The following is a 1153433-nucleotide window of genomic DNA, read 5'->3' on the forward strand; positions in this document are numbered from 1 at the left end:
TGCAAAAGCTTCAAGGAGTTTTGCTTGATGTGCTGTTTTCATTATCCATTGCTGCCCTGAAGCACATATTGGGTTTTCAAAATCCTGACATTTTCAGGTGGTTCTTCTGTTGACCAAGCAAATGCCAGGGATGCCCTGTGGCCAGGACCCAGATATGCAGTGGGGTCAGTGGGTCCAGATGTCCCTTCTCTTTCTAGATGAGACCCTCTGCAGCCTTGAGCTGAAGAAGACAAAATATGGGTCTGTTGGGAGGGGTTCTTAAGATCACATTTACCCTCCTTTATGAGCTTCAGCAAAGGAGAATGGAGATGTCAGTGAGGTTTTAAGCCTCTGAAATATGGATTTTTTAATGAGCAAACTTCAACCAGCCAACAAACAATAACCTAGACCCTATGCAAACTTGTATTAGTTTCCTAGGGCTGCTGTCACAAACTGGGTGGTTTAAACAATAGATATTTATTCACTAACAGTTCTGGAGGCTAGAAGCCTGACATTAAGGTATTGGGAAGGTGATGTTCCCTCTGAGATTCTGGGTGAAACATTTCTTGCCTCTTCCCAGCTGCTGGTGGTGGTTGTTGATCTTTGGCATTCTTTTGTTTGTGGCTACATTTCTACAATCTCTGCCTCTGTCATTACACGGTATTCTTCCCATGTGTCTATCTGTCCAAATGTTACTTTCCTTAAAAGGATACCAGTCATTAAATTTAGGGTCTACTCTAATTCATTGGGACTGCATCTTAACTTGATGACATCTGCAAAGACCCTATTTCCAAGTAAGGTCACATGTTCAGGTGTTCAGGGGTTGGGACTTCAACACATCCTTTTGGAGGACACAAGACAACCCAGGACACTCTATCATCCTCGCAGGTACTCACTTGTCTTCTTGGCTTTTAGAAGGTTTATTTCCAGAAGGTAAAGTCCTCTAAGAAAAACTGAAAATTTTCTGAGCTTGGGATTTTGAGGTTGGGTTTGCAGTGGTCATGTGTCTTTGTTGATAAGAATAAAAAAAATAAAATTTAGAATGGGTTTTGGTTTGTAGGGATCAGGTTAGAGGCCTAAAAGACAGCTACCAAGCTGGTTGATCTCCAGAGAGTTGCCATCAGAAGTGGAAAGACCGGTTTCCTCCACTCCAGACCTGCTCAGACCCATAGCTGTGTTACATGGCAGGCTTGTAAAAGATTTCCCTGTGTTTCTGTGTGTGGTGAGGGAGTATGGGCAGCATCAACACTGAAATTAAACTGTAAAGCAGAAAAGCACTGATGTTTTGTTAACAATGTTCTTTAGCTCACACTGGGAGTTGGCAAGTTTCATAAAGAAAAAACTGAAAAGCTTGGGCAGTTGATTCACTTTTACAAAGTGACTGCCTATTGTCCAGAGACACAGCTCAAGAAGAGGAGGCCCTGTCTATGTGGCTTCTCCATGCACTTGATCTTGGAGGAATAAAGGTGATGAGCCGTCATGCTCCCCACCATGTTAGGAAGCCATCTGTGTGGGCTTTGGCAAGAAGACCAAGAGAATGTTCATTCCACCTTTGGATTCACTTGCTTCATGACCTTGAGCAAAGTAATTCGACTCCTTTTACTTTGCTTCTCTCACTGTGAAGCGGAGATTATGAGAAGGAAGCTCACACAAGAAAGGGTCCCCTTTGCTGTTGGCCAAAACGAAATAGCAGGATGCTTGGAGCAATTTATTGGGGTCTAATATGAATGGCACTCACAGGAGGCTTTGAACATGCTCATTAATGTTTTTAGGGTGCCAGGGCATTATTGAATAAATTGCAACTTTAGGCATAAAAAATAAAATATAAGTGAAAAATAATTCTAAAGATCCTAACAATTTTATGTGAACTTTTAAAAAATAGGTAATTGAGACTTTCTGAATACTTGGGCTATAATGATGCCCCCATTTAAGTAATTATCCCAGAATCAAATTAACTGAAATGATAGGTCCTGAAACCTGCTTTGTAGCAAGTAGTTGAGTTTAAAGAATAGTTCTTTATGTAAATATGGCTTTTGCCTATACATTTCAGGTGTCTTTGTTAAGTAAAAGTAGTGTTTGCCAAAACAACCATTGTGGGAGACTTTTCACTCAACTGAAATGGAGGTTGCAGTGAAGGAGAGAGAATGGTTTTCGCTGTCACCTTAGAACTTCTTAGGGCCACAGCAAGGGAAAAAAGAAAATAGCTTCATGAATAATATGCCTTGTGCCTCTACTCTCAAGCTAATAATTTGCTACATATTCATTCTTATTCCTTGATAAGAAACACCTGTAAAGGGATTGACTAAGCTCGAAACACAGGTTGATGTACAAGTTGAAAATTCTAACTTTTGGGAGTTTGAACATATAAATCTACTCAGAGATGCTGGTGGACTTGGCTTCTTGTGAAGTGTCAGCTCATTAGGACGATGAACAGGAACCTGAAGTTTGATTTTTTTCCAATCTCTGCCCTTCCCAACTCTGCTAGGAGATCTCCCTTCCTCCAGGGAGCAGCCCCCTGAGTCAGCTCCTGGCCAGAATCTGTTCTTTCTCAGTCCCTTTGATTCTTCAAACAGTCTCCCTCTGGTCCCCAAGATTCCATGTTGTTCCTTTGCAATTATCCCTGTCAACCTTGGTTCAAGTTTCTTCTCCCCACAGAGCAGGTCACACCTCCCCCTCCCACAGGGAACTGCTGGATTCTTGCCACGTCCAACGGCAGGGGTTTAAGTGGCCCCAGGTGCCCTGTCTTGAAGACCCCCTCATGGTCTTCAGGGAGGAGGAGTGCTGCCCGATGTGGGCTGGAGAGAGTGAGAGGAGGTGGTACGGAAGCTGTGTTCATGGAAGAGCCCATGGACTCCTCTCCTGACCCTGAAGAAAGCCAGCGGGGACTTGAGGGCAGAGTTGGTGTGGTGAAGCCCAGAGTCTCCTCAGGAGACAGAGGGAGGCTTTCAGGTGAACCTCCTGACTGGTTGCAGAGAGTCACCCTCATGTGAACCCCATATTTTTTACCTTCATCATCACTCTTAAATGGAAACACGCTCTATATAAATTTCCTTCCCACAGAAATTGCGTAGGACTGATAAGGATGATGCCTTCATTTTAAAGATGAGAAAACACATAGAGAGATTATTTCCCCATGTAATATTACTTACCCAAATAATAAAAGTTTAGAGAATTTGATAAAGTTAACAGGTAGATGATTTTAAAAGGGGAAAAAGAAATGCGTGTGTGTTTATGAGTCTAGTTAATATGTGGAGTTTGCCGCTAATGAAAGTTATAAAATCAGTGAGCTTGCTAAGGTTCAGTTAGATACTTGCTAGAATTAACATTAAAAAGACTGCTACATACAGAGTGAAGTAAGTCAGAAAGAAAAAGACAAATACCGTATGCTAACACATATATATGGAATTTAAGAAAAAAAATGTCATGAAGAACCTAGGGGTAAAGCAGGAATAAAGACGCAGACCTCCTAGAGAACGGACTTGAGGTTATGGGGAGGGGGAAGGGTGAGCTGTGACAGGGCGAGAGAGAGTCATGGGCATATACACACTAACAAACGTAGTAAGGTAGATAGCTAGTGGGAAGCAGCCGCATGGCACAGGGATATTGGCTCGGTGCTTTGTGACAGCCTGGAGGGGTGGGATAGGGAGGGTGGGAGGGAGGGAGACGCAAGAGGGAAGACATATGGGAACATATGTTTATGTATGACTGATTCACTTTGTTATAAAGCAGAAACTAACACACCAATGTAAAGCAATTATACCCCAATAAAGATGTTAAAAAAAAAAAAAAGACTGCTAATTTTAAGCCTTCACAACATCAATTGATAATTAGATGACCTTAGACACAAATGTAGTTTTCCTGGAGTATTTTTCTGGGAAAGCAGCTCACTTTAGCCTAAGAGCTTAAACCATAGCCTCTTACACATCAGTTTTCACTAAGGGTCCACTGTGTGTAAGACATTATTGCCAAATTTAGGGGAAATATGAACCATACAGGAGATGAAATCCTGGAACAAAAGTTCTTCTGCTAATAGTTGCGTGTCTCAGATACTGAAACTAATTTGAAAATATTAAATCATGTTCATTTCGTTTCAGTAATGTTGTTTGATGAATATTCCTTTTGAATAATTTGTTGTACCATTGTTTTGATTTTCGTTGCTTCCGCCACCCGTATTAAACTAATAAAATATGAACATGTCTGTTAAAAAAAAATAATGCTGAGAAAACATTACACATACCCCATTCCTCTCTCGTCTAATTCTTTCCCTTCATACACCCTCTCTTTGCACTCTCCATCTTTTCTCCCTCTAAGACAGAGATAACCACCTCCTTAAGCCTCCCATGATTAGGCTGACTTTATTGTCCTTCTTTCTGGATACTCAGTTTGGCACTAAGTTTAATCTGTTTTGTCCTATGTGGTCTGTCAACAGTATTGGTTTTGTTTCTTGAACCAGATGGTAAAATATTTGAAGGTGAGAATCACATCAGCTAAGACTTATATTCTCCTTTTAATTGACTAGAAAATACTAGAACTTTAATAGGTATTTAAAAATATTTCTTGATTGATTGAAAGGAGCAGCAGCCCAAACTAGTTTTAGAAGCTTAGATTATTCAGGCATTTCCTTGAATCCTTTTTTATCGGGCAAACTTTGATGTATTTGAAGGGATCCATGATTGATGGATACCTCCATTTCTTTCATTTCATTTTATGGACAAATGTATGACCTTTGGCAGATCCAACCAAGGGTAGGCTCCCTTCAGACACGCCAGTAGGGGAGAGTTCCCTGACCTACATATTCTGGGGCCCAGAATCTGCACATGGTAGCCAGGGTGTCCTGTTCTGCAACTCCCTTAGTCTTCTTGGAAACGATCTTTCAACAGTGTCTCATGGAGACCTCCAAGGAAATGGCTGAGAAAGACCAAAACTACACTATGGAAAATGTGTACAGAGTTTAATAAGCAGGAAACATTAGCTGTAACGTGCGCATAAAACTCAGAACCCCTATGTGATCATAACAGTCTGGTTCTGGTACTGAGCATGAATCAGCTCTCCTCTAAATGTTGGGAAAACCTGAGTGACTCCGTCTCTGTCCCATCCTTGCACGACTCTCTCCTTTCCCCTCATCTGGTTCTGTGGCGTCTCTGCTGCTCTTTCTGGCCCTTCACTGAACTACATCGGATGGACAACTACTTGTGTCCGGGCTGATTAAAAAAAAAAGGCAGCAAAGCCCTCATCCGTTCAGGAGTTATTGCTCAAGGTACTGACTTTAAAATACAGTGTTCATGAATTAGACTTCCACTCCCATCTGGGCTAAGGCAGAGGTCCCCAAAGTGACTAAGTGTGCGGTTTTCTCTCCCCCATCGCCACCAGTGCAAATTCCACATAACCGGCTGCAGTTCTTGTCTGCTTCTTCCCAGGAATTGCTCTTGTTTTCTCCTCATCATTTCAGTTGATGGATTCTATAATCCACTCTGGCTTTGGAGCAGACAAAAGCAAAAACTAGAGTCAGCCAGACATGGGTTCCAATCTCTGCTGGGTAGCTAGCTTATTCGTGGGTATGACTTTGGTCAACTCATCTGATCTCACAATGTCTTCACAAGGCCACCCATCATTTGGTACCCATAGAGAGGGATGTGGGTGCTAAATCATCGAAGGTCCCCGGCCTGCAGCACCCAGAGTGGGGGAAGGGACAAGGTCGGCTGTTACTGTTTCATGGTTTAGTGCCCACTTACTTAAATCACTTATGGTCACTTACATTTGTACAACAAACCCTAAAATTTTCTTGCTGCATCTCAAGATATGCACTTTTCAAAATATTGATGCTGATGATAAGAAAACCTGACATTGGTACATGCAATATTTTCACATGTACCATTAATTGGATTCTTTTTTATTATTACTAATTTATTCTGAGAGTATTTCATAAGGTTTCCATGAAGGCATCCTTGTTGACATCTGTGAACTTATACATACTCCTGACTTGAGTCTGCAGGAAGGAACAGGGAGGATGTAGCATCCCAGTGACCTCTCATGGTACCCAAGATAACATGAGCTCCACCTCTGTGATGGATCTGGTGTGGGAAGTGATGGTGGTACCTCGAATGTGGAGGACAAAGAGTTCTGAGTAGTTGGAAGAAGAAACAGAGGGCTTGCCAACCTTTGAGAGAGCTTAATCAATCCAAGACCCAAGGTAAAAAGGAAAAAAAAAGTAAACACATTAAAAAATCCCTATTACACAGGAGGTATTTGGACAAAACAAGTCTAAGTCTTCCACAAATTGCTCATGTGGGCCTCAACCCCAAAGCATCCTTCAGCTGAAAATATCAACTTGAATAGTTACTTGAACGTCATGAAACATTAGCAGTGAAACTTTCATTAAAAATAGCCATCGCTTACTACCGTGAGAGAACTTTCCTTTTCATGGGAGAGTCTTGAAATTGTTTACAGCGTCAAATTTGTTTTCCTTCTAATAATAAACCTTTAAATCTTTCAGGAAAATAGCAACAACAAAAAAGACTTTATTGACTCCCAAGGATGTGTCTGTGAACCACCTCTCCTGCAGTGGGGAGCTGGTACCCCAGGCAGCCATGCAGCCTCCAAAGCGAGGAGGGGGCAGTGTTTCCAGAGCACATCAGCCCTGCTTCTGGGAAACCTTTGATCATCTATTCCTTCCTCAATAAAATTGGCCTGGATATCCTTTCTATCAACCCCAGGCTCTGTTAAATACACACTGCCTTTTCTTGTTCATTAAGCTGTTGATGTTCTTCAAGGCTGAAAAGACCCCCATAAGTTCATCACTAAACCCAAACCTAGCTGGCTAACGTCTATAATTCATATCCCGAAAAATCTACCTCATTAGATGACACCCTGCTGTCTTCAAAGAGCCCATAGGGCAGCTTATTTTAGGTCCTTTAACCCTTGCTTTTCCCTGAGAGCACAGTTGCCCATCTGCCAAAGGTCTCGGGTGGCTGATCAGACCTTGCACTGAGGGAAACACTGTGGTGGCCAGGACTCCAGGCCGTGGAAACACAACCCTTACTTCAGCCACTTAGAGTGTTGGAGAAGTTACTAGAGCTCTCTGTGCCTCCATTTCAGCGTCTGTAAAAGAAAGATTGCTGTTCTCGTAGGATTGTCAGGAGGATCATGAGATCGTGCCTAGGAAAGGCTTTCTGGGTGCCTGACACAATAAGGACTCAATCTGCCACAGCTGTTTTATTGTTATTTTTATCCCACAAACCTTTGCTGAGACCCTACTCTGCACCAGGCACTGAACGAGGCTGGCTGGGCTCCCAAGGTGAAAGGATGAGCCCCTCGGTCCTAGAAGCTCACAGCCTGGTGGGAGGAGCAGACAAATGGACAGATCACGAGAGGTCAGGGTGATCGTGGCCTTGAGGGAGGTTTCCCAGGGTATCTGGGAGCATCTTCCCAGCTGTAGGCTCAGCGGGTGACACCTGAAGGGAATTCTGAAGGCTGGGTAAGAGAAGAATGTAGCAAAGCGTTCCCGATGAAGGGATGAGCCTGAGCAAAAGCCCTGGGGCATGGAGGAGTGTGGAAAGCTCTGGAGTCACTGACACAAGGTGGGGTGGGGAGCTGAGCCCGGGCAGGGGGCCTCGAACGCCACATCCAGGGGCACTGGGAAGACACCAAGGATGTAAGCGGAGGAGTTATTCGATCATATTACAGTTTCAGGAGGATGGGTTTTTCGGGAATGTGAAGGAAAGAGTGGAGGGAGATTGCTGTCCAAGGGGTCGGTTGGGAGCATCACCCCGTTGGGAGAACGGTCACCTCTTATTCATGCAGACGATGGCCTCCTGCAGGGATGGCTGGTGAGCAGGAAGGGACAGAAATGAGAGGAGGCTGAGGCTAGAGAAGACAGCGTTGGCAGCCGTGGAAGGTGTGAGCCAAGGTGCCCGGAGGAGAGAAGGCTGACGAGAAGCAAGTTGGAGCTTGGTGGGTGGTGTGGAGTGAAGCCCCCTCCCACCTGGGATGGGAATCAGGAACCAGAGCAGTCCCGGGAGGGAGATAGGGAGTTCCGGCTGCCTGAAGTCTCACCTTCCGGGCTTAGCATCTCTGCCCTTGGGCAAGCGACTGTCTGCAAGCCTCAGTTTCCTTCCATGTAAAATGGGGGTACTAACACCGTCCTCGGGGGCCGGTGAGTGCCTCCAACGAGGGGATGTGTGCACAGGACAGGGCGCCAGGAGCCTGAGGCTTGCTGGGGGGCCCAGACCCAACACAAGGGAAGCCTCATCAGGATAGTTTGAGGCCACATAAGTAGGGAGCGTCCACCAATAATGACTGCACCGTGTTGTGAGGATTTGCCAATTGCAATTCTGGTCCCTATACAAATGGGTGCTTTGCTTCGCACACAGGAAAAGGATTTGCATGGACCCAAAGGGCATTCTTATCCTGTGCAAGCTACAGAGCTAGTTGCCACGGGAGTCACACAGATAAAGCACAGTCCTGCCCCTCAGGTGGCTGAGAGTTGGGTTAGGAGCCTGGGGGCAGAATCAGAGCCGCCTGGATTTGATTCTCAGCACAGCGGCCACCTTCTCTTACCCCACCTAAGGCGAGTTTCTCACCTCTCCTGAGTCGTGCTTCTTCACCTGAAAAATGGGGATGCCCATGCTTGCTTTCAGGGCCACTGGGAGGATTAGAGGTGACATAGGGCAAGACCTGGCAACAGTGGCTTAACTATCATTATTAGGGGAGCTGAAAGGTAATGACAATAGTCATCCAGCACAAGAGGAACAGCACTGCTGGAGAAGGGTAGGGTGTTTGGGGAGTTCCGTGGAGAAAGGGAGCATTTTCAGCTGAGATGATCAGGAAAGCATTTCCCCTGGAGGGAATGAAACTTGCCCTGGGCCTGAAAGGAAGGGGGGACCCTGCAGTGGCTTCACCAGTGGACCTGGCCAAGCTGAAACTACATTTCCAGAGTTCCCCCCTTCCCCCGCCCTGCCCCGCATAGGGTCTGGGTAGGATGGGCCACAGGGCATTTGCAGGAGGTTTTGCAGGTGATGGAGAAGCAGCAGCCCCATCCTTCAGCCCTTGGGAGGTCAATGCACAGGGTCCAGGCTCCGTCGCTGCTGAGTTCATTGTTCTCATCTATGGTGGCTGGTCTGAGGGGCTCAGCTGGGTGGCTCCCCACATGCAGACTCTGCCTCGCTGACTCCTGGGTGGGGCAGGCTTAGCTCCATTACAAAGAATGCCAGCTTCTCCTGCAAGACATCCCCGTGCCGGTCATTGAAGTAGGAGGCCCAGAGGTGCAAGAGATTGGTGTAAGGCCTAAATGATGTGTGCCCTCGCACCTGGGAAACACAGGCGGGCCTCTGACGGGCCAATTGCAAGTTCCCCTCCCCATGCTGTTCCTGCTGACAAAGTCCCCTGGCGAAACCACTGTCCCGTCATGGGGACAGTCCCAGGGCCTGCTTAGGGCTGGTGGCAGGCTTCAGTTCTCTGCCAGCCTGCAGATTTATTCAAAGAGGCTGACCATATTCTCCTGTGGGAACTCCCCCCCACCACGATACTCCAAAGCCCCCTCCCGCAGTCCTGGATGTTCACTTTGTCCCCAAGTGTAACCCCATGTGGCCCTGCATGGCGTGTGTGCCCCCCTCCCCCGGGGGCCGTGAGTGGATGTGACAAATAGGCTGCTGTCGTCCCACTGGACCAGTGTCGGGTGCTGGGAGCTGGGCCGTCCCCATAACGCTGAGGTAGGGATGCTTACCTCCACGACGAGGTGAGGCATCCACGTTCTAACAGTCCCGTGGACTCCTGCCCCGACTTGTGGACCCACCATCCTGGCTCTCCCCAGTCTGGTACACACACTTCCTTCCCCGCTGCCTCCTTGTGGACCTTAGGAGTCAGCCCCAGACACAAAGGCCATGCCCTGCAGGGACTGTTTAACCAGCTTCCGGAACTTCATGGGTCAATGTATGGGCCTTGGAACTTATTTCCTCCCTGGAGGCCCCTTTCTGCAAGGAGCAGAGATGTTGTCCTTCTAATTCAACATAAACACGATGAATACTCAGCTTCCTTTCCTTTTCCCTTTCTCTTCAGAGGGGAGCACATGCCCTCTAGAGACTAGCATGGTGGTGATTTGACAGAAAGCGGGTATCGGGCATCTGCAGGCGGTGGCTTCCCCTGCAGGGTGCGTGTGCCGGTGGGGCCCGTGACTCTCCCTCAGGATGGCGACCCCTCTTCCCTCACTGCCTGCACTACGTCTGATCCCTCTGTGTTCCATCCATATCAGGGGTTGGGCTCTCTGTGAGCCTACCTTGTGCCTTTGGTCTCAGCATCCCATGCAGATGCCTGTTCCCACCCATCTTGGTGCCCTGGTGCCTGGGTCTCCTCGACTCTTGGGTCCTCAAATGTATCAGAGATTTCCTTGCTTCCTCTTCTTGGGGCTTGTGCTGTGTTGGATTCTTGTCTTGTTCTCAGAGACCTTGCATGCAGTTAATTCTTTTTCTTTTCCTCTTTCTCTTCTGGTCTAAAGAGAGTATTTTTCCCTCTTAAGAGAAGCAATATTTTAAAAAACCTTATTATCTTTTCCTTGGGCTATAGCTTTAAAAAGGAGAAAGAAAACCCTTGGATATTAAGAGCTTGACGTCTTTCTTATTTCTTTCCAACTGACCTGATGACTTTGGAGAAATGGCAACCTCTGGTTCCAACTGGAGATGGCCGTGGGGCTGGCGGGGGACAGAGGGTACACACATCACAAAACCCTTCAAAATCCCAGATGGTGGATGAGAGGGGAGCAGAGCCTAGTGTTATGGCCTGAAGGTCCCTGTCCCCCCAAATTCATATGTTGGAGCCCTTACTCCCAGTATGATGGTATTGAGAAATGGGGACTTTGGGCAGTGATTCAGTTTAGATAGGTCATGGGGGAGGAGCCCCCATGATGGGTTAGCACCACTGTTAGAGGGGAAGAAGGAGAAGAAAAAGGAGGAGGCGAGGAGGAACAGGGAAAGGGGAAGGGGGAGAAGGAGAGAAGCCAGACTCCAGGCTGTGTGCACTCACCAGGAAAGCCCATGTGATGACACAGCAAGAAGGCTGCCATCCACAAGCCAGGAAGAGAGGCCTCACCAAGAACTGCATCTATGGGCACCTTGATCTGGGACTCCCCAGCCCCCAGAACTGTGAGAACTATGGTTCAAGCCTCCCAGTGTGTGATATTTTGCTATGGAAGCCTGCACAGACCAAGACACCGGGGGAGCCAAGATGGGGAGTGGATTCAAAGGGAGAGTAGATGGATAACCGACCCCCCTCTACAGAGCGGTCAGGAAGGCTGGGCCTTAGGAAGGCCATCCCATTTGACCATCAAGGACTGTTTGCTGACCTTCAAAAGATCATTTTTGGGAGGATGCCAGAAAGAATACAAGGTTGTATCGGGTTATGATGTAAGCAAGTATTGGAACTATGGAGTGTTGAGTGTCAGCCTCTTACTTCTGTGAGATCCTAGTAAATACAAGAGAAGACAGGTGATGGAAGCTTTAGGGCCTGCAGGGGACAATAAGTTCCCAGCAGGGTGGTGGGGAAAATATTTTTAGGACAAGGAAGACTTGGGTATTTTCGTTGACCGAGGAGAAACAGCCAAAGTAAAGAAAGAGATGGGATGTGTGGTGAGAAATCTCCACACTTGGAAGTGGAAAAATTATTTTGGAATCTTGGCCACACTCCTTGCTAACTTGGTGATCTTGGACAAGATAGCAAACCTCTCTGAGCTTCCCTTTCTTCATTTTGTATAACTTCTGGGGATGGCAACTCTACGTCACAGGATTGCTTTGAAATGTTTTACTATTAATTTAAAAAGGTTTTGCATAGTATGCCAGTACTTCTACAAACAGGGGTACAAATATGGTATTTATTATATGTCAGGCCCTGCTCACCACCTTTAATGTATATTAACTCACTGAATTGTGTTTACTAAGTGTTTTTCAACTTTATTTTCAAAGCAACATTGTGAGGTATTTTTATAATCTCCATTTACAAATGAGGCACAGAGAGGTTAATAACTTGGTCAAGAACACAGAGCTAATGAGGCAGAACGGCCAATAATCTGTGCTCCTAACCATTGTGCAACACTGCTTCGTCTAAATGAGCTTTCGGGATAAAAATTGGTTACATGGTTGATTGATTGGCTGAACAGAGAAAGAGGAAGGATGGTTGTTGGGAAACAACAGCAAAGAAGACACAAAAGAGTGGGATCAATAGCCCAAGTGGAAAGGTTGACTTTGGAAGGATGAAGGACAAGAGAGGAAGCTGCAGGGTGACAGTAACACTGAACACCTGGATCCAGCTGCTCCTGAGGCTGATCAGATCCATCCCCCGAATTTCGCTTGAGCCAACGAAATCTCTTGCTTAAATCAGGACTGGTTTGGCGTTCACCCACTTGCATCTGAAGGATAATAACTGATACACTCATGGATTTTGGAAGAGAGGTGGAGTGGGCTGTCGTTTCATGGTGGTAACCAGTCCCTGTCTAGCTGTCTGCATTAGTGTCCTAGGGCTGCCAGGACAAGTTATACTAACTGGGTGGCTTTAAACAACAGAACCTTATTCTCTCATAGTTCTGGAGGTCAGAAGTTTGAAAATAAGTTGTTAGCAGGGCCATGCTCCCTCTGAAGGCTCTAGGAGAGAATCTGCTCTTTGTCTTTGCCTAGTTTCTGATGATGCTGGTAATCCTTGGTGTTCCTTGTCCTGTAGACGCATCACCCCAATCTCTGTCTCCCACACCACATGGCTGTTTGTCCTGTGTGTATGTTGTCTTTTCTCTTGCAAGGATGCCAGTCAAATTGGAGCAGGGCCCACCCTAATCGAATATGACTTCATCTTAATTTGACTGCAGCTGCAAAAAGTCTATTGTGAAATAAGGTCACATTCCTAGGTACCAGGATTGGACTTCAACATATTTTTGGAGGGAACATAATCTGCTCACTACATCCTCATAGTGCATTACTGGCCATTGTGACAAATGATCGTCTTTACATTTTCCCTTGGTTTCCTCCTATCTTCTCAGGCAGCTTTCAGTCTCCCAGATCTCAAGGGAAGGAATGATAATGTCCAGAACAGAGGCCATATTCTTGGCTTTGAGTTCCTAAACTGGCTTTCAAAAGCCACTATAAAGATAAGTCTAAGAACCAAGGGGTTTTTGATTTACAAGAGCTGGGCTCTGGTGAGGGACAGAAGGATTTGTGAGTTTTGGTGAGAAAACTTAGTGGGCTGAGTACAAAGTATATAAAATAAGCCAGAGTTCTGGAGAAGACACAGAATATAATGCAAGGGTAGCTTTTCAACTGCTTCCAAAGGGAAAGAAGGACTCAACAGGCAAGGTGCTCAGGAGGCAATGAGGTTAGAACAGACCTGTTGGTAGGTGTCTGGATTCTCCACCCCACATTCTGTTTCCTTTCAGAGCTAAAACTCTAAGGAGGCAAGAATCATGCAGAAGTTTGAGGAACCCCATAAGCATGGTCTGAGAACATTGCATGCCTCTTAAGATGGAGTCAGAGTACATGGCCCTGGTATAGCCGATAACCTAAAGGTGATGGAGGTGTTTAGCCAGACAGGCCCCAAGGCAGGCTCCAGGTCCCACACAGGTGGACCAGAGTTCCCAGAAGGTCAGAACAGTGGGACATAGCCACAGTGGCAGGAACCACAGACCTTAGCCGTGACTGTCAGCATAGACTACTCGAAGACCACGAGGGCCGTTTCATGCAGGTGGAGACAGCAGCAAGAGCTGGAGGCCAGCCCTCACCCCAGGCAGCTGGTCCTGAACCAAGTGTGTGCTTCTTAGAACACCACACCCTTTCCAAGAACTTCGATTGTCACCAAGACAGGGAGAAGAGAAGGGACAGGAGGGAATCCTCCATTTGGATAACTCCTCACCGCCAATAGGCTGAGTTCTAAACTGGAAGCGATCTATTTCCTTGAATTGAGTTCTAAACTGGAAGCGATCCATTTCCTTGAACTGAGTTCTAAACTGGAAGCGATCCATTTCCTTGAATTGAGTTTTTATTTTTGGTTATCAGTTGAAATGGAGGCTGAGTTCAGTTATGGAAGAGAGAATGGCCACATCTTTACACATCTGAGGCTTCTTAATATGTGTATGAGTAACCTATCATCGCATAACAAGTGACCCACACTTAGCTGCTGAGAATAGTATGTGTTTATGACCTCACAGTTTCAGTGAGTCAGGGTTTTGGGTTTGATGTAGCTGGGGTTTCTGCTTTGTGTTCTCACCAGGCTGCAGGGAAGGTATCGACTGGGGCTGAGCTCTCATCTGAATACTCCATGGGAGAACAATCCACTTCCAAGTTTGTGCAGGTTGCCGGCAGGACTCACTTCTCCTAGTTGTAAGGCGGAGGGCTAACTGTTGCCTGGAGAGGCTCACAGCTCGTCGGGGCTCCCACAGGTCCCTGCCACGTGGCCTTCTCCAGGCACAGTTCACAACACGGCGCGTCACTTCTCCAAGACCAGCAGCGAGTGAGTGAGGCTGCTAGCCAGCTGAAGTCTCACGTAACGTCATCATGGGAGTGACAAACCACCACATTTGTCACATTCCATTTGTGAAGAAAGTCACAGGTGCTGTCCACCCTCCAAGGAAAGGGGTTCCATAAAGGCGTGAATATCGGGGGGGTATGGATCATTGGGGTTCCCTTAAGGGTCTGTCTGCTACAATATGTAAATTTTCAAACTTGCTGGACATGAGCAATTGGCTGCATGTTTTCATCCAAGGGAATGGGTTCAATTCCAGTGAAGTCTCTTGTCAATTTCATAAAGTTCTGTTAAAGATTATATTAGTGAAACTCTCTGTAGAATTTAGAAGCTGGGTAAATCCTGTCTAGCTGTTGAAGGATGGGAAAACTTGGATCAGCAGGACTCGGTAGAGACCATAGAAAGGAGGTCTTCCAAGACGGCATCCTTTATGTTATAGCTCCCTACACCTCCAGGTCCAAACGGACTGTCTCCTTTATTTACTCAGGTGGTAATATAATTTGGCTATTAAAAAAAAGATATGACATTTGTGAAACAAGAACTTGCTGTTATTACTTTTATTCAATCTAATAAATAAGAAATAAATGAGACAATGTAGCTACATGATATTAGTGACTATTTAAAATTTTTAAACATTCTTCTTTTAGACTGATAATGGAACTGTTTCAAAGTTTAAGCTATAAATGCTGACTTCTATACATTTTTTTCTATTTTTTTGACTTTGAAAATTAAAACAATTTTATGGAAGTATAGTTGATTTACAAAGTTGTGTTAGTTTCAGGTGTACAGCAAAGTGATTCAGTTATATATATATATATATATATATATACACACACACACACACATATATATGTATATATATATATATTCTTTTTCAGATTCTTTTCCCTTATAGGTTATTATAATATATTGAGTATAGTTCTCTGTGCTACAGAGTAGGTGTTTGTTGGTTAAACAGTTACACATTTTTGGTAGAAATTATTTAAGAAGTGGTTTTAATTAGTACCTCTGCTCTCTCCCCTTCCTCTCCCCCACCCCTCCTTCCACCTTCTTCTTTAATATATGTTAATATAATTAAGTTTATAAAGCAAACTGGTTCAATGAAGCAGAAAACATGATATGAAATTGAAAAGGAACTGCATGTTTAAACATTTAAACATGATTAAACACACTCACATACATGCTGTTGGGTTAGGAATTGATTCCAGTACCATGGACATGCATCCAATCAAAAGTTCCCTGGGAGTGTTGCCTTAGACCCATACAAAATATAACTGAATGACCCTTTTCAGCCCAACTGTTAAAACAGTGCTTGGGATGACTGAGTGGGATGTTTGTTGGAACATTCTCCATTGACACGTGTTGCTCAGCCCACATGGTCTTAAATAAGTGGGTTAAAAGGAAAAGCTAATCACAGCTGCTACAGTTGATTGAGAACCTATCAAGTAGCAGGCACTGTTCTAAACCTTTCAGAGGCATTAAATCATTGCACACTCACAACCTCCCTGGAAGGAGTTACTGTCATTTCCCATGCTTTACAGATAAGCAAGTCCAGACATGGGAAGTAACTTGTGCAAGGTCACAAGCTTATCCTTGGAGCAGCCTAGATGTGAACCCAGTAATCTGGCCTCCAGGTTTCACACTCTTAACCGCTTTGTTTTAAGTTTCCTGAAGGATGAGTGCGCCTGGGTAAGTCACTGCAAAAAATTTTTGGAATGATTGAAAAAAGTAAGTCAGTCCTTTCGGAGCTGTTCCATTACGTCCCAAGATTACCTGCTTGATGAAAAGACCTGGGTGTCGTGTCTGTTCATGGCGGCAGAGTGGTCTCCATCTGTATAAGGAGGCAGGTTTTAATGAAGCACAGTCTCCAATAGTTATTATTTTTGGTCCAAAGACTAGCTTTGTGTGAAATGCCATCTTTTCCTGACCCTCTTTTGAAATACTGTGCTCAGCACAAGTCAACAATCCCTGGCCCCGGGTGTTAGAAACAGTGGGCTCTTCTTAGCAGGGAGCTGGGAGGATGAATCAGCCCCAAAGTGGGGGGTCACAAAGGAGCCTTAAAAGGAAGCCAGGCTCGAATTTCGGGAAATGGTGTCAACGGTTCCATGTGTCTTGTACGACCTATAAATATCTTGTCTTCTATCTTTGAAAGCCCTTGCTGCTGGTCCACATGTTAATCCTCATTAGGTTAGAAACCTGGAAAGGATTTTTGCCATCAAAGATAGTGCTAAATACGGATGCTTCCTAGCTGAGCCCAACCCTGCTGAAGAAACTGAATGACTCTCCTCTTCTTGGCTTCAAAGCGTGGACCGATTTACCTCTTTCCCCAGCCTGTCAATCCAGATGAAAATATCCTTCGCCGGGTGTCTGTTCCGGCAGCATCCTGCCAGTTCCTCATCTGGGAGAGGGCCTGAAAGGGAGGGCTCAACCTGGAACAAGGCTACACTAACTGTGTGCTGGGTGCAATGTCGGTGGGCTCTCATGCGGGTTCCCATTTGCCTCCCCTTTGGCTAATAAGCAGCTGCAAAGCTGACTCACGTCGGCTGACTCATGTCCCCTTGAGAATGCAGAAGAGCATTTTGCATTTCAAGAGGACTTAATCTTACAGTTTCTCATTTACTTTTGGCCAATATTTACTTGCACCATCCATGGAGAAATTCAGATCGCTTTCAATAAGCATCTCTCCAGAGACATCTTAATACAATTTATAAGGAGAATAATAATATTCCTTAATAAGGAGAATAAGAAAGAAGGAATTAACATTTGCAATATCTACTCTTACTGTCAAGTATGTATTGAACATCTAATACATACCAGGTGCTAGAATATGGATAGGGGTAGAATGAAGAATAAGACCTTCTATTAGATGAGATGTGAATTTATATGCAGATGACTTATTAAAATGCTCTCAGAAGAAAGCAGAAAGGGAGTGGGAGAGGAAATGTTGCAGGAGGGAAGAAGCAAGGATGTGATGTCTGGCAAAGTCCCAGCTCAAGACCAATCCCACGTGGAGTCTTGGAGCATAAATGGCAGCTCAGATCTTACTTCATATGAAGGTGACAGAGCTCCTGCCCTTGTCAGCCATTGGCTCAGCTCCCTTCAGGGAGATGCTAACTCCCAGGCATTTGGGCTCTCTGTGCTTGTAGGAAATGCAATCCCAGTAGCTCAAGAGCAGCCCATTGAAGAAAGTTATAGGTGCTGCCCTTAGAAGAAAGGTGCACAGAGGCTGGAGGATGGGCATGTGAAAGAGTCAAATTTGCAGGGCTGGGTGGACCATCACCAGGGCCCACTATGGTCCAGCCCTCTCCCTGCTTTTATCTACTCACATTGAGGTCACTCCAACCTGTCCTGGCTTTTTCAAGATTGTGGTTGATTTCAATTTCTGTGGAAAACCCTCTAAAAGGAGAGTGAGAGGGACAAACTATAGCTCGTTCTGCACCAGCTGGTCCCCAGGCCGTGTCCGATGTTCAGCATCTCTTTTCTCCGCCACCCCGTTTCTAGATTCCCTTCACTGAAGAGATGGAGCCCTTGTTTACTATCCCGTTTAAGGCTCATGCACTGTTAGGAATGGGCACGGGGCACCAAGAGATGCCCCAGGGGATCATCTGGGCGCCTAACATGCTCCCTTCTGCACCTGTTATGTTGAAACTCGGGATGATGAAGATCAGTGACTCCTGCCAGCATGGTGATGCCTTCAAGCTGCTGATCTTCTGTCAGAAAGAATCTAGAATGGCTGGGCAGCAGCGCTTGCTTGATGTTTAATGTGACTTTTACTGTGTCTCCTGGAGGAAATATCTCCTGTCTGGTCCCCTGGGGTCTCTAGATCCACACAACCTAAAGTTGTAAGAATGAAATCACATGTTTCCTTGTGAGTCAGTGGGGGTGGAGGGTCAGTGAGGTCACTCCTGCTTCCACACTTGGATTTCCGGATCCACGTATTTTACCGTTGGGGACTTAGCACCGTATAATGGCTGTTGGTTTGAGATACATGCTGTGTCCTGAAGCACAGGACCCCAGCCTCACAGGGGGTCACCTCCAACCCAGCATTTTAGCTGCATCTTTAAGATGCAATTGTCATGCTCTCCGGTAACTTCTGGATGTAGCAAGAGTAGTAGATCCCATCAACATGTGCCCAATGTCACACTTCCTTTGCCATAAGTGGGTCCCTTGGTTCTAGACAGTATTTTGTTATGTGGGACCCCACGTTGGTACATGTGTCACTCCATGAGCTCTAAGATGTTGCCTGAGCCATGGCACTGGGGCAGAAAAGGCAGAATGATGTATGTTAATCCTGATCACAAGTGCTACCCTTTTCCAGGCAAAGTTCATGGCTTAGACTTGCCTCTCACGGAGACTGGACAATAAGGTCCAGCCCAGCAGAGTGGTTCCCCTGCTCTTTGGCAAGGGGGCTTGGATTCCATTCTCCTGCACCAGTCAGGGGCTGGCTAAGGTCTCTTCGCCCACAGGACATAAACTCCCAGGCACTTCCTGCTCCCTTCACTTGTGGACAAAGTAGTTCTGGCAGCCAAAAGGAATTCTTCCCCCAAAGAGTTACACGTCTGGACACTTGAAGCCAGGAGATGGGGGCAGGGGACTGAGCAAAAGGGATCGAGGCGATCTGGGTGAAGTGTAAATAGTGTTTGTATTACAGACCTGGTCCCTGTGTTCACGCAGCTCACAGCCTCGGGGGAGAGGCAGATCCTAAGCAAATCTTTATAATTCAGAGTGGTAGGTGCCATGACAGAAGCAAAGGTGGGCAATTCCAGGGTCATGGAGCCTAAGTCTCTTTCCCAGGCTTAAGGGTGTGAGAAAGGAGAAGGGACAATTACCCCATTGGAGGTGACCTCTGAGCTGTGCTTAGAAAGATGGGCAAGGATTATTCAGATAAGGGAGTTGGGCGTTTAATGGTCCAGGTAGAGGAACAGGCATGTGCAAGGTCACGAGGGCAAAATAGTCAATGCAAGTATTGAAGGCTGGCAGAAACACTAAGAGAGAGAGAGAGAGTATGTGTGTGTCACAGAGAAGGAGAGAGAGGAGAGAGAGAGAAAGAGAGAGAGAGAGAGAGAGAGAGAGAGGTGATTAAGTGGTGTTGATAAAGATGACAGAGTAGTCTAGTCTATCTAGACAGGAACCAGATCATGTATGATCTTACATGGCTAATTGAAGAGTGTACATTTTGTAAATGGAAAATCATCGAAAGATATTAAGCAATAAGTAATTCAATGAAAAATTTATGGTAGGAAAACTCATATGGCCCTGGTGTACAGAGTAAGATTGGAGAGTGTGCACTACTGGAGATCCCAAGACCTAGTTCGGGGAGTCACTGCAGCAACTCATGTGAAGGAGGCCCTGAACCAGAGCAAGGACAGACTGGGAAGCACAGGGCAAAGTGTGAGCCAATAAGAGACAGGATTAGTGAACATGGGGAGAGGAGTGTAGTGGGTTGGCTAGTGGAGCCAAGCATCGGGGTAGGGGTTCAAGAGGAAGGGGAGCCAGGAACAGTGGGGCCACATGAGGTCATCAGTATCCTGTAGGTGGATCTTGAGGTTCTCATGGGACATCTGAACGGAGATGTCCAGGAGGCTGTTGGACGTGGACTGGATGCTCAGGGCAGAAGTTCAGCTGGAGACACATACTTAGGAATCAGCAGACCACAGATGGGAACTCATGCTGAGATGGCAGGTGAGATACTAAAACTGCCCAGGATGACAAACAAATGCACAAGAGAGGGTGGGAACTCTGGGAACAGACACATTTGAAAGGAGCTTTGGAGAATGCGGACCTTGACAATGACATTGAGAAGAATTAGCCCAAAGAGCCAAAGACCCAGAAACCAGGAAGACAATTTTTCCAAAGGCTTCAGAAGAGGTTGACTGGATGAAAGCTGCCAAGGGACCACGGGATCCGGCCACAAGGAAGTCATCTGTGGCGTCCAGGAGAGCAGCTTTAGGGGAAAGAGCAGATGGGAGAAAAAGGTGGTGAAGCAGTGTGAGCACAGGGCACACGTCTTCAAGATGCTGCACTGGGAGGGGAGGGGGGCAGGGGGCAGTGTCTACAGTGAGTGGAAGCAGAAGAAGAGGTTTCTTTTTTCTCCGTGGGAAAGATTTGAGTATATTTCCATGTGAATATGAGTGGGTGGAGGGGGGTGGTGAGGGTCTTGTAAAGGTGGAGAGGCTGGGATCCAGAGTACAGATGGGGGAGTGAGCTGTGGGTGGGAGGTGGGCAAGAGTAAGGAAAGGTGTGGGTTTGGAAGAGTTTGGGGTGCATGCAGGAAAAGGAAGACACGCCTCCTCGATGGGCTCCGTTTCTTTGCTTGTCTGCCTGCTGAGAGCAGGAGAGGAGTGGGTTGGGGTTGGAGGGGGTCCTGAAGTGTTAGCCTGCTCCATGCAGAGCTGGGTTAGCATCAGAGGTGCTGGCCTCGTAGGAGCCTCAGCTGCTCCACCCCAGCTCACATCTGCATGAGTGCCGGGTCGATGTACCTGTCGGCCCAGGTGTTATGGAGGACCAGTGGCCCAGGGGACGGAGTGCCATGCCCACCAAGGACAGGTCACCAGCCTTTTCCCCCACACAGCAAGAACAACAAAAATCGCTTTTCTGCTGACTCTCACAAGGGTTACTAACACAAACCTAGAAATCTGCTGAATGTGATGTTTCGGAAGAGCCTACCTCAAGAGAAGTTTTTATTTAGAAGGGCCTGAGGGAAGGTCGGTCTTTTCAACGCCAGTATTTGAGATTTTAAGCAGCATGCAGTGACGTCTCCATGACCTGAAACCTTCAAATAACTGAGTTGTTTCTTTACCTTCCCCCCCACCCAAGATAAAGAGCAAACACACAATTAGCCGAATTGAAGAGTTTATTAAAAAGGTTAAATCAGTCTTGTACCCCGGGATCATGGACACTTAGAGCATCTTTTTTTGTGTTCGATGACACATCTGCACACCTACATTCACTTCATAAGCATCATTTAAAAACATTGACCATTTTTCACTGATGCCTAAAAAAGGGTACAAAAAAGTGCATGAGATGCAGCCCTCACCCCTCACACACACTTCCGAGGAGCTCAGATATTTACCCAATAAGGTTGACACCGAGAAGGATCATCTCCTTGTTGAAACTTAAGGGTTTTAGGGATCTTCTGGTCCAATCAGGTCTACCAGATGGCCAAGCACGTGATCTCCTGGTGAGTTCCCAGAAGGGTCAGTGTCAGAGCCAGGCCTGTCAGTACAGTGTTCTTGCTGTTACACCACATGCCTTGCTGACGCCAAATCCTCCTAAGATTCGACATAATTAAACAAACACAATTTTCCATAGTGGGCAGAACAGGCAAAAGAGGCAGGCCAGCAGACAAGCACATCTTGAGAACAGTCTTTGAAATGGATGGACTCTGGAGGGTTTTCCAGTTGGATCAGAGCCATAAGAATGTCCCCTTCTGGGGGCTCTGGGAGCCCTTGTTGGAAGCATCTTCATTACGCTTGGCTTGATGCAAAAGACTCCTACTCCTCCTAAAGGAAAGAAAGGCACCTTGATGGTGAGGGTTAACTCCCTCATAAGTGGGCTGAATGTCATTCGCTAAGATCCACTAAACTGAAGATCATGAAAGAGTTGAAAAGGGAAGGTAAGTAGTTTCAGTGGGACGGGAATGTTCTCTTGTCAGGTGGCTAAGCCATCAGAGGAATAGGTACGGCGTTGGGCTAACAGTTCCTTGAAATTCAATCGGTTCAAATGTTTGCACCTTTACTTGGCTTGTCCTTGGCTTTGTCCCAGCAGAGTGCATCTCTTGAGACTGTCATCAGGTCACCTTCCTGGGCAATGGCAGAGCAACCTCTCACGTTGGATGGGGAGACAGATGCTGGAGGTTGTTGGCATGGCATATGGGTGTGTCTGATGTGTGTGGTGCCAAGTGTGGGCACAGGGGTTGCACAGAGAATTGTACTCTTGTTCAGGGCAAGGATCCTCATTTTCCACCTACCTGGGGGCTGGATGCAGGGTCAGCACCCAGCACCATCACTTTCCCAGCTCAGAAGTCACCACCTTATAAGACACTTATAATTTCATATCTAGAAACAGGAAGCGTCTTTTAAAGAGACTGCTAATGTATTTCTCCATAACGTGGCAAGAGGAGGTCCCCTCTATTTAGGGAGGCACTGAGCCCTTAGGGAAACCTCAGACGGTGAGAGATTGAGGCAAAAGCTGAATTAACTCTTTGAGAGCAGAACACAGCACAGTTGGAAATGCCATCTTCCCTCTGATCATGATGCCGGGGTAGACCCGGTACTCACCCAGGTGCTGGTCCGACCCCAGGCCCTGCTATCCTCGAGGACCCTTCTCAGTATCTTCCCCAGACATAAACATGAATGTATATCCCAGTTGTTTTTTTCTCCGAGGAAGGGCTATCTCTTTGAGGCAGAGCACAGCCTCTCTGGGGAGGCATGATGCCAGAAAGGATAAACATTGCCTTTTCTCCCTATAGCTGGTTTGAAGTTTCTGGGACACAAAGAGCTTTCTGGCTTTGCCAAGCTTGTCTTGGGAGATGAAACATGTACCCCTTGCCAGGTGCTCAAAGTGACTTTTCCCAAGTTTTTTCTCGTTCTTTCTGAAAAGTGAGAGATTGAGAAGAGGAAAGAAAAAAAATTCCTATCAAACTGTAAAAATGTGTAAGTGGATCACACCCAGAAGTCTAAGCTGTAACTAGTCCTGCCGGAGAGTGGAGGAGGGGCTGGGGCTGCCAGGTCTAATTACTGTCAAGAGCAGTAGAGGGGCTCAGATTTCTACCATACGCGAAGGGTAATGGGTTGGCCTCCAGTGTTCCATGGATGCTGGCAGAGACTCAGCATGATGTTACTCATGGCCCAGCAGTCGGCATGAGTGCCACGTTCCCATCGGCCCCCCTGCGCCCCCAGGCCCATGGGTGATGCAGAGCAGCTAGGCGGCCCTTGCACACTTAGGGGGTTTGTGTCACAGCTGAGGAACCCTGAGCTTAGGAAACCCCACCCATTTGTTTCCAACTGAACAAATATTTATAAGATGCCTACTATGGGCCAGCTTCTTCTGTTCTAAGAACTGGGGATGCAAGGGACAGGACAAAGAGTTCTGCCCTCATGGAGCCGACATTCCAGTGAGAGAAGACAGATAATGAACAGTAGCCATGATAAATAAGCAAATTATGTAGGCAGTTAGAAGATGTTAAGGATATGGATAGAGAGCACAGAAGGTATAGGGGCGCAGGAACGCCAGGAGAGGGACAGAATGTGGTGTTACATAGGGTATTCAGGGAGGGTTTCAATGAGAAGATGAGCCGTCTGCCTCTGTTTGACAGGTCATTTTGGGCCAATGGGTGGAAAAGAAACGTGGAGCTCAAGACCCTTGGATATTAAATTGTTGACACAATCTTCCCAGGTGACCTTCCAAGAGCTGATGATATTCTCTGAGTCACATCCTTTGGACAAAGATGCCATTTGAATGTGGACATACTGTGAGCTCTCTTTAAACCTCTGCAGAAGAGGTGACTATAATGAACCAGTCCTCGGATTCCTGGTCCCAGTCCAGTGCCTGGAGGCTGCACACACTGTCTGCCGTTGCTGGAAATAGATGTACAGAGTTCACCGCTTCTCTGGAAGGCCTCAGCCATTTCCTTAAAAGTCACATGAAGATTTTGGCATATGAGGAATCAACGTCCCAGGTCAGAGGGATCTTTCCTGGTGGTGATCTACCACTTATTTTAAAAGCAGATTAAGCAACAGTGTGTTTTCCTTGTCTTAAGATATTATCGAGATTTTCTGAGCGATCAGATTTAAGACCATCTCGCTCTTCCATCTCTCCCCACCTCCCTTCTCCAGCCTCTTCTCTTTGTGGGTAGCACAGCAGAGGTGGGTACCAGGCAGTGACCCAGGTGGAAGCACTGGGGTTCCTGTGGGTGTGCACGTGCTCAGTGCTGTACCCTGGCTGTGCAGCAACAGAAGACCTTGCTCACGTTAGGAAGGAGAACGTCTTTCAGGCTGCCAGCCAGGTGGATGCCTCAGAGGAAACCCAGTCCGTTGACCCAGTAATGATTGTCCATTGACCCTAGAGTTTTTTGGCTGGAGGATAAAGAATTTATCTGAGCTTCGCCACACCAAGCTACATCAATCTGGCTGCAGACTTAGGCTAGTAAGGTGACCTCTGGAAGGCATTATAAATCAGATTAGAAATGGGCAGAAGTCCAGAGGAAAATGATCACTCCTCTCAATAATGGACTTTTTAATCCACAGAGACCCCTTTCATCTGGGTCTCTTTGTAGATATTAACACCAGGCCCCTACCTGAGGGGTAGGGTGAACTTTTTGATACAGTGCTTATGTGTTGAACTCATTTTAATGAGCATTTCCAAGGCAGTATTATTGAAAGCAATCCATTCCAGAGGCAGACATGATGTGGAATTTTTTATTTTTGCACATCTTGAGATAAAAAATTTTTAAAAATGTAAACTTCTAAGTTTAGGGGATATAGTAAGTTTTAGGTTGATGAACAATAGACCTTTAATTTTATTTTTTCCCAGAAAGTAGCATTTCATTTCTTTGAATTAAAAAAAAAAAGCAGTCTGTGAGAGTCTGTGAAGATGCCAACAACGAACTGGCAACACGGGTTAAAGGTTGAAACCACGGCAAGAAACAAGCATTTCGCATCCAGGAAGTCACCTAATGTCAGGGCCAGCAGGCGGTCCTGATGTGGTCCTGGATCTGCTCTGCAGACGCTCGGTATCACTGAATCTAAGTAGGCAAATGGGCTTGCCTGGAAAGTAAATGGAAGGAAGGAATGATGGAAAAGATGGAGGGAAGAAGGGAAGGAGAGAAGGAAGGAAAGAGGGAGGGACAGAAGGACAGAAGGAGGCAGAATAGGAAAGAAATTTCTGAACATGTTCTCAGATGGCAATGGCTGACACCAGCCTAGGCTGGTGGCTTAAAGGGGAGCCTGTAGAGAGTATTAAGGGAGTGGAAGTATTTGTACAGTCTGCTACCTTGGCAACTGAGCAGCTCCGGTCATTCGACCAAGTTTTCTGGTCAATGCTAAACCTCTGACATGAGACCTAAGAGAGGCTGGAATGGGGAGTTGGGGGGGGCTTTCTAAGGTGTACTATGTAAGGGTCATGGGAAGGAGAACACAATTCATACTATTTAAGAATAAGTGCTCTGCTAGGATAAGCCACATGGAAAATAATATAAACTGAGAGGAAGAAAAAGAAAGATTTCAGAGGAAAATCACTTACTCTTGACTCATTTTCTCTGGGTGCAGAGGAGTGAGTCAGAGGAACAGACACTAAGATGGTCTACTGCACATTTAGATACTGGTTATGGTGGTGGCAGGACAGGTCCCTGAGGACAGGATGCACAGACTTCTCCTGGTCCAACCTTCCTGCCTCCAGTGAGCTGGGGCTGACGGTGGGACTCTAGAGTAGGGGTCTGCAAACTTTTTCTGGAAAAAGCCAGATGGTGAATCGTTCCAGCTTTGCTGGCCCTACCATCTCTGTTGTCACTACTCAACTCTGCCATCATGGCATGAAACAGCCATGGACTAAACGCACATGGTGTGCATGGCTGTGTTCCAATAAAACTTTATAGATAAATACAGCAGTGGGCTGGATTTGTCCCGTGGGTCATAGTTTTCTGACCCCTAGTCCAGCTAGAGGACCAGGTGTCGTTGGGAGGCAAAGAGCAGAGCATATGAAAGGGCTTAGAATACCTGGCCAGCCCCTCATTAAAACTCAGACCTGCTGCATCTTCTGTGTCTCTCCCCTCTATCCTGGGGAAGTCAGACTCTCAGAATCCTGGCTGGTTTATTAACTTGGGGCCTTGATTCAGCCCTGGTGTTTGCAAACACAAGCACCCCTAGGAAGGAGGACCCAGCAATCAATAGGAGACAAGAGAAGTAGACATCGAAATAAAGGCAGACCACCTTTTCTTTTTTATTTCACTTAGACAAAATGCAAAGAGTGTCTCATTAACTTAAAAAATAAACAAAAAAGAAAACCAAATTGATTCCCCCCACCCCTTCACTGACGGCACTCATCCTAAGTAACAACAGAAGGAGGTCAAATCAAGGACCCAATTTCTAATGGGAAAGAAAGGTGTGCAAACATGACTAACGTTTCCCCCGGTCCCCAAATCAAGGTTCCTTTTAAATTCACAAAGAAGGTAATTTTTTTTTCCTGTTTTCTTTCTTGAATCTTGTGTGATAGAACTTCCAGTCAGAAGGTTGAATGTGTCCCCCATGCACATTGTAGAAAATCAGTAAAAATGCAATAGCCCGTGAAGATCATAAAACTGGACTTCTTTCCCAAAAAGTCAGATGCCCAGGCAGATGGAGCTCACACTCAGACAGAAAAAAAGCAGGAGAGTCTTTGCACTGTCTGTGGTTTTTTTCAGTATTTTCTCTCTCTCTCTCTTTTTTTTTTTAATATATTTTGGCAATTTTCTTTCATTATAAATATTGGAATTCTGTAAAAAAAAGGTAGCTTTGATTGAATTTTTTAAACCGTATTTACAACCGCTGTCCAGTCATGCCGTTGGTTATACCAGGGTGTAGGACTTGGTGTAGGGATTGCTGCCTTTCAAATGGCCCCGAGAGTCCAGCAGGGATTCCTGGGAGCTGCTCATCTTGGCTGCCTGTCCCAGCTCCACCCCCTCCCGCTGAGGTAATGTGGCCACGGCCCCCTGCTGCCACTGCTGTCCGTCCCTCGTGGAGGCCGTGGAGGAGGCAGCCTCCATGGGGATGGGCTCGAGGACCGGGGGGCGTTTCAGGGTCCGACTTTTCTGGGGCTCCAAGCATGCCTGCCCTAAACTCGGGTCCCTGCTGGCGCCTGGACCACTTCGATTCAACAAGAAGTCCATTCGAAGGTATGGAGGCAAGTGGATGAGGTCACCTGCAAGGAAACACAGAGGGTTAGGTGGGCTCTTCACTTGGTCAGCAGGTGCTGGCTGGCCCTGTGCCCATGCGATGGGCCACTCGGGGTATTATAGGTGGGAATGTCTCCACACCTGGGCACGCTTCCCGAGACCCCTGGTCAGAGCCCCTGCAAAGGCATCATCCTCAGGCCTCCTCCACCAGGAACAGGGAGAGCTGGCTTTCCTATGACTTGTTCACTTAAGCTCTTAAATGTTATACTTTCACCAGAGAAGTAGAGGTAACAAGATTCTTGGAAACCCCACCACGGGAAACACCAGAGGCAACCGCACATGCGGGGTATAAACGGTGATGGGCTGAACCCTGGATGCAGTGGATAGTGGTCGGGAGAGTGCAGAGTTTGAGGAGGGAGACAGGGATGCAGAGCAAAGAATGATGGAGTCTCAGCACTTCCACAGAACTGTGTGACCTTGGCCGTCACTTCTGTGATTGCTTTTGGTGGAATCCTTACCAGGCTTTGCCTGCCTGCTAAACTGCTTGTGTCTCTTTCGGTCAGTGCCGTGTAGACAAAGAGGAACAGCTTAGACCGAGTATCAGGGTTTCTACTTCCTTCTCAGGATCACTCATTTGGCTTCTATGATGCCAGGGAAATGCACCCTCTTCAAGAGAACCCACTGTGGGGAGAGAGGTTAGTGGACAGAATCCATTTCCCCCCCCCCCCGCCCCGCCCCAACGCAGAGGCCACCTGTCCTCTGGGCTGCTCCCAGCACTGCCTGACACGACAGGTTTCCGTGATGACAAACCCCACCTGATGTGGGATTTCTCAATGAGGGGTTTGCTCAGGGCTTCCCCATCACCCGGCTGCAGAGTCCTCAGCAGTGCACCACAGCAGAGGGTCTTCCTGCCCACCCCTTCCTTCCCTTCCTCCTGTCACAGGATTCACACCTGTGTCTTGGTCTGTGGGCCCTCCTTGCCTGCTTCTGCTGTAATGGAGCAGGACCCTGTTTCTGGAACAGACACCAGCCATGTCCTCCACCTGCTTCTTGTTTGCAGAAAAACTTTAGCCTCCTAGGCCCTCCCCAAGTTCTAAAGAATAAATTTAATCAGAGAAATAAGAAGATGCAGAAACAAAGGACAATAGTCAAGGAAGACAAAATAACAATAGTTTAGTCATTAAACAAAGTCAAGGATCTTTAGTTCCTCCTCAAGGTCTATAGAGAACATTCTGAGCCACATCCTTTGAGCTGTTCTGTAGATACTGAAACTCCACCAGCTGGAAGGAGTTAACTGCATGCTGCCCACCAGCAGGAAATCCCAGACCGGTTGAAACCAGAAGGTTGATGATGTTGACTCCCAATTACCTCACCACCAACCAATCAGAAGAATGTCTGTGAATTGATCATGACCCCCACCACCCTCTCCTCAGCATGTAGCCCCTTTTTCTTTTCCCTATAAAATTTCTGAGCAAAGCCTGAGAATGGGGAGTTAGTTCTTTGGGACATGAGTCCACCTTTTCCACAGGACTGCCAGCTTCCTCAATAAAGCTGTCTCTCCTTTTACCCAACATCTGTTTCTCAGTGTTGGATTATTGAGCAATGAGTGGCTGAACCTGAATTCAGTAATACTGCTCCCTCTTTTTATCTTTATTCTTTACAAGAATCCCCCCACCCCCCATCCCCACCACCAAATCCCTTGCATGTCTAATCTGTTTTGGCATCTGATTCTTGGAAAACCTGAACTGGCACAGCTGCCATCACCATCAACTACAGCAATTGTTCTTTTGAAGTTCAACTGTGACCTCTATTTGCCACATTCCATGGTTTCTTCTTGGTCCTCACCCTACTTGTACCACCTACAACATTTTGTGCTGTTGATCTTTTTGTTTTTGAAACTCTCAGCTTCCACAGCACTTTGCTCTCCCAGAGCTCCTCCTACATCTCTGACTGCGACTTGTTACTCTCCTTTCCTGGACCCTGTCCTCCATCCACCCTCTAAGACAGGGTTTTCCCAGTGCCCTGTGCTCAGCCCTCTCTTGGAGGCTCAGCACTCACCTCATCTCGTTATAGCTCACATCCATCTTTTCCATTTTGCTCTCTTTCCTGAGTTCTAGACTTGAATTTCACATGCTTTGCTAGATATTTCCACATGAATGTCCATCACGAATTTTATTTTATATTTTGTATTTATTTATTTTTTAAACATCTTTATTGGAGTATAATTGCTTTACCATGTTGTATTAGTTTATGCTGTATAACAAAGTGAATCAGCTATGTGTATACATATATCCCAAAATCCCCTCCCTCTTGCGTCTCCCTCCCACCCTCCCTACCCCACCCCTCTAGGTGGTCACAAAGCGCCGAGCTGATTTCCCTGTGCTATGCAGCTGCTTCCCACTAGCTATCTATTTTACATTTGGTAGTGTATATATGTCAATGCCACTCTCTCACTTGATCCCAGCTTACCCTTCCCCCTCCCTGTGTCCTCAAGTTCATTCTCTATGTCTGCATCTTTATTCCTGTCTTTGTTAGAACCTTTTAAAAATGTTTTTATTTTTTAGATTCCATATATATGTGTTAGCATACAGTATTTGTTTTTCACTTTCTGACTTACTTCACTCTGTGAAGTACAGACTCTAGATCTATTCACCTCACTACAAATAACTCAATTTCATTTCTTTTTATGGCTGAGTAATATTCCATTGTATATATGTGCCACATCTTCTTTATCCATTCATCTGTCGATGGACACTTAGGTTGTTCCATGTTCTGGCTATTGTAAATAGTGTTTCAGGGAACACTGTGGTACATGACTATTTTTGAATTATGGTTTTCTCAGGGTATATGCCCAGCAGTGGGATTGCTGGGTCATATGGTAGTTCTATTTTTAGTTTTTTAAGGAACCTCCATATTGTTCTCCATAGTGGCTGTATCAATTTAAATTCCCACAAAGAGTGCAAGAGGGTTCCCTTTTCTCCACACCCTCTCCAGTATTTATTGTTTGTAGATTTTTTGATGATGGCCATTCTGACTGGTGTGAGGTGATACCTCATTCAGACTACAAAGCTACAGTAATCAAGACAGTATGGTACTGGCACAAAAAAAGAAATACAGATCAATGGAACAGGATAGAAAGCCCAGAGATAAACCGACACATATATGGTTACCTTATCTTTGATAAAGGAGGCAAGAATATACAATGGAGAAAAGACATCCTCTTCAATAAGTGGTGCTGGGAAAACTGGACAGCTACATGTAAAAGAATGAAATTAGAACACTCCCCGACACCATATACAAAAATAAACTCAAAATGGATTAAAGACCTAAATGTAAAGCCAGACACTATAAAACTCTTAGAGGAAAACATAGGAAGAACACTCTAAGACATAAATCACAGCAAGATCCTTTTTGACCCACCTCCTAGAGAAGTGGAAATAAAAACAAAAATAAACAAATGGGACCTAATGAAACTTAAAAGCCTTTGCACAGCAAAGGAAACCATAAACAAGATGAAAAGACAACAAGATGAAAATGGGAGAAAATATTTGCAAATGATGTAACTGACAAAGGACTAATCTCCAAAATATACAAGCAGCTCATGCAGCTCAATATCAAACAACAAACAACCCAATCCAAAAATGGGCAGAAGACCTAAATAGACATTTCTCCAGTGAAGATATACAGACTGCCAACAAACACATGAAAGGATGCTCAGCATCACTAATCATTAGAGAAATGCACATCACGAATTTTAAAAGTCACAGTCTACAAACCCAGTTCATGAAGGCCAGCCCCTAGTCCCAAACTCATCCCCAAATGCCACTTTCTCTTTCGTGCCCACACTTTTTGTATGTCATCCTCATCTTCCCAGAAATTGATACTTGAAATCTCAGAGCCCTCATTGACACCTCCTTCTCCAGGTTAATTTTACTTGCAAAATATCTCTTGACTCCCTTTTGCTCCCATCATTATGACCCTGGTTCAAGTCTTCAATACATCTTGTGGGACCCCTAAATGCATGAACACAATTAGAGCCCAGTCACTAGACACACTTTGCAAACTACATCACCCAGGTTTGAGCTGGACTGAAGCCCAGACCTGACCTTCCAGCAGTTTTGGAATAGACATTGTTCACTGTGTAGCCTAGTGCTTCCAACTCTTCTCACTTCGAGACGCATGCAGACAAGGGGTATTTGTGCAACACACTGGGATGAATGCAGTGGGCTCTTCCTGGCCACATTGGGGACTGAGAGGCTGGTCATCTTGGCTCACATGTAAGTCCCTCATGGCAGACCTGGTGAGCAGCTCTGATTAGAAAACGGGCTGGGGGTGTGCAGTCCTGGAGCCGAGAGACTAGGTAAGAGGATGTGCAGGTGAGAGAGCCATGATGACGGCCTGAGCATCAATGGGAAGTGAAAGGGAATGAAACTGTGAGTTGTGGAACAAGCCCAAGGAGATGGCTCCAGAACTGATGGCAGGTGGGACAGTGGGAAGGAGGGGTCAGTGATGACTCCCTTCCGGGTTTCAAGCTCAGGAAACTGGGTGGACAGCAGGACTATTCATTCATTGCACAGAACTGCCTAGGAGAAAAACCATAATTTGGTGGGAAAAGATCATGGGTTTGGTTTCAGACATGCTGAGTTTGATGTGGTCGGGGACACCCCAGAGGAGATCGTTAGTGAGCATTTTATTCTTAATAACGTTATCTAAGGCATAACTCATTCCTTAACTTTCTGAATCTAAAATAACTGGCAATTCTTGTTTCTTTTGCTTCAAAATATTCCCTGCTTTCCTTATTGTTGATCATGTCTTCCTCAGCCAGCCCCTTGGTGGGATCTTGGAACCTCCTGTGCCAGGCAGGGCTGCCATTAGCTGGTGGTTGCGCTAACAAAGCAGTGAAGCTGTGTGCGGTTAGACAGTGACTTAGACCCCAGAACCTTCGAAATTCAAGTTTACTCACTGAAAGAGAATAACCATTTAAAGAGAAGGGAGAGACTACTCAATGGTATAGGAGAACTAGAAACAAAAGCAAGACAGGCTGAAAAATTACTGGAAAATGCATTTTGCACAGTTTAAATGAGCATAAGAATTTTCAAAATGCTTTGAGTTTTCTTAAGAGTCCCCCCAACCCCCCAATAAGAGAAATGATGACCTTATTTTTGGGAGATTTACCATGTTGATTTCTGAGACCTTGCATTACATTGTCATGTTACTTGGTATTTATGATGCAAGAATCCACTTAGCATTTTCCCACTGGCTTTCTCAGGATGTCTTTATCCCAAGAAGTGATGGTGACTAATTATACGTTTTCATTAATATTTTTCAGCCTGTGTTCCACTAAAACAATACCTTGGTTTTGGCTCACTGAAATCAAAGGCACTTTGATTCAACATTGGCTTCATACAGTGAACTGGATCAAAGGAAAGCCCAATAATAAATTCCTTGATGATAAATTGGCCACGACACTCTTACAGAAAGAAATGATGTAATTTCGCATTCTTGTGAAATGAGTTTTGTAACTTGATGTATCTGGACTTTAGCTTAGAAAAAATGGTGGCATGAAGTTTACCATTATAGATGCTAATGTTGAAGGTAGATATTGCTATGTGTATTAGCTTTAGTCCCGAAAACTAAAAGTATTTAATTTTAAAAAATGAAACCCTATGTCCCTAATGCCTTTTATGATGGTATTGAAAATTCTTCGTCTTCCTTTCTGGTAGTGGATGTATTCTTTAACCTTCTCTATTGGGGGTTAAATTATTTGCAAACAAATATCATGAAAGCATTAACAGAGCTGTCATTAAAAACAAAAACTGGAACAATTCTTTTGTAGCACGAAGAATAATTTTTTGCATGTGAATCAACGCACCCTAATGGATCAGTTTTGAAATCTGTGGATTTTTATATATCCAATTTCCTAAAAGTGATTATCTGTCTTCATTCCAAGAGTCCAGATTAATTGGCTCTTTTATTTATTTACATAACTAATATTATCTTAAAAATCATTTTGTTCAAGTACTTGAGAAAATGTGGAAGGCATTTACCTCCAGGGTTCTTTTAAAATGTAGGTCAAGAGTGCCTTATGCTGTTTCTGACACCCAACTAAATCTTGAGCACTTGGCATATTTGTAATGCTTTGTCACAGATTCACAAATGACTCTCCATCCCAGCAACTCCCCTTTGAACAAACAGGGCTTATTAAACCCCTAAAAAGCAACAGCATCTTGGTCCCAGCTGGACTGAGGGATGCTCAGGTGCCAGATTGGATGGAACGAATGTGTCTGCAATCAAAAGACAAACCCATGATACCTTCAGGGTTGCCACTTTAGATGTAGTGATCAAGGTAGCTGGAAAAGATTGGTGAGAACTGGAAATCCTTAATAATGAAAACAGCTCAGCACCACATCCCTATATACAAGGACTTCTGTGTTTGCTTATCGCAGGCCTGCTAAGCATCTCTGAATAGTCAGTATCTCCGAGAGATCCAGTTTTTCAGGCAAAGCTTGATTAAGTTGTGTGATGCTCTAATTAGCTCCTTTTGACAGTGTGTGTTTTCTGATTAGCACCCCAAGTAGCCCTTTCAACTGTGTGAATGACGTAAGTGAGCTCTCTTAATAGTTCATGCGCTGACGCAGAAGAAAGCACCAGAGTGATCGGTGGGGAGCGCTGTTTATTAAAGGCACTTTATGGCCATTAAAACCCACCTCTTTTGCTAGTCCCAGTACCAGTTAGGAAACTGATTCTCTAAGCGTCCGTCCACTTTTATGTTCTGCAGACGTCTCTACATGCCGAGACAACCATGCGCTTATGACTCCAGACAGAGAGAAATAAAATGGGAAACTATCATGACAATCTAGACACCCACGCACCTGCTTTTCTTAACCTCCCGGCCCTCCATCTGGCCGGCCGTTTCACATGGGATAAACTAAACAACGCTTCTAACGGTGGTGATTAAGAGTGGAAGTCTGGACGACATTGCCTGCGTTTTAATCTGACAGGTATAAGTCTGGGCTCAGTTTCCTCACTCATAAAATGGGAACAGAGCAGAATCGACCACAGAGGGTTATAATGAGGGTTTAATTAGATAATGCAGGTGAAAGATTTCCTGTCAGACATCTCCCTTTCCAGAGGGTCTGAAGTTATGGGGCTGGAGATCTGACAGGGGAACGGTTCGGGCACTCTTCTTTTACCTTAGTGTCTGTCTTTTGTGGGTTGAGTAGTGTCCCCCCAAAAGATAGGTCCATATCTCAACCCTTGGGGTCTGTGAATGTGACCTGATTTGGAGAAGGGTTTTTGTTGATGTCATTAAGTAAAGGATCTTGAGATGAGATCACCTGAATTTAAGGTGAGCCCTAAATCCTATGACATGTGTCCTCATTAAAAAAAAAAAAAAAAAGCAGAGGGAGATTTGAGACATAAAGAAGGGAGACGGCCATGTGAAGATGAGGCAGAGGTTGGAGTGATGGGGTCATGAGCCAAGGAACACCTGGAGCCTCCAGAAGCTGGAAGAGAGAAGGAAGGGACTCTTCTCTAGAATTCCTGGAGGGAGCACAACCTCACGGACACGTTGATCTCGGACTTCTGTCCGCCCAGAAGAGAGAATATGTTTCTGTTGTTTTAAGGCACGTAGTTTGCGGTAATTTGGTACAGAGGCCACAGGACCCTAATACAGAGGTCCTTTCTTCCTGTCTGGGATGAGCTGGGGGTGTCACAGGAAACCTCTTTGAACATTACTCCTGTGTGGAACAGTCTCTGCTCCCATCCACCAAAGAGAGGAGGGGTTTCCTCTTTAATGATCAGTAACAGCGGCCGGCACGCTTGTGGTTTACGCTGTCCCCGCGCTGTGCCCTGAGCTCACAGCAGCCCCTCTGTGGGCTCTCCTATGAGCCATCCTTCCTTCTCTGCCAAGGCCAAGCCAGAGTCACTTCTCCCAGGTCGCCTGCTCCCTGGGGAAGTGGACAGCTGTCCAGCTGGCACCCAAAGACCCCCTCAGGGCTGGATTGGAGGTGGCTTTTCCAGATTCCCCCCAGGAGGGAGCCGAAGCCTCCTGAGTGCATCTGTCTCCACGGGCCTTCTCGGTTCCCCGCTGCCCAGCCCTCCCCAGCCCACCCTCCCAGAACACTTGACCCCCACCAGGCTCCGTGGAGCAACCCCCCCCCCACCCCGAAGTGAATCCACCCCAGCCCTCTGGAGTTTCCATTTGAAAGCGGCAGTGACCCAGGAGAAGTCGAGGGGTCTCCTTTGCTTTGAACTCCAGAGTCACCTGTGTCAGGTGCGCACGCCCTTGGCATCCTGGTGTGTAAACCTGCCACTGCCCCCAACCCGGGTGGAGCCTGGCCCGGCCTGGGTGCAGATTCCAGGAAACCAGGTCCTCCAGACGGACATTGGAACTGACATCCTCAGTGATAACTTCCCCTCTTGCTTTCCTCCGGCTACCTCTCCACTTTGTCTCTCCCTCTTTCTAGTTTGGTTTCCTTTGTGCTGAACCTTTCACCCATGAAGTAGAAGGCACGGGGAGGGGGTAAAGCACAGACAGTGCAGGTGCGAGAGGGTCGGGAGATGGCTGAGTGCAGTGCAGGGGCCAGGGCACCCGTGTCGAGTGTGTGTGCATGTGTGCGTGTCTCTGTGTGTGTGCATGTGCACGTGTGATGGAAAGACAGAGATGGGAAGGAAAATCGGAGGGGAAGGCCACACACAGAAAAGGCTAGCGGAGGCACATAGGAGGAAAGGACAGAGTCAGGCAGGCGGCCCCGGGGCTCACCCTCTGAAAGCTGGGAGGGAAAGGACCTGGGGACCCCAGCACTCCCTTCCTCACCTTCCATCTGCCCTGCTCACCTGCCTGCCTGTACTTGCAGCCCTTCTAGCACCTTCCCTGACACCTAAACCCTGTGAGCTACCTCCCCAAACCCAGAGGAACCCACGGGGGCTGAGTCCCGCCTGCGCCTTGCAGGCTGTCTCCACCCACTGGCTTTTGTGGGTTTTAATTGCGTGTTTGTGCATCGTCAACAGTCACCCCACTGTGCTCTGCTCCTGAGGCCAAAGCCTATGATGGCCCTTGTGTCAGAGACGTGGAGGGACAGCGAGGGGTGAAGGAGGCTGGTGGGGCAAGAAAGCTCCGAGCAACTGGGCTGAGGGACTGAGCTGCTGGGCCAGCCTGGGGTCAGGTGGTGCTGAGATGGAGGGGGTGGGGCAGGGGTGAGGTGAGAGGGAGGAGGGCTGGTGGGGAGACAGAGAGACAGAGACAGAGAGAGACAAACAGAGAGATGGGGGGAGAGACAGAGACAGAGAGGGAGACAGAGAGATAGAGACAGAGAGATGGGGGAGAGAGAAAACAGAGAGGACAGAGAGAGACAGAGGGGTTCAGAGAAGCACACACCCAGAGGGAAGCAGAGGGAAATCATGAAGACACAGGACCAAGAGAGATGAAAGTGAGAGACACAGCGCCACACAGAGAGAAAAGCCAAGGTCACCGAGTCACAGGATGACGGCTAAGAGGACCGGGAAGCGAGCCCTGTGGGAAGGGATGTAGGTTGTAGACCATGAGCTGGCCCTCTCTCCTCGCCTGGCCTCGACAGCCCACCCGCCCCGGGCCTTGCACTCCCCGGGCATCCCCCGGCCCGTGTCTCATCAGCCCACCGCCCACAAACTGCACCCTTCACACCTGGCTGCCAGAGGAGCTCAGGCGCTGCCCGGACTCACTCCTTGAAGGACGAGAGGTGATTTAGCCTTTATTTCCATGTTATGTCTTATTATTTGACATCATGGGCCATTTCTCATCCTCCTGTCACTGCCCTCTGGGGACCTTTGGTGCCACTAATATCCCTGAAAGTTCACAGCAAATAAGTCAGCATCCATTTCTCTGTCGGTCCCTAACCACTTCGCTTCCTGGCGCCATGACAACTCCAGCCCTCCGGCCTTGAACTAGCATGGATTCCCCTGGCGATCCCACATCCATCAGAAAATACGAGCTCAAAGCTTGCTCTCCTGCACCCAGGGGGCCTCCAAGCCCTGCTCTGCCCGACTGAGGGAAAACTGCTGTGTTAAACCTGCCTCTTTTTCGCTGAAAGCCAGAAGACACCCCCCTGCCTTCCTATCAGGAAAGCAAAACTTCCTGAACCTTCTCCATCTATTCAGACTCACATGCAACATTTGAATGCATTTTAGCTTTGGAAGGAGAATGGCAAAATCAATCCCGACTCCGAACAAGAACGGATCAATTCAGAAACCCTGTAATGGACCTGCAGTCTGTGAATCTGGCTCAGACAACAGTTCCCGCCTCTGGCCACGTGCACCCTGGGGAAAGAAAGCCTATAGTCGAGAACAGCGGTTCTCAGCTGAGGGTGATTTTGCCCTCCAGGGGGCACGTGGCAACGTCCTATGATGCCCAGGGCAGCCTCCACCACAGAGCATCACCCAACCCCAGATATTATGCGCTGCTGTTGCAAAATCCTAGCTTACATGGTCCAAGTTCCTAATTCCACGCGGATCCTGATTTCACTTTACTTTTACTTGAAAACCATCAGATTCAGTCAGCATAGGGAATGGTACTCCTCTGCCTCTCCTAATCCACAAGGAATGACCTCCTCAGTTCTTTGTGGAGGAAGGTAAGGGGTGCATCCGATGGAACAGCAGTTAGATGGCCTGTGTCCGACCTGACCTGACTAGGGTGGTGGGCTCAGAGCAACGGGCAGGGTGTGAGTGAGAGAGAGCTGAGTCTTGCCTTGAAATCCTGCCTCTGCCTCAAGTAGTTCTGTGAGCCCTTTGAGCTTTAGCTCTTTCCTTTAGTCAAGGGAAACGGGCCTGATAATTTCTAATGAAAACCTGTAATCCTGAAAGAGTCTTTCTTATGCTCTGAACCATCTCACCTGGGAAAACTGGTCCAGCACCTGCGAACTTGGAGGTGCCTGGAATTTGAGGATGAATAAGGGACACATGAATGCATTTTTGGGAGCCTGAAATTCCAAGGCGCATTGCAATATCCTTCTTCTTCTGGCTGGGCGATTCTTTATAGTCAGCAAATGTGAGAACACTTGCATGCTTTCACAAAAAATTTGTGCAGAATGAAAGTGAAGCAGGGTCCCTGTGGGCTTCAGTCTCCTCTGGGGACACAAGAAAAGGAACTTTCATCAACTTCTAACAAGGTTTTACATCTGTGCTTGGATGGAGCTGGATACTGATGTAAAGGTAAGAAGCCAAGGATGCTTACCTCGACTTCCAGCAATTTCAATGAAAACGACACAGACTTGAAACGACACTATGGCATCAAAGAGCTAGTTACAAAGGGGAGCGTGTAGTCCGCGCACACCCGAGGCTGACCAGATCTAACACTTTTCCAGTTTAATATTAATGTCAGAGCAGTAATGAAAACTTGTAAATGAACCCTTCTTGGTAAATGAATCTTCACTCCCAAACGGCAACCAGGAAAAACTCTAAATAAGTAATGTGAGATGGTTATCGGAAGTCCGCGTCAGTGGATTCTATTACCATTCTTGGCTCGTACTTGGGAGGCTTCATGCATTGTTAAGGGCTCGTTGTTATTGTGATCCTACTTGCTGGTGGACTTTAAAAACTACACTGAGGTATAAAGTGGGGCTTTGAGTTTGTTGTGCTCATGATTCTTCTGAAAGAGAGTAATTCTGGATAAAAAGCAGGATTGGAAAATCTGCTCAGAAGGTAGGCGAGCTGGGAACATGTTGGGGCATTTGGAGCCCCCAGTGGGGAAGGGTCCGTGAGGGTCACGTGACACCGTCAGGGACTCACACACCGAGGACCCCCAAGGAGAAGCCCTGGCTGGGGTCTTCAGCCTGTTCAACTGCGAGGCTAGCAGCCCCGTGTCAATAACCCCGCTCATCTTGACTCATCCCAAGAAGGACTAGTTCACCTGGAACGAGATGATGTCAGGCAAAGGACATCTATGTTGGTGGAATTTAGGAGGCCAGAGAGTTGGGGCCTGGAGATCAGGGGGGTCATGACTGGTGGGGAAGGGGAGGCTGGCCTCTCAGAGCCTTGGGGGTCTTTACCCTGAAAGCAGTGGGAAGGCAAAGAAGGGATTTTTAACATGAGGGTGTTGACTGAATGACTTGAATTCTGGCTTGTTGCTTCCTAGTCTGGGAATAGGATGCTTGAGACCTTGGTCTCAAGGGTCCACACGGGACCACACTGAGAGATGCTGGTCCTTGCTGTATATTTTTTACCCTTTGTATATTTCCAGGACCTTCAGGTCACTTCTGGCTTGTGGTGACACCTCACTGGGCTGTGTGTGTGTGTGTGTGTGTGTGTGTGTTTGTGTGTGTGGGAGGGGGTGTCTGTCTTCCATAAGCTGGGTTTTGCCTTGTTTCTTGGACCTCCTCAATGACCCGTCTTTGGGACACTTTGTCTGCTGTCTGTGACACTATGTGCTATTCTGATAAACAAGGAGACTGTGGGAAGTGTTGGTTTAACATACTAACACTTTGATGTCTTCAGGTAATACCTGGCACGGTATTTTTACAGGGAAGATGCTCAGTAGAGATGGGTTGAACAAACAAGTGTATGACATTTGTGTTTTGACAGGGCCCTTCTGGAGATGCAGTGGACTTTCCTTCATGGTGGTGAGCCTCTCTGCGTGTCATCCACGCACTGGAATCCAGAGCCGTCTTCTGGTCACTCAGCAGGACACAGGTGGCCGTCCTGCCCCTCTGTCACAGGCCCAGGTCTCCCCCTCACTTCCACCCCCTGTAGGCTCCCCAACAATGAGAGCAGAACGGCAATATGTCCACCTAGGAAAGCAGCGAGCCGCCAATGGACTCAGAAGTCAGAGAGAATGTAGTGAGAACGAAAGAGAAAATCTCCACATAGCTGCGGCCACAGTGAAACAGCCAGAGCACGTGGCAAGGTCGGAGGAAAGCTCGGCACCTGTACCCCGTGCAGCGGGGAGGAGATGGCTAGGAAAGGCAAACACGCTCAGGGTTCCAAGCTCGGGACCCTCAGAACAAGTCCCGCCATCGCTTTCTGTGTCTGAGGGACAGCGACAAAGAACAGACTGAATTTACAGGCCGGTCCTTAAGAAGACAGAATTGCAAATGCACATCAGAAAGGTTTGGTTTTCTAGGAGGGAGTCAGAATGAGCCCATTCGAATGTTAAGGTCTACCTAGAGCTGCGTGAATACGCGGAGATGTTGCTTCATGGCCCCGGGGGGTCTTTCTGAGTTTAAATTCTGGGGGAGTGTTTGAAAGTCTGCACCTTTCAAACACAGCTTGGATGGAAGGAAACTCTTTCTGTGCTGTGGATGCCAAGCTCATTGCTGTCTGCCGGCCTTTATCTCTGCTCTTCCCTCCGCGTGGACCCGTTTCTCAGGGTCTCTGCCCGGGTCTCCCTGCCCGTCCACCACTGAGGTCTCAGCTCACGTCTCACTGCTTCTGAGAGGACTCCCCTGACCATCTTCTCCTAAGTACCTCCTGCCAGACTTTATCCCCTTCCTGGTTTACTTCCCTTCCCAGCGCTGACCATGATCTGAAACAATACTATTTGTTTACTTGATAAGTGTCTGTCTCCCCCCAGGAACATAAGCTCCTTCCAAGCGGGGTCTTCGTGGGTCCTGTCAGCCGTTGTATCCCCAGCTCCGAAAACAGGGCTAGGTGTGGAGTGGAAGCCAGAAAATACACACTGGAGGAAAGGCGGGGAGGCAGGGGGGGTGGGCGGGAAGGAGCAGGGCCATCTCTAGAAGGGTAAAGGCCAGGGGAACTCAAGCCTTGTGCGTGTGTGTCCGTGTGTGTGCACGTGTGCGTGCGTACATGACATGTGCACACGACAGTTGAGAACAAGGTCAGCCTTTGCAGGGGACGTGACCTGAGCAGAGGCTGGCTGGTCCTTCAGGTGGGAGCCCTGTCTCTCACTCCACTCTCTTCTCTCCCTTTAAACACACCCCCCCAGGGGAGCGTGAGGTATGTGATGAGTTGATCTTAAAATTAAAATCCTCAAACTGCTTCGTATAACTGGTTGTTCAGAGAACCAATAGTTGGTGGCAAGCAACGGCCATTTCCAACCGGAAAACCTCCCCTGCATTCATCACGGCGGAGGAGCAGGGGGTCAGTGAGGTGCAGACGTTTAAGGCTGGGGTCCCAGCATCTCAGGGAGGAGATCAGAAGGGGTGGACACTTCCCGTGCTGCTGGCGGGGCCAGGCTGCATGAGGTTGCAGATTTGAAGCCTTAAATTGATTTAAGTAGCTTCCTGCCGTGGCATCTCTTGATCGCACAGGATAAGCATCATGAATAGAGAAGCAGTAGTAATCCAAGAACATCAGAAACTGGCTCCAGATGCTACCTGAAACCAAAAGTAGCTCTCGTAACCGAAGTACGAGAAGCCACCTTGGCCGAGAGGAAAAGAAGCTGTTAAATTTTCCAGCTATTTCTCAGAGGAATAGAGAGTTAGTTTGTTTGCTTTGTCTTTTGTTTTTAAAGATGGAAATAGTTTCTATTTAATAATTTCTAACCATTGTCATACTTGAACCAATCGGCCAATCTTGTCATCTTCATAATCATGATATATTCATTCATTCAATAACATTTATTAAACACCTGCTCTACATCAGACACAGTGTTAGGTATACACATTCAATATCATTAAGCTGGTTAAAAATATTTCTTGAACATTCGCTATGCTGCCAGATATCTGCTAGACACCAGGAGAGAAATATACAGATAACTAAGACATATTTCCTATTTTCCTGCAGCCACCATCTGGCCAAATTCATTTCGCTTAGTCCTGATTTGTAGAGAATTTAAAAGCTTGGGGTTGTAAACAGAAAAAAAAAAAAAAAAAAAACCTCATCAGAAAAGAACTGATGGTAAGGAGAAAGATATCCAGAGATTTGGATGACTGATAGCATCTAGAAACACAAGGGAACACAGGTAAAGACTTTGGTTTGGAAGCCCTGTTCAAGGAACTGCTAATTGTGACACAGTCTCCAGTCAGCAGGATAATAAACTGTAACTTTAGGTTTTGTGCCCTGTGTTGAATTTGGTTCCATTATAAAGGAGCAACAGAAAGGCTTCCAGAAGGATGAAATATTTTTCTAAAAGCATATGAAATGTCCAGTAATAATAATACATCATTTAGAGTGGACGAAACAATGTTTGTGGGCATTAGAATTCATAAGGATTTAAAAAGTTATTCATATCTACAGTTATAAAATCCTGTTAGTCTAAATAGCATATTATGACAATAGTACCTTACTTGTGATCTCTCAGTTGTTCTGGTGGGTCTAGGCAACAATATCATGAAAACAGTTCAAACATTTTTTTTCAACAGGAAAATCCAACATGATGAACAACAAGCCACCAAAACGATACGCACCTTTAATGATTTCAAGACCGGCACACAGAGGACATTTAACCTAGGAGCTGGTTCTACACAAGGGGAAGCATGGCACGTATCTCAGATGGAAGCGTGATGCCTATACTTAACTGGGTGATATTGATACACAAATGAGGCGGATGCTCTCAGGGAATCAATGGCCGTGGAAGGAAAATAAACCAAAGAAGGAAGAGGGGGGAGAGTAGTACATCTGCAGACCATCATTGGAGTCACCGTGGGACCCCTGACAACAAGTCAACAAGGCGACAACAGAAGCTACAACTAATGCTGCTGACGCCTGCATCAGGCGACATACAGCTTACACAAACCCCAGATGGGGGGTGTCGATGCCATGCCCATTTTACACTTGAGCCCATTTTACAGATGAGCCAACTGCAGCCCAGCGAGACTAAACAACCTGTCCACTGGCTCATTTTCTCCTCTCTCGTCTTCCTTACTCTCGAGGTTTACAGCCACAAAATGCTATGGCATTTCTCCTACATTTGCTGCATCTGCCTTGCCAATAAATGCCAACCACAAAAAGCCCTTGAATAAAAACACCGACAAATAAAGTCTTCTCCCTGAGGAGGTAGAGAGCACGGAAATAAATGAAGCTACCGTTCTTGACACGAGGTTGGTGCGGATCTTGACTCAGTTTGGAAGATGAGTTGCTGGATAGACAATTCTTATTTTATATATCTTTATGTATTTATAAAGCTTATTTCAGCTTGGCCTTATGCCATAAAGCCCAAAGGAATCGTGGGGATTTAAAATGAAGATATATTTTTGAAATAGAACCTGTAGCAGTGTTCAGAAAATGGGAAGACGAGAAATAAAACTGGATTCCACAAGAATGGATAGGCCAGTGCACAAAGTCAAGTCTACAGACAGGTACTTCAGGGTGAAAAAGAAAAAGTGATTCTTCAGAAGAGAACTACAACCGGCCGCCGTGGTTCGGATCCAAACTAAAGACGTGTTTCATTTGCCCCGTACGATGGTTTGTGCGTATCTGAGCAAACACTTGAAAAGTGTGAGTCACCGTATAACACCAAAATTTCTGAAACTCGCTCACGTGGGCCCCAGTTTCCACTCGAGATCACTTGGCAGGAGGCTGCTAGAGTCCTTTTCCCCTAGACAGTCACTCAGCTCTTGAATTCTCCATGTCGCCATCCATCCCTTTACCCTGCCCCCCACCTTCTTCACTTACATGATCTGCCAGGCCCTGCAGGTCTTAGGGTTTGCAGCTCCCATCCACACACCCAGAATACTGCTCAAGGCAGACACCAAACTACTGGCCGACCTGACACTAGCCATTTACTGTCACTTTGGGTAACTCAGGGAAGCCAAGTGCCAAAGGCTGGCTCCCTGGTAAGACCGCTCTCCTTCTGAAACCCACAGCACGGCAGTGTTAAAACATCACCCCCATATCTTCGATACTCCTCATGTGGTGGTGATCTCCTTTTCTAGAATCTGGGCTCCCAGAGCTCTGGGGTTGCTTGAACAACAGACTATGGCAGAAGTGATGGGTCAGTTTTCAGGCCCAACCTTAAGGAACTGGCTATTTCCACTGTCTCTCTTGGGACAGTGGCTCTTAGAACGGAGTCACCATGACATAAGGATGCACAAGCCACCTCGTGGAGAAACCTGTGTAGGGAGGCTGCGGCCAGCATCAACCCTCCAGGTGAGTGAGCCGTTTGGAACGTGGCTCCTCTATCCATGACTGAGCTCCCCCATCGACACGGCCGGAACCGAGAGGCGTGTCCCCACGAAGCCCTGACTCAACTTCGGACTCAAGAACGAAACAAATGATCATTGTTTCGAAACAAATGATCAAGCTTTGGGGTGGTGCGTTATGCAGCAGTCACTAAACAGAAGACCCAGTGTGAATACCAACAAGGGCTTTCACAACAGACCAGTGTGACTTGGGAAGACGAGCTTCCCCGACCGCTGGTCCACACGTGTCTCGCCTCACCTGGCCGATGCGCCTTCGGAACCGCCATGTTCATCACGCGTCCTCCATCCTGAGGTTTGGGGGGAGATGCGGTGAACCTGCAGATCCCCGATTCTGAAGGGGTGCTGGAGGTCAGACTGTCTGTGTACTCATTTGTCCCTGCCGTCAACTGCTCGGACGATGTGTCTGAGATGAAGCACTCCGTGATGGTGAACTTGGCGTGCCTCAGCTGCTCTTCCATCTTGGCGTGTTCGTAGGCCCTGGCCAGTTCTTCGTAAGTGGAAGAGGCACTTTCTGTGGAGACCATGCTGCTTCGCGCTCGATCTGTGCCGTGAAAAGAGAAAACAAGACGGGTGATGTGTCACCGTGAGTCTGCACTGACTGGGTGGCGCTCTGGGTTTGTGTCTATTTCTTCCAGTCACTGGGTAGCCCGGCAGGGGTGCCTGGTCTCTGTCTGAGGACTGCCTTTGTCACTGTAAGGCCACCTTCATGATCCTCAGCCATGTGGCTCGGGGTGTCAACAGAATCTCTGGAGTCAGATGTCCCCAGCCTGAGACACTGCCATAGATCAGTAATACATCCCCCTGAAAAAATTCTGCTTTTAGTTAAGACAGCTGGGAATGCGGTGCAAATGAACTGCAGTGGCCCCTTCCCTGCCCCTGGACCACAGAGAGTCTTTCACTGGCAGGAATGATCTGAACTCTGTACTCAGCTCCTCTGGCCTCTGTGTGGCAGGAAGACAGGATGATGGTTAGAGATGAAGATGTGACCGCACGGAATTGCTCACTAGGTCAAATGACTTCTGACCCTGGGACTCATTCTTTGTGTGTGGCACCCTTTACGGGGACCAGGAAACCTCTAGAACCATAAAAGGAGCATCTTGGGTAGAGGACTCTCTGCATTTTAAACCCACTCAAAAGTTCTGAAGTCACCTCTGTGGAACTCTGAGGTTCTTGTAAGAGGAGTAACTGCCATGAAAATAAACGTACATGGTGACACGCCGCCTTTGAGACTATTTTTGGAGCATATCATCCAGCACAAAAGAAAATGAGGATTAAAATTTCCTACAGCTCTTAAGTTTAGGTATCATTTCTTTTCAAACTTTTAGATTGGTGGGGTGGGCAACCCAGTGCTATTCTTAGGCTCTGTCTTCTCTGCAGAGTGAGATCTTGGTGGTGGATGGTACGGTAGGAATGGCTTACCTTATAATCAACCCCTGTTTAATTGTCAAACGGGTCTGCCGTGTTCCCTATAGGGGGTGCTATGATCTTGTCATGTAACTTCAAGTGCAATGTCTTAATCCTGGAGATAGTAGTGGGTGAGATGCCCTCAGAGTATAATCAGAATGATTGTAATCTTGAGGGAGAACAATTTAGAAATTTCTATGTCTCTCTCGACAGGGCAGGAAGGAAAAGGAGAGGGAACCGTGTGAGTCTGAGTTCCGGGACGCCTGCAAACTAGACTCCTTTGGCTCTGCTTTGCGGAATTCACTGGACCCTGGACACGGTCAATGCGGTACAGCTGTATCGGTACCTGTTAGGTAAATGGTCTAGCAATTTGAAATTGACCTTGAAAGGGAACAGGTAGGGCCCTGAAACCCAGGGTGTGGGCCCTACTTGTCCCGGGATAGAGAAGGAGGCACGCAGGCCTTACCTGTGTCTTGGGAGGGGCTGACGCTGTAACTGTCACTCTCCTTGTCCATGGACCCCGCAGCCCTGGGTGTTGGCAGCCTCCAGTCAGTGGTGAGGGTGTGTGTTGAAACGGTGGGGTGGGGTCTGTTGAGGGTCCACTGGCTGGCGTACCGGTTTCTCGCTGTGGGCCCAGCCTTCGCGTTTCTCCTGGTGGTGGGATCTGAGAAGAACCAGAACGAGGTTTGTGTCTAGGAGGGTGGTCAGTCGTGATCATGGTGTTGAGTGGGGTTCTCCCGACCCAGCGCTATGATCCACTCAGCAGGGCTCACGCCTCCGGGAAGCTCTCCCTGACTACCCCTGTCCAGAGTACTGGCTTCCTCTCCTCTATGGTCTGAAACATTCAGGTGATACTTCAGCACTTAAACAAGCCCCGTTGGGGAAGAATATCAGATTTGGACTCAGGACTCCAAATGGATTTGGGTCTTGCTTTTGGATCTTAATAGTTTCATGACCCCGCCTTGTATCACGTAAACTTCCTGAGAATCACCACCTTCTGTAAGAGGAGAGAGTGCAGCCAAATACGCTCTAATGTGGCTTCCTTCCTAAGTGTTACCTCGAGCTGTTGTTACAGGTTGAATTGTGTCCCCTGCAGAAAAGATACGTCCACATCCTAACCGCAGAACCTCAGATCGATCTTATTCGGAAATAGGGTCACTGCAGGTGTAATTAGTCCAGATGAGGTCAGACTGGAGTAGGGTGGGCCCTGGATCCAACATGATTGGGATCGTAGCAAGATGAGGAGACAGACAAGGAGGGGAGAGCCCCGTGGGGCTATGGAAGCAGAGACTGGAGGGCTGCAGCTGGGCCAAGGAGCCCTGAGGCCACCACCAGAAACTAGGAAGAGGCGAGGAAGGGTCCTCCCCTACAGGCTTCACGGGGGGCATGGCCCTGAGGACAGCTTGAGTTTGGACTTCTAACTAGCGGAACTGTGAGAAAATAAATTTCAGTTCTTTTAAGCCACCCAGTTTGTGGCACATTGTTATAGCAGCCCCAGGAAAGCAAGCAGCTGTCTCCTGTATAGATTGTTGTCTTGTATTCACTCACTGCCTCGAGTATGACTTTTGTTCATCAACTAACTTGCAAGTTCTCAGAGCAGAGGGAAGAGGGAAGATCCCCTTATGTCTGAACACTTTCTTATCCCTTTGCACATGGTAGCATCTCTTCAATGGAACTGTCTGAACTGTGACCAAGACCTGGGTTATTCAATGTGGAGAACAAAGGGTCATCGCATATCTGGATGTCACAGGTCTCCCATCTTCAGAAACATAGAGGTTTATGGACACACTGGATGGAGCCAGATGGGTTTCATTGTCTCTAAATTTGGAAACAGAGGCAAGAGGTCTAGGGGGTGGACTGAGTTCTTAGCTCAACTCTTAGCTAACAAAAAAACATGTTCCAACAGTACAGAACATTGGACACTGGAGTTGGCAATGTTCCCTTTTCTAGAATTCTGTGGAAAAGGGGAGAGGCTCAGTTACCTGGAATGATTTTTCTGGGGCTCCAGCCTGAAGGCCACATAAGGTCCTTTTCCATTTTTGAATTCTCTGCTTTTCAAAGAGGAACTTTATGTAGTAATATTTCGAAAATGATCTGGCCACTTCTAAACACAGCAGTCTGTGCTGACTGCTTATCACTAATGGAGCAGTTTCGCAGGAACAGAACTGAGAGAGACAACTGTGGCCTGATGACACCGACTCACTTATGTGCTCTCCTGAACCTGCAAGTCTCTGCAGGACAGGGGCAAGGGCGTTCATCCTCCAATCATCCCACAGAGCCCGCTGCGCTCCCCGGCACACAGACCTCCCTGGACGAACACACATAGCTCAGGGCGGCTTTATGGCTGACACAATGGGAGCTCAGGGAGGAGAAGCGACACAGCTATTAAATGGCAGGAACGGAGCCCAAGACCCCACCTGTCAGTCCAAGATTGCCCATTACTCGGCCATGCGTGTCCTCACCCTCGACACCTAGGAGTCCTGGTGCTGCATCTGCATGACACTAGCTCATTTATGATTCTAGGCAGGGTCATGGGACCCTGGTGAAATGACTTTCTTTTTAAATTGGAGGATTTTCCTTTTTGCCAGTTTCTAGTTATCGGACTTTGAACCTAATCCATCACTCCACAATGCTGGAGAGAAAAGCCTAATGATGGCAGCTCAGTCGATACCTATTAAGATTTCCTGGGTCATCAAAATGCTCTGTCTTGGTGCATAATTCTCGGGGGCATTGATTTCCAGCCTCATTTCATCCGTTACTTGCAAAATTCCACAGAAGACTTTACTGGAAGGTTTTTCACGGCCTTGATTAGAATGTAAATGAGTTATGCTGGAGAGTCAAGCTCTCTGGACAGCAAGGTATAAATGATAATTGGGTTTCTCTGCTGAAATGCTAGGAAAGAGATCCTCAAAGAGATAGAAAAGCATTCTCCTGGGTAGGAGGCTAAATGTCTTCCAGGCACTGTGGATGTGATAAGTGGAGCTTAAAGAGTGGAGCTTGTTATTTAAATACTAATGAATCTTTTCCAGAAAATTACCCAGTCCCTTACATAAGTTTTGAGGGTTCTTATTTTTATTCTCCCTTAAGTTTCCTGTAAGTCCAGCTGTGGATCAGTTTTACTACAGGCCTGGATGCTTGTGGAAGAGGGGGTCAGTTTGATAGTATCACTTCCGGGACACAACTTCCTCAACTCCCCAAACCCTCACCTGTGTTTCCTCCTGTCCAGCTCACCCACCAACGGTGGGGCAGAGACCTTGCCCCCCTCCATAGCCCCTTTTCCCACTGAGATGACCCTATCTGGAGAGTTCCATGGTCAAGTGGCACTATTCAAGCCAGAAGTCTTTTCAAGTTAACTTTGTTCATTATTCCCCGCCCCCTCTTTTTTTTTCTCCTAGATGAGGACAGCTTTACCAGTGGCCTGATAATATTGGGAATATAGGTCATGATATTACTTTCCTTGAAATGCACTTCGTTCTGTTCTAAGCAAGCATTCTACAGGCAAAATTGTCCTTGTAGGTAGAATACTCAGGAGTTGACACATTTTTGAATAATCAGGTTTTTGGAGCTGTTTGGTACCTGAGTTGAACTTTTCTGTAGCATAGTTTCTGAGATAGCAGCTAAAATAAAAATTTTACTTGGATTCCACTCAGTGGCCTCCTTCGTAGACCTTCCTAGTTAATCTACTAACCAAATTAATGTTGGGGTTTACGGTCCCTGCACAGAAAGTATTTTATTTGGGTCCCCAGCACCCTAATATAAATAAAATCTAGTGATGAGGCGTTATGCTTGCTAAACAACAAAGGAATTAGGGGTAAGTGATATAAATAATTCTTGGCCTTTCAGCATTGGGTCTGAACCTGAATTAAGCTTCTGCTCATTGAATCAAATTATTTTAATTATCCTGAACTTGGGATGAGAGGATTTGGTGGATAATAAGGTCATAAAACATGCCATGTATATAATCGCCTTTCATTCCCTGCTACTGGTTTTCATATCTTACAGATACTGAGGCCTTGGCTTTGCACGATGAATTTACCAGTTGTCTCATAGACGGGGTGAAACGGGGAGCCTGAACATTCCTATCATTCAATGAACAAATATTTATCAAGGGCTTATCACACACCGGACTCTCTTCACTGCCATCAGGTATTTTCCAGCCGTGTGTTGAGTACCATCCCGGGTAATAGAGTGTGCGTGTTTTTCAAAGTCTCAACAAGAAAGATTCAATCCGTCTTGTAAGCTCTTCTTATTTAATATATATGTGAAGTCTATTTTGTCCCCAGCAGTCCTTACAGAAGCATCATCTCTTCTTAGAGGAGTGTGGAGGGGTTGAGAGTGGGGTTTCGGGGTGTCTCTTCCTTTGTCCAGCTTTACTACTCGTGGGCTGTGACCTCACTGGTGTGCCCGTTGCTTTCCTCTCTGGGACTGATGGGTGACGACCTTGCCCACCATCAGTGCTGTTGTGAGACGTGTGTGACATTAACGAGCTACAGAACCACAGGCACGTGGGAGGCATCAATCAACCTGGGGCTTAGCCCATGACTCCTGAGTGACTAACACTTGACATGGGATGCAGTGTGTCCTGTTTAATGAAGATGGTGACGGGAGATTTGATGGGTTGACCAGGAAGGCTAGAAACTCACTTTCTAGAGTTTGACAAGAAAAAAGCCATGAAAAATCATAAAACTAGATGCTGGAGAATGCCAGTGATGCAGAAAGGTGCCCACTGGTAGTAACCGGTAAGGATGGGAACCGTGTCCTATTTGTTTTCCAGTCCAGCCCTGCGTGGTGAATACTTTTTGCAGGAATGAATAAATGATGATGGATGGATGACATCCAGGTAAACATGACAAAACAAACCCGGGTCAAATCTAACACTGATCACTTCACATGTCTTTGTACCCTTGCACATTTTGTAAGTAAAAAGGTTGGTTTAAGTTCTCCAAGGTGATGACCTCATTGGTAAGTTTCTGCAACGTGTCCCGGGGCTGACTGTGTACGTGTGGAAAGAAACACTTCTAACTGGGTGAGGCGATACAGACACACAGCTGATCAGATGTCTCAGGAAAGCGAGAACAAAGAGAGGAAAGAAACTGGTTGCCCGACTCCTGCTGAAAACACTAAACATCGTTTCTTTTCCACCCCCATTACTCTGATTTCAAAACTTCTGACGTAAGTATACATACGGTCGCTCAGTATCTAAATGTATTTACTGAAGGTCTACTGTGTGTTGGACCCTCTGGCAGCAGCTAGGGAGACCCGCGTGAACAGAGACCCAGCTTCCAAGTGTGTCCTAACCCACGGGAGAGACGGGGACATGAACAGAGACGTGGACACAGCCACGGTATGTGTTTTCACATCTTGAAAGAGAGATACAGCAAATCATTGCAATTTCTCCCGTCCTTGTAATAAGAATTTGTTGCAACTCTTTGGCAAACTAATGTAATGCTTAGAAACATAACTTCTGCAGAACAGTCGTGCTCATGTGCGAGCAACGTATTTTAGATGTTCTTCTTAAAAATAAAAGTTTCCTACAGTAACAACAAAATTAGAATAGAACAAGAATGTCTTTGGTAGTTGAGGAAATAGGCTATAAACCAATCTCTACAAATACGCCAGACTGCAGTGAGAGGAACCTGCCCCAGGGGACTGAGGGGATGCAGGTGTAACACCTGGGCCCAGGTGACAAGCTCTGGGTACAAGAAGCAAGCAGAGGACTGGGCTGCAGAAAGCTCAAGGCTTTGGACTCCTGTGCTGATCTGCTGGGGGGTGAGACACCCACCGTTTCTACTTCCAAATAAAAAAATACAATGCCTTTAATCCCTCGTAATGTGGTTTTGGAGTAATATTTAATACAACAAAATGATCACAATGGAATATTACTCAGCCATAAAAAGGAACAAAATTCTGTCATTTGTACAGATGCGGATGGACCTAGAGTCTGTCATACAGAGTGAAGTGAGTCAGAAAGAGAAAGACAAATATTGTATATGAAGGCATATATGTGGAATCTAGAAAAATGGTACAGGTGAACCTATTTGCAGGGCAGTAATCGGGATGTAGACGTAGAGAACAGACATGCGGACACAGTAGGGGAAGGGAAGGGTGGCATGAACTGGGAGATTAGGTTTGACATATATACACTACCATGTATAAAACAGCTAGCTAGTGGGAACCTGCTGTATAGCACAGGGAGCTCAGCTCGGTGCTCTGTGATGCCCTAGGTGGGTGGGATGGGGGTACGGAGGGAGGTCCTAGAGGGAGGGGATGTATGTATACCTATAGCTGATTCACTTCATTGTACAGCAGAAACCAACACAACATTGTAAAGCAACTATACTCCAATTAAAAAAGAAAATGATCCCGAAATCGTTACTAATGGAGAACGTTCTGCAGATGCTAAATGAATAGTTCTATTTTTTTTGGAACTAGAGACCGAGGAATGAATTTGTGTAGATTTTCCAAGTGTTTGTAAACACTATTTAATGAAGTTCAGCACCAATGAAAGAAGCGTCTTTCCAGAAGCTGTAGCGCTTTGGTTTCTGTGGGATCTGACCACCAGGCAACCCCTGGGCGAGCATCCCAACACCCTCAGAACGGGCTGCAGACGTGTGACACTAGCCTGTGAGGCCTGCAAAACCAGTCTGGCTGTGTCTCTGGCTCGTCCTATCCGCCTTCCCTGTCCCCATTCAGGTCCCACTTCTGTCCCCAATATGATTTAGAGGCTCTCCCGTACCATTCCTTCTGTCTGGCAGGCCGACTGACTCCTGCCTGGGACTCAGTGGAGGTCTTCCCCAAGCCTCACACGGAAGCAGCCCCTACCCTGGTCCCCACGCCCCTGGCCGACTCACCATCTCATCATTCTGTTCTATTTGTCCCTCGTACTCACTGATAAACAACGCTTTCCCTCCTTGTTTCACGTTTGACTTCCTCCACTCAGGTGAAGTGAATGTCTTTTTGCACCTTTCGAGGTACCCCAACCCTGGGCACTGGCCATACGTGAAGCAACACCTTCATGAATACTTCTGAGTCTGAATGAAGGAATTCTTAAAGCTCCCCAACAGTGCCTACACCGTCAGAGCCATGAGGCCGACACATCCCTTCCGCCAGCCTCCTGCCTGAGGTGAGTGAGAGACACTCACCTCTCACTCGTTAGAGCTTCTGCTTGTGACGCAGATGCATGTCTCTGTGGATATTCTGAAAGCCATCAGATCAGCCTTCCCTTGTTCTGGGGCTGACCCGGCAGCTAGAAGCTTCCCCGTGCTTTCGTTTCACTGCCTCCTGTCCAGCCTTGACTGTTTACGACTAGCCTGTGTGCATCTCTCTGCCAGCTGAGCGTTGGCAGGGAGCTGGACATGCAGATTCTTTTCACCTGCTGTGCGGGGAGCCTGGCAGGTTTGAGGGCTCCTGCAAGGCTGCACTACTGTGGACACCTCCTCCCAGGCTCTTCGTGACACACGCCTAACACTTGGGGGAGTGTTTCTCAATGAGGGGTCCAGGCAACCAGCAACAGAATCACCCTAGATGGCTGTTATAATGCAGATTCCCAGGTCCCACAATACACCAAGTGGATCTGAATCCCTGGGGGTGGAAGCCTGGAATGAGTATTTTAAACAGGCACCCTGGGTAATTCTGATGCACACAGAAGACGGGGAGCCACTCCCTGGGGCGTCTGTCCTGTTTCCTCTGCCTCTTTCCTATCCTGCCGCTAAGGTCTCCATTAACTTCCACTCTGATGGGGACAAAGTCCTGCTGAGGTCAAGGATCCACTGACAGAAGTCTCCTGGGTCTGTAATCTTTCCCGGTTTAATAGCCATAAGTAGCTCAGAAAGCCATCAGTGCGGTGTCCTGAAGTAGCCAGGAGCAGGCCCAGGCAGATCATGATGGAGAAGCCCACAGCTGGAGAGAATGTCAAGGACCTGGGAGCACCTTCTAAGAGCAAAGGTCTTAGTCCTCTGCACTCCTTCGCAAAGCTAATCCTCACTCGTGTCCCGTTCGTGTCTTCAGAATGTGCTAATGTCATCAGAGAAGGAAGGACGTGAGGTTGCACAGAGGGGAGGAATAAAAGATTCCTTCAGAATGTTCTTGCAAACGACTTTTCAGATGAATTTCAGTAACCGCTAGCACCGTTTTCCTGCATAGTACGATGCTACTTAGGAATCATCCAGTTTGCTTCAGGAAGCCTCAGTGCATTTCACAAATGCCTTCCAAGGCAGACATTCTAAAGAACACTTATAAGCATAATATTTATTTTTCTAATTATAGCACTCTACTCAAGAATGTAAAAATTTTTTCAAAGAGAGTGCCTAATGATTTAAAAACTAGCATCAAAACTTCCAAAAAGATAATAATCGGGACATCAATTTCTCAGTCTTTAAAGAGATTTAGGAACAATTTAAATTATGAAGGAATAAGAATATCTAATTAATAAGCTCTAGATACATATTAGGTATTTAATTTCATCACAGTAATTAATTTCCATATAATACGGATCCAAATCTTAATAACTAAACCAAACAGAATCCCCAGATTAAGCAGAACTATATTCTTCTCAAATAGTGAGGTTCAGGAGAAAAGCATAAGCTCGGAGGACGGATGGACCCACAGCTGAATCTTGGTTTCACTACATAGTATGCGTACAACTTTGGGCTGTTTCTCTAACTTCTCTGAGATTGTTTCCTCATCAGTAAAATGGGAGCTCTAATATCTACTGTATTAGTAGGTACATGGCAGGGCTTTTGCAAAGATAACAGACTGATATCACCTTTCTATCCCAATCCTGGCACAGAGGAGATACTCACTAAGGTTAACTAACTTCTTTTCCTGTGTTGTCTAAATAAAAAAAATAAATACCTGGACCTGAAATTTCTAACACTTTCTTAGTAAACCAATACCAAGAGTTATGGGCTTCCACCGATACGATTTTAATAACAGCTCAGATCAAACAATACAAAGTCAACGTCCCAATCAAAGATGTCATCATCCCTACTTGCTTCTTAGGCACAGAGCTGAGAAGCCCCACATTTTATTGCACAGCCACGGAGCACGAATGCATTCTCAGCACTGGTAACACCCACAGAGTTTAAGTGATGTGTGACCACTCACTCGTTCCCGGCCGAGCATCGGAAACATCCACCAGGGGCCCGGTGGCCTGCGACACTGACTGGTAATGGACCGTGTGTGTCACCGTCAGGGACTTTTGTTTCGCTGCCTCTCCGAAGTCAGCATCCGTCAACAGGACCGTGGAGCGATCGTCTGCAGAATAGCAGGATACAGGAAGCCAGGGACAGTTATACCCCCTGCTCAGTGACTCCCTGGCCGCCTCTCTCCTCGGTACTTGCATTATTGCTAATGGCAACAGTAACAACCTCATCTCATCCAGCAAAAAAAAAAAAAAAAAAAAAAAAAAAAAAACCCAAAATATTCAACCACTGTATTAGAATTACTCCAGAATGAAAAAACTAGATTATCCTTAGGGGTTGACTCAGGAGCATGACTTAAAGAGAACGACCGCGGAGAAGGGTCTCCCCTCTCTCCTGGGGCTTGGTTTCTTCTCATTAAGCACACTTTGATCTGGGGAGGACGGCTGGGTGGCTGTCCATTTAAAAGAGTTTGGGGTTTATGTGTTTGTTAAAAGCTCACCCGAGACACCACCAGCCATGTCAGCATCACCCAGGATCGAGGCTGCCATTTCAAATAAGCTCTGTTCGAGGAACAAGAAAAACTGCCCTGCGGTCATCTATCCCAGGGTCGCCTCTCATATGCAAGATGGCAAATGTTCAAGATGGGGCATGGGGGGAGGAGAAGAGAAGGGCCAGTCTTCAGAGTAGACTTGATGGATTCCTTGATTTTAACTGTTCTGAGGTATATGCCTTTTCTTCCCAACTCTCCTGAGCTTCAGTGACTCTAGGGCATTCTGTAAATTGACTTCTCAAAATGACTCACTTGTCAGACTTCCCAGGACCTACTGGCATAGGGCACTTGAAGGTTAGGGAAGCCTGGGTGCAGATGAATGCAGAGCATTTTAAGCCTTTGAGGAAGGAGCAGTCGGTCGGGCTGTGTGTCATTATTTGGCTGTCTCAGATTTTCATTACTTTCTTGTGATACTTTTCACACTTTCCTAAGAGCTTTTTGACTCCAAGGGAAACTTTCGTTAGGGTATATGGAGTTTTTCATACATTTTCAAGCACTGCAGGCTGGGGTGATGTTCGTATGAGTTTATTAGTCGGCTGGGACCACACTGCAGCGGGCTTGACACTGAACGGTAATGCGAAAGTCATAAACAACACAGCTAGACTGCTGTGCCCAAAAAAGGCTCTGAACAGAACGAACCTTACAAAATCCAATTACTCAGGCTCTGGCAGGAAAGGAAAACCTCTTGAAGTCAGAATAAAATTTCTGGGCAGAGAAAAAGAAGAAGGACTGCCAGGAGGTCTGCTGACACCCGTACAGCCCAGATCGGTGCCACGGTGGGAGCCTGGGCTCGGCTTGGGGGTCCCGCCCTACATCTGTCCCTCCATCCTCGAATAAGCCGGCCTTTCCACGGAGGTGGGTTCTTATAATTGGACCTGGTATCAGAGGCCTGACATACATTCGCTTTCATCCATTGTGGTTTCTATCATGTAGCCCCGCTGAGAACACGCCAGAGTATCTGTGGGGCTGGGTTTCCAGTTTTAACGGGACATTTCGGGTGCCTGTCAGTTTGTGAGGTTGACATCCATTCTGGCTAGAAATTAATGGCTCTCCCGTATTGGGTTATTGTAGGCAGAGCCCAGAGCGTTTTAAAGCCTCATGTCTCTACTTCCCCAACAATTAGAAGATGCCATCGACCAATTGTCAGGCTCCACCGGGAGGTAAACGACTCTTGGTGATGAATGATCCTGCAGCGAATGTGCTATATCTCTGGCTAAGGGTCGTTATTATGTACGGAAACGACGGGCAGACCTTCCTCTGGTGTTTGGTCAGCAGTGACTAGCTACTGGGAGGTAATACACCCCTCCCAGGATCCGCCTAGAGACCTGTTTTAACAGCTGTAGGCAGAGTTATTAACAAGTCTGGCGAGAACATTTAGCAAATGTGTAACTGTATTATAAAGTCATAGGAATTACAATTTGATTTTGGAACTGATGTTTCAAAGGAAATCTTAGTTTTAGTGCCCAATTCACTGGGTTCAATAAAAGAGATTCCAGATACACTACAGAAAAGGTAATGAGAAACAAAACATGGTGCCTTGCCCGGAGGTGAGGCAGCTAATTAAGTCTTGTGTATTTCAGGATGAGTAGCGAGCCCTCATACAACATGGTAGCATTTAACTGAAGCTGGTTGATCGAAGGTCACATTGGACATGACCAAGCTGTGCTAAGTGCTGTTATGCCTGAACCAAACTTGAATCCTGCAGGGGCAGCCCAGGTCTTAGAATTCTGGAGCCATTAGGTCAGACATCCCCACTGTTCTATTAAAAGACCATAAAAGCAGGGCAGGGACAAGGGGCAATGGAGGTGTCCTGCCGATCTGGCCACTCATCACTGCCTAATTGGCAGGAGGTATGGAGGGTACATGCCAGGAGTTGGGTGGTTTTAGCCAAACCACCGGGAAGGGTTGTCCTGGGACCAAATGCCAGCAAACATCTTCTGGAACAGACACAGAGTGAAGTTCAAAGAGTGGCAGCCTAGGAAACCTGCCTCAGAGTCTGTTTCCATGAGTACTGGGGGGTCCAGCCATACTTCTAAGGTGAGTTCTGGGAAGTAGCCTGTTGATACGGAAGAAGGTGACGCCCAGTCACCAAAGGTGAAATCGGTGGCCAGGTGGGGGACCTGCCCTGGTTTTGCTCCTGTCTGTGCGACCTGCAAGCTACAGAACTTCTCGACGTCCCAGTTCCCAAGTAGAATCTTTTTCCTATGTTGTTTGGGAGGCGTAAGTTAAATGATCCACATACAATGCTTATAAGTATGTGACCTTTAGAGCACTCTTAATAAATGTTAGCTATTCTTCTGATCATTACCGCAGTGGAAATACAAAGTCTTTGATCCTGGAATAAATAGAACCATCTAGACAGGCAGTGTGGACAGCCGACTTCGAGTAGAAAGAGGCTGGAAGGAGTCAGGACACCTGGGTTCTGGGTGGACAGGCCACTGAAGCTCTCCGGGTGTCTTTTGCGATCGTGAGACAGGGGAGCTGGGACTTTTCCAGAGCCCTGTGAAGGATTTTTATGGGGTGCCAGGGGGTGGAGAAAGATGTCCTTTGCAAAGACATTTGTAGAATTTAAAATTTTTCTTTAATAAAGGCCTTCTTGGAGTTGAGGAGGAGCTCATAAAGTGGATTTCCAAGACGGGGTCTTAGTGTACAGCCCTTCTCGGTTTGCTTGATTATAAATGTTGGTTCTTTGGGGTGGTACCAAGAGACTCTCCAGGAGAGACCCAACTCGGGACAGAGTTGGGGTTCTCTCAGGTGAACTCTGTGGTTTACATAAGTTCATTTCCCCCATATTTGCTGGTACTTATTATTCTCCTCAATAACAGTTGTCTACCTTCTAACTTCTTTGCTCATGTAGCATTCAAGATGTCCCCATGTCTAATATTTCCCATGGCTCAGGGTTTGGGCTGAGAGGGCATGGCTGTAGCAGCCACATTGTGTAAGGCGGCAAACAGGACACCTTACCAATGGTCTCCATTGTGTCTCTCTCTTCAATCAAAAGCTGAGCCCTGGGTATGTCAATGTGCATCCTCAGGGTTTGCTGTTGCTTGCTCAACGTGTCTGAAGTCCGGGTATTCTTACTGGGAATAAAAAAGAGGGATGCATTAACAGATTCAGTTCAGTGTTACCCTAGGCCAACATGTGCTTGTACACCAACTTATTATCTAATTATGTGGGGAGGGGAGGGGAAGACACACCAGATAGATTTTTTTTCCTTCATTCAAATGATATTTATTAATATTAAATTTCAGCAGTCAGTTGTGAGGTTCAGAAAATACCAACTGTCAATAAAGATTGGTTCTGCATCTATCAATAGAAACTTTGGACATTCCTATTTCTTGTATAAAAGCCGAATGAAACACACACACAAAAAAACATTCTTAAATCAACAACATTTTCACTTGTCAGCCATGAGATATTCCAACGATGGTAAGGGAGAAAACATGTGTACTGGTCATTCACTGGATGGGGTTTTACTAACAGATTTGTATTATACCTGGAGTCATTTTATTTTTGTTCTAGTAACAAATCATAAACCTTGTTAGCTTCCCTGACATTAGTTTAGTTTTCCGAACCCAATTACATTTTAGAATAGAAAAAAAGCAATTACTATAAGAATTTATCTCAAAATTTGTGTACCAGAAAATTACTCTTAGCGTGAGCTGTCTCCTAACTAAATGCAAATAGGTAGTAAAACTGCATGGTATAATCAAATTCAGTTTCAGCTCACAGCAAAAAAAAAAAAAAAAAAAAAAATCTGCATGTTGGACAAAAATACAAAAAAGTCGATAAAAGCTTTAATTAGCAATGCGCGTTAGAAAAATGGTTGTTCAATCTTTACAGAATTATAAGAATTGAGTAGATTTAAGAATATTTAAGAATATTATCTGAAACACCTTCCAGGAAGCAGCAGGCATTCAGATAAGTTAATCAATGTGATAATCTACGGCATCCTTAAATCTAGCTCATTAACTGCCAAAGTCTGTTTTGAGAAAGATTTGCGGAGCCTGGCGCGCTCGGTGTTAATTATATGTAACGGACAACAATAAAGGTGTCTCCACACTAAAACCTCAAATGCCTTTTGCTCCAAGCAAGCCTCCACCGGGAAGCTCAGAGCTTCCTCATCGGCGAGGATGCATCCACTCTTGAACCATGTGGTTGAGGATGTTAATAATCTGAAGGTCAAGTTCACTCAAGAAGCTGTTTAAACGTTTGCGTTCAGAGGTCCATGTTAATATTCTGAGTATTTTCCAATGGCTCTTTCCTGAGTGTAAACAAAACAGCTCACGGAAATGGCAGCTTTTGAAAGGTGCAGCAGCTCTACCTAGGCCTTGATCTTGAACCAGATTTCTTGCTCTGCAGGTGAGTAACTGGGTTATGCAGCTAGACGATGCTAATTACGCAGAGCCCAAATTCAAATGTTTTGGCCTGAATTTTTTACGTGGTCTATAAATGTTTTTAAATTATTTACTTAACCAGGTTCTTACTTTATTTGTGTGTGTGTGTTTGTGTGTGTGTGTGTGTGTGTGTGTGTGTTTAAAGCAAAAATTCAGATCCTTGCATAAAATGAAGAGCGTTGGTGGCTTGGGGAGCTGCAGTTACGTCAGACAGGCTCTATTTCCACAAAAACATATGGGGAACTACTCCTCTGTGAATATCTGAAAGATCTGTTTCGAAACTTCACTAGGGACCCGAGTTTGTCCTTGCATCAAAAATAGAAGCGTGAGCTAGTTCCCTCTGCTCATCATGAATAGTTATGAGGCAGAGCCCACAGCTGCTCAATGAACAGCGAGGAACCCTGCGCAGCTATACTTAACAGCAAGGGGTCTGCTGTCAGTTTGACACAGGAAGCAAGTGACATCACTGCTGTGCTCCATGGTGATTGACACAAAGACTTAGAATATGATTAAACTTTGTGAACGGGGACAATCAAAGCTGGAGGTAAACGCCCCTCCTCGCGGGACTAAGCTGCAAGCCCTGCAGCTGGAAGGCAAGAAAGTTGCCCCACAAACCTTGAGATTCAGGGGCTTATTTTTCTTCCCTCTCTTTGCACTTGCAGTTTCCTTTGCTTAGGACACACTCCCCCAACGTAGGGCTCCTGTGTCTGCCCCCTCCCCTCTATCATTTCAGAGGAGCCAGTGGAGTCCTGCTGTGGGAACTCCCCATTCTCCATTTAATCTTGTCTCCTCAAAACTTAAAACTCCCTGGCATATGTTTAAGTGAGTTATTTATTAGCCGTCTCTGCCAATGGACTATAAGCGCCTCAAAGGATATTTTCATCTCTTCTGTCCCCTGTATACCCTGAAACTTGGAACGGTATATATCCAAAGTAGGTGCTCAATTAATATTTGTTGCAGGTTGTTGAATGACTAATGTTTGAGCACAATGGGAGCTGAGTCACACCTCCTAGAGCCTTTGCTTTGGGGGCAGTAACACTTTTCTCAATCTAAAAGGGTTATCAGGGCCCAAGGAAATTGTTTCTTTATCTGAATATGTGCTGCCGTATTTTATCATCTCTTGTTACACGGAAGTTGATTCCCCCAAACTATAATAATTGGCCATTAGAACAGCAGCAAACCTTCAAAAAAAAAAAAGAAAAAAGCTATTTAAAGAAACCTCATTTGTAACCTGGAAAAAGATTCTGAATGTTTTCACTGTGGAAGCAAAATTGCATCTTTTATATGATATGGGATCATGCTTAATATATTAGTTATTATTGAAATATAATCATCCGCCATCCATTTGCCATCTGGTTGTCTGATTAAAATGACAGAGAGCTGACCCTGGTTCACAGTGGATGGTGTTTCTGGGCTCAGCCAATAAATTATGTGCAGTTGCTACAACACTTTAAAATCAATATTTCCTTAAGATTTGGGGGATAAAACCCCAAACCAATGACGATTTCTGCATACCATCCCCCTTCCTCCCCAAAATGTAATACGAAGCATCCTGTAAGTACAAAGTAACTGTAAGGACATCAGGATATGTCTCGTTGTAACAGTTGGATGGGCATTTTTCTTTTTTACTATGTGCATAAAAATATAAACATCAAAAAGCTAAATTAACTTGATCTCTCAGGCTGAACCCTTCACTGCTCACAACTAGCTTCCTTACTAATAGTGGTCCTTGGACATTAACCATGTGTGGCTTAGTACGTTACAGCAAGACGGTCTCACCTCTGAGAAGTCTGGTATATTTAAAAAAAAATGTTTTCTTGCCTAATCGCATAAAAGGAAAACCCTTTCTATCTGAGCATGGTGGATGAAGTCTATCAGGAAAACCCTTTCTACCTGAGCATGGTGGATGAAGTCTATCTTCTCTCTCCTCTACGAGGTGACTTGCTTGGGTGAGGTGGATGAGTGTCCCGAAGCATGAGGCCCATCGATGGGAGTGGCAGCCTGTGGGGGACCCCCGGGGAGGGGGCTCCAGGTTGTCTGTGTTTGTCCTGCAGTTGCACCTGCCCGTCTGGCCCCGGGACAGCTAATCTCACCGAAATACACAGATCTTTCCTTGAGGAGCTTGGGTGGACAATAAATGTTCTATTCACCTAGATCATGGGGTGATAAAGCTAGGAGCAATTTCCAATTGCTGTCTTTAGATAAGGAAAACAGGGCACAGGGAGAGAAAAGGATGTACAGTAAGTCTCCTACCTATGAACCTTCAAGTTGCGAACTTTCAAAGATGTGAACGTGCGTGCCGTCAACGTCAGGCGCGAGTGACATTGCAGCCTGCCCTCCGTCTCCTGTTGCTGACGACCCTTCAGCTCTACCATCTCCCACCTCCTCTCCCTCCTCCCGCCAGTAACTCTTCTTGCCTGTTCACTCAGTGCCAGCCCCTGGATGCCAGCTGTTGAACTGTACTACTGCATTTTTCAAGGTATTGTAAGATTAAAAACGTTTTCTTTATTTTTTTTGTGTTTGTGTATTATTTGTGTGAAAAGTATCATAACCTTTTACAGTACAGTACTATATAGCCAATGGTGTTAGTTGGGTCCCTAGGCTAACTTTGCTGGACTTACAAACGAACTGGAGTTACAAACGCACTCTCGGAACAGAACTCGATCGTATGTCGGGGACTTTACTGTACCCCCAAATCACAAAGCCGGCCGGTGGCAGTATTAGGCCTAGAATATAAGTTCATGCTTCTATGTCCCAGCCTGCTCAGTCCTCACCTTCCCAGAGAAACCAGTGACCAAGATCAGGAACAGCAGTTCCGTAGGGCTTCTCTGTACCGAAGGGTCTGACTTGCCTAGACTTCCTGGGCTACATTTGGAATGTGCTTGGCCCTAACCTGACCAGCTAGGGGACAAGGTTTTTTGCTGCTTGGCCTGTTAACCTGCCAAACTTAGATCGAATTGACCCTTCATGAACAAAAACATGGCTTTCTCTTCTAAATTAACCCCATAAAAATTCACCTATTTGAGGAGCTTGGAAATTCTCTTCCTTTTCAATCACTTCCATCCTTTGCAGAAAAGCACCTTAAACACCTTCAGTGGGAGTAATTACCAGTTTTAATGTTCCTAATTTCATGTTGGCAACTGCAAATATCATTCTGATTCCCGCTCTTATCAATAGGTGGTCTTTCCACCACGGTAACTGCCCTATTAACAAAGAAGGAAGAAGACACTTTCTGATGTCTTGCCTGGGGGTCATGACAAGAGGGAGGGAAGGCAGCAGAGTAGCTAATACCACATCACCCTAACGAAACAAATGTTGAACATGTCAGGAAACACGGACCCCGGTGTCACAGGCTTTGGGTAGAGGCATGACTGATGATCCGGGAGTGCACGAAGGAAGTGGCCAGAAGCTATCTGGGAGGACACGCAGCTGCAGGAACCAGGCTGGGGTACAAATCAGGGAGGTGGACCTGGGTGGACACAGGAACGGGGGCCCCTGGGCTGAGCAGGTTACACCCAGTTTAGAGGGGGCGTCGAGCGCAGGTCCAGATACTCGTGATTGTCGAGGCTGTGCCCCGCGTGGCAGAACACGTGCAGGAGAAGTCAGAAAGCCACAGTTTTATGTGAAATGTCTTAATTTTTAAAGGACATCAACAATTTCATATTTTTAAGACTACATTAGAAAAGTTACTTTATTAGATAGATAATTATTATAATTCGAATGACTCTGGCTTATTTGCGTTCCAGATATTTTTGTCAGATTTGTTCAATACAAGTGCACATGTGTCTGGCTGCCTTCTATGTGACCACTAGCAAACAAGTACAGACTTGCACAGGAGCATGGACTCAAGGCATTTCATATAGCTTTTCATAATCTTCTCATGCACGTTTAATCTAGTGTGATGGGATTAGATAGGTGGAGACATTTTACAGACCATTTGCATCTCTGAGCTCTACTCTGGGCTCCAGATTCCTGCTACCAGCTATCTGACACCTTCATTGGAGGCTTAAAAAGCATCCCCAACATGACCCTTGTAAGTCTTTTTTTGTTTTTTTTTTGCAGTACGCGGGCCTCTCACTGCTGTGGCCTCTCCCGTTGCGGAGCACAGGCTCCGGACGCGCACGCTCAGCGGCCATGGCTCACGGGCCCAGCCGCTCCGCGGCATGTGGGATCTTCCCGGACCGGGGCACGAACCCGTGTCCCCTGCATCGGCAGGCGGACTCTCAACCACTGCGCCACCAGGGAAGCCCCCTTACAAGCCTTTTCTTTCTGATCCACATCCCCTTCCTCTGCCCTACAAAAAGAAAAAGTCCATACCCTGCATCTATCTTCCTAATCTTGGCAAATGGCACCAATGCTTATCTAATTGCTCACACCAAATATTTCAGAGTCATTCTTGATTCCTTCACATCTGTTACCAACAATTCACACTGTCTTAAAACACAGTATGGACAAACAAAGACATCTGTGGGAAATGTAACCCATGAGCCAACGGTATTCAACCTCTGTCTTAGGTCTTCACACATACTGGTGATATGGGAGAGGACTCTTTGTGAATAACAATAAAGTACTACTCTGATACGCAAAGGTGAGGGAGGAAGTTAAAGCCAACTGTGGTGCTGTAGGGGTTGGGAAGAGACCCTATACTCCATCTCTTTTATCTCCTATGTTAGTCATCCTAAAATGACAACGTCAAGGTCACCATCAGGGTCCCTGACATTTTTCTTTTTGGCCACGCCTTGCAGCTTGTGGGATCTTAGCTCGCCAACCAGGGATCCAACCCCAGGCCTTGGCAGTGAAAGCGCTGAGTCCTAACCACTGGACCGCCAGGAAATTCCCTGACATTTTTCTTATCTGGTTCCTAGACTCTGATTATCCTCTTTTTACTTTTGGTTTAATCATTACTTTTGGTTAATCATATAAAGTGCAAAGGTTGGGGTGTCTTGTACAGTTGTGAACATGCACTTACTTATTCTACTCCCCCTAGTCATCCACCTACTCAACAGTTATGAGTGGGGCAACGATAGTGCTGGTTTCTCCTAACATGGTGATGAAATAGGCTGTGACTTCCAAGACCAGACTGAATAGATATTTGCAGCAGAAGGTGGTGGGTGCTCTGGTGGAGGGGTGCTAAAGGGGCAGTGGGAGCTGAAGGCAAGGAGAATCTTCCTTGATCAGGCCATCAATTTTGAACCCATTCCCTTTCATGGATTCCCTTTCACCTGGCTAACTGTTAGGAAGGATCTTGACCTCAAAGTGGCATATTTGGTGAAAGCAAAACCAAAGCTACTTACTTAAAATGCACCTCATTATTCTCGGGTTAATGGGAAATGTTCTACTGGTTGAGTCCAGCCAACAAGAAAACTACCTGTGGTGTGCATAACTGCATATTATTTGGTATCTATGTCTCTAACCAAGAATTACATGGATATTTAGGTTCCTAGAATGAAAATTATATGTCAAGTGAAAAATGGGTTATCAATTTCAGACTGTTATTAAAAAAAGAAGTCATCAAAGCAAGTTCTTTTCAACATGATATTTGGGCTGCTAGGTCTTGTTCTTACCTCATGAGCATTTCAGCTAAACTCTTTGCATCTGGGGAAAGAAAGCTGATATTAGTATAAGATAAACAACTCATTAACATTCGCTTAAGCATTTGTGACAAATATTCTACAGAATCAGATGACAATAAGGATTTTTAAATGTAATTGTATATCGAAATCATTGCTAATAACCTAAACTTTTATGGATCCCTTGTCTGTTCTAAATGAGACATACACACACACACATACACACACACGCACACACATATATACATATATATGTATACACATATATGCATAAAGGTAGCATAAAAAGATAGGTACAAAAATACTCAGATACCTGCTAAAGGTTATATTACAACCTATTCATTTGCCACTTTCCAAAAACCCAATTTTACTTTCAGAAGTCACAACATTAACACCTTGAAAGTAATTCATTATGTAGTACAAATTCTACTCTTTTTGTTATCAAAATGAAAAAGCTTATAAAAGTCATTATTACAGAGCTATGCATCCCTTTGGTTGATCAAAGAATTGTATAAACAGCATATCACTGTGTCTGGAAACTTAGATGTTTATTTCAAACACAGAAAGAAAGCCTTTCTCTGAAGGCATTATTTACCAAGATCTGGTTACCACCCCTGACAAAAGAAATCCTGCCTAAAAATGCTGTAATTTTTTTTAACCTTTTTGATAGCACTGGTTTGAAATTCTAATTTCCCTTAAAATATAATTTGTTCTTTTTACACATCTTACCTGACAAAAATGAATGTTTCCTTTCTTAGAACACAAAGCCCTTCTTTATGATTTTCTTTCATTGCTCTCTAAAAAGCCTTGATGTTAAGTGCTCAATGAACAGAATTTTCTGGAAATGGATTCAGCTGTCTGTGTGCGTGCCAGGGAAGCGATGCATTTGTTGGAGCATTTTCATCTTTGGGGGCTAACAATTGAACGCAGTCGCTTTTATTTCAGGGAGCAGAGTGCTGTAATTGGGAGGTGTGGACTGTCACGGGAAGAGCCACACGTGGGCAGGCACCCCATGAGTCAAAGCTCAGCTTTTCAAGTCAGCCATGCCAGTTCCCACCTCGCAGCGAGGCCCCGGCTTTGCGCACAGATGGGTTCTGTCTGGGAAATGAAATAGCTCCCTTTATCCCACCCACATGGCAAAGCAAAGAAAGCAAAACAGCATCTAATTTCTCAGCTCATGGCTTTATATTTATCTGCAAAGACAAAGTAAATATGATGAGCTTCTTCTCTTCCTGAATGATTTAACACTTACAAAGTAAATATACATATACACATATATAAAATGCCAGAAGCTTGGGATTAATTAGTTCTATGTAACAACCAAGCAGTGGCTAGTTCAATACTCTAAAAAAGAGGAAAGATTTCCAAAGAGTAAAACACTGTACTTCAGCTCACAATCTGAAGGAAACTCCTACTCAAACATCTTCAGAATGGACCTGCATTCCTGCCATAATCATCGTTCTTTTTCTATTTCTGAAGTTAATCATCACAGTTTTCTCTTCTATGATTTTTTTTTCTATCAATGCACCAAGGGATGGCAGCATCCAATGAGTGAGGACAGAGGTCCCTCCAGTACTGATGTGCTCTAACTGCAAATTTTGCACGTCTACAATTAGCAGGCATCTTCATCCACACATTTAGGTGCCCAAAGCCATTTTGGTCTACCCTTCCCTATGCTTATCATCTTACAGTGGATCCCTTTCTCTTTCTGTCTTAGCTACTATTTCCTCCTTCTGACTCATCTTAAATTGTGAGAAACATTATATTCATGGAAACTCACTTCTTCTGTGAGTTCCCCTTTGAGGAAGCTGAGAGTTGGTGGAGTTTTAAGCACAGTGATGGGGTCTGGATAGCACAGTTGGCATCAAGGACCAGGCGTGAATGTCCTCTGGGGAGTGGGACTGAGTGGACTGCGGTCACAATTAAGCACATGCTAGGAATCTGCATTGCACCGGTTACTTTAGGACTGCTTGCCCATGTCCCCTTACTATCAGTCTGTGTCTGGGAATTACTGTGCCCTCCTTCGGAAACCAGGAAACTGGGATCCGGATACATTCAGTCATTTGCTGCAGCTGAGCAGGAAATCATAACCAATGTCTGTTGGTTCAAACTCTTTTTAACCACTGTCCTCAAAGTCCTTTATACATAGAGGGGGATACATGTCGTATCCTTAGGAACACACAGAGGCACAGACGTCTCATGCCAGCTGACTGAGGACACACCCTGGAGGGTGCTGTGTCAGGCCGGGTGAGTCAGAAAGGATGGAAGACTGCCCACCTTAAAGAAAGTGTGGACTTTAATGGGAAGAGTGCTCCAGGGCACAGAATTAACTTGTGTTGGAATTCTGAGCTCGTTCAGGAAGCAAGGAGTCGGTCAGTTTGACTACAGAGAGAAGTTTCTAGGGGTGGTGGGGAATGCGGATGGTCAAGATGGTCAGGAGCTAAGAAAATGCAACTTTGCATCACTGACCATAATCTGGAAGCTTTTACCTGGGCCAAGCAAGGGGGGAAGTGGGGGAAGGAGGGCAGAGGTGGTGGCCAGTGGGTACAGGTGCCATAAACAGCATTAATCAGACAATGCAGAGTGCCCAGGATGGGGGGATGGGGGCAGGGGTCTGGTGGCGGGGAGTGGATGACATGATAGTAGACAGAGGGCATCTACAAGAATCAGGGACCTACTGCGTGTGGAGGAGACAGGCAGAGGGACCGTGGGGAGTCCAGAGAAATGGCAAGATTTGGGATATGCAGGGCTGAGTATATGGTAGCACCAGGGACAGAAACAGTTGTCTAGAAGGACTTGGAAGCAGCAATTTGGGTGCAGGCTGAGATGTTTGGCTTCAAACATATTGAGTCCTTTGACATATTAACGTTAAGTTGGGGGACAGATTTGGAATCCAGTGTCCAGCTGGGAGATATGTCAGGGCTGAGATGGGCTCAGAGTCTTCTGTTTATACACGGAGAGGGGAAAGAGAGATGGAATTTTGGACACACTTCTGTTCAGGGGTGAGAAGGGAATCTGGGACAAGTTAAGATAATATATTTAAAGTCATGGAATCATGGTATCCTAAGAGCATTACAGACTTTTCAAATCAGCCTCATAATAAATGTCTGAATCCCTTCCACAGCGCCTTGGACAGAGGTTAAAATGAGCCAAGCCGCTGGATGCTCCACGGATGGAGCGATGCCCTTGCTGCACGTACGGTGCCGACCTCTCTTCCCACTGCTGACCTGCCTTCCACGTCTGTTGATGGCTCCCCACTCAACACATCTCCCCGGGACTCTGGCTCTTTTCTCTCTCCTCAGTTCAATTCTCATTTCCTCACCAGCAGCTCCTTCTCTGGTCTCCCCAACTCCAGACTCAGCCCTCTAAGTGACATCCCCACTGCAGGAAGGACCTGAAACATCCCCACTGCAGGAAGGATGGATCTGAAACACAGCCCTCACTGGGTTGCATCTGTGCTCTGAAACTCTCAAAGGAACCTCCCTACCAACAGGAATCCTCAGCTCAGGGTACGAGCCACCCATGCTGGCCCCAGCGGTCTTTCCAGCTCGGTTGCCTCTTACTTCGGTCCACCAACCCTGTCTCTGAGTTTCCTGCTCTTGCATTTTCTGCCGAGACCCCCGTGACTTTGTTCCTCTGAGGCCCTTGGAGATGGTGCTTTGTCCCCACCCCTCCAGACAGACGTGACTTGCTCTGTACACCCTCCCAAGCCCGGCAGGTGAAGCTGGTGTTCTGGTTCCCTGGGCTTCCAAGGACATCTGCACCCGTCTAACCTCTCTGTATCTGTTCAGCACAGCCTTTGCACCTTTCATTGTAACTTCCTGTTTTCATATTGTCTCTCTATTGGCCCTTTTGCCCTTATCTCCAGGCTCAGCCCAGTCACTGGAACAGTAAAGCCACATACAGTTTTTCCTGAGGATACAATTAATCACAAGAGACACCTTCCTTTTCTTGTGTTGAAATCCCTTGGTGTAATTTCTATCTGGATATAACAACGGCACCTTCTGGAAACGTTGAAAAAACCATTCGAATATTTCCAGGTAGCTGCCATGCCCCAAGCAGCTCGGCTTCAGTGTCGTCTTTTCTAGGTTGAATTCTCTAATTTTCTTGACCACTCCTCAGGTGGCATAATTTCTAGGTAATTCCTTACTTGGGTCTCTCTTTTATGAAAGACATTTCCCCCTTCCTTCCTTCCCTCCCTCCTTCCTTCCTTCCTTCCTCCCTCCCTCCCTCCCTTCCTTCTTTCCCTCCTTCCTTCCTCCCCCACTTCCATCCTTCCTTTCTTCCCTTCCTCTCTCCTTCCCTCTTTTTTCCCTCCCTTACACCCCCCTTCCTTTCTCTTAATCCCCCTCCCCCTTCCTCTCTCCCTTTCTTCCTTTTTTATAATTCTTGTTCCACATTTTCTGGTCTGAATAGTTCTCCTCTTGGTTCACATCAAAGTAAGACAGATGTTGAGTCGTCCTTCTGCTACCTGCCATCTGTTAAGATGAGAACATCATCTCAAGTCATCTTCTTCTTGCCCAACACAGCTCAACAGCCTTTTGTGTTGTCTGTCACTTTTTTCCACCAATTTCAGCTCAGTCTGAGATTTAGACTTTGTGACACCTTTCCTGAAGCCCCGGCTACTTCTCTGTGCCCATCCTGGGCTTTGTGCTCAGCTCTTCATCTTTCGGGTGGGGAGATGGTGGAGAAATACTACCAGGGTAGCCTAGTGATATTGAAAGATGGAAAAAAGCAGTTTCAAAAAAATAACATGCGCTAGCACTGTGAATGTGCAAAGAGGGCTAGAAGATGATAATGAAAGGAGAATTTGGGGATCAGAAGGTAATTGGTCACCTGCCTTTAGGAGAGCACTTTCATTTGAGTGGTGGGGAGAGCAGTGAGACTGAGGATTTGGGAGCTGGTGAGTAAATAGTTGAGTATCAAAGTAAATAGCTGAGTATCAAAGACTCTTTCAAGAATTCAGTGGGGAAAAGAAATGGAAAGAAGGGCAGCAGAAGATAGGCAAACAAGAAGGAATCCTTTTTTTTTAAACATAGGGGAGGCTGAGTGGTAGCGAATATAGAGATAAAAAATAAATAAACCAAATATTTTTGATGGGCAAATATAAAATTATAAAGTCACTATTGATTCTGTGTTAATATAGCTTTTAATTCTATGTTTCTTCGATACATCTTTTTAAACTAGCTTAATATGGATGTGACAGGCTTTCTTTCTTGAATGTTCCAAAGCTGAAGAAGTTTCACAGGAAGAGAACTGGGTAGACAACAGTGATTTCGGCTCTCCTGCTAATTCTTCCCCAACTGATGTGTGATTTCCAAGTTCCCTTCAGTTTTCATGTCAGCAAAATAGAGCATAACAGTGTCAAGTTTATTTGCACCTATCTGCACAGCTATTAAGACACTAAAGCAAGATAGGGCATAGTAAAGCCTTATGGAAAAGGAAGAAGAGAGAAAGCATGGAAAGTGCTAGCACTCTGTCAATTAATACACGGTTCAGTCAGTTCTTGGGAAGAGGCACCTCAGCTGGATGAAGAGCCTCGCAGCGTGGTCTCCCGGGTTCCGTGTTCTTTGTGGACCATCGCTCCTGTGGGGTCTGTACGTGGCATGAGGGGTTCTTATTAACACGGCAGCACGGGCCTCCAACATTGCAGCTGTGGCAGTCCTGAGTGCATACGCTAATGTTTCTTTAAAAAGGAGGACTCTCCTTCATCCACATCGTTACATTTTCATCTCCGAAGAAGTTCTAGTTAAGTGAAGGGCATCTGCTTTGGTTCATACCTCTGCTGAGCAGTCACTAGCACACACCCACAAAAACGTAAAAACCAACTTGCCGGCAGCAGATTTCCCCCTGCTTTACCATCTCTCAAAAGCCCTTATTGGCAAGCTCCCTCACAACAATGCCTGCTTTCTGTGGGATTTAAAGGGGTCTCATAAAGTAGCTGTATTCCTAAGGGCTATAAAACCTGCAGTTACATTTTTACAAGGTCGCAAAGAGGACTCCCAGTCATCAGCTCAAATGAAAGCTGATTCCAAAACCATGACAAAATATATAGCCCAGAAAGAAAACCGTACAGACGCGCCATCTCAGAAAGTTGCAAATACAAACACGGACGAGACAGAGCGCGTGGGCAGAGGGCAAAGCCCAGGGTGACCCCAACTCTCCCCATCCTTCTCCTGCCCCCCCCACCCCGTCCCTCGCTCCACGGCTGCACTTGGCCTGGCCCTGCTGCCATCCCACTGTTCCTTTGTTTCCCCGCTCTCAGATACAGAAACCCCTTTTTAAAAATTTAGTTCTGCCATAACACATTTGAAGTTTTGAAAGGACAAGTTTTTTAAAATGAAGGTCAAAAGGAAAAATGAGAGGAAGGAAGGAAGAAAACACAAAGCCGAGGACTAAAGTTTCAGAGTAGAGGCTTCTGATCCCATCTAAGCCCCAAACTGGGCATTTATTAGCTAGGTAATGAAGTCTCTGGGGGTGCCCACCTCCCACCCCTTCACTATGGAGCACCGGGGACCCTTTGCCTACGTAGGACTCAATGCATCAGTGCCACGACCATCTTTACGCAAGTCTCCTTGAGTCCGAGGTCTTTGCGCTCCTAAATGCACACCTTTCCTCCTTTACATTATTAAAGTTCAAGCTAAGCTTTGGTCTTACAGATGAGGAGAGATTTAGCTCATTTGCAGGGCAGATTAATGGAATATTGAACAGTCGTGGCCCACCCCTTCAGCTGTGCCTGTGGAGGGCTCCAAGGCCACGTTCTCTCCGAGAACGGCCTCCTGGAACTAATGGGCCTTAGAGTGTTGATGCACTTTAAAGCAAGCTTAAAGTAATAAGTAGGCTTCTGTTCAAGGAAAGAAGGCCATTCTGCCACAGAAACATGGTCAAGTTTATGTCATACACTGATTTTTATCTTTAGCTTCTTTGAAGTCTTGGAAGTAGCTTTTTGGCTTGACGCTGCCGGTTGACCCATACAGGTTGGTGCTTTGCACCCTCTTGGGTAAACTCATACTAGAGGGGGAAGCTTTTAGTGATCCTGGACCTGTTTGCTTGACATGGGAATCAAAGTTTTATAAGGTTGTGTCTGCTGGGATCATGGTGATTTATTTTATAACCTTGCACTTCAAAGGATCTAGCGGTGGGGGAAAATCAGGGCATGACTTAAAGCAAAATGTGGCTTCTGAACTCCTGGATAAGGTTACAGATTTTAAAAAAAATGTAGCACTTGAAGACAATTTAGACTTTAGGAGGTCACTAGGCTCTAAAATTAGTCAAGCGCTCAGGAAGGAAGAATATAGGTTGGCTAAATTGCTTGAGTCCCATTTTCTTTCCTTTTTTTTTTTTTGGATTTTTACATAAAAGCACATTTACCTATGGTGCATTCACTAGGTTGCTTGTCTATACGGTGAAACATACCTGCTTAAAAACATTGAGTAGCATCTAGCAATCAAACAAGGTCTATGACAGGGAGTTGATCTTACAGTGTTCGTTAGGGACCCTACAGTATTTTCCTATAATCCAGATTTATTTCCAGTTTTGATCCTGATCAGTGGTTGCTCAGGTAACTTTGACATATTATTAGAAATGTCCTTATTTTACACTATAAAATATTGTACGAAGCCATTCAATCTGTAAATACATTTGAACTGATTCTAACCCAGGGATAGGATCTGTGCCTTATGTGGGTCAGGTAGTAACTGGATGATTCTACTTATGAACTCTGTGTAATAGATAGGCACCTACTACCGTAAACTCTGTGGCTGTGCTTTTTTTTCATGAGAGAATTGTAAACATTTTGTGTTATTAATTAACATAACATTTCAAGGGCCCTTCAGGCCTAAAAGACAAAGATCTTTTGGGGGCAAAGTCTGGCCTTTCACTGATTCCCCCTTAACAGCCCTAGTCACTTGCTCTGCCCTTTTATGACACAGTTTTCAATGTTAAAGAAAGATGAGTCTGTCCCTTGAAAGCCTTTGCTGACCATTCTGGGACAGAATCTTAGTAACCTTCTTTTCTCTCTAGGACCTAGCCAAAATCTTGTGATCAAATAGAAATGGTTTAATAAGAAAATTTTACTGTTGGTTTTAAAAAATGTTACACCTGGCATGTGGTAGATAATCAATGAAGGTGTGTTGAATTAAATATTTCAGTGCATCCAAAGTAAAACTTGCCATTTGGAAGGCGATGGAATTAGGTGTCCGATCATTTTGCCTTCTTGCTTCCCTCTTGTCAGACTCTTGATTTGGAAGCTTTTATTAAGCACGTAAAATGCAAGACTGCAGATACCTTTGTGCCCTGCAAGCTACTTCTCTGGAATACTTTGCTTCTCAGCATCTCCCGTGAATACATCTTCTTTTCCACAGCATTTATTTTCGTCCCACTGAAACCTTTGTGCTGGCTCTATCTCTTTTCTGGCACAAAGAAAACAAAACCATTTCTGGGGAATGAAAGGCTGGACTCGCTAATGTGATGTATTGCTTTCCTTACGAAGACCAGCTACAAAATAGTGGTGTCAAATGGCAGACATGCGGACAATAAAAATGCCAGCCCAGGATATTTTCTGGACAGAATCCTTGCAAAGCAATAACTAAATTACAAGGGACTATTAAGAACAAAAAGGAAGGATGTCGCACCTGCCATCAGTCTAACTCAAATGCACCAGGAAGAGTCAGCAACATCTTTAGCATCTTTTCCTTACTCTTGGCAAAGCAGAACGAAGTTGAGGTGCTTAAGTCATAAGTAGAAGAGGAAAATCAAACAATAGTTTGGGAGGTAAAAGTAAGCAACAGGGACCAGGGGCAAAAAGAAAAGGTGAATTTGGGAGAGGGTGGAAGATGCTGGGAAGGATTTCCTCAACGTTTAACCCATTTGCTGCCAAACCCTTGTCATCAAATAGAAATGATGGATGAGAAAATGTTACCATTGATTTTTAAGAATGTTATATGGACAATTCATAGCCCTCTAAGTGCAGCCAGGTAGACATGGCTGTCTAAATGCAACAAAAACACGCCACCCTGGTACCTCTATAATGATGTCCCCAAAGTCCACACAATGGGTTTCTGTTTTCGGTGAAAGAGGGGTTATAAAAATAAAGTCCTTTTGGTATTTTATTTATTTATTTATTTTGCGGTACTCGGGCCTCGCTCCGAGGCATGTGGGATCTTCCCAGACCGGGGCACGAGCCCGCGTCCCCTTCATCGGCAGGCGGACTCCCAACCACCGCACCACCAGGGAAGCCCCCTTTTGTTATTTTAATGACAAACACTTGTGAATGGAATCCAGCACAGCTCACCTGATATTGAATTTCTCAATAGATTAGAACATTATGTTTTTGTAGTGCTGTTTTCTGTAGCTCTTGAATGCTGCCCCCCTTTCCTCCCTAGTTGTGATGAATCGCCTCCTCTTTTGTGCTTAGGTAGGATTTGTTTGTTTTAGCATTCGTGACATTTTGGCTCTTTTCCTGGTACATGCCTGTGCGTCTGCCTCATACACTAAACCAAAAGTTCAGAAGGCTCTTTCTTTTCATCTTGTACATTGAGCACCTAGCACGGCCCTTAGGATATAGGATTCACTCAAGAGAATCCGCAAAATTAAAAGGTAAGTGGAGAATGTGATTTAGAAAGAATATTTCAATGAGATTGACGGTTCATCTGAATTATTGGGCTACAGAAGGTGTAAACGGAAGAACTATTAAAGTGTGCAGATGGAGTGCCATGTATTTCAAATATTTTAATTTGTTGGCCAACTAGAAGCACATTGATAGTAAAATGGGTTAGAGTCCCATCAAAAGGAGTGCTCTGGCTACCTGAAGACAGGTGAAAATATCCCCATGTTCTGCTGTTCTAACTGGACTACAGTCAAATCAAGCATTTACACAAGTGGTCAATGCTTTCCAAGTCTACCAGCCAGGCTTGGGGATATCCCAGATATAGTATAAGGACAGTGCTTCCAGGCCTGTTCCTCAAATGCAACTTTGAAGAATACATGGGATGTTGCATACTCCTCACTGCACTGATACTAAAATGCAGGCAGCTTATATATACATTTTACCAAGAAGAGACTTGGTTAAATACCCTGACAGGTAAAGAGGAGGGACTCAGAGCACTGTCCTGCACAGGGCTTTGCATAGGAAAGAACTCATTGGCCTCACACTGCACAGCCAGGGCAGGTAGGGCTGTTGGCCAGAAGCTGGAAGAGCCCTGTCGCACAGAATCTATAGAGCCAGACATGGGAACAACGGTGCTGCTGACAAAGGCTCCCATCAGGTCCAAGATCTCATCTTCCATTCTTTCCTTTTTTTTCTTAGTTAAAACGAAACTCTTACACCAAGCTTCAGCTCCGATTTCTAATTCAGCAAAGTGTGTGTTTTCTGCCTCACAACGCTTTCCCAGGACTATAAGCCTTCAATTTCCATTTCCCGGCAATAAAATAGTTCTCATTTCCAGAACAAATCTGGAAGGTCTTTTTAAAGGATACTCTGAGAAAACCATAATTCGAAAAGAGTCATGTATCACAATGTTCATTGCAGCTCTATTTACAATAGGCAGGACATGGAAGCAACCTAAGTGCCCATCGACAGATGAATGGATAAAGAAGATGTGGCACATATATACAATGGAATATTACTCAGCCATAAAAAGAAATGAAATTGAGTTATTTGTAGTGAGGTGGATGGACCTAGAGTCTGTCATACAGAGTGAAGTAAGTCTGAAAGAGAAAAACAAATACCGTATGCTAACACATATATATGAATCTAAAAAAAGAAAAAAAAAGGTTCTGAAGAATCTAGGGCCAGGACGGGAATAAAGACACAGACGTAGAGAATAGACTTGAGGACACAGGGAGGGGGAAGGGTAAGCTGGGATGAAGTGAGAGAGTGGCACTGACATATATACACTACCAAATGTAAGATAGATAGCTAGTGGAAAGCAGCCGCATAGCACAGGGAGATCAGCTCGGTGCTTTGTGACCACCTAGAGGGGTGGGATAGGGAGGGTGGGAGGGAGATGCAAGAGGGAGGAGATATGGGGATATATGTATATGTACAGCTGATTCACTTTGCGATACAGCAGAAACTAACACACCATTGTAGCAATTATACTCCAATAAAGATGTTAAAATAAAATAAAAATAAAGGAGGCCGTAACTCGTGGCCTTGCTGCGGCGGCTCAACATTAAAGAGTGGGGTTGGCAAACCCTCGTGAAAGTCATTCTCTTTGCCTGCCTTGCTGGAGATGTGAAAGAGGTTGGCTCTCACTCAATTTCTGAGTCGTAACATTTGCATGACTTGCGTGTGAGGCCCCTCCGTCCTGCTGACGGCACATCACAGGTCACAGAACCAGGCGGCGCGGGGAACCTGGCGCAGAGAGGGTAAGGCACTCCGCGGGGCCGATTCCCTCCCAGCCAGCTGTCTGTCCTGCTTTGCGGGGGGGACGGCCGAGCCTCCACTCACCTCTCAGCCTCTTCAGCCTCTGCTCCCGTCTCCTCCTCCGAACCACCAGCAGGAGTACGAACAGCAGGAGCAAGCCCACCAGGATACAGGAGATGGTCACCAGCATCTTGAGCCCTTCATTGGTCGCCAGCCCTTCATCGCTTTGGACAACTGACTTAATGAGTGGAGGGACTGTACCTGAAAGCAGGGCCATGATGTTAGGCGGCAGTTAATGGCGACAGCATGGCCGAGTTTTTAGGGATGACGGGTTACCAGAACCGCGCGAGTGAGCGAGGGCGTCCGCGGTGATGGGGATGAGAGGAAGGCTCCCTCTAAGTCCTCGTTCATTCCTTTCCTGGCTCGTTCCCCTCCTACGCTTACTCTACGGAACGTCGAACCAGAGTGTGCGCGAGGGGCAGAGCACCTCGTTTTTTGGAAAGGGACTCCATTTGGCAACGTACTGCTGGGTGCAGACACTTGAAAGCATAAGGTCCAGCCTGGGCGCTTAAAAGAGCCACACGCACTTCCGTGGAGTTGAGTGTCACCCAGAGCCCAATTGAGAGGGGCTGTTTGAAAAGCTGCACGTCAGAGAAGGAACAATGGGTTTGGCAAGTGGACAGAAGGGAGTCTGTGGGGAGACGGTACCAGACGAGCCTGCTTAAAGGAGCTTAAAATCTCTTTCTGTTTGGTTATTCACTTGCTCTCTATCACGGGTGTAAGGCCAAATTTACTTTTAAAACTATTTCCGGGTATAAGAGTAAAACCAACTCTTCAAAGGGGAGCCATCCAAGTCTCTAAAGCAAAAGCTACTTATTGGCCCACGTAAAGCTCTGAAGTTCAGATTATTTAGAATTACAAGGAAACACCTGCGTAGACTGAACTCTGAGCTGCCTTAAGCTGCCTCTGCTCAGAGGCTTAATACAATGGGTGCGGAGATTCAAACACAGGCGTCCACATTTTATGGGGCCTGCGTTTGGGCACCGACCATTATGTAAGATGCTCCAGTCCACTGTATCTTCCATGTAAGACAAGGACCAGGAAGTCAGTGATTCAGGAAAAATAATGCAAAAATAATACAATTTCCCTCTGAGCAAAAAGAGTCTTGTCCTGCATTTAGTGAGTAGAGCAGGGACAATAGAATGACGGGCCCCTTTGCTATCTGCTAAGGCCAAGAAGATCATTCTTCCAACTTGACATAGAGTGTTTTGGCTGCAAACCCAAGTCTGCAAATGCTCAGAACCCACATGAGAGGCACGTAGGGGATGCAGGTGAGGATGGGCCTGCAAAACCAAGATGACACAGGACCAGTGGAAACATTTGGCTCAGGAAATGGCAGAAGAAAGAGTCAAATAAAGCCACGGGCGAATCTGAAATCTGACTGGTATTGATAGATATAAAGCTAATGGTCAACGTTTGTTGTTCCTAAAATGAAAAAAGTTCTTCAGGCAGAAGTGACAAAAAGGATATTAAAGCTTTATATCCACAAGCTTAGTTCAAAAAAAAAGAAACCTTTTTTCAAGGAAAATATACATATGTATTCTTATTTCTAGTGTAATAGGATTATTTCAGATTTCAGAAAATTTTAAATGTAGCTCCCAGGACTTTTTCGTGATTTAATCTAAGATCTTGGATAAAGTGAGAATATTTCTTTTAGAAGACAAATATTTAAGATCTGCAGAGCACTTTGAAGGTAAGAATGACAGTTTCAAATGTCGCACGCGAGTGGTTTCTAATTAAATGATTAGCTGTGAACCTATCACGGACGTGCACCTTGAAGCCGCGTGCTCTGGACCACACAGATTACAAAGAAGCTGGGCACCAGAGCGTGATGGCCGTAAGGCAATTAATGGACGTCAATCATCTAAAGTAAGAAATATACTTCCTGCCCAAGTGTGTACCCTGCTAGCAAAGGGCTTTGGGGAGCCCTTACATGCTAGGGAAAATGGTCAGTGTTGAAGTCCTTTCTTTTGTCAGATCAAAGAATGAACCGTGTGGGAGGAGAAAGCAAGTTGTCCACACTGCTCTGCAGTGGCTCGTGCTCTGTGATGGGACCTCTTGGAGTGAAGTCGCTTGTGATTGAGGCTAGAAGGTTAGAGAGACGTGGCCCACGAGGATCAGAGCTTTTGAGGAGAAGCCTCACTGTCCGGGAGCTGGTCCAGGTGCCTCAGGAGCTGCGGGGCCCAGGCTGGTGTAACCAGCACCAGGACTCCCACCTTGGCACCTTCCTGCCTTCACCCCACCCAGGCTCTAAATGCTGTGGGCGAGCCTGGGCTCTGGCTGAGGAGGGATCTGTGGGGAGACGACCTTGGTGGGAGACTCAGGGGTGGGTTTACAGTGTGCCAGGGTGGGAGGAACAAGCCCTCGGCTGGCCAGGACAGTCCAGGAGAAAATGGCGAAGGGAGGAGCCACGCCTACAACACCTCTGGAGCATCCTTTGGTCGTGTCCGAGGGTCCTTGGGTTTACGTACACTCTTTTCTTAGAACAGGATAACCTGCACTTCAGGGAAGTTCCTGCCAGAGTATTGATGAAGTGAGATCCCAAGTGCACGTAAGCAGAGGAGTGAACACCCCTCAGCCTGACTAGCGAAGAATAGAGTATTAGGGTATTAGCTCTGGCGCAGACTTTCTGGGTAAGTCAGCAGCACTGTGGTCCGGCCCGACAGGTGCACACTGGACAGGGTCTCTGAGGGAGCTAAGCCCGGAGCTCCAAACTGTCTGATGAATGGCGGCCAGTTTTACCCTGTGATCACAGCACCTAATTCAACCCTGCCTTTCCCCGAGTGAAAATCACTGCAAGGCTGCAGAAATCAGCAACAACTTGCTGCCAGTTAGGACTTTCTGAAGTTTCCTGACTGCAGAGCGGTCAATGTCACACCACCCTTTAGCTTCACTGGGCTTGGCATTTGTTCAACATCAAGAAATGGCCCTTATACTAGTTGGAGCAAAAAAGGATGAAAATTTCTATCACTTATTTTCAGTCAACTAAACGTCACAAGATACCTCACCTGGTTTTCAGAAAGCGCATGCCAATTGCATGCATGTGTGCATATATGTGTGTGTGTGTGTGTGTCTACTAACATCCCATGACATTATTGTATTTCCATCAGTGCCTCTATTTCTGCTCAGAGACTAACATAAGCTCCTTTACTGATGGAAGACTGTTTTTGCACATGCAGTTGAAGGGCTAAATGAGAGCAAAAAAGAAAGCTGTTATGTGGATTGGGATGGGGTGGGAGGAGGGGAGGGAGACAACAAAAGCAATGTTAGCTCACAGTCATGACCAAGCACACAACCACGTGGCACAGAAGCCTTCAGCCCCAGGAGAGGTCACTCCTGCCCCGAGACTCCCTAACGAGCTGCCTGCGGGCCCTCCATCCCTCCTTCCTGGAACACAGCCAAGGTCACGTGGGTACCTGGTCTAGGGAGCCCTGGGGGCAGCAGACTGAAAGGCCCCAAAGCCTAAGGGGATCGGCGGGCTCGAGCCCCACTGTGCCGAGGATGGATGTCAGATGGGGGAGGGACGGCGAGCACGGGCACACATCCCGAGACGCAGAAGGGAGGCCAGCCGGCCAGCTTACTGCCGTCGTAGTTGAGCGTGGCGAAGTTGGCCTGCTTCTCGGCACAGCCAGCGCTGTTGCACACCCTCATCTGCAGCTCATACCACGTGGCTTCCTGCAGGTCGTACAGGATGTACGACTTGGAGAGAGAGGTCCGCTGAGCCGTGGTCCAGACCGTGGTCCCGAAGGGTCTGTACTCGAGTGTGAAGGAGGTGATGGGGCAGCCGCCGTCATTCCAGCCGATGAGGTTCAGCCTCACGCGTGTGGTGTTGATGCTGGCGAAGAGTTCCTGCTCCTTCGAGAACTGGGGCTCTGCGGGAGAGGGCACAGGGGCGTCAGCCACGGGGCACAGGAGTGAAGGCCACCAGGGTCGTCCCACGTTTCCCTTGGGCTGCTTTCGCCACAGGCGAGGGGCTCAGTCCAAGTCTGGGTCATGGGCTGCTGCTTGTCCACTATTTATAGGGATCTTACGGACCCATGTTCCCCAGGTGTGAAGGGGAACTCTGGGTGGGTAGAGGTTGTTTTTGTGAATCTTAGCGTTAGTACCCTGAAGAACAAAGCTTTTCTTATGTATGCGCTTCCTTGAATGTTGTTTTTTTTTTTAAGTTGAGAATTATGTTTTATTTGGTAGACAAAACTGAGAACTTAAGCCCAGGATGCAGCCTCCCGGGTAGCTCTGAGGGACTGACCCTCCTTGAGTGGTTTTGAAGGAACCACTGTGATGTGCTGGGCTGACCCGTGTCCATTCAGGGACCTGACTCAAGAGAAGTCAGACTTGGATTTGGGAAGTACTCACGGGCATCCTTGCTATCCAAGCGGCTCACACTGGAGCCCAGGGACCCAGTGGGTATATTTCTGCATAAATCAACCCCTCATCATCTGAACCCTGGTACACGTTATCCAAAACTCAGGTGTCGCACCCAAATAACGCCTTTACTTTCGAATCTCTCGCTCTCCTGCCATCCCGTCCACACCACTGAATGAGAGTCAGCAGTGAGGAAACCTACGAAGACCCTCTCTCCGCCCCCTCACGTGCACTCACGTGCAGCCATGTCCCTCCCTCCTGCTGGTGTTTCTGAGCTGCAAATTTCACCCCTGAACATCACTGCCCTGGGGTTCGCCTCCCTGAAGGTCCATTTTCAGAGGAAAAACCAACACACACTCAAGGCTCACAGTCTACCCTGGTGACTTCTCACCTGGAAGGTGGGGGCTGTGAGACAATGTGACAGTTATAGGTGGAAGGGGGTGAGGTGACTAAGGGAGAAGGCCACCCCAGAAGAAGGTGAGAGGGCAAAGAGCACATTTCATGGCTACTCAGCCTGGGAACTTTCTGTCGGCACCAAAGCCCTTGATTTCAAATGACACTCTTTTTTTAATATATTTATTTATTTTTATTGAAGTATAGTTGATGTACAATGTTGTGCTAGTTTCAGGTGTACAGCAAAGTGATTCAGTTATACATATATAATCTATCTATTATTTTTCAGATTCTTTTCCCTTATAGGGTATTACAGAATATTGAGTAGAGTTCCCGGTGCTCTACAGTAGGGCCTTGTTGATTATCTATTCTGTGTACAGTTGTGTGTGTATCTGTTCATCCCAAACACCTAATTTATCTCTCCTGCTCACTTTTCCCCTTTGGGAACCATAAGTCTGTTTTCTATATCTGCGGACACTCTTCCTTTAAACTGCAAATGAAATAATGAAAAGAGAGACCAGAATATTCTATATGGACTGGCCATCTCTTTCAATACCCTGTAACACTGCCAAACCCATCTGGGGAATAACAAAGTTCAAACTCACAAATGTGTAAATGTATGATGCATCTTTTCTGATCCCAGTCTCCCCTTTGATTTGGAAAACAGGAAATCTAGAAACTAAGAAGGCTTACATACCTTTTCCTAATGTTTTCGCTTCTATGATTTCACTTATGCGCCCGGGTCCCACTCCATTTTGTGCAGTAAGAGTGAACTTGTACCAAGTCCCACATTTCAGATTTTCCAGGCGGTAAGAACGTTCGCTTGGGCTGATGGGAAAACTTCCCCACTGCTCACTGTTATCCTCAGAGTACTGCAATATGTAACCTTCAGAAAACAAGAAATATTCCGAAGAGCGTTATTTGCTTTCTATCAGAAGTTTGCACCCTGCATGGGATGCGTTCTCAGAATTTGCACATCTCTGGAAGGGAACACCTGAGCTCTTGCTGACTCCAGGAAACTGAACCCAGGCTGGGAGAAGTACTGTGATGATATATTGATTATGAGGTATTTAGGCCACGCCAGACGTTACTACGGTGGGATTGCTGGATAGCGTGATGAAGATAAAACCACTTTCTGCCCATTCCCTTTAAAAGGTGTAACTGGGCAGCAGGGAATGGATACTGAATCTCTAAATATCTGACCTTACGAGCACACATGCCGAATGCCTGGGGATGGGCATGGTCTGAAGCTGGGTTCTTTTTAAGAGAACCAAAGCTCTGGAAAAGGGGTAAGTTATCAGCGGAGGTAGGAATCTCCTCAGCCATGCCCTCCCAGTCCACAATGACTGTGCCAGGCATTGTCCACAGCCCGTTACTCACATCACCTCGCGTAACCCTGTGGATTAGTAATTATGATCTCCGCAGTGCTGACGAAGAGACTGAGGTCCGGAGAGGTTAGGTGACCGCTCTAGGGTCTTATAAGCAAGATTCAAATCCTACTGCCAGAATCTGAAGCCTGCACTCCTGTGATCACGGAGACATCCCTCCCTGTTATGCCTTCATCCCTGTCACCCCAGCCGCCTTCCTGGGGAAAACGTATCCTGTCTGCTCTGTCCTTGTCTCCTAAATGTTCACATCCAGGCAGCCCAGGACTGGCCTGCCTGATGCATGGTGTCCTTACACCAGCACACTGGCATCCTCCCTCCTGCCCATGGAATTCCATTTCTGACACCAGCGACGAAAGCACATCTCACCCCCAAGCTACAGAGCCTCTGAACCCCCAGCTGGTAGCAGTCAGTGTTTTCCATGTGCCTCTCATGAGATCACCCATCTCTGATGCCCTCCTTCTGCAGCCACGGTCAGTACCATCCCACTGGCTTCCTCCTTCCCTCCCCGCTGGCCCCCTGCAGCCTTGGGGTCCCTCCTCCCTCCTCAGCCTTGTTTTCCCTTCTGTGTTCCCGACCTGCAGTCCTGACAGCCCTCTCACCGCCTGACATGTGAGTGATGCATCTGGGTCAGCTCCCCCGTCCTATCCCGACGTCGCCACCTCCCTGCTGCCCTACGCATCAGGGGGGTTGTACTTTCCTTCCATTTCCTTCATCTAAACCACTTCTAGGAAGCTTTTCTAACTCTTGGAGATGGGAACCCCCGTGTCAATGGCTTTGGCCACCCCTGTGCTTCAAGGACCCCTGGTCGCCTTTGCCTGGAAACCCTTCATTACTAAAGTTGGTTTCAACTCTAAAACCTTCTGCTCCGACACACTTCCTGTACTGCCTCTCCCATGATCTCACACTTACAGAACCAAGACTTCCTTTCCTCTGAGCCTGGAGTCCTAGGGTCCCTTGGACTCCTACCTCGGTGCCCCATTGTTTTTTTCATAAAATGCTTCTCCACCTAGCCTAGAACCTCTGGTAGACCATTTCAATCAGGAGCCCGGTTTCACTCACTCTTGTGACTCCTCACCGCACTTACCCTGCCGGTCACCAGCTTTGCTGACCTGTGATCCACTTTTCTGCCCCACTGTCCAAGATCACTGGAGCGACTCAGTAAACCGCGATAACCGTGACCCCTACACTTCGTGCCATTCCTCTGCAGCTGGGGCCTTGCTCACGCTTAGCAATGGCATCGTTTCTTGATTAATGACTCCCTGTGCATTTCCCACGGCAGCTGTTACAAATCTTTCCCTCTCCTCAAGCCCACAAACACATCCTCACCCCTAATCGTCCAATTATTCAAAAAAAATAATCTCACCTTTCTCTTTGCCAAAAAAAGAAAGATCTTCCCCTTTGCCCAGTGGAGTGCTAATCAATGTTTAACAACTGGCTCTTGGGGAAAAAAAAAAAAAAGCCCTGATGGGTAGCATTTCTGATTTCTGCAGTGTGTAAATATCCCCAGCCGGGCCGTGGTCACCGAGGGCAAAGTTGGGAAGAGGGGTGGCAACGTGCTCTCATGGGCTGGAGGGAGATGGCTCCAGACACCACTGGCCTCACCCTAAGACGCCCCTGTATTTCCTGTTGTCTTCTCGCCTTCCTCCTCTCTCAGAAGAAGGATGTCCTCTGCCGGCAGAACTCTATCCGTTATCCTTTCCCACCTGCTCTACGACCCCTTTTGTCCCGCGGCTCCTTAACCCCGTGCAACCTCAGTCTCCTCTGGGTTCTCTCCCTCCCCTTAGTCTACAACTTGCTCAGAATGTTCTCCCAATGCCACTTAGGCTGGGATCATCACGCTAACTCATTCCTTCAGTAGAAAGTCCCTTCATTCTTTGCTACTCTGTGCTAATTGCAAAAGCTTTGTGCAAATAGACCGCTCCCCATCTTTCAGTACTTTCTAAGTCAGAACAGTCACTGTGGTTATTTAACTGACGCACTGAGTACCTGAATGGATGGTACAGCGTTGACAACACGGGGAAGAAGCACAATGCAGCATCTTGGGGGAAGAGATGACCACATTTTTTTCTTTCTTTTTTTGCATGTGTTAATATTTCACTCATATTGCATGCATGATACTCACCTTATGAATGGGATTCCTTGGATGAATGGGTGAGTTTCAACAAATACCATAAAAATAGATGTGTGGTTTTTTGCATAGGTAATGGAAGAATTAATTATATGATGAGTTTGGGGGAGAAAGAAACTAACACGTAACGGTTACTTGATAAATATGTGTCCCTTATCTGCCCGTGGATGATGACAATGAATCAACTGTTGTGGGCCACCTGTCTCTCATTACCTCTGATAGAACTGCCTCCGTTGTCCCCAGGAAGCCATGAAAGGGTGATGGAGGAAGAGGTGGTTTTGGAAACTGTTAGCCGAGGCTGATCTGGTGGAACTAGGGAGGAAACAGTTTTTAGAAAACAAGAATTAGTTGTTCCCATCTTCAGTCTTCTGTAACAGTCATTTACCAAATGATTTTTTAACAGCCATTTATTAAATAAGTGTTTCAGGTTGACAAAATACGCAATTCACTTCTGTCAAAATGTCTATTTAGTTGAAATCCTGGGCTAAAGAGATAGAAGAGAATGATCCCATTATTTAAAGAAAATTCAACCACATTTCTACTTGGATTCATTTCCTCATTCCCTCGCCGATTCCTTACATTTCTGAGCTGCTCACCACTAATCGAAATCTTCCGTGAACTTACTAAGGATCCATGCATTATTTTACTCTGAAGTTCAGCCATGGTTCAAGTGAGAAAGATAAATGTCACTCACTTAGCTTTTCAGTTCTCAGCGATATGAAAGGGGGAGAGGAAGCCTGGCTAGTGGGAAAAAAACTGCAAAAATGTCCACTATTTCACGTACTCCCCTGCCCAAGAGGCAACACACACACACACACACACACACACACACACACACACACACACTCAGCTCTGAACTCAAAGGTGTGCCATTGAGTGGCAGCACAAAAACTTGAATAGTCACACAAGGTTTGAAGAATACATACTTCTAATCAATGGGCCTCAGTAATATTTTGGATTAGCTCTGCAGACAGCAATACTGAAAAGTTTAGAAAGGTTATCCAAATTATATAGAAACCTTCTCATAAAATGTCCTTCTCTTTTCCTCCAAGAGAAGCCTGATATATTAACCCAAAGCCATGAAAAATGGATTCATCTCTTTAGAGTCATCATATAGTGTCTATCTCCAAAAATGCCCTGAAATCTCCTGACTTCAAGTGACTTGAAATTCCAGATCAATTTTGCATTATTTAAAAAAAATATATAGTTCTTCCCCTTCCCTCCCCTCCCATGGAGGACAACATTGGTTTTACTTTTTACTTGCTGTGATTTACTAATGTGATAGCACTTAAATCCGGAGACGTTACACTTTGATGTTTTCTAATAATTAAATATCACTGTGCATCTAAATTTGAACCCAATCAGTGGCCATCTGGGATTTTACCCATGATTTTAATTTGACAATCTTAAATTTGTCATGTGCTTTTGGTGTATGATATCAAGAAAAATTACATACACTGTATTAAATACACAATTAAACATTAATGCCCTACAGAGTTTTAAGTTTGTGTCCTTTTCATATACATTGCATATGACAATTCAGTTAATTAGCATTCATAAAACACCTCAGTTCAGACTTTCTTCTTGCTGGTGTATTCTGGGTTACACTTGTACACGTGTGAAGTAAATCCTGCAATTAGTGGACATCATTAAGAAGGGCTTTTTCAGGGCTTCCCTGGTGGTGCAGTGGTTGAGAGTCTGCCTGCCGATGCAGGGGACATGGGTTTGTGCCCCAGTCCGGGAGGATCCCACATGCCACGGAGCGGCTGGGCCCGTGAGCCATGGCTGCTGAGCCTGTGCATCCGGAGCCTGTGCTCCGCAACGGGAGAGGCCACAAGAGTGAAAGGGTCATGTACCACAAAAAAAAAAGAAAAAAAAGAAGAGCTTTTTCAGCAATGCACACCTGAAGACAAATGAGACTAGGCTCCCTACGTGAAAAAATGTAAACAGTGTTATCTCTCAGGTTATGAATGCTTTTTATTTACTTTGATTTGTTTAATTATATTCTCCAAAATGAACATCCAAGTTTTCGTAATATGAAAGTAGCAATTAGCTCTTTATAAAGGCTGATTTTTAAATTTGTTCACTCTTTGCACACAGGCATACATACAAAAAGAAGCATCAGAAAGAGTCCCAAAACGTGGTACCTTGTACTTGTAAATTTAGAATAATTTCATCTGATCCCCAGTTGTTATTGGCAATGCAACTGTAATATCCAGAATCTTCCGCCTTCACCGTCCGGATGACGAAGCTGCCGTTGCTGAAGACGCTTCTCCGCCCATCAACCGTTACGAGGCTGGGTGTCCCGTTACTACCTCACGGGAAGAAAAAGGCGCAGATTAAAGAAATTACAATCCAAGTTAGCTGAGGTTGGGGAAAAGCATAAACACTCTTTCTGAAGCAAACAACCCATCTGGAAGGTTATATTGAGGAAGAACTAAACGATGATTATATGACAGAAACAGTCACATAGCTGAGTTGTGTCCTTTGTAAAAAGTGCTGTGTGGAAGCGAGGTCCGTGTGAAGTCCTGGCTACTGGCTGCAAAGGTCAATGCTTGTCGTATCCCAATGGGAATTGCTTCTGTGGGCAGACGTGTCATTTTGACCAGATCAGACAGGGACAACTAAATTTTGGGGTCGCTTGTAGATTCGCTTAAAGTTACAGTTGTTAATGATTTTGACATAAGAAATGAACTGTGGTATGCCAAGAGGGTGATGAGCTGACTTTCGTATAAAGAGAGTTCCCTTGGCGACATCTGTGGTCATCCCCACATCCAGTGGAATGCCACCGGACCTCGGGAGCTTACTTATTTCCTTCGTATTAACTGACTTAAAAGAGATGAGAAAGTGGTCACTGGGCCAAGACCATCATTTCAATAGTTTGTGTCTTTTAAGCATCTTTGTTTGAAAATAGGAACTCTTCCGAAACAATTTTATACCAAATCTCTAGGCTCATCAGTGAATTCCCAGCGCTTTATTTACATCTTAATTTCTGTCTCTGAATAAAGTTACTTAAAAAAGTTACACGAACAGAATCCATCTCGCCCATTTCCTCCCTTCCATCTCATCTGCTGTTGTTGTAATAATTCCTACTGAGCACGGAAAACCAGATTTTATATTAGCTAAGTCTTAATGCATTCCATTTCTTAAAGTTATTTCTCAGAGCATTTGAGTTAGTGTTAATTGGTCCGTTATCTTGGAAGGAGAAGAGATAAGTGCTAATTCTCCAGTCACTTTGGATACGTTCATCTCAGATATACAGGAGATTTTCATGATAAGGTACAGGAAGCTTCCACGGAGATTACTGGGCTGGCTAGACTATTCTCCTCGGAAGCATTGTCTTATGAATGTAAAGCTCAGAATTTTTAGAGAATTGACAAGATAGATCCGATCCTTTTAGTGTTAAAGCTGAGATTCTTCCGCCACCGCCCTCAACCAGCTTCCTCTCTATCGCAGAAGAGTGGGTAGTTTTCCTGGAGCTTTCAAGAGTGTAAATACACAAAATTAGACCACCAGACTCAGCATGGTGTGCCTGATGTACTGAGGGCATACATTGGGTTACTGGTTACCTGTCTTTCATCCACTTTACCGCAGGAGAAGGGTCCCCAACAGCTTTACAAGGCAAGGCGATGTCTTTCATCCATGGAGTAGTCACCGTGCCACTGAAGGTCAGGATTCGTGCGGGAGCTGAACCACCAAACAGAGCAGAAGCCCAGTAACTACACAGAGTCATCTACACAGAGGCCAAGGTGATCCTCCCCAAGCCAGCAACACCCCAGAAAGGAGAGTGTATCTCTGCCAATCAATGTCACACCTGTCGACACTATTCTTGGTATCAGAGCGCATCTAAGGGATGTTCATTGTATGAACATACAAACTGCTGGAAACCCCTATTGTAGCATTTTATCCCCTTGTATTGACTAAACCACAAGGACCTCAAATGAAACACTTGGGGCTTCATAAGCCCAGCAGCTCCAAGATGTGCTTCCTATGAGCCCAGTTATTTTTCAAAGCACTTATTAAGCAATTTTTCTCAACACCCAAAACTGCACATTAAAACATACTCGTAATATCTGAGAGAATAGACAAAACAAAACATAAAGTCCCAAGACGGGAAGAAGTAAAACTGTAACGACTTCTATTTATCGATTTTGTGGTACTTTCCCGACTTTATTATATCAGCTCGATCTTCAGCACAAACGTTAAGGAAAACACATTTCCGGACTGGCCTCTCTTGAAGAACCACCGTTTGCTTGGGGCCGTGATTCAGATGCTGCAACAGGGGCATCTCCTGGGGACATGGGCCCTGGTACAATCCCAAAGTGGCTGCAGGGCCCAGGAAGTGGAGAGGAAAAAGCCCAGGGCAGCCCCATGTCAGCAGGGGCCTCCTTGGAGACCAGAGGGGCCCTGTACTGACAGGCTCCTAGTGCCACTTTCTTGGGTGAGACACAGAAGCTGACAGAGATGCCAAGATACGAGTCCTCCAGAGGTTGAATGATGTGCCCGGCCTTTGCCTTTCACTGGGACACTGCTTTCTGGGCCACTCTCTAGAAGCTCAGCCCATCTGGATGCACAGACAAGGAGCCCACCGGTGGAAGGCAGCTCCAATCTGATGATGGACCCATAAAGATGGGACCAGTGTTGGCACCCCTGCACCATTTTGGGCTTGAGGGTTGAGACTGGCCGGCAGATGTGGGGAGAGGACTTCTCAGGAGAGTGCTGGAATGCCAGGAAAGGTGGAGTTCCCAGAGCCTGGTCTAGAGCACAAAGCTTTCATCACTGAGGTCTGCCAGACCGCTCTGACTTTTGTTGTTAGAGCAAAAGCCACCCATGTGTCTGAAGCAACGTTCCCTGCCTGCAGGGGAAGCTGCAGCTCTTCCTCCTTAGAGAAGGGTCTTCGGAGGTGGCTCACGGATAACACCCTTCACCTGGAAATGGAGTATTCCGGGGCAGAGCCCGCTTTATCACTTACTGACCTTTCTGATTTTCTATCACGGTAACAAAAATATCCCGGGCAGGTAGCATCGGATTTCTGACATTGGAAATTTGGCATTTTCCCTTTCAAACCCTTCAGACCATCCTTTTATGATGAGGAATATCCTTGCAGCAAAATGGGGGTGATTAGGGAAACCCAGCTAGAGTTGGGGGGCTTTCAAGCTTTCTAACAGCCCCTCCCCCTGTAAGAAATATATTTGACATTGAATCCCAGAAGCTGCACACCTAATGTGTGTGTAAATGAAAACACAGGTACGTAGAAAAGTTCCACACATTCATGCTTACTGTGTATGATGCATTCTGATATTATCTACTTTCTTTTCAAGCCTAGCTAGTCTAGCCCATTTGACTCTATTTCATTTTAGTTCTTTAATATGCCGGCTGTAACGCCTAAAATTAATTCCAGGACTTATGAGTGGTTTTCCACTAGGCTTTTGAAAAACACTGGCTAAAACCACTTCATCTTCAAGCCCAGCACAGCCGCTTTCTAGAATTAATGTCCGTTTGTGGAAGCTGGAATTCACAGGATCCTACTCTGAAATTCTAAGACTAAGCAGACTGGAGCGGGCGAGAGAATTACCTAGCATCTTTGCCTGTGATGCTCTGTGATGCGGCAGATCTTGGGTGGGCTCCGGGGGTCTGTCTTTGAACAAGCACCTCAGGTGATTCTGATGAGAAACCGTAGCCCACTAGCAACCTGGACACCCCTCCCAGCTCCTGTGCTGCTCCAGCCACGGGCCATGTGCTCTGGGTCTGCCCCCCACGCCCCAGCCCCGGCCCTGGGCTCCTTCCCAGGATGCCGTTCCCCCAGGACTGGGTGTGTGGTTTCATTCTGCTGCTCCCTGCATCAAAGCAGCAGCCCCTCTTCCTGAACTTCACCCTGGATTTTTGGACCCCCCAGATCTGCCACTGCTGCCGGCCTGCCTTTATCTTCCGACAACTGCAAAACAAGCGGCACCAGCTTCCTCAGCCTGCGGGTGGCCCCGTCTGTCCAGCTTGGACCTTTCGGCCGTTATGGTTTATGGTTTGCCAGGGTCTGGGGCTCCTGGGTGGTGCCTGCCAGCCGGACGTCTGCTCCACCCCGGAGGTGTTCCCTAGCTCAGCCCCTTTCTGGAAAACCCATGGAGATCAACCCTAACTCTGGGTGAACCCCATTTAAGCATGAGAAGCTGAACATTTCTGGAGAAATCCACGTACCCGGGAACCTGGGAACCCCCATCGATTTACAGTCACCAACCTCACCTGGCCTCTCCACTCTCCCAGCCAGTGCCAGTTTCGTTAGTAAGTTTCCTCCTGCCTCTCTGCAATGATGACTTCCTGTTGTCCCTTCTTTTCTCAAACTTCTGGTCCTTCCTTCACAGCCCCAAACTGCCTGATACTTGATACAGAAACTGGAAGACCCCAGCCGGGAGCTTCGCATTTCCTGCCCCTGGATCTCGAAACCCCCTTGTGTTTCCTTCTCCAAAGCTCATCCCGCGGCCGTCGGCTCCTTATCTTGTATTACCCACCCCTCCCTGTCCATGGAGTCTTCCCACGGCCACACGGCGTGCTCTGCAGCTGACACGGTAAACCTCAGAAACCAGAGTCTTGCCTGGGGTGAGACCCTGCCCTCGCTCCCACTTCTCCTTCCTGTCACTTCTTCCTGGTGATATACGTTTAGAGAATGTTCTGCTCAGTCCCTCTGCTGCCCCACCTACCATCCACTTTCTCCTGTCACCCGGTCCTTGAACCCCACCACAAATGCTCTCTGGAAGGTCCCTGAGGTCTCCTGCGTGGCCAGACCCAAGGGCACTGCCAGTCTTGCTTCCCTTGGTCTCCCGGCAGCAGCATCTCTGCCGAATTCCCGACGTCGCCCTCCTGGTCCTGCCCCTGCCTGTCTGGCCTGACACCCTCTTCTTTGCCAGCTCCCGGGCCTCTCCCTCCCCAGTGCAAGCCGACATGTGCTTCCAGCTACCCCTGGACCTGACTCTGCGCCTCCCTCTGCGGTCCAGGTGGGCTCTCCCCAGCCCAGGTGTGAGGGGTGCCTGGGTGCCAACCCCACTCCTTCTCTGCCTCCTGCCAGATGTCTCTGAAGAGTCAGGACTCGCCCAATGGCACAGGATCTCCAGTGGATGGCTCTCAGTCACATCAGACTGGATGTGTCCAAAATGTCCCCATATCCTTTCACCTGCCTCACAAACCCCTTCCTCCACGGTCATCCTCTCCAGTACATGACACCACCACCTACAACAACGCGCGCTAGATTTGCTTGTTCGTTCCGGCTCTCCCCCTGTCCCCCGCATATCGTCCACTGAGTCCCATCACTTCTACACCCAGGACACACCTTTCAGGCCCCTCTGCTACCACGCTAGCCCAGGCCACACTGCCTGGCTGCTCGGGCTCCTGTCTGGCCTCCTGTGTTTCCCACCTTTACCTCCCTGTGATCCACTCAGGATATAGACATCAGCATGGTCTTCAAACACACCTGCCATTAGTTGTCACGAGTACACCTACTGATGGAAGATGTCAGCGATGGAGAAACCTGACGTGAAGTGCACAACTCTATTTACTAGCATCACAATTTCTCCGTAAACCTAAAGCTGTTCTAAGAAGACATCTTAATCCACGTGCACACACAAAGATAGGATCACGTCCCTCCTCTGGCTCAGACTCCACAGTGTCTTTCCATTTTGCTTAGAGTCGAGTCTGAAATCCTTAACACAGCCTTGAAGGCCCAGCCCTGCCAGGCCTTTGCCTTCCCCCTGGCTCTCCTGAGACCACTGCCCCCTCCCCAGACCCACGGGTCCAGCATCCAGACCTCCGACACACGTAACTCTTCCTAGACTGGAGGCCTTTGAACACTGGGACGCATCTTCTTCCCTTGCCACGTAACTGCATTTACTTGTCCTTGGGTGGCCAAGGCTCTAAGTGGGGTCTGTTCCAAAGTGGGTTCTCTAAAGCATTTATTGACGTTTGCAATTACACATGTATCTTTGTGATGCTCTGTTTACTGTGTCCCCACCCGATTTTGAGCTCCAAGAGGGCAGAGAGTAAACACGTGTGTTGTATATACTCCTTAGAAGAGACTCCTGTGTGCTCACCGCACCCTGTTTCCTTTTCATTCTGGACATTCAGCCTGGCTTCATCTCCAAGCTCTGCTCTGAAATTAGGTGCGACCCATGTTTCATTCTATACAATGGAATATGGGTAAAAATGAAGTAAACACGTCCACATCTGGCTGGTGAAAACCCTCTTTATGAGACTCCATGCTCTCTTTCTCCATCTACATGGCTGGAAATAAAGGACCCAGGATCTCAAATCACAAGGTGGAAGAGGCCAGGATCCCTGAGTCACCATGTGGAATGAGCCACCCAGGAAAGCCACCCAGTCCAGAAACATCTGTTTTGGTCTGGGTTATCAGGTTAAGTCACTGACACTTACAGGATTTTTTGCTACAGCAGTCAGGCTCCCTTGACAAAATCACCCCTGTACTGCTAGCATAATGCCTGACATACACTAAGCGCTCAAAATGATTTATTAAATGACCAAGTGGCACCCGATATCCCCAGACAAGTCCTATTCCCGTGGAAGTAGCCACTTTCCAGTTGTTTGCCCTCTACCTTAGCCAAGCCATTCCTGGCTGGGTCTGGAGACGTAACATTGAATGAACAAGAGTACAGAAGAGCTGAGGCTATCTCTAACCCTACATCATATGTTGCATTTCTTTGTTTTAAATCCCACAGTCCTGATGCCCTTTGATAATCACTGTTTTCTAAGCGTTAGAAAGTGTATGTTGGGGGTAGCTGGATATTATGATCAAACAGTACAAGAGACAAAAAAAATCCACCATTTATATTCCTCACCAACAATACACTTATTTCCTATTTGAACGTATGTTCAAAATGTGACACCACTCTCTTTTTCCTTCACCACTTTATTCTGCCTCTTTCTTAGCTGTCACATTACCAGCATGTTATCAAGCACTCTTAGAGGGCAAGTTGGAATCTTGGAATGTTTATTTTCTCTTTCAGGCACGTAGAAACCTTATGAGTAATAAACTGCCAATGTGGCGTATTCCCAAACCCGGGACAACTCCTATCGGCCTGGAATTGTGAGGTAAATGCATTTATTCATGACAAGGGCGAATTTAGGGGGACTCTAACCGCCACATGGTAGCAATGACCAGAAGTAGAATAAGTGGAATAATTCTGTGTCTATACGTGCTTTTTAGGGCCAGATTTAACATTTCAACGTGAAGATATTATATTCACTTTTAGGAACTTTTTCTTCCTAAAGCAAACTTCCTTTTGTTCCTTAAGGTCTTTGTATACAACATTCCATCAATAGAAGAAGAACTAATGATTGTCTTACATTCATAGGTCTCTAAATTCCATAGACCAAAAAATAGACATTTCTCTTTAAGAAGCACCAGACCTGATTTTGAAGATACTAGAACTTGCTTGGGAAGCTGTTATGCAGTGATTTTCACCTACCCAAAGGGGTGAATGGGGGCTCTTTCTCCTAATTTCCCTCAAGGCACTGGAAGTTGTAAAGCCACTCATCCTTAGGAGGATGCTTTCCTGATTTGCACAAAAGCCCAGTGCCAGCTAGCAGCAAATCTATTTCTTGGGCTGAAATGTGATAACACATGGTATTCTGGTTTACTTGATCTTTAGGGCATTTTAAGCTTTATTTCAGAGAGAATAGTGACTTAAAACCAGTCGAACAGTCGCAGGCAATGAGGCCCTTACCATAATGGGTGGCATACCTTTAGCTACTGGCTCCACTGTGATGATTTCACTGCTGTTGCCTCTCCCGGCTGAGGTCACGGCCACCACCCAGACGCTGTACTGCCGATTCCGACTCAGGTTAGGAATTCTGTAGGAAAATGAGTCAGGAGAGGCTTCAAACTCGCTGATCACCTGTGAGAGGAGACATAAATGTTCCCACATTCAAGGAGGCCAATGGCACAAATGGATCTCCTAAAGGAATGCTTATTAACACATTATCTGTTATAAGAAACAAAAGCCACCTCTCATCCCTCTCTAAAAGGCTGGATCTGCAATATCTACATAGTCTGAATTTGTCTATGCGGCAGCTATGACAGCCACCAATGAGTAATTTAACCCTTTACATTATGGGTCACGGCACGGCTGTTTTGTGCTGGGGTGGAATAACAAGAACCAGATGGACCATTCTACCTGAGACAACCAAAGAACACACAAAATATAGGAAACAACTTAAAGGCATTGCACATCAGGTAATGAAGGAGAGTGATCATCTCCCTGAAATATGGGAAATAAATGAGGTGAGGCCAACAGTTGCAGGGTTGCTACATTTTTGTGAGAGTTGCCAGGCCATGGCACAGAGAAGGGAACCCAGGAAGAGTCCAGCAGCCTCCCTGAGTCAAGGAGACAGAGCTGAGAGCCTGGAAGGGGGCTGGAGTCCCCAAGACAGAGCACCGGGAAGACAGCTACATGGAGAATCTGAAGAGAGTCCCACTGGGTCTTCAGCTGAGCAGATGTGTGCATGAGGAGAAACTATCTGAGGCCAGGGAAAGAACCACCTGAAAGGATTGGACGTCCCGGTGCTCAGCTTTCACGCAGGGCTGGGAATAGTGCCTGCTCCCACCAGCCAGACTGGAAGCGCTCGAGATCCATGGAACCATTGGACATAGTGCTAAGGGTCTTACCTTGGTGGTGGGGAATAATTAGCCCTAGACTGAACACCATACTGGTATCGCCTAACAAATATTAAACGCAAGATTCATAAAGATCAAACTGTCATCAAGGAACTGAACTGCATCTAAGAATAAAAGTCAAAATTTTTACAGGAATAAAAATATCCAGTACCCTGTAAGGTAAAAGTCACAATGTTTGGCATTCAATAAAAATTTTCTAGATATGAATAACCCAACTATCTAGCAACTTGTGAACAGATAAAATGTTTTGCATCCAAACAATGGAGGATTATTCAGCAATAGAAAAAATGAAGTACCAATACATGCTTAACTTGGATGGGTCTTGAAAACATTATACTAAGTGAAGGAAGCCAATCACAAGAAACTATACACTTATGGTTACCTTGTATGAAATGTCCAGAATAGGCAAATCCCCAGAGACAGAAAGTAGATTAGTGGTTGCCAGGGGCAGGGTGGGAGAGAGGAGGACCGGGGATAGATTGCTATTGGGTATGGGTTTTTCTGGGGGGGATTATGAATGTTCTAAAATTAGATAATGATGGGGATCGTGCAACTCTCTGAATATTCTAAAAGCCACTGAATTGTATACTCTCAAAGCATGAATTTCATGGTATGTGAATTATAACTCATAAAAGCTATTATAATGGATGGAGCTAGAGATTATCATACTAAGTGAAGTAAGTCAGAAAGAGAAAGACAAATACCATATGATTGATATCATATGTGGAATCTAAAAATAGGACACATGTGAACTTATCTATGAAACAGACTCACAGACATAGAGAACAGATTTGGTGGTTGCCAAGGGAGAGGGGCGTGAGGGAGGGATGGATTGGGAGTTGGGGATTAGCAGATGCAAACTAGTATATATAGAACGGATAAACAAAAAGGGAACTATATTCAATATCCTGTGATAAACCATAATGGAAAAGAATATGAAAAATAATATATATATGTATAACTGAATCACTTTGCTGTACAGCAGAAATTAACATCTTTTTTAACATCTTTATTGGAGTATAATTGCTTTACACTGTTGTGTTAGTTCCTGTTGTATAACAAAATGAATCAGCTATACGTATACATATATCCCCATATCCCCTCCCTCTTGCTTCTCCCTCCCACCCTTCCTGTCCCACCCCTCTAGGTGGACACAAAGCACCGAGCTGATCTCCCTGTGCTATGTGGCTGCTTCCCACTAGCTATCTCTTTTACATTTGGTAGTGTATGTATGTCCATGCCACTCTCTCACTTTGTCCCAGCTTACCCTTCCCCCCCTTCCCCCCATCCCCGTGTCCTCAAGTCCATTGTCTATGTCTGTGTCTTTATTCCTCCCTGCCCCTAGGTTCTTCAGAACCTTTTTTGTTTTTAGATTCCATATATATGTTAGCATATGGTATTTGTTTTTCTCTTTCTGACTTACTTCACTCTGTACTACCATATGACCCAGCAAACACAACACTTTAAATCAACTATACTTCAATAAAATAAATTTTTAAAAAGCTGCTATAAAAAATTCCACAAGGATGATTATAATTTTTGTGAATTTCTGTTTGAATAATAATAATAATAATAATAATAAATCCCACAATGACTCAGAGGCAAAAAAAAAAAAAATCCAGAAATGCAAAGAAACAAATAAGAAAAAAGGACTCGTGAAAAAAATAAAATTTAATCAATCAAAATTGACCCATAGGGCTTCCCTGGTGGCCCAGTGGTTGAGAGTCCGCCTGCCGATGCAGGGGACGTGGGTTCGTGCCCTGGTCCAGGAAGATCCCACATGCTGCGGAGTGGTTGGGCCCGTGAGCCATGGCTGCTGAGCCTGCACGTCTGGAGCCTGTGCTCCACAATGGGAGAGGCCACAACAGTGAGAGGCCCACGTACCACAAAAAAAAAAAAAAAAAAATTGACCCATAATTGACACAGATATTAGATTTAGCAGACAAGGGCATTAAAACTGTTATTATAATTGTATTATAACCAGATATTAAAAAATCTAAATAGATACATGAATGATATAAAAAGACCCAAGTCAAACTTGAGATGAAATTACAATATGTGAGATGAAAAATACACTGGATTAGATTATTAGCAGATGAGATCTTGCAGGAAAAAAAAAAGGTTAGTGAACTTGAAGATATATTAATAGGTGGAACACAGAGATAAAAGAGAATACAAAATTTAACACAGCATTCGTGAGCTATGGAACAACATCAAGCAGCTTAACATACGTGTAATTGGAATCACTAAAAGAGGCAGGATAGAAAAAACATTTGAAGAAATAGTGGCTGAAAATTTTCCACATTTGATGAAAACTATAAACCCAGAAAACCAAAAATCTCAATAAAACCCAGCCACAAAAATATGAAGAAAACCACACCAAAGCACGTCATAATCAAATTGCTCAAAACCAGTGATAGGGAGAAAATCTTAAAAGTAGCCAGAGAAAAGACATATTATATATGCAGGCACAAAAATAAAGATGTCACAGACTTCTTGTCAAAAACAATCCAAGTGCTATAGTCTGAATGTCCCCCCTAAATTCATATACTGAAACCACACTCCCAAGGTGTGGCTTTTGGGAGGTGAAGGGCACCCATGGGATCAGCGCCCTTATAAAAGAGGCCCAAGAGACCTCCCTTGCCCCCTTCTGCCATGTAAGGATACAATGAGGAATCTGCAACCGGGAAGAGGGCTCTTACCTACCATGATGGTACCATAATCTCAGATTTCTAGCCTTCAGAACTGTGAGAAATAAGCCTCTGTTGCTTAAAAGCACCCAATCTATGGCATTTTTGTCATAACAGCCCACGCTGACTAAGACACCAAGTAGGAAGACAGTGGAACAACAGTGTCAAAGTTTTGAAAGAAAAAAGTCAACCTAGAATTCTATATTCAACAAACATATTTTAAAATGAAAGAGATTAAAAGACTTTTTCAAATATAGAAAAAGCTGAAAGAATTAATCATCGGCAGAGCCACACTACAAGAAATGTTAAAGAAAGTTCTTCAGGCAGAAGAAAAATGATACCAGGTAGAACTATAAGCTTACACAAAGGAATGTAACATACCAGAAATGGTAACAATGTAAATAAATACATATGATCTTTTATTATTTACATCTCATTAAAAGATAATTCATAATTAAAAGATAATAAAAATGTAGTGTGGGGTCCATAAAATATATAAAAGTAAAATGTATGAAAACAATTGCACAAATGTTAGGAAGGGAAAAAAAAATGGAAGCATGGTATTGTAAGGCTCTCAAACTGTACGTGAAGTACATAATATCACTTGAATGTAGAATGAAAAGGGATATGCATTAATCCCAAAGAAACCACTAAAGTTACAAAATAAGAGTAAAATAAAACTAATGAGACAACAGAAAATAAAATAGAATTATAAAAAATATTCAGTTGATCCAAAGAAGTCTAAAAAGGAGTAAGGAGGAAACAAATAGGACAATAAAAAAGTAGCAAGATTATAGATTTAAACCTACGTCGATATACCTATAATTATTTTAAGTGTAAATGATCTAAAATCCTAATTAAAAGCAGAGATTTTGAGACTGGATATAAAAGTAATACCTAACTATATGCTGCCAACAAAAAATGCTTTTCAAATATAAAAATACAAGTAGGTCAAAAATAAAAGGACAGAAAATCTATCCCAGGCTAACACCAATCAAAAGAAAGTTGCAATGGCTATATTAGTATCAGACAAAGTAGATTTATGGGTAGAGAATATTACCACTGATAAAGAAAGTAATTTTATAATGATAAAGGAACCAATTCATCAAGAGGACACAACAATCCTAAACATCTATGAACTTAATAACAAAATAGCAGTCCAGGCAGACAAACATAGAAATTAGTACTGAGAAACGGGGTGCTGCTGTAATAAATACCTAAAACTGTGGAAGTGGCTTTGAAATGGGTAGAGGCTGGAGGAGTTTTGAGGCTGGTGATAGAACAAGCTGAGATTGCCATGAGGTGTTCACCAAAGGTGATTCTGGTGAGAGCTCAGAAAGAAAAGAGGAGAGCTGAGGGAAAAGTCTCAGTCTTCTTAGAGAATACGCAAATAATAATGAGCAGAATGCTGGTAGAAATGCGGATGGTAAAGGCCATTTTAGTGAGGTCTCAGGTGGAAATCAGGAACATGTTATTGGACAACGGAGAAGAGGCAATCCTTGTTACAAAGTGGCAAAGAACCTGGCTGAATTGTGGTCATGTTCTAGTATTTTGTGGAAGGTAGAACCTGCAAGTGATGAAATTGGATGTTTAGCAGAGGAGATTTCTTAACAAAGTGTTGGTTCCTACTGACAGTGGTAGTAAAGTTGAGAAGAGAGACATAAATTGAAGAAGGAATTGGTAGCCCAAAAGGAACTAGAACTTAAAGATCTGGAAAATTCTCAGCCTATCCATATTGTAGGGAAACTGAAGTCCAGAGTAAGTGACTCACTGAGGTCACTGTGCCAGACAAGGGTGAGCAGAGACTCAAGCTCAGGGCTTCTGATTCAAGTCCAATGCTGCTTCCTCACACCCCATGCTGCCAATTGCAAGCAATCAAACACGTGAAGAGCTTACTTTTACCCTTGTGAGCTGTAAAGTAAACCTTATGTAGGTCACGAGGCTGCATAAGCTGCAGCCCCAGCTCTGCAATTAAACAGGGGACACAAGTGTTAATATACCTCCTAATTGTCATAAAACCTATGCTCTCTCAACAAAAAAATAATGTCAGAGAATTTCCCATTGTCAACTATTTAACATACAGATACCTAGTGCAGATGATTAAAGGGAGACTATGGGACTCTTGCACAGAGTGCTCAGATGTGCATACGTGCTAGGGTGCATCTGTGCATCTGTACTCCACTTGCCCCACTTTAGCCACCCAACCCCCATCCCCTTAGGCATACCAGCCTGACTCCGTGATAGAAAATCACGGGGAACATTAATTTCTCTAGAAGTTCAGAGGGAATTTGACTTGTTTCCTGGAAAACCAAGAAGACAATCCCAAGACTATGTGTACTTGTGTTCTGTAATGTTCGAAGGCAATGTTGTTGCCAAATTAATTTTACAAAGCTTATGATGTGCAAATTATAACAATTGCGCTTACTGAACATTCAGCTTCAACAGAGCTTTAAAATATATTTACAAAATTTTCCATGAAGAGTGCAGAGTCCTTAGTTAAAGCTCAATCACTATCCTGTCTATAAGCTACAATTGGCCCTTATTTAGTTAGGTTTTACCTGAAACATACCTGAAAATTACCTGAAGCATAGCTAAAATCAATGATAAAACTATGATTTCTTATGCAACGATATCTGTTTCACCATTTACAGAGAAGACTAACCAAAAGTTGAAGTAAAAGAGGTTTATTTATAAAAACTTCCCCCAGTTGGAATGACCTTTCTCTAAGGATTAGGATAGAAAATTAGAGTCAAGCTATTCAGGGGTTCCTACTGGTTATTTGGGAAAATTGGTTGCACTGGTGCTGCCACTATGCTCCCCTGATGACTGCCATAAAATTGGGCACCAGTTTTTTGGTCTCAGTAGCAGGGCAAGCAGAAAATTGACTGAACAATTTAAATAATTGAAGAGTTGATTCGTTTTCTTTGTTATATATGTAACTGGATATTAAATGTGACTTTTCCTGTTATCATGAAGTTTTAGCAGTGTCCTTAAGAGGTGAGAATAGTCCCAAAGATGCCAGTACTTTCTTTCCTTACAAAAATGTGAGACCACCTATGCAGGGATTTCTGATTCTAATGTTCTGACCGTCACTTATCTCTGGGTCCCGTAAGAAGCTGAGTCAAGAATAGGAGATTTTTGTTGAGAGATGTCTGTGTACATTCCCACCTATGGGCGGTAGGGGCCTTTGAACTCACCGTGGAGATAGGTGAGTCACATGTGAGAAGGTTAAAGGCTAGCCCTGCTCACAAAAGCAGAGAAGGCTGTGCTAGGACTAGCTGTCACTTGCAGGTGCTTGGTTAAGGATGCTCACACGTGGACACTGTGAGGGAGAGCAAGGCTAGCTGTCTCCAGAGGGATGCCCGCAGGTATGAGATGTCTCTAATAGAGGGGGGTACTGAAAATTATATAATATTTGTTTTAAACAGCATTACTTATCCATAGATGGTGCAAAATTCAACCATTGCTAACAAGTTCAAGAGGTGGCAACAGGTAAGAGAAAAAGAGTTAATGGGGAAAATGTTAATCAGAAACCCATTCAGGGTAGTGAAGCAAATCTATTTGTTTAAACCCTTCTCAATGCTCAGCCAAACATGTTTGTTCTGGGAAAGAGGGAGGATGAGTATTACTTCCTTATGGGACATTTTCCTTAAAATTTTATATGATGTATAATAGCATTGATTATATTTACATTTCCTTAATTTTCTTCTTATTGGATACCAGATTTTCCAACACAAGGATTGAATCATGTTTAAACTGACTTGCCAATTTCTACCTGCATTCCATTGTATGATATTACCTCCCAAATACTGGGAATGCTCAGTGAGAGGGATTGATTTTACTTCTGGATTTTTCCTGATACTTCAGCTAGGCTGATCCTTCAAAGACTTTGAAGCATTAAATGAGCATGGAGGGATAGAATGGAAAATAGAATAGAAAATAACAAAGCAGAGCTACACTCTAAGGGCAACAAGATAGGAAATGGTAGCATAAAGAAACACAAACTCCCAGTGTAGTTTCTCAGGGATGAATGAATCAAATTTGTCAAAAGGAGAAATTTATGGGGAGGGGGAGAAAGACACTTTTCTCTATATTTAAATATCTAAATATTTAATTTTTTTCTAGTAGATCTTTAACTCTCTAGTCTCATCATTTTCAGAGTCAGGATAGAGATATTAGCCATTCCAGAAGATTTTATTATTCCTACAATATGAATTAACCTTGAATGGATTACTATAGTTGGGCTAAACCTTTGTTTTAAGGGAAGGCTTGTGTTACTTCATGACCTGTGGGAATACAAAACCAAGCAACATGAAGAAAGCTCTGATGCCAGGTATATGACTTGTGTATGCTTGGTTCTTGATGGGAAATTCTGCCCCATAGCTCATTTCTAATTCTGGTCAGTGCCAGCATGATGGAGCAGACAGGGCATTTGTGGATTGGGGTGGCCAATGTTCTGCGCCCATCATAAATTCCTGTTAGCCATTTGAGAAAAGTTTGTTCTTTCTCATCTAAAAAGTATTTAAACATGCTGATTCTATCAGAATCCAGAGTTAACTGACATTGATTATTAATTAATCACTCTCAGTTGCAATTCTCCAAGTGGCAGCCGAGTTATGTATTTCTTGGTCCATCAGAGATTGTTGAATAAGAAGAACAGGGTTGTTCTCTTTAGCTGGTGTCACGGAACAGGGACAGTCCATAGTTTTCTTGAGGGAAGACTTCGGTATTCTTTCAAGACACACACTTAAATTATAAAATGTGTAAGTAGTTTATCTATTGAGCTAAATATCGTACTTCAAATAAAATGTTCATGGGTTTTTGCTCTGGGAGGTAGTTGGGGTATTATGCCAACACCATTGCACTGGAAGTGTGGAGGCTGATGTGATTAGAAATATGTGTACGATGAGGCTTGACAACAGGTACAGGACATCTGGGGCCAGTCATACAAGCTCGCTGGACTACAGATCTTTCCTTTGGGCTGTGCAGATGCTCTTAATACAATGCCTAGTAATAATAAAAGCTCATAAATTGTTGCTGAGTTTGAATTCATAGACATTTATTGAATTCAATTCCATTGTATAGATTATAAGGTAAGTTTGCTCGTCAAGGAAGGAGCTAAAACCATGGTTTGGCAAATGGAGGAAAAATTAAAATAAGGCAACTGACAGATTCCTACTAAAATCTAGAAATAAAATCATTTGAATTCCCTTCCTAAAACTATCCCTGTCATAGCCAAGGACATGAATTCACATTTGTAAAATGCCTAGGAAAATAAATGGGAACTTCATGCATTTGTTTTAAAAAAAATTTATAGCAAGTTTTTACAAGGCTTCTGACATGCTTGCCTCCCTAAAATTGTACCCAGAGTGGAAAATACAGCTAACGATATTCACCTTTCGACACTCAAGCCAGAGAGCTCACATTTCCAGTGTTCTGCCTTCCTGTGTTATGGCTTTAGGTCTGGGGGGTGGAGTCATGCATTTCTGAGGAACTCAGTAGTATCCTCCTCAAAATGATGTGAAGGTTGCTTAGGTTAGTCTTATCCTAGTGCTTTAATATCACCCCATGAAAAGGCGAGGAACAGCATCTTCCAGTCCTACTTTCACTCCAGAATTATTCTTGTCTTGGGATGCTGGTGTATTGTTTTTCCTTTCATGTCTAAGATACTTTTTAACCAGTAAATAAGATAAAATTAGCCACAATGAGCTACTTTAAATGCTCTTTAGTAATTTCTATAAAACTGGATGTTTACCCAATAGTGGCTGAATCCATTTTCAAATCTCTTACACTATTTAGCTGAACAGATGAACTTGTAAAGCCTTCTTTAATCCCCTCAATCAGGTGTTATATTTTCCCTTTGTTTATATGTCCCTTAGGGTCCTTATCATTATTGCCCTTTGGATTAGTCTCCATGTAATAGTTTTTTTCTCATTTCTTTTCTGTGGTTGATTTCTATTTACATGCCGGTGTGGTCAGAAAAGATGTTTGAAATAATTCCCATACTCTTAAATATGTTGAGGCTTGCTTTGTGTCCTAGTATGGGGTCAATCCTAGAGTGCCCTTTGGATTATAATCTTGTATGTTCTTACCATCACTCCCCCATGGATGCTTCAAGCTCTCTGAGTGGGCCTTGCCTCACCCTCCGCCCTCCACTTATCCCCCAGGGATCTAGGCTAGAACGTTGCATGGTTAGGACCCACTAACCACTCTTTGGAATGGACTGAGAAATGTCTGTTGTCTTAGTGACTTTAATAATGACCTATAATTTATTTGACCACAACAGAAAAATACGTGTAGAGGATGACTATGGAGTCACAGGCTGCTCAGATCAAATTATTCAGCATTTCTGATGGATATAAACAGAATTCCACTTTAAAAAATTTCAAGTAAGTTTTTAATGAAACACTAATTCTATCAAAGAAATATGGTACTTGAAAAAGTTTTAACATCTAATTATTAACATCCTATTTAAAAAAAATTGAATGCTATGATTTCAGAGATAGAATGTTCACAGCAGTGATTAAAAAAACCTCCAAAGCGGAATAAACAAAATGATAGCTCTTTTAATTATAGGGCAATGACTCTTTCAGAGCATATAAAATCTTTCTGTTTAGTGGCAGAGAAATAGCCTCAGTTACATGAAGAATAAACAGTTAGCTGGATCAATTTAAGATTTATCTCTTTTAAGATTTCTATGTATAATACATTTTGATCTGATTTACATTTTATTTCATTATTTTCATCTCTAGAAGAAGATAATACAGCACAAAGATCTTCCTAATGAAATAGACTAAGATGGCCAGCTCTCATAGAAATAATAGCATATTAAAGCTACTTGTTTTATCTTAGTCAATTTTGGTGGTTTCCTCTGTACTTTACCAAGATCACTCTATTGGCTATTATATAAATGGCTACGGGCTACTTTTAAGAAAGACTTCCAAATATAAAATATTTTAATTTGGGTCTCCCAAATATAAAAATTATTGTTATAATGTTCTGCAAGTGAATTAAAGTTGATATGCAGAAAAGGCATGAAAGAAACTAGTTTCTCCATGCTATTGTTTAGAATCAGGGCATTGTCCCAATAGACAGACTGACATTACAGGATGCTTATATTTCCCACTCTCTTTCAAACAAAATCACCTCCATTTAGTACAGTTTTGTTTTATCCTTTCCCTGTTGTCATACCATCTGCCATACAAATGATCTCTCTGTAAAAAGGCTTTATTAATTTAACTTGATTTCTATCAGCTATTCAACAAATTTTGCACAAAAGAACTGGTTTAGCATTACATAACTTCTCACAATATAAGAAAGAAATTGTGAGAAAGGCTGTTCTAGGTAATAAATGTAATAGAGGTATAATATATAGTTTTGGGGAAAAAATAGCCATTCTTAATTCTTAATTGAAAACGATCTGAAGCCATTTATTTCCTTAAATAGTACCCCATGTCTGTATCAGACCAAGTCAAAAAGATGATATGTTTTCAAAGCTGGACTCTTCCAAAAACTCCAAAAGCTAGTTGATCAAAAGGGCATTTTTGGGCTTCCCTGGTGGCACAGTGGTTGAGAGTCTGCCTGCCGATGCAGGGGACACGGGTTCGTGCCCCGGTCCGGGAGGATCCCACATGCCGCGGAGCGGCTAGGCCCGTGAGCCATGGCTGCTGAGCCTGCGCGTCCAGAGCCTGTGCTCTGCAACGGGAGAGGCCACAACAGTGAGAGACCCGCGTATTGCAAAAAAAAAAAAAAAAAAAAAAGGCATTTTCATCTGTGGCTACTTTGGAAGCAGTGGAGAAGTTTACACCGCTGTCTAGTCGGAATGAATGGCAGTTCAAAGCCAGAATGTGTATTGGCAATTTATCTGCAAAATTGGGCAGGCAATCTTGTGAGACTGGGCTTGAAGAGTGATTTTGAGGGCTTGTTTCTGTACAGAAATTCCATTTGAATAAATGATTCTGCTTCCCTTTGTTCAACAAAGTCCAAAATCGGGCTCAGGATTTTAAAGGCCAAGCTTTCTCCCAACCTTAGCATAGGGGTCACCTGCATTTTGACCTATTATAGCAACTGGACAGCTTCACTTTATGCCCAATGATACTGAAGCACCACAGATGATGATTTAAAAAAAATTAAAATATAGACTTAACAGAAATATTGAGCAGTTATTGGCTGGTTCATTGAGGATAGATAAAGAACTAGATTATTGTTCTTCATCTTTTTAAAGAACTAGATTATAAAAGATAGCATGTACTTCCCCTCACTCCCCCAAAGAGTTGGAGTCTACTAAATATATGTAAATTGCAGCACAAAAAATTTAAAGCAGATTTAGAACATATTTCATCAGAACTGGCCATGAAATACTGAGATATTTCTAAGGAAGCTCAAGAATATATTGATACTTCCCCAGAAATTTTATAAAACCAGAGTTGGTTTTCATATGCTTAGCTGTAGGTCTGTCTCAAGGAAACTTTTCTAGTTTTCTCCCAGTCATATGATAAGATGCTGAGTGCTAGAGTAGAGCTCAGTTAATCTCAAGAGCATAGAGAGCCTAATGCATGCCTGTCACACAGAGGTGCCCAAAAAAGATCTGCTGACATGTGATTAATTGCGTATATGTATGTGAAACATGACTGTGTATTCTTTGGATGACTTTTGGCAACTCCATAATTTACAGCTTTGCCATTACAGAATAAAGAGGTCCAGCAATAAGTCATTTAGCTGGAACTGTGGCAGAATGATTTCCATGTCAGTGATTCAAAAGCACAGGCATTTTATCTAAATCCTTAGGGGATGGAAAGCATCCCAACGTATATAACACACTTTTCCTGCCTTATTAAGTAGAAACTTCATTATACAGTTTAACCTCTATTGGTTGACTCACAGCCATCATCCATAAAATTTAATTCAACATAGCATTTGCTGAACATCTACTATGTCACCATAATACCGGGGTTTCCAAAGGTATAATAGTAACTAACTGTGGTTCCTGTACTTAAGAAACTGACGTGCCACTGCGGGGGCTCAGCTATGCCCCCCTCCAACAGTGATGCAAGAGATTATGGTTACGTCAAAGAGAGGTTAAAAATCAGTGCTGGGGATGCTGAGGCGAGATGGGGCCAGCTTCCCCGGGGAAGGCAGTAGGCTGTTAGGGTGAAGAGCCTGGTTCCTGAGCTCAGACCCCTGTGGGCTACAGACCCTGTCTTTACCTTGCTAAGCTGCATGGTCCTCGGCAGGCTGCACAGTCTCCATGTCAGCACCAGTACAGAGAAGAGAATAAAAACAACCCCTCTTGCATAAGGTAATCATCAGAATTAACTGTTGAAAGCAGTATTTTTAAAAATGTGGTCCATAGAAGCAATTTAGTGGGCCTGGAAATCATTTAAAAAATAAAAGAAGAGAAAAAAATCCAATATAACAGAAAATATCAGAGTGCATCATGTGTAGTAAATGAAGTTTTGTTTACAAGGCTTTTGCTGTGTGTGTGTACTGGAGTGTGATCATAAAATATATTTCCGATTGTGAGTCATGAAAAAACAAGTTTGGAAACTATAAGCATAAAGCACTTAACACAGAGCAGCTAGAATATGGCAAGTGCTCAACAATGTTAGAATAAATAAGTTGAGCCTTAAGAATAAACATTATTACATGGGAGGATGAGAGGGAAAAGACAAGGAGGAGGAGGACCTAATACACACACACAATACACACACACATGCACACACACACAGGAGACACAGTGTGGCTTAGATTTTGGATGGAGGAAGGTTAGTAGAATAGGAGACTGAACAGCCATTGGAGCTGGGTTATGGAAAGCTGCACAGGTCATCTTGAGAATTCTGAACATTTTTTAGGTAAAAAGGGAGAAGTTATCCAAGAAATTTGCACAAGGGCATGACATGATTGGACAAAGAATTTGGAAGAATAATTATGACAGTGATGCAGACAGTGGAAGGGAATGGATATGGGTAGTGGAAAGGCTTCTGCCCTAGTTTGGTTTCCCAAGCAAGGACTTGAACCAAGGCAACGGTGGTGGGAGTGAAAGGAAGGGAGAGGATTAGAAAGATGTTGTGGAGAAAGACTCTTCATGACACAATGTCACTCTGCAGGTGCTATTTCCCTTGGTCATAAAACCCTCTCATCAGGTACAATTCTTCCCCTCCTGCAAGCCAGGGCTGTATATATGTCCTAAGTAACAGTCTCTGACCTGATTATTTGAGTAACACCCTCCTACCTGACTCCTGTGTCATCCAGTGCTGTCCATGCCACTGTTGTGTCATTTGCCACGCCACACAGAGCAGTGACCATCTCTAGTATTTTCTGCCCTCCCTAGAACTAGGAACTTCTCAAAGAAAGACACTCTATCCTTTGTCATTGCAGTCCCATGGTTATATTAGAGTTGTTCTCCAAACATTCTGGTTTGCCTGTTTTCTCGGTATGTGTTCAGATTGTATTCCTGGTTCCCTTGTGGTTGAGTGAGGCTATGTGATGGAGTCTAGCCATTGATTTGTGCTGGAGCATTTAATGCCTATGTCAGACTCTCCAGAGATTTCTTTCCCTCTGCCATAAAACCCATATGGGTCCTTCCTGGAGTGAAGATAACATGGATCAGAGCTACCACCAACTTACAATGAACATGAATGTGAAAGAAAAATAAAGCTGTTATTGGTGGAAATTACTGATATTTTTAGGCATGCTTGTTACACAGCATAACTCAGCTTCTCCTGACTAATACACCTCCAACTCTGGCTCAGCCCTTGGCACAGGGTAGCCCTCTACAGAGATTTGCTGGGTAAATGAAGAAATGATTTGGAAACAAATCAGATAATGAGTGGAAAGGGAGAACAAGAGTCAAAGTTAATCTAACGCTTAGCTTTGTCTAAGGTAATCATTAGCTTAGTCAAAGGTAATAATTAGCTTAGTTGAGAAACAGGAACAGAAGAGGGGGGCAAGAATGAATTTGGTTCTGGACATGTTGGATGTGGTGGGGTCTCCAAGAAGACATGGATAGTAGGAAGTTGACAATATAGGACTGATTGGTTCTCTAAGATTGTCAGGGTTAGAGATAAACATTTTGAACCCCTTAACTTCAGATGATGGTTAAATTATGAGAATAGATTCAATTATTCAGGGAGATAGTAAAGAATATGAAAAGAAGGTAGAATATTGAAAAATGCCTACCTTTAAGGGTGGGGTGTTGAGGGAGAGGGAGAACAAAGGAGAAAGAATAAAAGGATAATGGAAGCTAAGAAAAACAAATTTAAAAACAAATAACTATATAATAGCTTGTGATGCTACAACTTAAAATAGGAAGAGCATTACTTCTTCCTAAGAGGCAATGGAATTTTATAACCAGGAGGCCCATGGTTACTTCTGAGAGAGGAAAAATCAATATAATGATGAGCATCATTATAAATTCAGGTGGTCACATTAGATACTACTTCCCTGATTCTGTTATTGCACCATTTTTTTGACTTGAGATTCCTGAATATTTGTGGTTCTCTAAAGCCACTCTGTCTTGTCCTCAGCCCCACTATAGCTTTAGGGAATGCAGTCTAGGGAGGGTTGGGAGGCAAACACACACCTGCTACCTTGGCTTGAATGTTGTCTGGACCTGGTAGAGGCTACTTTCTTTGCTTCCTAGAAGACTTGCTTAATTCTGAGTTGTGGGCTCCACTGTGGAGAGTTAGTTGCTATGAGTCTCATTTGCTCATTCAGCAGCATCTACTGAGCTCTACTTTGTGCAGGAACTGGCTAACATTATCTTCTGAAACTGGAATAACTGAGGTGGACCATAGCTCACTGATATAATTTTTTAGACCTTCTGATTTTTATTCTTCATTAATGAGAAGTTTGTGCTATCTAATTTCACATTTCTATGTCCACCAGCTTAGCCTTGCAGAACAGACAATTTCTACCTCCTAGTGCTTATGTAATATATAACATTTTTCACAGTCTGCTTTTAAGTAGGGAGGGTCGTTAGAGAGGAAATCCAGGTTAACTACTTTCTACCTGGGACCTTACAAGGCTAGCTCATTACTTTGGATTTCCATTGCTTCTCATAGTGTATGAATTGATCATCCAAACCATTATATACTAAAAGTAATAGCCATGGTTCCAAAAATTATATGATGAATTCCTTAATCAAACAGACTTGAGGTTTTGCTCTGACTGGGAAGGTTGATGTCTCTGCATTAGCTGGTCCCTCACAGTGAGATTAATGTTTACCAAGCACCACTTTTAGACAAGCAGCCTTGAGACAAATTTCCAGTTTCTTGTCTGGCAACATACAAAGTTTCATATGCTGACAACTTTTACTAAGCTGACCTGAGGGAACACCATGAAACAAATGCCTATAATCAGACAATGCATCGTACATATTAGAGAAAAGAGCCTGTGTCTTTTAACAAGGCACTTTCACAAGGAAGGGGCATGAATTAAGGATCTTGAGAGAAAATTTACATCAGCAAGGAGGTTAGCCGAGGGACTCTCATAAAGAAGATTAAATTACAGAGTATGCTGTGTCCTAATTTATCTTCCCATGTTCTACATTCGACTATGAAGTCATTTCAAAGGAAAAAAATTCAGATACACGAGCAGGAAAAATACACAGAACTAGGACTGCCCTCTGGTGTTTCTTTCGATACATTGGCAGAAAAGTAAAAGACTCAGAAAATTTGATAGCATCGTTTTCTGACTTAAAATTAAATCGCAGACACTAGAGATGGGAAAAATTCCCCCTTTCCAGTAACTTATAGTTCCTTATTCATTCCACGGGAAAAAAACAGAATAGTAGATGGAATTTTTTAAGTCTTCACCTCTGAAGACACGTGTATTAGTTCTCTCTCATCTTTACTTGCAATGGTATTATTTTACTTTAAAAATAGGTATCATATGAGAAGTCTCTGTACCTCACACTCAATTTTGCTGTCAACCTAAAACTGCTCTAAAAAATAAAGTCTATTAAAAATAGGCCTCGTGGTCTTAAGTGATATTTGAAATAGATGAATAGCAATGTGGTTCTAGAGATGGAAGAAAACTGATTCTGGTTCACTTCATGTTATTGAGGACAGCTCTGGAGTTCTGGGTCCTCTCTGCAAAGCTTAATAAGTGGTGCTTCCCGGGAGACCACAGGCACCTTGTGATAATCATATTTCTAGATTCACAATGTTTTTTTAATATGGTTAAAGACCGCACAGAAACACCTGCTAGTGGTTGTAAGGCATCAAGGAGGTGAGAAATTCAGTTATTTCCCACCTTTTCTGGTTAGTTTGATCTCGCTAAGGTATTTTTTGAAAGGCTCTGGTTGAGAAGGTCCTGGATAGTTCAATCCCATTATTCTATGCAGGGAGAGACTGGAAATCCCTTGGGAAATTATTTATATTCCATCCTACAGAGTGTTCGATGGATACTGTGTTTGGGATAGTAACTCTTCCTTTTTTATAGGACTTAATTCGTAGGCTGGGAGGATGGAGAGTAATATAGCACCCACGATCCACAAACGCGGGCTCGCTCCTCTAAGCCTCAGTCACTCAGGACTAATTACAAGTAAGCCAGGTTGGGGCTTTTAGTTTAGAGATAAACAGCCGATTGGGAAGACAGAATGAGGGTGAGCTGCCGGTGTTCCCTGCTGGCTCTCTCTAGCTCGTTGGAGTCAAAAGAGCAATTGGGAGTCCTACAGCAAATCAAGAAATGAATGAATGAATACAAATAAAGAAGCCCTTCATATTCGAGTGAAATATGGGCACACTTTCAGCAATAATTTTGTCTCTCTTTGCTGAATGTGGTGGTATGTCAGGGCTGATGCCCAAAGGATCAGAACCTGCACAGGGTCCTCAGTGAATGGCCTCTGAGTAGAGGGCCACCCACCGTGTCCTCTACACTGCTCTGCATCTCTGGACTTTGATGGTGGGATCTGATGGTAGGATTCAGCAGGTGAGAGTTAACAGCATGTTTGAAACCAGATAAGGAACTCACACAAGTTCTGAAACCCGTATCTAAGCATATTACCTCTAAGTCTTTCCTTCAACTCCAGAGGTGCTGCTGTTGACATATAAACAGAACACACAACTTGATATTTTTCAGAGATGGAGGCCCAGCTGTGAGCCACACTCCTGCTCTCCCCCTGTCTCCCCACCGTTAATCATCCTCAGTGTCTATAGTGCCACTGGGCCTCTGGGTCCCCTACAGACTCTAGACTTGGGAAAGCATGTCATTTTAATTAAAAAGTAATTACTAAATTAGTTCAGGAATGTTATTCAACCTTAAAAAGGAAGGAAATTCAGACACATGCTACAACATACATGCACCCTGAACATATTATGCTCAGTGAAAAAAGCCAAGCACAGAAAGATAACACTGTCTTATTCCGGTGATATCGATGAGATTCCTAGAATAGTCAAATTCACTGAGACAGAAAGGAGAAGGGTGGTTGCCAGGGGCTGGGGGAGGGAGAATGGGAGGTAGTGTTTCATGGGCACAGAGTTTCAGTTTTCCAAGAAAAGAGCTCTGGAGATGGATGGTGGTGATGGTCTCACAACAATGTGAATGGAGTTAATGCCACTGAATCGAACACTTAAAAATGCTACCTTTTATGTTTTGATATTTTACCACAATAAAACCAAAATTAATTTGTGTATTCACTCCACAAACAGTGAATGGCTATGCATGTCATGCACTGTGCCAGGAGCTGGGAGATGGAAAGATGGATTGGACACAGTGCCTACCTCAGAAAATGTCATAAACATTTCTATGAAGACGTCATAAATTTCATGAACCATTTTTTGTTTTCTTTGAAATTTCCCCTTTGGATACACACATTCTTCTGTTTAAGAAACACTCTAACTCTGTAAGTATCATTCAGTGGTGTTAATACTAATGACAGCAAATCCCATATTTTGAAATATTAAGTACCCTACCTTTTAATTCCTTCACAATGAATTAAGCTGACTGTTGTACTTGTGAGGGTCATAGAGTCTTGTTAAAGTCCTTCATTTCTAGCATAACAAGGGTTTTCCGGCTGCTGGGTCTCAGTGGGCGATGGGCAGGGAAGGAGGACGGGGTCAGGGTGTGCGAGGGAGGCAGATGAAGCATGAAGTGAATTGAAGGATGAGCCCAACAGCAAAATCAATAGGTGGTGTCCACTGACAATCAATTAAGGCCTCCGGGTTTTGATTTTGATAAGCCGGCTGGCAGTGTTTGTGGGAACTCACCCAATAAACAATCATTCCAGACAACTGTGTCCCTTAGAAGGATTCAGGAGTGTATTTTCCAGTGAGGTGGTAATGAGGACCTTGCTTTGTATGTGCAGACAGCAGGGAGAAGAATAAAACCACTGGGGAAACCCAAGGAGGTGGGAAACAAAGGAAGGAGAATGTCTCAAGCGAGCGCCCGTGGCTCGTTTCTGGAAGATGCTTGAAAGGCACTGGGTGATTTACCAACTTACTGTGGGGTAGGGGTGGGAGCAGAACACCGTGTACTTTCGGATGATGCCATTCAGTTTGAGAGGGGGGAGCCAGGACACAAAGACCATGGAGGCTGAGGCCGCAGCCGCCTTGACTCCTGCGGGGGGACCTGGAACTGGAAAAGCAGAAAGTTTAGTGACAGAATGATGGAGCTTCCCTCCCCGCCACTCCAGACCCACCACCCCACAGGACACTGCTGGGCCCTGCCACTCTCTCTTCCCAGCTCTTCAGGAGTCAGGGATGCGGGCTGAACTGTGTCCCTCGAAACCCAGGCCAACTACAAATTGGCACTTGCCATCTGCCTCTGCAAGGATTAAATCATGAACTGCTGCAGCCGCTGACCTTCAACATCTACTGAAAGGAGTTCAGGGTGGACATCAGGAATGAGGCCCTCTGTGCTCTGGGAAAAACTGGCAGAACAGGCCTTCAGACAGATAGATATTTTTAGGAGAAGATTTTATGAGCCCGGTTCTTGCATCTCCTCGTATCTAGAAAAGCACTAAAATCATTAATGGTGACACCTGTTCCTCATGACTGGCAGGAAGCTTCTGCCAAACGTGTGCTTGACTGCATGTACCCCCTTCACTGAAATCATATGTAACACTGACCTTCCCCACTACCTCTATGGAGAAGTTTCTCAGAGCTATCTTAAATTCTGTCTCCCAGGCTATAGTCCTTATTTTGCCCTAAATAAAACTTAACTCACAACTCTCACGTTGTGCATTCTTTTTTCAGTCAACACCCACTTGTTGAAGCCCTAACCCTACCATGCCAGAATGTGACCTTATCTGGAGATGGAATCTTTAAAGAGAAAATCAAGTTAAAATGGGGTCATTTGGGTGAGCCCTGACCAGCATGGCTGGTGTCCTTGTAAAAAAAAGGGAGATGTGGACACAGAGATATACATGGAGGCAAGACAATGTGAAGACACAGGGAGAAGATGCCCATCTGCAAGCCAGGGATCGATTCTCCCTCACAGTCCTTGGAAAGAACGGACCCTGCCCACCCCTTGATCTTGGACTTCTTGCCTCCAGAAACGTGAGACAGCACATTCCTGTTGTTAGTCCCCCAGGCTGTGGGACTTTGTTACAGCCACCCTGGGGGCTGACACAGTGTCTCTCTGACCAGTGACCTAGGAGCTCCACTGAGCCATGTTCTTGGGCATATCCCCTAAGAGCCCACTTTAGCAAGTATCCTGCTCAGTCAGTTTAGCCAGAATCTCCACAATATCTTGTCACCTTTGATATCGATCAAAGTCCTCACTCTCTGTCATCACCAGGTAATCTCTGATCCTCCTCACCTGCCTTTTGCAAAACTCCTGTGAAGCCAATTTAGCCAGAATGCCCCTCACCCCTGATGTTTCCTCTTAGTAATTTTTTCACCCAATGACCCCTCTTCCTCCCCTTCACTCCTTGGTTATAAATTCCCACTTTTCCTTGTTGTATTCAAAGCTGAATCCAATCTCCCTCCCCTACTGCAAAGCACTATTGTGGTCATGCCTTCACCTATCAAATCGTTCCCCTGAATGAAGCCTGCCTTGCTGTTCCTTAACCAGTGTCATGAATGGTTGTTTCTGTGACAGAACTAACACAATCAGCTCAAGTCCCTATTTTCCCGGGAGCCTTCTCTGTGCTTTTCAGTCCCTGATGACTTCCTGCCTCTGACTAGTAGAGAATTTAGCTTCTGGGTCATTCTTTTTTCTGCTACAGTGTTTGGCTTTGAACAGGCTTGGGGCGTACCTCTTGCCTCCTGAGTTAGGAATGAGGGCGAATTACCTCAGTCATCAGAGATCACCCTTCTGTGCCCAAAACACTGTGTAATGACACCTCTATTTGGCTCAGGAGAGGCTCAGAAGCAGTTTTTATGAGTATGAATTTTTGTGTCAAAGATTCACAGTTTATACAGACAACAAACTCCCCTCTGTAAATCATCTAAGAATGCAGAAAAGGGTGTTGATGACATGAAGCTTAATCTGAGAAGTGAGATTGAACATAAGTGCCCTTCCCTCCACCCTTTTGTTTTCCAGGTTGAAGAGGGAGAATGAGGTGAGGTGGGTAGAACATGGGATAAAGAGGAAAGAGTGTTAAATCTGCTGTGAGAGAAACCACGAGGTTATTGCTTTCCTCCTCATTGTTTTAACTTTTCATGTAGAGAGAGGTTCCCCCCTTGATGGAGACCTTGAAATTCAAACCAGTAAGGTCCCCTGTGAGCCCCTGGAGGAAGCTTTGAGTTCCTTCCTTCTCCAAAAACAACCTAACTTCAGAGTAAATATTTTTGGAGTTGAATGTGTATCTCATAATTGTCACCTTCTAGGTGACAATTCTAGGTCAAATTATGCTCAAATTTTGACCTTGACTCTTCTAGGTCAAAACAACAAAACCAACAACTCTGGCAAGAGTTAATGGGGGTTGGACACAGTCATCATTTGAAAATATAAAATCTTGGGATCAGATTTTTGTTTAGTTTTTTTTGCGGTACGCGGGCTTCTCACTGCTGTGGCCTCTCCCATTGCGGAGCACAGGCTCCGGACGCGCAGGCTCAGCGGCCATGGCTCACGGGCCCAGCCGCTCCGCAGCATGTGGGATCCTCCAGGACTGAGGCACGAACCCGCGTCCCCTGTATTGGCAGGTGGACTCTCAACCACTGCACCACCAGGGAAGCCCTGGGATCAGTTTTTGACAAGTTCCACCAAGAGCAAAAGATCTAGAGAAAGGCACACATAGGAGTGATGAAGCTTGGATTAATAGGTCCTTGGGAACAAGGTACCTTTGTCCTGAATATGCTTCGTTTTCTACTGGTGAGGGCAATCACCAAGACATCTACAACCTGGTTCAGAGCCACAGGGGCTCCTCCTGAACGCCAAGCGTAGAGCGTACACATGCTTAATATTCCCACGCTAATGGATGCCCCCAGATTGGCCAGAACCCTCGATATCTTCCGTAAAGCAAACCACGCAGCTGGCGTCCACCAGGCACTCCCTCTGGCCAGTGTCCTTCTAGGACCCCAAGTACATTGGCAACAACCCCTTGGCTGGCTGCTCATCAGGAGTGTCAGGCTTGTTTCCACCCTGCTGGTGACAGTTGTACTTGTCAAGGTAATGCAGTTTAATTTATGGAAACTGATGAAATATGAGTGCACAAAGAAAGCTGTTTTTAGGACAATTGATGGCACTTTGGAAAAGCTTTCTGAAGGTAAGTTTTAAAAAAAAAGAAGCTTCAATTAGGTTTGGGCAAGACTAGTGAGAAGAACAGGTCACATGGCAAAAAAAATCAAGGCAAACAGATAAAAAGAAATTAAAAATCAGATTATTGGCCAATGACAATACATGTTTACTCCATGATCAAGAAATTAAAGTGGAAATTACAGATGATCCATGATGAATACAGTTCAAAGAATGAAAAATGACATAGAACTCTAATCTCTTCATCTCAAACTAAAGAAATGAGTCTGGATCATTTAATTAGACAATGATTATATAATAAATGTGTATTTATATGTTTTAAGTTAAACTACAATGTTTGAGTTCTGTCTCTTGGTCACTGTAAAATGTAGTGATTCCTTCTTTAGTAGATTATTTCCATTAACTTGCCTGGATCACGTCAGATCAAAGGGTTTTTCACTGCACTTACTACCTAAACCCCCATGTGATTCCTCATACACTGATTCATGATCCATCTTGTACAATCTTTCCTTGTAGCATTATTAGAATTTTGCACAAGAAAATAATAAATATACAGAAACTGAGGCACAAGACATTGGAGAAAGATTTTCAGGATTTCTGAGCCAATATTTTACAAATGAGAATTTAAAATTTTAGTTCTGGTTTGGATTACACCACAATGGTTAAAGGTGTGGGCTTTGCAGCCTCCACTGCTGGCTTTTCTCCAACTTTATCACTTGGTTCTGTGTCCTGGGCAAGTTCAGAAGTTCTCTAGTAAGTCTTAGTTCCCTCATCTATGAAGCCAGAACAATAACTATACCAAGTTATTATTTTACTGTTAAGATTATGAAAGAGAATTCATGTGAAGAATTAATATGAGTCCTGTATATACGAGTCCTGTAATATAATACACACTGAATAAACTCTAGCTATCATTTGTATCATCGCCATTTCTTTATTGTACATATTGCTAAAGGATTCTGGCCTTTACTTTGTAACTCAGTGTTGAATTATAAACACCAAATGTTGAGAGGGGCAGGAGACAGAGATGGCTTAGGAGGGTGTGTCTGGGACATAGTTGGTTAAGACGCACTCCTAGTCATCAGGTTACATTTTGGTAATCTGCTTTTTTCTTATGAAGATACAGGCAAGCTTAGGTAGCCTTCATGAATTTCTGGCCATCGTTGAGTGAACTTATGGCTCCAGGTTTGACTGGTTGAAGTTAAGAATGCAGCGGCTGAGGACCATCTCTTCTGCATTCTCCCACGTGCTCCCCTGTGCACGCAGATGCTCTCAGAGCTCTTGTGTCCGATGGCCCCGGCATCTCGGCTCTGACTCACGCACCTTAGACCTATCCTGTTCAAAGCAGGGCTCATCACCTTCTCTCCCAAGCCTCCCTCCTCCCGTCCCCTATTGCAGCAAATGGCACAGCCACATCCTTGGTCGCAAGAGCCAGAACCTAGAATCCTCTTCCCTTCTCGTTGCCTCTCGGTGGATGTGTAAGGTTGGTGTGTGCTTTAGACCTCCACGTGGACGTGTCAGGTCAGTGGCTGGATTCTCTTCCTGGCTCTGTGTCACTGCACAGCACTGGAGCCCTTTTTAGGTCCCTGGATGTGGCGTGCGTCTCCCACATCAGGTCATTGACACATGATGACTGACAGCCTTGGGTTCCTCCTGCCTGGAATTGTTCCCCACCCTCCACCTTGTCCTCGGCAACTCTAACTCATCTCAGCTTCTGCTAGTGCTTGCTTTCTTGAGAAAACCTCCTCTGGCACTAGCCTAGGTGAGGTTTGTGACAACTTCAGGACGGGTTGTCTCTGAAGACGCTTCTTCATGGCACTCGTCATAACCCACTCAGGAGTGATTGGTAAATATCTGTCTCCCCCACCAGCCTGCGAGCCCCACCTGTCCTGTTCTCTGCTGTGTCTCCAGTGCCTGGGCCAGTATCTGCGGCACACTAGGTCCTCCAAGCAGACTTTCTAAATGAGCTCAGTGTGGCAGGCAGGATTCTAAGATGGTGCCCAAGATTCTCGCCCTCTGATATCCACACCTGTATAATTACTTCCCCTTGAATGTGGGTGGCACTTGTCACTATGATGGAGCACTCTCAAAATCAGGTTACATTGTGTGCAAAGGTGAAGGGATTTTGCAGCTATAATTAAGGACCCAATCAGCTGACTTTAAGTTACTCGAAAGGAGAGTAACTTGGGCGGGCCCAACCTAATCAGATGAGCCTCTTAAAAGAGGGTCTAGAAGTCAGAGAGGGATTTGGAGTAGCAGAGACAGGCTCCTGTTGGTGATGAAGAGGTCAAATGTCCTGCTATGACCACACGACCATGTGACCCTGCTGGGGCCATGCGACAGGGATTGGGGAGTGGCCTCTGGGGGCTAAGGAGACGGTCTCAGCCCTAAGGGAACTGGGTCCTGCTGACTGCCAGTGAGCTCAGGTGAGGGTCCCACCTCAGATGAGACCCCAGGCCTAGCCAACACTGTGATTTCAGCCTGTGAGACCCTGAGTGGGGGCTTGGCTAACCTGTCCCTGGACTCCTGACCCCGGGAAATGGTCAGATAATGAATTTGTATTGTTTTAAGGTGCTAAGTTTGTGACGATTTGCTACACAGCATAGAGAATGGGTCCACACAGTCAAGCCACCTAAGAGTGTATCTTAATGTGAAACATCAACCTTATTGTTCTGTAAAAATATTGCCTCGATCTGAAATGAGACAAAAGTCTAATAAGTACCTCACAGACACTCTGGTCAGCTTCGTTTTTGTCATCATCATTTTTCTGGTCTTGGAGATCAGCCACAGGCAGGGGTATGTGTGTGTGCGGTTTGTGGCTTGTGTGGTGTGTGTAGTGTATGTGGTGTGTGTTTTGTGTGATGTGTGTGTGACGTGTGTGTAGAGTATGTCTGCATGTGTAGCGTGCGTGGTGTGTGTGTGGTATGTGTGAGTGTGTGTATAGTGTGTGCGTGTGCATGTGTGGTTTGTGGTGTGTATGTGATGTCTGTGCTGTGTGTGGTGTGGTACACACATCAGTGTGTGTGTATGTGTGACCCTCCGTGACAGCCAGGTCCACCTGAGCCCCAGGCTCCGCAGTGGCTTTTCTGAGCCGTGAGCAGATGACATGATGCTGCAGGGACACCTTCACAATAGCAGTTGTTGTCATGGCCAAGCAATGCATGAGGCCCCTTTTCTCTTCTGGTTTCCATCAGGCTCCAGTATGTCTGGCCTTTGCACCCACTACAGCAGTGGTTTCCAAACACTCTTCAAAGTGGACAAATCCTTTTAAGTGTCATGTGGGAGACCCATGCATAACACAGTGGAAGTGGAGTGGCTCCTTCTGAAGCAGAGCTGGGAGGGAGCCCTTCAGGGGCCCTCCCCATTACCACTGGGCATCTCTGAAGCCCCCCTAGGAGTCCTTGGACTTCCTAGGAACCTGTGTGAGAATCACTGCAGCAGAGGAAGCTTTGACTTCCACGTGGTGGAAGGCCTCCCAGGACATCCTGGTCTGTGGTGTTGCCGGTATATCCGCTACTGCACAGAGCACATCACAACCCTGCCAAATGCTGCAGGACTCTGGAATCCTAAGCAGTATTGATACCGATTAATTGACAGGCTTTCTCATGGCACACAAAGCCTTCAGTGTCTCCTGAAGGGCAGCACTGCTGGTGGTCAGGCAAATACACACACGCACACACACACACACACACACACACACACACAAAGAGTCCATCACCTTTAAGGTGAACCAGGGTGCAGTTACACTATCACCTGAGAACACACCATCCATGCCTTCAAGAGGATGTATGGCTCAAGATATGGCTGGCCAGAGGAATCAAATATCCTGATGTCTGTTTATTTTTCTCTTGCTCTGAGCTCCACTTTCAGATGTCCTGCTAAACAGATCATTAACCATGGCAGAGAGGGACCAAAGATCACATATTACAGCTCCTGCTGGACTTCTTCCCACAGAGCTATGTGGATTTGTGATGTATTCAGTAAATATTTGCACTTAAACACAACCGTCGCTATTTAGATATATGTAATGTTTTCTTTTGTGGAAAAGGATCAGGGCTGAAACTACCTTCTGCCAGCAGGACGAAAATAACAATTGGAAAAATAATAAATTATGTTTGTGTGTGTTCTCTTCCCCATGGCTTGGCTCAGATTATATTCTCAGCAAATAAAATGGTAGCAGGATTTCACAAACATTTTAGAATTCAGAATTAGCTGTGCTGTGTTCAAAAACAAAAAGCTTGATTGGCAAATAATCTTTTGTGGTCTTGCAGCAATAAAAAATGTGCAAGTTCTCAATGATTGAGCCGTCCTGGGAAGAGGACCTGAGACGTCAGTTGTTCTTACGGACCCTGAGAATATCTCTGTGGACCCACAACTGTACTGATGGAACTGAGACTATGGACCCAATAGTATGTCCAAGGATCTATATCAGAGATCTATATCAAGATCTCCATATTCTTGGAGAATATGTCCAAGAATCTTTATAGAAACTGAGAAACTACTTATGGAACAGAAGACTTGTTTTCTAAACAAATATTTCAGTTGTGAATTATCCCCTGTAAAAGTAAACGTTGTATGTGTTTTATTTTTCAATTTTATTTATTTAATCTATTTTTATTTATTTATTATTGATTCTGTTTTTATCTCTTTCACTAGCAAGTGATAAATTTTTCCTTTTTAAGATGATCAGTGACCTAACAACTTGATTTAAAATTCCAGGCCCCATGACACTGAGGGGTGAGGACGTTAGTTTAAGAACTGTTTTGGGCAGAGAAGTCCTAATTGAATGTTTGCTGTGAATGTGTTAATATTTCTTTACTTGCAAGAGCATCAATAAACAATGAAACTTCACCCTGTGCCTAGAATAGTGCTTTTCTGAGGAAAAACAATAAATGTTGACAATTATTATTTTATATTTTTACATCATTTAATTGAAGTCGGCAGTGTTATCCAAACTTCAAATCATAAGACTTCACAGAAGCATCAACAGGATTTATACTCTGACTTTGATTACGCATTCCTTACAAGCAGACACAAAATTGTAATCAGTTCTGTAAACTGCTCAAATGTCTATTTATATTAGACATTGAGTCTATAAGGATGGCTGGCACAATTCTTCACCATTTCTAGATTAGTGAAGCTTTCATGTGAATCTGGGAAATAAGCTCACTATTATACTAGTTTTTCTCTCCTTCTGCCTAATCTCTGCTCTGCTTCTTTTTGAAAATGCTGATGATTTATCCCAAGTAAATACTGACACTCAGCTCTGCATCACTCTCGTCCACGTTTGCACAAGTGGAATTCTTGATCTCCTCCCTGGTATGCCCAAGGCAGGGCCTTCCACAATTAATCACATCTCCCTATACTATTAGCACTGGATATGAAAGCAGAGAATAATTGATTGACAAATTACACTTTGGGTCTCAGGGTCAAGTTTTGAGACAGAGCTCTATGATTTCTAAAACTGGAAGAGTAATTAAAAATTGATCCCAAATTACCAGTCAGTATGGAGCTGTAAAGAGCTTTCCGCTTTTATTGGATTTCTGTACGTTTTTCTGAAAAATACAGGTGTCAAAATCCATGTTGCTGATCAATTTGCTCTTTAAATAATAATTCCAGTGACATCTGTGTTATTGCTTAGCAATGCAAAAGAAGGTTCCACCCTCATTCTGAAGGAGTGGAGATCAAATAATCAAATGTCTAGTGTCAGGAACCATCCCACGATATGTCAAGCTAGGTGATGTTTGCACACATCACTTCACTTTTTATGTCTTAATTCTGTGCAGTCTGATTGTCATGGAAATTTTGTACATGAAAAAGTCCAGTTCAGAGAAAGTGAGGTAAGGTGTCAAAGTCCCACGGCAGCAGGTGGCAGAGCCAGCATCTAGACACAGCTCTCGGTTGATTACATTTTAAAAATTAAATATGGCTGTCTTCGTCCAGGACATAGATTTGTAGATATCTCTATGAATGTGTGACTTCCTAATGGCATTGCATTTTGACCTTAGATTTCCCTAAAGAATGCAATTCCTTTGGGCAGCATTGGCTGACACCTGCATATAACTGGGAATAATCACTTGTGTGTTCTAGAAAAACTGAGGGTAATGAGGTTAAATTTGTGTGCGGGAACTAGAATGCACGAAGGGCTAGAGAGACAATAAACATAATATGTGCGGGTAGACGGACAGGACTGCTTGGCGAGCGGGGCTGGGTTTGATGAGGGGAGAGCAGAGAGTGATGCTGTGAACGTCAGGGGAGTGTCCTTAGGAGACAGAAAAGTTGGACAGGAAGGGTCTGCCCAAGCCTCTGAGAGTGTGTCCCTAGCTTTGCTCCCACAGGACATAGAGGGGGAAGCAACAGCATGTTGACTGTGTATGTAGCAAAGGACATCAAAACTGCCAATACGTAGGCACTCATGGGCAATGGAAAACGGCTCTCCCACCCATACCCTGCCCAGCTTCCTGGGGAACAGAGGCCCTGCAAGAAGACAAAAAAACAAAACTGCAGAGCCAAATCAGCACAGAATTCAGGTGTAGTGGTTCCCACCTCAACTCTGGCTTGGGTATAATTCTGAGCTCTGATTTGGAGGATTCCACAAGGGGATCAATTGGATATCAATTGCTCTTTCTTTTATTAAGGTGGAAACTGCTTTTCTCACTGTTGCCATAATATGTATTATAAGTTAAATTATTCTTCAAAAAGTCTTCAGTAAGGTCCCTCAGGCTTTCTCTTAAAATAATATAAGAAACTATTTTGCCACACAGTTTTTGTAGGATTGGGAAATAGTCACATAACCAAGTCCAAACTGTGATCTGAAAAATGTGCTACGATTTAAAATTTTACTAAATCATCATAAATTCTTGTAAGAAATTTTTAAAAATTAACATGAAGCTCTCACATTGAGGGCTTATTCTAATGTTATTCTAAAGCTGGTACAGCATATGACGATGTAGACCATTACATAATTTTTAAGTGGAAAGATGGAAATGATCAGAGCTTACACTAATAGCTAAAGAGTCACTGAAATTATTCTAATGGGATACAAAACAGGGATGGCCCTGGGATACAGGCCTGGGATAAAAGGCACTTTTGTTTAAAATAATATGTGCCTCCCCCTACAAAAAAAGGAAAAATTATAGGGGAAGAGAGAAACAATGGATAAATCAAACAAAGGTGACACAGGAAGTGCTGGTCTGAGTCGTGCTGGAATATTTTGTGAGGGCAGCAAAAAGTTTGCATGGAGCAAAGTCAAGAATAGGTGGGTGCCTCCTAGAGAAATGGAAATAAAAACAAAAATAAACAAATGGGACCTAATGAAACTTCAAAGCTTTTGCACAGCAAAGGAAACCATAAACAAGACCAAAAGACAACCCTCAGAATGGGAGAAAATATTTGCAAATGAAGCAACTGACAAAGGATTAATTTCCAAAATTTACAAGCAGCTCGTGTAGCTCAATAACAAAAAAACAAACAACCCAATCCAAAAATGGGCAGAAGACCTACACAGACATTTCTCCAAAGAAGATATACAGACTGCCAACAAACACATGAAAGAATGCTCAACATCATTAATCATTAGAGAAATGCAAATCAAAACTACAATGAGATATCATCTCACACCAGTCAGAATGGCCATCATCAAAAAATCTAGAAACAATAAATGCTGGAGAGGGTGTGGAGAAAAGGGAACCCTCTTGCACTGTTGGTGGGAATGTGAATTGGTTCAGCCACTATGGAGAACAGTATGGAGGTTCCTTAAAAAACTACAAATAGAACTACCATATGACCCAGCAATCCCACTACTCGGCATATACCCTGAGAAAACCATAATTCAAAAAGAGTCATGTACCACAATGTCCATTGCAGCTCTATTTACAATAGCCAGGAGATGGAAACAACCTAAGTGCCCATCATCGGATGAATGGATAAAGAAGACGTGGCACATATATACAATGGAATATTACTCAGCCATAAAAAGAAACGAAATTCAGCCATTTGTAATGAGGTGGATAAACCTAGAGTCTGTCATACAGAGTGAAGTAAGACAGAAAGAGAAAGACAAATACCGTATGCTAACACATATATATGGAATTTAAGAAAAAAAAATGTCATGAAGAACCTAGGGGTAAGACAGGAATAAAGACACAGACCTACTGGAGAACGGACTTGAGGATACGGGGGGGGGGGGGAAGGGTGAGCTGTGACAGGGCGAGAGAGAGGCATGGACATATACACACTAACAAACGTAAGGTAGATAGCTAGTGGGAAGCAGCCGCATGGCACAGGGATATCGGCTCGGTGCTTTGTGACCGCCTGGAGGGGTGGGATAGGGAGGGTGGGAGGGAGGGAGACGCAAGAGGGAAGAGATATGGGAACATATGTATATGTATAACTGATTCACTTTGTTATAAAGCAGAAACTAACACACCATTGTAAAGCAATTATACCCCAATAAAGATGTTAAGAAGTCTGAAAAAAAAAAAAGAATAGGTGGGTGAATTAATTCTCTGACCCAGCCTTTCCAACAATAGCTCCTGCCCGGGAATGCTGCCAGCTGGTGGGAGCCTCCTGTGTGGCCCCTGGAGGTTCAGATGGGACCTGAGCTCTCCCCCAACAAGCCGCCCCATTTCTCACCATCCTCTTTGGTCCGAGTGAAGATCTGCTCGCTTCGCACACCGTCCCCAGCCCGGGTGAAGGCCAGCACCTGGATGCTGTAGTTGGTGTATTTCTCCAGCCCGTCCAGCTCCAGGGAGGGCTGCGTGGTGGTGACGTTTTTAATCTCACCCAGCTCTGGAGGACAAGAAAACACGAACCTGTTACCGCGGCTGTGGGCACCGTCCTTGCTGCCCAGCACTGGGCCACAAGCCTCCATCGCTCACGTCCTGAAATCACTCAAGGGGACCACGCACAGTCTTCATGTGACACCAACGCTCTGCGACATTTGGAAAAGGTCATTTGCACCAAACTGCCACAGAGCACAGGGTGGAAAATCGGTCTGGAAAACAGCAATTCACTCCAAGTTAAGTGTTATAAACCCAACGCTGGCACCGTGGCTGCCCTCCTGAACTGTCCCCAAGCAGGTTTCCCTCACCCCAGGCCCCAGGGAGCCAGGACCACTATGCTCACTCCGCAGAGACCCTTCTAACTGCTCATCAAGCAGCTTCTACAAGTCGAGTTTCATTTTTCCATTTACAAAAGCAAATTCCTTTAAGGTAGACGTGTTTCTCAGCACCTAACTTAAGTATACGAGCGACGGCAGCACAGCAAACCCCTCCTGTCACCTGGAGTGAACCCTCCGGCTGACGCGTCAGGAATGTGGCGTCAGCTAAAACTGCTTCACGCTCTGGTGTGGGATCAGCTAATGACGTGCAAACGTGGACCTTTACGCTGGCGCATCTGAGGTACAGGATACACGGCAGTTTGAGAAAACTCACGGCGGTGTGGTAAGTACCGCCACGGGTGCTCTGACGGACAAGGAGAGAGGGGCCTGAGGACTGCTGACCTTTAGGGCAAGTGGCCGTGTGTGGGATGTTTGGTGCAGGCTCGTCCCCGTGCCCGCTGTGCCCGGTTACTCAGAACTGGGCTGGGAGACGGGGTCCAGGAGGGAGTCCTCCTTGGTGTCTGGCCACCTCTGCACACAGTGCACACAGTGAGGCTGCCCGGAAGGGTCTCTCGCGCTCTCTGGCCTCAGTAAAGGCAGCTGACACGCCGTGCGCGCTTCCTTGGGTTCTGGGTTCCCAGGTTAACTCATTTACCCAGCATGACCATGCTCTTGTTTCCACAACCCATTCATTTTACAGGAGAGGAAACTGAGGCAGGCAGAGACTCAACAGCTTCCCCAGGTCCCGGAGCCGAGCACGGGGGGCCGAGAGCATGGGCCGCGGCACCACAGGGCGTGGCCGCACGGCCCGGGTCCCCACTCTCAGCCACTCCCTGTGGCCGCTCGGTGGGCCTGCATGGCGGCCGGATGCGATGCGGTTCTGCCAGCTGGTTTCCTCTTCCTGCTCTTTGATTTTCCTTCCTCTTGTCCTTCTGGCATATTGCACGGAAGTTCGGAGATTAGTGGCCAGCTGTTTGGTGATTATGGTGACTATTTTTACTTTTCGTCATCAAAAGGATCAGGGCTGAACTGGACATAGCAGGATAGTTGAATTTAAAATAAAGCAGGGGGTAACCAAGGTTTGTCACTCACATGCCAGGGAGCCCTGTGTGTGATGAGGGCTGTGAGGGGATGGGAAAAATGGGCACAGACACAGCCCCGGACCCCAACAGGAGCCCGGCGCCTGTTCCCACCTTGGGCACCTTGTGGATGAGTTCTGGGGGCAGGATGCTTTGCTGGGGGGGGAGAGAAGAGCAAAGGGCACAGCCCCCCAAAGATGCCTGTGGTCTTCTGGGGGAGACCATCTGGTGGCAGACTTTTAGGGGCCACAATCTAGAAACCGGAGCAGATGGCTTATGAAAATGAAAGAAAATGTTTGCTCCTGTGTGGTCACTGTGCATTTGGAAATGGGTTAGAAATTCTCTCCTGTGAAGGAAAAGTCTGCCCTGGGTGACCACCAGACCGCTTTCCATTATATTATTCATTTATGATGTTCATTTTCCTGAACATAGATAATACAGGTCAATTGGAGTAGGTTAAAAAATTCAAATGCTAATGGAAAAAGTTTAAGTATAGATCTCATCAAGATCTTTTCAGATTTAGGAACTTCTACATTATGCCAAAGATTACACACACACACACACACACACACAGTCAGGGAAAATGCAACTCAGGGGAGGGGCTTCCACGGGGCTGTATGCAGGGCTAGTAATGAGGAGTTGACTATATCATGTGACCTCTTGGGGCCTCTGGTTTTATGCTTTTGTTTTTATCTTTAAGAAGGACCCAGGGTCTCTACGTCACGGGGGAAGTATGAGCTCCAATTACAGTGCAGGGGAAAGGTGTGCTGTGCCGATGGGACAGGGCTGTTCCCCAGTGAGACACAGTGATGGAGAAGAGGACAGTTAAGAGGGAGAAGGGCAAAGTGGGACACCCTGATCTTTTTAAAGAAAGCAACACTTGACACAAAAGAATTACACCCGCTCATGAATTACCATACTAATTAGAATTGGTACCTGGTTATTGACTCATATTGGGGTTCATATTATTTGGATGAACTAATTTATCACGAACCATGAATATGAAAGCAGTCCAAACCCCTGTTCAAAATTACCCCCCCAAGGATTTTTAAAAACTACCTGTGCCCCAGAATCTACCACAAAAGCACCTCATTCTCTCTGCTGGGAGGGTATGTCCCTGACTCATCAATGTAGAGGAAGTAAAAAGGAAAATTATGAAAAAAGCCAAATTCAAAATAGCGTGCTTCATTTGTCGTTCTTTCAAGCTCCTTTTCTTTTTTTATGGCTTAAACACAGATTTCTATCACCTACTTTTCCCGGCCCCAATGGAGTCATTAAAAAAAAAAAATATATATATATATATATATGGGACAGTACAGTAGAAATTAGCATAACATTGTAAATCAACTATACTTCAATAAAATATTTTTTTTAAAATATATGGGGAGTAAAGAATAGTGTTCAGTTGAAATCATGAGTAAAATAATATGAAATTAATATAGAAAATAAATTCAGAAATCATTTATAGTACAAAAAGTTTTTTAAAGAAAAACTTCATATTTTAAAACAAAATAGTTTTATGTATTTATTTACACCCTTCTTCATTCTTAAAGAGTCTAAGGAAGAAATCAAAATAGGGGTGGAAATCACTTTTCCCAAGCACCTCCTCAACCTGCCAGCATCGTAGCAAAAGTCTTGGTTGGCACTTAAACGTTGCTTTGATTCAGAATCTGTCGTTTTTGCCTTGAAGAAAGACAGAGGGCTGAAAAGCAGCTCCAATTCCGATGGAAATAGTGGATTTTCAAAGTGTGCCACTTCCCTAGCAATCTTAGACTAACTGCTTCTGTCAGGTCTTAAAAATTCTTTGACTTTCAGATTATAAAATACTCAGAAATTTCACCGACCTATTGTACATTTAACCTGTCCTATCAAATATATTAACCAGTTTTATCTGGTCATATTAACAATAACAAAATGCTTTTTAATGCATATTTTTCAAAGTATTTGGGGCAATTGCTAATCACAGCAGTAGTAACGATCTCTTTCTCTCTTGGCCTGCACGAGTGAGTGTGTGTGTATGTATGTGTGGTGTATCCTCAAGCTTAGCAGGTATAGTTCTTTACATGATCACTATGTGTTGTGTGTCTGTGGGAACCTCAGGGCCGCAATCTAAGAGCTGGTGCAGAAGAACCCAGTAATTCCATGAAATTCCCTGCGAATGCATACATGTCACTTCTCAGAGGTAGCAGGTCTTCATAGGTTTCTGAGGGTTTCTTTCTCATCTTTTGGAGATTAAGTGTAGTACTTCTACATTAGGCATTAAGCACATCACCTTGGTCTTCATACAGTGAGTAAAAGTATCTTTAGAAACTGTATGCATTTCCAAGCATTCTTTTTTTTTTTTTTTTTTTTTTTTTTTTTTGCGGTACGCGGGCCTCTCACCGCTGTGGCCTCTCCCGTTGCGGAGCACAGGCTCCGGACGCGCAGGCTCAGTGGCCATGGCTCACGGGCCCAGCCGCTCTGCGGCATGTGGGATCTTCCCAGACCGGGCATGAACCCGTGTCCCCTGCATCGGCAGGCAGACACTCAACCACTGCGCCACCAGGGAAGCCCAAAGCATTCTTTATTTAAGGACTTTTATGTTTTTAAATGTTCAAGTTTTTAAAGCTTTAAAGTGTGAAGTTGACTGAACGATATCAACCAGATCATCCATCGTAGAACTGAGGTGCTTACAGGTGTTATTAGCACATATGAGTAAAATGTGAAAATGTGATGAAGAGGCACCACCGGACTATGGAAATGTTTCCAACAAGAACAAAAAAGGACGATTTTAGTGTAACACTGCCTTTAGGTGAGTACGTTAGGGTGTTTAATTTCATCTTATTCAAGAAGAGGATTAGAAACCAGAACAAGTATATGCAATGATCTATTACTGTATTGTGTCAGTAAAGTAGATAATTTGAAATTTTTCATTGCTCCGTATTTTACTTCTATGGGAGTTTTGAAGCTCTGTTTGCAGGGAGGAGGTGAAGGGAATCATCTGTTTAACTCTGTGCCTCCGTGGGGCTGGCTGTGCCTTACTGGGCTGGAGGTTCTGTATGCATCACTTATCCCCACTCTCACTAGGCTAGAGCATCCATCGGGGCAGATGCTGCATCCTCAGCGCCAAGCAGGAGCTCAGCACAGAGTAGCTGCTCAGGTAACACTTCTGCTTTGGGGGCGCCCAGAAGGCGAATCAGAATGTCTCCCACTGCTGGCACTATGAAAAGCGCTACCTCGACATCAAGGGAATCAGATCTGGTCCTCAGCTCTGAGACACAAGTCTGGCTGCAGATGTAAACAGCTAAGCCTGGAACTCTGCTATTTACTTAGCAAATTAAGCTGCCTTCCTTCCTTTATTCTGGCACCAATAGTGGAACCCCTGCAGCCTCTGAGGCCCAGTGTGTTCTGATTACCTGGGTGGGGAAAGCGACCGGGTTGGCAGAGCAGACCCAGGTGGTCCTGAGCAGAGGTGGGAAATGCCCTGGGGGCCTCTGTGTTTGCCCAGACTCAGAGGACCCACAGTCAGAAGAGCTGCAGGAAGCCCCAAACCAGAGGGGAGGCATCCCCGGGGGCTGGATATAGGGAGCGGGGGAGGGTGCAGATGTGGGCCACCCAAGTCCTGGGCCACAAGCAGAGAGCAGAGCCTTTCCTGTTAGGGGCTGTAGCTCAGGGTGGGCCTGTCATGCTCCTGGAGCGGGGCTCAGCCTGGCTCGGTGACGTCAGGCCTCTGTTCTGCTCAAGACACTTGGAGCCCCAATCTTGCCACTCCCTGAGCTGACCCTCTCTCGTGCCAAGTCTTGCCTCCAAACAGGAGAATTTTGTCCTACAACTTGAAAGAAAAAAAAAAATCACAAAGAAACAAGAAGGAAGAGAGGGAATACAAGGAGGAAGAAAGAAAAAGGAGGGGACAAAAGTGGAGGGTTTGGGATGAAAGCGCTCCTCGTGGGAACAACACTCCTCCGCCCAAAGTGTTCTGGCTCCGGCGTTCTTCCTGAACCCCTTCTAGTTCAACTACAGGAGCTTAAGGATTTTCCCTGCTGAGTCCTATCGGGGAATAGGAGGAAGTCAGCCTTTTAGGATACACATCACGCAGAACTTTCTAGATACAGATCCAGGTTTTGGTGCTGCCTGCAGAGGCTTGACATAGATACTCATAATTAGGAAAACACATCTATTCCTAGATTCCCCAAGTGCCACCCCCTCCTATCCTTCAAATTGCTTTTTGAAGGTATATGATTTAAACAGCTGTGCACACCTGTTAAAAATGTCAGATATGAGATAACAGAAAGACGAGAGGAAAGGAGAAAAGTACCCATCGATAAAGAACTGCCCACCCTGTGCTGAATCCCACGGTAGGAGGAGGGGGTCTGCAAATTCCATGGCGCATCCTTTGGGGCAAACTCCAAGTTCTAGTTTAACCCCCTTACCTCCGTCCATGAGGTTGGCCCAGTAAATGACTCTGAACCCCTGGAGGATTCCATTCAGGGCTTCCTTGGAAAGTGTGGACCAGGACAGTGATATTCTTTCTGGTGATGTTGCTATGGCTTGGACATTTTCGGGGGGGTAGCTGGGCACTGAAATTAGATAGTTAGAATCTGTAATAACCGTGGGTGGTTTAATTAGCAAAGCAATATTGAATAAGCAACATTAGTTTAATAGTTCAAAGTACAGGAAAATAAAACATTGCTCTCAATCCCCCAAATTAAGGAAAAAAATGAGTACCATTCCTCTATGCAAATATTATGATAACTCAGTAAAATGCAATGACTTCATATGACTTCCACTGTCTCTCTTTCCAGAATAACTGCTTCACTGTTAAGCCCCAGGCTTATGGAGTTGAGAACACTTCTGATCCTACTGCATGAGTAAAAGACCATTGCTGGTCTGGCTTATTTTCCCATTACCCTTGAAAGTTACTGTTGTAAGTTACATGTACTTTATACAGTACATCTCCTCATACTGAGTAATACCTGGCATGTAAATTGAAAGCCTCACTGTTGAAAGTGCCACAAAGCAGACACGTCATCGTATTCACTGTCCCATCCCCAGCAGGGCCCCTTTCAATACTATACCATTCGTCAGAGGAAAGAGAGAAAATGGACTAGGATACAGGCTAGAAGGATATCTGAAGTATTTTTCATGTGGGTTTATGCAAACCTTAAACGTCGTGGCTGGGAGAGGGGGCAAAATAGTGACTGAATTGCAAACATCAGTGAAAGATGAACATCAACGTGCAAACCCAAAGGCCTATCTAACCATGCCTGCGAAGACTATGAAGATGGAAAGAAAAGCCTGGACTTCTGGGTTCTAGCTGTCTAAGACTTCTCTCCCTGTGAAAACTCTCAGAAATTATAGATGCAGGTCACCATGTGTGCTCTCAAACCTATGACCCAGCGGCTAGTTGCACAAGAGGCAACTGCCGTGCGAGCTTGCTGCTGGAAGCATCTATCCCCTACTCCTACAGCTGACCCTATATCTGACCTCTGCACCTAAAAGATGGCGCTTCCGGACACTAGGGTTCTCTCTCCTTTCAAGCATTGCTGGAGAATGTGAGCTCTTAGGTGGTCAAGGTGGGAGGGTACATTAATGCCTTATGGCCACTAGGGGGCGCACAGTCACCGTGAGATTTGCTCCAAGGAAGCTTGCTCATTCCTGTTCTCTGGTCTCAGGATGCTTGAAAATAAAAAGCAATCATAAAAAAAGGAGGGAAGGAAGGAAGGAAGGAAGGAAGGAAGGAAGGAAGGAAGGATGGATGGATGGAAGGAAGGAAGGAAGGGAAGGAAGGAAAGAAGGAAGGAAGAAAGAAAGAAAGAAAGAAAGAAAAAAGGAAAGAAAGAAAGGAAGGAAGGAAGAAAGAAAGAAAGAAAGAAAGAGAGAGAAAGAAAAAGAAAGAAAGAAAAGAAAGAAAGAAAGAAGAAAGAAAGAAGAAAGAAAGAAAGAGAAAGAAAGAAAGAAAGAAAGAAAGAAAGAAGAAAGAAAGAAAAAAGAAAAAGAAAAAAATCCTCCTTTACAGTGATTTGTGAGAAATTCTTAGAAAATCGGATTTCTACATTCAGGCCAGACTGCCGCAGTCATAGGGAGAGCTTTGGTTTCACGTGGGAAAAGCCCACCTCTTGGGCTTGATGGAGAAGGATGCTGAAGAAGGGATGGATTTGGCTTTGCAATCAAGGTCTGTCAAGGGCACCGAACCAAGGCAGCCCACGAGTTAATCAGGGCAGCTTCCCCACCGGAACCCCCAGTCCCTGCCGGCCTGGATGCCATTGTCACTGCAAAGCCCGAAGGCGGCCAGGCTCTGAGGACCCAGAGCAGCAGCTGGAACCTACCATCCTCGAGGGTGGTGGTGATGACTTCCTGAGAAGAAGGCCCCGTCCCGGCCCGGTTGCAGGCCTGCACCACCAGGCCATACTGGGTGAACTTGTTTAGGTTGCTGAGGGTGTAAATCTCACTGTCCCCCGTGGTGTCGATACTGATGATATTGAACTGGAAGTTGCCCCCAGTGCTGTACTCGCGGTAACCTATTTGATAGCCACGGATAATCCCATTTTGCAGATGTTTCTTGGGAGCCTAAACAGGAAAGAGAAGAATCACTAAAGAACACTGTTTGTGATTTGGTAAAAAACAATGTTATTTTCGGATGCTTTAAACCTGTTCGAAAGCTGGTTAATCCTACTGTATACCTATGGCCAAGCTACGAATTATACTCCGTGAATAATTTGGACGTTGAAAAGTTACCAAGTACAATGTGAGTAGCTAAACAATCAAACCAAAAAGAACACTCGAGGTGTGACAAGAGGAAAACCGGCACCTGCCCTCCTCTTAGGCAAATAAAAATGAAATTGAATAAGCGTGGAAATAATCATAACAGGTGTGGCAGTAGTAATAGTAATAGTAGCAGCAAACTCATACCTAGAGGCTGCTTGTGGCCAGGTGCTCTGCCTTTACCTGCGCGAATGAGCCCAACCCTCACTGCAGCCCCGGGACACAGCACCACCAAGACCTTCATTGACACAGGAGGTCCCACAGACATGAGGGACAGGAGGGGAATCCACCACAGAGCCTGTGCTCCCAGCCCCTCCCACTCATGCTGCCAGGACAGCCGACTTCTCTAAGTGGTGGGGAAGTTTGGAAAGATGGATTGCGTCTGTGGTACCTCTGCCTACACCAACCATCACCTGGGGAGACTGATGTTCGCGTTTTCACCCAGCAAAATCTACGGAACTCTGCCACATTGTTCCAGGCACTGGGGAACAGAAGTGATTTTTTTAAAAAGGTCCCTGCCCTCATGGAGCTTATACTCTAATGGAATATTCCAGAACAAAGGTGTTTGCATGTCGAAAGCTGGATGTGAAGGGGAGTCCACCCCTGGCAGGAAGGCAAACCTCTTTCATTAAGGCCTGAGTCATTTGGGGATCATTTTATGGTGATTTAAGATGGGCAAGGTGAGGCTAGAGTTACGAGTCAAAAACAGAACAGTTTTTGCTGACACGTTGGACTTTTTAAGAATCCAGACTTTTTTCAAGTATGTTTTAAGAACAGCATCAAAGTGATGCTCTAAAGTAATAAAGGTGTGGTAGGCTTTCAGGCAATCAACGGCTGTGTGTGTGTGTGTGTGTTGAGTGTGTGTATTTGTATTATGTCTGTGTGTGCATATGTGTGAGCAGGTATGTGTATGTATGTGCATGTGTATGTGTACATGTGTATTTCAGTACAAACCGTGGATTAAGGTCTCTTGGGGCTCTGAAAAGCTTTCTGAAAATGCTTACAATCCCATTGGAGAGAGGACATACGCACTCAGGAAACTGCAGAGAAATCTGAAGTGTTCAGGTGTGTGGTACTGGACCGTGAAGGCCAGCAGGCTTCTCAAAGTGGCAAAATGAGTGTGGCCTGAAGCAGTCAGAAGATGCTGACCGCAGGCGGGGCTGGAGGGATGGCCAGGGTTCCAGAAGGGGAGGGAGGGTGTGGGGTGGGAGAGACAGAGCAGCTGGAATGGATTGGGGGGGGCTGCTGAATGCCCAGGGGTGAGGAATGGCAGACAGAGAGGATGTGCCCAGGATGGGGGTGGGGTGAGGCTGGACCACCAGCAGGAAGAAGGCAGAAGAAGGTCGGGACAGACAGCGCCATGAACGAATTCAGCAGACGCCTGTGGATTGCCTACCACGCCAGCCCCCCGCGTCATGAATGTCGCCAGCTGTCTTTGGGTGTTTGTCTGAGTTATACGAGAGCAGTAAAATCACATTTCTTTTTTCAGGCGAGTTTCCTCATTTGTGGTTTTCTTGGATGCCACTGCCTTTCTCAACAACTCGTCTGATTTCAGGCATTTACATGGTGCTAATAGGTATCAAAGAAACAGCCTGGAAACCATTACTTCTTCAGTCAAGTTGGCAGTCAGACGTTGACACAAAAGCACACCCCTTTCTTATTATAAGCAAGTGTCTATGCGCTCCTGCTTTTGCATTGGCGAACTACAACTTTTCACTCTGATTTAAAATTGGATCCAAAGATTTCAGATGTCGAGAATTCCATTACCTGGAATTTGTTTTACCTAAACCACTGAATTGCATTTGTATCATTGGACTAATTAGCAAAATCAATTTCCCTCCAAAAGCCATGGATAAGTCAAATATAAAACAAAGACATTTCTCCTATTTCACAAAGTTTTTTTAATGTTTAATATGGTCACCCAAATATAAAGGACTGTTTAAGTTTAAAAAACATTCTAATTTTTCAACGGGCTCCCTGTGACAATTTAAGTCTCCCTAAGGTGCCAAGTCAGGATCCCAGGAGAGGAGCTATGGAGGCTGATCAGGTAGGGGGTGTAGGGAGTGGAGGCAAATGCCCACGAGAAAATGTTCACTCACAGCACCCAATGCAGCTGAATCTTCTACAAGCAGAGGGACCTGCTGCCTGACATTTCCCTTCCTGGGTTTGGGGGGATTAATCATGCCCGTGATTTGGTTGCACAGATAGGTGGGTAGAGAAATCTTCCTTTTTTCACTTTCTGAGGGTGAAAACACATTCTAACTGCTTAAATAGGATAGGCAACACAGTGGTTTTTGTCCTGTTCAGTTTAAATATTTTGTACAAAAGAAATAGGACATTCTTTACAGTTTTCTTAGAACTAAATTTTAGTCCTGCTAATTCTGGAGTGACACAAAGGTTATTTTTGTTTATTAGACTCGTCTGCAAAATATTTTGTAGAAAATTATTTTAGTGTTTTTTTGTAATAATAAAAGTATACAGCCACCATTCCCATGTAATCACTATTCAAATTCTGATATTTTTTTTCTCTAAGTGAAATTGAAGTTTGTTTTTGGTTTTCACATGGTTGTCTTCATACTCTACAATTTAGTGACTGATTATTTTTATTTAATATGCTATTATGATCATACTTTCATGTTTACTTCTAGTTTTTAAAAATCATATTCCATGTTTTATTGACTCATTTTTCCAACACTTTTGTTTGGGATATTGTTTTGTAACTTATTTCCTACCACAGATGAACCTCTGTGATACAGTGCATCTGTTTTTAAGTTTGTTTATTGGACTGAAGTCCCAGAAGTGGGACTTATTGGGTATCTTATTTCAAAAAGGTTGTGTTTCAGTTGACTGTTAATGAGATAGGATTTTTTAGTTATTATTCTTTTAGATGTGAAATCCAATATGGTAATGCAAGGGACTGTGTTTATCACAAGAAACAAAGAAGAGAGCTCTCCTCCAGTTTTCTTAATATTCTGATTTTGAAGAGATATGTATGAATAGAGTGGTGAGTTATTTGAAGGTAGCAGTGGTTTCACACATTTCTTTCCAGGGCTCTAATACAATCGCTAGTTATCATGCAGAAGGAATTGTTGCACCTGAGAAAGAAGCGATGGATTTTTCTTACAAATGAAATATGCACTTTTGATTTCACAGCATGCGGGCCCTAAGAGGTTTTGAAAACCATCTAAAAAGGATTGTGTTGGGGGAGAAATGGGGAGTGACTACTAATGGGTATGGGCTTTGTTGTGAGTGATGAAAATAATCTAAAATTAGATTCTGGTGATGGCTGCACATCTCTGTAAACATACAAAACAACATGGAATCGTACACTTAAAACAGCAAATGTGATGGTATGTTAATTTCATCCCAATAAAGCTGTTTTCATAAAAGTTAGTGTGCTGAAATCATCTCTCGGTTATTTCTCTTTCTAATTCAGTTACAACAGTAGCTTCCTTCACCACAACCACGGTGAACACCACCAATCAATACTCACCACCTCTACCACCACATCTTCACCATCACCATCACCGCTACCCACATGCACACCGTCCCCCCTTACCACCTCCACTACCTCATGCCCCCAAGACAACCATCCCCGTACATCACTGCCACCAACTCCATCACCTGCATCATCACCATCATCACCTCCATCACCTGCATCATCACCATCATCACCACCACCTCTGTCACCATCATCACCACCTTCATCACTGCCACCACCTCCATCACCAGCATCATCACCATCATCACCACCACGTCCATCACCTGCATCATCACCATCATCACCATCACCTCTATCACCAGCATCATCACCATCAGCCACACCACCTCCACCATCACCAGCATCATCACCGTCATCACCACCAGCTCCATCACCATCATCACCACCACCTCCATCACCATCATCATCACCACCTTCATCACTGCCACCACCTCCATCACCAGCATCATCACCATCATCACGACCACCTCTATCACCAGCATCATCACCATCATCACCACCACCACCATCACCTGCATCATCACCATCATCACCACCAGCTCCATCACCATCATCATCACCACCTTCATCACCACCACCTCCATCACCTGCATCATTACCATCATCACCACCACCTCCGTCACCTGCATCATCACCATCATCACCACCACCTCCATCACCAGCGTCATCACCATCATCACCACCAGCTCCATCACCATCATCATCACCACCTTCATCACTGCCACCACCTCCATCACCTGCATCATCACCATCATCACCACCAGCTCCATCACCATCATCACCACTACCTCCATCACCATCATCACCACCACCTCCATCACCAGCATCATCACCATCATCACTACCACCTGCATCACCTACATCATCACCAACATCACCACCACCTCCATCACCAGCATCATCACCATCATCACCACCACCACCATTACCCTATGCCACGGCCACCTCTCCCACCTTTACCACCATCCTTATCACCTCCTCCATCAATAAATCACTGCAATGCCTCCAATACATCCACCACCATCACCACCGACATAAACATCACCCTAAGTATCACTATTACCACCATCACCTCCAACACTAACTCAGGGCCAAAATCACTACCACCAGTTACTACTATCCCTCTACCACCTCCACCACCTCCATCACCTTCACCTGTTGAGCACTTGCTTTTCCCAATCAGTGTAATAGGTGAGATGTATATCTCCCCATTTATCTTCACAACAACCCCAAGAAGTCTCATTATCCTTCTTTACAGATGAAGAAGGTAAGTGTAGAGTTGCAATTCTAACCCAGGTTTTTCCAAGAGATGTATTTAGTTTCCACCACTCACAGAGCCTCAGATAACTTTTCTCCTTTTTGAAGCACTTGCTAATTAGGTTTGTAAAGTTACACTAAGAAAAATATTTTTAATCAAAGAAAAATCTAGCAAATCACATGAAGAGAAAGTATTGTTTTCATGCACAAAAGTAAGCAAAAATTCTAACTGTAACAGGCAAAGTTTAAGTTCTACTATTCATTTGTAGGTTGAATAGTCAGATGTAAATTTAGGAATGTGTTAACATTAAAGAAATTCTTGAGGACATATTAGAAAACAGATCTCTTTTTAAAATCCATAAGTGCAGGGATTTCGTACACCAAGTGCAGGGAATTTAAGGGCTGTGGTGCAAGTTCCAACTTTTTTTGAAGTGACTCTGGGGACCTCTCTGAGTTACATGAACAACAAGCCAGCAGGGGACGTGGGTATGGACCAGTGGAAACACTTCAATCCATTTGTCTGGTAGTGGGCTTCACATCACCCGAAGACAAGTTAGTACGTAATACCCCTTACTTTAAAAGTTGTTTTGGATGATACATTTCTGCTTGGAGCATGTGTCTACTTGGAATAAAGGGAAACGGTTGGCTGATGCACAAAGAAAGCACATCCAGGTGGGAAGGCAGTTGAGGCTATATCAATAGCCTCAAAGAACAACGGATTAAGTGGGTCAAAAATAATTGTTTGCTTTCATGAAACTAAGAGATTGGAGTTAATGGTGGGGTAGGACGAAACGTAGAAGAAGTAATCAGGTAGGGGTCTTTAAACACATTTTGAATCTGGGTTGCAAGATATTGGAGAAGACAAGTATCCTAAGAAGCCACTTTGATCATGCCCTCCCTCTCCCCAAATCTCAACAATGCCTGTTGTAAGATTTGAGCCCTACAGGAGTCTTTCCAGACTAATGTCTCCTGGATGTCCCTCCACCTAGAATTCTCTTTGACTGCTTGATTAAGCATGGGGATTCCAACTCTCTTACACTTTCTCATCTCATGAAAGCCCCAGTCAGAGAATGCACTTCTTCCTTTTTTCCACTATCGATACATGACTCCCTCCATGGCCAGCTCCACTTCCAACTCATTGGGGAGCCTCCTTTGACTATCTCCATCCAAGGAGTCCTCTCCTTCCTCTGGTCTCCACTGGCACTCACCCAACCACCATCAGCTCAGCAAGAATTGGCCACTTCCATCTCCTCTATGGTCACCATTAACATATCAAATGTCTGGTCTTCAAGAACTTGACTGCAAGCGCCAAGAGCACAAGAGTTCCTAAAAAAATGTTTGAAATCTGACCCACTGCCCTGTCCAAATCAAGACCTCAGCACAGTGGACATTCTCAAAAAATTTATTGTAGATAAAGAAGACAATGGTTCTGAGCATTTATGAGGTGTAAAAAAGTGATGGGTAAGAATGACCTAAGATTTATATCTTACTGAATAAAGATCTAATGGGCAGGGTATAAAGATAGAAGAGATGCCTGGACTCCAGACCCAGGATGCAGCTGTTGATCAGAGGCCTGGGTCAGTCAGTTCAGAGGGAGCTCTCAGGCAGTGTGCCCCAGCCTGGACGTGAGGGTTCAAGTTGAGAGCTGGCTTCCGTGCTGTCATGTAGCATGGCGGCCAACCTATCAAGATGGGAGATTTAGGCAGCATTGGGAGGGGTCCATTTCATTTCCCAGACCCCATCAGGGAGGAAAATAGCTTCTGAAGAGCTATTTTATCTGGACAATGTTGTCCATTTTTGTTTCCTGCTTAAAACAAGGATTCCAGAGTTTATTCACTTGTCATCCAGCCAGTGGGTCACACATGCTTACAATAAGGATCATTGAAGACCGACCAACAGATTTATAGCAAACCTCTCCTGGCAACCAGCCCTCTTAATACATATTAGAGGAAGATGTTGGAAAGTAAGTGATTGGGGGAAAGCAAAAAGGCTAAAGTGAAGAAGGGCTCCCTTCACTCCATAGTCAAGAATTCAACAATCTGGATGTTGAATGCAGGATGATGCTGTCATTTACAGATGACTTTGATGTGTGAGTGCTCTGGTTTTACCTTTTCTCAAAGCCCTTTGAATGCACTACTATTCTAAGAGAAGGCCTTAGCTATCCACTGTTGTGTTTTTCTTGTGAGGATTCGTTGTTTTCCCATGTTGAAGTTTCCTCTTCCTTTCCTTTGCCTTTGCATCCAGGAATGATCCAGATTTCTTTTCATTTGTCTCATTTATCTGCTCTCTGTGGCCCTCTCTTTCTCCCCTTCCAGCCCTTTGTTTTTTCTCCTGTGGTTTCCCTAAACAGCTTTCTTTCACATCTGCTGAGGAGCCCTTTCTCCAGCCTCCAAATCCCCCCCAACCCTCACTTTCTTTAAGAAACCGTCTCTTTTGATCTCCATGACAACAGGAGCCCCGTGTCAATTTCCTTGTGTGGTTTGCAAGTGCCTGCATTTGACGTGTCCGCCCGAATCAGCCTGTGAGCCACCTGTGGCAGGTTCTCCGCTCTTTATAGGGAGGGTAGAAACAGGGATGAGCAAATGCTCAGGGCACCAGTGTGGCTGCGAGTGATTAGAACAGGCACCTCATCTTCAGAAAACCACCAGCCAGGTCCTGTTTCTGGCATGCTCCCCTCCCCCTCCCCACTGCTGGCGGGTGGACTTTCCTCAATGGCAGGGTCCATCCGCTGACCTGGAGAGCCCAAGGCGTCCACTGCAGAATCCTGCATTCTGGGAACACTGCGTCACTCCGACGTGTGGAGTAATTCAGTTGAAAAATGATTTGAAACGTTTCCTTTTAGATTCCTCCAAATTCACTTAAAATGCAGTCTGTCCTCATTTCCCTTTTATTACAGGGGTGGGGGACTGTCTTTTTCATCTCTGTGTGCTTCCTCCAGCCCCTTTCCCTGCTCCCCAATATAAACAGCATGAGCTCCATAACTTGTTCAGTGAACGGATGCATTAACTGTAACAGCCAGCAGCTGGTGCCTCTTCTGTACAAGGCATCGCGTGCAGGGAAGATGTGCAGTGAATCCGTGAGTAAAGTGGAAAGTGATGATGGCAGTGGTGAAGATTTGCACAAGGGGCTGTGGAAGGGAAAAGGAAGAGATGTCTTTTCCAAATGGGTGCAGGAGGACTCCCAGAGAAGGGGGCCAATGTTATAGGAAAGTAATCAGTGGACCTGGCTGCAGGTGGTGAGGGAATAAGAGATGGCTCAGGAATGGAGAGCAGCTCCAGTGACCCTTCAGGGAGGTATATGGGGTGACTGGGTAGTGGTGGCGTGAGTGCAGGAAACCTAGGGAAATGCTGGGGCCCCACCCAGACCTGCTGACTCAGAAACACACGCTGGCTACAGGGAGGGCGTGCTGGTCTGTGTTTTAACAAGCCCTCCCTGGGATGCTGAGCAAGCTCCAGTCTGAGAACCACTGCGGTTGTCACTCAAAGTCATTAAAAGGTTTAGGACTGGCCTCACTCGGGATGGACTTTCGTTAAAAAGCAACGGCTGCACATTCCTCAATTTTTCAGGTCACCAATAACCCATTTTCCTGGTCTCTGCAGAACAGAAGGGATTGAACGCAAATAGGACCGTAAGCCCTCTGTGGTCCGGGAGTCACACAGCAACAAAGGGACCTCTTCACAGGGGGGCCGGGGTGGAGGGGAAACAGCTGCCTTGCTGGACAGAGCCCTGCTTGGGCTCCCCAGTCCCCGTGGATGGACAGCACAGCCTTTCTGGATGAATGGACCGTGGGTTCTCAGGGAGAGATGGCAGACAGAGGAGGAGTCTTACATCGTTGCCTCAAAGCACATTTTCCTTCCTGTCTCTCTCCTTGGGTTGGCCCTCCATGGCCACTCTGCCATCCACAGGGGCTCTAAGCTCATTCTCGGCATTGTAGGTCTCCTACAAGGGATACGTGCGGCCATGTGGCTCCCCCCTCAATGCTATTGTTCGTCAAGGGACAGGTAAAGAGCCAAGGGGCCACGTGGTGTGAAATAAAAAGTGGACATGTGATCTGATGATGAGACATGCTTAAGTTACGATGAATGACAAAGTGCTTGAAGTGTGTACTATCTGGAGAGGCCAAGAACTTGGAATTGGAGCTGGATGGTCACCATAGTCTAGTCAGACTTGGCGGAGGAGATGGTGACCAAGGGTGTGCGTTGGCTTGGAACACAAATGCAGAATTTTAGAAACATTTTGGAGAATATTGTGGGATGAACTTAAGGCTAACTTCTGTACAATAGGGTGCCATTTTTTCAATTTCTAAACTGTAGGGTAGCTCCCATTTCATTCACTCATTCACTCATTCATTCATTCATCCCACCAACAAACATTTGTTGAGTAGCTACTCTTGTTAAAACCCTCCTTTTCTGAATTTTTCTGTCCTTTGCAAATCCCATTCTCTGGTAGCCACATAGAGCATTTCTCACCAGCCGTAAAGGCTTATCCAGTGGTTTCTGCTGACGCCCTAACAAAGGAATTCACAGAACATATGCAGACTAGGATTGGGTTTACCTATCAGCTCTGAGGTCTCTAGGGACATCCCCCACCTAACATCAGGGCCTCTAGATGCTGTGCATCCTTCTTAAGGTCCTACGTCCAACTCAGGTAGCTGGTAAGGAGGGCACAGTGGCTTCTGAAGCTCAGAGAAGCTAGAGAAGACTTCTGAGAAGGAGACTTTGCCAGAAGGGTGATGGCTCAGTGTGCCAGAGCTTGGGAGTGGAATCAGTCAGAAGTGGCAAGGAGGGGAGGTGCCCTGGGCTCAGAGCAGGGGAAGAGCAGGGAGGGGGTGAGGAGGGGGGCTGTGGAAGTTTCCATGGGCCAACAAGGGGTGTAGCCAAGGCCCAGCCAGGAAAGAATCCACCTAGAGACTCTGAGGTTCTGGGAGGCTGGTACGGTACCTCTGAGCCTGCAGGTAACGGGAATTTAGGGAAAACAGGGTTTTGGTTTTGATGCCAAGAGGCAGTGTGTACTAGTCTGTGCGTATGAAGGCTGGGGTCCCAGCTATTTAGTGGCAGCTGAGTCCCAAAGGACTTGGCTTCCCCCATGCAGAAAGGGGTATCCAGCCGAGAGGAACTCCCCTGCAGGGAAGGGATGCCCCCGTGGATGACAGAGTGGCTGTGGAGGGCCAGATGGACCCATCAATAGGCCACAGAGATTTAGGGGGCCACATCTGACCCAGATCTGCTAAGCTAGTGCAAGAGGCAGGGAAGAGTCCCATAGTGCTTTAAATCTCTGCCCAGAGGGCCAATGAACAGGCAGCTATTGTGACGAGTTTCAATTGTATGTGGCTGCTTCTTTTGGTATCATCTTGGTTTATTAAACATGGTTGACAAACTGTGGTCCTTTAGCCACTTGTTTTTATATGGCTCTTAGCGAAGAATGTACATATTTTTAAATGACTGCAAAAAATCAAAAGGGGAAGAATAGTGTGTGACATGTGAAAATTATATGGGCTTCAAATGTCAGTGGGGCTGAGTCAGGTTTTACTGGAGCCCAGCTGCACTCACCCAGCTGCGTATCTGCCGTGTCTGCTTCTGAGCTACAGAGGCAGAGTTGAGGGGCTGTGACAGAGACCTCATGGCCCAAAGTCTAGATTATTTGCTTTCTGGCCCTTGACAGGAACAGGTTGTAGACTCCTGTAGGACACAGTGTTGTGGACAGAAACCGTCTGCAGGGTGAGATCCACTCTGTGGGCTGGAGGTTAAAGGCAGGGAGGGATGTGGGGAGATTATCAACGGTGGAAGGAGAAACACCTCCGAGAGAGGGGGTGTTGGAGAAAGGCCAGGGTTTGGACCAAAGGAGAGTCAGTGACCCTCCCTGCTGGGATGTCAAAGTTCTAGCCTGTGTTCTATCAGAAGACAAAGAATGCCTGCATCCACAGTGGACCTTTGGTCCGGGATATGGTACCTGCCACCTACACCTCAGTGATGGTCCTAAGCATAAGCATAGGATGGCATTGCTTCTGCAGAGCTAAGTAGAGTCTCTTGTCTGTTCTTGGGTCATGAAAGGCTTTGGCCTCAATTAAAGGCATCAACACTCATGAATGGGTTATGGAGGAAAAGAACATTGAAAAGCATCTAATAGGCTACTCTGCCCTGTCAGGAACATGCTAGAAGCATTTGGACAAGGGGCCCCCCCAAGGAAAGCTCTGGTCTGAAGTGGGGGGATGGGCCTGACACATTCCCAGGAGGAAGGAGAGCCAGTGATTCTGTCCAGACCCCCGGGAGTGACACCACACTTTCCCTGCGTCGTATTTTCCTTCTTTGCGAATTCTCACTTCTAGGAGTCATTGAGAATGCCTCCAGAATTCTTCTGTTATTTATATAAAGACAGGGCTTATTCCCACTTTAGACTGTGACAGGGAGGGAAAATGAGAATGAAAATATACTTTTAAAAAGTAGCATTATTCTATTTCCTGTATTTCTGTGATTCCTCAAAGCACAAAAAACATTTATGTTTGGACTCAACATTTTCAAAAGAATGTACCAATGGAAGGACTCCATCACAGGGACTGAAAGGATGTAAAATCAGTTTTCAAAAATTTTAATACGAAGAGGAGATTGACCTTTAAAAAAACTGTGGAAGGTTACCTAGAAATAGAGTTAGTTGGTTACATCTTAATGCATTAAACTAAATATATTTGTATTAGTGAAATGAATCTGAAAGCATATGTTGTATTTTTCTGTCCTACCCTCTGTAACCATGAAAATGGAATGTGGAAATTAGATGCCCAAAGTCTCCCAAGGAAGTTGACTCCTGCTTTCCTGGCTGGAGTTCTTCCCGCAACAGACCCAGAAGAACTTGGTCCAGCTTATTTTAAATGATAAAAGTAACATCGCATTTCTTCCCTTATCTTAGGAGACATGTTCATATTGGACAGATGTTTTCCTTTTATTCTTTGATTTTTCATTCTAACACCTGTGCCCCATTTACTAATTTATCTACCCTATTTGATTTCTCTGATAAGATGGGAAATGTCATCAGCAAGATGGCTTAATGATGGCTTTCTAAGAAAATTAAGCACATTAGTAAATCAATGAAGGTCGAACATAGCCTCACACCATATACAAAAATACTCAAAATGGCTTTAAGACTTAAACATAAGACATGACACCATAACACTCCTAGAACAGAACATAGGCAAAATATTCTCCAACATAAATCACAGCAATGTTTTCTTAGGTCAGTCTGCCAAGGCAATAGAAATAAAAGCAAAAATAAACAAACGGGATTTAATCAAACTTACAAGCTTTTGAACAGCAAGGGAAATGAAAAGACAACCTACAGGATGGGAGAAAATATTTGCAAACAATGTGACCAACAAGGGCTTAATTTTCAAAACATACTAGCAGCTCATGCAACTCAACAACAACAAAAAACAAACAACCTAATCGAAAAATGGGCAGAAGAACTAAATACATATTTCTCTAAAGAAGACATACAGATGGCCAACAGGCACATGAAAACATGCTCAACATTGCTAATTATTAGAGAAATGCAAATCAAAACTACAGTGAGATAGCACCTCACACTGGTCAGAATGGCCATCATTAAAATGTCTACAAACAACAGATTGTGGAGAGGGAGAAAAGGGAACCCTCCTACACTGTTGGTAGAAACGTAAGTGGGTGCAGCCACTGTGCAAAACAGCATGGAGGTTCCTCAAAAACCTAAAAATAGAGCTACCATATGATCCAGCAATCCCACTCCTGCGCATATATCTGGTCAAAACTATAATTCAAAAAGATACATGTGCTATAATTCAAAAAGATACATGTTCATAGCAGCACTATTCACAATAGCCAAGACATGAAAGCAACCTAAATGTTCATCAACAGATGAATAGATAAAGCAGATGTGGTACATTTATACAATGGAATATTACTCAGCCATAAAAAAGAACAGAATAATCCCATTTGCAGCAACATGGACGGAACTAGAGATTACCATACTAAGTGAAGTAAGTCAGACAAAGACAAATATCATATCATATCACTTATATGTGGAACCTAAAATATGACACAAATGAATTTATCTGTGAAACAGAAACAGACTCACAGACATAAAGAACGGGCTTGTGGTTGCCAAGGGGGATGGGGGGAGGGGAAGGAAGGACTGGGAGTTGGGATTAGCAGATTCAAACGATTATATATAGAAGGAATAAACAACAAGGTCCTACTGCATAGCCTAGGGAACTATATCCAATATCCTGTGATAAATCATAATGGAAAAGAATATATAAAAAAGCATATATATGTATAACTGAATCACCCTGCTGTACAGCAGAAATTAAGACAAAATGTAAATCAACTTCAATAAAAAATGAATAAAAAAAGAGAATTAAGCACATTAAATAATGAGTATTCATTTATCCACTCACTCTACGGGTGCCTTTCAATTCACTGGTAATACAGAAGGGCCATATTCACTTTAGTTTGCTCTTCTCATTTGTTCTTTGTGAAAAGTAGGGCTAGTATTTTATGAGAACCAGTAAAACTACATATGAGCCAGTCTTTTGAATACTTTTATTAAAATTACTACCTATCCATCTATCATTTAGATTATTTAAAATAAAAACTTTATTGATTAATTTTTTGGCTGGGCAGAGTTCATGATATTTACATTTACTGGGAGGTATCTGTTATCGGAAAGGACTGTGCTGTCCAGAGCCATCAGAGGGGCCAGCATCCAGGGTAGAGAGAAGAATCGGGGCTGTTACTCACTGAACCAAACTCATATCCTAAAATGCTCTCCCAGTCTCCATCCTCCGTGGCTGTCAAGGCAGTGCTGGGAGATGAGTACAGACAAGGCTATGCTGTTACGATGGCTACTGTTTGTCTGTGACTTAATGAAAAGGACACTCAGATCGGACTTAGTGGAAGGACTCGAGCTTCAGCAATGACAAACCAAGTTACTTGCTCAAGATAATTTTTACTAAATGTAAAGGGGAGAGTAATATCTAATTATGCTGAAGTCTAATCCAGCACTTTCTGTCCTGTATCAGAGTATCCTTATTATATGTATTTTTCTTGCTGTAGATGCATTTAAATTATGCTAATCCTACTTTAGGCAATGTAATGAAATACTGTCAAGTTATATTTTTCATATACTCTTTATTTTCACTGCAAGTGTTATATATTCATAAATGTATGACACTAAGTTTTCATGGCTAAAGTATGCATAGTGTAATTGTCAATAGACAATTAAATAAATTTTAATATTATCCTGACCATAAGCAATTTTTACCTTAATGTCCCAACTTTAGAAGCCAATCCACTTGATAAATGTGATGTTGATGTACTAAATAAAGACCTATGGCTGGTCACCAGTAAATGTCCAAAATGCTCTTTTAGTTCCAACCTCATGATTCCTACTCACTATTCTTGTTTGCAATTCTGATAATACGTTCCATCAGTCAAGGAAAAAATACCATCCTTACCTCCTAACTTATTGTAACCTAACATTTCATAACTTGTTTATTTATTTATTTAACATATTTATTGAAGTATAATTGCTTTACAATGTTGTGTTAGTTTCTGCTGTATAACAAAGTGAATCAGCTATCCCTATACATATATCCCCCTATGCCCTCCCTCTTGCGTCTCCCTCCCACCCTCCCTATCTCATCCCTCTAGGTGGTCACAAAGCACCTAGCTGATCTCCCTGTGCTATGCGGCTGCTTCCCAATTGCTACTTTACATTTGGTAGTGTATATATGTCAATGGCATTCTCTCACCTTGTCCCAGCTTACCCTTTCCCCTCCCCCATCCTCAAGGCTATTCTCTACGTCTGTGTCTTTATTCCTGCCCTGTCCCTAGGTTCTTCCGAACCATTTTTTCTTTTTAGATTCCATATATATGTGTTAGCATACGGTATTTGTTTTTCTCTTTCTGACTTACTTCACTCTGTATGACAGACTGTAGGTTCATCCACCTCACTACAAATAACTCAATTTCATTTCTTTTTATGGCTGAGTAATGTTCCATTGTATATATATGCCACATCTTCTTTACCCATTCATCTGTCAATGGACACTTAGGTTGCTTCCATGCCCTGGCTATTGTAAATAGTGCTTCAATGAACATTGTGGTACATGACTCTTTGAATTATGGTTTTCTCAGGGTATATGCCCAGTAGTGGGATTGCTGGGTCATATGGTAGTTTTATTTTTAGTTTTTTAAGGAAACTCCATACGGTTCTCCATAGTGGCTGTATCAATTTACATTCCCACCAGCAGTGCAAGAGGGTTGCCTTTTCTCCACATCCTCTCCAAAATTTATTGTTTGTAGATTTTTTGATGATGGCCATTCTGACCTGTGTGACTGGATACCTCATTGTAGTTTTGATTTGCATTTCTCTAATGATTAGTGATGTTGAGCATCCTTTCATGTGTTTGTTGGCGGTCTGTATATCTTCTTTGGAGAAATGTCTATGTAGATCTTCTGCCCATTTTTGGATTGGGTTGTTTGTTTTTTTGATATTGAGCTGCATGAGCTGCTTGTATATTTTGGGGATTAATCCTTTGTCAGTTGCTTTGTTTGCAAATATTTTCTTCCATTCTGAGGGTTGTCTTTCTGTCTTGTTTATGTTTTCCTTTGCTGTGCAAAAGCTTTTAAGTTTCATTAGGTCCCATTTGTTTATTTTTGGTTTTATTTCCATTTCTCTAGGAGGTGGGTCAAAAAGTATCTCGCTGTGATTTATGTCATAGAGTGTTCTGCCTATGTTTTCCTCTAAGAGTTTTATAGTGTCTGGCCTTACATTTAGGACTTTAATCCATTTTGAGTTTATTTTTGTGTATGGTGTTAGGAAGTGTTCTAATTTCATTCTTTTACATGTAGCTGTCCAGTTTTCCCAGCACCACTTACTGAAGAGGCTGTCTTTTCTCCATTGTATATTCTTGTCTCCTTTATCAAAGATAAGGTGACCATATGTGTGTGGGTTTATCTCTGGGCTTTCCATCGTGTTCCATTGATCTATATTTCTGTTTTTGTGCCAGTACCATAGTGTCTTGATTACTGTAGCTTTGTAGTGTAGTTTGAACTCAGGGAGCCTGATTCCTCCAGCTCCGTTTTTCTTTCTTAAGATTGCTTTGGCTATTCAGGGTCTTTTGTGTTTCCATACAAATTGTGAATTTTTTTGTTCTAGTTCTGTGAAAAATGCCATTAGTAGTTTGAGAGGGATTGCATTGAATCTGTAGATTGCTTTGGGTAGTCATTTTCACAATGTTGAGTTTTCCAATCCAAGAACATGGTATATCTTTCCATCTGTTTGTATTATCTTTAATTTCTTTCATCAGTGTCTTATAGTTTTCTGCATACAGGTCTTTTGTCTCCTTAGGTAGGTATATTCCTAGGTATTTTATTCTTTTTGTTGCAGTGGTAAATGGGAGTGTTTCCTTAATTTCTCTTTCAGATTTTTCATCATTAGTGTATAGGAATGCAAGAGATTTCTGTGCCTTAATTTTGTATCCTGCTATTCTACCCAATTCATTGATTAGCTCTAGTAGTTTTCTGGTAGCATCTTTAGGATTCTCTATGTATAGTATCATGTCATCTGCAAACAGTGGCAGTTTTACTTCTTCCTTTCTGATTTGGATTCCTTTTATTTCTTTTTCTTCTCTGATTGCTGTGGCTAAAACTTCCAAAACTATGTTGAATAATAGTGTTGAGAGGGGACAACCCTGTCTTGTTCCTGATCTTAGAGGAAACGGTTTAAGTTTTTCACCATTGAGAATGATGTTGGCTGTGGGTTTGTCATATATGGCCTTTATTATGTTGACGTAAGTCCCTCTATGCCTACTTTCTGGAGAGTTTTTATCACAAATGGATGTTGAATCTTGTTGAAAGCTTTTTTTATATCTATTGAGATTATCATATGTTTTTTCTCCTTCAATTTGTTAATATGGTGTATCACATTGCTTGATTTGCGTGTATTGAAGAATCCCTGCATTCCTGGGATAAATCCCACTTGATCATGGTGTATGATCCTTTTAATGTGCTGCTGGATTCTGTTTGCTAAAATTTTGTTGAGGATTTTTGCATCTATGTTCATCAGCGATATTGGCCTGTAGTTTTCTTTTTTTGTGACATCTTTGTGTGGTTTTGGTATCAGGGTGATGGTGGCCTCGTAGAATGAGCTTGGGAGTGTTCCTCCCTATGCTATATTTTGGAAGTTTGAGAAGGACAGGTGTTAGCTCTTCTCTAAATGTTTGATAGAATTCACCTGTGAATCCATCTGGTCCTGGGCTTTTGTTTGTTGGAAGATTTCTAATCACAGTTTCAATGTCAGTGCTTGTGACTGGTCTGTTTATATTTTCTATTTCTTCCTGGTTCAGTCTCAGAAGGTTGTGCTTTTCTAAGAATTTGTCTATTTCTTCCAGGTTGTCCATTTTATTGGCCTATAGCTACTTGCAGTTCATAACTTGTTTATAACCTAACTGTTCTAAAACAGAACAGGGAAAGTGTCTGTCCTCAGGTATCTTGTATTATGCCAGGTTCATCCAGGCTCCATGTGAAGCTTTCAGGAGAAACCATCTGAAAGGACTGCAGGCTGATGAATGTAGTTGGCCTTGCTCTGAGTCCTTAGTTGAAGTTCAATGTATGTCTTGTCAGGGTGAATTAGCTGAGAGGTCCAGTCTTTTCCCTGGGATGGAATGGAGACAACTCTTCTAGGCTGAGTCTCAGTTAACTTGTCTTCCCAGAATGCCCAGGTGTGAGCCTGCATCCCACACTCTTGGTGGCTCAGCAGCCTTTGGAAAGCTGGCCAGCATCTTCTTGCTGCCCTTTGAGGCTGGGAACTAAGAGGACTGCCTGCTTACGTTGGAAGGCCAGCCAGGACCTTTAGAGCAGGCAGATTGGCAGCTCTGCTCTGGGACAGAGAACTGGGGTCCTAGGAAAAGGCCAATTACATGGCTAAACCAAAAGGGCTAATCTGATGGAGAGGTGCGGAGAGAGGCAGAACATCTTCCAAAGAAGCAAATAAGAAATGAATGGTTTTATGAAAGGGATCTGTATATTTTATACATGTGCAAAAAAGTAAGATGATAATATAGTCATGTAGGGCTTTTTAAGGTGTCCAGAGGTTTCCAAAGGAAAGGTACCCCTCTTTATATGCATATTTTAACATGAAGGTGAACAATGAGTGGTCCATGTATTTATTTAACAAATATTGACTGCACTTCTACTGAGAATATAACAAACAAACAAAATATGCCCTCTACCCTCATAGAGCTTACAGTCTAGTCAACTGTAAGAAGTTAAGAGAGAATAATCCTACTCCCTGTGGATGACCAAGAAGTTTTGAAGTCAGTTTGGATTTTTCTTCTCTCACTGTAGGGGAAAGAGGTAAGACTTGTTAATATGAGAAGGGCTGACAGTTCCTTATCTATTTGTCAGGCATACTAGTCATCAGGATTCTTAATAAAACTGCAGAAAATCTAACTCTAGAACCAATTGATTAGTTCATAAAAGAAATGTAAATTTTGTAATTTTTTCATAGCCTAAGGATTAAGCAAGAGTTTAAAAATTAAGTAAAATTAATTTCAAGGCAACCCTTTTGAATTTCAACTGACTTAGGAAAGAAAGATGTCGACTTACTACTCCAGTTATGCTAAGGTTAAGTTTACAATTTGGAAAGAAAGTGGTATCAGGTAAAATGTACAGGTTACCTATTTTCTTTAACCTTCGTGGGGTTGGGTAACATTTATAACATGAGGCTGGAAGGAGTTGGAAGAGGAAATAATAGTTGTTGAACCTTTCCATGTACAAGTGCAATATCGTCATTCAACGTACTTTAGCTCATCAATTGCTTCCAAGCCCGGCAGGCGAAGTCAGATTGCCAAGGTAGGTAGGGGTCCTTTGACAGTCACGAGCCCTCAGATCTTGGGCAAACCCCTGCAACCCAAGGAGGTTGTACAGAACTGGGTATACCCAGCACACAGATCCAACAGTATAATGCATGTAGGAATTGAGCAGAGAGCCTGGCAGAGAGCAAATGCTCAGGAAGACAGGTTTCCCAGGAATCCCAGCCAGGAAATACCAGTGCTAGAAAGTGCTCCTTTCCAGTGGGGTATTCCTGTCCCTGGAGGAAGAGGGATTTGGATGTAGAAGTGGCGTCTGCTGTTTATTAAATCATTGCTATGAAGATCACTGGCAATAAGGCAGTTTTGTTTTTAAATGACTAAGCCATTTTCCCATTGTAAGAGCTCTTCTCTGAAACATATACTAGATTGTAATGATGCCTCAATTACTTGGAATTATTGGGGATTGTGGAGGTGTGGTGATCTAGTTAAAAGTATCCTTTAGATTTCTAAAATTTAATTAAATCCCCAAATACCCAGTGTTCATATTTTATGGAAATCACGTGTCTTCTGCAATGTTATTCATTCTAAATAAAATCTCAGTCAGAGAGGATGATACTGAAGGGCAGGAAAGTGGCAAAATCATTCTCAGGATTTTTATCCGGAGTCAGTTTGTTTTCAGCAATGCAATATTTAAGCAGTGGACAATTTCATATTTTCAGGATAGCCTATGGCTCTAAAAGATTTCTCATTCAAAACAAAACAAAATAAAACATTTACGTCAATCGGAAAAAAAGTCTCTGCCTTAAATTGCATTCTCTGGGTAAATGTTTTGTGATATCTATAGTAATGAAATATTCCAAACTCTGAAAGTTTTATTTAATAAGCGTATGTAAATAGCCTTCAAACTGTCCTCAATTTGCATAAAATGGGATCAGTTGATTCTGAGACTGACCAGAAGAGAAGGTGACAGGGACTGTCAAAAGAGACTGGTTCGTTCTGTCAGTGTTTTTATACTTAGGCGACAGACTAAACTCTGAATTTTCTGGAAAACCGAAGAATTCTCATTTAGTTTTACAGTTTTCAGGTACTTGTTTAAATACGTGGTTATCAGTAATCCGTAGCCTTCAATATTCTTTCTGATTTTGAATAGCCCCCGCAGAAACATGCAGTAAATTGTATTTACTTATGCAAAAGGCTTGTGCAAACTTTCTGTTTTTCAAGGGGTGTGGAAGGAGAGCTAGGAATTGAACTTTTATTATCATTTACCTAATTTTTATTTTACTTAGAACTCTTGCTTTATCTCTTGAGTTCTTGTCAAGGTACTGCTTAGCAACTTTAAGTAACTCAAAATATGTAAAATTATGGAAAAGCCCTTTCTAAGTCTTCATATTCCATAATATAGACAAGTTAATATGGTCCCGATTCTTGGGCATCTTCCTGTGGGCTTACATTTAAGTGATGTTCGGATGCCCATTTCCTCTAAAATGTATCACACTTTTACTGGATCATTACTACCATTTATTTTGCAATCAATTAGAGTAGAAACCCACGTGCAGAATGGCTGGTCTATCTGGGACACTGAATGTGGGTATAGTGGTCCACCACTGTACGCTCCGGAGTATTGTACTGTAGCATGAATTAGACTCTGGCCATCTTACAGCCTGGTTTTGGGAGATCCTAAAATCTAGGGGGTCTTCTCCACAGCAGTTTCTGAAAGACATGTGCTTCAGAGGCTAGCGTGACATAAGCACTTGTTATTCACATATGCACTCATTCATTCATTCATTCATACAAACCTGCCAGCCACGAGGATCAAGGATAAATAAGACCCTCCCTGTCTCCAAGGAGCTCACAAAACAGCAGAAGAGATGCGATAAAATGGACGGTAGAAAGCGTGTGACAGGGACCTCATGGAGCTATCTCCCAGAATCATGGGTAACGCAAAGGGCCGAACAATTAATTTGGAGATTTACACATCTTCACCGAGGGAGTCAGGCAGGACCAGAGCACTGAGTAAGCAGGACGGGACAGGTGGGTGGTGGAGAGGGGATGCTACAAACATTGAGAGCAGCAATGACAGTTGAGGAGAGAAGAGGACAGCAGGGTCCCCTAGAACTGGGGGAGGAGAGGGTGGTAAACCTGAGACAGGATGCTGCAGCCTGATGCTGGTGGCTGGGCTGTCCTCTGGGGTTTGGTCTATAGCCAGTAAGGCATGTGTCACCTCTGGCGGACTTGAAAATTTAAACACTTGAAACTTTTCTTTGGTGAAAGAAATAACCAAGTTAAGCAGGAAAAGTTGTTAATTTCGTTCAATAGAAGGTGTATGTTATAAAAGTGTTGCTTGTACAGGGATAATTAAACACATTTAACTTCTGTCTCTGATGTTATGAAATGTCCCCCAAGCTGCCCCTGACCTTTAAGAGGTTTAGTGTCTAAATGGCTATATTCCCACCCAAAGCCTGGAGCTGCTCTTCCCTCTGTCTCATGTTTCTTCATTGAGCGCATCTTTTACTTCTGATGAGTTTTCTTGTGACCCTCAATGAGTTTCTGCCTCAGTCCCCCTAATATTTCCATCCTGGCTGACAGATGTGTGGCCCCCTCCTGGGGCTAACACAATTTCTTCCTCTTTCTTTACTTCTTTCTCCTTTCCTATTAGCCTCTTTACACAAAATGTAAATCTGGGACTTTAACGCCATAAAATAAAGGCATATTTTATGTAACATATCATACTTTGGATTACCTAGACTCGCATACAGTTTGGTTGAATCAGTGACACACTTTCATGACGCAATCAGGCCAGTGTGAAATGACAGCCAATCAACGGGCAGCCCCTGCTCCACTCAGTGGTACCCACATCCTTTTCTGCAGCCTGCTACCCTGTGAGAAATCACGGTTCCGTGAATAGGACGGCAAAACCAGTTCACAGTCTCGTGGAGGTGAGGCCTCCTTTCAATAGCCCACGACTTGTTCATCCTTTTGACATTCAGAAGAAATTTAACTGCAACCTATGACTTTTCCTGCTGCTTTTCTATGGAGACAGAAAGGATGCAATGGCTTTTAACGCCTCTGAAGTTTCTATTTTTAGTTATAAGAGCTCTGGGGACAGACACCTCTCTCCTGCAGGATACAGAAAGCTCTAGGGGCCACCGTAATAGCTTTTCAGTGGCAAAAGGCAAGAGAATGTGGAGGGCTGGTGGAGGAAACTTCCCAGTCTTTAACACAAGACAGAGTGAGTCAGCATTCCATTTGCCCAGTGGCTGGGCTGCGTGTGGGGCTGTGGCTTGCTGAGTGCCTTTTATCGCGCAATGTGTGATGCTCACAGCTGGCGGATGTGCTCACAAAGACGAATGGCCCCCTCCCCACCTGGCTTGGCCTGCCCTGTCTGAGCAGCTGAACAGTTGCGGTGTGTTGCCCGCTGGAATCACAGCTCAGTGGCCGGGCTGTAAAAAGACAGCACAAAGGGGCTTGCTGCCCTACTGTGTGTTAACACCCAAGGTGATGTCCACCCCAACCTTGAAAATCCTTTTTTTTTTGTTATAGAAGCTTCTCATTTTATGAAAGAGCTGATGCTAGAAGGAAAAAACCCAACAAGTGGTACAACGAATGAGGTTTTTAATGGGACCGAGAGGTGGGCAGATTGAAGACCTCACTGTGGCTCTTACCTTCCTCTCTGAGTGAGAACACAGAAAAAATGGCAAGGAAGGAGGTAAGAAGAGAACATGTGTGATGAGAGAAACCCAGAAGTGGAAAAGTAAGTGCAACTTTGCAGACGTTCTGACCCAGGAACAGCATTCTAGATAAAATGGAATTTGGGCTAAGGCACTTGGCTCCAAGACCACATGAAGGGGTGACTAATTCTCAAGCAGGTTCACCCACCACGTCAGTGACTTCAAGATCCCTGGGGCAGCACTGCCTAGTGTGCTGGTTTGTGATGAGCTTGGGCCAGAAAATCAATCAACACTGTTTCCTTCACTGAGGAAGTTTTGCTAAGAAAAACATGTCTGCCGGAGGAAACAGCATGCTGAATGGTGTGCTTGCTTGCATTGTGGCTCACGCTTTCTCTCCCAGCGGCTGGCAAAGAGCCCTCAGCTCACCAGCAGCCAGTCTGCATCTGCTGGCCATGCTGGAGGGACCACTGCCTGGGATGGCAGCTGGCCCAACGCCGCCCCCCTTCCCTGGGTGTGTGTGAGGCCACCGCTAGCTAGGGGCACAGCAAGGACCTCTGTTCTCCCTGCCACTTGGTGGGCTGTCTACCACACCATGATTTGCCATTTAGGAAAAGCGGGGATGAATTAACAAGTGCGGTCATGCACGTCCGTTTCCCGATTTGCGAGTGGAGAGCAGCGCTTAGGACACAATCACGATTCAAAGACTAAAAATAAGGCTCCCAAACTTCACTCTCTGTAGATACAGAAGTTGCTGTAAATGTATTCAAATGTGGATACAAATACTGGATTGTAATAAAAGGACTTTTAATCTAACTCTGTCACATAAAAGTTTCATATGTATAAATTTGCTGTACACCTGAAACTAACACAACATTTTAAATCAACCATACTCCAATAGAAAATAAAAATTAAAAAAAAGGACGGGCTTCCCTGGTGGCGTAATGGTTGAGAGTCCGCCTGCCGATGCAGGGGACACGGGTTCGTATCCCGGTCTGGGAAGATACCACATGCCGCGGAGCGGCTGAGTCCGTGAGCCATGGCCGCTGAGCCTGCGTGTCCGGAGCCTATGCTCCGCAATGGGAGAGGCCACAGCAGTGAGAGGCCCGCGTACCACAAAAAAAAAAAGAAAAAAAAGGCATCACAAGGCATGATGCCTTGGCATCATAACACTTAACATGAGTGAAGTACTCTCCACCCTCCATGGAAAAAGTGCCAAGAAGACAAGTGTTTGCTGAGTTTACCTTCCAGGTGACCCTGATGCTCTGGGATGAGATGGGTTCCAGGCGAACTTCCTGAGGTGGACCGTCGGGAGCTGTAAAGACCAAAACCCACAGACCGGTTAGAGACAGGTTCCAGAGCGAACAGGAACCCACACAATAATACGCAGGCCCAGAAGACAGGTCACAGCAGCTTTAGTGGGAAAACCAATTTTGCAGAGTCACTGCATACAACGTTTACCTCGTGCTCACTCGCTCCTAGAAAAAATAGATTTCGTATTCTTCCTCACCTTGTCCTTGACAACTTGATGAATAAACTTCTCAAGTTAATAGACCCGTAAAACAGGAAGTTGTAAAACAACATTTCTTTGATAAAACTCTATAGTGGCTGCTGAAGACCCCTCTCCTTCCTTTGGAAGTTTTGTTTAGTGACGTGCATTGGGGCCCCTCAGGATGCTCAGAACTACTTAGGGAAGAGAAAAAAAGGCTTCTGAGTCTCTTTGATGGCTTTAGTTCTCCACACTTTCCAATGGGAAACTCTTATTAACCTGGGGCTGCAGCCACAGAGGACAGACACAGTGGAAGAGTAAAACAAAGCATGCAACTCACTCCAAACTATTTCCAGTGGTTGCAGGGGGGCCACTTAACCTCCCAGGGACAGTCAACCACTAGGTACTAGGGATGTACCCTGTACTATGTACACAGCGTGGAACTTAGAGAGAGGAGACATCCTTCTCCAGCAAGAGTCTGTAATCAGAACACCGGGCCGCGCACACAGAGAGAAAGACGTGGATACAACACAGCACATACTCAAGTGTCTTCGGAGAAATGGAAGCAGACAGTAACCCAGGGGTCAGCAGGGAGAGACCCCATTGGGTGATCACATATTGTCTGAAGGACAGTTTTTCAATCTGTGCTGAGCTACAAAAGGGCCAATTCTGTGGATGTGGAGATGCCAGGAGGACTGGAGATGAGAAATCAGGAATGGCGAACGGAAACCAACCTGAAGGGTTTGGAAGTGAGAGGAAGGGGAAAGAGAAGGGTTGTTTTAGGGGAGATGTGAGAGCAAGGGAAACATGTTTTCTGTTTGTCAGAGAAAGAAGTTTTGAGTGACACCACAGTGCAGTTGCTAAGCTAGTGGCTGTTTGAGTCTTTCTGCCTGAGTTCAAATTCTTGCTCCCTCGCTTAGTAGCTGGGTGTTTTTTTCCAGGTTACTTCATTTTTCTGTGCCTCAGTTTCCTTCTCTGTATAATGGGACAATACAACTTATGTCAGGATTGTTATGAAAACAGTGTGCTCAGAACACATAAGCAGTAATGATGATTATTATTCTCACTGGGTGTTTTTACGGGGGGAGTTGGAGAAACAGCCAAAAGAAAAGTTACACTCGAAGGGACAATGTCCCAGCAGAGAAGCGAGAGGACAGAAGCAGGAGGGGAGGTGGTGGGGAGAGGGGGGTGTAGGGGCCAGAGCCGCTGGGATGGGAGGAAGAGGAAGCAAGAAGGAGCTTCGGCAGACGTACTGGGGAGGGAAGCAAGGTGAGCAAAGACACAGGTATGCTCGCTGCTTGCAGGGAGCAGGTTCAAGCAAAGTCAGGGGAGAGTAGAAGGCACCAGGAACGCGGTAGAGGCTTGCATTGTTGCTGTGGCCTGTGCAAAGGAGTATGCCCTGCACGTGAGGGCACTGACCCACCGGCAGGGGGGATTTCACCGATGAGGATACTGTGCAATGCAGCCAGCGGTCCGGTCCCATTGCAGGGCTTTACGAGACCTCTGATGGCTGCAGGAGAAACGTCGCTGGGTGGATTGGGGATAAACAGTGACCACGGGAGAGAAGTAGCGGATGCTGGAATTGTTACTAAGTAGAGTAATAAAACCTGAGGGCTGCTCCCCCACACGAAGGAAGAAAGGTGGGGGGCAATTCCACTGTCAGGGCTGGTGGGACTGGGGGGGAACGGTAACATGAGGGTGCAAGAGAGGAAGCCGAATTTCCACAAAAGACGATTCATTACATTTGAGAAGTATGAATTTGAAGGGAAGTGGGGACATTGTACTGAGGCGTCTGCTCAGCTGCTGGAAATGTTTACAGGAACCAGGGAGAGAGTCAGGTCAGCAGGCTGCTACCTTCTGCCCGCATTGCATCCGCAGTCTAGCGAAGCCCTCCCTGAAATCGACTCTCAATGTCTCTGCTCTCTGCTCTCCCTGTCTCTCTCCTCACTGGGGACATAGCTTCTGCCCCTGATACCCTGCTCCAGACCAGCATCTACGCCTGGCCCAGGTGTCAATTTTGTTCCTAAACATTAATTCTGGTCTTCACTTTACCTCTTTAAAGGGGACATGGGCCCAGCTCAAGCTTCAAACTTCTCGCCCCTCACACTAACTTTGCCCCTCTCTGTGTCCTGCCTTCCTCTGCAGGTGTCTGTTCTGCGCACCCCACCTCCACGCACCCTATGTCCCAGCCAGGCCCAATATCTCAGGGGAATCTAAACATACCTGCCCCCGGGCAGATCGGAGCCTGTCTTTTGCCCCATCAGTTTCCTGCCTCAGCCTGGGGACAGTCTTTCCCTCTTTTCCCAACAGACTTGAAGCTGTGTGGCCTCAGGAACCCAGTCCAGAGAGAGTCCTTGCTGAAGCTCAGAGCACACTTCTCCCTCCCCAGCAGGGCACAGGGTAGTTAGTTTTCTAGGGGTCCTGCAGCCTCTTGGATTTATCGATTCTCCAGGTGAAAAGGCTGTGCCAGCACTGAAGCTAATTTCTGGAACAGTAACCCAGGGAGAGGCTGGCATCCAGCTAATTGTGATCATTGTTATGCGTCTGCACCACATTTCTGCTCACAGGGTCAAGCCCTTTATGCAGGAACATTTCAGTAACAGACCCAAGGAAAGCACATGGAACAGATTTCTCTCACACACCGAGAGTTCTGTGGTCAGCGAGAAGCATGTGGTTCATCCATTAAAATCCTTGAAAAATTACGTTGAGGTCTGACGGCTATACTGATGCTTGATTATTTTAATTTAATTATGCTAAATCACATTGAACAAGGAACCTGCCCGCTAGAAATCGAAGGCACTGTTGGGGCCCCATCCATTCCACATCCTTTGGCCTTTGCTGCAGCCTTTTCAGGGGCATGGCAGGCAATAGTCACAGCCTTCATTTTCTTGTTGAGACATATTCATAATTATAAACAAAGGTACTAGGAGAGTGTTTAAAAAATGTCCTGATTCTATCAGAAAACATACAGTGTGAACTGGGTTTTTCAGTCTGGTCTGGTATTTTATGAAGGTCCCTGTGTAGTGGTGGAGGGACAGTCCCTGACTCTAGGACAGACATGACTATTTGTAAGAACACAAAACCTTTTTTACTTAGCCTATAAATACTTCTGTGATTTGTTAGTAATTCATTTATTAGTCTGCTTGGTCTCTGAAGTGAATGCACTCAGACCTCCCCTCTCTTAAAAATAAAGTGATAGAAACTATATTAAAGACAGAGACTAAAAGAATGTAAGCTATATACTCACAATGGCACGGTGCCCAGTATAATTAGGAAGAGTTTCTGTTTGGGTGCTGAAATTTCTACTCTAAGTTTCTGAAACATTATAAGACAAACCCTTTAAAAATGATATTAAAAATGAGTCTGCTTCGAGAATTTTAGTGCTTTCCTTACAACTCCTGCGCAGTAATTTTTTTTCATGGATCCTCATCTCATTGCAGAAGGACGATTTCTGTAAACTTAGAATCCAAGGCAGATTGAATTCCCAATGCTGACATGTTGAAGATCAACCACTAGGCCTCCATTGATTTAACTAAATTTGAAAATTGTGTTGACATTTGACATTTAAACATTTATTTAATGCTCTTGAATTGAAGCTGTACTATAAATAGAAAGCATGGTTTTTTCTTCTTTTTTTAAAGCAGAATATTTAGCACTTTTCCTGTGGGAAGAGAAGGCTAGAGGTAAGAATTAATGATGAATGTGATTTTCCCAAATACATAATTTCTGCATGTCTACAGAAGCCAAAACTATTCAGTCTGTAAAAGAATAATAAATGAAGACTATAATTTACAGTTCCTAATTTTGTTTCTAGGCAAGGCAACTTCTGCTAATTCTGTTTGGCTGAAAATACAGGGATGACAGACCCTTCCTAACTGTCAAACCCGAGACGGTCCTCTATCCTTTCCAAGCAGGGAAGGAACGCCGAGACTCAAGCCTCAACACTCCCCTCTGCCCGCAAATTATTCTCTCCTCCGTGTATTGGTCTCCTGGCTTCGCCCAGAGGCTTGGGGCTCAGTTGCTTATGGGGCTGTGATGAGCCACCCCAGTGGGAGGCACTCCCACACTTCTATCTGATTCCTCTTGGGGAATTTACTGAGGGCCTACCGTGTGCCAGGTCCAAAATTGGGCAGAGACTGGGCAAAAATGGGCAAAAAAAGGGACTGATGGAAAACTTCATGATCTACAACCACATGCTCATCTCTGACAGAAGCAGTGTGGGGAATTCCCTGGCAGTCCAGTGGTTAGGACTCGGTGCTCTCATTTCCACGAGTTCAATACCTGGATGGGGAACTAAGATGCCACAAGCCATGCAGCGCGGCAAAAAAAAAAAAAAAAAAAAAAGAGCCTGGGTGAACAGAATGTGCAGAGTATTCTTTGCTGGACACAGGAGACCAAGAGAGAGTTCAGCAAAAATCAAAATAAAACCAAGAACAGTTGACCCCTAGATGGGGAAAGGATGAATTCATTTAATGATTATTTATCAACTAAATAGCTTATTCATTTAAACTGTTATTTATTTAACATCTGTTATGTGCCAAATGCTGTTCTGGGTGTCTGGGACACAGCAGTGAACAAAACAGACGACTATTCCTGCCTTTGTGGGAGGGACCAAAACTATAGACCCTAAACAAAATAAATCAGCAAATTATATGGTATGCTGATGGTATAGAGTCTATTTTCTAAAAAGGAGAGTGTGAAGGGAGGGAGGGGACCAAGCGTGCCTGAGCTGGTGTGGGGACTGACATTTAAATGGTGGTGGGGGTCAGGGTAAGACTCATTGAGAAGATGCAACTGAGGAAAGACCTGACAGAAGTATGCGGCGGGGGGCGGGGAAGGACATTCCAAACCATTCCAGAATAATTCCAGAATATTTCAGAACATGCCAGGATAGCTGGCAGGAATACACGGAGCAAGCATGAGGAACAGGAAAGGGGGCAGTGATCTATCTAGGCTTAATTTCCAGCGTCTCTAAATGGACGCTGGAGCAGAACGACGATTACAGAAGCAGGTGGTTGAAGGCTCGGGTATCGGGCAATCTTGGTTCTCGGCCGGCAGACCCTGTGCAGTGGACTCTCTCCTTGAAGGGCACAGATGATGCCACACGGGGCCCCAGTGGGCCGCTCTATTCACGTGTCTATTGTGCGCCGATGCCTTTTATCCCTAAGCCCTCAGCACATCCCCTTGCCGCAGCCTCCAGCTCAGCACACAGGAGACTCTCCTTCTAGATCAGAGCTGCCACTCTGAATGTGATGAAAGATGATGCAAAGCCTGTTCACTCAGTCCCGGACTCGAAGGAAGCCCACCAGCTCCCTGTGGTAAAACCCTTCGCTAATTCTGACCTTCCGTCTCCGATGCGTCTGAAAATTCAGCAGTTATTCAACACTGAATTTTGCCCCGCGTCACTGAACATTCACGTTCTAGGGGCGGAGTCCTCATGAAAATGGTGACGGGATCAGCCACCCACAACTCGGTCACAGGCACTGACACGTGACCTTCGGGGCACAGTTGCCAATGGGGAAGCCGGTCATGGGTGAGGGTCAGCTGCGGACGTCACATGAGGATCACTGTCAAAGAAACCTGGCCAGTCAGTGCTCTTCTGATCCATTAGGAGCTAATCTCCTTAATGCTTGACCTTGTCTCCACTTTCTCTCTCGACTTCTCCTCTCTGGGGGGGGGGGGGCTAAGTGTTGCTGAGGTGGGTCGGGAGGTGTGCTAGACATTGATCTGTGCTCCGGGGCTATCTCCCAAGGTCAAGTGTATCAGAGGGTCTGTTAATACGTTTGTGAGTCTCACTTGGAAATAACCACACTGTTGTGCACTTGGAACCATGCTGTTTTCCAACATTAGCTGAGGCTGCTACATGAGTGGCGGTGATTCCTTCTCTCAGCTTTGCGATGGATGACACAACAGAAATCCAAACCTGAATTCCCATCGTGGCAAGACCCAAGTTAGGGATCTGGAAACTGTTTCTGTAAAGGGACAGATCCTAAAGATTTAGGCTTGGGCTTCCCTGGTGGCGCAAGTGGTCGGGAGTCCGCCTGCCGATGCAGGGGACACGTGTTCGTGCCCCGGTCCGGGAAGATCCCACATGCCGTGGAGCGGCTGGGCCCGTGAGCCATGGCCGCTGAGCTTGCGCGTCCGGAGACTGTTGCTCCGCAACGGGAGAAGCCACAACAGTGAGAGGCCCGCGTACCGCAAAAAAAAAAAAAAAAAAAAAAAAAAAGATTTAGGCTTTGCAAGCTACATGCAGTGTCTGTGGCATATCCTTCTTCCTTTTTTTTTTCTTTTTATAACGCAAAAACTTCTTAGCATGAACGTTGTAAGTGGAATTTACATGGGTTGTAGTTCGCTGAACGCTTAACTGCAAGAAGGACGGATGCTGGTTAATTGGGACCTATGGTTAGCCTAAAGGGTAACTGCTACCTCCCCAGCTCCAGCCGCTAGCCGGGATGCCTCCCGTGGTCCTAGTTAGAGCTCCGATGGGTGCGCCTTCTCTCTCCTGCCTCCCTCTTTATCCGCCTTCCAGACCTGCCCTGTTGCCTTTCTCTACTTTTCTCTCTTCATGACGCCATTCAAAATTTCAGTGTGGTTTTAATCCTCCATATATTTTCCTCACCCCCCCCCCCATACACTGCTCATTGTGTGTATTTCTAAGACAGTCCTGTAAGGCAGGTTTAAGGACGTTTCATCCACATATACTGAGCCGTCTCCTTGTGTCAGACACACATGAGGGGTACAAACATGAGTGGCCCATGGTCCCTTGGAGAAATGATGGCTCAAAGGCTGTTGTCAGAAAGAATTCTACTTGGTGCACTAACATCATCCCGGAGACTGGAAAAGGTACCGCACTAGGGGAGATGTTTCGCCTGCTTTCAAAGGAAGAGCACAGAAAAGTAGGCGTAGACCTTGAAGGGCTTCCAGACAGGGGCAGGTGCAGCTCACACACGGAGGAGGGGGCAGGAAGGGGGCTCATCGCTGATCTGGCCACAGGGAGTCCAGTGTAGCTTCAAGGTAGTGATAGGGTGGGGAAGACCCAGGCCTATACCTCACAGGCTCATTTCCTCAGCAGGTAGGCAGTGAGAGGCATCCTCAGGTGCCCTAGACTTGGGCACTGCATTACCATAAAAACGAGTGGGTCTATGGCTTCCAGAAACTTCCATCTGGGGATTCTCACTGCTTAAATGATGACCTCATTTCTTCAGGGAAAGGGGGCAGTAAGGGCCAGAAAAAGTTCTCTTGAGATGGCTTCGGCTCCCTAAAAGATGTGCCTTTGGGGATCCTCGCCAGGAGGTGGCAGAAACAATCTAGGGCCACCGCAGGCAGTGCTACAGAGGGTATCTTTGGTCAGGAGAGCTGCCCTCTGTTTTACGTGAGTCACACATAAAAAAATGACTTTTTGATTTCAGTCATACAAACCTACACACCAGGACAAAGCCAAATTCTGCTTTGCGGCTTTCCTTTGCACAAGCCTGACCTTTCCTTGCATTCTCTCTTAGCTCATCTGAAGAGTAGATGAGGGGCTGTGGTGCTGCCAGAAGCCAGCACCCAGGTGAAACCCCAAAGGCCAGTCCAGGGTCCAAGCAGGGGGCTCTGCATCTGTCTGTCTGCAGAGATGCCTGGGAGTGGGCTGCACACTGGTGACCAGTGACCAGGAGCGGCTTTTCACCTGGCCTCCCGGCTGGAGAGAGAAGCGCTGCCATGGCAACTGCCAGCTTCAGGGAGATCACAGAGGAAATGACAGAATAAGCAACAGCAGCTGCATTGGTCATGGCGATGGGAAAAGCAGCACAAAATGCACCACCGGAAAAACATCGCTGCCTTGAGAAGGTTGTGGAGATGGGCAGAGTCGGAAAAGTGGCTAAAAGGAAGGAGAAGGCTCAGCCCTGAGCCCAAATTTTCATTTCGGGGCAGCTTATTCTCCCTAAATCCCCAGCATGATGAAATTCCAGGAAATTAGTGTGTTGTTTACATAAATATTTAAATAAGATTCTATTTTTGCAGGAGCCTATTAACACTCATTTCCTACTTATTTCTGAGCAATGCAATGTACTTTCAGAGACTGGGATTTTTTTTTCAATTATCCAACATGTTTGCGGCGAAGAGGAGAAAGGCATCATTATGTGCATTTTGCTGATGAGAAATCATGCAGTTTCCAAGGGTTAAAAGTGGCTCGCCCTCAGACTGGAGCATAACGCTACCCTATCTCCCATCCTTGAAAACAATTTTCAAGAACTGATGTGTTCTAGAGTTGAGAAATGAATACTCATCTGCAGTTCGGGAAAAAGAGTAATCGTTAACCTACTTCCTTGAGGACCATGTTGATTGTGCACAGCAAAGGGATTATATTTTTGCATTTGCTGTGATCCAGCAATCCTACTTCTTGGAATTTAACATAAAAAATAATGTTGCAAATGGGAAAAGATATATCACAAGGATGTTTATCACATTAGTATTTATGATAACGAGAAATTGAAGAGAAATGCAAATCAAAACTGCAGTGAGGTACCACCTCACCTCAGCCAGAATGGCCACCATCCAAAAGTCTACAAACAATAAATGCTGGAGAGAGTGTGGAGAAAAGGGAACCCTCCTACAGTGTTGGTGGGAATGTAAACTGGTGCAGCTACTATGGAGAACAGTATGGAGGTTCCTCAAAATAACTAAAAATAGAGCTACCATATGATCCAGCAATCCCACTCCTGGGAATATATCTGGAAAAGATGAAAACTCTAATTCGAAAAGATACACCCCGATATTCATAGCAGCACTATTCACAATAGCCAAGACATGGAACCAACCTAAATGTCCATCGACAGATGAATGGATAAAAAAGATGTGGTACATATGCACAATGGAATATTACTCAGCCATAGAAAAGAATGAAATAATGCCATTTGCAGCAACTTGGATGGACCTAGAGATTATCATACTAAGTGAAGTAAGTCAGACAGAGACAAATATGATATGATATCACTTATACGTGGAATCTAAAAAATGATACACATGAATTTATTTACAAAACAGGAACAGACACACAGACATAGAAAACAAACTTATGGCTACCAAAAAGGAAAGAGGGGGAGAGATAAATTAGGAGTTTGGGATTAACAGATACATACTACTGTACGTAAAACAGATAAGCAATAAGGACCTACTGTATAGCACAGGGCACTATTCTCAATATCTTGTCATAAATTATAATGGAAAAGAATCTGAAAGAGAATATGTATATATATATATATATATATATATATATATACACACACACACACACACACACACACACACACACGTATAACTGAATCACTTTGCTGTACACCTGAAACTAACACAACATTGTACATCAACTATACTTCAATTAAAAAATAAACAACTGACATACCTAAAAACGTGGGGTTTGCTAAAGAAATGGTGGAAGGTAGAATTACATATTGTAGGAAAGTCCTCAAGAGATACAGAAGAGTGACATCTATGCAAAGTGCCATTAATGAAGGTAACAGAGAAGCAGGTGGTGGGAAGGGAGTCAAGAACAACCCCCGTTGAAAGATGCAGCGACCTCTTGTGGAAGCTTAGACATTTGGGGGTGATCCCCCTACTCGTGGTGATTTTGGAACTAGGGGTCTGAGACCAAGCTTCCACCTTCCCTGCAGCAGTAGGAACTAGCTGGTTAGCCTGACTGGGGGCAGGAAAAGAAAAGCTAGACACTCTTTTGCCCCCAAAGGATGAGCCAGGCCATGGTTCCTTACCTTTCCTTCCCCAGAGAAGCCCTAGGGCAGCTTGCATCCTCCTGTCCTGCCAGGAGATGGGTTGGCAGGCAGCGTGCACTGCCACTCCCTAATTGCTCAGTCCTCTGCGAACAGGTTATTGCCACCCCCGGCAACCATGAGTGAACCTCCCTGTTGAAGGGTGTGGGTCCCTGTGTGTCCGTGTGTGCATGTGTGGGTGAGCATGCACGCGTGCGTGTGTGATGAATAATTTAGTGTGTGATATCCACATATTCATAGGTAGCGCCAGGTGGTAGGATTGTGTGAGCTGTTCTGTCTTCAAAAAGCCTATCTCTACCTTCCATGTCTTCAACACAATAAGAAATACTTTGTAATGGGAAAAAAGTGCGATACTCTTGATGACAGAGATAGTGATATTTCTAGTTAGTCAAATAACCTGTGCCTCCGTCTCCCCCCTCCCCACCCAGAGAATATTCTTGCCATTTCCTAGTTAAGGGACCCCCCCGTCCCCTGACTGCACAGCCACCTGAGCAAGACACAGGCTCACGGCTCTCCTGCCCATCTGGATTCCACGCAACCAGACAAAGGGATTGTAAGAACAGCGTGGTTCTTTAAATCTCACCAGCTTGTTAGCCTCATAGGGCTTTCTTTTAAGTCTTAGGTGTGAGAACCTTGACCTAGGTCCTGTTTGAAGAGCACTGCCTTCAAAGTAGGCGGCAGAGAGCCGTCTGTGTTTTTGATGGGGCGCAGAGCTATGGAGAGCAGTCATCAAAGCTGTGACCCTGCATTAACCACCTGAGTCCCGCGGGCCAGCTCCCACCTCTGGGCCCCTGCCGGTCAGACATACCTGCCTCGTCCGCGGTGATGGACAGCTCGTTGCTGGGCTCACTCTTGCCAATCCGGTTCTTGGCGTACATTCGGATGCTGTAGGTGGAGGAAGGGTGGATGTCAATGATGGTGGCCGAGTTCAGCTGAGGGGAAACATCTTTGGTTCTCTGAGCAGAATCCCAGGAGTCTTTGGGGTTTTGTTTTTCAAAAAAGAAGAGATAGAGATGTGAGTTTTTTCCCTCTGCCTTTGAAAGTTCCCAAGTAGGAATTTAAAAAAAAAAACAAAAAAGGAAGAAGAAAAGAAAAAAAAGTAACAACTCAAAGTGAATTCTTAATGCAATGCTGCCAGTGTTCCCACGGGCTGGCCGTCAGAGGGGGTGTGACACCACACACCCGTTACCCACACTGAGGGGGACGGAGGCTGTGGGCAGCTGGGTCCAGGGAGTTTTGTCCAAGGCAACACAACAGACCTCCTGGCAGAAATCGCAGAGGAAAATAGAAGTGGGGGGAGCTCATGCCAGTAAAGTGAAAAACAGCTACTTTCAAGCACTCATTGTACAAGATAATAAAAGAAAGCACAGCTGGGACAACCTTCCACCCAAAAGAAAAAAAAATCCCTGGTTCTAAAAGGTATTTGAAAGCCAGCAAAGCCTTTAGCCACGTCAGACCCCTTGTTCTCCAAAAGGAGAGTGGTAAAAATGAAACACATAAAAATACATAAAAACTCATCTCACTCACTCTCCAGCATGAATACTGGTTATCAAACGTACTCCTCAATTCTAATTTTTGAAATCATTTTGTCTCCAATCCTTTATTGTAGGAATTATTTTTCAACCACAGCTAATTTGAAAGGCAGCATATGCCTCATACAAAGAGTTATCATTAAATCCATGACAGTGGTGCACCTGCTGGCTTTAGAGCTTCAACCCGTGATGAGCACGTCAACAAGTGGTTCTTATTTCAGAAAGAGTTTGGGCAGGTGCTGCTCAGGGGTGGGGGTCAAGATATGATGTTGGGTGTGGAAGAACCAAGATGCCCCTGAGATGGTGGCAGAGAGGATGCTTGTATACTCTCACCCTCCCACCCCACCCCAGGATCCCCTTGCACTTGCTCCCCTGTGCTCATCACACTTGTAAGAATTTCACTGAGAGTCTGTGTTCCCTCTTGGATTCTAAGTCCCATGAGGGCATGGTCCACGCTGGCCATGTTCACTGCTGCATCCCCAGTGCTCACACAGAGCCTGACAAATAATAAACGCATGTTTCATAGATGAATAAATAAATGGCAAACATACAGGCCTCTGGGCCCTCGGAATGACCCCACTCCCTTTCCACATTAATGATGACCATGGAAGTTCAGAGAGCTGCTCTGCCCAAGGGTCATCATAAGGGCAAGAGGTTGTCTGGACTTGCAGAAGGAATACGTAGCTTCAGGTATGACTTTGAGTGCTCTCACGTAACAGGGAATGGAGCCTAATGGAAACTAACAACTAGTATTCCGACTAAAAGCAAAAGTACCATTTGAGTACAGAAGACTGAAGATGGAAGAACGTTGGCATAAGAAGAGAAGATGCTGCAGAATAATGAACGGTGGAAGAACAGAAGGATAGGATTCAATAGAGGACACATGACAGGAGGAAATTCCATACCAATGGAATCTCGTATAAATAGGACTCTTGTCCCACAAAGAGAAAGGCAGGCCTTCTGGAGAAGACACTTGAGACAACAGAGAGGAACCCCAGACTGCAAGATGCAGAGACAGTTGCTCACCAGCCCCAGGAGGAACCTGACACTTGCAGGCGTTGACGGTTCTGCCCAGGCCATTATGGAGGCTTCTGCAACTGACTGAGCTATGGAGACGGGCCATCCTCCCCAAGGGTGTGTCTGTGACGTGGCTGAGAGCCTGCAGAGAGGTAGTGATGGCTACCGCCCACATCGTCCTCCTGCCAAGCAAGTCGTGTGAATAGCCTGTGGGGAGTGACCAAGGCAGGGGTCTCAGGCAGGAAGTGAGTTGTCCTTGGAGAACAGGCTCTGTTTTCAGCTTCTTTTCTTGCAATGGTTAGACTTTGAAAGAAAAAGATAATGCCCATGATCACGACTCACGACTGAAGGGTAGATTGTTTGGCTAAAGATGAAAAGGTTGAGAAAGAGAAAGAATGGGTTATCCCGAAGTGTTTAAAAGTAACTGAATGAAGAAGAAGAAAGCCTAGTTAAATCTCCAAACACACTCTAGCAAGTGATATGGCATCAAAAGAAGAATACAAACAGGGCACTGGCTACCCAGGAGAAGAGCCTGGAAAGGGACAAAAAACTGCTACATCTGATCTCAGATGCTGACGTGCAAACGGGCAGGTCACGGATTAGGAACGAAGTGTGCTTGAGAATACAACACCAGACATTAGAAACAGTCCCAGAGAGATCCTGACACTTGGGAAAATGAAACTGCAGATTGAGATACGAATAAAACTAGCAAGAATACACCGTAGGTGAAGTAAAGAAACTTCTTAGGATGAGGAAGTCGCAAGCAGAAAGGCAACGCCTGGACATCCGAGAGCCGGAGGGTGCAAGCACGGACGGGGAGAGCAGGGCGAGGAATAAGATGGTTGTGAGGACTGACTACAGGTCTCCTTACCCAGTGAAGGAAGGGGAGGGTGGTTTCTAGACACAGCGAGCACATGTAGCATTGAGGAAGGTTTGTAAGTCACCATGAAGAAGATCGTTTACTGGGCGTCATTACCGTGGTGTGGGCTGGGTTAAAGGGACTCGCAGGGGATGCTGAGGTTCCCGGCACCTAGTAAGAGTGGTGAGCATCTCCCTATCGGGGCCAGGAGGGCCAAAGGAGAGGAACAGAGTTTCTGGGGTGTAGACAGGGCTGAAACCTCAGAATAGGGCCCCTGACGGAAGCTGTGCACACAGAACAGTGCTTCCGCAGGATCCTTCCGAATCGTCCTCTGTGTCTGCCACTGCGCCCCCCAACTGGGAGTCAGAGGGAAGGGGAATCTGAGCTGTGAGCCATGGAGCTCAGCCTTGGGGAGAAGAGCAGACACTGGGTTTGTGGCGGAAGTCAAGGCAGCGGTCGGAGAAAAGCCAGCAGCAGAGGGAACTCAGGCGCTGGCGTAGCATCTGCTCACTGGGCGCTGCTCTAGGCATTTTACAAAGGTGACTTCTGCAGTTCCCAAATCTGTGGGTACATCAGAGACGTCTCAGTGCTTTCAGACACACGCAATCAGAATCTCTGGGGGGTGTGCCCCCCAAGTCCGTGCTTTAAAAAACCTCTCTCTCTGGGTCATTCTGACGCACAGCTAGCATTTGGACAGACTGCTTTATTCGACTGGGTTCTTACAACATTCTGGTGAAGTAGGGGTTTTTATTTTCATTGTGAAGGTCAAGAAACTCGGACCCTGTTATCGAGCTGGTGAGAAGTGGGGCTGGGATTTGACCTCACCCGTGTTTTCCCCACGTTCTAGGCCGTCTTCCCGCAGCACACAACCTTCACATAGTCTCTGCAGGATGCCTGATGGATGAGACTGGATTTCAACTTTCCAGGTATCTGCTGGAAGTCTCATGTGCTTAGATGAAAACCTCTGACGAACTTTTAACTTGGCTTCCTGGCAAGGAGGATCAATGCAGAGAGCTGGGTCAAGTGCAAGGGAGGGGAACTTTGCCAAGAATTATTCTAAGTCCTCTGCGTTTGTAGGAGCTAAGGGTGGGAGAGCTGTGCACGGTCAGATTCGTCCCTTGGTTTAGAGAGGAGATGTCAGAAGCATCTGATGAAAAAGTAGGTAGGATTCCATGATGTGCCCTGGAGAGACCAGTGGTGAAAAGGATGAGGAAGCTCAGAGTGGCCTCCCTGCCTCTGAAATCCCAATCATCCCCCACGGGAAGGACTGGGGGAGCCCCCAGGAGCGGTGTGGTTGTACTGGGTGCTCACTGGTGAGCCCAGCTTGGGCGTCAGACACCCCGAGTCAGGAGGATGGGCAGATCATCAAGGACAAATGTAAGAGGGTGAACTTGATCTGCAGAAGGGTCGTTAGAGGCCTGAAAGAGTGAGGGTGGCCCAAAGTTTGAGAGACAAAATTATACAAAAGAAGTGCAATGAAGAGGCAGCTCAGAGAAGGATGAGACCTGCGGTGTTGGGCAAGAGCAGGGAGGCATCGGGACCCAGGGGAAGCCGCTTCTGCTTCTTGCTCTCCATGGAGAAGAAGCCTCGGTGAAATGGGGAAGGGGGCCTGAGAGAGGAGAAGGGAGGTGTGCAAAGGAGCTAGGCCCGGTCAGTGAGGCCCTGGGGAGAAGGACAGAGGCAGCCCAGAGGGGACGTGGGGACAGGCGGCCTGCCTTCCAAGAGGAGAAGGAAGTAGACGCACCGGACAGCATCAGCCAGCCGTGCACGGGGGACAAGGTGCTGGAAGGGGATGGAAAGGGGTTCTTGGTGTCCATCTGGAGGAGAAGCAGTGGCCACTAGGGTCTTAGTATGTGGCAGACAAAGCAACCCATGGGATTGGGGCTCCACGGAGAAAGCTGAACATTCCAAATGAGGGAGGCGAAGGCTCCTTTGCGTCTGCGCCCAGTCAGATGACACCAGGGCTGTTGCCACGGGGCCTGATCAGAGCAAGTGGGCCAGGAGATGGTCACTGGAGATACAAGCAAAGGAACTTGGGCTGTTTTGTCTTTCTTGGCAAATGGAAAATTAAGGAGCATCATCTGTTTTCATATCCTGGAAGGGATGTCATTTGCCAAAAGGGCTTAGGCGGTGGGAAGAGGGCCATTGGCCTCAGGTGCAAGAAATGTAAGAATATCCAATAATCCTGGCTGGCCCGAGGCAGAATCGTGCTTTCTCGGGCTGGTGACTTTCCATTGCTGGGGTTGGTCAAGCATAGCCTGAAGGATCGCTTGCAGGGACCCACTTTGCTAGGAATGTGGTCATACATTGTGTTCTTACCAAATTAACAAAAAAGTGGAAGAAAGCGTCTTTTAGGGGGATGATTTCATTGCCTAAAACTCAGGTTGAGAGTTAACCAGTAAAAAACTGTTTCTTACAAGACTAATATGTGTACTGGTCACTGTAGGTGATGCAAGGACATAGCACAGGGTTCCTCAGATGTAGTACCTACCCTGAGGGGTCACTAGATCCCTCAGGGGGACAACTACTCAGCACAGGAGACAGCTATTAAATAAACAGTCACAAGGTCACCAAATGTTCCAAGGCATACAGGGTGCTCTATGAGTAGAGAAAGGGCATGCCATAAACTGGGTAGTCAGGGAAGGCTTCCTGGAGGAGGTGACATTTAAGCTGTGACTTGCAGGATCCGTTTCTATGTACTCTGCCTATAAATTGCACTCACTTAAATTATGGCTGTACTGTTTATATACCCAAAACTTATTGAGGAAGCAACTAACACATGAAAATGCTAACACTTTTCCTACAGCAGTGACTGTGATTCCTGCCTGCTACTGATCGCTCCTTCCTCCCAGGCCTTTCAAACTGAAAGTGATGGAGGTCCTGGTGCAGACCTCAGACCATGGCTACCTGTCCATGGGCTTTTCCCCAAGTACCCCCGTGGTGCTCATTCTGACCCTCAGACTGCTGGGTTCCAGAACTGCAAGAATGCCTTAGCCATGAGCTTGGCTCTGTGTGTGTGTGTGTGTGTGTGTACTGTGTGTGTGTGTGTGTGTGTGTGTGTGTGTGTGTGTGGAGTAGAAGGATGGAAATGTATCCCTTGATTCTGACCATCCCCAGCTTCACAGATAAGGAGCTTCCTGCTTTAATTCTGTACAGTCCCATCAGTTACGCATTTGAAAATGCTGTTGGCGATAAACGTAATTCTTAGGTTTGGACTGCACGTAAATTAAATGCCACAAGTATTACTGAGCACGTCTTATGTGGCAGGCACTGTGCTAGGTGCTGGGGAAGCACTGAATCAGAGTCCCTGCCTTTGGGAAACTTACAGGAGACGTGGGAGACACTGAGGATCCTGAATGGGTAGCAAGTAGTTAAACAAACACAGATGGTCCTAGAGGCCTTTTACGTGTAAGCATTTTGGTGCACACTGGAGTAATACTAAAAGCTGCATTTATTACACGTTTGCTATGTGCCAGACGGTGAGTTGTAAATGCATTCCCTTCTCAATGAGAATTCACCAAATATCTGTGAAGTGCTGACACATGTTAGGCCTGTGCTAGGTCCAGGGGAACTGGGCAGGGCTCAGCGCATCCCACAGAGCTCCCAGTCTGGTAGGGCTGACATGTTAATATCATCAGTCACAGCTGTCTGACCCCATTCCCCAACTAGGTCACACTGTGCAGTACCAGGGCTTAGAACTTCACATATTTTTTGATGGACCAGGTAAACCCACAACATCATAAAAATGTCAGTTCTCCATTAAGCTAATAAACAAATTTAATGTGATCTCATTAACAATAACAAAAACATGCTTTTGTGGAGCTAAACGTGTTGATCCTAGAGTTATATATGGAAAACTAAGAAAACACTGGAAAGGAAAAGTTATAAGGGTGGACTGGCCTTATTAGATATTAAGACATAAAGCCTCTGTGATTAAAATGGTCTGGTACTGGTGCATTAATAGATAAACCAATGGAGTAGAATAGAAAGTCCAGAAATAGACTCAAGTACATATGGGAAGTTAGTATGTGATAGAGGTGGCATCTGAAATCACTGGGCAAAGGTGGACCTTTTAATAAATGATGTTGGGGCAACAGAAGACCCATTTTGGAAAAGATAAAACTAGATTCATCTCTCCCAGCATATGGAAGAGTAAACTCCAAATGGCTTGGAGATCTAAATCTTGAAAAGAGAGGGAAAGAAACAACATGAAGTACTAGAAGAAAAGAGGCTGAATTATTTTATGGCCAGAGGTAGAGAACAACTTTTCTAACTTAACTCAAAACCCAGATGTAATAAAAGAAAATATTGATAAATTTGAAAAACAAATACAGAGTTAAATACGTGATCACGCATGATGACACCTGCCAGGAAAGGAAGGGGAGAGACTGTAGGAGCACATGAGAGGGAGGCCTGGCCTTGAATGTGGACCAGGGATGAGTCCCTGTGGAGGTAACATGAGGAGTGGCGTCTAAGTATCAGGTGGGAGTAACCATAGTAACTGTGTGGTCCAGGAACAGGAGGGCAGCTTTTGAGGGACCCTTGTCGCAGTGATGCTGGGGGAGCCCATCTCACAGAGGAGGATGGTTTGGGGTGGGTACAGCTGGTAAGAGACAGGGCCACAGCTGAGCCAGGACAGGCTGGGCCGCAAACCCCTTTGAGGAGCCACTGGACCGTCACCATTGGACCGTCACCGGCACCTGGAAATGCCTGATGCCCTGAAGACAGGGAGGCACCGAGCTGCTCCCCTGAGAGACTGCGTGGGCACTAGCTCCCAGACGCACAGTCCTTCGGTCAGTGCCCAGCCAGAGAGGCTGGTGGGGTCTGTCCCTCCCTCTGAGGACTCTGCAGAGTGTCCGCATCATGCATGTCTGTGTTTCTGCTGAGTTCTCATTGTTGCCATCAGTTTCCAGGCTGTTCTCCAAGAGAACATGCTGGTCTCACCTAAGAAGCACTTCCTTTACTTCAAGACCTGGATCTCAGAACTTCTCAATCTTGGGTTCCATCCTGACCTTATTTGCTTAGAACGAAGGCAACGCCTCCTCTCTTCCTTTGACCCTGGGCAAGCCCGTTGGTCCTGATTCCTGAAAGATCCCTGTTGGGACCAACACTGCCCTCAGCTTGCTCAAGGGGCATCCTTCACCTCCACCTGCAGTGGACCTGCCACATTTCTAGGGGACAGTGTGACTGCAGCTGCTGTGCTCCTCTCAGGAGGCTTCCTCAGGTCCCATGTAAGCATCACCTCACTTCCAGGTCTCTGGCTGCGGCTCGGGGGAACAAGCCAAGCCATTTCACCTCCTCCGACGTCTTTTTTTACGCATTTCCAGCCTGTGACTTATCACCAGCCTCAAGCACTATTGCTGCAACCTCTAGTCTTGGTTTGATACAAGTTGTTTTCATCACCATGAGTTGCTTTCCTTAAGCCCCACCCCTTAGGCTTTTTCTGGACTTGTTTCCTACTCCCGTCTCACACATTCTCCTGCTCGTACTGCCCACTCATACTGAAACATTTCCTCCCTCCTGACCTGCCTTTCCAGCTGCCTCCAGCTTAATTTTTTACTCCAGCGTCTGCTCCAAAGATACTAAGTGGGTCACGACAGGGTGCTCTGAAGTAACGCACGGTGCCCGGAGAGTGAGAAGCAAGGTCACTTTCCTGGCCTCTGTGGCTCTGTCAACCCTTCACGTGCTGATGCTGCTAGAATTCCTCGTCTCTTTTGTGTCAAAGTCCAGACCAGGAGCCACAGCAGTGGTACCCTACCCTCGGCCTGATGGGTCCTAATGTTCCAAGTGACCTTGTCATTGTCACTTTAAGGCGATCAACAGGCAGGCCTGTCGTGGTCCTGACAGCTGTGGGTCTGTTTCATGTCCGAGCTCCCTGCGGGCCGGCCACTTGCTGGCGCAGAGGAAGCACAGGAGTGCTGGCCTACATTCGGGCCCATGGCCTGTCCCTGCACATCCAGGAGGGCCCTGCAGGGTCAGAGCCCATCTGGAGAAGACGTGGCCCTCTGCGCAAACCGCCACCACTCGGCTCAGCCCACAGACACTGAACACAGCTGGTACTCAGGGATTCGGACACGAGGGAAGCAAAGGGAAGCCAGGGAGGTAGAAAAAATAATGACAGGGGCCAGGTCGGGTCGGCAGCAGCCCATGCGGCCATCGGTGGTGACAGTGCCAAAGTGGCCACAGGGAGCAATCACATAGAGGTCCTGCTGGTTCAAAGAGAAAAGAGGCAGGGCTGACCCAACAAAGCCATCTCAACAGAAAACCATTCCCACCCCAGGAAATGTGGGTGTACTTCGTGCAAGGAAAGAGACAAACTGGTAAAAAGAGCCCCCTCTGAGTTTCCCAGAGTCCAGGTTCTTCTTACAGGTAAAATCCATTAGAAAGGCAAAAAATAAAAGGGCTTTCTGAAGTGGAAATGAAGTCGGAGGAAATCAAGGACTTACCTGATTTATTTTTGCATTCAATGTCATAGCCCGTGATGGGGCTGTTTCCATCAAATCCCATGGTCCACCTGAGGGTGATTGTACGTGCCTTCACATCTTTGATCTCAATTTCAGGAGGGTCTGGAGGCTCTGTGCAGTCAACAGGAAACCCGGGATCAGTTCAGATATTGTTCAGGCACAGACGCTAGTGGAAAAGCTGAGGGTGACTCACAAAAGCTTTGTCAGCATTTGACATGGGCAGACGATTTTTTTACCTGGAAGTATTTTTTTTCCCCAATCCCTTTTGAGGATGGAAAATTTTCACTTTTCAAATCTGCCAGTTTTCACAGCACTTGTAAAGCTGGACCAAACATGGGAGATTTCAGTGTCACTCTTCTGGTCTGGCTTGGGATCTATTAACTCAAAAACTATTTTGGCCCCAGATATTAAACTTTCATTCGGATCGTCTAGTATAAGGATCCCTAAAATTGAGCAAGAAAGGCACACTATCAGGGCTGCCCAGTCATCCAAACCCAATTCCTTTACAAACTTTGTTCCCTGTGTTTTGGGGCTGCATCTTGACATAATCATGAGACCTGCAAAATGGTGCTTTAGCGCCCACTTTGTACAGATTCAAAATTTTCCGAGGACTTGGAAGTGTGACACGTCAAGCTGAGGCCACACGGGTTCCCAAGCCTGGGCACACACTTACTGTCCTGAAACAGCCGTGTTTCTCCCCCTAGGCTATGTCCATCCTACCTTGCACTGTGAGCTGAATTATTCCACGGTCCTCCCCATAAGAATTGATAGCGTGACAGGAGAAGAAGCCAGAATCTTCTCTTACCGTTGGCAAAATCTATGCGTAAAGCAGAGAGAAATCCGTCTTACCCAGTAGAACGGAGCGAGGGAACAACTCAAGGGCTTTTGGCTGTAAAACGCTTCTCTCCACTCTCACCCTCCTCCCAGCCCCAAGCACACACATGTACACACTCACAAACACACACACACACACAGGGACACACAATCCTGAGAGCAAATTATTTCAGCACAATTGTAAATGTGCAGATGGAGAGAGGCAATGTAGACGTTCCACGTCAGCTGCCAGCTTGTGAAATTGGATGTGTAATTTAACGTAGGATGCACGGTCAGGTTGATATATATTCCCCATATACTTTTTTTTTTTTAATCTCATAGTGGATTTTTAAAGCATTCAAAGCAGCCCTGCCTGAAAAAACAGATCTATAAACACCGCAATAAAGGTTTGGTCTCCCAGGACTCCAGGATTGGACCCTGGGAGTGAATCAATATTAGCGTTTCAAACACAGGACTTTTTCTTTCCATGTGTGTCCTACGGCATCGTTTCTCCCCCATATTAAAAGAATCACCCAGCTAACTGCCAGTGGTGCTGAAAGTTCTAAGAGACTGCAGTACTTTTTTATGTTGGGTTTTCCCCCAAGAATCAAAATATTTTCCTTCTAATATTTTTTGTCCAAGAACCCATCTAATTTTTCTTTTTACAGGAAGTTAAAACATGTGCGCAACATACGCTGTCATTCCGCCAGGATTAACTGTCATTAAAAGACTCGGTTTCTCTCTTTCTTTTTATTATTACGGTTGGGTTCCCTGCCATGTTCCCAATAATTTTACTCTTAACAATTTTACGTATGATAAGGCACTATTTTGGCAGGCTACTCAGCAATCCCATTATGGGAAGGGGGAGAGACAGTGCTTCGTAGATGTTTCAAAAGCTGATTTGCTATTGGCTACCCACATGCACCGACTTATGTGAAAAGACAGGCTTATTCTGCCCATGAAGGTAGCTTCTCATCTGCCATGTTTGTCATGTTTTACCTGCAGAGTGGAAATCACCTCCTCTCCCAGCTCCTTGACGGACACGAGATAGCGGGCCATTTCGGGGTTAATGATTCTGTCCTCCTTCTCCCAGCGGACTATGATAGGCTTCTCGCCATGGGCCGTGCAGCTCATTTCCTTCTTCTGACCCTGAGTGGCCAGGGTGGTGTTTGGATAGGACGTAATCATCGCAGGAACTGAAAACCCAAAAACGACACAACTTACTCGGCAAAGCAGGGTTCTCAGCTTCCCCCACCTTAACACGCAGCTCAGTTTTTTTTTGCTTTCTGGCTGTACTGCGCGGCTTGTGGGATCTTAGTTCCCTGACCAGGGAGCATGGAACCCGGGCCCCTGGCAGTGGAAGCACAGAATCCTAACCACTGGATCTCCAGAGAATTCCCGAGGAGGTGTTTCTTTGAAATAAAATGCATTCAGGAAACTGCTGAGCAAGAATCATGATCAAGATAGTTGGAAGGTGGCAGAAAAATGAAACTGGACTAAATGAGCCTTAAGCAGAAATTGCCCTGTGGTTTCATACTCGTGCAGTGTTACTCTCTTCCAATCCCTGTGGATGGCAGACCCACATCCCCTAGAACACACAGGACAATGATGTGACTTGCTTATTGGATGGGAAAGGGGGCTTCCATTGAGAATTACACTCCTTCTGTAATCTCCTACATTTCTAACTCTCCTTGTCAGCTATGGGAACGAAACCTTGCTAGTCAACTGAGATGGAGCCCTGGCTGTTGCTAACCAATCCCTGAAGTGACCTCTCGACATCCCATCCCACGGCTGGCACAAACTTTTACAGTCCTGTGGAAACCTTGGACCTATCCTTCTCCCATCGTTTATAGCAGGGAATCTCATCCCGATGCATTGAGAGAACAGGAACCTTTATTTGTGAAACTTGTCCAGTTCCCTCTCTCCACCTCAAAATCCATCTATAGACTCCCATCCTGGGCAATATTCCAGGAGACATGAGGCGCCAGGCCCATGCCACAGACCACCTAGAAATGCTGGACAGTGTGTAACAAACACCTTTTAAATGCATACTAACTTTATAAGAAAGTGAGAGAAAACCCAGGAGCCAGAAACAAGGCTCCAGGTATTACAGTGCTGGTGCTTTGACTGCCTGTGAGGCAGGTGATAAAAGGGAAACCTCCATGCAGAGCTCCTCAGAGGGCTCTATCCTAGGAGCAAGCCAATCATCAAAAAACAGTCAATACATAAGACCGCACGATGGCAAAGGGAGAAGCAAACTGCCTTGGCTTGTGTTGCGAATGAAGAAAAACCATCTCCCTTGAGCATTTGTAGCTGGTCTGACTCTACATAAGTTTGGAGTCAAATTCCTGCTAAAGGATTGATGTGATGGCGACCCTAGTTTGGTAATGGGCCTGAGGAATCCAGCAAAAGCAAACAAAAACACACTCCAGAAGGATGGGTCCTTTATCCAGGCCCATTGAGATTCTCCCAGATGAACCTTCTCTAAACATGAACTCACAAAACAAAAATATAAAACACATGAGGAAACAATCTACTCTCGTTGAGAATCAGCACCCGCCGAAGACTTCAGATGCTAGAATTCCCAGACACAGAACCTGAAATAATCATACACTAAACGTTTAAAGATATTTTTAAAACATGAGAGAAGGAAGATGGCGGAAGAGTAAGACGCGGAGATCACCTTCCTCCCCATAGATACACCAGAAATACATCTACACGTGGAACAACTCCTACAGAACACCCACTGAACGCTGGCAGAAGACCTCAGACCTCCCAAAAGGCAAGAAACTCCCCACGTACCTGGGTAGGGCAAAAGAAAAAAAAGAAAAAACAGAGACAAAAGAATAGGGACGGCACCTGCACCAGTGGAAGGGAGCTGTGAAGGAGGAAAAGTTTCCACACACTAGGAAGCCCCTTCGCGGGCGGAGACTGCGGGGGGCGGAGGGGGGAGCTTCGAAGCCGCGGAGGAGTGCACAGCAACGGGTGCGGAGGGCAAAGCGGGGAGATTCCCGCACAGAGGATCGGTGCCGACCGGCACTCACCAGCCCGAGAGGCTTGTCTGCTCACCCGCCGGGGCAGGCGGGGCAGCGAGCTGAGGCTCTGAGGCTCGGGTTTCGGTTTCGAGCGCAGGGAGAGGACTGGGGTTGGAGGCTTGAACATAGCCTGAAGGGGTTAGTGCACCACGGCTAGCCAGGAGGGAGTCCGGGCAAAAGTCTGCACCTGCCGAAGAGGCAAGAGACTTTTTCTTCCCTCTTTGTTTCCTGGTGCGTGAGGAGAGGGGTTTAAGAACGCTGCTTGAGGGAACTCCGGAGACGGGCGCGAGCCGCGGCTAAAAGCGCGAACCCCAGAGACGGGCGGGAGACGCTAAGGCTGCTGCTGCCGCCACCAAGGGGCCTCTGTGCGAGCACAGGTCACTCTCCACACCCCTCTTCCGCGGAGCCTGTGCAGCCCGCCACTGCCAGGTTCCCGGGATCCAGGGACAACTTCCCCGGGACAACGCACAGCTCGCCTCAGGCTGGTGCAAAGTCACTCCGGCCTTTGCCACCTCAGGCCTGCCCCGCACTCCGTGCCCCTCCCTCCCCGCCGGCCTGAGTGCGCCAGAGCCCCCGAATCAGCGGCTCTTTTAACCCCTTCCTGTCTGAGCAAAAAACAGACGCCCTCCAGCGACCTACACGCAGAGGCGGGGCCAAATCCAAAGCTGAGCCCCTGGGAGCTGTGAGAACAAAGAAGAGAAAGGGAAATCTCTCCCAGCAGCCTCAGAAGCAGCGGATTAAAGCTCCACAATCAACTTGATATACCCTGCATCTGTGGAATACCTGAATAGACAACCAATCATCCCAAATTAAGGAAGTGGACTTTAGGAGCAAGATCTATGATTTTTTTCCCTTTTCCTCTTTTTGTGAATGTGTATGTGTATGCTTCTGTGTGAGATCTTGTCTGTATAGTCTTGCTTCCACCATTTGTCCTAGGGTTCTATCCGTCCATGGTTTTTTTTTAAACATTTTTTTCTTAATAATCAATTTTAATTTTAATAACGTTATTATACTTTACCTTCTTTCTTTCTTTCTTTCTTTCTTTCTTTCTTTCTTTCTTTCTTTCTTTCTTTCTTTCCTTCCTTCCCTCCTTTAGACAACAAATCATCCCAAATTGAGGAGGTGGTCTCTGACAGCAAGATTTATGATTTTCCCCCATTTACCTCTTTTAGTGAGGGTGTATGTGTATGCTTCTGTGTAAGATTTTGTCTGAATAGCTTTGCTTCCAACATTTGTCCCAAGGTTCTATCCGTCCCTTTTTTTTTCAAATAAGAATTTGTAAATTCCATAACTTTATTATACTTTATTTTATTTTTACTGTATCTTCTTTGTTTCTGTCTTTTTTCCTTCTTTCCCTCCTTCCTTCCTTCCTCCCTCCCTCCCTCCTTTCTTTCCTTCTTGCCTTCTTTCCTTCTTTGCTTCTTTCTTTCTTTCTTCCTTCCTTCCTACCCTCCTTTCCTTCTTTCTTTCCTCATACTTCTACTAATTCCCTCTACTCTTTCTCCCTTTTATTCTGAGCCGTGTGGATGAAAAGCTCTTGGTGCTCCAGCCAGGAGGCAGGGCTCTGCCTCTGAGGTAGGAGAGCCAACTTCAGGACACTGGTCAACAAGAGACCTCCCAGCTCCACATAATATCAAACGGCGAAAATCTCCCAGAGACCTCCATCTTAACACCAGCACCCAGCTTCACTCAACGACCAGCAAGCCACAGCGCTGGACAACCTATGCCAAACAACTAGCAAAACAGGAACACAACCCCACCCATTAGCAGAGAGGCTGCCTAAAATCATAAGGCCACAGACACCCCAAAACACACCACCAGACGTGAACCTGCCCACTAGAGAGACAAGATCCAGCCTCATCCACCACAACTCAGGCACTAGTCCCCTCCACCAGGAAGCCTACACAACCCACTGAACCAACCTTAGCCACTGGAGACAGACATCAAAAACAGCAGGAACTACGAACCTGCAGCCTGAAAAAAGGAGACCCCAAACACAGTAAGATAAGCAAAATGAGAAGACAGAAAAACACACAGCAGATAAAGGAGCAAGATAAAAATGTACCAGACCTAACAAATGAGGAGGAAATAGGCAGTCTACCTGAAAAAGAATTCAGAATAATGATAGTAAGGATGATCCAAAATCTTGGAGATAGGATGGACAAAATGCAAGAATCAGTTAACAAGGACCTAGAAGAACTAAAGATGAAACAAGCAATGATGAACAACACAATAAATGAAATTAAAAGTACTCTAGATGGGATCAATAGCAGAATAACTGAGGCAGAAGAACAGATAAGTGACCTGGAAGATAAAATAGTGGAAATAACTACTGCAGAGCAGAATAAAGAAAAAAGAATGAAAAGAACTGAGGACAGTCTCAGAGACCTCTGGGACAACATTAAATGCACCAACATTAGAATTATAGGGGTTCCAGAAGAAGAAGAGAAAAAGAAAGGGACTGAGAAAATATTTGAAGAGATTATAGTTGAAAACTTCCCTAATATGGGAAAGGAAATAGTTAATCAAGTCCAGGAAGCACAGAGAGTCCCATACAGGATAAATACAGGGAGAAATATGCCAAGACACATATTAATCAAACTGTCAAAAATTAAATACAAAGAAAGCATATTACAAGCAGCAAGGGAAAAACAACAAATAACACATAAGGGAATCCCCATAAGGTTAACAGCTGATCTCTCAGCAGAAACCCTACAAGCCAGAAGGGAGTGGCAGGACATACTGAAAGTGATGAAGGAGAAAAACCTGCAGCCAAGATTACTCTACCCAGCAAGGATCTCATTCAGATTTGATGGAGAAATTAAAACCTTTACAGACAAGCAAAAGCTGAGAGAGTTCAGCACCACCAAACCAGCTTTACAACAAATGCTAAAGGATCTTCTCTAGGCAAGAAACACAAGAGAAGGAAAAGACCTATAATAACGAACCCAAAACAATTTAGAAAATGGGAATAGGAACATACATATCGATAATTACCTTAAATGTAAATGGACTAAATGCTCCCACCAAAAGACACAGATTAGCTGAATGGATACAAAAACAAGACCCTTATATATGCTGTCTACAAGAGACCCACTTCAGACCTAGGGACACATACAGACTGAAAGTAAGGGGATGGAAAAAGATATTCCATGCAAATGGAAACCAAAAGAAAGCTGGAGTAGCAATTCTCATATCAGACAAAATAGACTTTAAAATAAGGACTATTAAAAGAGACAAAGAAGGACAGTACATAATGATCAAGGGATCGATCCAAGAAGAAGATATAACAATTGTAAATATTTATGCACCCAACATAGGAGCACCTCAATACATAAGGCAAATACTAACAGCCATAAAAGGGGAAATCGACAGTAACACATTCATAGTAGGGGACTTAAACACTCCACTTTCACCCATGGACAGATCATCCAAAATGAAAATAAATAAGGAAACACAAGCTTTAAATGATACATTAAACAAGATGGGCTTAATTGATATTTATAGGACATTCCATCCAAAAACAACAGAATACACATTTTTCTCAAGTGCTCATGGAACATTCTCCAGGATAGATCATATCTTGGGTCACAAATCAAGCCTTGGTAAATTTAAGAAAATTGAAATTGTATCAAGTATCTTTTCTGACCACAACGCCATGAGACTAGATATCAATTACAGGAAAAGATATGTAAAAAATACAAACACATGGAGGCTAAACAATACACTACTTAATAATGAAGTTATCACTGAAGAAATCAAAGAGGAAATCAAAAAATACCTAGAAACAAATGACAATGGAGACACAACGACCCAAAACTTGTGGGATGCAGCAAAAGCAGTTCTAAGGGGGAAGTTTATAGCAATACAAGCCCACCTTAAGAAACAGGAAACATCTAGAATAAACAACCTAACCTTGCACCTAAAGCAATTAGAGAAAGAAGAACAAAAAAACCCCAAAGCTAGCAGAAGGAAAGAAATCATAAAAATCAGATCAGAAATAAATGAAAAAGAAATGAAGGAAACAATAGCAAAGATCAATAAAACTAAAAGCTGGTTCTTTGAGAAGATAAACAAAATAGATAAACCACTAGCCAGACTCATCAAGAAAAAAAGGGAGAAGACTCAAATCAATAGAATTAGAAATGAAAAAGGAGAGGTAACAACTGACACTGCAGAAATAAAAGAGATCATGAGAGATTACTACAAGCAACTCTATGCCAATAAAATGGACAATCTGGAAGAAATAGACAAATTCTTAGAAATGCACAACTTGCCAAGACTGAATCAGGAAGAAATAGAAAATATGAACAGACCAATCACAAGCACTGAAATTGAAACTGATTAAAAATCTTCCAACAAAGAAAAGCCCAGGACCAGATGGCTTCACAGGCGAATTCTATCAAACATTTAGAGAAGAGCTAACACCTATCTTTCTTAAACTCTTCCAAAATATAGCAGAGGGAGGAACACTCCCAAACTCCTTCTTCGAGGCCACCATCACCTTGATACCAAAACCAGACAAGGATGTCACAAAGAAAGAAAACTACAGGCCAATATCACTGATGAACATAGATGCAAAAATCCTCAACAAAATACTAGCAAACAGAATCCAACAGCACATTAAAAGGATCATACACCATGATCAAGTGGGGTTTATCACAGGAATGCAAGGATTCTTCAATATACACAAATCTATCAATGTGATAAACCATATTAACAAATTGAAGGAGAAAAACCATATGATCATCTCAATAGATGCAGAGAAAGCTTTTGACAAAATTCAACACCCATTTATGATAAAAACCCTGCAGAAAGTAGGCATAGAGAGAACTTTCCTCAACACAATAAAGGCCATATACGACAAGCCCACAGCAAACATCATCCTCAATGCTGAAAAACTGAAAGCATTTCCTTTAAGATCAGGAACAAGACAAGGTTGCCCACTCTCACCACTCTTATTCAACATAGTTTTGGAAGTTTTAGGCACAGCAATCAGAGAAGAAAAGGAAATAAAAGGAATCCAAATCGGAAAAGAAGAAGTAAAGCTGTCACTGTTTGCAGATGACATGATCCTATACATAGAGAATCCTAAAGATGCTACCAGAAAACTACTAGAGCTAATCAATGAATTTGGTAAAGTGGCAGGATACAAAATAAATGCACAGAAATCTCTGGCATTCCTATATACTAATGATGAAAAATCTGAAAGTGAAATCAAGAAAACACTCCCATTTACCATTGCAACAAAAAGAATAAAATATCTAGGAATAAACCTACATAAGGAGACAAAAGACCTGTATGCAGAAAATTATAAGACACTGATGGAAGAAATTATAGATGATACAAATAGATGGAGACATATACCATGTTCTTGGATTGGAAGAATCAACATTGTGAAAATGACTCTACTACCCAAAGCAATCTATAGATTCAATGCAATCCCTATCAAACTACCACTGGCATTTTTCACAGAACTAGAACAAAAAATTTTGCAATTTGTATGGAAACACAAAAGACCCCGAATAGCCAAAGCAATCTTGAGAACGAAAAAAGGAACTGGAGGAATCAGGCTCCCTGACTTCAGACTATACTACAAAGCTACAGTTATCAAGACGGTATGGTACTGGCACAAAAACAGAAAGATAGATCAATGGAACAGGATAGAAAGCCCAGAGATAAACCCATGCACATATGGACACCTTATCTTTGATACAGGAGGCAGGAATGTACAGTGGAGAAAGGACAGCCTCTTCAATAAGTGGTGCTGGGAAAACTGGACAGGTACATGTAAAAGTATGAGATTAGATCACTCCCTAACACCATACACAAAAATAAGCTCAAAATGGATTAAAGACCTAAATATAAGGCCAGAAACTATCAAACTCTTAGAGGAAAACATAGGCAGAACACTCTATGACATAAATCACAGCAAGATCCTTTCTGACCCACCTCCTAGAGTAATGGAAATAAAAACAAAAATAAACAAATGGGACCTAATGAAACTTCAAAGCTTTTGCACAGCAAAGGAAACCATAAACAAGACCAGAAGACAACCCTCAGAATGGGAGAAAATATTTGCAAATGAAGCAACCGACAAAGGATTAATCTCCAAAATTTACAAGCAGCTCGTGTAGCTCAATAACAAAAAAACAAACAACCCAATCCAAAAATGGGCAGAAGACCTAAATAGACATTTCTCCAAAGAAGATATACAGACTGCCAACAAACACATGAAGGAATGCTCAACATCATTAATCATTAGAGAAATGCAAATCAAAACTACAATGAGATATCATCTCACACCAGTCAGAATGGCCATCATCAAAAAATCTAGAAACAATAAATGCTGGAGAGGGTGTGGAGAAAAGGGAACACTCTTGCACTGCTGGTGGGAATGTGAATTGGTTCAGCCACTATGGAGAACAGTATGGAGGTTCCTTAAAAAACTACAAATAGAACTACCATATGACCCAGCAATCCCACTACTCGGCATATACCCTGAGAAAACCGAAATTCTAAAAGAGTCATGTACCAAAATGTTCATTGCAGCTCTATTTACAATAGCCCGGAGATGGAAACAACTTAAGTGCCCATCATCGGATGAATGGATAAAGAAGATGTGGCACATATATACAATGGGATATTACTCAGCCATAAAAAGAAACGAAATTGAGCTATTTGTAATGAGGTGGATAGACCTAGAGTCTGTCATACAGAGTGAAGTAAGTCAGAAAGAAAAAGACAAATACCGTATGCTAACACATATATATGGAATTTAAGGAAAAAAAATGTCATGAAGAACCTAGGGGTAAGACAGGAATAAAGACACAGACCTACTGGAGAACGGACTTGAGGTTATGGGGAGGGGGAAGGGTGAGCTGTGACAGGGCGAGAGAGAGTCATGGACATATACACACTAACAAATGTAGTAAGGTAGATAGCTAGTGGGAAGCAGCCGCATGGCACAGGGATATTGGCTCGGTGCTTTGTGACAGCCTGGAGGGGTGGGATAGGGAGGGTGGGAGGGAGGGAGACGCAAGAGGGAAGAGATATGGGAACATTTGTATATGTATAACTGGTTCACTTTGTTATAAAGCAGAAACTAACACACCATTGTAAAGCAATTATACCTCAATAAAGATGTTAAAAAAAAATGAGAGAACAACAAGATGTTATCAAAAACAACCAGGAAGATTTTAAAAGAAGTGAAACAAATTTATAGTTTTCGCCTGTTTTTTAACCTCATTTTCCCAATCACGGAAAGAAAGACCCACCCTCTTTATATCCCACCTCGGAGCCTTCCAGTGCCCCATCCCTGGGCACTTGACCACAGAAACACTGGGCCTTCTCCTGAGACTGGCACATACTGGGGCGTGTCTTCCCCAAGGCCGGTCGGGAGGGTTTGAGACAAACAAGCCAGAGATCTACCAGCTTTGTAGCCTGAAACCCCATGAAAGACCCTGCACTGTGACGTTTCTCTACAGTCAGTGGGTGTGTGGCAGAGATAACAAGATGTGGAGTGGGCAGAATCGGAACCTAGGAAAAGACGCACTGTGAGTCCCATATTTTAAAGAAAGCCGCTTACAGCCATGGTGAGATTCCTCTTCCCGCGTATCTGAGAATTGGCAGAACTGGCTCTACCATCCCTAAACTTTGGTCTTCATCCCTCTCTTCCTCTGGCTTATTTAAGAAAAGTTTTAATTTTATTAACAACTTCACTGAGGTATAATTAACACACCACAAAATTCTCCGGCTATAAGTGTACGAATGAGTGGGTTTTAGTATTGTCTTTGTGTCCTAGGGTGGCAGTAGCAAATGACCACAGGCTGGTGGCTTACAACAGAAATGTATTTTCTCACAGTTCTGGAGGCTAGTCCACAATTAAGATGACGTCAGGACTGTGCTCCCTCCAAAGGCTCTAGAGAAGAATCTTTCCTTGCCTCTTCCAGCTTCTGGTGGTCCTCGGTGTTCCTTGGCTTGTGGCAGCTTGGTTCCAATCTCTGCCCTCATCTTCACATGGGTACTTCCTGTGAATGTTTCTCTGTGTCTTCACACGGATTTCTCGTAAGGACAGCCATCATTGGACTTAAGACCCGTTTTCATTCAGTATGACTTCATCTTAACCAATTACATCTGCAAAGATCCTACTTCCACATGAGGTCATATTCTGAGGTTCCTGGTGGACGTGAATTTTGAGGAGGCACCATTCAACCCAAAACAAGTGTATTTACATTATCCAACACACACACACACACACACACACACACACACACACACACACACACACACATTACTAGTACAACCCAATACAAGTATATAGAGTTGTATGATCATCACCACCTCAAATTTTAGAGCATTTAGATTACCCCAAAAGATTCTGCCTGTCCATTTATGGATTCTTTCCTTTCCCACCCCCAGTCCTAGGCAACCACTAATGGACATTCTGTCCCTCTAGATTTGCCTTTTTTGGACATTTCCTATAAATAGAATCCTACAGTGAATACATATTTTTTGTCTCTAGCTTTCTGGAATTTTTCCACTGTGCATGTTTTCAAGGTTCATACGTACTGGAGTCTGTACCCAGTACTTTTGTTCCTTTTCATTACTGAGTGATAGTTCACTGCGTGGATAGACTACATTTTGTTCATTCATTCACCAGTTGGTACACATTTGAATAGTTTCCACTTTTTGGATTTTACAAATAACGCACACATTTGTGTAGAGGTTGTTGTGCTGACTTATGTTTTTATTTTTCCTGGGTAGGTTGCTAGGAGTGGAACGACTGGGTCACAAGGCAATTGTATGTTTAACACTTTGGGAAACTGCCACACTATTTTCCCAAGTGGCTCCACCATTTTGCAGTCTCTATGTAAGACGATTGGGCATGGAAAGAATGTTCCCCTTCAACCACATGATGGAGACAGGCTGAGCAGCTGCAACCAGTCTCCTGCAGACACTTCAAGATAATTGGCCAGAGACAACCTGGAAAAATGCCCCCAAATAAGCAACCTAAGTAGCCCCTATTGTGTGCAACTCACTCCGAGTTCGCCTGTGTGCTCTTCCACATGTACTTTGCTTCGAATAAACTCTGTCTCTATTTCACAATCTTGGTCTCTTTGCCGAATTCTTTCTTCAAAGAAGACAAGGACCGAGGTCGTTCTTGCAGCGCTTCCACTGCCAGAATCAGTGGGGGAGCTCCAAGAGTAGAGATTGGATAAGCTGCAAGAAGGTGAGCTGGCAAATTCTGCTCCAGCATGATGCTTCCTGGCTGTGGAAACCCCAGGTCCACCACGGTCCTTCCACTACAGAGGAGTTGAGGGTGGTGAGGAAGGTTCCAGGAGAGGGAGATGTCTGCCACCTGGGAGAACTAAGCAAACACAGGGACTGGAGCTATCCCTCCTCTGAGATCTTGAAGGCAGAAGGCTTCCAGCAGTGGCCTGTGTGGGAGCATGAGAAGGGTCTATGGGTCTGTGAACCCAGGACGATGGTCCCTTCCCCATTTCTCCTCCTCACTGAGGACAAGGTCTGAAGCCCTGGGAATTCAACAGCCCCAGGTAAAGGAGCCATGGACTGGTCCAGATAGCCACCAACCACGGGATGCCAGCAGAGAGGAGGCTGGTAAGCACACCACTGGTAGGGCCCAAGGGCGGCACGGCACCCTCTTCAAGAGTGTCTCCCACAGCAGGGGAGGCTGGGCTGAAGCTCCAGGAGGAGTAGGGAGCAGAGCGGGCCTCTCCCCCCATCTCCCTGCTCCTCCCTTTGTCTTTGCATTATCTGTCATCAAACAGCTCTGGCTGCTACTGAACACTTTTGAACAGGGGTGTGGAACTTGGACATCTTATGTGTGGATGGAGAGCTGAAAGAGGAAGCTCACAGCGTGACCAAGGGGGACCTGGACAAAACCTTTGGACACCTGTGCTTGGGGCCGTGGAGCACACCTGCCCTGTTGCGCAGAGCCCCGTGTGTGACCCCGGCCTGCCCAGTGCGCTGTGATGCCTGGGATCACTTTCCTGAACCTGGTGGTGGGGAGAGGCCAGGCTCATCTGTGAGGTTCTTTGGACATGTCTCCTTATCAGTTTTCCTTTAAACATGGAGTAAGAATTTTCTTTATAGTGGCATCATTTCAGTAAACCTCAACCATAGGGAATATATTTATGAAAAAATGAAGCAATCATATATCGTGTCTAAGAACCCCAAAATGCCAATGTTTTAGCAGCAGGGGAAAGTCCCTGATGCTCTCTGTTTAATGTTTACAAGCAGGACACATGACTTCAGTTAAGTTACTTTCCTGTCCATGGCAGATGGAAACCCACCCTGGGAGAGTGGCAGGCTACCAGGGGTGGGACCACCAACAAAAGGGAAGGAATGAAAGAGCTGATATGAAAGAGGCAAGTGTGACAGCACTGAATAGGCATGAACCTCAGGACACATGGTGATGTGGGGGCCACTTGAGTCCAGCAACTCCGGTGTCCCTCCTCTCCTCACCCCACACTCATCTCAGCCACCCCTGAGTGTTTCCGGGGGCTCCAGAGGACCATCACTGTAGATTTTTAAATGATGTTCCTGAACCATTAAAAAATGTTGAACTAGTCTGGTGTGGTTGGTTTAAAACGATTTAAAATACTTAAGATTTCCTTCCAAAATGGCTAAAAAAACATTTTAAGTGTCCAAGAGGGTAGGAGAAGTCAGTTCTGTGGGCGATTTACTCTGTGCTCAGGGACTCAAAATCTCTATATAAGCATCCCTGAAGGTCTTCTTTCGAAAAATATACCAGAACGAAAGATGGTGCTGTCATTTTCCTGGGAAGGATTTGGAGGGAGGGCCACTGCCACTGCCACTGCCAGCAGACGACTGCCCTTGGTAGGATGTCCTCAGCAGTGGGTACCAGCTCCTCGAGATGTACTCAGGGATGCTCAGTAACGTGAGTCAGGGTAACTGTTCCTGGTGAAAAATCCTTTTCCACGATAATGGCAAACCCCATATTTGTATATGTTGTAAAATTACTTGTAAAGTTGAAACACAGTTGACTTTTTAATTAAAAAAATTATGTTCTAAGGAGGCAAATTATTTGAGAATCTCAAGATGCTTTCTTTTGCTTCTACAATCACTTCATCTTTTAAAGACAGGAATTGGTTTCCCATAGTAAGATTTATTAGATAAAACTGAGGGCCAGAAATGTAGAAGAAAATGGGAAAGTTAATTAAAGTATTCAAGAACAGGACAGTTTATGTTATGTCTAGCCCACACTAGACAACTCATTGCTGAGGAAGACACATAGGTGACAAAATATTTATTTTCATTTGGATGTATATCCATGTTTAGGTATATTTTGAGTTTGTTTTTTTGGGTTTTTTTCTGTTTTTTTTTAATTGAATGCAGATTCTTTAAATTCTGTGGTGCTTTACAATTTTCAGAAGTTTCACACACATGGTTTCATATAATCCCATAATAACCCTTTATAAAATCCCTATCCCTATGCATCTTTCTCTGACTTACTTCACTTAGTATGATAGTCTCTAGGTCCATCCATGTTGCTGCAAATGGCACAATTTCATTCCTTTTTATGGCTGAGTAGTATTCCATTGTATACAGGTACCACATCTTCTTTATCCATCCATCTGTTGACAGACACTTAGGTTGCTTCCATACCTTGGCAATTGTAAATAACGCTGCTATGAACACTGGGGTGCATGTATCTTTTCAAATTAGTGTTCTTGTGTTTATTTTGATCTAGACCCATGAGTGGAATTGCTGGGTCATGTGGGAGTTCTGTTTTTAGTATTTTTAGAAATTCCATACCTTTTTCCATATTTTGAATTTGAAGCAGGGAGTTGCTCTGATGCTTTGCCTCCATGGGGGCTGTGACGATGACTATGGGCCTCATCCTAACAGATGTTGAAGTGTGGGCGTGTCCAGGGGTATGAGGGACTGAGCCACGGCGTACAGGTGGGGAGATGTGTTATGCTGGCTGGTGGCTTTCACATCTTAAATGCAATGGAGGGTGGGGACCCCATCAGAAACGCTCATGGCTGCAGGGATTTGGGGTCCTGGGTGAGCTTGTCCAGGATCTCAGGCAGACAGTGGGTTTGTGTGAAACTGACATACAGGGACACTGTGGGACTTAGAAGGTAATGAGTCAGCTCACGTTCACGTCTGCAGAGGTTATACATCAGGACTTGGTTTACTGTTTTATTGGTTGCCTCAATTTAAGGAAGAGATGGAGGAAAAGCTGATAATGAAGACTAAATATCTGAAGCCATTGCAGGCTACACAGCCCTAAATATTGAGAAATGATTCTTCTAGTATGAAAGATTCAGCAAAGAAGTCTGATTCATCTGAGTCAGCAAAGAATCACTCACACCATTGACAAATGAAATTCCCATATAAGTCTTTGCTGTTTCACTTCTGTCTTGTTACTGTAAACAAAAGCACCAACCAAACTTCACGTTGCAACACTGGTTCATTAGCTATAGGGTGTCTTATGGGAGCAACAGATGCAAAAGTTCATTGAAAAGCAATAAAAGTATTTTGTGACCTTGAATTGGCTATATGGAATTGACGATACTTAATATTATATATTTTATTATTATTTATACTTTTTTGAGATCTGCATGTTAAATGTTTACTAGCACGCCACTGGGCATATGAGCAGAAGAATTTACAGACCAGAAATAAAGTAACAGGAACATCATAAATGAAGTGCGGTCCCATCAGCCAAAACAAGTAGGCGGTTGTTTGGGGACATGCCCCCCACTTCTTATGCTTCCAAAATGGAGGGACCTTCTATCAGAACAGCACTCCTGACCTCTCTCCTGCATGACGGGGCAGCGACTTACTGATGTGAGAGCTGGGAAGGAACTAACCAGTGAGGCCCAGTCCCTTTGGGTTACCTGTTGGCAGAGGGTGTGTGTCGGATCTGCAAACCTCCCATAATGATAGGGGATGTGTCTGAGTAAAAGGAGAGCTGTGCACCTCCGGCCTGGTCAGGGGCTGGGTGGGTAACTCTCCCTAATTCTAGATGTAGGATTTACAAACCCACATTCTCCAGAAGTCTCCTATCAAACTACGCTACTCCTGTGTCTCTCCATTACTTGATTCTGAACTCTGTGGTATTATTTTTGGGGCCCCTTAAACTCTAACAGTAGGTGTGAACTATTGACCTTGAGCAGATATTTTCAGTTGCCTCCCCAAGCCCATTTTTTCTTCCTTTCCCCAGTTTTTAACAGGAGACACTATAAAAAAATCTATAACTGAATGAAAGAATGTATTTAAGTGCCTTTCTTATAGCCAGGTATTGCCATATGACTGAGATCAAGGCAATGATATATCTAAAACTTCTGGGAGGCATGCTCAGCTGGTTGTAACCCCTTTAGACTTCCTCTGCCTCCTCCTGTGCCAGCCTGAAATCAGGACCTGATAGCTGGAGCACCAGCAGCCATCTTGGATCATGAGGTGACTCTGAAGATGGGAGCTTGGGTTTCTGATGACACCCTGAAGCTATTATCCCAACCTGGCCTGCCTCGCTCCAGAAAAAAAAAAAAAAAGCTACATGACAGAGAATTGAACTATTATGTTTATCCATTATTATTTTGGATTTTTTCTATAATAGGAGACTGAGAATTGTTTTAATCTGACCTTAACCATGGGTCCAGACTATTTGGGAAAATATGGCATATATTCTATATTGAAAAAACAATTTCTATTGGCTGGCTCTGCACAGGAGAATGTAGTGTATGCCTCCTACAGTTTCCAAAACAACCACCAGTTGAATACTTGTTGTTGATGGGTTAGTGTGTCATCAGCCTGTATAACGTGGTAGTTGCCTGAATCTGAATCCTTAGGTGTGCCACTGGCTCACTGTGTGGCCTTAGACAGTCCCTTAACCATTCTGTGCCTCAGTTTGGGTTTTTGTCAGATGGAGATAATGATTGTTGAGAGGTTAAAGGAAGCCAGTCCACAGCACGCAGTCAGTGTCACATGAGCATAGATCCATGGCCTCTCCGTGTATCTTCATGCCCCAGGAGAGGGGTTCTTCACCTGAGGGATGAATGTGAATATGTGCTTTGACTTGGGGGCTGTGGTCCGCTCAGGTCCTTGGGCACATCATCTTCATGAGGCTTCTTTACTAAAGACATCTTCAATTTGGCCTCATATCCACTAACCAAGACGTTTTTCTTATAAAGGCTGAGAGCTAAGTCATGGTAATTAAAGATCCCAAAGCCATCAAAAGTGACCTCAATTGCAAAACTGTAAGTAAATCTGTTGTAGGCCCAAGAAGAAGAAAATATTTACTTCTCATCCTTATCAAAGCTGGGACTTTAGCTTTGGAACGTGGCCCCCTGGTCCCTCCAGTAAGGAGTCTATTTCTACAACCCCCTGTGCTGAGCACAGAATAGAAAAACTCTGGTGGCAAAGCTGTGTTCTGGAAATTAATCCACACTAATGCCTCCCAGTGTCATGGGCAGCTAAAAGTCACACAAAGGATTTCTCAGTGGGCGGTATTTGCTGAAAAAGGAAAAAAAAGAAATTTGTAAAATGGCAGAGTGTGGAAAAATACAGATTTCCTGTGAGGACATGGTAAGTGTGATCACTTCCCAGGTCTGGGGTATTTAATCGCTCTCAGTTCTTGACATTCCAATGCGAGTGAATCAGTTCTACAATAAGGGTTTCTGTCCTACCTTATGCGCTGCTACGTAGGGGAGGGAGCAAATGCATGGTGAAGGCTGGTGTTCACCTGAATGTAATCTCAAGAAAATGCAGCATTGCTTGGAGAGCTTGCTTGTTTTCTGCCCTTTCCTTTTCTTACTAATGAAAAGCTTTATTGCATTCTACGTGGGAGAAGTGCCTCGACTAAACCCTGGCCCTCTGGTTATGGTTTGTCCCTCTAACTCTGCAAAATAATGCCTCTTTTTTTACTCATATGTCTCCTTTGGAGGAGTGCCCCACCAAAATGGGTATTTTAGTTCTGGTCAATAGTCAGAAATAGTCTGACAAGCCCATGTTCTGTCCTACCCAAGTATTTTCAGCCCTTTAAAGAAATGGTCAAAAGATTTTTTTTTTTTTTCTGTACGCGGGCCTCTCACTGCTGTGGCCTCTCCCATTGCGGAGCACAGGCTCCGGACGCGCAGGCTCAGCGGCCATGGCTCACGGGCCCAGCCGCTCCGCGGCATGTGGGATCTTCCCGGACCGGGCCACGAACCCGTGTCCCCTGCATCGGCAGGCGGACTCTCAACCACTGCGCCACCAGGGAAGCCCCAAAAGAATTTTTTAAAGCGATCATTATCACGTCTTTTTGCAATGCTAATGTCTGAAGGCAAAGGCTTTTCGAAGGTCACAGTCACGGGTGGTGAGAGATGACAGCCTGTCACTGGAGCTGGGCTTTCTGCAAGGGTCTCTGAAGCATAACGAATGGATGGGGTAAGGTAACAGGGATGGGCGCCAAGGGGAGGCCAGAGCAGCCCCGCTAGTGGGTGCAAAGGAAATCCAGACCAAAAGGGCTTTGTTCAAAGATGGCGCACCGTGTGCTTCTCCTGCAAAATTTCCCATTAAAGACAGTGCTGTTTTATTTCGTCAAATACTGCTTTATAAATTTCCTTCATAAACCAGGCTATCACCTAACAGCATCTTAATGTTCAGCAAATCTGTGTTCTTATGGTTTAAGGGAGGCCCATCTGACCTACTTTCTCATAGGGTAGAGATGCAGTGGTAGAGTGGAGCCGCTGCCACCCCCCAGGGTGAGCCGATTCTGCATATGGAGATCAGCTCTGCAGTCCAGTGATGCCATCTATTTAGCTTGAAATTGGCCACGGTGGGAGGATTTACACCACTGAAACTGACACACGCTAGAAATCAGGACTTTCTTCCCTCCCTCCACCCCCAACAGCTAGTTGTTTAACACTGAAGGATTTACCAGAACACTACACAGGACGGTATGTCGCTACGTGAATGATTTTAAAGGGTGTTCCCATCATGCCAGAAGCACTGAGGAGGTGTGAGTTTACCTAAGAGCAATAACCAACCTTACTCATAACAGTGAACCCTGCAAATATTAACAGCACATCACTGCATGTTTGGACAGGGAATTCAGCGATAAATTGAGGGACACACTGATTTTTCAACACAAGGAAAAAGAGAAAATAAAAAAAATTATATTAATAAGTCACTGATAAAGATTATTTCCAAACTTTCCTGTTTTATTGGCTCTACCAATAATACAAAACTGATCCTAACACGGTTTTATTTCTTTTCTTCTACCTTAGCTCTGCCAAAAAGACCACTGAAAAAGAAACAAAAGGAAATACCAGGTGTCCTGGATAAGCCACAACTAGACAATATGCCTGTCAAGATAGTATGGTTCAATTCCTTCATTTTACGGAGAAGAAAAGAGAAAATTAGAAAAGAGGAATGGGTGTCAAAGGCCCAAATGCAAAAGTCAACCAAGATCTGACTTCAATGAGTCCTATTTTAAAACCGTCATTATTATCAATAACAACTCCCATAGAGGGCAGCCAATCTTCCCAAGTGCCCAGGACCTCCTGTGTTTGAGCAGGAAAGACCTGCATCCTGGGGTGTCCCTCAGTCCCTCCACGTGGTCAGAACAGAGGTGGCAGAGGACGGTGTAGAGCTAAGAACAAGGCAACAAGGTTGCCCAAGCTGGAAACCACACCCAACTGGAAAGCTGGAAACCACAGTCGGGGACACACAGTCAGGGACACAGTCAGGGTTGCCAGCTGGGAGGGCCGCGGACGGAGATGTTCTGAGACATGAACACTTTTTTTAAATTTTTTTTTTTTTGTGGTACGTGGGCCTCTCACTGTTGTGGCCTCTCCCGTTGCGGAGCATAGGCTCCGGACGCGCAGGCTCAGCGTCCAGGGCTCACGGGCCCAGCCGCTCCACGGCATGTGGGGTCTTCCCGGACCGGGGCACGAACCCGTGTCCCCTGCATCGGCAGGCGGACTCTCAACCACTGCACCACCAGGGAAGCCCTGAACACGTCTTTTAAGCTACTTCTTCTTCCTCTTTTTTTAGCTACTTCTTCAAATATTTTTTACGTCTTCCCAACATTTGACTATAAACATTTTCAAACATACAGAAAGCTGAAGAGCCATATACCCACTGCCTGTGTTCCACAATGAACATTTCATGCAGAGGTTTGAATCAAAATGTATTTTCATTATTATTTCATCAGTCAATCAAAAGTTACCGAACACCTAATTTTCATCATTCTAAACACATAAAATAGGCTTAGGTGAAAATGTGAATCCGTGAGTGTCGCAAAGATCAGGTGCTAAGATGGCAGCCGTCTTCTTGAATTCTGCTGCTCAGGTTGGAGACCCTGGAAGTGCTTTACTCTGGACTCTGCAGCTGTGGTTTGGGATCTGGTGGCCTTGGGTTACAGCACTGGTCTTCTCAGAGGAGGAGAGGAGAAAGGGGCCCAGGAGCAAGAGGCTGGGCTCCAACCTCATGCTATCCATGGACATGATACCATGAGAGGGCAAGACCATTGGCTGCCCTGGGACTTGGTTTTCTCATCTGATTCATAGGTGAGCTGCATGGGACCAGGTGTTCTCAACCTGGCCTGCATCTCAGAAGTTGGAATCGGCTGAAGAGTTTTAAAAATATCACAAGTGTCTAAGCCCTACCCCAGATCAACTGAACCAGAGTCTCTGGGGGTGGGGCTTGGGAATGGATTTATTTAAAACTCTTCTAGTGATCCTCATATACGTCCTGGAGTGCAACAGCTCAACTGGAAAGCTCCAAGGCCTTTCCAGTTCTGCCTGTCCTCCTGTTTCCATTTTCCTTTCTAATCTCCCCTTCGCTCCCTCCATCCTTCTCTCCATCTACCTTCTTTCCTTCCTTTCATCTTATCCCTCCTTCTTCCTCTTTCTCCTTCTCTCTCTCTCTCTCTCTCTCACACCATCCTATAATAACAACAGCCAACTTCCATGCGTCCTGACACCGTGCTGGGACATTTTCCATATACTGTGCCCACACAACAACCTGATGGGATAGAAACGCTGGCCATAGAAGTGACCCAAGACATATTTACAAGTGCCATTTTAAGTACCTTCCAAATTATACTACAAGTAAGTGTGAAAGATGTAGAAATACCGATTCTAGCAGATGCATCGGATTTAAATTTATACGAACAGATGTCTGTGCAGATGATCAAAGAGAACCAGACACCAAACACCTATTTTGAAGGGGAAAAAATTAAGATTAAAATATAAGAGAATCTGAGGATTCATTTCATACGTCACATCTTGTTCCCTTCCTCTTTATTTGTAAGTAAGGAAACAGACCTGGAGGGTTTAAGTCTGGCTAAACAAGAACCTCTTCCCTTTCTGCCCCTCTCCTATCCCTAATCAAAGCTCCAGTGCATCCAGTAAGATTAAAAAAATCAATATCATCATAAAATTAACACAATAAAATTATCTTTACTCCCTAGATAAGGAACCTTTCTCTTCCCTCTCTTTCTTTCGCCAGGCTCTGGGGAAGCTAAGCGGGTCTAAGCTAAACCTCGCGAGGTAAATCGTGCATCTGAACCTCTGTATCCTGCCAAGTTTCAGCTCAATTTTACATCCGTGATCTCACAGTGACATGCGTGTTCTCAGCAGAGAAGGACATGCTTAATTCCGTGTACTCATATACTAAAGCAGAATCATGGCAGGTAAACAGAATTGGAGTCTAAAGCCATGCAACAAGTCAATCAAAGACCCACAAGGAGAACCCGGGCCTTATGGACCCAAGGGCAAAGCTGCTTTGCCTGACCATAGCTGAGGCCCCAAGGCTGGTCCACAGGGCGCAGAACTCTGCCTGCTGGGGCGAGGGCTGCCAGAGCATCCTTGGAAGCCCCTCCCTCTGGGGCTGGACCCATTCAGGGGAGATTTGCCCTGACGTCCTGGGTGGTTCCCTTTCCTCAGCTGCAAAATAAAGGTCTCAACATCCCTCCTGCAAACCTATTGCCTATTTGAGAGATGAGGTCGACAGGACAGGCTCCATGATCTGTCGGTTCCAGAGCAAAACGAAAATGTGGAGACTTTTGTTAACAAAGCAGGGAAGGGGTGCCGTTAAAGTTATAAAATATAAAGCCTTTTTTCTTCCTTCTTCTGTCTCTCTTTCTCTCCACGTGTCATGATGGAGATTTTTAAAAAATATTAAAACAGCTTTTTATTTGTTAATGTCACATAAGAATTTTAAGCAGGTTACACTATCTTAAAAATCACAACTAATGCTTTTTAGGAGAAACCCTTCCCTCCCCTCATCCCCCTCACGAATTAAGAATCTAAGAGAAGAAGTAACCATAGAACAAAGTTTTGTGGAATCCTTCATCCAGCGTGCTTACATGATGATTAGGTTAATATTGCCTTCTTACAAAATTTCTCTTTTCCATTTAAAAATAATTTGTCACCTTGATTGTTTATTACAAAAAATTCAGTACAAAAGTTTGATGTATCGAAAAATGCTTTTCCCCTCCCTCACAGCACCGTTTTATATATAGCAGAGAATCATCAGCAGTAGATTGCTAATCCAGATGGAGTAAGATTTTCTATTTACTGTCGTGTCAACCCTCCCAGGCACCCAGGACACACCCTGGGACTTGCAAGCACATGTGTGCACCCTACTAACTCAGGGTTCCCTTCCCCCCCAGGCCTTAGATGGGTGACCCCCAGGTACCGCACGTGGCCCTCTGAAAGCTCTCTGGTGCTGCTGTCTCTGGCAGGGAGGCTCCCTTTATACCCCACGTGGGGCTGCCGTGGGGAGCCTGACCCCAATCTTCCAGCACACACCCAGGTCCCCATGGGGTGGAGGACGGCAGTGAGGGCTGGGTGGGTACAGCGAAGGGGAGGCCTGGGGCCCAGGAAATGGGGGGAGGGAAGGCAGCTGAGCATGTGAGGCGGCAGGAGGTGGGATGACTCAGGAGCTGAGTCTTCAAGTCCCCAGTTCATGCTGCATTATGCCATCGGACTGCATTACAAAACACATTTAAAGATGAAATTATTATTAAGACCTTCAAGAGAGCAGCTGAAGAAGCTTAAACCCCAAGTGCAGGGTCCCTTGGGAGCTGGGAACCCCATGCAATGGCACTGACTGCATACCCTGGGCGCTGGCCCTCGATGCTGGTAAGTACCCAGCCTCCTAGGCAGACACAGCTGTTACCAGTAGACAAGAACAGCTTGGTTACCTGAAGGGGGTAACAAAGCTGGGAGGGACGGTGTCTCGGTCAAGGCTCGGGCACATCTACCGCAGCCTTGAACATGGACTGGGAGGCAGCAGGCTCCCCTACTCCCATCACCAAGGTAACCGTAATGAGAGAAGGGGTTGGTCCTCTTTCCAACACACTGCCAACCTCCCAATGTCATCTTTCCCTGTCACCGAGATTCCTATCCTCACATCACCTGGGGGCCACTGAGGAACCCATGGTCGCATGTCCCAGTCACAGCAAATGCACGGTATCCTCAGAATTCTTCTCCTTTTCTTTCTTTTTTTTTTTTTTAACTTTTATTGGAGACTAGTTGATTTACAATGTTGTATTAGTTTCAGGTGTACGGTAAAGTGAATCAGTTATACATATAGGTATATGCACTCTTTTTTAGATTCTTTTCCCATATAGGCCATTATTACAGAGTATTGAGTAGAGTTCCCTGTGCTCTACAGCAGGCCCTTATTAGACATCTATTTTATGTATAGTAGTGTGTATATGTCAATCCCAATCTCCCAATTTATTCCTCCCGCCCCATTTTGCTCCTTTTCAAAAAACTGTGGTAAAATATTCGTAACGTAACGTGGATCCTTTTAACCACAAGTCCAGTGGCGTTAAGTGCATTCACATTGTTGTACATCGTTTATCATCATCCCCTTCCAGAACTTTTTCATCTTCCTCAACTGGAACTCTGTCCTCATGGAGCAACAACTCCCCGTCTCCATCCCCTGGCCCTCTACCCCCTAGCGAATTTGGTAGTTTCAGGCACCTCCTATGAGCGGAATCAGACAGTACTTGTCCTTTTGTGACGGGTTTATTTCGCTCAGCACAATGTGTTCAAGGTTCACCCGTGTTGTAATATGCATCAGAACTTCCTTTCTTTTCAGGCCTGAATAATATTCTGTTGTGCGTAGATACAATATTTTGTTTATCCATTTGTCCGTCGATGGACTCTTGGGTTGCTTCCACCTTTCGGCTACTGAGGATAAGACTGCTATGATCACCGGTTTTCAGAGCACTGTTCTTGAAAATGTCTGTTGCCCTTTGCTAGAGAAAATGGTGTGCAATTCTGTGCCTGCTTCTTTTCAACGTTCAAAGGCCGAGTGGATTTTTCCCGGTTTGGGGTCTCTGCCTCTCAGCTGTATCTATGTTTCCTCATCTGTAAGAACAATGGGCCCTCCAGCCTCCCGAGGCTGTGGGGAGGATTAATGAGATTATGTGCGTGGAACCCACTGAGCGTGTCCCCAGAAAGGCCCCGCAGAAACACAAAGTGCTATTATCACTGCTGCAGAATCAGAAATTCCTCCTGTCCAAATACATATTTTTCATAAAAGTTTCAGCAAGGAAGACTGCCTACCAGGCAGCTCTAATCCCCATAAAGAAAATGATTTCTCCAGCCAGGAATTAATATGTTCTTAGCACATACTAAAATATCTCCTCGGCTGGGTTATTATGCTTACATAATGAAGTTACTTTGATTATAACCATTAATCAAATACGTGTTTCCAAGCTACAGTGGGCTGTAGTTGATGTTAAACTTTAACAAGAATGACAACATCTCCACTTCCTGGCAGCTTTGTCAGGGCCCCGTGACATGATTAAACTTGTCAGGGTAAAGACGGAGGACATTTAGGGTTTATATTACATTCACTCTGAACTTGTTTCAAGTCACATTATTGGAAGAAAGTTGATTTATTTTGCATGACAAGTATAAGTATCAACCAATTCGTGTAGAGATAGGCCAGTCATTTCTTCCTTTTTTTTTTTTTTTTGGTCCTGTCCAGTCATGTCTACAGAAGCTACATTTTGTCCAATAAGAAAACTTCCTAATAATTAGGTAGAAAAAATCTATTAAGTAGACTTTGATTTTCTGCCAACAGTGAAAGTAAAAAATAAATTAAAAATTGTGAGAAAATAAACCGTGCATCGTGAAAAATTAAGTGAAGTCCCGAATATTAATCAGAAAAATAATAATAATCAGCCACGTGCTAGCCAGCCCCCAAGGTGATCCCTGGTGATTCTTGCCTTCTGGTATGCAAACCCTGGTACAGCCCCTCCCCCCATTGTACCAGGGAGGTTGGTCTGCACAACCAATAGAATACTAAGTGGTAGCAGTCACTCTGAGATTAGATTATAAACGACTGCACTTCCACCTTGGGCACTGGAGTCCTGCCTCTCTCCTCTCTTTCTGATCACTGAGAAAAGCCTGCCATCGTGTCACCAGGACACCCAGTGGCCCACGGAGAGGACCACGAGGGATGCAAGGGTCTAACCAACCACCCATGAGGATCCAAGGTCTGCCATCAACCCCGTGCAGGAGCGTGGAGGTGGATTCTCTCCCGGCCAAACGTTCTCCCTTCTAAAGGATTCAGATATGGTTCTTGAAAGGCAAGGAGTTTCCGTGGAAACAGGACCAGCAGTTTCCCTTGGCTTACGGATGGATACACAGAGCAGTTTGGTCTAAAGCACTGTTCTAACTTGTAAGCTGGTGCTTCACATACAGCTGTTTTTCACGGAGAAGCAAAGGGAAGGAAGATAAACCGTCATCCCCTTTAACACTCTTGGTGGTGACCTGTGCCTCACTCTGCCGATACCAGCAGCCACGCCTATTGCCCTGGGGTCCCTGGAATTCAGGGCAGTGTCTTCTGGCAGCTGTGCTCATGCCACCTCCCTCTTCAGGGCACCCCAGCATCTTCCTCCACTTGAAGAATCTTGTCCAAGACAGGCCAGTGACCACGACGTTGATCCTGCCTTGGGCCCTGCAATCCCCACCGTAGTTCAAAATTTCTGACGTTTGGCCTTTTGCTTGAAGCCATTTTGACCACTTGGTCTCCATCCTGGGTCAGTATTCATTTCCCACAGTACTTCTTCATTTGGCCACTAATGAGATCTTCCCATGTGCTTGCATGCAGTGCGTATGTGTTTTCGTTAAGCTGGATTTGGTCATAATATTTGGGTTATTTAATTTGATTATCATTTTTTCCCTGCATGTCTTTGTCATTTGACTCTGCTAGTATGAGGGACACAAAAAGTCCTTTTAAAGACACCTGGTGTAATAATGATGATGATAATTGCAGCTAACATGTATTAAGCCCTATGTTAATCATTTTATTAGTTTTTAATCTTTACAGCAACCCTGAGAGGTAGGTGCTATTATTATCCTGATTTTATGAGCACAGAAATTGAGGCACAGACAGATGGAATGACTCATTCCAGGTCACACAGTAAGGGGTGGACCTGAATTTTAACACAGTCATACCCCTGGGGTATGCAACCATAAGCAACTGAGTTTAGTCTTGCCTGGTTTTGAATTGTATATATAATAGGCTCGTGCTGTATTATTTTCCGTCTTCCATCTTTCATTCTTTGTTATGATTGCATGATATCTGCTATGTGTATTATATATTGAATATATGTATACACAATATAATGTATATATACGGGGCCTGCAGGTGTCCTCATTGCTGTGTAATATCTCTTTGAATGAACTTTTACGGTTTACTTCCTGGGGAGGTTTCAGAATTTGGCCACTGCAAACAATGTGACTATCAGCATTTTTGTACATGAACCACGGTCACTTATCCATGAAATTCTTTAGAGAACATTTAGAGGAATTACATTTCCAGTCAAGGTATATGTGTATCTTTAAATTTATGAGACAATGCTAATAAACAGCTTTCAAAAACAGTTGTACAAATTTACAGTCTTGCTGCAATCTTTGTTATTAATTTGTTCGTAACAGTGGTTCTTCAAGAGTGGGCCCTGAGTTAGCAGCAGAAACATCACCTGGGAACTTGCTAGAAAGGCCAGTCCTGGGGCTGGCAATCTAGAATTGGACTGTCAGTGCTACAGGTGATGTTGGGTCATGCTTAAAGCTGAGAACCGCTGCTTTAGACTGTCCTTGGCATTGCCCCTCCCTTTCCCCCCAAATCACCCGGAGCCTTTCTCCAGCATCCTGTGGAGGTGTTGTGGAAAAGTGCAGGATCTGAAATCTGAAGAGCTGCCTCTGAGTTTTGGCTCTGCCAGTTTTTTTTAATTTTTATTTATTTATTTATTTTTTTTGCGGTACATGGGCCTCTCACTGTTGTGGCCTCTCCCGTTGCGGAGCACAGGCTCTGGACGCGCAGGCTCAGCAGCCATGGCTCACGGGCCCAGCCGCTCCGCGGCATGTGGGATCCTCCCAGACCGGGGCATGAACCCGTGTCCCCTGCATTGGCAGGCGGACTCTCAACCACTGCACCACCAGGGAAGCCCCCTGCCAGTTTCTGAGCTATACACTTAGGTGAGTGTTGACACTCTGAGCCCGCTTCCTCAGTGGGTACCATGGTGACGTCTCCCTTAGCACAGAGCAACTGCAAAGATCAGACACATGAAAAGCCCTTTGGAGACTGTGCAGGGTTTATAGTGTTAGTTATTTTTATCCAGCTAACATTCGTATCCATGAACTTGCTTTCTCAACTAGATTTACATTCCACCAAGGCTAAAGTGCTTTTCATATATATGTATATAGGCCAGGACCAGAAGGGGAAGACAAAACAGTGTTAGGATGAGGGGATCTTAGAGCTTTTAAAGATTTAAACACGTTGTATGGTTTTTATAAAGTGTAAGCAATTAAAAAACATGTTTAAAAGTAAATTTCACTTTTGTAGGTGCTAAATGAAGTATTAATAAATTTGGTAAATAATATGTATCCATCATATCGTCTAGAACACTGACTGCATAGGTTAAAAGAAAAAGAAGGGTGGCTTTTTCAAGAGCTAAATTCTGGTAACTTGATATGAAAAGAATGGGGTGACAGTCGGCTTGCTCTCCAGAAAGAGGTTTCGAGTGGTGTTTTCAAAGGGATTATTGACACGGATTGATAGAAGGGCATGTATGTGTGTGCATGGGTGCCTGTGATTGTGTGCATGTGTATGTATTTTTCTATAAGTGCCAGAGTGCATGTGTGTACAATCATGCATGCATCACACACATGTGCATGGATGTGCACAGCACGCCTGTATGCATGTGTGTGTCTTGGAGGCATATAGGACAATTCCTGGCCCCTTGGAGCATTTAAATTATCCTGAATTCCTTCTCCAAAATTTTATGTGAAAGCCAAGGTGATGTATATTTTTAATAATGCTTATTAGAAAATACACAATTTTATACATATATATATTTCTTTCTTTCTTTCTTTCTTTCTAAAGAGCTTTCTCTCTTAAAAAGGAAAAATCCAAAGGGCTCAGATGGTCTCTTGCTCTGTTTTATAGGTTTGCTAAAGCAATGACCCATAGGGAGGTAATGGAGGTGGAAAACAACACCAGTGATCCCGCAGACAGGAAAGCATCTTTTCTGAAGGAACAATCAAACAGCTAAACCCAGCCCTGCGCGAGCCTGAACTACCCACCTTTTCCTTCTTAATGCAGAGTGGAAGGGATTCTCCTCACGTACTGAACTGTAGGATTAATAATGCTAGGGAATGGAGATCGTGCCCTAGCCTGACAGCAAATGGCAGGATAAGTCAGTGCACACATACACACGTGCCAAACACGCATGTGCACACCCACCCACATGCACTAGCACGCCACCCCCCTTACACACCGGCACCTCAAATCAGTGCTTTCCCTTGCTTTGTGCTGTGGGCTTATGAGCTTCAGATCCAGGCATACAATCAGGAAACCCTCACTTGGCACATCTGCAGGGATATTTTCATTGTCACTACTGGCAGGTGGCATCTCTTGGGGTCTCCTGTTTATGGCAGTTGATAAATCTTCCACAGGAAGAAATAGAAAGGAGCAAGGGGTTCTTGGCAAACAGCGCCGTTAATCAGAAGATACTTTATGACCCGGCGGCTCTCTGGGGGATTTTAGATTTCAGAGCCTTGTGAAGTGACATGTGTAACTGTCCCTCTCAGGGGAGATGAGCAGGCACTAATTGAGGCACTGACAGCTCTAAATGAAGCAGAAACCCACTAGAAAGACTCAGCTCCAGTGGAAATGAGCGCTACCAAGCAGGGCACGCCGGGGCGTTAGCGGGTTTCATTCACTGCTTGTTCATGCGAGCAAGTGCGCGTCAAGCACCCTGACTTGGTCTCTTACACCACATGATCGGAGTGAAACAGCCGCAAATATGAGGTTAAAGATTTAACAACATCTCCTTTATGATCTTCCCAATTCACTGTCTTCATAGATGGATATTTATATTGTGTATTTTCCACTTTCTCAGATGCCAAACAGGTATAGGAAATATTTAAGCACATCTCAAAATCGCCAGGCATATCCAAGAATGCTTAATAGCATCACATTCAGCTTCCCATGAAGAAAGAGTGTAGCATTATCCTCTCCATCTCGTGTGGAGCACGTTCATGTAACAGGCGCTGGAGGTTCTTCCTCATTTGACCTTTCGTATTTAGCGTGAAAGCATCTCACCTGCAGACCTCCAGAAGCTTCTGGGCGCTGGCAGCAGCACCTGCTTCCTTCTCAGAGAGCCTTGGGGGCCAGAGGCGAGGAGACTGTGGGTTGTGACTCAACATTCAATCTGTGCTTTAACGGTGGCGCTCTTTCTAAAATCCACCCAGTTCTCAGAGTAAGTGACGGCCACGCACGCATGTAACTGGGGCTTTAAGCAGGTGTGTGTGTTTGTGTATGCGTGTTTGAGCTGGAATTAAAATGTCCTCATCTGAGTGGGTGTATCCCTAGTGACAGGGAGAGAATGTAAGGTTTAAACACCTGGAAGCTTCTCTGTGGAAATGCACGTGAGGTCGGGGGGCAGCTTTGTCTGCAGTAGTCAGAGTGGCTGCTCATCAGACTCGAGCTGCTCCAGCATCACCCGGTGGCCAGGAAGAAGCACAGATGACTGGGCTCAGCTGAGTGTCTGACGCAGCAGCTCTAGGGAAGGACCCCAGCCCCAGCACCCATTAGACAGTGGTTCTGCTGTCGGTGACCCACCGGCCAGAGGAATGCATGACTCCAGCACCCAAACATCTCCTGACCCACTCCAATGCGGCTACTTGGATGTGTTACATCAAAAAGTATAAATGCCATTTCTTTCAGTTCCAAATATTGTGTGTAGCAAACATATTTCACCCTTGCTTTTCCCCTGGTAATTACAAAATTTTCAAAGAAATTTAGGTGAATATTTTGGGAAAAAGAAAAAAAAATTGTGCATGGTATGCAAGCCAGAAACAATGAAGTAACAATTTAAGAATTCTGGGGCTTCCCTGGTGGTGCAATGGTTGGGAGTCCGCCTGCTGATGCAGGGGACACGGGTTCGTGCCCTGGTCTGGGAGGATCTCGCATGCCGCAGAGCGGCTGGGCCCGTGGGCCGTGGCCACTGGGCCTGTGCGTCCGGAGCCTGTGCTCCGTGGCAGGAGGGGCCACAGCAGTGAGAGGCCCACATGCCGCAAAAAAAAAAAAAAAAAAAAGAATTCTGTATGGCAATAAACAAGCGAACAGCTAAGCAAGACAAAATGAAAAGGACCATGGCCAATTGGAAAAGATATTTTAACGTATTATAGAGAAAGGATTATCATGTGATAACAGGAACTTTTAAATATTAAGAAAAACAAAGAGTCTTTGAAATAAAATGAAAAAGGATACAGAGAGGTTATTTTAAAAGGAGAAAAGGAAATTTCAGTAATGAAATATCAAGATATTCAACTTCTATTATGAAATTAAATGATCATTTTTGCCTACAAATGCAGAGCAGTTTAAGGACCGAACATGTCCAGTTTGGGAGGAGGTAGGGCACTGGCTCTCAAATCCTGCGTGTGGTAATGCCAGATGGTACAGCCTTTTGGGAAGCCGGTGTGGCCCCCTGTGACACGATTTGTTACCAGCACAGCTTCTCACCCTACAATTCCATTCTTGTATTTTAACCTAAAAATTCATTTGATAAATGCACACAGTTTATGTGCAAAGGTGTCCCTAGCAACCCTTTAGGCACAACATAAATGTTCATGATTATTTAAATAAGTAATCACATAGTCACAGAATGGAATATTATTTAGCCATTAGAACACTGAAATTTATATTTAAAGTCCCAGAAAGATACCTGTATTAGTTTGCTCGGGGTACCATAACAATATACCACAGACTAGGTGGCTTAAAGCACAAATTATTTTTTCTCACAGTTCTGGAGGCTGGAATTTTGAGATCAAGGTGTCTGCAAGTTTGGGTCTCCCCTTGGCTTGCAAATGGCCATCTTTTCACCACGTTCTCACGTGGTCTTTTCTGTGTGCACATGTATTCCTGGTGTCTCTTACTCTTCTCATAAGGAAGAGGGTCCTGTTGGATCCGGGCCCTACCCTTATGACCTCATTTGGCCTTAATTACCTCATCAAAGACCCTATCTCCACATACAGAAAGATGGGGGGGTGGTTAGGACTTCAACACATGAATTTGGGGGGGGACTCAATTCAGTCCATAATATTACCAATAATATATTATCAATCAAATAACAAGGCCTACAAGGCATAGTCATTTTTTGTTCTTAAAAACTGTATTTATGAAACTCTCTTTCTCTCTCCCATCACCCCTCTCTCTCTCTCTCTTTGTATATAAACACATCTAAATATCTGTATGTCAAAATACAGTAAATATGTTAACAGTGGTGAATATTCACTTTCTACTTTATTTCTTTCAGATTTGTCTGAATCTTTCATAATAAATACATTTACTTTTATAAACAAAAATTTTAAAGTTCTTTGTTTTTGACATAATAAATAATATGAGCTTAGTGGCTTGCGTTTAATGCCCCGTTAAAATAGCCCAGACTCAAATATGAACAGCACAGCGACACCCTGAAGAAAGGTGCATCAAGATGTCTCAAAACCCTGTCTGAAAACTCTCCCAGAGGCTGCATGGCTGGGCTACATCAGGCCACAGCTCCATCATCTGAGCAAATGGCAGCAAATCTCAAAGGTTTCTGGTTGGACACATAGTCTCTCCTGTTGAGCTAGTGCTTCACAGATGTTGCACATTTTTTTTCAGGGAGCTCAAACTGCTGCATACCTTCATATTGCTGAATGGTCAGGGATCCTCAAACAGCTGGGAAAAGCTGGGGAAAGAAGCAACATTTTCTCTCCAGCTTGCACGTGAAGGGACATTCGATCATAAGGAGACCACGTGGAAAGCTCTCTTGAGCAACTGCTCCCTGCAGGATGGTCCAATTTGGCACCCAACGAAATTCCCTTTGGGCATACAGCGCAGATATGGAGAGGAAGCTGTAGCCTCCTGCTTGGAAAATATCCCATCTGGCCCACTCCTCCCTTCTCTTCTCACCCTCTTATTAAAAACCAAATAGTGACATGAAACAGGCTTAGATCTCTATGGAGATTTAAGAAATGTTTGCTGGTGATAGGACACATCCCTCCACCTCCAGCTAAGGAAAAAGCCCTCAAAACCAACAGCGCCAAAGATAAGGTCTGAGCTATTGTGATTTCTTTCTGGAAGCTCTAAGTACAAGGAACCTGACAGCTAAATGAGGTGGCACGATTTTGAGAACTTGCAATCAGGATTAATTGTAGAGATGACGTTCTGTGGACTTAGAGAGGCTGCCTGTAGCCACTTGGATGATGAATGATTTTCCCCTCATCTTCCTGAACCTGGGATGCTCGGAGCAGGTTGCTATGGCTGATGGTACACCTGCTTCTGCCTTGACAACAGCCCATGGCAGGAGCTTGTTAAGGAACCAGTGGGGAAGGTGTGCAGCCAAGCCTGAACCTGTCGAGGATGACATCAGGCTTTGAACAGAACAAGAAGAAGAAGGGCTAAGTGAAGAACTGCTTCTTACTTTCTAGACTTGTATGAGGAGTTGTCTGCACAGGTAAGAGCTTCCACACTGCTCCTTCATTCTCCACTGTCTTGTCTACCTTTCCCTTGGAGAACCTTGCCATCACCACAAAAGAAGTGTCTGTTGCTACCTCTTTGTGTTTGCACCTGGCCCCGTACTGACCTCTCCCTGTCCCCCGGTAACCATTACGTTATTTCTTCATCTCTGCGGTTTTGTCATTTTGAGAATAAATGTAACTTTTCGAGATTAACTGTTTTTACTAAGCATAATCCCTTGCAGGTCCTTCCAGGTTGTTACGTGTATCAATAGTTCATTTCTTTTCATTGCTGAGTCATAGTATTCCATTGTATGGATGAACCAGACTTTTCAGCCATTCCCCTGTTGAAGGACATTTGGCTTTTCCTCAGAATTTGCCTATGATAAGTGAAGTTGCTATGAACGTTCAAGCACAGGTCTTTTGGGGAACATAACTCTTCCTGTCTCTGGGATAAACTCACAACAGTGTGACTGCTGGGTCATGTGGAAAGTGCATGCTTACTTTTATAAGGAACTGCCAAACTCTTGCCACAGCAGTTGCACCATTTTATGTCTCCTCCAGCAACGTATGAGAGACCCAGTTTCTCCACATTTTTGCCAGCATGTGGAATTATAACTGATTTAAATAAAAGTTTTTGCTGCTCTTATAAGTGTGTAGCAAGACATTACATTTTAAAAAATATTTATTTATATTATCTATTTATTTTCCTTATTTTTTTGGCTGCATCAGGTCTTAGTTGTGGCACATGGGCTTAGTTGCCCTGCAGCAGGTGGGATCTTAATTCCCCAACCAGGGATTGAACCAGCGTCCCCTGCATCGGAAGGCAGATTCTTTACCATGGACCACCAGGGAAGTCCCAAGACATTACATTTTTAACATGCACACCTATCTGCTCATAAATCTGTAGCTGGACTGCACAGAAAATGTCAAGAAGGGTTAAGACTGAGGCCTGGGGCAGGCCACAAAGGATCTTCTGGGCCAGGTCAAGGTGTCTAGGTTTAACATGAAGGAAGTGACAATCTAAGAATTTTAAGCAGAAATCAAACATCCAATTTTTTGTACATTGTAGTCAAAGAGCATAGCCCATATTATTTGAGTATTTTTGTCTGAAGTGGAGTTTTTCCTTACTCTTTGATATTCTTCTATTAACTTTACTGATTACATTATTTAAGACCTCTGTGCCTTTCTCCTTTCCTCTCCTCCCTTCCTCTCTTCCTTCCTTCCTTCTTGACTTTATTTTTTAAGAGTAGTTTAAGGTTCATAGAAAAATTGAGGGGGAAGTACAGAAATTTACCACATACCGCCTGCCCCTTCCTTATTTTTCATTCCATTTGATCTGTCAAAGGTTGAGAAGCTTGTTTCCCTCAGCATTTTGTTTCTTTTGCCTTCTGTTGTATTCTAGCAAGTTTTCTTTGGTTTGGGTACAACGGTCAGTATAGAGGCTCCCTATCACACTCTGTGAATTATCATCTGTCCATTTGGTCAGTATAGGACCATCTTATTTGTCTGGATAAATGCTTTCTTCCTGGGACTCCGTTTTGCTTGAAATGAAGATTGCATCACCTATCTTTTTGTGTGTGCATTTCCCTGGCTTGCCTTTGCCCATTGTTTCTGAGAAGCAGTTTTCTCCCCAAAGGCTTTTTGCTTCTTATGTCTCAGATTCTCTGAAGTACAAAGAAGAGACATTGTTCCTTGGAATCTTCCAGGTACTAAAGCTCTTCTGGGTTCTTTACCAGAAAGTGAAGACTGCTTCCTTCTCTCCAGTAATCAAGTATCCATCCACTCCACCTGATGGACCTGCTCTGTCAGAACTGAATGTATTTAAATGTCAGCAGTTGTTGTAGCAGGTCAAGCTGAGCTTCCTGCTACTCAGTCAATGACATCAGCAGAGTGATCAGGTATACCAGATGTCCATGAATGAGTCAACAGCTTTCCTACAGGACTGCTATGGCTCGCTGGACATTACTATGGTGGGAATATGGGAGATCACATTTCCCAGTAAAAACATGAATACATACCAAATTTGTCCTATTTTTATATTGAATGCGGTTATGTGTACTTTTAGAATTTATTAGGAAATATTTCATTCCTATAAAAAGAAATAGAGAATAATAAATGAACATCCATATGCCCTAATGGGTAAACATTGCCATCATGTGACCTGAGGTGACTCCCTGTCTTTACTGACCTTCAGTTTCTATTGGAACATCAAGGCCATGTGGTCTGGGTGCTACACAGTGAGAAGCAACAAGGAAATTTATTTATGGATGTAATACTCTCATGTGACTTCTTTTTTTGAGATGCTTTTAAGAGCAGATTTAGGTTTACAATATAATTGAGAGGAAGGTACAGAGATTTCCCATATACCTTCTTCTTCCACACTTCATAGCCTCCACTATTATCAGTATCACTCACCAGAATGGTACACTTTTTACCAAATGTACCTACATTGGTAGATGTAAGATGAACCTACATTGACACATCATTATTACCCAAAGTCCACAGTTCACCTAAGGGTTCACTCTTGGTGTTGTACATTCAATGAGTTTGGACAGAGGTATGATGACATGTGTCCACCACTATAGTATCATCTGGAGCATTTTCACTGCCCTGAAAGTCCTGTGTTCTGCCTATTCATCTTTCCCCACCACCCCCCCCGGCAACCACCGATCTTTTTATTGTCTTCATAGTTGTGCCTTTTCCAGCATGTCATATAGTTGGAATCATACAGTATGTAGCCTTCTCAGATTGGCTCCTTTCACTTAGAAATATGCAGTTAAGTTTACTCCATGTCTCTCCATGGTTTGCTAGGTCAATTTCTTTTAACCCTGAATAATATTCTATTGTATGGGTGTACCATAGTTTATTTATCTATCTACTGAAGGGCATCTTGGTTGCTTCCAAGTTTTGGCAATTATGAATAAAACTGCTGAAAAACATCCATGTGAAGGTTTTTGTGTGGACATAGTTTTCAACTCCTTTGGATAAATACCAAGGAGTGCAAATGCCAGATAGTATGGTTAAGGGTGAGTTTAGTTTTGTATAAACATCTCATACAATGTATGATAATTCCTGTTGCTCCACACCCTTGCCAGCATTTGATGTTGTCAGCGTTTTCTAATATGTGTGCAGTTACATCTCAGTGTTGTTTTAATTTGCATTTCTCTGATGACATATGATGTGGAACACCTTTTCATAGGCTTTTTGCCATGTATATATATCTTTGGTGAGGTATCTGTTATGATATTTGGGTTGTTTGTTTTCTTATTGTTGATTTTTAAAAATTCTTTATATATTTTGGATAATAGCTCTTTATTAGATGTGACTTTTGCAAATATTTTCTTCCACTCTGTGGCTTGTCTTCTAATTCTCTTGATATTGTCTATCACAGAGCAGAAGTTTTTAATTTTAATGAAGTCCAACTTACCAATTAATTACTTTCATGGATCATGTCTTTGATATTGTATCTAAGAAGGTATCACCATACCTAAGGTCATGTAGATTTCCTCTTACGTTATCTTCTAGGAGTTTCACAGTTTTACAATTTACGTTAAGGTCTATTGTTTATTTTGAGTTAATTTTTGTGAAGAGTATAAAGTCTGTGTCTAGGTTCTTTTTTTTTTTTTCTTTGCAGGTGAATGTCCAATTATTCCAGCACCATTTGTTAAGAAGACCATCTTTGTTCCATTGTATTATTGCCTTTGCTCCTTTGTCAGAGATCAGCTGACTATATTGGTTTGTGTTTAGTTCTGGGCTCTCTATTCTGTTCCATTGATCCATTTGTCTTTTCTTTAACCAATACCAGACTATCTTGATTACTCTAGCTTTGTAGTAAGTTTTGGAGTCAGGTAGCACCAGTCCTCCAACTTCATTCTTCTCCTTCAATATTGTGTTGGCTATTTTGTGTCTTTTGCCTCTTCATATAAACTTTAGAATCAGTTTGTCAATGTTCACAAAACAACTTGCTGGAATTTTTATTTGAATTACATTGAATCTATAGATCAATTTGGGAAGAACTTACATCTTGACAAAAAAAGGTCTTTCTATCCATAAACATGGAATATATCTCCATTTATTTAATTATTTGATTTTGTTCACCATAGTTTTGTGGTTTTCCTCAATTAGATCTGTATTGATTTTGTGAGATTTACCTAAGTATTTCATTTTTTTGATACTAATGTAAATGGTATTGTGTTTTTAATTTCAAATCCTACTTTTTAATTGTATGTATATAGGAAAGCAAATGACTTTCATATATTAGCCTTGTGTCCTGAAACCCTGCTCTAATCACTTACTAGTTCCAGGAGTCTTTTTGTCCATTCTTTCAGATTTTCTACAGAGACAAACATGTCATCTGCAAACAAAGGCAATTTTATGTCTTTTTTCCCCAATCTATACACCTTTTCTTTCCTTTTCTTGTCTTATTGCATGATCTAGAACATCTAGTACAGGAGTGACCAGAGGGGACACCGTTACCTTGTACCTGTTCTTAATAGGAAAGCTTTGAGTTTCTTACCAATAACTATGATATTAGCCAAAATTTTGTTTTATAGATAGTATTTATCAAGTTGAAAAACTTCCCCTCTATTGCTAGTTGACTGATTTACTGAGAGTTTTGTCATGACTGGGTGCTGGATTTTTGTCAAATGTTTTTTCTGTATCTATTGATATGATGTGATTTTTTCCTTTTTTAGCCTATTAATGTGATAGATCACATTAATTGATTTTCAAATGCTGAATCAGGAATAATATCATTTGGTCATGTTGAATAATTCTTTTATACTTTTTTTGGATTCAATTTGCTAACATTTTGTTGGTGATTTTTGCATCTATGTTCATGAGAGATATTGGTGACCAGTTTTATTTTCTTGTAATGTCTTTTCCTGGTTTTGATATTAAGGACAATGCTGGTCTCACAGAATGATTTAGGAAGTATTCCTTCTGTTTCTATTATCTGAAAGAGATTACAGAGAATTGGTATAATTTCTTCCTTAAATGTTTGATAGAATTCACTGGTGAACCACTCTGGGACTGGTGCTTTCTGTTTTGGAAGGTTATTATTGCCAGATTGTGTCTTTCAAGGAATTGGTCCATTTCATCTGCTTTGCCCAGGCAGACATAAATTAGGGTGGTTAGGAGCAGAGAGAACTGTTTTTTGTTTTTTTTTTTTTTTTCAGATTCCATATATATGTGTTAGCATATGGTATTTGTTTTTCTCTTTCTGACTTACTTCACTTAAAAGAGGACATCTCTTATCCCTTTCTTGAAAGTGGAATGAAGATTTTCATCATTTCAAGATTACTCCATATTCAACAACTCAGAAGGGAACATATACCTCATAATAGTTTATTATATTTCTTGATTAATTTTTCCTGATGCCAAACTCATAGAAACTTGAGGTAGAAAATTTGGAAAATGCTGAAAAAGGTAAAGATGTCTTAATCAGCTTGGGCTACCATTACAAAATACCATAGACTGGGTGACTTAAAAAACAGAAAATAATTTCTCACACTTCTGGATGCTGGAAGTCCAATATCAGGACACCATCATGGTCGGGTTCTGTGAGGTCTCTCTTTTTGATATGCAGACAGCATCCTTCTTGCTGTGTCCTCACAAGGCAGAGAAAGGATGAGCTCTGGTCTCTTCCTCTTCTTACAAGGACACTGACCCCATCATGGGGGCCTCACTCTTATGACCTCATCTAAACCTAATTCCCTCCTAAAGGCCCCACCCCCAAATGCCATCATAGTGGGGGTTAGGGCTTCAACATATGAATTCTGGAGGGACACAAACATTCAGTCCATAGCAAAGCACAAGAATGTATAACCCATAATTGTAATCTATAGAGAACTGACCATTTTTAACGCTGACATTTCCTCCTCATCTTTTTGTATGCTTTTCTGCACATTGGCAAGATCATACCATATGCACATTTCAAATCCTGCTTTTTGAAAAATTTAACTATAACATATGACTTCCCTCTACATTAAGAAAACTTATTTAAACACATTAAATTATTAAATAATAATGAATTAGATGGGTAAGCCATAATTCATAAAAGCATCCACTTAATTTGGTTATTTAGAGAGAAATTTTTATTATTATAAATAGCTATGTTGACTTTTTTTACATAAATCTTTGTCTACACATATTATTTCTTTGATATGGATGACTAAGGATGAAAATAGTGGATCAAAAGAGATGAAAAATTTCTGGCTTTTGTTATATGAGGTCAAATTGCCTAATAGATATTTTCCTGCCAAACAGTAAACTAGAATGCATATTTTTGTGCATCTCTGCTAGCATCCCATATTATCAATTTTTTGTTTCCCTACATGTTTACTAATAAAGCCAATGCTCAGGAGAGGGGAGGATTAATTAGGTGTTTGGGATTAGAATATACACACTACTATATATAAAACAGACAACCAACCAGGACCTACTGTATAGCACAGGGAACTATACTCAGTATCTTTTAATAACTGAGAAAAGAATCTAAAATAGAATATATATGTATATATGTGTATAACTGAATCACTTTGCTGTACACTTGAAACAAACACAACATTGTAAATTAACTATATTTCAATAAAAATTTAAAAAAAAGAAAAGCAAAAAAAATTAATGCTCAAAAAGTTGTGAAGCTAAGTGAAATTCTTTTTAGATAGTATTCAACTTCATATACAATATACCTTTTATGAATTAATACTAATGTCAATATGTTGAAATCTGCCATATGTTTGATTGATATTTTGTTATATATACCAAATCATATTTTTTGGATGTGCTTGGTGCAGATCAGACATACATTTTCTTTCTCTCCATAAAAGATACTGAATAGTTCTGGGGAAATTAGCTTTAAGCTTCTATGGAACAAAATCTCCTGGAAAATCATCATCGTGTTACTGCACCCTGATCTCCCAGTCACATTTAATAATGAGACACAGGAAACTGAAATCACTTGAATCCAAAAAGTTAATGCCTAAAATTTCTTCTAACAAAGAGCTATGAGCTCTTTACAAAGTTTGGCTGGTTTAGAATTTATCTTCTTTTAACTACAACATGGGAGACTAAGCAATATTTATTTGCCTTTCAGCATTCCCTTGTCTTTTCACCCTGGTCCCCTGGAATTCTGGAGGCAGGTGTTGGCAGATGTGAGTACCATGTGCTCAGGCAAGAAGGAGCGGGTATTTGTGTGCAGCCAGCTACTTTCTTCCTCCATAAGCTGCCCTCAGGGGCTATTTTCTAAACATAGCAAAGTCAAGAATCAGAGAAGTTTCACGTAACATAAATACACACATTGGATTTAATAAGCAAAATGTAAAATAAAAATGCTAGATTAAATGCACAATAAAATATCAACTGAATTCATACTTTCTCTCCTCCAAAAATATTGTAGATTAGTAAGTGCAGTCTTAGCCTGAGTTTGAGGTGAGGGCATTTGGTATTCTACAGGGAAATTAGCTAATTCTGCCTTTTAATTAAAATTATTTTTCTCCATGACACATAAGTTTATTATAAAGGAACTGGATGCTGTGCAGATTCTGCTATGGTAAACTCCAATGCTTTGTAATTTGATTAAAAATCTCTTTAATTTTGGTGACACACAGTGATGAGAAAGTATTGGAGTAGCTATACGAGTTATATGGGACTCTCCCCAAGAGAGTTCAACTGCTCTGTGACTGAGGAAACATGAGGGACCCAATTCTTCCCTGACACCCCAATGTGGATAGGGGTGTTTGTAAACAGAGTGAAAGCTGGAGGAAAAGGAGCAGCCTTCACTCACAGGCCTGCCTACCACCCAACCGAAAGATGACCTTTATCCTGTCCATGCTCGTCTCTGAATCCTTGGACCCTGAGACTGGACCAGCCCACTTTTACAACCCATCCTGAGGTCCCTCCATCATGAATTTGAAAAATCTCATTAATCTTCAAACAATCCTAAAGTTACCTTTATACTACGCCATTTCACAGATGCAGAAACTGATGCTCAGAGATGTTCAGACACACACTACATACAATTCACACAGCTGGTGAGAAGCAATGTCAGGATTTCAATGCATTTTCATCTGACTGAATATCTCCATTATTTATTACACAAAAGGTAGGCAGTCTCATTAATATCACAAGAATAATAAATAGGTCCCTCCCACGCTACAGCCTGCAGAGAAGACTGAAATCCAGCCTGGATTTCAGATTTGAGATTTGTATAACCTGAAAAAAATATGTATATATTTGTATTTATATGTATTGTATCTATACATATTTATGTATATATACATATATTTATATATATCCACATATATTTATATATATAAATGTATAAGTATATAAATTATGAATATATTTACATATACATACATATATATTTACATATATATATACATTTGTGCACATATAAAATAATCACAGAGTTATTCTATATCCACTGTTCTCAGATGATCTCAGGTATGGTTGGCAGGTACCTGGGATCCCTGAGAATTTCTCAGGGGATCTGTAAGATTAAAAGCTATTTCCAGAATAATACTAAGATACTATTTGCCTTTTAGAACTGACAGATCAAAGCAATAGTAGGACAAACTGCTGTGGCGTTAGTAGGACTCGAGGCAGTGGGAGCCGACGGCACACTCTCCTGGTTGTCCACCTTCACACGCTTGCCGCAAAAACAAATGCGTCAATTGCCACCTTCCCTTGAGCATGTCCTTGACAAAGCAGTAAAATACATTTCATTTCTGTTCATCGCATGCCTTGAGGCTGTGTCTTTTTAATAGTCTGTGAGACAGAACAGCGAGAACTTACAGAGTACGTGTGTGCCAGGGCTCAAAAGGAAGCATGGTAGTGAGGTTGGGTGGGAGCTTGTCTGTCAGCTGCTTTTGTCAAAGGAAACCATGCTCACTTGAAAGAAAAACTGACACACACACAACAAACAAACAAAAACTTTGTTTGGGTATTTGACAAACACTTTCTCGAAATGAATTAAGTGGGCATTATCACTTCAAGGAAAACAACTGAGAATATTTGTTGCCAATGATAAAATCTGAGCTTTCAAATCAAAATCAGATTTTGGAAAATGTGTATAGTCCATCACACAATTAATATATCTTCCCAATATTTAAAGACTTTTAGGTTGACATCAGTGGTGATATTAAAAACTATGCTTTTAAAAAATATTGTATAATGAAAACAGCTCATACAACTCAATAACAAAAACAAACAAACAACCCAATCAAAAAATGGGCCGAGGGCTTCCCTGGTGGCGCAGTGGTTGAGAATCTGCCTGCTAATGCAGGGGACATGGGTTCGAGCCCTGGTCTGGAAGGATCCCACATGCCGCGGAGCAACTGGGCCCGTGAGCCACAACTACTGAGCCTGCGCATCTGGAACCTGTGCTCCGCAACAAGAGAGACCGCGATAGTGAGAGGCCCGCACAGCATGATGAAGAGTGGCCCCCGCTTGCCACAACTAGAGAAAGCCCTCGCACAGAAATGAAGACCCAACATAGCCAAAAAATAAATAAAAATGGGCCAAAGATCTAGATAGACAAGTCTCCAAAGAAGACTTACAGATGGCCAATAGGCACATGAAAAGATGCTCAACATTGCTAATAATAACATCGCACCAGTCAGAATGGCCAGCATCAGAAAATCTACAAATAACAAATGCTGGAGGAGGGTGTAGATAAAAGGGAACCCTCCTACACTGTTGGTGGAAATGTAAGTTGGTACAGCCACTATGGAAAAGGTGTGTGAAGTTCCTCAAAAAACTAAAAATACAGTAACCATATGATCCAGCAATCCCACTACTGGGCATGTATCTGGACAAAACTCTAATTTGAAAAGATACATGCACCCCAATGTTCATAGCAACAATATTTACAGTAGCCAAGACATGAAAGCACCCAAAACATCCATCAACAGATGAATGGATAAATCAGATTTTGGAAAATGTGTATTTTCCAAAATCACCGCGCACCGCGATGAAGAGTGGCTCCCACTCACCGCAACTAGAGAAAGCCCTCTCACAGAAATGAAGACCGAACACAGCCAAAAATAGATAAATAAATAAATAAAAATTTAAAAATAATAAAAAAGAAGAAGATGTAGTATGCACACACACACACACACACACTCACACACACATACATTACTCAGCCATAAAAAAGAATGAAATAATGCCATTTGCAGCACCATGAATGCATCTAGAGATTATCATACTAAGTGAAGTAAGTCAGAAAGAGAAAGACAAATACCATATGATGTTGCTTATATGTGGAATCTAAAATATGACACAAATGAACTTATTTACAAAACAGAAACAGGTTCACACATATAGAAAACAAACTATAGTTACCAAAGGGGAAAAGGGTGGGGAGGGATAAATTAGGAGTTTGGGATTAGTGGAGACAAACTACTGTATATAGAGCAGATAAACAACAAGGTCCTACCGTATAGCACAGGGAACTATATTCAATATCCTGTAGTAAACCATAACCGAAAAGAATATGAAAAGGAATATGTATATATAACTGAATCTCTTTGCTCTATGACAAAACCTAACACAACATTGTGAATCAACTACACCTCAATTAAAAATCATTGTATAATGAAATGTCTCCACATTTGGCATATTAATATAGCTAAGTAAATCAATATTTTCCAATAAACCAATGCTGGGTGTTAAAAACCCATACATGTGCAAAAGATCCATTCAAAGTGCAAAACAAGATGACAGATTTTAATGTAACAAGGTATGAAACGGCTGTCAATAGGGTTTCTGATTCTGTGTGGCAACTAACCTTTAAAAGCTACCACTTGGGTTGCTCACTCTCACCACTATTATTCAACATAGTTTTGGACGTTTTAACCACAGCAATCAAGAGACGAAAAAGAAATAAAAGGAATCCAAATCGGAAAAAGAGAAGTAAAACTGCCACTGTTTGCAGATGACATGATACTATACATAGAGAATCCTAAAGATGCTACCAGAAAACTACTAGAGCTAATCAATGAATTTGGTAGAGTAGCAGGATAAAAAATTAATGCACAGAAATCTCTGGCATTCCTATACACGAATGATGAAAAATCTGAAAGAGAAATTAAGGAAACACTCCCATTTACCAATGCAATAAAAAGAATAAAATACCTAGGAATAAACCTACCTAGGGAGACAAAAGACCTGTATGCAGAAAACTATAAGACACTGATGAAAGAAATTAAAGATGATACAAATAGATGGAGAGATATACCATGTTCTTGGATTGGAAGAATCAACATTGTGAAAATGACTATACCACCCAAAGCAATCTACAGATTCAATGCAATCCCTATCAAACTACCAATGGCATATTTCACAGAACTAGAACAAAAAATTTCACAATTTGCATGGAAACACAAAAGACCCTAAATACCCAAAGCAATCTTGAGAAAGAAAAACGGAGCTGGAGGAATCATGCTCCCTGACTTCAGACTATACTACAAAGCTACGTAACCAAGACAGTATGGTACTGGCACAAAAGCAGACATATAGATCAATGGAACAGGATAGAAAGCCCAGAGATAAACCAACATACATATGGTCACCTTATCTTTGATAAAGGAGGCAAGAGTATACAAAGGAGAAAAGATAGCCTCTTCAGTAAGTGGTGCTGGGAAAACATTTAACTAAAAGAATGAAATTAGAACACTCCATATCACCATACACAAAAATAAACTCAAACTGGATTAAAGACCTAAATGTAAAGCCAGACACTAGAAAACTCTTAGAGGAAAACATAGGCAGAACCCTCTATGACATAAATCACGGCACGATCCTTTTTAACCCACCTCCTAGAGAAATGGAAATAAAAACAAAAATAAACAAATGGGACCTAATGAAACTTCAAAGCTTTTGCACAGCAAAGGAAACCATAAACAAGATGAAAAGACAACCCTCAGAATGGGAGAAAGTATTTTCAAATGAGGCAACTGACAAAGGATTAACCTCCAAAATATACAAGCAGCTCATGCAGCTCAATATCAAAAAAACAAACAACCCAATCCAAAAATGGGCAGAAGACCTACATAGACATTTCTCCAAAGAAGATATACAGATTGCCAACAAACACATGAAAGGATGTTCAACATCATTAATCATTAGAGAAATGCAAATCAAAACTACAACGTGGTATCACTTCACACCGGTCAGAATGGCCATCATCAAAAAATCTAGAAACAATAAATTCTGGAGAGGGTGTGGAGAAATGGGAACCCTCCTGCACTGTTGGTGGGAATGTAAATTGATATAGCCACTATGGAGAACAGTATGGAGGTTCCTTAAAAAACTAAAAATAGAACTACCATATGACCCAGCAATCCCACTGCTGGCCATATACCCTGAGAATACCATAATTCAAAAAGAGTCATGTACCAAAATGTTCATTGCAGCTCTATTTACAATAGCCAAGACATGGAAGTAACCTAGGTGTCCATCGACAGATGAATGGACAAAGATGTGGCACATATATATAATGGAATATTACTCAGCCATAAAAGAAACTAAATTGAGTTATTTGTAGTGAGGTGGAAGGACCTAGAGTCTGTCATACAGAGTGAAGTAAGTCTGAAAGAGAAAAACAAATACCATATGCTAACACACACATATATATATGGAATCTAAAAAAAAATGGTTCTGATGAATCTAGGCACAGGACAAGAACAAAGACACAGATGTAGAGAATGGACTTGAAGCCATGGGGAGGGGGAACGGTAAACTGGGACGAAGTGAGAGAGTGGCATTGACATATATACACTACCAAATGTAAAACAGATAGCTAGTGGGAAGCAGCCACATAGCACAGGGAGATGAGCTCTGTGCTTTGTGATAGCCTAGAGGCTTGGGATAGGGAGGGTGGGAGGGAGACGCAAGAAGGAGGAGATATGGGGATATATGTATATATATAGCTGATTCACTTTGTTATACAGCAGAAAGTAACACACCATTGTAAAGCAATTATATTCCAATAAAGATGTTTAAAAAATACATTTCAAGACAAAACAGAAAAAGCTACCACTTGTCAACTTTTTGTATCAAAGAGGAACAGGCACGTTTATCTCAAAAGCCTTTAGGCCTCCCTTTTCCAACTAGTTCTCAGGGTATGGCTGTATTTTCTTCACATCCTCCAACCAAAACAACATGTCACAACAGATTGAAGGCAGATGCAGCTACTCTGTCCCGCTGTAAGCCAGACATTTAAAGAGACTTTCCAAAATGTAAAACAATGCCTCCCTCCTCACTAAATTTTTTTGCTTGTTTTTTTTTTGTTTGTTTTGGAAAATATAGTCAGTTTTCATTTAAAAGTGCTCCTTATGATAACATTGTGGGTTCATTATTGTCACTTATTTTTTAAAAAATATCTCAGTTGATTTTCCAATACAATAAATACTGACAAGTCTAGGCCACATGAACAAAAGCTCTTCAGCGTTCTCAATATTTTTTTTTTAAATTTAATTTACTTTTTCAGATTCTTTTCTAGGACAGGTTTTACAAGGTATTGAATATACTTCACTGTGCTACACAGTAAATCCTTGTTGTTTATTTTATATATAGTAGTGTGTATCTGTTAATCCCAAATTCCACATTTATCCTTCCCCTCTCTTTCCCCTTTGTTAACCATAATTTTGTTTTCTATATCTGTGAGTCTATTTCTGTTTTGTAAATAAGTTCATTTGTATCATTTTTTAAGATTCCACATATAAAGTGATATCATATGATATTTGCCTTTTTCTGACTTTCTTCACTTAGTATGATAATCTCTAGGTCCACCCATGTTGCTGCAAAACCTGGATGGACAGTTTTTTAAAAGCCATACCAAGACCCAAAGTTTGAGACATGACTTTCTGTATAAATTGAGGAGAAAATTTCAAAATCTGTTTTGATGTGCTTTCAACGCTTAAAGTCAGATGGAAGTTTCTTAGAACGAGGGCCAAACCTCCAATGAAACTTTAACCCCTGGGAATGTTCTCTGATATCCTCTTGCCCCCTAGCACTCAGTCCCCCAGCACGCACCTTAGTCATCATCATGTCCCAACCTTGCCTAGTCATCGTGTTCTCCTTCTTATGTGTGTCAGCTGTGGCCTCTCTAGGAGGGTCTCCACGTCTCCTCCTCCCCTCGCCACAGTGGGAGCCCTGCTGGGCAGCCTTGCTGAGAGCCCTGGGCTGCACTTCCCTGGATGCCCGGTAACAGCTGGGTATCGTCTTCATCCTGGCACCGCCCAGAGTGCAGCCCATGCTCAGCCTGGCCTCACACGTCACCATCACCACTTTCATACCAGCTGCTCCATCCTAACAGAAATGCCATTTTCAGCTCTTAGAAACTTCAACTTTCTTGCCTCATGACATGTGGGTTTCATAAAATCAGGTGAAGTAACTAAAATAGGTAAGGACAGCTATCTCAGAATCAGAAAGGTATTTTCAAAAATTCTCAACCAGAAACGAAATTACCTTTATAGCAGTTATATCACATTGAACCTGTTGTCCAGTTGACCCCTGAACTGTGTGGGTTTGGGGTGCCCATCCCCTACACAGTCAAAAATCTGTGTATAACTTTACAGTCTGCTCTCCATATCAGAGGTTCCAAAACCTGGGACTCAACCAACTTTGGATTGTGTAATACTGTAGTATTTACTATTGAAAAGTATCTGCAGATAAGTGGACCTCTGCAATTCAAATCTGTATTGCTCAAGGGTCAACTGTAATTAGAAACACACATGCACAGACACATCCGTATAGCTATCAAAATGGATTTTTTCCTATTTTCTAAGCCATCAAGAATGATTATCAGCGTGACCTAACAAAATGCCTAAGCAACATTTCAATGTCAAATTTTTCAAAGTCACAACATGAGGAAAAGTTTACTCTCGCATATGATTAGGAGGGTTTTGGATGTGAAGATGACATGAACTATAGGAACACACTTAAAGGTCTCACTAAGACAGATGATTCTCAGAAAAGTCTTATCCACACTTCCCACCTTCTCAGACAGACCGGGCACGAAGGATGGAGAGTTTCCAGACACCCCCAACCTGCACGCTGGGGGTTCCTGGGAACCGCACTGGCATTTCCTAGATTTCAGATAAATGAAGAGTTAAGGCATCGGGAGGAAGCAAAGTGAAGTTCTCAAGATAACCCACAGCATCATAACAACATCTGTCCTAGGTAATGAGAAAACATTTGGCTAAATACAAATACGATGTGGATTTTTTTTTTTTTCGGTACGCGGACCTCTCACTGTTGTGGCCTCTCCCCTTGCAGAGCACAGGCTCCGGACGCACAGGCTCAGCGGCCATGGCTCACGGGCCCAGCTACTCCGCTGCATGTGGGATCTTCCCGGACCGGGGCACGAACACGTGTCCCCTGCATCGGCAGGCGGACTCTCAACCACTGCGCCACCAGGGAAGCCCTGATGTGGATATTTTTTAACTGAAAAAGAAAATCTCTTTCAATATCCTATAATCCAGTCTATTTTCCTCTCCATTAAATTGAGGCATATAATCTTTCATTAATCGCTGAGGCACTATTTAACACTACACTGTTTCAAACAAAATTTGGTTAAATTACATATAAGAGTACATCTGGTGACACATAGATATATATTTAAATATCTCCCACAGTTTCGGACTTAGTCAACAGTTTAAATGAATGTTAAGAAGATAGGAAACAAATAGAGTTGATCCTCTATGGAAACAATTACAGTTATTTTGCAATGTGTTTATCTTTTATGTCCACATTAAATCAGAAATGTAAGGTGTCAAGACGGAGGCTGTGACGTCTGATGGGGAAAGATGATTTGAGGTACCCAACTTTCCACTATATACACCAAGATTATCTACAACATCAATAAATACGAGCTTAATTCCATAAATAAATATTGACGCTTAAATAGGCAGAGTGCAGTAATTGGCAGTAAAAAAATCTCAGATCCTTATTGGAAATTAAAAAGTTAAAAGCTGACTTTCATAGTTTCTAAAATGAGTATCTGAGATTTTATATCACTTCAAATGACACTAACTGGGACAATTATCTCAAAGGTTAGATACACACTCACACACACACACCCACACACACCAAAGAACTTCCAAACTAATGATGCCACTCACTTCAAAAAGAGAATAAGTCAATGTTTCTTCTCTTAAACTGAATTATCAGTCACTTAAATATTCAATCCCAAGTATAGGTGCCCATGGGATCTTGATACATATAAACTGGACTGAGTTAAAGACTACCTTTTTAAAGCAGGTATGGTGTGCGCGTGACATACACGTGTCATACACACCTACACACTCAGGTTGTTTATTGGTAAATGATGAAAAAATCCCAGTCCAAGGGGGTCTGGACAGACCAAATGAAGGAAAGACATTGCTCAGACACAGACCTTCCTTCCAACCATGTCCATAAGTAAATAACTAAGTGCATATACAGACATATATTTTCCTCTCCTATTTACTGCCTTTGTTCCTGTTTGCAAAACCTGCCCTGACCACTTGACCTTTTGGATCAAGCCCAAGAAGTCTGTCTTGTGTTTGGAAGCTCATCCCCAACCCAATCTCTTCCCTCCAGTTCCCTCAGGTACAGCCTCTCAAAATCTCCCAGCCACTCTTTCTCCCACTCTCAGATATTCTACAAATTGTCATTTTCCCACCCTCCACCCCTAAGCATATCTTCAGAATGCCTAAAATCAACCAAATGTGAGAGAAGTTGTGATGCCTTCTTCCCTCCACCTCCTGTCTGAGTGTGGGCTTGACAGCTGCCCTCCTGAACCCCTCAGTTAAGTGGTTACCCCATCAACCTACAGATAAAGATCTGCACATCCCATGAGGTAAGCTGTTTTTCCTCCCTCATCTCTACTCCTGTCAGCCCTAAGGTCCACTTCATCTTCACTGGGACAACGGCGAGAAGACAGAGATGGTGGCCCCTTCCTCAACCTCCTTAGGCTCTGCTGTGCCAACGTGAGGGGAGAAGGGGATAGAGGACAGGGACTTGCCTCTTCTCCCCCAGAACCTTCTTGGAATCAGCTACAAGTCTACTGGTGCTTCTCCAGCAGTCACAAAATCCTCAGCGCCATCACTGGCTTTGGAAAGATGATGATTCCAACATGGAGACACATCTACTCTCATACGGGTTTGATAATAACCTCTTACATGTAAATAGAAGTTATTTTATGTGTAAATAGAAGTGCTTTACATAGATCATCTCTTGTATATCCACATATCAATCTAATGAGATGGGCTTTTCAATTATCTCTGTTGTATAGTTGAGGAAACAGGCAGAGACCTGGGGTATAAACCCAGGCAGTCTGGCTCCTAGAACCTGTGCTCTTGACCTTATCTCCAAATGGTGGCTACCTCAAAAATAAAGAAGGAAAGTGAGGTGCACGGGAAATCTGCAGACAAAGTATCTGCCTTTGTATGAAAGCTGCGGATATCAATGTGGAATACATCTTTTCACTTATTACATGGTAGCTAATTCTTTATAATTCAGTGGGTTGTCCATACTTTCTTGGGTAGAAACAGAAATTTCTCCCTTGAACCCTGACTTTCTAACAACTTGGTTCACTATCTTGCATTTCTTTAGAGCTCTATTTCACTTCTGAGAGACCTACCAAGTAGCAGAAAAGATCTTACATTAAAAGGATACAGATTCATTTGGTAACAATATGAAAGAAAGACAGACACATGTAAGAGCTGGATGAGGAGACCTGGAGGCAACAAAATGTCCCAGACCCATGCAGTCATCCACAAGCCCTGACTGTGTCAGGTTGTAACACATGAACCCCAATCATACTCAGATGTCTAGATGCCTCTTTGAAGTGCAGCAGTATATACATATAGACGTTAATTAGCCATTTTTGTTTTTCATATTTAAGCAGTCTCTAGGCTTTTTGGAGGGAAGCAATCACTTAAGGACCAAGCACCGATGCTCGGGTGAAGAGTGTTGTGATGAACCGTGGCCCAGGCTGAGGCTCCATTCTTGAAGATGCAGCACTTAAGTGTTTGGAGGGCTCCCAAGTCTCACCACTCGAGGACCATAGTGTAATCACACAGCCTCCCAGCTCATGCTTACTTGAAGACAGAGAAAGGTAGCTCATAAAATTTTAACCAAGCCTTTGGAAAAGGGCCACTTTTGTGGCCTATCACAAAACTGAAGTTTATGGGAAATGCTATTTGGCCAATACCAAACCACATTTAGGGTAAATTGTTTTCTAAACACCCAGTGGTTGTCTCGAGTTCAGCCCATCATATTTCCCAGAATTGGAAATGCTTCCATTCTACCTTGAGATCATATAGGTATTCTGAAGTCTGTAGTTATGAGGCATCGCCTCTTGCCCCCAAGGCCACCCTAATTCATCCACTGGGGAAGGATCCCTCCTCCTCTTTTCTGTTTTTGAAAAACATTTACATTTTAGAATGTACTTAGATTTACGGACAGGTTGTGAAGACAGCAGAGGAGTTCTCACATTCTGCACACCCAGGATCCCCTATTAGATACATCTTACATTACACAGAGACACTTTATTGACTGAAGTCCATACTTGATACAGATTTCCTCAGTTTTTACCGAATGCACCATTTCTGTTCTAAGACCTCATCTAGGACACATCAGGGCGTTCAGTCAGCATGTCTCCTGGGTTCCTCTTGACTGTGGCAGTTTCTCAGATTTCCCTTGGTTTTGATGACTGAGCATTTTAAAGCCTACTGGTCGGGTATTTTGTAGAATGCCCTCATTCCACAAATTGGGATTTGTCTGGTATTGATATTTTCCTCATTGTTAGACTGAGATCATGTGCTTTTCTGAGGAGAGGACCCCAGAGGTGAGGTGCTGTGCGCATCACATCACACCAAGGGTCCACGCGATCAACATGCCTGATCGCTGCGCAGGCTGACCTTGATCACCCGGCTGAGGTCATGCGTCAGGTTTCCCTGCTGTCAGTTACTCTCCCTGCTTTCTCTATATTCCTGTCCACTTTGGAGGCAGGACCATGCACAGCCCACACCTGAGGAGCAGAGCTGTCCTACACTACTCCGAGGGGGTGTGTCTACTTAAACTAGGTGGAATTCTTTCGCCAGGGAAGTTTGTTTCCTTTATTTATTTATTCAATTGTCTGTTTATATTCATATGAACTCACAAATATTCATCTTATACTTTGAATTATAATCCAATACTACTTTATTTTATTGTTTAAATTTGCTTCAGATTTAGCCATTGAAAGCTCTTTCAGTTGGCTCCTGTGTCCTTCTGAAATACCACCATCACTGGGTTCTTCCTTTGTTTCTTTTCCTTTTTATTCCCTTTCCTCCCTTCCTCCCTCCCTCCCTTCCTTCCTTCCCTCCTTCCTTCCTTCCAAGGTTGATAATAGTACATGGTTACAGAATGGAATTGTACTGGCATTGTATGGCGCATTGTACTGGCAGCCCTAAACACTGACCACGCGTCCAATAACGTCATGCATTATGCACAGAGATATTGAATTATATTTGTTGTTATAACCCTAAGGACAAGAGGAATATGGAAAAAATTCAAGTATAATGGAGCCAAAAACGGATTTGTTGAATCAAATCGAGTGGCTTCGCGCCCTGAGAAGGAGTGACTGATGTCTGGTACAGCCACGGAGTCAGACAATCAGTAACGTGGACCTAGGGAGAGTGGAGCATGACACACCCCATTTGAAGAGTTTCCATGGAGCAACCACAGAACAGGGTGGGACTGAGGTCCAAGAACAAGAAACCAGTCACTGTTCCTACACGGGGCTGCCCTGGTTGTTAAGAAACCTCAGTCCACTAAGAAAATATCCCTGGGGACTTCCCGGAGGTCCAGTGGTTAAGACTCCACGCTTCTACTGCAGGGGGCGTGGGTTCAGTCCCTGGCCGGAGACTCCCGCATGCCACGTGGTGAGGCCAAACAAAATTAAATAAATAAATAAATAAATCTGGGGTGCGGGGAATGTGAGGACTCCATATCTACTAAAAAAAAGAAAAAGAAAATATCCCTGAAGATGCTGAAGAAGCTGGCCTCACACTGTTTACATGTCATGTTTCCTCAGCAGATAATCACTTTCTAGCTCCAGAAAGAGTTAGAATTCAGTACAGAAATGTTTTAGAGAAGAAAACCTCAATATTACTATTTTTATGATAAGAAGTTCATGCAGTTTAAATGTTTATGAGTATATTAGAGTTTCACATCAGATTAGTAATACAAATTTTAATGTATAATTGAGTAACTGATTTGGATAAGTGATATTAGCTGAACCACTTACTGGGCTAGACACAACAGTGTAACATTTAAGAAATTATAAGAAGAACTAAATTTACCTGTAAGTTTAACTTACTTGAATTATAAAAATTATTTGGATTCCAGGAAGCTATTGTCAGTCCGATAATTGGAGTACTTAAAAAGGAAATCAAATATATTTAATTTATAAATATAGTTCAATCTGCAAAAATGAATAAAAAAGCTAAGTTTATAAATGGAACTAAACATTAATCAAAAATCCCTTAAAAGCACTTGTTCAGATTTGCTAGATATATCTGTAGGTTAATAAGATTTGTGAGTTGAACTAAAAGTTAAAGGAAGGACACATTTGAGCATGGTGCAGAGCCTAGCCTCAGGACCCAGAAAAGGCCTTGGGGGAAGGGCCTCTGCTTAGGACCCACCCAGAAGCGGAGAAGCAGCATGTCCAAGGGGCTGCCTGCAGAGTGTGGGGTTCTGGAGTTTGGAGCTGACTGGTTGCTCCAAAATTTTAAGTATTTACCTCCTCACTTCAATCCTGTTCCATAACCTCAATCACAGGGTAAAAAAAGACTACCAAGGAACCTGGGCAGGAGGAGATAAGCCAGTATATCTGCCTGTTGAGCCTACAGTTAAAAATAATTATAGAGAACATGGTGATCCTTCAGAAACTGTCAGATACATCAGAAATACATCTACACGTGGAACAACTCCTACAGAACACCCACTGAACGCTGGCAGAAGACCTCAGACCTCCCAAAAGGCAAGAAACTCCCCACGTACCTGGGTAGGGCAACAGAAAAAAGAATAAACAGAGACAAAAGAATAGGGACGGGACCTGCACCAGTTGGAGGGAGCCGTGAAGGAGGAAAGGTTTCCACACACTAGAAGCCCCTTTGCGGGCGGAGACTGCGGGTGGCTGAGGCAGAAAGTTTCAGAGCCACGGAGAAGAGCACAGCCACAGGGGTGCGGAGGGCAAAGCGCAGAGATTCCTGCACAGAGGATCGGGGCTGACCGGCACTCACCAGCCCGAGAGGCTTGTCTGCTCACCCGCCGGGGCGGGCGGGGCTGAGAGCTGAGGCTCAGGCTTCGGGTCGGAGCGCAGGGAGAGGACCGGGGGTTGGCGGCGTGAACACAGCCCGAAGGGGTTAGTGTGCCACGGCTGGCCAGGAGGGAGTCCGGGGAAAAGTCTGGAACTGCCGAAGAGGCAAGAGACTTTTTCTTCCCTCTTTGTTTCCCGGTGCGTGAGGAGAGGGGATTAAGAGCGCTGCTTAAAGGAGCTCTAGAGACGGGCATGAGCCGCGGCTAAAAGCGCGGACCCCAGAGACGGGCATGAGATGCTAAGGCTGCTGCTGCCACCACCAAGAAGCCTGTGTGCGAGCACAGATCACTATCCACACCCCCCTTCCAGGGAGGCTGTGCAGCCCGCCACTGCCAGGGTCCCGGGATCCAGGGTCAACTCCTCTGGGAGAATGCACGGCACACCTCAGGCTGGTGCAACATCATGCCGGCCTCTGCCACCGCAGGCTTGCCCCACATCCGCACCCCTCCCTCCCCCCGGCCTGAGTGAGCCAGAGCCCCCAAATCAGCGGCTCCTTTAACCCCGTCCTGTCTGAGCAAAGAACAGACGCCCTCCGGCAACCTACATGCAGAGGCGGGGCCACATCCAAAGCTGAGTCCCGGGAGCTGTGCAAACAAAGGAGAGAAAGGGAAATCTCTCCCAGCAGCCTCAGAAGCAGTGGATTAAATCTCCACAATCAACTTGATGTACACTGCATCTGTGGAATACCTGAATAGACAATCATCCCAAACTGAGGAGGTGGACTTTGAGAGCAAGATTTATTATTTTTTTCCCCTTTTCCTCTTTTTGTGAGTGTGTATGTGTATGCTTCTGTGTAAGATTTTGTCTGTATAGCTTTGCTTTCACCATTTATCCTAGGGTTCTATCCGTCTGGTTTTTTTTTTATTAATATTTATTTTAATAACTTTATTTTATCTTACTTTATTTTATTTTATTTTATCCTCTTTCCTCCTTTCTACTTTTTCTGCCTTTTATTTTGAGCCGTGTGGATGAAAGGCTCTTGCTGCTGCAGCCAGGAGTCAGTGCTGTGCCTCTGAGGTGGGAGAGCCAACTTCAGGTCACTGGTCCACAAGAGACCTCCCAGCTCCACATAATATCAAATGGCGAAAATCTCCCAGAGATCTCTATCTCAACACCAACACCCAGCTTCACTCAACGACCAGCAAGCTACAGTGCTGGACACCGTATGCCAAACAACTAGCAAGACAGGAACACAACCCCACCTATTAGCAGAGAGACTGCCTAAAATCATAATAAGTCCACAGACACCCCAAAACACACCACCAGATGTGGACCTGCCCACCAGAAAGACAGGATCCAGCCTCATCCACCAGAACACAGGCACTAGTCCCAGAAAGCCTCATCCACCAGAAAGCCTACACAACCCACTGAACCAACTTTAGCAACTGGGGACAGACACCAAAAACAACGGGAACTACGAAGCTGCAGCCTGCAAAAAGAGACCCCAAAAACAGGAAGACAAGCAAAATGAGAAGACAGAAAAACACACAGCAGTTGAAGGAGCAAGATAAAAACCCACCAGACCTAACAAATGAAGAGGAAATAGGCAGTCTACCTGAAAAAGAATTCAGAAAAATGATAGTAAAGATGATCCAAAATCTTGGAAATAGAATAGAGAAAATGCAAGAAACATTTAACAAACACCTAGAAGAACTAAAGATGAAACAAGCAATGATGAACAGCACAATAAATGAAATTAAAAATACTCTGGAAGGGATCAATAGCAGAATAACTGAGGCAGAAGAATGGATAAGTGACCTGGAAGATAAAATAGTGGAAATAACTACCACAGATCAGAATAAAGGAAACAGAATGAAAAGAATTGAGGACAGTCTGAGAGACCTCTAGGACAAAATTAAAAACACCATCATTTGAGTAACTGGGGTCCCAGAAGAAGAAGAGAAAAACAAAGGGACTGAGAAAATATTTGAAGAGATTATAGTTGAAAACTTCCCTAATATGGGAAAGGAAATAGTTAATCAAGTCCAGGAAGCACAGAGAGTCCCATACAGGATAAATCCAAGGAGAAACATGCCAAGACACATATTAATCAAACTATCAAAAATTAAATACAAAGAAAACATATTAAAAGCAGCAAGGGAAAAACAACAAATAACACACAAGAGAATCCCCATAAGGTTAACAGTTGATCTTTCAGCAGGAACTCTGCAAGCCAGAAGGGAGTGGCAGGACATATGTAAAGTGATGAAGGAAAAAAACCTACAACCAAGATTACTCTACCCAGCAAGGATCTCATTCAGATTTGATGGAGAAATTAAAACCTTTACAGACAAGCAAAAGCTGAGAGAGTTCAGCACCACCAAACCAGCTTTACAACAAATGCTAAAGGATCTTCTCTAGGAAAGAAACACAAGAGAAGGAAAAGACCTATAATAACAAATACAAAACAATTAAGAAAATGGGAATAGGAACATACATATTGATAATTACCTTAAATGTAAATGGATTAAATGCTCCCACCAAAAGACACAGACTGGCTAAATGGATACGAAAACAAGACCCATATATATGCTGTCTACAAGAGACCCACTTCAGACCTAGAGACACATACAGACTGAAAGTGGGGGGATGGAAAAAGATATTCCATGCAAATGGAAACCAAAAGAAAGCTGGACTACCAATTCTCATATCAGACAAAATAGACTTTAAAATAAAGGCTATTAGAAGAGACAAAGAAGGACACTACATAATGATCAAGGGATTGATCCAAGAAGAAGATATAACAATTGTAAATATTATGCACCCAACATAGGAGCACCTCAATACATAAGGCAAATACTAACAGCCATAAACGGGGAAATCAACAGTAACACATTCATAGTAGAGGACTTTAACACCCCACTTTCATCCAAAATGAAAATAAATAAGGAAACACAAGCTTTAAATGATACATTAAACAAGACGGACTTAATTGATATTCATAGGACATTCCATCCAAAAACAACAGAATACACATTTTTCTCAAGTGCTCATGGAATATTCTCCAGGATAGATCATATCTTGGGTCACAAATCAAGCTTGGTAAATTTAAAAAAATTGAAATTGTATCAAGTATCTTTTTCGACCACAATGCTATGAGACTAGATATCAATTACAGGAAAAGATCTGTAAAAAATACAAAAACATGGAGGCTAAACAATACACTACTTAATAATGAAGTGATCACTGAATAAATCCAAGAGGAAATCAAAAAATACATAGAAAAAAATGACAATGGAGACATGACCACCCAAAACCTATGGGATGCAGCAAAAGCAGTTCTAAGAGGGAAGTTTATAGCAATACAATACTACCTTAAGAAACAGGAAACATCTCGAATAAACAACCTAACCTTGCACCTATAGCAATTAGAGAAAGAAGAACAAAAAATCCACAAAGTTAGCAGAAGGAAAGAAATCATAAAGATCAGATCAGAAATAAATGAAGAAGAAATGAAGGAAACAACAGCAAAGATCAATAAAACTAAATGCTGGTTCTTTGAGAAGATAAACAAAATTGACAGACTATTAGCCAGACTCATCAAGAAAAAAAGGAAGAAGACTCAAATCAACAGAATTAGAAATGAAAAAGGAGAAGTAACAACTGACACTGCAGAAATACAAAAGATCATGAGAGATTACTACAAGCAACTCTATGCCAATAAAATGGACAACGTGGAGGAAATGGACAAATTCTTAGAAATGCACAACCTGCCAAGACTGAATCAGGAAGAAATAGAAAATATGAAAGACCAATCACAAGCACTGAATTTGAAACTGTGATCAGAAATCTTCCAACAAACAAAAGCCCAGGACCAGATGGCTTCACAGGCGAATTCTATCAAACATTTAGAGAAGAGCTAACACCTATCCTTCTCAAACCCTTCCAAAATATAGCAGAGGGAGGAACACTCCCAAATCATTCTATGAGGCCACCATCACCCTGATACAAAAAGCAGACAAGGATGTCACAAAGAAAGAAAACTACAGGCCAATATCACTGATGAACATAGATGCAAAAATCCTCAACAAAATACTAGCAGACAGAATCCACCAGCACATTAAGGGGATCATACACCATGATCAAGCGGAGTTTATTCCAGGAATGCAAGGATTCTTCAGTTTACGCAAATCAATCAATGTGATATACCATATTAACAAACTGAAGGAGAAAAACCATATGATCATCTCAATAGATGCAGAGAAAGCTTTCAACAAAGTTCAACACCCATTTTTGATAAGAACCCTGCAGATAGTAGGTGAAGACAGAACTTTCCTCAACATAATAAAGGCCATATATGACAAACCCACAGCCAACATCATCCTCAATGGTGAAAAACTGAAAGCATTTCCACTAAGATCAGGAAGAAGACAAGGTTGCCCACTCTCACCACTCTTATTCAACATAGTTTTGGAAGTTTTAGCCAAAGCAATCAGAGAAGAAAAGGAAATAAAAGGAATCCAAATCGGAAAAGAAGAAGTAAAACTGCCACTGTTTGCAGATGACATGATACTATACATAGAGAATCCTAAAGATGCTACCAGAAAACTACAAGAGCTAATCAATGAATTTGGTAAAGTAGCAGGATACAAAATTAATGCACAGAAATCTCTGGCATTCCTATACACTAATGATGAAAAATCTGAAAGTGAAATCAAGAAAACACTCCCATTTCCCACTGCAACAAAAAGAATAAAATATCTAGGAATAAACCTACCAAAAGAGACAAAAGACCTGTATGCAGAAATTTATAAGACACTGATGAAAGAAATTAAAGATGATAGAAATAGATGGAGAGATATACCATGTTCTTGGATTAGAAGAGTCAACATTGTGAAAATGACTCTACTACCCAAAGCAATCTACAGATTCAATGCAATCCCTATCAAACTACCACTGGCATATTTCACAGAACTAGAACAAAAAATTTCACAATTTGTATGGAAACACAAAAGACCCTGAATACCCAAAGCAATCTTGAGAAGAAAAAACGGAGCTGGAGGAATCAGGCTCCCTGACTTCAGACTATACTACAAAGCTACAGTAATCAGGACAGTATGGTACTGGCACAAAAACAGAAATATAGATAAATGGAACAGGATAGAAAGCCCAGAGATAAACCCACGCACATATGGTCACCCTATCTTTGATAAAGGAGGCAGGAATGTACAGTGGAGAAAGGACAGCCTCTTCAATAAGTGGTGCTGGGAAAACTGGACAGGTACATGTAAAAGTATAAATTAGAACACTCCCTAACACCATACACAAAAATAAGCTCAAAATGGATTAAAGACCTAAATGTAAGTCCAGAAAGCTTCAAACTCTTAGAGGAAAACATAGGAAGAAAACTCTATAACATAAATGACAGCAAGATCCTTTTGACCCACCTCCTAGAGAAATGGAAATAAAAACAAAAATAAACAAATGGGACCTAATGAAACTTAACAGGTTTTGCACAGCAAAGGAAACCATAAACAAGATCAAAATACAAGCCTCAGAATGGGAGAAAATATTTGCAAATGAAGCAACTGACAAAGGATTAATCTCCAAAATTTACAAGCAGCTCATGCAGCTCAATAACAGAAAAACAAACAACCCAATCCAAAAATGGGCAGAAGACCTAAATAGACATTTCACCAAAGAAGATATACAGAGTGCCAACAAACACATGAAAGGATGTTCAACATCATTAATCATTAGAGAAATGCAAATCAGAACTACAATGAGATATCATCTCACACCGGTCAGAATGGCCATCGTCAAAAATTCTAGAAACAATAAATGCTGGAGAGGGTGTGGAGAAAAGGGAACACTCTTGCACTGCTGGTGGGAATGTGAATTGGTACAGCCACTATGGAGAACAGTATGGAGGTTCCTTCAAAAACTACAAATAGAATTACCATATGACCCAGCAATTCCATTACTGGGCATATACCCTGAGAAAACCATAATTCAAAAAGAGTCAAGTACCAAAATATTCATTGCAGCTCTATTTACAATAGCCAGGAGATGGAAACAACTGAAGTGTCCATCATCGGATGAATGGATAAAGATGTGGCACATATATACAATGGAATATTACTCAGCCATAAAAAGAAATGAAATTGAGTTATTTGTAGTGAGGTGGATGGACATAGAGTCTGTCATACAGAGTGAAGTAAGTCAGAAAGAGAAAGACAAATACCGTATGCTAACACATATATATGTAATCAAAGAAAAAAAAATGTCATGAAGAACCTAGGGGCAAGACGCAAATTAAAACACAGACCTACTAGAGAATGGACTTGGGGACGTGGGGAGGGGGAAGGGTAAGCTGTGACAAAGTGAGAGATTGGCATGGACATATATAAACTACCAAACGTAAAATAGATAGCTAGTGGGAAGCAGCCGCATAGCACAGGGAGATCAGCTCCGTGCTTTGTGACCACCTATGGGGTGGGATAGGGAGGGTGAGAGGGAGGGAGACGCAAGAGGGAAGAGATATGGGAGCGTATGTATATGTATAACTGATTCACTTTGTTATAAAGCAGAAACTAACACACCATTGTAAAGCAATTGTACTCCAATAAAGATGAAAAAATAAAAGTTAAAGGAAGATACAGGCTTTTTGCATTTATAACTTTAATAAATGGCTGTATTATTTTTTAAAGCCAAAGTAATATTTTAATGTTTTTTCTTCACTCAAAAACTTACCAGAAACTTAGAGAAATAGACTTAAGTTTGAAAAAGAAAATAAAAGTCCACCTAAAACTCAGCCACTTGAAGCAATTACGGTCACATTTTTGCCGACCTGTTTTTCACGGCACTCTTTACACACACAAGAACATGCACATAGGCATGCAGAGGCACGAGCCCACACACACACACACACACACACACACACACACACACACACACACACTTAGGTAATTTTGCATAAAGGGAAACACATCATACACTGTGTATTTAATTACAGATATTTCTGCCCCATCCTTATATTCTCTCCCTCCCCTCCACATAAACACACTTAGGCCGACTCTGTTATAATGCTGTGTATGTCCTTTCATAGTTTTCTCTGTAATCATACAATCCTCCACACAGATGCACGCACAGCACACATATGGGCACAGCGCATGGTCTGGGGTCACGGTGTATTTGGTTACGACCGTGTTTCTCTGCGTTACTTCTCTCACGCAGAACTAGCTCACAGCATCCCCAGGTAACCTGGCACCGCTCCTGCACCCTCTCTTTCATGGCTAGGTGATAGTCCTGGAATGTTAAGACGCCCTCATGCTTTCACTAACACCTGACAGCCTCAGGTGAGGGCCGCACACCCCTCCCTCTCGGCCTCGCTTTGGCCGCTGTGTGACCCACTTGCCCCGGCCTACTCTGTTTTGCTCTTCACACCTCAAATCTCAGTTCCCAGCTAGAGACCCCTGCAGTCCTTAACCAGAAAGTGCAGTGGGGAACAGCCTTTGCACAAAATCCTCACACAGAGCGCAGGGACGTAATGTGTCTGTGTTCTCAGAATGTCACGTTTGTCTTATTTTTGTTTGATTTATTTCTCCCTTTTAGGCGTGGAGTCATTTGGGGGATGACATTGTTATGAGTCAAAGCAAACTCAGTTATCCAGCTAAGGCCAGGTGAGTTGTAAAGAGGGCCAGCTTTGAACCTGTGCAGCCCTGAAGGCAAACCTAGTCCATGGCACAGGACGGCTCTGTGGCTTTGGACAAGTTGCTCAATATCTCTGAGCCACAGTTTCATCATCTGTACAATGGGGATCAAGGTCCTGTTTACCTCAGAGGCTGATGAAAGGATAAGTGGGGATTCTATAAACAAAGCAGTTCCCACTGGGACTGGCTCTTAGTAAACAATTACTAAATGAAGCTATTACATGTTTTTCCACATTTGGTAATATTGATACAAGATGTGGCTGAACTTGAACTTTTATAAAATAAGGCAGATGGAAAGTTCTGTGACCAGCTTCACTCCTTTCCACCGTGGCCTTGTCACTTCTGTGTCCTGCTTCCCCTCTTTGTTCGTTGCTCTTCTGTGATGTTCTTCTCAATCCAGTTCCCTGCCTCCCTCTTCTCTCCTTTTTGCTTTTCTGCAATCTCATGGTTCCCGTCGTTCCTGCCTGGAGCATTTAAAAGCATTCAGTTGGCAATTCTCTGGTGTACGTGTGTTTCTATTTTTATGTGATACTACCTCACACAACCCAAACTGTATCCCTGGGTTGATTTTCCTAAGGTACAATGTGAGGGAGACATGTATCCATGAAGCCCAGGACTGGAGGGAGGCTGTGTACCCTGAGTGCTGGTCCAGCCTGAACTTCAGTCTCTTCTTGTCTCAAACAAGAGGCTTGGGTCTGCCAAACCCTTAGTCTCCTTCCAGCTCCGAACCTTTATATGCACATCAGAGCTATCATGACTTAGTTGTCTGAAGTCTCAAATCACTATCAGCTCTCTTTGTTTTTATGTGAAACTAGCCTCTTCAGAAATGGAACAGTGTTAGGGATAATTTACTTGCTATGTAGCTGAAGAATCTGCTATAGACTACACGCAAGACACAACAACCAGCAGTGTCTGTTCTCCTGTCACTCTGTGCCAGCAGTGATCTTTTTCTATCCACCACCAGCCTACTACTGAGGCAGCGGGACAGCGGCCACATGGTATGAACCCAAATCATCTGCAGTCCTGACTTAGCCTATGTTGCACAGTAACCATCTGGAAAGCAGCTACAGAGAAATACATTTTACTTACGAAGTAGGAAGACACAAGAGAGAAAAATGTCAGGCTTGCAAAAATATGGAGCCATTTATTTTCCCTTATATTTAACTTGAAGAATGTTACATAAATGTCAACAATTAAGACTAAAAGAGTTGCTACTGAGGTCTGTGTAGGACTCTTTCTGACCTCTTGAACCACCTTGGTTCCTCTTCAGCAAGAAAGATCTGTCAATTAGATGGGAATAGAGTTGAGTCCATTTAGAGGGACCATTTGGAAGGAAGAAAATGGTACCATATCATGAGGGTCAAAAACCACCTTCCATTCAAATCTCACCTTCTCATTCCCTGCTAAAGGCCCCTTCTTTTGTCACTTCTTCAGATGTATTCATTTGCAGCAAATTTAGCTGTACTCTCGACAATGCAGCCAAAAAGTTAATGATGATGCATCAGGCTTGTATTTCTTTTCAGAAAAAAAAAAAAATTCAGATCCATTTACCCCCACTAGAGGCCATCATTATTTTATAGAGAGCTCTCTCCCATCAGATACAGTAGACATATGTTTGTATCATCAAGAGTAAGGAAAAAGCTCAGTATTGCATGGGTGATTTTTTCCATTATTCAAAAGGAAGGTTGTTTTGCTAAAATAAAAATTACCAAAACCTAAGTGAGGATGTCCAATGTGGCTCTATTATCAAGCACTACATCTGGGGTGGAAACACTGTGATTGAAAATAATGTTCCTCTGTACCTTTGCTCTGATCTGCATACCTAAGTATAGAACAACTAGCTTCTTCCTACACAGCTGCATAGATTACAAAGTGATTCTAAACCTGGCCCTGGCTGCCCCTGTTTTCTGCCCACATTCTGAAAACAGCTCTTCCCGAGGGCAGGAAGCAGGCTTCCTTGTTCTGTGGGGTGTTCCAAGCACGGAGCCCAGGGTCTGGCCCAACAACTGAACATCTGATGATTGAGTCAAAACGTGCTTCCCAAAGTGCCCACGAGGAAGAGCATCTGAGCTTCCAGCATCTTTTCACCATGTTGCTAAGTCCCTTTAGCTCATGGCTTTCTGCTCCTTTCCTATTCTGATGAATCCCCCAGGTGTAGGCTAGTTTATCATTTCATGCTTTTACAGAACTTCTAGGTCTGTAGGGTTTTATTTCAGTGGGACAAAGGATGTGGGGTAAGAATCTAGGCCTCTGTTGCCTGTGGTTAAAGAAGGGAATGCTCCAACCCAGGGGGACACAGCACAGTGAAGATTTGGATGGAGACCCTGGGAATAGGCTGCTCAGACATGCATCCTGGCTCTGCTCTGTACAAGCCCCGTGGTCTTAGGTAAATTCTCTGAGTCTCAGTTTCCTCACCTTTAAAATGGGATTAACAACAGTACCCATGTCATAGTGTTGGAATAATAATTCAGCAAGTGAATATTGATAAAGAGCTTGGGAGAATGACTGGTACACAGTTAGTACTAAGTAAGTGTCTGCTGGGTCACAATCAGATAATTGAATCACAGATGTTCCATCTTAACAACGTTGGAGAGGCAGCCATGGCTGCTGACATCACTGAGCTGGGTGTATGGGGAGAAGTGGACAGGAACCCATGGGACAGCTTTATTATACCACTGCCGCTGAGCTTCTCACAACAACTGAACAACCGTCCTCCAACTCTCCTGTTACTCCTGCAGCTTAGAAGCCCCAGTGCCCATCATTCACCCCTAGAGCCAGCATGCTGTCTGTTGTGTAAAAACTGCGCAATCAGGGTTTGCTGGAAAAAATGCCGCAAAAATGCTAGGAGGTTGTGTGAGTTTTCTATTTCTGCTGTGACAAGTACCACACACTGAGTGACTTAAAACAACACAAAGGTATCCTCTTACAGTTCTAGGGGTAAGACGTCTAAAATCAGGGTGTGTGCAGGGGTGTGTCCCTTCTGGAGGATCTAGCAGTGAATGTGTTTCCTTGCCTTCCCAGGTTCTAAGGCACCTGCATTCCTTGGTTCATGGCTCCCTTCCCCCTCTACCCTGACCTCTGGTTCCACTGTCATGTCTCTTTGTTTTTGGACTCTGACCCTCCTACCTCTCTCTTACAACAAACACTCTGACTACACTGGGCCAACCCAGATAACCCAGGATACGCTCTCCATTATCAAGACCCTTAACTTAATCACGGCTGTGACGTCATGTCGCCCCGCAAGGTGACACATTCACAGGCTCCGTGGATGAGAATGTGGACATCCTGGGGAGGGGGTGGTCCTGACTCTGTCTACCACGGAGGTTTTTGGAAGTTTGAGAGAAAAATCAATTCAGATGCGGGACCGTGTGGGAGCAAAGGATGGAAAGATGATCCCGGAAGGACAGGATTAACTCCGAGCTGACCCTCCCCTGGTCAGAACCTTCTGGGATGGGTCTGAGGCCAGAGCTTCCTTGAAGCCATAGCGGGTAGTGTGGGCTCGTCCTCTGGCCCAAACGGCACCTCTTTGCAAAGGAGAACAAAACTCCCCCTTGCTCAGGACCATAGACTGCCTTCTGCCTGACATTGTAACTGCACCAGCTATCATGACCATGGTCTGAACAGCACCCCTGAGATGTACAACCTCATGCCATGGCCCTGGAGAAATGGAAATATGAACATTAAAAAAAAATAGACTTAATTGTTTTAAATACATATTTTGTTTTGTTTTAAAATAGATCCAAAAGAAAAAAGCTTCCAGAGCCTTAAAAAGATTCCAGATCCTATCATCTCTTTGTGCGAATGTCAGAAAACATGGATTTTTCAAAGCAGTTGTGCCCCAAAGTCAACTGGGGAGCCTCTAAGAATGGAAATGTGAGGCTCCAGCCCCAGAGCCTGACTCCACAGGTCGGGAGCAGAGTCTGCATTCTTACTTAGTTCCCTGGTCCTCTAATAAACTTGGACAAACACACCTGGGATGTGGCCTCCCAGAGAGAAGAACTGCAAACTGCGCCAGGCCCCGGGTCATGAGATCCTCCTGTTGAAGCAGAATCTACAGTTCTGCCTCTGTGGTTTAGAACCAGGTCAGTGGGAGAGCTGGTAGATGTTGTGGACATTGGGCCTAACAGTGAGTAGGGGAGAGGGTGGAGATATTTACCCCAAAGTCCACCCAGAGCTGGAGTCAACGTGAAACAGGTGGGGTTGGCCTAGCCCACCTCTAGGAGGGAGAGGATGAAGGTCATTCAGTGCTCCCCATGGGTGAGCTTGTGTCTTTTCGCATTCACCCTGTGTGATGCTTTGAGGCAGCAGGAAGAAAGGAAATTAACTAGTTCCTGTGTGGTCTAAACGAACAACGACATCAAGCAGCACGTCCTTTCTTTCCCGCACCTCAACTCCATTTAACTACAGTTGGCCCTCTGTATCCACGTGTTCTGCATCTGTGGATTCAACAGACCCAGGGTCAAAAACTGGGAGATTGAGATTGACATATATAGACTACCATGTGTAAAACAGATAGCTAGCGGGAACCTGCTGTATAGCAAGGAGCTGAGCTTGGTGCTCTGTGATGACCTAGATGGGTGGGATGGGGGGAGGAGGGGAGGGAGGTCCAAGAGGGAGGGGATATAGGTATACATATAGCTGATTCACTTCATTGTACAGCAGAAACTAACACAACATCATAAAGCAACTATACCCCGATTTTTTAAAAAATTGAGAAGATAATTCCAGAAAGTTCCCAAAAGCAAAATTTGAATTTGCTGTGTGCTGGTTAAATATTTACATAGCATTTACATTGTATTTTCAATTAGGAACAGAGTATTTACATTGTATTTACAACTAAGGACAGAGTATTTACATTGTATTAGGTATTATATTTCATCCAGAGGTGATTTAAAATGTATGGGAGATGTGTGTAGATTATATGCAAAAATGACATCCTTTTATATAAGGGCCTTCAGCAACCATAGATTTTGGTATCTGTCGGGGGTCCTGGAACCAATCCCCCACAGATATACAGGGATGACTGTGCTGGCTTTATGTGGCCTTAAATAAGTGCTGCTGTTCTTTTCGGTGACAGCTGCCAGAGGTGACAGTGCAGTACGTGGGAGGAATTAAAAGCCCTTCCATGATTTTCTAGAACCTTACCACTTTCAAGTGACACAATGACTGTGCCCTTCTCACCTGAATCTCTGACAGTGATATAAGACCCCATACAGGGTGACTTTCCCACTCCCTTGACATGAAAGGCAGCCGCAATTCCTCTCTGAAATAGTGGATTCTCATATGTTCATCACATGTGCCATTCACTGTTTAATTTGTAATCTCTTAAATTCTCCCCATGAATGACTTCAGAGATGGAGAACAGTTATGGGTCCTGAGTGGAAACAGGCAATTTTGGTGGGTTTTCACTGACTCCCCGCATCTCTAGAAGATTAGTTTCAAAGGCCTTTCTGCAGAGAAGAATATACAACATTTCAGAATGTCAAAACCCTAACTGCCTTAAGATACTGGAAGATAATTTTGGACCTAGTAAAGGAGAGAGAGAAATTAGTTTCTGTTTTTTTCTTTTCCCAAGTGGAGAATAAATAACAACAGTAGATATTGGAAATAGAATTTTTGACATTTCTCAGGAAGAGAAGATAGTAATAAAAAGAACATCCATAATGCTGCTTTAAATCGTAAGATGGAGAAGTGGGTCTGTTTCACACAGGCTGTTTTGGAGACATGCCCTCTTATGAGGTATGAGTTAGTCACCTTATGTGCAAGATAAAATCATCAAAAACCAACACTGAACTAAGGGCCACATTCTAAATTTTTAATAGAAATAAATGTGTAGCAAAAAAAATGTAATGCCTTTTCCATCCTAAGGTGAATTACACTGTTTAGATGGCAGCTGTTTATACTGGGAAGAACTTATTTAACTGAATAAGTGCCTAGAGTCCTATAAGACACTTGGAAAGGTGCTTGATTTAGAAGCATGGACGAGATCCACTATCACAGCTTTCCTCAGAAGGTGGCGTAGGTAAAGGGGTAATAATTTAATCCAGCCTCTGAAAGAGTCTACAAAGCACACCAAAATTGGTAATTGCAAATGGAGAAAAACTTAAGACGTTTGAGATATTTTTATAGTGATCTTAGATGCTCTTATGCTGGACACTTTGAACGTGTTTGGTATTTGCCTACGACCTGTCAATTTCAGGAGTTCATCTGAGACCCCAGTTATACCTCCACCAGGTCCTTGTAAGAACATCGGACAAGAAGGGTAACACCACTGCATCCCACCCACACCTATGCTATGGATTAAATGTTTGTGTCCCCCCGAAATTATGTTGATGCCCTAACCCTCAATGTGGTTATATTTGAAGATAAGGCTTTTAGGAGGTAATTAAGGTTAAATGAGGTCATAAATGTGGGATTCTAAACTGATGGGACTGGTGGCCTTGTAAGAAGAGGAAGAGATATCCCCCTACGCCCACCCCTCTCTCCCCTCCCCCACCATATGTGTGCACTGAGAAAAGGCCATGCGGGGACAAAGCAAGAAGACAGCCATCTGAAGGCCAGGAAGAAAGGTCTCTCCAGGGATTGAATTGTTTGGCACCTTGATCTTGGAATTCTAGCCTCCAGAACTCTGAGAAATAAATGTCTGTGGTTAAGCCACCCAGTCCGTGGTGTTTTTTTTACGACAGCTGACTAACACACCATAGCTGCTCAGACTTTACTGGGCACACACATCACCCAGGGATCCTGACAGAACACAACTTGTTGGGGGCCCCCTGGAGAATTTGCAGATGCTGTTGCTTGGGTCCCCAGACCACACCTGGAGTAGCGCTGACCTACACAACCCTAGGAGGGAGCCACCACGATTAGGACTCCACTGGAGCAGCTGAATGCTGCCCACCTGCAGGGGTGTGTCCCACAGGGCCTGCCACCTCAGCAAGGGCTTTATCTCCGTCAACCCCCGAGGGAGAGGCTAATCTCCTCTGATAGTTAATTTCGTGCGTCAACTTGCCTGTGACAAGGGGTGCCTGGATCACGCAGTATTTCTGACTGTGTCTGTGAGGGAGTTTTTGAATGAGCTGGGCATCTGAGTCAGTGGACTCGCTACAGCAGATGGGCCCTGCCCTACGTGGGTGGGACTATGTGGACGCCCTGTGTGGAACTTCTTAGCCTCCATGATCATGTCAGGCAATTTCTCATAATAAATCTGTCATTCAATCTCTCTATATCTAATAGGGTATATGCATATATCCTACCACTTCTGTCTCTCTGGAGAACCTGACTAGTATAGCTCTGTAGCTCTGTTCATGCAGGTGATCTCCTTTCTCTTAACCCTTTGGCTTGAAAGGTCAACATTACCATCACTGCCCCCTCTGTGTAAGATGCAGGGGGCGGTGCCTGCTTGGGGGCGGGCCCCAGGCTGGACATGGCATGCCCTCCTTTGGTGCCACCTGCTTCCCTCCTCCCTTGCTGTCTGGTCACTGTCAGTCCTGTTGCCTCTCCCTGCTGACAGCTCTTACCCTGCCCTTTCCTTCCTACTCCCACTTGACCCGTGGTCAGTAGGTGTTTATCACCTTGTGTCTAGACTATTGCAACAGTCTCTCTACTGGCTTTTGCCTTCATTTCTCTTCTACTCAATCCGTTTATTCCGATCCATCAAGCATGTAGATATATGTTCATTACTTTCCCATAGACACTTCTCTGATTATATTTTCTCGGCTTTCAGTGGCCTTCAACATCTCCCACAAGTCAACAGTAAATTACCTGTGTTCCTTTTCCAGTTAAAATACCTCCTGTTTTCCAGCCTCTAGGATTTCGTTCAGGCTGCTCCCCACTGAGGAATGCCTTCTCCCTTCTCTTCCTCGTCTCTGCTTATCGCAACCGCATAAATTGTTAATATGCAGCTCCAAGGTCACCTCTCCTCTATGAAACGTCACTGATTGTCTTCTGTGAAAATGCTGGTTTCCTCCTCTAAATTCCCACAGCAAATCGCTTGCATGATGTTTGTGACACATGTCCTGGATCCCCTTCTCACCAGGTATGTGAAGCTCCCCCAACAGATATGAGCTCCCTGGGGCAGAAACCCTGATGACTCCACCAAAATCTAGCTCAACATCTTGCACAGAGTAAAGGACCATTTTGTAGGTGGACTCCTGGAGGAATGAATGAACAGATGGATGGAGGAAAGGTCAAAATAATCAAGTGAAAAAGTCATATTCTAGGCTCTGTGGTGGTCAGGAATGCTGCTCATCACATGCTTCAGGTTCTTTACCTTCTGTGCACCTGGGAGACTGGCTCTTTCTGGTCCCTCGTGGTTGGATGGGGCCATGTGCCTTGCTAGAGCCAATGAGCTGGGAGCAGAAGCGGCTTCTGGGCTGGACCATCTGCTTGTTGGGATAAAACCTTCCAGAACCCACTTGTCCACTGACATTGTGACAGGCAAGTTGGAGAAGGTGCCTGCTTCATCAGTCTGAGAGGCTGAGAGCCTCTCGCTACAGTGAGCAGACCCCCACACTTCCTCCCATGGTGGGTGTACTGGGCGCTTGTTCCCGGGGTGCAGCCTCTCTATCCCAAGTGTATGGACCCCTGGGTCTCTCTTCCTCACTGCCCATGTTCATCTCGTGCTCAAAGCTTCCAGCCATGACCACGTCCCTCTCTCCCCTACCTCGTGATGGTGACCTCTTATCACCAATTGATCTTAGTTTAGTAACCTTATAGGACTCCCCTGTGTCTGAGGCTTTGCTTCCTAATTTCTGTTTACAGCTAATGACCCCTGAGGCCCACAGCCCACAGCGGGCCGTCTGCCTGAGCTCTGGGCTCGTTCCTGAGTAGGGACGGCTCACATTCTTGTGTGTTCACAGTGACTCCGGAACATGGATGCTCAGGAGGCAAAAATCTTCCTGTTAAGTCTTGTTGCATTTCACAGTTTAGAGTTAAAGCAAATGAAGAAATCATAGAGAAAGAGAAAAAATAAGTGGTTTTTTTTTTTCAGATAAAAAAATTAAATCTTTGGAGGAGGAGATTTGGTGTGGGAGGGGTGGCGCATTAGGTTGGTCCACTTGTTTTGCTTTTGTTAATGAGACCTGGGACTCAAGGGCACAGAATCTTTGGGATTAACATATACTCACTACTGTAAATAAAACAGATAAACAACAAGGACCTACAGTATAGCACAGGAACTGTATTCAATATCTTGCAATAACCTACAATGGAAAGAATCTGAAAATATATATATAACTGAATCACCTTGCTGTACACCTGAAACATTGTAAATCAACTATACAGTTTTAAAAAGGCACATAATCTATTCTTTCATGGACTTTTTTTCTTTTTTGACTAGTGAAATGTAGTGGAGAAGGAAAGAAATGAGCACTTTTACCAAGGCTACTTTCACACGCGTTACCTGTAAACAGGAGATGTAACTTGCAGGGCTCAATGCAAAGTGAACATGTGGAGGTTCTTGTTCAAAAACTATTCAGAATTTCCAGACCAGGACAGCAGCACACTGACTTGAGCACGGCCTCCGTGAGTGCGGGACCTGAGTGAGGCCAGGGCTGCTCCCTCAGGAAGCCAGCCCTGCCTGTCACATGGTACCTTTTAAGATTCTAGAACATTTTGCTCTCACGCACTGTGTTCCTGCATTCTATTCTACGCCCTTGGAGAGCGCAGGGTGATGACAGCTGAGTTAGACCAGCAGCCTGAGGAGAAAGAGATGATGCAGAGAAAGAGAGGAACTCCCTCTCTGGCAGCGACCGCAGTGTCACAGGGAGGGCTCTGACAGTGACCCACACAAGGAGCAGAGGGAGGGACCTCTCAGGGGTCTGCCTTGCTTGCACTTCCCATCTGTGACGTTCATTTAAGCCTATCAATGCCAGTAGGCACACACATTAGACAACACCTGGGAGAGGCCATTTCTCCTCGGGTGTGCTGACACGCGGAAATGGACCATTCTCTAATAAGGGCCCAATAGCCTACATCTTTTATCATACAGCCTCCAGCAGAACCGTCATTAAAATTCACGATTGTGCTGCCACCAGCGATTTCCTGTTTAGTCACTTTCTTAAGACCCTGAGCCTGTTTTGCGTTTCCTTTTTCGCCATGCATTCCTGAGGGGTCTCAAAGAGAAACTCTGAAGGAATGAGAGCCACTGAAGGTTTTCTTCCACCAAAGCTCTGTAAACAGGAGCGTCAGCGACGAAGGAGCAGCCCCCAGCAGTGGGAACCCTGCTTGGGTGCCGGGGAGTTGGTTGTTTGGGGGCGTGTTGCCCGGGGAGGGCAAGGCAGGCAGAAAGGCCATGGATGTGATAAGACGTGCATTTTATAACAGGTCTCATTTTTCTCCAGCAGCCAGGGGAGGGCTGGATAAAAGCAGCGTTTTAAGAAGCAAGAAAGCTCAGTGCTGTTGTGATCTGCATGCAGAAGTGCTTGAAATTTTGTCCTGGTAATTATTTAAAAGACAGTGCCCAGTCCACTGATGATCAAGGGCTCGACCTCTGGACGGTCTGGCAAGGTGCCTGGAATCCGCAGGAAGGAAGCCAAGAGAGGGAAAGAGGGGTGCCCCTGCTTTCCACCAGCTAGCTCCAGCCCTCTCCCTTCCGCCCCGTTGTCCTGAGGATGGCGAGCTGCTGCGGAATAGCTGGGAGGGAAAATCAACAGAGGATCGCTCCGCGACTTCCGGCGTGATTTATTAGAGCTCGTGTCTTGCGGCTGCAGCTGCCTGTCCAGGTAATGACACACGAGGCGTGATTAAAGTGCGCGTCCTTAAATCAAAGCTGTGCCGATGGTCGGAAAAGGCAGCAAACGGCCCTGGGAACTTGCTCATCCCTCTGATGGGAGGACGTTATTAGGACAAAAAGGGGCCTGTTATCCTAACAAGATCAAGCCTTGCATGGGGAGCCTTCTCATGTCTGCAGGATTTACCTGGGCTCCTCGTGGAAGCCTGAGAACCAAAGGGGGCTGGGAACGTGCCCATCACAGCTTGCTGGGCATCTGCTCCGTCTCTTGCAGGGAGGCCCGTGGGGTAAGGAACAGGCAGGGACATTTTGCCAGGTGCCCGTGGCACAGTCTGCCTCTCCCTGTTTCTCTCCCTCCAGCTTGCTGCTGGCAGGTAGGGTGGCCGGGCAGTCAGAGCTCACAAATTCCCCTTCCCTTGATCCCAGGAGTGAGGAAGACTTTGGACATGGGCCTCTCTGAGCAGGGAAAGTGCACCTCCGGTTTGCTGTGGGCTCCATGCCCCTCAGCCTTCTGAAACTGGACAGACCAATGATGCTTTCTGCTGTCAGACTGACCTAGCCACGAGGGGGATGGGAGTGGCGGAGAGAGAACAGTCTTTGATTTCGGGCGAGATCCAGGTTCCTGTCCCTTAAAGATTCAGTAAGAATCATGTCCAGGGGATCTGAGTAAACTCGGGCAGGAGTCCCACTGCCATTTTTCCCATGTCCAATAAGGAACATGGGTCTGCCGAAGCGGAGGCCCCAGCAGAACGGGACTTTGGGGTGAGTGGGGGTACCGAGCTCAGGACTTGGGGGCAATGAGAATTAACATGGAGGAAGAACACAGAATAGTGATTAAGACTCTGAAGAGCAGAACGAGAAAAACAGGCACAAGTCATAATGTGTAGGCTGGAAGAGCAAAGGATTAAACCTCAGCTCCTTAACTTCCTGCTGTGGGAGGACTCCCGTGGACGCTGAATTTTTAATGCTAAAACCGAAGGTCTCAGGCAAACCAGGACAGCTGGTCACCCCACATGTGACCTTGAGTCCATCTTAACCTGCAAGAACATCAGGTTTATCATCTGAAACATGGCAAACAGAGTCACCCAAACTGCAGCACTGTTGGAAATTAGCATATAACTATGTTGAAAGTGTCTAGTATGTTTCTTAGAAAAATGTAGGAATTCAATAATAGTATTATAAAAAATAATATTCAGGATATTTCAACTAGAACAAGATGCCTGTAAAAGTAGTGAGTTCTCCATCAGTGGATGCATTCAAGTCAAGGTTACAGGAGATTTTCGCCAGGTTGTTGGAGGGAGTTGAAGCCTAGAGCAGGACCAGGGGACTGGGTGAGGACCCTCCCCACCGGGGAGTCCAGACTTCCCAGACTGAGAGTCTGCAGAATTGCAATCATGTACGTATAAAGAGCCAACGTTTCCAGAGGTTCCTGGAGGCTGTGTGTGAAGGCTGCTGTCTCTCTGAAGCATGGGATGTACTGGGTCTCCAGGGCAGGAGTGAGTCAGGAACTCTCTTCGCAGCCTGGGATGCTGGCATTGCAGCTTCGGGGAGCCCAGACTTGAAGCGGTCATGACCTGATGGGGAAACACAGAGGTACCGTGCAGCCACTGAGTGATGGAGAGGGAAACAGGAGCCCCAGGCCAGGAAGGGGCACAGTGCCTGTCTGTGGCGACAGAACCCAGAGGTGGTGCTGGCTCCTGAGCAGGAGACCCCAATCCCACCAGAGCCTGCCTCAAGGTCGGCCCTCGGAGCCAGGCCACTGGCACTGTTCCCTGGAGGAGGGAGGCCTCTGTGCTGACACAGGTCTCAGGCCTGGCAGAGCTGTTCTGACTGATCACCGTGGTCTCCTTGTTGATTTTTAAGCCCTAGCGTGCTGACACCTCCTGTTTTTGCCTATTCTATTCACAGTGACCTTGACCTCATGACCTTTGCATTTAAATCCGAGACTGCACATGTATTGATACTTGCAGGATTCTGCAATTCCAGGGCTTAGGCAGACAGAATGACCTAGGGGAGGCTGGGAATTCATGGCCTCTGTTCTGAGCTTAATCCATGCAGCGTCTGGGAGCCTCAACATTCTTCCTGTGTCTGTGTCTCTGAAACATTCCTACAGGGATGAAAAGTTTTGGTGTTTTAAGGAAAAGTCAGGGGCGTGGGTTAGGAATGCGGGGAAAGGGAGAGGAAGACTACTGCGTTTAAGGATGGATGGGGGCAGGAAAGGAGAGTGTAAAGAGACAGGGGGAGGTCTATGGTACTGCACTGTGAGCTGGAAATGAAAAGATTTAAGTTATCTTAGTGCATCTTCTGTGGTTTGTTTGATCATTGTTTTTACATTCCACACTCACGGTGGACATATGTGATGAATGGCCTGCTAATGTAGTGTAAAACGTGGACATATTACATTTCCTCAAGAAGAATCAACCCAGAATTTCTGAATCCCCAGACAGCCTCACTGTGGCCACCTTTTTATCTCTGCTGCTAATCAGTGAAAGGGCAACTCTCACATTAAGACGCCGCTGAAGTGCTGGCGATGGCGCGGTGACGGCTGCCGTGCTACGCGGGGTCGGGCTGCCGTTCCCAACCTCACTGCTAATGAGAACATTTGAAAGATTACTGACAGGCCGTGTCCATGGAGGTTGCTGGAAGTAATTAAGCACCGCTTCAGTGAAGGGCTGCATCGGCACGTTCAAGACTTGAATGATACACGAGTGAGAGGCCGGGTTGTAAGTGTGTGTTACCTGCCCCGGGGTCTCCAAGACCCTCTCCTTCCTTCCTGGCATCCTTTCCCTGGCAGTCAGGTCAGTTTCAGGAACTGCTGAGACCACCAAGCACGAGCTCAGTCTCCATGCTGTGATACCACGGGATGTGCAAGGGAGGCCTCTCTGCAGGTTTCTGGGCTCCCACATCCTTCTTCTGGAGCATGTTGCCTGCTCTCTCTTTTGGCTCCCATGAAAGGTAATGTAGGAAGCTCTGCTGCTGATGCAGCTTTGGAGATAATAAGAAGGCAAAACTGGCCACCAAGGACAGGGCTACACGGACACAGGACCAGCCAAGTGAGGGAGAGTGCAGACCACTAAAAAGCACGTGGCAGAAAAATACTGAATGATAGAAAAATGTCAACCATATGTAGATGAGAACAAAGGGTAGGTTATTCAAGAGGAAGTTCAGATGATTCTAGTTATAGAAAAAATGTGTAAGCACATGTAAGCAGGGAGAAAAAGCAGACAACATCCTTGTAAGTTTTTGGAGAGGAAGGCTGTTTCCCACTACTCCTGCTGGGTGCCTCCTCGGGGGGTCAGATCTGTCGGTGTAACTCTCATCTCTCCGTCATTTCAACTCAAGGGAGCAGTGACTTACGCTTAGTAGTGAGTTTGGACGGAGGGACCAGGCATATTTTGCTCCATCCTTTTCTCCACGTTTTGCTGGGAGCTGGCAGAAACACGCACCATATGGTGGGCAGGTTCTCCCCCCAGTGATCCTGCCTCTGACACCCACACCCTCAGGGAGTCCCTTCCTCTTGAGTGTGGAGTGTCACTTCCATGCTCAGGTTAGATGAGATTCTAACTCCTGATGTGAGACTCTCTGCTGCCTCCTCAGCTTGCATGTTTGGGGGAAGCAGAGCAGCCGTGGTGGAGACATAATGTGCTCAAGGAATTAAGGGTGGCTTCTGGCCAAGAACCAAGTGGGAACTTGCAACTGCAGGGAACTCAGTTTTGTCATCCACCGCATGACCTCAGCATCAGAGCCTTCCCCAGTGGAGCCTTCAGACGAGACCTCGGCCACGGCTGACACCTTGATGTCAGCCTTGAGTGAGACACTGAAGGAGGCTCAAGTTAGCTGTACCTGGACTCCTGACCCAAGGACACTAGGAGATGATAAACGTGTGCTGCTCTAAGCTGCTAAGTCTGCGGTAATTTGTTACAAAGCCATTAGTTACATCTGATTTATATTAGATGACTAATACACCCCTTCATGCTGTAAAGGATGCGTGGCGGGTCTGCGCTTTGGTACGGCACAAGGGCCAACAGGGTTCCAGGGCTGCTCAGGACCGCCTGTGTGCAGTGTATGGTACAAGGGCCAACAGGGTTCCAGGGCTGCTCAGGACCGCCTGTGTGCAGCGTTGGATTCCTGGCACAAGTTAGGAAACTCCTTTGCCCAGAGATGTCAACAGCACTGTCTCACGACACTTTGGTCAGTGACAAATGAGACATTATTTTTGTTTGTTTTCTTTTGTTTTCTTGTGGTTTTTCAGGTAACGCTGATTTATAACACTATATGAGTTTCATGTGTACAACATTATGTTTCTATTCTGTATAACTTACATGCTCACCACCAAAAATTTATTTTCTATCCATTAGCAGTTGATCCCCTTTACTCATTTTACCTTCCCCCCACCCCTTTCCCTTTGGTAACCACTACTCTGTTCCCTGTTCCTACGAGTTTGTTTTCATTCCACTTGGTTTGTTCATTTATTTTTCTTTTGTTTGTTTGTTTTTTATATTAAGCGTGAGTGAAATCATATGGTATTTGTCTTTCTCCACCTGATTTATTTCACTTAGCATAACACCCTCAAGGTCCATCCGTGTTGTTGCAAATGGCAAGATTTTATCTTTTTTATGGCTGAGCAGTATTCCATTGTGTATGTATACCACGTCTTCTTTATCCATTTATCCACTGATGGGAACTTCAGTTATTTCCATGTATTGGTCATTGTAAATAATGCTACGATGAATGTGGGGGTGGAGATATCTTTTGGGGTTACTGTTTTCATATTCTTTAGATACCCAGAAGTGGGATAGCTGAATTATATGCTAGCTCTGTTCTTAACTTTCGAGGAGAGATGCTATTGTTTGACTCCTTTGTCTCATTCGCATTTTTCAGACCTTGGGCAGGCAAGAGAGAGATACTTCTCTGAGATCTACTTTGAAACACCATCTTTGAAGGTTAGGATCAGGCGAGACTTTTCTACTTTTTCACTTATTCCATTTAAAAAGATCTGGGAACCTGTACAATTATTATAATCAGAAAAAAAGTATTTTACTAAAAAGGGCCAGCTAAGTGGCCAAGACAATACAAGTGGGTGCTAAGAAGGACTTTCATTATTGCCTTTGATTTGGTTTCTATGACACAAGCTGTCCTTAAACCATCTAAAGAGTACTGGGACCACGTTCCTCCCCAGGGCTCACTAAGCTCTGCTACTTCCGTCCATCACCCCAGTCCCCATTCCTTCCCAGTGCATAAAACAAAATTGGGATAAATAGGGGAGAAAGAGGAAATAGTCTTGAGTTATGAGAGAGTGCTATGATTTGTGTCACCTGTCCCCCCCAAACCCAAGTGAGGGGGGGCTGCAACAGAATCACTCATAGAGGTCAGAGTGCCAAGAGGGTAGAAGAATGGAATTCATACTCCCCAAGGGCTACTTTCAGTGGGAGGTGACATGTTTATCTATCTTACACCTACCTGGGCAGGGAGAAGTAAATCAGAGGGAGAGAGATGTCAGATGGAGAGAAAGCCAGGACAAGGATGCATGAGGTACCACGGCACTGCAGAAACTGGGCTTGGTTGATACCTTGTCTAGGATGGCTGGTTACCAGTAAGAGTCCAACAGCAAAAGCTGCTGTATGGGCTTGGAGAACACCAGAGAGGAGGGAGCAGTGATTTATCTCTTTGCCATCCCCCTGAAAATCCCCTGCCAAATAAGTCACACATATTCTCAGAATGGAGCCAGTGTTGTCTGTGTAATATAATAAAGAATATGTCTTGTCTTTGGCCCTGGGTCTTGTCATGGAGCTTCAAAATCCTTGGAAATTTCGGAATGCAGAGAATGTCTTTTGTTATTCATAATGAACTCCTTTCTGCCTGACCTGAGTTTATCCTAATGAGGTAACTCTAGGTGGGCCCTCTGACAGTTTCAAGGGAGGGGCTGGTCCTGCCTGAAAGACAAAGCACCTGATTAGTGAGTGATTAGAGGGCTGGAACTTTCAGTCTGGGGAAGGGAGAGGGGCTGGAGATTGAGTTCCACTATGATGTAATCAGTCATGTCTCAGTGATGAAGCTTGAATAAAAACTTTGAACAACGAGCCTTGGAGAACTTCCTGATTTTGAACGTATCGCTGTACTTGGAGGGTGACATGCCCGACTCCATGGGGACAGAAACTCCTGTGCTCAGGACCATTCCAGATCTTGTGCAATGCACCTGTTCATCTGCCTGTTCATTCATATCCTTTTTACTAGAACATTGTTAAGCATAGCACTTTGCTGAGTTCTGTGAGTCATTCTATCAAATGATCAAATCTGAGGAGGTTGTGAGAAGCCCCTAATTTGTAGCTGACCATGCAGAAGTATGGGTACCCTAGGGATACCACTTAATGCTGGCATCTGAAAAGAGGACAGTTCTGTGGGACTGAGTCCTTTAACTTCGTGGAATCAGAAACTAGGTGTGGGTAGTTAGTGTCAGAATTGAATTGAATTGAAGGATACCCAAGTGGTGTCAGAGAATGGGGTTGGAGTGTAGGCTATTTGCCACACAGAGAACTTTGATGGGTAAGTATTAGAGAAACACTGCAAGAGTGAAGATAAATAAGGGCTCCTTTGTCCCTCACCAACTCCTCCTATAATCCAACTCAAGACAAGAAAGTGACCCAGAATGAAAGACCAAACCTTTCAGCCATGGGGAGGGTGCAATGTCACAGTTTATATCAGACTGGCCATTATGATATGAGGAAATAGAAAATTCTGGGACCTGTCTGAGAAGTTGTCACAGTAGATTCAATGGAACCCAGTTGAAGGTAGTCATGGGGGAAAACAAAAATTGATTCATTATGCTTCTCTCCACCCCATCAAGACCAGATCTTTCAGTAATTCTCATCATATAAAATGTATAGTTGACATTATTCAAGGTATTTGATTATTATAATCACAAGTTTTTCTAATCACTAAAAGCATACATCACACCAACCTCCAAGGTATGTGAGGCCCATTGCAACTTAACACACAGAAAGAAGGTGACTGGGTGGTGCAAAGCCCAGGCTTCCAGCCTCAGCACAAGACAGCTCTGAAGGGCCAGATCAGCTTCAGAGCTCTCCGTAGGATCAGCAGAGGCCCCGCTTGCACCTGCACCCCAACTTCTCCTTCTGTCCTTACCTCCTGCCCTCCCTCAGAGGTGCTAACCCCAAGCGCTCTGCAATCAGCTTCCTGCACACGAAAACAGCAGGTATCCAATGCATTTTCCAACTTTAAAATGGGGTAGTCCCCAATTAAAAGGCAGCAGACTCTGAGCGTCCGTCGAGAATGTTCTCAGTTCTAACTCTGTAAAAATGATGTGGGACTTCCATGGCATGTTAGAATCTACGACTTCATGGAAGCAGACATTTAGGTTGTGGGCACTACAGGGTGGATGTGAAAACACAGTCCCTCCTGAGCTGCCGACCACTAGCACCAAAGTCCACATTTGTCAGGGTCCTCCAGGGAAAGAGAACCCACAGGATGGACGTATAGATACATGTGTGTTAAGGAACAGGCTCATCAGGTTATGAGGGCTGGGGGCAGGTTGGCAGGTGGGTGGGCTGGAGACCCAGGGAAGAGTCGCCTTTGCAGCTCCAGTGAGAAGGCAGCCTGGAGGTTGAATTCCTTCTTCCTCTGGGCAACTCAGTCTACTTTCTCTAAGGACTTTCAACTGATTGGATGAGGCCCACCCACATTATAGAGGGTAATTTGCTTTTCTCAAAGTCTATTGATTTAAATGCTAATCTCATCCAAGAAATACCTTCACAGCACTATCTAGACTGGTGTTTGACCACACAACTGGGCACCATGGTCTAGCTGAGTTTACACATAACGGTGACTGTCACAGGGTCACCCCTTGTCAACCCAGCACCCGTACGCATTTCTTTACACCACATTTATTCCCTGAATAAAGACAATAGCAAGCTCATACTTCCACTTGGCCTGACACAACTATCCTGTGTAAGACCACAGACACTCTACTCTGTTCCTTAGAAGAGGATGCAAAGTACCTGGGGGCTGTTCACTCTCCTCTTTGATATCTTGTAACTTAAATACGATAATTTAAAGTCAATGCATCTTATATTATACGAGAAGGAGGTAAGAGAGAGCAGAACACAAAAATAATCATTATACACACACACTTACACAAACCCCAAACCCACGGCCTGACACCTGTCCCTCATGAGGGACAGGACTGCATGAGCAGAAGAGATTCACTTAGAATCTGTACAATAACAATAACAACCTGTGAAGAAATTATTACACTCCTACTTTTTACAGCTGCAGGAATCATTTAAAGTGGTGCTTGAGAAGGGGAGGCTTATCGGAGGTCTCAGGAAGTGATCCTGGAGACAATTATTTTATTAGTCATAGGCTTATACTGTCCTTTCTCCTGCCTTCAACACACAGCCAAGGTAACAAGGTGTGATGACAGTGGCAACAATCAGGGGATTCTGCACATGTTAATGCAATTGATGGTCTCCGAATGCCCTTTGCTCCTCATTCTTTTCACAGAGCAATGTGCCTTCCCCTTGTTGCATTATCAATAGGCTTTAAGCAAAAGTGCTTTTTTCTCTCTTTTTCACATTTAAAATGAATGGCTATAGACTCAGAATTGCAAAGCAAGTCTGACTCTATTCTGTTTCCCTTTTCTAGCAACGGTCTGGTCCATTCTGTGCCAAATCTATAGATGAGCCACAGAAGACTGGGTGTGTGACCTAAGTCTCTGGGGAGAAAATACTATTCTCCAGTAGCCCTCAGCAGTATATGAAAAGTGAAGAAATGATGAAAACCTAAAAATATATGTTCTGAAACTTCTACTCAGGGTGTTCAATGGTCTGGCCTCAGCTTTCTTGCTCATCCCCTCCTGTGTTCCTTCCTGCTGCAGATAATGGGGAGAAACAACTTATGAGGCCCAGAGTAGGTTATTCTCAAAGGACATGAACACATGAAATTGTTTCCTAGCTGAATGTCCAGGAAAAGAATGGGTATAAAAGTGATGCCAAACCACAGAGGGAAATATGATGCACCTGTTAAAAAGAGTGAGATGGAACTATGTATATTTATCTAGAAAGACAACTAGGATTTATTGTCAACCAAAAAAGCAGATGCAAACCGATAGATCTCGTGTGATTTCATTTTTTTTAAAGAAAAAGCTGACATGTACAAATACACCCATGAGGAGAAAGGACAAAAGAAGGGGCCATGCAGCTCCTCCAGAGTGCAATGCAGAGTCCTTATCAGCTGTAAGGACTTCACCACCTCTTCCTGGAGCTCTGTTCTCTACCCCAACAGGATCTCTGAAGAGACCCACCAAGCTTCCCATACTTCAGGCCTTTGCACTGGCTCCTCTCTCATTGACAGTAAAGACTCCACTCTAAGCAAGTATAGAGGCTAAAGAATAAGGAACAGGAAGCAAGGCAGGGGCTTCTCAGTACAGGCCAGATCCCAAGGCACCACCCAGAGATGAGAATCAGGCCACCCCAGCAGGAAGCGATGCTTCTGGGACCATCAGTGATGGGTGCTCTTCATTTCCTTAGAGAGAAGACTAAAATTAGAATCAGCTAAATACTGTTTATCTCCCAGTTCTTCTTAGAGAAAATAAGAGTATTGAGTCAGCCATTCTCAATGATGTTTCCTCTGCCATGCTTATAAAATCTTGTGTAGTCCTTCAGTGTATAATATAAAACACTGACAATTAAAACCATGGTTCTGGTGCCCAGAATGAGCTAAAAATCAGGTATCTGTTCTGCTCACACAGCCTCAGAGGGAAGAGGATCTTACCTGCCTGTGTGTATATGGGCTGTGGTCCTCCATAACGGCTCTTAAAATCAGCAGCTAAACGGATAGATGCACACATGTGAACACCTAACTTGAGGTGCTGGAATCAACTGGCTAAGGGTGTGGGGATTTAAATAGAAAGTGGGAAAATATATATTCAAAGGCTCACTGCCCACCCCCTCTCTGTCCTTCTGACACAGCCATGTCTGGAACTGCAAAAAGTGGATGGCTGGTCACTGCCCTGGCAGCCGCGGGCATCCCTCCATGACTCGCCACTGCATTACAAATGTTCATCAGTGACTCTTCTCTGGGGCTGTTGTCTTTGGATGCATCCTAACATGAGTAGTTCAGGTTGTCCCTGCAGAAGGCCAAACCCGGGAGTCCCCAAGACACAAGTGAGCATCACAGCCCAGATACCCACACTCTACATGGTATAAATCGTCAGAGGGAAATCTCTAAGCCTCACCTTTCTGTAAGCTTATTTCCATGCACCTGTTCACAAGGGCCATGACAGATCAGATGAATCATAAGCTTGTTTCAGCTGAGCTCACAATAAAAGTCCAGTAGCCCTTGAGGACAACATTTATCTGTAGCTGCTTTTCTTAAGTTATTCCTAAACAAAACCATCCATTGTCTTCTGCATCCTTTTCCAAAGGAATTATGTTAAAACCGATGATGTGACAGCAATGATTAAGAGCCATGAGAGAGAGAAAGGCAGCCCCTGATGTCCAGGAGCTGAGCTGGCTGGGGGTTCCCAGCTGGGTCCTTGGTGTTCTCTCATTGAATATAAACAACTTCACAGAACACCAAAGCAGACGAGGCCACTCTGTGACTGAGATGGATCAAGATGAAGCAAGCCCACCCCTTCATCATGTCTGAATACAGACAATAGCATGAACGTTATCCAAATATACAACAAAATGGCCAAACAGCCCCTCTCCTGGATAATACGAGTGACCACGGCATCTTTACTAACCACAGCTATGGGCTGACTCTATTCCTCCCCACTTATGGATGAGATTCGTTAAGACGCCCAATCATAGAATCACCCCCACTGCCAACAGCATCCAATCCAGAGCCAAGTGCTGCTTCCTTGACTCTTCCCCAGATCACCTAACATAGGCCCATGGATATAATACGTCCTTTCTGACACCTTCTTAAGACACCTCACTGGTCCCCATGGTGTGTGTTCTCCCTCAGGACAAGAATAAACCCAACTTGTTCCACTACCTGTGTATAGCTGGTGGGCCATGGCTGGAAGGCATGGACAGAAATGAGGTGGGAGCGCAGAGGTCTGAGACCCCAGCCCAGATGCTCGACTGACTGCCTGGTACGTGCAGGAACTCAGAAAATGTTTTTGAACGAGTGAAAGAACTAGTCAGCTAGGGTTGAAACTGAAATGCGTGTATCTGTGAGTCTTCCTGTCACAGACCATCTCACCATGAAGCTTCTAATGCTACAAAAGCATTCAAACATAAACTGGAGTCCAATAATAATATAAAATTATTAAGATCTGGGAACTCAACTATACAAGTAAAAGGGAAAGGCAAAATATCTATTTAAAATAGCATAGGGGCTTCCCTGGTGGCACAGTGGTTGAGAGTCCGCCTGCCAATGCAGGGGACGCGGGTTCGTGCCTCCGTCTGGGAAGATCCCACATGCCGCGGAGCAGCTGGGCCCGTGAGCCATGGCCGCTGAGCCTGCGCGTCCAGAGCCTGTGCTCCACAACAGGAGAGGCCACAACAGTGAGAGGCCCGTGTATTGCAAAAAAATAAAAAATAAAATAAAATAGCATATACAAAATTCAAAATTCTGTGGGTAAAAAAACAATAAGACATGTATGTGTTCTAAATGGAGAGAATTTTACATCCTCAGTAAAGGACACGCAAGTAGAAGAGGGAAAATGGGGAGAAGTTTCCTGTTTCTGGGTGTGAGGACCCAGTGTTATAAAGATGTATGTCCCCCACTCCAAGCTATTCTATAAATCAAATGAAATTTTAATCACCCCCCATGATCGTTTTTGAAATAGACAAAAGCTTATCTGGAAGAAGAAACACGTGAGCAGAGCAAAGAAAATGTCAAGTAACAGAGATGAAGGGAGGGTTGGCCTTGGAGCCGTCAGAAGAGAGGCAAGTGTTGCCCTATCAAATCTTCACCGTGTTGTACTGATACAGTTATTTAACCACAAGACAAGGGTGTAGAAATTAAAAAGAAAAGGAAACAAAACAAAACAAAAAGACAGCTCAATGCAAAAGTATCCATGAGCATTTAGGACCTGAGTGCAGCAGCTTCCACTAATGAAGAGCTTATCTTTCCTCTTGTTCAGACACTCTGCTGTCAGAATATTCTAACACTTAATCCTCCTAGATTTAGACCAGGGGTCCCCACCCCTGGGCCACGGACTGGTAGTGGTACAGGCTGCACAGCAGGAGGTGAGCAGCGAGCGAGCAAAGCTTCATCTGCCGATCCCCATCGCTCCCCATCGCTTGCATTACTGCCTGAACCATCCCCTACCCCTCCCCGGTCCATGGAAAAATTGTCCTCCATGAAACAGTCCCTGGTGCCAAAAAGGTTGGGAACCGCTGCTTTAGACAGTAGGCACAATTATCTCCATTTTACAGAAGAGGAACACGGGGCTTGGAAAGGTTAGAGAACTTGCCCAAGTTTACATAACTAAGAAGCCATGAACCTGGGGTTTGAAACCAGATTATCTAACTTCAAAACCTGAACTCTTAACAACCATTGCACAGGTTCACCTGAAGTTGCTAGATAGTCTGGAATTTTTAAACATAGTAGCTTTATTGAATATAATTCACATACTATGAAACTCGAGTTTCAAGTGTACCGTTGAGTGTTCTGCAACCTTCACCACTCTCTAATTCCAGAACATTTTTATCCCCCCAAACAACACCTTGTTCTCATTTGCAGTCACTCTCCACTGGCCTATCCTCCCAGCCCTCAGCAGCCACGAATCTTTTTTGTGTTTCTATGGATCTGCCTATTTTGGGCACTTCACGTAAATGGCATCCTATGATATATGGTCATTTGTGCCAGGTTTCTTTCACTTAGAATGCTTTCAAGGTTTATCCAGGTTGTAGAATATATTGCTACTTCATGTGTCCGTAGGACTGAATCATATTCTGTTATATGATATACTACATTTTGTTTATCCATATACCAGTTGATGGACCTTTGAGTTGTTTTCACTTTTTGGCTGTTGTGGATAGTGCTGCTTTAAATATTCATGTACGAGTTTCTGTGTTGCCATATGTTTTTATTTATCTTAGGTATATACATAGGAGTGGAATTGTTGGGTCATACGGTGACTGTATGTTTAACTTTTTGAGGAACTGCTAAACTGCTATCTAAAGCACCTGACCATTTTACATTCCCACCAGTAACGTACAGTGTTCCAATCTCTCCACATCCTTGCTAACATGTCTGTTTTTTGTTTTGTTTTTTGCCATCCTTGTGGCTATGAAGTGGTATCTTATTGTGGTTTTGATTTGCATTTCTCTATGACTAATGATGTTGAGCATCTTTTCATGTGCTTAGTGGTCATCTGTGTCTTCTTTAGATAAAAGTCTTATCGAATCCTTTGTCCATTTTTTTAATTGGGTTATTTGTGTTTTTATTGTTGTGTTGTAAGAGTTCTAGATGCAAGTATCCTATTAGATATACGATTCACAAATATTTTTACACATTCTCCAAGCTGTCTTTTCATTTTCTTGATGCACGAGTGTTTTTATTTTTATAAAGTCCAAATTATGTAATTTTTCTCATGTCACTGACATAAAAATTTACTCCAATATTTTACTCTGAAAGTTTTATAGTTTTAGCTGTTGCATTAAGTCTACTATCGGTTTTGAGTTAGTTTTTGTATATGGTGTGAGGTAGGGATCCAACTTTATTCCTATGTTTTGGGTGATTTATATGTTTATACTAATTCATTTCATGCCCATAACAACAGTCTGAGATGACTGGAGAACTAAATAACTAAAACACATAAAGCTTATGTAACTTGTCCAAGGTACACAGCTAGCAATTAGCAGAGCTAACCAGGAAGTTTGACTTGAGATCTCATTTTCTTAAATATCTTTCCCTCAAATGAAATTGTTATTTCAGAAAGTAAGGACAGGATGAAATGCTCAATGAATGATGTTAGGACAACTGACTAACCACGTGTGGAAAACATATAAGCGCTGACTTATAATTTACATCACAATAAATTCTCCCTGAAGGGAGAGACAGTAATGACTAAAGTAGATTAAACAATATGCAATCTGCTGAGAGAGAAAAATGATGGAAGAAAAATGATCCAAGTACCAGAAATCTTGATATTGGGACAGTATCAAGTGGGTTAACATATGTGTCCTAGAATAAGAGGTAAGAAAGAATAGGACAAAAAAAAAAAAAAAAAGAGAATTACTGGAAAAAACGATGGTTGTAAACACCTCAGGTTTGAAGAAAGATATAGCTTAAAGGTCCAAGGAACTCCTCAATCCAAATATACACAAATACAAAGGAAACAACGCTCAGGTACATCATAGTCACACTCTGAAATCCCAAGAGAAAGAAAATCTTAAAAGCGGCCAAAGAAAAATGACTCATTAAGTATAGGGGTGGTGACCCTGAACTGACACTAATTTTTAAAGAACCAAAAGACTACCCTGGCCCAACGATCAGGGTAGGGGCCTTTTTTAGGTCAGGGAATCAGTGTGTTTTGGTTTAGGGCCAGCTTGCAGTGGACATAACAAATCTTCAAATTCATCTTGTGGTTATTTCCTCAGTTCCAGGATGTTTACTTGGAATAGATAAACCCAGTAACCAGCAAAATAAATAGCCACATGGTTCTCAAACTGTTGAGTGAGGTCTATCATGATAGGAAAGGGTGGTGGAAACCACTAGCACTGCTTCTTGCTATCAGCTTAGTAAACTAGAAGCAAGAGTGCAAATCTGGACAGACTGCAGAAATGTGTACCAGGTGAACTGGGGAAGTAGGTGGGGTTAGGGGTGGGGACGGAGACTCAGGAGAGAAGGAGAGCTGGTCATGGGTGGGGGTCTCCTAAAGGAACGCTGAGCCCTAACAGCTCAGAATGGGGCCTGGAGGGACCTGTATGGGTTTCTGAGCAACACCCCTCTAACCACAGGGTATGAGAAGTAGAGTCGGAGTGAACACCTGGGACACTGTGGGAGATGCAACCTTCCCAGTCTCCCCCTGGGACAGCGGCAACTGTTCCCGCCTGCTCTGCCGGAGGCTCCCCGGCCTCTCTCTGTGCCTCCTGTAAGTCAGACATAACCTACAATTCTGAGTGTTATTGTCCGAATTAGATAAGGGTTTAGAATAAGTTGTAGCTATAGTTGTTATAATGCTTTCCCTCTGCTCAAAATCCTCCAGTGGCCTTTTATCACATTTAAAATCAAGTCCAAAGTTTGACCATGGATCTAGCCCCTGCCTAGCTCTATGGCCTCATTTTGTTCATTGCACTCCGAGCGCAATGGTTTCCCCACTAGTTCTCAGATGTAACCCACTTCTACCTCGAAACTTTGCACTTGCCATTCCATCTGCCTGGGCTGCTCTCTCTGAGCATGTGCACACCTCACTTCCTTACTTCATTCTGTTCTCTGCAGGGCATTATGTTACATCCCCATCTGCATGTCCTTCTCCCCATGGGGATGTATGCTTCATGCCAGTAAACTTGTTCAAGGAATAAGCAGTGTCTAGTACAGTCCCTGACCTCAGGTGATACTCAGTGAATACTGCTGATTGGATAAGTGAACAGATCTGACAAGGGGCCGCTGGGGGACCGAGAAGGGCTCCTGTGGGTCAGCAGTGATCCCATGGCCAGAGACCAGATGGGACTGTAGGCATCTCAGCGGATGCCAGCACGGAGGGTGACAGATAACTGAGGACCCACAGCACTGATGCCACCGCCCCCAGGAGGCCACGGGAGAGGAAAGATCTTAAATCAACTGAGAGACCTTGAAATAGCAGAGATTACCTCAAACTGGCAGAAATAACTTTTCAGTTGCTGGGTAGAAGGGGGCCTCCAAACAGAAGAAGGAAAAAGACGTAAGTAAGTAAGGGGAGAAAATACATGTTCTTTCCCTCGGAGGGATACTGGCCCCAGTAACATTGAAGAAATGCTGCTGGTATTCACCACTCTCCCTCCACCAGGTACCGACCTCCCTGCTCTGGGATGTGCCCGAGGCCTTCTGGTTGCCACTGACCCTCAGCTGTCATTCCTCCACAGACCTCTCTTACCCCAACCCAGAGAATCATGCTATGAATGCCAATTTGGATGGGGTTCCTCAACCCAAATAAGACTCCTCAACCTCTCAGGGGCATTGAGCTCAGCCTGACTTGCTGGGGGGAGCAGTATGATTGAGCTGAGCCCCATTACCTGCTGATGATCTGTCCACTTCCTATTTAGTTTGGATGCCTCCAGCCGCAAATAAGAAAACCCTGACCCACACCGGCTTAGACAGAAAAGCAATCAAGTAATTGGTCCTCTCACAGTGATGAATTCAGAGGCGGGGGGACTGCAAATGCAGTAGCTTAGGGATAAATCTCAACTTTCCTGGTTTTCTTGACTCTACCTTCCTTTATGTTTTGGTTTATCCTCAAGATGGTGCTAAAATGTTTGCCATGAGAGTATCTGGAGGTATCACCTCCAGATAGGGCCAAGAATTAAGAGATGAACATCTCCTGCTGAGTCTACAATTAAGAATAAGGAAATCTTTTCAAAAATATCACAGAAGATTTCTTACATTTCATTGACCAAAACTGGTCACATGCCCATCCTTAAACCAATTATGCTCAAAGGGAGAAGGCTGCCCTTGGTTGGTTCAGACTAGAGTTCACATCCACTAGTGTAGACAGTTTAGGATTTACCTGCTGGAGCAGGTGACCTAGCTGTGGTGTGCTTCCCTCAAACACAAGAGTCTGCAAAAGATCTCTGTTATCACTGAGTGCATTTGTGTAACAAAGTACCACAGACCGGTGATTTAAAGAACAGAAATTTATTCTACCACAGTTTTGGAGGCCAGAAACCTGAAATCAAGGTTTTGGTAGGGTCATGGTCCCTCTGAAGACTCTAGGGGAGAATCTTTCCTAGCCTCTTCCAGCTTCCCTTGGCTGTGGAAGCATAACTCCAATCTCTGTCTTCACAAGACTGATTCACTCCATGTCTGCGTCCAAATTTCTCCTTTTTGTATGACATCACTACTATTGGATTGAGGGCTGCACGACTCCAGTAATACCTCCTTCTAACTCATTCCCTCTGCAAAAACCCTGTTTCCAAATGAGATCATAATTGGAGATACTAGGGGTTAGGACTTCAATATATGAATTTTAAGGGGACACGAGTAACACAGAGAGGAGGGAAACTGAAATGGGACTGGCAACAAATAGTAGCTGCTCTAGTAGCCTTCCCATCTTACAGATTCCTTCTTAACCCCAAAGACTCTTTAGCTGGGAGACTCTCAGGCTCACCGAAGAAGAGAAATGCAAACATTTAGCTGCCCTACCTGGAAGGAGCCACCACCCAGCATCGGCATTACAGCCACTTGGGGTCTCCCACCAGCTCACAGGTCCCCCTATGTTTTTCCATACTTCCTTTCCCATGGGTGTCCCCATCCTCTACTTCTGAACACGGACAATGCTATGAAAGCTGCAGATACTTTTGACAATTGGACTTCAGACTATGAGTGCGTGCATACATGTAAGATATGGTCAGGGGGTTGCTGGTGGGCTCCACAGTTATGAAAGTGTGTAAACTGGGTGATTTGGACTCAGGGACACCTCGTAGTCTCTGACCGGCACGGATGTGTCTCGGGCGGGGGTGTAATTCGGGAATGATGATGATGATAATAACACCAGCATTCACAGCCTCCACCTAAAGAATACCTGCTACTCGCCTGCACCCGCCTAATACCTAAGCTCTCCTGTGTGATGGCTCATGTCAGGCTCACAGCAACCCTGAGAGGAGAGAGAGGTCTGTGGTTGTCTCTGTTTCAGTAGGCTTGCACAGAGGGTGAGTCACCTGCCCCAGGGCACAGGGTTGGAAGGGGTGGAACCTCGGCAGTGTGAGTCTGGAGCCAGAATGCTGACCACAGGGATACATGCCTTTGATTCATTTATGTTTCTTCTGCTCCAAGGCTGCAATAAGAGTGTGGACATGAAACAAAGGTGATGAAGTATTAAAACCCAGTTTTCAGTAAAACCTAGTTTTCCACTGATTCATGCTCGTTTATTCCTCCTCAGCCCTCGTGACCCTATTGTCGTATGCTGGTCACTTCCATCTGGATGCTCTGAGATACCCTGCATGAAAAGCACGACACACAGTCTTCATTTCAGGCCATCGCGGCTGTGATTTTCTAGAACAGTCGTGCTGACCTTGTTTTGCATCAGGAATTCCTTTTTTCTTGTTTTTTTTCGGTACACGGGCCTCTCACTGTTGTGGCCTCTCCCGTTGCGGAGCACAGACTCTGGACGCGCAGGCTCAGCAGCCATAGCTCACGGGCCCAGCCGCTCCGCGGCATGTGGGATCCTCCCGGACCGGGGCACGAACCCACGTCCCCTGCATCGGCAGGTGGACTCCCAACCACTGAGCCACCAGGGAAGCCCAGGAATCCCTTTAAAGATATAAAGGCTACAGTGTTTCTTCCCAGAAAACACACACATTTTTGCATATGATTTCAAGGGATCGCACAATCCCACAGGATCAGCTACAACCTTCCGGGACCCAGGAGCCAAGGTTCTGAAGGCTTCATTTAGAAGCTCTCAAATTAAGATAATAGAGGGAAAGCAGCATTAGACTGAGATACACACAAGCAATCTTGACAGTTTAAGGAACAAAAAAACTGTAATTTAGTGTTTTTATGTAGGCAAACTTTACTCCCGCTACTTCTGTGAGCACAAAACAAAGGAAAAAAACAAGCATGTATCTCTTGTTCTTAAAGAGTGGCCTTTACAGAGTGACCAGGAGCAACCTGGGAGCACCCTGTGGAAGGGACTGAGGCCACCGCAGCCTCACTGAGGGGCAGCCCAGGCTGGCACCCCTTCCTTCCCTTCAGAGACCACAGAGCAGCACTTCAGGTGTTCCCGCAGACACCTGTACATCCTAGAGGCAGCACATGAGGGCGGGAAGTAACAGAGGGTGGATGGACTATGGAAGGCTGTTTATGGAGTCTTTTACTTTAGCGGGGGGGATGGGTTATTGTATTCCAAGCCCAACACCCACTCCGGCAATAGCAGGACATGAGGTGGCCTGAGGTCAAAGCACATTACTGAGGTCTGTCCAGAATTGGCCAAGGCCTGGGGACTGTTTGACCAAAGATGACTCGAGCTGGCGCGTGCACATGCAGTGCACACGCATGTGTCCCCACACGGGACCCAGGGACCTGCCCAGAGGGAGGCCTGAGGACCAAGGCTGGACTGGGGCCCTTGTGGGTTGGCTCCGGAAGCCAGAGATGGGGAGATGGGTTCCACAAATAACCGACTCTCCAGGGAGGCGCCTGCTCCTGGTTGATAAGGGATGCTCTCCTACACGGCACGCGGGGATCAGAAGGGACCTGTGCGGAGCAGCAGACAAAAGAAGAGCTGCCTGGGCGTCGTGGGCCACAGATCCAAACAGAAAGATAGCAGGATTCCTGTAGACACACAGGCTCAGACCAGCCAGGGGCAGAAAGCTGGGACGGTGAGGATGCAATCTGGGCACCTGGGAGAAGACGGCTCAACCGCCTGAAAGATTCTGTAGTTTGGGGAACTATTTTCTTAGCACAAAAGACCACGTTCCCGAAGTGGGGAGGCTTCTTTTATTTTCCCCAAGTGGTGAGGCTTCTGCAGTCCCTGGTGGGCCTGGGGTGAGGGGCGCAGTGCTGTCACCAAAGGCCACATTTGATTGAAAGTAGAGCTCAGTTCCCCTGTCTTTCCTGCCAAAGGTCCTTAACATTTTCTGATGTTTTGGGTCCCTATTCCTGGGATGATTTTCCGTAAAGGATAAATTAGAATTGAGATAATGTAGAACCAGAAGCAAGAATACCAACAAAACCGGGAGGATTTGCACTGATTATTTTTCTGTCTCATTGATGGCTTTCCATGACCACTCCTTCCAAACTTGGTTGCCTTCTGTCTTCCCTGCCCACAGTCTCATCATACCTGATTCCAAAAAAGGGTCGGGGGGAGGCATTCATTCTTAAGTTGCTTTATCATTAGATTAGCGAGTTTTGAAAGCATTGGAGTCGTGGTAAGAAAACTTCCCAGAGAGGAGACCCAGCCAGTGCTGAGGGGGCTATGTTCTACTTTGGTGGGAATAGGACTGAGTTGACGCCCTGCATTCAATTTGTGCCTTTCCTGGAGTTTCTTTTCTGTTCCTCCCGGAGGAGAAGGGCCGAAAAAGGGCCATTCCAGGGCGCGGCGCTGGCCTTGTCACATTTGGGAGCGCCGCCTGAAGTTGGGCGCACAGCCTCCCGCCGCCCTGCCGTTGGGCTGGTGGAGGCCGCAGCACTGCTAGGGTTGCATCAGTCTTCCTGTTTGCACTATTTCTTTTTGTGAACATGGCCCCGTCTTAAGTATTTCCAATTGAGAAACGAAACCTCAGGAAACCGAAACTTAACTAGCCGCTCTCGCTTCTGTAATTACGCTTGCTGGCCCCCCCCCCCCCGCCCCGCAACCGTCCAACCAATCAGACGGCGACTAGTGTCTTTGTTCAAAAGTCAACCTGCAACTGTCCAACCAATCAGACGGCGACTGGTGTCTTTGTTCAAAAATCAACCAATCAGTACTCTACACCCCTGGAAAGCCCCGCAGAACGTCCCGAACTTGTTTGTACTTGTCTATAAAAGAGCTGAACTAAACTCCATCGGGACCTCTTAGCGTCACCGGCAACGAGTGCGCGGAGGTCCAGGTTCGAACCTGCAATAAATGACCCTTGCCGTTTGGCTTTGACTCTCGACTCTGGTGGTCTTGTGGAGGGGCCTCGCGACCTTGGGCATTTCAGTGCCAGTGCATTGTACCCAGTGTCCCCAGTGAGAACCCAACACCAGGCTCTATCAGTAGAGTTCGGATCTTTAAAATACGTGTAAAACCCAGCACCAGCCATCCTGGGCGTCTGGAGTTCTCATCTGAGAAGCTGTCTTAATTTCCTGACATGCCTTATCAGGCAGAAAGTTCTCTCCCACTGCATTTAAAAATATTTGCAGACCAGTTTTTTTTTTTTTTTAATGACTTATAGAAAAGGGAGAGTCCTTACTATTCTTATGGAAAGCAGTGCAATTTCTTTTGAAACATTAAAGAAATTGTGCCTGATGTAAGCCTGGGTAGCCTCAGATGAGAAGAGCCTTGCTGCAGTGCCGGGTATAATCCCGTTACCAGTGCAGCGACATACAATCTGCTTGCAGCCAGGCACCTGCTCTGTCCCCGGCAGGTCAGAGCCAATGCTCTCCACTCCCACTTCCTCCCATTTTCTCAGTAAAAGAGCTGTACGCCAAGTGGCAGGTCTCCCATTGCCATGTGCAGAGCCTAAACGTGTCAGTTTTCGTACCCTTAACAGTCTTGCCAAGCAAATATACAAAGAATAAGCGAAAGCCATCCCTCTGTTAGCTATTGTTTTTGTTTAAATGGTATCATTTAAGCAACAGTTAGAGATACTGTATATCTTTTGTCTTCTGTTTCTATATCTCCTTATTAAATTATGTTTTTACTTTTCAGAATTTAAATATTATGACTTTTTAACATCTTTATTGGAGTATAATTGCTTTATAATGTTGTTTTAGTTCCTGCTGAAATTATGTATAAAGCCACCGGAGGGTTATCAAGAACTGGTAAAAATAACTGTTCCATAAATGTGCCTCTCTGCTAGCAGTTTGTATAGTTTGAGAGAGAGAAACTAAGACTGACAAACCCTAAGAACAGTTTTCTTTGACGAATACTCGCTTTAAATGTTTCTTTCCCTAATCCCCTCCACATAGCGGGTAGAGCATCCAAACACAGTTACCTCTTGCCTTGAGTCTTTTGATTTCTTGTATCTGCTCTCTCTATTCTCTCTCCCTTGAGCGCCTCTGTTTACCCCCAACAATTCTATCTTTCGAAATCCACTGAACCCTTTAGGACTGAAGTCAGAGGCCATGGGTACCATTCTGTAGGCACTAATTCTCCAGGGGGTGTAAACCACGCCCTCATCTGTGCATTCCCAGTGTCCCATGCTCCATCCTGACACCAATGCGTTCTGCTGGATGGAGCTGTCCACAGCCAGGCCTGATGGACCCACAGGAGAATAAGCTCACTAAGGGCAGGGGGACATCTTTGTGGTCCCACATCCACTACCAGCATCAAAGGTATGGAAAGAGGAGATGTGGGGAAATCAAGTTCTACATTTTCAAATTCTACCCATTTTTAAAGATTTTTTCTCCTGACGTTTTCCTTAATCCGCTCAAAATGATGGTTCTGTCCTCCTTTGAAAGGCACATCTCTGCACCTTACTCCTTCCCTTGCACTATGATTAGCAGGCTGTCTCCTTTCTCAAGACATAAGCTTTCTCATTCATGAAGGTAAGGTCTATCTATGGTTGATTGTATTTACATCCTTCATGGGGCACTGTGTCTATTAGAGCTTAGATACATATATGAGTGCGATAGAAAAAAATGCTTTATAAATTTTAAATATGTCAAAGCAATTGCAAAATACATTTCTTTTTTTGGGGAGAAATGGATCAAATGGTCAGTATTAGTCTTCAGATCTTGGGTTTCCTTAATATTTCATCAACTTAGTTATAAAAATTACGATTTCAACTTTGTATTTAAGTGATATGACAATTTGTCTTCAGATTCTTGAAAATCAGTTCCTCTGGAGTATAATATTTAGAAGTCAAATGTATGTATTGGATATGTCCACAATATATTTCAAAGCAACCTTATTTCAAAACTTTAATTTGTCTATGATATAAAAGTATACCGAATAGACAGCTTGATATTTTCACTGTCCTATTAGAAAAAATGGGTTAACTAGAATAAATTCTTAGTAAAATAGGATGGATACTAGTCTGTGTGTAGCTAGCCTTTAAATCTCTCTCTCTCTCTCTCACACACACACACACACACACCACTGGAATTCACTTTTAAATCCAATCTCTCTAATAAATGATACGATAGAGATCCTTGACAACCTACAGACAGCATAATTAAAATAAAAAAGAGGAAGTCTGATCAAAACCTTGTAGTCAGGAAGAAATCACAATCTATCCAGTAGCAAAGAATATAAACGGAGAAAGACGTAAGTCATTCACTTAAACTAGATGTACAACCATTTGCTAATGAGCAGTACTCGGTAGAAGTTGGTCTACTTTGGTTCTTTCTTTGGTGGTTTAGTTACCAAAGTATAAAAATAATTTCACTATAAACTGCCCTTTCCTAAAAAATGGGTCAGCAACACAGACCCTAAGCATAGTGCTACGTGTTCTTTGTTCTTGTAGATGTGTGTGTTGATAATGAGGTTTCTGCTTTCTGGATTTCAGAAGGATCTTAAAAAGGAAATCTATGGACAAGCCAGCTTGCAGATAATAAAAAGCATGAATAGACCTCTGAAAGGAACACATCTGAGAGCGTGCACTGGGCTTTTCCACAATGAAATCAACAGGAGAGAAATGTGGGTGCCAAAGGCAGGGACCCACTCATCTGCTAGTTTACCCAGAGCCTGTAGCCATGGCCAAGGGACCCATAGGCTCTGACAACCGCTGAACTTCTACCATCCTCTTTAACTATATTCTTAGGACAGGAAACCCCCAGCTGCAGCAAATCACATTTTGTTTTTGTTGTGTTTTGTTTTTAAACAGTATGCATGGAGACCACTGAAAATGGAAGCCCCCGAAGCCCTATTTAGGTAAAACGAAGTGCTCTTCTTCCTTACTTTTCACCGTGAGGTACATGGACTTGCTGACGTCCGCGCCCACATCGTTGCTGACCTTGCACAGGTAGTAGCCGCTGTCTTCTTCTACCACGTGCTTGATCAACAGAGACCCGTTGCTGAGGACCTGAATTCGGCCATTCAGGGCAATCGGTTGGAACTGGGGAACCCCAGCACCTGCAACAGAATAAAAAAGAGGAACGGTGATGCTAACATGAATAAATACAGGGAGACAATGAGCTCAAGGACACCAGACCAATGAAGGGAAGTGATGGACGCCAAACACACAACCTAGAGGACAGGCAACAGATACACCAAGACTTTTTTCTTTCCTCCGACGATGAAATTCTTGTTTATGGAGAAACATGTTTACTTAAAATGACAGTATTTCAAACTCTGAAATAAAGAGTAAGAGAACTTACAGATAGTTTCTACAATTCATCAAATTTGATGAGCGTTAAGCAGTTGATAAATTATTCACAGAAATCACAGTAGAATGACTACAGAAGTAGACATCTCTTGTGTAACTAAATATATTTTTTGTGTCCCTAGGGACTTAATCTGCATGTAAACAAGGAGTGCTTCAGGGACAAGGCATTTGAAGACCTCACAGGATGAGCACCTCTGAGACTACAAGGAGAAAACTAATACTGCAGACTTCCCTTCTAAGTGTGGTTTATTCCAGTCTAGAAATACCATGTACAATCAGCATCATTGAATATTATTAAACAAGTCAGATCACTGCACTAAGACAGCACAAATTAAAACACTGCTCTCCTCTGAGTGCTTGCATTCAAGGAAATAGTGGCCCAGATGTGGTATGCTATGGTCATAGATGTGATGTGATCCACATAAAAGATCCATATAAAACTAATTTAGAAAATAAATTTAGAAATAATAAAACAGAGGATTAAGGCCTCGGGAGATTTCTGGGAAGATGGTAGTTGGATGAATCGGATGAATCTGCTATGTTGTTTGCCCCTCTTCTGGGACTAGGAGTGTGTGGTCCAAGCCTTGAAAGGCTGACAGAACTTCTCCATCTTCCTGGACCACTCCATCTTCCTGGAGAAAGCTCAAAGCATGGGCCAAGTGTATGTTCTAGAGAAGAGCTGCTGGTCTGTGTGTCCCCAGAACCTACATGGGACCTGAACAGGTGGGTGGTTATCCGTTCATGCAGGAAACTTCAGACTTTGCATCTGGGGAAGTGAAATGAGAGGGGGATACACTTCTGCCTGTTGTCTCCTCCCAAACTGACCATTTACCTGTTGGTATCCCTCAGGTCACAGTGGCAGAGACTGTGGCTATGCCTTCCCTTACCTATTTCAGCTCCACCAAAGAGACAAAGGAAATTAATCATGTATCTGAGGGGACCTTTCATAATGAATTACAAGGACAAGCAGAATCCCTACAACAGATGGTTTCTATCAAAACACAACTGTTAGAGAGTATATATGGAAACTTGAATTTAAAAACCAGAGTTCTATTTCTGCTCAGGATGGAGAAAGACACAAAAGAATATCACTTCCATTCTAACAACAAAAAAGAGACTGTTAATCTACAAAATCATGCTTTACTTTGAATGAATCAGAAAGTGGAAGTCACAGGCAACTGGGTAAACTTAGTTGCAAAGAATTAAAAGCCCTACAAGGAGATAAGGTACAAGTAAACAATTTCATCTTTGAGACAGGGTGACAGGACAAGGTCCTGGGCATACAAGCAGGTAGGAAGTAAAGAACTAGAAATAAGTATAACCTACTTCAATTGCTACTCTTTCATGCATCATGACCAAAATTCAATAAAATATTATGAGATGCACAAACACGAAAGCAAGAAAAAAGAACCAGAGAAGAAATGATCAATAGTTTTGAAATCTTGGTATGGAACTATCAGACAGGGACTTTACAACAACTATGGTTAATGCCCATAAACAGGTGGGGGTTCAGAAAGAATATTAAAACTACACAAAAGAGACAGACAGATAAATAAAATGTCAGAAACAACAAACACAATATTAGATCGAAAGAATTCCTTAAGCTAATCAGCAGAGTGAACACAGCAGAGAAAATAGTGAACTTTAAGCTAGGTCAACAGAAATTATCCAAATCAAAACAAAAAGTGCAAGAGTGAAAAATACAGAATAGGTTGTCCTAGAGCTCTAGAACAATATCAAATATTCTAACATTGAGTAATTATAGTTTCAAAAGGAGAAGAAAGACAGGGGCAGAAGAAATAATATTTGAAATATAGAAGACTTTAATACCACTATCACTCAGTTTGACTTAACTGACATTTATAGAATTCTACACCCTGCAGTAGCAGAATACATACTGGTTTCAAGTGCACATGGAACAGATATCCAGAAAGACAATATTTTGGGCCATAATACAAATTTCAATAGATGTTCAAAAATAAAATAATACAAATCACTTTCTAGCTCCACAGAAAAACTAAAATTGAAATCAATAACAGAGATATATCTGGGAAAACCTCAAATATTTGAAACTTAAACAATACACTTCTAAAAAAACTCATGAGTCAAAGAAAAAATCACCAGAGTAATTAGAAAAAATATATTGAGTTGAATAAGAATGTAAAAACAACATATCAAAATATCTGAGATGCAGCTAAAAGCAACACTTAGATGGAAGTTTGTAGCTTTAAGTGTTTGTACTGGAAAAGGAAAAAGATCACAAATCAATGATCTAAGCATCCCTCTTAAGAAGCTATTACAGGAAGAGCAAATGAAACTCAAAGTAAGGAGAAGTAAGGAAACAATAAACAGGAAAACTGAAATCAGTGAAATAAAAAACAGAAAATTGTAGAGAAAATCAATAAAACCAAAAGCCAGTTCTTTGAAAAAAAAAAATACAAAAACCTCTAGCTGGACTGATCAAGAAAAGAGAAGAGACATTAGTTACAAGTAACTATAATGAAAAAGGCCATCACTGTGGTCCCTACTTGAATTAAAAGGATAATAGGAAAATATTAGGAATAACTTTGTGTCAATAAGTTTAAAAAGTTATATTAAATAGATAAATTTCTGGAAAGACACAAACTCTTAAATATCACTCAAGAAAAACTAGATAAACTTAATAGTCCTGTATCTATAAAGTTAATTTGTAGTTAACAACTTTCCACAAAGAACAATCAAAGCCCAGACAGCTTCATTAGTGAATACTACCTAACACCTAAAGAAAAAAAATTTTTTTACACAAAGTCTTTCAGAAAATACAAGAGAATAAAACACTTTACCACTGATTTTATGAGGCCAGCAACATCTTGATACCAAAATCAAAGATCTTAGAACTAGAAACCAATACCCCAACATAGACATAAAAATCCTTAACCAGCCAAGCCAGGACTGGGAGCCGGGAGCAGGGAGCCAGCCGGGCTCTTGGACAGGCCTGGCGAGTGTAGTGGCGCAGGATCTTTGTGCTCGGCCAGGTGTCAGGCCTGAGCCTCTGAGGTGGGAGAGCAGAGTTCAGGACATTGGCCCACCAGAGACCTCCCAGACCCTCATAATATCCTCATAAGAGCTCTCATGGAGATCTCTGTCTCAATGCTAAGACCCAGCTCCACTGAACAACCAGCAAGTTACAGTGCTGGACACCCTATGCCAAACAACTACCAAGACAAGAACACAACCCCGCCCATTAGCAGAGAGGATGTCTAAAATCATTAAGAGGTCAAAGACACCCCAAAACGCACCACTGGCTGCAGCCCTGCCCACCAGAAAGACAAGGTCCAGCCCCACCCATGAGAACACAGGCACCAGTCCCCTCCACCTGGAAGCCTACACAGGCCACTGAACCAACCTTACCCACTGGGGGCAGACACCAAAAAACAATGGGAACTACGAACCTGCAGTCTGTGAAAAGGAGACCCCAAACACAGTAAGTTTACAAAAATACACAGCAGATGAAGGAGCAAGGAAAAAAGCAACCAGACCAAAGAAATGAAGAGGGAATACGCAGTCTACCTGAAAAAGAATTCAGAGTGACGAGAGTAAAGATGATCCAAAATCTTGGAAATAGAATGGAGAAAATACAAGAAACGTTTAACAAGGATGTAGAAGAACTAAAGAGCAAACAAACAATGATGGACAACACATTAAATGCAATTAAAAATTCACTAGAAGGAATCAATAGCAGAATAACTGAGGCAAAAGAACGGATAAGTGACCTGGAAGATAAAATAGTGGAAATAACTACTGTAGAGCAGACTAAAGAACAAAGAATGAAAAGAATTGAGAACAGTCTCAGAGACCTCTGGGACAACATTAAACTCACCAACATTTGAATTACAGGGGTCCCAGAAGAAGAGAAAAAGAAAGGGACTGAGAAAATATTTGAAGAGATTAGAGTTGAAAACTTCCCTAATTTGGGAAAGGAAATAGTCATTAAAGTCCAGGAAGCCCAGAGAGTCCCATACAGGATAAATCCAAGGAGAAGCATGCCAAGATACATATTAATCAAACTATCAAAAATTAAATACAAAGAAAAAATATTAAAAGCAGCAAGGGAAAAGCAACAAATAACAAACAAGGGAATCCCCATAAGGTAAACAGCTGACCTTTCAGCAGAAACTTGGCAAGCCAGAAGGGAGTGGCAGGACATATGTAAAGTGATGAAAGGAAAAAACCTACAACCAAGATTACTCTACACAGCAAGGATCTCATTCAGATTTGATGGAGAAATTAAAACCTTAAAAGACAAGCAAAAGCTAAGAGAATTCAGCACCACCAACCAGCTTTACAACAAATGCTAAAGGAACTTCCCTAAGCAGGAAACACAAGAGAATTAAAAGACCTACAATGACAAACCCAGAACAATTAAGAAAATGGTAATAGGAACATACATACCAATAATTATCTTAAACATAAATGGATTAAATGCTCCAACCAAATACACAGACTGGCTGAATGGATACAAAAACAAGACCCATATATATGCTGTCTACAAGAGACCCACTTCAGACCTAGGGACACATATAGACTGGAAGTGAGGGGATGGAAAAAGATATTCCATGCAAATGGAAACCAAAAGGAAGCTGGAGTAGCAATTCTCATATCAGACAAAATAGACTTTAAAATAAACTCTTACAAGAGACAAAGAGGGACACTACATAATGATCAAGAGATCAATCCAAAAAGAAGATATAACAATTGTAAATATCTATGCACCCAACACAGGAGCACCTCAATACAGAAGGCAAATGATAACGGCCATAAAAGGGGAAATTGACAGTAACACAATCAACGTAGGGGACTTTAACAACATACTTTCACCAATGGACAGATCATCCAAAATGAAAATAAATAAGGAAACACTAGCTTTAAATGACACATTAGACAAGATGGACTTAATTGATATTTATAGGACATTCCATCCAAAAACAACAGAATACACTTTCTTCTCAAGTGCTCACGGAACATTCTACAGGATAGATCATATCTCGGGTCACATATCAAGCCTCGGTAAATTTAAGAAAATTGAAATTGTATCAAGTATCTTTTTCGACCACAATCCTATGAGACTAGGTATCAATTACAGGAAAAAAACTGTAAAAAAATACAAACACATGGAGGCTAAACAATATGCTACTAAATAACCAAGAGATCACTGAAGAAATCAAAGAGGAAATCAAAACATACCTAGAAAAAAATGACAATAAAAACATGATTACCCAAAACCTACGGGATGCAGGAAAAACAGTTCTAAGAGGGAGGTTTATAGCAATATAATCCTACCTCAAGAAACAAGAAACATCTCAAAAAAACAACCTAACCTTACATCTAAAGCAATTAGAGAAAGAAGAACAAAATACCCCCAAAGTTAGCAGAAGGAAAGAAATCATAAAGATCAGATCAGAAATAAATGAAAAGAAATGAAGGAAACAATAGCAAAGATCAATAAAACTAAAAGGTGATTCTTTGAGAAGATAAACAAAATTGACAGACCATTAGCCAGATTCATCAAGAAAAAAAGGGAGAGGACTCAAATCAATAGAATTAGAAATGAAAAAGGAGAAGCAACAACTGGCACTGCAGAAATTCAAAGGATCATGAGAGATTACTACAAGCAACTCTATGCCAATAAAATGGACAACCTGGAAGAAATGGACAAATTCTTAGAAAAGCAGAACCTTCCGAGACTGAACCAGGAAGAAATAGAAAATATAAACAGACCAATCACAAGCACTGAAATTGAAACTGTGATTAAAAACCTTCCAATAAAGAAAAGCCCAGGACCAGATGGCTTCACAGAAGAATTCTATCAAACATTTAGAGAAAAGCTAACACCTGTCCTTCTCTATCTCATCCAAAATATAGCAGAGGGAGGAACACTCCCAAACACATTCTACAAGGCCACCATCACCCTGATACAAGAACCAGGCAAAGATGTCACAAAAAACGAAAACTACAGGCCAATATCACTGATGAACATAGATGCAAAAATCCTCAACAAAATACTAGCAAACAGAATCCAACAGAACATTAAAAGGATCATACACCATGATCAAGTGGGGTTTATTCCAGGAATGCAAGGATTCTTCAATATATGCAAATGAATTAATGTGATCAACCATATTTACAAATTGAAGGAGAAAAACCATATGATCATCTCAATAGATGCAGAAAAAGCTTTTGACAGAATTCAACACAGATTTATGACAAAAACCCTCCAGAAAGTAGGCATAGAGGGAATTTACCTCAACACAATAAAGGCCATATATGACAAACCCACAGCCAACATCATTCTCAATGGTGAAAAACTGAAACCATTTCCTCTAAGAACAGGAACAAGACACATTTGCCCACTCTCACTACTATCAGTCAACACAGTTTTGGAAGTTTTAGCAATCAGAGAAGGAAAAGAAATAAAAGGAATCCAAATCAGAAAAGAAGAAGTAAAACTGCCACTGTTTGCAGATGACATGATACTATACATAGAGAATCCTAAAGATGCTACCAGAAAAGTACTTGAGCTAATCAATGAATTTGGTAAAGTACCAGGATACAAAATTAATGTGCAGAAATCTCTTGAATTCCTATATACCAATGATGAAAAATCTGAAAGAGAAATTAAGGAAACACTCCTATTTACCATTGTAATAAAAGAATAAAATACCTAGGAATAAACCTAACTAGGAGACAAAAGAATGTATGCAGAAAACTATAAGACACTGATGAAAGAAATTAAAGATGATACAGATGGAGAGATATACCATGTTCTTGGATTGGAAAATCAATATTGTGAAAATGACTATACTACCCAAAGCAATCTACAGATTGAATGCAATACCTATCAAACTACCAATGGCATTTTTCACAGAACTAGAACAAAAAGTTGCACAATTTGTATGGAAACACAAAAGACCCCGAATAGCCAAAGCAATCTTGAGAAAGAAAAACGGAGCTGGAGGAAACAGGCTCCCAGACTACAGACTACACTACAAAGCTACAGTAATCAAGACAGTATGGTACTGGCACAAAAACAGAAATATAGATCAATGGAACAGGATAGAAAGTCCAGAGATAAACCCACACACATAATGTCACCTTATCTTTGATAAAGGAGGCAAGAATATACAATGGAGAAAAGACAGCCTCTTCAATAAGTGGTGCTAGGAAACTGGACAGCTACTTGTAAAAGAATGAAATTAGAACACTCTCTAATGCCATATACAAAAATAAACTCAAAATGGGTTAATGACCTAAATGTAATGCCAGACACTATAAAACCCTTAGGGGAAAACATAGGCAGAACACTCTATGACATAAATCACAGCAAGATCCTTTTTGACCCACCTCCTAGAGAAATGAAAATAAAAACAAAAATAAACAAATGGGACCTAATGAAACTTCAAAGCTTTTGCACAGCAAAGGAAACCATAAACAAGATGAAAAGACAACCCTCAGAAAGGGAGAAAATATTTGCAAATGAAGCAACTGACAAAGGATTAATCCCAAAATATACAAGCAGCTCATGCAGCTCAATATCAAAAAAACAAACAACCTGGGCTTCCCTGGTGGTGCAGTGGTTGAGAGTCTGCCTGTCGATGCAGGGGACACGGGTTCATGCCCCGGTCCGGGAAGATCCCACATGCCGCGGAGTGGCTGGGCCCGTGAGCCATGGCCACTGAGCCTGCGCGTCCGGAGCCTGTGTTCCGCAACGGGAGAGGCCGCAACAGTGAGAGGCCCATGTACCACACACACACAAAAAAAAAAACGCAATCCAAAAATGGGCAGAAGACCTACATAGACATTTCTCCAAAGAAGATATACAGATTGCCAATGAACACATGAAAGGATGCTCAACATCACTAATCATTAGAGAAATGCAAATCAAAACTACAATGAGGTATCACCTCACAACAGTCAGAATGGCCATCATCAAAAACTCTACAAACAATAAATGCTGGAGAGGGTGTGGAGAAAAAGGAACCCTCTGGCACTGTTGGTGGGAATGTAAATTGATACAGCCACTATGGAGAACAGTATGGAGGTTCCTTGATAACCTAAAAATAGAATTACCATACGACCCAGCAATCCCGCTACTGGGCATATACCCTGAGAAAACCATAATTCAAAAAGAGTCATGTACCACAATGTTCAATGCAGCACTATTTACAGTAGCCAGGAGATGGAAGCAACCTAAGTGTCCATCAACAGATGAATGGATAAAGAAGATGTGGCACATATATACAATGGACTATTACTCAGCCATAAAAAGAAACGAAATTGAGTTATTTGTAATGAGGTGGATGGACCTAGAGTCTGTCATACACAGTGAAGTAAGTCAGAAAGAGAAAAACAAATACCGTATGCTAACACATATACATGGAATCTAAAAAAAAAAAAAATGGTTCTGAAGAATCTAGGGGCAGGACAGGGATAAAGATGCAGAAGTAGAGAATGGACTTGAGGCCACGGGGAGGGGGAATGGTAAGCTGGGACGAAGTGAGAAAGGGGTATGGACATATATACACTACCAAATGTAAATTAGACAGGTAGTGGGAAGCAGCCGCATAGCACAGGGAGATCAGCTACGTGCTTTGTGACCACATAGAGGGAGGGTGGGAGGGAGACACAAGAGGGAGGGGATATGGGGATGGTTGTATACATATAGCTGACTCACTTTGTTATACAGCAGAAACTAACACACCACTGTAAAGCAATTATACTCCAATAAAGATGTTAAAAAAATAATGCTTAACCAAACCCTACCAAATGAGGTTTATCAATATATAAAAACAATAATATATCATGACCAAGTAAGTTTTATTCTAGGAATGCAAGGTTGGTTTCAATTCAAAAATTAGTGAATGTAATTTATCATATTAACAGACCAAAAAAGAAGCACAATATGATTACTTGAATATATACAAAGAAAAAAGAAAAAGTATTTTAGAGTTAAAGATCCTGATAAAAATCTCATAGTGAGCTAGTCATAGAATGGAATTACTTGATAAAAGGTTTCAAAAGGCTTACAGTTAACATCACACTTAATTCTAAAAAACGAATTATTTTCCACCAAAGATCAAGAAAGAGACAAGAATGATTGGTCTGGTCCTTTTATTCAACATTGTTCTGAAGATTTTATCAAGAGCAATTCAAAAAGAAAATGACATAAAATACATATGTATTAGAAAAGAAGAATATAACTGTCTTCCTTCACAGATGACATAATTATTTACATAGTTAATGAAAGAGTCTACAAAAATGTTGCTAGGATTGTAAATGACTTTAGCAAAGTTATAGTATACATCAAAATACAAAATTCAAAGTTAACTTTATTTTTATATATTAGTAACAAGCAATACTGAAATTAAAAAAAAATAAATTTGCATGAAAACTTGAAATATTTACAGATAAATTTAACAAGATATTTGCAAGACTGGTCTACTGAAAACTGTAAAAGTTGTTGCTCACAAGTAAAGAAGACCTAGATGAGTAGAGATGGGGCATTATACCATGTTCATGGATAAAAATTCTTAATATTTTCAGGCAGTTATTGGAAATCTTGTTGTATAAAAGGCCAAATAATAAACATTTTATGGTTTGCAAGCCATACAGTCCGTCACAATTACTTATTTCTGTCATTGAAGCATGAATGCAGCTACAGAAAGTACATAAAACAGCACAATTATGTTCCAATAACATTTATTTACAAAGGCAGGTTTTGAGAAGAATTTGGCTTGTGGTCTATAGTTGGCTGACATCTGATTTAAAGGTATGTAAAAAAAGTATATAGGTGTAAGATAATTGTAAAGTTGGAAGAGGGTGCATATACTAATAATACTCACACACTTGGATTAGTTCTTTATCTCATATCTGGTGTGAAATATCGTAACATCTTTCTAAGTAGAAAAATGGTTTTAATTTATCTTATTCAAAAAGAATTCAAAATCAGGGGTGAAAAAATTTTAAAAACATAATAGTAGTTTTTAATAACTTCAATATGTTGATTTCCTCAGTATCAGCTACTGACTATTTTATAGAATGAGATGAAATGAACAAAATCATTCTTATCCTTACACCTGTTCACTCCTTGGGAATAGTCAAAAATTATCAAAATGTATAAAATGAAAAATTACAACAGAAGCATATATAATATAGATCATTTAAAACTTAATCCAGGGGCTTCCCTGGTGGCGCAGTGGTTGAGAGTCCACCTGCCGATACAGGGGACACGGGTTCATGCCCTGGTCCGGGAAGACCCCACATGCCGTGGAGCGGCTGGGCCTGTGAGCCATGGCCGCTGAGCCTGTGCATCCGTAGCCTGTGCTCCGCAATGGGAGAGGCCACATCAGTGTCAGGCCCGCATACCCCCCAAATAAACTTAATCCATATGACAGTTCACGGAAGAATTAAAGAAATGTTTGATGGATAATGAACATATCACTAAATGAATGGTTGATTTTGGAAAATAATTGATGAAAGCTATCTCCAAGTTTATCTACTGGAGTTTAAACCATGAGAATTTCAGATTAGGAATCTGTGAATTTTTGGTCAAAAATTTAAACAGTAAAAAAGTAACTTCCCTCTTTTTCTCCTCAAGATCCCGTTATCTTGAGGAGAAAAGAAGGGACTATAGCCTTCCTAATTTTTTATAAGCACATATAAAATTGTGCTTTGTCTATACAAAATGGTGTTTATTGTCCAATTACTAAGCACCTACTCTGTGGTGGATCCAAGGCAAGTAGCTATGGTTACAAAAGATGGTGGCCTCTTTGTCAATCTCTCTTTGAGGTCAGAACCCTCACACTGGGTAAATGTGAGTGGCCATATTGTGAGCCTTCCTATGGAGAGCCTTCCATGAGGGTCTCCCCCAGCCAACAGTCTGTGAGAAGCTGAAACCTGCCAGCAACCACCTGAGTGGGATGAACCTTGATAGGACTGAATCCCTGGCCAACAGCCTGAGTGCAGTGCTGGGAGACACCTTGAAATAGAGTACTCAGTTAAGCCATACCCAGATTCCTGCCCCACAGAGATCATAAATGTGCTTTATTATTGTTAAGCCACTAAGCTTCGGGGTAATTTGTTACACAGCCACAGATCCCCAATACACTGTGAAAAACTAGGTAATCAGGAATCCTTTTAGTTCCTCAGTTTCCTCACCTGCAAAATGGAGATAATAATAGATCCTCCTTCATAGGGCAGTGTAGGCATTTAAATTCTTAAGCTATTGTGTGACACACAGTAAGCACACACTATTGCTGTTTTTTTCTACTTTCTGCTTCTATTTATTTAATCAGTTTATGATTAGTTGACTATTTCTTTCCGACTCCACAAGACTAAGGACAATGTTGCAATGAACCTCTCTGCTTGTCAATCAATCCATCAATAGAAAGAAAGATATAGTGGTAGGAACTCCACTGGATAAATACTTGGAGTGGAATTCTGCACATCCAAGTGTTAAAATATATTGCTAAGTTGCTTAGTAAAAGAGCAATTTTATTTCCTGGGGCTGGGGTTAATTTTTTCCTCACACATGTACACTATTAATCTTTTTGATCTTCATCAATATAGTATATATCCCATTATTTTAATTTACATGGTTTTACTAACTTGTATATTTTTTGGTTGCTTTTGCTTACAGATAAGTCTGAGCATCTTTTTATAAATGTATCAGTAATTTGTACTTGTTCTTTGGTGAACACTCTATCTACATTCTTTGCTCATGGATCTATTGAACTTTGTCTTTTTCCTCTTCATTTGCCAAAGCACTTTGGTTCCTAAAAGTGATTCTATTTTCTTATTTTACAAAACTTGACTTTTGTTTGTGTTGTTTCAATCAGGACTGGATGTTGAATATTATCAGCTACCATTTCATCATCTATTGAGATGATCATACTTTTCTCCTATAAAAGTTTACTGTATCTTTTAAGGATCTGGTTTCGTAAATTATAAAATTCCTTCTTAAGGATAATAGTTTCTTTGGGGTAAGGATAAAAAATACTATTAGGAATTAAAAATCAAAGAAAAAGCCTTTGATTTTTATTTAAGTGCTTAAATTTGGTTGACAGTTTGAAAAATCTGTAAAGGCTATTGATACCTTTCTCAAAGTTAACAGCAAGCTGGGAGCCAGATCTAGACTATTACACACAACCTGGAAATTCAGCCAAACGTAGGATTTAAGAAATGTCTCCATAAGGCAGCAAACCAGGAAATCTGAAAATGCTATGGGATTTACAGATTCTGTAAAAATGTGTTACAAATCCCTGAGAACCTAATAAAATGCTGATAGAATGTGAGAAAGTTATAGGATCGTTCACATCAAAAACACAAATGTTTTCTTCTCCTCAAAGAATTTTCACCAGAAAAATACTTACAATATTTGACACATTTATAGTAAAGAATTACAAGATAAAATTTAGCTACATTGCTAAGCTTTCTCAATTAAATAGCTGAAAAGGATTATCTATTAACTCCTATCTTGACCGAGAGAAGCCTCTTCATTATTAAAATGTCCTCATGGAGACAGAGATAAAGTATAAGTGCAGTTGAAAACCATTAAATCTTTTTTTCCTTTCATCAGAAAATGAACCTAACTTGAAGGGATATACCATTTATAAATGTGACCATGCTTGCTAAACAGAGTAATTCATCCACCATAAGGACAACAATCCCAGTGATGAGTACTGCTTAATTTGAGGGAAGTGGACTTGGCCATGGTTTGGTAGAATTATAGGTCATCTACTTCAGATTCATCGTTATGGTAAAGAATAAAATTTAACACAGTGCACACAGTATTTCAAAATTCTGCAATCTTGTTAGCATAAGGTAAGTACTTTGCATAATTAACTAGAAGATACACTTATAGCAACCAGAAGCCATTAATTAAAACGATGTCAGTTTTCTGTGGATAGCTGGGGTCAAGTGGGGAAAATTTTAATGTTCCGTTACATGAAAAGCAAATGTTCACACATTATGTAAGGCACCCACAGAACGACTGAGTATGTTCATATTGTGTGACCTTTATTATTTATTGAAAAGATACACCTAGCAGGATTCTCAAGAACTGAGGGAGTAGGAATAGTGGAAAAAGAATAGCTGAGTATCACCAAGTGAGCCCACTTTGAAGGCAGCAACAAATACGGCCATTGTTTCATCTTTTCTTCCCTCTGAAGTCTTTGCTGATCTGAAGTGAGAGCACTTGACTAAGAGTCAGCAGAATTGGGCTCCTATGTTATCTCTTAAACTTAGGAGCTCTGCCCTTGAGCAAGTAGCTTATTCTGTCTGCATCCTTAATGTCATCGTATATGAAATGGGAAGGAATTCATTTACATACTATATAGATTGTTCACAAGAAAAGGAACAAGACTGCATGAATGCAAATGGGTGTCAATGTCCACATGCTGAGACCAGAAGAAGTTGGCCAATGAGCACATGCAGAGAGTCACCTGGCAGGTGGAAGAACATTGTTTTGGAGGGGAAGAGAACAGGAAGAAGTAGATCACTTTCTACTCCCTGGGCTGCACCCAAATAATAAGCTATTCCTTCTACCCACCAAGGAGTCAAAACACAGTCCCTTTCGTCCTTATGAACAGGGCGGTGTTTTCCTGAGGAATGAGTTTGTTGTCCTTGCTCAGGGAGAGGGCCCTCTGAGAACAGTTGGTGGGCTGAAGGGAGTGAGTAGCTATAAAGATGGGTGGGGATAGGACGAGGAGAGAGCAAGTACCCAGAGAAACAGCAGGTGCACCCATTTCAGGTGTGGCTGCTGGGAAGGGAACCCTTGATCAGTGACAGAGGGCTGGGTTCTGGGTCCTGTTCCAGAGAAGAATCCCAAAGAGGACAGAGGCAGAGTCCTGAGACATGGGTCCAGTTCCAGGCTGGAGGGCTCTTCCCAAGCCCAAAGAAAGAAGCTTCCACACGGTACACGAGGTGCACATCATGTTTTGTCTATATGTTTGCATCAGGTATTGTCTGTTGATCTTAGCACTACTGCTGCACTTCTAAAGTCTTCCCTAAATTTCAGGGATGGGAAGCCTGAGAAGAACATTACCCCGGCTGATTTGTCACAGTTCTGGTTTGTATTTCACCAGTGAGAGGCACTTGAATGCGATTTGGAAAGTGCAAGGAAGGAGAAATCGTCGTTCTCCTTTAGAAGCAGTAAGTCGATGCATGGGCAGATGCCAAACATCCAAGTCCGGGAGAACAAATTTCGTTCTGGGGCAGCTGGAACCACAGATGGACGTGGCCTCTCCTGGCTCCCACTTTTGTCAAGCTCCTAAAAGGCAGCTGAATTCCTCCCATCCTTCTAAAACTATGCATGCATCTAATTCCCTGTATTAAATTCCTACTTGATAAAACACTGCACCATAACTGGGACAGCATCAAGGTTACTTCTTTTGTAAATTTGCATATAATTATGTTCACTGTGCAATTCACTTTCTTCTTTTAATCTCTTTATGTCTATCCTGAAGAATTCTATCCAATAAAAACAACTGAACTTAGGTGGCCTAGACTGGTGCCCGCCGAGGGGTTGTAGAATTTGGTGGTCCACTAGTTTATCATGCTCATTCATGACTTTTACTCTGTACCTAATCTGCAAGCATCCTTTTTATCATCAAGATGGAACACTGGTCCCTTACTTATCAGAAAATGGAACCATGAACTGCCACGATTCGGCACTTGTTGATGGGACATGCGATACCAGAGGCAGTTTGAATGGCTGGACTTTGCTGATGCCACCATTGGGCTTTGCATTGGGACCATGGGCTGCGAGCTGCCCCTGCAGCTGTGTCGACCATACAAGGTTTTCAGTCACCACCTCCTTGGAGCAAGAGATGCCCAAACATTTGTCCTCAGTGTGGCTGTCGCTATTCACAAGAGGATGGTTAGAAAGTTCCTGGGGAAAGACAATGAGAGAAAGGGAAGACAGAGGAGTGGAGAAAAAGAAGGGAGGGCCAGATGGACCCCCGGGGCCATTGTCCTGGTGACTCTACCAAGGCTCGGGGTAACTGCAGTTTCCTTGGGTGGGGGTGGGGCATCTACGATGGTCCTGATGCAGCTCCCAGAGCCACGGAGACTCTGCTTATTTCAGCACAGGGAAAGGCCGCAGCTTTCCATTCCTCGTGAGTTTTATTCTACCATCAAAAGGAAATACACCAATATGATGAACATTCATCTTCTCCATTCTGCTCACCATCCTTTTCCAAGAACTCATTATTGCTCAGTGAGATCCATTGCTCCTACCTGGGAACAGACAAGCAGAGCTGCTTTTGTTGTACCTGAGGGAACCACATTTGACTTTGAAGTTGGGTTTATTTTCACCACTTACGTCACAGGGAGGTGTCACTTTCTCCTGTTTAGATTCTTTGAGCTCTTTCTCTGCATTTATTCTAGATTCATAGCTTGTCACCTATTTGCATGGGGACAAGGGACACTGGATGATAGGTGAGACTTGATAGCCTCGACGAGCCTGGTGAAGGAGTTTGGAGCAGGTGTTGCTGGAAAGACCCGAGAGGACGACTGCAGGTCCAGTAAACCAGTGGACAGAAGCGGTCGGATGCATGGGGATGGAGGCTTGGAGGCATCCTAATCCATGCAGAAAGCGGGACAGTGGTGAGTCTGGGAGCAGGCGTGGTTAGAGCTCTGGGTGGTAATCAGACAGACAGGCAGGCAGGGAGGTGAGACAGGATTAGATGACCAAGGGCCAAGCAGATAACCAAGACAGAGATCCAGTTTCTAGGACAGGGGTGTGAAAGCAACACTTGGTCTGAGCAAAGGCTGTGATCTGGCATTCAAGGTCAGAGTGTAAGTGGCCACGAGGGTAAAGAAATGAAGCTAAATGCCTTGAATGCTAAAACAAGAAGGAAGCTCAGGCCCAAGGTCAGGACAAGAGTGAAACCTGCAAGGATACAGGAAATAGGATTAAGGGACCAGAGCTTAGGAAGGAACTTTGTGGGTCCAGAGACCCAAGGACAATCCTGACTGGGCCTCCCCACGGAGTTACTTCAATAGGAAACCTCCTGTTTTCCTACAGGGGAAAAGAGGAACAATCTCATTTAAGGGACTTATTATTATTTTGTTTTTTGGTTTCTTGATTGTTTGTCCCCATCCGGACTTATCTTTTGAATGGAAAGCAGGGGACCTGCAGTGGGGGCCATCTCTTGACTGCTGAGGAAGAGGTGGCTGCGGTCAACTCAGCAGGGAGGTCTGGAATTGGTTTTGGTAGAAAAAATGTCCTACAATTAACATACTTGAGAACTTGGGCTTGTCCCATGCTGCACATTCTTCATGGCATTTGGAGACATAGGCCTTGGGGATTGTGGAAGGTACTGGGATGTCACCTTGACTGTGGGAGAGAGGGTGTGGGCAGGACCAAGCTGAAGCATTCCAGGGCAAGGCGCTGAGGTAGGAGGAGGCTCCAGAAGGGTCACCTGAGCACTCCGACCAGGTGTACTGAGCACACATTTGTTTCTCAGTCTAGAATTGAGTACATTGCATGGAAATATCCAGAGAACTGTTGTGAGTGTCAGATTTTTTCCTATGGATTTCTGAACAAAGGATTGAAGTCCCTGTTGGCCCCTATAAAGAGTCTACAGCTTCTGCTAACAACCATCTGAACCTACAAGTGGATCCTCCTCCAGTTCAGATGAGACTTGGCCCTGGCCAACGACTGCAGCCCTATGAGAGATTCCGAAACAGAGCACCCAGCTAAGATGTGCCCAGACTCCTAATCCACAGAAATCATGAGATTTTTTAAGTTGCTTTTAAAAAAAAGAAAATAAAAGGAGTCTATGGCAAGATGGGAGGGTTTTGGCAGGTGGGTTGACACCAAACAAAAGAGGACACTTCTGGGACCCAGGAGGTAAGGGACAGCCAGGACCCCTGGTAGAGTATACCTTGTGGGAACAGAAGGACAACTTCCAACAGCTTTCTGGGGACAGAGGGAGATGCCTGAGCAAAAGAAAAACTATTGTGCACCAAATAGTGATGGATTCTTGGATGTCTCCAGGAAAAACTGCAGTTGAGGAAACTTTGGTCTCATGTGAATGTGCTACAGGTAAGAGAAGGAAGGGCACAGGGAGGGGGTGAGAGAAATAGGCAGGAAATAGGGAGTCCTATCCCACTGCAGCCTCTCTATGTACTAGAGAGTGGAAGAAGATAGGAACTCCCCCCAGATTAAGGAGCACTTCTCCTTTGCTTGGAAAAGAAAGAGACACGGACAGCTGCAGAGAGTCAACAAAAACTGGCTATAGATGTAACACCTTTCCACCCAGAAAACCAAAGAGGATCAAAAAGAACTATCGGCAGAAGCTGATATAAATACTCACTACCACAGACCATAGTAAGAAAGCAAGAGAATTTATAATGGGCATATAAAAAGGTTTGAATAAATGGAAAGACTGTCCATGATATTGGCAGGGAAGGCTCAATAGTTTAATGATATTGATGTTCTCCATGCTAACCTTTACATTTATTACAGTGTTCCAAATTTTTCAGAATATTTTTTTGGAACTTGATAAAATTAGCCTAACTTGCATCTAGAAGAAATATGCAAATAAAAATCCATGTGAGAAATCTAGGACATTTTTTAAAAAGAAAAAACAATGAGGGGAGGAGTGTTGTATGACATATTAAAACATATTAGGAAGAGATAAACTTCTAGTATGCACGGTCCTGATGCCAGACAGACAGTGCAAGAGAGAGAGGGATAAAAGATGGATTTCAACAGACACATTTCTTTCATAGACTATAAAGGAATTAAAGTTAGTGGGAAAAGGTTGGGCTAGGAAATAAATGGCTTTAGTACAATTGAGTAACTGTGTGAGCTGAGGTGATGACGACAGTGATGATGATGATAACAGCGAACGTGTATTGACTAATTGCTATGCCAGGCACCATAATAAATGCTTTCTATGAACCATCTTATTAAATCATCACATTACTCCCCTTATTTCATTTGCTTCCCATATGAGGAATCTGTGGTTCATGCAGGCTAAGTAATTTTCCTGGAGTAACACAGACAGATGGTGTATGTCTGGGGTTTGCACTCAGCCCACTCTCTTAACTGATGATTTCTACTACTTCTCCTTAATTTTTCTGAAGTAAAGTTCAAATTTAATAAACCTTAATACATAAACAATAGGATTTAAGTTCAAAGGGTTTAAAGATGGTAGCATAAAACCAGCATTAGAACAGTATGGAGGTTTCTTAAAAAACTAAATATAGAATTACCATATGACCCAGCAATACCACTCCTGGGCATATACCCAGAGAAAACCATAATTCAAAAAGACACATGAATTTGTAAAGCAATTATACTCCATTAAAGATGTTAAAAAAAAAAAAGACACATGCACCCCAATGTTCATTGCAGCACTATTTACAATAGCCAGGTCATGGAAGCAACCTAAATGCCCATCAACAGACGAATGGATAAAAATGATGTGGTACATATATACAGTGGAATATTACTCAGCCATAAAAAGGAACGAAATTGGGTCATTTGTAGAGATATGGATGGACCCAGAGACTGTCATACAGAGTGAAGTAAGTCAGAAAGAGAAAAACAAATATTGTATATTAACACATATATGTGGAATCTAGAAAAATGGTACAGATGAACCAGTCTGCAAGGCAGAAATAGAGACACAGATGTAGAGAACAAACGTATGGACACCAAGTGGGGAAAGCAGGGGTGGGTGGGTGGTGGTGCTGGGATGAATTGGGAGATTGGGATTGACATAAATACACTAATATGTATAAAATAGATAACTAATAAGAACCTGTTGTATAAAAAAAGAAAACAATTTTTTTAAAGACAGCATTTCCTTTCTTCCTGGAAATCATAAAAAAGCAAATGGGAGAAAGAGAAATAGAAAATGCAAACTCTTTTATGCATGAAATTAGGAAATAGCTAAAACTTCAACCACAAAATAGGTGATGGTGCAGCCAACAGTGTACACTGAGCAAAGGTACATGCATGGTGTTAGGGAGTGTTCTAATCTCATACTTTTACAGATACCTGTCCAGTTTTCCCAGCACCACTTATTGAAGAGGATGTCTTTTCTCCACTGTATATTCTTGCCTCCTTTATCAAAGATAATGTGATCATATGTGCATGGGTTTATCTCTGGGCTTTCTATCCTGTTCCATTGATCAATATTTCTGTTTTTGTGCCAGTACCATACTGTCTTGATTACTGTAGCTTTCTAGTATAGTCTGAAGTCAGGGAGCCTGATTCCTCCAGCTCCATTTATCGTTCTCAAGATTGGTTTGGCTATTCAGAATCATTTGTGTTTCCATACAAATTGTGAAATTTTTTGTTCTAGTTCTGTGAAAAATGCCATTGGTAGTTTGATAGGGATTGCATTGAATCTGTTGATTGCTTTGGGTAGTAGAGTCATTTTCACAATGTTGATTCTTCCAATCCAAGAACATGGTATATCTCTCCATCTATTTGTATCATCTTTAATTTCTTTCATCAGTGTCTTATAATTTTCTGCATACAGTTCTTTTGTCTCCTTAGGTAGGTTTATTCCTAGATATCTTATTCTTTTTGTTGCAATGGTAAATGGGAGTGTTTCCTTAATTTCACTTTCAGATTTTTCATCATTAGCGTATAGGAATGCAAGAGATTTCTGTGCCTCAATTTTGTATCCTGCTACTTTACCAAATTCATTGATTAGCTCTAGTAGTTTTCTGGTAGCATCTTTGGGATTCTCTATGTATAGTATCATGTCATCTGCAAATACTGACAGCTTTACTTCTTCTTTTCCAATTTGGATTCCTTTTATTTCTTTTTCTTGTCTGATTGCTGTGGCTAAAACTTCCAAAACTATGTTGAATAATAGTGGTAAGAGTGGGTAACCTTGTCTTGTTCCTGATCTTAGTGGAAATGGTTTCAGTTTTTCAGAAAAATAAGCTCAAAGTGGATTAAAGGCCTAAATGTAAGGCCAGAAACTATCAAACTCTTAGAGGAAAACATAGGCAGAACACTCTATGACATAAATCACAGCAAGATCCTTTTTGACCCACCTCCTAGAGAAATGGAAATAAAAACAAAAATAAACAAATGGGACCTAATGAAACTTAAAAGCTTTTGCACAGCAAAGGAAACCATAAACAAGACCAAAAGACAACCCTCAGAATGGGAGAAAATATTTGCAAATGAAGCAACTGACAAAGGATCAATCTCCAAAATTTACCAGTAGCTCATGCAGTTCAATATCAAAAAAAACAAACAACCCAATCCAAAAATGGGCAGAAGACCTAAATAGACATTTCTCCAAAGAAGATATACAGATTGACAACAAACACGTGAAAGAATGCTCAACATCATTAATCATTAGAGAAATGCAAATCAAAACTACAATGAGATATCATCTCACACCGGTCAGAATGGCCATCATCAAAAAATCTAGAAACACTAAATGCTGGAGAGGGTGTGGAGAAAAGGGAACACTCTTGCACTGCTGGTGGGAATGTGAATTGGTACAGCTACTATGGAGAACAGTATGGAGGTTCCTTAAAAAACTACAAATAGAACTACCATACGACCCAGCAATCCCACTACTGGGCATATACCCTGAGAAAACCATAATTCAAAAAGAGTCATGTACCAAAATGTTCATTGCAGCTCTATTTACAATAGCCAGGAGATGGAAGCAACCTAAGTGTTCATCATTGGATGAATGGATAAAGAAGATGTGGCACATATATACAATGGAATATTACTCAGCCATCGAAAGAAATGAAACTGAGTTATGTGTAGTGAGGTGTATTGACCTAGAGTCTGTCATACAGAGTGAAGTAAGTCAGAAAGAGGAAAACAAATACCGTATTCTAACACATATATATGGAATCTAAGAAAAAAAAAAGTTATGAAGAACCTAGGGGTAAGATGGAAATAAAGACACAGACCTACTAGAGAATGGACTTGAGGTTATGGGGAGGGGCAAGGGTAAGCTGTGACAAAGTGAGAGAGTGGCATGGACATATATACACTACCAAATGTAAACTAGATAGCTAGTGGGAAGCAGCCGCATAGCACAGGGAGATCAGCTCGGTGCTTTGTGACCACCTAGAGGGGTGGGAGAGGAGGGGTGGGAGAGGGAGGGTGGGAGGGAGATGCAAGAGGGAAGAGATATGGGAACATATGTATATGTATAACTGATTCATTTTGTTGTAAAGCAGAAACTAACACACCATTGTAAAGCAATTATACTCCAATAAAGATCTTAAAAAAAAAAGGTACATGCAGAAAGACAAGGCGAGATGGACCACGGCTGGGACTCTGAGCAAGCATCAGCAGCGTATGCATCGTGAAAGCGGGGAGCACATCTGAGGGGCAACAGACATCAGCGACCATGGTGTGCACAGGCCGGGTGAGGCAGCAGCTTCTCTGGACCTGCTGTGTGTCTTAGATCAGTGAAAGAGGGTTCAGGGAGGAACCAGATACTTGCACAAAGCAATCTGTTCCTGGGGATATGCATTTTCTTCAAATGTGAGCACTCAAAAGGAAGCCAGGATCTAGCAAAGATACTACAAGGAAAATGGAAGAATAAAATAGAGACAGAAATCTATAATGAAATCTCCTCAGAAGAACGCCATGATTGAGATGAAAGCTGTGAATAAAATAACTACTTGTCTATGAAGCAAGAGCTCTAGAGAGAATGAAATGTGAGCTGGCGGAACTGGAGAAAGAAGGGAAAATATTAAATCACAAATATGAAGGCAAAATTGGAGAGAGCACAAAGGAGAACAGACTTTGTGGGGAAAAAGATGTAGAGAATAAACATGAGAAAATATCCAACAAAGTAAAATGGGAGTAAATCAGTTAAAAAATCAGAGAGAAAATGACACCCTCTGGAAGACAGGTGAAGGGAATCTGATGGCCCCGTAGTCAGAGACCCAGGTCACCATGCTACCTCCTGGGCAGAGGCAGAATATCCGGATCTTAAAGGAACAAAGACAGAAATCTATTGAGCACCTTAAAATGTTTTCAAAAATACCTGGGAACAAATCTGGAAATTAATTCCATAACTTTGTTGACATGTTGCAAATAGATGACTTCTGCACCCTAACCCTTGAAAAGACCCAAATTGGTGCCAGGTGTCACCCATCCCCTTCTCTCGGAACAAAGTCAGTTCATTCTGTTGTCTTAGTTTGTAGATTTTCTGTGACTTGAGATGAACTTTGAATATACACACCCACAAATGCAAAGCACGGAAGAGAACAAATATTTACAGACATGATTCGAGAAGAATTTTCTTACATAAAAGATGATTTGAATCTACATATTAAATAGGCACATGACACATCTGGGGGAAAAGTGACCCCACATGCATAACATCAAGGCATAGACTATACATTTACTGGACTTCAAAGTCAGCTCTTCGGTGCATGCAGGCAAAAAAAAAAAAAAAAAGAGTCATTTCTAAGGAGACATCAGGCAGCTTCTGTTCCCTCCCAGGAAATAATGCAAGCTACCAACTCCTACAAGCTAAACTCTCTTTATGTGCAAAAAGGCAAGAGGCAAGCCATTGTGAAGAACGAACCTGGAATATTCCTCGCTGGAAAACTGTAGCTAAAGGACTAGCATTGAGCAGGGGATCAATCTAACATAGAACTGAGGTGATACCAAAGTGGGGCATACACTGGCTGAGCAGAACGTGGAAGGGATAAGCCCTGACCATGGAGAAGGCATTTATTGATAAAAAATTAGGATACTTAGAAAATGTATCATTGCGTATACTGAGAATTCAGTTGTGTCTACAGAGAATGAGGCCCAAACTTCTGATCTTGATCCTGGGCCGATTTGCTCTCCTGACATTGCTCTGTCTCAGTAAGTGGCACTTCCACTGTCCTCAAAGACCCGGGCATCCTGTTGGACTGCTCCCTTTCTCTTCGACATCCAGTCCATCAGCCAGATGAATTCAGAAATCAACTACTCGTCCCTTCTTGACAGCTTGTCCAGGCCACATCACAGCAAAGGCCTGTTAACCGGCCTCCAGATGCAATTCCTGCCTTCCACCTAGGGCCGACAGGGTCCTTTGAAAACTCTAGGCAGAGCACATGGCATCTCTTAATTACTCCAATAGCCTGCTAAGTTCTGGTGTCCGCAGGGCAGCAGAAGAAAGGAGAACGCCGCTGTCACAACTCTGATCCACTGCCTGCATTCCCCCCGCCCACCCCCGCCAGGCAAAGCCACATCTTTAAGGTCATAGATGAGGAATCTGACCTGCTGGGACCTCCAGAACCTCCTTTCACTCCACTGCAGTGAGTGAGCAGGACCCAGCTCCATTGTCCACCTTGGTGCTTCTGGAACATTCCAGGTATAAACCCACTTCTGCCGCGGCTTTGACCCCTTGACCTTCAGTGCTCCCCCCAGATATGCACATGGCTCATCTCCCATTTCTTTTAAGTTTCTGCTCAAACATTACCTTCTTCTGGGGCCTCCTCTGATAACCCTATTTTAAATATAAACTACTCCCCACTGCTCTCCCACTCTCTACACCAGGCATGTCCTGACTCTTGTCCTTGAACATTCCTCTGACCAAAGCATTCCTGGAGGTCAGAAGTGGCCCTATTTCTGGATGGCCAGAGAGCAAAAGATGTGCAGTCAGCCCCTCTTTCCCCTTTAGCAGCTAACAAGGGGATGGTCCAGGTCCCCAGGACAGCAACTGAAACCCACTTCCTCCACTATAAATGACATACATTTGCTTAGCTATAGATTTCTGTGAGTGCAGGTAAGGCCCACCATGGTATTAAACCCTGATTTTTTTTTTCAAATCTCTTTTTGACAAGAAGTCTTGTTTGTTCGTGTAAAAAAAAAAAAATCAGGAGACAGAATTGAATGTCTTAGACTTTGTGTATCCAGACCCAAGGTCAAAACTGTAATAACATTATTTTTCAGGAAAGATTGTTTCATTTCTGCAATAGCTGCCCTTAAACCACTGCAATTTACTCTGGAATTCTGAAGCTTCAGGATTAAATTGCATCTCTTGGAGAAACAGCCTGAGTCTGGGATGTGTGTGTGTGTGTGTGTGTGTGTGTGTGTGTGTGTAACATAGAAGAACTGCACTTATGCTCTTAGTGACTATTTGATTATGGGAAACATATTCCATAAGCAAGGCTAAATTTTTCTTAGGAAACATCTTTGCTACTTGCATGATTAAAATAATAATATACCATTTCCCCTATTCTATTGAAAAATATTAAAAAACCAAGCATAATACCTGGCATTATTCTCATCGTAAGAAACAGGCACTACTATAAACTGTGGGAAGGAGTGTAGATGAAAAAAGTGATGACAAGTGGCCGATACGTATTGAAATCTATAGAAATTGCTTACTCTTTGAACCACAATTCTACTTATAGGAGTTTATCACCAGAGAGAAAATGGACACATGTACAGAGATCAATGAGATAGAAGTCACTGTGACATTTTTACGATAGTGAAAAACTGGGAAAAAACACAATATCCAACAGTAGTGTTGGACACACCTGGTTGCCAAGCACCCATCCTCCCCCTTAGTGAAATAGCCTGGGTTGTAGTCACGACGGCCGTATGCTTAGCTATAACACAACCTGTAGAACCCCTGTGGCGAGGGCTGACCTGGCCGGTGAGACATGAGCAGAATTGATTTATCACACAGTCTGGAGAGGTCCTTAGAGGGAACTGACTCAGGTGGGTGTGAGAGCCTTATCTCTGTGGTCTTCCTCGTCCATGGAAATGTGCAAGTGGCCACTGGACCTTAGTAGCCATTGACTGATGGTGGGAGATGCTTTCGAAGAGTGACAGAGAGATAGATGTAAACAGTGTGGGTCCCTGATGACTCAGGGGAGAAAAACTAATCCTGCCCTATCTACTCCCAGATTCCTCTTATGAGAAGGAGTAAACCCTTGTGGCATTAAGTCACTGAATTCAGTCCTAACAAAGGCAAGAGAAGTTAGATGTATTTATTGATGTATGAATAGAAACTCAACAGAGACATTAAAAAGTCACAGTGAGCACCCATATTTGTTGCCATGGAAAGACATTCATAGCCTATTATTAACTGAAGAAAGGAGGTTGTAGATCAGGAAGACTCACATGCTCGCAATTTTTTACAAAACATAAAATTATATGTATATCTACAGATATATATATTTGCCAGGGAGACAGGTCTGAAAAGCTAGATGAAAGTTTACAGTATCGGTGCTTCCCTGGCAGTCCAGTGGTTAAGACTTCACCTTCCAATGCAGGGGGTGTAAGTTCAATCCCTGATCAGGGAACTAAGATCCCACATGCCTCATGGCCCCCAAAAAAACAAAACCAAAAACGTAAAACAGAAGCAGTATTCTAACAAATTCAATAAAGACTTTAAAAATGGTCCACATCGAAAAAATATCTTAAAAAAAAAGTTTGCAGTGTTTATCTTTGGTTATCTTTGAGTGATGTTTTTAAAGGGGGATTTTAACTTTTAAAAATTTGTTTGTTGCAATTTTTAAATTTTTCCTTAATGATTTTAAATTGCATATCAAGTTCAAAGGTAAAAAGGCTTCTATAATTTAATTTGCACATCAGTGATAGGAAGGAATAAGATGTTTGTAACACCCATAACAGACAAAGGGTTATTTAATCTATGAAAAACACTCTTTCAAATAAATGAGACATGGAGATGAGTGTGAGAGTAACATGAATGAGAAATTCTCCAAATGGGAAAATGAAATGGTCTGTAAACAAAGGCTAAAACATTTTCAACATCATTAGTAATCTAAATTTGTAAATTAAGACAGGAATTTGTAAATTAAAACAATTCACCCATCACATAGTAAAGACTAAGGAAAAAAGGATACTATCTAGTTGGTGAGGGTGCAATACATACACAGCTTCATACTACTGGTCAGTGTGTAAATTGCCCTAATATTTTCCAATGTGTCCTGGTCCAGTGCAGACCAAGAGCCTTCAGTGTGATCACAGTATTTCCCTTCTAGGGATTATACAGACATTTCTCCAAAGAAGACATACAGATGGCCAACAGACACATGAAAAGACACTCAACATCACTAACTGTTAGAGAAATGCAAATCAAAACTACAATGATGTATCACCTCACACCGGTCAGAATGGCCATCATCAAAAAATCAACAGACAATAAATGCTGGAGAGGGTGTGGAGAAAAGGGAACCCTCCTACACTGTTGGTGGGAATGTAAATTGGTGCAGCCACTATGGAGAACAGTATGGAGGTTCCTCAAAAAAAAAAAAAAAAAAAAAAGGAAACGAAAGCAACCACACATATGCACATTGAACTAACACACGAGGATGTTCACTTCTGCAGTGTTTGTAATAGTGAGAAATGGAAAACAACCCAAGAGAAAGAAAGAACATCCACACAATGTCAAGCATTAGAAATAATTTTGAAGAAGACAAGCATCATGGGAAATGTTTGTAACATCTATATAAACTCCAAAGCACATTAAATCAAATGGATGCTATTTGTTTCCATGTAATGCAACATAGGGCTACAAGTATGGCCCCAAATAAAAAGTCACGTGGGCAGATACTCTGAATAACGGGCTTTTATTTTGGGATAAAGTGCTTTTCACATGGACAATGTAGGTGGCATGCTACAGGGGAGTAATCTCAGGGATTTAAAACAAATTTAATTGATTCTCCCCCCAACCAAATGGTATCTATCCCTCTCTTTCCTCCCTCTGCTCCTCCACCCTAAAGGAAATACACCAAAAGGAACTGTGGCAAGTATGCCGTTTGTTTTTCTCTGATTGCTGTTACTTTCACAATAAGAAAATGCAACACAGTATATACCTTAAGTCTTAAGATTGTTAGGAAAAAAAGACATGATTTCTTTATTTGTTGTTTGTTCATCCTATCAGTATATATTTGGCCCTCACCTGTTTAATAAATTACTGAAGGAAGTTATGTGAATGAGAAAGGAAAGAGTATTTCCAACACGTTCGTAAGCATAGCTAAGGAAACTTTCCTGGAGAAAGTGATAAGATAGAAATAAATTATTTTTACCACGTCTAGAATGGTTCCCTCATTAGTTTCCAACACTGCTCATTTTAATTTATGTAATGTTTACAGTGTTACCTTAACACTGGGAAACATTGCTTTGCCTTTGAAGAGAAAGCAAGATTAAGGGTGAAATTTTGCTTTTAAAAAGAGACTACCAAGGAGATGATAGGTAGTTTTTTATATCTATGGTATCTAGGTAAATAAAACAACCAGTAGTTTTATTTTAACCTTCTAAAGCCACTTACCCTTACTTATCTAAATACTGGGGAAATAATTTTCCAACAATGAGTAATTCTGACAATTTATACTTGTTTTTCCATGTGTATGGGCTTGCAGGGGTCCCCAAGGAGATCATGGTCATCCAACATAGGTAGTCAAGGTAGAGCTTTCCCAGGTAGTCAAGGTAGAGCTTTCCCTGGTGCTGAAATAACTTACATAAACTGCCTCCCCTACCCGGTCTTTCCAAGGGCATGTTATACAAGAACATTTCATGGCCCAAATGAAAACACTTAGGTGGGTTACTAGGGGTGTATGTGAAGGATGGATACACTTGGTGGAGGTGGGGACGTATATATTTGTAAGAAACATCTCTGCAAGAAATGCTCATCTCATCCTTTAGAATATAACATACATTTGGTAGATAACAAGCAAATCAAGTAACTTCATACCTTTAGAGAATTTCCACACGATGGTGGGTACAGGATAACCCTCAGCTGAGCAATTGAGGATGACAGGCTTGCCATAAATCCCGTCTTGGTCCCGTGGCTGAACCACAAACTTGGGAGGAACTGAAAAGAGAGAAATGCCACCAGTAATTCAGACAAGACTGCAGATTATTAAAGCTGTGATTTTAAGAAATCCAAGAATTTTAACAAGCATGAAAGTACAAAGAATGCTTTACATATATGTGAAAATAAAGCAGAGGATTTGTAATTAGGGGCCAATTAAGGAAGCAATTTCAGTGCAGGTGATTTTTCTTATTATATCAATGATCTGATGCAGATGGAAGTTGCTTTGCACTGGACTCTGGAGTGTGGCAGCTTGACTAAACCAAGGGAATGTGACATTCTGTTTTTGATCTGTTATGGAAGATCTTCGGGGATCCATTCTTGGGTATGAAATGTTTTTAAAGCATCCAATATCTATTCTTCCTCTAACAGGAGATGAAGGGAGAATTAATAGTCTCTTCCTAAAGGCAGTAAAGAACACAACATGGTATTGAACATTTCCTAAAAATCTGATAAAGACACATAGACCGTTATTTCTGACATCAGTACCCTTCTGAGCCAAAAAGGGACTATGGAAACCAGTTGAAGGGAGGCGCCGTGAAGGCTTTATAGAGTACCGATTTGAAAAAAAAAAAAACAAAACAGATTAAGTAACTGCTTATTTGGTGAGTTTTGTGAGATGCTGAAAGACACACCAGCCCTACCCAAAATATACACATGCACTCTGCTTAAAAAGTACCTGCCAAGAGAACATAAATGTTTTGAGTTGTTATTGTGATTTTAAGAGTATTCAAGTCTTCTCTTAAAGAGAAGAGACAGATTCTTCTAAGAAAGGTAGCATCTAAAGGTCTTAGGATCCAGAAATCTTTTCCAGCAGATCACTGACTAATTACAGGATGGATTTTCAATGAGACTGTCACGAGACTAGGTGAGAGGACATAGATTATGTCCACCATATATCAGATACTTAGCAAATGTGGGAGTTCTTCCCCTCCTTTCCACAACTCCTGATAAGGCTAATCTTTTCTGCATTGCAATTTCCAGAATTCTTCATTTTGAGGCAAAAATGTGGTCCTTTGTGTTAAAGATATATAGGAATTCCAGCCACCACATGAAATGGACTGGGGAGAAGTTTAGAGTCTACACTAGCTAGGATCTTAGGAGCATATTGAAATGGCATGAGCCATAGTGAACATCACTTTGCCCATCAAACAGCCAAGGAGGGGGGAATAAAATCAAGACAAGGAGCAGCTAGAGATGGACCTCACTGCTGTGTTTCTGGAAGAAACAACAGAGAGTGATGACTAAGAGCACAGAACCAAAGGCTAAACACCTGGATTTGATCTCCAACTTTGCTACTTCTAGGTTGGTCATCTTGTGTAAGCTGTCAAATGTTTCTTAGCTTCGAGTTCCTTATCTGTAAACTGGGAACTCTTTTTTTTTTTTTTTTGCGGTATGCAGGCCTCTCACTGTTGTGGCCTCTCCGTTGTGGAGCACAGGCTCCGGACGCGCAGGCTCAGCGGCCATGGCTCACGGGCCCAGCCGCTCCGCAGCATGTGGGATCTTCCTGGACCAGGGCACGAACCCGTGTCCCCTGCATCGGCAGGTAGACTCTCAACCACTGCACCACCAGGGAAGCCCCCTTATCACTTTTAAAAAATATATTTACATTCTATAGACTACATTTGTCTCAGAATACCACCTAAATGAAATAAAATTGCTCACTATGAAAAGACCCATTGGCTGTGCAAATTATTTAATTAAATAATGTGCACGTTGGAAACTGTGTTTATTAATGATGTTAAAGCTGGACACACCTGCATTTACTAAATTAACCAACACTCCTACAACACTTCATATCTTCCAGGCACTTCTGACAACTTTTACAATCTTAATTCATGTTATCCCCATACCAATGCTATAAAATGAGTTCCCAGGTCTTCCCTGGTGGCGCAGTGGTTGAGAGTCCGCCTGCCGATGCAGGGGACATGGGTTCGTGCCCCGGTCCAGGAGGATCTCACATGCCGTGAAGCGGCTGGGCCCGTGAGCCATGGCCACTGAGCCTGTGCGTCCAGAGCCTGTGCTATACAACAGGAGAGGCCACAGCAGTGAGAGGTCCGTGTATCACAAAAAAAAAAAAAATGTGACAAGGTGTGTCTGTCTCATGGTGAGCAAATTATTCCTAGGAAGAAAATGCTGGAGATTTTATAGAGCAAAGTTTTCTAGTAAAATTAATCTAACAACCACAAGGGTAGATTGCAAAGTTTAAGGCATCATGTCAGAATCATTCTGCCCAGGGTGGAAGGTAAATATGCAATCATGTACATTCTATTTGGCTCAAATTCTGCTAAGAGCAAGGAATCTCTTGTCAAATGGGCAGGGTAGCTAATCTCTTGCATTTCCTCTGGAAGAATGTCTAATTATAATTGATCCATGATCCCTCCCCTCGATTTGGTTCTAATCCAAAGCAATATTATTTAAAAACCGATCACAGAGGTTTACATGGAAAATAACCACTGACATATTGTAAGTGTAAGGCAATTACTGAAGGAAATGGCCCATAAAATTGAGAATTATCTTTCATATGCCCCTCTTTAATCTCCTTGTATCAGGTACTGATGATTCTTTCTTGCAAATGTGTCACATATCCTCAAATTCTCTTCATCTTCATTGCCGTGTCCTAGTCATGATGGGTAGACAGGGTGTGTGATGAAGTTCCTCCATCCATCTGGTTTCAGCACCGCAGGGTGGACAGCTCCATGCACTTTGCCAGGGCACCACACCAAGAACAGGAGTCTCTCTTTGCTCTCTCAGGGCCTTCTCTAAAGTAACAAACACTCACCTTCATGGGTGCAACCAGTGAGGGGTGGGCGTCGGGATAAACGCCCTGCCTCTCCCTCCTCCAATCCTATTGGACAACTCTAAGGTGTGCTCTATGTCTGTGCTTCTCACACATCAGAGGGTGTCAGAATCACCTGAAGAGTTGATTAAAGCCCAAGTTGCTGAACCCTGTCCCTAAAAGTTTTGACCCAGTAGGTCTGAGGCAGGATCCAAGACACTGCCTTTTCTAATAAGCTCTCAGGTGACGCTGAGGCTGCAGATCCAGAGACTACCTTTGAGAACAACTGTTCTGTGTGATGCCTTGGAAGGTTCCCAGAAGGAATGAGCCCCAGTTGCCCACAGCAGCAACTAGCTCATTAAAGCAACTTTTACTTATTTTTCCCCTCCTTTCCTAATCTCATTTCCCTTCATTCTTTCACTCTGGGATCCAGGAATTACATCTCAAATAAGTGATCTACAGCCAGTCCTATACCTCACACTCTGCTTTCAGGGGGACTTAACCTGAGACAAGGCTAAAACTGGCTCTTATCTGGATTTATGAAACAGCTTCCTAACTAGTCTACCTGCTACCTACTGGCCCACTCGAATGCATTCTGCACACAATGGCCTGAAAGATCCTTCTAAGAGAGAAATCACATGATGTGACTTCCCTGCTTAAAATCATCAGTGCCTTCGCATTGTCCCTTGACACAACTGAAACCCTTACGATATTTTGAAGGCTCTTTATGACTTGGGTCCTTGCACTCCAGCTTCATCTCTTGACATTTCCTCTTGTAAGCTTTGCTCCAGTCTATCTATTCTCCAGCTCCCCCTGGGTCTTCACATAGGCTTCTGTATTTCTTTGTTTAACAAATTATCAGTTAGTAGTATTTACATCTCAGCTCAAATTTCACTTAGTGTGGGACACCTTTTCTGATGCTGTGGACAAGACTGAGTGCCTCCACAGAATCCCGCGTTATCATGTCGTAGCCTTTACCACACGTTTGGTGTTGCTGGTTTAAATGCCCATCTCCCACAGCTGGCTGCACACCTGGGAGAACAAGAACCATGCCTTCTTGCAGACCATCGCACCCCAGCACATGACACAGTGCTGGAACATAGAAAGTATTCTGCAAATATCTGTGGAATGGACAAATCAATAAATGGATATTATTGTTCCAGTTTTAAAGACTAGGAAACAGACCCTATCCAAAGTAGCATGGCTCAGTTAATAACTCAGATCAGAGTGACCTCAATGTACAAGGTCTTTGAGGAGTATGGGTCTAGAAGCACCATCTAACAGAAGAAAGCACAGAGCACTGCAGGAGGATTTTGGCCAACGAGATACAGAACTGGAGGTGGAAGGATGCAGAGCTGTCGGCACTGTCATGATTTGGGCCAAAACTTACGATAGGACCTAAAGACTGAAGACTCTGTATTGTCTCGGTTATAATTCCTCAAAGTTGCTGGTTTCCTTTTTTTTTTTTTTAAAACTATATGTTGGTTTCCTTTTATTTGCAGAACACTTTATTTGTGGTGAACATATCCACCAATATAGTTGGCTTTCCAATAGAGAGACTTTTCCAGTGGGGATGAGGGTGATTAAAGAAATAGAAGGGATGGGTTCAACCAAATAATTATGTCGCATCCCCAAAAGGCAATGCAGGCCACTGTTGCCATACATTTCTATGAATCATAATTGCATGTACATGCAATACTCCTGTCCCCCTAAAAAGAGTCACATGAGATGTATATGTTCTAAAATACCCAAATCCTGTCATAGGACCCATGTAGCCTGACACTATCTGAAGTCTTGAGGGGATTCCTTTGAGAGAGTTGGCTGCTTCATGATGCTTAAGATGAGGGTTGTTTAAAATATGTGATCTTTGGCTTTGGTCTGTTTATTAAAGGGAAGAACTATTTTTGCTGTTTTTAAGAGAGGAATAGGACAGGTAAATAATAGGACAGGAATTTTTCAGTGTTAGGTGCAGTCCAGTGTTTTATGTTTGGAACTCATGGCCTCTAAGTAGCTATATATTTCCAAAGAATGGATGTAGGTTTCACTATCTGTCAACAGGGACAGAGATTCAGTTTTATTGAAGGTAAACCGGAAGCTACTTGGTGGTGGCAGCGGAAGATGGGGGTCCTGTGTAGATAAATATTGCCATTCTCTGCTGTATGGCATTTAGTCAAGATAGTAATTGATCAAAGTCTAGGTAAGAGTTAATTTATGACACTGGAAACTAACCTCCAGTGGCTTCCTGTCATACCCAGAATAGATAACCGCCCCCCACTTCTCTCCTACTGAACAGTGAGCACATTGGTCTCTTGCTGTACTTTGAACCCACAAAACCCACTCCTGACTCAGGGTCTTTGTACCTGTTTGTCTCTCTGCCTGTAACTCGCTTCCTACAGAGAGACCTGTGACTCACTCCCTCACTTTGGTCAAGTCTCTTTTCAAAAATCTCTTCAGAAAGGCTTACCCTGTGCATCTGAAAATTCCATTCCCTTATCACTGTCAATCCTCCTACCAAGCTTTACTTTTCATACCACAGGTAGACACCTGACATCATTTGTGTGTTCATTGCCTCTCTCCTGCTCTGAAAAATGTAAGTTTTTTTTTTTAACTTTTTACTTTATATTGGAGTATAGTTGATTAACACTGTTGTGTTAGTTTCACGTGTACAGCAAAGTGATTCAGTTATACATACACATATGTATCTACTGGTTTTCAAATTCTTTTCCCATTTAGGTTGTTACTAAGTTTTATGGGGCAGGGACTTGCTCTCTGTGTGTTGATCACCATGGTACCCCCAGCACTCACAGCATCTATTATAAAATAGGTGCTTGACAAGTATTTGTTGGAAAAATGAATGGATGAATGAAGCAAAATGATAGCATGACTATAGTATCATAAATTGGGTCCACAAACAGCAACTAGATAGTGGCCTTTTATAAGTTTTCTTTTTCCTGCCAAATAAAGGTCAAGTAAGGGCTTTTTAGATAATGTGTTTGTTTCACTGTGTGCCAGCTCACCATTAAAAGCCAGAAACAACAGACCCGTCATAAGATATAAAGAAGTGTAAGAAAACTGACCTTTGGAATCGCAGATAGGAAATCACAGTGCTGGTAGCTTTCCTCGCAGTGGTGCTGAGCCAATAACAGAACCAAAGGGCAGGCGTGTTTTGCCATTAAGTTCAGTCCTTTCCCTCAAAATGGCTTCATCTATGCCAAGGTCACCCAACTGAGTGTGACATTAGGGTGATCATCCATCCACTGCCAGTGTAAGTCATGAGGCACGTGCATAAGTGCCAAGGGTTTTTTCTTTTAACTTCTTATGATAACAGTGAATTTATTTTAAATTAAGTCTTCATAAATCTTCCCAGTGACCCAAACTACAAAAATGTGCTTCGCTTTACAATGGCCCAAAGTCCTATGACTCTGGTGTAAGGAATAACCAGGAACTGGGTTCCCAAATTCCATTTCAATCCTACCCTTTTATCCTATACCTCAGCCTTAACGTCTCAGTTATCACCTCTACCTTCCACACACAATTTATCCCCCACTGCTTCAGCTTCTGCAAAAATATATTGCACTATTACCTTTTTGACTGTATTCCCTAGGCCACCATTCTAATTAATTGCCTGACACTTGGGATTACCCCCAGCCTCTTCTATGTAATGTGTCCTCAATCATGTACCAAAGTCATGCAGATGTGAGTGGAAGGAAGGGAGAAACAGAAGAAGAGCCGGAAAGGGAGTTACCACCTGATGGCTTATTACATGCCAGGTGCTGTGATAAATGCATTCTTTTTTTAACCCTCAGAAAACCTCTAGTAACTATTCTCCCATTTTAGGAATAAGAAAATTGGGGTAAAAATAGCTTAAGGAATGTACTCAAGATCACACAGCTAATAGGTGTCCAAATTGTGATAGGGATGGAAGGAAAAAGAGAGGCGAGGGAAGCAGGGATGGGGTCTGGGGGGTCAGTTGACAGGCCAAGGGGTCTTCCCTGGGTTCCCTTATCTGTAGAGACACAGCCCACTGACTGCTACCAGACGGGTCTCCCACCCCCAAAGGCAATCAGTTCCAGGACTTCTGAGGTTCCCCATCACTTCCTACATCAATCATGTATTTGTTCAAGGCAGCAAGCAGGCGGGCTAACTGTGATAACGGCACAACAGCAGCTCTGCTTACAATAGCCAGGACACGGAGGCAACCTAAGTGTCCATCACATATGAATGGAGAAAGAAGATGTGGCACATATATACAGTGGAATATTACTCAGCCATAAAAAGAAACGAAATTGAGTTATTTGTAGTGAGGTGGGTGGACCTAGAGTCTGTCATACAGAGTGAAGTAAGTCAGAAAGAGAAAGACAAATACCGTATGCTAACACGTATATATGGAATCTGAGAAGAAAAAAAAAGGTCATCAAGAATCTAGGGGTAAGACGGGAATAAAGACACAGACCTACTAGAGAATGGACTTGAGGATATGGGGAGGGGGAAGGGTGAGCTGTGACAAAGCGAGAGAGAGTGGCACGGACTTATATACATTACCAAACGTAAGGTAGATAGCTAGTGGGAAGCAGCCGCATAGCACAGGGAGATCAGCTCGGTGCTGTGTGACCACGAAGGGTGGGATAGGGAGGGTGGGAGGGAGACGCAAGAGGGAGGGGATATGGGAACATATGTATATGTATAACTGATTCATTTTGTTGTAAAGCAGAAACTAACACACCATTGTAAAGCAATTATACTCCAATAAAGATGTTAAAAATAAATAAATAAATAAATAATGGCACAGCCTCTGTGTCTTAACTGGTGCTGTTTATCCCTCACTGACCTCAGAAAACATGTCTGAATGCCTCTGTCCTCCTTCTACTCATTCATTAAATGAAGAGAAACTGGAGAGCCCTGCTACTATCTGTGTGCTAAGGACATAGAAATTGTTACCTGATTCAATTCTCTCAGCAATTCCAAGAGCTAAGTCTCATTATTTCCATTTTACAGATGAGGAAACTGAGACTCAGAGAAACTCAATCATGTTTCCAAAGTCATATAGAAGATGAACAAGCAAAAATGTGGACCTTGGTTTACTTACTGAAAGTTCCAGTGTTGTTGCTGTACTTTTAAAATTAATTTATTTAATTTATTTACTTTTGGTTGTGTTGGGTCTTCACTGCTGCCTGCAGGCTTCTCATTGCTGTGGCTTCTCTTGCCATGGAGCACGGGCTCTAGGTGCGTGGGATCAGTAGTTGTGGCACACAGGTTTAGTTGCTCCACGGCATGTGGGATCTTCCCAGACCAGGGATTGAACCCGTGTCCCCTGCACTGGCAGACGGATTCTCAACAACTGTGCCACCAGGGAAGCCCTGTTGCTATATTTTTAATTTTCTTTCTAGACTTTACTTATACATCAAGGCTGATGGCGCTCACTCCTTCCACGAAGTCTATCAAACGGCACTGACCTCTCCCTTATCAGAGGTCGTTTTGCTCTTGTCATTAGCAGTCTGTCACTTGGAGACTTTCCAACCACCCTCACTGAGACAAGGCAACTTCAAGGTCTCTGAACTCCTTATTCTATTTCTACTTTTCCCAAGCTACATCTCAGGCCGAAAACTTTAAAGCCCCTAAGAGGGAAACATTCTCTAATTTGAGTTAAAGATTTAAATAAAAATCCATATAATTATTCTCTAACATGGCTTGCTATTTTTATGTGGGTTTTGTTTCTCCAACTATATCTTCGCATATTTTTCATGAATCAAAGGACAGATTATGTTCCAAAGTTAGTGAGTCTACAGTGTGCAGAATGGAACACTCTTCATTCCAAATGGCAATAATAAATAAGATTCTTCATTTTACCAAAAAAGATCTATTTAGCTTATCCAGAATGTGATCTAGCTGAAGTGGTGATAAAATTCCACCTCTTGACCATTCAAACTAAAATTTGAAACTCTGAGAGCAGCTGCCTGATCTCTAGCTATACAAGAAGAGAGGCTGTCACCCACGGCAGGCATTAGTCATGCAGGGAGAAAGTGCCCTGCTCCAATCATTGTGTACTAAGGGCAGAGGGGAAACAGATGAGTTGGTGAAATGTTCTACATCTGGAACGACTCCCCAACCCAACACCCAGCACAGTCCTTGGCCAGAATTCTTGCACGTCTGTCCTCAAGGCTTCTCAAATATTGCCCTCACACATTTCCCTCACACAACTGGCCATTAAATCCTGCCAAGCATCTTCTGTTTTGCCCATCCTCTGACCACCTTAGCTCCAGCCATCATCACTTCTCATGGGGACTACAAAGACCTCCCCTTCAGGCGTCCTACCTAGACGCATTTTATTCCAATGCGTGACTCGTCCTGCCATGAACCATATGATTTTTCTGCTTTAAAACTCTGCATAAATTTCCATGGCCTCCAGACCTCTTTCATAGGACAGAAAGCCCTCAAGATGTGGACCAGACTTAGCTCTCAAGTCTCACCCTTCTTCATTTTGCCATTTTGCACACCATTCCCCCAGACACAGATGTATCTGCCCTGTCAAGCCCTCCTGCCATTGCAAGTAACAGACCTTCTTCCAGGAACACGATGTCTTCCTTCCTCTCCTCTTAACTACTTGCTATATTTTCCAATCCTTCAGGATTTCTCCTTCCCTTCTGGAATCTGCCTCATTCCCACTGGAGCAGGAGTTCTCAATGGGAGGAAATGAGCTTTCATCATCCCAGTGACTCTACCCCAAGGACTGGCAGTTAGGAGTATGTGCTAAGTCCTTTGTTGCTTCATGATGCAATAAGGGAAAGATGAAGCAATGAAGGACAGAGCAAATGCAGTCACTTGGGAGTGGGTGTAAAAGTTTATGTCTATCCATTGATATTTGGAAGACATAAAGCTTAGTGATTTTTTTGTTTTCTTTTGCAGACAAGTAAGACACAAGAAAATACTGAACTCATGGGACTGTTAAGTTTTTGAAAAAAGCAAGTAAAATAATGATTGCTACAGACAAGGACTTTAAAATAGAGAAAGCTTCATTAGAGAGTTAAGGTTATCTTGTAACCCTTATCTAATTAATTCATTTTAGCCATTGCCATTCCAACTGTAATTAAAAGAAGAGTAGGCCCAGAGAAAGCTGCCTTGACTTTATTAAGGTTTATTTAAAGGTGATTATTTTCTGAAATCAGCATGATGATCTATTATGGTATCTATGCAACATGAGCTCAAGAATTGGCCCAGGTTTAAATTTTAATTCAATGAATCATAAACCCATCTCCATTGTAGCATGGGCTAAGGAAAGTTGTGTACCTTATGTGCCTTATATATTCCATTAAATAGAATTAACAAAGAGATATGTTTACTAAAAGTCATGTTGAAGTTAGAATATTTTCTGTATGTGTTATAAAATATGATACAGCCCGTGAGGAAGGAGTGCAAATAAGAGCCTTTAACTTTAAATCATTGAGCCTTAATGCCAGAAGGGAAACTACTCTTTTTTTTTTTTTTTTATTCGGTATGCGGGCCTCTGACTGTTGTGGCCTCTCCTGTTGTGGAGCACAGGCTCAGGACGCGCAGGCTCAGTGGCCACGGCTCACAGGCCCAGCCGTTCTGCGGCATGTGGGATCTTCCTGGACTGGGGCACGAACCCGTGTCCCCTGCATCAGCAGGCGGACTCTCAACCACTGTGCCACCAGGGAAGCCCGGAAACTACTCTTTATTGAGGCCAGCCACTAACCTGTGACACCTATTTCATGCAATGTCTTTCAAAATATCATTCGGCTTTTGATAAATGATGTCTCCTCCATTGTCAGGAAAGTTAATATTTTGTGAAGGAAATTATTTCATTTTTGAAGAATTTTGAATATTAGAAAATCTACATAATTTTTAACAAATTGAGGCACAATTTATATACAGTAATATTCACAGGTTTTAAATGTACAGTTTGATAGATTATGCAAAACTCTGTAAAATCGACACCCGATGATGTGCTATGGCATGGTTCTTTCTTTGTGCTTATTTTACTTGAGCTTCGTTAATCATTTTGACCAGTAGATTTATATTTTTCACCACATTTGAAGATTTTCAAGTCATTACTATGCAGATCTATGCTTTTCCTGCCCTTCTTTCTGAGGCTCTAACTATATTTATACTGGACTCCTTGACATTACTTCAAGCTCACTGAGGCATTGTTTGCCATTTTAAGTCTTTTCTCTCTCTAAATTTGGATATTTTTCTCATGCCCTCTTTTCAAGTTCAGTTATCCTTTGTTCTGCAGTATCCAAGATCCCACTTAATATATCTAATTAATTTCTCATTTCAGATATTGTGCTTTTCAGATCTAGAATTTCCTTTTGGTTCTTTTTAAAAAATGTTTTATACTTCTCTTCTTGCATTCCCTATGTATTCACTCATTGCACACATCTTTTCATTTGAATTTTTGAAAATGCTTATTATAGCTACTTTAAAACCCTGTCTGCTAATTCTAACATCTGTATGCCCATTAGGCTGTTTCTTTTCTTTTCTTTTTTTTCCTTTTATTTATGGCTCACATTTTCCTATTTCTTCTCATAGCCAGTAATTATGTGCAAGGCATTGCAGATATGCTATGATATTGAGAGTCTGGATTTTGTTGTCTTCCTTTTAAGAACACTGAATGTTATTCTTGCAAACAGTCGATTTACCAGTGAAGAAATTTAATCCTGTCAAGGCTACCTGTAGGCTTTTTATTAGGGGTGGTCTAGAGTAGCCCTTACCCCAGGGCTAGACTAGGCCTCTCTTAGTGTGTGGCCTCTTCTGAGATTTTAACTGAATTCCCTGTGTGTTCTCTACTCTGGCTAATCAGAACTCCAATGTTTCTCAGGACTATGTGACTGCTGGAAGCTTTATTCATCTCACATACTCCTGGAAGTTGTTCTCTGCTAGATTTCATAGGGTCTCGCCCTATGCATGTGAAGTGTAGTATTAAGCTAAAGACCCAAAGGGAGCCCTATACAGATTTTTAGAAATCTTTCTTTGAACAGCTCCCCACTCTCTAGTACTCTGACCTGCAATATCCAGCACCTCAATGGTTCTAATGGTTCTTTGTTTTTCTTCAACATAAAAATCACCATTATCTATTTGGGTTCTGCATCCGTCTATCATGGTTTGGAAAGTGCACCAAGAAAAAATATGGGGTGAATTTGGGGCTTAACTCATATATTTCTCTCCTCTCTAGGACCACAGCCCTGTGCTGCCTGTTTCGTATTTGGAAAATGGTTACTTTATAAAGTTTTGTCCAGTTTTATAATTGTTGATGGTAGGAGGATAAATCCACTGCATGTTACTCTCTGATGACCCCATTTGATGAATTTTATATTTATCTTTTAAGTTACTTGACTCAAAATCTGTCTCACTGAAATTTCCAACCATTTCTGTTGGTTCTACTTTCTGGAGCCCCACCGAGATTATTATTATACTAGTTTGTACACATTCCACTGGTTCAAAGAACCCAACTAACTAAGTCAAGAACTTGGATCCTGTAATTATCTCTTTATCCTGCCACATACTTTTTTCCTCTCTATTGGCTCATTCCCATCAGCATGTAAGCTTCCCTTGTCCCATGTCCACCTCGCCTCCTGTCATACCAACATTCCTGAAAATACAAAAATAGTTGTATTTTCCTGAGTTCCCACACATTCATCTCCCTTTCTTTGTTCAAGCCCCACTAATCAGGGATTCACTGCAGCCACGCCACTCTACAAGGTAACAAACAATATCCATCTTCCTAAAACCCAATGAGCAATTGTTGGTTCTCCTCTTTTTCTACTTTCAGTGGGATTTGATATACTTTATCACCTATCTTTCTTGATTATTTCCTATTTTGCTTTCAGGACCCCACAGTCCACTGGATTTCCTCCTATTTCACTGACTGCTCCTTCTTCCTGTCTCCTTTGCTGATTCCTCCTCTTATTCTGGAACCTTAAATTTTGGAATGCCTTGAGTCTAGACCTTCTTGTTTCTCCCACATCATTCTTTCCCTTGTGACAACTGCTATTCCTTGTATCTTCTCCACTTCTGTAGAAGACACTTTCATTTACCTTATTAGGCAAAATACGTACTTCATTTAACAATCCCTCTTTCTCTCTCTTTGCAACATTCACTATATATACATGCTTTGTTTGATTTGTCTCCAAAACATATTGCAAATTTGTCTGCTTCTCATTACCTTGACTGTGACCACCTTGACTCAAGGCGCTTTTTATCTTGCCTCGACTTCTGAAATAGCTTCTTACCTACTTGCTTTCTGGACCAATCCATTCTTTCCACAGCTGCTAGTGTTATGATTAAAAACATAAATTAGGCCATGCCACTAGCCTAGTTAAAGTCACCAATGGCCCCTCTTTGCATTTAGATAAAAAACTCCAGACTTCTAAAATAGCTGCATATTCAAATTACCCAGGGTGCTTGGACTTAAACTTGGCTGCCTATTAGAATCAACTCAGGGATTTTACAAATTCCTGGGGCCTGGGTCCCACGTCCAATGCTGGTTATTTAATTGGACTTCAACCTGGACATCAGGAATTTTTTAAATCTCCCCACATAATTTTAATGTGTGACACAATTCTAGAACCACTAACAGGTGATTCTGAATTGGAAAAAAAAAAAAAAAAAGGATAATGCCCCAGAGATCTGGGGGATGGATATACTCCCAGAGATAATGATTTAGTTGGGCTTAGTTAGGACCAGAAAACGGTCATCAGTGTTTTGTTAAATCTCCCAGGAGATTTTATGGTGAAGCCTGGATTGTGAACCACTGCCCACGCACATTACCTTGTCCTTGACTATTTCTCCAGCTACTGACCTGCTTGTGAAGCACATTTCCTTTCTCGGGGCTATATCACCTAACTAGTGACTTAATGTTAATTTCACAGAACCTTATTTAACATATTTAAAAAACAACCACACAGAGATACTAATCAGATTGTGATCCATTACATTATCCTGATTGGCTAGGCTCAATTCCAGGTCATCTGACCTTTGCCTTGGTCAAAAAAGTCTGGTTGCATTTCCTGTGAAGACAAGTGGTTCACAGAACACTCATGTACATTTTTATGTAACATTTCTGTTCTCTGACCTGGATCCTTCAGAGCAGATTATATCGGAGACAGGCTAATGTACTCACTGCTTTGCCCTTCACAAATGATAGTAAGAGTCAGTTCTCCTTATAAGAAAACACTTGGGAAGCAGTACTAGATTGGCTCCCATTTTTATACATCTTCAAAAATGGGGAAAAACATTTCATGTATCCCAATTTTATTAGCATAAGGCCATTTGTACCTTTGTTTTGTATCTAACTGAAGGTAGATTTTCTTACTCACTCAGGGAAAATCTTTTTCACAGATACAAAGTTGGTGCCTTCATATGAATTCTAAGTATGCCCCACTTTATTTTGTTGGCAAGTAGACAGAATGAGCATTACTCCTCAACAAGAAAGGAAGGAGAGGGGTCATGTGGACAAGTTGTAAGGACTGAGGAAGGACATGGGAACCTATTGCTCAAGAAAGAGTCTGCTTACATCTATTGACTGTCTTGCAGGTAATGGAAATCATCCCCTCCTGACAATTACAGTGAGAGCCCTGTGTTCAAGGACTTTAAAATGCAAACAATCAACATTAATGTAAATATTTAATTTCATACAGTTACTTTTGCAATGTGGATGAATATTCTACTGGTAGATGAACACCTACAACTCTAGGAGAACCATAAAATCACAGAACATCCATGCTCAACAGACACTGGAGAACACTAGCTCCTCATTTTGAAGGTGGCAAGTGTGAACCTTGATGGGAATTTGCTGACTTGCAAAGAGATTTGAAATAAGACTGTTGCTTACATTTTAGGTGCATTGAGAGCCCTGGCAAAGTTTTCTACAAGTTAAACCATCTTATTTTAGTTTTTTTTCATAAATATTGTCACACTTTGCTTAATTTAGTAAATGTTTCAATATCCTTCCAAGATAGACATTTAATGCTCAACAGAAGGGAGGAACAAAGAAAACCACATTTCTAAAACTAAAATAAAAAAATATAAAAATCTACTATTTTTTGACTTCAGAAAAACTGTGACATATGGCTTTGGCAAATATTTTTAAAAGCCATCAATCTAGATGATAATATAAAAAGTGCTACATAAAATAAATACAACACAGCATGAGCTCATGGATTTTGGGCCTCACAAGTCACTGGGTTAATGCAGGGAAGCCTTATTTCAAGAATTAAATCCCATGGTCGCCACATCTCATTCACACATTTCTTCTCTGCTAATTTTCTGAAACTTCACATTTTAGGTAAATACACCTTGGCTTGGAGTTTAGGGGAGTTCATAGTTGGCTTCTACAGCTGTGTGTGTGTGTGTGTGTTTGAACGGGATGACAGGGAATTCTTATGAATTCTGGTTATGTTGAATCTGACTGCATAGGTGCCATGCATCCTAAGTGTCTCCTCACCTCTCACAATTAGTTGGCTTTGGTGCTCCACAGCTGCTGCCTCATTGCGGGCTATGCAGGTGTAATTCCCATTGTGCATCAGGGAGAGGTTGGAAATCCTTAAGGAGCTCGTGAAGTCAATGTTGTCAATGGTCACCCCGAGGCTCGCTGGGATTGGCCGGCCGTCCTTCTGCCAGGTGATGGTGATGGGTAGGTCCCCTGAGACCACAACACACGGGATGAAGACCCGCTGTCCAATGGAGAATCTTGGAAACTCAAAAGGTTGGATAAAAGGTGGAACTGAAAGAAAAGAAAAGAAAAAGTAAGAGAGGAAAGATGATAATGAACTGTGTAAATACTCTATATTTTTTTCCTTAACCCTTTTGCATGACATTGAAAGAGTAATACAAATCACTGCTATAGCATAAAAGTATATGAACTGGTAGAAGATTTGAAATTGTGCTCTTTTGTTATTTGGATTTTCCCATTGTTCTAAATGAAAAGCATGGCTTGGTTTGTACTTCAGCAAATATGCTTCATCACATTTATTTTGATAAATTTTTTAAAAATTCAATAATCATTTTTAAAGGAAACATTTCAGATTCTGCACTTTTCAGTGTAAATACTATGAAAGAGGGACCTGGGTTTGCTTTTCTCTTGGAAGCTTTTAAAAATAATGTGTACAAGAGATTTCTTTCCTGCTTTGCTAACATTAGGAGTACAATTACTGTTCCCTCTTCAATCCATTCCACATCTTGTTAATATTTTAACCCTATTGAAGAAGCAGAGATTCCAGTTTAATTGTTAACATTTTTTAATACCTAACATCAACTAATAGCAAATGTTAATTTAAAAGATTTGTGTTAGGATAATTGCATCATTACTCTGCACCCCTCAATTTTACACATTCCTTGCGCATGACCTTAAGTTATGAACTGGTCTGTGGCCAGTTTTCTGAGTTGTGGAGTTGTGTTGCTACTGAAGATAAGGTTATATAGTCTTCATCTTGGCCAGTCTTGGACACAGCGAAGCTCAGTCTGGAATGTTCTTTTTGATTTAATTTCCCTAATAAATTCTTATTCATCCTTCTTACTAGTCATGGACTAGTTATCAATATCCTCTTCCTATCAGCCTTTTGGGGTAGTTATTCATAGATTATTACGATTATTAAGCCAATAATAACCTAATATAAACCAGTTATTATATTAGGTGATTTTACAAAATGAAGTTATTAAACAGCAGGATGTCTGCAAAGTTTATTCTTTAAATCAGTCGTAGTCTCCTTTCAATTATCAACTCAGGGGAGACAAAAGGGATCCAGATGAGAAACATCTGAACGGAAACCATTCATGCATTCATTCATTCACTCAGGAAGTGCTTACTGAGCACCTGGTACGTGCTCAATACTGCACTGTGTGTGCTGGTCAGACAGCAATGAACATGATATACCATCTGTACCCAGTGGAGCTTTCATTCGCAGTCATAGGCAGTGGATGTCAACAAAGTATAGCAGTGGTTTTTCTGTAAGTTAATATTATTATTACTACTCCTGTACGCTTTCAAAAGAAGGTGGAAGTTAGAATTGCAAGTTAGTCATTAGCAAAGTTGCAAATTAGTCAGAGTTAGTAAGCAGGTGACTCATGTTAGGTTTTATGAGAGAAACAAACAAACAAGCAAGCAAGGAAACAGATAGCTGAAAGTACAGACAAGCATATTCAATGTCAACACTGCTGTGGATCCTCAATGTAAAGTTAGAACTTTGGGTCTGCAACAAGTCGATCTGACGCTAAGAGAAAAAGATCTCAGGATGAGGTTCTACCTGGTGCTTATAACCAATGAGTTAGTGATATTTTAGAAATGTGGATAGCATGAATTTTGTTTCTGTTTTCTTTTTAAATTCTGATCACTCTGTAGCTAATTCTTGCCTCTGTTCTTGAAAAGGAGAGCCCTTTCTCTATCCTGTAACTTTTTTCTGCTATAAGAAGACATTCTTATGCTTAATAAATATTGACAGCCTACACCCTGCATAGATCAAGTTGGATTACACCGTGTTTGTTCACAGTCGTTTGTCATTAGGCAGGGAAAGTGCCAAGTTGTAGCAAAAGTGCTTGTATTTCTCTAAATCTTGCCCCAAGTGTTACGAATGTTTACTCCATATTAAGTATTAACACTTAATAAGTTGACATTTTAAAAATAAAAAGTAACTATGTTTCTTCTTCTTTGGCTGACTTACACACAGAAACCTAATTTTGAGTCTACTCAGACCAGCCTAAGCACCCATTGTTGGCTTGGTGCTTTTTATCTGAATTGCAGATCATTTTTCTAAGATAAGAACTTTGGAGCCAGACTACCTGGGTTTAAGTTCAGCTGTGCTACTAACTAAAGTCATGAGCACCCCTACGTGCCTCAGTTTCCTTATTTGTAAAACGACGGGGGCTGCTGTGGCAGTGAATGAGCACAGGGGTCACAGACTTTCGCATGCACCTGAATTGGTTTCTTAGCACTGATTCTATTTCATAAGCCTTTAATATGAGGAAAAAAACAGAACGGTTAAACGAAACATTAGTGGGCAAGGGAAAGGACTCCATTTCCCTTATTAGTTACAATACGGACAAGAAATATATAAGGACTTACTTTCTAAGCCCCAGATCAAGAATGAAAAATAAGGGCTTCCCTCATGGGTCAGCGGTTAGCAATCCGCCTGCCAATGCAGGGGACACGGGTTGGAGCCCTGGTCCGGGAAGATCCCACATGCCACGGAGCAACTAAGCCCGTGTGCCACAACTGCTGAGCCTGTGCTCTAGAGCCCATGAGCCACAACTACTGAGCCCACGAGCCACAACTACTGAAGCCTGTGCGCCTAGAGCCCGTGCTCCACAACAAGAGAAGCCACCACAATGAGAAGCCCGTGCACCGCAAGGAAGAGCAGCCCCTGCTCGCTGCAACTAGAGAAAAGCCCACGAGCAGCAACGAAGACCCATCACAGCCAAAAATAAAGATAAATAAATTTTTTAAAAAAGAAAGAAAGATAAGATGTAGCACCTCTGACCTATCTATTTAATAAGAAAACAATATGGGCTGTAGGTCGTTAATAATTATTAAATACAAGAGTGTCTTTTTATAGCAGAAGAAAGTTATAGGACAGAGAAAGGGCATATGCATATTATTTCTGAAGAACAGAGGCAAGAAGTAGCTACAGGTGAATCAATTTTTAAAAATTCATGCTTTCCATAATTCTAAAATATATGTAATTCACTGGTTTATAGAACTGTAAGAAGTATAATTATAAAGAAGTAAATTTCAAAACGTTTAGGTATAAAGTGACACCGCTGGAAATGAAGATTCCAAACCAGTAAAAACAAAGGTCAGAAAGTCCAGGCACTAACCCTCACTCACGTCACTCAAAGGATAACCCCTCTCTCTGAACATCGTATTTTAAACTTCTGCGGCACCCTTATTATCTCCTTTCTTGCTCTAAACCAGACGCTGAGAATTCAGACATACTGATGAGGGCTCAGTAAGAAGCCACAATTGGTAAGGTAAAGGTGGGGAGAAACGAAGCATAAACTATAAAGAGTAGATACAATGCAACACACACAGCACCTGGGGACATTTTTTGCTGGGGCACACTGTTCATAATAGCCAGCTTTTCGCAATTAATACAATAGCATAGTGCATAATTAAGAATCTGACTCATAAGTTGTTGTTAATATATTACAGGGGAAAACGATAATATTTAAAATATTTTAAAAGGTATTTATAAACAGAAACTATCCAAGATAGTTAAAATAAAATTTTCATGATGAAAGGAAGAATTTAGTTAGAGGGAAAAGTCATCTTCCCAGAATAATGTCAAATCATGTTTGTAACTTCTTATTTTGCCTGCCACATTACATTGGGATGCACTTTATTTTTTTAACACAAATTAAAAGACCTGTGTGTCATGTCACTTCTTACTACATGTGTTGGCTCCCTTGCTTAAGTCACAAAACACACGTCTGCTGTACAAAATGCTTAAAAATATTTTAAGGGGCCCAGAATCTTATATTTTACATGTATAAGATATAAAATTAGAGGCAAAAAGTAAACCAAGTGATTCCAAAACTCTTGTAATGATTTTGGTGAAGCCAAATCACCCGTTTGAGGCGCATTGCTTATTGTGTCTGAGTCATTATGTCACCTTTTAAGGTAAATTCTCTGAATCTTACTGACAGTAAAACCTTGTAACAATACAGGAGCAGAAATTCTGAATGTGACCTGTGGCAGGTTTCCACGTAACCGTCCTTCATAAAGTATATAAATATCTGCTAAATGTCACTTCTTACCAGGCTTGTGTATTTTATTCTACATAATGCTGGGGGTTCCTTTCTCTGAGGCAATGCAGAGCCCTTGAATACTGTCAAATGTTAGTTTAGATTCTTATTCTTTCTAAACCCTTAACAAGAACATTAAATGAGGCTAATACATTTCTGTGTCTTGTCCCTCAAAAATTAACTAACTGGATATTCTTTTTCACAGGGGACAAAACAAGTTTTACTTTCCCCCTCACCCAGAGTGGAGTATGACATACTGAAACAAACATAGTTGTGTGTTGGCCAGTCTTGAGTAGTTAGCAGTGTTATCTTGATCCAGTTATTTTTTAACTCTGTGATTCCATTTCTTCATGGGTAACATGGTGACAGTGACACAATTCATGAGTGTCAGGAGAAGGCTTTATGTAACATGCCAGCCCCAGAGCCCAGGTGGTACCTAGAAGTAGCTCAGGTTAGCATCCTTCTACCTTTCCTCCTCTTAACTCTTTTTTTTTTCTTTTGTCCCAAGGCCCATGATTCACTGGGAAGATCAAATACATTGCATGCATGTTGAGACATATAAGGCTCTAGTTCCATGGCCATATAGAATTCCATCAATTCCAACATTTCGTCATTTCACGTCCACTGGTAATTTAACTCTGTGAGTCTCCATACAAAAGTCTCAGGTTGACAGCTTTTGGTATCAGGCTGCTCAGGGAGGCTGCCTCAGGCCAAAGTATTCTGAGTCAAGGCTGTGGTTATTTTCATCTTTCTAGCTCCTCTTCTCCATTCTGTTTAACAAGCCCTTTCTTCCCATCCTTTAAGACATTTTCTTTTTATAACATCTTACATGTTTCATAAAGTCTCCAAAAATTGCACCTCCTAATCCTGTCCATTGTGGGAATGCAAATCCCATGGCTGATCTCTGAGAGTTCAGTCCCAATTACACACCCATTTTAGAATCCGTATGCCCATCAGGGATGCCTAGAACCTGCGTAGGCTCAGGGCTCTGTACTGTCCATCCAAACACAAGCTGTGGCTCAAAAACCGTGAGGCTGGTGAACACTTGTGACTTGTGGGTCAAGCACATCGCTTAATGGACTATCTACCCATAGAATTGGTTCTTTGTCCAATTCTGCCACTTTACAGTATGCTTTAGAGTACAGAATTGTAGATTACGGTCCCATGTGATATAGTCCTCCATTCTGTTCACACACCACAATTAAAATCTTTCTCCATCCACCCCAAGAGCCTGTTGTTCAAGATTTTATAATAAAATATATGACACGTGAATATAGTGATCTATGTATGAGGCTGTTTCCTAAGTAGAGTGACCCAGGAAGCAGAAGATACATCGAGTTTATCTTTTTTACTTCCCACAACTAGTGGAATAAATGGTGCCTTGTACATCTTAACTGCATAATAGTTTTTGAAAATACCTTTTAAGAGGTGATGATGAACATGTGTCTACATTTTGCACATTAGACAATCCTGAAGTTATGAATACAAAGAGAGATACATCCAGGACATAACAATGATGAGATGGTGAGATGGGAAGGACAAAAGGTGAGGCTGCTATTCAGCCTGAGTAGTCTTGGGGCCCATGAAGTTTATGACGTGACTGAATGAGCAGACTAAGCAGTTCCCAAGTGGTTGGGCACTAAATCTGGAAACTGAGAGGCATGCATACTTCTATCTTGTTCTCAATCGTATCATCTAATAAATCACTAAATCCCTCAAGATTTCCTGGTCTAAATCTCTTTTGAATCAGGACCTTTCTATGCATTCTGACTTCCACTGCCAAGAGTCCTCTCTTATCTCTCACCTGTACCAAAATAATAATTATTTTATTCTCCCTGAAATGCATTTCCCACATATCCATCACCAAAGTGTTCTGAAATGCAAAACCCGCCTGAAAACCTCCAAGTGTTCCTAGAGTATAATTTCCAAGATCCTTTATCCTCTAAGATTGTCTAATATACCTACTTCTATACCTATCACTCTTTACTCTTTTTGCATTCATGTTCTCACAACGACAAGTATTTTCCGTGCACACATATTACATGCCACATGTCCTAGGGGCCCAGGACTTCTAACTAGTGGACCCGCTGAGCCACCCCTCCCCCTGCTATTAGGGCAAGCTGGGGAGATAAAGTCAAGACCTGGCCTTGGTTATTCAGGTACGGCCACCGGTGCCAGCTCTGAACCACTGCGTCAGCTTGTTCCCCTGAGCTGAGCGACTTCTGCCAGAGCTGCTTCTGGCTCACCACGAATTGGGCTGCCGGTCCTTGGCCTGTACCTGCTGAAGTGAGAAGGGCATGACCAGAGCCCTCCAGAGCTTCAGGAGGGTACAAAGCACAAGTAAGAAGGGCATTGCTGGGAGCCGGCAGGTGCTAAATAAACAGAGGCTTAAGCATATGCACATAAATGTGGGCTTCTCTGCAAGCCCTTCTTGACCTTGCTCTCTAAGCTCCCTTGGGGTTGAATATGAACTGATATTAACTGACACCCAAACACTGACCCAGAAATAAAAGGCGGGAGTGAGCCAGCAGGGTGCTCTCTGGCGCTGCTGCTGGGTGGGAAAGGCAGAGAAGGAGTGAGTCATTGTCTCTCCCGTGTGGTAGGACGGCATTCAGGGTCCACCTCTAAAAATTCCCTTAGGGAGCTGTATCCTGGGCATATTTTCAACAACCCAAGCCATATAAAACGTAAAAAAATTAAATAGGTTTTCTTTAGCCAGAGATTGAAATGACCACACTTAAATTTCTGTGGCTGAGTTATTTAAGTAGGCGGTTTGGGTGCATTTAGGGAAATTCACTCCCGTGAATTATTTAAGCCGTGCTCAGGTAAGGAGAAGAATCCCTGTTTGGCTTAGAACTCTTTAAGACAGGTGTCATAGCAGAAACGTAAATTGGAGTTTCCGAGATTACTCAGCTCTGGCTACATTCTCAGTGATAAACATTCTCCTTCATGGACAGAAAACAATAGGGGAACCGATCACACATATTTACCCCAGTTTCAGAAAGTCCCAGGTTCAAGACACCTGCCGTGACTTGAAGGCCTGTTTACAAGTGAAACAAACAACACGCAAAATCATATACACGAATTTCCCAATTCTCGCTCAAGGTGAGCACCTGCTTCCCGTTGGTCCTGCTGTTGTTAGAACACCATCTGCTGCAGATATTACTGTGATAAAACACATCTTTTCTCAGGTTATGTTGCAGGTTTTACAGGGAGTGGAAACTATGTTACTTTCTGGTATTATTTCCTAATGCATGTTATTCTGTCCATATAGAATATTGTCCTCATTTTATTCAACAAAGGGTCCAATACAGCCAATGAGGTGCTAGGTTTTTTTCAATTATTAGAATTGAATTACACAATGTTTGTGGGATCAATGTGATCAGAAATTATCTATGTATCTCTCTATATTACTATGAACTAGGAATGTATTCTCAGGAATAATAAATGCTGTCACCATCTCTGCTTGCTTATGGGTATTTATAAATCCTAGACGGATGGTTTATAAGAGTTTATAAGAGTTCATAGATCCCATAGCAAAGGGATAATGAGCGTAGGGGCCTCTTCCATTTGAAAAGTTCACACAAAGTAAGCAGGAGATTGAAAACCTTAAATAAATAGTTCAGCGATTCAGAGGAAGACTCTGTGCCCCTCACTAATGGAGACGTTGTTCCTCAGTGCCCTGGCCTGGCTCCCCCCCGCTGTTTCCCTGACGGTCTCACCTACAGCCTCCCTGCCAGTTGTGAGCACGATGCAGTGGTTTGCCTCCTCAACATCTTCATCCAAAACTCCTTCTCAAGCTTCCTGCCTACTTGTTCAGTTGTCCACTAAGACCTCCATCTGGATGGCCCAGAAGCATCTCTAATCCCAAACCAAACGTGTCATGTTTCCCCTTAATCTAAGCCTCTCATTCAGTTCTCTAGCAAAATCTCCCAGCTGCAAGAAGCTCAGAATAATAAGTTATTACATTAATGTTATTTATAATATAACATAGTATGATATGATACGATACGATTTCGTATGATATTCCTAGCTGTACATTTCTCTTTATCTCCAACCCCTCACACTGGCTGTGATGTCTTGTCTACTCCACCTCTCAGTACCTCTTGCATCTGGCTCTTTTTTTCCCCAAGCATTCTTCCATCATCTTTATTTTATTTAATAGATCTTTATTGGAGTATAATTGCTTCACAATACTGTGTTAGTTTCTGTTGTACAACAAAGTGAATCAGCCATATGCATACCTCCCACCATCTTGTATTAAAACTTTTCAATTGTGTCCTAATTGGTCTTCCCATTTGTTTTCTTTCTGAAGTATAATCTACCTCAGAGACCTCAATCAGATTAGTTTTTCTAAAACACTTTGTATCTCCCTCTGCTTCTGTCACTTTGCTGCCTTTAGGATGGCGCAGGAGGCACCGAACGCTACAAGATCTGATACTGTCTCTGTGCCGACTCACACCATTTGCCTACAGTAAGTGTCCTTCGGTTCAGCCACATTGACTCTGAATGTCAAGGGCTGCACCCTGTCCCTCTTTCTGTCCCCCGCCCCAGCAGTGTCCATTCTCACCCCTACCAGCTTAAAGTGTGAAAACTCAACTCAGCTGTTACTTGCTTTGGAGATTTTTTCAGGCTGTAAATCCTTTGAGACTCAACTCAGTTTCCCTTGGAAACCTTTTTTTTGACTCCAGAGTTTATGCCCAGAACTAGCTAGATGTCCATCTTCCCTACTTCCAAAACGCCTCCCATATATTTCTTTGATGGCATTGTGCTGAAATTAGTGACTTTCTTATTTGCCTGCCCACTCTTCTCCCATCGCTAGTTGAAATGATTTTTTTCTCACCCTGTGCCACTTCCCTCAAGACTTGCTACCTCCTGTCATGTATTATAGTTATTTGTCTATAGGTCCTTCCACTGACCCCAACCCTGTGTTGGCGGTGACCATCCTATTATTATTTGATCTCATTAACAGTAGATGCACCGATATGGCCTGAATAAGCTAAAGAAATCATAGGAATCAAAGAGATTCTTTGAGTTAAAAATTGTTTGGGTAACAAAACATCTAGTCTAATGATGCTACTGCCCTACACTGTGACAGTTTTCATCTCCTATTTGAAATATTGGACTGGCGTTATTAGAGAAAGTGGGAGCAATTTAATGAAAACTATTTTTTTTAGGAAAAGGTATTTAAGATGCACATCGATAGCTATTTAACATCTGCATAAGTGGTAGGATTTGATGTACGTGAAGACACGTGGCCCAGGTTCCTTCAAGGACATGAGCCCCAGATTCTGCGAGTGACCTCAGGGGGCACCCTTCAGTCATCAGCTACGTCAAAGGTCGGCTCAGCTGCAGAGATCCCCTCACCCAAGTGCAGGCCCTTCCAATGAGTGAGCGAAGAGGGCAATTTTGCCCCAACTCAGGACAACCCTGAAGGAACACTCCAGAGACCCCTGTAGAGTCAGATGAGGCTGTCATGGGCCGGCACATCTTCTCCCTGTGCCCAGTCCCTCCCCCTTTCCCTTCGTCCACACGTGTTGATGGTAAGGACACTCCCTGGTAAACATCCTGCACACCAAACTCCATCTCAGAGGCTGCTCCCGGGAGAATACAACCTGCAGCAGTTTGCCTCATCAAAAATAAAAAAAATTGGGGCTTCCCTGGTGGCGCAGTGGTTGAGAGTCCGCCTGCTGATGCAGGGGACACGGGTTCGTGCCCCGGTCCGGGAAGATCCCACATGCCGCGGAGCGGCTGGGCCCGTGAGCCATGGCCACGGAGCCTGCGCATCCGGAGCCTGTGCTCCACAACGGGGGAGGCCACAACAGTGAGAGGTCCGCGTACCGCAAAATAAATAAATAAATAAAATAAAATAAGTAAATAAAATAAATAAATAAATTAAAAAATTGATCTACTATTCATAACAAAACCAGGTCTGTTTGTAATACTGCCTCTGTATACTGCATCCATCCATCCATCCATCCATCCATCCATCCATGTTGCTTTTATTCATTTTGGACTGTGACCAGGGGAGAATTATCATGTGTGCTGGGTTCTCTTTTAGTAAGACCCCTCTGTACGTGATTATCAGTATTTTCCTATTCTCCTGCAGAACAGAAAAGGGATGACAGAAGCAAGGGAAAAAAATAGTTTGAAAAGTTAATTTTAAGAATGCTGCTCAGGCTTCCCTGGTGGCGCAGTGGTTGAGAGTCCACCTGCTGATGCAGGGGACACGGGTTCTTCCCACATGCCGTGGAGCGGCTGGGCCTGTGAGCCATGGCCGCTGAGCCTGCGCGTCCGGAGCCTGTGCTCTGCAACGGGAGAGGCCACAGCAGTGAGAGGCCGCGTACCGCAAAAAATAAATAAATAAAATAAAAATTCAAAAAAGAATGCTGCTTATTACCTTCAAAAAGTCTGTATCTGTTTATTCACTTGTTTGTTTTACTCATTTACCTGCCCTAAGCTCAGCCAGTGCTCAGCACGGAACTTCCGTCTTTACCTTTAACATGGGGCTGTGCATATTCACAAGCTCAGTAAATGTATGTCCAAGAGTACAAAACTGAGGAAGAATTCAATGCCAATATCTGAATTGGAACCCAAGAAATCCCAGAAGGCTCAACTTAAAAACACAAGAAAACCTGGCAAACATTAATCACACACACACACACACACACACACACAAATACCCAAGCACGTACACATACTGCATGCACTGGATAATGAGTTCCCAGTAGATGAAGCCAAAAGCATAGGTAGCGTTCATAAGCTAAATACAACCCAACAGAACAGCACAGTTGACATAAGAAGAGTGTAACTTCGGAATAAATCAGAGATGAGTGTAGCTAACTCTCCTACTAAGACTTTTAAACAAGGTCGTTCTTACGTAGGATGCCTATTTTGGACGACCAGATTATGAGAAGAACTACAGAGCCATAAATATGACAACATAAGTATAAAGGTAAGAGAAACTTTTAAAATGTTTTAAAATACCAATTAAGTCCATGGGAGAAAATACACTTAAAACATTTTAGGAAGAAAAAAAATCCTTAAGGAATAATGTAGAATTATAATAAAGATAAACAGGAACTGTTGTTTTCATCAGCTGGAAAGATACATATTAGATATAAAGAGAAGACAAACTGCTTGAAATTTTCAGAAATAAAACACTAAAACGAGCCATGAGAAACATGACAGCATCTTCTTCCAAAGCACTCTCAGGAAAAATGGACCACCTATATAGATGCCTGTAGTGGGATATAGGGGTAGGAATTGGGTGGTTTTTTCAGGGGATTCTAGTTTTTAACCATATAAGACATTTCTTCAAGGATTTTCATGGAAGGCATTTGGTAGCCATAACCATATTATGTTGAAATAAATAGTTTCTTTAACATTTAAAACTGGTGAACACCTGCAGAATTCATGAGAATTTCTGTATTTAACAATAAGAGTCACCTTGGACTGAGGAGATAGATAGGCAGGTTACTTTTCTCCTGGTTGGGGTCAATAACATGGTTACATAGAGACTTGGTAATAAAACTGAGTAGTTTTCTGATTTAACCTAAACTAACTTGCATCTCTAATATTTAAAGAAAAGCCATTTGAATCATAATAGCATCAAGAAAATGAAACATAGCTCTCCTGTTGTACTAACCCAAGTGGAGAAAAGACTCTTCCAGATGGGTTGCACTTATTTTATTTTTATTTCTATGGACTATTAGTGCAGGCAAAGCCATGGGACTCAAACTAGAGGTGATGACGGCCAGGCTAAATGACAAGGACAGCCAAAATTCACAAAATCGCTGGCATTCGTTCTAAAGCTTACCTTCTTTTCCCAATTAGCTTCTTTACAAGAATTGCTAGTAATAGCAAGGTATTTACTTGAGAAATATTTTTCATGACCTTGGCTTAGAAAAGGTCATCCTTCTTTAAAAGCTTGGTTATTAACTGTAACTGACTTCAGGTGGCTGTATTCTTTTTTATGAAATACGTCACAGAGAAGACAAGGATATAAAAAGGTAACTATGATATTTCAACAAAGCTGTAAGTCAGTGAAATTATTTTGGCAAGTTTCAGGCATTGAATTAGTGATATAATGAAGGAGGGATACTGTTAAATGCATGAATATACACCAATGAAAGATATGTCCCTCTATATTCCATCCACCCAATATTCACATCAGCATAGATCTATGCAAAACTAATTATACAGACCCCTCTCTACACTTTCAGCCAACTGTGTGTCCCTCCATGAGTCTCCTCAATTTTCGGGGTCTCTAATTCCTCTTGATAAGACTCAGACAAGATGGCTTTCAGCGCAGACGTGTTCTGATTCTTTGAAAGAAAGGTACAGAGTGAAATCTTCCAAGTATTCTTATCACTTGTGGACAACCTGGAAGATTCAGGTCTTCAAAACCAAGGTATTTTATTGCCACACCCAGATTAATACACATCATAAGCAACTGGCTCTTTCTTGAAGAAATTAACAAATTCTTTCACTGAAGTGAATAGTTAGTACAAGGACGTTTATGTGCTTGGAGATATGATTGCAGCATATTTATGAGCACTTAGTATCAACAGATCTTTTTGTAAACCTAATTATCAATACATGAGTGATCCTGTTCAGTGCCAAGTTAAGAGAGAGAACAAGAAGTAGAGAGTAAATGGAAAATATAAAATAATCTGACTAAAACAACTTTTGATATAAAATCAATTCAAATAAACATATATGTGTTAAACACGCATCAAAAGTCACATGCACACACACACACACACACACACACACACACACACACTGGATTAAAAACTGGGTTCAAGCAACATCACAGAATAAAAAGCTACATAAAAGCAGGAGTTGAAGAAATGGGAAAAGATCTACCAAGCACAAAGAAGGCAAGAAGAGGAATTTTCAATCATATAATAGATGTTACAAGACAAAAAATTACCAGAGATTGTAGCAGAAGATAGATAAATCAATTACATTTGGTAATATTAACGCCCACTTTGATCACTGGTCAATGAAAGGAATAAAAAATTGGCAAAGCTAGAGATGAGATATAACATAATTATTAAATTTAATCTAACACATACAAACCTATGCCCAACAAATATATGAAAAAACAGACATTTATTAATATATGAAACATCCATAAAGAAAGTTTCAATACATTTCACAGAACGAAAATGACCTCTGTCCACACCACCATGATATCTTGATATATGTAGAAGAGTGGAAAGCATGGGTTATTTAATAAATTATATTAGGAATACTGACTCAATCAACAAAGAAAAAATTGGACACCCACTTCTACTATATCCCTAATCCTCAATGTGGACTGAAGACCTAAATGTGGACAGTGGAATGTAAACGTAGAGCAAATATAGAAAAAAAAATGTAGGCATGGATCTTCCATGAGCCCAGAGTCTTCTTAAACCAGATCCCAATGAAGACAATCAAAGATAAAGAGCCAAGAGACCTTGGAAAATATACTCACAGCTATGTATAAGTAACAAAAGCTTCATATTTACATTAAAGAACTATAGCAAAGCAGGAAGAAATAGCAGGAAGACTGATGGCAAAATGCGTAAAGGAAATTCATAGATGGGACACCCAAATACCTAAAAAGAATATAAAGAGATGCTCAACCTCAGTAGTGATGGAAGAAATTAAAATAAACATTACATCCATTATACTGCAAAAATTAGAAGGGCAGATAATATTAATTATTGGCAAAGATATAGGGAACTGTGACCTTCTACACATGGCTGGTGGCGGCATAAACTAGTATAGGAATTTTGGAGAGTGCTGTTTAGTCATTAGTGAAATTAAATTCTATGATGTAACAATTCTATTTCCTATCCTGTACTTAGTATTACATATAGGCACATCTACAAGGATATTCATTGTAGCATCATATATAGAGTCAAAGATCTAGGAGACAACCTAAGTGTTTACTTTTATGGTTTTATCTTTATCTTAATAAGGGCATAGAAAGCATATTTAAGATAAATATATGCACCACATCTTCTATATCCATTCCTCTGTCCATGGACATTTAGGTTGCTTCCATGTCCTGGCTATTGTAAACAGTGCTGCAATGAACATTGTGGTGCTTGTATCCTTTTGGACTATGTCTTTCTCCAGACATATGGCCAGGAGGGGGATTGCAGGGTCATATGGTAGCTCTAATTTTAGTCATACAGAGAAAGAGAAATACCATGTGATATCCCTTATATGTGGAATCCACAAAGAAATGATACAAATGAACTTATTTACAAAACAGAAACATACAGATTTAGAGAGCAAACTTATGGTTACTAGGGGGAAGGATAGGGGGAAGGGATAGTTATGGAGTTTGGAATCGACATGTGCTGCTGTATTTAAAACGGATCACCAACAAGGGCCTACTGTACAGCACAGGGAACTCTGCTTAATGTTATGTGGCAGCCTGGATGGGACGGGAGTCTGGGGGAGAATGGATACATGTGTATGTATGGCTGAGTCGCTTTGCTGTGCACCTGAAACTATCACAACATTGTTAATCAGCTATACTACAATATAAAATAAAACGTTTTAAAAAAGATAAATATATTAAGTAAACATAAATATGTGGCATGGAAATAGGGAAGAACAATACCAGAATTGGTGAATGGTTTAAAAAAAAAGATAAAGCAAAATAGGGAATTTGTATGAACTGATGATAAAGGTGTGGTATAAACCAAATATTGACAAAACAGAACAAAGTTCCCATCTGACCAATCAGCACCTGGGTTTTTGCTCTTGAGCCCAAAGGAACGTCTCAACAGTGAGGACATGGGTTGCAACAAAGAAGCCTTATCTTCAGGATCGAGGTGATATTCTCTTTTCCCTCTTTCAGACATTAGACAATTCCTAGAAGGCTTGTTTCTCTGAGAGCAGACGGACACATCCATGTGTCCTTACAAAGGAAACCAGTTTCTGAGCTTTGTTGTACACAACACAGTTGAACGAATGAGGATGTTAAAGATGGTGAGTCAGGAAGGCAGTGGCTCATCGTTGCCCACATTGGGTAGTTTCTATGGGGAGGGGGGAGAGTTCCTCTGAGCTGCCCCAGAGGAAACAATGGACCAGAAAGAAGAGGAAGAATTAGAGAAGACAGATTTGTATTCAACAGGAGGAAGAAATGTCTGATCATCATGGCCAAGCAGAATCAGAAAGGGCTTAGAGCTCATTGGGGGCACTGCAGAGATCCCGTGCAGACAGTCTGGAAAAATTTGAGTACAGTCGAAGGGCAGGTTGAGTATCACATGGGATGCTGGTCTAGATGAACCCCAAGTTTATTTATATCCCTAAGGTTCTATCCTTGTATCATCTATTTACACATATGTAGGCATATTTTATATATACTTAAGTCCATCTACATTTGAATATAACACACATAAATATTTACACATGATTTCAACACATAGGAATACTTTATGTGTGAATGTAATATCTTTATATTTATAAATAAATGTAATAAAATAAATATTTGTTATATATTGCATGTGCATAAACTACAAATTCTGTTGAACTTATATATTTTGACAATTACTTGCGTTTGTACTGGTCCATATTTAATGAGTTTAAATTTTTCTGATTAAAATATTATCAGGGCATTATCACTTAAGCACTACCAAAGGAATTTTTCCCCCTGCGTGTGTTTGTGTGCACATACAACTGTGCGTATATCTAGAGAGATTGACTGTGGGTCAGGCAGTGAAAGTGTGAGTAATCTTCTTGTCATGTTTTCTTCCTTTCTCATCTCTACTTCATTCTCTCCTTCTTGGAGTCCCTGTGTCTAACATGCGTAACAAGTATTGCAAAACCTTATTTCTCCCACAATTTTAATTTTAACTGAATAAAAATTTGCATTCTTTGACTTCATAGCAAACCAAATACATGTTCTTTTTCTTTTTGTCTACTTAGAGGAAACCAATTTGAGATGTTATTTGTAAAAAAAAAAAAAACTAATATAGTGTTTCCTTAAAGAAAGGTACCAGTAGTGGGATTGCTGGGTCATATGGTGGTTCTATTTTTAGTTTTTTAAGGAACCTCCCTACTGTTCTCCATAGTGGCCGTATCAATTTACATTCCCACCAACAGTGCGTGAGTGTTCCCTTTTCTCCACACCCTCTCTTATTTGCAAAACAGAAATAAAGACACAGACATAGAGAACAAATGTATGGATACCAAGGGGGAAGGGGGGTGGTGGGAGGAATTGGGAGTTTGGGATTGACATATATACAATACTGATACTATGTATAAAATAGATAACTAATGAGCGACTCTACTCAATGTACCATGGTGACCTAAATGGGAAGGAAATCCAAAACAGAAAGGATATATGTATATGCATAGCTGATTCGCTTTGCTGTACAGCAGAAACTAACACAACACTGTAAAGCAACTACACTCCAACAGAAATTAATTTTAAAAATAAAAAATAATTAAAATGTAACAAGAAACAGGTTAAAAAAAAAGAAAGGTACCAGCTTCATTTTCCAGATTGGAAGAAAAATAACAAAGCAACCTATCTCCAGGACAAATCTGTTTGAAGGCAAGTGCTCCAGCTGAGTTTGGAACTCAGTCTTGACATCCTAACCAAAGTAAAGAACTTCTCTTCTGTGGAAGTGTGAGAGCACCTCTCCTCAGGTCAGGTGAGATACTACAGCCATTTAAGCACATTTAAACATGAGTGCGTCTTTGGTAGTTTACAAAGGAGGGATGGTGAAAATTCTCCACACAATCAGCCTTCTTTTGCCACATTAGGATGTTACATTAACAAAGAGAACTTAAATTCCCATTTGAAGTCATAAATTACCACGAAAGTGTTACACATTTAATGTATTGCCTTTATGTTCCCCCACCAGCTTTATTTTCTCCCATATTACTCACAATATAAACTGTACACTCTCTAAGTAGTTGTTGAAAATCAATACAAGAATTTTGCAAATGACTAAAATTTATGGTCACACAAGACCCTAGCAAATAGGACCTTAAATTAAACATTGCTCAACTTTAATGAGGCACTTAAAAGAGAAAAATAACCCCGAAATGTTATGTTTTCTATGAACAGTATTATAAATGACTCCAGTAGCTGGAGAGAGGAGAGTGGAAGAAAGTGAAAGTGATAAAGAGAAGAAGACTCTTCATCCCTGACAGAGTTGGGTTTGGAACCTGGTGGAGGTTGATGGTGCTCTGGCTGGAAGAGCAAATGAGCAAACGTCAGTCACAAAGTGGGAGTGGGTGACACTGCCAAGGTTGTTTCCGTGCACAGAGCTGCAGCTCTGCCTGGGCCAAGCGACATTAGCTTGTCAGGAGCCCTTGAAGGATGATGTCATTAGAAGACTACGTTCCTGGCCGCTCACTGAGAGGTGGAGGAAAGCAGACGCATTCTCAGCACCATTTTTAACAGGGTGTTCATTTCCCCAACTGCACCAAAAGTAGCTCTGTGAGGCCGCTAGGATGACAGACGAGGTGAGATGCACCCTATGATCAAAAGCTGCAGTGAGAGCAGGATCTTTCTGCCAGATGGTGCAGAAGAGTGTGTCAGTTAGGCTGCAGAACACAAAGGGTCACGACCATGAGTCGGAAATGCTGTCAACGACACCTAACTCTTCCATCAGTTTGAAGCAGGAAACGATAAAAATCTGTCTCGAATTAGAACTGGGAAGTGCTACATTTAGAAAATGAAATGAAATATGAAAGAGTGAATTTTGTCACTGCTTTTATTTCCTTTCTAGCATCACCATCTCACCTCATTATTGACAAATATAGATTTTTTTAACTTTTTTATCGAATAAAAGATTCTTTAAATTTTATAATGCTTTATAATTTTCAAAAGTTTCACATACATGATTTCATATAATCCCATAATAATCTTTTTGAAAAATCCCCTACTCCTATATTGCCCCTCCCCGCTCCCTTCTCCCCACTGGTAAACACTAGTTTGTTCTCTATGTCTGTGAGTCTGCTTCTTTTTTTATTTTGCTCACTAGTTTATTGTAGTTTTTTCTCAAAAAACTAAAAATAGAACCACCATATGACCCAGCAATTCCACTCCTAGGTATATATCTGAAAAAACAAAAACACTAATTCAAACAGATATATGCACCCCAATGTTCACAGTGTTATTTACAATTGTCAAGACAAGGAAGCAACCTAAATGTCCATCAACAGATGAATGGATAAGGCAGATGTGATATCTATACATATATATACACAACGGAATACTACTCAGCCATAAAAAGAATGACCCCTTGCCATTTGCAGCAGCATGGATAAACTTGGATGGCATTATGCTAAGTGAAGTAAGGCAGACAGAGAAAGACAAATACTGTATGATATCACTTATACGTGGACTCTAAAAAATACAACAAACTGGCAAACGTTAATTAAAAAAACTCATAAAATACAATTCCAAAAGCTTGATGCTTCTTAGACACACTTGCCAAGTTACAATTTCAACCACTGCTCTCTACTAATTGCAGCCCACTCCCCAAATTCTTATATCAAAGTTCCCCTGGTCTGAATCCAGAATAGTGGTCCACAGACACATGATACTAAGCCTACCGTTCATAAGATATTTTAGGTTCTCCCTCTTGGACTTTCCATCATCCAGACTAGAACTTCTGGAGTCCTCTGGTTCTTACCCATGCTCACTCACCAAATCCATTCCTTCCTTTCCCTCTTTTCAATTTAACTAATTCTCCCTCTCTCTTACGTTAGGCACTCAATAGCTCATACCCTTACTTCTAAGATAATCTCTTTTCTTGATTTTTTAAACAGCTTTCTTCCCAGGTACTTTGAGTTAATTTCTCCTCACTTCAATCTTGGCTTCCCACTGCAATGTGAATTACTTTTCAAAAACACACTGTGGGGTGGTACTGGAAAGCAAAGATGTGTATTTGAGCCCTGAACATATTACTGGACAATCCTGAGCAGGCCTCCTGCTCTCTTATTCTGTTTCTCTGGTGATGCTTTACCTACATTACAGGCTCACTGTGCATATTAATTAAGATTACAATTATGAAAGTGTTTTGTAAACGACAAAGTTTTATATAAATACAAATAGAAGGTGACATTTTTATCCAGCAGCCAATTAACTTTCCTGGCTGTGTTGGTCTCTAGCAATTAGAACACTCAACTGGGCACTGTTCAACTTCAATGTGGCACCTAAAATGAGGCAGGAAGAGCTCTGCACTGTGTTAAATGTAACACTGCTTGTTAAATTGAAATGAAGTGAAAAAAGGGATTTTGACATTCATTTCTCCCTACATGTTTGAAGGAAGCAAAATTGCGCTTCTCGTTAATATAGTTTAGAACTTCTTAAGTTTCAGGCACTACTAATGATCAAAATGTTATTTATATCAATCTTTGATTTTTTAAAAATTTCCCAAGTCATATGATACAAAATAAGTGAAGGGGGAATAAAGAAGCAAAAAAGACATGACTGAAAAATAGTATTGTTTCCAAATGTCATCTACACACACACACACACACACACACATGCACACACACACGCACACATACCACACACACACACCACTCTAGTGTTAAAGAAAAACCTCCTGGAAACAAGATAAAAATGGTTTAGTTTTACAGTTTGCAGCATTATTAATGGAAACAAGTGGGCCCACTTCCAAATGAAGCCAACTTTTGAGGTATTATATTTGCTCTTCTAAAATGATCTGAATACAGTATTCACTGTGTTCTAATCGCAAAGGTAATGGAGCTGAATATATATAAATAAAATAAGGAAGCCTGTCTTCCAATCCTGCTCCACAGGGAGAGTCAAAAATTTCAGTCTTTTCCTGTAACTCAGTTGATGTCTTATCTCTCCCTTATCATAATCCTTACCATAATTGAAAATAGTAAAGGTTATTAATTTTTTTAAAAGCTTTGATGGGCTACAAACCTGACCACTGGAGTGTGATTTAAGTTACATATTTCATTTCAAAACATTTTAAAATTCAAATTTAAATGCTCAGAAGTTAATATGGTTACGACTTTCTACTGACATCTGAGGAAAGGCTAAGATTGTTAATGGTGTATAACTGTTACTGTATGTTGACAGTTAGATGTCATTTTAAGCAAGAAATGCAAGTGGTATCTTAAATCAAATTACTCTAAATATCTTTGCTAGAGTGCAATGCACGTGAATATGACTCCCTCCAAAAAGTATGCCCTAGGTTGACATATAGGAGTCCAGAATTTATTATTTTTCACCTGGGAAGCCCTACACAGGTTTAAGCAGGCTTAACCCTATCCACTCAGCCTGCAGTATCTGCAGTTTCATTTGTCTACCCCAAAAGATAAAATTCAATAAAAGTAAGGTGGAATATACTGTAGTATTAATAGCCAACTGTATTTATATTTAGTTTAGACATTGCTCCTTAAAACAAAAGAAAGCATGTTTTGAAGCAACGATTAACAAAAAGTATATACTCTCTCCTCTGCCCAGGCATGTGCACAAAAAATTAACTTACAATGAATGCACAGCAGTGGAATATAGATTTCTTTAGCAAGTTTTGTATTCCCAGCTTCTTGGTAAACCCATTGTTTAAAGTCTTTCTAATCAAATTTTTCTTAGTGCGTGATATTCTCATATGGTAGGGTCCATGGAGACATCTAATCTGTCATCTGGAAGGCTTTCATTAGAGACTGCCGGGCACATTTCTATCTCTGATCATTTGGCTGTTGTAAGTTTTATAGATCTCTTTGGTTTTAATATCATCTTGCATCTGGAGGGCATTCTGCTTTCTGCCTCTCTGATCTGATTGCCACACCTGACAGCCTCCTTCCATCTGGTGCCCACTCCCACCCTCCCTACCGATGGTCTTTGCTTGGCTTCTTTTTATCCCTGGGGTTGGTTTCTTTTAGGGAAAATTCTTTGTCATCAAGTAGAACTTATTTTCTGAGGTATTGACCTACTGGGCATAGCATAGATATTCCATCCATCATAGTTAAAGAAATAAATACAATCACAAAATGAAGTTTTATGCAGCTATGACCAATCTGGCTTACTAAGAATTTCTAATGATTTGAGAAAATTCTTAAGATATGTGGTTATTAAAAACATTCAAAGTTATATGCAGGTGTATGTAATATGTAATAGATAATACATGTTACCTAACATATACTACATAATAAAATACATTGTGTGTGTGTGCATGTGCGTGTGTGTGCGTGTGTGTGTGTGTGTGTGTGTGTGTGTGTGTATTTATAGGTGTCCCTAAACAGGTAAACTAACAGGATTTGTGAGAAAAGATGGTTGGGGAAGACCATGGAAAACCTATGCAGCTTTGTAACCAGGACATTAAAGGCAATTATTGGTACCTAGGGAGATAACCGTGTAGCTCAGGCAGGCAGCTTAGCAGGGCAGGAGGCCGTTTCCACATATTTTTGGTATTACTTCATGGTGCCTTAGAGCTATTTCCATGACCTGTTTCCTGCAATTATTTACATAACTGAAAATTTTCATTTTATGTTCACTTGAGGAAACTGGATTGGGAAATGGAAGAAATGGGTTCCCCTAAGGGTCTGCCACACTACAAAGCTGTATGTCCCTGGGGGAGCCTTGTCACTTACAGGTCTTTACTGACAAGGAGATTGGGGTTGAGCTGCATGATCTCCAAAACTCATCTTGACGGTTAGAGTCCATGACAGTCCACGTCATGATGTCATGATGTCAAGAATAATTTAAAAGGCAGGAAAGTTTTCGGTGGAGTCCTTTAAACATAGCATTCCTATGTTGTTGCTTTGACCTGCTCATCTATTTTGTTTGAAGTCCTCATCCATTATAGAAAATCTCTTCTAGTTGGCTTCTAAAAGAACTCACTTTTAGGAGGTTTTAGGAAAACAAAGCTATGTGTTTTAAAACAGTCTGTCAGCCAACTAGATAACCAAGTCAATGATATGTTTCTTTTTTTCTATGATTTTATAAAAACACAAATCCCCTGGAAAACCAAGCCAAAAGTTCATGTGAAAAGAAGACTACATCAACCATCACCCTGGTGAAGATGCAGTGGTAAAGAGGTTAGAACATCCAATGGACCTTATCATTCTTCAGTCTTTGTAACTGTCCTATTCTGAATATGCAGATTTTGAGATTACCCCACTCCTAACGGTTGGTCTGGTGAAACAGTTGAGCTTAGTCATGGTGAGCTGTGTGGGGACCGAGGGACAGCCTTACCTTTGACCGTCACGTGGACGCTCTGGCTGGTGGAGAGCTGGGGTTGAACCAGCACGTTGCAGGTGTACTCCCCCTCGTCAACTTCCTTTTGCACATCCGAGAGTTTTAGCGTGCCATTGTTCTCAAATGCCACTTGGCGGTGGTTAAAAGGAAGCAGATTAGAGTTCTTGTACCATTTGATGGAGTAATATGGGTAGCCAATCACACGACAGTGAATGTATGTGTCCCGTCCTGCTATTGCTGTGATATTTTTCATCGGTCGAATGCTTGCAGGCCCTGGAGAGACACAGAGAAACTCTTGAAAATAATTTAAGGGTACCTGTTATGTGTGGAAATGGGTACACTTTTCCTTGAGTTAAAAATGTAGATTAGTTTCATGTAAGGACATCTGTTTCAGTTAAGCACATTTTTTTCTGCATTTGGCATTTTCTACCAAGAAGGTTTATTTTTTTTTCCTTTTAATTTTGTTACTTTCAAATGAATTGAGTGTTAAATACTTTAATTATCAACTACTTCTGTTAAGATGTTTTGAATTATAGGACAAAAGGCAATTTAATCAATAAAAGGTAACTAGCTGCACTGAACAGTCACGCTCTTTTGGTGAAAACTCTGGTAGCCATTCAGTTGTTTAACTCTCTCTGTACACTAGGTTATGAAGATGGAGGTTATGCCATGTTGCACTGTGAATGTCAGTTAAATACCAGGTACGTGAAGGGTTACCATGGACACAGCAGAATGGAAGAGGAGGGAGGAAAGAGCATGCATGCACAGCATAAACCAGGAAAGGAAAGCTCCAGTGGACAAGTCTAAGAATAAAACAAGAGAACACGCTGACTAAAGAAACCAAAATGCCATCTCCAACAGTAACCCAATCACTGCCATTCCTGAGTAGGAAGCAGAGGGTAGGAAATGGGAAGCGACAGTTAATCCGTTTTTGGCATTCCAAGACTCGGCTCGGTGCATGCAGAAACCTTCTTCTCCACTACAATGAGTTATGTGTGTTTTTTGAGGAGCTGATTTGACAAGCACCTCTTACGTTTATTCGAGCCTGGTACAGGACGACTCCCGCCGAGTTGTTGGCAGTGCAGCGGTAGACTCCCCCGTCCCGGACCTGAGAGCTGGAGATGTTCAGGTAGCTGACCACGTTGCCCTCGGAGGTGATCATCTGGCTGATGCGGTGACTGCCGCCCTTGAGGATGGGGTCATCGTCCAGGGTCCACGTGATCGTGGGCAACGGTGTTCCCTTCACGTTGCACATGAGGGAGACAGGCTCTGCTGGACTCACCACTTTTTCACTAAAGGCAGAAATAATTTTGGGAGTTCCATCTGCAGGAAGACAAATCACGGAAGGAAGTGGCACATACAAATAGTTAAACAACTTCCAAGTACTTCTATTTAATGATTAGGATGGGCCTGTACTGCTTCTCAGACATGACTCAAAAGTCTGGTTTTATTGATAAAGCTAAGTTCCAATCAGGACAAAATTTCATTTTCCAAATAAGTAAACACAGCATTAGCAAGCTTTAATAATTTTCTGATATATTTCTTGATGAAGTCATAACAAGAATAATAATGCAACTCAGATGTTCATGGTAAAAAATGTCATCTCCCAAGAAGTTTATAATTCAAAACTGGTATATCCCCACCCAAAGTTATAAAGATAGAGGAAACCCACACACTTCCAATGGTCGCTTTAGCTTTCTACTTCCCCCAAGTTAATTAGGGATTGCTCAAGTGAGGAATCGTTTTTTATTTATTTTTTGAAATTTATTTATTTTTTGGCTGCTTCGGGTCTTAGTTGTGGCACGCAGGATCTTTCACTGCGGTGTGCGGGCTTCTCTCTAGTTGTGGTGCACAGGTTCAGTAGTTGTGGCACACGGGCTTAGTTGCCCCGCAGCACGTGGGATCTTAGTTCCCCGACCAGGGATCGAACCCACGTCCCCCTGCATTGGAAGGTGGATTCTTTACCATTGGACCACCAGGGAAGTCCCTCAACTGGGGAACTGTTTAGAGGAAAAAGAAACTAAGAGATTGATTATCTCATCTTTATAATTTTCTCCTAAGAAATCATGTTTTATAGTTTGAATGACAAATAACTGCACGTGAATTTTCATGAAGGCCTTGATAATGGTAGAAGCTAAATAAATTTGACCCTTTCAGTATTATTAAATATCTCCATAAGTATCTTTTCTTTCTTTCTTTTTTTAAAATTTATTTTATTGAAGTATAGTTGATTTATAATGTGTTAATTTCTGCTGTAGGCAAAGTTATTCAGTTATACACATATATAGGTTCATTTTCATATTCTTTTCCATTATGGTTTATCACAAGATACTGAATATAGTTCCCTGTGCTCTATAGTAGGACCGTAATGTTTATCCATTCTCTATATAATAGTGGGCATCTGCTAACCCCAAACTCCCAATACATCCTCCCCCCAGCCCCCTCCCCCTTGGCAACCACAAGTCTGTTCTCTAAGTCTGTGAGTCTGTTTCTGTTTCACAGATAAGTTCATTTATGTCATATTTTAGATTCCATAAGTATCTTAAGTAGGGTGGCCATTAATCTATCATCTAACCTGGAATACTTTTGAGAATAAAACAGATACCAGGAGGGCTTCCCTGGTGGCGCAGTGGTTGAGAGTCCGCCTGCCAATGCAGGGGACGCCAGTTCGTGCCCCAGTCCAAGAAGATCCCACATGCCACGAAGCGGCTGGGCCCGTGAGCCATGGCCGCTGAGCCTGCGTGCCCGGAGCCTGCGCTCCGCAACGGGAGAGGCCACAAGAGTGAGAGGCCCGCGTACCGCAAAAAACAAAAACAAAAACAAAACAGATACCAGGAGAACAGGCACAACTCAAGACTGTCCCAGGCAAACAAGGAGCTTAATCTTAAGGAAAGTTTCCATAGCAATTTCCATTATTTTTGACAAAGATCAAATTTTCACATTCCATTATTTTCTATTAAAGATATTGATTATCTGCCTCATGTTATATGGTAGTAATCACAAATACATGTTTCTTTATATATATATATATATATATATATATACACACACACACACACATATATATATATATATATATATATATATATATATATATATATATGGGCTTCCTTTAAAGAAAAGAAAGAGAGAAAAATGTATAAAAGTCAAAAGAAGGAAAAGTTACCAGTGGGTCTACCAGCCGCAGGCACTATAAATCAACATAGTGACACTTTTTCTTTCTAGGTGTAGATAGGTCATTTTGACATGATTGTGATCACATACAACAGGATTTCTGATTCTGGTAATAAACCTTGCTGGAGGAGATATTAAAAAAAATTTTTGTGGTGCTAATTTCAAGGGTTTAACCATAGTGAAAGATAATGATTAACAGATTTTTATTTAGTTTTTAATTTTGATTATAATAATTATATGTATTCATTGCTGAAAAATTTGAAAGTATATATTAACAAAAGAAAAACTGGAAATAAAACTGAAGCTATCTTGCAATTCCATCACAGAAGGGTAAGTGTTAACATTTTCAAATACCCCTGAAGAAAGAGTTATTCATCACCACAAAACCCTGAAGCCTATTTCTGTGGCCTGAGCTGGGTTGCTTCCCTAGAGCCTTCTACCATCTTTTCATTTGCAAATTCCTGAATCTTCATTCCAATTCCTGAAACTTCTTCATTCCAACTCAATGTTTTGAGGCTGGAGAAGGCCTTCAAGTACTTTCTTTTTTTCCCCAGATGCATTCATAAGTAGCATATTTCAAGGTCCTTGGATTGCAAACATCTTTCTTTTACTATCAAATATGACAAAAGTAACTTCATAATATTAAAATAAAGAACCTGCGCTTTTGCCCGTGGAACACTGCAGACATGACTTCAACATGCTCTACATTTAATTTACAGAGAAGTTACATGTGATGCTGATGGTTACTCTTTGTACATAACCAGTTGCTGGTGCTTGGGAATGTTCAGGTTATTTTATTTGACCTTACAATTCAACGTATTTGTCAGGATGTGTTTAGCTGTGAATTTCTTTTCACTGATTTTTACACTAAGCACTGAAATCTCGTCTTTTTTTTTTTATCTATTTAGGAAAGTTTTCTTCAGTTACACTTTTATTTTTTAGATAAAATTTACGTACAGTTAAATGTATAGATCTTAAGCTTACAAACAGAATGAATTTTGTTAAATATATATACCTGCGTAACCACAAAACGATCAAGATAAAAACCATTTCCATCACCCCACAAAGTTGCTAGGGGTTCTTTCAATCATTCTTCACCCACCACAGCTGATCACGTTCTGATTTCTATCACCACGCATTACTTTTGCCTGTTCTTGGCTTCAAACCCATGTTTGAGTGTGCCCTCTTTACACACTCATGGAACCTGTCATAACCGCAGGACAGTCAGCAAAATTAGGAAATGTAACTTTGGAACGCTACTGTTATCTAATGCAAAGTCTGCCGATTGACCAATAACGTCCCTTACAGCTATTTTCCCAAGTTCTATCAGTTTCACACCTTACATTTATTTGTGGTGGCTCCTTAGTCTCTCTCTCTCTCTCTCTCTCTCTCTCTTTTTAATAGATCTTCATTGGAGTATAATTGCTTCACAATACTGTGTTAGTTTGTGTTGTACAACAAAGTGAATCAGCCATATGCATACATATATCATCATATCCCCTCCCTCTTGCGTCTCCCTCCTGCCCTCCCTACCCCACCCCTCTAGGTGTTCACAAAGCACTGAGTTGATCTCCCTGTGCTATGCTGCTGCTTACCATTAGCTAACTATTTTACATTTGGTAGTGTGTATATGTTGATGCTACTCTCACTTCACCCCAGCTTCCCCCTCCCCGCCACGTCCTATGTCTATGCCTTTATTCCTGCCCTTACCCTGAGAAAAACCATAATTCAAAAAGACATGTACCATAATGTTCATTGCAGCACTATTTACAATAGCCAGGACATGGAAGCAACCTGAATGCCCATTGACAGATGAATGGATAAAGAAGATGTGGCACATATATACAATGGAATATTACTCAGCCATAAAAAGAAATGAAACTGAGTTATTTGTAGTGAGGTGGATGGACCTAGAGTCTGTCTTTAGTCGCTTTTAATATGCAACATTCCTCAGTCTCTGTTGCGTTTCTTGACTTTGACATGTTTGAAGTTACTTTGTAGCCAGTTGCTCAAATTCAGTTTGATATTTCCTGGTGATTAGATACAAGTTTTGCGTTTTTGACAAATACCATGGAAGTGATGTTGTTTTCCTGTCCTTATTGGCCATTTGTGTATTTCCTTTCTTAAAATGTCTGCTCAAATCTTTTTTTCCATTTTTGTGTTAGACTATTTGCCTTTGTTATTGATTTGTAGGAGTTCTTTATGTCTACTGAATACAAGTATATATATAATATATACATATATATTGGATATAAGGTATATACGTAAACATATACAAGTCTGTACAAGTTTACTTTTACATGTGTATATGTCAGATGTCTCATATAAATTACATATAATGTTTGTCAGACATATGTGTATATATATTATACATTATATATGTCTGTGTTAAATATTTTCTCTCATTCCATATTTGCCTTTCCATTTTCATATATATTTATACATATATTAACATTAATGTGTATATGCAAATATATACATATGTATATGTACATATAATTTTAATCACATCTATTAAAAGTTAAAATTATCGTTCTTCATGTGAAATGGAGGAACTTTGCAACAAATGATTTCAAAGAATTTAATTTATATTCTGTCCACTGTGTTATTCTATTTATGTTATAAACTCTATAACACAATATTGTAATTGCATAGTTGTTTAATTTGTCAATTGCTGTTTGAAGAAATTAAAAGAGAGAAACCAATTTTGCTAAATGTTTACTAACATATTTGTCATTTCTCATACTCTCATGTTGTAGATCTGAGTTTCCATTTTAGGTCATTTTCTTCACCCTGAATGACTTCATTTACCATTTCTTGGTGTGCAGGTAGGTCTTCTGGCATAACATTCTTCAAGCTTTTGTTTATTGAAAATATCTTTATTTTGCCTTAAATTTTGAAGACTATTTTTGATGTATATTGACATGTATATTGATAGTTTTTTTAAATGTTGAAAAGAATAAGTCAAAAAAATTCATTTCAATCTCATTAAGACTGTAGTTTTTGCATTTCTTTTTGTGTTCTAGTTTCCCCACCTTCCCATCCCACCAGCACTGGAAAATATCCTCAGGGGAAATGTGGTATTAGTGTAGAAATCACCTAATATTTTCCCCTTCTTTCAAGGGTGAAATTATTTCTGCCTGCTTCTGGGTGTTTCCCCAGTGTCTGCAAACAGTTTTGCTTTTCCCAAAGTTCAAAATTTTCACCTTCTTGCAGGTTAGTCTGATACCTGCTACTCCATCATTTCCAGAAATAGGACTTGTTCTCATTCTTCTTTATGATTCCATTTTCCAGGTGTTCTGGTCTGATCTTGAACCTATAATTATTAGATTCCAGTTTCTTTAAACTTCCAGTTCCTTTGTCCTCATAGGAAATATTCCAAGATTCTACATTATGTCATTGGCCATTCTAAGTTCACAGTATTGTGAGTTTTTATAATCCATGTTAATCCACAGCTGTTACAGGAGGTTACGTCGTAACAAGGATACTAGTTAGACAGCATTTTAAGGCAGTTACTAGCTAATGTATTTGTAATTCCATTTCCGCTCTCTTTGGCGACATTAGCATTATCATCTTTCAGACGAGAAAAAATAAAGTGAAGCTTCTTGTCCCAAATGGTACCTGGCAGGCAGCAAATAAATCCGTAAGTAGGCTCAGCGTGCTCCTCTGCCCCCTCTTTTTATTCAAGCAACAGGTTTTTTTTGAGATGAAAGCAGACGTTATTTTCCCAGTAAGACCTGAGTGTCTTTGAAATCTTTCTTGCTGCCACTCTCTGATAACCTCACCTCTTTCAACATCATTATGGATTATCAATATGCTCTTTAGGTTTTCTTCGTCACAGGAGATGGTTGCCAAGGTAACCAGCCCTAGACAGGTAATCTCTCCCTTTTCTACAAAGAATCTAAAAATAGTGACTATGTGAGGACTACAGGGCATCATCATTAGCAAACCGGCTCTGTGCAAATTGATTACTGTCTGCACTTAATTATTATGTGGAACACAGTGTCAGGCTTTTAATATGAGTACCATGCCTTCAGCTAATTTCGCCTCTGCTTTAAAATGCTCACTGTCTGCAAGGAAATGCTCGAATCAAAATAAGAATGTCATTCTAAGCCTGTTTCATATCCTCTTACCATCAAGAGATATTTAAACTTATTTTCATATATAAATGGATTTTCTTTTTTCCTCCTTTAGGCTATATGAAACTCATGTAGTTATTTTAATCAGTTGATAACAGATGAATTTTAAATTATATAAGAAGGCACAATTTCCAACAAGACATGCAAATACACAGATAAAAGCTAGTTCAATTATCTGGTGATAAACATATGTCTCTCGCTTGACTGTTACCTTAATAGCTTCTTTCCCTGGATGATTGATAAGCTTGAAGATGTAAGTAGGCAGCAGGCGGTTAAGAAAAGAAAACAACATAACATACCTAAAACCTATCATGATAACACAAGGTAATTCTTCAAAAATTCCATTCACCTAAATCTGTGACTCTATGGACCCAAATAGACAACCCCACAAACCAGAAGCCATTTTTTCACTCCACCAAGCACCACATTGAAATGTTGCTCTAAATGTTGCCTCCAAAGTTGTGCTTATCAATTTGGGGGAGCTATTTTCCCCTCCAGGGGACACCTGGCAATGTCTAGAGACATTTCTGTTTGTCACACTGGAGGAAGGCGCTGTTAGCATCTAGTGAGGGGAGGCCGCGCAACATCCCACAGCGCATAAAGCAGCCTTCCAAAGCAAGCGCTCCTGAGGAACCCTGGTCTAGAGGACAATGAATTGTCAACCAAACCATAAATCTCAAGTTTCTAAGGTCTATATCTTTTTTTTTTCTTGCGGTATGCGGGCCTCTCACTGTTGTGGCCTCTCCTGTTGTGGAGCACAGGCTCCGGACACGCAGGCTCAGCAGCCTCGGCTCACGGGCCCAGCTGCTCCGCGGCACATGGGATCTTCCTGGACCGGGGCACGAACCCGTGTCCCCTCCATCGGCAGGCGGACACTCAACCACCGCGCCACCAGGGAAGCCCTAAGGTCTACATCTTGACAAGTACCTTTAAACACGTGAGTGGGCAACGTTTATGTTACTTAACCTTAAGTTAAATCACGTTACTTATGTTGCTTCTACCATAGACAATGTTCATTTCACCAGAACTCATTCTTTTATTTGCCCAGTTGAGCTTGAAAAACTAGGGTAGAATTATAAGCTGGTCAGATAGACAGAAATCTTAACACTGTGAGTTAAGAGCAGTGTTTCACCCTTTACTCTTGCTCCTGAGTTTGGGCTCTGGGTTTGGGCTCTTTTTTCGCCGAACCCTGTAACGGGGCCCACTGACCTTCAAGGACCACCTGCACATAGTCTTGAGCGGACAGCTTGTCCTTGCGCACAAAGCACTGGTACGCGCCCCCGTCACTGCGGACCATGTGATCCATTATAAGGTTCTCGTGGTTGATGCCTGTTATCCTGACATTCTTTCCAGGGTTGACGACTTCACCGTTTCGGTACCAGGAGAGTTCCTGGCCCTCACTCCCTGTCACGCTGCAGGACAAGGACACCTGGCTGCCCACGCTGCTTTTAACTTTCCTGGGGCTGATGGCAGCTTTCAGTGGCTCTGGAGTTTTGGGGAAGAGAAAAAAAGAAGGTAAAAACAGCACACATGTAGAGATCATTTCCACAACATGCTGGACTTATGACAGGCACAGGCATCTTCGCAAGCACTCTCTGCCCATTTGTCAATATGCCAAGGTGGGTTTTTTCCTCATACAGGGCACTGAACAGTCAAAGATATTAAACTGAGCTGACAAGTTAATAGGTTTTATGTAAGTTATACAGTCTTAATTTGGGACTTGTAAGTAGCACTAGGTAGACCTTCTACCTATAATACTCCAAGAGTTAAGGCAGCAGAGGGATTTAGAAAGAACATGTTTTTTACAGTTAATTTACCATGTACAATTGCTGTAAGTGATAATGTGTACAGATTTCCTGTTGAAGTAAATTTCTTGTTAAGACTGTTATCTTTCTATTGCTTTTGTAGGGGATGACATTGCAAAAAGAAAAAGAAAAGGACCTTAAAAAAGAACACATACCATATATTCTTATTTCAGTATTATTTCATGGTGCACCATTTTGTTATGGAACACCCTCATCACTATTCTTTTTTTTTTTTTTTCTGGGCTTCTTTCACTGTATAGCAAATAGATTGACATGGGTCATATTGCTTTCTCACTGAGTAAATGTGAGTGTTAACGCATTGACAGTAAGAAATGCAATGTGCTGGTTGCCAGCAAGGACAGAAATATTTGAATATTTAAATCCTATTTGCCGCCTCCCAGCGTGGCACAGATGGGTTTGCTCTGGGCCATTCTCACACACACATACTCACTCCCCTCCCCTATGTGGCTTAACCAGGGCCAGTAACACACAGCTGTAAGAAAGCAGGTAGATATTAGGATTCGTGACCATGAAACGGGGTTTTGTTCTTTAAAATGAGGCTAACTTCTTTGGATAGGTGGTAACTCTCATCTTTGACTTCCTATGTTTTCATTCAGCAAACCCAATTGAATGCCGTAAGCATTTATTGAACATCTACTATATGCCAAGGATGGGGTTAAACTCACAGGTGAGACAAACATGAATAACATTTGTGGTGCCACTAGCATGTGCCATAAAGCTACCAAATATCTTCTGAACATTAGTTAATCAGTCTTCCCACAGTCCTGCAAGTTTTCTGTTATCATCTCCATTTTACAGAAGAAACGATTATTCCGAGAGATCAATTAATTTAACCAAATCCATTCAGCAGGTAAATGGCAAAAACCAGTTGTTTACCCCAGTTATTACTGACTTCTTGTGTCACCACATTGTGAAGTCTTTAAGAAATTCAGTCTTCCAGATGGATAAGACAAGTACAACAAGGAAGATAGTAACACAAAGCGTCCATTAGAGACGTACATTGTGTGGAAGAGGATCGATAGAATGTCCTCAGACATCAAGGATGGATAGAACTGAGGCCAGCTGGGATGAAGAGAGGGCCTCGTGAAGAGTGGGAACTGCAGGAATTAGAGCATGAGGCACTGCCAGGTCTCAGGAAGAGTTTTGGATCAGTTTGGATGCAACACAAGGTCTCTGAAGGAGAACAGTAGGAGAAAAATTACACAGGCAGTCTGGGACAAGACCACAAAAGACCTCCAGATTTTGGAATCAAATCAGAGGGAGCTAAAGAGAGCTTTCTAGAATTTTTAGCAAGCAAGTGCTATAGAAAAACACATTTTTTGGAGAATCCATCGATCATATTGTGTTGGACAGACGACAGTGGGGAAACTGGTCAGCAAAGGGGCATTGCAGATGTCTCGTTGAGGTGCAATTAAAACTCGATCTAGTAATGAGAACCTACTGTAGAGCACAGGGAACTCTACTCAATGCTCTGTGGTGACCTAAATGGGAAGGAAGTCCAAAAATGAGGGGATATATGTTTACGTATAGCTGATTCACTTTGCTGTACGGCAGAAACTAACACAGCATTGTAAAGCAACTCTACTCCAATAAAAATTAATTTAAAAAACAAAACAACTCGATCTAGAACTGGGTGGAGGTGGAGAGCACAGCTGAGAAACACAGTGAGATACAATCTCTAGGACTTGGCAGGACTTGGACATGAAAGAAAAGTCTTAAAGAGGGTCCAGGACTTAAAGTTTGCATTTGGAGGGTTTGAGGCTGAAAGATGTCTAGAATAACAAGAGGCTGGTAAATGGTAGAGAGATGATGGAGAGAAGTTTGGGATGCTGTTCTTTGGAAGTACCAGCTAAGCATCTGATATAAAACTGGGAGACACGCTGCTCACCTGACACTCAACAAGGAGGCTGAGGTTGAGCATGCAAATTCAGGGCTGTTTTCAGAGGGGAGGAACTTGAAGCCATAAAATAAAAGAGGGCACCAAAAGAAAAGAGACAAGATAGAATAGAAGAAGTTTCGGACTTTGGAACCCAGGAGCATCCTTTCTGCCTGGAGAAGAGACACCAAACAAAGGGAATAGTCAGAAGGCAGGATGGGAGCAATAGAGGCATATCTGGAACTTTTCCAGACGTGGCAGAGTACAAAGATGAAAACAAGCGCAGTCAGAATTAAGACTTTTCCACAAATAACTTTTAAAATGTAGACAGTGGTAAATGCCTTTACAGAGAAAGCAATAAAATACTCTGAGCCTTGAGCAGGAAATAGGAGGGAAACGGGATGTTTTGAGAATGAGGCACTGCATTAGACTTAGAAAGATGGGAAGTTTTAGACATTCAGGTACTTGAAGACCGTCTTACATTACATGAGGAGGGAACAGCATGACTTGCAATTAGGGAAGGAACAGGTTTGCACGAGAAGAGAAAGAAGTTGGATCTCACAGGAGTAGGGTTTTTTGAAGAAAAACTATGAGAAGTATGACCGTACAGCTTTACTTGAGATGCTTTCCATACTATCCTAAGAGACAAACTTTATTCAACAGAAACTGGGGAGCCACGAAAGGTGGTGTTGAGCCTGCATACTGGAGCGATTCTCATTGGCTGTCCAATGCTGCCTTGTTTCATCTACAAGGGTCTTCAGCCATCGAAATATAACTGTGCAGACATTATCCTCCTTATCTTTCTAATCTCAGCCTAAGCATGTTCGAATGACATTTGCAGGACTCAGTCTGGACAGCCGATTCCAGGCAGTCATTGGGATATTTATTTCAAATGTACTCACTTGGGCTGGTATTGTGCTAAAGCTGTCTACACCCAGGGTGACACTGAAGAGGCAGTTCCATAAACAGGCATAAGGCTGGAGAAAAGCCAGGGTAAGAAAATGCCTCCCTTTTCAATGTCAGACTCGTATTCAGTGTGCTCAGTTCAGTTCATCAAATTTTTATGTATACAGATATGTATGATAGCACACGGGCAACTGAGAGCCACATATTTTGACCAGAGTTCTGACACTCATTTCTGGCCATGTGATCGTGAGTAACTCACTTTGATTTGGTTTCTGCATGAGCAAAATTAAGGCTTTTCAACTAGGTTAGAGCGCTTCCCCCTGCAATCACATCCCTCCTTCTTCCGAGTCTACCTTTGGCGTCCTTCTCAACATCTTCCTCACATCAGTCACTACAAGTCAATTAGAGATGAGATATATCTACCATACTTGGCCTAAATTATCTATAATATTGAGTCCAAGTCCAATATTTGGATAATAACAACCTTATATACAGCCCTCTATAGAGCTGATAATAGCCTCATTTAGAAATTTAAAGCAGCATCTGGAAACAGGCCAAGGACAACTGCTTTGATCTGATCACCACTGCTTTTGCTGACAGCACCACCCTGCCCCTCTCCCTCCACTGACTTGCAGACAGGTTGACCATTCTGAATTCAACAGCTAGGTAACGTTATCTTGGAAATATATCCTGTGGCTCCCAACTCTCCAGCTGTGTAACCTTGAGAATTCGGAGCCTCAATTTCCTCGTCTGTAAAATGGGGCTACTGTGCGTCTCAGCAGGGTTGCTGTGAGGACTTGTGGGGGTTACAGAGAAAGCCCGGAGGTCGGCTTGTAACAAGAGCTCCACCATCACCGCTGCAAGTTACCATCCAACTTACGTTTCACGTACAGGCGGCCTATCACCTTAGCCGTTCCATATCTGTTGGACACTTCACACACATAGCTGCCTGAGTCTGAGGGGCGTGCATTCTCAATAAGCAGCCCAGTCACGGTCTTCTGGAACCTTCCAGAAAGTTCCAGGGGCATGTTGTCCTTCAGCCAGCGGTAATCTGGCTCGGGGTGGCCGAGCGCTTTGCAAGGCAACTCCACACGCTGCCCCGCCATGGCTTTGCGATGATCAAACCCATCCAGTATGGACGGGGCTGAGTTCGCTGGGTCTGCAGAAGAAAAGAAAAGCCTATTAGATATGAGTTAAAGTGGTCATTCAGAATCATAGGGCCTCGTGTATAATTCATATTCTATGTATCATTCCAACTATTGATACAGATCTTTAAGATTTTATATATATATATATATATATATATGAACAGAAAAAAGCACTATTCATATAAATTTCTTTTTCTCAGAATTTACAAAAGGTTGAAGCAGTTATATCCCTAAAGAAGATATACAAATGACTGATAAGCACATGGAAAGATGCTCAGTATCATTAGCCACTAGGGTAATACAAATTAAAACCACAGTGAGATACTACTTCATAGCCACTAGGATGGCTATAATAAAAAACACAAGCAATAGCAAGGGCTTGTGAGGACGTGGAGAAGAAACTGGAACCTTCATACATTGTTGATGGGAATGTAAAATGGTGCAGCCACTTTGGAAAACAGTTTGGTAGCTACTTAAAATGTTCAAACTTCAGTTTACTGTAAGGTCCCAAAAGCTCCACTCCCAGGTATCTACCCTAGACAAAGGAAAACCTATGTCCACTCAAAGACTTGTTCACAAATGTTCATAGCAGGATTACTCATAACAGCCAAAAAGCTGAAGTAATCCAAAGGACCATTGTTTAGTGGATGGATAAACAAAATGTGAATATACATACGTACTATTCGGCAATACAAAAGAGTGAAACACTGACACATGTTACAACATGAAAAAGCCTCGAAAGATTATGCTAAATGAAAGAAGGCAGATACAAAGCCATATACTGCAGGATTTGACTTAAATGAAATATGCAGAAAATGAAAATCAGTAGAGACAGATAGTAGATTAGTAGTTTCCCAGAGCTGGAATTGGAATTTACTGCAAATGGGCAGCAGGGATCTTTTTGGGTAGAAAATAATGTTCTAATATTAGATTATATCTCTATGTATTTACTAAAATCATTGAATTGTATACTTAAAATGAGTGAAGCTTATGGTTGGTAAATTAAATCTCGATAAAACTATTTTACAAAAAAAGGAATGGGGCATTTCTTTTACATTTAAGTGATGCTTGATACGTGCTCTCATGGAGACATTTGGTCAGACATAGACTTAGTACAACCACACAACATTGGATTTAATTTCCATCTCTGTGTCTTCAAACTTTTTATATACATCTTTAAAAACCAGTTTTTATCACAAAAATTTGCAAACTCACACAAAACAAGAGAAAATGATATAATGTGTCCTATATAGTCATCACCCAGATACAACAGGCATCACGATATTTCTATCCTCCTTCTGTTTATTTCTCTACAGCCTTTGCTTTTGGTGCCAACATGCTTGACTCAAGTCATAAAACCTATGTTATCTAGAATGCTTCTCTGATGAAAATAAGAGTTTTCATGTATAACCACAATGTCAGTATCACACAAGAGTAATAACAGCCTCTTGGTATCACCTATCATCTACTCCACATTCATTGTTTCATAATGAGATAAAAAGTCATATTATTATTACTGTTTTTATAATTGAGCTAATCAAATCAGGATTGTTTTACAGTTAACATTTTGTTGTTATGTCTCCTTTTCAAATGTTTTTCCAGCTTTATTGAGGTATAACTGGCAAAAATTGTATATACTTAAGGTGTCAAATGTGATGCTTTCAGATAAATATATTTTGTGAAATGATCACCAAAATCAAGCTAATTAGCATTCATTGCCTCACATGGTTACCCTTTTTTCCTTTTCATTCCCCTTCCTTCCTCCCCTCCACCAACTACCCATTTGTTCTCTGTGCTGATGAGTCTGTTTTGTTATGTTTATTCATTTGTTGTTTTAGATTCCACACATAAGTGAAATCATATAGTACAATATTTGTCTTTCTCTCTCTGACTTATTTCACTCAGCATAATACCCTCTATGTCCACTGATGTTTTCACAGATGGCAAGATTTCATTTTTTAGGACTAAATAATATTTCATTGTATATTTATAGCACATCTTCTTTATCCATTCATCTACTGATGTACACTTAGGTTGCTTCCATATCTTAGTTATTGTAAATAATGTTGCAATGAATATAGGGGTGCATATACCTTTTCAAATTAGTGTTTTTGTTTTCTTCAGATAAATACCCAGAAGTGGAACTGCTGGATCATATGGTAGTTCTATTTTTAATTATTTGAAAAGTTCCATACTGTTTTCCATAGTGGCTGTTCAGTGCATGAGGGTTCATTTTTTTGCAAATCCTTGCCAACACTTTTTATTTGTGGACTTTTTGATAATAGCGATTCTGAGAGATGGGTACTGATATCTCACCATAGTTTTGATTTGCACTTCCCTGAGAATGAGTGATGTTCAGCATCTTTTCATATGTCTGTTGGCCATCTGTATGTCTTCCTTGGGAAAAAAAAAAATCTATTCAGGTCTTCTACCCATTTTTTATTTTGTTTTGTTTTTTGGGTTTTTTTTTTGCGTTATGTGGGCCTCTCACTGTTGTGGCCTCTCCCGCTGTGGAGCACAGGCTCCGGATGCACAGGCTCCACGGCCATGGCTCATGGGCCCAGCCGCTCCACGGCATGTGGGATCTTCCCAGACTGGGGCACGAACCCGTGTCCCCTGCATCGGCAGGTGGACTGTCAACCACTGCGCCACCAGGGAAGCCCTACCCATTTTTTAATTAGGTTTTTTTTTGATGTTGAGTTGTATGAGTTCTTTGTATATTTTGGATATTAACCCCTTATCAGATATACCATTTGCAAATATATTCTTCCATTCAGCAACCTTCTCATTTTGTTGATAGTTTTCTTCACTGCACAAAAGCTTTTTAGTTTCATGTATTCCCATATATTTATTTTTTTGCTTTTTTTCCCCTTGCCTGAGGAGATAGATCTAAAAAAATATTGCTAAGACCAATGTCAAAGAATGTACTGCCTATGTTTTCTTCTAGGAGTTTTACAGTTTCAGGACTTAAGTTTAGGTCTTTAATCCATTTTGAATTTATTTTTGTATATGGTGTGAAAGAGTAGTCCAGTTTGATTCTTTTGCCTTTAGGTATCCAGTTTTCCCAACATCATTTATCAAAGAGGCTATCTTTTACCCGTTTTATATTCTTGCCACCTCTGTCATAGATTAATTGATCATAGAAGTGTGGGTTCATTTCTGGTCTCCCTATTCTGTTCCATTGATCTATGTGTCTGTTTTTGCATCAGTACCATACTGTTTTGATGACTGTAGTTCTGTAATATAGTTTGAAATCAGGGAGCATGATATGCCTCCAGCTTTGTTCTTCTTCCTCAGGATTGTCTAGACTATTCAGAGTTTCTTTGGCTTCCATACAAATTTTAGAATTATTTGTTCTAGGTATGTGAAATGCCATTGGTATTTTGATATGAATTGCAACGATTCTGTAGATTGCCATGGGGAACATGGCTATTTTAATCATATTTATTCTTCTGAGACATAAGCATGTTGTGTCTTTCCATTCGTTTGTGTCATCTTCAATTTCTTTCATCAACGTCTTCTGGGTTTTGGAATACAAGTCTTTTACCTCCTTGGTTAGATTTATTCCTAGGTATTTTTTTTCTCGATGCACTTGTAAATGGGATTGTTTTCTTAATTTCTCTTTCTCATAGTTTGTTATTACATGTATAGAAATGCAAGAAATTTCTGTATTTTAATTCTATATCCTGTAACTTTACCAAATTTATTGTATGAGTTCTAGTAGTTTTTTGGTGGCATCTTTAGGATTTTTCTGTATATAGTATCATGTCATCTGCAAACAGTGATAGTTTTACTTTTTCCTTTCCAATTTGCATTACTTTTATTTCTTTTCTTGTCTGATTTCTGTGGCTTGGACTTCCAGTTCTATGTTGAATGAAAGAGTGAGAGTGAATATTTTTGTATTGTTTCTAATCTTAGAGGAAATGCTTTCAGCTTTTCAGTGTTGAGTATGGTGTTAGCTGTGGGCTTGCCATATATATGTTGAGGTATGTTCTCTCTATACTCACTTTGTTGAGAGTTTTTTTTTTTTTAATTTATTTTTGGCTGCATTGGGTCTTCATTGCTACTTGCGGGCTTTCTCTAGTTGCAGTGAGTGGGGGCTACTCTTCATTGTGGTGCATTGGCTTCTTATTGTGGTGGCTTCTCTTGTTGTGGAGCACAGGCTCTAGGTGCTCAGGCTTCAGTAGTTATGGCACGAGGACGCAGTAGTTGTGGCTCATGGGCTCTAGAGCACAGGCTCAGTAGTTGTGGCACATGGGTTTAGTTGCTCCACGGCACATGGGATCTTCCTGGACCAGGGCTCAAACCCATGATCCCTGCGTTGGCAGGCGGATTCTTAACCACTGCACCACCAGGAAAGACCCAAGAGTTTTGTTTTTTTTTTATCATAAATGAATATTAAATTTTTTCAAAAGCTTTTTCTGCCTCTACTGATATAATCATATGATTTTGATTCTTTAATTTGTTAACATAGTGTGTCACATTGATTGATTTGTGTATACTGAACTATTCTTGTATCCCAGGGATAAATCCCATGGATCATGGTGTATGTCTCTTAATGTATTGTTGAATTCAGTTTGTGCTAATATTTTATTGAGGATTTTTGCAATATTCATTCTTGATGTTGGCCTATAATTGTGTGGTGTGCGTGGTGTCTTTGTCTGGTTTTGGTATCTGAGTGACTGGGTGATTCTGGCATCACAGAATGAGTTCAGAGGCATTTCTTCCTATTCAAATTTGGAATAGTTTGAGAAGGATTGGCTCTTCTTTAAATGTTTGGTAGAATTCACCTGGGAAGTTGTCTGGTCCTGGAACTTTGTTTGTTGAAAGGTATTTTTTGTTGTTTTTTTTTGTTTTTTTACTGATTGATTTCATTAATGGTAATCAGTCTGTTTAGATTTCCTATTTCTTCCTGATTCAGTCTTGGGAGATTGTACATTTCTAGGAATTTATCCATTTCTTCTAGATTGTCCATTTTATTGGTGTATAATTGTGGTAATCTCTTATGATCCTTTGTATTTCTGTGGTGTTGGTTGTAACTTTTCCCCACTTATTTATGACTTTATTTATTTGGAACCTCTCTCTTTTGTTCTTGATGAGTCTGGCTAAAATTTTATATATATTTTTTAATCTTTTCAAAGAACTAGCCCTTAATTTTATTGATTTTTTTCTATTTTTTTAGTTTCTATTGCATTTGTTTCTGCTCTGATCTTTATAATCTCTTTCCTTCTACTAACTTTGGTTTTGTTTTTCTTTTTCTTTTTCTAGTTCCTCTAGTATAAAGTTAGGTTGTTTATTTGAGATTTTGCTTATTTCTTGAGGTAGGCTTGCATCACTATAAACTTCCCTCTTAGAACTGCTTTTGCTGTATCTCATAGATTTTGGATTGTTGTATTTTTGTTTTTGTGTGTATTCAGATATTTTAAAATTTCCTCTTTGGTTTCTTTAGTGACCCATTGGTTGTTTAGTAGCATACTGTTTAGCTGCCACATGTTTGTGATTTTTGCAGTTTTTTTTCTCTTGTAGTTGATTTGTAGTCTCATATCCTTGTGGTTGGAAATGATGCTTGATATGATTTCAATCTTAAATTTACTGAGACTTGTTTTTGTGGCCTAGCATGTGATCTTTCCTGAAGCCCATCTGATCTAATGTTTCATTTAAGGTGAATCTTTCCTTATGGATTTTCTGTTTGGATGATCTGTCCATTGATGTAAGAGGGGTATTTAAGTCCCCTACTATTATTGTGTTGCTCTCAATTTCTCCCTTTAAATTTGTTAATATTTGCTTTATATATTTAGGGGATTTTATACTGGATGCATAGATTCAATTGTTATATCTTCTTTTTGGATTGATCTCTTTATCATTTTGTAATGTCCTTCTTTGTCCCTTTCAGTCTGTGTGTGTCTTTAGATCTGAAGTGCGTCTCTTGCTGGCAGCATATATATGGGTCTTGATTTTTTTGGTTTTTGTTTTTTTTTCATTCAGCTACTCTATGTCTTTTGATTAGTTATGTACTTATTCCCATTTGTTAATTGTTTTCTGGTTGTTTTGTAGTTCTTTTTTGTTCCTTTCTTCTTTTTATGCTCTCTTCCCTTGTGACTTGGTAACTATCTTTAGTGTTATGTTTGGATTCCTTTCTCTTTTTTGTGTATCTATTATAGATTTTTGGTTTGTGGTCACCAAATAGATATCTATCTATCTATCTATCTACATATATATGTGATTATTTTAAGTTGATGATCTCTTAAGTTTGAACATATTCTAACAACCCTGCATTTTTAGCAATGCTTAACATATTTGACTTTGTATTTTATGTCTTTTTGTTTTGTGTATCCCTAACTACTTATTGTAGATATAAATCATTTTATTGCTTCTATCTTTTAACCTTTTTACTTGCTTTATAAGTAGCTGATCTACTATCTTTACTGTATGTTTGCCTTTACCAATGAGATTTTTCTTTCATAATTTTCATGTTTCTAGGTGTAGTACATTCTTTCTTGCTTAGAGAAGTCCCCTTATCATTCCTTGTAAAATGGGTTTACTGGTGGGTGCTGAAATCTTTCACCTTTTGCTTGTCTAAAACTCTCTACCTCTCCTTTTGTGGAGTGTTCTTGATTTTTTTCCTTTCATCACTTTAAATATATAATGCCACTCCTCTCTGGCCTGCAAAGTTTCTTCTGAAAAGTGAGCTGACAGTCATCTGGGAGTTCCTTTGTACTTAATTAATTTCTTTTCTGTTGCTATGTTTAAGTTTCTCTCTTTATCTTTAATTTTTGCCATTTTAACTGCAATGTGTCTTGGTATGGATCTCTTTGGTTCACCTTGTTTGAGATTCTCTGTGCTTCCTGGACCTAGATATTTGTTTACTTTCCCTGGATAGGAAAGTTGTCAGCTATTATTTCTTCAAAGAAGTTGCCTTCCCCATTCTCTCTCTCTCCTCTTTATGAAGCCCATGTAATGTGAATGTTAGTATGCTTGATGTTGTCTTGGAGGCCTCAGACTGTCCTCATTTTTTAAATTCTTTTTTCTTTTTTCAGTTCAGCTTGAGCGATTTCCATTACTGTCTTCCAGTTTGCTGATCATCTAATCTACTACTGATTCCTTCTAGTGTATTGTTATTTCAGTTATTGTATTCTTCAGCTCTGCTTGGTTCTAACTCTTTGTTAGACTTCTCACTGTGTTCATCCATTCTTTTCTTGAGTTTATTGAGCATTTTTATGATCATTACCTTGAACTCTTTATTGGGTAGATTGTTATCTCCACTGCACTTAGTTCTTCTTCTGGCATTTTATCTTGTTCTTTTGTGTGCAATATATTCCTCAGTTGCCTCATGTTGTCTAATTCTCTGTTTTTATTTCTATGTATTAGGTAGGTCAGTTACATTTCCTGATCTTGGAGAAGTGGCCTTATACAGGAAACATCCTATGGGTCCCAGCAGCACACTCTTCTCTGGTCACCAGAGGTATATGCTCTAAGGGTGCCCTTATGTGGGCTGCATGCACCCTTCTGTTGTAGTTGAGCCCACTACTGTGGGAGTGCTGGTAGGCAGGGCTGGACCCCAGCCTGGTTGGCTGGCAGGCCCTGCCTCATGCAGAGGTTGCTGCCCCACTAATGGGTGGGGCTGGGTCTCCATGCAGCAGGCTGCTAGCCTGGGTCGGGGAGTGCAAGGTGTGCTGCCAACTGGTCCATGGGTGGGTAAGCCTCCAATGCTACTAGGTGAGAGAGAGGACTCTAAACAGGCACTTGCCAGAACTAGTGTCCTCATGGTACAATGAGCTCTCCAAAATTGCTGCCACCAGCATCTCCCCAGGGGGAGTCCCAGTTGCTTAGTACCTATGCAGGAGGCTCTCCAAGATCAGCAAAGTGAGTCTGACCCAGGCTCTTTTCAAATTACTGCCTCTGCACTGGGTATCAGAGTGTGTGAGATTTTGTATGAGCCCTTTGAGAGTTCTATTTCCCTCAGCCCTCTTGTTCTGCTGTATACAAGCCCCACTGGCTTTCAAAGACAGACAGTCTGGGGATTCATCTTCCTGATGCAGGACCTCCAGGCTAGGAAGCCTGATGTGGGGCTCAGACTCTTCACTCCTTGGGGAGAACCTCTGCAATTGTGATTCTCCTTCCTTGTGGGTTGCCTATCCAGAGGTGTGATCTTGACTATATCATGTCTCTGCCCTTCTTACCTGCTCACTGTGGTTCCTTCTTTATCTCTTTAATTGTGGAAAACTAGTCTTCAGGTCATTCTCATCAACAGTTTCTCTGCAAATAGTTCTAATTTTGGTGTGCCCATAGCAAGAGGTAGCTCAGGGTCTTCCTACTCTGCCATCTTGGCCACACCCCCTTACCAGTGATCTTAGTTGTTATGGCTCTTGATTCTCTTTTAATTCAGATAAGACTCTCCTTCTATTTCCTTTCATGTCTTTGACTCATTGAAGAAACCAGGTGAGTTATCTTACAAGAAATCTCACATTTTGAATTTCTTTCTTCATGGTGTCATTTAACCTGTTCCTCTATTGCCGTTTTCCTTATAACTGGAATTTAGTTGTAATGGATAGTCTAGATCAAGTTCAACCGTTTTTCTTTCCCTTTGCATCTATATAACATGTTGCTTTCCCACACTCAGTGAGACTAAATTGATCAGAAAATTCAGATGATAATGTTTGTCTGAATTAAGTTATTTTATTAAGGGTTGAAAATGGCAATTTTAAAATTTCTGTTTTCTTTCACATTCAATAGATGTAATTATTCTGTAAATAAGAACTTTTCTCCCTGAACTAGGGTTATTTGGTTATCTTGAAATGCAGTAGTTACAAGAAAAACAGGAAGAAATTTTGTTGTTATCTTTAATGACTAATTATCAAAATCAAGAGTTGGTGTCTGCCTTAGTTACCTCTAAGTAGATTAATAAGTTTCTTATTATTGCTTTTGTTATTATTAAATGTCTATGTATGTGTGCACATGTAAGTATATATGTAAATGATTATGCAAGCACACATATGTACATATGTGTGTTATATATACACACATATACACACGTGTGTGTGTGTATACACATACATATATATATGCATACATACAATTGTGACAAGACCCCATTTATGTTCCAGGCTCATCTTATATGTTTCCTGTCCCAGACCAATAATCCATTGTTCTTTCAAAGAAACATGGTCCTGTTATTGGGGAATAATATTTAAAGGAGACTATGATCTAGGTGGTAGAGGTGCTTGTTGCTCTTCGTTGCCCACTGCCCACTGAAAAGGGAAAGAACTTGGAATCACATATTTAAAAAAAATCAAGTGTGTACTGATACTTTCTATTGGATATTTCATGAATTTTATTAATTCTTTGGTTTTCTATTTTTATCTTTTCTGTTACACTGAAAATCTTGGTTCCAAATAAAAATAATATAAACATGGTTAATTTTCCCTCTGTTATAGTATCTTATAGGATGAAATTCTTCTAGGGCCTCCCATACTACTGAGCCTTCTCTCTCTGTTTAGTGTTCCACTCTGGCTCAGTTTGATTCCTAAATCCAGCAGTTTCCCTCAGGGTGAGATTCTGTTCTTCTGAAAGTAGTATTTGCTAAATATTTCTGAGATCTGCAAGGAGTTAGGCTACTACCAAGCTATGTGATATCATGGCCCTTTTGCATTCAGCTTCAACTCAGAGGTTGTGTAGGTCTATCAAATTGTTGTGAATATTCTTGGACACATTTTAGGTTTCCATTCAAGAGATGGTCCTCTTCTATTTTTTATTTTTTTTAAATTTATTTTTGGCTGTGTTGGGTCTTCGTTGCTGTGCACAGGCTTTCTCTAGCTGCAGCGAGAGGGGGCTTCTCTTCATTGTGGTACATGGGCTTCTCATTGCCGTGGCTTCTCTTATTGAGGAGCATGGGCTCTAGGCGTGTGGGCTTCAGTAGTTGTGGCACGTGGGCTCAGTAGTTGTGGCTCATGGGCTCTAGAGCGCAGGCTCAGTAGTTGTGACGCATGGACTTAGTTGCTCCGCGGCATGTGGGATCGTCCTAGACCAGGGCTCGAACCTGTGTCCCCTGCATTGGCAGGCGGATTCTTAACCACTGCACCACCAGGGAAGTTCCCGTCCTCTGCTTTTTGGAGATGAGCATTTGCTGGCAACTTTGCAGTTCTGTGACTATATAGTAATCCCAGTAACTCTTCCCTTTTCACTATCCATCACCTCTTGTTACACTGCTGCTCTTCTTACGCTGGTCCTATTGTTGTCAGTAGTTTGTCCATAGCCCCCCACAATTAAGAGTTTCTGGGGAATCCCCATCACCTAATTTTGTTGATGTCATCCACGTGCTTTTTCTTTTGTTATCCTATTGCATCTGTTTCGGCTTCAGGAGAAGTTTGGAGTCGTTAAAAACCTTGTTACTGACATGCCCCCGCCATGATCCAAACCCCATGTGTATATTTTTAAATGAATTTAAATCTAATTTAAAATAAAATTAATTTCTCTTTGCCTTCAAAGCTTAGAACTCTAGAACAATAATCCGCACTCAGTGTCTATGTTCTCATCTTCTAGCACTGACAATCTCCTCCCTCAACTACTTTATTAAAATGTCTGTGACCCAAAAGTCATAAGCGTAATTCACCACATGCAGCAGACTCTCTTATGAGCCTTTTGATTATGTGTGACTCTGTTGACTTCTCCCTTCTTGCAAATACCACCTTTAACCCCGAACGTTTGGTCTTATTCCCTCTCTTCTGCTGGCATCTGAGTGTATGGTATTCCTTCACTAGATTCTGCCCTGATGTTCCTCACTTATCTGCACAAATGCTCATGAGGCGATCTCGTGGACGCTCATCACTTCCATGGTGACCCAATGCTAATGAGTCCTGCTGCCTATTTTTGAAACATCAGCAAAATATGCTTAAAAAAAATTAAAAATAAATAACCTTGGGATTAAGAAAAGCAAATTTGCCTTTCCCACTCTGAGAGTTAAATTTGAAAATCAGTACTTACTGATTTAGAGTAGAGATAAACAAGGTTACCTTTTCAGGCTTTCTCTCTTTTTAGGTTTCTCTTTAGAGAAAAATGGGCTCCCAGATTATCATCACTTAATTCACGTTCTTTCGATGGAGAAATGTTTATTTGCTTCTTTTGCTAAGCTCAATCTCATACCCAGATCCATGCCACCCCCAGAGACTGCTCCTTTCTTAACTCAATATTGTCATAAAGAAGTTCCTCTTCAATGCAAACAAGACCTTTCCTAAGATATTCTGAACATGTGGATGATTGCGTTGTCATTAAAGCTACCATGGAATAGATGACAGATGCCATTCATTTTCTAATTCATTTTCTCTACATTTTTGAAAAAAGTGAGCATATTTTTACTGTAACGATTATTCTTGCCCTTAAAAGAGGCAACAAGACATAATTATAATACAAGGGATAAAGTACCAATTGACATGAAAAAGAAGAGGTAAAAAAAAAAGTATTTTCAAGTTCAGAGGAAAAATCAATGAATTATGACTTACGTTTGTTCTACACCTGAAAAGACAGGTGGGCTTTGGCTACTTTAAGGATGTGAATGGGGAAGAGGAATCCAGATAGAACATTATCAAGGGCAGTAAGTGGGTGTTCAGGTGACATTGTTTTAATTACCCCAATGTTTAAAAACTTCCCATCATGTCTCCCGCACAAAACATCATGACAAATAAAATAGATATTCACTGCATGGATCGATTTTACACTCTAAAGCTATAAGGGCGAAGGTCAGATATTTTGCACTTGATTTTTAATACCAAGATGGTCATTTCACGCTTTAAACTGCTGCATGAAGTGCTAATGTGTCCCCGTGTGAATGGATTGCTGATTTGTTTTACAGACGGGCCAATAGCAAGCCAACTATAAAGATTCTTCAAAAGGTCAATATTTTCTCAAAGCATAAATCCCATTAAAAAAGGCACAAAACGGACATATTTATCACAGTGGAATAAACTTGCTCTGGGGTTTTCTTCACTCAAGAATAATCCTGGAAGGAGTTAAGAGAATGTGATTATTTCTTTAACTTTAGACGTGGATAATTTCCCCACTATTGTTAGACATGATACAGGGAACAAGTTGGCACCAGGGACCGGTTTCATGGAAGACAATTTCTCCACGGATCGGCAGGGGTGGGGGGAATGGTTTAGGGATGATTCAAGTGCATTACATTTACGGTGCACTTTATTTCTATGATTATTCCATTATAATATATAATGAAATAATTATACAACTCACCATAATGCAGACAGGAGGCGGAGCTCAGGCGATAACATAAGCAATGGGGAGTGGCTGTAAATACAGATGAAGCTTCGCTCGTTCGCCCACCACTCACCTCCTGCTGTGCGGCCCGGTTCCTAACAGGGGCTGGGGATCCCTGTTCTATAGAACCCCGCCCTGCTCCCCCAGATCTATGCAGGGTAGGAGGCATCATGGTGCTGGTTGGTATTGCCAATGACATAACATACAAATAACAGGGCAAGGAGGCATTGTCAGCAAAACAGAAATCATATTGGGTCAAAGGAATTTGGAGCTTTATAAAAGGTGAAATTATTTCACTTGAAATATCCATATTTGCATTGTACTGTATTGGTATTGGTTTAAAAAACGTTAAATTGCTGGGCTTCCCTCGTGGTGCAGTGGTTGAGAATCTGCCTGCCAATGCAGGGGACACGGGTTCGAGCCCTGGTCTGGGAGGATCCCACATGCAGTGGAGCAACTGGGACCGAGAGCCACACTACTGAGCCTGCGCGTCTGGAGCCTGTGCTCCGCAACAAGAGAGGCAGTGATAGTGAGAGGCCCGCGCACCGCGATGAAGAGTGGCCCCCGCTTGCCTCAACTAGAGAAAGCCCTTGCACAGAAACGAAGACCCAACAGACCCAAAACTAATAAATAAATAAACAAATTTATATTAAAAAAAACCCTTAAATTGCTAAACTATTTTGGGGAAAAAAAATGAAGGCTTCATTTCGTTCATGAATTCCACAATTTTGGTTGAGTCATCCCAGAGCACTAACAAAGGAAGACAGAGACAGATACAAAATACAGTGTTGATGAATTTTTACCTGATACAAAAAGTCTAGCGCTGTTACTCTGCCTTGTCTCCCCGGTGTATCTGTGCCGTGTGATACAGCGGTAGTTATACAATCCATCTTCATTCTGTACATCTTTAATATACAAGGCTCCCGTGGATGTGATGAGAAATCTAGATCCTGAAATCAAAGAAAACGATTACCCCATTAAAACAGAACAGAAGCAACGAAGTCATATAAACAAAGTCATTGAATAGTTTTTCTTCACTTGAAGGAAACTCATGTGAAGGAAAATAAAAGGTGTGTGTTTGTATGTGTGTGTTACTTTAAGGGCCTGAGATATATATTAATTCTTCAACTATCCTAAATTAAGAGGTTTTAGTAAGTATGCTACCCAATAAGTATATACTTGTAAAGCCTACCCTCATGAATTAATGTTTTAGGTCATGTATTTATTTAACAGCAACAAAGTAGGCATATAACTAGTATGTAGCTAATTTAGCATATTTTCCTTGATCATCACTTTTCTCTAGAATGTGACAAATTAAAGGAGTATTAACTTTCTTTTGTAAATTTCTACCTCATGTAAATATAAACTTTTGCCTCAGTTTGAAATATTTCAATAAACACACAAAAATGCTAGACTATAGAGCAATAATACATTCCACAATCTTCCCAGGAAAGACTGTCTTATTTCCTCAATAATAACCAACACTTACCTCTATATTCTAAGACAAAGGTCAGTTCCTCCTATATTCAGTGTTTCAGAGAACACTGCTATTTCCTAATTACTACTCAAATTATTGACAATAACATCTTCACCTCAGGGAGAAAAAAGCCATACCCAGCTGTGCCTCCTTCATATCAGCACAGGACAAAATGTGTTCTCCATGACCTGTGATTTTCACCTCTACAACTCTAGTTGTACAGAAATGGCTAACATTAAGAGATCAAGCATCAGTGCTGCTTGAAGAAGAATAAAGATGATTTTTCCTTTGAAAATGTAAATATCTAAAGACAATTCTTCACTGTTCAATTATAATTTGATGATACACCAAATAAAAGCTAAGGAGTAAATCTCAAGGTGAGTTGTTGCACCTACATGGTAGTGACTCAAGATGCTTTCTACCACTGTTAGAGTCTTTCCTATGGAATATTTCTGTGTCTGATGCAATTCTACTTAAAAGATAATGTGTTTTTGTCTCCTTGGGGAAGGACTAAAATGCCAAAAATTCACCTTCTTTTAAACTGTTTTCCTTAGGTTCATTTGAAACTGCCTTGGGTTTATTTTAATCAGAATTTGCCAGGAGTCTTGACTTCATTAATTTTAGGTCTCAAATATTCAAGTTGAGCCAACACTTGGTTATTTCTTGGTTATTTCTTATATTTTATTCATAGGGGTGGGATATGGAGGGTGGGAGGGAGACGCAAGAGGGAGGGGCCATGGGGATATATGTATACATACAGTTGATTCACTTTGTTATACAGCAGAAACTAACACAACATTGTAAAGCAACTATACTCCAGTAAAGACGTTAAATTTTTTTTTTTAATTATGGGCTTCCTTGGTGGCACAGTAGTTAAGAATCCACCTGCCAATGCAGGGGACAGGGGTTCGAGCCCTGGTCCAGGAAGATCCCACATGCCGCAGAGCAACTAAGCCCATGAGCTACAACTACTGAGCCTGCATGCTGCAACTACTGAAGCCCACGCGCCTGGAGTCCGTGCTCCACGACAAGAGAAGCCACCACAGTGAGAAGCCCGTGCATCGCAAGGAAGAGTAGCCCCTGCTTGCCACAACTAGAGAAAGCCTGCACACAGCAACGAGACCCAACACATTTTATTTTTAAATAAATAAAAATAATTTTAAAAAATCTTAAAAAACATAAAAATGGTTTATTACTTCTTATGCAATATGAAAGCAATTCCATGGACATGAACAAGAAAAAAATCATAAAACAACTACTGATCTAGCATAAGCTTTCCAAAAGAACACCAACTAACTACTAAAGGAGGATAAAATATCTTTAAGTAATAAATTTACTTTTTAAACAACTGCATTAGTTACTTATTTTAAAACATGCTATAAATATGCTAAATATTAGAATAGCTGAAAAAGCAAATGGTGTATATTCTAGATATTTTTGCATTATCTTCCCCCTAAAAAAAGCAACTAAAAATACCACTTGTCATATTTCATCACATGCCAAGCATTTCTTACCAGTATATAATGTGTATAATTGAAACACTTTTTTCTTTCAGTATATTTTGCATACTTACATAATGCTTTCATAACCAGTTCCTTTAAAGTACAGAGTGATAGACAGAAAAGAGGGACGGAAAAGATACTGCATTAACATCCTGTCACCTCTCTAACACAGAGTCTTTTCATTGGAATTGACAGGCCATCGGCAGTGGCTCAATGTAAGGAAAAGCATCGTGTGCACGGCTGCTCAGAGCTCTGAGAGATGCTCAGGGTTGCAGCAGCAGCCTGCACTCATTACTCCACTGATTCCTGAGAGGGCTCTGGTCTCCAGGCACATTTAATTTGATCACTCACTTTGCTCCTGGAATATCTGACTTCTTTTTACCCACTTAGCATGCTAAATAAAACTCTCTTAAGACATGTTGTTTCAGAAAAACAGGAACCCTGTCTGAAACATTTTCTGAAATATTCACAGGAAAGAGAGAAGGAGGTGACTGAATTCCTGGGCTAATTCGAACCATCTCTGTCTAACCCTTTATTTCTCGTTAAAACACATCCCCAAACTGATCGGTATTTTAAAATTTAAAATAAGGATGAAGAATAGAAGCCTTTGATTAGGACAGGGCTGCGAAGACCCAAGGTTCAATCTGAACTCCCGAGACACGTGGAACCCTCAGGACAAGGAGGGGACAGCACAGCTGCTAGAACGCCAGGCTTCACAGGGACAAGGAAGCTTCTCATCCACCCCCTTGCTTGCCACTGCACCCCGCTTCCTGTCTTACTTCACCAGAGGGTTTTGTATCATATGGAATAAATTGGTTCACAGCCTTAAATGAAATTGAAGAATGTGCTTCTGTTAAAATAGGCAAATATTAAAATACAAAATATTAACAGCAATAAACTGCACACACACCCAAACTGTCTCTTTCTCTCTCACACACACACATATGCACACGCACACCCACAGACATATACACATACACCCTTTACTACTCAGAAGTGTCTGGTAATATACAACTGTGCAAAGTCAAAATTCTATAGGTAACTTTCTTTCCCTTGGAAAACTATCAGCACTTTAGGTGGAAACATTACTAAAATACAGTAGATACATTTTGTCATGTTAAACACATTGCAAATCAGTCAGTTAACAAGAGTGAGTGATTTCTGGATTCAGGGTCATCATTGTGGGCGTTGATTATTGAGCCATGCTGCTCAGTTATTAGAGGGATGTCTTGGAAGCTACCTTGGCTTCTCAACATGCACTAAATGGTCCAGGAATTCAAGCTCCTGCTTCTGCCTTTAATAGTTTATCTGTTCCCCCCGTTACTACCAGGCTATTAGCTGTTACTTCTCTCTGCTGTCAGTATCCCTGTGAACACACACCCAATGTAATGCCTTCGGTATGCTGAGAGGTAGAAACTAGACATACCAAAGCTGTTAGAAGTTTGCATAAACTAAGAGTAAATGGGTATCAAGTGACTGCTGGCGTCGTTCTCCAATGTTCATCGACATGAGCTGGTATGTTAATGCCACTGAAGTAAACCCACAGCTTGGTACCAGTTCAGCCAGCCTGGCTAAGCTCAACACAGGGACTCGTGGGATATTTCTATCTAGAAACATAAAACTACCAAAGAAAATGGGGCATCTGCATGATTCGGAATGTTGTAGAACACTCAGGGTAGAAGTCCTACAGCCACATTCCTCCTGTCATGGTGCTGAGCAGTGAACACACAGAGCATGGCAGGTCCTGGGGCTCAGGCACAATGCCTTTTGGGTTTCTGACCAGCGTCAGAGGCAAAGAAATAGCAACAGTTCTAGAAATCCATTTTGCCAAACTATGAGTAGTCAACTGCAGACAGCAGACATGCATGTCCTCCTGAAGGGAGCGTGTGGGAGCTGATTCTAGGAGGTACCATGTGTTCTGGGTGAACAGGACACCAGAGCTGAGAGGTGCATCAGTTCACTGTCCTGGGCTCCGAGAACCCGAAAAGGAATGAGACACAGCCTCCGTCTTCAGGGAGCTTACAATCTAAACAGCTTTGAGTCTCAGGGTTAGAGACATGGCATCAGGTAGGAAAAGAGGATGGGAGGGAAAAGGCTGGATTATAATCTGGGAAGAGGCTTATCTTCATCTGGATGAAGGGAAACACCACTACTGAGGGAGGAAAAGTTGATATTTATCACCAAACCTGTACTCATCCTTGTGTATTACTCTGATACAAATAATTAGCTGTATATGTTCCCTTTATTAACCTGCTTGCTCAATCTACTCTGCTATTTTTTTCCTGTTCTTGTAAAGTATCGAGTTAAAAGCTCTTTCCCTGGTACCAGGTGTAACAAGCTCACCCACCTGGAGAGATTCCTCATTGTGGAAGAAAAAAAAATCTGAGTTTGGGAATCCAATGGATATGAATTCCAAACCCGTCAATGCCACTACGTGTGACCCCCGATGAGACATTCAACCTCTTTAACCTTTGGATTGTTCATCTATGAAAAAGAGAGGATGAGTCACATCCTCTTTGCTCTACTGTTGGAGATGAGGTTAATGCATAGAGGCCCTCTAACAGATAGCCATGCATTAAAATGGTAGTTTTGGAAGTAAATGTCATGTGTGTTACTCAGCTGACCTGCTAAGAAAAGCCGGTCAACAGGTGTACCTAGTACTGCCCAAGGCCATCGGGCCTGCCTGAGCCCATGTTCACTTACATAGTGGGGCTCACTTCTAACTCTTCATGGATGTGCTTCCTGATGTGAAGCAACCCTCATGTGTTAGAAAAAGCACCGAAGTGGAAATGACAATGGTGAGTTTGACATTAGAATTCTGCCACTTGGAGCTGTGTCACTGCAGGCAAAATATTTCCCTACCCTCTCTGGGCCAATGTCACACAACAGAGCACTAACATGGGGTAGAAAGATATAAATTAGGCCCAGAGAGGGCCTTTACACGCCCTTTCTGTGGGGCTCTTGGGGGAGGAGGCTATGCAGACACTGTCTTCAGAAATCCTTTCTGCAGTAGAAAGGGATTAGATAGAAACTAGATAGATAGATAGATAGATAGATAGATAGATAGATAGATAGATAGTTAAAGAGTAGATAGACAGAAAAATGATAGATGATAGGTAGGTAGATAGATAGGTAGATAGATGATAGGTAGATAGATAAAGAGTAGATAGATAGATGATAGGTAGATAGATAGATAAAGAGTAGATAGATAGATAGATGATAGGTAGGTAGATAGATAGATGATAGGTAGATAGATAGATAAAGAGTAGATAGATAGAAAGATGATAGGTAGGTAGATAGATAGATGATAGGTAGATAGATAGATAGATAAAGAGTAGATAGATAGAAAGATGATAGATGATAGGTATGTAGATAGATAGATAGATCTGGAGTAGATGGAAACTCAGAGACCTCCTCTATCATCATAATGATATTATTTGAATAATAACATCCCCTGGCATGTTTGCCAGTATCTGAACATAAGATACATATTCTGAAGTTTCCCAAATTAATCATTCTTCACCCCTCATATATCATCCACCAGAATGACCTTCTGTTCCTATTTCTAAAATACATCCTGAACGATCCACTTCCCTCTCCGCGCACCACCAAGGTCTAAGGATCCCAGTCTTTCAACAAACTGTCTCCACTCCTGCTCCTTCAGCCCATTTGCCACCCAACCTCCATGCAGACCGTCCCGTGTCTTGATGCAGTCCCGCTAGACCCAGCTATTCATGGTAGCTCAACGGTTTAGGTCTAGGTCTGGCCCTATCATTCATGCACTCTCTCCCTCTTCCCCTCTGCCCCGGCCACACTGCTCTTCTCCTAATTGCTCCACCTGAAGGGCCCTGAGCCCAGACCTCTACCTGGCTGGCTCCTTCCCTTCATTCTGGCCTCAGTTTCTAAAGCCACTTTCCAGCAATGTCAACATGAACCACATCCACGGTCATGCTCAGAGCACTTGACTGTATTACGTCTATGTGGAGTCATCTCAGGTGTGTTGGAGATTGCTTTAACATTTCTATTCTCCAACCAGAACAGCAGAAACTTGAATTGTCCAGACCCACTCTGTCATCTCCATAACACAGAGCAGTGCTTGGCTGTGCTTCCTGAAAATATTTGTTCCAGAGATGGGTGGATGAAACCCATCCATCATTATTTATATACAAAATGTCTCTTCTTAAGTCTGGGTAAAAAGAAAGAAAGCTAAAATTCCTCTTTTTAGATTTCAACATGAAACTTCCTTATGTATAATACATAGAAAGAGAATTTCCCCCCCTAGGAATGACTGTAATGTATTCTTACATGAAAATGAGCATATTTGCAGATTTGGATGTTAATTATTCTTTCATAATGCTCTCTGGCTTTTTCCTGTACAGCCAGGCTGTTAGATCTTCAATAGAGACAATATTATTTTCAGGAAGATTTTAAAAGCATGTTTGATTTTTCATTTAGTCAGAAATATATCTTAGGGTTTTTTTTGCTATTGCAATCCCAACTGAGTTAATAGTAATTAAAAGAACAGATGGTTCTTCTAATAAGATGCTGAATGGTAGCACAACACAATGAAACTTCTATCAGCCGTGCCTGCCACCTGCAATTGACATCTATGCTGTGTAACGAAATAGAGCTTTCTCTGGAGCAGTCTTCATATCAGTTTCTGAGAGAAACACAAGTATAAAATCCAAGTTCTAAGTATATGGTGCTAGAAATGAGATGAGCCTCTGCATGAATAGCTTATATTTCTTTATTTTGAAAGTTAAATTAGCATTAAAACAAGTAGAAATAGAAGAAAAAAAATATATAATACATATATATGTACATATATAATCTATGATAACTTTAAAGTTAGCTATACATCTTAATTCAGACGTAGATTGGAATGGAATTCAACTCATTCCAGTGGTTCTGAGTTGCGTCTCTTCTGTGATGTGATGGGTGGGTGCCAGGCCATAACTAGATGCAGGCATGAAGGAACTACAGATATTTCTCGAGCAATTGAGTGGCCTGACAAAAAATTATGGTTTAACAAAATTACATTGAAAGCCTCATATACGAAAGAGAAAGGAGCAGGCCCTTAAGGTAAGACATCTAACCAGTTGTTATGGGTTGAATTGTGTTCCCTCCAAAATTCCCCAGTTGAGTCCTAACCCTCAGGACGTCAGAATGTGACCTTATTTGGAAACAGGGTCACTGCAGATGTCATTAGTTAAGAAGGAGTCATCCTGGAGTAGGGTGGGCCCTAACCCTGTGGAATGGTTGTCCTTAAAGAAAGGGGAAATGTGGACACAGAGACATCTGGCTATGAATCCTAACCCTAATCAGAGCCAGTAGGTCTTCTGTGTTCAGTGAGCCACCATTGCACTAAATGTTATATGTTTTGATCCATTTAGTTCTTGCAATGACCCAGGAAGGCAGGTACTGTTATTAGTCCCATTTTTACAGATGAGAAAAGTGAGGACCAAGGTGAAGTGACTGCCTGTGCTCACAGAACTAGAAGCATCCCAGCAAGCACAACACCCAGATGATGGGGCTGGGAGGTCACACCCCCACCCACTGCACTCCCTGACCTGGTCACAGCCGGAGCATAAGCAGGAAGGCCTGGGCTGAGTGCAGGAACAGCTGTAGGGGAACAGAAGTGACTTGCACAGAAATGTATTTAAACAAAGGATCAACAGAACTTGGTTGGGGAGAGGATCACAGCAAGTGCTGAGTCTGAGGACTGACGGTAGCAGGGACGGAGTAGAGAAGTTGGGTGAGGCTGTCTCTTTCTCAGGGAAGATAGGAGTTCAGTCCTGGACATGCTGGGTGACTTGGCATGGATGATACAATGGAGTTGGAGACAGAGCTCTGGGAACCAAGTTAGGCATGTCGAGGAGCCCTTTATGGGAACTGATGCCCAGGAGCCCCAGGGGAGGGAAGTAAGGGAAGAAGGTCAGCAAAAGACAGCAAGAGAGGAGGACGGAGACCCAGGAGGGCATGGAGTAGTGGGCAGGGGTAGGAGAGCACTTCCAGAAAGGATAATGCAAACATCTCAGTTCTGTGTCTTCCTATCAGGATAACTGAGAATACAAATGTAGCCTAACAGAGCCTCAGTTTCCTTATCTGTACAATGGGGCAATATTACCCTCTTGGAAATATTGTGATATTAAATAAGAATGTCTATGTAAGTTCCCGCTAGAGAAAAACACTTTAGAATAGCTGTAAATCTTCAATAGAACATAATGGTAAAATATCTACCTTGCTAGATCAGCAAAAATATTAAATCTCTAGCTACGAACAGCTAGTACTCTAGAAAATGAACTTAAAGAGCACTACAAGTCATCACCAAAGAGGATAAGGGGACACCTGGGTAAATTCGGGGAGGTGTATCAAATTCCAGGATTAGACAACGTGAAATTGTAAAAACATCAATTTTTCCACAAATGAAATTATATTTTAACTGATTCAGGATCAGAATTTACATAGAACCTTACCAAATCAGTGCAGATTAAAACAAGGTGCTATGTTTCACCCAGGAAATTAGAAAAAATTAAAATATTTGATAATATGTAGTCTTGACAAGAGTGTGGGGAAATGAACACCCACTGGTAGGAGTGCAAATTGGTGAGGGCTTTTGCTTTCTGGTGGGCAATCTGCTAGCACACTTAAAATGTAAGAATTGCATATATTCTGATCCAGCTTGTCCTCTTCAAAGACTCTATCCTAGGGGACACTCATACATGGGCACACATCAGTGTACACCCAACATGTACACTGCAGCATTGTTTAAAAAATGAAAAATGGAAAACAAACCTAAATGCCAATCAAGGGCAAATAGATTAACGCACGAGGGTACATCCATATTACGCATCCATTTAAAAGACAGTAAATCTATGTATAATCCATGGAAAGATCTCCAAGACATAACATAGAGTAATTACAGAACATTATATAATGTTATGTACAAAAGACAATGAATGTGTGTTTGTGTTGGGGGTAGTAAATTTGTGTATGTAAGTGAAAAGATATCCACCAAAATGTTAACTGTAGTTGCTTCACTTCTGAGGTCATGACTGGATTAGGAGAAGGGAAGGGGGGACTTACATGTTTTATTTCATAGTATCAAGTCTTTGAACATCTTAAAAGAAGACTCTCTTAGTGTCCTACTTGTGCAGTTGAAATTTATTTTGAAGAAGGTATCAGTTGGTGGTGAGCTCAGAGACAGGATGCAGCAGGTGTAGACCAAACTCAGGTGAGCATCGCGACAGAGTGGAAGGAGAGAAACCTAGGATAGTATTTATGTTGAGAGTAAATGTGTCAAAAGATGATCTTCTGTTTTGTTTGGTTTTCAGCCTGATCACATATGCGCATGTTTAAAGGCAGAAGGGGAGGCTTTCCATACTTTTCCTGGTCTTTGTAACCCTACCACTCCAGACACCCAACCCCAAAGTCTACTCCACTATATAGAGGATCTCCTGACCTTCCTGAACTACTGTGCGACACACGACTTCACACCTAATTGCATTCAGTCTAATTGGTCATGTATGTGTTAACCTCCCCCAAGTGACGGCAACATCTTCGAAGACAAGGCGATCCCCGGGTTTGCCTAACTTACCTGCTGTTTCCCCTCACCCTGCAAATGCTGAATTAAATGCCTGATGACATGCATACTTTGAATTTTTCCCCAAAACAGGCTCTGTACACTAAGGCATCATACTGTTAGGGTCTGCTATGTTTATGTAAGTGTCAACACATCAAGATATGAAAGTATCAAGTATCAAGAGAAAGAGGAATATTGCATGATATCACTCACATGCAGGATCTAAAAAAATGATACAAATGAACTTAGTTACAAAACAGAAACAGACTCACAGACTTACAGAACGAATTTATGGTTACCAGGGGAGAAGGGTTAGGGGGAGGGATAGTCAGAGAGTTTGGGATTGACATGTACCCACTTCTGTATTTAAAACAGATAACCAACAAGGACCTACTATATAGCACAGGGAACTCTGCTCCATATTCTTTAACAACTTAATTGGAAAAAAGAATTTGAAAGAGAATAGATACATGTATATGTATAACTGAATCACTTTGCTGTACACCTGAAACTAACACAACATTGTTAGTCAACTATACTCCAATATAAAATGAAAAGTTAAAAAAAAAAAAAGAAAATCAGGAAGCCCCAACTTGGACCTTGAGCCTCCTGGAAGCCCACGTGGCTGGAAAGATTGATGTTCCCTCCACACACGGGATGTGAGGAGTAAGCCAGCATCCCTGGGCTGGACTTGGTAAGTAAGGAGTGATCTGACAGATATATGTCTAAGTTCTCCCAAAGTAATCTCACTAAGACATTTTTCTTATGTAAATAAAATTCTCTCAGTGAGATTCTCCTGCAGTGAAATGAGGCTCAATTACACACTTCTAATTTAAGCCTACATGCTGCAATCCGACTGTATACCTAATTACCCCATTTAGGCTGTTAATGATCAGATCAGTGCTCTTGAGCAGATATTCGAGTCTGTCATCAATCTTTCCTCTAATTAGATTCCTATTTCTTTAAAAGAATAAATCATGGGAAAGAATAGATTTTTTTTGAAGGAATTATGTAAGGATTTTTTTTTAAGAGCCAAAGATCTTATAAAAACTTGAGTTGTATTTATTCATTTATAAGATGAACAAAACAGTTTTGGCCCCTGACCTCTAGGAGCAAGTATTTCAGTTGGGGAGACAGACAAAATGAGTAAATAGACAAAAACAATTACATAATGTGAAAAGCGCTCTTGAGAGAATTAAGACAAAAAGGTTGAATCTAGATAGAGAATTGCTGTTTAGACAGTGGGTCTGAGAGGTCTGTGCAGGGTGCGTTTCAAATGAGGCACAGTAGATGGCAAGAGGGGGGCTGAGGACCGAAAAAGAGAATGTGCAGAAGTCCTGAGGTGGGAAAAACTATGGTATGTTCAGGGAACTGAAATAAGATGCATTTTGAAAATAGAGCTGACAGGACATAGAACTGGCCTGGATGCTGCAGGAGGAAGAAACGGGCCGGGGTCAAAGGTGACTCCCGTGTTTTGGGGAGGAGTTGAATAGCTGGAGAAGAGAGTCTTGGCTGGGAAGGAGAAGCCTTGGGTGTGGCACTGGTGTCCCTGGTGACACAGTTTGGACTTCTAGGATTAAAAGTGGCCCCTTATAGATGTAGGGAAGATAAGGAAAAGGACATCATTCCACCTGCTTGTTGTATCAGGTTAACTAATATTTAGAAGCGGTGCATCAATGCTGTTTCCTGTCCCAAGAGCTTTCTGATTTTGAGGCTGGAAGGGACTGTGTATTTCATGTTGACCATCTATTCTAGTCCAGGCTGTGTGCTGATGAAAAAGCAACATGTTCAAACAGAAAAAAGACAAAGAAGGAAGAGCAAAGCACGACACATCAATCCCAAATGAGTGCGCTTTTTCTGTTTATCATGTTAGGGACCCAAATGGAATTGAAGACCCTGGGCTTCTTGGTGAAACACAGTGACTACTAATCATAAAGTTAGTCTGCCTGAAACAGACGACATACGGTTATAGGAAAGAAAGTAGAAACACAGGAAGTCTTAAGGATAAAAATAGACACTACTTGGAGGCCACTTAAATATTGTGGGGTAATGGTTTTTCACATGGTGGGTAGCGACCTATGAATGGATTGCGAAATCAATTTCATGGACTGTAACTTTATTTAAAAAAAATAAAATAGAGGAGATAGAACGATTCAGTGTGCATCGCAAATAGTAGGGGTCAGTATTTTATGAAGGCTTTGTTTTAGCTCCTATGTGCCCATACAGGATTGTGTGTGTGTTTGTATACGTAGATGTGCACGTACTTGTTTATGTATATGTACGTGCATACTGGATCTCGATATAAAATGTATTTTTTTTACTCTGTATTTCTTACGGCGAGTCAGAGTAAAACATGTTTGAAGAGCACTGCTCAGCACACTGAAGATCTGTCTATTTTTTGACCAGGCTTCCCATGTCCGAGCAAGTCTAACAGTCCTTATATACTTGAGGTTCTTAAAGGCTTCCCTTCAAGCACGCAGACTGACAAGTCTCTGAGGTCACAGGCATGGCTGCATTTATAGCTACAGTGGCAGACAAAGCAGCTGATTTCTTTTTCAAGCCACATCATGTGAAGGTCTGGGATTGTGTCTGTTTTCTGATGATACATGAAGATGTCTAACGGGATTATGATGAGTTTACTGAGTCATTAGCACAAATCTGTATGCAAGCATGTACTTAGAAAACCACCCCATGGTAGAAGTCATGTTATTCTATCCAGCCCCTGTTGTCACCCCAATCTCAGAACCTCTTGGTTTTAAATGGCCTGACCCAATGAGATAGGGTAGAAATTCTCACGCCAGCTTCCTTTTCCCAGAGCTTTCTGCTGTAAGAGCATCTCCATTTCCTAAAAGTCTTCCCCAGATCTCGCTGATCATGAAATCCATTGTCTAGCAGTATCTTTCGCGACAAAACGTTATCAATACAGTCATATAGCAATTGCCCATGATATGCAGAGCTGGTAATGGGGTTGAAGGTAACTCCATCACTAAACGCTAATTTCTAGCTACAGGGGAAGAAAACACCATAAAATAAAAGTACAAACCACACAAAGCAGGACAGATAGTGTCAGCTGGATATACATAAGTGTTGAGGTCAACAAAGACTGAAAAATAATATCTCTATAATCGATTAGGGTGGGGCAGGAATTGCTATTGGTAAGCAGGCTGATGACATTCGCCAGAGAAATGCCATGACAGCACATCCAGAGAATTTGTTCCCTGCACACGTCTCCTCAATTCCTCTGATTCCTTCAAAGGGAAAGACTCAGAGGGTCCCATTTATCTGCCCACCGGCTACGAGCATCCAGCTCTCCTCCACTAAGATTCTAAGCACTTTTTTGTGGCAATAATTTATCTTGACATCTCTCCAACACTCGTCGATCTTCTTTTTCTTTTCTTTATAACACAGGAAAAGTAAGCCACTGGCTTAGAGCCTTTGGAAGGCACTTGCGTCTGGCCAGAATTTATAATTACATTGCTTTAAGAAAACATGAGCCATGTGAAGGACCAAAATAGATAATAGTGTGGGTGGTATTCAGTGATGGCAGAAATCCCAAAGGTGGTTCATGAATGACCACCATTTGAGACACTGTATTTGTGATGCTTCCAAGAAGAGGTGAGTCACACCTTGTTCCTTGAAGAAAGGGGTAGCCATGGGTGGTTATAATGGAAGGAACGATGAAGATGCTCAGCATGACCAGGGGACAAGAAGCTGGCAAGTCATCGGCTGCACCATCTCTTGATGTTGGTACAGAGAGATCTGGACTCACAGAAGGCCAGGCTGCGAGCCACGGGGCAGCTGGGGAGCAGAGGAGAGGTCCTCAGTGGAGGTGCTGTGTGTGTGACACCCTGAAATCCTGAAGGTAAAACAGGGGTCCCAGGAGGTCAGGGGTTGCTGCCAGGATAGTACAGATGAGTTTCAGATTGTGAGGCAACAGGTGAACCCCAGAGCAGCAGAGGTCAAGCAGTGGTGGCTGAGTCGGGGATGCTGCTGAGTACAGAACAGGAAGATGTGAAAGACGGCGCCCAAACTGGACAGCAAGACAGAGGACTGACGGGGGAAGCCGTCCCGGCAGCAGGAGCCCAAGGCAGGGAGATCCTGGGGGGATCCACTCAGCCTTGCAACCAGGGATCTCTCGGGTTCCTCAGGAACCAGTCCTTTAGAGGAAGTTCTGGCCTCATCATGATTTATTTTCTTCCATCGCGTCCTCACTGGTCCTCTTCTCCTTCCTCTGTCCCTCCTCCTCCTTCCATATTTCATTTAATTGAAAAAGCATAAACCACTTACACAGACATAAAATACTAATCTGTGTAACCAACACACAGAATTGATCGTTGTTAACACTGTTATTTTTTATTTTAATGAAAGAACTCTACAGAGAAAGGTAAATTCCTCTCTTTGCTTTGTCCCCTCTCCTTTTTCTCCTAACAAGCCACTGTTACCAGGAATTAAGTGTATATATTCCCAGTTTACAGTTTTTATTCTACCACACACACATATATGCATCCATATGGTTCTGTGTTGCCTTTGTTTTTTCAAATTTACATAAATGGCTTACTATTTATTATGGAACAACTTGCTTTTCCCACCTAACATATGTGTTCTTAAGCTCTCTCCATGTTGCTATAGAGAAATCTAGTCCATTCTTTCTAATGGAAATATAGTGTCATATTGTGTAAATATATCTCAGGCTAACCACTGCAATGCTGCTTCATCAAGGTATGAGTTTTTCTCGTTTTTTTTTTTTCATTGCTCTATCCCTAGCACCCAGAACAGTGCAAGACACGTACATAGCAGTTATTCATTAAATACCTGTCAAATGAAGGAATGAATCCATTCATTCCATTACTGATGGACTTTAAGATTGACGTCAATAGTCCACTATTACCAAAAAAGTTTTCCCAAACTTTGACAAGTTTTCCTCAGCACACGTGTGAGAGTCTCACTAACGTGTCTACCTAGATACGTAATTATTGGGGTAAGATGTTTTGTGTTTTCAGTTTTCCTGGATACTCTGCAGTGCTATGCACTTCTTGACAGCCTGGTTTGGCACACCTCGGTCACTGTTCTGGCTGGGTTACTGGTGTTCATGAGACTGATGAAGATTGGGTTAGAGTGCAGGCTGCTGGTTTTGCAATGCCTCTTCCTCCTAACCGCAGCTTTGTCTTTCCTTCAAAAACATAATATCCATTTAAAAGATTGATAAATCTTCATCAGAAAAATGAACTTGAATCATTCTAAGTAATGAAATAATTCTAAGTATAAAAAAAGAGAGTAAAATTATTCACAGCCTGGGGCAGGGAGCCTCTTTGGGCTGATGGGGTATTGCTGTCAGTATCAGCCTCAGAGCCTTAAACAGCAGAGTCCCTTTCCATGTTGTCAGCAGTAACAAGTTCAGGGTGCATCTAGCCCTCACCACACCACGACTGCCCCGGATAAGCGTTAATGCACATCACTGTATAAAAGCAATACCAAGCTCCGTTAAGGCACCTGCTGCGGTGTCACAGCCTTGTGGATCTTACCATGGTGCTTTTATTTCATTTTGCCTCAGGCTGCCTCCCGGGCAAATATAAGTGAAATAAGGCCTTTGAAAAGGGATAAACTCTTGAATAAAACATAAGTATTTTTCATTGCAAAGCAACTCTTCATGGGTTTTGCAACCTCCTTGAGAAAATTAAAAGGAAAACACATATAGGACCTTAAGTCTGCAGATTTTCAGATTCTGAGACTTTGGTTGAAGGCAATTTTAAAGGCTGTTTCTGAGACTTACTGTGTACATGAATGAGCGTTATCCACAGCAGAAGGACTGGCGTGGTGCTGAGGACTCCCTGGCTGGGCATCCAAGCTGCTGCCCACGCCTGGCCACTGTTGGGAGGCCGCCTGCCATCCCTGCTGGTCTGTCCAAAGCCCAGGGGCTTGGCCTGGCGGACAGGACTGAACACATGTGTGGTGTAGAAAATGCTCTCAGAAATGAAAGAGTGAATTCTTGTGGAATTTGCATCACCTCAATACTTCCTCATTAATGACAGTTTTTACTTTATTAATCTACAACCAATTCCTATGTTTACTTCTTAGGCTGTGATAGAAACCAGTGATTAGCAGAATTCTATTTCTCAATGGTACCCTGTCAAATTACTTTGCAGTTTAAAGTGGGAGTAGTTATTATTCTCTGTTCCACATTTTTCTTTTTTTTTTTTTTTTTTTTTGGCCGCACGGCACAGCATGTGGGATCTTAGTTCCCTGACCAGGGACTGAATCTGTGCCCCCTGCCATGGAAGCACGGAGTCCCAACCACTGGACCGCCAGCAAATTTCCCCACATATATTTCTTATTCATTATTATTTTAATTGCTTTTTTATCATACAACCATCTAATGAATTTTCTTTTAGAATATTGAGATAAAATTCCTTCCTGGATTGATTTTTGGGCATTTCTGTCATAAAAATATGGTCTATTATTTGGAACCTTATTTTCCCCTGTTTTCCCAAATAGTTGAATATGGTCATAAGTCAATGTGTGTTGTAGCAACTTCCTTTTCTGATGATATAAAAGGTTAATTATTATGAAATACTTCCTAGTATAAGAAACTTCAATTCTGGGTAAATATAATAAACACACATTTACATGAACAGCAGAGTTCTCAAGTGAGGAAAAGCCTTAGGGTTCTAGAAATGGAGAGGGAAGTGAACACTTAGAGCAAAGAGCTCGCAGATGCTGTGGGACATTTCTCTTCAAGGGAGAAATGAGGAAAGAAAGAGAAGACTTTAGTCCTATGCAAGTTGAGGAAACCCCTGCAGAAAACTACAAACTCACTGAAGTGATGGACAAAAAAAAAATTCTTAGCAAACACCCTTGCTTGTTCCTGCCTGAGCTTTGGGTAAAAATTATGTCTAACCATAGCCCTAGGCTTGCTCAGGTTGGTGTTTGGCTTTACCTTCTGCAGGGTCTAAGAAACCTCACACCAAGAAATTAACATATAATGACCCAGTTTCCAAGAGCATCTGGCAGAAGCAAAGGTACATTTTCCCTGGAGGACTGAGCCACCAGGATGTTTACAGATGAAGCCCAACTCCTTCTTTCAAGTCCTGAGCCCCCAGTCCAAAACCACTGAACATACTGGGGAAAAATTTACCCTAAGAGTCAGAAGAAACGATTAGATCTCAGATAATGGAGTAACTGAATATAGATTACTCAAGAAGTATTTTTGAAATGTTTGCAGAAATATAAAACTGAATCAAGAATGAGATAGAGTGGGGATTCCCTGGTGGCACAGTGGTTGAGAGTCCTCCTGCCGATGCAGGGGACACGGGTTCGTGCCCCAGTCTGGGAAGATCCCACATGCCGTGGAGCAGCTGCGCCCATGAGCCATGGCCGCTGAGCCTGCGCGTCCGGAGCCTGTGCTCCGCCACGGGAGAGGCCACAGCAGTGAGAGGCCCACATACCGCAAAAAAAAAAAAAAAAAAAAAAAAAAAAAAAGAATGAGCTAGAGCAACAGACTGGTGTCAAAAGAGACAGATAAATTAGCGAAAGAATGAAATAGAATGTCCAGAAATGCAAAACGTAATCTTTGATATAAATATTTAGATTAGACACAGTTGGGGAGATTAATATACGGTAAAATAAATCTGATGAAATTACTACCCAGATTAGTGCCTAAAGAGAAAAAGAAATATAAATACGAAAGAATAAAGAGATTTAGAGGAGGGATGGAGGAGATCATATGGCTTATTACAATTCCAGAAAGAGAGAGGAGAAAAAACGGTAGATAAGCGATATTTGGAGGAAAATATCCGAAAATTTGCTAGAATTTGATTAAAAACTGAGAGAGTCTGCCAATAAGAGGCATCTCCTGGAACTAAAGGATGTGCTTCAGGAAAGGCAAGTATACTCAAGGATGAGCAAAGAAATCGGTATGAATGCACAACTCTACGCAAATAATGACCGTACAAAGTGGTCATCATTATAGTGACCAGTACTATAGACATAAAAAGTAAGGTGTATCAGGAACACTGGACAACAATAGTGTTTAAGAACCCTGGGAGGGGTGTCGTACGAGGCAGGGTATTCTGAGGTCCTGTGTTATTCCTGAAGGAAAGCAGTCTCTTTAGTACACTGGTGATAGTGATCCACAACTTCCATTTCACCGAGACCTTCATCTAGCAGCCACCTCCTTACTATCTGAAAATCCAGACCATATACTTTACAGTTTACAGAGGGGTCTTAGAGTCTTTACTTTATTGAACCATCACACAAAACCATGGGAATAAAGGCCATTTTAAGACCTATTAGAATGCATTCCAATGCAAATGAAGTACTGTGGTATGCTTGCAAGAATTCAGTGCTCTACAGTAAGCAAATCTTGCTTTTAAAGAAATTCCCTACATTTTTTCCCCCACATTTTCCCACCTAATAATTGTCTTCAAATTCTACGTGGAACATATCCGTTTTCTACTGGCTTATCTAAGCGATTCTCACAGTAACTACAGTGTACAGTGGAATATCTTGCACCATTCAGAAATCCCATACAACATGGTAAATATACTCTTTCCTTCAATATAATTCAACATGTATGTAATAAAAGTAGGATATTCCTTTGGAAAGGATGAATAAACATTCCTTGTGTTTCAAGATAATTTGCTCTCTTCTTGAGACAGAGTACAAAAGGGTTTTCTACAACATACATTTTACTCATTTTGATATCTCCTGATAAATTACTCTCATATCATGCTGAGAAAACTTCAACTTGTCATATGAGCAAGGATGTAATAAGGTCATTATAAATGTCTAGCATTGAAGCCATCTTTCTTTCATTTCTTGATATTAAAATTTAATTAGAGAATATCCTTTTAAAATAACCAATATTTTATGAAGTGAAATAGCACAAATGAGGGCCATAACGAAAAAGCTAATGTCATAAAAAAGACATCTGATTGGTGGGCACCACTTTTTCTGGCCCATTCCAGACATATTCACTGTATATAACAAATTCTATGAAAGATTATACAAAATCGATGCTGAATTCCCATCCTAGGTCCCTTAGCATTAATACTTTCCAGATATATTTACAAAATTCTTTGTTAAATTCCCCAGTCATTGTAACCATATGAACCTAGCTGGCAAGCATCCAACCACGAAAAGCTTAGCTGGAGAAACATAGACGCAACTGACTTAGATTAATGAATGGAGTTACAAAGCATACCCTTAATTCTTGTTCTAAAAAGAAAATATCAATACATCCTGTTATAATCACTGGATGGATACACACTCCCCGAAATATCTTCTTTATGTACATGCATCAGCTTTGCTGCCTGCACTGTTTCCTATTCAATGGCCACCATACACATGATCACAATGCTCACTCATCGTGTAAGAGAAAACTCGAGGACAGAGATTTTGCAAGATTATGGAAGTAAGAGAACGTGTGTGCAGCTGAGGAGAGTATGTGAGAGTAAAGGTAGCCTCAGAGGAGGACAGACCGTGTGGCCAGGATCATTAGTACACATCACTGAGAATAAACCCCGACTGTATCCTGTTCATCATGTGACTCTACCTCCTGTCCCTAGGAAACCTCCTGGAGAGGAAGTTGTCTGGACGTGGGAGGGAGAGAATGATGCTGTCTCAGTTTAGCTTTGCTTAATCGAGTTTCCTTTGACTTCTCTTGCCCAGTTTCATATTGAGACCCTCTCAGCAGGGGTGGGAGCCTAATCTCAATATTCAGTCGAAAGCTCAATTTTTGTTCTTTTTTTCCTCCACTGCACAGAAGCAGAGAACATGGAGTCTGTCAGTCATCTGTTAGACAGAAACAATTTTAGAAGGATCTGTAATAGCCAACCAAGAGATGACAATCTTGGTTTTCAAACTGACAGGTACGCACACACAAAAAAAGACTTGAATAATTCACGGTGAGAAGATGCAAGGTCTTTGGAGAGTTGACTGCCAGTGAAGCTTGTTTTGTGTTTTGCCTTTGGCTCCATCTTTCAATATGGCATCTGTACTAGTTTCTTAGGGCTGCCATGAAAAGTACATTAAAAAAACACAAACTGGGTGGTTTAAACCACAGAAATGTCTTCGCTCACATTTCTGGAGGCCAGAAGTATGAATCCAAGTTGCTGGCAGGGCCATACTTCCTCAAAAGCCTCTAGGCAGGGGTCCTTCCTTGCCTCTTCCAGCTTCTGGTAGCCCGGGGCATTCCTTAGCTTATGTTCACATAGTTCCAACCTCTATTTCTGTCTTCACATGGCCATGTTCCCTCCGTGTCTGTGTCCAAATTTCCCTCTTCTTATAAGGACACCAGTCATATTGAATTAAGGGGCCACCGTACTCCAGTCTTATCTCATCTTAATTTAATTATATCTGTAATGATCTATTTCCAGATAAGGTCACATTCTGAATTACTGGGGGTGAAGGCTCTCATATATCATCTGGGGGACACAACCGAACCTACAACAGCTTCTCAAAGCCGCTCATCCTCTGCCCATCTCCTGTACAACGAGGTTAATATAAAAGTGAGCAAACCACCTACACTTCTTTGCAAGGAAGGAGAGGTGGGGAGACAGCTTCTCCTAAGAGAATAGCTTTATTATGAAAAAAGATGTCAAGATATATAACGTTTAATATAATGAGTTCGTTTAATATAATGAGTAATGTTTATTTAATGAGTTCGGTGCGTGAAATCACTGGAGTCTGGGACACCCTCCATGGAGCTCTAGTCCCCTCTACAGCCACTGCCATGTACACGGTGTTCACCCATATATAGAGGCTCCCACCCTGGGGAGACCTCGTGGGTACCAGAATGGATATTGATGTTCATTTACCCCTTCGGATGAGCTTTAAATAGAGAAGCCAATTCCGTATTTAAAAGTATATGGGTGCCTAAACACAAAACACAGAAATCTTGAGGGAAGCTGAGTTTTAGGCAGTGTGCCCACCTCCTCTTGGAATAAGAATGTCACAGTTATTAATACAAATTATGAGCAAACAGCGCAGATCAGTGAGAACATGAAAGAACCCTCAACTCAGCCTAATCAAACGAGATAATGTGTCTGCAAGTGATTTGAAAGTACAACTACAAAGCATTCTAATTTTCCTTCCTTTGGGGGCAAACACTTTTTTTTTTTTTAACATCTTTATTGGACTACGGAGCTTCCTCTAGGCAAGCGTGAGAGCAAGTACAACGTCAACCACAGGACATCTCCAGACCGCACGCATCTTATGAACTGGCGTCTGTGGGCATCCCGCACTGCAGCCCATATAGCACCAGGCACGTTCATTCAAGAAATGCTTGCAGAGGGGTGGGATGGGGAGGGTGGGAGGGAGGGAGACGCACGAGGGAGGAGATATGGGGATATATGTATATGTATAGCTGATTCACTTTGTCATGCAGCAGAAACTAACACACCATTGTAAAGCAATTATACTCCAATAAAGACATTTAAAAAAAAATGCTTGCTTACAGACAATATTGGGAGAAGTACATCCTTCCATTGCTTTTATTGAAGTTCCTTATCATAAAATTGTGAAGAATGGTTAGCTCCATAATGTCATTTTGAGTATAGTATGTTAATACAATTTGCATATACTAGGCGTTGAAATGTGACCCTGGATTCTCCTCAGATGAAAGGAATTTTGACTAGTCCCTTCGTTCTCCCCCTCCAGGGGAGTAGCAGGTGTGCAAAGGAGAAGTCGGTCTGGGCTGTGGGAACTAATACATATTAAACAATCACCTGAGCACAAGTCTTCACTTCATCACTCTTTTCAGAAGTATTGTTTGATTCCACCCATTATCTCTGTGGTTATTCTACGCATCCTTATCAAATATTCGATACATTTCTCAAATCTCACACTGGAACGGTGAATAAAGGAGAGGAATTCCTGATCAACCAGTGCTCTGTGCTTCTTGAACATGTAATCCTATTAACACTACTATTTAAAAAAGCCTGTAAGCGATAAACAGTTATAACATTTATCAAGACTAAAAATCATTAACTATCCTAGTGTGGGTTAAAAAGGAACATTTGATAAATATTTGGAAAATGCAAACACCTACAAAAGAACCCTTAGATGACCAGATCAGAGGTTCATCTATAAGCCATACCTTCCTAAAACGAAATGTATTTTTACATAGTTATAGAACAAGTGGATTAGAAGATAATACTCCTATACAACATGAACTGGCAACTGTTTTGTAAGAAATTACCCCCAAAAAACTTAAAAAATAATAATCACATGAATGTAAGTATCCGTCAGAGTCACAACGAAGGATAAAACACAAATTCTTATAACACTGCAAATTCTTACAACACCCGAAATTCAAGGATGGAGAATGGGCGATGCATCTATGATTCAGTGGGGAAAAGGGCAGCCACATGTGAGACAGAGAAACCTCTGGGTCCACTGTGAACCCTGAGCTTCTTCCCTTGGCTCCTGCCAAGCTCTATGATATGCGGCTAAAGAGATGCTTCCCACAAAGGACCGAATAGCAACATCATAGGGAATATAACTTCAGAAGCAATGGTTATGACTCAGCAAGGTTCTTTAAAAGGAGGCACAGGTGAAAAGACAAAGTCAGCCCATATACAATAAGCATGGCCAGAAGCTTCTGTTCTTGAGATAGTATCGATTCGATGTTTAATCATGAAAAAATATTTTAAAAATACAAACGTTCAGAAGATAGTAAAATCTACCACCCCCTAAACAAGGAGTACAAAGAGATGAGATGAAAAATATGTACAGAATTGAACATGAGCGCATGGGCTGAACGTCACTCGACTCTGTTTCCTTATGTCCAAGGTAATCCTGCATTTAATGCACACTGTGTGCACGTTGGCGGGTGGTTCTCCATGCCAACTGACATGGAGACCAGCAGAGTCTTCTTGGATGAAAGGTTTAGAAGACCTCAAATCTGAAGAGTTCAAAGTCAGAGGAGCACAGCAGAGAGAATACACTGATGTCCCAGTCTTGCCCATTTCTGAAAGCCACACCCAGAGAACTGGTATCCACTCCTCAGCAACCCAGGATCTTTCAGGACCCAACCGGGTACCATCTGGCACAGAGCGGCACTCAGTAAACATTAGTTATAAGAAAAGTGAAAAATGAATGAATTTCTACCAAGAAGTGAGCTGGAATTTAAACATGAAAAGACATATTCCAAGCCCTTGGGAACTTATGGAAAAAATACAAAGAAAACTCTAGCTCTAGAAAAATGTTATTAAATTTATATGTTTATCAGCATATATTTAAACATCACAGTATATAGAAATCCATATTTTCATTTTTATAAGGTTTTTTTAAATGACTTTTATCACAAATATAATTTGGCACAGTGTGAAAATTCTGAAAAAACAAGTAAACTGTAAAAGAATAAAATATAAATCCCTCATAATTCCCTTACCAAGGTAGAAGGGCTGGTTGCTATAGCGACCGAGAGCTGACCACTATTAACATTTTTTTGTGTTTACTTCTATACGTTCTTCTACACATATATATGTGTGCGTTAAGATAATTGATATTATATTGCTATTTAAACAGCTTTGCATTCAGTTTATTTTACGTGATATTTTTATTATGTGTGGATTCAATGTACATTGTATGAATGTTACTAAATCATGAATGATTTCCTGTCATTAAGAAGTTTCAATACACCATTTTAGTACTGTGCAACAATCCACTGAGTGGATATACAATAATTTAATTAACCTCTCTACTCCTGGGTGATTCTAATATTTCACTATTATAATTAGAATAAAATAAAACTCTCACATATATCTTTATTTCTACTTATTTCCTTAATTAGCTTCCTAAAGTAAAGTTTCTGGGGCCAAACCTATAATTTTTAAAGAAAGACATTAAATTGATGAGCTTTTAGGATAGTTAAGACGTAAATTCTACAACATAGTGGTTTAACACAATGGTAATCTGCTTAGAACCTAAATCCAGCGGTGAATCCATCCTATCTGCCTCACTCAGAATGTTTATGCACAGAAGGGAGACAAAGAGAAAGCAGTGATCTTCACTGATGACTACTGTCCAGGCATTTTGCATACAGCCTCATTTAATCCCCCAGTGCTCTCCGGAGTTGAATGAGGAGTCTGAGGTTCAGCAAGGTCCCATGACTTGAGCACTAAGGTCACATAACCCAGGTCTGCCTGACTCCTAAGGCCACCCTCTTTCCACTATGCTAGACAAGATGGCTTTTACAAAGTTAAGATGAAAACATGATAGAACATGGACCTGCACTGCCCAGATGCATCTGGAAGCATTCTGACCACTTCCAGAGCCCTGGAACAAAGGTGTCTGAGAAGGGAGCTTTTTGCTTCCAAGTTGGCCCAGCAGGCAACCCAGAAGGAGGTGAGGATACACGTGGAGTAACCCAAGCCCCTTGCTCACAGGGAAGTATTTCCAGAAGAGAGAGCACAGAAGAGGACAAAGCCACCTCTCCCCTAGAGGAAGGAGGGTGGGAGACCCTCTCTCTACCTTATGCTGAGGTTTTGAAAAACGGATGAATTTCACCCAAAGGACAGGGGAGAGGAGGATTTTCAACACAGAACTATAGGAGCAAAGGTGCACAAGTTCACCCTTGGGTTTGTGTGTGTGTGTGTAATTGGGGAGCATCAGGAAGGATTAGGATTGAGAGACAGGTCGTCTTAGGCAGGCGAGGAATTTAAAAATTGGTGAATCCCAGGCTCTCTAATATATATTACTTATTTCCCAAAGGGACCCTAGTGAAAATTTAAAAGAAAGGAAAGGTGGACGAAGATAATTTTTACATAATTAAATAGGCAGGGAGGGGCAAAGGATATTTATTATTATAGCTGATATGAGTATTACTGAGTCCAGTTAGTTTAATACGCCAAAAGACTTGCAAGAGTTTTATAAAAACTCCAACTACAATAAGAAATGGCAGTATATTATATTTGAACTTCATCCTCTTTTTCCTTTTTGGCTGCTTCCAGAAATAATTTGATGTGGTTCTGTATTTTTAACTTGAGAAGAGGCTATTCTGGGATATTCTTTTTTTTATCATATTTTTATTTTTATTTTAATGAAAGTCAGATTTGAAGACAAGACATTTTTCCCTTCAAAGGTCGGATCTATTTTTATTTCAGAATTTTTTTTTAAATAAAATATTTAGCCTCTTTGGCTTTAAAATGAAGCAAGTTTTTCTACCTAGAGATTATAACATTTTCTTCTATTTTAGGTTGGAAGGGTTGAGAGCAATTTGTAAGTTTATATTTGAGGACCCCTGAAATTAGATTGATACAATAATACAAATTAGAGATGTCTGTGTAGATTCCAAAGTTGCCTTTGCAAGGCATTTCTGTTTGCTTTCTTCTTCTTAAATCACAAAACTTAAAAAAAAAACAACTCAGAAATATCGAGATCTTGCTATTAGTTTTGTTTTCTTTTTGTACACATGAACACAAAAAAATGGACAATAAAACAATTTTATGAAAGACTCACTCTCCATAGAGAAAATTCTATTAAGGATTCTTTGTGTCTGATTTTATTTTATTTTATCTTATCATTTTTATTTTGCTCAGGGGCCCTCTCGGGGAATAGATGGAATGGGGGAATATTGGCATTTATCGTGTGATTGACTGTGTGTCCTGATCACCTCCCAAGTCTCATTAAAAGTCCCTGAAATCACTCTGTACCTTGGCCCTTACACTCCATCAGCCATCAATTCACAATGTCAACCCTGATTACCAGGACTCTCTCTGAAGCCCTTTCTAAGCCATTAGTGGGGAGAAAGCTGTGTCTTGGTGCCTGCATGTATGTAAAAGTGCCTCATCAAGGCTTCCAACTCCAGGGCAACTCGTTATGCTTCAGAATAGCACTGACAGTGTTACCTTCCTGAATCAAGGGGACATTTACAATTTTAAATTTCAACTTATTAAAGGGATTTTGTTTATTTCAGTCTTTATTGCTATCACATCATACCAAGAACCAATTTTAATTCACATTCTAAAATATCTAGTTCACAAAAATATGTGAAGAGGATTTTTACAGCAAACAATAGTGTAACAAAATTTCACTGAATATCACAAGGGACTAGATAAAAGAGATTCTTTGTAATTTTGCCAACTTTCCAAACAAATTCTAATCTTGGAAATTAGCTTAATTTCGTTAGATCAGATTTAGCACTCATTAATTCACTCTAATAAGAGTGATTTCCAAAACCAAGGATGGTATGGATTTGTTGCGGTGGTTTCAGTTGGGTGCGGAAGGATAGAAAATGCACTGGTTAGGAGCAACTTGCATCCTGTGTCCATTGGAATGTTCCAGGACTGGGTACTCACCATGCGTAAAATACTTAACTTGAAGTGGCCACAGACTGCTCTTACTACTATAAGAGCGGTAGTAGTATTAGCATCTTAATATTCTTATAACAGAGTCAGTTTACACGGCAGTGTCACCGGGCAATACCTCACTGAGGATGTTTGTATTCAGCGGGCTGTTGCCGAAGACATTTGTCTGAATTCCCTGGTACTGGGGCAATCGGCAACTGCAGAATCCTTGCCCTCGGGGCTCTTTCATACCTTTAGGTGACATGTCACTTTCACTCAAATATTTTAAGAAGTGACTCAGTTTAATGATCACTCTGCTTGGAAGCAAAATGCAGATGGTTATCTCAAAGTTCAAGGTTACCTTAAACTTGATCTTACCCTAAATCCTAACCTATATCCTATACCTTTTTTGCAGTTGACTCCAGGTGGCTCCCTGACACACTGTTCCCTCCTGAGCTTTCAATCTCTTTATTCATTTCCTTTTCCTGAAGTGTCAGAACACTACCAAGTCTCCATCCCATGTTTAAAATGGTAAATAACTTGTTTATGGTCACACAGCTAAAAAAAATTGTTAGAGCTGGATTTAAGGTAAGTCTCTGGGGTTCCAACATCCCTGCTCTGCCTCTCATGTTCATCTTGGAGTTGGACATACATATTGAGATCTGCACTATGAGATTAGGAGTTTCTTATAAGAAAAAGCAGTGTCGTTTTCTTTGTATCTCCATAGTAAACACTCATTGCTTGAGGAAGGAATGACTCAGCCAAATGGGAAGCCAAAGACCCTACCAACAAATTTTGCTTTTGGAGATGTGAGTGGAAATGGGTTTCTGTATTGGAAGCTGAGTCATTTTTAGTTTCTAAATAGGCTTAGGGCTCTTGAGGGAACCCACCCACCCAAACTGGAGGGTCAGGGCCATTAATTCCTTGTGTGCCTGCCAGTTGATCAGCTTGGCCTTTTATAATCTTTATATTTCACTATGTTTGGGAAATGGGACATTTACAGAGAATGCCCATTGGAACCCAGAAATCTAAAGGTGTCCTCCCTGAACCTGAGTGGGACAAACTTCCTGAATCTCTGGGGTCAAGAGTCACATCAGCCTAGTTCCCTGCCTAGCAATGTAATCTGCAAATAGGCCATCACTTGTGGCTGTTTATTTCTTTTTGTTTAAATGAGCACTTATATAGACTTGGTAGTGACAAGAATGTTCTAAGCGTATTACAAACATTGACTCATGTAAACCTCATATGCCCTTAAGAGGTGGGTATAACAATTAGACTCATGGTTTTTGTTTGACATGGCAAGTGAAATCAAGAACTGATTTTTTTCTCTCTCTGAATTTCTCTGCTCCGAGGACTATATTTCTAAATTTTACATTGACGTGGAATGGATTCTTCCAATGGGATTTTACATAGAATCCCAGATGAAGCATAGTCACCAGTAAATCTGCTGTGATGGAAGCAGGCATAGTGGTCTGAGTGGCCCCCAATCTCACCTTTCTCCCTCCATTCCAGAGGCACCTGCCTCTGATGCCTTACTGTCTTAAATTTTTAAATCTCAGGACTCCTTTCTACACTCTTACAAATTATTGAGGACCTCAAAGAGCCTTTGTCTATGTGACTTATAACTACTGATATTTAGTGTGGCAGAAATTTTAAAAGATTCTGAAATATTTATTTATTAATAATTTAAAACATGAAATAGCAACCCATTATATGTTAATATAAGTAAACATTTCAAATAAAAATAACTGTATTTTTTTAAAACAAAAAAATGGTGAGAAGAGTGACATGTTTTCCATTGTCATCTCTGCCTTAATAGAAGACAGTCAAGTCTCATATCTGCTGCTACATTCAGGCTCCTGTGACATGTAGTTTTGGAGGAAGTATGCCAAGACAGAGTGGCTTCACACATAGGTAGTGGGAAAAGGAAGGAGGGTTTCAACAGTCTTGACAGGTGATTATGAATATTCTTCTTTGGTAGTTTCTTGAAGGTTAGCTGCAATGATCTTTTCATACCCTATTACATTAAAATCCATTGTTCAAAGTTCTGCTTAAACTTTGAATAGATCTGTTACAGATGCATGACTTTTGTAATATCATGCATTAGTCATCTATAGAGCATCGGTTCACTGAATTATGCAGATCTTCTAAATGTTGACACATTTCAATATACAATATCAAAAAATAATAATTGTGAGTATCATCACTGATCTCATCAGAAGAATCTTTAAATATTGGGAAGCTTTCAAGCATACAATGTTGGATAGAAGTTTTCCAGAATTTTAATTTTTGCTCCAACGTTCAAATTTTACCACTGAACCAATACTGTCAGTTATTTCCCTTGAAGTGACAGGCTCACCTTGGTTCTTTTTTAAGAATATGTCATCTAAATATCTATAGTCTGAATCATCATAGTTTTCCTAACCATTTAGTTATTTTAACTAAAAGTTATGTTCCATGAAAAAAAACCCAGATAATTCAACTTGCTTCTCTTTGAGCTAACAGTCTTCCTGGTGTACGTTGCTGAAGTACTTTATGTGAACTTCCCAATTCTTCACACAGAATATTAAGTCATGTGGTAAAGGGTTGAGATTTAATAAAATCAATACTTTTATGGCTACATAAAGGACATTCTTATTTTTTTCCCTGTGAGTATGTGCAAGGAGGAATGTAGTACAATACTTAAACAATTTGAGTGCAACTGTAACCCAGGCCATGATTTGTGCTGCGGCATCGGTAGTTTTACTCGTCACAGCAAATATCAAAATAGTGAAGAAGACAAATAACATGTTAGCATTATTCTGAAAATACTTCTGACTTGCAGATCCAGGGCCACATATTGAGAACTGTTACTCTTTGGCATTACGATTCAAAGTGCACCTTGGGATTGTACCATGTTTAGAAAAGACATAAGAGTAGCCACAATGGTTCTGTCCCAGCCACGCTCCCTGAGGGTCATGTGCAGGGGTTGAAGTCCAGTACTTTCTTAAGGCTGTGCCTCCCCAAACTGCCCCAATCTCCGTCTCTGGAGAATGCTGACCTGGTGACCTACAAGGGCCACTTTTGCTAGCTCTCTTCGTTCTTTCTACAGAGGCCATCCAGCCTTGCTGGCAGTATGTTACACAGCCAGAGCAGAGCAGTGCTGAAAAATAATCCAAGGGTCCACCTTTACAAACTCCCAGTGGGGTTGGCAGGGAACCATTATGATTTCTTAAGGTAATGTAAATTTTATTCCTTCTAGGACAGATGATATTTGATTCCTAAGAAGTGGTTTTAAGTATCTCAGATTATGATAGACTGTATCTGAGCTTTGAGAGGAAGAAAACTTTTACAGAGCTTAAATATAAAATAATTTCTAAATGGAGGAAAGACTATTTTTCCAAAGAGAGTAAAATATCTGTGTATTTCCAAATGATATTGTTTTTCTCTACCTGAAGTTAGACAGACTATTCCTACAGGTAAATAAGATAAAAAATGTAACTACCTCAAAATTGACATTATCTTTGCCCATTTGTTTTTGAAAACTTTTTGGTAACTATTTCTTAAGGGGAAAGTTCTAAGAACTTTTATATATATGTGTGTGTGTATATATATATATATATACACACACACACACACACATATATAAAATATAATATTACAGTTCATTGAATATATATATATTTGAATTTTAACTTTAGGAAAACAGGTCCTTACTATATTAACTTTTTTTTGCCTTTGAAACACAAAACTTTAAAGCTTGACTTTAATGAAATGCTAAAACTCAGAGTAATATAGCAGCCAGCAATAAATCGTCTCTTCACATCCCCTGAGAGAGACAAGTTGAGCAAGAAATGAATTAACAAATTCGAGAAAATCTAAAAGACATATTATGCCTCCGTCGTCCTCCATCATAGTACTCTCCTATCACAGCCCATTAATTATCTGTCCATCTCCTCCAATAGCCTCTGAAAACAGGCACTTCCTATAATGTGCCCACCATTGTGTCATTTCCATCAAGCACACACCTGATGCACAATGTGGGTTGACAATGAATGGAAGTAACTATAAAAGTTACCATTAGATATTACCAAATCCTTTACCAAAAAGGAAACTGTATCAATGAACTAGCATACGCTAACAGAGAATGTACATTTATACATTGACATTAAGTTATAACAATTTTTAAAGTCTAACAATTTTTAAAATCTATGTATTTTCCAAAGAATAAATTAAAGGCAATGCTCCCTACAATTCTCACTGGAATTAGGTACCTTAAAAATCAGATTTGTAGTTTACCAAACTGAGCTCTATACAACCTGGCTCTCCCATGGGTGGTTTGTGGGTCTGCTGTAGTTAATACACTGGCAGCTGTAGATAAGATAAGACTGCCTGCCAGACAACAGGGAAGCACCCCAGGTATCATCCGCCTTCCACAGTGACATCTACTTCATGCTGTGACACTGATCATCATTGCCATCAATGCACACACACACATACAGCATGCACGCACACACACACACACACACACACATGCATGCAGTCCTAGTTTTCCAGATTTTGTCACAATGATAGCAATCACAAAATCAGGCAAAATCCACTGGCACCTATAATATAGATGGGGTGCCCTAGACTTGAAAGCTGATGAGGACATTATGCTCTTTAATAATGCTTGAGTATTGGATGTTCTCTTGAACATTTTTCAAGGGTATGGTGGTTACAGTTTTAAATGCTCAGAAACTTTGACTAATAAAATATTTCAGAAAATAATACGAAATTCAGGCATTTCTGTTTTGTAACATTAACTATCAACAGCAGCAGCAGGGCTACAATTTATTGAACTACCTGGTAAGTATTGTGCCAACTAACACAAGTGCATAGATTATCTAACTTAATTCCCTAGTGTCTCTGTCCATTCAGGCTGCTATAACAAAAATACCATAGACTGGGTGGTTTATAAACAACATAAACTTATTTCTCACAGTTCTGGGGGCTAGACCTCTAAGATCAAGGCACCTACAGATTTGGTGTCTGGTTAGGGCTGGTGTGGTTCATAGACAGCTGTCTTCTTGCTGTGTCTTCACAGAGTGGAAGGGGCAGGGAGCTTCCTGGGGTCTCTTTTATAAAAGGGCACTAATCCTATTCATAAGGGTTCCACACTTGAGACCTAATCACCTCCTAAAGGGCCTACCTTCAAATACCATCACTTTGGGGTTAGGTTTCAACATATGAATTTTGAGGGGACACAAAGCTTCAGTCTATAGCACTTCACAGACATAAGTGAAAAAGTTCTGAGATGGACTTCACTTTTCTCACGTTGATTTCTTCTTATCTCAGACTTCTCTCTTACACCTTTCCTATCTCCTTTGAATATAAGTTCACAACACATCCCTTGACAACTGTCTCACTGAGGGTTAACTTCAAAGGGATTCACTGAAAAATGTTCTGGAAATGAACATAAATAGCAAAAGGGAAATGATTTAGACACCAAATTTAGCATAATCTTTCAGATTCTGTGGACGAAGAGAAGGTTGGAGATGTGTTAAATCAAAAATTTTAGAGGAAGTTTGTGACATGGGATAAAATTTTGCAAATGAGCTGCTAAGTCCAGGTCCGGGCCTCTTGACTAGTTAGGGACACTTGTGTGCTCACGTGGCACCTCGAGGAGACGGGAGGTTGAGCACAAGGCTAAGAGCATTTCCATGGAAACAGGTACTTCTTCAATACAGCACAGGTCCCTTCAGACAGCACGTATTTTCCAAGTGCCTGCTGCGTGTCTAGAAATCTGCTCTATGAATTGTACTTCATTTAAACCAACAAATGTGGGGAAGAACTCAACTTTTAGCTATTCTCTTTAGAAAGTTCTGTTCCTTAAATTCCATTCAATAAATAGGGTCCCTTATACACCAGGCTTTATGTCAGAGGCTGGGAGTAGAAGGATGAGCAGAGGAAGATGTGGTCTCTCCTTGATTGGAGCTTATCACTTTGTCACTGCCTAAGAAAGGCTCTTCAATGTGTTCTCCTGACATTGTTTCCTTGTGTTAATTTCCATTTTGATTCAATGAATGGGTCCTTTTTCCTAGAATGACTGATATTTGTGAGGTCTGCAGGCATACCCCATACACACAATCATATGCATTTTATGTGGCAGAATAAAATCTTTGAATGGAATGCTATTTCAGCCCCAACTGTCATTTAGATCCAAAGGAGCCTTGCAAAAACCTTCTGAGTCACAGGAGCAGACAAGTGTCTCTATATATGATATGGGGGAAACAGAACAAAATCTTCACTGCCTTCGAAACATTACTTTTTATTCATATATTAGGTTACTAGACATAGAAGATCTAGGATCTAAGGAATATGAAAAATAACCTAATCTGGGACCGTAAGAATTTTAATTTGGTTCCACACCAAATACATATTATTAGAGTTATTTATTTTCATTATGTGAACATATAGCTCTTAACCAATAGGAGTCACGCCAAGTAGGGGAGATACACAGGTGAACAGCCCACTGCCCCCAGGAACTAAGAGTCTTCTGGGGGAGACAGTCAAGTAAAAAGTAAATTTTCCTACTGAGTGATACTGATATTCTGAGGGCACAGGAGACTCTGGGACACATAACAGGAGCTCTTAGCCCATCAAAGTGGGATCAGAGGAGCCATTTTATCTTATCCTTCTGAGACCACACGTGTATAATAGCTATGTTTACATTTAGACATTGCGCTATTTACCATGACGTAGAATTATAATCACTGTCCTGGGATAAGTCTTATTGATATGTGTTAAAACTGGTCCCCAGTAAATCAGGCCTCTCTCTGTCAACACTCCTTTTGTGATGTGACTTTGCCTTGAATCCCAGATTCAAGGGGTAGAGTCTATGAATCCACCCCATGAGCCTGGAGTGGTTCTGTGACTTGCTTTGGCCAACAAAATGACACGCAGGTGATGTCAAGGGAGCTCATGAAAGGTCTTGTAACATTCACTTTGGTTCAGATAGAATCCAGTAGCCATATGAAGGTGTCTCAGTCACCCTGATGGAAAGAGGCCACATGGAAGGGAGATGCTGGAGCACGAGACATTCCATATAAACATAAAAGTCACAAGGAGGAGAAGAGGGGCCCCAAATATCAGTGAGCCTAGCCGTCTGGGTTATCTCATCTGAGGCTATAGACAGGTGGGAAGTCTATCTTTGATGCTTCAGCCAGAGTCCAGATGACACCACGTGGGACAGAGACAAGTAGCCCTCCCTGGCCCTGCTCAATTTCCTGTCCCAAAGAATCATGAGCTACAAAATAATGTTTATCTCAGGAACTAAGTTTCAGAGCAATGTGCTAAGCATCTGTTAATAACTGACACAACTTGCCTGGGTATGAAACAGATCCAAGTGAATCCATCCAGGGTACGACACTATCTTTCAACGACTCCATTAAAGGAACCCAGTTCTTCACAAGGCTCTCTGGCTACTTGGTGGGGAGCTGTGAACAACAACAGCAGCACCAAAAGACACTATTCATCTTTGCCTGAAAGTAGCCTTGTACTGTTACTAGGGGACACAGGACAGTTTGAGCCCTGAGCCATTTGACTGCCTGACATGAGAATAAACAATGAAAAAATACACAAATGTTAATAAAGAACCTAGGGCCAGGACAGGAATAAAGATGCAGACGTAGAGAATGGACTTGAGGACACGGGGAAGGGGAAGGAGTGGGACAAAGTGAGAGAGTGGCACAGCCATATATACACTACCAATTGTAAAATTTATACACTACCAAGTGTAAAATAGATAGCTAGTGGGAAGCAGCCACATAGCACAGAGAGATCAGCTCGGTGCTTTGTGTCTACCTAGAGGGGTGGGATAGGGAGGGAGGGAGGGAGAAGCAAGAGGGAGGGGATATGGGGATATATGTATATGTACAGCTGATTCACTTTGTTATACAGCAGTAACTAACACACCATTGTAAAGCAATTATACTCCAATAAAGATGTTTAAAAAAAGAATATAATAAGAGAAATAATTTAAAAAACTCCAGGGTAGCCCTGACAATTTTCATCAGTGGTGTGGTTGGTGAGAAAGAAAGAAAGAAAGGGTATTATTTGTCTTTCTCTTTCTGACTTACTTCACTTAGTATGATAATCTCTAGTTGCATCCATGTTGCTGCAAATGGCATTATTGCGTACCCTTTTTATGGCTGAGTACTATTCCATTGTATATATGTACCATTCATCTGTCAATGGACATTTAGGTTGTTTCCATGTCTTGGCTATTGGGAACAGTGCTCCTATGAACATAGGGGTGCATGTACCTTTTTGAATTATAGGTTTGTCTGTGTATGTGCCCAGGAGTGGGATTGCTGGATCATATGGTAATTCTCTTTTTAGTTTTCTGAGGAATATCCACACTGTCTTCCACAGTGGCTGAAGAAAGGTATTAAGTTTGAAGGTGCATGACAGCAAACTTAGTAAGATGGATTGGAGTCAGAATTAAAGACAATTAATACAGTGTGAACTGTGAGGTTTCAGGGACTGTGTTCAGTAGTAGTAAAAGTTACATACTAGTAATATGAAGGAAAATGCTGGTTATGTGATATTTGGCAGACAAAGCTCTGGGGCTCAGAGTGAATGATGATAAGAGTTCACCTCCAGGCATCACATTCCGTTTTGGAAACCAATTTAATGAACAACACTGACAACCTGAAAACTGAATATCTGCTAGTTCTGACACAGCAATAGACTTTCAACAATCTTACATTGGTATTAGTTCTTCTTGAAGGTTTCTTTTGTCCTAGGATTCAGTTAAGCAATTTGTGAAAATGGGTATCTAGTAGGCTTTGTTTCTGCATATCGGCTTGCTCTGCATTTTCCTTCCTGAGCCTATTTATTCATCCAGGAGGATGTGCACAGGATCCCCTTCTGTAACACAAGCAGAATGATGGCTAATAGAGGCGTCCACTCATGCATGCCACACAGCACACCAAGTGCCCCGTGATGCCAGTCTTGATTTTAAATGACATAACTAGTGTTCTTAGGCTGATGTGGTTTTGATTAATAAGGCATTTGTTCCCTATCAGGTAGCACTTTAAAATAGTCCACTTTCGGCGAGTTATGAATGGGATGTGAATACCGCTGTCTGACCTGTCTGGATCTTTAGGTGATTCACAGTTATTTTTTTTCACTGAGAAATCACTTAGCATTTCTTTGAATAACAGTGTTATGTCACAATATTAATGCTTGTGGAGAAAGAAACATGGTTAAGCATTAAGAGTCACTGAATTACTTTAGTATGGATTTAAATACTACTTCCAAATGTCCATTCATGTAAAACATTTTACAGTAAATATTGGTGATACTTTTAGCTCCTGGATATTGAGAGCTTTAGTATTAAAAACTTTCTATAGAGAGTGATTGGGACTTTTAAAATGTTAAATTATATAATAATCACTTCCACATTCAGCCGTGCTGGAGTAAGAGGGTCCATGTTTACCGTTTCATCTTCAACACTTGAGAAATGCACAGGATGTATAACATAATGGTTCACAGCACTGGAAATCAGGGAGCATAGCAGGGTGAACCCTGAGAGACAGAAAGCAAGTGAGGCAATCTCTGTGCTTTCCCTAGCCTGCTGCCTGGAGAGAGGTCCCTGGCCACAATGCAGGGGACGAGACCCCAACAACCTGATATCTCCCCTCTCAGTTGAGAGCACACAGTTTCAAGCCTGAGGAGGCCAAAGCGTCTAGAATCTACAAGAGGAGGATGCTGCAGTGATGTAGTGCGAGCATCTTACAATTCGTTTTTTTTTTTTTTTGCCGTACACGGGCCTCTCACTGCTGTGGCCTCTCCTGTTGCGGAGCACAGGCTCCGGACGCGCAGGCTCAGCGGCCATGGCTCACAGGCCCAGTCGTTCCGCGGCATGTGGGATCTTCCCGGGCCGGGGCACGAACCCGTGTCCCCTGCATCGGCAGGCGGGTCTCAACCACTGCGCCACCAGGGAAGCCCCGTTTCTTTTTTCTTTTTTTTTTTTTTTAATAACGTAAGTGCCTAACATTAAGTTTTTGATTGCCAAGACATCTAATTCAAAGACATCCATCTCAAATAAACATATTGCCAGCTACACAACTAGATCAAGAGCCAGGCCACCTCACCCACAAAGTTCCTCTTTAAGAAAGTCCTGAGTGACCTAGACAATTGACCACTTGAGTGACATGGTACGTTCAAGTCCCACTCTTATGTTTTAAATTCATCAACAAAGAGTGAACCCCAAAACTCTAAGCACCCCACCGTTGACCCCAATTAAGGCCGAATCCCAGATCCGTGCTGTGTCTCTCTACCTGCAACCTCTCTGTGTGGGCCCGGACGTGGTGTGTACCCTCCAGAACCAGTGAGTAATAAACTTTGTTTTTGAAGAGTTCCCTGGCTGTGGCAGAGGGCGTCTTGCGATCATAAGACTCACAAGGGTTGGTCCAGCCACAGCGTTGGCTTTGGTCAGGGTAATACCTCAAGTAATACAGAGCAGAAGGAGTGCCCCCAGGCATTCCTAGCAGAGAGCATCTAATCAGTATGCTGAGAGCAACACAAAACAAGTGAACAAAAGGGACAGACTCCCAGTTCTGCAGAGAGGTCCCCCAAGTCTACTGTTGACAACGCTTCTGTAACCGTTTGTGAGAAAATTACCCGAGGCTGGGGAAAGCACAATCAGAATGACATAGGCAGAACAATCACTGGAGCTCGCCCAGAGCTGGGAATAGTTTGTGTCTCCACCGTCCAGACTGAGCCATACCCGACTACAGAGGGGACCAAGTGGAAGCCACAGGAGTGCATTGGTATTGCCTTAGCAAGGGGGCCAAATCAGCTCTAGACTGTAATCATGCACACCGAGACTTAAAATCAGGGTTTAATACAAGCAGAGTTATGACAAGTAACTCAATGGCATACCAGAAAAAAAATTCAACGATATTTAAAGAAAACTAAAAAAACCCAGCACCCAACAGCATACAATTCAACATGTCTGGCATCCAATAAAGAATTACTAAACATGCCCAAAGCAGGAATATTAACAGTCTGAGAAATGACTTACATGATCGAATTAATAGCTGAAAAAAATTAAAACAATTATAAACACATGGCATTTACTCAAGAAGGTAGAGGAAAAAATGAGAAGAGAAATAAAATATATAATTTAGATGGAACTGAAACTTTAGAGAATGAGAAACAGAATATCTGAAATGAAAAATTATCCCTGGATGGGAATTAATAGCACATTGGACAATGCAGAATAAACCATCAATGAACTTGAAAACATAGCAAGACTATTCAAAATTGAATACATATAGAAAGAAAAAGACTGAAAAAAATGAACAAAACATCGATGCTCTGTGAGACTGTATCAAGCAGTATAGACTATGTGTAATTAGAGACTTAGGAAGAGAGGAAAGGCAGAAATAGGACAGGAAAATATTTGAAGAAAGAATATTTAAGGAAATATTAAAATAAACAGTTCAAAATTTCATGAGATGATAAAGCCGTAATCTAAGTGCAATGAAGCTTAAACCAAAGACGCATGAAGAAAATAACACCAAGACACATGGTTACCCAATTGCTGAAAGCCAGTAATAAAAAATATTTAAATGAGCCAGAGTTAATATAATGAAAGTGACAACAGCTTTACTATACCAGCCACAGACAACTGAGTGACGTCTGTGAGGCTCTGAAAGAAAAACACTAACGTAGAATTTTCTACCTGGTCCAAAAAATCCCAGAAAAGAAGACAAAATAAAGGCAAACAAATAAAATGCGTGTAGACTGGAAAGCAAGGAGCAAAACTATATTCACAGGCGACATGACTGTCTACATAAAGACTTAGGTAATTTACCAGAGGAGACATCAGAATTAAAAAATGAGTTTAACAAGCTTGCAAAACCAAGTTACCAAAAAAAAAAATTGTATTTCTATATACTAGCAACAAACAACTACAAGTTAAAATGTGAAAACAAGACCATTAATAATAGAACAAATCATATAACACACAGGGAAAATATTTTGAATACACAAGATCTATACACTAAAATCTATAAAATATAGATGAGAAAAATGAAAGCAGACTTAAATAAATGGAAAGTTAAATCATGACCATGGGTTAGAAGACTCAGTATTGTTCAAGTGTCAATTCTTCCTTTATCCTTAGATTCTCCACAATTCCAATCATAACCTCAGAAGACTATTCACAGACTAATTTTAGAATTTGTAAAGAAATTCAAAAGATGGTGACTACCTGAAACGACTTTTCATAAGAACGAATTTGAAGGACGTAAACTAATTTTAGAGTTATGCAGTCAAGACAGTATATAATCAGCATAAAAAAGAAATCCATACAGGTCAATGGAAGTGAATAGAGTCCAGAACGACTGACATACACGATGAATTGATCTTTTTACCAGTGTACCTAGGAGATTCAGTGGGAAAGAAAAAAAATCTTTCAGAAAATAGTGCTGGAAGATGCGGCTATCCGTATGCAAGATAACTTACATATCCATATGCCAAAAACGGGCCTTAATTATTACTTCAGATCATACACAGAATTTAACACAGTAGATCACATATCTAAATGGAACAGCTGAAATTATAACACTTCTAGAAGAAAACAATGAAGATACTTAAAGGGACTTAGGCAAAGATGTTTTATTAAGGACACAAAATAAAATTTTAAAAAATTGAAAAAATTGAAAAAACAAATTTGATCACAATTAAATACCTTTGCTCTTCCAAAATCACTATTAAAAAAATGAAAAGTTTAATTGCAGATTAAGAGCAAATATTTACAAAGCATATTTCTAATGAAGGACTTGTATCTAGAAATATAAAGAAACCTTAGAATTCAGTAGTAAGAAGACAAATCTCCCACTGGAAAATATTCAAAATATTTAAACAGACACTTCTCAAAGAATTTGTACAAATGAATGGTCAGTGAGTATATTAATAGGTGATTAATAGCATCATCAGGGAAATACAAAATGAAATCACAATTAGATACCCCTGCCCAGCTCCTAGAGGGGCAAAAATTAAAATGTGTTGGTGAAGAAGTAGGATAACTGGATCTCTAGTATGTTACTTGTGGGGATGCAAAATGTTCCTAAACAATTTCCTGTTTCTGCATGAGATGCACTCTGAGATGTCTAGCCCATCCTTTTCTCTTCTATATCTTTTTATTTAATGCTTGTCTTGAAATATTATATTTATTTCATACTCAACAATGGGTTGCAACCTGCAGTTTGAAATACACCGATCCAGTTAGCAACATAAGCATGTGTTGAAAAATCTCAGATTATTACAAAGTGCAGAGAAGATCTCTAAGAAGTAACTCACCTGCCAACACAAACCTGCCTAAGGCTACAAAGTGTTCTGATAAAGCACTGGGAAATCATCAGGCCTAAAAGGTAAAGAGATTTGTCGAGACACAGGAGAAAAGAAGGAAGAGATATTTAATAGTTCCGGCTTTATTCAGTATATAAGTATTCATGAGGAACTGACGGGATATTTTCTTACTCTCAATAAAATATATCCATAGTTACATATAGCAGAATTTGTGATGTACACCTGAAACTTTTTCCAGAATCAAGTCAACAGACATAAGGGATGATTAGTGGAAGCAAAGGAAGAAACTACTCAGGAGAAACAGAATCCCCTACAATTTGTTCTGAACATGTTTTGCACATGTTAGGTGCTCAATAAAACTTATTTATTAATATTAATACTAAAGATTATCATCAAAAATAATTTTTTAACCAAAGGTTTTGCAATTAAGGAAGTAGACATGATTTTACAATAGTTATTATAAAAGAGAAAAGACAGATGGGACTTAACAGACTCAAATTCTAGTACAAAATAGCAGTAACATGCCTGAATATAAAAGGTATTGTCATCTGTGGTCTCCTTAACAGAACTCTCCAAGAGGTGGCAGCACCATGGTTAGACGGTTCATACTGCAAATGGGGTTTTACTATACTGAGTTCTAGACATATTTGAGGAGGGAATGAATAAATGGTGGAGAAAGCAAAGAGCCGCCTAGGATTGGACGGTCCCTGTGTAAGATGCTGCGGAGACAGACCAGAAGTTCGCAAGGAGCTCAGTGTAGTGGGGTGTGTTGATTGGGAGGCCGTGATAAGCACCAGAACAGAGCTCCAGCATCCTGGAAGGACAAGGGAACTGTCCCAGGCCTGGACAGGGAAGCAGCCCAGGACCCAGAGGACGAAATGAGCTTTGATCTGCACAACAGCCCGCATCCCTGTGATGGCAAAGAAATCACCCGGGGTCGCCCTTCACAAATGCATTTGGGAGGACTTCTCGCACTCTATAGGTCACTTCCTCTCACTATACTTACTCCACCTCGACTCCTATGCACACCTCCACCCCACGCCCACCTCCAGGAAGGCACAACCATGCCATGCATCCCTGTCATACTATCCACATTTCCCCCCAGCTTTATTGAGGTAAAATTGACAAATAAAAATTTGTGAGCATGTATAGATTTAAGTTCTACAATACTACCCATTTTTATTAATAATATGTGTGTTTCATAACTCAGATTTTCTTTTTTTAGGTGGAGAAAAGTGCGAGAACTTCCGTACAAAGGATTATATTCACACTCCTAAAACTGGCATAAGAGGCGATTCACAATCCAGAGGCACCAATCTCTCCGGCAGGCAAACATATTCTTGCAACAAGACGACCTGCACACTCTAGTTCACATATAACATGAAAAGTCCTACTTTGGCTATACATTGAGATGATTCTCTTTTCCTGCACTTGCATCTTTGATATAACTCTTCAATTCCTATCTGTCCTTCAAGGATAGGTTCCCTTCCACTTCCCTGTTCCACTGGAGTCTTTCTGATGACCCCACTCTGAGCTGGCTTCTTCCTTGTCTCAACTCGCTGTCCCAACTTCCTGGTCTACATCAATCTTTTTTTTTTTTTTTTTTGGCAGTACGCGGGCCTCTCACTATTGTGGCCTCTCCCATTGCGGAACACAGGCTCCGGACGCGCAGGCTCAGCGGCCATGGCTCACGGGCCCAGCCGCTCCGCGGCATGTGGGATCTTCCCGGACTGGGGCACGAACCCATGTCCCCCGCATCGGCAGGCGGACTCTCAACCACTGCGCCACCAGGGAAGCCCTACATCAATCCTGTAGCTGGTAAGTTCTTGGTGCTTAAAAGATGCTTGTTGAATTTACATCTCAAAAACAAAACACATTCCTCTGGTCATTTCTGGTTTAAATGTTGTTGTTTTGCTAAAATAAGCAGGCGTATAGTATCTAGATAGGACTGAAACATACTTTTGCTATTTCAAGACAAAGTAAGATCTAAATGAAAAATAATAGCTTTGCAGGCTCTTTCGGAATGTGGGAGGAAAATCACATTCAGCTATTTGCAAAGAAAATTATAGGGATTGATCTTAAGATCAACTGGATTGATTGAATTAGTAAAATAAAAGAAAATGATAAAGATACTATATTGAAAAATTACAATCATTTGTTATAATGTTTAGGTAAGAGTATTCAGTATCTCTACTGGCCAGATTATAGAGCAAGATGCTTTCAGCTTAAATTTAGGATATTTTTAGAAAGGGTAATAATGTACATACCATTTAAGATATCATTATTTAATGAACATTTTGTGAAAAAATGCCATATAATTTAAAAATTCAAGAACGTCTCATGTAATTAGCTACTACTGTATGTGCAAATCAAAGGACTCTGAATGCATAATGCTCCTTCAGGATTTTTCGACCTAACAGTCTATCATCTGGAACGGTGTCATTGGTCTGATGTAGTACAGGTATTTGACAACATACATAACCCTGGCATCCATATTTTCATTTCCTATATGAACATTCCTAATTGAGTAGGAATTAATTACTAAAATTACTCCTTTTTTTCTTTACATCTTTATTGGAGTAATTGCTTTACAATGGTGTGTTAGTTTCTGCTTTATAACAAAGTGAATCAGTTATACATATACATATATCCCCATATCTCTTCCCTCTTGGGTCTCCCTTCCTCCCACCCTCCCAATTCCACCCCTCTAGATGGTCACAAAGCACGGAGCTGATCTCCCTGTGCTATGTGGCTGCTTCTCACTAGCTATCAGTTTTACATTTGGTAGTGTATATATGTCTATGCCACTCTCTCACTTTGTCCCAGCTTACCCTTGCCTCTCGCTGTGTCCTCAAGTCCGTTCTCTAGTAGGTCTGCGTCTTTATTCCCATCTTGCCCCTAGGTTCTTCATGACCATTTTTTTTTTTTAGATTCCATATATATGTGTTAGCATATGGTATTTTGTTTTTCTCTTTCTCACTTACTTCACTCTGTATGACAGACTCTAGGTCCATCCACCTCACTGCTAATAACTCAATTTCGTTTCTTTTTATGGCTGAGTAATATTCCATTGTATTCATGTGCCACATCTTCTTTATCCATTCATCTGTTGATGGACACTTAGGTTGTTTCCATGCCCTGGCTATTGTAAATAGAGCTGCAATGAACATTGTGGTACATGACTCTTTTTGAAGTATGGTTTTCTCAGGGTATATGCCCAGTAGTGGGACTGCTGGGTCATATGGTAGTTCTATTTTTAGTTTTTTAAGGAAATTCCATACTGTTCTCCATAGTGGCTGTAGCAATTTACATTCCCACCAACAGTGCAAGAGGGTTCTCTTTTCTCCACACCCTCTCCAGCATTTATTGTTTGTAGATTTTTTGATGATGGCCATCATTAGGATTCAATGAAATTGCTCTAAAGTGTCATGTTACCTGAGCAACCACACTGTTTAAAAGGGATCTTGGGCTTCCCTGGTGGCACAGTGGTTAAGAAACCGCCTGCCAATGCAGGGGATACAGGTTCGAGCCCTAGTCTAGGAAGATCCCACATGCCGTGGAGCAGCTAAGCCCATGCACCACAACTACTGAGCCTGCGCTCTAGAGCCCGTGAGCTACAACTACTGAGCCTGTGTGCCACACCTACTGAAGCCCACGCACCTAGAGCCCGTGCTCCACAACAAGAGAAGCCACTGCAAGGAGAAGCCCGCGCACTGCAACGAAGAGTGGTCCCCGCTCGCTGCCACTAAAGAAAGCCCATGTGCAGCAACAAAGACCCAATGCAGCCAAAAATAAAATAAAAATAAAAGGGATCATGTTTGAATGAACCAGTTAGTTTTGACTGAAGCTCAAACTAAAGATGAACATGCTCAAATAAACTATGTTATCTGTGAATCCAATTCTTATCGTAGTTCTATAGCTGGACCTAGAATTTTATAACATCGCAGGGAAGGTGAAGTGTAACTATAGCCACAAGAACATGGGATTTATTTTCAATGAAGACAAGCCCTCCCTTGCTCTGGACTTCCAGGCCTGGAGAGCAAGAGCATGAATATTTTTAGCAAACAGTACAAAAAAATAGATGGTTTTAGAAAATGTCTAAATAATTAACCCAGCATAGATAGAAAAGGCACTGCACACATGATACTAGGATAACCTGCTAAAATGAAGGGACATGCTGGGATAAGGGCAAATCAATTGGGTAGAGCCAAAAACATAATTACTGAACTAAACATTGTGAATAGGAGATAAAATATTACATAAAACTGAATGGGTAGGATAAAAGAAACTTAAAAATTTCACTAACAATTAAGAGTAAAAATGAAAACACTGATACAATTAAAAACTAAGGACTGGGAATGAATATCTAACCTACTTTGTTCATAAATCTCAGTAATTTAGAATAAAAAAGGGAAATTAAAAAAAATAATCAAGCGCTCACAAATCCTGTGCTTCCAGGTAGAGCTCATAAAATATCAGGTATCAGGTAATTTTACTGAAAATAAAAGCATTCTCAAACATATATTGAAGACATTTTGAATTGTCTTCTAATCATACAGGTTGATTAAAAACAAGTTATCTATAAATAGAGCAAAATATACAGCTCTCGGAGCAAATTCTATACCCAGAGGACTAAAAAATATATTGCATGACTTCCAATAAACTCAGTTAAATATAAATTAGGTCAAAATACGTGTCGTTGGTATGCTTGTAAAACAATAAAATGACTAAACAATTCTGTTACAATCATCATTGTGTAAAGTCTCAGATTGTTGCTATAGAAACAAGGCACTGGCAGGAAGAATAACAAAATTAAAAGCATACCAGATTATTCACCTCACACTCAAGAAACACATAGATACTTTTTATTCTTGGCATTTATAACTAGAAAAATAAATTTGCATATAGCTATATAAAATTTGAAAGTAATCATTAGTAGAATAAGTACCGAATGCATGCCTTTCAAATCCCTAGAGTAAAAGTGGGCATGGAAACAAAATCATATACAAAAAGTTAAGAAAAAAAGGACATAAGTGAATGAAAACAGAACAGAAACATTAAGCACAAAACAATAGGAGGCCATTATAATGACTTTATAACTCAATGAGACTCATGTTTTCGAGAATATTGCATAATTTGATGAAATAATCGAAGTACAGCAATTAGTGAAATAAGCTAGTAAGAAATTGTATGTAAAAATTCCCGTTTTCATTTTAAAGTAAGTCTGTATGTATGTGAAGAACTAAAAAGAAACAGGCAATCATGCGCATGGACTTGACTGTGTCTCAAGATCTGTGATTGAGGGTCTGTGATTTTGTTTACTTTGTCCTCTTCAAATGCTTCTAAATTTGCTAAAAAGAGAATGTATTATATTTACAATCAAGAAAATTAATGGTTTTTTGTGGGATTTTTTAAGATGGAAAGCAACAAGGATATATTGTACAGCACAGGGAAATACAGGCTTATTTTGTAGTAACTTTAAATGGAGTATAATCTATAAAAATGTTCAATCACTATGCTATACACCTGAAACTAATATTATAACAACTATACTTCAATGTAAACAAAAAAGATGGAAAAAAAACTAAAAAACTAAAAAAACTAAAATCCTGAAGAACTGAAGGAGTGAAATTGAACTTTATGGAACTGCTCGTTGCAAGGAGGATCAGAAATCTGGAGAGTTGGGAGAACAGAGAAAATCACAGGTTTGAACATTAGTGTAAATGTTGTCAGGGGTTGAACTGTTCACTCAAAACTCCTGTGTTGAAGCCCTAATCCACAGCGCCTCAAAATGTGAACTTATTTAGAGATGAGGTCTTTGCAGATGTAATTAATTAAATTGAGATGGGGTCATTGGGGTGTGCCTTAATCCAAGATGACTGGCTTAGAGGGCGCATGCCCTAAAAGTCCATAAGGTGTGTAAGGTATTTGACTATTTTAATTTCATGTGCATGGAGAGAAAACCTTCTTTTTAAAGGCTTAAAGCAATGTCTAATTTTAAAAACTTCCTATATTTTATTTAGGATTTTAAGTAACAACTTGCAGAAACCACACTTTTAATGTTTTTCCAAACAAGGCAGCTGCAGAAACCAAAATCTCATTGCAGGGTTTTCCAATAGTTAAAGGTCTTGAAGAAAAAAAAAAGCAAACTTTCAAATACCCCATCAATATAACATGCAATAAACCTCAATAAAATGTGCATCTATAGAATACTGTTGTCTAATAAGGTCTTTTACTAAGTAATTATAAGGACACAATTTTATCAGTAAAGGTTAAGTATCTTTATCTGAACAGAATCTGATGAAATTAGCACTGATGTAATAAGTATCATTTGTCATTATTAGAGCAAGAGGTGTTGACAGGACTTGGATGTCTCCGTGGCAACCCCAATGTTCCATTTCTTTTTTCTGTAACCTTAGACACTAACAAGGCATTAAAGTCCAGAGGGCATAGAAGGTATTGCCTGGGTAATTTATTTAGCCTTTTCTGACTTTGCCAGGCAGTGGCGTATGTGAAATTCTGGAAGCACTTTATATCAAATGGGTATCTGCTCCCAATTTTAATTCCACTAATGAACATTTTAAATAGAAATATTGTACACTGCTCTTTATTAACAAGGAAAATCACTAATGTTTAGTTGATTCATTATCCATAAGAAGAGAGAGAGAGAGAGAGACAGAGAGAGAGAGAGAGAGAGGAAACGTATGTAAACAGAATATAGATTTCTCCATTTCAAAAATTTACAAGAATAATGCTACATGTTGCCCTAAAATTAAGCAATTGTAATGAAGTGCTAACTACAGGCCATGTCTCAAATAAGGACATTTGTAGAGTAGAGCATCCCGTGGGGGAATGTTTGCAGCTAAGCCTGAAATGGTAGGATTTACCAGGAGACCCCAGCCAGCACAAAGGCGCCAGCATGTTACAGAAGATCCCCCTTCGGCCTCAGAATCAGCCGTAGCTCAGTTTCCAGCCAGAATCGGACCTGAAAACATGCATGCACAACTTGAAGGCCTCCAGTTGGGCCACAATCAGTGACAAAAATAAAATTAATAACGTCACTTCATAGATGTTTCTGCTATTACTATTACTGGGCAATGATCCAGGAGTGTACGGTTGTGTGGGCAGAGGGAGAGGGGACATTGGGGTAAAAATGTAGAGAAGTGTTGCAGACAAAATCTTACATTTCATTTGTTTCCCACTGCTTTTATAAATAGCAAATATCAGTTTTCCACTTTAATAAATACACTAATATGAAAAATAATTATTATAAAAAATGTGAAGTCTAAATGTAAAGTTTAAAAAAATAATTATTACAAAAAATGTAAAGTTTAAAGGTTTGTATGCATGGATAACCAAACTTGGAACACTGTTCATATGCAGATACCTGAGCAGCATGACATATCATTGAAAATATACTCCTTTTCCTTTTCCGTTTAGAACTTATGTTATAGGTTGAGTTGTGTCCTCTCTCCCCCAAAATATGTTGAAGTTCTAACCTCAGAACTTCAAATTGTGACCTTATTTGGAGACAAGGTCTGTACAGAGATTATCAAGTTAACATGAGGTCATTAGGGTGGGATCTAATCCAAGATGATTGGTGTCCTCATAGAAAGGGGATATTTGGACACAGCGATAGACATGCACGGAGGGAAATGATGTGAAGACACAGGGAGAAGATGGTGGCCGTGTGACTGGGTGATGCATCTATGAGCCAAGGGGTGCCAAGGATGCTGTGAAACACTAGAGGCTGGAAGAGGCGAGGAAGGACCCTCCCCTAGAGTCATCAGGGAATGTACGGCCCTGTCAACCCCTTGATATCACACTTCTGGACCCCAGACTGTGAGAGAATACATTTCTGTTGTTTTAAACCACACGGTTTTTGGTAATTTGTTTTGGTAGCCACAGGAAATGAATATGATTTACTTTGTATTAAAGATAAAATATCTATTTCCAGAATATAAAGTCAGTCAAAACTTCAACATCAATGTGATCCTACCATATAGTAAATAACAGTGGGTCACTTAAATGAATGCAAGGGTAAAAAGTTAAGAAGAAAGTTCATGCCATGGCAGGGATTAAAATTCTCTGTCCTTAAATTTCATAAACTCATAATCAGATTACAGAATTTTTTTCTGTTTAACTAAATTCTAAAGTATATATTTACTTTGAATCTTGTACACAAACATATCTATCTATACATATAGATACATACATGAACAATATATGTTTCTATAATATGTTTATACATGTTATATGTATATATGTTAGGTATGTGTATGTGTATCAGCTATATTAGGTATGCATCTATATACGTATATATATTTTTATATATGTATATACATGAGTTTTGGCAAAAGGGAGGATATCTTTTCAAAGAAATTTGAGGTTTCCAGAAAGATCACTTTGCCTGCTGGTCAAAAACAGCTTCTCTAAACCTTGCAGTTGGTTTTGACATTTGTGGACAACCGTGGGCCCAGGCCTGAGAGTGGGGCAAGACCAGGTCTACTCCATGGGCTGCACAGGAAGGGAAGATCAGCCCAGGATCATGTCCAGTAAAGCCCATGCAGAGGTCAGGATCTTATCTGGGGGCTGGTTCCCCAATGGCTAAGGCTGCAGGCACTGTTAACCTAAGTTGCATGGCTAAGTCTGCCTTCAACAGTCACATGTGGTCTCACCTCACAAGACTGATGGACAGTTTTCTAGAACCGTTGTCACCTCCTTTGTTCGGTGTATTCACCCTTGCACTGCCCACTCTGTCATTTGGCTAGGTGGTCCCTGTGTGTACTTTCACAGGTGGAAAGCAGCTCATATGGTGAAGCAGATCAGAGTATCTCTATCCCTGCTATTACTTGCTAAGATATTTGGGGAATGTGGCATCTCTTAATACACTATAAATACTTAAATGACAACAATGTAAATAGCATTATTAAAGTTGTCAAGGGCCATGTTTCACTTTTAAATGTGGAGGTCATTAGGAGAATTGTTCTAGAAAGAGCCCCAGGACATGAGGATCAAGTGAAGAACCAGAGGTGTCTCCAGAGGCATAAACGTGAAGGGCTGGGGCACCGGGAAGATGCCCAGAGAGACTTCTTCTCTGCTCCTGGGAACAGCAGCGAGTCACCACAGTAAACCTGACAACCCAAAAGGCTTCCCTATGGTAGGCCCAAAGCAACACAAATGAGGAAAAGTCACAGCCATTCTCCTTGGTCAAACCCAGACAACACAGCAGCCCACATTTGGTCTTTCTCCATTGGCACTTGGCTAACACTGTGAAAGAAGCCCAACGTTCAAAGACACTAGACCCCGCTGTGGAGGTGCTTACGAAGGACTTATGCTTAGCGGGAAAAACATCACCATCACCCCTGTGTGTCAGCCCTGGAATCTGATGCCATTAGTCATTTGAGGTTAACAAACAGCCCTCATGTTCATTCCAGGCTCACTGATTCCATGCGGTGAGCTTCCTGAAGAGGAGCAGCTGGGGGGACAGGGCCACTCTCTTCCCCCCGGCTGCTGCCCTGGCTCCTGAAGTCATCAGAGGCGCCCATCAACTGTGTTAACAGAAGCCAGAGTTCCCATCAGGATCGCTTCCCTGATCCCAGAAGGCCAAGGTCAGGACGCAGGTAGAGAGCTTTGCCAGACACCACGGCCCCTTGATGTGAATGTCAGGATCCCCCGGGAAACCCTGGGGACTGAGATTCCTGGTCCCACAAGGCTGTCAAGTTGCAGCACTGGATTGGATCTCTCTACAGTGCAGGAGATGCAGGGAAAGTAGGCAGGGGCAGATCAGCACACCCCATACCCGCTCCATCATTGGGGGGATGTCACGGGTCCTCACCCCATGAGTGTATCAGATGAAACAAAAGAGAAGCTAGCGAGGCTCCCTTGGTTTTGTCTTCTGTGCACCGCCTGGTGTTGCTCTTTCTTTCTGTGAGATTTGATGGGAGACACGACTGAATTAAGTTGGCGAAGTATTGCGTTCCAGGCGAATATTGGCACTCCAGGCAGAAAGCCCCGGTTTCCCAAAGGGAATTCTCTAAATGCTGGATGAATCAACAGAATCTTGATTCTGAATTATTCCATCTCTACCAATTATACTTGGAACCACACTGTCTCCTCCGTCTAGAAGGGAAGCCCCTCACCCCCATCCTTCTCGTCTGTCCTCTGAGTTCTGTTTAGTTTGATCTATTATGAAGGCGAACCTGCCTCCTAAATTCCTGAGATCTCCTTTGACCTCTGACACTGTAATGAAGCAGGCTGGGCATGCTTCTCCTCTGTGTTACCCCCAAATAAATATTTGACCACAGATTTACATGTTCTCCATATTCTCTACAAAGGTGCTGGCCCTCAGCTGTGTAAACAATGACTGCAAATCTTACTTTATGACCAATTATTAGACTGCAATTGTGGGCTTTTTTATAGAGTCTAAGATAATTCAGGACTAAATAGGGAGACAAAACTATCTCCAAATGAGATATGAGACATAAAATTTCCTTTGGAGCAAATGTCCCTATTTAGTGTGGGAATATCATGACACTTCCCTTTTGAAACAATGGCCCGATACACATGTGCCCACATGCACACACACATGCACACACACATGCACACACACACACCTAGACACACCCCACATCACAGGACTACTCCTTTTCTTCAGAAAAAAAAATACAGTAAAACAGGAATTGCATCAGTGTGTAGAAATCTTGCATTTTAGGCACTTTCACAAGTATCATTGTTACCTCCTGTGACCTGATGATTTTTACAGTCAACACATATTTATTGAGCACATACTATGTACTTGGTTCTGGGCTTACTCAGCAAGGGAGATAAATTGGTGAACAAGACAAAATTTTTGCTCTCACGGAGCTTATGGCTATATTCAAACTTTAGATGCTATTATATGGCATCAGAGGAAAAGTATTTCATTGCAAACAAAACTGTAGCTTTGCAAATTTTTGCAAAATATCATTTAAAGCATTACATTTACAGACTTTATAGAAAGGCAGTTTTGCATCCAGTTTAAAAGTGCAAATACTGGACCCATGTATCCTGGGTTCCCATCTCAGGGCTGCCACCTATAATTTAGAAAGCTACTAAACCCCTTGTAGCTTGGGTCCTCATAATGTTGATTAGAGGATCAAATGGGTTAAAACAAAGAGAGCACCTGGCACACAGAAGGTCCTCAAGGAATGTTGGCTATTATTAAACACTACAGAGTATGTTACCTATTTTAGTTATTTGATAAACGCTCTCCAGGCCTTTTCTGTGCTGGGCTCTGCTCTGGATGCTAAAATACAGAAGACAAAAAGGCATGACCTCTGTCCTTAAAGGAATTTCACCCTGTAAGGATGAAAGGGACTAATACCTGGTTAAGAATGATCTAGAAAAGAGCTTTCAGAGCAACTCAAACAAAAGTCATTAAGTGCTCATGCAAAATACAAATGAACAAAAATGAATATTTCCATAATGTCCAATAGTTTAAAGAATACCTTCCTACACATGAGGTGATGGTTACTGCAACCCCACTAGTTACCAAAGTCAGCACTGATGTAATTAAACAACTCCATGCACATACATCTGATGGGGAACTGACCACATCTTCAATCCGCCCAGCGCAGAACGTTTAGGCACAGTTCTAGGAAGCCAGCGTTGTCTGGAAGATGATGCTGAGGCATCACAGAACAGTTTCCAGTGCTTGGGCTCTTGGGCTGAGCTCCCATTCTCATCCCAGGTGGCCATCAATGCCCATTTGGCCTCTCTGGACCTCAGTTTCAAGATCTGTAAATAGGGTCAAATAGCTTCCCCCTCAAGGGCTTGCTGGAGGGTCACGTGAAATAAAGCATGTGACGCCCGTAAGGCTGAGCACGCGGCAAAGTGCGTGTTCTCTGTTATTTTGATTATCCACTTGTACAACCACCGAAGGTGATGAGGGTGGGGCAGCAGTAAGTCCTGAAACAGCCGGGAGGAGGGGAGACCAGCAGGAGGACTTGATAGTTTGAAAATTAACAGCTCAAAATAAAGCAAGGTCAGGGCACGAAGCATCTATGCCAGACAAAATCAGGGTAGCTACCCTGCCCCGCCTTCATGCTTAGATTTAAAAGGCTGATACTAGGCAATAACTTTCAGAAAAACTTCCATCTACAATACTTGAAGTCTCACGTAATAGGGTGTGTTAATTTCCTCTTGCTGCCGTAACAAATCACCACAAATATAGTGGCTTAAAGCAACACAAATTTATTCTTTTATAGTTCTGAAGACCAGAAGTCTAAAATCAAGGTGTCGGCAGGGCTGTTCTTTTCTGGAGGCTCCAGGGGAGAAACTGTTCCTTGTGTCCTCCACCTTACGGAGGCTGCGACAAACCTTGTCTGCTCGGCCATCGCTCGTGTCTGCTTGCATCCCCACGCCACTCATTGATCCTCGTGTCTCCCGCTTACAAGGACCCTTGAGATTACATTTAGGGCCCCCCACATAACCCAGGATAGTCTTCCCACATCTCAAGATCACATCTGCAAAGTCCCTTTTACCATATAAGGTAACGTACACAGGTTCCTGGAATTTAGGATGTGGGCATCTTGGAGAGGCCATTATTCAGTCTGCGAGGACCTAGGCCAAAGGTAATTTTCTAACCTTAATGCAGAATGCCCCTTTTCATTAATGAAGCCAGAAAATGAGCCATGGGTAGGTATAGTGAAGGCAAATAATAATAGACAGGATTGGGCTTCCCTGGTGGCGCAGTGGTTGAGAGTCTGCCTGCCGATGCAGGGGACGCGGGTTCATGCCCCGGTCCTGGAGGATCCCACATGCCGCGGAGCAGCTGGGCCCGTGAGCCATGGTCACTGAGCCTGCACATCCAGAGCCTGTGCTCCGCAATGGGAGAGGCCACAACAGTGAGAGGCCCGCGTACCGTAAAAAAATAAATAAAATAAAATAATAGACAGCCTTCATTCTGCCACCCATCGACTTACTGAACCTCACAGGAACCCTATGGTCTAGGTTTGAGCATCCCTGTTACACAGTTGAGTAAACTGAGGCCCAAACGGTTAAGTTGCTTGCCTGAGGTCCAGGGCTGCTGAGCTGGGGTTTGCACCCAACTGTCTGAACACAAAGCCTGTTCTTGCAACCTGGACCACACATGCCCTTCCTGTTCACACTTCTTTCCCAGTTGTGAAAGGCAAAATTTCTGCTATCACTGCTGCACGTTTTCTATTGGCCTCTAATTAGCAGCACCTTGCAGGCACAGAAAATAATCGGTCATATTGCTCCTTCCTGAATGCATCCACCGAAAACAAAATGAGCGCAGGTGGCATGTGAGGCACCGGCTGCTCGAGGTGCGGTGCGGATTAATGGGGAAGGCCTGGCCACTGCCGCTGTTGCTTCCTCTTGGACTGCCCCCTTCTCCAGCCCTTGCACACGCTTTTACTCTTCTTGGACTATTTAGGAAGTAGTCTTCAGGAAGACTATTTTCCTAAAATCCAATGCTCGACCAAGAACAGAAAAGCTGGGAAGCTTGCTCACACGGTGGGCTGCTGGCAGAACCAGGGTTCATCGTCCCTACTGCTCCTTTGGTCTCAGCACTGGACTGGACAATCGACTGGATGATATCGCCAGAGTCAAGGCCGCAAGGTTTCACCTGGAAGAAGCTGGTGACTTTCAGGGCATATTGGAGCTCCCGCTGCTTCCTAACTCAGTCCCTCGTCCCAGCCTTCCCTTGGGCTCTTGTCCTAACTCCAAAGTTACTCAGCCCAGGCAATTCCATAACTTTCTTACCAACCATTTCATCACTACTTTCCTTGTCAAGAGTATTTGCACGCACATGGGAAGTTAGCGGCAGGGCACGCCTATTCTCAAATGTTACTGCCTCACCAAGTCCACCAGGAGAGAATATATTTACAGCCATGCTGACGGACAGTCAGAGGAGAAAACCTCCATCCTTTCAGCTAACACAGCCAGAGCATGTGTGAACAAACAATGGGTAAGCAGAGAAAGAATGTCAACATGCCCAAAATTAGGATGAAAAAAATGGGAACACATCCGCAAGTGTGAAACAGTACGTCAACTTCCAGTGTCTTGGACTGACCGAAACAACTATCTTAAAAAAACAGATTATTTGAAGTTAGAGCCTGGAAATCAAGTGGCTGAACTCCACCTCCTCCTGGAGGCTGACACGGCCGTGCTCACTTCTGGATAAAAGCTTAGCTGGAGGCTGGCAAGGCCGTGCTCCCTTCTGGATGGAAGCTTAGCTGGAGGCTGGGGGCCCAGACTCTTCAGTAATGGCACATTATGCAAGGAAAACAATGTGAGCAATTTTCCTAATCAGGCCATCGAGTGGAAATAATTAAACAAAATAACACGCAGCACCTCAATTATAATTACAAAACATGATTCCAATACGCCCTGTGCATGAAGAAGTGAAAGGACTTTTGGATTTGCATAATTATTTATTATACTCAATAAACTTATATTGATTATCAGCAATACACAGGGAATACCTGATACACATCACACCAAGATCTGGAGAGCGTACCAGAACCAAAGTTATCCGTGAGACCTAGTCTAGCTACCAATTATTAGGTTATTTTCTCGTAACGTTGAAAAGTAGCCACAATTATGCTCCTGTGTAGGTTGGAGCTAGTCAAAGATGAAGACAGAGTTTGACCCTGGGGTTACTTCTCTCTAAAGACCCACATCCCCCACCCCCACCCCGATGATGCTCTAGAAAGCTCTCTGATGAAGGGATGGATCAGCTATAATATGATAGAATGTCAAGGGCACAGATGCCATCTTTTCATTAGGCAGGAGATAGGGAGACATTACTTCAGAATTGGTATTTTCCAGTTCTCAGATTTAGTGGCTGAGGTGCAAGGTGCTACGGTACCCTGGGGGCTTGCTGTGGCTGCCGAGCTGAAGGACAGCACCCTGGCTGGAAGGACACCCCATGAGCCGGCCGTTTCCTGTTCAAAGCTGTTAGATGTGGAGCACAGGCTAGTTGCTAGGTGACTTGTAAACTCCTTTCAGGCTTTCACATTCGATAATTTGTGTTTGCTTTAGTTGGGATTATGCATTAAACAAAACAGGAAGTTTTACAATTTTACATTTAAGTCTGTGACCCATTAGTCTTTGTATAAGACACAAGGTCTATTTTTTTTTTTTTTTTTACCTGTGGGTGTCCAATTGCTCTAGTACCATTTACTGAAAAAAAGAAAAAAGATGATATTTCCTCCATTGAATTTCTTTTGAATCTCTGTCAAAACTCAGTTGGGCATATGTGTATGGGTCTATTTCTGGGTTCTCTTATTCTGTTCCACAGATCAATGTGTCCATCTCTCCACCAATCTGTAGAATTTTTAAACTCATCTTTGTGCCAATTCAAAGTGCTTCTGTATCAATTACAGGCAATGCATCTAAAAATAGTCATAACTTAGGAGTTCATAAAGATGAATTTGGGGAATGTCCCCCTTGAAAAGTTTAACTTATACAAATCACACTTAAATGATCAGGTATCGTCCTTTGTGGGAAAATCCAGAACTCTGGTTCTCAAAACAAGGCTGGGTTGTATTCTATCTGGCCAGGTGTTCAGCAGCCTTGCTTCATGCTGGCATTCAGTAGTGTGTGCATACACATTGTAGACTTGGAAATCTGGTGCATATTTTTAACATGCAAGATAGATTCCTCACTCTTTGTTGAGTTTGTCTCTCATTGACCCAGATGGCAGGAAGCTGAGCGTGCCCGGGGACCAGGCAAGCCCCAAACAGAAGCAGGAACTGGGGTCTCAACAGAGACTGTGTTTGGCACAATTCTGGGTCTGTGGGATCTGCATGGGATGTCAGGGATTGCTGTAAAACTCGCAGGGCCCAGTGGAAGGTAAACATGCACAAGCCTGTTTTTGGAAAATTATTAAGAACTTCAAGATGGCAACAGCAGAGTATTAAGCTGATCACTGGGTCCTTCTAAGCACGTGGCCCTGTGTGACCGCATGGCTCACACACCCGCGAAGTTGGCCCGGAGCTGTGCTTCTTGCTGAAATAAGTTGTAGAATTCAGCTCTCACTACCCCACTACTTTCCAGAGATTTTAATAGCTAGTGTAAATTTTGAGTTTCCAAGAAAGCGCTGTACCGTTTTTCAAATGGATTTGGTCTGTGTGTGTGCGTGTGCGTGTGTGTGTGTGTGTGTGTGTGTGTGTGTGTGTGTGAGAGAGAGAGAGAGAGAGAGAGAGAGAGAGAGAGTTGTGACTGTGTTTTGGGAAATACTGTGCTACAACCATCACAGATAGACTGTGTACCAATAATAAGTAGCACCTAAAGACACAAAAATGGATTACATCTGACTAAAAGAGTAGGAATTCATTTTCAGAATTCCTGAAAATGATCAAATCCAAGAATGTGGAATTAAATAACTATTTTAATGGATGGTCTCTAGACAGCTTTCTTCAGAAGGGGTGTAAGCGGGCTCTACAGTGTGGTCACCATTCAGCTCATGTACAGGACAGTTTTTAGACAAGGGGTGCTCTGCAGTGGAGTGTCCTACCCTGAGAATCCCAAAGGGAAGAACTCAAACTCTGGACCACACGAGGTGGTCACACAGTCATAGGGGTAATAACAACAACAATAACAATACAATAATAGTAGTAGCCAAGCTTTGCCAAGTGCCCATAGGAAGGCATGAGGCTTCCAGGAATGATCCCATAATCATGGTGAGAATCCCATGTGATCTCTATTATAATTCCAGTTTCAAGGTGAGGAACTGAGACACAGAGAGGTTGAGTGACTTTCCCAAGTCCCACCCCAGGGAGAAGAGCCAGGATTGGGGCCCTGGCAGATGGTCCCCAAGTCCAGGACCTGATAAAAGTTAAATCTTTGGCAGCAGTAACAGATCAAGAACTAGAATCCTATGGACATAGGATCTAATCTGAGTTCTGCCACAGACTGGCCATGTGACCTGCAGAAGCCACTACATCACTGAGCTTAAAATGAGGAGGATAAAATGATACGTGAGGTCCTTTTTAACACTAAGGTCCTGTAATCTCATTTAATGACCAAACACAATAAAATATAGCTTGTGACTTTGTCCAAGGCAAAACTAGTCTAGAATATAGATTTCTTGAGGGCAAAGATCATATGCTATGTCCATCTTGGTACCTTGAAGGTCTAGACCAGTGCCTGACACACAGTAGGCTGTCAAACATTTACTGAGTTGATGAATGAATGAACAGATAGTGAATGAGTTAAATGAACGAGAGAAACCAATAATCCAACACAGAGAAAATACCGGTTCCACATCTGTGGATTTAACCAACTGTGGATTGAAAATATTTTTTTAAAAAAACAGAAATTTCCAGAAAGCAAAACTTGAATTTTCCATTTGCAGATAAGTATTTAAATAGCATTTACATTGTATTTACAATTATTTACACAGCATTTAATATACATTAGGTTTTATAAGTAATCTAGAGATGATTTAGAGCATAAGGGAGGGAGGATGTGTGTAGGTTACATGCAAATACTGCACCATTTTATATGAGATGAGCATCCATGGATTTTGGTATTGGCAAGGGGTCCTGAAACCAATTACCCTTGGATATGGTGAAATGGCTGTATACATTTTCAGAAGGCTCAAAAATCATGGCACCAAATAGAAGCATGCAATTGTACCATGCTTGGCCAACCTCAATGTCAAAGTCCCATCAGCATTTAGTTATTGGACATATCATTGTTGGTAACAGGAACTCATGAGCAGGGTCTACACAGTGCCTCTGAAGTGAGAGCTCTGATGTGGTAACAGGAACTCATGAGCAGGGTCTACACAGTGCCTCTGAAGTGAGAGTTCTGATGTCGCCCTAAGGAAAACTTCATTTGGCCTTCCTTTGGTGTAAAGGGCAGAAGGAATGGGGGTTGATTGAGATAACAAATTTTTGCTCCTAAGAATCAGTGTGTCGGGGCTTCCCTGGTGGCGCAGTATTAGGAATCCACCTGCCAACGCAGGGGACACGGGTTCGAGCCCTGGTCCAGGAAGATCCCACGTGCCATGGAACAACTAAGCCCGTGTGCCACAACTACTGAGCCTGCGCTCTAGAGCCCATGAGCCACAACTACTGAGCCCAAGTGCCACAACTACTAAGCCTGTGCACCTAGAGCCTGTGCTCCACAACAAGAGAAGCCACCGCAATGAGAAGCCTGCACACTGCAACAAAGAGTAGCCCCCACTCGCCGCAACTAGAGAAAAGCCCACGCGCAGCAACGAAGACCCAACACAGCCAAAAATAAATAAATAAATTTATTAAAAAAAAAAAGAATCGGTGTGTCTTCTGGCACCTTTTGATAAGCAGACCTGTATTCTCTCATGAGGCAGTAAATGTAAGTGCAAAGTGCCAGGTTGGTGGGATCAGTCTTCATGGCTTTAACCCCTTCGCAATGCAAATACTAACATCCTAATTCATATATTTTTATGACATTTTTTTCTGGAAGGTGGTAATAGAATAGCCTGTTTCTAATAAAATCAGTATATTCCAATAACTCTTTGACAGATGAAAATGAGGTATCCTGAAATACCTTTTTTCTCTTTCACAAAGTTGTCATGAAGACTAGCAACAGCCTTGTTTACCATGCATTAGCTGTGTATATTTAGGCAAATTGCTTAACCTCTCTGGGCCCCAATTTGTTCACTTCTAAAATAGAGATTTTAATATTACCTCCTGCATCATGGAGATGTTGTGAAAATTCAATGAGAAAATAGACGTTAAAGCATCTGTGATAGTGACTGCAGACTGTAAATGCCCCAATAATTAGTTATTATTAGCTTCACTAACATATACACAGGCAAACAGGATCAGAAGTTAGGAGACCACTTTTCAAAGATCCCTGTAAGAAAATACTTCCAGCCCAGACCAAGCCTGGGTCAGACTGTTCAGTTACTAAGCTAGATGAACTAGTGTTAAGTCAGAAAGATCAAGTTAGAAGTAGGACACACTCAGCGCAAGTGGTCTAGATGAAGCTGGGAGCAGCATTTGTGGTGTCTGGACAGAAAGAATTCAGGACTTAGGCCTTAGCGTGCATGTGTCGGGAACCTCAGGCACGTGCTGGCGGAATTCTGAGCCCCTGCACACAGCAGAGCCCCTGAGCCGTCCTCAAGCACAAAGCTTCATTCTGCACCCTGTCCCAGTGCAGGAACTGGGCAGGATTGCTGTCCTCAACAATTAGCTTTCCACTGTGGCTGAGTCCTTGGAGAAGGTCTCTTACCTCCAAACCCTTCAAGGTCTTCTTTGATGAGCGGGTAGGGGGAGAAAAGAGGAGGGAGGCCTTGCCACTGACATCAGTAAGGACCCCATCCTCTTCAAAGCAGTGATCCAGGAGGTCCCTCCCCCAGCACCGGCACTGACAAGCTCAAAGCTTAGGAAAGCCAGGTGAGGCGAGTGTCAATAAAATAGACGTCTTGTTTAAGGAAAACCATATTAAATATGGAAAAAGAAGCATTTTTTCTTACTATAAGCAACCTAGGCTACGGGATGGAAATCATCTGAAAACTTAAGTTGTTGGGACATGGAGCTGCCACATTCATGACATAAGTGGCCATGAGATTGGCACCCAAAATCCCTACCCTTGGAAACTGACTCATTATTCAACTCAATGACAGTTCTCACACATGGAGAGAGGCATCATAAGAAAGGGTTAATAGCAAATGTTAAAGGCTCTGGAGTCCAAAAAGGCCTAGGTTTGAATCCTGGCTGTGTGGCATTGAGCAACTTACTTAACCCCTCTGAGCCTCACTGCCAGTCTATAAAACAGGAACTGCCTTGTAAAATTGTAAAGACTGAATGAGTTGATGTGTGGACTTTGTTTTGAAAAATGCTTGGTGTATGTATTAGTTATTCCTATCACTAATAGATTATCATTAATGTTGCTACACTGGGCCATCCGGAGCCTTGAAGAAACTCTTCTGATGGAGGTCTGGGGCCCAGAATAGGACCAGGTGGGGGGAGCCGCCTCAGTTAGACGCGACTCAGTTAGACGTATATTCCTACCAATCTGAGCACAAGAAATGCTGGACCCAGGAGATGACCCACCCAAATATGGAGGAAATGGAGAGTCTGTCGGAGTTCAAGGCAGACCAGGTATAGACCCTGACCCCCGGGTTCCTAGGAGAAGCCAGCCTCAGGGCCCTCTTTCCTGAGAGCCTGCCCCAGGCAGGCAGAGCCCCAAGTATGCATTTGCTCCCCTGAAGGGAACAGTCTTTCCCTTGGTCAGCACCCTCCCTACCCCAGGGCCCCAGTTGCTTTAGAGCCCTGCATTGGGTTAGAGTCCTGTGACTCCATCTGGCAGATTATCATTTGTGATTTAATTATCTGAGACACAGAAGTCTGTCCTCTTTTTTTTTTCAGCTTTGTTTTGGTAATAAAGACAGTAAATAGCCCACAATATGCAGAAGGGTTAAATAATGTGAGATCCATACTTGCAAATTTATGAAGCCATTTACGGCACAACCTGCTTCACGGTGGCTCCTTCTTCCTCTGCTTCCCCTAAACTTCCTCACACCAAAGCCACCCATGAACTTCCTGTTCTCAAACACAGATCATTCCCCTCTCTCGCCTGAAAGATATGAACGGGCTGTAGGATAAAACTTAAACTCCTTGCCCTGACCTACAAAGCCTCAGTCTTTGGCTCACCGTGGTCATCTGTACATCTTCTTTTACTTACTTACCCACCTCTCTCCTGCTTCAGGGTCTTTGCATAGGTGGGTCCCCCTCTGTGAATTATTCCTGAGTTCTTTGTCAACCCATCTGCATACTCCCACCTGCCCTGGTGCTCTGTCCTAGCACCCCATCTCTATCTGGTTTTCATAACACTCTTCACAATTCGTAATTATGCACTTACTTATTGGTTACTTACCAATGATTGTCTTATTCTCTACACTGTAGGTCCAGAGGATATAGGTTGTGAGCAAAACTGAATTATCTCACCTACCAAAGGCAGGACACATTGAAAGGGACCAAAAATATTTTGCAGAAAGAGTGAATTTCTATACAAATATATTTGTTAATAGAGAAAGGTGATTCATAACTTATTGGTGAGAAAAACAGTGCATCATAAAATGTTAGATAATGTGTGATTCCTTATAAAATATATATGTAAAATATCTATGTGAAGAACTTTCATATGCACTTATATGCATATGTAAAAAAACAAGTCCAGTTGTAGAGACCAAAATGGTCCTACTCTCCACCTTAACTTGGTGGCATTAGAGTGATTTTAGTTTATTTTATCTTTTGCTCTACTAATCAGTATCTCCTAGTTTTTCAAAAATGGGCATGCACTACTTATGTATTAAATATTTTTAAATGAATAAAATACAATTCAAAATCTCTGAGTTATTTAGTTTTTGATTAATGTTTAGACTCCTCCAATGGCACAATACTCTTTGATGCAAGAAACCATACATGATGCATCTATGAACCCCTACTTTTCCCACCAGTGTGTGTGTGTGTGTGTGTGTGTGTGTGTTTGTGTGTATACATGAAACTAAAGCACATAAAACAGCAGAGGGATCATAATTCCTATTCGTGTAATCTAGTAGATGGTGAAATGCCAAGATGCATAACTCAGCACTGCAGATTTCTTAGTTTTTTTCTTTCTTTATGTCTGCTCACACATCTGTAAGTTGTGTGGCGCTGTTGACAGTAGGACTCTGTGTCAACGACTGGAAAACTCTGTGGATCTTCTGAGTATTGGCTAATTTACATACTTCACCTAATCAACTTATTATACCAGTATAAACCGCTAACTCATTCCAAAATAAAAATTTTGAACAGGGTTTTAATTAAAATTCGTATTGCTATGGGCATAAATCCACATAATGTTCCTTGCCTGGTCTATGGATTTATACTGTCACGGAGGATCGGTAAAGCTGCTGAAAATCCTTTATTTCAGCAATATTTCATTATCTGGCAATGCTGTCACATCTTCCAATTAAAGAGAATGTTCATATGGTCTCACTGTAAGTGAGAGGGTGGAAACCACAGATGGATTACAGGGTCCCACACCTGGGGGCTCTGTGTTTGCATCTGTGTCTCGCTGGGGAAACCGGCTGCCCAGGGTTCCACCACTCATCACCGGGTTCCTTCATTATCACAATAAAGCCCAGGTTTATATCATTACCTGAATGTCCAAATGGAGCTCATCATTATTTTTAAAAAGTAAAATAACATTAGCCATCATGACTTTTCATTTGGGTCAACATAATTCTACTGGCAAAATCAAGAACTAGGAAATGTGATATCTTAATAACAAACACCAGCATACAGAAGACGGGTACTATTTTCACTGGCTTTACACCAGTCCTACTCTCGTGATTACAGGTGACAACAGCATGAAATACTTTAATGTTTTAATTATTCTACAAGATTTACAGTGGCTCTGCACCATGCTTATATTCCTATTCACTTTGCAAAACTGACTAACAGGCATTTGTGTTAAGCTTTGGGGCTGTTAACCTAGTATTTATATTGAGAAGTTAGAAGCGAATGGAGGAAAAACACTTAAATACCTTGACTTTGTGCAGATTGAGGATTTTCTTGAGATAAGAAATAAAGTACTTTACTAGAGAAAAACTACTGCTTTTTCTTTTTTCTTATTTTTCTCTCTTGCCTTTGCAATATCCACAGAAGCCACTTTTTCCTTTCTCAATTTTAAAGTATGCTAAAACATGCTCGTGGGAGGATCAATAATTAAATTAGGAGACTCAGGATACTAGATTGTGGTCGCTCCAGCACTGTTCCCTCCCTTTACCAGACTTGCATGGTGGAAAGTATGCATTTCTCAGTGCCATTAACATTAGACTTGGACATATGACTCACAGCCAAGAACATGCTAGCAGAGGATTTAAATGTGTTCACATGGCTTGACATGCTTCTGAAGAAGTTGGGATCTACCCTAAGAGAAGCAAACCCCACACACCTGCTGGCTCAAGGAGGAGGAGAATCAGTGGAACCAACCTGGTTCAGTCTGGTACCTAGAGACAAGCCCAGTCCAGCCCAACCTAGCTGAGGTCAGCCAATACCCAGCCAGATAGGAAACTCAAAAGCAAGAGAAGTAAATGTTTTTCAATCTAGGGACTATTTGTTACACTGCATTATTGCAAACATAGCTGACTAATACACAATCTGTTTTAAAAAATACTGTGTTATAGCATAATATGTTCAAAGACTGAACAGGAACTGAAGTGATCATCCGGACCTGATCCTCTCATTTGGAGATGAGACTCCTGAGGCTCAAAATTTGTAACTTGCTCCAAAGTACAGAAGAGGAGAGTAGGATCCAGGTCTCCTGATTCTCCATGCCTTTGCTAACTGAGCAATGGCAGATCCCAGATTAGCATGGATCTTTGTATAAGCCCTGGATTGTACTGTCCACCTCCCTGATTTACATGTACCTCACTCTGTCCCACGCTTCTCCTTCCCTTCCTCCCCCCATGCTTCTCCATCATTGATCTATAGTCGTCTTCAGAGTTTGCTATGATTTCTACTTGGTAAGCCCATAAATCCTTATTGTGTGCTGGTCTCTGGGCTGTGAGGGGCTAAGCTCACACACAAAGATAACACAAAGATAAGTCTGTTCCAAGACTGATGACATACGTGAATCAGGTTCTGTTTTTTTTTTTTATTTTATCATCCCAAATCACTTTCCAAATCTCCAATTTAATTCTTAGCATCACAGACTCTCATAGTTCCATGAGGAATCAAGGTTACCTCATCCCACTCCATCCTAAGCAAATTCTAGAGGAGAGAGAGAGGGGGGATTCTTAACACACCTGAAGCCTGAGTCAAGATGTCTAAAAGTTGGTAAAAATACAATGCAAATAGATTTTTCTTTTGTTAAGTGCAGTGGTAGTAGTATGATTCAACACCATGCTCATTTCTCTCTCCACTGCTTTGAAAACTCAGTCCTTGAATATTTTCCTATCTCCTGCACAGATTCTCTTTGATCATTTTATTACTCTCTGTAGGGCTGAAGCTTACAGTTCAGGATCTTTAAGGATCTCCTCGTGGGCTCCCCAAAATAAGTACCACTTCTCTTTAAAATGTACTCAGTGCAGTCAAAGTTTTACTGTGCACGTGGTGCTGGTGCCCCAACTCCTAAAATGCCTCATGGGATCTCTTCTGACCTGGGCATGACCCAAAGCCACATTGCCATTGCTCCCTTAGACCACCTCACTCCCCTCAAGTTGACTAACCTAGGTGTGCTGATCCCCAGCAGAGTCACCCAAAGATCTCATCAGCTCAGGATTCCACGTCTGCCTCCAGTCTGTCTCTTTACCTTTGTTCTGTGCAGGGATTCTTTCCCTTTCATGGTTTGATGAGAATATCACATCCCACTTACAACTTGAAGCAGTCCCCAAGAAAAAGAGAACCAATCGCATACACTGCACTAAACACTTATTTCACTAGGTTTAGTTTTCCATCAGCCACCTTCAGATTTACAATATTATTGGTTTGCAAATGTGAGAAGCAGCCCAAGGGAGAGAGCAAAATCCTACATCAGGGCAGAAAGTCTAGGTCTCTCTCTCTTCTGTAATAGCAATGAGACCTTGAGAAATTTATTTAACATCAGTTTCCTCCCAATAAATGAGCATACAAATATCACAGCATTATTTGAAGGTTTTTAGAAATAACAGAATGCAAGAGAGAGTCCTTAAACAGTGATATATTTTCGATAAGTGATCTGCTGTAAAACCTTCTTAAATCTGCTTATTATGAATATGTCTCTCTTGTACCATCTCCCCACCTGTCTACTTTGGAGCCGTCTGTCTTAGAAAGCATCCAGAGTTGGCAGCTTCCTTGAAAGGCCAGCCTCTACTGTGCACACTCTTTCTGATTGGAAGCTGGCAGCCAAACCTGATGCTCTATATTGAAATTCTCAGCACCTGGCTTCTTCCTTCTGTCCCCAGTGCCTGGGTTTACCAAGGGCCATGGCCCACTCCACTTTGGCTCAATTCTCTGAAATGCCATAACGGTTAAATGATTTTGCCTAATTTCACGCCTTTGTATATCTAAATGCAAAATTCCTTCGATCTTTCAGGGATCTTTCTCCAAGTTTTCGATTTGCCACTGGCCTTCCACATTATTTAAAAGGCAAAATGGAACCCCTCTTTTGATAAATAATTAATAGCATTGGCAAGGAAATATTTGCTAAACTCTTTGGGGTATCTCAGCTATGAGGCCTGTAGCTGAGCATGTGCACAGCAGCATTAAGAGACAGATAATAAAATATTTGGATAGAGTTTACAGTTTAGTACAAAATCCTTTCTTATAGATGCTTCTCCTTACCCATCAACTCATTTCCAGGTAGACAGGGGGACACGAAACTAAATGTCTAGAACACGAGGTCATATATAAAATCTGCAGCCGTCAAGTCCCTCAGAATGTCCTCTAAAAATCCAGTTAGGATTGAGCATTATGTGGGCTGCTTTCTAGATTTAGTTAACTTAACCCTTGCTTTGAAGAATCTCCCTCTCCTTCAGATAACAGTCACTACACAGTAACTGTGGTACTGTGCAACTATGACTGTATACAACATGCCTTGATTTTCCTGGAAAGAGAAGCGTATTCTCATTTTCTCAAATGATTCAGGTTGTGCAGTTCACACTGAATGCACAGCATCAAACTCCTACTTTCCATGCAAAAATCTCCAGTTAGTCTAGGAATCGGTGTTGGTGCTGGAAACTATATGTATATATATATGGAGGTGAACACATTGCCTAATGAAGGATCAACTTGCCTGTGTGTTAATGCCTCAGCAAAACACCTTTAGGTCTGGAAACAACGGTTAAACAGGGCACAGAGAAATGGCACCAAAGATACCTCCAAGCTAAATACAGCTTTTTGCTTCTGAAAGATTATTTAATTGTTCAAATAATGGATGCAGACATTAAAAAAAATAAAGACTGTTCATCACGGTCACTGGTATCATCTATGTGAATATTTTGAGGCTCAGCCCTTTAGAGTCCTTAACTGATATTATGACAATCTTTTCAACAGCATTTAAAAAAAATCTTCATGTCTTTGTTTTACGTGAACTTTTCTCAAGAAAATCTATAAGGTATCATTCTTTTGTGGGCAGGACAGAACTAAGACATCTCCATCTTACTTAAAGGCCCCTGCGGGGGGAGGGGGGGAAATGGCCAAGCTTTCCTGGCTGAAGGTTTGTGCAGAAGGCTTTTCTCAGACATCACAAATTCGAGTATCTCCATGAGGGCACCCAAGTGTGTGTTTAGAGCTGATGTCACTCCATGACTCACATGTTTCAAACACCTTGTCAAATAATATCAAGCATCCTTTTCTTCCATGTTATACACATGTGTCTGACTTTCTGCTAGGATGTGCCTCTCATCTCTAAAGAAACCCTGAGTGTCGTATCACGTTAAGATCACATTAATTTACTGAAAAGTCACATAAAGCTTACTTTAGCGCACCCTCCTCTGTGTGTGTTTGACGATCCTGGGTCAGGTGGGTAGGAGAAATGGACAGCTGGGCAGGCCAAGCCTGGCTGGCTGGAGATGGCATTGAGAAACACGACTGGAGACCAGGGGCAGTGGGATGCAGGGCAGGGCCCCTGGTAGAGAAGGTTGGCAAAGCAATTCAGGCACATTCTAGGCTCTTGGCGAATGGAATAGACATGAGTCTGCCCTCTTGGAGCTTAGCATCTAATCAGGCAGTCAGAATCTAAACGTGCATTCAAGTAAATTGTTGCATAATTAAAGTAAATAAGTAAGTAAATAAAGTAAAGTAAATAAAGTAAAATAAGTAAAGTAAATCAAGTAAATTGTTGCATAATCACACACTGGCAAGGGGAAAATGATGGGCTCCAGCAGATGGGGAAGACTTTTCTCTCTGAAACCTAAAGGCTGAGTGGAAGAGGTTGGTTGGACCAACAGGGGCTTGAAGGGGAAGAGATAGAGCTACACTTGTGAAGACCCACAGTCAAAGAAGAGGCTGGTGATCTGGGGACCTGAAAGAAGTGAGTGTGGTGGGAACTGACAGAGCTAGCTGTGGGGTGCCAGGAGGGGAGGCTGCAGACACAGCCGGGGCCAGAGCAGGAGGCCCAGAGGCTTCAGTTAGGAATCCTGGCTTACGTTTAAACAGAAAAGAAGCCCAGTACAAACTGCTTTTGGTCAAGGAGAAGCGAAGAGCAGAGTGACCTAGAGACTGTGCCAAGAAGCCAGACCAAATGAGGAGAAGGAACGTCAGCAACTTCTGTGGAAAATCTCCCCTCTTTCCAGATCACCATTGCCATCCACTTCTGGAGCACCCACCGCTTTGCAGACCTTGTTGAAGGCAATTTCTCCCACCTATAAAAATTGCATATCCCACAATGTCAGATACAAGCTCATTACACTAATTTGTATCCTCATATTCTCAGAAATCAGAGATGGAAAAGAAAACATCAGATTCATTTTTTTAGGAATCAAAATGAAGTTTCCTCTGCCACTGATTTTCAGGTGTGGCCAAAAGTGATTTCACAAGTCATCAGAGATGTATTCTTTAATGCTATATTCTAAATAGTAATTGAACAGATTTTTTCAAAGACAGCTTTACTGAAACACGTGAGCTTATGCCTATATTCTTCTGTTACTAGTTTTTGTTGAAGGCACAGAGACTTAAAAGTCTTTGAGTTAAAGTAATCAGAAGAGCTAAAATCTAACCTATCCTCCTTCCTACCTAACTGATCCAAGTTCCTTGATTTTAAAACAAAAGGGGTTTTAAAATTCTTAATAAAGATTAGGCTTACCTCTCCTGGTAGGAATTCTCACAAATATGTATTTAAGTCTATTTTTATTAACTCTCTAAATCACCATAGTTTTAAATAAAATAGCTACGTCTACAATATCTAAAGCAATTAGAATCATCCCTTAAAGATAAAGTCAAATACATTATTTGATTTTTGTTTGTTTCTTTCAAGCAAGTTCTGACTGGGTTATATAGAATAACAAGTCAATAATGTGGTAAATGACACAACAAAATGGTTAATACACATCAACGCAGATGTTAATATGTACTGGAAAGTTCTAGAATGCTATACAGGAACCGGTTAACAAGTTATTCTGATCTTCTTTTGGGGATTTTTTTTTTTTAGTGAGGGGATACACCATGGACTACAGCACTTTTGTAAACCAAACCAAAGCAAACAACACAACACAAAATAATATGTGTGACGATTCCTCCTTGGTTTGAATACTGGGAAGACCAGCAGAACCAGTAAGGCTTGGTTTGCTGAAGAGCCTGTGGAGTCTGAATTTTTTTGAATGTCCTGGACCCAGACTAGCACTTGAAAATGGGCACCCAATGTCTAAGATACACCACTGCCTGCTTCAAATTCCGGCCAGAATCTCACTCATTCGTTCACAAGAACGTGATGATACTCAGTACTTTACTTTTGGTAACACACTAAATGTTACTTACTCATAAATGCAAGTTTGATGGCTTTGGAAAACATTTATAGGGATAAAGCTCTGAGCTTAAGATTCCATGCAGCTTTCATGGATAATGACTTCCAAATGTTTGACTAATTGACCAAATTTTTACCTAGGTTTTAATTCAGAAATGAAGTTGGTTTGCAATTTTTTTAGATTTTTGTGTTTCATGTGTATTAAGTTTATCCAAGCTATCAGGGCTCACAAGTTCAGGTTATACATGGTTTTATGTAAAGCACATTGAGACTTTACTGAAGGTATATTTAGTCGGTGTTGGTGTTTTTTAATTATGAACATAATCTCAGCTCTGAAAGGAAATGTTTAGGAGGCTGCTTAATTCATAGAGAATTCATATGGAAAGTTCTGCCTCTGCATCTTAGGATTTAAATCCTACTCTGTAAATCTGTGAATCTCTTGTGGTTCATTTGCCCTCCTGCCTGAGATTTTGCCCCAGTGGTTGGTGTTCTGGTCAGTTGTCTGAGCTGAGCAATTCCAGGATACATACGAGTTTATATGTCTTGTTCTTCAAGCCCAGATCTATACATAACCCTGCAGTTTTCATACTGTGCACTGGAGTGGTGAGTGGACAGGAAGTTGGAAGATTTCTGAGATGTTTAGTAAGTCATCTCTGGGCATTCAGCCTCATCCTCCAATGATTCTGCCCAATTGGAATTTTGGTCTCCATTGAAAGGCTGAGGTTAAATTGTTCAGACTCCAAAGGACCTTAATATAAGAAAAGGCCAGTCTCCAGGGTTTGTCCAAGAAAGCAGATGAAATTTTAATGAAAGAAGAGTACAGTACTTAACTATTATAGTCTAGCACCCCCTGATGATTTCTACTGTCATCCCTTCTCTTTGAAAGTAATATAAATCTTCATGAAAGATTAGTGGGGCTGCTTCAATGGCCTATAAAAGGTAACAGACTTGGGGTAGCAAGGGAATTTCAACATCAAATACATGAGACAATTGAATGTCTCTTGGTTCCAGGTCCACGCACTGTATTCACAAGAATCATGTGCGAGTGTATATGTGCAGCTTGTACCATATTGTCTATACCAGGTATATATAGTTGTCTGAATAAATTAAAATTGCTTTCTCAATTGCATCAAACATCACCATAGTAAACCCCAAGAATGATCATAATTTAGCCACAACTGCTTCCAGGAGAACACGTGCTGGACTGCATCCGAGTGCACAAAGAAATCAGATCAGGATGGTTAGAATTTGAGGATAGCTACAAGATGTGTGCATACCAGACATTATGTGAGATATTTAACAAGGAATTATGACGTCACTGTGGATACTGGTTATGACTGCCAGGTCCCTCAGTAGTCAGTGTTACTGCTTAAAGATACCAATTGTATTACCTCCCAAGACTGAAGTACTGAAAGTCCCCTCAGCTAGGTGCACTGCATCATGAAATCTATTTTTGCCTATCTACACAAAATCAAGATGATTAAAATATGGAGAAAAATGCATGAGAGATGTAGACACAGCACTAAATATACATATATATCCAAAAAAAAATTAATCTGGAAAATACTCTACAAATGCATCAATCTAACGTGTGAAATAAAAATTCATATTCAAAACAGATATCTGAGCAATTGTTATCTGACATAAAAGCTGGTTTAGGAGACGGGCGCACATAGACATGCATAAGTTTAAGATCTCTTAGTGGAGTTTAGAAATTAAATAGAGAGTGATATTACATGCAGTTCTTGTTTTACCATGTAAACATATTTTTATACTAAAATAAGTTTCAACAGTTATTCTAATAACCTATTAGTATTATACAAAGTATGAAATACATTATCTGGCTACTGGTATAGAGCAAGATTTCCTATTTTGTTTCCATGAAGCACACAATGTGACATTCATGTGCAGATAAAGAGTGGGATGCTTTCATGTTAGGTGGGGTATCAAGGCATGTGAGAGTTCTCCTAGCAGAAAAGAAGAAACTGGATATTCAGGATTTTTCTTTTTTTTTTGATGCATAATGCAAACAATTCTCTATCCAGGCTAATACTTATTAACACAGCTGCAAAGGACGTCTGATCTAGGATTTGTGCCAAGTGTTATGTTCTATACAGGAAAATGAAATAAATCTGCAAACTTCTGGCTGGGGCTGAAATTAGTTGTTTATGTCTCAGTTGTTCAATTAGATATAATTAGATAATTCCCATTGAATTCAGAATGATATTTTAAATGAGTTCTGATGTTTCCAGTCTTTCCTTTTCTACCAGGAGACAGAAAGATGGCTGCCTCTGGTTCTGAACTTTATGGGCTGTGTGTGTGTTAGTGTATGTGAGTGTGTGGGTGTGTGTATATGCACGGTGTATATATACTCACACAAGTTCTACAACAGAATCACGTATACAACTGCATAAAATAAATCTTATTAGGACTTCCCTGGTGGTGCAGTGGTTGCGAGTCCGCCTGCCGATGCAGGGGACACGGGTTGGTGCCCCGGTCCAAGAAGATCCCACATGCCGTGGAGCGGCTGGGCCCGTGAGCCATGGCCGCTGAGCCTGCGCGTCCGGAGCCTGTGCTCCACAACGGGAGAGGCCACAACAGTGAGAGGCCCACATACCGCAAAAAAAAAAAAAAAAAAAATCTTATTAATGCGTAAGCCTTCCAGCTATTTTCTGAGTTCATGGGACTGATTTGTGATAAATACGGACTTTCAGAGAGTATTCTTTCTTGAGATGTTGAGGACGATGGGGAGACTTCCTGGAAAAGCAATGCACGGTTCTGTCATATTGTCTTAGTGTGACATAAAATGCCATGACATTTGACACTAGAAAAGGTCATGCTGACAAGCTGACGGCTGCAATTCTGGAGAACTTTGTAGTATGACTGGGAAATGACTTTATATCCTTACTGCACAAAATGCCTGCATCAACAAAATGCATGTTTCCCTTTGCATTTTCACAAACACTTCAGAAAACTGCATCGGCCCCAACCTTCTTTCAGCCATCCTTAGGGACCATTGCCTATCTCCTGATCCAGTACATTGGGATAAGAAATTTACCATCCGAGTATTGGTTAGTACAATGTCAATAAATATTTACTATTGTGAATGATGATGAGAGATAAGTAAAAGTAGAACATCAAAAAAAAGTGCCACAACTCTTTAAGAAAGGATAACATCTGATTAAGAAACATTTATACAGCAATTTAAAATGCTTGAAGCACTGAGATTCTTTTAAGAGCAAACGACCTTATAAAATTATCCTAACTGAAAAGATCAGGAGATGAACTGATTACTTACCAATAAGACTGAAAAAGAAGTAAAAGACTTGGGGCTTCCCTGGCGGCCCAGTGGTTAAGAATCCACTTGCCAATGCAGGGGACATGGGTTCGAGCCCTGGTCTGGGGAGATCCCACATGCCATGGAGCAACTAAGCCCATGAGTCACAACTATTGAAGCCTGTGTGCCACAACTACTGAAGCCTGCACACCTAGAGCCTGTGCTCCACAACAAGAGAAGCCACCACAGTGAGAAGCCCGCGCACCACAACAAAGAGTAGCCTCCGCTCGCCACAACTAGAGAAAGCCCGCGCGCAGCAACGAAGACCCAACGCAGCCAAAAATAAATAAATACATTTATTTAAAAAAAAAAGTAAAAAACTTAGTTTGAATTAGCAAGGACATTCATTGTGTCTAAGTACAGTAAAGGGGGAGGGGCAAGTCCTTGGACAGGACTAGTCATGTCACATGAAAGCCATTCCACTCTCCAGCAAGGCCCCAACGTGGCAACAAGGTCCAGAAGTGGCCCCAAATCCCTGTCCAGTTGGGTTGAAGATAATTGCGTACTAATGGGCAGGATCATATACTGAAACGGAGAGATATATACGAGCCAATTAGACAGTCTGTCACCATGGTGAAGCCTGCTCAGGATAAATAAGGGCAATTTTCTGTTTTCTCTAATCTATTTCAAATGTCAAAGCTCTCACTGTTTCTCTTCTTGTGCTCAGGTTCTGTTCCCAGTTATGAGAGGTGCACATTGAAGTGGCGAACGGTGCCAGCAACTCAGCTCTGCTGTGTATTCGCCGTGTGACCTTGGCCATGGCGTGTGACCTACCTGAGTTTCTTTTGTTCATCTATAAAATGAGTATACCAATGACTACTTTGAAGGACTGTCAAAAAGACGAAATGCAACTATTTATATATGTGCAAGTTTTCTGTCAAGATACTCTGAAGGAAGCACCCAATACTCAATTATCTAAATTTCTCGTTTTTAAAAAGGTAGGAATAAAACTGAAAAAGCAATAGACAACATTAAAGACACAACAGAGAACAGAATAAAGCTCTGCCAGAAATAAGAGAAAGGATAGCCATGCACATACTTTGCACATGGAGGAGAGTTTTCAAATGGAAGAAATTCAGTAAAAGTCTCATGCCATATACAATTTGTTTTTAAAAAAAACTAAAAGATTTCCATAAACTCAAATCATCTTTCAAAAGCAAAACAAATGGAAATGTGGAAGTGACCATGAAAAGATATTTGTAGCAACTCAGGCACAGCCAACAAAACATCCTTCTCAAAGGAGGGGAATTATACTGAGAGGAATAAATACCTGTGGCTTAATCACGAACTTTGCTAATATGATGATGGGTTGGTGGTGACAATCTCTCCAGAGCTTGTCTGGCACCATAAAACAACAAGAGAGGTAGGTTTGGATAATTTGTATCCCCATCTCTGCAGGAAATGGGTGGAGAAGGGACACTCAGAATTAGGAGCAGCCCGGGACCAACTGACTTCTCTTGGCTGGAGACAAGTGAAGGCAAAATAATTCACACATGAATATAACTCTGTGTCAGAAGTTGCTTCATTATGAATTGGGAATAATTCTTGCTAATATGTTGTGGTTCCAGCCCTGAACAAATCAGGTACTTTTATAAGCACCTGATCTAGGAAGGCCTTTCCTCAAAAAGTGTGACATAAATCAAAAAGTTCCCAGCATGAGGTTTATATAAATATAATGCAAGTTTAGGAAAAGCATTGGAAAAACAAATGGAACATTAACCACTCAACCTGAAAAGGTAGTTCCTGAGCCAATGAATCATTTAAACAAAATTTATAACCATGAATAACAAAAACAATTAATGAAACAATCTGATAGTAGTTCAGAGGTAAAAGGCTGACTGCAGACAAGGAGATGGAATATAAGGTATTTAAGAGCACAGGAAAGAAAAGCAGGGGATTTTTTTTTTATTCACAAATTACCATATTGTAATCAGATGAAAGAAAGTAGACACTGTCCATAATATGTAGGACTGATATATAAAAATAGCCTAGGTAGATGACAGATACATAGATGACAGTTAGATAGATGATAGATAGATAGATAATTAAAAAGGACTCAAGAGAAATAGGGAAGAAGAGGAGATCCAACACCTGCATAACTGGTGTTCCTGGGTAACAGAGGCATATAAATGAACTAAAAAGTATGAAAAATGTTATTTAGGAAGTAATGCAGAAATATCAAGATAAAGAGACTTGAACACATAAATTAAAGTCGTCACAATGTCCTAAGAATATTTGATATAGGAAAGTCAAGAAGAACCTTACCTCTATTAGGACTTACTTTACAGGACTTTTGAAAATAAATATTTTGTAATTGGGTGAAAAAGAAAAAACATCAAGTCACTTAAGAGAAAAAATAATTACAGTCATCTTTATCACAATAACATCCCCTATTTGAAGACAGTGGGACAATGTGAAATATTCATGGAAATAAAATGTTATCCTCGGGCAAAATAGCATTCAACTATGAAGACTTCAGAGCACATTTTCAAATGGAAATACAGTCAGGAATTATAGCTGCTGTGAAATTGTCCTGACAATTTAAAAAAATAGCTAATGGAAAAACTGAATGAAGACTGTTAATATTCAACTAGTTAATGATGTGTAGGCTGAAGTGCAAGTTCTTTTGAAATGCATATGTGCAGATTATTTTGAAATGCATCAAGAAATAAGAGGAATTGATGGTTAGAGGCATCAATAAATGGATCATTCATTGATAAAGCAAGTACAGTAAACGTCAACTATAGAATCTAGGCAATGGTTAATGGTGTTCACTATGAAATTATTTTAATTTTTCTATATGTTTAAAAACGTCCAAAATAAAAGGATGGAAAAATGAATCAAGAGATCACAGCATAAGGATTGGCTCTCTGCATCAATTCTGTTTTACTGTAGGATAAAGAGTAAAACAACTGTAAGAATTATAGAACAGAAATCAATTGTTTTAAAAGATGGCAATTTAGAATTACTATAATAAAAATCCATAGGATAAGGGAGATAGTAGGTAATGTTTATAACCAGGGATAAGATGCAGATCCTTTAATGGTGCCAAATCAATTAATTAAGGTATAAATTTAAATACCAGAGGAACCAATAGAGATATAATCAAGTAAAATTGAAGGGTGGCATTCTCAGGATACTTCATGATTTCATCTTAGGTCATTGTGAAGGCTTGATACACTCTGTAGAAAAAGAAGATCAAGTGTCTCACTTAAATTTGTAATTATAGGTTAACCATTATAAGAACTGAAAGCAGCCCATCAACATTCCATAGCATAAAAAGAAATCACACACATCAAAAAAAAAAAAAAACAAAAGGAGGGGGAGAGTTGAACAAAAGAAGTGTTGTAAAAAGGAAGCATAAAATATGATATAGCACAACATAAATTTGCTCATCTCACTCCCGTATTGCATGGCAAATTTCATTATATACCATTTTGGTGAGTTTTAAGGTGATTAAAAGTATTGAATATTAAGGATGTAGGAGGGCATATCAGGCAAATGAAAACAAAGAGATAGCACTGGTCACTATCTCAAGTAGTACACAAGCTTAAAATCAGGGTGGAGAGCATCTGTGTGACAAAGAATGGCCCTTTGTAATGGCAAAGATTATAATCTGCAACAAAGATATGAGGTATAAATATCTACATGTAATGCAAAATCACATCAAAATTCATGAAGCAAAACCTACAGGAAATAAAAGACAAATAGGCAAAATTATGTTAGTGGCAGGAGACTTTAATTTACCTCTCTCGACCCATGGCTGATCAAATATACATAAACAGCGAAGAAAATGAAGATTTAAACCACATAATTAATAAGTTAGATCTTGGACTTCCCTGGTGGCGCAGTGGTTAAGAATCCGCCTGCCAATGCAGGGGACATGGGTTCAAACCCTGGTCCGGGAAGATCCCACATGACACGGAGCAAGTAAGCCCGTGCGCCACAGCTACTGAGCCTGCGTTCTAGAGCCCGTGAGCCACAACTACTGAGCCGATGTGCCACAACTACTGAAGCCCTCACGCCTAGAGCCTGTGCTCTGCAACAAGTCACCACAATGAGAAGCCCACGCACCGCAACGAAGAGTAGCCCCACTCGCCGCAACTAGAGAAAGCCTGCGCGCAGCAACAAAGACCCAACACAGCCAAAAAATAAATAATTTATTTTTTTAAAAAAGTTAGATCTATATGTAATTTACTTACTTCCAGTATCCAAGGAAAAAAAATTGCCAATCTTGAAGACATACTAGGCCATAAAGAATAGCTCATTAAATTTTTCCAAGTAGAAATGGTACAAAACGGAACTTTCTCTGAACTCAGTGCGACAAAAACTACAATTAAACAGGATTTCCTACATGGAGCTTGCTCTTGAGTCACAAAAGAAACCAAAACAGAGGTTGGAGAACATCCGGAAAATAATGTTAATGAGTATATTTCACATCAGAACCTATGTGGTATGCCAAAAGCAATACTCAGGAAGAAAGTCTGTAGCCTTGCACACTCATATGAGTAACAAAAAGGATGAAAGTAAATAAGTATTCAATTTAAATAAAAACAAATGCAAGAACCAATGCACTAGAAAGCAAACTGATATTAGAACTATTAAATAGATCTAAAGTTTTAAAATAATTAACAAAATAGATAAAAGTTTGGTTATACCAACCAAGAAAAGAAGAATAAAACTCACAAAATTAGAAATGAAAATGGGGAATGAATCACAGATAGTGGTAAAATTAAATGCCATTAACACAAATTGATAAAAGAAGGAAACAGAACTCTGCACACTGAAAAGGAAGACAGAAAATGTCATTGTTTGCACACAGTATAATTGCAAAACTAAAAAATTCATGAGACTCCATTGAAAAACTATTACAAATGGTAAAGACAATTATGTGAAGTGACTGATTAAAAACTAAAAGGTAAAAATAGACTGCCTAAAGATATGCAAACAACCCTCCTTTTGAAACCAAGATCCTATTCACAGAAGGAACAAAAGAATCAATGTAATAAAAATGTACAAACCATATGAACAACATTTTGAAACGCTTCTCAGATACATAAAAGGACAGTTGAATAAGTGGAATGACAGACCCTATTTAAGATGAGAACTATTAATACCCTACAAAGGCAATGCTCGAATGAATCTATACGTTTCAGACCACAATAATGAAATAACAAACAGATCTTTTTCCAGATAGATAATCTGACTTTAAAACAAACAAGCAAGAACAGTCAGGAAAAAAAACAAGTCTTCAAAAAATGAGTAAATAAGGCAGAAGTAGATCTACCAGATATTTAAACATATTTCAAGACTGTAGTAGAATAGACAGAAGAAGAGAATAGAAAGGAGAGACCAGAAAGACAAATAAATATAAAATTTTTAGTGGGTGATGAAAACAGTAGTGGGTATCAGTAGAAAGAAAACCAGTTCTTCAATAAATGGTGTTAAGGTAACTGGAACTTCTGGAAAAAAACTGAAATTGCATACCTACCCAGCTCAACAATTTAAAACACATTCCAGGGATTTGAACAACACAAATAAAATAATGTAGTTATTAGAAGAAAAATATAAAAAACATTTTTAGATAACCTAAGATGGGGAATGTCTTTCTAAGTATGATACAAAGCTGTGATGTCATAAAACAATTCGTGAATTCAGCCACATAAAAATAAAATATTTCTGTGAGGCAAAAGCAAACAAAGTGAAAAAATAATTGTAATTCATAACATGGAAAAGAGATCATTTCTTAAACTGTGATGAAATTCTATAAATTAATCTTTAAAGAAAAAATCAACCACCCAAAAGAAACATGGATGAGGAATAAAAATTGATGATTAATTGAAAGGGAAATATGATTGTGAAGGAGTACATGAAAAGACACTTGATTTACTCATGAGAGATCCTAATGAAATATATGAGATACTGTTTTCACCTAACACAGTGGCAGAAATAACCATGCTGATGACATGCACCAGCTGAAAACGTGTGGACACACCCATACAGCACTGATGGGAATGAAAACTGATAAAAGATTTCAAGAAACATAATTTAGCAGTATATATCAAATTTTAACCATTGATTCAGAAGGTTCACTTCTTGGAATTTATATAACATACACAGGGCACCTGCAAAATTATTAATTTATAAGAATATTATTTTAGCCCTTTTCATAATTACGAAAGAACTGAAACACACGTAATGTTCATCAATAAAGGACGGGCTAAGTAAATTGAAGTACATTCACAAAATAGAAACTGTACAGCCATTTTAGAAAATGAGGAATCGGACATGAATTAAATTATTATTCAGAAAAGTATGAGTTATAGTCTTCCACTTGTGCAAATAAATTATATATTTGCATATGTTTGTAAATGTATAGAACGACGTTGGAAGAATACCCAGTGAGCTGGTAACAGTGTTTGCCTGTGAAGCGGGGAACTTGGTGACTGTAGGCAAAGATGTATGACTCTTCATAAAAATAAAAACACTGACAATTATACAACAATAATAACAGCTGAGATTTTCTAATATCCCTTTGCCAGAATCTGTCATTATCTATCTATCTATCTATCAATTAAATACACGAATATTTAATCCTGTCTTAACACTTTGAGGTAGGTACATTAAGTCCTGGACTTCCAGCAATTTAGACAAGTTCAATAACTTGCCCTAGGTCACCCCCCACCCCAAGCTCTGGAGCTATAGAGCTGGTCTCACGCTCAAGCATTCAGCCCCTGGAGTTGGAAGTCCAGAAGGTAGATGTGATAGGCAGAATATTGTCCCCAAAGATGTTCACACTCCAAGTCTCAAAACCTGTGACTAAATCAGCTGATCTTAAAGTAGGAAGATTATCCTGGATTATTCAGGTGGACCCAATGTAATGACAGAGGTCCTTGAAAGCGGAAGTGAGAGTCAGAAGAGCCAGTGTCAGAGTGAAGGGATGTCAGAAAGACTTGACCAACCATTGCTGCCTCTGAAGACAGAAGGGGCCTTGGAATGCAGGTAGTCTACAGAAGATGCGAAAGGCAAGAAAACTTTTTCTCCTCTGGAGCCTCCAGAAGGAGACACAGCCCTGCCAACTTCTTGATTTTAGCCCAGTGTGGACTTCCGGTGTCCACAACTCTAAGACACTAACTTTGTGTTGTCTTAAGCTACTTAAGTTTATACTCATTTATTAAAGCAGCAACAGGAAATTAATACCGTGAACAAGAACAGAAGAATGACCACAGGCAGATAAGAAGTCAGGACGGAGCAGATGGGATCTAAACCTACTTCATTCCTCTTGGAAGTCCCTTCCTGCAAGTTTCTATAAGACGTTACACAGGGACTGTATGAGATGCCAGCCATACCACCTGCCGCCAAACCCAAAGCTTCTCTCAGCTGAGCACAGTGGTTCTTATGTGTGGTCTCCACACCAGCAGCAGCAATGACACCTGAGAACTGGTTACAAAAGCAAATTCTTGGACCCCTCTTTGGACATCTGGAATCAGATACTCTGAGAATGGTGGCCAACGATCTGGTTTAACCAGCCTTCCAAGTAATTCTGAAGTGATGCCTGTCCAAGAACCATCACCTTAAATGTGGTTGTTGGTTGAGGCTGGGGCAGTGGCCCCGACTTTACAGCACGTTGGAATCACTGGGAGCTTTTAAAAAATTCCAAATGCACCGGTTGCACCTTAGACCAATTGAATTAGAATGCTCCAGTGTGGGAGGTGGGTGTCAGAAAAATAACCCGTTCAGATTGATATAGATCAACACTAGGAACTGTGTCTGATTAAAAATGAGTTGAGTTGACTCATTCACTCAGAGAGTAAGATTGTGTTCTGTCCTCCAAGGTCATTGCAGCTAAGTCTTGAGATATTTAAGGAAGGAAGTGACCCCTTCTTCTTCTTCTGACAACTTGCTTAATTATAAGCATGTTTGGTAAAAAATATATATATATTTTCTGCAAGGTTGTCAGATTCTGAGGTCTGTTTGTGTTTTAAAGCATAAAAATGAAAGAGGAGCATATCCTTGCTGTTTGGAGTGGCAGAATCATGCCTGCAAAAATCTCAAAAAGACTGTGAAATACGCAGGTGTGGTCACAAGGGTGCAATATAAATGGAACTGTTGCTCAAAAAGAAATGCCAGCATCCCACAGACATATGTACCATCCCATCTGTGAGCCTAAATTCATTGCTCATGCCTGGAGAGTTGCAGGAGATCAGGAGTGATCCGTGCTTTCATCCTTTCAGAAATAAGACAACATACAGCCTAGATACATCTACCCTCATGGGACTTGAGACAAAGGACACTCACCCTGGTCTAGACCCACCTCTGCCCTGACACCACCTTCCATTCCTGAAACTCTTTGATTTAAGTGACAGCCTCCAATGCCGACAGCAACTCCCACATGACTATTGATTAGAAACCCACTCAGTCCCAGGGACGGAGGGTGAGAAAGGATATTGTAGCCCAGGCCATTCCTTGAAAGTCTGAATCCTCTCTGTGGCAATTCTGACAAGCAGGTCTCCACCTTCTGCTTGAATGCTCACAGAGATGGGGAACTCACTATCTCCCAAGGCAGCCCTTTCCATTATTTGAAATATTGTTTTTAATAGTAAGTTCTTCCATATATGGACCTGAAAATGCTTTTCCCCCGCAGCTTCCATGTCTGCCTTCACTGTCCGGGTAAGGAGGGGAATCACTGTTATAAATATAGCCCTTTGACCCTTGTGGATAACTAACACACCTCCTCTTTTTTCCAGCTTGCAGACTCTCACTTTCTTCAAGTTAAGATGGTAGCAACTTCTTTGGGGCCATCTCAAAGGGCTTTTGAATTGCTGAGAGTGGACATCGGGACTCCTCTGTGACCTGACATATGGGTTTGATTTCTGTGGTTTCCAGGGACTCTCATATGAACTTGATTGAACTTAGCTCCTTGTCACTTCCAAAAATCATAATTTTTCCCTAATGAAGTTATATCTGAAACCTTAAAGGTTTTAGGTAAATTTGTTAATATTATTTTTCCTTTATTTTCAGGAACTTTAAAATAACTGGATCTCATGAATCTGGAATTTAAGCTGCAGGATGAATATGTTAGTCTGTATCTAAAGGTTTTTTCGCCACTTTCACCACCAGGGGGCTCCCACATTTTGGTCATTAGTACTTCACCAGCATTTAAACAATTAAGAAAATAAAGGGGATTTGTAGAAACAGCAGTCAGGTTTAAATATAAGTTGTTACTGACACAAAGATATATCAGGTTTTTAAATTTGATTTGTGTTTGTTTCTTAACCTCAATATACTATCTCTTTACACACATATACACACACACACACATTTAATCCATATAGTAAGTATTTAATTGATCTTTATCCATAAATTTTTATCATTTGTCTCTATCTGTAGAAACTGTCATATGACTATTTATGTGAAAGAACAAATGCTCTACTTTCAGAAATATATCGCTTTCCAAAGGCATATATTCTGAAGTATGAAAGGTGGCATGAAATTAATTTTCCTGTCAAATTGAAAACGATAAAGGAAGAGATAATGTTTAATGTTGGGAAGGGTAAGAGAAGAGCCATCACTCTTATACAAACTTGTTAGAAATGCAATTTATATATTTGGAAGGGTGATTTGCAAAATCATGGTATATTGTAAAATGTGTGTGCAAAGAGATATGCTCAAACATTGGACTTTTTTTTTTTTTTTTTTTACCAGCAATGTGTATAATAACGAAAATGGAGAAGACTAAAGCTCCATCAGTAGGAAACTAGTTAAAAAATGCAATTCCATAGCAGAGGGAGAGAGAGAGACTGAGAGAAAGAAAGAGAAAAGGATGAAGAAGAAGAGAGAAGGGAAAAAAGAAAACAAACACCATTTCAGCGACTCGTAGTATTTCAGTCTATGAAATGTGAAATGTCTCCACTCTCTGAAGCCAGGAAGTAGGTGGAAGAACAGCAGGTGTGTACATATAAGGACAGGTAACCGAGGACAACTTTTTTAACTTTTTTTTTTTTTTTTTCCACACACAGAGAAGCCTGGAACAACTCAGGAGCTGGAGGCACCAGACAGTGGGGAATTTTGGCATGAGAACAAGGAAGTACCCCCTAAAACCCCCAGGTCCTCGACCCTGCCCTGTACATTCCCACAACCGACCCTCTTGCACCATCTCGGGAGTCTGAAGGATTATTCTCTGGCTGTACTGAAACAGAGCTTTGGGGTATTGAAAATGTAAGTGTAGAATATTGTAGAAAGTTGATATGTAGACAAGAAGAAAAAGCCAAACAAATTTTCTGGAATGTCAAGCAAAACAAGACAAGATTTGGACTACAAAAGAATACAGACTTAAAACATTATCTCAATGCAGGAGATCTAACACCCCAACAATAGGAGTCCCAACATGCAAGGAGGGTGGAAAGGGTCGGCAGGGAGGAATTGTCCAAAAGTCATACAAGGGAATTGCCCCACCTTGAGGGGCACGACTATCTGTACTGTGACAGCCACTCAAGGGCCAGTGCAGTGAATGAAACCAGAGCTCCAGCCAGACTCGCCCTCGTGACCTTATGGGATGTCGGGCATTGAGAGAAAGGCCTAGGCGTTTCCAAAGAGAAAAAATTAAATGTGTGTACACCCAAAGACCAGGAACCAGAATGGCAACAACCTTGGTAGCTAAAAGGCAATGAAGAAACGACTTCATATGAAATTATTTTAAGCTTCTGCGAGAAAAATTATTTTCAAATTTAAATTCTTTTTTGCAAACTTAAGCTCTGAAAAATGTACTTCTCATGCACCCTTTCTCGGAAGTAATTGGATGGAGGAGAAAGAAAGAGAACCCAGAGGAAGATAAAGGACTTGGGAAACCTAGCACCAGGGAGAAGTGTAAGGGATTCTGAGGGTCACACAAAGGGTCTGAGGCCCTGCAGGGAACTCTGGCAGCCGGTGGCGGGGCTGGGGGAGGTGCCAGGAGAGCCCTAGAACCGATAAATTACCGGACACACTCGACTATGGGGAAAACTGCTCTGTGCTGCGGAGTGTGGAAGTCTTAGTGGTTTAAAGCAAACAGGGAAAATATGATTGTAGTGCACTACCTGCCTCAGTGGTTCATAATACTTACATGGTTATAATGGATTTGACTAAGAAATACTAGCAGCATGGGGATATGGGATACATGACTAAATTTCTCATCTGTTATAACACGAAGTCAGCAGATACATGAATAGGATTTAGAAAAATTAAATACCAAAAGGACTAGTAAGAAGCGATGGAAGGGGTTGCCTTCATGGAGAGAGACGGGGGAACACTGTTATAAGCTCTTTATAATATATATCATTAATATTATTTACATATAATGTTTGATTAAAAATGCCAATGAAGCAAATGTATTCTATGCAAAACAGTTTTAATAGATTCAGTAGGGGACAAAAAGTGTAACCTCATACATTACCATAGAAGAAAGTCCTAGATAAACCTCCTCCAACATGTTTAAAATCTCTGAGGCATAGGCTTATAGGGGTCTCTCACTTTTTTTTGTCTTTTTTTTTTGCTGTACGCGGGCCTCTCACTGCTGTGGCCTCTCCCGTTGCGGAGCACGGGCTCCGGACGCGCAGGCCCAGCAGCCATGGCTCACGGGCCCAGCCTCTCCGCGGCATGTGGGATCTTCCCAGACTGGGGCACGAACCCGTATCCCCCGCATCGGCAGGCAGACTTCCAACCACTGCACCACCAGGGAAGCCCTCTCACTTTTGAATAATCATTCCTGTTTTCTGAATATTTTACAGTGCATCTATCTTTTACCTAAAAATGACGTAATTAATATAAATGTTATAATTAATATAAAATAATGAAAGTATATATTTTGTTTATTTCGGGTTTGGCTGCCAAAAGAAAAGTTCTGTAACTTTATACAGTACAGAGAGCTTTTCAACCAATGAAAATTCAGCAAATATGACTAAAACCAAGAACTCTATTAGGTCATTAATTTCATGTTTCTGCTTCACAGGAAAACGTCAGGGAAACGGAACATCCAAGAGCCCTGAATGCTGCAGTGTATGCCAGGGGTAGGCTCACACTAGTGCCACATCAAGGTCCCCTGTGCTGCTCAGGGCTTTCCTCACCTGGGCAAGATCTGCTTGTTGAAGTTGTTTCAAGAGCTTTATACCACCCCATTTCCAATGGGGTCAACTACAAAGTCACACTGTAGCTCAACCTCCCATTCTTTTTTTGTTGACCTTGGCTGTTCACATTCTGAACCCAGTACTAAGGTTACTCGTAGTCATGAAGCTTGATGTGTTGAGTTTTTTAAATTCATAAAATTAGTTCAAGACTAACAAAGAAATCACAGTCTTCACTTGGCAGCCTTGGAATGCCATACATACAAGAAAAAGCCTTATGAGTTACTGTGGTTTTGTTTAGCAACTTTATTTCCATTATGGATATTGTACGGTTTTCTTTACCTAGACTCGGGTCATCATCATACTCGATTTTATCTAGCCATTTCTTTTCTGGTATTTTCTCATTGAATGAGTCAGAGGGTAAAATGGAATTGGTAAAGATCCATGTCTGGCAACTTTCTTTTCAGAGGTTTACCATAATCAACATGACCTCTGACCAATTAGTAGCAAGTTATCCCAGCAAGGGAAGCTCTTTACTTCTAAAGTTCTGACCTCACAGGCAGAAAAAGCAGTCTGTTCGCAAGCTGAAGAGAAGCTAGCCCTTCAGGTACCAGCTGGTTAGTGGCAGAGACGGCATTAGACTTCCTGCAGTTTTTAACCCAGTGCTTTAAAAAAAAAACAATAGCAACTAACCATGCATGGAGTGGTACTAAGGTCCTGATTCTCACTGCTTCGCAGGGGTGAAATTTAATCCTCCACAGCAGCCTGATCAGTGGGGCTCTGTTTTTTCCTTGCTTTCCTGATGGAGAAACTTACAACGGAGACTGTGTAGACCGCCTGCCCAAGGGCACAGGGGTGAGAGACAGTGGCAGCCTTCACTTCCGGTAACCCAGCTCCACCCTCCACGAAGCTGTGACCACACCAGATCAGGGCTTAGAGGGAGAAGTCCTGCTCCATCGTTTTACCAGGAAGGAAAGCTCAGAGGAGCAGAGGCTGTCCAAACACCTCATCACTTGTGCAGTGATAAAGCTGGTCTGCAACTCACTTTTCTGACCCCTAGTCTCACTGTGGCAGCTTTTAGTTCTATTATGTCACTTAGACATCTCAAAGAAATGGTGTGTCTGTGCATACATATGGGGAACAGGGACACTTCACCCTTTAATTCTTAAATTTAGAACATAAGATTACATCACATCACAAAACATATGTTCCTGAGGAGATGGGTGCGAAGATGTGGGGTTTTTTTTTTTCGTATTGAATTATATTTTAAATTCAGGAAGAGCTATTTAAAGTTATCCTGAAGTATTTCATTTTTTAAACCAAAGAAAACTTATGGGAAATAATCATCTTTTAATCTACCAGTGTGCCAGTTCTGATTTTCATAAATTTGTTTTAGCTAACTGGAGATACACATGCATCTTGTTATATTGGCCATATTGTTTCCTAAAAGGAAAAAAAAAAGAGGGATAAAACATCATTTTGAAATAATGTTATCTTGGATTCTTAATTACCAGGTCTATGGGAACTTGGAGATTCAAGATAATATTGCAGAGTTCAAAATCGAACACAAGAATCGTTGACTTGGTTTGTTTCACTTGTGCGTTTGTTTCAGAGGAGGTGGTTTATTTTTAATTTTTGTGTGTTAAAGTGTTTTTTGGTTAAAAAAGAGTGACTAGTACTCATTTCTCAAAACAATTACACAATGCGTCTCCTGTCCTGTCCCCTTTGAGAACACGGGAACGCTACCTGCCCCCAGATCTCCATGCATCACGCAGAAACTGGGTGCAGGATAACGTGCATCACCGGGAAGCGGGAAATGAGGAGAGAAAGCACAGCTTCCCAAGAGTCATTAGCACAAACACACTGGTGCACTTGATATTTTTGTTGGAAAGGTCATACTGGTCGACCCTCTCAGTGGGCTAGGAAACTATTTCCCAGCAAACAAGACAGTCCGCGTGGAGCACAAATTTATTTGAGCAGAAGCATCGATGTCGTTTGGGGGGAATCAAGGGGCAGTTCACCAAACTTGCACAGACCTTGTTAAAAAGCAGCCATAGTAACTCAGTTTACCTGCTGACGAGAACTGCCAGCTCATCTCAGGTCATGGTTATGAACTTATCAGCCTGACTGAAATAGAAAGACAGAATGACCTGCATGTGTGGAAGAGGGACACGTTCCTTTTGGACCGACAGATTATTAAGGTTATATCAAACATGCAGTTTGAAGGAGACAAATATAGGAATTCCTTATGACGCTTACTGAGGATCTATCCCTGAAATAGTCAGTAACTCTGCATAAAGTGGAGGACAAGTAAGAAGCCACTGACAATAAAACAGGCCAACCTAAAAGCAGCCACGCTTTCCAACACACTGGAAGGTGAAATATGACCACAAAGGAGGGCTCTGAAATGGGGCTGTGGCCATCGATAATGTCGAGCCTACAGAGTCTCTGTGATCCAGAATATGCATACACAACTTTTTTAGATAGTGGACTGAATTCTGCCCCCCCAAACCGTATGAAGTCCTAACCCCCAGTACTTCAGAGCGTGACTGTATTTGGTTGTAAGGTCTTGAAAGAAGTTACCCCTTTAAATAAAGCCATGTGAGCGGGTCCTAATCTAACGATGGGTGTCCTCACAAGAAGAGGAGATTAGGACACAGACACACACGGAGGGAAGACTGTGTGAGGATACAGGGAAGAGATGACCATATATAAGCCAAGGAGAAACACTGCCTGGAAGAAATTATCCTTGCCAACACCTTGATCTTGGACTTCTGCCTCCAGGACTGTGAAAAAATACGTGTCTGTTGTTTGAGCCACTCAGTCCGTGGTGCATTGTTACGGCAGCCATAGCAAACAAACACATATGATCATCAAAATAAAGACACACACACAGGTCTAGAAGATTCCAGAAGATGGCCCAAGAACTCCCTCGACGTGCTCCTTTCAGCACATACTATTCCATCCCATTGTTTTCTAACTTTTTTTCAGTAGACAACATTTACTTTTCTTCATCCAAAATATTAACAAGAATGATAAACAAATAAACACATAAAATAGCTAAAAATGGAGCAGCAGCGACAGGAGCTGCTGCCCTCCCCTCCCACCCGGATCCAGCATAGCCCCTGGGGCTCCGGCAGAGCAGAGTTTGAAAAATGCTGCTTCCATCCTGGTGCCTCAAAAAGATCTAATATGTCAGCAAATTACCTCAGGTTTGCACATTATCATTAATCACGGTTGTCACAGGGGATGGCAGCATTCCCCCAGACATAATAAATAATGATGACCTTAAAGCTTGTACAGGCAGAGTGAGTGTGTGTGTGTGTGTGTGTGTGTGTGTGTGTGTGTTTGCATATGTGTGTGCCTGTGCATGAGAAGCGGGGTCCAGTCCATCAGAAACAAAGGGAAACATTGCTCTTGACATGTCCTCTGAGGGTCCCTGCAAAGAGATGCCCCCGGAAGCCCGGCTCCTGCCGGGCTCACCCAGAGCAGATGAGTCAACAGTACCTGGTCCCACAACCTGCAAAGTCGTTGTGCAGGCTCTCGAGGGCATCTGAAAATCTGCATCTCTGCAAAAAGAAATAAAGGCCATCAACCCAAGCAATAACAAGGCTGCTGTCACCTCTCCTATCCTCAATCCTGGATTCTGCAGAGCACCTGAAACTCTCAGAAGCTTCTCCAGCAGTGAGGCGCCCACACTCCTTCAGCCAGCCATGCACAATGAACGGCTCACTTTCATTTCCTAGGGCCTTAGCACTTCAGTCAGCCCTTCTGGGGCTCTCCTGAGTTTTTTCTGTGTTTAAGCCTTCAAACTCTGCTTTGATTTGGGTCTTAACATTCAGATTCATGCCCTCCAGAAGGACATGTGGATGGCACGTCCCATCTTTGAGGGCTAACTGGACCAGCAAGACGCCTTCTCTGGTAGAACTCTCGTTAGACGTGGCAGGGAGGCTTCTCCTGTAATGGGACTGGGCCCCTCTTCTCATGATTGTAGACTAGAGTCAGGTTCTTTCTGTCACCTTCATCCTAGTCTAGTTATTATTTGAATCACGTTATCCACAGTCACAGTATCAATATGTTCCTTAATAAATGTGCTGACCTTTCATGCAAAACCGTCAGCCTATTCAGTTTGGGTAGTTTCAAATTTCCTTGGCTTTTCATTCCATTCTTGACTTTGTAGGGGATTCAAACTATGTGTATGTTATTAATTATCCAATACTCTAGGTCCCTTTATTCCATATCATGGTTCATCTTTGTGTAAATGCTGCTCCACTCACCAGCTAGACTAGAAACCTCACAGGAAAAGGAACTTGATCGGAAACGTCCCTGTATTTCTATAGAAGTGTCTCCGTGTCTCTATCTGAAGGCACTTAGGCTTTTAGGGAAGCAATGAGGAAGGCCAGTCAGCTAACTCTGAGTTTGAACTTCAGCTCAGCCATCCATTCCTGGTGTGCACTTGGACCATTTCTTAACTTTAACTTTCCTGAGACTCCGTTTCCTCCTCTGCTAGATGGGGTTAGTATCACCCATTGGGTTTTTATGAGGTTTAAATATTTAGACAAGGCATGCAAAATGCACAGCTAAGTGCCTGGCATATAGTAATCAATTTATAATAATCATATTGATGATGATGATCACAAATATTTATAACATGTAGATTTAAAATAGAGTTTGCTTACAACTTCAGCAGCAAAAGTTTGTGGTCTTAACTAACGAACCAAAGAGATTTTGAGTGTATTGATGGAGGTCAAACCAGTATGATCAATAGAGTTAACCATGAACTGGGAAGCATACTTGAGGGAAAGTTCAGAAGGACCAATGAGGCTTATTCCCTCACCTTAGTCCAGAGACTAGAGTTTTGACAACCCTAGACCTCATACAACAATATTTATTTATTTCTAAATTTATTTATCTTTAAGTTTAAATTACAAAGTAACATATGTTCATTGCATAAAATTGGGATAGGTGGAAGAGCCCAAAGAAGAAAACAAAAGTTCTAGAGCTTCTTTAAGTAATTTAAGGAAGACCAAAGCCAGCCTGCATACATTTATGATGTTAATGTGGGAAGGTCTAAAACATACTTTAATCTATATATAAAGTTTCAAAATATATCTGTTCAAACCTCATTAACACAACACTCACAAATTAAGATGAATATGAGAATAATCTCTTTCCAATGTATAGCCTAGAAAAATAACAACAGTTCTCTATCTGTCATAGAAAACTCAAACTTGATCTAATGAAACATAAGAACCAAAAAAACAGAATGGGAATAAAAGAAATCCCATTCTTAAAAAGAAATGATAATGGCTAAGACAGTATTTATCTGCTAGTCTTTTCTAGAGTGGAATTTTGTAATTTCGCCAGTGTTCAACACTGGATAGAGTTCTAAAGGAATGTTTAATTTCCAATGATGTTCAAGAATCACCTGTAATTATTTCTACTATAGGTACCTCCATCCTCTGCAATGAACCCACCGTTTAGAAAGAGCATTCTATATATAATGTTTCACTGTTTTCTGTTTTGGAAGGAAGTGATAACCCAGAGTACCTGATGTGCTCAATTACATACAGTGTCTATCAACACTGAGAGATATGCTTTTAATTTGAAAACAAATTTATAATTATTTTAGAATTTTATCAAAATCATATATTCAATTTCAATTCCAAACATATATTTCCATTTAAATTGTTAAAATTGTATTCAGTATTTTAAAAGATAAAAATGATACATTTCAGCATGGCCATTTTTTTTCTGCATTACTTTTTAAAGACTTACTAATAAAATATAATATATTAAAGTGTAATATGTTTATTATATATATATATGTGTGTGTATATATATATATATATATATATATATGAAGTGTGATATCCTTAGAGAAGAGTACATTTCTTTTAAGGGAACAGTTCAATTGAATTTTTACCAACTGACCCCACCCATGGAAGCAACGTGGAGGTCAAGAAAGAATAAATGACCAGCACCCCTGAGCACCCATCCCCACTGCCTCCAAAGTCATCCACTTTCTGACTTCTAACAGCACAGGGTTTGTTTTGCCTGTTTTTGAACTTTATATATGACCACTACAACGACTAACTACAGCACCTACACAACAAAACTAATAACTGACCCCTACTCTGTGCCAGGCATGGTGCTAAGTGCTTTATTGCAACAACGCATTTCATCCTCTCAGTAATCCTGCAGATTCTGTTACTGTCCCCGATTATCCATGAAGAAGCCAGAGACATATACTATGAGTAATCTGACCAGGATCACAAGGCTACACACCTAGGTCTGTTGGACTCCAAACCCAGCTCTTCCTGTCCACCGAAGCCCCAGGCTCCCATTTCAGCTCCGGAAAATAAACGGGTCACTGCCTCGTACAGATGGAGGCAGGGGTAATACGTTGCTCATCTGGGTTTCCTGATGTGGTTAGTTCCTTAGTCCTTCTAGAAACATCTCATGTGGGATTCTCTACATAGGCTGTCATAAATACATTTTCTTTTAAGTGTAAAACTTCGTATTCTAGCAGTGAAGGGAAGGTTACAAATATTTCACGTTCTATTTTAGTACACACGCACACACATACACAGATCTAACGGTCTTTTGTATCAGAAAAATGGAGCAACACGTGTGAGTGGCAACAAAGATAAATAAATGGTCAGGCCCCCTCTACCAGGCTGTTTATTTGGCTTTGCAGAGTTGAATGCTGTGCCATAATAGTCTCCCCTAAACTCAGTCAGGATCTGCCTGCACACATTCCAGAGAAGCAAGAAGGTGGTCTGTTGTGGGTCAAGTGGAAGGTCAGAGGCCACTTCTCGCTGAGTCCCTGTTAGATGCTGCTCCAGCCTCATTGCCTGGGCTCAGCCTCCTGTTTAGAAAAAGGGATAGTCTCTTCATCTAGATGGGGCTTCACCCATAAAGGGAAAAATAATATTAAAGCATGAGACAAAGCATTTCCAAAAGCCTTTTGGGGGTTACTGATCTTCCTATCCCAGAATCCCTCCCTTTAAAAATCTAAATTGTGTGTGAACAAATGGTATGTTAGAGACTGATACAGTCAGTTCACAGGCTCACCTGCGTTGTGAGTTAAATTCTACGCATAAAAAACTGATATCATGTTTAGTAATATCACAGACTTTGTACAAGATAGACCTTGCTCTCTAGACAAATGAGACATGGTCAAGACGAATTTTAAACCTTTGTAGAAATTATTTATTTCTCATGTACTTTCCATACTAAAACATGTCTATACTCCAATGTTCATAGCAGCATTGTTTACAATAGCCAAAACATGGAAGGACCCTAAGTGTCCATTGACAGATGAATGGATAAAGAAGATGTGGTGTGTACACACACACACACACACACACACGGATTATTACTCAGCCATAAAAAGGAATGAAATTTTGCCATTTGCAGCAACATGGTTGGACTTAGAGAATATCACACTAAGTGAAGTAAGTCAGATGGAAAGACAAATATTATATAATACCACTTATCTGTGGAATCTAAAAAATAATACAAATGAACTTATTTACAAAACAGAAGCAGGTTCACAGACATAAAAAAAAAAAACACTTATGTTGACCAAAGGGGAAAGGTGGGGAGGGATAAATTAGAAGTTTGGGATTAACACATACACATTACTATATATCAAATAGATAACCAACAAGGACCTACTATATAGCATAGGGAACTGCATTCAATATCTTGTAATAACGTATAATGGAAGAGAATCTGAAAAAGAATATATGTGTGTGTGTGTGTGTGTGTGTAACTGAATCACTTTGTGTGTACATCTGAAACTAACACAGTATCGTAAACCAAGTACAGTTCAATAAAAAAAATGTCTAAATATGGAATACATACAGTTTTGATGGCAGAACTTTGGCTCTGTTGTTGCTGAATGCTCTCAACGTAGGGCCCAGTGCTAGCCTGCGTTACTATTACAGGACAGTGTACCTTACACTGAGCGCAGAATTTCAAAGCAACAACACATGTAAGTATGTACACTAGGAAGTCCGTTACTAATCCCCCCCAAGACTTTGGATAACTGGCCCTGAAAGATAATATTGGGCCAAGGACAAAAGACACTCTAGATATTGATATTTATGTATTTTCCCTCTAATGCAACTGGAAATCTTTTTAGTCAATCTACCATATATATTGTTTCGGAAAAGAAGTAACGATGTCTATTCATCTAGGAAAAAAATGATCTTAAAGCTGTTAAATTCATTTTTAGCTCCTCTCACGGCAGCTCCTGCAACAGAAGCCACTATCTGTAGAAAGTTCATGGGAGCGAAGGAAAGCCTTGCTCGGGAATATGAAATGCACTCAAGACCAACATTATTCAGTATTGATGGAAAGGCCAAAAAGTAATTCAACAATGCTACAAAAGTATAATTTTCTTGTTTTTTGAAACGTACAATAAAGCCAGAACCACATTCTCTAGTGCAAACGGTAAATTATGACAATAAAAGTGCTGTCCTAATTCACATCCAGCAGGGCCTAGGCACATGGTTAGAATTGGGCTTGCAGTGGGTGGTGGAGGTCATGGTAACTGACTCCTCCCTCCGAGAGGCCGACAGGATGGGTATCCAGAACCCTTGAAGGAAGGAGGCAGCTGAGTGAGCGGAGAACAATTTTATGAGGCCACAGGCCAATGAAGGACAGAGCATTAAGCTATCAAACGTAGTTAGTGGAAAACACGTATGTGCATATGTACACACAAAAGCACGAATTCCCATTGATTTTGTGTCACTTAGAAAATAGCAAATATCTATTTAAAAGTTTCCAAAAGCATTTCACCAGTCTGAGATTTAATTTTGATTTAATTTTGATTCTATTTGCAAAGTAGAGAGGGAAGGGTAAATATTTATTGGGAACCTGTTACGGATAAATTTGGTTTTAGTCATTTAAAATATCATTATAGGTTTTTTTTTTAATTTGAAGATAAAATCAAGCTAAATGGCAATGAATTGATTTGAGGGTCAAGTTGGCTTGGTTTTAATGTTATTGGCCTAAACACTTTGACAAGAAATTACGATGGGAGTTCTATCTTTATTAGCTACTTTGCAAAGCAGTTTTAGTGTATGGAATGATAAGCCATGATATCTTAGCCCAGTTAAATAACTATGAAAAATTTCTCTTTAATAACATCTGTTATTTTTCCATAAAATAGAGGCATATTATAATTAAACATATACAATAAAACTGTTTAAGCTGTTTATCAGACACTTTTTTATATAATTCATTTAACAGCTATGAGTATCCATGAATAAACCTAGATGACATTTTTTCCATTTACAGAATCTCACTGGGTTGCGTAGAAACGTGTCCCTGGTTTCCATATCACGTTAACAGCAGAGCAGAAACACGCCTTGGTTGCCCCAGTACATAGATACCTCTTGAGAATTGGTAAAGCTTTCTGTGCAAAGGAGTTCCATGACTGTGTTTCTTTTAAAATTCAAATGGAAAGTTTAAGCATCAGATATTTAATCATTTCATTCCCTACCAAGGCACCGAGTGAGCACTTTTAATTTTTTCAGGAATTAAGCTATTTTAATCTCAACATTTCTGCTATTGGCTAATATTTATGAACTATAATTCCATGGAGTAGGTGGCGCCCTAGCAGATGAAAGATTAGGTATAGTTCTTGCTTTCAAGACTATCCCCACCCCACCCCAGGTCTTTGAACCCTCAGACGTCTCCCCACCTGCAAACAAAGTCCAGATGTAAAAATTATGAGCTGTGGGTAAGTCCAATATTTCACCATTTAAAACATGCTGTCAGAAAAAACTGGGGAAGAATGAAATGGGCAAAAAATGATTAAGTGGGCATTGAGTATCCTTACTCGGTTCACCCAGCCTGGCTATCTTCACTTTTGCTTGTCTTTAACTGGGTCATTTACAACTGCATAGAGATAGAAGTTAACTAAGAAAACAGAGCAATGCAAACATTTCCTATCTATAACCGTGCAAAGGTTTCCTGCTCATGGCAATGCAAATCCATTTTGTTCTGTAGAGAATACAAACCCTGTAAGTCAAGTGCTCAACTGAACCAGCTGCAACGTCTTACCCGTCCCCTCGGTAATAAATAAGTCAAATAAAATCTTTGACTTAGCTTCATTTTACGTTTGCGTGAGAATTAGGATTCTACGTCCTAAAAAAAAAATCCTTTAATAGTGTTTCTTGGTAGCCTTTTGCTCTTCCTGCTGGCTATGTCACCTCCTGAAGCTGCTGTCCTTTCTCTATCTGGTGTGACACCAAGCATGACACACAAATTCCCCGGAACACTACTGACGTGAGGTTACCGTGGCTTCCTGGCTTTACTTTGGGGTCTGTGATCGATCGGAATAGAGAGGGGTCCACAACTGTGCACGAAGATAGTTTTCAGCTTGATGTTTTAGCCTTGAAATGTACACAGATCTTGCATTCTAGCCCATACTATAGCAGCATTTTAGCATTAAAACTAACACTTTGGACTAATGAATTATATGGGAAAAGAATCTAAAAAAGAATGTATATATGTATAACTGTACTAACACAACATCGTAAATCAACTATACTCCAATGAAAATTAAAAATAAAAAAACGAACAGTTTGAATTTCCATGGAGTAAATGGACAGTCCTTTCCGGCTGCCTGGGTCCCCTGAACAGCGTAAGCCTGCAGTCCTGTGGTCCACACCGGCCATCCAGGTGCTTGAGGGAAGCCAGCGTCAGGTGGACGTCTAGGGGGCAGTGGCACCCCTGTAGGCTTCTCTGACCTCCTGCTTGGCTCCTTATAGGATTCCTCTCCTTCCTCAGTGCCTACCCCTTGGCCCCCTGGTGTGGCGGACTTAGCGCTGGCCTTTAACAACTGTTTCTTTTTCTACCAGGCCGGAAGCACCAGGTAAGCAGGAGGTAAGACACCTACGCAACAGAAGAGGTAAGACAGCGAGGAACTCTCTGGAGCCTGAAGTTCAGGATCCTTAGCACAAAGGTTCAGTCCTTTCACATTTAGCCTTTCACAGGTCTTTTATTTAATTCCTGGTTCTGAAGTTTCTGTGGGCTAGCTCAGTAATCCCCAGGACAGGGAGGTCTCCCTCCACCTCTCCCTCCCTCTTGCCCTCCTTCTTTCCCTCCTTCTCTCTCTGTTGCAGATGGAAGGTAAGCATGCCTGTGGTTGGAAGACTTCACCAGGTAAAGCACAAGGGGTGTCACGTGAGATGAGGCTGGAGGGGTCCATTAGAAGGACTTGGAAGCCACACCCAGCAGTGTGGACTCAGCCCCAGGGCAGTGGGGAGCCACTCGAGCCTTTTCAGCAGGGAGATGACATGAAAATAATTGGAATTTTAGCAAAAGTGGCATGACTGTGGGATAGGGAATCTGCTGGATGGGAGCCAGGATGGAGGCCAAGAAGCCAGTGAGAAGGTTAGTAATCTGAGAGAGAGAACCAGGGCAGTGCAGTGAGTTCTAGAGAAACTGCAGAGCTATTGTGAGGGGCTCTCCAGGGAGCTGTCCAGGCTTTCGGCCCTGGAAGTAACAGGTGGTTTGCTGTGCACTGAGATAAGGGGCATGGGACAGGGAGCTGAGTTGTAGTGAGCAGAGAGGCTCTTGCCACTAAATCACAGTCAGATTCATGTAGCTCTTGTTCATGTACAGTCTGGACCTGCACTTCTCGAATGCTAAGGCACATTCCAGTTGAATCCCCTGGGCACCTCATTAAACAGACTGATTCAGGAAGCCTGGATTGGGGCAGAGGTTTCTACCTTTTCTGACAAGCTCCCTGGTGATGCTGACGCTGGTGGTCCAGGGACCAGACTTTGAATTGAGTCTCTAGATTAATCAAAGCCTCCGCAGTCTCTGCATCTAGAACAGTAGCAGCGGTTGGTTGGCGTGTGGTGGATACACACAAATGCGTTGGGAGTTCCAGCACCCACAGCAAAGCCATCCCTCCCGGCACTCCTTCTATTTCCACAAGGAGGGATGTGGCTGAAACGGAGCCAAAGGGCCTGAGAAGTCTCCGTGGAGATCACAGCCCCTCCCCATACTGGGGACCAGGAAGATGGCCTTTGGTCTCCACTAACTTCCATCTGAAGATTCAGTCAAGTCCAGGGGTCTACTTTAGCATCAGATTGTTTGAATGAAAAAAAAAAAAAAAAAAACCCTTCAGCTCTGAAGTTTGACTGGGTTCTGCATTTCAGGGGGAGGAATGAGCTTTTCATCCTTTTCCGTCTTCATGGACACGGAACAACATCAGAAAGAGAAGAAAGCCACCCACGCCAAGGAGAAGGGAGTCAGGCTACATCACTCCACTCAGGATGCCACCTGATGGGAGCTCCCTTCCAGGATGACGGCTGGAAACCTCTAACCCGGGGGCTGGGGGAGGGAGGATTATCCTGATGGTATCCTGAAGAGTGAACAGGAAAACGTTCATTTTATTATTTTCTGCTCCAACTCCTACACTCATCCAAAGATTAATACAATGGTTTGTTTGCCTTCGGTTTCATTTCCAGAATCATCCTCAGCAGACACAATTTAAATTCTAGATATTTCCCCACCAAAAGGCAACAAAGATGCTTCAGGAGAGTTCACAGAGATTTGAAACAAAGTTCACAGAGATTCACCAGCTATGCGCAAAGAATATTACATGAGATCTACCACACTGTGCTACGCTCGTGTGTAACTGATAGTCAAAAACCGTGGGGCACTATGCTCTCGATCTGCGCTTAAAAAAAATGTACGGCCATAAAATATGCATAAAGGAAAAGAAAAACCTTCCATCTCCTAAATTTTGGAAATGGAAATAAAGATGAAAGAGAAAAAAAATAAAAAGAATAAAAAATAAAACAAAATTTAAAAAATAAATAAATTAAAAACAGATGAAAGAGACACTGTTTCAGCCAGGATACGTGAGATTTTGTAGTCTGTCTGATTTGCTAAGAACAGTATTGTTCATGATAAATATAGCTCACCTTTTTAAAAACTCTGAATCTATGATAGGAGTCTGGACATCTTTGTTTCTCACTAACCATGTTCACATAGTGTAACAGCATTACCTGGGTCTTTACCCTTAGTCCCTTCCCACTTTGAGGCCCATCATGCACCACTGCACACCCTGGTCAGAGGTGCCAGGTGGAGGTGGGAGAAGGGATGGAGGGGAGGGGAGGGATGTCCTGGGACCCCCGCCTCCCTCTGCCTGCCTTTGCTCACCCCTACCTCATTCCCGAGAAAAGGTCTAGAGAGCTCTGCCTTGAATTTTTCATATCCAAACCAGGAGTAATACATCCCACCTGGACATCACATTGAGGCCGTATGGAGTTAATGAACTCCTACGAGTGACGTGGCTGGCACACCAGCAAGTGGTTCCGCTGTTAATTTCCTTCCTTTGCTTTCCTCCTGGCTTCATACTCTTTGCCATCATCCTAGGATTATGTACGTTTCGAATGTAATTCTCTTTACAAGAATAAATATTTTCTAGTGAAAAATCTATTTTGCATTTTGATAATGATCTAAAACATCTGGGAGTTATTGTTAATTGCTCTTTTTCTCATAGCCCATATCCAGGTCATCAGCAAATCCCGTTCACTCTTCCTGCAAAATATATCCAGAATGTGATCGCTTCTGCTGCCGTCGCGCTCGTGCTGTCATTTACCGCCCGGGATTCCCGCAAATGCCTGTGCACGTGTCTCCCTGTTTCTAGTCCTGACCCTCCCTTCCCCCACTGTCTTTTCTCAGCTCAGTAGCCACTGACGCTCCTAAAACAGAAGGCAGGTCCTTTACTCAAATTCCTGCAGAGGATCCCCATGCCACAGAGACCCTAAGGGGCTGCAGTGCCCTTGAGGCCTGGCTTCCCATTTCGTCTCTAAGATGCCACAGCCCTACTACCCCGGCCCCATTCATTCAACCCAGGGGCCACACCACTGACCGCTGCTGTTTCAACATGCCAACCATGCCCTCATGCTAAGACCTTTGCTTTTCTCTCTGCCAGGGAAGCTCTTGCCCCAAACACATTTCACCAGCTACCTCTTTCCTCTCTGCATCTCTTCATGTGCTACTTTCTCAGTGAGGCCCATTTCAACCACTTGCCCCTGTGCAGTACTGCTGCCCGGACACCGCCACTCTTCTTTCTCCGCTCTCCACATTTCTTCCATCCACCGTGCTTGTCGCCATCTAACATGTGACATGATTGGTTTATTTATGATGTTTAATGTAGGAATCCCTCCCTGCAACAGAAGTCCCATTAAGGGAGATTTCTGTCTATTTTGTTCACTAAAGTATTCCAGGTACCTAGAACAGTGCCTGGTGTATAATAGGTACTCAGTAAATACCTTTTGAATAAGTCAAGTTTTTTCACTGTTTTAGGGAAACGTGTCACTCCAGAGCTTCAGGGTTGTTGATAAATTCGACTTTATAAGGCATACTTTATTAGGTATATATTATACATGATGAAGATAAGTTCCATTTAAATTAAATTGGTTTGCTTTGAATTTGTATTGCCTTGAATAGTAATGTAGGTCAGTGAAGGCCAATTACATAAAAAGAAAAGAAATAATTGAACATGAGACTCACTTTCCACCCCCCAGAGCAGATGATTTCTACCTGTTCTAATCCCTTATCTTTGCTAATGTGTCTCTTAATGGTAGGATGTGTCTTCCTTCAAGCCCTGCCATCGGAGACCGGCGGGCATCCCCTTCACCACCTACACAGGCACAGGACAGGGCTCCCAAGTCAGTTGGTTTTACACTGCTTAACAGAGACTTTTCAAATCCACAGAAAACATCACAGGAACATAAATGAGAGAATCACAACAGCAAAACCTACACTGTGCAGCATCCCATGGCCAAAGATAATCGTGCATGTTTAAATTAGAAACCAATCACCCCCATGACGTGGGAGCATACCCCAAATTGTTTCAATGGTGTACTTCCAACGGGTCATTCTCCAGTGAGCATTTAACTAATTTATTTTCTGTGACCAAAAACATTTAAATGATTCTAACCATGATTTCAAAATTTGCTACAATTAACACTTATTACATCTGTCAGTCTCCTCTCAACAAAAATTCACCATTGTACACTTGTTCCAAGGAATTCAGATTTAAAGATATTTTGGATATTTGCTTTCTATAAAAGTCAGGTACGTACATTTGCCTTTGCACAGCTTTGTGTCACCAAACAGAAGCTTATCTCTAACTTGCATCTCCAGCTAACACTGAGAAAGGCTAACATGATCTGTCAAAGCGCCATGAATTTGCAAACCACTGCAGTTGTGAAATGTGAAGCATTAGATTTCCAAAGGAGAGTGTCCTTGGTGCGCCACTCAATATACTCATAAAAGCTGAACACATGGCAGGCCGCGTAATATAAAGAACATGGGCTTTGGCATTAGATCCAGGTTTAAATTCTGCACGGGACTTAACCTGGCTTAGCCTCGGTTTTTTCATTTGTAAAATGGGATAAATAACAACATTTAATCATTATCAGTTGCCTAAATGCTCAACACAGGACCTGCTTCGCAGTGAGTGTTCAGGAAATATTAGCTGTTGTTGTCACAAGGATCATTACTGTCATTTTTATGTGAATGTTCTGATCCTGTCATATCTAGCTCAGTGACTTCAGAAAGCGTACTCTACTTCAGCGAGCCTTAGGTTGCTCATCAGAAAGCGAGGATAGGGCTTCCCTGGTGGCGCAGTGGTCGGGAGTCCGCCTGCCGATGCAGGGCACATGGGTTCGTGTCCCGGTCCAGGAAGATCCCACATGCCGCGGAGCAGCTGGGCCCGTGAGCCATGGCCGCTGAGCCTGCGCGTCCGGCGCCTGTGCTCCGCAACGGGAGAGGCCACAGCATTGAGAGGCCCGCGTACCGCAAAAAAAAAAAAAAAAAAAAAAAAAAAAAAAAAAATTGAGGATAACACCACCTGCTCTGCAAGACTCCTATGAAGACTAAACAAAGTAATGTGTGTAAAGAGCTAAGCATAGTGACTGGCCCACGGTCAGGGGTCCAAAGATATAGGGTCTTGACCTCCCTTTCCTTCAGAAGGGTGTTTCCTTCCTACAGAAGGGTGTTTGGGGCACATTTTCTGTAAGACTGGAAGAAAACTGGTACATAAGTCAGTATGGATACTTACAAACTATAAAATACTGAGAAGAAGTTAAGATATCCATCTATGAGGTCATGTAGCACAACGCATAAAACACAGTATGCAAGCTCCAGCGAGAGCTGCTGAGGAATCCAAACTCAACCACACAAGTACTTCCAGCCACAGCACTGATCAGGGTTGAAAACGTTTGACAAGACCAGCCCGTCTCGTCCCTGATTTCTCTCCTGCCTTCCACCACCTTGCTCGGATACTCAAATTAAAACAAACCAAACCCCTAGAACTCCAATGCCTATAGGATGATAGTAGCTAGAACCTTTCAATCCGGGCGAGATCCCAGCTCTTGAATAAGAATACACCCACTGGCAAGGTGTTTGTCTTCTTTACTATGTGGGACAGGCCATGGTCAATGTGCCTGACAGATCTCTGGGAAAGTCTGGAGAAATAATTAAGGAATTTAACTTTATTCCTCTGTTGCTTTTCTCCCAGTCACATCTAAGACAATTGGGTCAAAGGAGCGGAAATGCAATTAAATTTAGCAAATATGTCTTGAAAACCTACTAGATGCACAGAAAGGAGTCACCCGTGTTTCTGAGCTGGAGGTGAAGCGCTGAGCACCATTCTTTGAGAAAAGGACTCCAACAGCACTAGGGCGCAGGGCAGGAAGAAGCAGAGATCGCAGGAAAGCACGTCACAAGACATGACTTGTTAGCTTCTCCTTTTCACGTACTAAATAGTTTGATTTCTAAATTTTCTGAAGAAATCTCCTTGAATACATATGTTCTGTAAATACAGGACTTGGATTCTTCTTTTATGGGGAACACGGGCATTCTAGTGATAAATTGTTTAGTTATTCAGAGGTCATTTTGATTTTCTTTTCTTTCTTTTTGGCTGATTTAGACTCTTATTTCTATTTATTCTTCCAGGAAGCTTTCAGGGGTAGATATTCACTTTTTAAGGGAAATTAAGTACAACCTCACTGTCTGAACGGCACAGCCAGAATGCCAATTCTGCTGTTTTCTTTTCAAACCTTTTTGGTTTTTTTTTTTAAATAATTCACACTTTCATGATCATAGACGATACCCTTGATACTGGATATCTAGCTCATATCCTCTACTGTACTATGGTCCAGCAGGGTAGAGACGAGTCCTCAAGCCCAGTACTCTGAGAATAATCTAAACAAGGGACTGTTTACAAAGTTAGTGCAGTGTCCAGGGGCTAAGTGTGGCTGTCAGCTACAAATTGGCACCTGCCATCTGCCTCTACAAGGGTGAGGTCACCCGCCACTGCAGTCTCTTACCTTCAACACACCCTGAAAGGAGTTCAGGGTGGAGATCAGGAATGAGGCCCTCTGTGCGCTGGGAAAAACTGGTAGAACAGGTCTTCAGACAGATAGATGTTTTCAGGAGAAGATTTTATGAGCCTAATTCTTGCATCTCCTCGTATCTAGAAAAGCACTAAAATCATTAACGGTGACATCTGCTCTTCCTGACTAGCAGCGATAGTTCCACGAGTATTCAGGATACACTGATGCTGGCCTTATTTATTGTTTGCCAGAAATTCAAATTTAACGGAGTGTCCTATATTTAATCTGACCACCCTTTCTCTTTGTGTAATGTTATTACTTCTGTCCCAGAGGATGAGGGCAAACAATGAGTTTCCACAAATATGTTGTTATATTTCGTATTAATCCTGTGAGTTTCATGTTTTTGTTTCCCTTTTAATTCTTGAGTCCTCCCTTTTTAAAAATTACGCTCTCGGGCTTCCCTGGTGGCGCAGTGGTTGAGAGTCCACCTGCCGATGCAGGGGACACGGGTTCGTGCCCCGTTCTGGGAAGATCCCACGTGCCGCGGAGCGGCTGGGCCCGTGAGCCATGGCCGCTGAGCTTGCGCGTCCAGAGCCTGTGCTCTGCAATGGGAGAGGCCACAACAGTGAGAGGCCCGCATACCGTGAGAAAAAAAAAATTACGCTCTCTGTTTTTATTCATTGTGATATATAAAGACTGTCTCCATTGAGAATATTCTGATCTTATTCTCATTGAAGTTATCTCTGAATTGCCTCTTTTTTCATTAGAATACACTTTTTAAAAGGGCATCAAGCTTAGTATTCAGTTGCAAGGCAATGAAGTTTTGTTACGTGTCTCTTCTGTGCAAATGGGAAATGTGGTTTTTAAAGACCAGCCCTCATTTAAGAATCTTCAGTATACTTCTAAAGATAAGAAACACACTAATCTAAAGAAACCAACACAAGAGCAAGGAAGACCGTGGTTCCACAGCTTCAAAGAATTCCAGGGGTTTAACGAAGGAAAGGCCATCTTTGGATGGATTAGAGCATGAACATTCTGGGAACTCTGCTTTCATGGAGCCAACACAGTTCCTCACCTCGCCCAGCCCTGAGAGAGAAAAGGGGGCCCATGGCCAGGGCTGGGCCAAGACAGAGGGGATGATACAACATAAGGGCAAAGAAATGGTGTCTTCTCCTCCCTCCCAGGTGGCTTCTTGTGGCTCCTAAACTGATGCCCGTCTCACTCAGAATAACGCCCAGAGTCCTCATGGGACTTTGCATGAACTGCCCCCAAAACTCTGATCTCATCTCTTCGTTCCTCAACTTCTGACCTCGACTCCAGTCACACTGACCTCCTCCAAGGTCTTGAATTTCTAGGCACACAACCGTGGCATGGCTTCTGTACCTGCTCTTCCCTCCCAGTTCCATGGGGTCCATTCCCTCACTCCCTCAATTTTATGGTCTTCTCCAACCAGCTCCTTTAAAGTGGTACCACCTGCATCGTTCCCTGATCCTTTACCCACTTTACTTTTCTTGTGGGCATTGATCACCACCTCCTAATACATAATTATTTGTCTATCTCCCTTGCTTCAGAATATGAGCTCCATGAGACCGGGGATATTTGTCTTTTGGTTTTTGTCTACTACTGTATAGCTAGTATCTAGAGTACAGTCCCCGGCACGGAGACACCCAACAAATCGCTGTAAAGTCCCCATCCTCCTGTGATATCATACCATGTGTTTATTCTAATGATATGTATGCCGTACTCACCAACTGGCTTTGCAAGTGTCCATTACTTAAAGAGTTCACTCCCACATTATCAAGAGAACTAGACTTTTCCTTTCTTTCTTTTTTTAAATAGTTGCTAAAATCAAATTGGGCTGGAGTAGGGTGCTATCAACATCAAAGTCTAATATCTAACCATATTGACAAGTAACCAGCCCATCTATTTTGTTGTTGTTCATTTGATTTCACCCTTTAACACACTGCATTACTCCTTTTGAGCTATGCTGATGGTCTTGCTGGTTCTTCAACAACACAGACCCTCTGCATTCTTTGGAAGATGGCTTGTCACATTGCCCTACATTGAAAAGTGTATTTGACATCTGTTGACCCCTCTACTTACAGGCCACTCAACGGCTTCAGTTTTGTCATGTAGTTACTCCTATTTTCCCTTAAAACGTACATGAACTGAAGCCTCGAGAATCTTGTTCTCAGTGTCTCACCCTCCGAGCTGAAGTTCAACATGAGTCACACTGGCCCTCAGCACAAAGCATACCAGCCCCATCAGTGACCCCATCGACGTCTTTTGGTTCTATTTAGAAATGCACCAAACTATAATTCATGACACCCACACAGCCCTTTTGAATTTATAAAAAATATTTCGTATATGTTACCTCATTTAGTCTTCACAGTAGATCCGTGAGGGCTTCTTCCCCAATTTTACAGCGTAGGAAACTTGCCAAGTGCCAAGTGGTAAGCAGGGCCGATGGTGACGCCCGATTCTAAGGGGAGCTCTTCCCACCTGGCAGTTGTGAGGCTGGGCAGGGGGGCTCCGGTTGTTAGTGACTTAGTCACAGTGACTTCAGTGGAAAAGGCAGCAGTATGTGATTCCAGAATCTAACGTGAGGCATTTTTCCTGATTCTCAGCCATTCTTATACACAAAACGAAAGGATGCATTAATCAACTGGCCATGATCAAAGTGGGGAGCTGGCCAGCAGACATGTATACCACTTAGACACCTATTTTTCATACAATCCAGTGAACTAGTTCCAACAAAGTGGAATTTTAATTTTATATTAACTTACTCTGGAAGTGTACATTTTGACATCCGCAAAGACCAAGTCATGTGGGGCACTCATGCACAGAGACACACACATGAACAGCCCACAGAGCCCAGGGTTTTAGGGCTGGAAGGGACCATAGGCAACGCAGCCCCGCAGTCCTCAAACGGGCGTCCCAGTAATTAGGATATGTGAATGTGTATCAGGGAATATGAATCCAGGGTATAAGCACAGTCCATAATACTAATGCTTCAATGTCACATAGTAATAAACGATTTCCAATATTATTTAATGTTGAACCAAACACATATAATGCGATGAAGAATAAAACTCCACATGAATTTTCAAGATTTAATACAGGTTTCACAGATGGTTTAAGTTAATAGCAGGTTGCTTTGGGCAAATCCCAAACCCTCTGGGGTTCTATGTTATGTTGCCCTTAGGGAAGGCAAATGGAAAGATTTCAGAAAAACGAAACCTCTTCAAATAGCAGTTGAATAAAACTTGAGATCCAGACAAGCAAAATGACTAATAGAGATGTTAGAATTTGCTGCTGCACAAGACGCCATGCCTCTCCTGCTTTTTATAGGATGATATGCCCAGTGCTTGAACTGGTTGAGCACTTGTGGGTTGAATTTGGCTGGAGCATGTTAAAGGAGTGGTGTTAGTTTGCTGGGAATGCCGTAACAACGTACTGCAAACTGAGCGGCTTAAGCAGCAGTTCTGGGGGCTTAAAGTCAGAAATCAAGGTGTCAGCAGAGCCATGCTCCCTTTGAAGGATGGGTTCTAGGCCTCTCTCCTAAGTTCTGGTAGTTCCTTGGCCTGCGGCAGCATAACTCCAGTCTTGACATGGCGTTCTCCATGGGTGTGTGTGTGTGTCTGTGTGTCCGTGTGCGTGTCTCTGTACCCAAATTTCCCCTTTTTACAAGGACACCAGTCATTTTGGATTAAGGTCCCACCCTACCCCAGTATGACATCATCTTAACGTAACCAATTACACCTGCAATGACCCTGTTTCCGGATAAGTTGACGTCCTGAGGTCCTGGGGGTTAGGACCTCACGTGTGAATTGATGAGGGGACATAATTCAACCCTTCACACAGGTCAAGTCCATTTTGGCCCAGACTCAATGAACCCGATGGTTCTGAGAAATGGTAGCCAGGTTCAAAGTCTCTCTGGCCCATCACTTAGGCTTCCTTAAGTTCAAAATTAACAGCTTATCTTGTCTTCAAAATTCACTGCAACTGCACAGTCTGATTTTTGACTTGATATCTTACCTGTGCAATCTTAAAGAGTCTATCATTGTTGAGTTTTGTAGGCTTAGGTTAAGATATGCAGGGGAAAAAAGCAATAGAGGTTTGAGCTAGCTGTGCCCATAAGAGAGTAAAAATCCACTTGCTGGTACTGCACTATCAGAGAAGGCCTTTCTGAGATCCCTGAATATTCATCAAGTGACAAGCGAGAGAAGGAAAAATCTCAGTCACTCGTGGGCTAACTCATCTTTTACTTTAGGGGTCAAGACCTAAATGTATTCTCATTGACTGTGTATTCCTACGTTTTTATTGAAGAGGTCAGGTAATTCACCGTAACTGAATACTCAAGACCTGGTCCAGAAGAAGAATTTAGAGACTGTGCTCCGTGTTCTGGCTTCAGTAATATTTCAGCTTCTGCTCACCTTCACATGTGCACACGACACTTGACTCCTCTGCATGGCCTGTCACCCAGCCCTGGAGTAATGAGGGTTATCTAGCAATGGCTACTTTTGAATGTTTCATGACATGTTTCTCCTCTTACTGAAAGTAGAGGTTTACAAGGAGCAGAATGTGAAAAGAGCTACTTCTACTTCTGGGCACAATTAGTGCATTCTCCCTCACAATAAACACGCAACCAAGAAGTAAGAGTTGTAATTTCAGAGCAGTTACTTATACCAATTAGATGTCAACTCAGTTATGTTTCTATGGTTCTAGGAAACGAGACTTTGAGAAAATCATCTTCTAAGATACATCTTCACGTCACATTGAAGTATTTGAATTAACCAAGACTCAACAAGGACCATCAGTCACAGTAAAAGTGATTCTTTGAGTCAGCAAAACTGCAATATTCACAGATATACAGGGTAATCTCCTGTCGAGCACAGCTGATTAGCAACCTTAATCCCCTCTTGGCAAGTCACATAAAATATTCACAGGTTCTGGGGATTAGGCCAGGAACATCTTTGGGAGTCGTTATTCTGTCTACCGAATATACTAATAAACATTTGATAAATGACTCCCTTTATAATGCTATGTCTTTTTTTTTTTTTATGCATTTAGAAGTACTGTCCTGAGGAGGGTTCCACAGGCTTCATCAGATTGACAAAGAGCCCTACGGCACTCAACAGGTTAAAAGCCCTGATTCCAGAGAGTGAAGCTGCCAACTGGGGCCCCTGTGCTTCCTTTAATGAAGCATCATCCACAGAGGCACTTGCACATATTCTCTTTAATTCCTACCTCCCAACAATCTTCCACAAGAAGAGGTTTACTAGGTTACTTTTATAGATGAGGAAACTACAGTCTGGAGAGTGATGTGCCAAAGGTCACACCTCTCATGGGTCACACAGCTGAATTCAAAGAGCACCCTGCTTTCCCCTGAGCTGAGACGATTCTCCTACGTCAGGGCATTTTACAGTGTAATGTGTCCACTTACTGCCTGATATGCTTAGACTAAAAGAAAATGAGTATTATATTTTTGAAAAATAAACTCCAGTCACTTCTGTCACCAGCTTTCTCATCAAAGACCTTATTAATATACATTTATGATGAGTGGTGTATTTCTCCTATTGTAGCCAGAATAAGGCAGTGAGCAGGTACCAGTGCTCTGAAGTAGCTATAGGACACCAACTATCCACACCCACTGCTTTTCTACTCTGTTACCTTCCCCGTGTAGCTACAGGAACCCACTGAAATTAAAACACACCAAAGAGCGGGAATCTGAATCTTTAAGTCATTGACGACTGATCTCTTTAATTGAATGATTTAATAAGGATAGATATTTCCTCTGGATTTTTCAGATTACAAAGATTGAGATCTAGTTCTGGTTGTTTTTGGTAAAAGCTGGAGAGCATCTTCACTGTCTAACTTGGGACCCTAGTAGACATACCAAAAGTCAGCTCAGAATTGAACACTGATTCATTGCGATTGTAGATTGGTTATCATCGACTATTGCTGTAGTCTATCACTGCCACTGGTTCACTGACTAGTAGGACTTCTCTTTCAAGCTTTCAAAGGAAAGGTGAGATTGGATAGTTTGCAACAGCTGCAGAGTTTCTCATTAGCAGCTCTTACATGTTTCTGGTAGAACCAACCCACAGGACACAGACATCTCCCCCTCACTCTTGTGTCCGGTCAGCTTTAGAAGCTCATGTGTCCCAGGACTGGAAGAGTGAGGAAAGAGGAGAGGAGGGGGGGAGAAGAGACGAGGCGAGGAAAGGGAAGGGGAGCAGAGGGAAGGGAACATGAAGGAGGATTTGTTCATCACCCAATACCAAGTCCCTAGCAGGGATGCAGGCTGACTCCTAGGGCAGGTGGACACCAGGACTTGGGTCATGACCATGGTAATGGCCACAAGAACCCAGAGCTGGATGTGAGGCCTCCAGCCCTATCTTCATTGCTTTCTCTCCAAGTCCCAGCACTTTTCCTGCCTCAGCCCTTCCTCATGTGAACAGCCCACCTCTCACAGTAAACAGAATTCTTGGTGTGGAATGCCTTGGTCAGCAGGCATTACATTAAGGTATACAGAATACAAGCAAGCTTTAAGCTGGCAATATCAGTGATGCCAATTTTGTAAAGAAAAAGAAAAACGAGAGAGGCTACGGAAAAGACTCAAATAACACACACCCTCAGTGGTAGTAGGGATTCAGACCCCCAAGCTGCTCAAGTTCAGGGCCACCCTCCACACTGTGTTCTGTGTGAACCTGGATACCCCTCCCCTTGGGATTGGGCAATACAGAGTCCCTGATTAATTATTTCTGGGGGATGAAACCGTTAAGTGCTTTTTATTTTCTTCTCAGTATTTCTCTGTAGTTTTTAAACTATCCAAACGAAACATGTATTATTTGATTGTTAGAAAAAATTCCCATTATTTAAAAATAACATCTAGTGGAAGTTGTATGTCACATTGGCTTTCATGTCTTCCTCTGAGGGAGACAGCTGGGGCTGGTTATGTGGTCCCCTGGTGCCACGTGACTCAGAAGATTCAAGTTAAGACTGAGGCTTCCTCCAGCTGGAAGGTAAGGCCCTGTTCAGGATTTGGTTTTGTGGTTGCAACTGCATCCTGCAGCCCGTTTACTCGTTTCACAGGTAGTTGATATAACAGGAAAGCTTTGAAACAACCTTGACAAGAGAGAGTTAGTGGAACCAGTGGAAATGGATTTAGCCCACCATCACTCACAGTGGACATTCAGACCCAAACGCTGAGGGGCAGCTGAGTGCAGAACCTGTCCGAAAATCAGCACAGTTTTAAAGTCCCAATGTTGCACCATCTTCCCCTGCAAAGGTAAGTAGAGGGAAAGAACTATTTTTGTGTAGGTAAGTATTCTCACGTTACATCTTCCTTCCAGTTATTTTTAACTGGTTTATTTACTATTTGATTCGACTAGGGAAGTCTAGAGATGCTTATAATTCACTCATAACATTCTGAGAAATAGTCTGGTAAATTCTAAGAAAAATTCTGTTTCTCAGACCTCCCTCAATCCCTTTGCAATCACTTGTTGCTTCCATAAACTCTGCCTCATGGAATTCCAGAGAACACCCCTAAATGGCTAATGCTATAATGAGTTTTCTCCTTAATTCCCCCACCTGTTCACAGGAACCCTCACGTTACTAAGAGAGCAGGCTGTTGTTAAGGTATGAGGTGGCTGTCAGAAACTTCGAGCTTCAAACCTGCCCTTTAAATTGCTCTTTGGGGATCTCGTTTCATCACGTAGGATCACTTGGGGATTGTGACACGCAGTGCCCCTCACTTGAAATCCCACTATGCTTCCCGTATCCAGTCCCTCTGTGCGTGGTGATAACAGCATTCTTGGCTTTTAACACTTCACCAATAGCTCTATTAATCAAAGTGTCTATCCATGAAATAAGCAAAGGAGCCATATTTGGCTCTTTTTTTCAATCAGGAAAATGTTTAAAATGACACGAAGAACCATTAAAAAAGCACGATACAAAATCATCCATTGTAAAGTATAAATTGAATATAATACTCTTAACTAACTTGCGCTCCTTTTGAGACTCTTTAAAGGTTTACGGGGAAAGCTTTGTAACTAATGCCCTGCATGCTTGCATTTCAAAAACGTATAACCAATTTTATCAGCCACACTGTTAATCTCCAAGACAAACGAGCACTGTCAAAGCTTCCCATCCACCACGGATCTCAACAGCCAGGCTCACGTGCTCTGGGAAGGTGGCGACACCTATTGCATCTGGTTTTCAGACACGCAATTAAAGAATGAATATTCCAGCTAATGAGATCCTGAGTTTGAAGTTTTGACGCCATTTTCTTGAACCTACTAATACCCCGGGTTTCCCGGATAAACATGAAAAATGCCAAGGGGAGCTGCTGACTCACCGACTTTATAGAGGAAAGATGAAAGAATCTGAGGTTATTTGGCCATTTGTTTGCTCCATCTCGCTTAATTGGAAAAACCAAGTGGTTCAAACAAAGTCCGCTTCATTCAAGTACGAAGTGGTAAACAGGATTTGAGAATCAATCACTGACTGAAAGCAGCAGATAAGGGAGAGTTAGTAGCCTTTTCTATATCCCTGACATCACGTGTGCTCACCAAAATGCTGCGTCTGTTGATACGGCTAAAGAAAATGGTACTCGTCCAAGAGGAAAAACATATATTTGTTGGTAAAATATTAACCCTAAATATAATGTGGAAAATCTGGTAGTAATCAAAGGAGGAAAAATATATTTTGCTCTACTGTTACTAAAACATTAACCACAAATGTAAAGCATATTATTAAAGAAGTTACATTTTGATTTGAAAATACTTTCTCTGTTAACATAACAGCAACCATTATTAAATAGCAAGGTCTGATCTCAGAAAATAGTCTTATGCATTAAAAGAGGCAGCTCTTCTATTTGACTATGGGTAACACACAGTATTCACATATTTACATATATGCTGCTGGCTTTATATAGTGGCTAACTCATGCCCTTCCTATGTACATTTCCCATCTTTTTAAATAAGTTGCATTTACAGAGCTGGTTAGAGCTGCCCTTTGCACAGCATTACATGGCAACTTCCTCTGTATCCCTCAAGCCTCTCTCTCTTCCTTGCACTTTTGAATTGATGCCTCTTTACGTAGCTGCTGTACAAAAGTACCAAGCCCTGGACCTTTACGACCAAAAATCCACAGGTATTTCTAAATGTAGTTGTGAAAAATGGGTAGACTTGAATATTTTGTTTTGCCTGTTAAAGTGAAAAAACTCTAAATTGAGAGGTCGTATTTAATCTGGGTGTAGGGAAGGGTGTGATGGGACACACATCACAGGACCAGGCAGGGAAGGAGCCTGGTAGCTTTGGGTATTTACCAAACGATTTACCAAATCATTCAACTTGTGAAACCAAACAAGCACTGCTTGTGTAACTTCTGGAAAATAAATCAAATAAATAAATAATGAAATTGACCAAATGAAATATGCTGAGATTTACACTTCATCCACACTTGAAATTAACATGCTCTTTATAACTCAGAATGAGAAGGTTACATATCCCCAAAGTCTACTTGTTATTATTAGAATAAATTCAATTATGTTGTTACATGCAAACTAGTAATGGTAAAAAGATTCCAAGCACAGGTTAGTTTAAATTAAATTAAAATATGCTAACCAAATAGTTTGTCATTTAAATGTGCAGAAAAAATTTTGATAGAAAGAATGATGACAAAACGAAGCACTTCTTAAGTAAAGGTTGGTCACTGAGCATTAGTAATATGGTAAAGGGGCTTCCCTGGTGGCACAGTGGTTGAGAGTCCGCCTGCCGATGCAGGGGACACGGGATCGTGCCCCGGTCCGGGAAGATCCCACATGCCGCGGAGCGGCTGGGCCCGTGAGCCATGGCCGCTGAGCCTGCGCGTCCAGAGCCTGTGCTCTGCAATGGGAGAGGCCACAACAGTGAGAGGCCCGCGTACCGCAAAAAAAAAAAACTAGAATACAAAGCAAATTTCATAATAAGTGCTTGGAAAATTTTTTTTTTTTCTTAAAGGCCCCTAAACTACCCTCCAAACATTCCAATCGTGATAAAACACTAATAAATATAGCTAACTCTAATATAGAAATAAACTCTATATTGGTTATACTTCAATAAAAGGCAATCAAATTTAGGGGAGAACTTACTAATGTCAGTAGAGCTAGTATTTTCATCACTAATATTCTAGTTGCATTGTCAGACTTCACTAATTGTTGTCTAGTAAACTGTTTTAAGAATTAAGATACATTTTTATTTCTAAATAATAAGTTATTCAAGATATTAGTATTGTGTTTATTTACATATTAGAATAAAAACAAGAAATTTATGTTTAAGAAAATCATATTATGTTTATTCTGTAGTTCAAAAATTCCATAAAATTCCTGGGGAGGGGGAAGGGTAAGCTGGGACCAAGTGAGAGAGTGGCATGGACATATATACACTACCAAATGTAAAATAGATAGCTAGTGGGAAGCAGCTGCATGGCACAGGGAGATCAGCTCGGTGCTTTGTGACCACCTAGAGGGGTGGGAGAGGGAGTGTGGGAGGGAGACACAAGAGGGAGGAGATATGGGGATATATGCATACATATAGCTGATTCACTTTGTTACAAAGCAGAAACTAACACACCACTGTAAAGCAATTATACTCCAATAAAGATATTAAAAAAAAGTCAGAATCATTTCGTTTTGTGCACATTGTTAGTAATAAAGTTAAATTTATTAGGGAGGATAAAATTCTATTATCTTGTCTTTTAAAAAATATATCAGAATCATTTTGTTTTGTGCACATATGTGGTAATATAAAGGTTAAATTTATTGGGGAGGATAATAAAATTCTATTAATTTGTTTAATTCTGTTTGTGGTCTATTGCTTTCCAGTTCATAAGGTGCCTTCACATGTTCTCAGCTATTCTTGGGAAAGGAGAGAAGATTAGAACAGATATTACCCAATTTACAGATAAAGAAATAAAGGGAAATTTCATGACAGCTCCCAAGAAAGTGATGTTTAAAATATATGCACATATAGATACAGTTAAATGCAAAGAATTAAGTTTAATGTAGGTGAATTTCTTTGTTAGAGTAACACATGAGAGTTCCCATTGAAAAAGAAACATGGATTTAACGTATGTTACTTAATAACAAAATAATCAAAATGAACATGATTTGGGTTGAGCAACCTTACCATTTCTTCAAAGAAAAGAGGTCTTCAACTAAAACAACATGGAAAAGACTGAACCAGAATCAGATCACTAATGAACACGCCATGAGTCTATGAATTTTATAATTCTTCACTGAATAAAATTACGATCCTGAACTTCCAAAAATAAGCCACTTCACCTCCGACCATGAGCTGCCCCTTCACCAACTTAAAGGTACCAGATTTGGGCATATATCTGGAGAAAACCATAATTCGAAAAGATACATGCACCCCAATGTTCACAGCAGTATTATTTACAATAGCCAAGACATGGAAGCAACCTAAATGTCCATCAACAGATGACTGGATAAAGAAGATGTGGTACATATACACAATGGAATATTACTCAGCCATAACAAAGAATGAAATAACGCCATTTGCAGCAACATGGATGGACCTAGAGATTATCATATTAAGTGAAGTCAGCCAGAGAAAGACAAATACCATACGATATCACTTATATGTGGAATTAAAAAATGATACAAACGAATTTGTATATACAAAACAGAAATAGACCCACAGACACAGAAAAGAAACTTATGGTTACCAAAGGGGGAAGAGGTGGAGGAGAGATAAATTAGAAGTTTGGGATTGACAGGTATACACTACTATACATAAAATAGATAAACAACAAAGACCGACTGTGTAGTACAGGGGACTATACTCAGTATTTTGTAATAACCTAAAAGGGAAAAGAATCTGGAAAATCTATATATGTATGTAGAACTGAATCACTTTGCTGTACACCTGAAACCAACACAACATTGTAAATCAACTGTATTTCCATAAAAAATTTTTTTTAAGTAGATAAAAGGTACTGGATTTGAGGTCTAGTTTCTGAGGAAAAGACTTGCACACAGAAGGGCGTTCTCTGCAATGCAAACGGAGAGGGGGGCAAGTCACATAGGTTTGCGATAAGAGAGGGTGTGTGTTTGGACGGCAGAATCAACCTAACAGTGTTCTCTTTCCACTGAAACTTGATCCAGCGATCACAGATGAGAAGAAATTCATGTGTCCATTCTACCTTGAGGTAATCCTCTTTCTCACTCACAAAAATGACGCTTTCCTTTCATTTCTATCATTTCACAAATATTAACACCTGCTCAGTGCAGTCACCACACTGTGCATGGGAGACACAGCAGTGAGTAGACAGGCACAATCACTGTCCTTCCAAATCTTACATCTACTACTTCAAGCTGCTGGAAAGATGGGCATCTTGTGATGTTCTGGAGTCTCAACTGTCAGAGACCATGAAATTTAATGATCTTCAAGGCCTGTCGGAGAATGGGGAGAGGAGAGTGTGTGAGGCTTTCTTCAAGGTGCATTATTCCATGTGAATCTATTGCCAAGAGCAGTAGATCTCAGGTTTCCTATAATTGGACGTTCTTAGGGAAGCATCAGCTTCTGACTACCTGGTTAATCAGAAATGGTAATTGTCGTCCATTTGTCATATCTTTATATCTCACTGCATATTTCATCTTTGTTGAGTGAATTTATACCGTCTTATAGTCACATGCTTTAGGAGTAATAGTGCTTTAACATCCCTGTTCATACCTGAGCAGCATCCCTCCGTCAGACCCATTCACAGAACAGCTGCATCCCTGATGGCAGTGCTCAGATGGGCAGGGAAGGGACCACACACACTTGCAGCTGCCTCAGTGCTTGCCCATTTCTTCTGAAACGTCTGACAACAAGCATAAATGGGGCTCTCATGTTTCCCTCTTCTGCCTTTTTCTTACTACCTCTTTCTTTAATCTCTCACCCCTCTGTCTGTCTTCCTGGCTTCCTTCTCTGCTTTACTCAGCTCCTTCCCTTTTTGTCTTCTCTTCCCTCTGCCATTAATACTACTAAGTTTCACCCTGTGCAGAGAAGTGTAATTCTCAGCAACAAAGAACGTGTAGCATAGGAGGAAGCAGCGAGGACTTCTCACTCAGATTGCTCACCATCTCTAAGGTGTAATCTGTCCCTGGACCAAAAGAGGTGGGTGCTTCAGGACATCTTGTCAAGACAGGAGTGAAACGGCCACCCCAAAACACACGTGCACGCTATTTACATGAGTGCAGGAACCATAGTGGTTAAGAGAATAAAATCCGTCTTGGGAACAAACAAAACTCTAAGAGCAAAAACAGGCATAGGGGTGTTGAACAAATGGAGAGACTATAAGAGAAGTAACATATTTAAAAGCTGAATTTAAAAACCCTAAAATGTACGTAATAATGAAGAAAACATAAGTGCCGTCAAAAATATTCATAGTGTTCTCCAAGAACTGGATCACAGATTAGAAGAGGAAGCAGAAAGGCTCTCCATAAATTTTGCAGGCTTTGGTCTCAAAACTGCTGGGTAAACAAGCCATGAGAGACTGTGTATGGAATCCATATGGAAACCCAGGGCCATGTGTGTAAGCGGAGACAGGCATCAGCTGGGCGTGAACCAGCAGGCACACGCTTTTCTTAAAAAAAAAAGAAAAAAACCTTTGAATAAATGAAAGCAACCTCTCTGAAATAGTTTGAGAAACAGTGAAAAGTACAAAGAAAATCCAACAAATACCGTAAACCATACTCCTTTTCCTTGAAGGGCTATCTTAAAGCCGCCTGCCCTCACCTCCACCCTGTGTGCTCTATTTACAATTCCTGAATCACCTTCCTCCCACCCTAGGGTGTCACTGAGCCAGGCAGCTGTGTGACGCTTGATCATCCCAGGGAAAATGAACAAGGCTGTCTTATTAATTTTACTATATCACATTTATTCTTCTTAGACCACAGCTCATCGTTAGAACTCTGGATTAGTAAGAAAATGCCTCAGGCTCCAACCTAACACATCAGAAAATCCGAGCTTATCTTCTTCCTCAAAATAAAGCCCGGCACCTCTTGATCCTTTGTTTTCCCTCTTGATGTTGCATAAAACTGGGAGAGATTTCAATAAACAACAGTCAGACAACCCAGGTTGCATCAGTGTCTATTCCGATGCTCTGTGGCAATGTCTAACAGTGTAAAGAAGATGAAAAAATACTGACACTCATTTAAATATGAAAGCAGGTTTTTTTTTTCTTCATAGGGGACAGTAATAGCATGAACCAAGGGACTTGAGAGCAGTTTGCATTCATTCCTTGTTTTCTCTCTTGTACTAGTAAATGTGACATAAATGTGTGAAGTGTGCTAAAGAACGGTGGTTATTAAACCACCCCGAATACAGGTTGATGGACAGAGCTTATCTAACTCCAGGTGTTCTCCTCCCAGGAGCCCTCTGAAGGGAACAGCTCTGACTGAGATAGAAAGATGTCTAGTGGGTGACCAGATCATTTGATGCCAGAACAGTGGCACACCTGTGGTCTGAGACGGAAGAGGGAAAAGAACACGTAATAGTGTTTTTAAGAAGAAGTGGTGAATTTGCTTTTATTTTTTCTTAAAGAATGAGTTCCCAGACTTTACTAAAATCTGGAATTTCAATACTTTACAAGTGCATCCCTTCCCTAGTTCTCAGAATATAGCAGAAACTGCTCTACAGCGACTCTGAAATAGGAAATAACCTTTTCTGAAAGTGTCAACTGATTTGAAGTAGCAGTATTTCTAAAGCAATAGTTTCTTAACATTGTTTCTGAAATTCTGAAAATGATCATTTCATCAAAAGCTGCATACTCCATTACTTTTAAACTTATAATTTTGAAAAAATACAAACTAAGAAACACTTACAGAAATGATAGTTTCACCTGCAGCGTACCTTTCACTGAGCCTCACCACTTGATAACAACTTGTCACTTTTTCTCCATCACTTTCTCTTTTTCTATCTCTAATAACAAACATAATTGTTCTTGCTTCTGTTCCACAATTTAAAACTAAGTTGCATAGGGCTTCCCTGGTGGCGCAGTGGTTGAGAATCTGCCTACCAATGCAGGGGACACGGGTTCGAGCCCTGGTCTGGGAAGATCCCACATGCCACGGAGCAACTGGGCCCGTGAGCCACAATTACTGAGCCTGCGCGTCTGGAGCCTGTGCTCCGCAGAGAACAAGAGAGGCAGCGGTAGTGAGAGGCCCGCGCACCGCGATGAAGAGTGGCCCCCGCTTGCCACAACTAGAGAAAGCCCTCGCACAGAAACAAAGACCCAACACAGCCATAAATAAATAAATTTAAAAAAAAAAAAAAAAAAGTAAGTTGCATATACGATGCCCCTTTGCCTCGAAATACCTCAACATTATCTTCTAAGAATAAGGACAGGCTTTTATATACTATGGAACAATGATCAATTTTAGAAAATTAAGCTTTTACTGTGAATGCCTTTGAATTTAATAACTTATAAATGGTAGTGTCAGAAAACTCCAATCGCAGGTAAATTACTTTTCCATAATTATAAACAGCCTTTTCTGACTCTCACTCCAAGGAACTAAACAGAGTAAAAGTTTCACGAGGGCAAAGATTTGTCTTTCTTATTCCCAAGTACCCAGGAGCTTCCAGGAGAGTCTCACAAGTGGACACACATAGACAGTGTTTGGTCGCTTCAAAAGTTATTCTTTGAATCGTATTTAATGACTGTTAAGTATCTCATGTGTCTAGAGCAATATATGAAGTGATTCTCGACTATGTTTAATGTCAGTACAGTTAACATGACCCATGTATTTGGCAACTTGGTCATTTTTTTGAATATGTATTTGAACATGAACATTTCCCCCCCCAACAGATAACCCCCAAACATTACCCTAACTCTTGATTTATTTTGAAATGTGCTCAGCATGTATGCCATTGACTTGGATTTTTAACACCCAGTGGAAATACCCAGTGATAAGGGGACTGATCATCTTAGGTTGATTACGGGATCATTGAGTTGTGTTATCCTTTTATCTCCCCTCACTGTCAAAAAGAAAAAAAAAATAAATCTTTCCAAAGGAAAGCAAGACTCTCCAAACTGACTTCTATTAAAATTAATTTTTTAATAACTGCTTGGTTTTATCACTACTTCCCCAAATGCTAATTAATTCTAACTCTAAACTATGTAATTATAATACTTGTGCTGAAATACAAATTATCTGATGCCCCTGGCGTGAACAAGTTAGAATATATTTCATGTTCCATTCAGCGATTTCTGAGACCATGGAAACAATGTAGCAGCCCCCAGCTGGCGCCCCTCCCACCAACATTTGCAGTTTTCTGTTTCTTCCTCTTTAGCAGGAAGACGGGAACAGAGCTGACGGTTGGCATCCTCAGTTTTATGCCTCTCTCCCTGGGGCTGGGAGCAACGGCGGACGCCAAGTTATTTTTGGCCTGGCAACGAAATGCACGGAACCTTCAGGAGCCTTCATTTAGTCAGTGGCCTAAGTGGCCGCCGATACACCTGCAGAATGTGAATTGACGTTGCCATGGAAATAGAACAACTCTTCCTGGTTCTGTCAAAATTCATCTCTATCTGAGACTAGGCAGGGGTCAGAAAGGAAAGAAACGCCAGCTCCAGGGAGAAAACAGAGATGGGGGCGGGGGGACGACTCTTCAGCGCCCTACAGCGTTGGAGAAATCCATTTGGCTTCTAACATCCACACACATGATTGCCGTTAAAATCCAAATCTCCTCCTTTTATTTCATCAAACAGTAGCTAATCCAAGTGCCTTTTTTTTTTCCTTATAGCCTCAAACCAGCGTTCACAGGGCGGGCACATAACATCTTTAGGGGCCCGTGTCCTCCATGTCATGTGATCCAGGTGATCGCTGAGCTCTCCAATGCTGTTTAATGTTATTTTCAGTCTTACCAGGCATGAATTAGCCCATTCTGCCCGGAATCTGAACAAAAGTGTCACAATTTAAAAACAAGAAAATAGGACCCAGCGTGTAAGAACAGCAAATGAATAGGAGCCGAGAAAGGAACCAAGCTGACTCCTGTGCGCCCTAGGTTGTAGGTTCGTGGTGCCTCTCATGGCCTGCAGGCCTGCGCTGGCCCAAGGCTTAGCTCTTTAGACAGCAGGAGGCAGGTCAGAGGCCTGCTGTCCCCGCCACGGAGCACAGGCCTCCAACCCCTATCACTGGGCATCTATAGCTGCAGCCTGGTCCTGGACCCAGCCCTCTGGTCTCACCTTGAATCACCTGCTTGGTTCCACAGGCGGCTCTGCACCTCAGCCCTCGGGCCCAGTCTCTGGGTCCCACGCTCTGCTGGCCCAGCCCTGGGCTGACAAACTTTGTTCATAGAGATAGTGGTACTTAATGCAGAGGGAGGGCTCACCCACCGTGCAGTGGTGCAGGGACCTGAGGAGGGGATGCAGAACCTTGACAGTGGTGTCACTGGGTACAGCGTGGGCAGCAAACACCCCAATGCACTAGGAATCTATGTGTGCATTCTACCAGACCCGTAGCATAAAAGGACAACGCCCTGGTGTCTGACCACTTGCAAGGGGCCCCCTGCTTCATTATCTGAGTGAGGCACAAGCCCAGTCATCAGCTGACCTGGGGCAGCCAGTAGGTTAAACAGCCCTCCAGACCATCTCATGCGTATCGTCAATGAGCCTCCGCCCTTATATACATACCATCACCAATTAAAATGTCTATGAGGTTACACGTCATTGAATTTTAAGAAGAAAATCCATGCATTATGATATTTTTGAACCTGATAATTCAAGAATATGCTGGACTTCCCTGGCAGTCCAGTGGTTAAGCCTCCATGCTTCCACTGCAGGGGGCACAGGTTTGACCCTTGGTTGGGGAACTAAGATCCCCCATGCCGCACGGTGCGGCGGAAAGAAAAAGATAGAAAAAATTTAAAAAAAATTTTTTTTAATAAATTAAAAAAATAAAGATAATTTAAAAAAATAAAAAATAAATAAAATATATATAAAATAAAATATAAATAAAATAAAAAATAAAATAATAAAAATAAAAAAATAAAGATAATTAAAAAAATAAAGAATATGTTCAAGTGACCTTCTATTTTGTCCCTCCTAGATGTGTGTCTGTATGTGGTAGTTAGTATTACGTCAATGTGGTCAGACAACAGTACCCAGTTACTCCATCAAATGCTAATCTAGGTGTTGCTGGGAAGGTATTTTGTAGTCGTGGTAAACATATACAATCAGTTGACTGTATTGTAAGGAGATCATCCTTGATGATATAAATGGGCCTCATTGGTCAGTTGAAGGCCTTAAGAGCAAACACTGAGTTACCCGGAGAAGAAATTCTTAAGACTGTAGCATAGAAATCCTGCCTGAGTTGTCAGTCCCATGGTCACGTGAACCAATTCTTAAAATCCATCTCTCGCTCTCGCTCTCTCTCTCTCTCTCTCTCTCTATATATATATATATATATATACATACACACACAACATATGTGTGTATATATACGCATATATGTGTGTATCTCTTATTGGTTCTATTTCTCTGAAGAACCCTAATACAACATATCTTTGCCTAATGTTTCAACAAAAACAAAAAACAAAGCAAAAAAAAAAAATAGGCACCTTTGAAACTTGTCACCTGGGCAACTTAGATCATAAAACACATGACTTGCCTTCTTGCATCATCCTATACCCCAAAATTTGTAGCCCCTGCCTCCTAATATAAGTGAATATTTGTATTATTTTCATTCTCTCATCTATTAGAAAGCACTGAACTACTCTGAACCAATATGTTTCTGGAATGACATTATTCACTGCCCTAAATTATACATGAAATAGATTAGCTTTCAGTGCAGGGATAAAGTTCCACCAGCAGAAATTCTGTGAGCCCTAAACCTGCAAACTTCAAGTTGAATCTCACCACTACATTAAAATGCCCACGTGCACTATACTAAAATGCCCACGTGCAGAAGACACACGTGACAGCACCTCTCCCTTACTTTAAATACCTTCCTTCTTCAAGACAAAGTGATTCTCTACAATCATCACAGCAAGTCAAACAGGAGGGGCAAAGTTAAATGGACGCCACTATGTTGCAGCAAATACATTTTCCGTGAAAGTGTTTCAAAATCAAAGATTACCATCAACAATTTAAATGCCTTATGTACGTTTATACTTTTATAGGCTCTTGAGGGGGGAAAAAACCCAACACTGAACTGAGAATGAGTGAAAAAGCATATCGTGTTTATATAAAGCATCACAAGTAATGCCATTTGACTTAGCTCTTGATAACTGAGCTAAAATGGGCTTTGCTTTCTTAGCTTCTAATAGACGCTAATGAAATCAGGTTGCAAGAGATTCCAGAAGCACTTTCTCTCTGTGTAGTGTGTTACCATGATCTTACAATCCCTACTGTATCTAGAACAGTGGTTTTCAACTGGGGGCAATTATGCCCTTCAGAGGATATTTGGTAAATATATGGGGACACTTTTGGTCACAACTGGGAGTGGCAGGGTCGATGATACTGACGTCTAGTGGGCAGAGTCCAGGGATGCTGCAGAGTGCCGTCAAGTGCACAGGACAGCCCCCTCTTCCCCAGAACAAAGGGTTACCTGGCCCAAAACATCAACAGTGCTGAGGCTGAGAAACCCTGCCCCGCTCTAGAACAAAACTAGGCATAAAGTGCGTCCTTTCCACTGGAATGTGTTCTATTAAAGTGAAGAGGGAGCTGGAACTCTGGATTAAAGCAAGGGCAATGCTGGGCAGTCAGCAGATAGAAAGCTGGTATAAACTCAGAGTGCAGACAAGAGCTGGGCGAACAAAGCCCATCGTAGCCCTGTAACCCTGTGCTAACTCAAATCAGTGAGAAGGGATGATAGCGATGCGATTCGTTCCACTTGATTACAGTTCATTTTGCCCAACAGGGAAGTGAGATTTGATGATCAGTATCAAGCACCAATCCTACAAAATGTATTTCATCAGAACACGATGTCGTTTTCAACGCTTTCATTAATTTGATTTTTTCCCCTTTTAAAACAATACATATCGATGACTAAATCTAAGTCACGTTATCGCTTTGGGTTTCAGCATCTCAGTTTTACAAGTGGAGAGTTCTCCGTGGTGAGTCTTTTTGAACTGGAGTTCAGGAACCCTCGCTGGTGCATGACAAGCATTTTTCCTTGAAAAGGAAACAGCGAACATCTATGTGGGCATGAGTAAACACGTTTCACTTTAGGAAGGTATTAAATCTCTGTATCTAAATGGTGCGTTTGGGCAAGAGCTTGTAGGACGCAGATGCCAGGAGCTGGCACTGGAGAAATGTCCTTGTCTTTCCTTTGCCCGTTCTCCTTCCATATTGCCACCTCGGCACCCCGAGCTGGGGGCAGCCTGGTATGCCGGGTTGGGAGGGCAGAAGCCAAGTGTAATTGTCACACAAGCGTGAAGTCAGGGAAACGACAATATGATAACATTCAGTGAACAACAAACACTGAAGGGCAAGTTGGTTTTATGTTTAGATCACACGTGGCACAAACAGGTCTCCACCAGGGGTCGAAGACTAAGACTCCAATGAAACATTTATGTTTGTGAATTTTGTTGAGCTTTTGGAGAAGTAACTTTTCTTTTTGAGCTTCCTAATGAATTAACCCTTGCAGACACCCACATACTTTTAACTTTTAAAGACGCAGTATTTCTAATTATTCTAGGATGAAGCGTCTCAAGAACTTCTCGAATGAATGTGAGAGCTCCATCTGATGAAAGGAATTTGGTTTATAACAAAAAAATGCCAGCATATGCCTTTAAAGAAAACCTGCTAATGGCAGTTCTGGTCCCTGAGAAAAGTTAGATCACGAGCAGCTTGAAGTTAGAATTTTCATGGACAAATTCTTCAAATTAAGCTTTATTTTTTATTTCATATTTTCCAATACTATTTCTCAAAATCTTTTTAAATTAACAGTGATATTCAAAAACTTTTATTGTTTCTGTGGTTATGGGAGTATACCACATATGAGGGTTCTCTCTTTTCCTTTCCTTTTCTGTTTTTTTATTTCTAAACTTTTTCCACCAATTTTATTGGTGAAGATTTGCTAATTCACAAAAATAACACAGCATTTGGAGAGTGAGGAAGTCTCCTTTTTGGGGGGTTCAATTGATAAAGGAACTTAAAATATTAGATTTTTTTCAAAGTTTGATAATGGAAAAAAATAGTATTACATATAATTTTAAGTGCTTATATACATGTAGAAAGATTTTACCTAGAGTTAAGAATTTTCATCAGCGTATGTCTGTGAGAGACTGTGTGTGTGTGTGTGTGTGTGTGTGTGTATGTGTGTGTGTGTGTGTGTGTGTGTGATTAATAATCAGTGCAAACTCTTGGTATACAATATGTTGGCTAAACACAGAATCTGGACTAGCAAACTAATTCATTCTTTTTTTTTGGTTGAGTTTTCTGGTGAAAGGTGACTTTAGGCTCAGGGAAAGCTTTTTATAAAACTGGATAGAAAAGTGGAAAGGCAGCTTTTTAAAGAAATGCATTATTTAAAAATTCACATGTCTGTGAAACTCAAGTACATTCTGTTTAATTCACACGGCGTTGATACCAATAATATGCTAGAGAGGGCTCAGAAAAGTTCATCATAACCTTACAAATAAATATGTACGTACTACTTGTGTTTTTTAAATATTGTTCTTAAAGTGGGTCTTTATTTGTGGTGTATTTATTTCACACAAACATATACATATAATAGAGCATAAATAAATATTCTTGGGGACAAAAATACTAAACTGAAGAGTGATGCCATGCCTCTAGTGTTTGGGGGACAGAGCACATCTCCCTCTTTTCTGTCTAGCGGTGGGCAGGGGTGCAGTTAGAACCAGATCAAAACAGACGCCATAGAGAACCAGCGGTCTGTGTGGGGTGATACGCACACCAAAATCACCAACCATCACAGAACGTGGGGCTTTGTGTTACAGGCCCGCAAACCGGCATGAAACAAACATTATTTGGGTAAGAAGAACAATTATCCATTGCTGATAAGTCCTCCCCTGGATGTTATCGGTGGTTTGCCAAGACAAACAGTAACTTTCCAGAGTGAGTTTGATTTTCATCACCAGGCCTTCTGTGCATGGAGGAAATACCAGTGTCTTGGAGTGAAGATTCCAACTATTTGTTGATCATCATCTCCTCTTCTCTCCCACTCTTTTTTGTGTTGCTACCTTGCTCTTCATTTGGTGATGTCCAGCTACTCCATCCTTAGGGCCCTCAGCCCTTGCATACTCACTGCCCTTCCCCAGCACTCTCTGCTGCTCTGGTCTTCTCTTTCCCTTTCTGGGCATTGCATGCTCTGTGGTTGGAATGGTGCCTCGTCCAGTGAAAAAGAACAAGGACTCTAAAGTCAGACAGATTCTGTTTCTGGATGTGTGGCCTCACAAAGTTCGCCTAATGCTTTGAGGCACCCCTTTCCAGCTCCATCCAAGAGATGTCCTCACCTGCAGCCTTCTCCAGACAGCAAACAGGACAGCGAGTGCTGGGGCTCAGAGCCCCCAGGCAGGCGGGCTCCTCAGGCCTCAGGTGTGACCACTAGGGAGCATGCTCGGCAAGGTCTCTCAGGCTTCCCGGGTGAGACTGAGCTCCTCTGCAGAGGGCAGACCCACCGGACAGCACCGATGTGTTGGCTGCTTCCCTTGCTTGTCTCCTTTCCCAATTCTGGCACTGCCTCTGAAATCAACAGCTTGCCCTCCATTTCTTGCCTTGGGGTCTGCTTCTAGGGGATCCCATCCTTAGAGAGGACCCACCGGCAGCTCAGATGGGGAACAGCCCCCGGATGCAGAGCTGTCATTCCCCTGGGGCCAGGTGCAGCTCACTCAAAGCACTCTGGGCACCTGGCAGGGACCAGGCTTTCTCAGGAGAGACCTGAAGGTAGAGGAGAAGGCATGTGTGTGACTCAGCATAGGACAAACCTTCCAGGGACGTGCCACTACCCAAAGACAATCACACCTACTCTTACCGGGCTAGTTCAGGCTGAGGAGGGTCCCGGCCTTATGGACTCTGGGCTCGTGATGACGTGATGAGAACATTAAACAGGACCTTTCCATTGTCCTCCCTTTTACAGCCAAGGGGAAGACGAGGCATTTTCCAGGAGAGGGTTGGGGTGAGAGTCGGCATGGCAGGTGGGTGAGATTTGGGCATCGGAGTCAATGAGAGCAATTTGAGCACCTGCAGGAACTTGGCTGACCGGGTCTGGGCGTGTTTTGGAGAGAAGCAGGTGAGGTGGTCTTGCACATTGCATTGACCTGTAGAACGTGGTAGAAGCCACTGTGTGGCAGCAGGGACCCGGGCCTTTGCGAGGCCTTGAGCACTTCTCTGAACTCTGCTGAGATGCCAAATGACCAGCCCAGGCTGGCCAACTAGAGGACAAGACAACTGGCCCAGTTCCTTCCGTCCCCCTAACACAACGGCTGGCCAACCCCAAAAGCAGAGCCACCTTCCTGACTGACCACTGATCACACACTCGTGACCGAGCCCAGCGGAGCCCAGCCCAAACTGCCAACCTACAGGAGCACCGCCAGATCAATAGCTACCGTGTCAAGGCACTGAATTTTGGTGTTTGTTACATGATAAATGGATCACTGCATGCCCTGGAAGAAATCCAACGTGCCCGTCTTACAGGGCCCATTTCGGCTGCCATAGCTACAGGCACTAAGGGACCACAAAGCCACTCTTGACTCTGAAGAGGGATCTTGTGTGGAATTCTGAGATGGGAGCCCTGTGTATGGCTCTCCTGTCTTTCTCTCTGGCAAAGGCACTCCTCACAGCACTGGGGACATGAGAGTGAGCCTCCAGCCGGTCACCTCGGAGGTTTCCACGGTGTAAAGCGACACATGCTGGCAGCCCTCCTCCATCTTCATGTCCCAAAATATCACAGCCCCATTTAAAACTCTAAGCCAAAAAGCAATCCTTCAGCACTGGGGTGTTTCAGTGTCAAAGACCATAGTATTCCTGCAAAGGCCTGATGCTGATTCGATAATGTATCATTGATTTAACTTCAAAAAGATCTAACATAAACACAGCCGTAAGTCCTAGGCCATATTTAATGGTGAAATTCCAGAATTCCATTATAGGCTGGAATTCACCTCCTACCTCCCTCTGTGGCTCAAATAAGAGATACAAGGCCAGACCCACCACATTAATTTAAGGACGAAAGCAGCCCCTCCAGGAACATCACAGAATCATTCTGTTATATTAGTTCCGGGCCTCTGTTATTTTATTATATATATATTTAATGATTATAAAGATAAATGTTTTTATAGGTAGCATGTGCATAAACATTTGCCCTGGCTTCTAGGACAGCCCTGATTTAAAATATCCCTTCCCAGTATGCACTGGATGGTGTTCTTCCTTGAACTAAAAGAAAGAATTGTTTCCTCTCTAATCTTCATGTTCTGACGCTGCGGGCACCGTTGTCTTACATGACTGATGGTTTGTGTGTGCTTGGGCCGCATCCTTCTAACAAAATGGTCGGTTCCTTAAGGTCACAAGCCTCCTCTGCTGAAGGATATTTAGCGTGTGTTTTGCCTTTGCTGAGTTGACCTGAATAAATCGCCTTCTAAGTCCGTGTCTCTGGTTTCAGAACCCTGGGAAATAGAGGGTGTAGCAACAAGTAACTGGGGTAAGAGGCCGTCAGAGAATCTTCAGAGGTTTGATTAAAGACATATTTTGTCATTGGCAATGTAATTTCCATTTCTAGTCTCTCTTCTTTCTCAAGGCATACGTGACACTCAGCTTTGGGAAGGTTCTCTTGTGAGCCACCAGAAAGCTTTCACCACACCTTTCAACACTGAAAGGCACCGACATGCATCTATCACGCATGTTGCATGTTTCTCTTACAGAACACGGTGGGTGTTCTTGGTGGCTGTTAATAGCTTTTACTTTGGAATATGAATTAGGTTTGCAAAGATTTCACTCCAAGTTCTAAAATTTGCTTGTATTAATTAGGAGTAACCTTGTCTTAAAAGTTTGGAATCCTTTCAAAGGCACAGGGATCTTCTTAATACTTGGTATTTAGTTTATCAGAGATCGTCAGCTCAAATACTGATGGTCACTTCTCTCTGTCAAAGGATATCCCATAATTGTTTCCCTCACATCAGCTCATACTTGGACCATCATCTGATTGGATTAGAAATAAGTGTTCAAGGTAAATTCCTGAGGTTTTTATCCCTTTAGATATAAAAGAGCTTTAAGAATGTTGCGTACATGTTTTCAGATGTGGAAGATTGTTCATAACCACCTTCAGAACTCACCTTTCTTCTTAGAGGAAATCTTTATTTTACTATAAATTAGAGTATTAGGATGACCCTTGGCCATCTATCCCTCTGGTACCCTTCTTTCTTCCCTTTATGATGGCAGAACAAAACTAAGAACCTTTATTTACCTAGAAAGCGCAGTTACAGGAGGCAATAAAGCTTATGGAAACAGCTTTGCCATTTTTTTTATTCCCCAGTGGCCCCAGCAATACTTTGAAGAAACGATTTCTATATTACAGGTATATGGCTTTAACTCTGAGGGTGCTGTTTATTTTCAAGAGATGCCTTACAATGAGGATGAAATAAGAAGACAATTCCTTCCAATTGTCTCAGGCCACTGCTCAGTCATTCTCTGGTTCAGCTCCACACTGCTCCCCAAAGAGGTCTGACCAAACAGAATACACCAGACACACATTCACTGATTCTTCCTGACACGTGTATCTTTCTAAAATGATGGATCTTATGCTGGAATTGACTCTCCTGTTCTTTTTTGGAGTCATATAGACTTGACGAGCTCTCCCTTCTTCATCTGATCTCTGTTAGTAAACAAGGAATGCTTTTCATGGTCAAGAAGAGAAAGAATCCCTAGCACTTGAGTGGACCAGTTGTCTATAATTTATCTATCGAGAGCTCTGAGTTTAGGTGGTCCTTCTAATTGCTTTTACACTGAGTGTAAGGCCTCTGCCCCATTCTATGTCATGATAAGAAAATTCTAAATTATCCCACTTCCTCCCTATAAAATTGCCTAACTAATTTAAAGCAGTGAATACCCTAAGATAATTTTGATGTTAAAATGTTCCCAGAGGGCTTCCCTGGTGGTGCAGTGGTTAGGAGTCCGCCTGCCGATGCAGGGGACGCGGGTTCGTACCCCGGTCCGGGAAGATCCCACATGCCGTGGAGCGGCTGGGCCCGTGAGCCATGGCCGCTGAGCCTGTGCGTCCGGAGCCTGTGCTCCGCAACGGGAGAGGCCACAGCAGTGAGAGGCCCGTGTACCGCAAAAACAAAAACAAAAACAAAAACGTTCCCAGAGAACATTTGGGGGGAGGAGAGAACAAGGTGAGGGAGATTAAAAGGTACAAACCTCCAGCTGCAAAATAAATGAGTCATGGTATGAAATGGGTATGAAATGTACAGTGTGGGGAATACACTCAACAACTGTATAGTATCTAGATTATAACCAGACGCACTGTGGTGACCATTTTGAAATGTACAGAAGTATCGAACCACTATGTTGTGTAACTGGAACTAACATAGCGTTGTAGGTCAATTATGCATGAGAAACAAACTCATAAAAGAAGAGATCGGATTTGTGGTTACCAGAGCTGGAGGGTGGACGGGCAGTCAACAAACTCCCAGTTATAAGATCAATACGTACAAGGGGCATGGTGAATAGCATGATTAATATAAGTAACACTGCTGTATGTCATATATAAAAGTCGTTAAGAGTAAATCCTAAGTGTTCTCATCACAAGAAAGGAAACATTGTCTATTTCCTTAATTTTTTTTTCTATATGAGACGAAGTTCACTAAACTAACTGTGGTCATCATTTCATGCCACAGAGGCAGAGCTGGGGTCCAACCACCCCCTCAGACTCCAAAGCCCTGGGATTTAACCAGCTGCCATCTGTTCAAGGGAAACATTTTCAAACACTTGAGAACTTTTACCTTATGTCTTAGGAAACTTTTTAACACCCTTATCACTGCTTAAGAAAAAACTCATATAAATTGAGTAGCTCCAAATCAATGTTTGTTTTTAGCTTTATATAAAAGAGGTTGTTTTCGATATTTTGCATAAAGAAGTTCCTTTAAAATTCACACCAGTGGGGGAAACCAAGAATGAACTATGAAGCTGAAATAAATACTAATACATTTCAGTGAAGACAGATGCTGGTTTCTAGTAAAATTAATGGTTAGTCTCATCCCTCCTGCCAAAGCAAATTCACCCAGTTCTTTTGAGTCAGAAATCACTCTGGGTCCATTCTAGGTCCTGGGGACACATCGCGGAATGAGCAGAGTGTGAACGCCCCAGACGTGGGGACACGGGCCACAGACAAAACAAGTGTACGTGGAGTATGTGCAGTATATGACACTCTGTGATGAGTGTCACAGAGAAAAATGAAGGGAAGAGTCATAAGAAATGCCTATTCAGTCCTGATTTTAAATTCAGTGGTCAGACAGGTTTTGCGGAGGCATACAAGGCCCCAGACTGAATAAAATCAGGGAAAGCACGCCGAGGGTGATGGGCGTGCTACAGATGCGAGATGGTCACTGGCCATCCTGATAAGGGGACACGGGAGCAGAGACCCAGAGGAAAACAGCGAGAGAGCCTGCAGTTACATGGGGGAGAGCTTTCTCGGCAGAGACACCTACTAGTGGAATTCCCGAGGCAGGAGTGTTTAGGAGCATCCAGAAGACTGTAGAGTGAGTCAAGGAGAGAGGGACCAGAGGCAAAGTCCAGGGCAGGGCGCCATCTCACCATTCCCTAGGGACCACCACAAGAGTTTCAGTTAATGATGTTGTCAGACCTAAGCCTGGAGGTGTGTGTGTGTATGTTAAAACAAAGAATGTGGTTTGATTTGACTGACTTTACCAGGAGGACAGAAAAATATCTCACCTGTAGCTGGACAGCAAGGGCAGGGGAGCTGAGTAAACAGGGACTTTGAGGATGTGAAGATTGTTTCAGGATGTGGTAAACACAATGGTGCCTCATTATCATCCCTTCATAATGGTCAAAACTGCCCTCACCTCTTGCCTGGGTGTGTGATTAGATCCATACATGTGTGGAGGCATGGAAAAATCACTTTCTTCGTGTTGTGCTATAAACAGACAGGCAAACAATATTTTATATATTCTACACCTATTTAAAAATTGGTTCTCTTTTTCCATTTTCCTAACTAAAGATCTGAGGCATGAAACTTAACCAACGTACAAACGTTGCTCAAAGAAATGAATCCAGCTATCTATCCATTTTCCTAACCATTCATTCATCCACCCATGTATCCACCCATCCCCCCACCCATCTATCCCCCTACCCACCCAACCGGCCACCCATCCGTCCATCTACCCATCTACCCACCTACTCACCCATCCATCCATCCATCCATCTAACTAGCCATCTTTCCCTCCCTCCACCGAAGTTTGAAAATTAGCCCCTTAAAGCCTATTTAAGTTTGAAAATTAGCCCCTTAAAGCCTATTTATAGCATGTCATCACTCGCAATACTCCGGCTGCTTAGAAGTTAACTTCTTGAAACAGGCTCCCTAATAGAAGTCCTCTGATTGTTTTTGATAAATCTTCTGTTACCCATACCTGATGCATTATAAGTATGACTTGAATTTAAAGTGGTTCAATATTTTAAAATTTACTTGAGTGACTTTGCTTTTACTTTATCCCTATGGAAGATCAAAAGTTTATAAAACAGCGGATACATTTTTAATGCCAATGCTCTGTAATAAAATAAAAATTTAAACAGGCAACCATATGCTTTTTTATCCATTGAAATTAGGATATTCCCAAGTTATGGTAGGTGACTTTTTTATGAAAATTGACTTTTATAACGAGAATAGAAAATTTGACCCCAGGTGGCAAAATCAATTCAGATTCCTTTTGACATTTTCTAACCTTCGAATTTCTCCAGGAGCAAAGTAGTCATATAAAGATTATATTCTTGGATATTAATTATTTTGAGTAGTTTCCACAGGGAAAAAAGTAAATGTCATTTGTGACAGTTCAGAGGAAAGTCAAGGTTTTACCTTCTCTAGTTTATAAGAAAAAGGAAAAATAGGAAGATCAACTAGAAAACTCATGCATGTGAAATATAGCTGAAGGGGGCCTCCTGTATCATGAGAGGATTCAAGGTGATCAAATGCGCAAGCCTGGTTTCGAGATGCTAACCTGAATCCCTGCAGGCATGTCTCCAGCCTTCTCATTTCACTCCGTGGGGCAATGCCTTGTATCAATCAGGTGTTCATTTTCATGAACATATTTCATGGGGTGCTGCCTTGACCAACATTCTTTTCAGTTTAAGAGCATTAATTTTGTTTATTATCCTGGACAATTATTTAGGAGTGATATGTATTTTTAATGTACTCATCATTTTACTCAATACGTCTGTATAAGGTAATTAGCCCATATCATTTTCTGTATTATTTTAATTTTATTTATTATTTATTATCCTTTGATTTGGAAATAATGTATAGAATGGTATCACAGAAAGGGTGGACATAATGATCTCTCCTGGCATTACCTCTGGAGTCATCACAGCATTTTAATTGAGTCTCTGAACTCATGTGGGGTCATCTAACAGAGGATAAGAAAAAGGGAGTTCTAGTTTGGGGGAAGAGGGTGGACTTTTGTGTCAGAAATACCTGGGTTTGGCCCAGTTCCCCAAGAGGGAGTCAGCATTAAGAGTGTAACCTTTGATAAAAAGTCACTGGGTTTTAATCCTGGCCTGCCGTTCATTTCTATCTAATCTGTCTATTTACTTACATTCTCTGTGCCTAATTATTCTTATTTGTAGAACGGATATAATAACACTCCCTAACCTACAGTTTTACGAGAGAATTAAATGAGAGAATCCATATTATAAGATTTAGAACAGTGTTTCATGCAGAAAAAGTACTGAAACAGTGTTTACTCTTCTCATCATAACATGTAGGAACCTGGGCAAACAATCTCCCTAGACTTATGTCCTCATCTATAACGGCCGGCAAAAACAGGAACAGAGTCAGGGTGAGAATCTCATGTCCCTGAGTTCCCGGTGAGTGCCTGCCAGAGCTGGCTGTAGTTCAAGAATCATTAGTTTCCTATTACCTTCATTTTGCATTTTCTCATCAGGACATGAGATTTATGATGTTCGATGGGGTCAAAGACCAAAGGATTAGCATCATAAATACTGTGGAAATCCAATTAACTTTAGGTATGAGAATATATTTCTCAAAAATGTATTTATTTCAATTCTTAACACACATTGAGCATCTCCTATGTACTAGGCACTACGCTGGGTACGTAGGACACAGGGATGTAGAAAAGGCAGTCCCCATCCTTGAGAAGCTCAAGGGCTAGTGGGACTGACAGGAGATGCGCACGTTAATACACCAAGGGCTGCTGGGAGCCATACGGAGATGCCAGCAGACACAGGTGCTGGACAGAAAACCTGAATGAGGGCAGCAAATGAATTCTCCTCGGCTCCAGATGTTCGTAGCAGGACTGTTCTGGAACAGAATCCCACTTTGGCAGGCCTGGACATGGTTCTAGAGGGATTTATGAGGAAGAGGAATTGTGGCTTCAGGACGCAGCCAGGAGCAGGAATACTAGAATTGAACTTGGACCCCGTGGCCTCTATCTCAGCCACCTTCTAGGGATACGATTTGGGGCAAAAGTATGCTCAGATTACACATTATGAACGAAAAAATGGTATAGTATTCCTACAGGATCATTTTGATGATCAAAGGGGATATGCTTTTTAAAAACTTTTAAATTGAGAAATATAATGATAAAAATGCAAACTACTGCCGTGAGGCATCCCGCCATCTCCTTGCGGGGGAAGTGTCAGCAGACGCAGGAGCCCTGGTTCATCCACAGCCTGTTGTAGATCTGTGCTGACAAAATCCTCTGGTGCAAACCGATCCCTGAGCAAATCTCTTCGGCACCATCCTTTAAACAAGAAATCCTTTTAAAAAAAAAAAAAAAAAGGCTGCTTTGTACAATTCTGATCATAAAGGTAATCCACGTCCATGATGGAAAACTTCAAAGGAAACAGAAAAGGAATAAAGATGTTAAAATCTATTAAGTTGGCTCTTCTCACTTAACATAGGCCCTGACTTAGAGGTTTACAACCTTAACTGTTGAATCCTTGCCATTACCCCATGAGGCTGGTACAATTACTGTCCCCGTTTTTCAGATGAAGAAATGGAAGCCCAGAGCAGTTAATTCATGTGCCCATCACACAGTTCAGAAATGTGCTCTGCAATTATAATGACTTATGGGAACCCTTTCCGGACAACCCCCCTCCCTGGGGATGGGGGGTCACAGGCCATCTGTTGATACATATTCTTCCTGATTCTAACACCTCTGTTCACTCACTGACACAAGATACACAACTGTCTTTGCCAAAGCACGCTGTGCAGGAGCTGTCCCCCACGCTGGGGACAGAGCAGCCAACCGAACATCCCACGGAACAGGGCATCTTCCAGTGAGGGGTACGCAGGTAACAAAGAAGATGCATGATGTGGCAGGTGGCTTAAGCTTACAGGAAGTCAGAAGAGAGGAGGAAATGTTTCAGTTTAGTCCCAGGCACTTAAGAAAGAGCTGGTGGAAACTTTGGCTTTTCCTCTAATGAAAGAGAAAACCATCAGAGGGTTGTAAGCAGACAGTATGATCTTATTTATATTTTAAAAAAAATCATTTCATCCACCTATCGATGAACAAAGTGCTTAGAGGGAGGAAGGGAGGGAGAGAGGAATTATTCTCAACGTGTGAATGCTGGGTGGGGGAGGGCAGGGGTAGGGAGGGGGCGGGATTCAATCCTAACAGGTAGTGTTCTCTTCTGTTAATTTTTTCTTGTGACATTAGATCTGCCACAAGTGAAAGAACAGTTTTAGTTTTCTCACAGTTATTCAGAAGTTCTGACGATTTCTGGAAATGTTTGCAAGGAGAGAAGAAATAATAATCCGTGCACAAGTCTGTCTGTTCTCTGTCTCTGTCTCTCTGTCTCTGTCGCTTTCTCTCTCCCCCTCCCCGCCCACCCTCCCTTCTTCCCCACCTCCCTTCCTTTCTATACACCTATGGACCAAATCATGTTGAGTAAATATGGTATTTCTAATCCCCAGTACTTCAGACCCTTACTTGGAAATAAGGTCGCTGAAAATGTAATTAGATAAGACGAGGTCATCTTGGAGGAGGGTGGACCTTACTCCCTGTGAAGATGAAAGCCACGATTGGACTGAAGCTTCTACAAACCAAGGAACACCAAAGACTTCCAGAAAACCACCAGAAGCTAAGAGAGGGTCAGGGGGCAGATTCTCCCTCACAGCCTGAAAAAGGAACCAACCCTGCTGACACCGTGGTCTTAGACCATGAGAGAATATGATTCTGTTGCTTAAGCCATCTAGTTTATGGTACTTTGTTGCAGCAGCCTTAGCAAACTGATGCACCTCCCAAGCACCTTTTGCATTATTATACAAATTACTCCTCTTTATTCCATGTGGAGCTTTAGAGCTCCTTGAAGTGGGGTCCAGGGCGTATCCATCTTTGGACCTCAGACAGAATGCTCGGTAAATGCTAAGTAGTAGGTGAGTGAGCTGGTGAGCAAGGGAATGAAAGCAGGGACAGATGGAGGGTTTGACCACCACCGAGGCAGAGCAGGGGCAGCCCCTATGGGTAAAGGAAGGTCTGCTTGACACATAATGCGTGGTAACCCCTCCAGCCTCGGGTCACTCACTCCCCTGCTTTCTCCTCTGAGCAGCCATAAGTTGATAAGGAGACCAGGTTTCAGTGCTCCTTCGTTTCCAGTTGAGAGAGATGAGATCTTTACTTAACCCCATACAAATGCCAAAGAATAGGGAAACGGTAGGGCATGAAATGCAGCAGGATCCGCTCCATCAATCCAGTGCTGTCTTACAAGAGCGTGAGCTGTTGGCTACCCACCCCAAAATGTGCGGCTTCTCCAATCACATTAATTATTATAACAACCCCAAACTGTAAAATGTCCAAGCTTTAAATCATTCTTGGGAAAGATTCCATCTTAATAAAGAATTCTGATCTCTCCATTTTGGTGCGAAGTAGAATTTGGCCCAAACCTAAAAGGGAGCGATTTCTAAGTATGAAATGAAAATTTGCTTTGACACGGTGCTTCCTTTCTGTGTTTGCCATCCTGTGAATTCTAGAGCAAGGATTTTATTTTATTCTTCTGTTTAGTTTTTTTCTCCCAGTGTGCTCTTTGGGGCACTTGCTCTTAAAACCATCAGGGATGTTTTTTTCAAATCAGATCTGATGGCCCCTCAGACAGACTTGCTGAAAGAGACAGGGGAGCAGGGCGTACAACGTACAGAGGAGAAACAGGACAGCGCCTTGCATTTTAATTAACCGTTCAGCTGGTTCATACCCAATAAAGGCTGAGATCAATTCCTCTGGGTTCCATTTTTCTTACACATAATAAAGTAGTAGAGGATGAAGGTGGTATGAAGATAAATTACTTTATATACTGAAGAGAAAGACTTGCACTTTATAGGATGAAAAGAAATCCAGAAACACTTTTTATATATCAAGATTGGGGACTTGGAGGGAGCCTGGTGAGCACAGTCCAGTGGTTGTTTCGGGAGGCCCCCCTCCAACACCGGGAGCCCCACGTCTTTCCGAGAAGTCTTAGGAGTCTCCGGGGAGAGCAGGCGATGGAGGTGCTGGGCAGGCTAGACAGCAGATGTCCTTGGGGTCAACCAGGGCTTCTTTGAGATTAGCTATTTGTTAGAAATAGTGGGATTTCAAAGGAGGAAGGTTTTTATTGCTCTAAAACAAGTTCCTATATTTCAATTTAAAAAAAAATAGAGAAATAAAGAAAAAAACAAGTTTGCCAGCCTACAACCATTTGCAAATAAAACAAAGAGAATTCCAGTGAAATGGAATATGGCAAAAATCACCTAACATTAGTATCAGAACAGGAGAAAGATCTGCGTTTTCTTTCCTTTGTATCTGTGCTTTCTACAGGGTGAGAAGAGATGTCACGGTAAGTCCATTTAAAATCCTGAATTTTTTGAAAGAGGAAAATACAGCATAGGAATCTACATTGAGATTAAGGCACATTCTCTGTATCTGGACATAACCCAGAGCAGTCCTGGTGTCTCTCGTTTTTGTCTCATGGCTTAATGAAAAATTATTTTCACAAATATTCACATGTATTTTTATGTTCACAATTTTCCTGAGATACTAGTGAAATAAAAAATATGATAAAAAAGACATTCCCCTTATGTGCATAGTGCCTATAATTTTAGTTTAAAAAACGTTTTGCATATGTTTTTATATTGAGTTGCATTATATATTTAAAGATGCTTTATTTTCATGGAGGATCCATCCTCGATATCCTCATTAGAATTCACGAATCCTTAACAACATTGAGTAATCATGAGCTGTCAAGTTTATGGGCTGTTCCTTTGATATTTGATACCTGCTCACTTCCGCTTTACATGCACAACTGAAAAACAGAAAAACAAAACACTCTCTTCTCACTAATTTGTTCACTGAGCATTAATTAGGGTTCATTTAGATTCTTGAGAAAGTAGAATACAGATCTAACTACAATTCCTTAAGAAGCCTCCATTGATTTTCCAGATACAACCAATGTCTCACTCCTACTCCCACAGGACTCAGAGACTCTCCTTTCACACACGCACAATCTTCTCTCTGTCGATCTGAATTACCAAGTCCATTCCTTCGTCACCACCACACGGTAGGGTGGGCTTCTGGAGCATCACAACCATATTTTGTTTTCTTTGTGTGTTCCACTCTCACCAAATATGCCTTTAATCCTCCCACATTATCTGAAGCTTAGTAAAGGAGCCAACGAATACAATTTTCTAGGATACGAAAGCTTGAAAAATGTAAATCAGAAAAAGATTGAAAATAAACAAACAATTTCAAAAAGAAATTGTCTACCCTCCAGACTACCACACCTGTTTTGTCTCCTTTGCTTTGTCCATCCTTTTTCCACCCTGTTCCCTCTTGGATGCACTCCAGTCCGGTTTTAGCCACATCACTCCACCAACAAATAATACTGACCTAACCACCTAACCACTGAGAGAATACATTGTATTAAAACAGGGACTATATGCTAAAAATGAAGTACGGACAGTGACAGAAGAAAATGCAGCTGCATATCAATATAATCTTGATACAGGCGAGGTCTTTCTGTACATCAAAATATTAATGAATGTCATTATTTTTACAGGCCATCCTTGTTTTTAGTTTTGTTTGTCTGTGTTTTCTGCATATTACAGAAAGAACATGTACACATGTTCAAGAAGGAAAAAGCAACTCATATTGCTACAATATAACCAACCCAGAAGTGTCTGCAATGGAACCTCTTGCAATATTTACTCCCTGCTATGCTTTAGTTACAGATAAATTTAAGCATTTCTTTGAAAGGGAACCTATGCGGAAGGTGAATTTACAAATGAAATAAGGTCCATCCTCACAAGCATCAGGTAATAAATGTTCTAAATACATAAGAATACAATGTAAAGCTCAAATTCAAGTATTTTAAGAGACGAATCCTAACAATCGCTCTCCCTACAAGCTGTTGTCCGCACCATTTATTTTGTTCCAGTTTACTTCATAAATTGAAACTATTTTCTTGCTAATTAAATGAACAGAGGTCTTTTTGCCTTGTTTATGGTTTCCTTTGCTGTGCAAAAGCTTTTGAGTTCAATTAGGTCCCATTTGTTTATTTTTGGTTTTATTTCCATTAATCTGGGAGATGGATCAAAAAAGATCTTGCTGCAGTTTACGTGAGAGAGTGTTCTGCCTATGTTTTCTTCTAGGAGTTTTACAGTGTCCGGCCTCACATTTAGGTCTTTAATCCATTTTGAGCTTATTTTTGTGTATGGTGTGAAAGAATGATCTAATTTCATTTTCTTACATGTAGCTGTCCAGTTTTCCCAGCACCATTTGTTGAAAAGACTGTCTTTCCACCATTGTATAGTCTTGCCTCCTTTGTCATAGATTAATTGACCATAGGTGCGTGGGTTTATTTCTGAGCTTTCTATCCTGTCCCATTGATCTATATTTCTATTTTTGGGTCAGTACTATACTGTTTTGATGACCAGGGACCTCTGCTCAGTGTTATGTGGCAGCCTGGATGGGACGGGAGTCTGGGGGAGAATGGATACATGTATAGGTATGGCTGAGTCGCTTCGCTGTGCGCCTGAAACTATCACAACATTGATAATCAGCTATATCCGAATATAAAATAAAAAGTTAAAAAACAAAACAAAAACCAACCAAAAAAACCCACCAAAAAAAAAAAAAGCAAACAAAAAAATAATGAATAGAGGTCTTTTCCAGAACTGGATTTCAGACACACTTGTTAGAAAACATTGACATATGTGCTCATCATTATTAGGCAGTCGGTGGGTTTATACGACTTATAGGAATGAATTTTCCTTTCTTATGGGGTCTCAAGTCTGAGGCATTTTGCATATATGAATTTTGAAATCTATTGAGAAGTAAGAGTACACAGAGAGAGCCAGAAATTAAAGGATCAAGACATAGTAAAAGGGAAAGATATTTTGGGGTCTCTTATGGGGTCTCAAGTCTGAGGCATTTTGCATATATGAATTTTGAAATCTTTTGAGAAGTAAGAGTACACAGAGAGAGCCAGAAATTAAAGGATCAAGACATAGTAAAAGGGAAAGATATTTTGGGCTAACATCTGCAACCCTGTGGGGTTTCAGATATAGATATACATACATACATGCATGCACATAAATATATGTATTATAAGACCTGTGGCCAACTTTTTGCAAGTTGTGGTGTTATTAAATCTATTAAAATGAACTTTAATAAGTGAAACAATAAGACCATCCTTAAGGAAGAATCATTTTTCCAATGTATTGATGTCCTGAAAGACTTTGAAGAAACACATTCAAATTCAGCAATACTTACTGCTCTGAAAGTCATAGAAAGTAAGTAATTGGAGGTAAATCTTTCATTTTTTTATTTTTTATTTTACTTTTTTTACAATAGGTCTTTGTTGGTTATCTATTTTAAATATAGCACTGTGTACAGTTCAATCCCAAATTCCCAATCTGTCCCTCTCCCCCACCCATCCCCCCAGTAACCACAGGTTCATTCTCTAAGTCTGTGAGTCTGTTTCTGTTTTGTAAATAAGTTCATTTGTATCATTTTTTTAGATCCCACATATAAGTGATATCATATGATATTTGTCATTCTCTCTCTGACTTACTTCACTTAGTGTGATAATCTCTAGGTCCACACGTTGCTGCACATGGCATTATTTCAGTCTTCTTAATGGCTGAGTAATAGTCCATTGTATATATGTACCACATCTTCTTTAGGTAAATCTAAATTTGGATCTGGTAGATGTCACAACAGACAGCAGTGGCGTTTGGTTGTGGTCCTAAAGCATGCCTCTTAAAATAGGAGGAATACATTTAGAGTTATGTTGTAGCCCTGACACTGAAGAAGAACGCCACCTGCCCAGGTCAGTAGCTGGAAACAAAGAAAAAGCCAAGCAAAATACACAAAAGAAGGTGGAGAAAAGGCTCAGTAGCTCAAAGATTTAACAAGGGAAACCCCTTTTCTGAAAACACATGGCACTTTTGCTTCCCTTCTGACTTACTGAGACCATCTGCCTCCTGTTCTTTAATTGATTTTGGAAGAGGGACTTGATTATTCAAAAACCTAAAAAAAAAGAACCTATAGAATGTTTCAAAAATAAATATTTAATCTCAAAAGAGGAAAGTTAAGATGCCATTTATAGACATGGCTGGTAATGACTTATTAATGTGAACTTGAACCTGTCATGAAAGAAAACATGTACGGTTAAGAATACAAGGAACACCTGTGTTGGCCAGGGGTCTTCGCCCACACCATGCGGAAGTTAGATGGATGGTTTTCAAGCTGTGCTTCCAGGGGTCAGGGCGATGAGAGTTCTCTGGAAGTGGGGACTGTGCAGGAAAAATGCATTTCAATCCAGCCAGAGTGTCTCCCTTTGTATACATTTTCTGTCTTCAGAAATATAAATATAGAAGAAGAGGAGAAGGCCTCAGAGGCCTTTTGGTTTATAGGTTGTTTTTTCTTTCTAAATGGAAGCCGTGCATTTCAAAATGATTTAATGAAAGTCTGTATAAGAAGAGAAGACTCCTAGGGAGACACAGAGAAGAAGACGATGGGATGACAGAGCAGAGATTGGGCACGACGTGTCTACAAACCAAGGAACATCAGGGAGCGCCAACAGCTACCGGGAGCTGGGAGAGGCAGCAAGTATTCCTCCTGAGAGCTTTCAGAGGGAGCACAGCCCTGCAACACCTTGATTTTGGATTTCTAGGCTTCAGATCTGTGAGAGCATAAACTTCTGCTGTTTTAAGCCTCCCAGTTCATGCTAATATGCTAGGGCAACCCCAGGAAACTGACATGGTAGCCACTACTACTGTTGTTGTGATTAATCTCTCAGGTGAACCTTTCCAAATGAAAGTGATCTTTCAATCTGCATTTAATAGTCAAATTGAACTTGGGAGGCAGGTATCAACGTTTTTCCAAATAAGGAAAGTGAACCATGTATTCATTATCATTTAACTAAAAGGGTGTAAAACAAGGCAGAATGAGGGTGAGGATTCAAAACCCGAGAACCGACCATGTGTTTGTTAATCTTCACGAATCCGGGGAAACATTTCTTCTCTGAGATCCTTCAGTTGGATGATCAGGCCCTGTGAATTCTAGAACTTCACATGCCTTGGCTCCCTAGCAAATGGAAAAGCCTCACTTGCAAGTCCCACCTGTTTTCCCAAGTCTTTGCTTTAATATTTTATAAAAGCCGAAAACACTTGAGAAGCCAAAGAGGCTGCGAGCAGGAGACAGAAGCATGGCTTTTGCACCTGCCGTTTACACCCAGGGAGCCTTGATTTCCTGAGCCACAGAATGGAGGTCACTGTGACACCAGGGGGTGTGGGAAGGGCGTGAGATGATGCATGAAGGGCACGTCCGGGCCCCGCATAGCAGGCGGTGCCGCAGAGCCGCGCTGTGCAACATCAGGCCTCAGCTTTCCACGTTTACTGCATGAAGGAGGGAAGGGCCGTGAGAACCAAGCTGGAAGCAGGACATATATTTGTAGCCGTTGGTGGAGCTTGTGAACATTTGTCCCCATTCGTCCACTGCAATAGTCTCAGCCCCTCCACCCCTGTCACGTGGTCAGGTGAACCTGTTATGGAGGAAAGCAATGTCCTGGGTGGCAGGGTGGCAGCCAAGGGGCTTGGGTCCTGGCTGGGCTTCCCCTGCTGGCACACGGCCTTGGAGGGTGTCCCGGCCTTGCTAAGACTTTGCTCCCTCTTCCGTAAATGAAGATCGCAATCATAACGAGGGGGTCGTGAATCCTAAGTCATGTGATGCAGTAGCCAGGGCCTGGCCTTGAAAGCGTTTCCAGCTTTCCTTACAAGACCCCCTGCGTAAAGCTCAGACGAAGAGCTCTCCCTCCTCCAGGACACAGGCATTTGAAGAGGGCCCACGTGTAGGGCAAGTCCATTCCCTGGGGAAAGTGACTTTCACATATCTACAGGGGAGATACTTGGGGTGGGAAACCATGGAGGCAGGCAGGGGACTAAGCAGAACTGTAGGCAGCACTTCAGTGGGTCAAGCAGCTGCTGAAGGGCCCCTGCAAGGTTAGGGGCTTCACCAGTATCCTGGGCAAGCTCTGGCCAGAGCAAAACGCAACATGGCCCATAGATTATGAGCTTTGTTTGAGACAGGTCTGGGTCTGAATGTCACCACTTCCCAGCATCTCGACCCTGGGCACATTGTTAGGACGTCCGTGAGCCTCAGGTTCCACGAGGGACTGATGGGAAACACCCACACCACAGGACCTAATCCCCCTGAGCACAGCTCCTGGAACAGAGGGCAAAGCAAATAAATGGAATCCCCCCAGTCCACCCACAGGCCTCAGATGACCTTTGGTTTTTACGTTATTTTTATTCCTTTGAGATGCAGTCCATTCATTTAAAAAATAACTTTGATTAATGCTTTTAAAGAATAGCTGACATTTCCTAAAGTTGAATTTGTGACTTATTTAATATTTATTGGGATCGAGTCACTGCTAGCCTCACCCCAAAACCCATCTGGAAAAAGAGCAGTGCAGGTCTTTTAAGGGAAGTCCAATCTTGTACTTCCCGCCACCCCGTACCGCGGTACCTTTTCAGGAGAGAAGGCGGCTCAGTTCTGGTGGTCAGGGCTGGCGTAAGGTCTGGAGGATACTTTAATTAGGCTGACATCCAGTTTTGGGGGTGACTGGAGAGCATTTCTTCTTGAGACCCAAATCAGCTCCAACCGAAATTCCCCGTAAGACCATGCAAAGCAACCAAAATGGTGCCCAGGAGCAGCTGACTCTCGGTCAAGACGGGATCTTTTTTTCTTCTCTTTTCTTTTTTTCATATAGTTTTTTAACTTTTTATTTTATATTGGCATATAGTTGATTAACAATGGTGTGTTAGTTTCAGGGACTTCCCTGGTGGCGCAGTGGTTCAGAATCCTCCTGCCAATGCAGGGGACATGGGTTCGAGCCCTGGTCCGGGAAGATCCCACATGCCATGAAGCCACTAATCCTGTGTGCCACAACTACTGAGCCTGCGCTCTAGAGCCTGCAAGCCACAACTACTGAAGCCCGCGCACCTAGAGCCTGTGCTCCGCAACAAGAGAAACCACTGCAATGAGAAGCCTGCGCACTGCAACGAAGACCCAATGCAACCAAGATAAAAATAATAAATAAATAAATAAATTTATTTAAAAAAGCAAAACAATGTTGTGTTAGTTTCAAGTGTACAGCAAAGTGATTAGTTATCCATATACATGTATCTATTCTTTTTCCAATTCTTTTCCCATTTAGGTTGTTACGTAATACCGAGCAGAGTTCCCTGTGCTAGACAGTAGGTCCTTGTTGGTTATCTATTTTAAGTACAACAGTGTGTGGGAGTTCCCTGGCGGTCCAGTGGTCAAGACTCCACGCTTCCACTGCAGGGACCACAGATCCGATTCCTGGTCGTTAAACTAGGATCCTGCATGCCGTGTGGTGTGGTCAAATCAAGAAAGAAAGACGGAATTGGGAAGGGGTCTTTACCATCTTCTCTGTCCTCAACCCCACGCACCCCAGGGAGGACGTGTCCCATTGTCCCTGGGGTGAAGGTCCGGCTCAGCAGGCAGTAGCTGCAGCCCTCTGGCCATCTCTGCCCTCCCCTGGCTTCACACTCCTTCCGCAGCCTTCTTTCTTCCTTCTCAGCCTCCTGCTGCTAGAAAGGTCTTAATCCCGGTGACTGAGGGAAACACGAAATGTTGGCTCAGAATCGAATCAGCCCGGAAGCCGCCCTGCGCCCAAGCCCATCACCTGCAGGCACCTGAAAGCTAATTGCTCAAAAGCCCAACATGGTCATCTCCTTTTCAAAGCCCTGGGATTCAGCTGTCAGGCCACATGAAAACCATTCGCCTCAAGGTTGAAATTTTAATGCACTGTTTACACATCGAAGCAAAAGAGGTCTACATAATTCATAGAGCACAGAAAATTGAGAGACGGAGCACAAAGTGTGTTTTAAAGAAAGAAAAGAAAACAAGGAAAAGGCTGAGAAGGAGGAAGGCATACCCTCCTGACGGGTCCCTCACAACTACCGAGAAACCCGCGAACCAGACGGCAGGGCCCTCTCCCACTTCTAAAGGGTGGTGATCCAGCCACAGGGGACCTCTTCCCAAAGGCTGCCCCAAACCCCATCCAGCAGCAGCCCCAGGAAGGAGCACAGAAACGGAACGCCCTGCCAGTTGCCAGGGCAAAGCGTCCACTGTCCTTCACACGGGCATCAAACCCTGCGAGCAGACTCGGAGTCTGTGCCACGGTCCCGGGAACAATGGAAGAGTCTCCCCGGGACACAGGCGGGGCAGGAGGAAGCCTGCACACACACTGCCTCTGCAGATGCGCACAGCGCCCGGCAGCCCCCCAAGTCGGGGCGGAGTTCCTCCGCGTGTCATCAGCAAGGGATGCCCAGCAGAGGCAGCCTGGCATACTGTGTCTCCAATTCTTTAGTGACAAGTGGCATGTTAGCAGGGCCGCTGTGGAGGGGCCGGGAGAAAGCCGGTTGGCTCCTCACACCCCGTTGCCTGCACCCTCAGGCAGAATCATATTGCTTTATGCAGATGAGCTCATAACAGTTTCTTCAATTTGGCTTTTATAGAAAAAAGTACTCCTCACATCGTGTCAGCACACACCCGAGGGCCCACCACTTTACAACGCGAGCGTATTGCGATTTAAAGACAAGCGTTTAGCTGAACATCAGTGCTGCCTTCAGAGTTTAATTACCGCCCTCCTCATGGGGCCCAATGAGCCAGCGACTCCTCCCAAGAGGGTTCTGCTTGGTGATGATCTTTAACTAAGTAAGTTAATGCCGAACCGGCTGGGCTTAAAGCGCCCGCATCTGATTTCCTGCTCTGCTTTGAGACTGTGGATGGCTGGTAATGAGCCATGTGCAATTCAGAATCCTGGGGCAATTAATTTCCCATTGGGAGGGGGGGGAACTAGTAGAACGCATATATAATGAACTAGTAGAATATTACAAATGATTTAGATAATATATGTGTATATATTATTACAGATAATGTATGTTAAAATATATAGTAAATTTTTAATTTCCTTTTCTGAATTTCCAGAGAAAGAACTCAATAGCAGAAGCAAGCACGTGAAACGACTTCCAATTTTATTAAAGCAGTCACTTAACTCCAACACCAAAAGAAGGCCTTTGCCTCTTCAAATCCTTTCTTAACGTACGGAGTTGAACGAAGCGGACTTGAAAGGCTGGGTCCCAGCTTCTCTGCTTCCTGCATAGTAATCGTTAAACTAGCTCTTTCTTCCAAACCATCATTAAGTAGGCAGAGATTTGGGGTATATAACTGTCTTTAAGAGGATAAATTGACATGTCAAGAGTAGTACACATTGAAATTTTGTCTGAAAGTGGTCCAGAGAGTTAAAAATCTAGTAAAAGCCATCCAAGTGTTGAAATAGGGTAAAACATAAAGAATGCCTTTTATCTTCTTGTTTTTCAAAAATACAAGAAAAGGGCTGCCCTGGTGGTGCAGTGGTTAAGAATCTGCCTGCCAGTGCAGGGGACACGGGTTCGAGCCCTGGTCTGGGAAGATCCCACATGCCGCAGAGCAACTAAGCCCATGCGCTGCAACTACTGAGCCTGTGCTCTAGAGCCCGCAAGCCACAGCTACTGAGCCCACAAGCCACAACTGCTGAAGCCCACGTGCCTAGAGCCAGTGCTCTGCAACAAGAGGAGCCACCACAATGAGAGGCCCATGCACTGCAACGAAGAGTAGCCCCCGCTCGTCGCAACTAGAGAAAGCCCAGGCACAGCAATGAAGACCCAACAGAGGTAAAAGAAAAAAAAAGGAGAAAAAGATGAATCAAAGTATCAATTTCATTTTTAACTAAACCGAGTGTGGCAGAATGTTCCTAAGGTGTTGACTGAGCTCCAAATAGGCCAAGGTATTAAGTGTTCATTCCAGAAAATTCCAGAAGCTTCTTTGGTCATCTATTGATACTTTGAGATAAAAAATGCACCAAGGTTGTGCAGCCGTACTGATGAAGAGAGCAGAGAGCAGCTAAGGAGGATAAGTCCTGGTCGTATGTGACTGTCTCCCAGCATTCGTGTGACCAAACTAAATAAAATAAAACTTCCTGAAATTGCTGTGGCCCTGAGTCAAGTAAGCCATGTGTTTCTATTTAAATGCTTGAGGTGGTGAGGCAGAGTCGGGGCAGGGGCGCGGGGCTCACCCTTGGGACTGGAAGATCCAGGTTCTAGTCCTGCCTCTTCTATGTTTAAGGTGTCAGATGTGGGAACAAGTCCTACTCTTGCCTCATGTTCCTCCTTAGTCAGCAAAAGACTGTATCTGTTACATTGGGTGCTGGAGCTCCAGCTGAGCAGATGGAGAGAGGGCTGGGGAGGAGTGGAGCTGGGACAGACCACCTGGGGGCAGGTATCCCGTGCGAGACACTGCTGATGAATAACGGTCTACAGCCAACAAAGGGCACCAGCTAAATCATACATTAAAGTCGCGCTGATATATACAAAAGTTAATGAAAGAAACGCTGAAATGGATGAAATGATGTTGGAATGAATAAACTGATGAAAAGTTAGGTAAAGAGCCTGGCTTTACTGAAAGTCTCTGAAGTAACAAGCACTGTGCTTGGTCCTTTGTGTTCCTGAGTTCATTTACTTATGAACAGAACGAACCCTATCAGAATCCAGCCCTCCTCTGCAGGAAATGGCCCCGATCACCCAGCCGGGTCCCAATGCCAAGCCAATATCCCGTTTGCCATTCAACTTGACTCAACCAGTACACTCTCCCTGAGGCGCCCTGTCCCCCTGCTTTCTACCTTTCATACACTGAGTGAAAAATACTTTATTAAAAGCTCAGTAAAATGTTGTACAGTCTTTATACACTCCTGTGCATATAAAAATCGCTTTTTCATCAAAATTGCAGCCAAGTGCTGCTGGGTCCCTGCCACTCCCCTTAGGGTGCTCCCTTCCTCCCACTGGATGAGATACTTCCGGCAACCGTATCATGCTCTACGTGGAGCGCTTCTGTAGCACTGGTTGCCAAGATATATGACTGTGGCAGCCGCACCTCAAAGGTCTGCTTAGAGGGTCAGAGGCCTCAGGTCCGTGAGAAAGGGACAAGCAAGGTGGCCGACGGGGGAGGGGCTGTGGCAGGTAGATGGTGGGCTACAGACATCGTGAAGCTACACCACCCATACAATCACTGGGCCTCAGCTTTCTTACTCTGGGTTTCACAGACAAGAGGGAAAAGAGCTGAGTGTCCCTTGGGCCAAGCTGAGTGTTCGCTGGAGCCTATACTTCCCTAAGAGAGGGTGTTTCCAACCATACGCTTCCTTTGATGGGCTGTCCAGCAACTCGAGGTGAAGTTGAAATCAGCTGACTCGGAGAAGGGTGCCTGCCCAGTCCCTGGGAGGGCTGCACTGTCAGAGGGCTGCAATGTCAGAGGCCTAAGGAAATGTTCTGTGCAAGGGTGGTCGCTGAGGGAGTGAGATCCAGAAATGTCAAAGCCCTGTTCTCCAACAGGGAGCCAGTGTGGTTACCCTGAGGTTGTGTGGCCTTCTCTTTCTGTTCACCCCAGATGAGACCCAATAAGCTGGTGAAGATGGTATCAATTAGGGGCAAGTCCGGACCACAGAAACTCCTTCTGTTATCTTAACAGAGAGAATTTAATACAAAGAATTGCTAACCAGATACTGGAGAACAGAAAACACTCAAAGGAGACGCTGCAGCTTCAGAGACTTGGTAACTGCAGGGCTGGGAGAATGAAAGGAAACAGGTTGGGGTAATTGGAACCCAGAGGCTTGGGAAAGGGCCCTCGGAGCTGGACGTACAAGGTGACGTCTTGGTGGCTGGCAGATGCCGGAACTCAGGAGCTCAGAAGAGGGACCGTGTAACTCAGACTTCTACATAGCGGAGGCTATTGGCTGGCATTTGCATCTCCGCGAGGTATAATGAGGGTGATTTTGCAGGTGAGGGTGATGACCCGGCAGGTAACCCAGGACTCATCTGCCACTGCTGGGCAACATTTAGGTTCTGCGGACACAAGCAGGAGTCGATGGGTGGGAATTGGCCCCTTATTTCTCTGCCAGCCGTCAAGACAACTCACGTAGCTCCAAATGGCGAGCCCAACAGAGCAGCTGGTGAAAGAGAAGGGGGTTTGCAGAACCTCAGCCTTAGCATCACAGGGCAGAGTAGAGAGGGTGGAGACGAACTACCTAATCAGAGATGAAATACCTAATCAGAGAAAGAAAACAGTCCAACGGACTATTGCTGTGTCTGTGTATTAGTTTTCTATCGCTGTGGACAAATCTCTACAAGCCTAGCACTTTACAATAACCCCCCTCACGAGCCCAGCGTTCTTACTCCAGACGCCTGCCATATGCCGAGTTGGGCTCTCTGCTTAGGATGCCACAGGCTGAAATCAAGGGGACGGCCAGGCTGGTCTCTCATGGGGAGGCTCTAGCGAGACTCCCCTCCCAAACTCATTCTTGCTGTTGGCAGAATTCAGTCTCTTGCGGTTTGGGGGACAGAGGCCTCTATCTTCTTGCTGGCTCTAGCTGGAGGCTGCTCTCAGCTCCTAGAGGCTGCCCTCATCACTTGCCAGGTGGCCCCTTCCCTCAATTTCTTCTCATGGTCTGACTTCTAGTGCAAATTTAAAGGTCAGCCTCACCCTGGTCATCTCCCCACCTAAGGTCGGCTTACTTGGAACCTTCATCACAGCTACAAAATGCCCTTGGCCACAGAATGTCACATAATCACAGGAGCGAGATCTCCTTGGGAGGAAATCATTCTTGGGCAAGGGTCTCTGAAGGTCACCTTAGAATCATGCTGACCACAAGCAGCGTGTAGGAGATCCCTTCTAGGGGCAGGACAGGAATAAAGACGCAGACGTAGAGAATGGACTTGAGGACACGGGGAGGGGGCAGGGTAAGCTGGGACGAAGTGAGAGAGCGGCATGGACATATATACACTACCAAACGTAAAATAGATAGCTAGTGGGAAGCAGCCCCATAGCACAGGGAGATCAGCTCGGTGCTTTGTGACCACCTAGAGGGGTGGGATAGGGAGGGTGGGAGGGAGACACAAGAGGGAAGAGGTATGAGGACATATGTATATGTACAACTGATTCACTTTGTTATACAGCAGAAACTAACACACCATTGTAAAGCAATTATACTCCAATAAAGATGTTAAAAAAAAAAAAAAAGCGTGAGAATTCACAAGGAATTTTACCAGGCATTCCAGGTAGGTCCAAGCTAAGCTCTGGTAAAAGGCAAAGCTAAATTTTTAGACAAAATGCACTCAGATCAAAACTTTAACCACTCGAAATGTTTTGAATAAGGAATGAAATTGTGGGGCAACGTAAGCTCCACAGCGTATTTTGCAACCTCCCAATTATCCCACCAGATGCCACGATGCACAAGTATGAGGTGTGGACAAGAGCTGAGCTGCCTGCACCTATTTCTTCTCTGCATGTGAAAGCGGCACCCTGCAAGCTGGTCTCAGGTCAGGTTTTAAAGGATGATTCTTCTTATTTAGCTGTTCTGCATGGTTGAGAGGCAAGGCTGAAAGGATGAGAACCATTGGTACACAGCTCCAGGAACCTGCTGTCTCCCTCCTGTCCTCGGAGAAGCATCAGCGTTCCAAGAGTGGAAAGAGAAACAGAGGAATGGAAAGCGGCACTTCCAAAGAGAAAGCCAAAAGAATGACAGCAGCCCTTTCCCCACCACCAGACCCATCCAGTGAGGGAGATGTCTCCTTCAGATATCCAATGAGGGTTGGGATGGGTGGGCTTCAGCACATGGCATTTCTCAACTCCGATGCAACTGGAAACTCACCTCTCTGGGAAACGGTGGTTCACTGAGAACCCCACATGCATCGACCTATTAATACCAGTGTTGGCAACATCTGGAATCTGCCCCATGGTCCTGAAATCCTCTGTGTTAGAAATATTTCTATCTTCTTCCACAACCTAATTTTCTATCTCAGTGACTCTACCTGCACGCTGCTGTCAAAGGTTAACTGCTTCATCTACTTTCCATCTGAACCAGATCTCAAACTATATTTAAATCTAATAGGGCTGACCAAATCTGCTGGAAAATTCTTTCATTCTTTTTTTATCTAGAGAAATCGGCACTTACACAATCTTGATGCATTTTCACCTTTTTATCTACCTTTGCGAAAGGCTTTCACTCTGATTTGTGCCGTGTAAATAGTCTTGACGTTACAATGATATGCAGTGTTCCTAAAAAGCTTTCTCTTCACCCAACTTTATAATGGGCATTATTTCCTTTGCTTAAGTGTTCCTAAAGTACTGCAGCGATTGTCATAAAAGAACATTGCAGATCATCTGGAAACGGTTTTCTATTTTTTTATTTATTTTTTTTTAGTCTAGGATTAGGATGCAAATCCAACCCGGAAATTGAACCATCCCTAAATTGCATCACTGTTTATCTGATTACTGCTCAAAACCATCTGCCCCTAACTGTAAGACAACAAATCAGCAGGGATTAAAGAAGAAAGCCTCTTACAATGGTCTCTATTGGTGGAGTTTAAAAATAAAAGAAGAAACAGCACATATCCCAACCTTTCATTCTAGATTTTAAAACTCCATCAAGAGTTTTTGTTGATATAATTTGAGTGTTGCTGTTATGAAAGTACTAGAGGGCTTATCTATCTCAGAGAGGGCATATGCACTTTTGCACTTCTGAGAATCTCCAGTGAATTCTAGAGACCCAGACAATAGCAGCATCTTATTCAAAGTGGCATTTCATAGAGAAGGGCTGATGGTGACACAGTGGAAGTCTGCCGTGGCTTCTGTGAGATCACTGTGTGAAAGACACATTCCGTGTGATAGGTCCTGAAGCTGTGTGAGGTGGGGAGGCCCTGCATTATAACGTGAAACCTAGGAAAATTCACATTTTTCCTAACCCTTTGCAGACCGATGTGTGTTTTATATTATTAAACCAAATCCATATTCAACTCTTCTCTAACCAATCCTTCCTCTTCCAACCAAGTACTGTGGTAAGATAGTGAGACACTTCTCATTCTTAATTCTCAAGACAGTAATCGGTTTTCCCCCCAGAGTATATTGCAAACACTTGCCAACAATGTCTGTTTCAATTCTCAAATCCAATTCAACCTGTAATTTTTTTCTTCTGAATTATTATTTTTTTTAACATTCTAAGGCAGAGTCTTGGTATCACTGAAACAAGACTATTTGAAATGAAGGGCTCCCAAGACATCCCTTAGCTCAATTTCTTCATTTAACATTTGACAAAACTGAGGCCCAATGGGTTACCTGATTTGTCTGGGCCACAGCAAGAGGCAGAGCTAAGCCTGGAGGAGACCAAAACAGTTCCAAATCCCTCAGTAGGGTGCTTGTCATCTTGTACAAGTTTATTTTTCAATTTTAAACATCTGATTGCTTTTTTTTTTATGATATGACAAACGGTTACATTGGACTAACTTTAAAAGTTCTAGGGCATAGTTACAAGCTGAGCAAAACTGGTCCATTTTGTGGTGAAGTCTTATTTAGGTAGAAGATGCAAGGGAAAGAGTAGCTATCATTCTTATAAAAGTGAAAACCAGATGCTTTAATGTACCTTGGAGTCTGTCACTGACTGTGGGAACTTTTGGTCAGTTCCATGGGGGCTGGTGTTCCTGTGTGAACCCAACCCCTGAGAGCCCCTCAAGTCTCTTGCCATGTGGACAATTCTGGGGAAATCAGGCCAATTCTGACAGTAATCTGGTCAGTAGTAACTGGAATTCCACTGTGTACTGAATATGGTACCGAGTAAAGAAGATAAATAGTGACCCTCACTCAGAAAATTATACGGAGATGGTTATCCACTCACATACAGACATACATACTCTCCTCATAGTATTCCACTGAATTGTGTCTTTAAAAATTACAGAAGTTCTTCCTAGTTTTAGGTGTACTTGGAAGATGGCAGACCAAACTATATGTGAAACATAAAATGTGTTTTGGTAACTTTCTCTAGGATACTAAGTGTCATCTCTCAGCTCTCATAGATATCTCAAAGCTTTTTGTAACCGTTAACATATCGTATTGGAATTGATCACTTAACACACTGTGTTAGAACCATGTATTTACTTTTCGGTTTCCTCTGTTTACACTGTAAGCAACTCAAGGGCAATGTCAATGATTTCTCAGTACCTAGCACCAAGCCCACATCCTAGCACATGGAGGCATGCAATAAATGGTTGGTAAATGATGGAATCAATCAATCGATCGATCAATCGACGAGTGAGGGAATGGGTGAGTGAATGAAACGATAAGTATTTTATATTCCACTTTATGGTTTTTAAATTGTTAATATGTATATTTTAAAATTCAATATTCGGGCATTTCTATCCCCACTTAGATTAACCTGGTGAGGATGAGTGACCAACTCAGGTTTATACAGCCATTACATGAGATTACATGAGAAAGCCAAAGCTGAAACCCAGGTAGCTTTCCCTCAGCCTAGGGAACCCAAGAAAGATAAAAGTTCATGTGATTTTTTTATAATTTTTATTTTATATTGGAGCATAGTTGATTAACAATGCTGTGTTAGTTTCAGGTGTAGAGAAAAATGATTCAGTTATACATATACATGCATCTATTCTTTTTCAAATTCTTTTTCCATTTAGGTTATTACAGAATATTGAGCAGCATTCCCTGTGCTCTACAGTAGTTCTTTGTTGGTTATCCATTTTCAATATAGCAGTGTGTACGTGTCAATCTCAAACTCCCCATCTATCCCTCCTCCCTCCCTTCCCCCCGGTAACCACAGTTCATTCTCCAAGTCTGTGAGTCGGTTTCTGTTTTGTAAATCAGTTCATTTGTATCATTTTTTTTTACATTCTGCATATAAGTGATATCATGTGATATCTGTCTTTCTCTGTCTGACTTACTTCACTTAGTATGATCATCTCCAGGTCCATCCATGTTGCTGCAAATGGCATTATTTCATTCTTTTTAATGGCTGAGTAATATTCCACTTTATATATGTATCACATCTTCTTTATCCATTCGTTGATGGACATTTAGGTTGCTTCCATGTCCCGGCTGTTGTAAACAGCGCTACAATAAACACTGGGGTGCATGTATCCTTTAGAACCATGCTTTTCTCCAGGTATATGCCCAGGAATGGGATTGCTGGATCACATGTTAGCTCTATTTTTAGTTTTTTAAGGAACCTCCATACTGTTCTCCATAGCGGCTGTACTAATTTGCATTCCCACCAACAGTGTAGGAAGGTTCCCTTTTCTCCACACCCTCTCCAGCATTGACTGTTTATAGATTTTTTGATGGTGGCCATTCTGACTGGTGTGAGGTGATATCTCATTATAGTTTTGATTTAAAGTGCATGTGATCTTGAGCTTTAAGACACATAGAACTGTACTCAAGCAGATATTTTTATAGATGTATATAGAAATGTTTTAGTGGTAAAACCACTCCTCACTACCAGAAACCGATCATAGATCACCTCTGTGGTACTGAGTTATTGAAGACACAATTCAGTTGGCTCTGAAATTTGCTTAAAATCAAGATTCAGTTTCAGATTGGTGCCGAAATAAGAATCAGAATGAAAATTTGATCATTGATCCAAATAATATTCTATTTAGCTATAGAAGGTGACATTAATTTAACTTTCTCATATAAAATAATTATTCCAAATGTGAGTGCAGGACACTTTGACAGGTTTTAAACTAATTTTTGCTCTAATAGTAGAAAATTTATCAGTTGGGTGAGAGAGGTACCAAATGGATAATATTGTTAGATATTGAAGAAACACTTGTCTGTAAGAAAAATAGAACATATAAAATGAAAAGTGATACAGAATATTTGCTTCAATTTGCTCTAAACTTCTTTCCACCTCCAAATCAAGATCACTATATAGAATCACCACCTTGAAGGAAAGACATATCTTGATTTTAATGATGATATAACATTCGGGAGATGAGATTATATACGAAGACATCTCATTAGTTCTAGTGAGATGCCAGAAAGATCCAACGTGGATCAATGGAGTTTTATTTTATTTTTTTAATTTTGTTTTTTTGTTTGTTTTCATTTTGTTTGCTTTTGTTGCCTTTTTTGGTGTCAAATCCAAAAAGTTCATCACCAAGACCAATGTCAAGGAGATATATATACCATATCTGTATCTCTCTTTACATATATATATATACAGTATAACATATCTCTCTGTATTATTGAGGCATAATTGACATATAACATATAACATTATAATAATCTTAGGAGTGCAACAATGTTTGACTGTAAGTATTAGGTACACCTGCTTCATGATTTGACAGTATTTTGATTTATGACTGCATTTCACATGTGTGATCATGGGCATATTATACCCAAGGACAATATTTTTAAAAGACCTCGTGTCTTTGTATAGATGATACAAGTCTACCTAAATGACTAGTATCCAAGGGTCATTAGGTAAATGAATGCCCATCCTTTATTTCAGTCTCAGAAACTGTCCATCATATACTTCTATCACTGAGAAAAAGATGTCATCACTCGATCATTCCTTTATCAGTTATCGCTAAAATAATCTAAGTTAATTGTATTTATCAAGTACAGGCTCCTATCCAGTGGGTCACTTTGTAGCATGAGATGGGCTTGTGCTTGCAAGTAAAGAAAAACTAGCGGGTAAACTGACCACCAAGTGATCCAAGTCCCACCAGACATGTCTCATTTATAGCAAGACAGAAATATTGACGGTTCTCTTCATAGCTTAAGCATCAATAAAAACAAATATTGGAAGATTTCTCCTTTACATTTATTTTTAAAGAGATGGTCCTCTTTCTCTCTCCAAATTTCTCTCTGAACACTTTCAATGCTATTTTTACCAAGTTTTCATTCCTTTTCAAAAACCAGCCTGGTTATTTTATCACCTTTGGAAATGTAAACCTTGATGGAGAAATGTCTTTCACTAGGGACGCCAGCATAAAGTGAATTTATGAGCCCAGACATGGATCTGATAAGCAGGTAGAAATCACTTTATGTACATAAAACAGTGCCCGATTAAAGGGCAGCCACATTCTTTCCCGGCAACCTGTCTATGTCACTCCAGTAAATAAGCTTTTTTGTTTTTAAGGGCGACCTTATAAGAAACTTAAAGTTTAAAGCAGACACCTTAAAACATAAAGGTAAGAGATGTGATTAAGCAAAGAAATCACAAATATTTGGGAATATTTGGAGAATAAACTCAGTTAAGGACAATACAAGTGACAACAAGTGATTATAAGCAGAATAAGAAGCTAAGAGAGGGCTTCCCTGGGGGCGCAGTGGTTAGGAATTCACCTGCCAGTGCAAGGGACACGGGTTCGAGCCCTGGTCCGGGAAGATCCCACATGCCGCAGAGCAACTAAGCCCGTGCGCCACAACTACTGAGCCTGCACTCTAGAGCCCGTGAGCCACAACTACTGAGCCTGCATGTTGCAACTACTGAAGCCCACGCGCCTAGAGCCCTTGCTCTGCAACAAGAGAAGCCACTGCAATGAGAAGCCCGTGCACCGCAGCGAAGAGTAGCCCCCGCTCGCTGCAACTAGAGAAAGCCCGTGCACAGCAACGAAGACCCAAAGCAGCCAAAAATAAATAAATTTATTTTTTAAAAAAAGAAGCTAAGAGAAACGTCCTCATATTTCAAGCACCTTACAGGATCCACAGTCTTGTGAACCCGTAAGAGAGATTTCATGCCTTCCTAAGTGAAACAGAACCTCCATAGATCTGGACTCCAAAATGATGTTTAGAATTTGAGGCTCACCATAATTATAAACAAATAACTAAACAAGTAAGACAATGCTTTACTGGAGATGGCCAAGATGAATGCCTGGTCAGTGCCTTTTACAGTTGGGGGGCGGGGAGGAAAAAAAAAGAAAACTGAGACAAATGTTACATTGTGTTTCCTTTCTTATAGGAATGAAGAAAACCTATTAATATAAAAAGGTATTTTAAAACCAACAATCAGCAAGAAAAAGAAAAAAAAAAAAACCCCTATGGTCTTTCAATGACTACAAGGCAGAAGAAAATGAGTGAGAAGAAAAGATTTATTCAAATGATAATGACAACCAATTGAACATATGCATTGCAGATTACTTTAAGTAGTATTTTTAAAGTACTACTACCTCACTGCTCATATACCAAAAAATCACATTTATACATCTTTTTGAAAAGATATATATATGTGTACAAACATACAAGTGTGTTTATTTTTTAAATGGTCAGTAAGATGAAATAATCTCTGAAAAAAGAAACCAAGTCCTAAAAAGCAGAAAGGATGAAAGGCAGAGAGTTTCAAAGCTTCAGCTGGGGAGCTTGACTCCATATTCCTGGTCCTTTTCTGAGACTCTCTGATTGTGTGTGTGTGTGTGTGTGTGCGCGCGCGCGTGCACGTGGGCACATGTTAAGAGGAGAGTAGATCTAGGCTTTGCATTTTTAGACCTCTCTGTATGATGATTAACATTTTGAAGAATCAATGTTTCAAAGACGTCAGAAGCTCAATCTGAATTTTGCTAAGACCTGGGCACCCTGCACTTTCACTTTGAGAAGCATACCCACCCCCAACCCTGGTCAAGGCAGTCCAGGTCACCTCAAGGTGAGGGAAGCTCTTCTCCAGACAGGCCCTCCACCTGGCTTCCCCTACTTTCCAATGGGAAATAATGCCCTATCTGACCATGACTTCCTGGCAAGGCAATTCCTGCCAGTGATGCTGGGGAGGTTAACCCACATCAAGAAATTAATACAGGCCGTCCTCTGAGCAGACGTAAGCCTGGTGATTTCTGCTACTGAGTACCGTCAGCTCGGTGGCTGAGCTGGGGTCTGTGGAGCTCAGGGCTCAGCTCTTGCCCCAGGGTTCCCCAATTTCCTCTCCAGAATTTCTGCAGCACTGAATAAAAAAATGACCTGGTTTCTGACTGCCCCACTGGCGAATTTCGAGGATTCCCACTGTCATCCTTTCTCTGTGGGAGTACTTTCCCAATGGGATTATAAACCAGGTGTTGTAGGGAGAAACTCTCTTTACTTCTCTTTGTCAGTCAATTAAACCAACTCAAATATCAGTATCAGAATTGGCAAGCATAAAATATCAATGATTCAGGACCTACAAGTCATACAAAAGTCATCTTATTATTATGTCTATTGAAATAGAACAGCACAAAGATAGTTCAGCATTTTGTGACTCCCTATAAAGGCTGTCCTTGTGCTTTCAAAATTTTCCTTTTCTTTTAAACGCAACACTTTTTGCCCAATTCTCATCCACTATTGCTCTTAGAACAGTTAGATGGGAATATATCAAAATCAACTGGCAGAATTCACAGGGAGTCCACATACATTGCCTCAACCCAAGGAAGGATCTGGTGTCCACTGATGGCATCAATTGCCTGGGAAGTAAGAGATGCCTAGAAACCCCTAGAAAACCCCAGGGCAGGACTGGAAGACAAGCAGTCAGGTAGGCAAAGTGGCCCTTCAGGGAACTCCTACACCGGGTGGGGAACTGGGGAGTATGGTCTGGAAGTTCCCGGCTAGATTATATGACCCTGCATTCCTGTGAACATCTACAAGCACCTTGAGGCTGACACCTACCCCATGCTGAACCAGGTGAGGACGTGGGTGTTTTCTACCCATTGTTAATATTATACTAAGTCCTCCTTGTTTGTGGGGATTATACTAGGGGTCATGGGTTAACAAACAGTGATAAATGCTACTGTGGGGAAAGAAAGAAAAACCTGAAATGGCCAACTTTGCTATTGCCAGCAGTAGACTGAACAGTATAGTATAACAGCTCAGGATCCATATTTTGGATTGATAAGGAGCTGGGCTATAGCCTAGGTGGTGTGACCCTCATTTCCCCGCCTGTCTAATGACCTGAGCCAACGGTGATAATCCTCAGTCAACAATGGAAACCCAGCCATTCTGACTAAATATGCCACAGGACCCAGAGCCCCTGGTGGCAACATATCCCATATGCAACAGTTCTTTTCAGAGGTACACAAATCCCTAGAAATCATAACCTACAAAAAGTGTGTTCACATGCGTATGTTGAATACACGTCATTACACCCTTTTCTCACAGGCAGAAAGTTCTTAGGAAGAACGTAAACCACGTTGTTTTTGTTTAAGTCTTTCAGCTCACTCTGTTTACAGTGACAGATCACTACTTTCAAGGCTGCCATTTGACCATTTATATGGTCACCCTTCAGCTTTTGTTTGGTGAAATGACAAGTCATTTCGTCTATTTCCTCTGGCTTTTCTTCAAATGCTTTACAACTTATATGGGATTTGTGAAGGTTTTTCACAGGGAGATGGTTTTCTTCTCTCTCTCTCTCTCTCTCTCTCTCTCTCTTTTCAAATCTTAGTTCAATCCCAGATCTCACTATGACACTATTCATGAAGTATAATAATGACAAAAGCAAATGGACAAAGTAGTTGTTTCCATTCTTGGAGATGAGAAGAAGGCTCGTACAGGCAGTTACTGAAACTGCTTCAGGGATTAAAAGAACTGGTAGCAAAAGTACTAAGGGAGCCTGGATGGGGCGGGGGAGGCTTTGTGTATATTTCAAATTTTAAAATAACATCTAGAATATTTCACTTTCTAAACTGTTCAATTTACATATTTTTCATTATTTAAAAGTGACTTCAGTCATAACTGCCAAACTTGGAAGCCATCCACATATCCTTCAGGGGAAGGGATAACTAAACTGTGGTACATCTGGGCAATGGAATATTATTTAGTGATAAAAAGGAAACAACTATAAAGCTATGAAAAGACATAGATGAAACTTAAATGCATATTATTAAATGCAAGAAACCAATCTTAAAAGACTAGGCACTGTATGATTCCAACTATATGACATTCTGGAAAAGGCAGAATTATGGAGACAGTAAAAAAAGATTAGTGGAGGGCTTCCCTGGTGGCGCAGTGGTTGAGAGTCCGCCTGCCGATGCAGGGGACACGGGTTCATGCCCTGGTCCGGGAAGATCCCACATGCCGCGGAGCGGCTAGGCCTGTGAGCCATGGCTGCTGAGCCTGTGCGTCCGGAGCCTGCGCTCCGCAACGGGAGAGGCCACAACAGTGAGAGGCCCGCGTACCGCAAAAAAAATAAAAATAAAAAAATAAAAGGTTAGTGGTTGCCAGCAGTTGGGGGTGATGGAAGGGAGGGATGAACTGGGGGGAGACAGAGGATTTTAGGGCACTGAAACTACTCTTTATGATACTATAATGGTAGAAACCTGTTATTGTACTGTTTTCCAAACCCACAGAATGTACAACACCAAGACTGAACCGCAGTGTAAACTATGGACTCTGGGCGATGATGATGAGCTGATGTCGGTTCACTGACCATGGCGAATGCATCGCTCTGGTGGGGACGCCGATGGTGGGAGGGGGGAGCAGCCGTGCACGTCTAGGAGCAGAGGGTATATGGAAACTCTCTGTACCTTCTTCTCAATTTCGAGTGAACCTAGAACTGCTCTAAAATATAAAGTCTTTACATAAAAAAAGACTTTGCTGACTTCTTCAAATATTAAACGAACCTAGCCATCTGTCCATTTGACTGACCTTCCCCATATGCTGGCCTCTCTTTAGGAAGGGTGTGTTCAACTTCTGTAACATCATCTTTTTCTTCTCCAGGTCCTCCAGTGTCACGTAGTGCCCCCTCCCCAGACACAGCACTTGCTCCGAGAAAGGTGAGCAACGGGTTTTCTTCTAATTCTTCACCAGTCACTTCCTTATTTATTTCCATCACATCATCATTTCTTCCTCAACTGATTTTTCCACTACCTCTGAAAATACCAGCTCATTGGAAAGTCATCAGAGATTGAGTGAGCAATTGAATATAATTGCACAAAATTACACAGATCTGAAAGCCGGCAGTCTACTCTGTGTCTGAGTGTGTGAGGCCAAAGCCTTCTGTTTTACCAGCCGGTGCTGCTGAGGTCACCTCGACAGCCTGAAAAGGGTCAAGGGAAGTGATCCCTCACTGTAATACACACAGAAACTCATTCTTTACTGCCCTAAAAAAATGACTATGGAGGTGACAGTGCTGGGACGTCTGCAGCCCACACGCAGAAAACCAACGGACAGGAGAGAGATGCTACAAGAAAGCGTGTCCAGCGTCTGGCTGATTAAGGCACTGACTGACGGGCAGAGAAGCGGGCTGACTTCTCCCCGAGCAAAGCTCACACAGAGTGGAAGAGCCCACTGTCATGCAGGGCTGTTGCATCTCCCAATGGCAACACTGTCAGGGTATTCTTGCAAACCGGGACCACTTAGAGTGTGGCTAACCATCTGGGTTTGCCCAGGACTGTCCAGGTTTTTATGCTGAAAGTCAAGCATCCTGATTACCTCCTCTGTCCCTGGATGACCAGGACGGTGAGTCACCTGAAACCATGCAATCTACGGACACGTGGTAGAGAAGCAATGAAAGACCAATCCAGAAATTGGCAAACTTCTACCAGACCAATGACATCACCTTGATTTCGAAAAAAAATATACAATATGCACATTATAAAATTTCTTAGTGAATGAACACCTATAGCTGATTCAGTAACTCATGGTTTTCAGTTGCATGTTTAGAAGCAGAGCTATAAAAACAGGAAAAGCAAAGCAAAACTAGCCTCCTAATGGAGAATTCGGGAGGAAAAAGGAAAAGCGGAGGTTGTCATGTTGAGGCTGGGTCGCTGCCTGAGACGAGGACTGGAGGTCCCTGAGCCTCAGCCTTCCCGTCCGTCAACACTACCCTCTGCCCTGTTTTTAAATTGAACAATGACCACAATACACGTATTTGGTCAGCCTCTCCAAATATGAAAAAAAGCAAAATCACCGTAAAATATTTTTGGCAGTTTTTCCCCCTTGAAACCTTGTATTAGAGGGAAGCACACAGTTACTGGAAACAAAGGGCTTTCGGGTAAAAACAGACCATCTGCAGGAAAAAAAAAAATTATCAAGCATGAATTTCCCCAAGAGGAACAGCAATGAAAACAATGGTTAGTTTGTCTCATCTAAGTTCTTCACGGAGGCTGAGGAAGTGAATTTGGGGAAACAGTTCTGATTTTGCACAGAAACAAGCTAGAGTGAACAGGCAGAGCTGCTTTATCTATTCAGCTCATCTTCCACCACCATCTTCCTCCTGCTACCTCTCCATCAGCGTTGCCGCCTTTCCTTTGTCCTGTTTTGGGGCACATACTTGGGGACGGCACCGAGTACCTCCCCAGCATCACACCAGCCCCGCGTCCTAGAGAACAGGGCACTCTGAGCCACTCTGCCCCGCTCTGTAAGCCTGCCCTTGCTCCCGGGACTGTTGTCTGGACCACAGGGAGGGAGCCTGCTGACCATGAGCACGTATCAACGGTCAAGGAATGTCTGATCGTGTGGGTTCTGTCTGCACAGTTTCAGTGGGGAGGTTCCATCCTCGGGCCATTCTGAAAACCTATGGGGACTGTGTGTTTCCACTGACTGGAGCCCTGCGGGGTTGCAGAGGCGGGAGAGAAGCGGGGATTCTTGGTGTTGTAAACGTGCAGGCCAAGCCCACGTGGTGAATAATCCCTCCAAGTCTCAAGCCTTTTGTTTGTTCACACAGATGATAAACTTGTTTGCCATTATCAGAACCTAGAGTCTAATTCTACTCAGCTTATGAATATGAGTATTTTTCACCCAGTCCTAATGCCTACCTTGTTTTTCAAGAATATGACTAGTCTGTCAACTAGAGGAAGGTTGTGTGTATGTTTTCTTAGCTCGGAACCTCACTCCGAGTCTTCACCCTTTTAAAGACACCGATGGCCCTCCTGAAAATAATAAATAATATCACTTCCCTAGCCATGGAACGTTTAAACATCTGTAAAAGACTTGTATCCAAGTATTAGTAGCATCACCATTTATAATTCATGAATGGTTAAACAAAATGTGATATGTGCACTCAGGGGAATATTATTTAACAATGAAAAGGAACAAAGTATTGATGCAACCTCAAAAGCACTTTGATAAGTGAAAAACAACAGACATAAAAGACCACAAGTACGACTCCATTCACATGAAATGTCCAAAAAAGGCAGTTCTGTGAGAAAGTAGATTAGCGGTTGCCTAAAGTTGGGGTAGGAATGTGGAATGACTGCTAACGGACATGGGATTTCTTTTTGGGTTAATGGAAATGTTTTAAAATTAGATTTTGGTGGAGGTTTCACAACTCTGTAAATATACTAAACATTGCATTGTACATGTAAAATGGGTGAATTTTATGATATGTAAATCAAGCTTGAATAAAGCTATTAAAAACTCAGTATGTTGAATTAATAATAATCTAAAGACAGGATTAACAAAAATCAGTTTTTAATAAAATCTGTATTTCACTACATATATGCTCAGGCACAAGAGGCTGGAGGTTTGCCTTCTGCATTGAATCACTAGGAATGCAGACCAGGTGTGTGGGTAGGTAGGTAACATTACCTATAAATTTCACTTCAGGAAGTGAAGAGTTTATACACCATGTTTGTTATCAAAAGGGAGGTTGGACTTGATAGTGTTGGGAGCCACTGGTGTTGTTATTTTTTCTATCATTGTGTGCATTCTTGTCTCTATTTTAGAAATAACCTCAGAGCAGCTGAATAAATTACCCAAGCGCACACCTGTCGACCCGTTCCTGGTTATCTCTTTCCTGAGGCCAGGTTCCTAGATGCTGGGCTGTACCCAACCTCCCCACGCTATCTCCACTCAAGGAAGCTCTCCTGTCCCCTGAAGCATGTGACTCTCTGCCGGTTTTCATGTGGAACAAAAGCACTGGGTCCTCAAGGCTTATTTGAGGGTGAGACCCAGAGCCTATGTTGGCCGTGAAAGGAGGGGTGATATTCAAACCTGCACAGGACAGAGAGACAGAAATGTCCCCTGAGGAGGGAAAAGGGAGCTGACTTCAGTGGTCAGACTACACGGTCGGGACTGTAGCCCCCCCACCCCTGTCTGAGAAGTTCAGAAAGATGCCGTGATCATGCCCCCCAGGTTTTTCTTCTGAAGGGTCACGCTTTGTACTCTGTGACTCACCTCCTTGGCCACAGCTGTTTGGGCTCGAGGCTGGCCTGGGGGGTGGGAGGCTGTGCCCTGTGTGGCACGTGTCTAGCAGACCCTCTCCCTGGGGAGACTCCACGGATGATTTACAAAGGCTCTCAGCCGGCATGGAGCAGGCAGAGGCTGAAAGGAGGGTGGACAGAGGTCAGAGGTGGTAGAAGCCCTGATGCAGTGAGAGAAGAAGAAGGTTGACTTCAGCAGGAACAGGAAAAGAGAGAGACATAGAAAGGCTGAGACCCCATAAAAGACCCACAGCTGTGAAACAGTGACGGGAACCTGAAAGGGCAGAGCCCAACTGTCCCCTCATGGGTCCCACATTTCTTGAAGCTTTGTGTCTGACTTAAAAATGTGTGAAACAACATTTTATCCATAATACATGCAAGCTTATTCTAATTCAGAATTAGCATGAGAAATTACTTGGCCTTAAGGAAAATCTGTGTGCCTAAAAGATGCACTCTATCCATCTGGTTCCTTGCTGTCCTGTAATAATGTCGCTAAGACTACAAGCAAAGACACAAGTACAAAGGACTGTAGCCTTTGCACGCATGCTCTCCTCTGCCAGCCAAGGTGCAAGCTTCTCCTCCTGGGCCAGACCTGTTCTAGTGCCCCAGGGATGCTGGGCACCTATGTCTGAATGACCCATGTGGCCAGTGAGGCTTGTAGCACGGGAGAGTTTCCCAGCATTTGGGCGAATTAGATAAGACACTGAAGAAAATGAAGAGGAGGTTCTACTCTCACGTAGAGGAGAAGAAGCCATTTGTAGCCACGTAATAAGCTCTCAGTGGGCAGAGTGGTGGCCCCAGGCCTTTTAGCTGGCTCCGGACTACCCAGGATTTCAGCAGTCTGTTGCACGTCAAACCCAACAAAAGAATGTTGAGATGCTAACATGTTATGGAGAAGGCTCATGACACTGTCACCATAGAGATAAGCCCCTTGTGAGGAACAGCTGGGATAGGTAACATATCAGATTTAAATTGGGATTTATTTCCACAAAACTCAATTGCTATCCCTACCTTGTGAATGGCTTCTGAATTATCAACAACCATATGTTTGCAGTCAGTGCCTTGAGGTCTTCAAGATGTGTAAAATCAGCAGCCTGATTCCTGCATCTGTGGAAGGGCTCATGGTTCCAGTTCACATTTTTCTTTACCATTACATGAAAAGGCAAGATTCAACTTTAAGAGAAGGAAAACACCTCCTAATGAATCAAGTTCAGCTACATTTAGGGATCTCTAAAGGTCTTCCTCCAAAACTCTAGGTTCCAGCCTTATATTGGACAACTGGACCCTTATACCTCCTGTCCGTTCCACACACACATGTCCCCCATCCCTGACACAGATACCTACAATATATGCATCCTTTCACGTAAACTTTGCACATCAGCTAACAGAAGATTCATAAAAAGAGACACAAAAATAAAGCTAAGGGCTTCCCTGGTGGCGCAGTGGTTGAGAGTCCGCCTGCCGATGCAGGGGACACGGGTTCGTGCCCCGGTCTGGGAAGATCCCACATGCCGCGGAGTGGCTGGGCCCGTGAGCCATGGCCACAGAGCCTGCACGTCCGGAGCCTGTGCTCCGCAATGGGAGAGGCCACAACAGTGAGAGGCCCGCGTACAGCAAAAAATAAAAAATAAAAAATAAATAAAAAAAATAAAGCTAAAATGTGAATTCTCAAACCAAAAGGGTAGACATTGAAGTCCTGACTGAAACCCAGTTCTATTCCCCCCGCCCACCACTAAATGGATCATTTCACTTTCATCCTTTTCCCACTTTCACATATGTTATTATTGTCCTAAATTTCATGGTTCAGGGTTTTCCAATTAGCCTGCCATAAGCATGTGCTTCAGGAGACAGTGCAGAAGCACTTGGCACTGTTGATGCTGGGAAACTACAGCTCAGGAAGAGCCAGTCCTCTCTGGGAATATTTCCTGAGATGGTGGCAGGATGCCACAGCCCAGCATAGCTTAACACTTCATCACACAGAGAAAGGAAAAGATGAAAAGTAACAGGACGGAATCTTAATAACGTAATCAAGGGAGTCCCATGTAACCTGCTCTACATTATAAAAGACAGCAACCGCTGGACCTGTGACCCTCAAGTACACCTCAACAGTTGAAGGCTCTCTAGGTAACCACTGATTCTCAAGGCCTGAGTTCATCCCAGTTTGGCTTTCAACCGAGCTGCCCACCATCCCCAACACATTCTTTACTGCTCCAAAGTAATTTGAATTTATCATGGACTGGATTTAGCAAATTTATGTTTAACTGAATTCCAAATGATTTCTAATTCTCCTTTTAGTTCAAGACAGCACACATTATGTGGCACAGAATGCTTTTAAAACAACATCATTGTTTGAAACATTCGGTGGGGTTGATGCCACATTTCTCTGAAAAAAAAAAAAGTCAGCTAAAGAGAAAAGGAAATAACATCACCACCAACATAGGCATCCATTCATTTACTCACCCACTCATTCACTCAAGAATTCACTCACTCACTCACTCACTCAAGCATTTGTTAATTCATTTACTCATTCAGTCATTCATGAAAGTATTCACTCATTCATTAACTCAAGCATTCCTTCATTTATTCATTCACTCACTCATTTCAGAGCTATGCGTCACAGTGCTACCTAGTGCTGGGAACTGCGCAAGGGGACAATCTTGGCCTCCTAGCTCCTCCATAGGCATCTGTTTATGTCACACAACAAGGGTGGGCATGGGTGTGGGTTGACGACCCCATTCCAAGTGCATAAGCGTCTTTCCTTCAGTGACAAGGAGAAATGCCAAACAACAACAAAACAGAAGGAGGGGGTGTTGGCAATATTACTATGAAAGGCACGGGCCTGTGGGCAGAGCCACATTAAGACATTCATGGGTCTTTCCTTCAAAAAAATTGTTTAAAATTATATTCTATGACTAGCAGGATTAAGACAAATGCAATCTGGCTGGATTATGTTCATTTTTTTCTTCTGATTTGGAAAGAAATTAAAATATTTTCATGGGATCCTAAAATTATAGTGGCCCTAGACACTGTGCTATTGCACTAGGGGATCACTTGGCTCTGGCTTTGGGGTCACTCATGCCAGCATCCTAATCTTTCCACACCCATGAACTGCATTGGCCGTGCACAAGGCAGCTCGCTTCTTCATGCCCAGGTCTTCGTGGCTAAGACATACCTAGGGCTCTTGTTTCTGCTTCTCCTCTCCCGATCAAACAGGAATAAAAATAGAATCGGCTCTCAAGGTCAGTGAACCCTAAGAGTGGCAAGACCACAGAAGTCTCTCCTTGGTTGCTCTAAACACTGAACCAGAACATCCAGACCAAGTAAGGCTCATGAAATTGGAGTCAATTTCGTCAGTTGCCCGCTATGAAGTAGGTTAAACCGAAGTGTTCCCACTTCAGGGAATGAATCAAGTAGGGTCTTTATTTTGTCTCTTATAACAATTCTCATTTTATACCACATTTCACCTCCCCAACCATCCCTATCTTAATGATTGCTTTTAACATACTTTGTAACTGACTTTTTTTTTTTGGATTTTGAACTCAGTTTGATCTTAAATCCTCTTTTTTTTTTTAATTGGAGTATAGTTGCTTTACAATGTCAGTTTCTGCTGTACAGTAAAGTGAATCAGCCACATATATACATGTATCCCCTCTTCCTTGGATTTCCCTCCAGATGAAGCAACCAACGAAGGATTAATCTCCAAAATATACAACCAGTTCATATCATATTGCAGCTCAATATCAAAAAAACAAACAACCCAATCAAAAAATGGGCAGAAGACCTAAATAGACATTTCTCCAAAGAAGACACACAGATGGCCAACAAACACATGAAAAGATGCTCAACATCACTAATTATTAGAGAAATGCAAATCAAAACTACAGTGAGGTATCATCTCACACCAGTCAGATGGCCATCATCAAAAAATCTACAAACTGGAGAGGGTGTGGAGAAGAGGGAACGCTCTTACACTGTTGGTGGGAATGTAAATTGGTGCAGCCACTATGGAGAACAGTATGGAGTTTCCTTAAAAAACTAAAACTAGAACTACCATATGACCCAGCCATCCCATTCCTGGGCATATACCTGCAGAAAGCCATAATTCAAAAAGAAACATGCACCCCAATATTCATTGCAGCACTATTTACAATAGCCAGGGCATGGAAGTAACTGACTTATTATGTCCATCATCTGTCTGTCCTCACTGGAACATTTAGCTCTACAAGGGCAAGCATTAGTATGTTCTGTTTACTACTGTATTATTATTCCTGACACTTCTCAGGCACACTATAAGCACTACGTGAATATTACTTGTTAATTAAATTGATTTGAAAATGATCAGAAACACTGGTTTGAAAAACATTAAAATTCAGCCTTCAGGATATTTGGGGTATATTCTATGAGAATTGTTTCTCTACAAACTACAACCCTTGGTCTAGTACTGTTAGAAAGCTCAGGTCTGGCTGCTCCCTGCTCACAAGATAATGCTTGAGAGGCAAGTGTCGGTAGAAGGGAAAAGGAAAAGTTGTTTCATTTCAGAGGCTGGCAACTGGGGGAGAGGGAAAGTTCATGTCCAAAGGCTGACTCCCCCACTGCCGATCAGTGAGCAAGAGCTTTTAAAGGGGAGTTTCAGGGGTGTATCAGCAGAGGGAGGGGGCTCCATGCAGAAACAGCACAGTCATCTCTGACCGTCATCTTGAAACTGGCCAGCGATGGTCTGATCAGTGTCATCTTGATTGTTTTAGGTACAGTTAGTCTTCAGTTCTGGGGTCAGTTTGTTCCCATTTCTTTGATCTCAGTTCTCAGAACTATGGCAGCTATGCCATGGTTACAGTCTGGTCATGATGTAGTTAACTTCTTCCACCTGGTGGAAGGTTCAGTATTTACAGAACAGCTCGAAAAATATGGCTCAGAATATTATCTATAGCCCTTGAGGAGAAACTACAGGTCCTTGACTTTGCTTAATGACTAAACTATTATTACTTTGTCCTGTTTGCTTTTCCTTTGCTTCTGCATTTTCTTATTTCTCTGATTAAATTTATCCTCTGGCTAAAGTTTTTCTACAGACAGAAGGCAGGCGGAGGGAGGCATGGGGGAGGGGGCTTCTCTCCTGGGAAGGCCTCATAGGGTCCTGTTTTGTTTCCGTATTCCTGGTAGCACAGCCTAATATTTTTTCTGTCTGTTCATCCTTTCCCACTTCTGATAATATAAACTATTTTTGACTAAAGTGTACAGCAAGGGATGCAGAATGTATGTGTACCACCCCTTCTTCCCCTTTCAAATTCTTCACGTGCCACAATTTCTTATCTAAAATTTATACCAATCTGACAGTTTCTCATAAAGCAAGAACAGAGAGAGCATAGTAGCAAAGTTACTGAGCTAATTTTATTAAGGCACAAGGTGCTTTAGGATATGATTCAAATTTTTTTTTTCATTCAGATTGGCCAGTCTAGTTGAAAAAAAGACAAGACTTTGGATTAACCATTTCCAATATTCTGAATGTACAAACTATCCCATTTCCCGCAAAGGGGAGCTCTCCCAAGCTTTAGGGAATCCTTTGTTGTCCCTGTGGACCACTGCTATCACACAGACACTCCAGGCTGTACATTCAGGGAGATGCTTATGGTAATTAGAGGCGGAGACGCACAGAAAAGGAAAAACTATTAAGAATCTTATTTTCTTCCTTATGACATATCAACTCATTTCCATTTTTATTCAAAATGTTATTCGTTGTATTGATTTTTTTTTTTTTTCGGTACGTGGGCCTCTCACTGTTGTGGCCTCTCCCGTTGCAGAGCACAGGCTCCTGACGCGCAGGCTCAGCGGCCATGGCTCACGGGCCTAGCCGCTCCGCGACATGCGGGATCTTCCCGGACCGGGGCAGGAACCCGTGTCCCCTGCATCGGCAGGCGGACTCTCAACCACTGCGCCACCAGGGAAGCCCCGTTGTATTGATTTTTATTATAAAATTAATATATTCACATTGTAAAATCTTCTATAAATACAGAAAGATAGAAAAAAAAATGAACCATGATCACATAATTGCATCTTGCCAAAGCAAAATGCCTTCTATTAACATTTTGATGCATACCCTGTAGACTGTTCTGATGCAATGAACAGATGATCTGAAAGGCGCCCAGGAGTTCACTCAGGGTAGCCTGGACAATGGGCCAACTGGAAGCAGGGTCCCCGTTTCTGCTGGCATAAGGGCTGCATCTGAGTGAGGCTTCTTACCCCTGACAGAAGGGGCTACACCTTCCCATGGGCCTGGGGGTCTCCAGGTGCTGGGCAGCTGGCTCTCTCAGACAATTCCAGTAGCAGTCAATGCCTACTAAACCCAGACCATGTTTAGTAGGATTTCTCTCAGGCTTACAAGAAAGGAGCATATGCAGAGAGGTTCCTCGAATGACAGACCCAAGCACTGTCGAGAATACCCAACCCCAGCCTGCATTTCTGTGGGATGATGAACAGATAAGGAACCCTTTCATTTTCTCACTTACATCTATTTTCTTCCTTAACGTCTATTCCTTAACACATACTGCACCACCTTGTAGAATACGCCCTTACCTACTGTGATAGACAGTTTTCCGTGTCACCTTAGAGTTAGGCTGTAGCACCCAGATATTCAGTCAAACACTAGTGTAGGTGTTACAGGGAAGTTATTTTGTAGATGAGGTAAACATCAACAATCAGTTGACTTTAAGGAGATTACCCTGGATAATCTGGGTCAGCACAATCTAATCAAAGAACTTTTAAGAACCTAAAGCAGAAACGAGCTTTCCCTGAAGAGGAAATTCAGCCTGTGGACTGCAGTATCAGATCCTGCCCCAGAGTTTCCAGCCTGTCCTGATGGCTTGCCTTATGGATTTCAGACTCACTCACCCCAACTGCATAATTGTGTGAGCTAATTCCTTGAAGTACATCTCTATCTATCATCTATCTATTTCCTACTGGTTCTGTTTCTCTAGTGGACCCTGAATGATACACTCACCTTGCACCAGAGTTATAGAATTTCATTCATAAGCTTAAGTTCTGTATAAATGAGAAATCTATTTAGGTAAGGTTTATGAAACTTGGGACTTTTCTCCCATTTATTTGCTTCTTTGTTTTTTTCTTCTTTTTCTTTCCTTTCTTTTATTGAAGTATAGTTGATTTACAATGCTGTGTTTCAGGTATACAGCAAAGTGATTCGGTTATACATATATAAAAGAATATATACAGACACACACACACACACACACACACACACACACACACACACACACATATATACACATTCTTTTTCAGATCCTTTTCCCTTATAGGTTATTACAAAATACTGAGTATAGTTCCCTGTGCTCTACAGTATATCCTTGTTGGTTATCTAATTTATCTATAGTAGTGAGTATCTGTTAATCCCAAACTCCTAATTTATCCCTACCCCCACTTTCCCCTTTGGTAACCATAAGTTTGTTTTCTATGTCTGTGGGTCTATTAAAAACATGGAATGCTTCACGAATTTGTGTGTCTTCCTCGAACAGGGGCCAAGCTAATCTTCTCTGCACGGTTCCAATTTTAGTATATGTGCTGACAAAGCAAGCAGGTTTCTTTGTTTTTTATGCTTTTCCCCTTTTTCCCCAAACGGAGTTGAAGATATCAACATAGCAAGGTATCACAAATCTAAATGAATATAGAACATTCACATATTCTAGAAGGAACACAGACTATCTGTTAATACATAATTAGGAAATAAAAAAAGGAGGCTTATGGTAGGCAAGTAAGAAGGCAAGAATATACTTAGGAACAAAATGAATGCCAAAAGCTGGGAGAACAGGAGAACGGAGATGAATCGCTACAAAGATCCGTGGAAATTCACCAAGTACAAAGGCTGAGGGCAGAGCCCAAAGGCAGAAAGAGATGCCCCCAGGTGCAGAAAGCCAGGAATGGGTCTAGAGAGCAAAGAGAATGCACCAGAAACTCAAAATGCTGGCAGGCAGGCTGTAAAGCAGAAATAACATTGCTATGGTTTGGAAAGCTCATAGCTGGCCTTGCAATGCACAAAGATCTAAAGGGGGTGTGGCTGGTGCTCTGATCCCAAGCTCTCCAAAGGCAAAGTTTCAAACCCACCTTCACAATGTGCGAAGTTTTTGGCGAACTGAATCTAACTTAAGATTCCAACTCTGCAACAGAGTCCAGAGACAGCTCAGCTACATGTTAGATTGACTCAGGCTCACACCATCAGCCTGACAGGGGGCACGTCTTCTCAGGAGGTGAATATGTCTTATCCCAACACTATGTTCAGCATAAAATAAAAAAATCACAAGATGCACAAAGAAGTGAGGAAAAGGGGCCTACATTTAAAAGAGGAAACAGGGCTTCCCTGGTGGCGCAGTGGTTGAGAGTCCGCCTGCCGATGCAGGGGACACGGGTTCGTGCCCCGATCCGGGAAGATCCCACATGCCGCAGAGCGGCTAGGCCCGTGAGCCATGGCCGCTGAGCCTGAGCGTCCGGAGCCTGTGCTCTGCTAACGGGAGAGGCCACAACAGTGAGAGGCCCACATACCGGAAAAAAAAAAAAAAAAAAAAAGAGGAAACAGTTCATAGAAATAAATATAGCAATGACCCAGATGTCTGAATTATCACTCAGGAATTCTAAAGTATCTATGATGAAGGGTCTAGAAGAAAATGATGACAACAAATATGAGTAGATGATGACTTTCAGCACATAAATGGAAACAGTAAAAAGGAAAATCAAATGGAACTACCAGAATCGAATTATGTGATGTCAGAGAGGAAGAATGCATAAGCTTATTAGCAGACTTGGACACAGCAGAGTAAAGAATCAGTGAACTCAAAGGCAGGCCAATAGACCCTATCTTGACAGTAGATAGAGAATAAAAAGTAAAAAACTAAAATAAAATAAAACAAAGTATCTAAGACATGTAACATACTCTCAAGCAATATAAATAATTGGAGTCCCAGAGGTTAGAAGAGATATAGGAAAAAAATTATTTTAAGAGACAATAGTCACTAAATTTGAAATTGATGAAATCAATTTCATCAATACACATATACACATATACACATCAATACACATATCCAAGAAGCTCAGCAAACCACAAACATGATAAGCCTTTAAAGAATAATTTTAAAAATCACACCTATCACATCAGAGGCAAACTGCTGAAAACCAAAAATGGAAAGAAAATCTTAAAAGTAGCCCAAAAAACCCAGCCAGGTCATACGCAAGGAAAGCATGAAAAGAGTGATGATTTAATTTCTCAGAGTGAAATAGAGTTTTCAAAGTGTCAAAATATTTTTTTTAAAAAAGCTGTTAATACAAAATTCTATATCTAACAGAGGTTTACATCAAAAATGAAAGGTAAATTAAGACGAGTTCAGCCAAAGAAAATCTCAGATTTTGTAGCCAGAAAACCTGTGCTACAAGAAATGCTAAAAGAACTGCTTCAGGGTGAAATATATGATTCCAGATAGAAGTTCAAGTCTGCAGGAAAAAAAAAGAAGACCATAGAAAGTGCAAAATATAGGTAAAAAAAGGGGACCTATTTATTACTTTTAATACGTGTATGTTTGTGTGTACAGACACATATCTATGTTTGTGTAATACATATAACATATACAGATTTAAGCTACAATTGTTCAAAGCAAAAATGGTAGCAACATTTTGTAAGGTTCATAGAATACAGAGGAATAAAAGAGCACAAGGAGCAAGAGGGAGATAAATGGAATTATACATGTAATCATGGTGTTCCTACATTTTGTAAAGAGTTTGATATAATTGGAAATTGAACTGTGTTAAGTTAAAGATACACATTGTAATTCCTAGTGAAGTTAAAGATACACATTGTAATTCCTAGTGACCCTGAAAAAATAATACAAGAATGTATATTTAAAAAGTTAATAGAATTAAATAGTTACTTGGTCACTCAAAATAAGTCAGGGAATTAAAAAGAGAAACATACACCAATATGAAAGATCTAAACCCAAGTTATGCTGATAATTACATTATATATGAATAGACTAAATGCCACTTAAAGACGAGGTAAATAAACAAGATCCAAATGAATGCATTTTACAGGAAATACACTTAAAACATAAAGAAACAGATGGTTGAAAATGAAATGTTAAAAAGCAACATACTATCCAACCACTGTGCATCATAAATCTAGATGGCTTTGTTTATACCAGACTTAGTGCAATTCAAGACAAATAGTAACATCAAAGATAAAGAGGACTATTTCATAATGTTAATAGTCACTCCACCAAGAATGAGTAACTAACCTAAATTTAAATGTACCTAACAAAATAGCTTCAAAACATATGATGACAAAATTGACAGAAGATTTTTGTTTTCAAAAAGAAAGCTCAGATTCACAGTGGGAGATTTTAACATGCTTCTCCTTATGACTGATAAAACAAGTGGACCAAAACTTGAATAAAATATAGAATATTTGATTAACACTATAAACCAATTTAACATAATTAACACTTAAAGAACACTCCACTCAACAACTGTGTAGTACAGATTCTTGCCAAGAGCACATGGAATATTAACCAAGATAAATCAAATTCTTGGACATTAAAAATCCCTCAATTACTCAAATTATAATAATTCAAAGTATGTTCTCTGAAAACAACATTAACATTGAAATTAATAGTCATAACATAACTTTAAAAATACTCAACTAGTAGGAAATTAAACAACACATTTCTAAGCAGGTGACAGCCTGAAGAAAATCCATAAGGAAAAATAGAAGATATTTTGGATTGAATGATAGTAATATTTGTGGTGGTGGGATCTTGAAGATAATCTGGATGTCCATCTCTGAGGAAGTGGATTCATAAAATGTGGTGGATACAAATCATTGACTACAATGCAGCTGCTAGGTACAAGGAATTCAATTTACACATAGCAAAGTGGGAGAATTCCAAACACATAGTGTTCATGAAAATTAAAAGATGTATAACACCCTTTGATTATGTAAATTAAACCAACATTTGCATAAAACAATAATATACAGTGTAAAACATACCTACAAAAATGCACACTCAACATATTAGCACATTTCAAACGGTGGGAGCAGTTATCCTCGAGGAGGTGGGCAATAGGAATAAAAGGAAATAAACAGAACAAAAAGGGAAAGAGTCTCTGTTAGACCAATAACCATCATGTGCCACAAAATGAGAGTCCCAGAATCCTCTGAAACTGACCCCAAACAAACAAAAGCTAAACAAACTTTAGACTAGACATAGAGCAAAAAGGAAGAGTGCAGAAAAACGTTGATATGATGAATACCCCAAAGTGCAACCCAGAGAAGTAAAGAGTTAGACCAGGTGAAAGAGAAGTTAAGAGAAACAGAGAAAAGAATAACAAATCCCAAAGCACTTTTAATAGGATCCCTGGAAGAAGACAATGAGAGAGACAATATTTGAAGAGATAAAACCTGAAGGAAATCCCAGAACTGATGAACATGAATCTTCAGATTCCAGAAATATAAGCCAAGCAGAATAAATATTTTTAAAATCCTTAACTAGATGAAACTACAGACCACCACCGAGACAGAGAAAAATATTAAAATCTACCAGAGAGAAAAAGACAGATTACTAGCAGAGTAAGGACAAATGAAATGACAGCAGACTGCTCACTGGCAATGAAATACGGGAGAAAGTCATAAGAAGGTACAAAAATTCTGAAGGAAAGTAAATGTCAATATAGAATTCTATATCCAGCTAGGTTACCAGTCAAAAATGAAGCATGACAAAGTTCTTTTGAGATATAAGAAGAAAGAGAGAACTTACTACTCTTAGACCCTTACTGGAGAAACTATTGAAGATTATACTTCATCAGGAAGGAAACATGCAGTAACAGGTGGGCCTCAGCCAGTGAGCTTAGCATCCTCAGCCATGCACCTTCCGATTGGTCAGGACTCTGTCCCAATTGGTGAGGGGCCATGCCTTACCAGATCTTTACTATTCAGACAATGCTACCAGGCTACCAGAAGCAATGATAAGAACTCTATTCATACATTGGTAAATCCAGATAAATATTAACTTTAAAAAGATTAATAGGGCTGTTAAAAGTAAGGCATAATTAAAATTCTAGACAAAGCAGCATGAAAAGCAGAAGAAAGAGATGGGAATTAAAGAAGTCAAGTTCAGGAGAAGGGTAGACAAGCTCATTAACTTTAAGTTTTGTATGTGAGGGTACATGTCAAAGTCATGGTTGACAACAAAGAATAGAAATAGAATTTGTAACTTCCACACCAATAGAAGAAATAAAGAACGCTAGCAATCTATCAAACAGCAGGCAAGTTCGGTAGGGGAGCAGGAGAATCAAAAACATTGATAAATGAAAATACCAAATATGCCAGAAATTCAAGGAAATATAAATATGCTTACATGACCTACTGGAAATAATCAACTGTGCATTTTTTAAAATGTCTTGTAGAGTGGAGCTACAGTGCTCATTAGAGAGAAATTTATAGCTTGCAATGTATTTCCTTTTAGAAGAGAGAAAGACTGAAAACAAATCAGCCAAAAATTCAGTTCCATGAGCTAGAAGAATGAAGCAAACTCAAAAAATCAGAAAAAAAGACATAAAATACAAAACAAGAAATTAAAATGAAACAAAAGTTACGTTTTTAAAAAGACTAACGCTGTAGGAAAGAATCTCAACAAGCACAAATCATCAACAGGAACGAGGGAGGAGACATTGCTATGGCTAAATCATAAGAGAATCCTTTAAACGAAGAAAGTAACACTTCGGTCTTCTCTCCAAGCTCAGGGGGTGCCCTGCCACCTCAGGCAGGGGCAGGAAGTCTAGTGTCTGGCTTAACACCCGGAGGCCACCTTCTGCCAGACTCGCACACGGCTACTGCTTGAAAGCCGTCTGGGTTACAGGGCTTTGTGTCAAGCTCTGAGCCAGAGGTGCCCACACAGCACCTGTTTATATCTTTTCTCTCCCAGCAGTGAGGTAAGGACATCATCCCTGTTTTACAGGTGCAGGAACAGAGGCTCAGGGATGTCAAACAGCACAGTTGAGTTCGCCCAGCTAGTTAGTGGGGAAACCATGTTTCAAACTCAGGTGTGTCTCAGTTCAAAACTTATAATCCTAAAACTGCAGCAACTTTCACAGTTCCTCCCAGCTGTGAGCGTAAGGGGAGCTGGAATGGGGAGAGAAGTACAAGGAAGGGTCAAGTCAGCATTTAAACTTTCCTTCACTCTTTCCAAAATGTGACTTTCTAGTTTGTCCGCCTGGCACAGGATCTTTTCCCACTGTTAGGTGGGCCCGCCTGGCCCCGAAGCCTTCCAGGGTCCACTAGAATCTGAACGCACAGGTCTCACCTTGAAACAGACGGAAAGGCATTTCAAATTGGTAATTCATAGCTAGTACTAGTTTAGTCTTATTCTCTTTTAAAGTTTAACAATGACCTCTTCCTATTAGTAAGATGTATTTCTTTCCATTTTTCCTTTAAAAATATAAACAAGTAACTCAGTCAGATATATTTTCACTTCCAGAGTCACATTTATTTGACCTGCTTCTTATTTTTAATTCCCTGATCCCATATGCTTGTGAGATTAGCAAATGCTACTGAAATGTGTTTGAGTCATAAGGTAATTACTTTAGATAAATGTCATTCTGTGGTTTAGGATTAGGTCCTAATTCCAGTTTTTAATAGTACCTGGTTAAGCCCTCCTTGGATTGGCTCGATAGTCCTGGGGACTATATGTAATAAAAGCCCACAAAGTAACTCATTCATAAGCCAGTTCTGATGTGTAGATCCTGATGGCTGAATTCATACCTAAATCCAAACCTTCCTGTCAGATATCAGCAAGAAGAGATGAACTAGCATGCACAATTGTGTTTAAATAATGAGAATGTTATTCAAAAGGCAGACCTGAAAAAGGACCCATATCCAATATGTTCACCATGACTTTCAGTTTGTAGGTATTTTTTAGTGCCAAAACAGGATAAAACACACAAAGAAACACATACTTTCATGCACACACACTCCAGATTCAGAACCCAAGATAATAGTTCCAGCAAGAAGGAGCAAGAAAAAAACATTGTTAGGTTACATGTCATAAACATACTTGTAGGAAACGTGTGACCTTGTAACAATATCCAGAAAGTGTTTTTAAAATGCACCATTAAGCACAGGAGGAGAGACAGCAATTTGGAGAAACAGATATGGACACACGTAATAAATATTTCAGAGATTTCCAGTCATTGGGATTCTGCACATATCTCATGCACATAAAGATAAGATCTGGAGAAAATGAAACTCTGGTTAGATAACATGAGGCCTTACCCATAAATACTTACTGGAAGTTGAAATGATGTTTTGAACATGGTCTAACTGAAAGCAAAATGTCAGCATTCAGAACAAAGTACTCTCGATTTGGAAAAACACACAAATGAGCAGAACCCTGGGCCAGACGGAACAACAGGTATAACAGAGTGATATCCTTAAGTAAGCAAAGGGATAACCTTTTTTTTTTAAATTTATTTATTATTTATTTATTTATTTTTGGCTGCGTTGGGTCTTTGTGCTGCGCGCAGGCTTTCTCTAGTTGCGGCGAGCGGGGCCTACTCTTCGTTGAGGTGCGTGGGCTTCTCATTGTGGTGGCTTCTCTTGTTGCGGAGCACGGGCTCTAGGCGCGTGGGCTTCAGTAGTTGCAACATGCAGGCTCTGTAGTTGTGGCTCACGGGCTCTAGAGCACAGGCTCAGTAGTTGTGGCACATGGGCTTAGTTGCTCCGTGGCATATAGGATCTTCCCAGACCAGGGCTTGAACCCCTGTCCCCTGTATTGGCAGCTGGATTCTTAACCACTGCGCCACCAGGGAAGTCCCGGGATAACCTTAATATAGACTGCGCACTGATACCTGAGCAATGGAGCAGACTATTAAAATCATGAATAGATGAGAGAATTTAATTAAATTTACCACAAAATTTTAGAAAGGAATAAGAAAGACAAGACCAAGGACAGCTGACTATTGATGAACTACTGAAGACAATCCATGAAGAATTCAGAAAAGTACACGATGGCATCCTAAAAGGATGCTTATGAAACCAGTACTGTACTTTCCAAGAGACCCATTATTTTTTTATAAATGTATTTATTTTATTTATCTTATTTTTGGCTGCACTGGGTCTTTATTGCTGCGTGCAGGCTTTCTCTAGTTGCGGTGAGCGGGGGCTACTCTTCGTTGTAGTGTGCAGGCTTCTCATTGTTGTGGCTTCTCTTGTTGCCGAGCACAGGCTCTAGGCACACGGGCTTCAGTAGTTGTGGCCCACGGGCTCTAGAGCGCAGGCTCAGTAGCTGTGGCGCGTGGGCTTAGTTGCTCTGCGGCATGTGGGATCTTCCCAGACCAGGGCTCAAACCCGAGCCCCCTGCATTGGCAGGTGGATTATTAACCACTGCACCCCCAGGGAAGCCCCAAAAGACCCATTTTATAAATGGAAAGCAATGGCACGCAATGGGTCCAGCCAGCGAGACAAAAGGCTATTTGGGGCAAGTACACACTGTACCATCCAAAGCCCTCGCTGGTTTCTAGGTTGAGAACAGATTATATTAACCATTCCAGGCTGGGTTTAATGTTTGGCAATTCAACTCCCATTTGCGGCATATCAACCTTCAGAATTAAAGGCCACAAATGAACCCTCAGACAGGAAAATGCTTCTGGGCCTAACCGGTGAAGGAAGTAGACACTTCATCCACCCTCTTTTCTTCCACCGCATCCTACACTTGCCTCAGCTGTCCCCGGTCGTGGTCTTCTCCCAACATCACTGCAACGCTGAGGGTCCTCAGCGCAACCAGGGGAACAGGCAGGAGAAAATAGCAAAGTGCAAAGAAGGAGAGAATATCTTAGTTTTTAAAAATGTGAACTTCCTCTTGGTCAGCCAACTGGCTCTGAGGGAAATTCCTTGAGTCTTTCCCAAATTTTCAATGAAACCAATGTAATGATTGGATAATCTCAGAAGAACTGTGCTCCTGTGCCTGTATAATGAATGAGTTCTCGTATAATGCATGCAAGGCAGAATACAGAGTGTCCTGGGTGTGTCACCTTGTGTTACAAATGATGGAGCTAAATTCCAGAAATGTTGGCTGACGTGGTCTCCATCTTCTTACTTGGTATGATGCTGTGTAACCCATGAACGTGGTCAATGATGGAGCAAAAGCCTTCTTTAAACAGAAGAAAATCATTCTGTTTGTGAAGGAAAATCACCAACTTAATAAACAAAAAAATCCCCAATGTTCTCATCTTCTCACAGTCCTACCTCCATTCCATTCTTGAAGGTGTCTATAGGCCCACGTGGGCTGGGGACCAAGGATCCTCTGTAGTGCCACGATATTTGGGGCTCACGTCAGCAAGGTCAGGTCACTGAGCACTGAGTCCTCAGCATCTCAGAGTTTGACCATTGGCTGTCACTGTGAGTTTGGCAAGAAAAGGGCTGTAAAATATTAAAGGGAGTAAAATTTCGTGATGAAAGTAATCTCTCTTGAAAGGCAAGATTACTATGCATTAAGGAACAAGGCAAAACTGCTGATGTGGATGGAATTATGCCTCAAGAAAACTGAAGGGAAAAACAATCTGTATCATTCAGAGAAAGACCTGCAACTCGATCCCCACTGCCTCTGTGTGTCATGTTGAAACCCCTAAGAAAAGGAGCCCAGGGTATTTGATTTTTTGTCCCATGAACCCGCTGGTTGGTTCCTTTCCTGGATGAACCAACTTTCCTAGTTGGTTCCTTTCCTGGATGTGGGGGTTTGGACCGAGCTCAACTGTACCACCAACAGCTCCAGCTCAAAGCCCTCAATGTGAGTTAGAGGTCGCTGGGTCGGGTCTGGGGAATAAACAAATTACATGTAGTTTGCAAATCTGTCTGCACGTCAGATGAAAGACAATTTGGATTTAACTCTAGACGTGAAGCTGGAGTGTTGTAATGACAAGGAACAAAACATCTCAGAAATGCTGGCAATAGGGTTAGGGAGGTGCTGGGAAAAGCACAGATCTGAGGAATTAGCAAGAGTTATAGAATGGAAGGAAAAAGCAAAGGGTGCCCACGGCCATGTGAGGAACCCTCGGCAGTTCGTGAAGTGCTTTTACATCCATCAGTGTAACTAGCTCACATTCCATCCCCATCACTCAAAGAAGAGACAGGGGCTCTGCAAAGTCAGGTCAACAGGCCCCAAACATGCACATCACCAGAAACCCTGGAGAAGGTTTTCACAGATACCAGTGCCTGGGTCCTTGTGGTCCAAGGGATGCTCTGGAGTTGGGAACTGTGAACCCGGAACTGTCAAAACCCACCTTGGTGACTGATGATCCACAGGTATGAGAACACAAAAAGGGACGCAGAGATGGGAAGTATTGGAGCCCGTTAGATTCATGAGGAAATTCTATTAAATGTTAAAGAAACATGCTTACAAAGGCTTATATTAAAAATTATTATTATTAAAAGTATTAATATGTCTACACTTTTTTTTTTCAGTATGTCAGTACAATAGCAAGGAACATGGATGATTTCAGAGAGGGTTTATTTTTCCTTATTTAATGTTAAAGGGAAAATAATTGCATGCACCTCTCATCAGTAGTGACAGATGAAATGAGAGGGTTGTGTTTGATTGTTCAATATCACAGAGGCAAAGCTGGTTAACGAGAATGACAAATCTGCGTCCTAGGAGGAAACATTCGGAAACTGCCATCCCAAGGTTGATCTGAAGGACAAGGATGTTTTAGACCAGCTTCACAAACTTGAGTGTGTGTAAGAACCACCTGAGATTGTTAATGTGGATTCTGACGCAGGAGATCTGGGAAGGGGCCTGAGAGTCTGCATTTCCGACCCGTTTCCAGGTGAGGCAAAAAGGCACACACACACCCAGGGGTGTAGCCAGGTGTTCCCAGCAGCTCAGCAGTAGGTATCTGCCAGGAGGGCAGATAGAGCGTGGACAAACACCCGTGCTTGAAACCCAACTTTTATGGGAATACATCGATCACTGCAGAAAGGAGCCTGACCTCTCAATATCTATACAGTCCTCACTTTGTTTCTAAAGCAAATTTCTGTTACTAATAATCCTGTATTCCAGTCATAAAATCATAAAATCATAAAATTAGACTACAGGGGAAGGCTGGACTTGAAATGGCAGCAAAGATGACACTGGGGCAGCAATCACATCACATGGCATCTACCAAGAGAAAAGAGGCACTGATTCCATTGCACAAAAATGTAAGAGCAGATGAGTTGTTCAACGGTCCATTAAAGGACACAATCTTTTTTTAAGAAAAAAATTATTTATTTACTCATTTGGTTGCACTGGCTCTTAGTTGCGTCAGGCGGACTCCTTACTTGTGGCATGCAAACTCTTAGATGTGGCATGCATGTGGGATCTAGTTCCCTGACCAGGGATCGAACCCTGGGCCCCCTGCATTGGGAGTGTGGAGTCTTAACCTCTGTGCCACCAGGGAAGTCACAAAGGATACAATCTTTTCCAAATTTTTTTTAAAAAATCTAGTAAAATCATTTTACTTAAAAACACTAAATAATAACAACACACACATAAAGAGAATAATACCTTTGGGAGGAAATTAATAATAACAACACCTGTAATAACCTCATCAATGAAACAAGGATCCAGTGGAGAAGATATAGGAAAGGTCACAGATTGCAGACTTTTAACTGGAAGTTATCCTAAAATCATCTAATTTTTACCTTCACATTCTTTTCTGACCAGAAAACTAGGGCCATGTCTGAGCCAAAAGCACATAATTTTCATGACAAAAATTCGGGCTGTAACTCATATAACTATATATTTTTCCTAACAAAAATGCTAATCTACTCACTGATCTTTTTAATGAGGCGTTCACAAGTATAGGTTAATTATAACATGTATTATGTTGGAAAATGTTTTCTATGTTTATTGTTTTATACAAAATTTTATTAGCATCAGTTAATTAAAGAAAAAAGATGATGTATAGCCCATAATTGACTGGATTGCCAAAAGAGTGAGAGTACACGGTCTTTATCCCAAAAGACCAAATTTGTCATTTGGTAAGTCCTTCCCAAATTCTAATAAGGCCTCCAAATAACACTATCTCTACATAATACACATCTATTATTGCAATCTCATAAGAATCACCAGCTATATAATAACCAAAAAAAATTTAAGATGCTGCAATTTAAGTTTAAGCCCATTCCAACAGGAATATTCTGTAAAAAAAAAAAAATCAGCACTTGCAAAGCCTCTGGGCGTGAGCTGGAGTTGAAAGTTCAGCATCTATTTGCATTTGGTTTAGGAAATCTTTGCCACCTTCCCATGAAATTTCGGCTGTCTCAGTGGATTTGGTGAAGATCAAAGTCTCCACACTCAGAGAGTGGGTTTTAATCCCCACCAACAGTCAATCATCTGATTCTCCAGTACAAAGAGCTACTCCTGGTGCAGTGCTGCCACATGGTTAGGACTTCACACGGCCTTGTTTTCACCTACTTCCATTCACTGGAATGCTTGGGTTCCAGGTACTGCAGAGACTTTACAAAATGTATACAAGGAGAATGGGAAATGCAAACCCCTGCTTGGAAGTCAGTGACAGAAAACACTGAGGGAAGCCTTTCCCTTCTCTTCCTGCCCGGTGAGCAAGTGACACGGTGTAGCGCTGTCAGGTGAGGGCTAACATCGTCCCTGATCCGTACACCTCAGGTTTACACCCACGGACCTTGGTGGCCGCTGGACCAAACTGCGGAGAGGCAGGGGCCACCTCACTTCAAAGGCCCCTCTCCTTCAAATGCATCACATAACCTTGTGATATTACACATCGCCATACGTTTAGGAAAAATTACTTTGTGAATATCACCTGGTTAATATCAACACTGGTCAGAACATCTTTAAAAGGAGGAATATGTCTGTAATTCATCTCACATCCAGACCAGGATGGGAAGAGTTTGTATAAGCATTGATGGACGCCATGAATTTCAGCTAGTGGTGATGGAGCAAAATTGTAGCAAAACCGCCATTTTTAGAGGGACAGACTCTCCTTGTCGAAATCATTCAGACACTTCATTTGTGTTTTTCTCCAGATTCATAAAAAATGATTGATAAAAATGTTTGATTAGCAAAGTAAGAAATAATGATAGTTTAATATATGTAATTACAGTATAGAATGCTCATAGATAGTCTAGTCTTTTGTTCTCCCACGATCTAGACAAAAGAAAAAAACGAAACTTTTTTCCGGGCGTACTATTCAATTTGTTCTATTCTGCCTGTGCGAAGTGTTTAAAAAGAAAAATAACTGAATAAGAACAAAGGAAATTATTTTGACCGGGGGTGAAGAAGGAGAACTTTATTCTCATAAAAAAGAAAGTGAAACTATTTATGTGACGAGAAAAAAAATCACAATCAACCATCATTATTCTGTAGTCTTATTTTCAAGGGCTGAATTTTCCGTCTTAATAATTAGGAACTCAAGACTACATTTATATGGAAAAAAGAAGACTCCGGTTAAGTTATTTCATGTGATACATCACAGCCCTGCAGGTGTAGCCGTCTCCACTGCTCTGTGCCGTTTCTCAAAGACCATGAAAGTAACGATTATTCACAATGGAATTGTAATCTATCAACAAGTCACTTTTTCCCTGGGAATAATCAATGAAGAAACAGCAATCTGCCCTGAAGCTCTCACCTCCAAAATATGATTGCTACACTTTGGCAATCAGTACAGTACAATTAATGCTTTATTCATACTTCCTCACCAAACCAAATGAAAAGAAAAAATAAACAATAATGAATTACCATCCTTTTAAGACATAAGGTATCTCACCTAAGAAAATGTTTTAAAAAACAAGCTTGAAATTTTTGAACTCATCTTTAAAAACGAATATGATGTTATCGAATGTGTACAAATGATGATGAAGTACAGAGTTTGCAATTTAGCACCTGTAATCATCTCAAAACCACTTTCATCACTAACTATTTTAAAAATAATAGACACATTATATTCTTTTGTCCTCTGGTGGCTTATGTCTGGATAATACAGGCCAATTTTCTATACAAATGGACTGGCTCTATTTTTTTAATCCACCATTATAAATTACGATACCCCTTTCTCTCCATCCACTGATCTTTTTTAAGACACAGAAATAAATCTAAACATATAACTCCTCTTCCCCAGAATTGAATTGATGGAGGCTGGCCAGCAGTCTCTGCCATTTTATAAGGCAGCCCACATGCTTGATCTGAAGCCCAGGGCACCTAAGAAATGAACCCAATATGAAACAGCTTCCACACCCAAAGGAAAGACCATACCTGGAGTCAAAGGCCTAGATTCTTATACTGAGTCTGCAGCTTACTCAAGAATATGTAAAAATAGAACATAAATGTAACGTTGGACAACAACACTTTGGAGAAGGTGAGTTTCTAATATCCCCGGAGTGACGCTCCACTATTGGGTCCCCTTCCTTCCCAGGCTCGGACACACCCACCATTCCTGGAGTCTCTGCAGGGCTTCCACGCAGTGCACTGAGGAAGGAATGCAATCCTCTTTGATAACTTTGATGACTCTGTGAGCACCGAGGAGGTTAACTACACTCTCAGATTTCTCATACGTAAAATGGTAAGAATAACAACACATCACAGAGTCCCCGAGAAGAGTAAATGAGATAACTTATTGAAAGTCTCAGCACAACGCTGGGACGGTAATGCACGGACAGGCAGTATAGCCAGTACTACCAATAATTATATCACTTACTATTACCTTGAACAATACGTCTCAAAGTCAAAAATACTGAAAAACTAACAGGAGCTAGTTTTTCCTTTTAAAAAAAAAATTCTCATGGTATTTATTTTTTTTCCTTCCTGTTTTATTGAAATATAATTGACTGTATTAAGGTGTACAGTGTGGTGATTCGACTTACATACATCAGGAAGTAATTACCACAAGTTTAGTGACCATTCATCATTTCATATAAATACAAAATCAAAGAAATATACCTTTTTTTTCCTTGTGATAAGAGTTCTCAGGATTTGCTCTCTTAACAGCTTTCATATATGACAGAGAACAGTGTTAATTATATTAATCCTGCTGTGCATTATATCCCTAGTACTTATTACTTCATTGTTCAAAATTAGGACGAAAAGTATTTCCTTCCCCAAACTGAAGTTTGGAACTGCCTTGGAAACTTTTTGACTAATGTAAACTACACTGAATATGTATGAGTTAAAGTAGATGTTTTTCATGTTGGGACTTCCCCAAAAAAGTTTTTTGTTATTTTAAGTCTCTGCTATTAAATTTTTTTTGAAATTATTGACACATGAGCTAAAGCGCCAATTTCTAGACTTATCATGATTTGGCAAAACCTCACCTGTCAGCTTTCCAATCCCTACCTTCACATGATGTGCTTCAATATTATGAAACTGTTTGAAAAGATCTGAAAGCATCATCAGTGTCATGGCTCTGAGGAGTGAAATGTAAAGGGTTGTGTTTGTCCAAGATCACTGATTAGTGAAAGGTAGAACAAGGATTAGAAGCCTGCTCTGGGCTCACTGCACAGACCATGCTTTTCCACAATCCAAGCTCTCACTGGAGCTTCATGTAATACCAGGGGAGAAATGGAGGGACACGAAGGTAGAACTCATAGAAATGGCAGTCCAGAATCAGTCTCAGGTACAGGCACAGCCAGGGAATGCGTGGAGGAACTGGGTGGAGGGAACAGCAAGTTGTTACCTTCTGAAGTCCCCCCAGTACCAGGCAGCACCAGTCATGCCTTCCTTGGGGCTGCCGTGTGTCTTTTTTTCACCTTTTATTTGTCACGTTATGCATATCTTCCCACCCTCTTCATCTACCTGTATGTACCAGAAGTTGCCTCTTTTCAAAATTTAATCTCACCAGTTTTACTGGTCTCTATTTTTCTTACTTTTATGGACAATCTTCTCTATTATTTCTTTAAACATATTCAATGTGCATGACTTATAATCTCCAATAATCCTTATATCTACAATCATTGGGGGTCTGATTCTGTGCTTCATGGCACTTATAGTTGCTCACGGCAGCTTATTTCTTCATATATATAATAACTATTTTATTATGAGTTCAAATTCCTTTAATCTTTGATCCTTTGATCTTTTTTTAAAATTGAAATATAATTGTGTTACAATATTGTGTTAGTTTCAGGTGTACAGAGCAGTGATTCAGATAGATAGATAGATAGATAGATAGATAGATAGATAGACAGAAAGATAGATTCCTATATTCCTTTTCAGACTCTTTTCTCTTTTATGTTACTGCAAAATATTGAGTATAGTTCCCAGTGCTATACAGTAGGTCCTTGTTGGTTATCTATTTTATATATAGTAGTGTGGGTATGTTAATCCCAAACTCCTAAGTTATCCTTCCCTCACCCCCTTTCCCCTTTGGCAACCATAATGTTTTCCCTAGAAATATTTTATAAAGAACCTAATAAACCTATAGAAATAAAAATATAATAGCTAAAAGGACACAGCTGAAAAGAAAACTAGTACACTGAAAAAGTAAATCTGAGAAAAATATAGGGAATGAAGTACAGATATATAAAATGATGGGAAATAGGAAAGAAAAGTCTTAAGAAAACGATAATAGAGTGAGAAGGTCCAACATGGAGTAATGAGAGTTCAAAGAGCTAACAGAAAGTGGGAGAAGGCAATGAATATTTGGAGAGACAATGCACTGGGATTGTCCAGAATTGATGTAAGATACCAGTCTTCAGAATCAGAAAGTCATAATCCTACACCTAAATTCTAGTGAAACAGAAAAACACAAAAAATAAAGGAAAGTTTTATTTAAAAAACAAAAAACAGCTATTGAGAAAAAAACTGTTACCCACAATAAACAGTGTTTCTCAACTTACGGTCTTCTCAAGAGCAAACATGAAAGTCAGAAGGTAATAGAACCATAGTCTTCAGATGGTAAGAGAACATAATATTAAACTAGAATTCTATAGCCATAAAAGCATCTTTGAAAAATGAAGTCAAGATAAAAACATTTTCATTAAAAAAAAAAAACTCAGAGATGACCCAAACTAGACTGTCAAAAAAGAAATTTTAACTGATATGTTTGCAAATTCCCAGATGGAAGGTCATAGCAGCAAGATTTTAATTCCTGACTCAGTGTCACACTATCTAACACTGTCCATGTCAAAAGTCTCAGGATTTAAACAGGTTGGATGATCCTTTCAATTAAAACAAAATTAATCCTGAGATAGCACCTCACAGGGCCCATGATAGGTACGTCACGCTGGATGAACAGAGGAATGGATAATTATATCTGCCTTCTCTGCATTAAGAACTTTCTGGGGAAAGGCGCATACTAGGGTTTTAAAGAACCATCTCCGCTGAAAGTCATGCTGCAGGCTCACGCTGGTGAAGGCACAGACAGGCTCTGCACACATCACAGAGCACACAGGTCTTGTTTGGTCAGGAGTATGAACATGCCTTCTCACCTGAAAGGCAATACATTCTTCAGGACCACCCGCACCCCCATACACACACATAATTTATCCCTCCTGATAACTTCTGTTCACTATAAACAACTAGAGCCACTCTTTTTTTTCTCCCTTAGAATTTGGCATAAACTTTCTTTTGGGGTCTGAATATATTGATGAACTTACGTGAAATTCCCTCCTTGCTGTTAAAGACCCCTGACTTTGACTGTATATCATTTCAAAATAATGACACAGTGTTGTTTCGATATATTTGTAACAAGATTAGTCAAAATAGATTGAGTTGTTGAAAAGATCAAAACTACACAGACACACACACCTATGTGTGTGTGTTTGTTTATACTGGAATAGTAGATAAACTTTTTGACCCAGAAGGAAGTAATATTTGATTTATTTACTTCCATTTAATCCATACAAACTGTAAAATTTATAAGTGCTTATTAAGTGAGAAGGCTTCTTTCTTTCTTTTTTTTTTTTTTTTGGTACGTGGGCCACTCACTGCTGTGGCCTCTCCCGTTGCGGAGCACAGGCTCCAGACGCGCAGGCTCAGCGGCCACGGCTCACGGGCCCAGCCGCTCCGCAGCATGTGGGATCCTCCCAGACTGGGGCACGAACCCGCGTCCCCTGCATTGGCAGGCGGACTCTCAACCACTGCGCCACCAGGGAAGCCCAAGGCTTCTTTCTTTGAGAGGAAAGCTTTAATATTTTGTTTATCAGATCAGCTCATGTTTAATTCATTTCTTCTCCTGCCAACTCTTTAAAGAAAGAACAATTATCAACCAAAAAGAGGAGGCAGAAGTCAACCATATATTCTGGTTCTGGTTTATAAGGGGACCAGATCCAAATTCTGTTTAATGTTATATTAAAAGGAAAGTTCTGACGACACAACATTTTTAAAAGAAAGGAAAGGAGATCAAAAGAGGAAGCAAGTAGGTTGCAACATCACAACAGTCCTAGGACACAAGCATCACTGATGATAAATTCTTTAGGCAAAGTAAAATTTATGATGTGGATAAGATAAGAGTATCTTGGCATCTAGTAACTCCTATTGCTAATGGGATATATGCTGCAGCAAATCGTGGTGTGTGTGTGTGTGTGTGGCCTTTTTCTTACTTCCCAGCTGGCCTCTGGTTTTACTTTGGACAAAGAGTAAGGAGGGAGAGGACGCTGAGAAACCCACTGTCCCTGCAGTGGTTTCCTAGCCCTGCATTAGGGACAAGCCTTGAAATGGTGCATGAATGTGAGCAAGAAATACCCTACCATTGACACATCAACACGGCCAACTCACTTGTTCCATAAGAATATGTACTACTACCTAGAAAAGTGGGTGTTTTAGAAAAATAATTTTATATCCACAGGACTGGGAATACTATCAAACTTCCTGATACATACTCGCTAATACAAAATTGCTTCCCCTGAATGACCACCTTTCAGTAAAGCACTGAGTTTAAAGCATATTATTGCCAATATTCTGATTTCACTGATGAGTGGAAGCTGATGAGTCTGAGCCCACTCACAGGCCCTTGATTCTCATTCTTGGTCAAAGAGTTTTTGCATTTTTCAGTTATTAATTTATTCTGTCCAGATAAAAAGAAGAAACCTCTTGTCTATTCAGAGTTCTAGAACACAAGGAAACAAAGGTCTTGACTGGAAAGGTTGGAAAGAGTAAATATGCTGTGTGCTTTACAGGTAAATATCTTAGAGAAAACAAAAACAACAAAAGAAAACAGAATACAGAATTGTGGTAATTCCTTGCAGCAAGAAAATACTCTTGAACTTTTATCCCCTCAAATAATCTAGGTGCTGCTAAATTTACACATTAAGAAAAGCTACTCAACTCTGTTCAAATTTTAAGGGAAAAAGAACGCCTTTACTGTGATTTAAGACCTGGCTCACATTACAGTTTTATAGCTGAAAATCACTCTTCAGGAAAAATAAAATAGTTCATATATGCCTCATTTCTTGAATATATCATACAAATATATAAAGAGCTGTTCTCATCCCTCAGTGTTCCAGAATCCATCACAAGATAATAGGTGAACCAATGTAATGCTCTATTAAAAATAAAGAGCATTGTCTTCTGCATTTGTCTTGCCCTTAGAACACTTTATAATTCTCTTTGTAATTAAGGTGCTTCCAGATTTTATATATATATATATATATATATATATATATATATATATATATATATGTATAAAATCAATTATTTTTCTTTTTTTTTTTTTGCGGTACACGGGCCTCTCACTGTTGTGGCCTCTCCCATTGTGGAGCACAGGCTCTGGATGCACAGGCTCAGTGGCCATGGCTCACGTGCCCCGCCGCTCTGCGGCATGTGGGATCTTCCCGGACCGGGACACGAACCCGTGTCCCCTGCATCGGCAGGTGGACGCTCAACCACTGCGCCACCAGGGAAGCCCAATTCGTTTTCATTTTTTTACCAATCCCAATAGTTTGACATATTTTAAGAATCCACCATCACATCACACAATGCTCCCTTAAAAAATAGTAAGCACTGACAACATATGGAATGTATTTATACAGTCATTTCTAAGCTAGTTTGGCTCTTGCTGGCTTAAACTGGCTTCTGCCTGATCAGATGTCACTGGTATGTCTCAAGTGTAAATAGCAACTAGGGCAAATCAAAATAATCTACTTTCCCAATGTCAAGTGGCCTTGTATATTTTACATTGGAGCTTGATTTCTTGGAAAAATAACCTCTTCAAACAAATGAAAATTTACCTCATTGATGCAAGATGTTAATAGGAAAACTGTAGGAAGAGGTAGGGAGCAGTGTATGGGGAATCTGTACTATTTACTCCCCTTTTCTATAAATCTACAAATGTTCTAGAAATAAATTCTACTAATTTATAAAAGATAGGTTTAAAAAAAGAAAGATTTGCCAACACTGGTCTGGGACCATGAAGCTTTCTCTATTAAAACCCTAAGAGATGCTTAGTAAATATATAACAACTGATAAACCTATACTGATACGTTATTAGCCAAAGGACAGAGTTTATATTAAGTTTCACTCTTTGTCTTGTACATTCTATGGGTTTTGATAAATGCATAATGTCCTGTATTCACTATTACAGTATCATACAGAATAATTTTACTATCCTAAAAAATCCTCCATGTTTAACATATTTTTCTCTGGCCCCGACCTCCAAATCCTTGAACTTTTTACTGTCTCTGTAATTTCAACTTTTCCAAATGTCATGTAGTTGGAAACATACACTACATAATCTTTCCAGGCATGCTGTCTTCATTTGGTAGTACACATGTAAGTTTCTTCCATGTCTTTTTGTAGTTTGAAAGCTCTTTTCTTTTTATCACTGAATAATATTCCATTGTATGGATGCACCAGTTTGCTCATCCATTCAATTATTGAAGGACATTTTGGTTGCTCCCATTTTGAAGCAATTGTGAATAAAATTTCTATAAGGATTTCTGTGCACACTTTTGTGTGAACATTAAGTTTTCAACTCATTTGAGTAAACACCTAGGAACATGATTGATGGATTGTATGGTAAGACTTCATTTAGTTTAAAAGTAACTGCCAAACCTTTTTGAAAGCAGCCCTACCATTTTGCATTCCCACCAGCAATGAGAGAAAGGTTCCTATTGCCCCACATCCTGATCGGCATTTGGTATTGTCAGCTTTTTGGATTTTAGCCATTTTAATAGCTATGTAGTGTTACCTCATCATTGTTTTAATTTGCAATTCCCTAATGATGTAAGATGTTGAGCATCTTTTCATATGCTTATTTTCCATCTACATGTATCTTTTGTGGTGAAGTGTCTGTTCATTTCATTTGCCCTTTTTAGAACTGGATTTTTTTTTCTTGTTGTTAAGTTTCAAAAGTTCTTTGTTTATTTTTGATGCAAATCTTTTTCAGATAATTGTTTTGCAAAGATTTTCTCCCAGTATGTGGCTTGTCTTTGTGTGCTCTTAACGGTGTCTTTTGCAGAGCAGAACTTTTTAATGAAGTCCAACATCAATTTTTTTCTTTCATGGGTTGTACTTTTGTGGTTGTATCTAAAAAGTCATAACCAAGTCAAATCCAAGGTCACCTACATTTACTTCTAGTATATCTTCTAAGAGTTGCATAGTTTTACATCTATATTTGAGTTTATAATCTATTTTGAGTTAATTTTTGTAAAAATAAGTTTTAGAAAATTTTTATTAAATTTTGTGTCTAGATACTTTTTTTTAATATGGATGGCACCAATTGTTGAAAAGACTATCTTTTCCCAATTGAATTGCTTTTGTTCCATTGTTAAGAATTAGTTGAATCTATTTGTGTGGATCTATTTCTGGGATCCTCATTCTGATCCATTAATCTAGTTGAATATTCTTTTGCCAATCCCAAACTGTCACAACCATTGGAGATCTTAAAGTCATGTAGTGGTAGTGCTCTAACTTTGTTCTTCTACAATACTGAGCTTTTGACTTTCCATATAAACTTTAGAATCAATTTATTGATATGCATAAATTAAATTTCTGGGATTATTTATTGGGATTGCATTGAATCTATAGATCAAGTTGAAAAGAATTGACATCTTAGCAAGATTGAATCTTCCTATTCATGAATATGGACTATCTCTCCAATTATGCAGATCTTTAACTTCTTTAATCAGATTTTGTAATTTTCTTCATATAAATTATGTTCATATTTCATTAGATTAATATCTAAATATTTATCTTTTTGGTGTTAATGGAAATGGTAGTGTCTTTAATTTTAAATTCCGATAGTTTATTCCTACTATATAGGAAAGTAGTTGAATTTATATATTAACTTGTATCCTGAAGCCTTGCTGCAACTGATTATTAGTTTCAGGAATTTAATTGTTTATTATTTGGGATTTTCTAATTTGACATTTATGTCATCTGTGAACAAAGTTTTATTTCTTCCTTCCCAGTCTGCATATCTTTTATTTCCTTTCCTTGTCTTATTACATTAGCTTGGGTTTCCAGGAAGATGCTGAGTAGGAGCGGTGATAAAGCACATCCTTGCCTTGTTCCCAATCTTAGAGGGAAAGCATTTAGTTTCTCACCATTAAGTATGATGTTCGCTGTAGGTATTTTGTAGATATAGATCTTCCTCGACTTACAATGAGGTTATATCCTATTGTAAGTTGAAAATATCATAAGTCAAAAAAATCATTTAATGCACCTAACCCACTGATCATCATAGCTTAGCCTGGCCTACCTTAAACATACTCAGAAACACTTACATTAGCAAACAGTTGGGCAAAGTCATCCAACACAAAGCCTATTTTATAATAAAGTGTTGAATATCTTATGTAATTTATTGGATTCTGAACTGATGGTAAAAAACAGAATGGTTGTATGGGTACAAAATGGTTGTAAGTGTATAAACTGTTTATGCTTATGATCACAGACTGGAAGCTGTAGTTCACTGCCACCATCCAGAATAAAGAGGAAGTATTATACTGCATATCACTAACCTGGAAAAGGATCAAAATTCAAATTTTTAAGTACAGTTTCTATTGAATGTGCAACTCTTTCATACCATTGTAAAGTCAAAATATCATAAGTTAAACCTTTGGAAGTCTGGCACCATCTGTATTCTTTTTCAAGATGAGAAAGTTTTCCCATATTCCTAATTTGCTGAGAGCTTTTATCATGAATGGATGTTGTTTTTTATCAAATGCTTTTTCTATTGTTAAGATTGTATGATTTTTCTTTTCTTTAGCTTGTTAATGTGATGAGTTATAGTCATTGATTTCCAAATGTTGAACCAGCCTTCCATACCTGGAATAAATCAACTTGTCCATTGTGTATAATTCTTTTTACCCATTGTTAGATTGGGATCTACTAGTATTTCATTGGGGAATTTTGTATCTATGCTCAGGGGAGTTGTTCTGTAGTTTTCTTTTCTTGTAATGTCTTTATCTTGTGTTGGTATTAGGATAATACTACTCTCATAGAAGGCAATAAGATACATGTCTTCTATTTCTATTTTTAGGAAGAAATTGTACAGACTTGGTATAATTTCTTCCTTAAATAGTTGGTAAAATTAACCAGTGAAACCATCTGGACCTACTGTTGTCTTTTTTGGAAGGCTATTAATTATTGACTCAATTTCTTTAATAGATACAGCCCTATTCAGATGGTCTAATTTTCCTCGCATGAACTTTGGCAGTTCATCTCCTCCAAGAATTAGTTCATCTAAGTTACCAAATTTATGGGCATAGGGTTTTTCATAATATTCCTTTATTATCATTTTAATGATCATAGGATCATTAGTGACGGCCCCTCTTTTATTTCTAGTATTAGTAATTTTTGTCTTCTCTCTTTTTCCTTGGTAACCTGGATAGAAGTATACCAATTTTATTGAGTTTTTCAAATAACTAGGTTTTAGTTTTGTTGATCTTTTTTCTTTTGGCTTCCTGTTCTCAACTTAATTGATTTTTGCTCTAATTTTTATTATTATTATCTTTTTTTTCTTTTTTTTTTTTGCTTTCCTTAGGTTTACGTTGTACTTCTCTATTTTCCTAAGGTGGAAGCTTATATGACTGAGTTTAGATCTTTCTTCTTTTCTAATATATGCATTCAATGCTACAAGTTTATGTTAAAGCAATGCTTCCATTGCATCCCACAAATTTTTATGGTTCAGTTTCATTCTCATTTAGCTTAAAATATTTTTAAATTTCTCTTAAGACTTTAATGTACTCATGTTATCTAGAACTGTATTTTTATTCTCCAAATTTTAAGAAATTTTCTAGCTATTTTTCTGTCATTGTATTAAATTTAATTCCACTATAGTTTAATTCCATTGTAGTGTGAGACTATAATTTGTATGATTTCTATTATTTAAAATTTGTTGTGGTGTGTTTTATGGCCAGAATGTGGTCTTGGTGAATAATTCATTTGAAAACAATATGTATTCTGCTGTTGTTGATGAAGTTTCTGTAAACATCAATTCGATTCAGTTGATTGATGGTACTGCTTAGATCAACTATATCCTTACTGATTTGCTGCCTGCTGGCTCTGTCAATCACTAATAGAGCAGTGTCAAAGTTCCTCTAATAGTGAATTTGTCTGTTTCTCCTTGAAAATGTTATTTATTCCTTCTATCATGCTTGTCCTTTCTTTAAGTAGATGCAAGTTTCTGACTCACTTCATTTTTCTTTTTGCCAAATAACTTATTTTAGTATTTTCTACACAGCAGGCTTACTCAAGATAAAGTCACTCAGTTTTTGTTTATGAAAATATTTCTCCTGCACTTTTGAAAAATCATCACAATGGATATAGAATTCTATGTTGGTAGTTTTTTTTTTTTTCTTCTCTTTTTTCTTTCAATACACTACATATTTCACTACACGTTCTTGCTTATATAGTTTGTGGCAAAAAGTCCCCTGTAATTCTTATCCTACTCCCTTCACAGGTAAAGTTTTCTTCTCCTATGGCTTCTTTCAATATCTTCTCTTTTTCTTTGGTTTTCTGAAGTTTAAATATGATACACTTAGGTGTAAAATTATTGAATATTTATCCTGTTTGGTATTCTCTGAGACTCTTGGATCTGTGATTTGGTGTCTGCCATTAATTTTAGAAAATTGTCAGCTATCATTTCTTTAAATATTTATTCTACTCCTTTTTCTCTTTCCTCTATTTGTGGTATTCACATTATGCCTATGTTACACTTTTTGTAAGTTTCCCACATTTCTTAGATATTCTCGTTGTTTCACTTTGCTTTTCAGTCTGTGAAGTTTCTACTGACATAACTTCAAGCTCACTTATTCTTTCTTGGCTGAATCCAGTCTACTAATGAGCTCATCAAAAGCATTCTTCACTTCTGTTGCATTAGGTTGGATTCGTAACATTTCCTTTTGATGCTTCCTTAGAGTTTCCTTCACTCTGCTTATATTACCCATCTGTTCTTGAATGTCATCTACTTTTTCCATTACTGCCCTCAACATATTAGTCATAGTTATTTTAAATTCTATTCTGATATTTTTAACCTCTGTGTCATACCTGAGTCTGGTGTTCACTCTTGCTTTGTCTCTTCATATGTATTTTTACTTGTCTTTTATTCTTTGCAATTTTTTCTGGACAAACAGACACATAACATAGAGTAATAGGAGCTGGGATAATTAGGCTTTTAGTGTGAAGTTTTATGTGAGTCTGGTGAGGATCTGGGCTGTATTTAAAGTGTGATGTAGCTGAAGGTGCCAGAGGCTTCAGTTTTCTCTAATTTCCTTGCTCTATTTTTTTATCTCCTATTCCTCATGTTTCCCTAGGAATTCCTTCTTAGGTAGAGTCTGTGTCCCACTGCTCTCTCAGTTGTACTGAGAGAGTACTAACAACTCTCTCAGTTGTTACTATTTTGGAGCCCCGCTGAAGTGGTGAGAAGGTGTTAGGGAAGGGGAAGCTTTCTATAATCTTATGATTAAATCTCAGATTTGAGTATCCCTGGGTCCCTAGGTTATGCTATTCAGACGTTTTCATTTGCTTGTTTGTTTTTTTAAACATTTTACCTCCCTTTATGTGAGACGAAAGGAAAGCTAGAGCCTGGCTAATTGCTCTTTCCCAGGTTAGATAAACCTCTGGTAAAGTAATTTCCCTTGGAAGACAGGGCTTTGTGATGGAGAACTCCTGGGCTTAACTGGTGAGTTTCCACTTGCTCAAAACAGAAGGGGTCTTTCTCTGATTTTCATTTGTGAACATGATGAGTTTGCTCAAGGTAAAACCCAGGGAAGTATGGGGCTCCCAGGAAATTTTAACTCTCAAGCCATCTACACTTAGGCTCCAGCAATTTGTCAAAATGACCATTTAAATGTTTCTGCAGTTCTGTTCCCAGGAAGCTGATCTTGGCTGTCATTCTCTGTTTGGGCCAGCTCTCCAGATTTCAGAATGGTGGTCTGCCCTGTGACCTCAATTCTCTGAAGTATCTAAGAAAAGTCACTGACTTTCAGTTTGTTCAGCTTTTTTCTTGTTGTGAGGGCATAAATGATAACTTCCAAGCTCTATACGTGTCAGAGTTGAAAGTGAAAGTCAGCAAACTTTTTCTATAAAGGGTCAAATAATAAAGACTTTTGGCTTTGCAAGATACACAGTTTGTATTGCTGCTACCCAAGTCTGCAGTTAGAATGTGAACACAGCTACAGACAATATGAAAATAAAGGGGCTCGGCTGTGTCCCAATAAAGATGTATTTACAAAAACAGGTGGTGGGCTGAATTTGGCCTGTGGGCCACCGTTTGCAGCCCCTGCTGTAGACTATAAGGTCACAAACTGAAATCCCACCAGGACACGAGGTGATAGCAAACATGAGCCAAGTTGGATGGGTTTTAAATAGAAAATAAAGATTCTTGCATTATATATTAAATACCTATTCTTTATGTCCACAAAAAATATGCTATATCTCATTTCTCTTGAAATACTTTTCAATATTTCAGATAGTTTACTTTGCATAGAAATGTGGGTACCACACATCACTTAATCCTTCTAGATTACTATAGGGAGATAGCAGCACATTGTAAACGTAAATGGTAACCTGCTACTGTGTCTCAGTATCAGGCTCACCCAGGGACGGTGGGGACCTTGATGAACTGCAGAGGAGAGAACTGCCCAGCCAGCTGCTGCCCAGGAGGAGTAAAAGCCTGCATCACCAGACCTACATTTTTTCAAGAGGACATAGAAATCTAGATTGTGTGCTACCCTTCCAATTTTCAATGATGGCAACTAAACTTGTAAGCATCATAGAAGGCAAGACTGTGTAGAACAAATGCAAATATTCTAGCTGCTGAGCCTGGCTCGTGCCTGAACTTGTCCTCCAATCTAGGCCTTCCTCCAGCTTTACCAAAAGAAAGCCCAGGAGTTAAAGAGCATGCCAAAGATCATTCAGCCAGGGATGGTCAAGTGTGACACGTGTTATAGCTGCCCAGTAGACCACTTCTCTGGGACAGCTCACAGCTCCTATCAAATGCACCCTTTAGCCTCCATGGAATTAAAGTCTCCCTGCTCTGAATTCAGTCCTGAGTACTGTGTCATTCTCTTCCACTGATATCAATAATCCCCAGGTTCACATTCCTAGATATCCTTTTAAATCCACTAACTTCATATTTTTTTTCATTTTTTTCCCTAAAAGCACCATTACATTTCACTTAAACAGCAAAGAGCTAATAAAACAATCACAAGTACGTTTGTGCTGCAAAATCACAGCAAGATAAATGGTTCCAATCAGTTACAGGAAGTCTGTAACGAACATCTTCTTCAAAAAATGTGTTTTGGCAGACACGCTCCTAACAGGCTCCAGGGCTGGGCAGAGCTGCTGGTGAGACTCCCCAGTGGGATCAGACTCCTGATATAATACACAGCTGGCACTGAGAGAAAGAGAAAGCAAGTCAGAGAGAGAGAGAAAGCGCTGCCCGCCATGTGGTTGACAGTGTCTTGGTGCCCCAGCCTGGTATCATGCCTGAGCCTCTGAGGTAGGAGAGCCGGGTTAAGGACATTGGACTACCAGAGACCTCCCGCACTACGTAACATCAATCAATTAGAGCTCTCCCAGAGATCTCCATCTCAATTGTGAGACACAGCTCCAACCAAGGGCCAGCAAGCTCCAGTGCTGGACAACACATGCCAAACAACTAGCAAGATAGGAACACAACCCCACCCATTAGCAGAGAGGCTGCCGAACACCATACTAAGTTTAAGTTCACAGACACCCCAAAACACACCACTGGACACAGCATTGCCCACCAGAAAGACAAGATCCAGCGCCACCGACCAGAACACAGGCACCTCCACCAGAACTTCCTCCACCAGGAAGCCTACAAAAGCCACAGAACAAACCTTACCCACTGGGGGCAGACACCAAAAACACCACGAACTATGAACCTGCAGCCTGTGCAAAGGAGACCCCAAACACAGTAAGTTAAGCAAAATGAGAAGACAGAGAAATATGCAGCAAATGAAGGAGCAAGATAAAAACCCACCAGACAAAACAAATGAAGAGGAAACAGGCAGTCTACCTGAAAAAGAATTCAGAGTAGTGATAGTAAAGACAATCCAAAATCTTGGAAATAGAATGGAGAAAATACAAGAAATGTTTAACAAGGACCTAGAAGAACTAAAGAGCAAACAAACAACGATGAACAACACAATAAATGAAATTAAAAATTCTCTAGAAGGAGTCAATAGCAGAATAAATGAGGCAGAAGAACAGAAAAGTGACCTGGGAGGTAAAATAGTGGAAATAACTACTGCAGAGCAGAATAAAGAAAAAAGAATGAAAAGAATTGAGGACAGTCTCAGAGACCTCTGGGACAACATTAAATGCACCAACATTGAAATTATAGGGGTCCCAGAACAAGAAGAGAAAAAGAAAGGGTCTGATAAAATATTTGAAGAGATTATAATTGAAAATTTCCATAACATGAGAAAGGAAATAGTCAATAAAGTCCAGGAAGAGCAGAGAGTCCCATACAGGATAAATCTAAGGAGAAGCACACCAAGACACATATTAATCAAACTATCAAAAATTAAATACAAAAAAAAATATTAAAAGCAGCAAGGGAAAAGTAACAAATAACATACAACGGAATCCCCATAAGGTTAACAGCTGATGTTTCAGCAGAAACTCTGCAAGCCAGAAGGGAGTGACAGGAAATATTTAAAGTGATGAAAGGGAAAAACCAAGACTACTCTACCCAGCAAGGATCTCATTCAGATTCGACAGGGAAATTAAAACCTTTACAGACAAGCAAAAGGTAAGAGAATTCAGCACTGCCAAGTAGCTTTACACCAAATGCTAAAGGCATTTCTCTAGGCAGGAAACACAAGAGAAGGAAAAGACCTACAAAAGCAAACCCAAAACAATTAAGAAAATGGTAATAGCAACATACATATCAATAACTACCTTAAATGTAAATGGATGAAATGCTCCAACCAAAAGACATAAACTGGCTGAATGGATACAAAAACAAGACCCATATATATGCTGTCTACAAGAGACCCACTTCAGACCTATGAACACATACAGACTAGAAGTGAGGGGATGGAAAAAGACATTCTATGCAAATGGAAATCAAAAGAAAGCTGCAGTAGCAATTCTCCTATCAGACAAAATAGACTTTAAAATAAAGACTATTACAAGAGACAAAGAAAGACACTACATAATGATCAAGGGATCAATCCAAGAAGAAGATATAAAAATTGTAAATTTTTATGCACCCAACATAGGAGCACCTCAATAAATAAGGCAAATTCTAATAGCCATAAAAGGAGAAATCAACAGTAACACAATCATAATAGGGGACTTTAACAACCCACTTTCACCAATGGAGAGATCATCCATAATGAAAATAAATAAGGAAACACAAGCTTTAAATGATACATTAAACAAGATGAACTTAATTGATATTCATAGGACATTCCATCCAAAAACAACAGAATACACTTTCTTCTCAAGTGCTCATGGAACATTCTCCAGGATAGATTATATCTTGGGTCACAAATCAAGCCTTGGTAAATTTAAGAAAACTGAAATCGTATCAAGTATCTTTTCCAACCACAGCACTATGAGACTAGATATCAATTACAGGAAAAAAAAATTGTAAAAATTACAAACACATGGAGGCTAAACAGTACACTACTAAATAACCAAGAGATCACTGAAGAAATCAAAAAATTCCTAGAAACAAATGACAATGAAAACATTACAGCCCAAAACCTATGGGATGCAGCAAAAGCTGATCTAAGAGGGAAGTTTATAGCAATACAGTCCTACCTTAAGAAACAAGAAAAACCTCGCATAAACAACCAAACCTTACACCTAAAGCAATTAGAGAAAGAAGAACAAAAAACGCCAAAGTTAGCAGAAGGAAAGAAATCATAAAGATCAGATCAGAAATAAAGGAAAAAGAAAGGAAGGAAACAATAGCAAAGATCAACAAAACTAAAAGCTGGTTCTTTGAGAAGATAAACAAAATTGATAAACCATTAGCAAGGCTCATCAAGAAAAAATGGGAGAAGACTCAAATCAATAGAATTAGAAATGAAAAAGAAGAAGTAACAACTGACACTGCATAAATACAAAGAATCATGAGAGATTACTACAAGCAACTATATGCCAATAAAATGGACAAACTGGAAGAAATGGACAAATTCTTAGAAAAGCACAACCTTCCAAGACTGAATCAGGAAGAAACAGAAAATATAAACAGACCAATCACAAGCACTGAAATTGAGACTGTGATTAAAAATCTTCCAACAAACAAAAGTCCAGCACCAGATGGCTTCATGGGCGAATTCTATCAAATATTTAGAGAAGCGCTGACACCTATCCTTCTCAAACTCTTCCAAAATATAGCAGAGGGAGGAACCCTCCTAAAATCACTCTACTAGGCCACCATCACCCAGATACCAAAACCAGACAAAGATGTCACAAAAAAGTACCTAAAGGCCAATATCACTGATGAACACAGATGCAAAAATCCTCAACAAAATACTAGCGAACAGAATCCAACAGCACATAAAAAGGATCATACACCATGATCAAGTGGGGTTTATCCCAGGAATGCAAGGATTCTTCAATATACGCAAATCAATCCATGTGATACATCATATTAACAAACTGAAGGATAAAAACCATATGACCATCTCAATAGATGCAGAACAAGCTTGTGACAAAATTCAACACCCATTTATGATGAAAATCTCCAGAAAGTAGGCACAGAGGGAACTTACCTCAACATAATAAAAACCATATATGACAAACCCACAGCCAACATCGTTCTCAATGTTGAAAAACTGAAACTATTTCCTCTAAGATCAGGAACAAGACAAGGTTGCTGACTCTCACCACTATTATTCAACATAGTTTTGCATGGTTTAGCCACAGAAATAAGAGAAGAAAAAGAAATAAAAGGAATACAAGTGGAAAAAAATATGTAAAACTGTTACTGTTTGCAGGTGATGTGATACTATACATAGAGAATCCTAAAGATGCTACCAGAAAACTACTAGAGCTAATCAATGAATTTGGTAAAGTTGCAGGATGCAAAAAATTAATGCACAGAAATCTCTTGCATTCTTATACACTAATGATGAAAAATCTGAAAGAGAAATTTAGGAAACATTCCCATTTACCACTGCAACAAAAAGAGTAAAACACCTATGAATAAACCAAACTAAGGAGACAAAAGACTATAAGACTATGCAGAAAACTATAAGACACTGATAAAAGAAATTAAAGATGATACAAACAGATGGAGAGATACACCATGTTCTTGGATTGGAAGAGTCAACATTGTGAAAATGACTATACTACCCGAAGCAATCTACGGATTCAATGCAATCCCTATCAAACTATCAATGGCATTTTTCACAGGACTATATCAAAAACTTTCACAATTTGTATGGAATCACAAAAGACCCCAAATAGTCAAAGCAATCTTGAGAAAGAAAAACGGAGCTGGAGGAATCAGGCTCCCTGACTTCAGACTATACTACAAAGCTACAGTAATCAAGACAGTATGGTACTGGCACAAAAACAGAACTATATATCAATGGAACAGGATAGAAAGCCCAGAGATAAACCCACGCACATATGATCAACTCATTTTTTTTTTATTGCGGTACACGGGCCTCTCACTGTTGTGGCCTCTCCCATTGTGGAGCACAGACTCCGGATGTGCAGGATCAGTGGCCATGGCTCATGGGCCCAGCTGCTCCGTGGCATGTGGGATCTTCCCAGACCGGGGCACGAGCCCATGTCCCCTTGATCGGCAGGCGGACTCTCAACCACTGTGCCACCAGGGAAGCCTGATCAACTCATTTTTGATAAAGGAGGCAAGAATATACAATACAGAAAAGACGGACTCTCAATATGTGCTGCTGGGAAAACTGGACAGATACATATAAAAGAATGAAATTAGAACACTGCCTAACACCATACACATAAATAAACTCAAAATGGACTAAAGACCTAAATGTAAGGCCAGACACTATAAAACTCTTAGAGAAAAACATAGGAAGAACACTCTATGACATAAATCACAGCAAGATCCTTTCTGACCCACCTCCTAGAGAAATGGAAATAAAAACAAAAATAAACAAATGGGACCTAATAAAATTTAAATGCTTTTACACAGCAAAGGAAACCATAAACAAGATGAAAAGACAACCCTCAGAATGGGAGAAAATGTTTCCAAACCAAGCCTGACAAAGGATTAATCTCCAAAATATACAAGCAGCTAATGTATCTCAATATCAAAAAAAACCCAAACAACTCAATCAAAAAATGGCCAGAACACCTAAATAGACATTTCTTCAAAGAAGATATACAGATTGGCAACAAACTCATGAAAGGATGCACAACATCACTAATCTTTAGAGAAATGCAAATAAAAACTGCAATGAGGTATCACCTCACACCGGTTAGAATGGCCACCATCAAAAAATCTACGAAGAATAAATGCTGGAGGGCTTCCCTGAGTGGTGCAGTGGTTGAGAATCTACCTGCCAATGCAGGGGACATGGGTTTGATTCCTGATCCCGGAAGATCCCACATGCCGTGGAGCAGCTAGACCCATGCGCCACAACTGCTGAGCCTGTGCTCTGGAGCCAGCAAGCCACAACTACTGAGCAAGCATGACACAACTACTGAAGCTCACACACCTGGAGCCCGTGGTCTGAAACAGGAGAGGCCACCACAATGAGAAGCCCGCTCACCACAACAAAGATCCAATGCAGCCAAAAATAAATAAATAAAAATAAATAAAATTTTAAAAAAAAGAAATGCTGGAGAGGGTGTGGAGAAAAGGGAACCCTCTTGCACTGTTGATGGAAATGTAAATTGGTGCAGCCACTATGGAGAACAGTATGGAGGTTCCTTAAATAACTAAAAATAGAACTACCATATGACCCAGCAATCCCACTACTGAGCATATACCCTGAGAATACCATAATTCAAAAAGAAACATGTACCACAATGTCCATTGCAGCACTATTTACAATAGCCAGGACATGGAAGCAACCTAAGTGTCCATCAACAGATGAATGCAGAAAGAAGATGTGGCACATATATACAATGGAACATTACTCAGCCATAAAAAGAAATGAAATTGAGTTATTTGTAGTGAGGTGGATGGACCCAGAGTCTGTCATACAGAGTGAAGTAAGTCAGAAAGAGAAAAACAAATACCATATGCTAACACATATATATGGAATCTAAAAAAAAAGAAAAGGAGTGGTTCTGAAGAACCTAGAGGCAGGACAGCAATAAAAATGCAGATGTAGAGAATGGACTTGAGGACACAGGGAGTCGGAAGGGTAAGCTGGAACGAAGTGAGAGAGTGGCATGTATATATATACACTACCAAATGTAAAATAGATAGCTAGTGGGAAGCAGCCACATAGCACAGGGAGGTCATCTTGGTGCTCTGTGACCACCTAGACGGGTGGGAGAGGGAGGGTGGGAGGGAGACGCAAGAGGGAGGAAATATGGGGTGTATGTATACATACAGCTGATTCACTTTGTTATACAGCAGAAACTAACACAACACTGTAAAGCAATTATCCTCCAATAAAGATGTTAAATCAAAAAAAAAATGTGTTTCAAGTTATCTTCATCTGACTTCCCTGTGCAACTTAATCCTGCTTGATTCTGAATTCGTGTAGAAAATTTTTCATCTTTCCAGGGATTTCAGCTGACTAGAAAGCAATGTAACATCATTTAGGGGCATAATGGAAACAAGCAAATGGTTAGAATAGTCTCATGCTGGCAGGTCTCTTTCTCTGTGCGCTGTCCCAGATGGAGTAGGAAGTGGGGCAGAAGGGACGGCCTAGGGGACTTGCTGGAGCTGACAGTGAAGAGACAGTGAGAAACGTGGAGCTTTCAATGTGTGGGTGGGGTGAGGGGAGGGGGAGGGGAGCGGGGAGATGGCTGCATCCTGGGATTCGAAGTTCTTCCAGAGAGAGAGGTGTCAAGTTTAAAAGGTACCACAAATGGTCGGAAAATACTGAATATGAACTATATACCATCATAATGAACTCAACTGAAATATGTTCATATTGATAACGGGACAAGAATCACCCTAAAATCCTGGTGAGGTCACATTATATATCACTGCTATAATTTTGTAATTCCATAGAAGTATTTTTTAATGGAGTTAGGTATGAAGACTGATTTCAAAAATATCTTTGAAGCTGGAATGGACAACGAAATGTTCTGCGATTAAACACGTTCAATAAAATTAAGGCGAAATGGCGGGGTCTGCTGAGCAGTGTAACAAAGTGGAAGCAACCCATCCCACTCCTGGCGTCAGTGTATAATTTAGCATTCACTAAACGTCATTCTGAGGAAAAATAAGAGATGTGGCTCAAAGCAAATTGTTCCGTGCCGAAACAGGTTTGGAAATGCCGGTCAGACAAAATTAAACAGATATTTTTACTACAAAATCTCTCAGCACTTTTACTGGGCCTTATGCCTGGCACTCTCAATGACAGATCTCTCCTCTGAAGTAATTTTCAAGTCCACTCACCATTAAAGCCCATATTCAAATGCACAAATTCCAAATTCTCCCAGAGAAGTGTTTAATGGCACTTAACCTGGGAAATACTGATTTATTTTATTGGTTGGCAAACTTAAATAATAACTTCATATATTAAGAAGTTAAATTTGGTAAACAGCGAGGTCCTACTGTATGGCACAGGGAACTATATTCAATATCTGGTAATAACCTATGATGGAAAAGAATCTGAAAAAGAATGTATATGTTTTATATTATATGTACGTATATATAATCACTTTGCTGTACACCTGAAACTAACACAACATTGTAAATCAAATACACTTAAACTTAAAAAAAAAATTAAACTTGGAAGTGTCTTAAATGACACAGTATTTTTTGGTTATAAGGGTACCAGGCTACTTTTTTTTTAACTCTTCTACCTTAAATTTAGGTTATTAGTTCTAGGAGATACTAGTGGTTCATACCCAGTGCAATTCTCATGTTCTTTCTGTGTAAAATATTTTGAATATAATGAATCATTTCAGATTTCTCAATCAGATTTCTACATTGGAGTTTTCTTTCCAATTGGGTCTAGAAAGAGTTAAAATGTGCACATCATATGGAATTTTCAATGCCAGCAGAAGCAATTAAGCAAAACTGTTGTCATAAAATTCATACTGAAGCAAGATAGAACACCTGGTTAGTTATCAATTAATACCTTTTTATCATGTTCTGCCTGGCTTTCTTCCTTCTTACGCGTGATGATGCTTGGGCTAGGATTATCTATGATTTATAGCAAGGATGGCAATTAAGATTTATGCAAAGAAAATGGTTTGCATCTCTGCTCTGTGTAGAATAACACAATGCAATGTTCTTTCTAATCACACAGTGGGGAGGAGAGCGGACCTCAGAGAAAAGGAAGGTGATTTGGGAAGAAGAGAGCTTTGTTGAAGAAGGGGGCAAAAGTGACATTGGAAATGCAGTTGGAGGGATGGAGAGCTCTAAAATGGAAACTTTTTATTGAAATTAGGTACTAATGAGAGGCCAACACTGTCTTTGACAAAGAGGGTGGGCAGATCTTACCTGGGAAAGGCTAGTCCCAGGATGAGCAAACAGAAGGCAGTGAGAATGCCGATTACCTCAAGCTCTGTTTAGAATTCTTATCTCTCAGGGCTCTTATATCAAGATGATTCTGGTAACAGTCTATCAAAGAGAGTCACAGTGCCCGTGGGATTAATTTATAAAATGCTACAATCCTTCCTTGTGGGGAGATGGCCTATTTCCCAGGCTCAAAGAGCTGCAGAACACCTTTCATGAGGGCCAATCACCTTTAAAACAAAAACGGGGCTCGGGACATAGTCCAAATGGCAATTCTGAGGATTCTATGTTGAGAAATGGCACATTTGTGTCTCCTGTCTTTCCAATCAAGATCAAAATTTGGAGTGTGCCCAGGGAGAAAACACCCACCATTTATGGTAGAAGAAAATGCCCACATTTTGGCAGCCAGTTCAAGGGACCTGAAAGACAACATGGCGCTTTGACTGGAACACTCAGAGAAAAGGAAGATGATTCGGGAAGAAGAGAGCTTTGTTACAGAAGGGGCCAAAAACGACATGGAACACATGGTGTGACCCTTGGACACTCCTCTGCACACACAATATACACTTGAAGTTGTATGGTACCTTGATTTCTATCTTCAGCAAACTAGAGAAATAAAGCAAACTAAGAAAGAGCCCAGACCTCTGTGAAGAGCCCAGTGTGGGTGGCCGAAAGCCCTGGGGCTGCCAAGGCTCTGTCCCCCTCAGAGCGGCTGTGACCTCCAGCTGCTGGAGGACCCCGTGTGCTTTACGGGCCCTTATATGAGGGATCATGCAGTTCTGGGAGAGTCCTTGAATCTGTCTCTCTCCTGAATATCCCCCCTCCCCCTAATTTCCATAATAAGATTCACTACTGAGTAAACCATGCCTGTGACCGCAAGTTCAGGCACCCTGGAGGCAGGTACCTAAACCATGTTCCCCTATGTGTGTATTATGGGAGATGAAAATACAGGGTGCTGAAAAGAATGGATTCCATGCATGATCAAATCACTTCAAAAAACTCTAGCTTAAAGTAAACAGGTATCTCCCGCAGGACTTCTCAGTGCCTTTGATATGTTCATTATAAACCTTCCAAGGAACGAGTGTTTGCAGAATTTCTTCCAGCATATGTCACCACAGAACCCTCTATCTACAGCAGCATCGTTCAATAGAAATATGACATGATCCACAAATGAGAACCTTGTATGTGATTTTAGATTTTAAGAAAGGCACATTAAAATGTAAAAAGAAACAGATGAATTTAATTTCAATAATATAGTTCATTAACCCAGGATATCAAAACTATTATCATGTCAACATGTAATTTATATAAAATATTATGTGAGATAACTTACATTTGCTTTTGTTGGATTATGTCTTTGAAATACAGTGTGTGGTTTACACTTACAGCACCTCTCCTCAGATCAGGCACATTTCCAGCGTTTACTGCAGCATCGCATGTGACCATGGCTACCCCACTGGATGGTGCAGGGAGACAATTGTTTCACAAAACTGATGCAATTTGGGATGCACAGATAAGCACTACTTCTGTATTTGGGCTAACGTGATGTTGACTATTTGATAAGTATTTGTGCTAGGTGCTATAGAAATAGTACTGAACAGCATAAAAACCCTGTGCCTTCATAAGACTTTTGCTCCAGGGAGAAATGCAAGCACTAAATCACATGATGAAACATTTAATAACACCGAGGGCTGAGAAAGGATGTGACAGAGGGGTCTGACTGCACCCGGGGTCAATGAAGGCTTCCCCTACCAATGGCATTTAAATGTTGACCTGGAAGATGCTTTGGCCTTAGCTAGACAGTGCACAGAGAGATTACGAGGTGGGAAAAACCATTATAGTTCAAGCAATGAAGGGTGAAATGCTGAAATACATAGAGCAGAGTCCGGGAGAGCCCACCCTGAGAAGAGGCTGGTCAGCAGGAACATGCAGCATTATTGCGGACAGTGTTAGATTTTATCTGAAAAGCAATGGGAAGCCTTGGAGGGGTCTAAGCCAGAGGGTGGCATAAGCCAATGTGCTTTTGTGAGAAATTAAAGATAGCTCACATTCTTTACCACACTGCTCATTGGGAGTGCCTAATTCCTTCCTCTTTGAATCCAAATTGGACTTAATGACCTGCTTGACCAAGAGAATTTGGTCACGTGAGGTTCTGAGATTTCCAAGGCCAGGTCATGAGAAGCCTTTCAGCTTCACCCTGGTCTTTGGGGACACTCTCTCTTGAGTCCTGACCCACTGCTTGAGAGCCGAACTACTGCGAGAGAACCACACTTGGGACACCACATGCAGGGGACACAAGGCAATGAACTGAAGAGAGAGAGAGAGGTCAGCCCATGACTAAGAACAGTCTCTACAAGTCCCCAAATCAGTCTTGCCCCAAGGAGAGAACAGATTTCCAGTCTCCTGGCCATTCATGTCACCCCAGCTGAGGTGCATGCATCTCAGAGCAGAGCTGAGATGCTCTACTGAGGCCCACGCAAATCTCATGATCATGAACAAAGTAAACAGTAGTTATTTTAAGCCACCAAGTTTGGAGATGTTTGTTACACAGCAATGGATGACTGGATGGCTTTCTGATGATCCCTTTGGCTACAGTGTGCAGGTGCACTACAGGGGAACAAGGACATTGGTAGCTGAGCCAGAATGTGGCCGTGGATAAGGAGGGAAGTGGATGGATTAAGTCCCACCGAGGAGGAAGAACTGGAAACCCTGTCTGCCTTGGTGGGAAGGGGAGGTGCAGCCACACATCTCACTTTCTTCATTTTTGCTTTCTCCTATGTAATTTTTTCTTGTTGAATTAGAGAACTAAGATAGGGGTCTTTAATTTTCTTCCCTTTGCTACTTTCCCATGGAGTTCAGGAGTGCTCCTGGCCACTTGGTCATAACACAGAAGTGGTGTGACAGATGGCTGTGCATGAGGGTAAAAATGCCTGTCAATCCATCCTCAGAAAGAGGAGATTTGAGTTTATTGAAAAATATACATCCAAGGTTGGGTGGCTTAAGAAATAATGAAAGTGATCTACAAAAGAACTAAAACATTTACCTTAACCTCGTAGCTAACTACAAATCACTAAAATGTTTTCAAGCAGGAACAAGTATTAATAATGGTGAAGTGGTAAAAGGGAAAAGAGTTCCCAACAACTGACTTTCCATCGGGTACATTTGTCTGGGGTTGGAACGCCAAGGCAAAGCCATCTCCTGGCGCCATTTTGGAAAATACATGTAACAGAATACTGTTTCATTGGGTCATTTAACAGTGATATTTTTATTTGTGTCTATCCATATTGTTTTTATATTCCTAATTTTGAAATAAGCTTTTTTGTGTGTGTGAAATGTAATGCTAAATTAAACAAGAGATTTCTCAAAAGTTTCTAAGAAAACTTCTGTGCGTCAATGAAGCCACAGTTTTTAGTTCTTCAGTGTAATTAATTGCAATCACATTTTTAAAGGAAAATTGTTAGAATGGAGATCGGGATGTAAAACTCGCCCTAGCGTGCAGTACCGCTGAGAAGAGATATTACGGCCCACTTTTCCACTTCACATTCAGGGGATCCGTAGCTATTATTTCTTATTTAGGAAGTAAAATTGACTGCACCTGGGCATATTATTAGCTGCTCACCACAGGAAACCTCATGCTGATGGGCTATAATTTAGCAGAGAAGAAAAAAACGGCGAGCCAATTAAAATGAAGCACATCGCCTGATGCCCTTTCGCTGATTGTTTGTCAGAATTTATTATCTTATATTGAACAAATAAGGGATAATTAGAAAAGGAATAAGTGTGACATAATCAAAATTTGGGGAACAAATTACTTCTCCTGAACACGAAGAAAAGGTCTCTCTGAGCCCTCAAAATCGGTCCTGCCCAAGGAGAAAAGCACACCACACTGACTGGCATCCCTCCACTGAGATTCACAGAGAACCTGAGGGAAGACCACCCGCCAGATCCCAACCTCACCGCCAGCTTATCTGGGTTGTTTGCACCAACATTATGATTCATGGCGGTCACTAGCTTTCCTTCTGGTGGTACGTGCCCATGTGACCAGATCCCCAAAAGCCCTGGACCCCAAGACTCAAGAGGGCTTCCCTGACCTGGGACCCTTGGCACATGGCATGCAGTTCACAGCAGGAGGAGTAGCGTGTCCGGTGCAATCACACAGGGAGGACTTTGCAAGCCGCTGCTGGTCTCCTCCAGACCCTGTAGTGACTCTGCTGTACATTTTTTCACTGTAATAAGCTGCCCCTGAGTCCTGAATCACTGACCTTGAGGGTGGTCACAGGACACCAAAACTAGACAAAGAATGCTGGACAGAAGTCAAGGCCCAGGACAAAAGAAAGTCACAGTGTGGACGCTGATGCTTGAATCCCTGAACACCAGAAGCCACAGCCTGCCCCCTCCCAGCCCCTACTAACACCAGCACCACACCAGACACTGGAGATCCCCTGGCTGTGATTCCATCCCTGCCCTGGACGCCCAACGTCCTGCAGTCAGAATGGACCTAAGGTCTCTACTTCTTGACCTCATGGGCTCCCAAGTATTGCAACTTAGAGCAGAATCCCTCAGCCTCGGCACAGTAGACATTCTGGTCCAGGTGAGTCTTTGTTGTGGGACATTCTGTGCATCATAGGATGTTTAGCAACATCTCTGTCCTCTACTCCTGGGTGTCACTAGCTCCTGCCCAGTTGTGACAATCAGAAGTGTCTGCTGACATTGCCACCGGACCCCTGGGGGCAAAACCACCCCTGGCTAAGGACCACAGTAGCAGCTACAATCACATCCGGAAACTGCGGCTCTGCTGACTCAGCGTCCACTATGTCCTCTCCCCACCAACACTCACAGGGCAGACAAGCCCCCAGCTGGAGTAAGGGTGCTCACGGGAGGCCCCCGGGCTCTCCACACCATGAGGGCCTTCATCAGTGCAGCTGCCTGTGTTCAAGGGAAGACTCAAAGGCGATAGGAAGCGTACCTCTGCTTTCTCAAGGAAATTTTTTTTTCTCACATTCTGGCTCCTGAATTAGGAGCTGTGTGGGACTGATTTCTTATGGCAAAGCCTTAAGAAACGAAAGCATCGTGTTTCAAGAAACATCTCTGATAAGAAGAAAATTGCTAGCTAGTGCACATAAAATCAATGGGCTCCTTGATGTCTCTCAAGACGTGTGCTCCATTTTCATGAAATCTAAAAGAGGAGTGAATAAACCCACCTTTAAAAAGTTACCTGATGAAATTCATGGATGAACTCTCCATGGTCTTTGCCCTTATGGAGCTTTCACTGGGCATGGTTTGAGGAGGGAGGCGAGGATGGAGGAGGGGAGGCAGGGTGCAGGGTGCGCTGGAAGGCAGCACCAGGATGCTGCATCCTGACAGCATGGACCACCATCACCTCCACATCCGAGGCTGGGAAGGGGCCGTGGGAGGGAAGACCATAAATCTACATCCTGCACATCTGAGTTTATTCTGCCAAAGTTTTTCCTGCACATTTGTGTTCTGTCAGATATAATCTACAGAGCTCTTAATAACTTCTGAATTACCTAATTTTAATATTATAGGTAAGTTACATCAGGTTAAGAACATCCCTCCAGGTAGACAGACTCAAAAAAAAAATCAATATTTTAGGGGTAATGTTTTTCAACAAAATAGAATTCACTCTAATTTTATTGTTGTGCAGTCCCCATTTCTCCATTTTGTTTGCAAGCATGAAATAAAGTATTGCACCTATTAAATTATTCTAATATACAATTTAACTAACTCATCACAAAGAAAGGAAATTGGGTCCCTTTGGCATAACTTATCCTTAGTGAAGGCTTCTGTTGATTACCACTTTAATATCTACTCCTAAACGATCTACAAACTAATTTGTTCTAGAAGTTTGTTTTCCCATTGTGCCTGCAAGCATTGAAAATATGCCAATCCATAGTTTCTAGACTTAATTCATTCTTCTTTCGTGAAAGATAAAATCTGAATCAGAAAGCTGTTAAAAAATAATCCCAGTCAAAAGACTTGAACAGATACCTCAATAAAGAAAAGACATAAATAGCAAATAAGCACATGGGGAAAAAAAGCTCCAACAGATTAGTCATTTAAATTAGTCAGTTTAAATAGTGTGAGACAATACTATGACACCTGTCAGAATGACAGAGAGAGAGAGGGAAGGAAGGAGGGAGGGAGTAAAGGAAGGAAGGAAGGGAGGGAGGGAGGGAGGAAGGAAGGGAGGGAGGGAGGGAGGGAGGAAGGAAGGAAGGAAGGAAGGAAGGAAGGAAGGGAGGAAGGAAGGAAGGGAGGGAGGGAGGGAGGGAGGGAGGGAGGAAGGAAGGAAGGGAGGGAGGGAGGGAGGGAGGGAGGAAGGAAGGAAGGAAGGAAGGAAGGGAGGAAGGAAGGAAGGAAGGGAGGGAGGGAGGGAGGAAGGGAGGGAGGGAGGGAGGGAGGGAGGGAGGAAGGGAGGGAGGGAGGGAGGAAGGAAGGAAGGAAGGAAGGAAGGGAGGGAGGAAGGAAAAGTGGAAGGGAGGGAGGAAATCCAACAATACCAAGTGCTGGTGAGGGTACGACAATATAGAGCAACTAGGCATCTCATACATTGCTGGTGGGGATTCAAGATGAAGTAGGCCTTCTGGAAACAATTTGACTCGTTTTTATAAAGTTAAACATTCATTTACCATACAACTCAGAAATGCTACTCTTAGTTATTTACCCAAGTGGAATAAAAACAATGTTCACATAAAATCTGTAAATGAATGTTTATAACGGCTGTACTCATAACCTCAAGTGCATCATGATAAGTGAGAGAAGCCAGACTCAAAAGGCTACCGGAGTTGGGGCTTCCAGGGAGGTGGGGAGTGGGGAAGAGGGAAAGGGGAGTTGACTACAGAGGGATGCCAGAGCATTTGGGGGGTTTCACGTCGATGTTCTATATCTGATCATGGCAGTGCTTATGTGACTCTATGCATTTGTCAAAATTTGCAGAAATAAACATTAAAAAACAGTGAATTTTATTATACCTTCATAAAAATTTAAAAAATCAGCCTGGTTGCAATAATAGAGCCAGGGATATGGAGGTGAGCTTACAAATACTAACAAATAGTGTATGTCGCCTCACACCCGACATTCTTCTGCATCTCCTCTCCCTCATGTCAGCCTTCGGGGGTCAAGACAGCTCACAGCCTCTCATAAAACCCGTTCCAGGTGACATCTCCACCTAATACCATAGAGGGTGACATTTCATTGTTGCAACTGAGGAAACCAGCAAGAAAATGGACCTCTTAGAAAACCATAACATTCCGTATGATGTAACTGGATTGAGGATCGTGTGGTCAGAAGCTCCAATTTACGGAACAGATCAGTGGATCCCTGACCGGCAGGTGCCAGGCCATGGCTGCTGAGCCCTCTGCTTTCCTTATGCTGGTTTACGCTACCAGGAGGAGCAGGTGTTTGCTGGAAGAAGTCCTGGCATGATCTGGGAGGGCACAGTCTCACCAGAGTCCAGCCTTCCCAACCCCTCCCTTAGTGAGCATCCACCTCTGTCTCGCTTTTGTGTGAAGGGTATTTGGTAAATTTATTTGAGGTAGTGCACAGAGATGGCCCCAAATGCCAGATCTCAGTAGCAATTAGGAATTGCTTTGATGGAGAGTCTGATGCACAAAGAGAAGAATCGGGAAGCGAGGGCTGGTGCTGAACAAAGCCGTGGATCCGGCACAGAAGTAGAACGTGGAAGGCGTAAGCGTAAAGAATGAGGAGAGTCACTTCCTACACCATTTACCACCACCATGAAAACGATCTCTAAAAAAGACAAAAGATTCTTCAATACTTAATTGATGGGTTGCTTCACTGACGCTGAAATTCGTGTATGTTCCCACAAACAGCAGTGGGAACCCACAATTATCACCTTCCGTCTCTCTTTGTATCCCTTGACCTTTACCTGGCCCCCTAAGTCAGGGTGCTTTCCTAACTTTAAAGCCAAAAATAGGGATTTGAGTGTCCAACACCCTGCTGGAGGTGTAGAAAAAAACTGTGCGTTTCAGTGGAAAACTATGAGACCTGCAGAGACTACCCCATTCTGGACTTCATCATCTTTGAGCTGTTTTACAGCTCTGTAGTTTGCATGTAACTGACAGTCACACAGATCTGCCCTATCTGGTAGGGGTGTAATGACTTGACTTCCCTCCCTACCCCACTCCACCAGATCCACATGGAAAAACCAGTTCTGCCCCCATTTGCATATTTACTTCAATATTCCTGGTGAATAAATATTTGTTTCATACATTTCTCTTTTGAACTGGTCATAACAGCTTTCCTGCTCCGTCACTGAATAAGTTACACAAAATCTTCAACACATGTTCATTTTTATATCTGCATAAGGTATCTTTTAACAGAAAGGTCTGTGGGAGCTACCCCTCCCTAACCGTAAGTATAGGCAGAGGTCCGGTTTGGAGGTCAGATTCGAAGGTTCCTGGTGCAGCCACACTGGGTGCCTTTGGGCTCCTTGTGGCTTGAGGTCAGGACTACACCAAACCCAACTCTGTCTTCCTGGTAGTGCTTTTGACTGCGCTGGCTCAAAGCCCGCCCTCAGGAAATACTTGCTTAGAATTTAAAGCACTTAACACTGACTTGTACGTACCTGATACCAAAAAACAAAAACAAAAACAACCCACCCAGCATTAAGGGTTATAATGTGCTTACACCTCGTAATATAATTGGACCTAATAAAGAAACATTACATTAGTTACTTGAGTAAATTTCAATCTATTACTAAATTAATAGCTATCCTTACGTACATCAAATGTTGTCAACACTTTCCTGGAAGCTAGTGCCACCTACAAATGTAACCAATTAAATAAATAATTGAAGTAAAATGACTTTTATTCAACGGAATGGATATCAGATGTGTGTACTTGCTCTATCAAATCTCCCTTTTCCCACAGTATACCATTTTCTGAGAAGATCTGAAGGTGCACCTGGGCTGGCTCTTTCACTGAAGACTGCATAAAACTTTTTTTTTTTTTTTTTGGCGGTACGCGGGCCTCGCCTCTCCCGTTGCGGAGCACAGGCTCCGGACACGCAGGCTCAGCAGCCATGGCTCGCGGGCCCAGCCGCTCCGCGGCACGTGGGATCTTCCCGGACCGAGGCACGAACCCGTGTCCCCTGCATCGGCAGGCGGACTCTCAACCACTGCACCACCAGGGAAGCCCTGCATAAAATATTTTGAAGCTCTTCAGAGGGAACACATTAAAAACAACTTTCATACCGGAGGTTAAGTGGCAGAAATCTTTATGGAGAAAAGTCCCTTTGTTTTGTGTGCTATTTCGTGAGTGCCGCGAACTTATTAAGCGCTTTGATGTAGCAAAATTTGTGATGCGTATACGTACAAATGATCCAAACACAGCAAAAAGCAGCTAAAAAAAAATCAGTGAAGCGGCTTTTTAACAAATGCATTCTGAACTGGATCAAAGGGATAGCTTGGAAGCTACACGCTATGGATCTAACGTTCATATATTTTCATTTCAAGGAAACATCTTTTGCAGCCGAAAGGTGAAATCTATCTGTAATGAGCTTCTTCTAAGGCAGGAGGAAAGCTTCTTTTCAAATAAGAGACTAAGTAAATATAGCACCTATGTGACGTTCTACAAACAACGGTGCAGAGGGCCCACCTTTGAAACAGAGGCCTCGTGGAAGCAGCTACGGATTCAAAGGGTGAGCTTTGCAATTATGTTTTCATCTTCCTCCTCCCCCCAGAATAGACTTTAATATGTACATATGTGGTCAAGAGGAAACACTTGCCTTGGGAGAGTGGGTATATTTCTGTTTTGTTTTGTGTTTGCTGTTGAAGGTATAGTCAAACACTGGAAGCTCTATGCTACCAAAAGCTCCCATATCTGATTCGATAATGATGTTTATCCCTCATGCTACAGCCCAAGGGGTCGTCTCCTCGCAGAAATTTTTAAAGCACAGGATTTTTCAAATGAGTTCACTCTTCGAAGCCTTGCTTGTTTTCCAGTAGGCACATGGAGCTAGGCCTTCAAGGTGATTTGGTGGCCCCAAATTCTGAGCTTACATCCCCCTTCCAAGTCATCTCGCCAGGGCTGCCTGCCTAACATGGCAACATGGCATCCTATCAGGACACTGGGCTCATCGCTTCCCTGCCAGGGGCCCGTTTCACCCTGCAGCCTCTCCACACCTCCTTTTTCATTTCACTAACATGGAAAATTGCCCCTGCCTGTATCATTGGGTCACAATGAAATAAAACAGAACTGACTCTCAATTAGTTTCTGGCAATACAATGCAAGTAGGAATAGGATGAATAAGGCTCAGAGATATAAAATCTTTCTTCAGACCTGTCTTATCTGAACATCTACCACAAATAATATGTCCCCAGCAGTGCCATAAGATAACCAGATTGAAAAAAAAAAAAAAGAGGTTTCCCCCCCCCCCACTTCCCAGGCTCTCAGAATGGAGGCAAAGGATTTCAGAAAGTAGGGAAATAAACAGCCTCCTCTCCAGATGGGGTGGTGGACACCTGAACCACACGACACACTAAGGATGCTCAGAAGCAGGGTCTCCTGGAAGGTAGAATGTTCTTCCAAAGAAAAGCAGGAAGCCTAGAGGAAGATGAAAGTCAATAGTAGCGCTTCTTGTGTCCTTAATGTTGGCCCACCAGGAGGGCTAAGGTGGCCGTGCACGCACATCAGGCCAGAGGGGCTAGGGTATCTGAAGAAGCTTCTAGTTTGCTTTCTTTGGGGCTATAATTTACCTCCACTGGCTCTTACTGTAACCGAGCAGGACTTTATGGGGCCTTGTTAGGACAGACCCCTCCCCCATATCCTCTGCTGTAGCTCCTCTCTGAAGTACCTAGATAATAGTACCTGATGCACACTTCCTGGGTTGTTTTATAGATGCTAAAACCACCACCAAATGGAAGAAATTAACTATTTGATGCTCATGAGCCCCCAGACCTACTGGTGCCTAAGGACCCCTGTTACCTCACCATCAAACAATCAGAGACCGATGCACGAACTGATTACAGACCCTGGGCTGCCCCCACATCACCTGGCCTTTAAAAATGCTCTGCTGAAACCCCTTTGGGGTTTTTGTTGTTGTTGTTGTTTTGCTGTACACGGGCCTCTCACTGCTGTGGCCCCTCCCGTTGCGGAGCACAGGCTCCGGACGTGCAGGCTCAGTGGCCATGGCTCACGGGCCCAGCCGCTCCGCGGCATGTGGGATCCTCCCGGACCGGGACATGAACCCGCGTCCCCTGCATCGGCAGGCGGACTCCCAACCACTGCGCCACCAGGGAAGCCCCCTTTGGGGTTTTCCAGCAGGAGCCACCTGTTCTCCTTGTACTGGCGCCTTTACAATAAAGCTGCACTTTCCTTCACCACAACCTGGTATCAGTAGATTGGCTTTACTGCACGAGGGCAAGTGGACCCAAGTTTGGTGGTTCAGTAACATTATTGACTCTAATAGATAGTTATATATTCCAAAGAAATGCCAGATTAGAAAAGAAGAAATCTTTGTGTATACACACCACACACACACACACACACACACACACACACACACACACACATATTCATGCATGCCAAACTTTTAGGCAAGTGCAAATTGTGAAATAATCTCAAATATAATATGAAAAAGATAAGAAGATATAATTAAACAATTTTCCCAACAGTTTATTTATACCAATCATTTTATAAGCAATGTAGAAAAAATAATCTTTGATTATATGTTAAAATAAACTTTTATAATCTAAGAGTGTATTTATTATGTTAGTTGTTGCTGTTTTGATATATATTATACAAATATAGTCTTATAAAATATGCAAATAACATACAAATCTTGAAGTTAAGTAAAATTTTAAGTCATTATTTTCCAAGGTGTCCCAATTTGACAAATTAACATTTACACAATTTCTGAAAGAGGAATGAGTGACCCGGAAAAAGGAGAGACGTCTATGAAACTCAATAGATACAAAACCCAAAATAAAATTAACATAGGAGTCAAAAACCACAGAAATATACATGGAGTCCAACTCTCTCCAGGTTCTCAGGGAAAATAAAAAATCTTGGGGAATAAGAAGAAAAATATTATAGAAAGATGCACTGTAATACACAGAACCGTTATACTTAAACCCTCTGGAACCCAGCTTCTCCAGGAACCTTCCTCACATGGAACAGTCCTCAAGAGAGGGACACAATTCTGGGTCTAGCAGGCTTCTTTCCATCTCCCTGAGAAGTGATTTTAAGTTTCTCATCTCGGCCATCTCTCCTAAAAGCTCTCACTAGGCCCTCCCCACCCTCTGTCTAAGCAGAAGCTTCAGCTTAAGCTTCCTTAGTTAGAATCTCCCTCAGCTCTGTACCCATCCCGTTACCTCCTCCAGGCTGATCCCCCTGCCAGAGTTCTCAGCCCGCACCCTGTGGCTTTCTTGAGGATCTCATTTCTTCTGTTTTTTCTCTCCCTGGTATCTACTGCTCAGTACCCTATTCTCTGTTGGATCACTGTGCCCATCATGAAACATGCTTGCTATATCTCATCTTTCCAAAAAAAAAAAAAAACACATAAACAAATAACAACAATAAACCCAAATTCCTTTTACTAAACATTCTCCTTTACTGCTGTCCCAGTTTTTGCTTCTCATTCACAATCACATGTTTTTGAAGGAGTAAATCACATATTCATCTGCACAGCCTCACCAGCCATTCACTTTCAACCTCTTCAAGAAGGCTCTGACCCACAACTCTGCAGAGATTGCCCTTTTCTAGATCTCTGATAATTTCGATGGTGTCAAACCCTGCGGACACTTCCTGGATCTCATCTTGCCTCTCAGAGGCATTCGATACAGTGAAAGCCTCCCTACCACTCTTCTCTTGGTGTCCATGACAGCTGCACATTCCTGTCTTTCCTCCTAATCCACTAGGTGCTCCCCTGAGGTCTCCTCCTTCTTTGCCTGATGGATAACATTAGCATTTTCAGCAATTCATCCCAGACTCTCTTTTCTTTCGTCCATAGGGTATCTCATTCAACCAATTACTTTAGATACAGTTACGTGGCTGACCACTCACACATTTATGTAGCAAGATGAAATCCATGTATCCACCTGCCCATCTGGCTCTTCAACAGGAGGGTCTATTATATTTAAAACTCAACCTGTTTAGAAACCATTCTTTCCCTCGGAAATTGGGACCTCCATTCATCCACTTCCTCAACCAGGACTCATTCTTTTTTTTACATCTTTATTGGAGTATAATTGCTTTACAATGGTGTGTTAGTTTCTGCTTTATAACAAAGTGAATCAGTTATACATATACATATGTTCCCATATCTCTTCCCTCTTGTGTCTCCCTCCCTCCCACCCTCCCTATCCCACCCCTCTAGGTGGTCACAAAGCACCGAGCTGATCTCCCTGTGCTATGCGGCTGCTTCCCACTAGCTATCTACCTTACGTTTGGTAGTGTATGTATGTCCATGCTTCTCTCTCGCTTTGTCACAGCTTACCCTTCCCCCTCCCCGTGTCCTCAAGTCCATGCTCTAGTAGGTCTGTGTCTTTATTCCCGTCTTACCCCTAGGTTCTTCATGAGGACTCATTCTTGATTTCACCATCCTCTTGCCTCTAAGCTCCTTCCTCCCTCTCGACCCACCTCAACACAGCCTTCTTCAGATCCTATTCCTTCTATCTCCAATATATATCCCTGGTCTGTCCATTTACCTCTTCCTCAAGTCCGTGTGACCATTATCTCTTAGGTGGACATTTTAAACAGCCCCCCAGCTTGTCTCTCTGCATCCACATTTTCTCCCATACAATTTATTCCTTCTTTTCTTCATTAGTGTGAGTGACCTCTTTCACCCAATATCACATCACGTCATGATCTGAGAGGTTTAACATCCTTCACTGACTTTCCACTGAATTTAGAATAAAATCAAAACTCTTTCTATTGCCTCCCAGCCCCTGTGTAATCTGGACCACTTCTCTGTGACCTGGTCACCAAGTCACCCAGACTGAGCCCCACTGCCTTCCCGCATTCCTCACTGATGGATGGCATCCTCTGCTCTTTGTGTGACTGTTTCTTTCTCATTCCCCAGGACACAGAGAGACCTCCGTGCTTCCTTAATTTAAAATAGATGCTCTCTGCCCCGTCCCCACACTCTCTCCCCCTTGTTTCTTTGGAACATTTATAACAATCTGTAATTATTTCAAATTATTCTGTTTCGCTTATTGCTTTTTATTTCCGATCTTCCCCATTAGACTCCAAGCTCCCTGAAGACAGGAGTCCACAGCTATAGAATTTTCCATTGCATCCCCAGAATGCCCATCACATAGTAGATACTAAATACATATTTGTTGCTAGAACGATAAGGAATTAGGCAGCTAGGGGAAATAAAACTTCTCAGTGAGGTCAGAAGAGGTATTACAAATTCAAATGCTATAGAACTTTATTCATAAAAAACACTTTAAGTTCTTAGATTCTTTCTTTACATCCCAGGAAAACAATAACTCAGATAAATTGGACATCTGGTTTCTAGGTCTTGAGCAAAGTGGGAAAGAAAGAAGAGTTCCCGTTGCCCCCAAATCACTCCAATCCCAACTGAGAAGAGAGAGATGCACTAAGTGAGGACAGCAGCCATTTCTGTTTCATATTTCATCACCTCTGCTTCCCGCACAGGTAGTACATTGCCTGACCCATAGTAGACAACCACATATTGGTTGAATGAATGAACAAGCAAATGAACTCTAGTAACCTCTGGCAAACAGAGGTCAGCACAAAGGACTAGGGAAGGACAGAAGAATCAGTGAAAAACGTAGCTTGGGCGATCATGATGATAACAGAGTGAGCCAAGTCTTAAAACTTACGTAGCATTACAACAAGCAGAAAAGGTAAAGAAAGTTGTCCCCGCAAGAGGACCCACAGGAGCAAGTCTGGCTGCTTTACTTTATGAGTAAAGATGCTCTGGAGATCCTGAACAATTCTGAGTCTTCTAGAAAATCACTTGAGATTTAAAGAGCTAGTCGTTTTCCTTAAATAAGTATGAGCAACTTGTAATTAAATGACTTTCAACTGCAGTTAGCATATGTTTAGAGTCTTCTTTCTTCACAGGCAATCAACCACATTTCAGTCACCTAGAATTAGCAAAAACCCTACCTTGACCGACAACAATGGCAATGGTTCCTCACCCTATATCAGTAGGGTGTCATAGCTCCAACACTTGCCTGTACTTAAACTCCTCTATTTTTCACAGCACACCTATAAGTAGATATCTTGTCTCCACTTCTCAGAGGAGAAAACTCAGACATAGAGAAGAATGCACGGTGAGGTGTGCATGGTCACACGGCGAGACTGAGTGACCATGGTTGGGATTCAGCCCTGCCAACCGAAAGTCAGCTGTTCCCCACTCCTGCCACCACAGTGATTCTTCCTCATCCTTGGACAGAGTTTCTCTGCTGTGTTTTTTGCCTTTTATTCTACCCTGGTGGGGAGGCACCAGTAAGAAACCTGAACGTAGCCCAAGTTGTATGTAGGTGAACACCAGAAATCATGAGATGCAACATTTTTACCACTTTGTATATTATCCAGTTTTGTATCCAGTATAGTCCTGGATATTCCAGCAAGATGGAAGCTGGAATGATTTGTGTCTTTGTTTAGATAGCGAGAGAGATCACCCATAAAATAGCCAAGCTATTAAATATCTGGGAAGCCAATCCCTCTTTTTCTGATCTACAGTTCAAGAGTCTGAACCCACCAGAACAGTGTCACCAGGGAACGACGCATCCTTACTGCTAGGAATGGGGACCCGGAAGCCAGGCTGCTCTGTTCCAAGCCTGACTCTCCCCTACTTACCAGCTGGGTGAACACTTATACATTACTGCACCTCTATGAGCCTTGGCTCCTTTTTCTATAAAATGAGGATAACACTAGGATTGTCATAAGGGAAAAACAATTAATACAGGGTTCAATAAACTGCGGCCCATGAGTCAAACCAGCTCACTTTTATAAACAAATCTGTATTAGAACACAGCTGTGCTCATTGGCTAAAGTATTGTCTGTAGCTGCTTTGGCACTAGAATGGCAGTTACATGGTTATGACACAGATTTCATGGCCCACGAAGCCTAAAATACTTAGTATCTTGCCCTTTATAGGAAAAGTTTGCTGATTCTTGAGTAAACATGTGTTAAACACTTAGAACAGTCCCTGGCATACATATAATAAGTACTTTATCTATCTACCTATCTATCTCTGTGTATGTATCTTATCGTTTAGTCTGTGGGAAGTACTAGGATATATACGGCACCGCTTTCTCTTTGAAATAATTCAGTCTCTGCCTCCACACAAAGGCCCAGAGGTTGAGAACCGAGGGTCAAACATTCCTGGAATTGAATGAGATTATCCTTATAAATTTCCTTGAGCCCTTTGATTCTGGGGAAGTCAAAATTAAATTGAAATAAAATTAACAGAATTTACTTCTTCAGAAGGATTGAGTCTTATGAAAATACGTAATTGTATATCTTTTGTGTTTAGACTGTATATCCAGCTAAATGATAGCCAGTCAAAGTCCTTTGGGCAAGATCACACACCTTTAGTCTACTGATGTCAGGACTGGCAGTGTGACTTGTTCTGGCCAATGATGTGGTGGAGTGTTACCCAAAAGGGGACAGATAATTACGGTATAATCTGAGTTTGAACTAGGGCTCTTAGAGCATATTCAGTTGAGAAATGTGGAGGACACAGTCCTTGGTCTCTGACCACCTGTGGGAGAACAAAACAGGAATCAGAGCTAATGAGTCCTGGTGAGGTAGGATACCCAGGAATTCAGATAAAAAGATGGGTTTTAGAGGCGGCCAGGGAGAGAAGACCCCACAGAGAAGCCAGGTCAAGTGGCTGACAAAAGAAAGACCCTGCGAGTTGGAGCATCTTTTTTTTTTTTTTTTATCCGGTATGCGGGCCTCTCACTGTTGTGGCCTCTCTTGTTGCGGAGCACAGGCTCTGGACGCACAGGCTCAGCGGCCATGGCTCACGGGCCCAGCCGCTCCGCGGCATGTGGGATCTTCCCGGACCGGGGCATGAACCCGTGTCCCCTGCATCGGCAGGCGGACTCTCAACCACTGCACCACCAGGGAAGCCCTGGAGCATCTTCGTAGTAAATCTGGAGAGCAGAAGTACTATCATTTTCTGAAATGAGACACCATGCCTTTTTCCCTACACCCTTCAGCAGTAACAGCCATTAAATACACCATCACCACGTATTTAAGTAGAAACTCTGTACACCAGCATTAAACCTTCTGGACTCTTAAGTTTCTGCCAAGTCACTTGGAATTATTTCATGGGCGCACCTCTTGACATCCCCACTCCCCGTCCGTAGGACTCCAAAGGCTCTGCCCTCCCTTCACCAGCCTGTGGGTCAGCTCCAACCTCTGAGATCCCCACAGCCTCCTCTGTCTGCTCCGTCCTTGTGCGACGCCTCTTAGCCAACAACCCCGCTTAATAATCAAACCAGTTCCTCATCTGCTCCACTAGCTCGTATCCCCTTCTCCAGTTTTCAGATTCGTTCCAGTCAATTGTCCCCATGTCTTGCTCACCAACGAAACTTGTTATTTCTTCAAGATAAAACATGTCATCTTTGCTGGGCCTGGCTTTTGGGTGGCATTCTGGTCTCGCAGGGGTACCCAGATCGCTCACGTAGAGGGCTCACCGCTTTCCTCCGACTGATTCAGCACCTGTGCGACGCTGTTATTACCTCCCAGGATCGTTTCTTCCTTTGTCCTCTCTCCTGGGCCCCACAGTGATGGGATTGGTAAGAAGGAATTAAGACATGAGGATCTGTCATTTAAACACATAACCGCTCTGTTCACTTGGGCACAGTTAGGTGGTTTTCCATGTTTAGCCGAATGCATCCGGATGATAGAATTTCAGAACCGAGAGGGCCAGGGAAGTCATCAGTTATTATCTCTGTCCCAAACCAGAAACTGATGCAGCAAAACATGTGATCATCCAGCCTCTGTGTGCACCTCACTCTCCAGGAGGCCTCCCAGTCTAACGTGAGATGCTGGCTTATGGTGCAGAAGGAAAACTACAGTGTTGATGGCGACTCAACAAAGCCCTGGGCTGGAGACCTGGATCTGACACTAACCTTGCAACCGTGGGCAAGTCTTCAAACTCCCTGCATCTCAGTGCTTTGCTCATAAAATGAGGATGCTGGTCACGCCTACCTCCCTGTGTGCTGAAAGGTTCTACAAGAGCATGCCTTTGGAAGCACATTCATACAGTGGAAGTGGGTGTCCCTTTACAGGAATGAGTTTTCAAGGGTAGCTCCGTGGCCAAGCATGGGGCCTCCGCTGAGCTGTGCTAGCTTCCGGAACTGCTGACACCAGTGCTGACAGAAGTGTTCCTGGGTGAGACCCCATGGCTGCAATAAGCAGGTTTTGTAGGCCTTTTGGACATAAGAGGGCAAAAATAATGAATAAAATCATCCCCAAACGAGTCCAGCTATTGTAGCCCACACACAGAATTTGCCTATGCTTGGTTATATTAATATTTATCATTCTGTAAATAAATGAAGATACAGAAAAAGCAGTTCGCAAGACTCAGAGGAAGTTGAGAGCAGGCGCGGGGGAGAGAAAGAGAGAGGTTATCAGAGGCAATGGGGCTCCAGATGCCGGGATTCCCTCAGGGAGCCTATCCAAGAAGCAGGGAAAGCCAGGAGGAGCTGAAGCACAGACTTAGCAAACAGCGCCCGGGAGGGCATGACCCCAGTGTCCAGGAGTCCGTGTCTGCCCGCACCCGGGAACCTCTGCGGCCCCTTCCCGAGGCCAGCACAGGGACCCGCTGAGCCTCCAGTAGGCAGGATCGGCTGCATCCGTCAGCACCCCTCACAGCAGCCATCCGCTGGCCAGAAAGGACACTCTGTGCCACCAGCTGAGCCAGGGCCCCCTGGATGTACCCTGGGGGCACCTCCTCACCTCACAAGCAGCCCGTGAGCCCGCATGAGGGGGCAGGATAGGTGGGTGCTTTCCCCACCACTTGTGGTCATTCTGGGCCGCCTGACAGCACTGATGGCCGTGGACACACCCGTGGTTCTTACATGCACCCTGCTCTCCTCGACGCATCCCTGGCTTTGAAACTTGGCTGCTCTGCCTCAAATTCTGGAAGCTTCTTGGTGGTCTTGTCTTTCCTTTAGTAACACATCCGAGGCAGAATACTGGCCACCAAGCTTGTATCCATTCCAGTGCACCAATCACAGGCACAGCAGCATCATCGCTCTGCCTGGACTCTGGCAATGAAGTGAGAGGGGCCCAGCCTGCCTTCCAAACACTCCTGAGCAGCGAGGTCTCTGCTAAGTGTCACCTTCACCCTCTGCTCACCTTGTAACAAAGACGGGAAAAGGAAAACTGTATGCAATGGCATGCTGCTGTCAGTCTGAACAAAAAACTGGAATCAGTGTTCTTTTCCAAAAGAGCGCACTTTGATACACTTCAGAAATTCCTAAACAGCCCAGTCCTAACTTGACTATAAATTGTAAAATGTATTAACTATTAAATTGGTGGTTTATACAGAAGCCACGAGAAATGTACATAAAAGTAAGTGGCTCCTGTGCAGCCTGAGGTTCGATACTGAGACAAAATCCTTTTCAGAAACACACTGGTTAAAGCAAATTCTGACGTGACCCAACACTTCGCTCCACAGGCAAGCAATGCCAGAGGCTAGAGGTAAATTAATAAGGCAATATTCTATGGCATTACTTTATACTGAAAGAGTCAAGGAGCGATGAGAGTATAACTCAGAAAGCGAGAGAGAGCAAGACAGTGCAGGAGTCTGGCAAGGGGCTGAGATACCAGATTCTAGGAGCAGGATTGCAGGACTGGGGCAGAGATGAAACGCCCAGTGCAAGGCAGCACCTTCTGATGCCTTCCCTGCTGCCCCTACAGTGGAGGCATCTGAACTCTCCTAGGGGTTTTATCCCCCCCCCCCATACAGGCGCCTTAGTACTTTATTTGATAGTTAGTGAGCACATCTGTTTTTTCCACCTACTGAATTCTGATTCCTTTGAAGAGAGGGACAAAGCTGCATTCAACTTTGTTGCCAGACTCAGTTTAATACAAGGCCTTGCTGTATAAAGTGAGTGCTCAAAAACTGTTCTGAAACAGAGAATGAATAAATATGTCACTCTGCATACACTGCACACACACACTTCTGGTCTCATGAGTCTGCAGGAGGCATAGCTCTGACATTCCCATGTCCTTTCCTCTCTGTCCTCCCTGCTTGCTGCCTCTTCATCTGTCAGAGCTGGGCTCAAAGTCACAAATGGCCATGATCACAGAACTGTGACAGAGGTGTCACATCATCGCGTGGCTGGTAGCCATTTACATATCTCCTGGACCATAAAAACCATGAGGACCCCATCTCTGGACCCTGGCACACACTGTCATGTATTAGGCATGCAGTAAGTTTTTATCCAGATAAGTGGAGGGGAATATGTAAGTAAGGTCAGAAGAGCTTAGAGCTATTTTTGGTTTCATCAGAAAAATCACATTAGACATCCTTTCTTTTAAGTCTTACTTGGTGTACTGACTGTCACAAACACATGATAAATGACAGTCGAGACCATAACTATTAACCAGGGAAAGTCCGTGGATCTCTTTCAGGAAGTGAAGAAAATCCTCAAGGCCCTGACCTGGGGTGTGAGTGCAGAGGGTCTGGGGTCTGGGGAGGGGACTGAGTGTCTGGAGGAGGCAGTCATCTGGCTTCCCCGCCATCTCTTCACCAGGAACCGCCCTGCGACTATGTCTAAGCATTGATTAGACAGACATCTTTTCTATGGCCACCTCCATAAGCGTCACTGGAGAGAAAAATCTACCTATTTATATACCGACCCATCCGAGTTACCCACTTCACCAGAGGTGTGAAGGGCAATCTCCACAGGCTGGGGGTCCCTGTGGACCTAAAGGTCTCCACCTGGTAGGCAGGGTGCCTTAGCAAGCAGAGCTCCTGTCTGGAAAGTGGGAAGGATAACAGTCCCTACTCCGCAGGCTCCTTTTCCACACATACACTTGCACAAAAGGGCTATCTTATACATGCATACACACATGTACATGCATGCATACATAAGTACACATGCATGTACACATATGCACATGCATCAAAGAGTTGTGTTATATGTGTACATGCATATAAAACATACATGGCGTGTGTATTCATACATAATATATTAAAAGACATGCATGCACCCACATATTAAAGACATGCATGCACCCACATATTAAAGACATGCATGCACCCACATATTAAAGACATGCATGCACCCACATATTAAAGACATGCATGCACCCACATATTAAAGACATGCATGCACCCACATATTAAAGACATGCATGCACCCACATATTAAAGACATGCATGCACCCACATATTAAAGCATTGTTTTATACACACATGTTGAAATGTTTTATATGCAGATATGCACACGTCTACTAGAGGTCTCTTACACACACGCACACACACATTAAGCATAAAGTGCCTGGCAGCTCCTGTCAGTGCCCCACAGATGTGGGTTATTATACTTGTCCTTAGTCTATCAAACACCAAGCCCAAAACAAAATAATGTGATGTGCTTGTTGGGAGGACAGGACCACATCACAGCACTGAAATTGCTCAGTTCTACATGTAAGTGCTCTCACTTGCTCCTCATTTCTAAAGCTGTAATTTTTCTGGTCTTGATTTTGTGCAGTACTTTTACAAAGAAGGAGCCTCATAATTGCACCAGATCAGCATGAAGTCCAGCAGCTCTGGAACCGAGAAGACGATGTGACCCTGTGAGAGTCCCTTCACAAACTATGACATCACCAATACTTGAGTGATTTTAGGTACAGACACTCAGATAATTTGCTTAAGGGTTTCACCCGCATCGCTTTTTCCTCTTACTTGTCCTATGGGAATTGATTCTGGAGATTCTGCAAAATAGCATGGAAGGGAGTTAATTATCCATTTCCTGTCCATGGCCTACATTTATTGTTCCAAAACAACTTGCTACCCTAAACCCCTCTAAATGGTTTATTGGTATCTTTCCAGTCTGTGGTTCTTCCCCATTTAATAAATCATCACTAGAGAATAAAAATAAATGCTGAATGATAGTTACTTTAATAGATTCCAACTCTGAATATGGTACTTGGATGTCAGAAGTGGGGAGAAGTTGGTCTGAAATGATTCTCCTATAGCCTCTGTCGTACGCGCCTCCTGGAACCATACCCCACACGATCAGACGGCGGGGTTCTTGCGAGGCAGGTGGTACCTCCACAAGATCAGACAGCAAGACCCACTTTCGAGTCACTTCTGGGTGTGTGGCATTTGACACGTGGATATTACACACACTCTCACCCCAGCGCAGATGCAACAGTGCAGCTACAGTTCCAAACATCTCATCTCTCTGTTCACTCTTAAAACGTCCTGGAAATTCCAATTTCAGGCAGATAGCATCTGAATAAACCAAACTAGCAATCAGTAAAGTAAAATATGCAAAAATCTAAAACAATTATTTGGAAAATGCCAGGTGAAAGAAATGCGTGAATGTCAACGTATTAGGTTAAAGCCTGTATATCCACCATTATTTCCTTAGTATACACACAGGCAGATTCTTCTACTTGGGCAGTGAAGTGTAAGAAAGGAGGCGCTTAGCTAGAAACTGGGGATAAGGTCACAACCCGTAAAGGGCATCAGTTAGAAGTGTAACATAAGGAGAGTTTGGGGACAATCTGAGAAACAGAGCAAAACCATGAGGGTCTGGGTGAGTCATAGGAGGGGGTATTGAACAGCCTAAGACATTTGGGTATGTGTGACTCAGAGAAAATCACACACAGGAAACACAAGCTTGTCTTCTGTCAAAGGAAGAAGATGATGGATTTGCCATTTCTTTTTCTTGACCCCAGAATATACACTAATTTTTAAAAATAAGAAAAGAAAACATTAGCAGGTATTTCTTTTTAAGTATGTTGGGATATATTCCTTAAAAAAGCCTCAAAGATACAGCATATAAGCATCTCTCCTTAAAGGTTACTGAAGAATTGCCGTCCTGCTTGCTCTGCCCAGGATCCCGGTGTCCACTCTGCATGCGCCCAGAGCTGGCCCAGCCTGTCACCACGTGGGCAGTGGGACTTCCTGATGGCAGCTGGAACTTTAGCTGTTGGGGTCTTCACTCCCAGCTCAGAGCATGTACTGTGGCTTCTTCTACTGAAATGCAATAACACTAATTTTCCACTTCTGCACACAAGGTTGTCTGCCTGGAAGGCTCTTCCTTCAAATGTACTCACATCTTCCCCTTCACATCCTTGCTCTTCTAGCCACCTCTCTAGGATGCCTTCACCGACCACCCAATTTAAAGTGTTCAACAGCCTAAACCTCTTACCTTTGCTTGGTTTACTTTTCTCTATAGCACTTAGCAGCAAACATACCATATTTTTCATGTTTATCTTAATAGTCATCCATCTTCTTCTCCCACTGGAGTGCAGGCTCCAGAAAGACAGGAATTTTTTATCTTTGTTTATTCTCTACAGTATTCCTAGCTTGTACAGAGGTCATAGTTTAAGGAAAAAGGGGCACAGCCAGGGCAGGGTAACCAAGAGGAATTCCATCAGTAGGAAAGAAAGGGGCAAGTAAAGAAGAAAAGGGAGAGAAATAGAAGAGCGGAAGGGACAGGGGGCTCTCAGGAGGAAAGACGGGGACAGCAGCACCAAATGCCAGGGCAAAGTTCAGAAGGGGGACAGCCATGGCCTTTCAAAATTAAACGGTTGTGGGTGACTCTCAAGAAATTAGTTTCAGTAGACAGTCCAGACTGAAAACTGTTAGGAGTTAAACGGAAGATTCAGAAGATACAATTAATGAAAATAACCCAACTGAGAAAGAAAGAGGGAGGGAGGGAAGCAGGCCGGCCAGCTGGTCTTAGCAGCACAGACTCTGGGAAGAAGACTTATTACTTTAGGAGTCGTGTGCCAGTGTGTGTGTGCAGCTGAGTGTGTTAGTGCGCGCGCGCGCGTGTGTGTGTGTGTGTGTAGGTTGAGAAGGTGGTGGATGACCCAGGAGTATTCCTTTCAAGTACACAAGAACCCACTTCACCATGTTTTCCTTTATAAGTAAACGGGAGAAATTAACACAGAATTCAAAAGCCACAGACACTGGATTTTAGTTTCTCTATTTCAATTCCAGGACTTCCCTGGTGGCGCAGTCGTTGAGAGTCTGCCTGCCGATGCAGGGGACACGGGTTCGTGCCCCGGTCTGGGAAGATCCCCCATGCCGCAGAGTAGCTGGGCCCGTGAGCCATGGTCGCTGAGGCTGTGCGTCCGGAGCCTGGGCTCCGCAACGGAAGAGGCCACAAGAGTGAGAAGCCCGCGTACCCCAAAAAGTAGAAAAAAAAAAAAAAAACAATGATCACACTTCAGTTTATTTAGGACACTTTTAGATAGTAATTTTACAATAGCTCATAACTAAGTTTCCCAGTCAAAAGAATTGACTTAAACGTGTGCTGTTGATGCAAACAGAAAATAGTGGAAACAAAGTAAAAAAAAAAAAAAAACAAAAAGACAACAGCCTGCATAAAATAAATAAATAAATAAATAAAACAAATAAAAGCGCTATAGGACCCGAAGACAGAAGCAAAATAAATTCTCTGAAGAGGAAAATGCATTCTGTTCTAATTTTCTCTTAATAGATTTTTTAAAACATGATAAGAAGATTGAAAGAAACCTGGGAAACTCTGGATGGATTATGCAAGTACTCATTCCGTTTCTCTGCTTCTGGGTGAACTATCGGCCCCATTTTTAAAGCTGAAAACCCCCAACACTCCCTATCTCTGCTCCCCAGCTGGTGAGCACAACCAAAGGATTATGCATAATGCACTCGTGATCCCTGGCAGCAAGACATTTACGCGGAGCTCAAAAGAATCTGGGATACTGCAGTTCTCAGCGGCTTAGAAGGAAGATTTTTAAAATACAGTTCCATGATTTTCACCAGCTTATCTCAACCAGGAGGTTAAATATTCTCTCTCTTCGGTGCCTTGCTCTTTCAGAGAGAGAGAGAGAGAGAGAGGAATTTGCTGCTTCTGCAGCTAGAATGGAAATGACTTTGATTCTTTGATTCTAGGTTATCCAATAACCACTAAGACCTTCCTTCATCTCCCCTCTTTTTAAAAGTGTGAGGTTTACACCAGTGAATATTCCCCACTAAATTTTACCATAATTATTATTTTTAGGATAATATCTCTAGCATAGAAAAATATGTCTTGCTATCACTTAGGCTAAGAGGAATAAAATGAACATAATATGCTATATTTTTATTGTCTCCTCTTCTGTAACTCAAATGAGTCGACTTGTTGGAAAAAAAAATCACTCCAGTCCACGTGTTTTAAACTTCTTTTTACAGCATCTCATTCAACAAGTACCACATGGCTTGCGAATATGCCTCTCTACAGGTGTTTGTGTCATCAACGTTCCTAGGTTGATGGAGGCGCCCTGCAAACGCAGGTTTCATTAGGAACCCCCTCCCCCTCACTCTCACCCCAGAACCCGGGGCTCAGGGCAGAATCCAGCCCACCTTGATCTCATAAACACTATCTATGTCCGAAGGGAGTTATAATCCCCGTTTGGACCAAAGAAAAGGATCTAAATAAAATTAACCCAGAAATATCTACTCTTGCTAAAATAGTCATGGGCAAAGGTATATCTATCATCTTCATTCTGATGAGAACAGATAAGAATAAGATTTTCTTAAGTGAACCTCAGAGATACAATGATGTAGTAGAGAAATAAATGAATCGCAGCTATATTTGCCTGAATGCTTCAACATGTACTAAATGGAAATGATCAAGGAAGATGCTTCTTTTCTATACTTGCGTTGCTGTGTAATCTGTCTTGCCAGGTGCTGACTACCCATGTGCAATCCTGAACTTTCAAATGGAACTTTCTCGATCCGAGAATGTGAACATAACCACTCATAGAGCCCTGGGTATACATAAACTGTGTGTAACTTTAACAAATACAATTTAAAGGGTGGTGGTCGGGCTTCCCTGGTGGCTCAGTGGTTGAGAGTCCGCCTGCCGATGCAGGCGGGTTCGTGCCCCGGTCCGGGAAGATCCCACATGCCGCGGAGCGGCTGGGCCCGTAAGCCATGGCCACTGAGCCTGCACGTCCGGAGCCTGTGCTCCGCAACGGGAGAGGCCACAACAGGGAGAGGCCCGCGTACCGCAAAAAAATAAATAAATAAATAAATGGTGGTGGTCTACTTGGATTGTTTCTAGAAAAAAACCACCTCCTGAGTTCATCACGGAAATGGATTCAAGATGATTAATTTACAAATAAAATGTAATTCAAAACAGAATGACAAGCTCTGTGGTTTAACATTTGGGTGGCAAGGGAACCCGGAAGTTTATAAAATTCAAATTAAATATCCAGTCACCATTCTAGGCAAGCAGTCAGGGTTAATTCAGATCACTTTCCCAGCTCTTGCCTTCCCTGATTTCAAGCTCTGCAAAGCGGAGCTATAATTAGGGAATGGGCAGTACTCACTGTTCACCAGTTGGGTATAAGCTTTAAACTCATAACTCAGCAATTACGAGAAAAATGAGCAGTAATTACACCCATTTTACTCGCTGCTAGACAGATGGAACATTTTCTTCTCGTTATTGGCAAACTGTCACCACATTTATTTCATTTTTACTGTTTACTATTTGTTGTACTTTGATTAAGAGAAATTACAGGCTAGGAAAATATGAAAAACATGAATGTTGGGTATCTTTTAAAAATAGAAGGAGGCCCTTCTCCTCAATCTGTATGGACGGAGCTCTCATTTTAGATCCTAGAGAAATGATACCAGCATTCTCAAGATATTTTGAGGTAGCCTCCGTTTCCGCGATGGCTATTCAGCAGGGAATTTCCATGCTTACTGATCATCGGCGCATCCCAGGGCCCGTAAATACGCTGATTTGTTTTCGTACTGCAGCCTCCTTTTCCCTCGCATGCGCCCCTTTTGTGCCCAGTGACCAAGTGAAGCAGAAATTCACCTGGGCCCCCAACAAAGAAATCAATGCAGAAATAGATCGTCACTCTTGTTTTCCTGGCTTTTAGGAAGAGAAATCTACTTCCCTCCCACCCTTGTAAAATAATTTAATATACATTGTCCAGGACACAATGACAGTAAGAGTTTCCTACTAAAATTTCCCTCTGAAGCCCTGCAGTATACACGTCACCAGTTTTAAGATCACATGATATTTACATGTTAGTTGCTGACAAGTCATTAGCAGTACTGATAATACCAGTGGGGAAAATACACTTGAATTCATTTTCGGCAACCACGTTTCTAGCTAGTGTTATCCATTTTTAATTTCTGTGGGCTAGAATATTGTACTATGTTTAAAGAAATATTGACAAAGGAGCACATACAGAATTATCGTTCATTGCGCACAGATTTCAGCTAATATTACACATGGAATCTAGTTTAGAGTAGGTCCCTGTGAGTAAAATGACATGTGCTCCATTCCTATAATTCCTTGTGATGCTTTAAAAAAATTGTGAATCATGACTACCAAGGATGCGAGTCCAAACTCTACCCTCGGATGACACAGTCCCAGCAGAAATAAAAGCAATCACGGTCCACAACTGGCCACACAAAAGGGTGATTTTGCAGGAAAAAGAAAAATGCTTTTCCCCCTTCCTAAAAGGCACACTTGAACACATCTGAAAAAGTTGTCTTTGGCACCAGTTTTTCTTAATGGAAGCAAAAATCCCCATGCTCTGTTCTACAAGGGCTGCATATTGATTCATGGAAATGCCATGTGTTAATGCACAGACTTGCTAATGGCCCTGCCTGTGTGGTAATCTGCTGTGCTGGTGCAATGCACGGAATTGATTAGTTCCCTTAATGAGCCTTAGATTGTGCTGCCACCGGGGTGCAGAATGCAAAGCAGGGTGAGTGTGGGAAGGAAACCACCTTGAAGCAGCCATCAGGAGGGAAGCCAAGTGGCAGAAAACGTGGAGGGATGGAGCTGGAGGGGAGCGATGGATGCAAGGATGCTTTTCTCTCTTAGGAGACGCCACAGCTTCTGCATCCCCCGCTGCTTTCTCCCCGACAGGGCAGGGCGATGCTCAGACCCCACTGGGGAGCAGTAACCACAGGCAGCTCCAGGAACAGCTCAAGTCACACGTATCTGGAGTCGGCCCTGCCTCTGCCCCCTACCTAGTGGGACCCTAACCCTCCCCTCCCTGATCCACGGCTTCCTGTGAACGAGGAGAGAGGAGAATGATGTCGCCGCCTTACTTGCATTTCTGTGTAAATTGTGTCATAAAATTTTAGCCAGAAATGTACTAGACAAAGTAAGTAATATAAAACTATTAAGAAAGTCAGGTCAGTTACTGGACAGCCAAGAGTGTTGTGTGGGTAAGTGGGAACAGTTGGCGGAGTGGGGGTGGCTCCAGAAAGCCAGCTGTGGAGGCAAAGGGAGCCCAGGAAACAGATGTTGTGTGGGAGAGGCTGTCTCAGACACACTCCGTGTGTGCCGGGCCCATCTGCCCTCTGGGGTCTGTGTCAACACCTGAAAGGTGCGGAGAAAGGAAGGAGGAAAAGAGCAGAAGCAGAGCTCCCCACTTCTCTGTCCTCACGTCCCCAGACAGACACACGCCATATACACACCACACCGTATACGCACACCAAACACACCCCCCCACACCATATACACACACCAAACACAAACACTGCACACATACCACAAACACACCACACACACCCACAAAAAAAACCATATGCCCCCTCCCCCCAAACACACACACTCCAGGAGAGACAAAAATATTAGATAAGCCACTAAGAACTTCTACATTTTTTAACAGTATGTGAAAGGAAATTGAGGAAAACATTTCTACTTTCCAGAAGAAATGTAAACAGACAATCCTGCCAGCTCCGTGGTGCTCATGTCAGGAGAGAACAGGGGCATGAAGCCCCATGCCTTATGGAGGAGAAATCCTGTCCTCAAGTGAGATAGCCACTCCTAGTAACACACGAGGGAACACGCTACATGAAACTACACGTGTGTTGGTCAGTCTTGCCTTCACTCAACACGAAAGCGTTTCCTAATGAGATGAACAGAACCTGTGGGTAAGAAGCAACCAGCCAGCCACGTCACAGTCTTGGTGGCAGCATCAGTGTGTGGTCTTCATGGTGGACATTTAAACTCATGTCACTGAAACCCCAAGGATGCTGGAGTGGTGACAGGGAGAGATAAAAGACAGAGGAAGTAATTGTAGGAAAAGGTATTTGACTAAGTGTTCAAGGAGCCTTCCTTTTCCTCTAGATGCTTAAAAGGGGCTCTTTGTTCCATGTACTAATGTCCATTTCACAGATCATACTTACATCAAACAGTCATTTGAATGAAAACAAAATAAAATGTTTTTTCGTTTAAGTGGTCTCATTTTGGTAGTCAGAGGCCACTGGCTTTCAAAGAAGCTTTCTTTTTCCCTTCTTTTAACTGTGTAATACAAAAGACTTGATACCATGGAAAAAGCTAGAAGGAAAACTCTAGAATACCCTAAGTCTAACACTTCAGATAAGAATTTATTTGGTTGCAATTCATTGGACTTCTTTGCTCTGACATGGAGACCCTTACGGATTGATAAATGCCACGTTAATGTGTTTCAAAGATGTTCAGTAGCAAAAAACAATGATAATAATTCAGTCGAATCACTGTTTTGACCCTTGAGGATTATAAATCATAATTCCAGTTTTTCAAAGTATACCAATACATCACAAGGCATCAATTAATAAAAGACGTTGTACAAAGCTAAACTGGAAAGGTGAGATTAGCCTCAAGAATATGGTTTTCCAATGCTGGCATTGTCTTGTAATATTCATTATTGTATGCTTTCAGATATACCACAGGGAGAGTCACCCTAACAGTGTATATTAAACGTTCAGTATGTGCCAAACATCTACAATGGGCCAGAAACGATGAGAACAAACAGGAAGCAAAGTGCTAAGTTTCTCCTTTAAATAAACTTATAATGTAGTTGGAGAAAGAAGACCAGTGTTTTTAAAGTATTTTTTAATGGTTCAAGTGCCTCTTTTTGTTGTTGTTTTTTTTTCAAGTTCTTTTAGACTAGAGCATAACAGAAGGCAGTATGATTCAATGCCAAATCAGACCATAGTAGAAGGTATCATTTCCTGTGGACCTACTGTGTGCCAATAGTCCAAAGGATGATTTGCAGATGTTCTCTCATTCATCCTATGTCATCTCTACAATATCAGGATTATTATTCACGCGTTGGTTCTTGGATGGGAAAGTGGAGGCTCAGAGAGGTGATGTAATCTGTCCGGGGTCACACATGTTGTAACGATGCAGCTGAATCCTGGTTGTGGGACCCCATAACCCAGAGAAGGACCTCAGAGATGAAAATCTCTGTGTTGGCTTTAGCCAGGAAGTAGGCTTCATGGATGAGGAGAGGTCGATGCTGCTGTGCAGAAAGAAGAAACGGTGGAGGAGGAGAGCACAGCAGGGAAGGAAGATGGCAGGGAAGACTGAGCCACATCCCATGAGAAGCAATGCGAGATGAACTTGCAAACAGCCGTGGTCTAGAACGCCAGCTTCCAGGCCACCTGCCTCCAAATCACCTGGAGAACTTCTGAAACCATCAATATTTCTGCCCCCACTCACAGGAGGTTTTGGTTCTTGAGGTGAATGATGAGGCCAGGAGGAAGCCTTTTTAGAGGCTCTCCCGTGATGGTGATATGCCTGCTATGAGCCTGGGAACCACAGGGCAGAGGACCCCAGAGAGCCAGTGGGGGTTAGTTATATCAGCTCTGGTAAGACTAGAATCTGGGCTCTGTGATTGCAGAGACTGGGCTGCCTTGTGTCCTAGCATGTAGCACAGTCTCTGGAGTAGAAGAAAATGCTTTCTAGTGGATGTGTGAGTGAGTGGACGGATGGGTAGACGGAGGAACCGTAGAGTGTAACAGAATAAACTCTTCCAGAATGCAGCCCATATTTGTGTGAGTTGGATTTGCATGATGGATACTGCCTGCAAATAGACACTTAATATTTTCCAATATCTTGAATCAAGTAAGACAGGTTGGTAGTCTCACCTGTAACTCACACTTGCGTGGCCTTCCAGTCAGGGGCCTGACTTGTTTTATTGATACTTTGTTTAGGAATTCTGCAAACATTGGAGCACCGTAGTTGAATAAGTTTGGGATACCCTGGGTTCAATTCAGTTACCCAAGCCTCCTTGGGAGGACTTCTCAGAGACTTAACTAAACTGTGATGCTCTCAGGTGAGAAAATCGTACCCACAGAACACCTATCAGCATTTAACAGAGCGGACTGGGAAACACCTGCTTGGAACGGCTAAGACTCAGCTAACTGGGTCATATCAGCCAAAGGTGGACTCTTCTGACCCATTACAGGCTGTATTGTGCCACCACAGGCCCCCCAAATTGGTGCTCCCAGTACTTCAGAATGTGACTGTATTTGGAGACAGAGTCTTCAAAGAGAGAATTAAAATGAGGCCGTCAGAGTGGGTCCTAATTGAATCTGACTGGTGTCCTTGTAAGAAGAGGAAATACAGACACATGGAGAAATACCAGGGGTGTGTACACAGAGGAAAGACCATGTGATGATGATGACTCAGTGAGAAGGGGGCCGTCTGTAAGCTGAGGAGAGAGGCCTCAGGAGAAGCCAACCCTGCCCACACCTTGGTCTTGGACTTCCAGCCTCCAGAACTCTGAGGAAATACATTCCTGTGGTTCAAGCCGCCCAGTCCGTGCTCTTTTGTTGTGACAGCCTGAGCGGACTAATACAGGCTCCATTTCGTCCACAAATGCTCTGAGGAGACTCTGAGGCTCACTATGGGTAAGAATCACTGGGGGCCAGGGGAAAGCGGGTTTGGAGGAAGGTGGTCAAAACGTACTAACTTCTGGTTATAAGATAAGTAAGTCCTAGGAATGTAAAGCACGACGTGATGACTACAGTTAGCACTGCTGGATGATACACAGGAAAGCCGTTTGGAGGGTAGAGCCTAAGGATCCTCATCCCAAGGAGAACTTCTTCTTTTCTGTGTATTGTATCCATATGAGACGATGGATATTAATTAAACCTACTGTGGTTGTCATTTCATAATATATGCAAATCAAACCATCACGCAGTGTACCTTAAACTTACAGAGTGACGCGTGTTAACTATTTCTCAATAAAACTTTTAAAAAAGTGAAAAAAAAAAAGAATCCCCGTGGACTTTGTTGAACTCCCAACTTCCCAAAGCCCAGCCCTGAGACTCAGATTCAGTTGGTCCAAGACGGAGATTCAGAATACAGGTGGTCTCAGAACTCCACTTAGATTTCACAGCTTGGCAGAGCGAAAAAGCTGGCATATAGTATATGCTCAATAAATGTTTTCTAAACGGATGAATGAACTAACCCTTTCTGATAAGAGTATAAAGCCAAATTCAGAATTTATGACATTTCTCACTTCAGCAAGTAGTGTTTGGGGAAAGATTGAGGGGATTTATCTGCAGTTAGGCCCCTCATCAGCGTGCACACAAACATGAAAAGCTTGGGACATGAAAGACTGGGATGTATAATTTAAAATCTGAGGGGGTTTACCATATTTTTTCTTTTAAAAATAGATTAAAAAATAAAACTGCAGGATTTTAAAAATTATTTTTGAAGTAACTGCAAGTCAGACACTCATACTCTTTTATTCCATTGTACAAATACGGATACAGGAAAAAAAAAAGAAGAGCTTCATTTTGTTCCAGCTTCAGGTTTGGCCACAGATGCACACACTGGGAGCTGTCAAATCAATGACATTTTCCTAGTATAACAGTATAATGGACTCTTTCATGAAGAATTCATGCTCTCTTCCTGCATCTTTTCTCCCTAATATTCCCCCTTTCTTTCTTTGTTGTGGTTGTTTGATGTCCTGGAAGCTACGGCAATTAAGGAAAATGCTTCTGGGAACGGGAATAAGAACCAGTGCCATTTCTCATGGTTTCGATGACTTAATGGCTACATAGGCATTCGAAGCCACAAAGACGCAATCACCGAACCTGAAGTCGTTGACAAAGAGCGTGTAAACCATGAACCAGGAGCAACAGAGTTTATTGGAGATGATGAAAAGTAAACATGAAATTTAGCTGGAGTGTAGAAGGCTGTTAACTGAATCCTGGAAAAGCAGTCAAAGCATTATGTATAGAATAATGCGGGGCTTCCATATGGTCCTTTTTAAGGCATTCGCTAGTTAGTTAAGGCTTATATCCACTGGTAACAGGAGAAGGAGTAGATAGGAAGAGTCCCCAAGGGCTTCCCTTCCCTGGTGGCGCAGTGGTTGAGAGTCCGCCTGCCGATGCAGGGGACACGGGTTCGTGCCCCGGTCCGGGAAGATCCCACATGCCGCAGAGCAGCTGGGCCCGTGAGCCATGGCCGCTGAGCCTGCGCGTCCGGAGCCTGTGCTCCGCAACGGGAGAGGCCACAACAGCGAGAGGCCCGCGTACCAAAAAAAAAGAGTCCCCAAACCTCACAGCCAGTCAGCAAGATCACAAGGTGGCTTCCTTCCTGTTTTACGTGATAAACGTGCACTACTTTCTTCTATCTGGGGCAAACACTCCCATAATTTGCAAACCGCTGTCACATTGGGTGATATTCAGTCGAGGGCCTAGATACCATGCACTTATTATACAGTTATTTTACCCCATTCACTTTTTTTTTTTTTTTTTTTTGCGGTACGCGAGCCTCTCACTGCTGTGGCCTCTCCCATCGTGGAGCACAGGCTCCGGACACGCAGGCTCAGCCGCCATGGCTCACGGGCCCAGCCGCTCCGCGGCATGCGGGATCTTCCCAGACCAGGGCACGAACCCACGTCCCCTGCATCAGCAGGCGGACTCCCAACCACTGCACCACCAGGGAAGCCCCCCCGCCCCCCATTCACTTTTAAATCCAACTCAACTTTGCAAAAGGCAGAAATAGAACCTTTAACATGAAAATGTATTTATCATGGTTCTTGGTAAACTAAAGGTAATTCGTGGGGAAGGGAAAGAGGGATGGACAGAAGAAAGAAAGAAAATGCCACTTAAACTTAAAAAATGTTGTTTTGTTCATGGACTATATCAAGGCCAATGTATCATCTAAACAATCGGTGACACTAAAGCGATTTTCTCCATAAAGTACAACGGGTGCAGAGTGGTTAATGCGTGATGAAAACAACCTATCTATTATAACCTTGTGGGCTTTGGTCTACAAAATTAACTGCATTAACCTAAAGACATATCCTTATTAGGGAGGAGGCCGGGGCTAAGGGGCCAGGGCACTGTTCCAGCCCAATGAAGGGAAGTCGACTGGGAAAAGAGAGACATTATGGGTGGAGCAAAAGGCCCAGAACTGAGCTATTCCAAAAATCACTGAAAACAGTGGATGTTCACCTGATCTCCTAAACTCTGATTTCTTGTTCCTCAAGAGAAATACTGAGGCTTGACTCGGACTACAGTCAGTTCTGTTGCACTGAAAACTTCGCACAAACAGTTTCTTTTCTCTGAGTTTATCTAGTTTTTCTTCCCTGGATGACATATTTAGACACGACAGAAATACCGACCTTAAATAAAAGTATCTAAGAGGAAAAGCAGCCAGCAGAAAGGATTACAGGAGAAAATGGAACACAAAATAAACGTGGTAAAGAGAGCTGGTGTGTCGCTGAATTTCAGCGGGGCTAACACACCTTGCTCCGAAGGCTGGGGGGGCAGGGCTGTCTTCTTTCCAGGCTCTTTGAGACTCTCCAGGTAGAACAGCACTGCCTCCCAGGCCCCACCAGAGCCGCTGAGTAGGGCCAACCCGACACGCACCCGCGTGAAGGGCAGCCCCCCCAGGTTTTCTTCCAAAGTTTCTCTTTGCTCTTAGCTATGACCCTATGCATTCTTGTTGAGAATCTATAACATTATAAAGACACAAAGTTCTTTAAACTTTTCTCTGGGTTTTCAAAGAAGGAAAAAGTTCAAGCTATGAACACTCTCTTGGTTATGTTAATTTATCATTGTGAGGATAAGTTTCTTGATCCTTTAATCATCACTTTATCAGTGTCTGCATTGTAGGAGTTGTTAAAATTGGCAACGGACATCAGTCAAATGTTGCTGTAAAGATGTGTATACTATAATTATAGCTTGGCAAGGTCAACCAATTTGCTCCTAAATTACAAATGCAACAATCTTTGCCTAGTCCCTACGTGTATAAGTATTGTTTCTCTGGTAATTATACTTATCTCCTTACTTCTGCAAAGTGTTTTTGAATCTTCTCTATCAGACATATTTAAGAAAATAACTATAAAAATAGCCTATTAAATGTTCCAAAACAAATAGCTCAAAAAGTCTGATTAAACATCAGTCTTAGATTAATGATACAAAGTAACACTTAATGTATTATGGGGAATTTTAGGTAAGTTATTATTATTATTAAATAAATTTGACTGCCCTCCAAGAAACTGCGTTACCTAAACCATAGTCCAAGGTCTGGTTCTCCTGTCTAAAATGGCAACACTTCTAGGGACAGGACCAAGATTTAATAGCGCCAGCATAGTTATAAAACAGAACCTTTAGTACAGTTAGAATATAAACGGCACATCGCTTGAGAAATCATGTCCGTTCAAAATATTCCTTCTGCACTTGTTTACCTTCAAAACTCATCAGATAATAGTGACAGCTATTTATCATTCTATGACTCAGAAACTCAGAAAAGACTTTCAACACTAACCAAATTGGGCTGGTTTATATGACTCCACTCATCTGCATGAAGAATAAGACACTGAACGTCATCCAGCTGTTTCCAAATGTCCAGATGCTCCGGAATGACCACCCATGTGTCCTGCACGTTGGAAGTGGCTCACAGTGTGGAGGGGGCAGTAATGTACTACACGGGGGAGGGAAAGGCGTTAATGTTCGCTGGAGAAATGAAATAAGTTGGTGCATGCAAGAGAACATGTACAGATTGACAAAGAAAATAAATGGAAAAACAAAGATGGCAAAACTGGTATATTTCACATTCTTTTAACAACAAAAACTTAGGATTTTGAAAAAACAGAATGAAAGATTCAGTAACTACCACACTGCACATATTCCCAAGGGTGATATTAAAATATTCAACAACTGTACAATTATCTAAATCATTAATTAAGTCAAAAATTAAAAAAATTTTCTCCAACCTTTTTCTCTATGTGTGTATATACATATATACATATATAGTCTGCACACGTATATGCACGCCTGTGTGCACGCACACACACACACAAACACACTCTAAAACTTTTCATCAGGCGACCAAAGTTATAACACCAATGGTTCACCAAACTATCCCTATACTTCTGATTTTAGAAACTGCTGGCATGCTGGTTCATTTGCTGAGACTGTCCCGAGCTGAATGGTGCCCCTAGCTGAGCCGTGACTGGACATCATACACTTTCATCACCCCAAGTCGAGAGTCATTAGGCCCCTGCACCTGGCTGCAGAAGGGGAGTTTGGGCGGGATGTGCCCCCCGGATGCCAGCACTCCTCACATCACCTGGACCTAAATGACTGGTGTCTTGGCCCCAACGCCAACTCCCCTCACCTGTTCTGCTGTCTCTGCCATTTCTGGACCACCCCAGAGTGGCATGCCCTGCCCCTAACCTCCATCTCTGTCCCCATCTAAGACAGCCCCACTCCCAGGTCCTCACCACCTCTGTGGCCTCCACAGGGCAATGCCATTAGACCCTTTGTAGTCTCAGTAAGTAGACTATTTCTGTTTACCAAATGGTACAGAAGACATTGTTGTATATCGGTTGAATACTGGCTCTGAATATATCATCTGTCGTCCCCTTTGCCCTGGCAATGAAATCTCAATATGATGACCTGGGAATGGGAACAATAGTAAGTTGTGGTCGAAAACCATGGGACCTGGCAGTGCCATGATAGAGATGGCCTAGGAGGAAGTTTGGGGGGTGACTGTGCCCCTGTGAGGCCACCAGAGAGAGAAGCTGTGCAGGAAAGGCTGAGCCCGAGTGCACTGCAGGCCAGGCTGGCCCCTCTCTGGGTTGCTGGGCACCAGTTCCGCTTTGCACTTTGCTTTGCTTCACCTGTTCTACCTGTCCTGCCTCCTGGAAGGAGACATGGAGAGGGAAGAGGAGTCCCCGCCACCTAGAGAGGCAGCTGCTTTGATTGGGAAAGTGGGGCTCTAACAGAATAGAACCCAGCTTAGTGGGGGCATGGAGCAGGGGGGGAATAGGGAGTGGTCACAGGCCACTTTACGCGGTGCCACGAAATCACGGATGACGACTTTGTCTCCTTTAGAAATGAACTGCTTCCAGAGGTCAAATATTAAAAACAAAAACCTTTTCTTTGGGGGAAAGCTTTATTTTCATCCAAGCATCTCTAAGCACTTACCACCTACCCATTATGTGTTGCACGATGCTTGAGGCGACATTTCCACTTATCACTATCTCAATGCTTTGGCTCAGAGATAAGTAAGGATGTTGATCAACTTCTCAGGGATGGAGGTATTTAGGCCATTTTTACCTATATCATCATGCCTAACCCAAGAGGAAGCCCTGAACGTGTCAGAATGTCATTAACGGGGACATAGGGGGAAGGCGGGAAGGCGGGGACATGGGGGAAGGGGGCGACTGGGGACTGGCTCAGGCAGGAGCTTGGGTTAGGAGCTCTCCTAGTACCAGGTGGATGGTTACCAATGCCGACCAGCTGTCCAGCTCAGAAGCCAGAGCACAAGCCTGGCCTGGAGGAAGAGCCCAGACTCTCCTGGACTGTGGTACGGCTGGGACCATGGGGGGAGCCTTGGGGTGCACGAGCTACAGGGTCTGCAGTGCAGGTCTTCCGCTCCGGAGCCCTGGGCACACAGACCCATGCCTGCCCCATCTCCTGGGGAAGAGCAGCTCCTGCACGGACAGCCCCAGCTCGGTTTGGTCTTGAATGACAATGTGTAGGGCTTCCAGGCATCAGGGTCTTCAGGAAGATTGTGGGGCATAATTGTGATGAGAGGAACTAACGAAACCTTTAAAAACAGTAGCAGAAGTTTATGGAATATATTTCTTTGGGGCCTCCTGACTGGTTTGTAATTCCACACATCCTTATCCAGTCCCCTGATGGCTTTGACATACGGCCATGAACTGCTCTAAGGACTGACAAGTCTTGGTTCTCCTTGGTAAATCCTGAATATTTGCTCATGTCTTGTCTATATCATCCCATCAGTGATGTCCCACCCCTCTGATTTACACTTGGAAAAGCAACTCACTTGCTTCTTCTAACCTGAAGAATGGCGTGAAGTTGGGGTAAAGTTACTCGGTCACTTAAAGATGTAAATCCTCTTGTCTATTGGAAACTCCCTTCTCCTGCAGCTAAACTGGGGCTGCAGTGTACTGTGCCCCACAACTTTTCTCTAGCAGACACTGTTGGTTGATTACCCAAGACATAGCTTGATTTAGTTCTGAAGGAGATACATTCAGTTTTAGGGGATGAGTTAGGTTTGATTTAAGTCGAAGACACCAAAACTGATTCCCTCTGCCAGTGGTTGGTCTAGGGGTGGGCACGTGACCCACTACTGGCCAATGAGATAAAAGGGGGAAAGCTGGGTGCTCCGGGGGCAAGTTTTCCTCCTTGAAAAGGGACAGGCACACGGGGAGAGAGCTGCCCTCACTGCCTGATCCGGTCACTGGCCTCCGGGCCCACGGTTCCCCATTCTCGCCTCCACCGTATGCTTTGTCCTTTGCTATTTGAATGTGCATCCTCTCACTGTAAAACACTAGAGCCATGAGAATCACAGCTTTCCAGAGCTCCATGAGTCCTTTCCGTGAATCTGCAAACTTGGAAGTGGTTCTGGGGACCCCCAACACAGCCTGACGTTCCTATTTGGGTTCCCATTGACAACATGGCTTGGGTGCATTAGAGGAAAGATGGCAGCTTCGGGACAGGCCCAGAGTTCCTACTCCAGTGGGTGTGGAGAGAAACCAAGCATTTTCAGGATACCCCAAGAGGGCCACAGAGGCTGTAAGAGAACTCTTTGTGTAGAGGCTTTAAATTCATAGTTGAGACCATAGGAGGCCACAGATAATCTGCTTAGACTGATGGCAGCATGGAAGCTTCAGTGGCTGCTGACGTGGATCTGGTCCAGAAGTTTAGATGCAGACGTGAATTAAAGTATCCTCTCTGGGGACTTCCCCAGCAGTCCAGCGGTTAAGACTCCACGCTTCCACTGCAGGGGGCGTGGGTTCGATCCCTGGTCAGGGAACTAAGATCCCACATGCCGTGCGGGGCGGCCAAAAAATGAAAAACTAAAATAAAAATTATAAAATTAAAATTAAATTTTTTTTAAAGTATCCTCTCTGCCATCAAGGTACTCTCAGTTTAGACAGGGAGATGAACATGGAAATGAGTGTGTATACTGTACGATCACTGGTTTAGCAGGTTGTGAAGCAGCCAGAGGAGGACAGAGCCCCTGGCCCTAGCCCTCTTGCAGGGCACGGTCCAAGGCACGCAGCACACAGGCAGACATCTTGCCAGAAACTGGATGATTAGGGATCATGCATCTCTCTTGTTCCCCGCATCCGGAAGCTAAAACAGCACTCTCACTTCATCTTGTCTTCTTACCTCCTTTGAAAGGCTACATTCTCTCTTTCTTGAAATTTCTATTTTATTTTCATACACAAATGCTAATGACCTCCAGGTCCCTGCAAAATCCTAACGTGGAAAATTTTCATCTATTTTTGCAAACCTTGTAAGCCCAGCCCTGCCCTGCAAGAGCAAACGCTATTATTGTCACTTGCTCTGTTAGTGGCTATGCTGTCAAACAAGCGCTGTGTGATTCTCCACTCCGGCCCCAGGTTGGCAGGGAGAAGCCGAGATGCACGATTAGACGCTTCAGTATAAAAAGTGTTTGTCGGCAGAAGCCTGCTATGTTTTTCTCTTTTCAAAGAACAAGATGGATCATTTTTGTGCTATCACTACCACATTTCTGCATCACTTTTGTTATGGCCGCTACCTCAAGACAGTGAACTGCAATAATATGATTTTTCTTCCCAGCTGTCTTTGATGCTGGCATTTGAAAGGCTGGAGTTTAATTACATATGACATGTGGACAGAAATGGCCATGCCTACTGATTTCAGGCCCACAGCGAGGAAAGCGAGAAATAGAAACCAACAGAATTTATCAACTCAGCTTAAGGAAGGGTGTGATGCTGGAAGGTGTCTTATTTTATCTTAACTAATGCAGATCAAAGTTGGGAACCTATCAATTTGTTCATTAAACAAGGAATATCAAGGTCAACTATAAATAAAGCACTATCCTACTTTATCCCCTAAGGCAAGTATGGTTCCCCTACCGTTTTATGTCTATCCATATAAAAACCAAGTATTTTAAAAATTAAAGTATGTGCTTAATAAAGTTTTCTAAAATTTTTCAAATGCCTATTTTAGGCAAATCTTTATTATAATAAAGTTTTGTGCAGGATTTTCTCTCTCTTTCTGGACCTTAATGGAGTGTATAAATCACCTTCCCGTGATCTTGGGAGGACTGAAGCTTAGTCCTGAGCTTCTTCACGGGAGATTACGCCCGTGTTCGTTCAGGGGCGTAATCTCCCATCCCCAGAGGTTACTTTCAGGCTGACATGAGGAATACATCAATAATTAGCCCTTAAGATGCAATTCTCCCTTGGCCTAATTATTCGGGCCATTTTCACAGACAATAAAAGCAAATAAATGAGAGCACAGCTCTTTTTAAAACGTAAAAGGAGTTAAAGGTAACATCAGGGGGCTAGTCTGAGCGTCGTTCAAGCTGAATAAAAAAAAGGGAAATGGACCATCTCTAAGGTTTCATTTTCAGCTGAGAGCAAGAGAGCCAGAGAGCTGCATAGAGAACAGGAATGACTGCATGCTCTGAGGACTTATCCTGAAGCAACAGTGGCCACTAATTCCTGAAATCCACATGCACGGGCAGAAACGTATCTTCTAAAATGTGGCAGTTGGATTGGGGAGTGCTCAGCAGGAGAACCAATGCTATGCTGACTTGGTGAGTACTAGTGGTACTAGTCCTTGCTTATGCACGCAGAATTTCTGGAAGGATAGACAACAAATGAATAACAACAGGTACCTATTTGGGGGTAGGATATGCAGACGTGGGAATAGACGGATGAGGGGCTTGGGCTGGGAATAGAATTTTCTCGATATGCGTTTTCTTTTTAAAATACTTTTTGAGTTTTGAATTATGAACGTATTACCTATTCTCAAAAGTAAATAAACTATCAAAAATAGGCCAGCAGTAATCTCCAACTCAGAAGATGCTGCTTGGTGGGAACAAATTGGTCAGGTAAAGCTTTCCTGCCAGGAGCTGTCACCAAAGCCCTGTCCAGGAGCAAAAAGCCCGGTTCAGTTACAGAGAAGTTGGCTCCTTCTGAGATTTTGTGGGACAAAGCCAATCACAAGAGAAGAAAACATAACAAAGGCAATTCCACAAATGTCACCTCCTCTCAAGTTCAGAGCATTAGCATTTCATTCCTGAATGTCCCTGGGTCTAGGAAGACAATGACCTTTTCATTTTTTTGTCAAGCCCTGTAATATGTGGTTTTCACTTCGCATGAGTAAACACGATGCTGCACTTGAGCCCAGCGGACACTTACAGGTCACAGTGAGCTGACGAGGAATTTTACTGCAAATCCTCACCATGGGGCATCGTGGGAATTCTACAAAAATCTTCATATTCACGACGCTGACGTACATCAAAATTGCCAATCTATAAAATATGGCTGCGTCTGAATTCTACTTTCAAGTCTGACACATGAACAAGGAGACTAAGGTCCCCTGGAGACACCCCTGCCGTATGTGCAGGGAAACACAAGTGAAAGGGAATTAGGGGGAAAATAAAGGAAGAAAAATAAAAACAGATTAAGAGGCACTCTATTTATCCAGAAAAATCAAAATGCCAATCACAGAAAGGGTCTTATTATGTACTTGCAATCAACCATAATATTCAAACTGGTGAATAAAGAATCAAATAAAATCACAAATTTAAGATATGAGTCCTAAAGACAATATAAATTTTAGTCACTGAGACGAATAGGAAGTTGCAAAGGCTGCGTGCAAATCCCATCTGTTGATCACAGGCCAAATGAGGCTCTGTCTTTAAGCCCCTGCAATAATCAACTTGAAATCCTAAGAGCTCCTTTGGAGAGGAGGGGAAGCATCTTGAAGTAACCGGGATTGAGGGGCTTCAGCAACGGATGAGAACGATCTCTGCTTACAGAGATCTGCCAATGTGTCTTTTAGGATCAAAAATATATGCCCTAACTCTCTGATAAAAATTGAGGCACTTAAATTCTGACAGGACTGAAGTTTCCTAACAAAGAAATAACCTCTGATCAAATGAATTCTTCCTTTCACCCTATTGGAAAGATTATCCAGTGTGCTCTGGTCCACAGTAAATTCAGAATCCCATGTTGGTTCGTGGCGGTTCCTGTCCACAATACGGGATTCAGATGAATATCTATAACTATCTGTCTATCTACCTATCTACCTATCATCTGTCTTTCTATCCATCCATCCATTATCCATCTCTGTCTGTTTATCTACCTATCTATCATCCATATCTATCTATCTATCTATCTATCTATCATCTATCATCCACCTCTGTCTGTTTACCAATCTACCCATCCATCTACCTATACCTCACAGGAGACAGCAGTCACGCTCCTCGAGTGGTCAAGCATGGCCATGTGGCTGTGTGCAACATCTCCTCAGATAACATGTAAGGCCAAGGCTGATGAAGATAACTAGAATGGATGATATCTTCAGGCAGGTAAGGCCAAGTAACTTACATGGAAGCAGAGACCAAATGTATTTCACACACACACAAAAATAAATGTGAATAAATTCATTGTTTAAAAAGGAAGAGCAAATGTGGTGTGATACTGTAAGGCATGGTAAGGACAGCAGCAGTAATTGCAGGTGTCATTCACTGAGCGTGCTAGTTATGTGCTGGGAGCCACCTTAGGTGTTTTCACACCCATCACCTTGTTGTGTGTTCACAACACGCCCAAGGAGTAGGGAGATGTGATCATCATCTCAGGAAAAAAGCCCCAGGAGTGACACGGAACAATGGCCAAGCAGGTATCAAGCATCAGAAATAGAATGTAGTCACAGATCTGTTTGACTTGAAAATCTGAGTCCTTAAAGACCATACAATGCTGCCCCTCTCCAAATCCTAATGAAATAACCAAAGAGAGAAAGAAAGGAAGGAAGGATGGAAGGAAGGAAGGAAAGATCTGAGTTAGTGCTGAAAAGCAGGGGGTGATGCCATCAGCTGGCCAGAATGTGTATGAATTCATAATAGTCACCATCATCATCATCAACATCATCACAAATCTGCAGTCTCGTATCTGCAATTTCAAAATTAAAATATACTTGAAAACTGAAAATGTATTTTCATGATTCACCTGCTGGCAAAACCCGGCCCAAACGGACAGAATACTCTACTTAGTCCTTGTCTACCCCGCTCAGAATGAAAACTCCATAGTCCTACTGCAGAAATATTGAAGCAACATTGCCCCAGGCTACCGCTGGGGGTGTAGGACACATTCAGAATGTGCACAGTGTTGCCTGTCTAAAATCTGAGAAATCCGGAGGCACATTTGGCTCCCAGGGTTTGAATAAGGACTGAGAGCAGGTAGACTCAGAGAATCCCTCTGCCATGAAACGTCCTTGACAATCAAAGCAACCAGAAAATGACCTGTGGCCAAAGCCAAACCAGCAACGCCAGAAACAATGGAAAAAGGAATGTACGTCTCGATACCTGACGAAAAAAAGCAGCTTGCTCTGTTGCAAGGAGAACCCATGGTAATGTTATCACATTAAGATCTGACATCATCCTCTCTCCCCTCCAGATTAATTTCATAACCCAGTTTAGTCTGAGCCCAAGGACGTCCACTTCTAGACCCTTATTACATTTGTACCCCCCAGGCTCACCAACCCCTGACCTTGCGGTTTCAAGAAGCAGAATCTTTTGGTGCACAGTTTCTGTAGAAAAACAGGGAGAATTTGGAGAAATGATTTAAAAGAAACCTAAAGACTAACCTTAACATGCACAATACCACTTATATACATTTTAAAATCCACCAAGTAATAGCTTTTCTGCTTTATGGATTCATAAATAGGTTGTAAAGGCATCAAAATATGTATAGAAAATATGAGTGGGACTTTAGCTCTTTCTGACATTATTATTTATGAAGAAGATGAATAAAATGTGGCTAAGTATAAGCATCTGTCTTTGTGTTAGATTTAAGTGCCTATTTTATTATTCTCTGTCCTTTTCTGTTTACTTAAAATGCATTTATTCATTCAACATTCACTTCAACAAAATTAATCCTCACTGAATACCTACTTTGTGCCAGACACAGAACAAGACAAGGGAGAAAAGAGGCAAAAATCCCTGTTTGAAAAGTTTCATAATTAAAATTTAAAAATATATTATTTTGTGTGTCTTTTAAGGACTGTAAAACAAATTGACATTTCTTAGTATAGATGAGAATTTTGTTGATTTGTTTATTTGCTTTTAGTGGAGTTTACACTGATAAAATAATTGATGGATTTCCCTAATAAAATGGACATATCCTCAAACTGTACAAAAACATTGGGGTATCATCAGATCCAAACGACCAAGGCAACATGAAAACGGAGAGATGCTTAACTTCATTTTCCAAAACTAGGCCTATTTCTTTGAGCAAAAGTTCCTTCCTTGGTAAATAAGTGTAAACAATATAGTAAATTAATATTTGAAGAAATAAAACTATAAAATTGAGATTTTTACATTACTTAAAATATTCTTATCAAGAGATTCTTTTTTTCTCTTTTTCAAAAGCACTTACTGTGCCCATAGGATTAGAGTGTAAAAATCACATAACCATGGGAATTAGCGCACGGTAAGTGTTACACACATGCCCTGAAAGCAAAAGGATTGAGGGTGTTAAGTGGTTAAAATATTTCTGTAAAGAGAAAAAAACATTAGAATTTATGAGGATCAGCAATTACATAAGAAACAAATGTCTAAAGGAAGTTTGTTGCTAATATTTCTTCCTTGAAAGGTATAATTCTGGCTATCCTTCAGTTCTATAGATATTTCCCTTTTATTTATAACCTATCAAAATCATTATCCTGACAGATATGACCATATAAGTATGTCCTTCTTTTTTTTTTTTAACATAGTGAGTTCCATGCTTTATGTTGAACATGGTGTATTTGAATTTGAGAGCAGACATGAGAGTGTTGCACTTTGGCCCAAAGTGATTCCAGCCCCAAATCTTACCTCCAAGTGCCTGTTTGGAGAGCAGATGTCAGGTACAGGCCTCTCCAGGCTCTGCTTTATCTCAAAATATACCACTGGGATTGGTGAGCTCCCTTCCAAGGCACTTAGTAAAAATGGAAGTAAATTTTTAAAAACTAGAAAGGGGTGAGTGCTGAGATGCTCATCAGAAGCCCAACTTTAGGGAGGCTCTAGAAATCTGCAAGGGCTTTTCTTTGGTTGTCAATGATTGTGTGTGTGTGTGTGTGTGTCCCGTTAGCATGAGTGCCCAGGGCCACTCCACCATGCACAGGACACAGTCCCTGTGTCCACAGGGCCAACACTCTCCTGCTGCCCCTTAAATGCTGGTTGATGGACATCTGTCATTATTGTCTCAGGGCATCCACTTCCCCTCTCAAGGTAAGAGCCCCTGGGCTCTCCTGGGAGGAGCCATCCATCTTTGGCGTGAGACTAAGGTCACAACCACTACATCCCTAGACAGAGTGAGTGGCTCATAGATGGGTATGTGACATGAGCCCATACCAGCCTGTATGGAGAAAGAGAACTCTGTCCCCCTGGTGTCGAACTGCCAGTGGTGGTGAACAGTATGCTGCTCCGACCAGCGGAGGGGCCAGTCTAACCCAGAGGAAATCCCAGCACAGCAAGACTGACAGTAAAAGTGAGATGTGCTCCTGCCAGAGATTATTTGCACACCTCGATCCAGCCAGGCCTGAAGGAATCCTGCAATTTTTGGTCATGGGAGACAATGACATCTTTTCTGGTTCTGGCTTAGCACTGGCCATCAGAGTCCTGACTAATATAAATGAACGTCCAAATCCTAATCTCAGCTTATTGCTTCAAAATAAATAAAATATACTACTTCTGAAGTATAAGTTTATGACGTATTTGTAAATGTGTATTCAGATGTCAATCTGCCCAAATACTGGCAGGCCACAAGGTATGCACAAATTACATATTCACACTCACACAGCCTGTGTTTCCCTCCTTAAGTCTCTCCCCACCTGCAAGGGCCCCCTTGTCCACAGCCTGAGATAACAGAAGTGGATTCTTCTGAGGGGCTGAGAAACACCTCTGTACCCCCATGACATTTACACAGAACCAGCTGTGAGGTCTAGAAAATCTGTGCTGTCACGGGAGGAGTAAGGGGGCTCCTTCCACCAGGACTCCCAGGTTCTCTGGCCATATCTGTAAAGATCTGGTCACCCTCCGTGTGTGTTGTCATTGTCACCAAAGCATATGCTTTTTCCCCATGAGTTTGTTTCCCCGCATCATCGGTCACTGAAGGAGCACGCCCCTGCCTCTGTCCCCACAGATGAAGGTGCTGATTGCTTGTACTGTAATCCTGCTTCCAGAGAAACTGGTGGAAATCATGGGTTTTAGCCTGGCAGGGAACACAGCAGTGGAGAGAGGCTCTTTTCACCATCACTGGGAGAGCGGCCAGTGAATGCCCATGAAACGTCCTATGGGTGACAAAGCACGCTAAGAAAAACACGGCGACTGCAAGCAGGCTGAGAGAGCAAAGTCCTCACGCTTCCTTTCAGTCCCTGCCCATCCCTCCCAGCCACTGTGCAGGCTCAAGGAGCCCAAATAGGTGACCTAAACCAGCAAATTAGCCAAAGCAAGTCATCTGTGCCCAGAACCGAGTTGCAAAATTCGTACTGTGTATTTGACCTGGAGTGGAGAGGTCTTTTATGTTGTTTTATTATTGAAACTCCGGCCACACTAGAAACGCCTGTCCACTGTTCCATGGTGAGTGCCTAGTACGTGCCAGGCATCGCTCTACACGCAGGGATTAGCACTGGACACGACAGGGGACTTTCTTTCAGGGGCTTCCGTTCCAAGGAGGAGGAAGAGATGGTAAGCGAAAGCAAAGGCCCAAGTGAACAACAGAACTTCAGACGGCGGCAACCGCTCCGAAGAAAACGGGCAGCACGGCTGGGTGCCAGGAGGGTGCAGATGCGGAGTGAGCGTCACAGGAGCCTCCGGGGTGAGTGTGTTCCAAGTCGCCACTTGAATGGCAAGAAGGGACCAGCCGGGCCCCGTGAACACCTGGGGACACAGTATCCTGGTGGGAGACAGCCTGAGAAGAAGTCCCAAAGCGGGAACAAGGGGACAGGACCGACTCAGGGACCAAGAATGGGCCATCCGCTTCTCACCCAGGCCCGTGCAGGCTCCCAGCCTCGGCCAGCTCCGCTCTCAGCATCTCCCCGCCTCAGGGTCCTCACATGCTGTTCCCCTGCCCAGCACATTCCCTTCCCCACCTCGTCTCTCACTAAATCTAAAGGACTGCCCGTCACGGATGCGTCCCTACCACCCTTGGTCAGGTCCCCAAGACTCCCTCTTAACAAATGCCACCCCTCTTTCCACTGCCAGCATGTCTCACTATTATAACCAGAGAGTTATTTGCATGATTATCTGAGGTCTCCCCAGGACCACAGGCCAATGAGTACAGGAGCCCTGACACCACGGCTCACTCTTCTATCCCCTGCACCTCATGACTCTGCTTAATAAACATTCACTGAATTAATCGATGAATAAGTGCAGCTGGTCATCTCCAAAAGACAGAGAGCTTTGCTGGCCACGACGCTGGCTGTGAAGACGGGGAGATTTCAGAATGAAATCTGAAATCTCCAGGGGGACATTTCAGAATGATGGTTGGACACCAGTCACAGCCTTCCCTGAATATCTTGTGCCACCTGCCCCTTTGGCCTACAGGTGAGTCAGGGGCAGTGTCAGGCCAGCTTTTCACTTCCACTTGGCTGACGTCTCCCCTGGTTCACACCTGCCTGAGCACCAGCCCAGGACAACAGGGCCTTGTGCAGTTGGCTGCCTCTTCTCCATGATGACCCGACGAGACCAACCACACCTGGAAAGTCCAGGTAAGAGAGCAAGAATCTTCTCTCCTGCCCCTAGCCCTTCATCACACATTGACCACGGATGGCCACAGCAAAGCTCTCCAATGGTGAGGATGGTGACACTCATACACCGGGCGCGCCAGCCCTGAGATGAGTACTTTCTATGCAATATCTCATTTAATTCTTAAAACAACCCTATAAAAGGGTGGTGTCATCGTCATGTCCCAGAAAAGGAAACTAAGGTGCAGAAGGGCTAAGTCACTAGCCCAGGATCACACAGCAAGGACGTGACAGTCTGGATCCCAGGCGGCCGCGCTGCAGACGCGGCTGCTCTCAATCCCAGGTGCCATTGCCTTGCTGTGACCTGGACGCCGCCCCCGTCCTTTCTCACCTGCTCTTCCTCTCCCTGCATGCACGCAGCTCTCTCCGCACACCATCGGGACAGCTGCGCCTTCATGTAGAATGGTTCGTTTGACAAGAACAGGAAAGTTGTTGGTGGGTGTTTTTCTGTCCCTTTGTCCTTAAGGCACAGAGGCCCTCAGCACTAATGCCCTGGGCACTGCCCTGTCCCTCCACTTTCACAGGCTACTGCAGCTCTGCGGTGCTAGATGTCCGTCGGACTAAACAATGGAGACTCAAAACTAACCAAACATTCTAAGAATCAGAAGCAAGGACTCAGCGCAATTTCAAAGTGATGTGCAGCAAAGGTGAAAGAGTTGCTGAAAGCCACTGTGGTTAGTTCTCTTGTGAACTTTACTTTTCCAATTAGCTAGCTTCCTCGACGGGCCATTAGTGAATGTGAACGCTTGCAGGAGGGGCCCTGCGCAGCCCGCAGAACTCCTGGAGGAGCCTTAATATCTTTAGAGACTACTTCATGTGGTCGCTCCCACGGCTACGTGGGGCAGTGGACTCTCTTGCTGACCCCGTACCTCTGGAAGAAGCAGGCCTGCCCAGGAAGACGTTTCCCAACAGGGACATCAGGAACATGATTGGGAAGATAGAACCCCATGAAAGCCACTTCCTGTGCAGGTCTCATAAGTCAGTAAAAATACTATCTTAGAAAAAAGCCAGAAAGTGCTTTCTGCTCAAATGGAAAAATGCACGCTCTCCTCCCCACCTATACAGTGAGGTCATGCTTCTCTAAGCGTCCATCACGGCTCAGGAGGAAAGGGACAGTATCTGAAAAGCAGTCCTTAGCCAGAGACAAGCTATTTTCATCCAGAAGCAATTATATAAGCCTTCATTTCTATTTTTAGTTAAACACACTGCTACAAATAAATGCTTGCTTATTTTGCCAAACATCTGTTGAAACTTGGTGCCCACAGTACCTATCTATGCCCCTCCAACTTTAGTCCCTCAAAGGATACCACCAACTTATGCCTCTCCATTCTGAGTTGTACATATTTGGTTTGTCCCTTTCCTGTCTTCTATCTTTCTAGCCATCCATCCGTCCATCTATCATCTATCTATCACAGATATAAACTTACTTTTCCACCACCTTCTTTCCAATGCCTCTCGCAGTTTTCATCTGGGCATACGAGGCCCCTTTCCCCCTCCATGAACATCACCATCTGATGACCAGCATTTTTAGGGATATTGACATACTGTGGCTACAGCACTAGACCACTGCCCTGCGTTCAAGTCACTGGCCATAATCTACAATGTCTGGAAATGATCACTCACTTGCCCAGCCAACATATTTCTGAGTACCAGTCCCTGTGCTGGGTGCTGTCTTAGGACAATTTCTCTAGTCTTCCTTGCACCCCTAAAAGACACTGGAAAGAACCAAATGGCATTAGTGGATTCAGTGATATGGTGACAGACAAGTGCCCATTGTACTTGTCCAGGGAGGTGGCCTTCAGCACTCGAAGCATATCAAACTCACTTGAGAGCTTTTAAAAATACGGATGCCCAGACCAATGAAAGTGAACCTCTACAAACAGGGCATAGGTATCTATAAAAATCAACCCAGGTTGTTACAAAGTACAGCCAGGGCTGAGAACCTACAGCCTCGTCACCCACAGAGCAGCCCTTGGACCAGCACATTTGGGAACACCTGGGAGCCCATCAGGAATGCTGAGTCTCAGGCCCCATCCTGAACTAGCGAATCAGAATCTGTTTTAACAAGATGCCCCCGCCAACCCGGGTGATCCATGTACACATAGTTTAAGAAACACTGCTCTAGGAGATGAGAAGATAAAACTTTATCTGTTGAATTAATAGGCTCTAATACAGTAGGCTGTGGTCACATCATTTTCAGAAACTAGCACCTGTGTAACGTTTTGAATGTAAGATGCAGATCCCTCCAGAGCACTTGGAAACACCAAAGGACCCTACTTTCTTTTTTTTAGGATAATCCCACCGAAAGGCTGTGATTGGATAAAAATAAAATTAAAGGACAAAATGTGGGGCTAAGATGAGGCGGTGGGGCATACAAGGCTTGCACATAGTAGGTGCTCACTAAATAAGTATCGCCTAATGTAGTGTCCAGAACAGAGGACAGCTCTGTTACCCATTTATTTTGAGACAATGGACCCATCTCTCCAACCCTCTTTTTTTCAGTGTTTTCATCTATACGATCTGCCTAAAGTATTTACTCTGAGATACAAAATGCTTAGCAACTAAAAGCTCACTGGTAAGTAATTATGTGATAAATGAATAAAATGAAGGGTCCTGATATCTAAAATTACCATGTGCTTCACTGAGGAGTCCACTCTTCTGCAGACCACACGCTCGAGTTGTATTTGGTACATAGATACCCTCGACATACACTCGTTAAGCAAATATGCACTGAGCTTGTACTACGAACACTACGTGCCAGCCGCTATTCTCAGCATTAACAAAAAAGACCCAAATCCTTGTTTCTTGTAGTTTGTGTACCCATTATATATCACTCAGCCGATCACAGTGTTAAAGAAAATAAAGAGTAGTAAAATGACTATCATATTTTTCCCCAAACGGTATTACAGCTTTGAAGTCCATTTAGGGCTACAAATTTTTAAAAATCCAAATTCAACGTCACCAATCACATGCTTTTAAAAAATACTAGGGAAAAGTAATTCTTATGATGATTTTTGAAGCTGTTTGTAAAATAACGATGTTACACTTGCAATACTATTTAAAGTCAGTTCATCCAGGTCTTTGTGAACGAAAGCAATTTTGCCAAGCAGTCATTTAAAGGGAAAAGGTGCAATAATTTATTTTTTTAGGGTTTAATTGTGGTTGAATACATATAATATAAAACTCAACCATCTTAACCATTTTAACAGGACAGGTCAGTAGTTTTAAATATATTCCCATTATTGTGCATCCAATCCCCAGAAGTTTCTCATCTCGCAAAACTGAAACCCTGTCCCCATTAAACAACAATTCCCCATTCCCCACCCTCCCCACGTCCCTGGCGCCCTCCGTAATACTTTGTGTGTCTATGAATCTGACTACCCTGGGTACCTCACATAAATGGAATTCTACAATATTTCTCTTTTTGTGACTGGCTCATTTCACTCAGCACAATGTCCTCAAACTTCATCCAAGTTGCATGTGTCAGAATTTTCTTTCATTGTAAGGCTGAATAATATTCTCCTGCATGTATATGCCACACTCTTATTTATCCAGTCCTCTACTGATGGACACTTGGATTGCTTCCACCTTTTGGCTATTGTGAATAATGCTGCTATGAGCACGAGTGTACAAATATCCCCTCAACAATTTATGTTTAAAAATTTGTCTCCAGGTACTTTTGCAAAGGTGACTGAGCCTTCCTACTCAACATGCAGTTAGAGAAAACAGAAGACAAGTCAAATATTTTTCATGTAACTTGTACAAAAGAAATTTGTCAGTCTTCATCAAACAACACTGCCATTCCACTATGAGAAAATGCATCCTGATTTGAAGGTAGAAATAGGAAGAACTTAAGAACATTACTCAGCAATGCAGAAGTGTGAAACAGGTTGAAAAGGACAGGATTCATGTCCATGTTCTAATTAGAAGCATGACCACACAGTTTCTCCAAAGAAACTCAATTATAGTCTTTGACCACATTTACTCTCTTGAAGAGATATAAAAGTTCATTTTCCTCACTGCATGATTTTAGAAGAAAATGTATGCACTGTTTTTAATGGAGGAATATTTGGAGGGAGATCAAAGTGAGCAAAGAAAATGACCCAAAGGTTGGAAATTGTGAAGCTTATAAGGAGAGGTTAAAAGAATTTCTTCTAAAGAAGAAAAGGCTAAGAGAGTAGCCGGAGGGGAGATAAAAAAAGAAGTCTCCACACGCTAAACAAGAATAAGGAAAGGGATTTAAAAGAGTAGAAAGATAGTTTAAACTTATGAAGATGAATTAAAGTTAGACTACCTGAAGGCTCTATGGAAGTTGAACACAGAAGATTAAGGAGAATAGAAGACAGCCCTTCGAGAAACCACCTTCAGACAAAAGAGAAGAAAGGTTCTCAGTGTTTTCACATTCAGCTTAAACAAGGGAAGCAAATGAAACAGTGAATAATAACTATTGGCAACTGTTGTATCCAGAGTTTTCAGAGTGGGGTGACTGAGAAGAGAGGCCAACATCTCCCTTTTTGTCCCAAATGTCTAAACCACTCACTTCCCTTTATTTGGACTAACTTGAAATCAGTCAAGAGAATGTATTGAGGTCAGGGGTGAGGAGGAATCAGAGGAAGTCAGATCAAGCCCAGGGTGAAACAGAACAAAGAAAACTGTGAGTGAAGGGAGCAGGTAGGAATCCCGTGTCCTGTGAAAGTCTATGCAAAGCCAGCTCCGGAAAGATATTTTTCGTGAGCTTAAGGGGCTAAAATGACTCCTGTCCCACGCCCAGCAAGAAGAGAGATCCTAAAGGGCTTTGCCTATTATTAAAGCTATTTCTGATAAATTTCTGATTAATACAATTAAATAATGTGTTGCCACCAGTTAATAGTACCGCCATCCACTAAATTCCTTAAGGCAAAAATCTGAGTCACACCTGGTGATCTTTCTTTCACTGCTCACATCCAGTCTCTCAGCCAGTGTGTCCAATCTTCCACAAACATTCCCTAAATCTGTCCTCTTTCCTCTGCCCCCATATCTACTGCTGCAGTCAAGTGTCCAGTGTGTCCTGTAATTATTCAATGATACATTTGCTCCCCACTCACCACTGTTCTTTATACAAGTAACCATGGTCACATTGTCCCCCTGCCCAGTTTTCAACAGTTTTCCATTGTCCCTACAAACTCCTTGACTTGTCTGAGAAGACCCTCCATTTACTGGCCCTGCCCACCTCTCAGCTCTCCCTCTCCAAGCTCATCCCTCTTAGGGGTCTTTGCCCCATGAGGACCCACACATGGCTGGTTCCCTTTTGCTATGACATCCCAGCATAACTGTAGACCCTTTCCTCCCCACTCCGTACTTGGTCATGCTGGAGCCAGTCATGCTGGTGTCTTGCTTTACAGCTGTAAGAATAAAAATGATGCCCAGAAAGGTACAAAATAGAATCTGAATCCAATCAAACCCGAAGCACCTATAAACTAGATTCTAGAAAAGTAGAATTTTCAGATTTGTTCTACCCGTAAGTGATGTTTGTAAACATCTAGCTCATACTTAATCTTTAATCATTGAATGTAAAGCTTAAAAGAATACTACTGTTACATAAATTGCCTTTAGTTACCTTAAATTCTAAAGTAGTGTTTCCCAAATTATATTCTAAGGAGTATCATGGGTTATCTAAGAAAATAAAGTAAATAAAGATAAAAATTTCCATGATCACTCAGGATCTGTGGTGCATGGTCCCACAGTAAAGAACTGTGTTGCTATTATTTAATATATTATTTCCTAAAATGTTTTGAACCGGAATCCACATGACCTTTTCTCTACCGTCTTAGCCTCTCCATGGACACAGCTTGAGAAATGCTGGCCAAAAATATCCATTTTATTAACTGAGAGGGAACGCTCTCAATTTGGAGAAGCATCACTAATTTAAAGGACTTTTTTTATGGCTCTGGTCTTGCCCCAGAACTTCAGAGCTCAGAACCAGCAGGAAAACAACACTTCACTTAATATATCATCAATTTGTAAACGACGACATTCATAATCTGCCTACTCCTGGCTTGATGATGCGCCAATCGCTTGTGTTGGACCACGCACTCTGAAGGTTCAAGTAAAAAGTATCATGGTTTGTTATACAGGTGTACGTTCCTCAAGGTTTCATTATAGAATATTTTACACATGCACAGAAGACAAAAATGAGTATAAGGAACCTCCATCACCCACTTCACCAATGGTCCTGCTGGACCCCACCCCATGCTACTGGATTAATTTGAAGCAAACCATAGATATCATAAAGGGATTTTTAAACAACTAAATGTTGGTTAATGTCTGTCACTGAGAGTAAAAAAGCCACCGCTTCCATGTCAACATTTATATATACATAAACACACACTCACACACACACAAATTCACATTTGTTAAAACAAATCATTCCAGCCGCTTCTGTTTTCAGGCTGGCATCTCTGGATTCCTTTCATGCCATGGCACAGGAAGGTGGATCTCTCGCTCGTGTTCGGTTACTGTTGATAAGGACTAGAAATAAAATATTTGTTGCAGGGCTTCCCTGGTGGCGCAGTGGTTGAGCGTCCACCTGCCAATGCGGGAGACACGGGTTCGTGCCCCGGTCCAGGAAGATCCCACGTGCCGCGGAGTGGCTGGGCCCGTGAGCCGTGGCCGCTGAGCCTGCACGTCCGGAGCCTGTGCTCCGCAACGGGAGAGGTCACAACAGTGAGAGGCCCGCACGCCGAAAAAAAAAATGTATATTTGTTGCAGACCACGGGGACTAACGTGGAGCACATTCATGACTGTCAGATTGGTTCGGGCCACACAAACCTGCCAACAGAATCAGGTCAGCAGGCTAGAGCAGAGAAGAAAATCAATAAAACTTTGAATTAATCATGCAGCCGTCAGAGAGAATACGGGTGCACAGAATGAAATGTATACGTGCGATGTATTTGCTTTTTCCTTTCTTCCTCTAGTTTTTCTCTCATTTCCATCCGATAATGCAGTCCCTCCTGCGGGACCCCCCCTCCAATACTTCACTTCTATAACTGAGTTCAGATAACTGTCCCTAAATTATAGTTTCTGTTCCATCTAATTATTTTAAAAAAGGATTTGAGACGAAGGGTAAATACCCCCAAATGTAAAGGAAACAGTGCATTCTAAACTGCTCTTTTCCCACCAGTCTTTAAATTCTGGTCTCATTTAATAGTTACTAATAAACAGATAAACGTCTCTGTAAACCTGGATTTGGTGTCCTATGTAATAACCTGATACACATAAAGAATTGTACCAAAGCTTTAGATAGATCTTATTACCTTTAATACCTCTGCTGTTACACATGGGGTTTAAAATTCTTGACACTTTAATGTCAATTTAACAGTTGTCAATTTAATGGACCCTCCAAAACAGAAGTATCCTAAATCACGTGTCCATAGGCCTTCTTGTGCTACTCCTGAATGACTATTTCACAAGGGCATATGTCAAAGATCTGTAAATCAATAGCCAGTATTAGTAAAATGTAGCTTAATCTTAGAGCCTACCTTTAGAATAAAAACAACTGTGGATATATCTTTCCCACGTACAGCAAACAGGTACAGGATTTGAGGTTATCAGCAATGGATGTGCTCTCAATGTATATTTTAAATACATGAAATTAGTTTTCCAGCTTCATTATTTTTCTTAAAAAGGTTAATAATTATGCATCTACATACATTACTATCTACAACATTTTTTTAAAATTTCAGTATCAGGTTAAAGGTGTTTAAGGTAAACAGTTTGGTAATTTTGATAAAGGAAGAGAGGAACACATATGTATTCGTCTTTTGTTTCAACAAATTGAACCCAATAAACAAGAGCAAGAGATTCAGGGGAATAAACCTGGATTCGCGTGTTCAGGACATTAATAAATCACGTCAAGAGTCCAGTGAAGAGCTTGCAACAGGCCTCCAAGAAACCAAAGGTTCTGTGTCTCACATCTAAAACCGATTTCAGAGTTTCACGGGAACCTTTCAGGGGGTCATCACTGAAGGCATGGCCAGCAATGGGAGGCTTAGATTTTCTTCTTTTAGTGATGGGGTCGTGTAGAAATCAGCACAAGAGGAAATGATTGAAACAGACATTGGTATATTTTTTCCTCATTTAATGACAAGAGATGAAGTAAAACTCAACAGAAGAGGGAATAACTGGGACATAGACTAACAGAAAATATCAACAATGCACAGTTTATGAGCCCTGAAAGAACTCTGTGGATCATTTAAAAATTACCTGCAAGGCTGAAATATACTTTTCTTCAACATTTGGTTATTCACGGAGTAACTTGTAAAATAGATTATTTTTGAAAAGATCCTGAATCTCAGGATAATTTTTTCACGAGCAAATGACTTAACTTGGAGATGGGAGCTGTAGAAACGTGTCACGTACATCCAGATTGTGTGTGTTCTGGCTTTCCGCGGAGGGCTGGAGCCTGGCTGCATTCCCTTTTGGGAAATGGCCCTCCTCAGTTTTAAGTTCATTTGGCTTTTTCAATGATAGGGTTTCAATTCAAACAGATAACAGTGCCAAGAACTAAAAATTTCACCATCTAATTAGGGAGGGGGGAGCTCAGTATGGCTTTTCTTAAAGCATCTGCAGTTTGAAAATGACTTGATGAAGGCTTTTTATAAAAACCCCTTGCTTTTCCTGGTATGAGAACAATTGCAGTGAAAGTTACTGGTACAATTCAAGGGGCACAGAAAGAAAAAAAATATATGCATAGCAGATGGAGCAAAAGAAGCAAAGACAAATAAGATATCAGAAAAAGAGTGGAGGGGGTGGGGTGAATTAGGAGATTGGGATTGACATAGATACACTCATATGTATAAAATAGATAACTAATGAGAACCTGCTGTATAGCACTGGGAACTCCACTTCACTGTACAGTAGAAACTAACACAACACTGTAAAACACTATACACCCCAATAAGAAAAAAATAAAAAAAAAAGAGTGAGCCTGAAGGTTTCAAAATAAAATTGAGTTCAGAAACAGAGAGAGAGAGAGAGAGAGAGAGAGAGAGAGAGAGAGGGAGAGGGAGAGGGGGAGAGAGAGAGAGACTACCCAGCATTTCTATCAGAGTGTTTAACTGGTATGAATACCTAGTTAATCTGGGCTAGGGGAAGTAAGGATGGAGTTAGGAGGGTGTAAATGGATGGTGAGGTTGAAGGGAAGGAAAAAGGCCTGGAATTAATGCAGGTTTGGGTGTTAATGTGTTTTCCTGGGGATCCACTGTTCCATAGTTTTCATTATTTCCTCAGCACATCCCTGATCCAGAAAAAGGTCAAGAAACATTGATCTGAGGACATTTCTGTCTATAAAGAAATAGAAATATATGGTTTCTCTTTTCAGAAACCACCAGTAAACATTCCCAGATATACTACATATTGTCTGCATCAAAATGCCTTTTATATATTTGCTATTGAAATAAAACTTAGAAACTCAGAATTTTAAGGCCATTCCAAAATGATTCATCTTGAGACGTACAGTTTTCAATGAGCTTCTTTTAAATCAATCATTAAAAGCACCCCATTGGTCTTTGCCCATTCTTCAATACAGTAAACCTATTGACTTTAAGTAAGTTGTTTCTGTGTGCCTCTAGCTCACCTGTGCCCTTTTTAAATGGGTCATACAATAAAAATGGCAACTTTAGAAACAACACCTTATGCATATAGTAAATGATTCAATGACAGCAATGAAGAAATTTAAAATCACTTGTGCAAAACAGCCACACAAAATCCCAGGTTTGAGCCTCCACTTTGCCACTCACTGCCCAGATGACTCTTTCTTCCACCAAGGAATAATTTTCCGATGCAAAATCGCATCCTGTGATAGAGATGGAAGGATGGTCCAGGCAGCTTTCCCATCCTCAACCAGGCTCACGAGGGTGAGCCCTCTGGCTAGGCGGCCGCCGTTCCTGCTGCCCACCAAGTGACCTTTCAGGGCTCCACCGTCCAGGTCAGAAAGATACTCTGAAGCTCTTCCACACAGAAATTCTACAATTTTTAGACGCAGCATCATAAATTGCTAGAGCACGCTGATCCCTATTTGAAACAGGCACACGCACACACAACAGCCATACAGAGTTCGCACTCTGTGTTTACCAAATGCGTGTGCCCGTGTGGGCATCTCCCTTTAGCTTAACAAGAAAAGTGATGTCTTAGGACCAATGGCTTGGTTGTGGACCCAGTGCATCAAGAAATGCTATACAATGCCTCTAAATGTCTTGGCATATAAGGATTTTCATTGACTTATTCAGTGCTATATTTTAACAAATACTACAGCATAAAATTGTAAGGCATTTACAAAACTAAAATCATTTCATGAAAATAAAAGAAGACAGCTTTTGCTTTGGGACTACTAAGTACTGGGGATGTGGATATCTCTGTGCGAAAGTCAGCCGTGAAATCCCGGGTTACCTCTGATGCACCTGCTCAGACACTCTTTGCATTGGGTGAAGAGGCTGATTTGAAATTGTACTGTGCAGAGGAAGAAAAAAAATTATAGGAAAGTAAGAGCTCTCCATAGAGCATTAAGGATAATTTGAAAGGAAATAGCACCACCACTTTGATGGCAATGGTGCTCATTCCACATTCATTTAACAAATATCTATTAAGCTCCTACTATGTACCAGGTATCATAATATTATACTTGAGGTCAATGGGAAGGGTCAATTCTAAATAAAACTGAAATTAAGAAAATTATTTTTATCCCAGACAGTTTCACCTATTTTGATTTTTCTTTAGTTGTGCAATATTGTTTCAAAAAACATTAAGCATATTGTCCTCAAACACAATAAAATGCTCTAAATAGATCAAATGTCCAGAAAGGTAAGTCTAGTTTGGATCATACCATATTTTAAAATGTTTTACTTGCTTAAACAAGTTCCTACTCTCGAGTTACAGCAGTTAAAGTTGTGTGTCATGCAATGTTGACAACATGTGTTGACTCATGCATTTATGGACTATGGACTGAAAGAAAGTTTGTGGTTTTTTTAAATGAAAAATCTCTATCTTTTAGAGAGAGACAATTGCAATATAGGACCTTGCACAAGTTACTGAAATTCTCTGTGCCTCAGTTTCTTCACCTGGGCTGATGAGAATAATGACCTATGAGGTTGTTGTGAAGTTGTCAGGCATAACGTGACATACGTTGTTAGCTATTTAGTAACCCAAATGTGTTGCCAGTGTTTTAATCTAAGTCCAAATCCTTCCTGCAAACATATATTCTGATATATCTGTGATGGTTAAGGCAAAAAATAAGATTATTTCATTTTTACATCATCCGATATCTGTTTAAGAAAAGTAAACATTTAACAAAAAGCTGTTTATTTTGATAAAATCCAACACAACTATTAGTTCCATAGCATTCTTATGCTCTTACATTGAGTTTGCAAGATTTCGGACCGTTTACCCACGACTTCTTCAGGACACCTCGTATTTTAACGCCTCTTCTCAAATAGAATTACTTCTGTTCGTACCCGTAACAAGCTCCACACAACAAGTTCTTATCTGTTTTGGACCATGGAGTCCTGACTACCCAGTTTCTGGAGGAACACTTTAGATAGATAGGAGATAAGAATTACAAGAGGAATAATGCCAAAATTTATGTCAAACACTGTCCTAAGCACTTTACATGTATTCATTCATGGGAATGTGTCAACTTTCTATTGTTACCATTTTATGACTGAGGAAACAGGCAAAGAAAGACTATGTGATTAGTGCAAGGTCACAGCGTGGTCCGTGGTGGGCCTGGAACGTGGATGTGGACAGTGGCTTCAGACTCCATCCTTGTACCTTCTGACGAGATAGCCGAGTACACAGCCAGAGAGCAGAAATTGGCTATAAAGAAACACCTTGCCTGGCATTTCTAATCTTTATAAAAATGCTGTGTCCAATTCCACAGAGAGGCAATTAATTGTTGAAGCTCCCACAGCTGTGAAATGGAGATCCAAAGCCTGGTCTCTCTGAGTTCAAACTCAAGCCCTCGTGCAGATTTGGCAAAATGGAAGGCGGGCAGGAGCCTGAAAGCTTCCCTGGAAGATCATGTGACCCAATTGGGAGATGTTAAGAAGCCTATATTTCCTTATTTACTCTGTCTGCTTATCAGCATCTCTGAAAAGAACATCTCAGCTACGCCCTCCTGCAAAGCAACGTGTGCTGGGGATTTTTAATCTTTATACAGCCCACTTCTGAGCAGTAAACACTGGGCATCACCACGATATTCCAGAAACTAAAGAGCCTGAAATAGTCTATAAATATTCTCACTACTTCTCCACACATGGACACAGCGCAGTGAGTGCATTGTCCAAATATGGCTTAGTTGTGGATGTTTCAGTACTAAGTGATTGTTCATCTAATAAAACTAGAGTTACCTTGGAACTGACTTTGGAATTTGGGGTATTTTGGGGGGAAAATTTAATTGCATGTAAGTTTTCAGACCACTCGTCATTTGGGAAATGTATAGTCGTTCCCCCTTATCCATGGTTTTGCATTCTGAGGTTTCAGTTACCCACTGTCACCTGAGGTCCAAAAATATTAAGCGGAAAATTCCAGAAATAAATAATTCATAACTTTTAAATCGTGCGCCCGTTCTCAGTAGCATGACGAAATTTTGCCCCATCTCACTCCATCCCACACGGGATACATGTATCACCACTTTGTCTAGCATATCCAACCAAATAAGCTACCTACCCGTCAGTCACTTAGTAACCCTCTTGGTTCTAGTAACACCTACTTTACTTAATAATGGCCCCAGTGCCCAAGAACAGTGATGCCGGCAACTACGATATTCTCTTACTGTGCCTAATTTATCAATTAAACTTTATCATAGCTATGTATGTATATATAGGGCAAAACGCAGTATATATAGGATTTGGGACTCTCCATAGTTTCAGACATCCACTGGAGGGCTTGGATTGTATCCCCCATGGATAGGGTGGGACACTGTAGTCTTCATTTTTCCATTAATAACTGACCCACTTTCCACAGAGAAGGGAAACACAGGACTCTGAGAGGCCAGATAATCCACTGCACCTGAAAATAGTACCATTTAACAAAAACTTGAGTGATCACTGTGTCATCAAATTGCTTCGTAACATGTTATGTGGTATTATTGATACATAACCCAAAAAGTTGAGTAGGGAAGCAGTGTAACACGTGCAGTTCAGGAATTACAGAATTAGATTCAGAAAATGAGTTTACATGCATATTATCTGTGCTAGCCAGCTTGGGCTGCTGCAACAGAGCACCACAGACTCGGGCTTAAATAGCACGTATGTATTTCTCACAGTTCTGGAGACTGGAAGTCTGAGATTAGGGTCCCAGCATGGGTGAGGTCTGGTGAGATGTCTTCCCTTCTTGCTGTGGACTCACATGTCTTCCTCTTATAAGGCCACAGTCCTATTGGATTAGGGCCCAACCTTTATGATCCCACCTAACCTTAATTACCATTTACACACCCCATCTCCAGATACATCCACATTGGGGGTTAGACCTTATGCATTAGGGGGGTGGGAGCACAATTCAGTCCATAGCATGATCTGAAAATACAAGTCAAGCCGTTAGCCTACAGCCCCGGTGTCTTGGCCCTGGACCATCTTGATTCTGTCCCATCCTGGCTCCCAACCCAGTGTGACCCAGTGTGAGCTACATGCAGCTGGAGGAGAGACAGCTGATGCGGAGGCTGCCAGCTGGCGTTCTGACATAGCTGGGGTGGAGTGGCGGACAGCACACGAACAGCCGGGTATTGGTACCTCTTGCCACACCGCTGAGGCTTTCTGATTTTTGTTTCCTTCCTTTAAAAACAAATTTTAAAGATCTCTTCCAATATGCATTGTCTATTATGTGTCAAGCAGGAAATAGAAAGATGTAAACTATGAGAGAGGGTCAAAAAGGAACTGAAAGGATTTATTAATGTAGTGGGTTGAACAGTGTTCTCCCAAAATTCATGTCCTTCCTGGAACCTCAGAATGCGACCTTATTTGAAAATAGGGTCATTGCAGATGTAATTAGTCAAGATGAGATCATACTGGAGTAGGGTGGGTCCTTAATCCAACATGATTGGTGTCCTCATAAGAAGAGAAGAGACACAGAGTCACACACAGAGGAAGACAGCCACGTGACAACAGAGAGTGAGACTGGAGTGGTGTGTCCACAAGCTCAGGAACACCAAGGATTATTGCAAGCACCAGAGACTAGGAGAGACACATGGAACAATTTTTCCCTCAGAGCCTCCAGAGAGAACACAGCCTTCCTGAGACCTTGATCTTGGACCTCTGACTTCCAGACCTGTGATAGAATAAATTTCTGTTTTTTCAAGCCACGTAGGTTGTGATTCTTTGGAAACTAATAGTTACTACCTGGGGAAAAAAAAAAAAAAAGAGTAATGCCAAGGCAAATCCATTCGTGGTTGTGAGAAATGCTTAGCTCTGCGTTAGTTATCCTCAGTTGGAAATGGCAGGAAGGGAGCAGGCAGTGGGGATCAATCAATCCCAGGAGAGGAGACAGAGCCAGTGTCAGGGTCATCAATGCAGAAGTCGTGGATGAAGCCTGAGAAAGGGAGGAAATGAACAACAGAGAAATTGGAGACTGAGAGGGAGAGGTGGGGAGGACTGAGTTCTGGGGGCTACTCACATTTATGAGCAGGGAAGAAAAGATGTGAACTCAAGGAAAGACATCATGAAGATATAGACAGGAGAAAGTCACCCAGGCAGTGTAACAGGGCACCCAAGGGAGAAGGAAGTCAGAGAGAACTTGCACCAAGAGATGACCTTGGGATCTGACACTAGGATGCCACGAGTGACCTTGACAAGGTGAGTTGCAGTAAAATGTTAGAGGCATAGCCCAAATCAGTACAGACTAGGAGTAGCAATGAGTATAGACTATTCTTTTAATAAGTTTTCCAGGGGAAAACAGAATGAATGAAAACTGGCAAGGGGAAAGTTTTCTTTAAAACTGGGGGCGCTGAGCACGTGTGTCATAAGAAATACAGTAATCACTGAGGAGGCGATGGTGGCAATAGAGGAGAGAAATGACAGAACCGGGTCCTAGAAAAGGCAAGGGGGAATCATGGCCACAGCGCTGGTTGGGAGTAGACTGGAAGGAAAGAGGGCCATCTCTTCCTGTGAGAGAAAACAGGACAAATACAATGTCTGAGGTAGGAGAGGTCATCAGAGAGAGGTGGTTTCAGACTCAATGAAGTAAAAAGATATTATCTTTTGCACATTAGAGAGTAGACCCACAGTGGGCTGGGAATGAGGGTCTTAAGAACTCCCAGGGAAAGCTTGGGAAAGCCACTTTCAACAACACAAAGCGATCAGCAGAACTATCCAAAGATCTGGAGAGACCGTGAAGGGCAGTTAAAGTTAATTGTTGTGAATGGTCAGGGTACCCGGTCTCCAGCCAGCTCAGCAGGCTGGAGGAGGGAAAGGAACATGGTGGCAACTACCTGGACTGGGGATTCCAGGGGCGATGGAGATGCTAGGAGGGAAGAAGTCTAGGATGCTAGAAGTTTACTATCCTGCCCCATCTGCCTGGAGTTAAAGCCACAAAGGGCAGACAACGGTGGTGCCTCTGCTTGGTGGTTCTCTGGAGCTCCTGCCACAGACACACATAGTAAGGGACTTTCTTCCACTTGGACTTGCCTAATGCATGGGAAGCAACACCAAGAGCCCCGCATAATTCATGTTCATCTCGGGTCTTGGCCTTGATTTCACACTGCCCTCTTATTCTGAGTCAAAAACTACATTTTGAAATCTTGAACCCTGCTTTCGTATACTATGGCACATTGCCCAAGCAAATTTCAATTCATGACATCTGATTTGAGCTTGATAATGCTAACATCAACAGTATTATTCATTGTCATCACTGCCTGATAATATTTTGTTAATGATCCTGTTATTGTCTTCAACTTCCCTGAGATGAAATCTCACAGAGGAGCAAGAGATCAGAAAATGCACTGGGGTCCAAATAACATCTCATTGACTTGGCTTACCATCTACTTCTCATGTCTAGAAAGAACCAAACATTGCAGGTAGAGAGGAGAACAGGTAGGAGATCCCTAACAGCTGAACATAAAGTAAAACTGTATTGACATTCAGGTGGAGCTAGGAAGGAATCTGGGTCAGTGTGTTTGGGGATATTAGAGAATCTGGGGTGAGATCTATGTAAAGGCTGTGAATATATGGATATTATGTAATAAAGTCCTCCAAGTATAGATTGTCTTATTCACTTGATTTTTCCAACATTTGGTGCTGGGGATATGCAAAAAGTGATGGTTGAATGAGGGAAAAAATGAGTGAAAATATGAGGCACCATCAGGAATTTCCTGGCAGTCCAGTAGTTAAGACTCTGTGCTTTTACTACCAAGGGCATGGGTTCAATCCCTGGTCGGGGAACTAAGATCCCACAAGCCCCACCAGCGTGGCCAAAATAATAATAATGAGGCACCATCATTGGAGTTGTGTCGTACAGACAAGAGTTAACAGCTGGTCTGAGATTGCTACCCTTAGAAAGGCCTGTTGCGAGTTGATCCTTGGCTGGTGTCTGGGAACTGGAATTCTGGGAGGGTTCCTGCCCCCCACAATGGATAAGAGTGGCTCGCTGTGATTAAAATGTATAAACAATACTGTTTACGTGGAAGACCTACTTTCCTTCTAGGAGTCTGGAATTTGGGGACATGCCATGCACGTGCCTATGCGACCAGCCCTCCAGTAAAAACTCTGGGCACCAAGTCTTTAATGAGCTCCCTGGTAGATGGCATTCTGTATCCATCTGTTGTCACTGCTCTCTGCTGGGATAATAAGCACATCCTCTGTGGGGAAAGAACTCTTGGAAGCTTGCACCTGGTTTCCTCCAGACCTCTCCCCAGGTACCTTTCCCCTTTCCTGATTGTGCTCTGTACCTTTCACACTGTGATAAGTCCCAGCAGCGCATACGGTATGATTATATGCAGAACCCTGGGAGTCTTCCCAATGAATGACCGAACCTCTGACACATGCCTAACATTAAAATTTTATGAGATGAAATCTAAGAAGAAAAAAAAATAACTTGGACAGTAGTTGGCTTGAGACGTGGAATATTCAGTTTGTAATTTTAATATCCTGTTATTTTATTGTGAGGGGAACCAATGAAACTAACGTTCATCCCATGAGGAGGCTGTGGCAAAGGAAAGAGTCACTTCCCCTGCATTACCCAGCTAATCTGTGTCAGAGCTGCAATTAGAAGCCACATTCTCCTGGTAACACTCGGAGCAGGAAATCAAAGGGCATTTTAGGCTGACCTAACGACCAACACCTTCATAGCAGATAGAGTGTTTTTTATACACACACACACACACACACACACACACACACACACACACACACAGATGCTCCAGGCTAAATTTGCTACCCTTCTCTCTCGTTTCCTTTTCTTGTATAAATATTATGTTAACATGCCTACTGCTATGGGTCTCTCTCCCTCCCTCAGGAGCTCAAAAGTCAGAAACATATTTTTTTTGTTTGTTTCAGGCTATAATCTACAATGTACAGCTCCTAATTTTGGGAGTGGGGATTTGCCTTCTTTATGAAGGCTAGTACTAGGCTCTCTGTTTGCTCTGGGTCTTCCGGGGTCTCATTAGCTGGTCATTTTTGAAAAGCCGGGCTTCAGCCCCTCATCAATATGACCTCTAATCTCACTGCCATGTGAGCTTTCTCCAGATCTGTAAACAACCCTGTTTCTAATCACTTCCAGGTGGCAGCAGAATAACATGTAAAAACGAATTTAGTGAGCAACGGACTTAAATGGCAAAATTATCATCAATTAATGGCTTTTAAAAAGAAAGAGAACAGGACTCTCCCTTCCAGTAAACTTCCACATGGAATATATTATTCCACTCCCCAAAATAAACACAGTGAAAATATTACATCTCTCCACCCTTTGAATTCCAGTCTGCTGTATACCTCCTGTGTGAAGAATAATTTCCTGTATTTGAAATGAGGATCCTATTTGCTGAAAATCAATACAGATAGATGATAGGTAGATGGATTGATGGATGGATAGATAAGTAGATAGATAGATAGATAGAAAGATATTTCTCTTACAGTTTTCATTTGGTCCTATAAATTTATTTTTAGTGAATGTTAAAGAAATGCTTCTTTTAATCCTGCAACTCTCCGGTACCTGAAAAATCAAAAATGAAGCTTTCAGGTGATTACAGGTCTGCCCCTTACATCATTTTGATGTCGATCTCATTCCTTTTGCTCATAAGCACCTTGAGGGCAGAATCGGGTCTCATCGCCATGGCAACCTGAGCAGCTATGTAGGAGATTGCCTTGAAAATGCCTAGTGACTAGAAGTAAAATTAAAACGCAAGTGCCTTGGAAAGAGGGACCATGGGCTCACAGAGCTCTGCGTTACACGAACAGAACACAGCAGGCAAATACTGCACCGCCCACCGCAGCATCACCCCCCCGCCCCGCCCGCTACAGCCGTGCTCCTCTCTCCTTCCCAAAGAGCACAGAACACATCAAATCTGCTTTCAGTTTAAGTCTGCTGAAACGTGCTTAAGGAAAACCTTGCCTCATATATACGATGTAATTATTTTTCCCATCCCAAAATGCAAAGACTTTCTTAAAAGATCACGTCTTTTATGAAGTGATCTCCCCAGGAAAAATCATGAGAAGGTGTGTGTTCTTGTAACGTCTGCCCATATGGCTCTCACGGCACTCACACCCCACATAGCACAGTAATCTCTCCCCTGAGCTCCCTAAAAGCAGAAGCCATCTCCACGGGGGCCTGGAGAGCTAGATGCTTCCTAAAGCATAGGCCCTGCCTTATCTATGATGACCAGACCCAAATACAGCATCCAAAACCCACAACAAACGTTTCATGTGAAGTGCTAGGCTGAGGTCCTTTGATATTTAACGTGGGCAGAAAATTGTTCACTTTTACTTGAAATACAGGAAGAAGATGATCATCCTTGGACTTAAACTCATTGATCCTAAGAGATAAAATTCTCCTTGAGTCACATCACTAATAGAGGCGTTCAGACGGGAGATACTGAAACAGAAATTTGGGCCAGTGCAAGAGAGGGAGGTAGATCCTCTGGGAATGTTTGCGCTTCCCATTTTCCAAATCCGGTTACCCTTGGGCTGTGTCTTTGATGTTAATGTAGCTAAACCCCCAGGGAGACTGTCAGAATTTTATCCGAGGAAAACAGACACGGAACGCTGGGCTCTCTGATTGCTGGCCTCCTTAATCGGGAAGAAATTCACAAAAGGCCATTCAGTGAAACCCGGCTGTAAAGCTGTTGATATTGTTCTTTTCCAGGATGGTGTCCTACATATCCATCCCCACATCAGCAGAACCTCCCACAGTGCATCCCTACTCAAACTACTACATTTTAAAAATTTATTTATTTATTCATTTATTTTTGGCTGTGTTGGGTCTTCGTTCCTGCACGCAGGCTTTCTCTAGTTGCGGTGAGCGGGGTCTACTTTTTCATCGCGGTGCGCGGGCTTCTCATTGCGGTGGCTTCTCTTGTTGCGGAGCACAGGCTCTAGGCACGCGGGCTTCAGTAGTTGTGGCACGCAGGCTCAGTAGTTGTGGCGCACGGGCTTAGTTGCTCCATGGCATGTGGGATCCTCCCGGACCAGGGCTCGAACCCATGGCCCCTGCATTGGCAGGTGGATTCTTAACCACTGCATTACCAGGGAAGTCCCCACAAACTACTACATTTTTATTGGGTTACATTAACATCTGATATTCAAAGGATCTCATTTTTGCTTAGAGGAAGAGAAGTGATAAGTGTGCTTTAGAAATGCATTCAGGCCTCATCATGCTTGTTTTTCCTGGCTTATTTCAGGAAGGCAGTAAGTCAGGGGCCATCATATTACTAGAGGACTTTACATGCACGGTGTGTGCCTGTGCCTGAGATACTTTGTCTCCACACAATTACAAGCCTCCTATCATCCACTGCTGGAGTCTGAGAGTGAAGGTCAACCACGGGGTGCCCTGGGGCCCAGGTAGACAGCAAAACAGAGGGCACAGCAGCATCAGATGCAATGAGCCTTTCCTTCCCGGGGGGAATTATGAGATTCCTTCCCTTAGGCCTATCTTAGCTCTGCTGCTAAAACAAAACACCACAGATGGCGGGGCGGGGGGCTTAAACAACAGACATTTACTTCTGACAGCTCTGGGGGCTGAAGTCAGAGACCAGGGTGCCAGCATGGTTGGGGTGTCGTGAGAGCCTTCTTTCGGATTTCTGGGATGCAGACAGCCACCTTCTCACTCTATCCTCACATGCTGGAGAGAGAGCTCCATTCTCTTCTTACAAGGACACAAATCCCATCATGGGGGCCACACCCTCATGACCTCATCTAACCTTAATCACCTCCCAAAGGCCCCACCTCCAAATACCATCCCACTGGGGGTTAGGACTTCAACATAAACTTTGAACGCAGACATTCAGGCTATACCAAGACCACAGAAGTAGTCCTTCTGAAGACTGATCAAAATAAATGAACTCATTTACATTTCTTAACATCAGTGATCTAATGATCTCACATGACAAAGAGGCACAACTTGATTCCTGAGCCTACATCCAGGCCAACGCAAAACCTCCCTGGGAAGAAATCAGGGCATGACCCAACGTGCATTAAGCCAGTGATGCCACGGTCAGGATGGCCTGTGACACCACGCTGCTCCCATGGAAACCCAGACAGACCGTGGCTGGTGCGCTCACCCCTGTGAGCATGTAACGCAGTCCCCGATTCTCTCAACCAAGATAACGGGCAAAATTAGCATGCTCTGCCAATAGAAGCCTTTGTGTTTCTTTTTATAGGAATACACACACCTTAAATTTCTTCTCCTTTGAAAAGGAAAGCCTAGACAACTGATACCCATTTACCTTAGCCAACTACCCAAGAGCCCTGGCCTCGAGCCCCAAGGCTCATCTGCTAAAAGCAGGCCTTTGCTGCTCTGGTCCCCCAAGCTCTGGCCCCATAGGGCTGAGCGGTGGCACCGGAACGTCACCTTGGTGGACAGGCCTCGCCTGCACAGGGCGCCGAACCCCCTCTTGACTGCCCCTAGCGCTGAGCTTTCTCAAGGCAGCCCCACCAGCACCCCTCTGGTCCTCCCCCAACCTCACAGCACAAGGGTCCTCACACAGGCCTGTTTCATAGCTGATCTAGGTCCCTGCTTTTCTCCACCTAGAGAATCAGAAATTCAGGAGATGGTCTGGGCAGAGTAGATGTGCTTTGCTGGGACAAGCTTCCCGGCCAGGCTTACTGCAGACCCAGGGGAGAGAGGCAGGCTGACAGCCACTGACCATCTAGCCAAGCTCAACAAGGAGTTTCAGGAGCCCTCAGTTTATTTACAAGCTGAGATGAATTCACCTTTTACATATAGCATCCAGGATGTCTCTGCTGGACTCAGAGCCAACTCAGGAAAGGCCTCTCCGTCCCTGGGACCTCTGTGCTGGGCAGGGTAATCCCCTCCAGTCTAGACGCCCCAGTACTGCCCCCGCCACCACTCAGCCCTTGGGACGCGCTGGAGGGAGGTCCCAGCCTCCTCCACACAGCCTCCCTGCCCCCTACGTGTGGCTACCTGTGCCCTGCCACACGCTGGGCCCTAAGGAGAAATGTAACCCTTCTCCATCTAAACCACCCGAAACTGGTTTTTATTAAGATTCCTACTCTTTTTAACCATTTTGTCATTTCCAGTGGCTTCATCACCTCCTTCCCTGGGCATTTTTGCAGCCTCAGAGGATGGGGCTCAGGCACTGGGAACAGGGTCTGACAGTAAGTGACAGTAAGTTCCATTACAAGGTGTGATTCCAGACTTTCTACTTACAGATCATAACACTGCTTTGGGGCCCCATCCTCAGGTTGAAATACCTGAGTATAAAAATATCTCTTCCTGTTTGTGTCTCAACCTCTCTCTCTCTCTGTCACGTGCAACATCTTGGGGATAACTTGTGTTTGTTTAAATAGCTTACTTATAAACAACAAAACCTTACTGTGGATATATTCCTTAATAAGGTAAAAACCTGTACAATATCGGTTTTCTGATACTTTTGTGAAAAAAGAAAAGCCCACAGTCCATGCTGTGTTGTTTTAAAAATTTTGCCAAAGGATAAAGCTCCAACGCATGACTGAGGAGAGGACACGGGGTCAGCAGTTCATATCGGCAAGGTATCAACTGTATGCATGGCAGCATCCCCTCCACTGACCAGATACACAACTCCTCTTCTTTTATTTTAATTAGGTTCCTGTTGGAAGGAGAAAAAAGTCTATTCACATAGATTACAAAAAGATGAAAACTGAATAAAACCATACCATTAATTAAAGATGTCTGGGAAACATAAGGATAGAGATACAGATATATAGATTAGATAGATACAGATACAGATGTAGATCTATAACCTCACGGTAGATACTTCTATTTCTCATCCATGTTTCCAGTTCTCTCCTTCCAGGCACATGCCCCATTGGGGTCAGACATGGCCATGTGACTTGCTTCGCCAATTAAATATGAACAGGAATGACATCTGTCACCTCCAAGGAGAAGCACTTAGAGGCAGTTTGTCATTCTCCCCTGCTCTCTTCCCCTTCTAGGACAGACACTGAGGTTGCGTATTTGATGGCCCCTGAGTGTGGGAGACTGCAAACATCACCCCAATTTCTCCCCTTCCCTGAACCCACAAGCCCCCTGCTGTGTACTTTTGAGAGCTCCTGACTCTGATTCTGGGCTCAGCCAGACTGACTGTCATCACATCTCTCCATCTGCTATCAAGAAACTAAAATGACCTCTGAAGCAAAGCAAGTAAGACCATTAAACAATCGAAATGTGCAAATAAAATTGTACAGGTGAGTCTCTATTCTGATTACTGCAATCACATTTCAGGTCTTAAGCTTAGTATTTCTTCAACATTCTAAGTTAACAAATTACTATGATTAATTAACATAACAGCAAGGAATTTATTGTTCAGTAAAGTGTGAGGGACTTCAAATTCACTGTAAAGATGGTATTACGGAAAGACAAAAACATCTATTACATCCTAGTTCACTGTAATGTGCAATTTAATTTTTGATTTGTGTGATGGTTTAGTGATGTTTTTTAATGGTCCTTGTTGTAATAGTAACCTATACTGTCCAGCAAATCGATAAGCCATATAAAAATGCTCTTTCACCATGGGAGTTCAGTTCCAATTTCTTACCTCTGCAAGCTGACACAAAGTTGGTGGTATTCAAGAGTTACAATAAATTGTGTGTGTGTGTGTGTGTGTGTGTGCATGCACTCACTTGCACACATGTGCACAGGGAACATGTAAAGAAAAGCAATCATTTATACCATTATACCACATTCAGTGCTCATCATGACTGTTTTCCAAAAGTATCCAACAGGCATTACCCAAAGATGTGCAAAACAGAAAAAGTGAGCCTAGTGTCTGCATGGCCTTTCCAGATAAGTAGCAAAAGGACCAAGAACTCAGCTTAAAAACTATGAGAAAAGAAGAGCCACAACTTCTTAGAAGCTAGACTTCAGTGGTACCATTTCTAGATACCAAAAATAAACCAGGAAATTAGTTATTTACATATATATACAGATATAAATAGACATATATATTTCAGTGCTGACTACATATTCCAAATAGAATCTTCAAGAAAGAGGCCACATAACTCTGAAGACATTTGAAAAGGTGAGAACAGCATGAAATCAGGGTTTCCATTTTCCAGATTATAGAGAATATCACGATACCAGCCCTGAGGTCGCTCACAGACACAGTAATCCTACTTTCCTCTTTCCAGGAGCAGAAATAAAAACAAAATTTCCTTTTTAAAAGTAACAGAATGATTATACGCATAGCGCAAGGAACTAATTTCTATCCATCGGTCCATTCACTGCAGAATATCTGAGTCGAGCCACATAAACCAACAGAAAACACCGACATCACATTTAATCACACAGCAGCGTCAACTTTCCGCATACTAATTCTTAATTATGACGCGCATATAGACGGAGACACAATTCGATACGCAGAACAAGCTGCGAGCCCCGGCGCCCTGCGCCCGGGAAGCCCACTGTCCTACCTGAGATGAGTGAGACGGTATCTTTCTCCCATGAGACGACAGTGATGTACGCCTCCACCGAGGAGGGGATAATGCACTTGAAGACCGCAACATTGCCTCTCATGGTTTTCTGGTCCTCCACACGGACTGTATAGGGCTCCCGTAAAACTGGAAGGCAAGAAGAGGACCCCGGTAACACACAGGCTCATTCCGAGAGGATCCCATCTGAATATCACATTGTATCTTACACGTATCAATTGCATCAAATATATTTATTGGAGAAAAATTTTTAAGAAACCTACATTTCATGTCTTAAAGACTTTCATTCTGTTAACAATAAACTACACTAAGAACTAAAAAGCATGAGTATATCTAAAAGCAGTTAAGCTGCTCTCTAAACACATCTGGACATGGGAAGTAGTTTCTTAAACAGAAGTTATGATGATGGGAGACTTCCCTCCATGTCCTCTGAGGACCAAGGAAAAAATGTCAGACTATCAAGGAAAAGAATTAAAAAATCAAGAAAGGCAGCCTCTCCTGGGAATCCTCGAAACTAGGTGACAATTAAAACAACTCTTCCTAAGTAATTTTTATGACAGTTGCAAAGCAGTTTTGTAAAGAATCATTCTGCTTCCTATCACTTAGGGAAGCGTGCTGATTAAGGGAGCCTGCCCAGACATTCCCAACAGTAGGAGTAGCCCAGAAAGTGCCCAGAGGGGACTTCCACAAACTAGATGTCTAGGCTAGAGGCAAGGGGTGCAGGGATCCAGTGCCCACCCTGCAAGCCCAACTGCCTGGGTTCAAATCCAGGCCCTACCACTTTACAGTGAGCAAGCTCTCTTGCCACACATATAATGGGAATTTTGATAAAAATATCTACCAAGTAAGTCAATTTTGATGATTCAATCAGTTAACGTGGCTAAAGCGTCCGGAACCATGCCTGCCATGAACAGTTTGCCTAAAGCTACCTGGACCCACACCATCTCCTGGTGTGGGGAAGACCTCTGCTTCCAGGATAAGGAGACGTGGGTGTGTCTAATCCAGGTTATGCCTCCCTCCAGCTCTATAAATATGGGCGAAAGACTTCTTTCTCCAGTTTTATTTCCTCAAATTTGAAATGAGGGGTTGGGATAGGAAGATTCAAGGTCTGAATTCTGTAAGTCTATGATTTTTCTAAGTTATCCACAGAGACAACTTACCTTACCATCTAATTAGCTCTCTGAAAGTTTTAGTCATTTATTGGACAAATATGTGTCAAGAAAACTGGCCATGAAATTAATTTCAAAAGAAATTAATATACCAACAGATATAAGAATGAGTTTCTAAAGGGAAATCTCCTAATAGGCAGACGTAAATAACGCTCCAGAAGAAGCACTTTTAAGATCGGTGCTAGCTCTGTGATATGCCAAGAAGTTTAGTATCAGAGTATGTCATTATTAAGAGTATTGATGAGAGGATGGCTCCCAGTACTGATTTTTAAATATTACTATATAATATTTTCCCAACTTGGAGAATTTTTTTCATTCCTATCCCAAACCAGAGAGACTTTCAGAAGTTTAGGAATCTTTTGAGACCCTCATTCCTGCACTCTTTGTGCAATATGATGTGACGGTCCAGGTGGCAGTTCCACATCTGCAGGAGGTCCACTGGGCAATCATTCAGGGGACTCAAGAAACATCACTGTTATACGCAGAGGGGGAAACTGACTTTGTACACAAAAACACCTCGAGAAATAGCCCTTTTGAGGGAGTGGAGGTCTACAGTCATAAATTGGAAAGAGGCAACAAAGAGACAGATGAATTAATCAAACTCATCAATGAATGAGAATTTGGTCCTAGTGGGAGAATAGAAGACAGAAAATAGGAAAAGGACCAGAGAACAGAAGAGAACAGGGGGCTGGACAGCATGGCGAAGGCCAACAGAAAGAGCTCACTATCACAGGGATGGGGTCACCTAAGCAGGTGTATGAGTCCAATTTAAGTTTGTCTTTGCTGATGTGTGTTTCTAAGCTATAAAGTCACTCCATCTCCCCAGACCTTCAGTAAACAAATGGCAACAAATGGCAAACAAATGGTGGGGGAAATTTTAATGGAAATCAAGGAAAGGAGCCAAGTTCTATGTCTCAGACAGGAAAGGGTGGGGACAAGAGAAAGTACCTGCAGAGACCGGGAAGTGGGCAAGAGGCTTACCCCCAGCAAGTTGCTTGCTAATGCACTGTGGTGCTGCTAGCCTGGGGCAGAGACAGGCTCCACCACACTCCACTGTGTACCCACTCCACCCATACCTCTGCCCAGGCCTCCACTGGATGCAGGGTGCCAGTGTTTGCTGGATGGGGCAAGGAGGAAGAGGCTGCGAAGGGCTCAGGGCACCAGGGATCAGAGGGGCAGCAGTGGCCACTGGATGGGGTTAGGGTGAAGGGCCAATGGGTGAAGGGCCAATGGGGCTTGGGGCACCCAGAGCCTGAGGAAAGGGTGGCTGGGAACCCACCCCAGGTGGGGTGGCATGAGACAGGACTCTCCAAGAGCTGAGAAAAAAAAGTCCCCAGAGCATGTTCCATTCTCCCACCACACTTCACTCACGAAACACAAATGGAAAGATAGAAGCATTAGTATTTCAAGATGGCAACAGGAGAGCTTGAAGCCTGAGCACAGGGCCCTCAGCCTTGTGTGACCACACTCGCCCCATCCCATGAAGTCAGCCCTGATCCCAATCTGCCTATGCAGCAATCAGAGGAAGTGGGAAGATGGGATGGAGAAAGTTTGGAGCACTGGGCATTGCCGAGGAAGGCAGGTCCTATCCTAAGAGGTTGGATTCAGATTGCTCCCAACCCCCTTGATCCTTATGTCTGAAGTGATAAAACATAAACAAATGCCCCAGGGTAGGATGCCTTAGGTACACCAGAAGACTCTGTGCAGGTAGGAGGGCTTTATGCCCGATGTCCATCCTATTGGGGCAATGGTTATCTGAGGCACAATGAGACCCTAAGGCACAGCATCACTTTTATAGAAACTGGGGTGGGGGTTGCTCTTTTATTTTGTAGCTGATTACTTAACTTGGGAGATGCTTTAAATATTCAGTTACATCTTGAACACACCCTCATGTCAAGGACTGCTCAGGGACTAAGGAGAGCCTCACACTTTATGGAATAATTAACTGAAGAAAGAAAGAAAATCCACATGGCAGAACACCTGGAAGAAAACAGGCAAAGACTGAAGTGCACGGTCCCGAAAATGACTGAAGGTAACAGGAGTTCTGGGAAGGAGGGAATCTGGGTGCCTTGAGCTGTCCCTGAAGGACCAGAAGGACTGAGGAGGCAGAGAGGAAACAGGGAGAAGAGGAAAGGTGGAAGTGAGCACAAAATCTTCCAGAGACTGAGACACTGGTCCAGTGCTGTTTAGCCAAACCAGCCTCCCAACCACAGCCGCTGTGAACGGCCAGCAACAGGCTCACGGAGGCCTCTGTGTCCTTCATCTAAATAACATCTACTTCACACAGTTGTGCAGTGAACACAGAGGATGTCTCTAGAGGACCTGGCACAATGTCTAGCACATAACCTGTCTGAGTCCCTCTGACTGCTGGCCGGAGAAGCCTACCTGAGCTACCCTGAGCTGAAGACACTACAAGCTCTGGAACCTGCAAGAGGGCCTTGGGAAGGGTCCCACAGCCTGTGTCCCTTTGATTCTGGCTTCATCCTCCTCTTTCCCCACAGATAGGCTTCCTCTGCTTTTCTGGGCCACATGGAAGATGGAAGGTGCTTGGCCCACAGTTCCCAAAATCTCTCTCTCAAGATTTCAGTTTCAATTTCAGTATTTAAATTTGTGTGTTTGTGTGTGTTGATCTTGTACACCACCATTTTGATAAACTCACTTAGTTCCAGTAGGGTTTTTTTTTGTAGAGGCCATCAGATTTTTTTAAAATTAATGATTGGATTCTACAAATAAAAATGGATGAACTTTTTACCATCAGGATGTCTTTTACTTATTTTTCTTGCTATATTGCATTGACTGCAACCTCCAGTACAATGTCGAATAGAAGTGGTGAAAGCACACATCTTTGCAGTCTTCATATTTGGGGGAAAGCACTTAATCATTCACCACTAAGTATGATGTTAGATGTAGTAGGATCTTTTTATTGTTTTTTAATCAAATTTCTCTTCTACTCCTAGTTTTCTGAGAGTTTTTATTATAATAGGATGTTGTATTTTGTCAATGATTTTCCACACCTATTGAAATGATCACATGGTTTTTAATATGTTAATGTGGTGAACTGCCTTGATTAATTTTCAAATGTGAAAACTACCTTGCATTCTGGAGATAAGCTCTTTTTATATGTTGTTGTATTATCCTTTTTATATGTTTTGGATTCAATTTGCTAAAATTTTGTTTAGAATTTTTACACATATATTCATGAGAAATATTTGTCTTTTTTTTGTTTTAGTATCGTGGTAATGCTGATCTCCTAAAATAACTTGGGAAGTAGTCTTTCCTCTTCAACTTTCTGGGAGAATTTGTGTAGAATTTTTATTATTTCCTCCTCAAATATTTGGTAGAATAAATAGTGTATCCATTTGAGCCTGGAATTTCATTGTAGGAAATTTTTCTATTACAAATTCAAATTCTTTAATAGATATGGAGCTATTCAGCTATTTCTTCTTGAATGAGTTTTGGCATTTTATTTCTTTCAAAGACTTTCTCATTTTATCTAAGTTATATGATTTATTGACATCTCCATGTTCTTAAAATTCTATTATAATTTAAATATCTGTATAATTTTGACTAGAATATTGATGATTATACATATATATTGATTATATCTATAGAATAGTAATGTAACCCCTCTCATTCTTGACATTGATAATCTGTCTTCTCTCTTATTTTCCTCTTCAGTCTGGCCAGCTTACCAATTTTATTGATGTTTTTCAAAGAAACAACTTTTGGCTTCAGAGATTTCCACTCTAATCTTTATTATTTCCTTTTTGCTTTTATTGGTTTTAATTTGCTCTTTGTTCTGGAGTTAAGACCACTTGAGATCTCTATTTGAGACCATTTTTCCTTCCCAATGTAAGTTTTTAGAATTATAAATTTCTCCTCCTAAGCATTGCTTTAGTGACATTCCCAAAATTATTAGATGTTGTACTTTCATTTTTATTCAGCTCAAAATACTTTCTCATTTACCTTCTGTTTTTTCTTTGACACAGATTATTTAGAAGTGCATTATTTGGTATCCAAATATTTGGGGATTTCCCAGAGATCTTATTGTTAGTGATTCTAATTTAATTCTATTGTAGTCAAAGAACATACTTTATATGACTTATTTTTTTTAAATTCGTCCGATTCTTGTTTCATTCATAATATGATTTATTTTAGTAAATATCTGTGTTTTCTTGAAGAGAATATGTATTGTGCTATCACTGGATGGAATGTTCTGTATTTGAATGTCAATTGGGTCAAGCTGATTAACAATGCCATTCAAGTATTCTTTATTCTTGCTTATTTTCTGTCTATTTCTGGCAGTTATTAAGAGAGTGGGGGCTTCCCTGGTGGCGCAGTGATTGGGAGTCCGCCTGCTGATGCAGGGGACGCAGGTTCGTGCCCCGATCCGGGAGGATCCCACATGCCGGGGGGCGGCTGGGCCCGTGAGCCATGGCCGCTGAGCCTGCGTGTCCGGAGCCTGTGCTCCACAGCGGGAGAGGCCACAACAGTGAGAGGCCCAAGTACAGCAAAAAAAAAAAAGAAAAAAGAGAGAGAGGAGTATTGAAATCTCTAACTATAAGGTTTGATTTGTCTGTTTCTTCTTGCAGTTCTATCAGCTTTTACTTCATGTATTTTAAAGTTCTCTTATAGGCGCATATAATTTATAATAGTCATACCCTCTTAATTAATTGAACTTTTTTTTACAAAATGACCTTCTTTAGCCCTTGTAATATTCTTTGCTCTGAAATATACTTTGTTTAATATTGACATAGTTACTCCAGCTTTCTTCTGATATTTTCTTTTAATTAGACTGATTAGATTGATGATTTGATTTCTGTCTGTGTGCTGTTGTTGTTTCAGATAAAAGGGTACATTTTGTCTCTGCTACTCGATCTCGGCCATACGCAGAAGCCCCAGTCAAATGTTATTAAGCACAGTTCACTAAGGAGGAAACAATCACTAGAAATGTTTTGACTTGACCAAGGTCATATAGCTGATTACCGTTTGCTAAGTAGAAATGCGGCATGGGCAGGGCAGTACTGCTTCAAGGGACCCGTGTGCATTTCACTCCTTAGAACAAAAAGGGCAAGAAAGTATTTTATGTGAAGGAGAACTAGGATTGCTGATTAAGGAGACAAGATGTATGAACCTTCCCTGTTTTGTTGACAGTCAGACCTAAGTCAAAGTCACTGAAAACTGTTAAGAATAAGAATTCCCTGTACTTACAAAGGAGAGATGATGAAGCCATTTACCTAATGGATTATTCCAGGAAAATTCCAATGCCAACCTAGAGGCACACAGACATTTCAGATGACCCGATACACAGGAGGATACCCCTGAGTCAGTGCTCATTCCACTCAAACCTGCACTACAGCCATCATTGGGTAACATACACATCCCTCACCTGCCCTTCTGAACAGCCATCCAGTTTTGTACTAGCATCTACATAAAAGTGATGAAACCAGATTTTCCGGCATCCAATAAATAATCTAAAAGACTACTACAACTATAATGTGTTCATATTAAGAAGGAAAATTAAATGAGAAAGGTAATTTCAATGGGGCAACATGACTATCCATCTTGTAAGTTCAAACTGACAGAGCAATCATGTGTATGATGGGCCTTAGATGTCAAGAATAACAGCACACAGACAGAAATCACATAACTCAGTGGAAGGGGTGGGGGTAGCATAGATGCCAGACAAGATGATGGAACTTCCATCCCTTTAAAACCTACGTGGTCATGCAAAGACAATCAATTCTATGAGAAATTTAGAAAATAGCAGTTAAAACAGAAGTAAGCATTTAATTCTTTTATCTGACAGGAAACCCAAGACAGAAATAGCAGATTCATACAGACAAGTATAGCTGTTTGAAGTTCCAGGTTTTACTATAAGTGGTACTTTGTAGTTTATGAAGATGTTTTTATGACACACCATTAAACTTGTTAGCCTGCCAGGTAAAAGGCATTCGCGATGTCTCCCTGTTTGTCAGGTTTAGAAGTTCCTATACAAATTTCATTTGCTTCATTTTAATTATTCGGGGTATCAACTTTTCATCTCTCTTGATGAAAGCCAACCTTTTTCTTCCTTTCTTAAATGCATTTTGGTGCATGTCTTGAAATTCATGAGCATGTCATGGAGATCAAAATATAGCTGGGAAATGACTAGCTAGCAGAGTGAGTCACGGTCTAATGTTTGATTGCTTACATCAAAGAGATCACATGCAGGAATTCAGAAACATTTCATATTTTGCTCGTGTTGTGATGTCTTCAAACGGCACCTCCACACTTGCTGCAGAAATTATTACAAAGTTTCCCCCAGCTACCTGGTATATACGTCAATAGTCAAGGTCACATTCTCTTTTCCTAGTCACTCCATTATGTCAGTTTACCATAGGATTTGAAAGCCTAGGCTTAAAAAAAATAATAAAAACACTGCTTTCTAACTGGTGTCTAGTTGTGTGTATGTTTTGGGGGGCTTTAGTAAATCTACAGAATGACACAATATGTCCTGTATGTACGATTTTTGACGTCTGTGAACCTCAGGCTGTATTCCTGGTTTGGCTTGTATCAATGGCAATGAAAATACAGTATGATGTTAAAAGGAACATAACCAATTCAGGGTTTAGTTATTGACAACATTCCAGCAACATGTGACACAGTCAAAAATGTTAAAAGGGCCCTTTTTATTTCACAAGGAACAGAAGAATATTAGACTGATGCTATTTTACTGACGATAAACATTGATGCTATGGTTTATTTCAGTAAAATTCCTTGTCCTCTGTCCTCCCTTTGTCTTCCTCACTCCCCACACTGCCTGCCTCTGGGACAGAGTTGGGTGGGGAGGAGTGAAGAGGGAGACAGGAAACAAACACAATGAGCTGGACGCACTGAAAGTTTCAGTCACTGTATCAACTGGTCAAAAGACAGTAAGTCCAGAATATAGTTTAGACCTTACTAACTTGATATCACTAATTTCAAGTTTTAGTTCCAGCAACGTAAGGCACTCCAAAATCCAGTCAAAAGATGCTCTGACATCTCAAAGCATCCATCAGTATCACACTGAATGGATGACAGGGTTTTCATAGATTCTCAGCTGATGATTCTCTCTCCCCAATTTTTTACAATATACTCAGCAAATGTCATAGTGACTGGGACAGAGGCCAACTCTCCATTATAACCTTTGACCCAACTTTATCTGTCCATTGTCTGACTCCCTCATAAGGATGATGTCCATGAGGCCATGTACCAGGCCTTTTTACCCATCTACTCCCTGCACCTGGCACAGTGTCTGAATCAAAATAGAAGCTCAAGGAATATTTGTTGAGTGACAACATTAAAACCGACCCACGAATTGTACTGCAAACTTAATGTCAGTGCCACAGCAGGATTTTCCCCACTTCCACAGTGTTTAGTGATTTACAGAAATAGAGTTGCAAAGGTTTACAAATGCATTGAATGCTTTTTTGACGTGTCTTGTTCAAATAGCAGAAATGTTGAATAAAATCAGTCAGCGAAAAGCTAGAGGTGATATTTGCAGGCCTGTGCATGTTTGTTTCCCTGAGGAAGAGAACCACTAGTTTCGAGTTTTCATTTCAAAAATGTAAGGCACTCTGACATCTCAAAGCAGCCATTAGAAGAGTGAACTAAGGATAGGATTTTCATTGGTTCTCAGCTGATGGCATTTTAGTATTTGTCATTGCCCACCTGGACCCCCAGCAGGCAGAGAACGAAAAAAGGTTGAGGAGCCGTACTCACCAGCCTTGATGTGGACATCCTGACTTCGAATTTTCCCTGAAGGATTTTCAGCTGTGCAATAGTAAGTATTATCATGGATTAAGGTACTAAAGCTTGAAGGAGGGAAGGGGAAAATTTGGAGAGTGCCGTTGGGGTGGACGTGGCGGATCCCGGGGACATCGTAGATCTCCTCGCCCGTTGCTAGGTACCATCTGAGAGACACAGGAGGGATGCCTGCAGCAGGGCAGGGCACCAGGGTCCCCGTGGTGCTCGCAAACACTACCTCTTGCAGAGATGCATTGACAAAGTAGAGGCTGGAGTGAAGGTCCTCACTGAAAACTACAAGAAGACAACACAAGAATATGTCAGTAAAGTGCACCTTCTGAACTCGTCCTTCGATCAATGGCATCAAGAGGTTATTCTGAGAAACAGACACGAGGCTCAACTAAAACCAAATCATTCGAAATTGCTCAACCTACTGTGGACAGAGAGGCACCATCTTCATAGTTTGTACACGAGTTACATTATCCTGGGTCTTAAACTTTAAATAGATTACTCTTCAGCTCTATGTCCCATGCCCTGTTCTGTCTCCATGGTACTGACCACTATTGGAATTTATATTGGGTTTTGTATTCACTTATTGTCTGTCTCCCCTTCTAGAAGGTAAGGCCCATGAGAACAACATTGTCATTTGCTCACACTATTATCTGGGGCACAGAGCAGAACATCCCGTGGCGGCTTAGGAAGAAGAAGCTACATGACTGAATAACTAGATCCGGTTGCTAGGATCAAATTGCTCTGGTTGAAAGGTACATTGAGAGCTAACGTTGAACGAAATTAGCCACAAATTTTAAAAATTAAAATTGAAGATCATATGTAAAGCATTTTTAAAAGGACAGTTGGTTTTCCGAAAATCAAGTCCAATCAACAATGCATTTTATTATTGAAAATATGTTGCAATGATAAAGAGACCTTCAACAAAGTATCATTCAATTCCACCAGCCTATGGCAGATTCTGTTCCGATTCTTCTCTTCTGGCCCATCCACCTACCTGCCTATATAATTATACTACGTCATAATGTGCACACATGAAACATGCAGTTTTTACAGACTCTGTTTCATGCTCATAACATTGTTTCGTACACATAATGCCATGTTTCACGGACTTCATTAAGTACAGCTGACCTTGAGCAACACTGGTTTGAACTGCGTGGGTCCACTTATACACAGACTGTTGTCAATAGGAAATACTACCGTATTACACCACCTGCGGTTGGTTGGATCTTCAGATGCAGAGGAACTACGGATACAGAGGGCAGACGATAAGTTACAGGCACCTGCACAATTTATATAATGTGATTTTCTTAACTAGTTCCCTGACCTGGGCTACTTGTTTCTAGTTTAATTACCACCAATAAAGTGTCTACAAATGTTTTCATGCATTTATTGACTGCTTACATTGCCCTCATTTACAGTTGTAGAGTGTCCTTTACATGAAGCAAAGAAACTCAGTTTCTTGAATCCAAATATTAAACAAAAGGCGTATAAGTGCCGTGAAGACCTACCTTTTAGACACTGGTGTTTATACATGGCTTTCTGAGAACAAATGCATACCAGGTCACATAGTCACAAGAGAGTAAAGAAGCCCTAGACATTTGGAATTAATCTCACCGGGCAGAGATGAGAGTAACGATCACTGAGTGCCCAAGCCATGTCAGGCAATGTTATGAGACTTGAAGTGTTATTTCATTTACTCCTATGCACAGCAGTCCTGCCAGGTGAGCCCAGGCTCTGCTTCACAGAGGATGAGATGGAGACTCAGAGGGGCTGTCACTGGAGCAAGGATTCAGGGTAGGAGGTTGCAGAGCCAGGATTCAGCCTCCCTGATGAAGATTTTATTTCATTGCATGGCTGCCTTTATTGTACAAAGCCAGATCGTGGGGAAGCTGTGTTCATGAGATTTGCCCTACTCCAGATAGCTTACTTGGAGATCCACCTGCTTTCTCTTGGTCTCTGTAACTAGCGGTGACCACGAGTTTGCCCACGGCCCATGCTGCCTATCTCTGAGCTGGCAGCAGAGTGAACTCCATTAGTCAAAAAATGGCAGAGAAAACTACACTTCGTAAAAGTGACAGATTTACTCTAAGAGAAGACAGGCAGGGGTATTCATCAAGTAGTAACTGTTTGATGGTTTTCTTCCCCAACCATAACTAAAGCCTTTAGCAATGCTCCATAAATCAGAATATGGAAAGCATTGCTAACTGAGAAACTGGTTCAGACCAGAAGCATAGTTAAGAGTTAAACATTGTAGCTTTCAGCTCAAATAAAAATGCTGATAGTAGCACTGTGGTTTTGAGCTTTTTAGGAAACTGACATCACCCCAAACATATTGCTAGGAACGAGGTAACTGTCACTCCTGAGGCTAATTCCACCTCAATTCTTTTTTTCCCTCCCCCCCCCCCGTTACTCTTCTGTCAACTGAATTGTAGGCGATTCAAACTAAGTAAAATTTAGTTGTATTTGAATTTATTCTCTTGTGTCCTAAAAGTGGCCTTGTTAAGAATAGCAGTCTTCGAAAATGTGAATGTATGTAAGAAATATTTAATTAAATATATAGTTTTCTATTGTCAACCACATTCTAAGAGCCAGCCTATGAAATTACTTAAATGACTGTGAGAAAAATGCAAAACAAATGTTTAATCCTAGTAGTTAAAGAAATAAGTGACCTATGGGGGATTACTGTCATTTCTCCTTACAATTTTTAGATATTTCACATTAGTCTTTCTATTTCGCACCACTGGGTTTAATAACATAACATAAACTCACTTTCTAAGATTCACATCATATGGTCACAGGCAAAAGAGAACCCAAACTATATTCCAACAGCCTTTATTTCTTCCATCTAAGGGACCATCCATCTGCTTAAATAATAGTACTTCTTTTTATGGAGTGCTGAATGCACTTTAAATACAGTAACATTTGCTCCCTCCAGTAAGGGCATGGGCGATCTTAATGTGAATTTTAAGTGTGTGTGTGTGTGTGTGTGTGTGTGTGTGTGTGTGTGTGTGTGAAAGTTCCTTGAATATAACTGCAGTTTATTAACTGAGAGCTAAACAAAATGCTTGGCAGAATCTTGTTGTGAGATTCAAGGTATAAAATCCTGGCGTACGAATGCTAAGGGCATAAAAGGAAGGGGCTTTGGAGAATTGTTTCTTCGTTTGCAGATTTCTCCATATTTTTTTATCGTTATAACAGATGGTATAACCAAGACTCCCATGACAAACATAAAGGAGAATGTTACACTAAAAAGAAAAATAAGTCAATATTGCTTTCTTTAAAATCTACACACGGCAAAGTGAAAAGAAGAAACATGGGAGAAACTTTGCAGGAAGCAATGATACAATCAGTTATTCATGTGACAGTATTTATTGAGCACCTGTTATATACCAGGCCTTGTGCAAGGTCACAGTTACACATATTTTCAGGAGTCACGCTACTGCTTTTAAGGAATTTTTGGTCTAGAGGGTACCATGGTCATGTAACGAGATCAGCGATAATTATATATTTTGCGGAGTGCTGTGACAGAGTTATCAACAAAGTGCTACAGATGCATAAAAGATAGAGAAACTAACCCAACCTGGGGAAGATAAGGGTAGATCCTCAAAGGAGAGGGAAAAACGGATTCTAGGCAGAGGCATTAACATAGTAGGACACTGAGTTGTCACAGGCAGGAGAGAAGTGAGAGGACACTGGATACCAGGAACTTGAGGGCAGAACCAACAGTGACACAGATTTGGGAGAAGAAGCTTGAGGTTCTTTATATTCATTTATTCTGTACATACATATTCAGCACCTAGTAAGTATGTGGCGCTTGCTAAGGCCTTGGGACACGCTAAGGACCGAGGCTTGGAGGGTGATCCTGGGAGCTTCTATTTCAGAAGTCTGGATCATAAGGGGTGTCAGATCTCAAGCTAAGAGGCATGTGCTTAATTCTGAAGACGGTAGGACAAGAGGGAGCCCCATTCCTAGGCATACACACAGGCGAAGCGAATGCATATGTCCATGCAAAAATTTGTACACAGATGTTCAAAGCAGCGTTATTTATACTAGACAAATGTGGAAACAACTCCAGTGCCCATCAACTGAAGAATGGATAAACAAAAGCTGGTATATCCATGCAATGGAATTTTACTCAGCAATAGAGATAAATGAAATACTAATATGTGTTACAGACATGGACAACTCTTGATAACATTATGCTCAGTGAAAAGAGTGAGTCACAAAAGAGCACGTACTGTGTGATTACATGCACATGAAATGTCCAGAACAGGGAACTCTACAGAGATAGAAAGTAGATGAATGGTTTACTTATGGGTAGAGGTGAGGGGCTGGGGAGAAGGGTGACAGCTAAAGGACGCAGTGTGTCTTTCTGAAGTTATTACAGTGGTCTAAAATTAGCTGTGATGAAGCTTGTGCATATCTTTGAATTTACCAAAAAAAAAAAAAAACCCACTGAACTGTACAAACAGATGAATGTTACTGTATGTAAATTATATCTCAATAAAACTGTTTAAAAAGTCGGGAGCCAATGAAAGTTTTGACACAGAACAAGCAATTTTCCAGATTGTCGTTTTGGAAAGTGAACGCTGGATGGGGGTGGGGATGAAAACTGGCGGCAGGAAGTTTGGCTGGGCTGCTGTGGGTGGCCCAGGCCCTCCGGGGCTTTGGTGCTGTGAAGGGAGGAGAGAGCCTAACTCTACAGGTGTGTCTGATATGGTCCTGCCAGAAAGTGTGGGCAGGGCACAGAAGTAACGAGAGTGAGGGAGGATAAGGAACAAGTCAATGTGATCCAAATTTAATAGCTTGCATGCCTGGTTGCATAGTTACACTATGAACGCAGATGGAGAACATACAAGGCAGAGCCAGCTGTGGGAAGGAAATGACAGTGCCAGTTCTACTGAAGTTAAGGGGGCACTGCCTCGGGGCCACCCACTAGCCAGCTGGGAATCGGAGTGCAAGATCTCAGACAGAGATTCCACAGTCAGGGAAGCTGAAGCCCATCATTGGGTGAGATTTATCAAGGAGAGTGTGAAGAACAAGAAGAGACAAAAAAAAAAAAATGGAGATGGATCCTCAGGGATAGTTAATACATAAAAGGTGAGCAAAGGATATATGACCATGGACTTGCACCCGAAATACATAATGAACTCCTCCAGGTCAATAAGAAAACCATAATCTAATTACAAATGGGCAAAAGGCTTAGATGGTCACTTCACAAAGGCCAATATATAAATGGCCAACAAGCACATGAAAAAAAAAAACACCTCAAAGTCACTAGTCATCAGGGAAATGCAAATTAAAAGCACAAGGAGTTACCACTACACAACAATGACTAAAATGGAAAAGACAGACTATATTGAGTGTCCCAAGGATGTGAAGCAACATGAAGCACATACACTGCAAGCGGGAATGTAAATTGATAAGGTCATTATGGAAAACTGTTCCTCAGTAATGACTACAGCTAAACCTATGCCTACCCTATGACTCAACAATTCGATTCATAGGTATTTATCCAACAGAAATGCATGCGTATGCTCATAAATATTACATACTGGAATATTCACAGCATTACTATTTGTGAGTCCCAAACTGGAAACCACTCACAATATCCATCAGTAGTAAAAAATGGATAAATATATTGTTATATATTTGCACCTCAAATCATTATATAAAAATAAGAATGAACAATCTACAATTACAAAACTATTATGAAACCACAACCATAAAGTTGAAGGAAAGTAAACAGACACAACAAGAGTGCATACATTATTATTCCATTGATACCAAGCATAAAATAGGAAAAACTAATCTATGATGTTAAGAGTCAGGATAATAGTTATTCATGGGGTGGACACAGAGAATAGAAATGGCATGAGGTGGCATCCAGGCTGCTGTCTGTGTTCATTTTCTTGACCTGGGTGCTGGGTACACTGATGTGTTCAGCTGATGAAAATTTCATTTAGCTGTACTCTGTGAAAAGCACACTCCTCTGTATGTATTCTATACTTGACTTAAAACATTAAATATTTAAAAAAATTAAATATTTTAAAGAAATGGGAAAAGAGAGAAACATCATGAAGATAAAGGAGATGTTATGAGATAAGTAGCCAAAATGTTAGAGAAAATGATGCCTTAGAAACAAAAGGACAGCATTGTGAAATGTCAACCAGCCGTTTTCAACTGTGTCAATTGCTTCACAGAGATCAGAAAACATGCAAATTGAGTATATCTATTTTGAATGAAAATACTATTTAGGATCAAAATAATTTTATTGATTTCATAGGAATCTGTAAGTGTATATGCTTAGTAAAATGAACTGCTTCTATAAAGCTCTTCCCAAATGAAAAGGAATATACCTAAGCCTCAGGTAAATATTATCTAGAAAGCATAACACTTAGCTGATTCTGAGACTCCAAAATGTTTTCACATTTGAATAAATGCTTTGAAATTTAGTGTCATCTTGATCAGACAATCTGAAAGCAGATAAATGGATGGTCTCATAATGACTTGGAAAGCATTCCAAACGTCTATGAAATAATTCCAAGTTAGGTTATAAAAATATGCTCATATGTTACAGCAATTGTGCATTTAACTCTAATATATTTCAGTCATTCTATCTATTCCCCAGCACTAAAGCAACAACAGAACTGTCCAAATAAGAATTGGATAAAACTTCATAATGACCCAGAACTTAAAACTATGAAATTCTGTCTTTGTCCATGATAAAACAAAATGAAACAAAACAGGAAGTGGATTTACCCTCTTCTATGTAAACATTCATGCAATACAAAACAGTAAGCTGTAAAAGAAGGAAACAAATGAGATGGGGCCCACTAGCATCCAGCTTAATGCCTGGAGAAAATTCACAAATCATCCCAAAAGGAGAAACCTAAATAGAACTTGGTGGAATTTCTGAGTTGAAGCCTGGGGAGGCCACACACTGGATTTACAAAGCAAAGAGATGGAAGTTGCGTGGAGAGGGAACTCCAACAATCTGAAGAAGTTTCCTTTTGGTGAGTCTTTAGCTGTGGACAGATATTTACAGGTGTGTGAGGAAACTACTGATGCTGCAAAGAAACACCAGAAAGGAGCAGCTGGAAAATTCCTGAAGCTCACACAGGGGAGGCACTAGTTCATGTTCCAACCAGAGAGGAAAGAACTAATATATGGGGTACCAGATAGAGTACTCAGAAGTGTATGATCACTAACATGGGGGCCAAATTAATCATAACAAAGTTTAAAAGGGATCCCAGTATGGATTCCAGAAGGCATTCAATTGAGTTCAAGTAACTTAACTGCACAACCAACAAATTTCAATGCTCGTTAATGAAAAGAAACAAAATCCAATAATCAATCATGTAAAGTTTACAATATCTGACATCCAATAAAACAATTGGAGACAAGCAGGAAAATATGACCTATTATCAGAAGTAAATGTATTCAATAGAAGCAGACACGGAAATGACAGGTGACAGAATTAGCAGGCATGGACATTAAAATAGCTATTATAAATATTCTCCCAATATCATCAAGATGGTAAGGGAAAGCAAGGGAATACTGATGAGAGAAATGGAGACTATAAAAATAGCCAAAAATGAAACTTCCTGAGATGAAAAATACACTATATGAAATGAAACACAGGCAAATGGAATTAACAGCAGATTATACCTTGCAGAAGAAAATATCAATAAACCAGAAGGCAGAGCAATAGAAACTACACAAATTGAAAGACAAAGAAAACAGGCTTAAAGACAGTAAACATAAAATCAGTGAGATGTGAGACAATATCGTGTGGCCTAATATAGGTATAATTGGAATTCCACAAGGGAGGAGGTCAGACAGAAATTTTTTTTAAGAATTAATATCTAACATTTTCAAAATTTAAGGAATGCCAGAACCCTAAATACCCCATAAATTCAATGAACACCAAACAGAAGAAACACAAAGAAAATCACACCATGACACATCATAATTCAATTGCTGAAAGCTAGTAAAAAAGAGAAAAATATTAAATGCAGCCATTTAAAAACATACACATAGCATGTGGAGAAACAAAGGTAAGAATGATGCCAGACTTATCAGAAACAATGCAAGCCAAAACAATGCAAGCCAAATGCAAGCCAAAAGACAGTGACAGAAACAATGCAAGCCAAAAGACAGTGAAGAGAAAGAAAATTTAAAGTATTATTTAGAAAGAAAAAAAACGTCCAATCTAAAATTCTATGCCCAGTCAAAAAAAAAAAATTATAAATGAAGGCAATAAAAATGACTTTTCAGACATCCAAATACTTAGGGAATTCATTGACAATGGATCAGCAGTACAAGGAATGTTAATGGAAGTCCTTCAGGCAAAAGGAAAATGTTACCAGATAGACATTTTTGACTTCTCAAAAATAATGAAGACTAACAAAAATGATAAATATATGGGTAAATATACAAAACACATTTCTTCATTTTAAAAGAATAATCAAAAGACAGTTTAGTGTTTAAAGCAAAATTGATAATAATGTATTTTGGAGTGTAACATATATAGAGAGATAAAATGAATGACAATATCAGCATGAAGGCAGGTGGGAGGAGGAGAATGACAATCTACTGTCTTAAGTTTCTTCTACTGTACATCGTGTTGTAGTATTATTTGAAAGCAGGCCATGTTAGTTTAAAGATTTATATTGTAAATCCTAAAGCAAACACTTAAAAAACAAAGCAAAACTTAGATATTAAACCATTCATGTAGATAAAATTGATCATTAAAAAAATTCCATTAATACAAAAGAAAAAAAAAACAGAGTGGATGAAATAAATAGGAAGCATTATCAAGATGGTAGATTTAAACCTAACCAAATTGGTGTTCACATTAAATATAAATGGCCTAAACACTCCAATTGAAAGGCAGAAAATGTCAGATTGATGAAAAATCAAGATTTAATAATATGTAATCCAGGAGAAACTCATTTTAAATACAAAAAAAAGTAGATTAAAATTAAAGGGATAGAAAAATATACCATGCTAACACTACTCAAAAGAAAGCTGGAGTGGCTACACTAATATCAAAGTAGATTTCAGGATAAGGAATGTTACTAAGATGTTTTTTTCTAATGATAAAGTGATCAACTCAAGAATACATTACATCCTAAATGTTTATGTATCTAATAAAAACTTCAAAGTACATAAAGCAACTCTGCTAGAATTGGAGGGAGGAATATCAAATCCAGAAGGAAAATTGAGAACTGGGTTTCTTTCTTTTTTAGTGCTGATTGCCATTGGGTTGATATATCAATGTTCTTTGTTGAGATTTTATCTGCCTTCTTGTATATTTTGATGTTAAAAAATTGTGCATAGAAAAAATTCAATCTTACCTCATACTGATGGTTTGCTAGGGTTCAGCCAGGCCAGCCTCCTCAGTGCTTTGGGAAACCCACTCCCACCTCAGAGCCAGCACAGATACTGAATGCCTTGCTGGAATACTTCACCATCCTTCACCCAATTCATTAAGACTCATGCTTTGACCCTCAGCTTAAACACCATTTCCTTAGGGATTTATCCCTGATCTTCTACGTCCCAGACTGGACCCCCTGCCCTACCTGTCAGCTTCTTGCTTCATTCATTCATAGTCTCAGCTTAGTTGTTTAGTGTGTGTCTCCAACACTGTTGAAATCTACAAGAGTGGCATGGCATATAGAGGATGCAACCTTATTCTTTTGTATTTAGTGAACAGACTAGTACACAACAGAAGCCTTCACATTTTTGTTGAATGAATAAATAAATCTTTAAAAAAATTATGGTTTTCATACCACATATAGCTAAAAGATTCCTTTTAAGGAAAAATAATCTGTATTTCGTATGCATCATCTATTTTAATTTAAATTCCATTAGAAAGATGTTAAGGGACAACAAGAATTAGTGGCTGAAAGAAGAATTTCTCGGATATTATAAGAAGAACACATTTATGAGATTTTAGCTATTCTGTGTAAGAATGTTCTTTTTATCCAATATGTGTGCTGATTTTTCAACAAGGAAGAAAAAAAGCTCAATTTTGCTATGTGTTTTACAAATCTCTGGAGGAAAAAAAATAAGAAAAATGTTAATATTTTACCCATAAAATGTCTAAGTATTGTTTCCAATATCCTTCTAGAGAATTATTTCCATGTGTGTCTAGGGAATTCATTTTAGAGATGAAGTCTCGCTGTCCCTTCAGATGAATGAAAGTCACCCTCAGTAACATTGCTGGTGGTTACGTGTACAGTTTCAGAGAAGAATGCAGCCTCTGTAATGAATAATATGTATGTAGTTTGCTATGTTCCAGCACTTACATTTTAAGCTCAAAGATTTCAAAAGGCACGAAAGTGGCTAGTGATTTGAAAGAAGCAGAAGACTCTCTGGGATTTATGATCACAAGCAGCAAAGTACATGAATAAACCAAAGTGATGTAAATAACTCCTTAGGATCGGGGAGCATAGAAATGTGGGAACAAAAATAGAACAAACTAATGAAGAATGAGGAATAAGTGCAGATTCACACAAGGAATTATGAATTAAGAAAATCATCAGAAAAAGAGAGTGGGAAATGGAGCTGACATCATAATAATGTCAACAGAATTGCTTCCTGCAAATTAAAAGGCTTGGAGAGAGGGGAAAAATTACAAAAAGAGAATGTCCAAAACCACAGCAATATGAACTAGAAACACAATAACAAAGCAACAATAAAATCAGACTATTAATGGGAGGGAAAGATTGAAATTCACTGAAGCCTAATGAGTCACCTATCCTATGATTAAAGAACAAAATAAACTGGGAATTTGGGATTGACATATACACACTACTATATTTAACAGAGATAACCATCAAGGACCTACTGTATAGCACAGGGAACTCTGCTCAATATTCTGTGACAACCTAAATGGGAAAAGAATTTGAAAAAGAACAGCTACATGTATATGTATAAGTGAGTCACTTTGCTCTACACCTGAAACTAACACAATATTGTTAACTATACTCCAATATGAAATAAAAATTAAAAAAAGAAATAATTTAAAAGAAAATTAAAAAGAAAAACAATTTTAAAAAGAACAAAATGAATTAAAAGCAGAGACCACAATGGTACCTCAATAGAAAAATGTAAAGTCCAAGTCCTGCAAGACATCTTAAACTCTGGTGTTGAGTGAGAGCACTGAAGTGGAATGATAAAAAGACACACATTCTGGGCTTCCCTGGTGGCACAGTGGTCAAGAGTCCGCCTGCTGATGCAGGAGACACGGGTTTATGCCCTGGTCCGGGAGGATCCCACATGCCGCGGAGCGGCTGGGCCCGTGAGCCATGGCCGCTGAGCCTGCGCATCCGGAGCCTGTGCTCCACGACGGGAGAGGCCACAACCATGAGAGGCCCACGTACGGCAAAAAAAATAAAACACGCATTCTTCTTAATCTCATTGACTATGGCAGTGTTCAGCATCATTTTCTTTTGCTAGAACTCCACCATGCTCAGGGGCACTCAATTTTCCATTTTGCTCTGGTCTAAGGACTTACATTAAGTCTAATTTTTAAGGTACTTTTTTTTTTCAGGTAGTGTGTGAGTTTTACTTTGTGTTTCAGTGCTAAAATGAATGGTTATTCTCATAATGGCAAATATACCCTGAGTTGTAAGTGGCAACAATCTTTTGAATTAGAAAGACTCTTAGAGGATTGACTCTAGTCTAGCCCCTCTGATTCACCAGCCTGAGTCAGAGACCTGGTCACTGTCTGCCTTCCCCTTGGGTGACTTCCTTGAGTTTTCTCCAGTGTGTTAAAACACTCATCTACCATCACTGGCATCTTATGACTGCCATTATTTTACCTCTCTTCCTCTTTATCCTTAGGATGTTTATATTCCTTTACTGTCATTGTAATGGAGTTTCGGGGGCAAGGTGGGTGAACAGGGATGGAACATAGATGTTCACTTATTTTGTGTTACCAGCAATGCCTACTATCTCCAAAGCAGTGATGGGAACAAACGGTGTTTGGGTTTCAGGTATGATACAACCCTCTATCTTCCCACAGAACACTGGGGAACACTGCACAGTACCCACCTGACTTCACCATCCTCTGCACTTTCACACCACTTAATCCATTCTTGCATTTTCTGCCCTCGCTTCTTCAAGATATTGCCTATCTATGTGACTTTGTTCAGTGCTAACACCAATACCTTGGATGAAGCAAAGGGGACATTATCATCCCTGTATACCATGTGCTTACACAGCATCGAGTACATAGATAATGCAGTGAACACTTAAATATAACCCAAGTCAGGTCTCCCCTGAGGTAGGAAGGACACTTCTTTGGGACAAAAATGTGCCGTCCTCCTGGGGTTGCTCCACCGTCGGAAGCTGCTGTCAGGTTGTGATCTACGACAGTATGGAGGCCAAGGGCCAGCTCTTCAACCTCGGTGTGACCATTTATAGCAAAAGACGTCAGACTGACCTAGAATTCTACACCCAGAGTATTAAGTGAGTGAACAAAGACATTTTTAGACAATGCAAAGTCAAAAGCTTTACCTCTCATGCACCCTATTCCAAAAGCTTCTGGAAGATGAAAAAAAGGCAGCAAACTAAGAAAGAGGAATATATGATATACAGGAAACAGAGGCTCAAACACAGGTGATGAGAAACAAAAGGACTTTCCAGAGTGACTCTGAAGGATTCCAAGACAACAACTGTATAGTGGAAACTAGTCCAGATTGATGCAGAAAGAAGGCGCCCAGAGAGATGTTTCGAAAAAATAAATAAATAAACATTCAAAGACCCTGATGTATCTGAATCTATTAAAAGGAGTACTTTCTCCTGTTGGAGAATTTGGGGAATGAATTACACATGCAGTGAAAACTAAGTAAACAAAAAAGTAAGTAATTATTAACCCTAGGGAACAAACAAAGCTATCATAGAAAGGGAAGTGTTTATAATATGCTATGTGGCTCAGCTGTAGCTGAGTTATGTATAAATATTTACATAATTATAATAGTGCAAACCCCAAATACTGATTTAACCCCAAATGGTAATATGATTATATGGAAAAAAGAGCAGAAGGTAAGGAGGGAGGGCATTCATAGCCCAATTTAACAATTAAGTTAAATAGATATCTGAGCCTGAAAAGTTAAATATTTCAATGTAAACAGAGAACCTGAGAATGCCGATCTGATACTAGAAGAAAGCTTAGAAAGGAAAAAGATGCAGAAAGCAAAATCGGTAGGTGAATGTGTTTTCTAGAGACTGTGTTTCATTCCAATCACATGAAGACGCAGCCCTAACCAACCCTCATGTTCAACAATGCCTTCCACATGTATGAATCAACATGTCTGATCTCACCCTACGTCAGCCAACACGGAGCACAATGACACCCGACAGCTCTCATTGGTGGAATGTAGGATGTAGAAAGCCCACTTACAGAGCCTTAATTGCAAGTCTCAAACACGTAAGACTTTAGAAAAAAGAAAAATCTGTTGACTGGGACCCTGGTAAATTGTTGCCTTAATCTCCTGGTCTACTCAGTTACACCCATATTCTGGGATCCAGCATTCTTTTTTTTTTTTAATTTTTTTAATTGAAGTATGGTTGATTTACAATGTTGTGTTAATCTCTGCTGTGCAGCAAAGTGATGCAGTTATACACATACATATATTCTTTTTCATATTCTTTTCCATTATGATTTATCACAGGATATTGAATATAGTTCCCTGTGTTATACAGTAGGACCTTTTTGTTTATCCATTCTCTATATAATAGTTTACATCTGCTAATCCCAAACTCCACATTCTTTCATTTTTATTTTTATTTTTTTGCGGTACGCGGGCCTCTCACTGTTGTGGCCTCTCCCGTTGCGGAGCACAGGCTCCGGACGCGCAGGCTCAGCGGCCATGGCTCACGGGCCCAGCCGCTCCGCGGCATGTGGGATCTTCCTGCATCGGGGCACGAACCCATGTCTCCTGCATCGGCAGGCGGACTCTCAACCACTGCACCACCAGGGAAGCTCCCCCTAACTCCACATTCTTAACATATCACATTCAAGAAGTTTGCTTACCTTCCTCCTCTTCCATGTGATTCTTTTTCACATTTGTTAAGGGTTCAGAAAGAGATAAATTAGAGCCACACAAGGTACATACAAAAATATTCTATCCATAAAATATTAGTTTTTAAATAAAGGACCTGATGACCATCCACTCGTAGTTGCTCACAGCAAATGCTCAGGGTCCTCCCCAATGCCCCTCTTTTTCTCCTGTTTTGTATTCACTGCATCAGGAAGTCCATCAGCTGCACCCTCAAAATAGCCTCAGAGTCAGCTATTTGCCACCTCTCTGGTCCCACCGCCACTGCTCTCTCTCCCCTGGATTGCCATGGTGCTGCCCCACGGATCTCTCTGCCTCCACCACTGCCCCCTACCCTTACGCTCTGTCCATCAGCCAGAGTGGTCCAGCTGAACATGTCAGGTCCTCTCTCTCCTTTGCTCAGAACCTTCCAGGGCCCCCATTCTCTCACATGAAAGACCATCTTTCTCTGTGACACAGGCTCACTGTTCCCCCTCAGATGTGACCCCCTGCTCCTTTCCCTTTCTCATTCCACTCCAGCCACATGGCCTTCTTGTCGTCAAGAGCATCCCCACAGGCTCTGATCTCTGCATCTTTATACATTCCTCTCCCTCTGCCCAGGATGGCTCTTCCCACAAAAAACGCTTGGCTCATTCCCTTGCCTTTTCAAGGCTTTGCTGAGCCACTGCCCCTTGGATGAGGCCCTAACTCAAGTTGTCTCCGCCACAGTGAGCACTCCCAACTGCCCTCATCTGCGCCTTCTCTCCACAGCATTTGTCACCTGCATCATTTACTTATTATTATCCTTTTTTATTGTCTGTCTCTCCCTCCCTTTAAAACTTTAGTTCCTAAAGAGTAGATAGTGGATTGGTTTTATTCCCTGATATATCTCCAATTCCTTATACAGTTTCTAGCATGTAGTAGAATCTCAGTAAACATTTCTTAAATACATGACTGTTCTATTAAACTCAATTAAATATAAGTAGATAGGGAATTCCCTGGTGGTACAGTGGTTGGGACTCACTACTTTCCCTGCCATGGCATGGGTTCAATCCCTGGTTGGGGAACTAAGATGCTGCAAGCCACGTGGTGTGGCACATGTGTGTGTGTGTGTGTGTGTGTGTGTGTGTGTGTGTGTGTTGTGCATGTAAATAAATCTCAGTGAAATATAACATCTTAAAATGAATGTTTGACTACAAATGATTCATGATTCCACCTGTACATTTATGGAACACTTTATCCAAAGTGCTTTTATTCCAAAGCATTTTCTCCCCCCACTGTCTCATTAAGTCACCAGAGGGTCTGTCGTTACACACCGTAGGAGGGGAAAAGACAGAGGCACAGGGCGTGGAAGGGGGTTAGTTATCCAGGATCTCAGGCTGTGTGTTCTGGGCAGTACAAAGATGAGAGCGTGCTCCCTTCACTTGCTGGGGTGTATCTGTGTACGACATTATTGTACTCTCTCCTTGTTCATCTTGCTAGCCTCATTTCTAGCCAGAGAGTGTCACCAAATGTACTATTAAACTTCAAATTTAGTTTATATCTATTATTATTGTTTTCGTTTTGGGTGTAACTGAATAGCTAACATTTACTGAATATGTATTATGTGCTGGGACTATGCTAAGTAGTTTAATACAAGACTTCACGAATCCTCAGAACAAATCTTATAGGTAGCTATTATTGCTATGTTCCCATTAGGGATGAGAAACCATATTGAACTTTGAACCCTGTAGTGAGGAAGACACATGGGGTTTGATCCAGGAGTCATTTACACAGGGGCTGTGGGCTCAGGACCCTCTGAGAATGAGAGACTTGTCCTGCACTCTCCCCTCTGAGGCGGGGCAAAGGCACCCACAATTCTGAGTTCAGTTCCTGAAGATTCAAAGTCCCCAAGTTAGCCACCTTTGATCCGGACATCATTGCAGAATAATGGGCTACGATGCTCATAGTAAGATGTGCTTAGCTAGATACACTGTATTTCTTGGGGCTCATTTCAAAGTCTCTGTCATGTTTCGTCTTTGTAATTTTTACCTTTAGATAGAGGCTCAGGAACGATATCCTTAGACTAAAACTGAACACAACACGAAAAAAAGAAAACTCTGCCACTGAACTGTCTTTGATTACAGTTCTTATTTACTCTTTTCTTTCTTTTTCTTTTCTTTTTTTTTTCCCTAGAAAATCCTAATAATCTGCCATAGAGTACTTCTTCCAAAAATTAAAACTATGCTTAAGGATTGAAAAAACCAAACCAAAAAACACGATTTCCAGAGCGGTTCTTTCCAAAGACATCCTCTAGGCCCGAATCCATGCTGAAAATGTAGCATGTTCAAAATACACTGTCGCATTAATGCTAATTTACAACTGCATGAGGTTTTCCCCTTAAGGGACCGAAGCTCAGCTGGAATTCATTAATTTTGACAGTTTGCCTATCGCAGTAGAACGGATTCACTGAGTGACAGAAACTTCTCTAAAAAGAGAAGAATCACATTCTCCTTGCTCTTAAGTATTCATAACAGAATGGAGTTTGAACATTCTCAAGGCAACCAGATGCACCATTAATAACCCCAGAACCTATGAAATGCGGCTCAGGCTTCACAGAGCAGAAACCCCACTGCCACTCGAGTCCCTTTAGTAATAAACCTAATATACACCAGCCAGCTGTGTAATGGGCCCAAGCACCCCTGGGGCTCAGAAGAAGGTCATAAAATAGAGTCCATTATCCCACATTGGAAATGTGGCTTGATTCGGATTTGACACTTCATTTGGAGAAATGTCCTAGAGGCATATCCTTTCTAGAAGGTTAGGGTTGGAGTGGGTAGCTGTCTGTTGCCAAATTAATCCTGCAGAACACTTTTAAACGTAAAGGAGTAAGACTTTTAAAATATTCCCTTCATGCTGACTTCTGTAAATCAAATTGAGTTGTAACGTCTGAAAGTTATTACTGGAACATTTTAAATTAAACCAAGGCGGCATCACTCATTCCCAAGAGGGAGCGCGAAGACATTGCCAGTCGTAGCATTTTCTGGTGTTTGATAAAAAAAAAAAATCCAATCTTATTTGTAAAGACAAAATAGTTCTAACCTTAAGTGGATCAGAAGGAGGAAATAATGACCACACAGCCCATCAAGGACACCCCGGGACCACAGCATGGCACTCTCTTGACCCTATTGTGACTGTCTCTATAGACAGAATAACCTGGTGTGAGATGCTCGCAAGAAGGCGCAGGAGAAGAGGTGACTGGAGCCTAGGACCAGACTCAATACCAGCTTCTAAATCAGTGCTACCTTCATTTGCATACTTTGGGATGGCTACAGTATCATATTGACAACGTAGTTCATGAAACCCACACATGATTACTGAAGCCCAACACAGATACCATGAGGAAATAGTACAAAGCAAATTCTATTATGAAGCCCCAAGTATGAATCTCTGAAGGGGAGTTTAGGAAAGGGTCAAAGTCAACCTCACAGAAGTGCTGAAGTGGCATTGGATTGGCCCTAACCTTGTCTTATTTAACAATTCATTAGTTACTTAAACAAAGATCATATAATGATAGGAATGAGAGTCACATTAACAAGAGGGGCATGCATTCAGTACCATGCCTGAAGCCATCCATTATCTCCTGTGACCCCGGTCAGCCCTCGGGGCAGGTGCTATTGTTATACAGACAGAAGTTGAGGCAGGACCTTGACAAGTTATACTCATGGGGGATTCGGGGCAGGAGTGGGGAGAGGGTGTATCAGTCTGCTCAGGCTGCTGTAACAGAATACCACAGACTGGGTGGCTTCAACAACAGAATTTTACTTTCTGACAGCTCTGGAGGCTAGAAGTCCAAGATCAAGGTGTTGGCAGGGTTGTTTTCTTCAGACGCCTCTCTCCTTGGCTTGTGGATGGCCACCTTCTCACTGTGTGCTCACGAGGTCTTTCCTCTGTGCACCTACATCCCCGCTGTCTCTCTCTGTGTCCAAATTTCTTCTGCTTATAAGGACACCAGTCAGATTAGGTTAGAGCCTCAAACTAACGACTCGTTTTAACTTAACCACCTCTTTAAAGGCTGCATCTCCAATACAGTCACATGCTGAGAAACTAGAGGTTTTAGGGCTTCAACATATGAATTTTGGGAGGACACAATTCAGCCCATAACAGAAGGGAACAAAGATGGTGGAGGCATGACGAAAAGAAAATTTGAAACAACTGAGGTAAAGGAATTCTGAAGGTCCTTCAATGACAGCTATGAGTAAGGAGATGAAATGTACTCCAGGCCCCCAGACCCTCAAGAAAGAAGTTAAGGCAGGTTTTTGCCTCCACAAAAGGTAGAATGTTCTGACAACCAGAACTGCCCAACATTGAGGCTAGTGCTGGAATGTTTCCTAGGGGAATGTTGTACTGGTGCAGCCAACGGCCATGAGGGTTGTTGAACCGTGTCTAGGCTCTTACACCTTTTTACTAAGAAGCATGAAATAACTAAAGCAATGCATATTTCTCTGCCTTGGAATAGAACACTGATTTTATAACTTGATCCCCTTGGAAGCTCCTTTTCTGGGTGATATGAACAAGGTTCTTGTAATTAATTACATATTAGCTCTAATTCCTGAAATAACTTATACAATTATTGATACAGTATCAAGTGAACATGCTTTGCACAGTAAGTTACTTATCACCCTTTAAGTAGTCCTAATTAGCTACTTATATAACTGGAAGATCATAGCTTGAGTCTAAGATAAAGGCATATGAATGATGTATTAAAAACACTTTTTGAGAGGAATCAAACTGAAGAAGGCAATCAATATGACTATTATCACTGTTTAATGATACTTTCTGCTAGGACTGGGCTTGGAGCCAGCACCTCAGCTAAGACAATCACTTGCTATCCTTTCTGCTATTTAAAGAGTCCCTACTTCTTGTGCTGGGTAAGATCTGTGAGTTTGGCAGATCGGATGAAGGCATAAAATGATTGGGGGGAAATACATTGACAGCTAAATATTTATATGAGAAAACGTTCACACCCATTCTCTTCCAATATCTGAAAAGAATTATCTAATACCAATACCACCATACACACACAAAGACCTTCTATGCCAAAGGCTGTGCCAGACACTGGGAGGGGTAAAGAGGTGCATGTAGGTGCTCAGGAAACACAAAGCCAGGTAGCTGCTGTCTTCACAACCATCCACAGGTCACAACAATTATAAGAAGGGAGGATGGAGAAAATGAGAGAGAGGCAGCGTAAACAGGGAACTGGGATGGAGCAGAGGATCCCACTTGCTGGGATTAGGAGGGACACTGTGGAGGATGCTGCCTGGAGAGTACTTTGCAGCTGTAACTCCCCGCTCCGGGGCTTTTCTTTCATTTGGAGGGTCCTTATAGCGAAGAAGTGATTCTCCACTGGGGGAAATTTTGTTCCCCAGGGAACATCTGACAATGCTTAAAGACACTGTTGATTGTCCCAGCTGGGGGTTGGGGCGGTGGTATGGTATCTAGTGAGTAGAGACCAGGGGTGCTGCTAAGCCTCCTACAATGCACAGGACAAGCCCCTGTAATGAAGAACTATCCGACCCCAAATGTCAGTAGTCCCACAGCTGAGAAACCCTGTATTGGAGTATAAGACCCACAGACTTTCTCTCCTTCCCTCCTTTACCTCAGACGGGAGGTGAGTCTGGGAGAAGAAACTAGCACATCTCCTTTTTGTCCTTTCTCCTGCTGGCATCTGTCTGCCTGCAGGGAACATGTCCTTTGGGTCTGCTGTCATCTGTGTGGTAAACTAAGCAGGGTGCTTGGCCTGGTTCTGGGGTTCAAACTGAGACTTTGTCATAAAAAGATGATATTTTGATCTCCATCACTCCGCTTTTCTCTTTCTTTCCTCTCTCCTAATTGGTTCCAAGTGTGGAAAGAAAACCAGATGTCTCATTGGCTTCCTTAAAATCCCACCATCAGTTACCCTCAAATGTAAAATGTATGACAGGCCTTAACTAAATTCTCCAAATGTCAGCGCTTAATAAACAATGAGTAGATTAAGCTCGGTGAGTATTGAATTAGATGTGCACGGACTTGGGGTCATCTGGAGATCCATGTCGCCCTAAGGAATTCTGAAAGTGGCCTAAAGATGAAATCTCGAGGGCCTTAGATCCAAGGAAACCCTAATTAGAGGCTCTTGGTTTTAATAGCTTCTGAAGAGGTCAGACTGTAGGGCTACTCTAGAGGAGCCTTTAACATATATTTTAATTTAAAAAAATGTGTAACTCTGTGTGGTGATGGATGTTAACTAGATTTATTGTGGTGGCCATTTCAATATATATGCATATATCAAATCATTAAGTAGTGCCTCTGAAACTAATATAATGTTTATGTCCATTTTATCTCAATAAAAAACTAAATTCAATTTAAAAATTATATCTTTTTTCATGATCAATAACCACCTTGCAAAAGGCCTCTTTAACGATGGCCAGAGCCCAGAGTCAAGCCATGAGGACAAAAAGTCTTTCTTTCCTTCCTTCCTTCCAAGGTCTGCATAATATGTAAATCACAGCACTTTCTTTTCACCTTATTTCAGCGCCTGCTCTGCCTCTCCCAATGTAAATAGAATTGTTTGCGAAATCTGCACACAATGTGTCAGCAGAAGTGTCTCTACAAATTCAATGAAGCCCTTCATCCCACCTTTGCCATGCAGGTGGCTCCCACTTGATTTTCCAGGGCCCTCTTTTCAGTTACTATCTTACTTCCTCTAGAATGCCATATGAAAATGTAGACTATGGAAATGGTGTTTCTGCTTGCTTAATTCATGCAATCTCTACCCTCCTTCTCGCTTTGTCAACCCCACTTTGTAGGGTTCCAAAGGGTGAGGCATGGTCTCACATATTTATGTAGAAGAAAAATGTGACGTGCTTTTGGAAGAGAGAAGACAAGTAAGAGAATCCGGTGGTTGGGTCCCTGTCTTCATTTGCATGTATGACACAAAACAGAAATGCGCATCAGTTTGAAATGGGTCAACTATGCACAAGTCAATTCTAAATACTGCTAAGGCATCCAGAGATAAATTGGCAAAGGAATTAATCTCTCCTCTTTCCTTGTCCATATGCCTGTCAATTGTGTGTATAGCACTGAGTTATATCGATTCCTGTGCTTGTTTTTCTCTCCCACTAGACTGAAAAGTTTCAGCGAGGCAAGGACTGTATCCCATCCGTCCCCGGGTTTCTAACACCTAGCCTGGTACTGACACAAATGAGATACTACGTAATTGTTTATTGAATTTAATTCAATTCAAAGGACATATGAGCAGACAAGTCACAAAAGAGGAAATGCAACTAGTTAAGGAACATGTAGAATTTATAGCAACTAAAGAAATGCACAAAAAGCCACAGTGTTTAAAATGCATTTGCATTCACTTGAAATGAAACTGGATGCACGTTTTAGAAAGCAACGTGGTTAACAGGTACCAAGATGCTGAAAAAGGTTATACTCTTTCACTCAGTAGTTCTGCTTTGAAGAACCTACTTTATAATACTATAATACTAATATACATATATGTACTATTGGTGAAGTACCCAACTACAATTATGCTGAGAAACTTCGAATGCCATTGTATCTTTTAATCCTCAAAAAGACAGTAACAACAATCTTATGGGGTAGGTAGTAGAGTCCCATTTTAAGAATGAGAAACAGAGGCTCCTGGACATTATCTAAAATAAGGAGGTCATGAAGGCCACAGGGCTGCAGAGGGGCAGAACCACGATTCAAACCAGATCTGTGAAACTCCCAAACCTGGGCTTTTTCATCTACAATGTATTCTGAGGTTATGATCTTAAATAGCATAGATGTTTCTACACAAAGTTCTTCTTCTCAATCTTATTTAAAACCCCACAAAGTTGCAAATTATCTAAATAAACCGTAAGAAGAAACTATCTAATTGTGGAGCATTAGTTTAGTAGCTATATAGTTTACAGATGAAAAATTCTATTTAAAAATTATATTAGGGAATACTATAAATTTAAGACAATATTAAGCAGAAAGCACAATTGTGACTGCACTGTGGTTTCAATTAGAAAAACAAGTTTAAATGTAGGGAAAAAAAGGTAATAAGGAATATTCTAGCCTTCTGAGAGTTAGGACTATAAAAGATATTTTCCCTTACTCTAATGTCTTGTTTACACTAGCAGAGTTTTTACTAATGGATTTCTTGAATTCTAACTGTTAGTTATAAAGGCAGGTTTTGATTTCACTTTAAGGCATAAATGATGGATGTATAGTATAGGATCCCATGTTTGTTAAATCAACACTTTACCGAGCCATGGGAGAAGTTTGCTTTTAAAAGCTCAGCAACCTGCATGTCTTGGGTCAACAACTTATTACAGGGCTGGTGGCATGAAGTCACAGGGACGAGAGAGCAATGGTGGGTCCTCTTCTGATGAGCCTGAAAGTCAGGACTTATCAGGAGGAGAGAGCCTGGGGCAGCCTCTTCCCGACTGTGTGCTTTCTTCCCCTCACATTATTGGACTCACCAACCTCTTGCTGAAGTTTCCTGGGACCATTCTATTTGCTGGGCTATTCTGTTGGATCTCTGTTTAGCCTAACAGCAATGGGACTTAGGTGAAAAAACTTACCCAAGCCTCAGTTTATTTATCACTAAAATGGGACTGAAAATAACTAGCTTACATTTATATAAATAAATATGTACATTTAGTGCTATTTTTTGCCAATAATATTCAATGAAGGATAGCTACTATTATTAGTATTAAAACAGTAGCAATAATAAAGAAAACAATGTTGATGATAATATATCCACCTGATTAAAAATTCATTTGTTTCAATGGGTCCAGTGTTACTGATGGATGTCCTTTACCAGCATGAGCCTATTTCTCCCTCCCTCCCTGTGTTTGAAGAGCTTGGGAATCTCTTTACCCATCTGTTCATATCTTTAGCCACCCAAATACACGCACACCCTGATTCCTCCTACAAGAGCTCGGACAGTGGTGGTTAAGAATACTCCAGAACTCGACGAGCCTCCCTAGGTTTGCATCTTGGCCCTACCACATTCCAACCACATGACCATGGGCAAGGTAACGACCTTCTGGGCGCCTCTCTTTCCACAGCTTTAAGATGAAGATAATAGTAGAACTGACTTCACAGGTTTATTATGATCATTAAGTGGGGTCAGAGCAGAGGAGTGTTCAGAACACTGTGGGCAAATGGCATGTGGCCAGTCAACACAGTCCTGTATCTTCATCAGGATACTGATTGTTAAAGACACACGCACCCTTATGTTCACAGCAGTACTATTTACAATAGCCAAGGCATGGAAGCAACCTAAGTGCCCATCATTGGATGAATGGATAAAGAAGATGTGGCACATATATACAATGGAATATTACTCAGCCATAAAAAGAAACGAAATTGAGCTATTTGTAATGAGGTGGATGGACCTAGGGTCTGTCATACAGAGTGAAGTCAGAAAGAGAGACAAATACCGTATGCTAACACGTATATATGGAATTTAAGAAAAAAAAAATGTCATGAAGAACCTAAGGGTAAAACGGGAATAAAGACACAGACCTACTAGAGAATGGACTTGAGGATATGGGGAGGGGGAAGGGTAAGCTGTGACAAAGCAAGAGAGAGGCATGGACATATATACACTACCAAACGTAAAATAGCTAGCTAGTGGGAAGCAGCCGCATAGCACAGGGAGATCAGCTCGGTGCTTTGTGACCTCCTGGAGGGGTGGGATAGGAAGGGTGGGAGGGAGGGAGATCCAAGAGTGAAGAGATATGGGAACATATGTATATATATAACTGATTCACTTTGTTATAACACACCATTGTAAAGCAATTATACTCCAATAAAGATGTTAAAAAAAGAAGATGTGGTACATATATACAATGGAATATTACTCAGCCATAAAAAGAATGAAATAATGTCATTGGCAGCAGCATGGACATGGATGGACCTAGAGATTATCATATTAAGTTAAGTAATTCAGAGAAAGATAAATATCATATGATACCACTTACATGTGGAATCTTAAAAAAATGATACAAATGAACTTATTTACAAAACAGAAATAGACTCACAGACATAGAAAAAAACTTATAACTACCAAAGGGGATAGCAGGGTTGGGGGAGATAAATTAGGAGTTTGGAATTAACAGATACACACTACTATTTATGAAACATCAATAGATAATCAACAAGGACCTACTATATAGCACAGGGATCTATATTCAACACCTTGTCATTACCTACATGCTCAGGTATCGACAGGGTTGACTTTTTCTGGAGGTCCCTCTCCTGTGTTTGCAGGTGGCCTCCTTCTCCCTGTGTCCTCATGGGGTCTTCCTTCTGTGTGTGCCTGAGTCCTAATCTCTTCTTTTTATAAGGACACAAATTATATTGGATTAGGGCCCAGTCTCATGACATAATTTTAGCTTAATTATTTCTTTAAAGACTCCGTCTCCAAATCCAGCCACACTCTGAGATACTGGGGGTTAGAACTTCTATGTAAGAACGTGGGTGGGTGGGTGGGGGCACAAGTCAGTCTGAAATAAGGAGGACAAAGTGCATTTTTTATTTCCCACAGTCACTGTGTCACTTCAAATTTGTAGGTTACAGTTTTCTCCATCAGAGCAAATCTCCTAAACCTGGCAGGCAGTTTAGTCTTGGTTGTTTTTTTTCACTTTAGTCTACAGTTTTCAGACATGATTTTCAACAGGCCCGTTGTCACAGGTGGAATCTCTCCTCAGGAAAGAGATGCAGGTGAGCCTTCTTCCTGCCAACATTTCAACCAAGAGCCACAGCAAACCTTTATAAGCAAACTTTTACCAGCCTCTATCCCGAGGACTGTAGGAACAACGGGATGTGAGCAGAGGGAAGCCCTGTAGCCAACAACCTTTTAAAGCGACTGCTTGAAAGGCCTACAATTATGCCCCGTGAAGTCCTCGTAAGGAGGGAAAAACAGATTCAGAAGAAGGTCTTCTTCCATATTTGAGCTGTGAAGTTTCAAGTATTCACAGTTAGCTTTGAGCCACGCCAGCTCAAGTACGACAGGGCTCTCTGCAGCCTCCTTGCAAAGCTAAAGTGAGCAGAGGGGGTGATGATTTGGTCAGAAACCTCAAACCCTCTGTTTAGTCCCCATCAAACTAAGGGCAGTCCAGGTAAGGAGGTCAGGAAACTGTCCACAGCATTTGCTGTCCACAGGCATCCCCTAACCACATATAGTCCCATATACGAGCGTCACTACAAGCTCCTCGTTAAATTTAAGACTTCCACTGAGCATCAAGCCTTATTTACATCTGAGTGCAAACTACTTTAATCACAGAATCTTCTGCATTAGCCGCGTGTTGCTGTGTGTTTCAAGAACAGACAATGTCAGTTTGGATAAAGTAGATGAAAGGGAGGTTTGGGATACATCTGGATGGGGCCCAGGTTTTTGACCCAAGCAAGGGAGGCTGGAGACCATAGACTTCTGGGTGGTAGGGACATTGGGAATGAGAGGAGGGCTCAGAAAACCAGGAAGGGCAGCCAGCAAGGAGGGAGTCCTTTGAAATTGTGCCCAGAGGCTTTGAGATAGGTGGTATGGTCCTGAAAAATGTCTCTTGTAACTTACAAAGTCCTAGTCAAAATATCAGAAGTGGAGAATGCTGCTAAGCTCAGCAAATTTCAAATGGCTGTCATCTCCTAAGTCTCAGTCAGCGTGCAGTGTCTCTATTCAAGTCGATTCAAGATATTTTAGCTGGGCTCCCCTGGTGGCGCAGTGGTTGAGAGTCCGCCTGCCAACGCAGGAGACACGGGTTCGTGCCCCGGTCTGGGAAGATCCCACGTGCCGCAGAGCGGCTGGACCCGTGAGCCATGGCCCTTGAGCCTGCGCGTCCGGAGCCTGTGCTCCACAGCGGGAGAGGCCACAACAGTGAGAGGCCCGCGTACAGCAAAAAAAAAAAAGATATTTTAGCTAAGCAGCGACGTGTGCTGTGCAAGGAGGACAGAGGCTGTTCCCCTTATACAGAGTAAGTGGGGGCTAGGATAATCTCCCCGGGCCCTCTCACGGCAGTCACCAAGGTCAGGACAGGAGCCGTGATCAGAAATGGAGAAAAAAGCTGAGCACAGAATAGTGAAAATGTCTCTAATCTCTGGAGGGTGTGACTTTGTGACATACTGAAAAGAGGAAACATAACTCAAGCAAAATTCACCTCCCTGGTTTTCTAGTTTGTCAGCTAGAAAACTGAAGGTTAAACATGGCTACCTTGGCAGGCTGTTGGATAGAAGGAATAAAATTAGATATCTCAACTGTGCAGAGTGGGTGCTCAATATCTCTTGTGTGTGCACAAACACACACACGCACACACACGTACACACACAAATTCTCTTCTAGAATGGTGCCCCAACTGTTCACCCCAGCGCACGTTAAGCAGACTTACCTACTGCACTCCAGAGCGGTGGTTCTCCAAGTACGGTCCCTAGAGCAGCAGCATGAGCCTGAGGCGGGAGCTTGTTAGAAATGGATAGCTCAGCCCCCAAGCGAATCAGAAAACCTGCATTCTAACAAGCCCTCCAGGTGATTCTAATGGACAAGTTTGAGAACCACTACTCTAGACCAACAGTTAGCTGCTTGGCTGCACGGTAAAGTCACCTGGGATGTTTGTAAAAACAGTGGTAATACCACGGCCCCACCCACACCACATACATCAGAACTTTGTAAACAGAGTCCAGGCCCAGAACTTTCTTTTTAAAGATCTTTCTCAGATGATTCTAATGTGCAGCCAATGCTGAGAGACTACGCTTCTGGGTACCACAGCTGCGGAGTTACTTGGTGGTTCTCAGATGGAACACCCATCTTTTCATTCCTTTGTTTCCCCAAATACAAGTGCCTCTTCTATGCCAAGCACTGTGGTGGGTAGTGGGGATACAAGACAGACATGGGCCATACATTTCTGGAGTGTATAGTCTGGTGGGCATCACAGAGTCCACCACTTACAGCCACACTAGTTGTGCACTGCATAACTCCAGTGGGTGTCCTTCACAACTTCATATACAACCGGTAAAGCCACACACAGTATCCGAGGTTGAAGCCCAAGGTAATCTTGGCCCCTAAAGATGCAGAGTATATAGCTTCCAAGTAGCTTTAGCCTCTAATCTTGGCACTGCCAATGGCTTCCCAGGGAGTCCCAGCAGGCTCTAGGCCAGTGAACTGATTTTCTTATCACTCTGTTATGTATAATCACTCCATTTTTTAATTGATGAGGGACGTGACATGGAATATGACTTTGCTGAGCATGGTGGTTTTATTTTTTAATGAACTGGTACCATCATATAGTGTTTTCACTTTGAACTTACTTTATTCTTAGGGTGGTAGGCTGAATAAGGGCCCCCAAAGATATGCAGGTCTTAACCCCTGGAACCAGTCAATGTTTTCTTATATGGTGACAAGAACTTTGCAGATGTGATTAAAGATCTTGAGATGGTGAGATTTTCCTGGATTATCTGTTTGGCCATAAATGCAGTCACAAGTGTTTTTACGAGAGAGCGACAAAGGGAGATTTGATACAGAAGAGGAAAACAATGAGACCAGGGAAAAAGGATGCTACCCTGTGGGCTTCAGAGGTGGAAGAAGGCGCTAGGAGCCCAGGAATGCAGCTCTAGAGAAAGTGAAGGCAAGGGGATGGACACTCTCCTACAGCCTCTGGAGGGAACACCCCTCGACACACCTGATAGTGAACCTGATTTCAGACCTCTGACCTCCAAGCTATAGGAGAATAAAGATGTGTTGTTTTAAGTCACCGAGGTTATAATTATTTGATGCGGCAGCAATATAAAACTGATATACTTATGCCCAAATAAAGAAAATCCAGAACAAGAGTAGTCGGTTTGGGAGAGAGGCTAAGGGCACCTGAAATTTAACGGGCCAGGCTCTGCGCTGGTTACTTTACGTGGATTAGGTCTCAACCTCACAACGATCATGTGAGAAAGGGGATCTCATCGTCACAATCACCATCATCGTCATCACGTCTTCATCACCAAAATCATTATGTGCACCATCACCATCACCATCATTTCAGTTTTAAAGATGAAAGTAAATTACAGGAGAGGTTACGTAATGTCCTCCAAATCACCCACCCGGTAAGTAGCAGAGTTTGAACCCATGTCTGCTTGACTCATAAAGTACGATTCCCAAAAGGTACCTTCCACTCAACAAATTAACTGAATATCACTGTGGAAGGCTTTTGCATTGAGTTTAAAATTCTGCTCTGATTGGAGCATAACGGGTTACTGATTACTGACCTTTATGGCCTGAAAGCAGAGTGTCTGAAGCAATCACTTTTGAAGAGCTTTTTTTTAGAGTAACCTGCAAAGAGCAGCCCATCCCACAAGTGAATGTGGTGGGCGGTCCCACAGACACTGTTCATACAGCCATAACACAGTTAAATGCCATTAATAATTCCCCATTCAATACAGTCTTGCCCCAAAGAAATTATTTCTGCATCATCAACTCCTGGCAGCAACTTTGCTCTATCTGAGCTGCCATTTCTCACAAATAATGGCCTTTTATCCCACTTGAAACTTGTCACCTGGAACAAATAAGGTCCTTACAAGTCCCAGAAAATGAGAGAATTCTCTCCACAAAGTATATTATTTTTTACTCATTCTCTACCCTGACATAATAAGAGGGGTTAACCTACCAGAGGGGTTGAATTCACATCACCCCAAAAAATGCAGTGAGGATTTGCTCATATCAGAAGGGAAAAATCTGGTTTGTATAAAAAAGTAAAATCTGACATGCAGAAAAATTATTCTAAAAACTAACAAACAAGTAAATTTTATTTATTTATTATAAATAAAATTTGATAAAATTTACTTTATAATCTATAATTACATCAGTAAAATGATTTCATGCCACAGAGACTTACTCAGATATCACGTTTCTACGTGGTAAGAAAGTCTTAGGATCTCTCACAAGTCCTGGGTCTGAGGAACTTTCCCTAAATCCCTCAAAATTTGTCTTTGTGGTATAAAGAGGTCAACATTCCCTAAACTGATCAACAGTTTAAAAGAAATTGCAATAAAAAATAACAATAATGATGACACCTTATACTCAGCGATTCCCATATACCAGAGGATGTTTGAGGGCCTCACAGCCAGTAACTCTTTACTCGTCTCATTATGAGGAAGTATCTTTGTCATCCCTGTTTTGCAGATGAGGAAACTGAGACACAAAGCGGGTACGAGGTATAGCCAGAATTCTATGCTAAGCATATTAGGGCCAGAGTCTTCTTAAGCACAATGTTGTAATGTCTCATCAAAATTCTAAAAGGCTTTTCAGAGAAACTCGAATATCTTACTTCATAATTTACACAAAAGTCCAAATAGCCAAGAACAGCAAGGACTCACTCTACCCGATAACAAGACTAGTTATAAACCACGGTAATTGAACCAGTGGGCTGTTGGTGCGGGGATGGACCAGTGGGTCTCTGGAGCCAACGAGAGGCCAGAAGAGACCTGCACTACACAGGAGGGAAGAAAGGAAAAGAAGAGACACTCAGGAAATAACGCTGGGACTATTTGTTACCATATGGAGGTAAACAAAATTTAATCCCTATCTCTCACTGTACAAAAATCAACTCAAGGTAAAGTAAGGGCTTAATGAAATGCAAGTCAATACAAACTATTCTGGAAAAAAAAATAGGAAATGTGTAGTAGGAACACATTTTTTAAGAAAAGAACACCAATCAAAAATTGGAAAATTAATCTGAGAGCACCTATGCATCAAGAAAAACAGCAAAAAGGTGAAATATAAAGCGCAAATGGGAAGAAACTTACAGCATCTGCAACCCTATTACGAACAAAGAATTAGTATAAAGAATATATAATAAACTACAAAGAGAGAGAGGAAGAAGATAAACAATCCAATAACAAATGGGCTAAAGGCATTAGTAGGCATTTCACAGAATTACATTTTTCTTTTTCAAATCACTGAATTCCATTTCTCTACGAGATCATTCCTAACAGCGTACGGCTGAGAGGTTATCGCACCCATCTTACCCTCTCATCTCAAATCCTTCCTTAGCTCCGCTTTCCCCCTCAGCCTTCTATTCTCACCTCCTAAGCAGGTGATTTTTCCCCACCGCGCCACCAGAACAGCTCTTATAGACGTCACCATGGCCTACATGTCACCCCAGCATGACATGAATGTTCGACGCTACTGATTATGCCCGGTCGCCCTCTGACCAGAAGCCTCTGGAGGCTCCTACTCAGATTCCTTTGAGGATTCCCTCTCGTTTCCTGAATGTTGAAGTGTCTCTGCACTCAGTCTGGGACCTTTTCCCTATTTATACTCACTCCCTTGATGATCACCCATGCTGAAGGTTTTTAATAGTATCTCTAGGCTGGCATCTCCTAATGTCTCGTTCTAGCCCAGACCTCTCATCTGAACTCCAAACGTCTATGCCCAACTGCATCCTCCCATCTGCACTAGGATGGGTTTGCTTCGCAGAGCGGACAGGCCCCTAAGTGAGCCCTGGTCCTTCCCTACCTGCCCTCCAATCTCTCCTCTCTCCGGCTTCCCCATCACCACAAGCAGCACCTGAAAGCAATCGTCCTTTCTCTGTCACCGCAAATCCCATTCATCAGGAAAACCTAACGCTCAACCGAAATATGACCCCCTTCCACCGCATCCGTATCACCGCTCCTTAGCAGGACTGCAATGCCTGTTTTGTCTGCGAGCTCCATGCGATGGACAGAGAAATCTCGTCAGAACTCTGGTCACAGAATGTCACTCTGCTCCAACACCTCCCACTCTCTCTTGGTCCTCATCTCCTCCATCTGCACCCCCTTGGTCACCCTGCTTTCTCCCCACAGAGGCCTCCTTACAGTACTCGAAACACACCTGACTCAACACTGCTGTGGGGCTTTGGAACTTCCTGTTTGCTCTGCCTGGGAAGTTCTTCCCCTGACATCTCCCTGACCCTCTCCCTCACCATCCCCAGGTTTTCACACAAATGTCCCCTCCTCAGCCCCCCATCTGAAACTCCACATCTCCCCTAAAATTACTCTTCACTGCTTCAGTTTTCCCCTGACACCAATTACCATCTAACCAGCTATACCGTCTATTTATCCTGTTCATGCACAAGAATGAAGCTACCTTAGGACACTGGGTTGCCTGTTTTGTTTGCTCTCTAGCTCCAGACCTAGAATCAATGGGCACAGCAATTGCACAGATAATTATTTGTTGGATGGAAGAACGAACTACACACACCATCATGGATACATCTCAAAGCAATAATGTTGAGAAAAAAGCCAGTCCCAGAAGAACACCTCCTTTGTGATTCTAATTACATAAAGTTCAAGAGCATGCACATCTTAGCAAGATATTACTTAGGGCTATGAACACATGTTGACACAACTACAAAGAAAAGCAAGGATTAACTAACATCAAATTCAGGAGTGAGGTTCCCTCTGGGGGAGGGGGTGTGATTGGAGAGGAGCACACGGGAATTTTCAAGGACACCCTTCGGTTTCTTAACTTCGGCAAGGGTTCTACACACCCATTTTGTTAGTGTAAAAAATTTGTAGGGCTTCCCTGGTGGCACAGTGGTTGAGAATCTGCCTGCCAATGCAGGGAACATAGGTTCGAGCCCTGGTCTGGGAAGATCCCACATGCCGCGGAGCAACTGGGCCCGTGAGCCACAATTACTGAGCCTGCGCGTCCGGAGCCTGTGCTCCGCAACAAGAGAGGCCGCGATAGTGAGAAGCCCGCGCACCACAAGGAAGAGTGGCCCCCGCTCGCTGCAACTGGAGAAAGCCCTCGCACAGAAACAAAGACCCGGCACAGCCATAAATAAATTAATTAATTAATTTAAAAATTCACGACATATGTTAATATTAAAAAAAATTTGTAAAAAGACAAGAAAAATCATTTAGAGCACACCAGACCACATCACCTCTTTGGAATCCAATATTCATAATACGGGATTTCAAATACGGTCCCACGACTGATACAGTGCTCTGTTCTGCTTTCTTGGCCGTACTACAAACTCACTGCACAGCAAAATCAGTTTACTTATTCTTGCCCCACAGCCCAACTGGATGGCAAAACTCACCCCAAGAGACTGAGCTGTAACAGCCAAGGGAAGAAGCAGGTGACGGTCATCTCTGATTTTGTATCCGCCGACAGCGCTTTGTACGTGGCAATGATGAAAAAATAAATCTTCTAATGCATTACACAAACCACGGAATTTGACTTAGTAGCATGGGGGTTTGTATCAAGAGGGGAGAATGAATTCCCAAAGCCTCTGCTAAGAGCGGGTGCTTCCTTTCTGCTGCGCCCCTCCTTTTCTCAAAAGCCAGTTCAGCTCTCCCTCCTGCCTGAGAGCAGCTGCCCTCACCGCCCACATACACGTGGGTCCTCACGGGCTCCCACAGCTGAAAAGGGCGTCATGAGGCAGAGACTCCGCTAAATGCTCTTCCTCAGGAAAAATTACCTTTGGCTCCATTGACATCTGACACTTTGGCATGAACACCGAGATTTGAAACAATATGTGAGAAAACGTGCAGTTATCTTTAAAACATTGTTATAACACTGGATAAGAATGCAAATGTTCAATGGTAGCCCTGTGAATAAAGCTCAAGGAAATAAACAAATTAGATGATAGACAGATGGCTAGACAGATAGACAGATAGACAGGTAGGTAGGTTGTAGATAGATTGATAGATAAGCAAATAAGTAAATGGAGGAAGGAATGAGTTTGTTGTGCTTAACTAGTTATCCCCAGCAAATATTATATACTAGACACTCAATAAACATCTGTTGACTGAATGAATGAGGTAATGGATGTCAAACAACGGGATAAACTATGGTCCAAAGTATCTAACACCTCGTCAGGTACGCCATACCTGAGTAGACACAATCAGCCCTTGGGCCTCCACTGTGTGCGAAGCTCAGGTAAACGTGCATTTTGCTTCCTTCTCCTGGACACCAGGTCTTTGGGAAGCCAGCCTGTCCGTGTTCCTGCTACATGGCAGGTGCTTGATGAACAAACTGTTTTACTTAATCACTTATATATTTGGGGAGAGTATCTACAAGAATCCATCCAATTTCATGTATCAGGAGGTTTCCCTTGACCTCTCAGATACCAGAAAATGACCTTCTCCAGGGAAAATCTGGTTGTACCAGGTGAGTCCAGTGTGGTGACACTAAGACCTCTATCTCTGGGTGACAAAGAGCCTTGGAGGGGTCAAAACCTTCCATAGCTTATCTACAGTCCTTTGTTCTCCAGAACCGTGCCATCCCATATGGCAGCCAACAGCTGCATGTGACTATTAAATTCAAATCCATGAAAGTTAAATAAAATTAGTAATTCCACTCCTTAGTCACTCTAACCACATTTCAAGTGCTTCGGATCACATCTGCCTAGTGGCTACGAGCCGCTAAGTGGCCTAATGTTCTAGAACATTTCCATCATCACAGAAAGTTGCTTTTAGACAGGGCTGGGCTGGCATGTGATCTGATGTTACAGTATCACCTTTGATTGTACCTCAAAGGATACTGAATATAAACCAGCTAGAAATCCTGAAAACTACAGAAAGAGCTAAAATGATTTAATAAGGATTATGGAACTTAAAAAGACATGAATCATAGTTTAGGAAGCAAAAATATAAATGAAGTAACATTTCATGGGGGAAGGGAATGAGTAAATCCTCTACTTAAAGATGAAGCAACACATTATACAAAGTATAAACGGATACAAGTGACTCTCTTTAGATCTATATAATACTGAATTGAAAGCAAACGCAGTGGTCAAGATATAAACGAATCCATTTACAAACTAATTAGATTGTTAGGTGCACATTACTATCAGTAGCCTGAGGTAGCACTTCCAACTAATGGTAGTAATTGCTTTTTAAATAACCTTAAGATGAGTACAGTCATCTCAGTGCTCTATTTAACTCCCTTTTCTAGTGTAGAAATTATGCTATAGATCAGCCTAATGGGAACACACACCTGATATGCATACAAAGGGCAACTGAAGAGTCAAGAAGTAAAATGTTTAAAAAACAATGCTTTGTAGAATGAATTAAGACAAACAAGAACCTGCACTACCACTGCAGCAGAGCCAAAAGTCTGCACCCTTCACATGCACGTTCTGCACGTGCGAGCTTTGTGACCTGGAATTTGCCACTAAGCCTCACTGCATTTTCAAATTTCCATCTGCAAAGTGAAAGGGGTTGTGCGACCGTTTGGCATTTCTTTTCGTTCCTGGGGGCAGTGAATCAATGACCGTGGCAGTGCAGAGATGGGAAGGAAGAGTGGCCGAGTCTTTCTCATCATCAAGCCACCTCCTCCCATGCCGGGCCCAGGTGGAGGCACCGACATCTTCCCAGTCACCTTCCCCAGACACCTTGGACCCAGGCTCCATCGTTCTGCTGACCCTGCCACTATCCTGTCCTCCCTGTTGCAACACCACGTACAACACACACACACACACACACACACCCCCCCCCCCACACACACACACACACACCCACACACCATGCACACATTAGCGGACAGGTGAGTTCAACAGCAAACCAAGAGGGCTGATGGGATGGAAGCGAGGGGAGGCGCAATCTCTGTCGTGAGCGTTAGTCGCTGCCTTCGCCGCTAACGTTCTGGTATGAGTCGCTAAAACCATGGTGAAATCTTGCTTGGCCATTGGATGTGCTTCTCGCTGTTTACCAAATTCCAGGTTAAAAGGACTGACATTTCGCATATTCCCCACAGATGAAAATGTCAAACGAAAATGGGTATTAGCAAGAAAAGACCTGATTTGGGAGCCTAAAAAAGGAGATGTGTTGTGTTCGAGGCACTTTAAGAAAGATTTTGACAGAAGCGCTCCAAATATTAAACTGAAACCTGGAGTCATACCTTCTAATTCCCCATCTCACTTATAGGGGAAAAGAGAAAAGCTTCACTGTAGGAAAAACTTCACCCTCAAGCCCTTCCAGTCACAAATCACAGCCACCACCTTGTTGGTGCTTCCTCGTGTATGGAGGAATTCCAGTCCCAGGTCATTTTTGAGCATAGCTACAGTGTAATGGACAGTCCAAAGAAACTTGAGCATAAATTAGATCAAATGATCAGCGAGCTAGGGGATACCAAGAAAAGTCTGCGGAATGTTTTAGACGGAGAAAAACGTTTCCAAAAATCACTGAGGAAGACAATCAGGGAATTAAAGGATGAATGTCTCATCTGCCAAGAAACAGCAAACAGACTGGAAGTTTTCTGTCGGGAGTGATGTCAAGAGAGTATGAACTATATTTCATGAAATAATTTCACGTTATGTTCTACCTAAAATTGATATTGGTACAGCTTTCCAGAAAATGATCACCATCATTAAATAATATCCGTCAGGGCTTCCCTGGTGGCGCAGTGGTTGAGCGTCCGCCTGCCGACGCAGGGGACGCGGGTTCGTGCCCCGGTTCGGGAGGATCCCACATGCCGCGGAGCGGCTGGGCCCGTGAGCCATGGCCGCTGAGCCTGCGCGCCCGGAGCCTGTGCTCCGCAGCGGGAGAGGCCACAACAGTGAGAGGCCCGCGTACCGCAAAACAAAACAAAACATATAGCATTTATTTAGCGGTTGCCACATGCTAAGTACGTACTAAACACTTTCATATTTTAACTCACTTAATCCTTACCACCCACATCCCTAGGAAGGAGGTATTTTTATCCCCATTTTATACACAAGGAAATTAAGGCACAGAAAGGTCGGTCAAAGGTCATACAGTTTGTATGTCTTGGAGCCAGAACTGCAACCCAGGCCATGTAGCTTGCAAGCCTGTGCAATTAATTTCTAGAATATTCTACAGCTCTGTGAAGAAAGTTATCAACCAAGTGGCAATATATACATATTTTACTATACTGCATATACAAGAGATCATGTCGATCAAAACCTATGGTTGATTACCCGCAAAAAATGGTTGCAGTAAACTTTCCCACCCCTCTGTACTTGGCCTTTGCAATGCGGCTGCAGCTCCTCGCATGAAGAAGTGTCTTCTTCTCAAGTCCTTGAATCTGGGCTTGGCCATGTGACTTGCTTTAAGCAATGGGATATTTACAAACATGATGCAAGCAAAGGCCTGAAAACTGCCTGTGCACTGGAATTTGCTGGAGACATGGGATGACCACCACGTGGGCAAGCTAGGCTAGCCCCCTGGGAGCTAAGAAACACAAGTAGAGGCCCAGCCAACCCAGCCATCCCCACAGAAGCCCTTTAAATGGGTGGTTTGAGAATGATCTGCAATGTTCTCTTCCTTTGCCTTCTAACGCCTGGTTTTCGTTGATCTGTTCACCAAGGCATGGCTGAACCCTCCCTATATGCCTGACATTGTTTTGTGTGCAGGACTCTGTACGTATAGTGTCATGAGAAGAAATGTGTCTCCCACAAAGGTAAGTTCAAGGTCTAATCCCCAGTACCTGTGAATGTGAACTTATTTGGAAACAGACATAACCAACGTTCCAGAGATGCAGAGACAGACACACCAGGAGAATATCATGTGATGACAGAGGCAGAGAATGGAGTGATGCAGCCATAAACCGAGGGCTGCTGGCAGCCACCAGGAGCCGGGATTGAGGGCTGGCACAGACCCCCCTCAGAGCGGCCAGAAGGAACTAACCCTGCCAACGCCTCAATTTCAGACTACTGGCCACCAGAACTCTGGAACTACCAATATCTTTTGTTTTAAGGCACTCAGCTTGTGGTACTTTGTCATAGCAGCCTAGGAAATTAATATGTATATATATTCTGGGAAACACAGAAAAAGAACCCGGAGAAGAAAGAAAGATCACAAAATAAGAAACTGAAACTGAGATACAGATGGGAGGAGGTGCGGTCACTTCTGGCATAAAAGTGAATGAATTCCTTTGCTAACACCTATCCTTCTCCGGGGCCCACTGTGGCTTTGCAGTCAGCTGCCTGCTTGCCTGAGGACCAGGAGAGCCGCCCTGGACACCTTGGGAGAGCAAGGTGCTAACCCAGCTCCTAAGGGAGACTTTACATCCCAAGTAGGCTTGTCTTTCTTCCAGCCAAGACATGCCTGGCAGAAATTCAGGAGAAACAGGCTTCTTCAGAAGGCCTGGTCAAGACACACTCCTACTCTAGCAGGTGGTGTTAAGGCAGACATCTGATCTGTAGCTCTTCGTCTGGCCCGCACCCAAACGTGCATCCTAGTTAATAAATTACTCCCAAAGAACTCCAATGTACTTGTGACGATCCTCAGAGCAGAGGGGTCTAGGCTACACAGGGCTGCCTGACAGGAGTACTGGGGTGTGGACTGGGGGGATAGGACCATGTGGGAGGGAGAAATCACAACAGCTCCTTCCCAGCCCAGATCTCTGTCTTTGCCCCATCCCACCTCCGGGGTGTTGAGTCCCTTCTAGAACGAGAACTAATCGCCCAGGGGGATCCCAGGTTCCACACCCCTCAGCCTTTCAAACTTTCTTATTCTAATTCCATCCGGAGTGTCCCATCTCACCTCCCACCACTCCCCAAAACCCCAACAATCAAGACTCACTACCCCCTAATTCTTCCAACATCATGGCAGTCTTGCAGCCAACTCTACTCTGGGTGCCTCACGGCACTTTGGAGTCTCTCTCTGTTGGTTGACATCTTTTTGAAGCCTGATGAAAATAACCAGCTGAACAACCTCGAAAGTGTGTGCGTGTCTCCCCTACGCCCTTCCAATCACTGATAAATACCCATGATACTGAGAAAAGCTGGCTCACCTGTCTCAGCCTCTTCCTCTTCTAGCTGGGGGACTCCAGGGAGCGTTCTTAAAGATTAATACTCACGTCAACAGGGACTTGTGCTGCTAAGACCCTTCGGTGCTGCCTTCGGCACAGATCTGGTCCAGTTCTCAGACTGCTGCCCTGGCTGTTGGCCTGGTGGACCCCACAGCCCTTGCTATACAAGCAGGAGAACCGGCTAAGTCCGACACAAATACGAGTGGTCGAAGTTTGCCTACAACCATCTCCCCATCTCTGAGGTGCTCCCTGGTGGCGGCAACGCACGGCACGAGGTGGTGCCTATGTTTTCAGCACCACCTTCCCCCCCGCCCCGTCTCAGCATCGAAGTCCAGCCGTCGCCCTCCACACCCCAAAGGAGGGAGGTGGCGAGAGGCAGAATTCACCTCTCCGATCCCCATTTAGAATCAGGCACTGCATCCGATCCTTTCACACCCATTGATTCCACGGGTCCTTGTCTCAATCCTGCTCCAAGTATTACAAGATTATTCCCATTTTTTGAGATAAGGAAACTGAGGCTGAGAGAGGCACTGTAACCTGCACAAAGATCCATGCATCATATAGAGCAGAATTCGGATTTGCTTCCCAGCCAGCCCTGCCCCAGAGACAATGCTCTTTCAACCGGACCCTAGGGGCCTCAGCTGCAGGCCATTCAGAGTTAAAAGTTGCCACTTACAGACACTCTAAGACAATCAGCAGCGTCACTGTTTTGCCATAGTCAGGCAGGCAAGAGCCAGAAAAATCACTGCAGCTGTGGCAATTCTGCTGCAGAGATTCTCTGTGACCTCCTCCGTCCCCACTGGCCAATGTCTTGCATGGCTGTCCTCTGTTCCTGGAGCTCCATGAGACAGGGTCTCTGGGGAACAGTGCGCCAACTGTACCCATGACAGCACCCAGCCCTCCTGCATCTCCACCTGCTGTGCCCGACCCCCAAACTGACCTTCCTATCCACCCCTTCATCCTCCCAGCTGGTGCTCTGGCTTAAGTAGAACAGGGTTCCCCAAGACACCTTGCTGGGCGCCAACTCAATCTCACAACCCCAGTGGGTGTGTGTGCAGAGAGAGAGAGACAGAAAGACAGATAGGCAGATAGACCGTGGAGCTTTGGGCGGGGCTTCAAAATGGATGGAAGGACTTATTTACAATCTTGAGATTCCTGGACCACAGCTTGGTACTCAGCTCCTCCCCTTTCCCTGCTACGATGCAGGAATCACTGCTGAATTTCTACCTTCCTAGCTTCATTGCCTCCATCCCATCTGTAACCTGCCAACTCCCATGGAACAAGCTGGTCTGGTATCTGAATTGCGTGGAACCTGGATGGGGGCTTGAAATTGTTAGTGAGTGACTCCAAATCAAGTCTTAGGCTTTGTCTATGCTCTTTCCAGGTAGTGGGCGTTATCATCCATTACTCTATGCGACTTCGCTAAACCCAAGTACAGCTCCGGCATGCTCCAAGCCCACCAGCTTGGTACCGGCATTACTTTCCTATTTGCCACTGTAACAAATCACCACATACTTTGTGGCTTTAAATAACAGATTTATTATCTCACCGTCCTAGAGGTTAGAAGACCACATGGGTGGGCAGAGACGGTCCTTCCTAAGGCTGCAGAGGAGGATCGCTTCCTTGTCTTTGCCTGCAGTCCTTGGCTTGTGGCCCCTTCTTCCATCTCCTCGCTCTGTCTCTCTCTCCTTCCGTCCCCTGCCCTTCTGCTCTCCTCTTGTAAGGACCCCCGTGACTACACTGGGCTTGCCTAGATAACCTCCCCACTCAAGCTCTTAACTCAATCCCATCTGCAAAGTCCTGACTGTCATGTAAGGTAGCATCATCACTGGTTCCAGGATTAGGACATGGGCATTTTGGGGGCCTACATGGGCACCCACATGTGCCATGACCCACAGAGGGTGTTGTGGACTCATAGGCCAGGAGCTGTATCTTCAAAAGTTTTGAACCTCACAGGGCCTTGTCCTTGAGGGACGTTTTGTTTTTTTTTAAGTGATTTTTTAAAAATTAATTGATTAATTATTTTTTATTTTTGGCTGCGTTGGGTCTTTGTTGCTGTGCACGGGCTTTCTCTAGTTGCGGCGAGTGGGGACTACTCTTTGTTGCTGTGCGTGGGCTTCTCATTGCGGTGGCTCCTCTTGTGGATCATGGGCTCCAGGCTCACAGCCTTCAGCAGTTGCGGCTCGCAGGCTCAGTAGTTGTGGCACGTGGGCTCTAGAGCACAGGCTCAGGAGTTGTGGCACACGGGCTTAGCTGCTCCACAGCATGTGGGATCCTCCCAGACCAGGGCTCGAACCCATATCCCCTGCACTGGCAGGCGGATTCTTAACCACTGCGCCACCAGGGAAGCCCCTTGATGGCCGTTTGACATATAGTGTTTGGATAAATGAATGGAGAGTATGTGGACTGAACTGTGTCCTTTCAAAATACAAGTATTGAAATCATAACCCCCATTAGCTCAGAATGTGACCTCATTTAAAGATAGGGTTTTACAGAAGTCATCAAGGTAAAATGAGGTCATTGCGAGTGGGCTCTAATCCGATCTGACTCTGTCCTTATGAAAAGGGGGAAACCTGGGCACAGACAGGGGGAGGCCATGTGAACAGGAAGACGGCCGTCTGCGAGTCAGGAGGCATGGAACTCAGTCTTCTCCCACAGGCCTCTAAGGAAGCCAGCACCTTGAAAGTCTACTGTTAAGTCCCCCAGCTTGTGGCGCTTGTTACAACAGCCCTAGCAAATGAGGGCAGATAATAGAGCTCTTAATTAGACAGTGCTCTGGTACATTGAAAGTAAGATTTAAAAAAAAAAAAAAAAAAGAACTTGTCACAGGGTTCTGTGCCACCAGAAGTATTTCACACTAACTGTTAGTTTGGGGCTGGGGGAGGGGGCTTAGAGCATCATTTCCTAATCAGTGTTGTTGCCATCTCTGGGTGCATGGATATTAAAGCAAAGATGGCCGGGCACCTGTCCCTCTCCCAGTGAGGCGTTCTGGCACCAGGAGAGGATGCTGCCCCTCGGACCCCCGGGCTCCACCCTGCACAGAGCAAGGCCAGACTGGAGGCAAACTTCTAAGGAGTTGCCAGGCCCCTCTGGTCCCTGGTCAGCCCTGCTGGTCTTCCTGTGTGGTCTCCACCTGTCTGCCGTCAAGTGTAACCCTCCCCCCAAGCCCAGAGCTCTGTGTGAGCCATCCACACCTTTATTATGAATTCTTTATTCTCCAGGGTGTCTGTGGCCACAAGTGACATCTCCAGTTAAGAGCAACAACTCAAAGAGTGTCCCCTGAGAAATAATTGTGAGGCTTTGGACAGCGGTGGGGTAAAGAATTTGGGCGAGGGTAATCCAGTCATTGCAGGTAGGGTATGGCCCCCTCACAAGACCATCTTTGACATCTTGTAAAATGTTCAGGAAGGGATTTTCTCCAGAAGAAATTAGTTCAGGGTCATCTTATTAGAAATAGGTTAAGTATTTGCTGGAGGCCACCAATAAGATGGGTGGTCATTTGGTGTCCACGACCAAAGATGACCCCTCGCACTGCGCTGCCAGTGTGTTTATTAAAGCCAGTGAAAGGTCTTGATCTCTGGATGCCCCTTTATTGTGCATCTTACACACCAATAGTGGGGAATTACTGACTGATCAATTGTGGGGAAAATAATTAGCTCCCCTCCACCCCGGGCTAATTACAGAGAGCATCATTTAGGCAACGCCGTGCACACATGTGCAGCCCGCCTCCACCCTGCCTTCCCAGACCGGCCGGGAGGCAGACAGCAAGTGCATTCCGGTGACAGCTGGCAAGCCAGCCTCTGGGAATGAAACATTTTAGCACTCCATAAATTTCTAACAAGGTTTCAAATTGCCGCCGTTTCCCTCCTCTCAGCTCTGTCAACTAGTGAAAGGGAGGGGAAAAATAGACTAATTAAATCTACAGTGAGAAAGTGCTACTGGTAAGATTGCTACTTATTAAAAATAATGAACTGTTAGGACCAATTTGCAAAGTAGGTGAAATTCTCCCCATTTCCCCTATATATAAAAACACATCCTTCTGATTGTATATGTATTGGGTATATATGGATATATATCAGAATGGAATATGATATATGACATTCTTAAACCTAATGGAAGGTGACACATAATAAAGTAAAACATTGAGAGACTATGTAACAATACTCGATATGAACACTGAGGCTTGATACCGTGTACAAAGTAGGTCATTTCAAATTCTTTTCCCACATGATTGTTATCACAAGAAAAATTATTGCCGGTGACGTACCAAATGGAGAGAAACACAGCCTTGAAAACCTTCCTGAAATGACAATTTCCAAGTTTTGATCACCATCGCTAATTTTTTAAAATAACAGTAGCAATAAAGCTCTCTTCATTCTTTCACTCTCTGTTTTAAAAGGAAAGACAGTCAACTGGAGCTATGCAAGACTGAGGGGCAGGGCGAGCAAAGAGAAAGGAAAATAACTCACAAAGTATCTCACTGTCAACTAAAAAACATGTAAGCAGCTTGGTGGCGGGGGGTGAGTTCAGAAAAATAAAAGATACAATTCTAAAGAATTTTACTCTGAGGAAAGCAACGTACCCTCCTGTTTCTATGAGCACAAGTTAAGTAACCGCAGCTGTCTTCAGCCTGTAGGTGTAGCTCATACAATAACTACCCAGGCTGCTATGCAGGGGACAGTATCGGACACGTGAATAGAATAGGGCAAAAACGAGGGCGCTGACAATCCTGTCGGTAACTCGGGGTCCAAATCCCTCTGAGCCAAGCGCACAGCCAAGCACAAAGCAGGTTCTGGAGAGCAAGCAGCTGCTGGGCCGGGATGACCAGTGCTGCCCGCCCCCGCCCACCGCACGTCCGACACCCCCTGCACAGGGCTCATCTACTTCACCTGATGCCTGCTTTCTTTTTCAGCCTGAGAAGGCTGACCTTTAGGATGACGTATATAAACAAACTTCTGCAGCTAGGACGGGAGGAAAATGCAGAGAAGAACATGCGCCCTATTTACGTTTGGGAAAATAAACAGTCCTTTAAAGTACCGGCCCAGATGATATTCACAACAGTGACCTCAGGATTAGAAATCTCACAACGGCTCCCGACTGAATTTCAGATGCAAATGATCACTTGGTATTAATTTCAGCCTTGCTAATGTTTGGTCCCGAGCAACACAGCTAATTGGCAGGAGGAACTGCCAGTTCTGCTGATGGCAGCCCCGTGGGACACTTGGGATCTTCTGAGTGGTAGAACCCACAGTCACTGGATAGTGTTAGCTTGCCAATCATGAACCTTGGTATCTCGCTCGCCACTCTCTCCCTTCCCCTCCCCTTCCCCCTCTCCCTCTCTCCTTCTCTCCGTGTGTGTGTGTGTGTGTGTGTGTGTGTGTGTGTGTGTGTGTGTTTCTACATATGTAGAGGTTTGGTGACAGGCGCAAAAAGAAAAAAATTTGAGAATAATAAACAGTGTGATTAAGTGGAAAAGTACTCATAAAACACTCCAATGTTTACTGATAATGCCAAGCAACGTAAAAGTGACTCTAGAAATTCATCCAGGCTTTTAACACATAGGCTGCGACTTCACCAAAGAAAACAAGGTCCCCCCGGGCCACCCTGCACCCAGATTACAGCTCGGGGCCACTGAAGGGGACCCACCCATCTGCCCCATTACTTTACAGTGACACTCCCGGTGGGGACTGCAATGCGATCATTCTGAGCACAGCATCGTAACATACATTTTCCCTGTATTTTTATCCAAATGTCCAAGTGATTTTATGGGCATCGTCTGATCTACTGCTTGCCACAACTGCATCCATCTTGTCTTCCACCAACAGAAACGATTATTCTCTATCTCTCCCAGCAATTCCTACAGGGCATAACCGGTAAGGACAAGACAAGTGACCAGCCAGCATTTTGGGCTTAATGAATGAACCCGACCTGAGTTTATTCTCATCAAACACAATTTCCATTTCCAGGTGTTTACAAGGTTCATCCAACATCACATGAAGGTCTTTTCCCAGTAAATTTAGAAATCCATCTGCTGCTAAAAGCACTGATGCACTTTGCTCACCAGATCTGGAAGTGTTTCAAGGTAAAAACAGGCTTCCCAAGGAACGTGTTGATTGTAATCAGAGTGAAGCCAGCAGTTACCAGGAACTGAAGTTGAGCGTTGAACCGTGGGCATGACCTGGAGGTAGGGAGGAGCTTACGGAGAATGAGAAAAATTGCTTTTTCTTTGGAAAGGGAGGTGGAGGTCTATGTGGGATACAGCTGAAATTATCTGAAAGGGGACATTATCGGAGGGACTGACATTAAACATGGCAGTTGAAGATCTCCTTCAATGTCAAGCTGAAGTGTTTTGGGGCTGCAAAAGTAGACCTATCTCTAGAGTGTGGTTGGGGGATATTCGCTCACATGAATTCACTGGAGTCTCCACCTTAGAAGCTCGGGGGTCCTGCCCCTGCCCACTTCAATCTCCTCTAAGGCTCTGAGTGGCCATGAGCAGAGCCAGATGCCCTCCCCTGACCTGCAACATTCCAGAACAAACAGTGACATTTACATCCCTGTGATAAACTACTTGCTCCCCCACAAATATTCTGAATGGTTTGAACTTTTGGAGTGGAACCTTCTAGAAAAGATGCTGTGGCATCTTAAATGCTCAAACTCCATTTTTCTTTGGGGAAATGTGAGCACCCTGGCCAGAGCCTCACAGGTGACCTCAGCTATGAAAACTGGCCCATCGTGCTGCCTCCGTGGGGTAGAAGAAAGCGAGTCCTGTGCTCCCGGAGCACAGAGGCTGAGTGTAAGCAGCGCCCGACGTCATGCAGTGAGAACCCGACAGAGGCCCCGAGTCCTAGGCCAGCCCCCTTCACTCACCCCTGGAGAGGTGGTCTTGCAGCTTTGTCCGGGCATCTTGTGTTTAGCCGCACAGAACCCTGAGCTCTTTCGCAAGTCAAACCAAGAAACACCCTCTAAATTATACCCGTTACCTTCCTAGAAATAATAGTGAATTGTTACATAACTGGTCTTTGTTATCACAAAACAAACCACTTCCCTCCAGTTTTTCAGTTTCTCCTCATATTTATTGAAATATGAAAACCAAAGTTAGCATTAGTTTCCCATCCCTTTTCACCATCTCTTTCCTCTATTGGCAGGTTAGGGTCACAGTGTCAAGGCAGCGTGGTGGGACTCACAGCTCCAGCCCTAGGAGATACATAATTCATGCGTAAGTACCTCTTCCAAGACTGGGACCCTGGGATACAGGGACGGTCTTGCACCAACTTCAAAATTTGCCCACAAGAACTCGTTATGTGAGTTTTCTCCATGAAATCATAGCGAGATATTCTCAGTCACTGGTGTAGCCAGTTCAGGGCTGGACGCCCTCGGCATCTTCTCAGCACAGTTGGGGCTGCAGGAGAAGAAATAATAGCTAACACTCAGCACCTGCAGCTGGCCACATGCTGCTCTAAACCTTCTGTGAGCACAAACTCACTTAATTCTCACAGCAGCCCTACAGGAGGGAGATGTCATTATCAACCCCACTTTCCAGATGAGAAAACTGAGGCACAGAACGGTTAGGTAAGCTGCCCAAGCCACACAGCTGATAAGAAGAGGCACAGAGCTTCAAACCCTGAAACATGGACAACCTAATTAGGAAACCTTTTTCACAGTTACTAAGAAGCAGGGAAAGCATGATAAACATGTTGGGGGCATAATTTCAGTGTAAAAAATAAAAGAAGAGGTAAAAAGTTGCCAAGTTGAGGAGCATACGAGGACCTGGGCAGTCTTTTCTTGCGGAAACCCCTAGAAGGATTTAGGAAAAAAAATTTTAAAAAGCAGCCTTCGAAGGGAAGGGAATGGAATAAACATAAGGCTGCATGGGGATGGGCGTGGGTGTCACTCCCGGGCTCAGGGCGGCAGTCTCCTGGCTAAACAGGGTGGGCGGGTCAGCGGATAGACACACTTAGGACGGATGTAGTAGGAAACGGCTGGTGAGGTGTGCGGAGTACAGAAGGGACAGAGGGGCTGCATCAGGAAAGGAGCTTTCATCAGCACGAGAAGCACGTGGCTCTTTTTTCCAGGCGCCCTTTGAGCAGGTGCTGGACTGTGTGTCCTTCAAGGACCTCACTGCTCGCTCAGCTGCTGTCAGGACGCCGTTATGAACTGAGATGGGGGAGGGGGGCTAGTACCGGGAATGGAAAGAAGTGAGGTCATCTCAAAGAACAGAGTGCCTTTTGCAGCTTTTCTGAAAGCTGGAGTTCTGAAAGCAGAACTCCTTGAAGACGTGTACCCTGCTGCTCCCTGGGACCGTGAACAAGTTACCTCTCGGCATCAACGCTAGGTGAGAGAGGGTACCTCCTTGACCCCCTTTCTGCCAGGCGCACCTCTACCCACGGTTGACGGAAGCTACACCAGAACTTCCTCAGTTTGCTATCTCTGTCCCTCAGTGCCTCGTTCATTCCCATCTAAACTGCGCCTCTAAGTAAATCAAGCACAAGCAAAGACAGTATGAAGGTATCACGGAGAACCCTGAATAGCACATTTTTATTCTCAGTTGCTCTGGGTAAAACTCTGAAAACAATTTGTTTGATTTGTGATGCTACTGTTTCTGCCTCAAAAACTGTTTTTGATTTGGAAAGGCATTCCAAGTAGGTACACCGGAGAATGCAACCTAAAATAGCCAGGTGATTTAACTTTACATGCGTGTTTTATTTCCAGGGAAAATGAATATGTTGCATACAATGGAGAGAAAAAAATTGGAGACAGGAGTTCATGATGTCATCTTTATGTGAACATTCTTTATTATTTCATAAAATGTAACCATGTTAATGGAAAAGAGACCATGAAAAATATTCATTTTTGCTACACGTGCTGGTAACCACAAAATAAGATGTATAGGAACTGATACCGAATTTTCATTAATAAGGATTGCTACTCCGTCCTGTTGTGTCAACACAAATTCCATTCCTCATTTTTGTTATTAAACGTTTTGTGAGTAATGGATGCAGAAAGCAATTCAGTGGTCATCACCTATCTCCTTCTTCTCAGTTAAAGGTATTTCAGACCTGCATCCTGTACCATCAGCTGGTCCCGGTTCTGTATGGAGCTCAGTCAGTTACAGGAACTGCCTCAGTCCTCCCTCAGCAGGAGCCCCGCCCCTCTCCGATGGCCTCTCCAGACAAATTCCTTGCATCTCTCTGGATCACGTGACTCCCCTCCCCAACCGCAGAGAGCTGGAAGAATGGGGAGCATCTGATGTGCTGGGCAGCATGGTGCCATTTGTGGGTGTCTCTGGTCAAGCAAAGCGGTTGCTACTCATCACGTATCAGGACCTATAACAAATTCCACAACCTCACCGGATTACTGGCATAGTAGAAGCTGTGATGCCCCAGCACTGGGCCCCTTTTCCAAGCTGGGGCACCCATCTCCTAGCTGCTATGAGGCTCAAAAGCTCATGCCTCCCAGCTACCTCACCACCACCCCCCGGCCCAGAAAATTATCTGCCAAACAATAACCAGCTGACCCCACTTCTCCCTGACAGCCCAGTCAGTAACTGGCTGAGCCAGGGTTCAGACTGGTGACCCCCGCCACAGGTGCCACGAGTCCCGCAGGAGGGCACCGTGCCCCAGAGCTCTCCTGTGAGGCCAGGCAGAGTGCAGCCTCCCGCTGAAAGCCTCTCTGGCTCACCTGGCTCCTCCCACAGCCCTTCTTCAACCAGCCCTGCGAGCACTTGCACAAGAACCCCCTTCTCAGGTTCTGCTTCTGGAACCAACTGTAGTAGGTTCCTGGGGCTGCCCTGACGAATGACCACAAACTGGGGGAGGCTTAAGGCAACAGGAATTCACTCTCTCACCGTCTGGAGGACAGAAGTCAGGAATTAGGGTGCAGGCAGGGTTGGTTTTCCTGGAGGCTCTGGGGAAGGAACCATCCCATGCCTTTGCTGACTCCTGGTATCTGCCGGCAATCCTTGGAATCCCTTGTTGGGTGGAGGCATCCTTCCGATATCTGCCTCCATCTTCACACAACTTGCTCTCTCTGTGTCCCTAAGGTCCAATTCTCCCTCTACTTTCTCTCATAAGGACACCAGTTCTCCAGACGTCCTGGATCTGGAGACCCTATTTTCAAATAAGGGCACATATCCTGAGGTTCCAGGCGAACATGGATTTTGGGGACAGTTCAACCCACTACACCAAAACTAAGGCAATTGAGCAAAGTACCTACAAGCCAAGGTTAGCAAGAGAAGGCATGGGTCCCCCCACCTTCACTCTGACCCCATGGAAAGTCATGCTGGGCTCGGGTTCTACAATGAACATGCAGTGTGGCTGTGAATTTCAGGGAGGTCCCCTCCACCCTGCCGCTCTCCCTTCTAATAAGGCAAGTGTAAGAGCAATCCTGCACACAAGGGAAGAATCAGGCTACTGGGGCCTCAGGGTGGGCCTGTGGGATGCCAGCTGTTTGCCAGTTGTTTGGGGCTTGGGGATCCACTGGAAGCTGGATTCAGGTGCAACCCCAGTGGGAGGGAAGCCACTGGTCCCACAGGAGGCTGAAATCGGGGTGAGCTCCTCCCTCCCTCTACACACACTGGGGGAAGTCCCAGCTGAGACTGTCCGACAGGCAGGAGAGAGCTCCCAGAGCGCCTTCAGACAGTTGTGCTTTTTACACCATACCCTACAAGGACGTCAGCCTGGGACTTGGTTAAGGACTGTGAGAGCTCTTCCACGAGACTATTCTTTCTCTCTCAGATTCTACTACAAAATGCAGAGTCAAAGAGCATCAGAGCGCTAAAGAGAAGAACAGGCAGTGTTCATAACGGGCAGTGAAGTCAGAGGCGTGTTGGTCAAAGCGGCTATGCCCAGAATCTGTGAGTGAAGTGAACAGCGGGAACCAGAGTGGAGGCCCATGAATTGCACAGGAGGGGCCAGTGAGACGACATGGGCTCCAGAGCCCCCAGGGAGCCTCAGTCACCTTCCAGTTCTAGTTTCCAGAAGGTCCACCTGCGTAACAGTTCCTTTCTTCCTTGATATCTGGTCGTGTAGCTGAGGATCCTAGCATTCTCCCTACAAATGGATATTTTATAATAAACTCTCATCACTTGCAGTGACATGAGTCAGTCTTATTTTAGTGCATTACAACGAGCCAACAGAATATCCCATAAAGTTAGGAGGATAAAGCTAGTCCAGTGTGTGCCACGACATTAAAAGCCTTACCCACAGAGCACCTTTACACTGAAAGCCACAACAGTCATTGCTGGGTCTTACTTGTGTCTCAGATGAGTCTGAGATTCAGTTTAGTGAAACATCTTGCCATGATCACTCAGGGAGCTCAACTCAGATCTGCTAAATGGCCTCAAAAAAGCAAGCTGAGGGGCTTCCCTGGTGGCGCAGTGGTTGAGAGTCCGCCTGCCGATGCAGGGGACGCAGGTTCGTGCCCCGGTCCGGGAAGATCCCACATGCTGCGGAGCGGCTGGGTCCGTGAGCCATGGCCGCCGAGCCTGCACATCTGGAGCCTGTGCTCCACAACGGGAGAGGCCACAACAGTGAGAGGCCCGTGTACCACAAAAAAAAAAAAAAAAAAGCAAGCTGAGGCAGACCTCCCAAGGTACTTTGTTACTACTATTCACCTGTATTCATTTATACATTTGCTCACTCAGTGGACACTAGGGGATAAAATGGTAAAAAGTCAGATATAATTATTATGGCGCTTATATTTATCGATGAGACAGATTTATTCACATGATCACAGAAAAGTAAAATTACATGTCTAATAAGTGCTACAAAGGATATGTGACGTTATGAGGCTATTTACAAAGTAATTTTATCTATTCTGGGGTCACGGACTGAGAGGTCCAGGAGAAAAAGGGCTTTTGGACACAGAAAGAATAAGGTGTGTGCAGATCCCTGAAACACTAAAGGAAGCAAAAAGAGTACCAAAATCAAGATGGAGCACGATGTAAGACTAGGCTGAAAATGCATCTGGGGAGAAAGCTATTTAGAGGTTTGGGGAATCAAGGTAAGGATCCTGGTCTTTGTTCTTTGGGCAGTTAGCACACTTTAAGCAAGAGGTTGGTATGATGAGACTATTCTTCAAAAAAATCACACTGGGGGCTTCCCTGGTGGCTCAGTGGTGGAGAGTCCGCCTGCCGATGCAGGGGACGCAGGTTCGTGCCCCGGTCCGGGAAGATCCCACATGCCGCGGAGCGGCTGGGCCCGTGAGCCATGGCCGCTGAGCCTGCGCGTCCGGAGCCTGTGCTCCACAACGGGAGAGGCCACAGCAGTGAGAGGCCCACGTACCGCAAAAAAAAAAAAAAAAAAAAAAATCACACTGGGCTTTTAATTCAAGATGTCAGAATAAGTCTATTAACGTTCCCTCTTCTGCCCCAAAACTTCCTTCAAATAAGAGCAATAGGCTAAGAAAAAGGAAAAATGGCAAACAAAATGGAGCAATCAGCAATTGAGAGATTTCAACAGGTTCTGAAGCACAGATCCCTCCCACCACAAAGCAAAGGTACCTATTCCACGCGCTCTGACCACCTACATAATGCTCACAGTTTCCCTCTGGATGTGCTCAGTCTTGAATAGAAATACACAACCAGTGGCCATCAGATAGTTGAGGAATGCTCACATCATAAAAGAGTAAGACCAAGATAAATAAATATGAAAACACAAACCTTGGATGAGACATAATCCAGAAAATGAAAGAAAACTAAAATTATCATCATCATCATCTCTAAGAAATATCCAGCAAGGGATTCTAGAAGATAATTTATTTGTAAGACAAGAATAGAATAATAATGGACACTATGAGAAACATTAACAGAAATGAAGAACTGAATGAAAAGGACAGATGCACAGCTAACTGGAATCTCAGCAACATAAAAATGAATTCGAAGATATACTTAAAAGAAAGTCACGGTAAAATTTTTTGGACTGACAGAAAACATGGACCAAAAGACCCCAAAGCACGATATACTAAGTTAAATAAAAGTTAAAAGTTAAATAAAAAATTCATGTCTAAGCACACTTGGATAAAAATTACAGAATATCAAAATACAAACAGAAGATATTAAATGCAGCCAGAGAAAAAGAGCAAATGATCTACAAAAGGGTAAGAATTTAAATGATAGCTGACACCCCAACTATGCCAAAGAGATCCAGAGACAGTGATATATTACCTTCAAAGTGTAGAGGGGAAATAACAGTCCATGTAGAAGTGTGTACCCAGCAAAATACTCTTTCATGAAAAGGATGAAATAGGGATAGTTAGAGATCACAGAAACTAAGAGAGTACGCTACAAAGAGACCAGAAATAAAGGAAAATCTCAAGAATACACTTCAAGAAAAAAGAACATGATCCACAAGGATGGTCTGAGAGCCAAGTAGGAATGAACAATGATGAAACTGTAGCTAAATCCAAGCCAATATCATCTGAGTAAGGTCATAATAAAATAGTGCCTAATTTCTAGATTAAAAAACATAACAACAAGCACATGTAAGCCTTGAGATGGGTAATCAAAATCCATGTGGTCCAACCCTGTCTCCAAGAGGAGACCACAGACTGGGGGGCTTATAAACCGCCTACATTTCATTTCTCACTGTTCCGGAGGCTGGAAGTCCAAGATCAAGGTACCGGCAGATTTGGTGTCAGGTGAGGGCCCTCTTCCTGGTTCGGAGAAGGCACCTTCTGGGTGTGTCTTCACATGGTGGAAGAGGTGAGGGAGCACTCTGGGGCCTCTTTTATAAGGGTACTGATCCCATTCATGAGGGCTTCACCTTCATGACCTAACCACCTCCCAAAGGCTCCGTGCCCTAATACCATCGCATTGGGCATTAGGTTTCAACATATGAAGTTTAGGTGGATGTAAACATTCAACCTATAGTACCTGTTTTGTTGTGGGGTGTTTTTTTTTTTTTCCTGTGGAAGAAGGTGGCTAGGTTATCATTTACCTGTAGACCTTTGCTAGTTTAAATGAACATGGGAAAATTCCAAGGTAAATTTAAACATACAGAAAGAGAAAATGTGTCCTAAATAAGTAGAACAAAAAAGAAAAACTCATTAGACAAAGAAAGAAAGGTGAAAGTATAAATACAATAAAGTCAAAAAGTAAGACAGGAGAAAGAAGTCCAATGTATCAATCATTAGAATGAATGCAAGCACAGTAAACTTGAGTTTGGATAATCCTACCCTAGTTTGGGGTAGCAAACTATTGTTTTCCAGTATAGAATACTAATTTTTGAGCATGATTATTTTCACAGGATTTATTTTTCGAAAGGGGAAGAAAAGATATTCTTGGTTGAAATATGAAAAAAGAGAATGGAGAGATGAAAGGCTGGCTATCAGGATGTTATCACAGTAGCCTGATCGAGTGACAATAAACATACTTAAACTTTTTGAGGACATCCTCAACTACATCCATGGAATAAATTCTAAGGAAGAAAAATTTTGAGGTCAAACAGATGCCAGTATTTGTAATTTTTAATATGTACTGTCAAGTTTCCCTGCAGGAAGTTTGCACCCTTGAATGCTGCTACAATATTTATCAATATTCTTGTTATAGTTCTTGTTGCATTTTACCAAGAGCAGGCGCTATTCTAGTTCATAGTAGGGAATGAGGTAGACAAAACCCCTCTCATCATACATCTACCATTCCATGTGCAGAGGGGAGGAAGACAAGTAGAATAAAAAGTAAACCAATCAATAATAATTTCAGATAATAAAATGTTATGAGGAAAATAAAATAGGTGAGTTGATGAGCAGTGACTTCATAGTGTGTAGGCGGTGAAGGTCTCTTTGAGCCAGGGCCTGAGAGACCTGCAAAAGAGCACCCCTGCAGAGAGATGGCAGTGAAGGCTGTCCAGTGGAACTCGCTGGACATGGCCAGGGAATAGAAACATGCCCATGTGGCCAGTGTATAATGAGGGAAGGGCTGGTGGGCTTTTCTTTCAAATAGACGACTAAGATTTACATATACACCCATGTCCCATGAGGAAGGGAAGTGGGACAAGGTAACTGATGAGCAGATCAAACCCGTAAGTGTGTCTTCATTCACACAACACAGGGATCTCACCTTCAGTGAGCATTCTTACGTGCTTGGGACTTTATATACGTCATCTCTTCAATTATAAGACAATCACAGACATCATCACCTCCATTTTCATGTTGAGGAAACAGAGTCAGAAGGAGAGAAGTCACAGCTTATAAGTAGTGGAGTCTGGCTTTACACTCAAGTTGTACTGACTCCAAAGTTCATGTTTCCACCCTGAGCAAAGGGACCACCCAGATGGGCACGGACACTGTGATGAGCTTTAGAAACCAACAGGCAACGTCTTGAGCATGTAAACTTGTAAAGGTGAGATGGTTTTCATGACTTTATTTACCATTTATAATTTTATGAACCACCTATTTCCAAATTACATATACTAATCATTCTATATATTTTTTAATATACATCCTACATATAACCTAAAAATAATTATTATGAGAAACTAGAGAGCAGAGAAAAATAAGTACAGCAGCATCCTATAGGGTGAATTGGCATTACAAGTAGGAATTAGCTTTATCTCCAGCTAATCATTGCTATATTTAGGCTCACTCTAAAATTTGTTTGTGTCTGATAGTCTTGCTACCTCATGAAATAAAAAGTACTGATTCTAATGATTACCAACTCATCTTTAAACTGAGAATTACAATACTGGTAGTGACTATCTCATATTAAGATTTAAAGAGTAAATTGTACTTATATGAGCCCTTTGGGGTCTGGGATATACAAGCCAAAAGTGGGTGATTGTGATGGCTTTCAAACGTTTTCAAGTGAGCTGGAAGAGAGCGGCTAGTAGGGACCACTGGTGCCCAGGAATCTGAAGGATCCTCACCCAAAACAGGAACCACAATTACTTGAAAGGAAAACTTGAGAAAACATTTGAAAGGAAACTCCAACAAACTTATGGGTATGTGGTAACAGGGAACTCCAGGGTTTCCATCTTGAACACAGGGCTGACTACATTATGAGATCATAATAAAGGAAATATGCTGTATAATGAAAAAGAGGAAAGAGTTCAACAAAGATTTGGGTCCATTATTCAGGAGAAGACTTAGCCAATTCTATTGAAAAGAAATCTCTTGAGCCCTTGTCTGTGGCTATAGGAGACAGATTTGATTTTTTAGACTCTGTAAGATGATCACAGAATCACTGCTGGAGAGAACTCTGGACTGAACAGAGAGGCAGGGCCTTAACGGGACACAGACTGCCTTTCTTGGTCATCACTAGCATGTGTTCCCCATAAGCTACTCCAGGGGTAGTATCATCGCCCTCCACAAGCACGGATGAACCCAAAACCTCTCAGCAGTAGCCAGTACAACTCATTCATTCATTTTTTCAACTGATGATTTATTTTTTTCATGCTCATAGTAAAACATGTTTTAAGTATAGAAAGGTAAAAAATAAGAGCAAAACTGTAACTCTACGCTCCCAACCTCAATTACAAAAGGAGGAAACCGTGGGTTATAGTTTTACATGAACTCTTCTGGATCAAAAGTACATAGTATATAAACTATATAATATGTATGTACTTTTGAAATAGGCAAATAAGATTAAAATATTATATTATGCATCACATTTTTGTCATTTGATAACCTATTGCTTTATGACAGTGCACATAGATCTACCTCATTCATTTTAGTGGCATCATGACATTTTATCATATGGTTACTTCCTATTTTTGACCACCAATATCACTGCATGAATATTGTTATTTATGTCTCTAGTGTGAGAATATCACAGAGTAAGTTCCAAGCACAGAACTTGTTGGGTATCTTCATTTTTAAAAAAAAATTATTTATTTTTAATTTTTATTTTTTATAAAATTTTCAAAGTTTACACTCCATTTACAGTTATTACAAAATATTGGCTATATTCCCCATGTTATACAATACATCCTTGTAGCCTGTCTTACACCCAATATTTCGTCCCTCCCACACCCCCACCCCTATCTTGCCCCTCCCCCTCCTCCCCACTGGTAACCACTAGTTTGGTCTCTATATCTGTGAGTCTGCTTCTTGTTACATTCACTAGTTTGTTGTATTTTTTAGATTCCACGCATAAGTGATATCATACAGTATTTGTCTTTCTCTGTCTGACTTATTACATTTAGCATAATGCCCTCCAAGTCCATCCATGTTGCTACAAATGGCAAAATTTCATTCTTTTTTACAGCTGAGTGGTATTCCATTGTGTGTGTGTGTGTGTGTGTGTGTGTGTGTGTGTATATATATATATATATATATATATACCACATCTTCTTTATCCATTCATCTGTTGATGAACACTTAGTTTGCTTCCATGTCTTGGCAATTGTACACGTGTGGCTATAAACACTGAGGTGCATGTATCTTTTAGACTTAGTGTTTTCGTTTTTTTCACATATATACGTATATATACCAGAAGTGGAATTGCTGGATCATATAGTAGCTCTATTTTTAGTTTTTTGAGCAACTTCCATACTGTTTTCCACAGTGGCTGCACCAATTTACATTCCCACCAACAATGCATAAGGATTCCCTTTTATCCAGATACTCGCCAACATTTGTTATTTGTGTTCTTTTTGATGATAGCCATTCTGACAGGTGTGAAGTGATATCTCACTGTGGTTTTGATTTGCATTTCCCTGATGATTAGCAATGTTGAGCATCTTTTCACATGCCTGTTAGCCATCTGCATTTCCTCTTTGGAAAAATGCCTATTCACTTCTTCTGCCCATTTTTTAATCAGGTTGTTTGTTCTTTTGATGTTGAATTGTATGAGCCGTTTATATATGTTGGATATTAATTCCTTATCAGTCATATCATTTGTAAATATTTTCTCCCATTCAGTAGGTTGTCTTGTGTTTTGTTGATGGTTTCCTTTGGTGTGCAAAAGCATTCAAGTTTAATTAGGTCTCATTTGTTTATTTTTGCTTTTATTTCCTTTACTTTAGAAGGTAGGTCCAAAAAAATGTTGCCGCAATTTAGGTCAAACAGTGTTCTGCCTATGTTTTCCTCTAGGAGTTTTATAGTATCTGGTCTTATATTTAGGTCTTTAATCCATTTCAAGTTTATGAACAGAATAGAGAGCCCAGAAACAAACCCATGCACTTATGGTCAATTAATCTATGAAAAAGGAGGCAAGCATATACAATGGATAAAAGACAGTCTCTTCAACAAGTGGTGCTGCGAAACCTGGACAGCTACTTGTAAAAGAATGAAATTAGAACATTCTCTAATACCATAGGCAAAAAAACTCAAAATGGGAGTTTCCATTTTGAGTTTTGGGAGATACTCTCTCCTGCAAGGTTGCTCCCATCGGCATGCCCACAGAAATGGGCAGGGAGGGACCCTGTTCCCCACACCCAGGCTACTGCAGTGGTAAATTTCCATTTTTGCCCATTTGGTACATAAAACAGGGCATGGCATTGTTTTTTGCTTTTTATTTTCCTTGGTGTCTTTTTTTTTTTAACATCTTTATTGGAGTATAATTGCTTTACAATGGTGTGTTAGTTTCTGCTTTACAACAAAGTGAATCAGCTATACATATACATCTATCCCCAGGCATTGCTGTTATGATTTGCAATTCTTTACAAGGAGCTGAGCCCATTTTCAAGTCTTTATTGGACATTCAGATTGTGTTTTGGGTATCAACCTGTCCATGTGCTTTGCTCATTCTTCTACTGGCTTATTTATCTCGGTCTTATTCATTTTAAGCATTCCTTACAAAAGAAGAAAATTAGTTCTTTGTTAGATGTCTTCCAGGTTATTATTACAGATATTTTCCCAGAATTCCATGTGTATATTGGTTTCATAATATTTAATAAGTTGTAGGTAGTCTTGGAGTGTTTTGCTATGACTAGAGAGTTTTTCCCCACCACAATATTAGTTTCTGACACAAACATATTTTTCAAGCACTTTTCTGTTCACATTTAAATATAAATATTTACTTCATTTATAATTAATTTTGGTGTGAGAAGGTATAGATTCACCTTTATTTTTTTCCTAAATAATAATTATGTAGTTGAACCAACTTCATTCACCAAAGATTCATCTTTCCCTTGATGATTTGAGCTGCCTTTATTGTGTCATAAATCTCCACACATATTTAGACCTATTTCTGAGCTTCTATTGAACTGATCCTGCATCTATAACAAGCTGAATAATAGGTACAAATCATCTAATCCTACTTCATAATTCTTCTTTTATAAAACTTTCCTGTCTTTTCCCTAAAGGACTGGACTCTGGTCAAATCCCACCACTTCCGTTTACTGGGTGTACTTCCACTTAAGCCTAAGTTATATGCCTCTCTCTACCTCAGTGTTCTCGTGTGTAAAATATTGATATGAATAGAACACACTGTGTAAGATGCTTTTGAGGAGTGAATAATTTAAAGCAATTAGAACACAGCAGGTATAATAATCACCCAATTAGTGTCCACCATTGTCATCATTATTATTCTTTGGTCTATAGATTGTTGTTTCGTTGTGTGCATTTTAAAAAATAATTTCAAAGCTTTATATTTAGTTTTAGCCCTTCTATTGGTTATATTTATAATTGTATTTAATATTAAACATTTATTACTCTGTCTAGTGATTTCAAGCAGAATCTATCAGTTCTCGGTTATCTGCTGTTCTGCATTCTCCCCCATCCTTGGTTTAATCTATATTATTCCACATAATATTTATATGTATATATTTAATATAAATTATTCCACAAATAAATAATATATATCTAATAACGTTTAATCACATTTAAATTTTATAACCATAACTCTGCAGTTAAAAGCTCATGAGTACTCCTCCACTGCTGAGTTCGTTTGGATTTTACTATCTGTTATGAGCAGAATTTTGTCCCCTCAAATTCATATGTTGAACTCCTAACCCCCATGACTTCATTATGTGACTGTACTTGGAGAGAGGTCTTTAAAGAAGTAATTAAGGCAAAATGAGGTCACATGGGTGGGCCTTAATCTGATAAGACTGGTGTCCTTATAAGAAGATGAGATTAGGACAGTGACACACAGACTGAGGGGTGACCATGTGAGTACAGGTGAGAAGGTGGCCATCTACAAGCCAAAGAGAGAGAAACCAACTCTGCTGATACCTTGATCTTGGACTTCCAGCCTCCAGAACTGTGAGGAAATAAATCTCTGTTGTTTAAACCGCCCAGCCTGCAGTACTTTGTTATGGCAGCCTGATCAATCTGATACACCATCAGACTGTTTTTTGTTCGTTTTGCTTTGTTTTTCCAACAAGTAGCTAAGGTTCTATATTTTCTGACTTCTTGCGTGATTGAAATGTCTGCTGCTTTTATATTTGAGTGACAACTGAACTAGGTATAAAATTCCTGAGCTAAATTTTCTTTAAATGCTGCTTCAACTGTCTTCTGGCATTAAGTATTTCTGGGGAGATGTCTTAGAAGAACGTGATACTTCACCTTTGCTTGTTACTCTTCTGTTCAAATATTTGAAGTGTTTTTTCTTAATCCTTGAATTTTGGTGAGTTCACTCACTATAATGCCTCAGTGTGCTTTTTTTGTATCAATTTTCCCCTGAGTACAGAGTAACTTTCTGATCTGCATCTTTACTACTTAATTCATCATATGTTTATTGAGTAGCTACTATGGGTGAGCACTGTTCTAGGATACCTTCAGATCTTCCTTCATTTTAGGATTTTTTTCATTCACGCCTTAACTTTCTCTTTGTTTGGCCATTTGCTATTTTCCCGATTAACCTCATAACATTGTTGTATGTCCTCTATGTCTTTATACTTATCTCTAATTGGTTTATTTTTGTGATTATCTGAGGTATTTGTTCTATTCATACAACGAATACTGTACCTATTATGTGCGATCCAAATAACTTAGTTTTCATAAGTATCTTTTTCCTTTTCTTCCTAAGTCTTTTTTATTTATTAGTTGGGAAAGATGTTGGTTTAGTTCTCATCCTATTTCTTTTTTTTTTTGGCTGTGTTGGGTCTTCATTGCTGCGCGTGGGTTTTCTCTAGTTGCAGTGAGCAGGGGCTACTCTTTGTCGTGGTGCACGGGCTTCTTATTGCGGTGGCTTCTCTTGTCATGGAGCATGGGCTTTAGGCGTGTGGGCTTCAGTAGTTGTGGCACGTGGGCTCCGTAGTTGTGGCTCACGGGCTTAGTTGCTCCGTGGCATGTGGGATCTTCCCAGACCAGGGCTCAAATGTGTCGCCTGCACTGGCAGGCAGATTCTTAACCACTGTGCCACCAGGGAAGTCCTTCATCCTATTTCTTAGTAACCATAATTACCTTTTTTTTTTTAATTAATGTATTCTTTTTATCAACATTTTTTATTTATCTTTCAGTTAATTTCATATTACTTAAAGTTCTGTTACAAACAAAACATTGTTTTTTCTTCTTTTTCAGAGTGTTTTCTTCCCAAATGAAATTTCTCATATATCTGTTTCTCATATGCATGTTATATTTCTTTGCTTTTCTTTCTATGCACTATCCTTGCATAGCTCTTATGCAATTTCTCTGTATACTCACCACATTTAACTTGGGCAGCTCAAGCCAGTCCTTCTATTCACTCTGCATGCGGTGTAGGTAAATGTTTCCTGATTCTCTTCCCACTCTAACCGAAACACGTCCATCTTCCTTTCAGAAAATCCGATTCGTATTCTAAGTGGTTCGCATTCCACCTATTTCTCAGCAGCTGAGGTCCTTTTGTACCTGTTGGAGGGAGGTTGTTTTGGGTGCTGAACTCCAGATGTGGCTCTAACAATCTGGGACCGGAAGTCCCGGTCTCTGCTTGTGACTCGTAATCTGGCCCAGGTTTGCTCCACCTACTCAGAGGTGTAGCCCATTTGTGTTGGAGAGGAGTGAGTGCAAGATTCAGATGATCCTCCCCAACATGGGCCTGGAAACTTTGTGCCAGAAATGATAAGCCCTTTATTGCCCCCAAAGCCACCTCATCTTTACTTCTCTGAGTGGAAAAACAGAAGAGAAAGCCACAGGTTTGAGCCCAGTTAGCCTGCCATGGAGAGAAGAGTGTTCCAGAAGGATTTTTCTGTGGCCCTTTGCCCCTGAGCCATAGGCCTCCTGCCAACGCCATCTGCTGAGTGCTTATTTATCACTAGATGCAATTAATTATGGTCAATTCGTCTATCTGCTTCCCTTCTCCTCTTCCCCACAAGCCTGTAAAAAGTGGTTATCTGCAGTAGCCCTTCCCTCAGCACTTCTGAGGTGGTGAGAAGGTTTCAGATTCCCCATGTGTCACATAATAATCAAATCTCCCATGAGGGTTGCCAGATTTAGCAAATAAACATACATGACCCAGTTAAATTTGAATTTCAGGTAAACAATAAATATGTTTAAAATGTAAGAATGCCTGTTACGGATTGAATTGTGACACCGTGAATTCCTGTGTTGAGTCCTGACCCTCAGCACCTCAGAACGTGACCTTACAGGGAAATAGCGGTATCACAGACATCATTAGTTAAGATGAGATCAGACTGGAGTAAGTTGCCCCTAACCCAACATGACTGGTGTTCTTTTAAAAGGCGGTGGATACAGCCACACGCACAGGGAGAACAGCATGGAAGACTGGGATGATGTAGGGACAAGACAAGGTACATCTGGGGCTCCCAAAGCCAGGAAAGAAGCAGAAACAGATCTTTCCCTCACAGCCCTCAGAAGGAACCAACCCTGATGACACTCTGATCTCTGACTTCCGGAACTTCAGAACTGTGAGAGTAGAAATCTCTGTTGTTTAAGCCACACAGTCTAGGGTACTTTGTTAGGGCAGCCCTAGGAAACCAACGCAATGTCCCATACGATACTGGGGAAATACTTAGGTTAAAAGAGTATTCATGTTCACCTGGAATTCAAATTTAACCTTGCATCCTGCATTTTTATCAGCTTTATCTGCCCTCCCTACCCTGAATCAGTCTCCTTCTCCCCAAATACGGCGGGAATGGGAATGTCCTGGAGGTTTTTCAAAACTTTGCCCATTCAACGACACTGGCCCTTCTGCTTTGGGCAGGGGTGCCGGTTGGTGTCAGAGTATATTTCCTGAGACTGTTTGCCTCTCTTTACCTGAAGAGGACCCAGTTTTTAGGATGCATCCATTCCCTCCTGCCCCATTGTTGTTTCTGCCCATGTAATTTCGTGGTGCTTTACTTAGTGCCTGAATGCTCGGGGGCACGAGGTTTTGGACCCAGCCTCACTTAGCCATCAACCCTAGATCTCATCTCCAATTTAATTTCTCTGTAGTGTCAGTAAAATTTAAGAAGCATATGTGTACTCATACAATGTGAGAGCTGAGCTCTGGTTGCATTATTTTAATGTCTGTTTTAAAAAAATACGTCCCAGTCATGTTTAACCAGGCAAAGGATGGGGATGCCAATCCCCTAAGTGCACAGACTCAGGTGAGTAGGCTGGTGACCAAGATTCATTAGTTGTAGGGTGTGAACTCCCAAAAGGTGATCCTCACAAGTCAAGAAACACTGATTAGAACCATCCTTTCTCTCAGGACTGGCCACATACTATTTATATGAGCACCAGAATGTTCTAGAAAGTCTGGAGCATCAAGGTGAGGCATTATGCCGACAGATAACTGTAGCAGAGGCCGACATTTATGATTTATGTAGCCCTTACTACGTGCCAGGTACTATTCTAAGTGTTTTATACATTTACTCATTTAATCATCATAACAGTGCTATAAGATAACATTATTATCAACCTTCTTTTACAGATGGCGGGGCCTGAAACAGAGATTCAGTAACTTTCCCAAGTTGCTCCTCAGTGATGTACCAGGATTTGAAGCCAGGCACACTGACTCCAGGGTCCCTACTCTCTAACTATGCTGTGATGTCTCCTGAGTAATTCTGGGTGATCTTACCTTTGTACACAAATGACCTAAGCATCTCCCTGATCACAGCTGCCAGTTGGCCTCCACCCCAAGTCTGATTTGGGCCTATTCATTGGATAGTTATGGAATGCTGTCTAATTCACCACAGAATCATGGAATACTGTCTAATTCACCACAGAATCAGCCTAGGAAGACTTCCAAGTGTCTTCCATCATCCATCTGCATTTCGTATGTAAGAAGTCAGAGGCCTCAGCTTAAATTCGCATCATGCACTATTTACACCACGTGTCCACATTAACCCAACAGACATGCAGAAGCAGCAAAATGGGAGTCGATCAGACTACCAGATTTGCTACCAACTACCTGTGCGAGGATGGGCAGGAGATTTATCTTTCCTCTGCCACCATTTGGGCTTGCTTGGAGGAAAAATGCACCAAAGAACAGAGGATTCTGTTCTATAGTCTTTTGGATGGACAGCTTCCCTTACTTGGAAAGACTGAGCTTAGAAAATGTTCTTTAGGTTTGCAAAAATGAAACACTGGCTTCCATCTTCAAATGCTCATGTCACAGGCTGAAACAAGACACGCACAGTAGGTTTCTTTTTCTCTCTGAGGAGAGATTAAAGAGCTGAGGTGAGCAAAGAAGAGGAGAACAAAGAAAAATCCAAACGCATAACTTGAGTTGATAACAATTTGGTTTCCCTGTGTATTCACAGAAAGCTCTTCAATATGGAAACATCTTCCCAGAGGTAACCAGGAGGAGAGAGTTGATAATAGTCAATCATTACCCAGCTGTTATGTCCAAAGCAGTTTGGAGATGGATGGCCATGGGCTGGGAGCTCTGATTGGAAAAGCCAGCCAGGTAACCTGTTCCCAGCACCATGTGGTCCTTCAGGAGTTCCACTCAGAGGAGGAAATAACAATCAATCAGTAAAGAAACTGTTTCATGATCCCAAAGAAGGAGCAAACGTGTTACCTTAAGGAAGGAGCTCTAGATGCCCATATTCAGCCTATGACCTTCACAGGGGAGACTTTCCCCAAAATGACTGTGTTGAATTTGACAAACAGTCACAGTCCAAAGGAATATCATTTAAGGTCCACTAGTCTAACTGCTTCTTTGTAGCAACAATTCATTTTTCCATCTTAACATTTCAGGCACTAAAAAGCCAAATATGTGGAACGTGATGGACTGATTTGTGTCCCCCCAAAATTTATATGTTGAAGTCCTGACCACCCCGCCACGCCTTAGAATGTAACTGCATTAGAAGACACGGCCTTTAAAGAGGTAATGAAGGTAAAATGAGGTAACAGGCTGGGCCTTAATCTAATGTGACTGGTGTCCTTATAGGAAGAGATTAGGACACAAGCACACACAGAGGGAGGACCAGGTGAGGACACAGAGAGAAAACGGCCACCTGTAAGCCAAGGACAGAGGCCTTAGGAGAAACCAACCCTGCCAACACTCTGATCGCAGTCTTCCAGCCTCCAGAATTGTGAGCAAATAAATTTCTGTTGCTTAAGCCACCCAGTCTGTGGTACTTTGTTATGGCTGCCCTAACAAACGAATCCAAGGAACATTTATATATACTAAATATGCTATACAAACTGGAATATTCCTGAGGCCACATTTAAGGTGACGCACTTAGTTAAACTCTGTAAAAACAAAATAGGTGGTTAAACACTTATGTTCTCAGTAACAGTGTCTTAAAAATAACTCAGCTGTGGCACTTTCCAGGTATTTTTGCCTGGTACATTCTGGTTGGGAATCCAGGTGGGTCACACATAAACATTACTGCCCCACGCTTGACCACGGCAGCCACGAAGTCACCTCCCTTCGTGGCACACACATAAAGAGTTCTGACCACAGAGCTCGTGATCTGAGCCCCTCAGGGAGGTAACCAGCTGGTGGTTTTACTGGGACTGTTCTCCATCCTACAGAAAAACTTTGCAACCAAATTATTGTAAGAAAAGAGAGAAGAGAAGGAATGAAAACGGGCCTCGGAGAAAGCCCAAGTCAATGCAGTAGTGAAGGAGTCAGAGATCGCTGAGACCCTTACACCAGCCCCCCTTCTCAGTCCAGGGAGGCAATCCACCCAAAGTCCAGGGGAGATTTACCACATAAGAGGGGTGGTCACTGGCTTTTCCAATTCTGACCAGGAGCAGCACGTGTAATTGCCATAATACACGCAACAATGTATCTATCTGTCATTACAAAGCTGTCCCCGTGCACTTGTAAAGCAATAGATGGGGTGAGATTGGATGTTGCATATGTGGCTTTAAACCTCCTACTGTGTGTGTGTGTGCATGTGTGTGAGAGACAGAGAGAGAGAGAGAGGGAGGGGGAAGTAACAAACCACTGAAAGGCCTCAGTTCTGCCCTTGGAGAAAGCTCATTCTTTGAAAGAACTTCAAATGAAAAAGTAATTCTCCAGTGGGAGACAAAGGAAAGACATTCCTGGAGGCACATGGAACATAAACATGAAGGGACCAAAAACCTCTTAAATCCCTTCACATCAGGCTGGCACAACGAACTCGATGCAAACAGTATGATGAAACTCGTGGATGGTATCTTGAGTTCAGCACACATAAAACTGCATAAAAGTGTCTTCCATACGTCCACCGGCACTACATTTTTGAAAGCAAATGACTGTGACGCTTTGAAGATGCCCAATTTGAAGAATCTATTGCTTTCCAAAGGCATCTATTTGGGGGTCATGCCCCCCAAGTACCTGGTGAAATTGCCTTCCCTTCTTCCTTCTCATGCACACCTTTAAAATACTGGGGGGGGGGGCTTCCCTGGAGGTTCAGTGGTTGAGAGTCTGCCTGCCGATGCAGGGGACATGGTTCATGCCCCGGTCCGGGAAGATCCCACATGCCACGGAGCGGCTGGGCCCGTGAGCCATGGCCGCTGAGCCTATGCGTCCGGAGCCTGTGCTCCGCAACGGGAGAGGCCGCAACAGTGGGAGGCACGCGTACTGCAAAAAATAAAAAAATAAAAAATACTGGGAAGGTAAAACTTGATTCTGTATTTAATCCAATGGGCAGGCAATATTGGGGGAGTTAAGGAAAATTTTTATTTTAAGGCAAGTTTTTTTAAACAATGTGTCTTCTTCTACTAGAGGATATACAAAACATGCTTTGAATTTCTAGAAATAAATCACCCTTTATTAGAATCACCTTCCCATAACATATTCCTTCTACACAAGGCCATGTTATGGCATATTTTATTAATTCGATGATTTGGTTACTTACTTAAAATACACCATTTAGTCCTCTCGTTCATGAAGTCTCAATACACAGAAACAGAGTTTCCAACCAAATGGAAGGATTCTGCACTAAAATTTTTGGGGGGAGTAGAGACAGATACAATTACAGTGGAAATAAACTTACATTAGGGCAAAGCAATTGTTTTGAGCCACAAACATCAACTCTTTTTGGTGAATTTCTAAGCTGTAAACAGGAACCGGCCCCACGCTATGGAGAAGTCTGCAAGAAATCTCCATTCGAGGACCTTCCCAGCTGACTGTGTATTGTCCCCCAGAAGCTGTGATAACATACTAATAAGAAAATGGTCTCATGCAGAGATCTTGAGGGGCTGTACTGAAGAAATAACTGGACCCATCCAGGCACCCTTCCCTGAGTTCACCATGGAATTACTCTCATGGAAAACTGACCTTTACTGTCCTACCTGTTCCTGGGGCTTCTGCAGGGGCATGGCCCCTGCAGGCCAGAGCTCTTATTAGAAGACTATTAGTAAAGACTTTTAACTGACAGAAAATAGAAAATATTGTCAGTAAACGATATGTAGAAGTAATGTTTTTATATGTTACCTAAGTCTTAATTTTGTATGTGTCTTTCTAATACCATACTTTGGCTTTCCCCCAACCTCTGGGGTGTGGCATCTGAGACACCCAGGGAAAAAAAAGACTTGGAGTCCTTTCATTCATTCACTCGTTCAGTCATTAGATATGCATTGATCTGTCTGTGTGACACCAGGAGCAGCTCCAGGTACTAGGGACACAATGGTGAGAAAACTAACATTTCTCTCTTCCCAGAGAGCAACTGCTAGAGGGGTAGAGACAGTCATTTCATCAAAACCTCACAGAAAATAGTGCACTCAGTGTGTCTCTCCTCTCCGCACATTCCTACCTGTGTCTTCCATGGAGATGATATTCTGCCCCTACTGCTAATATAGGAGTATTTCATCTAAGAAAATCACTAAGATAAACACTTCACAAGGAAAGGCGTAATACCCGCGTGCCCCGAGCCCTCGCTACCTGTACGGAGGCCCATGAGCCAGCGCCATCAGCATCATTTGGGAGCTTCTTAGAAACACGGAGTCTTGAGGCTACCCTGGACCAAATGAATCAGAACCTGTACTTTAATAACAGCCCCAGGAGAACTGTAGGCACATTAAATTTTGAGAACTGCTGCTCTAAGATGCTTTTCTCAAAGTGCATTCCAGGCAACACTGCATATTGGATCCTCAGACAAACCTAAAAATTAGGTATTATTGTTCTCATTTTTCAAATTGGGAATCTACAGCTCAGAGGAGCTAAGTGATTTTTCCAACATGACATGGCTAACAATTAACCAGCTGGGATTAGAACCCAGCCCTGCCTGATTCCAAAGCCCAAGGGTTCACTTGGAAACTTACAGCAGTTTCCTAAACATATTTGAACACTGACCTTCCCCCAACATAGACAGAGCACTGTTCAATTTTGTAAAGATCATATAGGACTAGTCCATGAAATGGTTGGGAAAGTCTTTCATCAAAACACAACACTGGCCATAGTGTGTCAGACCCATACCCCAGGCAAAGAAGCCCCCAGTGGGGTGAGGTCAGGGTACCATCAAATGTGATGTCAATTTTAAATGGAAGGCTTGCAGGTAATGAAACAATTTAAGGGTTTCCTTCAGACCTGGGATATCAGTTACACGCTTTCAAATTAACCTTGTCTATATTGACATGCCACCGTCATATATAACATAATAATCACATGTGGCCTAGTCCAGACACACAGTAGACTTATGGACTCTCCTCCCATGGTTGCTAAGTAGCTGCTAAAAATGGATCCAATTTTGCTCATATCAGGCTTGGGACTTGTACTTTATACCTTTTCTCAAGTAAGTATTCAAGCTCCTTATAATGTCAAAACACTTGAGTTATCTTACATTGTTTAAAATTGCATGGAGGCCCATCTTAGGATCCATCCAGTCAAGGTCTACTCATATGCATTCAGTCTCTATTCATCCATCCAAGCCTGTTTATTTTAGTTCCTACTATGAGCCGAGAAGCAGTTCAATGTAACATGAGACTCTTCACATTTACAACCATGATCTACTCGACCCACAACTGCTATACACTCAATAATGGCATCCATTCGAGCACCTTCTGATACAATATTGTATCCATAGAGAGACTTAGGGGAATGGAAAGGTCAGAATTCAAGGTCAGGCCCAAAATATACCTGGAAAAAATTACACTATAATATTCATTTTCTCCACTCCCTGCACAAGTTTATGCTGAGGAGATGTGTTTAAAAGTAATCATTAACAGCGAACTTGAAGTAGGGAAAGAAACTACAGGAAAACGGACATTATGGGTATGGTCTGGTATGTTAGCAGGCGTGCAAATCCCGCCGCTGGCTGGCAAAGGTGACCCAGAGTTAAGGATTCGTTTTGCTCTACAGGAAGCTCTGACTATCTCTGTGTGTAACACCCAAGCAAATTAACACCAGAATCAAAAATGCCTTTCACTTCCCTCAGCTCTCCTCCAAGAATTCCTTAAATATTCACAATTAACTAAATGTGTTTAGTTCTGAAATAAGTACACGCTATTCACTAAGAAAACATTGTTACACAAACGGATCTCAATTTTTTTTCCAAATCTGTATTTCTGTGTTCTGAGTAAAAATAAATGTCTAACCAACACATATTTCTTTTCATCTAGAAGGACAACATTAGAGAAATTCAATGGGGACATGACCCTGCTTATCCTAATTTATTGTGTTTGTAAATAAATTTGGGTGCCCTCTGGGTTAAAGTGTAACTTTGATTTGTGACACAAAGAACTTGCATCTTATGGCTTCACCGGAGGAGGTACTTCATCTTGACTGTCCCAGGCAAGATGGAAGCATAACCACCGCCTCCTAGAACCTAGGACATCGTTTACCAGGTTGGTCCGTTTCTTCTATTTCATTTTGTGTTGGAATCACTGGTTACTGTCTCCAACTTGCCCTAGAGCTAGGAACAGTAAGTAACTGCCGGCCACAGCTATTGTTAATCACTTTCTCCAAACTCCAGTGTCCTACAAATTGAGCGATTTAGGCACACAATATCTGTAACTCCTTAGAGAATATCATAGATGGATTTTGCTTTAATATCAGAATGCCTTTACTGTAAAGACATATGGAAGGTATTCTATGATGATTTAAATCTAAAGCCATAATCCAACATTTAATTTAAACCAGATTATTAGGACATGTAGTAATCAATCAAAAGATTAATTTAGCAATATATCTTTTTTACGTTATTTTATAGTGTAATGTAACAATTTAATAGGGCCACAGTTTTATATTTAACCATTAAAGAATTGTTTTCTACTTAGCAATCAAAATCTAAGTCTAGAATTTCTACTGGAAAAATATTAATATTTTAATGCCATTGCTTCATAGATAGTTAGCACTCATGAAAGGTAAAATAGTGGTAGAATATTACTAAAGACCTGGGAAAAGTATTTTACTTAAATGTTTCATCTTATCCTTTGGAATAATTAGAGAATATTACACACTCATCTGTTGGAAGGCTGTTGATATAACAGATGTGTTTGATGCTACCTTAAGAAGATAAAATGGGCTTCCCTGGTGGCGCAGTGGTTGGGAGTCCGCCTGCTGATGCAGGGGACACGGGTTCATGCCCCGGTCTGGGAAGACCCCACATGCCGCGGAGCGGCTGGACCCGTGAGCCATGGCCACTGAGCCTGCGCGTCCGGAGCCTGTGCTCCGCAACGGGAGAGGCCACAACAGTGAGAGGCCTGCGTAATGCAAAAAAAAAAAAAAAAAAAAGATAAAATGAAACCAGAGAAGCACTGAGATGATCAAGAAGATGAGGAAAGATAACTGACAGCTGAATAAGACAACTGAGATAAAAATGAACCACACTTTAGAGGAAAACTCAAATGTTAATCCTTTGGCTCCAAAGAAAAAGTGACAGCAATGGAGAGACCGTCTGCGTTGGACAATACATCAGGCTTAACACCTTCTCTAGAACCTAAGCATGCTAGATGTGACAAGACGGCATTTAGGTAGCTGTGCAGCTTTGTAACTAAGTGGGACAAAATTCCATAATCACAGCAGCTGCTTCATTATGTCCTGATAAGCTGCCTATGTAATTAGAATGTCACACGTGATGCAGAAGAGTAGACTGATGTTTCTGCTCCATTTCTTAGAGTCAGATGTTCACCCCCAGCCTCAGTGCTGGGAGCCTGACCAAGCACACACCGTCCACGTGGCTCCGATCGGTGCCTCAGCCAATCTAGTATAGGCAGACCTTATGCGTACTTCCCAGATAAGTGTGAGCCTTTGCTTTTAAAGTTCAGTACAGGAATGGGTAATTCTTAGTCCTTCCTAGTATCTTTTTATTTAATTTATTATTGAAGTATAACTGATTCACAATATTGTGTTAGTTTCAGGTATACAGCAAAGTGATTCAGTTATACATACTGATTCGGTTATATATATATATATATATATATTCTTTTTCAGATTCTTTTCCATTATAGGGTATTACAAGATATTGAATATAGTTCCCTGTGCTATGCAGTAGGTCCTTGTTGGTTATCTATTTTATATATAGTAGTGTGTATATGTTAACTCCATGTGTGGAGTAATAACTCCATTATTGCTCTACGGTGACTGCCTGATAGAAGCAAAGGTCTTTACATGGACGGATGGAGGGCGGGCCAGTTTCTATCTGTCTTCCAAGAGGCTCTAGTAATTTGAAGAGGAAAACAGATGACCTGCAATCCTCCGACAAGATCCTCTTAAATAGTCACAGTATCAAGAGTTACGTGTATAATAAACAGAATATAAAGAAACATCCAAATATGTCGTTTTTGTTCTTAGGGTGGGGATATGGTAAGATGGTTTCTTGTCCTGTTTCGAAGAGGCTACGTAATCATTTGAGCTGTAAATAAATGTGCTTCTCTCCACACTGTCTTACTCCCAACCCCAGGCACCAGGTCGTGAAACACAGAACAGCAGGCGTGTCCCCGGCTCACTGGACGCAGACTGACCTGACCCTTGACTGTGCTTTCAAACTCCATCCTGTCCCTCCATCCTCACCGTGCTCAGCTAAGGGGACTAAAAAGCGTCTCCTTCAAGAACACAAGTCAGAAAGGGAAAATAGGTATTCATTTCATTGGAGGCCTATTTGGTTCTCTTTAGCTTTCCAAAGGATTCTTACTTAGTAGTTGTTAGGTGTGCAGACCAGCCGGTGTCGTGGGCTGAATTGTGTCCCTCCTGAAGTCCTCACCCCCAGCACCTCCGCGTGTGACCTTGTTCGGAAACAGAACGGTTGCAGATGCAATTAGTTAAGACAAGGTCAGACAGAAGTAGGGTGGCCCCTAATCCAATATGACTGGTGCCCTTATAAAAGGTGGACATTTGGACACAGAAACATACCAACAGGAAGTACGCCATGTAAAGATGGAGGCAGAGCTCTATAAGCCAGGGGTCACTACAGCCATCAGCAAACCACCAGAAGCTCGGGGGGTGCCTGGGACAGACTCTCCCTCTCACTCAGAAGGAACCAGCCCTGCCCTTACCTTCATCTTGGACTTCTGGCCTCCAGACTGTCAGGGAGAGTAAATCTCTGTGGTTTAAGCTCGCAGTCTGTGGTGCTTTGCTGTGGCTGCCCTAAGAAACTTATACAGCACGTATGCTCTTGGTTGATTTGATGGTAATATAATAACCGTCTTCAACAGGCTGACCCCTTGTGGCCTTGTCCTCTCCTTCCTTATAAGTTTAAAAGTTACAAATAGGTATTTTAAGAATACAACAATAGGTTCTTCACATCAATAAGATTAGTGTAACACGTTGATCTTGCAAAGACAAGTATTTCCTCCTGAAAAGAAACGATGACCTACTAACAGAAACCCAAAGTTTGCATGGAGTCAAAATTACTTGATGAGAAAAACTGTGATTAAAGTAAGAACTTGTCTAAAATGATAAATTTGGAAACCATTTATTTGGTTCTTGCCTCATATAATATTGGTCAAATCCTGTGTATTATTAAGCCCACTCTAAACCAAAAGCATTTTAACTTTATATACAGACACATACACACACACATACATATGTCTGTATATGTTTGTACGTGTGTACATGTACACACATTAATACACATACATACATGTGTGTGTTTGTGCAAAGCTTCTAGGATGCTCTCATCCGTGACATTAGGCAGAGCAGAGCACATTTGAAAAAACAGCATGAAAGGCAAAAACAATTTAAGTAAGATTAAGGCTTTACGGAAGTCTCTGGGAGGCAAAGGGCAAAGGGCAGTTAGGCTGATTTCACAGAGTCCAACAAATGTAGAGTCCTCATTCTCTACCACAAATGCCCAACACACACACACACACACACACACACACACACACACACACAAACACACACACACACGCTGGGCTGCTGACCAGACAAATTATTCTCCCATCAGATTCCAAGTTCTCCAGACACACTGTGTCTCCAGCTGGCCACCCAGGCTCTCCCCTCTCCTTTCCTAGAAGGGTCTGTTTCCTCTACCAGCAGGTCTCTGCCCTTGGAACATAAAACCCCTTTGTTCTCTGGGTTCTCTAGCTTTGGTTTCGTTTTGCCCATGCCTCCCCAGAAAGCCTCAAGTCAGTATCTTCCTGTCCTACACAAGAGACTCCTCAGCAGGGGAAGAGTAGAGGAGGTGGGTGGCATGCGAAAAGAAAGCAGTTACTTTTCATGCTCTGTCTTTTCCTTTTCCCTTACCAAACACACAAAGTAAAAACTGTTGCCACCCTTTCAAAAAAAATCAGATGTCTTGCAGGAAGCTCCAGGTTTTTTAGACTTTCAGGTGTGACCCTGCCTGCTCAGGGATCAAGCTGGTGCAATGGACCCTCAGAAGAGAAGGGAAATGGGGAAACGTCTAAGGAGCTGCTCAGGGTCACAGCACCCCGGTGTGGGTCCCTCGCCCAGCTTTGGGCACAGATTTCTGCCGTTCCACCCGTGGTTTTAGGAGTAGGGGAGGTGTCTTAGTCTGCTCAGCAGCCTGAACAAATACCACAGACTGGGTGGCTTAAACACAGACATTTACTTCTCACAGCTCTGGGGCTAGAAGTTCAAGATCAAAGTGCCACCAGGTCTGGTTTCTCCTGAGGCCTCTCCCCTTGGTTTGTGGACAGACACCCTCTCACTGTGCCCTCACATGTCCTTTTCTCTGTGCCTGAGTATCCTTAGTGTCTCTTCCTCTTCTTATAAGGACACCAGTTCTATGGGGTTAGGGTCCCACCCTTAGAACCTCATTTAACCTTAATTACCTCCCTAAAGGCCTTATCTTGAATATGACCACATTGTGGCATCAGAGCTCCAACTTATGAATTTGGGGAAGGCACCTATCAGTCCAAGACGGGAGGGATGAAGGAATAAGTGGGTGAGAATAAGGAAGCCCAGAAGTCTGCTGCTGGTGTCACAAATTCAGTTGTCTACAGACACTGCCAGGATCAAGACAGGGCAGTGGGGGAGCCTGTGGATATCTGTGATATCTCCATCTCTCAGATGAAGGTGTAGGTACGAAAGGTAAGATATGTGTGTAACTTAATGTCCTGAAACACTTACTTCTGGCCTTTACTTTCCATATATAGAGTAGAAAGAACTCATTTCTACAACCTGAACTAAAGCATCAGATGATAGATGTTTGCATGTAGTTAAGAAATCAGACACAGTGTTAAGATGACAGATAGATGTTACCAGATTCTTAGTGCCTCAGATCCTCAGTCAGATGGCATGTAGGCTTCATGCCACATGCCTATTCTTCTTTGTTTTTTTTTTCACATGCTTATTCTGATCTACTAGCAGTGACCACCTGGAGTCCTGTGACGAGAAGGACTCTGAGGTTCAGATCGACCTTACACATACAGCGCTCTCATCAATCAGCTGCATCTGTCAGGGATGGCAGAGGGAGGGCTTTGAGGTACCAGAAAAAGAAAGCACGGGAATCAAACCAGCTTTCTAGGACACTCTTGTCTTGGATAAGATCCAGTGTGGCTTTAGCCGGACAAATCCCTCCCTTTGCAGGTGCAACAAAGGGGCGAGTGTTCTGTCGTCCTTGAGGAAGCCAATAAGCACGAAAAGAGAACAAATTATTTCTTTGGGTGTAGAAGAAAGTTAAGATCATGTGAAATATAAGTAGCATACACATGCTATGATTTTAATATGAAATCCAAAGAAACAAATATTTATCAGTTTTTTTGTTTGTTCGTTTGGGAGGTTGGTGGTTAGTATTTTGTGGTTTAAAAAGAAAATCTCTGTAATAAGTTTATTGATTTTCTCCTTTTAAAATAAGCGATATTCTGTGAGGAAAAGGCCAACCTTTCTTGGCACTACCTCTTTTTTCTGGAGATTATTAATTTCTTTTTAATAGACCTCACGCTGCAAAATCAAATTTTTATGTCACAAAGGGATTTACATTTATCTTGGGCTGCTCACTCTTCATCGTCGATCAAACTGAGTTTAAGTTTCTAATTGAAATAATTTTTCAAGTGTTGAGCAATAAAGAGGCAATAAGTGATATGCTTAAATTATTTATCCATCTTATTTATAATTAATTCGGTTTTGTTCCTTGCTGCACAGTGAGGCTACATCGATGCGTTTGATTTTCAAATCTTCCCTATCATTAGGCAACAGTAGAAGTGGCTCTTTCTTCCACCCTTCTTGTGTTTCATTTGTCCCTAGGGACTCAGGCAACATCAATTTAAATCACAGTTAAATTTAACACATTAACTTTTTTTTACAACACACTGCTCCAAAATCAGAGATTCATAAATAGATTATGCCTATGCTTAGTCAAATTGAAAAAAATATTAGCCACCTGGTAAGATGAGCTATTGCATTAACAATGATCTCATGCTTCAACATTTAAGGACTGTATATGCTTTGGTCTGTACTCTTCCCTGAGTTAAGGTTGATGAGATTAAGACTGATGTATCTTTAACATATATTATATAATGGATTCTCAACTAGTTGATCTGGTTAACTGGTCTAAAGATTACCTGAAACTCTCTTTCAAACGTTGCAACGCAAGCTCACGACCAAATTGAATGCATCATTTCCTCCCTCATCTAAACCATTTGCCTGCTCACGATTCCTCTTTCTGATTACGGCATCATGAACACCTTCAGAATTCTAAGGTCATTGGTTACTCTCTTCTCCCACATACACATACATCCCAACCCGGTTCACTCACCACTGCTCTATATCACACCCCTATAACCTCTCCTTCCACCAAGTTCCCAACCACTGGACACTCCTACAGCCTATACACGCACATACTACCACAGTTTTTTCCCTAAAGTCCAGATAATGTACCTGCTCTGCTTACAAACCTATAAAGGTACCCCTTGGATCAATAGATATGTTCAAGCTTCTCAGATTCCCATTTATTAAGGCTGGATCCCATCTTTGCAGCCTTTTCCACCACCACTTGGCATTTGGATAGTAATGAACCGGGGCTTACACACGTAGCGTATGCTAAGCCCTCGTTTGACAGTAACCATATTTTTTACGTATCTTTGCTGCTCACACAACATCTGGCGTAACTGGACACTCAACATATATCTGTAGAATAAATGATCAAAGAGTGGGTCAAAGACAAAATACAGAGACTAGAATAGAGAAATCAAGTGATCTAAAACTCAAGCCAAAAACTCAGAAAATGTGATGGGCAGGAAGATTAAGCCACTGCCTAAAATTATTCAAGAATAACTGTTTGTGTGATAACCCAGCCACCTAGAACTGCAAGCAAGCGCCTAACTTGACCAAATGCCTCAAGCGATCTGATTGTTCAGTCCACAGTGGGTCTCCATATGTTCTGTGTGTCCTGGCAGGCAGGGATAGGGACCTTCCTCAGCCTGGACGATGCAGCAGCTTGGCAGTGAGGATCGGGTTGACGTATAAGAACAAACACAATAACAAGTATGATTACAAACATTTACTGAGCTTCTCTTATGTGTCAGGTACCATGTGCTATCCACTTCAGCTCATTCAATCCTGAAAACAACCCTGTGAAAGTAACAAGAGGGTACAGCTACTGAGTGGCTTCTGAGAGATTGTTCTTGTCCCAACGCTTCACTCCCTTTCCTGTAGGGGGCGATACACCTCCACCTGCCATTTCGTGGGAGGAGTCGGCTTCCCTACCTACTGACATCAGACTTGGACATGTGATTTGCTCTGGCCAATGACAAGTGATCAGACATGAAGTACGCAAATCCAAGCAGAAGTTTTAGGAGGTTGCCAACAGATCTGGGGAAAATGTCCTGTCCCAGATAAGGCTGCCTTCAGGTGGGTGCTAAAGGAGCAGGGTTGTAGCCAACACTCAGGCCGACACACGCAGGCAAAAAATAAATCTTCACTGTCGTTGGCCATAGAGACTTTGAGGTTCATTGTTACTACCCAAAACTTAGCAATGGCAGAGCCAGGATTCACACCCAGGGCCTACACGTTTATCCCTCACATTCTTCTACCCCCTTAAGCACATGCCGTATTATTAGAAGAGATTCTAAGTCTACGTCCGTTGAGCTGTGTTCCCTCCTTCCTGCAAGATGGAATCAGCACGCTACTCAGAGAAGGTGCAAGGACCCGAAACAGTATGTGCCTCACCTGGAAGTTGGTGAGATATGCAGCATCTCGGCCTCCCACTCCAGAATCCGCATTTTAACAAAGTCACTAAATATGAGAAGTGCTGGTTTAACACATCTGCGTGAATATGTCGCTTCACAAAAGGGCAAGATCAGAGGGCCATGAACTGGAGATGGAAAGGCACAAGCATCCACTTACTTTCCTAGAAGCAGAGGGGGAGGACCCATGTGCTGTACTACCTATTGCTGTACGTGCTATTACTGTGAGACTTTCTAGGGCTTTTGCTCTAGCCATCAAATAATGTCTTTTGATGGAGCATTTCACACCTCACTGCTGGCCACGCTGACCTCTTGTTCACAATCCAATGGCTTGTTTATTGAACAAATAAACATTAGGTCCTATTAGTCCTCATTATGAGCTGTTAGCATGTGAATAAAATGACACATTGCACTTATCTTTCCTCTCCTGTTCCAAGATCCCACTATTGGTTTATCACCCTTTTGATGAGTGACATTGACCATTAACCATAACAGTAAACACTACAGCTTCCCCAGCACAAGTTATCATCATAATTAGAAGAGGAATATAGCCCTTACCCAGTGCTGCATAGCTGAAAAGTCAATGTCATGGTCTCCTCTCCACACGGTCCTAAAACCCAGTGGCAGTGAGCCAGGGCATGCAAGTAGTCGTGGAAATGAGTAATGACCTTTCAAGATGGCGGGTGATATAGGTAGAACAACTACCTATGCATGTGAGACACTTTCTCCCCAGTGAAAGCTAAGGTTTTTGACAGGCTGGTTTATGAATAAAGTCATGACATGAAGACATTTCCAAGATGTCTGTTAAGAACCATTTCAAAATGAAGTCATCAAAATTACTGCAAAATGTATACTTTAAATTCCAACGGCCGGGGCAAAGAGTGTGCTTGTTACGTAGAATTCATTATCAGTATCTCAGAGTGCAGCCTCTATAAACATGTGTTTAGGATTGCTTTTATGCAACTGTTTGGAACATAAGCAGAGAAAGAGCTGAATGGGAAATTCCAGAAGCCCAGAGCTTATTCAGCTTTTTTTTTTTTCTTGCTTTGTTAGAAAGAAATCATTTCTTTTTTTCAAATTTTAATGCAATTGGAAGAATCTGATTTTTTTTCTAATTTATCAGTTTACGTTGTTAAGAGTACAGACATCTAAAGCAATTATGCTCCAATAAAGATGTTAAAAAAAAAAAAGTACAGACATCATTTTAACGTGGGAAATGGAAGCCATGTACTAGAGATTTTCTCTTTCATCATGTGGGGCAGAAAAAAAGACCCTTTATTAGATGCAAATGACTTTTCATAGGTATTTAATTCACAACATAAGTATGTGCACATTCACAGACTCACATTCTATTGATCCTTATATATTTTGAATTCAGCCTGGAGCTGCTAAAAGATGAGATTATGTGGTCAAACAATCAAATTAGCCAAGAGAGACGATTCAGGTCAAAAATATGCTAAGAGAAAAAAAAAAAAACCTATTCTTAACATAGAATGAACTAAGTGGTTCATTAAGCATTAGAAATACCACCCCTGCACCACAAAGAAGAAAAGTTGTATTGGATCTAAAGGAGACGCTGGTTAAAATCTGGTGTGCTATCAGAAGTGAAGAAAATCAATCTGTAAATAATAGAGAATAGAAATCACCAAAGACACATCCAAAAAGCTAAATAATTTAGAGTCCAAAAAATTTAGTAATATTTATAGGTCAAAGAAGCTTACCATAAACAAAATGAAAATGCAAACAATGAACTTCAAAATTGTACATATCTGTTTCAAAAATTAATAACCCTAACATACAACAACAAAAAGCTCACAAACCTATTTTTCAAATAACATACCAAAGAAGAAATGGGCAAAGCACAAGAACAGGCAACAATAAAATTGCAGGAACAACCTGAATGCACAGAAATAGAGGGATTAGCTCATAAACTGTGGAAGATACATATTAAAAAACAGAACGCTGCCACGATATAATTATATTATAGAAGAACATATATTGATGTGGGGAAATGTTCAGAAAACAGTAAAAAAAAAAATCTGACAAGTACCTAATTATGAATATACCCCCAAATGTTAATATACCCACCTCTACACTGTAGAACTACAAGTGTTTTCTTGTTTTTCTGACTTGTGCACAAACATTTTATAAATTTTACACATTCAGTATACACTGTTTTTCAATTTGAAAAAATAAACATTGTAAAAAATTAAAAAGGGTTTAAAACTGGAATCATTTAGATCACAGACTTTAGCATAAGTAGGAGAGACATTCTTCTCACTCATAAGATTATAGACTAAGCCACTGAAATATCTTACTTTCAATAGTGAACTGAGTTAGTATTTTAGACAAATGTCATTAGCCTAGGCTGGCACTTTTAGGTATCAGCAGCTATGTCGGTAGGCATAGGACAATGTTGAGTCACATATGTAAGGAGAAAGCTTGGACCAAGAGGAAGATCCCTTGTGCTTAATTCAGAGCGTGTGTGTGCCACATCAGCGACTCTGGCCAGAACACCTGCTACATTCCAGGGCGAGTTGGGTTGACAGGACCTGACTGCTGGGGCTTTAGATTGGGTGGTTCCTCCTCTCTGCCTTTGATTCTACACTGCCGATAGGTTGAGATGGGTGCTAACACACCAACTCAAGTTAATTGCTTGCATCATGCCCCCCATCCCCTCACATGCAAACCAACCACATAAATTCATCAGGGTAACTGATCAGTGAAACACAAGGGAAAAAAACCTCTAAATAAACTACCCTACAATATTAGGGTCTGGTTGTTACTGTTGTGACCTAGCACAAAGTCGGTGGCTTAAAATAACTCAAATGTGTTGTTTTACAGTCCTAGAGGCCAGAAGTCCAAGATCCCTTTCCTGGGACTCACGTCAAGGTGTCAACAGACCTGTGCTCCCTCTGGAAGCTCCGGGGGAGAATCTGTCGCCTTGCTCTTTCCAGCTTCTTGAGGCTGCCTGCATTCCTTGGCTTGTGACCCTTCCTTACATCACTCCAATCTCTCATTCTGTCATCACATCTCCTATTGTCCCTGTGTTCTCCCCCCTCCCTCTCAGAAGGATCCCTATGGTTACACAAAACCTAATAGATGGTTTTTATGAATACACACACACACACACACACACACACACACACACACACAAGAACAGGCTTGCATGAAAACGGATTAAGACTAAGTACGTTTGAAATCGGTGCAGCCACTATGGAAAACGGTATGGGGGTTCCTCAAAAAACTAAAAATAGAGTTGCCTTATGACCCAGCAATCACACTCCTGGGCATATGTCCAGAGGAAACCACAATTCAAAAAGATACATGCATCCCTACATTCATAGCAGTACTATTTACAAAAGCCAGGACATGGAAACAGCCTAAAAGTCCATCGACAGATGAATGGATAAAGCAGATGTGGTACATATATGCAATGGAATATTACTCAGCCATAAAAAAGATGAAATAATGCCATTTGCAACAACATGGATGGACCTGGAGATTAGCATACTAAGTGAAGTAAGTCAGACAGAGGAGGAAAATACCATATGATATCACTTATATGTGGAATGTAAAATATAACACAAATGAACTTTATCTATGAAACAGAAACAAACTCACAGACATACAGAACAGCCTTCTGGTTGCCAAGGTCAGGGGTGGGGGAGGAATGGATGGGGAGTTTGGGATTAGCAATGCAAACTATTGTATATATTTAGAATGGATAAACAGCAAGGTCCTACTGTATAGCACAGGGGGCTATATTCAGTATCCTGTAATAAACTGTAATGGAAAAGAAAAAATAAAATATATACAGTCAAAAACAAACAAACAGAGAAAAGAACAACAAAACAACTTAATAGACAATCTGGGAGAATCTCCCCACATCCAGAGCCTTGCTTTAAATACATTTGCAAAATCTCTTTGGCCACATAAGAAATAGCCACAGGCCCTGGGGGTTAGGACATGGACATCCTGGGGATGTGACAGCGTTATTCACGCCCACCAAGCAGCCAAGCAAGGCCCAGCCTACAGAATTCTCCTTCTTAGAGCAGCAATTTGGTACATTTTTATTGATGTTTTAAAGTCCTGACACACTACGATTCTCTTCAGAAGTACTACATTGAAAGTAAGTCAGATAAGAGGGTTTCTGAGAAGAAAAGGAACACTCATTCTTAAATCTCCTGTTCTTTCCCCAAGTCTCCGATGAGGGCTGCACAGGTGAACACACGTATGTTTTTAAAAACAATTACGGCACATCTGCCGTCTGGTAGATACAGATGTGATCAGCGGCTCTCGCTTGACAAATGCAAATGACACCTTTGCCTTTGTGTGGCCTGTCTTTGCCAAGAAGGCAGTGAAATGATGAGACCACCTCTGTGCCCCATGCACCACCCTGATCGCCCACCCCAGGCCTGAGAAAACGGCGGAGGGTGACTATAGCAGACAGTGAAGGTGACTGAAAATCTGCTAAAGACAAATACAGAGGCTTTAGGCTCCTTAATGAGCCAGGGCCACGAGACCGGGCAGGTCACCCGCGAGATGTCTCTACCACTGCCACGTCCACGAGTGAGCCATGGCTGGCCTCCAGCCTTCCCCTTCTCCTTCTCCTCTTGAGTTCACCATCTATAAAGGCGACATATTTGTGTGTCTATGATCACGACACCACTGAGTTGTTTGGTGAGTTAGTTATGACGAGGATAAGTACTAACTAAAACTAAAAATAAGACAGAAATACTGAACTCCGACCTGGAGAGATTTGGAAGGAAGGGAGAGAGGGACAAAGAAAGGGGAGAATGGGGAGAAGCCACCTTCAAGCCCGTATCTGGACCCTTCAATGTCATTGGAGAAAATCACACAATGGGAAGGATCTGTGTCACGGCAAACTCACGGTCACTAACCTACCCGGGTCCCTCCACGTCTCCCAGGGAAGGTCTCTCCCCTGCTCTTCACAAGGCCTTTTCACCTTCTCTAACCTACCGATCCCTCACTCTTAGGAGCCAGTCTGCCATCCCTCTTTAAAAAAAGAATGGGGAAAGAGTGAAAAATGCCATTAACTGTCTCAGCACCACCGCCAAATTCCGCAAACACTCCAGGATCTGATCCTTTCTTTCCTCACTTGGGTTGGAATGGAGACAATGACCTGTTATATAATAGAAGACACTCCTCCAGTTGTGCCCGCAGGGACATGGGGAGACAGGCCTCCTGGAGCTCTGGGTGTGGAGGTGGACTTGCTAATGCTGAGTCTGGTTCAGAATCAGAAGAGCCCGAAGTCTGCAAACCTCCTTTAAACAGAAGCACAGAGGCTGCTCTTGCAGAGGGGGGTTAAGCCTGGGGACGAAGTTCTACAGGGGCACCTTTCTCCTTCCAGCCTTTCTCTTAATATCCTCTCAATTGCCACTGACTCTCCACCGACTCAGCTCTCCATTTCCATATGCTCCAGCCCCCTCACTGAGCAGGGCTCTCCCTGTTCCCCCACTACTTCCCACGACTGACAGATTGCTCCCTATTCCAGGTAAACCTGCACGGAGGAGATGCGAACACCCAGGTCGGTCTCTCCTTCCTCAGTCACTCCACCTCCCACCCTGACCCGCTCCCCGCTCCCCGCTCCCTCCCTCTTGATTTTCTGCCATTTATGTCCACTGCTTCTCACTCCCCTTTACTGAGTCGTCTGTCTCTGCACGATCCCAGAGTGTCGATGTTTTTAGGGATTCTCGCCTAGGCTCTTTTCTCGTCTCACTGCACACCTGCTCTTTAGAGACGGCAGCCACACCCTGGCCTAGATGACGGCTCATCAGCCAGCTCTCCGCTCGCTCGACCCAAGTCTGTCCCCTGAGCTCCACACTTACACTTCCAATTACTAATCTGATGCGCCCATAGGATGCGTTCATAGCATCTCGAGCTGACCGGGGCCACACCTGAGCTTATGCTTTCTCCTTCCTCACCCCTAACCTTCTCCAACTCCAATGTCCCCTGCATCAGGAAAAGGCAAATCCTCCCAGCTTTCCAAACTAGACTCTCCTAAACACAGCTCGAGCTGCCTCATTTTCCCCAGGTGCACTGCTCAGCCCTAGTCCAAGCTGCCATCCTCTCTCCTAGTGAGCGGTAATGGCCTCCTAATGGCCGCCTATTTCTCCTCTCAAATCCATCCACTACTCGGCTACCTCATTACCTTCCTATAACACGATCACATGCCTCTTTTGCTTAAATACTTTAATAACTGCCCAATGGCTTTTGAATAAAACTGATCCTCAATTTGAGCCAACCATCTCTTTATAATCTGGCCACTGTCCACTTCTCCAGTCCTGTCTGCATCATTCTTCTTCCTCTGGGAAGACCGCTTTGTTTGCCCATCCACACCCCGCTCTACCCTGTTCCCTGGCCCGTGAGGCTGACCAGTACTGACCACATCACTGAGCTTCCCATGCCCTCAGACCTCCTGTGGGCTCAGGGCAGTGGACCCGCCACAGAAGATCAGAGGTGGGCAGGAAAGTGGAGTCAGTCACTATCCCCCTGGCTCACTTCCTCATGGGTCTCCTTAGCTTGCTGCATTTGTCAACCAAAGGTCACTCCTCCTGTAAAGGGGTCCTCTCCTGCCACGTTCTGGGAGCCACTCCATCACCCTCTGACCCTACCAGGCTTACGGACAGTGCCAAGTCAGCCATCACAGGACCCAGGGCACTGCAACATCCTTTGTGCTCTCTTGACATGCAGCCCACACCTGCAAAAACGGTGCCTTTATTAAACACTCCTGGCGGGACTTCCCTGGTGGCGCAGTGGTTAAGAATCCGCCTGCCAATGCAAGGGACACGGGTTCAATCACCGGGCTGGGAAGATGCTGCGGAGCAACTAAGCCTGTGCGCCACAACTACTGAGCCTGCCCTCTAGAGCCCGCGAGCCACAACTACTGAACCTGCATGCCACAACTACTGAAGCCTGCATGCCTAGAGCCCGTGCTCCGCAACAAGTGAAGCCACCACAATGAGAAGCTCGCGCACCGCAACGAAGAGTAGCCCCCGCTCGCCGCAACTAGAGAAAGCCCGTGCACAGCAACGAAGACCCAACACAGCCAAAGATAAAAAATAAATAAATAAATTTAAAAACAAACAAACAAAACACTCCTGGCGTTTTACCATGAGAGCGCCATCCATTTCCTGTTGGCATCCTGCCTAGTGTATCCTTGTCCTCTGTGCTCCAGCCCTGCTGACCTTTTCTCAGATCCTTCAGCACATGCCATGGAGGCCATGCCACAACTGAGGCTGCTGCTTCCACTCTGGCTGGCTCACAGGCTAGATTAAGCGCCCCACCATGCACTCCCAGTGTGCAGTCTCCTTTGCCACTGACACGCTGAAACACTGCCATTAACGACCCATCAGTGACATATCTCTTTAATTAGCGCCACCAGGGCAGGGACCATGTGGGTCGCACCCGATCCCTCCAGTGCCTGGCACCAACAGGTGCTCAATAAACATGTGCTGCCCAACAAACTCATTTCTCCAAGTTTACCTAGTGGATACCTGATGGTATTTAAAGTTTCATTCTAGCTTGTGTAGTACACATGCAGAATTGCTACGCAAATAGCTTTGGATGACCTTGGGTAAAAAGTGACATCGTTTATTTCTAATTCCTAGAGGTATTCAAAACTCATCCTTCATTCTGACAATCATGAAGTCCAAAAAAATGTATGAATGCTACAGTATGTACAAATATATTCCAGGGCTGAATTCCCATTAGTTTCATCTTCATAAGAAATTAGTCTTGCATAGCAGACCCAAGATAATATACGATGAAGAGCATTCTAAATATTTGATTAGTGGTTTATTATTACTGAACTCTGTGTCTGGTTGACCACCTAACCATGTGTTGTCCAAATTCCTTTATATATTAAAAAATGTCTACATCCTATATGCCTGTGGTCCAAACACCGGTTCTTATACCTGCCTCCTTCCAGGTCAGCCTCCTGAGTTTTGGATGGCCACTTAGGGACTGGCTCTTCTCCTTGGTCTTTTGATTGCCCTTAACTGCTATCAAGCAAACTGCAGGCTCTTGGTTCTCCCGCCCTCACACCTTCTGGGGGACAGTTCTCCTGTCCACTCCCCTTGGAAAGCTTCAGTCCACTCCCTGGACCTGTTCACTCCTGAAAGTGACCACAACTCTCCTAGCTCTTTGCCAGCTCACCAAAAAGGGGGAAATCTTGACTTGTTCACGGTACTTGACAACCTAAAGACCCCAAAGTAACAAAAGGTAAGGGGGACATCCTGCAAGTGGATAGGCAAGTAATAACAGCAAAGCCAGAAACACACGGTAGCCAAACTCTGGCATCAGATGAGAGAAGAGAAAAAACAGGTTGGGGAGAGGGGGAGGGGAGGGGAGTGCTGAGGAGGGTACAGAAGCCTCAGTTCCTAGCCACCTCTTCCATCATCCACCCGAGGGACATTTTTACATATTACAACATAGGATTGTGACAGATGCTGTATCTCACGAACCACCAGTGCCCTTCGGCCACATGTTCACTGGGTGACTTTGTTCAGCTCTTGCTGTCTTTGTAGTGGATGCTGTAATCCGCTGCCCAGATGCCCACTAGAGGACTCAGGTACCCACCCACGCATTTCCCAGGTGCACCGCCTGCTGAGAGTTCATGGCTGAGCCCCTCCAAGGAATCAACCTCAACCGGTAAAGCCTCCTCTTGTCCAATGACGGGTCAAGGGGCTTACAGGGGCCCAACTCAACCAGGGACAACTCTGAGTGGCATCTCAGCTCCAGGGTGTCCCTTGGGATCAGCTGAGGCTCTGGTTGCAGCTCACTGAAGCTTCTCCTTGACCCAATCCTCGCGGCTTCACTCCCTCACAGGCGTTGTTCCTGAGAACATCCCCCCGACAATTTCCTGCACGCAAGTCTTCCCAGGAACCGACCTAAGACGTCAACCCTCCCTGCTGAAATATTGAACAATGGAGTCGTCCCAGGAACCGACCTAAGACGTCAACCCTCCCTGCTGAAATATTGAACACTGGAGGCTCCACCTTCACTGTCCTTCAATCAGCAACATCTCTTCTCACTAGGCCTCAGGGAGGGCAATAGGTCCAAATATGCCCACTAAAGATGACCTTTGACACTGAGATCCTAGACAAGCCTGGCCTTTATATAAGTACTGTTATATTTATAATCTTATAATCTTATAGTTGATTATAAGCAGCTTTCTTTATAGTTGATATCTTATAATCCTAAAGTTGAAAAAGACCTTGAGGGTCATGCATTCACCTACTGTTCAGTGTGGGTCGGAATCATCCCCAGAGCACACATCATCTGCAGACAGCATCCTTCTCTGCCTTGTGTAGGCTGTGATCCCCCCAGGTCATCAAGTCCAGACCTATCGACCTGTGTCTACCTCTAACTTCCACCCAGAGACTGTCCTGCACCCCCTCCGTTGACCATTCCCAGTGTCAACCTGACCATTCTTGAACAATCTTTGATGACCCCTCCTCACTGGACCCTTGCCCCACCCTAAAAGTCAGCCTGCATACACCTGGCTCTGGTCTGCTGGGATCTGTATCAAAATGTCCACGGTACCTCAGGGCCGCAAACCACTACCACAGTGGAAGCAAGAGAAAAAAGTTGTCACAATGTCCCAGAGCAGGACCAGTATCCCACTGCCCAAGAGGCAGTGTCTTGGTAGGGGCTCTTCAGAGACAGATCCTAATTCACAAATTCAGGCGCAATATATCTATGTCCCTGCCACCTAGGGAAGGCATGTGATAAAAGTTGCTACCAAAGTGGCCCTGATGCTTCATCCTGCTGGGAAACTGGGAGAAATAGTGCAAAATACACACCTCAGAAGTCTTCCCTGTGATTTGAGGGAGCCATGTTATTTATGCACCCACCACAGTGGACTGCAGGTTTGTGTCCCCTACAATTCATATGTTGAGATCCTAACCTCCAATGTGATGGTATTGGGAGGTGGGGCCTTTGGGAGGTGATTAGGTCATAAAGGTGGAGTCCTCAAAAGTGGGATTAGTGCCCTTATAAGGGGACCCCAGAGAGCTCTCCCACTATCTTTTGCTGCCATGTGAGGCTGCAAAAATAAGGCAGCACTCTGCAACCCAGAAGAGGGCCCTCACTAGAACCCAACCATGTTGGCTCCCTGATCACAGACTTCCAGACTCCAGAAAGTAAGAAATAAATGTGTTGTTGATAAGCCACCATGTCCATAATAATCTGTCCTAGGAAATCGGACTGAGACACCTACCACCATCAAACATCAGTTTTGGTTGAGGGCTGCTATGGGGGCTGTCAATTCTCTGGCATTTCCAGCCTGCCCTATATGGACAGACCGGCCTTGTGGGAAAAGTCCACAGGCACTGAGAGGCAGATGCTGGTAGCTGGGAATCTTCAGATCTCACTGACACAGTCAGGTCTGGGCACCTGGGGGTAGGTAGCACATAGGTGTCTAACATGCCCTGCATCCCCTCTCCTGCTGTGGTGTACACTGATTAAGTCTCACACCCTACTGTGGTTGTTGACGTGTGTAGTTACTATGATGGGTTTCAACAACCCGGTTTGGAACAAGCCAGAATGCAGGCAAGTTGTATTGGTGCTGATTTCTTTTTTTTTTTTTTTTTTTGCGGTAGGCGGGCCTCTCACTGCTGTGGCCTCTCCCGTTGCGGAGCACAGGCTCCGGACGCACAGGCTCAGTGGCCATGGCTCACGGGCCCAGCCGCTCTGCAGCATGTGGGATCCTCCCGGACCGGGGCACGAACCCGTGTCCCCCTCATCAGCAGGCGGACTCTCAAACACCGCGCCACCAGGGAAGCCCTGGTGCTGATTTCTAACAATGATCGCCCATACCTGGAGACTTCCATGTTGCTCCACTTTCTCTATAGCTTTCTTTAAGAAACAATAGGAAAAAATAAGCAAAACATTTAAAGGGACATTTCACCTAGAATATACATAAAAATAGCTAGTAAGCACATGAAAAGATGTTCAACGGTATGTCTTTAGAGAAATAAGAATTAAAACCACACTAAGATATCACTTCACACCCAGTAGAATGGGTATAACAAAAAAGATTTAAAATACCAGTGTTAAATACACGCTACTACATATAGAATGGATAATCAACAAGGAACTACTGTATAGCACAAGGAACTCTACTCAGTATTCTGAAATAACCTATATGGGAAAAGAATCTGAAAAAGAATAGATATACGTGTATGTATAAATGAGTCACTTTATTGTACATCTGGAACTAGCACAACGTTGTAAATCAACTGTACTCCAATATAAAATACAATTTTAAAAAAAATAAAATTAAAAAAATAAAAATACCAGTGTTGACAAGGACGTGGAGAAATTGGAAACCTCACACACAGCTGGTGGGAATGTAAAATTGTTCGCCCATTTTGGAAACAGTTTGATGGTTTCTTCAAAAGTTAAGCATAAGTTAACCATACGACATAGCATTTCTACCCCTAGGTATAGACTCCAAAGAAATGAAAACATATCTCCACATCAAAACTTGTATACAAATTTTCATAGCAGCATTATTCACAGCCAAAAGCAGAAACAATCAAAATGTCCATCAACTGGAGAACGGGTAAACAAAATGTGGTTCGTCCACGTGATAGAATATTATTTGGCGATAAAAAGGAATGAAGCATGTGCTACCACAAGGATGAACCTCAAACACATTATAGTAAAGTGTAGCCAGTCAATAGACCAAGTATCATATGAATCCACTTATACAAAATATAACAAAAGGTCAGTCTATTAAGAAAGGAAAGTAGAACTCACAGACAGAAAAACCAACCTCATGGTTACCAAAGGGAAGGGGGGGAGGGATAAATTAGGAGTTAGGGATTAGCGGATCCCTATATATGAAAAAGAGGACCTACTGTATAGCACAGGGAAATATATTCAATATCTTGTAATAATCTATAATGGAAAGGATCTGAAAAAGAATATACACACATATATATATATATATATATATGTATGTATATATATCTGAATCACTTTGCTGTACACCAGAAACTAAACTAATACATTGTAAATCAACTACACTTCAATTTAAAAATTTTTTTTTTAATTTTTAAAAAAAGGCGAGTACAGGTTGTTGCGAAGCCTGGGGGTCAGGGGCAGGTATGAGGAGTGGCCACAATAGGCATGAGGGATGTTTTGGGTGGTGGAGAAATATTTCTGAGTGGTTCTAAAACTGGATTGAGGTGATATTTGTACAACTCTGTAAACTTACTAAAAATCAGTGAATTGTACTTCAAACAAGTGAATCGTATGCCATGCAAATTAGGCCTCAATAAAGATGTTAAAAAATGAAAATACAATTAAAAGGCAGATAAATGGCTAATAAACTGAGCCTTGTGAGCACCCAGCACAGATCCTACCCTGCCTCGGACTAGAGTTAGCTGGTATGTGTCTGTGTCCCCATTGAGACTAATGCTTCTTGTCATCTGGCATCTTCATTTTTGTCATATTCACAGCAGAATATCTTGAGTATAGTGATCATTCAATAATTATTTGTTGAATTGAACTCTAGTGAGGGGTAAAAAAGACATTTTTCTGGACATCAAAATAATGCTTTAAACAAACAGGTTTCACAAAACCCATTCCCCCAATACCCCCCCAGGATCCCCGTGTAAGTAACTCAGGAGCACCACATCTCGGGAGAGTGTGATGATGTGGGTGTGAGAAGCAGATGACATTTAGCTAAAGACACAGCAAGTCTGTCTTTGGGGGAAAAAATATAGCAGCAGCGAATGTGTGTCGCCTCCTGATTTCGGGCCAGATGACAGTGGCACTCCAGAAGGGGCAACCATCCATCCGCCACTCCACAATGCCAGAGGCTGCTGGCTCCTCTGCAGTTTACAGCCCACATGGCTGAGCTTGTGGACAAAGAAGACAGCTGAAGCTGCTTTTCAGTTTAGTCTAAATGTTCCTGAACGTCTCTTTGCGGGACACTGATGAACGTAGCCTCCATCCTGATGAAGCCTGTCACCAAACCCATCAGTAGTTCCTGAGTAGAATTCTGCACCCCAGGACTACACCCAGGAGGGATAGGACAGCAACATTCAGGGGGAAGGACTTCTCTTGGAGGAGTGTAAGTTGTTTTTCCACTGGAGGTTCACTGGAAAGGGGCCCGGAAGGTGTATCAAAAGAGGAGGATTCATTGGAAGCTCTCCCTGGCCTCTCCCAGGTCCAGGCTACTCCTGACGGGTAGTTCTTTGAACCAAGAATGTAGGTGGATGGGTGGAGTGTTTAGGCTTTAGGGTCCAAGAGACCTGGGTTTGGATCCTGGTCCCATGAGGAATTAGCTGCCCAGCTCTAATCTCCCTGGACCTCGCTTTTCTCACTTGTGCAACTGGAGTAATAATAAAATCTTCTACTCAAAGTTCTCACAGACTTGAAATGAGAGGATGTACCCTGACTGGTGTGGCTGTGTAGGAAATACTCAGCTAGGTGCCAAGGAGCCCCCAGGGAAGAGCCCGGGTGCAGCCGGTCATCAAATGAGACTGGAAAGCTCAGTGTGCCCTTGGTTGGGATTTCAGAAGTCCTTCCCAGGAAACATTAAAGAGGAGAGGGTCTGATTGCATCACTTTCCTGCTGTAACATGCAGACTCAAAGAGGAAGAAAAAGACTCCCATGTGATATTAGAAGACTGGCTTTTTGAAGGTATCACTGAAACCGAAGGACCCTGTGGTGCCTTCTGGGGATGGACACCAACCTCCCCCTGCCACTCCCTGCCTCTTGTTTGTAGAAAAGCTTTACCCTCCTAGGCTTTCCCTGAGTTCCAAAGAGCAAATTAATCAGAGAAGTGAAAAATACAAGAATAAAGGAAAACAGTCAAATAAAACCCAAATAACGATAGTTTACCCATAAAACAAAGTCAAGGACCTTTAGTTCCTCCTCAAGGGCTGTAGAGAACATCCTGAGCCATACCGCTGAGCTGTTTTGCAGATATTGAAACCCGCACCAGGTGGAAGAAGCTAACTGCATTCTGACCACATGCAGGTAGACACCAGAAGGTTGATGATGTTAACTCCCTAAATACCACCCCATTACCTCACCACCAACCAATCAGAAGAACGTCCGTGAGCTGATCAGGCACCCTACAACCCTCACCCCCTAATGCTGCCTTTAAAAACCCTCCCCTGAAAGCCACCAGGGAGTTCAGGTCTTTTGAGCATGAACTGCCCATTGCCCTTGCTTGGTCTTTCAATAAACACTGTAGGGGGCTTCCCTGGTGGCGCAGTGGTTAAGAACCTGCCTGCCAATGCAGGGGACATGGGTTCGAGCCCTGGTCCAGGAGGATCCCACATGCCATGGAGCAACTAAGCCCGTGCACCACAACTACTGAGCCTGTGCTCTAGAGCCCACGAGCCACAACTACTGAGCCTGCACTCTACAGCCCGTGAACCACAACTACTGAGCCTGCACGCCTGGAGCCTGTGCTCTGCAACAAGAGAAGCCACCACAATGAGAAGCCCGTGCACCGCAACAAAGAGTAGGCCCTGCTCACTGCATAGAAAAAGCCTGTGCTCAGCAACGAAGACCCAACGCAGCCAAATAAATTAAATAAATAAATTTATATATTAAAAAAAAAAAAACACTGTACCTGGTGTCAGTAGATTGGCTTTACTATATTTTGCACAAGTGGACCCAAGTTTGGGTCCATAACACTATGTATTAGCCAGAACCCCAAAATTAGTATCTGCAGCTCTGCAATTTAGAGAGCCATCACTTCAAGTGAGCATTTCTTTTTTAAACTTTTACCCTTCAGAAATAGATCCTGACTTCACGCAGTCAAGTGTCTGATACCTACAAAGTACTTAATAATGCTTGTTGAATTTTAATTCACTTAATTGTTCCCACAAGTTCACCAACATGAATCATGAAGAAAAACTGTATTATAACAAGACTTACATTTCACCCCAAAATGGGCCTAAGCAGCTCGTCTAGGAACTGGGAAGGGGGCCCTGGAACTGCAGAGCTGATGGCCCAAGCTAGAGAAGCCAAGAGAGAATGAAGCCAGCACACTCGAGAGACCCTGCGGGAGCCTGCAGACCAGAGAGCAGCCAGCTCAACAAGGGGTCGCTCCTCAGGTCTGACATTCCTTTCTCATGTGAGAAATCTCTATCTCCCACCTAGCCTCCCTTCATGCTGAGCCACACAGAGTAGGTTTCTTGATGACTCGTATGGTGTCTCACACAGGACAGGCACCTGGGACCACTGTACGTCCACCTGGTTTGGGATGTGACTCACAATCACTACTTCTCCGTTTTAAGCGTCCGGGCTCCAGTGAAAAGAGCGCATTCCAACCCAACTTCCTGGTGTTGGGGAGTAGAAGAGATGGCTTATAAGGAGAAGGACCAAAGATCAAGCAAAGGTTTTATGGTTTATGGGGAAAATGCCATTGACTAACTGGGAAGTGAGGTTTTCTTTATTTTTTTAATTTTTTAATTTAACTATAGTTTATTTACAATATTGTGTTAGTTTCAGGTATACAGCTCAGATTCTATTACATTATAGGTTATTACAAGATATTGAATATACTTCCCTGTGCTCTACAGTAAATCCTTGCCATTTACCTATTTTATATACAGTAGTGTGTATCTGTTAATCCCATACTCCTAATTTATCTCACCCCCTCCCCTTTCCCCACTGGTAACAGTAAATTTGTTTTCTATGTCTGTGAGTATGTTTCTGTTTTTTAAATAAGTTGATTTGTATTATTTTTACAGATTCCACATATAAGTGATATGTAACATTTGTCTTTGTCTGACTGACTTCACAGTATGATAACCTCTAGGTCCATCCATGTTGCTGCAAATGGCATTATTTCATTCTTTTTTATGGCTGAGTAATATTCCATTGTATATATGTGCCACATCTTCTTTATTCATTCATCTGTCGATGGACATTTAGGTTGCTTCCATGTCTTGGCTATTGTGAATAGTGCTGCTATGAACATTGGGGTGCATGTATTTTTTCAAGTTAGAGTTTTCTCTGGATAGATGCCCAGGAGTGGAATTGCTGGATCTGAAGTTTTCTTTAGACGGGGACAAATTACCAAGGGGCAAGAAGCAATACCAGAGTGTTACAACAGCCAGACATCCTTAGCATTTGACCTCACAAACTGTCTCACCCCAAAGAGCTACTCTTAGTAAGAAACAAACCTTTTCCATTTCACTGCGTGTTCTCAGGTCCAAAACCATCATCCCACAGTACATGAAAGATGGTGATGGCCCACTCAGTCTTCCCAGGTAACCACCCCATGCGCATATCTTCAGATCAGGACACCACATGCTACAGTCTGCATGCCCCTAACACCCAGACAACCATCCTCACCATCACAGCCCTCAACAAGCAATCACAGCCAGGGCTCCAGTAACACCTGAATTCCCTCCCACCTCCCGTGCTCTCTTTATGTCTGAATGATTCTTACCCACATGCTTCTGGCATGGCTATTTGTGGGGCACAGAGGTAGAAGATGGAATCTGGTTTGGAGTATTAGCTTGAAAAGTGAATTTGAGAATTCCAAGTGGATGCGTCTAGAAGATTGAAACTCAGGTTAGAGCTGGATACATTAAGCTATGGCATGCATTTTACCATCCAGAAAAAGAGTAGAGAATAAAGACAGAAGAGAGTCTAGGCTGGGGCATCACGGAATTCTAACGCTGGAAGGCCACGCATGAGCTGGCAAAGCAGACTGAGATAGAGACTAGAAAAACTGGAGAAAGCAGAAGAGCGACGGAAGTTGGAAGCCAAAGGAAGAGACTGGTGCGGTGAGGAATGAGCGGTCATTGGTGCTGAACACAACTGTAAGGATGGAGAACCATCCGCTGCATTTGGTGTGTGGAAGTCACTGGTGACCTTAGAGTAAACTGCTTGAGTGAAGGGAAAGAGCTGAGTGGTGTAGGCAGATTGGGTGCTGAGCGACTACAAGGTAAGAACATGGGGCCAGTGACTGTTGACGTGTCTCTACAGAAATTTGACTTTGAAGTGTACAAAGAGGGAAAAGAGGATAGTAGAAAGTGGGGTAAACAACCAAGACCAAATTTGCATGAAAATGTAGCCAAATATACACTAAAAGTATAACAGAGATGATGGTCAAAGCAGCAGAAATGAAACACCCTTTCATTCCACACAGGGCTAGAGGATGAGTTGATTGTATGTGAATGCACATCTCTTTGACCTAAAGACCACGGCTGGTCAGGAGAACAGAAGTCCATGAGACCGAACATACGGTCATTAATCTAAATAACTGTGGCACGTGAAGAGCCGGGTGTGGGGCAGGCCTGATTCATCGAATCTTTTGGACACTTGCAACTTTCCAGTGGTCACACAGACACAGCTGAAATTCACCACTGCAGTCAAGCAGCCGTAATACCCAAGAGGAAGCCAACAGCAAAGGCCCTAAAAAGCATATGTGACCAGAATGCAACTGGAGTGTGTGAAAAACAGCTTTATTTGTGCCCCCAAACTAGGGGCTGGGTGTGGCAACTGTGCAGCTCTCCTACACATGGAGAACCACAGAGCCGTGAAGGCTCTTCAACTGTTCCAGTTACACCTCTTAGTAGAGTAGAGAAAGGACCAAAGTTAGAAGTGCTGAAATCTCTCCTGAAAAGACATGCTATGAAACAAGAAAGACTGCCTTTTCTCAGTTACATCTAATCGCTGTTTTTTTTTCTTTTACATTCATTTTACAGTCTTTGAAAACTGGTGTGTATTTTACATTTACTTTTTTTTAGTTGGTTTACAATGTTGTGCTAGTTTCAGGTGTAAAGCAAAGTGAATCCGTTATACATATACATATATCCAGTCTTTTTTAGATTCTTTTCTCATATAGGCCACTGCAGAATATTGAGTAGAGTTCCCTGTGGTATACAGCAGGTCCTTATTAGTTATCTATTTTATATATAGTAGTGTGTATATATCAATCCCAATCTCCCGATTTATCCCTCTCCCACGTCCACCCTGGTAATCATGTTTTTTTTCCTACATCTGTAACTCTATTTCTGTTTTGCAAATAAGTTCATTTGTACCATTTTTTTAGATTCCACATATGAGTGATACCATATGATATTTATCTTTCTCTGTCTGACTTACTTCACTCAGGATGACAATCTCTAGGTCCATCCATGTTTCTGCAAATGGCATTATTTCATTCTTTCTATGGCTGATTAATATTCCATTTTATATATGTACCACATCTTCTTATCTATTCCTCTGTCGATGGACATTTAGGTTGCTTCCGTGTCTTGGCTATGGTAAATAGTGGTTCAATGAACACTGGGTGCAAGTATCTTTTCAAATTATGGTTTTCTCCAGATATATGCCCAGGAGTGGAATTGCTGGACCATATATGGTGGCTCTATTTTTAGTTTTTTAAGGAACCTCCATACTGTTCTCCATAATGGCTGCACCAATTTACATTCCCACCAACAGTGCAGGAGAGTTCCCTTTCCTCCACACCTTCTCCAGCATTTATTGTTTGTAGGCTAATCGCTGTTTTAAAAGCTCATATAAAGGTGTGCATAGATGAGAATGGAGCTGGTTATCTCTATTGTGTTGGTACCAAAGGCTTAGAAGTGATACTGATGAATAATTAGTTCACTGATGTTGAGATTTTAGTTAATCTTGGGGGAAGAGGATATAATAGAAGACGACATTGACCTATAGATGTGATTGCCTTAGAACCACAACCCTGCAGCTGTACAGGTAGAAATAAAAGCACTAGGACTGGAACTTCCCTGGTGGCACAGTGGTTAAGAATCCGCCTGCCAATGCAGGGGACACGGGTTCAAGTCCCAGTCCGGGAAGATCCCACATGCTGCGGAGCAACTAAGCCCGTGTGCCACAACTACTGAGCCTGCGCTCTAGAGCCCGCGGGCCACAACTACTGAGCCAGCGTGACACAATTACTGAAACCCGCATGCCTAGAGCCCGTGCTCCACAACAAGAGAAGCCCCCGCTCGCCGCAACTAGAGAAAGCCCATGCGCAGCAACGAAGATCCAACGCAGCCAAAAATTTAAAAAGAAAAAAAGCACTAGGACCATCCACAAGAGGCATCAAGGCAATCCAGCTAACAGGAGGTAGACCAGATAAATGAACATCCAGGCTTCACATAATCACCTTCGACTATTTAATGCTAATGGAAAACACTGTGAAGGCCTATTGATCTCATATACTTATTAACGGAAAACAGCAATGTGTGAGGCAATTGCAATGTTTAAAAGTGTGATGACAATTTACAGGTTCAAAATAAACACAAAAGAAAGACAAGTACTTAAGAGGATACATATCAAATCTTCTAAACATGACTTGATCTGCTTCGGAAGGAAAATGTCATGTGCTACAGCCCGTGACGGAGGCAGGCAGTTAAAACTGACAGTTGAGGGGCTGAGTGGAGAAAAGAGACCTACTGTCACCAGCCACACCCTTCCAGGTGCTCCCATTTTTTTTTTTTTTTTTTCGGTACGTGGGTCTCTCACTGTTGTGGCCTCTCACGTTGCGGAGCACAGGCTCCGGATGCGCAGGCCCAGCGGCCATGGCTCACGGGCCCAGCCGCTCCGCGGCACGTGGGATCTTCCCGGACCAGGGCACGAACCCGCGTCCCCTGCATCGGCAGGCGGACTCCCAACCACTGCGCCACCAGGGAAGCCCCAGGTGCTCCCATTTTGTTGGTTTCTAGTTGCCAAGGAAAAAAGCAATCTGAAAGCAACTTCAATCTAGGCTGTGTTTGTATACCAGGAGGGGCCCATGGCCTGGTAACTTCCTCAGGACAAACAGGAATGGACAGACTGTCACAAGATAAGGCTCTTTTCCCCGGAACAAAGCTCATTTGTTTCAACCAGCAGGCTCCACTCCTGGAGGCCACAGCCTGGGCTGACACAGATAATTCTGCAAAGGCAGACTGCTCCCTCTCAGGGACACAAGACCCCGTTCAGTGCATCCGAACAAACGGAGGTCCCTTTATCTCCAGGATAAAGCTGGCACCAGCCTCTGCCGGGAAAAATTTAAAGACAAAATTTTCCAACACTAAGCAAATCTCTTCCACTTAATGAGCACCCACGTCTTCTAGGGCAGCTGCGACTATGTCTGTTTTACAAATGAAATCCTCAGGAACTTCCAATAAGGGCAGTGTGACAGATACCGAGAGATGTTTCTTTTTTCAAGGTATTTTCATTTGCATTAAGACAGTTTGATTTGATGTTTACAATAACTTCATGGGGGAGACATGGGAAGCACTATGGGCCAGATTTTAGGGATTTGGGTCAAAAATACTGGGCCTGAGTCAGAAGATCTGGGTTCAGACTGAACACCCACCCCAAGTGACCTTGGGCAATTTCCTCAACCTTCCTGTGACCCAGTTTGCTCACCTGTAAAGGGCAGAGAGCGGGGAAATAAAGGATTTCTATGGGAGTTAAATGCGGTCATCAAAGATGGTACTACAGTGCCTGGTACAACCCAAGTCCTCCATAGACTGTAACTGTCACTCCTATCCATCTTCATCCTTATCACCACAGATGAGGCAACCCGGTCAGATCCCGTAAGACCCAACCAGCAATAGAGGGTGCAGCTCCTGACCCCCAGCCTATCACTTCTTCCACTCTACCACGCAAACAACTTAAAAAAATAGCAAAAAGGATTTCTATTAAAGGGTGGGGCTCTTGTGTTAAATGTGCATTTTATATAAATGGAGGCCAAAGTCCTACAGAGAGAGTGCTAGTGTGGTTTGAAGCTTGGGCAAAGGTGAAGAAAATGATAGCGGTTTGTCCTTAGCTCTGCCCCTAATTGTGTGATGTGGAATTCAAGATGTCAAGATGCAGGAAGCTTTTTCTGCCTCTGAAACAAACAAAATAATAATTTAAAAATTGGGGAGGGGCGGTTGATCATCTATATCAAGAGGTGCAATGACAGGAGAGAACCTCACATCAGAGACCCTCAGCATCCTCCTAGGTACCAAGGTCCTATCCCGGCAGACAGCACTTTGTTACTTTGAAAGCAACACCAACAGGGCTGCCTTGAGAACAAACTTATTTCTTGAGAATATATACCTTGAGTCTTGAGAATATACACTTGTATGCATTTTATTTTTCAGATACTCAATATTTCTGAGTGCTCAAACACACTAAAACTTTCCCAGGATATGACTAGAATACATCCAGGAGAAGAAAATAAAACCCACGAATCTATACATACTTTCCAGTACTGCTTCTTTCTGAACATCTCCATTATATCTTATGCTGAACACTGGAGGTGAATTTCACAGCCTTTAAAATCACTACACTCACTTCTGCAATAGGTAAGGATTGAAATCTCGCAGGCCAAATAGCGGGTTACCTTTATTTAAAAATATTCAGTAAATTTGATTTTTTTTTTCTGGTGCCAACAATTAGGAATACACACTTCCTGTTTCTAAGCAATTTCAGGTTTAATTAGGATTCTCTAAGCCCCATTTGTCTTAACAATTTGACAGCTCCGGCTTCCCCTTCCACACCCACACTTTTCCTCTTTTACACTCTTCCCCACTTGCAGTATTTTATTCTGTGTAAACGCCAGGAGGAAAGGGAAGCAAGTATAAAAGCAAATCAGATCACTTGTTTCTTCTGTGAACACGCCGCTTTCAAGGCACCTTTGATAAAAGGTTAGTTTCCCTTGACTGACAATGATCTCTAAGCTAATTATTAAAGTGTCTTATTTAAATGTGCATGTTTGAGGGGTTTCTATGAGAGTCGGCGATGAAACCCCCTGGAAGAATAATACGACATCACAGGGAAAATGTGCAGGAGAGCACCCTGTTTGTCCATTTAAATTAGCTCCATCATCCATAACTGGTGTTTAAAGAGCAGAAAAGCAAGCATGATGCATAACGCATTGTGTCATGATGCATAATAATTAGGCCTGCTCCGTGCCACCCCATCTCCCAAGACTTAAAAAGCTCTCCGAGTAAGCATTTTGTTCTAAAGGCTTTGACAAAGATGCCACTTAGGGACTTTGAAATTTACAGCCAAGCAATTTGTCATCATTTATATGAGAGAGAAGAAGGTAAAAGGAATAGAATGCCGCACAGGTCATCACTTCACAAACCTCCTGGCGATGGAAGCTCCCAGGCCTCCGCTCCAGGAAAGCAGCAGCCTGTGTCTGCGGGCGGGACTCCCTGCATGCAGACCCTCCCCATGCCACGCAGTGCTCTCCCCTTAAAAAGAAAACAAGAAAGCCACGTAACATGTTCATTCCGTGCTGAGACACGAGCAGAATGCTTTACTCCTGGAATAGGCCATGTTAGCTGAGGATCTGGAAATAAATTCCCAACATATGTGCTTCTCCAGTTCACCAAGACTGGGGTTGAGGGTGGCAAGGCATTCAAGACATTCTGAATTTTAAAACATCACTTTTAGAAGATACGATAAAATCTAAGATAACGCTAAATTTATGTAACGACTAAAACAGTGCTGAACCGAAAAAGAAAATAAACGTTCTTTGGAATGAGACATCGTTATTTTAAAATGACCAATTATTTTGAAAGAGACAGCTTTTTCTGGATGTAGAAAAAAATTGAGATCTGAAGTACAAATACGACATTCCCCCCCCCCAACCGTTGAAGCGGGAAAGGAAGTCAGGATTCACAATTCAATAAGCCGTACACAGCATCCTTCCCCTTCCATTCCCCCTTCATTCAACACTGAGCACCTCCTGTGCTCGGACCACCTCCTTGGACCAGGGCTACCTGTCCAAGAAAACCTAAATGAGGAAGAGCACAGAGCAGGAAGGTGCCCAAAGGGATTATTAGGGTTAGTTGGCAAGGGTTAATGCAAATGATTTAATGAGTGAACAATTAATGGAGTCCAAAAGGCAGACTCAAGTAACCAGAAAAATTCTCTTTCAGCTAATTTAACATTTTACCATAATTGAACACAATTGCCTGGAGCCAGGGCTGTGTGCCGGGCTGCACCCAGGGACGAGCGCTTTCTGGCTCTGTGTTAATCCCTCCCAGGTGACACAGAAGTAAGTCCTGGTCACTAGAACATCTTCCTGGACCTTCACAGAGACCTGGCAGAAAAATGCAAGGACCAAAGAAGGTAACACGTGTGTACACGTTTCCAGTCGCAGCCTTATTTAGCATTCATTATGCCAAGAATTTAAAAACACGGAGCTGATGCCACATAATTGATAATTCTCACAAACTTGTATTACAGTGAACCCACTGCAGTCAATGAAGGAGAGGGTCGTGGACCATACCGTCTGGGTAAATCACACAAGATTGCATACGTACACTGATCTGCTTTGACCTACATGCTTCTTTCTAATTTCTTCTACTCTCCTCCCCATTCATGCATCTGGCATGATGGAAATTGTCTAGAGCCAAGAGGCAGGTCAGCTCGGCTTGAAGCCTAGCTCTGGCCAAATCCCATTCTGTCTTACTGAAAGAGGTCCGTTTACATCTCTCTTCCCTCTCGTCTCTCACACAACAGTTTGACAGGTGGTTGTCAAAATCCTTTCCGTTGCTAACAGCCCAAGGTTCCAAGGCTCTGAGGCCTGAATCCTCCAAATGTAGAGTGTCATTGTCAGGAATGTGCCGAGGTGGGACGGTGAAAATTTGTGGAGGAAGATAACGAACGTGTGCTGGGACAGATAAGTGAAGTTCCCTACATGTGACCGGAAATATACAAGGAACTTGGAAAACAGATTAGAGTCATAATATACACTGAGAAAAAACAAAACATCATCTTAAAGTTAAACCACAGACCATGAGCAAAGATAAAGAAAGGAAACACAAGAGTAGGGTCTTTGGGTAAGGGGCACAACGTGGCTGGAGCCCACTTCCTTCCAGGGTTTATGCCAACATTAACATCAGTGACTTCAGGGGAGTCCCTGGCGGTCCAGTGGTTAAGACTCGGCATTTCCAATGCCAGGGGCTCGGGTTCGGCCACTGGTCAGAGAACCAAGTTCCCACGTGCTGCACGGCACGGCCAAAAGAATTAAAAAAAAAAAATCAGTGACCTCAGAGGTTTGAGTGTGGGAACTATGGCAATAAGTTCTCTAGAACATAATAATAGATCACATTTTATTATGTCTTTAACTTAGTAAATTGCTTCAAAATCGATCAATAATCTAGTACAGCAAATATCTTTAGCCCAACGTAGCCAATGTGTTTAATTTCTTGAATCATCTTCACTGTTTGGATATTGTCAAGTTGTCATTTTTGACTTTTACATCCTACCGGTCAGGACACTTTCAGTTTTGTCCTTTTATCTCTCTTGCACAGCCCTTACTCAGCCCAAGGGCTGATCTTCTCAGGCCATTGGTCACTATAGCAACAGTGCAGCTAAATTTTTACCTTCCCACTTGCCCATCATTCCTTCATGCCACTTTCAGAATATCTTTCCAGAAACACCATTCAACAAGTCACCACAGCAGAATGTAAAAAACAGAATCATTCTTCTTAAGAAGAGAAAATATGGAGTAAGAAATGGAGGTCTTTCCTTAGGAGATGTCTACTTTAATTAAAGGAAAACGGCAGCAAATCGCTTGGACATTCAGATGTGTTGCTGGGAAAGCTAAAAGATACTGTGTGTTTAGAAGTCAGAGGACTAAATTATAAATCCTATTTGCTCACTAAAAGGGTTACTGTGAAGGTCTCAGGTAACACTAAATTTGACTAGGTTATAAATTTGATTAATAGTAAAGACCATTTTGTTTTCCTTGACACTCCTCATGTAGGTGGGTAAGTACCCTATTCTGGTCAAATCATCTTAGCACAGATTTTGCCTTTACTCATTCTATCTAAAATGTGAACCTCTATGCGTGCACAGGCATCAAGGTCTGTGAAACGTACTTGAGAAAATTATGGAAATCATAAAACATGGCTGGTGTTAGAATACAGAGAGGTCATAAATGTTACCTTTTATAAATCTCTTCATTTCATTCATTCGTAACCAACAGGGAACTCACTGTCATCTTTTCCTGCCTCAGACTAAAACCCTTTATCTACACGTTGTAAAACCTTAGTGCCAATTCTGCAGCCTCCAGACCACAGCTATTTGCCACAAGCATGAATCCTGTAGAAGTGCTTCTGACCATTTCTAAATGCCTCACTATAATGTGAAACTGCATTTCCCCCACTCAACCTTGCTCTGAGAGTCTTTGAAGGCTTCTTGTTGCAGCCTGAATTTTGTTCCTCAGCCACCTATAGACCCATCGATCAGTCTCCAAATTTACAATACTCACCCCTATTTCCAAGCCTGCAAGCTGCACACACACACACACACACACACACACACCATTCCTGCCAACACCCTGCCCATTCCTCAAATTGCTGTCCAGCACTGACTTATGTCCTGTAGGAGTCTGCTGAAGCCACTCCTCTTCCAGGAAGCCTTCCTTGGTTTCAGCTAACAGAGCTTGCTCCTTCTTCTATTTTTAAACTAAATGTCTTTTCTGAACCATCAGCAACCCACTTTTTAATTTATCTAAATTAGATTACCCAGTTTATCTCCTTATTTTATTAGTTTATAATACCTCCAATTTAAAAACACCTTGTATATGTCATGGTTTCCCACTTAAATGGCCAACTCCTTAAGGACAGAAATCTTTATACTTTTCTTACCTTATTCCATATCCCCAAAGGGCATAAAGTAAGCATAGTAAATATTTTCAGGTTAGTTAAGGAACATTCTCCTTCTCAGAAAGCCCATTTATGCTTCAACACATGTTTTATGTTTATGCTGGTTTTATGTCCAGTCCTTAGTTAACACTGGTAACATTCTGTCGCTAAGGATCAGCGGCTGCAGGTAATGCCAGTCAGTCATGACCACGGCTTTTACTCCTTACTCCTCATCTCAATGTTCAGTTTTGAAAACACAACTGTTTATCAGTAAGTACAAAAGCAAAGAAGGTTTTAATAAATTTATAAGAAATAATGTTTAATGTAAGGACATAGAGATTGAGCGTGTGCATGAACCAGTGCAGATGGTGAGGACAGAAAGGAAGAAATAAAAGGAAATGAAAAAAAGAAAGAAATCATATAAGAAACCCTGTAAGGTGCACACACAGAAAAATGAGACCGAGAATGCATAATATGAACTGAGTTGTAGATTATTTTGAGGTTGAAGATATACAAACTTGGATTCTGCTGAATCAAATTTGACTAGTTTAAGAGACTTTGGAAACTCACAACATGGAACACAGTTTTTAACTTACATTTTTAACCCCATTATAGATTTCTATGGTGCACAGTATATAAATCAGAGAAAATGTTCAGGTGATGACATTTTAAAGTTGTTGCATGCTAAGGTTAATTTAGTTGCATTGCCTGACAGAAATTATAAATCTCCACTGTGGTGATTACCCCTTCCTTTTCTGGTGACCTTAGAACCCAAACAGGTTCTCACTAAAAGGAACCAAAGTTTAGCTCAATTACCTATAAAGCAATGAATGCACGGTGATAGCTACAGTGGAACCTTAACCCAAATTCACTGTCAATTTTTAATTTTTGTATATTTTACTTTCCAAAGGGATACAAAAGCTGTAAGAGAGTAAATTTTTTAATTTTAATTTGTTATTTAATTTCTTATTTGTTGATTGAAGCTGATTAGTTCATCTTTTGGGGTGTGCCCTATGATTGTGGTCCAGTTTTCAGCATCTCTTGGGTTATGTTGTGATAACTAAGCTACAGAATGGCTCTCATCACATGCTATAAAATCTCCTGTCAGTGATTCCATTCCGGCATACAGTTTGCAGACAGGCAAATTTCACAGTCTCAAGAAAAAAGGACTGAAGTGAAGTAGTATGGGCAGTAATTAAGCAGACATGGCTATAAACCTATTTATGCCTTTAGTTTACCAGTAAGTTCACGTAGTGAGATGCTCCCATGGGGATAAGCTAGACTTGACTTTACTCACAGTCAAGCCTGGATGGTCCCCATCCATCTCCCTCTTACCCCATCCCCCCCATTGGTACCCGATCATCCACCACCATCCTGGTGGCCGAATGCTTCCTTCCTGCACCACTGGAAGAGCCTTTGGTTACACGTCCACTGAGTCTCTCTACTCTGCAAACTTTCCTGTGCACCAGAGCCAAAATACTGCATGGGCTGCTCACACGACATTGAGATCATAGTTTTAACACATAACTCGTACATTAAATGTATTTGAATTTGAATGTGAATTCAAATGCATCCATACCCCGCCCCCTGACCCGTTTTCAGACGTATCTTCCACTATGATGTGCACAGAAACTTAACGGAGCCACTACATGTGCCCCACCCCCATCCAGGAACCTCTCTACTCCTCACCTTGACTCTGGGTGATCTGTCTGCTGCCCACCTTGTCCAATCAAACACACACACACCCTTAAAAGTCCAGTTTTGAAACCTCCTTCTCCTTGAAGGCCTTCATAAACAATCAGAAGTTGTATCTGCTTCCATAAACACTACAGAACTTTCTCTGTATGTCCAGCATGGCAATCATTACCATGTCCAGCCTTTTTATAGTTGTAAACTTGTCCTATCTTCCTTGGGACTTTGCCATGACCTATACAACAGGAAATGGCCTTATTTTTTGTACAGTCCTCAGTATAATGATTTTCTATCATTCAACAAATGTTTATGGAGCAACCTACATGCCAAGCCCTGTTCTAGGATCTGGACATACTGTGGTGGACGATACAAAATCTCTGATTTCTGGGAGCTTACAGTTTAGTGCACATAATAGGTCCTCAGTAAACATCTGTTAGAAAATTGCTGAACCAAATATTTTTGTATTTCGCAAAATACTTGTCTTATTTCTATCATTACATAGCTATTTGATGAAGATTTTTTTAAATCAAGATATTTTCACTGTTATGCCTCTAGGAATGGATCACACTTGAAAATTCTAGGGCATAGGCTCGCTGACCTTTCAATAAATAGGAGCGTCCAGATCTTCCACATGAAGTAAACCTGGCATACAGGGAGGGACTGTCACTCCATCGGGGGGAAAAAAGAAATTGAATCAAAGAAAGAGCAATGACTTCAGGCCCATAAGAGTCATATCCCTCTAAACACTCATTACTTAATCATTTATTCAGTAAATACTTATTGGGCATCTGAAGTCTTTAGTAACTCTTCTAGGTGCCCACAATGCAGAGGTGAGCACGACAGTCAAGGTGATGAACCAACAAATCACTATATTATTCCAATACTCATTGCTACTATGAACAAACACACGGCACAGCAAGGAGAAACAGAATTATCCAGGAGGCCACTTTATTTTAGATCAAGTGGGAGGCCTCTCTTAGGAAGTGATATTTGGGCAGAGGACTGAATGAAGGGAGAAAACAGAGCATAGAAAGGTCTAGGGTAGAGCATTCCAGGAAGAAAAAGTAGTGAGCGAAAGTTGTTGATAGAGGACAAGGTCAGAATGCTGGAGAAACATGCAGAAGGCCAGTGTGGCTGAAGTGGGGGGAGTATGACGTGGCCAGCCAGACTCAGATCTCAGAGGGCCTTTTATTTATTTATTTATTTATTATTATTATTATTTTTTTTTTGCGGTACGCGGGCCTCTCACTGCTGTGGCCTCTCCTGTTGCGGCACAGGCTCTGGACGTGCAGGCTCAGCAGCCATGGCTCACGGGCGCAGCCGCTCTGCGGCATGTGGGATCTTCCCGGACCGGGGCACGAACCTGTGTCCCCTGCATCGGCAGGCGGACTCTCAACCACTGCGCCACCAGGGAAGCCCTCAGAGGGCCTTTTAGGTATAGTAAGGAACGCTGGGTTTATTTTAGGGAAGATGGGACACCCACACAGGCTTTGAGCAGAGGAGTGGCATGACCTGATTTATAATGTAAAGAGGTCTCTCTGGCTACTGGGTGGACCTCCAACTGCTGAGAGCACGAGTGGAAGGTGGAAGCAGACAGACCCGCTGGCAGGCTGTTGCAGAGAGCACTCCAGGCCAGCGAGGAGACTGGCTTGAACTGAAGTGGAGGTGGATGAAACAGTCCTATTCTGAGGGCAGAGTCGATAGAACATGCTGGAGGGTTGGATATGAGATGTGAAGGAAAGAGAGTAATCAAAGATGACCCCAAAGTTTTCATCTTGAGCAGAAGATCTCTAGCGATGCTCAACTTGGAGGGCAAAATCCTGAGACAGGAGCAGGTATGGGGAGAAGCACCCAGGAATTCTGTTTCAGACAGGCTAGGGTCTGAGAGGTCTAGAAAGATCTCTAAAGGGAGATGCTGAATATGTCGCTGGACTTGAGGGCCTGAGTGTGAGCTCTGGGGAAGTCCTGGATAAAGATGTGAATGTAGATGTCATCAGCATACACATGATATTTAACGCCTCAGCCTAAAGTCAGTCATATAGAGAGGAAGTGCAGTTGGGAAAGCAAGGGGAGGGGAGAGATGGGGAGACAAGGGGAGAGAAGAGGGCTAAGGACACAGCCTGGGGTACTGCATCATTTATCATTTGACTAGAGAGGAGAAGTTAGCAAAGACAATAAGAAGCAGAAACCAGCGCGGCAGAAGGGAAACCTAAAAAGCGCGATATCCAGGATCCAAGCAAAGGTGTTTCAAGGAAAGAGTGATCTGCAATGTCAAAAGCTGCTGACAGGTCAAAGAAGATGAAGATTAGAAATACAGAGGTCACAGGTGACATTGTCAGAAGCAGATTCAATGGAGTCGTGAAGAGGACACTCATCGGAGAGCATCTAAGAGAGACAGAGAGGTGAAGGCGTAACGTGGACTCCGACAGCCCTAGCCCAACTGTGCCCAGACCAGCTGCTTGTTTCCTGTCTGCAATCAGACAAGTACAGAAACTGACGTGTTGCTGCAACTCTCAAGTGCGCGATCTGCACCCTCTGTTCTCGGTGAGTGGGGTACAACACTCGGCGTGTCCGGCAGGACTTCACATCCACCTGCAGCTGACTGGAAACAAAAACGAATCCCGCACCTCAGCTAACTTGAGAAACAGTAGTTTATGCAGCTCTTTCCAGTGATTTTGCTACGAAGAGTGTAAGAGAGTGACGGAGGTGAAGGAAATGGTGACAAGAGTGGGGTTTCTTGTATGTCAGTACGTTTACGGGAGAGATCGTCTGCTGCTGGTGTGTTACCCAGAAGAGAGGAAAACCGGGAGATACTTGAGGATGAGATCATAAATGTGAAGGCAAAGTCCTCACATGGCTGGGACATGATGGGATCCTGGACATGGGTGGAGGTCTCCGCCTTCTACGCAGACAGGCCGGTACTTCCACTGCCAGGGGAGGGAAGGCAGTGCATACAGGGATTGTGGTGTAGCACCTGAAATCAAGGTTCAATGTTAAGTGTTGTCTCGACATCTGGCAAAATTGGAAGGGCCTCAAATGGCTTATCTGCTAGCTCCCCTCTCTCCCTCTGCTCCCACAGAAGTCCCCTCTAAATGACCCTCCTTATCACGGGACCAGGCACAGTGTCTGCTTTTTCCTAAGTATCAGGCATTAGTTTCCTGCTAGCCTGTGGAACTATTCAAACAAGCCAATGTCATCCTCCAGCAGGAACCAGGGGGCACCTCACCCTAGTGATAATACAAAGCTCCTCCCCCAGCCCCTGGTTATTCACTCTGTTCCCAAATGCAACCCCCGTGTGTCCTCTTCACCTGGGCTGTAAGTATACATGACTAAAATACTGCTATCAGTCTCACCTGTCCAGGAGCTGGTGTTCAGTCACCCCCATAACTGAATCCGTCCCTCACCAGTGGGGTAAAAAGGGAGTCATCAAAACAGGTATAGACATAAGCAGGCTGATAAACTGAGTGTGGGGGGAGGGAAAGAGATATTCCAGTAGTTTACTTGAGTCTTCTGATATCTTGCTAAGAGAAATGAGGTCATTGACTAAGAGTCTGGAAAGGGAAGGGGAGTTGGAGGTTTTGGGAGGAAGGAGAAGGTGTGAAATCCTCTTCCCACAGGAACAGGAAGCAACAGGGCAGTCAAGTGGGATTGAGGGCAGAGCTAAGGGCTCACTTGGGGTCTGTGGTCACAACATAAAATGAGACCAATCAGAAGGGCAGTGTGTAGTTTCTGCAGTCCAGCTCCCCTGCTCTGATGAGGCAGCATATAGGCTGGCTTGGGTTGCATCAGGTGGCTCCTAAAATCTAAAGTCGCTGACACAAGGGGAATCTGGGGCAGACACGCGCACCTGTGTGAAATGGGTCAGAGCGGAAGCTTGCTGGAGCGAAGACACACAGCAATGCCAGCCATCCGCTGAGGTACAGACAGGTTCCGAGATCACTACAGAGTGTAGCCACCTTGCATTGTCCACTGGAATTTGGAAGGTTTAATTTTTAGTCCAGACAGCATGGAAGTAGACACAGGACACAGGACACACGCTGCACCTTGGGAAGAGAAGGTAAGCAGTGCTTCGCAACATGGGGCGGGCGGCAGGTGCTTGGTGACGTTTTGGTGGCTGAGTGTCCGGTCTCAGGAACGAGATTCTAGAAATATGGTGATTAAAACAAACCGACCCTGACACTTCCAAAACTGTACTTGCACCGCCACATTCTTCCAGCATCTTCCTTCAAAATCCCTGACGAAAGCACTGTTTGCTCTCTGGCCCATTCCCACTTTCTGGCATAACTCATATTTCCAGCTCCCCAGACAACTACTGCCACTTAAAAGAGCGGGCTTCCCTGTTGGCACAGTGGTTAAGAATCCGCCTGCCAATGCCAGGCGACACGGGTTCGAGCCCTGGTCCGGGAAGATCCCACATGCCGCAGAGCAACTAACCCTGTGCGCCACAACCACTGAGCCTGCACTCTAGAGCCCGCAAGCCACAACTACTGAGCCCACATGCCACGACTGCTGAAGCCTGTGTGCCTAGAGCCTGTGCTCCACAACAAGAGAAGCCACCGCCATGAGAAGCCCACGCACCACAACGAAGAGTAGCCCCTCTCGCCGCAGCTAGAGAAAGCCCACGCATAGCAACAAAGACCCAACTCAGACATAAGTAAATAAGTTAATAAATTAGCTAAAAATAAATAGTGTGTGTGCTCAGGAGCTTGTCAGTGGATGAGGACCGCATGGTAGCCAAGTTCTGGAACTAGATGGCCCAGGGTCAAAGCCTGCCTTCAGCGCTAGCTGGATCCACGACTTTAGAAGAGTTACCTTACCGCTGCAAGACTTGATATCCCCCAAGTGTAAAATGAGGATAATATGAACAAGTATCTCGAAGACTCGTTTGAGGATTAAATGAGATGATACAATAAAGCACTTAGCCCAGTTCCTGGCACATATTAAGACCTCAATCAGTATTACCAGTTATTATAGTCACATGCATTCAGCGCTCCATAAAAAAGTGACCCTGTAGGCATCTTCGTAGCCATAAACTTCAGGTTACTTACTTAGCCAGTAGAGAAGATGCCAAACATCTTTTAATCTCTCTTCAGTCAGGCCCTCCTTGGGACCACATTCCAAGGTTCAAGACATGGCTAATTGGACAGGATTGCAGGAAAATTCCAAAATAGGGGTCTAATGGGGGATCCAGGCCATGACTCGGCTAGAACCTCACACTAATGAACCCCAGGCAGTGTGTTTAGTGCAAGGAGGTCACCCAGACAATAAACAGAACTCCATGACCTCGCAACCACCACCTAAGGGAAGCCTAGGCCATCCCAGCTCTGAGGGCTCACAGAGCTGGTTCCTCACACCTGGACAGTGGAATTTCCTACACTCCACAGAAGACAAATATGTCATGTGTGCATATTACCTAAATGTCAGAGAACAATAAGAATGTTACCACCACATGGTACATATGTGCACACACACACATGCATGCACACATAGGTATTACTCTTATCATAAGAACTTCCATTCAAGCTCAAGAAGTAAGACTGTCTAAGTATTATTTTCTAAACTCTTTAAGATATGCGTCCCGTGGATACTTCGGTAAAATAATTCAGCTGCGATGACAAGATTCAGATGTGTAGGCACAAAACTGATTTGTGTCTTTTTCATAAGAGCCTCAACCGATGCGAAACTCGCATCTAATTTCAGTCTCCAATTCCCAATTGCAACAACATTTTTTATTCTATATTTTGGCATTGAGAAAATCGTGTTCAGTTGAGGATAAATGAAATATAATGCAGGGAACCCTCTTGCACTGTTGGTGGGAATGTAAATTGATACAGCCACTATGGAGAACAGTATGGAGGTTCCTTAAAACACTAAAAATAGAACTATCATATGATCCAGCAATCCCACTACTGGGCATATACCCAGAGAAAACCATAATTCAAAAAGACACATGTGGGGCTTCCCTGGTGGCGCAGTGGTTGAGAATCTGCCTGCCGATGCAGGGGACACAGGTTCGTGCCCCGGTCCAGGAAGATCTCACATGTCGCGGAGCGGCTGGGCCTGTGAGACACGGCCACTGAGCCTGCACGTCCGGAGCCTGTGCTCCGCAATGGGAGAGGCCACAACAGTGAGAGGCCCGCGTACCGCAAAAAAAAAAAAAAAGACACATGCACCCAAATGTTCATTACAGCACTATTTACAACAGCCAGGTCATGGAAGCAACCTAAATGCCCATCGACAGATGAATGGATAAAGAAGATGTGGTACATATATACAATGGAATATTACTCAGCCATAAAAAGGAACGAAATTGGGTCATTTGTAGAGATGTGGATGGACCTAGAGACTGTCATACAGAGTGAAGTAAGTCAGGAAGAGAAAAACAAATATTGTATATTAACGCATATATGTGGAATCTCGAAAAATGGTACAGATGAACCGGTTTGCAAGGCAGAAATAGAGACACAGATGTAGAGAACAAACGTATGGACACCAAAGGGGAAAAGCGGGGGTGGTGGGGTGGTGGTGGGATGAACTGGGAGATTGGGATTGACATATATACACTAATATGTATAAAATAGATAAGTAATAAGAACCTGCTGTATAAAAATAAAATAAAATAAAATTCAAAAAAAAAAGAGAAATGTAATGTACTTAAAGACAGACACACGATTTAAACTTGGGGGTTGGGGAAGACCCCACCATGTAATATGAATGTAATATAAATGTTATCCTCCTCCAATTTCACTCTTAAACACACCAACAATAGAACGTAATACCAGGAAATAGTTCCACCACTGAAGTGGATAAAAGTTAATTAACCTGTCTCCTACTTACTTAGCTCAAATAAGTGAATGGGGGTCGACAAGGAAAAGTAAATGAGTTTTCCCAGTTTACACACTGATTCTTAAAAGCTGACATGCTGCTTTCTCAGAACAACTCTTTATTGCTCAACTTTAAAGCAAATTTAATGTCATTATTTTCAAAGTTTAAAAACGTCAAGTGAGTAAACGTGCCTTTGTTTGGAAGATTTGGGGACGCTACTGATGTGGAGTAAGCAAACCTGTGACTTGAGACCACATGGGCTCAAAATGCCGCGATCGAGTCACGGGTCCCATTGACCTCAGGCTGACGATCAGCATCTCCAAACCCTGGTCTCAAATTCTGTAAAACTGAGATGAGGGCTTCCCTGGTGGCGCAGTGGTTGAGGGTCCGCCTGCCGATGCAGGGGACGCGGGTTCGTGCCCCGGTCCAGGAGGATCCCGCGTGCCGCGGAGCGGCTGGGCCCGTGAGCCATGGCCGCTGAGCCTGCGCGTCCGGAGCCTGTGCTCCGCAATGGGAGAGGCCACAACAGTGAGAGGCCCGCGTAGCGCAAAAAAAAAACTGAGATTAAAACTACTTATTCATTCAACTGTTTGAGAATGAATGCAGGCCATATATCGGTGTGGGTTTGTAAACAGACATGGACTTAGGCCTCATTCTGCCCTTTAACAGCTGTTGGGTCCATAGCATTCACTTAATCTCACCTTGTTTACGATGGTGATAACAATACCTACCTTCCCACAAAGCTTCAAGCATTATAGGAAATACCTACCGTGGACACTTAAAGCAGTACCTCGTATCTAGCAATAAATAACGTCAGCTATTATTATTGACGTATCGTCACTATTATTACTAATAAACATAACAGCTGCATATAACATAATAAGCCAAGTGCCTGCACACTGTAGATGCTCAATATGTGTACATTTCCTTTTACTCTAACCCTTTTTTTTCTTTTTTTTTTTTTGCGGTACGCGGGCCTCTCACTGTCATGGCCTCTCCCGTTGCGGAGCACAGGCTCCGGACGCGCAGGCTCAGCGGCCATGGCTCACGGGCCCAGCCGCTCCGCGGCATGTGGGATCTTCCCGGACGGGGGCATGAACCCGCACGCCCTGCATCGCCAGGCGGACTCTCAACCACTGCACCACCAGGGAAGCCCCTCTAATCCTTTTTTTATGGGAAGAATTACAAGCAGAACTTCTTTCTTCGAAGAAGACCAAGAGATTCTACTCTCTCCAATGACACTGCACAGTTTCTGGAGCAGGGGGATGTGAACATTTAAGCAGGTATTTACTCCCTATGTTAATTAATTCTTATGGCCCAGCAGTTCTTAGGGGGAGGTATGGGGGACCGGTGATATATAGTATCATCTGCTGGCCCGTTCTTAAGTGAAAGATGCCATAAGGTCCAACGATATCAAAACACATGCACATTCTGATAGGAAAACAACAACTATACACAGTCTAAATACATTTCTGGTAACCAGACTATCCCATTATATGAATGTAAAGGGCAAAAAAAGCGAAGGGTATAAAGAAAAATCCAATCATTGCTAAGCTCACTGAACCACAAAAATGAGCCGTGGCAACCTTTTACCGTAGAGTAGAAACCCATTAATAACAACACTGCCATCCATATTTTTCACTCACGTTCTTCCCCACACATTCGAAATTTTCTTATATCAGAGAGCATTTCATAAGCATTTAACTCAACAAACCTCAGAGTCACCCAAACTAAAGTGCTCCTCTTGGAAAAACAATCTCACTATGTGAACTCAGGGATGAACAGAATCGCCCTAAGCCATGGTGTTAAAACACAAGGCAAACAAAAACAAAATGGTGGTCTCCTTTTTTAAGGACGTACACACTTGAAATAAACGCAGAGACACCCCTCCAGGACTACCACAGACACAAGAGGCTTGTGTTCACAGGACACGTGGAAACGAGAGAGAAATGCAAACAGGAAAGTCTCCCCGAGAAAAAGGCTGGCGCCCTTTGCAGTCACACAGCTTCCTCCTTTGAGTTTCTCTGCATCTAATACCTTCAAATAACGGGTGCTTTCTAACCAGGGTTTCCATTTCCCAGGGGCCTCTGCCGTCCAGCCTTTGCCTGGGAAAGCAAGTGACACAATACCCCCTCTCCCTTTGCCAGGCAACAAAGAGGATTTGCACTGCCTTGAAAACAGAAATCAGCATCTTCAGGATGAGCAGGCCTCTGTCGGCCTGCAGCGTAGGGCACTCGGGCACAAAGTAACCAGGCGAAAGAAAATGCATTCCGAGCGGTTAGCACGCAGGGTTCATCGAAGTATAATTTAACCATCTGATCAAACACTAATTAGCATAATCACTTGAGGGGAAAATGGCTGGAGGAACCCAGGAACACCTTGGTATCTGTGTTCTTAGCGACTGATGAAAAGGAAGACACACAGACTGGGGATTTGTTTCTTTTTGTTCATGGAAAAAAATAGTAAATAAAGCTTAAACAAGCATCACCAGCTATGGTTTTTGCAGCCAAAGGAGTTACAACTGAGATTCGGAAGAAACATCTTTGCTTTCTCTCCAGCATCCACAGAAAAGCACAAAACCAATCTTACATTTTGCAGCAGCGTGGCTCTAAACTACGTAACTTTGTGTTTCTCAACCTCAGCACTATGGACATTTTGGACCAGATACTTATTTGTCGTCGGGGGGCTGTCCTGTGCGTTGCAGGATGCTGGGTAGCATTCCGGGGCTCCACCCACTAGTGATGCCGGGGGCATCCCCTTCGCCCCAGAACTGTGATAACAAAATGTTTCCAGATATTGCCCAATATCCCCGAGGGAGTGGAGCTGCCCTGGTTAGAATCCTGTTTTAACTGAAGAACACAGTTTGTCAGGAGCACTAAAAATGATCAGATCATAAGAGGAGGGAAGGAGTCTTTTACTCCCATCTGCCAAAAATAATGAGCCTCTAATAATAATTCCATGGAATTCCATGGAGTTTACTTTATATCTGATGTCTTTGTTTAGAGCTTTATAATAACCCATAACACCTATGCTTGTGCAATTTGGAAAAAATAATTATAAATACCAGCCTCTCCCCATTCAGAGATTTCTAGAAAGACACAGCTGACTTCCAACAGGCAACCCCTGAGGGGGATACCCACAGGCAGAAAGAACACCATCCCTTGCTTCCAGACTTCAGTGTGTCCTGAGCAGCTGGGGAATCACAGCAGCGTCCCTCCACCTGCCCACATCAGGGCAAACCACCTGTGACTTAGGAAATTAATAGAGGCATAGAAGGCCTCCAGACCCCAGGGAAATATCACTTTCTTCCTACACTCTCATTGTAGGCGTGGAAGCCCTGATATTTGCTCCCAGTTCCTAAGGAGGGAGAGAGGAAGGTGTAAATGATGACAAGTGAATAAATACAGAAATCCCCTCCGTTTCTCACAAATGCATCTCCACTACCAATAGATTCATCGCATTGCCTTAAACCGCCTTGGCCATTAGTCGGACGGTACCTAATAACATTCATTCTTACGGAGAGGTGGAAACCTAAGGGAGAAGTACTCAACACTTACTAAAGTATGCAATAAATATTTTCTAGGGGTTAAGGTGATTTGTTCTAATAATAAATCTCAGTCCCACAGTCCCTCATTTCTATTTTTCTAAGGAAAGTATTTAACCATCTACTCACAGATCTCTCAAAGGTTATTAAGCTTGCTGGTGGAAATACTTATGACCTTTCCATGGAGGACATATGGAAAAAGGCTGCCCTCGTCTGCTACAAAATTTAAGAGAGAGCGGTCTGTCCAAGTGGCAGAGGCCGTGAATACTCCAAATCAGAGAGGAATTGTGAGCTATTTTAAACGAATATCTTCTTCTGCAAAGCCCCTCTGGCAGAGCTTATGACTTCTGAACACAAAGCCCTCCCCGCTTTCTAAAGGAACAGAGGGGCAGGAGCTCTTTGCTGCACAGAAATAGCGTCTACCCCAATTCAAGGACTTATGAGCAAGCAGAAATTACATTTCGTCAGCCCACAATGTCTTTCGTACCATTTTTCTTCTAAAGCTAAAAATCAAAACAGCCGCTCTGAAAGAATAATTTCTATAGTGAATCACAATAAAATCGCCCAAGGATTATAACATCCAACTTGTTTCAAATGCCCAGGAGGGAAAGTTATTTTTAATATGATCTAAAATAGGATCTCAGGACACAAAAAGTTATTTTTAAGGTTCTGAATTTAGGCCTCTCTCCAGCACACGTTCACGTCTATTTTAGTTCAAAAAATCAAGGACGTGGTGTTTTGAAAAGATTATTCCGCCACTCATAACTGTCCTCAATTTTATCATACATATTACAAGGCCTAAAATGCATATATGTCCTTATATGCCATTTTCTCTGTTTATGACAACCTAGCATTAACGACAATACTTCGTATGATGTAAATACAGTGCACCTGGGGTCATTTACCTAAAAGAAAAGTGCAGAGGCCAAGTAAACCCAAAAGAGCAAATAATCCCCAAGCCCCTTATACCTGGCTTTGGAAGGAACTTGTGCACTGATATTGGAAAGAAGACATGTGTAACGTTCCCAGGTTGGCATCCAGGCAAAACCTCAAGGTGCAAACAGACCTGTATTCCTGCCCTGTCTGTTCTGCCCTAGTGCCTCTCTTATGCTTTTCCAATATAATAACCCAAACAGTTTCCCACTATTGATCTCTGCCTGGGAGGAGTGTGGTTACATTAAGGTTCAGAGGGCTTCTCTGCCAGGATTCCAGCTGCTAGCAAAGAAGGGGTCGATTTGAGAAAACACAATAGGACCGAAGTCCAACAGCAAAGCACGTGCTAGCAATGAACCTGGGTATCAAATATGCTAAAACAATAAGAAAAAGTTACGTATGTGTATATACACACACCTATATACATTTGGATACAAATAAGCATAGATATTTGTACAGATATATATACAGATGATTCTCAACGTACTAGCGTCCAAATTGGAAGTCCCTGGTTGGGATCGCACCCTGCTCTACTCAGGGTCTTCCCTGTTACCAGCCCCTCTGCCACCAACGTTCCCCAAATCTGCCCAAATCCTTGTGGCACTCAATGAAGCCCCAGCCCTGCATACATATACATATATATATATATATATATATATATATATATATATATATACACCCTCTCAATAAACCACTACTCAGTATAGAGCTCCCCAACAGCGCATTGGGGGCTACATGAAGCTTTATGGGGTCGACGTTCTAGCTACTGTCTGACCCCTCTACCTCAACTCAGCCAGGGGCTGGGCAGCCTCTTTCCAAGTTTGTTCCATCCAGAGCTGGACTATGCCACCTGGATCAGAATAATAATACAGATACTTCGGCCATGCATACCCCAGAGCTGCAGAACCAGACCCTCTGGTGGTCAGAGCTGGGCAACTATAAAACGAACAATATAAAAGATCACACGAGCCGTACGCACGGTCAAGCTGAAGGAGCCATGGGGGAGGGAAAAGATGGCAAAGGCACATGTCAGAATTAGACCTCAGGAGCTCTGCAAGCTACAGCCCATTCCCAATACGATGCCAGCATCCAGTCTCCTGTGAGAGGCTCATAGGGGAAAAGCCTTCCAGGAAATGCCCAGCTTCTTCCTCCCTGACCCGGCCCACCTGGGCTTTAAGAACCAGTGGCCCTGATCCTTAACTGGAAGGTGCCGACCGAGGCACGGTAAAATGGAACACGGTTCAAGGCATCGACAGACCGGCCTCCAGTCGGCATGCACCCTCCTTCCTCCCCCTCCCACTCCTGCTGTCCTGACGTGGGGTGGCTCCTTCCTCCCTCCCCACGCTTGGTCTTCCCATAAACCTTAACTTCCATGGCTTCCAAGCATCTGATACCACAGAGGCCTACAGTGTATCCTCACCTTCCCATCCCCAGCGATGGGGTGATGGGGCTATGGGGCTATGGCGCCATGCAGGTGGGGGAAGACCAAGGGGTCTCTTGCGACTACAAATCAGGGCGGGTTGTGGCTGGTGATAGGAGATCTCCTAAGACATAGATGAACTGACCACTGATCAAAGCAATTACCCAAAACAAATACCAAGATCACATCTAGGTCAAAATGCTTCTACCCACGTTTCTACATGTAAATGTCCATCAAGCCTATAGTAAAACAGTAGCCACCAAAGATTTAATAGCTATTGATTTTGGCGAGTCGTAATATGTATGTACACGTCTGGTAATTAACCATCCTATTCACTTTCTGCTACCATGTCAAGGCACCAGACAGACCCCTGCTAACCTTGGCTTTACCAGCCTGAATAATTTATGAAAGAAGAATTCTGTACCTTAGAGGGCCTTTCATACGTTTCACACATTTCCTTTCACTGGACGATGAAACAGACAAATGGCTACCCTTTGCAGGAACCGGCCATGATAAGTTCCAGGAGGGGTGATAAAAATCACCACTGCACCCTCTCTACAGCGTGGAGGTGCTCGTTTGACTAGTAAAGTACGTTGTGGTTGTTGAGGTCTTCAGCTCATCCCTGAAGTCTCACACGTGATATTACAGAGCACTGTTATTTCTACGCTGGCAGCTACAAATCGGTTATTAAGAAGGCTCTACAGCCAATATTAAGAAATAAACACTGTAATTAAGCAGACTGGGACTTGGGGTTTTCGGTGTCTTATGGGAACTCAAGATCAAATTATGCCACAGTGGGGCGACTGTGGAGAGAAGAAATGAATCTAAAGTTTCTCTGATGAGAAAGTATGTTTACTCAAAAACTTCCACAGTAGAGCTCAGGTCTTTACATAAAGGAAAAAAAAAAAGAGTAAAATTTAAAAACACAGCAAACTGCAGTGCTTCTAATTATCTTCATGCTTTGCCTTTCCGTAACAATATAATTGTAAAAATTCTCCCATTGTCCTGAAGTCCATGTGATGAGTGAAAAGGCAGGTCTCGTGAGAAAAATCAATGCTTTATTCAATATTAGGAAAAGGAATCAATGGTAAGAGTGTCCACTGCCATCAGCCATTTCAAATGACATGGCTCCGCAGGGTGTGACACAGGCCACCTCAGTCAGCATCCAATGGACCTTCATGCTGGTTCTAACCCCAACTTAACATAGCCATCACTCAGTCCCATGAGGATACCGAAGGCCCCTGGGGACCCTGAGGTCATCAGAGTCTCTTCACTGGGAGTGTTATTACCACTGTGGTTTTGCACAAGCATCCAATAATTTGAGATTCAGGTATCTAGAAAGAACTATAAACTGACTTCACTGTATTCAGTATTTATGCACAGTGGACAAGAAGAAGAATGGCTTAAGTTTTGCGTAAAGCCAAGCTTAAAACTGCTTCCTGGTTCATCATTTTCATACTAAAAGAGGCAAGGCTCATACGAATCAAAATCTGCAATACATTAGTTCAAATCTCCTTCCACCACCTCATCAAACCTGCCTGTTCCACGGTCTAAGGAGACTGGCTACAAAACAACCCATTGCATAGATGGTTGTTCACAAGATAAAAGGAAAATGCTTTTCACAGCATCATACTTTGGGGTTGGTCTGGCTTTTGTTCAGATGTGCAGCCTGTACACCAGCAGCATTTCCATACAAATTCCAGGATTCTACCCTTAACAGAAAATAAGGTGCACTTGGGGCCAGTAAAACCAAAATGTTACACTGAGTAAATGCAGTCCTAGGAAAGAAGACTATTTCATTCCTAAGAGCAAGCGTGTTCATTTTTCTTTGTCCAGGAACATTTACGTCAATCAAGCAGCCTGTAGGGACACTGCCTATCCCAACTGGACTGGCCAATTAGAAGAGCATATGCCACAATTTTTTAAATCTCCAAAATTTAATTATAGAGGAACCCATAATAATCACAAGATCCTAAATGTGAACACTTAGTAACTGCTGTACTCTAAACATGCATGCAGAGTCACCCTCCCACTCTGTGCTGTTGAGTATCTTCAGGAAGGACAATGCTTATTGCCAAGTAAATACCTGTGGCAGCCCTGCAAGTTCAACATGCTCCCTTCACTTCATTCCTCTGTTCAGACCTACCGAAGCCCAGTTTCCAAATAATACAGATACTGGCTCCGCACCCTCACCTCCCCAAGTCTGACATGGACTTAAGCCCTGAGAGCATTTCAAGAATATTCTGCAGAGTTCGAAGCGATTTCTCAATATTTCCTCAAGGGCTGTTATGCTTTTATTCTCCTCCAAAAAAAAAAACAAAAAAACAAAAAAACAAAAAAAACTCCATGGTCCTGGGGAGGTAGGGGAAGCCAGCATTTCGTATGGAGGTGATCTCACGTTTTCATTTTTTTCGCTTTCCCAGCCGCTGCATTTAAAAATGGCTTTCTATAAATAGGACTGCTTGCTCACTCTTAAATCTCACTCACTGTCTTCTGCGTAAAAATAACTTAAATAGGGATGCAGGCGAGGTTCATTAATCCCTGTCATTCTGTCTCTCTGTGTAGTAGCCTCTTTCCTCCTTCTTATCTCATCGTCTATCTGGTCAGCTCCATTCATCCCTCTCTGTTCCACCGTGATATGTATTTCCATAACCCAGGGAGCTTAAAGACCAAAAATTAACCCAAGTGAATGATTTTTTTAAAATAGTAAGTATTGACAATATAGAATAAAGACAGATCTCCAAAAATCAAACGATGATAAATACTGTAAGCTCCAAGACACCTAATTTGATTCTCCTATTTGATACAAATCACAATTTTAATGGTAAAACATATTCCTTTCATGTCACTTTGATGAAGGAACCAACTTTTACAATTGGTTCTGCTGGAAAATAAGAAAAAAAAGATAATGATGAGACAGACACCATAAATCAACAGAATGCTTAAGAAAATAGTAATGTGATTTTTTTTAAAGACGATTAAGGCCTAAGGAACTGAGCTTTGTTTTGATATCCTTGGAGGCTCTTTGATGAAGAAACGAATTCCCAGGAAGCCCTAGGGAAACTTATGTGTTGGTATGTTTCTGACTGGCTTTCAGAACACGACAGGGTGTTACACCTTGTATAGTATTTTCAAATCGTGCCAGTTAGCAGCGTACGCTTGAGAACAAGGGGTCCAATGCACTTATTAACTTATTTCCTGTGACATTTGACCCAGTCCAAGTCACAAAGAACACCTAAAGCAATTATAGCATTGTTACGTAACTGTGGTGAAGTCCCATCACATATTCCAAATGTGAATCCATTTTGGGAAAGAGAAGAAAATGCCCCCAGAAGCATTTCTAGAAAATGAGCATTTCCACAGCCATGGAGTCAGTGCATCAGACTAGACGGCAGCGGCCAAGGAATGCACACTGCTGCTCACGTGCATTTCTCGCAATGGTTTATACAGTAGAATCAGAGACGGGGCAGACGAGAAGCTAACCCGGCAAGGAAGGGTAAGACAGAGGCAGATGGGAGAGAGGAAGGGGCGAAGGAGGGGAGGAAGGCTCTGCCCATCATCCTGTCCCTTCTTTCTGTCAGTCAGTGAACATGTTTCCACCTGCCCGGCCCGCAGTTTGCTCTGTGCGAAGGACACACCCCGGCATGGCAGGAGCCTCACCTTCCGACCCTGCCATCCAGTAAGGGAGGCAGTCACCTGCCAAACAGGCACCAAATAAACAGAGTTACAGATTACTCTAGACACTGTCAAGGAAGTGGCCAAGGTTTTAGGGAAGCAGATCATGCAGGAATCTAATCTGCGGCGAGCAGGTCTCTGAATCCAGTCTTTCCGAATATCCCGATCAGAAGCTGTCTAACCTCTGTACCCAAAACTGGTTATCCGCGCGCCTGCCCTCCTGCCGCCTGGGTGGACGGTGTGCCACCGGCCGAGGAATTCAGAACTGCACAGTGTGTACAAGTCGGGCTGCTGGAACCTTCCGTTCCCCCTGCCTCATCTTAACCCATAAATTCAACAAGGGAAACGCAACTTTGAGTGTTTTCGTATTTTAAAAACATGAAAGAAAAAAAAGTAATAAATATGGGGGAGAGGGGCAGGAGAAGATGAGAATTTAAAATGAGAATTTCTGTGCCCGGCTCTGTGGCCTGTGAAGGATTAACACCTGGCCCAGGCGAACAGGTGCTGCTCGGTTTGTCTGGGGGCGCAGGAGGAGGTCCCGGGCCGCGGGGATGGACGGGGGAGCTCAGAGGAGCGGCGCGGAGCCTCACCCCCATCCCCAGCAGCGGCGGCGAAGCGGGCTGGGCCTCCCGCAATGACATTGGAAGGTCAGCCAATCAGGCGCGGGGCTGCTTCGAAGCAGCCACCTCCGCCAAGAGGTGGCGCCCGCGGGGCCGGGCTCCCCAGCCAGTGGGAAGGGAAGGTGGGATGCGAACGCACGGTCCGCGGGCCCTCCAGCCCCGGACACCGCCTTTCCCTTTCTCTGCACCTTCGAGATTGCAACAGATTGCTGGGAGCACCGGCCTCCTGGGGAAAACTGGAAACAAAGACGGCGGACCCTGCCTCGCCGGCCGTAGGCTTTGCATTCGTGGCTCCTGTTGGGCTAAACTCCGGGACCCGGGAGGCTGGGCCCGGCGAACTTAAGAAGCCGCGGGGAGGAGAGCCTCCGGCCGCCGCGCCGCGCAGAGAGCACCGCTGCTCGGAGGCGGCGACTTCGTCTGCCCGTGAAGTCTGGCTGCACCAGTCTTGTGAGGTTTGCCGCCCACTAGTGTCCTGTGGCAGGGACACAACTGACGTGAAGGTATAGCACCGCCTCACCATCTCCCAGGCCGCCGATGGAGCTGGTCCCGGGAGCCAGCGTGCGCGGCAGCGCAGCGCCAAGAAAATAACCAGACACAGCGCCCTCCTGCGAACGCCCGGGGCCTCCGGCCGCCCCGCCAAACAACCAGGGGACGCAGAACGCGCGAGTGCTCGCCTCTGGAAGCGCTGCCGACTGCTCTGCCCTACCTAATGCTAACGGTATTATTTCCACTGCCTGTTAATTATTTACGAGGCGCGTTCATAATCTCAGCCGTAGGATTCGGCTAATTTTGTGAAATTTGGATGCCATCGTTTTGTAAATGCATCCACTGAGAAATCCATCGTTTTATTTTTCAAACATACATTTCCAGTCTCCTGCAGTGTTCTTAGGTCTTTATAAAATGACCTTCCCTGGTTTTTTCTCTCTCCTTTACATGGAGTTTCAATGCCCATTGCATTGAGTCTCTTTATGAAATACTCATTGCATCTCATCCCAGACACATCAGTGATAAAACACTTTGACAGCTACATGGAGGTCCAGGAATCAGGGATTTAGATTGGCTTTTTTTTTTTTTTCTTGGTCACAATTATTTTCCCCTATCAGCGTGCTGTATTGGACCAGTTCTGCCCAGTGAGTCACTGACGCACAGCAACAAACTGCGGGCACACCAAAGTGGCATTCAGGAGAGAGTAAGGAGTGGAGAAGGATCGGCTGGCATTTAAATAAAGGTCTGCATGGCATTTTGTTTTCCTACACGGGGCATCTTGTAGGGGCACCCAAGCTTAAGAGACCTAGAAAATTTTGATGAACTCTATAATTCTGGGGTGGAATTTAAATCTCCTTAATAAAAATAGGAGAGGGAGAAGTGGGGAGCAAGCCCTGAAATTAGTCACCTGATAACATTTTTTTTTTACTTCCACATATTTCCATGAATTAAATAAAGATCACCTTAAAACCCTGAAGCTGCATTTGCACTCATAAATGTCTGCTCCTAAATTTAAATAAAATATAAGTTTGCGGTACGTAATTCCCTGTGGAGATGACAGGGGATGCAGAAAGGTGCTGCGCGGCCCACTTTCTTTTTGACGAGCACCCTCCTCTCTCCCAACACCCGCCCTCTCTAAGCTCCACAAGCTCCCTGAAAATGGCAAAGCGGCAAAGCCCAGAATTGCACGGCTCAGGAAAGGATGATGTCAGGGACCTCTGTGTACATAACAACAGAAATCAAGGATGCTAACAAAAATGTATTAGATAGAATAAATCTGCTCATTAAGCCCACCTATGCTCTTAACAAGAATTGTGAACTAGAGTGAACTAGAGTATTCTCATCAGAGTTCAAGCCCAAAGAAACTGTGATAAAACACAATGCAGTGTGTTTCCATCCCAGGGAAAGGCTGTGAGACATATCTGCACATAGAGGGACCCCCATTCCCTCGCACAGTAACTGAAGCTCCCTGAGAGTATTTCCAGAACATTGCAGGACAAGCTGACTGCTTTTAGACGTGATGACTGCACCTGGTCAGGTGAGGCAATTCATTCAAGGATTTAGCCCATGAAGGGACTGTTCTCTGACTTCTGTGTTTTACCCTGAATCCTGTCTGCAGCCTGTCCAGCAACCATGCTTTCATTAAGAAATAAATGTACATCCCATTACATCAGTAGGAAAAACGCTGTTGTCTACCGTTAAAATGCAGATACATTGTGGGCTGCTTATTTTATGAGTACCCCAAAATATCAAACCGCACCATCTTTTACAATTATATATTTTTTCTCATGTCAGACGTTTTGATGTTTCAGGCCTAGCAATAGTCAGTGTAGCTATTAGAATTCATAGATTTTTTTATCGTACACATTCAGGAATTTTTCAAAATTAAGGTAGACCAAAATATGACATGGTTGAAAAAAAAAATCTCTCCATTTTCTTCAAGTCTCATTCAGATAGGTAAGAACCATTTAATTTCACATTTTTGAAATATGGTCCTATAAACAGGCATCATTCCAAACTGGACTCTTATTTTATTTTGACATGACTATCTATTTCATGATCCTTTCCACAGTATGCACTGAACATCACTCCTTGAAAACTCTTTACAGCGAGTTCCCCCCACAAATGAAAAGAAGCCAAAGCTCTACAGTCAGGCCTTTTTTTTTTTTTTAAATGCTTCATCATATAAAGAGAGGGCCATTTTTACATGAGATTCCATATCCTTCTGGTAGATGGGATCAGAACATGTAATACAGCAAAGAAAAATATTCATTTGCATGTACAGTCTATATCTCATATTGTGAAATCTACCTGTATTCATTAGAGTAGCAGTAGTGGTGGTTATCAATCAATTTTAAGGGTCCCGAAAAAGGTATAAGAAGATAATATGCTCTAGGACTCAGTATAAATGCACATACATAGCCTTGGCACGGATTTTCCACAGAGTAGATTATTTGAGGTTTTATACAATTTTCTCACTATATATGGCTATCATGATTATTTTAGTAAAACTGATTCAAAAAAAAAATAGTCACACATTTTAGCATCTGTGTTTCAGAGACTGTACCAGACCTATTTCTGTCATATATAACTATGAAACTGTAAAACAGATACCAATTGACTGACAATCAGAAGCACGACCTCTTTCCTCATCCTGAAATACATACTTCCCAATAGGGTGGAAATTACGTTTCATCCCATAACCCAGGCCCTTCTGAGAAGCCCAGAGATGTACGCCCTGACAGGTGAGACAGGCCGTCAATGCTTTGTGGCGCTGGAACACGTATGTGAGCATTTTTACATTTTCTCTGAGTTCACATTAGCAGAGCAGCATAAAGGGCCGACTTTCCTGATGCATCACCACACATTAGCTAAAGCAGATCTATCCCCCAAGGTAAATTCCCGCGAGGCTGCAGAAGAGGTATAGTGCCCTCTGGGAAAGATGGGTGTCATGTCAGAACTTGTTGCAATTCTTTCCTGCTAGGAAATCTCAAAATGAAAGTTTTGAACACTTTGCTTTAGGTTATATTAGAGAGCAAAGTATCATTTTCATGTTAATTTCAGGATTTCCTTCTTGCAGTGTTACCTTTCCTTAGTCATCTTTTTTTTTTTTTTTTAAATTTTACAAAGTTTATGCATTTCCTCTGGCCTGTCGGTGTGTTGATTCTTTAAGCACTATCTTGGTAGGCAAAGAATATGCAGCTAACACTCAGAGCTGCCCTGTGCATCTTCCAGGAAAATCTTACAGCCTCCCCTTGGCTTCTGGTATTTTCTCGTAAGGGCTAGATTTCCTTCCTTTCTCTCTCTCCCCCTCCCTCCCTCCTGGGTAGGGGATTCTGCTTAATGGTTTAATTTTAACTGTCAGCAAGTCATACATTTTATGCAGATTTGTGTTCCGAAATTTGAAATGGGAATTTAAGCTGTAGCTACTCCCAGGCAATGCCAAATGATGACAATTTCCTCTCATTCCCAGCTGAGAGGAAGCCATTCATACATGCGAGTTCATATTTACGCGGTGACAGGCAACCAAAGGTGCAGTCACACTTACTAATTGGATCTGACTCAGTCAAGAGAAATAGCTTTTCAAATACCCGGGAAGAAAGCATTTCAAGATATAATATTGGATGGACATGAGGAAAGGAATGCTATTTGCAATAGTCACTGATTTCATTTCTACAAGTATACAGGTGTTTTAAAGAATCTGTCAACATTTCAGATGATGTAATGCTTATCAGTGCCTACAGTGCATATTTTTACATAAATGGCTGTGGGGATTCTGTAGTACCAAGAAGCGGGGTGGTGGTGGTAGAAGGACAGATCTTTCTTAAAGGCTTTTCGTGCTGCTGGAGATGAACTGCAGCAGAATTAAAGCACATGTTTTAAAAGCTCAAAAAGCTTTGAATCTAAAGGCAGACGCTCTTAACTGACCCCTCCACCTGCCTTCACTTGGAATGTCATGTCCCTTGCAGTCTGTGGTGTGTCAAACTGGCGATCTTTCCGTCTCTCTTCCTCTCAGCAAACCTGGTTTATTCTGAATGAGGTAGCTATCTAGTACAGGAGTTAGCTCGGAGCTGTCACCTTGCTAGGTAAGCGCCTTTAAATGATTACAGAGCAATTTTTCACCCGTCCTCTCTTCACTGCCTCCTCTCCTCCCCGAAGAAATATAAATAAGATTTTTAAAACATAAAAGCCTGCAAATTTCAACCCAGATGGAGGAGGAAAAGGGAAAGACTTCACCCATGCATCCAATCCCCCCACACTCCGGTCAATACAAGAAATGAAATTCATCACAAACCGAAAGGCTCACCATTCGCGAAGCTCTGGAACAAGGAGAGAGCCAGTATCCACATGCCCCTGCTGCTCCCCGGCCTCCCGCGAGCGCCGCGCCGGCCTCGCCCCCCGCGCTCCGCCCGGCTCCGCTCGCTCTACACCCGCCCGGGGGCCGCCGCCCGCCCGCCGCCGCCGCCGCCGCCGCTGCTGCCGAGCCGCCCGGGCACGCGGCGCGGCCGGGCTCCGGGGCGAGGGCTGCGCTCGCCGCGCACCGCGCTCCTGCACACCTGCTCCCGGGCGCCGCGCCCAACGCTGCGGCCAGAGCGGGCCGGCGGGGCTGCAGCCCAGGTGCGCCGTCAGCTCAGGGGGCCGCCGGCAGGTCGGCAGGTGGACGGAGCCGCAGACGCGGGCGTGAGCTCATCCCGGGCGCCCGGCGCCCCGACTGCGCAGCAAGCGGCCTCCGGTGCGTCGGCCGTCAGCCTCCGCAGCCAGGCAGCAGGCGGGCGGGCAGGCTCATCTTTCCTCTCCTGCGGCCCGAATCACATTGATCCCTCGCTAACCTTCCCTGGCTGGGAGGCGGGCGGGCGGGCGGGCGAGGAGCGAGCGGAGCGGAGGCGAGCGGGGACCCCCTCCCCTGCCTCTGGCCGCTGGGGCGCTCTGCAGTCTTAAAGCAGCAGCCGAGAAGTGGAACCGAACTGGAGGCAGGACCGGAGAGAGCGCAGGCACCTCACAGCCACGCACAGTCATCGGGATGCATTTCTTCGAGGTTTAAATAATCATTTCAACAGCCCATTATTTTTAGTTATTTTCTTGCCGGTTGCTAATAAGATTATGGCCAGGGGTGACTATTCCAGAAGGTTGCCAGATAAGCTGAGGTGACCAGGAAAGGGCAGCAGTTTTAATAAAATGTGCAGCTGGATTTAGCTTTCGTATTTACTGTCATAAAAGTCCAGTTCATTTGCCTAGAGAGAAATGCAACTTCCAAATCCTGCTGCTACTATAAAGATCTCTATGGTTTCACGGTCTAATTTTTAATTATCTCAAATACATGGTAGACTGCAAACACAGGCAATTCTAATTTTGCTCTCTGAATGGTGCAAAAAAAAAAAAAACCTGATTAAAATTGCTGATAATTTGAGTAATTCCAAACATATAACCCATCCACGGTGCTGTGAAAAGCCAATATGACAACATTTCCTGAATGTTCTGTATGGTCGTGGAAGTCATAATAATATCTAAATAATACCTTGGAAAAGCACATGCATACATACTCCATCACTTTTCAAAATAACTACCAACAGGGCTGGAATGCACCCAATTAGGATCCAAGGTAGAATTTCTGGGGCAAGGCATGAAAGACTGAGGAGAAGCATTTAAGGGGGGAGGGAGGTCTCATGGGGAATAAGTTGGGTTTCCTGGGCACTGGGTACCTTGTGCCTAAGCTCCACACGTCCCTCCAAATACAAACAGGAATTAAGCACACCTAGAACAGCTCACAAAATAACAGGAAAAGCAAATGGTGAGGCAGAAACAAAATGGTGTTTTACCAGAGTTGGGCACAAGATGGCCAGGCCCTGTGTATGAGGAAGGGCCAGCTGAGCCCATGATGCTGCATGCTCGCCATCGCTCTGCAGCTGCAGGTGGTCACGTGCTGCAGCCCACTCAGGACTGCCAGCCCAATCCTGCCCTACACACTCCCCAGTGTCCTCTGGCTTTGCACACCCAGGGTGCTCAGGCTCTGGGCTTTCCTAAACGCAGCCCAGGAAGGCAGGTAATGGGGTGATTTCTGTTCCTGCGTCCATCTGCTTCACCCATTCATTCAATTCACAAATTCTTAACTGCATACCAGCCACCTGTGAGGCTCCACGCAGCCTAAACTGTCAGGCGCTCCAGCACTGGGGTCAGACACACTCAGGGCCAGAGTCCAGCTGGACCACTTACCCATTGCAGGGCTCGTGCGTGTTACTTGTGCCTCATCCTCATACAGAATGGGAATTATCAAGGTTCCTGACGCGTATGGTTGTGAAGATCCGATGACATATTCCTAAGCATGTTGGTCACTGTGATAAAGGATGGCTATGGTTATTACTGAGTTTGGGAGCAGGGCCTGTTACCTCATTTGCGGGGTCCGGCGCAGAATGAAAATGGTGGTGGGGGGCTTCTTTTACAAAAAGGAAAAAGGCACCATTCAAGGTGCTAAAATATGAAGCTTTTCCCTTTCTTTCTCAGTCTCTCCCACCCTGTCGTGGTGTCTTTTTTATTTGCTATTTAATGTCATGCTCCCTTGGTCACAGGAATAGTCCAGGGTGACTGTGTGTGACTCAGGGAAGCACCAGTGGCCCACGTCCACCATCCTCCACTGGACCAAAGGCCGTGCCCCACCGGAGTTGGGAGGGGGAAGTCCATCCATCTCCCTTTCCTGAAGGCCACTGCCCCAGCGTGTGGTGGACAGGAGATCGCCAAGGGACTGCAATCTCCCTGCTGGGTGGCGCTTGTACCTGCATCAGAAGTGCCATGGCTCAGCAGGCTGGGGGAGGGGCACCCTAAAAACCACGCTGATTCGAACCTCAGCACTCCCTGTGTGGTCTCAAGGCCCCACCTGCAGACCGAGGGCACCAGCAGAACCCAAGCCTGCTCTTCCAACATGACCCCGTCACCCCCCCATCCCATCAGAAAGCGGGAGCGACTGCAGGTGGAGAGGTGGAGGCCAGTCAAGGCCCAGGGCACCACAGGAGGTGCCTGGAGTCTGGATGGTGTGGGAGCCGTAAGTACAGGGATAGAATTAATTTTAAAAACTAATAAAAATTTTATGATGGCAACACAGAGCATTTAACCCCAAGGGCAGACCTTTCCGGGAAGGGAGATCCCAGGGCAAGAGTATTTGTCACCAGCAAAGCCCACTGGGGCCCCTAGGGAAAAATAAGAGGGAATTTAGGAGACAAGGTCTCACCTCTTCTTTTGTGCTTAGTCTAGTTTCACTGGTCATTACAGTGCCGAGTGCAGAGGCGTCAGATTAGAGTTCCCGCCGTAGAACCGCTGCCGACACCCCGACTTGGCAACTGCGCCCTGTGGAGAAGCCCTGCGCAGAAGCGCTGCGCAGAAGTCCTGCGCAGGGCACCTCAATTCAAAATGGCAGCAGTGGGCCATGTGCAGAGATGCTGCGCCCCGGCACTCGGCTGTGAGCAACACGCATGCGCCTCGCGGCAATGACTCCGACCCTCCCACCGCAGACCAGAAACCTGCAAAACAGCCCCACCGTCGGCCTGTCGGGAAAGCGTGTGCTCTAGAGCAAGCTGGCACCTCTCCATTCTCTGATCAAAGAATAAAACTTTCCTCTTCTTCTGAACCCAGCTTGGTCTCCTTCTATTGTTGCGAGTGACCCCAGGCAGAAGGACCCAACTCGAAAGGGTCTGTGACACATTGGTCTCAACTCCGTGAAGCCAGCCCTCTGTGGTCTTCCATCTAATGCATGTCCTGCAGCCTGAGTTGGTTAACGATCCAGAATGGGCCTAACCAAGCACCAAGCTCTCTTTTTGCAAATATTTTTAGAACATACTTCAGTATAAAAACATACTCACATCCCACGAAACTGTGAACTCCATGAGCTCAGATACTGCACTTCTCCAGAAAGCTGTCCCCAAGGCTGGCACAGGCACATGCTCAGTGAGTACCCATGGAATGGAACGCAGAGCTCTAATGCAGGTAGACGGCGGAAACTGCTCTGTGATACATACACTTAAGTGCCTCATACACACCCGCGACAATCTAGCTGAGCCTTCAAGTGCAGTTAAGACGTCCACATGCAAATCAGAGTCAAGGAAAGGGGACATTCTACCCAAACAGACATCAGGAGAAACCAACTTTTTCAAATACACTGAGGTTTAATGTGTCTTGGTTGAAAACATCTTTGGAACTTCCCCGGGAGAAACTTGAGACTGACTCCAGCACGCGGAGGGCTAGAGACAGAACACAGAGGCAGCCCCCCCAGAAGGTAGGTGACAGGTGTAATAAGCAAGGAAACTTACACAGGAGGCTTGTCTTGGGTACATCTTTGCACTCACCCCCAGAATCTTAAGAGTTTATAACAAGAGAGGCCTTGATGGGGTTAAATCACGTATCCAGTCAAGATGGTCTCAACACCTTGCTTTCTCAAGGTTGCATCCTTGAAGCGTCTCCTAGTACAAGAAGGCTATGAGATGGGAGGCTGGAGGGAAGGAGCCTCTGACTGCCTGGTTCCACCTTCAGGGTCAACCGACAGTGGGGTCCTCTTGAGGACCTCCTCCAACAATGTAATTCTTCTTTTTGGTACAGTATTCCTAATTAATGTAATCCCTGGCCTCCTGAAGATCAACATTTGACCTAAAACCATACCGTATGGAATTAGCCTCCCTCACCCCCCTCCCTCCTCCTACTGCTCTGGGTCAGCCTTCTCAGGAGAAGAGAGATAAAGTTGTCGAAGAGGCTACTTTTGTGCCCATTTGAACGATGCCAAATAAGAAGCAACCCTCATTTGGAGGGCATTATCATCCAAATGACATGGTCTGTTACTCCTCCATTTCCTGTTGGATTAAGAAAAGAATTTCTGAAGTGGTAGCATTTGAGCCGTGTTCTAGAGGAGGGTTGGGGATGAGTAAGGAGGGCATTCTGGTGGAGAGATCATCAGTGGCCAAATAAGGAAGGCTCGCTCCTTTCTGACACATGGAGTTAATTCTGACCAAGAAGATAGGTAGTCGCCCACATGGGAGCTATGTTAGTGTCCTTAGGTGGCTGAAGTGAGTACCACAAACTGGATGACTTACCACAAAAAGGCACTGTCTCAGTTCTGGAGGACAGAAGTCCAAAATCAAGGTGTTGGCAGGGCTACACTTCTGAACCTTATAGGGGAGAATCCTTCTAGCTTCTGATGGTGGCCAGCAATCCTTAGAGTTCCCTGGCTTGTAGATATAACTCTCCAGTCTCTGTCTTCACATGGACTTCTCCCTCTTGTGTCTCTGTGTCTCTTCCTCTCTTCCCGTCTTCTTATAAGGACACCAATCATTCTCAGTGAGGGATTCACCCTAATCCAGTGTGACCTCATCTTAACTGATTACGTCTGCAACTTGCAATAAGCCTACTTCCAAATAAGGTCACATCTGAGATACTGGGGGTTAAGATTTCAATATCATTTGGAAGAGACACAATTCAACCTATAACAGGACCCAAAATCAAAAGACAAGAGGTGTGAGATGCGTTTCCTAAGAGAAGGAACATGGACTTGGATGGGGACCCCAGGGTCTTGCCCCACCTCTCACTTTCGCCCAAGGCCCATCTGTGGTGCGTGTGCCAGGGAAGAAGTTCAGACTTCATCGTGGAGTCTCAGTTTCTCCCCTTGAAAACTGAAATAATCATGGCCGCTCTTCTTATCTTAAAGGACTGTTGTGATGATCAAATGAGATATGGGAATTGGCTTAGATAAAGATTACACAGAGAACAGCTACATAGAATCATTACTGTCTACAACTGGACCTGCAGAAACATTTTGAGTAAATTTATTACTTGATAAAGCCTCCTTCTGGCCGCTGGTGCTTTGATTAAATTGAAATCAGGCACTATTACACCTCTGGTCTCAGAGCTGCAAAGGGCAGAGACGCGTGAGAGTGTCAGCAGTGGCCCATCCATTTCTTCTTCCAGCAAACTAATGGAGACCTTCAGCAAATATTTGGAGCATGCCTGCTACCTCCAAGTTGCTCTCATACTTCCTGGGAGCTTAAAGGTGAATCAGCCTGGGCCAGGAAGGTCTCTGAGTACTGTTAGGGAACCTCTAGGCTGCTTGAAATGCTCTCTGACTCTGTCAGGGTGGAAGTTACACGGATACATGCACATATAAAAATTCATCAAGCTGTACATTTAAGTTTAGAGCACGTTACACAATTGACCATATGTAAAAAAATGACTATAACACAGTCCCTACTAATCTCACAGTTTAGTGGGGGATTCAGATAATAGTTAAAATAATTTGATCAGATCAACTCTATAATTGGGACTTTATAATTGGTACACCTAACTCAGCCAACTGGCGTGTGTGTGTGTGTGTGTATGTGTGTGTGTGCGCACACGTATTTGTATGTCTTTGGGGAGGGCAGGTGTAGCAGGAAATGGGACAGAAATGGAAGGACCAGTACAACGAGGTGTTTGGACTTTGTCCTGAAGGCAAGAGGAAGTGATGTGGGTAAGCAGGAAATGACACGATCCGATCTGTTTTGGAAACATTCCCTGCTAGGGACACAGTGGAGAATAACCTGAGACTTTCAAGAAGGACACAGGGAGACCATTAGAAAATTAGCCTGAGTCCAGAGGGGAATGATTAAGACCTGGGGATAGCCATGGTCCTGGGATGAAGACACTTGTATCTTAGAATATCAGGAGATATTTAAAAGGTGAGATGATCAGATTTAGAAATCCTACTAATAGTGATGACAGTTGCTGTCACTATCAATGTGGTGGTTCTTTAGCTTGTCAGCACTGGTGAGTCCAGTTCTATGCCAGGTGCTGTACATGCGTATGGAATTCAATTCTTATCTGTGAGACAAGGGCTGTTACTGTCCTTTCCATTCTTCAGATGGGGACACCTCAGCTCAGAGAGACCCAGAAGCTTGCACTATAGCCCAGCCCATCAGAGACAGAACTTGGCCTGAATCAAAGCTCAACACTTGTAGGTCTGGTAAGGATAGGTCTCCTCTAAACATGGGTGAGATAGGGAGAGGGTGGTGAGAGATAGGCAGGAAGAGGTGAGAGACGGGCAGGATGTGGTGAGAGATAAGCAGGAGGTGGTGAGAGATAAGCAGGAAGAGGTGAGAGACGGGCAGGATGTGGTGACAGATAAGCAGGAGGTAGTGAGAGATAAGCAGGAAGTGGTGAGAGATAAGCAGGAAGTGGTGAGAGACAAGCAGGAAGTGGTGAGAGACGGGCAGGATGTGGTGAGAGATAAGCAGGAAGTGGTAAGAGATAAGCAGGAAGTGGTGAGAGATAAGCAGGAAGTGGTGAGAGACGGGCAGGAAGTGATGAAAAGCAGCCAGCAGGATCTTTTAATACACACACACACACACACACACACACACACACACACACACACACACACACACACACACACAGACACACACCCCACCCCCCCCCCAGGAAGCCCTGTTCAAAACTCTCCACTGCCCCCTGATATTTCACAGCATAAAATCCAAAGTCCCCACCATGGCCATAGGTAGGCGCTCCCACCACCATCACCCTGTCGGACGGGTCTCCTGCTATGTTCCTAGTCACACACTCAATACTGGCTTCCTTGATTTCGCCCGAACACAGCCAGTGCATTCCCACCCTCCACCTAAAACATGTTTCCCTCCGATGCCCCCATGGCTCGCTCCTCCTGCCTTTGCCCCCCCCATCCAAAGCCTTCTCCTCAGAGAGACATTTCCTGACAACACTGCACGGCCAGAGCGTTTCTACCCTGCTGCAGTTTGGCCTCTGAGCCTCCTTCCTCCGTACATACATACGTACTTACTAACTGGCTCGCCCAGCTCTGTGGAAGCTGGGACTGTGGCACTCACCACACTCACAACAATGCTTAGCACATTGTAAGTGCTCAGTGAATATCTGCTGAATGAAAAAGAAAGACTGAGTTTCCAAGACAAATGTCATAGGAGGCAAAATCTCACGGACCCTCAGCGCATCTCCTCCATTTCACCTCCTGGGAGACTACAGAACAGGAATAGCCAAAAGGACACCCAGATGGAGCAGGAAAAACAACCTTCGTACCTGTCAACCCTCACATGCATAGACATTTCATCCAAATAAATATTTCCTTACTCACCACCGTGCAGACGGCTTGCTAATAGGCATGCTAACCAGTTATTTTTCCAAATGAAGACAGTTACCGAGTCTGGGGATTTGGATTGTAAGAGAAGGTCGAGGCGGGGTTCGCATCAAATACGTTTTAGAAGCAGACAACACTTCAAAGGGAAACATAGGCCTGTGTGGAGAGCGCTAATCAAGGCAGCCCATTGGGATTGGCGGCCTGGAGGGGCTGGCAGGAGAGGGGGGATGGGAGAGCAGGACCCCGGATCCTGCAGGGACCCAGGCTTACCCCCTGCAGGTCAGCCCAGAGGGCCTAAAACCAGGAGTGGCAAAACCGGCCCTCTCTTGAAAGACTAGCGTTCACACCAAATTCCTGGAGATGTGAGAAGTTCAGGCAACTGTACTTTGCACATCGTTACAGAAGGTGCCTCAGCTCTGAATATGGGGAAGAAATTCTTCTGGGTCTAGCACAGGGCTTTGGTGTCATGGGACATGACCCCGTGTGGTCCTGAGAGCAGACATAGAGGAAGCAGCCCAGGGTCATTGGGTGATGACCCCCGAGTCCCCAGACACACCTCAGCCCTGTGGCCTCATGGGCTGCACACCAGACACCACTGGAAGGAGATAAAATGGCTGAGGGGCCCAACCATTACTGGGGGGATAGTGGACAGGGAGAAACGGACCAAAACATCAGTGGGAAAGGCTGGGGGGACAAGGCTGTGTGCCCAGGTGGATGTGGTCCAGACGGGGACCGTGGAGTCAGGCCCTGGCACATCCTCGGACCTGTGTGACCCTGGGAGGGGCTTAGCCTCTGGCCTCAAAAGACTGCTCTATTAACCCTGCCTATGTCCAGGGCCACAGTAACGATTAGAGGAGGCAGACCTTGTAAAGTGCCTAAAAAAGTGCACGCTTTGAACAGCAAAATGTCACACAAAATGGTGGAGGACAAGTGAGGGCTGGGTTGAGGACACAGGCAGGACAGGTAAAGGCCTAACGTCAATGAAAGCCTGAACACTTACAACGGATAACAAAAAGGCAATCAATCCCGTAGAAAAATGGGCTCAGGATTTGAATTTGACAGCTCACAGAAGAAGAGAGCGCAGCCAGTTAACCTGAGTGGTTGCTCAATCACATTAATAGGCAATAAAATGTACGTTTAAGTAACAACTGGATATTGCTTCTCACCACCAAATTGAAAGGCATTAAAAGAAGTGGAGATGCTAACGTTGGAAGGATGCAGGCAGAAAGGGCACTTTCAGACATTGCTGGTGGCAATGGGATGCTTTTGTAGCTTCATTTTTAAAAGATTCTGACAGTATGAATTTAAAAAAAGAAACAAAATGAAAAAATACACTTACCCTTCCACTTAGCAATCCTACTCTTGGGAATCTCTCCCACTGAGGTAAAAAATAAGCAGTACTTAAAGCTATTTGTACAATGCTATCCACGGTAGCATTGTTTGCTGAAACAACAGATAGGAAAAGAAAAAAAAAGAAGAAAGAAAATCATCTGTGTGCCCATCAATGAGGGGTATTGAATACATTTTAAAACGTGAAAGTATTACAACATTAGTCAAAAAACATCAGTGATGTGAGGACGTTTCCAGCATATTTAATTGAGAAAAGCAAGATGCAGAGGACTATATAAAATGTCTCATTTTTGTAAAACAAATAGTAAGAGAAACCCTCTATCTGTGTGTGCATGTGTGTGTGAGCAATCTTTGCAAGTGTGGAAAAAATGTTGACACCGATACAAACGTTTGTTACGGATTGGGCTGAGGTGGGGATAGTGGGAGAAAGAAAAGAGAAAATAACTCAAAGAAAATAAGAAAGAGTTGATTTAGAAAAAACAGCATGTATAATAGAGCTCATGTATGTAGAATATCAATGTCAAAATGAAAATGGTAATTATCTACGTAGTGGAATATCTGCTTTTTACTTGTTTATTTTCCTTTACAGGGTTGTTTGATCCTTTTCATTTTCTTGATGACTATCTAAAATGAAATTAAAAGACAGTAATAAAATAACATAAAGGATCTTAGGAAGGCTGACAGGGTCTGAGTACCACAATACCACAGAGAGCCTACTGGTGCATGTGCTCACCCTAGAGGGCAGTGTTCTCTCATCTCCTTCTCTCCTGACCTTTCTGGTCCTTCCTCGCTGCACCCCAGGTGGGAACCCACTTTCCTCCACAACTGTGGACTCAAGGGCCTATTCTTCCATATTGTTGGTTACTTCTCCTTCTTGTCCACTTCTTCAGAGAGCCCCACTGGACATGAGACTTATGCTCCATCTGCTACACCCATTGCACTGAAGATGTATTGGATGAGAGCCCATTTTGACCTTTTCTCAGCATAAAAATCCCTAAAGAAGTAAAATCCCTCATCATGTTCACTTCCCCACTCTCCTGAAGAGAGCTGAGCCGTGGGATAGGAGAGGGGTCAGAAGCCAAACCCAGAGAAGGTGACAGAAAAAAGGGGCTGTGTCCAGGGCTTCAAGGTGCAAGCTGTCTCAGAGGTGAAGGGTCAGGGGAATGGGAGGGAGACTGGGTGGTTAGAGAAGAAAGGGCACAGAGTGTTCATGGAGACGTACGGTGCGGGAAGAAGATGGAATGAGAGGAAAGAGAAGGCCAGATTCAAGTCCACTTGGAAATCTTGCTTGAGATCAACTGTGCAACCTTGGCTTCCCCTTCTGTACCACAGTTCAGTTCTTTGCGTTGCAGAAACATCACATGCACTAGAGTGGCAGAGGACTGGTTCTCTTAACCCAGGAAAGCCCAAGGGAGCAACCTAGCAAAACCCAGTCCATGAAACAGGCAGTGACATCTCTATCCATACCAATTTGTATATGATTTTATCAAATTTTAAGAAAAGTTTTGGAGAACAAGTCCCAACATTTTAAGTTTGGCATTGCCGCTTCTCTAAGTACAGTAATGGATATTATTCCAGGAATGAGTATGAAGTAATTAAAAATAAATAATATTTGATGAGCAGAGTTATCAATAATCTTTGTTACGTATGACAAAGGTAACCCATTCAGTCTTCAGCAGATCCTTTCCAAAGTAGGTGAAAATCCTCAGAATATGATCTAAAACTAGGACATTTACTCATGCATTTAACAAATATTTATTGAGCTCCTGCTACGGGCTAGGAATGTGGGCATATGGGGTACATTAGTGAACAATATAGAACCACTTCTCTCGTGGAGCTGACAGTCAGCATTATGCCCATCAGAGGGAAACTACTCACTCTAGTTTGTTTCTGAGAGCAACTCAAGGAAGAGAAGGCATTCAATCCTAACTGATTTGTATCCTGGTGTTGTCTTTGAGAGTTCTCTTCTCACACAATTTACTATCATGGGAAATACCAGCCACAAACATGTATGCAAAGATGCAAGTGGATGGACGATCATTAAAATGATGTTTGCAACAGCAAACTGGAAGTAACTAACCATAATATCCATTATTGGGGCCAGTTAAATAAATAATGGTGCTCCGAGATAATGGACTACTATGCAGTCATTAAAAAGACGAGGCAGCTTTAGAGCTCCTAGGACAAGAACCCCAGGATGTTCTGAAATGAAAGAAGTAGGGTTGGGGAAATGGTGGGTACTGGGTGTGCCCACTTATGTAATGAAATGTGTGTACATTGGCATGTTTATACATGCATAGACAACTCATGGAGAAAGGTAAGAAGCTATTATGCAAGGTCACATCTCCGAAGGGGGACTTGGAGTAGGGCATGGGAAGGGTACAAAATTTCATGAAATTGTCTTTCCTATCAAATAGATGTTTTGTTACTACTTTTATTTCATTTTACCATGCATACGTGTGCTTTTTCACTTAAAAGTCATTAGCATAAAAAGATATTAATGAGCTTTAAGAAATTCTTATCTATAGTTCTGTCCAGTATGTCAGAACCAGTATCTGCCACTGGCCACATGTGGCTATTTATATTTAAAGGTGAATTAAAAGAAGTGTTTCCATTATCGCAGAAGTTACATTGGACAGTGCTGGATGCTCTTCATGAACCTAGAGCCAGAGAACTTTTCTGGAAATATCTAAGCCTTCACTCTTCACAGTAGAGTTGATGCAAAACAAACCAACAAACAAACAAAAAGCCAATACAGAACAGATTTTGCATACCTAGCAAGATAGGCATTTCCTTAAATTTAACGTATGTCTCTCCCTCTCTCCCCGCCTCATTAACCAGAAGGAAAGTGAGAAACTCATCCCTTCAAAAGTCTATAGTGTCATGACTTAAGGCTTTAAGTTATTTTGCATATATTTTAAGTACTATTACAATGCCTGTGTACTTTTGCCCCATGGAAACCTAAATTAATGTTTACTGATGCTATTTGAAAGCACAAAGTAATAAAAATAAAAAAAAACTAACAAGCCAAAAATCATCTGATCTTTTTATTACTGTATAAATACTGGTGCCTCCTCACTTTTTTGAAAGAACAAGAATCCCTCATTGTCTAACTTGCTCAGGTTTCTGATGTCTCTCTCCACTCCAGGAAGCCACAGTGCTAATCCCAGCTGAGAGTGAAGCTTGAGTAACTACAGATCCCTAAGGGTTGTAAGCAGTATATTTGGTTCAATAAACTACAAAGAGCCAATGAATCAGTTAGAGATTCCCCATCCATTTGTACTCTGAAATTTTCATTTGTGTTTCTTAATCAGTCCAGTATCAATTTAAATCTTCCCCAGCACGCAAACTGGGGTCTTGGTCAATCAAATGCCAAGGAAGTCAACTTTAAGACTTAGTAAGGCTTCTTTCAATGATGGTAAGATAAAATGCAAAATTATTTCTTATCCTTGTATTTTAGAGTGAAAATAGCTGATTCTAAAATTCTCTCCTCTGTGGATGGAACCACCTTACTCCCAGCTAATAGGACCTCAGAGCATCATGTGGCTGCAGACTTGCCCTCCTGAGAGCTCTCTGTGGAGGACACTTTGTTGATTACAGTATCTTCCACACAGAGCCCAGCACCCAGGCATCCCTTAGATGGGAGTTTCCATAATCAACCACTAGAAGAAGTGTGGATGAATATAAAATGCTCTTTCACTCAATTTCTTTTTTTCTATCTTTGGACTTCCCTGAAGAAACTGCAGTGACCTGTCATAGAGGAGAAAACAGAACCTGCAGAGAAAGTGCAAAGCTTTGTATTTATCTGCAAGCAGATATTCAGAATGACCTTCTTGCTACCACGAGAGGAATATAAATCTCCCAACACTACAGGCTCTCCCTCTTCTTATTCACAGAATTATTCACAGAATCGTGTGAGTCGGCTTATAACAGAAACCTGATCTGAACTCACCATGCAGGGAGGTAAAAATGGGGCCTGGTCCAGCTTACAAAGAATATCCTGTCTCAGGCCAGGCACTTACTGGGATAGCCTGAAGACAGGCCAGCGGGGGGAAGACGGGTACAACAGCATAGCTCTGCTATTCACTGTTACTCAGACTGAAAAAACCCAGCAAAATACAATCCGGGATGGATCTGCATCAAGTTAGGAGGTACAAAATAGTAAACCATGATAGAATCAGTTTTATTTTTCTCTTTATCCACCAAGGCACTTTGAATATCAATTATATAAATAAGTATTGAAAAATTTATATCAGTCAACCATTATCCAGTCCATTCCTATGGGTAATTTTTAAGTAAACACAGCAGTGGGTTCACTAACACGATAACCCTGATAGATAATGATGTGTTCTTCATCAATGAAATTTCTCCAACAAAGTTGTCTTTTCGTGAACAAAAGGAACTTACTCAAATAAAGGGTAACATTTTCACTTTAGAGTCAGAAAGATGAGGGTTAGAGTTCATTCCTCTACTTACTGGTAATGGGACCTTGAGCAACTCACTCTATCTCTCAAGGTCTCAGTTTTCTCATCTGCAAAACTGGAATATCAACAGATCATAACCTGTAAGGTTCTTGTGAAGTTTAAACAAAGTATCATCTCTGCTCAGAACTGTGCCTGGTATATCAGCAATGCTCAATGCCGATGATATATTATGTCCTGTCTTCTTAAGGAATACATGTGGAGCATAATAGAATTTTTCATGACGACTGAAGCCCATCATTATGAACATCACGGTGTAGGGCAGAGACCTGCTTGTCCCTATACCTAGTGTTCCTGTTGTTTGGTGTATGGGACCACTTTCTGGCACACCCTTCCCCACCCCCCTATATCAGTCTGCTATGAGCCAGGAATCCAGGTGACCAAATAAGTTACTATTCTGCTTAACACAAGTGTAAATGGGTTAACAGCAGTGATTCTCAGGTTAGAATCCCCCGGGGAGATTGAACTGAAGTGGAGTCAAGGCTTTGGCATTTCATAAATTCTCCAGATGATTCCAACAGGCAGGTGGGTGGTAACCACTGCTGTCAGGGGCTGTTCCCTCATCCTCTGTTAGTGGTCCAGGAAGCAGAGTAGTAACCAAGCTGCTGCAAGTGTAGTGGAAGGGGAGGTTCAGGATGTCCTTTCCAGTTGAAGAGCCAAGGTCACAGAATGCTTTACAAATCCAAAGACTACCCCACCCCCCAAAGGAAGGCAAAGAGGCACCGAGGCGAACTCATTCCTTCAACCAGTGCTAAATGAGGTTACTGTGTTCCAGGCCTGGTGCTAGACACATGGGGTATGTTAGTGAATAAGACAGACATGGCCCCAATCCCCTGCCTGCACAGAGAGGTGAGAAGAAGGCCAACGTGCAGCAAAAAAAACATGTGATGTTGGTCTAATCAACACAGCAACTGTCTTGAAAAGCGCATAATGGAAGCACACATGTATGTTAGAGTTAAATGGAGACCAAGCTTCATCTACTATCATGGGAAGTTAATAAATCATGACTAAAACTGGAATTTTTTAAAAAAGGTTGTATACAAGCATGTTATTTATAAACAAATTGATCGTTTTTTAAGACAATTAAAAAGTGTTGAAAGTGATTTTCTCTAGGGCGAAGGAAAGAGAGAATGGGATGCTGTTTCTGTAGCAAACCTTGTAAACTATATGACTCTTCAAATTAAGTACATGTATAAGTCTGAGAAAAAAAATTAAAACAGAAATATCTAAAATCTACACAAAAATGAACTAATAATAACATAAAGAAACACTTCTGGAATGCTGGCATGTTGAGCTACCAAGACCCTCTCTCAAGTGAAACAACCATAAAATTGGCAAAAATTATTTTTTTTTAAATTGAGTCTCTGGAAATTGTTCTAAAAGCATACAGCAAATGGAGAAACATTTATTCCAGAAAATATACTAAATCTCAGTAAGAACAGTGAGTGTCTGTAACATCTGAGCCATAACATGGTCCCTCTCCACCCCACTCCCACCTCAGCCTGATAGAAGCTCTACTCCAGGCAGGTACAACCAAAAACGCGAGGATCCCACTCCCCTCGGTCCCCACCCAAAAGCTACAGTTTCTCCCCAGGGCAAGGAAGCCACCAACACTTCTCATTCCCTTTCCCCCAGCTCTATGTATCAGAAGTTCTATTCCAGGCAAGCATGGCCAAGATGTCTGGGCCTCCCTCCTCCACGCAGCCCCCACTCATAGGATGAAAGTTCTACCCCTGCCCGGCACAGCAGGCTGAGAATACTGGGTCCTGACTGCCTGCCCTAACCCCAGCTCACTTTTTGGTTGGAGATTCCACACCAGGAGAAGCAAGCTGAGAATACCTGAGGCTACCACTCTTGCCCCACACACCACTCATAATTAAAGGGCTTCACTCCAAGAGAAGCAGGCCACTGTTCCAGAGCAGTATCACAGAAGCTCTTCCCAGGGGTAGAGACAGGTTGTAAAAACAGAAAGCTCTGTAAATATACCTCAGGCGACTTACTTCCTTTGGAACAGAGTATAGGAAAGTTCAAGCCACAGGGCACTGTCAAAAACAATGGAGATTCCATTGGTGCACAATTAAGAGGAACATGGAACTAATAGCTTCATGATAGCAATGAGTGAAATAGGAGACAAGCTAGAAGTTTAACAGAGAAAAGCCACAGAAAGAGTGTCAGGAAGAGTCATCCTAGAGTCAGAGCAAGCCCCAAAGACTGGCTTCAGATAACTCCCCTGCAAAGGGGTCTGACTTTAATTGGATCAGACTGTGGAGTACTTTATGCCCCAGAATGTTGTTAAAAATAATGGAGCAATCAGCTTGCAGTTAGTGGAGGTTAATAGCTGGGTGTGGTACCAACAGAGGCAGAGCATCCAGAAACTCAGCAGGGAAAGCAAAGAAAGAGATGGACGGCAACAGCCTGGCCAAAACCACTGTCATGCCCTAGGTGACTTTGTGCATGCCCAAGGGAGCAACATCAAAGGTGGCACACTGCAGAGAACATGGACGTCACTGACCTGGCTCAGCGGAGTCACTGAACAGATAAGAAGTCAAACACCAGCAATCTTTAGGGGAGTGGGGGAGGGGAGTTAGTATCCAGAGTTGCTGAAATGTCCAACAAACAAACAAGCAAAATTAATACACATGCAAAGAAACAAGAAAGAGTGATGCATACACAGAAAAACTACACAAAACAAAATAAAGCAAAAAATAAAACCCAGGCAGCAGAAACTACCTTTGAGAGACACATATTTAGAGTTTAGCAGATAAAGACTTGAAAACAGCTTTTATAAAAGATGTTCATCAGAACGCCATGCTTAAAGAATTAAAGAATGGTGTAACAATGTCTCACCAAATAGAGAATATTAACAGAGAGACAGAAATTATAAAAACTAACCAAGTGGGAATTCTGGAGTTGAAAAGTACAACCACCAAAATGAAAAATTCACTAAGGGGCTCAACAGTAGGCATGAGTTGGCAGAACAAAGCATCCATGAACTTGAACGCAGGTCAATAGAGACTACGCAATTGGAGGAACAGAGAGAAAAAAGAAAGACAAAAATGAACAGAACCTCAGTAAATATGGGCGATCATAAAGCACACCAACATAAAGGTAATGGGTGCATCAGAAGAGCAGAGAAAGCACAAAGAATGCTTCGTAAAAATAGCTGAACACTGCACCAATTTGATAAAAGTCTGCAATTTATGTATTTGAGAAGCTCAATGAACTCCAAGTCAGATAAATCCAAGAGATTCAAACCCAGACCCACTTTGGACAAAATGTTGAGTGCCAAAGACAAAGAGAAATTTTGAAAGCAGCAAGAGAAAAACAAGTTAACACATACAAGGGAACCCTAACAATATGAACAGCTGACTTTTCATTAGAAACAATGGAAGCCAAAGCAGTGGGATGACATATTCAAAATGCTAAAAACAAACATACAAACAAAAAAAATCTGTAAACCAAGGCAAGAATCTTATATTTAGGAAGGTTATTTTTCCAAAGGGCAAGTGATATTAATGATATTCTGAGAAAGAAAAAAACTAAGCAAATTCATTGATAGCAGACCTACCTTATAAGAAATACTAAAGGAATGTATTCAGCCTGAATACAATTTACACCAGACAGTAATTCCAATTTACACAAAGAAATAAGGAGTGCCAATAAATGAAATCTTATAGTTAATTGTAAAAGAGAGTTTAATTGCATATTTACTCTCCTTTCTCCTCTTAACTGTTTTAAAAATCAATTGCTTAAAATAATACATATGTAATTGTATTATTGGTTCTATAACCTACAGAATTATAATATATTTGACAGTAAAGGGGGCAGATGGGAACAAAATTATATTGGAGGAAGAAAATGACACAAGATGGTAATTCAAATCAACAGAAGGAAAGAGAATCGGAAATGATAAATAAGGTTAATTTAACAAGCTTAGAATTATACAAAAATAGGAGGAAGGAATGGAATTACACAGGAGTAACATTTCTATAATCTCATTTGAATTACTTTAATATAAATCTAGAAGACATTCTGATAAGAAGATGTATATTGTAACCTCTAGAGCAATCACTAGGAAAAAAAAAACCTATAAAAATATAGTGAAAAATCATTAAATAAATTAAAATGCCACCTTAGAAAATATTCACTTAATTCAAAAGAAAGCAAAAAAGACATGACACGTATAGAAAACAAAAAGTAGAAGGGCAGACAAATCCATCCATATCAATAATAACATTAAATGTGAATGAATTAAACAGTCTAACCAAAAGCAGAGATCGTTGGACTAGATAAAACAAAACCAAGATCCAACTACATGGTAACTACAGAAGACACACTTTAAATTCAAAGGTATAAAGAGATGGAAAGTAAAAGGGTGGAAAACAATCTACAGCAATCATAAAAGAAACTGGAGCAGTTGTGTAAATATCAGATGAAATAGACTTTAAAGCAAAAAATGTTTCTAGACAAAAAGAGGGGAAGTTTGTAATGATAAAACATCAATTCTTCATAGGATATAACAGTTATAAACATATATGCTCTAACATCAGAGCCCCAAAATAGGCGAAAAAAAAACTGACAGAAGGCAAGAAAGTAATAGACAATACAGAAATAATTATTGAATATCTCATTTTTAATAATGGATACAAGAACCAGGCAGAAGGCCATTGAAGAGGGCTTGAACAACACCTTAAATCAATTAGACCTAACAGACAGCTCCAAAACACTTCACCCAACAAGAGCAGGTTATATGTTCTTCTCAAGTGCACATGGAACATTCTCCACATAGACCATATGTTGGGCCATATAACAAGCCTAAACAAATTGAAATCATATAAATGATGTTTTGACCACAGTGGAAAAAAATTAATAACCAATAACTGAGAGACATTTAGGAAACTCGCAAATATTTGGAAATTAAACAACATGATCCTAAACTATCAATGGGTTAAAGAAGAAATAAAAAGGGAAATCAGAAAATATTTTGAGATGGTTGAAAATGAAATACCAAACTTATGGAATGCAGATTAAGTGACACTTAGAGGAAATCTTACAGCTGCAAATAAATGCCTGTATTGAAAAATAAGACAGATCTCAAATCAATGACCTAGTCATCTACCTTAAGACACTGGGGAAGGAAAACATCAGACTGAACCTAAGCAAGCAGATGGAAAGACATGTTAAAGAGTAGAGCAGAAATTAATGAAATAGAAAATAGCAAGACAATAGATAAAATCAGCAAAAACGTCTTTGAACAGATTAACAGAATTAACAATCCTTTATTTAGATTGACTTAGAAAAAAGAGAAGAGATTCAAATTATTAAAACTAGAAAATAAACATGAGCGATTCCTATTGATCTACTAAAAAGTATTATACAGACATACTACGAAAAAATGTATGCCAGTAAATTATATAACTTAGCTGAAATGGATAAATTCCTAGAAAAACACGAACTCCTGAAACTGACTCAAAAAGAAACAGAAAATCTGAATAGACCTGAAATAAGTAAAGAGATTGAATTAGCAATCAAAACCCACCCACCCAAACAATGTTCAGGCCCAGATGGCTTCACTGGTGAATTCTTCCAAACATTTAAAAATGATTAATACCGGCCTTCCCTGGTGGCACAGTGGTTAAGAATTCGCCTGCCAATGCAGGGAACATGGGTTCGAGCCCTGGTCCGGGAAGATCCCACATGCCGCAGAGCAGCTAAGCCTGTGCGCCACAACTACTGAGCCTGCGCTCTGGAGCCTGTGAGCCACAACTACTGAAGCCCGCGTGCCTAGAGCCCGTGCTCTCCAACAAGAGAAGCCACCGCAATGAGAAGCCCGAACGCCGCAACAAAGAGTAGCCCCTGCTCACCACAACTAGAGAAAGCCTGTGTGCAGCAACGAAGACAAACACAGCCAAAAATCAATCAATCAATAAATTTGTAAAAAAAAAATAATAATTAATACCATTTTTTCATAAACTTCCAAAAATTAGAAGTGGAGAGAACATCTCCCAGTTCATTACATTAGGCCAATATTCACCTGATACTAAAACCAGACAAAGACATCATGAGAAAACTATAGACCAATATCACTTATTAATATAGATACAAAAATCTCCATCTACATGCTAGAAAATGAATCTAGCAACCTACAAAAGGATTGCACATCATGAACAGATTGCATTTATGCCAGGATGCAAGATTGGTGTAATATCTGAAAATCAATTAATGTAACCCATGTCAATAGAACAAAGGACAGAAAAAACAGGATCATCTCAAAAAATGCAGAGAAAGCATTTGACAGAATTCAGCACTCTTTTGCAGTAAAAGCACTCAGCAAACTAGGAACAGAAGGAAACTTTCTCAGTCTGATAAAGGGCATCTACAAAAAACCCACAGCTGACATCATAATTAATGGTGAAAGGCTGAATACTTTCCCCCTAAGATCAGGAATGTGGCAAGGAACTTTGCTCGCACCATTTCTATTCAGTGTTGTACTGGAAGTTCTATCCAGTCAGTTGGGCAAGAAAAGAAATTAAAGTCATCCAGACAGGAAAGGAAGAAACAAAACTACCTCTGTTTGCAAATGACACAATCTTGTATATGTAAAATCCTGAGGAATTCACCAAAAAACTACTAGAACAATTGAACAATTTGAGCAGGGATGCAGGGTACAAGGTCAATATATACAAAGCAATTGTAGCTCTATACAATTTCAATAAGCAACCTGAATATGAAATTAAGAAAACAATTCCATTTATAACAGCATCAAAAATAGTAAAATACTTGGAAACATATTTAACAAAAGAAATGAAAAATGTGCATTCTGGAAACTATGAAACGTTGCAAAAAAGTAAAGAAGAAAATTAAATGAAAAAAATCTCGTTTATAGATTAAAAGACAATATTGATATTTTTTGTTTTTGTAGAAAAACTATGGAATATTTCCTTAATGACATATTTTTATGAGTAACACATGAGATAAAGAAATTTTTTAAAATTTCACTCAATAGTTTTATTGTTTTCCTTTCAGTTTTACTGAGGTATAATTGACATACAGCTCTGTACAAGTTGAAGGTGGCATAATGATCTGACTTGTGTACGTCATGACTTGATGACCACAGTAAGTTCAGTGAACATCCATCACCTCACATATTAGACAAAATAAAAGAAAAGGAAAATCATTTTCCTGTGATGAGAGCTCTAAGGATTTACTCTCAACAATTTTCATATATAACATACAGCAGTGTTACTTATATTTTTTATGTTGTACGTTACCACCTTAGTACTTATTTACCTTATAATTGGAAGCTTGTACCTTTTGACCACCTTCATCCAGTTCCCCCTCCCCGTAACTCCTGCCTCTGGTGACCACAAATCTGACCTCTTTTTCTATGAGTTTGTTTGTTTTGAAGTATAATTGAGCTACAACTACATGTTAGTTCCTGGTGCACAATAACAGTGTTTCGATATTTCTGTACATTTTTAAATGATCAACGTGGTAAGTCTAGTTACCATCTGTCATCATATAAAGACATTATTACTGACTATCTTCCCCATGCTGTACATTTCATACCCGTGACTCATTTATTTTGTAACAGTTAAGCTTGAACTTCTTAATCTCCTTCAACTATTTCTCCCATCTGCCTTCCCTTCCTTCTGGCAACTCTCTTTGGTCTCTGTTTTGTTATGTTTGTTGATTCATTGTAGTTTTTAGATTCCACATATAAGTAAAATCATACAGTATTTGTCTTTCTCTGACTTATTTTACTGAGCATAATATCCTCTAGGTCCATCCATGTTGCTGCAAATGTCAGAATTTCATTTATTTATGGCTAATATGCCATTATATATGTATATATATAATATATACCACATCCCCTTTATCCATTCAGCTATTGTTGGGCGCTTAGGTTGCTTCCATGTCATGACAATTGTAAATAATGCTGCAGTGAACATAGGGGTATATATATATATTTTTTTCCAATTAGTGTTTTTGTTTACTTCTGATAAATATCCAGAAGTGGGATTGCTGAATTGTATGGTAGCTCTATTTTTAATATTTTGAAGCACCTCCATACTGTTTTCCATAGGGGCTGCATCAATTTACATTTCCACCAACACTGTACAAGGGTTCCCTTTTGCCACATCCTCGCCAACATTTGTTATTTGTTGCCTTTTTGATAACCTCAATTCTGACAGATGTGAGGCAGTATCTCATTGTGGTTTTGATGTGCATTTCTCTGATGATTAGTGATGCTGAGCATCTTTTCATGTGCCTGTTGGCCACATGTATGTCTTTAGAAAATTGTCTATTCAGACCCTCTGCCCGTTTTTCAATTGTGTTGTCTGTTTTTTTGATGTTGAGTTGTAGAAGTTCTTTGTATATTTTGGATATTAACCCCTTATTGGATATGTCATTTGCAAATATGTTCTCCCATTCAGTAGACAACCTTTTCATTTTGTTGATAGTTTCCTTTGCTCTGCAAAAAATTTTAGTTCAATGTACTCCCATTTGTTTATTTTTGTTTTTGTTTCCCTTGCCTGAGGAGATATATCCAAAAAAATACTGCTGAGACCAATGTCAAAGAGCATATTGCCTGTGTTTTCTTCTAGAAGTTTTATTGTTTCAGGCCTTACATTTAAGTCTGTAATCCATTTTGAATTTGCTTTTGTATATGGTGTGAGAAAGTAGTCCAGTTTGATTCTTTTTCATGTAGCTATCCAGTTTTCCCAGCGCCGTTTATTGGAGAGGCTGTCTTTTCCCCAATGTATATTATTAAGATGACAATATTTCCCAAATTGATCTACAGATTCAGTGCAACCCCTATCGAAATAATAGATGGTTTTCTTGTAGAAACTGAGAAATTAACCCTAAAATTCATAAGTAACTGAAAAGGAAAAGAATAGTCAAAACAATATTGAAAAGGAAGAATAAAGTTGGAGGACTCATACTTTCTAATTCCATAACTGACTACAATGAGAATAGATTTTAAAAGTTCTCATCAAAAGGAAAAATATATATAACTATATGAGATTGATAGATGTTAGCTAAACTTATTGTTGTAATCATTTTGCAAGACATACATATATCAAATCATTATGTTGTACACTTTAAACTTATTCAATGTTATATGCCAATTATATCTCAATAAAACTGGGAAGGGGAAACTTACTACAAAGCTACAGTTATCAAGATAGTGCGGTCTGTAAATCAATGGGGCAGAATTGAGAGTCCAGAAATAAACCCTTAATTTTGGGTGACTTAGTTTTCAACAAGAGTGCTAAGAAAATTCAAGACGGAAAGCATAATCTTTTCAACAAGTGGTGTTGAGACAACTGGACATCCACATGCGAAAGACTGAAATTGGACTCTTTCTTCACATCACACACAAAAATTAACTCAAAATGAATCATACACCTAAATGTTCAATGTACTCTCATTTGTTCTACACCTATAAAACTCCTGGAAGAAAAGATAGCAGTAAATATTTGTAAACTTGCATTAGGCAAGTTATATATACCATCCAAAGCACAAGTGTCAAAAGAAAAATGCATAAATCAGACTGTAGCAAAATTAAAAGCTTTTGTGCTGCAAAGGACACCATCAAGAAGGTGAAAAAACAACCCATAGAATGAGAATATTTCCAAATCATATCTGATAAGGCACTTATATCCAGGACATACAAAGAACTCTTATAGCACAATGATTAAAGAAATAAATACTCCAATTAAAATAATGGGATCTAATTACACATTCCTCCAAAGAAGATATGCAATTGGACAATAACACATGAAAAAACAGTCAACATCATTAGTCATCAGGGAAGTAGAAATCAAAACCTCAATGAGGGCTTCCCTGGTGGCGCAGTGGTTGAGAGTCCGCCTGCCGATGCAGGGGACACGGGTTCGTGCCCCAGTCTGGGAAGATCCCACATGCCGCGGAGCGGCTCGGCCCGTGAGCCATGGCCGCTGAGGCTGTGAGTCCGGAGCCTGTGCTCCGCAACGGGAGAGGCCACGACAGTGAGAGGCCCGCGTACCGCAAAAATAAATAAATAAATAAATAACCTCAATGAGAAGCTGCTTCACTAAGCAGCAGGAAGACGTAAAAACAAATGTCCCAAAGGATCTGAAGAAATTGAAACCCTCATTCACTGTTGCTGGAAAAGTAAAAAGGTACAATTACTTCGTAAAACAGCTTGTCAGTTTCTTTAAAACATTAAACACAGAGTTACCATATGACATAGCAATTTCACTTCTAGGTAACTACTCAAGAGAAATGAAAACTTACGTCCACACAAAAATGTGTACATGAATATTTTTAGAAGTGTTATTCATAGTTGCCCAAAAAATGGAAACAACTCTAATGTACATCAACTGATGAATAGACAAATAAAATATGGTATATTCATATAATGAAATATTATTCAGAAATAAAGGAATGAAGTACTGATGATCAATAGAGATGAATCTTAAAAACACTACGCTAAGTGAAAGAAGCCGGTCACAGAGGACACATATTGGGTGATTCCATTTATATGAATGTCTGGAATAGGCAATTCCATAGAGGGAGAATAGATTAGTGGGTTGCCGAGGGCTGGGGGAGGTGCAATAAAGGGAATTGACTTCTAGTGGATAAAGGGTTTCTTTTGGGGGTGACAAAAGTGTCCTAAAATTAGATGTAGTGATGTCTGTACATGTCTGTGAATATCCTAAAAAACATTGAATTGTACACTGTAGATGGGTGAATTCCGTGATATATGAATTACATCTCAAGGCAGCTCTTTAAAAACTACTACATAAGCAAGAGGCAGAAAGAATTTTAGAGACTATATTTACTAAAATTTCTCAGTGAGTATGAGGCTCTTTGCTTATGAAATCATGGGATTTTGTTCACCTTGAAGTCATGATATTTTTCATGTGAGAGCAAATGTTTCATGACAATAGCTCATGATCTATTTAAAATATAAGTTTATAAATATAATAAAAATGCAGGGTGAGCTAATTCTTATTTATAACTTAAAAAATATAATAAAGATGCAGAGTGGATGACCATATCCAAGCCACTGTGCCTACTGGCTGGTCTCCAGCTACTGCTCTGCCCTTCTCTGCCCTCTGCTCCTTAAGTGGCTTGACTCCAGGGACTTCGTCATCCATGCTCCCTGGGATTCCGGCTTCCAGTGAGTTTGACCAATAGAGACATGGGTAGGGGACTAGAAGGCAGGAAGAGAGAGCACTGATTAAATATCCCTCCTCCCTCCCTCCCACGCCACGGTTTTATCAGTAGCGTATTCCCTGTGGCCACAACCCCTGTCTGCAATCCTATTTTCCACAGTTCTTCCAACTATTAACAGGGTCCTGTAACACCCTTCTCTCCTCTTTCCCCTTCATTCTTAGGAGTAGAAAAGCTTTTCTGCTGGGACCATTCTTTAGTTACGTCACCACCTCCCATCAGGGCCCACACCTTGGTATATGGTCCCTCATTGCACGTGTTGTCTTTTTCCTGTGGGGGGAGGGGGGCCTCAGTGGAGACACAGAATTTCACATCAATTCCTTACTCCACACGAACCCTGGCCTTTCAGATCCACATCATCAGGACAGAACATGTAACAACGGGATTCTACCAGGTGGCCTTTCGCTTCTAGTTTTCCACGACACTAGAGATGCTCCAGCAAGCAACAGAGTTTTACTGTAAAAGTCAACATTTTCCTCCCAAATGAATGAACTGTAAACATGGTCTGGGTACCTCATGCATAATCTCTCAAATAAAAGAATAAGAATCAAAATAATTCTTAAAAGTTAGTTACATTGTACAAATTGGACACCCAAATAATATTTAAAGCTCACTGGACGCACACGTTTGGCGTAGAAAACCGAATCCCTAGCTTCCACCCGTGTGAGCGTGTGCGGGCCTCCGCACCTCATTTGCCTTTCTGCGTGAAGCGGTTCTCAAACCCGCCGAGGCTGAGCCGTCTGCTGTCTTCCGTGTCCTAATACAGCCACACTCACAGCCTCAGTCTTTCCTCGGGATGCATGACAATTCATCCAGAACTAGCAAAGCCCAAATGAGACACATGTTGGTTACTGTGCCGGGTTCCTGAAGGAATGATTTTTAAAATTACAAAAAATACTTGGTGGCTTTCTTGTGGGTTAAGAAGTTCATTGCGCTCTCTTCAAGGCTGCTTTAGCCATTGGTGCTCATCCCTTTCCTTCAGGTCGTATAGTATCAGATCTCTTCATTAACGCGCTGGCTGGAGAGGTTTCCTCTACGGCAACTAAAGGGCCCAAGAAGGGGACGTTTATGGCCTCTCATGCATCACGAGCCCATCTCTGGTGACGAACACAAAGGCCGACTTCAAGGGAGGTCAGTCTCTGGGATGTGAGTTGAGGAACCTCTGGGCAGAGTCCTTGTCTGGGAATATCAGCCCCTCCACCTGTCACTCTGCTGTGAGGGGGTCATCCCTTTCATCAGGGTTTCTCTAAGTGGGTGTCTACATTTGTAGAGTGGAGACTGACACTGGTCAGCCTAGTAACGTTTGTTACCCCAGAGGATGGGGCTGGAACGCCTAGGGGCAGAGAGAGATTATTAACATATTATTGCATCATTTCGCTTGTTACAATAATATGTATCACTTAGGTAGTTTAAGAAATTTAATACCAAGCATTTATTAGGTTAAAAGCAGCCCCGTAGAGCTAGCGTTCTGAGAACATATTTTGGGAACTCTTGTTTTCAACCAGGTTCCCACTGATAAAGTCCAACCTCCTTCCCACAGTTTAGAGGGTCCTGGAAAACCACATCTCAACGTAGACATGCCTCTCTTCCCAGGAAGCTTGTGTGCAGGGTTGCTGGGTGCCAGCGCCACCAGATATCCACAGCTCCCAGACACACCAACTATATCATGCTGACCCCTCTGCCAGAAACTCCCTCCTTTCCCTCTGCCTGGGGAGAGCTCTCCCTTAACCCACGGGAGCCAGTTCAGATGTCACCTCCCGTCACCCAGACTGAGGTCTAGCGCCCTCTCTGGGTTCCCACATGTCCCACCCGCTCGCTGCTGACCTACCTCACTTTCTGGGGGCCGTGGAGGGCTCAGGTACCTGAATCACACTCAAGAATAGCAGGTCTTTACAGAGCATCTCTTGCCCTTCCCCCCATGAAGCTCTTTTACAAGAGTCCTCCCAACAGCCTAGGAGGTAGAGAGGAGTCTTTCCCCATTCTACCAACCAGGGACCCCAAATTTGGAAAAGTTGCAGAACTTGCCCAAAGTTACATGGCTACGGCCACTGGGGTAGCCAAGATGCCAATCCTGCTAGCCAGCTTTGGACACCCACACTCAACCTGGGAGCCTGACATGGAACCGTCTGTTCCCTGCGAGGATGCCAGTGGGAGCCTCTTATGTTCACCTTCCCCCAGGAGCTGGCAGGACTGCCACGTGATGGGTATTTAATAAATGACCGCTGAACAAATAAAGGAAAGAGTTGATTCCTTTTAACTTGCTGCTATTAAGACATTATTACTCCTGGGCAGGGCCCTGCCTTAATCCCCTAAGGAATTTCCAGGTATAGCTTCTATTACCAACACCTGAGCAGGGTGACCAGATGGAAACAGTCCTGATACAGTACCTGACACTTGGTAGACTCAGCAAATGCCTTCTTTCCCCCCAAGCTAGACAGAGGTTGGACATGGTGAGTAATGAGAGGGTCAGAGTGTGCCCGGTGCACATTGATGCAGGACGGAGAGGAGGTCACAGCCAACCCCCGTCACCCCTCTATCTCCATTAGAACTGGGCTGTGCACAGTATTGAAATCAGGGCAAGTCCCTAGTCCCACCTCACTCACCAAAATGGCCACCGTGCACTGTCTCAAATAAAATCACCGGCAGCCCAGGTCTTGTTTGTACTTCATAATCACAACTTGGAAGGGCTCAGTCCTTCGAGGTGACCGCCAGGTGGGGTCGGAGCTGAAGATCACACCTGGGTCCTCTGACGCCAATGCAGATCTCCATCTCTTCACACAGCGCCCCCTCTCCGCGTGTGTTTTCCATCGCCTGATATGGATAATTAATAGGAGGAATGGTCTGATTTTGCTTGTTTCCCCTTTTTAGCTCCACCTCTCAGTCCAAAAACCAGGTAAAAAAAAAATGTAAAGGTCATAGGTGGACCTCCAAGAAAAGTTCCATGCTCTGTCGTCTGACAGCCTTTGTCTTCCGGAGGAGACGACATGTGCCTCCACTCCTGTACACTCTCCAGGCTCAGAACTGGGGCAGGGTGAGGCGATACCAGAGGGAAAATTTTTGTCCAGGAGTAAATGACTACGTTTCCCTTCAAAATCTTCCGCTAGAGTTTGGAGTGCATGAATGCATCTAGAAATTGAGGACTGAGATTAGAGAGAAGATGTTAAATAGAAAATAACCTCTGTATATGTCTCCATTAGGCATGAGGATGGGGGAACAAAGTCATTTCTTTGTATTAAAATGGAGCACCCCAGCACGATGAATGGGGGTGCAGGGCCCTGGATTTCAGTCTTACCGCAGTAAATTACATGATCAGGCCTAAATCACTTACCCTCTCTAATCCTTGATATTAAGTACCTATAAAATGGGAATAATACTGCTTGGGCTATTCTCACAAACATATTATTAATCATATATAAAAAGGAAAAATATGTAAAAGTTATTAAAAACATAAAAGTCTATAGGAGTGTCAGATTATTGTCATTCTTTATTTTTATTACTATGTATTAAGAAATAGAAAGAAAAAATATGTTTTGTATATTAATGTTTAAATTCTGAGGATCAAAGTTTTTCCAAATAATATAGAAGGTTTTTTTTTTATTCCATGGTGCTTCAGAAAGCAATTATTTATTTGTTTCTTCATTGAACCAACTTAATGAACAAATAGTGTGGATTGGTTATTGCCCATCTGTTTGTGCAAATACAGAGTAACATTTTACTCAGGAAAGAATGGTTCTAATTTTTCAAATCCATATTCCTATCCATAATAAATCCACAAAAATAATAATAGCTCTGAGATTCCAAAAGGGCAAGTTCCTTCTGATCCTCCCTTTTAAGGACAAGTATTTTTCCCCAGATCTAAATTTAAGTGACTGTGACCTACAGAGCTATTTTTTAAATAACAGTTTTATTGAGAGATAATTCACATATCCTACATTTGACCCATTTACACTGCACATTTCAACGGTTTGGTGATATCCACAGAGTTGGGAAACTATCACCAAATCTAATTTTACATGAAGTTTGTCACCCCAGTAAGAAACCTTATGCTCATTTCCCTCCACCACTGCCCCCTGCCCCCAAGCCCTAGGCAAGCACGATTCTCCCCACTTTCTCTACGGGTGTGCCAATTCTGGACTTTTCATATAAATGGAATCATACAGCATGTGACCATTTGTAATTGATAGGCTTCTTCCACTTAGCACAGAATTTTAAAGGTCCATCCATGTTGTGGCGTGTGTTATATGTTATTCCTTTCTATAGCTGAATAATATTCCACTGTATTGATATTCCGCATTGGATTTATCCGTTCACCGGTTGACGGACATTAGAGTTATTTCTCCTTTTAGCACTGCTTTACATTATGAATTATGCTGCTATGAATCTTAATGGACACATTTTTGTGTGGCAACTCATTCCATTTCTCTTGGGCATATACCTAGGAATGGAATTGCTGGGTCATATGGTAACTCTATTTTAAATTTTTTGAGGAACTCCAAGACTGTTTTCCAAGGTGCTTGCACACTTTTACATTCCCACGAGCCATGCATGAGGGTCAGGAATGATTTTTGAAGCATAATCCATAAGCTTCTCTCTTAGATGACGTGTGTCAGATCCGCTGCTGTGTGACCTTAAGCGTGTTGGGTACCAATATCAGCAGTGGAGCTGTACCTTGGGGAGAATATAATGTGCCTCTGAAGGTCCATGATCAAATGAGCTGCAGGGTAGCAGTCCGAGGCAGGTGCTCAGGCAGGGCTGCAGGCCTGCCATGGCTGGTCGTTAGGAGGAAAACAACAAAAGTGACAAAAACATATGAATTACAAAACAGTCATCATTATCCAGAACAAGGCAGGTCCACTGGAGGAGTACAAGCAAGTTAGGCCAGACAGGGCTCAAGCGGACAGGAACCAGTGTTTGGATGAGGATGAACCCCTGCCTCTCTTCTCTGCCCCAGGCACAAGCAGGGAACAGTGTCAGTCACTCGGGAACAGCAGGGTTGTTCCCAGATATTAGCAGGGAAAGAGCACGGAGAAGACTGTCCACAGAGACGACCCAAGCCGGCCGGGCAAAGTGGTAGTGTCCTGCTCGACCCAGAAATAACGGGTTCATCTGGACACCTTTCCCCAACACGAAGATGCAGAAGAGCTCAATCCTCTAGCATCCTGTGTTCCATGAAAGACCTTAGACGAGAATGAGAATGACCAGAAATAGTCCATTGCACGTCCTGTTCTGTCGGGGAAAAAACTGATCCCTGAATTTCTCAAACCAACTGCAAAGGTAAAACCAGAAAGGGGGTTAAAACACCCTGATGGCTGGGTGTCAGCCCTAATTTAAGCCCAACTTGGGGCGCAGACCTCACTATATGGCCCCTTAGGGACTCAACCCTAAGCCTTTTCAACAAAATTCAATTGAGCCCCTCTACTTAGAGCAGCCCCAGAATCTGAGGAGGAGGCTGGCGGGAAATCGACACTTCTCTGAAATGTTCCAAAAGAGAACACTGCGGGGGCGGGAGCGCTGAGAACATAAAGGGCCCACGTCGTGGAAGTTAGATTGCGCTGTGGCTTTACTGGTAAATCCAGCTTGAAAGATGGCACAGTTGTTTGCAGTTTATCCACTGGCAACACAAAAGAGGGTCCGTCGCTGAAATCCTGCATGGGAGCTCGATGTCCATTTTTGGATACTCTTTTTAGTTAGCAGAGATTGAAAAGGCGCCCCAGCCGCAGGGCGCTGGCCGCTCACCTGGGCGAAGCCCCGCCTCTCCCCGGTCCCCCGCGCTCCGCCCGGCTCCGCTCGCTCGCCACTCGCCCGGGGGCCGCCGCCCGCCCGCCGCCGCTGCTGCCGAGCCGCCCGGGCACGCGGCGCGGCCGGGCTCCGGGGCGAGGGCTGCGCTCGCCGCGCACCGCGCTCCTGCACACCTGCTCCCAGGCGCCGCGCCCAACGCTGCGGCCAGAGCGGGCCGGCGGGGCTGCAGCCCAGGTGCGCCGTCAGCTCAGGGGGCCGCCGGCAGGTCGGCAGGTGGACGGAGCCGCAGACGCGGGCGTGAGCTCATCCCGGGCGCCCGGCGCCCCGACTGCGCAGCAAGCGGCCCCCGGTGCGTCGGCCGTCAGCCTCCGCATCCAGGCAGCAGGCGGGCGGGCAGGCTCATCTTTCCTCTCCTGCGGCCCGAATCACATTGATCCCTCGCTAACCTTCCCTGGCTGGAAGGCGGGCGGGCGGGCGGGCGAGGAGCGAGCGGAGCGGAGGCGAGCGGGGACCCCCTCCCCTGCCTCTGGCCGCTGGGGCGCTCTGCAGTCTTAAAGCAGCAGCCGAGCATCCGCGCGTCCAGAGTGGGAGGAAGGTAGGACCCTCAGGGATGGAGTACATTCAGTCCGGAAAATAAACAGTGCGCTGGTCTGCCGCCCTGTATTCCGGGTCCTTTAACGAAATCTAGCCTGACATCATTGTTGATAGCCTCTGTTTTTTTAAAAAGCTAAAGAAATATTATCTTGCGCTCATAAACATGCCAACTTTAAGATAGGTGATCAAAATAGGCTGCACTGACTGTGACACTTCCTGCTTTGCAGAGGGCCTTAGCATACATCGTTCCTCCTCTTCCCCGCGACAGCTGTGTGACGCACGTATTGGTAGATTGGGTTCATTTTCCAGAGTAGGAAACGGATTTGGAGAACTGTGATCTGTCCACTAATAAGCAAGTGGTTGCGGAACAAGTCAGTCTTTCCAGCTGCAGGTCGGTACTCTGACGCCGCTGTTACCCTCTGTGACTGCCCGAACTGTCCTCCCGTATTCCCTAACTTCTGTAGGAAACACTTTCTGAATTCTTTGTGGGTCATTTCCTGAAGGCCTAAAAACAGATAATGCATCCTAGAAGCTAGAGGGTTTCCAGTTAGCCGTGGAGAGCAAGACACAAGCTCCCCTCGGGAAGCTGACTCCAATGACAGGAAAAGAGTCGAGTCCAAAAGGACAGAGCGAGTGGAGGGGCGCTGAGCATGGGCAGAAGAGGCCAATGTAACCTGAAAAGCCGTGGAGTGGGGAGTGAGTTTGTGTGCTGAACTGACAGGAAAGAAGCTGGAAGCTTTTCCTGTTGCATGGGGTCAACAAGAGGCAAGGTGCCTGGGCTTTAGGAACCTGGAATGACTGAGGCACCTAAAGGCACCAGGTGCTCTGAAGGAGAGTCTTCAAGGAAAGGTGGTATCCCAGGTGACCCCCTCCATACGCATCTCCCAGAAGATCCTGGCAGGAGACTTGCACAGACCTCCAGAGAGCATCTGGACTCAGTACCAGGAGCCCTGGGAACCCTGTGGATGGGGGTAGGTTGTGAGAAAAAAAAAAAAAAAATTCAGTTGAAATCCACACCCCGAAGCTGAGCGCCTCCCTCCCCTTTGCTCAGACTCCATGATGCAGGCAGCCAAACTTACATCACCCCTGCCTGCACCCTCCCTTCCCTCCATGAGACCACTCTTTGGGAAAGTGACCCACAGGAGAAGAGACCCCCCAGATACTGGCATTTGAGGGGAGTGTCCCCAGTGGGAAAGCCTAGAGAGAAGCCCACTAATTAACAAGCCCCTCCCTCCCATCTCATGCACATGATATGTAGGTTTCCTCCTAACAACTCTGTTCTTTTTCTGAAATATAAATGTACATGGAAGGATTGACAGACATTGTAAGAAAAGCCCAAACTAAACACAAGGAAAGTCTTGTAATTAATGACCCCTGAGAGATAACCAAAACGTTTCCAAACATGAAACAGGTATGTCATGATATGAAAAGAATTACTTACCTAAAAATGAGCTCTTGAAAAGTCAAAATATGAGAGCAGAAATTTTAAAACTCAATAGGATGATTGGAAGATAAAGTTGTCAGGAAGTTTCCCAAAAAGCAAAAGGGTGGAATGTAGGAGGAGAAAAAATAACTAGAAAATGAATCAAGGGAGCCAATATCTGAATCATAAGAGCTACTGAAAAAGTGAATAAAGATTGTGGAGAGAAAAATATTATCAAAAAACTTATTCAAGAAAGTTTCCCAGGACTGAAGGACCTTCTGGAATGAAAAGGTACATTGAGAATCTAGAACAAAAATGTACCCACTGCTATATTTAAAATAGATAACCACCAAGGACCTACTGTATAGCACAGGGAACTCTGCTCAGTACTCTGTAATAACCTAAATGAGAAAAAGAATTTGAAAAAGAATAGATACATGTATATGTATAAAAAACAAACAAAAAAATAAACGTGGTGTATATCTTTAAACCAAAATAAATAAATAAATCCAAAGCACTTCATTATGAAATTTCTGACCCCCTAGGAATAAGGAGAATAGCCTAAAAGTTTCCTAAAATTTTTCACATTGAACGATCGTGGTCCATAAGGGCATCATATTTCTCTATAGGGCTATGAGGACATAGAGGTGCGATGTCTAAAATCCTAAGGAAGAAGAATGGCTCGTCTACCCTAGCCTATCCATCAACCTCACAGTATAGGGTAGAATAAAGATAAACATCTCTAAAATGTTACCTTCCAGGAATCCTTTCCAACAAAGCTACTGGAAGACTTAACTTCACCAAAACTAGGGAGTGAAGCATGGAAGAGAAAGGCATTCCCCACACCTGCCCTCAGGAAGCAGGGATCCCTAGGAGAGAAAGGCAGAAGGATTGAGAAGCAGGGTCCCAGGAGGAGAGCTGCCAATCATTCTCAAGAGCAGGCAGTTAACACTGGAGCTGGGCACAGAGAGCATCAAGAATGAGGCTTCCAAGAAAAAAAAAAAAAACACTAACAGATTACCTGATGTTTCTGAATGAATGGAGAGACTGATAGTTCTGTTTGCATGCATAGAACTGAAAATGACAGTTATGTAGAAAACAAAACAAGTGGAAAAATTGAAGCACCTGTTACCTTCAGGAATAACAAAATTTGTACAAGAAAAGAAATGTCATGGCAGGACTCCATCGGCCAACTGTGATTACTATTTACACAGTGATCATGTAAATACTGAAAGTGAGTTAACCAAAAGTCAGTACACTAGTATACTGGGAGGGTAGGGAGGAGTGCCTTCCTACGTGGTAGAAGGAAGAGGTATAACAGAACTGAAACTCCATCAACCATAGCAGGAAGCCAGTAGATAACGCCTTCAACAGAATGAAATGAAGAAATCACAGTAAAATCAGACTGAGTTCAGAATACGAAGGTAAATACCAGAAAAGGAGAAAAGCCTTTAAAAATTGAAAATAGCTTCTGCGGAGTGCAAGTTCGTGGTGGACAGGGGGTAAAGAAATGTATCTTTTTTTTTTTGCTTTTAATCCCGGAAATGCTAGAGTAAAATGGCACTGAAAACAAAGTGATGCTTAAAATAAACAGTGTCAAGGGAGGGTGGCATTCTTTGGAAGCTAACGAAAGGCCAGGGTGAGCTTGCCTGTCCTGCGGGTCAGGGCACGTGGCCCAACCCACGTTGGTCCTTTGTGCAATTGGGCACCACCTGGTGGCCAATGTCTGCACAGACATGATCTATTGATGGGTGGTTTGGGTTGTATGGTGGGCCTGGGACTCCCAGAAAAGTGGCAGCAGTTCCTGAATTCTCCTGGTGACTGGGCACCAGTTTGATGGTGTTTGTGATCTGAGGAAGGTGAACTGGGAGGTACTGGGAACAAGGAAACTCATTCTTTATCTTCCCACTTATGGAACTGGGGTCTCCTGCCATTTCCCGTCTTTGTTTCAACCTTCTCTCTGAGTCTTGCCTCCCTCAGGAGAGAATCAGGACTGACCACCACTCATGTTATATCTGAATTTTTAACATCACTTTGTATTGCCAACACGTAATAGGAGATCACTCTTTTTAACTTTAACTTACTCACAGTACCTGTATTACTTTTTTTTTTTAATAATAAAAACGATAAAACATTTAAGGGACAAGAGTGTCATAAGCCCCGAACAATGACCAAATATCTGAGAAAAAAGAATCACCAATCTGACGAACCCATCCCAACCCTCAAGCTCATGTGCAAGGGTAGAATAAACACAAGACCTCAGAAGTGTTACCTTCCATGAATCCTTTGTTGGTTCCCTTTCACACCTTCTAGCAGATTTCGGCTACATTTTCTCAGTTAAAAAAAGTTGACAATATGTTTCTTTAGCAGCTCAAGGTTGCATGACGTTTTTGTGTGTGATCTGTTCGGTCCTTAACAAACCTTTTCTTACAGAAAAAAAAAAAATGTTTTGGCCTTTTTTTCTTCCCCTAGCTCATTGTGGTTACAATTTGCACTCATGTATTCAGTAAAATTCTAGAATAAGCATCACTGTCCATAAAATGCCCTTGATAACACTGGGGACAGTTTTTTATTTTTTGCAGTACGCGGGCCTCTCACTGCCGTGGCCTCTCCTGTTGCAGAGCATAGGCTCCGGACGCGCAGGCTCAGCGGCCATGGCTCACGGGCCCAGCTGCTCCGCTGCACATGGGATCTTCCAGGACCGGGGCACGAACCCGCGTCCCCTGCATCGGCAGGCGGACTCTCAACCACTGCGCCACCAGGGAAGCCCTGGGGACAGTTTTAAAGTCACATCCTGAGTGGCACATTTCACCTGCCTTTCCTCTCAGATTTTAGGTATTTTGACTGACTTCTCTCCAAGCCTTCCCTTGCCTTTTTGGGCTGCAAAGTAAATGTTTGCCAGTAAATGTTTATCTGTCAGTAAAACGTTATTATCCTATATGAGCAGATCACTTTTGTAAATGCAAGGGGCTGCGCTAAAACACCCTACATCCAAACCATTTGAATACAATTCAGTCTTTATGATTCCAAGGACTTTGTCAGCGTGGGGCAACATTTCTGTAATGGCTCCGTGGATACAAGATCAGATTCCTGTGTCCCCCCAAACGCTTTCCCACCATTGAAAAGGATGTCATGTCGGTACTGTGGATTCACCCAACTGGAGCTCCACCCTCCTGCCCGCCCTGTGAGCAGAAACTGGTCCCTTTGCAGGCTCAGGTGCAGACAGTGGTCAGTGCCTTCCTGGACCCCTTCTCTCATGCTTGGTCTTTCCTCATGTTGCATCTACAATACCAATATCATCAATGGACAAAATAACCAAACTGGGTGTCAGGCAGTGTTACCAAATTTAACTGTTTTCTTAGTCCAGTCAAGTCATCTTGTATGTGTGGACACAGTAACAGTATAGTGTTTTGTTTTATGGTTGGTAAAAATCAATATTTTGAACTCAGGCTTTTTTCTGTGTTTTACAATTTTTTTTTTCAAATAGATCTATACCACTTCTTCCATTTCTTTTTAAGATCTTATTCAATATGTAAAGCACTTGCTATGTAACAGTTTTTTGAAAGTCATACAATTCAGGGTCAGTCTTTGGGGATCCTCAGGCCCAGCACAGTCATTGGAGATGGGGGTGTCCAGGGCTTGCTGAAGACCTGGCACATTTAGCTCAAAGCCAGGCTGGAGCCCACCGCTTCTAGTCTTCTGCCCATGTTTCTCCCATCCAAAGCTCTTGTTACCTGACGTGACCAGCACTGCACAGCAGTGCTGCTTGGGGAGCAGTGGCCCAGGCACCAGGTCGGGAGAGCGGGATTTGAATCCCACTTCTACCACTCAATAGCTATGAGAACTTGGCCCATGACTTAGCTTCTTAGTGCCTCGGTTTCCTCATCTACAGAAGGATGCCCCTACCTCCTAGTGGGGCTTTTAGTGAAAAATGAGATACGGGTGACGCACATTGAACAGTGCTTTTCTCCGTAAATATCTGCTATCATCATCATTCTTGTCATTCACCCAATATTGACATCGTGCCCCAGAAAACTATTTTCTGAGTACAACCAATTAATGAAAGGTCCACATACTTTTTTTTACTGCTGACCGTACCCTGATCAATCAGCACCACGTATATAACAAGAGCTGTGAAGGGGCTGAGACTTGACCCTGCTTACAAGCTGACAGGTCAGCGTATAACAGTTTCATGGATGCCGGTGGAAGACTCAAGGTTCAGGATGCTTGGGGTTCTGAGTGGGCTCCTCTCCCATCAATGTAGAGTAGCATCAAAGCCACTAGACGCATGGCTTTGAAAACATGAAATAAACAAAATACTGTGATTAATGGCAATAGTTCACTTAAAATCAAGAATAAATGTTGCTGGACACTTGGACACTTTATGCAGCCTATAACTCATTGACCTTTGACCACCACATTTTGCATGAAGTCTACCAGGCACATCTTTTTATTTACTTATGTATTTTCAATTTGATCTTTTATTGAAATATAATTGATTTACTCTGTGTTAGTTTCAGGTGTACAGCAAAGTAATTCAATTATATATTCTTTTTCAGAATCTTTTCCATTATATGTTATTACAAGATATTGAATATAGTTCCCTGTGCTATACGGTAGGTCCTTGTTGTTTGTCTATTTTATATACTGTGGTGTGTATGTGTTAATCCCAAACTCCTAATTTTTCCCTACCCCCTTCCCCTTGGGTAACCATATGTTTGTTTTCTATGTCTCTTTTTAGCTTCACAACAAGCCTGTGTGGAAACGCTTATCATGCCCCCAGAGAGGTTAAGGATTTGCTCAGGGTCACACAGCTAATTACTAAGGGATCTAGGACTTGAACTCGGTCTTTGGCTTTCCACCAAAGGTCTCGCGACAACAGAGCAAAGTGGCTAAGACCATGGCCTGAAGAATCTGATTGATCTCTTTCGAAGGCTCTTTCCTCCACTGACCAGCTGACCCTTAGAAATCCCTTAACCAATTTGTGCCTGAGTTTTCTCATCTGTAAAATGGGTGTAAAAAAGTACCTCCCAATGGGACTGAAGTGACAATTAAATGAGATGTTTGTGAAGAGTTTATATCATAAGGAGCACTAAAGAAATGCAGTCTGATATTATTTACTGCTTTGACTAAATTTTCTAATATTGATTCGAATCCCAATTATCCACTCACGAATCATCCATCCTCTTTTCTTGGGAATCACTTCTTATGTGTCATATCAACCCAGACTAAAGCACACATCTTCCTGATGCTTCTCTGTATGTGAGAAGGTCAATTACAATTCAGGGCATGAACTGAGATGGTGAAGCCATGCGAGAGTGATGGCTTGGAGCAGGGTGGGCAAACTTTGCCTGGGGAGGACCAGATGGTAAATATTTTAGGCTTCATGATCACAGTCTCAAGTACTCAACTCTGCCTAAGTAACACAAAAGCAACCACAGACGGCATGGAAATGAACAGGCATAACTGTGTTCCAAAAAACCTTTATTTATTGGACACAGATCTAAATTTTACATAATTTCCTTGTGTCACAAATACTCCTCTTCTGTTTTTTTCAACCACTTAAAAATAGTTAAACCATTTTGTGTCTGGGCTGTGGTTTGCTGACTCCTGAACTAATATATTAACCACAAAATTAATGCTATCAAAGGAGTCAAGGAACACTGGGGCAGGAGAGGTTCTGAAAAGGGTTATGGGAGGTTAAGGACTTGAATAGATCCAGAAAGAGTAGGTCGGGGACGAGGGCAGAAGAGCTTCTGAAAAGGGTTATTGGAGGTTAAGGACTTGAATGGATCCAGAAAGAGTAGGTCGGGAGCGGGGGCAGGAGGAAGCAGCAGTGTCTGGGCATGTTCACGAGTTTGCTTAAATGAGACAACAGATGCAGCAAGATTTAACATAATGCCTGGTACTTCGCCGATGCAGATGTTTAAAAAATTACTATCCTGTATGAGCAAAGCACACGCAAGAGACTGCACTAAAATACCGTACAACCGAACCATTTGAATACAGTTCAGTCCTTAGGATTCCAAGGACACTTTCAGAGTGGGACAGCAGTTTCTATAACATGGCTTCAGGGGTGCAAGATCAAATATTTTCCCCCAAATTCAGTGGTGCCTAGAATTTCTTTATTGGTATTTCATTTCCGGGACTTGAACTTCTGCCTTCAGGTAGATCTCAGCTATACCTGCAAAGAGTTGTACATTACACGTCCATAAGCATATGCACTTACTGATATAAGAGCAGAACTTTACCCGAAAGGAAAAGGGACTTAAGTTCTGAGTGAAGGAAACACACACACACACACACACATCATCCTGGGAGAAGAATCCAGAACGTCAGGTCAGAGCCCTCAAAGTCAAACTGAACCAGCTTCCCCTGTTTATTCCGCTTCAGGGTCATTACTCTGGACATCAATTTTCATAGTGAAGAGACAAAAAAAATGGCCAACCGAGAGTTCTCGTTTAAAGGAAGTTGGGTAGTAAGCTGATTTGTTTAAAGTACCAGTGTTTTATTAAGCCGAGTTTGAAGATGTTGGTGTATCATAACAGAAATTTAAAATTCTATCTAAATGATTTGAAGGGATGGATCCATTATTAATGATTTTCACATTTAAAAGTATTTAGTTCAAGGTGGTAATATGTGGACATGTAATTAAAATTATTTAGTTTTATTTTAAATGATTTAGCAAGAGCTTTGAGGCTTCTAGATGATATAATATTAACACCAAAGATTTTTGTTCCTATCTAAGGTGATGAAAATTATCTTATAATTCATCATTGCCAAGGAATTACATTCTTAAATATGTCCTGAAAATAGTGTGCTGTAGCATTTTATTGTCCGGATTATGACTCCAGAATCATCACTGTACACCTTCCTTGTGACCTCGTTCATTTCAGGTCAGCAGCCAACTTGATCTTCAAGAGGTCTGTCTCTGTAAAGAAGGAGAAAAGGGTTGTGTGAAGAAATGAAAACAGCTTCTATTTGATTTGGAAGCAAACTGCACTAAAACCCACAAGCCACAAAATAACTGTTATATCAAACAGCAAACGTTGAGTGCCAAGTGCACCCAGTTCTAGTCTTTTCCATCCCTTGTACTTTTTTAGCAATGTCATTGTTGTCCTGAAAGACATCATGTGCACTCCGGATTTTCTAACAAATCTTTATGTGTTACCTTGGAAAATAACTTCTAAGCTGCCATTTCTGCTTGGAATTTCATGTCAAAGGGTGAAGAAAGTTGAATCAGCCTCCATCTTTCACTAGCATAACTCACTAGAGATCTCCAGCGCCTCAGGCCAGGAGGGATGACACATCCTTGGCTGACATGTGACTAATGTTTCATAACCACACCCTGATGCTGTAGGTTAGAGGCCTGGGAGATACTGTTCTGACGTTGCCTTAGAACTTTGTTAACGGCCTGAGGTGCAGAATTATGGATCATTGGTACGCATTTATTTAATTTAGAAGTAATTTGTTAAATTTTACTCCAACTTACGAAATTTTGCCCCCAAACATGATCCTTTTATTTTACCTTTTTAGCAGGCAGGTGGATTCAAATATACAAGGCTAGATTTAAAAAAGGAACATAGTTAGGCATCTTGAAGCTAATATTCAGTTTTCCATACTGAATATATTCAGTTTTCCATACTGAATATATATCCATACTCTGCAATTCCATACTGTCTTCCCCATATTTCATTTTGAAAAAAGTCCCAAGCCATGCAATTTTATTATATCATAACATATTTTCTTATAAATTTAATTTGTAGGATTTTTAAAACTTTTTCATGGTAGCCATGCTTAGGGGTTGGAGGTATGTTCCACGGAACAAAATTATATGACTTCCAGAATTAATCTAATTTGATAGTGAAAGAAGTGTAAATGTTCCAGGAGGAGGGGGAAGTTACAGTGTAGTTATGATGATGGTGGCCATGGTGGCAGTGGTGGCTGTGTTGAAGATAATGACAATAATGATAAAATGATAATAATAATAATAAGTAGTGTAAACTTTAAGGGCAAGTAGATAAGCAAATAGGTTGAATCCTGAAGACAGTGAAAGCAAACACGGGCACTAGAGGCATAAACACCCAGGAGCTGGGGACAAACATTTTAATTGTATCAGAACCAAATTATTGCAGCTGCTGGGTTCTGGCTCTAAGATGGCGCTAGAGTTAGTCACCCTTCGGATGTTATAAATCTAAGGATATGTTTTCATTCTCATCCACTGCAAGAACTTTACTTCCCACAGCCTCCTTTCCCGGATTCCAGGCATCGAATGTCAGGTGCAGTGGCTTCTGACTTGTGTCACCCTCCTGGGTGGAACACAGTCTGGAGTAACTGTCTTTCCACTCTTGGCATTTTCACAGTCTGCCTTTTTTCCCGACTAATCATTGATCCCCAAGGGATTATTGATCTCCCAGTTCTGTCCCTTTAGCTGGGTCCCTTCTCATGCCAAGTAATAAAATACTTTTAATGCCCTTCTGAACTAATCAGTGTCAGATTCAAGCATTAATAGTACCTTAGACTTGGATTCTTTACCAAATATCCCTCTTAGCGGCTGCTTTCCTAGAATACTAATGATTCATCAACTGCACACCAGTTCCTCATTAAATGCTGATATAATTGCTTCCATAAGATTTTATTATAATATCACAGCCAAGTGTCCAACATCTAGACAGGAACAAACTCTCTCAGGAGAAATCAACAGTACATATAATTTCAGGCAGCCTTTCTTCATCCAACTTAACTGTATTAACCTAACGGCATGTGTTTGTTTGCCTAGTTTTTTTGTTTTTTTTTTTTTGAGTTTTGTGATCCTACAAGTAAATCGGCTAATGCTCTAAGCCTCAGTTTTCCTGTCTGTAAAATGGACATAATGACCTCACGTCAGAGTATTTTGAGAGGATCAAGGTTGATGATGTCTGTGTGATGACGCCAGTTTCTGGAAGGGGCTGAACGTGGGGAAGATGCAGTCAGGACATAGTTTTATTTTTAACCCACCATGATCTCCTGCTTTCAAGTCTCTTTCCCAAAGTGGGATGATGTCTGAAAGAAACCCACAGCTTTTCAGGTATCTGTAAGCCTTCCGTTTTGGATATTAAAAAGTCAGTCTAGTCTAATTCCCGAATTTCAGTATCTTGCTGATTTTTCCACAGTTCATCCCTGACTTAGGTTTGAAAATCCACAAGGAAGACGCAGGGTGTCTCTTTGTTCTCTGATCACCTCCTTGCCGCCTCCTCAGTGACCCCTCCAGGACAGAGAAAGAAGGAAGAGGACGCGCTGGAGACACAAGACTGTCTCTGTCGTGTCGGCCGGTGCTGTCTGTGGTCCCTCATCATGGCAGATGCTCAAATGCCAGCTCTCTCTCGGCCACTTTCATGGTTTTCTCAGGAACCTACCCCACACCATCTGCCACCCCCGCCAGCCAAGACATCTCCGTGATGGACACACGCTGTGACCCCCCCCTCAGCTGCCGCTGGAGCTCACACCAGGCATCTTTCTGACAGTGGAAGCCCTTTCTCGACGACTGCGGCCCAGCCTCCATCAGTAGAGTCAGCCCGGAGGGAAGAAGGATGTGGTCCAGCTCCTCCCTCCGTGTCACTCTGAGCGCCGTCGCTGGCCCCTACAAGGGGGACAATCACAACCTCTGTCCTCTGCTGTCTCCCTCATCAGCTGCCCTGAGGATTATCTGAGGTGGCCCCCTGCCGCCCTTACCCCAGCAACTGGCTCATGTGGCACTTAGCAGACAGGTAGCACGGCCAAGGTGGTCGGGGGCACCTTGAACTACGAAGCCTATTCCCTGGGTTTGGATTCCACACCCACCACTTACAACTTTGCACAAATCACAAGGGAGTTGGCCTCCCTGTGACTCAGTCTCCTCTCTGTACAAATGGAGACGACAGCAGTACCTCAGAATCCTGGACATCGTGTGCCGGCTTTCAGTAGCACGCTGCCCTCCAAATTCTCCCCTGCTCCGTAGGGGCAGAGCCAGAGACTCACTGCCCACCCTCTCTGCCCGTGGGGTCCGGTTAGATTCTGCCAACGAGGGGCTCGTGGGCTGTTCAGAGTCGGGCTGGGGATCAGCAAAGGCAGCTGTGCGGGCATCAGCTCAGGACGGGGCTGGAGATCTGCCAGGGGATCCAGGCTCCTTCGGGAGAATCAAGAGCTCGGTCGCTGCGGGCAGGCGCACGAGAACCCACCCTCACACCCTCCGGTTGTCCTGACCAAGGCTGACTGATGCCTGGCCTCGCAGGGTTGCTGAGAGGATGAAGCGTGTCTGTTCCCCGAAAGTGCTCGGAACAGCTCAGGGCATGGTCGGTGCCTGGTGAATGTCAGTGGCTGTGATGTCTTCATTACGATTCTCAGTAATACTGATCAATCCACGCACAGCCCTTCAGCACAGCTTCACGCTCACAGGAGGAGGGAGATGGGGGTGGGTGGGTGGGCGGGGCAGCTCGGCGCTGCCCCGAGGGCCTGGGCCGAGGGACTAGAGAAGGCTAGCGAGCTTGCTCAGGAACAGAGATGCTATGAGCGCTCGCCGGCGTGGGACATGTTCAGAGACGTGTCGAGAATACACATGCTATGGACAGATGACACAGAAAAGGCAGCCGAGATTTGACCTGTTCAGCTCTCGAGAAGTTCAACGTCCAGATGCAGACCCCTCGCTCTTTGGTGCCTAAATGGGGCAGATGCGCGGAGGACAAGCCCACACGTCCACCGTGCTATTCAACCGTTCATTAGACTTAACTTGAAGTCACCTTATATTAGCAAAAACAAACCAGGGAACCCAAAGGTAGATCAGGGAGTTATCAGCAGACAAAGCAGAACCAGGCTCAAGAGCTGCTGTAATTACCAACTTCGGGCTGAATGGTGCAGCTGCGGCCAGCTTTGCAGCCAGGACCTGCCTCCAGGGCGCTGAGAAGGGCGGCTACATTGATTTCTGCCCTGCAGGGAGAGCTGCTGAACGGTGAGTACTTGAGTATTGTGGTGATTACATATTTGTCTGCGCCTCTAAAAGACACGCCCACATAAAGTCCTAGAATATATGGGAGAACAAAGAATAGAACATAAACAGGTGTTTGGCAACACCTTGACTTTTTATTCGCAGAGAAAGAAACTTTTTTTTTTTCAGTAAAGCTCATCTAAGGTACACCCTCAAAACTTTTTATCCCAATGACATATTATAGCTTTATATTTGAACCCTAAAGTGTGTGTCATTTATGTCTAATCTCTCTAATAATGCCTATAGATTGTTAAGGTAGCTTCCCCTCCCCACCTCTAAAACCAGAATAAAAATAAATGTTTTTTATTTTTATACAACCTTTATTATCCCTCGAATCAACTCTCTGTGTTTAAAATCCCTGAGGATGACAAGGGCTTACGGCAGCAGGGGCTGCTCGTTTCCTGGGATTGTCACCTACAGCAGACAGATGCTTTATTACCCAGGCACGCGTGGTACCTCATGCTTAGCCCACATGAAACATTCAGGTTAATGGTCACTGCATTTTTTTCTTTTTTAAAATTTTTTTGGTTGTGCGGCATGCAGAATGTTAGTCCCCGACCAGGGATCGAACCTGCGTCCACTGCAGTGGAAGCACAGTCTTAACCACTGGACCACCAGGGAAGTCCCAGTCACAGCGTCTTTGATAGCAGGTCTATTTCTCCTCTCCCCCCATTTCTCTAGCTTTTTATAACATGATATAAAGGAAATGGACTCACTGTTTGAGATCCTATTTGGTTGTTTAAGGAAGGTAAGATAAACATGCAAAGTTTTGGGAGGAAAAACTAATTAGATGATTTCTGTTGATAACATATATAAATCTATATACACACATTTATGTATATATGTGTATATAATTTATAGAGAGAGAGGGGATTTTCTTTTAGGGGACATATCTTGGTCTAGGGATTTCTATTCCACTGTGTAACCAAACTGCATTCAAAGTGCAGGAAACTAAGGAGAAGAAGGCCAATCTCTAAGTAGAGACAAAAGATTCAAACTCCAGCCTCTCAAACCTGAGGGTTGCACCAAAGACAGGGCCTGCACCCAGGAATGAAGACACTATAATGGTTTGTTTGTTAATTTTCATGTTAATCTTGATGGGAAGACAGCCCGTCCTGCATTCTCTCGGGGGCATTGAGGGCCTACCTGTGATCTCATCATCTTGTCATCAGTGTGTGTGGAGGCTTCCGGGATCCTGGATCCTGGGCAACAGAAAACCAGAGACAGGTTTCTGCCTTTATGGCTATTACTTGCTAGTGGAGGGAAGACAGAAATATAGAGACCAATGTGATTCAAGGTGACTTTGTGATACGGTCCCTGAGGAAGACTCTAGGCTGCGGTGAGAGTGTGTAATTGCGGGGCCTGGGTAGTTCAGACCAGGTGGGCATCATGGGGAAGCGTAGGCTGTAAGACAGAACAGAGTGGTGGGGACAAAGGTGAACCCTTAAAGCCAGTACCTGACAAAAATACAGTTCAAAACATGTAAACACTGTGCTGGTCCCAAACTCCCAGACTGCTAGCAGATTTACCTGCCAAATACTGGCCTCTGAAGTTACTGATCTGTCCACACCACATGTGGGGATCCCTGTGGTTTCAGGGCTGTCCCACTGAGTTCAGTCCCGCACATCAATTACCTGAGCAGTAGTTTCCTCTTGAACGATGACAATGAAGTTTCTGGTTTTATGCAAATATGAGTTTTTTCATGGTGCATTTATCATGGAGGTTGGAGAAGGTGTTTCCAGGGATGCTTATGAAGACAGCAAAGGAGGGAGGCCTGATTGGCGTCCACCCTGTGCATGGTCCTCCTGGGACGCCGCTTGTTTATATCCTACTGCCCATGGGGCCAGGGGTGAACCTTGCCAAGCCACATGGGCACTGCCAAGGTCTGTAGCAATAGACCATTCATTAGTCACTAAATCTGAGAAACAAGAAGGCGAGGTAACCACTGCCCTACCTCCTGCCATGTGCAACAGGGAAGCACGACTTTCTAGGGGTTATAAAAGATACGGCAAAAATGAGTTTTCAAAACGTGCTCACTGTACCAGGGCCATACAGGATTGTGCTCTAACCTTTGATGCGTGTATGGAACAAGACAGAACATGTTTACGGCCGAAAAAAGGCAAAATGGTGAGGGAGGAATGAGGGAGATGCTTATGAGCAATCCCTATTTATGGCTGAATGATTGGTGTCAGAGTGTGCATAGGATTTCGAGAGCTATCCTATCCCCTCAGCTTTGCCTCATTTCTTAGCATTTTGCTTCCTTTCCCCGGTACTTTCCCCACTCTGGCCACTGTTCTCTCTCTCTGGCATCTCTCTTTACACCTCCCTTTGCAGTAGGTTGGCAAAATGCCACCCTGGCAGTGTTTGGTATCCAACCCTGGCCTCCATGGTTTCCTTCTCTCTTATACCAAAGAGGAAAACAGCGTTTGCTTTTTACTGGAGAAGAACTGACAGCCCCTCATCAGGTTAATGCGATCCTGAGGTCAGGGCCCATGCACACCTCCACTGTGAGCTCCGTCATCCATGATGAAGGTCCGTCTCTCCCATCCTCCAGGGCCCAGGTGCATGCCAGCCCTTTCTAGCACCTTTCCAGCTCACTCCAGCCCAGACCAGAGCTCCCATCACAATATCAGAGCCCTTCTGGTCTGACCACTCATGGTGACAGCCTTTGTGCCCTAAGGAATCCATGCCTTGTTTCCTTATCCATCCTTCAAGGTCCTTAAACACAGCTCCACAGGCAACATCTTTTGTCTCTCTCACTAAATACAGCCATGACTGCACGGCAGGGGCTCATTTTGTAACCACCTGCCATGTAGCATGGCCTTGGGGATAAGGTAATGATGCTGACAAGCTCTGCTTCTCAAGGAACTCTCTGCCCAATGAAGAAACCAATGGCCCCTTGATCTTCTGTCGCTAGGTGTTAAAAAAAAATGCATCACCAGCTCCTTGGTATTTACTCAGAGAGCTGAAAGCTATGTCTACACGAAAACCTGCACACAAATGTTTACAGCAGCTTAATTCATAATCCCCAGGACTTGGAAGTAACCAAGATGTTCTTAAGTAGGTGAATGGCTAAATAAATTGTGGTCCATCCAGACCATGGAATATTATTTCGTGCTAAAAGAAATGAGCTATTAAACCATGAAAAGACCCGGAGGAAATTTAAATGCATGTTATTAGGTGAAAGAAGCCCTTCTGAAGAGGCTGTGTACTATGTGATTCCAACCATGTGACATTCTAGAAAAGAAAAAGCTATAATAAAAACATCAGCGGTTGCCAGGGGTTAGGGGGAAAGGAGAGATGGACAGGAGGAGCACAGAGGATTTTTAGGGCAGTGAAACTACTCTGTATGATACCATAATGGCAGATACCTGTCATTGTACATTTGCCAAAACCCGTGGAATATACAACACCAAGAGTGAACGCCAATGTAAACTATGGACTATGGGCGATTGTGATGAGTCAGTGTAGGTTCATCGATTGCAACAAATGTACCCCAATGCTGGGGGATGCTGATGGTGAGGGAGGCTGTGTCTATATAAGTAAAGGGAGTGTTAGGGAAACCTGTGCTTTTCATTCAGTTTTGCTGTGAACCTAAAATTACTCTAAAAGTGGGGGTGATGTATCGGCTGTGTTGAAGGGGCTCTGGGTGGGTGGAGCCTAACCCTCTCTGGGGGTGAATCAAACCATTAAAGAATTGTGAGACTTTGCTTCTGAAAAGTCTCAAACCTAACCTAAATTTTCAGAGACAAACCTAATTAAACACACTTAACTCAGAAATGGCAAAGAGATTGATCCATGTAACACACATGGATTTTTTCATTCTGGCAGGTTGAAATCATAGACCGTTAATCCAAGAAGTGAATTTACAGATCCTTAATTAAAACGATGAGTAGCATAAAGAAGCCAAGTCTGATGGAGGCAACGTGACTGACCTGAAGTGTAATACAGCGTCCTCATCACTCCTCTAAGCCCCCAGCCTCCTAAAAAAGTCTACTTGGTATGATCCCTGCAGATGAGTGAGAACGTACGACCTCAGTTTCTGAGTCTTTGAAATGGACAAAATAACACTACCTCTCAGGGCTTCTGTGGGGATTCAGTGAGACCATGTAGTTGGCAAATTTCATAACTCGTAAAGCTCCATTCAACAATAGTCTATTCTGTTCCCGAAATTCTATGATGCAGGACATCTAAGGCAGGTAACCTCCCTCAGGAAGCATCCGTTTATCACCAATGTCAGAAACAATGAATCAGAAGGATCTACAGTAATTCTAACTGTGACTTCTGGGTGCACAAACATGATTAATAAAATGCTTTAAGTGGTTGATGCTACAAATACAGGAAATGCCTTATTATTAAGAAAGGTCTGTGGTTATCAGAAGCTTTGAGTTTTCATCCATGCTTTCTTGGAGCCCAAACTGTAAGCTTGTAGCTGGTTGGACAACCCCGTCCAGAGGGCTGATCGACAGGTCGTTACAGAGATCAGTGGATTCTCTTTTGGCACTTTAAAGAGCTGGTGTTCATGTTTTATCAACAAATTGGTTGCGTGTGCTCCTCACCTGCTCTCATGACACCACTGGCTGTTAGAGGAGACACCAACTGAGTGAAGAATCAACTTCGCAAACATTGTTACACGGGGTACGTACTTTCAGTTGGAGGAATGAAAAAGCTCTGGGGATGGATGGTGAATGTCCTTAATGTCACTGAACTGTTCACCTACAAATGGTTAAAATGTTATTTTTTATTATGTCTGTTTTACTACAATAAAAAATATTTTTTAAAAAGTTGTTACAGCAGAGAGAAATAGGTTTATTATGTAAATTCTATGTAGCGGAAGGGCTAAAAGCCAAAGTACAGTGTGTCTCACTTCTTGCTGTGCTGTGACATATTTTTGGTGATAAGTTTTCTGTTCAGATGGGTTTGAAAGCAAGAACACATTTAGAGAAGGGGTTAGAGGGTTCCATTTGGTGACTGTGCTGGTTTTGGATACATGCTGTTTGAGGTTCAGTGAAAACAACTTGTGTAAAGGGAAATTTAAGCTATCCTTTCAACATAACTAATGAATTCAAATAAGAATCCAGAATGAAAAACAATTATGATTGACCGATTTATTCATAAAAAATTACTGTAACAAATACATGACACTCACAAAACACATGGGAAAAGTCTGCTTACAAGTTTGACCCTATATATGCTGTGTCATGAAGATACTTCATTTAATATTTTGAATCTGTTTCATTTTAACTTTGTGTAACTACTTTTTAACCACCTGGCTCCATGAAATGTAGAAATAGTACCACAATATTTGTTTACAATATCCCATGTTTACTAGTTGTGCTGTGAAAAATGAAGCAGAGTCATTTGGACAATTTAATTCAAATAAATATTAATAAAATTGTGAAATTAGGTAAATGACTAAAAACTGTATTTTTGTTTCAGTTATCTGAATTGGGATAAGTACTTTACCATACTCAGGATTTCAAATGATGCCCACTTAGTTATTAACGGATACCCAAAAAAGAAAAGAACAGGAACATTTTACTGAGAAAAATCAAAGAAAAATCAGGTGATGAAAGAACTCTAGAGGGAGAAGCATAGTTATAGCTGGATGCGGGCTGTGGATTCAGAGACCTTGGGTTTATGCCTCCACTTCCCCTTCTGGTAAATGTCCCGAATCCAAAAGGGATTCCTTGTGAGAAGGAAGGGAAGTGAGGCACGTAACACTAATTCACCTACTGCTTAGCACCTAATCCAGGGTATGCAGAAGGGATTGGCTCTTTTTATTGGAAGTCCCTCCCCCATCAAGACATACACACACTACTAGATTTAAAATAGATAACTAATAAGAACCTACTGTGCAGCACAGGAAACTCTACTCAATACTCTGTAATGACCTATATGGGAATAGAATCTAAAAAAGAGTGGATATATGTACGTGTAGAACTGATTCACTTTGCTGTACAGAAGAAACCAACACAACATTGTAAATCAACTATGCTCCAATAAAATTAATTAAAAAAAGATTGGATGGGGAAATGCCTTCGGCTACTTCTTCTTGGGAAGAGAGCTCAATGAGAGGACCATTTGCTGAGATGCAGGCAGACGAGAAGGATGCCCATGTGCCCTGGGACCAACGTGAGAAGCCGTATCCAAACCTTTCTTTCCCTCCCGCCTGCGGGTCTTCCACCCCTTCCTCCCACTGGTGACCTCATCAGAAGCCAGAGGGTAAGGACCCTGGAGAGATGCACCCACTGAGGTCAGAGTCCGGGCCCGACAGGGAATACCCCTGGGATAGACCAGCCAAGAGTAACTAGCTCAGAAAGCACTTGGGGACTTCTTGTTCCCCCCAACAGGGCTAGATCAGAGTAGCAAGGCCCATACCTGAGTTTCTAACAAGCTATTCTTGCTATCGTTACAAGTTATTTTTATTTCCTCATTGAATTGTCATGAAGCAAGGTACTGCAGGAAGTAATACCCATTCAACTGTCTTACCAAATGAAATGGCTTTTCCAGCCCCCACTTTTCACTCTGATGTGGCCAAAGATGAAAGTAAGAGGAAGTGGGTGTAAGGATTAAGAAAAGGAAATGGTTTTAACATTCGGCAGGAAAAGAACATGAGCTTTGGGTAATAATCGTAAACTCAGATCTGCAGTAGCCTGAAAGTCTGTGTCCCAACACAGTCCGCCCGTTGAAACCCTAGCACCCAACGTGATGGTCTTAGGAGTGGGGCTTTGGGAGGTGATCAGGTCCTGAGGGTGGAGCCCTCACGAATGGGAGCAGTGCTCTTGTAAAAGGGGCCCCGAGAGCTCCCTCGTCCTCTCCACTATGTGAGGACACAGTGAGAAATCTAGGACCCAGAAGAGGACCCTCCCAACCCTGCTGAAACCCTGTCCTCAGTCTTCGAGCCTCCAGAACCGTAAGCGATAATTGTCTGTAGTGTATAAGCCACCCAGTCTGCGGTATTTTATGACAGCAGCCCAAACGAACTAAGACACAGACTTCAGGAGATTCTTATGAGACGGAAGCTCATGCCCGGCTGGGGGCTCAGCATCACAGCCCCTGTACTTTTCCCATTAGGCACCACCCCTCACATGGGGCTGAAGCCCTGGGTCACTGTCACTTCTAATTAATGGAGCAACGGGCGCGTTGGATTGAAACTCCTTAAATAAAATTATGACAGAGGCGCTAGAGGGTCAGGGGCTTTGGGTAGGCTGGCCCGCCTCCTTGCTAAGCCCAGCACGCTACGGAGGAGGGGATCTGACTGTTCATCTTGGAATAAGCAGTTGTGAGGGGTCTGTCCTAATTCCCAGACTCATCCTCACCCCTCCCCCACTTCAATGACCCTTTCATTTTAACCAAGTGCGTCTGAGCTGGTCGTCAGGGCGACCGGTACTTTTCCTCATCGTTCCCACCCAAGGTCCCACGTGGTTCCTTATCACTTTCTCACGCCCTCCTCCCCTGGGGAGTGCTCGACCCCCAGTACTCCCGTCAGACAGCATCACAGTAATTAAATATTATTAGCGCTGTTTCTATTGCGAAAAGGCAGCCACAGGTAAGTGGGATGCCGCCGCGGACCTCTGGCTCTCACGCTCTCCTACGAGGAAGTTAACACCATGCCTCTGACCTGGCACCTACTTAGAGTCTATTCTTGGTAAGAATTCCTTGTGTCGTCTCTCTCCAACCAGGCTGTCGGCATCTCGAGGATGAAAATCATTCCTAAATGTTTCCAGGTCCCGTTTATTGGCTGTTGACAGAGCCTCAGTGGAGAGGCATCCAACCAGTAGCCCCTCCCAGGATACAGCTCTGGTGATGGGACCACGAGAAACGCTTAGGATATCAAAAGTCATCCTAATAAACAGCTCACTCCTACCACGCGGTACAGATCGTGCATCCTAATTAGGTAATTAAGCTTCACCATGAACATTTCAATCGTAGAACCATTCCAGAATCAAACCGTATAGCCACCACAGGAAACGCGATGGAGCATCTGGAAAACGGTTGTGTTTAAAACATTCCCAGAAAATGGTGAACGTGTTTTAAAGTGAAACTATATTTTGAATGCAAAAGAGTAAACATTTGAGCTAAATAAATTTAAAGAAAGAATAAATGAATAAATAAAATTGATTTGAGGTAAATACACATCTTTACGTAAATTATATATTTTTACTTATAATATGTAAATATAGTATATATAATATATAATTATTTATAATATAGTATATAAATAATTATATATAATATATATACATGCCGAGATATATAATTATAAATAATTATATATTAAATTAAATTAATTAAAAATTATATACAATTATATGACAATTATATATAATATTATAATTATAATATAATGTGATTTTATATATTAATTATATGTAATATAATTATATGCATAATTATAATGTATAAATATATATATATTATATAATTATTTATAATATATAAATAAATAAATATATATCTCCCAGGATTCATCATCTGTAGCAAATGAGAGATAAACCTGTGAGAAGTACTAAACAAAGATGCCCACAGGTGAGGGGGTTTCAGGTGGCCCATGAACCAGGGTAGAGCCAGATAGAAGAAGGTCAGATTTTAGGAGGGAAGGTCTAGGCAGCGTCCAGCCTAACGAAGGTAACAACCAGGACCTGAAAGCAGGTGTGAGTGCCCAGGAGCTAAGAGCCAATAGCAGAGGAAAGGCCCCAGATACATAAGTGTGGTAGGGCCACCTGTCTAGAGCTACCTCCCCTTTTCTGGAAAGATGAAGCTGCTTCTGTGACTCTGAGAGTGAATCCTCACCCTCTGACCTAAGAGCTGCTGCCATGGCTATGGCCGTGACTTTCAGCTCAGGCCCAAGCTGCCCATGGCCCGCAGCAGCAGGGCACAGTGTTCCAGGTTGTGTACTGCACAACTGCAGGAGGAAACAAGGCATCAACCTGACAGCCCCGCCGGCCACAGCCAGCTTCAGAACAATTGCTTCTCCATGCAAACAATATGAATTTATCCAATGCCCATTGAGAAAGGCCACTGGCCACACGTAGTGAATCACCTGGCAGGGATTTTTGATCACTCCAGTTCTGCCCACCCCATGTGTCGTGGGCTACCGATTCCTGTCCAAGGATGCGCTCTCCCTTGGTCACTCGGTGTTTCAGTTATGGTCTGTGGGTCCTTTCCAGGTAACGGTGAGTATTTGAAAATCTTGTCACGATGCTGCCTTTGCCTGCCTGGCGACCTCTCCCATGTCTCTGCTTCTCCATCTGCCATTTCCTCTTTCTGCCTGTGGCCCCTGGTCCAGAGTTCCTGGGAGAAGCTGGGCGGAGGTCTGTGCACAGCCAGGGCCAGGCACACAATAACGGTTTAGGGTGAATAAGAGTGGCACTTCCACCTTCCCGGGGGTCTCCATCCCTATGTGAGTGGACAGGAGGCTTGCAGTGAGGAGTGTGCTTGGTGGGCAGTGCCCGGCTGCCACATCTTCAATATCTGCTGTAGCCTTGACCCTGAGGCCACACTCTCCCCAGGCAGCTCTGGGGCAGGGGGTGTGGGTACAAGAGCCAGGCCATTTCTGCCCAACACTAGGCTCCCCTAAGGCCATCTCTGTTTGGGGCTCCCTGTCAGCCTGACCAAGGCTTTCCCAGAGCCGCATCTCAACCTGAGACTCTCTCACCTAGCCCTCCCTCCTCCTGCTTTCCTTGCCCAGGTGTCAGACCTGCATCGTGTCCAAAAGGCCCTCTCCCATTTATCCTCCACAGGCAGCCTCTATAAATCTCTCCAGACCTAGTTCTGCTTAGCACAACTTCCTTGAGGACCCCAAACCATACACAGACCAAGGAGGGCTGGAAGCTCTGAGAGATCAAGCTGGGCCAAGCATCCAACAGGTGGGACCCCACCCCCTACTCACCTGAAATGGGGAAGCCCCCTTCTCTCTATGGTGCATCAGGCTTCCAGAAGCCATCCCGCTCCCAGGCAATGTTTGGACATCTCTGAAACCTTCTTCCTTTTGGGTTGCAGTCCTCACTCCAGCTCCCGTTTGGAGAAACACTCTTTGGAAGTGCTAATACCTACATTCAAGTTACCGTTCGTTTAGGAGTTGCAGCAAGGCATCTGTGTATATCTGAAAAATAGCAATGAAAACGGTGTCAAACACGTGGTCCTCAGACAAACCTTATGGCACCTGTGGCTTTGCCATCCCCTTACAGTAGCTCTGCAGGAGAGGTTTGTCATCAGGGGGCCAAAGCACTTCTCGCACATCATAGGAAACCTTAAAATTCAATATCCTGTGAGAAATCATAATGAAAAGAGTATGAAAAGCATATGTATATGTATAACTGAGTCACCTCGCTGTGCAGCAGAAATTAACACAACATTGTACATCAACTATACTTCAATAAAATTTTTAAAAAATGTAACCATAGGGCTTCCCTGGTGGCACAGTGGTTGAGAGTCCGCCTGCCGATGCAGGGATGCGGGTTCATGCCCCGGTCCAGGAAGATCCCACATGCCGCGGAGCGGCTGGGCCCGTGAGCCATGGCCACTGAGCCTGCACATCCGGAGCCTGTGCTCCGCAACGGGAGAGGCCACAACAGTGAGAGAGAGGCCCGCGTACCGCAAAAAAAAAAAAAAAAAAAATGTAACCTTAAAAAAAACGCTAATAAGCTTTCTGGTCTGGTTTGTTTTTTACAACGTGTATGAAGGAGACACTTTGCCAACTATACTGTTCACAGAATTTCGTTAGTAATTGTTGGCTCACATCAGATGAGAAGCAGCACGAATGATCAGATATGACCCACAGTAAAGAAGCAGCCGACAGCGATGGTGAGAGAGAGAAAGTCACAAAGAGCCGGCGGAAACCTGAGGAAGCCCAGAGGCTGAGTCCTGCAGGAGCTAAAGATCAAGCTGGCTGGGCCACCAGCCCAGGAATGAAAAGGTGGGAGCAGATAAGCACTGTCCTGTGTCACCAACAGAGGCTTCAGGCAGATTCATGCTGCAGAAGACTGGGGCAAACCTAACCCTTTTCATGCACTCGTTAAATTAACAAGTGCTATTTGTTAGTGCCTGATCATGTGCCAGATACTCTTCTAGACCCTGGGGGTGTTGTGACCACCAAACCCCTGCTCTCAAGAAGCTGAATTGTAGTGGTATTTCCATAAAATTGGCTGAAGTGCTCCAGGTGATGCCAGCCACGGTAGGGAGCTTCTGTTACCTGGAAAATGCACTTAAGCGGCAGAGATGTCTTTCCTGAAAGATGCTCAGCAAATGAGGTGATAGCATGCGTATTAAGACAGAAAGCTTGGGCACAGGGCAGGAGAAGAAATAATCGTTTATTTCTTCCTGGAGGTTTGTTCCCTCCCCTCATTGGTGGGGACAATAGGGCATGGGGTAGACAAGCACGGAGCATTTGTTCATGGCTGCAGAGAGGACAACTCCTTCTGACCTCACTGCTGTCGGGTGGTGATGGAAGCTGGTAGTGGACTCAGCTGTAATAACGTCACAGAAATAGAAAATACACAGACGCCATCAGTAAGGCAGCTGGAGCCCCATTCTGCCCACGACAGTCCCCGTGGAACCAGAGCAGCAGAGGTCAAAGTGTCTTTAGAGATTAAGAAGTGTGGGCTCTCACTGCGACGATTCCTGATGGTGAAAACCTTGGAGTCAATTACATGTTCAGTAGCCAGAGCTGGTCACATTGGCTATGATACACCCGTAGGCCTAAGTGCCACAAAGTCACAAATGTTGTATTTTTTTAAAATATTTAATGACATGGAAAAACGTTAATTATATAGTATTTTATGAAGTTACTTACAATCTAAATAACGTCTGCAATATGACCCAGAATTTGCCTGTATACACACACACACACACGCACACACACACACACACACACGAGAAAGAAAGAGAAGCCCATGGAGAAGAGAAAAATGTCCAAATATCAACACTATTAAGTTTGTTTACTGCCTGTTTTCTTATTTTCACATAGAGTTTAAGAGCATAGACTCTGGAGACAGAATTCAAGCTCAAAGCCCACCTCTACTCCCTGACTAGCTGTGTGATCTCAGGCAAATTACTTAACCTCTCTGTGTCTGAATTTCCCCATCTTAAAAAAAGGGAACTAATAATAGTATCTATTTATATAGTTATTATGAAGAAAGTTCTTAGAATAGTGCCCAGTACAGGGGAAGCATTATATTCATGTATATCAAATGGAATCAATCCATCAATTCAGTCAAATTAATTTTCTGTATTTTTCAAATTTTCTGCAAAGTACATGTATTGCTGTCATAGTTAAAAGAGACATAATTATAACATAATTATGTTTTAATTATAATTATAACATAATTATTTAAATAAAGTTTAGAATTAAAATCCTGATAAATTATAAAATGCCTTCTTTCTCCTCTCTTCTCTGGTTCCTCTGTTGGCACCGACCTGAGAATTTCCTGGTGTGAAAAGGAAAGTCTTCCCTGAATTGAGTGAATGAGCCTGAATTTGTGTTACTTTAAAATCAAAAAGTCAAATGTACTGACTGGTGTCAATGTCCCACCAGAGAGCCTTGTCCCGAGGAGACAAGTGTGGCCGCATGGAGTCAGGGGAGGGAGGGAAAGACAATCATTATGAATAAAGGGATTTTTTACCCTCCTTTCATTTTGAAAAGCACATTTTAAGCACACTTATCTGTACATAGAAAGGAAAGAGGAGACTTTGTGTGTAAATTCATTTATTCAACAAGTATTTGTTGAGCGCCTGCTGTGTTCCAGGTACTGTTTTTTGTTTGTTTTTATAAATTTATTTATTTACTTATTTTTGGCTGTGTTGGGTCTTTGTTGCTGCACGCGGGCTTTCTCTAGTTGCGGCGAGCGGGGGCTACTATTCGTTGTGGTGCGCGGGCTTCTCATTGCGGTGGCTTCTCTTGTCGCAGAACACGGGCTCTAGGCACGCAGGCTTCAGTAGTTGTGGCACTTGGGCTCAGTAGTTGCAGTGCTCAGGCTCTAGAGCGCAGGCTCAGTAGTTGTGGCGCTCGGGCTTAGTTGCTCCGTGGCATATGGGATCTTCCCAGACCAGGGATCGAACCCGTATCCCCTGCATTGGCAGGCGGATTCTTAACCACTGTGCCACGAGGGAAGTCCCTCCAGGCATTGTTTTAAGTAAAAGGGACACAGCTGTGAATAAAACAGACAGACGTCCTGCACTCATTGGGCTCACACTCCAGTGGAGGGAAAAAACAATGAACAAATAAAAAGTAAATGGAACGTATAATGACAGGTGACAGTAACGCTATGAAGGAAAATAGGGTGAGGTAAGGAGGCAAAAGATGGCAAGGTGTCCCAAAGGAAGTTGCTGTAGGAACCAAAAAAGAAATCCAGAGCAGTGCTGGGTAACTGTGCCTGGAAAGAGATAAGAGGGAAATAAAACGACAGTACTTTGTATTGCTTGCGGGGCTCCATGGCAGGAACAGAGAAGACTCTAGAATCTGCCTGCTGTCCCATCAGTGTCTGGGGTTGACAAGCACCATTGGGAACCACAGAAAACGCGTTCTCTGCCACGGTGTCCTCAGCGTCAGCAAGTGCTTCTTCCTTGACCTTTTCTCCAAGGAAGGGAGCGCCTCCCTTTTCCGAGCTTTCCATCGTATTTCCAGCTGAATGTGGGACATCACTTCAGACTAGATATGTCCAAGGCTTAACTTATATTTCCCACCCAAAACACTTCTCCTCCTGTCTTTTCCATGGAAAGGAGCCATCACTCACCCAGCGACTCAGTGCAGAAATCTTGACGCCATCTCAGACGTGCTTCTTCCCATTTACATTCATTCTCAATTCGCCCCACGTTCTACCCATGCAGCCTCTGAAGGGTCTCCCTCCTGACCTCCACCCTAGCCCAAGTGAAGAAACCCTTTCTCCTCTCTCCTTCTTTCTTGATAAAGTGAGATTGGCAATGGAGAGAGATGCCCATGAGGGAGGGGCACAACCCTTGCCCTTGACCTTTCAGTAGGGGTCTATCTCTAACTGCCACGGCCGCCCCTGTGCTGGATCTCAAGGGGCACAAGTTTCCCCGCCCACAAGGCTCTCATTTCACGTGGACACAGAGTCTTCCTCTCAATTCCGCCCTGCTCAATTGACTACGAGCTGAAACTCGACAGCAAGAAGTAACACAGAGGAACTGTCACAGAGAGCAACACGAAACCAAATCTGTCTTATGAGAAGGACCAGCTCCCTGAGGCTCAGAGACCCCCTCCTGTTCTGTACCCGCAGCACATAGATGCTGCCCAGTTCTCTGTGATTCTCTGTCCTCTGGAAAGGATGCTTAGACACAGGTGTGACACCAGGGGCCCTGTCTGTGCCCCACGGTCCTATCTGTCCCACACCTTTGTCTTTAAATGATCCAGGGATTGGCATCAGACCCAAACAGGACACACTGAATTTTTCTCTAGAATTTTGCAAATTGGAACCATGGGCGTATTCTCTAGCTTGAGAACTGATGGGCTGTCAGCAGCCATGTGGCACCATGTGGAGAAAGCCAGCAGGAAAGGGGGATGAGTAAGAAGATGATGCTGTAGGCAAGGAGATGCGGAGAAGACAGATAAACAGGAGTGTCAGCTGCGTTTCTAGTTCCCCTGGAGACCCAGGTGCTCTCTTGCCCTTACCGAGATTTGGTAAAAGTGTAACCCAGCACCATCTCAGAAAATGTCCTCCCCAGCTCAGACTGGGTCTAGTTAGTTTTCTGGTTCTTACAACAATCCTTGCAACAAGCACGTTCTTGTCCCCAGTTTGCCTTCTCCTTGTCAGGGACCCTTCACTCTGGAACGCTGTCCTGGAAATCCCACTCCCCAGGAGTGATGTCCCTTCCCTACAGGGCTGTGAGATCAGAAGCTGTGGCCTTTTCATACTCTGCAACACTAAAATCCACTGGGCTCCTGTCACTTGGAATGGGACTTTTGTCCACATGTGCCTTTTTGTAACATCTTGCATTGGTCATTGGGAACTACTGGTTCACCAAATTATGCATTATACGACACCCAAAAAATCACAATTCTTGATATAACATGAGAAACATCTTTAAGTGTTGGGAAAATATCGAGCTCAATTTTTTAAAATCTAATTTTTACTCAAAAGATCAAATTTTATCATTGGCAACAAATACTGTCCATTTGTTCCTTTGAAGTGAGAGGCCCGATATGTTTATTTTCATGGCCAGGTCTGCCAAATACTCAGGTCTGAGCAATCATAGTTTGTCTGTCAGTTATTACTGCAGGTAAAAGTGGTATTCCATGAAAACCCAAGTGTGGCTAGTTTAGTTCGAAGCTCAGACAATCACACAAGCGCTTTTCTTGGCAACAAATACTGTACTTCAGCATGCAGTGAAGATGCTTTCTATGTTCTTCCCAGCTTGTCACACAGAGCATGAAGAGACATGAACTCAAGGGTTGAGAAGTAATAACATTAATTACTTTTTATGATTTCATCAAGGCTATTCTTAAGTGAAACTGTCTTTCCGTTTCTGTGATTTGTTTTATCACTAGTGCACAGTAGTGAAGAATCCAATGGCTGCTTTCATGTCTTGGCCTCATCCGTGCTAAGGCACCAGCAGTTTTATCCACTGGGCTGGTTAGTTTTATGTGTCAACCTGGCCGGGCTGGGGTCCCCAGATGTTTCGTCAAACACCAGTGTAGACATATCTGGGAAGGAATTTCTAGATTTATTTAACATACAATCAGTAGACCTTGTGTGAGGTAGGTTACCCTCAATGATACAGGTGGGTCCCGTCGAATCAGTTGACAGCTTTAGGAGAAAGACTGAGGTCCCCTGAGGACTAGAGAATTCTGCCTCCAGACTGCCTTTGGACTCAGGCTGCAGCATAAACTCCTCCCCTGGGTCTCCAGTCTGCCAGCCTGTCCCACTGATTTTTAACACGCGAGTCCCTACGATTACATGAGCCAATTCCTTAAAATCCAGTCTCTCTTGTGTGTGTATTATCTCTATCTATCTACCTCTCTATCTATCCATATACCTAATCTATATTTACCTTATATAGGTATGTATTATGCCACCTAAGAGCACAGTTTCTCTCTGTCTCTTTCTCCCTCTCTTTGTACACACACACACACACACACACACACACACACATCCTGTTGGTTCTGTTTCTCTAGAGAAGTCGACTAATACAACCTCCATTGCTTCTGCATCATCAGTATAAAAGTCAGCTCAGTGACAAAGGCAAATAGCATCTTCACAGTATATGGAGACAATCATTTTGATATGATTTTGACAAAGCACTTTGGATCTCAAGACTCCCAGAGGTCCACTGCCCACACCTGGAAAGCAGCTGTCCTAAGCCTTTTCCTCCTGATAGCTCTACGACTTCAAACCTTCATAACCAGGCAAATAGACGGATATGGATTAAATCTGATTCGCAGGAAGGGCTTAGAGTCTGCAAGAAGACAGCACAGCCACCCTGCTGGGCCCCGAGTGCTCTCATTCCTGGGAGACCCTACTCCCGGAGCCTTGCAAGGCCTGGCCACTGCCGTCTTCTTGCACCATGTCCCCCGGGTGCCCTGAGTTCAGAGCTTTTCCTGATGATACTGTTCTATTTGTGGACCAAGTCCTAAAGAGGCTTGGTCCTACTCTCCAGGTGTAACAGCCGTGCATATTTTATTCCCATAGATTGTGAGAAATTGAGCCATCACCGCTTAGGAACAACACAGGACTAGTCCTTCATGCCCATTGTGTCACCTCGAGACTCAGCGTGTGTGCTGACTCTTCTTGGAAGAGACAGAGCAGGGACTCCTCCTGTCGGCTGAGATCTCAGGAGGGCCTGGACTACTGCCAGGCCACCTCAGGAAAAAGGAGAGAGCAGAAAAACAATTCCACAGTTGGTGGCAAAACTGTCTCCTCACCCAGGGAAACTTCAGTATTCAAGTTATTAAATACAGAGCTCAGCTGCCGGTTCCTCCGAGAAGCAATTCATACCAGTGTAACTGGATTAGTGCAACGTAATGACTGTCACGTTTCAGCTTCAATTATCCCAAAAGGGTGCACGATTTTGAAGGTTCAGGAATGTTTTCGAATGTCTCTAGAAAACGCAAAAGTAAGTAAGTTTCTTGCGCTGGGGCTCTGAACGGGGTTTCCCATCCTCATTCTCGTCCGTCTTTGCCTTAACTTACCTTTGACATCAGGTAAACAAGACCAACTGCCTGGTTTTGCTGTGAAGAAGGGGACTTGCTTATGTCCACCGGGAAAAATAGGTTTAAACTGCCAGGAGGACGCAAGGAGGTGGTCTGTGGCCATCCTTGCCTGACACTCCCAGCCTGTGAGTTCTGACCAGAGCCTGATGATGGCCTGCCTACGGATTTCCTGGGAGAAGAGGTGTCATTAACCTGGACAGCTGTAGCTTTGGAGCGAGCATGCTTGCCCCCTACCTGATCCTTTCTGCACAAGTGCTCAGCTCGATATGAATCCGAGGATCACTCCAGGGGTGATTGTGGACTCAGGGTGCAGCTGCTAGCAGGGAGCCCCGCTCCTTACCATGGGTGCAGTCACCTCGGGATAGGCCTGCCCACTAGAGGTGTCATTTTGCAGTGATGCATCGGCGCATGTCTGTTCACACACTGTCCTTTAGCTCAGCGAGTGTCTGGGTGGCTACCGTCTGTGCCTTTTCACACTAGCAGGCTTTGAAAGGCGGCAGTCAGGTGAGCCAGGAGAGCCAAGGCCAAAGGCAAACATTCCATGAATTGCAGCTGGGGGAAAAGTCTCCCTTTCAAATGTGGTGTTGGGTACTGGGAGAGGAAATTCCAGCCTGCCTGGGGAAATTGTGACCTCACAAATTTCGTTTATTAGAAGTGTTAGGAAAAAACAAACCCAAGCGGAGAAAAAAAGGAAGGAGGCAAGATCCAGAGCCTGTTTAGTGACAAAGGCAGGGAGGAAGGCTGTCATCCTGCGTGAGGCCAGGGAAAACCATCTGCATCTCACTGAGAAAGACACGGACGGGAACGGAGAAGTGAGGAAGCAGTGGAGGGGCTGACCAAGACCAGAGCCGAGATGCTGCTGGATGGTTGACCTGCCAGGACCACTGGCTGATCATGGAAATAACCTGGGTTCCCCCCAGGTGGGAGTACCTGAGACCAGCCCGCCTCTCTCCCCTCCCATCTGTCTTTATTTATTTATTCCTAGTGCATTGAAGTTGCCAGTGGTCACCACCAAACAAATCCAAAATGCCCAGTTTAAACCAGTGTATTGGAAGTGTTACTGACTGCCACACCCCTTAGACAGAACCTGGAGCCGAAATCTCTCCGGGCTCCTCAAGGAAATGTGTGGCTCTGAGCTTTCTTTTAATTATTGAAAATCCCAGTGCTCCACATATAAAAAGATTAACATATGCTTCAGGGGAGAAGGCCTATGAAAATGCAATTTCTCTCCAATGCATGGTCTGAGTTCTTTTTTTTTTTTTTTTTTTGTGGTACGCGGGCCTCTCACTGTTGCGGCCTCTCCCATTGCGGAGCACAGGCTCCGGACGCGCAGGCTCAGCGGCCATGGCTCACGGGCCCAGCCGCTCCGCAGCACGTGGGATCTTCACGGACCGGGACACGAACCCGTGTCCCCTGCATCGGCAGGCGGACTCTCAACCACTACGCCACCAAGGGAAGCCCCTGAGTTCTTGATTTAAACAGATTCTGTCCTTCTAACCCGTTAAGAAGAACATCTCTCATATCTCAAAGTTGGAAGTGGTAACTAGGCTTTTTGCCCAACTCCCTTCCCCCCACTTCACCTCTGCCCTCCGAATAAGAAACGCACTCTTACCCATTTTCTAGCTTAGGTCAAAGGACGAAATGGAAAGAGCACTTTGAGGTTCTATTTTCACATTTTAGAAATTCTTACCCCTTCTCAAAAGAGCATCACGTGGGTAAGGACCCCCCTCCCCTGTGTCGACAGGTAAGGGAGCCCTCTCTCTTTCCTGCAGAGACATTTCCGGTGAGGTTTCTTCTACTTGCATTTCAGGGTTAGACAGGGCTTATACTTTGGCAGAATAGGGAGACGTGCCTGCCTAACGTTGTTGTCATATGTCAAAGAGGCCACCAGGCTTCTAAGAAGGAAAAGGGGGTAGGAACGAAGAAGCTGACATACTAGTTCTGAGTTTGATTGTAAGACTGATTTTTATGGTGATGCAAATAATGGACACAAGGGAGGAGAGATGCATCTTAAGTGTATATTTAACTCTTAACAGAACAGAGCTTGATGTAGTCTCTCCCATAATTAAATGATTATCAATTACCTACTTAGGAGTAAAAAAAAGATGGTGTTTAATGATGCAGATTAACCATCTAAACTGCCCAATGTCACTTTTTTCCCCCTGTAGTATATTGAGTCTGTGTGTGTGTGCGTGTGTGTGTTTCTCTGAACAGTAATTCTGTCCCATGAGTCTGTACTCATGCTATAACCTTTGAGTGCTTTAAAGAAGGAAGTAATTCAGGTGCCCCAGAGATCATACAGAATTTCTTATGAAACTCATAAGAAGAGTTAAGTATAGATCTTAAGTAAACTATTAGTTTATGAGATATAGTGAAACTATAGAGAGGATTAAATGTAGATAATAAGTAATTAAGTAGCTTGTGAAACAGGCAAAGTTGATAAAATATATTAAATTTAGAAAGTAAGTTAGTCACCTGTAAGACATGTCACAGTTAAATAGAACAAATCCTTAAAATATTATGTAATAAAGAAGATCCTAGTTGGCAGCAGGAGAGGGATGGAGGACAGGACATAAGCATGTCACCTCCAGAGGTGGCTTTGATGACTGTCTCCCCCAGACCCAGCCAGCCACCAGAGACACCCATTATGTCCTCTCTGTGGCCCCCATACTCTGCCCAAGAAACACAGAAGAAAACCTCTGCTTCTCAGCAGACTACTAGTGAGGTATGTCTGAGCCAGTCTTCCTTGCCCCTGTGTCCCTCCAATGGATCAGGGATGGGCCAGTGACCCAGGGAAGCTTCTCTTGGGAGAACCCCTTGCTCAGACCTCAACTCCAGCCCTCATGATCACACCCTTGGGGAAGGCTGATGCAGCAGAGAGAAAGACAGGACACAGGAGCACCGTGGAGCCCCGGGGTCAGGGAGCTCACCACTCGTACCTGCTCCGAAGTGTATTAGCTAACCCTTTCTCCACTTGCTTCCTCTGCGTGATGCAGGTTGATTTAATGAAATGTGGGGTTCAAGCATCTTAATATGGTCTGTGTTCCCTCCTATTGCATCATCGCAGGGAGAGCCTGCCTGCTAGTGTACTTGGGGGCTACTGTTGCATCAGTCAATATTCTACCCAGTAAGTTTTTTTTTTTTTAGTTTCTAATTGAATTTTATTCCATTTTAACCTAAATGCTATTAATTATTTGGTATTTGTTGAAGACTTTTCTCTGTGACCTAATACATCACTATTTTTGTCAGTGTTAATATAAACTTGAAAAGAATGTATATTCTCCTTTTTTTTTTTTTTTTTTTTTTTGCGGTACGTGGGCTTCTCACTGTTGTGGCCTCTCCCGTTGCGGAGCACAGGCTCCGGACACGCAGGCCCAGCGGCCGTGGCTCACGGGCCCAGCCGCTCTGCGGCACGTGGGATCCTCCTGGACCGGGGCACGAACCCGCGTCCCCTGCATCGGCAGGCGGACTCTCAACCACTGCACCACCAGGGAAGCCCTATTCTCCATTTTTTAAGTGCAGGGATTATATATGTGTGTGTATATATATACATTATATACCCAGCCATTGTGTAAATGATACTTCTTGTATGTTTAATAATATTACAATTGTTTCTGTTTGTTCTATTGATTGTGCATAGAGTTATGTTAAATTCCTTAAGATTGTGCGCATGTCAACTTGCTTTTGTAATTTTCTGAGATACATAAATAGATGACTGAGTGAATCAGTGTTATAGTTTGTCTTTCATATAAGTGAAGCCAGATATTTTTCAGACACGTACAGGTTTGTGGTTGTTGCATGTTCTTAGGAAAATGTTTGTTTTATCCTTAACGCATCTCTCTTATCCCTAATGATGGTTTTTGCCTTAAATTCTATTTTGCTGATACAACTCCAGCTACATCAGCTTCTTTTTGGTTAGTACTGACTGTTGTGTCTTTTATTCAACTTTGCTTTCAGTCTTTCTCCCACATTCTGCTTAAGTCTGCCTCTTTACATCATCCATGGAGTTGATTTTTTAAAAGCCCATCCCCTTATTTATTGCCTTTTAGTGAGGAAACATACCCTGCTTATAAGAAGCTAAACCATAACCAATTACCAATATGCAAACATTCTTACCTAAACACTGGCAATCTCATCTCATTCAACCTAATACTTACTGTGACATATTTTGATGTATTACTGCTATTTTATTTGCTGTGACCACGCTTTTTTATCCTTTGCTTTTTTCCCCCTGCCTTTTGTGGAATTGATTTCTTTATTAAGTTTTCTTCACCAGCACTTAATTCCACTGGTTAGGAAATTACAAATTATTTTCTGTTCTTTGGTTATTATTCTTAAATTGTTAGTGCACAAACTTGATTATAATTCTAGTAGAATATAAAGATTTTTTCATCTCAATAGCTCTAGCCCACCCCTTAATGACATGAAGATACTTTTACCATTTTTGACTCGTTTTACTTTTTTATTTTTATATTATAAACATCTTTATTGGAGTATAATTGCTTTACAATGGTGAGTTAGTTTCTGCTTTATAACAAAATGAATCAGTTATACATATACATATGTTCCCATATCTCTTCCCTCTTGCGTCTCCCTCCCTCCCACCCTCCCTATCCCACCCCTCTAGGTGGTCACAAAGCACCGAGCTGATCTCCCTGTGCTATGCGGCTGCTTCCCACTAGCTATCTATTTTACATTTGGTAGTGTATATATGTCCATGCCACTCTCTCACTTTGTCCCAGCTTACCCTTCCCCCTCCCTGTATCCTCAAGTCCATTCTCTAGTAGGTCTGTGTCTTTATTCCCATCTTGACCCTAGGTTCTTCATGACCATTTTTTTTTTTTAGATTGATATATATGTGTTAACATATGGTATTTGTTTTTCTCTTTCTGACTTACTTCACTCTGTATGACAGACTCTAGGTTCATCCACCTCACTACAAATAACTCAAATTCGTTTCTTTTTATGGCTGAGTAATATTCCATTGTATACATGTGCCACATCTTCTTTATCCATTCATCTCTTGATGGACACTTAGGTTGCTTCCATATACTGGTTATTGTAAACAGAGCTGCAATGAACATTTTGATACATGACTCTTTTTGAATTATGGTTTTCTCAGGGTATATGCCCAGTAGTGGGACTGCTGGGTCGTATGGTAGTTCTATTTTTAGTTTTTTAAGGAAATTCCATACTGTTCTCCATAGTGGCTATATCAATTTACATTCCCACCAACACTACGAGAGGGTTCCCTTTTCTCCACACCCTCTCCAGCATTTATTGTTTGTAGATTTTTTGATGATGGCCATTCTGACTGGTGTGAGATGATACCTCATTGTAGTTTTGATTTGCATTTCTCTGATGGTTAATGATGTTGAGCATTCTTTCATGTGTTTGTTGGCAGTCTGTATATCTTCTTTGGAGAAATGTCTATTTAGGTCTCCTGTCCATTTTTGAATTGGGTTATTCGTTTTTTTGATATTGAGCTGCATGTGCTGCTTGTAAATTTTGGAGATTAATCCTTTGTCAGTTGCTTCATTTGCAAATACTTTCTCCCATTCTGAGGGCTGCTTTTCGTCTTGTTTATGTTTTCCTTTGCTCTGCAAAAGGTTTTAAGTTTCATTAGGTCCCACTTGTTTATTTTTGTTTTTATTTCCATTTTCTAGGAGGTGAGTCAAAAAGGATCTTGCTGTGATTTATGTCATAGAGTGTTCTGCCTATGTTTTCCTCTAAGAGTTTTATAGTGTCTGGCCTTACATTTAGGTCTTTAATCCATTTTTAGTTTATTTTTATGTATGGTGTTAGGGAGTGTTCTAATTTAATTCTTTTACATATAGCTGTTCAGTTTTCAAAGCACCACTTATTGAAGAGGCTGTCCTTTCTCCACTGTACATTCCTGCCTCCTTTATCAAAGATAAGGTGACCATATGTGCGTGGGTTTATCTCTGGGGTTTCTATCCTGTTCCATTGATCTATATTTCTGTTTTTGTGCCAGTACCATACTGTCTTGATTACTGTAGCTTTGCAGAATAGTCTGAAGTCAGGGAGCCTGATTCCTCCAGCTCCGTTTTTCTTTCTCAAGATTGCTTTGGCTATTCGGGGTGTTTTGTGTTTCCATACAAATTGTGAAAATTTTTGTTCTAGGTCTGTGAAAAATGCCAGTGGTAGTTTGATAGGAATTGCATTGAATCTGTAGATTGCTTTGGTTAGTAGAGTCATTTTCACAATGTTCATTCTTCCAATCCAAGAACATGGTATATCTCTTCATCTATTTGTATCATTTTTAATTTCTTTCATCAGTATCTTATAATTTTCTGCATACAGGTCTTTTGTCTCCTTAGGTAGGTTTATTCCTAGGTATTTTATTCTTTTTGTTGCAATGGTAAATGGGAGTGTTTTCTTAATTTCACTTTCACAATTTTCATCATTAGTGTATAGGTATGCAGGAGATTTCTGTGCATTAAATTTGTATCCTGCTACTCTACCAGATTCATTGATTAGCTCTAGTAGTTTTCTGGTAGCATCTTTAGGATTCTCTATGTAGAATATCATGTCATCTGCAAACAGTGACAGCTTTACTTCTTCTTTTCTGATTTGTATTACTTTTATTTTTTCTTCTCTGATTGCTGTGACTAAAGCTTCCAAAACTATGTTGAATAATAGTGGTAAGAGTGGGCAACCTTGTCTTGTTCCTGATCTTAGTGGAAAATGGTTTGAGTTTTTCACCATTGAGGACGATGTTGGCTGTGCGTTTGTCATATATGGTCTTTATTATGTTGAGGAAAGATCCCTCTATGTCTACTTTCTGGAGGGTTTTTATCATAGATGGGTGCTGAATTTTGTCGAAAGCTTTCTCTGCATTGATTGAGATAATCATATGGTTTTTCTCCTTCAGTTCGTTAATATGGTGAATCACAATTGATTTGCATATATTGAAGAATCTTTGCATTCCTGGGAAAAACCCCACTTGATCATGGTGTATGATCCTTTTAATGTGCTGCTGGATTCTGTTTGCTAGTATTTTGTTGAGGAGTTTTGCATCTATGTTCATCAGTGATATTGGTCTGTAGTTTTCTTTCTTTGGGACATCTTTGTCTGGTTTTGGTATCAGGGTGATGGTGGCCTTGTAGAATGAGTTTGGGAGTGTTCCTCTCTCTGCTATATTTTGGAAGAATTTGAGAAGGATCAGTGTTAGTTCTTCTCTAAATATTTGATAGAATTTGCCTGTGAAACCCTCTGGTTCTGGGCTTTTCTTTGTTGGAAGATTTTTTTTTTTTTTTTTTTTTTTTTTTGCAGTATGTGGGCCTCTCACTGTTGTGGCCTCTCCCATTGTGGGGCACAGGCTCTGGACGCGCAGGCTCAGTGGCCATGGCTCACGGGCCCAGCCACTCCATGGCATGTGGGATCTTCCCAGACCGGGGCATGAACCCGTGTCCCCTGCTTCGGCAGGCAGACTCTCAACCACTGCGTCACCAGGAAAGCCATGTTGGAAGATTTTTAATCACAGTTTCAATTTCAGTGCTTGTGATTGGTCTGTTCATACTTTCTATTTCTTCCTGGTTCAGTCTCGGAAGGTTGTACATTTCTAAGAATTTGTCCATTTCTTTCAGGTTGTCCATTTTATTGGCATATATTTGCTTATAGTAATCTCTCATGATTCTTTGTATATCTGCGGTGTCAGTTGTTGCTTTTCCCTTTTCATTTCTAATTCTATTGATTTGAGTCTTCTCCTTTTTTTTCTTGATGAGTCTGGCTAATGGTTTATCAATTTTATTTATCTTCTCAAAGAACCAGCTTTTAGTTTTATTGATCTTTGCTATCATTTCCTTCATTTCTTTTTCATTTATTTCTGATCTGATCTTTATGATTTCTTTCCTTCTGCTAACTTTGGGTTTTTTTTGTTCTTCTCTCTCTAATTGCTTTATGTGTAAGCTTAGGTTGTTTATTTGATGTGTTTCTTGTTTCCTCAGGTAGGATTGTATTGCTATAAACTTCCCTCTTAGAACTGCTTTTGCTGCATCCCATAGGTTGTAGGTCGTCATGTTTTAATTGTCATTTTTTTCTAGGTATTTTTTGATTTCCTCTTTGATTTCTTCAGTGATCTCTTGGTTATTAAGTAGTGTATTGTTTAGCCTCCATGTGTTTGTATTTTTTACAGATTTTTTCCTGTAATTGATATCTAGTCTCATAGTGTTGTGGTTGGAAAAGATATTTGATACAATTTCAATTTTCTTAAATTTACCAAGGCTTGATTTGTCACCCAAGATATGATCTATCCTGGAGAATGTTCCATGAGCACTTGAGAAGAATGTGTATTCTGTTGTTTTTGGATGGAATGTCCTATAAATATCAATTAAGTCCATCTTGTTTAATGTATCATTTAAAGCTTATGTTTCCTTATTTATTTTCATTTTGGATGATCTGTCTATTGGTGATAGTGGGGTGTTAAAGTCCCTTACTATGTTTGTGTTACTGTCGATTTCTCCTTTTATGGCTGTTAGCATTTGACTTATGTATTGAGTTGCTCCTTTTTTGGGTGCATAAATATTTACAATTGTGATATCTTCTTCTTGGATTGATCCCGTGATCCTTATGTAGTGTCCTTCTTTGTCTCTTGTAATAGTTTTTGTTTTAAAGTCTATTTTTTCTGATATGAGAATTGCTACTCCAGCTTTCTTTTGATTTCTATTTTCATGGAATATCTTTTACCATCCCCTCACTTTCAGTCTGTATGTGGCCCTAGGTCTGAAGTGGGTCTCTTGTAGACAGCATATATATGAGTCTTGTTTTTGTATCCATTCAGCCAGTCTATGTCTTTTGGTTGGAGCATTTAATCCATTTATGTTTAAGATACTTATTGGTATGTATGTTCCTATTACTATTTTCTTAATTGTTCTGTGTTTGTTATTGTAGGTCTTTTCCTTCTCTTGTGTTTCCTGTCTAGAGAAGTTGCTTTAGCATTTGCTGTAAATCTGGTTTGGTGGTGCAGAATTCTCTGAGCTTTTGCTTGTCTGTAAAGGTTTTAATTTCTCCGTCAAATCTGAATGAGATCCCTGTTGGGGACAGTAATTTGGTTGTAGGTTTTTCCCCTTCATCACTTTAAATATGTCCTGCCACTCCCTTCTGGCTTGCAGAGTTTCTGCTGAAAGATCAGCTGTTAACCTTATGGGGATTCCCTTGTGTGTTATTTGTTGTTTTTCCCTTGCTGCTTTAGTATTTTTTCTTTGTATTTAATTTTCGATAGTTTGGTTAATATGTGTCTTGGTGTTTTTCTTCTTGGATTTATCCTGTATGGGACTCTGTGTGCTTCCTGGACTTGATTAACTATTTCCTTTCCCATATTAGGGAAGTTTTCAACTATAATCTCTTCAAATATTTTCTCAGTACCTTTCTTTTTCTGTTGTTCTTCTGGGACCCCTATGATTCTAATGTTTGTGCATTTAATGTTGTCCTAGAGGTCTCTGAGACTGTCCTCAGTTCTTTTCATTCTTTTTTCTTTATTCTGCTCTGCAGTAGTTATTTCCACTATTTTATCTTCCAGGTCACTTATCTGTTCTTCTGCCTCAGTTATTCTGCTATTGATCCCTTCTAGAGAATTTATATTTTCATTTATTGTGTTATTCATCACTGTTTGTTTGCTCTTTAGTTCTTCTAGGTCCTTGTTAAACGTTTCTTGTGTTTTCTCCATTCTATTTCCAAGATTTTGGATCATCTTTACTATCATTATTCTGAATTCTTTTTCAGGTAGACTGCCCATTCCCTCTTCATTTGTTAGGTCTGGTGGGGTTTTATCTTGCTCCTTCCTCTGCTGTGTGTTTCTCTGTGTTCTCATTTTGCTTAACTTACTGTGTTTGGGGTCTTCTTTTCACAGGCTGCAGGTTTGTAGTTCCCATTGTTTTTGGTGTCTGTTGCCAGTGGCTAAGGTTGATTCAGTGTGTTATGTAGGCTTCCTGGTGGAGGGGACTATGCCTGTGTTCTGGTGGATGAAGCTGGATCTTGTCTTTCTGGTGGGCAGGTCCATGTCTGGTGGTGTGTTTTGGGGTGTCTGTGGCCTTATTATGATTTTAGGCAGCCTCTCTGCTAATGGGTGGGGTTGTCCTTCAGTCTTGCTAATTGTTTGGCATAGGGTGTCCAGCACTGTAGCTTGCTGGTCATTGAGTGAAGCTGGGTGTTGGTGTTGAGATGGAGATCTCTGGGAGATTTTCACTGTTTGATATTACTTGGAGCTGGCAGGTCTCTTGTGGACCAGTGTCCTGAACTTGGCTCTCCCACCTCAGAGGCACAGCACTGACCCCTGGCTGGGGCACCAAGAGCCTGTCCTCCACACAGCTCAGAATAAAAGGGAGAAAATAAAGAAAGAAAGAAGAAGATAAAATAAAATAAAGTAAAATAAAATAAAGTTATTAAAATAAAAAATATTTATTAAAAAATTTTTAAGTAATAAAAAAACAAAAGAAAGAAGAGAGCAACCAAACTAAAAAACAAATCCACCAATGATAACAAGTGCTAAAAACTATACTAAAAAAACAAAACAAAACAAAACAAAAACGGACAGACAGAACCCTAGGACAACTGGTAAAAGCAAAGCTATACAGACAAAATCACACACAGAAGCATACACGTACACACTCACAAAAAGAGAAAAAGGAAACTTATATATACATATATATGGTTACTCCCAAAGTCACCGCCTCAATTTGGGCTGATTCGTTGTCTATTCATGTATTCCACAGATGCAGGTACATCAAGTTGATTGTGGAGATTTAATTTGCTGCTCCTGAGGCTGCTGGGAGAGATTTCCCTTTCTCTTCTTTGTTCTCACAGCTCCCGAGGTTCAGCTTTGGATTTGGCCCTGCCTCTGCGTGTAGGTCACTGGAGGGCGTCTGTTCTTCGCTCAGACAGGATGGGGTTAATGGAGCCGCTGCTTCGGGGGCTCTGGCTCACTCAGGCCGGCGGGAGGGAGGGGCACGGAGTGCGGCCGAGCCTGCGGCGGCAGAGGCCGGCATGATGTTGCACCAGCCTGAGGCTCACCGTGTGTTCTCCTGGGGAAGTTGTCCCTGGATCCCGGGACCCTGGCAGTGACGGGCTGCACAGGCTCCCAGAAGGGGTGTGTGGATAGTGACCTGTGCTCGCACACAGGCTTCTTGGTGGCGGCAGCAGCAGCCTTAGCATCTCCTGCCCGTCTCTGGAGTCTGCGCTGTTAGCTGCGGCTTGCGCCCGTCTCTGGAGCTCCTTTAAGCAGCGCTCTTAATCCCCTCTCCTCGCGCACCAGGAAACAAAGAGGGAAGAAAAAGTCTCTTGCCTCTTCGGCAGCTCCAGACTTTTCCCCGGACTCCCTCCCGGCCAGCCGTGGTGCACTAGCCCCCTGCAGTCTGTGTTCACGCCGCCAACCCCCGTCCTCTCCCTGAGCTCCGACCAAAGCCCGAGACTCAGCTCCCAGCCCCGCCCGCCCCAGCGGGTGAGCAGACAAGCCTCTCGGGCTGGTGAGTGCCAGTCAGCACTGATACTCTGTGCGGGAATCTCTCCGTTTTGCCCTCCGCACCCCTTTGGCTGCACTCTCCTCCATGGCTCCAAAGCTCCCCACCTCTGTCACCCGCAGTCTCCCCCCGTGAAGGGGGCTCCTAGTGTGTGGAAACCTTTCCTCCTTCGCAGTTCCCTCCCACTGGTGCAGGTCCCGTCCCTATCCTTTTGTCTCTGTTTATTCTTTTTTCTTTTGCCCTACCCAGGTACGTGGGGACTTTCTTGCCTTTTGGGAGGTCTGAGGTCTTCTGCCAGCGTTCAGTAGGTGTTCTGTAGGAGTTGTTCCACGTGTAGATGAATTTCTGGTGTATCTGTGGGGAGGAAGGTGATCTCCACCTCCTACTCTTCCGCCATCTTGAAGCTCCTTGTCTAGTTTTAAATCCACATTTATGGACATTAAAACAATAGTTATTTTTATAGCTCATTGTGAATTTAATTTTACAAGTATGTTTTACCCCCATCTGTGCTCACCATTTTTTTTCTTGCATCTCAGTCCTTCCTTCCTGGTCCACTTTTGTTTTGCTGAGGTGTATTTTGTAGTTGACCTTTCGGCCAGGACCTGCAGTGGGAGACAGCAGTTTTACTTGGCAAGGGAGACTGAGAAACATAGCCTTTCTTCAGGGCAGGGTTGGCCCAACTAAAACTGGAGGTTCCTTCAGCTCAGAGGAAGCAGAGGATGTCGGGAGGTAACCAGCAACGCTGTCACAGCCCAGCCCGTGTTGATGCAGTTAATGGAAGGACAGTAATTTTCATTCCGGAAAGAAAAATCATTATCTTGATGATTGCTTTCCTGCTCATCTGAACAAATAAAGAATAGAGCCTAAAAGAGCTGTTTATTTTTCTGGGAACACCAAAAATACAGGATGTGCATCACCAAACAAACTAGGCAGCAGAGGGACAGTAACAGCATCAAAGAGAGTAGCCACCCCTGCCCTCTGGTTTATGGACTGTGCCCCAAATTCATATGTTGAAGTCCTAACCCCCAGTGTGGCTGTATTTGGCAGTAGGGCCTCAGAGAAAGTAATTAAGGATAAACGAGGTCATGGGTGAGCTTTGATGGGATAGGATGAGTGTCCACATAAGAAGAGGCACCAGGATGCTCACAGGAATGGAGGAGAGGCCAGGTGAGGACATGGTGAGACGGTGGCTGTCGGCAAACCAGGAAGAGAAGCCTCACCAGAAACCTAGTTGGCCAGCACCTTGATCTTGAACTTCTAGCCTCCAGCTCTCTGATATAATAAATGTCTGCTGTCTAAGCCCCAGCAGACTAAGACACCCAGCATCACACCACATGGGCTAGAGGCACCTGGGAAGACATGTCAAACAAGACATGATGTCAAAGGCACAGGTAGGCCTTTCCCTACCAAGAGAGCTGTGACAGCAACCCTTGGCCACAACACTTCTACGTGTGTCAAGAGAATCTGAGGTTTCACAGAGCCAGTGGAGGCAAAGCCAGAGAAACATTATCTGGGGGACTCACATGGAGCCCACATTCTTCTTTGGCCTACGATTACAGCACATAGAACAGTATGCAAGGCTCAGCAAGATGATGGGTAAATATTGGGACAGACAAATAATGACTGAATGAATGGACCCCTTGAGATTGTCAGGAAAGAGATTTCTATCTCACAATATAGAAGGGAAACCTGGCATCTTAGACAAGCATCTTCCCCAGGATCTCAGAGCTGGTGAGCAGCTCATCAGGATTGCACCTAAATCTCCTTTGACTCTTTCTTTGCTAGACTGTGCTGGGAGTAGGAAGTGTCATCAGAGAGACCAAGTGCCTGTGGAAGAAACTCTAGGATGGGTCTCATGACCGTCAGCACTGTGTCTCCTGTCCCTTGCGGATATGGACTGCCTTGAGTGAGGCATCTGCTCTCTCTGCTCCCATCTGCTCTTGCCTACAGAGAGCAGAGTGGTTGCAACAGGTGACGACCAGGGCCCTTCTCAGCATTGATATTATTGGTCTCTCCCAAAATATAAATTAATGAATTTCACTGGGATGTGTGTGGATTCTGTTAACCAAACCCTCCACAGATGGTCAGGTCCATGCTGAAAGGCACAGCGCTTTGATGTAAAGGAGCATGCATTTTCTGTCCTTTATGTAAATTATGTCTTCTTGGCTTGGAAATCGAAGAGTTATTTGATCTGCCAATTCTACTCCCTCCATTTGAGGTCTGACAAGCATTTGAAATGTGTGCATCGTTGAGGAACTTGCCCCTTGTACATGATGGAGGCGGGCTGGCTGCTGGTTCTGCATTCATGTCCCACTTGGTCCTGTGATGTTAGGAGCTCAGCCACCTGGGTTTTGTCCTAAGCGAGGAGAATTGGAGGGAGGCGGAGTAGGTCGCAATATTCTGCTTTTCACTTGCTCTTTCTGCTTCGGGGCCTCATTAAAATGGAAAGAGCAGGCATCGGCTAGGTGAAGAATGAGGAAGAATTTTTCTATTGGACAAAGACCTTGCGGGAAGAGGAGAGAAGCAGCCTGTTTAGGGGACAGAAATGTGAGCGGTGTAGTGTTTGCGTGAGACTACACAGGGCGGCCTATGTCCTGCCTGATGAGAAACGGAAAGAAACGGGACCCAGCTCCCATGGGGTCTGCTCACCAACACTAGGAATCGGTGTGTATCTTGCAGGCAGTTGGAGGCAAGGAGAGGTCAAAGCAGGAGAGGCGCATGAAAGCTTCACGTTCTGGAAGGATCGCTGCGGCTGCTATGAGCACTTTAGGGTCTGGGAATCATCTAGGAGATTGCTGCCACAATCCGAGGGAGACGGTGAATTTATGGGGATGTGGGGATATTGCATGAGTGAGAGGAAGGCGTGGAGGGTGGCTCCCGAGCTCGTTTGAAAGCTGGGGGGTTAGGGGGTCATTCATTGTCCTCAGTCCTTCAGCGAGGACTGAAGACGAGGAACAGGCTGGGGAGGCAAGCAGTCCCATTCCGGAGGCGCTGAGCTGCAGGTGGGGCAGGACAGGTGAGCGGTGCCGTTGATCACAGCAAGTACCATCAGCCAATAGATGGGAAGGTGACAGCGGGAGGCACGGAGAGCCGATGCGGGTGGTGGGAACAGGTCTGGATTTCCGTGGGTTCAAGAGTGGATGGGGGCGGGGAAGGGGGAACAGCAAGTGTGGGTCACTTGTCTCCTGAGGGGAAGAGAGACACGTGGAAATGTGGGGCTGGAGAGGTTGCTCTTTTGTTTTGCTTTTGTTGATAAAGGAGAGAGTGGGTTTGGGGTAAATGCTCATGCAAATGTACCAGTAACAAGAGTCCCCTCATGTCACTATCGTGCTGAAATCTCAACAGGTCATCAAACATACACATCTCAGCATGGCATTGGGGGCTTTCCATAAACCAGCCTGTGGTGGGCTGAGTCAAGTCACCCCAAAATACTTTAAAGCCCTGACCCCCATCCTTCTGTGTGTAACATTATTGGAAATAGGGTCTCTGCAGATGTCATCAAGTTAAGATGTGGTTGGACTGGATGAGGGTGGGCCCTAAATCCAAAGACAAGTCTCCTTATAAGAAGAGGAAAATCTGGGCAAAGACAGAGACACACACTGGGGACGCCATGGGACAACAGAGGCAGAGATGGGAGTGGTGCATCTACAGGCCAAGGGACAAGGATTGTTGGCAAACAAACATCAGAAGCTGGAAGAGCTTCCAGAGAGCACAGCGCTGCTGACATCTTGATAGGGGACCTCTGACTTTCAGAAATGCAGCATGTTACATTTCTGTTGTTTTAAGCCACCTGGTTTGTGGAAACCGATACCCAGCCCCACATACCTTTCCCTGCCCCTTCCTTTCCCCTCCCTCGCTAGGGAGTGCATACGGCCAGCAGCCTCCAGGGGCTACTCTCCACCTCCAGATGCCCCCTGCCCCGTCCTGCCTCTGCTCCTGCCGGCTCCTCTCCCCCTCCCAAAATGTCCTTCCCCTTCCTTATTCTTTTGAAATTCTCCCCATCCTTCAAAACCAAATCTACGTGAAGCTTTAAGTCCCAAGAAGAACCCCATCTCTGTGTTCCCCAGAATCTTGTGGATGCAGGACGGTGGCCTACGTCATCCTGTACCACAGGAGGTCATTTGTTCCGGTGCTGTCAGCTACGTTGTCAACCTCTGAGAGCACAGATGCAGCTGTGTTTCATCTCCACTGCTCCCATGCTGTTGAAATGGCTTATTTGTCAGGGACTCGCCAGGACAAAGATAATCCCTATCAAACAATTAAATAGAGGGAATATAATTTATTGGGTTAAATACAAAGATGTTTAGAAAAATTGAAAGAAGGGAGGAGAAGTGAGGCGACTCAAAACTTAGCAACACAAGGAAGCCACAGCCACCCCACGGGCTGGAGGGACCCGGGAGTGGGGGGACGGAAGAGGAAATGAGGCCACCAGCAGGAGGGACACCGCAGAGGGTGTGCAGCTGATGCCTGGAGCTCTGCCAACCCAGAGAGGAGATGAGAATTGCCCTGGCTTCTCCCTTCCTCCTACTGAGGGAACTCACCCTGAAACCAGCTGACAGGCCAGGGAGCCTGGTGATGGGGTCAGCCCTGCTGTTTAAGGAGCAGAGCTCAGAAGGGCTCAGGAGTGGATCTGAGAGCAGACAGGTGTCCAGCACACATCATGAGGGCTGGAAGCCTCAAATGAGTGAATAACTGAAACCATCGGATCACAACAGCTGGAGGAGCTAGGCGGTGAGGAAGGTACTGCAGCCTGCGTCCTCCTGCAGACAGGACATGCCTGTGATGGAGAATTTGGTGAGCCCCGTGGTGGGCAGAACGGCCCTGGAAGACATGCGCATCCTATCCCCAGAACACATTCCCTTACGTGGTGAGAGAACTTGCAGATTGGTTAAGTTCAGGATCTTGTGATGGAGCAATTATCCTGGATTAGCTGGGCAAGTCCAGTGTAAACACAAGGGTCTTTAGGAAAGAGAGGCAGGACACCAGGGGACAGTAGAGGGTTGATGACAGAAGCAGAGGTCAGGGTATTCCCAAGAAGGGACCACAAACCAAAGACTGTGGGCAACTTCTAGAATCTGAGAAAGCAGTGTCTTAGTCAGGCCGGGCTTCTATATCGGGATATCATGGACCTGGTGGCTTAAACAACAAACATTTATTTCTCACAGTCCTGGAGGCTGGAAGTTTGAGATCAGGGTGCCAGTTTGGTCAAGTTAAGGTGAGGGCGCTTTCCAAGCCACAGAGAGTGGATTTCCTTGTGTCCACACATGGCAGAGAGATCTAGAGGGTTCTCTGGAGTCCCTTTTGTCAGGCCTCTGATCCCTTTCATGAGGGCTCCACCTTGATGACCTATTTACCTCCCAAAACCCCACCTCTTAACACCATCACACTGGGGGTTAAGATTTCAACCTATGAATTTGGGAGGGACACAAACATTCAGTCCATAACAGCAAAGGAACAGATTCTTCCCTGGAGTCTTCAGAAGGAACCAGCCCTGGTGACACCTTGATTTTAGCCCCATGAGACCCGTTTCAGACTTCTGACCTCCAGAATCACAGGAGAATACATTCTGTGCTGTTTTAAGCCACAGACTTTGGGGCTATTTGTTTCAGCTGCCACAGGAAACCAGTAGAGGCCCTTAACAAAAGGAAGGTCAGACTCATAAAGAGAGGAGCGGGGCTTCCAGGTTTAATAGCAGCCAAGAGCTCATGGTCTTAATGACTGTGGTGGGTGCTGGGTGGAGAGAAAAGACAGGATGGGGAAAAGGAAGGAAAGGAAAGAGATAGGAAGGGACTCACCTACCAGTAGTGCATGTGCTAGAAGAATCCAAGATCATGGGTAATATGAGGCTAGACTAGAGAGACTTTGAATTCCTGGCTGAAGAGCATGGATTTTACGTGGCTGTTAGGAAAACATTAGACTCTCAGACTGAACTTGCAGTAACAATCTAGCCATAAAGATCCAGCCAGCTGTTGTGTAGGATGAGGTCAACACCCAGTGATGCTTGTACATCTAGTTAATCTCAGTACCTTGGGCAAAACAATCCCTGTTTTTGCTTTAATATCAAAGCGACAGAAATCAAAACAGTATGGCACTGGCACAAAAATGGAAATATAGATCAATGGAACAGGACAGAATATCCAGAAATAAACCTACTCACTTATGGTCAATTAATCTGCGACAAAGGAGGCAAGAATGTACGATGGAGAAATGACAGTCTCTTCAATAAGTGGTGCTGGGAAAACTGGACAGCTACATGTAAAAGAATGAAATTAGAACATTCACTAACACCACATACAAAAGTAAACTCAAAGTGGATTAAAGACCTAAATGTAAGACAAGATATGGTAAAACTCCTAGGAGAAAACATAGGCAGAAGACTCTTCAACATAAATTGCAGCATATGTTTTGGATCTATCTCCTAGAGTAAAAAATATATAAACAAAAATAAACAAACAGGACCTAATTAAACTTAAAAGCTTTTGCACAACAAAGGAAACCATAATCAAAACGCAAAGGCAGCCTGCAGAATGGGAGAAAATATTTGCAAACAATGCAACCGACAGTGGATTAATCTCCAAAATATACAAACAGCTCATACAACTCAATATCAGAAAAAACAAACAACCCAATCAAAAAACGGGCAGAGGATCTAAATAAACATTTCTCCACAGGTTAATTTGCTTTTGTTTTTGTTTTCACTTCAGAGAGGTGTTCCTCTTGACCTGTATCGTGCAACATTTGATTTCATTTTCCACTAGAAGACCTCATGTAAATTCGGCTTCTTCTACTGATACTAAGTAATTTCAGTCAAAAACCATTAAACTCTGAATTAAACCACTAAAGACTGTAGGTATACTCTGAATCTTTTTATTTCCCTTGGTCTTAATAAGCCATTTATTACTGTTCTGAGCTGGTTTTCTCTGAGGCCACACCTTCATTTCATCACTGGGCAGCCGGTGTGGAATTCCATTGCGTTGGTGTGTTTTATTTAACTTTTTAAAACTTCTGTTGGAGACTCTCCTGAAACTAACCTTGTTTTGTCTAAATTACAGCTAACTCCACCTAATCCACATGGTTCTGGCAAAGCCATTGTCTCTAACTTCTTTTAATTTTTTTAAAAGTGCACCTGTTTTATTTTGAAAGCACAGTCTTAAGCAAATGTTTCTCTAAGGGTTCAATCTGGAATCAGGGTTGAAGGAGCCAATGAAGGATAATTTTCACATCACAACCCTGCAGGTCCCGTGAGCACATAATGTCACCATTGTTAGTGCTGACTGACGCATTGGGGATAGATGTCAGTTTAGATCATTACTGCAGACAGGCCCCATTTAGTTGGCTGAATGTATTGTTATAACTGCATATGATTTTTTAAAATGTCTCTCCAACCATTTATTGCATCCTTTCAAAACTGGAAAGATTTTATAACAGGTTCCCAAGGTCATTGATGGGCACAATGTACCTGGGTTTTCTGTTTTTCTTGTCACATTTAACCCTTTTTATAATAGTGATTTAAAATCTGTTGGCATTGAAATTGGCAAGCAAGTTAATATCTTAATATGTTAAATCAGCTTGACCTCTTAGGATCATAAACATTATTGCCATTACTTTAGAAAAGTGGAAGAGGTGAATTCAGATTTTAACAATATACTTCTTGATAAATAGAAAACCAAATGAGGCCATCTACTGAAACAGAAAAAGAGAACTGAGTTCTGACATACAGAGTAAGCCACCAAAAGCAAGTGAAGTAATATATTCCATCAACCAGCTCAGTCAAGCTTGGTGCATAGTAGGAACTCAAGAAATATTTGATGAATGAATGAATGAAAATGAACTCAACTAAAATTGGAAGACACAAGGAATCATTTATCCTTGGGCTAAACTTTTAATTAATATTCTTGCATGCAATATCTGCTTTTACAGAGAAAATAATATAAAATAAGACTGTTACAATAAATTGTGGTAACACTTCAGTTCCATACAACATGTGATGATACTTTCATTGTCTTTACCTTTTGCATATTATTTGTGATGTAGTGGAACACTCTACAGTGTGGTTCTCCTCTTTGCCAGGCAAGTCACAGCTCCTTCGGGTGAGCAGGTTCTCTCTGCTCTAAAGTGAACCAGATTTACTGAAAAGAGTTTCCAAAAGAGAATCAGAGTCCACCAAACACGGGTGCCTGCCAGGGGAAAGCAGAGGACTGCAAGCTTGATTCTTACAGAAAATTTGTTTCTGAGGATAAAAAGAGACTAATAGTTGTAGCAAGGCAATGAGTGCCGAGATGCACAGAGATGAATGACTCAGCATCAGAATCTTATTGTATTATCTCAATTGTCATGATACAGATTCCCCAGGTGATGGGGAAATGTCTTTTGATTACTTTGAACTCTTTCTGGCCTGTAGGGAAAGTACACATAAATCAATACAAGGTTTATTGAATACTAGCCTGCGTGGAGGGAAAGTTGTTTCAGGTCTCCTCCAAAAGTACCTGAATATATGCCATATACAACCGGGCCCTCTTGTTCTTGCCTGAAGGACTATCTCTATGAGGTGACAACGTCCAAGAGTCCACAGGCTGGCTACCAGATAGTTATTAGAATGCAATTTACATCTTTTAAAATAATTTTTAATTTAAGTATAGTTGACTTATAATGTTTCAGGTGTACAGCAAAGTGATTCAGTTACACACACACACAGGCACACATGCACATATATATATATATATATATACAAGTTGTATACAAGGTTATTACAAGATATTGGATACAACTCCCTGTGCTATACAGTAGGTCCTGTTGTTTACCTATTTTATATATAGTAGTGTGTATATGTTAATCCCAAGCTCCCAATTTATCCCTCCCCCCACTTTCCCCTTTGGTAACCATCAGTTTGTTTTCTGTGCCTGTGAGTCTATTTCTGCTTTGTAAATAAGTTTATTTTTATTATATTTTAGATTCCACATATAAGTGATATCGTATGATATTTGTCTGACTTACTTCACTTAGTATAATGATCCCTAGGTCCATCCATGTTGCTGCAAATGGCATTATTTCATTCTTTCTATGGCTGAGTAATATTCCATTGTATATATACGTACCACATCTTCTTCATCCATTCATCTGTCGATGGACACTCAGGTTGCTTCCACATCTTGGCTATTATAAATAGTGCTGCTATGAACATTGGGGTTCAAGTATCTTTTCGACTTAGAGTTTTCCTCTTTTCTGAATATATGCCCAGGAATGGGATTGCTGGATCATATGATGACTCTATTTTGAGTTTTTTAAGGAGAACAGGCTGGACTTCAGGAACTAAAACTAGAGTTACCATATGCAATTTACACCTTTAGAGAAGTCTTTGAACACTGCCCAGAAGCAGGGTCAGAGCTGGCTTGAGGCTGATGATGACTCAGAGGACAGCAGGACTGGAATGTGTCTAAAGTCAAAATCACAGGTGAGCCTCCAAAACGTAACTCATACGAAGCTGCATGTTTTGGTCCTCACTTTAGGAAAATGTGAAGTTCAAATAAAATATAAGGTCAATGAGACCAAGGGTTTTGGTAACTGTTCTATCAACACTTGAATCCCAACCACCTGGAGCGGCCCCAGGCATAGAGTAGGAACTTAAGAAATTTGTATTAAACGAATTATAAAGATTGAAGGGAAATGTATTTATTAAAATCCTTTAAAGGGGAAGATATCTTCTATAGTTCTTTGTTTCTTCTCCCTCCCTCCTCTTTCCTTCTCTCTTACTCTCCCCTCCCACCCCAACCCCATACTTCATGATGTATTAGTTTCCTGCGACCATGATAACAACTTACCACAAACTCGGTGGCTGACAGCGGCAGAAATGTATTCTCTCACAACTCTAGAGGCCAGAATTCTGAAACCAAGGTGTCTTCAGAGTTGGTTCCTTCTGGAGGTTCTGAGGGAGCAATCATTCCTTACCCATCTCCTAGTTCCTGGTGGTTGCTGCTAACCCTTGGTGTTCTTTGATTTGTAGCTGAATCACCCCAATTTATGCCCTTTCTTCATATCATCTGCACCTTCATCTTCTCCCCATCTCTTTTTTCCCCTTCTCTTCTCTGTTGAGGACACTTGTCATTCATCTAGGGCCACCCTAAATCAGCATGATCTCACCTGAGATCCTTAATTACATCTTCAAAGACACTTTTTCCAAATAAGTTCACATCCACAGGTTCCCGTTTGACGTATGTTTTGGGGGTCACCATGCGCCCCACACGGCTAGTATCTCTCAGATGTTTAGCAGTTGTCTCCACCAACTCCCCCAAATCCTCCTAACACTGCCCACTTGTCTCTCTTCTCTTTCTCTTGGTCCTCTTCCTCAACTCGTTCTTTTCTCTGTCCTATGTGAATTGATGCAGAGTATCTGGACACCTATCTCCCCTCCTCCCTGGCAGACTGAAAAAAAAAATCTCCTGAATGGGCTGGGGAAAGGAAAGTTAGTAGAAACCCATTTCACTCTGTCCACTCTGTCCATTTTTTTCCCCACATAAACAGATAAATAAGGAATTCAGAAGAGTATCTTTTCTTATGCTGATGACAGGAAATGTTCATGCTCCAGCCCAATTGACACAGTATTTTCCGAAGTCATCTGTCACCAAGGCTGGGAACCTCTAAAAGTGAATATCAGGATCTCAGGAATTATCCCCTTTGGGATGGTCCTTGGACTTTAATATGAAAACGTTCCCTGATTCTTGAAATGTAATGGTAAACATCCAACTCGATAAATGATGGACTTTTCCTATTATTTTACGGGCACATTCAGATTTTAGTTCAAGGGCACTAGAAAAATAGCACAATCAAACATATGGAGGTTACATGTATGTGTGTATACATATGTGTGTGTGTATATATATGCATATATACATGTATATATGCATATGCACATGTGCACATACAGTTTACTAATTCGTTGAAATACTAACACTTATTCTTGCAGATTTCCTATATTTGGCTTATATTTTATTAACCTCCCAATTATTTTATTCTCTAATCTTCCTCACTGTCAAAGAATTCTGATAAACGATTAAAGTGAGGAAGTTTGACTCTCTTTAAAGTATTGTTTATCGCAATGATGCCTATGTACTCACCCCCAACCAAAATGCTTCTATAATTTTTTCCTGTTGTCCTGTTAAATTTCTTGCTTTCCTATTAATTTCTGTGTTAAATTTTTATTGCTTTATTCTTAATGATGGCAATGTGTTTCCCTGCTATTAGGTGGCTCTCAATTTGCTGTTTGTCATTTATGATCTTCTGTGTTTGAATGAATGGCTCATTGGTTACTCAATTCAAATTTCAGAATATCCATTCAAGGGCCAACCAGAATACATCTATTTCCTGCTTATCTAATTTACATATGTGATATTTTATCATTTATCTTCAACCAGTGGTTCTCAAAGTGGAATGCTGAATGATATTTTGTAATATTCTTATTCATAAGGTGCAATGATCCACAGTTGCAGAAAACAAATAGCAAATACACTGCAGGGACTTGGAGCTGCAGTAGTATCCAAATTCTGTAACCACAAGAGTAAAGAGAATCAAATTACTTCCCTTCCTATTATTTTCCTGAAATCAGATTTCCAGAGATCAAGTTTACTTATGACAAATGAACAGCTGTGCTCTCATTTCACTCCTTGATTCATGGACTAAAATTTTTCCAAAGAAAGGAAAGCATTCTAAGTAGGAAATTCAATGACAATAATTTTATGATGACAATAGCATTTTAGGATGAGGGATCCGTGAACTGGCCCTTTGTCCAATGGGAGTGAACCCCTGTGACATTCCCAGGAGACCCACAAGTTTCTGAATAATTTCATATGAGTGGAAGCACTGCTGGTTTGGACCAAAAGGGACAGAGGATGAAATAAAAAGAGGTGGTTGGACAGTCCCGCCTCCAGCCCCCATCCCCAGTCCTACTGGCAGCAAGCAGGTTAATAAAACTGTTCAGCTGAAAGTGGTCCTTTCAGCTGAAAGAAGAAAGGAAAGATGAGAAGGATATCTTGGGCGGGGGGCAGGAAACACAGGTCTCTAGATTGGGAGGAATTGTACTTAATGGGTTGCTCATCTGCACCTGATTTAGGTGATAAGCTCTGACACTTTCAAACAGATAAGATTTAGATGAGACTCTGGATTTTGAATTGATGCTGTGATGGGATGAGAACTTTGAGGGCTTTAGGAAGTGTGAGGGATGAGCGTGGATCTTGGAAACTGGAGGGCTGGCTGTAATAGGCAGAATTTTGGTCCCCTTGACTTTGACCCTTGATGTTAATGACCATGAATATGTTACATAAGGCAGCAAAAGGGACTTTTCAGATGGAATTAAGGCTACTAATAAAGTGAACTTAAGACAGAAAAATTAGTGCTTTCCTGGTGGCACAGTGGTTAAGAATCCGCCTGCCAATGCAGGGGACATGGGTTCGAGCCCTGGTCCAGGAAGATACCACACGCTGCAGAGCAACTAAGCCCGTGTGCCACAGCTACTGAAGCCCGCATGCCTAGAGCCCATGCTCCGCAACAAGAGAAGCCACCACAATGAGAAGCCCACACACCGCAACGAAGAGTAGCCCCTACTCTCTGCAACTAGAGAAAACCCTCACGCAGCAACAAAGACCCAACACAGCCAAAAATAAATTAATTAAATAAATAAAATTTTTTTAAAAAGATAGAAAGATTATGCTGGATTATCCTGCTGGGGCCAGTGTAATCACATGAGCCCTTAAAAAAGACAGAACGGGAAGGCAGAGAGATTTGAAACATAAAAGTATTCGATAGGCCATTCGTGGCTTTGGAGAGGGAAGGGGCCATGAGCTAAAGAATGTGGATGCCTCTAGAAATTAAGAATGACTTCTGGCTACCAGCCAGCAAGGAGACGGGGCTTCTGTCATACAAATGCATGGAACTGAATTCTCCCAACACCTAAGTAAGCCTGGAAGAGGATTCTTCCACCGAACACCCTTGATTTTGGCTTTCTGGAGCCTCAAGAAGAAAATCCAGCCATGCCATGCTAGGTTTCTGATCTGAAGAACTGTGATATACAGTAAGTATAAATCCCTTACCTATGAACTTTCAAGTTGCGAACTTTCAAAGATGTGAACGTGCATGCCATAAACGTCAGGCGTGAGTGACATTGCAGCTTGCCCTCCGTCTCTTACCGCTGATGACCCTTCAGCTCTGCCATCTCCCACCTCCTCTCCCTCCTCCAGTCAGTAACGCTTCTTGCCTGTGCACTCGATGCCAGCCCCTGGATGCCAGCTGCTGTACTATACGACTGTACTTTTCAAGGTACTTACTGTACTGTAAGGTTAAAAATGTTTTCTTGGGCTTCCCTGGTGGTGCAGTGGTTGAGAGTCTGCCTGCCGATGCAGGGGACACGGGTTCGTGCCCCAGCCCGGGAAGATCCCACGTGCCGCGGAGCGGATAGGCCCATGAGCCATGGTCGCTGAGCCTGCGCGTCCGGAGCCTGTGCTCTGCAATGGGAGAGGCCACAACAGTGAGAGACCTGCGTACCGCAAAAAAAAAAAAGTTTCTTTATTTTTTGTATTTGTTTTTTATGTATTATTTCTGTGAAAAGTATTATAATCCTATTACAGTGCAGTACTATGTAGCCGATTGTGTTAGTTGGGTCCCTAGGCTAACTTTGTTGGACTAATGAACAAATTGGACTTACGAACGTGCTCTCGGAACGGAGGTCATTCGTACGTAGGGGACTGACTGTAATAGATCTGTGTTGTAAGCCACTAAGTCAATGGTAATTTGTTACAGCAGCAACAGAAAAAGAATATACCTTCTCAGCCACTATGGAAGCGAAGTCCCCTCTTCTCATGAGGCAAGGCAATCCCAGATTCACTAGCCTTGGTTCCTCCTCTGACAGCAGGGGGAACAGCCGGAAAGAGAGGCTCACTTGCATAAGACACAACTTCCGTGACGCGGTCATCATGCAGCACAATATAATTCCACCCCCTTCGTTTAAAATACGTGCAACTTCAATGACATTTTAGACACTTTCCCTTTAGCAATCACTGTTAGGTAATACATTTTACTTGAAATAAGAATAAGGCTCCATTATATATACTACCAAATGTAAAATAGATAGCTAGTGGGAAGCAGCTGCACAGCACAGGGAGATCAGCTCGGTGCTCTGTGACCACCTAGAGGGCTGGGATAGGGAGGGTGGGAGGGTGACGCAACAGGGAGGGGATATAGGGATATATGTATACATATAGCTGATTCACTTTGTTATACAGCAGAAACTAACACACCATTGTAAAGCAGTTATACTCCAATAAAGATGTTAGAAAAAAGAATAAGGCTCCAGAGTTTTATTCAAATTCTTTTCCCAAGCAAACTATAAGCCTGGGGTTTTCACCCAGGCTGGGTTCTCAGTGGGGGGGACGGCGGGGGCGGGGACTGAGAAGACAGATGGAAGAGGGAAAGCTGCCAGAGTGTGGGGGTGGGGGAGACCTACAACCAAGGTCAAGTAGGATGGAACAGCTGGCTTCAGAGGTGACACCAGGGTAGAGCTAGAGCAGGTTCTGGGGGCAACGGTACACAGCTGTATTGTCATGTGCAATTTGTGTTATTTTTACTGCAAACCTAACTATCCTCTCTGGTCCCCACCCCTGCCCTATTTTTCTTCATAGCCCTTGTCAATTTCTAATTCTCCAGAGTGTAAATTCCATGAGGACAGGGATTTATGTCTGCTGTATCCACTGCTGCCTATATTCAGCTTCTGGAGTAGCACACACAGTAGGCCCTCAATAAAGTATTAACTGGAAAAAAAGGTGGGTGATCACATTTGGACTTTAAGAAGTTTGTGGGGGTGGGTGGGTAAGAGTGGAGATTGGCCTAACACAGTAACTCATTTGAGAGATGGTAATGATTGGACTAAAGCAGTGAACGTTACTCTCATAAAGGACTATAGCACACAATTTACAAATGATAATAACATATGTGATATTCTTTATGGTTTATTTTACATAGCAAATGGATTCTAAATTCCACATAGCAAGTTGATTCTCACAATATGTTTTTATTTATTTTGGCAGAACTCTTATATGTATAGAGAAACTGTGTTTCAACTAATGAAATTTCTGACATGAATACTGGTTGATATTTTTGTTTGTAAGAGAGACAAAAGTGAGATAATGAAGACTTGTGTGAGAACCTCACTCATTGGTCAATGGCCTGACCTATTTCTTTGCTGAATGGGCTAATAATTTTTGAACAATGGCAGACTATTTTCTCAGAATTTTAAGTTACTCTCACCATAATGGCTAAAGGCATAACACACAAGTTTAAATGTTAACACATTTCCTACAACTCTTTCTTAATTGTTGACAACTAACAGAGCAATAAATCAAGGTCCATTTGGTAACATGTGCCAGTTTCCATGGTGAAGCTGTCCTCACCATGGCAGACTTCAAGCTGCCAATGTGACATCACTGAAGGCAGAGTGGGGAAAGCATACAAGCCAGACAGGATTTCCACCATGCAGGTACCACAGGTGAAAATAATCTCAAGGGCACAGGTAACAGTAAAGTGTAGTAAAAGAGTTAGGAAGTGATGGTTTTGAATATGTAGTAACTTGGCTTTAGTATCATTTATTTACTCATACATTAATATCATTTAATTTTTAATCATTAAATTTTTATAAGTTGATATTTAACAACCAGCTCACAAAATTCTGGAAGATTTAACAATCAGCTGTCCTGAGTCTACACGAGCCAACTCTGGCATACAAGTAGCACAGAAAGAGAGGTTCCAGGAATGATGCTAGAAGCTTGGCTTGCATAACTAGATAGATGGTTTGTCATTCAGTTAGAGAGGAAGCACAGTGGAGAATCACTCCAGCATGGACAGGAGAGGTAAGCCTTTGGGATCATGAAATTAGAATCAGACATGTCAACAAAACTTCCAAGTGGAGATACCCAGTTAGCAGTTGGATACATACATCTGGAGCTCAGAGGAAGACAAGGGATGGAGAAATACAGTCGTGAGTCATTGGTTTGAAGATGAAAAGCAGCTGTGGGCAGGAGGGAGATTCCCCAGGGAGAGAGTATACAGTGAAAGAAGAGGTGTTAGGTCCAAGCCTTGAAATACTACATTCAATGGCCAGGTAAGGACAAGCCTGCAAATTAAATGAAGGTTGGTCCACTCAAGGGAGGAGCGGAAACCCAGATGTGGTACTACAGAGGCCGAGAACAGAGGCTGCTGCAGGAAGTCGACGGCGTTGAAAGCTCCCAAGAGGTTTAAGTGAGATGAGAACTTGAGGTTATTGATGACTTTAATTTAAAGAACCACTTCAGTGCCATGTTGGGCGGGATCCAGGTTGCAGAGAACCGAGAAGCAAACCGAAAGTCAGGAAAAAGAGACAAAGTATAATTCTTTTCTTTCTAGAAGCTTGACAATAAACAGGTGAAAAAGGGTAGATGCAGATGTGGGGCAGTGCAGAGTTGAGGAAGGGTATTATTTTATGGAAAATTAAAAAACCTATTGGAGTCCAAAAGCCAATGGATAGTATCCAGTAGAAAGATATAAGGTTCCAGGGAGAATGCAAATAAGAACCTGGGAGGATTCCAAAAATAGATCCAAATGCATGTGGGACTTTATTATATATTTATGGTGAACATTTCATATCATAGGGGAAACCTGATAGCCGTTCAGAAAAAGAAAACTATGAACCTATACTTAACACCATAAATCAAAATAAATTCCAGAATTTTTTTAAAAAAAGAAATTATAAGAGTATCATAAATAAGTGTGAATGAATTGAATTTAATTATCTTAAAGTTCACAAGGCCTCTTTAAGTATGACAATAAACCTAGAAACCATAAAAGAGAAGATGGATAAATTCGACTACATGAAAGGTTTTTTTTTATCTGCCCAACAAAACACCATAATCAAAGTACAAGACAAACGAAAAACTCTGAAAATTTTTCAACTCATATCACAAAGAGCTAACTTCCTGGAAAAAGAAAAAGCACCTCTAAAGCCATATAAAATGCAACAAGTCAATGGGAAAATGAGCAAAGATTGTAACAGTTCTCAGAAAACAAAACAAAACAAAACCTCAAATGTCAGCTCTTAAGTGAAGTTCAATGTCACGGCTTATAGAAAAAAGCGCAAAATGAAACTATATTGTCATACCATTTTTTAATCTATAATATTAGACAGAAAAAATGTTTGCCTTTGTTTACACACTGAATTTGCGGGGAAGCCAGGAAATGGGGCATTTCATTTACTGGGTTGTTCAGTGTAAATGGGCAGCAGAGTCTTGGTGGGCACAACTGGGTTTTTTAAAATTACAAATAAACCTACATGTGAACTTACAGTTCCACTACTGCGAGTTTACCCTACAACCTTGAGTGACAAAATGCTATATTTCGTCCATTTTTAAGATGCATCTTGGAAATTGGAATGAGTTTTATAATCAGCGCTGCAGCAATTTTTCCTTGTTCATGGCACCTATAATAGGAGTCATTATCAAAACATCTTAGATTGGCTGATGTCAGTTTGTAGAAGATTATTCTTATAGTAGGATTCAGGAAAAACAATGAAAGCAAAGTAGGAAACAGTGATATATATATATCTATATATAGTCTATATATATATAGATATCTATATACAGTCAACACCTAACCATTTGCTTGTATATGTGTGTAATAGCTTGTATATGGGTATAATAGCTCTGGCAGGATTCTGGTAACCTTGGCTGCCTCTAGGTGAAGGGAGCTGGGTGGCTGGAGGACAGATCTGGAGGAAAACTTCATTTTCTTTTCTTTTTTTTTTAATAATTTTTTTTATATTTGGCTGTGTTGGGTCTTCATTGCTGTGGGCGGGCTTTCTCTAATCGGGGTGAGCAGGGGTTACTCTTCGTTGTGGTGCGCGGGCTTCTCATTGCAGTGGCTTCTCTTGTTGTGGAGCACAGGCTCTAGGCGCGTGGGCTTCGGTAGTTGTGGCATGTGGGCTCAGTAGTTGTGGCGCACGGGCTTAGTTGCTCCATGGCATGTGGGACCTTCCCGGACCAGGGCTCGAACCCGTGTCTGCATTGGCAGGCGGATTCTTACCTACTGCCACCAGGGAAGCCCTTCATTTTCTTTTGTATTTTATAAACGTTGTGCAAATGAATAATCTAAAAATTGTAAAACTGTATCATCTAAAAACACATATTATTAAAAAGTCAATCATCCATGCTGTAAACACTGTTTTGTCTTGGTTTCACAATTATGCTCACCTCTTTTTTTAACTGACTAGATCTACATTAGCCACTGGGCCTGGAGAATAAGAAGGAAAGAAAATTTGTGCCACAAAATTATTCTTTATTCTGAGTCTAGACATAGCAGGAAGTCCTCAATTCAATAACTGAATGTCCTTTCTATACTCTCGGTAATGTATTTAATATCATAAAATCCCTTCTAAAAAGTATGATTTGGGGTGACTAGGCAGATATTCCTTAAAATTGAGTCTACTTCTAATAAACTTTTTAAAAATCCTTACTACTTTTCTGATCATAAAAGCAACACCCTCCAAAGAAAAAAAAGAAAGAAAGGCTATAGAAAATGCTGCTGTAGAAAATGGAAATGCCTTTTAGCAAGGGTGGGAGCCGGGGATGTAGTCAGGTCCAGGAATGCCTGTTGCAAGCAGTTTTTAGAATTTAAAGAACAGTGATTTTACATGTTGACAGGGGTATGGTGACCCAACTAATGTCACACCGTGGCATCAAACGTTCTCCAAGTCAAACACTGTGTGAAACGGTCCTGTTTCCTGTCCAGATGGCCTGCCATTACTGGTGCCACTTGGGAGGACCAGATCTCCTGCCCTGGTCTGCAAGTTCCTTGAGCCCATCTTTATATTCTCACAGCCAAGCTGGTGCCTAACACATGTGGGTGGTCAGCATGAAGAGGGGACGTGGGACGGTGGAAATCCTGCCAACCAGGAGAGAGACCCAACTCACCCCCCACAGACTGCAGGTGGAGGGGTCTGAATCGGTTACCCAATACCTGAGTCTTGGTCCATCACCCATAACGTGGCTATAACAACACTCCTCTTTCTGTGGAAACTTAAAGACGATCTATGCACAGGTGGTCGCACAGATCCAGGAACAAAATCAGGGCACAGTGTATTTTTTTAACTATAATGATCATCACTGTGAAGGAATCTGGGCTGACGGGCAGAGTGGGGTGTGCACCACCCCCAGGGGACCGCGGGGAGGCCATGATTGTGTTCTTAGGATGTGGAGCCCCCAGGCCGGGCTCCATCCAGCCATCCCAGAAGGAGACACGCAACACTCAGCAAGTGAAGCGAAAACCTGCATTGCTGGAGCTTCTGTCTGAAACTAGGAGGACACACGTCCACCTCGTCTGCTGAGAGCTGCGGGAGAAACCACACACCTGCAAGGACTGCTGTGGCTGCAAGCTCTAGGATGCTAATTTCGTCTGAGCCCTGAACCAGCAGTCCTGGGATCCCTCCAGGCCCCTGGTCAGAGTCCCCACTCAACCCCACAGCAACCCTTTGCCTCCCTCCTTAAGGCTGCTACCCACTGCCTACTGGGTTCTTAGGAGACAACCTTACCGTCTATTTCACAGAGAACTCAGAAGTCGCTTATGGAGATACGAGTCACGTACCGTACAATTTGCCCATTTGAAACGTACAATTCAATGGTTTTACAGAGTTGTGTAACCATCTCCTCCAACAATCATAGAACATTTTCATCACCCTGAAAAGAAACCCTGGACCCATAGGTACTCACTCCCCATTTACCTGTTACCCCATCCCCAGCCTAGGCAACCACTCATCTATTTTATGTATGTGTGTATTTGCCTGTTCTGGACACTTCATAAAAGTGGGATCCTACAATATGTAGCCCTTGTGACTGGCTTTTTTCACTCAGCAGAATGTTTTCAACATTCATCTATTTTGTACCATGTGTCAGTGCTTCTTTCCTTTCTATGGCAGAATAATATTCCACTGTATGAATAGATTATGTTTTACTTATCTATTTATTAGTGATGGACATTTGCCTTGTTTTTCCTTTTTGCTATTAAGGGGGAAAAAAAGCTGCTATAAACATTCTTGTACAGATTTTCCTGTGGACATACGTTTTTATTTGTCTTGGGTATACACCTAGGAGTGGAATTGCTGATTCATATGGTTACTGTACGTTTAGGCACTTGAAGAATTGCCAGATTGGGACTTTCCTCATGGTCCAGTGGTAAAGAATCCATCCTGCAATTCAGGGGATGTGGGTTCGATCCCTGGTCGGGGAATTGAGATCCCACACGCTGAGGGGCAACTAAGCCCATGCACCACAACTACTGAGCTCGTGTGCCTCAACTAGAGCCCGCGAGTCACAAACTACAGAGCCCACGCACCCTGAAGCCTGTGCGCCACAACTAGAGAGAGAAAACCCTCACGCCACAACTAGAGAGAAGCCCGAGCACTGAAACTAGGGAGAAACCGGAGTGCTGCAACAAAGATTCTGCATGCAGCAACTAAAGACCTGATGAAGCCAAAAAAAAAAGAAGAAGAAGAAGAAGAAAAAGAATGGCCAGATTGTTTTCAAAGTGGCTGCATCATTTTCATTCCCACCTGCCGTGGACGAGGGTTGCAATTTCTCCATATGCTGCCCAACACCTGTGATTGTCTGAAGCTTTATCTCATGTGGTTTTGATTTGCAGGGCTAGTCTTCAAGTTCTTGAAACACCTCTCTCACTACTACAAAATAGGATTATATTTTAGGTAAAATATAAATATAATGGTAACATATAAAACACAATAAAAATATAATAGAAAGTTAGTAGAAAAACAAGCAAACCCTGAATACCTACATTAAAAAATTTGTAAATCCATTATGACACATTTATTTAGTGGCAGAAGTTTAAAAGGATGAAGTTAAGTCTTTGGTATTGACATTGAAACATCTGACATCAGCATGCAAAACATGTGCTGACAGCACCAGTCTACCAGATCCTTCCCTTCTCAAAGGAGGGGTCCTTCTTTCTGAACCAGGTCCATCCCTGCCATGAGTCCTGGACCCCATTCCCTCACACCTCTTGGACACTTCCTTTCCATCATTTGCATCCCTTTTCTTATCTTTATCATCAACCATAGAAAAACTCCCGTTCTGCAGGTGTTTCCTCCACAGACATTCGATAGGGCAAAGATTCGGAGGCAAGCGACTGGAAGAACTCCAGTCCAGCTGTGTGCCTTGCACTTGGTTTCGTCATCTGCAACGTCCCTTCCTCCTGAGGCTGTGGCCACGATGGTGTGAGTTGATGTCTCTGAAGCAGTCAGAGCAGTGCCTGGCACATAGTAAACGCTACTGTTTGCTATCATAGTTACTATTGTCAACACTGTGTTCACAGCTTGAATAAATAATACGTGCAAATGATACAAAATGTAAGATAAAAACGTTATACAGGAGGATGCAAGCTTCTCTCCAACCACCTTTCCCCAGCCTTACCCCAGAGGCAAGCACCATTACCAACTGCTGGCATATCCTCACAGAAATGGATATTCTGTACTTCATGCAAGAAAATAGTGGGACTGAAAATTATACACACAAGAGCCTCCTGAGCTCAATATACTTACTCTTGATTTTTTTTTTCACTTCATATTTATTTTGGAGATGTTTCAATGTCGGTACGAAAGATTTACCTCATCCTTTTCAACTGCTGCCACTAAACGCATGTGTCATAATGGATTTACCAGTTTCTTAAATAAGCTATCTAGGGTTTGTTTGTTTCTTTTTTTTCTACCAGCTTTCTATTATGAAAAAGAAAATCATCTCGCAAGGCCTTGCTCAGGTATGAACTTATATATGTGTGAAAATATCTGTAGATAAATGACTGGAAGAGGAATTTCCAGGTCAAAGGAGAGCTGTACTTTCATTTTATAATTAAATATTATAAATATATGATATTAACACATTAGTAAGTAATATGATTGATATATGAAATATGATAAATACATAATTTTAAGTAAATATAATTTAATTTAACATAATTAAAATTTATCATAAATATTACCAAATTTACCTTCAGATGTGCCAAGTGATAATTCCCAGGCACAAAACAAGAGCCCGTCTCTTTCCTCCTATATTCCCCAAAAAGTTTTGTCATCTTTGATCCATGTCAGTTTGGTTGGTGAACAACAGAACTGGGATATAGTTTCAATTTGCATGGTTCTTTTTGTTCCTATTATCTTTTGTTAAAATCTTTATTTTATAATGGAGCATAGTTGATTAACAATGTTGTGTTAGTTTCAGGTGTACAGCAAAGTGATTCAATTATACATATACATGTATCTATTCTTTTTCAAATTATTTTCCCATTTAGGTTATTACAGAATACTGAGCAGAGTTCCCTGTGCTCTACAGTAGGTCCTTGTTGGTTATCTATTTTAAATATAGTAGTGTGTATATGTCAATCCCAAACTCCCAATCTATCCCTCGCCCCAACCTTCCCTCCTGGTAACCGTAAGTTCGTTCTCTAAGTCTCTGAGCCTGTTTCTGTTTTGTAAATAAGTTCACTTGTATCATTTTTTTAGATTCCACATATAAATGATATCATATGATATTTGTCTTTGTCTGTCTAACTTCACTTAGTATGATAATCACCAGGTCCATTCATGTTGCTGTAAATGGCATTATTTCATTCTTTTCAATGACCGAGTAATATTCTGTTGTATATATGTACCACATCTTCTTTGTCCGTTCATTTGCTGATGGACATTCAGGTTACTTCCATGTCTTGGTTACTGTAAACACTACTGCAATGAACACTGAGGTGCATGTATCATTCAGAACCATGTTTTTCTCCAATATATGCCCAGGAGTGGGATTGCTGGATCATATGGTAGCTCTATTTTTAGTTTTTTTAAGGAATCTCCGTACTGTTCTCCATAGTGGCTGCACCAATTTACATTCCAACCAACAGTATAAGAGGGTTCCCTTTTCTCCACACCCTCTCCAGCATTTATTATTTGTAGATTTTTTATGATGCCCATTCTGACTGGCCATTCTGCTAGGTGATATCTCTTTGTAGCTTTTTTTTCTAATATTTATTAATTTTATTTATTTGTTTTTTATTTTTGGCTGAGTTGGGTCTTAGTTGCAGCACGTGGGCTCTTTGTTGTGGTGTACGGGCTTCTCTCTAGTTGTGGCCCACAGGCTCCAGAGCACATGGGCTCTGTAGTTTGCAGTATGTGAGCTCTCTAGTTGAGGCAAGTGAGCCCAGTAGTTGTAGTGCGCAGGCTTAGTTGTCCCACGGCATGTGGGATCTTAGTTACCTGACCAGGGATCGAACCCATGTCCCCTGAACTGGAAGGTGGATTCTTTACCACTGGACCACCAAGGAAGTCCCACTCTTTGTAGTTTTGATTTTCATTTCTCTAATAATTAGAGATGTTGAGCACATCTTTTCATGTGCCTCTTGGCCATCTGTATGTCTTCTTTGGGGAAATGTCTATTTAAGTCTTCTGCCCATTTTTTGATTGGGTTGTTTGTTTTTTTGATATTGAGCCAAATGAGCTGTTTGTAAATTTTGGAGATTAATCCCTTGTCAGTTGCATCACATGCAAATATTTTCTTCCATTCTGTGGGTTGTCTTTTCGTTTTGTTTATGGTTTCCTTTGCTGTGCAAAAGATTTTGAGTTTAATTAGGTCCCATTTGTTTATTTTTGTTCTTATTTCCATTACTCTAGGAGATAGCTCGAAAAAGATACTGTAGCAATTTGTGTCAAAGAGTGTTCTGCCTATGTTTTCCTCTAAGAGTTTTATAGTATCTGGTCTTAGATTTAGGTCTTTAATCAATTTTCTGTATGGTGTTAAAGAACGAACTGAGTGAGAAGAAACACATTTCCATGTGTTTAGAAGTTTGTATTTGTGTTGGGAGGAATGGTGGAAACTGTCTCTGTAAATATCCCTTACTCAATCTCCATTTTATTGTAAGCATTTTTTCATTGGTTTGTTAGAAAAATTAACTCTTTTATCCTGATAAAAATTGCAAATTTTTTTGCAAGATGGCCATTTGTGTTTCGAATTTCTTTGTGAAGTTTTTACCAATTCAGAGGTTTATGTAGTTGAATTTATCAAGCCAGGTCTCGTGTAATACTTACAGAGAAATTCCTCATTATATATTTTCTTTTAGTGTTTTCATTGTTTCCTTTTTGTATATTTATAGCTTGAGCTATTGAAAATTTGTTTTCTACAATTTATTTTTTCCAAATACTATGTAGTTATCTCCACAATCCTTACTTAGTAATTAGTGTTTTCCTCTCTAATTTAAAATATCATCTTTAAATTCTTATATCTAATTGTGTCTACATATGAGGCACTTTTCCCATTGCCTGTCTTTTCTAATGCCAGCATCACACTGATTGAATTGTTGCAATTTTATTTAAAAATTCTTTTTCAGAAAGCTTGTTTATTTCTCTCTTTAAAAAAATTGCTATTAGGTTTTTATTTTGATGATATTAAATGTATACATTAACTAAGGGAGAATTGACAACTCTATAAAACTGAGTTCTGTCTCAGCGTAGAGTATGCTTTTCCATTTATCAAGTCTGTCATGTTCTTTCATAGCGTTTTAACATTTTCTTCATCATGATCTTCACAGTTTCTTGGGAAATTTATCCCCAGTTATGTCATTTTTTTTGATGTCATAAATGGCTTTTTTCTTCCACTGTAACCTCCCTCTGCTGTGTATAAGACAGTAATTGATATCTGTATATTAACAGTTTTATTCTGACACTTTCTGGTTCCTCTTATTGCATGTAATTGCTTTTCAAATGTTTCCTCTTGGTTTTCCACTTTTTTTCCATAATAAAAAGTTACTTCATCCACCCCTTATTTCTTTCTTCCTTCTAATTAAATTGACCATTAGCTCCAGATTAAAATAAATAAGAGTGGTAATATTTAACATTCTTACTCCTGACTATAGGGGGAGGTTTCCAACGTTTCCCTGTGAAGCATTAGAGTGGCTTTTGGATTGAGATAAATATTTTTAAAATATTTTATTGTGAATATTTTAAAACATGAGAAAATTAGAAAGTATAGTACAATAAACATCATAAACCTAATAACCTAGAGTCAAAAATTGTTAACACCCTATCTTATTTGCTTCACACATACACACTATCTATATCTACATCAGCATGATTTAAAGTAAATTACAGAAATCACGGATCACCAAAAAATAAAGATATTCCTCTACACAGAAACAAATCATTAGCCAACATAACAAAATTAATTATTATAATACCCAGATCATTTTCAAATATGTCCAGTTGATCCCAAATGGTTTTTATGGCAAGAAACAATCAGAGATCACAAATTGTATTTGGTTGCTATGTCTTAAGTTGGATATATTTCATATTGATGAGAAGGTGTATAGTTGTTTTTTTCTTATTAATAAGTTAGATGTTGAATTTATCAACTGTCTTTTCAGCATTATCAACTTTTTCATTTTTGCTCTTTTAATGTGGTGAATTATTACTCAAAGATTTCCTAATATTGAAGGAACTTTTTATTACGTGAACAGAACTCTCTCGGTATTATTTTTTTCAGTGTGTTGCTTAATGTCACTAAGTGAGATTTGCCTATGGTGTTTGTTTTTCATACTATTTTTTCTTTTACCTTTGAGGACAAAGCTATGTTTGTTTCAATTTTGTAAAAGTAACGTTTTCTTGTTTATCTGTGCTCTGATATAATTTAAATAACATTGGAGATGGCTCTGCTTCCATTATGGCGATGCATTGCCCCTGCAAACACCTGTGAACCCTGGGAACAATGTAAATTTTACTCTCCACTCTGTATCACTTTCAGGTTTCACCTTCTTCTCTCTTGCTACCTCTTCCCCGAGCTCTTGAATGTCTGACTTTTTTGTTTATTTTACGTTACATTGCTTGACAACGATAACTGAATTGAGATGAATATTTCATAGATTTTCTGAAGATATGCTTAGCCTCAATTTCCATCTGTTCCGTGACAACTTTCTTTCGCTGAGTGTTCTTGACCTGCCATTTTTTGTCCCTTTTTCTTGAAGGGCCTTTAGATAGATTCCGTGGCAGTTTATTAGTGATTAGTTATCTCGAACAAGGTGAGTTCTTCTCTTTTTAACCATTTGTTCACTAAAGTGTAGTTAATTTATAATGTGTTTGTTTCAGGTGTACAGCAACGTGATTCAGTTATATGTATTCTTTTGGTATATTATATATAATATGTATATATATGTATGTATAGATATAGATATAGATATTCTCTTTCAAATTCTTTTCCATTATAGATTACTACAAGATACAGAATGTAGTTCCCTGGGCTATACAGTAGGACCTTGTTGTTTATCTATATTGTATATAGTAGTGTGTATCTGTTAATCCCAAATTCCCAATTTATCCCTCCGCCTTTTCCCCTTTGGTAACCATAAGTTTGTTTTCTATGGCTACGAGTCTATCTCTGTTGTGTAAATAAATTCACTTGCATCATTTTTTTTTTAGATTCCACATATAAGTGATATCATGATATTTGTCTTTCTCTGTCTGACTTAGTTCACTTAATATGATAATCGCTAGGTCTATCCAGGTGAGTTCTTCATAAACCACCTGCTAGTAGGACTTGTCGGTGGAAAAGGCATCCAGACCACCTTCCAAGCGAGGGGAAATTTTCTTTCTTATCCAGGGTTATGAATATGGATGAATTACTTTAGCCTTTGCTTTTCCCAGCCAATGAAGATCAGAAGGTGCTCAAAGGAAAGATATTTTTCTTCTTGTCTGCACCATATCCCTACTAGGCAGATTTCTGAATGCGCCAACTCTTGGGTCTGGAATAAGCCATTTATCCCATTCTGGGATGGAGTCACTCACAGTGTTTGTGTGCAGAAGAGAGAAGAAAGACAGAAGATAGCATGGATTGATTCTCCCATGTGTGCCAGACACTTTGCTAGGCTGTTTGTGTATATCATCACATTTAATTCTCAGAACAGTTTCATGAGTTAAGTATTATTCCTGTTTTTCAGAAGGACAACTTGGAGCAAAGAGGAATTATTAAAGATCCAGTACATGGGATTCTGATGGCTCCAACGTTCACTCTTGGCAGGATCTCCCAAGGCCTCCCAAGCTGAGTTTCGTCATTGCTCCTTATGTCTAAACAGCTGTTATTTAGCTAAAGACTCTCTTACCACAGTGACAATCACAAAGATGCTCCTGTTGCTCCGACAGGTGTCACTTATCTCCACTTTGCTTTTTGCCTCTCCTCCCCATTTGCCAGTTGCTATAATGCCTTTGACTTAGCGGGATGGGTCTTCTGTATCAGTCCTTCTCTGATTAAAGCATTGCTCTGCACTCCCCCTGCACGGTTGCTAGGAGACTATGCCCAGCCTCGCCAGGGACAATAATTTTTCAAGACTCAAACCTTCCTTGCCCTGAGCCCCAGCATGGCTCCTGGTTGGGGTGTAGACCCATGTAGAAATGAACAGATGATCTGACACCTTCTGCTGCCTGGCTGCCCATCACTCTGCTCCATCCACCTGGAGCCCTGACACCCTGACACTCATTGTTGCCAAAATTTAATGAATGACTTTCCTTACTGGGAACAGAAGTCCTGGAACAGGAGAGGTATGCTGGGCTCGAGATGGAGAGCAAAAGGCTCAGGCTTTGTGGTCAGAGGGCTCTGTTTTGTTCTCTTGCTCATTTTGCAAGTAAACTTAGGTGTACCCTCCTGAGTTAAGTTATTCTCCCATAAAACAGGGCAGAAATATTTGTCCTGCCTACCTGTTGTGAGGTTCAAAAGAGAGCCTGATGAGAAAACATTCTGAAAATTATAACATACTCAATAAATGTTCTGTTATTACAATAGTATCACAGTTGATATTAGTAGGATAAATGGACGGTGAGAGAAAGCCTACTGAGTTACATCAAATAGATGCTGCTGTTCCCCAGCATCGTAGGGTGATGGAGAAGGTGGTTTCTGAAGGTAGGTGTCCAGTGTGAATCCTGCTAACACCTCCTCCTACCTGTGTGAGCTTCAGCGTCTCTAACTGTAAAATGTGTGTTAGTCTATGTATTTCATTGAGGTAAGAATCAAGGGAGAAAATCCTTCTATGATACTCATCATAATGCAGCTCAGTCAGTGTAAACCATTATTGTTACTGTTGTTGTGTTTGGCTGACTGAGTCAATTAATAGAATTAGAAGGAGGATCCAGAAGAGCGGCACAGGGACTCCTCCCTCCATTGTAAGCTGAGGTCCTAACCATGCAGGTCCAGAAACTCAACCTTAGCGGACTCATTCTCACTAATTAAATTGACAGGAGATCAGTTCAAAACCAAGATGTGAAATTCTTTTTTTTTAATAAATAAATTTATTTATTTATTTATTTATTTTTGGCTGTGTTGGGTCTTTTTTGCTGCGCGTAGGCTTTCTCTAGTTGCAGCGAGCGGGGGCTACTCTTCGTTGCGGTGCGCGGGCTTCTCATTGAGGTGACTTATGTTGCGGAGCACAGGCTCTAGGTGCACGGGCTTCAGTAGTTGCAGCACGTGGGCTCAGTAGTTGTGGCGCACGGGCTTAGTTGCTCCGCAGCATGTGGGATCTTCCCGGACCAGGGATAGAACCCATGTCCCCTGCATTGGCAGGCGGATTCTTAACCATTGCGCCACCAGGGAAGTCCCCCAAGATGTGAAATTCTTAATCAGCAGCGGGGAATAAGGCTGGTTAACATCTGGCAATGCTGTTTGGAGGATGCCTCCAAAAGAGTGCTATTTAGTAGGAAGGGAGAGATATCAAAAGGCTGGGGAAGGCTTGAGGGCTGAGAAGGGAGGAAGGGCAAACACCTTTGGCTCCTCCAGGATCACAGACGCTCTGCCCGGTGTCCTTGGCTGGCATGTCCCGCAAGACATGGCCCAACCCTATTGCCGCAACTTTAGCCACCAGCTGTGGCCTCTGTCTAGCACGGCTGCCAATTTCCCACCCAGGTTTTGTTCATTTCATTCTAGCTTTTGGTCATTCATGGCCACTTGTTTGGGAACCATTTAGCAGAAGCCTCCGAGAACAATGCAATTTCTAGTCGTCCTGATGTTTGCTGCCCTGGCAGGTCCCTTAGACCTCCCTTGACTATAGCAAGAGAAAGACACCCTGGTTTTTTGACACTGCTTTGTTCTGTTTCTGATTCTTGCACACATCCGTAATTTACTCCCCTTTTTTTTTCTTCTAAGAACATTTCACAGTATAAACTGTGGCGTGGAAAATGGTGTGCTTCCTCTGGTTCCGGGTAAGGAGAGCTGTAAATAATTTAAAGTTCCTGCTGTGAAAATTACCCAAACAGAAAGTACCATGTTTTGTGCTTGGCACTGAGGATGTGGTAAAACAAGACATTGTGCCAATTTTCCTACAGGTGACGTTTTACCTTCTTTATAAAGTAAGCACTTTGACTCTGAAATAAACAATGTACTGAGACTTCTTGCAGAGCATGCCAGCATTAATGAAGGGTCATAGGAATAATGGCCCACATTTACCTTTCTCAAAAAGAAAAAAAAAGATTCACAAAACTACTGACTGAAATTGTATGTCTGGGACCATTAGGTCACAGCCCAGAGCTCAAAGACTGTGCTCACTAGTAGCATATATGTTAGCACAGCTGTCCAGGTAAGCACACCAAACTTACATGCAAAGATACTGTTTTGTAGCACAGAATTCTGATTTGCATATTGCTGAATTTCTACAAGTCACTATATATAAATATATATATATATTTTGTTTGTTTGTTTATTTGTTTTGTTTTGTTTGCGGTACATGAGCCTCTCACTGTTGGTGGCCTCTCCCGTTGCGGAGCACAGGCTCTGGACGCGCAGGCTCAGCGGCCATGGCTCACGGGCCTAGCCGCTCCGCGGCATGTGGGGTCTTCCCGGACCGGGGCACGAACCCGTGTCCCCTGCATCGGCAGGCGGACTTTCAACCACTGTGCCACCAGGGAAGCCCAAGCCACTATATTTTGAAATAGCAATCTGACCTATTTTTCACTCCTTAAATAATGAGTCATCGTAAAATAGGGCCATGGCTAGTTTCACCTGACCCTCTGTGTGCTGTGAGCACCTCCAGAGATGCCCTGCTATCTCTGCCAGGGCTGCAGAAACTTCTTCCTTTATCTTCAGGTGAGCAGTGAGGCTGGCAGGGCTACATTCTCACAAACCAGAAGGTCTCAGAGCAAGAGAAGGAGAGAAGCTATCTTGCCCGGTCTCTCCTCCCAGGGCAACCTGTGCTGGGGACACATAATGGAAAGAGAAAGGGACTCGTGGTCTCCCATCTATGTACCATTTTGTAAAAAGGGATGCTTTGCTTCCCTGGACACCAGACCAATGGCTCCCATATCATCTAAGCAATTCCAGATTTCATCCTTCATAAACCGTGAAAGACTGGGTCATCGGCCTTCATAAAGACAGAGCACAAGCATTAGCAAAGAGCCAAATAGACATCAAGGATCATAATAAAAAGGATTTGCCAAGAGCTGCTAAATATCATAAAATACACATACAACTAGAATTTGTTTCTGGCGGGAACTATCAATCCCTCTCATCAGAGTGCTGGCTTCATCCTTAGGTGACAATGTTCAGTCTCTTTGCTTCCCCAACTCTGGTTCTCCTGCAGGATGTCCAGTTGCTGAGCAGTTCTGAGCAGGTGTTGAAAGGCCAGAGGGATGAGTCCTGACAGGCGAGAATGAGTTAGGCTGACATTTTCCACAAAAAAAGATGAAAGAAAGATGAAAGAAAGAAAGAAAGAAAGGAGAGAGAGAGAGAGAGAGAGAGAGAGAGAGAGAGAGAGAGAGAGAGAGAGAGAGAGAGAGAGAGAAAGAAAGAAAGAAAGAAAGAAAGAAAGAAAGAAAGAAAGAAAGAAAGAAGGAAGGAAGGGGGAAGGAGGGAAGGAAGGAAGGAAGGAAGGGAAGAAGGGAGGAAGGAAGAAAGGGAAGAAGGGAGGAAGGGAGGGAGGAAGGAAAGAAAGGATGGAGGGAGGGAGGGGAAATTAAAAGAAAACAGTGAACACTGCCTCCTGTAAAACCATTTCCACGGTTGTAGTGGGAGAGGTGTCATGGTTTTCCTGACTACAGGAGACAAAAGAATAAACCCTCAGCTATTTCACCTGAAAATCCCCCTATCGCTCCATGTCCCTCACTGTGCTGAGCGGGTCCCCGGGCAGCAGCTGCCTCGCAAGCCGTCTGCTTGACCAGCTTGTCCCACCTTCCCATTTCCGTCCTGACGGCGCTTCCTTGGGGAGACCGTCTGTGACCCCTGAAGCAGGCTGGGTCTTTCCCTTACATGTTCCTTACATATTGTGGTTACACACCTTCCTTCAGGTTCTTTCTTCTCCAGTAAATTATACATTCTGTGGGAGGAGAGATTTTATCTGTTCATTCATGGTCTCATTCCCAGAGCCATCTGGTCAATCCTCCATGACACTCAATCGATGAGCTCAGGGGATCTCCCTGAAGACTTTTAAGCTCATTTATGTGCAGGTGACAGGGTCTGTGTTCTCCTGAGACTGAAGAGGATGGTGTACCCTTTCTTAGACTCTTCCCAGGTCGGCCATATATTCAGCTATTGCAAACACGGCTTGGTTGGATCCTGGGATCTCAAGGGAAGACCAGTGACCAATCCACAGGGGAGCTTCCTCAGCTGCCTGCCTCGGCAACTTCTCAGCCTGGGTCCCAAGTACCATAAGTTTAACTTGGGTGGAATGGAAGAATCTTGAGGGCATCTCACCTAACAGTGAAGTCAGGCAGGGCCATGTCTATGCTGCCCTAGAGAAACAGAGCCATTAGTCTATTAAATATTTCCAGAAAATACATCTTACCTTCCACCCGGAAACAATGGGAGTTCTCTGGCTGAAAATAAATCCCAGGGGCAGATGCATCCATTTCCCTTTCAGTAGTTTTTCTGCCTGTTGCAGATTGGAAGCTCCCAGGAGGCAGGACTTGGGCTGCCTTAACTTGTGTGGTCAGAGGAAAATTATAAGCTCAATGGACACCTTTGGATGACAACTGAGCTTCAGGGCACATTGAACCCACTTGGAAAATATCTACTTATTATTTTAAAACATCCAGAATGAGTTTCTTGTCATATGACAAAATCACAGGATAGAGTGTTTGGTAGCTAATCCTTACAATTTACTGCCATCAGGGGACTTGGCATTAAGGGTAGAATCTGACAACCTGCTTTGTCATCAACCTCCTGAAAAATGGACTTGGTCTGAATAGCCCTCTCACTGGGGATGCTCAGTGTGAATGACAGAATCCAAGCTCGGCTTCTGGTTTCTTATCATTAGTTCTCCCCAGTGAACACCTAAACCTCTGAAACAGAGTGTGAGTCACGCATTTAATGTGTTTCACCTTCAAATTTCATTTCATAAATTATAAACACCTGCTTCCTAATATCTGCTGTTCAGTCTCCTCTATTCTAGGCATTCCGTAGTGACTTATAGCACTGTTTTTTCCCCCTTGGAAATAATTTAGAGCACATTGACCCCCAAAGAGTGCAATCAGAGGGAATCATAGAAAGTCTTTCCCTTAATTTCAGCACTGCTTTTAGTAATCTCCAAATGCAAAGAGCATGCTACAACTGTCCTTGACCGACAGGGAGAATAGGGCAGCTGATTGCGTGGGCTGTGCATATAGCAAACACACAGAGAATCCAGGAAAAGACGTCCTCCATGGTCAAGGCTGCCATGACAGGGACACACAGCTGCCAGCCACTCAGCAGCAAGTGACAACTCCCTTGAGACTGATTCTAGGGGAGCTTAGAAGTGTGCCCACCACCTGTTACACACAGGACCAAATTCCCACCCTGACATAATCCTTTGGGTGTGGATGTTGACTCCACCAGCCTCCTTCTTAACTGTAAATATACCATCTGTACAATGGTAGGAGGAACACGGGAATCCACAGCTCTACCTAACTAAGTAGGATTTTCTGGTCAGATTTGTGGGAAGAATCCTAATGGGACATGACTCAGAAATGCTTTCTGGGCAAGTGGCCATGCTGTTCTTCTTCTGTGGGACAGGAGAACCCAACTTACACAGAGGAGACACAGGAAGAAAAGAGCAGGTTGTCAAGATCCTTAAATTATCCCTAAGTCCCAAGAGTCCCTGGAAATGTTTGGGTGAGAAAGAAAGAAAAAGAAAGAAAGAAAGAAAGAAAGAAAGAAAGAAAGAAAGAAAGAAAGAAAGAAAGAAAGAAAGAAAGGAAGGAAGGAAGGAAGGAAGGAAGGAAGGAAGGAAGGAAGGAAGGAAGGAAGGAAGGAAGGAAGGAAGAAAGAAAGAAAGAAAGAAAGAAAGAAAGAAGGAAGGAAGGAAGGAAGGAAGGAAGGAAAGGAAGGAAGGAAGGAAGGAAGAAGGAAGGAAGGAAGGAAGGAAGGAAGAAAAAGAAAGAAAGAAAGAAAGAAAGAAGAAAGAAAGAAAGAAAGAAAACATTTGTGTGTTTCAGCAGTGTTGGGGCTTCCTGTAAAAATTTGTCTGCAAACTGGGGATCCTGGATTCAAAGCAAGCCCTGGGAAATTAATTCACAACTGGAGAGAGAGTGAGAGAACTCCAGAGAGCTTTATTAACTCTGAAAGCATGTTTGCATTTCAAGGGGCTCACCTGGCCCTTGAAGGGATGCATTTACATTCTAAAACGTTAGAATGAGAACCCAAGATCCTTTCTCTTCCATCTCCAAGGAGCAAAGGTTGTTTCCTACCTCCTTTTGGGAGGGAAGAAAGCTGCCTCTTTCTCCTGTATATGAAGAGAGAAAATTCACTCTTCACTTAGATGCAGACTTGGAAATGTGTATGTGTAGGCCATGTGGCCTGGCTCTCATCACAACATCCCAGAGGTAAGAATTGCGGTGAGGTCATTTTTTGCTTTCTCAGTGAATAATATGATAATCTGTCACTAATCTAGAGCACCTCGTGTGCACATTCAGTATAAAGTTAATAAAGATGAATATTAAAACCTAACAGCAATTCAAAGGGAAAAAGTAGCCTACTTTATTTCTCTTTAAGCTTCTCTTCTGGCCAGTCAAGGGGAGGGAAAGACTGGTTTGAAGGGAAAGAATGGGGTAAGTGGAGGGAATTCTCACTTCATCAATTTTTGTGGTCGTTGCTGTTTTCTTTGCCAAATATAGGGGGTTGAATTCGAGTCTGTTAAGTCAGGGATTCTCAGCCTCACTACTAACACCTGGGGCTGGATAATCCTTTGTTGTGGGGAGTGTTTTGTGCATTGTGGGAGAGAAGATGCCAATGGAGAGAACACCACTCCTATGCTGCGACAACCCAAGCCTTTGCCAAATGCCCAGTAGGGGGCAAAATCGCTCTGGTTGAGAACCATTTTAAATGCACGTGTACACGGGATGTCTATGCATTTCACATGGTAGTCATGGGTAGACTGGAGGATCTGGTCTTAAGCAGTCAGCAAATTGGATTATTTCCTTCTAGTCTGAAGAAGCCTTCCCAGACACTCGGATATGTTAACCCAGGTAAATGGTAACCAAACCTTTTAGTCCACATTGGTAGACCTTCATCTACAAATACCGCTGGGAAAGGTATCACAGCCATATAGGTCCACTTGAAAGAGCACGTGAGACACATGGCTGGCATGCAGACTCTCTTCCTGAGGTCAGCATTTGATAGAGGGGAAGGTCTCAGATTCCTGATGGGAAAAGGGAGACTAATGTGATAGGCAAAGGATGCAGAAGTCAAAGACCAGTGGTGCCAAGGCCTAGATTCACTTAATACAAAATGTTGCACGAACGAGCACCGCGGAGCATTGAAACATTTAGAAAACAGAATGCACAGCATTTGAGAATGCCATAAAGCCAGCCAGCTCTGGCATGGGAAATTAGGTCCATTTGTCACCCCTGTTTTAGAACATCAGGGAATGGGAAGAGAGGTCAGCTCAAGAGAGGGCATGAGAGTATGACAGGGCAGGAAGCTTAGCCCCCTGGAAAGCGAGGTCAAAACTGTCAAGAAGGTGCTTAGAGGGGAATGAATACAAAAGCACTTTTCCTGGTTCACATTTTCCTAGGTTTGCTTCATTGGTAGACGACAGATGTGCTTTAAACTGAGGTTATTTAACTAAATACTCCTCTCCTCCACTGGATTCCAGAGTTCTGTGGGCAATTTCTTGTCTTCACCATTAATGTGTCTGCTGGGGTGCCTAGTCCATGATCTGACACAACAGAAGGATCAGAAGATAGGTGAATCCAGGCCAAAAGGAAGCACTGTGTTAATTAAGCTTCGTCTAGTGTATCTCCACTGTTTGTAGCTGTGCTTCAAGATTAAAGATGCGTTTCAGAAGAAGGTTATCCCATCATGGATAGCGGCTCAACCCTGCTACTGTAGACAAGCTACAAGGTGCAGAGCTGGGCACCATCCCCCAAGATCTTAAGGATTCTCGCCACGAAGGCATCAGAATCTCCAAGTAGAATATGGTCTGGGGAGGTGTGTTCGTTTTCTATGTTGCATAACAAGTTAACAACTTGGTGGGTGAAAACAATACCCATTTATTGTCTCAGTTGGTTTAGGATTTCCAAGCACAACTTACCTGAGTTCTCTGCTCATGGGTCTCACAAGGCTGCCATCAAGGTGTCAGCTGGGCTGTGTTCTCATATGGAAGCTAGACTGAGGAGGAATTCACTTTGAAGCATGCACAGAATTCCTGATAGCTGTGGACTGGGGGATGTCCACAGCTCCTATAGGTGCCCACAGATCCCCACCACATGACCCTTCTCCTAACCTGTCCACAACACAGCATATTGCTTCTCCAAGGCCTGCAGTAGAGCAAGGGCCAACCCACTAGTAAAACAAAGTCTGGTATAACATAATGCAGTCGAAGGAGAGACATCCTAACACCTTTGCCATATTCTTCTGATGGACAGCAAGTCATAGATCCCAACCAAATTCAACTGGAGGGCATTTCACAAAGGCATGAACCCCAGGAGGCAGGGATCACAGGGGATCACCTTAGGATTTGTCCACCGCAGAAGAGAATAAAATGGAAAAGACCTGTAGCATTTCTCCCCTGTAACTGTTCACTGGGGAGGCTGTTACCATCACTTTGCAGCAATTTGACTATTTACCATTGAAGGAAAAGCTAAGGAGAAAAAAGTGAACTTCAGAATAGCTCTCGCTTTTCCCCATAGCAGGCTACACAGCAGTAGAGCATAGGATCCCATCATTCATCACTCTGACCTACCGCTTAGACAGAATGGGATGGGAGGGAGGGTAAAAAAGTCCAACCACTTCAGAAACCATGAATTAAAATGCTGCACTGTAAACTTGCAAACTTCTGGTGGCTGTTTCCTGGCAGGAAACCCAAGATCACACTGTTTGCTCCCTCTGCCATCCCTAAGTGGGACCCAAAACCCTTAACTTGACACTTGTGTGTATCACACACAGAACCCTCTACTCCAGGAAGTCTGGTCAGTGCTACACTCATCCACGTTAATTTCTTCTGGGTTCTCCTTGAGATTCTTTTCTGACCTCATGAGAAGTAGGTTTGTTCCGTTTTGCCCATGTGTTTTCAGACCCTGTCCTCATCCATTGTTTGACTAAGCACAAAATGTTTCCTTCATCAGGTAAATTTAATTAAGAGGCTAGGTCACTCGGCAAGCCCAATCATGCCTGAGCCAAAGGCTAAAAACAGAAAGAGAAAAAGTCCTCCCAGCCACAGAAGCAAAAGTGAATCACATTCTAAACCCCTCTGCACAGAGACCCTTTCTCAAGGAGGAAGTAGCCACATTTCTCACTCCGTAGAAGCACTGGGTTCTGAATTAGCACCTTTTCCTTCTAGACTTCCACTACCTCTCCACCCCACCCCGACCTTAGTGCAGAAGTTTGAATTGCTCCTTCTCCCCATGCCCCCAGCCCTGATTACCCTCTGTTCCTGTAGGGGGGGCAGAAATGAACATGTGTGTCCGGCTTGTGGCCCACTGTGACCCTTGCATTATTTTCTTCTTATTCCCACAGTAGTGATTTGTAATTTGTTTTGCCTCCTTATTGCATATTACTTCATTTCTTACTTTTATCCTTTAAAAAAAAATTATCAGGTGCTTCTTTAATTTAGATGGATACTTTTCTTTGTGAAAGTTTTCACAGATCTCATCCCCCTCATATTACAAATGAGGATAGTGGGAATGATACAGTCAAGTGTCCTGCTGAGGGCCACACTGGTGACTTTACTGTGAGCAGAATTAGATCACACATGAATCCTATACTAGCTCCATGGGAGGCAACAGTGGAGATGCCCATTGCTGGATTTATTGTGACTGCATTATGATTGATGAGAAGACAGAGTCACAACTAAACCACAGCTTGGAAGAACCCAGAAGAGGTCACACTCAGGGAATCGTGTCTAGGGGCACAGTCATCTCACCTGCATCCTGCAATTTTCATCATCTTTTTCTTATTTTATCTTATCTTCCTAGGACCCGTGTTTTCTTGTAATACCTACCCCAGACTCTTTCACCCTCTAGATCTGCTGGCCTAAACTCTAACCTCCTGGTGACTTCATTTAGTCGACATGCCACCGCATCTCCTCACCCACTCAACTGGAAACATCTCCCTTCTTGTCACGCTAATACCAACCACAACCTAATAACTCTGGTTTCCCCTGCACCGTGTAGTTAGAAGAGCTATCGTTTATGGAACACCCATCAGGTACCCAGCATTATGCATGACATTAATCACGGATCGCATAATTTAATCGCCACAAATACCCTGTGAAGTGGATGTTATCTTCACTCTACGCAAAAGGAGACTGCAGCTCAGAAAGGCTAACCACTTTCTCATGTTTATCCACTAGTTAAGTGTGGCGCCAGGATTTGAACCCACATCTGATTCCAGAATCCACGTTCTCTCTACTGTCCCAGCACGGCATCCCAGTATGTCTTGAATTTTCCAGAACACTGTTGATTTCAGATACTCCATCCCTTGGGACCCATTAATTCACATACACATATGTCAGATGATCTATTCTCATTTGTGTTTGGAAATAGAATTTCAGTATCTACAAGGAACTCTCCAGTGACACACAATTCTTCAGCCTTTGCTTTAGTGCACACACACCACAAATGCACGTGCATAACACACCTTCATATTTTGAAGAGGCAGCCATTTCGACTCAAAATGAACAAAGATCTGTTTGCAGTCAAAGGCTCCTACCATCCCTCCCCATTCCCTCCCTCACTGTCTGTTTTGTCATCCAACCAAGCTGAAGTCACACAGACTCTGTGTTTCTGTTTTCTCAAGTACCTGACAATTCACATCCTTACCAAGGATGTTGGGAAATTAATGTGATGGTTTTCTAGTTTATCTGCAGCACGCTGACCTATTTGGCACTATAGAATGTTGAAATATTTTGAGATTTTTTTTTGATGTTAACTTTTCTTTTTTCCTTTTGTTTTGTGAGTTTATCTCTCTTGTTTACCATTTCCAGTATAATATTTGTGGTATACCTCTAAGTGGTCCTTTGTGAATCTACCCTGGATATTTCCTGTTCTCTGTGTTGTTTCTAAAGAAATTGCAATTTTCTGGGCTCTAATTAGAGTGCCCCACAGGATACCCCAGTTTTCTTCTGCCCCGTGTAATATTGTATAAGTTTTTCTACAGTGCTTCCTGTTCTTCTTTATGGATGCTGAATTCTCCTCTACTGCATTGCCTTAAATGCCCATAAGAACCATAGACGTATGTATGTTTATTACACTTTTCAAAGTCTGAAACACAAATACTGGATTCCCCCTTTTTTTGATAATCCAACACTAAAAATGTGGGGATGATTGAATATTTCCAGCTAATTGGATGAGCTAATAGTTAAGGATTCATCAGCTTTGCTGAGATCTGCTGCTAGAGATGGTACATACAAGCAAAGGCAAAATAAAAGAATTCTAATTGCTCTTATTGAAAAATAATGATCTATGACTTCTGATTCCAGGTAAACATAGTAAGACATGACAGACCTATACTACCAATGCAATGCTTTCTGAAAGCTAGGTGAAATATCCAACTCATATTTTTAAAGGATTGGAGAACTAAGAAAGTGATGAAACCTAGAAAAAGTAAGGGGGCAGGTGGGCAGAGTTCCTCCTAGGTGAGATGGTCATTGCTGACTCATCTCTTAATGTATTTGCCAGTTCTGGACATGAGTTGAAGATCAGCCTTGGCCCAAATTGAAGGACGTTACTGGTGGAATTTAGGCAGTCACTTAGAGATGGAATAATAGATTGGAACCTAGCAGAAACCCCAAACAAGCACATCTTCCCCATGAGACATTTGCTGAGCTCTGCTGGAAACTGGGGAACCTAGACACAAGCACAGATTTCAACTTCATATAGTAATCTAGTGCTTAAGAGACTAAGTCCCATTAGAAGGAGAAGTTTTGCAACCGACACAAAGCTAGTATCTCTCTCAAGACATCAACCATATTTGAACTTGTATGAGAAGAGAGTTTCACTCAAAAACACTGAAGAGCAAAGCATTCAGAGCTGAGAAAACAGATTTTTCAACTACAAGTCTGGTAAAGGCATACCTGATGGGGGGGCTTGACATAAAAGCAGAGTGAAATCTCCCTGAGGCTCCCTTAGGAGACAACATCCCATGAGAAGGAGAGGGCCTGCAAGAAACAAATGACTGGTCAAGACACTAGTCAGAGTTTTTGACCTTGTATAAAGTGAAAGACTAAAGAGCTAAGTTCAGTCTCTGAAAAATAGAACACATTCTGGCATAAGAAAACAAAGCAAAAACCTAGGAGAACCACACCAAGAAACAGGGACTTACAAGATACAAAACAGATCTTGATAAAATTGAGATCAAGAGACCAAGATAATCTCAGTTGGATTGAAGTGATCAGCCCCTCTTCCTATATGCTCACAAGAGGGAGGGAACCCTTACTGATGGAAGATTTTATCTCGAGCACTTTGATTTATTTATATACAATGCCTGGCATATAATAAAAATATCATTAGACAGCTAATGAGACCAATAACCTAGAAAAGGTTATTTAAAAATTAGAGGTGTTTGATTTCAGCTCTGACATAGGAAGAGCTTGGAAGTCATGACCCTTTACTTAAAACAAACAAAAAAAATTTGGACAAATGGAAAATTAATGACTTTCCTTGAACTCATCAGAAAATTGAGGTCACAGGTTAGATCATCACCACAAAATTTGAAGAGATAGGCAAATACAGAGAATTATTGCCAAGATCTGCTTATCTGGAGCAGAAGCCACCAGAGCACTAAACTGGTAAGAATGGTTAAATGGTAATTTTGATAAATTGCTAGAGGCTGAAGTATAAGCTAGGGCAAGGGTGGGAAACTCCTGGGGGCCATAGTCTTAGGAGGGTCTGCACACATTTGTGGGCTATGCTTCCAGGAACCACAGCAGTTTGTTTTCATGAAGATTTGAGGAAGGTGTGCCCCGGCTGTGACGGGGGAAAGGCAATCATTGTGAAATACAATAAGTATCTTCTCCACAACAGAGGATTACTCTCCAGTGGAAAAGAATTTGCCAAAACCTTATTCCAGAGGCAGGAAGGGCATTCCATCCAGCCAAGCCCCATGTACACTTCCTGTCTCACCGATTGGGGGAAAAAACAATAAAGGCATCAGGGGTCAAATCTTCAAGGAAATAGGTTGGAAATGCTGCATCCAAGGAAGAGAGTAGGAAGCAAGAACAAAAAGAAAAAGCTAAGCTAATGGAAAAACATTTGTGAAGGTCACAGGCCAGAGACATGACCCACTAAAACACTGAGATTTAATCACAAGATTATAAAATGCTTCCCCCTCCCCACACATTAACACCATACCAACAGGGCTCCAGTATGGAAAAAAAACAATGTATTTACAGCTCAAAGAGCTGCAGAATGCAGCCTTTATGTGTGTGTGTGTGTGTTGGTGGTGGGTGTACCCAGCCTTTATGGGTGTGTGTTGAAGCCCAGAGTCAACAGGGGAGAAGAAAGCAACGACATGGAAGGAATAGGAAACCCCTGATACCTACAGCAAGAGCAAATATCAGACACAGCCTAACTCCTGTCCCGATGAACATAAAACCCAGCATCATAGCCCTATTTACTATAGTTCCTGTTACCTGATAAGAAATATCCAGCTTTCAACAAAAAATTACAAAGCATACGAAAGGCAAGAAGAAGCAAAATCTGAAAAGACAAAGCAAGCATCAGAATCAGAGAATGCCATCAGAATCTGTGGATGCCAAACTCGCAGAGATGAAGGACCAACTGTGTAACACCATTTTATATAAGGGACTGAGCACCCACAGATTTTGATATCTGTGGGGTCTCCTGGAATCAACCCCCAATGGATACCAAGGGACAATTATATATGACATAGATGTTGGAATTGTCAGACCAGGAATTTAAAATAACTATGATTTCTATGTTAACGTCTCTAAGAGAAAAAGTAGACAACATGCAAGAAAAGATGAGTAATCTAAGCCGAGAGTTGGAAACCCTTAGAAAGAATAAAAAGAAAAATGTTATAAATTAAGAACACTGTAAGGGAAATTAAGGCTATTTTGATGGGCTCATCTGTTGATGCAATATAGCCAAGACACTAGTGAACTTGAAGATAGGTCAACAAAAGCTTCCCAAACTGAAATACTGAGAGAAAAAGAATTGGGGGTGGGGGGAAAGAAGAAAGAAAGAAAAGATACAGAAGCAGAATATCCCAAAACGGTGGGACAATCTCAAAAGTGTAACATATGTTCAATGGATATACCAGGAAAAGAAACAGAACTGTGCAGAAGAAACATTTGAATAACAATGGCAAGAAATGTTGAAAATGAATAACAAACACTAAACCACAGATCCAGGAAGATCAGAGAACACCAACTGGGATAAATAGTCACCACTCCAAAAAAAAAAAAAAAAAAAAAAAAGCATACCAAGGTATACAAGGGTCAAACCACAGAAAACCAGAGACAAAGAGAAAACTCTCCAAAACAACTGGGGTGGGGGAATTACCAGAGGGATTAAAAAAAATCACTTATCCTTATAGAAACCAGGATAAGAATTACAGCAATTTTTTATTACAACAAAGAATAAGATTTTTTATCCAAAGGATAAAATTACAGCAAAGGTCAAGAATTACAGAATTACAAGAACTATCCTTGATTTCTCATCAGAAACAAAGTAAGCAAAAGAGTGTGAAGTGAGATATTAAATTTTTCGAAACATAAAAGAATCAACTGAGAATTTTATGCAAGAAAATTATCCTTTAAAAGTGAAGGATAGGATAGGATATTTTATATGCTTCAAAAGAGACACAGATAACACATATTAAGATGTTGTCTTGCCTGGAAGAGGCACCTAGGAAAGCTATAGCCATTTTGTACAGTAAGAAGAGATGACCTTGATGAAATCCAATGTACAAGGAAGGGTAGAGCCAAGGCTATCACTGCAGCCTTGACTCCATTATGCATGGAACAGCCCTAATCTTGGACTTCATGCTCTATAAAATAATATATTTTCTGTTTGATTAAGTCAACTGAGTCAGCATTTACTTGTGACAAAAGGCTTCCTTACTAATATGCTTTTTTAATTTTTTCTAAACATTTTTCCATTTTCGTGATTTAAATTAATTTCACCAGTTGTTCTTAGGTTTATTTTTGTGTTCTCTAACTCTCAAGTTGCATACGAAATAAATTTGCTTTAATGCTCCTATGTTTAATAATGAAACCTTTCCTCTAAATGCAGCTTTGTTTATATCACATTTTGATGTTTATTAGTCTCATTATTAAAAGTTATTTTTATATTTAGGATTGTGTGTGTGTATCATATGTGTGTATGTATCTTTAAATGTTTATGTTTGAGTATTCTTTTTTATAATATTGATATCCCTTTTCAGTCTCACTGGATTCTTGTTAAAAAAAATGTAGCCTATAGAATTATTCCTCTTGATAACTAAAGATGTTTTGTTTGTTGCCTAATATATGATTAATAGTTTGTACAACGAATATATTCACTTAATAATCATAAAGTTCAATGCCTCTTTTTAAGTGAAGGAAAAATGAAGACTTTCTCAGGCCTATGAAGACTGAATGAATATGTGGCTGGTAGATCTTCCCTACAAGAAATCTTAAAATAAGTCATGCAGGAAGGAAAAAAATGATGCAAGTCAGAAACCAGAGTCTACATAAACAACAAAAGAATATTGTGAAAAAATTAAATCATGTATTTTTCTTTTTCTTAATTATTCTAAAAGATTACTATTTATGTAAAGCAATATTAGAACAATTTATTGAGTGTAGCATATAGATAAGTAAAATGAATGGCAGCAATGATACAAGAGATGACACGACAGTATTGAAGTACTGGCTTAAGATACCTCCATGACATGTGATATTAGATTGTCACAGATGTAGAGAACAAACTTATGGTTACCAAGGGGGAAAGGGGGAGGGACAAACTGGGAGATTGGGACTCACATATACACACTACTGTGTATAAAATAGATAACTAATGAGGACCTACTGTATAGCACAGGGAATTCTATTCAATACTCTGTAATGGCCTATATGGGAAAAAAATCTAAAACAGAGTGGATATATGCATATGTATAACTGATTCACTTCACTGTACAGCGGAAACTAACAAAACATTGTAAATCAGCTATACTCCAATAAAAATTAATTCAAACAAACAGACAAAAAAGAGACCTTAACCCTAACCTCCTATAACCACTTAACACGGAAATTAAACTGAAATGGATACTACAACTAAATGGAAAAAGGAAATCCATTAAAATTCTATAAAATAAGACAAGAGAATATCTTCTTGACCTTGGGTGTAAGCAACAAAAAGTTGAACGTGACTCAAATATTACTAACCATAAAGAAATTTTGATCTATTATTAGATTAATGAAATTAAATTGTGTCAATCAAAAGACACCATAAAAAGAGTGAAAGGGAAAACTCAGGATAGAAGAAAATATTTTCAATACTTATATCTGACGAATGCCTCATATTCAGAATACTTAAAGCAATTCTAAGACTCTATAAGACAAGAAAAAAAGATTACCCATTTCTTCAAGGGCAAAAGAATCGAACAGGAACTTCTCAAAAGAGTATATACAAAAGGATATTAAACATACTGAAAGGTGCCTAATATCATTATTTATCAAGGAAATATAAATTAAGAACACAATAAGACCCCACTATACACCCACCAGAATTGAATACATTTGTAGAATTTTTAAAAAGAATTTCAGCCCTTAGCTCAATTTTTTATAGCATCCCAGCAAACCCTAAGTAAGATGTGTACATGTGTGTGTGATGGCCAGGGAGGGGAGAGGGCAGTTCAGTTCATTTCTACAGTTGCAATGTGGATTTTGACATTTGGGGTTTTAATTACAGAAATAGAAAAATATGAATATTAGAAATTTCCTTGAACTCAAAATTTCATTTCCCTAAGGTGATATGGGAGTGACATTTCCTACCATTAAAAGCAGCAACTTTGGGTTTTCCTGTAGGGTTCACATTGGGTAAGAATGGGTTTCCAGAACTCAGATCTTAGCCCTAAAGTACTCTTGATAATATCTGGCTGGTCTTCCTGAGACTTTTTTCCCCCCCAATCTTTCTTACTGTATTTTTTCTGAAATCGGGTTTATTACTTCTACGTTAGTTAGATGCTGGTCTCTTGGAGCTTATGCAAACTTCAGAGTTGAATTCATCTTCCTTTTCCTCTTTCTTCAGGTCTCCATTGCAGAATCTCATGCTCTTCTAAACTTAATAGTACAGAAATGAACTTCTTTAATTTGTAGCTTTTATTGAGTTTGTATATTCTACTTGAAATGTTTAAAGGATTAGTGGAACATTTGACATACTTCACTAATAGAAGGAAACAAAATTGTATTTTCACTTATATGATCCTTGATTGAATTTGCATGCATCCTTGTTACTTTGTAGCAAAAAGTTTCCATCTGTGGTTAAAAGATAGTCTGAGCTATCATCCTTAGTCCTGAAGCAAGATGAAAAAACACCCTGTACATTATTTATTTGGGGAAGGGGGTGCAGAATAAATTCTCCAGGACTCTCTCACTGAACTCTGCTCAGTTTCCCAACACGTGTGAGTGGTTCTCTTGAAGCCTCCTGCCCTCACCTGGGGTAAGGGAAGAACTACCACACACGCACACCAGGCAACGTGCACACACATCATGCACATGTACCACGTACATACACACACCACACACACACACCACACAGTCCTTCACTAGAATGACAAGAAAAAAGTGATACCACGACCTTGACAATTTCCCCTTAAATGACTTTATTTCCCTTTAACCTTGAGAATTTTAACGTGATCGTAATACAGGCTAGGAAGTGGGATGCATAAGGTTGGAGGGACTCTTCAGGAAACATTCATTAGGCCAGAAGCAGCACCTCTAGAATAGAGAGGTTTTGCCTAATTTACCAACACAGTGACAGAAACAAGGCTGTGAAGGTTCCCACCTCAGCAGGGCTGGACAGGGTGAGGGACATGAGCTACTTCCTGCAGCTCTGAAGGAAAGCTGAGAGGGCGTCAGATAATCAAGGCTCACTGGTTCTGGAGTCACAGGATGTGAGTGTGAATCCCTGACAGCCACTTTCTAGCAACTAAACCTCTGGAAGTTTCCACTTCCTCACCCGTAAAATGACATTATGAGGGCAAAATGAGATAGAGTGTGAAAACTGGGCTGTAAGACAGGTCTGTACAAAGGGTCTACCAACTTTTTTTGAGGAAAACACCAAGAATAACACATCAGAAGAAAGGGTTTCCTAACATAGCAAATAAATGAAGGCAAAGAACCCCTGAGGAGCTTGCCCCGTGAGTGGCCTCAGGAAGGGAGACTGAGTGTGATTATTGAGGAGCTGTCTTTTTATACTTTGAACAAGTGAATAATTTGAAGACCTAACATTGCTTTAGACCTTGCATGGCCCTTAGGAGGTCAGAATATTCTGAGGATAAAACCACCAAAGGTCAGTGCAAATAAAACCAGCCTTCTCCTTTCTGCCTCAAGCACACACGTGAAGTCCTGCCAGCTGGGGGCCGGACAGGACAGACAGACACATCTGCCACAGTGGAGAGGACAGCAGTGCATGGTAAGGGGTAAGAACGGATTCTTTTTAGCCTTCGTTGCTCCTGTTAGGAAGAACTTCAGTGATTCCATCCCAGCTCTGTCAGAGTCCCAAGGGTCCCCGCTAGTCATAGACCATACATTCAGGCAACGTTTCCTAAATATTCATGTTGTGCATCCCCTAGGGGCATTCTTATGGGGAAAAATATGTGTCTGCAAGAGAATTATTCCAAACTGTGGAACATATTACAAGATGCATATGTGTATCAGAAGTTCCTGCTTCTCTAAACATCCTTGGAGAAGCTAATTTTCCTCTGTGAAGAGCTACACTGGGAAGGTCCTGCAAAGTCTGCTTTCCTTGAGCAAACAATCATAGGGGTGTGCTGCCTGATCTTCATCAGCAGAAAGAAAATGAGGCTGCCTAGCAGAACACAGGAATTAGATTAAAACATTTCCTTTCCATTGCATGCTGGTGCTATTTTATACAGATGCATCATGGCGCAGATTGGAATGATGAATGAAAGAACTTTTAAACAGTGTTTTGTCAATGTGGAGGAATAATGGATATTTTTGTTTATTTTTCCAAATTCTGAAATGCATCAACTTTACAGTTCAAAGGAAATATTATGATCACAGTTGTTTACTGAAAAGGATCTGGACCTACAAGAAATGCATTCAGTACAGCGTGCTGAACATCTAATATCTCTACTACACTTTGGTGCTTCCCTAAGAACTTTTGTCTGCGCCTTGCAAGTTTTTTTAGCTCTAAACCACTGTTAATAGCTGCCATCCTGTTGATGCGATGGTAAAAGGTGGGGAAAGGAAGCATCATAAAATAGAATGACTAAATCTTAATATTTTAGTGAGTCTTTGCCAGTGGGCTGTGACCTTCACAAGTGTTTCTTGGCTTTTCTCATCACTTCCATGAGACAAGAAGGCTAAAGAGACCCGAGGTGGGACATTTCTTTTCTTCCATGTCGGGAAAAGGTTCTGATAAAGCTTTTTCCCTTGCAGCGTAAAAGTTTGTTAAGGAGATTGCCCTGGGCATGTTTCAAAATAGTTACTTGGACCCTCCTCTTCCCAGGGACGCAAGAAAATCTTTCTGTGCTCCTCAACATGAGAACTTGATGGCATCCCTGGCAGTAAACCCACAAAAGTGTGGGGATCCCCAAAGACTGCTGCTACTCCCAGGAGTTCCTTACCCTCATACTAGTTCTAACTCAGTCTCCACAATTCATCAGAATTACCATGGACGTGTTCCTACCCGTGAATGGCTCCAGTGAATCCGTTCCAGGTAAGTAGATCTTAATGGCTGTGTCACTCTACATACATCTATCTGGAGTGTCAGTTTTCCTTCAACATCATTTCTATGATGGGTCCAAAAAAATTTGTTCATTTTCAGCCTTTTGAGTTTTTTCTTCTTGTAAAGATAGGTGTAAAGACTTTCAAGCTCTGCATTTTGAAGCGGAAACTGGGAGGCCTGGATATATATATATATATATATTTTTTTTTAAGGCAAAAAATACCCAGGCTTCCTGCCAGGTTGGATATAAAGATGAGGAAAATTATATTGATTGGGGGTTGTTTAGCTGATGATGATCGAAAGTTGCATTCACCGTATACAATATTTCTGGTTTAGAAGCATTATCCAGTGTTCGAAAGACAGTCTATTACACGCATCCCCACATCCCTTAGCTTGATTTTTAATTCCGAGGCCCCAAGCAGTTAACCTGATGTTATTTCCATTACGAGGTAGCACAGTAAACACTGCGGGCCTGCAGGTTCAAAATTATTCTGCCCTTGAGGATCGCCCAAGGGCAATCTTGAGAAAAAGACCTTCTAAATGGGTAGTTTTAACAGCCTGTGTTGGAAACACATCCTTAGCTCCAAGGAAGGTGCCCTGCAGCCTTCAGCAGCTACTGGGTTTGGAATGTCCCCCCAGCTGCACTTTGGAGCTCACCTTTCACACATCACTGATATCATCTGAAAGCCCCCAGGAAGGCCAAGGTGTTGGCAAACTTTTGGAATCAGCATTTAGTGAAGGTGACTTACACCCAAACCCATTCAGGGGCTACTTACCCATTTAAGGAGCAATGGGACAAACGGATCTCGACTTTAATCCAGACTCTGGACAAAGATATGACTGCTTTGCCTGCATTTTCATCTGTAAAATGGGCCTGGCAGTAATTGCCAGTAGAATTTAGTCCCATGTCCATGTGTTTAGTGTAAGTGCCCTGTCGACATGAAATCATTGTTTGGGTTGCTTGTGCTGTGTGCTCCGTGGTTTGGTTTTTACCAAAGTAGATTAAACACTGGATATTCTGCTTTTTTTTTTGGGGGGGGGGCCGTGCCGTGCCTTATGTGGGATCTTACTTCCCTGACCAGGGATGGAACCCGTACTGTCTGCATTGGGAGTGTGGAGTTTTAACCACTGGACCACCAGAGAAGTCCCTGGATATTCTGTCTCTGATGAGGATGTCTGGGAGATTTCCAGAGTTAAAGTAGGACTTTTTTTTGCCCATGGATCTAATTAGTCATGCTTGTCTTGTGGTCCATAACCACAAAGATTTGCTGGGACAAAGGATAAGTTCTGATGGGCTGAGGTTCTGAGACCCTTTGTCTTGTATCTGAAGTTGTTCCTCTCTGTATGAGATGTCATTCAAAACCTCAGTCATGTCCTCTATAAATATTTCTGTGCTTTGTTGAATACTACTGATATAATGGTGCATAAAACAGACATGGACCTGCTCTCACTCTCACAAAGTTTAGGGTCTAGAGAGGAGGATGGATTTTAACCTCCTAATCCCACCAGTATTAACTGTAGCAAATGTTAGGAGGGAAAAGCACAGTGTGGGCAGTGGGCAGGGGTGAGGGGAGGGAATCACAAGAACCTGGGGAATGAGGACCTAGACTAAGCTGGGGGTAAGAGAGGCTTCCCAGAAGAAGTTACATTGACGCTGAGATGCTAAAGGATGGGGGAGAAGCCCAGTTGACAGGCAGGCAAGACGCAAACCTTGAAGGTGCCATAAGGTAAGCAAGGTGTTGGCAAACTTATCAGCTTTGCAGACCCCATCGGTCACCACTACTCAGCTCTGCCATCATAGAACAAGCCAGAGATGAAAAGTTGTAAACGGGGGTGGCTGTCCTCCAATGGAGCTTTATTTATGGACACTGAAATTTAAATTTCACATAATTTTCATGTGTCACAACATATTCTTCCTTTGATGCTTTTTTTTATTGAAGTATAGTTGATTTACAATGTTTCAAGTATACAGCAAAGTGATTCAGTTATATATATATATATATGTATATGAAGAATACGTATATATTCTTTTTCAGATTCTTTTCCATTATAGGTTATTACAAGATATTAAATATAGTTCCCGTAGGTCCTTGTTGTTTATCTATTTTACATATAGTAGTATGTATCTATTCATCCCAAATTCTTAATTTATCCTCCCTCTTTCCCCTTTGGTAGCCATAAGTTTGTTTTTTAGGTCTGCGAGTTTATTTCTGTTTTGTAAATAAGTTCATTTGTGATGCTCATTTTTTTAACCAGTTAAAAATGTAAAAAACATTCTTTGCTCACAGGTTACACAAAAACAGACAGCAGACTAGATCAGGCCCTCAGCCTCTAGTTTATAGACCTTGGAGTCAACCAAGAAGGAGCTCATGGCTGGCAGTGGGCAGCCTGGCTGAAAGGTTCTAAGATGAGGATGAATAATAATGAGGTTTCCAGGAGAACACTTTTCTCCCTGGAATATATGCACCAACCAAAACTGCCACTTTGGGGACTTTCCTGGTGGTACAGTGGTTAAGAATCCGTTTGCCAATGTAGGGGACATGGGTTCGAGCCCTGGTCCAGGAAGATCCCACATGTCGTGGAGCAACTAAGCCCATGTGCCACAACTACTGAGCCTGTGCTCTAGAGCCCGCGAGCCACAACTACTGAAGCCCACACGCCTAGAGCCTGGGCTCTGCAACAAGAGAAGCCACCGCACTAAGAAGCCCGTGCACAGCAATGAAGAGTAGCCCCCACTCGCCGCAACTAGAGAGAGCCCGCGCGCGGCAACGAAGACCCACTTCAGCCAAAACTAAAAATTAATTAATTAATTTAAAAAAGGAACTGCCACTTTGTAAACTATTGAATGCTCGCATACATAATGCATTCTATCTTCTATTATAGTTGTTTCTAGTCTTATCAAATGTCAGTGTTGGGGCCGGGAAAAGGGTATGTAAGTTAGCTCATTTGCATGTAAGGAAAATTCACAGTTGCCTGAGGTCAAGGGAGCTACCTAAGTCCCAATTATTAGAAGACCTCATTTATGACTACGAAGGAGTAATTTCCTCTCCTTTGGTGATGGACATATCCTCAAGTTCAAACAGCTTAAAAATTCATTTCCGGCTGCTAATGAATATGAGTTAGCAAAATATGGAATATCCTAAGATAGCCTTCTTTTCCTAAAGAAGAAAAGCTCGGGAAGTCCGTGTACACTTTCATTAAAACAATAGGTGTCGGGTGATAGTTCTGTGCTGCTTCATTTTTTCAAAAACTAGTGAGTCTGTAACGATGGATATTAGTTCAGGAGAAAACAGTGAAGAAAATAGATAGGACCCCTTCCTTGTGAAACTTACAGTTTAGAGGGGGCGACAGATGCTGCCTGATCACACATAAGTATTTTCAGAACCAGACAGGAGCCATATGGGGAAGGAGCAGGGCAACCTGAGGCAGCTGAACAGGACTCGTGATTCAGGTTGGGATTTGGGGTTACCTCTCTGCTCCCTCTGTTGACAGGACAAGTCTGAAGCTGGAAAGGACTTAGAATCTTTTAAAAACCCTCAACTGTCTTTGGAACCACGTGCATTAAGGATAAATAAGGTTAAGTAAGATCAACAGGGTGGATCCAGCAGGACTTTCTTGGCCCTGGTGAGGAGTTTGGATTTTATTCTTTGTGCAAAGAAGTCTCTGAGGGGTTTAAAGCAGGGAACCATCACTCTGTGGTGTATAGGTTTTTAATGAGTTTGAGTTTTTACTACTTTTTTAATTGAAGTATAGTTGATTGACCGTGTGGTGTTAGTTTCAGGTGTTCAGCACAGTGATTCAGTTATACACATATATAAATATATATATGTGTATTCTTTTTTTACATTCTCATCCATTATAGGTCATTACAAGATATTGAACAGAGCTCCCTGTGCTATGCAGTAGGTCCTTGTGGGTTATCTATTTTATATATATAGTGTGTATATGTTAATCCCAAACTCCTAATTTATCCCTTCCCCCCTTTCCCCTTTCGTAACCGTAAGTTTGTTTTCTAAGTCTGTGTGTCCATTTCTGTTTTATAAATTAGTTCATTTGTATCATTTTCCACATATAAGTGATATTATATGATACTTGTCTTTCTGACTTACTTCAGCTAGTATGATAACTTCTGAGTCCATCCATGTTGCTGCAAATGGCATGGTTTCATTCTTTTTTATGGCTGAGTAATATTCCATTGTGTATATGTACCACATATTCTTTATCCATTCATCTGTCGATGGACATCTAGGTTGCTTCCATATCTTGGCTATCGTGAATAGTGTGGGGTGTATATTTTAACAGAAGGATAAGTAGAGGGCAGGCGTCAGGCATGGGGTTGGGTTTCTAAGGGCAACTAGATTCAATGATGCTTCATTGTATGTACGACAAGGCTTAAACCACCAGGTTCTTCGTGCTGCAGTTTCACTATTCAGCCCATCCAGGGTAGTAAGCAAATGAACGTCACCCTAAACTTGTTTATGCACCAACCAGAAATGAGTACACGTGTTAAGATCCCGTCCTATGCATGCAGGACCGTGGCTGTCACTACAAGAGGTCCAAGAGCTGGATGTCACCTGCTTCCCATGCTCGTCCAAAGACATAGAATATTCAGGAAGCAATGCCACGGAGGGATGTTTGAACATATATGCGGCATGTAAGTACAGAATCTAATGTTTCGAGAGGACCCAGTGCGGTATTTCAAAGAAAGGTATTTTCCTTCTCAGGTAAAATAAATTAACATAATGCTGCATGCAGCTTCTTAAAAAAAAAAAACTGTGAATGTTAAACTTTTCTTCTTACCTTGATTATTTTCTGTACACATCTTTCCTCTGCTTAATTCATTCTCAAAAGACAGGACATAAGGTAAAAAGTGCCAACTAAAGAGCTATTCCTTTTGAATTCGATGAGGATTCTTACAATTTACTGCCAGAACTCTATCACCCTCATTTTTCTCAAAATATGCAAGAGTAAAAATGCTTAATGGTGAACAAAGTACTGTTTTTCTTATTAAAATGTACACATCCTCCATTTAAACGTGATTGCATTTACTTAATTTGGAGAGAATGAAGGGGAAGCACTCAACATAAAAATATTCTGAGACAATGTACTATATCCTTTGCCCTTCCCAATCTCCCCCTAAAAGTACATGATTCAACGCAAAGGCAGAGAAAATGCTTGCTGACCGTTCTGATTCTATCTGCTCACCCAGAGTGACAGAGAATCAAACCTGACCTTTGGTACCTTGCACTTAATTTTGTATTAGTTTGCTAGGGCTGCCATAACAAAGTTCTACAGATGGGGCAGCTTAAACAACAGAAACATATTGTCTCAGGTGCCTGGAGGCCAAAAGTCTGAGCTCCAGGTTTCTGCAAGGTTAGTTTCTTCTGAGGCCGCCTCCTCGGCTTGTAGGTGGCTGTCTCTTCCCTGTGTTTTCACAAGGTCATCCCTCAGTGCATGTCTGTGTCCTAATCTCTTCTTCTTTTTTTTTTTTTTACATCTTTATTGGAGTATAATTGCTTTACAATGGTGTGTTAGCTTCTGCTTTATAACACAGTGAATCAGTTATACATATACATATGTTCCCATATCTCTTCCCTCTTGCGTCTCCCTCCCTCCCACCCTCCCTATCCCACCCCTCTAGGTGGTCACAAAGCACCGAGCTGATCTCCCTGTGCTATGCGGCTGCTTCCCAGTAGTTATCTATTTTACGTTTGGTAGTGTATATATGTCCATGCCACTCTCTCACTTTGTCACAGCTTACCCTCCCCCCTCCCCGTGTCCTCAAGTCCATTCTCCAGTAGGTCTGTGTCTTTATTCCTGTCTTACCCCTAGGTTCTTCATGATCATTTTTTTTTCTTAAATTCCATATATATGTGTTAGCATACTGTATTTGTCTTTCTCTTTCTGACTTACTTCACTGTATGACAGACTCTAGGTCCATCTACCTTACTACAAATAGCTCAATTTCGTTCCTTTTTATGGCTGAGTAATATTCTATTGTATATATGTGCCACAACTTCTTTATCCATTCATCCGATGATGGACACTTAGGTTGCTTCCATCTCCAGGCTATCGTAAATAGAGCTGCAATGAACATTTTGGTACATGACTCTTTTTGAATCATGCTTTTCTCAGGGTATATGCCCAGTAGTGGGATTGCTGGGTCATATGGTAGCTCTATTTTTAGTGTTTTAAAGGAGCCCCCATACTGTTCTCCATCGTGGCTGAATCGATTTACATTCCCACCAGCAGTGCAAGAGGGTTCCCTTTTCTCCACACCCTCTCCAGCATTTATTGTTTCTAGATTTTTTGATGGTGGCCATTCTGACCCGTATGAGATGATATCTCATTGTAGTTTTGATTTGCATATATTATGAATCATATTGGATCCGGGCTCACCCTAAACGACCTCATTTACCTTAATAACTTCTCTTCAGACTCCATCTCCAAAGCAGGCACATTAGAGGTCAGGGCCTCCGTGTATGCATTTTGTGGGGGACACAATTCAGCCCATGACAATGTCCAATAAAAGTGGAGGCATGTTGACATGTCCTCCGGAGGTGGCCTGGAAGAACCGAGAGCCTGGGCAAAGAAAGCGCAGAAGAGATGAAACATAAAGCTTCTCATTATCGACATGGGCTCCTGGGTCCGCCCCAAGGATGTACGTCCAGCGTAGATTGGGGGGTGAGGAGAGCAAAACACGAGCGGTGGTCTGTGGAGGTGACCTCGCAGATTCTAAGGCCACAGCAGAGGCTCAAACACGCCGGGAGTATTAAGGTCTGAGTTGAAGATGCCTGAGCGCACGGCTGCCTGCTCCTGATGTGTCCTGTGTCACTGGGGGTTATATGTGTTCCCTGTAAAACATGAGGGTTGTTTCTGTACAGCGCCATCTCTGCAAAATGCAGGGTAACTACAGAATGCTGGTCTCCATTCATGCAGATGTGACACGCAGGAACTTCCCCAAAATTATAATGCACCTGCTAATAGTCTGGACATGCAGGGTGTGAAAAATAGGTACTGTGAACCACTGAAAATTAGAGTTCAGTAAAAACAAAACAAACAAACAAATATATATATATGTATATAATGAAAAATATAACATTCTTTTAAAAACCCTTAAAACATTATCAGCTCAGTTTCTCCTTAAGAACTTTTCTCTCCCCACTTGAGGTGTCAGGACAGCAATGACCACATCTAGTCCTTATGAGGCACTGACTTGTTGGCTGCCCTTCCAAGAGCTGTGATGTTTTAATTCATTACTGCTTCCACCATCCTATGAAGAGGCACTTCTCCACCCACATTCTATAGAAAAGGAATCTATAGATGCTGAGAGGGAAGCAGTCACCCAGCCAGTAGTGGAAAGACCAGGTTTTACCCCAGGCCAACGGGGATGCTCTCTGCTACAGGGACCACCACAGGCTGGGAGGTAAGCAGCCCCGGGAGCAAAGCTGTCCCTGCCACAGCCAGGTGCCGAAATTCTCAGAGACTCTGTGTGCTCAGCTGTCACGTGTGTAAAGAGGCACATAGCTACCAGAGTCGAAAGCGGTAGCTCTTTCAGCTCAAGGGGAGAACCTGAGCTGTACCTTCAATACCGCCATCACGGCCGCTTTCTGGGAGAAGAGTAGGAAGGAACGCAGGCAAGGCTCAAACTGCACACTTGCAGAAGAAACTAGAGAAACAAAGACGGTGCCAGTGACCATCTCTGCTTGGGCCGGGCAGATCCACACAGTTCTCAGCAGCCAAAGGCTTCACTTCCCCGCCTGTCCACATTGCCGTGATTTGACAAAGGCCCTTGTTTTCACCTGCAGCGGTGGATCAATCAGCTCCAGCTTTTCTCAGGGAACATGCCGTTTGGTGTGATGTTGCTACGAGACTCTCAGGTAGAAAGGCAAATGGGGCCACCAGGCTGGGCGGCTGGTTTGAGATGATTAAAAACCCTGTCTCTGGGAGTGTTTCAAAAAGAGCATTTGTTGTGATGGGAACAGGCCACAAGGAGAAGCCTCTGGGTGAATGGCATGGTGCTACTCTTGACCTGGGATTTGGTTCCAAGCATCTTCCCATCCTGGTGACTAATTAAGCCATGCATGTGTTTTGTGTGGTTTTCTGGATTTCCTATGTTTTACAATAAGCTTTTAAAATGAAAAAGAAATATTTGAAAACAATAATCTAGATGATCTTCAAAGTTGTCTTTCCCCTCAAAAAGTCAATGTGTTTTCATGTACATGGCTAAGTCTCTAGGGGAAAAAAAAGAAAAGATAAAAGGTCAGGATGTGGCTTGAGGGGAAGAATGTAAAGCAAAAATAATTAGTACTATTCTTGCAAGGCTGTGTCAAGAGAATTTCTTACAGAATCAATTTCTTGATTTTGAGGGCTAGGATGCATGTACGGCTAATGAGAGGTGCAAACAGCCGAAGGAGTCAAATTAAGCAGAAAGACTCATAGTGGGGAGACAGTGTGAGTTCTCTAACCATATAGAGGTCATGCATTTCAAGTATCAGGTCACAGCACATTTTTAAAGTCAGAAATTTGGACTTTCTACCAGAATTGCTGATGGACTTGCAAATCCTTGACTGGTGACTTGCAATCTGGGCCCAGTGATTGGTCCAGTGGGAGGATTAAATTACATTTGTCCATCAGGTGTGGCAGAGACACATTTGATTTTCAGTACTATCAGTCTTGACAATCAATATTTTTGTCTCGTACATTTCATTTGAAATATTTGCATGAAAAGTAATCTACAACAGTGTTCTATTCCAAAGGTTTATACCCACAGTTAAATATATTTCTCTATCAGCTGTGCAGGTGGTCTATTCATGGCTAAAGCCAAAGGGCTTGCATCATTTGCTGTGCTTTGAGAGAAGCAGGCCAGCAGGACAGGAAGTGTGCTTTAGCTCCAATTTACCCCATTGTCTCCTTGGATTAAGCATCAGCTCGGCTAGCCCAGGCACATCGTTGAATTGAATTAACAAGGTTATTCAAAGCCTAAAATCACTATGATAGAGGAATGTTATTCATAGGGTAATTTTATTCCTTATTTTCAATTAGATTTTTTGTGTGTTCTCCAAAGTAAAGTGAAGTGCTTTATTAAAATAAATAAAACTTTCGTAAGAAACTTCTCAGTTTACAAACACAGCACATATACCAGTAGACCTGTATTTCCTGGCTATATGTCCAAGGCCCAAATGGAGACAAGGAGACATGGATTTCTAGGGACTCTGCTACTGAGAATAGTCTTGTTGCCTCTGAGATTCCAGGTCAACTGCATACAATAGAATTTAGAGGTGGAAGCAAAGATTCAGAAATATGAGAAAAAAAAATACGGAAACAGGCCAGATGCAATTGGATCATATATTGCAGAGACTTTAAATAAACCCTTCATAAATTCTAGCAAAAAAATAAATGTTCAGGATACTGTATTTGCAGGGATTAGGCTTTTATACTTTTTTAGGTCTGGCTGTACATAAAGATTCTGAAGAGAATTGGAAAAAGAAAACTCCAGTTGAAGACTCCCAGAGGTCAGAAGAATCTTAGAGGTCACCCAGCCCAACCCCAGCTAACTACTCACTCAGCATACAAGAATTTTTTGTACAGCATCTCTGACAAGCTCTCATCTAGCTGCTGAGTAAGGACACAGAGGGAGGGACATAGAAGACTTGAAGATAAACAACATTTGAGCACTGGGAAAAATGATAAATGAAGTCTATCTTCATGGCTCCCAAGTTCCTACTCGATGCTCTTTCTCCTCAGCAGAAAATCTCTATACTTCTTTATCAGCCTGGTACCCACTTAATTTCCTGGCTGGGGACTTTGCTAACTAGAGATCCAAACTGGGATGTAGTGTTTTGTATGATAACAAGCTCCCTGTCATGGGAAGCAACCAAGCCAGAGCTGCATAACAATGAGCCAGGAACACTATAGAAGTACACTGAGCAGGGAAGAGAGGTTGAGGCCCTCCACCCACACGTAAGTGAAGGCCTTTATGACATCAGTTGTATATATTGATATCAATTCAACAAATCTGGATTTATCTTTTACAGTATGCCAGGCACTGCATTGGGCATTACCATGAAATTGCATGTTGATAAGCACAAAGACCACATATGCGTTATTGCTTGGAACAAAGTAAATGTTCAATATTTGTTGAACGAATGAAAGAATCCCTGGTACAAAGCCAAATAATTGTAAGCTAAGTGATATAATCAATTTTTAAATCTTCCATGCCCAAGTTTTCCTAAATATAAAATGGGATTAGTAGTAATACTAACCTCTTAGGGTTATAAGAATTAAACTTAAAAATACAAAGTTTCTTCTTTTGCCCATGGAAAAGTAACTGATATAATATGTGCGTTCTTGCCTTTTAAAAAACTAGAAAAACTAGACAAAACATATAAAATAAATATTTTCAGACATTGACAGTAAACTGTACAGAGCTGTGATTCTTTTTTTCTCTCTCTTTTTTTCTCTTTTTACTTTATTCCTGTGATTGGATCAAAGTTAGTACAAGTATTTTCAGTAAGGAGTATGACTGTTCTACACAGAGAAATCAGAGAATTTCTTTTTTTACAACTGTTTATCAGAGTAATCATTGTAACCCAATAACTAGAGGAACTTCCTTGACCTACCCAGAGGATATGGCCATGTATTTATAATTCTAAATTCATCTTGGTGATAAGACTCAGGTGATAGTTAACATATATTTTCAACACAATCTTACACTAAATGCAACATTATCTAAACTCCAAGTTAGATTTCATTGGCTCACAAGGAGAATATATCCTTTGAATTCATATTTAAGCATGAGACTGTATTATTTAATCAACTGGTGAGCAACAATGAAGTTGGGAATGGAACCCTAGACCCTAGGTCACGATTTTTAGTTTGAAGATCAACTTGACAATAATTACCAAGTCTGACCAACTAGCCATTGTAAACCTTGTGGAGATAAAGATAATACCTAACGTATTTGGCCTCTAGCAAATTGTTGAGACAAAAAGCTAAGAGTTTTATTTTTCCCCCTAAGTGGAATTCATATTCTATTCCCGGGTTTATTCTGTGTCTACACAACAAAGCACCTACTACAGCCTCCTAGACAGTTACATACTGTTTCTACAAGGGCTGAAAGATTTTTCCAAGCTGGCCCAGGAAAAACAATGGTACCAGAACTGTGATTCTTAATTAAAGGGAAAGGAATGAGGTAAGCACTATGGCTATCCAGGCTCTCTGGCCCGAAAGCAATTTTCAGACCACGAGACAGAGAAGGGAAATCCAAAAGCAGATCCTAGTAATCTGCTGAGTGGAGGGAAAAGATAATAGCTCGGGAAGAATGTAGCAGCTAGAACTTGTGGACCAGGATACCAGGGAGAAGGGAGCTACACAGAGAAAGAGCTCCAAAAGTCGAATCAGGAGTCCCTCGAATATGAATCTGCATATATTTAGGGTGAAAATCCACAAGGCTGGGCAAAGAACAGTCATTAAGGAAAGAAAAATTATTTTTGGTAACCATAGGCTAAAAAATTCCCAGAGCTCACCTATGCCTGGGCCTTACTCAGGTGCCCACCAGGCAGCAATTGTTCATTGGGTACATACCGCATTCCTTACAGAGTCACCAGAAGGGCTGCATCTTAGCAGAGGGGATAAACCAGCCTTAAAAATTCGGCTCTTTTAGACCCATGCCATAATTGTTTTAAAGAACTTGAAAAGATCAAACAGATGTACAAGTAACTTAGCCGCTTACTACAACAAAGTTCAATATTCTTTAAAGAAAAAAAAAAGCACTCAATAGTATAAAATACAATTAAAAATTACTAGATGTATGGACAAACTGAAAAGTGCAACCAAGAACCAAGGTAAAAATCTATCAATAGAAACAGATCCAAAATAACATGATGAGCAGAAAAAGACGTTAAAAAGTTACGACAAATGTTAGAACTATGTTCAAGGATTTAAAGGAAAACATGAATATTATGATTGGAACAGAAGATGTAAATAAAAGACCAAGTGGAACTTTTAGAGATTTTAAAAATACGTATCTGAAATTAAAATTTTACTGAAGAGATGGAAGTAATAGGAGATTGGATAATGTAGAAGACATGGTCAGTAAACGTGAAGGCATAGCAATACAGTCTATGCAAAATGAACTACAGAGGAAAAAATATTGAAAAAAATGAATTAAGCCTCAGTAAGCTGGGAAACAATATCAAGCAGTCTAACACAGTGATAACTGGAGTCCTAGAAGAATAAGAGACCAGAATATAATAATATAGTAAGAGAGACAGAAAAACATTGAAGGAATAACGGCTATATTTTTTTCAAAATTTGAAAAAACAAAAAACTCGGATATCTAAGAAGCTGAAAGAAAACCCAAATTAGGATAAACATGAAAAAAATTATATCAAATTATGTCATCAACAAATTGCTGAAAACCAATGACAATGAGAAAATCCTAAAAGCGTCCAGAGAAAAAAGACAGAGTATGTATTGAGGAACAAATGTAAGAATTGTCATTTGTCTTGTCAGAGACTGTGTAAGCCAGAAGAATCGATTAACACTTTTGAAGTGATTTGTGGTTTTTTTGTTTTTTTGTTTTTTTGCGGTATGTGGGCCTCTCACTGTTGTGGCCTCTCCCATTACAGAGCACAGGCTCCGGACGCGCAGGCTCAGTGGCCATGGCTCACACGGGCCGTGTCCCCTTCATCGGCAGGCAGACTCTCAACCACTGCGCCACCCGGGAAGCCCCATGATTTGTTTTTTTTTAAAAATAAATGTATTTATTTATTTTTGGCTACGTTGGGTCTTTGTTGCTGTGTACAGGCTTTCTTTAGTTGCAGCGAGCCAGAGCTACTCTTTGTTGCCGTGCGCAGGCTTGTCATTGCAGTGGCTTCTCTTGTTGTGGAGCACGGGCTCTAGGCGCGTGGGCTCAGTAGTTGTGGCACATGGGCTTTGTTGCTCCGCGGCATGTGGGATCTTCTGGACAGGGCTCGAACCCGTGTCCCCTGCATTGGCAGGCGGATTCTTAACCACTGTGCCACCAGGGAAGCCCCGAAGTGATTTTTTTTAAGCTTCATCTTATAATGTTATACTCTGGAAAAATATCTTTCAATACTAAGATGAAATAAAGATGTTTCAGGCGAACAAAATCTGAGTGAACTTAACACACAAAATGAGACATGTTAAAGGAACTTCTTTAGGCAGAATGAAAATGATTCCAGATCAAAATCTCTACAAAAAGGAATGAATAACACCAGAGATGATAAATTTGTGAGTAAATATATAATAAATTTGTGTTATGTTTTATTTTATATAAAAGATAACTGTTCAAAGCAAAAATAATAGTAATGTATTATGGAGTTTATAACATTTAGAAATAAGTGATTATTTAGAAATAATAAACAATAGTACAAATGATGAGAGAAAAAAGAAATATACTACTGTGAATTTCTTAAATTATGGTATAAGATTATTTAAAAGTATACTGGAATAAGTTGAAGATAAGTATTCTAAGCCCTAGAGCAACCAAGAGAAAAAAATTTCAAGAGATATAACTAATAATATAAATAAATTAAATTCTAAAACACACAATTCAAATGCAGAAAAAAATGTAATAATAACTAAACAACAGGTCTTCCCTGGTGGCCTGTGGGAAGATCCCACATGCCGCAGAGCGGCTGGGCCCGTGAGCCGTGGCCGCTGAGCCTGCGCGTCCAGAGCCTGTGCTCCACAACGGGAGAGGCCACAAGAGTGAGAGGCCCGTGTACCGCAAAATAAATAAATAAATAAACAACAGATGAAATCAATAGAAAGCAAATAATAATATGGTAGATTTCTGTCAAACTATATAAGATATTACCTTACATGTAAGTAGAGATCTAATTAACTGCAAAGTTCCCCAGCCAATTAAAAGACATAGGTTGACAGGCTAGACAAAAAAAAAAAAAAAAAGGGAGATGCAACATATGCCGTCTACAAGAAACCCACTTTAAACATAAAGACACAGATAGGTTAAAATTAAAAGGATAGGAAAAAAGGGATCATGCTAACACTAAGGAAATGAAAGTCAAAATATTAATATCACTCAAGGCAGATTTCAGAAGAAACTAGGGACAAAAAGGGACATATTGTAGGAATATAAGGATCAAATTGTTAAGAAATAATTGTAAATGTGTATTTGCCCAATAATAGGGCTTCTAAATATATGAATAAAAACCTTACAGAACAGTAAGAAAGTAGACAAATCCACAAATACAGTTGGACATTTCAACACCTTTCTCTCAGTAATAGAATAAGTAGACAGATAAGCGGTAAGGACATAAACTTGAAAAACACGATCACCCATCTTGTATAATTGACAGTAATGGCACACTCCACCAAACGACAGCAGAGAACATATTCTTTTCACACACAACACTTATCAAGATAGAGCATATGCTGGGTCATAAAGAGCCTCAAGAAATTTATAAGAATTAAAATCATGGAAAGTATATTCTCTGATCACAACAGAATTAAAGTACAACAAAAGAAATATATCCAGAAAAACTGGAAATTAAAATTATACTCCTAAATAACCCATGCATCAAAGAAGAATCACAAGGAACATTAGAAAAAATATACTAAATTAAGTGAAAAATATTTTAATGGGATCAAAATTTGTGGGATTCAGCTAAAGACGTACTTAGAAATATATAGCTTTAAATACTTATATTAGAGAAAACAAAAGCCAAAAATCAATGATGTAAATTTCCTCCTTAAGAAACTACAAGAAGAGCAAAGTAAACCCAAAGGAAGTTCACTCTCATTATTTTCATTTAATTTTGAACTGGAAGTCCCAGCCAGAGCATAAGGAAGGAAGGAAGGAAGGAAGGAAGGAAGGAAGGAAGGAAGGAAGGAAGGAAGGAAGGGAAGAAAGGAAGGGAGGGAGGGAGATTTAGAAATAGAGAGAGGAAGTAAAAATGTCTTATTTGCAGGTTGACATAATGTTATACACATAAAACATAAAGAATTACAAAAATACTGTTAGAACTAACGAATAAGTTTACTCAGCTAGTAGAATACAACATCAATATTGAAAAATCAATTTGATTTTGTACTAACAATGAAGAACTGGGGGAAAAAATTAAAGCCACAGCACTGTTTTCAATAGCATCCAAAAGCATATAATAATTAGGGATAATTTAATAATTACATGCAAGTTCTATACAATTAAAGCTACAAAACATTGATGAGGGAAATTAAAGAAAGCCTAAATAAATGTAGTTACGCCTGTGAACTAGAAGACTATTTTATTAGGATATCAATGCTCCCCAAATAACTCTATAGATCTAACGCAATCCAAGTCAAAATTGCAGCAGGCTAGTTTGTAGACATTGACAAAGTGATTTCAAAAGTTCTAAGCTGATTTTAAGACTTTGGGTAAAGCTAAAATATCAAAAGACAGGGTGGTATTGACATAACAATAGAAATCTATGTGAATAGAGAAGAGTTGAGAAATAAACCTGAGAATATATGATCAACTGACTTTCCAAAAGGCACCAAGGCAATTCATTGAAGAAAAGAAGAGCCTTACAAAAATTGGCTTTAGAACAACTGGATATCCATACTGGGGGTAAAAAAGGAATTTTTACCCTTATCTAAAACATTCCAAGAATTTATTTGAAATTGATCTATAAACTAAAATTTTAAATCTTATTGAAGAATATATAGGAGAAAATATCTGTGTCCTTGGGATAGGCAATGATTTTTTTTTTAATTTTTATTGGAGTTGATTGACAATGTTGCGTTAGTTTCTGCTGTATAGCAAAGTGAATTAATTATACATATACATATATCCACTCTTTTTAAAATTCTTTCCTATATAGATCATTACAGCGTAATGAGTAGAGTTCCCTGTGCTATACAGTAGGTCCTTATTAGTTATCTGTTTTATATATAGTAGTGTGTATTTGTCAACTCCAATCTCCCAATTTATCCCTCCCCTCCTTTCCCCTGGTACATCTGTGTACATCTGTAACTCTATTTCCAATGAGCTTTTAGCCAAGCAGAAAAAGCACAAACAAAAGAGAAAAATTATAAATTGAATATAATCAAAATTTAAAACTTCTGTTCTTATAAAGCGCTTGTTCATAAAATGGAAAGGTACATCATAGTTTGGGAGTAAATATTCATAACACATGTATCTGACAAAGAATCTGTGTCCAGAATATATAAAGAACTCTGACAAACCAATAATAAGAAAAACAACCCAATTAAAACATGAGCATAGGGGTTGAGCAAATATATTATAAAAGTAGATATATGAATGTTCAACAAACACTTTAAAAGATGTTCAACATCATTAGTCATTAGGGAAATTCAAATTAAAGCCACAATGAGATACCATTACAAATCCAGCAGAACGTCTAAAATTAAAAATCAGACAATACTGGGCTTCCCTGGTGGTGCAGTGGTTGAGAGTCCACCTGCCGATGCAGGGGACACGGGTTCGTGCCCCGGTCCGGGAAGATCCCACATGCTGCGGAGCTGCTGGGCCCGTGAGCCATGGCCTCTGAGCCTGCGCGTCTGGAGCCTGTACTCCGCAGCGGGAGAGGCCACAGCGGTGAGAGGCCGGCGTATCGCGCAAAAAAAAAAAAAAAAAAAAATCAGACAATAGCAAATATTGGCAAGGATGTGGAGCATTTGAAACTCTCATATATTGCTGATGGTAAATTAAATGGTTCTGCCACTTTTAGAAACAGTTTGCCTATTTCTTACAAAATTAGACATATACTTATGATGCAGCCCACACTTCCAATCTTAAGTGTTTACCCCAATGAAAATGGACGTCCACATAAAAACTTGTACATGGATGTTCATAACAGCTTTATTATGAAAAAAATAGCCCAAAACTGGAAACCACCCAACTGTTCAAAATAGGTGAACAGATAAACCAATTATAATATATCCACAAAATGGATACAACTCAGTGAAAAAGGAAAAGAAGGAGAGAGGAAAGGAATGAACGATCAATACATGCAACAGCATGGATGAATCTCAAAAATATACTAAGCAAAAGGAGTCAAAGCCCAAAGAATGCATATCAGTGATTCCGGACCCATGAAGTTCTAGAAAAGCAAAACTAATTTACGGTGACAGAAAGCAGATCATTGGCTGCTTGTGTTGCAAACAGGCAAAAGGGAAATTTTCAGGGTGACGAAAATGTTCTATGTCATGATTGTGGTGGTTACGTGACTACAAATTCATCAAAACTCTTGAAATGTGTGCTGCAAAGGGTGCTTTTTTTGCACATAAATTATACTTCAATAAAGTTAACTTTTAAAATACACGTAAAGCACTGAGCCCCGCTCAGTAAATGCTTGGGAAACGCTAGGAATGAGGAAGGGCATGGGGGGAGGGGAATGAGGAGGATAGAAGGAGAAAAAGAAGAGGAAGTTATTATTGTTGTTAAATTTAAATATTTATTTAACAAAACACTTATTTAATAGCAACTTAATAACAATATCAAATTGTTATTATTGTTCAGACTTTGGTTTGCTCTCAGAGTTCATAAACAATCCAGGGAAAGACATGTCTAATATAACGCAGATACACATAACTAGTGCTGCAAATCAGGGACTCTTTCCTGAGGTTTCCTTGGAAATTTAAGTTTTCATAGATTTTCAAGTTCAAGAAAAAAATGGTTAATAAATCAGGAAAACAGAGAACGCTCTTGGAATTCTCCTTTGAAAATAGCTCAACAATCAACAGAAAGATGAGACTGTTTTGAGGAATCGCTTGGCCTCAAGTTGAAGGCAGGAACAGGAAACGCTGACAGTGGAAAGACAGGCTAAGGTGGAAATTTCCAGTTACTGTGGCAGGAGCACTTAGGAGATAAATGACCAAGTTCGGATCACTCCCTCTGGCCTGCACCTCTTGCCATTTTTGTGGCCGTGTGTGTTCCTGGCGGTTAACAGGGAGGCATTCTTGAAAATGAAATCATTATGAATAAGTTTATCACATATTTACTTTACATAAATCTTATGAGTGATGTTCCAAGAAACAATAAATTTTGAAAGCAAAGTAAGTCCTTCAGTTGGCAACTTTGCATAGTGCTATCAACCCAGATAGGAGATCCAAATTTTAATTTTCACCAATCTTCACCAGCATTTCCCAGTGTTTGAACATCTGCTATGAGTTGCAATTCCTTGAAAATGCTGCAATTTAATATTTCTTATTGGTAAAACATTTTAAGGTCTTGATAACAGTGAGTAAAGAGTATCAAGAACATTGGAAGTGTTTTAAGAATAACTTATGCTCGTGGGGATCGTGAGAATCCCCAGAAATTGAGATTTCTCGTCCTCAAATCCCAAAGATTAACATCTGTTAGGAATTTGGAAAAAAAACACAAATAACAGTTATGGAGAGGACTGTGAAATGATTGATGCTGTCTGGGTGGCATTTGAGCAAAGCATCGGGGGATGAGCCTGGAATCCAACAGGACACAGATGTTTGTGTTAAGAGCCAGTAGGTGGAAATGGGCTGGGACCAGCAGAAGTGCCCACTGCCCAGCTGGGCCAGGCAAGTGTGTAGAAGGGGTGGGCTGAGGGCTGCCGACTCAGCGTCCAAGCAAGGTGGTGCTATTCGTCAGCCACTCCAGCAAGCTGCTGCCCATGAGGAGTGCAGATGACAAAATGGGATGCTCTGAACTTGAGCAGGCAGGGCTCAGCCATGGGGAGCCTTTGGCAGATGGCCGGAGAGCCCCACCCCTGGCTCTGGAGTCAAGGTCCTTTTCACTGGGATGTCGAGAGCTCCCAGGTGGAAGCTCAGCACCGCTGCTGGCCTTCTGTTTCTCTGCTTGGACACTGCACCCCCAGTTTATTGGCTATGGCATTTGGAGCCAGTCCCCCTTGTATGTCCCAGGTCCAGGTTCTGGGTCTTAGAGAGCCCACCCCCTGCTGGATTCTACGACCTGGGACCCAAGTCCAACCTCCTTCTAATCAATCCCCTCAGGGACTCAAGTCCTGAACCGCGTGGCCACCAAGCACCTGGTCCTGCAGGTGGTCCTGGCCCTACTCAGGCTCCTTACCCCACCCCATCCCGTCCTCCCCAGCCATCGGGGCTGAAGGTGCCTTCCTGGACCTCTGCATGTCACAGGGCACCTCCGACACACCCACCAGCCTGTCTGATCCATCTCGTAGCAGAACCACTTGCAATGTGAATGTGGATTTCTTTCCCCCTTCTTCTATTTCAGGAAGGTGACTTGTCCCTTAGTATCTCTCTGTCTCAGTCAGAAAACAGTCTTTAGTAAGAACCGAAGTTCATTTAAGAGTTTGTGCAGGGTGTATCTTTGTGGGCACCAGGGGAGATAGTGGGAACTTCCCCTGTACTGAGAGGTTAGAGGATGTGGTTTGGCACACATTTAGGAAGAGCAAAGACCCTCATAAAACATGATAGCAGCAGCAAGAAGAGGGCAATCTCAGAGGGTATGGCTGGCAGGGCAACTAGCAAAGCTGCCCTGGGCGCACCGGCAGCGATTCCTGTGCCCGCCCGCCCCCCGCCGCCCAAGCAAGGCAAAGGGAGCAGAGACACCAGACCTGAGGGGTCAGATCACAGAGACGGAAAAAGAGGTCCCTCAACAGAAACCAGAGAGCCTCCGCAGGCCTCTGCCCAGCCCCGGAGGTGGGACACCAGGACCGGAGCCGTGCCAATGGAGGCTGCGTCCGGATGCACAGCCTCGTGCACGGCTGGCTGGCTGGCGGTGGAATATGATGGTGGCTGGTCCACGCCCACATGGGTTTGACCATGTCCAGCTCACATCCGCCCTGCTGTGTGCCGGTGCTGACTGCTCAAACGACATCTTTCTCTCACTCAGTATCTTTTAAAGAGGATTGCTTGTGTTTACCGAGATTAGTTGAAATTGTGTAATGCAGCTGAAACGACTGTATCGATTACCTGGACGATCTCATTCAGGGAAGCTTCTGATCCTATTATTAAGCATGGAGGGAATTCAAGAGGCCCCACAAAGAGGTCTGCACTTACCCTTCCTCCGGGAGGGAATCTGGTCATCTGGGGGCCAGACTCAGCCCTCAGAGTTTCCATTTCAGCCCTGATTACATACCTGAGCCCTCTGCTTCCGCAGGTAATCAAACCTCTCTCACTGTTTTGTTGAAAAAGACTTAAGGTCTGGAAAAGGAAACAACAGACCAGAGCACAAAATCAACAGCTGTGCCCTCTGCTGTGATCAGTTCTCGGAACTTTCAGATTAGACCTCTCCGTATCAGAGGAGGAATTCTGAAGAAATAATAAATAAATAAGCATCACCAGCTCCTTTTGAAGAAGGGCAGCCTGCAGGTCATGCAAATATTACCAAGGACTGTAATTTTGAAAATCTTGCCTGTGCGAACTAGCTGTCTTGAGAATGCTGACTTTGTTTCTAAAGATCTAGTTGCCTTAACTCACAAAGAGCCAGAGTAAGTCAAACGGATCAGAACCCTATGGTCCTTCCCTCCCATGCCCTTCACCTGCCTTTTGTCTGTAGAGAAACTTTAGCCAAAGAATAAGTTTAATCAGAGAAATGAGAAAATGCAGAAGAAAAGGAAAGCAGTCAAACAAGACAAAATAATGATAGTTTAGTCACTAAGCAGAGTCAGGGACCTTTAGTTCCTTCTCAAGGGCTATAGATGATATTCTGAGTCATGTCCTGTGAGCTGTTTTGTCGATACTGAAAACCCCACCAAGTGGGAGAAGTTAACTACACGATGACCAGACTGTAGCCATGATGTAAGCGGCCACAATTCCAAGAACTGGCCTCAAAGAAATAGGAACAGACGGACACTGGCACTGAAGACTAACTGTACTTAAAACAATCAAGACGACACTGATCAGACCACCGATGGCCAGTTTCAAGATGACTGTCAGAGCCGACTGTATTGTTTTTGCATGTGGCCCCCTCCCTCTGCTGATACACCCCTGAAACTCCCTTTTAAAAGCTCTTGCTCACTGATCAGCAGAGGGGAGTCAGCCTTTAGACATGAGTCCACCCTCCCCCCAGGTTGCCAGCCTCTGGAATAAAGCAAATTTTCCTTTTCACCAACCTTACCTCTCGAGTGTTGGCTTTTAGGAGGCAAGCAGCCAGACCCCCACTTTTGGTAACATTAGTACCTAGGCTAGAAATTATTTACATTTTAATTGCAGAATTTACTCTCTCTAAAATATCGAAGCGTTTTGCTATTTTATCTTCAAGGTGAAAGTAGGTCATCAGGGCAGGATTCAGTCAGTAGCTCAGTCCCTAATGACACAGAACAGAGCATCTCAGCCAGGATGCCCAACCCTGCTGGGAACAGACCGCAGGGGACAACTCCTGATCCTTAGAGTGGTGGCAGAGTAATGGCCCCCTGAAGATGCTCACCTCCTAATCCCTGGGACTTGTGAATATGTTCCCTTCCAGGGTAAAAGGGAATTTGCAGATGTGTTAAGGGTCTTGAGAGGAGGACCCTTTCCTGGAATATCTGAGTTGGGCCCAATCTAATTACAATGATGGTTATAAGAGGGAGGCAGAAGGGTCAGAGATATACAGAGAGATGTGATGGTGGAAGCAGAGGTCCAAGTCAGAGACAGGAGAGAGCCTGGATAATGCTACACTGCTGCCCTTAAAGATGAAGGAAAGGCCGTGAAGTAAGAAATGCAGACAACTTCTAGAAGCTGGAAAAGGCAAAGAAACTGAGTCTGCCTCAGAGATTTCAGAAGGAACGAGCCCTCCTAACACCTTAATCTCAGGACTTCTAACCTCCAAAACTGTAAGAGAGTGTGAGTTATTTAAAGCCACTAGGACTGTAGCTGTTTGCCACAACAGTAAGAGGAAGCTAGCACCCTGGGGAACCCTGAGCAAAGGTGCACAAAGGCGCTTCCCATGCTCACTGCATCCATGGCAGCATGAGCTGCCTTCTTCAAGTGGGGTCCCTCTCACTCCCATTTAGACACATCAGAACTGGCCTTTCCTCCATCCACCTTCAGGGTCGATTATACCTCCCCACACTTTCAATTTTTCATCCCAAATAATATATATATATTTTTTTGACAGAACCTCATTTTTTTTACATCTTTATTGGAGTATAATTGCTTTACAATGGTGTGTTAGTTTCTGCTGTATAACAAAGTGAATCAGTTATACATATACATATGTTCCCATATCTCCTTCCTCCTGCATCTCCCTACCCCCCCACCCTCCCTATCCCACCCCTCTAGGTGATCACAAAGCACCGAGCTGATCTCCCTGTGCTATGCAGCGGCTTCCCACTAGCTATCTACCTTATGTTTGGTAGTGTATATATGTCCATGCCACTCTCTCACTTTGTCACAGCTTACCCTTCCCCCTCCCCATATCCTCAAGTCCATTCTCTAGTAGGTCTGTGTCTTTATTCCCGTCTTACCACTAGGTTCTTCATGACATTTTTTTTCTTAAATTCCATATATATGTGTTAGCATACAGTACCTGTCTCTCTCTTTCTGACTTACTTCACTCTGTATGACAGACTCTATGTCCATCCACCTCATTACAAATAGCTCAGTTTCGTTTCTTTTTATGGCTGAGTAATTTTCCATTGTATATATGTGCCACATCTTCTTTATCCAGTCATCCGATGAGGAACACTTAGGTTGTTTCCATCTCCTGGCTATTGTAAATAGAGCTGCAATGAACATTTTGGTACATGACTCTTTTTGAATTATGGTTTTCTCAGGGTATATGTTCAGTAGTGGGATTGCTGGGTTGTATGGTAGTTCTATTTGTGGTTTTTTAAGGAACCTCCATACTGTTCTCCATAGTGCTGTACCAATTCACATTCCCACCAGCAGTGCAAGAGTGTTCCCTTTTCTCCACACCCTCTCCAGCATTTGTTGTCTGTAGATTTTTTGATGATGGCCATTCTGACTGGTGTGAGATGATATCTCATTGTAGTTTTGATTTACATTTCTCTAATGATTAATGATGTTGAGCATTCTTTCATGTGTTTGTTGCCAGTCTGTATATCTTCTTTGGAGAAATGTCTATTTAGATCTTCTGCCCATTTTTGGATTGGGTTTTTTGATTTTTTTGTTATTGAGCTGCATGAGCTGCTTATAAATTTTGGAGATAAATTCTTTGTCAGTTGCTTCATTTGCAAATATTTTCTCCCATTCTGAGGGTTGTCTTTTGGTCTTGTTTATGGTTTCCTTTGCTCTGCAAAAGCTTTGAAGTTTCATTAGGTCCCATTTGTTTATTTTTGTTTTAATTTCCATTTCTCTAGGAGGTGGGTCAAAAAGTATCTTGCTGTGATTTATGTCATAGAGTGTTCTGCCTATGTTTTCCTCTAAGAGTTTCATAGTTTCTAGACTTACATTTAGGTCTTTAATCCATTTTGAGCTTCTTTTTGTGTATGGTGTTTGGGAGTGATCTAATCTCATACTTATACATGTACCTGTCCAGTTTTCCCAGCACCACTTATGGAAGAGGCTGTCCTTTCTCCACTGTACATTCCTGCCTCCTTTATCAAAGATAAGATGACCAAATGTGCATGGGTTTATCTCTGGGCTTTCTATCCTGTTCCATTGATCTATCTTTCTGTTTTTGTGCCAGTACCATACTGTCTTGATTACTGTAGCTTTGTAGTATAGTCTGAAGTCAGGGAGACTGATTCCGCCAGCTCCGTTTTCCGTTCTCAAGATTGCTTTGGCTATTCGGGGTATTTTGTGTTTCCGTACAAATTGTGAATTTTTTTTGTTCTAGTTCTGTGAAAAATGCCAGTGGTAGTTTGATAGGGATTACGTTGAATCTATAGATTGCTTTGGGTAGTAGAGTCATTTTCACAATGTTGATTCTTCCAATCCAAGAACATGGTATATCTCTCCATCTATTTGTATCATCTTTAATTTCTTTCATCAGTGTCTTTTAATTTTCTGCATACAGGTCTTTTGTCTCCTTAGGTAGGTTTATTCCTAGATATTTTATTCTTTTTGTTGCAGCGGTAAATGGTATTGTTTTCTTGATTTCACTTTCAGATTTTTCATCATTAGTGTATAGGAATGCCAGAGATTTCTGTGAATGAATTTTGTATCCTGCTACTTTACCAAATTCATTGATTAGCTCTAGTAGTTTCCTGGTAGCATCTTTAGGATTCTCTATGTATTGTATCATGTCATCTGCAAACAGTGACAGCTTTACTTCTTGTTTTCCGATTTGGATTCCTTTTATTTCCTTTTTTCTCTGATTGCTGTGACTAAAACTTCCAAAACTATGTTGAATAAGAGTGCTGAGAGTGGGCCACCTTGTCTTGTTCCTGATCTTAGTGGAAACGCTTTCAGGTTTTCACCATTGAGATTGATGTTGGCTGTGGATTTGTCATATATTGCCTTTATTATGTTGAGAAAAGTTCCCTCTATGCCTACTCTCTGGAGGGTTTTTATCATAAATTGGTGTTGAATTTTGTCGAAAGATTTTTCTGCATCTATTGAAATGATCATATGGTTTTTCTCCTTCAATTTGTTTATATGGTGTATCATGTTGATTGATTTGTGTATATTGAAGAATCCTTGCATTCCTGGGATAAACCCCACTTGATCATGGTGTATGATCCTTTTAATGTGCTGTTGGATTCTGTTTGCTAGTATTTTGTTGAGGATTTTTGCATCTATGTTCATCAGTGATATTGGCCTGTAGTTTTCTTTCTTTCTGACATCCTTTTCTTGTTTTGGTATCAGGGTGATGGTGGCCTCCTAGAATGAGTTTGGGAGTGTTCCTCCCTCTGCTATATTTTGGAAGAGTTTGAGAAGGATAAATGTTAGCTCTTCTCTAAATATTTGATAGAATTCACCTGTGAAGCCATCTGGTCCTGGGCTTTTGTTTGTTGGAAGATTTTTAATCACTGTTTCAATTTCAGTGCTTGTGATTGGTCTGTTCATATTTTCTAATTCTTCCTGGTTCAGTCTTGGCAGGTTGTGCATTTCTAAGAATTTGTCCATTTCTTCCAGGTTGTCCATTTTATTGGCATAGAGTTTCTTATTGTAATCTCTCATGATCTTTTGTATTTCTGCAGTGTCAGTTGTTACTTCTTCTTTTTCATTTCTAATTCTATTGATTTGAGTCTTCTCCCTTTTTTTTCTTGAAGGGTCTGGCTAATGGTTTATCAATTTTGTTTATCTTCTCAAAGAATCAGCTTTTAGTTTTATTGATCTTTACTATCGTTTCCTTCATTTCTTTTTCATTTGTTTCTGATCTGATTTTTATGATTTCTTTCCTTCTGCTAACTTTGGGGTTTTTGTTCTTCTTTCTCTAATTGCTTTAGGTGCGAGCTTAGGTTGTTTATTCAAGATGTTTCCTGTTTCTTAAGGTAGGATTGTATTGCTATAAACTTCCCTCTTAGAACTGCTTTTGCTGCTTCCCATAGGTTTTGGGTCATCGTGTCTCCATTGTCATTTGTTTCTAGGTATTTTTTTATTTCTTCTTTGATTTTTTCAGTGATAATTTCGTTATTAAGTAGTGTATTGTTTAGCCTCCATGTGTTTGTTTTTTTTACAGATCTTTTCCTGTAATTGATATCTAGTCTCATAGCGTTGTGGTCAGAAAAGATACTTGAAAAGACCTACAGTAATGAACCGAAAACAATTAAGAAAATGGGAATAGGAACATACATATCGATAATTACCTTAAATGTAAATGACTAAATGCTCCCACCCAAAGATGCAGATTGGCTGAATGGATACAAAAACAAGACCCATATATATGCTGTCTACAAGAGACCCACTTCAGACCTAGAGACACATACAGACTGAAAGTAAGGGGATGGAAAAAGATATTCCATGCAAATGGAAACCAAAAGAAAACTGGAGTAGCAATTCTCATACCAGAAAAAATAGACTTTAAAATAAAGACTATTAGAAGAGACAAAGAAAGACACTACATAATGATAAAGGGATCGATCCAAGAAGAAGATATAACAATTGCAAATATTTATGCACCCAACATAGGAGCACCTCAATATATAAGGCAAATACTAACAGCCATAAAAGGGGAAATTGACAGTAACACATTCATAGTAGGGGACTTTAACACCCCACTTTCACCAATGGACAGATCATCCAAAATGAAAATAAATAAGGAAACACAAGCTTTAAATGATACATTAAACAAGATGGACTTAATTGATATTTATAGTATATTCCATCCAAAAACAACAGAATACACATTTTTCTCAAGTGCTCATGGAACATTCTCCAGGATAGATCATATCTTGGGTCACAAATCAAGCCTTGGTAAATTTAACAAAATTGAAATTTTACCAAACAGTATAATTTTGAAAAGCGATTAGTATTCGTCAGGCCCATGTTCCATTTGGGGCAGAAGGATAACTAAATAGAAACTAAATTTGAGGATAGTTTTAAGCGTCTGACAGATCGTATTCCAGAAATCACATGTCAGTCTGATTGGGGAAGATATCTGACCCTATCTTCCAAATGTCTGTGTAAATGAGAAGCAAACTTTGAAGAGGATGTGAACCATTATCATGAAGCCATTCATTCCTCCAAAGCGGGGGGAGACTTCTTTTTTCCAAGTTCTAGAATGGAATTTTTTAGGACTTCAGGGGATAATCAAGATGAATAGAAATAAGAAAAAGCCATCTTTTCAGACCCAAGTACCTATGTAGACATGAGTTACAGAGACAAGCAGTTTGTTCTTTTTTCTTCCCCAGGACTTCGATGACATAAGAATGTATAATAAGGGAAGGGTATTTAAAGTGGTGTGCAAACAAGAATACTTACATGCAAAAAGATAACAGAGCCCCTCAACTGTTGTTTTCCTTTTGTTTCTCTCCCCCGCCTTCCTACTATCTGATATTTCACAGCGGGATTAAAGGTTAGCATGTGCTAGGCTTGCCCATCACCAGCTAGCTTCCTTCCCACTCACCTGGCAGACATCACTAGTTGACCATGGTGCAGCCTAGGTGCAGGCTGCTCATTCTCGACCTAGTTTCTAACAAGCAAGGCTAGATGGGAACTCCGGAGGAAGTTCAGTTATTTGCCAATCCTGGATGAAACAGCCTATCTATGGAAATCACCTACTAATGCAAAAAATTGTCAAGAATATTTCATCAGTGGATATTTGCCCTCCACAGCCCTCAATATGGTAGTACTTCCAGGTCAGCATCAACCTGTAAAGAGGCAAGAAAGAAACCACCTGCAACAGGGAAGGAGGAACAGTCAGGCTTGGTCCATGGGATGCTTCCTAGTTCGGGATGCCAGGTGGAATTCCTGAGAAGCCCCAACAGGGTGGGGCTGAGAGATAAAGAGAAGGGAGGACACAGGCCACCCCTCTGGTGCAGGGAGAGCAGCGGGTGAGGGGTGGGAGGGTGTCCTGCCCACCTCCTGACCACATTCATCTTCCTCTCTGGTCCACCGGCCTCTGTGTGATGCCCTGTTCTGAAGGCTTGCGTATCACTTCAGTTGCCATGGAAACCTCTGGCCTCATCTAGCGATATCATTAGGGTTTTAGTGAGCTCCACCCTACAACTGTGGTCAGTGAGTTGTAAAGGTTAGGGGACCCAGTGCTCAGAGGCTCCACTGAGGTCATGATTTTTCATGAAGGAGTGTTTGCTTCATTGTGGTTTGGAAAGCACTGGGCTTTCAGCTGAAGGGCAGAGAGTGGATTTAACAGCATCACGTGTAGGCGAAAACCTGATTACAGGTTTCTAGAATGTGAACATCACAATACAGTCTAAAAGGCACCTCCCTGTGGCACCCCCTCCAGGCCTCAGAGAACACAATGCGGCCAAGTAACTGGCAATTAGACCTGGCAAAGGGCGAAACTAAACGACTCACCTGAAAAAGTAGACGGCACCCCAGCACATGCATGCACACTGCACCCAAGTATCTTATTTTTCTCTCCTTCATTATCTGTATCGTTAAAGTCAAAGCAGAATTTTGGGCTGGATCATTCATAGTTTCGTTGCAGTTTGCAGTAATACTTATCTAATTCATTTCTCACCTTGACAAACTAAATATCAAACTAGAGACCCAATTAAAACAGATTAAGGAATATCCCTAAGGTGAGTGCAGATACTGACAATTCAGGGACATCAGTGTTCCAGTTTTAAGCGAGAAAGCAGTTGACAAAACTATACAACATGATGCAATTTTTAGTGATTTACGTGTGTGTATAAAAGCTGAGAATTACGTAAACGAGAGGGGCTGACAATGGGCAAGATAATGAGTGCTGTTCTACATTGTATTTTCTGATTTTTTTTCTATTAAAAAAGCATTGCTTTTGTAAAAAGGAAAAATTTAAGTTCTTTAATGTTCAAAAAAATTTAATGACATTAATAAAACTGTTTACAATAACAAGCCTGTTAAACTATAATAATAGGCCAGAGAAAAGTGCTGAAACATGTTCCTGGCTTCCCTTTATTACATTGATTCTCACTGCCAGAAACAAGAGAGAAATGTGTTCCTAACAAACTCGGGAAGGCTGTGTCCTTAACTCAGTTCTTAGATGCCAGCTGGGTCATCATCCTCATCTCCGTCATCACCATATGACCTCCAGCTACCATGATTAATTCTCTTAATAACAGCACTCACCGAGCATCAACTCTCTGGCGAACACCTCATGTATTAAATCCCACCAGTTGGAGAAAACAAGCTCTTACCAGAAGCTGGTAAAGATCCTGTTGCTTTGCCCAACCCTGCTCTATCCCCAAGTAGATGAGAAACAGTTCTATTTTTTCCTATTTCTCCTACAATTTATTGTTGGTACAAAAGGGAGAAGATATAAAAATAAGAACACACAGGCTTCCCTGGTGGCACAGTGGTTGAGAGTCTGCCTGTCGATGCAGGGGACACGGGTTCGTGCCCCGGTGTGGGAAGATCCCACATGCCACGGAACGGCTAGGCCCGTGAGCCGTGGCCGCTGAGCCTGCGCGTCCGGAGCCTGTGCTCCGCAACGGGAGAGGCCGCAACAGTGAGAGGCCCGCATACCGCAAAAAAATAAAAAATAAAAAATAAAAAAAATATAAGAACACACAAATCATGATGCTCTGAATTCAAGGTACCGACAGACATCCTGAGCTCTCTGACTAGAAAATAGGTATGGGCACCATAGAGAATAGGAATAAAATGTGAGGGATTCTCGGGGGTTCTCCATATTTTAGAAATTAACTGAAGATTTGGCTTGAGTATAATGTACAATATTTGCATCCCCAAAGCCTTGTCTGAGATCTGGGCGTTTAGGGAGATGAAGCCTTTTCTTGGGAGCTTGTGTGATGCCTGTCCACAAGTGCGTGCGTGCGTGCGTGCGTGCGTGCGTGGGTGTGTGTGTGTATGTGATGTGTGTGAGTGTGAGATTCTATTTTAAATGTTTCCAAATTCATCATATACACACACACACACACACACACGCATGCACACACACATGCACACATACACACTACAGCCAGCTTCCTTTAAGAGAGCTGATGCAAGGAAATTACTCTGTGTGGTTTGACTCCTGCGCAGAGAACAGTGAGTTGCCCACAGCGGGGTAACCAGATGTCCCCTCTGGGCACAGCCCTGCACACTGCTGGCCTTGGTGAATTGTCGGGGTGCCAGCCAGAGCCCAAGAGCTTCAGGAGCAAGCGCTGAAATGCCAAGAGGGTTGCTGGCGAAGGTGGCTGAGTAGACAGAAGAGGCGTCATAAGCAAGCACAACGAAAGATGCGGGCAGCGGCCCCCTTCAGAGTCAGACGTGCTGCCAATGGTGGAAGGGCTGCTGGGAAAAAAAGGAAGTTTCAGAACAAGAGGAGAAAAATGCCCAGGGGATACACACCCACCTCGGGAGGAGATCTGCGTTTGCTGCAGGGCATCTGGCTGTACTTCTGGAGTGCTTGTTCTTTCTACATGCATACTGTGATAATTAATTATAAAAAAAACATGCAGAAGAATTGTATGTGCCCATTTTCATTTCTTTTCTCAAACCTACTCTGTTGTTCCTTCTGTTAGTGTCACGGCCCCTGTTACGTGTCTAAGTCATCTGCTTCCCTTTCCCTTACTCCCCACATCCTGTCCCCAGCAAAGACACTGGTGCTGTCTTAACAGCCCCCCGCATCTCTTCCCTCCTCACCCAGATGATGTCAATGGCCCCTCAGCTTCCTTCACCTCTTCCTAACCCAGCCTGCTTCATACACCACATCAGACTCATCTTAGGGAAGCCCAGCTCTGACGGTGCACCCTCTGCATGTATCCTATCTCCTCTGCTAGACTGTCAGTGCCTTTGGGGCAGGACCTGTGTCGGAGTCATCTTTGTGCCTCTCATAGCACCGATCAATAAATATTTCTTGAAAGAGTAACAACAACAGCAAAGAATGTAATGCATGCATGTCACAGGGGCACAGACCACCCTCTCCCCCACCCCAGGTCTTTATCTCCTCTTCTCAACATCCTCATCCCTTGCTCACCTCCACGCTGACACTCGTGCCCAGATGCCAGGGAGAGAGATGAGGGTGGGGACACTGCTCCAGGTTCCAAGGCACCCCCCCTCCTTTGTGGAGCACTAACCAGGCTAATGCAGCCTTCTTCCCTGTTGCAGGAAGGGGAGATTCCTGCATCACTCAGGAGGAGACTGCCCTTTCTCCCAAAGGTCAAAGTGTCCCTTGATTCTCATCAGGTTTTTGACCCCTCGTCCTCCCCACACTCTGACCATTATCATGTCCTGTCATGGGAGGTTGAATAAGCTGAGTCCGTTCCCCACTAGGGAATCTAGTGGATGGATGGAGGAAATTAGGGATGCCCACTTTTACTACCTTTAGAAAACAGAAACTACAGGCAGGATGCTTTATGCTATAGGCATTTATAACTGTTCAGCCTAGCAAAAACCAGTCTCAGATACCAAGAAAGAACATTTAAAAATACAGATGAGCACTTCCCTGGTGGTGCAGTGGTTGAGAGTCCACCTGCCGATGCAGGCGACACGGGTTCATGCCCCGGTCCGGGAAGATCCCACATGCCGTGGAGAGGCTGGGCCCGTGAGCCATGGCCGCTGAGCCTGTGTGTCCGGAGTCTGTGCTCCACAGCGGGAGAGGCCACAGCAGTGAGAGGCCCGTGCACTGCAAAAAAAAAAAAAAAAAATACAGATGAATACAATATGGAGGCAGTAAAATTCGGGAACCTCCACCCGGTTCCGTTACCCCACTGCAGAAACACAATTGCAGTTATCAGAAAATACAACTGGATAATCACCTTCTTTGGTTTCCATTTTGAAAGTGACATTTTCCAAAGAGAAAGCCAGACCAGCATGAATAAATACAGCATGGAATCAGTGATACCCTAAGGCTAAAGACAAATGTAGGTGTTGGGTGCTTCCTTTGGCCCATGCCTCTCCTCTGTGTGCGGGAACCGCTCCATACTGTGGAATATGCAGCCATCACCTTACAGGTGCGCAGGGAATGCAGCCTTCAGGGCAGGTACAGCCGCAAGCAAAAGGGCTGCACAAGTAGAAAACAGTTAAAATGAAAAGGAAAGAGACAGACAAAGCCTGACTGATGCCTAAAGATAGCCACCTTAGACATGATCTTAGGGTGATAAGGAAGGACATATGCCAAGCAGAAGCTCATTAATTCTCAACCAGAACTGCAACTGTTAGGGAGAAATGGGTACATTCTGGACAGCTTTATATCTACAGGAGCCTATACCCTCGTCGTGTAACATTTATTGGTATACAATGCGAACTTTCAACAAAATGCAGCTCCTTACTCCAGAATATTAAGGAGGAAAGCCAGGATAGAGGAGATTGATTTTAAATCTAGGTTTAAACCCTTTCCAGCTTGTTACACGTTTGCTTTTTCATTGCCAAGGTTAACAGTATATACATTTTGCTCTGTAACCATTATTGTGATTAGTCGCTAGATTAGTTCTAAGAGGTAAAAATCAGTAATATAAAAAATAATACTATAATTAATCTCTCCTTTTTATGCATTTTATTTTTCCTGTAGTACTTAATTATCTATCCACTTATCTATCAATCTATCTTGTAATGTCTGCTTTTATCAGATCCTTATCATCATTTAATGTTTCAAGAACATTTTCAAATATAGTGAATCCTTTCCCTTCCATTCACATGTCATTATTGAGCCTTTTTGTTCTAGACTAATCTCTCTCTATTTCTGTTGCAGAGCTATTATCCTGGATAAAATCTATTCTTCCTGGGCCTTAAGTCTTCCTTAAGTGTTTACTCCCTTGTTTTGCTGGAACACATCCTCGAATAGCTTTGTCACAAAGGTTGCATTGGAAATCAAATTTCTAGGTTCTTGTGTAATGTCTTCACACTTAGTTGACAATTCTATTGCATGTAGAATTCTAGGCTGTAAATCACTTATCTCAGAACTTAGAAGACAGTCCTCCTTGTCTTGTGACATTAAGCTTGTAAGAATTTCACAGGCAGACTGACTCTAGTCCTTCATAGGTAAACAGTTTTTACTCTCTGAAAAGTTTTCAGAATCTCCTATTAATTGGCATATTTTGAACCTTCATAAAAATGTGCCTCAATGTCATCTTCCTCATGCATTATGCTAGGATCAGAGAACCATTTCAGTCCAAGGACATACCTTATTCACCTCTCCGAAATGATTTTCTAATATTCCTTCAGAAACTGATTCCCTTGTGCTTTCTTTGGTTTCTCTTGTCTGTTGGCCTCTTAATTTGTCTTTGTTAGTCTTTTGTCACTTAGGTGCTTGCACACATTTCTATCCCTTTGTTTTGTTCTGGTTTTGTTCCACTCTATAAGAGATGTCCTTGATTTCATTGTTAAACCTTCTGCTCAGTTTTGTAGTCTGAAGATTTTTTTTTGCTCAGTGAGAGACCATTCTTGTTCTCTAGTAGTTTTTTTAAATCCTGTTTATGTATTATGGGTTTTATACATTCTCAGATCTCCCTGAGAGCACCAATTAGGATTTTTCAAAGTACACTTTTATTCCTTGAATTATTTGTTTCGTTTTGGGTCATTTTCTTCTGCTTCCTTATCTTTGCTTTTCTTCGTTATGTCACAGACTCTCCTCAAATACCTGTGAGCCCCTGTCGTCCATTCATACCTAAAAGTGATGTAAAAATAAAGTTTGTTTTTAAAAACCCTCAAAATAAAATAAAATAAGATACTGAAATGGCAGAGTCATGAACTCTGGGCCTGCAAACGAAGCCCCTCATCTGGAAAGTTTCACTCCAGCTTGAGCAGGATGGAAACAAGCCATACCGCTGGGGCCCAGGATGCATTGCTTTGGGACTCCAGCCCTCACTGGCTACCCTGCTTTTTCTCAGGCAATTTGTTCAATTGCTTTAGTGAAGAATCCTTTGCTTTCTTTGCCTGAGGGGTAAACATCTGCCTATTGGCCGTTCTGTCCTCAAAGAGTAGGAAGGGGTTTGCCTAGGCTCACTTCTTTGTTGATCCTCCCACATCTCACTTACACCCTCCAAAGTGTCTCTGAGTTCAAAGCCTCCATGAGAGTCTACCGGGTACCTGAACATATGTGCAGCTGGAGTCTCTCCTAGTTACAGTCCCCTCTGGACCTTCCTCCCCTGATTTCTTGGTCACTATTACTTCATCTGCTTTTGTCTTTAGGAAACGTATCAAAAGCTGTCCATCAGTGAGGGTTTCCCTCCAATCCTGTTTATGGCTATAAGCTAGGTTATTTGTCATTCCCTAACTCTCTTTTTAATAGGATTTTGAGAGGAAGAGAAAAGAAACATATGTGCTCAGCCTCTCATTCTGGAGTGGAAGCCACGTTCTGAAGTAATCAACTCCCAAAAAAGGAATGAGATTTCATTAATTATTCAAAAACTCAATTACAATAAGAAGATTCCACTCAGCGACATTTTCTTGGGTTCCCACTTGGTTCAAATTATGGTGCTGGACTAACGGGGTCAGGGGGTGATTTACAAAACAGCAAGATTGGAGATTTGGTCCTTGTTCCAAAGGAATTTACATTCTGCTACCAGTGACAGAGATTTATCAACATGCTCTAACTGTACATTTGACTGTACACTGCTTTTAAGAAATGACTAAATATATCTGAATGCACCTAGATATGGTTTCTAGTGCAGTATTCTAAATTGGCTGCAAAAATAAGTGTGAGCTGCCAGAAGAAAAAAGAAAACTGAATAGAAAAGGGAGAGAAGGTGACATTCCATAGGTAGAGACCTTGAACCCTGAGTAAATCTGGCTTTCACATTAGTCGAGGGAAATCCGATGGAGGTGGTATGTCTATCATTAGTTGTGATGTTTGCAGCCAAATTAGAAGATTGTATCAAAAATGGAACCTAGGTGCATTTGCATCTATGTAGTCACTTTCAAAAAATAAGTGCACACTCAAATGTACCTTGTAATCCTCTTTTGTGAACAGTATAATTGTATTTATAAAGGCCAAAATAAGGAAACAATGATCTATAGTATTACTTAGGGGCAGTAATGATTGGGAGTGGGCAAAAACAAGGGCTTAGGTGTGGATATCATGCTTCACTTCTTGATCTGGGTACTGTTTACAGGGGTGTGTTTAGTTCCAGAAGTTTCATCCAGCTGTATTCACAGGCTTTCTGATATGCATTTCAATATACATCTTTTTTCAAAAGAAGAAGAAGTAAAAATAAAAGCGAGGGCAAAATAGTTCAAATAGCCTTCTCTTTAGGATTTATTCCAAGGGGGAAATCTAGAGCACAGGTCATGAATTCCTTGGAAACAGGGGCTAACATTGTATTCCCAACACCTGGCATGATACCCGCCCCACGGTAGGTGCTTCATATGTGTTTGTAGAAAAAGAAAAGAGAGAGAGAAAGAGAGAGTGAGAGAGGAAGAAAGGAAGAGAGAGGATGAGAGAGGGGGGTGGTGGGGAGGGAGGAGAGAAACCTTGGTGAGCTCAGCCACTGAGATCCAGAGTTTTGTTTTGTTTTATGTTACCATAGCATTAACCTTACTAAGACACGTCCCTTGAGTTTTGCAGGGCCACGTGCCCACATTCATTAACAGAATACATCCTTTCCTCTCCCATAACACGCACTTCTTGAGGTAGGGGCTGTTTCTCCACATTTTGAACTGTGCTTGGCCCATAACAGGTGTTTATGAGAAATATATTGAATGAAGTCCTTTCTCACCCTCATGCACCAATCACAGTGCTTTGTGTGACTGGCTGTAAACCAACATAATGGTTGACTGACAGTTGCAGGAAATGATTTCCAAGAGATCATAAACAGGGACTTCCCTGGGGTCCAGTGGTTAAGACTTCACCTTCCAACGCAGGGTTCGATCCCTGGTCGGGGAGCTGAGATCCCACATGCCGCATGGCCAAAGAAACCAAAACATAAAACAGGAGCAACATTGTAACAAATTCCATAAAGACGTTAAAAATGGTCCACGTCAAAAAAATATTTAAAACAAACAAAAAAAGAGATTGTAAACAGGGGAGACAAATATCAGGGGATTTTCTTGGAAATTAACTGAAATCCCACTAAAAACAGCTCACGTGCTGTGCTTGCCGTCTGCATCTGGGTAAATGCTCCCAGAAACTCCTCCCAATACTTGGTCTCCTTTTTCCTTCCTCCAAGCTACCCTGAAGCACAGGTTACCTTGCAGAAATGCAGGCTGGGTAGGGATGATGAGCTGGGAAGACCTTGATCAGTTCAGTATAATGATGAGCTTTTCACAATGCTTCCCACAAGGAGTATGAATTCCACTCCTCCTGGGCTTGCCAAACCCTAGCAACCTCTCCAGACTGCCACAGGCTCTGCTCCCAAGAGCCAGGAGCACGCCCTCCTGCGTGTTCACAGGGCAACCGGGAAGGTTACTCAGGGATTGAGCAGCTGTAATTGTTGCCCTGAGGGGGTAGCATCCTTGGGCCAGCAGAGAATTTTGCAGCTTTTCTTCATGCATTTTTAATCAATTCTAAGCTACTTACAAATATGTGCAATTACTTTCGGTACTTCACTTTGTAATAAGATTTAATGACTCTGCTCCAGTCCTCTGAGTGAACATTGGTAATCTGACCTTATGATTTAAAATTTAGCTTTGGCAAAGGAGGAGGGTATAAACTCAGATGAACTCTTTTTTAGTTTTGGGTGTTTTTTTTTTTTAAGGAAATCAGAAGCTTTCAAAATATCCCCGATATGAGAGAACAGAACCTCTCATTTATTTGCCAAATAGTATCTGATTAAAATATGTGGGGAAGAGCCCTGGAAGCAGAAGCTCTCTTTCTTTAAAATGTTTTACAGATTATTTTAAAGGGAGAGGCCAGAGATACCCAGAGGGGCCATCCAGTCCATTTGCAAGCATTTAGATATGGAAAGTCCTCCAAGTGTCCTTGACGAAGAGAACTTCTGCCAACTCTCTGATCATCTGAGGACCACCTGTTTCTACCATCCTGGTATATGCCGACCAAGTTGTTCCATCACGAATTATAATAAATACAGCTGATACCTGCCGAGTGTGTGCTCTGTGCCAGCCACAGATGACAGTGCAAACAACCAGGTATTATTGTCACCCCATCACAGATAAAGAAATGGAGGCACGAATGAAGCCGAATCTGGACTCTGTACCCTGACACCGAATTAAATCTCAGAGACAGAGTTTTGGGCGAAGTAGGAAAGAAGAGTGTTATTGCTTTGCCAGGCAAAGGGGGCCACAGCGGGCTAATGCCCTCAAAACTGTGTGCCCCAACTTGGAGAGGGTAGTGAGAAGTTTTATAGTAATGGTTCAAAGAGGGTGTGATCAGCTCCTGGACATTCTTCTGAGGTAAGTGGGAGTCAACATCACCAACCTTCTGGTTCCAATTGGTCTGGGGTCTCTGTGCTTGTGGGCAGCACACAGTTAACTTCTTCCACCTGGTGGGGGTCTCAGTACCTGCAAAACAGCTCGAAGATATTGTTGTGTGTATCCCTTGATGGGAACCAGGACCTGCCCCAAGGCTGCACTGTTGTTTCTCTTGACTGTTCCTCCCTTGTCTCACATCCCCTCCCTTCCCTGATTAGCATCTGTTTGAACCTGCCCGTTGGAACTCAAGGAAGGTCATGGAGGCTGAAAGAAGCCTATTTTCTGTTATCAAGAAATGGGGGACACAGAAAGGCTTTTGTGCCCAGGAGCTCCACTTGTGCTCGGTTTTACAAGTAAGATGAAGGAACATTCTTCGGGGAGCTGCGGTGCCCACGTTACTTGAAGAAGGCCAAGGGCACACAGCATCCTGCGGATGTTGCTACAAATACTTTGGCCTAACTTTCTACAGACAGCGGAGTTCCCCCACCACGGGGATCGTGCCAGCAGACGCTCTTCCTACTCTTCACACAAAGCGCATGGGCACAAAAGTCACCTGAGACAATAGGCTCGCCCTGAGCCACTCCATCTGGTGGCTTCCCTGTGTCCAGAGCTCCAAGAGGCTGTGTGGCCCACCTGGGAGAGGAGGAACCGCGCAGAAGCCCAGTGCCTCGACGCCATCATCTAGCTGCTATGCAACCAGGTAACCAATCCGGGGCTCATGTTCTTTAGAAACTAAGGAGAGTGAGAAAGATCTCTTCCAAAGCCCCTATTAGCTCCACAATCTGTGAATTTATTTTACAATCATTTACCGAGAGTCAACTACATGATGGGAATTAAAGATAAATAAGGTCTTCCCGCACCCAGAGAAGTCTAAGTTTCTGTGTGCAGTGGCAGCCCTGTGACCAAAGATTCAGGTCCAGGGCTCCTTCTCAGGGGTACCCTGAAAGAAGGCAGATTTCTTGGTTTCCTGTTACACAGTAGAACATTCTATGGCCAGAGGTACCTTCCTTCTCCTCTCACCAAGTACTGTATTCCTACTCTGGGTGAAAAATAGGCTCTATTTCTCAGTGGGCTCAGGCCCAGATAAGCCATGGGATCCAAAGCAACGGAGACAAGGGAAATCTGACGGGTTTGTGAGCCGTTGGGCACATGCAAGCCCCTGCCCTTGCTCTCTGATCCCATCCATTGAGTCTCCGCCTGCCTGTCACAACTGCCCGTATCAGGAAGGACTCATAAAACACTGTCAGAACTACCTTTAGTTTCCAAACTGGAAATGCCAGGGCAAACCTCCTGACCCCTGAGCAGCCCTGGCATCTCCGGGCATCCTGTGTGAAGAGCAGCCCTGGAACTTGGGCAATTCGAGGTTTTTTAAATAATCAGGAGCATTTTCTAATTTTTTTTTTTCCCGAAAGGCACAACTTAATGTAATTGACAATTGTATTCTAAGCTGTTGAACTTCAAATTTGAGTAATTTCATTTTTCTCTATTTAGACGTGGAACACTGGTATTTAGATCTAGAAAGTTTTTTAAATTTATCTTATTGAAGTATGGTTGAGTTACAGTGTTGTGTTAATGTCTGTTGTACAGCAAAGCAACTCAGCCATACATATGTATACATTCTTTCTCATATTCTTTTCCATTATGGCTTATCACAGGATACTGAACATAATTCCCTGTGTTATACGGTAGGACCTTGTTGTTTATCCATCCTCTATATGATAGTTGGCATCTGCTAATCCCAAACTCCCACTCCTTCCCTCCCCCACTCCCCTCCCCCTTGGCAGCCACAAGTCTGGTCTCTGTGTCCATGAGTCTGTTTCTGTTTTGTAGATAAGTTCATTTGTGTCATATTTTAGATTCCACGTGTAAGTGATGTCATAAGGTGTTTGTTTTCCTCTGTCTGACTTCACTCAGTGTGATAATGTCTAGGTCTAGAATGCTTTTAATACAAAGGTGCATATGTAAGGTTGGACTCTTCACATGCTAGCTGGAGAGGCAGTAAGTAATGTCGAGAGTCCATACGGCCAAGAGGAGAGACGAGAAGGTGAGAGAAAGCACAGGAGGAGCCAGGGGCCGCTGTCCACACTGGCAACGCAGACCCTCACGCGCCCAGGCTGCCTTCCGCGAGGAGGGGTGTGAAGACGGGAACGTTTGTGGCACGTGGGTTCCCCAGTTGCGAGGCAGGTCTGAGTGTGGACAGGGAACGGACGCTTCTGGAAGAAGGAAAGGGGTGTTTTAGTACATCATCTCCTTAATGGACTGAGCACCCCCAAAGGACATGGCAGAGAAGGTGGAGGGGGAAGCAGGGGCCCCATCAGACTCAGACAAAAATACGGGCAGTGGGAGATCAAAGGGGCCAGCTGAGATGGTGGATGTGTTGGCAGGAAGCTCATTTTCCATAATAAAAATCCACCAGAAAGCACAGCCTCTCAGATGATTTCCCCCGCTCTGTGAGCAACTGTCCGCCCAACGCACACTTGCCAATCCCCTTAAGCGGGGGGGGGGGGGGGGGGGTGGAGTTTCAATTACTATGATCAAAAGGAAGTCGTCAACATAGGAAAATAACTCATGCGGAACACTCGCTCTGTACGTTTGGACACTAAGTACGTCCTCAGTTGTAGTCACGAGGCAGAATGCTTCTGCGAAAGGCCTCTGTTGGGCTCTCGTGTGGGTGTCCTCGCCGGGAATTTCAGAAACACAAAGTCAAGAAAAGCACTCCCTCCTTCCAAACTGTGAACACTTCAACCAATAACATAGACTCACTCAGGCATCTTGCAGGGTCTCTCCCACTTTAAAGATTTGACAATTTTTTCCCTTGCAGGAAAAAAAAATGGCTTTACAAGGGAATATGTGGAAAGAAACTAATATTTATTAAGTTTTGCCTGACTTTGAACCTCAGAAAGGCCTACAACCAACTTACCCAAGGTATTACATCAGCAGGGCAGTGTTTGAGAATCTCTCAGTCCGTCTCTGACATCCAGCTGATTTGATGAAGCAAGGACTGAGGCATGTAAAGGAAAGTGTCCAAAGACACAAAGCTAGTAAATGGGAGAATCTGAATTCAAGCCTAGGCTTCTAAAGCAACACATCATTTTAAAATAAATTTTTAAAAATACTATTTATGATAACATCCGAAAAATTAAACAGCTAGGAATAAATCTACCAAAATCTGTGCACGACCATTAGCGTGGAACCTAAATACGTTACTAAGAAATTGAAGAATACAAATTAATGGGGAAACGGACCATGATCACAAATGGGGAAGAGCCCGATATTGTTATGACAGCTGTTCTCCCCAAAGCTGGTCTATGGATTCAACATAATACCGATCAAAATCCCAACAGGTTTTTTTTTTTTTTGGAAATTGAGAAGGTGATTCTAAAATGCATGTGGGAGTGTGAAGGACCTAGAAGTGTCAGCACAATATGGAAAAACAAAGTGGGATGACTTACACCACCAGATTTCAAGACTTAATTTCAAAAGTTCATTAATTGGGGCTAAGACAGGAATAAAGACACAGACCTACTAGAGAATGGACTTGAGGATATGGGGAGGGGGAAGGGTAAGCTGTGAAAAAACGAGAGAGAGGCATGGACATACACACACTACCAAACGTAAGGTAGATAGCTAGTGGGAAGCAGCCGCATAGCACAGGGAGATCAGCTCGGTGCTTTGTGACCACCTAGAGGGGTGGGATAGGGAGGGTGGGAGATGCAAGAGGGAAGAGATATGGGGACATATGTATATGTATAACTGATTCACTTTGTTATAAAACAGAAACTAACACACCATTGTAAAGCAATTATACTCCAATAAAGATGTTAAAAAAAAAGTTCATTAAATGGGACATTTTGGTATTGGCTTAAAGAGAGACAAATAGACCAGAAGTAGAACAGTCCCACACATATACACATAAAACTGTGATTTGTGTTGTTTTCACTTCCTTTTCTCAGAGGCAGCAGAGGACTGCCTAGCTGAAGTGCAGTTTCCATGTCTTAACAAAACTCACCTCTCTCCCCACACGCCCAGCACAGGGCCCTAAACAGAGTAGGCGCCTTATAAGTACTTGCTAACTTGCATACCTTGTTTTCTCTGCAGCTTCAACAGTGGATCTTGAACCTAGAAATACCCTCCTCTATGTGTGGTTCCTGAGAACAAATCCTGTGCAGAGCAGGCTACTTAACTCTTTTCATTTATTCATCCTCAATTAATTCCACGGTCTTTTTTAAAGCACCCAGTACGTACCAGGAACTTTGCTAGATGTACGTGACTGCGGTTTCTCGGGGGTTTACACACTCTTTCAAGTTCCTTGGGTTGCGATCCTCCCCTTGATCCTCGTGACAACCCTGTTGGCTGGGCATTCTTCTCCCATTCCTTATTTTGCAGATAAGGGAGCTGAGCTTCAGAAAGAAGATGCGATTCGTTCAATGTCACACCGCTGCTACGTCTCAGAGCAGGGTGAGGACCGCTGAGCTGAGTGTTTATTATCCCCCTGAGACCACTGCCCACACCCCTGAAATTCACCGGGCATCTAAGGGGGCAGCCCTTTCCACGCCTTTTCCTCCCCCATGAAAACCTGCCCACCTGTGGCTAACCACGCCGCATCGCCTCATCGCTTCATGCTTCTGACTGATCACAGCTAATTTTCACACCTGCGGATAAAACCTAGGGGAAAAAAAGAAAAAAACAGCAGGGGAAATGTCCACACTCCAGCTTGGACAAGGCACTGTATGAGCAGATGTGGGTCAGTGTGTGTGCCTTGGACCCCACCCCTGAAAAGTCTCAGCACTTTTGAAGGTAAGAGCCGTGAGCTCTAGTGTTTGTCTTTCCACACCACCCCCAGCCCCAGGTAGGAATGAACCTTCCCAAGCACAGAGCTCCGTGGTTTCCAAGGTCATCCTTGTGCTAAGAAGGATGTGTAAGGAGAGACTGGAAATGTCCTCATTCTGTTCTCAGAGCTACTAACAACCAACCCAAATCCTCCACATAGGGTGAAATTCCATAAACTGTAGCAAGCAATAGTTCTAAACATTTGATAGCTATCTATTTATACAGTCATCTCTTGGTATCCACAGGGAACTGGATCCAGGACCAACTTGGGAAGCCATGATCCACGGACGCTCAAGTTCCTTACATAAAGTGGTGTTATACTTGCACATAGCCTATGCACATCCTCCCATATACTTTATTTTATTTTTTATATTTTTTATTTTTATTTTTTATTTTTTTAACATCTTTTTTGGTGTATAATTGTTTTACAATGGTGCGCTAGTTTCTGCTTTACAACAAAGTGAATCAGTTTTAAATATACACATGTTCCCATATCTCTCCTCTCTTGCATCTCTCTCCCTCCCACCCTCCCTATCCCACCCCTCTAGGTGGTCACAAAGCACCGAGCTGATCTCCCTGTGCTATGCGGCTGCCTCCCACTAGCTATCTATCTTACGTTTGGTAGTGTATATATGTCCATGCCACTCTCTCGCTTTGTTCCAGCTTACCCTTCCCCCTCCCCGTGTCCTCAAGTCCATGCTCTAGTAGGTCTGTGTCTTTATTCCCGTTTGACCCCTAGGTTCTTCATGACCTTTTTTTTTTTCCTTAGATTCCATGTATATGTGTTAGCATAGGTATTTGTCGTTCTCTTTCTGACTTACTTCACTCTGTGTGACAGACTCTAGGTCCATCCACCTCACTACAAATAGCTCAATTTCGTTTCTTTTTATGGCTGAGTAATATTCCATTGTATATATGTGCCACATCTTCTTTCTCCATTCATCTCCCATATACTTTAAATGAAATCTAGATTACTTACAATACCTAATACAATGTAAATGCTGAGTAAATAGTTGTAAATACAATGTAAATGTCATGTAAATAGTTGCCAGGGAGCAGCAAATTCAAGTTTTTGCTTTTCTGGAACTTTTTTTTCCATAATTTTCAATCTGAGGTTGGTTGAATCTGTAGATGCCGCACCCATGGATACAGAGGGCCAACTGTCTACTTTATTGAAGATTTCAAAATGACTTGACAAAAATGAGGAGCGGTATTGACAAGTTAAATAATGAGCACAAGTGGCAAAGGAGAAAATATCCTATTTGTGATACCATGGAAACTCATTTAATAAAGTAGAGAAGTTTTTATACTTTGGTAAAACGAAGAAAAGCAAGATCATAGTCCTAGGAACTACCCTTTATTCAAAAAAATGCCTTACAGGGTCATCCTGCTTTTGTACCCCTTCGGATGCATCACAGATGAACCACTTCATATTTATATCCCATTGGAAGCACCAAGAAGCTTCATCACCCCATTTATTTTTATCCCCAGCTCTTGCAATCTGCAAGGCAGAACTCTGCAGACGCTGTGAAATTGGAGGTTGTGCAGTTTTCAAACCTGACTCCATCATAAGCCTGTATTTTGAATTATTGAAAACTTGCCAACACACTTACCTTTAGAGAATACATTTGTAAAATCTGGTACTTATTCTAAAGGAAATGTTTCCAGAGTAAATTTAAACAAGAAAAAACTTGATGAAGGTGATCTCACCACGTCTTATTCTTGACTTAATCAACCCAGATCATGATAGCTCTGAAAATATTTGTACCAAAGAAGCGAACTCTGTATTCATTGCTCATAGGTTTTCATTATTTCTCCAGCACGTGCTTGTTCACTCCAGCTATTAAGGGACAGAAAACGTCTTGAGAACAGTGAACAGGGCTTGTGAGACACAACACATCTCGTCAGGATGGGTTGACACACAAGGATGCAGTCCACGTTAAGACAGATCTGATAGGTTGTGCACTGAACACAAGCTCCGTTCCTTGGTGCACAGGTTATTAGGAAAATTACGACCTGCTATTTTGGAGAATTCTTACTGAACTCACTAAATTTTCCTCTTTGAACAGCCCGAGATCTGAGGGTGGAAGGTTTTTTTTGTTGTTTTTTTTTAATGTTTCCTAAATTGGGTCATTAATTTTTTAAGACAATTTAAAAAAATTTTTATTTTATATTGGAACATAGTTTGTTAACGATGTTGTGTTAGTTTGAGGTGTACAGCAAAATGATTCGGTTACACGTATACATGTATCTATTCTTTTTCAAATTCTTTTCCCATTTAGGTTATTACAGAATATTAAGCAGAGTTCCCTGTGCTATACAGTAGGTCCTTGTTGGTTATCTATTTTAAATATAGTAGTGTGTATATGTCAATCCCAAATTAAACATTTTTTAAAATAGTGAGTACACAGGCAAGAATTTCAGTATCACACACGGGGGACTATTTTGTTCAGGGCTGTATCTGGGGAAAACTGTGAAACAGACAGAGATAAAATGACAGGCGAGGCTTTGTTAGGCCATCTCTTATGTACAGTGTGTGCATTATCGCAGCGTCAATCCCAGGAGTGTCCCAGGAAACCAAAAACGAACCTGCAGCTCCAAGCCTTTTCTAAAAAATCGGCACTGTGGCTTCAAACCATGCTGCCATCCGCACCTTCCCCTACCGCTTCTTTCTGTCCCATCTCCTCCAACAGGAAATCCTAAACTCAGAGAGCGTACCCATTAATGTATGTAGTGGGTAGAATTGCATCACCCCCAAAGAGTTGACGTCCTAACCCCCTGGTACCCGTCAATGTGACCTTCCTTGGAAATAGGGTCTTTGCAGTTGTAATGAAGTCAAGGTTTAGGGTGAGGCCAAAATCCAATGACTGGTGTCCTTCTAAGAAGAGGCAAATTTGGACACAGATGCAGAGGGAGGGTGATGTGAAGACACACAGAGAGAATGCCATGTGGTTGAGGTGATGTGCCTACAAGCCAAGGAATGCCAGTTTGCCACCAGCCACAAGGTAGGAAGAGGCAAGGAAGGACGTTCCCCTGGAGCCTTCGGAGAGAGCATAATTCCACTGGCACCTTGATTTTGGACTTCTGGCCTGAACTGTAAGAGAATAAATATCTGTTGTCTTAAAGAATCCAGTTCGTAGTAACTTGTTATGCCAGCCCTGGGAAACTAAATATATGGATCATCATATAGCTGCAAGTGGCATTTGCTCTGTAAAGACGATCAGTCGTTATTCCAAAATCCTTAATTTCTAATGGTAAATTTCCAGACGCCACCAGCCTCGTCCTGTCCTCTCCCCAGATGACTACTCACGTGGGCTTGGGTAAATTCCTTCACCTCTCTGAGCCTTGGTTTCCTCCTCGGTATATTGGAAATAATATTCCTCACCCCACAAATCGATTGGCAACATTCAGTGAGAAGATCTAAGGAAGTTCTAAATATAGTAGGATGTCTCTCCTCCTAATCACTGGAATCTTTTATAAAAGTTTGGTTTGGTATTTTAAACATTTGCCAATGATCCTAAAATCTGCTGGGTTTTTTTCTTAATTTGGTAGCTGTGATGGTTAATTTTATGTCAGTTTGACTGGATTGTTGTGTGTCCAGATGTTTGCTCAGACATTATTCTCAGTGTGTCTGTGAGTATTTTGGGGTGAGGGCAGCATTTGAATCAGCAGGCAGAGTAAAGCAGATTGCCCTCCCCGATGTGGGTGGGCCTCATCCAATCTGTTGGAAGCCTGAATAGACCAAAGGCTGACATTCTCCTGAGTAACAGGATTCTCCTGTCTCACAGTTTCCAGACTCTTCCTGGTTCTAGAACAGCTTCCAGCCTTCAGACTCCAACTGGGACATTGTCTCTGCAGATTTTGGACTTGCCAGCCTCCATAGTTACATGAGCCAATTCCTTGTAATAAATCTCTCTATGATAGATAGAAAGAGAGAGAGAAATACATAGATAGATAGATAGATACATAGGTAGATAGATAGATACATAGGTAGACAGATAGATAGACAGGTAGACAGATAGATAGACACATACATACATAGAGAGATAGAGATATATATCTCCGGTTGGTCTGTTTCTCTGGAGAGCCCTGACTGGTGCAGTACTGACCATGGCGCTAACCCCTAAAATCCGAGCGCACATTTGTACTTTCCGCTAATATCACTTATTAGTGGAGCACCTACTATGTCCCAGGCACCCGGAACACAAGTGTGAACAAGCCAAGGCCCCACCTTCACGATGCTCTTACCTCCTTCTATGTCTGGAGCCCCTCTAAGGCAGCGAGCGCTGACGGCGATAAGAGCATGTTAAAAGCGGATGAAACCCAAAAGTGTAGGTGCCATCACCCCACTATGCTAAAGTGAGGGGCTAGGACCTAACCTATGCAACATTGAAAAGGAGGCTGCGGAACACATTTTGCACCCTTAACCCAAAGGCCTGCTCCTAAGGACTTCTTCGGGGAGAGGTTTTGTGGTACTGTGGTGTTTTTTCTACCTCAACCCCCATGAGGGAGGGGTGGGGGACTGTACCATCCTACCATTCAGAGTCCAGTGGAGGGTCCCAAGGGGACCTCTCAGAGACCTTATCAGGTGTCCCTTGGAACTGAGGGATCCAGAAGGGCCAGCGTCTGGGAACTAGGAAGTGTGGGGTGAAAGACTTGGTGGCTAAACAAGCAACAGTGGCCGAAGTAGGAGTCAATTACATCTCCATCAAAGGGGATGCAGGTGTGCCTCCTCTCAGGTCTCCTTTTGGGTGACTCCCCCCAGATTAATGGATGTCGGAGCAGGTGTCTATGCGGGAGGTGATTGCAGGGAGTTAGCCCGGGAAGGGAAGGCAGCCAATGAGCAGGGCACACTGAACAGCTTACTATTGTAAGCACCTGGGGCTCACACCTGCTGGGGACCCTCAGAGAGACTGCCCACCTGAGGAATGAGGAAGCTGGGACATTTATCGTCTGACTCCCATGGGACAGTCCCAGGTATTACCAAGATGATGAGGGTCCAGGGGTAGAATCTGGGCACTGAACATCAGTTGCAGAATCTTTTAAAGTAACCCACCCAAAAGGGCCTCTGGCCCAGGGTGAGACAAACCCAGCAGAAAGAGGGTAGAGGGACCCCATGGGATGGAGAAGCTGAGGGGTGTTCCTGTGTGACAAGCGGTACTCACATCGTAGGAGCCATATGTAGATGTTCCCAGTGGCAAGTCCGAGGAATCCTTCGAGGGAAGGTGTCAACACTGACCATACGTGAAACCCAGGGAGCACCCAAACCATATCTCAACCACAGCGGTCATTGACCACCCCCCGCCCTCCCCTCACCCCTACTCTCTCAGCCCTAACCCTGGAGGGCCCACTGGCATGAAACGGGGAAGGCGACAGAAGACCAGAGTGGAAATACGAAAAAGTGTCTGAACCCCTCATCCCCCCAGGGCTTTGCATCTTAAGGCAGGTTGGGGCGGGAGAACCTTCAACTTTGAATGCCATTTGGAGTTTCGGCCACCAAAATATATTGGACTTTTTAAATAGAGAAGCAAGACCATTTGGGGGTCTAAAATTGTCTAGAACTCCTTTTTACCACCCAACAGAGATTTAAGGAGTTGCTGAGCTGCTCAAGATTTCATCCAAGAGCAGGGCTGGGGGAATGAGACCACATCAGACGGGGGAAGCAAAGAATAAAGTCTCTTACGAAGTTTACGCACGCGGGCAGGTCAGGGAAGAGAGAAACTCTGGCTTCCCAAACCCAGGCAGGCACCGAATAAAAGCCAAGTAACCACGATTCTAGAATTACAATGAATAAAAAGAAATGGAGAAGTAAAGAAATCTATTCCACCTAACATTCTTGTAGTCTTAAAAATAATAAGTGTCCCATTTATCTAACTACAAATGAAGTATTTTCCTCTCATAAACTTTGTCTTCTGCCACCTTCCTTCCTTCCATGTATTACCCAGAATTTAAATAGTCGGCTTTTCACTTCATTTGGTACTCTGCCATTCCCTTTTCACGGAATGAAATTCATCTCTTTGCAGAAGGTTCTTTCGTTAATTAATGGCACATGGTCAATAAGATAGAACGGTGATTCCTTGCAAATGGCTCAGGGCTGTGTTTCTCCTGGCACTGGGACAGCAGTGTCACAAGTTGGGAAAGGTTGGTGTGTTTACTTGGACCAGGTGGTCCACGGTTCACACAGTAAGTTTTTGCACACGTGGTCATGCCACCAGCTACCATGGAAGCTCTAGGTCTCCTGCCCCGGCGAAGGATTCTGCCGTCTGCACCTGGTTCTCAACTTCTCTAGTGGTTTGTTCCCTGTTGCTCGTCCCAAAAATGTCCCCTCCTCCTCCTTCTATCCTCAAGGGTTGGTTCTTCCCCCTCATTTGTCAGCAGCCACCTCTTTCCTCCCTCTGCCTGCCCTCACTGGGTTTTAACCAAATCATCAACCTCAACCTCTGTCCTGAGCTTCAGTTTCATTCATTAACCTAATCCAGGGTTTTTCAACCATGGCTGCGCAGAAGAACACCCCATGCTGCTTTCCAAAAGTACCAATGCCTGGGTTCCTCTACCATGTACCTGGATCTGAGTGTCTGAGAGACAGCCTGGAGATTTACACCTTCTGATGGCTCTCCAGGACGGCCGCACACCATGCGGATCCTTTCTCATGCCGGGTTAGCGTATTTCCCCATGCATGTCAGTGCTGTCACCACAGTTCAGTAACGGCATCCTTGAGGATGTAGACCATGTTACCCCATGGTCCCGAGGGGATGATGATCATTCCAAAGAGCCTCAGTGGACAGAGAAATGGCTGAGAATCCACTACTGCAGGGTCTGGATGAGACGTAAGCCAAAGAGCACGGTGCCCTTGGGAAGTGCCCCTGACCCTTCACCGTTGAAAGGGAAGACGGTACCTTGCTACCCCACGTGGAAGGCACTTTCATGTTCTGTGAGCCTAGGTCTTTGTTAATTACCTGTAATCACCTGCGTCTGTTTTCTATGGGGCCACTCTTTTTTCTCTCATGTAGCAGTGGAAGATTCTTTTTTCTTCCCCTTCCTTTTTTTTAATTTTTATTTTTAAATAAAATCATTCGGCCTCCGCTGTATGGAATTTCCATGAGACAAATAGCTCATTGGCCCAAGGAGCTACAGTTTCTCAAGAGAAGAAGACATGGGTAGTGCTATAATAGCTAAATGCTCCCGTAGAGAATTAGCCATCGGCTCCAGCCTGCGGGAACAGGAGAAGACTTCATGGAGGTGGTGACTTTTGTTACACATCTTAAAGTAGGAGCTTGTCAACTGGAGAAAATAAAATGGAAATGGAAGGAATTAGAGAAAATACCTGGAGAATGGGGAGATGTACGGGCAGTAAAGCGAAAATCAGAAAACAAAGGTGAAAATAATGCCCGTATAGAGGGTTGCCTGCCGGTGAACACAGTGTCTGGAATTTCACAACCAGGTGTGTGAGGCTCAGGAAATCAAATGCAGACAAAGCCCCAGCAGATGGAGAAACAACACAGATAGAAATCTGGTTCCAACAAAGCACCCTTGCCTGTAACAGCTGCGGTGACAAACATAGACCCCGATTTTCCATCTGTGTTTCTCCAGAAATTGTCTTGGGAAAAGAAAGTAATCGTATCCTCAAAATATTTGGCTTTGTCACAGGTTGAAAATTTGTTCACAGCTCCTGACTGGTCCTCTGTTTAACAGGGTCAAAAACGCTATAGGGACTTCCCTGGCGGTCCAGCGGTTAAGACTCCACACTTCCAGTGCCAGGGTGTGGGTTGGATCTCTGGTCGGGGAACTAAGATCGCACATGCGGTGCAGTGTGGCCAAAAAGTAAAAATAATAATAAGTAATAAATAAATAAATGCGTTAAATCCCTAACTTGAGTCATCCACCAAAAGGAATATGGTAATGGAGTTTAACTCACACAGAAAAATAAAATTTCTTTTTATAAAAGCAATCTCTGCCTATATAGTCAGGCAATTGTGCAATCCTAATTGTGCAAACTCTAGCTTCTGTTTTGCTTTCAAAGGCTTATGGGTGGAGGGGCAGGTGGCAGGAGGGGGAGGGGGCAGGGATGCAGGGAGAGCAAGTCTCAGGAGCAAAAGGAATGAGATGCATCCCTTAGCACAAAGTTTTAATCACTCTTTGCCCCTGTAACAAAACAAACGACTGCTTTTAACCACATGTGTCTGAAAGACAAATACCAGCATTTACAGAATTGGAGAAATTCCAAGGATGCAAGACTGTGGCCAATTATGCTGCAGCCCAGAATAAGTGACAATGACCAGCTGACGGAATCAGCCTCTTGAAAAGGGCCTTTATGATTGAGTCCCGGACAGACCCCTAACTAGGGCCCCTGGGTGCCTCTCCAACATGGTGCATTTTAATTGCTTAGGCTGGCATTAATCTGATGTCTTTGGTCTGGCTCGGCGTCCTTTTATAACCCTTCTATCTGGCCACCAATCAGGTACAAAGAAAAACTTAGCCACTGCATCCTTTCTCCCAAAGGCAGTTGTAGTATTTTATCGAGAGGTGATGTTTAAAGTTTAATGAAGGCAGAACTAGGATGGAAGACGGACAGAAGAGGCGTGAGCAGAAAGAACTTGCTCTGGAATAAACAGGTCGAGTGGCAGAAGGAGACGTTCAGGGAGCCAGCGAGAGGCCAGGGATGGACCTGCCTGTGGATGGGTGGATGTTGCCTGTGATGCCAATGGTCAGAGGCCAGCTGTCAGAGCAACAAGATGGCTTCAAGCGCCCAGCAGGCAGGGTGCGAGCCTGCAGGGGGGAGAACCTGGCATGAAGTCAGCTCGCTGTTCCTACGCGTTGCAATAACTCACTGCGTCCTAAAGCGGCTTGCTCTGGCAGACGCAGCCCAACATTCTGCTCAGTGCTGTTTGCCATCCCCCAGCTCCACCTGGGAGCCACACAGCTCCTCTCCCACCTGCCGGCAGCTTCCTGAAATGCAGGGCACACCTGGCCATCGGCAGGGCTTCCTGGATGCCCAGATTCCAGTTGACCTCCTCTCATCTGGAAACCAAAACGTGGCACAGAAACGGCTCCAAGTCAAGCTAAACAAGTCCCATCACAAACGTCTCTTCTGAAATGTATGTACATCTCTATGGGACATTCTGGGTTGTGTGCAAGAACAGAAGGTTATAGAGTGGATGGTCACTGTTTCATGACGTCAACTCAGAAGGAATTTTGAATGAAACCTGCCATGCAGTTCCAGAGCTAACTTCACTTTTTCATTAGAAACAAGAGAAAGAGTCCTACTGCTGTTTTGGGGGGTGCGGTGTTTTGATATCCAAAAAGCTCACTGTTGTCAGACACCTAGAGGGTGGTCTTTTCACGTGAAGGATCTAGACAAAGAATAGCCCTCTGACCACAACTCTGACCCTTCAGGTTAGCCACTGTGCCTTCTAGAAACTAGCGGCAGGACGGCAGGTATGAAAAGGAGAGGAGGGAACCTCGCCTGCACCTTCGCAGACACATCAGTGGACTCCCAGACCAGATAAATGAGGTTTTAAGTATTTTCCTGCCCAACGTGAACTTGACCGATCTCATTTCCTCTGTTCTGACCAGTAAGTTGGTAGAGTTAGCGGTTTTGAGGAAAGGGAGTTCATCTGGGGACTCCAAGCAGGGGGGATTGGGAAGGATTGATTGGTTTGAATCAGGGGGGATTGGGAAGGATTGATTGGTTTGAATCAGGGGGGATTGGGAAGGACTGATTGGTTTTAATCAGTCAACACCTTAAATCCAGAGTCTTCAAAGAGGCAAATAAAATTTGACAAAAGGAAATCGAATGAGAATAGAGACCTTCACTGTTACATTCTAACATAAGAAGAAAATTAAATTGCCTACACTGGCCAGGAAAGGGATAGTTGGTTAAAAGAGGGGGCATCTTCATGAAATAGTCAAAGGGGCCCGTCGTAAATCAGTAACCGCCGGCCCTCGCCAAAGAGGCAGTAACATTTTGGTGTCGTCAGGGAAGCAGGATTCTCAGAGAGGCAGAACGCGGAAAGACCCAGCGTCCACATGAGGGTCCGCGGCACGGTGTACACAGCGCTTCTCGAAGTGTGGTCCCCGGACCGGCAGCAGCCTCACTTGGGAACCTAAGAAGACGATTGTTGGCCCCCGCCCCGGACCCACTGAATGAGAAATTCTGGGTGGGACCCAGCCACCTGTGTTTTTAACAAGCCCTCCAGGTGACTCGGAGGCATCCCTCAAGTCTGAGGACCACTGAGCTCCTAGCAACTGCTAGTTTGGAGAAAAACAGCTACTGGGTTGATTGCCCGTTCCCACTGGACAGCGCCAACACCTGCCTCAGAGAGACCAGAGAAAAGGTGCGGCAAAAATGGCCTTTATGTTGAGCTGCAAGTCTTCGTCCAGGAGGATCCCTAACTAGCTGCTTCGTCCCCGCTGTAGAAATGCCTTCCTTGTTCCCTAGAAACCGAGGCTGGGATGGCCACGTGCTCGGCAGGAGAGACCAGGGCCAAGGAGCAGGAAGGAGTTCTGTCCGCGGCCCTGCAGGCCAGCTCCCGGAGTGCTCCTATTTCCCTCTGCTGTCTCCCACCTGTCCTTGGGAAAGGGGCTCCCTCTGGGGGGAAGCCTTCCCCGGGAGCCCGGAGCCCCCTCGATGGTCGGGGCACCTTCGCTGAACCCCACTGGGTGCCTGTCTGAGGGCTGGTGCCCCATCAGCCCTGCTGAGCTGGTGTGCAGGACGCAGGGGTCAGGCAGAAAAGGAGAGAGCAGCTGGGGGCTCTCACTTGCTTCCCGCAGAGTCTCCTGGGGAAGAGAGGAGACGGGATGGAGAGGACGCATGGATAGGGTAGCATGGTACCTGAGGGGCCTGGACCAGAGCTCAAGGAGCTGTGCCCGCGAGAGACTTGTTCCGGGACACCAGGTGCAGAGCCGCCCTCAAGGGCCAGGACCAGAGCAAGTGCCCACGTGGCTGAGCCAGTGAGAGGCCCAGCCAGAGGCAGCCCCATGCCCCCAGGCAATGGAGTGTGGAAGGGGGCTGGGACAGGAGCCCGAGGCAGAATTGCCTTCCCCCAACGTACCCCTGGGGCTTCCTAGGAAAGTTCCCGGAGGCTCGAGGGAAGGCTGAGGGTTCCAGGAGCCACCTTGGAGATGTGCGGCTCAGACCTCCCTGCTGGGAGGAACTGCCACAAGGAGCCCAGGAGCGGCTGGCCTCCAGCGGCTGCATCTTCAGGACCACTGCAGCCATCGCCTGCCACCAGTGTCTCCCGGGCTGCTCCAGCAATACTGAGCTTTGCAGGAGTATCAGGGCTGGGCCTTGCTGCCCGACGACACAGGACTCCTCCGTAGGCCATCTCTGCTCTGGGGTCCCCGCAGCCCTATGGAGACTTCCTCAGAGGGACATGGGAATCTGAGGCTCTTCTTGTCCAGCCTCCTGGCCCCGCCCAGCCTCCTGGCCCCGCCCTGCCTCCTGGCCCCGCCCTGCCTTCACAGGTGTGGCTCAGCATCGTGCTCTGAAGTTCTCCCCCTCCTCTGCTCCTCCTGGACTTTCCCAATAAATCTCTGAGCTTCCTATCCCACCTTGGGGGCTGCTTCCCAGGAGCCGTGGAGGGACACATCCTGCTAGGGAGAAGGGGACTGAGAGCCGGCACACATCCAACAGCGAGATCCTGGTACCCACGCACGGGCTGAGGGGCTGGGGCCCATGGCCACACCCTTCACACTATGTATAAACACAGTGGCATCGCTCAGTACTTATGCACCAGCCACCTCCCGACTCTTCACGTGCCGTCGCTCGTTTAATTCTTGCCACAATCCAACGAAGGACGCTACTGATTTTGCCTCCACTTTATGGGTGAGAAAACTGACATACAAAGAGGTGAACCAATTTACCCAGTGTCACAAAGCTACTGAGCGCTGGAAGAAGGACTCCAATCCCCGCCCAGCCTCTCACTGGTCCACATGCACCCACCTGAGGACAAGAATTATCTATCATCCATCTATTTACCCACAGTGCCCAGTACATCACTGATAGCCAGTAAACAGTTAATGGATAAATAAATGGCAATGTATGTATCATGAATTCTTTGGTTCCCAACCAATGGGCAGTTGCAACTTCATTGTGAGATGTCCTTGGGTCCATACTGGCCCATAAATGGGAAAAACATTTCTTCGCAGGTTTCTGTGTAAAGTTTTTTAAATGTATGTAGAAGCCGTTGTGATGAATTAAATAAAATTTATTGTAAGAGGTTGTTGAGTTCAGAGTTATTTTCTGGGTGCTGTTTCTGTTTCTTCCACCTCAGACACTAGAAGTACAAGAACCTGGGTGAGTTTCCACGACATTTGGTCACATTAAAAAAGGAGTCATAATACTGGATCATGAATCAGAATAAGGAGACAGAGAAAGAGAGAAGAGAAGCTGGAGAGGAAGATGGGATTTGAAGGAGTAGGGGGAGGAGGCGGGAAAGAGGGTGCAGAGAACCAGCCTTTGGGGCAAAAACCAGCATGAGGATTTTGCTCCTTCCTTTTTACATAGTATTCCATGTCCTTCTTCCCCAATAGCGTTCACGTATGAAACGTTAATTTGATTTCTCTAAGGACCACCATCCCGACTGGCCAAAGCAGGATTTGAACTTGAGTTGTACTAGAAATGTTTGAGAGCCACATTCCATGTTTAAAAATCATCAGACTTGACTCAAGTCATTTTGGCCCATAATTAATGAATCAGCAAGAATGGGAGATCATTCAAGCCTTCACAGAAAAACCAGGCAAGTAGAAATGCAATCTGCTTCCTGCATTACCAGTAATAAACAACCTTTTATGTCATCCTGTAAGATCTAAAAATAGTTCATTTTCAATTTTGAGCCCTTGAACATAATGAAAGGATGCTGTGCATAAAAGTCAGTTATTCATTTATTCTCTACATTAAAGGTTTCAGCAGTAAGAGCTCAATTAACAAAAAAGACCAGTGGGAAATTATACACAATACTTTTTGTTTATTACAGAGAGACTTTTCATTCCTATCTCACTGATGGGAAATTTTGTACTGACTTACATAACTCACACGAGGCATTATTGCCTCTGAATTCAAGGCTCTTACAAGGGACTGTGCAGAAAGAAACCAAATGGAAAAATGTGACTTTTAGAAAGTTAGTGCCATGTGTCATTACAAATTGTGAGCAGCATTTCCCAGACCACGGGTCAAGCTTATAGCCTTGGACGACCAGGCAATGCCGTAGCTGTGGCTTCCAGGAAGCGCCAGGATCATGACGTAGGAATTCTGGATTCTAGTCCTGATTAGGAGAGGGATCAACTCTCCAGAGACTCTTTTATGAATTCTGGGCATGTCATGCAAATTACCTCTAATTTTCTTCCCACTGTGCCCTTGTGCAAATAAGGAAACGGGATTAGTGAATTGCGGGCTTGGGTTCTCCCGCCGACTCACTATGACAACCTCCAGCCCCGAATTCCTCTTCTGCCAAAAGAGATGGGTGATAAGCTCACACTTAAGATGTGCCTGCTACTTAAGTCTCTGCTACAGCGTGACTAATTCTCAGGGTGGCTGGAGACAGGCCCAGGATGCCAGGTAGCTAAGGAGAAATAGCAGGGATCGCGCACGCTCTTCAACATTCAAGAATGAAGTTTCCTGCTCCTCCCAAGCCTCAGTGTCCGTGATATGTGACCCTTTGTGACTTTGCTGTGGCCTGTGTTTGGATGTCAGTGAGGAAGCTGGCATGTCGGTGCAAGTCACTTGGCTGGGGAATGAGCCTTCTGACCACCCAGTATCTCCATCTGCAAAAACCCCGGTGGTTCTCTGCTCCCTGTCATAGTGAGCAAAGCACCTATGAACTGATGGAACTCTCGGTCTTCCTGGAAATCAGTGGCCACCAAAGCCAGCCACTGGCCAGTGCTGGCAATGGAGCTGAAGAGTAAGCGAGGCTGCCTCAGGAAGCAGTAGCTCTTTCTCAGCTACTGGAGTACATCCTGGAGACTCTGGGATCACAATTCAGCAGTGCGCGGGTCTCTGGCGAGCCCACCGTATGCTGGGCTGAGAAGCTGGGTTATCACTGCATTTGAGAATTGGGGTATGTATTAAGTTCTCAGGGTGCATCTTTTAAGAATATCAAAGGTCTTTCCCATCCATTCCCCCATCTTTACTGTGCCTAAAATTGCCAGAAATGAGAATGTGATTTTTCGAAATATCACCTGTGGATGCGATATGACTAGCGTGTTAACATATAACGTGGATAGTAGGCTAATCGGGGCCATTTTCACAATCGTATAACCTTTCCACTTGGCCTTTTTAGTATCAAGAATGTCTAACCAGGCCTCCTCGTGTCCTGGCATTGCTAGGACACAGTCGTAAGTTTCACATTACACACGCATGGGGGGTGGTCACAGAAAAGGTGAAAAGCCAAAGGGGAGGAGATACAGCTGACACCTCCTGTGGTTCCAGAACACAGGGACATTTAGTGGCCACGGGGTCTCGAGTCTCTGGCAGAGCCGCTAAGCAGATTCAGTCCCGCAGCTACGCCCAGGTGACTGTTTCCCAGGCCTCTCATCTTCCAGGCAACAGTCTCCGGTAAGAGTTACATATTGGGATGTCCAGAGAAAAGCACACTATTTCAATGATTTCCAACACAAACACCCCAGGGATGAGAGAATGATTAATCGGAATGTGGAAAATAAATATAACTTTGACGCATTGTCATTTTTACCCAATATAGGTATGTACATATATACATACATATGTATCATACAGATATATCTATTATGTACCTGTGACTATAGTAATATATTTTATATATGCTATTATATATATTTATATACATACATATAAAATGTATTACTATAGTTACATGTGTATAATTAGATTTTTATGTGTGTGTGTATATATATATATATATACAATGGGTAAACATGATAATACATAAAAGTAAATTATATTACAATAGCTACATGTATATTATTAATAAATAAATATATACATAAATAAGTGTGTATTGGAGCACATGCTCCGAAATTTTTTCCAAATGGTAGTGTATAATCCAAAATGCTCTAGATTATCTCCCTCATCTGGACACTGTATTTGCTTCAATTAATTTTAAGATTGTGTTTGCAATATTCCCCCACATTCAGTTTGCAACCAAATAAAAAACAAGATATTCTTCATTTAAATGTATGTTAAGCCAGGCCTCTCTAAACATGTACCTAGGAAAATACGTATTGAACAAAATATCAGAATTTCCATTCATCCCTATTCGAATTTATTTTCTACGCACTAGTTTTGCCTGACAGGGTTATTACATGTGTTCGTTCTTAACTAAGTTAAAAAAGGAAAAAGTGTATGAAAAATGTCTGGACAGGAGTGTGCAAAATGGCAACACAAGTTTTTCCCAGGCAGTGGGTTCTTGGTGACTTATTCTGCTTCTTTACACTTTTGCTACTTTTGCGATATTCTACAGTAAGTATGCATTTCTATGGAACCAGAAAGATAAACATGTGTAAAGCAAATATTTCAACTTTATCACCCATTCTCTTCACAGCCCATCTAGACCCAATGCCACTGGTAAATGTTCTAAGTTCAGATGCCCTAAAACACAAGGCAGGATTTGATCTTGAACTTTTACTTGGTTTGAATGATGTATTTCCATTAAAATTTCACAATTTCAAATAACAGTAGCATTTGACAAAAATATATATCAAACAAATATGAATATATAATATATATATGTATAAAACAACACTGAACCAAAATGGACATGCGGTCAGAGGAAGGAGGAAGTAGAGCCTGGCTTTCACGCCCCGTGCTGCACTGGGCTCACCTCTCAGGGCAGGAATTTAGCCTGCTTGACCTGGTTTGTCCGGATCAATTTCCATTTAGCTCCTGGGGTGATACTCCTTTCTCAATGTATTTGCAAAGCACCTGTTAGCCACTTCTTCTATAAGTTCTTGATTTACTGATTAATGGCTAATCAGCTTCAAAAAGAATGTTTAGCTCAACGGAGACCTTTGATCTGTTATCTGCTCACATCAGCCTGGTCAAAGCTGTTGTGCTTTTCTCAAGGATACCAACATTTCATCCTCATAAACATCTTACACCAACTTTGAGTGGAACAATACAGTTAACCAGTTACAATGTTTTTTAATTTTTTAATAAGTGACTCAAGATGTGATTGGTCAGATCAGGGCAAGAGAGGGCGGGGCCAGTTCTTCCATCCCCTCGTCCCCCGTGAGACAGCCAACCAGCCACCCACATCCCCACTGCTCCCTGGACGGGCCAAGAGGATCCGAGTGTGGCTACATCAGCCCAAATCAGCAGGACCACCAGGGTGGCCTCACGCTGAGCAGGTATGTCAACTCCTCAGAGCTGAGTGCAAGCACAAGGCATCCTACCAAGACTTTAGACAGGCGAGCACTCTTACGCAGAAAGCGGACTGTGAATGTTTCTAATTCTGAGAACTGGAATGTGCGAGATAAACCCAGAGGCACTTGGATCTGTCTCCTGATGCAATAAGTGCTGAATGAGGTGAGTGAACGTTAATGAAGCCCGAGGAGACGGAGTCCAGGGGCACAGGCAAAGTACCATACATACGTGGGCGATAAACCGGAGAGGTTTCCCCAGCAGCGTTTTGACAGATGATGGCAGCAAAAATAGCAAGAAGAAAAAGAAAAAAAAACAGCTCCTGGGAAGAAAATAAGATCACGTGCTGGGTTCAAATTGGGGTGAAAAATACGTTATTGTGTTTCTGAAGATGAAAACACTCACAGCGTGGATTATAACTATGCAGCTATAATCAGTGAGCCTCACAAAGTGTGTTATTATCTAGATTATTACACTAGCAGCTTAGATGCAACCATTATGGAATGATTTTACAGAAGGGACATAGCCGGATTGGAGCTTAATTAGACAGGATACGGGAAAGCTGGGTGGAGAAGCCAGCACGCGAATCTGGGGAAGGGGTTTGGATTCAGAGTGAGGCTTCATTTCTGGTCCTGCGTTGACCATAAAAGTGTGTAATAAAGACCATATTGTCAAAAACACAGACAGTGCACAAATATCACTTTATACAATTCTATAGGTATTTTCTGTACATTGCTGAAAACTGTGTGCAAATAACTCTTTTTGGCCAAATTATCCTTGAAGTGTGCCAGGCGAGACAATGCATATATAAATGTTTTGAAATGTTTTAAAGCACGAAAAGATCAGTGATTAGTAACAGCAGGATCTGCACAGCTGACCTGAGACCAGTTTTGATTTGGTTTTTAAAACTCGATATGGAAAAGCATAATGAGAGTAAAATAAGCAATGATTATCTCTTTTGTAAATGCAGGATTCTCGTGTCAGAAGATGCTTTTTCCCTTGTGTTTTGTTTTGTGTGCTCATGCTTTAAAAGATGAAGCTGGCTGCTAGCATCCAGGATGTGGTGGCCTGGAAACGAGTTTCCTGCAGCAGCCCAGACCTGACTTAGGATGTGAAGCTGTGGGAGTCCAAAGAAAACGCATAGATGCAGGAGGCATGTTAAAGAAATAGTGAAAACAGTCATACAGTCTGGTGGCTGATTATACAGAGCAGATAAAGACCTCTGGCACCAGAAACCAACCCGAGTGAGCCTGGGTAACTAGAAGATGCTGCTGGGTGGGGATGGGGGAAGCCAGGCTGGGGTATGTGGATAGTGGGACAGGGGACCACAACTGATTCATCCTTGGAAGAGCCCAGGTGCTGGAATTACTGAAACCAGCACCCTCACTTGAGGGTTTACACTTTGAGTTTGTGCAGGTTTATCAAGTGTTAAGTAAAATTAAGGGCCTGAGGATCCCCACGGGCTCTGATGAAATTGAGTTCCTAGATCCAGAAGGATGGGCAGCAGAGCTGGGGTGTCCCCACCAGCCTGAATCTCAACTATGTGCAAGACAGGGCAACCAGGGTTCGCAGGAACCGGCTGCTCTCAGGAAGCCGAGCACACCCACCACCCCAGGGCACTCCACCTAGATTAAGCAGCAGGCCAGGGTCTGGCCAAAACCCACTCAACAATCAAACACCCTCTCTAACTTCCCTATTTCACTGCTACAAATGACTACAGAGGAGAAAAGGAATTCAATTCAAGATACAACATTTTCAGAAAATGTACTCATTGTAGAAAATTAGCACCTCATTATTGAAAGTTCAAGGTAGAGGTTATTGTTTTGGTAGATACTGAAATGCACACAGTGACGGGAACTCTATCAGAGTTAAGCATTACAGAAAAATGTACACGCCTAAGAACTAATAGAAAAATGACATCTACATTTGTTTAAAAATGTTTTTTTTTTTTTAATCCAGATGGGAACATTTTAAGGTATGAGAAGAGAAAGTGTATTCTGTTCATACGAGAGATAGACTCTTCCCTGCCGCCAAGAATGTGCTGACCTTTCAAAAGAATCACTGTTGGACCTTAAAGTGTGTCTAAGAAAAATCGCACATTCACATGACCGCTCTCAACGTGGATAACTTACCACTGCTTTTCAAGCCCCTTTGTACATTCTTGCCTAAAATTCATCTAAAAACAGGATTATAGGAGAGCTCGGAGGTCAGGTAAGGAGCCAACAATGTGGCTGATTCCAGTGCCACCTCTTCCTTAGTCATAAGTCACACATGTGCAGCTGTCACCGTAACGTTAGTCATATATTTTTCAGCGTTGGAATGACACGCACCAGAAACCCTAGATCACTTACATGTTAATTGCAATTACATAGCAACACTTAGTGTGCAGCCAAAGTATTCACAGGATAATTGGCCTGTGGTGACAAGATAATTCTTCCTGTTCTTCCAAAACAGAAGGTAGATGTCCCATCCTATTACTTTGCAACCTCCCAGGCGAAATTTTGCACGAGGCCCCAGCCAAGCAGGTACCTCTCCACACATAGCTTCTCTCCACGCATCTTTCACAATGTCAAAGGAAGTGCGTGGGGTTGCCAAGGATCTGATCAGGGTTTTCCAACCTCAGCACCGCTGACGTCTGGAGCCAGATGACGTTTTGCTGTGTGTGTAGGAGGAGGTTTGTCCTGTGTATTGTAGGATATTTAGCAGAAACCCTGGCCTCTCCTCCCTAGACCACAGCACCCATCCCCGCCAGATGTGACAACCAAAAATATCTCCAGACATGACTAAATGTGCGCTAAGGGGGAAAAGTTGCCCTCCATTGGGAGCCACTGGATTAGATGTCTCTGTCCAGTTGGTGTGAAGGTCCTGATTACAGCAGGTGACCCAGGGCACACACCAGAAGTGGAGACATGTGTCTTGTCACCCATCTACATATACTGCTGTGAACCTCCCTATGTGCCTCTCCCTACATCTCCCAGCGCCTGCTGCCCTTCCATCGCTTAAAGTCCCAGCTCTAAGAAGCCACCCAGGCCTTCCTGCCTCCAAATGGTCCCAACTCCAAAATGATTCTGCTGTCACACAGATCCACCTTCTCAAAGCCTCTGTTTCATCACCGTCACTGATCTAAACCAGAGTGAAGAGGAAAGCATTTTGATAGAAAAAGAAAACATAAAACGATAATATTCTTCATCCTCACAGGGGTATTTGATGACATTTTAGGTGGTCCGTACGAGTGGACAAAGAAATTATTTGGGGTCAGAAAGCAGTTTTCAGTATTTCCCGCTGAAATCTCACCCCACTGAGCTCTCCCAGACTTTGTGGGACAGGAAATCCTTCAGATTACAAGGACAGTCCGGTCCTAAACCAAGGGAGCAATTTGTATTAATTCTCGACCCTGAATTTATCTGGCTTAGGTGGTCTCTGATAATTTCAAAGGATACATGAGGAAACTTCCAAAAGAGTCTCAATACGTCATTATAATTTGCTTTACGATGCAATCACCAAGAGCAGATGCAATTGCCTTAGAGCGTGTGACCCAAACATTTAATGTAAAGGGTCAGGGTGTAAATATTTTAGGCTTTGTGGTTATAGAGAAGCAACTACTCAACTCCCCCTTCGTATGGTGCCACAGACAGAATTCGTGCATTCATTTACAAAATAAATTATTTACAAAAAGAGGCTAAGGGCCAGACTTGGTCCAAAGGCCTTATTTTGCCAACCCCCGACTTAGAGGGTCCCCCTCATTCATGCGCCCAGCGTTTACTGGGCTTCAGCGATGAGCCAGGCACTGGGAGGCACGCTGGGGAGACAGGATGAATAACACACTGACCCAGCTCCTAAGAAGCTTGCAACCCAACCAGGACAGCGACATGCAAGCCGCAGGTCCAGGAAAGGGTGAGAGACATACGGTGGAAACCCAGAAGCAGTGATCAATTCCCCACTGTGGTGGGAGTGGAGGCTGTCTAATAACGGCTTCATTGAAGAGGTGCCCGGAGCTGTTGGTCCACTGAGAGAGACGGTGTTGGCTGCAGAGGTACCGCTATGCCTCACCCACGTGCTGGAAGTAGCCCATCCGTCTCCTGCCAGCTGGGGATTCCCACTATGGCCACGCTCAGAGTTTCCCCATCCGTCTTCTGGGGCTCCTGTGCTCACAGACGAAAGAGGCTGCAGTTCTGAAATAGCCCTTCCTCAATGACTTGAACTGGACGCTTTGACCCCCTTACCCGACCAAAGGTATGAACGGGGACTTCACTGACCAGAGTCCTTTGCCTCCTTCCTTAATGGCTAAAGAGACTAACTTGGAACTTAACCACAGAGGTTTCATGCAGGTTCTGCCATATTGCATTCATGTTGTTTCTTCACTTTTGTAACTTATGGGCTCACTTTCTTGTCAGTGCAGATGGCAAATATATCTCATTTCATACTATTTACCAAAGCCTGGTGGCTGCCTGATCTTCTGACTGCAGAGCTATGAGTGGATGAGATTTTAATTCTCACTTTAGGACTGTAGCTTCGAGGCTGACTTATAAGTGAGAGAAACAGAATGCTATTGCTTCCCTCTGTTTCTAACCACAAAGTGTAGTCGCATTGGAAGTCGAGAGTTCATGGAAAAGAAAATACTATGAGAAAGTATGGAGTACTATGGGAAATATTCCATTGACTCCACGGCCCCAATAGGTAATGCTCTCTACTTATTACAATATACATCTATCTCTGATTTCTGAAATTTCACCCATCACAAAATCGTCCAAGGGTCCACATGGAGGAAATGAACATACTAATTTTAGTAACAAAAATATTAGGGAAGGATGGCAATTAACAAGTTAAACTAGTTTAAGAGCAACAGCAATGACAAAAGCCACACCAAATGGCAGCCTTCTTGGAATTCCCTTGGAGAAGTCCCAACTTTATAGAGAAAAGTGTTGTAAACCCCAGTGAGGTGAAGTGGAAGGCCTTTGATCTGTCCTACTCTGAAGCCAGCCCCACCGATCCTACAGACCTTCCGTTTGAGAGAAGGGGTAGGAAGATGTGGGTCCGTGCCTTGGCCACTGGGGCACAAGTCAAAACACAGAGCTAAGACTACCCCTTCTCCTTGTCTTAGCCACAACGCTCATTGAAACGGCTCATTTTACTGTGAACGTCGTCAAAGCAAAAGTCGAAGTTGGGGCTAGCGTGTCAATGCCCGTGGGGTGACTGGCCTCCAATATGATGGATGCCAAAGGCACTGTCTGCTCACCATTGCTGTCACCAGCCTGTCCTTATCACCAAAAGAGGAGTAACAATTTGTGGCCCAGCGCCCTCACAGAGATTTTACAATGATTTCATACGGTGCACCATATGAATGGGAACCAGTCTTCGAAAAATGGATCTCAGACCTGGCAAATTCTCATAAAAGATGTATTAGTTATGTTGCTGTTGTAACAAATGGCCACAAACTTAGGGGCTTAAAACAACATTGATTATCTTATTGTCCTGGAGGTCAGATATCTGAAATCAGTCTTACAAGACTAAAATTAAGGTTTCAGCAGAGCTACATTCCTTCTGGATCTTCTAGGGGACAATCCGTTTCCTTGCCTTCTCCAGCTTCTAGAATCTGCCCACATCCCTTGGTTTACAGCCACCATCTTGAGAGTGCAACACTCTGACCTCTGTTTCCATTGTCATATCTCCTTTTCTGACTCTGACCCTCCTGCCTCCCTCTTATAAAGACCCTGTGTCTGCCCACCCAGAAAATCCAGAATAATCCCCCCATCTTAAAATCCTTAATTGAACCTGGAAAAGTCCCTTTTGTCATACAAAGGAGCATATCTACAGGTTTTAGAAACCAGGATTCAGACGTCAGGTGGGAGGAGCCATTGTTCTGCCTACGACCAGAAAAGCAAGGGCAAATCCCGAATGAAATGAAGTATGTCAAAGACAAAGTATGCCCTTGGAAGTCGAAGCTAAATAAAAGCCTTACTGGCTGGGATAAGGAGAAAGGTAGAAGCTACCAAATTTGGAGGTAGAGAGCGCCTGAGCTAAGAGTGTCAGCCTGGAGTCAGGGACCAGGTCATAGGACGGCTCAGCTGGAGACTCCGGGTTAGTCTCAAGTCACTTGCCCTTCGGAGCTTTCTTCTGCTCTCTTCTCCAAACTCAGCCCCTCCCTCTCTACCTCTATGCCCACATACACTGCCTTCCCTCTGGGCAGAACTATTCTCACTCCTCCTTTGGTCTCTGCACTGCCCCCCCCCCCCACCTATCCTTTAGAAGTCATCTCACTCTTGTACATTGTCAAATCCTTTCTGCTCTATGGAATCACTTCCTTAACACATACATGTGCTGTAATATCTCTCGCCTTTAAAGTATCTCCCTTGGCCTCACACTCACCTTCATCTATCATCTCATATCTCTCCTCTTCATAGCAAAACTCCACAAAATAGTAGTCTATGCTGGCTATGTCCACCTCTTCACCTCCCACTCCACTGAACCCATTCTATTTAGTCTCGAAATTGTCAGGAATGATAGTGACTTCCGTTCCCTCATCCTCCTTGACCTCCAAGTGCATTTGGCTTGCGTGATCATCACTTCCCTGTAAACACTTCCTTCACTTGCCTTCCCTGACTTCAAGTCCTCTGGTTTTCCTTCTATCTCCCCATGTGCATCTTCTCAGCCTCATCAGCTCATCCCTGCTCTTTCTCCTCTTGCCAACATGTCAACGTTGGGTGCCCCAGCCTTAGTCTCCAGACCTCTTCTATTCCTACACTTATTCTTTTGATGAGCGTATCCAGTCTCTTTGCTCTAAATGCCTCCTGCATGCTAACAGTTCCCTAATTTATATTCCCTGTTCAATCTGCATCCCCAACTCTAGACTCATGTATCCAACTACCTACTCAATATCTCCACTTAGATGTCAAAGAGACATGTGAAACACAGCATGCCCAAGGATAAACCTTGGTTCATCCACTCCAAACCTGCTACACCCAAAGTCTCCCCACTTCAGCAAATCTATTCTTCTGGTTGTTCAAGCCAAAGCTCAATCCATCTGTGCCTCCTCTCATTCTCTGCCCTGTGCATCCAACTCGGCAGCAAGACCTATTGGCTATATATTCAAAACATACCCAGAAGCTTCTTTGTACTTTGTACAGCCTCCATCACAAACACCCCACCTCAGCTTCCATCGTCCTTCACCCGGAATACTTTGCAGAATGTCATCTGCTTCCTCTCTTTCTCCACTTGTGATCTCATTTCGATGTGGGAACCAAAGGGTAGTATTTAGAAAAAAAAGTCAGACCTTGTCTTTCTCCTGCACAAAATTTTCCCACAACTCCCCATGCCCCACAAAAATAAACAAATAAATGATAAAACCAAAGCTCTCTGCAATGTTCATGTGATCTCACCACATGTTCCCACTCAACCTCTCTCCAGTTTCATTCCCACTGGCTCTCGCCCTGGCTCACTTCTCTCCAGCCTCCATATTCTTTGAAAAAAGCTTCCTCTGCACTTTAGCACTTGCTGATCCCACCTCAGAGTCTGTGGTTCCTTTGGACCTTCCCAAGTTTCACACCCTGACTTTTGTGTCTCTGTTCACATGTTACTTTCTTAGAGACACCTTCCCTCCCCACCTTACCCAGCACAGCCCTTCCTGTCCTCATCCTTTCCCCCACCCTTGCAGAACATGGTGTCACCTGCAAATGATGCAGAATTTTAGGCACTGACCTGTCTACTTTCTGTCTCCCTACTAGAATGGAAGCACCATAAGGATTGAGAGTTTATGGGTCCCATTCTCTGTTGTATCTCCAGGACCAAGACTGGTGCCCGTAGGAGATGCTCAGGACATTAGTAGAATATTCATAGGATGAGTGAGTGGTCCTCACAGCATATCTGCTTTTGCCATTGAGGTGCTCTCTCCTAATCAGTGTTACCCCCTCTACCTCCTACATGGGCTATTAGGTCCTCAGGGGCAGGGAGCATAACCTCTTTACACCAGTTCCTGGGCAGTCTGTAGATATTGGATGCTGGGAAAGATGGATGGACAGATGGATTTATGAGATTAAATGAGTAAGACTTATGCCTAAGGCTTTCCATGGGGTCCACAGCTTGACACACAAGTTGACTTGTTAATTAATTAATTAATTAATTAATCAGTCATCTCAATGGACCTTATAAATACTACTCAAGCTGGTCATACAGATGTGTGCAGTCAAAGTGATTTTGCAAAAAAAAAATCTATGCTCAACACTTCCCATCTTCCTCCAGGTTGTAATTAGCACCGGATTACTTTCCCTTTTCAAAGCCTCATATTAGTGCACAGTTCTGTCTCCCACCCCGCACCTTAAACAATAGGAGGGAATGTCCCCTGGGAAATTCTCCAAATACCACCCTCACCTTCGCAGAAGAAAATACAAAGGGGCAAAATCAAGCAAATTGCCTCCCACAGCTAATGCTAACATAAGGAGAAACAAAGACAAGTGTATCCATTTTCATTTGGGCTCACGACCTGACTTCTGTCAGATCGCAACCGTTTCTTTAAGGACCCTCATCCAGCATTCATTTGTGGGGATAATTTAATTCCTATTGTTATTTTTTATGTCACAAAAGATTTCTTGATAATTTGGGGCTACCCAATTAAACTTTAGCCTTTCTTTGGTCTAAAAAAGCAAAAAATAATTAACTAAACCAAATATATTATTTGAAGAAGGAGAAGGAACAAAATGAATAAAGCACTTAAAATACAGATATTTTTAAAGTACAGTTGAGAAAACTAGCACCCAAACCATTTGTATTAGAATTATAGTATTTTCCATTCAGAGAAGAGGGACAAGTTAATTGCATAGTTACCATGAAACAAACTATGTGGTAATTACACAGAAACTCCTTTAGAAACCATAATAATTACACTGAACTAAAGCAGTCTAAAATAGACCAAGAGTTACCAAGTTCACATACAATAGAAAGATGTTTAACCTGGACTCCAGCTCCTTGCTGTGAATATAGCACCATCAATGACTTCTGATGCCAGGTTTTGAAGATAATGATTTTTAAGTATAGATGTATTTCTACAAATGGTCCCTGGCACAATATTTCCTTTCAAAAAATAGGAGAAAAATCTCAGTTAACTACTGCCAGGCAGCCAGAAAGTTAACAGTAATTTCCTGTCTAAAAGAGGTGATGCTCTTCAAAGAAAAATATTAACAGTCTCCATTTTAAAAAGAAGTTTTTGGCTGTTGGCTCACATTTACATACTGTATGTTGAATTTGAAAGGAAACTGTGTCAGAATAAAAATGGCTATGTTGAGAAGTGAATGGGACAGTATATTTTGCACAGAACAAGCAATTTTCTTGGGAATTAAAAGGCCTGTTATATAGCCAATCCACCAAAAGGCTCAAAACAATCCTCTGTTGTAACTCTGTTTTACACAACCCAAATTATTCAGCTGGAGAAAAAAAAAGGGGGGGATGGGGAGAGATGAATGATTAGAGATCTTCAAGCCCTAAGAAAACCGGCAGAGTGCAAAGATCATGGAAATAAGGTTCCTGGAATCCTGGATTCTTAGTGCTAGGTGTTTTGAAGCAACTTATTAAGCCTTGGACTTGACTTTATTAAAAAGTCAGGCTCTCCTGCCAAGGTTTCTTCGCTTAAGACTTGGGATTATGGTTCCAGAAACAGGAAACTGAGGGTCTCCAACCATCCTCAGAGTTTCTTAGTACATCAGCTAGCCCTCCTGCCACACCCTCCCGCTGCCAGACACGGTTCAAAAGGCCGGCCTACAGAGGGTCACTCTGCTCCCTGCTCGCATTACTAGGTCTACCAGCTGGCTGCAGCCCAGGGTCGAGGCTACACTGGGGCTGGACTCTCGGAATGAGCTTCCCAGGTGTTTGTGAATTTAGTTTTATGGATATTGTTTTGCTAAGCTGCTGCCAGCCTAGATGGTGGGCATGAGAGCAAGAAAAGAAATTAGAGATGAGCAAAACCAGACGAAGGGGGAAAAGGGAAATTTCTAACTGCACGTAATTTAAACCGTATTTGTGTGTGGTTCTGGCACAGCCAGGCCATCTCCAAAGTCACAGAGAAATACATTTAGTCCAAAAATTGTTCCATTACACCCTGACCCAAGCTGCCTCTTACCTTACACACACACACATGCACACACACACGCACACACACACACACACACACAGTCACTGTTTCCAGGGCTGTGGGTATCTTCACTGGGTTGTGAGGTCCTTGAGGACAGAGAATTAACTTCTGCTTCCTCTTTATATCTCAATAAGTGTGTTGACTGAAAACATGGGTGCTGACATCCGAACAGAGACCCACCCTATCATCACAGAATGCCTTTGCCTAGAGCCAAGAAGGCTTTACACAATCAATGGAGCTACAGAGTGGTCTTGTTTTTATATGTATGATCATCAAGAGAACAAAGTTGTTAGAATTAGTTTGAATTTAGAGATAAGAAACATTGTAGAGTTGTTGTGATCATTCAGTCATGCAGTGACTAGAATTTAGGATTCTTTAGCCTCTTTCAAAATTCTTTTCACTCTGTTATGCTGCTTAGTCTTTTTTTTTTTTTTTTTTTCGGTACGCGGGTCTCTCACTGTTGTGGCCTCTCCCATTGCGGAGCACAGCCTCCGGACGCACAGGCTCAGTGGCCATGGCTCACAGGCCTAGCTGCTCCGCGGCATGTGGGATCTTCCTGGACCGGGGCACAAGCCCGTGTCCCCTGCAACGGCAGGCGGACTCTCAACCACTGCGCCACCAGGGAAGCCCGTTTTTTTCTTTTACGATTTAATTTTATTTATTTTTGGTTGCGTTGGGTCTTCATTGCTGTGCGCGGGCTTTCTCTAGTTGTGCTGAAAGGGGGCTACTCTTCATTGTGGTGCGCGGGCTTCTCATTGCGGTGGCTTCTCTTGTGGAACACGGGCTCTAGGCGCATGGCCTTCATTAGTTGCAGCACGCGGGCTCAGTAGTTGTGGCACGCAGGCCCTAGGGCGTGTGAGCTTCAGTAGTTGTGGCGTGTGGGCTCAGTAGTTGTGCCTTGCAGGCTCTAGAGCACAGGCTCAGTAGTTGTGATGCATGGGCTTAGTTACTCTGCAGTGTGTGGGATCTTCCTGGACCAGGGTTTGAACCTGTGTCCCTTGCATTGGCAGGCGGAGTCTTATCCCCTGTGCCACTGGGGAAGTCCCTCTGCTGCTTAGTCTTGACCAATATTTATATTAAGCTACTGCTTTAAATGCAATGAGTCGAAAGTCGATTAGCCATCACTTTTGAAGACCCTAAGACAAGGTTCTGAGTATGTCTATGTCAGGCAGAAACAAACTTGACTTTCCTACTCTTGTTCTAGAGTAGTTGCTAGTTAAAATGATTAACAAAGCTTTTTTGGCAAACCTACCGTCAGCGAGGATTTTATATCAGCCACTGCTATGGCCTGAATCTTTTCATTCCCCCAAAATGCATATGTTGAAACCCTGATCCTAGTGTGATGTATGTGGAGGTGGGACCTTTGGGAAGTAATGAGATGATGAGGGTGGCGCCCTCATGAATGGGGTTAGTGCCCTTATAAGAAGAAGCCAGAAAGCTAGGAGAACGAGCCCTCCCTCCACCTAAGGACACAGGAAGAAGCAGGCCATCTGTAAACCGGTAGGAGGTTCCCTCACCTCTGACTGTGTTGATCCCAGGCGTCGAACACCCAGCCTCCAGAGCTGTGAGAAATAAACTTTTGTTATTTATAAGCCATCCAGCTTACGGTATTTTGTTTGAGCAGTCCAAGCTGAGTGAAATAGCCGCCCTCTTGAATATGGATGTAAATCAGTCTATACGTTACCTTCTCTGGGATCATATGTGCTAAACCTTAGCTCTAACATAGCATCGACATTTTGCCCCTAAGAAACAGGGAAGGAAATAATTTGAAGTGTTTCCCAGTATCACACCCCGGACTTTGGGCCTCTTTCAGACTTTTCCCCATGGCCTGGGAGGAGGCCCTGGTCACTCACATCCTCACAGGTTAGATCCATGCCAGAGGAACAGGAGGGGGTCCATTGAAAGAGATACAGTCCAGGTAATCACTATGTCTAAGTAGAGTCTGCCAGTCCTATAAACACAGCCAGAACCCATAAGAAGGCAGACTTCTCACTTCAGGCCTAGCAAGTACCAAGAACATAGACTCTACTACAAGAATCAAAACGTTAAATGAATTTTAAATAACCAGTTCTGATATGCTGTTTAGTTCCCAAGAGGCTCTCCAGTGCCATCTACTTTGCACGTCTCACACATCCCTGTGGGTGTCTCCCATCACCCCATCCTGAGGAGCAGGACAGCCTGGTGGTGGGAGCAGAAGGACCCTGGGCAGCTTCACCAAGTCACCTGATACTCAGCGGAAACGGGGGCCAGACCAGAACCTCCCTCTCAGGCTTTGTGTAACCTTAACAGGGGAAAATGTTTAGCAGGCCTGAAGCATGGTACCTGCTCGGTGAATCTTGGCTTTCACTTTCACAAATTACAGCTGAAGAATCTAAGTCTTCAGGGAGTGGCTGAAATATGCAGATGGTCCACGGTAGGGCCAAGCACACAATTCCTATCTTCTGAGTCTAAATCCTCTAGATAATCCCCATCAAGGGGATCAAGTCAGGTCACTGCTCAGAAGTGAGTTTTTTCACTTGTCTCCTTGGAAGAATAAGTAGCTTTATTCTACTTATACTTATGAGTGGTAATAACTCATTTTTTCAAACCCTTGGACACATTATACACACATACACATATATCCTCATACACAACATATACACAAGGATACCTACATGCATACATGCTTACATGTTTATATTTGCTAATATAGAGGTAATGTTATATGTAGAACATATATGTAGGACATTTGAAAAATATAGGAAAGTATAAAAGTAATCAGAAGTTCTTCATAATCACATAATCTCTACACCAGGCATTGTCACAGTGTACATTCTGGGAAGGGGCCTTTATGGTCTGGGAGTTTGGAGCCTAAACATATATCCATTTGGGGGTTTATCCAACCTTGCATCCCACGTCTCTCCAGCTCTAGGGTATGCTTGACACGCCATGTTAAGAAGTTATTAGGGGGACTTCCCTGATGGCGCAGAGGCAAGAGTCCGCCTGCCAATGCAGGGGATACGGGTTCGATCTCTGGTCCGGGAAGATCCCACATGCCCTGGAGCAGCTAAGCCCGTGAGCCGCAACTACCGAGCCTGTGCTCTAGAGCCCACGAGCCACAACTACTGAAGCCCATGTGCCTAGAGCCCGTGCTCCGCAACAAGAGAAGCCACCACAATGAGAAGCCCATGCGCCACAACTAACCGTAGCCCCCGCTCACCACAACTAGAGAAAGCCCCCATGCAGCAATGAAGACCCAACGCAGCCAAAAATAAATTTTTTAAGAAAGGAAGTTGGGACTTCCCTGGTGGTGCAGTGGTTGAGAGTCCGCCTGCTGATGCAGGGGACAGGGGTTCGTGTCCGAGTCCGGGAAGATCCCACATGCCGCGGAGCGGCTGGGCCCGTGAGTCATGGCCGCTGAGCCTGTGAGTCCGGAGCCTGTGCTTCACAACAGCAGAGGCCACAACAGTGAGAGGCCCGCGTACCACAAAAAAAAAAAAAAAAAAAGGAAGTTGTTAGGTTTATGAGACAGAATTTGGAAGGAAGAGGCAATCTCCTGATGCTGTATTTTTCTTCTTGGGGGTTTCACAGTCTGGACCACAAAACCCATCAATCAGAAACACCCCCATCCCCACGGCAGGGGCTCAGCCTCACTTCATTGTGAACCAGGGAGTACCAGGGAAGTGAACTTGTGGTGTCTCCTCCCAGAACCCCGCATTCTGAGTAGCTCTGATGCTAAATGAAATAAGCCCGCCCGTCACAGAAGGACACAGCCGGCACGACCTCCTTCTGCGAGGTCTCTGAGTGGTCAGAGTCCTAGAAGCAGAGAGTAGGGTGGTGGTTTCCAGGGGGTGGAGGAGGAGAGAATGGGGAACCACTGGTTGGTGGGTACAAAGTTTCAGTTGTGCAAGATGACAAAGTTCCAGAGATCCGCTGTACAACATTGTGCTTATAGTAACAACACTGTAACTATTCTTAAGAGGTCGAGCTCATGTTATGTGTGTTTTTTTAATCACAATAGAATCAATAACTGAACATACAAGAAAAGTTTGCTGAATTCTGCACATAAGGTGCCGTTGAACCCGGGATGGGCAGACTGGCATCCTGTCGAGGCGCTGTCCAGGGACGGGGGGGTGAGTGAGCCACCTGAGAGCATCAGTCCCTGGGGCAGGAGCTCCCCGCACCCACTCAGGTGGAGGCTCTTCAGAAGTAGACTCCATCCTTCCATGGAGCCCGCCCAGGACTCTCTGCTCCTGGGTCGTCCGACTTTCTGTTGCTTGGTAACTAGAGCACCTAATTATTCCACTAGGAGGTCAAAGAAATGTCAGCAACCCCATTACATAGACCCAAGACGGTCAGGCGTAAGGCAATGATTTGCATAAAGAACTTCATTTTCCATCGAGAGATAGGAAAGAAAGAGAATTCCAAAGTTCAGTGCATTTTGGCTATCACGGAAACAAGATGATCTGGCTCATCAAATGCACCTCGACCACAGGATGATAAAAAGCAACTCAGAACAGGTTTCTGGTGTTTGCTGGGTGGCTTTGTTTGTTTTGTTTTGGTTTTGTGATTTTTTTTTGTCTCTGGCTTCTGAAATTGTCGATGAGAAGCAGTGAATGGTCAAGGGAGAAGAAGCACTTCATCCGTTAGATAATGAATTGTTTTCTAGTAAGGGTTTGTGGAGGATCATGGGGGTTGGGGGCTTGTATTTTGCTTTTTTGTCTCTTTGTGTTTGAGTTTTCTTCTCAGCTAATTCTAGGTTATCAGGTTTAAAAATAAATGAGTTGTCCTTTTTACTTTCTTTCTTGACAATACCCATCCATTTTGATCTATCTGTGGCTCTCATTGCCAGGGTTTTATTTTCTAAAGAATTCTTCCCTGTACTCTGGGTGATTTGCTAAAAATGTTCTAGCTGCCTGTAGACAAGGGAACATGGCTGCTCCATATAAACTCTCCCTGCAAATGGACTGGTCTGTTATTCGTAGCTGGACCCACAATGGGAACTGGGAGGCTGGAAGCTCTGATTTTCGTGTCTTCTCTCAGTAACATGATGAGCAGCTGTGCGTGCCATGCAGAAACAGTAACTGTGACGATTCCAGTGTTCACAGATAGGCTCCACACCATTCCAGGAACAAGGAATTCCCCCACCCCTGCCCATTTCTTTATTTTCTTTAAATCAAATTAAATTTCTCATCAACGTGAGCAACACACTGCAGGGTCTCTCTCCCTGACTTGAGTGGCCCCAAGGACAGTCCATCTAGTTTAAAATGCCCAAATAATGCTACTAACTGCCCTCTGAGGCAAGAAGGCTGAGAATCAAAGAAAGGACCCTGGAAGAGAGGAGAGAATTATCTTTCTTCCCTGGTGATTTCTCTCACCAATGAAGAGTGGTGGAGAAAATTACCGTGAACGACTAAACCATTGTTTGGCCCCAGCTTTCCTTGTATAGCGTGGTGCTTGTTTGGTGATGCTGATTTATGTCCTGCATCTGTCTGGCTGGTCCTGCCTGGGTTCAGCGCAGGAGGGGAAGGAAAAGCAGCTCCACAAGGCTTGGCCCACTGGCCCCCTCTGCTGGCCATGAGGAGTAAATGGTCCAGTTGAATCGCCCGCTTAAAACCTCACTGAGTTTCGGCTCTTTCCTGTAGAACAATTACACTTAAACTTCTCCTTTATTTTGAAAGCTCATCACTACCCAGAAATATCCCCAGGCAGCAAAAACTACGTTACTGTAATGTATATGTGAAAATGACACACACAGGATGCTGTGATGGTGGTGCAATGCGAATGTATTCAGTGCCACTGAAGGGTACACTTAAAAATCGTCAAAATGGTACGTTATATGTTATAGGTGTTTTACCACAATAAATAAATGACACACAGAGGGAAAAATGAGACCAATGAGAACAGGTAAAATGAAGAGTGAATTATGCATCCGAATCTAACGTGTGTGTAGCCCCGATCTGCTTGAATGCTTCGTGTGTCACAGGTGGCTGGAAGTCCACATGCCCTGGACCACCGAGGGCTCACGGTCGGTACCCAGGGATGGTCCGTGGGTGGGGAGGGTGACATGGCAGAGGAAAGGAGGGCCAGGTCTCGGGGGGGCTGGGACAGACCTTGGTGGTCGAGGCCACAGCAGGAAGCATCCCTCTGCCCATCCTCCCTGCACTTCTCTGACTCTCCTCTCAACCTGTCTTCTCACTCTCTCCAGGGTGTGAAAGAAAGACTCATGGTGACCCCAAAAATGGAACTGCAGAAGACTTTGAAGAGCCCTATATATCCAACCCCATTATTTTAACGGTTCAGAGGGTGGAAAGGAGGTTGGAAAAAAGGACCGAAATGCTCTGAACAGGAGAGGCATGGCAGATGCCGATGACCCCATACACATAGTCACCCAAAGAAGATAATAGAAACAATGAAAATCTCAGAACCCAAGAAGACACATTCCAAATGGGAAAAAATGGTCTCTGGGTTATGAAAAGAGAAAAGGCCAACCTCTCCCTCCCTCCATCTTTTTCTCTCCAGAGGAAAAGGAAGTTCAATGAGAGGAGAAGAAGGGAGGGAGGGAGCAGGTGCGAAGGAGAAAAGGAGAATGAAGGATATGAAGTAGAAAAGGGGAAGAGGCAAGAGAGACTGCTAGTCTACCTGGAGCCCTGCAGCAAACCCAGCAGCCTTGCTCATCTCCAGGTGAGGTGGAGGCCCACAGTCCACGTTTGTCCTTGTTTATGCAGAAGGTGGGAATCAGTAGGGAGGCCAGTCTTGTACTGTTGAAAAGGTACACGTGTGTATGTGCTTATGTTCGTGTGTGAGTGTGCATTACACGGCCATTGTTCTTTTAGTAGCTATTACATATCAAAGGAAAAAAATAAACTATGAAACCATCTCTCAGTTTATTCCTTCACTCACTGCAGCCCTTATTGTAAACTCCAAATTTAACGTGTAGCCCCCAATATGGTATTATTTATTTTTTTAAAAAGATAGAGAGGTTATCTTATTTTAATCCAGGAAAAAATAGAGGATCATGAGAAATTTGGCAAGGTCTTGGTAATTCACATCTTTGGCAACTAATACTTGTCGTCTTTCAACTCCCCAGCCTGCAGCATCCTTAAAAATTGGGCTAAAAACATGTATTAACTGGAAGCTGTAGATCATGTGGAACGTTGATGAGCTGTGGGCTCAGAAAGTGTTGGCAGAAGGCACAGCGGCTGCACTGCAGGCTCGCCTACAAGTGGGCTGCCTGGAAACTGGAATCCTAGCAACTCGTGGATACCTCAGTGAGGTATCCCTGAGCCTCTGCATGTATGGACATTGGCAGATCCAACCAAACCTGTTTATTAAGAGAGACGCCACCTCGGACCTGTGTTGGATCCTTCGTATTCCACTTAAACTCCACTCCCACAAGCTACAAACCCTTTGCAAAGTTTGTAGTAACAGAGAGAAACAGCTCCTGTAAAAGCATGTTCACAACCATAGTTTCTGCATTTAATTTAGAAGAATGTATACACTATAAATAAACCTCAGATTTAATTCATGAAATCCATGCTTCTGGGGAGCATTGAAGACATATATTCTTATTGAGTTTTCTTCGTTGCAGAAACATCTACTGAGAATGTGCCAGGCCCACACACTGGGTTAGTCACCTGTCTCAGGTTGCTGGAACTATTATTGCAAATCAGTCCTGGGAAAGGAAGAGCCATCTTTGTGATCCAGCTTCCTGTCAGCCCTCATTCCAGACCATCCTCAGGGTGGGGTGACCATTGTCAGCATCTCCACCCAAGTAATGGGAACGGCCATTGCAGGGGACCCATCACAGAACTTAACAAACTTCACTAGTTCAATCCAATCTATAGAGAGGTACATATAGAACATTGATGTAAAGCTATCATTAAACTTTATTTTTTTAAATTGTTTTTAAAAATCACTTTTAAATACTTTTATTTATTTATATATTTTTAAATATTTACTTTAAAAATTATGAAAGTTTTTAATGACTCTTCAGATGTATTTTGGTACCATATTGCGGTCTTCCGTTCATTCAACAAACATTTTTGAGCACTTGTTATCTGGCAGCTGCCACCATGACGAGTGGTTACGAATAAGATGTACAGAGTCCATGACTCAGGGGGACAGGAAAGACAAAATATGCAAGTAATTATATGATACGGTCATAAATATTTTGGAAAAAATAAAGGAGGAAAGAGTGCTGCGTGGGGAAGCATACTCGCTTGAAGTTTAGATTGGCACGTCCAGAAAAACTTCACTTCTAAGGTGACATTTGTGCAAAGACATGACAGAGTGAGAGAGTGAGCCGTGAGAGTTACATCTGATCAGCATTTTCTTGTATCTTTCAGTTTCTTCAGGGATACTTCGCCCACATCTATATTTTGTAGATGTGTATAATGTGTCAATCACATGTGGAAAGATACAGAAACGCTGTAAAATAAGAGGTTTATGGACCTGCCTTAGGGTTCTCAAGGATCTTGAGGTGCAATGGGGAAGAGAGACAGAAAACAGGAGATGGCAACTCAACGGGAGTGTACAGCCAAGTGAGGGGAATCTCCAGGCACCAGGTGAGCATAGGTGGGCATCTAACCCAGAACAGGTAGGTTCAAGACGCTGGGAATGCTACAGTGATCAAAGCAGACAAAAATTCCTGTCCTCAGGATTCTACTAAGTAGGGAATAGCTATATCTGTACCCATACTCACATCTATTTCTGTATCTTTTTCTATATTTGTATCTCTGCCCCTCTACTCATCTATCTATCCATCTATTTATCTAACTGAACAGCCATAGTCTGCAAGGAGTATAGTTTATCTGGAGGAACAGGGACATATCTATATAAGTACATATCTATAATTTAAAACAGAAATACGGATCCCCAAAAGAGAAGTAAAAATGCAACGAGCACCCCAAGGATGAAAATATACACTTGATGAGGACCCTTAATAACATGGAATCAATAGGGGATCAAAGAACACAGGAAATGTAAGACTTCTTGGGAAAAGCAAGAAGCTTCGGTGGCCTCAAGCATGGTCCCCCGGAGTAAGATGCAAGAATGGAATGAGGTGAGGCTGGGCAGGTGGGCTGGAGATGCAGGTCTGGGGTCCCGCTCTCCTACACTGGACCCAAAATGCAACATTAATGACAAATACTTATAAACTGCAACATTAACGACAAATACTTATAAAAGACAACATTATAACAGCAGTGGCGACTCTGAGAGCTTGAGATGTGTTTTTCACTCAGAACTTAATTTTCTGAGTGGAAAAATCAAACTAGAGAAACCTCAAAAAGCCTTAATTTCGTTGCAAAAGAATAGAGGAAGCCACAGTACTTATGCAGAATAATAAGGCACAAATTGCTACTAGTCTGCGTTTTACGGTCCACTTCCAATACTGTTTTTATGAAAAAATTATGAAATTTGCTATTTTATCCAGAATTAGGCAACTTATCGAATCAGTATTTGATTTGTCAATATTGATTTAATGGTGAGTATAATGAAAAAAATGTCCTAAGGACATCAACTCACATAACACCCCTTCCATCTCTTCATACCAGTGGAAGCTTTTATACGACTCACTCACCAGCATTTAGCAGAGTGGGCCTTCAAGAAATGTTTGTTGTAAATGCAATGATCCAATTAGAAATGTTATAGCAATCTTTGAGACAAGTGTAAAAAGACTGAGAAATTTTGAAGAAAGCAGAAAAATTTAGAAACCATCTGGAAATCTTAAATAGACGACAGTAATTATTCAGCTGTTTAGAAACAAGTCTTTAACAAGAAAACTTGAAGCTGGTCTCTCATTTTCTGCTAGAATAATTGTTTGTTTTCAAATCCTACAGCTTTGGGTTTTACAACGTTGCCATCAGCCAACCCCTCTTCCCACCGCCCAACCTTATGGACAGATTCTACATGTCAAGTCCCGGGGTCCACGTTCAGAGAACGTCTTCACGATCCTTGTTCTCAAATGCAATTCACCCCGAAAACCACTGCTAAGTTACCCCTTGGAATGACCTGCCTGTTATTCTTTCCCTCACCCTCCAAGTTCCAGAAGCTGAAGCTTCTTCCTGCCCGCTGTATCCCACCCCAGTTCCCAGAACAGCTCTGTGTCCAGGGAAAGGAAAATGAAAAAAGTTCCAGTTCAGTAGCTGATGTGACTGGAAACAAGTCCGTTCATCTTCTGGCACATTCCCCAGTACCTGAGTCAAGATAAGCCCTCCTACACTTTATTAAATCAGCATGAGTATGAAAGTAAACGCCCTGCTCTGCTCTGTGCCCTTATCAGGTTCTTATGACCAGACCCCACCTTGAGCCCAGTTTCCTCAGTCTTGGAGCCCAGACACACTCGGGAGGGTCTCCCACCCCCAGCCCACAGGTCTTGCACAGGGCAAGCTCTCAGCAACCTGCACCCAAATTCTTCTCCAGTTCATCCTTCGTTCAGGCCAGGAAATCCATCTTTCACTGACCTCCCTATGCCGACAGTACTCCTGGATCACCAGGGGCTCTCAGTTTAAACCTCAGCCATGACGCAAACTTGTTCTGCCCAGCCCCCTTTCCTGGGACTGTTGTGTTGCCTCTGAGTCCTGTTCACCACCCAGGCCCTGGCCCAGACAGAACGCCCATTCTCATGCACGATTCTAATCCCTGCCTAGGGATCAGCACACCCTCTTCCCTCAGAATTCTCTAGCAAGGCACCGCTTCACCTCTAGACAGAGTTCCTTTCTCCCCATAGCTGCCAATGCGCCCTAAACCATCCAGTTCTCCCCATGCTCCGGCCCATGTTCACTGCTTTCTTGTGTCTATTTCCCACCAAGGACCCAGGAGTTTGTAGAAGGGCCAAAGAAGGATGGAAAACCGCAAGACGGCATAGACATCTCCTCCAAAATCTAAACTACAAGTCTGCTCAGGCTGTCATGACAAAATACCACAGGTGGGGAAGGGCAAGCCTTCAACCACAGAAACTTACAGTCTCACAGTCCTAGCGGCTGGAAGTCCAAAATCAAAGTAACAGCAGGGTTAGTTTCTCCTGAGGCTTCTCTCCGTGTAGGCGGCCGACTTTTCCCTGTATCTCCACGTGGTCTTCCCTCTGTGTGTGTCTGTGTCTTAATCACTTCTTATAAGGACACCAGTCATATTGAATTAGGCCCCTTCTAATGACCTTGTTTTAATTTAATTATCTGTTTAAAGGCTCTGTCTCCAAATAAGATCACATTCTGAGGTATCAAGGGTCGGAGCTTAAACATACAAATTTTGGGGGGACACAATTCAGCCCCTAATAATCCCTAAGCAAACTATAATAAAAATTTATAGTGCCATTCTCTTTAAACTGGCCCCCCTCGGCAGTGAGATTGGGAGCATGCAACGTCATGAGTTCAGTGTAGCACAACTTCCCAGGATCCATTTTACTTCACACTATGTTATGCCTAGGAAAAAATTGTAATCAATGTATTCTGTAGAAGAATTAAAATTCTGATTAATGTTTTAGTGTTAAAACACAGGACTTTGAAGCAAAATCTGTACTGGCCTCAGACCACGCTACGCTGGATTCTTAGACCCACTAGTGGTATACATTTTCCTTTCCCTGTTGCAAAATTATGCAAGTGGAGAAGTTTGAGGAGCCCTGTGTCTTTCTCCAAAAGAGAACTCATTACCAGCTTCCTCATTTCTTAATGCATGTTATTTTGATAAGCAAAACAAAGGTTTCAGAGCTCCCTGGGGTGCGAATGCTGTTGAAGGCTTTTTGGACTAGAAACATACTGAAATTTTTCTACTCAGGCAAAGTGCATGTCTTAACTCATATCCCCGGGGTGCAGTTAATTCATTTTAATTGATTGGGGCTTTTAAAATTTTCTGAAGAGCTCCATCTAAGAGGGAGATTGGAGATGGAAGTCGAGCACACCAACTCTGGCTGAAAGGGATACACTTCTACAGACATTTGCGATGGAATATGACAGAAGCTCCTCAGAGTGATTCCTCAATTAAATTTTGTTTCAACGAACCCCATGCTTTTTAAAAAAAATAGCTTGTGTGAATACACAATACCTGAATTTTTTAAAGTTATTAATAGATACTAATAATCTGGGGACTTCCCTGGTGGTCCAGCAGTAGAGAATCCACCTTACAATGCAGGGGATGCAGGTTCAATCCCTGGTCAGGGAACTAAGATCCCACATGCCGCGGGGCAACTAAGGCCATGCGCCACAACTACTGAGCTCGCGTGCCTCACCCAGAGCCCGCGTGCTGCAAACTACAGAGCCCATGCGCCCTGGACCCTGCGTGACACAACTAGAGAGAGAAAACCCACACACTACAACTAGAGAGAAGCCCGCGCACTGCACCAAAAGATCCTGCATGCCTCAACTAAGACCGGGCACAGTCAAAAATAACGTTAAAAATTTTTTTAAATACATTAATAATCTGAATAAATGGAGATTTATGCCATATTCCTGTATAAATTTGTATAACCTAGTAAACCTAATATAGTAACAATACCAATTAACCAGCTTAATATAATAGACACACCAATTATTCCTAAATTAATCTGTATACTCGATGAGATCCTAATCAACATTCCAGCTGGATTTTTTTTATGGTTTCAATACTAATTCTAAAATTTATATGAAGGAATAAAGATCCATGAATAGCTAAATTGATCTTGAAACTGAAAAACAAAGGTAAGGGTCAGGACGACTCGACTTGAAAAAACCTATAGTAATAAAAGCAATATGGTTCTGGTACAGATTTAGACAATAGATCAGTGAACCACCTGAAGGAGCTTAGCGATAGTTGCACACCAAATTTTTGTGTGATAAAGGCAGCAGAACAAAGCAATGGGGGAAGAAGGAAATGTTTAGTAGATGACACGGAAGGAATTGAATTACTATGGAGGAAATAAAGCTAATACCATATAAAAATGTAAACTCTAGACAGCTTTAAAATCTACAAGTTAAAGAAAATTGCAAAGATGTAGGAATATATCTTCATGACTCAAAATTAACACGAGACTTTTTAAACAAGAACCAGAAAATAAACCATGTATTAATTTGTTAATGGATCAATTTGACTACATCAAAATTAAAGCTTTTTGTTTAGTGATGAATACCACAAAGCTACAGAGATATGACAAACTAGAAGATATTTGCCACATCAAAAATCAACAACATATTAATCACCTAGAACATACAAGGCCTCTTGTAAATCAATGAAAAAGAAAATCCTATAGAAAATTGAAACCCTACAGGAAAAAAAAAAAAAAACATGACTAAGCAATTGCAGAAGGATATGTGCAAATGAGTATCCAAATAGCACAAATAAAACCACAAGGAGAGACCACTTTACATACGTAGTGAATAATATTAAGAGTTGGAAAAGACGTGGGGAGTTGGAAACTTCTTGTCCTACATTGCTTGTTCTACAAGATACATGAATATCCAAGGACATGTAATGAACACTTTGGAGTGCCTGTGAGAGAGGGGAGGAAGAAGGGGAAGATGGTATTGGGGGGGAGGGTAAATCTCACATGCATCAATGTTGAGATGGTGCCATGAGCTTATGTATCATGACCCCAACTCTGCCATAGAGGAACAAAAGAACACACATCATCCTGTGGGAATTACATACAGGATTGATAGTCATCAGCGACATAAGTTTCCTTAATTATTGGTGTCAGAGACCAGCTGGCTACATACCAAATCCCTATGTGCCTTCCTGGGCACATGGGCAACCTTCATCTTCCAACCTCCTTTGCAGTTTTGTCAGGACCATCAGACTGCTCTCTGGTCAATGAATGTAGGCGCAACACCACTTCCCTCTGGCCCCTAAAGCATCTCATGGGACCTTCTATCCTCCATCTCTCCCAACCATGATGCCAAATATAAAGGCATCTAAGATGGCAGAACCACCAGATAAAAGAAACCTGGATTCTTCAATTAACATTTGGAGGAGAACCCCTCAAGGAAGCCACCTGACCCCAACAAACTCACGTGAGCAAGAAATAAGCCTGTGTGAAGTCATTGGGATTTGGGGGGTTGTTTGTTTCTGCCTACCTAGACTAGAATCATATTCTATCCAACCTGGTTTGAGCCTCTCCAATGAAAACAAATAAGGCATATACCTTTACCTAGCACCAGGTAAGGTTGAAATCATGAGACTTGGGTTCAGAGGTGATGAAGTTGAAGAGAAATTAGCATTATGATTCTTAGGAAATAATTCTCAGGAAATACCTTAGGGAATAATTTGCTTTCTTTACTCCACAGCAATATTCTAGAATGCCAGAAACCCTCACTAACGGAGCCCATGCCTCTGAGGTTGGATCTAACACAGCAGCATTTGCTAAACCAGCACTCCTCAGTCATTCCTCTCACAATTCTAAAGCCTTCTCCAGAGAAGCAGAACTTCCAAAGGAACAGCAGAAGTAAGAGTCCCAGCAAGCTTCTCCACCCCTCTCCGCAGGCATAGCAGCTCTGACTGCTTTCTCAATCCTAGAATATAGGTGAGTCCAGGCACTGGAGACTCAGCTTCCAACCTGAGGAACATTACAAACTCATTCCAACAAACGTAGGTCTGTCCCTAGAGAGGGACTTATATCACCTGCTAAAGCAATTATCTTTATGCTATTGTGCATAGTTTTAAAAAGTTAATAGATTGCCAAGTCCTTTTGGAAAGTTACATTTTTACAAGAAAACTCCTCTTATATGTCCTCTAGCTTCAGGAGGTTTCCCTTATGTACTATTGTCAAAGTCACATAGGTAATAGCCATGTCTTTACCTGTTCCGCATCGAGATCATGGCTGTCTCTTTTGGCACCACAGCTAGCTTCTCTGGAAAGAATGATGAAACCACAAAGGTGGCTTCTGAAATTATGGAAGGTGGTAAGTGACATCAGAGCTGTTTAGTCGCTGTGGTACCATAACCTTTCAGGGTTGGTGTGGCTCAGAAAGGCTGCAGAATCATGGCACCCTTGCCTCTAGGGATCACTTTCAGAGCAATATCAAATGAACTTCAAGTCTCAAAGAATCACCCACCAGAGCAGATTAGCCTTTTGGTAACCAGTCTGTTGCTTAAAAACCTTTATGATGAAAATAAGGCCAAATGAGTCAGAGGACTGTGCCCCTCATTCATGTTGGCATACCAAAGGTACGTCTGCCATTGAAATGCTGCTCTTCCTCCAAGTGACTGGTGCTTCCTACTTAAAGCCTAATCCACAATTTGGAGCCCAACCTGTGACAAGTCCTGTCCTTTGATAGTGCTTTGCATTTCAATCATAGACCTTTTTATTTTTTCTAGTCAAAACCCGTACCTTGTCCAGCAAAATCTGTTCTCCCCTTTGTCCACAGAACTAGAGTTATAGGGCGGGGAGGCAATGGAAGCCATGCATGCCCAAGCTTCCTCTGCAGCTCGGTGTAGCTCCATGTGTCTATCACGTGGCTTCTGCGTCAGTTAGTTGAGAAGAATCAGCTATCCTGGACCCCTTCTCCCTCTCCCTCCACTTGAACTGGAAGGTGGACCAGTTTGCAGATGAGCACAAGGCTCTTGGAGCCGGTGGAACAACAAGATGGCGGGAATGAGCACACGGAGGGATTCCAGGAATGAGCACACGGAGGGAAGCTACTCTGTGTCTTAGGACTGTTCCAGGAGAGAGAACAACTTCTCTCTCCTCTAACCCACTGTATTGGGGGATACCTTTGTCACTGTTACTCAGCTTTCCCATTACCTAACCCTGCCTCTCATGTAGGAGAGCTGTTTGTGCACATACCAGTCTCATTCCTTACACTGTAAGATCTTTGATGCCAAAGAAAGGAAAACCAAGAGAGCAGGAGTCATCGTTCTATATCAGGATTAATGTGGATGCTTTCATTCCCATTTTCTCCTTTCTTATTCAACATAAAACAGTAAGGTAGACATGTCTCCTTTCTTCAGATTAGAAAACAAGCTCTTTGGTTACCTACTGCTGTGTAACAAATTATCCCCAGACTTTGCAGATTGTTGGGTCAGGAAAGAAGAAGGCATGCAACATCGGTGGGATGCTGATGCTGAATGAATGTCCGGGGTGGGGGGGACTGAGAGATCACGTGTGAGCCAGCATCTGGTGGCAGGATTCTTCTGGAGGCAGCTTCACTCACATATCTGACTGTCTACTGAACTTCAGGTAGAGACGTTGGCCAGAACAACTACATGTGGCTTCTCCTCATGGCTTAGGCTTTCTCATAGCAGGGCAGCCTCAGGCTTCTTACATGTTGGCTCAGGTCTTCAAAGGTGAGTGTCTAAGAGAACCAAGGGTCAGCTGCCCTGCCTTTGCTGACCTAGTTTTGAAAGATGTGGTGTCATTTCCATATAGTCACAAGATCATCTACATTCAAGGGAGGAAATATAGACACCACCAACTCTGGTAGGAAGAGTGTCAAAGTCACATTAAAGGAGAACATACAGAATCAGAAATTTTTTATGCTCGTTTTTTAAAATATAATCTGCCAAAGACCTAAATAGAAATTTCTCCAAAGAGGACATACAGATGGCCAACAGGCGTGTGAAAAGATGCTCAACATCACTAGTTATTAGAGAAATGTAAGTCACTTCACACAGGTCAGAATGGCCATCATCAAAAAGTCTACAAATAATAAACGCTGGAGAGGGTGTGCAGAAAAGGGAACCCTCCTACACTGTTGGTGGGAATGCAAATTGGTGCAGCCACTGTGGAGAACAGTATGGAGGTTCCTTAAAAAACTAAAAATAGGGTTGCCATATGATCCAGCAATCCCACTCCTGGGAATATATCCGGAAAAGATGAAAACTCCAATTTGAAAAGATACATGCACCCCAGTGCTCATAGCAGCACTATTTACAATTGCCAAGAGGTGGAAGCAATCTAAGTGTCCATCAACAGATGAATGGGTAAAGAAGATGTGGTGTATCTGTATATAATAGAATATTACTCACCCATAAAAAAGAATGAAATAATGCCATTTGCAGTGACATGGATGGACTCAGATTATCATACTGAGTGAAGTAAGTCAGACAAAGACAAATATCATATGATATCACATATATGTGAAATCTAAAATATAATGATACAGATGAACTTATTTACAAAACAGAAATAGACTCACAGACATAGAAAATAATCTTATAGTTACCAAAAGAGAAAGGGACTGAGGGAGGGATAAAGTAGGAGTTTGGGATTAACAGATACACACTGTTATATATAAAGTAGATAACCAAAAAGGATCCATGGTATAGCACAGGGAATCATATCCAATATCTTATAATAATCTGTAACGGAAAAAATCTGAAAAAAAACTGTATAACTGACTCACTTTGCCATACACTTGAAACTAACACATTGTAAATTAACTGTACTTCAGATAAAAGTATTTTTTTCACATATATCTATATACATATATGTAAAATCTGCCAAGTAAGCTCGCTGAGGAAGGATTACATTGAACGTTACGAAACGTCTACTTTGTCGGTCAAAATGGTTGAATATTAACCATAATTTAATATGATCCAACATAATATTTATTTTATGCCTCTCCACCTCCTAGCATCTAGCCCATACTTTGTATAAGATAGATTCTCAATTTTTGTTTTATAGAATATGTAAATGGAAAAATATAAGGTAAAAAGAAAGAAAACTGCCGAAGTCCTTCGACTTCCTGTTAGAGTATTAGTTTCCTGTGCCTGTTATAACAAATTACCAAAAACTTGGTGTCTTTAAACGATAGAAACATGTTTTCTCACAGTTCTCAATGGACTGCAGTTAGGGTGTTGGCAGGGCAGGACTCCCTCTGGAGAATCTAGGGGAGAATCTGGTTCCTGCCTCTTCCGGCTTCTGGTGGCTGCCAAAATTCCTTGGTTTGTGGCCACAGCACTCTAATTTTGGCCTCCATGGTCACATGGCCTCTCTTCTTTTCTCTGTGTCAAATCTCCCTCTGCCGCTCTGTTACAAGGACACCTGGGATTGCATGTAGGGCCCACCCAGATAACCCAGGATCATCTCCCCATCTCAAGATCCTTAACTGAATCATATCTGTAAAGTCTGCCATATAAGGGAATAGAGGTACCAGAGATTAGGAGGCAGACATCTTAAGGGACCACCAGAGTCAGAATAGAAATTTCCAAGGGCACAGGTGAGAACATCTTTGGTAGCAGGAGGCAGAGTGTGACGAGCTGGAATAGAATTCATGCCACGTTGAGAGACAGTAAGACAAGCCTGGAGACAGGGCTGCCTGCAAGGCCTTGGGTGTCCTGCTCATCTCGGCAGCATCTGGTGTTCTGGCTAATGTCTCGCATACTCACATCAGGAACCCAAGGACCCTGAGGAGAATCCAGTGATGGTCTGCTTTTCTTGACCATTTTGTGGATGCTTGTTTCACTACTCAATTTTCCCAACATCGGTATCCTATATAAAGCCCCGGATCGTAAGCAATAAACAAGAATTATCTGTCACTCATCTTTATTATTTGAGGAACAATATGATGAGCTTTTGGTTATGGGACCGTCCAGTGCCAAGGACATGGGATGAAATGGGAAAGAAAGTCAGGCGATGTGGATTTGCATCTTTGCTTTGCTGGCAAACATTCCCTGCTCCCCATACATCTATAACAGCCACCACTTTTAGGCACCCACCATGTGCCACGAAGGCCTATATGAAGATGACTCAGATGTTTGTGAAATCCTGGTGCCTAACAGGGCATTTCGTGCCTAACAGTTTGTATGCTCTCCCCCAGCTTTCATCCTGGCAGGAGCGTCATAGCTCCAACAAGGTACCTCCAACATCTTCAGCTCAAGAAAATATGGCGTCCGTCTGGCTCTGAGATCCTCCTAACACTTATCCACCCACTCAATGTCCCACAAAGGATAGGAACCAGGTCTGGCTACATAGGATGGAGCAGTCACTATAAGGAAGTAAAGCCCTGGTATTTTTCCCAGTGAAACTTGGTGAATTTTAAGACTCTTTGCTTTCTGGGTCACGATCATACTCATTAGAGTAACAGACGTCAGAACAAAGCATGAAGATACAAAGGATAGTGAGAAGGGTAAGTAAGAACCGTTTGAGGTGAGAGAGGATCTGTTTTGACACGGCTCATCAGGAAAGCCCCGTGATGCTAGCTGGGGGGCAGCCTCCACGGAGCGGGCTTCCTGAGCAGCTATAAGATGCTTCCTGTGTGCGCGGGTGCAAGGGAGAGAGAAAAGAGTTTAAGTGGAAACATATGGTGGAAGATAAAACAACATCCTTTTAATCCCCAATCGCCCGGCTGCCCCTGCTGTAATTACATGCCATCAGAAAGGTCACCAGATGTTCAAAGGTCACCAGATGTTCAAAACCTAAGCCAGGAATTACCCACTTGGCCACTGTCTATGTGAATGAGCGCTCTGGCCAGAAGGGCAGTGTTGCATTTAAACTGAGCAAGATGGAAGCATTTTTAGATTTGTTCACTGGAAAAAAAGGAGGTAAACCGGAGCATTAACCATTTTCTTCCCAACAGAAGACCGCCACATGCAGGCTGGTGAGAACAAATTAAGTCAGTAAAGGCACCAGTTGAAATCTACCCAGCAAACTCTCATGGCTCTTTTGAGCTCAGAGAATTCCGGCTCCAACTTTTATCTTGGGGGACAAAGTCTATCTCAGAAGTTATTTTTTTCCTGATGCTCCAATAAATAAGTCACTTCTCCCATAGGATTTTTTAAAGCAAAAGCCAACTTTCCTCTCTTCTTCCTTTAAAGAAAAGAATAACATGAGATGTGTTCAATAAAAAGACTTTCTTATTTGTGCTTCATCGATTTTCATGATTCTTTCCAGAAGATGACTTCATCTAGATTCTAGAGAGAGGGGATATCTACCCACAACTACGAGTGACAACTGAGGTAGATAGATCTATCTATCTACCTGTATTCCTCCCGATTTTAAAGCTTCATGTAACCATGAAACTGCTTTTAGTTATGTATACATACACACACACACACACACACATATATATATATATAGAGAGAGAGAGAGAGAGAGAGAGAGAGAGCTGATTCTGATTAATTTGGAGTGAAATCCCTTTAACTACATGGTCTTTCCTGCTGCCCCAGCCTGTATCCTCAACACTGGCTGCTCCTGATTCAGGCTCTTCTCGTGTTTACCTCCCAACGTAAACACAAGAGTACCAAGGACCCAGCAAAAACAATGATATCCGTCAGTGTGAGAACAGATTCCGTTTTTGTATTGACACTGTGTTATTAAAAATAGTTCCCCTATATCCATTAGAACAGGCTACAAAATTTGGGGACTCAAAATTGTTTTGGGGTAAAACGCAGGCCTGTGGGATTTTGAAGAGCACCCCATGTACAATGATCCTAATTACAGCCAGGCTTAAGAACCAAAGGTCTAATCTAATATTACTTTTTCAAAAAGTATTATGGACGTTACTTTGCAGTCTAAAGACCCCACGTGACTAAGTTCATGTCCAATGATCTAGCACCTGCAGGTCAGTAAGAGGAGCAGGATAGCGTAATTGTTAAGAACGAGCCCAGCTCAGGAGTCAAACGTCTGGGCTATAAAATTCAAAAATAGATAAATAAATAGAAATAAATTAATTCATTAAAAATAGTAAAAAAAATATATAAAAGTCTGGGCTTGAATCCAGCCAGCTCGTAACCAAAACCTACTTGCTTAACTTCCTTCCCTGTGTCTGAACTTCCCAGATTACTGAGTGAGATAAGGACTGGAAAGCACATCTTACTTCCTATAACAGGAGGAGTTCAATAAATGGTAGCTATTGTCATTCGTAACTTGCAGAGCACAGGCTCCGGACACGCAGGCTCAGCGGCCATGGCTCACAAGCCCAGCCGCTCCGTGGCACGTGGGATCTTCCCGGACCGGGGCGCGAACCCGTGTCCCCTGCATCAGCAGGTGGACTCTCAACCACTGCACCACCAGGGAAACCCTGTCATTCATAGCTTTGAAATGGTAATTACCTGATCTTAATTGCAAGGCCTAGACTGCCCACACAGGGCTTTGTTCCAGCCAAAGAGAAATGTTATTAAATCCTGGGGGAAGGAGATGTTTAGGTTGGTGTTAGGTCTCCACCTGGTATCTAATTTGCTTCCTTCATCCTCTCGAGGCTCAGAACCTGCAATCCCCCTACCCTTATCCTTATCCTTCCCCTCCTTTGTTTTAACTCTTCTAAGTACTTTTAACCCCCAACCTCCCCTGGCCTTCACTCTAATGGCCTAAGCCCTGCTCAAGTGTTTAAGTTCCAACCCCAGGTGCCACCTTGGTCTCCAATGTGGAAACCTGGCCCTGAATCTGATCTACCCCCACCAAGTCCTGATTCAGTCCATGTAGCCTCCTGACTGTGTAAATCTCAAATGAAAAAGTGGGGAACCTTTGTACCCTCACGTTTGTAGCAGCACCGTTCATAGCGGACAAAAGGTGGAAATGATCCAAGTGTCTATTAACAGAGGGATGGGTGAACACAGTGCAGTATATGTGTATATATATATATATATATATACACACACACACACACACACACACACACACAATGAAATATTATTCAGTCATTAAAAAGAAGGAAATTCTGACACATGCTATAACATGGGTGAAACTTAGGTCATTATATGCTAAATAAAATAAGCCGTTCACAAAAAGACAAATGCCGTATGATTCCACTTTATATGAGGCACTGGAATAGTCAAAATCACAGACACAGAAAGTAGAATGGTGGTTGCCAGGGGCTGGGACTGGGGAGTTATTGTTTGATGGGTACAGAGTTTCAGTTTGGCAAAATAATAAACGTTCTGGAGATGGATGGTGGTGATAGTTGTACAATAATGTGAATGGTCTTAATGCCTCTAAATGGTACACTTTAAAATGGTTAAGACGGTAATTTTATGTTACATGTATTTCACTACAATTATACATTTAAAGAAAGCTGGGGAACCCCTGGAGTTACTTCCTTTAAAGTTAGAGACGTGGCAGTGATAAATCACCACCAACCACTATTACTTAGACCTGATCTAGAAACGTTCATCAGTGCAATCAGAGAAATAAAAAAGCAAGTTGCAAAGGAGGGAGCATAATTCTAATTACGGTCAGATAGAATTCTGCACCTAGAAAAATCAAAAGAATAAGCTAAAAATTTCTGGAAATATTAAAGAGAAATTAAAAGTCCACAATGTTTATTTGCACATTCCTGGCTTTGACTAGCTTTGAATCCCTTACTGTGCATTAAACCGGCGCAGGTCAAGCACCTCCGACTTACAGTGGCTCACCTTTTGGACCATGACTCAGCCAACTAACAAACCAAATTGTTTGCTTTGAAAGGTAGAGGCCTTCCTCACTCTCTGAACTGCAGCATTAAATGCAGAATCTCTGCTTGGAGAGCCCACATTGGTGAATTCAACCTGATTCAACTTTATGTCCCTTCCAGCAGGAGACACAACCGTGAGTCCATTGAACTGGAAATTAAGATGGCTGCCCGGCGGTTACTTTGGGCTCTTTACGCCTCTGAATCAAGAGACAAAGAAAGCAGTTACTGTGCTAGGCGGGGTGACTGATCCTGAATACCTGAGGGAAACTGGATTTCTGCTCCACGATGAAGGGAAGGAAGAGTACGTGTCAAATACAGAAGACCCCTTGGGGCATCTCTTAGTATTACCAAGTCCTGTGATGAAGGTCAATGGAAAACAACAACAGCCCCATCCAGGAAGGACCACTGATGGCCCAGACCCTTCAGGAATGAAGGTGTGGGTTAACCCTCCACCCTGGGTAAAGTACAGCAACCAGCCGAGCTGCTTGCTGAAGGCAAAGTGACTGTGCAATGGGTCGTAGGTGAACGTAGTTATAAACACCAGCTATAACCACGCGACCGGCTACAGAAATGAAAACTACAACTGTCGTAAGTATCTCCTGCTTATTTTGCTATGAATAGGTGTATGTGTGTATTTATATTTATACTTAGAGATTAAATATGATTTAATTTTGAGATGTATATGAGTCCCAAGTTGACAAGGGGTGGACTTTTGACAGTTAATTTTATATGTCAATTTGACTGGGCCACAGGGTACCTAGATGTTTGCACAAACATTATTCTGGGTGTGTCTGCGAGGGTGTTTCTGGACGAGATGAACATTTGAATGGATAGACTGAGTAAAGCAGATTGCCCTCCCCAATGTGGGCGGGCCTCATCCAGTCCACTGAGAGCTTGAATAGAACAAAGGCTGACTCTCCTCTGAGTAAGAGAATTCTCCTGTCTAACCGCTAATGTGGGTGGGCCTCATCCAGTCATTAGAGGCTCTAAGTAGAACAAAAAGGCTGAGTAAGAGCAAACACCTCCTGTCTGACTGCCCTCAAGCTGGGACATCGGTTTTCTCCTACCTTCAGACTCAAACTGAATCATCAGCTCTTTCTGAGTCTCAAGCCTGCCTGCCCTCAGACTGAAACTACACCATCGAATCTCCTGTGTCCCCAGCTTGCCATCTGCAAATCTTGAGACTTTTCAGCCTCCATAATTATGTGAACCAATCCCAGTCAATCAATCAATCAATCTGTCTTGCTCTCTGGAGAATCCTAACTCACACGGTTACCTTTGAGCAAAGTAGAGTGAGGGAGAGACTCCTGTTATTTAGTTTGCGTATCTAGGAGCTAGACTCAGGATGCAACACTGCCAGAACACTCCTTCCCTGCCACATCTGCTGGGCTCCCCTGGGCTCTGTCTGCAAGTGAACTCTCTTCCCGTGGCAGGAAGGTTGTTGCTGTAATCCCAGACCGATATTCTTCCAGTTCATGAACCAAGAGGAGGAAAAAGCTATTCAATCCAACTTTACCTTCAACTGTTAGTCTAGAAATTCCAAGGAAGGGTTCCAATTGTCTCAGCTTCGGTAAAGAGCCTACCCCCCTCTTCAGTAATCCCTGCATCCAGGAAGTGGCAGCAGATGATCGACTCAGCATGGGCAATGTGCCCCCTTGTGGCCAAAGTGTGCAGTGCACCATGACTGACAACCCAGCAGGTGCACATAACATATCTAATATAATATATAAGATAAGATGAGATAACATAATATAATATAAGGTAATGCAATATAATATAATGCAATGTAATATAATTAATTTAATGTAATGTAATATAATTTAATGCAATGCAATATAATTTATATAACATAACCATCATTAGGGAATATGTTTCTTCAAAGCAGGAATGCTAGGCAGACAGTAATAGACATGGTTGGACTCAGCCCCCTCACTGAATTCCCACCTCCTCCACCCACCTCTCCCACCTCTCCACATTCTGCTGCCTCAGGTAGGAAATCAACTCTAGTTTCAGATGCCAGTCCAGTGACCTAACCTGTTAAGCACAGCGGATCCCCAATGTCCTCGGGGAATGGAGGTGAAATTCTAACAAGAATAACACAGAATTCAAGCCGTCCTCTTGGGAGCTTCCAGTGGATGGGAGAAAGACCTTTGGGTTACTCCAAAATCCAAATATGAATAAAGCTCAGACCATAAGACCCAGAATTGAGTGTTCTCTTCCACTTTAAGGAGAAACACCATCATTTTTGACCTGGAGGGTCCCTCAATGTTTTCATGTAGGAATCATTTTTATGACATGATTCATAACAAGTAGCCCCAGATGTGCACCTATACCATCTTCCCTCATCTGCAGGTCTGTGTTGAGTTCCTCTCCCTATAGTGTTTCTTTCCCTGGGTAGACACTGTGGAAGCTTTTCCAAAAGAGTTTGCTCTGAGGTCTCCTCTCCTCTATGCACACCTACACTCCAGTGTCAGGACAAACAGATAAGGATACTTATATTTAATGAGTACTATTTATGAGGCATGTGAGAGAAAGAGTCTATGTATTGCGATAGTCAGTATGTTACCACGTAATATATATGTACTCATCTGAACGTAGCCTTCGGACTGTACCCCCAAGTCCAGCTGCCATGAACACAGGGCAGTTCAGCTCTAGCGTCCACTCTCCAAGTCAGTCCAGACATTTGTATCAGTCAGGGCTCTGGGGCTATTCATTCATCCATCCATCCTTGAAACAAACATCAATTTCCTTCTCTGTGTGAATCACCATGCTGGAAGCTAAAAGCATAGAAATGCCTACAAAAGCCTCCATCTTGGAGTAGAGAAAGTCAAGCAACAGACACAGCATGAGAAGTGCTGGGATGGGGGGTACGGACAGGGCACTACGGGAGCACCTACGAGCGTGACCCAACTCACAGGACGCTGGGCAGAGGGGGCAGGGACCAAGAAGGACATCTCCCAGGACATCTACGGGAGCTGAAGTTTTTGGTCAAGTGTCTGAGGTGGGGAGGTGTTTCTCGGAGGAAGGCTGTACAACCCATGGAAGGTGGGAAGAAATGACAGCCCACATCTTGCTGGAGGAGCAGCAGGCAGACCAGGGAGGCTGGAACCACCAGCAGGATACAGCTGGGGACACAGAAGCTGTTAGTGAGCCCCTGGCTTTATAGGACTGTTCCCTGTCATCATCTTGAGGGTAGCCTCTGCCACCAGCCTCAGCCTCCACTATGGAGGATGGGACTTCTGTCCCTCTACACCCAGCTCTGCAGGCACACACAGCACCTGGGCCCCTCGGCAGGCCCCCACTATGATAGATGAGTACCATGTGTAACTCTGTGGGGACCACAAAAAGATGTTTGTGATGTAGGAAGGTGTCGAGACTTCTCTTTCGATTGACTGAGGGTCAGATGATTCCCCTGGTGTCTTTCTCCATTGATGTTCAATTGTTTTGCTTTCATATGTAACTTCCAGATTTTCTGCATAACAACAAAAATCATGATTTTGAAAAACTCAACTGTACGCCTTTTTGGTTTTCTTTTTGCGGTATGCGGGCCTCTCACTGTTGTGGCCTCTCCCGTTGTGGAGCACAGGCTCCGGACGCGCAGGCTCAGCAGCCATGGCTCACGGGTGCAGCCGCTTCACGGCATGTGGGATCTCCCCAGACCGGGACACGAACCCGTGTCCCCTGCATCGGCAGGCGGACTCTCAACCACTGCACCACCAGGGAAGCCCAACTGTATGCCTTTTTACAAAGTAATACTCATGTCATCAGCTAGACAAGTCACCAGATCACTAACTAAATTACTTTCACTTCACTAAGGTGCTGAGTTCCTTATGACCAGAGCCAGTGAACGCTATCAACCGGCCAACAGTTTGCTACAGACAAATAATGTACATCTAGCATAAGCTCCCTGGAACAATCACAAAATCTAATCTTGCAGCTCTTTGAAAATAAGCCAGGTAAAGGTATGGGAGGTCATTTACATAGGGGCCTGTCTGAAGCCAAAAAACGAGGATGAGAAAATCCCCTTCCATGCCTGGCTTTGCTGATGCAAACCAGCAAAGACCGAAACCAGCCTAGTTTGGTTTTGTTTTTTCCCACGTGTGCACTGGAGCTATTGCAAATCCTCACTATCTCTCCACGTCTCTCTGCTGAAGATCCATACTGCTTCTGGCACACAAGGAGGGGACCCTGTCCAGGCAGCGCTTTTTTTTAACTTTTTATTTTATATTGGAGTATAGTTGATTAACAATGTTGTGATAGTGTCAGGTGTACAGCCAAGTGATTCAGTTACACAGATACATGTATCTATTCTTTTCCAAATTCCTTTCCCATTGAGGTGGTTACATAATATTGAGCAGGGTTCCCTGTGCTATACAGTAGGTCCTTGTTGGTTACCCATTGTAAATATAGCAGTGTGTACATGTCCGTCCCAAACTCCCAATCTACCCCTCCCCCAACTCTTCCCCCCTGAACCATAAGTTTGCTCTCTAAGTCTGTGAGTCTGTTTCTGTTTTGTGAATAAGTTAATTTGTATCATTTTTTCAGCTTCCTCATAGAAACAATATCATACAATAGTTGTCTTTCTCTGTCTGACTTACCTCACTCAATATGACAATCTCTAGGTCCATCCGTGTTGCTGCAAACGGCATTATTTCATTCTTTTTAATGGCTGAGTAATATTCCATTGTGTATATATCCCTAAATGTCTATCGACAGAGGAATGGATAAAGCAGGCAGTGCTTTAAGGAGCTGGAGGGGGTGTTATCCCTTCCCCACAGGGCTGGAAGCATCGCCAGCATCAAATGCCCCAGTCTCGTCAACCTGGAAGACTGGCACCAAGAATCAAACACAGCCTCCTGCAAGGGACGGAGGATATCATTAACAGAGAGCTACTGTTTTCAAATCATAGAATTAAGTCAAATTCCTAACTCCCGCCCACTTCCAGCTCTGCCTCTTACCCCTGGAGGGGAGGGGTCCATCAGAATGCAGCCTATCCCACGGTACAGGTCTCTTCTTGACCACAGTAGGACTCTTAACGTAGAAATTAGCCTTTCCCTTTTTATAGAACGTTAAAAGTGATAATGCCGGGCTTCCCTGGTGGCGCAGTGGTTGAGAGTCCACCTGCCGATGCAGGGGACACGGGTTCGTGCCCCGGTCCAGGAAGATCCCACATGCCACGGAGCGGCTGGGCCCGTGAGCCATGGCTGCTGAGCCTGCATGTCCAGAGGCTGTGCTCCGCAACGGGAGAGGCCACAACAGTGAGAGGCCCGTGAACCGCAAAAAAGAAAAAAAAAAGAAGGGAAAGATTGCATCCTGTGTGGGGCAGCTACTCTCAACGGTGGGGAGAAACCCCATCATGAGGACACATCAGAATCGTCTGGAAAGAACTGTAACAAAGACTGGATAAAGCCTTCACCAAGCTATGCCTCTTTCCTTCTAAATATGTAGCTGGTCCAGGTTTCCCAACTTCTCCTTCTACTGGTGTGTGCACACAGCTCAGGTGTGTTAGAGGCCAAATAGATCTGAGACCCACTGAAATGGGATGTTAAGGAAGATGTCATGGGGGAAGCTAAGTTCTGAGAGATGGGGAGACCTCAGATATGGAAAACAAGAGTTGTGAAAACTCTTGGCAGAAGGAGAACGGTGGAGAGAGACATGAAAATGAAGAGAACTGGAGAAAAGTAAACAGTACATTTGGTTCGGAGCAGTGGTTCTCAAACTTTGCTCTCTTGGAAGCCTGCAGATCTCTGAGCAGGACTGAATGGAAACCTTTAAATTCAAATATGATAACATTTCTCCTAATTCAAAGAAAACTAAACTAGTTCATAATTTTTAAAGACTTTTCTCCCATTCATTTTTTCTTTCTTTCCTTTTTTCTCTCACACACTAACTATTAAGCAGACATTATGCTTAGATCTGAGTTCTATTGATACTTGGCAACACATACATATTATTCTTGCCTATTTAGAAGCTAATGGGAAAGACAGACATTGAGTAAATTCTTATAATCATGGGCAGGATTAAGCAGGAGAAGTTTGACAGAGGGGCGTCTCAATGGTGTATTAATTCCCCAGGGTGTCTTAACAGCACCGCCAAACTGGGTGGCTTAACTGAAAGAATTTATTCTCTCTCAGTCTGGAGGCTAGAGGTCCAAGATCAAGGTGTCAGTAGGGTTCGTTCCTCCTGAGGGCTGTGAGGAAGTCTGTTCCCGGCCTCTCCCCTAGTTTCTGGGGTTGCTGGCAATTGTGGAGGCTCCTTGGTCATAGAAGCATCACCTGATCTCTGCTTCCATCTTCACATGGCATCTCCCTGTGTGCGTGTATCCCTGTCCAAAAATAAGGACACCAGACATATTGGATTAGGAACCTGACCTACTCCAGTATAACCTCATTGTAACTAATTACATCTGCCATGACCTTATTTCCAAATAAGGACACATTCTGAACTAGTAGGGGGTGAAGACATCAACCCATGACTTTTGGGGGGACACAATTCAAACCCTAACAGATGGAGAAGCCAATAGTCTGCGGATGTCTGGGAGGACCTCCCAATGAAGTAGGGGAAAACAGGCAAAAGCATTCCAAGCAAAGAAAACAGCATGAGCAAAGTTCCTGGGACAGGAGAGAGCATGGCATGTCCAACACCAGTGTGGTTCAGCTAAAGAGGCCATGTTGATGGGGAAAGTATTTGCTACAGAAGAAATCTGAAATTGTAGTCCTGGCAACAATTTCCCAGGGTCAGAATGAGGGAGGGTCCATTGTGTCCATGAGCATTGGACAGACAGACCCATTAGACCTTGGCAAATTTCCCCTGGACACAATCTATAAATGATCACAGGTGTGGTTACAAGAGGATTTGAAAGTGGAGGCACCATTAAAAACTTAGAGAAAAGACGAGAGTGAACCCACCATCCACCATCAGAGATGCTGGAAGAAAAGGCTCAGAAGAGGTGAAGAGGTTGGTATGACGCAGCCACAAGCTATCCTCACGTGAGTGAAAGAGATGCAGAACACTCTGAACAACCAGTGTCATTCCCACTGAGCAGCACCTCAGATTAACAGAGATCGTAAAAACCACAGCTGAAAGATGAAGGGAACACCCCAAACCAGAGCAATATGCCAGGAAAATTCCCCAAATGTGACACGCTCAGGCAAAAGTTATATCGAAAAGACAAAAGTGCAGGATGAGCACTTGTGCAAAGCTCTGAGGATGACTTTTTTTTACATAGCCACAGCGGTCAAGACGAAAATCCAGGGAGCTCCCTGGTGGCCCAGTGGTTAGGATTCCAGGCTTTCACTGTTGGGGCCCAGGTTCAATCCCTGGGCAGGGCACTGAGATCCCGCAAGCCACGTGGCACTGCCAAAAACAAGAGGAAAAAAAGGAAAGAAAATCCAGGAAAGACAGGTGAGCTTGTGCTGACATGTAACAAAAGCCAATAAATATATGAGAAGCAAGAATAGAGGATGATACATGGATAAGAGAGGACAGAGCAAAAAATAGAGAATTAGTCAATGTCAGTTCTCCTTCTGGGTTGGGTTTCAAGGAGAATTGGTATTTGTAATCCAATAAGGGCACAAATGGTCACTCCTGGTTTGAATCTCAGCTCTGCTACTTAATATGACCTAAGACCTAATAAGCCACCGACTGTATTTGAATCTCATTTTCCTCATCTCTACACAGAGGCCAATAGTAGAATCTATGCCATAGAATTTGTGAAGATTTTACAAGAAAATGTGCTCTAGCCACGTCTGCCCATAAAAGGAGCTCACTAAAGACAGTGCTGGTTGTTGCCAAACCAGAATGACAGAATAAACAGTCCAAGGGGTGAAAGGCCAGAGTAGGTACAGGTTCAGGAGTATCTGAGCTTCCGAAACATGTCCATGTCTCTGGGCTGATCAAGTTTCTGCCCAGGATCCTGAAATTGAGGTGAGGTCAAAAGGCACCTGTATTAGCGTGGGCTGCCATAACAAAATACCACAGACTGGGGGGCTTAAACAACAGATGTTTATTCTAGGCTGGAAGTCCAAGATCAAGGTGCCAGCAGGGTTGGTTCCTCCTGGCACCTCTCTCCTTGGCATTTGATGCCATTGTCTCAGTGTCTTCACGTGGTCATCTCTCTGTGTGTATCTGTGTCTTGATCTCCTCTTCTTAGAAGGACACCCGTCAGATTAGACTAGGGCCCACTCCAGTGACCTCATCTTTCTCTTTAAAAAGCCTATCTCCAGGGCTTCTCTGGTGGCGCAGTGGTTGAGAGTCCACCTGCCGATGCAGGGGACGTGGGTTCGTGCCCCAGTCTGGGAGGATCCCACATGCCGCGGAGCGGCTGGGCCTTTGAGCCATGGCTGCTGAGCCTGCGCGTCTGGAGCCTGTGCTCCGCAACAGGAGAGGCCACAACAGTGAGAGGCCCGCGTACAGCAAAAAAAAAAAAAAAAATCCTATCTCCAAATACAGTCACATTCTGAGGTCCTGGGTGTTAGGACTTCAACATAGGAATGTGGAGGCCACAGTTCAGCCCAGAGTAGTCTCCCTTGGTTACCTGAGAGATCCCAGTGAGTGGACATGCTGACAGGAGACTGACCATGGCAGCCGTCCCAGTTTTAACAGGGACAGATTTTGGAAACTACAGATCAATGATTCTGATCCTCAGAAAAATCATGACATGCATTTTTAGACATCGACCTTGAGAGCACTTAGAACAAAAAAGTTCCGCTCACCCAGAGTCAACATGCATTCACAGGAATTATGCCAAATCTCAAATCTCCCCTGTTACCTTCTTTTCAAATGAAATTCTCAAGTTAATAGAAGTTTGTAGAGCACCCACTCGAGGCCAAGCATTGTGCTGAGCGAAGCACAGTCCAAGCTTCACGGTGTTCACATTTCCCTACGGAAATCAGGCAGCTAAGCAAATAACTTAACTTCCAAAGTGAGACCTACAACAAAAGAAGGAAGTGCATATCACCAAGATTACGCAGAACAGAATAATTAATTTTTATTTGAGGGACTAGGAGGGAGGTGACTGGTCGAGGGAAGCTTCCTAAAGAAGATCTGAGCTGAGATCTGAAGAAATAACTATTTTCCAACAGAGAAAAGGACTCGGAGCTCCCCAGGCAGAGGGGCTTGAGGGGTTGCTCAGGAAGAGACCCAGCAGGCAAGGGGAGGAAGCACTGATAGACATCCAGATATGAAAAGACACGTGTTCAGAAAAGCATAACCTACTTGTTTTTCTTCCTCAGATAGATAGCATGGGTGGGGGACATCGAGGGACTCCAGGGCAAAGAGGAAGTCAGAGGTCAGAGAGAAAGGGCCCTTGCTTTGCCAATGAGCTGGAACTTTCTCTACTATTGATGGGAAATCAAAGGGCTCTTCAGAAATAGAGAGGAGGGCTTCCCTGGTGGTGCAGTGGTTGAGAGTCCACCTGCCGATGCAGGGGACACGGGTTTGTGCCCCGGTCCAGGAAGATCCCACGTGCCACGGAGTGGCTGGGCCCGTGAGCCATGGTCGCTAAGTCTGCACGTCCGGAGCCTGTGCTCCGCAATGGAAGAGGCCACAGCAGTGAGAGGCCCGCGTACCACACACAAAAAAAGAAAGAAATAGAGAGGAGACAGCAAAATTAATACTTGTGACAGAAGCACGATTTAACTCTTGCAGGAAGTGGTGAACTCACGCAGGAGGGGAGAACCACGACTCAGCAGAGACCCTGGCACCTGGGACACAGCACCCCACGCACTCGGTCTGAGCCTTCTGGCTTCTGTTCTCTCTCTGTGTCAGCTCCACCCACTTTATTACCCTCCTGCCTTTGCCCGGGGCTGGAAGAATGTCTCTCCATATTCCCCGGGCTGTGTCTCACAAGCCCTGCCATCAAAGAAAAAGATACTCACGATCCATCCAGACACAAAAGGTACCAAGGAGGGCTTCCCCGGTGGCGCAGTGGTTGAGAGTCTGCCTGCCGATGCAGGGGACGTGGGTTCGTGCCCCGGTCCGGGAAGATCCCACATGCCGCGGAGCGGCTGCACCCGTGAGCCATGGCCGCTGAGCCTGCGCGTCCAGAGACTGTGCTCTGCAACGGGAGAGGCCACAGCGGTGAGAGGCCCGCGTACCGCAAAAAAAAAAAAAAAATTGTCAATCACTATATGGTATACCTGTAACTTACATGATATTGTACATCAACTATACTTCAATAAAAAGTGAGAAACAAATGATGAAGACGTGAACTAAAGCAGTGGTGATGAGCAAGAAATTTGGGACTGAGGGAGATTTAAGAACCAGAGATCACTGGGGGGTTGGTTGAGCAAACTGCATAAAAGAGAAAAGGCGATTGAGCTCATGTTCTAAGTTGGACTGTTCTGTGAATGGAGAACTCACTTATGAGAGAATCAGGGGATAAAGGTGAAAGCAGGTTTCGGGGGAAGGTAGAGTGTGCATGTCGAGGCAGCTTGAATTGGAAGGGCATAGTCTAGTCTCCAGATGGAGATTCAGCATGTTATGCAGGTTATAAGCCTGGACCAAATCTAGACGTCTGAGAGCTATTAGTTTGGTAGAGGCAGTTACAAGTACAGAAGGAGATGGGGTCGCTGAAGGTGGGGTGGGGGGAGAAGAGTGAGAAGCATGGTGAGGACCCCTATTTCCATTCACGTGATCAATACAAGAGTTTTAACTAAGCATACATTTGACAACAGTACTGGGAATCAACTAGATTTCCATCTAGGAAGGCATGACAAGAAAGTTTGCAAAATGCATTATTCATGCAGTGATAGAACACCAGCAAGGCAGCTCTCCACCCCAAATTCAGGAGTGTCTATATGGGGGACCTGAAGCTCAGAGTCCACAGTCCTGACTTCCAGATCCTAACTTAATAGTTATTATCAAAATCACACTATCTGCCTTCTCTGAGAGTCATAACGAAAGGGCTCTTGCTTAGTTTCCAAAAGACGTTCAGTGCTCTTGGACCAGAGCACCTGTTCTGGACAGAGGAAAAGCCTAGGCAAGTCTAAAGAGTCTAAGGGTTTGAGATCAACACTCCAGCCACTTCCTTTTAAATAATGATTATTGTTTTCTAAGGTTGGAACTGAGGTCTGGATACAGAAGGTTGTTTATTTGAAAATTTCATTGGCTTTGCATATCCCATTCCTGTCTAATGCTGCCCTTTACGGAGACTCCTCACTTTATGCAGAGTGAAATCTGAACCCTTTTACTTGATCATTACCGTGATCCCTAATCTTGCACCGCACAGCCTCATTTCTGACCCGTTCTGTTAGAGCCTGCCCTATTTGTAGGTAACAATGAAGAGTACATTCACCCCGTCCCAATGTCCCTAAAATTCTCAACTCATAACACACTCAGCTCAGATTCCAAAATCTCATCGAAATCTCATCGGACCAAAAGTCCCAAATTTCATCATCTAAGAATAAGATATGGGTGAGGTTTGGGGCATAATCCATCCAGAGACAGAATTCCTTCCCATCTGTAGATCCATGAAACTAGAAAACAAGTTATCTGCTCCCAATACACAATGATGAGACAAACATAAGATACCAGTTATAGACATTCAGTTAAAAGGGGTGAAAATGGAAAGAACAAAAGTAGTCACAGGAGTCAGACAAGCTTCATGAGCTATGAACACGTGGGAACCATCCCTGTGGCTCTTCATCCCACCCTCCGAGCTTGTGGTTCCCCCTTCTGAGCCATCCTTCCTTTTTCATGAAAAGCAGGCTGAGTAGTTTTATAAGCCTGTTTCTTGCCTGTGGGCTTTTGCAGGATCAATAGTATTTTTTGTTGTTGTTTGGTCTTTTTAACTTTCATACTGTCTCTCCAAACTGTCATTTTAGTCCAAACTGGCAGTGTTTTTCCTCATATAAGATTCTCAAGAACTTTGTGGATCTCCCTTATATATCATGGGGATTTATTCCATCAGACAAAAGGCTCCTCCACAAGTCTTTCCTAGATAATCCTATCTCTATTTTTGGCTTCCGCTGAGATGGCTGTGGGACAATGCTCCCGGCTTTCTAGATGCGCCCTGATTAGATCTAGGGGATCTGTGAGTCACACTCATAACCTCTTCAAAGAAATTTTGTGTGACTGAATACTCCAATCTTTTGATTTCTTCAAAGAAACTTTTGTGTGACTGAACACTCCAGTCTTTTGATATTAGGAAAAGTTTGTATAACCACACCTTCAAATTTTTCTAAAGAATGCTCTTCTGACAGCAAATTTTAGCGTCTTTTGCATTGTGGATAGGGTGAGCATTTTTAAAGTCAACAAGTCCCAATTCCTTTTCACTGAACGTTTCTTCACTCAATCTCTATCATTCATCTTGAATTTTACTTTAAGCAGCAATGAGACATCGGGCTTCCCCATCAACACTTTGCTTGGAAATCTCCTCAGCTAAATCCCCAAGTTCATTCCTTGCAAGTTCTGCGTTTCACACAATTTTAGGACACAATTTCACCAAGCTTTTTGCCAGTATATAACAAGGATCTCCTTTCCTCCGGTTTCCAGTAACATACTCTTCATCTCTTTCTGAGCCCTCACCTGCAGCACCTTTAACAAACATATTTCTACCGTCAGTCTGTACGTGATGATTCACATGTGTTTCTCCACTATATTTCTCACTCTTTGCTGAGTCCTCTCACTCTTTGCTGAGTGCTCACTGACATGATTTACATGTTTTTCTCCACTATATTTCTCACTCTTTGCTGAGTCCTCACTGGCAGTCCTTAACGTCTCTATTTCTATGTGCATCATCTCCCTCACAATTCTTTTAGTCTTTGCCCGCTGCCCAATTCCAAGGCCATTTATAGTTTTTAAAAAATACGTGTTTTTTTTTACATTAGCACCACATTTCTGGTATCAACGTCTGTATGAGTTTTCTAATACTGTTGCAACAAATTACTGCAAATATGGTGATTTAAAACAACACAAATGTCTTATCTTACAGTTCTGGAGGCCAGAGGTCCCAAATGGGTTTCACTGGACTAAAATCAAGGTGTCAGCAGGGCTGGATTCCTTCTAGAAGCTCTAAGAGGAATCTGTTTTGTTTTCTTTTTCCAGATTTTCTTTTCTGGCGGTGAGTCCATTGTCACATCTTCTTCTCTGTTGCTGATTCTGACTCTCTGGTCCAGTTTTAAATGTGATTACATTGGGTCCACTTGGGTAATCTGGGATAAACTTCCTATTCAAAGGTCAACCAGTTAGCCACCTTAATTCCACCTGCAACCTCAATTCAGCTTTGCCATGTAAAGTAATGTATTCTCAGAGTCCAGGGTTAGGACAGGGTCCTCTTTGGACTACCATTATTCTGCCAACCACAGCCTCAAAGACAGTTTGAGGCCGCTGCCTTGAGTTTTGGATAACAGGTTGGACAAAAATGGAGCATCACACCTTAAAAAGAAAACCAACAGTTTTCACCTCAAATTCTTGGTATTTTAAAATGAAATTGAGATAACACATATGTTTATAGCAAACAATTATTTGGTTAGAATTCCCTCTTCTAGCCCTTGGGAATCAAAGAATTTAGAAGAATGGGAACTATTTGGTATACCAGGGAAGAATGTCTTTGGGCCTACATACATTGATATTTCTGTTTAAATAGTGCATGACTGTTCTATAGTTATGTAATTCTAGCAATACACTGAATTGCTCTTTGATAACGACCTCGCTATGGCTTCACGGTATGATGGTACTGCAGGTGAACCTGGGGCGCATTATCGACCCCAGTGATTTTAGAGGAAAATAAACTTCAAGAAATTTAGGCAGAATTAAAGTTAGAATTTCAAATACAAATATTCAAATTTGAAAACATCAATACATTCATGAACATCACCAAAGTTTTTCTATTTTTCAAATAAGGTTTAATTTCTCTCTTATTTAACCACAGGAAATAAAGCACAACCTTCACAGTTATAGAGCCTATGCTCCAGCAATAACAAAATCCATAACAACAAAACAGTTCACATTTGTTGAGCATGTGGCAGGCTCTGGGCTAAGTTACCTGCATGCATACTTTGATTTAGAGGAGACCAAGATGTCTCTGAATGACAATATCAAGTAAGAAATAAAAGATTCCATAAGAGAAAGAAACTAACATGCTGGGTGCTCTGTGCCTTACATGATATCTTCTTTCATTCTTTCAACAGCACTATGAAATAACATCTTGGGTTTTTTTGGTAAATAAATAGATTCAGTGAAGGAAAGTAACTTTCCTAAGTTTCCACAGATAATGGTGGCAAAACTGAGTTACAAAGTTAATATGGTACCAATGAACCTATTTACAAAACGGAAATAGTCACAGATGTAGAAAACAAACTTATGGTTACCAAGGGGGAAAGGGTGGATAGGGATAAATTGGGAGATTGGGATTGACATATACACACTACTATGTATAAAATAGATAACTAATAAGGACCTGCTGTATGGCACAGGGAACTCTACTCAACACTCTGTAATGACCTATATGGGAAAAGAATCTAAAAAAGAGTGGATATATGTATATGTACAACTGATTCACTTTGCTGTACAGAAGAAACTAACACAACATTGTAAATCAACTATACTCCAATAAAAATTAATTAAAAAAAACCCTAAGTATGACCAAGTTCCAAGTGCATTGTCTTTTCTCTACACCCTGACATCTTCTATGAAGTACAAGATGAGTTCTGTGCAGGACCCAAGGAGGGAGATGTCTCTATGTGGGTTAGCTGGAGAGCGATCTACAGGAGGAAGGGATGCGCTGATGGAAGAGTGAGGACCACGGCACAGATGAATAGAGCTTGAGATGGGTTGGAGAGAACAAGGAGACTGAAGCTGGAACACAGACACTGGAAGAAAGTAACGGAGGGACAGCTTGGACTCAGCAATAGGGTTCCAATCCAGAAGACCTGAATGGAAGGCTGTGGAGCATGGCCATGTTTGGTAGGCAATGGGAACCCACTAAAAATGCATGAGCAAGGAGCCCATGAAATCAGAGCCATACTTCATAAAGATTCGCCTAACCACAGTGTGTAGGGTGGAGGAGAGGAAGAAACCAGAGAGCTGAGACAAATGAGAAGGTGTTTGCCCGGGTCCACATGCAAGGTACTGAGGATCTGAATTACAGAGATGATGATGGGAATAGAAAAGAGAGGACAGATGCCATGGCTGATGTGAGAGGCTGCAGAATGAGGCTCAAGAGCATGTGACAGTTGATGGGATGTGGGACACACAAGGAGGAAGAAGCTAAGTACTTCTGACTCAGAGGTTTCCGGCCCAGGAGAGCGGGAGGAAGCTGGTCCCAGACTGCAGGAATGGAGATGCCAGAAGGGAAATTGGAAATGAGGGGGGTGCTCTTGGGGCAAATCAGAACGAGAGATACCACTTTCGGAGTCCTCCAACAAAATGCGAAAGTTAAGAGTGGAGAGGAGAACGTGGCAGGGGAAGGGAGGAGGACCTGGGCAAATCTTTGACAGAGTTGCCTTTAGAGGGCTGGAGAGCCAGTCAAGGGCACAGGAGAAGCAGCTGCAGGGACAGGAAAGGGTGGCCTGGATGCAAGAGGTCTTCCAGAGACGGAAGTGTTCGCCGCTACAGGGAGGTCAAGGAAGAAGCACCTGCCAGGGGGGTTAATGTTGATCCCGTGCGAAGAAGGTGCTGAGTGTGCTCCCACAAGCCTAGACAAGCACTCCTTGCATTGACCCTATGAGGTACATCTCCTTACATGTGGAAAACCAGGTCAGGACCCTCAGCAGGTCACACAGCTAATGCACAATCGATGTGCAAGTGAGCCCAAGCTGGTCTGACTCTCAAGATTTCTGTGATGCTATGCTGCCTCTCCAAGTCTATGCTGGACTTATTCCTGCCCTTCAGAAAGGTGCAGAGCCTCGGAGTCCTTGAAGGGCATCGTTCGCTGCTGTGTTACAGGTGTAGCACATAGCAAGTGACAGAGTCCAGTCCAGTATACACGGTGCCTGCAAGGTGGGTTTGTGTTGCAGGAATGTTTAGTTCCCGTCTTTTTAGTCTTCCTGCTACAGCAAGGCAGGGAACACAGTGGGAAAAGTGGCCATTTCCCAGTAACACATGCCTGGGGAAAGTGGGTGTCGGTCCCTCACCTGGCTGCAATCTGTGTCCTCCTACAGCGTCTGGCACCAGGAAACACTGAAGTGAGCTGAGAACATGTAGCTCAGAAGGAACGAGTGAGAAGGAAACAGCTGAGCCCTGGGCTCTCCGTCACTTCCTGCAATGACACTGACAACGGAGCCTATGGGATAAATCTCCTTCTGGAAGTTCTCTATCTCCACACCTGCCGGCGCCCACTGGGAGGTGAACCTAATATGCTTCTCTTCCCAGGGTTTCCTGCCCTTCCTTCCATACTCCCCTTCCTTTCTGAGTCTAACTTTAGCTTCTCCATCTTTTCCCCTCACATCAAAAAGAAAAGCGGTCTCCAAAAAAAAAGTTCACTATTTTCCAAACAGTAGAAATCTTACATTAGCATGGCCTCTGATCATAACGTCAAATACTCTAAACGAACACCCCCAAAGAGTCTAGTCAATTGGAAACCTTAAAAGCAGTTTGCTAAATAGCTCCCGTGGTAGAAAGGAAATTGCTATGTGAACACTGGTTATCAACACCTACAGGATGTAGAAAATCCGTAATTCAAAGAACCATTACGGCTTTATTGGAAAACTACAGAGATTGAAAATAAATGAGGCAAGTATTCAACTAAAGAAATCAAAACAATTAAACGTTAAGTAAACCTAAAGGAAAGAATTAATGGAGATAATGAGATAAAAATAGCCCCTCTTTAAAAGTTAGCAGATTGATAAGTAAAATTGAGAGCTAATTCTTCACAAAGACCAGTGAAATAGACTAACCTCTAGCAAGTCTGGCTTGCGTACACAACACTAAGGATGTTAAAGGAGAATAATTTCTGGCAATATGGAGAACTGTGGTGTAGTTCTACCACATGCTACACAAAAACAAAGGAGAAATGCTGGATACAATATAACAAAAATGATTCTTTGTTTTAAATACACAGCAATCTCAAAGGAGAAATTGCCAGGTGCCAGAAATGAGTGGGGAATTCTAAGCAGATTAATAAAGATGAACAGAACCTACAGTAGCCAACAGGAGTCGTGCATACAGATTTTGGCCCGGAGTTGGAGCCTGGGGACGATGGAGCTCCAGCAGCCTGGTTCCAGGGTCTGCAACCTGCCTCCTTATGAGTGGGGAAATCTCTTACCACTAATTAACTCAACAGCCCAGCTGGTCTTCATCCTGTTTCATCCTTCCTTTTTGTGGCCCAAACTGCAAGCTAAGACACCCTGTATGTTAAAGAGGCGAGTCGACCAATGCTCCCCGCAAGCAGGCGTACTATATGTCACCTGGACTCCATGAACGCGCGGGCTCTGCTCCCAGTGCTGTGCTGGTCTGCAGCTGACAGCAAACAGCTAGGTGCCCGGCACGAATCAGCTAAAAGGGACGATGTGTCCTTTTAGTCTTTTGCTCTTTAGGGTGCCCTTCTGAGATAATTAGAAACTGCCCCCAATTTACAGATGAGGAAACCGAGAATGAGAAAATATAAGAAATCTGCCCAAGGTCAGAGAAAATTATTTCCAAACAGAATTGTGGGGCATCTTTAAACAATGTCCTAAAAATGTGTCTTTAAATTTCCTGAAACTGAATTTCAGCATTCCTGATTGAGTGGCTCTAGCTCTCCCAACCCCCCACCGGCCTCAAGGCCATCTGAGGGTGCAAAGGTCAGCCCCTCACTAAAGCCCAAGACAGTGTCTTCTCTGAGGCTGGACCCCATTCCCAGCGCTCATGCCTGCAAGGATTCAGCATCACCCTGAGGAGTGGCTGGCGCACACTTTGATGTAAAGCGAGGTGACACTTCCCATGAGTGACAGGAAACTGCATCCAACTATGACTTGAACTACTTTGTCAGGGCAACAGAGCTACTGCAGGCCCTGACTCTTATCATAGAGGAGCAGCCCTGGAAGGTACAGTCCTGCTGCAACCTTCATGCACCCACTGAACACCGTGGCCTGGGTGGCACTGCACCCAGACATTTGGGCTTCGGATCATCACTCTTCACAGTAATAATACCTTTACCTGTTTAAAACAAATTTGATTGAGGTAGAGTTGACTTACAAAAAAGCTGTACATATTTAATATATACCTTAATGTTTGGAGATAAGGATACACCACAAACCCATCACCAAGATCAATGCCATGAACATACTCATCATCTCCAAAGTTTCCTCCTGCTGTCTTAACATTTCACATAAAATCTACTCTCTCAGCAAATGTTTAAGTAAACACTACAGAATCATTAACTATAGGCTATACAGTGGAGATCTGAGGCTTATTCTTCTGTGTAACCAAAACTTTGTGGATTTTTAAATTTTTATTTTATATTGGACTATAGTTGATTAACAATGTTGAGTTAGTTTCAGGTGTACAGCAAAGTGATTCACTTATACATAGATTGTTTTTCCAAATTCTTTTCCCATTTAAGTTATTACAGTTTACTGAGCATAGTTCCCTGTGCTCTACAGTAGGTCCTGTTGTTTATCTATTTTATATATAGTAGTGTGTATACGTTAATCCCAAGCTCCCAATTTATCCCTCTCCCCCCTTTCCCCTTTGGTAACTATAGGTTTGTTTTCTCTGTCTGTGAGTCTGTTTCTGTTTTGTAAATAAGTTCATTTGTATTATTTTTTTTTAGATTCTGCCTATAATCGGTAGCACATACCTTTGACTAATGTCCCCCATTTCCCCTCCCTCCAGCCCCTGAAAACCACCATTCTACTCTTAGCCTTAAAAAAGAAGGAAATCCTGCCTTATGGGACAAAATGGATGAACCTGGAGAACGTTATGCAGAGTAAAATAAGCAGACACAGAAGGACAAACACCACATGATCTCACACGAAGAATCTCAAATAGTCAAACTATCTACCTGTTTTTGCAAGAGCTGAGTATGAACCGTGTGCTGTATCCCATTTAACTCTCACAAACCCCTTTTATTCATTCATTGAACAGGTACGTACTAAATGACTGTGATGTGCTAATCACCAGGGATAGAACAGAGGACAAAACACGGTGACAGGGCTTCCCTGGTGGTGCAGTCATTGAGAGTCTGCCTGCCGATGCAGGGGACACGGGTTCGTGCCCCGGTCCGGGAAGATGCCACATGCCGCGGAGCGGCTAGGCTCACAAGCCATGGCCGCTGAGCCTGCGCGTCCGGAGCCTGTGCTCCGCAACGGGAGAGGCCACAACAGTGAGAGGCCCACGTACCACAAAAAACAAAACAAAACAAAACAAAAAACACGGTGACAGATTACAGCTGACAGAATAGAGGGGGGTGCAACATGTGAAGACACTTTGGTAAAGTGCACACAAGTGTTACAGAAAGGTAAGTAGGAAGCACGCCAATTGGGGGGCTGGGGACGGTTTCAGAGAGAGGTTGAAGTCGGTCCTGATGGACGGATGATAAGGGATGGCTTGGTCAACAAAGGATGGGGGCAGCGGGAGAGCCAGGTTTCCCAGGCAGGGGAAAATCTAAGGACAAAGTCTTAGCTTAGCAGTTAGACGAAGGGAGGGAAAGAACGAGAATGAGAAGGATGGGCATCATGCCCTGGGCCAAGTTCTAGAAGCAAGAGGTGCACTGGGGAGGAAGGTGTCCCGCGGCATGAACGGGGGTTGAGGGGCCTTTGCAGGGTTCAAGCAAATCGAGTCGTGGACACATTTGCATTTTCAATAGACCGTTGGCTGCAGAGAGAAGCGCATTGGGAAGGTTCGTGTCTGGAACCGTGGTTAGGAGCTGTCACAATAATCCAGGTCCAAGATGGCAGAAAAGGGTAGCTGCTGCGGAAATGGAGAGAACTAGATACTTCTAGAAACAACGCGAGGGGACGGATTGGATTTGGGAGGTGGGGGAGGGAGACGGCAGTCAAGGAAGACACACAGGCATCTGGCTTGGACAACTTGACAGATGTTGTAGTCTCTGAGGAAAAGATTCTAGGAGGTGAAACAGGCTTTGGGGGCAGGGAATTTATTTTCGTTTTGAACACACTTGAGTTTGAGACACCCATGGAACAACCAGATGGAGTTGTCTCGTGGGCCAAGGTGGCTCATTTCAGCAGAAACTTAGGAGAAATGTCCAGGACGTAAATGCAGTTTGGGGAGTTACCGGGAGGGGTCATTATTGAAATGACAGACGTGCTTGAGGTAGTTCAGGAGTTTGTGCAAATGGAAAAGAGGTCCTATAAACAGCAAGATCCTACTGTAGAGCACAGGGAGCTATCAATCTAGTCAATATCCTGTGACAGAACATGATGGAAAAGAATATGAAAAAGAGTATATATATATATATATATATATTTATATATATATATGTATAACGGAGTCACTTTGCTGTACAGAAGAAATTAACACTACATTGTAAATCAACTACACCTCAATAAAATATAAAAAAAAATTTTTTAAACTATTAAAAAAAATTAGAAGTCATTGGGAAAACTCAGTGGGATAACGCACGCACTTTGGGGCTACAGAGGGGCCTGGTACAGCAGCAGCGGCTATCAGCTTCTTATCATTTTGTTATTATTAAAATCACTTAACACAAAGCTTGACACATAGTAAGCACTCAGTAAATGTCAGCTGGTATTTCCACAGCTTTATTGTTGCTAAAGTCGTATAGTGCTACAGCACCTGGCCCAGGTAAGCTCTCAACAACCGTCCATTACTTTGTTACTGATTTTTGTCATGCCTGGCACACGCTAAGGGCTTAATAAATGTTTTATTTTAAAAAGAATAAAGAGGCTTCCCTGGTGGCGCAGTGGTTGAGTGTCCGGGAACCTTGTCCTCAGGTAGAAGCAGGTTTCAGCTAAAGCCAAGAGGAGGAACCCTCATGGGAGAGATTTAACAGTGAGTAGCTTGCTGATTTGCACGCCCAGAAACTGGGTTCCTGAGGGCAGGTGGACCGCTGTGTGTAGGAGGAAAGTAACAGGAGGTAGCATGGAAAAGCCCAGAGCAATGAGCTCTGAGAAGCCTTCTGAATTTCCCTTGTGAAGGGCACAGATTGGGATGAAGACAAGGGTTTCCACATTTGCCATGGAGAAATCTCTACAGCTAGAGAATAAACACTTACCCCCAGTCACGAAAGCAAGAGCCACAGAGCAGATTTCTTTGAGGATGTAGGTTTTAACATAAGATCACATGAGAATCTTGCATCTTGCTTGTGTCAGTTGCCTAGGGCCACTGCAAAAAATTACCACAAACAGGGTGGCCTTAAGACAACAGGACTATAAGGCCAGAAGTTCAAGAGCAAGGTGTTGGCAGGGTTGGTAGCTTCTGGGACTCTGGGGGAGAAGCCATGCCTGTCTCCAGGCCTCTGGTGGCTTCAGCGATCCTGCGTGTTCCTGTCAGACCCAGATGACACCCAGATTCTCTAATAAAGTAGGTGAGGGCTGCATCGGCATTGTAACTCTGGGAGAACATCAGTGGAAGTGGATTCCACGTGAACGTATGAGACAAGGCAGCTGATAGAGAAGCCCTGGCTGACGTGGGGCGAGTTACCATGCCACTCCTCACAGTGACACCACGTGGTTTAAAGTCATCCTCTGGACATAGTCATTTCACATTTCTATGAAGCTTTCATTGCTGCTCCTGGATGTGTCCTCTCTGGAGCCCTTGTCCTTTTGTGAATTCCGTTTCCTCATCAGTGAAATGGGATAGTAATGTCCCCTAACCTCGCTTCTCACTGCCCTGGACACTAGTCCCTGAAGAACCACTGCTGGAGTCCTCAGAAGGAGCCTGGAACAAACGCTCTGTGTCAGCTTCATCCGAGATGGCAGAAGAGCTGGTATTTAGTAAAGAGCCTGGTCCACAATGTTCAGGGCAGTGACTCGCTCAGGGCGTGATACTCCAGAAGCAGCTCCCGGGTCTGTGGGTATGACCGAGAGGCCACCTCAGAGAGAGAGCAGAAAAGGGGCTCCTGGCTCGGGACACAGCTTTTTGACTTGACTACTGTCACTCGGCTTGAACCTAACTCTCTAATCACCAGTCAGAGTGATGCAGCTGCCCAGGCTCTCCCTCCATCATCTGACTAGCACCACAGCTTCCACTTCCTCCCCTCAATTCATCCTGCATGGAGATGCCTGATTAATCCTCCAAACATATACATTAAGATCAAGTCATTCCTCCACTGGAAAATCTTCAGCACCTTGACCTGGTAATCACAACCCCAGAATCCAGTGACAATCTAATGTGTCAACTTTACCTTCTGCAACTTGTGCATAGAGCCCTTCCCTGCAGCCAACTAGCTAACTCAGGGCTGCTGAGTGCAGCTGTGCAGGTTCCGCACTGCACAACTAGGGTTGAGGTTTGCATACGGTAGACTGTACAAGGCATGCAGTGGTGAGTATTCACTGGTCACTCCCCTTCCACCACCACCACCCACCACACCACACCAAGCATGATTTATGCTTTCTCGTCCCATGCTTTATTTGCTGAATTTAATTTTTGCAGTTCTGTGGATTTTTGTGTATGTGTGTGTGGTACTTGGGCCTCTCACTGTTCTGGCCTCTCCGTTGCGGAGCACAGGCTCTGGACGCGCAAGCTCAGTGGCCATGGCTCACGGGCCCAGCCGCTCCGCGGCATGTGGGATCTTCCCGGACCGGGGCACGAACCCGTGTCCCCTGCATCGGCAGGTGGACTCTCAACCACTGCGCCACCAGGGAAGCCCCCTGTGGATATTTTTAATTTACAGAAAAATATATATAACCTAGCAAATGCTCCCACACTCCATCATCATACTCTATTATCAGGAATTAAACATTAATTATATTTCTTTTGATGTTTAATGAGATGAATAAAATATCACAGACAGAGTCAAAGTCCATCTCTCCCCCAACCTTGACTCCATTCCCCTTCTTTCCTCCCGCAAAGCAACCACTGTTGGGGATTTGGTGTGCATTTTTCCAATCTGCCTTTTAATACTTCCAAATATATGTATCTATACACAACATTGGATCACTCTGGATTTGGTTGTATAGAGCAGAAAGCTCTCTGGCCAGTTTAAGCAAGAAATAAATGCATAATGATGTTAGGTTGTTCTCCTTGTATTAGGGAAGGAGGCTTAGAGGGGCAATACCTCAGTCACATCCTGAGCTGCTCTGGTGGGAAAAGCACGGCTCCACCTGGGGAACAGACCTTCACTTGGGCCCTGCCACCTGCTAGACCCTCTGAAAATGCTGCTCTGGAATCTAAACCTTCATGTCGCCACCCCATCAGCAAGGAGGGTGATGCAGGTGACAGTCCTCTGTCACCAGGTTCTGATGCAGCATCTGAGGCAGGTGGATCTGATGGGCTGACGGACAGAAACCAAAGAACTTGTTCCAAGTCTGACGAGACGCTGTGGTTTGAGGGTTTCATTTTATAAATTCTATTCTAAATCAAGAAAAGTAGGTAAGAAGAATGTGTGTAGTCCACAACAGGCAAATGATACTAACCCAATTGCTGATTCCAAGTGGATCTCCTTTCAAATCAGAGAGAATTGTAACTGATGAAATGCACTGGCTGAGTGCTCGAATTTCTAGAGCATGTCTTCCCTGGTGCTTAATAACCTAGGCAGCCAAAGCTACCTTATTCGAGGATTCCAAATCTTAGTTATTTTTACTCCTTCTAGGAGCACATAGGCTTCTGACTCAACAAATGTCTCCATAGGGTGAATATGAAATACTCTATCATATCAGATATAATGGTAATCAGGGGCCTAATGAAACCTGTTCTTTGGAATGTCTTGGATCAATCAGATTCTGAAGATTTGGCCACCCCTCTCTAGCTTGCTAATTGGTAAGTAGGTGTTTTATATATGTTAGAGAGGGATGCAATTATAGGGAGTAGCCCTCTCTTTATATACATTCTGGGAAATGGCAGAAACCCAGAAAAGTCTTTTGGGGGGAGGCTTATAGAGCACATTCTATAGGAGATACAATCTGTCAAAAACTACCATTTATGTTTCCAAACGTTCTTCAGATGCTCCAATAATGAAGGAAGTACCCCACTGCATGCTCCACTAACTGGGGTGGAGTCTGCATTCCGCCAAAACAATCACCATCAACCATTCGAGAGGCACAGGACTCCACAGAGCCAGTCTCCTGCCTGCAGTTCCTTCCCCGTAATGTCTAGCTCTTCTGCTCTGCCAAAACCTAGGCTGGGAAAACCTTCAAAGCCAAAAACAAAAAAAAGAAACAAAATTAGCGAGAAGCACAGCTCTTGAAACTCTCAAATATTTTCTTGATCTACCAGGATCATCTTAACTTGATACTATTTTAATATACAGGGGTTTTTTTTAGATGCCAGAGGCCACCAGTATGTAAGTACCTGTGCCACAGGCTTAGGAAAGCCTTGCCTTAAAAATGGAGTCTGGGGCTTCCCTGGTGGCGCAGTGGTTGAGAGTCTGCCTGCCGATGCAGGGGACACAGGTTCGTGCCCCGGTCCGGGAAGATCCCACATGCCGCGGAGCGGCTGGGCCCGTGAGCCATGGCTGCTGAGCCTGTGCGTCCGGAGCCTGTGCTCCGCAATGGGAGAGGCCACAACAGTGAAAGGCCCGCGTACCGCAAAAAAAAAAAAAAAAAAAAAAATGGAGTTTGGGAAACTGATGATGGATAGGATTTTAGAACTTTTCAGCATTGAATAAAATGTTCCTTATGAGAATAACAAAAAAAAGAAAAGGCCACGCCGCTTCCCAGCTGAGAAGGAGCTCTGTGTTCAGACCACATTGGAATATGAAGAAAGCCATTTGTAAAAAATAGTGCTGGCCAGAGTTGCCAAGAAAGAAGCGGTAGTTGTTCCAGGAAAACGAGCTACCCTAGAGCACCTCGAGGTCAACCCCACGAAGTATCCCGTCCGATTTGTGGAACAAATACTTGTTATTCCTTCGCTTCTCTTCTTTCAGCTGAAACCAGCAGTCAGCAGCCTCAGGACTCATGTCCTGCCTGCTTTATTTGGACTGTGGTAAAATATATATAACAAATACATACAACATCTTAACCAATTTTCAGTGTACATTTCAGGGGCATTAAGTCCATTCACACTGTTTTGCAATCGTCACCATCATCCGTCTCCAGAACTTTTCATCTTCCCCAGTTGAAACTCTGTCTCCGCTGAACACACACCTCATCCCCCGGCACCTGCAAACAACATCCGAGTTCCTGTGTCTTTGAACTTGACTCCTCTAGGTGCCTCACATAAGGGGATCATACAGTATTCGTCCTTCTGTGACTGGCTTAGGTCACGGAGCACTGCCTTCAAGGTTCATCCATGCTGTAGCAGGTGTCAGATGTTCCTTCCTTTTTAAGGCTGAATACTATTCCATTGTATGTACAGACCACATTTTGTTTATGCATTCATCTGTTGCTATTTATTCTTTGTGTCAGTAAGTAAGTCTAACGGGAACAGAAAATAAAGTGAGATCATTGAATCACACACACATGCAAGGAAAAAAAGAGCTCATTTTGCTTTATTTTGGACCAGGCTTGAGCATACACGGAAGAGTAGATCCCCTACCCTGTCCCACAGATATCTCTTCCATCTGCCTGTGGTTGATGCCAAAGGCATCACTGTAGAAAATTATCTTTTTGTTCCCTGATGCACCTGAGACTAACACATTAAAGTATCTCATCCTCTAATAGGCTGAAGCAGAGCGGCTCATGGGCTCCAGTGTTCCCTGTGACAGCTGTCTGAGCAGTGGTAATTGATTAGATACGAGATGCGGTGGGAAGAGATGGGAGGAAAGATGAGGGAGAGTTCGAATCGTGGAGCTGTTCTTAGGAGAAAAGAACCTTAATGGAGGTTTCTGTCAAAGGAGCAGAAGGGCACAGATTACCTCTGAGGCTGTGGTTCCCGCAGGAAGGCAGAGAACAAAGGTGGTAAGAAAGAAGGAAGGATGGGTAAATGTCTGTCCCTTGGGAGCATGGGATGAGTGAGGGGGGCACCCTAAGGGCACGTCTCGTCTCTTCCCATAGATCCTCGTGTGAGCAGGACCCGCAGTTGAGCCACAAATAAATTTCCACCCGGAAAACCCAAGAATCCCTAAGGAAATACAGCAACATGGTTTAAGCTTTTTAAATGCATATCCAAATAACATAAATATATGTCAAGTAATGGACTCGGTTGTCAGCTCATACATATAATTTGTATCTCTAAAATGGGGAGGGTCAGTCGATTATGACTGTTTGGGATTTTAGGGGTGCATGTTAGCATTTCAGGCCAGGCTTTTGCTCCTGGGACACTTTCCTTCGTGTCTTCACCTGGCCGGCCCCTTCCTGATGTTTAGATCTCAGGGGCCGTGCCACTCCTGAGAGAGTGCTTCCTTGACCAGCCCACCATCCTCTTGTAACCAACACAGCACTGGTGATTACCGATTTCCTTGTATATTAGTTTATTCAATTCCCTTTCTAGGATGTGAGCCCCACGAGCACAAGACCCTTGCCCACCTGTATTGCAGTCTCCCCTCAGCACATCCCCCTGAACAGTGCCTGGCACACGGTAGGTGCTCGATAAATATTGGACGTAGTCTAGCAATTTTCCAGAGGGGCCAAGTGTCAGATGCAGAGGGTGATTCCCCCACGATTTAGCTGGCAATGTTTTCTATACCTAGTAGAGCGTGGAGTGGACACGTGTGTCCACATCACACTCCTGCCTCTCAGCAATGAACACACCCCCCTGTCGTGCTCTGTGACCAACCACGGAATTGCTTTCAGCATCTCCTTTCGAGCAGCCACTACGTTGAGCTTTCTCGGTAGAGGGCGCTGGAGGGACACATAGAAAGAAGAGGCTCCCTGCTGTGTCCGGAGTAGAAGGGGTCGAGGTGTGGGTGTGAGGACTTCCAGGGCTGGGTGGTGGTAGCCCCAGGCATGGGTCCGAAACTCATCCCTCTGAGGTCTTGCAGCCTCGGCCTGGTGACAGCTTTTCTGCAGCCTTCTCCTGCTCTGAAGGGCTCCCATCCCATCACACCCACATCACCTGAATTCCTGGGGGGTGTCCTACCACTTGTCCCGCAGCTCCAGACCAGCGCTGGCCCGGCCAAACAAGCAAACTTCCGGCTGTCCAGTGGCTGAACCACACCTTCTCCAATGAGGTCTGAGCTCCTTCTGAGTCTGTCCTTTCTTGGTATTTCCTTAGGTCTTATAGTTACTCTTTTACCATCACTGGTATTACCTAGCAGGGCTTGCTGCCCGAAGTGCCTAAAAGACAGTATTATGGCCCTGGCTTTTGGGAAAGGAAACAGCCTTATTGAGAGTTCAACCGGCAAGGAGACAGTCGGCGGGGCTCACATCTGTCTCACCGACCCAGGGAGCTAGGGTGAAATTTTGGGTGAAATTTGAGGAGTTAGGGGAATTTCAAACTTGGAAGCTGGCTGGCTAGTCTCCAATCAGTCCATGTAAGCTACTCAAGCTGCTGGAAGCCAGATTTTCCTTATTGAAGGACTTCTCGCTTTGTAAGTTTCCAGTGGCAACATTTCTATTCTTTGAGTTCTATAGACTGAAGATTCTTGGTTCCAGGGTCATCCTGGAGACCTGGTTTCCCATCTTGCACATGCACAGTGCTGCCTCTGTAAAACAACCCGTGGTATGATTAATCAATCAACTCATATAAGGAGGCAAAACCAGTTTAAGCTGGTCAGTGTTTTACATGCTATTTCACTAGAGGTTCTTTATTTTAAACTTCCCCTGTCTCACCCACCATGTGGCTTCTGTCACCTTGTTGGACTCAGACCTCTAACCGCAACGGTCCTGCCCCAAAGCCCTGCTCGGGGAATGTCATTAAGTTGTTTTCTGCCGAGAGGGGGGCCACTCATTTGACCCCAGGACTGAGGTACGGACCCCAGGGTGGCCCACACATCAGCTAATAAGAGACAATGAGGGGCCTGAGTAACAAGTGTTAATCAACTAAACTAATCAGTGCCTCTTTCTCTAGCATTTGGTGGGGAATACAAGTCAGCCTACCGTTAAAGCAAGGTTAGTAGGAATGGTAGCTTACCCTTATGGAGGATGACTCCTACCAGACATGTCTCTAACCACCTCACTCGTATTAACTAATTTAATCCTCACAACAATCCAGTGGTGTGGGTTCCTATTATCAGCTCCACAGATAATGAAACAGAGACCCAGAGAGGCAATGCAACTAGATCAAGCTCAACAGATTGTACGTGGCAGAGTTAGGATGTGAACCCAAACTGTCTGGCTCCAGAGGCCCCATTCTTCTTCATTTACATAAAATTAAAATAGGTACCCAGAAAACAAGAGTGCACCTTTTAAAAAGATGACCTTCAAATTAAAAGAAACCCATGAAGCACATTACTAAAATGTGATTGCCTATGGAGGATCAGTGAATGGAAGTGGGGGGCATGAGGACAAAAAGAAATGAACACAAGAATGAATAAACAACAAAGTAAGAGTGCGGGCTTGCAAACGTGTACATAGTTACCATGCACGCAGTGGTGAGGGTGACTTACCCAACCCTGTATGTGTCGGTGCACTACAAGTGCATGAGGTTCAAGATGGTGGTGACAGTGACGGTGTTCAGGTGATGGGGTTGCTGTTGAAAGACCAAAGGCAACCACAACCCAGAGCAGTTGTGGCAGGAAGTATTCTGGCCTTGATGAAGTATGGATATTATAAAACGGAACCACTGGAATGTAGGCTTCATGAAGTAGGGAATTGTGTTCCGTGTCTAGAACACAGCCTGGCACACAATAGACCCTTAATATTTACTGCATGAATAAACTAATGAACCAGGGGCATTTGTCTCCCTGGGAGTTTATACTGGACAGGGAGGTAGAGGGCCTGCAGTGAGGGGCATCCTCCAAGATCAAGCGTGGAGGTAGCCATCCAAATGGATAAAGGAAAAATACATTTGAGTCGTCCATCTGAGGCAAGTCTCTTACTGTTTTCAAATTTTGAATACAAATCATTCAAAGAACACACGTATTAACCAATCATTTTTCACATTAAATGTGGGGGTGAGCCCATCAGGTGTCCAAATAAGCTGTTTAGTATTTCCGCCCTTTGGAGGAAAGGGAGGGTATCCGATATTTAATACCAAATCAAAATAAGAAATTGATTTTAAATGTTAACAAGAAATTAGCATAAATAAAGCAAAGATGATTATCTTAGCAATGGTTCTGTTTGCTTTTCACCCCAACCAGAAACAGGGCCTAGAAGCTGAGCAGCAACCGGTCGCTAAAGCAAGCACTAAATGAATGTGTGTCCCCATAAGATGCCCTGGATAAAATCGTCAGCGAGACATTTGGAAGTCAAGCATGCAGGAGTATTAAAAATTGCCATCCGCAGTCCAAGCATGTGACATGTTTTCTAAAGCTTAGAGCCCCCTCTAGGACTCATTGTGTCTGTGTGCCTTTTTTTTTTAAATTTATTTATTTTATTTATTTATTTTTGGCTGCATTGGGTCTTCGTTGCTGCGCTCGGGCTTTCTCTAGTTGCGGCGAGGGTGGGCCGCTCTTCGTTGCGGTGCACGGGCTTCTCATTGCGGTAGCTTCTCTTGTTGCGGAGCACGGGCTTTAGGCACACAGGCTTCAGTAGTTGTGGTGCACGGGCTCAGTAGTTGTGGCTCGCGGGCTCTAGAGCTCAGGCTCAGTAGTTGTGGTGCACGGGCTTAGTTGCTCCGCGGCATGTGGGATCTTCCCGGACCAGAGATCAAACCCGTGTCGCTTGCATTGGCAGGCAGATTCTCAACCACTGCACCACCAGGGAAGCCCTGTCTGTGTGACTTAATCAAAAAATGCTCCATACCCTTCTTTCTTTCAGGTATGTCAGAAAAGATCCACTTCCAACATACCAGAAGGTCTTTCCTAGTTTTTCCAAGTGGCAGTTTGGATCTTATGTACAGTATTCCATAATCGCTGAACATCTGGGCTGATGTCAGGTTTTGGGAATGAGGAGAAGCACAAGTGCCTTAGTCAAGGTGCTGGTCTTGAGTGTCACGAGGCTGATATTCACCTCTTCACTTTAAAACTCGTGCAATGCACACAGATGTGATTATATGATTACAATCCAATGGCAACCAGAGTATGAGTCTTGAATTACTTACCCTGGAACAGACAGAGCTATTTATAATCACACTGAGTCTGGGGACAGAGGAAGTGTGGACAAAGACAGACTAATTTCTAGCTCAGGGACTGAGACTTAAATGAAGTGTCCTGAGGGGCCAGCTGTCAATTCCGGGCAGAAGAGCTCACGCCACCCTCAGGCCACAGGTGAGAGCTCTTAGAGTCGTGGCCTCCCAGAAAGGGACAGACCTTCATAGGGAACTGTTGTCCAGGCTCTTAGCAATAAACCACCAGCTATTCTTGCTAGAGAGAGGTGAGGCTGAAAATAGCCCTAAGGCCTCTTTTCTTTCATTCCCTTGCTGGGTTGAGTATTTTAGCTCTCTGCAGAAGAGTGGATACCAAGAGAGGAATTTCAGAAGGGGCAGAGGCTCAGTGATATGAATAAATTAGTTCTTCTCATTTTAGCAGACCTGGGTTTTCTTTCCAAGGAGGGAAAATGGAGAAGTCAAAGAGGCAAGTAGTTTATTCCTCAATGTAAGGATTCAGGGATGCATGCAAGGACACACCTGTTCATTCAGTAGCCAATCAGGCAAAGCTGGGCGATGCTGGAGGATTGTCCCCAAGATGCTCAGGTAGGTTTGGTCCTTTACTAAGGCCTAAGGCAAAACTGCATGGTGGTTCAGGCCCTGAGTTTTAGGGTCAGAAAGGCCTAGGTTTGAATCCCATCTCAGTATGAGCTTATTCAAGTCACTTAAATATATCTATAAATTACAGTGTATCCAGACCACAGTTTCCATTCCTGCTAATGTAGTCAATTACTCTAGGATTTTTGCATAAAAGTCCCCAACCTTCTGGCTAAGGAACTCAGCTAAGATTAGGATGATGGATGCTATAGAAGAATCACTTCAGCAGGCACCAGGGAAGGCCTGACTCTCACATCCATCTCACATCATAAATATCTCCTCCTCTTCCTCATGTGTTGGAGAAGATGAGACAGCTCCTCCCAGACCTTGTTCCCCAATCAACATTGACATTCTGGGTCCTTTACCTGCCTCTTTTCAGCTCTTTATTTTTTGAAGGGTTCTCACTTTGTTCCACATCTAACTAGTCAAAAATTTTCAGGAATTGAGGGAATTGCTAGCTATGATCACCAAGGCATTAATATTGAGTAAGCTCAATTTCCTCAGGACTTTTTCCACTTAGTCCATAGAACAAATAAAAATAAGGTGCTGTGTTAGTTTCTTACTGCTGCTGTAGCAAATTACCACCAACTTAGTGGTTTAAAACAAAAATTTATTCTCTTAGAGTTCTGGAGGTCAGAAACCTAAAATCAAGGTTTTATTCCTTCTGGAAGCTTCAGGAGAGAATCTGTTCCCTTGCCCTTCCGGGATCTAGTGGACGCCAGCATTCCTTGGTCCATGGCCCCTTCCTCCATCTTCAAAGTGCATCATTCTAACCTCTGGTTCCATCTTCACATCTCCTTTCCCTGCTGTCAATTACTGCTTCTCTCTTATAAGGACCTTGTGATTACACTGACACACCCAAATAATCCAGAGTAACCACCTCCTCTCAAGATCTTTAATCCCATGCAATGTCCCTTTTGCCACATAAGGTAACATATTCACAGGTTCCAGGGAACTAGGATGTGGCGTCTTTGGGTGGGGCCATTACCACACTGCACAGGCATTGACCATGAGCTTGTACAATGGGTAAGAGTTAGGGATGCACAGATTTAAAATCCCTGCCTCTGCATCGACAGTTCTTCTCCTAACACCCAGAAGAGTCAAAGGGAAAAACTGGCACCAGACTAGTCCTCCCACCATCAACAGCTCTGTAACTGGACAAAGTATATGAAACAACTGTTTGCCGATGTTGGACATCAGACATGGCAGGACTGAGATCTCAGAGATGGAAAATGAGATGAGCTGTACTATGTCCCTGGTTTTCTGCCTGAAGGCACTTTCCAGACCATGGCATAGGGAAGGTAAGCCCAAGCAGAGCACAGTAATCTTGCTGAGCAGAGAAGACAAAGATCAGAGTTTGGCTGCTAAGGCAATTAGAGTACGTAGCACACAGTATGAGATGGAGGGAACTTCACAGAGAAGGAGCTCCAGAAATTGGTGTAGGGGTCCCCTTGAGACTTTGGCTGAATAATAAGCTGTGGATATATAGGTGAAACTCCACAAGGAAGGCAAAGAAGGACGACCAGGGAGCTGTGAGCCAAATAGAGATCCCAGAACTTGCAAAGAGCTGGGAAACATAAGAGCCCCAACTTGCGAGAATGAATAGATCTCTGTGGAAACTCAGCTGACCCTCAGAAACTGTGGTTGTCTAGGCCTGGAATAAAAGATACTCTACACCCACTCAAGCAAAGCTTAAAAGCAGACCTTAAAAGAACCGTACAGAACTACAAGTCAATTAGCTACTTGCCACAACAAAACTCAACACTCTTTATGAAGGATAACAGAATCCAGACACTTAACAAGCCAGCATCCACAGTGTCTGGCATAAAATTTAAACATTGATAGCCATGCAAATAAGCAGGATAATGTGACCTGTCACCTGGAGAAAAAGCAGTCATTAAGAAGAGACCCAGACATGACAAGAATTATTGAATTAGCAAACAAGGACTTCAAAGCAATTATAAATGTGGTCACAGACTGAAGGAACAACATGGGTATGATGATGGAACATTGAAGAATCTCAGTAAAGACATGAAAGCTATTTAAAAAAGAACAGAGTAGAAACTCTGGAGCAGAAAAATACAATGTCTAAAATAAAGTATTCATCATCTGTATATTCTATGCTTTTGACACTGTAGAAGAAAAGATCATTGAACATGAAGGCTGAGAAACAGAAATAATGCAAACTTAAAGACAAAAAGAAAAAAGGCTGGAGAAAAATTCAGTAACTTGTGGGACAAAATTAAGTGGTCTAATAAGGAATTAGAATTTCCGAAGAAGCAGAAAGAGGTATTAGATCACAAAAAATATAACTGAAGGAGTAATGGCCAAAATATTTCCAGATTTGATGAGAAACAGAAACACACAAACCCTCGGGGAGAATAAACACACACAAAAATAATACCAAGGCCCATCGTAATCAAATTTCTGAGAACCAATTATAGATAATCTTAAAAGCAGCCAGAGGAAAAAAGTCACATTATATACAGGAGAACAATAATAAGAACACCTCATTTTTCTCATCAGAAAAACAAAAAAGGTCATCTATTAATGACACAACATCTTTAGAGAACAGAAAAAAGAACTATCAATCTAGAATTTTATACCCAGAAAAAAATATCATTCAAAAATAAAGGTGAAATAAGAGCACTTTCAGACAAACAAAAGGTGGGAGAATTTGTTTACCAGCACACCTGAACAACCAAAGATGTTAAAGGAAGTTTTCCACAGAGAATGAAATGATGCCAGGTATAAAGTCAGATATGCATGAATGAATGAAGAATTCCAGAAATGGAAAATGGTAGGTATAAAAAGGTTTTCTATATATAATAGCTTTAAAAGTTAGTAAACTGTTGAAAGCAAAAATAATAACTATGGGGTTTATAACATTTGAAGAAGTACAATGCAGAGCATAAATACCAGAAGTGGCAGTGGGGGAGGAATTATACCGTTGGAAGGTGCTTAGCATAAACTCTGAGCTATAACTGAAAAGTAGAACACTCTGGTGGGAAAGGCAGAGAGAAAGCCAAGAATTACAGCAAACTCATTGTCAAGGTAGCAACAGAGACAGTCACAGCGTGAGAGGACACACAGTGGGAGGCTTCTGCAGACCTTTGTGTTAATGAAGCATTTTCAGAGTGGGTGCCACAAGCTCATCTTGAAGGAGAAGTTGTCCCGCCCCAGGGAACAGAGCTAGAGGGGAACACCATGGGACACAGCTCCAGGAAGAAGGAACAGCACGTGCCAAGGGACTCAGCTGTGAGACAGCGAGGCTCCTACAGGAAGGAAACTGACGTGTGTCACCCACGTCCTTCTCACTGTTTGGTTAATATGTTTTCACTTCATGGAGCTCAACCTCTTACCTCCCAAGCCCCCAGAATTCCTGATTCCTGGCTACAAAGGGAAACTAACCAAGTTCTCACATTAAAGGGAGCTTTCCAGAGAAATGCACCTGTGATACTGTGACCTATAATAAATATAGTCATCCCTCGGTATCCACGGCAGTGGGGGGATTGGTTCCAGGACCCCACATACTTAAATCCACAGGTGCTTAAATCCCTTTTAGCAAATGGCATAGAACACTCAGCCTTCTGTATCCACAGGTCCTGCACCTGTGGATAGGAATGGCCAGGGGACCAACAGTATATATTTTGGTTTTGATTCAATGTTCCTAGCTCTCAGCTCCCAAAACTCTTAGAATTTCCTGAGCGTAAGAGCAATGGGAGAATCTCTCGTTAAAATCTTTGGTCTTTCTCCTCAAGGCCTGAAATCACTTCAGAGCCTCAAAGGTGAAAAGAGTGTCTTGTTATTCATAACAGGCCCCTTTCCATCACGACTGAGTTTGCTTGCGTTAATGCTGTGACTTTTGGAAAGCACCTAGGGATGGGGGTTCGTTGCCAGCAGAACCAACCGTGAATAGAGGGTTAGAACTTTCACTCCCACCACTGATTACCTGGGAGGGGAGAGGGGCTGGAGGTTGAATCAATCACCAACAGCCGATGATTTAATCAGTCGTGCCTATGTAATGAAAGCTCTATAAAATCCAGAAGGAATAGGCTTCAGGGAGCTTCCAGGTTGGTGCTCCGGGAGGCTTTCACATCCTATGGGTCCAGGCGCCAAGCTGCACAGGGACAGAAGCTCCTTTGTTCAGGAACTTCCCTATGTTACCTCTTCATGTGGCTCTTAATTCATGTCCTTTGGCATCCGTTGTAATAAACTGGTAATCTAGCGAGTAAATGGGTTTTCCTGAGCTCTGTGAGCTGCTCTATGAAATCTATGAAACCCAAGATGGGGGTCGTGGGAACTTCTGATTTATAGCCAGTTGGTCACAGGTACAGGTGACAAGTTCTGTGATTGGCATGTGAAGTGGGGGGGTGGCAGTCTTGTAGGACTGAGCCCTTAATCTGCGGGCTCTGATGCCACCTCCAGGTAGATAGTATCAGAATTGAGTTAAATCGTAGGCCGTGCAGCTGGTATCAGAGAATTGCTTGGTGTGGGGAATAAACACACCGGAACTGAGTGCAAAATCACAGCACCTGAGCAACACACACAAATACCCCACCACTTCCTCTTACATAATGAAATGATAACGTACTGAGTACTTTAAATGTGCTTGGTACGATGCTATGTATTTCCAACACAGTGTGTCTCTGCTTTAATCCCTACAACAGCCCACAACTGCCCTGTGAGACAGGAACTATTATTGTCTTGGGGATTTTTTTATTTTTTATTTATTTTTTTTTGCGGTACGCAGGCTTCTCACTGCTGTGGCCTCTCCCGTTGCAGAGCGCAGGCTCAGCGGCCATGGCTCAAGGGCCCAGCCGCTCCACGGCATGTGGGATCTTCCCGGACCGGGGCACGAACCCGTGTCCCCTGCATCGGCAGGCGGACTCTCAACCACTGCGCCACCAGGGAAGCCCTGTCTTGTTTTTTATAATAAATAAAGAGACTGTGGTCCAAGGAGGTTAAGCTGCCCCAGTCACACTGGTGGTGGGTGATGGAGCTGAGATTAAGACTAGGGAGCCTGGCTCCAGGGTCTGCATCCTCAGCCATTAGGTTATGGTGGTCTCCTTTTTAACCGTGAGTACAGAGTGTTGTATGGGAAAACAGCAGAGGGACATTCACCTGTGGATAAAGGAGATCTTTTCAGAGAACGTGATGCACTCTGAGTCTGGAAGGATGAGCAGGAATCATCCCAGGGAAAGAAGAAGGGGCATGGGGGCACATTCCAGGCAGAGAGGAGCAGGTGCACAGACGCAGTGGTAGGAACAAGCCAGCTCCTATGGGATATGTGGTGGAGCTGGTATTCAAACCCAGAAGAGAGAGGATTTGGGATGTGATGGATAATGAAAAAAGAAAACTGGTCATATATGGAAACAAATCTAGAATTTCTTGGCCTCATTTGCTCAGAAGTAAATTTTGAACGAAACTATTCTCCAATCAGCTAGGCAAAGGAAGGTCTGGGAAGGTCAAGGTCCTCCTCCTTCAAGCTGCTAATTATACTATGAGTTCTGGTAAGACTCAAGGGGTCAGTAAAGACTTATTGAGAGATCTTTATGGTCCGGAGACAGAGCTGGACCTAGATATGGCCCCTGTCCTCAGGGAGCCCGTAGGCTGGGAGGGACACAGACCAGAAAACAGGCAATTCTAAAGGAGTCTGGGATGTGCTGGGATAGGGACTGTTCCCTGTTCCCAGGCTTGATTCTCTTAGAGGCAAACCTTGAGACAACGGTTTATTTGGGGGATCCCGAGACGCACTGGTGGGAGTGGGGAGTGAGATGGAGAAGGGAGGGAGTCCGTTCACATTGCATGGTCACCACTGTGGGCACCTGGGCCCACCCCCACCGGGCATGTCTGGGAGACCACGTGGTATGTGCCGCAGGTTGTCCTTCCTGACCCTCACCATCTCCCATCCACCACTGATGAAGGGTCGCTGTGGACACGCCCATCCCCTAGCACACTCAGTCCTGTGCCCTGGCCCCTCGAAGGCCCTGGGACAGAGAAGCAGGTACAAGAGTAATTGCTGCCCTTAGGCAAAGTGGCGGGGGGGAGGCTTAGGAAGGCTTCTTGCATAAGCATAAATGGGCCACGTAAGGAAGACGAGGGGATAGAGCATCCCAGGTAAAGAAACAGCATCAATCATATGTACTAGAATTACTTATGTGTGTAATTTTTCCCCCACTGGGTATAAATTCCTATGTGGCAATAATTCAATCTTATCCATCTTTTTACTGAACTGATCTTCCTAAAGCATTGGCTCCTTTCATGCTGGCCCAGAAAAATCTAAGGGCAAGAACTACGGGACAAGGTATAACCGGAGCAACTGGTCTATCCCTTTCTAGCTTCAGAGAGGGCCACCAAGAATGACCAACCTGAAACTCCTGTCACCACAAAGAAAAGGCAAAAATGTTTCCAGCTGCATAAGTTTGTGAGAGAGAAGCCACACAGTTTGTTTCCTTAAGAACTTTAGTATTTTTGTACAAAAGAAAACGCTTTACTTAATTTTTAAGAATTGTAATGTATAGACTGTACATGGCATAAAAAGATGATGTTATACATGTTAATCTAGCCTATTTAAAAAAAAATACCAACCATATGCTGTGGACACCACGTATGGCCACAAACATATTTCTAGAATGTTCTAGAATATCGTATATTTACATTAAGACCTTTGAATGAGATTAATATAAGTGAATGTTTGCTTTCTATTTCCTTCCGTTCTTTGAATGTCTCCTGCATTTTCTCTGAACTAGGAAGCTGTTCTCAAACACCTGCCCACGCTATGGCAAAGGCAAGAATACAAGACATTATGGCTCTGCGGGTCTAGGCCGGTCCTTTACTCTCGGGGCCTTGGGAGTCTGTGAACAGATCTCATTGTTTAGAGGCAGGGTCTCGCTAGACCTACATTATACTGACATCTGCTGGTCACTTAGAGGTCATCATTGGGAATAGTATTCAAAATGGAGAAAGCCACTCTGAGTTGTTTTCCCTGAGTATCTGCTGAATTTAATTCCCATTCTGTTTTCAAGGCTTCAGTCAAGATATGTACCAGGTTCCCAGGGCAGCTATGTCCATAACTGACTAGCCATCTTTTGGCCATCGTTTTGCTCAATCTGTATTTCACCCGTTACTGCTACTTGCCATTGGTTGGACTAACTATGCTCACTCAGCATTATCCTGAGAGCATTTGTGGTGGGAAAAGCAGACAAGTGGAGAACTTTCACAAACTTATCCATTTACCTTATTTTCACAAACGATCCTCAGAGCCTGAGCTCTTAGGTCTTCAGCAGAGCGAAAATAAAGGGAGTGGGAGGATGGAGGGCCGTGGAGAAATGGTTTTGAGAACATCTTGTGGAATGCCAGCTTTTTAACTCTCCATCACGCTCTGTCCCAAAGGCATCAGTAACGTTGTAATAACCAGCTCCATCAGAGAAACTTCACTGGCAGGAAACTCAATTGTTATTTGTCACTTTGGAAAATAGCTTAGAATGGTAAGGTGAACTTCCAGAACCCAAGTTCCTACGAAGAGGAACTACTGCCCCCTGCTGGTGTCACCCAGCCTCTTGCCCCTTCTAAGAGAGTGTGGTCACAGAAAGAAATAGATTTCAGAATCCATGACCCTGGCTTCACATCCCCTCTCTGCCCCTTACCCATCTGAACATGGGCAAGTAATGCAACCTTTCTAAGTCTCACTGTCCTCAGCCATCACATTGGAGTCAACAACAGATAATGTAAAAGGAAAGGGAACATCTCCTGGCGCACAGTAGTGCCTAACTTTCCCACCCCAGCCTCCCAGCAGGTGCCCAGCCTCTGTCCTCTCCTTCCGGCCTCCACATCTGCTCCCCTCACAGCCAACGTCTTAAAAGCAGACTCCAGCCTCCCCTCTGCCCTCCTGTCAGGTGTTCCCCCCTGCTGCATGGACACCACCCCTGACAAGCGCACCAGTGACACATTGATGATTTTTCTGTCTTTAGTTAACCTCTTAGGATTCCAGGACACCCACTGACCTGGTTTTCCTTCTACTCCACTCCTTCTCGGATTGCCTCTGAATGGGGAAACTCAGAATTCAGCCCTGGCCCGCTCATTTTTCCTCTCTGGTCTATGCCCTCGTTGACCACCCCTGGCTCTAAATATCATGGATACCCAGATGACTCCTACATTTATAGCTCAGCCTAACCTCTCCCTGAGCTCCAGGCTCAGACGTCCAACTGTTTACAGGATCTGTCTGTTGGACGCAGTGCTGGACATCTTTTACACACCACCTCGCATCAGCTCAGCGCACGTTTTGCTCCGGGCCGTTGCTTTGTCGACCAGCTGCACAAGGGAGGAGATGGGAGCACCTGCCCCGAGGCCCCGCCCACCTCCTCCTCTCCCTCCCAGGACTTTTCTTTTTTTTTTTACATCTTTATTAGAGTATAATTGCTTTACAATGGTGTGTTAGTTTCTGCTTTATAACAAAGTGAATCAGTTATACATATATCCCCATATCTCTTCCCTCTTGCGTCTCCCTCCCTCCCACCCTCCCTATCCCACCCCTCCAGGCAGTCACAAAGCACCGAGCTGATCTCCCTGTGCTATGCGGCTGCTTCCCACTAGCTATCTACCTTACGTTTGGTAGTGTATATATGTCCATTTCTGCTGCTCTAAAGTTGAACATCTGTAGGAGCCCACTCACCTGGCCAAGTGGGAAAGCGAGGGAGTTGACACGCCCTGAGTGTTTCTTTAAAAGTGTTGTGGTTTTTTCCCCCACACCAAAACAGTACTTTATTTTGTAAATTTTGACCCATTATTATTCCCATGCTATGTTTTTTTCAGCTGTCAAGTGCACAGGGTGAAGGAAAAATTTGGTTAGATGGGGGTTGCCCCTAGAAAATAAATTTCTTAAACTCCATATACACGTTTCAAAACTGCTGGGTCCCAAGTCCACCTATGAACTCCCGGGCTGCCAGTGTCCTGTGTAGCAGACTAAAGCTACACTATCAGAATCATTAATTCTGCCTAAATCAGGTCCGTCAATGTGTCAACCTGTAACAGACTGCACACTTTTAACTGAACGTGGCAAGCTATTCACTCTCCAGAACCTTACAGCATCATTTGATGTCCAACAATGAAGCAAATCCCAACAGTATATACAAAAAACAGCTTTGCGTTTACAAAAGATTGTTTCCCATACTGATTAATCCAGGCAGCTAACTCATCGGGAGTCCGGGATGGGAGCCGGTGGGTAATCACACCCCTTTCAGTCCCCCAGCAGGACTGAGCCCAGAGGCCCACGGTGGGAGTGGCTTCCTTCTGCTGGGTTCCATGTCTTCCCAAGTCCCTGGGATCGCTTCGCCAAATCACTGACGTGCAGGCTCTGCGCTGGGAGAGAACCCAAGCTAAGCTGTGTGTGTCACAGGGCCCTCAAACACCGAGAACACGTCACTGCCTCAGCCCCACTTCTCCCTGCCGCCCCTCCCCACCATCTTCCCATCTCCGAGGTCAGGGCTGCGCATCCGAATTCCTCGCAGGCACCCTCGTTGATTCTTAAATACATTCAAAGGTGAAAACCACCTGTCCAGGGTCTCTCACGTAGGACCCTGGATGAAGCGTTTGGGGAGGGTGTCCGCAGAAACCCTTTCTCAGGCTGAGTGCCTGTTAGGCCACGGCCCGGGCTGCCCTTCTCGGCGTGCGTGTGTTCACCCCTCCCAAGTCACCTAGGACGCCCACCGCCCCTCTGAGGGCAGCATGACTGCGTCTGGCATCCGCACGGGGCCTCGACTGCCTGTGAAAACGCCCTGCCCCCGGTGTGATGTGACGTGAGCACCAGGTACGGGCCAGGCTGGCGCGCCCATCCCCTCCACCCCGAGTCTGACGACCCACCCCCCACGCTGCCTGCGGGCACAACCTGCGTGAACGAGGCTGCCGGCTCTGTGGATCTCAGCACACTCGGGCTCCCCCAGCCTTTCTCCACTTCTCGTGGACGGACCCACGCAGTTCACATGCCTCCACCGCCGGGCTCAGCAGGGCCCCGCTCGCACTTTTCCACCATGAACTGCGGGCTGCATCCCTCACCCCGTGGTACTGAGCTCCACGAGGGGGCGTGACCGCACGGCAGACACTGAGCTTCGAGAGACGTGCGCACATGCTTGTACACGCGTGCGCAGCGTGTGCACCCTCCCCCCCGCACCACACACACACAGAGGTTATCTGCTTATGCTCGTGACCCAGAGGCCACTCAGGGCAGTGAGGTCCAGGGCCTCCTCTCCCCCTGTCCTCCCTCCTCTTCCTCCCTGGGAAGCAGCAGCCTTCAGTCCCCAGGCCCATTTGAAGCTTTGGGGACTTAGTCAAGTCCTTGAACTACTCTCTCCCTCAGTTTTCCCATCTCTAAATTGGGCAAAGTCCCACCCACTTCACGTGTTTGTAACGCAATTTAAATGAGTTGTTCGAGGGACTCCTGCAATGCAGAGGTCTTCCTCCCAGCTGCTGCAAGTTCTGGGATTCCGCCTCACGGGGCAGGACTCCATGGATGGGTCGGTGGGGCCCGTTAGTAGGAGCCGGGCTCCCTGGAAAGTGGAGCCAGAGATGGAGTGCTCGTGGCTAGTGCTTTAGTGGTGAGTCCAACCACTCAGTCAGGGGCAGACCGAGCGGGGCCGGGTTGGGGGTGGGGGACACAGAATCGATGCCAGGGAGCTGGGAGAAGCCGTGATCACCCGGTATCCAGCGGTCTCGGCAACACAGATGCCCCGAGAAGCCTGATACACCTCACTCAGGGGCACCCCTTGGAGGGGAGCCCCTGGCCCAGTCCTCTGAGCAGGTGATGCCAGTGGGAGGGGGTCAGAGGGGGCACTGCAGGTGGTGAGGGAGGGAGCTGGGGGGGAGAGGAACAGGGGGTGCAGCAGCGGGTGCTGTCAGGGCGCACACCCGTGCAGCCGGCAACACCCACCCCGAAAAGAGCTCTGGGCACAGGTGAGGTCTCCAGATCTGAATTGGAGCACGGGTGGTTCCTGACACACCTTGTTTCCAAATGGAATCATCCCTCTGGTTTTCTGTTTTCTTTCTAATCTTGACTCTTGTCACCTCGCACCTCTCAGCAATTCTGGGGAAAGCTTGGGCTTGTGAAGATATCATCGTCCTAAGAAGCATCCTTTCATCCGACCAGGGGGTGGGGCCGCTCAGCGTGTGGGATTCACTTCCAGGGCCACTCACCTCCTTTGCCGGGTCCTTGGGGAGCGCTGATGCCGTTGTGTTGCTGTGTATGTTGCTATTCTCTTGTTGTCGCTGTTTAAGTCCTGGGATCATTGAAAACCCAAAACTCTTCAGGTCTGGAGCCTTCCAGAACTCTGAGAACCAAGTTTCCTGCCCACCCCCCGTCTCCCACAGGCCCTGGCACGTGCCCGGCACACTGTAAACTAGGATTGATGGAAGATATTCCCGGAGAGTAAATATTATTAAATTTAAAACAAATGAATGGCACTAGCAGGTACACGAAAGCCTATATCTTGTGGCTGGGGCCAGAGGCGAATAGAGAGCAGCAGACGCAGGTGACAGGCGTGGCTCCTGGAGGACTGCTGGAGGACTTCTGGAGGGCCAAGGGGGTGTCCCTTCTCCACCAAGCATGTTCCAGCCTCCTGCCCTGCCCCGCCCCACATGGCAAGGACTCTTCGTGTCATGGAAATTTGGGGCTACCCAGCGCCGAGGCGGGGAGCTCTGCTGCCGGGGGCTGCAGGATCGGGTCCGCTGGCCCCTCCGTTTATGGCCCAGCTGGGTGGCTTCTGCAGGAGGCAATGGGCTGACTCACTGGCCACCTGAGCTGGGAACTATCTGCTAGAGTGTTCCTTGCACCCCCTTTTCAGGAGAGAAGCAACAAGAAGGGGGAGCCCAGCGCTAACCCACTCCCCCAGTACGTCAGTCAGTTCGGGACATCCGGGCAGCGTCTTCCATGTCTGCTGGCTTTTCCTGTGGTGCCCCCGGAGGCCTACCGTGAACCACACCTGAGAGCTGGCCGGGGGACATCTGGGCCCTCCACCACTTCCCTGGGCAGAGACGGTGAATCTCGGTGTCCCTGGAAGCCCAGGACCCCCAGGTCCTCCCCTCTAAGGTAAGGGCCGCTGGACCATGGCGCTGCCCCTGGTGGAGACCCTGGATATGTGAACACTGATACCAGGACATGAGAGCCAAGCATCCTGCAAAAGAAGGGTGTTACGGTCCGGCTCACTAAGAAAGCCGTGGAATCTCCTTCTCCCTCCCACGCCCCACCTCTCCAGGCCTGGCAGGAGTGTGGGGAGCCTGTGGGACGTGGGTGCATCCCCTCACCACTGTTCTGGTGCACTTCCCAGAGGGTGGGCAGCGGCCACGGCTCCATCCATCTGTTCCTGGGTTCTGGGCAAGTGACAGTCCCTGTGCTGCAAAGGCCTCGCCCAGCATCCAAGGAGATGGAAAGAGGGAGGGTCTTGCTCCCCCACTGGGTCCCTCCGGTCTGAAACGCCGGAGAGAATAGCAAGCCCGGTGGGCTCTCACCGCACGTGAACTGTGCACCAGCCCTGGGGGGGGCCCTTTGTGTCCCTTCTCAGATGTTCCTGCCAGCTGTGCGGCAGGCTCTCAGCCTCGTCTTGCATATGCAGAAGCTGAGTCTCAGAGATGGGGCTGACGGTGCCCCACTGGCGCCACTGCTGGTAAGTGGCAGAGCCTGGATTTGAGCCCAGGTGTGTCTGATTTCCAAAAGAAGGAGGCAGTGGAGGTTTTCACCTGCACAGGGAGCCAGGAGTATGGGGCCTGAAACAGAGACATGGCCAGGAAACTGGCAGCACGTGGGGAGGGGGATGGAGAGTCCCAGGCGAGTCCCTCAGCCTCTGCTGAGGGCTGTGGCTCGTGTCCACGGCTGCAACGTGGCCTCTCCTGTGCCACTACGCCCCACCCCAACCCAAGGTCAGGTCCACAAGCGTACAAGTTTTTCCTGCCTTGTTTTTTGCTGGATTCCCAGTGCCTACACCTGTTGTCTGGCTATACTGGGTGCTCAGTACATATTTGAATAAGTCAATGAATCAGCTAGTCAATCAATTAATGGGATGGCTGACCACATGGGCTAAGAATTGAGCAGACCAAAACTCCCGACTCTGCGCGTTACTCTCATGGAATTCATCCAGACCTATTTTCACTGTAGTCATTTTGAACATCCTTACATAATACGCCTCTCTCTCTCTCTCTCTTTCTGTCTCTCTCTCTCTCTCTGTCTCTTTAGCAAAAACACTACCCATCTGCCCCATGAATTATGGTCAGTGAAAATTATAGGAAAGGGCAGGGGCGTTGGGGTGAGAATTCCGCGATAAATACAAATTCCTCCCCATTCCTGTACAGCCATCTCCAGACATCTCATTGGGGAAAAAAAGAAATTTAAAATTGTCTGCGTGTGAAACCTTTCAAAACTAAAAAGAGAAAACAGGGTTTTTTTCCCCCTCTCTCTATCTTGAAATTGGCTCACAAAGAAGTTTGAGAAAAATCTCTGTCCGTCTGCTGCCTGGTCTTCCCTCAGCTGAATGTTGCTGTCAGGGTACACGAAGCTGAAGAAATCATGAAAATGTGCGGAAAATCTCATCCCAACCCACACGGCTGATCATTTTCCAAAACAGCGCTCTTGCCAAATGGGCTCCTGGCTTCATCCACTCAAACGCCTTTCTTGCGAGCTGCTCAGAAGAGGCGTTTTAGCAGGAAAAGGGATCCACGGCGTGAGCTTGACGCGACACTCCCGTTCTGATCGAAAGAACTGGGGCAGGAAACAAACACGGACACTCAGGTGAAGTTTACCTAGCGTTCTCCTTCTCCCCCAGGACGTCCCAGGCATCCTGGCAGCTACCTCTCTGCACACAGCTGGCTGCTCGCGTTACACACTCATTTCACAGACGTATGTTTAGGGCTGCGGTCGGCCTGGCACTGTGTAAAGTGCCTCGTGGGCACGAACCGTACACAATCTGTAAGCCTGATATTACATCCATTTTATAGAGGAGGGGGCAGAGGGTCAAGTTCAGGAACTTGTGTGAGGCCACACAGCTGGCAGACAGCAGGGCCAGGGTATCCCTACGGAGGCCTCTGCTCCAGGGCCATCCATGTGCCCCACCAACACAGGGAGCCTTGAGGTGGACCAGCCTGGATCTCACCCTCAGAACCCCCGGGGAGCAAGGAGCTGGTCTGCTCATCCTTCTGTTGCTGATGGGAGGGAGTTAAAAGACTGTCTCCAGAAGCTTCTGTGCCCAGGCCCTTTCAGAAGCCACTCTCTTCCATTGAACTTTAAACTGGGGATGGGGCTCCCAGAGGGAGATGTTTCTGGCAACTTTACACCAATACACAGGTATCAAGTGGCCACTGTGTGTAAGCTTCTCTCACACCAGTCATTCTAGAGAATCCAAGACACTAGTCATTCTAAAAACTCTGAGACGACTCTCTTCTCCTTGCTTTTTTCTGAGGGCCGTTTGACAGGCTCAGAGGTGAGGGGGGGCACTAATGTTTAGGAACAAGAAGGGTTTTCCCAGCACCCTTTAAAGCCTCAAGGTTGGCAGTGGGTCTTGTAGGAAGCATCGGGAAGGCACAGTCTCTGACGGCCTTGCTTCTACTGCTTTTGGTCACTACTAACATTTGCTTTGTGGAACTTTATATCTATTTGGTTATAAATGCCCACCTGTTTCCTTAGGGCACCGTGACCTTAGAAACACTTGGTCCTCGATGTGGAAGAACCAACCAGGGAAGGTGGTTGGCTGTGTCCTCATTTGGAGAAACGAGAAGAGGAATCAGTGGTACAGATGTGTCCAGGGCACTTCTGGAAAGAAAGTGGGATCGGAAAGAGAGCACTGTGCGTCAGGAAAATCAGTGTGGCCTCACGCCTGAAAGGGCCTGGGCTGTCCAGGAGAACCTCTGCCCGTGGAGCAGCCCTCTGCAAGGTCACAGGTGGGAAAGAGAGAGCCCTGGATCACAAGGCAAGAGGCAGATGGCAGCGTGACCCTGGCAAGTCGCATCACCCAGGCGAGAAAGGCTTTGGCTTGCATCAATCGCATGCAAACTTCTTCCCCACAGAACTTGTTCTTCCCAAGAAATTTTACTCAGAAACCTATCTTGGACCTGCCAGAGTGAGGAGAGATTTCCCTTGATGATCCTCTGCCCTGTGGGGTCCTTTTCTGTCTGAGTAGCCCAGGAACCCCTGCCCTACCCGCATGCTGGGATCCGTCGAGCAAAGGGGCGGGAGTGTGTCACATCAGCCAGGCTTCCCTGCTTCAAGGCTTCAAGTACAGCTTCTCAGGCCGTTATGCTTCTCCAAGACAGAAATGAGGGCCCAGAACTGGCTCCCGGTCACCATTCTCTTAAGAATGTCCGAGCACCGCCATGACACAGCACCGCACGTGGAGTGGCTTAAACAACAGAAAATTACCATCTCCCGGCTCTGAGGCTGGAAGTCCACGATCAGGATGTCTGCAGAGTTGGTTCCTTCTGAGGCTGTGAGGGAGAATCTGTCCCAGGCTCTCCGCCGGCTTCCGGGGCTCTGTTAACAATCTGTGTCACTCCTCGGCTTATAAACGCATCGCTGCCATCTCTGCCCTTCATCTTCACGTGGCCTTTCCCTGTGTGAATGTCTCTGTCCAAACTTCCCCTTTTTATAAGGACACCAGTCCTATGGGGTTGGGGTCCTCCCCACTCCGGTACAACTTCTTTATAACGGAATACGTCTGCGATGACCCTATTTCCAAATAAGGCCGCATTCACAGGTACTGCGGGTGAGGACTGCAACCTAGGGATTCGATGGGAACACAGCCCAGCTCACACCCATTCTTACTCAACAATTAGGGCAGGTGGAGCCGTGCCATTCGATCCCAACTTTCCTGCCTCATTTCCGGAGTGAAGACGCTTCTTTTCCTCTTCGTCAAGACATTTGTTGAAAAGCAAGAAACTTCATTTCTGGATAAAGAAGGACCCCCACTGTGGCTCCTTGCTGGGCCAAGAGGATGCAGACTTTCACGGTAGCTTCACGAAGAGCAGTAACTGTCACAGCCTGCGAGCTCCGCCGCCTTCCTCAGAGAAAGAGAGATCGTGCGTGTGTGTATAGGGGGCTCTTCTAGCCCTCCAGCGGACTTTGGCCGGGGGTCTTTCTTTAAAAGCCCAGTGTGGGAAACTGATGAAGAGAGAAGCTCCCTGGTGGGAAGAGGCAGCGGGCAGCTGAAGCGTCTCACTGTGGGATATTCCCATGTCTCTCACCTCAGTGCCTTGTAAGCTTCTCCCGCCCTCCTGGAAGCAAACGTGTATTTCATTTGTCTGTCAGGCCGCTCTCCGAGGCGCATCAGTGTCAGGCCGCCTGCGGCCGAAGCGTGCAGGGCATCCCTGGGCTCCTGCGGCGGGGAGGGCGTTGCTTCCATGAGCACAGGGCTTGCCTCCCTTGGGGTGCCCCCCGCATCCCGGCGCTGCACCTAGGGCTGCAACACAGCCTCCCCCATCCTTACCTTCACCCCAAGCCCCAGCTGCAGACGCCGGCAGTGCCCTCCGGGGACAGCCAGGGCTGTAAGGCCCCGGCCACAAATGCCGCCACGGGGCCCAGGCTCATGTGAGCGAGTCCGTCCAGTGATCTCTCCCATGTCATTGGCAGAAGGGCTCTGCCTCGTTTTTGACGCATCAGCCCCAAATTGCATGACGGAGAAGTAAGTAATGGCTTCTACGAATAGCGTATCTGCCAGATTATAAAAGCACTTACAGGTGATGAGAAAGTGCTCTGTGTTTATAAATTAGGAAGCTCAGGTGCGCCCAGACCACGAGGGGCCCATCGTGTGCCCTAAAATTGCTTATCACATCACAGCCCTGGGAATGACATGCCGCTGTCCCCTGACAAACCAGACTTCAGAACAGAGGGCCGAGGGCTTTCCTCCATCAGCAGAACCAGGCAGAAGTAAGGCAGGTGTAGGAGAGCTTCTGTCTGGCGGCGCTGGAATCAGCTCTAGAGCCTCCCAGGCCTCTGGGCTCCCGTCACCCCCGCCTCTTAGCATGAAGGCCAGAAACATGAGCGTCTCCAAGCCTGGAGAGCTTGGCATCTTGCAGAAGAGCCCCATCAGATGTTGTATTAACCTCCAGATTTCTCTCCTTCCATTTAACCACGGTGACACTATGGCATCGGGTCCGCCTGGACTTTTGTTCTAAAACCAAAGGTTTTCTGAATCGTCCCTTTTGTACACAATGACGCAGAGTGGACTTGTGTTCTAATTTTAGTCACGTTGGTATTGACAACTTTAAAATGATTCACTGAACAAATCTGGGGTTTTTCGGTGTCCTTAGTCTTTGGCCTAATGTGGCGGGAAGAGGGGGCCCAGAGCCCTGTGCGCCAGGCTTATGACAGCACGTGGAGTCTTCCTGTCCCACGAGGGGAGAACGATTGCCCCACTTCACAGAGGTGGAAACTGAGGTCAAGAGAGGGTGAGACGCTTCACCCAAAGTCCCATAGCTGGGAAGTGGTGGCTGCAAAGCTGGTTTACTTTCCAAGTCTGTGCCCCTTTTTACGGCACCAGACTGCCTTTTTTTTTTTTTTTTTTTTTTTACGGTACGCGGGCCTCTCACCGTTGTGGCCTCCCCCGCTGCGGAGCACAGGCTCCGGACGCGCAGGCTCAGCAGCCATGGCTCACGGGCCCAGCCGCTCCGTATCATGTGGGATCCTCCCGGACCGGGGCACAAACCCGTGTCCCCCACATCGGCAGGCGGACTCTCAACCACTGCGCCACCAGGGAAGCCCCCAGACTGCCCTTTATAATTGGATGCTGAAAGCATTTGCTCCTCAAGACCTTTATAAAAACTAAAATCAGCACATCAGGGAGCCTCCAGAAACCAGTGTTCATTATTGACATCTAGTGAGGCAGCCATAGGAACAAACCCATGTAGGGAATCATGATGAAATGGGGATGAATTTTTCCTGTATAAATGTGATTTTGGGGTCGTTATGTGGAAAAATAAAGGGAGGACATTTGAGCTTTTTTTTTTTTTTTTTAATCCTAGTGAATACAGTTTGCAGATTGAAGGCATAAAGAATGCCGGGGTAATGAGCAAGACCCAGTTTTGGTTTTGGGGTTTGTTTTATCGATTTAATTTAATTTATTTATTTTTGGCTGCGTTGGGTCTTCATTGCTGCGCGCGGGCTTTCTCTAGTTGCAGCGAGGGGGGCTACTCTTCATTGCGGTGTGCGGGCTTCTCACTGCGGTGGCTTCTCTCGTTGCAGAGCTCGGGCTTTAGAGCGCAGGCTCAGTAGTTGTGGCGCACGGGCTTAGCTGCTCCGCTGCGTGTGGGATATTCCCAGACAAGGGCTCGAACCCGTGTCCCCTGCATTGGCAGGCGGATTCTTAACCACTGCACCACCAGGGAAGTCGCTATCAATACCCAGTTGACAGGGTATTACGGAAAAAACACTGAGGGGCAAGCCTGCTGCTTGTGTCCAGGGAGGGGCCAGCTCAGACAGGGTGGAGGTGACATAAGTGTTTCCTGTGGCAAAGTATTCGGAGCTCAGTTAGAAAACTGCAGACAAGAAGAAAGTATATTCAGTTACAAGACAGGTTTTTCTAGTTTTACCTAAAATTTCCAAGTGAGGTTAGTAGCCCTGGGGATAAATCAGGGCAGCCCTCCTAAATCAGCAAGGACCAGGTTAACAGGTGTTAAACTATACCAATAAAACAACCAGTTATTTTACCAGCCACGCAGGTTTCTTTGGGGGCAGCAAGGAACGGTAACTCAGGACAGGCAGCTCTGCGGACCCACCTACTAGCCCAGTAAAGTAAAGGAGAGGAAACACAGAGAGGAGAAGGGGAGGTGGGAGAGGCTCTCACAAACAAAAGGTCCATTGGAGGAAACTGGGCATATGAAGGATACTGGCTTGTCATTGGCTGAGCTGTTGCCAGGCAAAGAGAAAGTCTCCCTTCCTCCTGCTGGGGTTAGTAAAGCCGGGTCCCTTCCTGCCTGAGATACCAGGTACTTCTCTTTTCTGGGGATCTGTGTTGATGTCCAGTGGTAGGTGCAATCAGAGCGCCCCCTTCTGGCCTCCCAACTCCATCTTGTGAGGTTTCTCTTTATTAATTCTTCCACGAGATGACCCCACCCATCACTCGCTTGTTCCCACCTTCCCCCTCACTCCTGACTTTCCACCTTTTTCCCTCTCTCCTTCCCCCACCCCAGGTGTGTCTCTGATCCAACAGCCACTGTTACTGAACTCTATGTGTCCATCACTTGGGTACATAGCTAATGAACACACCTTCCATCAAAGCAGAAGCTTTATTATCTGTGACAAATAAGGAGTCAGGCAGAGAGCTCTCAAAGCACTGTCCCCCCCCCCCCCCCCCCGGACAGCAAAATCAGGGAAGTTTTAAGCCCAGGGTGCAGGCACATTCATAAAAGGGCAAGTGTGACCTTCCATGTAGAGGTGGAGTCCTAGAGCCCTTGCCCGGTGTGACAACAGCTCCAACTGAAGTTTCATGTCCAAATATGGCAGCAACCCATGCCCTCGGGGCAGAGATATTAGCATTAAAACGAGGCAACGCTTACTCCAGGTTGGTGTCATGCAGGTACCTAGTTGAGTGACATCATAAGGGTCAGCAAAGGTCAGCGTCATCAATCCTTAGGCTCCAGTTAGCCTGGTGGTTGAGCACTCAAAGGGGGTTGGATCCTGCAAAACAGCTCAAGAACATACATCAGGCTGATCTTCACCTTTGGAACAGAACTGGGAGTCTTCGAGACCGATTCACTGTATCTGCTATAGTGACTTCTCTTGCCTGATGATAGTCATTTCTCTCCACCTTCATTGTTCCTTTAAAATCATCAATTACTGAGACCTACCCTTTGTTCCACATGAAGACCTAGGAGGCGATAGTTTGTCTTTCTCCCAGTCATCAGTAAAAAGAACTCAAAAGGCTTCTGAAATACACGCTCTGGTTCTTAACTTCAGCTTGTCCAGCACCATGTTATTTAATTTCTCTTATCACCCGGTATTCACACACCCGGGTTTAACCCAGCGCTCCCTTAATACTGTCCCACGAACACCAGCACTCCTGTTTTCACCTGCAGTTCCTACCTGAGGCTCCGGAGCACAGGTGCCCCGACATGGGTTCCTGTGCTCGCTGGGGCTCCCCATCTGCTGAACCTACGGCAGGGCAAGACCCCCACCCCAGGGCCCCATCCCTCCTCCAGGAACTCACAGTACATGGGCTCTGTGGCGCTCTGAGTGGATAAGACACGATCGGTGGCCACTGTTTAGTAAAAGGGCTGTATTGTTGAGACGATCCACCACCAGTCTTCAGGTAGGAAAAGCTGTGGTGAGGATTTGCTTCAATCGCAGAATTACGTAGTTGCTCACTTTTATTCATCAGGAAAATTGTCCAGAAACCCTCCTTCTCCAGGTCATGAGGCGAGTCTAGCCAGGCCACATTCTGCAAACTTCGGGCAGCAGGTGTGTCCCCAGCACGATGCCAGGGATAGTGGGGCCATCCGAGACTGTGTTGATATATCAGCTTCCATGGAGAAACTGGAGGAAAAAAAGCGTGAAAAACGAGTGAAAGGTGTGTGTGGAGGGTCGGCGAGGGGCCTGTGTTCTGTAGGTCATCGGAAAAACAGAGAAGGTGCATCTCTGAATGGCTGCATCTGGTGTTGGGAGAATGTGCACACGTGCACCCACACTTGTTTTTGGTGTCTATACCCAGAAGCCATAATTCTAGGAAGGAATTTGAGGTCTACAGTAGAAAAAAGTCAGAAAATCTAAAATCAAATCAAAACCTACTAGTTATTGGTGACGCCTAACAGTTCATCAAGTATATAAGCCTCGGTTTCCTCAAAATGTAAACTAGAAATAATCTTTCTTGCCCCCGACCCCTGGAAAGATGGCTGAGACAATCCAATTGAATGAGTGAATTGAATGTGGGTTTTTTTAAACATAAATCACTGTAAAGACGCAAGGTGCTTATTCGTCCCCTGAAATAAAGAGAACATTAGCATACTTGGTGTCGTTATATTCCCTTTCTACTCCTAGGTTTTGTGATGGTGACGATGTGCTATAGATTGTATAGCCCCCTGAAAAGCTTTATTAGACACTGATCAACGACCAAAAAACCTTTTTTCAAATATGTGACGTCTGAACACGGCAAAATGTTTATTATAAAACCTAATAAATGCCTCTTTAGAAAGATAATCTAGCGTCTACCCATTTTCCCGTGGCTATCGTGAAGCGCGGAGGACATAGTGAAGCTGAGACCTTCTTTGAACTCTGGAAAGTTGTTGCTGGTGTCACTGGCCGTCAACTGGGAAGTAGCACGTGGCCAGTTCTGAGTGCCACCGAAGGGAGGTTCCAACACCATTGGAGGCTAAGGAATGACGAGGGGCGTGGGCACGGGATGATAGCCATGAGAGGGAGGAAGGTGGAAAGGAACAACAGGGGCAGAGAGCACAGAGGTTCCCTGGGCAGGAGAGGGCCTCTCCCCAGCCCCTGATGGCTACCATTACTCTCACCCCAAAGACTGCACTCCAGCTGCCCCTGAGCAGGGCACCCCTGGGCATCAGACAGGAGCATCTGGCCCCCCCTGGCCCAGTGAAGGTCATGAAACATAGCATGTCTGAGACACATGGCCACCCTCAACGGACACTGTGCAGCCACTAGGTCAAGGTCCTGAGACTAGGCGCTTGCCTGACTTTCTTCCTGGTCTTTGAGACCAAAGCCCTTGTCCTGGGTTCTCACGTCTGCTTCCCACGGATGTGACTCTGCTGGCTGCCTGCAGTCACAGTGTCCCCTTCACGTCCTGGAGCACCTCATCAGGAGAGGATTGTGAAGCAGGTGACACCTGAGAGGGCGGCAGGGACAGCTGACACGCCCCCCACCCCAGGAGCTGAGGACTTCGGGACACATTTCTGGGCGGAGGGTGGGAAAGGCTGCCAGGGCTCCCCAGAGCGGGTGTCTCTCCTGAAAGCACCCGTATTCTTCTTCGCCATCGTGGTCCCACTGAGCAGGGAGGTCACAGCCCTGGATTATTAATTAATTAGTGTGATAAAACTGGTATTTCCAGATGGCTCTGAGCCAGGTGTTAAACCAAGCAAACGAGGTCTGTGGAGCAGGGTGTGGACAACACTGGCCTGATGGACCTCATTCCTGCGAACTGTGCTAGGGAACGGCCCCCCAGGGCTGTCCCGTCCCAACTGGCTCCATCCTGAGACGATCTGCAAGTCCATCTCCTCCAGAAGCAGGTCTCTGAGGACAGAAATTGACCCTGGTAATGAGGAGGTTGGTAGGTCACCGTTTGGGGAAAAAAGAAAATAAGCAGCTAAGTAAGACATGCGGTTTCTTCAACTCCACTCCGTTCTACGGCAGTCACTTCCTCAGCCACTTGCTTCTGGGAACGTACTCACTAGGCTGGAAATACCCCCTCTCTGTTGTTCCTTGAAAACAAAGAACGGAAACACAAGAAAAATCCTTTCATTACCTGGTACAGTGCTACACATGGACACAAGACGGGGGGAGATCAAAGTGGGGTTTGTAGTAGCGAACAAAGAGGGATTCATTGACTCAGCTGCAAACAGGCTGACACACAGCAGACAGACCAACCTAGGCCTTTTCTTTTCTTTTCTTTTTTCAAAATATTCTAGAAAGGAAAAAAAAAAAGTTTGATTCAGTGAGAGGAAAAATCAACCAGGGACTGAACGGATTCCAATGGATCTGAAATCCACATTTATATTCTTAAAAGGAACCCCGGGCACAATCTCCCCGCCCACATAAGCAGGGGGTCCTGGAGAAAGTTAGCGTTTACCCCCAAGGGATTTCCCAAGAGGGACGTGATTATAAACCGGCCCAGGTGTCACTTGAAATGTTTTTAACGATTTCTTCAATTGTGAAAGTGGATTGCAGACAAGACCCAGGCTAATCCCTTCTGCCCTGGAGCCCAAACCTACATGCTTAAGGGAAGGCGCTGGTGATGGGTGAGAACTGCCAAGCTCGCGGGATCTTCCAAACCTCTGTCAATTGATCAGGAAAGAGAACTATTTGCAGACACAATGTGCCCCCAGGTTTATAAATTCCTATCATGGGATAAGCAACACTGTTCATTTTCCTCACACAGGGCATTTCACGCACGTTCCCTGACTGAGCTGCCTTGGCTGGAAGGGGGTGTGTGGAGAGGGGACAGGGGTCAGGGCACAGAGGGGGCTGTGACTGAACCCCTCCTCTGCAGGGAAGATGCACGGCTTCTCAGGGGACTGTGCCCCCAGAGAGCCTGCAGAGTCCCCCAAGATTAGGACCCTTGGGTTCCAAACCACATCCCCAGGTGTCCAGAGATGTTCACCGCAACCCATCTCTGCTGACGCTCTGGGCAGAACCCTCTTTTTTTGTTCTAGAGGAGTCTGTCCAGAGTCAGAGTGCTGAGCAGGCCCAGGAGAAACCTTTGCCCACGAGAGCAGATGCCCAGGGGCTTGTGGCTTATGAGCCATCAATAGGTGGTCTGTTTGCTTGTGTGTGTGTGTGTGTGTGTGTGTGTGTGTGTGCCGCATGCGGTGTGTGTGATGGCAGAGGGCAGGGGTCACTGTGGACTGGGGTGCTCTGGGAACCTTCCAAGTGTGTTAGGACTTGTTGGTGCTCCCCAAACAGGAGGATGGGCAGAGCGCTGTTTGAACTGCTGTCAGGAAAGCCCACGCGATCACTCTGGGCAACCAGATGCAGGGAGGTGAGTACTGGTTGGTGGGTAACGGACCCCAGATCCCAGATCTCCTCACCATGAGACACGATGATGTGAGAGTTAGGATGCGTGTCAAGCGCCTCTCAGGCAGCCAGCGCTCCAAAGAGCTGCCAGCGAAGCCCTTAATGATGTTGTGAACTGTGCCCTGCAATATTCTTATTTTAATATTGTAAAATGTTCTTGCAGTAAAAGATTTTATTCAGGCATTGGAATAATCTATCCTTCCTCTCCTCTAGAGACGCACAAGGAGTAAAGCCCTGAGGCTTCCTTTAGGTTTGTATAGGGTTTTACATTTTGCAAAATACTCTCAAATGAAAACTCATCTCATCCCAGTTACCTACCCACCACTTACTCTCCAGGCTACTGCCCTAACCGTTTTGCACCCTAGTTTCTGCTTCTGTGAAACAGGGTTGATTGTTTATAAACAACTTAATAAAAGTAAAGCATCTACACCTGTGTACACAGTGAGTTCCCAGTAAATGTTAAGCAGCCTCCCGAGCTGGTCTCCTGGGCAGGTTCTCTGCTCTGCTTCAGATGTTTGGTCCTGAAGTTCCAGGGTCAGTTGGCCTGGTTGATAGAAGATACCCATGAAAGTGAACCTCAGAAAGCAACCAGTTCAAAAGGAAGAAGGAAGGGAGGGAGGAAAAGAGAGAAAGAGAGAAAGGAAGGAAGGGAGGGAGAGAGGGAAGGAGGGAGGAAGGAAGAGAGAAAAAAAAAGGGAGAAGGAAAGAAGGAAAGAGAGGGGACCAGCCAGAACACGTATGGGAAAGGTAACCAGACCACACATGGCTCTAAGTACAATGTAACATGTTTCCATTTTCCTCTTTGATTTCCTCCCCAGCAGAATTTCCCAGCATATAGAGCTGGGGCCAAATCCAACATCTTACTGTGTTGTCTCTGGCTAGAAGTATAATTGAAAACCATGTACTATGTCTGTATCCAGATCTACTCACATTAACACTATTTCAGAGTTTATGCATCTGAACTCCCAAACAGCACAGTGACTTTTTTTTTTACTGAAGTATAATTGACTTACAATATTATATTAGTTTCAGACGTACAACGTAGTGATTCAAAGTTTTTATAGATTATACACCATTTAAAGTTGTTATCAAATATTGGCTATGTTCCCTGTGCTGGACAACATACACTTGTAGTTTATTTATTTTATACATAGTATCTTATACCTCTTAATCCCCTACCCCTATCTTGCCCCTCCTCTCTTCCCTCTCCCCACTGGGAGCCACCAGTTTGTTCTCTATATCTGTGTCTGCTTCTGTTTTGTTATATTCATTTGTTTGTTTTATTTTTTTTAGATTCCATATGTGGTAACATAAGGTACTTGTCTTTCTCTGTCTGACTTATTTTACTAAGCATAATACCCTCTAGGTCCATCCATGTTATTGTAAGTGGCAGAATTTCATTCATTTTTATGGCTGAGTAATATTCCATTGTGTGTGTGTGTGTGTGTATATATATATATATATATATATATATATATATATATATATATATATATATATATATTTATTTATTTATTCCAGGGATGCAAAGATGGTTCGATATCTGCAAATCCATCAGTGTGATACACCACATTAACAAAAGGAAGGATAAAAACCACATGATCATTTCAATGGACATGGAAAAAGCATTTGACAAAATTCAACATCCATTCATGATAAAAACTCTCATTAAAGTTGGTATAGAGGGAACATATCACAATGACTTTTGTAAAGGCATTTTAGTGCAAAACTATATAACATGGGAAATAGGTGTAGTACGAAATAAATGGACTTAAAAGAATCATGCCTTAGAAAAGTGTTTAACATATATATATTCTGGGAATCAACTGGGTTTACGTGACATGTGTAAGATGAGTTATATATATCCTAAATATTTAGTGACAGAAATGATGAAAAATTATCTCATCAATCTTTTGCCAAAAATTAGAAGCTTCAGTGACCACTCACTGAAAGTGACTTAAACCCCCATGACATCATTTTTAATTAAAGTTTTATTTACTAGGATATTCTTGTCAGTATCGGCAGAAACAAAACAAGAATTTTGATGTCCTCAGTTTGTTCTTCTAGCTTTTCCTTTAATATTTATTTTGATTGAAGTCTAGTCGATTTACAATGTTGTGTTATTTTTTTGGTATGCTGCAAAGTGATTGTTATACATCATTTCCATCATAGTTTATCACAAGATATTGAATATAGCTCCCTGTGCCATACAGTAGGACTTTGTCGTTTACTTCTAGCCTTTCCCTGATAGATGTTTCTTTTGGTCTGCACCCGGAGTGTCTCCCGCCCAGGAGAAGATGAAGAATGGGTTACAACCACATGTCTTGGGCCCAAGGCACCGCCATTTTCATAGCTTAGTAGACAATTCAGCTCAGCTAAGAACTAACACAGCCTCCCACTCACGAGAGCGATGTCACTGGAGAGTGGCCAGCAGAGTACCCAGCAGTGCACCGAGTGCAGCCCACGGCGGCAGGAACCACATTAGCCAGGAGAATTTTTAAGGGCTACCCAGGCTGTAGGACGTGCTGGGACTCTAGGAAGGAAGAGGGGCCCTGGGGGCAATCGTGGGATTCCTTCAATTCTTTCCTTCCCTCCTTCCTTCCTTCCCTCCCTCCTTCCTTCCTTCCTTCCTTCCCTCCTTCCTTCCTTCCTTCCTTTCTTGCTTCCTTCCTTCCTTCCCTCCTTCCTTCCTTCCCTCCCTCCTTCCTTCCTTCCTTCCTTCCCTCCCTCCTTCCTTCCTTCCTTTCTTGCTTGCTTCCTTCCTTCCTTCCTCCCGCAAATATGCACTGAGTACTTACAGCATGCCAACCTCTGTCCTAGGCATTTGAGATGTGTTAACAAACAAAACAGGCAAAGATTGCCGCCCATGTGGAGTTTATGAGCGGTGGGAGGGGGGTACGCAGGGAGATAGACAGTGAGCAGTAAAGAGAAAACAGAATGAGTGATTCACTTGTCTGGTTTGTTATAAAGTGAAAAGTGCTATGGGAAGAGAGAAAGAAGGAGGGAGGACGGAAGCAAGGAAGGGAGGGAGGGAGGAACTGAAGGAGGGAGAGAGGAAGGGGAGGGGAGGGAGGGAAAAGAAAGGAAGGCTGGAAGACAAAACAGTAGAGGCAGGCAAGGGTCAGGGAGCACCTGGGCCAGTCTGGGGAGAAGGGCGTGGTTGTGACTGGGAATAGAGAGGTAGCCTCTGAGCAAGGGCTTGAAGGAAGTGAGGGCGTGCAGTGTGAAGCTGTCCAGAGGGCGAACACTCCAGAAGGAGCAGGCAACAAAGAGCCCTAAGGGTGCAGCACATCTGAGCATTCCCTGGAATAGCAATGAGGCTGGATGCCCCGAGGGTTCCAGGAGGAGGGGCCTCCCCAGAGGGCCTCGCAGGTCACTGCAAGATGTGAGCCCCTGGGAACGATTGCAGAAGTCTGAACAGAGGAGTGACATGATGTGACATATTTTAACAAGGTCACTGTGGCAGCTGGGCAGAGAACAGACTACGAGGACAGGGGTGACAGCCAGGAGACCAGCTGGGAGGCTAGGGCAGGTGGGAGATGATGGTGGCCCAGACCAGGGAACGGTGGAGGAATGCGAAGTGGGTGGTCAGTTTCTCATAAATTTTGAAGGTGGAGTCAGATGATTCCTGATGCGTGCACGTGGGGTGTGAGGGAAAGAAAAATCAAGGGTGTCTCCTGAATTCGTGTTCTGAACAACTAGAAGAATGGGTGGGATATTAACTGAGGTGGAGAGCACAGCATGGAGATGGTTTGGGGGAGGGGTGGAGGGGAAGGGTAGTAAAGCAGGAGTTGGTTTTGATCATGTTGAACTTGGGATGTCTATTAAAGATCCCAGTGGATTGTCAAGGAGGCAGAGGCCCTAGGGCCCTAGTGTTGGGAGTCGAGGAGAGGGCTGAGCTGATACTGAAAACCGACGTGATACTTCACATCTGGGTGAGACCCCAAGAACACAGGAGTGGACCAAGGATGGTACCCCGGGATCTCCAACACTGAAGGGTTGGGGAGGGAGGAGCCAGAACCTGAGAAGGAGAGAGAACAGGGAGAATAGAGGAAAAGTGGGGCAGAGATGGCAGAGAGATCAGTAGAAAAAAAGAGTGAAGGTGGAAAGGTCAGCCCTGAATCAAACGCTTCTGAGGGCCCAGATCAGATGGGACCTGAGAACTCACCAACTCCCTTCTGGGGCTCGGAGCCAAAGATCATTTTCATACCCTTGATTGTCCTTCCTGGGTTGTGCAAGATCATCCCTAGGGTTCATGCCTGGTTTTCTTCAAGGGAGTCCATCAAGTTCAATGTCCAATGTGGTGAAAACAAGACTCAAGGAGAGGAGCTTATTTATTTAGCCTTGAGCTTCGAGTACAAAATGCCCCAGCCCAAGGTTATCGCAAAGAGCTGGAAAAAGAAATCCGTTGCAGCCATCACATCTCCAAGCAGAAAGGCAAGTTCACCACCCTCATTTGTAAACAGAAAGCCACCAGCCTTCAAGACCCGATAAGGCAAGGTTGCTTCCACTTCACGGGGTGGAGGTCGGGAGAGCTGAGCTCCACGACACCCTGATAAACTACAGATGCCTTAACAGTCGTTTCTTTCAAAACCAAATAAAAGCTTCCCTCAGATGGAAGTAATCTACAGGTACTGATGAAAGAAAAGCCTAAGGAAATATATTGCCCTCAAATTCTTCCTGAAGCTATGCGGTGAAACTGTTACTCCAGCCTGGGGGCCAACATCCTCTCCACCTGCCACGTGGCAAGTTCCTTAACTTGTCGGGGTCTCCATTGCCTCCCCTGTAAACTGGGGGTGATAATGTTCACTGCCCACTGCTGCTTAAGGATTCAATGAGATAAAGTGTATAAGAGCCTGGCATAAGGCGGCTGATGAATAGGAACTATTATGATGGTGATTGTCTGGCTTTAAACACTTCCCAGGAAGATAAGTTTCGCCAGAGGTCCTCATCCCCCAAGCCCCCAGGAAGCCCGGAAGTCCAGTACTGAGAGCTCTGGATCCAGTACTGAGAGCTCTGGATCCACCCTCCCTGACCAAAACCCCTGAGTGACTCTTACGGGAGGGTAACCCAGGTGAGAACACCTGGCCCCCAGGTGTGTGGGAGAGGTCGCTCTTGACCTTTTCTCCTCTTCATGCAGGGAAGTAAGGCCCTTTGCAGGGGTTTGGCTGGCTGAAGGGAGCTCCTCAGTGCACTGCTGGCTTGTGGTTCAAATCCTATTCTTGTGGTTTAAAAACAAATAGTTACCATCTCACTCTGTACACAGGTCCACATCCTGCTCTTTGCCCGGAGGCAGAAGTCTCCTGCGACTTTCTTTTTCAGGTGCTTTCTTGTTGGCTGTAGGCTCGGCCCCCATCCACCTGAGTGGGAGAGGCCCCAACCTCCCAGGAAAAAGCAAACAACTCCATCCTCCAGACCCAACCCAAGCCAGTCAGCCTGGCCGGGTCCACCTGCCTGGCTCACTCAGGGACAGGGCACCACACCCGCCTGCCCCAGGTCTTTAGAAAGGGATTTCCTCCACAGGCCGCCATGGGGCACAGGTATGTCACCAGGGCAGGAGTGTCAATACTCCAAACGCAGAGTATACGTTGAAAGGGTTTCTGGTAAGCTTTTTTTTTTCTTTCGCCGTACGCGGGTCTCTCACCGTTGTGGCCTCTCCCGTTGCGGAGCACAGGCTCCGGACGCACAGGCTCAGCGGCCATGGCTCACGGGCCCAGCTGCTCCGCGGCATGTGGGATCTTCCCGGACCGGGGCAGGAACCCGTGTCCCCTGCATCGGCAGGCGGACTCAACCACTGAGCCACCAGGGAAGCCCTGGTAAGTTTTTATAATGGTATAAATGAAGTTCTACGTTTTTAAATTTAAAAAAATATGTTTAAACATGGTTGAACCTGTATTTTTCTATCCCATCAATAATAATAATCATTGTTATTCATTAAAATAAAAGCTAGTGACTATCAAGCAATTAAAATGTGCTAGCTCTGGATGAAGTGATTGGCATTTTTTATGTACTAATTTCATCGTCTCCAGTGAAGTGGGTTTTCTCTCCCATTTTACAGATAAGGAAGGTAAGGCAGTGTGAAGATGGGACATAGTAGAGAATCCTGCGTCAGGATTCAGTCCTTGTTGTGGGACCCGGGGCATCTCCCCTCTCTCCTCAAGTAACCCTTCCCACACACACCCCCACCATCCCCACCCTAACCCAGGCTAGACCCCTTCCCCTCATCCCCGCCCTACCCCTCCTCGCCTAAATGAAAGACCTTGGCGAAATTATCAGGACACTGGGTTCTCAGTTGTTGAGCGGTTTTATTTTTTCACATCCTGCCTCCTCTGCTTCAAGAATCCTTCCTCAACAATTGCGTTAAGCCTTTCAGTCCTATTCTCGACAGGTGTTCAGATTCAGCTCTGAGGTTTACAGTATCACTGGTCACTGTCTCTTATACACTGCGCCTTCCTTTTCTTGAATTCCTCCTTCTAATTCATTTTTTTCCGTTTGGTTGATGTATTTCGTGAATAAAATCTTTTTCAGAAGTGGCACAGGAAGGCACACCACACTCCCCGTTCCCTCCCAAAGGAAAGAGAATCCTGGTGTTACCGACAGATCCAGCTGCTTACCGCTCAAAAGTCAGTCCTCGAGAGAGGCAAAGGTAGGTAGAAGGGAAGCTTGCTTTTAATCAGAAAGACAGCAATCTGGGGGAACAGTAGACTCAGTGTCTCCCAAAAACCACCCCCGAAGATTCTGCTCAGCCATGAAAGCTTTTAAAGGGGAACAAGGGGGAACTTCCCTGGTGGTCCAGTGGTTAAGACTTTGCCTTCCAATGCAGGGGGTGCAGGTTTGACCCCTGGTCGGGGAGCTAAGTTCCCACATGCCTTGTGGCCAAAAAACCAAAACATAAACCAGAAGCAGTATTGTAACAAATTCAATAAAGACTTTAAAGAATGGTCCACATCAGGAAAAAAATCTTTAAAAAAAGTGGGGCGGGGGGTGGGAGGCTTCCCTGGTGGCGCAGTGGTTAAAATCCGCCTGCCAATGCAGGGAACACGGGTTCAAGCCCTGGTCCGGGAAGATCCCACATGCCGCGGAGCAACTAAGCCCATGAGCCACAACTACTGAGCCCGCGTGCCACAACTACTGAAGCCCACGTGCCTAGAGCCCGTGCTCCGCAACAAGAGAAGCCACCGTAATGAGAAGCCAGTGTACCTCAATGAAGAGTAGACCCCGCTCACCGCAACTAGAGAAAAGCCTGTGCGCAGCAACGAAGACCCAACGCAGCCATAAATAAATAAATAAATAAATAAATAAATAAATAAATTTAAAAGAGGGGGGAACGGAAGTAATCTCAGTTAATCATTGAGATGGGGGGTCAGAGTGATCGCCATCCCCCACTGTGTGCAGGCTTGTTGACTCCTTGTGGTCTTTCTTTAGATGTTACATTGTTCCTACAGTGTGTTCGTGAGACTACTGAAGGGGAAGCTAGGGAAGAGATCTGGCCATCTGTTAATTACTTAACTTCATTTCGACTTCTCTGATCTACAGAAAGAATCCAAAAGTTAGGCAAAGTAGGGCTTCCCTGGTGGCGCAGTGGCTGAGAGTCCGCCTGCCGATGCAGGGGACACGGGTTCGTGCCCCGGTCCGGGAAGATCCCACGTGCCGCGGAGCGGCTGCGCCCGTGAGCCATGGACACTGAGCCCGCGCGTCCGGAGCCTGTTGCTCCGCAACGGGAGAGGCCACAACAGTGAGAGGCCCGCGTACCGCTAAAAAAAAAACAAAAAAAACAAAGACCAAAAGCTAGGCAAAGTATTGCGTGAGCAAAAGATTTGAAAAGTGCGCTTCAGTCTAAGATGAGTAGAGTATGGGGGTGCCTAGGTTAAGGTTAGTGACAAGACAGAGAGGCCTGGGGCAGAGAGCTCTTTCCCTCCAAAAGCTGCTCACACTGGGACCAGCCCCGTTCACCTCGGATTGGTTGTTCTGCCACCATTCAGGCTTCCGGAGACACTCCCCTGCCAGCCAGACAGTTGAAACAACTTCCTCTTTATCATTGAAATTCCTGAGTGTCCTTTTCAATAATTGCACCCAGTATTTGGTGAGGATTTTTGACCTGATGTCTTTAGCTCAAGGAATGTTTGTATCTTTGGTCTTTGCTTCTCCTCCGTCATTTCAGTTCTACCTTCCTGAAACTTGTGACATGAAAGTCAAAGTCCCCTAGATCCCCTTCCCCATAAATCTATCCTTTCGTGGTCCCCACCTCTTCATCTCTTTACTCTGGGGCTGCCAGCCATTCCCTGACCTACACTGAGCCGCTCACTTACACTTCAGATTTCAGCTCTGTCCCTTTTGCCATGCACTGCCTCTATGAGTTTTTCTTTTATTCTCAAAAATTATGTTTTTATCTCCAAGAATTCTTTTTTGAGCTCCACTCGCATTTTTTTTTTTTTTTAACAGTAAAACCTCTTATTTCCTTCTTAGAATAGCTCCTGAAATTTCCCTCAGGGGCAAAGTCTTAGAATTCTGTGTTAAGTTCTCCACTGCCCCCTCCGACCAGTGGCTCCCCTTCAGCCGCTGGTTCTCCTGGAGTGTCTGGGAACTTCTCACTGTCTGCACGTATTGGGAAGTAAAAGCTAAGACTGATGAATCTAGGTAGTAGCACAGGTTCTCTCTGTAGCCAGTTTAGTGGGAGTCCTTGGGAGAGGGGAGAATGGGATGGGGGCCGGGTGTCAGCTGATGTGCTTCCTCTTGGGGATGGAGCAGGGGCAGGGTGGGCGCAGGTGCCCAGACCTAAGAACCAGGGCGCTGGGGGTGGTGCTATTTTGAGCCGGGGATGGGGGATGGGCAGTGCCTAGCTGCAGGCCACAGCTGGACAGTCACCCTCTATGTGACGCTCTGGTGGAATTTCTGAGATTTTTAATGAGTTCTCCCGTAACTGCTCTGGGTTTGCCCACCCCATTTCCAGCATTTCTGCTGGTGGGATTTTATTGGTGTCTCTGCAGTATCAAGACAAGGGCCCGGGAGCTCAGGGCAGGGGCCGGGCATGCTTGGGCATTCCACTGCTGCCTGGAGCCCTGCTCCCACCTTTGACAATGGCATCTTACAAGGAAATGCAGCACTGCCCTCTCGGTCTCCACTGTCTGCTAGGACCTTGCCAGACCAGATGTCCCACATCACACAGCAGGCCACCCATGGGGGCGATCTGAGGTCAAGTGCCAGGGTTAGCTGCTTTTTGGAGACCAAGGGCCTTTCTGATTATCTGCCCCTTGGGGTCCTTTGCCTTCACTCCTCCAGCCCCACCCCGATGTCTCACATGGGCTGCTGCACCCTGAGCTTGCGGGGGAGGGCAGTAGGGAGGGCATCCTGTGCCCTGAGCTTGAGAGAGAGGGTGGTTTCTGGGGCCCATGTTGCTTTTTTCTCCTGTGCGAGGTGAAGCTGATCTGATTTAAACTGGACGAGCCAGGGGCTCTGAAACTCCACTGGGCAGGGGAATCTGCTGGGAGGGGGAGGGGGAGATGATGCTGTTTCCCAGCCGTTCCCCACACCCACTGCAGTCTGACTCACATTTTCTCCTGCCCTTTCTTCCTTATTCTTTCCCCTTCACTCCCTCCCTTTTTCATGCTTTTACTTTTTTCCTCCCACAAACTCATAAATCCACATAAAAGACAGTCCCATTCTCTAAATGGCCCCTGTCAAAACAGATGCTCTTGCAGGCGCTAGCTTGAATTTGTCTTCCTCCAGACTTCTACCAGGAAAGGGAAGCGATTTCAGACGGTGACCGAAGTAAAAACAGCACATTAAAGAAGACGTTCGTGCAGAGAATGAGTTGGTCTGTGGCCGGCAACCCGCTTCTGAGTTCACCATTCAAGGACTCTGCCTGCATTGGCACGAATATTCATTAATTACGATGATGTAAAAATCACCGAACTTGAAGGAGCTCTGAACTCCAGAGCTTCGCTGAATGCGGCGAAGATTCCACCCTCTCACCTGTGCCATCATAACCAAGTGAGTCCCAGTCTCTTGAATGAGAAATGGAAACCGTTCCTAGTGCAATGGAAAAGAGCAGCGAAGTTGCAGAGGCAGAGAGAAGGCATCCCGACCACACCCTAGAGCCGAGTGACAGGAAGGATGACAGTGAAGATGGACACTCCCCCAAATCCCAGATATACACAGCCACGGGCACAGAGTCTTAAAATCTAAGACAGTATTTTCCGGAAATGTACAGCATTTCTTGAGTAGCTACTATGTAGTAAAGACTTCCACAAGTGTTGTCCATTTCACCAACTCTAATCATGGTAAGATACACACCTCAGCGGAAAGAACCACTATTTCATGCACCACTGAGAAAAAATAAAATGTTACCGTTAAATCATCATACGATACTTTCTTAGCACTTAGGTATTTTGTTTAATGCCTAGAAAAGAGGTTTTCGGCCCAATTTAGGTATTGCTATATAAACATAAAATATAGGTGAAATAAGCTGGTAAGTGATTCTTAAAATTTTTCTTACTCCAGCCAGCTCTCCTGAATCCTTTTGGGACTCACAGTCATCAATGTCTGTATTTTCCCTACAGCATCAGTCTCTCTGCTATTAAAGTTTGAAGGGATACAGTTTCCTAAGAGTGGCGTGTTAGTTTCCTACTGCTGCTGTAACAAATGACCACCAACTTGGTGGCTTAAAAACAGCATGAATTATTATTATCTTAAACTTCTAAAGGTCAGAGTCTGACTTGGATCTCGCTGCCAACAGGGCTGCTTTCCTTTCTGGTGCCTCTGAAGGAGAATATTTCCTTTGCCTCTACAACTTTCTCAGGTCACCTGAATTCCTTGGCTTGTGGCCCCCCCTCCTCCCTCTTCGAAGCTAGCAACATTGCATCTTTCTGACAGTTCTTCTGTAATCATGGCTCCCTCCGACCACAGCTGGGAAATTGGGATACTCCAGGCTGTTCGCCCAAGCTCAAGGGCCTTAATTTAATCAGGTTTTCAAAGTCCCTTCTGTCATACAAGGTAACTTATTCACAGGTTCCGGGGACAAGGACATGGACATCTTTAGGGAACCATTATCCTGCCACCACAGGGGTTTCCTACTGTGGTCCCCAGGAATCCCCCAGCTCCTGACACCTTTTTGCAAGCATTTATGCTGGGCTTTCTGGACGTTAACAACGGAAAGTTTCAGACAATCCCATGACTCATACACCTTTCTCAAATGATCCTTTAGTGGTTTGGCAACTGAAACGCCCAGGACAGTGGTTTCCACCCATGGCACAGGAATCATGACCAAATGCATGCCTTCTCAGGTGACTAGCATCTGCATCCCGGCTTTGCAGCAGTTACAGTGTGAACAAAGAGAATCATGGGAGCCTAATAAAGCAAGCAAAACCATGCCGATACACAACTCCAGGGGGCGCCATCCATGCTGATTCGATGACAACACACCCCTGGAGGAGGGTGTTTCCTTAGAAACCAAGGCTGAGAGAGCAGAAGAAAGTTGTCTGCGGATGTTCCAGTGGTCTGTGGCAGAAGTCGATCCCAGGTCTCTGGGCTCGCAGTCTTTGGGCCTTCCTTTGGCTGTTACCTCCGCACTCATTCAAAGAGCAGGGCTGGCGGTGGACAAACATTTGGAGACGTCCACGAGTTTGGCAGCCTACCTTTCTAGGTAGAGCCTTGCCTAGGTGGAACCCAGCTGATGTAATATAATACTGATGGGCCTTATTTATCCAAGTGATGTGTTCCTGAAAGTGTACATGGCTTTCTGTAAAGTCATGACCTGTTTTAAATGCACGAGGGAAGGTTGGTATAAGGAAGTCGGAAGTGAGCCCTTACTTCCCTGTGTCCCAAGATCTGCCTGATGAGTCATTTTAAGAAGACAGTGTATAAAATAACGTCATTTTCAGCAACACGGATGGACCTAGAGATTATCCTACCAAGCGAAGTAAGTCAGAAAGAGAAAAACAAATACCGTATGATATCACTTATATGTGGAATCTAAACTATGACACAAATGAGCATATCTACAAAACAGAAACAGGCTCACAGACAAAGAGAACAGACTTGTGGTCACCAAGGGGGAGGGGGAGGGGGAGGGGGAGGGAAGGATTGGGAGTTTGGGATTAGAAGATGCAAACCATTATGTGTAGAATGGATAAACAACAAGGGCCTACTGTAGAGCACAGGGAACTATATTCAATATCCTGTGATAAACCATCATGGAAAAGAATATTTTTAAAACATGTATATATATGTATAACTGAATCACTTTGCTGTACAGCAGAAATTAACACAAGGTTGTAAATCAATTATATGTCAATAAAATTTTAAAAAAGTAAAGAAGGCAACGTGGTTTAGGGAAAAGAACATAGGCTTGGGCAGTTTATGGACCGGATTCATATCAGGTTGGCTAGTTACTGGCCGTGATCTCAGGCTGACCTTCGACCCTGCCTGGGCGCCCATCTCCACGGCCTGAGCACAGGATGCCCACCTCGGAGAATAAGTCAGAGGATGTGAGTTAGAGCTAAGAGCGTCCAGGATGTTGTGGGAGCTCATTGCTCCTGTCCCTCAGCGTCCCCTCATAAACAGGGACATCTGCCACCCCCGCCTCCCACTGTTTGAGGATCAAGGTGAGATGGGATTTGTGGCTCAGCTCTGAAAGTGGACGGGCACCAGCCGCGGGCACACAGAAGCCATGATAACACAGATGTCTGTATGCTGTGTGCTAATGTGAGCCTTATCATCCTTCTACCCTATGTTGTGCAGGTTTAACTTCTCAACATGAAACGCTAAACTCTCCTTTTCAGTGCCCGTTGTCGCCATCATCCTCACGGACTCCTGCCGTGACCTCCAAATTGGTCTCCGTCTCCAGGCTCACCGCCCTCAACTCTCCTCCACTCAGAAGCTGGAGTGGTGTCTCCAAAAAAGAAGTATATTTACAGTCTGTCTGTGGTCTCTGACGGAAGGGGCTGTCTGGTCTTATTGGTCCATGCGGCTCTGGCTGTAATGTGGCATCTGACACAGACGAGCACTCAACGTATGTCTTTTAAAGGAGCGACGTGGATCCGTGGACGCTGTTGGTAGGCTCTCCCCGGCAGGTGTTCCTCTGGAGGTCCTTCCCAGCTCGACCATCCTGTGATCTTCAGAAAATCCACATCAAAGGGGTGGCCCAAGCCCCGTGACGAAGAGCACAGGATCTGAAATCAGAACTCAGATTTTGAATCTGTGCCTCGGTTGTCATCTGTAAAATGGGAATAATAATGATGCCTGTGGATAGGGTTAGTTATTAGGATTATCTGTTTCACTGAGAACCCTGCCTGGTACTTTCCCCACCAACCCATATTATTTTGAAACAAACCTCATTTCATTCGTAAACACTGCAGTGTATGCCCCCACTAGATGAGAACTCCACACACACACACACTCAGCGCCATTATTACATCTAAAGTGTTAATAATTCCACAACATCATCCAACTAGTGTTCAAATGTCTCTGTCTCATAAGTAACTTTTTCAATATGTTCAAATCGGGATCTAAATAAAGTCCCTAAATCGCAGTTGATTGATAAGGGTCTTGGGACCCTTGTGATCTAGAGCAGGGTTGGCAGACTTTGTCTATAAAGGGTTAGGCAGTACATATTTTAGGTTTTAAGGGCCATACTGTCTCTGTTGCAACTACTTCAGCAAATAGGTGTGGCTGTGTTTCAACAAAGCCTTATTATTATTATTTTTTTTTCAACAAAGCCTTATTAACCAAAACAGGCAGCAGGCCAGATCTGTCTCCCAGGATACGGTTTGCCAACCTGTGGTCTAGAGGCTTAATGAGATTCAGGTTTGATTTTTTGACCAGAACATTTCACAGGCAGCATGGTGGCCTTTCATCAGGAAGCACAGAATGCTGTGTGCTGTTATCAGCTGTGTGTGCTCAGTGCCCAGATCCATTAATTCTTTAGGGGCTGCAAAATGACAACAGTCTAATTCAATCATTCCTTCACTTATTAGCTGCAATACTTCTATAAAGAGGAATTTCCCTTCATCAGTTATTTGGTTCCACTGAGGCATGGTTTGTACAAGAAAGTCAAAATAATAAATGCTCGATTCTTTTCCTTTCTCTGCCAGTTTTTAAAAACAATGAATTGGGTTCCTCAGCATTCTTCAAAGATAAACAATGGACTTTTTAAAAGAACATTATGAACGAATAAGTTTCAACATAATTGAAGTGTTCTGAGCCATTGCAATTACTACTTTTAGTGATGTTTCAATTGTTGCAGCTCTGCCCCAGCTCCTGATAGGACCTCAGGAATCTTTGATAACATCCTTACTTTCTGGTATGACAGAATGTCCCAGGGTCATCTTGTTGGGTTTCTGTTCCAAGCCTGGAGTCAGCCTTCTCCAAGGAGGCCTGGTATAGAGGGAAATGATATTTAGAAACCCTAATTCAGGCACTGGGGATGCTCACGTTTTCTAGGTCTTTTCAGTCAACACAGCAAGGAATCGTTTTTTGAATTTGAAAGACCTCAGGGATGCATACTGAAATTTCAGGATTATGGGGGCACTGAGCCTCTTCCATCTGACGTTTTATCTCATTTCTTCCAGGCTCAGATTCCAGATCCTCCTGGAAGCTTTGAAAACTAGCAATTCTGGAGCTCTGCCTCAAGGCACAGGCAGGATCCCCAGTGATCCTAGTGAAGAGTCAGGCTTGAAAATGCCAGGCGTGGATGAAGAGCCCAGTGTGCAATGCTGTCAAGGGGGTGGGTTGGGACAAGGATGGAGAACTGTCCACAGGGACACAGCCTGTCAATGTGTGGGTGCAGAGTGGGAGGTGAGGAGTGAGTGGGGGAGGGGAAGAAGTTGGGACGAGGGGTGCAGGCAGCATTTCCAGTGGGGGGGCATCAGAAGCAGTAGCTGCAGAGAGGCAGGATCACTACAGGTTTAAAAAGCAGAGAAGAGGAGCCTTTAACTTCAACTTTCTTAAGTTGCTGAGAAGGAGCCTGGGGGCAGGTGGGACATGAAGCCGCAGGGGAATGAAGAGATAAATCCACAAGCTTCCTCTGGGCTGCAGGTGGCCTGGGTCCCCCTCCTGCTAAGTCTGGGGGGGCCGCCGCTAGGATAAAGGAAAGCGCCCCTCCATCTAGTCCGCAAACGTAAGGACCAGCTCTTATCTTGCCTTTTCCGCCCAGTTGTTGACACAGTGCCTGGTACAAAGGAATCTTTATATATTGAGAAGGACTTAAGATGCAAACATAGAAACCATAGAAAGCTAGTGCAAAACAACTGTTCTCAAAGTGTGGTCTGACCCTTCAGGGGGTCCTTTAGCTCAAAACTCTTTTTATTTCCTTGTTCACGCTCATTCTCTCCTGCCTGTTGGTAGAATTTTCTAGAGACTTCGTAATAGGCTGAATGTACCATAGAAGCAGATATGAGAATCCAGCTGCCTCCTATTAAGGCAGAGAGGAATTTGCAAAAATGCAAAATAATGTCACTTCTAACTTTTCTCAGAAGTTAGTTTTCATTAAAATGTTATCGATCTTGTGGTGTGATGGGTTTGTTATTATGATTTTTACATGAATGACTACATACTGTTAAAATGTCTCAGTTCTAGTTCCTCATTTGCTGACTATTGGTAGATATGATCCACATAAACAAAGGCTCTTTGGGGTCCTCAATTTTTAAGAGTGTAAAGGGGGCCTGAGACCAAAAAGTCTGAGAACTGCTGGTATAAAAGGAACTCAGAGCTAGTCCTAAGAGCCAGGGAACATCAACATACGCATCAATGACAATCTTTCTGGCCAAGTGCACCTCGTATTCCTGGAAGGAATCCCTGGTGAGCTCCTTGGGCTGGGGGGTGAGACCCTTCCTCACCTCCTGCTGTCCAGGGACACGATGATGGTGTTTGCTCTTTGCAAGGAGGGAGGGCCCATCCCACTGTAGGGCTTTGGTTTTCCTGAATGGACCAAGGAAGTGTATGGCTGAAAATGGAGGTGCTCAGGCTGGAGGGAGGGAGGGGGAGAAGGGGAGGCTATGGGTGAGGTGAGGGAGCATGGGCCAGTCTGGAGAGGATGCGGGGCTGCTATCAAGGAGTGAGGGGGTCACCTCCTCCCTCCCCACTGCATGGGTCACCAGCACCATGGAAAGTGGCTTCTTTCTTGGAGAAGCCCTTCAAGGATGCTGTAAAGGAAACCCGAAGCCAGCCAACGGGAAGACTGCCACACACGATTTCAGTTAAAACACCTGGGAGGTAAAATGATTGTTCCCCAAATCCAGCCAACACCATAGTTCTGAGTAGGGACCAAGAACTCTAAGACCATTCATAAAAACAGAGACCACAAAGGGTACGGTCATCAGATGCTGTCCCTTCTGCCTGCATCATTTTCTGACGCGGCAGCTCTGCCCTCCATTAAAACTGCACAAGTTTCTCTGTGACTATACCCACTGCACTTGTTTACTCACAAACCTAAACTAGCCCCCTTAAAATGAAAAGCTCATGGATACTCATACTAGATGGAGTCTGGAGTGTCCTGAAGGACCAACCTTAATTAGACTGGATTTTTAAAAACTTCTCTTGTGCTGTTTAATTACTAGAGCCAACGTCTCTAATGTTGCAACTTCTATGTCATGTAGCCCATATGTCAGTGTCCTTAATAAATTTCACGGGCTTTTTACAAGGTTACAGTCTTCTGAGAACTGTCTGGATGTCTTTGGAAACCCCTCAAGACTGGACATTGAAGAGTATAAATAACCATTTTTGAAAAAAATTACACTTCTTCTACAACCTTGAATTTGAAATGTGAATATATGAATGTAATAGTTCTGGGATAACTATGCAGATTTATGGGGAATATCAACTTAGGTTATGTCACGGGACCCAACCAGGCCTTTCTCTGTGTGGCTGGGGATTCGTTCTAGTTGGGATATAGTTTGGGGAAATGTGATTTATAGTTAAAACCATCTGAAAATCAATACAGCTGAAGATCTCTGACATAAGGGTCCCTTGCAGAGCTAGACCTGATTCTAAAATTGGGAAGACAGCAATAAAAATCAAATCTTGAGTAGAAGTAACTGGAAGCTACAGGGAGGAGGGAAGCTTTCCTCCAACCTCCCCGCTGTTTGAAGATGGGCTTGTTTTTTTTTAAAACAGCCAACGCAATTCAGCTGGAGGAGGTAGAGTTTTCTACTTCTTGTTTCCGTAGAAATCGATGGACTTTAGCTTATGGAATTGTCTCCCCTGCGTTTCGTATCTAAAATAAAATAAAAACCCTTGTGGCTCGCATTACTGAACGCATTTCTGGGTCTCGGTGTCTGTGGCTAAACAAGTATTAATTAGATAATCCGCGGAGAGCCCGGGGGGAGCGGGAAGCGGTGGGGGGGGGGTGCGGGGAATGGAGGCAGAGCTGTAAATTCAATGGCCCTGATTTTGGATGATGACTGTAACTTGCTGGGTGGACTGAGGGAATCCTGGGGCAGGTGAAGGAGCAGCTACTGGCAGCATCGCATCTGCATTACGGTCGAGCAGTGGGCGGAGAAGCCCAGGCTCAAAGCCAGCTGCGGACGCCACCTCCCCGGCTCAAACGGTGGGCGCAAAGGGAGAACCGAGGCTGGTGCAGCTACAGCAGCCAAGCCCCCTACCTCCCCCAGATTTCTAGAGAGAAGTCTCCAAAGCTCTCGCGTCCTCCCCGGGTTCCCGCAACCCTTGCCTCTCCCAGCCTCCACTCAGACCTCTTCAAAATCACTCAGGGGCCCCCAAAGTGGGGACGGGGGATAGGCAGGAACGGGGCTGGAGGGGGTGGGCACAGAAGAGGCCCCGAGAAGCAGCAGGACCCCAGGGGGCGGGCGGCTGCAGGGCTGCAGGGACGTACTTGGCGAGGGGAGGCGCAGACTCTTTCACTCCTAGAGATGCTCGCGGCTTTTCTGCGTTTCCCTACGCTTCCCTCTGACCCCCACGTCACCCCTGGAAGTCCCCGCCACCAGGGGGCCAGGGAACACCGGCGGGGCAGCCGGGCGCGCGCGGCCAGGGAGCCAGTTGAGGCCCTCGCTGCCCCTTTAAGGGTTCCCGAAACTTTCCCCCCTGGTATCCGATGAGTCTCGTCACATCCGTTGGCCGTGGCAGCCAGGGCGCGTTCCGAGGAAACTGGGGACTCGAGTTTCCCGGAGAAGAGGCGCGGCCCAAGACAAGCGAGGGTGAACAGGGCAGGCCTGGGTGGACCCGGGCGTACCACGCGCCTCGCTTTGACCTTGGCCGGGGAGGGGGGAGGGGCCCGGTCCTTGCGGGGCAGCCGCTGCCCGCCAGAGGGGGCAGCGGCGACCAACTTGCTTAACTTGGCGCGGGCTGGAGCGGCTCCGGCGCCTCCTCCCCGGTCCTCCTCCCGTCCCCCGCCGCCGCCGCCGCCGGCCCCGCTGCGCGCCCAGCCCTGCCCCGCAGCCCAGCGCGCCGCAGAGTCGCTGAGCCGCTGTCGCCGGACGGGACGGGCCCGGCCAGGCGCGCCCCCCGAGCCCCGCCGCGGGCATGGGCGCGCTGGCCCGGGCGCTGCTGCTGCCGCTGCTGGCCCAGTGGCTGCTGCGCGCGGCCCCGGCGCCGGCCCCCGCGCCCTTCACGCTGCCTCTCCGGGTGGCATCGGCCAGCAGCCGCGGGGCGGCGCCCACCCCTGGGCCCGGACCCCCCGCCGAGCCCCGCGCGGACGGCCTGGCGCTCGCCCTGGAGCCCGCCGGGGGTGCAGCCAACTTCTTGGCCATGGTGGATAACCTGCAGGGGGACTCTGGCCGCGGCTACTACCTGGAGATGCTGATCGGGACGCCCCCGCAGAAGGTAGGTCGGTGCGCGCTCGCCAGCCCGCTCGGACCGGGCGCCCTGCAGCCGGGGGGCTCTTGGGGGTGCCCAGCTGTGCCTCCACGCAGCTTAGCGTCGCCCCCAAAACAGCAGCTGTCCCCGGAGAGCAGATCTTGGGGACGCAGAGGGGCTCCGGACCGGGAGCCGGGGCGCGCGCACTCGGGACTCGGAGCGGTGGCAGTCCTGCCCCGGGCGCAGCCGGAGGTGTGTGCAAGCGCTTCAGAACTTGTTAAGCTCTCCGTCTCCGTGTGGCTGCGAGGCGAGAGACCTGTAACTTCCCTCTAATGGGATTGCCTTCTGGCGAGCGACACGTCTTTTCAGCGAGGAGACCTTGCGGTGGGCCCAGGGAGCGATGCTGCTGTTACCGGGGGAATCACTTAGCGTTAATATTCCCGCCCCCTACCCCCGCGCTGTCTCATCGCTAAGGAGGCTCGTGGACGGCCTCCAAAGGCGCAGTACCCTTTCAAAGGGATTCTTGCTTTATCTCAGCTCAGAGCAACCCTGCCCAAGGAGACTCGCTCGCTGGCTGCTCGCGGAGGGAGCAGCGTTTCCCCGGCTCCACTTTCCTCTCTCGGGGTTGGCTGGTCAGCTTCCTCTGGGCTGGCCCTGCTGCTTAGCCCCTCTGCGCCGATCAAAGAGTCTACACACGTGTGGGGAACGTGTTAAATGCAGTAAAGGGACTGGGAAAAAAAAAATGCGCTGAGCCAGGCTTCCGGGTACCAAGAGGTCTCCCAGTGACAAAATAGAAATAAAATCAAACAGCGATCTTATCCTCATTTTCAATTATTAGCACTTTTTGTAGCAAGAAACAAATGTGCCCAGGCCCGGTCATCTTAAGAAAAACAAAATCCCAGGAGTTGGTTTGGCCCCCTCCTCCTTCCTTCGAAACTACCTAATCTGTGAGTTGAAGTCAAGTTTTTCTTATCCATCGAATACGGTGTCTGAAGATACTTTATTTTTAACATTGTCATTTGGGTTTTAATTCAGCCATGATTCCCCCATAAATAGCACATACTCATGACTTTGGTGTAATTCTAATTAAATTATTCAAGACTTTCTTAAGAGGAAAGACATGCCATGCTAATCTCTTTAAAAAAAGAAACTCTACTGAATAACTTCTATACTTGTTTAATTAGTTTAAAAAAGAAAAGCCTTCAAAAATGTATTTCGGCTCAAAACTTTGATTCTAGTTGCCTTTCATCTAAGCGCTGTCTTTGGCATCTCCTCGGGTGGATGGTGGCTGGAGAGCAGGGGGAGGGCGGGGGGGTGTGTGGAGAGTCAGCTGAGGAAGCTTAACTTGACAAGAGGTTGGAGCTGGTAAAAGCCACCACGTGAGAACACGCGCTGGTGGTGAGAACCTGGTACATTTCACTTTTCCCAAGATTTCATGAGATAGTGTGAACCTCTTTTTGTGGCCCAAGGATAATCTTTTGGAACAGGCCTTAAATCAGTCACCACTTGGGAAATGTGTGCCTTGATGTTTTAAGTGGAAGGGAATTCTCTCAACTAAAGTAAAGTAAATTTGGGCAGTTTGGGTCCTGATGCCTGTCTTCCTCCAGAGAGGAGGGGAAGGGAAAAAGGCATCTAGAAGAACGAGAAAATATTTCTCTTGGGCTTGCAAAAAAACAAACAAAACAACTTTTCTAAATAATAGTTTGTCTTTATTAATTAATCCAATGACCTTTACTCTAAAATAATGAAGTTTAATGAATTAACAAGAATGTATTGAGTATCTTATGCCGATATCTTTACCTTGGCCAAGGAAATAGCTCATTCAAGGTTAGTTCTCAGTTACACATTCGCATGTTTCCGGGGAGGGCTGTTTTAAACAATCCAGATTTAATTTTTACACTTGATGGGAAGTGAAATATTCTGGGCCTCCTTCTTGGCCTGATTTAGTAATAAGCTGCTTTATAGCAGAATTCACGTGTGCGCTTTCCAGATGCCTACTGTAAACTCTTAGGTGTTAATGACGAGGGCATCAGGATTCATTTCTCGCCTACCTCCCCCTGAAACATCTCCGACCACCAGTCAGGTATTTGCAGCAGGCCAGAGGGGGCAGCCATGGGGGGACTTCTGAACTTGAAGGAAGTTTTTTCCTGCTCTGTTAATTGCCGAGAGTCACGCATACGTTCTCTGCTAATTCTCTGAAGCCTAAAAGAAAACTTGCTTAGGTGGCGAGAAAAATGGAATTATACATTCAAGCAGTAAATAATCAAGAATTTTTTGAAAATTAAATAATAGTCATAGCTAGTGTGGAGGGCTCCCCTCGTGCCTAGCACTGTGCCGTGTGCCTAACGTGCCACTGTAGGAAATCCTCACAACAGCTCCAAGTTCTCACCCTGATACAGGGGATGGGACAGCTGAGACTTGGAGAGGTTGAATGACTTTCCCAGGGCAACGGGACAAAAGGAAAGCACCAGAAGTTGAACCCAGGCAGCTGGACTCCAGAACCCAAGTTCTCAATGACCTGGCAGATACCTGGTCCCTTCCCTTCCTCCCTTCCGACTTCTTTTCTTTGATTTTTGGCCTCCTGTCACCCTTTTCAGCCAGAGATCTCTGAACCGTACACCCCAAGGTATTAGGAACTTAACACGTGACACAAACTGGACTCTCCCAGTCCCTGCCGTTCCCTCCATCGAGTCCCCTTCCTTGCAGGCAAAGCTCAAGGCTCAGCTTCGTGAATAATTGGATCCAGGTGTGCATAGGAGCGACCATGTGGGAAGATTCAACAGGAACCAGAGCCCCGCCATCCCTGCTCTCCCATGGGAAAGGCAACTGTTGGAAATGTGCTCATTCCCTGAATGCTTTAATCAAGAACAGGGGTCCCTCATTCTGCCTGACACCCTTCAAGACATCGCAGTCATGCGCCCGGAGGGCCGTGTGTGAGCAGCCTCACGTTGGCATGGAGATGAGCGCCGAGGCTCTGACACCATTCTGTGACTTCTCTCTAACAGTGGAGAACCAACAGCTGCTTGAACCATGTAATTTGGTCTTATTAATAATAATAATGGTGTTCTAAAGTGATTATAATTACAGCAGTTTCCATTATTTTTTTTTAAAAAAGACTTCCATGCTAACACAATAAATCCAACTGAAGAAGCTGAAGGTCTGAGGCTATATACCTGGTAATGGCTTCAAAAAGTCTTTTGGGGTTTCTGTTGAAAGATTTTCTGTCATCTCCACTAATAGAGATAAAACAGCAAAATGCGTCTCGGATTTAAACATTGGAATGTATGTGAAGAGCTAACGAATTATTTGGGGGACTCACATTTTAATCATGGCACGTGGGCTTACTTGCTTCTTAGTACACAGTCATCTGGAAGATTTTGGATTGAAGATACGTATCTGTCGTATACAATTTAAAAGTTTGTCCTTTTCAGAATAAGCCACCCAGTGTCCTCAAATTACATGAAGCTCACTGCAGGGGAGGCTGAAAAAGGGTCAGCAAGAAGAAATTTGATGGAAAAAATTGAGACGGACCAAAGAATGGACCACTGGGATGGGAAGAGCCAGAAAGTCAAAGCTCGGTTCCCACCAGCTCCTTTCGGGGGGAAAGATGCCCTTCCTGAGCTTTGGAGCAATAATTCAACACCAAAGGCTTTATTATGGAGGACTGTGAAAGGCCAGGCCAAGGAATCCGCTCCGAACAACTTGGAGAGACAGAGTCTGAGAAATCGTTAACAACTGTGTATTGATAGCTAACCTTGATTTCAGGCTTATTGGGTCCTGGACACCATGCTAAGCATTTTGCCTGGATCACTTCATTTTCTCTTCACAACAGCATGTACCTGCTGAAGTACGTACGGTTATTTGACTTGGTTTTCAGATGGGGAAACTGAGGCTCAGAGAGGCCAAGTCATTTGGCCCAAGTCACACGGATGAGTGCCTGAGCGGGCTTATCCGTCAGGTCTGCCCCAGTCCACAGTCTAAGCACTTCACCGCTCTGCACGCTGCTGTTTGAGTTGCAGTGACTTTCTTTCTTAAAGAACCATCTTTATTTATCTGTGAATGACTTGGAGGTAGTGGGAAGCGTCCTGGACCCACTGCAGGGGCCCAGATCCTAGTGGCATTACATACTTGACGAGGGGCAGGTGGCAAGCTCCCCGTGCTTCCTTTTCCCCATTGGTTGAAGATCTTTTAAGTTCTTCTTAGTTCCCTGCAGCTGCTGTAATAAATGACCACAAACTAGGTGACTTAAAACAATAGAAACATACTCTCTCAGAGTTCTGGAGGCCAGGAGTCCAAAGTCAAGGTGTCTGTGTGGCTGCGCTCCCTCCGAAGGCTCTGAGGGAGGATCCTTCCTGCTGCTTCCAGATTCTCGTAGCTGCAGGCAGTCCTTGGTGTTCCCTGGCTCGTAGCTGCATCCCTCCCATCTCTTCCTCTGTCTTCCTGTAACATTCTCCCCCCAACCTCATGTTTCTATGTCCAAATTTGCCGCCTGTTATGAGGACACCAGCCTTTCGATGAGGGCCGTCGTGATCCATTCTGACCTCGTCGTGGCTTGATACATCTATCAAGACGGGAACTGGGGTTTAGGGCCTCAGCATTCCTTTTTTTTGGCGGGGTTTGGGGGACACAACCCATAACAAGTTCATTCTAAGTTTATCATTCTGTGGATTTTTTTTCTTTCATTCTACCCCATCTTTTAATTGCTGATAATTTTAATTTGGAATTCAAGTATAATTTTCATCAAAGGCAGCAGCACATGGTGGTTTTGGTGTTGTGTGGACACAGAGTCTGTGACAAGATATTGTGCTGGGAACGGGGGAGGGGGGCGGGGAGGGGAGGGGAGGGTTTGGGTTATTTTCTGTATTTTGGTATCAGTCTCCTCACTAGAGAGTAATCGCTTAAATTTTTTAAATGTCTTTTGTCGTGTTGCATTAATTCTAGAATTGCTGTAATTATTGCATAACCTGGGAAAAGCCCACTTAGACAAGCTCAGATCACTGGTATTTAAATACGGATGACTCACAAATACTCATGTTGAAAGCTGTGTTTCATGTTTTAAAGACTTTGTAAGGCATCTGTCACCCCTTTTCAATGGAATCTGTTTGATATGAAATCCACTCCTTTTCCCCTCAAGCATCTCCAGCGTTTTCTAGACTCTTCTGCCTGACTTCCTTTGTTGTCGGTAGGTGGCTTGACCTCCTCTGGGCTTCCTGTTTCCTCCTAGAATGATCGCTGACCCCGTTCTAACTAAAACCAAAAGGGAAAGGTCGAGGTGAGCCATGGCGAGAGGGATTTCTCCTCCACGGTGGGCTGGGTCAGGCCTGAGGAGAGGAACTCAGAGGCGGCATTTCCCTTCCTCGGGGTGTGGGACAGCACGCCGTGGGTTTATTTTATATTCCAGACACTGAATGGAACAGGTCAAGCCTGGATTCAGGGTCCACCTGGGCTGAGGATGGGGTTGGTGGCTGCGGACTCTCGCCCCAGCCCCAGGCAGAGGGCAGCAGGGGTGGGCGTTGGGTCCCGTCTGATGCTGAGAAAGGCGCTTCTCCCTGGAGCCTAAGAGCCTTCTTTTAGGACTAACAATGGGCTTTCTGCTTACACTTGGCTCCCCTGCCATCTGTCACAGGTTCCTCCTTTGCACTCACTCTGTTCTCCTTGCCCAGCCCGGGCTGAATGTTGACAGTGGACCTCATTGTTTGTTAGTGACAACGGATACCACCTGGAAAACAGAACCCACCTGTGAGGCAGGTGGACGGCCCACCTCGGCTTCTGTGCCTCGTGCATGGATACTGAGGGGTATGGTGTGAGTTAAGGTGTGTGTCCCATATTCTGGGCCAGTTTCCCGGGCTGTGGAGAATGTGTGTGTGATGCCTGGTTGGACTGGCTGTCATGTGGCCCCCCTTCATCCTCTCCTGGACTATTTGCTTTTTTTGCCTATCGCTACTCAATCAAAAAGTCGCTTTTTTGCTCTTGGAATTCTCAAAGAGGTGAAGAGACTCTTGGAGAGCCGACGTCACCACAGGAAGGAAACAAAACGCGTAGGTTTGTTTCTGAGTGAATGCTTGCTACCCCGCACAGGTCTCAGGTTGGGCGTTTCCTAGTTTTATTATACGGCGCATCATATTCCAGTACCTAGAAACACACAGTCTCAGCCCTGCCATTTTAGAAAGATGAAGAGGACTGTCTGCGGGGTAAAGGGTGATGTCCTGGGCCGGCTTCATCGTGCCCATGAGCCATAAAGGGCGGTGGAAAACCTCTCCCTCCATTTCCCACTAGACTGAGGACACAGGAGAGGAGGGTTTACACCCGGCCCTCCTAAGGAGCCTGCGCACCTCCAGCCCTCCCCAGCCCCCTGCTGGATACATGCACTTCTTGGCAGTGGGCTGAGAACGACTTCAGCTTGTCTGCCCTGCAAACCCCCTGCCAGAAACCCAAGAGGACCACCCACAAGGCAGCCCCCTCAGAAGGGGGCACTGTGGGGAAAAAGGGTGGAAAGCGCGAATCAAAAAGGTTTCCAGGTAGCCTAGGGAGGGCGGGATAATCAGGTCTGACCCCCTTTCAGGGCAGGATACGTTGCCAGAAGGGAAGCTGCTGCTTGGTGAAGGTGGGTGTGGACTCCAAGCCCCACACATCGGGCTGCCTCCTGGGGAAATTCATTAGCTTTTCCCAATCAGACAGGCCACCAAGGAGCAGGCAAGTCTGCGCGTTTGTCACAGCCTTTGGAAATTAGGCGTTTCTGCTGCTCATCCCAGATGGGCTGCTTGCCAGATATTGATGTGGGTGAGCAAGTTCTTCAGCCTTTCCGGGCCTCAGTTTCCTCGTCTGTAAACAGGGGATCTCACCAGGTAACCTGAGACGCTTCCTAGAAGCTCTGACACTCAGTGATTATAATCCGTTTTGTTGGGGAGAGCTTCCGATAGCCCTAATTTTCAGCAGCTGCCTGCAGGTGCGTCCCCCAGGGGTCTGTTAAGATGCAGAATCTGGTTCAGGCCCTGGGGAGCTGGGGGAGGCTGGGTGCTGCTGGCTCCAAGGGCAGAACTGGAGACCTTGCTCCGCCAACTAGGGGGCTGCAGGGAGGACTAAGCACGCCTTGTAGGGTTGGTTACAAATACAGATTCCCAAGACCCAGGCCAGACTGACAGGGCGAGAGAGCCTGCACCGGGGCCTGAGAATCTGCATTTTATCACGTCTCTCAACTCCGTCCGCCACTTAAGCAACAAGCCTGGCCCCATCCCTTGGACACTATTTGGAGTCCACGAAGAAGCCAGAGTCTCCTCTGCTGGGTGGTTTCCTGAACGGAATCGGTAGGTTCTTTCATCTGTTGTCTGATTAAGTGTTAACTCTGCCCATTTAGGAAATCTCTACCTGTAGCAGACTGGGTTCCAGAAGCTTCCTTGCACTTGGCAGGTTGGAAAGGTGGAGTGCGCATTCTCCCGAGCAAGAGCTCTAGGGCCGTGCTGTTCAAAGTCTCTGTGCTGACTGTATCCTTTTTAAATTTCCAGTCTGTCCCGATCAGTCCATTGTAAATCAATGAAAATGAATTACTTGGAAAAGAAAAGTTTAAACGACATACACGTACAAGAGCCGTATTTCAAATGATTAGATTCAGCGGACATCCCTTGTTCTGCGCTGGAAAGTTCGCTTGCGCTCAGAGTTTCCAGGGCTTCCTCCCCCATCCTGTGGTTACCTTATTGCTGACACGTAACCATTTGTTTGTGGATGGGTGCTACCAGCAGGGCATTCATGGAGTACAGGTTAGAAGTTGTTACAGATGGTTCCACTTACGTTTGTTTTGCCACTTCCCGTCTTTAGCGGGACAGTGGTCATTTTCACTAAAGCAAAAAGGAAATGTGAGTGTTGGGTTCTCGGGTTTTAGCCCTCTCAAGAGGGGGTGGGTATAGAGCTTTATCCTAGGGGTAGCAAGTAAGTCTAACTCAGTGGTTCCCGATCCAGGGAAATCGTGTTCTCCAGGTTACATTGGGCTCTCTCTGGAGACGTTCTTGGTGTCACAGTTTGGGTGGTACCACTGGCATCTGGTGGCTGGAGGCCAGCGATGCTGCTTGACATCCTACAATGCACAGGACAGAGAGCCCCTCACCCAACAGAAGATTACCTGTTCCCAAGTGTCAGCAGTACCAGGGATCTGAAATCCTGCCCAGAGCAGGGAGGGAGGCTGTCCGTCAGAAGCCTCTGTGTGGGCACCAGTGGGGAGTGGCAGCAGGCTCACACCTGTGGGTCTCCGGATCGTTGCAATCCTGTCTTGTTCCGGTGCCCTGGTTCTCCTTGCCAGATGCAGTAAGGCACTTCTAACTCGAGTGACTGGGGATTAAAGAGGTGAAAGAATTTTGAACTAGACTCAAAGGATGAGCATGCTTTATTCCTTCATTCTGTGTATTTATTAAGCACCTGCTGTATGCCAGGCCCTATCCTAAGCCCAGGGATGCAACAGTCAACTAGACGAAGATGACCTTTGCTTTTCTAGAACCTGCGTGCTTGTTGGGAAGACAGATTGTAAAGCAAGTAAACAGAATTTTTGATGGGTACCGAGAGACCGTACAGCCTGGTGACGGGCGTGGGTAAAGACCCCTTTAGAAAGGGGGACCCGTGTTCCAGGATGAAGCCGGGCAGCAAAGCCTGTACCAGGAGGGCAGACAGCACCAGCACAGTGGGCCACGGGGAGCCGCTCCGACATGCCCGGCCTTTGGAGCAGTTCCTTATTCATCTGTTTTAAAATTGTGCTTTGAGGTTCGACGTTATTAGAACCAAGGCCTTGCAAAGTATGAAAACATTATGCCACATGCTTCTAGGTCACGTGTGTGCAGGGTGTGAGGAGTTGGGGGAGGGGAGTTAAGTATGGTTGTCAGGGAGAGTTTCTGAATAAGGAAGGAAAGTTAAACTCGGGGTGCCAGGGGCAGTGGGGTGCAGGAGACCACTTAGACTTGCGTCTTGGTTTGGGTTTCCCCAGAAACAGACTGAGATGAGCATGTGAGTTGGACAGTTCACTTGGAAGGGGATGGGGCAGTGAGGGGAGGGGAAGTGTGGGTGAGGAAAAGGTTGCAGGCATGGGCAGCGGGCTCAGTCCCCTGGGATCTCTGAGAGGGAATGTCACCTAGACTCAGCTGTCCCAGCTGAAGGGCAAAGGAGCTGGACAGTTATCATCCACTCCGGTTGGTCCTGGGTGAGGGCTAACGGGGGCAGGTTTGTGGTCCTGCAGCTGCTGGCGAGAGAAGCCGGCAGGCAGCGTCCCAGGAGACTTTAGGGTCAGGGGCAGAATTATCGGCATCAGCGCAATGTACGGCGGCCACGGCATCCCTCCTGCCTGGAGCCATGGCTGGCCCAGGCTGGGCTAATATTTGAGGCATAAAAGAATGATTACTCTCTACCGCTGAATGTATTTGAGAGCATCGTTTGGGCCCACGAGTCACAAAGCGGTTTTAAAGCTCTGCTTTAAAATCCTAACTTCCTGGAGTGTTCTAGAATCTAACTCACGAAAGCCTCTGTGAGTCAGTCCGGAGCGAGCCTCTCATTGCTTGCGTGTACTTTGAACTTCTTTCTGGAAAAGGAGGATGTGATGTGTAAGCACTGGGAGAACATGGTTGGGGGGCAGAGAGAGATTTCGTTTGAGGTTAAAAACAACCACAAAACCTCCTTTGAAAATCGAATGCTGTGAACATAAGGATTTTCAAAACCTTTTGAGTGGCTGGCGCTTTGTGATGTAGAAGAGCAGGGATGCAGAGGACACAGAACTGCCAAGTTCCTGATCCGGGGACACTGACGTGTCATCTAATCTGTAACCACGTTCACCCAAGCGTTGCTCCCATGTGTGTGTAAGAATTCACTACCTAATAGTTTGCTTAGCGTCTCCAGCACATCGATTCTTCAGTAGACACAAATTTCAAAAATATGTAAGAGATTTTTTGTTGTCCTTTGATCAGGAAGTGTGTGTACGTTTTCGCTCATTTACCCTGTAGGATGTGGGTGACTTCCGTTTCCCCACCTCCCTGGTTGCTTCACCCAAATAGGAGATGCTGCAGTGCCCGTTCGGGCTGGGCTGGCGGTCGGGGCGGAGTCCTCACCTTCCTCTCCACGTCTGAGCAGGTACTTCACTTGCCTGCTCATCTCTGTGTCTTCGAACGCACGCCTTGTTGTCCTGGGTTTATGAACCGTGAGGCTGGCCGGAGAACTGAGAAATCCCAGTATTTTGTGTTCAGACTTCTGGGGAGGCAGGGACCTGCTGAAACTCAAATCCGAGCTCATACCCCAGCCGAGCTTCACCAGAGCTCTGTGGGGGGATCCAGGGGGTCAGCACAGCCAGTGGTCACTGGGACCCTCTTCCCGTTTCCTGCTGGTCCTTCAGTCAGCACCACCTCCGATCCCCACCCAAGGGGGAGTGGAGACACAGGAGCCGGGCAGTCCCGGCTCCTCTGGCCAACAGCACCTTGATGTATCCCTCAGAGACGTTTTTCTTTATTATTGAAGTATAGTTGATTTACAATACTGAATTAGTTTCAGATGTACAGCATAGTGATTCAGTATTTTTATAGATTACATTCCGTTAAAAGTTACTGCAAGAGAATGGCTATAATTCCCGGTGCTGTACAATATATCCTGTTGCTTATCTATTTTGTTCATAGTAGTTTGTATCTCTTAATCCCCTAGCCCGATCTTGCCCCTCCCCCTTTCCTCTCTCCAACTGTATATACACTTACTACATCTTCTTTATCCATTACTATTGATGGACAGTTGGCTTGCTTCCATATCTTGGCTATTGTAAACAGGGCTGCTATGAACATTGGGGTACATGTGTTTTCTTATTCTTTGGCTATATACTCAGGAGTGGAATGGCTGGATCATATGACAATTCTATTTTTAGTTTTCTGCGGAACCTCCATACTGTTTTCCATAGTGACTTCACCAATTTACATTTCCACCAACAGTGCAGGAGGGTTTCCTTTTCTCCTCATCCTCACCGGTGTTTGTTATTTGTAGACTTTTTGATAATGGCTATTCTAGCAGGTATGAGTTGATATTTCATTGTGGTTTTGATTTGTGTTCCTCTGATGATTAATGATGTCGAGCATCTTTTCATGTGCCTATTGGCCATCTACATCACTTCTATGGAAAAATTTCTATTCAAGTCTTCTTCCAATTTTTTGGTTGGGTTGGTTTTTTTCATATTGTGTTGTATGAGCTGTTTATATATTTTGGATGTTATCCATTGTCAGTCATATCATTTGCAAACATTTTCTCCCATTCCAAGGGTTGACTTTTCATTTTCTCAGTGGTTTCCTTTGCTGTGCAAAAGCTTTTAAGTTTAATTAGGCCCCATTTGTTTACATTTTTGCCTTAGGAAACAGAGCCAAAAAAATATTGCTACGATTTATGTCAAAGAGTGTTTTGCCCATGTTCTCTTCTAGGAGTTCTATGGTTTTAGGTCTTACATTTAAGTCTTTAAACGATTTTGACTTTATTTTTGTATATGGTAGGAGAAAATGTTCTAATTTCATTGTTTTACATGTAGCTGTCCAGTTTTCCCAACACCACTTGTTAAAGAGGCTGTCTTTTCTCCATTGTATTTTCTTGCCTCCTTTGTTATAGATTAATTGACCATAGGGTGTGGGTTTATTTCTGGCTCTCTATTCTGTTCCATTGATCTATGTGTCTGTTTTTGTGTCAGTACCATGCTGTTTTTATTCCTGTAGCTTTGTAGTATAGTCTGAAGTCTGGGAGGGTGATACCTCCAGCTTTGTTCTTCTTTCTCAGGATTGCTTTGGCAATTCAGGGTCTTTTCTGGTTCCATATGAATTTTAGGATTATTTGTCCTAGTTCTGTGAAAAATGCCATGGGTGTTTTGATGGAGATTGCATTAAATCTGTAGATTGCTTTGGGTAGTACGGCCATTTTAACAATATTAATTCTTCCACTCCGAGAGCACAAGATATCTTTACATTTCTTAGTATCGTCTTCAGTTTCTTTCATCAATATTTATAGTTTTCAAAGTACTAAGTCTGAAGGTAAGGTTAAGTTTGTTCCTAGGTATTTTATTCTTTTTGATGTGATTTTAAAGCTTTATCTTTCTGATAGTTCATTATTACTATATAGAAGAGCAACAGATAACCGAATATTAATCTTGTATACTGCAACTCTGATGAATTCATTTATTAGTTCTAATAGTTTTTTTGGTGGAGACTTTAGGGTTTTCTATGTAGGGTACCCTCAGTCTTGAAGCTATTTTTACATTGTCATCTGCCTTGATGCTGTTGATAAGCCCAGTGCCATTGTGATTTCTGATTTTTGTCTATGAACTGTATATGAACTATACATGAGATATTGTAAATGTGTTATTATTAGACCTGGTATTCTGAAACTTCATGATGATGTCTTTTTTTTTTTTTTTTTTTTTTACACTGGATGCTTGGTGAGTCTTTTCAGTCTCAAATTTGAAGACATTCAGTTCTGAGAAATTTTTTAGTAACTGTTCTCTCCTTTGGACCTCCTATTATCCAGATGCTGGGGCCATCCTGTGTGGTCTCTCCTATTTCCCATCTCTTCGTCTTTTGGTTCTACTTTCCATATTCATTTCTACTATCTTAATTCCAATTTTCAAGAACACTTCTGAATGTTTCTCTTTTGATTGTGCCTTATTCTTGTTTCAAAGTTGCATATTACTCTGAGAAAATTATGATTTTCTATTACTCTGAGAAAATTACTCTGAGAAAATTATGATTTTTTTTTGAAGTTTTTTCTTCTATTACTCTGAGAAAATTAGGATTTTTTTTTGAAGTTTTCTTTCAGCTTCCTGCCTTATATTCTGAATTCCTTTCCTCAGGGTGTTTGTCATGGTCTCTGCATATCACCTAGAGGCTTTTCTCAAACAGTGGTGATTGTGGCTGTCTTTTTGTATTTAAAAGAGAAACATGACAAGGCTGATTGGAAGTTCAAGGCTATGTGTACACAGGGTATGGAGTATGTTCTCATTATGTGTGTCCATGTCTAGTTTTTGAAACATGGCAATGGTAATGATTCTGTTACCTGACCTGTGACAGATATTTTCAGTTGAGTGATCAAACTAAAACACTTTCCCCAGTCTCTTCTCTCCAGCCTGAATCTGTTCACTGGAGCATTCTTTGCGACTAAGGACACAGCTGTGGACAATGGGATCTAAATGGGGTCTCCTGAGGGATTTCAGGGAAAGTGTATGTTTTCCTGATAAAGGTGGCAGGTGTGGCTGGGATTATAATTTCTCCTCCCTCCTGTGTTTGATGCAGATGCAACGCCTTCCACAGGGGCAACCAACTTCTGACCTTGAACAGTAGGTCAGGGGGAACAGCAGAGATCTGACACTGACTTTCCCTGAGATGTTTATCTAATACCAACTTTCTCAAGAGACTTCGTGATATGGAGAAAAATAAACCCCTACCTGTTTGGGCTACTCTAAACCTATAGTTTTCTGTTTACTTGCAGCCAAAAGCATTCCAAATGATGCATCATCATATCTTTGGGGGGGAAATAATAGCTTAATAATAATTTAAAAATAGTTTAGAGCAATTTGTCCTTCTTTTCCTCTCCTTGAACTCTCCAAAGAAGAGAAGAACACGTCTAAAAATCTTGTCACTATCGTCTTTGTTGCTGTTATGGACAACGTGCTTATTTCCAGTGATCAAGGTGTGTCCCTGTTACAGCAATCTAGGCTTTGGTCGCCACAGAAGGAACCCCGCCAGAGAGGACCACCAGGGGGAGTTTGTATGGGGTATAGACCAGAGCTCAGCCAGCTAAGGCCTGTGGGCCACGTCTGCCGGTCTCCTTAATAAGGTTTTATTGGAACACAGCCATATGGTTTGTTCACATGTCATCTGGGGCTGCTTTCATGCTGCAGTGACGGAGTTGAGTGCATGAGACAGACACCATTTGCCAAGGTCTAAGATCCTGACCATCTGGCTTTATACGGAAAAGTTGGCTGACCCCTGGGTTGGACTGTCAGGTGCTAGAGACTAAGGAGGGAGTAGTAAGGGCCAACGGACTAGCAGTGGTTTCTGCCCACTGCAGGAAGCTGCAGGTGGGAGCCATCTGTGATGGGGATGGGAAGGAAGAGACAGTGGTTCTAAGGAGCCCCCTGCATGTAGACATCAGCCACATCCAGAATCTACCAGGCATGAAGTCAGATAACAAAGTTCCCGCCTCTTACCTTTCCACTCCCCCTTGTTTCAGTCCTGGAGAAATCTGGGGCATCATTGTGATCGAGGTGGGGAAATAGAAATAAATCCAACCGTACCTCCCCTTGCCCTCTGTCTCTCTGAGCCTCAGGCGGGCCCATTATATTGGATGCCAGAAAGAAGCTTTGACGTTAAACAGGATGGGACTTATAATACCTAAAAATAAATTTATTGCCACAAAGCTGTTAGAAAAATATAGCTTTGGCCAAGATTTCATTAAAGCAGGGGCAAGAGCAATTTACAGAGCTTGTCTGAAGGCATTTGTATGACAAGAGAAATTTCTATTAAAATATTGTCCCATCCTACAGAGACTATGGAGGGGAGTTTAGAAATGTCTGGGCAAATTCATATGCATTTAGCCTTTGGCTGGGAAAGCCACCCCTAGGAATTTACACGAAAGTTACATTGGGCAAAAGTATGAAAAGTAATTCACAAGGCTATTCTTTGGAGTCTTACTTGTAATACCAAAAGATTGGAAACGACCCAGATGCTCATGGGAAGGGGACTGGGGGTGTGAACCGTGGCACATCTGTCCCATGGACTGTGAGGCAGCTGCAAAGAAACGAGGACGCTCTTTAAAAGCTTCAAGTGAGGACAGCAAGGTGGAGAAAAGAGAGGACAGTGTGCATCTAAGAAAGTGGATCCAGCGCATGCAGGTGCCTCTCTCTCGAGATTGTCCAGGGCAGAAGTCTCCAGCATTGAGCAGGTTCTGCAGCCATATGAGCACAGCCTCTGTTCCCACACACACTCCTCTTCTTACAGAGGCCGCCGTAGTTTTCAGGCTTCAGCACATCATTGGTCTGGTTTGTTTTTAAAGACAAGACCTCTGAAGGTGAGTTACATGCCTTTATCTCCCAGAAAGCCACAGTTCCAGATGTGCTGGCTTTTATTGCAACTCTAAGTGGCCGTCAGCAACATGCTGCTTCATAAGTATTAAAAAAAATAAATATAATTAAAACATGTCCTTTAAGGGGACATTTTATTTTATTTTTTTATTTTATTATTATTATTTTTTTGCAGTACGCGGGCCTCTCACTGTTGTGGCCTCTCCCATTGCGGAGCACAGGCTCCGGACGCGCAGGCTCAGCGGCCATGGCTCACGGGCCCAGCCGCTCCGCGGCATGTGGGATCTTCCCAGACCGGGGCACGAACCCGCGTCCCCTGCATCGGCAGGCGGACTCTCAACCACTGCGCCGCCAGGGAAGCCCTATTTTTTTAAATTTATTTTGTTCAGTCTTTTTTGTTTTTTGTTTTTTTTTTGGCTGTGTTGCATCTTCATTGCTGCAAGAGGGCTTTCTGTAGTTGAGGCGAGCAAGGGCTACTCTTCATTGCTGTGGGCGGTCTTCTCACTGTCGTGGCTTCTCTTGTTGCAGAGCTCGGGCTCTAGTCACACGGGCTTCAGTAGTTGTGGCTCACAGGCTCAGCAGTTGTGGCTCGTGGGCTCTAGAGCGCAGGCTCAGTAGTTGTGGCGCACAGACTTAGTTGCTCCGGGGCATGTGGGATCTTCCCGGACTAGGGCTCGAACACATGTACCCTGCATTGGCAGGTGGAGTCTTAACCACTGCACCACCAGGGAAGTCCTTAAGGCGACATTTCAACCCTGAGCTGGAAGCAGCTTTTTGACAGAAACTCCTGCTTTGGAGAGTCCTTTGAAGATGATATCTTTAAGTGTCTCCATCATGATTTGGTTTCTACTACCAAAAATGATATAAGTTTGCTACCTATAAAAATAGTTTTCAACCCTTGACCTGGAAACTGAATTTTCTACCTGGGTAAAAATCTTCCAGAGGATTTCAGCTGTTTAAGAAAAATAACAACCTAGAGATAAGTTGTACCTTATGGTTGGTTTGCCGGAGCTACTTTTGACATTTGGGAAGATGAAAGGGTACCCTCCACTGTCCCCATTTTACAGATGAGTAAGCAGAGGCGCAGACGGTCACAGTGTTGAGGCAACACACTGCATGAGGCCAGAGCCAGGATTTCAAAATGAGTGAGCTGGTCCCAGACCGTGTGCTCTGAACCACTTCCCCAAGCTGCCTCTTAGCACATAAGTTATGGATAGACACACATACAGGGGTTGAATACTCAGATATATTTTCCTTGATGGGGCAGTTTATCCAAAAATCTCACTAGTCTGTGAGAATTCAGGAGCCTTGTAAGGGACGGTGGACCTGGTTGGTTCAAGAGAAACTGCCCATTGCTGAACGGAGCCAATGTGTCTGGTCCTCAGGCCAGCTCTTGGGAAAGCACAGATGCTCAGAAAATAGCCATTCATTTGTTCACGCGCCAGTCTGTCCCTGACACTTGGCCTTCTGGAGAATGGACCGGCCGCCTTCTTTAATAAGCTTCTCCGCCAGAGCAGTCCCAGAATAGAATTAGACAATTGAAAGCTTTATCTAAACCATAAATATCAACTCGCAGCGGCGGTTGCCAGGCGGTGCCTGGGTGCGCATACTTACCCCTCTTTCCAACTAGCCTGTAGGAGTTACACCCCTTCGGTTTTAGCAGTGCCCACTTTTTCACGAGACAGTCTCAGAAGTCAGGGTGGCATCTGCTCCCCTTTTTCCGCCTGCGTGTGTCGGGGGGAGGTGGGTTGGCTTCCAGTGGAGAGCAGAGGCCAGAGGAGGCCAGTGGGGAGCAAGGCGCTGGAGACGCCCCTGTGGGTGCTGGAGGCCCTGCTGAGCACACAGCAGGAGGCACCTGAGCTGGGTGCCCGGATGAAAGCGGCGTCGCCCAGGCACTCGAGTAGGGAGTTTTCCTGGGACGGCCCTTCTGTCCTCCCTCAGGGTGGCCAGCTTCCGTAACTGGACCGCTCAAGCTCCCTTCTCATCTGGTTTGGGATTGGGCTCCCGACCCGCCTTCAAGGCAGGATGGGAAGGTTCCCATGGCTGCTGTTGGGTCCCTTGCAGGCCTGTGCTGACCCTCACTCCTGCCCCCCACTCCACGAGGGCCCTGCATCCAGCCTCCTCCCGTGGAGCCTGGAGCAGTATCCCCTCTCCTGCTGGGCTCTGGTGGCGAGGACATCAGGGCAGCTGGTGATGATGACGGTGAGAGTGACACTTGTTTATGAGTCTGTCCTAATCTGTTGAGCCTTTGTATTCAGGCCTCAGTTTATTTGGTTTGGACAGTTTATTTGAATAGACTGAGATGCACACACTCAACCAGGTGTCCAATCCGTCTTCACCGCCATCTCCTCCTACCCTGGATCTGGACATCAGTGTTCCCGTGCCCACGGGGTCTCGGATCGAAACTGCGCCGTCTGCAGGGTCTCAGGGCCTCACCCCCGCACTGTGCTGGCCTGGCCCCTATTAGGAGCTGAACTGTGTCCCCAAGATCCATACGTTGAAGCCCTGACCCCCAGTAACCTCAGAACGTGACTGCATTTGGAGATACAGGGCCTCTGAAGAGTAATAAAATGAGGCTGTCAGGGTGGCCCTAATCCCATCTGACTGGTGTCCTTTCAAAAAGAAGAGATGAGGGTCCACAGAGAGACACTGGGGAGCCCGTGCACAGAGGGATGAGCGCGTGAAGGGGCAGCAAGAGGGCTGACGTCTGCAAGCCAAGGAGAGGGGCTGCAGGAGAAACCAGCCCAGCTGACACCTTGATCTTGGACTTCCAGCCTCCAGGACTGGGAGAAGATGAATTTCTGTTGTTTCAGCTCCCAAGCCTGTAGTATTTTGTTCTGGGCGTCCCAGCAAACTAACACCTCCTGCTTATGTGCAGCTCCTGGTGGGGGCGGAATGCATCTGGCCGTTCCAGCTCTTGCCCCCGACCCCTCACTCAGATTCCACAGGTTTCCAGTGTCCCAGGCCCCCCCCTCCTTCCCATCCCAACATCTCGGATCATTTTATGTTGGCAGGAATGAGAAGGGGAGGACCTCCCGGGCTAGAATCGTCCCTGTGCTGCAAGATCCCATCTGGACCATAAAAAATACTTGTCCCGTGAAGTCTTTTGTTCTTCAGTAAATGAATGTTAATATGACGGAAACACACTGAACACCCACTGTGTGCCGGGCACTGTTCAGCTCTCTTCCTGCACTGAAGGTAGACCTACGAGAAACACATTTCACAGAATTAAGTTTCTTTGTTTTTCACAAATCGAGACACATCCACTCGGGGCAAAATCGTGACATTCGGGTGAATCAGAAAATTGTGGCTTCTTTTATAGCCAGTTATCCAAAGGCTAAGACCGTCTCGCTGCCTGTCCTTCGGAGCACTTGAAACCAAAAGGATTGAGATGTTTTGTACAAAACCTGGCACTTAAGCGTCTGAGGCTTTCAGCTGTGACTCTGATGGTCTCATCTCCATCTGGGCAGTTCATTGATCTCCAAACCTGGCAGCCTCCTCCAGGGAGAGAAGATTGAAGACTGAGCAGCTCAAATCTCCCTTTTGTCCAGAAACCAAGAGGTGTGGCGGGCGCACTCGTTAGGCACATATTAACACTCGGTGGTAAGGCTGCGAGACTCTTCTTTTAAATCAGAGTTCGGGAAATGGCGTGGGGAAATTTCTTTCCCAAGTCTGCACTCACACTCATTTCTGCAGGAAATCTATTTTGTCAGTGAAGGAGATACAGTTTGAGGTAACTTTGGTAGTTTCAGACAGTAATCTATATTTTCCAAACTTGCAAGCCCAGCCTTTTTTAGGATTGTTGTCAAGGATTAAAACTTGATTGTTTTAAAACTTCAGTTGGCTGCTAACAGAGGCCCTGATTGGACAGAGAAGGGTGTACTGGAGCTCTAAAAAAATCTTTTATCAAGTTCATGTCCCACCTTTGTTCGATGTCGGCTTTTCTATACTCTTTAATGTATTAGGGAACTGTGAAATCATGTAATACAAGTTTTACTATGAATTATTTTCACAGGTCTTTGTGCTAAGTGGGCAGGTGTGACTGCAATTCAGTGTTTGCTGTGTGTATCGCGGCGTGGGTAATGTTGAGTTGACGTGTATGGAAATTGATCATTAGGTGATATTGATTAGTGGATTGTTGGAAGTTCCTATGGAGGCTGGATATTAACTTTCAACGGGACCCTGAGAAGCTACCAAGGTGGGGAAGGGGCAGGGAGTCAGGTCATATGACCAAGGCTTGGAGGACTCCAGGCAGATGTACCTCCTGCCCACCCACCATCCCAGAGGAGGGACGCCATGGGCTCTATGTAGGGCACACTCCACCACACTTCAGATATTCAACAAGCTGCTTCATGGAAGAGGGCGTTGCTGCAGAGGGCAGGCTAGGTCTCCTGGGAAGCCGTGGGGACCGTGAACTATTTAGCTGACTGGAAACTCCCTGAGGACAGGCACCGAGTCCCTCTTGTTACCCCTTCATCCCAGGATGGAGTATCATGCCTGGCACAGGGTAGGGCCTTAAAAAAATATTTGCTGAATTAAACTGAGCAAGGCAGAGCATTCCAGAATGAATACCCTGAACCTGTGACGAGTTAGGGCATAAGGTAATGAGCTTCCCATCTCTGAGGCATCCGGCAGAAACCTGACCACCTGTCAGGGTGGTTCTAGACAGCAGTGCTACCTTACGGGGAGGCTGGACCACATCAGTGGTCCCCATACCTGGCTGATAATTAGTCATCTTGTTAAGTGCTTGAACTCCAGGCTTCATTCTCTGGATTGGAGAGTCTGTATATTTTTTTAATTCCTGGAGTGATTCCAGTGGACAAAACAATGACCCCCTAAGGTTCATTTCAATGCTTCAATTTTTGTGTTCCGTAACATCTAATCTCATGGCTGAGTTTGGTTATTGTTTTGTTAAGACGGTTACTATAATTCATAAGTGACTAAACACATTCAATAAATATTTGATGTGCACTGAATACTTGCCTGGCCCTCTTCTAGGCACAGAGGCTACAGCAGTGAGACATGGTAACAAGAAATCCTGCCGCTTCGAATCTTACAATTTAGTGAGGAAAGACAGACAAATTAAGTAAATGTACTGTATTTGGATGGGGGTAGAGGCTATGAAAAATATTAAACCATGGGCAAAGTCATGCTGAGAGTGTGACTAATTTGTATAGGTTAGCTGCGGAAGGCACCTTTGATTTGGGAGCTGAGACCTAAAGAAAGAGGGAGTGAGGTACGTGGGGAAGGGTGTTGCCTGCAGGAGGAACAGCCAGTGCAAAGGCCCTTCTTGGGAAGAGCGTGTGCTTGTGTTAGGGGGAGCCCCAAGGAGTTTCCAGCGGGCTGTAGGAGAGGGTGTAAGAGAAAAGAGGGGGCTGGGATTGTTGTGGATGAGTGCGACATGGTTTACTAGGTAAATTGGGAGGTTAGTTTTGGAAAAGCCAAATTGAGATGCCTTTTGTAACATCCAAGGTGAGTGGTCCAGGAGCAGCTGAATCTGCATCTGGAGTTCAAGCAAGAGGTTCCAGATGGAGACCTGTATTTGAGAGCCACTTGGGTAGAGGAGATGTGTACAGTCTTGAGATTGGATGCAATCCCCGTGGGATGGGTCTAGACAGAGGAGGTGGACTCCAAGGATGGGGACTGAGACACCCCAAAACTTAGAGGCTGGGGAGAGGAAGAGGGATCGGCCAGGGCCCTGAGAAGCCACAGAGATGGGAGGAGACTAGAAGATGGTGTGTCCGGAAGCCGAGGGAAACAGAGTCGTGATCAGTGACAAATCCTACAACGGCCCCAGGGAGGGGGGTTTAAGGGTTGACTTAGGCATGTGAGGATCCTGGTTGATGTAGGGAAGAGCTGTTCCCACCGGGTGGTGGGTTCCAGTGGGAATCGGAGGAGAGGATTCGCTGTCAACTCTTTGGAGTTGCAGACACGGATGAGAGTCACAAGGAGTGCAGAGAGATGGGGCCGAGGTGGGAGGAAGATGTAGGGTGAAGAAAGTTGTGTGTCATCTTTCTTAAGATGGGAAATATCACAATCTGCTTATAAGGTGGCTGTGGTCCTGGTAGAGGAGGGAAAACCTGACGATGTGGAGGAGAGATGGGGGAGTTGGGAGTGTATTGTCCTGAGTGGTCAATGGGACGTGGGTCCACTGTCCGTGGAAAAGGCTGGAATTAGGAAGAGGTGGATCTGTGTCTACTTTTGCAGCATCTGTCATATTTGATGATGATACCCAAGAGCAGTCACATGTTTGCTAGAGATTTTGCCAAGGTTAATACGTTGCAGTTTTTTGTTTTTTTTTTTGCTAAGTCTTCGTTTCTCCCACCTCTAAAATGTTCTGGAAGGTTTCCGTGTGGCTGTTCTGTACCCTAATTAGGAAAACATCTGTATTTTGCCGGCATAGATGCAAAAGAGGGATGCATCCGTTATTTCTCTTCTGGGCTAGCATTCTTTCAAAATATCTGGACACCATAAATAATGTGGAGATTTAATGTCTTTCCTGAGAGGAATTTACTTGGAAGGGCTTTAAAAAATCTTTCCAGCAGAGAATGATATCTTTGATCACCATATGCCTATTAAAATATTTTTTTTCCTCGTGGGTTTAACAAGAAGAAAAAAAACCCAAAACCTTTTAGGAACCTCATAGAAATGTCTGTCTCTTAAATGGCTGAACTGAAATTAGCGAAGGGTAGCAAATCTGAAAACAATGGCATTTTTGTTTTATACATTCCAAGTTTGGGCCTATCAGATCAGTATGCAAAGAGGTTCTGTAAAATGGAGGTACCATTTTAGATGTTGAGAAGATGTCGTCCTAAAGGCTAGGTCACAGCATTTGACACAGAGATGCATATGAGGAATCTTAGATTATCAGTCATTCCCATTAACATACCCATGTACAGTCATCCCTGCTGCTAGAAGGTGTTTGTACCCTTGTGATACTTAGGACTTAAAGCACAATTTCTGGTTTCAAAGCACTTGATGATAGTATTGTACGTGTATGTTCACTACACGTACGTGGAGTTTATTTCAAATAAACTCCGAGAGGCTAACCTCGAAAAGCTATTTGGCCAGGTCAGTTTCAGATTCAGTGCAGTTACGATGCAGTCATTTGTATACTCAAATGCAAAATAATATGATTGGCAGTCCATTTCCCTATTAGGAAATTTACTTTCCTAATTCTTTTGTGTTTTACACAGTGTTAAAATCGATTATAGTACCCTGATAAATATTATCATAAGCGGGGGGAGTTTTTTTTCTTTAAGAGTGTTGATTGGAGTGAGAAAGGGCTTAGAAATTAAACTTTTAATTCAGTGGAAAAACCTCAAACAAGTCAACTACAGTTATTTGTACTTTATTCCTCACCAGTCCTATAGCCAATTCAGCAGAAACTGAAACCCATTACAGAAGAGAAGGCTGGTCTTGGGTCTGAATGTTAGGTGATAAATTCCATAAGGGGCGCATATCTTCTGTCTCCATGGCCCCGGCACGTGGTCACCACTCACTAACTATTCACTGAAAAAGAATGAATCTTCCCAAGAAAACTGAAACAGGATTCCGAAGAGATATTTGTACACCTACTTTCATAACAGCATTATTTACAGTAGCCAAAGTTGGAAGCAACCCAAGTGTCCATTGATGGATAAATGGAGCAAAACAAAAAGTGGAATATACATGCAACGGAATGTTATTCAACCTCAGAAGGGAAGGGAATTCTGACACCTGCTACAACGCGGATGAAACTTGAGGACATTTTGCAAAGTGAAATAAGCCAGGACAAATACTGGATTCCAGAGGAGTCAAATCTATAGAGACAGAAAGTTGAATGGTGGTTGCCAGGGGCTGGGGGAGTGGGGAATAGAGAATTAGTTTAGTGGGTACAGAGTTTCTTTTTTTCTTTTGATTTTATTTATTTATTTTTGGCCGCACCACGTGGGATGCGGGATCTTAGTTTCCCGACCAGGGATCGAACCCAGGCCCCCTGCAGTGGAAGCCCGGAATCTTAACCACTGGACCATCAGGGAAGCCCCTAGTGGGTACAGAGTTTCTGTTTGAGATGATGCAAAATTCTGGAGATGGATGGTGGTGGTGGTTGTACAACAGTGTGAATGTCTTAACTCTGCTGAACTGTACATTTAAAAGTGGTTAAGATGCTACATTTCATGTTTTGTGTATTTTACTACCATTTAGAAAATGAATCTTGATACCTAGAATAATAGTGAGGAGTAACCATTTTATAGTAATAGTAACTTGAAAATCTTGCCCGTCGCTGCAGTGAGTATATATGCTTTATCTTAATTTTTTTTCACATTTACTGAAAGTTGTTACAATAGTTGAATGTTGAGAGCCAGGATGAAGTTAATCCCATGTCTTTTCTTCTGCAAGTTCAGATCTGAAATGGCTTTCCATTCAAAGTTATCAACTCTTGAGCAAAAGGGAAAATTTAGTGAAAGTCCAGAAATGTCTTGAGGGTTAAGACATTACGCCTTTGTTGAGAATCTGTTTAAACTCTTCTGAAAAATGTGCAGGAAGAACCGATTTTTAGCTAAAATGATGTCTCCTAAAAACCCTGGAAATGTGTAACGGGTTTTGGAGGGAGCGGCTGTAGTCATCTCTTTGGGGAAGAAAAGGCTGACTTGCCCTCTGTTAATCACACTTTCCCTATTTAGCCCTTCCCCCCACAATCACCAAAATAAGGAGACAGACCTGCTTTTGTCCTTTTTAGTAGTGCTTTCTGAGAGGCAGTTCGGCGTGAGTTTTCCTTTCTGTGGGAAAAAGGATCATGTTTATTGGCGTCAGTGAATGAGGTCCATCCAGCCTTGTGACTCTCATCCGTGTCTGTTTAAATATCCGCTTTCATTCTTCAATCGGTGGGATTGCATTCTGCCAGCAGGCAGACTGTGTAAGCTCAGAGGCTGAGGGGAGCTCCGCAGCCCAGGGAGGTCCCTGGGGCCCTGACATCCTCCATAGAAAGGGCGCCCCTTGTGTTCTTTCTGCCTCCCTAGCCCGCTCCCAAGTTTGCCTGCAAAGAGGGAGGGGCTGGCCAAGCAGGTGGAAGCATCCAGCCCACCTGTCTCTGAATTGCCCCTTGCAAACATCGAGGTACTTTCTGGCTTCCAGCTCTTACTTCCAGAAGCTTGGTGGACGCGAGGCTGCTGAGAGCATCTCCCCTTGTAGTCCGTGATCCCTGGAGACTGTGCCACCACGTGTAGCCCTTGGCAGACAACCAAGTACCTTCTTCAGGTGTGATGGCAGCTACCCTGTGAGCTCTGAGCCCAGAGGCGAAGTGGCTCCGGCTTCTGGCCCTGGCTCTGCTGGACCCGGGGCAGCCCTGGATGCGTGATCACACCCTTGGACTTGAGTGCGGATGTTGTCTCTAATTCTCAGCAGCCTGAACGGATGGCTGGAGCCTTGGAATATTAAGGGAAACAAACCCAGGGTCAACTCTCACCTGTAAGGATGAGACCCAACGATGGAGACCCCCAGGTGCAGCTCTGTTAGGGCAGTGGCCTTGGAGTATTGTTTTCTTTCTCAAGTGTACGCTAATGCTATTGCTACACCACTGTTAAAAATTGTCCTCAGAGCCCAGGAGTCGCTGCGACTGGGAGACCCTGGAACTCACTAAAACCCCGGCGAGGGCTTGGACCCTGAGAAAACCCAGGCCGGAGAGAGCAGAAACTAGCTGGACTTAAGTCTCTTGCGACAGGGTGGCCTCAGTGGTGTTCGGGCACCATTCATTCATTCAGCAAGCTTTATTGAGCACTTACTGTGTGCCAGGCACTGTGCTCAGAGCTAGCGACACAAAGACCCCGGGGTGAGCCAGGGAGGTGGAAGGGGAGAGGGAAGCATGAACAGTTTTAGAAACATTCTGGAAGTAGAATAGATAGGGCATACCGACTCCATGGTGGGGAAGAAAAGACAGGGTGAGCGAAAGCTGCATCCCTGGCTTTGGGATTAGAGCGTTCCCGGATGGATCTCTGCCTGGTTCCGGCCAAGTGCAGGTGCCGCTGACACAGGGCATCCCCAAATGTTTCAGCGCATGGTCACGTCCCTCTCAGCATCACCTGCAGCAGGACCAGCCACGGTGCATGGGGAAAGGCTGCTAAACACACTGGGGTGCCAGTTCTGGAGCTTATGCACGTTACTTCTGGGCTGCGTCCACACTCGCTGCAGTGTGGAGACTCGGAGTGAAAGTCTGGTGGGGAGCTGGATGCGTGTGATGTTTGGCACAGTGATGTATTTGAGAAGTCAGCCCTGTAGCGAGAGGAAAACACGTCACACTGCCCCTCTCTGAGGAATTGAAGCACCCCAATGTACCAGGCACTGTTCTGGGTGTATCACACATACATGAGGGGCATCTCATGTGCCCCTCAGAGCAACACTCTATCATCTTACCTTACAGGTGAGGACACCAAGGCTCAGAGATAGTAGTTTACTTAAGGTTCCACGGCCAACAGGAGTGTCAACTGCAAAAAAAAAGCATAACGTAAAAGTGGAGAGTTATGTTTTACTTGGCGAACAAAACTGAGGACTTAAGTCCAGGACACAGCATCTCAGATGGCTCTGAGGGACCGCTCTGAAGAGGCAACGGGGGAGCCGGGATATACAGGAGTTTTTGCAGCAAAGACCAGGTAGTCGGAACATCAAGATATTATTGTTAATGAAAGAAAACCAGACATCTCAGCTTAACGGATTTAGTGCTTTTCTCTGTATGGGAAGATGCAAGAGTCCGGGTTCACTGAAGTCATTCCTTTGATGTGCACCTCAGCTCCCTGGGGCCAGTACTCTGTGCTTTCTCACCCTGAGCGTCCTCAGGGGGCACCATCAAGGAGGCTGTGACGTGATGGCTCGATGGCTGTAACAGCCTTTGTTTACCGATATGGCAGGTGGTATTCTTCATTCACAGGAGGCTAAGCCAGGGTTCCAATCCAGGTCTAACAGACGCTAAAGCTGATAGTTTTCATGCCACTCTGCTTTAGAGAAAGTGCAGGGTGTATCCTGGGACCACAGGTAGAAAGTGAACTTGAAACCAGCATCCCACGAGTGGACATAGTTTCAGCACGTTTAAGGGCATCAGCTCTGGTGTGTGATAAAATCTCCCCCCCCCCACCTTAGAAATCCGGCCTTTCCACTCATCCTAACAGGGATGGGTTGTTTGAAAAGTTAGGAAACTCAATCACAGAGCAGCCCCTCCCTCCAGTAACTGTCCCATCACCCCGGTGACAGGTTTCAGCTGCAGAGGTAGTGACAGCTCCCGTGTCCAGAAGGATTCTGATTTCGGGGTGACTTTTAGTCTCCTAGAACAAGGACCGCCACACTTAACCTTCCTACAGCCTACGACCTCTGCAGCCGGCCTCAACCTGCCAAGCCCTAAGCATTCAGTGGAAAACTGCCGCCACGTTCGGATCAGACACAGCCAGGCGGGTGTCCCTTCTCCTCCCAGCATCCTTTCGGCAGTTGAGGTTTCCCAGGAACCAGGGAAGCCATCCGCGGGTCTCTGGGCTGTGTTTTTCTAGCAAGAGCCCCATCTGCGAGGAGGAAGCACGTGCACACACACACACACATGCACACACACAGAGCCTGAAAGGATTGTATAATCAAGCCCCTCGTAGCTAACTTCGGTAACATCTGTTTGTGTTAAGGGGAGCCCTTTGAAAATGGTTTCTTTTTCCTTCTCTATAAAAACAACCTTAATTTTAGAACGTGGAGAAATGGCGCGTGGCAATTATTTTTGCTTCCTTCAACAAGGCGTGTTGAAGTAAAACGAGATTCATTTCCAGAATTGAAGCCCCAAGAGACCCTGATTAACACGATCAGCACCTACAATCCCATGTCACAACTGTGGGCACACAGCCCTGCGGAGCCAGGCCGCCAAGGACCCCGCCGCTGTGCATTCTGCTTGCTGGCAGACTTCAGCAGATGGGCTGCTAATGTAATTAGGAATCGTTGTGTTAAATGAGCCATTATTGAAATTATCTGCTCATTTTCCTATCTATTAACCTGCTGAAGAAGAGGCAGCGATATCTGAGAGACCTCAGGCTGCTAATCACTAACTAGACGTGGAACCAGTGCTTCTCCTTAATGCCGCCTTTTTCCTTATTACAGCAGAATTAGCAAATGGCTTTCTGTGGGGTTATTGCCCAGTGCATCAGCCGACAATTGAGAACGGACAGTGGGAGCCGTGCACAGTCTGGAGGTTTCCACAGGTGGTGAACCTTGGGGAGGGAGCCCCTCCGACAGACGTCTGGTCTCTCTGGGGCACAGGAGGCAAGGCTTGCGTGAGTCAGCCTTCTCTGTTCCTCTCCACCCGGAGGCACTGGTAGGGGCAGGGCAGCAAGGCAGGAGGGAGGAGAAGACTAATACAAGGCAGCGCTACGGGGAATCCTGGAGGTGGCGCAGGGCACACTCAGAGCCGTCCGCCCAGGGATCAGGATGTGGGGGCTTCATCCGTCAGCTGTGTATTTGGGGTTCAGGGCTGCGCCCAGCAGTGAGCGTTCATTCCTGGGCACCTCAGGCCTGACGTGGATGCTGGAGGGCATCTTTTTCTTTTTTCTTTTTTTTTGCAGGTATGACTAGGGCTTTACTGGGAATCACACAGGGCTGGGAAGGGAGCACACTGCGCCCTGGATGCTGGAAGAGCCCCAGCAGCTGGAGTGAGTGTGGCGTCAAGTGGAGGCACCAACAAACTCCCCCCACCCCATCATTTTGTTCCTACCTCTGGTTAGCCTTGGATAATTAAGAGGCAGCGTGTGATCATATAGCAACTGGGAAGTTAAGTTAGCCACTCTAGCCAATTCTAGAAAAGCTAAATAAAGTATGTGCACAAGTGTATCAGGAATTCGCCCGGTGAATTCTCTCCAGCTTCTTGGCAGGCTTACCGTCTTTATCAGCTTTCCACTCCTAGGTGGAGTTCATGTGTATTTCCTCCCCATCTTATGGACCAGGTGATTATCGAATTCCTATCAAAGGTAGTCATTATGGAGATTGTTCCAAAGACTAAGAAAAAGGGCTTTGCCCTTGAGCAACTTACAGGCTCACAGAGAGGAAACCTGTGCACCTCGGAGAAATGAGAGGCCAGTAAAAGACATCAGACAAGGGAGGGGGCCAAAAATCAGGCCACGGCTGTCAGAGGAGAGGAATGGATCAGGGCCGCCACTGAAAGGCCTCTTGGAGGACGTAGGACTCTGCCTGGGTCTCAAAGACAGCACTGTGTGTGGTTTGTAATTAACCTCTGCTCGCTGGCAGAGAGCAGGAGAGGTGGCTCATAACTGTATGAAAACAAAAGGAGGAAAATAAAACCCCATAAGATGTGCCATTTTAAAAACAAGCGGCTTCCCCGGTGGCGCAGTGGTTAAGAATCCGCCTGCCAATGCAGGGGACACGGGTTCGAGCCCTGGTCCGGGAAGATCCCACATGCCGCAGAGCAACTCAGCCCGTGCGCCACAACTACTGAGCCTGTGCTCTAGAACCCGCGAGCCACAACTACTGAGCCCGCGTGCCACAACTACTGAAGCCCATGCGCCTACAGTAGCCTGTGCTCCGCAACAAGAGAAGCTGCCGCAATGAGAAGCCCGCGCACCACAACAAAGGGTAGCCCCCGCTCGCCGCAACTAGAGAAAACCCGCGCGCAGCAACGAAGAACAAATGCAGCCAAAAATAAAAATAAATAAATTTAAAACAAACAAAAAAACAAGTAAGCTTTGTCTAGGCAGAGCAGGGCATGGCGATATAGAGTCCTGACTGTCCCCTAAAGGAATCTTCCTGGAGAATCTGTTAGCTTCAAATCGCTCCAGAACCGGCCCTGGCCAGAGGTTCCTTGGAGTGTCATGGAGTTTGTGGCAATGGCCACCGAGGACTGACCTCTCTCCCCACCTCCTGCTGAAAGTTGCGCGTGTGATCCGCGCTAGCAGTTATTACTCGCTTCATATGACTGAATTTACTCCTCGCAGGCATCCTGTGAAAGAGGTCAGTGGCCCCCTTCCCGCACGAGGGAGCAGAGGAACAGGACAGGAGGACGACGTGGTCTTGGTCCCAGGCCTTGTGTGCTCTGTCACTGCCCAGCAAAATGAAGAGCCACAGTGACGTGAGGACAGGGCTGCCCTCCTGACATGGAGAAAAATCTGTCCACCATCAAAAGCCGTCCGGTTCCCTCCCAGCAGTAACTTGTGCATAATGGCTGTCCTTGTTTCATGATTATTTTATAAAATTGCGTTCTGCAAGTTTGAGTGGGGCTGCTAAAACTGGGGAATATTGTCAAAGAAGCATCCTGCAAAGAAGAAAGTCTTCACTTAGAGGGTAATGGGATTTTCACACCTTGTCTTCTGGAAAAGGTCATCTGAGATCTTTTGCCCTCTCCACATTTTGTGTAGAATTGGTCAGTGGATAATGCAGGTTGCTTTTATAAGTCAATAAACACATTCCGTTTGTCTGGAATGTGCATTTTTCCTATATTGTTTATTTTTAACATCTTTATTGGAGTATAATTGCTTTACAATGGTGTGTTAGTTTCTGCTGTATAACAAAGTGAATCAGCTATACGTATACATATATCCCCATATCCCCTCCCTCTTGCGTCTCCCTCCCACCCTCCCTGTCCCACCCCTCTAGGTGGTCACAAAACACCGAGCTGATCTCCCTGTGCTATGCGGCTGCTTCCCACTAGCTATCTCTTTTACATGTGGTCATCTCCATTTGGTGGAAGTCTCTCAGTCCCCCACTTTTTCATTCATTCAACAGCTGTTCATTGAGCACCTAGGTCGCCCTGGGCACTGTCCAAGGTGCTGGATGGAGAAAGGCTGGTGAGCCTCACGTGGGCCCCACTCGCATGGGGGTGCCCTGTGCTTGGATGTTCTCTGGAGAAGACAGGCTCCAGTGTGAAAATGATGCACGGTGGGGACCTGCTTCTTCCATAAAAGAGCCCTGAGGTTGGCAGAAAGATGGGAGCAGTGAAAAGCCGGTGACCATCAGAACACAGGACGCTTGCTCCTCGTGGAGACAGATTTTTGTCTGCGTTCCTAAATTCTGGAAGAAATGGCACGTGGGTTCTACAGGAGGCTGCTTAGTGTAGGGCAGGAAGCGGGGACTTGCAGCTCTCAGAGGCCTTCCTGCATTTCTTGTTGTAAAGCAGGGATGATGTTTCTTACACACTTCTGAATCATTTTCAGTTGTGCTTCGAAAGTGCGAAGCATATCCCGCTTTTGTTTGTATTTTCAGTGTCCCTTTATGGGACTGAGCGACAGGCTCTGTGGTTAGACTGTTGTGTGTACTTGGAGCTGAACCCAAGGAGACGGGAAGTGGTGTTGGAAGTTCCCGGGATAAGGACGCAGCAGGGCATGTGCAGCGAGTGAGTGGAGTAGGGGTGAGGCATCCAGAAAACTTCTGCACCCTGAGCCTTTGCCTGCCAGTGGTTTCAGGGTGGATGCTGCAAAATTTATAGGGCAAGCGACTGTATTTTTTTTTTTCCTTTTCAGTTGAGACTAGGACTTGCAAAGGGAAAATCATGGCCCTGGCGCGAGAAGTCAACGTGAGAAAAGTCCGTTTCCAGGTCATCGCACAGAAAAAAGGTGTGGGCAGCTCAGAAGCATTACTTGAAGCCCAACTCAGAGCATTTACTGCTCTCTAGAAATCCATTCCTTCCCTGGCTTTGTGGCTGCCTCATGTATCTGGGCCGTCTCTCGCCTCAAATCTTATCCTCTAGGTACGGCCGAGGTGGCGACCAACTTGGTCGAGCCGTGACTCCAAATTGAATTTTCTTGAAAGCTGTCTTGTGCTGAAACAGCTGGGGACGAACGCCTGGCCATTAGGAGTCTTCTGTGTAAAATAATGCCGTCTATGTTCGCGTGTGACTTTCTGTTTTGTGTCGCCTGCCTCTGCGAGGAGGGGTAACGTGCAGCGTGGCAGAAGCGAGGACGGGAGTGTATAAGAGGACTTGGTTCTGATGTGTGATGCGGAGGCTGTAGGTGGGATTCCACACCCAGGAGAGCAGACTGAAATGTCTGCAGGGAATGGGGCCATTGTGCCCAGGACAGCGGTCCTGTGTCTGCTTTGCCTGGGGCTGGTTGTGCGGGAGCATCGTGTGTGGATGTGGAATGCCAGCCTGGGAATCGGCCGTCAGGTGGCCTGGCCTTTCCACAGGCATCCTGCTGGGCTGTTGGGTGCGTGTTTGCCAGTGAGACCCAGGAAAGGCTTGTAAAAACGGCCTGCTTTCATGGCTGCCGTGAGCCTGGAATTCTGGGCTTTTGGGTTTCTTTTCCTTTCTTCTTCATCTCTCTACTACTTTCACCAGAGCAACTTTAAAAGCTCATCTTGCCTTCAGGAACCTTTTAAGTCCAGGACATGGAGATGGCACTGAAGACGCAAGGCCATGTGAGTTACATATATTATTAGGTCAGCTTGGACTATGTCTGCTGTGAGGACAGAGTGAGCTTTATTCCAATGATGGGTGAGGCTCTGGCCCTTGCTGAGTTCCCACTGTCCATATGTGATATTGTGATTTATATGAAGAAACACATTTATACAAAGAAATATGTATTTGGTCTTTGTCCGAGTTCCTGGCTCAGGGCTCCTGAAACCCTTGGGACTTCCTGGGTGATAAGGGTGATAAAGGTGTCTTTTGTTTCTCATAACAAGTCCCTTCCAACCGCACCTGCGTCACGTCAGTCAGCTGGCTGTTGGAAAGCCCTGAAGGATGGGAACCAGCCCTGAGAGTAGAGAGTTGCAACTTTCAGCCTCATTTCCAGGGAGGGGAGACGGGTTGGAGGTTGAATCAGTCACCAGTGGCTAATGATTTAATCATTCATCGCTACAGATGAGGCCTCCATAAAAATCCTGAAGGGCAGGATTAAAACAGAAAATGTGACAGAGGAAGTGATAGGATTAAGAAAAATGTGTATAATTGGATGTAAATGAGATAAACCCATCTCTTAAAAGAATTGAAGTTAAGGAGGTATTTTTAAAAACATGCAGAGGGCTTCCCTGGTGGCGCAGTGGTTGAGAGTCCGCCTGCCGATGCAGGGGACACGGGTTCGTGCCCCGGTCTGGGAAGATCCCACATGCAGTGGAGCGGCTGGGCCCGTGAGCCATCCAGAGCCTGTGCTCCACAACGGGAGAGGCCACAGCAGTGAGAGGCCCGCGTACCGCAAAAAAAAACAAAACAAAACAGAAAAAAAACATGCAGAGATTCTGATATGAGTGCCCACTGAAAATCAGAGCATTTAGAAGCAGCAAGAAAGGGAGAACTCTGCCTGGTAGGACTATCTGGCCCAGCCCCATGGACCTGCAGACAGATCTCCACCTAATTTTCCTTGTTACCAACTGTTCGGTGGTACATGCGAGGATTCCTCGGCATCCCCATTTCCCCTCCTGTAGAATCCAAGTTCATGCAGATTTAATTGGTGCCCTTGGAATGTTTATGTGAAATTCAGGTGAAGCCCATTCCAATCCAGGTTGTGGCTTGGGAGATCGGGCTGTTGAACATCAAATATTTGAATGGAGAACAAGATAATATACTTTTTTAATTGCGTTCTGTCTGAAATCTTTCCGAAGCCTCTGTCGTGAGGCCCTGCAGCTTTTCTAGTGACTGTGTTCGTAAACGGAATTAAGAGAATTCATTTCCCAGAGTTACGAGGCATAAAGGGGCATTTATCGTCTCTCTATTCAGTGCGAGAAGCCCCAAAACATGTTGAGCAGAAGAAGCTGGACCTTCCTCTCGCTCCCCTGACAAAAACTCCACATGATTCCATTTATATAACGTCCAGGAACCGGTGAACTCAATCCCTGGTAATAGGATTCAGAAAGTGGTTGCCTCTGGGAAACAGGAGGGATTGACTGGAAAGGGGCAGAAAGGGACCTTCGGGGAATAAGAGGAATTCCTGTATCTTGGTTTGGGAGAACACCATGCCAGAGCGCACCAGTGGAAAATCCAAGATCTTCTGTTTTTATTTGTGTGTAAATGCTAGCTCGTTAAAACTAAAAAAAAAAAAAAAAAAGAAGTGGTACCTCTGACAGGTGTTCCTAGGTGCTATGCAGCAGAGATGAGGGATGCCCAGTGCCAGGACGAGTCTGGGAAAGCATCCTGGACGTGTGGAGGGAGAGGAGGGGGTGAATCAGGATTTCCAAGTGAGATTGGAAAGGCAGGAGGAGGGCTACCCCAGCCAAGTGACAAACCCGGCCAAGAGCCCAGGGTGAGAAAGGGCTCTGCCTGGTTACCAGGTGCCAGCAGCTGAAAAAGGAAAAATCCCACTTATTCCACTGAATTTACCTTCGTTTAAGGTTGAGTGCCTCTCTGAGGCTAAACTGATTCCACCTCGCCCATGCGAGCTTCACGACAGACTGTTCAGGGTTCAGTTTTCTAACAGCTTTTTAAAGATATTTCTAATCGACGTAAGTTTTTTCCAAATAATACATTGTTCTTGGTACTTAATTTTTAAAAGAAGTAGTCAAGAGTGTTGCCTTATTCAAGTAACCTGATGGTTTCTCTGTTTTTCCTTTAAAAATAAAAGCTGCAGATACTTGTTGACACTGGAAGCAGCAACTTCGCCGTGGCCGGGGCCCCGCATCCCTACGTCGACTCATACTTTGACACGGAGAGGTGAGTGATGGGTCCGTGCCTCGCACGGCCGGGCTTGGGAGCACCGCATGAACACTTCAGAACACACTGGGAGAAAGTCACCAAAACGCTGTTGCATTTTGAGGGGGATATATTCATGTATGTATCTGTGTGTGTGGAGGTACCTGTGTGTACGTGCACATGGTGGTGTGTATATTTGTGTGTGGTGTGCAGGTGTGGCACACGTATGTGCGTACACACATGTATACCTCCATTCCAGATGACTCCACAGGAGGGTTCTCCTAATAACCTGGGTGTGTTCTCATGAGCGCCGCTTTATAGAAACTCAGTCAGACAGCAGTTTTGTAGTCAGACCTGAGTCGCAGGGAGGTGACCCTTTGATGTTTGTTGGGCCCCTCTAGCCCTAACTTGGAGGTGCCCCTGAGCCGGGCAGGGGGCATTGGAGGTGAGTGTGAGACTGTTCCGGGCAGCAGCCTGGCGTTGCTTGGAAAGCCACCTTTGCATCGCCCTGAAGATTGGTGGCATGGGTCAAGGTGTGGTTCACTGAAACACTTTCTGTGCCAGGAGGTGTTTCTGACAAGAGGAATCCATGACTCATTGGAAAGGATGTATTGTGAGCACAAAGCCCTCAGGCCTGAGGCTGCAAGCTAGCAGCTGTGGGCAGGGTTGTGAGGAAGTGTGGAACCCAGATAGAAGTCTCTGGAATAAGACCAGACTGCATGTCCAGGCGCTGGGACTCGTGCGTGTCACTGTTCATCTCTGAAGGGGCCCATGGAGTCAGAGTCACTATCCCCCGGGTATCTATTGCTGCCCTAATGCTGTGCACATTTTAATTTCACATCTATTTTTGTGACCCTAGAATTTAAACGAAACAGATAAGGCGAGTAAGCTGACGTGTGGTTTGCTTTTTAGGGTCGTGAGCTGGTATATCACATTTCCCTGCTGCAAATCTTCTTCGTGTCTTTCCTTTTTCACTCCCTACCCACAATCTTTGGTTCTGGGGAATAAACCCCAACTTCAGTTGGGGGGGGCAAAAAAAGGAAGGAAACATACGAGGGAAAGTAACAACTGGGAAGGTTCAGCAAAGCCCGGGCAGCGTCAATAAGGCAGGAGACGTTATACCGAAGTGCTCATCTCTCTTCTGCCCGTGCATCTTGGTCTCCATTTTGATGGTACAAAGAGCTATGGTCTCCTGTGTGTCCAGCTGGAGGCAGTGGTAGTTGGTGCTACATGGGCCCCTGGGGCTACAGTGATAGCTGGTTGGCACCTCCTTCAGGGAATCTGTAGCTTAGTTTATGACTCAGCATGTTGATAACCTTTAATCACTGAAATTCTGGATGAAACTCCTGGCTTGTGATTGCTTTGTGAAGATTAATGTGTGCCCTGAAGTTGTTACTGTGACCTCAGATGCCTGGAAATTGGGGCAGCGGGTGTGCAGCCAGGGGAAGGAGGTTGACTTTTGATCGCCGGCTGCCCTTTGCCCTTTCCCACTCAAATTGTGGTTTGTCTAAATCCTCTGCCCCAAACAGCCCGCTCCCCTCAACCACTTCATCATCGAACAGAAGTCAGTCCAAACCTCTCATTTTTATTCACGTAGCCCAGGAGGTCCAGGAACCAAGAGACTGGCCCAGGTTCAGGCTTCTAGGACAAGAGGTCCCAAACTTGAGCCCTGGCACCCCCTCTATAGAGTGAGCGCTTTGTAATGCCCTGAACTGAAACGCAAAGGTAGTGTGACTCATCTTCATATGTAATTCTAAACTCACTGATGCAATATGCAGGAGTTTGGGGGTGCGGGGTAAAAGGAGGGAATTCACAGGAAGGTGATGAGTACCTCTATGTGTAAACACCCTGGGTAGGATACACATGAAGTTGGAGGGTGCCTGAGGCTGTGAGCATCCCCACAGACATGCAGCGCCCAGTGCAGACTGACAAATCGGATTAAAATAGACTCCGACGCCCAGAGCAGCTTGGTTTGGTGATGTGAATTTCCCAGATTGGTGAAGAATCTTAGTAAAGTTTCCCCCTGAAAATATCACCTTCCTCAATTTACGCAGTAGTTGCATTCCTAGAAAACGCAGTGTATGTTAAACTATGTAAAAGATGTTTATCCTGGTGGCAAGGCAATCCCAGCTCTATGTTTTTTCCACTACAAGGCTCTTCCTAGTCTACACATTCACGCCGTTTCCCCACGCCTACTGGGGGCTCTGCCTGCCGTAGAGACAGAACAGACATCCCTGGAGCTCAGTTACATCTTTAACAGTTTTCCTCCCCAGAGCAATTTTGTTTTCCATCACGCGTCTGTGGACACATGATACAATACAGCAACGGTACAGCACAGTAAAGCCAAGTTCGGGTCATGTGTGTATCCACTTTATAGATTTAAATGTGTAAATCTAACACCACGGGTGGATATTTCCTTCCCAGTAGGTAAGTGGCGCAGCCAGGGGTCAATAAAGGTCAGAGTGTGCTTTCGACCAGGTTACCCTTTTGCTATGCAGATGCAGTTATGGAAATGTACAAGGGTAAATAATAGTCAACATTACAAATCCTGTGTACAGTGTCATTCAATAAGTGTACAGTATTTAATCGATGGTAGGACTGTCTTTCTCATTTGCCTTCGACTTTGTTCATGGTTGTGTTGAACCATGGTTCTCTTTCAGCCTTCAGTGGGACACATCCTTCTAAGCTTCCTGCTAGCCAGTTTGGGGTTCAGCTGGCAGATGGCTTTTGTCTTTCCTACTTAAAGGTGGAGCTCCTCTGGCTCTTTCGCAAACCTGATTTAATGTGAAGACTCCTGGGAACGTGCATAGCTCCCAGCAGGCCTGCCCTCCTGCTAATCCCACAGAAGAATTCCGGGCTCCCTCCCAGCTTTCTGAGCACTCAAGGTTCTCATCTACTTCTCCCTTCTGAGCAAATAAAGAGAGACGTAGCAGAACCTGCCAGCTTTCAGAAGCCCCAGACTCCCTTGCACTGTCAGCTTCCTCCCATTGGCACCTCCGTCATTCAGACTTCCACCTGCTTTCCTTATTTGCAAGTATTGTTGACATTTACTTAATACCTTTAAAACATGACCCATTTTGGACCCCTAGCCCTGGTACTGCCTTTCTTTTAAGGAGATCTCTTCTTCAATAGGGCTATCAGGTTTCTTCCTAACTGAATCAAAAGTAAAACATCACATTTCTGAATTTTAGGCAAGTTCTCTTCCTAAACAGCATCCCTACTAACACGTGTGTTTTGTAGGGTAAATACTTGCTTAAATTTATAGTAACCTTTCTTTCTCTCCTTTCCTCTGTTTTTTTCTCCGCGCTTCTCATAGGCTTATGTCAACGCAGATTTATCATTATAAAGACATGAACTATAATTTACATAGTAAAGTGTGTAGGATTAATTTGTCTGATGCTTTCAGCTGACTTTAGAGTTGGCCTAAGGTACACCTTCCACCATGGGATTTGATGGAAGCCGAGGGAATGTTCTACGTCCTTTCTCAATTTTTGACAAAGGTTTCTTTTCTGAGATGCAGCTCCCTGCCTTGTGATGTTTCTGTATTTGCTTTGTCCCTCTGATCTCTCTTAGTTATAATAAGGTTTCTGGTTGGGTTTGTCAGCCTCTGATTCAAGTCCCCCAGTCTCTGGATATTCAGGTTTAATGCTTCCTGAAACATGTCCCAGTAATTGGAGATTTGACTTGGGGTACTTTGACAAGATCTCTTTGATTTGTGGAATCAGACATCAGGTTACCATTAGTCATTTGTGTAGCTTTGTCCCACCAGAAGCCCTCTTTTCATGTTGGTGAATGTTCCAATGAATTACTATATAGCAAAAAGACTATCATGTATTTTTTTTAGATGTACTTCTTTTTTAGCGAGTAAAATAGCCTCCAGTCAATTGGCTTCATGAGAGAGTCAAAAGACTCATTCCCCCTGACCTTATACTAATCTTTTCAGGAAATTAAGTCTATTTTCATTAAAAAGCTTCCTCCTCCTATACTCCATCTGGGGTGAAGCCCACAGAGTAACTGTGGCAAGAGAGCAATTTCTTGTCCTCAACTGATGCTTGTAAGTAGAATTGGGATACTAGAAAATTACCAGCTAATTTCCTTAAGGAGGCTGAACTGGAGCCTTGAGACCCAGTGCCTCATCTTTCCATGTGCTGATGACAGACATTTTTGCCTGATTATTTAGATAATTTCTTGAGCCTGCCCATTGCTTGCCTGTCCAGGAGAGGTCTTGCCATATTGGAGCCCTGAAGCATTTGCCATTGGCGAGGACGTTGATGACGCTCCAGGATGGATGGAAGTCCCTGGGCTGTCAGTGGCCCCGTTTACTCTGATCTGGTCACTTCCAGACCTTAGAAGAGCAAAATGGGTATCTGGTCACCCGGTCCAGGCCAGCTATCCCCAAAGGTAGACCCAGAACTGTGAAATGTGTGGAAGAGCCCCGGGGAAGTCTCTGGGCAGAGTTTTCCAGGAGACTCAGCATTCCCTGCGTGGGGTGGCTTGCGGGAACCAGAGCCGACCCCAGGATTCAACTCTTTTGAATTCTGCCCTTTCACCTTTTCACTGTATGTTCTCTGGGTTTCTTTAAAATAATAAAATGTTCTGTGGTTCTTTTCTCGTCAGTTCGATTGATTTCACTTTTCAGTCCTGCATTCCCTGAACACTCTTATCAGAGGCAGAATGTCCCCTGAATTTGGTTCAAAGTGATTTTATTGCTGTGAGTGGACTTTTTCCTGGCTACTCACATCCTTCCTGGATGGCTGTTTCTGTGCACCCAGAATTGATACTGCAAAGGAGCAGTCGATCTGGGGTTCGCTCTCCACATAGTTAATTAATATGCAGAACAGTTGAGAGCCAAAGCATTTTAGTGCCCAAGAGATGGGATGTTAGAACATAAAGATGGAGGAGTGCACTTTTTAAAAAAGTCTGCTCCTGGAAACTATACATTAATGACCCTCAGAATTGCTTATGGTTCATCTCTGGGGTTTCTATTCTTTGAGGTTTAGGTTTAGTTCGAGGGGCCCAGTGAATACGAGCTAAGAATTACTTTTTTCTCACATTATCTGGAACTGTGCTTTCTACAAGGGTAGCTACTAGTCACATGTGGCTATTAAAAATTTTTTTAACATCTGTATTGGAGTATAATTGCTTTACATTGTTGTGTTAGTTTCTGCTGTATAACAAAGTGAATCAGCTATACGTATACATATATCCCCATATCTCCTCCCTCTTTCATCTCCCTCCCACCCTCCCTATCCCACCCCCCTAGGTGGTCACAAAGCACCGAGCTGATCTCCCTGTGCCATGCGGCTGCTTCCCACTAGCTATCTATTTTACCTTTGGTATTGTATATATGTCCATGCCACTCTCTCACTTCGTCCCAGCTTACCCTCCCCCCTCCCCGTGTCCTCAAGTCCACTCTCTACATCTCCATCTTTATTCCTGTCCTGCCCCTAGGTTCTTCAGAGCCATTTTTTTTTTTTTTAGATTCCATATATATGTGTTAGCATACAGTATTTGTTTTTCTCTTTCTGACTTACTTCACTCTGTATGACAGACTCTAGGTCCATCCACCTCACTACAAATAACTCACTTTTGTTTCTTTTTATGGCTAATAGTCCATTGTATATATGTGCCACATCTTCTTTATCCATTCATCTGTCGATGGACACTTAGGTTGCTTCCATGTCCTGGCTATTTTAAATAGAGCTGCAGTGAATATTGTAATACATGACTCCTTTTGAATTATGGTTTTCTCAGGGTATATGCCCAGTGGTGGGATTGCTGGGTCTTATGGTAGTTCTATCTTTAGTTTTTTAAGGAACCTCCATACTGTTCTCCATAGTGGCTGTATCAATTTACATTTCCACCAACAGTGCAAGAGGGTTCCCTTTTCTCTACACCCTCTCCAGCATTTATTGTTTGTAGATTTTTGATGATGGCCATTCTGATGGGTGTGAGGTGATACCTCATTGTAGTTTTGATTTGCATTTCTCTAATGATTAGTGATGTTGAGCATTCTTTCATGTGTTTGTTGGCAATCTGTATATCTTCTTTGGAGAAATGTCTATTTAGGTCTTCTGCCCATTTTTGGATTGGGTTGTTTGTTTTCTTGATATTGAGCTGCATGAACTGCTTGTATATTTTGGAGATTAATCCTTTGTCAGTTTCTTTGTTTGCAAATATTTTCTGCCATTCTGAGGGTTGTCTTTTCGTCTTGTTTATGTTTTCCTTTGCTGTGCAAAAGCATGTAAGTTTCATTAGGTCCCATTTGTTTATTTTTGTTTTTACTTCCATTTCTCTAGGAGGTGGGTTGAAAAGGATCTTGCTGTGATTTATGTCATAGAGTGTTTATGTCATAGAGTGTTCTGCCTATAAGGTTCCCTCTAAGGGTTTTATAGTGTCTAGCCTTACATTTAGGTCTTCAATCCGTTTTGAGTTTATATTTGTGTATGGTGTTAGGCAGTGTTCTAATTTCATTCTTTTACATGTAGCTGTCCAGTTTTCCCAGCACCACTTATTGAAGAGGCTGTCTTTTCTCCGTGGTATGTCCTTGCCTCCTTTGTCAAAAATAGGTGACCATATGTGCATGAGTTTATCTCTGGGCTTTCTATCCTGTTCCATTGACCTATATTTCAGTTTTTGTGCCAGTACCATACTGTCTTGATTACTGTAGCTTTGTAGTATGGTCTGAAGTCAGGGAGCCTGATTCCTCCAGCTCTGGTTTTCTTTCCCAAGATTGCTTTGGCTATTCGGGGTCTTTTGTGTTTCCATACGAAGTGTGAAGTTTTTTGTTCTAGTTCTATGAAAAATGCCATTGGTAGTTTGATAGGGATTGCATTGAATCTGTAGATTGCTTTGGGCAGTATAGTCATTTTCACACTGTTGATTCTTCCAATCCAAGAACATGGTATATCTCTCCATCTGTTTGTATCATCTTTAATTTCTTTCATCAGTGTCTTATAATTTTCTGCATACAGGTCTTTTGTCTCCTTAGGTAGGTTTATTCCTAGATATTTTATTCTTTTTGTTGCAGTGGTAAATGGGAGTGTTTCCTTAATTTCTCTTTAGGATTTTTCATCATTAGTGTATAGGAATGCAAGAGATTTCTGTGCATTAATTTTGTATCCTGCTACTTTACCAAATTCATTGATTAGCTCTAGTAGTTTTCTGGTAGCATCTTTAGGATTCTCTATGTATAGTATCATGTCATCTGCAAACAGTGACAATTTTACTTCTTTAAATTTATTTATTTTTATTTATTTTTGGCTGTGTTGGGTCTTCGTTGCTGCGTGTGGGCTTTCTCTAGTTGCAGTGAGCAGGGGCTACTCTTCGTTGCGGTGCGTGGGCTTCTCGTTGTGGTAGCTTCTCTTTGTTGCGGAGCACAGGCTCTAGGCACACGGGCTTCAGTAGTTGCAGCACGTGGGCTTCAGTAGTTGTGGCTCACAGGCTCTAGAGTGCAGGCTCAGTCATTGTGACACACGGGCTTAGTTGCTTCACGACATGTGGCATCTTCCCAGACCAGGGCTTGAACCCATGTCCCCTGCACTGGCAGGCGAATTCTTAACCACTGCGCCACCAGGGAAGACACTGTTTTACTTCTTATTTTCCGATTTTGATTCCTTTTATTTCTTTTTCTTCTCTGATTGCTGTGACTAAAACTTCCAAAGCTATGTTGAATAATAGTGACGAGAGTGGGCAACCTTGTCTTCTTCCTGATCTTAGAGGAAATGGTTTCAGTTTTTCACCATTGAGAACGATGTTGGCTGTGGTTTTGTCATATATGGCCTTTATTATGTTGAGGTAAGTCCCCTCTGTGCCTCCTGTCTGAAGAGATTTTATCATAAATGGGTGTTGAATTTTGTTGAAAGCTTTTTTTTTTTTTTTTTTTTTTTGCGGTATGCGGGCCTCTCACTGTTATGGCCTCTCCTGTTGTGGAGCACAGGCTCCAGACGCGCAGGCTCAGCGGCCATGGCTCACGGGCCCAGGCGCTCCGCAGCACATGGGATCTTCCCGAACCGGGGCACGAACCCGTGTCCCCTGCATCGGCAGGTGGACTCTCAACCACTGCACCACCAGGGAAGCCCTGTTGAAAGCTTTTTATGCATCTATTGAGATTATTGTATGGTTTTTCTCCTTCAGTTTGTTAATATGGTGTATCACATTGATTGATTTGCATATATTGAAGAATCCTTGCATTCCTGGGATAAACCCCACTTGATCATGGTGTGTGATCTGTTTAATGTGCTGTTGGATTCTGTTTGCTAGCATTTTGTTAAGGATTTTTGCATATATGTTCATCAGAGATATTGGCCTGTACTTCTCTTTTTTTGTGACATGTCTGGTTTTGGTTATCAGGGTGGACTTGTAGAATGAGTTTGGGAGTGTTCCTCCCTCTGCTATATTTTGGAAGAGTTTGAGAAGGATACGTGTTAGCTCTTCTCTAAATGTTTGATAGATTTCGCCTGTCAAGCCATCTGGTCCTGGGCTTTTGTTTGTTGGAAGATTTTTAATCACAGTCTCAATTTCAGTGCTTGTGATTGGTCTGTTTATATTTTCTATTTCTTCCTGGTTCAGTCTGGGAAGGTTGTGCTTTTCTAACAATTTGTCCAATTCTTCCAGTTTGTCCGTTTTATTGGTATGAAGTTGCTTGTAGTAATCTCTCATGATCCTTTGTATTTCTGTAGTGTCAGTTGTTACTTCTCCTTTTTCATTTCTAATTCTATTGATTTGAGTCTTCTCCCATTTTTTCTTGATGAGTCTGGCTAATGGTTTATCAATTTTGTTTATCTTCTCAAAGAACCAGCTTTTAGTTTTAATGATATTTGCTATCGTTTCCTTCATTTCTTTTTCATTTATTTCTGATCTGATCTTTATGATTTCTTTCCTTCTGCTAACTTTGGGGTTTTTTGTTCTTCTTTCTCTAATTTCTTTAGGTGTAACGTTTGGTTGTTTATGTGAGGTTTTTCTTGTTTCTTAAGGTAGGATTGTATTGCTATAAACTTCCCTCTTAGATCAGCTTTTGCTGCATCCCATAGGTTTTGGGTCATCGTGTTTTCATTGTCAGTTGTTTCTAGGTATTTTTTGATTTCCTCTTTGATTTCTTCAGTGATCTCTTGGTTATTTAGTAGTGTATTGTTTAGCCTCCATGTGTTTGTATTTTTTACAGTTTTTTTCCTGTAATTGATATCTAGTCTCATAGCGCTGTGGTTGGAAAAGATACTTGATACGATTTCAGTTTTCTTAAATTTACCAAGGCTTGATTTGTGACCCAAGATATGATCTATCTTGGAGACTGTTCCATGAGCACTTGAAAAGAAAGTGTATTCTGTTGTTTTTGGATGGAATGTCCTATAAATATCAATTAAGTCCATCTTGTTTAATGTATCATTTAAAGCTTGTATTTCCTTAATTATTTTCATTTTGGAAGATCTGTCCATTGTTGAAAGTGGGGTGTTAAAGTCCCCTACTATGATTGTGTTACTGTCGATTTCCCCTTTTATGGCTGTTAGCATTTGCCTTATGTATTGAGGTGCTCCTATGTTGGGTGCATAAATATTTACAATTGTTATGTCTTCTTCTTGGATTGATCCCTTGATCATTATGTAGTGTCTTTCTTTGTCTCTTGTAATAGTCTTTATTTTAAAGTCTATTTTGTCTGATAGGACAATTGCTACTGCAGCTTTCTTTTGATTTCCATGTGCATAGAATATCTTTTTCCATCCCCTCACTTCCAGTCTGTATGTGTCCCTAAGTCTGAAGTGGGTCTCTTGTAGACAGCATATATATGGGTCTTGTTTTTGTATCCATTCAGCCAGTCTATGTCTTTTGGTTGGAGCATTTCATCCATTTACATTTAAGGTAGTTATTGATATGTATGTTGCTATTACCATTTTCTTAATTGTTTTGGGTTTGTTTTCGTAGGTCTTTTCCTTCTCTTGTGTTTCCTGCCTAGAGAAATGCCTTTAGCATTTGGTGTAAAGCTACTTGGCAGTGCTGAATTCTCTTAACTTTTGCTTGTCTGTAAAGGTTTTAATTTCCCTGTCGAATCTGAATGAGATCCTTGCTGGGTAGAGTAGTCTTGGCTTTTCCCTTTCATCACTTTAAATATGTCCTGTCACTCCCTTCTGGCTTGCAGAGTTTCTGCTGAAAGATCAGCTGTTAACCTTATGGGGATTCCGTTGTATGTTATTTGTTACTTTTCCCTTGCTCCTTTTAATATTTTTTCTTTGTATTTAATTTTTGATAGTTTGATTAATATGTGTTGGCGTGTTTCTCCTTGGATTTATCCTGTATGGGACTCTCTGCTCTTCCTGGACTTGATTGACTATTTCCTTTCTCATGTTAGGGAAATTTTCAATTATAATCTCTGCAAATATTTTCTCAGACCCTTTCTTTTTCTCTTCTTGTTCTGGGACCCCTATAATTTGAATGTTGGTGCGCTTAATGTTGTCCCTGAGGTCTCTGAGACTGTCCTCAATTCTTTTCATTCTTTTTTCTTTATTCTGCTCTGCGGTAGTTATTTTTACTATTTTACCTTCCAGGTCACTTTTCTGTTCTTCTGCCTCATTTATTCTGCTATTGACTCCTTCTAGAGAATTTTTAATTTCATTTATTGTGTTGTTCGTCATTGTTTGTTTGCTCTTTAGTTCTTCTAGGTCCTTGTTAAATGTTTCTTGTATTTTCTCCATTCTATTTCAAGATGTTGGATCATCTTTACTATCAGTACTCTGAATTCTTTTTCAGGTAGACTGCCTATTTCCTCTTCATTTGTTTGGTCTGGTGGGTTTTTACCTTGCTCCTTCATCTGCTGCATATTTCTGTCTTCTCATTTTGCTTAACTTACTGTGTTTGGGGTCTCCTTTGTGCAGGCTGCAGGTTCATAGTTCATGTTGTTTTTGGTGTCTGTCCCCAGTGGCTAAGGTTGGTTCAGTGGGTTGTGTAGGCTTCCTGGTGAAGGGGACTAGTGCCTGTGTTCTGGTGGATGAGGCTGGATCTTGTCTTTCTGGTGGGTAGGACTGTGTCCGGTGGTGTGTTTTGTGGTGTCTGTGAAATTATTATGATTTTAGGCAGCCTTTCTGCTAATGGGTGGGGTTGTCCTCCGGTCTTGCTAGTTGTTTGGCATGGGGTGTACAGCATTGGAGCTTGCTGGTCGTTGAGTGGAGTTGGGTCTTAGCATTGAGACGGGGATCTCTGGTAGAGCTCTCGCTGATTGATATTACATGGGGCTGGGAGGTCTCTGGTGGCCCAAAGTCCTGAACTCAGCTCTCCACCTCAGAGGCTCAGGCCTGACACCCGGCTGGAGCACTGAGACCCTGTCAGCCACATGGCTCAGAAGAAAAGGGAGAAAAAAGAAAGAAAGAAAGAAAAAAATAATAAAAGAAAATAGTTACTAAAATAAAATGTTTTAAAAATATATTAAAATAAAAAAATTAATTTAAAAAGAAAAAGAGAGCAACCAAACCAATAAAGGAATCCACCAATGATAACAAACACTAAAAAATAAACTAAGATAAACATAAAACCAGGAACAAATTAGATGCAGAAAGCAAACCCCAAGTCTACAGTTGCTCCTAAAGTCCACCACCTCAATTTTGGGCTGATTCGTTGTCTATTCAGGTATTCCACAGACGCAGGTACATCAAGTTGATTGTGGAGATTTAATCCGCTGCTCCTGAGGCTGCTGGGAGAGATTTCCCTTTCTCTTCTTTGTTCGCACAGCTCCCGGGGCTCAGCTTTGGATTTGGCCCCGCCTCTGCGTGTAGGTCGCTGGAGTGCGTCTGTTCTTCGCTCAGACAGGACGGGGTTAAAGGAGCCACTGATTCGGGGGCTCTGGCTCACTCAGGCCGGGGGGAGGGAGGGGTGCAGATGCGGGGCGATCCTGCAGCGGCAGAGGCCGGTGTGACGTTGCACCAGCCTGAGGCACGCTGTGCGTTCTCCCGGGGAAGTTGTCCCTGGATCCCGGGACCCTGTTAGTGGTGGGCTGCACAGGCTCCCAGGAGGGGAGGTGTGGAGAGTGACCTGTGCTCGCACACAGGCTTCTTGGTGGCGGCAGCAGCAGCCTTAGCATCTCATGCCCGTCTCTGGAGTCTGCGCTGTTAGCTGCGGCTCACGCCCGGCTCTGCAGCTCCTTTAAGCAGCGCTCTTAATCCCCTCTCCTCGCGCACCAGGAAACAAAGAGGCAAGAAAACGTCTCTTGCCTCTTCGGCAGCTCCAGACTTTTCCCCGGACTCCCTCCCAGCTAGCTGTGGCGCACTGGCCCCCTTCAGGCTGTGTTCACGCCGCCAACCCCAGTCGTCTCCTCGCGATCCGACTGAAGCCCGAGCCTCAGCTCCCAGCCCCGCCCGCCCCGTGGGTGAACAGACAAGCCTCTCGGGCTGGTGAGTGCCAGTCGGCACCGATCTTCTGTGCGGGAATCTCCCCGCTTTGCCCTCCGCACCCTTTTGGCTGCGCTCTCCTCCGTGGCTCCGAAGCTCCCCCCTCCACCACCCGCAGTCTCCGCCCACGAAGGGGCTCCTAGTGTGTGGAAACCTTTCCTCCTTCACAGCTCCCTCCCACTGGTGCAGGTCCCATCCCTATCCTTTTGTCTCTGTTTTTTCTTTTTCTTTTGCCCTACCCAGGTACGTGGGGAGTTTCTTGCCTTTTGGGAGGTCTGAGGTCTTCTGCCCGCGTTCAGTAGGTGTTCTGTAGGAGCTGTTCCACATGTAGATGTAGTTCTGATGTATCTGTGGGGAGGAAGGGCATCTCCACGTCTTACTCCTTCACCATCTTGAAGGTACTTGTGGCTAAAATTAATTAATGTTAAATAAAGAGTCATTCTTTAGTCAAACTGTCCAGACGGTCCCGGACTTATGATGGTTTGACTGATGATTTTTCACCTTGACCACGGTGCAAAAGCAATGCACGTTCAGTAGAAACTGTACTTTGAATTCTGAATTTTGATCTTCTCCCAAGCTAGCAATATGCTGGACGATCCTCTCTTGTGATGCTGGGCAGCGGCAGCCATAGCTCCCTGTCAGCCGCACAGCCATGAGGGTGAAGAGCTACACACTGATAACCATGCTGGACGCAGACAACCACTCTGTTTTTCACTTTCAGTATAATATTCAATAACTTACAGGAGATATTCAATATTTTATTATAAAATAGGCTTTGTGTTGGATGGTTTTGCCCAACTGTAGGCTAATATAAGTGTTCTGAGCATGGCTAAGGTAGGCTAGGCTAAGCTAGGGTGTTCAGTAGGTTAGGTATATCAAATGCATTTTCAACTTAATGATAATTTCAACTTACAAGGGTTTATCAGGATGTAACCCCATCGTATGTTGAGGAAGATCTACAGTCACATTTCAGGTGCTCTGTAGCCACCTGTGGCTACTGTATTGGAAGCATAGGTAGAGAATATTTCTGTCATTGCAGACGTTCTATTGGACAGCCCTGGTCCAGAGCACAGAAGAGCTCCATCTTTTAGAAACCTAGAAGGTTCCTCCCCTCCCTGGATCGTTTTAACCAAATCTTACCCAAGACTTGCCTCTTTTCCTGGAGGTTGTTGGACTTCAGAATGAGACAGTTTGGGATATTCAGAAAGAGTATCTCTATAGGAACATTTTCTAGAAAAAATATCTTACGTTTTCTAATAGCAGTCCATAGATTGAATAAAGGTAGCAAGTGATTAGATAATTATAATAATAGCAGCTGTGTTTGTTGTGTACCTGCTGTGTTCCAGGGTTTTGTTCTAAATGGTTTACAGTATTAACTCTCTTAATATTAACCCCATGAGGTATGGTACTGTACTTGTCCCGACTTTTTAGTTGAGGAAACCGAGGTCCAGAGAGTTAATTAACTTGACTTAAGGTCACACATGGCTCCTAAGTGGTTGAAGTACTATTTGCCTGCAGGCAGTGTAACTCCAGCTGCCTCTCGTCTCTCTGTAAATGGCACCGAAACATCCAGAATGTTCGCCCATGAGGGAAATAGCAAGCTGGTCAGTACACTGCAGAGGACGTGCTACTTAGCTGGTCAGCCTGGTCCATCTTATCAGTAACTGGCAGATTCTAATGAGTTTTCTGTAGTCTGGACAGAGTAAAAAAAAAAAAAAAAACTTCTCCAAAGGAAGTTATGGTACTATAGAATATTTGGGGAGATAATAATCTTCTAGATCAGGAGTTGGCAAACTAGGGCTGACAGGCCACATCCAACCTGCTGCCTGTTTTTGTAAATAAAGTTTTATTGGAACACAGACACACGTTTGTTTATCTGTCGTCTGTGGCTGCTTCTTCACTAGCAGAGTGGAGTAGTAACAGAAATCATGTGACCCGCAAAACCTGAAAGATTTGTTCTCTGGCCCTTTACAGAAAAAGTTTGCCAACCCTGTGCTAGATTACATTCTCTAAGCCTTTCAAAATAATTAGCCTCTTCCATTAGCCGTAGTGTTTTGCAGTCAAATGCTCTACCACTGATCTATACCCCCAGCAGTAGTGCAGTTTTAAACTTATGGAATGACCCCAAATTGTCAAAAGGGACTGACAATTTAGTATTTTAATTGCTTTTCATCCTAAACGTGTGCAGTCCCTGCTGTGTGCCAGGCATCGTCACTGAATTGATGTTGGCACTAAAACTTGGCACTAAAACACCAACCCTCAAGTGCCTGCATTTCAGTGACCTGCTACGCGCTTTATACGTATAACTTCTGATGGGTCCCTTAGAGCTCCATGTGCCCGGGGTGCATCCCCACTTACTTTTCGGTCTGTGCCTGCCCTTGTCAGAAGACGTCTGGACGTAAAATGTTCACTTAATGCTGCTCTCTTTTTAAGATCATGGTGGAGTTAGCTAAAGTAGTCAGAAAATGTTAAGATTAAATATTCTTCATATTTCATATCCCATTATGAAGTTAGAATAAATTAAATTTCTCCAAAATGTGTCTGCCAGACATTTTAAAAATAACCTATTTTCCCTGATTATAAAAAGTTATATATGCAGAAAATATGGAAGGATCTAACCACAAGAATGAGAGTTTCCCCTACAAAACCCCACCACCCAGAGGTAGCACTGCTAATGTCGGAATGTATTAAATTTTTTGAAGAAGATTCTGCCACATATACAAATGTTTCTTTTACCTTATTTTTTTACTGTGTCATTGTCATTGTCTTACTCAACAGCATTTTTCAGGTACATCATACGGATGTACCATAATTTACTAAACTATTTCCTTTTTACTGTGCATTTAGGTTGTTTCCAACTGTTTGCTGTTATAAGTAAAACATAATGACTGTCTTTGTTCATGAATCTCTGTTTGCGTCATGGGTGTTTTTCTTAGGATCAGATTCTCAGAAGTACAATTACTGAATTAAAGACTGTTACCATTTTTAAAGCTTATGAGATGTATCGAAAAAAAGTCATATCATCCCTGACTTAACTTTCTCCCTGACTCCCAAAAAGACCATATAATCCATACAGCAAATTCATATACTCCTGTAGCAAACACTTAGTAACATGTATTAATGTTCAGAGATTTCGTATTAAAACAAAATGAAATGAAAACTGCAGACAAACAGGAACACTTTACAAGGATAGATTTGGTGATTTGACACTTCTCTTAGGAATCTGATCATTTTCCTAGGGGAAGCCTGGTTTGAATGCCCAGATATTTGCTCAGAGATGCCCCTTGGGTTCCTGCCTCTAGTCAACAGAGTTTTCAAGCTCAATTAGGTGTAAGAATGACCTCACAGGATTGGACACCCCAGGACCTTGACACCTACTGTTCTCTCTCCAGGCTGCCCCTCCCCAGATAGCCCCATAGCTTGTTGTCTTCAGGCAGGTCTTACCCAAATGTCCTCTTTCAGAGAGGCTTCAGTGACCACCCTCCCCTCACCCTGCTCTCTTCTCTGGGTGACTCATCACTCTATCATCGCCTGGAATTCTAGGGGTTCATTTGTTTACTGCCTGTCTCTGAAATCCCGAGAGCAGGATTTCCATCTCCCCCCCCACACACCCATTGTCCCGTCTTGTTCATGTTATTCTGTTTCAGTAACTCTTACCCTTAGGGGTTGTGGGGTTGTCACAGTGACTTGTCATCAGCATCCTCCTTCATGTTTTGATATGAGTATAATCAGCTTGGGGCACAGGGACGACCTTGAGAAGGAACCTGTGACACCAGGAGGTCGTGCGGGCCCTGAGGAGGGACAGCCCTGGCACTGGGGGGGTGTGGCTTGATCTTTATTCATCCCGTTGGCTGTTTGTGTGAATCTGAACCCCAGGCCACAAGCTGGTGGCCCCTCTTTCTGGGCTGCCAGCCCCTCCCTTTGTCACAGAGTAGCAGTGCAGGGTTCCCGCAGAGCCAGAGGGCCAGGCAGCCCACATCCAGTTGCGGCGTCCCAGGCCAATGCACTTAAGTACAACACCTGGCTTACGGGGCAGGACTCGGGTGGAGGGAAGAATTAAATTCGGGGCTACACGTTGACCCCAGCGCTCCCTTACGCGTGGTGCAGAAGACGCCATTACCCAAATGTTAGCGATTATTTTTTATGGGAAACGTCATCTTGTCAGCGTGAGGAGTCTTAATTATGAAGAATTGCTTACGCAGACCTTCTGGGCGTAGGGCCGCTGTCTTTGCAGCCATGATCGCCATGTGGTCAGAACAGGGACAGGTGGACGGGATACAGGACACGCTGCCTCTTCTCTTTTTCCAGGTCCAGCACCTACCGCCCCAAGGGCTTTGATGTCACCGTGAAGTACACGCAAGGGAGTTGGACTGGCTTCGTTGGGGAGGACGTTGTCACCATCCCAAAAGGCTTCAACAGTTCGTTTCTGGTCAACATTGCCACCATCTTTGAGTCAGAGAATTTCTTTTTGCCTGGGATTAAATGGAATGGGATACTTGGACTGGCTTATGCTACCCTGGCCAAGGTAAGAATCATGGGTGGATCTAAGGAAATCAAGTGATGGGACAAGATTCTGAAGCCAGACATTGGAGGGGCCAACAGTTGGGTCCAGCTGTCCGAGACAGTCAGTGAGAATCACACGGTTGAAAGATCAGTGTTCGCACAATTAAGGTTATCTCTAAGCATTTTTAAAATCTAAGATGAATGGTGACATTCTTTGAACCTTCCTACAAGGTACAGTCATAGCATCACTTTTTACATTTGCCTTTCGTTTATTTTACTTGTATAGTTGACAGGTGTTAACAGAAGCTGAATCCGTTTGATCATGGTGTTTGTTTAGGGGGTTTTATTTGGGCAGGATTAAGAGTAAGCACATTTATTAAATTCATACATTCACATAAAGACGTGACACTGGAACCTCGGCAGGAAGAGGTGTCCCACCAGGCAGAGAGAGCATCGTGCTGCCTTCCCCTCACTCTGTAGTGGGAGCACAGACAGCCTGCAAGCGCGCCCTGGGGATCGCCAGCCACTGGAATTAGCGATGCAGCGAGGAGAGATGGTGGGACCCCCGCTCTCTTCAGCGTCAGAACCTTCACAAAACAGGGAAAGCCAGGATTGAATGTTCTCCAGTTATCTGTCCTTGATCCCACCCAGAGGAAGTGTGTTCATGAGCAGGATGGGTGAGGTGGGCTGGGAAATGTCCACCCGGAAGGGATGCCAGGGGCAGGCGGATCCGACACCCGTGCGTCCCCGGGCCTCCGGGAGACCAGGGCAGGTTAGCATACACTTGAGGAGAGGTTGCTCCTCCTGGCCTGTAAACGGGCACCCCGGCGCGGCCCCTCCTCGTTCAGAGTTAGGCTTCGAGCAGGAGCTAAGTGTGGAACAAAGAATCGTGGGTGCAGAAAGGCCTGTTTTCTCTCCATAAGGACATTTGTTCCAGCTCAGGTTTACGAGCAAGCGACGCAGGGCAGCGATGTGAGGGGGTGGAGATGGGCCAGTAGGCAGGGGCCGTTTCCCAACACTGCGGCTTCTCAAGGACAAAAAATAGCCCGTGAAGCCCTACTGAGACCATTGCAAGGTGTCTGAGACCTCCCCACAAGGCAGACTTTGTAGGCCCCTGTTACCCCATTTTAGAGATGTGTGGACTGAGGGTCAGAGAGGTTTACCCCTTGCCTAGGGCTGTCAGAGCACAGAGCCCCCTCTACGGAGCCCAGATGGCTTCTGGAGCCGTGTTTTTAGCTCAGCACTGTAGGAAATGCTTAACATGAGTTCCCAAACTTGTAGCAACTTATATTCCTCAATACTTTTCACAGACGATGTGACCTCAGGCAAAATGTTTCATCTTCTTGTGACTCTGAAAATAAAAGATGTATGATCGATTTGATGCTGGTTATTTAGAGGATGGTAGCATAAAGCTAAATTATCTGGAATTAATAATATGTCTAACTTCCTTGAGAATAGACTGTTTGGGGGTTCTTTTGGGTGTCCAGACTCCCCACATGACTTTTTATCTTTTCACCTATGAAATTCCAAGATTGCCAACAATTGTCTTCACTTCCCTAGGTTTGGGGAGACAGTAACAGGATTTGTAGGAAGTGGAGCACGGCTAGAAACAGGACTGGCAGGGCGGTCTGGGTTGGCGGCCCAAAGGTGTTTCTGAAATAGGTTCCCCGAGCACCCAGTGGGGTCACAGTGTGTGGTGGCCCCCGGCCGATGCCAGGTGCTTCTCATCGAGGATGTGGTCAGAACCACCTGTGGGGTCTCTCCCACTACAGTTGCCCGCATCCAGCAGCATCCCTGCTGAATCAGGTTCTCTTGGGCTGGTCCTGGGCAGCTGTGTGCTTTTAAACCTTAAAGGATCCCGAGTCCTACTGAAGAATGACCTGACAGAATAATAATAGATCCTATCCCGTGTGCCAGGCACCATTCCAAGCACTCTGTGTGAACTGACCCATTTAAGCCCCAGAAGGCCCTGGGATGCGACTATGATCCCCATTTTACAGATAAGGAAACAAAGGGACAAGTCACACGGTTAGCAGGTGGGCGGTGGAGCCAGGATTCAATTCCGGGCAGTGTTTTATCTCATTGCCTCTCAAGAAGGTGGACGCTGACTGGGTCATCACCAGACCCAGCCCGTTTCAAAAGGGGGCTTTGTCTCATTCCTTGACCCAAACACAAAGTATTTAGACAAGGTTACATGTAGAGATGGTACTGAATTCTGCAAGAGAGTCCACAGCGGCTGGGAAAGAGGCAGACAGGAGGCCAAACACAAAGGAACTAAAGAAATGGGAAGGTTTCTGTCTGTCCGGTAACACTCCTCTCACTCCCTCTAGAATTAGAGTTTCAGTTCTTACAGATTATAAAGAATCCTTCCTTATATGAACCGTAGATGCTCAGAAGATGCCAAGAGCATCTTTGCTGCTACAGTTGTTTTCATCAAGAACTAACCATTCGTAGTAACCAACTCTAATCTCCCTCCCAGTTGTCAAAGCCAAAATCGAAACATAGGTCTATGACCTTCCTTCCTGACCACCAGCACCTGTGACCCACCCCCAGCTAAGACCTGCTCACAGACCATCCCTCCTTTTCAGTCCTGGAGAAATACAGCTGGTCTCTGAAGGTGTGGTTACATGTAACAGAAGCACAGAGGACATTATTGACATACGGCAATGGGGAATAACGAGCTTTTAAACTGCAGGAGAATAGAATCGTTCCTTTCCCGGTTGCCAGAGTTCAGTAGACAGCCGGCAGAGCTAAGCCACCTCCCAGGGTCCGGGATCTGGGATGTGACCTGTCCTCATGATTCAGGCACCTGTCATTTGCATGATGGACGACTACAGCTGAAACGGGTGAATAAAAACTTTTTCTGAAGCTGTAAAGGCAGCTCGTGGAGACACTGTTCTCTCCTTACTCTGAACTGTCTAAGATTAGAATCCACCACCTACCTGGGTAACCCACTTCCACATCTTCTCACGCCTGCCTCACAAGGCAGTCAGGATGGTAAATGGGGCAGCCTCTTAACAGCTTCCGGAAATACTATCTTATTTTTCCAACAGAGCCACCATCCCAAAAGGAAAAATACCAAGTCTTAGGGAGTTCTGTTGGAGGTTTCTGAATCAGTGTACTTAATCATAAGCTCGTTTATTCCTTAGCCTTGAAAATATTAAATATAAAGAAATGCCATGTTGTATACCATGCCTGGTGCCTGCGTGGGGTCACTCCTTGTCTACACTGCGAGTCCTGAAGCAGCTGTGCTCTTTCCCAACCCTCCCGCAGCCATCAAGTTCTCTGGAGACATTCTTTGATTCCCTCGTGGCACAAGCGAAGATCCCCAATGTTTTCTCCATGCAGATGTGTGGGGCTGGATTGCCAGTCGCTGGATCTGGTACCAACGGAGGTAGTCTTGTGGGTATCTTTTCATTTTAAAGGGGGAACATCAGAGATCAGTGGGGCTGCTCTTTCTGCTTTATTAAGACCCTGATAGAAATATTAGACATGTAGGCATACATAGGTACTGTCCGATATGAATAATCCTTGTTTGAGAGCCCTTAAAAATGGATAAAACTAGCTCTTATTTTTATCTTTCCTAATCATCCTGCCAGCTCATAAGATGATTCTCATTGCTTCCCCAAATTCCTTTATTTTTTTTTATTCCCATACTTTTTTTTTTTTTTTCCAATTGGGGTATAGTTGAGTTAGTCAGATTCCTTTAAAGCTTTTTAAAAAAAGTTTGTTTGGAAGGTACCTGTTCTGATTGGGTGTGGCAGGGGCACATGAGGACCAGTGGGGTGGGGTGGCAGGTGGGCCTTACTCTGGGGAGGGGAATCAACGGGAGAGGACTGATTTCATAAATTTGGTGGGGAGATGGGGAAAACTGTACATCCTTTCTCTCGCTCTGAATACACGCACACACGCACACAGCCCCACACATATACACATACATATACACACATGAACACACATACACAGCTATACAAACATACACATACATACTTACATACACCCACTTACATACACAGCACACACACAGTGAAGCAGAATCAACACTGTGAACATGCCATAACCCAAGTGTCCCTTTGATGGGCCCTGCACCCAGACATCTAAAGTAGGAGGTGATGGGGAGAATGTCCATGAAGGGGCCCCCTCAGGGTGGGTGATGTTGACCCCTTTGCTCTCCAGCTATGAGAAGCAGGCTCATCTACTCTGATTGATAACAATACACCTGCTCTCAGCACCTTTTTTATCACCTTTTCAGGGGAGCGGGTAGCCTGGATTTGTGGGATGATGCTATACAGATGTGCAAATGAAGTTTGGGTTAGGGAAGCTCTTTTGTTCTGCTTTCCATGCCAATGTGTGGGGCGGGAAGTCATCCTCTGTCTTCTGAGGAACTAAATTTTTGTCAGTCTGTATGGTTTACAATTTTATTGCATTTCTTTGCCAGTGGCTGGGGTCGGGGGCCGGAGGGGTGGGGATCTCAGTGTCATGGAGCTGGAACTGTATGTACTAACTTTAGATGAGGGAACCATCAAAGCATCCTGATTAGACTAGGGTACAAAAGTCTTTGATCTTTGGACACATGGCCCCAGAATGTTCCCTGTTTAATTTTCAGGTGTATGTATTTATTTATAACATCCCAATAACTTGAAATTACTAATTCTAGTGAAGTTTTGCCTTATAACAACATGCTTCTCTGTGTAACTTGTTACATGCCTGTATATTTTTTTCTCTTATACCTGTAAATATCTTCCATCCCAGGTCCTGGGTGGAATTGAACCAACCTTGTACAAAGGAGACATCTGGTATACCCCTATTAAGGAGGAGTGGTATTACCAGATAGAAATTCTGAAATTGGAAATCGGAGGTCAGAGCCTTAACCTGGACTGCAGAGAGGTATTTCCGCACTGTGTCTACCTGTCTGTGTGTGCCTGGGTCACTTAAATATTACAGCTGGGACCTGAATGTGAACTCAGAGGGTACATTACATTGCAAGATAAATCAAAAGTTCATGACGTTAAAAGTTACAGGGCCTTTTTGTAGATGATTTTATACCAGTGATCCCCCCCAAAAAACATTGCTTCCTTTCAACTGCTTCTCTTAATAGAGAGGAATTAGCCTGAAATGGTGAGTGAAGAGAACTGTCCAGAACCATATCATCTTGGCCTGATGGTCCCTGATCTCGGTTCAGGACAACGAGAAGTAAGCAGGGTTTTATCAGTGTAAAGTGGGACTAAAAGATAAGCAAAATGAAACCAAAAGTAAATCAGCTTTATCCTCCATTCACAGCTAACCCCCCTTCCCCCCCAGTATACAGTTCTCACTCGAAGAAACATGTGCTCTAAAGATGTGCATGGCTTTTGATGGTGCTCGAAGGAGGCACACGTGCAGAGCTGGGAAACCACATCTCTCGTTAACCTCGTTCACACCCTCTCGCTGCAGTTTGGCTTGTTTGTGGCACATAATGACGTGATTATGAGGATCTGAGGGAGACCTGGTCCTCTACAATATTTTCAGAATGGTTTACAAAAACCACCAGCATTTCATCAGCATTCCTTGTACTCTTACCTGTCATCACTGCCTTTCAGTTTAACCATCACGTTGTACCATAAGTTCTCATATACACAGATGCCTCTGAAAAAACAAGTCAAAGCTTGATAAAGGGATGGTGCATTCCATTGGGGTGGTGTCTCAGTCCTAAGTCCACAAATCTGTTTATTGTCAAGAGGCATTTACTTGCCATTGAAGAGTCCAGTGATAGAATCAGGTGGGAGGGCCTAAAAGAAAGCACCGACTCCGCGCGTGTGTGTGTGCGTGTGTGTATGTGTTTGTGTGTGAGTGTGTGTTGGAGAGTGTAAGCATTTATTTGGAGGTTTGATTCTCATATTCCTGGTTCTTTTCTGCCCCCCACAGTCAGCCAAGCTTGCCACATAGAGCAAACAACAAAACCCAGAACGTCCCACCACCCAGCATTTCAGTGTGCGAGCTTTTCTTACACATACAAGCGCGAACAAACTAGATTATATTTCAATTAACTTTGTTTCTAAACTGAAATTCGTTTTACATTTGAAAAACTATGAGTCAGTTGCTGTATTTCAATTTCTCAAAATTCTTCACTCCTCCCACCTGCTACCTAAACAAATCCTTATTTCCTTTTGACCTGCTTGGTGTATTCGGTCATACGGCTCATGGATTTGCCGTAGAAGCAGGAGGATTAAATTGCCCACGACGCATTCCATTCCTGGGCAGCCTTGCTCATACAGTTATGTCCCTAGAGGTTGGGTGACTACTCTGGTCTTGGCCCACTGACCTCCATTCTTCCCACTCGGCCACATAAAGAATGACAGAGGCGGGGTCAGGGCTGGGAATGCCTCTGTGTGTGTGAGATTCTCTTGCTGAAGGTGGCTTTGGTTCCATTCTAAATGCAAATATGGGATATCTATGGAAAAACTGTCCTCCCTCCTCCTTCTCCACTAGCAGGGTAATAGAGAGTTGAGTTTTCATGATTTGTATAAATGACATTTAATGTATCATTTCAACCTCTGAAGACAAACGGGTCTTCCCTCTTTGGAGGATCCCTGACGGAATCTGGCCACACTGATTTCGGTCAATGTCACTGCCCTTTCCTGGCCTCGGTTTCTTTATCTATAATGAGAACATTGGGCAAGGAAGTTCTCCGTTCCCAAGTTCTGAGAAGATGAAATGAATTGTAGCCACCAAGGAGATACCGTGACTGCCGAACGTGTGTATCACAGATCCACGGTGACGGCGGGCTGGAGCCGTGCCCTGATGTGGGTGCCCTGTCGCTCATGTGCCTTCTCCCCACCCCCTCTCCCCGTTCTAGTATAACGCGGACAAGGCCATCGTGGACAGTGGCACCACACTGCTGCGCCTGCCCCAGAAGGTGTTTGATGCCGTGGTCGAGGCAGTGGCCCGCACGTCTCTGGTGAGTCCTCAGGATGGATCTCAGAGGTCACACCAGGTCATGACCGCATACTGGGGAATACCGCCACGTAGTCTAACAGTCTCCGTCTGAGGATTTTGAGGTGGTTTTATTTTAATGATTACTTATTAAGTTCACAGTCTTACTCTTTGATATTAACCAGCAAATAATTCCTTCACTTTAACCTCAGAGGACTTGGATCTGAAGGTGTAGTACTTTTTAGTATTTCAAATAACATCGTAGTTAGCATAGTAACTTTTTTAATCTCAGGGGGAAAAGAACCACTTGGTAATATACTATAGTAAAGTAAGTAGTAAACCAGGAATATGTTTGTAGCCTTTAAAACAAACCAAAAATTGTACTCCTTTTTTGGCCTTCATCCGAGCTATGCTGGGATTGTAATTCCTACTTCTGTAAAAGAATGAGATTCACAGAAGACAAAGGGTAATCCACCAATGTAATAATTCTTTTATGGCCATGCTTTGAAATACACTTAAAATCATGGTCAAGGACAACATGCCTTTTGAGGGCCTGGTTAACAGTATTCCCAATGTGACCCCAACTTTCCAGTTAGTTCAAGGCAACAGGATAGACCACAGGGCATTAAGTGGGAGGACCGCAGCCTTAAAGGGCAGATGGAATTGAATTTCATCTATAGCTTCTGCCACTTATTAGCTGAGTGCCGGGAGAGGGCTCTTGTGCCCCTTGAGCGTCTCCGTGTTCTTGTCGTGGGACTGTGAGGAGGGTCGGGCATAAAAGCCCGGCACCATGTGCTTGGTCAAGAAGAGCTTCTATTTCATGTCCAAACCACAGTGCTACTACTGTTTGTCTCGACACAAGATAAACGTTTCTCTCGACTTCGTGGGTGTCTTCGTAAGCATCTGTTCATGCAGGGCCACTCTGGCAAAGTGACCAAAAATGAGCGTTTCCTACACAAAGTCTTTCTATTGGCAGTGACCCCAGTTGGGGCTGACAGTCCCACAACTCCACCGGGCTGGCCAAATCCAAAGAATGATGGATAGGAGATGCACAGCAGTTGCTCTGTTACAGGTGACAGCAGGACAGGGGAAGGAAGAGCAGGGTTTTGCTTGTCCTGGACCCAAACTTGAAAAGTCTGAATGTGCTGTCAGAAGAACAGCAGGCAAGTCAAAAGAATGCAGATGGGAAAAAGCAGGAAGAAACAACACCGAGGTCCTTTGTGAGCTGAAAGGTCAAGGGAGCAGCGGACTGCCTTTTTTGTCCACTGCGTGTCTAATATCTGCTGAATCAGAAAAAACTGGCAGGTCACATTCTTAGTGCCTTAAATTTAGAAAACTGGCTGAAAACCAGACTGCTGGAAATGCAGGGCAATATGCTGCCTTCTTCAGAGTAAAACTGGCCTCAGTGAAATTAACATGAGCACCCTCAGATTTGCTATTCTGAGCTAGGAGTGTTTTACAGCCGTCCCAAGGACGTCCTGGCAACATCAGCGTGTGACTCCAACAAGCCCGTGACCAGCCTGGGTTTCTGCAGAGTCCGTGACTTTGGCGGGGACCAGCAGGACTGTGGCAGAGGGGCGCTAGCACCCCTGAGGTCAGCACAGCACGTGTTCCGCAGTGCCTGACTGTAATTAAAGCACGAGAAGGAATGAGAGTACAAAATTTGTCTGCCTGGTCTAAAATTATCCTCTGATTTCATGCCTCCATCAGGAGGGAGAGGCCTGGGGAGAATGTTTGTCTGGAGCAGGGAAAGCTCAGCGAGGGTGGGAGCTGTCTGTCTCATGGTGTGCGGACCAGAGACGTGCGCGTTCTCTCCCTCTGCCAGGTTCATCTCAGCCGGCTCTCTTGGCTTGGGTTTTCTTTCTTAGGAGAGGACCGGCTTTGAGGAGTTAAACACCATACAGATGCCGGGCTCTGTCTCTGGGCCCAGATTCTTCAGATGGCATTTTAGAAATGAATGGTTTGTAGGTCCGTAGTTCTTTTTAATTATTGAAGTATAGTTAATTTGCAATGTTGTGTTACTTTCAGATGTACAGCAAAGTGATCCAGTTATACATATATATGTATTCTTTTTCAGATTCTTTTCCGTTATAGGTTATTGCACGATATTGAATCTAGTTCCCTGTGCTCTATGTGGGTCTGTAGTTTTAAATGAGCCTGGTGGGGAGTTCTGTGTGTGGCGGGGACCTGGGCTTCCTTCCTGCCCAGCTGTGGCCCCCTCGTCAGCTCAGGCACGGTGCTTCTCCCTCTGTAAGACCCAGAAGTAGGAAGACACCTCCTGTAAATTGACTTCTGGCTTTCAACTCTATGATCTGAGTGTCCAAACTCTCCCCCGGGACACAAGGCTTGTCCCCCAGGGAGGCTTTCCAGACTCGTAAGCACCTCTTTGGAGGCAGACGGTCCCCCTTCCAGTCCCGAGCTGTGCCTCTTAGGCAAGTTACTTGGCCCCTCTGAGCCTCACTGTTCAGCTGGAAATTGGAGCTCTGTGCCCTCTCGTGCAGCCCTAGCCACGCTTCACTTTTCCTGGAATCCAGCAAAATGACTGCGCCACCCCTTCTCAGCTCATCCAGTGAGGGGTCCTTCCTTGTGATACATATTTCAAACTGGCTTCCTTCTCATAAAATGTACAAACCTATGAAGGCCAGCATTAGAGACTTTGCAAATCGGCACTGACAGTTTCAGTGGAGGACCTGTGATGGGTGAAGAGACCGCACGAGCTTCCTCCCGGTTCTCTGCCCCGAGGGCGGCGGCACATGGCTGCGAGGCCCTGAGCAGGCAGCTCTCACTCCGTATTCGTCCAGGGACACCCAGTTTGCTCACTTTCTATCTTCCTTGACCTCTGCAGCACCCCTGCTCACCTTCCTTACCTGTTCTCTCAGCTTCCGTAACACCCTCCTCCCAGGACCTCTTCTAATGCCTGTGTTCCTCTTCATGGGGGTCTCCTTTGCTGCTCCCTTTCTCAGGGTGGGTCCTACGCCCCTCTCTTCTCCCTGTACCCTCTCCTAAGCGATCCCATCCATGGCCACACCATCACTTCCCACCCATTGGTCACTGACTTTCAAATGCATCTGTCTAGCCCAGGCTGATTCCTTGGAGGTTAGACTCAAAGAACCAGTGACCTACACAAATCCTGCTTGGATGCCTTAATCCCACCCCATGTGCCAGAGCGCTCAGATCCCTGATGAATGATCTCTGATAAATGCACGATGGTGCCCCTAGGTCCTTCCCAGCCTCGTCTCCTGCCCCTTCCTGCCCTCAGCGCCAGCCTCCATGGCCATCACGTTGTCTAGTGGGACAGGTTCCGTGCCCTGCCTGCTCTCCCCACCACATCTCCCCGACGCCCACCTGCCCCTCAACTCAGCTCATGTGCTTCTTCCTCGGGGACCTTGACAGATACCCCTTCCTCCAAGTCAACACTCTTCTAGCTCCACCCCACATCCCCGTCACATGCCCTCCTAGCTCCTTCCCATCACATGCCCTCCTAGCTCCTCCCCTGTCACATGTCCTCCTAGCTCCTCCCCATCACATGTCCTCCTAGCTCCTCCCCATCACATGCCCTCCTAGCTCCTCCCCTGTCACATGCCCTCCTAGCTCCTCCCCATCACATGTCCTCCTAGCTCCTCCCCATCACATGCCCTCCTAGCTCCTCCCCCGTCACATGCCCTCCTAGCTCCTCCCCATCACATGTCCTCCTAGGTCCTCCTCTGTCACGTGCCCTCCTAGCTCTTCCCCGTCACATGCCCTCCTAGCTCCGCCCTGTCACATGCCCACCTAGCTCCACCCTGTCACATGCCCTCCTAGCTCTGCCCCATCACATGCCATCCTAGCTCCTCCCCCATCACATGCCCTCCTAGCTCCACCCTGTCACATGCCCACCTAGCTCCACCCTGTCACATGCCCTCCTAGCTCTGCCCCATCACATGCTCCTCTAGTTCTGACCTGAGCAGCGCAGTGTGCTGGGTGTGTTAAAAGAGACACATCCAACATAGTCCTTCCCTCAGGGAGCTGGCAGGAACAGGGCAGGCCTGCTCTGGAAACTTCACTGGGCCTGCTGAGAAGGCACAGAAGTAATTTGTAATTAACTTGAAGATTCAGCAGTTAGTGGATAAGCATGGTTGGCATTGCCCTTCTGGTCCCCGGATGAGAGGCACAGGTGAACAAACATTCTGCATTCTCGGCCATTCATTTTTTTACCCACGAACATTCCCTGAGTCTTTCCTGTGGGCCAGGTGTTAAGGCTATGAGGAGGAGTTGGGGGAGCAGACAGCACACCTGTGTCGTTAGAAGAATCAGATTCTAGTGCAAGAAACAGAAGTTAACCAATCACACCAATACATTTAAAATTAAAACTGCTACAAGGAGAAAGGTCAAGGAGGAGAGATATATGGTGGAGTACCAGCACTGTGGGGGCCAGTCAAGGAGGGCTTCCTGGACAAGGTGGCATTGGAGGTGAGATCTGGGGGAGGAGAAAGATGTTCCAAAAGAGCAGAGAGCCCCCGCAGGGCTCTGCACCAGTAGGAAGCTTACTGGGCTCAGGGAATTTATAGGGAACTTGATGCCCAAAAGGGCCTTGAGCACCACATTTAAGATCTGGTCTGTCTTCTAAAGGGTATTGCCTACTGCCGTGTGACCTTGGGTGAGTTATTTCACTTCTCTGAGCATTGGTTTCCTCATCTGTAAAGTGGAGGGCATGATGTTACTGCCCTGATGCGGGCGTTTGAGGATTAAAGTACTTCGTGCTGCGAAGTGCTCCTAGCAGTGCCTAATACCAGTAAGTTTTCCACATGCCTCGGTAATTTTAATAATCGTGATTTTGTCGTCACCATCACTCTTCCAGAGGACGGATGTCTTGCTTTACATCCAAATTAAGCAGTGTTTATCGCCATGGGCATCTGGCAAGGTGATGAGGAGAGCTGAGAGCTGCTTCCTGTTGTCGTGCCAGACTCGTCATTGTTTGTCATGTGACCTTGTTTTGTCTAGATTCCAGAATTCTCTGATGGCTTCTGGACGGGGTCCCAGCTGGCATGCTGGACAAATTCTGAAACACCTTGGTCTTATTTCCCTAAAATCTCCATCTACCTGAGAGATGAGAACTCCAGCAGATCATTCCGCATAACTATCCTGCCTCAGGTATGAACTTGGACTGTGTTTTCTCTTTTTAACATGGAATGTGCAAAAATAAAGCACTTCATGCATAATGAGTGCATTTCAATATCACACCTGTATTAGGTAGCAATTACCATGATAGTGCTGCGTAACAAACAACCCCAAAATCCAGCGGCTTTAATCAGCGAGCTTCTATTTCTGCTTGTGAGTCTGGGCAGGTCTGCTGGTCTCGTCTGCCTTGCTCACGTGGTCTCTAGTCAGCTGGTGGTCGGCCAGGGATAGGTTGGCCTTGGTTTAGGATGATCTCCGACGGCCACACTTGCATATCTGGTGGCTCGATTGGTGGAGGGGTGGGGCCATTGTCTCTCACCACCCAGCAGCTGCCTCAGACAGTGGCAGCAGGATTCTGTGAGAGAGAAAAGAAACCTGCAGGTGCTCCTGAAGTCGAGGCCCTGGGACTGGCCACCACCTCTTGCACAATGTTTCCCAAACCAGGCCAGGGGCAGCCCGGATAACCGGGGTGGGGATGTAGACACCACCTCCCAATGGGAAGAGCTGCAAGGTCACATCACAAGGGTGTGGCTACAAGGAAAGTTAAGCATTGAGGCCATTTTTGCAGAATCTACCACAACATCAATATATGTTTACTTCTGATTGATTTATGAATAGAGACTAACACTGGATGCTCAGAGATGGAAACAGCAGTTTTTCCATACTCAGTAAATCGTTGATTCCTCCTTTATCCTAAGCATCTTGTTACATAGACCAAGTTCCGTCTTCCCCCATCATGTGTCTCACCTCTTCCTCCCCCTCTCCATCCCCAGAGCCCTCACTCACATCCCCTCTCACTGCCACCTCAGGACCCTCCACACACCCCCACCCTCTCCTCCTTCTAAAACTATCGCCAGATTCGTCTTGCTAAGCCACAGCTCTCCACCCCACTACTACAGTCCTGGAGGCCTCACTCGCCAGTGTGGCTTTGCATGACCTCACGGGACCCGTGCTGACTCCCCAGCGTATTTCCTGCTGCGCCCTTGACCCTCCACTCTTGGTGGCTCTCCTCCAGCACTGGGTGCCCGCTGCCGTCTCCTCGCCTTTGCTTCCGCCAACCCCCCTGCCTGAAATGCCCCCGCCTCCCCACTCCATCTGTGTATCCACATTCTTCCCATCCTTTAAGACCCAGTGCAAACAACTCCTCTTTGTTGAACCTCTGCTGAGCAGAATGACCCATTCGTGAGCTTTGCCCTTCAAACTCATAATGCATGTTTTCTAGTCTCCACTCATCTGGCCCGGAATCGTATCTCCAGGGTAGAGTTTATGCCCTTGGCTTTTTCATTTGACTTCTTTTTTCTCTAATCGCACACACACTTATATTTCTTCTCCCATTAAATTCTTAATTCCTTGAAGATGAGAACCATGAGATTTAAAGATCATCCTTCCTTCCCTAGCATTGCCACGTGGTAGAGGGTGGTGCATAATAATAACTGTTTGTTGAATGGACAGATCAATGTGTCTTTGTTGCAGTTTGCTGAATTTGGGATAAAGGAGTGGGACTAGGGATAGGGAGAGAGGAATAATTTCAGAAGAAAAAAGTAAATGATAATTTGGCTTTTCCCCATTCTCAACTTTATATGGGGGGAAAGTGCATTCCACAAATGGAGAGTTGTAGGGGAAAGGATTGAAAGCTTTGTGAGAAATACGGCCCAACAGAGGACACATACGCTGAGAGCTGGAAGCTTGAGTTATATTCTCAGTACTGCCCTTGACTCACACTATAACTTTGAACAAATCACTTAGCCCTTTCTGTGTCAGTCTCTTTAACTATAAAAAAGAAATAATAATACTTGCCAAAGACGTTTTCAGAAGAGTGCAGTATCCTTGGATGAACACCACTGCATGGAGTGATGTTAGAATGATATGTTTTCAGCATCCTTAAAATAATGTGCTCTCTGTGATTAAATTTTGGTCAGCCCAACAGCAAAATGTGGACATTATTTCATCAAGGCGATTTGTAACTAAAGTTGAAACCCAGCTTGAGGACAAAGGTGAATGTGAACTGGAGAATAAATGGCATGTGGGTGAGTCGACAGTCAGGGACTCATAAGAAGTAGGAGGAAAGCAGGCACTCATGGGGAAAATCTATAATTATGTCCAGGGCAGGCAGAGCTGAAGGTCTGCTGGGGACCGCCAGCCATTTTTAGGGCTGAGCACTGGGGAGCGTGAAGATATAATGAGGGATGTTTGGGAGTATTGCATTTAATTTGCATAACTCTGGATAAGAATTCAGTTTTATTCTCACTTAGAAGACTGTAGATATCTTTTGTCTAATTTTGACGTTGTCCACATTTTCACTTTTTAAAAATCTGCTTTCCCGTGTTTTCCTCATTTCTTATTCACCGTCCCAATCCCGTTTGCTTTCCATTGCCTTGTTGAGAAAGGATGGCAGTTAGGAACCATGACCCGATGAGAACCTCACAAGCGCACGCCTGGGAACAGCGCTGGGGGTACCCTCCTAACACCCCAGCTCTGCCCAACTGAAGCCCTTCCTAACATTCAGGCCAATCATCAAGGCTCCTTGTCACCAAAGTTTTAGAATGAGGCCCCTGCCCAGGACCGTTCAGGCATCAGCAACAGTAGATGGGCAACTGATTGCTAGTGCAGGAGAGTCATGCCAAAAAACAGTGTGTCCATCCCCAACCTATTTTCCAGAAACACATGTGGGCTGAATCCGATTTGGCCTGTCTAAAAAGGCAGCCCCCAAGCCCAGCCCACAGGCAAATTCTGATTTTTTTTTTCATAGAATCCTAAAAACGTAAATAGTTTCAGTCTAAATACCACCGGTTTGTCTATTTGTGCTATTTTAGTTAGAAAGCAGGCATGTTATTCTGAGACCCAGCAATACTGGAGCTTTCCCAACATGTTACAGAATTTACAGTCTGGAATTTTTATTGGAAGTCAACTGGCACACACACAGAAAGGACAGAGGGAAAGATACAAATTCAGTTTGTATCATGTTTGTATCGGTGTCATCATTTGCATTTTATTTGGTGATTTGGGGGGGTTTTAGTATGGAATTAGTTCATTCAGAGGTAGGAGTGTGTGTGTGTGTGTGTGTGTATGTTCTAGGACCTGCTTACAGAGCCCTAAATGGAAGCGTTTTGGTGGTAGCCAAGTGTATCCACCATCTTTTCTTAAGTTACGTTGACCCTCGGGAGAAGTTGTCTGTTTCATCACACTGCTCAAGCTCATTAATTTAATACCCATCTGCTGAGGCCCTACTGTGTGCCCGGCATATACCAGATGCCGAGGTGCCAAGACTATGTGAAGAATAGGATGATTCCTTGCCGTGAAGAAGGGTTTACAGACAGACACCAGTCAGTGCAGGGCTCTGACTGCTGGACTCACTACCTGCACGATGTCCAGCAGGTTATGACTCTGGGAACAATCCTGGCGTGTCCTTGCTCACCTTCATGCCTTGAGACCCCTTTCCCTCCGGTCCTCCCTGCACGGGGCAAGTGCGCTGATGTTCATCTTCCTCACGTGTCAGTTCGATCATGTATGTTTTGATCATGCAGGGAGCATGTGCTGTTATTCATCTTTGTATGGCTGTACCGAGGACAGCGTCTAGGCCTTATTAAGTGCTCAGTAAGTGTTGAGCACGTAGACGACAGATGGATGGACGGACAGATAGACGTCTCCTGGATGGGTGTACCTGTGCACAGTCAGAGGTGGTGTGCATGTGCCTATCACCTCAGTAGTGTTTGTCACCAGGCACATGGTCCCAGCTCCTGGATGTCAGGGCTGGTAGCATCCTCTCCATCCTCCGTAGCTCCCAGGGCACCTTGGAGAGTCTGAGCACACGGCAGCCTCAACAGCTTGGTGGCGTTGCCTGACTCGTGTTTTTTCTTGTTTGCTCTTTCCTCTTCAACAGCTTTACATTCAGCCCATGATGGGGGCTGGCTTGAATTATGAATGTTACCGATTCGGCATTTCACCTTCCACAAACGCGCTGGTGATTGGTGCTACCGTGATGGAGGGCTTCTACGTGGTCTTTGACAGAGCTCGGAAGAGGGTGGGCTTCGCAGCCAGCCCCTGTGCAGGTAAGCGATGCTTGGATTGGACAGGGGGCCCTCACAAGAGCAGTTATCTGATGTCAGATAACTGACTTGGAAGCAGTTCTTGATGATGAATCAGTTGGCATTGAATTCTTTCACTCACGCCTATCTCAGAGATCAAAGTCTTATCCTCAAAGTGCACTGGGCGATTGCGGAGAGGAGTAAGTGAGAATAACCCATGTCAGACTTTCAGTCCAGTGCTTGACACATGGCAAGTGTGCACTAAATGTTAGTCATTGCAATTATCTCTCATATTAAACGTAAAACGGCATCTCATACCAGGAATAAAAATACTCTATGGGGCCTTGGGGATGAATTACAGTTTTTGGACAGTAAAAGCAAAATGAATAAAAAAGAAAATGCGTAGATAAGCTGTGTGTATTTTCTTCCTCAAAGATATCCTCGTTATGAAATCAGAGGTAAATGCCTGTCATTGCTATTTCTAGAAATTCTAAAATCGTGAGTGCATTTTTCTCATAGTATTTTTTTGAAGAGTTGCTATGAGGGTGACACAGCAGCATTATTTGGTGAAGTCTAGCTTAAGGATTGGATGTATCTTCAGAGAAACCAGGAGAGCACAGTAAAGTTGATAGGGTGGTTAAACCCCTTCCACTTGGAAATGTCACAGAGTTAGCAGCTTGCTTGAAATGAAGTGTTCCCACAACACACGATTTAGAGGGAGAATCAGGTACTTCTGACCGATAGCCCAAGCTAGCGAGGAGAAAGCAGATCACAGAAGTGGCAGGAGATAGAGTCGCTGGAGCACGTGCACCAGGGCGGAGGCCGAGGGAGATGCCGTGCTCAGGATAGGGTTTCAGAGGACTGAAAATGTCCCAGTACATTGGATTTGGGATCAGGAACAGAAGGGAATCCCCAAGTTGTACTGGTAACATGCTAAGGGGGAGAACAAGAAATGTGAGGTAGAAAAAGAACTGACAACAAAAAGATAAAACAAGAAAATCAAGGGTTGTAGTGAAATACAAGACTGCCATGTAGTGAAGGAAAGAAAATATGGACTTGATGAAGAAAAGTCTTAGACATTAGATGTAGTTGTATGACAGGCAGGGATGCTGGCTGACCATGCTGGTAGCCTGTACTCGGACCAGACCTTCACTCTGATCTAAAACCAGCTGGGGGGTTTGGAGGCAAACAGAGGAGGTGAGGGTACACAGGCAAAATGCCAAATGATCACAGCTGATTTATTCAGGAGGTGAGGTTTCAGTCTTATTTCTTACTACCTAAACCGTGGTCTTAAAATAGAGGCCCAGTAAATTCCCACGAAGTAGAATAACAATTTGGAGAACAGAAAAAGAGAAATATTCAATGGAAAAATTAAGTATTAGGCCAGTTCCTATTCTATATAAATAAAATCATCTAACCCCAGGTACATATTTGATATCTTGCAATATGTCTTCTTAATATCAGTGCAGATTTCTTTGTATTAGTGAAAAGGCTTGGAATCCTTGAGACTTGACATTTTCTTTTTGTCTTAGTCATGAGTAAATGTTTACCTTTCAGCTGTGTATTAACTCTTTCAACCTGTTAGATATCACTGTTAGATTAGCACTGAAAGAGAGCTTTCTCTGTAGCATTACCTGGGACTGTACAACCTGGAACACCACTGTATCTCCCAACTGTGACTCTTTCCCTTCTTCTAACCCAGAGGATCTAAGAACTACAGCAATTTCCCCACAGTTTCTGTTCTCTTGTTAAATACCATTAAAGTAGAGGCTATGATGCCAACAGCTGTTATATCATCCACTTTACTTAATACCTCAGAGAGCGTAATCACCGTATGTTTCCCGAGTGAATTACTGTTGCAAATAGTTTAATCTTAAGTGTCTCTAAGCAGACCGTCTCTTGCACTTCATCATGAATTCTTTGTTAGGTGCTCTTATACAACTTTTTTGTGGCTATTTTTTTTTAAATGTACTTAAGGTCTTGGTACTTAAACATTAGATTTTACCAGCAGTGGGAATATACTCTGATATGTCTCCTCTTTAGTGCAAATTGTTTAGCCATTAAAGTAATTACTTCCCTCAGGGCAGCAGTTAGGAGCTAGACAGTGGTCTAAATAAAGCACCATAGTAAGTGGAAGAGATACCCTGCTTTTCTTTTTCTTTTTAAAAGTGTTTGTTTTTAAGTTATAGCATGTTTTAAATAACAAAATGTTTTCAATTGCAAGAAATCATATATTATATACACACTGGGGAACACCCAGATTTAACAAATGCTAACATTTTGTTATGTTTTCTTCAAAAATTTTTCATAGAAATAAACATAAATATAGCCCCATGCCACTGCCTTCCCCAGAATTACTCTTTATCCTGAAATCTGTGTATATTCTTCTCCTAATTACCGCACACTTATAATTTCACTTTGTGGTTATAACTACCTTGGATTAGTTATCCATTGCTATATAACAATGACCCCCAATTTAGCAGCATTCCATGGCCTTGTGCAGGTGCCTAGGGGCAGGAATTGAGAGGGGGCGTAGCTGGTGGTTCTGGCCCATGGTCTCTTGTGAGGCTGCAGCCACTGAAGGCTGGAGGGTCCACTTCCTAGTTCACTCACGTGGTTGTTGGCAGGAGTCCTCTTTCCTCACCATCTGGACCTCATCACCGGCCTGCCTGAATGTCCTCAAGGTAGGGCACTGATCACCCCAGAGCAAGTGATCCCAGAAAGAGAGAGAGAGAGAGAGAGCACGCAACAGAGCCCCCCAAACAGAAGCCACAGCCCTTTTATAACCTAATCTTAGAAGTGCCGTGCTATCACTTCTGCCTACTCTTCTGGTCACACAGAGCAACCCTGGTTCTATACTACTTGGGAGGGGACTACACGGAGTAGATATCAGGCAGCAGGGGTCACTGGGGCTCATCTTAGAACCTGCCTACTGTAAACGAGTACCTATACCAAAAGGTAGGTTCGTTTGTTTTGGTGTTTTGGCATTTTTAAATTTATATGAATGCCTTAGTGCTGTGCCGATTCCTTGTCAACTTGCTCTGATTGCCCGACTTTACATTTGGTAGCATTTCCACGTTGAAATGAGTACTAGGTCATTCATTTTGACTGCTGTGTAGTATTCCATTGTGAGAATATACCCAGATTATTTACCCACTCTGGCCTTGAGTAACATGTGGGTCGTTTCTGATATTTCAACTGTGTTGAACATCTTTGTGCACGTGAGTGAGATCTTCTGGAAATGGCATTTCTAGGTGATTTGCTATGCCAGCCTTCAGTGTTACTGCCTGCTGACTGATTTGTCTTCCAAGTAGCTGGACCACCAAAGTTATACAAGAATTTTCATTCCCTCAAAGTATTATCATATTTTTTTTGTTTTCTTTTTTGCCAATATGTGTGTGAAATAGTGCCACATTTTAATATTGCTCCTGAGATGACATAACTTTTGATATGTCTATGGGATGGTTAAGCTTTTTCTCTGATAGTGAATTTTTCTATTAACAGCTTGTGCACGTTTTTCTAATTACTTTTTATTGACATACATAAGTTCTTCATATATTTTAGATACTGATTTTCTGGGTTATATGCATGGCACATATTTTCTCCTAATCTGTCCGGCTTTTCTTGGGTTTTGTGTCTTTTATTTACATTTTTAATTTAATGAAGTAAAATTTACTAATCCCTTTTTATGGCTTCTATTCTGTACTTTATTTGAGAAATTCTTCCTTTCTCTAAAAAAATAGAGATTATTTTTCTTCTAAAGGTACTTTATACTTTTGTTTCATTTTCTTCTAAAATGTGAAGTAGGAATCTAATTTTTATGAGGCCACTGAATTTTCTCAGCATCATTTATTGAATATATGTTTTCCCACTGATTTTTTCAATATTTTATTGTAAAAAAAATTTAATATACAAAAAAGACTAAAAATAATACAATAACGTCCTGCATACTGACCATCTAGACTTAATTTTAACATTTTGCCATGTATCAGTATGTGTATATGTATATATATTTTTTTGCTGAACCATTTGCAGATATCATGACATTTCACCCCTAAATATTTCATTGTTCATCTCTTAAAAATAAGTACATTCTCCTACTTAACCATAATATCAATATGACACCTAAAAACGTAACAATATTTACCTAATACCATATAATATCTAAACCATATTCAACTTTCCCCAGTTGTCCCAAAAATGTTTTCCTTAGCTTTTATTTTTTTTGAAGGCCAGTTGTATTATAGAATGTATCAGATTCATCTGAGTATTTCCTGATGGTATCATTTAACATTTTTGATTGATGTCATATTCCTGGAAACTTAGGACTAGAGGCTTGATTAGATTCAGGGTAAATATTTTTGGCAAGGTACCTACTGCATTTTAATAACTTCTTTGTCATGTATATATATCTGGGTCTATTTCTGAGCATTCTCTTCTGTCCCAGCGGGGATAGTGGTGTATCTCTGTGCTATAACATATGGTTTTAATTTCTGTAGTTTATAATAAGATTCAATGTCTGGTAGGTGTTTGACTCTTCTCCTTATTCGTCTTTAAAATTGTCCTGGCTACTTTTATCCTGTTATTCAGCTTGTCAAGATCCCTGAAGAATCATATTGAGATTTTGATCAGAACTACATTGAATTTATAGATTCACTTGAGAAGACATCAGATTTTTACTGTATGAGTCTTTACCCCATGAATGTGCTGAATCTCATTTGTTTAGGTCATCTTTGATGTCCTACAGCAAGGTCCTGTGGTTTTCTCTAAAAAGGTCTTACACGTATACTTATTACTAGATACCTGTTAGCGCTTACTGTTATTATAGATGAGATTATTTAAAATTGTATTTTCTAATGGATTATTTGGTATACAGGCTTTCCATTTTATTGTGTAGTAATCTTCTGTCCAGCCACCTTGCTGGATTCTCCGTTTTTTAAATAGTTGTTAGAATCCCTTGGATTCTCTTTGGAAAGGTAGATGATCTGCAAATAATACGCTTTTTAGCATTTCTAATCTTTTATCTTTTAGTTATTTTTCTTTTACTGATGCTTTTAGAGACACTATTGAATAGAAAATAGTGATGGACATTTCTCCTTACTTTAATGGGGGTGATTAAAATACTTCACCATTGAGCATAATGGATGGGTTAGGTTTGTGGAAGTCCCTTCCAATCCTCAATTAAGGGATTCCTAGTTGCTGACTTTGTTTAGTATGAATTTTAAAAAGCTGCTCAACAGTTTCTACTAATGTTAAAAATACTCCTACTCAATGGATTTGAGCAAATTTCACTCTTAGCTATATGCAAAGGAGAAATGAACGTGTGTGTCCACTGAAAGACTTGACCAGAAACAGCTTCATTCATAAAACTAACCAAAGTGCTGCATTCATGATAATTACATAAAACTATCATTTTCATCAAACTAAAAACAGTCCAAAGTCCTTCAAAGGAGAATAGATAAATAAATGGTCATCTTTCCATTCACTGGGACACTACACAGCAATCTTCTTTCTGCTGCAGAATGTACTTTAGGATTTCTCTTATAAAAGTTTGTGAAAGGTAATTTTTATTTTGCCACACCTCTTGAATCATAATTTATCTGTGTGTGTGTGGAATTTAGGTCAACCGTTTTCCCTTAGTGTTCTGGAGATGCTATTTTATTACTCTTCTGCCATCATAATTGCTGGTGAAAAGACTCCAGTGAGTTTCAGTTGTTATACCTTTAAGGGTAATCTATTCCTTCTCTCTGGGTGCTGTTGAGACTTCTTTTATTTTAAATTTTTAGCGTTTTGATCTTTCACCATGATATATCTAGATATAGATTTTTTTTTTTTTTTTGCTGTACGCGGACCTCTCACTGTCGTGGCCTCTCCCGTTGCGGAGCACAGGCTCCGGACGCGCAGGCTTAGCGGCCATGGCTCACGGACCCAGACGTTCCGTGGCATGTGGGATCTTCCCAGACCGGGGCACCAACCCGTGTCTCCTGCATCGGCAGGCGGACTCTCAACCACTGCACCACCAGGGAAGCCCTAGATTATTTTTTCATTTTGCTCAAGACTCACTGTGCTCTCTGATTCTGACAACTCATGTTCCTTGTCATCAACCCTAGAAAATTCTCAGCTGTATCTCCACACCCATTCTTGTACTCTCGTCTAATCTCCTATGAAATAAATTTTGGGAGTTCTCGTTATTTCCTCCATAACCCTTGACCTTTCATTCATATTTTCTTTGCTGCATTTTGTGTAGGTTCCTCAGGTACATCTTATATTGGTCTAGTTCTCTCTTCAGCTGTGTTCAATCTATTTAACCTATTCTGTGAGTTTTAAATTATGTTGACTGTATTTTTCATTTTCAGAAATTCTGTTTTGTACTTTCTCAAATGTACTAGTTTACTTTTCTGTAGTGGCCTGCAATAATTTTGTTGTGGCTTGTATTTCCTTTATCTCCTTTATCATTTTTTATTTAATTTTAGAAAACGGCTGGGTAATATTCAAAAGGTACAGTGATTTATACAGCACCCCACTCTCTCAGATTCAATCACATGAGTACATAAAATCTTCCCTCGTTATTACTTTTTTGAGCCTCATGATCTCCTATTGTATGGGTGTTTCCTAATTTGTTTAATTAATCTTTATTGATAGGCATTTATGTTGTTTCTAATCTTTTGTTGTTACAACAGTGCTGCAATGGATACTGTTTATATATGTCTATTCACAGATAAGAAAGTATACTTCCAGGTTAGATAACTAGAAGTAGAATTACTGGGTTGAAGGGTGTATCATTTGTAATCTTGGTGAATATTGTCACATTGCTTTCCATAGAGGTTATACTCACTTATACCTGACTATACTAGTTCTCTAGCAATGTATGTGATGGCCTGTTTCTCCAGTCAGACTCACCAACATAGTGACGCACTTTGAGGAATTTTGCCAATCTGATAGGTGAAAAAAGATCATCTCAGTGCAGTTTTAATTGTATTGCTTTCTATGGGTGAGGTTGAGTTTCTTTTCATATATCTAAGGGTGTTTGTTTTTCCTTTTCTGTGATCTATCCACTCCTATCTTTTCCCCATTTTTTTCTGTTGGGTTTTTACTTTTTGGTGTCAATTTGTAAGAGCTCTTTATGTCTTCATTTGTCTGGAGGAAGAAAAGCTAAAATTCATATCTCAATCAGAAATTATTTTTAAACTTTGCTTCTGATGAATTTTAGTGTAAAAAATGTTTACTTTTATGCATGTAAATATATCAATCTTTCGCTTTAAGTTTCTTGGGTTTAATGTCCCTTTTAAAATTAGCTTTCTCACTAAAATTATTTTGTGAGTTGTTTAAGTATATATTTCTATGTTTGATTTCCCTTGGCATAGAATACAGATTAAATCTTTTCTCCCCAAGATGACTACCAGATTGTTCCTATAACATTTATCAAATGAACTATCATTTCTTGACTAATTTGAAATCCCACTATTACTGCACACCAAATTCGAGTAAATATTTGGGAGATATATATATATATATATATATATATATATATTTTTTTTTTTTTTTTTTTTTTTTTTTTTCAGTATGCGGGCCTCTCACTGTTGCGGCCTCTCCCGTTGCGGAGCACAGGCTCCGGATGCACAGGCTCAGTGGCCATGGCTCACAGGCCCAGCCGCTCTGTGGCATCTTCCTGGACCGGGGCACGAACCCGTGTCCTCTGCATCGGCAGGCGGACTCTCAACCACTGCGCCACCAGGGAAGCCCTGGGAGATATATATTTATTATTTTGTTCCATTGATATGTTGTATAGTATTAGTTCTTTTTGTCCCATTGATATGTTGTATAGTATTAGTTTCCTTTTATTGTTCTTTTTTCAAAACTTCCCTGCTAGTCTTAATTTTCTTTTCCTTTATGAACTTTTTTTTAACATCTTTATTGGAGTATAATTGCTTTACAATGGTTTTTATGAACTTTTGAATCAGCTTGTTTAAAGAAATAATCTTGTTGGTATTTTAGTGAGTTTTTAATCCCTTTAAACACAGCTGTTGTATAATGCAAGCAGATTGTTGTATTTTCTATCATTGATTGAGAACTCATCTCCTTGTTTTTGTGTCTGTTGACTGTTTTCTCCTGGTGGATTTTTTTTTCTCACTTGGTTTGTAGTTTTTTGTTGTGAGCTTATCTTTAGTGAGAGTGTTTTGTTTTGTTTTTTTTCCAATCTGAGAGAGTTCAGTGCACTTTGGGTTGTAAAAATGTTCCCGTAAAGCAATTTGCATGTTTCTGTGGAGTGTTTTTCAAACCATGAGAAGTATAGTGTTTCTACACCAAGCTGTGTAAATTTAGATGCCAGCCATGATTTAGGTATTGGTTTTGAGGTTCTGTTTCTCATGGGACAGCCTTTCTTGCACTCAGCTTCCGCCCTCCTCAAACCTCAGAGTCAGGCTTCCTTGTTGGTAGAGTTTTCCTGGCTCCCTGTACTGATGGGCCAGACTTTTGCTGGCATGTCTTCTCTAGCACCCATGTCCTTGGTGCTGGGGTCAAGTCTTCTGTCCACCCCCAACTTGTTGGGAATTGGAACCTAGCCCTAACGCCTATTTCTGAGCTCAGCTACAAATTTAAAATTAAGGGTTGTTTTTGTACTCAATTCTGTGTGTTATAGCAGGAGAAAGTTCTACCTTTGCACCAACCAGAACTTGAAAATCTTTGGGAGCTGCCCTTCTCCCCTAGTGTCTTTATTTTGGTTTTCATAATAATCTGTGTTTGTCAGACAACACTTAGCTTATGGGATTAGGCTTCTCTATAAGGGTTGGGGTGGGAAAGAGGGCAGTGAGTGGGAGCTCTTTGATTAGAATCTCCTGGGGAGCTTTTTAAAATATGCATGGTCTACATCCTCACCTCCTTTTTCAGCCAAGGTATACAGGAATGGTGGTGGGTGGGTGCTTGATGGGTATTTTGGAAGAAGATCCCCAGATGCTTCTCTTCTGCTGCCCCTGCTTCTCCTCAACTCACCCTCCACTCCTACGGACAGTCACTATTCTAGTCTCAGATCAGAGCCAGATAAACAAGGTGGCAGTCGTGGTGTGTCATGGAGATGGCCAGCCTGGGTCTGCAGCACATAGTCGCACATACCTGGAACAGGTACCGGGGACTGGAGCACATTCACCTGCCTCTCTGTTGCCTGGACCAAATGTCCTATAGCTAGGAAAATAGTAGCGTGTTAAAACTGACAGCTTTCTCTTAATGTATCCAAAGCTTCTGAAATACCACCCATCTCTTTTTATAGATTGAGACATTTAGCACCCAAGAACTGTATAGATTTCAGCTTAGACAATTTGAGACGCATCATGGATTGTGGCAGTCATTTAACTGTGAATTTTCTTTGCGGCAGGTTGAAACTGGATATTCTGGTTCAGGTTTAAAAATAGGAAAGTTAGCTATTAAGAACAGTGTCTCAGAGATATGCCTCTGCTATCTACTTAGAGTACAACCAAAAGATGGCAAAGCCAAGGGCCCCCAGAGACATAGATTAGGCAGCCCTGCTTCCTCATTTTACAGAAAAGAACACTGAGGCTTTGGGATGGTAAGTGGCTTCACCTGGTTTCAGAGCAAAACGGTACTGAATCCATTGCACTGGTCCTATAACTCCAGGACACTCTTCCAAGTAAACCACGTCCACTCAGAAAGCATCTCAGTACCAACTAATCCATGGGAGGGAACGGGTCACTTCATTTTGTATGCTGTGGTGGAAAAGACCTGACTACTATAATTTTTATAGTTGGTAGAGGAGCTGTCTTCCTCAGGCACTCATTATCAGCTGGGTCCTGACCTTCTAGGAGACAAGACAGAAAATGCATAATTAAAATTTTAACCCAAGCCCTTGATGAAAGAATTTAAAGTAACTGTATTAACAGCTGACATTTAGTAAACACTCACCTTAGTCCAGGCACCCTGCTAAGTGCTTAACTCCTGTTGACTTGGTTATCTATACAACAAGACTCTGCTATTATTGGCTTCGCTTCACAGATGGGGAAACTGCGGGGCAAAGAAGTTCAGTAACTTGACCAAAATGACACAGCTCATAAGCGGCAACTAGGACTTGCACCCCAGGGACCGTGCTCTTAGCCACGGCACACTATGGCCTCTCATAAACAGATCCAACGTGAAAAGTGAAAATCTGTTCTGTGACCACAGAATTAGTAGTATGTGTAATAAATACACAGGCTTTTCAGTGAATGGCATTTCTAGAAAATATTCTCCAGAAGTAATTTTAAATCAACTTTAACATTGGGTGGCTGGTTAGCGAATGTGAGAAGGCTGTTGTTTCCAGATAATACATTATGTCTGACAACCTTAAATTGGGGCTAGTTCTCAAAAACTTTAAAAAAAAATACGTAACTTTTCTGATTATAAAAATAATACATGTACATTAAAGAAAATTGGATGATGTTGGGTTTTTTTTTTTACTATTTTTATTGTATTTGTCTATATGTACAGATGGTCCTAGATTTATGGTGGTTTGACTTGAGATTTTTTGACTTTATGATGGTGTGAAAGCCATATGCATTCGGTAGAAAGCTGACTTTGAGGTGTGGATTTTGATCTTCGGCTGAGCTAGCAATCTGCCGTCGATGCTCTTGGGATGCTGGGCGGCGGCAGCCTCAGCTGCCACTCAGCCCCACGATCTCCAGGGTAAACAACCGATGACACGCTTAGAACCATTCTGTACCCAGACAGCCATTCTGGTTTTCACTTTCAATACAGTATTCAGTAAATTACAAGAGATATTCAGCACCTTATTATAAAATAGGCTTTGTAGCGGATGATTTCGCCCACCTGTAGGCTAATGTAAGTGTTCTAATGTAAGTGTTATGAGCACTGTTAAGGTAGGCTGGGCTCAGCTAGGATATTCAGTAGGTCAGGTGTATCAAATGCATTTTGACTTAATGATATTTTCAACTCAGCATGGGTTTACTGGGCTGTAACCCCGTCTTAAATCTAGGCAGATGTGTGTGTGTCTCATATATGGAAACATGTGTAAACTTGGGCGTTCCACTTGAAGAACAATACTAAAATCCTAAAATCCCTAGGTACCTAGCAGAGCTGGCGTTGGTTTTGTTTTTCTTTTTTAACTTAAATGCAATCATGTCACATGTGTTATTCTTTGACATACTTTTTTGACTGCCTTGTTCTTTTGATTTTTTGAAAGCGTCATTGAGATATAATTGGTATGAAATGAGCCATTTGTGTTATAGGGTACAATTTGGTAAGTTTTACATTAGGTGTGCAACCTAAAAAGACGTCCCAACACACAAGATGATGAACATTTTCATCATGCCCCAGAGTTTCCTTGTACTTTTCTGTCCTTCCTGCCCCCCAGCCCTTGCTGCCTCCAACCCCAACCCCAGGTAGCCACTGATCTGCCTTCTGTCACTATAGATTACTTTTCAGTTTTTAGAATATCATATGAATGGAATCATAGCATGCATTCCTTTTTGTCTGGCTTCTTTCACTCGCATAATTATTTTGAGATTGATTTCTTTTTTTCATGTATCAGTATTTTTCAGTATCATTCATTTTTATGCTGAGCAATGCTCAGTTGCATAGATATATCATAATTGGCTTACCCCTTTCACCTGTTGAACTTTTGGGTTGTTTCCAGGTTTTATTGGCTATTATAAATAAAGCTGCTCTGAAAATGAGTGTAGAAGTCCTTGGACATAATTTTCATTTCTCCTGAGTAAACACCTAGGGGTGGAATGGCTGAGTCATAGGAAAGGGATAGGTTTCACTGCCTAAGAAACTGCCAGACTGTTTTTCAGAGATGGCTGTGTCATTTCCATTTCCACCAGCTGTGTATGAGAGTTTCAGTGCTTCCACATCCTCACCAACATTTGATATGGTCCATCTTTTTCATTTTAACAGGTAGTTAGTTGTATCTTATTGGGGTTTAACTTTGCATTTCCCTAATGACTCATGGTCTCGAACGTCTTTTCATGTGCTTATGTGCCATTTACACATTTTCTCTGGTGAAGTGTCTTTTCACATTTTCTTGTCCATTTTTGTATTGCGTTGTTTTCTTATTTTTGAGTTTTCAGAGTTCTCTATATTCAGAATACAAATCCTTTATCAAAAATGTGACTCGCCAGGGGACACGGGTTCGTGCCCCGGTCTGGGAAGATCCCACATGCTGCGGAGTGATGGCTGGGCCCGTGAGCCATGGCCGCTGAGCCTGCGCGTCCAGAGCCTGTTGCTCCGCAACGGGAGAGGCCACAACAGTGAGAGGCCCGTGTACTGCAAAAAAAAAAAAAATGTGACTCGCAAATATTTTCTCCCAGTCTTTTCAGTCTCTTAATATTGTCTTTGAAAGAGGACAGGTTCTTAATTTTGATGAAATAAAATTTATCAGTATTTTTCTTTTATACATTGTGCTTTATGGTGTTAGAGCTAAGAAATGTTTTGCCTACCTCAATGCACAAAGATTTCCTCCTGTGTTTTTCCTAGACATTCTATAGTTTTAGAAATGTGTTATTTAGTTTCCAGATATTTAGGGATTTTCCAGCTATCTTAAATTTAGTTGTTGATGTCTAGTTCCACTGTTGCCAGAGAACACAGTATGAATTGAATCTTTTAAAGTTTATTGAAACTTGTAGTGTGGCCCAGGATATGCTCTATCTGGGTAAATGTCCTATGTGCTCTTGAAAACAATGTATATGCTGCTGTGTGGGTGGAGTATTCTGTAATTGTCAAATTGATAGAATCGTTCAGGTTGTCTATATCCTTACTTACTTTCTGTCTCCTTGCTCTGTTATTGAGCAAAGGATGTTGAAATCTATGACTATATTTGTGAAGTTGTCTATTCCTCCTTTTGTACTTCACCATTCTTCTTTTACATATTTTGAAATTCTGTTGCTAGAGGCAGAAATTATGTCATATTTATGAATTGAACATTTTATCGTTATGAAATTACCATGTTTATCTGATAGTCTTCTGCTCTGGATCTACTCTGTCTGATATTAAAATAGCCACTCTGGGTTTCTTTTTATCAGCATTAGCACTATCCATCTTTTTCCATCCTATGACTTTTAACATAATGGAGTATTTACATTTAAAGTAGGCTTCTTGTAAGCAGCCTATAGTTTGGTCTTGCTTTTTATCTAGTTTGAGAATCTCAGTGTTTCAACTGGGGTGTTTAGACCAGACTTGAGCAAACAGCAGGCAGCAGGCTAAATCTGGCGCGTAGCCTGCTTTTCTGTGGCCCGTGAACTAAGAATGGTTTTTACATTCTTAAAAGGTTGTTTAAAAAAATCAAAAGGAATATATGATAGAAATCATGTATGACCCAAAAAACCTAACATGTTAACATGGTCCTTTATGGAAAAAGTCCACAAACCCCTAGTGTAGAGTATTTATATTTAATGTGATGATTGATATGGTTTGGTTTAAGTCTGCGGTCTTGCTATGTGTTTTCTCTGTCTCATCTGTTCTTGCTTTCCCCTTTTTCTCTTTTTCTGCCTTTTTTTTTGGCTGCATTGGGTCTTTGTTGCTGCATACAGGCTTTCTCTAGTTGCAGTAAGCAGGGGTTACTCTTCGTTGAGGTGCACGGGCTTCTCATTGCAGTGGCTTCTCTTGTTGCAGACCATGGGCTCTAGGCACACGGGCTTCAGTAGTTGTGGCACGTGGGCTCAGTAGTTGTGGCTCACGGGCTAGTTGCTCCGTGGCATGTGAGATCTTCCCGTAGCTGGGCTCAAACCCATGTCCCCTGCATTGGCAGGTGGATTCTTAACCACAGCACCCCCAGGGAAGCCCCTCTGCCTTCTTTTGAATTGAGCCTTTTTTTCCCCTTGTTTATTAGCTATGACTCTTTGCTATGTTATTTTAGTGGCTCTAGGGTTTGTAGTATCCACCTTTACCTTGTCACATCTACCACTTCCTGTAGTAAAAGAACCTACACAGCGTACTTCCCTTTCTCCCCTCTGTCATTTGTGCAGTTATTGTCATACATATTACTTAGATGTGTGTTACAAACCACCCAATATATTGTTACTGTTTTTGCTTTAATCAGTTATCTTTTTAAATATTTAAAGTTAGAAATGAAGATTTTACAATTGCCTACATAGTTACAATTTATAGTGTTCTTTTCTGTGTGTAGGTCCAGTGTTCCCACCTGATATCATTTTTCTTCCGCTGGAAGGGCTTCCTTTGGTTCATTTTATACTGCAGCTCTATGGTGATGATTTCTTTCTTGTTTTCAGCTTTATTGAGATATAATTGACAAAAGTTATACATATTTAAGGTATACAACTTGATGTTTTGATATATGTGTACATTGTAAAATGATTACCACACTCAAGCTTATTAACATGTTCATCGCCTCACATAGTTAGTAGTTTCTTTCTTTCTTCCTTTTTTTTTTTCTTGGTAGTGTTAAGAACACTTAAGATACACCCTCTTAGCAAATTTCATGTATACAGTATTGTTAACTATAATCAGCATGCTGTACATTAGATCCCAGACTTCATCATCTTGCATAACCGCACCTTTGTGCCTTAACACCTCCCCACATTCCCACCTCCCAGCTCCTAGCAGCCACCATTCTACTCTCTGAATCTATGAGTTTGACTTTTTTAGGTTTCACATGTGAGTGGATGATGCAGTATTTGTCATTCTGTGTCTGGCTAATTCCATTTAGCATAATGTCCTCCAGGCTCATCCATGTTACACAAATGGCAAGATATCCTTATTTTTTAAGACTGAATAATACTTCATTATGCATATGTGTGTGTGTGTGCACACGCATGTGTGTCTGCCTATGATAAATTGTTTCTGCTCGTGTGTGTCTAAAACATCTTTTTTATCTTCACTTTTGAAAAATGTTTTTGCTTTGTATAGAATTCTAGGCTGCAGGGTTTCTCCCCCTGGTATTCTAAAGATGCTGCCCCACTATCTTGTGGCTTGTGTTATTTCCAACATGAAATCTTCTGTAATCCTTTTCTTTGTTCCTTTGTACATAATATTTCCTTTTCTCTCTGCTTTAAAGATTTTTCTCTTTATCACCGGTTTTTAGCAATTCACTGGTGTATTCATGTTTCTTATACTTGGGGTTCTTTGAACCTCCTGGATCTGCGGGTTTATACTTTCTATCAAATTTGGAAAATTTTTGGTTACTGTTTCTTCACATATTTTTTCTGTCTCCCATCCTCTCCTCTCATTTAGGTGGTCCCATCGTTTACTGATTTTCTGTTTTTTTCAGTATTTTGCTCTTTTTTTGTTTCATTTCGATAGTTCCTACTGGTATGTTTTCAAGTTCACTTGTCTTTTTTCTGCAGTGTATTATCTGCTATTAACACCATTCAGTGTATTTTTCATCTCACGTAATGCAGTTTTTAATCTCTAGAAGCTTGATGTAGGTCTTTCTTTTTTATACAGTTTGTACGTCTCTGTTTAACATGTCTAATACTTCCTCTAGTTTCCTGAGTGGAACAGAGCTATAATAACCGTCTTAATATCCTGTCTAATAACTCTGTCACCTGTGTCACTTCTTACTAAGTTTTAGCTGATTCGTTTTCCCCTGCTACGTCTTGTGTTTCCTCTTTCCTTGCATCTTGGTAATTTTGTGTTGGATGCCAGACATTGTGGATTTTACCTGGTCGGGCACTGAATACGTTTGTATTCTCTAAACTACTCTTGAGGTTTGCTCTGGGTCACAGTTAAGTTCCTTAGAAAGAGACTGATCCTTTCTAAGCTTTATCGGAGGGATCAGAGCAGTTTAGTCTGTGATTAATCTTTCCTATTACAGAGGAAAGACCCTTAGTACTCTAAGTACCCTGTGAATTGAGTGAGTTTTTCTGGGGTTTTGTTTGTTTTTTTCACTGTGGGAAACAGAGTGAACAGGAAATAATTGGCAATAGGCATTATTCTCAGCCCTGCGTGAACTCCAAGCACTGTTTCTTTTAATCCTTCCAAGTAGTTCTTTCACTGGCGTTCATTCATTTTAAGGTCAGCACTCTGCTGGAGGCTCAGGGGAGGCCCTCTGGAGATGTGTGGCATTTCTCTGTGTAGCTGTCCCCTCTGCATCCCTCTCCGTGCAAACTCTAACAGCCTTTGCTTCTCTGGATTTCTGCCTCTGTCTCCCCAACTTGGGGAGACCACCATACTCCGCCAGTGTCACCCTTCTCTGTGCCACAACCCAGAAACTCTCTCAAGGCAGTAAGAAGGGCACCTGTGTGGCTCACACCATCTGTTTCCCATCTCTCAGGATTTACTGTCTCTCCTTGTTCAAGTTTTAATATCTTCAGAGTCTTTTTTTCATGTTTGTTTGTTTTTTCTATTTTAGTTGTTTCAGGTGGGAGGGTAAATCTGGTTCCTCTTCCATCTTGTCTAGAAGCAGAAGTGGCTTCAAGTGATTTTTCATTTCTTTGTGCTTTGCTCTATTAAGATATTGTCTTTGCCCTAAGCATGTTTCACTCTCATAATTGCATTTGTTAAAGCTTCTCTATTTACAAAGTAAATAAATCTTTGAAAAGACAAATGACCTACTGTGGAAAGACATTTGCAGCAAAAAAAAAAGTTCTTTACCTTATAAACGCCTCTTACAAATCCATGAGAAAAAGATAGAAATGATAATAGATTTAGAAATGGCCAGTGAGTGTATTTTTCAAATGGTCCCCCAAGTAGTAATCAAAGAATTGTAAACATTCTGATCTTGGGTTGAGGACCATCATTCTTCCTTATAGATGCTGGTGCGAGAGTGGGAAGTGGCACCCCCATCCTGTGCTGGTGGGCATGTGTGCACAGTGGCTCAGCCTTTCTTGTGGGCCTGTTGTCAGCAAATATCCAGATGCCTAAAAGTGAGCCTACCTTGAGCCATATTTTACTTATTTATTCATTCTGAAACATAATAAGAATATGGGCAGAGATTTAGGTACAGTGTGTTTCATATTCAGTGTTTATGATGGTGGAAATATTGAAAACCACTTAAAGTCACAGATAGGGATTGATAAGCAAATGCGGTACATCTATAGTTTGGCTTTTTGTGTAGTCATAAAAACAGCACTGTGGAAAATTAATATCAAAAATTAATATCATTGTGATATCAAAAGATTTTTATCACATGTAACGTGAACATACAGTGTATGAAACAGCATGCGTTACATGATCCCATCTTTTTTTTTTTTTTTTTTTTTTTTTTGCGGTACGCGGGCCTCTCACTGTTGTGGCCTCTCCCTCTGCGGAGCACAGGCTCCGGACGCGCAGGCCCAGCGGCCATGGCTCACGGGCCCAGCTGCTCCACGGCACGTGGGATCCTCCCAGACCGGGGCACGAACCCGCGCCCCCTGCACTGGCAGGCGGACTCCCAACCACTGCGCCACCAGGGAAGCCCCATGATCCCATCTTTGTTTAAAACATTGATGCCTATGATTATACTCTATGAATATTGACGTTTCTGAGTGGTGAATTTGAGTTTTTATTTCCTTATTTACTTATATTTTCAAACTTTCTATTGCACGTATGTACCGCCTTTGTAATAAGAAGAGTGGAGTGATTTTTTGTTATTTAAAATGTTTGTTAAATGCTATAGGCCAGGTAGTGACAAGCTTTTTCCACGAAGAGCCAGATAGTAAATATTTTAGGTTGTTGAGCCAGATGGTCTCTGTCACAACTGTCCCACTCTGCTGCTTTAGCACAAAAATAACCATAGACAATACATAAGTGAACGAAAGTGGCTGTGTTCCAACAAAACTTGATTTTCAAAAGGACCTGGCAGGCTGCCGGTAGCTGAAGATGCTATAGGCACTTGGGTGTCTAGATTAACTGAAGGCCAGCATCCCTCTGTTCGTAGGTATTTGCAGGCTCTGTTCCTTGGATCAGAGGATCCACATTAACAAAATCCACATTTGTAACAAGAAAACGTAACCTCTTTGCAAACTATTTGAGTTTGTCTTTTCCCGCATTTTAAACCATACTTTTAACTATTATTCCATTGTTATTTTGACTTTTTCTTTCCTCAGTAAAAAAAAAAAGATCTTACTTGGCAGGTCTTAGGATCTGGAGGCTTTACTTACAGGAAAATTAATGCTTAGCAATGTTCTTGTCTGGCACCTAAATATTCATTTCTGCAGTTAAATACAGGTAAATGGGTCATGAGGCCTTTTTCTTTTTCCAGGTAGAACTGGAGATGCCAAGCAAATTCTATACTTCTGAAAGGAGCAGATCAGGCTAGTGTAGACAAATGAAATACTGGCAATCCCGAACCTGCTTCAGGAAATCACTTCAACTTCCTTCTCCAGGAAGAACATTTTTCAAGAGTCAGTTTGCAAAAGTCACGGGATGAATTGCAGCCGTGCTTTTTCTTGGTTACCCGTTACGTCCTGAATCTGCTGTTGCACTCACGAACCACTCTTGATTCTGCGTCCTGTGTACACTGGAGATGTGACATAGGACAGGAGTGCAGTGGGGAAGGGTCTCCTGGGCCAGGCTTACCCAGCTGGTCTTGGAACCCATTAGGAATGTGGGTCAGGCTGAGGTGAGCATGTTACCTCCTGGGGAATCCACCGCGGAGCACGCACTCCGGTGGACTCCACAGGGGAGATCCGTGAGAGTCTGGCAGGTGCGGCTGAGTTTTCTGTTCTAGATGCTACTTCTCTTCCTACTTCCTTGTCCCGCTCTTCCTTCCTCATCTCCTCTGAGGAAGCACGACCACACAGCTCCTAACAGGCTCTGACTGACACACCCTCACCTGCACAGCGCTCCAGCCTTGCCAGCCTCCTCGAATCACCTGACGCCTCCGCGTGGGCCCTTCCGCACATTGCTCCCCACCGTGTGGGTCCCACACCTGCAGACCTTGAAACGTGCTGTCGTTCCAGCGCGAAGGGGACCGGACCCTCTGAAGGCACACGGCCACCGAGACCCCCCCTCGGTGTGTGCTCAGACGCCTGGGCCCTTGGAACCTGGTGCCCATGTAGCCTGACTGATAAAGCACAGGGTTATCTCTTTTGTCGTGTGATAGAGATGGACTGCTCGTTTCACAGCTGTGGATTTTCCCCCTTCTGTCTCCTCAGAAATCGCAGGTGCTCCAGTGTCTGAAATTTCTGGGCCTTTCTCGACAGAGGACATAGCCAGTAACTGCGTCCCTGCCCTGCCTCTGAGCGAGCCCATTTTGTGGATCGTGTCCTACACTCTCATGAGCGTGTGTGGAATCATCCTTCTTACCTTAATCATCCTGCTGCTACTTCCGTTCCGGTGCCGGCATCTACCCCCAGATCCCGAGGTCGTCAATGATGAGTCCTCTCTCGTCCGGCATCGCTGGAAATGAAGAGAGAAGCCTAAACTCTAGCAACCTTGAACTCAAGGATTATGACAATTCAAGGGGCAGCAGGCAGGGGTTATAAGGCAAGGTTTCTTCCTGTGTCCATTAGTCTTAAGTCTCTGTTCTGCTCCCAGATGCCTTCCAGATTCACTGTATTTTGATTCTTGATTTTAAAGCTTCCGCCTACTCTCCTACTTCCAAGGAAAATGATAATAAAAGACACCTCATTCATAATCAAAACAGAGTGAATTGGGCTTCAGGCTTTATGTAGCTGGTTATGCCAAACTATCTAGGTGTGCCACCCCCCCCACCCCCCACAAGAAAGAAAAGGAAAGAAAAGAAAACCAAGAGCCTTGCTTTTTTGGCTTGTTCTCTTCTCCCTCCTCTCTCTGGAGAAATAAGTGCATATAGTTTATAACTCTTCTTAGCTAATGGGAAGCTTTTTGTATTAATCACATTTAAGGGTATTTTGTACCAGGCTCGGCCTGCGTCAACGTGGTACAAGAAGGCTCACAGTATGACTGCAGAAGAAGTCTGGGGCCTGATGGTCTAACCATCCTGCCCCCTTCTGAGTTGGAAAAAGAGCAGCGGCCCCTTTTCGGGGTCTCTCTGTGCTCTGACCGGGAGCTGGACTCTACTAGGGAGAGATGAGCACTCAAGTCTTCACCAGCCTCTTCTGAAGACGGAAGGCCTTCGAGTGGGAAGGAAACCTACTCTTTGTACTCAATACTTCCATAGTATTGTGGGTATAAAAGTAAAAACTACCTCTGTTGAGACTTTTTCCCAGGGTCCTGTGCCTGATGGGGGTACAGGCAGCCTGGTTCCAGCCGCTGCCCTCACCTTAAGAATCCTCTTTCCAGCAGGCGAGACCTTATAGGTGCTGAACCACACGTCAACCTGGAGACGTTCTGTCACCAAGCTGGTTACCGTCACATAAGCTTACTCTTACTTAAAATGAACAAACACTGTATTAAGGAGAAAAACAAATTCTCTTTCACTAGCTTAATTGTTTCTTTTTCCAATTCTCCTCTGAAGGTAGGTTGCTGATTATCCTTTTGGGGAATAGAGAAATGGCTAAATACCCATACTCCTGACCAGCTCTCCGAGGAAGGAAGGCACAAGACATGCAAAAGATGCTAGGGAATTTCTACTTTTTCCTGTGCTTTGGAACCATGTGCTTCTCTTTGCAGGACTCCCTAGGCTCGAGCACACCCATCTGAAACAGCTTAACCAAGTCCGTCAACAGTTGACCTACATGCGTCTTCCCTTTGGCGTGTTCAGTCTTTGGTGATGAGTTGGGTGTGCAGTGGTATCCTTATTTGGGGAAATCCACACTTGCTGTCATTTGTTTGAGGGCTTTGGCAAAAGAAAAGCAGATGACTTTAACGTGATGTCATTTGAAGAAGGGTTTAAAGCCAATATCCCTTCTGTCACTGGGTGCCAAGTTCAGGGTTCCCTTTGCATTGCTATTGGGATGGGTTGGATATATACTACAACCCCATGGGAAGGGCTAACTGGCTGGAGTGTTATGTGTGTTCAAAATAGGCTTCCTATGGATGTTTCAGCCACCTGCCCTGCACACTGTCTCCCCAGGTCACCTCCATATTGAGAAATAGGTGACCATGCCAAAGAGATGTGGAGCCACTTATACATCTCTTGGTGCCCTCACAGACCCTCTAGAAGCCACAAGAATCTGTGGGATTCTTGTGAAGAAGGTTTGAGTTGTGTCTTAGAACATGGACCTTCTGTGTTCTTCAAGATTCATTCAGGCATGGCCGTGGTGGGAACGATGCCCTCTTGAAATGGGATGATAGGAGATTCTGTTATCAGAAGCTCATTATCATTTCCACTCTCAGCTAGTTGAGAGGTAATAATTTCAAAATACATTTCAGAGATAGAAACCTCTGGAATTCCAATTCTCTTTTTGCCCTCTTGGCTTTTTCATGGGTTCCTATTTTGTGGGCCACTTTACCTAGGTGTGAAGGCAACAACCCTAGACAGTGCCTTCCCCTTGGTGTGAAAAATCCAAACCCCTGAAATAAAAGGAGGGAATTGCAAGTATGACCCTGTTAGTTTTGCTACTTATTTCCTCACTCAGGCATCTTCTGTTTCATTTTCCCGTGTTCTGTTTCCAAGCTGGGGACCATTTCTCTAGTTGTAGACTCGCAGGCACTGTTCCCAAAACACTTGATAAGAGCAAGTTAGATTTCAAGCTTGGGTATTTGAATGAAATTTGCTATAATGCTCTGTATTTCCTATCAAATTTCTCTACCTTTTCATCTGAGATGTCATTGGATGTGACATTTTAATGGAAATGCTTAAATTACAAAAGCATAACTTAGCAACAAGAATGAAATAGATAGTTGAAAGTAGGACATTCTCCTGGCATACCTTGCTGCTGAAAATGGGACTTTGAGTCAAAACCCTGTTAGTGACACTCAACTCCTCCAGTTATGTAAATTGATACTTAGCTTGGCAAACCTTCAAGGAGGCTTGCTTTGAACAGGAAAGGGGGTAGCAGTCCTCTGGGGGTGTCATTTTTACCTCACAGCACACTGTGGAAGGTTATGGAAGATGGTCCTCTCCGGAAAGACGAAAATTAGCCTTAGGTTTTTGTCAAAATCTTGTCAACTCTCTGATGGGACATGGATGTTTCTACATGAACAATGTTTTGTTTTTGTTTCTGTTTTTAATAGGCTGATGCTTTATAGTCTTGATAATTTATTCAGAAGCCTGAAGTGAAATCCTGTCTTCAGAAACTGAAACTTGATGAAAAATAGTAATGGATGGGGATTCATTCATTCTTTTCCTCTGGAAAAGAACAAGTGATTGGTGTCTGATCACTATGGCATTTACCATGGTGAACAATTCTGTATTTCTCATGAACCAAAAAAACAAGTACCTGGCATTAAAGAAACAGATTCCTTGTGTGTGACAACAAGGAAGGTCTCCCTGAACGCAGTCCACTCCCAAACTTCTGTAAGGATTTTTTTTTTTTACCTGATTCCGTGTAACGCAGATGTTGAGGTCAGAGATGAATTTGGGGTCAATTACAGTTCAAAACTATGAAAGTAACTCACAGTAATGCAGCCATTAACAACTTCACAGAGCTTTGGGTAGTAGATTTTGCAAAGCAGTTTTGATTTGGGGATTCTGTCATCTCCTTTAAGAGGAGAGGAAGGATTATTTCTTTATTTAATAGGTTCTCCTCTCAAATGGAAATTGGTTAAATCCCTCTTACCAAGTCCCCACCAGTGGAGTTGCCAGGCATGGTTCAGTTCCGAGTTCTGGCCTAGGGCCACTTGATGTCATTGGAAATAAATCACTGCCCGACAGCCTGTTCCATAAACAACAATAATTGAGTTTCATAGACTTTATCCTTATTAGTAGAAACCAAATAATTGAGTGGAATTCCAGTGCATTTTCCTCTTGCACAAACTTACTAGAATTTATTACAGAACTGTTCAGAGGGAAAACTTGCCACTGAGTTTGTGGGTTTTTTTTTCTTTTTTAGGAAAAACAGCTAAACACCATAAAATGTAAAATTATGGGTTTTGCCAAGAGGGATACCAGATTTCTAGTGCAAAAAACCCTCCACACAACAGAAGTTATTGTGTACATTTCTAGTGGGTTTTCAGAATTTCAGATTTGAACTTATGGCAGTTTACCAATTAAATAGCAAGAGAGTGGGGATGTATTTTTTATATAATTTTCAATTATAAAAATATAATTGAAAGTGTGCTAACAAAACAAGCAGAATTAGCTCTTTTGGAAAAGTAGCTTCAATTCCAGGAATCCTCAGATTCCTTTTACCCTTAAAGCTTTACCCTTAAAGTGATTTATTTCACACAGCCACAACCCCCAAACTTCAAGAACATCCAGGCTGGAGTCGTGTGTCAGATGTCAGCACGGAAACAGTGAGAAAAGGTGGCCCCTTACGCTTACACCGATCCCGGGGAAGACTGGGGCATCCAAGGAACACAGAGTAGGTGATGGTTGGGAGTGGGAAAATTCTAGAACCTGGGAAGGGTGGTGGGGTAAGAAGTCGTGTCCCTTGGTCAGCAGATGACTGCAAAGGTCTGGACAAACTGAGAACAACACAGGATGTCGCAGGAAACTCATTTCCCTGAGTTTTGGGCACGGCCTACATTTTTTAGGAATTTTCCAAGGGAACCCCTCAGGATGCGTAATTTGTCAAAGAGAAACTTGCTTTGCGGCCATCACCTGTGTTCTAACAAAACTAGAGACACCTGAACTCCCAAGCAGGACCCTGTCCTTAGGCTGTAGGTTCAGGGTTGTGCCCTGGGAAGTTCATAGGGCAGGGGTCAAGGGTCTGGAGCCAAAGGGAGGTTGGCAGAGTTTGGGATCTGAGCATCTGGGGAGGCCTCCTGGCTGCAGCCACCCTGGTAGTTGCACTGAAAGCCGGAAAACTCAGATATGGCCATGTCCACCCAGCCCTGCTGGCCAGCCCACTGACTCAGAAAGAGTCCTGCAGCTTCTTGACCGTACTCCTTCTCTGGGGACACCTGCTGTCAGGTACACTTCCAGAAAGAAGGGCTTGAGGGCAGCAGAAGGCTCCCTTGGGGCACTGCTATGCCTACTGAGAGCCTGGGCACCAGCATCCTCGAGTCCACGCAGTCGCAGAGTGCACGCCAGCGCTCATCAGAACCGTGCAGCTCCGGGCTCCCTGGGAGACTTGGTGAGAATGCCTTCCCTGTGGGGGGAGGGGGGGTGGCCAGCGGAAACAGCCTGATGCCCCAGGTCAGCAACCTTGTGAGATGTGGTCGTGAGAGCAAAGCCGGGCCTCCTGGTGATGCAGTCTGCAAAACCTCTAGTTAGTGGGATCGAGTAGGAGTGTCACAAGGACAAGATGTGACCAATCAGTACAGTGTTTTCCCCCCATCTCTCAGCTTTCTCTGGGTTTCCTATAATCAGATATTGCCTACAGACGTCCAGTGTTTGTAAACTACATTGTACTGTGTGACCTCACAGCACACGTGCTCTTAAAGGGCACCCAGTACCTAAAGGCTGGCAAGAGGCACATGAAGGTTCCAGATAAACTCAGATGCAGCCCACAGCAAGAGTGACCCCACAGCACCTGAGCTTTGGTGCTCAAGGGCCTCCATGTGTCCCATAAAGCCTTCGGGTACTTGCTGGGACACCACTGGCAGAGCGGTGATTCTGATGTGTCGAGCTAGCATCTCAGGATACGGGAGAGGGTGTGAAGGTAAATCTCACCTCTAGATATCGGCTGGTCAGGGCTTGCCAGTACCCTGGGAACAGCAATGAGAAGTGGGCAGTTCTTTTTGCAGGTGGAGAGTCATCTGTAGAGGATCACCTGGGTAAAGTTTAAATTGCACGTAACACACAGCTGTACCCCACACCTATCAGTCTGAATAGAATATTTTTTGCCAATGTAGATTTATAAATTATATAATTATAAATTATAGGTTTATAAAATAGATTTTGAATACAAGCACAGCTGTCATACTAATGATATCACTAAAAGGAGATTTGAGGTCTTAAAAATCTTTGAAACCTAGCCTAATTTGACACTGATGTTTTTCCACACAATTTCCTTCCTTTTGGTTAGAATAATTGGGTTTTTTTTTTGTTTTTTTTTTTTTTTTGCGGTACGCGGGCCTCGCATTGCTGTGGCCTCTCCCGTTGTGGAGCACAGGCTCCGGACGCGCAGGCTCAGCAGCCATGGCTCACGGGCCCAGCCGCTCCGTAGCATGTGGGATCCTCCCGGACCGGGGCACGAACCCGTGTCCCCTGCATCGGCAGGCGAACTCTCAACCACTGCGCCACCAGGGAAGCCCGGAATAATTGTATTTTTATTCATGATGCACGCATGGAACAGAATCACATGAGAAGGCAAGTGTCTCCAAGAGGGCTTATTTTTTCTTCTTTTTAAACGCTCCGTGTGAGGGTAGTTGACAGTTTCCTAATATAACTAAGGTTTCAACTTGCTTTAAAATTTCACCTGCGCCTCACGCCCTGGTAGTCAACACTTCTGAGTGAAAGCTAAGAAAACCTTCAAAACTTATCTCTGTGAGATAAAAAATAAGCAAAGCTAATTAAGGATTTATTCACTTATAATGAAAATCACCAAAAAGAAACTTCCGTAACCCCAGTTGCTTTTACAGTTTTGTGTTCTTTGCTGCTAGTATGAACAACTTGGAATTGTTTTTTCTCATTTCCTAATTGTGGATGTAATCTTATACATTCTTATCAGTGAGGCTGGAAATTCTGTTTAGGGTTGGAATTAGCATAATGAGAGGGAAAAGAATGAATGAGATTTACCATGTGCTAATATGAGATGAATTTTTGTAATCTAGGATGATGTATTTCCTACTGTATCTGTTAATTCTCACCGTTAAATATACTTAAAATGTAAAATCCCTATGTTCAGTCACGTAAAGCAGCCACTCATTTTTTTCTCAAAAAGGGTGACTTTTCTGCACCAGCAGTGTTTCTCTTTGGGCTGAAGGGCTACAAGCCTTGTATTCTAAAAGAAAAAGTCCTGAAAGTAGTGCTTTAGAACATGTACTTATGTGTGTATCTCACATTTACATCCTTTAATACACAATGCGTAAGTGTAACCTGTATTTCTGAAAACGCTTCAGGTTATTTTATATTTCCCTTTTGAAATTTTCCTCTATTTTTAGTATATCATGTTGATTTAAATCAAAGTCGTGATAGGACCAGGAGCTGGACTACAGAGGTATTCATGCTGTCTGAGAAGATGCTATCTTAGCTACTGACAAGTATTCAAATTGTTATGCACCTCAAAAGTGGAATTTTCTACAATAATCTTATTTTTCTACCTGTCTGTTCCAATTTGAGATATGTACCATTGAAAAGGAGATAAAAGAGTTTGGTTTGTTTGAATAAATAATACTTCCAATTTGTTGGGTTTGGGATTTTTTTTAATACTTGGGTCAAGTCACGCTTCTGAAATTACTGTCGGTGACGTGTCATGCTCTGCTTACCTCCCCTACTTTAATGTGGGTTCCTGGAAAGTATCCAAGAGAAAACCGAATGAAGGCAGGGGCCAAGTCCAACCGTTAAGGTATACAATAGGCTGGAAGTGGGAGAAGAGAACCGTCCCGGGGA

General features: G+C 43.2%; 2 protein-coding genes and 1 pseudogene across 4 annotated transcripts; 2 read left to right on the plus strand and 1 right to left on the minus strand.

Annotated features, from left to right (window-relative positions):
• Nucleotides 1-27007: 27007 nt before the first annotated feature.
• DSCAM (DS cell adhesion molecule) lies at nt 27008-777326 on the minus strand (the record flags this gene model as incomplete). 2 transcript variants are annotated; one of them, XM_079923135.1, is made up of 33 exons in its annotated part: nt 27008-27360; nt 44645-44947; nt 46277-46474; nt 54916-55065; nt 58468-58583; nt 65465-65495; nt 76923-77099; nt 80480-80770; nt 82354-82542; nt 85386-85484; nt 87320-87483; nt 88742-88859; nt 94915-95068; nt 113980-114113; nt 125814-125969; nt 131768-131914; nt 133664-133904; nt 157611-157681; nt 168431-168598; nt 177477-177605; nt 178215-178311; nt 179307-179503; nt 274794-274967; nt 302940-303059; nt 318299-318577; nt 340799-341074; nt 341828-342124; nt 349324-349599; nt 353603-353881; nt 366938-367084; nt 643616-643762; nt 652546-652863; nt 777284-777326. In XM_079923135.1, the coding sequence occupies 33 exons, from the start codon at nt 777324-777326 to the stop codon at nt 27008-27010; spliced, it is 6039 nt and encodes a 2012-aa protein (XP_079779261.1). The 2 variants fall into 2 exon arrangements, with proteins under 2 accessions (XP_079779261.1, XP_079779262.1); XM_079923136.1 differs by having other exon boundaries at nt 27008-27305; nt 44629-44947.
• Nucleotides 687171-687919, plus strand: LOC307186536 (THAP domain-containing protein 6-like; annotated as a pseudogene). Its single transcript has one exon. The product of its transcript is annotated as a THAP domain-containing protein 6-like (transcript).
• Nucleotides 777327-1059922: 282596 nt separating the features above from the next.
• On the plus strand, nt 1059923-1146643 carry BACE2 (beta-secretase 2). The gene is made up of 9 exons (XM_079921735.1): nt 1059923-1060465; nt 1093994-1094082; nt 1110741-1110957; nt 1114209-1114337; nt 1115688-1115822; nt 1117771-1117872; nt 1122828-1122977; nt 1126885-1127053; nt 1146067-1146643. Exons 1-9 carry the CDS (start codon nt 1060166-1060168, stop codon nt 1146318-1146320), a joined length of 1545 nt encoding a protein of 514 aa, XP_079777861.1. The 5' UTR covers nt 1059923-1060165; the 3' UTR covers nt 1146321-1146643.
• Nucleotides 1146644-1153433: the final 6790 nt, after the last annotated feature.

The sequence above is a fragment of the Stenella coeruleoalba genome (assembly GCF_951394435.1).
Source record: "Stenella coeruleoalba genome assembly, chromosome: 5".
NCBI classification, from domain to species: Eukaryota; Metazoa; Chordata; class Mammalia; order Artiodactyla; family Delphinidae; genus Stenella; species Stenella coeruleoalba.

Bases quoted from the DNA above. Each gene is read 5' to 3' on its own strand.
- BACE2 (XM_079921735.1), top strand. From the start codon at position 1,060,166: ATGGGCGCGCTGGCCCGGGCGCTGCTGCTGCCGCTGCTGGCCCAGTGG. The intron at 1,110,958-1,114,208 runs GTAAGAATCATG...ACCCTCCCGCAG, and splicing joins CTTATGCTACCCTGGCCAAG to CCATCAAGTTCTCTGGAGAC. The intron at 1,117,873-1,122,827 runs GTGAGTCCTCAG...TGTTTTGTCTAG, and splicing joins CAGTGGCCCGCACGTCTCTG to ATTCCAGAATTCTCTGATGG.